Source organism: Pleurodeles waltl, chromosome 5 (genome assembly GCF_031143425.1).
Source record: "Pleurodeles waltl isolate 20211129_DDA chromosome 5, aPleWal1.hap1.20221129, whole genome shotgun sequence".
In the NCBI taxonomy this organism is placed as follows: Eukaryota; Metazoa; Chordata; class Amphibia; order Caudata; family Salamandridae; genus Pleurodeles; species Pleurodeles waltl.
Genome location: NC_090444.1, coordinates 425073271 through 426226703, shown reverse-complemented (window position 1 = coordinate 426226703; position 1153433 = coordinate 425073271). Strand labels below are relative to the sequence as shown.

The 1153433-nt window shown below is 45.2% G+C and overlaps 2 protein-coding genes across 5 annotated transcripts; both read left to right on the top strand.

The window, feature by feature from the left end:
* Positions 1–62004: 62004 nt before the first annotated feature.
* Positions 62005–241137, top strand: CIMIP6 (ciliary microtubule inner protein 6). Its single transcript, XM_069234192.1, has 5 exons — positions 62005–62170; positions 115417–115642; positions 119551–119701; positions 181811–181926; positions 240109–241137. Exons 1-5 carry the CDS (start codon positions 62112–62114, stop codon positions 240700–240702), a joined length of 1146 nt encoding a protein of 381 aa, XP_069090293.1. The 5' UTR covers positions 62005–62111; the 3' UTR covers positions 240703–241137.
* A 408347-nt stretch (positions 241138–649484) lies between these two features.
* Positions 649485–1151795, top strand: SPTBN1 (spectrin beta, non-erythrocytic 1). 4 transcript variants are annotated; one of them, XM_069234188.1, is made up of 36 exons: positions 649485–649956; positions 782793–782983; positions 885778–885929; positions 916314–916487; positions 917750–917841; positions 919928–920008; positions 921264–921379; positions 930451–930563; positions 934969–935156; positions 962328–962445; positions 963660–963818; positions 964117–964419; positions 965654–965807; positions 967804–968674; positions 968771–968908; positions 971430–972186; positions 1001319–1001521; positions 1007916–1008006; positions 1016179–1016325; positions 1022165–1022428; positions 1024369–1024593; positions 1024990–1025079; positions 1027832–1028110; positions 1028389–1028519; positions 1030166–1030370; positions 1033038–1033412; positions 1053177–1053421; positions 1078930–1079068; positions 1080710–1080794; positions 1083248–1083444; positions 1086166–1086278; positions 1094872–1094938; positions 1109637–1109875; positions 1113104–1113277; positions 1142702–1142744; positions 1150399–1151795. In XM_069234188.1, the coding sequence occupies exons 2-36, from the start codon at positions 782842–782844 to the stop codon at positions 1150612–1150614; spliced, it is 7086 nt and encodes a 2361-aa protein (XP_069090289.1). In that variant the 5' UTR covers positions 649485–649956; positions 782793–782841; the 3' UTR covers positions 1150615–1151795. The 4 variants fall into 4 exon arrangements, with proteins under 4 accessions (XP_069090289.1, XP_069090290.1, XP_069090291.1 ...); XM_069234189.1 differs by having other exon boundaries at positions 649807–649961; XM_069234190.1 differs by lacking the exon at positions 649485–649956 and adding an exon at positions 650233–650374.
* The last annotated feature ends 1638 nt before the right edge of the window (positions 1151796–1153433 follow it).

Here is a 1153433-nt window from a genome sequence, read left to right as displayed (position 1 = left end):
ACCAAGTATGTGGTCATCACTGCCGATGGGCGCAGCCATTGGCCCGCAACCGCCACAGGCAACTCTTTAGCCCATGGCTGTGTCTGCCGAGGTTTGTACCACCCACTGCGTGGATGACTTCTGCCAGCGGGCAGTTCCTAATGTCTGATGAAGTAGGTCAAGCATCCTCCATTTTGGAGGTTGGAAATACAGTATGAGGCCCTGTTAAATGCATCACAACACCAATATGTTTGTTGGATCATCACAAACATCCTAAAGCAGTCTTGTTGTATAGGTTGTACTACACAAACAACAGTGTAGTGTGTTGCTGGGCACAGATGGCATACAACACTGCTGAAGGTATTTTTGGTGGTTGGAAAAGACTATTAAGTTTTGAGGGGCAAATGAGCAGCAGATAGTAGGGTGTTGCCCAAATCCATATTATGGATACATGTTTTGTCACCATGGGAGTCACACTTGACCCTTGTGTAGTTGACAGCTGTGATGTGTACCAGGTGTAATGTATTTCCAGTCAGAAATGCTTTGTCACATGATTTTGTTAGTATACTTTATGTATGTTGGTGTGGACACAGTGACTAATGCTCCAACTCATGTATTTCCATACTTAGGTACCCTGGGAGAGGGAGGATGTGACGACCTCCAGTGTATCGTTCATTGCCAGACCTTCAAACCATGGAGGAATGCAACATAATAAAACTGTGCTGTCTGAATAGGCAAACAATAGTGGATTTATGCACAGTTAGAGCCAGTTTGGATGCCTGAAAACAGTAATCCAACCTGAATAATACCCTTTGATCACATCATGGCAATATTGCAGTTCTTGGCCACAGTGTCCTTCCAACATGCAGTGGCCATATCTGGTGGTATGTCCCAGCCGATACTCAATCTTGTGTTGAGAGATTTCCTATCAGCAATGTTGAAACACATTGAAAGCTTTATCAGGTTTCTCCGATGTGAGGATTTAGCCAGTGTGAAGGCAGACGTCCATAGTTTTGCTCGCCTTCCACATGTGGTGGAAGCCACTGATTGCACACATGTTGCCTTGGTGCAACTGCAGGTCAGTGAACAAGCCTATTGCAACAGGAAAAGCTTCCATTCTATCAAAGTGCAAGTTGTCTGTTTGATGGGTCTGTACTCCTCAAACCTATGTGCCAGTTTACCTGCTTCAGTCCATGATTCTCCATAATGTGGAACAGCACCATACCCCAGCTGGTGTCACACATCCAACCAGAGAGGGCCTAGCTCGTTGATAAGTCATATCTGTCCTGATTGTGTGTGAGCAATGTCAGGTGCTAAAGACATGAAATGAGTGACTCATTGCTGCACATATGTCTCATTCCTAAACCAGAGACTCAGCATATCCAAACCATCCTTGGTTATTCACGCCACTGAGGAATCAAACTACACCATGGGAAGTTCGCTTCAGTGAGGCCCATGGTCTGGAAGGTCTGTATGATTCAGTCATGTATGATTTTCTGTATCTCAGACATATTGACAGCCTATGTGCTAAACAATGTAACACAATTTCTTCTTTGACAAGACACTTTTATGTGTGTGTTTATGTGGAATGGTTGTAATCCTGAGCCGGAAACTGAGCACATGCAAAATATCCCATCTTGTACAAGTATTTTGGATCATCATCATATGGTTCACATAGTCTGACATACCTAGATGGCAAAATGTGAAATGAGTGACAAGTGAATTTATTGAGAAGCTATGACTAACAGAAAATATTTGTGACATAACTTAACACAAACTAAAATGTAAAGTAGTCAGTCATGGTAAATGAAATCATTGGAGTAGATGCCACACCACTAGAAGTTCAAAGTTCAGAGTTCTCCTACCACTGGAAATGCAAAGTGGTTCAGAATCATTCAACAGAGTGAATGTGTGACACACAAAGGAGGACATTAAGGAAGAGGATTATTGCTAGCAGTGGTGGGTGTCTTGCCATTGCACCTCCTGGATTCTTGCATGGACGTTCCCACTTGCGGGAGGATCAGCTGCTGCAGAGGCAGGGGTGTCTGTTGTTGTTTGTGCCTCTGGTAGGACCTCCCTTTCTGTGTCTGCCACAGGTGTAGTTTGGTATGATGTACTTGCCACACAGGACGAGGTAGATGTTAGGAGTAAAGCCCTGCTCACTGTGGTGTTAATTTCCCTCAGCATTCCTGTTAGGGTGCCCATTTCATTTTTATGGCCATCCATTTTGTTTATCATGACCCTCTGCAGCTGTTTAATGTCCTGGAATTCAGTCAACACCTGGCCCATCACACCTTTAGACTCCTGCTAGGTCCCCGAGATGTGGCTGTTGGTGTCCTAGTTGACAGCAGCCACAGTGGCCTCAAGGCATCCCTCCCATGCACCCTACCCCCACAAACCTGTGCCTTTGGCACAGGGTGCCCTCTCCAATTGGGTCCTGGGCCATCAACATCTGGAGTGTCGAATTGCACCTCAGAAACCAGGGCTTGGGGGGCACAAGGTGGTGGAAACTGTGCTAGGTACACTGATTGGGGGTGCATGGTTGCCTGTGATGTTGATGCAACAGGGCTTGGAGGTGACGTGGCCACAGTGAGACTCACTGTTACCATCTGACCAGGTTTCCCAGATGGCCAAGACCTTCCTCCATGTCCACAAGTCCAGGAGTGCCGTCATCACTGAGGGCTTCATCCAGGAGGGTATTGGTAGTCTGTTCAGTGGCCGTCATGTGCCCAGTAGCAGCTTGACCTGTTGATGAAGAACGTACATTGTTACTGGTTGAAGTGTGACATCTACCTCCAAAGGTTTTGTGTTACACTAAGCAGAAACATTGGACATTCTCAAGTTGTAGGTTAGCCTATTGTGCCATGCTAGCATGGTATTGGGGTATTTGTCATGACGTGTGAAGCTTGCTTAAACTATTTGACTCAAGCAGCTCATGAGATTTGCAGATCAGTTGCACTTTGGACGATGGAATGAAAATGACATCTTACCACCAGTGAAGCCAAAACAGTGGAGAGGCAACATATTCCTTTGGCCATTTGGAAGCCTAGTTGAGTGAGATACAGGCAAACACAGGACTTTGTTGCATATGTGACTGCAGTCATCATGTGTGCATGCTGCCGATACGAGTCTGGTGTTGCAGCTTGAGGCCTTAGGAATACTTGTTGTACACACTTGGTAAGGTGTCATTCCTGCCCTCAATAGTTTCATCTAGGGTAAGCAGGTCAAGATGGAGCTAGGTACACAGACACATCTCTGAGTTGAGCATGATCTGTACATTACACACTCTGAGATGAGTACACATCAATTGAGAGTTAACAAACAATGGTATATGGGCAAGTGAACTCTGGGCTGGTGGTTGGAGTTATAGAAACAAGGCCTTCTGGGCTTTGCAGTCAGGTCACTCCCTCTACTTCCCAACACTTGACAAATGATATCCTCCCAGGTGAGTAAACGTCATTTGAGAGTTAACAAAAAAGGGTAAATGGGCAAGTGAACACTAGGCTGGAGGTTGGAGTTAGAGAAACAGGGTCTGTTGTACTTTGCAGTCAGGTCACTCCCTCTACTTCCAAACACTTGACGAATGGTATCCTCCCAGGTGAGTAAACTTCATTTGAGAGTTAACAACAGGGGTATATGGGCAAGTGAACACTAGGTTGGTGGTTGGGGTTAGAGAAACAGGGCCTTTTAGGTTTTGTAGTCAGGTCACTCCCGCTACTTCCCAACACTTAACAAATGTAAACACTGGGCAGGTGCTTGGAGTTAGATAAACAGGGCTTATTGGGTTTCGCACTCAGGTCACTCCCTCTACTTCCCAACTCTTGACAAATGATATCCTCACAGGTGAGTAAACGTCATTTGAGAGTTAACAAACAGGGTTATATGGGCAAGTGAACATTGAGCTGGTGGTTGGTGTTAAGGAAACAGGGCCTATTGGGCCTAGCAGTCAGGCCACTCCCTCTGTTTCCCAATACTTGTCAAATGGTATCCTCCCAGGTGAGTAAACCGCATTTGAGAGTTAACAAACAGGGGTATATGGGCGAGTAATCACAGGGCTAGTGGTTGGAGTTAGAGAAACAGGAGCTGTTGTACTTTGCAGTCAAGTTAAGCCCTCTGCTCCTCAACACTTGACAAACGGTATCCTCCCAGGTGACTAAACTTCATTTGAGAGTTCACAAAGAGGGGCATATGAGCAAGTGAATACTGGGCTGGTGGTTGGAATTCGAGAAACAGGGACTCCTGGGAGTTGCATTCAGTTGACTCCTTCTATTTCCTAACACTTGACAAATGTTGGGAATTGCATATCTGTAGGCAGACTGCATTTATGTTTGAGCATACATTGACATGTTGAGACATACTGTGATTCCTGGGAGGAATTTTTGATATTGAAAGAGTTACAGGAACCATTTCGACTAATGGCATATGATGGGCCTTGGTATCTGTGTTGTTCAGTCCAACAGTACACATTGACAGTGTTATATCTCAGATACTATGGATATTAAATGTTGGTGAAGTACATGTAAAACACAGTGGCAAAAGGATGAGCTATGGGCACGCAGGACATTGCATTATTGTGACAGGTTTCATGTGGTATCTTACCAGACTCCATTCCCCCAGGTATTCCTACCAAGCCCTCAGGATGCAAGATGGTCAAGACCTTCTCCTCCCATGGAAAGAATCTTAATGGAGCCCTCCCAGTGCTTTCCGGGGGTGCTGTAGTGCTACGGTATTGGCCTTGGCTCCCTATTGCACTTCCCCTGTCAATTAAGGCCCTCATTAGGAGTTTGTCGGTCAGAAAGCTCTGACCGCCAAACTCCCTGCTAGGAAGCAGCTGTCATACCAACTGCCTCCCTCATGGTCGCATCACGTTGTTCCCACCGGTCAGACCATCCAAATTTACTGTTTTGTAGCTGAAGTTCTTTCTCCATCTCACATAACAAAAAAAATAATTCCCAAAATGATGAATAAAATGATTCCAAAAGGTTGCAAAAAATACAAAAATGTAAACAATTCAATCAAAATCCCTCGAAGCAATGCAAAGTCAGTAGGTTCCATAAAAATCCTGAAAAAGTGTTTTAAAAAAAGAATCACTCCAGGAAACCCGAAAAAATAAACCTAAGTAAAAACAATTGGTTTATTATAAACCAAAACTGATTAATTTAAAAAAATCGTAAACTCCAAATTCCCATAAAATCATTTGTACACAAAAACCTGTAAAAAGAAAAGTTAAAGACCCATCCCATAATACATTAAAGTCCCAAATATATCCATATAAAACACTTAGGGCCTGATTATGATTTTGGCAATCTTACCCCGGACTGCCCATATGGCGGTGGCGAGGACGCCCCCAAGCTGGTGGCCTCCCCACCACCATATTAGGATGTTCACACGGGGCCAGATAGCAGAGACAGTGCAGCGGCATTGGCTTTGGCTGTAAAGGAAGAGGCGAGGCCAATGCCGCCGTATTGTCTGCGCCACCAGCACAAGCAGAATGCGCACTGTTGTCATTGTAGACAGTGTGCATTCCAACTGTGCTGATGAGAGGCCTCTGCACTGCCCACCACGTGGGCATGGGCAGTGCAGGAGCACCCCTGTGGCCCTGATCCTGCCTTTCCACCAGCCTTTTCATGGCGGTGTCCCCGCCAAGAAAAGGCTGGCGGAAAAGCAAGTCGTGATCAGCACAGCGGTGCCAATATTACCACTGCCATGCTTGACCACGGCTTTCCCTACAGCTGCGGGATCCAAGATCCTGGTAGTGGCGGGGGTCTTGTGGCAATCTGACCTCCAGCATCCTAATCTGGCAGTCAGACCGCCAAGGATGCGGCGATCAGACCACCACCGCAGGTACAGCGGTCCTAGGAACATAATTAACATCATATAATTACATTGCAAAATAGATTCATACATTATGACAGCAATTTTAAAAATTGTGACTAGACAAAATGATGCAAAACACTAACAAAAATACATCTAAATACACCAAAAACTCTTAAACAACACTTACACAAGTTATAAACATGCATCCTAAATCCCCCTGCCCTCAAAACCCTTAAAAATACTTAAAAAAGAACTTACCTGTTCCGACGATCAGCAGCACCTAACCGCAACTTGGTTCCTGGAAAACAGACCCAAAATAACACCAATAGACTACAAAATAGAAGCTTGCAGTAAGAAAATGGCTGCCAAATGAAACTACAAAAAGACTATCTCCTAATAGAAATCAATGAAAAATATAGCAAAAATGTTTGATAAATGGGAAAAAAGTAAACAGATATTAAAAATGTTAAACATGGCAAACAATGTTGTAAATACAATTTCTAAAAATTGTAAAGCATACATTAAACAATAGTATACAATATATACAATCATTCACTATGTACTAATAAATATTATGTTGCATTAATGTAAGAAATATAATTAAGAGCAAGTAAAAAAAAAAAATCAAATTATAATACGTGAAAAATAACATTGAAAATGTACATGATACAAATATGTATAAAATCTGATTTAATCCTTTTCTTACAATTAATAAAATAAAATATATTCTTTACTTCAATTAATAATTACTTTTAATTTTACTTAAAAATGTATTTCTTAAAATGTAAAACTGTACAGTAAATTAAATGTATCAAAACATAAACATTAGAAAATACATGTGAAAACTCTTTATTATTCCACATTTGGGGAAAATCATAGACACTAAAGGGGTGATATTTACTATTCCCAGTCCTAACTAAACCAACTTTTGGGGAAGGTGTTGAAAACTAGAAAACTTCAAATTTTATGAATCCCATTCAAAATAAAACCTATTACCTAGAATATTCTAAAATTAAGATGCAAAATACACATTTAATACTATACAGTCTCACACTTTAATACATTACATTTAATACTTCGATATTCCTGTCTACAGTATAAATTGCTCATATTCTTGACATCATATTTCTGTTGCACAATATTTTTTTCCGATATCTTGTCCAAACAGCACCAGAGGGTAGGTATGTGTCATAGTTCCAGTTTGGTTTGATCTTGGAGGAGTGGCTCAAGGTTGTGATTATCAAAGGTCGAAGTGTTGTTCAAACAGTAAGTTTTTGAGTTTTTGTTTAAATAAAACATAAGAAATTATTGTCGTAATCTCTGGTGAAGTGGAGTTCCAAATTCCGGAGGTGCTGGTCAAAAAGGAATGTTTCTTCAATTTGGACATATTTAATTTTTGAATTTTGATGCAGAGTGACACTGTAATCCTTACATGCCATTGACCATTCAAGATCTACAGCCTATTTGTTAGAAGTCTTAGAGTGCCCTCGCTGACTGCCCTCTCTGTGTTGCAAGCAAGCTTGAAGATCTAGTAACTGCTCGTAGCATTGCACTGAGGGGGACAAGATGTATTTCAGAAATTCCAGCAAGTATGGAGTTTCCATATTGCAGTCTTTATAATGCTGAACCACCCCTTTGACGTCTTCTTCTGGGATGAGTCATTTGATCCTCTCAGAAGTCTAACTGGAGTTGAGGCAATTTAGCAATGTTATTCATGTGGGCCCTTAAGCTGAGGTGTTTGCCCAGAAAGAAGCTTAGAAATTTCGCTGACTAGACAATGGGCCTGATTACGATCCGTCAATACAGCGGGGGTGAGGCTGCCGTCAATTGCAGCAGCCTCACTCCCATCATATTACAATGTTTCCACCGGCCCGGTGAAAACAGTGCAGCGGCACTGGCCTGAACTTCCTCAGGGAGCACACAAACACCCTCGGCAATAGCAGAGAGTGCGCATTCTGAGGTGCTGACATGGTCGTAGGCAGTGCAGGGGCCTCCCTATGGCTCCCAGCACTGGTTTTCCACCAGCCTTTTCATGACAGGGACCCCGCAATAAAAAGGGTGGCGGAAAGTGAAGTCATGATCAGCACAGTGGTGCCGAACTTGGCACCGCCCTGGCTGACCATGACTTTGACCACCACCAACCTGTCGGGATCCCTGATGCCGGTGGAGGCGGAGGTCTCCTGGCGGTCCAACTGCCAGGATCATAATCTGGCGGTCAGACCGACAGGAGTGTGGCGGTCCAACTGTCACCGCGAGTTTGGTGGTTCATGGACCATCAAACTCGTAATCAGGCTTAATGTCTTCTTTCAGCCAGGCTTGTATTCGTATGATGCAATTGGTGGTTGAAATTATGAACAATTTTGTTTTTATTGGGTTGAATTTGAAATGGGGTGTAGAGGTAAATCACGTTATGTCATTAAGGATTTCATAGGAAACCCCCATTCATTGGGAGAGGATATTTTTAGGTAAAGTTATATGTCATCTGTGTAGAAATGATAGTTGATGCTGAATGACCAAGGATATGGACTTGGAGTTTCCTGTATATATTGAATAGTGTGGGTGACAAAATAGAACTTTTGGTGACTCCTTGGTGCAGGTCTGATAAGTCACAGAAAATCTGTTCAGTTTAATGAATTGGCTTCAGTTCCAGGAATATGTGAACCACTTGAAGACTACACCAATTATGCACATCCTTTCTTATAGTTATGGAATCCTTACAAGAGCGTTGTGATTCATCATGTCAAAAGCAGCTACCAGATCTAGGGGGACAAGAAGACAGGAGTCTCCTTCATCTAGGATCAGCTGGATTTCATCAACAATTTTTTGGATGGCTGTTTCTATACTGTGGCATGACATGAATCTAGACTGTAGTTTATCTAAAAGATTGTTTTCTTCTATGAGGAGTCTGAGTGATGACTCAACACAACATCCCAGTACCTTTGCAAGGAAGGGAACAAGTGTTTTTTAAAGCTCTTTTTATTGCTAATTATAGAAAATAACAGACAACAGTATTACAACTGTAGAAGCATAATGAGGAGAAGGAAAAAAAAGAAGAGAAAGGGTGAGGGTGAGGGTGAGGGGGAAGGGGAGGGGTTTTGTTCGCTCAGGAGAACAGGGTCAGCAGGAGAGTGGCGAGGAGACATTATACCAGCTGCTGAGCAGGGGTGTCTGGAATCCCTACCAGGGGGTGACCTGACGTGTCGGGAGAGAGGCGCAGTCTCAGGTCTCTGGGGCGAGACTGCAGATGGGATACTTTGGCGCAAGAAACTGTTCCCAGATGTTCTTGGGTCGAGAACACAGAGGCATCAGGTCCCACAAATTTGCTCTTGGCAATAAGACGAATTGCGCAGGCAGACACAGTGGGGGCAGGTCTCCAGCCCTGGTGGATGTGCACCCTGCACTTAGCCAAGAGATGTAGCATAGCGATCAGGCGGTGGCTATCTCTTGAGGGCCACCAGGGGCGTGTAGAATAGAGCATTGGCATTGATATTGCAGATAATTGAAAAAGCCTCTTAAACAATGCAGATTGTCAGTGAGCTCCACATGGAGAAAGTGTGCAGGGGTGAGATACAAAACGTGAAACATTTAAAGTGTATCACTCATAGCCTACAGTGTTGCTGTCTGGACACAGCAGTATGACCACTGGGCGTCTGTAATGAGGGGGGGTCTGTGCCAAGTATCTATGCGGTGCAAGCTTCTGGCACAGTAGTTGGGGCAGATGATTGCATAATGGTGTATAATCTGGTTACTAATTTACATAGTGACAGATTAGTTAGCATATATTCCAAGGCCATGGGTGTCAGGGGTTGGTTTTCTGATTTATCAGTATCTTCGGAGCCAAGCTGTCTGCAATCCTTGTAATCAAATCAGCAAAGAGATGTATAAAATTATTCACATCAGGGGAAGTGAATTCTTGAAATTCTCGTTCCATCTCTGCTATAAGAATGTCATTGTCAACGTTTCTTAAGTCTCTTAGCCAGAGTTCTGGGTGAATAGAGGTAATCCCCATGTTTTCTTTTTTTTGCAATATTATGGTCTATGGCGGTTCCTTTGAGTGCGCTGGTCATGAGCAGAATTGCTGGAGATTGTTGTCGTCGAAGTAGAAAGAAAGGCTAAGTACTTCTGGGTCATTCTTATCAATACAGTGGAGAATAATGTCTCGAGGAGTATGTTCTGTGAGGAATTCGACTAGCTGATCAGAAAAAAATGAATTATTTCATTGGGGTGGAATATAAAGTGGAGTATAAGCAGTGTCGATTTGTTTTAAACTCAACGGAAAAATATGTGAAAGATGGGGACTGCTATATTTTTGGTTTTCTGCAGTTGATTGAGTCATTAAGAATGACTGACACTCTGCTCTGTCCAGGGGGGGGGATAGGATAACGTTTGGGGACCAGCAATTCTATGGCTGGCTGTGAGGTTTCATTAAGCCAGGTAATATGTGCTGCGGTTGCAGTCTAAGATCAGATCTGCAATTTTTAGATTGTGTTTCACTGGAGACCAGCAGCTAAGGAAGAGGCATAAGAGTGTGGACAGAAGCATTATACATTTGGAGGCACTGGTGTCCTTTGCTAGGGTGGGCTGGCATTTTCTCTCTCTGTTCCTGATGGTAAGTCTTGGTGCGCCTTCCTGGTTGTCACTGCCTGAGTTCCATCTATCATGGTTGGCAGGGTATCCTTCAATGCCTTTTTCTAGAAATGGAAGGGGCATCCTAATGCGAGGCTCACTGTTACCGTGGGGAAGAGTTTTGTGTGTGGCTTCTAAGAGTGATTGGTTTGGTTAAAAGAATGCTGTTACATGGGTTAGGGTGATGTGTGAGGTAGCAGTGGTTTGGAGGTTGTTGAGGGCTTTCTGAGTTCCTTAGGCAACGATTCAATCAATACAGCGTGTGTGTTGATTTTGGATTCAATAAAATTCTTGCTGTGAGGGAATAGGGGTTTTGTTGCAAGAAATTAGTTTGCCGTTGTGGGGGAAGGGTTGGAAAGGGGGTTGGGTGCTAGGACTGTCTGAGGGTGGAGTTTAGAAAAGAGGGGATAATATGGGAAGTGAAAAGTGCTTGATAGAGCCATATGTGCAGGAGGTAAAGGACTCTGAGGTGAGGTGGCTCAGATGCAAATTAGCATGTCCAAATTGAAAAGGGGAGTTTGTAGGTCTTAGAGCTATGGGCGTAAGTGGAGAAGGTTCTTGTGTGATAGTTAAAGTGGTGAGGGTGAAAGAGAGAAGATAGGACTAGAGTGGGACTGGAGTTTTACTAAGGGGATCTGTGAGTAAAGTGGTTGGGGAAGGTATGAGGGAGCACAGGATTGAGCAACAGGTCTGTAGCATTGGAGAGAGTCTTAAGTTAAAGACTACAGTGAGTCTTCTCTTGATGCTTTGTATAAATGTTAGAAATGATCTGAGTACTGAAGCAGGTTCTCTTGAATTCTATCGAAGTTGCAGCTTCCAGGCAAGTTAGGAGCAATAATATATATTGGAGATAGGTTCAGGCTTTAGGGTCAAGCTCTGAACTTAGCCTGGCAATGGAAATATTAGAACTTTCCTCTAAAAGAATTTTCTTCAATAGTCTGAAAAATGGAGATTCCATTAACTGGGTCCTTTCAGAAATGAGGGTGTGGCATCTGTTTACATATAAAACGACTGAAGGATATACATCTCTAATAAGCTTTTAAAGTTTACTTCTTATACTTCTGTTAAGACCAGTTTCAATTGTTGTTGTTACATATTATACTTCTAGTAAGCCCCACATCACTTTACTTGCTGTATTTTTGGCATTTTCCGTATCAATTGCCCGGACAAAGATGGCTACCTCCCATGCAAGGGAGACGTGAATGTAGAGGAGGAAAGCCTTGTTATTTTTGTATGCAGCAATCGTGTTTCCGTTGCCTCTACTGACAATAAAGACCTCATCCAGTTAGGTGCGAATTGTTCCATGGCCGATGGACCTTGTTCTGCTGGCTGGGGTCCTAAAGCAGACATAGCTCATTTTGAGGGTGCTGGGTTGGGGGGCCCCCTGCACTTGTTCTCTGCCAGCCTTTTCATGGCAGTGAAACCACCATGAAAAGGCTGGTAGAGAACAAGATTGTAATCAGCAGGGCGGTCCTGAGTTCAGCACTGCCCTGGCTGATTGCAACCTGCACCGCCATCAGCCTGTCGGGATCTAGGATCCTGGCGGGAACGGTGGTAGGTTGGTGGGTCTGCCCACCAACCTCATATGGTGGCGGTCCAACAGCCACCACAGCATGTCGTAATCTGGCCCTCAGAGTGGGAAGGACTCAGCCCTGTATCAGCGGAGGTTCTGCTCAGGATTTGGGTCCTTGCACTGTAGTTGTGCCAGTTGAACCCAACTATTGACTAGGAAATGGGTTATTCACACAAAGCCGACCTGTGATGTCCGCAGGATGGGTGAACCACCTCCAGCAGCAATGTGGCCAGCAGCGAGCATCAGGTTTTGGGCAAAGTAAGAGTTGTGCGATCTGCACTCTTGTAGAAGTTAGTTAAATGCTGTTTAAATCTTCCATCAAACTATGGGCGTTTGTGGTTGGCCTAGGCCAGGGGTTACTATTGATAGTTGCCAGAGTTTCAGAGAGGCATCCATTCAGATGGGCATTTTGTTCAGAAGTGGTCAGTATGATTTTGCCTCTCAGCACTGTGACAACGTAAGACTAAATTAAGAACCTCAGTTAGGTAATGTCAGCCAAATCAATATTAGTCCGCTGCCTTGCAATTGCCGAAGGCATAAAACCCTGGACATGGCTCACTGTGTTTCGAGACACACAAAGAGTCATGTAAAATCAGAGGAAGCTCATCATATCGATATCCTCGTATCCCTCAGAGATGCCTCAACCCTGCTCTAATTTAATAAAGAGCTGGAAACTCACCTCTTTAAACAGCTCTACATCTTGATGCAGTAACAGTCCACAAACAATCACACATTGCCTGTGTTGCCTTTGACCCGTATAGCACTCAGCTGCCTTTCAGCTAGGTTGGTGCTACAGAAAGACCACACACACGCATACTATATCGTAAATTGTGTGCCATGTCATATATGGTACTGACCCTTGAAACTCCATAATTGATGGCTCGCTGGTGGTAAGCCTAACAATATATTGATGTTTGCTTGAGGGATAATATTCCGATCGGTGGTCCATTACAAGGCCAAACATGACATCCACGGCTGTCCATGGATAAATCACGGATAATCAGGGTTTGACGATGAACATAAAAACTGGAGGACTCTTCACGCCATTGAAACCTCTACATCAAAAAATAACTTATTTTCTAAAGATGAAGTCGAGAAATTGTACAGCCAAGCCCCATATGTAGAGTAAACAATGTAGCATCAATTTCAGATTTCTAAAAAACGGCGGAATCTGCTTATTTAATGCATGCAGTAAGCGCACATCAGGCAAAAACCTCAGGCTTCAGGTTGACGTATTTAGGTCATTAAAATCTCTCTAAAATGTCAATATGCAGAAGGATCAATACCGAGCTGTAGTGCTTACTCTGTGAGGCAGCCATCCAGTTGTTGACTAATCATTTAGTGTGTGTTTTAAAAGTATGAGAACACGTTGCTCTACTCCAGTGGTCCCAACCTTTGGTCCAGGGACCCCTGGGGGTCTATGAAGCCTCCTCAGGGGGTCCACGACTGCTTAGAAAATTAAATAATATTAACAGATTGGGTCCCCAGCTTTCAGTAATGACTCAGTGGAGGGTCTCTGGAATCCAATAAAGAGTTAGTGGGGGTCCCCAGGCTCCTGTAATGAAAAAGTGGGGGTCCGCAAAAGTCAAAAGGTTGGGAACCACTGCTCTACACTACAATACAAAGCAGGGACATCACCAAAGGGCAAGAAACTGTGTGGGCAAACTGCATACAGGGAAGTGAGTTAACGAAAAATGAGATACGGTAATTTTATAAACCTCTGTCTCTATGGGTAAATGGGGACCCGTGCGAGTACTGGGGACATCAATCATTTTGGTGGTACTGCGTTGTTTTAAGTTACAGCGCTTATTATCCAAGTGTAGGCTCGTGTTGTAGTTTGAGGATTACCCTTGTAAAGTAATTATAAGGAACGTTCTCTGTAACAGGCTGTTTAATATTTATTATGTCACTATTGTATAACCACACATTTTTAATGTTGTTATTTCAAGGTTTCCTGCGCTGTAGCATTACTTGGAAACACACATTGTCCCCATCTCGTTGACCTTCAACGTTGTTTAAGCAGAAACAGCATGCTTGAAGGTTTGTTTTGTGGCGCCTTCTGTGTGACGGTTGTTCAGTCCTGTGTAGGGCCTCCATTGTGCACAGCATAAGGCCGTTTCCATGCTGTGCCTGATAAAAGTCAAGACCCTGGAAAACAAAATACACTTCACAAGGCAACTTAACACAAAGAGATTGTTTTTTTATAGCAATGTCTTTTGTTGGTTTTACCAACAGAAAACAATGTTTACTTCTGCACTTCCAGTAGGTAACAGCCTTTACTTAAAGGCTACCGCATGGCGTCATGGAAAGATCTTGTAAATATAGGCAGTGTAAATGGTCTTTTTAGGTCTGGCTTTACAACGCAGTTGTCTGCAACACTTATTGTTACAAATTCTTTAAAATATACAAGCAGTAGGCTTTCGCTCAACCTAGAGAAGGATTCACGTCTCACAACATGCTATTTATTGGCTGTTTAGAGTATAAATCCTCATTTTAGGGAGTACTTGTATTGTGCATCTCAAAAGTACACTGGCTCAAGTTACATTCTTTATCTCTTAAATGCTTTTTATTTTCACTGAGGCAGACCTTATTTAAATATTTTAATCAAGACTCAACATGCAAGCGAAACCCATTGGCTTTGCTAATGCATGTTTCATTTAGTATTGGGGAGGACACAGAGGCATGGTTTGGGAACTCCACATCGGGTGGCCACTATGTTCCATGTCGTCACGACACTATGGTTCAAAATTCCTTTTGATTACTGGATGTGAAAAAACAACTTTCCAAACATAGATTTAACTTTAATGTTTTTCATCTAATGAACAGTGTTGCACTACAGAGACAATTGCAACACATATCTGAGACACAAAAACTAGCGTAGTAGCCTGTCTGTGACCAGTTACTCAACTAGTTATTCTTGCCCAACTGCTATCCTCCCTATGGGCTTGCCAATGCCATAGATTTAGACGAGATGAGCTCACTCATGCAATGTGACATGCTTCATCATAGGCCATCTTGTCCCACCGTAGTAAGATGGTACTACCAGGGCAGACTCAACCTCAAGCTGGGCTTGAGGAAGTTCTTAGATATTCTTCAGGGCAAGTATGTGGACCCTCACTTTATTTAAATAGAGGGAAACAAATAAATAATGAAGAGAATACCTACCCCCTCCTTTTGTGGTCTCTAAGTAGAATCACCTACTAGAACTAAAAGACCCTTTGCCTCATGGTCAGGTCTTGGAGGGGGACCTCCTGTAGCCACACGTTTGTCAAGGAACCAAGTCTGTTACGATTCTACCCGGTCCCACTAAACCAGTTGACGGTTTATTGGGACTGGGTCAGATCTTAACGGGCCCTGACGAATGCCTGAGACCTTTGCATAGGCTGAGGGAAGGGCAGAAACATGTTGGTACCACAGGCGGACATAAGGGTCATTATACCCTCTGACAGACCTTGATCAATACCTGAGTGGTATATGTTGTTTTAGTCATACCTAGGGTACCACCTTAATAAAGGACTGTAGGAAGTTGGCTCTGCATATACTATTTCAAAGCAAGAAATAGTGTGCACAGAGTCCAAGGGTTCCCCTTAGAGGTAAGATAGTGGCAAAATTAGATAATTCTAATGCTCTATTTTGTGGTAGTGTGGTTGAGCAGTAGGCTTATCAGAGGGTAGTGTTAAGCATTTGTTGTACACACACAGGCAATAAATGAGGAACACACACTCAAAGACTTACTCCAGGCCAATAGGTTTTTATATTGAAAAATATATTTTCTTAGTTTATTTTAAGAACCACAGGTTAAAGATTTACAATTAATACTTTAAATGTAAGGTACTTCACTTAGATACTTTAGGAACTTTGAATGAAAACAATACTATGTACAGTCTTTGTAAAAATGGCAATAAGCTATTTTCAAAGTGGACAAAGTGCAAAAATGAACAGCTCCTGGGGGAGGTAAGTAAAGGTTAGTTTTGAAGGTAAGTAAAACACTTACAAGTCTCAGGTTTGGGGCATATGCAGCCCACTGTTGGGGGTTCAAGGCAACCCCAAAGTTACCACACCAGCAGCACAGGGCCGGTCAGGTGCAGAGGTCAAAGAGGTGCCCAAAACACATAGTCGCCTATGGGGGACAGGGGTGCTCTGGTTCCAGTCTGCCAGCAGGTAAGTACTTGCGTCCTTGGGGGGCAGACCAGGGTGGTTTTGTAGAGCACTGGGGGGGACACGAGAAGGCACACAAAGTACACCCTCAGCGGCACAGGGACGGCCGGGTGCAGTGAGCAAAGCAGGCGTCGGGTTTTAGATTGAAAACAATGGAGGGACACGGGGGTCACTCTAGCGTTGCAGGCAGGCACAGGGGGGATTCTCGGGACAGCCACCACCTGGGCTAGGCAGAGGGTCACCTGGGGGTCGCTCTTGCACTGAAGTTCAGTTCCTTCAGGTCCTGGGGGCTGCGGATGCAGTGTTGGTTCCAGGCGTCGGGTCCCTTGTTACAGGCGGTTGCGGTCAGGGGGAGCCTCTGGATTCTCTCAGCAGGCGTCGCTGTAGGGGCTGAGGGGGGGTCGTCTCTGGTTACTCATGGGCTCACAGTCGCCGGTGAGTCCTCCCTGGGGTATTGGTTTTCTGCAGGTCGAGCCGGGGTCATCGTGTGCAGAGTGTGAAGTCTCATGCTTCCGGCGGTAAACGTGAAGTCTTTGGAAGTTGCGTCTTTGTTGCAAAGAAGTTGCAGCTTTTGAACAGGGCTGCTGTTCACAGGTGTTTCTTGGTCCTGTAGTCCAGGGCACTCCTCTGACACTTCAGAGGTCACTGGTCCCTGTCGGATGAGTCACTGGAGCAGGTTTTCGAAGTTGGAGACAGGCCGGTAGGGCTGGGGCCAAATCAATTGTCGTCTTCCTCCTTCTCTGCAGGCTTGTAGGTTAGCAGTCCTTCTTCTTTCTTCAGGTTGCAGGAATCTGACTTCCTGGGATCTGGGGAGCCCCTAAATACTGAATTTAGGGGTGTGTTTAGGTCTGGTAGGGCAGTAGCCAATGGCTACTGTCCTTGAGGGTGGCTACACCCTCTTTGTGCCTCCTCCCTGTGGAGAGGGGGACACATCCCTAATCCTATTGGGGGAATCCTCCAAACTCAAGATGGAGGATTTCTCAAGGCAGGGGTCACCTCAGCTCAGGACACCTTAGGGGCTGTCCTGACTGGTGGGTGACTCCTCCTTGTTTTTCTCATTATCTCCTCCAGCCTTGCCGCCAAAAGTGGGGGCAGTGGCCAGAGGGGTGGGCATCTCCACTAGCTGGGATGCCCTGGGGCGCTGTAACAAAAGGGGTGAGCCTTTGAGGCTCACCACCAGGTGTTACAGTTCCTGCAGGGGGAGGTGAGAAGCACCTCCACCCAGTACAGGTTTTGTTCATGGTCACAGAGTGACAAAGGCACTCTCCCCATGTGGCCAGCAACATGTCTGGTGTGTGGCAGGCTGGCAGGAACTGGTCAGCCTACACTAGAAGTCGGGTATGTATTCAGGGGGCATCTCTAAGACACCCTCTGGGTGTTTTTTACAATGAATTGCACACTGGCATCAGTGTGCATTTATTGTGCTGAGAAGTTTGATACCAAACTTCCCAGTTCTCAGTGTAGCCATTATGGAACTGTGGAGTTCATGTTTGACAAACTCCCAGACCATATACTCTTATGGCTATCCTGCACTTACAATGTCTAAGGTTTTGCTTAGACTCTGTAGGGGCATAGTGCTCATGCACATATGTCCTCACCTGTGGTATAGTGCTCCCTGCCTTAGGGCTGTAAGACCTGCTAGAAGGGTGACTTACCTATGCCACAGGCAGTGTGAGGTTGGCATGGCTCTCTGAGGGGAGTGCCATGTCGACTTAGTCATTTTCTCCCCACCAGCACACACAAGCTGTGAGGCAGTGTGCATGTGCTGAGTGAGGAGTCCCTAGGGTGGCATAAGACATGCTGCAGCCCTTAGAGACCTTCCTTGGCATCAGGGCCCTTGGTATCAGGGGTACCAGTTTAAAGGGACTTACCTGAGTGCCAGGATTGTGCCAATTGTGGAGAAAAAGGTACAGTTTAGGGAAAGAACACTGGTGCTGGGGCCTGGTTAGCAGGGTCCCAGCACACTTTCAAATCATAATTTAGCATCAGCAAAGGCAAAAAGTTAGGGGTTACCATGCCAGGGAGGCATTTCCTTACACCCCCCCCCCCAAACGAAAGAGGATGAGACTAACCTTTCCCAGGAGAGTCTTCATTTTCTAACGCCGACGACACCCAGCTCATCCTCTCCCTCACCAAAGACCCACACACCGCCAAAGCCAACCTCCACGAGGGAATGAAGTCCATCGCCGAGTGGATGAGAAACAGCTGCCTGAAGTTGAACTCTGACAAGACGGAGGTCCTCATCCTCGGACGCACCCCCTCCGCCTGGGATGACTCCTGGTGGCCCACCTCGCTGGGAACCCTGCCAACGCCAGCCAACCACGCACGCAACCTAGGTTTCGTCCTCGACTCCGCCCTCACCATGTCCAAGCAGGTCAACGCAGTTTCCTCCTCCTGCTACAACACCCTCCGCTTGCTCCGTAGAATCTACAAATGGATCCTGACGGAAACCAGAAGAACGGTGACCCATGCCCTAGTCAGCAGCAGACTAGACTACGGCAACGCACTCTACACAGGTATCCCAGCAAAAGACATCCGACGCCTCCAACGCATCCAAAACGCCTCCGCCCGGCTGGTCCTCGACGTACCCCGCCGCTGCCACATCTCCCACCCCCTGAGAGACCTCCACTGGCTCCCCGTGGACAAGAGGATCACCTTCAAGTTCCTCACCCACGCTCACAAGGCACTCCACAACGCCGGACCAGCCTACCTGAACAACAGACTCAACTTCTACACCCCCACCCGCCAACTCTGCTCTGCCAACCTCGCCCTCGCCATCGTTCCCCGCATCCAGCGCAAGACCTCCGGCAGCAGATCCTTCTCCTACCTTGCCGCCAAGACCTGGAACACCCTCCCTACCTCCCTGCGACAGACCCAGGACCTTCTCACCTTCAGGAGACTCCTTAAGACCTGGCTCTTCGTCCAGTAGCAGCAACTCCCCCCCCCTCAGCGCCTTGAAACCCAACGGGTACGTAGTGCGCGCTACAAATGTTATGATTGAGTGATTGATTGGAAAGGCCATCTGCATTGGCATGGGCACTCCCAGGTCTGTGTTCCACTATAAAGTCCATTCCCTGTAGGGATATGGACCACCTCAACAGTTTAGGGTTTTCTGCTTTCATTTGCATGAGCCATCTGAGAGGTCTGTGGTCAGTTTGTACTATGAAGTGAGTACCAAAAAGGTATGGTCTCAACTTCTTCAGGGACCAGACCACAGCAAAGGCCTCCCTCTCGATGGTACTCCACCGCTGCTCCCTGGGGAGTAACCTCCTGCTAATAAAAGAAACAGGCTGGTCAAGGCCATCAACATTTGTTTGGGACATGACTTCTTCTATCCCTTGTTCCGAGGCATCTGTCTGTGCACTATGAACTGCTTAGAGTAATCTGGAGCTTTCAAAACTGGTGCTGTGCACATTGCTTGCTTCAGGGTGTCAAAGGCCTTTTAACACTCCAAGGTCCAGTTCACTTTTTTGGGCATTTTCTTGGAGGTAAGTTCTGTGAGGGGGGTCACTATAGATCCATAATCCTTCACAAACCTCCTATAGTAACCAGTCAAGCCAAGGAATGACCTGACTTGAGTCTGGGTTTTTGGAGCTACCCAGTCCAGAATAGTCTGGATCTTGGGTTGGAGTGGCTGAACTTGACCTCCACCTACAAGGTGTCCCAAGTAAACCACAGTACCCTGCCCTATCTGACATTTAAATGCCTTGATAGAGAGGCCTGCTGCTTGCAGGGCCTGCAAACCCTTCTTCAGGTGGACCAGGTGATCCTGCCAGTTGGGGCTAAAGACAGCAATATCATCAAGATAAGCTGCACTAAAGGACTCCAAGCCAGCAAGGACTTGTTTCACCAACCTTTGGAAGGTGGCAGGGGCATTCTTTTAGCCAAAGGGCATTACAGTAAACTGGTAGTGCCCATCAGGTGTAGAGAATGCTGTTTTCTCCTTTGCTCCTGGTGCCATTCTTATTTGCAAGTACCCTGCTGTCAAGTCAAAGGTACTCAGGTATTTGGCAGCACCCAATTTATCAATCAGCTCATCTGCCCTTGGAATGGGGTGAGCATCTGTCTTGGAGACAGAATTAAGCCCTCTGTAGTCTACACAGAACCGCATCTCTCTCTTGCCATCTTTTGTGTGAGGTTGGGGACCAAGACCACTGGGCTAGCCCAGGGACTATCAGAGTGCTCAATCACTCCCAACTCCAGCATCTTGTGGACTTCCACTTTGATGCTTTCCTTAACTTGGTCAGACTGTCTGAAGATTTTGTTTTTGACAGGCATGCTGTCTCCTGTGTCCACATCATGGGTACACAAGGGTGTCTGACCAGGGGTTAGGGAAAAGAGCTCAGCAAACTACTGGAGGACTTGCCTGCAGTCAGCTTGCTGTTGGCCAGAGAGGGTGTCTGAGTAGAACACTCCATCTACTGTGCCATCTTTAGGGTCAGTTGAGAGGAGATCAGGGAGAGGTTCACTCTCTGCTTCCTGGTCCTCAGCTGTAACCATCAACAGGTTTACATCTGCCCTGTCATGGAAGAGTTTTAGGCAGTTAACATGGATCACCCTCTTGGGGGTCCTGCTAGTGCCTAGGTCCACCAGGTCCATTTGTCCTGAAGTGCCCTGGGAGCCACAGGCTCCAGAACCCAGACTTTCTGCCCTGGTTGAAACTCAACGATAGCAGCCTTTTGGTCATACCACATCTTCTGGAGTTGTTGGCTGGCTTCAAGGTTTTTACTTGCCTTTTCCATGTACTCTGCCATCCTGGAACATAGGCCTAGTACATAGTCCACTATATCTTGCTTAGGCTCATGGAGAGGTCTCTCCCAGCCTTCTTTCACAATCGCTAATGGTCCCCTAACAGGATGACCAAACAGAAGTTCAAAGGTGGAAAACACTTCTCCCTTCTGAGGCACCTCTCTGTAGGCGAAAAGCAGGCATAGCAAGAGGACGTCCCATCTCCTTTTGAGTTTTTCAGGGAGCCCCATGATCATGCCCTTCAATGTCTTGTTAAATCTCTCAACAAGACCATTGGTTTGTGGATGGTATGGTGTGGTGAATTTGTAAGTCACCCCACACTCATTCCCCATGTGTTTTAGGTAAGTTGACATGAAGTTGGTACCTCTGTCAGAAACCACCTCCTTAGGAAATCCTACTCTGGTAAAAATACCAATGAGTGCTTTGGCTACTGCAGGGGCAGTAGTGGACCTAATGGGAATTGCTTCAGGGTACCTAGTAGCATGATCCACTACTACTAGGATATACTGATTCCCTGATGCTGTGGGAGGTTCAAGTGGACCCACTAGATCCACTCCCACTCTTTCAAAGGGGACCCCCACCAGTGGAAGTGGAATGAGGAGGGCCTTTGGGTGGCCACCTGTCTTACCACTGGCTTGACAGGTGGCACAGGAGGCACAAAACTCTTTCACTTTCTGGGACATATTGGGCCAATAGAAATGGTTGACTAACCTCTCCCATGTCTTGGTTTGTTCCAAATGCCCAGCAAGGGGAATGTCATGGGCTAAGGTCAGAAGGAACTCCCTAAACTCCTGAGGCACTACCACTCTTCTAGTGGTACCAGGTTTGGGATCTCTTGCCTCAGTGTAAAGGAGTCCATCTTCCCAATAGACCCTGTGTGTTCCACTGCCATTTCCTTTTGTTTCCTCAGCAGCTTGCTGCCTTAGGCCTTCAAGAGAGTGACAGGTTTCTTGCCCCTTGCACACCTGTTCCCTTGAGGGTCCCCCTGTGCCCAGGAGCTCAACCTGATAAGGTTCTAACTCTATAGGCTAAATTCCCTCAGGGGATAGAACTTCTTCATGAGAAGAGAGGTTCTGTTTTTTTCTGTGCTAAAGCTGGTTCCCCAGTCTTCTTTCCTTTTCTCTTGGAGGGTTGGGACATTATTCCAGACTCCAACACCTCTTTTTCACCCTGAGCTCTGCACTGTGCTCTAGTCTTGACACACACCAGTTCAGAGATACCCAGCATGGCTGCATGGGTTTTGAGTTCTACCTCAGCCCATGCTGAGGACTCCAGATCATTTCCAAGCAGACATTCAACTGGTATAGCAGAAGAGACTACCACCTGTTCTAAAGTTACCATAGCCATGGGATGTACTTTAGTCTGATTGTCAGCATTGGTGACTGGATAAGTTTGTCTAGTCAGGTACTGTCCTGGGGAAACCAGTTTGTCTGTCACCATAGTGACACTGGCACCTGTATCCCTCAGGGCCTCTACTCTAGTCCCATTAATAAAGAGCTGCTACCTGTATTTTTGCATGTTAGGCGGCCAGGCAGTTAGTGTGGCTAAGTCCACCCCACCCTCAGAGACTAATGTAGCTTCAGTGTGAACCCTGATTTTCTCTGGGCACACTGTTGATCCCGCCTGGAGACTGGCTATTCCAGTGCTAACTGGAGTAGTAGTTGAAGTGGAGCCTTTCTTGGGACAAGCCTTGTCTCCAGTTTGATGTCCATGCTGACTACAGCTGCGACACCAGGCCTTTTTGGGATCAACGTTTTTACCCTTGTACCCAAATTAGGATTGTGAAGAAGCTTTGGACCCACCCTCCTGTGCAGGTTTTTGGGGCCCTAGTTTAGGGAAAGAACATTGGTGCTGGGGCCTGGTTTGCAGGGTCCCAGGACACTTTCAAATCATATCTTAGCATCAGCAAAGGCAAAAAGTTAGGGGGTAACCCTGCCAAGGAGACATTTCCTTACAAGGACACTTTACCCCGGGGCGTTTTTAGCAACATACAACTGAAGAATCTATTATCCAGAAAGATTAATATCTAAGAACTCCCTCAAGACAGCCTAGCTTGCGGCTGAGTCCGCACTGGTAGTACCATTTTACCAGGGTGGAACGAGGTGGCATATGATGAAGCATGTCAGATTACGTGAGTGAGCCCACCTCACCCAAATCTATGGGATTGGCAAGTTTATAGGGAGGATAATAGGGCAAGAATAACTCTAGTTGAGTAACTGGTCACAGACATGCTTCCACGCTAGTTTTTGTGTTAGGGATATATAGTGGAAGCAGGCGTGGGGCTGGAATCAGCCTCTTTGCTTCTTTCCTCTTTGTATGCGAGCACATATCTGAGTTCATTACACACACACAATCACCTCTTAATACATGAAGCTTTGGTTTGTAATACATACATAGTGTTTGACTGCATGCAGGCTGGGTGAGGAAATCATTTGAATAAAGCAGTTGTTTATTTTTCTTTATCGTTTTCTAAAAAGGCCTTGCCGATGCACTTAATATATACAATCCCACTTCTTTGGCAATTTGAATCCTAATTCTGGATCTTCCTCTCATGTTCTGTCTTATGTGGACATCTGGTTGCATTTGATCGAGTACTTATGATTATCTCAGTCTTTAATCGTCTTTAGCACTGCTGTAGTCTATTTATATTAAACTAGAAAATTAAAAATAAATTAAGTTATTTGTGGAATGGTGCTCTTCCAGGCCACGGATATTAAGCTTTTTCACGACTACTGATATAATGTGGTATCTCTTTTGGGTGCGAGTCCATGTGTGTTATGCTCAAATCAGGAAGAGTGATGCATATGTGCAAAAGTCAAGAATTATTCAGTGTCACATGTACAGCCTTTACTAGATTTAGGAGTATCTCACCACAGGAGCAAATACCTCACCACCCTTGTCCAGATGACTTGTATTCAGTGTCACTGGGACACTATGGAAGAATTAGCTTTCCTTAAGATTACCTTATGGATAAGATTACCATATACCAGGCTGTTTGTCTTCTGGGCCCCTTTATTGCAGTTTAGATGAACCCCTTGGTTAATTTTGGATGCCTGCCGGGCCTTGTGAGGAAACCAAGCAGCGAGAAGAAAGAGGCAATGCCAGGTTCCTCTTTGTGCCATCTAAACTGATGACTTATGTCTCTCAGAGTTCCCTGAACACCAGGGAATCCAAGAAAGCGTTTACCAGCCTGTGCACTCGCGAGACTGGGTCTTTGGAGGTTGATTTTGTTTAAGTAAATAGCTCAGTTTTTAGAGGCATGTTACGGAGGAGGGGAGCTCAGTTAGTGTGTGGGCCATATTGCGTGGGAAACAGAGCAGATAGCCCCAGCAGATTGAGTCACACGAATGGGTGACACTTATCAAATAGCACAAGCAGGAGGGTGCTCTGTCCACCTCATCACTGAACTGTTGACACACCTCAGTGAAATAAACAGTATGCACAACTAATTAAGTAGAAGACTGCCTGGGCTGTAGACCCACTGAGACCTAAGATCTGTGTTGTTCTGCGGGGGTTAATATGAGAAGGAACCTTGTAACCCCAGCAACGAGCCTGATTTAGTCAGATCATCATTATAAACACAAGCCATACAAGAGAGTAAGTACATTAATTAAATATAATATCTTTCATCAATGTAGTGAGGGGATCAGCACAGGATTGCATTTGATCCTAGCCCTGATAATTCCAACTCTCTGCAGTGTGTTCAAAGTGAAAGGCGTATGACCTACACTGTTCCGAATCGAAAATGTAGCCAATAAGGGTACAGGTAAGGAACTAAGGGCCAGATGTAGCAAACGTTTGCGACTCGCAAACGGGCCGATTCGCAATTTGCGACAGTGCAAAATCGGAAATGGGATGCAAAAAGCCCATTTCCGACTCGCAAAAAGCGATGGGACCCGTTTGCGAGTCGCATCCGTTGCGACCCCATTTTGCGACCCGCAAATTGCAAGTCGCAATTTGCGAGTCACAAACCTTATGCAATTGCAACTCGCAAATTGCGACTAGTCGCAAAAAGCCCAGTTTGCATGTCCCATTTACCACTAACTCAGAGCAGGTGGTAACCATCACCAAAGTATAAAAGGGGACCCAGAAGGCATCTGGGTTACTCAAGATGGCGGAGATATACCTGATAGCAGTGAGGAGGAGAGTCTACGCAGCCCAGCAGAGGAGGAGGAGGGGCCACAGACAGGAGAAGATATATAGAACCAGGCAGACTCTTTTTCAGCAAACTGAAGAGGAGATCTATGACAAATACCGCCTTAGCAGCGCAGCCATTCTGGAATTAATAGATTTACTGAAACCACAGCTAGAACACAAGACTCTGCGTGGCTGCGCCATCCCTACGCATGTGCAAGTACTATGCGCACTGCACCTCATGGCCTCAGGGAGCTATCAGGGGGTCATTGCCGTGGCAGGTGGGGTATCCCAAAGTGCAGTGTCAAGTTTCCTCAGGGCATTCCTAGATGCCTTAGTCACGCACATGTCTCACTTCATATACTTACCAAGGAATGAGGCAGAAATTAACAGCACCAAGCTGGACTTTTACCGCATTGCCCACTTTCCTCATGTCATAGGGTGTGTAGATGGGACACACATTCAAATATGCCCCCCTGCTAATCTGGAACACATTTTCCGCAACAGGAAGTGTACCCACTCACTCAACATACAGGTTGTTTGTGATGCCCATTATGTCATCACGGACATCGTAGCTAAGTTTCCTGGCAGTACCCATGACTCATACATTTTTAGGCATAGTGGGATACATCAACGCCTGGAACGTGGGGAATTTGGAGACGGTTACCTCCTAGGTAGAGCCACAGACACTTGCAGACATACACACAGGTCACTGTGCACGACAATCTGGACTTCCTAACCGTGTACTTTTGTACCCAACAGGTGACAGTGCATATGCTCTCAGGCCTTGGATCATGACTCCGTTTTTAACACCCTGAATCAGAGAGGCAATACAACAGTGCGCATAAGAGGACCAGGAACCTGATCGAGCGCACCTTCGGACTGCTGAAGGCAAGATTCCGATGCCTCCACCGCAGTGGAGGCGCCCTCCAATACACCCCCATTACGATTTCAAAATTGTGGTCGCATGCGCCATCCTCCACAACATAGCCACCCGACGTGGGCTACCTCTCACCCCTGCAGACCCAGATCCTGATGATGAAGAGCAAGAACAACCACATCGCCATCATGGGGATAGGAGTCTAGCTAATCAAGGCAGACTGAGACGGGACCATATTGCAACGCAATATTTTGGACGGTACGTGTCAACTCCCACCATACTCACCTATTAACCATTTGTTAAGTGGAACAAAAATAACTGTTTTGTTAATGTCATGAAGAAACTATATACAAGTTGAAATTGTCCATGGGCAGGAAAATGCCAACCAGTCATGTGGCACATTAACGCCATGTGCCACATTAATCTGTCCTGGCTGTTATCTATGATCTCCTGCCCCTCCTGCCAGCCTGGCTGGTCCCTGCTGCGTCCATGGTGCTGTGCCTACCACTCCTCAGCACCCTACTGTGAGTGGCAGAGACACTGCTCACTGTTGAGCCCCCCTCCCAGGTGTATTTGTTAACTTCCTGGCTGTGATGCCATCATCATGTGCCAGGAAGTGTTTCCAGAGTGTTCTGGTATGCTTTCTGGAGTGTTCTGCTGCATCTGCAAGCAATTTTGAAGGTATTCGCAATTTGCGACACCCACTCGCTAATTGCGAGTTCGTTTTTGCACACTCGCAAACAGCGACCTCGCAAACTGCGGACTCGCACACAGCGTTGCGAGTCCGGCTGCGAGTCGCAAAATCGGATCACTTTTTTTTCTGGCATTCCAATTTGCGACTCGCATTTTGCGAGTCGCATCAACTCGCAAAATGCGAGTCGCAATTTTTATTTTTGCTACATCTGGCCCTAAGAAACAGTTCAATGTCTTGGTTTGTTGAATGAAGGTGCAGAATTATCGATCAATGGCACATGAAGGAAGCACCTAGATGCCTTGCCCTTCGAGCAAAGGCCGATATTACTCTGAGGCAATCCCGAAGCAATGCTGAAAAATAAAGTTTGATGTGTTATGTGGCGCAACCAGTAGTGAGATTATACAGCAAAAATGTGGTCTGCAAACCGTTTATTGTGCAGTCGTCCAGAGGCAAAGAAACGCTTATCCAACCTGAAGGACCCCTTACAACCATGCAAAGTGTCTCAGAAGTCTTCACAATCTAAAAAAAAAAAAGACTGCTCGGAGTCCTGCAGTGGAGATGCCAAAGAAGAGGGTGCATCTGACACAAGGAAAACTAAAAAGACATGAAACATTTGTTTTCTGAAATTAACAAACAAAGGCATAATTAAAAACAGATATTAATAGTAGCATCTTAACATCAGACTACAGCAACTGATCTTAAAACCTCAGCTGCTGATCAATTGCAAATACAATCTGATTAACGCATTAAAATGCATTGTGCAGAAGCTAAAAAAAAGCCTAGCGGGAAAGCATGAGACTGTGAAAATAGATCATGAATGAATAATCAAAGGATTTTGACCGTTGCTCCTGTAATCAAGACAGATAATTAGAAACATTATGTTAAAGGTCTGTTTGAATAAATTTAACAATATCAGAACATTCTAGATATCCAGATGGACAGACCACATCAGATCTTTTTGAAATTCCAAACAAAAAAAGGTATTTATGCATGAGAGAATAGCACAAAATATTTTTTTCAAAACAAAAGAGGAAAACTTGCAGTGTGGAAGAAAGCGCCTAGACTTATGCCAGCAATACTAGTATGATTGAGCAGCGTTCTCAAAAGGAGATACTGCTCCACCACATTACAAGTGGTTTGGTGTTTCTGGATCTCAATTGATCATTTCTGAAAACACTAAGGGCCAGATGTACTAGCTTTTTTCTGTGCGTAAATGGCCCGCTTGGCAGAATCGGGCTGTTTGCGAACAGAAAAATACATTTTGGGATGTACAAATGCTATTATGTGATTCAGTAATTTATTACCGAATTGCAAAATAGGGGTGCGAGTCGGTATTAGGAAGGGACGTACCAAGGACGTCCCGTCCTAATAGCGAGTCACAGGGGGGATGTAGGGATGTTTTGAGACCGGGAATGCGGTCGCAAAACAGTTGCAGTTACCACCAACCTAAAGTTGGTGGTAACCCATTCGCAAAGTCCCTAGGGGACCCTTTCCCATCGTGAATGGGGGTGCACACATTTTTTAAGAGGAGGTAGTGGTCCCAAAGACCACTGCCTGCTCTTAAAAAATGAAAAGAAAACTTTTAATTTCTCATTATGTAATGCATACCTTTCATTAAAAAAAACTGTGTTATTTAAAAAGCAATCACAGACATGGTGGTCTGCTGACCCCAGCAGGCCACCATGCCTGTGATTGTAGCCATTCACAGTAGGTCTCAAATTGCGACCTACCCCATGAATATTGAGGAGGCAGGTCCATTTGCGACCCACTGCAAATCACTAACAGTATTAAACATACTGTTGTATGTTGCATTTTACAATTTCCTAATAGTGAATCACTAAAATTGGCTATCAGGAAATCGCAAACCTGCGGTTTCATATATCTGGTCCCAAATCCCCATGTGGTAAAACCATACCTGAAGAGAATCAATTGCTGTGAGCACAGGCACTACAAAGCCCCACCGACCACCTCCAGCGACCATGGGGGAGCAAACAATGGGCCAGATGTAGCAATATTGCAAATTGCGACTTGCAATTTGCGAGTCCATCCGACTCGCAAATTGCAAGTCGCAATTTGCAATGCAGTACGGTGTCTCAGACACCGACTGCGACTCGCTATGGGGTCGCAATGATCCACCTCATGAATATTCATGAGGTGGGTCGCAAATTGCGGCCCCATAGCGAGTATAGGCACTCGCAACCATGGAGGCCTGCTGTCGTCAGCAGACCTCCATGTTCGTGACTGCTTTCAATAAAGCATTTTTTTTTTTTTTAAGTGTAGCCCGTTTTCCTTAAAGGAAAACGAGCTGCACTTAAAAAAAAAAAACGAAACCTTTAGTTTCGGTATTTTTTCAGGGTAGAGAGTGGTCCCTGGGACCACTCCCTGCCCTGAAAAAATATTTTTGGGTCCATTCACAAAGTGGAAGGGGTCCCATGGGGACCCCTTCCAAATTGCGAGTGGGTTACCATCCACTTGAAGTGGATGGTAACTGCGATACCATTTGCGACCGCGTACGCGGTCGCAAATGGTATTGCATACCACTCAGACTCGCAAATAGGAAGGGAACACCCCTTCCTATTTGCGATTCTGAAATGCATATTGCGAGTCGGTACCGACTCGCAATATGCATTTCTGAATAGCAAAGAGGCTTTTGCGCCTCGCAAACAACGATTTTCGCCGTTTACGAGGCGAAAACCCTTTGCTACATCTGGCCCAATGTTCCTTCCAACTCAGGCCACAGATCCTCCTCACCCAATCCCCTCATTGCCCGGCATCACCAAATGATATTTACCACATGCACAGCGCAGATGATGGAATGTACCCTGGTGCAACTATTGAACGATCTCAAGCGATGTGAGAAGCACAGGCCTTTTGTAGTTCTAAACATCTATGCACATGGCACTTGGAAAAAGTACCACTGAAATTTGTGAATCCTGACTGGGTGGGGTTTATTAGACAGAGAAATTACGAATACTTTCGAAACAGTTATTTTTTCAAAACATGGGTTTATTTTATTAAAAAAGAATACATAAATTTTACCTAGCAGTTACCACTATTCACCTAGCTACTCTGTATGGTTAACATGGTGTAAAATTAAAACAATAAACAAACATATGGTATTATATAGGAAATAACTCTCACAGTGTTAACTAGACAGATTTTCTACAATGGCTCAAAAGGTTTATTTGTAACACCGTTTAAAAATCAGTAGCTAATAAAAAGTTAATTTACTAAGACTCAATAAAGTCAGTCCTATGAAAAATTAAAAATTAAAACAGCGCTCAGAAAATCTGTATATTTTACGACTTGTACAAGACTAGATCGTTTTTTTCATATAAATCCTTTTGACTTCTCGATTTAAAAGTTATCTTTTTCACTTGTGCTACGTTTTGTCATAGCTCCAAGAGAAACACTGGTTAAAAGGCCCGAAAGCTTCGCACATGATAGGAGATGGAGGATGGGGCAATGGAGCCTACAGTCATGCAAGGCGGACACTTGCAGGTCAATAGGACATGTACCCTGCAACCGCTCCAGGGTAAGGCTCAGGGGCACTTAGCAACAACAGCCTTACGGACTTAAAGATGAGGGTGGCCATGTTTTGAATGTAATACAAATGTGTAAGAATGAAGTAACTGAAATGTAATTTGAAACTATGTTCTCCAGCCATCAGGTATTCTAGAAACTCCCTACTGAGTTTACGAGGTATGTGTGAATCCACTCCTTATATGGTATTTTCTTTTACTGACATTTGTTCATTACGCAAATGTCGCTGTAGGACATGTGTTTTTTTTGGCCTGTTACCCACACGCTACTGCCTCTAATAAGCCAGAGGGGCTAAAATAGATTTCATTCACGATAGGATAGGGGCGTTCTTAACTGTTGAACCAGAGAATAACCTTAAAGGAATTCTTAATAACACAAGATCATTGCTAAGACATAAGTTGGAATTTGACAATTTTCTTGTGTCCTATGACCCAGATTGGATCTTTATTATAGAGTCATGGGCCAACAAAACCTCTGGCCCAGACCTAGTTGTCAATTCCACCAAGCTATGCCATTTCAAGATTGCACAGAGTGGACTGGTCAGGAGAGGGTTTGGCAGTGGTCTTTAAAGCCCACTATCACTCCAATCCTGATTCTAACTTAGGCACGAGGACTTGCAAGGCGCTGCATTTTAAGCATAAATTGTCTGCCACTAGCTCATTTGCTGGTGTTTTGGTCTATAGACCTCGGGGGCCAAGAACTCCCTTTCCAAATGAGGTAAGCAATCTGATGGAACCATTTATGGTGAAGAATGGGTTGACCATTCTGGGTGAGTTTAATTTCAATCTTGCAGAGAATACTATCAAAAACTCGGTAGTGCTTATTCAGACCATATTGGGAACGAGACTGTCCCAATTGGTTTCTGCTCCTACACGCTAGAGGACACACCCTATAGCGCATCTTTTCAAATGACCCTAGGGTCTTATTCCAGTCCATTTTTCCTCGTAGTTGGTCTGACCATGGTGCAATTGCATTTTCAACTATGCCTTTCCCTTCCCATAGGAGTTGTCCACCTCTTAGTAATAAGATATGCAGAAGAGCCTGGAAGGGAGTATCTGCAGAAGCTTTGATTAACACTCTAGATAGTATGCCCATCGAGATCCATGCTGATGTGGACAAGGGAAAAGAAGATTGTGCAGCCTGGTTGGATGCGGCTGCCAATAGGGTAGCCCCTATATGGGAAGTTAACCAGAGGAGGCTTTACCCTTCGGTCCCCTGGTTCAATGAAAGGCTGAGAACTCTTAGGCAGACCTGTCACCGGCAAGAGCAAATTTGGAGAAAAGAAAATTGAGGCACAAGAAAAAACTGTCTATACGATCAGAATAAGGGAATGCAAACTAGCCTTTAAAGAGGATACTTGCACCTACAACATTGAATCTGCCACATCCACTAAAGAACTTTTTAAGGTGGTGCAGCAGCTTTCTACTCCTTCATCAGCTGGAGGGCTGGACGACTCACAAGATCTTTGTAATCAGATAGCCAACGTTTTCCCATGTAAAAGTATGACAAACTTGAAGTAACAATACTTAAAACAAGTTGCATGCTGCAAACTCCAAGTAGAGAGCTGCAGTTGAAACTTTTGTATTCTCTGTGGCCCAGGGACCATGTGTTCAACTTGCTCATGGTATTTCCCAATACTCCCCTCTGAAATGTTGGAACAACATCTTCTTAACACTAAGGGCTTCATCACAAGGCTGGTGTTCTTGAGACCGCAAGCCTCGTGGTGACAGTCGGGACTGCCAATGCTGTGGCAGCCTGACTGCCACATTAAGACCCTGGCGGTCAGACCACCAGGGTACTGCCATTTCCGCCGGGATCAGTGATCCCGACAAGCTGACGGTGGCAGAGGTCGGAATTAGCCAGGGCAGCGTTGCATGCACCACCGCCCTGCTGATTATGACCTGGTTCTCCGCCATCCTTTTCATGGCGGTATCACCACCATGCAAAGGCTGGTGGAGAACAGATGTGGGGGGCCGTGGGGGCCCCTGCACTGCCCATGCACATGGCTGTGCAGACAGTGAACATTGTGAGTGTGCTGGTGCACCCTGCAGGCGACAGCATTGCCTCTGGCTCAATTATGAGCCAGAGGCAATGCTGCTGCCACTTTCCTGCTAGGCTGACTGGCAGAAACCTTGGTTTTCACCAGTCAACCTAGCGGGAAAGTCTTAATGGGTCCAGTGGGAAGGTAGTCAGTGTGACAGCAACCTCCCTGTCTAAACTCCTAATTAGGCCCTAAGCCAGGCTTGCTCTTGGAATTATGAGAACCAGCAATATTGCACATGGTGGCTGGTACTGCGGTATGCCCTTTTGCAGCCTTGATGAATAAAGCTATCCTCTGTGTTGTTATCCGTGTCGTTGACAGGATGCAGTGATTATGCCTCTCCTAAAAAAACAATCTTGATGGTAAGGACCTTAAAAACTATCATCCAATCTCGCTACTTCTGCTACAATCCAAGATTTGTGAGAAACACCTAATTGGCCATCCGATGGAGTTAGTGGAAGAGCAGGGATGTCTGGACAAATCTTAGTTCAGTTTTCGAAACCATCACGGAACTGAAACTGAATTGGTCTCAGCCACAGACTGTATTAGGTGGCTAATGGATGAGGGGCAAGGTGCAGCTCTGGTTCTTTTAGACCTGTCTGCAGCCTTTAACACCATCTCCCCCTCGCTGTTGATTGAATGCCTCTAAGATGTGGGCATTACAGAACAGGCATTGGCCCTGCTGCCCTCCTTCATCAATGTTAGCTCTCAGAGGGTGCTGCCACTCAGATGTTTTCTCCATGCCTTGTGGAGTACCACTGGGCTCATCCATGAGCCCTACTTTGTTTAACGTTTATCTATACCCACTTGCTGCCATTATTTGTGCTCACCTGATGTATGCAATATCCTTTGCTGACAACATCCTGATCATAGTATCATTCCCTAAGAACTCTGATGCTACTGCAGATAATTTCTCTCAGTGTATGTCGGCGGTTGCAGACTGGATGGAAAGAAAGTTCCTGAAACTTAATGGTGAGAAAACCAAGGTGTTGCCTTTTTTAATGTAAACCTCGATCTGGAATGGTAACTGGTGGCTGGACATCTTGGGCACCCTCCTGATTCCAGTTGAGATGGCCAAATATTTTGGGGTGATCCTAGATACTGAACTTTCTCTGAATGGACAGACCAATCGCACAGTTGCAACCTGTTTCTGGTTTATAAGGAAGCTAAAGAACATTTTCCTCTTCATCCCCTTGTCGGCAGGAAAGCAATTCGAACTCGCTTTGGTCATGTCCTGATTGGACTATTGTAATTCAGTCTATCTGGATTCTAACATCAGTAGCCAGGCAAAACTCCATGTAGTACAGAATGCGCTCTCTAGGGCGATCCTTGACATTCCTACGTGCCAGTCAGCTGCTGTGGAGCTGTGTGCGTTGCATTGGCTCCCCATAAGAAAGGGCATCATGTTTAAGGCTATCTGTACTGTATAAAAGGCTCTCCACCATCCGAGTCCTGCCAGGAATAGGGATATGTTTCATCAGTCTACGTAGAAACCTTCGCTCTGCCCATTGCAATTTGATCATCATGCCTAGGATTCACAGAAAGAGATTGGGGCAGAGCCTTTTCAGTTGCTGCTCCCTTACTCTGGAACATGCTTCCTCAGTCTCTGACTGAGATTATTGGGAATCTGCCTTTCAGAAAGGCACTTAAGACCTCGCATTTTAACATCTAGGCAGCTTTTTCTAGAATGAAAATGGTGAGTTAATTGACACTGACCTGAATTGGAGTGTTGTGAATACAGTGCCTTGATGCCTATGAGTAAATACTGCGCTTTATAAATTAAAAATTAAATCAAATCATGTTTCTGTCTCTGCTAGATGACCTATGTTAGTGCTGCTGTTCCTGCAACCTGTTGTGGCAATGTAAAATAATGATATAAACACAATAAAAATTAAATTTAAAAGAGATTCCTTCTTACATCTTGTGCAGGCTGAAGACTTATCACCCTCAGAGGATGCACAGTCAGGGAAATGTTGCAGTTGCTGGAAGGAGCCGGAGAAACAATGTTGTAAAGTGGACTGGTCACTGGAGTTTCAGATTGTGAGTTCTTGGAGGGTCCAGTAGCAGTCCCGGTGGCCAGAAGATGAAGTAAACAATGCAGAGGAGTCCTGCTGGAAACCTGCATGTCGAATCTGATGACTCACCCAAGGGGGTTACCCTAAATAGCCCAGGAAGGATTGCATTCAAAATGGCAGAATGAAGTGGCCACCTGGAGGAGCTCTGCCCTGGGGTGGTGATGGACAGGAGAGTGGTCACTTTCTTTTCCATTATAAAGTTTCACACCAGAGCGGGGACCAGGAGTCCCTAAACTGGTACAAACCAGTTTGTGCAAGGAGGCACCAAATGTGCCCTTCGAAGCATACCAGTGGCTTGGGGAGGCTACCCCTCATAAGCCATGTAACACCTATTATTAATGGAGAACGTGTTACCCCTCTTCTCCCATGGAAAATCCTTTGTTCTGCCGTCCTCTGCCTGAGCTGGTCAAGCAGCTGGAGGGCAGAAACCTGTCTGAGGGGTGGCAGCATCGCAGGATGCTCTGGAAACCCCAGAAAACTAGTAAGAGCAATGCTGGGGGTCCTCTAAGGAGCCCTCGGAGTGCATGGACTCATACAACTAATACTGGCAACAGTATTTGGGTATGAGTCAGACATGTTTGATACCAAAGATGCCCAGGTTCAGAGTTACCATTATGTAGCTGGATACAGATACTGACAAGTAAAATCGCTTCCCCGCACTTTTGAAGTCCAGTGTAATGGAGCTAGAGTTCGTAGGGGCACCTCTGCTCATGCAGGGGTGTTCTCACACACAGGTACCTGCGTCCTGCCCTCTGGGCTACGAGGACCTACCATAGGGGTGACTTACAATGACCTGGTGCAGTGACCTGTAGTGAAAAGGTGCATGCACTTTTTCACACAGGCTGCCATGGCAGGCCTGCAGATATGTTTTACATGCTGCAGCCCATAGGGGACCCCTGGTGCACTAATGCCCTGGGTACCTAGGTACCATATACTAGAGACTTATATGGGGGCACCAGTATGCCAACTGTGGGGTGTGTTAAGTCCTAAGCATCCACATTTAGAGGGAGAGAGCACAGTCACTGGGGTCCTGTTTAGCAGGCAAAAAGTGAGGGTAACCATGCCAAAAAGAGGGTACTTTGCTACAATAATATTATTAATTGTAGAAGTTCTTCCTGAGTCATTGCATGCTGATGGGATTAAATGTTGAGAATGATTTTGGTAACATAAATTTGATGTATTTACTTGAGACGTTTGATGGATTTTGGTAAAATATTCATTAGTGGCTTGAAAGCCTTTTATGGAGAATAATGAGAATTCTTTAAACTAAGCAGCCTCCTATCAAGACAAATTAGACTACAAGAAGAGGAAAACAAGGATGACCATTCTCCTCTCTATTGTTTATTTTAGCCCTAGAACCATTAGTCCTTAGAACTGGCAATACAGAGTATGCTGTTCGCTGATGACATGCTTTTGACTCAGTCATTAACTTTAACATAAATTCCAGAAGTATTAAAATTAGTTGAATCATTTTGCTTATTTTCAAGCTACTGAATAAATTGATCAAAATCTATTATGATACCTATTTCAAAGATGATAAATAAAAAGGATTATTATTCTTAGGCTGTAGCATGGGAAGCTAAACATGTGACGTAGCTTGGAATAATCATTCAAACAGGACTATATTTCATTGTGCAAATTAATGTGATAGACAGAATTTAATTTGGACTTTGACATTTGGCATAAACTCACTTGGGTTTTAGAACCAAAATAATATCTATAAAATTAACTTTTTATCCAGAATCTTATGTGTTCTGCACAATGTATGTGCCTCTGGAAATAGGATAATGTACATTCAGCTCAAACAACTAATTTAACAAAAAACAATCCTCTATGTCCCTGGGTAGATTAAATTCACCTTTTTATAAAGGATGTTTTTTCCTTCTCCAGTCTGAAGGAGTACCATATGGTCTTTACATTCCTTCATACGTGTCACTGGTTAAAATAATACTTCTAAAACAACAGAATGGGTTAGAAACGAGAGACAAGCTAATAAGATCATTTTCATATGCAATAGACCTAAGTCACAGATGTCAAAGTCATTTGATCCCAAAGAGGCATGAACTGCATTGATTAGCAGTTCATTTCAAACAATGTAGACAAATTTGAATTTGTCACACACATTGAGAAATACATATAAGCTAATTTTCTGGTACCTTCAACAATACTCAAGATCAAGAAGTAACGTTCTCCACAGATTGCGATGAGTGGAGGGCCTTGACAGGGATGCCTTCTACATCCTTTGATATTTGTTTGTTTGGCCAATGAATCAGGCACAACAGTGTTAATAGGTTTGAATGAGGGCAAGCACAGTATAAGCAATCATAGTTTTTTTGATGATGTCATATGTCTGATGAACAGTGTAAGGAAATACTTCCTTGGCATGGTTACCCCCTGACTTTTTGACTTTTTGCCTTTGCTGATGCTAAGTTTTGATTTGAAAGTGTGCTGAGGCCTGCTAACCAGGCCCCAGCACCAGTGTTCTTTCCCTAACCTGTACTTTTGTTTCCACAATTGGCACACCCTGGCATCCAGGTAAGTCGCTTGTAACTGGTACCCCTGGTACCAAGGGCCCTGATGCCAGGGAAGGTCTCTAAGGGCTGCAGCATATCTTATGCCACCCTGGGGAGCCCTCACTCAGCACAGACACACTGCTTGCCAGCTTGTGTGTGCTAGTGGGGATAAAATGACTAAGTTGACATGGCACTCCCCTCAGGGTGCCATGCCAACCTCACACTGCCTATGAAGTATAGATAAGTCACCCCTCTAGCAGGTCTTACAGCCCTAAGGCAGGGTGCACTATACCATAGGTGAGGGCATAAGTGCATGAGCACTATGCCCTTACAGTGTCTAAGCAAAACCTTAGACATTGTAAGTGCAGGGTAGCCATAAGAGTATATGGTCTGGGAGTCTGTCATGCACAAACTCCACAGCACCATAATGGCTACACTGAAACCTGTGAAGTTTGGTATCAAACTTCTCAGCACAATAAATGCACACTGATGCCAGTGTACATTTTATTGTAACATACACCCCAGAGGGCACCTTAGAGGTGCCCCCTGAAACCTTAACCGACTACCCGTGTAGGCTGACTGGTTTTAGCAGCCTGCCACACACCAGACATGTTGCTGGCCACATGGGGAGAGCGCCTTTGTCACTCTGTGGCTAGTAACAAAGCCTGTACTGGGTGGAGATGCTTATCACCTCCCCCTGCAGGAACTGTAACACCTGGCAGTGAGCCTCAAAGGCTCACCCCCTTTGTTACAGCAACCCAGGGCACTCCAGCTAGTGGAGTTGCCCGCCCCCTCCGGCCACGGCCCCACTGTTGGCGGCAAGGCCAGAGGAGATAATGAGAAAAACAAGGAGGAGTCACTGGCCAGTCAGGACAGCACCTAAGATGTCCTGAGCTGAGGTGACTCTAACTTTTAGAAATCCTCCATCTGGCAGATGGAGGATTCCCCCAATAGGATTAGTGATGTGCCCCCCTCCCCTCAGTGAGGAGGCACAAAGAGGGTTTAGCCACCCTCAGTGCTAGTAGCCATTGGCTACTAACCCCCCAGACCTAAAAAAAAACCTAAATTCAGTATTTAGGGGCTCCCCAGAACCTAGGAACTCAGATTCCTGGAACCTAAGAAGAAGAGGACTGCTGAGCTGAAAAACCCTGCAGAGAAGACGGAGACACCAACTGCCTTGGCCCCAGCTCTACCGGCCTGTCTCCCCACTTCGAAAGACACTGCTCCAGCGACGCTTTCCACAGGGACCAGCGACCTCTGAAGCCTCAGAGGACTGCCCTGCATCAAAAAGGACCAAGAACTCATGAGGACAGCGGCTCTGTTCACCAAAGACTGCAACTTTGCAACAAAGAAGCAACTTTGAAACAACACGCGTTTCCCGCCGGAAGCGTGAGACTTGGCACTCTGCACCCGACGCCCCCGGCTTGACTTGTGGAGAACAATCACTTCAGGGAGGACTCCCCGGCGACTACGAGACCGTGAGTAGCCAGAGTTGACCCCCCTGAGCCCCCACAGCGACACCTACAGAGGGAATCCCGAGGCTCCCCCTGACCGCGACTGCCTGCTTCAAAGACACGACACCTGGTAAAGGCACTACATCCGCAGCCCCCAGGACCTGAAGGATCCGACCTCCAGTGCAGGAGCAACCCCCAGGTGGCCCTCTCCCTTGCCCAGGTGGTGGCTACCCCGAGGAGCCCCCCCCCCTTGCCTGCCTGCATCGATGAAGAGACCCCTTGGTCTCCCATTGCTTTCTATTGAGAACCCGACGCTTGTTTGCACACTGCACCCGGCTGCCCCCGTGCCGCTGAGGGTGTACTTTCTGTGTGGACTTGTGTCCCCTCCGGTGCCCTACAAAACCCCCCCCGGTCTGCCCTCCAAAGACGCGGGTACTTACCTGCTGGCAGACTGGAACCGGGGCACCCTCTTCTCCATTGAAGCCTATGCGTTTTGGGCACCACTTTGACCTCTGCACCTGACCGGCCCTGAGCTGCTGGTGTGGTTGCCCTGAACCCCCAACGGTGGGCTACCTTGGACCCAAACTTGAACCCCCTAGGTGGTTTACTTACCTGCAAAAACTAACAAACACTTACCTCCCCCAGGAACTGTTGAAAATTGCACTGTCTAGTTTTAAAATAGCTATATGTCATTTATGTGAAAACTGTATATGCTATTTTGCTAATTCAAAGTTCCTAAAGTACCTACCTGAAATACCTTTCATTTGAAGTATTACTTGTAAATCTTGAACCTGTGGTTCTTAAAATAAACTAAGAAAATATATTTTTCTATACAAAAACCTATTGGCCTGGAATTGTCTCTGAGTGTGTGTTCCTCATTTATTGCCTGTGTGTGTACAACAAATGCTTAACACTACCCTCTGATAAGCCTACTGCTCGAGCACACTACCACAAAATAGAGCATTAGAATTATCTCTTTTTGCCACTATCTTACCTCTAAGGGGAACCCTTGGACTCTGTGCATTCTATTCCTTACTTTAAAATAGTGCATACAGAGCCAACTTCCTACATTGGTGGATCAGCGGTGGGGTTTAAGACTTTGCATTTGCTGGACTACTCAGCCAATACCTGATCACACGACTAAATTCCAAAAATTGTCATTAGAAACTGATTTTTGAAATTTTAGCTATTTTTCTAAATTTTTAAAAGTCCTGCTAGGGCCTTGTTAGCATTTCTTTTAGAGTTTAAACGTTTTGTGAAAGTTTGAATTAAGTTCTAGAGATAGTTTTAGACTCTTAAAAAGTATTCCAACTTTTAGAAACATAGGGGGTTATTACAACTTTGGAGGAGGTGTTAATCTGTCCCAAAAGTGACGGTAAAGTGACGGATATACCACCAGCCGTATTACGAGTCCATTATATCCTATGGAACTCGTAATACGGCTGGTGGTATATCCGTCACATTTGGGACGGATTAACACCTCCTCCAAAGTTGTAATAACCCCCATAATGTCTAATGCAGAAGAGAACGTGATGGAACTCGACATCACCCCTTACCTCCATCTTAGGATGAGAGAGTTAAGGTCTCTCTGCAAATTAAAAAATATTAAAGCTGGTTTAAACCCTACCAAATTACAGCTCCAGGAGCTGTTGGCAGAGTTTGCCAAAGACAACCCCTCTGAGGATGACCTCCCAGAGGAGGAAGCTAGTGATGTGGAGAATTCCCCCCCTCCAGTCCTAGTTAGGGAGATCAGGGCTCCTCAAACCATGACTCCAAATGTGATAGTCAGAGATGCTGCTTCCCTCACAGGAGGGTCCAGCACCTCTGGAGTCACTGAGGATAGCCTCAGTGAAGATGACCTACTGTTAGCCAGGATGGTCAAAAGATTGGCTTTAGAGAGACAGCTCCTAGCCATAGAAAAAGAAAGACAAGAGATGGGTTTTTGTCCCTTCCATGGTGGCCGCAACATAAATATGGTCTGAGATTCTCCTGACATGTTGAAAGTAACTAAATATGAAGATGGTGATGACATCACCAAATGGTTCACAGCTTTTGAGAGGGCTTGTGCAACCAGAAAATTAAACAGATCTCACTGGGGTGCTCTCCTTTGGGAAATGTTCACTGGAAAGTGTAGGGATAGACTCCTCTCACTCTCTGGAAAAGATGCAGAATTCTATGACCTCATGAAGGCTACCCTGATTGAGGGCTTTGGATTCTCCACTGAGGAGTATAGAATTAGGTTCAGGGGGGCTCAAAAATCCTCGAGCCAGACCTGGGTTGATTTTGTTGACTACTCAGTGAAAACACTGGATGGTTGGATTCAAGGCAGTGGTGTAAATGATTATGATGGGCTGTACAATTTATTTGTGAAAGAACACCTGTTAAGTAATTGTTCAAATGATAAACTGCATCAGCATCTGGTAGACCTAGGACCAATTTCTCCCCAAGAATTGGGAAAGAAGGCAGACCATTGGGTCAAGACTAAGGTGACCAAGACTTCCACAGGGGGTGACCAAAAGAAAGGGGTCACAAAGCCTCCCCAGGGGAAGAGTGTTGAGACATCCAAAGGGAAAAATAGTAAAGAGTCTTGTACAGGTACCCAAAAACCTGCACAGGAGGGTGGGCCCAGAGCCTATTCACAATCCAATTTTGGGTACAAGGGTACAAACTTTGATCCCAAAAAGGCCTGGTGTTGTAGCTGTAATCAGCCTGGACACCAAACTGGAGACAAGGCCTGTCCCAAGAAAGGTTCCACTTCTAACTCTACTCCAGCTAACACTGGAATGGCCAGTCTCCAAGTGGGATCAACAGTGTGCCCAGAGCAAATCAGGTGTCACACTGAAGCTACATTAGTCTCTGAGGGTGGGGTGGATTTAGCCACACTGGCTGCCTGGCTTCCTAACATGCAAAAATACAGGTAGCAGCTCTTAATTAATGGGACAAGTGTAGAAGGCCTGAGGGATACAGGTGCCAGTGTCACCATGGTGACAGAGAAACTGGTTTCCCCTGGTCAATACCTGGCTGGACAAACTTATCCAGTCACCAACGCTGACAACCAGACTAAAGTACATCCCATGGCTACGGTAACTTTAGAGTGGAGAGGGGTCAATGGCCTGAAACAGGTGGTGGTCTCCTCAAATATCCCTGTAGACTGTTTGCTTGGAAATGACCTGGAGTCCTCAGCATGGGCTGAGGTAGAACTGAAAACCCATGCAGCCATGCTGGGTATCCCTGAACTGGTGTGTGTCAAGACAAGGGCACAGTGCAGGCTCAGGGTGAAAAAGTGGTGTTGGAGCCCGGATAAAGGGCCCAACCCACCAAGAGAAAAGGAAAGAAGACTGGGGAACCAGCTTCCACACAAGAAAAAGAGAACCTCTCTTCCCAGGAAGAAGTTCTACCCTCTGAGGGAACTGAGCCTCTGGAGTTAGAAGCTTATCAGGTTGAGCTCCTAGGCCCAGGCCTCAAGGGAGCAGTTGTGTAAGGGGCAAGAAACCTGTCCCTCTCTTGAAGGCCTTAGGCAGCAAGCTGCTGAAGAGTCCCATGGAAAGATAACAGGAACACATAGGGTCTATTGGGAAGATGGGCTCCTTTACACCGAGGCAAGAGATCCCAAACCTGGTGCCACTAGGAGTGTGGTAGTGCCTCAGGAGTTTAGGAAGTTCATTCTGACCTTAGCCCATGATATTCCTCTTGCTGGGCATTTGGGACAGACCAAGACGTAGGAGAGACTAGTCAACCACTTCTATTGGCCCAACATGTCCCAGAAGGTCAAGGAGTTTTGTGTCTCCTGTGCCACCTGTCAAGCCAGTGGTAAGACAGGTGGGCACCCAAAGGCCCCCCTCATTCCACTTCCAGTGGTGGGGGTCCCCTTTGAAAGAGTGGGTGTGGACATAGTGGGTCCACTTGAACCTCCCAAAGCCTCAGGGAACCTGTACATACTAGTAGTAGTGGATCATGCTACTAGATACCCTGAAGCAATTCCCCTTAGGTCGACTACTGCCCCTGCAGTAGCCAAGGCACTCATTGGTATTTTTACCAGAGTGGGTTTTCCTAAGGAGGTGGTGTCTGACTGAGGTACCAACTTTATGCTAGCATACCTGAAACACATGTGGAATGAGTGTGGGGTGACTTACAAATTCACCACACCATACCATCCACAAACCAATGGCCTTGTGGAGAGATTCAACAAGACATTGAAAGGCATGCTCATGGGGCTCCCTGAAAAACTCAAAAGGAGATGGGATGTCCTCTTGCCATGTCTGCTTTTCGCCTACAGAGAGGTGCCCCATAAGGGAGTAGGGTTTTCCCCCTTTGAACTTCTGTTTGGCCATCCTGTAAGGGGACCACTAGCTCTTGTGAAAGAAGGCTGGGAGAGACCACTTCATGAGCCTAAGCAAGATATAGTGGACTATGTACTAGGCCTACGTTCAAGGATGGCAGAGTACATGGAAAAGGCAAGTAAAAACCTTGAGGCCAGCCAACAGCTCCAGAAGTTTTGGTATGACCAAAAGGCTGCAATGGTGAATTGCAACCAGGGCAGAAAGTCTGAGTTCTGGAGCCTGTGGCTCCCAGGGCACTTCAGGACAGATGGAGTGGCCCTTACCCAGTGCTAGAAAAGAAGAGTCAGGTCACCTACCTGGTAGACCTAGGCACTAGCAGGACCCCCAAGAGGGTGATCCATGTGAACCGCCTCAAGCTCTTCCATGATAGGGCAGATGTGAATCTGTTGATAGTAACAGGTGAGGACCAGGAAGCTGAGAGTGAACCTCTCCCTGATCTCCTCTCCACCGACCCTTAAGATGGCTCAGTTGATGGAGTGATCTATTCAGACACCCTCTCTGGCCAACAGCAATCTGACTGTAGGAAGGTTCTGCAACAGTTTGCTGAGCTCTTTTCCCTAACCCATGGTCAGACACACCTGTGTACCCATGATGTGGACACAGGAGACAGCATGCCTGTCAAAAACAAAATATTCAGACAGTCTGACCAAGTTAAGGAAAGCATCAAGGTGGAAGTCCACAAGATGCTGGAATTGGGAGTCATTGAGCACTCTGACAGCCCCTGGGCTAGCCCAGTGGTCTTAGTCCCCAAACCTCACACCAGAGATGGAAAGAGAGAGATTAGGTTTTGTGTGGACTACAGAGGACTTAATTCTGTCACCAAGACAGATGCCCATCCCATTCCAAGGGCAGATGAACTCATTGACAAACTAGGTGCTGCCAAATACTTAAGTACCTTTGACTTGACAGCAAGGTACTGGCAAATCCAAATCAAAATGGCACCAGGAGCAAAAGAAAAGACAGCATTCTCCACACCTGATGGGCATTATCAGTTTACTGTTATGCCTTTTGGTTTAATGAATGCCCCTGCCACCTTCCAAAGGTTGGTGAATCAAGTCCTTACTGGCTTGGAGTCCTTTAGTGCAGCTTATCTTGACGATATTGCTGTCTTCAGCTCCAGCTGGCAGGATCACCTGGTCCACCTGAAGAAGGTTTTGAAGGCTCTGCAATCAGCAGGCCTCTCTATCAAGGCATCCAAATGCCAGATAGGGCAGGGAACTGTGGTTTACTTGGGTCACCTTGTAGGTGGAGGCCAAGTTCAGCCACTCCAGCCTAAGATCCAGACTATTCTGGACTGGGCAGCTCCAAAAACCCAGTCTCAAGTCAGGGCATTCCTTGGCTTGACTGTGTACTACAGGAGGTTTGTGAAGGGATATGGATCCATAGTGACAGCCCTCACAGAACTTACCTCCAAGAAAATGCCCAAGAAGGTAAACTGGACTGTAGAATGCCAACAGGCCTTTGACGCCCTGAAACAAGCAATGTGCACAGCACCAGTTCCTAAAGCTCCAGATTACTCCAAGCAGTTAATTGTGCAGACAGATGCCTTTGAACATGGGATAGGGGCAGTTTTGTCCCAAACAAATGATGATGGCCTTGACCAGCCTTTTGCTTTCATTAGCAGGAGGTTACCCCTCAGGGAGCAGCATTGGAGTGCCATTGAGAGGGGGGCCTTCGCTGTTGTTTGGTCCCTGAAGAAGCTGAGACCATACCTTTTTGGGACTCACTTTGTAGTTCAGACTGACCACAGACCTCTCAGATGGCTGATGCAAATGAAAGGTGAAAATCCAAAACTGTTGAGGTGGTCCATCTCCCTACAGGGAATGGACTTTATATTGGAACACAGACCTGGGACTCCACATGCCAATGCAGATGGCCTTTCCAGGTTCTTCCACTTAGAAAAAGAAGACTCTCTTGGGAAAGGTTAGTCTCATCCTCTTTCATTTGAGGGGGGGGAGGGTTGTGTAAGGAAATGCCTCCTTGGCATGGTTACCCCCTGACTTTTTGCCTTTGCTGAAGCTAAGTTTTGATTTGAAAGTGTGCAGAGGCCTGCTAACCAGGCCCCAGCACCAGTGTTCTTTCCCTAACCTGTACTTTTGGTTCCACAATTGGCACACCCTGGCATCCAGGTAAGTCCATTGTAACTGGTACCCCTGGTACCAAGGGCCCTGATGCCAGGGAAGGTCTCTAAGGGCTGCAGCATATCTTATGCCACCCTGGGGACCCCTCACTCAGCACAGACACACTGCTTGCCAGCTTGTGTGTGCTAGTGGGGATAAAACGACTAAGTCGACATGGCACTCCCCTCAGGGTGCCATGCCAACCTCACACTGCCTATAAAGTATAGATAAGTCACCCCTCTAGCAGGCCTTACAGCCCTAAGGCAGGGTGCACTATACCATAGGTGAGGGCATAAGTGCATGAGCACTATGCCCCTACAGTGTCTAAGCAAAACCTTAGACATTGGAAGTGCAGGGTAGCCATAAGAGTATATGGTCTGGGAGTCTGTCATGCACGAACTCCACAGCACCATAATGGCTACACTGAAACCTGTGAAGTTTGGTATCAAACTTCTCAGCACAATAAATGCACACTGATGCCAGTGTACATTTTATTGTAACATACACCCCAGAGGGCACCTTAGAGGTGCCCCCTGAAACCTTAACCGACTACCCGTGTAGGCTGACTGGTTTTAGCAGCCTGCCACACACCAGACATGTTGCTGGCCACATGGAGAGAGTGCCTTTGTCACTCTGTCGCTAGTAACAAAGCCTGTACTGGGTGTAGATGCTTATCACCTCCCCCTGCAGGAACTGTAACACCTGGCGGTGCGCCTCAAAGGCTCACCCCCTTTGTTACAGCACCCCAGGGCACTCCAGCTAGTGGAGTTGCCCGCCCCCTCCGGCCACGGCCCCACTTTTGGCGGCAAAGCCAGAGGAAATAATGAGAAAAACAAGGAGGAGTCACTAGCCAGTCAGGACAGCCCCTAAGGTGTCCTGAGCTGAGGTGACTCTAACTTTTAGAAATCCTCCATCTTGCAGATGGAGGATTCCCCCAATAGGATTAGGGATGTGCCACCCTCCCCTCAGGGAGGAGGCACAAAGAGGGTGTAGCCACCCTCAGGGCTAGTAGCCATTGGCTACTAACCCCCCAGACCTTAACACACCCCTAAATTCAGTATTTAGGGGCTCCCCAGAACCTAGGAACTCAGATTCCTGCAACCTAAGAAGAAGAGGACTGCTGAGATGAAAAACCCTGCAGAGAAGACGGAGACACCAACTGCCTTGGCCCCAGCTCTACCGGCCTGTATCCCCACTTCTAAAGACACTGCTCCAGCGACGCTTTCCACAGGGACCAGCGACCTCTGAAGCCTCAGAGGACTGCCCTGCATCAAAAAGGACCAAGAACTCCCGAGGACAGCGGCTCTGTTCACCAAAGACTGCAACTTTGCAACAAAGAAGCAACTTTGAAACAACACGCGTTTCCCGCCGGAAGCGTGAGACTTGGCACTCTGCACCCGACGCCCCTGGCTCGACTTGTGGAGAACAATCACTTCAGGGAGGACTCCCCGGTGACTACGAGACCGTGAGAAGCCAGAGTTGACCCCCCTGAGCACCCACAGCGACACCTGCAGAGGGAATCCCGAGGCTCCCCCTGACCGCGAATGCCTGCTTCAAAGACCCGACACCTGGTAAAGGCACTGCATCCGCAGCCCCCAGGACCTGGAGGATCCGACCTCCAGTGCAGGAGCGACCCCCAGGTGGCCCTCTCCCTTGCCCAGGTGGTGGCTACCCCGAGGAGCCCCCCCATTGCCTGCCTGCATCGCTGAAGAGACCCCTTGGTCTCCCATTGCTTTCTATTGAGAACCCAACGCTTGTTTGCACACTGCACCCGGCCACGCCCGTGCCGCTGAGGGTGTACTTTCTGTGTGGACTTGTGTCCCCTCCGGTGCCCTACAAAACCCCCCCCGGTCTGCCCTCCAAAGACGCGGGTACTTACCTGCTGGCAGACTGGAACCGGGGCACCCTCTTCTCCATTGAAGCCTATGCGTTTTGGGCACCACTTTGACCTCTGCACCTGACCGGCCCTGAGCTGCTGGTGTGGTAACTCTGGGGTTGCCCTGAACCCCCAATGGTGGGCTACCTTGGACCCAAACTTGAACCCCGTAGGTGGTTTACTTACCTGTAAAAACTAACAAACACTTACCTCCCCCAGGAACTGTTGAAAATTGCACTGTCTAGTTTTAAAATAGCTATATGTCATTTATGTGAAAACTGTATATGCTATTTTGCTAATTCAAAGTTCCTAAAGTACCTACCTGAAATACCTTTCATTTGAAGTATTACTTGTAAATCTTGAACCTGTGGTTCTTAAAATAAACTAAGAAAAGATATTTTTCTATACAAAAACCTATTGGCCTGGAATTGTCTCTGAGTGTGTGTTCCTCATTTATTGCCTGTGTGTGTACAACAAATGCTTAACACTACCCTCTGATAAGCCTACTGCTCGACCACACTACCACAAAATAGAGCATTAGAATTATCTCTTTTTGCCACTATCTTACCTCTAAGGGGAACCCTTGGACTCTGTGCATACTATTCCTTACTTTGAAATAGTGCATACAGAGCTAACTTCCTACAAACAGCACCGTAGATACGCCTCCATTATTGGTAAATGAAGTAAGTATAGTCAAACATATTTGCTCAATTCTTTGATATCTTTTAAAAATCAATGACACTACATTTAATAGAAACTCTGGGTATGGTTTGACGTTTAGAACAAGCATATAGATTTGTTTTGGAAAAGCAAATAATCTGATATCCCAAACCTAGTGGAAGGGCTACGCAAAGACTTGCTGGAATGGGGTAGCTGGAGGTATCCTGGTTAGGAAAGAATACGCTGGTTTATTTAACCTGCTATTAACACTTATTTATGTGCTGCATTGGCTGCTGAAATCTGAGTGCACATTATGAAACAACAACAAGCAAGAGTATTATTATTCATATGGCCTGGCAAAAATAATATGTTGCATGACCCGAGGATTGGCAGTTCCGGTTTTCTATGCTATTTCCTGGCGGCAAGTTAAAAAACGGTTTTAGATACATCTAGTTATTCTGATGAAAAGCAATGGATAGTCTTAGAACAAATTTACTCAAAGCTATCCCTCAAAACCCTTCGCTGGGTTCTGCATAAACATAGGCAGTTACATGGGTCATATTTACATTTGACCTCAGATACAATAAAATAAAGATACACAACTGTTTGAGCATTAATGGCCTGAGTACTCGCCTTCTCACTAACTCTGGAATTTAGCACTCCACAATTTTAAAATGATCTGATGAGGATAAACTCATAAAGTTTGATGTGTGCAAACTAATGAATAGGGTCGAGTTAAAAAGCACATTCGATAGAGGAAACTTCAACACTGGGCATCTTAAGGATAGTGGTTCAAGAAAACAGACAGCTTTTGGAGCCCTTAGACTACAAAAAAATATGGAAGAGAAACATTCTCGATTAACAAAGATCTTGAATTTAGGGCAGATGTACACAGGTAGCCAACAGGGAGCTGGGCTTAAAGTACAGTACCCAACTAGAGAGAGCTATTCAGATTTTGGCTGGGGCAGCTAAATCCTCCAGGTGTGTATAAAGAGCAGACATTATAAATTAGGCTTTAGATGGTAGCTCACCACTGCAGGAGTTAGTAATCCAGGTATGCTGACTGATTGTACGAAGGGATGTGATCACTATAGTGATTTGATACACGTTTGGTAGTCTTGTCATGTTTTCCAGATGCTCTGGAAATAGATCTCATCTAATCATATTGCAGGGTGCCCCAAGCAAAGATGGAGTATATACATTTCACTAAACCATCATTAAATTACTCACATGTATTCTAGTAGCAGCTTGGTTAATTGTAGCACTTAAATGGAAAATATAGAGTAAAGTGTCCATAGATAAATGGCTAGCAAATATATGGCACATTGAACTTCACCACAAAGACTCAGGTAGTCATTTTGAGTCTGGCGGTCTTGAGACTGCCAGACTTGGGGTGGCAGTTGGACCGCCGTGGTAGTGGTCCGATCTGCCCCATTCTGACTGTGGCAGAGCCGCTGCGGTCAGCCTGCAGTCTGGCGGTCCCGACAGTTGTAATCTGCCAGGGCAGAGCTCCAGATTTCGAGACCCATCTGCCAGCCTTTCCATGGTGGTTTACACCGCTGTGGAAACGCTGGCGGAATGGGGGTGCAGGTGACCCCCTGGGGGTCCCTGCACTGCCCATGCACTTGGCCCGCATTACGGGCAGTGAAATGTGCGACGGGTGCTGCTCCACCCGCCGCACCGCCACATTGGCGCCGGCTCAATTCCGAGCTGGTGTCAATGTTAAGGCCTTCTTCACCGCAGGGCCGATGGGCGGAAACACTGTTTCCGCCTGCCGTGAACTTGCAATAGGGCCGGCGGTGTCCTGGCTGCACTAGCGGTCAAGTGGCAAGATGAGTGTGGAGGGCGGCCTCCGCTGCCAGCCAAACTCAGAATGACCACCTCTGTCATCATCCCCCAGTAACTGTGTCCCTAGGAGTTACAGATACCGAGGGCATGGATAACTCCACAGGGAGAAGTTACCAAGGATTATATGTGAAAACATGTCCTTCCCCTTAATCATGGAGAACTTCTGGTGCAATCCTTTTAAGATTCCTATTTTTCCGTAGTATCTCACTCGAAGACTCCACCTGCTTTTAGGAGGTTCTGATTCTGTACTTCATGGGACCAATGCACATAGAGAGATGTCACAAATAGTGGTTGCACATTGTGTGCTACTTGTGACCTCTCTCAGATTTTGCATTACAATTGTTGTATTTATAGTTTGTGTCACAAAATCTCCAGTTGCAGGGGGTCGCAGAATTTACATAATAAATATTGATTGGGGGGGTCACTATTTGTGACACTTTGTGAAAGGAGACCATGTGCAAGGAAAGGCAGACCACATCTTTCCGTTAGCAATCCTAAGCTGGATGCGTATTTTTAAAACACCTGTGTTCCTTAAAGAAACAGGTCTGCTTTAGAAGAAAATCCCAAAATGAAAGGTGTCCCATGGGGACAGCTTCTTCTCTGTGAAAGGGTTACCACTTTCTTTGAGAAGTCAGCACCATTTCAATGGGTTTTGATCACATTGCAATTGAAAAGCATTAATACAACTCCTTGCGATTCAAGACTAGGATGGAATACCCCTTTCTGTTATTCAATACAATTGCTGAACCCATTTTACAATTGAAAAGCCTTATCCGAATAATAAAATGGGGTTAACAGACTGCAGAAGGCCATTTTACAGCTGCAAAGCCTGTGATTTTGCGAATCACAATGTTTGTGACAGCAAAATAGCTTTCTGAGGCACGCCCCATACTAATTGTAATGTAGTGCCTAAGTACATAAATAATCGATTGTATTTGGGATTGCCTCTTTTACAATTGATGTATTTATTTATTTTTATTTTGCCCTCAAGAGATTAGATGCTTCCAGTTAATTGTTTCACATATAATTTTAAGTGTCCTACTTTCCTATTGTGCATATAAGATACCTACTTTCTAAGTAACTCTGGACAAGGGATGTAACTTGAAGGGTTGTGGTTGTGTTTGTTAACATAAATGCTTTCTCATGTTAGTAGCTAGGTCTGTGAGCTCTGAGCTGAGTGTACAAACGTCTGTGGCATGTATTTTCCTGAAATCAACAGCACTCCAGATAGAGCTGCCAGGGTTTCAGATAACCTGACCTTCGTTTCCCACATGCCAAATGGCAGTCGTTAGCCCTTATTGAGACCTAATGACTCTTTAACAATCTGATGCAAAGACATTTAAGTGTACTTCTTGTTCTTTTATTCCTTAAAGGGTTTTCATAACTCAGGGCCCGATTTTGATCTTGGCAGAGGGAATATTCCGTTACAAACGTGACAGATATAGCGTCCGCCGTATTACGATCTCCATAGGCAATAATGGAATTGTAATGCAGCGGACGGGATATCCGTCACGTTTGAAGGACGGTGGGCATTTATTATTTAATGTTCAGAGACAGGAATATTTTTTGCTGTTTTCCTTTTCTTTCTATAAGTAGGTTATTATTGTCATATCCCAAAATACCTCATAATAGGTCACTGGGACATAAAGGTATAAATAATGATATGAAAGAAGGACTAACCAACCGTGAATAAGACCGTTAGGTCGAAACGCATTGGTCAGTTGCCTACATGTGAAATAAATCAATATACTGTATCAGTTCATCGAGTACAGCGTGATTCTCTTTTTACTAAAATATACACATATACAGGTAGTTATAGTTAGGACCATGTTTCCATAGAAAAAGCGTTTTTTACTTGCCTATATTTTTGGCACCTTTTGACGAATCTTCATGGAATTTCTTTTTAAAGTGTCCCGGTGATTCTTTGTGCGCATGGAAAGTTTCAGGATGATTCATTGAGTGGGGCTGAGAAAAAGGGGGCCAAAAAAACACTGCATTTCCCATGTTAATTCCCATAGGATCGGTCAACACGTCTACAGTTCAAATGACTGGACGGAATTACACCAAAGTTTGTAGAAAGGTAGCTGTCGGTATGCAGATTGTGGTTTTTGGTGTAAATCTGTTTAGTAGTTTTTGAGAAATTTGTGGAGATTCAAATTTGTATATCTCTGGCGGTGAAGTATTCTCGAACAAAGGCCAGCTCGTGCAGGGAAATGCACAGCTCTGATTTGCTGCCAACACTTCAAATATATATATATACATATATATATATATATATATATATATATATATATTGATATATATTGGATAAAAAGTTGTGTTTGTCACTAGGACTCTGGTGGCAGCCCGCCAGATTAGCAGAGGCCTTGGCCTCTGATACCCTGATAGAAAATAAACCACTATATCTAGAGATACCCTGCATGCCCAGAGGAGATCTGTGTAATGAAAGTGCTATCTCTGTAAACAGAGTTCTTCCTGGGAGGACAGTCCCAGGAACAAAAAAATGGTCCAAGTGCTCCTTACACGTTTTTTCTATAGCTGGTTTTACTTTGGAGAAGTCTGTAGATAGTTTGACCTCTACCACTGGAAATTTTAGGCAATGGTCCAACATGAAGATTTTGATTTGGCCATCAGGAAAACTCTCAAAGTCCTTCCTGACTATTCCCCATGGTATATCACATGAACCTTCAGATCCAATGGTGATGGAGTGCTGTGCTCCCCGTCACCTGGCAGGTACGGCAGGTCCTTACAGTCTCCTCCATTGCTGTGTCCATTCTGGTGATCCACATTTTCTCCCTGAGAAGGGCTTTTGTTTTGGCTGTCCACAGGTGCCCCTCATGGGCAAGGTCCACAACATACTTCCACTGCTCTGTTGCACAACGATTCTTTATTTGCACAGGGGGAGAATGCCTTCCACTCCACTCAGTTCACAAACCACCTTCCCCAGTTGTCATGCTAGGGCCCCAATATTGAAATTCACTCCGAAAGTGTTTCCACTGGTGGTGCTTCATAGCTTAGATGGCCTGTCTGCATCCATTTGCCTTTGATGTTCTTTCTATGTCTTCCAAGTTCATTGCTTTTGTGCAGGCCTCCTGTGTCTCTACAGAAATTAATTCTTCGGGCTCAGAGGCCAGCTCTTTGAGTGACCGCCTCCCAGAGTGAGGATGTCACCATGGATAATTGGGAGGGTTGGTTATCCCTGGTTGACACACTACTGTGAAGTCATACTTTTTAAGCTAGATGGTCCACTTTTCAATTCACAGAGTGGGCGTTGAGTAGTACCTGCAAACATCACAATGAGTGGCTTGTAGTCGGTTATTACTTAAAACCCTCTCCCGAACAGGTACAGGTGGAAGAGGTGACAGCTTCCAACTGATTGCCAGGGTTTCCCTCTTGATTTGTACATACAGGTCTTGGCTTGCATACGCTACAGCTGTCCACTCACCCTGTGCCGGATCCTATGTCAGGGCTGCCCTTAACCCCATTGGGCTGGCATCCACTGTCAGTTCTGTTGCTTTGTATGGGTTGAAATAAGCCATGGTAACAGACTTCAAGAGTGGAACTTTGATCTCTTGGAAGGCAATTTCTTCTTGGTTAGTCCATTTCACCAGGCATTTGTTTTCATCAGCACTCTGAGTCATCCTGAGAAGGTTGCCAGGTTCATCACAAAACATCCATAGAATGTGGCTATGCACAGAAGACTGCAGACCTCCATGGAATTCTTTGTATTTGGGACACTTTGTATCACTTCCTTCTTTTCAGGGTAGACCCATCCCAAGCCATCTTTTGAGAACATGTACCCAAAGAGCTCTATGTTGGTCTGGAAGAAAGAGCGGTACTTCTTGTGTAGGGGAAGGCTGCGGTCAGCGAGCCACGTGAGAGGGACCCTGAGATGTTTGTGGTTGTCGTCCAGTGACTTTGAGTAAATTAGGATGTCACCGCTGCCTGAGAGTGTCTCTCTGATGGCGTTCTGGAAGACATCCACTGCCATTGAGATCCCGAAGCTGAGTCTCCATATCTCCCCAATCTTAGGTGCATTTAGAAGGTCATAGTCTACCGGCTTTCACGGTCTAAAGTCAGTTGGTAGGAGCATTCAAATCAAGTTTAAAGAACCATGGCTCTCCATTCGGGTCATTGATGATGTCACCCATGGTGGGTGTTAAGTGTCTTTCCTGGCATATGGCTTTGTTTGGCAGCCTCATGTCTATACAAAGTCTGACAGCTTCTGGCTGTTTGGGTTTGGATATCTTGGGTGATACTCGAGGGTTGGGGCTAAAGACCTTTTTCATCACCCCTGGGTGTTCAAGCCTTAGCTGATCTTCATCAAGAAGAGATGGAGGTACAAAAAAGCACTTGCTGTTGTCTGAACACCAGAGGGTGTACAGTCTTGTCAATGTAAATGTTTATCAGTGTGTTTTTCAGGCACCTCAGTCCAGTGAAAAGTTGTAGGAAGTACTTGAGGATTTCTTCAATCGAGTCTCCTGTACCCTCCTCATGAAAGCTGCGAGTCTCTTGTTCTCTGCCATGTGGCAGCTCAGACGTGTCCCGTCCCCATCTTTGGTGATGCAGGAGTGAGCTAGCCTCTACAATAAGTTCAAATTGAGGAAAGCATGACAGAAAGAAAACAAGACAAATAATCAATTATGTGCCTGCCTGCGAGAACTGGCCAGCACTTGAACAGACGACATTAAAAAGGAAGAAGTAAGATCACACAGGTGCAGGTGCTAGGTTCTATGGCATCTGATACTGCACAAGTCGAGCATATGCCTAGAAGACATCCTAACTCTAGCCAGACCACTTGAGCTGTCAAGCACAGCCAGGTACATCACGAGGAGTACTGGTCAAAGAGATAACATTGGAAGCCATACAACGAGGACTCCCACTTCTGAGACCTGGGACATGGAAGCAACTGTCCGTGACTTTCCTCCTGGACTTAAGGTGAGCATGGGGCAAGGTCCAAAGCAGCACCAACAGGTCACCCTGGGTGGCACTGGAGTGTCTGGGTGCAGAGATGATTTTCAGGGTTGGTGCCCCGTTTAAGTATATGGAGATCGGTCCGGTTACAAAGAGGCTGCCAGCTGGGACTTGGGTGCCAGTCCTGGCAAGCCCACAGGGGACTTAATCCTTGAGATGCTCAGGCATGTCGGGACACCGTGGGTCCACTTATCCTCGGGCTGTGGGGCTTGGGTACAGTAGTGCTTTTAGGTGTCGGGTTGCGCAGTAGGAGATACTTTCAGTTTGAGGGAGGGCTGCAGAAATATGCTGCACGCAGTGACTGGGAGTCCAGCCTAGCTAAATCTAAGGGTGGGCTTAGCTTTGGAGGGTCTCAGCAACCCATTGGCACCGTCACCTCCCTCAGACCCTGGCTGTGGGGCGCGGGTGCAGAGGTACTTTGAGCTGTCAGGTGACAAAGGTCAGAGGCTCACTCTTTGTCTTGGTTCTTCAGAAAAGGGGCAAACAGGATGGCTGAACCACTCTCGATGTGAGTCTCACTGTCCATGAAATTCCTCGACCTGCAGGTTGATCTTCCTCATGTTGGTGTCCGGACTGGACACAACAAGCCTTGGTTGCTGCAAAGGATCCAGTACCCCGGGTGTTGGTGTCTGTCGGTCCTAGGGTCCCCACACTTGGAGGGAGGATAGATCTGACCTGTGGGAGCATGGCAACCTCTTCCTGGGCAGCTGTGGCGGCTGTAGTCCCAGAAGGTGGCGCAGTGGTAAATCGGACCTTGCCTCTTCAGTGCCTGTGGCTGCAGGGGAGTAGCACCTCTACTCCAAGGGAGTTCCCTGGTGATTTGCAAAGCACTGGCCACCCTCGGGAATCTGCACAGTGGCAGGACGAGTCAGTTTCTCCAAGATTGTCGGGGCAGCAGGCAGGCTGGCAGGGTTGACGCCAAGTCAGTCGATGCTCCTCTGTTCTTGTGTCAGCACTCTTCTTTGTCCACTCCATCTTGGTGTCCATCGAAATGGAGTTCCTGGTATCAGGTGTACTACCTAAATACTGTATTTAGGGGTGTTACAGGGAGTGTCAGGCAGTAGCCAATGGGCTACCTACCTTTATGGTGAATAAACCGTCTGTATGACCACTTCCTGTGGGAAGCAGGCATAACCCTGACCCAGAGGACCTAATTTCACCAAAAACCAAGATGGTGGAATGTTCCAAATTGTGTGCACTTCAGGTATCCCCCCTTAGGGGTGGTACTAGCCTGGGGTTGGACACATCTCCTGACTAGCTAATTTTCCCACCAGTCCTGGTGCCAAATAGACCCTAGGGCAGGGTGTAGCCTCTCTCAGGTCTGGGGGAAGTTGGGGGTAGCATACCGAAGGCAGCAGGGACTTTGAAGTCCCTGGCCTTCGTAAGCAGATTTACTAGCCATCCTATTGGCTGAGGTGATAACACCTCCTGCCAGAGCAGGCGTTGTTTCTGAACTCGAATACCATGGGCTCTCATCTCCACAGGGTCAGAAATCCATCTATGGTGGCAGACTGGTTGATACCAGTCAGCCAGCACACTAGAGGACTAATTAGTTTCAGGGGTCACTTCTAAGGGCTTCTGTGTGCATGTCACAATAAATCCAATACTGGCATCAGTATGAATTTATTAAGACAAGGTGTTTGATAGCAAACACTATTATTTTCCTTGCAGCCATCATTTAGCTGGGTCATTCCTGATGATCAGTGTCCAGCAAATGTTCTGAGATGGCTGCCCAGTCACTTGCAATATCTAGTAATAGACCTAGGCATCACAGGGGCATATCTGCTCATGCATATCCACAATGCACCCTGCCTTAGGGCTGTCCAGGCCTGCAGGAGGGATGACTTACATATAAAGCATGCAGTGACTTTGGCATGGCACACAATGAGTGTGCCATGTCATGTTTTCACTCATGGCTTGCACTCTGCCATGCAGTTTTTGATGGCAGGCTATGTGCAATTTGTGTATGGGTCCCTTAGGGTGGCATAAAATAAGCTGCAGCCCTTATGGACCCTCCTTAGTACCCATGCACTAAGTACCAAGGTGTGATTAAGTCCTGTGCCATTGTGAAACAATCATACTTTGTTTTATGGAAAGATCACTGGTACTGAGGTCTGATTAGCAGGCTTCAGTGTGCTGTCAAAGTCAAAAACCATCATCTAGTAGTTCCAAAAAGGGGGAAAATTGGTGGGCATTTGCAAAGAAGCCCAGTTTCCTACACCTTGGCTGCGTCCAGCCCTGGGGGCTGCATGTAATGCTAGTAGGAGCCCGGTGGCCCATTATAGATGTAACAGCATTGGGCAGAAAAACCTGGAGTCCCAGTGAAAGTTGTGGAATCACCACACCTCCTTTAAGAAGAAAACAGTGGAAATAAAAGAAAATCAACCTAAATAGAAACTTTTTTCACTGTGCAGGGCTGTCACTAGGCTGGTTTCATCAACGTGGAGAAAGCCATTTTACATGAAAAATTTGTTAAGAAAGGTTCTACAAACAGATTCACACTAGTTTCCACAGGAAAGATTTTCATTTAATACACAAAGAACCTGAGCACATAAAGAAGGACTAGGAAACGAAAGATGGATGAGTGTGTAAAGCATTCGCTCATTTTAATGACATTCTGGATCCATCTTCATTGCCTGGAGCATGGGTACCAAAAGACAGAGTTGGCCTTTGCTCGATACTACCCTTGGAGAAAACAAATTTAGTGCCTAGGTTGTTGCTAATAACTAAAAGCAAGAAGCTATAGAAGGGGTCCTTTTCTGTTCTCATGTTACTGGCCTTTGAACACAAACATTTCTGCTCCTTTCCCAACTCACCTTAAGTAGCCACATCTGAACCCCTTCACACTGGCGAAAAAGGTTGTGGTGGTTGTGTTATCGGCCTGAGCAATGTGGTGAAGGGGCAGCACCATGCGGATGGAGGGAAACTGTAAAAACCTCCGGCATGCATGCAGGTAATAGTTTATCCCACTCATGGTGGGTGTAATGATAGTAATAAAAGGTGGTAAACAAGACTGGCACCAGCCGGCCGTGCCAAGCAACTTACTATTGGCTCCTGTGTCATTATTTCCGTCAGGCTTGCAATGTGCATCTTAGGGTGCTAGGCCAAGCTGACAGCCCTGCTATAACTCGGCAACCACAGAGTCTACACTGGAATTGAGGTAGAGCCCTCTTCACGGACCAAGCTTCTCTCCCCAGCAGGGAGCCCTCTCACAACCCTGAGCCTCCCGTGAGGCAGCCACCCAGTGCCACCCCTACCTAGTAGCGCACATGCTGCAGAGGGTGCTTGACCCTCGCACAAGCCAGAGTTTTCCTGTACAGTGGCTGCCCGGATGGCTGTTAGAGCTAGCAGGTCTTATGTTGTGGGAATCAAACAATGGCCTCACTGCCCTCATGTTGGCGGCTGCCTCACATCGTCTTGGCACAGGCAGTGTTTGTGGCTCGAGGTGAGTCCCACCCACAAGGAGCTCCACATGCTGCTCTAATGTTCCCCTGCATGAGCTCCCTTTGTAGTGAGGCTGTACCCTTCCCTCCTTACATCACTAGCACATGCCCCAGAATGACCAATGTGTCTGCAATTGAACCCTTCCTCATACAATGTGCACCTTCATCACAAGCGCCCATCTGATGGGCTGCCAACACTTCAACCAGGAAGTGTTGGCAGCCATCTTGGGACTCTGCTTCAGCAGAGTTCCTGGAAAAAATATTTTAAAAAGAAAAGGGGTAAGGGTATGGACACACTGACTCGTTAGCTCTGGTTCTGTGGTGTTGGAGGGACCCTGCCAGGGTAAAAAAAACATTTCTTTTTAAAACTTTCACCAAAAATTCCAGCAGAGCTGTGAATCTGGTGAAAATTGTAAAAAGAAAAAGCATGCTTGTTTTGAATAGAGGCCCCCGGGTAGGCCACTAGGTAGTTATAGTTAGGACCTATTTTTTATAGAAAAAGCATTTTTGACTTGCCTATATCTTTTGTGCCGATTGAGGAATCTTCACTCAATTTTCCAAAAAATGTGATGCCCACTTCAGCTGGTGTCTGGAAAGTTTCAGGGTGATCTGTCAAGCGGGCCCTATAAAAAGGGGAAGTCCCAAAATGTGTTTTCCCTATATTAATTCCCAAAGAGTTTTTGAATATGATTACGGCCCAAACCACTGGCGAAATTACGCCAAATTTGGCAGAAAGGTAGTTTTTGGTCCAGAAAGCAACCTTTTTGTTCTACCGTGTAAATCTGTTCAGTAGTTTTTGAGATATTAAAGAAAAATCACATTTGTACATATAGGGACTCAAAGGCTCAGTGAACCCTCCCAATCTTGTGCTGAGATCTGATTGGCTGAAGTGTTGACAGCCATCTTGTAACTCGTCTTCAGCCGAGTTCCTGGAAAAAAGATTAAAAAAAGAAAAGGGGCCATGATATGGACACACCAACCCTTTAACTCTATTTTTCTAGTCTCAGAGAGACCCCACCAGGGCAAAAAAGCATTTCTTTTTAAAATTTTCACCAAAAATTGGATCGGATTCATGAATCTGGTGAAAATAAAAAAATAAGACAATCGCAATGTTTTGAACAGAGCCCCGGGGTAGACAACTAGGTAGTTATAATTAGGATCTAATTTCTATAGAAAAATAGTTTTTGACGTGTCTATATCTTTGGCGCTGGTTGAGGAATCTTCACAAACTTTTCCAGAAAAATGCATTGTTCACCTCAGCTGGTGTATGGAATGTTTCAGGGTGATTTGTACAGCGGGGCCGAAGAAAAAGGGGGAGTCCCAAAACGTGTTTTCACTATGTTAATTCCCAAAAGGTTTCTGAGCACGGTTACAGCCCAAACCGCTGGATGGAATTACATCAAATGTGTCAGAAAGGTAGCTTTTGGTCCAGAAAGCATCTGTTTTTTGTTAATTGGTGTGAATCTGTTCAGTAGCTTTTGAGATATTAAAGAAAAATCTAATTTGTAGATATAGGGACTCGAAGGCTCTGCGAACCCTCCCAATCTTCAACCAAGCAGTGTTGGCAGCCATCTTGAGACTCTGCTTCAGCCGGGTTCCTGGAAAAAATATTTTTTTTAAAAAGGGGCCGGGTATGGACACACTGACCCCTTAGTTCTGGTTCTGTGGTCTCAGAGGGCAATAAAGCATTTCTTTTTAAAATTGCCACCAAAAATGCAGCAGAGCCACGAATCTGTTGAAAATTGAAGACCAGCACCTCCCCGGAGCTTTCTTTTTAATAATGGAGGTGGCCATGCAGTCCCCATTCTGGGGCTTCTAAGAAGCCCTGGGGACCAACACTATCTAGGGGCTTTGTTTGAAATCATGGAGGGGGGCTGTGCGATCCCCCCTCCCAGGACATATACAGCCCCTGGGACCACCACCTCCCCATGGCCAACCCATGCTCGGAGAAGGGGCCAAATATGGCCTTAGGGACTGCCACCCCCAGGGCCATCTCCTGCTATGCCCCAGGGTGCCCACCCCTGGGACATAGCTGTTTACTCTGACTTGGCAGGAACTTTGACAGTTCCCCCAAAGTCGGAGCAAACACTCCAGTTCCAGTGAGGAAGAGGTGTGAAAGTGCTCTCACCTGTGGGAAGCAGAGGTTTCATCGCTTTCCCTGAGATGAAACGATTGCTCTTGCACAGAAGGAGCTACATGTTTATAAGCTCCCTGTGTGCAAGAGCAATGCTGCCTGGGACCGCGGGGGCCTTAAGGCGCCCCCCTGAGGTCTCATTGCACACTGGGTGCCCTGGGGGTCACCAGGAGACATGGCTGGGCCCCGGGGGATGAGGCCCCCGGGCCGCAATTAGCCTGTGGAGGGGGGCCGTGCAACCCCCTTTAACCACCTAACCCTACTAATGCACGGCCTTTGTCGGGCAGGCTCTGCAGCCAACCCACTGCATGACTCTGAGTGGGTCTGTGAGTGGATGGATGACTGCCTGAGTGGGTCTGTGACTGAATGCATGAGTGTCTGAGTGGGTCTGTGAGTGGGTGCGTGAGTCACTGAGTGGGTCTGTGAGTGGGTGTGTGAGTGTCAGAATAGGTCTGTGAGTGAGTCGCTGAGTGGGTCTGTGAGTGGGTGCATGAGTGTCTGTGTGGGTCTCTCAGTGGGTGTGTGACTCTGTGAGTGCATGCATTAGTGTGTGAGTGAGTGCCTGAATGTATATTTTTCTTTATTTTTTATGGTGGGGTTCACAATTCGGCCACAACATTACACGGGGCCACACTGAGCGTTGCGCCGGGTCCGCGACTCCAACCACATGGAAAAAAACATTTGGGACATTTTGAATCACCCAACCACACACCATATATGGCCTTCAGCAGGCAGGCTCTGCAGCCAAACCCCTGCATGTGAGTGGACGCCAGACTGTCTGAGTGGGTCTGTGACTGAATGCATGAGTGTCTGAGTCGGTCTGTGAGAGGGTGTGTGAGTCGCTGAGTGGGTCTGCGAGTGGGTGTGTTTGAGTGTATCTGTGAGTGAGTGTGTGTGTCTGAGTGGCTTTGTAGGTGGGTGCATGTGTTGCTGAGTGGGACTGTGAGTGGGTGTGTGGGAGCCCGAGCAGGTCTGTGAGTGGGTGTGTGAAAGTCTGAGAGGGTCTGGAAGTGGGTACTTGAGTGTCTGAGTTGGTCTGTGAGTGGATGCGTGAGTCACTGAGTGGGTCTGTGAGTTGATGTATGAGTATCTATGTGGGTCTGTGAGTGGGTGTGTGACTGTGAGAATATGGATTAGTGTGTGAGTGAGTGCGTGCATGAATGTATATATATATTTTTTTATTTCAGAGGGGTTCGCGATTCCACTGTGACGTTACACGGGGAGCTGCTCTGAGCATTGCGACGGGTCCACAACTCAAACCAAGTGGAAAAAAAAACATTTTGGGACATTTTGGAACTCATAAGGCGTCCCTCGGAGACCACTACAATGCACCCATGGGGTCTGAGTACTCCTTCCCTGACCCCTTCTATAGTTTCTGACCTTTATTTTTATCTCCTGGGACTGTGTCCTGCTTTATAAAATGTTTGCTACAACTTTCTCGACAGGGTGCAACCACCCAGTCAGAGACCTACTCCTGGCGCATGAAGCTGCGATGCTCCGTGCAGGAGACCCAAAGGAGCCACGTCTCTATATATACAATTTTGTTTTTCATTTAATAATTGGAAAACTACTGAAAAGATTTACACCCAATCCCAAAAAAGGGTGCTTTCTGGACCAAGAGTTAGCTTTCTGCTAAATTTGGGGTAAGTTCGTCCAGCAGTTCAGGCTGTAGTTGTGATGAAAAATCCCTATGGAAATTAACATGGGGAAAACGCGTTTTGGGGATCTTCTTTTTTCCATCTCCTGCTTGACAGATCACCTTTCCAAACAGCAGCTGAAATGAGTATCGAATTGTTTTGGAACATTTCGTGAAGATTTATCAACTGGCGCAAAAGATACAGGCAAGTAAAAAAAACACTTTTCCTATGGAAACTAGGTCTAACTATGACTACCTAGTGTGGACCGTCACTAGGTCATAGATAGAAGGCTATACAAAAAAAACCATAGGCCAGATAGAGAAGATTAAAAGATTTAGTCCTACTTTTATGTCTGGCTAGTCCTGTTTTTTGCTTCTCAAACTCTGGTCACTCTAGTCAGTACGCCCCTCTAAAGGCTGGCGCCCTAGGTCAGGACCAAGCTCACCCATGCCAAATTACTGGGCCCTGCCAAAAGATGCAGCCGTTCTGACAAACGTGAATAAACTTTAAAGCAGTATGCTAAATAAAGATGTTTTCTATAGGAATTGTGACCAAGCGCTCTTCTTGTACTGAAGATAAATATGTCCCCGCCTACGCGCAGGCGGAAAAAAGAGAGCAGGACCTAAAAGGTTCTTTCTAGTAAGGCAGAGGCGGCGCGCGCTCATGTTCCTGCTTGCCTTGAGGCTGTCAGGGAGCGCGCCAGAGCGGCTCGCGTTGCCTAGCAACGGTAGAATAACACCGAGAGCAGCAGGTGGCTGAGTGGGAAGCAGCAGCCCTGCCTGCACTACTAGCGCCAGTCGTTCGTGTTCAGCAGCTCCTCTCCTTCGCTGTGCGCCCCAAAACATGCACCAGACCATGGAAATCTACATGGCACGGAAGAAGAAAGCTCCGCAGCACCGCTTGTAAGTGTTACTTCTTCGGCGGCACCTCGTTCTCACCGATAAAGACCACGCACATGAACGTTTTCAGGTCCTTCTGAAAACACAATGTACAATATATTGCTATAGACAGGCACACTCAGGTCATTTCATGAACAGCCACAGGTCATTGTTGATCCTGGTCGGTCGCCTGTCAGCTCTGTAAATACACCACTCGACTTATCGCTCAGTTTCTGTCTAGCTTTACTTCTAACATCTATTTTTGAGTGTCACATATACATTGTTGTCTTTCTCATTTTGCTCACCATTTACTGTGAAAACACAACGTTTCTTCTGCGTGACTCTTAAATCTGTATTTTTGTTAAAAGCACCGTAATGGCAAATCTAGATTTGACCTGCATATCAGTCAAACATAATCCTCACCATGACTTCAAACAGATAGAACCTGTATGCAAGTATTCGGTGTGTGTAGTGCATAGGTCTTCAAACTTTCTTGCTGTGAGCCCGCATAATCACAATGTTTTAGAGTCGACGCCCCTCAGAAACTTTGTTACAGGAATTGGGGGAACGGGAAACGTAGTTGAGTGCAGGGGACAGGGTTTTTCAGAATCATTTCAGGATTACTTTATCTATTGCTCATAAGCCACACTAATAATGAGACTTACAAAAGAGCAAATTAATCAACCTAAAACAAGTATTGACCTAAAAATACTGCTCCCCATATTTGGGGTTTTGCAAGCCCCTCACATTTACCCAGAATCCTTTGCAAACCTCAAAATTTGGGCAAGAAAATACTTTTTGCTCACATTTCAGTGACAGAAAGTCTCGGAATATGAGAGGAGCCACAAATTTCCTTTCACCCAGTGTTCCCCCAAGTTTCCAATAAAAATGGTACCTCACTTGTGTGGGTAGGTCTAGCGCCCGCAGCAGGAAATGCCCCAAAACACAAGGTGGACACATCACATTTTCCCAAAGAAAACATAGCTGTTTTTTACAAAGTGCGTAGCTGTAGATTTTGGCTTCTAGCTTAGCCGGCACCCAGGGAAACCTACCAAACCTGCGCATTTAAAAAAACTAGACACTTTGAGGAATCCAAGATTGGGTGACTTGTGGGGCTCTCAACAGGTTCTGTTACCCAGAATCCTTTGCAAACCTCAAAATCTGGGCAAAAAAACACTGTTCCCTCACATTTCAGTGACAGAAAGTTCTGGAATCTGAGAGGAGCCTCAAATTTACTTCTAACCAGCGCTCCCCCAAGTCTTCCGATAAAAATGGTACCTCACTTGTGTAGGAAGGCCTAGCACCACCAACAGGAAATGCCCCAAAACACAAGGTGGACACATCACATTTTCCCAAAGAAAACAGACCTGTTTTTTGCAAAGTGCCTAGCTGTGGATTTTGGCCTCTAGCTTAGCCGGCACCTAGGGACACCTACCAAACCTGTGTATTTTTAAAAACTAGACACCTTGGGGAATCCAAGATTGGGTGACTTATGGGGCTCTCACCAGGTTCTGTTACCCAGAATCCTTTGTAAACCTCAAAATGTGGCAAAAAAACACGTTTTTCTCACATTTGAGTGATAGAAAGTTCTGGAATCTGAGAGGAGCCACAAATTTCCTTCCATCCAGCGTTCCCCCAAGTCTCCCGATAAAAATGGTACTTCACTTTTGTGGGTAGGCCTACTGCCCGCAAAAGGAAATGCCCCAAAACACTATCTGGACACATCAAAATGATCAAATACAAAACTACCTGTTTTTTGCTGGGGGCACCTGCGTTTTTGGTCCTGGGGTAAGCAGCCATCTAGGGAAACCTACCAAACCCAGACATTTCTGAAAACTAGACTCCCCGGGGAGTCCTGGGAGGTGTGACTTGCGTGGATCCCCCAATGTTTTGTTACCCAGAATCCTCAGCAAACCTCAAATTTAGCTAAACAATCACAAATTTTTACCCACATTTCTGTGTGGGATCACTGCACCAGGACAAATTTCCTACCACCCAACGTTCCCCTCAGTCTCCCGGTAAAAATGATACCTCACTTGTGTAGGTGGGCCAAGTGCTTGTGACAGGGAAGAGAAAAAAAAAAATGCAAAATTGAGAGGGAACCAAAGCGGGTCCAAAAGGGAAGTTTGAAAAAAAAAACCTTTTTATGCTGACAAGTGGGGCAGAATTTTTATCAGTATAGATGAAACAATGCTGAGTGGTAGGAATTTTGTGGATTCCTGCAGATTCCCAAAATGGGGTGAAAATGTGTGATTTCCTGAAAAGTTGGAGGTTTGCAGGGCATTGTGGGTAAGAAAATGGTGCGGGTGCATGTGAAGCACACCACCCTGAAATCACCCAGATGTTTAGTTTTCAGATGCGCCTAGGTCTTGTAGATTTTTCTACATGGTAGCGTCCCAACGTCCATAAAGTGCAGCACTCACAATTCCAAGTTGGACGATTTTGAGAGATAGCCAAGCTCTCATGGCCCAAATGTAAAACCAAAACTCAAAATAATCAAATGTCCTCTTGCTTGCCGTGGGATAAGATGTTTTAGTGTGCGGGAGGAGAGCTGAAAGACTGTTACCCCCTTCAGGTGGGGTGGGGGCATAACCAGGCCCATGCTGGTTGGTAGCCACCACCCCACTTAATTTTTTTTATTCCCTGGCATCTAGTAGACTTTCTGCCCCCCCCCAGGGTGTGGATTGGGGATAATTGTCCTATCTGCCCACCGGGCAGAACAACTTTGGCCCCATTTCACCCTCTTATTTTGAAAATAAAATGTTCCCTGGTGGGCTTTGGGCCTTCCAAAAATAGGGCAATCTGCCCCCAAGGGGGGACAGATATGGCCAACAGGAATGTGCCTCCTTGGGGAGTGACCCTTGCCCAAGGGGCTGCCCCCCAAACAAAACACACACATACACACACACACCAATCCCTGGTGCCTAAGTGGTTTCTGCCCCCCCCCCCGGGGCAGATCGGCTTAATAGAAATAGGCCGATCTTCCCCCAAGGGGAGCAGAAATGGCCTAAAATAAATTTCCATCCCCAGGGGAGCGACCCTTGCCTAAGGGGTCGCTCCCCTTGCGTGAAATTGTCGCAAAAAAAAAATCCCCAGTGCCTAGTGGTTTCTGCTTCCCTTGGGGGCAGAACGGCCTAATAAAAATAGGTTGATCTGCCCCCAAGGGGGGCAGAAATTGTCTAAAATAAATTTGCCCCCCCAGGGGAGCGACCCTTGCCTAAGGGGTCGCTCCCCATGCGTGAACTTGACGCAAAATAATAAAGATCCCTGGTGTCTAGTGGTTTCTGCCCCCCTTGGTGGCAGATTGGCCTAACAAAAATAGGCTGATCTGCCCCCAAGGGGGTCAGAAATGGTCTAAATACAATTTGCCCCTCAGAGGGGCGACCCTTGCCTAAGGCTCCCCATAGATAAAAAATAAAAGTAAACATAAACAAAAATATATCCTCTATGGGATTCTGCCTCCCTGGGGGCAGATCAGCCTAATTATAATAGGCCGATCTGCCCCGGGGGGGGCAGAAAAGGCCTAAAAATATTTTGCCCCCATGGGGAGCGGCCCTTGCCCAAGGGGCCGCTCCCCTTATTCGCAAGTATAAAAAAAAAATCCCTGGTGTCTAGTGGTTTCTGCCCCCGTTGGGGACAGAGTGGCCTAATAAAAATAGGCCGATCTGCCCCCACGTAAGGCAGAAATGGCCTAAATACAATTTGCCCCCCAGGAAAGCGACCCTTGCCTAAGGGTTCGCTCCCCATCTGTAAAACAAAAAAAAATCCCTGGTGCCCAATGGTTTCTACCCTCCTTTGGAGCAGATCTGCGTAATTAAAATCGGCCGATCTGCCCCCAAGGGAGGAAAAAATGGCCTAAAATAAATTTGCCCCCCCCCCCCCCGGAGAGCGACCCTTGGCTAAGGGGTTGCTCCCCTTGCGTGAAATTCGTCTTAAAAAAACCTCCCTGGTGTCTAGTGGTTTCTGCCCCCCTTGGGGGCAGAATGGCCTAATAAAAATAGGCCGATCTGGCCCCCAAGTGGGGCAGAAATGGCTTAAATATAATTTCCCCCCTAGGGGAGTTACCCTTGCCTAAGGGGCTGCTCCCACCTCTGAAAAATAGGCAAAAAACAAAACAAAAAAATAATGATCCCTGGCGCTTAGAGGTTTCGGCCCCCAGGGGGGCAGAAAAGCCCTTGAAAATAATCGCTCCCCTTATGCCAATTTCCTTTTTCAAAATAATCACTGGTGTCTAGTGGGCATTTCAGCAGCCATATCGCGTCCCAATCTGACTGCTGAAATGCTCTGAGAGACATCAAAGGGAAGGAAATTCCTTTCTTTCCCTTTCAAGCCTCCCAGGCCCCCATCACATGATCGATTGCGCTGGAAGCTAAGCTTCCTGCACAATGGGAGATGGCCTCTGATGAGGTCAGCGTGCTGACGTCATCAGACATCACTGGGGTGGGTCAGGGGGCTTGTGGGTGTAAGGGGAAGCCCCTGCCCCGGTGGGTGGGGGCGGGAGGGAAGCCCACAGAGGGAGCGCTAGAGCTCCCTCCGAGCGAAGGTGCCAGGACATAATGGTTACGTCCTCGGCACAGGAGCGCTGTGCTGCTGGACGTAACCGTTACGTCTGTGGCACAGAACAGGTTAAACATGGTGTAAAACATGATTTATTCTTTGTCAATGAAAGGGCTTTAAGTAAATATTTCAGTAAGGATGCAACATTGAGTTGGAGCAAATAAAAGAAAAGAACAACAATGACATTCTTGCACAGCTAAGTGCTCTACTTATAGGCCTTATGCCATAATATTTTTTTTAATTGTTTTTGTTGACATTTAAAAAAAATTGTTTTTGTTTTTCATGCTACCTCATGTTTACACAGCAGTATTTTTAAAGCTGCAGTTTTTATATCTTGCCTACTGACTATTATTGAAAGACCTATTGCATACCGTTGTAGTCCGCTTAGCTCGAAAGGAGTGGGGCGGGTGCACATGTTTTCTTGCTGTCTTCCCCTTGTGCTGCTTCTCTGTCACATTTTGCCCCACCTACGGTCTCATGTTGCTCCAATCATTCGCTTCTTCGCCTGCCCCAACAAGATGCTGCTCAACCTTCGTTTTCTGCCTGTTTCCCAAGCTCAAATCACCCATGTTCATTGTTGCACCCGCTTCTCAATGGCATTCACATGCTCCCTGCTCTCTCCTCCATTGCTTCAACACATCTCTTGGTCCTGTACTTTTTTCATTTTATTCCAGATGGCAATTTACTAGACTGCTGCACCATTCTCTGTCATGCACTTTTGGCAGCCATGATATCATGAATCACATGCGCCCAAGCATGGTGAAGAATATGTGCATATACATCATACAGCAACCTTTTTCCTTTTGCTGTTCCACATTGGGGAAAAGTGACAAAAGGTCACTGCAGTGTGATGACTCATGTATGCATTTGTGGTGATGCTAGCACGCGTAAGCAAACATCACTTTCGAGCCAGATATTTTGGCTTTTTTGATTTTGCCAATGATGTCCAACACCAGCAAAAAACTTTGTTTTGCCAATGCTGTTTAGCATTGGCAAGATTTATTAACAAAGCAAAAAAGTCAGCAAATGGCTTTCGAAACCAGACCTATTGGCTTCACCAATGCTTGTTTCAAGATAGCAGTTAGAACATAGAAGAACACAAAAAATACAACTGTTTTACAACTGTTGAATGCTACGAAATTGTCCAAAAATAAATATTTAACATCCAAACCATTAGATAGAATGGTTTCTTGTATGAAAGACGTGCTTCAAGCAATTCAACAACAGGTCAACAGCATGAACTCCTGAAAATGAATTCTTGGAAACACAGTTAAACACAGCTCAGATAAAAAAAAATGAAAGAGACACACCAGAAGTATGTACTTAGAGTTTTGTGTTCAGCTGAGGTTAATGCTGTATATGGTTTACACAACATTAAGTAAATAAACAGGCACTTATCACGTTAGCTTGCCATGGTGGGTAGTGAATAACTTCACAAGGTAGAAAACCGAGCATGGGCAGTGAACATATATATAGATATCCATTTTCTCATCCTGTGATTTTTGTCCAGCTCTCCAGAATAAAATAGTTCAGTCCACAGGATAGTGTTGTATAGTTCTACCTCCCCAAAGCTTGGTAGGAGGTCTCTATTGACACCTCCGCAGGCAAAGGGATAGTCACAAGGACAAATCCACGCTCAGGAAGGTATCAAAGAAGGATACTAGTGGCCCTTGTGCACACTTCTGACATGTCTTCTTGCATGTTCGTGTTCAATGTATTACTAATTAGAACATTGGAGTGTTGGGAGCTCCATTTAAAACAATGGAGTGCCCTGGGCTTTTAATGGCCGGTAGAAGCCTGGAGCTCCATCATTCCAATGTTTTTGTTCACATCTGTTGATGTGAACAAAGGCCTCACTGAGTCCCAGGAGATTTCAATCCCCCCTGGCTCTGTGAGCCCTTTTTGTTTTATTTTATTAGACCATTCTGCCCCTCTACAGCTGGGCAACACTGGCATTAAAGTCCCGCTCCCTTGTTCTCCCATCTTCTCTGTGATAAAGAGCAACAGTCTCCTACAAGCCTACCAATATTAGTGCAGACCAAGATATAGTAAAAAGGCAGCGACCATACAAGTTGAAGATGATGTCCTAAAGCTCACTTGAAATGGTGACCCCCTGCCTTCTTATTCTACTTAACCTCTTGACAGCCTTTGACATTGTTGACCACAAACCTCTAATGGACATCCCCTGGGACAGTGTTGCAGTGGTTTGTATCTTATCTGAAGAAAAGGGACTAAATATTCAAAATAAGCTCCTCCACACGCAAGCCCATACAGGTCATATGCTGTGCCTCTCAGGACTTCATCCTCTCACATTTTTCATTCTTTGCAGATCCACCGATTATATGTATAATTAATAAGTCCCCGGGAGGTGGTGGTCCCTTGGGTGATGTCCCCCTGCATATTTTTAGCATATAGCCCTGGGGATGTGGTGGTCCCCGTGGCTTCGCTAAGCCCTAGGAGGAAGGACCCATGCCCCCCCCCCTCCTATTCTGCCCACAGGGCCCCTGGGGCATAATTCAAAGCAAGCGCAGACAGTGCACATTGTGTGGTGCTATGCAGGGACCCCCCCCCCGGCCTCCTGCACACCCGCTCTGCCAGCCTTCCTATGGGGTTCACACCACCATGGAAAGGCTGGCAGTGAGGAAGTAGTAATCAGCCAGGCAGCTCTGAGTTTGACGCCTCCTTGGCTCAGTACAACTCTGAACGCTGTCATGCAGTCAGGAGCCATGTTCCCAGCGGGGACGGTGGTCCCCTGGCAGGTCCGTTCACCAGGATTGTAATTGGGTGGTCGGACTGTCTGGAGTGCAAGCAGTCCGATCGTCAGCACGAGTGGTTAGGAAACATTGGCGGCCAGGAGTGATTGAACCCCCTACTTAGAAGTGCTGCCTGCTACTCTCTACTACCGCTGACTGAATTAAGGGGGTTAGGTGCCTCTATCGGGGCCTGAGGGCAGATATTATCCCCTATAGCAGACCTGCAGGAGAAATGAGAGGGTGACTTAGAGATTCAGATCCCAAGCATGGATTGGGCTAAAGTTCTTGACTACAATCCTGCAGTATCTAGAAATGCCGTATGTAAATGAATACATTTTTATTTTCTGCACAGAGCTTACCTTACCCCTAGTAAACTAAATAGGTTATATCGGACACCCAAGGCAGCATGCCCCAGATGTGGGGAACATGGAGCTGCATTGTTTTATATGGTGTGGGCTTGCCCCTCCCTTTCCAGGTTCTGGGAAGAGGTGATAGACTGTGTTAATGTTGTAACTCACCTGGGATTCCTAGCTCCCCTACTGCCTGCTTGCTGGGGAGGTTCCTTCTCCCGACCAAGGGTAAAACCACCAATAGATTTACGGACTTGGCTATGATTTTTGCAGGGCAAGAAATCACAATGCATTGGAAAGCCAACAGAGGTCCCAGATTGACTAAATGGAGAGAAGAGCTTGTTTAATTGGCAGAATTCAGGAGTGAAGTCCTTCTTCATGAAACGAGGAGAGAATGCGGCACGAATTGACCAGGCACATGACTGGGAGAATCTAGTGGACTGAGGAACCCTCATTTGGATAATCTAGAGGGGTCCCCACAGCCTGGAGACAGGTTAGATGGTGGGGCTGTTTAGATATATTTTCTACCCGATCAGTGTAGCAGTTGGGAAGATGTGCGCACACCTGTGGGGTAAGCAGGTCCTGAGAAACTCACAGTTATAGTGTTCTTGGACAGCATGGCACGGGCATTGGGAACTGGGGAGTGGTGAAGGGGGTATTTTTTTGGTGGTAGGAAGGGCCTGATCTGCATGACAATGTATTCACTGCTTGCTTGCTTAGTGATGACAAACTTCAACTGTATACTCTTGATGCAAAGTGTGTAAGTACTTGAGTCTCCATTTTGTATTTTTTGCAAGGCAGACAATGCGCATTTCAAAGGTGCTGGGCAGCGGGACCCCTGCACACCCCATAACATGATGAAACCGCCATGTAAAGGCTGGCGGGGAACTAGGTCGTAATCAGCACGGCAGCGCTGAGTTTAGCGCCACCGTGGTTGACTACAACCAAAACCACCATGAGCCCATCAGGATCTTTGATCCTGGAGGGAACGGCAGTCTGTGGGTGGGTCCGCACGCCTATCTTGTAATGTGGGAGTCCGACCGCCACAGCCATAGCGCTCCGATCTCCACCTAAGGGCTGGTGGATCTAGGACTGCCAACTTTGTAATGAGGCTGATAGTCTTTTTCTTAGTTGCATTTAGCAGCCATTTTGTTTACCGTTCCCTCCTATTTTTGTAGTCTGTTTGTGACATATAGTCTAGCTTTCGGGAACCAGGTCACGGTAAGGTGCTGCTGTTCATCAGAACAGGTAGGTCTTTTAAAAAAACAAAATAAGGGTTTTGAGGTTGGGGAGATGTATGAGTGGAGGTTTAGAGGTGAAGTATAGTGTTGTTTGTATTTTTTTCTACATTTTATTGTAATAATAATAGTGTTTAGTGTGTAGTTGTGGGTTTTTGTACACTGTTTTAGTAATCTATTGTTATGTTATATTATATTGGGCCTGATTACAACATTGGCGGATGGGATACTCCGTCACAAACGTGACAGATATCCCACCTGCCATATTACAAGTTCCACTATATCTTATGGAACTTGTAAAACAGTGGGCGGGATATCCATCACGTTTGTGACGTAGTATCCCATTCACCAATGTTGTAATCAGGCCCATTGTGTTAACGTACTTATATCATGATAATTAAATGCAACATATAGGTATTTTGGGGGTGTAATGGGTTTTGTGGATGGGTTTTGTTGTTCACTTTATAGATTTTTGTGTACGATTGTGTCCTATGGGCATTGTGAGTTACCTTTTTATTTTGAAGGAAATTACTTTTGGTTTGTAATAAACCAGTATTTTTAACACTGAGTTTATTTTTTGGGGGTTTTCTAGGAGTGCTTATCATTTTTAACACTTTTTGGGGGGTTTTATGGTCCCTAGATCATATGGATTATTTCAAGGGATCTGTATAGGATTTGTTTTATTTGTGCATTTTTTGGGGCTTTTTTGAAAATCATTTTCCTATTTTTTTGGTGGATTATTATTTTTGATTACATGCAGCTACAGAACAGTAGGTTATATATATATTTTTTTAGTTTTACTTCTTCGAAATGTGTGATTTATGTGTTGTAATTATTTTAGGTAATGGATTGAGTTTGTTCTTTGAGCTTTTTCATTAGGGAGGTTTACATTTTTCATGTAAATAATCTATGTATTATTTTGTTATCTCAGTCTTATTTAACATTGGAATTGTATTTAATGTTTAGACTGATGTAATAAAATATCATATTTATTATTTATATTAAAATGATTTGTGATGTTGATTTAGATTTTGTGACAGTGTTTTGGGACTTTTGGACATTACTATTTATTTTATAATGTGCTTTTGGTTATTATTTCTCACTAATCTACTTTGTTGTTGTTTCTGAAGAGTTTGACTTTAAATTGTAGCATGCCATACATTATTGATGCTTGTTTACTAAATTTAGATGCAGTTTGGCTTACAGATTGCTTTATTCGTAGTTTTTGGGAGCTTTGCTCTTTTTGTAATGCTTCTATAAACATATAGCGTGAAGGTTGTGTTCTGCCTTGTGTGGATTGGAAGGCATTGTGGCATCCTTCCAATGCGTTGTTTGTTTCGGTTTCCTGCGCCAAGGTGGTGTCACAGACCTTCCACCATGGTATTTGGAATTTGAAATGGCGTCTGTGTCCAGAGCGATGCAGTCTGCCAACCCAAGTCTCCTCGAAATAATACATTAGGTGGCTTAGTTTGTCTTTGTTTCATTGGTAGAAAGGACTTTCTATGGGGACATAGGGCAGTGCAATCATTTAATTTTTATTTCCAAGGCAACTTGGCTATTTGTTGCATATTCTTCATTTAGTACAGATTGTTGAAGGTGTCTCCATATGCTTTGATTGCATGGCAGTAACAGCCATATGTGGCTGTGTGGGGGTATATGTTTAGAATGGTTTGAATCATGGCTTGCTCAGAGTCTAAGATTCTTGTTTCTGGGTAGTAGTTATTTGTTTTATGTTTCATGTGGTTTAACCTCTAGGGTGCCCAGTACAAGTTGGTGTCGGCCACGGTTCCCTTGTGCCGGGGACCAGACCAGCTCGTCCTGCACCTGGCCCATGGGTGGAGCGCTCCCTGCCTGATGACGTCAGTGCGCAATCAAAGATCGCCTCCCACAGCTTCCAGAGCGGATCGGAAAGAGAAATAAAAGCGGGAGATGCCCTTGGGAGCAGATCGAACTATATTAATTAGGCTGATCTGATCCCAATGGGGACAGAAACCACTAGGCATCAGGGATTTAAAAAAAATGTTTTACAGAGAGTGACCCCTTAGGCAAGGGTCGCTCCTTTGGGGGGCAATTTTATTTTAGGCGATTTCTGCCCACCTTGGGGGCAGAAACCACTAGGCACCAGGGATTTTTTATTTGTTTACTAATGGGGAGTGACCACTTAAGCAAGGGTCACTTCCCCGGGGGATGGGCAATTTTATTTTAGGCCACTTATGCACCTGGGATTGGTGCGTTTGTGTTTTGTTTGGGGGGGGCAGCCCCTTGGCAAGGGTTGCTCCCTATGGGGGCACACTACAGTTGGCCATTTCTGCCCCCCTTGGGGTAGATCGGCCTATTTTTGTAAGGCCCATCTGCCCCCAAGGGGGGCAGAAAGCCCACCAGAGACCAGGGAAGATTTGTTTTAAAAAAAAAGGAAGTTGGGGTATAGACGTACCCCCACTCCACATAAATGTGGACAAAGTTGTTCTGCCGTCTGGTAGGCAGATGGGGCAATACCCCTGATCCACTGACCGGGGGTGGGGGGGGCAGAAAGCCTACTAGATACCAGGGAATTAAACAAAAAACAAAAAGTGGGGTGGTGGCTACCAACCAGTATGGGGATGGTTATGCCCCCACCCCAACTGAAGGGGGTAACAGTTTTTCAGTTCACCCCCGCACATTGAAAACATCTTCTCCCACGGCAAGAAAGAGGACATTTGAGTATTTTGCATTTTGGTTTTACATTTGGGCCATTTGAGCTTGGCAAACTCTCAAAATAGTCCCACTTGGAATGGTGAGGGCTGCTCTTTTTGGACTTTGGGACGCTGCCATGTAGAAAAATCTGGGTGAGTCAAGGGTGGTGCTTCACATACACCCCGCACCATTTTCTAACCCACAATGCCCTGCAAACCTTCAAGTTTGCTTCAAATCACACATTTCTCCCACATTTTTGTGATGGAATCTTCCGGAATCTGCAGGAATCCACAAAATTCCTATCACCCAGAAAACACTGGGGTATCCATGCAAGTCACACCTCCCTGGACTTCCTCCGGTGTCTAGTTTTCAGAAATGTTTGGGTTTGGTAGGTTTCCCTAGATGGCTGCTGAGCTCCGGACCAAAAACGCAGGTGCCCGGCCCGCAAAAACAGGTAGCTTTGTATTTGATAATTTTGATGTATCCACATAGTGTTTTGGGGCATTTTCTGTCGTGGGCACTAGGCCTACCCACACAAGTGAGGTACCATTTGTATCGGGAGACCTGGGGGGAACGCTGGGTGGACGAGACGGAAGTTTGTGGCTCCCCTCAGATTCCAGAACTTTGCAGCACAGAAATGTGAGGACAAAGTGTTTTTTTTTTTTTTGCCACATTGTGACGTTTGCTAAGGATTCTGGGTAACAGAACCTGGTGAGAGCACCACAAGTTACCCCATCTTGGGTTTCCCTAGGTGTCTAGTTTTCAGAAATATCCAGGTTTGCTACGTTTTCCTAGGTGCCGGCTGAGCTAGAGGCCAAAATCCACAGCTAGGCACTTTCCAAAAAACAAGTCTGTTTTCTTTGGGAAAATGTGATGCTTTCATGTTGTGTTTTGGGGCATTTCCTCTCACGGGCACTCTGCCTACCCACACAACTGAGGTACCATTTTTATCGGTAGACTTGAGGGAGTGCTTGGTGGAAGGAAATTTGTGGCCCCTCTCAGATTCCAGAACTTTCTGTCACCGAAATGTGAAGAAAAAGTGTTTTTTAAAAAAAATTCTTTCATTTATGCTTTTGAACACTTTCACATACAGTAAAGGCAAAAAAGAAGGGCAATTGCATCCAATCACAGAATAACTGACAATTATACAGAACCCAGCCATCCCAGTGTCGTCTAGACAGTTCTAGCAGGAGGCTTCCACATTACTGTTAATATCTACATCCGAACTAATGCCGTCACAGATCCAACCACTCTCCTCTCAAGTGCCACCACACGCGGCCTCTGATTCACCTGTTTCTTTACCTATTAAATATTGTTTGTAGATGTCCCAATATTTAGCTGGTTTGTTAGTTGGTGGAGGTAGTTCGCTATAAACGTCTGTTTGTGTGTTAAAATACACCATATCTCTGTGCCAGTCTCCAGCTGTCGGCACTGGGCCGTTATCCCAACGCATGGCAATTCGACGCTTGGCTACCAGCAGGCCAATAGCCACCAACCGTCTAATTGATTTCGGTATATCTCTGTCCCACCCTAGAAGTGCCAGAATCGGTTCACAACTAAATCACTGTCCACATATCACATCCAGCTCCCCGAAAAGCGACCCGCACAATCGCTGCACCCCCGCACAGGCCCAGGACATACGGAAAAAGTCAGCGTGGTCTTCACTACACCTGGGACAAGCCCCATTAGCACGCAAGCCATATCTATAAAGTCTAAGGGGAGTGTAGTATACTCTATTGAGATATTTAAAGTGGATCAGATGATGTCAACCATCCAAGGAGACAGTACGAGTCAACAAACAGCAATAACGCCACTGATCATCAGTGAGCTGCACCCTCAAATCTCTCTGTCATGCAAGTCGTGCTTTGTTCAAGTCATTGAGACGCGTCTTTTGTGTGTGTGCATATAAACATGATACCAGCCTCCGGGTGTGGTCATTCACCAGCACCATGGATAAGGCCAGCATATCTGGAGGCTCCTGCATATCCTTCCCTAAGTGAGCTGCCATAGCATGTCTCACCCTATAATATTGATATTGGAGCAGTGTGGTCAGCCCCGCATCCCGTTCTTGTATCACATCCCATGGTCTCATAACCGTTCTTAAACAGATCCCCCATTGTGGTGATATCTATGTTGCTCATGGCCTGTATTAAAATCTTATCCCGCCACAACTCAAACCAAGCACACCACCCCAAGATGACATGCGTAAAGTATAGTAGAGCTAACACCTGCCTATGTAATAAGCCATGCCAAGCATGCGCGACAGAGTTCAGAGACGCCAGCTCGCTACAACGTCTATCTGGAGTATGGAATATCCTACTCTGCAACGGTAACAGGGATGCCAGCTCACGCTCTATTTGCTGAAACAGGATGTCACTGGACCCACGGACCCAGGTATTAGCTGCCGCAGCATGCGCAACAGTATGGTACGTCTCCAGGTCCGGGCCTCCTGAGAGCGTCATGGTAGCAGCTGTTTACCATGCTAGTTTGATAAGTAACCCTCTCAAAGCCGCAAAGTATGTTTTCAGTAATGACATAGGGATATTCTGAAATAGAAACAGAAATCGAGGAAGCACTACCATTTTCATAAGTGCTACGCGGCCCATCAAAAAGAGCGGGAGTCTAATCCACCTCTCAATGTCACCTACTAGTGGCTCAAGAGCTACCGTGTAGTTATCTGTCATCACCACCTTAGGGTTCATATGGACTCTGATGCCCAGGTGTCTGACCGAGCTTGCCTCCCACTTGAGGGGGAATCCCACATCTACCTGTGATGACACTGGCGTCAGGGGGAACATAATGGATTTGCGCCAGTTCAATTTAAGACCTGAAAGGTGCCATACAGCGCGATTTCCCGCAGGACTGGAGTAACATTGTGCTGCGGGGCTTTAATATATAGTAACGTGTCATCCGCATAGGCCAAGAGTAGGAGGGTGTAGCCGGAAAAGCGGAGACCCTGATGACTGTGGTATTCCCGTAAGGCACACGCCAAGGGCTCAGCTACAATTGCATATAGGAGAGGGGAGAGCGAGCATTCCTGCCTGGTGCCCCTAGTGATAGGGAATGCATCAGTAACCATCCCATTGATTCTCTCTCTAGCCGATGGTTCCCCGTGCAGTGAGGACACCAAGCGCATAAAAATGTCCCCCACTCCAAACCGCTGCAGAACCGCCTTCATAAAGCATCATTCCACCAAGTCAAATGCCTTTTTGGCATCCAAGAAAACCGCTTCAGCCTTCAGTTCTGGGTTTATGTTCTGTATGGCACCGAACAATGTTCGTAGGTTCGTGGTGAGACTACGGCCCGGTACAAACCCTGATTGCTCCGGCCGCACCATTTTCGGCAGCAGCTTGGCTAACCGGTCCGCCAATATCTTAGCATCAATTTTAACATCCACATTTAATAAAGACAGTGGACGACAAGATTAGCACTGTACTGGGGGTTTACCTGGCTTGAGTAGTGTGATCAGCATTGCCTCACGCATTGAAGGGGGCATAAGACCATTCTCTGCCATATCCTCATAAACCTCTTTGAGATGGGGGAACAGTAGGTCTTTGTAGGCTTTATAAAACCTCACAGTGAGGCCATCAGGGCGCGGGGCCTTTCCTTCTGCCATTCCACCTATTGCTTTGTCCATTTCTTCTAGTGTCAGGGGTGCGCCTAGAGACTATCAATCTACGTCTACCGATCTCGGCAGCTCAATATGCACTAAATAATTCAGCAACTCCTCCGAATCCAGAGAGACCCTTGAAGTGTAAAGAGATACCTAGTAGTCACGGAATCTGCTGGCTATTAACTCTGGTTCCCGGATTTTGCTACCCTTGCCTGCCTGTATCGCTATAATCAAGTTACTTTCTTTGTTGGGACGAATCACATTCGCCAAGGCCGATCACGGTCTTTCCCCCTCTCCATACACCCGAGCTGTATCATATTTCCCCAGATGCGGAACCTCAGCCAGTGCTGTGTCCTGAAACTCAGTCAGTTTAGCGCACATGCGGCCCGAAGTCTGGTCATCAGCGCCGAGCACCTGTTCCTGCTCTAACTGCGCCAGCTCCTGTTCTAGTGTGCATGGGCGCCCCCTGATCGACCGCAGAGCTCCAGCATGCTTGGAGATTGTGACCCCTCTGATATACACTTTGAATGTCTCCCACACCGTGCCCACACTAGCCACTGAACCCTTATTGATTTGGAAAAAGTCTTTGATCGCTGTGGCAAGCTCTTTTCAGAAGACTGCATCTAACAGTGAATAGGGAGGGAATCGCCATGAGAAGGGGGGGGACACATGCATGCCTACAGTCACATTCAATGGGGCGGGGGAGTGATCAGAATATGTCCTCAGCCGCGGAAACCCCGGATGTGCGCCGCCTAAGAGGCTCCTGGCAACCAGCCACAAATCAATGCGTGTGTGCAGATTGTGTGCAGCCGAGTAGTGCGTATACCCGCCCCTGTCTGGATGCCTATCTCGTCATATATCTATCAGCCCCAAGTCAGATGCCACTTTCGTCACTGCTCTAGCTGCAGCCGCCGGCCTACGGTCACCCCCGCCCAATCTGTCACAGCGTACATTTGAAGTCTCCCCCCCAGGATCTGCGGCAACGCCCCCCAAGAGCCCGCATTAGCAGCCAAATGGTAGTAAAATTGAGGATTATCAAAAATTGGGCCATAGATCCCCCCAGCAAGAATAGAGCAACCCTCCAATCACACTGCGCCACTACATACCTCCCTCCTGGATCTGACACAACCTCCTTGAGGCCCACACCTGAGGACAGTGAAGCCCAGGTCAATACACCCGTGCATGAGCAGTGAAACCTGCCGCCACAAATTGCCCTTGTAACCTTCTAGGGGTGAGCATGGGGCTGCCCGGCGCTAAATGCGTCTCTTGCAAAATGACAAGATCCACTTTGTTTCTATTTGAGCACCATTTCAGCCTCTCACATTCCATGTGACCAATTTAAGCCGGCCTGGCTCCTCTCGTGATCTGGGTGCAAAGAATCATGTGACATTGAGTGCATGGTAAACACGATAGCCTGCCAGTCCCGTCCCATTCATATGTCTGCAATCGCTTGATTGGATACATACAGCACAATATCCACAGTGAAAGTACAAAATACTCCTCAACTCCCACTCACCTCCCACAGCAGGCACTACCCCAACACGCCTAGCTGACATTAAACACTCAACTACCCCCCTCCCTTACTTGAGTAAACTACCCCTGTTCCCTTATATAAGAGTGGTACACGCTTAGGTGTATGTTACCCAGCAGCTTCGTACTGTACCTATGCATCAGCCACCTGCAGTTATAACAAACAAACTAGCAAGCAGTAGAATGAATCATATATCAAAAAGGTGATAAGCAAGGACCACTAAGCTCCTCCATTAGTGCCAGAGACTACAAAAGTACCAATTGTGCCAACGGCAACCAGCAGAGCATAAGTTCCACAACTGCCCAAATGAGCAGACAGCGCATCACATAAATCATAACATCATAGTTCACAACACCATGGTGCTAATAGTGCCCCCCCCCCACAAAGGTACACAACAGGAATGGACAAATCAATCTCTAGCTGCTTGGGAATCGGTGTCTTCACCACCACAATCCCCACTCCTCGCCACTCTACCCTTAATAAACTGAGCAAGTTTTTTATGGTCAGTAAAAAAACAATGGCTTCCCGTCCGCCTCCACACGCAACTTGGCTGGGTAAAGCATACAGTATTCCAGAAGTAGGTCTCTAAGTTGTTTTTTCCCAGTGTAGGAAAATGGCTCCCTGTTGCAGTTACCCCCCACATTTTGCCTGATATTGATGCTGACTTGACTGAGAAGTGTGCTGGGACCCTGGTAACCAGGCCCCAGCACCAGTGTTCTTTCACTAAAAAAGTACCATCGTATCCACAATTGGCACACACCTGGCACACAGATAAGTCCCTTGTAAAAGGTACCAGTGGTACTGAGGGCCATGTGACCAAGGAAGGTCCCTAAGGGCTGCAGCACAAGTTGTGCCACCCTAAGGGACCCCTCGCCTAACACATGCACACTGCCATTGTAGATTGTGGGGGTTATTCTAACTTTGGAGGAGTGTTAATCCGTCCCAAAAGTGACGGTAAAGTGACGGATATACCACCAGCCGTATTACGAGTTCCATAGGATATAATGGACTCGTAATACGGCTGGTGGTAAATCCGTCACTTTTCCGTCACTTTTGGGACGGATTAACACCTCCTCCAAAGTTAGAATAACCCCCTGTGTGTGTTGGTGGGGAGAAAAATGCAAAGTCGACATGGCATCCCCCTCAGGATGCCATGCACACAAAATGCTGTCTGTGGCATAGGTAAGTCACCTCTTTAGCAGGCCTTACAGCCCTAAGGCAGGGTGCACTATACCACAGGTGAGGGCATAGCTACATGAGCAATATTCCCCTACAGTGTGTAAGTCTATTCATAGACATTGTAAGTACAGTGAGGCTATATTAAGTATATGATCTGGGAGTTTGTCAAAAACAAACTCTACAGTTCCATAATGGCTACACTGAATACTGGGAAGTTTGGTATCAAACTTCTCAGAATAATAAACCCACACTGCTGCCAGTGTTGGATTTATTACAAAATGCACACAGTGGGCATCCTAGAAGATGCCCCCTATATTTGACCCAATCCTTCTGTGCAGGACTGACTGGTCTGTGCCAGCCTGCCACTGAGACGAGTTTCTGCCCCCCTGGGGTGAGAGCCTTTGTGCACTCTGAGGACAGAAACAAAGCCTGCCCTGGGTGGAGGTGCTGGTCACCTCCCCGTGCAGGAACTGTAACACCTGGCGGTGACCATCAAAGGCTCATGCCTTTTGTTACAGCACCCCGGGCATCCCAGCTAGTGGAGATGCCCGCCTCTCCGGCCACTGCCCCCACTTTTGGCGGCAAGGCTGGGGGGAGTAATGAGAACAACAAGGAGGAGTCGCCCACCAGTCAGGACAGCCCCTAAGGTGTCCTGAGCTGAGGTGACCCCTGCCTTTAGAAATCCTCCATCTTGGTTTTGGAGGATTCCCCCAATAGGAATAGGGATGTGCCCGCTTCCCCTCGGGGAGGAGGCACAAGGAGGGTGTAGCCACGCTCAAGGACAGTAGCCATTGGCTACTGCCCCACAGACCTAAACACCCCCCTAAATTTAGTATTTAAGGGTGACCCTGAACCCAGGAAATCAGATTCCTGCAACCTACACCAAGAAGAAGGACTGCTGACCTGAAAGCACTGCAGAGACAACGGAGACGACAACTGACTTGGCCCCAGCCCTACCGGCCTGTCTCCAGACTCAAAGAACCTGCACAGCGACGCATCCGACAGGTACCAGCGACCTCTGAAGCCTCAGAGGACTGCCCTGAACCTGAGGGACCAAGAAACTCCAGAGAACAGCACACTGTTCAAAAAGAGCAACAACTTTGCAACTTTTTAGCAACTTCCAAAGAACTCACTCTTCCAGCCGGAAGCGTGAGACTTCACACTCTGCACCCGACCCCCCCGGCTCGAGCTCCAGAGAACCAACTCTGCAGAGAGGACTGCGACCTTGTGAGTAACCTGAGACGACCCCCCTGCACCACCACAGCGACGCATGCAGAGAGGATCCAGAGGCTTCCTCTGACCGCGACTGCCTGGAACAAAGAACCCGACGCCTGGACCAAGCACTGCACCCGCAGCCCCAGGCCCGAAAGGAACCGAACTCCAGTGCAGGAGTGACCATCAGGCGACCCTCTGCCTAGCCCAGTCAGTAGCTTGCCCGAGAAGCCCCCCTGTGCCCTGCCTGCACCCCTAGAGTGACCCCCGGGTCCCTCCATTGATTTCTATTGAAAACCCAACACCTGCTAAGCACACTGCACCCGGCCACCTCTGTGCAGCTGAGGGTGTGTTTTGTGTGCCTGTTTGTATCCCCCCCAGTGCTCTACAAAAACCCCCTGATCTGCCCTCCGAAGACGCAGGTACTTACCAGTTGGCAGACTGGAACCGGAGCACCGCTGTTCTCCATAGGCACCTTTGTGTTTTTGGCCCTCCTTTGACCTCTGCACCTGACCAGCCCTGTGTTGCTGGTGCGGTGACTTTGGGGTTGCCTTGAACCCCCAACGGTGGGCTGCCTATGCCCAGGAACTTGAACTTGTAAGTGCCTTACTTACCTGAAAAACTAACCAATACTTACCTCCCCCAGGAACTGTTGATTTTTGCACTGTGTCTACTTTTAAAATAGCTTATTGCCATTTTAACTGAAACTGTGTATGTTACTGCTCTAATTCAAAGTTCCTTACTTACCTATATGGAGTACCTTGCATTTTATGTATTTACTTCAAATCTTGAATCTTGTGGTTCTAAAATAAATTAAGAAAATATATTTTTCTATATAAAAACAATTGGCCTGGAGTTAAGTCTTTGAGTGTGTGTTCCTCATTTATTGCCTGTGTGTGTACAACAAATGCTTAACACTACCCTCTGATAAGCCTACTGCTCGACGACACTACCACAAAATATAGCATTGGAAGTATCCAATTTTGCCACTATCAACCTCTAAGGGGAACCCTTGGACTCTGTGCACACTCTCTCACTTTGAGATAGCACATACAGAGCCAACTTCCTACACCCAGCAATAAACTGTTGTCTCGCTTCCTGCACTTGCAGTGTGAAATCCGGGTATAGCGAGATCGTCATGCCCTCATAATGCAGTCTTCAGTTCCCTGGCTCGGCACAGAGCAGCATCCCGGTCCCTGTAGTTTAGTAATCTCGCTATGATAGGGCGCGGAGGGGCACCCGGAGGCTGATGGGTCGCTAAAGAGCGATGGGCCCTTTTAACTATTAGCAAATCAGAGAAGGTGGTTCGTCCCAGCAGTTGGACTAGCAATCGTTCAATGACACTTTCCATGTTGTCGATCGCAGTGGACTTCTCTATACCAACTGTGCGTAAGTTGTTTCTCCTGGACCTGACCTCCAAGTCATTCTCTTTGACCTGTAAGTAGCTCAAACTTTTGCTCAGTTTGGTCTGCCCAGTGGTCAGTTCCATCTGACTATCCTCTACCTTGGATACACGCCTTTCTGACTGGTCCAGGCTCTCTGCATGTTTGTCTAAGCGTTTGGTCATTCTGTCAATGCGGTAGGAGAGGGAGTCTATCTTCCCATCAATTTGGGTCAAGCTGTGCTGCATCGCCACCAGGATTTGTCTCAAGTCCTGTTCCTCGCCTGCCGGCACACCCAATCCCCCTGCCTGGCCAGGTCCTGCATCATTGCCGGGGCCTTTCATAGGCCGGTCGAACTGCAGCTTGGCCTGGGTATTGTCCGACTCACCCATTGTATGGACCCCAAGGAGGACGCAGTGTCAGTCAAGGCTCTCCACACCCATCTCGTGGGTACCAAATCCACTCTGCGCAGCACTGCACTGTTGCTCTCCGGGCAACTGTACCTTTCCGACCTCACTGCCCCACTCACTATCAGCCACACTGTCTTGCCTTGGCAGAAGCCCGATCCAAGCCGATGTGCCGCATCACCAGCTGCCCAAGGAGCACATCCAATGTTACTGCCCCTCAGTCCGCGGGCTGTCACTGTGTTGCCCCAGGTCAGTCGTCTTCGGGGGCCAATCTCACTAAGCAGAGAATTTCACCGTCTCACTCCTGGACAGGCGGCCAGCCAGTCTCACAACACTCCCCGCTGGGCTTCACAGTAATGGGCCACTCCCGCGCCAGGCGCTGCACTCCGACAGGACGGCCCTCCAGTGCCGCAACTCAGCCCTGCCCCAGGCTGCCTCCCCTCTCGCCGCCACCCCAGGGCACACCACAACACGGCGTCCGACCCCAGCCGACGCCCGGGCTGTGACAGCTGCTACTTTCCTCCACTGCTCCCCGCGCTTCCACGGGACGCTGCCGCGCCCCAACCAGCACCCGGAGGAGGAGCCACACAGCCAGGTCCCCTCCCAGGCACGCCAGCGCACAGGTCTCCCTAGGCCTCAGTCCCAGCTCACAGCGTGGCCATTTTGCGGCCAGGCAAGCTCTGACCCCCCAAGAAAAAGTGTTTTTTTGCCCGTTTTTTTCCCCAAAGGATTCTGGGTAACAGAACCTGGTGAGAGCCCCACAAGTCACTCCATCCTGGATTCCCCTAGGTGTCTTGTTTTGAAAAATGCATAGGTTTGGTAGGTTTCCCTAGGTGCCGGCTGAGCTAGAGGCCAAAATGCACAGCTAGGCACTTTGCAAAAAACACGTCAGATTTCAATGTAAAAATGTGATGTGTCCATGTCGCGTTTCCTGTCGCTGGCACTAGGCCTACCCACACAAGTGAGGTACCATTTATATCGGGAAACTTGGGGGAACACAGAATAGCAGAACAAGTGTTGTTGTCCCTGGTCTTTCTCTACATTTTTTCCTTCCAAATGTAAGACAGTTTGTAAAAAAAAAAGTCTATTTGAGAAATGCCCTGTAATTCACATGCTAGTATGGGGACCCTGGAATTCGGACATGTGCAAAAAACACTGCTTCTCAACACCTTATCTTGTGCCCATTTTGGGAATACAAAGGCTTCCTTGATACCTATTTTTCATTCTTTATATTTCACCAAATGGATTTTCGTATACCTGGTATACAATGAAAACCCATTGCAAGGTGCAGCTCATTTATTGGCTCTGGGTACCTAGGGTTCCTGGTGAACCTACAAGCCCTATATATCCCCGCAACCAGAAGAGTCCATCTGACATCGCAGGAAAAGGTACAGCGTATAACATTTAAAAAAATGGATGTTTTTTTCACCTCAATTTCAATATTCTTTTATTTCTGCTGGTTTCAGGAAAACCTAGTAGGATCTACTCAAATGACCCCTTGCTGAATTCAAAATATTGTCTACTTTTGAGAAACGTTTAGCTCTCCGGGATCCAGCAATGGATACACACCCATTTCTGCCACTAACTGGAAGGAGGCTAAAAGCACACAAAAAATGTAAAAATGGGGTATGTCCCAGTAAAATGCCAAAATTGTGATTTTTGCACCGCAAACCCTTTGTTGATGCCATTTTCAGGGAAAAAAAAAACACAAGCCTTCTTCTGCAGCCCTTTTCCCCATTTAAAAAAAAACATTTTTTTTGCTGTATTTTGGCTAATTTCTTGGTCTCCTCCAGGGAAACCCACAAACTCTGGATACCTCTAGAAGCCATAGGATGTTAGAAAAAAGGACACAAATGTGGCGTGGGTAGCTTATGTGGACAAAATGTTATGAGAGCCTAAGCGCGAACTGCCCCAAATAGCTAAAAATATGCCTGCACCTGAGGGGGAAATGGCCTGACAACGAAGGAGTTAAGAGTTTATAGTAAGAGGTGCTTTATTTATTTGACAGTAGGGTGTATATATAAAATGGATATTTGTGTTTTGATATTCATCATGTATGGTGTATACGTAAGCAAATGGCTTAATACACATCTTGAAGGTCCCACCCATCATCCAGGATTGACAATGGCTTAGTTTTAGTAAGTTCATCATTGTTTAGGTTGTCATTAAAAGGAATGGGTCTTAATTATGTGTTATTGTTAAATGTTAAATGTTCAGGTATTTCTATGTCTTGGTGTCTTCTAGGGGCAGGAGGAGCATTGCTGGTGACTTAGGTAATTCATAAAAAGCAAACGTTTTAAAGTGGGTTAAGGTGGCAGTTGGCCAATGATATGTTCTGGGACTTTAGCCAGTATATCTTTTAGGAGTTTGATTGTTGGTTTCTCTGAACTTGTGCTTTCCTCTCTTAGATCCTGCAATATCTTCTATACTTCAATTTCTGTCACAGTTGGGGGGATGGTTGTTTTCCTTTTCATTAATTACAACATAATTTTTTGTAGTTGCCCTTGCATAGCATGCATTAGAATAATACTTGGTACATTTCCAATTCACATTTTCTGTCAATGCACTTTATTGGTTGTAGTTGTAGTCCATGTGACCTAGTGACTGCTTTCTTTTATGGGATGTTATATATTTAGCTCCCTCCGTCTTTGTATCTGAACGTAGTGAAATAGTATAAATAATTGAAATGTTTTTAAGTTTATACATTTGTTATTTACATTTAAAATTAAGCAATTACTTTGGTGTTTTATACTTTTTCTGTACGTTCATTTTAGATGTTTCACACTGTTCGTAGCTTTCCTTTGGGAGTGTAGTACTATGGAGCAGGTGTTTTCTTTTCTGTTGGAAGAAAAAAAGTGTCAGTTTAGTTTTAAATGTTTATTTGTTGGTAGTTTGTAGAGGTTAAGGTTGTTGAGTTTATCTTTACTTGCAATTGGAGTGTTTATATGTTTTACTTATTCATGTATACTTACTTTGTTATACCTTTTTGTTGGTTTGTGATATTTTTGTTGATTCTGGCAGGGTATCAGTTTTCAAAGTTGTGTTTTGTTATAGAAAGTACATATAAATAGAAGTTGGACATTGTTTTGTTTATTATTTGCTATTTTGCATTTTTTATTTTACTTACAAGCAAGTTTTAACTTAAATATACGTTTTACTAACATGATTAGGTAGTTGTCCAGATGTCTATATTTCTTCTTCGAGGGTCTGGTCAGAGAATTCGGCAGAGTTTCCTACTCATGCAGCATTAGCCGTTTTTGAAGTATTTTGTTGACAAAAATAGCCTGCCTTTCATATTATTGATTTGTTTGTCTGATTTTATTGATTAAGGTTGTTTATTTATTGGTTAGTTCAGTTATAGCTTACATTTTTTTTAGTTATATCCTTCTATAATAAACATTAATTTAGGTTTTATTTGTAATGTTTGATAAACAGTTTGAATATAATTGTATTTCTATAGTTCCTTAATAATATTTAGATTTTTGTGTGAATGTTTGTAGTTAATGCAAAGTTTTTTGTTATATTGTTATTAATTCAGTAGATATTTTATGGGGGTTAATTATAAATATTTTAGTGATGTAACATATTTATTTTTAATCCAAACATGATTTTGCAATGCTTTTTCATTGTAAATAATTGTTTTACATAAAAAGTGGTTTTTATTTGTTACTAGTAGCGTAATTATTTTGGCAATATTATTATAGTCACTATTGTGTGAATCGATATTTTTGACATAATATATGTTTATTTTAAAGGTGACAATACTTTTGTTTCCGATATTTTTGTTTTCAATATAAGTCAAAATTTATCTTTTTGACAACAATATTTGTGTTCTCGATATCGGTGGTTCTATTAGTTAAGTAGAGGAAGCCAATATCTTTGTTTCCAGTAGTTATTTTCCGCTATGTTTGTGTTTCGATATTGTGTGCATCAATATTATGTCAGTGATCTGTTGACAGGTGCATTTGAGTGGTGTTTTGAGGCAAACAGCAGGGTCCATCATTGTAATGCATTGATATCACTCTAGGATCAAGGGCGTAGATAAAATGGGCCATGATTGGGCCAGAAAAATTCTATTCTGCATAATTCCTGAAGTGTGCACACAAATTTGTGGTTTGTCTCAATGATGGTCTTCTCAATATCCTAATCTTGTCCCCTTTAAGCCATATCAGTAGCGTAGTTAAGTCTATGTGAACTAGGCATGGGAATACCATGTGCCCCCTCCGCAAATGTGGTTTGATCACTCTTGTACTAAACAGTGCTTAATTTCTAAATAAAAATGTGCCGGTGCCCAAAGCCCTCCTCTTAAACACGCGGCTGCTGCAATTAAATGTGCAAACACAGAATACTGAAGCAGGGTTTTCCTGAAGCCATCTCGGGGATCTTCAATCCATTTAAAACCACTCCCTGCCCTTTCAGCTCACGTTTGCAGCTTTCTGCCTTCCCCTTTTGTGAAGCTGTTTCGTTTTTCTCCTCTTCCTTCTTTCCCATATGTGTCTTTTGCTCACAGCAAATGCTTGCGGCAGAAGAATAAGCACCAGCCTTCCAAAATAAGTGCCGGTGCTCTGCACCGGAAACAACAAACACAAATTAAGCACTGGTACTAAAACACATCAAGATTTATAGAGCCTGAAGCAAGCCCCTAAGGACTCCAATTTGGTTTCCTTTGTCCAACTAAATATGAACTAGTCAGAAACATTTGTTTTGAATGTTTTAAATAATGAAAAATTGGAAAAGCAAGCCTAATTTACACTCTACTTACAGAAAACAAACAGAAGAGCTGCATCACCAATGCTAAACTCCTAAAGATATTCTTTACTCATCCCTCCAGTGAAATAGATGAGGAGCCAGGCAACCTAGAGAAAATTCCTATTCCTCTTTGTTCAATTCTTCTGCTTTGGTTCTTGAGGCATTGTTACATTTATTGTCAATTTTTCACATTGTAAGTACGGTCCATCATTTATCAAAGGGCAACTTGCATAAAAAAATTCTCACTTACCATACCTCCCTGGGATATTCTATTTATGCTATTCATTTCAGAAATTTTTAAGAAAATAATTAGCACCGAAATTGGCTGTGGTGTTAAGGGGCCATTTCGCAAACAGCATTTTGTAGTACGTTTTGTGGAACTACAATAGTTAACTTGCATATGGGGGGATCTCCCCACAGTAAAGATAGGAGAGGTGGAAATTTACACTCTTAGGTTTGTGAACAGCATTTTATAGTCCTTAAGTAGTACTAAAATACTACAAAATTCTCTTTACAATATACATTTGGTATCACTTTATTAGTACTAAAATAGTACTTAAGTAATACGAAAATACTATAAAATGCTATTCACAAACCTGTGAGTGTATCCTATCATTTCCATGGGGAGATCCTCACACATGTATGATTACTTCTAAGTAGTAAATGTAAGAAGGACTGGGGAAGTGCCTGGAAAAGGGGCACACTTACTATAAAATGGTACAAGTTTAGGAGGAGTAGTGGGAGGTTTTAGGAAAAGTTAGGGAGAGGATTAGAAAGGGACTTGCACCCCTCCTCACCCGCCCCCCCCCCCCACCAAAAGAGTAAGCTCATTGCTATTTAAAAACTGCACTTCTAAAGTTACTACTGCCAAAAGGGGACCCATTACCACTTCTAGTAAGGTCACTCTCTATTGATCTCTTTTGTTGGTGTCCTATGTTCTCTTCTTCTCATCTTCTAAACCATGTGTACTCTGTAAGTTTCCCCTCCCCATTCTCCTCTAGTTTTTACAAATTTACATCACTAAACCTCTCCTCAGTGGGCTTAAAGTGCAAGACACCATTTTTGAAGCTATATTTCTGGTTCTTTCAGATTACCATTGAATATGTGATCCTTATTTTTCCTGTTCTAGATAAGAATGCGTGTTCTAAGAGTTTTCAGGATCCTCAGGACCTAATCTTAACTTTTTTCTGTAGAAGCTCTCTTGGTAGTTTTAATCAGTATATCAGATCTGCTCTTGTATAGTTTTCATGTATTTTAGTGTTCTGCTTACCTCCTTGTACATTATCTATACTGTGTTTATGTTTTCCAAAAACTTGTTCAGCTTCACCATTTTGTGATTGTTTTCTTACACACAAAGGCAGCAACCTCACAACTATCTTCAAATACCTTGGTTCTCCATAGTGTTCACTTGCGCAGTCATGCAAAATAAGTTTTATGTGGCTCCAGCTGTCATGTCACCAAATGATATGATTCAGTTTAGCATGTAATGTCTCTGCATCTACAGTATGCGTTTTAATGGCTGGCTGCTTAGGGACATTCCGAAGTGAATTCTTGATTAACAGTTTCATTGTCTGGGGTGTGTGGGCCCGTGAAACATTTTACATATTAGTAGCACTCACCTTGCAAGGCAGTTTAACCACAACATAGAAATCATGGTGTAAAAGTCTAGTATCATTACAGTTGTTCCTGCATTCTGACCATATGTATTGGTTTTAAGTAAGTATTGAGTTAGGTATATGGACTGTGTTTCAGATTCCTGCAGCAATAGTGCCAAAAAAGTTGTCTGTCACTATATCAGTCCAGTGAAGAGTTGTGTATATTGCAGTATATTGCAGGCAGTGATACTTTAGCAGAGCAACTAAATGAGTGTGAAAATATATTACATAAAATGCACTCACGTTTTCACTTGTGCCAGAGCTCTATACGAAACTGAAAAATAAACGAAGAAATATATTGCATATTAGCTTTCAAGACTCTTCTCTGGATGCACTTTTTAATAAACGTATTATTCTATCCTAATCTTGGAAGGTTAGTTTTGCATAAGAAAATCACTGTGGCCAAAGGTTTGGAGTTATTAACAGGTGAATATATGCCCCTTGTGACCAAAGGAATCTCACACATATACTCGGATTGTATGGGAAAATCCCAGTAAAAATGAATCAAATGAAAAAGAACATTACAATAAAAATACCACTTAAAGAATGTGCTGTAAAAGTCATGTACACAAACCCTTTCAGTCAGAAACATAAAGATAGCTACTGGATAATAATTCCTTACTGAAAATCTCACCAGTTAATACAAAAACTCAGAAACAAATGACCAAACATATCACTGCCAGAGAACTTTAATTAAGCGAATAACAGATGTTATTGCTATCCCATGAAAAAGTGCTCATTCAAGCGAAGGCTTGAAGGTTGTGTGGACTTACATAATCGTCTTCAAGCACACATTTAGACACATGTCAATCTAATGCAAGCATTTTTCTACTAAATTAATGTGTCAGCCAAAAACAATTGGAGGCAACATCCGAAAACAATCAACATGCTGATCTCAGGCAATCTAAATCTATTCCGACATTAATGAAAATCAGACTATGGGGGTCATTTCGTGTTTGGCGGTCGGAAACATCCTACCACCAAACTCCAGACAAGGAGACGGATACAGAACTAAGGATTCTACCCATCAGCCCAGTGGGAAAGGTGCAGTATCATTGTTCCCGGCTCAAAATTGAGCCGGCGGCAGTACAGCCGCACACAGGGTGCACCAGCACCCTTGAAATGTGCAGTGTCTGTGCAGAAAACAGTGCACATTTCAAGGGTGCTGAGCAGGGGGACCCCTGCACTGCCCATGCTATGGGTATGGGCATGGGCAGTGCAGAGGTCTCCCTCTGGCCCCCTGCACCTGTTCTCCGCCAGCCTTTTAATGGCGGTCAGACTGCCATGAAAAGGCTGGCGGGGAACAAGCTTGTAATCAGCAGGGGGGTGCTGACTTCAGCACTGCCCTGGCTGATCACAACTAAGACCGCTGTCATCCCGTTGGGATCATAGATCCTGGTGGTGACAGCGATCCCCTGACGGTCAGATCGTCAGGCTCCTAATGTGGAGGTCGGACCACCACAGCCTTGGCATATCCACCACCACCTGGAATCTGGAATTCTAGAGACCGGCAGATTCATAATCATGCCCTTTATCTGTTCCATACATTCTTGGTTATTTGCACAGTACTCATTATATGGATTTGCCTGTTATGTAGCAGATGAGTTGGCCATATCTGCTTGAGATTCTCTAATATAAAAAGATTTCATTTTATGTCTAAAAGTTCAAATTTTTCTTTGTTGACTTTACAACCAGTAACTCTGCCATTAACAGGATTCATGGTTTTTCAGTGACACCATAACATTGTCCACTAACTTTGGAGACCTCGTGCTCCATCACCCGAAAATGTATCCTTATTAGAGTGTTTTTGTCCTGAGCTGAATAGCATGTGGCTGAATAGCTCCCACAAAAAAGATATTGGTGAAAGTTGACAACTGTAACTACTGCCAGAACACAGCAGTGCCTTCCAATAGATTTAACCATTAAATACTAAACTCTTCACTGGAATTTTGTAGCTTGCCAAGGACTATATCAGTGAATTGGGGGTCTAGATCTCAGCATCTCAAAATCTTTGTACGAATACCCACTACACATTGGGAAGCCTTTTCTGCTGCCAATGATTTAAGTGGCATTTAAGATCTGTTCACTTAGCAGACCTGGTGAACTGTCAAGTTTATTTTATCTAATGTTTGTCTCCTGTTCTCCATTCCCTACTGATCTTCATTTATCAACCCAAGCAGAAGCGATTCTAGTTAGGTGGCCAGAATTCTCATATCACTCTTGGCATTCAGATCAAAGAACGAGACAGGCTTCTATGAGGAACACTATTTTGCATCCCAACGCACCTTATAAATAACCAGAATGTATTCACTGTCATAGTGAGGGTGACCTTCTTAATGCCTCTGAATAAGTAAAACAATGTTGTCGTGTTATTCTCTAGGATATTAGTGTACATTCTATAAAAGTCTACTGAATAGCCCTCTGTCTAGGATCTCTGGAGTTTGTGATCTTTATTTGGCACACACCTTGTGTCTCCTATATTTCCTTGTCATAACATGGGAAGTTTCACATCCCTCAGGTGCATAACCTGCACATTTTATGATTCCTTCCCCACTGCATAAAGTAACTAGTAAAATTCCCTAAATGCATCTGTGGTGTCGGCTTGTAAGCACAGTGATGCACTATTACAATCTCTTAGAGTTTGTGAGCATTATAGCCCCTTTTATAAAATCAGTGTCAGATATTGCCTGGATCTTTTCTTTTTCTTGACTGTTGCATATTAAGTTCACCTTTCTCTGCCGTCATTGCCCTAGAAACTTTATGAGAGCCTCAGCCTTTACCTTTCCTTTCAAGACTCTGAAGATCTTCATAGAGAAAAGGGCAAGGTTCACTGGTCCTGGTAGGCAGGCAGAGGGATGGTGCTCAGGCTCAGGGCAAGTGCTTTTGATTTTCTGCATGATGGCCAGCACCCAGCAGGGAGAATAGCATACCTTGGTCCGTAGTCCTGGTTCCAGCAGTTAGACATCTTGGCGATCTTTTTTCTCCTGATGAGCATTGCTGTTAAACAGCTTGTGGCTCTCAAGCTCCCACCTTTATAGTCCAACTCTAGGCACAAATGTGATTTCTTGTCTGATCCTTTGAAATTCGGGTTGTGGGTTTCAGCTCCTTTGAAGTGCTCTCTCCTCTGTACTGCACTGTCAAAGGGACAGTGTGTCACAGCAGGAGTGGCTCCATTTCCCCAAAACACAGGCTAAGGGTGTAGCCAAGGATCACACCTGGCTGTCAGCCTCAATACCCAAAGGCCTAAACCTTCCTCTGTATCAAAATGTCCTGGTCCACAGTACCATCCTTATCAGTCATACCATCTCACTGACGATGAGCCCAGGCCCCACTAACCAGTAACTCGTCCTGGAATCAGAGACTTTTGATGTGCGCAGAGGATGCTCTGCTCCCCTTCTTTCAGTGTGCTTCCACCCCAGCCCTGAGAAAAGTCGAAAATACACATCTGTCTGGGGGTTGCAGTACTCACCTCTCCTAGCCTCCACAGACCCTGTGTTTCCAAACTGAAACCAACAGGCCTTCATGTTATGTACCATACACAGACACACACACATCCCAGCACGCACGCACAAGTATCATGCACTGTTCGACTCTACATACAATCCACACAGCCACAAAATTTTACATGAGTGGGTGAGTAGGTACCACTCATGATTCAGGTAAAAAGGCCTGTTCGTACTACCAATCAGTATGAAACACAAAATGGGTATGCTGCCGCCACCCTACTTGTGTCACTTAACTTGGTAAGGGCAGTAGTCCTCTACTATCATGAGGGTAGCACTTGGTCTGCCCTTCCCAGGCAAATAGCACCTCATTACAATGAGATAGACCTAGGTCATGGTGCATGATCCGTGTCTGCCCATGTGCAGATAACCATGCAGCTGGGGCTCTCAGAGCAAAGGTGCACATCTGTCACAAAGCAGGGCACTTTTCCATCTAAAAAAAAGGCATATCGCCCTTCCTTATCTGTGAGTGACAACAGCACACTAAGGCCCTCATTATGAATGTGGCGGTCCGAGGACCGCAACACTCGCTGTGACGGTCCGACCGCTGCACTCCAGGCGGTCTGAGCGCCACATTACAACCCTGGCGGGTGGACCTACCTAAAGACCGCTGTCCCCACCTGGAACATGGTTCCTGACGTGGTGACGACAGCCTGAGTTGTACTCAGCCTGAGCGGGCTGAACTCAGCGCCGCCTGGCTGATTACAACTCAGCTTTCCGCCAGCCTTTCCATGGCAGGAACCCCGCCATGGGAAGGCTGGCAGAAAGCCAGTACCGGGTTCACAGGGGGTCCCTGCACTGCCCATGCGAGAGGCATGGGCAGTGCTTGGGCCCCCTAGCCCAGCACCGTTGGAATGGGCACTGTCTGCTTTGCAGACAGTGCCATTCCGAGGATACTGAAGTGCTAAGATATTGCCCTTGGCTCCCTTAAGGGAGCCGAGACAAATGTTGTAGCACTGTTCCCGCCAGGCATCTTGGCGGGAAACGCATATTGCAATGTTCCCGCCGGTCAGCCTGGTGGGAACATTGTAATATGCTCGGGCCAGGGGACGTCACCGCCATGGTGTCCTCTATGCGAGTTTGGCGACCTTACGATGGATCCGCCAAACTCATAATAAGGCTCTCAATCTGGAGTTTCTGTTTATCACTATCTCCGCCCACTTGATATTGGACCCACTAGTTAAATCTTAAAATCTGTACTTTTGGTCTAAGGGCATTTACTTAAAGGGGGTGTTTAGTGCCAATATGTTGACCTTGGATTTCCTTAAAACCAAAGTGCCCTGTTGTGCTTGCCCGTCATTTAAAGTGTGAAAGCCTTGTATGTGTGGAAGATTTTCTGTTCCATCCTAATACAGTTTTACCATCAGCCATAGAATTCTCTACTCAGGTAGCCCTACTTCAGCCCGCTAACAGTCATCCTTGTATACTCACAAGAAAACATAAATGACATTGTGAATGTTTGAGTCTTACCCCTAGTTGATCCCATCTTTGTGTGTCTTCCCAGTTGCACTCTTCACTAAATACTCTCTGCTTCCCACCTTTCATCATAGCTCATTTTAATGACCCAAACACAGATTGTTATTGATTCACTGTGTCTTGAATATATTGTCTTTCTGTCACCATGGCCATGACAATCCCTTTTTCTGTACCCCCGGGGTATAATTGTTTTTCAGAAGGACTCTGCCTTTATGGAAAACCACTAGAGTTCATCTCTTTCCCCCACCCTCATTGGCCTGTTTTTTGCATGAACCATTACACGCTCAAATCTTCCATGCCCATAGCTGACCTGTCCCAGGTCACACTATAGAGGCATATTCACAAAGGTAAATATATATCTGTATATTTTCTTATGCATCTCTTCACCCCATCCATTGAGGGGGTCGATCCTCCTACCATGGTATTTATAACTGTAATGCCATTGCAGGTAACTTTATGACCACATTTTATATTCTGCCTACTTGATGGACATGTCTACCTCGATGTGGAGACTTCTGCATGAGGCAGGTGTGGCTTCTACCATAGAGATGATGACCTCGGTTATAGAAATGGAAGATGGAAGGAAATCGGCTAATACTATACACTTGACCCAAATCACCCACACATAACAGCCTTTCACTTCAAACCATATAAAGAAAGCCCACATCCTAGGCTCTGCCTTTTTCTTGTGGACTGTCACCATGCAGATATTAGGAACCACATTCATCTTTCAGGATGCAAACAGCACTCATGTGGAAGAGACATTTTACTGTAGAGCAGACAGCCCTTGTAGTGATATTTGGGGTAAAACTTTTAAACATGTACATAGTCAGTCTCCATTCACCCTTAGAGGAGCACATAAGTCACAGACTCTGTAATGCATTAAGGGATGAAGTATGCACCAGGTGGGGGACATTACGAATAGAGGGCATAATGAGAGGGAGATGGCGGTCCCTGGGGCACGGGGGGTTGCCACATGGCAACCTCTGCATACTTTCTTCATTGATTAGACACACACTGCCCAAGGAGGTGGGGGTCCCTGGGGCGTGGTGGTTGCCACGTTGCAACCCCCACATACTTTTCTTTATTGATTGGGCACACAGTGCCCCGGGGAGGTGGCTGCCCCGGGAAGTGGGGGTTGCCGCGAGTCAACACCCGCATACTTTTCTTCATTGGGCACACTGCCTCGGGTAGGTAGCGGTCCCTGGAGTGTGGAGGGTTGCGGCAACCCCCACAGACATTTTTTCATTGGGCACACTGCCCTGTGGAAGTGGTAGTCCCTGGGGCTTTAATAAGCTCTAGGAGGGGCACCTTTCATCCCCTCCTATATTTTATAAGTGCCCCAGGCCACCCTGGGGCTGAATGAAAAGAAAGCGCAGTAGACCATGCTTGCTGTTTTGAAAAAAAATAAAAATTAAATGTGCAAATATTCGTAATATTCGTCATGATTTTTTATTATTGCTTTTAAGTCCTGTGGAACCTCTACAGCAAGGCTAGGGGGCTAGGGTACCAGTACTCTGCCCCCTTTTATTTTTTTTCATCACTTCCTGATTGAAGTGTAGGCAGCCAATCAGATCTCTGCACAAGACTGACAGTATTTGCAAATTCATCACCACCCTAGATATACAGATTTGATTTCCTTTAATTTCTCCTAAACTACTGAATGGATTTACACCAAATTATAAAAAGCTCTTTTTCTGGACAAAGAGCGACCTTCCTGCCAAATTTGGTGTAATTCTGTCCAGCTGCTCGGGCTGTAGTTGTGTCTAAAATCTTTATGGGATTTAAAATGGGAAACACACTTTTTTGACCCCCGCCCCCTTTTATATATCTACAAAGTGTTTTTTGACTTGCCAATATCTTTGGCGCCATTTGATGGATCTTCACTAAATTTTCCAGAAAAAGTGTACCAGTAATTCTTGTTGCACATGGACAGTTTTGGGTGATTCGTGAAGTGCAGGGCCGTGGAAAAGGGCTGCTAAAAAAAAGTGTATGTCCTTGTTAAGTCGCATAGGGGTTTTGAACACAACTACAGCCCGAACCGCTGGACGTAATTACACCAATTCACAATGTTTTTTCCATAGATTGTGCATTTTGTTTTTTGGTATAAGTACATTAATCTGCAACTTAGTGAAGAATACAGGCTTCTGCAGGGAAATGCAGAGCTCTGATTAACTGCCAACACTTCAACCAGTAAGTGTTGGCAGCCATCTTGGGACTCAGTTTCAGCTGAGTCGCCAAAGAAATGCAGAAAAAAAAAAGAGGGCCTGGTTCGAATACCCTGGCCATCTAGCCTTGGTCTAGGGGTTCCAGAGGGACCCCGCCAAAGCACAAAAGCATTCTTTTTAAAAAAGTGTTGCCGCAAGTTTGCGAAATTCGCTGCACAAATTGAAAAGAAAACCAAGCTTGACAGCTCCAACCAAGCAAAAGCAAACACTCCAGTTTCAGCGGGTGGGAGCTGTCAAAGTGCTCCCACCCGCTGGACGTGGAGGTGTTATCTCTTCCACTGCCAGCAGAAACGAGGGCAGGGAAAGAGATGAACTATTGCTCTTGCACCCAGGGAGCTGCATTTCCAGCAACTCTCTGTGTACAATAGCAGTGCCAGCTCTCGCAGGAGGTGGAGAGCCGGCTGCGACTGTGGGGGCCTTGAGGCTCCCCACGCGGTCCCCATTATACCCAGAGCACCCAGGTGACATGGCTGGGCCCTGGTGGACGAGGTCCCCGGGGCCAAAATCAGCCCAGGGAGGGGTATCAGAAGATTACCCATTAAATCAAACTTCCACAGGCGCAGATGCCTTTTACCCAACTCCCGCCAACAGATGCGTGCTCAGACTTAAACTGATTATCTGAACACTGCATCCGCTAGGGAGAAAGGACAATGGGAATAGGAAAAGAGAGACCACCTCCAGTTCCAGCCTGTGTTTCCCACTTGAAGGTAGGATATTCAGTGTGTGTCTCTGAAAACCTGCACATTTCTTCTTATTGGGATTTCTTTAAAGGAAGGACCTGCAGTCGGGGATAAGAGCATAGATAAGTACATTCCTACTGCACATTCAACTGTTCAGCCATTCACATTCATCCAATCTATCGTTCTCCTAACCTGGATCTTTTGACAGACTGGCCTCTCTCTAAGAGAACAATGTTAACTTAATATCTTCTTTTCTCCGGGAGTCAGTGGTTTCCAAGGTTCCTTGGAGAACAGTTCAAAAGTTCACAAATATACAAACTACTAATGTCTTTTACAGGAAATGAGAACTCCTTCTCAAGGTTCAGTTTTCTCAATCACAGTCTCTAGGAATTAGTCTGAGCACTGAAGCTTGTCTCTAAGACTGACAAGTCTGCAAAGCAGAGTTCTTGAATATATATGTACATATATATATTGGCAAGTCTGGAAATCATACAAAAGGACTCCTTACTGCAGTTGCTTGAAGTCTTGTTAAGCCAAAACGAATTCTCCTCAGAAAGCCGATAGCCAGTTGTTGGAAGAAGGGAAAAAATCAGCTTCTTCAAAAGGCTTTGGATAAAGGCTCACCAGGGACAATCATATTGCCAAAACACACGCAAGGTCACTGGTGACATTTTTTTGTGTTCCATTGCGCAGCTGTAGTGTAGAATACATACTGGATATTTACCAAAGGAGGCAGAACAATGGACAGTTTGTTGGAAAGTTGTTGGCTTAAAGGGCAGGTGATGTTCCTTTGTGGCCGTGTCACTCACACAGGTACTGACACACCCACATAGACTGTCACACACCCACTCACAGACGCACTCAGACACTTATGCACCCACTCACAGACCCACTCAGACATTCACACACCCACTCACAGACCTACTCAGAGACTCCTGTACTCACTCACTCACAGACACACTCAGAAACTCATGCACTCACTCATAGATTCATGTACCAACTCAAAAACCCACTCTGAGACTCCCACTCACAGATCTACTCAGAGACCCATGCAATGACTCACAGACCCATTCAGAGTCTCATACACCCACTCAAAGACTCACGCCTCACTCACAGATCGACTTACACACTAATGCACCCACTCACAGACCCGCTCAGACATTCATGCACTCACTCACAGACCCACTCAGGCTCACGTACCTACTCACAGACCCACTGATAGATCCACTCAGACACTCTCATACCGACTCACAGACCTACTGAGACACTTATACACTCACTCACACACTCACTGTCAAAAATTATTCGTTTCACTCACACAGTCACTGTCAAAAATTATTTGTTATAGTTAAGGAAATAAAATTCGAAAATCCTTATAAATTCACTCAAAAAAACAAAGGTTACAGGGATGTTATAGCTAGGAAACAACATTGTTTTTAAACTTAGAAATTCGCTGAAAAAGCAAAGGTTACAGGGATGAGATTTCATCAATGATGTCATCAGTGATGTCTCTGACCATGTAATAAGTGATGTAATTTGTGAGGTCATAAACATTACATTGCTGGGGTGTAAGTTATAATGAGCTCAGGTAACTATAACTGCTGAATTTCACTGGTTTTGTGTAAGTGAAATGTAAGCCTAACTATAACGTCCCTTTAATCTTTGTCTTTTTTCAGTCTGTGTGTGTGCGTATATTACATATATTACCTACTGGTAATCACCAGTAGATAGTTATAGTTAGGACCTAGTTTCCATAGGAAAAGCTTTTTTTGACTTGCCTATAACTTTTGCGCGTTTGACTAATCCTATTTTGAATCAGAAATTGCATGCGACAGGGAAAAGTCTTCTCATTCAGAGCATCTATTATGCTTTCGATAGTTTTTTTCTTTATCAGGGTCAATTGGGCACAGTGTTTCAGAATAGACTGATTGCCTCTTTTTTTGGTAAGATGTCCATTTTGCTAATATGTACCTTGGGTTTGCTCCTATCCTTTTGGGCCCTCTCAGTGCCTCTGGTTAGAGGCCCATGTTATTTGCAAATATCTGTTGCAACCCCTGAATAATGTTCATGCCCTTCCTTTCATATTAGCATTTGAAGGTTTAATGTTGTGTCTTAGAGCCCTCTTATCCACATCCTGGGCAGGTCCTGGGTAGGTCTGTTATCCAAATTTCGACTAATATCATGCAGTGTTCTGAGTTTAGATCAGGCAACTCCTCTCCTCTTTTTCTGTGACCACATCCTGAGTCTTTCGAGATTGAGTCTCAGGGCTTTGCTAGCTCCCAAAAGCTTCTTTCTTAGCATATCCAACAGTGATTATAAGCTATTTCACCATTCCTTTCCAAGCTTTGTTAGGTATGGCGTTAGCACATCCTTGCTATTACAAGTCTAAGGCTTCACCTCTGCCAAGGTTGTAGTTGCCAACTCACCTACTTTAGTCAGGCAAAAAGATTTTTCTAACAAGTTACAGGGTGGAAGGTCTCTGGTGGTCTGGTGGTTCCTGGCAAACCTGCTATATTTCTGCTAAAGACCCATGTAAAGGCAGTCCACACAAGTGATGTACACACTCTTTGTATGTTGCTCACCATCATAGTGCTAAACGTTGTTGGTTTATTCCGTACACCCTAAAGTGATACTTTCTTTTTTAACATGGGTGGCTGCTGCTTCTATGACAAGGCCGCTACTCTTGACTGACGGCAGCTGATTATATTATCAATGTGCAGCCTTTTTACCTGCTCTCCTGGGGAAGGCTATCGACTCGGTGTCCCTGGTATATAGTGCAGAACGTCAAGACTGAGCACCCTGATTTCATGTTTCTCGCACAAGTGCCTAGCTACATGTGGGGTGTGATATTCATTTTGGGGTCCCCCTAAATAACGTAGCCATAGGGTTGTAGGACGCTTCACCATTGCTGCTCTGTTTGTTCTGAAATGTCTATTATGCTGCCATTCTGATTCCCCTGGCTTGTAGAATTCTTTGTTAAGCCAAGTGCAACTGTCTATCTTGAATTTGTATCCAAGAAACAGGAGAAGGAATGATCTTTTGTGTTTCATTGGGACACGACTAAACCGATTTGAGAAGGTCAGTTGGCATGCGAAGAGCATCACTTGAAGAATGAAGTAACCAAAGCGAATGTCAGGACTCTACCATCCATCCACTAAATGGCACTCACAAGGGCTCTGTGGCATCCTGATTTTACACTAGTATGTGCCAGTACACTATTCTACACCTGGCATTCCTAGCTCCACATCACACTTATGTCCAGGTTTCCCAACCACAATCCTGATTTATCATGGTCCTTGTTGTTCCTGTCTCTCCAAACTCTAGCTAGGTCACATCCTATTGGTGGATCTTTTTTTAAATTCTTTATCTTTGTTCATGGATCCTACAACTATTCTCACGCTTTTATATCTGCATTCTGGACTGCTCAACCTCTTGTCTCCGATTCGCACTCTGTTCCACATTTTCCTACTTCCTTGTGGTTTTCCTGGTGTTTTCCATCCCAAGTCTTAATATAGCCGTCCTTTCACTGGTGTTTTTCTGATCCCTTGCACCTGGTTTATTCCTCGCATCAGGCTCTCTTCCTGCACCTGCATGCAGAGGCTTGCAACTGACCTTGCTGCTGACTTTCCTTGTGCTCTGTGATGATCCGGCTGCTTTATTTCCAGGCTTGCTCTTTAATTTCTGTTGCCATTGTTACTTGATTAGATTTTCCTTTCCCTACTAGATATTCGTTTCTGTTTTCTGTCTCTTATTTATCCTGCCTCTTTGTTCCTGTGCTTGCATTGATCCTAGTTCTGACTGAACACGTCATGACCTGTCTTGTAGATGCAGGTTCCTCGTCTTGTGTTTTGAGTTGCTGTTCTGACAGCATATTGCTGTCCTGTTCTAGTTGGTGTGCAGTTTTCTAGCATTCATACTTCTGTGTATTCCAGTCATGTTCCTGATATTGATTCTATTCCTGTATTCCAGTTGTGGTGTCCTAGCCGCACGCACACTCAAGAACCGCAGTACCTTACATGGTCCCATGCTTCCTTGAGCTAAGAAGACGTTGCATGAAGCATACAGCTGCAGGCTATAAGATTTACTCACCTGGGACTCCCTTCCCTTGTGTTCCTGAGCACCTAGTTGCTGTCCCTTGCTCCTCCCGTTCCAAAATGGCAATCACCTGCCTGAGTGTTTGCAGCTGCCTTTTAAAGCTGCTCCATAGCTAGTCCACTTCAGGTTTTGGTCTCTTTTCTTTTCCTTTTCCGTCATGGCTGTTTCTTCCATGGTTCCTTCACGATTTTCCTATTACTCTGTGTTTCCTGTTGTATAATGTTTGATGTAATTTCCTTTTCCTGTTCGTTTACTATTTAGAGGCTTCAATATAGTTGGAGGGTATGTTGCAACAAAGCTCTTTTCTTGCTCTTGCTTCCTTGCTCCCTGCACTTGCTGATCATGACCCCTCATTACAGAAGAATATCTCTATCGGATCATGGTTTATTTGAACCTTTGAAGTTCACATATAGTAAGGAGGTTTCTTACACCTCTGAGAAGGTGGGAACCTCTCTGAGGGCCCTCGCCTACCACGTAGTGACATTGTGGCTTCTGGAAACAGTTGCTGGTACATCAGACAGCAGGAGACCAGACCTAGATTACAGGTAAGTGCCCTGACTTGAACATCCTTTTCCTGATCTTGATTCCCGTCCTGTTATTCCATGAGCCCAGTCCCCGTTTCTTTGTTTCCTGTTGTATTTTGTTGTGTTTGTGTTATAATTTAGAATAGTGGTCCTTTACCTTTTGACTTCTGTGGACCCTCACTTAATCATTACTGGAACCGAGGACACTTACTGAAAAATTAGTGAAACATGGGGATCCAGACTGAGTCATAACTGGAATCCGAGGACCCTGACCTAAACACTTTCAATGATTTCAACTGCAAAACAATACACACAAACTACAGAAACAAATAAGGATCAAACAAATGCACAAATTATTAAATATATTATTTAATTCACAAACAAATATTTTAAAAAATCAAGATTTTAATAGGCTTCTCCAAATTCAATTGAAGCCACCCATTGTCTATATTCTATATAATCAATTCTAGGATACTAACCTAATTTTTAGCCTCCAATTTCAAATTCATTCACATTTTAACATTTTCAATTGCATATTTTGCTTCTTAATTTTTATACACTTTATTAATTTGTTAATATAATTAAATTTTCTAAGCAGTTGCAAACCCCCAGTGGTCACCAGAATACAGGTTAACAACCACTGATCTAGATTGTCATTACTACCTAGGGTGCCAGTTAAGTTTTTAGGCTTTTGCCTCTGGTACAGAGACCTACTCAGTGCGCTTTCTCCAAAGGTTGTCTCCGCAAACTCTGTGAGATTAATCTGCTCCTTTCTTTCTTGTAAAATCTTTTCACCTTACAGAAAGATCACTTTCCAAGTAGCATACAAGCTATCTTTTAAGATAGTCTGTCTGTCGTTTTCTGGCCTGTAACTTTTTCTTGTACTTGTGTTATTTTTCTAGTTTCCCTTCGCAGGCTTCCAGTTCATGTCTGTTCCCCTGATCCCAGACTGTCTTTTGCATATGTTAAGCGCTTTCTCCTGAAATTGCTTGTCCCTTCAAAGAGCAAGTACCCCATGTTATCCAACCTTGTCCCAAGCTCATTAGGATCCCTGAGACATCCTGAGTTACATAGCTTTGTCCCAAATTCAGCTAATGTCCCTTGCAGCGAAAACCAAGACTGCACACTTTATATAAAAGGATTATATACCTTTCCATTGCACACATCCTGTGGTCAATCTTCTGGACAGAGAAGACCCAAGCAACAGCACCTCATTGGCAAGAAAGTGGGCTTAAAACCAGTTCACCTATGAGAGTGAAATCTGGCTGGTGACTGAACCTGAGTAGACAGTTGGATTTGGGTCAACTGTTCCGGACTGGATGTAACGGATACCTTTGGCTCATGCTGTAATCACGTTTTTAGGTCTCACTTGAGACAGCGCATGGTCTCTTGTTTGCGACAATCTATTGCTTCGGCTTCACTTCATCTGTGTGTGTTTGTTTTCTTCCATAAACATGGACCAAGTACTGACTTTTTTTTTTAATAGTGTTCTTTTGTGCTGCCTCAACCCTCCAGTCACCCTGGTTTCCATTTACCTATGCTCAACCCTGAACCCTCAATTCACCCTTACCAGTCGTCCTCTCCTCCCTTTGCTTCCATCCACCCCTGAGCCCTCAAGTCACACTCACTTCCCTTTACCTCCACCTGCCCCTGAACCCTCAGGTTGTCCCCAATTCCCTTTACCTCTGACCACCCCATAACCCTCAAGTCACCCTCACCTCCCTTTACCTCTACCCACTCCTGAGCCCTCAAGTCACATTTGCCTTCCTTTACCTCTACCCACCCTTGAACCCTCATGTCACCTTCACCTCCCTTTACCTCTAGCCACCCCTGAATACTAAAGTCACCCTTGCCTCCCTTGACTTCTACCCACCTCTGACCCATGAAGTCACTCTTGTCTCCCTTTACCTCTACTGACCCCTGAGCCATTAGGTCACCCTTGGTTCCCTTTACCTCTGCCAAGCACTGAACCCTCAAGTGACCCTCGCCTCCCTTTACTTCTACTGACCCCTGAACCCTCTAGTCACCATCACCTCTCTTTATCTCTGGCCATCCCTGAACACTAAAGTCACCTTCATCTCCTTTTACCCTCTACCCATCCCAAAATCCTAAAATGAATTATTTTTAATAATGTAAAAAATAATTTATTAAAAATAAATATTTACCTATTTGGTAAAGGTACAAATACATACCTGCAGGTAATGACTGTGTGGTAAAAGCTGAATGGTAAAGGCTGATCTCCTCAGGACCCATCCACGCCCGTTCCTTAAACACTCTTGTGCCTTCAACCTAGAGCCCCTGAATGTTTTGGGGCACCTTTGATTGTTTTTGCCCTTCAGTATGTTTAGTGGGTACCTTCACCTCTTCGGCAGTTGGCCTTCTCCCTCAGAACCCGCCCCCTACAGCCTATACTTTAGGTCTCGTCTAAGACAACTTGTGTTGTTACGTGTGAAACATTTTGCTTACTTACAGAAGGCGTAGAGCCCATCTATTGCTTAACCTTGGTTGGCTTCATTGTCACTCTAATTTTCTTGCTTCTCTTTGGTCAGCGACTGCTGCTTTCACTTATTCTTTGTGTGTTTGTCCATACCCTAGAGCATGGCCAAGTACTGCTTCCCTTGAAGCAGAAGTACTTTTATTCCTTATATGTGCACCCCTTTCCTACCTCCCATCCCGATTTGTTGCTTACTCTGCCCCTCATCCTCCCTATTTGTTTCTTGCCCCCCCCGTTGTACCAAAAAAAGGGCCCAAATGTTGCACCAGCAGGTTTCAAAATTATACAAACATGCAGATGGTGCTGTGCTCCTTGCTCAGCACAGTCTTTTTGATGCTGTCTTCATGCTGGGTCAACACGGCGACCTTCAGCTCGGACATATGATAATTAAACTGTTTTTAAGAAGGCAGAGAATACTCCCATACTAAGAAAACAGACCACTGCCCCTCACAGTCAGCACTGCCTCCGTCATAGCACTTTTTTCCCTAAGTTTAAGCCATGCTGCATAGCAGACGCAGAGCTATACTACATGGCTAAAAGAAATAGACAAATCCAATAGTTCACCCATAGGCGAGACCCATTGGCTTTGCCAATGCTTCTTTCTTAAGGTGCTTTGCCCTACTGCATAGTTGAAGCCATTCTTCCGTGGCCAATACCCATACGAGGTCTGTGTGCCTACTGTCACCTCATCCAATGCACCCCTTTCTTCTCTCCTGCAGCTTTTTTTTTAACGATATCTTTTATTGCTTTTATAATAGAGCAATAACATACACTCAATAATGCTATACTGTTTAGAAAAAACAAAACAACATTATACTGATTCCTCCCCCCATCCTGCACAAGACTCATTTGTATCGGATCATAGATCTGCAATTCTCGTAATTAAGACATACTTCACAAACGTGCAGTGTTCTAGGTTAAGGGTGTAGAGGACTGTTCGGTTTCAGATTCCGAGGTAGTATTCTCTTCTTCTGATAAGGGGGCGTCAGTAGTTCTCAGATTCTCTAGGATCGAATTCCATTGTGTAACATTTTCACTGGGTCTTTGTCCTTGTATAGTTTCTTTCCTCAGCACCGTTCCCTCGGCCTCTGCCCAGTTTTCCAATGCATTTTGCCACCTAGTCACTTGTGGGCCCATTGCGTTCTTCCAGTGTGAAGTTATCTCTCTTCTAGCTAGAATCAAGGCAAGGTCAATGAACCTGTAGGTTATTTTGTGAGCTGAGGGACGGGTAAAATCTCCTAATACTGCCAAGATTGGGGAGGGGGGTAACGTTCTCCCAGTGCAAGAGGTAAGCTTCCTAAAGATCTCTGCCCAGTAGTCTCCCAGCAGAGGACAGCTCCACAACATGTGTAATAGACCTACTGCAGGCTCAGTGCAATGAGGGCAGCAGGAGTTAGTCACACCATAAATTTTAGTTATCATTTGAGGAGTTAGGTAGGCTCTATGGTATATATACAAATTTATTAATTTAAATCTTGCGTTTTCCGATGCTGTGTATATTTGGGAGGTTATCCTGGTCTACTGTTCGTCATCTATAGTAGTCTCCAACTCTGTCTGCCACTTGGTTTTAAGCTTGTTTAGAGGTAAGCATGTGCTGTTCAGCAGAGATTTATATATACCTGAAATCACTCCTTTCCGTTCCCCAATTGGGCATACAAGGTTACAGCCCTCATGAGTAGATGGTTCAAGTGTGCCCGCTCTCCATTTCTTATTAATAGCTCTAGTTATGGCGCTATGTATAAGGAACATTCCTGATGGAAGGGCACACTGTTCTTGTAATTCTGCGTAGGTGCGTAGTCTCCCATTATTAAACAGGTCACCCAGTTTTGTAATATTATATGTCTTTAATCTTTAATTTAGCAATGCCTATTATTATATGGTTTCCTATAGAGTGTGCCAGACAGGTTATGGTGGCCTCTGGTGCGTATGGTGTCGTAGTGCAGGTACGCTTTAGATATTGCTCCCAACAATATCTGGTTGGTTCCCACTTCATAGGAAGGGGTCGTTTCTGCTTTTTGGGGTTCAGTAATATACCCAGGATTTGTGCTAGTGGGCCGTTCAGCGGAATCTGTAATTCTTGGGCGCTGGGGGCTCTGTAAGCAATTTTGCCAACCATTGCAATTGTCCTGCCCAGTAGTAGATCTCCAGGTCTGGGACAGCTAGGCCCCCTTCAGTGGTAGGTCTCTGGAGAGTGTGCAACGCTATTCTATGCCTATTCGTTCCCCAAATGAAGTTTGTGACCATGGATTCTATGTTTTTGAATACCATTTTTGGGATTAAAATTGGAATAGTAGAAAAATAGTAGAGCAGTCTGGGCAAAACTATCATTTTAAGCAGGGCAACTCTTCCAGAGACTGTCAGGGGGAGTGCCTTCCAGAACTGCATACTTGCCCGGATCCCTCTAAGTGTTCTATGTATGTTCCCTTCTAACAGGTCATCCGTGGTGTGGTATATATTAACTCCCAAATATTTAAATGTGTTCGGGGTCCAGGGCAGGCCTTTGGTGTCTGCAGGTTCTTTGGTGTTTTTAATTGCCAGGAAGATGGAAGATTTTCTCCAATGCGGAGACCGGATGCTACTCTGTATGTTTCTAACATATCCATTGCTCCCGGTAGCCCCACTTCTAGATTCTCAAGAAAAAGTAGCATGTCGTCCGCGTAAAGAGCAATATGATGTGTCCAGTGATTAATGAAAATACCCTCATAATAGCCTGGGATTCTGGCCGTTTGAGCAAGTGGTTCTACTGCCACCGCGAAAAGAAGGGGTGATAAAGGGCAGCCCTGTCTGGTACCTCTACCTATGGGAAAAGAATCAGACACATTGCGACCCGTTTGCACTCGTGCTGTGGGGTTGGTGTATAGAAGTCTCGTCCAATGGACGAAGCCCTCTCCAAGTCCCATCTGTAGCATTACCTGCTCCAGATAGTCCCGTCTCAAGCTATCAAAGGCTTTTTCGATGTCCACCAATATGATCGCCATGTGTGGTGTAGTTAGTGGTATGTTGTGGAGGACTGAGAGCAGGCGTTTTATATTTTGAGCAGTGCTGCGTGAAGGAATAAAGCCCGACTGATCTCGATGGATCAGTGAGGTCATATGGGGTAGTAGCCTATCCGCTAACACTCTGCTAAGTATTTTATAATCAAGGTTGAGCATGGATAACAGACGGTATGATTGGACATCGTTGGGGGGCCTATCAGGTTTCAATAATGGAATCATTATGGCCTCGGAGGTCGATTGGGATAGATTATTATTATTCCATGCTTCTGCGTATAGTATGCAGAGTTGTGGAGCTAGTAAGTCCTGGAAACTAAGATTAAACTCCACTGGAAGTCCATCCGCCCACGGCACTTTGCCCCTCGCCATGTCTTGAATTGCCAATTTGATTTCTGCAATCGAGATAGGTGTCGCCAGGGTCGAGCAGTCCTCGGCTCTCAATTTAGGGAGGGCGAGGGCTTCCAACTCTCGTATTTGGGTCTCAGTTATTATATCAGCAGAGGGTGCATACAATGCTGAGTAGTAGTTAAAGAAACTCGTATTTATCTCCCTCTGCCCGTAAACATTATGACCCGGGGTGTCTTCAATCTCCACCACGACCGTTTGTTGCGTATGGGGCCTGGCAAGCCAGGCTAAAAGGGCACCCGACTTATCCCCCTCCGCGTGCTGTCTGCTCAAATAGTGTTTATAATCAAAGCAAGATAGTCTAATATTCGCCTCAGTTATTTCTAGTTTCGAGTAGTAAAGGAGACAGATCAGGTTGCGTAGGGTGATTACGCTCGAGATCTCTGAAGGAGTCCTCGAGCCGTTTGAGTTCCATTTCTAATACTTTCCGGACTCCCATATTTTCACTAATACATTGACCTCTAGTGACTACTTTGAACGTTTCCCACTCAGTGGATCTGGAGGAGGCAGTCCCTGCGTTTTGTTTCAAGAAGTCCTCAATGTTTTTATGCAAGACTTGTTTAAATGCTTCGTCTTCCAGAGCATCCGCCCTCAAACGCCAAGTTGGTATTGAGGGTCTTTCCCCACTCCAAGCTAATGAGAGCATCAGGGGGTTGTGATCTGATATGGTGCGACTGAGATATTCAGCTGTCATCACCGTATTGTGCACTTCCGGCGACACCAAGAAGATGTCCAGCCTAACATGTAAGGCATGTACAGCTGAATAATATGAGTAATCTCTGATGTGTGGGTTGAGTTGTCTCCAGCAGTCTTTGAGGGGCCAGTGTAGTTGCCAATTTTTGAATAGTAGGGCAGTTTTGCAAATCGTAGATTGTGAGAGAGGTGGATGCGACCTATCCCGATCAATGTTAGCTATGCAATTAAAGTCACCCCGATTATTTTGGGGCCTGTCATGAGTGGGCCTATGTCATGCGATACCCTGTCGAGGAATTTCCCTTGATCTTGGTTTGGAGCGTATATTCCACTAAGGGCTATCTCCCTTCCTTCTAATCTCCCTGTGACTATTACATATCTCCCATCCTTGTCTATGATCTTGTGTAGCACCTGGAAGGGCACCCCAAGGCGGATCCATAATAACACTCCCCTTGCAAACGGTGAGTAAGTGGTGGCAAAGATTTGGCCTCTCCATCTTTTTTTCAGGGCATTAACTTCTTGTTCTATTAGGTGCGTTTCTTGTAAGATAGCCATGTGAATACCCCTTCGTTTAAAGTAATTGTGCAATTTGTAACTTTTAGACATATTATTTAGGCCTCTAACATTCTGTGTTATAATTTTATATTGTGTGGTCATGATCTATATTGTTGGTATGATGTGGCCAGTACCTGTATTCCTGTTGCAACGTTTGGAACCATAATGATAAGTCAGATTTTTTTTTTTAAATCGAGAATTGCTTGGGTCATTATCTATTTGTGCATTTAGTACCCCAAAAACTAATTTAACTAACTCAGTTCCCAACTCCCTTTCCCCAGGACCAGTATCTATAACTCTCCCCGTCCAAACCATATTAACAGTCTTAGTTAGTGTCCTATAGGTGGGTAGCGTGCCAAAGGCCGAGAGCTGTTGCTCCGGGCTGTTCCCCGGGCCCATCTGTGCTACTTCTGCTGCCCAGTAAAGTGTATTTTAGATGCTTCGTTAAGTTCAGCTTTGGATTCTCCTTCAACAAAGTTATGTAATAGTATCGCAAAAACTCAAATCAATGTTCCTGAAGTTTTTCGTTCACTCAGGGAGAATTCACATAATCTCATCTGCTGTTCTCGGTTCTCTCCTGCAGCTTGATGTACGTGTGAGTCCCTAGTGCTATCTTGTCCGATGCCACTGCAAAGCCTCTTCATGTCAAGAGGCTGCCCTTGCTTGAGAGCATATGTTACTTAAACACTGCCTTCTAACTAGTCTTCTAAAATTTGACTGCACAGCTGCTGTGTAACCCTGCTTATGCTGACTAGTGTAGTTCTGATGCTTGGTAAGAGAGAAGGCCTACGAACTCAAACAACCAAAGACTGAATCTGGGATCATGGCTCAAACTATGCTAATGAGAGATCTTAGGACCTGAGGCTGCCCTTGACTGTAATTGCATGCATACCTCTTTATACCACAAAATATCACTATGAAACCACCGGGTCTATGGCAAGAATGATTAAATGCAGGAAAAGAAAACAGAGACAGCAAATAACTTAGCTATGATAAAGAGATCCTCCTTATAGGACGAATTCCCTCACCCACCCAGATGTGGCATGCTTCATCATAGGGAACCTCCTCGCCCGTGATAACTAATCATGGTGCGGGCTAAAACCCCTATCTTTAGGAGGAGGGAGCTCTTACGGATGTTTGAAGAGGTACTTGCAACCTATGTTGGAGAGCAAGGTGTGGTGTGGGGGCAGAGTGTAAACTCATGTGATAAAAAAAAACACATTTGAAAGAGAGAGCAGTGATGTGTGTTAAAACTAACTACAGGGAATGCAAATAGATTTATTTGTGCTTCTCTGGGTCTGTCGAGGAGTTAAGGGATACTGTTCACCTCTGTCGCCATTCATCTGTGTACATGCTCCTTCTGACGGCTGGCGGCTTTAAATCACACACCAACCTCCGAGGAAGCATAGAGAGTTCATTGAGAAACAAGATAGATATCCAGAATAGCAATTGTACCATAAGACTCTTAAAAGTTACTGAACATATTATCTTACTATAAAAGAAGTTGCATCTTTTTCTTGTATGTCTGTATGCATGTGGTATTTCTATATCGCAAACCTAGTCAAAAGGGAGCAGAGCGCTGTACAGGGACAAAGACAATCATAAAGTCACTGTGTGATAGGAGAGGTATCTGGTTTGTGGATGGTTACTGCATTGTGATGCAGTGTTCTTTAAAGCGGTGCGCCTTCAAATATTTTCAGTACTTGTACATTATATTTATAATGAATGATACATGTACTGACGGAGAAGTGTTCTGCCCCACACCACCCTACAAGAATAATCCTAAACTGTTTGACTTTGGGATCCCCTGAAACTCAAAGCTTTAATCTGAGGTGTCTGGCTATTCAGTGAGCTTGCAGTGGTATCTGCTTCTTGTTTTTCCAAGACCCATTATACAATGATTGCTTTGAACTGAGAATTGGTCTGACAGAACCTCATATTGATCTTGCCTTGATCAATTGACTCCCCTCAGCGCTTCACAAAGTGTTTCTTGGTGGGGTGCTTAGTGAGGTCATGTGTCCAGTCCAACAGGATAGGTTCTCTGATGCATCTGTCACATATACATTTCAGGAACTTCTGGTGTCACCACACCAACTCCGCCAACCCAGCAACTCAGTCCTGCTTCTTATGACATTCTCCTATATGTTATCAGACCACAGGTGGGTGGACCTTGCTTCAACAGTGTGCCCTCTTGCGCTAAAGGGCTGGGGACACACCAATGATTAGTATAATTTCCTGTGGTCCTAGAATCCCAAGCCATCAACCAGGGTCAACACTTTGTGTGAGGAACAGCTTTCTCTTTACTTCTTCTGAATAGCATGAGGTGATCAATGTCAAAGAGTGTAGGAAGCCGGCTCTTTATATGATATATCAAAGTGATATATCATATAATATATATCGTGCAAAGAGTCCAGGGGTCCCCTTACTAGTGGACAGGGGATAGCTCTAGTGTTTCCAAGGTGCTCTTTTTAGGGGGTAGTGCGGTTGAGCATCCTTAGGTTTATCAGAGATGGGTGTTAGACATCTGCCAATACACACACAGTTGATAAATGAGACACACGACTCAAGAAGAAGATCCACACCAATTTACAAAAATAACAAGCATCTTTATATATGTTTTGACATCAGCATCAATACGTTCAGGTAAGTATGTTTTGCAAGAAAAATCTTTGTAGTTGTGAAAAGTCGACAGTGCAAGTTCTGAAAAGCTGCAGTGTTATCCTATAGAGAGAAAAACAACTGCATTCAGGTAAAGTACAATGACTTATGGGACTAATCTCCTGGACTTAAGGTAAGTATTGGGCAAAGGTCAGGGCCACACCAACACGTCACACTGGGGCAGCCGTGTGCAGAGGTGTAGTACGGCTTCAGGTGCCCAATGTTAATCAATAGGATCGGTCCGGGTGAAAAGAGGCTGCAGGTCTGGACAGGTAGTCCAGTCTGGAACAACCAACAGGTGTGTTCAAATCTTGAGCTACCCGGAGAAAGAGGGACACCTTGGGTCCTCTTCTCCATGGGTCAGGAGTGACGGTGCACAGGTGCTTTGAGGTGTTCTCCACCGGGAGAACTCGCAGTTGAGGAGGCCTGTGGGCAGGGTCGGTAAGCCCACAGTAGGTAAGCCCAAGGTGGGCTCTGTGTCTGGTCCACTTCAACTTAGGTGAGGCAGCACGGGTGCAGAGGTGCTTTCATGTGTCAGGTTTTTGCAGTCCGGAGTTCTCTCAGATCTCTAGGGGTGCCCGCAAGATGCAGGGAAGCAGCTCCTCTGCTCCACATGAGTTCCTGGGTCTTTGTTGAAGGCAGATAGGCCTCCCAGGCTTTTGGAGGCACAGCAGCTTGCAGAACAAGTCAACTTTGGCACAAATTGGCAGGATCAGCAGACAAGCCAGCAGGGCTGGGGCCAAGTCAGGTCCTTCTTCCTCAGGCTTTGTTTTTGCTGCTCTTGTGTGTCCTTCTTCTTTGTAGGTCAGCAATAATCTGATTTCTTGATGCCGGGGGCTCCCCTAAATGCTGCATTTAGGTGTGTTTCAAGGAGTTAAGGATAGTAGCCAATGGGCTACTTACCCCTGGGGTCACTACACCATGATCACTTACAGTGGGAAGGGGGGCATAACCCTGTCCCAGAGTTCCTAAATCTGCCAACACCAAGATGGCAGATTTCTAAAAGCTGTGTCTACATCATGCAGCTCACCTTAGGGGTAGGACTTACCTGAGAGGTGAACACACATCCCTGAATACTAAATTTCCCACCTGTCCAGGTGCTAGATGGGCCGTGGGACAGGGGCTTGTTGGGATCTCTCCAGTGAGTCAAGCCAGATTTGAATACGAAGGGTGGTGGGTTTCTCTGAACCCCCTGCTTTGGAATGAAGGTTTGCAGGCCATCCTGTTGGGTGGTGTGTGTAATCATCTGTTCCAGAGTAGGCTTTGTGATTGACTGCCCAAGAGCACAGGCCCTCACCCTAGGAGGTCAGACTTGTGTCTGGTGGTGGCAGACTGGCTAAAACTGGTCAGACCCCACACAGGCATTTGGTAGGTTTTCAGGGGGCACCTCTAAGGTTCCCTCTGGGTGCATGTATTAATGAATCCATCACTGGCATCAGTGAGGGTTTCATAATATGAGATGTTTGATACCAAACATCCCTATTTTCAGACAAGCCATCATGTAGCTGGGGAACTCGTAGTGACAAGTGTCTAGCACATGTACTTTAAATGGCTTCCCTGTTCACTCACTACGTCTAAGAATCAACAAAGGCATAGCAGGGGCATATCTGCTTGTGCAGATATGTCTTCACATCCAATATAATGCACCCTGCCTTAGGGCTGCAAGGCCTGCTGTAGGGATGACTTACATATATTGCATGCAGTGTTAGGGGACATGGCACGCAGGCGGTGTGCTATGTCCTGTTTTCACTTTTAGCTGCACCAAGCCACACAGCCTGCAATGGAAGTCTGCACATGCTAGGTGAGGGATTCCTAAGGATGGCGCAATCCATGCTGCAGCCCTTAGGGACCCTCCTTGGTACCCGTGCCCTAGGTACCAGGGGTACCATTTATTAGGGACGTACAGGGTGGCCAAAGGTATTGCCAACTGGGGAACAATTGTACAGTTTTAGGGAAAGAGATTTGTCACTGGGGATCTGTTTGTCAGGAACCCTCGTATTCCAGGCAAAAAGTTTGGTGACCATGTCAAAAAGGGACACTTTCCTTCAAAGGGGTGTACAGCTCTCTTGATGCGCATACTCTCAACTAACTGCGTGGCCACACCTCTAATGTGGACCTCTACTGGAATGCTTATAAGTGCTGTCTTTTTTAGGTACACACACAAATGTACACATTACATAGCCATTACTTCAGAGCTAGACAAAGTGTTCACAGTACTAGAATCACATTGAGTGCACATATTCTGTACAAGCAGAAATCACAGAGGTGACATAGTGACGCATATTGAGAGGAATCATGGTAACTTACTCTAAATCATCTGGCTTGTATTAGGAGGACAACCGACCTCTTATTTGGAGTTGAACTGCCGTTTATTTTGGATGTTTCATCCCCAGTAGTGCAAACGGAACTAACCGGCATAACCAATACTGCATTTTTAGTGAACGTGACATCTCTATGCGAAGTTAGCATAAGCAATGCAGTATATGTTTCTCTTGGCGTGCCACTGGGGTGGCAATAAAAACAAGCACTGGCTAAACCGATGTTTGGCATCTGCCAGGCTATTGGGTTTGTCAATGCGTGTTTTGTCATGTTTTTTGAAAAAATTGTATTGTTGGTGGATTCGCTGGGCTCTTGCCAATATAAAAAAGCCCTAGCTAAAGACAAACATTCTTTTTTCTCAAAAAGCACACAATGCCATAGTAGTACCTAGCACTGAAACGGATGTGCTTTGTGAAAGAGGTGAATGCCGTCACTCAGTGAAGTTGGGCAGTGGTTGAAGTATGCTGACCTTTTGCCCCATTGCTGTGGTGGGTGGAAGAAAACTGTGAATGACACAAACAGACCACTAGATGAAGAGGACCGTCTGTAAGGTGCTGCAAGTACACTATATGTATTATTTTAGTAAAATCAAAAGATCTTGACTAATGCCATATGCAAAAAGTAAGGAGATTCCAGGGCTTAAGATGTGACACCTTGTCGACCCTCTGTAGTAGGCAGCAGTGGTGGCCAGTAATATTACGAGATGGGGGTAGGGGGAAGGTTACCCATGCCCACATACACCTCAATCACACCTATTCATTCACACACGCACTCACAACACTAACAGATACACATACATTCATACATGCACAAAACATAAAAAAAGAAATAAAACTTACTTCAAGAGCAGCAGCTCCAACAGGGAAGCCTTGGAGGTTCCAGGAGGGTTGGGACTGCTGCCTCCTCGGAGGCCACACGAGGGGTAGGACTGCTGCCTACTCCCCTTAGTGGCCGCCAATCTCGTCACAGCGTGGGATGGGGTCTGTGAGAATGCTCCTGGCTGCCTGACGTGAACCAGAAGAGTGTCTGTCAGGTTGACTTTTGTTCAGCCTGACAGACACTCTTCACGTGAGGGAAAAAAGTGTGTGGGGGGGAGGGGGGGTGCAGCCCCTCAGCCTTTATAGATGGCCTGCTTCTGCTAGGAGGCCATGGGTTTGTGTCCACCCTGACGGTAGTGCCTCGGGAGACAAAATGTAATAAAAACACTTTACTCATTTTCATACTATCACTACCTTTACACTGATGACAATGTTGGCAGTCCATATCCACGCCATTTAAATGGCAGAAAGTAACATGACTCTGCGTTAATGCAGGTATTTAGGACGATTGCACCATTATATCTTTTCAGCATAAACACCTACAGAGTATTCAATGAGAAAGTATCAGGACCAAGGACGGGCTTGGACAAGTTCTTCCATGGATTTAAGGATAAAGAGCAGGATGTCCAGTGCCCTGCGGTACGAGCTAACCACAACGTTCCTCACCCATACTACGCAAAGTTCATACATAGCAACGTACATTTCTACAATGAACCGATCTGCCACATGGAGACAGCAGACACCATGCACAAACAGGTATGGTCTTCATTCAGCATGTCAACCGAGCTATTGTTTGAGGAAGAAAGACGGTGACAGACACAAATACTTTTTGTATACACGTTACTAACCAATGTTGTGTAAATGTTGCCACAATGCACAGTCTCACTATTGATCCTACTTGTAGCAAACCTGTGTGCCACAACCACCGTTCCCATGCTCCGTTGGCGATAACTTAGAGTGCAGAAACATTTTCCCAGGCCACGTGATATATACAATGTAAGCAGATGTGCTTCTGAGTGTAATGTCGTACATGTGGGTTTGTGTTTCATTTGTCTTGGTTCCTGGTGTTCTCGTGTAACCAGGATGCTTTTGCCTCACATGTTTGTTTTATTTCCAGTACCTCGCTTTTGGTCTCCTCTGGTTTTTGTAGCTGTCACCACACAGTGGTGCTCTTCTTCCTGTCTGACTCCACTGATCATGTGAGCCTGTTGACTCGGGAAGGAGATTATGCTAATAATAGTCTGTTTTTACATAGTGTTTCATAAGGCATTGGTCCCCTTCTTAAGTACGTAAATAATAGGTGGTACTATTACCCAGTTTAAAGGTACTTATTTCACAGATCTCAGCAGGATGGAAGGCTGAGTTCGCCTTGCCTGGAATCAAACTCCCGACCTTCAGCTCTCTGGAGTCATTTGTTAACTCATTGCTGAATGATGCTGTAGAAGAAACGGGGCTCATAGTCATGACCAACTCGTGTTGTTTCCTCTCACAGATGAGGAACAGGGTGAGGAAAAGTAGGACAAGGCACGATGGAGAGCACTGGTGTGTGTTAGGCTATCCCCTAAGATTCCTGCTCAGAGGTCTCTTTTGTGGTCCTCTCAATCTTGTCTTCTGCCAGCTTCATGTCCCCATAGTGGTCTTTTTTTTTTTAGCATGCATGCCATTTCAAGTTTGACCCCTCTTCTTCAGTCATCAGGCTCATCAACAGGCATAATAATATATGGGCAACGCAATAGGCATGTTCACAGGTTTGCAGGGTATCACATTGTTACAAGAGCTGAAGATTAACATCAGATTCTAAGTTTATGGTGACGATCTTTTTGTGCTGGATATGGTACTTTGTTTCCTCTTTGAAGGTGAGTTGGTAGTCTCTATAATAATTCGTGGTTAGGCACTGTGCCAGTAAGGACATGGGCATCTTGTACATAGTTTTTTTCTTTCACAAGCCTTCTATCAGTAAGTTTGTGAATGCTAAAACCCATTTTGAGATGTACTAAGCCCATTCGACAATTCCAGAAAGGTTTTCCAAATAGTTAACTCAGTTTAGGAAACCATACGGAATCATTTGTAAGGGGCATGTTAAGGACATCCCTTTCAAATATCAATTCCTTATGGTATGTATTAATATTTTGCAATCCAAATCCGGTCACAAAAACAGTGTTCTACCACCACCTCAACGGAGGTGGTAACCTATTCCCAAACGAAAAGGGGTCCCTTAAACCTTTTCCCCCTTGTGAATGAGTACAAAAACATTTTTTAAGAGCAGGCAGTGGTCCAAGGGACCACTGTCTGCTCCTAAATAAGTTTGTAAAAGTTTTCATTTTCTTTATTAAACACATCTTGATTCCTTTTTGGAAAACAGACTGATTTTTTTTTTAAAGATTGCATTTCTAAGAGCAATTACAGACATGGTAGTCTGGTGAACCCCAACAGGCCACCTTGCCCGTGATTGTAGCCAATCGTAGTGCGGCGCAATTAGTCAACAACCTAATTAGTGTTCATGATGTAAGTTGAACTGCGATCCACTTTAAGTCAGTATTTTGTGAACTGACCAATTAGTATATAGGTCAGTTTCTAAAATACAAATGCATTTGGTCAACGTCGGTGTGCAAATTACGACTACACTTTAGTACACGAGGCCCATAATCCTTTTAATGGCATCAATGACATTCATGTCACAACCTAACTCATATGTTTTCAACACCTGCTGTCCTTGTAAAGCACACCTCCATGTACATATTTTTAAAGGAATTACAGAAACTCTCATTTCTATGCCTACTTCCCTAAAACATTATAAAACATGTTTTTAGTTGCATTTTTCCTGTAAAGCAAGAGGAACCTGAATATCATGCTCATGTAAATCCACTGCTAGGCTCACGCGTCTTAGCACTTTTGACACTCAGTTTATGACTTATCATTCTATGTCACAGTGCCATCTACTTTCATTACCACTCTAATCCATTTCACCAGTTCTTTACAGAAGTAGCCATATCTCCCAACTTTGTGCAAATTCATTTATCTATTTGAGTAGTATAGAATGTAGCATATTGGTTAACCTAATGGGTTTTTGCAAAGTGCATGTTGATCTCTTGGGGCAACCTGGTACTGAACAACAGACGTTTATTGTTTCACACTTTAGTGATACTCATTTTATTGATCTCAGAAGGATGAAACATTGAATGAATCTGCTGGAATTTGAACACAGGACCACAGCATCAGAAACACATTACTGGGATGGGTGTATTAGCCCACTGAACCTCCAGACATAGTTAGGTGGTGAGAAGAGTCTACACCACATCCTAGATGTCACAATTTAACAGAAACATTGCATGTTATCCAGTTTTCTCTGGAGAAGGATGAGGAGTCCTAGCAGATGAATTAGTGTCTGAACAGAAATGTTGCCAGCTCTTTCCTAAGGTTTTGAGGACAAGGCAAGGCTAATTTACATTTCCCCTCCTCCACCAGCCCCTCCATCCTTCAACCATGTGTTACATCCTTTAGTACCTTTTAGCATATATCAGGAAATAATGGCTGTGTACAGGTTCTGGCAGAGAGCATACCGGGATGCTGTCTTATATGAGAAAGTACCTCAGGCTCCTGCCACACAAGCCTTAGTGAAAGGTGCTATATGAGAGGCAAGGCAAAAAATGATAATGAACTGTAGTGTTTTTTGGTGAGATAACCTCTTGAATTCCAGGAGCGTACTCTGGCGTGGGGTTAGTCTGTTAAGTTTTTCATATATTACACAGTTGAAGTATATTTTGTTTGTAATCCTGAACCGCATTATTACATAACTGATCTGGTGAACAAATTCTTGTAGCTCTTAGCTTTGTTTTTCATCCCTGATGAACGGCATTGCCAAACAGATGTCTGGCCCATCACCAGGGCTAGTTTTCCCAACAATTCATATGAATCAATGGTGTGTTCCGTTGTACAGCTTGATAAAATTGTGGGAGCCAACCCCCAATAATCATCAAGGGTCACATTTGGCAAATGAGGAACAACAACATAGCAATTAAAAACCATACAATTATTTAGCACTAACTTATTTCTTAAGAGAAATCTTCTGCTTGCTTCCTCATCAACTTCTCCTCTGAGATGTATAATACAGACCAAACATTTCATAAACAATAGCTCATAGAGCTAACAAGCTTCTCCTGAACTTCCAGATTAAATCCTTGAAAACTATATTCTGGGTAGATCATGGCTACCTAATTCACAATACACACTTTATAACAAGATGTTGTACATCACTATTAAACAGATTTCATTTGCTCGATGTTCTGCGGAAATAAAGACAGACCTAGCTTTGCAGCGGGACGCCGATTGGGAGAGGGAAATGAGCCGGAGAAATAAAAGAGAACGCAAGAAAACTGCAACCATTTTGTAATAATGGCATACCACACAAAAATGTGTCACAACTACCCACAGCATTATTTACTCTTCTAAGTGACCTAAATAACTCGTTACAGGTGCAACTTCATCAATCTATCTGTTGCAACTTTATGTACTATTAAAACTCAAACATTCAAAAAAATAATTTTCACACAGTATTTGCACATTTTGCATTTTTCGGACAAACGATATTACAACATTGTGTGTTACTTGCAGTTTGTTGTACTCAGAATATACATGTAGAGTGTATTTATTATTTGCTCTAAAAGGTACACTGGTGGCCAGGTGGACTACCCAGCTTAAATCCGCAGAAGCCACCATATGGCATGGAAACAACTCAAAGAAGCGATTTTGTGAGACTTCCCTGTTCGTCGTCTGCACATAACTACAGCCCCAACAAAGATCCTGTGACAGGCATAGGTAAGACAATTCTTTCTTCTTAGCATTTCATTTTTCACGTAAGCAATATTTATGTGTGCATGTTAAATTTTGCATTTTGTACCAATAAATCTTTACAATGTAAAATACTTCATCCAAAATAGAACATGTGCATGAGACAGCAGAGCAAAAACATAATGGCATGTTGCAAATTACCATTGGCCTAATATTTGCTAAAGCAAAAAATAACTGTAAGTAGAATAGGTTCCTTTTGATGGGTACTGGTAAAACACTTTATTCTTGTAGTCACACAGCAAAACAAGCATTTGGAATGCAATGGGTCTCACGTTGGCTCGAGTTAGAGCAATTAGCGTTGTAAACTCCTAACCAGACTTTTCTAGCCACATAAACTGAAAATGAAAAGTAATACAATTTCACATAAGGGAGACGATTTAAAGCGCCACGCCACGAGCGTGAAGGTGACTAATTAGAACAAAAAAAAGGTCCAGTTTCGTCTTTGTATAGTAATTTAAAAAAACGATTGCACTGTTACCTTGAATTAGTGAAGAAGCGCTAGGATAAACAATGGAATTAAACTGATAGTCATGAAAAGCGCTTGATTACTGCCCAGTGAGATCACACTGCCTCCGAAATAAAGCGAAAAAGTAGTCCATAAACCATACGGAAAACATGGAGCCTTGTATGTTTTCAGTAGTTGGCCGGTGCTCTCGAGGAGGGCTAAACACCAGAAAAGTCATGACATATGCATGCCTTTCACTAATGAAATCAAGAACATTTTAAAAGGCAAGCCCACGAACCAACAAAAGTGATGGGCATGATATGGGCGTGGTTAAAAGCCCACAGAGAGATTACAACAGGGATAGAGTACTTGCACGCTAGACCCTAAAAACGAACTGTCCCCTACGTAAGCGTGCTGGAAATATAGAATTTGTGGATGGACCGGTTATTATGAGAGCAGGCATAACCCACTCAACAGATGTTCTCTCTTTTTATCCTTCAGAGATGTTGATTTACATATGAAGTCACTCATTTGAATGACACCCGCCAGTGATTTATATACACCACTACATATGCAACTCATCATTTCTATTACTTCCCTGACTGTCTAGCCCCTCTATAGTGACGCTTTGAGGTTGTTGCCTAAAAAGGTGCAAACATCTCTGGGTGGTCGCCTCTGGTATTCTCCTCTGCTTGTTGACTGCTACCAATGCTTCTTTCGCTCTTATAAGGAACTTTGGGCCAGATGTAGCAAGCAGTTTGGGAAAATGTATTCGTACATATGGCCCTTTGACCGTAGCCTCATTGAACAGTATCTATCACTTGTGGGAATCCTCTAGTGGTTTCTACATCCATCCATTTGCTTACTTCTTTCAGTGTATCGCCTACAGATTGCTAATCCTCCCTTTCAGTCCCGTGCAATTTGCCTGGAAAAGGCATCGAAAAGTGTGGGCACTGGTATGCATTCCTCTGCTAGCCATGATCTGTCTGGAGAGTGGATCGAGTGTACCAGCCACACTGGCGCCTGTTACTTAACATTTTCTGATTCTGTTCACTGCTGCGGAACCTGCCGTGAGGATTCTTACTTTGCTAATGAGTTTTCATTCTCTAAAAAGAAAGGATGTATAATATTTGTTTTTCGTTTTATCGTTATGTGTACGAAACGATCCATTTACCTAGATAGGAATGTAGATTGTGGATGTGGATGTTTGTACGTGTGTGTCTATTCGACATATAAAGAAAATTCAGTCCATCATCTGACTATAAAACGGACATTGGGGTCAATAAAATAACTAGGCGCAAAAACCATACTTGAGTTTACATGGGAGCAGCATGAGACGTTAGGTGTCAGTGTTTTTTCCCCAGTTATATCTTTATAACACTCGTGTGTTCTATTTCCAATGCAAGGCGGGCAGTTTATCTCAAGAGTGTTAGATTAATGGCCTGATTCAAGATTTAGCAACAGGAGATAGGTGCAGTGGAATACCCTGTCTGAACTAGTTCTGAACTTCACAATTTCAAAGTGATTGTATTTTTTCTAGCCTACTTTTGAAATGTGCATAACTACTTTTCCTATTCCCAACATTCCCAGAATGGTTTAGATATTAATATCATAGGATCTAAAGACGCCAGGTTGTCCTACATGGTTTTTCCTGAAGGCTCATGAACAAACAAGAGCATATACTCGATTCCTATGAATATGTCTGTTTGTTTTACCGGGTATATTTTTTGAAATATTTCTTAGGTGCCCTACATTTGTCTCTGCCCCTCAGAATAATTTAATTCTGGCTGTGTCGACCTCACCTCTGTGAAATTGTAAAAGACATGCCCCAGCGTTGAGCAGGACTGCAAAGATCCAGAATTTTTTTTAGTTCTGCTTTTAGACCTAAAACAGTCCAGTTGATTGAAAACGTGAATTAGATGATTTGAATTATGCATGCTTTCTCTCACTCAGGGCGCTTTGGAAAGATATCAGCTGTTCCACATGGATCAGACGTGTTCCTGTAGCTCAGTACACGTTCTGTCACATGGTAGGCTGCAAAATGTAACCTTACAAAGACAGAGCTTTCAGTGATGTCTATATTTTGGGTTTAAAACTGTTTATTTGTTTACTGTGTAGTAACACCTACATCAAAAGGCTGATGGTCATGAGAAACAGGGTGGGGCTTAAAAAATTAAAAGGAAGAAAAGGAAATGAGGCTCTGAGCACCAACTGGGGCATCTACCCTCCCCTCAGTCCCCAAACAACCCCTCTCACACCACTCTCCGTTGCTTATGGTGTTCGATGTTTAAGGCGGACCATCCTCAGATATGTGGGACACGTAAGTTCTCTATATTCTTGTTTGAGGAACATGAGGCATGGCTCCAAAGTTTTCTCAAAGGAGGCCTCTTTTTCCTCAAGTGTTGCTGAAATTTGTTCCATCCCCAGCAAACTCCAAACAAAGGCTGTGTAGCTATGCCCCATAATCATGAATTGTGTTCTTGCCCTAAAGAGCTACAATGGCCTTCCTAGCTGCAGCTGGGGGGCAGAGCCATTTCTTTCCCTCAGTGTGAGAACAGCAGGAATGTAAGAGTGTTGGGCAGTCTCAGCATAGAATAGGCTGGAAATAAACGATGTCTGTTGGGAATATTTTGTTAATGCTATTAACTACTGCTGTCCAATATAGCCGTAGTTTTAGGCAGTGCCTAATGAGGTGCGTAAGAGTACCAGGTAACCCGCATCCTCTCTAACAGTCTCGGGAACCAATTCTGGACAGAAGCAGGAGTATAGTGCCAGTAGTGAGTGACTTTGATCACGATTCCCTTCCCGCGGCACTGGTTGCCTTTGTGCAGCGAAATATGTCCCACCAATTCCTTGTCTCTGAGTGTGCATTCAAACTCTATTTTTTGGGGTGCCGTTCTTGGTTGCAGGACCACTGTTAGGAGAAATATGTTTAGATTTGAGACCAGGTGTTTATCGTCAGATTTGATGAGGAGCTATTTCTCAAAAGGAGTCAGCGGGCGAGCCACACTTCCTCTTATGCAGGTGGGGTCACCCAATGACATATTTGCATGGAGCAAAAGCACTCCCTCTGTGGTAGGCTGTAATCCCTCTGTAACTGTCCAAAGGACTGTAACCTATTCCAGTTGAAAAAGTCCACTGCGCGCTTGTAGTTCACTAACTGATAAGTCAGGAAATCATTGCTGTCCCTGGCTGGCGGGGGCTCAGGGTTGCCTACTATAAGGGTCATTAGGAAGGACATGGATTCCAGGCCCAGGGTCAGAGTGGCGCTATCCTAGACCACCATGGTGGCTTGCATTATTGGGTAGCCATATACTCCCCTTGGTCTGTGCCTCTTGGGCAGCCAGGAAATCTTCCACGCATGGATGCTGGTGACTGATTGATCCATAAAGCACCAGTGCTTTTCAGAGGTCTTACAGTGCCATTCTACCAAGTTGCACAATATGTAGTTATATAGTAGTGCTTGAGGCAACGGATTTCAAGCCCTCCCTCTTCGGGTGGGGGAGTATTGTTGTTGCATCGGCAGTCAGGCTTCCTTCCCTTACCAAATAAACCCCTCTAGCATTCGCAGCATCTTGCGGAGTGTGTCCCCGGGTCGTTGTAGGGGACGAGATTGCATTATGTATCATATTTTTGGCAACAAGGTCATCTTAACCACCACTATGCGGCCCATATGAGAGAGTCCCCCCATCTGCCTGCTCTGAAGGTCCCTGCAGACTGTGTGAAGAAGGTCGGTATAATTCTGGTACACTGTACGCTGGACTGTTGGGCAGTAGAGCTTACTGCCCAAATAGGTGATATGTCGATGTGCCCAGGAGAAGGGGCATTGCTCTTGCAAGGCAACCTGTCTCTTCACGGAAATGTTGAGTGCTAAGACTTGCGACTTGCGTCTTTTGCATGTTTATCTTGAACTCCGCTAGCAGACCAAAGATATCATCTGTATAGATTGCTATCTTATGTTCTGTTTGTCGAATGTGACTCCTGTAATCTGGGGGTTTCTACCCAGTTAGGGATGACATATGAAGGGCAAAGAGAAACTGAGGGCAGCCTGGTTGCGTTCCTTTCTATATCGCAATTGGGCTCAAACTCGTGCCAGTGACTCGGACCCAAGCATCAGGTTGGGTATAGCCACTAAACCACCATCTCCGGAATTTAGGGCTCATTCCACTCCTATCAAGAACCTCCCAGAGAAAGAACCATTGGACTTAATTGAATTCCATCTCAGCATTGATTGATAATAGAAAGGCTGATATTTTGGCGCAGGAGGTTTTGTCTTGTTAACGGCTGCTGAAAACCCATCAGGGCCTGGAGCTTTCCCAATTATGTAATTTGGAGATGTTGTTTATGACTTCCTCTACCTTTATGTCCCCTTGTAGTGTTTCAAATTGTTGTGTTGTGAAGGATGTCAGTGGAATCACGTCCAGGTATGTCTGCGCACCCCCGTACAGGAAAGATATGAGGTGTTGAGTGTGGAGTGGTATATTCACAATGCCTCCCCTATCACATCTAGAGTGTGCACTGTCTCACCAGTGTAACAGGTGGTTTTGGCCACGCAATCTCTCTGCTGTTTTGCCCTGAGTTTGCAAACTATCAGTTTCTTTGCTTCATGCTCCCAGTATAATATCTGTACTCTGTAGCATCCCAGTCGAGTGCTTTAAGTTTTGCCTCACTATTGTAAGTCGGTGCCCAGCCTTCCGGGAGCATGTGACCTTGAGATCGTACACCTTCTCCTCCTGTTCCCTTCCTTTTTCTTCCTGTTTGTGTTAATTTTAGCTGTGATGTCTATAAGTTACCCCAGAGGACCACCTGAGGTCATCTCAAAGTGTAGCAATTTGCAAGACTAACCTTTGATTCACTAGGTAAAGATCAATCAATCTATTGAGTTAATTTATAGAGTCACTGCTACTCAGCGAGTGTAGTGTCACTAAGGCTAATTGACCATCAAAGCTAAGAGATTACTGATATGTCAGACCAGACAGCCAAGTTTTGAGGCTGCGTTTAAAAGAGCCGTCTTCCTTAATAGCCCGTAGATAAAAAGGGAGACAGCACCATGCAGACGCAGGAAGAAACGGGAAGGGTGAGCTGCCCCATTTTCTCTTTTTGATTTTCGGACAACTGCCAACATGGCACCTGATGACCGCAAAGTTCTTGCCGGAAGGTGGGGTGTAAGCCGAATTCACCAGATACTGCGGCCCAGTCTTGTGAAAGGCTATGTGGGCCAGCATAAGTCCCTTGAACCTAACTGTCTCACTGACTGGCAGCCAATGCAGCTCTTTGAGATGACATTGGATATGTTGGCTTCCCTGAAGGCTTATTAAGAGCTGAGCTATGGCATTTTGCACCAGCTGGAGTCTTCTAAGTGGTCAGGCTGGTAGACTCCAATAAAGGGAGTTAGCATAGTCCAGCCTAGAAGTTATAGGGACGCATATTATCAGCTTTCGGCACTGTATGGGTAGCAGAAACAAAAATGTTGTTAAAGTTCTCAGTAAGCCAAAACCAACACCTACCACCCAGTCCCCTGTGGGGTCAAATGACAATCTGTTATCAAATTATACCTCAAGGTTTCCAACGACGGTGGTAGGGGTAGGTGGAAGCGGAGCAGAACTGGGCCAGTATTCTCCATCCCAAGTGGGAGAAGGAGATTCAAATACTAATATTTCTTTTTTGCTTGTGTTACATTGCAAATTGTATTCACTGAAATTCTGCTGACAGGCAGGCCTTAAAGTGCCTCTGGGCATGAGAGATGTTGCTGTCATAAGTGAGTAGAATCTGGGTATCATTGGCGTAGGACACTACCTGCATGCCAAAAGATTCCACCAAATCTGCCAGAGAAGCCATTTAGACATTAAACAGCGTGGACTCAGGTCAGAGCCCTCAGGAAAACCGAACTTTAAAGGCTTGTGGTCCGATGCATGAGGTGGCATTCAGACCACCGGGCTTCTATTGGTGAAAAAGACCAAATCCAGGGCAAATCGGCTACACCTATTCCTATATTTCCCAATCGTTGTAGAATAATAGGGTGGGATACTGTGTCAAATGCCACCAATAGAGGAGCGTGGCTGGAGGCCGATGGAGCAGCATGCGTAAAGCGCAGCTCCCGGCGGCCACCGATTCTCGCACGAATAATCCTGACTCCTGGACCCCGACAAAGGTCAAGAAAAACATGTGGCACATAAAGATACCCCCGGTGCACTAAGAAACGGTAACCGAAGAATCCGTAACAGTAATTTGACGGCTCCGCGGCCCTGAAACTGAAACTGAGCGGTGAGGCAAAATGGCGGCCCGCAGAGACGTGAGACTGAAAGCCGAGCGTAGGCGGAGAACCGAGAAGCCGCTCAACATCGGCACAGCAAGAAGAAACCATAGCGCGGAGAGCGCGTCGGAGCCTGCACCGGCCCTGGAGCAACAGACTAGGCGAGCGGTAAGGGGGCCGGAGGAGGGCGCTTGCGAGGAGAGCCAGGCCCTAGCGGCAGCACAGGAGGGAGCCAGCGGGGGTGCGAGAAAGGCCGTGGGCGCCTGCATCGGCTCCTCCGCCAGTGAGGAGGAGAAGTGGAGGAGGCTAAGAGGCGGGGGGCCAGAAAGCAACGTGAGGACCCGGCGGCACGCCCGGGGGGGCTCCGAGGATCCTGAGCGTCATATGCCGCGAACCTGGTCGACTGGAGTGACGTAGGGCCCGGTGGGGCCCGGGGGAGGACGGCCAGAGTACTAGAACAAGGCCCGCTCCCCTGAAAAGGAACCTAAAGTAGCAAACAGAGCCAGGGGGAGAACAGAGCAGGCGGCGCAGGGGAGCAGATGGTAAAAACATGACCGTGACCAGATGTCCATCTCACTAAAGCTGGGCAGCACGAATAGCGGAAACAGCAACATGCACTGACGGAAAGGGGGAAAAAGTAAGCAGAGCTCTCCCCACCACAAGACACAGAATAAAGGACATCAAGGAAACAAGCAGCTCAGGTGGGGGTCCGCACATAGCGAAGCAAAATCACTGCATCCACTGAAAATGGGCAAACCCAAGAAGCGCGAGGGCCCAGGAGAAGACAGCAGCTCACTAAAAGAAGGAACACAAGGGGAGGCCAATGGAGGCACTACCCTAGACACCCTGTTGCAGGCAATCCAAGCATCTAGAGAAGCCCTGGAACTCAAAATAGACACCCTGTCTGTAGACCTGACGCTCCTAAGAGACGATCACAGAAAGCTGACCGACAGAGTGGCAGCCAATGAAAAATCGCTAGAATGACTTACTCCTGAATGTAAGACACTCTCCAAAACCGTTACCTCTTTGACGTCCAGGCTTAAAATACTTGAGTCACGCGCGGAGGATGCCGAAAACAGAGCCCGTCGGAGCAACCTGCTCTTGGTGGGCATCCCCGAAAAATCGGAACGCGAAGCACCAGACGTAGAATCCTTCCTTGAGCAATGGATACGCAAAGAAATAGCGCCAGAGGGCCTAACACAGCACTTCGCAATAGAAAGAGCCCACAGGGTGCCTGCGAGGCCTCCCCCGCCTGGTGCTAGACCGCGCCCGATTGTAGCAAAACTCTTGCATTTCAAAGACCAAGACTTTATCCTGTCGCAAGCATGGGAAAAGGGTGAGATCAAGATGGGGGAACAACGAGGAATGATCTTCCCGGACTTTACTAAAGACACTCAGAAGGAAAGAGCCACTTTTCTGGAGGTCAAATGGCGCCTTAGAGAACAAGGCATCCAGTATGCCATGCTATTCCCTGCCAAATTAAAGGTCACCACGAATAATGACACACTTTTCTTCACGACGCCACAGCAGGCGCAGGAATGGTTGTGACGATCAAGGCCCAACAGAGAAGCAATACAGGAAGGAATGAGCAGAAAAAGAGGGGGGGGGGGGCCCTCCCGGCGGAGAGAGAAGCGCATGGTGGATATGACCCCGCCACTCACTCAAACCATACGGGAAAGACAAGAAGCTGTGAAGGCAGTGGCATCCCTGGGACATGGAGGTGCTGCCTCCCCGCACCAGACTGAATCCTTGTCAGAACAGGACTCGGGACCTGATGAAATCTCCTGCTCATCGCAGGACACAGCTGAGGGCCTCCCGCGAATTACCCCCGGGACATTAGACGAGATCATCTGACACACCAAAAGGGACATATGCGTGCGTATGCGAAAGCCGGAGAAACATGGATGGACAGCATATAACGAAAGCAGAACAGTAGACGTAAGGACCGGCAATGCCGGACAGCTTAATAGATCAAGACTTCGACCACTGACAACAATACAGCAGAGCAAACCCCACAGCCGTGGGGCTATGTCGCAATCCACTCACCGCAAGTATAACCGGGGTATGGGGACACTGGGGAGAAGACACATGGAATGTAAAACATAGCCGTTGATTTGGGGCTCGAGGGCTAGGCTCACGGCCTCAGCTTAGCCCCCCTATACACAATGGTCAACAAGTTGGGGACAGTTTGGACGGGGAAGGTTTTCATACCGGTCCTGGGGAAAGGGAGTTTGGTTTACAAAAAAGTTGTCAAGTTAGTAGTTAGGTGGTTTCAAATAAGGGGAATAGACTCATATAGATGAACCAATCGACAAGGCTCCAGGGCGTTATCACACACGAGACGAGGGCATTAGCACGGTCACACCAAAGACTCACTTACAACAAAGACATATGGAAAAAACGCTAGATTACAAATTCCTTACATGGAATATTAGAGGATTGAACCGCCCAGGTAAACAATACAGGGTATATAATCAACTCAAAAGGCGAGGGGTGCAAATAGCAATCCTACAGGAGACCCATCTGATAGGGAAAGAGGTAACAGCTCTGACAAAAAGATGGAGAGGTCAGATATATGCCACAGAATACTCAGCATACGCAAGAGGGGTCCTGATATGGATACGCCTGGGGACCCCTTTCCAAAAAACAGATACAATTATAGATAGGGACGGGCGCTATGTGCTGGTAAAGGTTTGACTAGGGGGAAGGGACATCACACTGGCAGGAATTTATGCCCCTATCCAGGACCAAAGCTCTTTCCTGCAGGCACTGTCCCGAACTTGGGGTCCCCACCGGACTCAGACAACAATGGTGGGAGGAGATTTCAATTTTGTGTCAAACACAATTCTGGACAGATCTCATCCACCCTTGGAGTCCTTCCCTATACACAGGACAGCCAAGAACTTCATAGACTGGCAGAGGAACTGGGGACTGATTGATACGTGGAGGCATCTCCACCCGCAGGAAAGGGACTACTCGTTCTACTCACCTATGCATGACCTACACGTTCGTCTGGATGCAATCCTGACTTCCCCAGATGTAAATAGCACAGTACGCAGTGCGGAATATCTATGCTGCACAGTATCGGATCACAACCCACTACTGCTTATTCTAGATTGGCGGAGAGACCGCTCCCCTATACCAGACTGGCGAATGAACGTAGAATCATTAGAAGATAGCGCCTATCGACAAACTATTAGAGAAGCAATTAACGAGTTTTTCACCCATAACACAGGCTCGGCCTCCTCCTGAATGCAAGAATGGGAGGCGTTCAAGGTGACAATCAGGGGCCACTGCATAGCAGGAACGCAGGGGGTTCGGAGGTCAATAGAAGGGGAAATTGATAAACATGAGAAAACACTGAGAACCTTGGAGCGTAATAGACCAGATAACCCAGACCTGGCACCCAAAATATCAGAGACCAAGTATAAGATAGCAAGCACCCTTGAAAAACTCAGGCGATTCGATTACAAGAAATACATCAGTAGACAACATATGGAGGGGGACAAGGCGGGAGCATTATTGGCCTGGCTGGCGTCCCCGCCGAGGCAGCAATCCCTGGTGATGGAAATAGAGGCAGCGGAGGGTAGGAAATTATATGGTCAGGGAGAAATCAATGCCAGCTTTGCCAAATACTATGCAGCACTACATGCCCCCCTCAGAACCCCTAGAACCAGACCGACTGAGATGTTTGGAAAACGTTCGGTTTCAAACCCTGAGTGGAGAGGACCAGCAACTACTGGGGGAGGTGATAACCCCACGGGAGGTATCTGCAGCAGTGGAGGCAATGGCCAGAGGGAAAGTACCAGGAGCAGATGGGCTGCCAGCAGAATTTTTTAAAGAGTACGTGGACCTATTGGCGCCACAGCTCAGTGACATATACGGAGAAGCGTTGGAGAGTGGTAATCTGCCCGGATCTACTAATGAAGCCATTGTGGTCCCATTACCAAAACAAGATCGTCCGTCTACAGACGTGAGATCATACCGTCCACTATCTATGTTGAATATGGACTATAAAATATTGAATCGTATCCTTGCCACCAGGCTGATGCCACACATGGAAAAAGGTATCCACCCCGACCAAACTGGCTTCATACCAAATCGCAACACAGCCATAAACATTAGAAGACTGATAGGAATAATGCATTCAGGTTCCCCAAACCTCTCCACCACGGCAGTGATGGTAGTGGATATTGAGAAAGCATTTGATAGCCTAAGATGGGACTATCTACAAATAATAATGAGCAAGATGGGTCTGGGACCGGGGTTCCTCAGGTGGTCTAGACTGTTATACACCACCCCCACAGTTCGTCTGGATGCAATCCTGACTTCCCCAGATGTAAATAGCACAGTACGCAGTGCGGAATATCTATGCTGCACAGTATCGGATCACAACCCACTACTGCTTATTCTAGACTGGCGGAGAGACCGCTCCCCTATACCAGACTGGCGAATGAACGTAGAATCATTAGAAGATAGCGCCTATCGACAAACTATTAGAGAAGCAATTAACGAGTTTTTCACCCATAACACAGGCTCGGCCTCCTCCTGAATGCAAGAATGGGAGGCGTTCAAGGTGACAATCAGGGGCCACTGCATAGCAGGAACGCAGGGGGTTCGGAGGTCAATAGAAGGGGAAATTGATAAACATGAGAAAACACTGAGAACCTTGGAGCGTAATAGACCAGATAACCCAGACCTGGCACCCAAAATATCAGAGACCAAGTATAAGATAGCAAGCACCCTTGAAAAACTCAGGCGATTCGATTACAAGAAATACATCAGTAGACAACATATGGAGGGGGACAAGGCGGGAGCATTATTGGCCTGGCTGGCGTCCCCGCCGAGGCAGCAATCCCTGGTGATGGAAATAGAGGCAGCGGAGGGTAGGAAATTATATGGTCAGGGAGAAATCAATGCCAGCTTTGCCAAATACTATGCAGCACTACATGCCCCCCTCAGAACCCCTAGAACCAGACCGACTGAGATGTTTGGAAAACGTTCGGTTTCAAACCCTGAGTGGAGAGGACCAGCAACTACTGGGGGAGGGGATAACCCCACAGGAGGTATCTGCAGCAGTGGAGGCAATGGCCAGAGGAAAAGTACCAGGAGCAGATGGGCTGCCAGCAGAATTTTTTAAAGAGTACGTGGACCTATTGGCGCCACAGCTCAGTGACATATACGGAGAAGCGTTGGAGAGTGGTAATCTGCCCGGATCTACCAATGAAGCCATTGTGGTCCCATTACCAAAACAAGATCGTCCGTCTACAGACGTGAGATCATACCGTCCACTATCTATGTTGAATATGGACTATAAAATATTGAATCGTATCCTTGCCACCAGGCTGATGCCACACATGGAAAAAGGTATCCACCCCGACCAAACTGGCTTCATACCAAATCGCAACACAGCCATAAACATTAGAAGACTGATAGGAATAATGCATTCAGGTTTCCCAAACCTCTCCACCACGGCAGTGATGGTAGTGGATATTGAGAAAGCATTTGATAGCCTAAGATGGGACTATCTACAAATAATAATGAGCAAGATGGGTCTGGGACCGGGGTTCCTCAGGTGGTCTAGACTGTTATACACCACCCCCACAGCAAGAGTCCGCACGGGGCGCACTATATCGAATTCATATGATATAGGGAGGGGCACCAGGCAAGGTTGCACGTTATCACCACTACTGTTTGTCATCGCCGTAGAACCATTGGCGCTGATGGCCAGAACAGAGAAACACTATGAGGGAATATCCATAGGGGAAAGAACGCACCAGATTGCACTCTACGCCGACAATATGATACTATTTATAAAGGACCCAAACAGGGATTTTCCCAAAGTCATGGCCCTGCTGGACTGGTTCGGGAGCATATCAGACCTCCACATGAACTGGCAGAAATCCCTTCTTTCCCCGCTGCAGAAGGGGACCCCCCAGATCACAACCATCCAGAACATGGGATGGTCTCCGACAATGTTCAGGTATCTTGGTGTAAAGATATATCATGAACTGGGAGACCTGTTAGAAGGAAATGTGAACCAAGCCATACGGACATTAAAAACAGCCATCCAGTTCTGGAAGACACTGCCTCTCTCAGTAACCGGCCGAGTGCCTTTGATAAAAATGGTGGCGTTACCAAGAATGCTATATAGCTTCTCGACCCTGCCGGTGTTGATACCCAGAGCAACCTTCAGGGAAATTAATTCCATCATTACTAGCTTCATATGGGGGACGGGACGCCACAGAATGGCCCTGCTCAAACTTCAGCGACCCACAGCAGAAGGTGGTCTAGCAGCTCTAGACATGGAGCTATACTATCTAGCGGGACAGCTCCAATGGCTGGCAAAAGAATTGCACACAGCAATGACAGTAGGGGCAGAAAACCCCAGGAGAGAGGCAGTAGCAGCTACTCTCGCAGGGATACTACTAGCCCAAGGGGGTAGAAAGGAGACAAAATCACTGGAACATCAAGTCATAAACACATGCTGGAAATGTAGCCTGCAGCGTGCACGAGTTAAGTCCCCATACTCACCGAAAATTCCCCTGAGATTCCTGACTTTACTCCCCGGTGGGGGCTCCATAGCGGGGATTCAGAAATTAGAGACGCATGGAATAACCACGATAGGAGAACTCTACAGGAATGGAGTGCTCATGACATATATGGACATGATGGCACACTGCGGAATCCCGCCCGGGATGTTCCTTATACATAGACCTCTGACCCTGTTCACCAGGCAGGTCACTCCCCTCACCGCCACGCAGCCCCTGTGTGACCGCTGACCGCTGCTCCTCCCTGTGTCCTGTTGCCGCCTTTTTCGCTCTCTCCTTCTTTTGCCCAGTCTGTTCCTGTTTCTGGGTCCCTGCGCCCAGCGTCTCCCCCTGTTTCCCACCGCAGTTTCCCGCCGCCGCGTCCCGTAGCTCCGCCCCCCTCGCTCCCCATTGGCCGCCCCACTCCCACCTCCCAGCTGCTCCTCCCTCCCTGTCCCACTCATATGGAGGCCGCGCAGCGGTAGAGAGAGCGACCTCTGACCCTGTTCACCAGGCAGGTCGCTCCCCTCACCGCCACGCAGCCCCTGTGTGACCGCTGACCGCTGCTCCTCCCTGTATCCTGTTGCCGCCTTTTTCGCTCTCTCCTTCTTTTGCCCAGTCTGGTCCTGTTTCTGGATCCCTGCGCCCAGCGTCTCCCCCTGTTTCCCGCCGCAGTTTCCCGCCGCCGCGTCCCGTAGCTCCGCCCTCCTCGCTCCCCATTGGCCGCCCCGCTCCCACCTCCCAGCTGCTCCTCCCTCCCTCTCCCACTCTTATGGAGGCCGCGCAGCGGCCGCGCGCAGCGGGCGCGCCTAAGGCAAGCCCGTCTGCGCCCGTCCGCGCCTGGCCCGCGCCCAGCGCCAGACCCCTTGGCCCCCGCAGAGGCCAGCCCACCCGCAAGACCTACAGCGCCGCCACCCTCCTCGCACTCAACACCGGCCGGATCCCCGGGTGCTGCCGTGCCGCCCCAAGACGCACCCACGGACCCTTCACCTGCCAATCCTGCAAGTTCTCCTGCATCCAGACCCGCACCGCGCCCGCCAAACCAAGCACCAGCAGCAACCACCTGAAGTGCATCCTGCTCAACACCGCTCCATCCACAGACACGCCGTGGAACTCTGGAACCTGCTTGACACCACATCTCCAGACGTCGCCTTCCTCACAGAAACCTGGATGAACGCCTCCTCAGCACCCGCAGATCGCCATCGCCATCCCTGACGGATACAAGATCACCCGGAGGGACCGCGTCAACCAGACAGGAGGAGGCATCGCCATTGTCCACAAGAACACCATCCGCATCACGACCAACTCCGACGACACCCTCACAGCTGCCGAACATCTCCACTTCCAGATTCACACCGACCCCAAGACCACACTCAGAGGCACCCTCATCTACAGACCCCCAGGACCCCGCACACAATTCAGCGAAGACATCGCAGACTTCATCAGCCCACACGCCCTCCCCTCCGCTGACTACATCCTCCTAGGGGACCTCAACTTCCACCTGGAGAACAACAACGACAACAACACCACCACCCTGCTGGACAACCTCGCCAACCTCGGACTCAAGCAACTGGTGAACACCCCCACCCACTACGCCGGACACACGCTTGACCCAGTCTTCTCCTCCAGCAAGTACATCTCCTTCAGCCACTCCACCGGACTCCACTGGACAGACCACAGCTGCGTCCACTTCAACCACGACTCACCACCACCCACAACAGGCTCCCCGCAGGAGCTGGAACAAGATCACCACCGACCAGCTCTCCACATCACTGAGCCAGAACCCTCCCGCCAGCTCAGCGGACCCCAACCAAGCAGCCAACAACCTCACACAGTGGAGCACCAACTGCGCTGACAACCTCGCACCTCTGAAAACCCATCCCATCAGGCCCAACAGCAAGAAAGCCTCCTGGTTCAACAACGACCTCAAGAACTCCAAGAAGAACTGCCGCACCCTCGAAAAAGCCTGGCGAAAAAACCCGACTACAGACAACATGACCGCCCTCAAGTACGCCTCCCGTAAACACCACCAGCTGATCCACACCACCAAGAAGACAACATTCAAAGAACGACTAGACAACAACGCACACAACAGCAAGGAACTCTTCAGCATCGTCAAAGAGCTCTCCAACCCCAGCGCCGGAAACAACGACATCACCCCCTCACAAGACCTCTGCGACTCACTCGCCTCGTTCTTTCACCGCAAGATCGCCGACATACACAACAGCTTCGGCGCACAGACCACGCACCCAACCACCAAACCGACGCCCCCCAACACCACCCTCCGCGCCTGGACCCGGTCAGCATCGAAGACACCATCCATACGATGAACACCATCCATTCCGGATCACAAACTGACCCATGCCCCCACCACGTCTTCAACAAGGCCGACTCCGTCATTGCACCCCATCTCCGGGACATCATCAATTGCTCCTTCAACACCGCCACCTACCCGGAGAGCTGGAAGCATGCCGAACTCAGCGCCTTCCTGAAGAAACCATCAGCAGACCCCACCGACCTCAAGAACTACCGCCCCATCTCGCTCCTCCCGTTTCCTGCCAAAGTCATCGAGAAGACCGTCAACAGACAGCTGCCCGCCTTCCTCGAGACTAATGGATCCCTCGACCACTCACAGTCCGGCTTCCGAGCCAACCACAGCACCGAAACCGCCCTCATCGCAGCCACTGACGACATCCGAGCCCTGCTCAACAACGGGGAAACAGCGACCCTCATCCTCCTGGACCTCTCCGCAGCGTTCGACACTGTCTGCCACCGCACCCTAGTGCAGCGCCTCAGCAACATCGGAATTCAAGAGAAGGCACTAGAGTGGATCATCTCGTTCCTCGCCGGAAGAACCCAGAGAGTCCGCCTCCCCCCGTTCAGATCCGAGGCCACCGAAGTCATCTGCGGCGTATCACAAGGATCATCACTCAGCCCCACCCTCTTCAACGTCTACATGAGCCCCCTCGCAGCCATCGCACGCCATCACAACCTCAACATCATCTCCTACGCCGACGGCACCCAGCTGATCCTCTCCCTCACCAACGACCCAGCCACCGCCAGAACCAACCTGCACGAAGAGATGAAAGACGCAGCCGAGTGGATGATGAACAGTCGCCTGAAACTGAACTCAGACAAGACGGAAGTCATCATCCTTGGATCATCACCCTCTGCCTGGGACGACTCCTGGTGGCCCCCTGCCCTGGGCAGCGCACCCAAACCAACGGACCATGCACGCAACCTGGGCTTCATCCTGGACTCCTCCCTCTCGATGACCAGACAAGTCAACGCCGTCTCATCATCATGCTTCAACATTCTACGCATGCTCTGAAAGATCTTCCGATGGATCCCCACCGAAACCAGGAAGACGGTCACCCAGGCTCTCGTCACCAGCCGACTGGACTACGGTAACACCCTCTACACCGGAACCACGGCCAAACTACAGAAAAGACTCCAACGCATCCAGAACGCCTCCGCACGCCTCATCCTTGACATCCCCCGACACAGCCACATCTCCGGACACCTGAGAGACTTGCACTGGCTCCCCGTCAGCAAGAGAATCACGTTCCGCCTCCTCACCCACGCACACAAGGCCCTCCACGACCTGGGCCCCAGGTACCTCAACAACCGCATGACCTTCTACACTCCCACCCGCCAGCTACGATCGACCAGCCACGCTCTCGCCGCCGTGCCACGCATTAGAAAAGCCACCATGGGAGGAAGATCCTTCTCCTACCTGGCAGCCAAGACTTGGAACTCCCTCCCCATCCACCTCCGTCTGACCCAAGACCACCTCTCCTTCAGGAAGCAACTCAAGACCTGGCTGTTCGAGCAGTAGCGGTCCCCCCTCCCCCAGCGCCTTGAGACCCTCCGGGTGAGTAGCGCGCTATACAAATTTCTTGATTGATTGAGATCCCTAACAGCTCTGATACAGCGACACTGGAAGAAGGGACTAAGGGAACCACCCATACACGCAGGAAGCCACACCATCTGCACAACAGGGGGAGACAAAAAGGTAGTGTCCACGGTATACAAAACACTGGAAACAGACGCACTATCCCCTCTAGAAACTCTAAAAACCCAGTGGCAGGCAGATATTGGGGAACACATAGACGATGAGTGGCGGAGTAACATCACAGCCCAGGTCTACAAAGTATCTAGGAATGCCCGGTTCAAACTGATAAACATATACATATACCATAGAGCATACCTGAGCCCCGCCAAAATAGCATCAATGTACAACAACACAAGTAGCGCATGTCCTAGATGTACAGAACTAGGGGCAGACTTAGTGCACATGCTGTGGACCTGCAGAGAGTTGACAGGCTACTGGGAAGGGGTAATTAGAGATAGCGAAATGATCACAGGAAGGAAGCTGGCGAGCACTCCAACGATAGCATTACTAGGAAGCTTTCCCAGACCCCATTAAAATAAAATGAAGAATAAATTCATAGACTTAGCACTAATCCTAGGAAGAAGGGAAATCACAATGCACTGGAAAGACCCCAGAGGACCAAGGGTTCAAACGTGGAAGGACACCTTAATTAAATGAGTTGAAGCAGAAGGAGAGGCGTTACGCCTAGAACTGACAAAAGGAGTGGGAAATGCAGAGCGGGTACAGCACTGGGACAACTTGCTGGACCGTCTGAAAAACCCGACCGATGACTCTCAAGAGCAAGACACATCCTCGGAGGAATCAGACTCAACTGAGAACAATAACATGGACTAGCCAAGAGGCTCCCCCCATGCCAGACAATAAATAACCGTTAGCTTGAGCTAGAGTGGTAGCGCCTAGGAGGATGGAGCACTGAGATCCGGATTGAACAGATGTAGGGGAGGGGGAATGGGGATGAAGGGAATGTAATTAACGATATGTAAGTTTGAAACAAAATAATAAAAACATATTTTTTTTAAAAAATGCCACCAATAGATCGAGAAGCAGTAGCACAACTTGTTTTCCTTGGTCCAATGCCAGCTTGATAGTGTCTAAGACTTCTGCCAAATTAGATTCTGTGCTGTTTCCTACCGAAGTCCTGATTAGGATGCATACAACAGCTGGTTAAAATCTAAATACTTAGTTAGTTGGCCCTTAATTAGTTTCCACAAAGTCTTAGAAAAGGCAGGCAGCAAGGAAATGGGTCTATAATTTGCCAAAATTGGACAATCAGCTCATGGCTTCTTCTAGAGGGGTATTAGTTTGGCTTCCTTCCAACACCTTTGGACATTGGCCTGGAGAATGGAATTATTTAAAAGACAATTGAGAGTTGGATTAATGACCACATAATTTGCAGCTAGAATATATGGGGAACATGGGTCATCAGGTGAGCCAAATTTACATTTTTTAGGGCTCACTCTGATTCATCTAATGAGATAGGAGTAAATCCATCTAAGAAACAAGACCTTGGGCCTGATTTAGAACCTGGCGGATGGGTTACTCCATTTTAACGGTGATGGATATCCTATCCTCCGAAATCTAAAAATGGGATTTAGATTTCGGCAAATGGGACATCTGTCACCATTGTGACGGAGTAACACGTCTGCTGAGTTCCAAATCAGGCCACTAGTTCTTGAGATAGGAAAAGGCTGCTCCACTGACCTGCTCATGTCCGAGGGGCCAGATGCAGAAAAGTTAAGAGCCTTCACAATGTCATTAATTTTATTATCAAAAAAGTCAGAAAGCTGTGTTCACAGTTTAGGGAAGGCCTCACAAGGCTGTAGCAAAGCATTTGGATGAGAAAACTTTTTAACAATCTTGACAATCTCTCTTTAGTTATTATCAGATTCAACGATTTGGTGGACAAAATAATTCGCTTGAGCCCTCCTTATTCCTTAATGGTAGATATTCAAATCTTTTTTATAGAGTTCTTTTCAGAGGGCATGCTTTTTCCAAACCCTTTCTAGTTTTTTGCACTGTTGGAGCAATGTCATGAGCTCCTTATCAAACTAAGGAGCAGACGGATGTCGGTGTTTAGAAAGGTCACACCTCTCTTTTATGGGAGTGACACCATCAGCCATTTGCCACATCTAGACATTGGCTACCTGAGAGTCCACCTCGATATCTCCAATCTGAAGTGAGGTACTGTTCAAGAGAATAGACGTAATCTCTGAGTTAAGGTCTTTTGCCCAACTTCGATATGGTAGAGAATGAAGAGTCCTTCTACCTGAAGGACCATGCTCTAACTTCCAAGTAAAATGAACCCTAGCATGGTATGACCAATCAATACTTATGAAATCAGACATGTCATCTATTCAATTAGCTAAGATTGGATCAAGAATGTGACCTGCAGAATGAGTGGGATGCAACGAAATACGGTTGCGGATAGACTCTATGGCCTTTGGCTGCCTCAAGAGATTGTCATTTAGGAGCCAATGTCTTTGTCGGGAGGGGCTTTTCTAGTTTCCACAGGACAAGCAGTATAGGAGCATAGTTGAACAGGGAGATGACCCATATGTCAACCTGCTGAACCCATGGGATGAGCTATGTTGTGCCTAAGTAATAGTCTAATCTGGCATATGTCAGATGTGACCCTGAGAAATATGTATAGTCGTTAGTGGTGGGGTGGTGGGTTTGCCATATATCTACCAGCCTGTCAACATCAGGACAGTGCGCGCTCTACAGGCGACTAAAATGCAAAAACCCAGTCTTTATGCAAAGGCATAATTCATGCATTATGTTTATATGCAGTTTGTTAACCTTTTGCATTGCAGAGTTTAACCTTGAAAAACACTATTAATGATGTTTGCAATAACTGTTCATTTGCAAGGTATTGCTGCAGGCTTACCGAGTGTGTCAGGGTGTGGTCCCTTTCTAGGACCTTCTAGAAGCTTTCCCTGCCCCATGTCTGGGTGTGGTTTGTGGGCTGGGCTTGACTCTATATAAGGGAGTCAGCCCATCTCCACGTGCTCACTATTCAGAGGTCCCAGTACACAGCAGCAGCAACTTCCTGAGCTACGGTCCCGGAGGCCTACAATGATATTTCCAGGCCTGCCCTCATTATAGTGACGATCCTTTAGCAGGGCGGTAAGGCGGAGGTCGGGCTGGGCACAGACCCCCGTTTTCAAAGACATTCGAGTTTTTGGGCCTAGTTGTTAAATTCCTTGTGTGGGGGATTGTGTTTTCATGACATTTACATATTCTTGTTTGAATCGGCAAGGTGCGCGATTCAATTCTGGCATATGATTCTTGACATTCAGATCGGCAACAGTGTGCGCGATCATTTCATGATATTTGCATTGTGTATTTCGAATCGACAAGGTGCGCAATTCATTTCCTGGCATTTAACCTTGACATTCAGCTCGGCAACAGTGTGCGCGATCATTTCATGATATTTGCATTGTGTATTTCGAATCAGCAAGGTGCCCAATTCATTTACTGGCATTTAACCTTGACATTCAGATCAGCAACAGTGTGCGCGATCATTTCATGATATTTGCATTGTGTATTTCGAATCGGCAAGGTGCGCAATTCATTTCCTGGCATTTGCATATTCTTGTTCGAATCGGCAACAGTGTGCACGATTCATTCCTGACATAAAAACTCTTGGCATTCAGTTCGACAGTTTGCGCGATCATTTCATGACATTAGCACTGTGAAACTTCGAATCGGCAGCAAGGTGCGTGATTCTTTTCTGGCAGTAAACTCTTGATTTTCAGATCGGCTGTGCGCGCAATCTTTTCATGGCATTGAATACTTTGGCATGCAGTGTTTGTTGAGGTGCACACAGTTATCCTGAGCTTTTGGTTTTCTCGAAACGCTGAATTCAAAGTACGGCATCCTTGGTGCTAATTAAGCTCCTAGTACATTTCCTGTTGTTTTTTCATGGAATGTTCAGATAGCCTTTGTCCTCCTGTAAAAATGCAATGTTTATTCTGAAACTATTTTGAAGAAGGTTCTTGTATTCTAGACAGTATATGATATTTCCTGAAAAGCTCAAAAGAAACACTGTATTAACCCATTCTTGATTTTTCCAGGTACCTAGATTTCTTGAGACCTAGTTATAGTCATGTCCTAGGTTATCCATGATTACAGTATAAGAATTCTTAGAGCCATAGTCTATTGAAAGTCAATGTGATTATATCTTGACATTGTGTTGTTTAACCTTTTTCTTCCTACAGGTCTCCTTCCCAGCTGTTCCCTACCTAATCCCCTTTTCCCCCGCTTGGGCTCTCTCAGGCTCTGCGGTATATCTATTGGAGTTTTGGAGCTGTGTAGTGGTGGACATGTTGGGAACATGCGCAGGCCCCGAGGATCTGGTCTCCCTGATACAGCCCAAGCTTCTTCACCCATTGGCGGGCTGACTCAGAAAAGGCTGCCTTTTGCCCTATTCTGTGCGAGGACCGGTCAAGATCGTGTCCATCAACATCTTAAAGACCCACCCAGAAGTATCCCTGCATCTGGGGTTGTCAGGTTCTGGGATATTGCCTCACAGACAAAGTGTTCTTGTTTGTCGTTAGGGGCATATACGTTGCAAAATGTGAATGTGTGTGTTGCAGTATTCGTACAGCCAGTAGTCTACTAGGGAGCTCTGCAATGGCAGAGAGTAGTTTGCCTTTAAATGTATTGGCAATTAGTATAGCCAGCTCTCCCTTCTTAGCTTGACCAGAGGACAAGACCTGTCAGGTCAACCAGCGCTTGCGGAGCTGGTTCCAATTTCTTTTAAGCAGGTGGGCTTATTGTGGCAGGCAAATATCACAGCCTGGCTCATTGAGTGCACGCAGCACCAAGCTGCAATTCACGGGGGCTTTGAGGACCCTGTTATTCAGCTAAGGATTCACAGTGGTAGGGGTGGGTAAGGTAGCTAAACTTCCCTGTCAGTAATTATGAATGATGTTGTATGTCTCTAATGCCGCGGGTAAATGTGACATGGAGACACTGTTGTAGTGTATTGGTGGGTTCTTCAATTCCCCTCGTTAACTTAACAACTAAAATGAGCAAACCTTTACTCCCTGCAACTGGGCACATGGTCCATCTCACTAGTCATTAGAGTGCCATCTGGTTTCCCTCTGACTTGGCCCTACTTGAGCTGTGTGGCTGCATGTACACTGCCCCGTTCCCCTCTTTAGCAGTGGATACCAAGCTATTGATCATACTTTCATAATCTGGCCTCGGGATCATCAGTTTGTAACTTGTTCAGGATCGCTTGCTGTCCTCTTTGCATCTCGTCCTCTGAGAGTTTTGCTGTCAGTCTTTTTTCTGTCACTGTGGTCCATTTTCTGGTTCTTGGCGGAGGGCGTTTTGCACCTAGAGGAGGCATCCGTTAAGGTTGTCAGGTCTATCGGCTCTGGAAGCTCAAGGATTGTAGCTAACTTTGGAAGGGAGCAGACCATATGGTGCTCTCCAGTCTAGGTTAAGAGCAGTTGAAAGGAGCGCATCTAGCGGGGCTTTAATAATTTACTTTGATGGAAAGTGGTGATTGGCTTTAGTTGCCAACAGCACTGTAGGGTGTGCCAGTTGTATGTCAGTTACCTCAAGCTTGGGCAGGATTTGATGTTTTATATACATCTTGATGTTCCCCTTCTCTGCTCCCCCAGGGGGCACCATGGATGCGGTTGTTGGATCTTCAGGATCTATTTTCCAAGTCTTCCAGGTGTGCCTGCAGTATGAGATTTTGATCACATAAATCAGCCAGTTCCTTTCTGTAAAATTCTAGGCTCACCTCCATTGCATCTCTGGCATCCTCCAAGATGGAGACTTTGTCTTAGGTCCCCAATGTCGTGCCGCATATTCTTTATGTCTTTCAAGACTTCTGCCTGGAGCAATGTAATATCCTGGCGGAGTTTATCAAAGAGGTCCTCCATGATGGCCCTGGTTATGGGGTTTCGCCTCTTGTTGTTGAGGTTCTGTGTGGCGAGGGCTCCTGCTCTTCCCCTCCCAGGGCTCCATTCGCAGTGCATGTCGGCTTTTTTTGAGAGGCCCTTGGTGAGCATGTCTCTGAGAGTCGAGTCTGCAGGATTTGTGGGCTGCCATATCTGCGGGGGGTCAGGCCAGAGAGGGTCGCAGAAAATACCACTGAGGAGCAGCTCATCTTTGTGTGACAGGGGCTTGTCTCACTTCCTAAATGCCAGACCCCAGGAGACTTGACCACCAATAGACTGGTCCATCGATGGTGTTGGTGCTCCCAAAGTTGAAAGTTGGAACCTGGTGCAGCCATGTTTGCATCTCATTGCAGACCACCTATTACAAGATGTCAGGTTCTCCACTGCATTCTCCAGCCAGACCCACAATTCAGAGGAAGGGGCCTGGTCTCCACACTGGAGTCACTTATCTCTGAACAGCCATGTAGTCACCGGTTCCTGGCCACTCCCACCCCAGTCAAGGGGCAGAGGCAGACCCTGTTGGGGCACAGTTCTTTCATCCCTGAAAGTGGGCGCTCGCCTGAGCATCTCTGCAGCCCTCAGTCTGTGTTCTTCATCCAGTCCATTCCACTCTCTTGCCTGCTGGGGGACCTCTTGAGCCCCGCTTTGGGGGCATGACTCAGCCAACGTGAGTTGGCAGGGGCCAATTGTGGCCATGCTCTAGTGTTGGTGTCTTTTGGAAGCCTGCCTGATCTGGGGGCGGAAGTAGGTGTGGCCCCATCGGGGTGCGCTTCTCTCTCCCTTGGAGCCAGCTCTTCCAAGCATAGGTGCCGGTTCTGGTGTCTAAGCCTCGTGGGCATTCCCTGCAAGCCTCACCTGCGCTTGTGCTGTCCGCACTCGCCTGGCCTGGGCTGCATATCTGCTGTTCTTCTTCTTCGCTGGCACATCTCCTACGTGCTATGCCAGTGGGAAAGACGCCATTGCTATCAGGAGGCAAGGGAACCATGAAGCTCCTTTACAGTGCCAGTGCCTCCCAGCTGTGAAGCCAGGCTTTTGATCCGGCAGTCACGATACAGCCGGCAGTATACCGCCTGGAGCCGGCGGAGGGAGTTGGTTGTGCTAGGGTATCTCACTCCGTCCAGGGAAAGGCTTATGTGGCCGAATAGGGGCAGCATGGACGATAAAACAGGAGGCCAGGCACAGAACAGAGGAGAAACACCCTGCTGTGCCAATATCTTGGCACGCCTCCGTGAGGTCAGTTTTTTAGAAGAGAGAACAGAGGCCTATACCGGGATTTTGATAAGAAAATGAACATATAACTCTAGTCTCAGCATACCTGTCTTCACTCACTACCTACCTAGTCTCTTATGCTGAATTTTACAACATTTTGAGACTGTGTTCTCATGTAGCAAAGTTACGCACATAGGGAATGAATCATCCTGGCCCTACTAGTAGAAAGCTTCAAGGCACTAGAATTTGTTTGGCCATCCTGTGCAATGCACAGCTGTCAGTCACATGCATGTGTGAACCAACAGTATTATGCAACAAGAATATAATGTCAAAAATATTGTTAACAAAAATATTGTTTTCTTACCCTTAGAATGGTAAATACAAAAATATTGAAAAAAAATATTGTTTCTGACTAATATTGTTAAAAACATACAAAAATATAATATCTAAAGTAGTAAATCTCTAATATTGTAATATGTACCATTAATATAATCTAAGTTAAATAAATCACACTAATATTTAATATTATATAAAAATATATACTTTCATAAACACACATACATATATGTGTGTATGTATATATTACCTACTGGTGGTCGCCAGTAGGTTGTTATAGGTAGGGCCATCATTTCCCTAGACAGAGCATTTTTTGTTTTGTGTATAACTATGACGTCACTTGACGAATCTTCTTGAAATTTGCAAAACGTATACTTTGGCGGTTCAGCTGCTATGTTGAAAGTTTTGGGGTGATCCGTCAAGCGAAGGCTGAGAAAAACAGGGCATCCCAAAACACTTTTTTCCCCATTTTACAACAATGAGATTTTTCAAATGTTTAAACACGACTACAGCCCGAACCACTGAACGGAATTACACTAAGGGCCTCATTATGACATTGGCGATAAATGCCGCCTACCGCCACAGTGATGGCCGGCAACATACCGTCGCAATGGCTACCAGCCGCCGACCGCATTATGACCGTCGACGGAATACCGCCAGAAGGCTGGCAGTATTCTGTCAACGGTCATGGCGGCAGACGGCAGTAAGGTGGCGCTGCTGTCAGCAGCAGCGCTACACCAGAAAAACACTGCCTACAGTTTCATGAGTCATGATACGGCCTGGCGGTGTTTTGCTGGCGGATGCTGCTGCTGCCAGCAGCGCCGCGTCCCGTCTCCTGCTGGAGGACCCCTGCAAGCAGGTAAGTTGGATTCTCACACAGGAGAAGGGGGTTGGGGTGTTGTGTGCATGTGTGGGGGTGTTGTGTGTGGGGGTGTGTGTGTCTGTTTTTGTATGCGTGCATGCAGTTGTGAATGAATGAATGTGAGTGTACGTGTATGTTGTGTGTTGTGAATGCATGTGTGCTACAATGTATGTTACTGTGTGTTGCGGGGTGCGGGTATGTATGTGCGCGTGCGTGGGTGGATGTGGGTATGCGTGTGTGTATGAGTGTGTATGTGTGCGCGTGTGTGGATGGTGGCGGGTCGGGAGGAGGAGGAGAAGGTGGGGGAGGACTTTGGGGAGGGGCGGGGGAGACCCCTATCAGTGCCAGGGAAGGAATTCCCTGGAACTGATAGTGCCTACCGCCATGGTTTTTGTGGCGGTAAGATTGCCACGAAAACCATGGAGGTAGGTGGGGTCATAATCCCGAGGGTGGGATTGTGACGGCCACCGGGCTGGAGACTGAGGTCTCCAGCCCGGCGACTGTTACCACCCTGGTGGACAGAGTGGTACATTGGCGGTTTGGCTTGAGCCAAACCGCCAATGTCATAATTTGGGAAAAGGTACAGCCAGCCTGCTGGCAGTACCTATCCCTTAATTACCGCCGTCTGCCAGGGTCATAAGAAGGGCCTAAATCTGGCAGAAAGTGTGCTTTTTATTATTTGGTGTAAATCCCTTTGGTAGAAAAATTTGAGTTTAAAAAAATAGATATATAGAGACGCAGATCCAACTGTCCCTGTGCTGATATCTGATTGGCTGCCAACACTTCAACCAGGAAGTGTTGGCAGCCATCTTGGGACTCAGCCTCAGCTGAGTCCCAGAAAAAAAGTTTTAAAAAAGAAATGGGGCCAGGGTACGGACACACTGACCCCTTAGCTCTGGTGCTGGGGTCCCAGAGGGACCATGCTAGGGCTAAAAAGCATTTTTTTTTTTAAAAGGAGCATTTTCCTGCCCTTTTCTTTTAATTTGCCCCTGGCAGGGAGCGCAGGTCTCGGGGGCATTGGGACCCCTCTCATAGGGCTTCTATTAGCCCCGGGGACTGCCACCTCCCCGGGGAGATCAGGAAGAATAATGCGGGGAGGGCACACAAGCCCCCCCACCTCGGGGCAAAACAATACTTTAATATGGAGGACTGCCACCTCCCCATGGCTGAGTTAAATATACATGTGGGGTGGACGCGCCACCTCACTTCCCCACCCGCAGCCCCCGGGACCACCCTCTCCCTGGAGCAAAATAATGTTTTAAAATGTGCGCGGCCCCCCTCAAGGAGTCATCAATGGCCCTGGGGATCACCACCCCCCAGGGCCTGCTCCTGCTATGTCCCTGGGTGCCCTCCCCAGGGACATAGCTGTTTGCTGTGACTTGGCAGGAACTTTGACAGATCACGCAAAGTCACAGCAAACACTCCGCTTGCAGGAAATGAGATCTGTCAAACAGCGGGCAGGCAAACAAAGGAAACAATTGCTTTTACAGACAGGGAGCTGCATCTTTAGCATCTCCCTGTGTGCAAAAGCAATGGCGGCTCCCGCAGGAAGCCGCGAACCAGCTGGAACCACAGGGGCTTTGAGGCTCCCCCGTGGTGCCCAACTTACACTCAGGGCCCTAGAGCAGTGTTGTCCAACCTTTTTATCGCCGCGGACCGGTAAATGTTGGATAATTTTTCCGTGGCCCGCTTGGGAGGGCGCAATGCTCTGCGCCTCGGCCGCCCGCCACAGTGAAATGAAGTTGAAGTTCCTCGGGCGGCCCGGTGCCGATTGATCCACGGACCGGCACCGGTCCGCGGCCCGGGGGTTGGGGAACACTGCCCTAGAGGACACCCAGGATTGAAGGCCAGGGGAGTGGGGCTGCATGAAAAAAGAGTCAATGTTGAGGCCGGCCCGCTCCTCCCTCCCCCACCAAAAATATTAAAAGTCTAGGCAGTTAAGGCCTAGATGCTCATTTCATAGAAATTAAACCACAACAGGAAGCACTTACAAATATAAGCATTCCAGGTGCCCCAGTTGAATTGCCTCTTCTGGAAAGACCATAGGCCGCACGTGGTGCGGGTTGGTGTGATTATAGGAGGTTGGGCGTGCGCGTCAGTAGTTGAATTAACATATAGTAATGAAAATTACTTTACATCCAAAAAAACATAAAAATTAACTGAAAAAAGGTTAAAGGGACGTTATAGTTAGGAAATATAATTTTTTTTAAAACATAGCAATTCAGTTAAAAATCCAAAGGTTACAGGGTCATTATAGTTAGGTTCTGAATTTACTCATACAAAACCTTGGAAATTCACCAGTTATAGTTAGAGGTATTTCAAGTAACTATAACTCGTGCCCTCGCCATGCACTGCTAATTACCCCATATATTACAGCACTCATAACATCTTTTATAACATGATTGATATCACTGTAAAATTTGTTGTAAATTTATTAATAAAAAAACTGTGCATGGCGAGGGCGCAAATTATAGTTACCTTAGGGCGTAAGTTATAGTTACTTGAAATAAATGTAACTATCTCTAAGGTTTTGTACGAGTAAATTCAGATCTTAAATATAACGCCCCTGTAACCTTTTGTTTGTTAAGTTAATACATATATATATATATATTTATATATATATATATATATATATATCATCACACAAACTTGACACTTATGTCAACGACGCAGCACTCACAGGATTTCTCAAATCTCAAAGCCGAGATTGGCGAGATTCCAAAGGAAGAGAAATACGATAAGAGGAAAAAGGAATATGTTACGCAGTTGGAAGGGACAATAGATTCTAAAACACAATTGAGTCAATCAGAGAATTTGATTGTGAACTTATCAAAATATGAGTTGAATAAAGTAGAAGAGAGTGTCCTACTGAAAGGTCTTAGCTTCTGCCCAGAGAAACATCAGGATTTTGCACAAAAAATAATTGATTTATATAAATTTGTACGGAAATTGAAATTAGCTAAGTACTTTTCTAAAACAGGATCCACAACAACATCTAAAGAGGTCTCTGATACTTGTGACTCAAATTTGACTATAGAACAGAGTATGGACTTGAAAACAGTGTATGACTTGACTCATGATTTAAGAGATGAGGATATGATGGAAACACAGGTACTAATGGCACTGGGGATTGACATAGGACAAAAAGAAAAAACTAAATTTAAACCGAAATCCAAGTTCTGCCCAGTATTATCTCCAGGCAATAGAATTGATAAGTTTCATGACCTTATTATTAATGATTTAGAGAATATACAGACTCATTATAAGTGGGATAAGGAGAATTTAACCAAAAGTCAACGAGAAGCATTAAAAGGTTTGATGGATAATCAGTCAATAATAATCAAACCCGCCGATAAAGGAGGAAACATAGTAATTTGGGAGAGAAATGACTATATGGTGGAGGCTTACAGACAATTGAACATAGAGTTGAATTATTGTAAATTGACCAAGAATCCTATTTATGAGCTAGTGTTGGATTTGAATGAGAGACTAGAAAAGTGGCACTCAGAAGGACTTTTCAGCCTGGATGAGAGAACATGTATGATGAATGAAAATCCAATTATGCCGACTATGTATTTCCTACCAAAGATTCACAAAAATTTAAATAAACCCCCATGGAGACCCATAATTTCAAGCTGTGGCTCATTGTATGAGGGCGTATCAAAATATGTGGATAATTTTCTGGCACCGATGGTCAAAGATTTGAACTCATATATACAAGACTCTGGGGATTTTCTGAGGTTATTGGATGGAGTAGTGTGGCAATCAGATTATCTGCTAGTGACGATTGATGTTGTATCATTATATACTTCAATTTCGCATCAATTGGGCATAAATGCAGTGAAATTCTTCCTAAGACAAAAAAGTATTCATTTCTTAAAACATTCCGAGATGTTACTGGAGATGACAGAACTATGCCTGAGTAATAATATATTTATGTTCAATCATCAGGTGTATAAACAAATCTGTGGGACAGCCATGGGAGTTTCCTTTTCTCCAAGCTATGCGAACCTTATGATGGGTTGGTGGGAGAAAAACATAGCTTGGGGTCAAGGGAATGATGAATACATGGATAAAGTGGTGATGTGGCCACGATATATAGATGACCTATTTTTGATATGGCATGGAACGGAGGAAATATTTAAGCAATTTTTTACCAGTCTGAATACGAACAATGTTGGGTTGCAATTTACATGTATGACAAGTAAGATCTCTCTAGAGTTCTTAGATGTATTAGTGTATATTGAAGGAAATGAATTACAGACCACACTACATAGAAAACCTACTGCAACCAACAGTATCCTACATTGATCAAGTTTCCATCCTTGGTCATTAATCAAAAGCATCCCATATGGGGAGTTTATCCGCATCAAAAGAAATTGTTCAAATGACCAAGACATGAATGTAAAATTTGGTGAAACCAAACAGAGATTTCTAAATAGAGGATATAAATTGAAGGTAGTAAATCAAGGAGAGATGAAAGCAAAGGCAAAAACACGAGCACAGGTATTGGTTAGAAACAAAAAAGTGCCAAATGAGCTGTTGATGGAAAATGATGAGATAAGACTTATCCTGGATTACAGTAAACAGAACCAACAGATATTAAATATATTAAATAGACATTAGCATATGATCAAAAGAGACAATGATATTGGACAGAAAGAGGTAGCTCGCCCATCAGTTACATATAGGAAAGTACCAGCATTAAAGGATATATTAGTGAGAAGTCACTTTGAGATCCCAATGATGCCCAATTGGCTGGTAGATGGAAATAAGGGTTTCTACTGTTGCAACAAGTGCAAAGCATGTAAAATTGGTTGCAACAAAAAGAGAGTAAGAGATTTTTGGGGCAAAGATATTCTGATTAGAGACAGAATCACATGTGAAACAACCTTTGTGGTATATGTCATAGAATGCTGGAGTGGTCTAAGATACGTTGGCAGTACTATCTGACCCTTAAAGAAGCGTATTTTGGAACACATTAGAGCGGTACAGAATGATGACAATACATATGCTATGACTAAACATCTGAAAATTCATTCAGAATCAGATTGGCTACACATGAAGTATTATGGAATTGCTACAATAAAAAAACATGAACGAGGAGGGGACACAGTTCAGAAACTGAGAAGTTTAGAATCTAGATAAATCATTAGATTAAAAACCAAGACTCCGTTTGGGATAAACAGCGATGAGGAAATATACTGTAATTTATAATTATGAATGAATAATATAAATGGAATATGGGATCTTTATGTGAAAGACTAAATGGATCATGAGTTGCAGAGGCATGTTACTGACCTCACAGTGAGAAGTTAAAATGATGGGGTACTAGATCCACAATTTAGTAACATAGGTGCAACATATAAGTATGTATATATAATCATAAAAGATAAGAAATTGATATTAAAAATATAATCATATATGTGATTATTGGACAGAGTGACAGATGACAACTGAGGTTGTTGCCAGTATCAGTAATGAGTAGAATTTATTTTTGTTTATCTCAGCAGATAATAATTTTAAATTATTTTTTCATATTATTTATAGGGTAAACTGTAGTTGTAGTAAATTGGTTTTTACACTTGTATGTTTGTTATATTGACATATGTATTGGGTCACACTACATATCCCAGAATGCCACATAAAGGCATGTTGAGATGAAGAGTATAAATAGAGCACTAAATGGACTGATTGATTACCGTGATCAAGACCGTGAAGGTTGAAACATGTTGGTGATTGTTTGGTATCATTTTGCACTTTAAATGAAGATTTGAGAAATCCTGTGAGTGCCACGTCGTTGACAGAAGTGTCAAGTTTGTGTGATGATAAATTAAGGAAAGGTCCTTCCCTGGCGTGGGCACTGACAAAAGAGAGTGCGCCTCAATTGGACCTTTTGGGATTAATATATATATATATATATATATATATATATATATATATATATATTGCTGGGTGGCGGTCGCCACTAGGTTGTTATAGTTAGGATCATGTTTCCATAGAAAAAGCATTTTTTTACTTGCTTATATCTTTAGTGCCATTTGACGAATCTTCACTAAAGTTTCCCAAAAAAGTGAACCGGTGATTCTTGTTGCACACGGAACATTTCGGCGTGATCCGTCAAGCGGGGACTGAGAAAAAGTAGGGGTCAAATAAGTTGTGTTTTCCATTTTAATTTCCATAGGTATAGCTTTTGGGAAACAGATTGTGCTTTCGTTTATTTGGTGTAAATCCGTTCAGTGGGTTTTGAGAAACTTAGGGAAATCCAAATTTGTATATCTCTGGCTGCTGCAACTTTACGATTATTTTGCGAAAATGTGCAATGCGCGTACAAAAAGAAACACTCTGGCTGACCGCAACATGAGTAGAAAGTTTTGGCCGCCATTAGATATATATATATATATATATATATATATATATATATATATATATATATATATATATATATATAATATAACACAATTCTTAAAAATATATATTTGACAGTATATGATTTTTTTCTTTGATTTACATTTTCTGCTATGAAAAGCACAATACATACACACACATATATATATATATATTTGTTTACATGAAACATATAAATATTAACAATTCAAATCCAAAACATTATACAAATTACTAAACAAATAAAAAATAAGACATTTACAGAACAATTAAAAACAGTTAGAAACAAATACAAGTATAAACAAGTACTATAACATTAAAATTATAAACAAATATTAAAAATAAATATTTTTAAACACTATTAGAAAATGTATTTAAGTCTGGGAATAATACTTACACTATTCCCACTCCAGTCTGTGAAACAGCAAGGAAAGCATTGGGGTTCGGCGGGTAAGATTTGCTGTTCCCTCTCCACTCTATGCAACAGTTGGGAAAGCATGGGACATCGGAGGGGATATAATTACTATTCCCACTGCAGTCTGTGCTACAGTAAGAAGAGTGTTGGACTTTGGAATGGTAACATTTACTATTCCCACTCCATTCTGTGCAACAGTAGGGAAAGCGTTAGACTTCAGAGGAGTTAAATTTACTAGTCCCACTTCAGTCTGTGCAACAGTAGAGAAAGTGTTAGAATTCAGAGGGGCAAAATGTACTATTCCCAAACCAGTCAGCGCAGCAGTAGAGAAAGTGCTGAACTTCGGAGGAGTTAAAATTAATATTTCTACTCCAGTGTAAGCAACAGTAGGGAAAGCGTTGGACTTCGGAGGAGTAAAATGTACTGTTCCCACTTCAGTCATAGCAGCAGTAAGGAAAGAGTTAGACTCCAGAGGAGTGATAATTACCATTCACACTCCAATCCGAGCAACAGTAGGTAAACTGTCTCAATTCAAACACATTACATATTTGCACAAACATAAAATATATATAAAAATAATCAATTTACAAAGTTAATAAACAATGTAATACTTATTTTTCAATTTTAAAAATAATGGTAATTACCTAATTAACTTGTCACCTATAAGCCTAACAACCATAACTAAAATAAATAAGTATAACACAAATTACATAATCGATAATCAATTAATTAACTCATTAACAATTATTAATTTAGTGTTAATTAATAATTACTTAACTTCCCACCCAACAACCCTACAAACCCAGAGGCCACAACTAACTTATAACAAATATATAATTGTTACACAATTAACATAGGTATTAATCAATTAAATATTCATTTATACGATAAAACCAAATTATAAAATATTTCTTATCTTCCCACCCTATACCCCTACATATCTAGCAACCCGCAACTAAAATGAATAATTTAGTACTACATAATTTAAATAATAATCACTCCAATATTTAATAATAATAAATCATGTATTAGTTAATAATAATTACTTAATTAACTTCTCATCCTATCCCCTACAAACCCAGCAGCCCGCACCTAAAATGTAACTAAAATGAACGAATATTACATAATTAATAATCAATTAAATGATGAATAATAAATTAAAATGTAGTTGTTAATTAATTAACTTCCTACCCTATACCCCTACAGACATAGCATCAGACATTTAAAATATAAATCAGTAAATTAGTTTTATGTAATATACATACAGTGATGTGGAATTCCTCTTGCTTGATACCTGGGACATATTGTTTGGGGTCAAGGGCAACAAGTTTTCATGTTTATTTTGTCCTTGGAACAAGTAGGCCCAACCCCCTGCAGCACAAGCCCTTTGGCTGCTAGTTTACAGAGAAGGGAACTGTCTGTAGTTGAGGTAATATGGATGTCCATATGTTAATGCTGTTCAAACTTGTATTTAGGGTCCATGAATGAAAAGTCTTCATTATTAGGGTGAGCGCTGTATATAAACGTTTTAAGGTCACACTGCACTTCTGACAGTGGTTCCAGTAAAAAAAAAGTATACACATGTTTGAAAGGTTTAACAAAATGAGCTTAAGTATAATGCTCCCAGAATGCTCCCTGATTAGAAGCAAATGTTTGCAGAAGCTTGTAAGAAAGAGTGATGATTCTTTGCTTTAAAAACAATGTTCAGAAAAAAATACAAGTAGGGAAAAAAGTTTTGCTGCTATGAAATTTTAGGTGCTATTTCTTTGAAGCATCATTTAGTAAAATGTGTTGATGCATGCTACTATTTCCAAAAAATATTCCTAATGGAGAATCAATGTAACCATTTTCAACAAGATTATGGGAAGCATGAAAATAAACAAGCACTGGCAAAGCCAACCGATCCAACATTTTTTGTGAGTCATTTGGTTTCGTCAATGCGTGTCTTGTTTTGACATGGCTTTTGTAACAATTTCTTACAATGGTGAGGGCCTGGCAGCTCCCACAACAATAAACACTGGCAAAAAGAAAAATATGTTTTTGGTTTCAAAAAGCACACATTGCCACCAGTGGTGTAACAGAGGCCTGCAGCCCCTCCAATGGGGCCTCCTCAGCACAGCACATGCCCTGAGTGAGTCTGGAGAAGGGGCCCCTCCATGTCCTTTGTAGCGAGGCCCCCTCCAGTTTCATTAAGCCACTGATTGCCACAGTAGTTCCTAGCACTGAACAAAACTACTTTGTGTGCCAATATGCTCCTTGTAGAAGAGCAGAATGAGATCACCCACTGTAAAGCAGGCGGATAGATAGAGCGAGAAGTAGAACTTTAATAAAAACAAAATGTCTTTAACACCAGACCTAATTAGTGACCCAGTTCTTAAAGAAAGTCACAAAAGTGCACCCATGGTATATGTCTTTGAATTAGTGGCTTTCATGAATTTACAAGAACTTACAGAAGTAGACCAGGAAATCGTACTCCTAGAAAATGTTTGTGAACTGTATTTTAGCACGAGCAAATATGCATGTGTAGATTTGCTCGTGTGAAAATCTATTGAGCGTTTACAAGTTCACTTTCCCTCCAACCACTTTTTTCCCAACCCTGGAAGAACTTATACTTCTGCCACTGTCAGGAGTAAATTTCCAAACTTTCTCATTATGGAAAAAGATTAGAGAAGAGCTTGTTAAAATCCTTAAAACTTGCAAGTTAGTAGGTTTGCAGACTCAAAGGCATTCCAGCCCTGCTTACTGCTTCCTCCAGCCCCAGTAAGTAGATCTGCAGAAAGGCAGCAAATTAAGGAAATTGCTATGGTAGGATTGATATTGCAAGTATTCAAGCCCTACTATAGTAGTAGCCCTGGCATAATCAGAGAGGCTATTATCAGAGCTCTTGCATAATAATATTCCTGCTATAATTTGTCACCGCACTACATGGCACCAAAGGGACAAGTAGATTTTTTTTACAGGACAAGTAGATTTAAGAAGCAACCTGTCCCATGGACAAGTAGATACTTTATTAAATTCCACACCCCTGTACATAATTAATTTCTGATGGCTACAACTACCTGTGGATTCCTCACCTTATGAATTCTCCCAGTGCACCAGCATTTGATGGAAAATCTTCTTCCCAGCTCTCCACATCGACCAGGACGTCACAATTGCACGGCTCCTACGCGACTCCGTCTGATGTCACTGTGACAATAAGAGGTCCTCGCCAGCGTGCTGACGTCAGTTTCACCCATTTTTTACGTGCCTTTGAGGCGAACAGGTGAAAACCGACCTCAAAATAGCTCAAATGAATACACACATAAAACCATATTGATGTAACACAATTAGAACAATCATTTATATAAAAAATTATCAAAACATATATACACTTGTAACACAGAAGTCTTGGTATGACCAGACAGGCAACGGGGAGGCGGGTGAGACTGTGAGGAATCCACAGATAGCTAGTGTATACACCAGAAAAAGCGTTACCGAAGGTAAGTAACTTGTTCTTCTGATAGATACAACCACCTGTGGATTCGTCACCTTATGAATAGAGTCCCAAGCAGTACTACACTCGGAGATGGGAGCCTGACCGGTCACACCAAGAAATCCTGCAACACAGAACGTGCAAAATGGCTGTCCCTCTTAACTTCCAGGTCCAAGCAATAATGTTTCGCGAAAGTGTGGAGGGACGCCCAAGTTGCTGCCTTGCAAATATCCACCACCGGATTCCCTCTAGCCAGGGCCAAAGTGCCAGACTTAGCCCTTGTCGAATGGGCTCTAATACCCTCAGGAGGAACCTTCTTTGCCAACGAGTAACAGATCTTAATGCAAAGAATGACCCAACTGGACATAGTGCCCTTCCTCTTTCCTACATATCCAACAAAGAGCTGGTCCTCCAAACAAAAGTCCTTTGTCCTCTCAATATAAAAACTGAGAGCCCTTCTGGGGTCCAAACGATGGAATCTCTCTTCCTCCTTTGAAGGATGAGAAGGAGGGTAGAAAGATGGAAGGGTAATGGACTGCCACATGTGGAAAGGAGTAACAACTTTAGGGAGAAAAGCCGCCCAGGTTTTCAGCACCACTTTGTCAGCAAAGAATGAAGTAAAGGGAGGTTTAATACTAAGGGCCTGAAGCTCACCCACACGCCTAGCAGATGTAATAGCTATCAGGAAAACCGTCTTAAAATCTTAATGGACAAGAATGCATGGGTACGAACGGCGAGTGGGAGGAAATTTATTTGTCAAACCTTTTAGGAACCTAATAACAATAGGTGATTTAAACAAGGAGGGTTTATCCAGAAGGCAAAGAAAGGCTGACAGTGCTGACAAATAGCCTTTAACAGTCGCAACTGCACAACCCTTCTGTGCTAAAGTTAACGCAAACAAAAGAACATCAGACAGACAGGCTCTCAAGGGATCAATTTGTTTCTCTCCACACTAAGCCACTAATTTTGCCCACCTGCCAGCATAAACAGTCTTAGTGGAGTGTCGCCTGGCCGATAAAATAACATCCACTACCTCTGGTGGGAGAGAGAAAGAACTCAGATTGCCCCATTCAATCTCCAGGCATGAAGGTGCAGGCTCTGAAGGTGGGGGTGTAGAACCTGCCCCTGCGACTGTGAGAGGAGATCTGCCCTGAGAGGGAGACAGAGTGGAGGGCACAGTGAGAGCTGGAGAAGGTCTGTGTACCACACCCTTCTCGGCCAGTCCGTAGCTATTAAATGACTTGAGCCCGATCTTGGCGAATCTTCCTCAGAACCCGAGGAATCAAGGGTATTGTCAGAATACTTCAATTCGATTTCCTCAAAAGCAGAAGATAACTCCTCAGTCCCGACCCGAGCTACTCACAACGAATATTAATCCTTCGTGCTGAGTACCCCGGAGGGGGAAAGGGGAATGGGATGGTAGAGAGACTGCCACAGAGATGATGAATGCCAGTACTCAATCTGCCTCTTCACATCTAAGATTGGATACAGCACCTGCAAGAGTCACAGTCGCAATTACTAGGGACATACAACATCAGTTTTTCACTTTCTACTCTCAACACTTAATTCTCTTTAATTCTATTATTTCTTCACTCACCCTGAGTTCTCTGTAGCCTTGCTTCTCTCTATAAATGATAGCTCTTCATAAAAAAATGCTTATTACTGATTCTGGAAGAACTTCTCAACCTTTGTTAGAGATTGGTTTTATGTTGCTATATATATATATATATAGTTGGTGATAATGCGTTCTTCAAATCAGCTGATGTTATTTAATTTCTCCTGTCTTATTGTGACTTCTGTCAATACTTGTATTTGTAAATGCTTGTTTATTAAAGTTCGTTTCTCCTTTCTTACTTCGACATTTGTTGATAACTTGTATTTGTAAATGCTTGTTTATTACAGTTAGTTTCTCCTTCCTTACTTCGACATCTGTCGATAACTTGTAGTTGTAAATGATTGTTTATTTAAGTTCGTTTCTCTTTTAAACTCTATTTTGGTTTATTACCATTGAATTTGTAAATGCTTATTTGTTAACAGTTCGTTTCTCCTTTAAACTTGGCCTTTGTTTATAACCTTGACATTTGTAGATACTTGCTCTTTTAAAGTTCGTTTTTTTCTTTGACTTTAATATCTTAAACAAGAACCTTGTAAACATAAGGTTAATTCATACATTAACTCTGTAGCCTTGCCGACTTCCACGGGAATGGTCTACTATCAAACTCTTCGAATAAACCTTGACAATATTTATCAGTTTTCTGTAATATAATCTTCAAATTTAATTTGACCTCACAGGAGTTTCTGTTCTGAAGCGCGCTCTCTCTCCACACAGCTGATTCCTGTCAGACCTCAGTTGAAATGCAAGGCTTCCAGCTGGAGAGCTCGTAACCTAGCAACCAACCGATTGTAAGACTAGAACTGTAACTAACCTTCAGGACTCACAGCGGCCATCTTGGATCTTCTCTTCTTGATTCTTCCTTTGAAATAAGCGCAAGATTACTCTGCAAACCTTCTTCCAGTTTGGGCTTTGCTGTCTCCACTGAGGATATCTCTTTGCTTTTCTCATGCACTTCTTTGATTTGACTTGGCAAGTTTGTGTGGTCATGACAGGTATGGGGGGAAACGCGTAAAGCAACTGGTCGCTCCAAGACATCTGAAACGTGTCCCCAAAGCTCCTTGCACCAGATACTGGAGGCTGCAGAAAGACAGGCAGTGCGCGTTCTCCCGAGTGGCAAACAGATCTATCCGCGGAGAACCTCACATCCAAAAGATGTGACGAACCAGATCCAGATGGAGAAGCCACTCGTGATCGGACAAGAAATGCCGACTGAGACTGTCCGTAGGTACGTTGAGTACTCCGGCCAGATGATTTGCTACCAAGCGAATCCGATGGTCCTGAACCCAGGAGCAGAGCCGCAGAGCCTCTCTGCAGAGAAGGTACGACCCCACTCCTCCCTGCTTGTTTATATACGACATCGCAATAGTGTTGTCCATCAAGACTTGAACTGACTGACCGCGAAGGGATGGGAGGAAGGCCTTGAGAGCCAGACGTATCGCCCGCAACAGATTGATATGAAAAGTCAGTTCTACTGGAGAGCAAAGACCTTTGATCTCCAGGTCCCCCAGATGAGGTCCCCACCCTAAAGTGGAAGCATCCGTTATGACCGTGGCCACCAGAGGAGGCAGTGAAAATGGCCTTCCTTGGGAGAGGTTGCCGTCCACACCCCACCATCGTAGATCCGCTGCAACGTCTCTGGAGATCGATATCGACTCCTCGAGATCCCCTTTGTGCTGAAACCACTGCTTGCGGAGGCACCATTGGAGAGCCTTCATGTGTCAACGTGCATGAGTGACCAACAGAATGCAAGAAGCGAGCAGACCGAGCAGGCGGAAGTAAGACCAAACGGAAGGACCGCAAACTGGTAGTGTTGCGACGCAAATCCTGTTTTGCATTGGGAAGTTGCCTCACGTAAGGTAGTTCTGTCCGCTACTTGTGCTCCTTTGCGTCAAGGGGGCATTCCATGGGTGGTACATATGTGTACTCACGTAACCACCGTTGGGTTTTAATGCAAAGTCCTCACTAGAAAAAAAGTTAGAGAGGGCTTTGAGGTACAAATGTTTACTTCCTTGAGGCAGGCATAAGGTTTGAGAAAAAAGTTTCAAACTTTGCTTGCGCGCTACACCGTGCAGCACACATACACAGTGGGAAAAGGATTGAAGCGTTGTTTTTGTACTGGAGGGGTAACCTTCCAGAACAAAACCTGTGCTTGACAGAGCGTTGCACTCTTGCATTGCAGTGCATTGGGGAATAAAAGGACCACTCCCTTTCTTTATAGATAGGGCAGTTTTTTGGGGCTTTCAGATTGACACAGCGCAGTGCAGCAAATATATATATACATACCTGACACTGTAGTTATGCGTCAGAGGAAGAGCTTTTTTGTTTTTCTATGAACTTTGCTACCATTTGAGGAATAAAAACAACATTTTCCCAAAAAAGTTCTTCCACCACAGCTCCTTCCTCAGAAATTTTGGGATGATTGGTCAAGCCGGGGCAATAAATAGAGGAGTTCCAAAACACTTTTTGTCTACGCAGTTTCCATAGGGAAAATTGAACAGCGATACAGAGGAAACAGCTGAACAGAATTACACTAAATATTACAGAAAGCTTGATATTAACCCAGAAAGCGTGCTTTTTGTTATTTGGTGTAAATATGTTCGGCCATTTCATGAAATTAAGCTTAAAAACATAGAGCTATCTCAATGGTTGATGCACACTGCAAATGAAAGAAAAATTTAACCTTTCTGATTTGTGACAAGGGCTTTTTTCTTCAGTCAGTTCCTTGAACATGACAATGTCATTGGTCGGCCGCTACATGAAAGAAAATGATGCAGTTGTCATTACAGGACATGGGGTCTTGGTCCCCATGACCTAGAATGTAAAGTAAGAGTACTAAGGCCGGCCTCAAAAAAACTTTTTGCCCACTCACTATGGCCAATCAGGTTGTATCAGGGCTATCTATTTTTAGGGCCTACTGGTTTTTCCGGAGGGGAGGCTGGAGCGGGCAAAGAATGGGTTTTCGGTTCATTCAGAAAACAAATGGGCAAAAAAAATGCATTTAAATCTTGTTTTTATTTTGTCACATTTGCTGTACATTCAAGGACAGAGGTAACATGTCAACTTATTTCTTCTTACAAATTGCTGCTGGAGATTGGTGTTTACTTTTTTTTCTGACTGCAAAGTTAGATGATTTTTTTTAAATGAGCTGTCTGATAAGGCAGTGTGAAATGAAAGGCCATATGATGTCAGCTGTCCTTTCTAACACATAATATTTAAACAGCTTGTAAATGAACTGTACAAATACTTAAAAAATAGCAGTTAGGAAAGAACGTTTTTGGTAATTCTAATGTGTGGTAGAAACAAAGATTTGGATACGATCAAAACAAATCAGAATACTTTACTTGGTGATGTGCAATGACAAATATTTGCTGAAACCCAATTCCTACATATTATGGTTTGTACGCTATACAGTTTGATCAGTAAAACTGCATGTCATTGGGAATGTTTATGGTCATTTCAGTGTAGAATGCGCTTTCTGTAAATTACAGTACGTATTCACTTCATGCTTTAGTAATGTATTTATTAAAAATAAGAGTTTTCAAACATGAACTGAGAAACCTTCCTCCCCCTGCCCTGATGGCAATGTTGCTGGTGAATAAAGGGACAAGTCAGGGGTCATGCGTAACCTGTCTGTGGGATAGTTTTTTTATTATACATAGAGCTAAGGTTTCGTCTATTAAATCGAACAAATCATTATTTGAATGCCAGACATGCTGAACTCACATATTTAAAGGTGTTTCATATGTCATAATGAAGAAAAAGGTGACTGTGAAGTCAAATATTTGCCAATGATCACAAAACTTGAGACCAGCTTGTGGGTCACGCATATTACAGTTAGGTCAAGTAGATTATTCAAGCCACAAGACCTGCAGGTCTGGTAAAATTTCCTGCATGGGAAAGGGTAGCATATCCTGATCCTTTGGCCCTTATGGAGTAGCGGAGGGCCAAAGTAAAGAAAAACATTTTCGGCCTGCTGGTGACAGCTTCCTTGAGACTCCTGTGGGACCCAACGCAGCCCCTCATGTTGTCCCACTGGATTCTTCGCCTGAGCCAGTGCGGACTTCTCTATGCTGCTGTAGAAGTCCCACAGGACAGAAACAGGGCCTTGCTGCTGCCAACCCCATGCTGCACACCGCCAGCAGCCATGTGTGGCAGGGGATTGGCTGCTCCATAGAGGGTTGGTGGGTTTGGCGCACGGTCCTACTGCCAACCTCCTGTTGGGCACTGCCTTTGGCTGCGTACTGCAGGTGGTTGGCCTCAGATGTGTCATAATATGACTTTACGTTATGTTTAAAAAAAGTACAAATTCATAGGAAAAAACTAAGATTAAAGTGGAGTTATACATAGGTCCTTTAATAAGAAAAAATCTTCAGTTTGGAACCAAAAAAACACTTGAACTCACCAGTTGTATATAACAGGCATAAGTATAACTTGCACAGATGTCATGCACTGTGTAAGACTGCACATATTACATCACTGATGGCATCTCATATCTACAACTGAGCAGGTTATACTTACGTTGGTTGCGTATAACTGGTGAATTTTGTTTTTAAAAACGTATGTTTTTACAATTTTACGTATAACTCCACTTTAACCTTTAGTTTTTGTATGTGTGTGTATAGATAGATAGATAGATAGATAGATAGATAGATAGATAGATAGATAGATTACCTAGTGGTGGTAGTTATAGTTAGGTCAGCTTTTCCATAGAAAGAGTGTTTTTTTGGTTTGCTAATAATTTTGGCCCCGTTTGATGAATCTTCACATAACTTTCCAAAAAATGTTCATCCACCTGAGCTCCTTCCTGGAAAGTTTTGGGGTGATCCGTCAACCGGGGGGTTGAGAACAAACTGGGTCCCAAAACGCAAAATCACAATGCATTTTCCATAAAAGTATTTAAGACGGGCTACATCTAAAAATATTGAATGAAGTTGCACCAAATTTGGCAGGAAGCTAAGCTTGGTCCACAGATAGTGGTTTTGGGGATTTGGCGTTAATCCATTCTGTAGTTTTTGAGAAATAAAGGTTGAAAAATAATTGTATATCTGAACAGTTGGGTCTGCGAGAGGAGCTGCAATTTAAAAATAGAGTGTTCTGGTAGGCCCTGGGAGCTTTTTTTCTGTGGGGCCATCTCACCCTTTCGGGAGTCTGACTCCCGCGGGAATGAGCGCTCTGATTGGATGCCAACACCATGAGAAGAATGTTGCTGGCAGCCACTACAGGACATGGAGACTTAGGGGCTGATTACGAGTTTGGCAGTCGGAAAAACCCAACTGCCAGACTCCCGATGAGGAGACTGCTGCGGTGCTTGCTTTTTACCCAACTGCCCCATTATGAGTTTTCCACTGGTCTGACCGGAAACCTTATCAGCCCAGTGGAAAACGTGTAGCGCCATTGGACTTGGTTCTAGATCAAGCCGAGTCCAATGCCATCGCACAGGGGGCCCCCCCTAGCTCTCTCGAAATTAGCACTGTCTACTAAACAGACAGTGTGCATTCCAACGGTGCTGGGAGTGGGGTCCATGCACTTACCGCAAAAATGTCATGGCAGTGCAGGGGCCCCCCTGTGGCCCACTGCACTTGTTCTCCACCAGCCTTTTCATGGTGGAGCTTGAAAAGGCTGACAGAGAACATGGTTGTAATCAGCATTGCGGCATCGACTTCAGCGCTGCTGTGGCTGATTACAATCACGACTGCCTTCATCCTGTCGGGATCAAACATCCTGGCTGAGATGGCGGTCTTTTGGCAGTCTGACCGCAAGGGTCATATTGTGGCAGTCAGACCGCACAGCCGAAGCGGACCAACCTCGACCGCAAGTCTGGCGGTCTTCAGACTGTCAGACTCGTAATAAGGCCCTTAGTCCCCTGTTCTGAAATAAATAAAAAAATAGTATGAGGGCTCAGGCCCTGACCCCCTAGGTCCCATGGGGGGAACCCAAAGGGACCTCACCCGGGCCAAAAAAAATTGAGATTGAAAAAAAAATTGCCAGCGGGCTGCATCCAATAATTATAAGCCCCGGGGTTCCCACGGCTGGTTACAACATTTGTTTACGTGGGGGGAGGGAGCCTCACAGACCCCCAACCCAAGCCTTGAGAGGCCCAGGAAAGTTCACCCCCAGGGCCAAAGATACTTCATATAAGAGGGCTGTGGGTGGCTGTGTGGCCCCTCCCTGAGCTGTTAAAGGCCCCAGGGATTCCACCACATTAAGGAAGTGGTCTTTGGGGCCCAAATCGGCCTGAGGAGGGGACCCGTGTGTGCCCTTTCCCCTAAAAATCAAGCCAGGCACCGGGCAATGGGTCCCTGGGGGTGATATTGGCCAGGGGAGGGGCCAATTTCAGTCACCTCCTAGAAATCACAGTGTGCTCTGGAGACGAGGTTCCCAAGGCTGGTAATGGCTCAGGGAGGGGGGCTGCGCTGCCACTCCCCTTAAAAAATACACAGCCCTGGTGGAATGGGGTTCCCAGGACCTAAAGAGGCTCTGAGGAGGGGTCGACGTGGCCACATCCCCTTTTTTAGCATGTGCAGCCCTAGTGAATATGGTCCTAAGGCCTAGAGAGGATCAGGGAGTGGGGCTGAGTGACCCCTCTCCCCTTTATTTAAATAAGTGGCCCTGGAGATGGTGTCCTAAAGGCTGATAACAGCTCGGGGAGGGGGGCCATGTGCCCCACTTCCTTTTCATTTTTGGAAATGGCCCTGTGGAATGGGGCCCCCAGGGCCTGCAAGGCTCAAGGAGCAGGGCCGCACTGGGCCATATAGCTAACTATAACTTCTGCTCCCGTCATGCACTGCTTATGACCTCACAAATTAGATCGCTCATGATATGTTTTAAATAACATCATTGATGACATCTCATATTACTTCTACCATCAGGGCAGAATCTTCTCTCTGGACCTTATCTTAGGAGATATGTTCATGGGAAGAGGGGTATCTCTTAGCTCACAATGCAGTTTTCCCTTGGAAGTGAGAATGGACAAACAGACAAGTCTGTCATTCCCAGCATCATCCACGTTTTCCCTGCACCCTTTGAATTTCAATCAGTCAATCAATCCTTTATTCAAGTGAAAATAACCATAAACCTTACACAATAAAAGTTTATTTATTTATTGTACAAAGAAATAAATAGCAGACTATAGTAAAATAATAACAGTGCCAGCCTGTTCCTCATCTCAAGAGCACGCAACTGAGATGGCATGGTTTGCTAAATAATTTTGGATTGGGACGCAGCCCCCAGTCATAACGAGTGGCTAAAATTAATTTAAGAATTATGTCAATCATGTTTTTGTATACTCAAGTGAGTTGCCCTACATGAGACAGGTATGCCCAGATGTGGGCCATGTGCACACTGTGCCACTTGAAACAAATTATACCTGGCTGATGAGCTCTGAAAAGAGCAAAACTGGCCCTATGTTGCTTATGTTCCGGTTCAGGGAGGACCTGGCCTGGCAGCTGGGGCTGGGCTTTTCCCATTGGAGCAAGGTCTAGACTTATTTGCATATGGCCGGGTCCAAACTGAGGTGAAATAGTGTGTAAAATAACAGTGGATTGAGATGCAGTCCGAGTGATTACCAGAGGCTGAGATTCATTCAAGCATTCCATCCGCAGTGATTCTTTCTGGGTAGCACGTAAAGTATACAAAAATGCAAATTGCATGTCAGTCTGGAAGAAGATATCAAAAGGAAAAAAAAACGAATTCTGTATGAACACCTGCCCCTTGGAATTTGTAAGGGAGCAGTGAAATATGCAAATTTCAAAGCATGTTAATACATAATGATCCCTTCATAGAGCTGAGGTTCCATATGCACAGTTGTCTTAAGCGTAATAAAAGATTTAACACTAGAATTCGAAAGTACTTTGAATTCTTCTTCAAGACTTCTAAACTAGTGAAAGATATTCTTACCCCAAATGTTGTCTTTACTTACAATTGCACCAGGAGTACAAAGAAGATCTGGTCTGCCCAAATAAAAACCTAAGGACCTCCCATTTAAAATTGAGCTGAAAATCCAGTGTCAGGTGAGCCTTAATAATCTGCCTATTAAATTTAGCACAAGGACTGGTCCACGTAGAAATCCAATAAAAAAGTGGTGAAAACTGAATTCTGTCTTCTAAATAAGGAAAACCAAGGTCATGCTGGTACAATAAATATGTGCAGCTCTAAAGTAAAGGTAATAACAGCAGACAAAAGCTTTCCTCCATGGTCTGACGATAACGTGAATCTTCATATTACCTGTCCTGCACCAGAACAGGCCTAAAGTACACTTACACTTGTGCACAGTAGGTATATGAAATAAAGATTTCCTGCCCAATCTAATTGTGAAATTAAACATACATGTCTGAGAATGAACACAAAAGATTCTCCTTGAGGAGAGATGATGAGACCAACAACCAGTATTTTCGAATCGCCACCCCCATAGGAAAAACCTAAACCTTAGTAAAAACATGATTATTAAAATTATTAATTGAGAAGATGCTAGACTTTGTAGACTTATGCCCCAGAGTCATGTTTGTTTACATAATTAGCATCTAAATCACATTCATACATGAAGGATATGAAACTGAAGTGTTGTTAATGAACCCATTTCTTCTCAGCCCCTGCTTGACCAATAAACCTGTAACCTTTCAGTTTGGAGCTGAGGTTGAAGAACATTTTGTTTGGAAGGTTTGGTGAAGATTTGTTAAACTGTGCCAAAGTTATTAGGAAAAGGAAAAATGTTTTTCCTATGGAAACACAATCCTAACTATAACTATCCAGTGGTAACCGAAACTTTAACTATAACTTGCACCCTCGCCATGCACTGCTACTTACAAAACACATTACATCACTTATGACATCTTCTATGGCATCATTGGTAATGAACATTTCCAGTAAAATTATTGATGAGAAAACTGTGCATGGTGAGGGCTTGAGATATAGTTACCTTAGAGCTTGAGATATAGTTACTTGAATTAACTTTAACAGCTGAATTTTTATGGTTTTGTGAGTGTAAATTCTGAACCTAAATCTACGTCCCTTTAACCTTTGTTTTTTAGTGAACAAATATGTATATATATATATATATATATATATATTATATGAACACACACACACAGAACAAATATGTATATATATATATATATTATATGAACACACACACACAAATATATATATATATATATATATATATATATATATATATATATATATATATATATATATATATGGTCATTTTATATAGTGAACTAAGCTTTTTGCACTTGCCTTATTACGAAGTTCAGCGCAGCTTAGTCTCGTTTAACTGCCTTCTCTAACTTTTTTGCATCTACATCAGATGGAGTGGCCACTTCTGAAATTATCACACCTTGCAATGATAATTATGAGTCTACCTTGTCTACGGAAAGAAACTCTTCAGACTTTTGTGGTGAATATTTCTGTCACAAACCTGCACATTGGCGGAGGCTCGGGGACAGGGCTGATTTGTGAGCCAACTACTCGGTCCACAGCCACTGAGGGACCAACAAGAGACAAGGAGCAGCGGCGTCAGAAGGCCGAGCTGACGGCAAGTGCACGTAGGCAGCGGCACACTACGTAAGGACATCAGCGACCCTGCAACTGGGGATACGAGGTCCCCCACCGTCCCTTGCAGCCAGTACGGTAGTGTGGGTCAGGTGGGTCGGGCTAGAGACTGAGGTCCCCGAACGCCTTCTCCGGCAGGTAGGATGAGCCAATCAAGGCACAAAGCCACATCCCCGTGGAGTGGATTCCCTGCAGTGTCCTGGCTCGGGGCAGCGAGCGCAACCCCGGGGGATTCAACAGGGAGTGAAGGCATGAAAGAAACAAGCATTGGCAAAGCCGAGAGGTCTCGGCAATACCAGTGCTATTGGCGGTGTCTAGGTCTTTTAGCCATGTGTTACGGAGTGGACTGGATGTATGTGGTGTGGAGTTGAAATATGTCTAGTATAAATTTGTGGCATGGTACGGAGTGGAATTATGTTGCATGGTGTGGTTTTACTTGGAGTGGCATTGTTTGGCGTGGAGTGGGATTTAGTGGAGTTGAATTATGTGGGATGATGTTGAATTATATTGTGTGGATTGCAATTATGTGGTGTGAAATTATGTGGGTTGGAGTGGAATTGTTTGTTGTGGAATTGTGTGGCATTGAGTGGAGTTATGTGCAGTGGAATTATGTGGCATGGTGTGCAGTGGATTTTTGTGGATAGTAATTATGTTAAGTGTAGTGGAATTATGTGTAGTGGTATTGTGTGTCGTGGAGTGGCATGTAGTGAGTGGTACTATGTGGCATGGTGTTGAATTATGTGGCACAATGTGAAATTCTGTGGTGTGCGCTGTATGTGACGTGAAGTGCAAATATGTCTTTTGTAGTGGAATTATGTGGTGTGGAATGGAATTGTGTGGAGTTTAATTCTGCAGTGTTGAGTGAAATTATATTGAGTGAAATTATGTGGCATGGTGTGGAGTGTATTTATGAGATGTGTTGCTTTTGTCGTGAAGTGGATTTATTTGGAGTGTAATTATGTGGTATGGAGTAGAGTGTGATTATGTTGTGTGTTGAGGAATTGTGTGGCATTGAATTGTGTGGAACTGTGTGGAATGGTGTGGAATTATGTGGAGTGTTGTAGCATGGTGTGGAGTTGAACTTTGTGGAGTGTAATTATGTGTTTTGGAGCTGAGTGGATATATGTGGGGTGTAATTATGTGGCATGAAGTGTCTCCCTTTACTATAGCAATGCCGACAGGAACCTACAACTCCTCCCTCTACTTTTGGGCTTACAATCAATGGTTCCACCCCTTTCAGATTTGAGGTAATACCTTCCATGATTTCCTTTTCCTTTACCAAAGGGTGATAACAGAGAGATCTTACCTTTAAATATTTTGTCTCTAATCCAGATGTGATTTCTGATGGCCATACATGCTTAGCATGACAAAAATGAGTAAGTGCTTTGCAGCAATTAGTGCAAGCAATTGTTCCCATCTGTGTACACACACAAGAAAAATCTTACTAGACAAAGATACTCAACTAAATATCTATAAGTGAAAGACTTTCATGTGAGTTCTCTAATTCTATTAAAAACACAACTTTTAACTGTGACAGGAGCGTGGCTGAGCGCTGAACAAAATAGCCGCATGCTAGAGCAGGTCCAGCAAACTACGATCAAACGCCCTTCACCCGAACAAAATCCGTGCTGAAATGGCATTGAGATATAAAGTGCTGGAGAGGATAACAGAACTACCATTGATACGGAAACTGAGCATTTAAAAATCTGTGAACCCGGCTGAAACAGGGGAGGCCCAGAGCTGCTTGTAGATCGCTGGGCTCGAGTGGCAGAGGTGCCACAGCTCACCGGAGCAGTAACGTGGGGAGGGCGGCCGGGTGACGGTGTTGCGTGGTGGCCTGTGGAGGCAGAGGGGATGGTTGGATGCAAGGGGTCCACTGGAGTATGGAGAGTGGTGTGCGCCAGCCCTCCCGGGAACATTGAAGAAGGCTGGGGCACAAAAATTGTCCAAAACGATTCAACTTGGAAATTGGGGGACCGGCGGTCTGTAGCAGGAGTTGCAGCGTCTGGTGCCCTGCACTGTCACGTCACTAGGCAGCGTTTCCCTCGCTACCCTCTCCCCCCCCCCCCCCCCCCCCCCAACTTGCACCGGACACGCAGCCGGGTGAATGGAAAATATGTAGAATATTCAGCTCACATTGTATTAACCAACGTGACAGCGGCAGTACAGCCAACGTACAGCCAACTGTCACCAACGTGACAGCTGGGTAACTGGGTTCGAGTCTTGGCGTCTGTGTCATCCTGTGATCGTGGGAAAATCACTTGATGTCCCTGTTCTCACAAAAAAAATCAGTGGCGGATGCCACTGGACAGAGGTGGCAGGGGAATAAAAAAAAAAAAAACACCTGCTCCAAATGGAGACCTTCATCTCCTCCTTCCTCGTACTGAAGCACACAGGCTCCCAGACTCCCCTCAGCCAATCACGACACTGCTGTCACCAGCACGACAGCAGCGTCGTGACTGGTGTGAGGGGCCTGCATCGTTGCTCACACAGGGAGTGGGACCCTGTGCACTTTCTGCTCCGGGCTGTGCAATACTGCTGGGAAGAGAAATGCAAAGTGCACATATCTGTTTGCCTGGCACAACACAGCCGGCCAAACAGACAGACAGACTTATGGTGCACTCACCATCCTCCTCCAGCCCCCTCTAGCCCAATCCCGCCCAAACCTGGGTCAGCTAAAAATAAAATGATAATAACGCTCCATTATTAGAATTTTAGTTTTCCTTCTGCTGCAAGCAGTGGGGGACGCTCCTCTGCCTTAGTGGAGGAGCTGCCGCTGAAACAAATGTGTCCTTGTGTAAAGTAACTGGCGCTCACGTGAAGCCCTGTAATAATATATTTGGGTGGTCGGCTATATAAAACTGTATTGCAAAAAAAAAAAAAAAGAGACAGAGAACGAATGAACCGAGAGCATGAGGACTGCATGCAGTGCTCTGAGGCAAAGGAAAAAAAGTAGTTACCAAAATAGAATATTTGAATGTTTACATGTACTTGGTCTATGCTGTGGGGGGAGGGTCAAACACAGGAAAGGCATGACAGTCATGTCATGGACAAATGGGGACAAAGGACTTGAGAGTGACGATGAGGCAAGCAAATTGAAAGTCTGTGGGCAGGCTGAAGCCCACAGACTGAACACTACACGTCTCTTCGAGACAGCACATGCGCTATTTAGCCGAGGCCTAAAAACAGGGGGTACAGGATGAGTGGAGAGGCCAGCTGGTGCATACATCTGGGCATCCCTGGGTCGCCCTACATTGTTTGCTAGAGAAACAAGGTTGACCAGACTCATCCCATTATCGGTTGGGGTATGGATTTAACAGAAATAATTTATCAACAATTTTTACCTCTTAGAAATCAGACAGGCGGTGCTGGACCTAGTGTCCCACTAGAAGGAGGAATACAAAAGAGAGACATGAAAAGTTAGGAAAGAAAGATACATGATGCGCAGTGCATGTACCAGGGCGATGCTTTGCTGGGCTATGGCAAAGGATTTAAGGAAAAAATGCGAACCTGGCCTTCCATCGAATGGCCAGGATGTTGCAGGATGTATGCATCAGAAAGTAGCTGCAATTCCTTTTGCACCGCAGCCAGTAAAGCCTGACAGGACAGGTACCAGCAATGGGGCAAGTTCAAAAGTAGCTGAGGGGCAGACCTGATAAAGAGGCAGCAGCAATCTGCTGGAAGTTTGACAAAGGTGGGGCGCATCCTGCAAGTTCAGGCATGTCTGCAGAAACTGTGGGAGGTGGAACACACGGCCAGTGACTGTCAGAAACGCAAGTAAACAAGCAATAAGAAGGATCCTGTAGAAGAAAAAGTACTGCCCGCTCACCCCCTCCTTGCTAACCCTGTCACAGGAAAGGAGGGCACCAAACCCAAGTGGAAGGGGGAAGGCTCGATGCTGCACCAACTCACAGCCATAATGCAGAGAACCCACACTGATTAATATCACCAGACTAAGACAGTTGCTCGGTGGGTGCCACAGGAAAGAGAACGTAATACTGATGGCATAGGGTTTCGAGGAAGGGTTTGCTATTTCCTATGTTGACCTGCAGAGGGGTGAATTTACTAAGAACCTTAAATCAGTAAGAGAGCATGAGGAAGTAGCAAGACAGAAGGTATAGAAGGAGCTGCCTTTAGGTCAGATTGCCAGTCCCTTGCAGAGCCCGCTGATTTCCCAACTTCATGGTCTCCTCACTGGAGATTTTTCCCACAAAATAACCAGGGCAGTTCAGGCTTGTACACCATCTGTCCCATCCAGAAAGCAATCATTCAACGACTTCATACACCAAGACCAGTGCTTTATTGTTTATGTGACATTTGATGTCACCATTGATCTGGTCAAGAGGGCAGGATGAGCAGCACTGACGACAAAGATGGAAATTGAATCCGCATCCAGGCTACTCCCAGTAGACCTGCAAAGCTTCCACTTACTGGGATTCTGGTCAGACTGGCAATATTATTTTGACAAGTGCCTGCCCAGGGGCTGCTCGATTTCATGCTCATATTTTGAAGCATTTATCGTGTTTATGGAGTGAATACTGCATGAAAGACACCTCGTGGGTGGGAAGCTCCACAACCTCAAAAACTTATTTTTCGTAAGCAAGCCAGAACCAGGACAGTGGCAAAAACTACTCAACCAGTTTGTAGAGTTGGTGTCAGTGCTAGGGGTGCCACTAGCCCACGACAAGACGGCAGGGCAGTCCACTAGGCGGACTTTCATCTGGATCAAGCTTGATTCAACAGGGGGCATGTGCAGGCTACCAGCAGACTAGGTAATGGACTTGAAGCTGACACAGGACAAGGTGGCAGCTAAAAAAAGTGATGCTGCATGAGTTACAACAACTACTCAGAAAGCTCACCTTTGCCCATAAGGTCATCCCAGCAAGCAAGGCATTTGCCATGCGTCTAGTTGGCCTAAAAAAAGACTTGCCTCAGAAACACCACCACATTCGCTTGTCAGTGAGTGTGAGGCAAGATCTTGAGCAGTGGCGAGTGTTCCTAACTGACTTTAATGGCACATTGATCTGAAGGGAGCCCTGGGTGACAGCTAAGCAGCTTGAGTTATTTAATGAAGCAGTAGGCAAGGAAGGATTTGGCACAGTATTGGGCATGGCTTGGTACTCAGCGAGGTCACCGGCTTGGTGGTGGTGAAGGGGCTCATGCAGAATATAACCCTACTGGAGCTCTTGCCGATTGTAGTGGCCTTCTTGGTGTGGAAAAAGAGGGTAGCCAATAAACAGATCACTTTGTGGTCTGACAGTCACATAGTGGTGTAATTTGTGAACAATGGCGCAGCAAATTGCCCCAAGGTCCAGGGCCTCCTGCCCCATCTCACAGCTGCCAGTTGAGTGCAAATGTGGCTATTAGGGCAAGGTATGTCTCAGAATGCAATAACAGTGGCTTATGCCCTCTCCCCGTTTCAGCTGTGCCGGTTTGGGCAGCTAGCCCCGGAAGCAGATCAGGAGATGATAGCGTTCCCTCCTACCCTTTGGGAACTGGTAGACCTGGACTAGGACAGCTGTTCGACTATGCATTGGCGCCCAAAACAATGAACAAGTATTGTACGTGCTTGGAAACCTTCATTAGAATTACTGGGCTGGGGGGAATTCACAGGTGAAGGTGCATTATCAGCGGTTGAGACAGTCATAGCCTCGGAATCTAATGATGGAAAGAGCAGGACCTGGGTTCAAGCACACCTGGCAGCAGTAGCCTTCTTTGCCAAACTCGCCACTGGGGTGGACCGGAAGAGAAGCTTCTACTGCAGGGCCGCTACGAAGGACTGGGATCACTTGCAACAGAGCCAAAAACACACAAGGCTTCGGCTTGCAACTGAGCCAAAAAGACACAAGGCTTCCCATAGATTTCAGTAGGCATGGGTGGCTACAGTGAATTCTGTACATGATTTGCAACAATGTTTTTGAGGCCACCTTCTTCCTGGTGACTTTCATTATAGCTATCTTTAGTGCTTATCGTGTGAGAAAAATAGTAGCCCCCGTGAGAGTGCGGCAGGTTTGCAAATCCTACACCTGGAATTGAGGGGCAACTTCATGGTGCTGATGAAAAGAAAGACCAACGAGGATGTAATGCCCTTCATATGACCTCGATATGCAGCTATGCCGTACATAAAGGTTTTGGTCCATGTGTTCATTCCCCACCACCTATATACTGCCGCCGCTCAGTTATTGTGGTCCACCCGACTGACTTTAGGATCCGAAGTACTGATTTTATACTTTTTGCGAAAGAAGTGTTGTAGGAAGCTGGCTCTGTATATACTTTATCAAAATGAGATATAGTGTGCACAGAGTCCAGGGGGTCTCCAAGAGGCTTGACAGAGGCAATAATAAATAACACTAATGCTCTATTTTTGGTAGTGTGGTCAAGCAGCTAGGCTTATCATAGGGCAGGGTTAAGCATTTGTTGTACACATACAAGCAATAGAAGAAACACACACTCAATGACTTAACTCCAGACCAATAGAATTTTTTTTATAGAAAATTATATTTTTGTTACTTTATTACTAGAACCACAAGACTCAGATCAGAAGTAAATACTGCTGCAGGTAAGTACGTAGCATAGACATCAATGTAACTTTGTTTCACTTTAGTCAAGTAAACAGTTTTTAAGAAAAGAGTGAATATCTTTTTTAAAAGCGGACACAGTGCATTTTCAGAACAGTTCCTGGGGGAAGAAAATAAAGTACAGTTTTAGAGGTAAGTACACGACTTACAGTTCCAGTCTTAGGGTTATAGGTAGTCCACTGTTCGGGGTTCAAGTCAACCCCAAACACCCACCACCAACAACACAGGGCCGGCCAGGTGCAGAGGTCAAAGTTGAACAATTTTAACGTGGGCTTCTATGGAGAGAGGGGGTACTTGGAATTTGGTCTGCCAGCAGGTAAGTACCCGTGGCTCGGAGGGGCAGACCAGGTCGGGATTAGAGGAGCACTGGAGTGGCCCCAAGTAGGCACCAATCCCACACCCTCAGTGGCACTGGGGTGGCCGGGTGCGGGGTGCAAACAGGGCGTAGGGCTTCCAATGAAACTCTATGAGGTTACTCAGGCGCTGCAGGCGAGGTCCGGGGAGGTGTCTCGGGTACACCACCGGTCGGACAGGGAAGAGGGCCGCCTGTTGATCGTCGCTGCACCGGATGTCGATTTCTCCTAGGCCTGGGGGCTGCGGGTGCAATGGGTCCTTTGGCGTTGGTTATCTTCGTCCAGGGCAGTCGTGGTCGGGGGGGTCTTGGGATTCCCTCTGCAGGCGTCGTCATGGAGGGGTGAAGAGGTCAACCCAGGTTGGGCTCTTGGTCGCCGTCGCCTGGGGGTCCTCTCTGGTCAGTTGGGCCACCTGGACTCAGGCCGTGGGCATCCGGTGCAGAATGGTTAGGACTCACGCTTCTATGAGTGAGGTGGGAGTCCTTTAGAAGAGGTTTCTTCTTTTCTTCTTTGGACAGGTGTGAAGCACCTCCACCCAGTGCAGGCTTTGTTTCTGGCCGCAGAGAGCCCAAAGGCTGTCACCTCATGGGGTCAGAAACTTGTCTCTCAGTCGCAGGCTGGCACTGAAGGATAGGATAAAATACAGGGGGCATCTCTAAGATGCCCTCTGTGTGCATTTTGTAATAAATCCAACACTGGCTCAGTGTGGGTTTATTATTCGGAGAAGTTTGATACCAAACTTTCTAGTATTCAGTGTAGCCATTATGGAACTGTGGAGTTCGTTTTGTCAAACTCCCAGACCATATACTTAATATGGCCACACTGTACTTACAATGTCTACAAATGGACTTAGACACTGTAGGGGCATATTGCTCATGCAGCTATGCCCTCACCTGTGGTATAGTGCAACATACCTTAGGGCTTTAAGGCCTGCTAGAGGGGTGACTTACCTATGCCACAGGCAGTGTTTTGTGTGCATGGCATCCTGAGGGGGATGCCATGTCGACTTTGCCTTTTTCTCTCCACCAACACACACAATCTGCAATGGCAGTGTGCATGTGTTAGGTGAGGGGTCCGTTAGGGAGGCACAACACATGCTGCAGCCCTTAGGGACCTTCCCTGGTCACAGGGCCCTTGGTACCACTGGTACCTTTTACAAGGGACTTATCGGTGTTCCAGGGGTGTGCAAATTGTGGAAACAATGGTACATTTTTAGGGAAAGAACACTGGTGCTGGGGCCTGGTTAGCAGGGTCCCAGCACACTCTCAGTCAAGTCAGCATCAATATCATGCAAAAAAGTGGGGGATAACTGCAAGAAGGGCCATTTTTCTACAACTGTTGAAAGGGTTACCTGAGCAAATAAATATACATTGCGAAAAGTTCAATTTGTACGGTAGTGTGGATTGTAAAACCTAAGAGAGTGAGTCGTAGATATTAGTAATTCTAATGAGCAGAGGGAGCTTTCGAGAGTCTCTGTGGCACAGTGGCTAACATATTTGGAGGTGCACTTGTCTTCCAGAGAGAGAGCGTATCAGATTATGTTTAGGATGAATGAGCTGTTACTCGGCGATGTAGGCACAGGCTCCTTCTTGTCTTGTTTGGCAGGTCGAATCCTGGAACAAACATTGGTATCTCTGGGCGACCCAATGAATCTTTTAATTGACACCGTCCCTTACTAGTAAAGGATGCAAAACTTGTAACAGTTGAGTCACTTCTGCGCATATACAAATCGTGCACAGACCCGTGACTGGAACAACAGTGACATTTTCTTGTCCACCTATGAGCTTTGTATGGGTCACTTGTGGATAAATAACTCTTAGCGTCCAGAAATGTTAATGATCGGTCCTACTGTCATCAGGGTCGGGACAAAAGGCAGCCTTCTACAAAATAAAACGTTTTCTTCCAATCTCAGGAACAGCCCATACCTGTTTCATGGAGGGGAGGCACTGTTTTTCCCTTAAAAGTAATGTGTCAACAAGAGAGCTCTGGCAAAACATTTCCCCCTTCCAGTATTGATAAAATGAGCTTCATTGGGTTGCGTTCTAGAAACGCAATATTTTCTAAATCCTGTGTTACAGGAAGAGACGTTTTAAGGAGAGGGTGATTGCTGTGGGTCCCTTTCCCTGTAGCTCCACTTTGCCTATTTATATATCTCCACCTCTTTCCTTGCCTCCTCCTACCTCTGACTCTGTCTCTCCTCCCCCTGGTTCATCTTTAGGATTTATAAAGATATATATAAATTATTTTTCTGTGAACCCTGTTTCTGAAGGTTTGTTCGCATCACACAGGCTTAAATTAGCAGAAATGGGTAATAAAATTCAAAGTTGTTACTAACAGTGAGCCCCAAAACTGTTCTTGCGTGGTGCCCCAAAAATCCTTAAAACACTGACAGGACTACAAATCAAATTATATGGTGGCAAGCTCTGAGTCACACGAAGCAGCTAGTGCTATTTCACAGAGAATGCCAGCACACACTGACCTTCCTCATGGAGCTATGTTTCAAGCATTGTTCATTCTCGAATGTGCTCCTCACATGCAAAAGGAAGGACATCTCTTTGCAGCGACGCAGGAGGCTGTTGAGCATGAGAAAGGGGAAAATTCGGATTGCACTTGGGCATCAGCACACTGGAGTCTTTGTGTCCCAGTACTGAAGAGTCTCTACGTGCAGGGCGATGTGAAGTGTCTTTTTATGGCTGACGCTTCCGTCTCCATGGCTGTTTCAGCTCCTTCCTAAGTAACCAGGGTAAGAGAGAACGGTTCCAGAATGTCCTCTGCCACGAACGGAGCTTTCTACTGAGGTAAGGTTTAGCAAAGAGGACAACTAGCTGCTGCCCCAACACGTTTGCAGTCATTGCTTATAAGTTTACAACAAATACATACCACGAGAGCACAAGGGGCCCGTAATAATTGCCATCAATTGCCTGCTTCAGAATTACAATTACCGGGGGTCCCAGTAACTCTGGCTGCAGGGAAATATGGCAATTATGAGTTTTTGTTGAATAACATTTGGAAGTCGGGCTCACCATGCCTCTATGGAGGGCCGGCTGTAGCGCTGGTGGTGCCCTGTACAACATATTTTTTGCGCCCCCCCAATCTCCCTATGACCACCTTCTCGGATTCACTCACTACCAACCACCAAATGTGTCACTCATCTCTCCATAGCCCCTTTCACATACATGTATTTGTTTTAAAACGCGTGTAGAGGCTGGCTTTACTAATCAACTCAGCTGTCCACATAGAATACAGAGCTGTTATTTGCAACAGGAATATTAACCATCTATGCTACTTAATGGCGAGTCAGAGCTGCCGCTAAACAAAACTCCCATCTCTCTCCCTAGCAGGAACATTAATCGCAAGAAGTATCTTGACATTTTAATTGTTTCCTAAAGGCTGGACGCACAATAAACTTTTCAGAAGGTGCTTTTAAGTACTTGCTAAACACAGCGCCCCTCCTGAGGTCAGCGCCCAGTGCGGCAGCACCGCTCGCACCGCCCTAAAGCCGGCCCTGCCTATATTGTACGCTTTTCCCCAGTATTCCTCCTAGACTTCGCCTGCTTGAACAGGGTGAAATCTCCAGTTGAAACACGGGTTATATGACGGAACACTGAATTTTAAACTACTACTAACCTTAACAACGAGGTCGGAACACCGACCTCGTCTTTACTACTAATGATTTTACCACGAATGCCTTTACAACGATATTTCATTGTAAAGGCATTCCTGATAAAATCATTAGCAATAGGCACCATTCACCCTACATCCCTCACCCCACCCCCCAACCCCACCCCAAAACCTAAAACCCCCTGACCCCCCACCCACTCCCCAAAACCAAAAACGCCCCACCCCCCCAACCCCACCCTAAAACCTAAAACCCCCTGACCCCCCACCCACTCCCCAAAACCAAAAACGCCCCACCCCCCCAACCCCACCCTAAAACCTAAAACCCCCTGACCCCCCACCCACTCCCCAAAACCAAAAACGCCCCACCCGCCAACCCCACCCTAAAACCTAAAACCCCCGACCCCCTCCCCAAAACCAAAAACGCCCCACCCCCCAACCCCACCCCAAAACCTAAAACCCCCGACCCCCCACCCCCTCCCCAAACCAAAAACGCCCCACCCCCCCAACCCACCCCAAAACCTAAAACCCCCTGACCCCCCACCCCCTCCCCAAAACCTAAAAACCCCCACTTACCTGAGTCGTCACCTTGTCATCTGCGTCGTCCTCCTCAGCCGACTCCCTTGTTTGTACCTTAACCATGCATGTTCGTTGTTCAGGACATGCGTGGTTAAGGCACAAAATAACGAAGTCGTGGTTAAAGAAAGCGTTGTTCCGCTTTCGTTAACCAGGACTTCGTTATAAAAAATTCGGCATAAAGGATGTTTCCCGAAACACGTGGAGCTGTGGTTCTCCCACACAACCCAATACCTCCTCCATTGGAATTATCAGACCACTCTTAATAAAGGCAGAAAAAAATCGCATCAAGTCAAAACTAGAGCGTTTCGTTTGAGTCAGACTGATGGTTCAATTGAAAAGTGTGTCACTGCAGGGATCTATATTATGCAGAAATGCGCATCTGAGATAGTCTGTGATGCTTTAAGGGTACGCCTATATCAGATGCGATCTATACAGCTGCAGTGATATAATTTCTGAATCATGTCACTAAATGTGGATTGCATAAATGGCATATGATAAATTAGATCCTTGATTAATATGCATAACACATTTTGCATGGCTATTAGGCATGAACGTCATGATAAAATATATGCAGCACTCGTTACTGAACTCAGTATTACATTCCAAAAAGAGATACACATTTACCTTGTGAAGAGCGAATACAGAAAATGAGATTGCGACAAATAAAATGATAATAAAATTGTTTTGTCATTTTATTTGCCACTGCCTGTCTGACTCTGAGCATGAGCGTGACGCTCCTCTGCTATGACGGAGGAGCCGTCCCTGGCATAGAGTGGAATAAAGTAGTGTGTACTAGCGTAGAGGGAGTTGCGTACAGTGGAGTAGAGTGTTGTGGCATAGGGTGGAGTAACTTGTCATAGAGTGGTGTGGCATTGTGTGGAGCAGAGTCATGCAGTAGAGTGGCATAGAGTGTTTTGGATTGTCGTTGAAGAATTAGAGTCTCATAGAGTGGAGTAGAGTGTTGTGAAGTGGCATAGCATCTCGTAGAGTGGAGTTGCATAGAGTGAAGTAGAGTGTCGTAGAGTGGAACAAAGTAGCATGGAGTGGCATAGAGGGTGTTGCGTAGAGTGGAATGGCATTGAGTGTTGTGTCGTAGACTGGAATGTCATAGAGTGGAGTGTTGTAGAGTGGAGTGCTGTGGAGTGGCAAAGAGTGTTGTAGAGTGGAGTGTGATAGAGTGTAGTGGAGTGGCATAGAGTGGTGTAGATTGGCATAGTGGAGTAGTGTGCCAGAGTACAGTGGTGAAGAGGGAGTTATGTGCAGTGTTGTGGAGTGGCATAAAGTGTAATGGAGTGTCATGCAGTGAGTAGAATGGAAGGGCATAGAGTGGAGTGGCATAGGGTGGTGTAGAGTGATGTACAATCTAGTAACATAGAGTGGAACAGCGTGGAGTAGAGTATCATCTTATTGATATAGTTAAGCCTAAGCCTTTGTCCTCTCATCCGATAATATTCATTTGTGTAGTTTGAATATCCTTTGGAAAATAGTGAAAGGCATAAGTTATTTCCTTATTGTATAAGCCCTGAGGAAGTCTTTTCAAGGACGAAATACTTGTTGGCTGTGTTTAGACTGCATATCATATTAAGATTTTAGCCACATCTATGGAATGTATATAGTGCATGTCAGAATGTACACATCATTGAATTTTGCCTTCTATTTGCGGAATGTGTATATTTTGTTTATACAATATATGTGCATTACGTATGATATGACCTGGTTAACTATTTTCATATGAATGTGCTTTTCAATAACTACAATTTATGGTTATAAATCTACAAACTTCTCAGAACAAAATGTGTAATTTGGGCTGTGTTCCAAGCAAGTATGCAGTGTCATTGAGTAACGTAGTGCCTTGTGGACTGTTGTGGAGGCAGTAGTGTGGAGAAGAACAAAGCTGAAGAATGTAGAGTGGAGTAGAGTGGAAAGGCATAGAGTGGAATAGGGTGTCGTAGAATATAGTGGAGTGGCATAGAGTGGAGTAAAGTGGTGTGTAGTGTCATAGAGGGAGTTGCATGCAGTGGAGTAGAGTATTGTGGTGTACAGTGGAGTGTCATGGAGTGTTCGGGAATGTCATGGAGGGAATAGAGTGCCATAGAGTAGTGTGGAGGGGTGTAGAGTGGAGTAGAATGTTGTGGAGTGGCATAGAGTGTCAGAGTGGAGTGGCATTGAGTGTCATGCAGCAGAGTATCGTAGAGTGGGGTGGGGTGGGGTGGGATGGCATAGACTGGAGTGACGTAGAATGGAGTAGAGTGGCGTAGAGTAGAGTGGTGTAGAGTAGACTCTCTGAGAGTGGAGTGGCATGGAGTGGAGTAGAGTATTGTAGAGTGGGTTGGCATAGAGTGGAGTAAAGGGGAAGGGCATAGAATGCAGTAGAGTGGTGTACAGTAGAGTATATTGTCGTAGAGTGGAGTGGCATATACTGGAATAGAATGTCATAGAGTGTAGTGCCATAGAGTGGAATGTAGTAGAGTGGACTGTCGTAGAGTGTTGTATCGTAGAGTGTTGTGTCATAGAATGTTGTAGAGTGGAGTGGCATAGAGTGAGTACAGTGTTGTGGAGTGTTGTATCGTGGAGTGGCATAGAGTGGTGTAGAGTGGAGTGGTGTAAAGTGGCATAGTGGAGTAGACTGAAGTAGTTTTTTAGAGTAGAGTGGATGTGAGACACCGCACAAGAGAAACTGAAGGACTATGGCCCAGATGTATCAAACGTTTTTGCATTCGCAAACGGTGCGAATCGCGAAATTTGACCGTTTGCGAACGCAAAAATGCCTTTCACAATGTATGAAAGGCATTTGCAGTGCAATTTTAAGGAATCGCAAAAATAGTGATTCCTTAAAATTGCGACCCCATTTAGAGAATTGCAAATTGCAATTCTCTAAATAGGAAATCGCAAATAGAGAATTCCTATTTGCGATTTCCAAAGCACATGTATCAAGCATTTCCTAAATGCGAATTGGGCATTTAGGAAATGCAATTACCACAAATTCAAGTTTGGTGGTAAGCATGTGCAATTTTAAAAAATGCATTATAAATGCATTTTTAAAAATGACATGTAGCACACACATGCCCATAAGGCATGTGTGTGCTTCACATGTCTGCAAATATTTTTTTTGGGGTGCATCAGAGGGGGCCTTAGGCCCCCAGCACCCTGGGGTTTGCATTACCTAATTTACGAATTCCTAACTGGAATTTGCAAATTGGGAAATGCAAAACCATTCGCACCTATGGGCCTACAGGTCCATAGGTTTGAATGGAGTTGCATTCTCTATTTGCGATTCGGTAATAGCGTTTGCCAATTTAAAAAAATTGATTACCGAATCGCAAAATTCAAACATTCTATTTTGCATTTCTTAAATAGCGATTTCTTAAAATTCGCTATTTAAGAAATGCAAACCAGATCTTTGATACATCTGGCCCCTTATTCGGCACTTAGATGTAGGAGGCTGCAAAACAGACCTTTCTAAAGCTGGGACTCTGCCCATCTATGTGGAGCTAATGACCACATAAATTAGCAGGGATATTGGAAAAATAGTCTTCAGACACACCACCGACTGCTACCTAGAGGCAGGTACAAGAGCCGTTTTATACAGTGGAGTATCATGGGCTCAAGTTCAAGCAAGAGATAGGGGCCCCGTTTTGTTGCGCGTGTAGTTAAACAGAGCCATGATCAGGATTCCGTGGGCCTCTCAGGTCTCTGGGCCCCAGTGCCGCTGCACCTGCTACACCACTGATAAATATGCCTCTGATTGTATAACGCTATTAGATACTTGCTTTGGGAGGAAAATCCTGCTGCGATGGACTCAGCTCCCACTTACTTCCGCTTCCAGCTGTTCCCCGTGCGCTCAACTCTCTGTGTTATTGATATGCATGAGGCCTATAATGTGCAAAAGCCAGGAACCATGCTCCTCGTATAAATAATTACGTGCCAATCAATGACTGCTTCATGCCTCCTCTGAAAACTTTAACTGCCTCTATTTCCATAACAGGAATCACATTTCTCTGTTCTTTAATGATGTCCAACATAGTAATGTCCTTTTTTTCTTGCATTGTTTATTTATAGTTCCTCTTGCTACTCCAAGGACAGCTTCCCACCTTCCAAAGTTGCTACTGGAGCAGATCTCGTTTCATAATAATTATGATACCCGAAGATTTACTAATGAACCCCCGCGAGGAAAGGTGAGACGTGCGCGCAGCCTGCTAGCCCGATTTGACACAAGTATATATTATTAGTAGTAATCAGTACATTCACTGAGAGTGGCCTTTGAGATGATTTGTATAGGAAACGGTGCATCTAATTCTGTTCTTTAGTAAAATATCGTTTCCTGTAATTAAAGTATTCATCGTGAACTAAAGGCCAAGGAAGCTAAAGTTCATTCGTTCGAATTATCCCTGTATCCAGCTTGGAAAGTAAACATTATCACATTGGAGTTTTTGGCTCCACAGTCACGACTTTCTCTCATGCATCTGCTCCTGGGATCACATTAAAATAATAGCTGCAGACAACAACCCAGGGATCCTCATCCTACCAACTCAGCTCCCTTTGACACAGTAATAATAACCTCCTCACCGGCCTGAACGAATTCGGAATAGAGGGGTCTGCACCCGGTGTGCCGCTACCGCTCCCCACGCGGCCCATAAACAACCAGAGGGCTGCGCACTCTACCGCGGCTCAGTAGCTATGTCACGCCAATCCTTTATCTGCGGCTTTGGTATGTCACGCAACAGCTATTCAGAGGACACATGAACAACCATCAGGGTATTCACCCCATACTTTCTAACAGCCACCTACTCCTCGATTACCTCTGTGAGAGTATCATGTGACTGAACGGAAACCACCTCAAACAACACCAGGAAAAGAGGCAAACTGACCAATGCTCCACCACCACTTCCCTTGCCCACCGCTATTCCAAGCATATTAAATACCTAGGGGTAACAATGGAACCAAACCTAACTCAAGAACCACACTTAAGTCCAAACTTGCTTCTTCCACCTTCACACATGAGAGACACTTCCCTGCCGTAGTCTACCCCAAGAAACTGTAAGTTGTGATTGTTCCAATCGTCTTACTCTTTGGCAAGACACATGCCCTCTTCCTTGTGTTCTCAGCATTCCTGACACAGGCACTGCAAATGCTGCGGATCGCAACAGCCATACTCCTGCACCAGGGAACACATAACACCAGAAGCATGCTGCACACTATACTGGTTATCAACCAAACGTGTGAAGTTCAAAGCACAGTGCATCACACACAGATCCTTTCTTGGCTTGTGTTTTAAGTTCTGGTAAACCACAATGTTCTAATACCAACCCCTCAGACCACTTGCTCCAGGAACAGCCGCCTAATCTCAAAATCTGCATTGCAAAAAAGAACTAAGGGCCAGATGTATCAAAGGGTGTTGTTACCCATTCTGTGTCAATGGGAAAATGCTTTGGTTCATATGGCCCTTACTTCTCTGTCCTGGCAGCACCTGTGAATAAACCTGCCACACAGCCTGCACACAAGACTGTTTAGCCCTCAAGTAAGGTCTAAAAATCCTGCCCCTCAGCATCCTGTGCTAACGTGATCATAACAAACCTGTTAGTCCACACAGAACAACCTCATAAACTACAGCCCTATTGAACAATTACTTCACCCAGCGTTGAACACTGGTTAGACAATGGATACTGCACTTCAATATGCACTACTCAATACTAACCAAAGGCTTGATCTCACCACAAAACCCCTCAACACCACACCATAACGTTTCCTGTGCCCACCACACAATTTCTCTTCTTTACATAATGTGCAAGCACGTAACTGTCACACCCATACAAAAGTCCAACCTCACACACACCACAGGACTGCAGCCATCTCCATAACACACTCCCTACTCTCATCACAGCCTATAGCATTGGGCAATTAGATAGCCCACAGCAGCTCTTAGCTGTCTTCCACTGTGAGTGGTGCCATTTTTTCTAATCACACGTGCCCATCTACCTAAAAAAAGTGCTCTTAAGTGGCAGGACAGGTGGACCAATACTTTGCGTACAATGCCTTTTCTTTCCTATTTATATCCTTATATTATTTTTTAGTCACCATTCTTTGTTTAAACTATGCGTTAGGTTACATTTATTCATAGCTATTAGTATTGTTCTTTGTACCTGTAAAAATCATATTTACTTTGATGTGATTTAAAAATTAAAAAGTGTTTCTGTAAATACTCTAAGTCCATCTACTGTTCTATTAAAGTTCTAAATATAAGTTACATTTCTATGCTGATTGATTTCTGCCATATTTTCATATGCATATAGCATGTTTTTAAATTTTATGTGGCATATGCTTGCCAAATTATTTAAAAAAAATAACCATTGTACCAGTTTCCCAAGGCCAGACCTAGTAGCTTTCCCAGTCCTTATTGATATTTGCAAGGGCTGGGCATCAGCAGGATCAAACTCACTTAAAGCTGTGCTCATAATCAAACACCATGAGCCTCATTGCCATTCTACTGTACAGGGAGTGCAGAATTATTAGGCAAATGAGTATTTTGACCACATCATCCTCTTCATGCATGTTGTCTTACTCCAAGCTGTATAGGCTTGAAAGCCTACTACCAATTAAGCATATTAGGTGATGTGCATCTCTGTAATGAGAAGGGGGTGTGGTCTAATGACATCAACACCCTATATCAGGTGTGCATAATTATTAGGCAACTTCCTTTCCTTTGGCAAAATGGGTCAAAAGAAGGACTTGACAGGCTCAGAAAAGTAAAAAATAGTGAGATATCTTGCAGAGGGATGCAGCACTCTTAAAATTGCAAAGCTTCTGAAGCGTGATCATAGAACAATCAAGCGTTTCATTCAAAATAGTCAACAGGGTCGCAAGAAGCATGTGGAAAAACTAAGGCGCAAAATAACTGCCCATGAACTGAGAAAAGTCAAGCGTGCAGCTGCCACGATGCCACTTGCCACCAGTTTGGCCATATTTCAGAGCTGCAACATCACTGGAGTGCCCAAAAGCACAAGGTGTGCAATACTCAGAGACATGGCCAAGGTAAGAAAGGCTGAAAGACGACCACCACTGAACAAGACACACAAGCTGAAACGTCAAGACTGGGCCAAGAAATATCTCAAGACTGATTTTTCTAAGGTTTTATGGACTGATGAAATGAGAGTGAGTCTTGATGGGCCAGATGGATGGGCCCGTGGCTGGATTGGTAAAGGGCAGAGAGCTCCAGTCCGACTCAGACGCCAGCAAGGTGGAGGTGGAGTACTGGTTTGGGCTGGTATCATCAAAGATGAGCTTGTGGGGCCTTTTCGGGTTGAGGATGGAGTCAAGCTCAACTCCCAGTCCTACTGCCAGTTCCTGGAAGACACCTTCTTCAAGCAGTGGTACAGGAAGAAGTCTGCATCCTTCAAGAAAAACATGATTTTCATGCAGGACAATGCTCCATCACACGCGTCCAAGTACTCCACAGCGTGGCTGGCAAGAAAGGGTATAAAAGAAGGAAATCTAATGACATGGCCTCCTTATTCACCTGATCTGAACCCCATTGAGAACCTGTGGTCCATCATCAAATGTGAGATTTACAAGGAGGGAAAACAGTACACCTCTCTGAACAGTGTCTGGGAGGCTGTGGTTGCTGCTGCACGCAATGTTGATGGTGAACAGATCAAAACACTGACAGAATCCATGGATGGCAGGCTTTTGAGTGTCCTTGCAAAGAAAGGTGGCTATATTGGTCACTGATTTGTTTTTGTTTTGTTTTTGAATGTCAGAAATATATATTTGTGAATGTTGAGATGTTATATTGGTTTCACTGGTAATAATAAATAATTGAAATGGGTATATATATTTTTTTGTTAAGTTGCCTAATAATTATGCACAGTGATAGTCACCTGCACACACAGATATCCCCCTAACATAGCTAAAACTAAAAACAAACTAAAAACTACTTCCAAAAATATTCAGCTTTGATATTAATGAGTTTTTTAGGTTCATTGAGAACATGGTTGTTGTTCAATAATAAAATTAATCCTCAAAAATACAACTTGCCTAATAATTCTGCACTCCCTGTATACTGGTCAGGACCTTGAACTCTGTGTCTTGTTCCAGCACATTTCTTCAATCTTACCTCAAATACTTTTTCTTGTTTTTTGTTAAGTTACAAGTGCACTCTGGGAGTCTGATACACAAAAGTAAGTTACACTTACATTTTTGAGTATGTTGACTACTTTTTGGCATTCATAGACTACACTTTTGTAGTAACTTACACTTTTGTAAAAAAGTCCAGGACTACACATGGCCAGCTACTGGTCCTGCAACACCCTCCCACAGAAAATAATTGAGGTAGGGACTTAAAATAAATCCCCATAGGAAATAATGTTAAAATAAATTATGTAAAATTGTTAGAAATATAAATATAAAGTAATGTTAAAACTTATAAAACAATAAATATTTATTCTTTAATTATAAGATATTTAATAACCTATTTTGAATTATAAAATAATGCAGCAATAAATGTTAATAATTTTTAATAACATTAAGTGTTGCTTTCTTTTTTAAATACAAAATAGGTTATTTAATAACTTTTATTTTTTACTTCTTTTAAATTCATTATGTAGTGCTGGACTTACTACAAAAGTGTAATTTACTACAAAATATAATTTAATACAAAAATGCTGTTTGTGAATACCAATAATTGGTAAACTTACTCAAAAGTGCATTGTGTGAATCAGGCTCATTTTGTCTCCAGTTTCACACACATTTCTGCATAGAAGATTAATAGAGGGTAGAAAGGAAAAGCGAAAAGAGTAAGTGTGAGAGAGTTGGAGTCCAGAAGGGTAGTGGAAAGCGCACTGTTCACTGCAACTCGATAAAGTATTTCAGTGTGTCCACCTTAGCCACAGCTCTACCCCTCACCTTCTTAAGGAACTCATTACTTAATAGTGAGGCTAGAAAAAAGTGGCGCAGAGTGGAGTAAAGTGGAGTGGCATAGAATGGAGTAGAGAGGCATAGAATAGATTGGTGTACAATAGAGTAGATTGTCAGAGAGTGGCGTGGCATAGTGTGTAATTGTAAATGTAAATTAGCACTTGTATAGCGCACTACTCACCCGTTAGGGTCTCAAGGCGCTGTACTCATACCGCTATGGAACCCCTCCTGGCTTTTCCCTGTGAGGCGCCCACTCCTGAGCACCCCCAGGGTGAAGCCAGGCATCCAAGCGCTGTTGGGGCCGTTGTGGAGATTAAGCAAGCTATTGCCCAGAGTTGCAGAGTGGGACCCATGAATTAGATTAGGCACCGAGGCGAGAATTATCTGGTCAAGGGGAATTGAGCCCAAGACCTGCCGAAGCGGGACTTGAACCCTGGTCTTGAGCGTGTCATAGAGTGTCATAGAGTGTAGTGGCATAGAGTGTATTGTCGCAGAGTGGAGTGTCAGAGTGTAATGTCGTAGAGTGTTGTGTAGTAGAATGTTGTGTCGTAGTGTGAAGTGGCAGAGTGAGTAGAGTGTTGAAGAGTGGAGTGTGTGGAGTGGAGTGGCATAGACTGAAGTGGCATACATTGGTGTAGAGTTGAGTGGCGTGGAGTAGCATAGTGGAGTATAGTGGAGTAGTGTGTCAGAGTAGAGTAGAATAGAGGGAGCTGCATACACTGTTGTAAAGCGGAGTAGAGTGTCATAGAGTGGCATAGACTGGAGTGACAGAGAGTGGGACAGAGTGTCGTAGTGTGGAGTAGAGTGTCACAGAGTGGAGCAGAGTGTCGTGCAGTGGCATAGAGTGTTGCAGAGTGGAGTGGCGTAAAATGTCGTGGAGTAGAGTGTCATAGAGTGGCATAGAGTGGAGTAAAGTGGCATGCAGTGGCATAGAGTGGAGTAGCGTGTCGTACAGTGCCATACAGTGGAGTAGATTTACAGAGAGTGGAGTGTCAGAGTGGAATAGAGTAGCATAGAAGGGGCTGCGTACAGTGTCATAGAGTGGCATAGAATGGAGTGGCATACTGTGGAGTAGAGTGTTGTAGGGTGGAGAAGAGTGGAGTGGCATGGTGTGGACTGGCGCACAGTGGAGTGGAGTAGAGTTTTGTATAGTGGCGTGGAGTGTCTTAGAGTGGAGTGGTTTAGAGTGTCATGGAGTAGAGTGTTGTAGAGTGGAGTAGAGTGGTGTAGAGTGGAGTAAAGTGTTGTGGAGTAGCACAGAGTGGAGTAGAGTGTCATGGTGTAGAGTGACATAAAGTGGAGCAGACTGTCAGAGAGTGGAGTGCCATAGAGTAAAGTAGAGTGTCATACAGTGGAGTGGGAAAAAATTTAGTGTTGTAGAGTAGAGTGTCGTAGAGTGTTGCAGAGTGGATTGGAGTAGATTGTTGTGCCGTAGAGTGGCGTGGCATAGAATGAGTGGAGTCTTGTAGAATTGAGTGGCATAGAGTGTTGTAGAGTAGAATAGCACAGGGTGGAGTGACATAGAGTGGCGTAGAGTGAAGTGGCAAAGAGTGGTGTCGTGGAGTACAGTGGAGTAGTGTGTCAGTAGAGTGAAGTAGAGTGGTGTAGAGGGAGTTATGTACAGTGTTGTAGAGTGGAGTAGAGTGTGGTAAAATGCCATAGAGTGGAGTAGAGTGTCTTAGAGTGGAAGGGTGAGGAGTGGCATATAGTGGAGTGGCGTATAGTGAAGTGTCATAAAGTAACATTGAATGGAGTAAAGTGCAGCAGAGGGGAGGAACACAGAGTCGAGTGCAATAAAGTGTAAGGGTGGGGTGATGTAGAGTTGAGTAGAGTGTCATATCGTAGAGTGTTGTGCAGAGTGGATGGGTGTTGCGTGGAGTGGCCTGTCATAGAGTAGAGTGGCGTAGAATAGCGCTTCGTAAAATGGAGTAGCATGTTGTAGAGTGGCGTGGAGTGTTGTAGAGTGGAGTGGTGTGTCTTAGAGTGGAGTAGCATAGAATGAAGTGGTGTGTCATACAGTGGCGTAGAGTGGAAAGGCACTGAGAGGAGTAGAGTGTTGTAAAGTGGAGTGATGTAGAGTGGAGTGGCGTACTGTGGAGTGTACATGGGGCGGTAGCACACTGCCATTACAAGCAACACATTTTCAGTTGAAATGACCATTACATTTGCACGGACATTCAGTTTTACTGATAAACCCATTACTTAATAGTGAGGCTAGAGAAAGTAAAGTCTTAATATAACATGGAATACAGATCAAGAGGAGAAGTAGTAACACAGTAGAATCAGTGCATATAAAGAAAGACTGAGAGAGTTAGGCTCATAACTGTTCTTGCAGCTACTAAGCAATACATCAAGTTAAACATCTTCTGGTAAAGAGTTCTGCGTTCTCAAGACAAAAGAGGAGAAATCATGTTTCAGTGTCTACATTTTTTAATTAGGAGAATTTCAACGTGAATTTGAGGTTCATATAGTGAGAACCACTAAAGATATTCAATTTGTTGGACAGATATGACGTTTGTGAGGAGTGATCCAAATTATCCTGAATACAATCTATGCTTTCAGGAGCAGCCATGGAGAGTGACAAATAGAGAGGTAGTGTATACTCAGTTCATTTATCGAACATACTGCTGTGTGTAGCACCACTTTAAACGAAACAAGTACATGTTTACTGGCTACTGGTCCGGAAGACTATGGGTGTTTGGTATTGTGGACCATGTAAAGATTGCAGCAAATCACCTTCTGTACGTCAAGACACATGGGTTATTAGGAGCAAGGGAAAAACTAAAATGAACAGTAATGATTTAACAAATGAATACCGGGGAGGGATGATGGCGATTAGAGCAAGCTGATGTAGCCAGGAATGAAATAGGAAGAGTGTAGTCAGGGGAAGAGCAGCAGATCCATGTATCTAAGTTATCTAGAAATAGCTACAATCATGAATTTCATTCAGGGAAGACTTCTTAAGTAGAGGTTTGTGTCATATGCCAACTGTGCCGATCCCTGCGGTGATAATTTCCAAAACTGAACCTCTATTGCACTCTGTTGTTTCAAACTGTGTGCTACTAATAGGTAAATGACATAACAATTCCAGAACTGTACCACAAACACTCATACTTGAGGAGGAGGTTGTGAAAAGGGTTACATGATCAACTGTGTCCAAGCCTTCAGTAAGGTCAGGCATCAATAAGACCTGCCTCATTCAGGATCTGCAGAGGTTAGGCATCCCCAGTGCTAAATTTGTGCTTGATGTTTCCAGTGTGGAGCACCAGCACTTATTTTTGAGGGCCGGCACTTATTTTTCTGCCTCAAGCATTTCCTGCGCGCAAAAGACACATATGGGAAAGAAGGAGGAAGAGAAAAATGAAAAGCATCACAATTGGAGAAAGCTGAAAGCTTCAAGAGTGGGCTGAAAGGGCAGGGAGTGGCTCTAAATGGATTGAAGAGGCCAGAGATGGCTTCAGGATTACACTGACTCAGTGTTCCATGTTCGCACATTTAATTGCAGAAGTCACATGTTTAAGAGGAGGGCTTTGGGCACCAACACGTTTCTATTTACACATTAAGCATTGGGTATCTCTGTACCACTGTTTGCAGAAAGATTTCTAAGAAATAATAATCTATGCTTTGTGATATGGTCAGTTAGTAGGGAAGAGACAACTTTTCCATTAGATTGTCAAGGGAGCTTAGCCATAGCCTAGGTTTTAAAAGTTGGATGGTTCACGAATGGATTGATTACACATGGGGGATGGTTAGCCTGATTTTAGGGTAATCGGATGTAAACATTATTGAAGGAAAGAATTTCCAGAATTCAGGTAAAAATAAGTTATCAAATTTTTAGTGTTGCTAAATGGAATCACCAAAGTAATGGGGTGGTTTTTAACCAATTGAGAGTTCAGAGAAGTGTAGCTTGCACATATTCATGAAAAGAATTCCAAACTAGAACCTTGCTGGAAGACGTTAGAAAGGAGAGTTGATGTGATGCATAATGAACCAAACGAATTGTGTCAAAAATGAGGCACTGTTTCTTTCTATTTAATTTGATTGGAGAAGTTGAGGTTTCTGTATTGGGCTTAAACACTGTTTGATGGTGGAAAAAATGGATTTGGTATGGTTGCATGCATATTTAGTTTCGGAAGTTGTGGTGTTGCAGTTCCACTGATCAAATTTCCTTCATGTGATTTTAGGGTTTTTAGTACGAGTAAAGACTCAGGGGTTTGCAGTTGAATACCAGCTGTCCTCCATTCACTTAATACATGGTTTGTTGGTGATTGAGAGTTCCAACTTAGTACATGGTTTGTTCGTGATTGAGAGTACCAACGTGTGAAAGGTTTTGGTTTCGAACAATTTTGTTTTGGAGATGACCTTGTGTGAGTTAAGTCTCTCGACATCTTGCCACACACATCAGTTAGTGAGTCAGCAGATCTGCGCGTGGTAGCTTCTTTGCACATTATGGTTGAATGTCTAAGTGAGAATATTTAAACATTTTGCAGGAGTTTTGTCTTTTGGATGTGGGAGAAGGAGAATTCTTTTAAAAGGAACTTCTGAATGATCAGATGAATCTCAAATGAAGACAGATTGAACTGATAAGAGGTTGATTTGGGAAAATGCAAGGTTTAAGGTGTTGGTTTTTCTTGTGTGCTGGGAAATGGCAAAATAGGAACACGTCAAAGAAGAAGCAGATGCTGTTGAGACATGCAGCCATAGAGTTTGCATTTATGGTTGTTTGAATTCTAAAATCATCTTGATTAATATTGGGTGAGTAGTGAAGAGAAATTGAGGTCATAAGATCAATGAACCATAGATTTAAGTACATGCCATGTTTAGGGTGTTTGAAGTTAGGGTGGATGGAGATAGCGTTGGAACTGAGAGATTCATGGTATTGGAAAGTTGTTTGAATAAATGTAATGCTGGGGAGCCCACCTTTATGCAGTCCCATGAGTTTCAGAAAGTTATTACAATTCTGTTCCCAGTTTGATAGCTATTTTATGGTGTAAAACTATTTGATCCATCAGCAAGGATTATTTCAAAGATGAAATTAAAAGAAGGCGAGGCCAGCTTTCAGAAATAAATAGGAGATAAAGACTATGGGCCTAATTAGAACTTTGGAGGAGGGTGTTAATCTGTCCCAAATGTGACGGATATACCACCCGCTGTATCACAAGTCCATTATATCCTATGGAACTCGTAATACGGTGGGCAGGATATCCGTTACATTTGGGACGGATTAACACCCTCCTCCAAAGTTGTAATCAGGCCCCATGTGATTTACTGATATTTTCTCATTTGAAACAATGAGCAGAATTAAAGTGTGCATCAATTGGCATGCAATGTACTGATGATTGTTGAATAGGCTGTGGTTGGAAGCAGAGTGTCAGATAGTCTACAGTTCTTGTGCCACAAACCTTGTCCCCAATAGATCCCTACTCTTTGCCTTTGTTGGGACGCTGAATAGAGGAGAGGATATTTTGATATTTTTGTTGCTTTAGAAACCACAACAGAATCCTGAATTGACTAGCTCAGTGGAAGAAATGACCCCCCCAAGTCCTATCATGTGTTGGGGGACATGATAGATATTGGAGGATAAGACAAGTATATAGCTGCCTGGCCTGGCTGTATTTGTGAGAAATTATATGTGTGAAGAACAGCTATTTGCTTTTTGGATGTCACAAGGAATACATTTCTTATGTTCAGAAAAAGATTCCTTTGATTAGACCATCTATTGGGCGAATGAGAGAGAGAGAGAGAGAAACAAATATATATATATATATATCGCTCAAGTATGTAAATCACACAAATTCGCCAGTTATGTTTATGAACGCACACCATACATAGGAGGGCTTTTTTAAAGACTTAACATTTTACCTGTTCCAACCTCTGCTACCTACGGCCATGCACGCGGGGGGAAGGGGTTGGCCTTAGGACCTGACCGGCGGGCTGTTTTTAAAGTACCTGAAACTCGCAAACCAATAGCGGCTCTCACGTTTCGTGTTGTGAAAAAAATCCAGGCTTTTATCTGCAGAGTGGCTTCAAAATTCCAAAGAGATTACGTTCTGATATTTAACCTACCACATAATAAAACAACAGCGTTTCCGAACATTTTTACATGTTAATGCCTAGAACAAATCTATGAGAATCTCTCTGAAATAGACTGAAGAGAGGACAAAATATAGTTTAGCAAAACCTGCTGATCTGAGGAGTGTCCTAATACTATTGAATCAATCTCTTCATCTCCCTCAAAAGGCATGCAGGAAGTTGTAGACTCCCACCTCAATGTCTTTTATCCACGGAAAACAAAGACAATCAATCCACGAGTAATAACTGGGATGAGCTACTATGTTTTCTAGAAAAGATGAGTACACAACTGGTTGCACGTTTTGCAGTGACCACAGGGATAGTATATATCCCCAAGAAGGGACAAACATTTTTGCATCTCAGTTCACTTGAAGTCTTCAACATTCTCCTAGACAGGCATCTCTTTTGGTACCTTGCTTGAATTTGTTTATTTTAAGATTATAGTTTCTAAACATTCCTTGTGGTGAAATGTAATTGTGTGCAGGCTCAATGTTCTTAGCAGCATTATGACTTTGCCATTCCAGGTGGCATAACTGTTATACAGAAAATAACTGAGCGCTTGGCAGATGAGATACTCTGTCACATTTGTGACTGCTATTGCATCCACCATGTTACAAGTGCTATGGGATAAAATACACTTACAGTAGGGCGGGTGAGCTATCTGTCACATGTGTGATGGAGTATCCCATCTGCCAAACTGCAAATCAGGCCCTAAGTGTTTTGCAATAATGAAACCTCAGCATGTTCACATTCCTGTTTTGGTGAATAGTTTGAATCCTCTGCTTATTTATGCTGTCTCAACACACTCCAGTTCAGTCTTTTACTATTGTTCCCTTAGCTGATTTCTGTATTTCTTGACTACAAAGATTGGGCTAATTAAGAATCATAAATAAGGCAAGAAGTCTAGACTTCTTATCCCCTGGAAGGTTATTTCAGCATTATGTGAATGCCACCTAGTCATATGAGTGAGGGCACACAAGCAAATTCAGAAGCACAGATTAATCTACATCAACAATATAGGAGTGTCACCTTGTACGTTGTGTAGAAACTATCATGTCATTGTATGATCAAAAAATCTGTGATACTTAGCAAAACAGAATGAGTAAGTCCACTGGGCCTGTTTTGCAATGGTAAGTGCTCCATCCAGTTGAGAGGAATACATCCTTGAAGAAACATAGCCTGCTAATTGCTGACGAATAAAGAATCTCTCCTTTATATCACAACAGAGTGAATATTTCACATACTTTTGTGCCAGGAGGCTTGGCACATCTTCCAGTCAGTTGTAACATGCGCTTACTTGTTAAAATAGTTACGGGCTCTTATGAACTTGCTAACTTCACTTTATTATGTATTCCCCTTAAGCCCTTTACTGCTAAGCCCCCTTCCCACACACACAATCCCCCTCCATGTGCTTACCCTTTTTTTGTCTCTTTAGGATAGATCGCGCTTAGGCCCACATAACTTTTTGTCCACATATCAAAGCCACATTTGCGTCATTTTCTTCCAACATCCTGGGGATTCTAAAGGTACCCGTGGTTTATGGTTTCCCCTGGAGGGGACCGAGAAATGATCCAAGAATCAGCTACATTTTGTTTTTTGGGGGATTAATGGGAAACAAATGCTGCAGAAGAAAACATCTGTTTTCTTCCATGCAAATGGCATCTATGAAGGGTTTGCGGTGCTAAAATCACCATCTTCCCAGCTTTTAGGAGCAGGCAGACTACAATGAGAAAACCAACATTTTCAACACAGTTCTGGCATTTTACTGGGACATACCCCATTTTTCCTATTTTTTGTGCTTTCAACCTCCTTCCAGTTGGTGACAAAAATGGGGTGAAACTAATGGTGGATCCCGGACTGCTATACATTTCTGAAAAGTAGACAAAATTCTGAATTGAGCAAGGGGTCATTTCTGTCGATCCTTCAAGGTTTTCCTATGAAAGTAACACTTGAAATACAAATAATACTGAATTTGAGTGGAAAAAAACAGCCATTTGTGTCTAAGTTTTCATCTTTAACTTTTTCTAAGTGTGGCAGATTTCTGAAAGCAATATACCTTTACGTCTGCTGAACCCTTCTGGGTTCAGGGATATATAAGGCTTGTAGGTTCTCCAAGAACACAAGCTGCCCAGAGCCAATACTGAGCCACACCTTGCAATGGTTTTTGATTGTGTACAGGGTATGCAGCAATTCATTTGGTAAAATATAAAGACTGAAAAATAGGTATCAAGGAAGCCTATGTATTTCCGAAATGGGCACAAGATATGGAGTTTAAAAGCTGTGGTTATTTGCACATCTCTGAATTTGGCGGTACCCGCACTAGCATTTGAATTAGAGGGCATTTCTCAAAATGACTTCTTTCTTACACACACTCTTACATTTGGAAGGGGCAAATGCAGAGAAATACAATTGGTAATATTGCTATTCTGTGCTTCCCCAAGTCTCCCGGTAAAAATGGTACCTCACTTGTGTGGGTGTACACATCTCATTTCTCCACTGAAAACTGACTCATTTTTTGCAATGCGCCTAGCTGTGGATTTTGGGCTTTATCTCAGCTGGCACTTAGGGTAACCTAGCAAACCTCTATATTTTTTAAACTAGATACCTAGGGAAACCCACGATAGGGTGACTTTTGTGGCTCTTACCACATTTTTCGACCCAGGATCCCTTGCAAATCTCAAAATTTGTCTAAAAACATTTCCCCCATATTTCTATGATGCAAAGTTCTGGAATCAGAGGGGAGCCACAAACTTCCTTCCACCAAACATTTCAAGTCTCACGATAAAAATGATACCTCACTTATGCAGGTAGGCCTAATGCCTGCAACAGGAAACGCCCCAAAATGCAAAGTGTACAAATCAAATTTTTCCACTGAAAACGGACTCGTGTTTTTGTAATGTGCCTAGCTGTGGAGTTTGGGCTGTAGCTCAGCCGGCACCTAGGGAAACCTTGCAAACCTGTACATTTCTGAAAACTAGACACCTAGGGGATTCCAGGATGGGGTGACTTCTGTGGCTATTATCAGGTTCTGTTACCCAGAATCCCAGGCGAGCCTCACAATTTATCTAAAAACACATTTTAATCACATTTCTGTGATGCAAAGTTCTGGAATCTGAGGGAAGTCACAAAATTTTTCTACCCAGCATTTCTCCAAGTCTCCTGACATAAATGGTACCTCACTTGTGTAGGTAGACCTAGTGCCCGCGACAGGAAATGCCCCAAAACGCAACATGGACACTTCACATTTTTCCACTGAAAACTGACTCGTTTTTTGCAATGTGCCTAGCTGTGGATTCTGGGCTCTAGCTCAGCTGGCACCTAGGGAAACCCAGAAAACCTGTACATTTCTGAAAACCAGACACCTCAGGAAATCCAGGATGGGGTGACTTGTGTGGCTCACACCCGGTTCTTTTACCCAGAAACCCTTGCAAACCTCAAAATGTATCTAAAAAACGAATTTTCCTCACACATCTGTTAAGCAAAGTTCTGGAATCTGAGGAGAACCACAAACTTCCTTCCACCCAGCATTCCCTCAAGCATCTCGATAAAAATGGTACATCACTTGTGTGCGAAGGTCTAGTACCCGCGACAGTACACAGCCCAAACGCAATGTGGACACATCACATTTTTCCACTAAAATCGTACTTGATTTTTGCAGTGTGCCGTGCTGTGGAATTTGGGCTCTTGCTCAGCCAGCCCCTAGGGAAACCTAGCAAACGTGTACATTTTTTAGAACTAGACATCTAGGGGAATCCAGGATGGGGTAACTTGTGTGGCTCTTACCACAATGTTCTATTCAGAATCCCTTGCAAACCTGCAAATGTGTCTAAAAACACATTTTCTTCACATTTTTGTGATGCCTTGTTCTGGAATCTGAGGGGAGCCACCAACATTCTTCCACCCAGCATTCGCCCAACTCATCCAATAGAAATGGTACCTCACTTGTGTGGGTAGTCCTAGTGCCCACAACAGGAAACGCCCCAAAACGTAACGTGGACACATCACATTTTTCCACTGAAAACTGACTTGTTTCCTACCTGTGGATTTTGGGCTCTAGCTCTGCCAGCACCTAGGAAACCTAGCAAACCTGTACATTTTTTTAAACTAGAAACCTAGGGAAATCCAGGATGAGGTGACTTTTGGGACACTCACCCCATTTTCTTACCCCAAATCTCATACAAACCTCAGATTTTGTCTAAAAACACATTTTCCCCATATTTCTGTGATGGAAAGTTCCGAACAACACATTTCCTACCACTCAGCGATCCCCTTGGATCTCAATTGTGTGGGTGGGCCAAGTGCCTGCGACAGGGAAGGGCCAAAAACGTGTAGAGATTGAGTGGGCACCAAAGTGTGCTCATAAGCGCAGTTTTTGTTTTATATGTTTTTAGGCTGACTCTGCTTTGGGCCCCCACATTGGTGAGGTATCATTTTTATCTGAAGACAGAGGGGTAAGCTGGGTGGTAGGTAATTTTGGGTTTATTTCTCTTTCTGGAAGAATATGGCACATAAATGCAAGGAAAATGTGTGATTTTAGTCAAATCTTTAGATTTGCAGTGTATTGTGGGTAAGAAAACTTGTTGAGATCCACAAGAGGCACACCACTTTGTACTCTCCTTGGTATCTAGTTTTCAAACATATCTAGAGTTGGTGGATTTTCACTAGGCAAGAACTTGAGCACACTACCATGTCTCTTACTTCTGTGATGTCCCAAGCACGCATTTTGTGAAAAAAAATCATTCGATTTTGTTAAAAAGACCCCTTACCCATCAACCTTGTTGATGGCATGCTTCATCATTGAAGTCCCACCTGAGACAGCTAGCGTGTCAGGGGTGTGCTTCAACGCCTGATTACAGCAGAGTGAGTTTGTTCATGAGTTGAATTCCCAACTGAGAGGAGAAGTGCAATAAATGCATCTTGTGGCTACCCACCATTATTTTTACACACAAATACTCGTTGGATTTGGCACGAGGGTGAGTGATGGTTCTATACATAGCATTTTATTACCAAGAGATTTCACAAACATGAAATGCACTGTTAATGATTGAAAGGTCAAACAACTGAACCAGTGCCTCACAGCTCCTGAGCTGTAAAGCCACGACAAAGCACCAACAGCTTTACAGGCCATTCACACTCCTTTCATACATGACACACACAAGACCATTCATTCCGCCAGCCGTGGGCCCAGTACAGTACAACATTCACAACAAGAGACAATGAAGAAACAAGGTACACCCTGGCAGAGAAAGACAGAAAAAACAATTATTACTGCGCAACTATAAATTCATCAAGTACACACACATACTGGTTGGATTTGGCAAGGGTGAATGATGGTTCAGTATATAAAATGTTATTAACAAGAAATTTCACCAGAAAGAAACGCACTGTTACTAATTGAAAGGTCAAAAAACGTAACCAGTGACTCACAGCTTGTGAGCTGTAAAGTTGCATCAAGGCACCAACCTCTTTGCAGTCCATTAGCACACCTTTCATATTTGACACACACAAGACCATTCATAGTGCCAGCAGAGGGCCCAGCACATTACAACACTCATATCACCAGACAGCGCCCATCACTTTCTTACGCTCACATGCCTGACACAGCATTCACACTGGCTGACGAACTGTTGGGAATGGTGTTTGGCTAAGAGTGTGTGTAGTGACCATCAGCAAGTCACTACTCACACACCACCAGCCAAGCACCAGTCCACGCATACTGCCAGCCAAGCGCCAGTCCACGCACACAGTCATCAATTTTTTTTAAAAACAAAATAGAAAATACAAACCAATTGTAAGTAAACACGAAACTACAAACACAACAGCTCTAACTAAATACATCACACTAATGTCAACCGTGAAACTGAATGGAAAATATAAAACAATACAGACCAGGCAACACTCACAGGTGCTCCTAAAAATTCTTTTATATGTCTTACATTGTAAAACAAGCGGGCACACACAGCCCAGGTTTAGAAGGACAACAAGGGCATACAACTCTCGTTCCACATGCCTATTTGCATACAGACTCTATGGGGGTCAGTACAACCTCGGGGGTCTTTTAAAAAGACCGCCGAGGCTGCGGGAGTCAGAATACCGCCATTGACGGCGGTATTCCTGGCTCCCTATTATGACTTTTCCGCTGGGTGACAGTAACAGTGTTACCGTCCGCTGGCCCAGCGGAAAAGTCACATCAACATTGCGGGCAGTGAAATGCGCGACGGGGCTATGCCTGGAGGCCCCTGCACTGCCCATGCCAAGTGCATGGGCAGTACAGGGGCCCCCAGGGGCACCCCAAGTCCCCTTTCCGCCAGCCTTTCAATGGCGGTGTTTACCCCCACGGACAGGCTGGCGGTCGGGGACTCCTAATCCCCAGGGCGGCGGGGCTTGCACCGCTGCCCTGGGGATTATGACCGCCAGGCAGAAGCCTGGCGGTATAGTGGAGGGGCCGGCGGTATGGCCGTGGCTATTGCGCCACGGTCATAATAGCTGGCGGAACACCGCCAGCCTGTTGGCGGTGTTACCGCCAACGTACCGCCGGCCGCCAGGGTCGTAATGACCCTCTATATCTCTTACAGGGAGTGTTTTTTTGGGCGTGGGAGGAATGTGATCAGCAAAATGGTGATCTTTCAATCTAGACACATCCTCCACCACTCCAACTCTAGGAACACTTGCCTGTTACACTACAACAAGGCTGCCTATCCTGAAACTGAACAAAAGTCATGTTCGACTCTGGAGAACAGTCCTTAAACACAACAAAAGCATTAAAGGTTGCTAAATGAAAGAGATAGATAGCAAACTTCTAATATCAAATGTAAGCCTTAAGAACAGCAGTGTAAGGTTCTAACCTCCGATCTACTCTATCACCCATGTGCTTACTGTAGTATAAAATGTACACAGGTTTGCTCACTTGAACAGCCTGACCACAAACAGTCACAGGTGAACTACTTTCATCATGGATTGTGGTCTGCATGTAGACATCCTGCCTATCTGCAAATTTCACAGCTAGCAGTTCATCCCTATGCAAGGCAAAGCACTGTCCCCTCTGAAGTTTTTTACAAACAATTTATTTCGGAAAACCTTCACGGTTAGAGAAGACTGCGCCACAATGTCCACTTTGAACAATTCCCTGAACAACTGCACACCATTGTAGAAGTTATCTAGGTACAAATGCTGACTGTGAGAAAGTAGCCTCTTTCTAGCCTTGTTACCCCCACTGTTGGCCTGTTTGTGAGTATATGTCAGGGTGTTTTCACTGTCTCACTGGGATCCTGCCAGCCAGGGCCCAGATAGTGAAAACCCTATGTTGTCAGTCTGTTTGTTATGTATCACTGGGACCCTGCTAGCCAGGACCCCAGTGCTCATAAGTTGTGGCCTATATGTATGTGTTCCCTGTGTGATGCCTAACTGTCTCACTGAGGCTCTGCTAACCAGACCCTCAGTGGTTATGCTCTCTCTGCTTTCTAAATTTGTCACTAACAGGCTAGTGACTAAATTTACCAATTCACATTGGCATACTGGTACACCCATATAATTCCCTAGTATATGGTACTGAGGTACCCAGGGTATTGGTGTTCCAGGAGATCCCTATGGGCTGCAGCATTTCTTTTGCCACCCATAGGGAGCTCTGACAATTCTTACACTGGCCTACCAGTGCAGCCTGAGTGAAATAACGTCCACGTTATTTCACAGCCATTTACCACTGCACTTAAGTAACTTATAAGTCACCTATATGTCTAACCTTAACCTGGTGAAGGTTGGGTGCAAAGTTACTTAGTGTGTGGGCACCATGGGACTAGCCAAGGTGCCCCCACATCGTTCAGGGCAAATTCCCCGGACTTCGTGAGTGCGGGGACACCATTACACGCGTGCACTGTACATAGGTCACTACCTATGTACAGCGTCACAATGGTAACTCCGAACATGGCCATGTAACATGTCTAAGATCATGGAATTGTCACCCCAATGCCATTCTGGCATTGGGGAGACAATTCCATGATCCCCCGGGTCTCTAGCACAGAACCCGGGGACTGCCAAACTGCCTTTACGGGGTCTCCACTGCAGATGCTGCTGCTTCCAACCCCTCAGACAGGTTTCTGCCCTCCTGGGGTCCAGGCAGCCCTGGCACAGGAAGGCAGAACAAAGGACTTCCTCTGAGAGAAGGTGTAACACCCTCTCCCTTTGGAAATAGGTGTGAGGGCTGGGGAGGATTAGCCTCCCCCAGCCTCTGGAAATGCTTTGATGGGCACAGATGGTGCCCATCTCTGCATAAGCCAGTCTACACTGGTTCAGGGATCCCCCAGCCCTGCTCTGTTGCAAAACTGGACAAAGGAAAGGGGAGTGACCACTCCCCTGACCTGCACCTCCCAGGGGAGGTGCCCAGAGCTCCTCCAGTGTGTCCCAGACCTCTGCCATCTTGGAAACAGAGGTGTCTGTGGCACACTGGACTGCTCTGAGTGGCCAGTGCCAGCAGGTGACGTCAGAGGCTCCTTCTGATAGGCTCTTACCTCTCTTGGTAGCCAATGCTCCTTCCTAGGTAGCCAAACCTCCTTTTCTGGCTATTTAGGGTCTCTGCTTTGGGGAATTCTTCAGATAACGAATGCAAGAGCTCACCAGAGTTCCTCTGCATCTCCCTCTTCATCTTCTGCCAAAGGATCGACCGCTGACTGCTCAGGACGCCTGCAAAACCACAACAAAGTAGCAAGACGACTACTAGCAACCTTGTATCGCTTCATCCTGCCGGCTTTCTCGACTGTTTCCAGGTGGTGCATGCTCTGGGGGTAGCCTGCCTCCTCTCTGCACCAGGAGCTCTGAAGAAATCTCCTGTGGGTCGACGGAATCTTCCCCCTGCAACCGCAGGCAACAAAAGACTGCATCACCGGTCCTCTGGGTCCCTTCTCAGCACGACGAGCGTGGTCCCTGGAACTGAGCAACTCTGTCCAAGTGACTCCCACAGTCCAGTGACTCTTCAGTCCAAGTTTGGTGGAGGTAAGTCCTTGTCTCCCCACGCTAGACTGCATTGCTGGGTACCGCGTGATTTGCAGCAGCTCCGACTACTATGCACTCTTCCAGGATTTCCTTCGTGCACAGCCAAGCCTGGGTCCCCGACACTCTAACCTGCAGTGCACAACCCTCTGAGTTGTCCTCCAGCGTCGTGGGACTCCCTTTTGTGACTTCGGGTGGACTCCGGTTCACTCTTCTTCTAAGTGCCTGTTCCGGTACTTCTGCGGGTGCTGCCTGCTTCTGTGAGGGCTCCCTACGTTGCTGGGTGCCCCCTCCGTCTCCTCATCCAAGTGGCGACATCCTGGTCCCTCCTGGGCCACAGCAGCATCCAAAAACCCCAACTGCGACCCTTGCAGCTAGCAAGGCTTGTTTGTGGTCTTTCTGCGTGGGAACACAACTGCAAGCTTCTTCACGATGTGGGACATCCATCCTCCAAAGGGGAAGTTCCTAGTCCTCTTCTTTCTTGCAGAACTCCAAGCTTCTTCCAACAGGTGGCAGCTTCCTTGCACCCTCAGCTGGCATTTCCTGGGCTCCTGCCCACTCTCGGCACTGTCGCGACTATTGGACTTGGTCCCCTTGTCTTACAGGTACTCAGGTCCGGAAATCCACTGTTGTTGCATTGCTGGTGTTTGTTCTTCCTGCAGAATCCCCCTATCACGACTTCTGTGCTCTCTGGGGGTACTAGGTGCACTTTACACCTACCTTTCAGGGTCTTGGGTGGGCTATTTTTCTAACCCTCACTGTTTTCTTACAGTCCCAGCGACCCTCTACAAGCTCACATAGGTCTGGGGTCCATTTGTGGTTTGCATTCCACTTTTGGAGTATATGGTTTGTGTTTCCCCTATACCTATGTGCTCCTATTGCAATCTACTGCAACTTTACAATGCTTGCATTACTTCCTTTTGCTATTACGTGCATAATTTTGGTTTGTGTACATATATCTTGTGTATATATCTTATCCTCATACTGAGGGTACTCACTAAGATACTTTTGGCATATTGTCATAAAAATAAAGTACTTTTATTTTTAGTACTTCTGTGTATTGTGTTTTCTTATGATATTGTGCATATGACACCAGTGGTATAGTAGGAGCTTTACATGTCTCCTAGTTCAGCCAAAGCTGCTTTGCCATAGCTACCGTCTATCAGCCTAAGCTGCTAGAAACACCTCTTCTACACTATTAAGGGATAACTGGACCGGGCACAAGGTGTAAGTACCTCTGGTACCCACTACAAGCCAGGCCAGCCTCCTACATTGGTTGTGCAGCGGTGGGATAAGTACTTGTAACTACTTACCACTTTGTCATTGTGTACTTTTCATAAGAGAATAATATACGAAACAAGTTCAGTGTATGTACACCTAACCAAAAAGTTTTGCTTTTCTCCTCTTAAACTTTTTACAAAGTTCTGAAAAGTTTCTCTAAACTTCTAAAAGTTTCCCAAAAAGTTAGAAAAAGTTTTTTTCTCTGTTCTTTAAAAAGTTCTGAAACTTTTTCTTTCTTCTCTCTGTCTCTAAACCTTCCTTTATCATGTCTGATGTAGAGTCTGCTCTTAAAATGGTTAATACTACCTATGACAATTTGAATTATAAGAGCCTAAGGAGTCTCTGCTTAGATAGAGGTTTAGTGATAGGAAAGAACCCCACAAAAGAGTTTCTATATAACATTCTTATTGTGAATGATGAGTCCCAAGCAGGCACTTCAAATGAGAAGTTAATAGATGGCTCCCATTCTGACTCAGGGGATCACCTTGAGGGAGGTGGGGAGGGTTCTGTTCCAAATCTGCCCTTTAGCAGACCACCTAGTAATGCTGGTAGTAATAGAGACTCCCATCTTAGTAGGGGTGTTTTTATTCCTGGAGGCCAGGTTATTAGAGTCCAGTCAGTTAGGGACAGATCTCCCTCTGTTGTTTCCAATTTATCCTCTGTGTCCAAGCATTCCCAACCCACCCATCCTGAAGACAACATGTTAGAAAGGGAACTCAAAAGTTGAGAGTGGAAGAGACCAGACTGAAGCTTAAACAACAACAGCTGTCTCTAGATAGGGAATCCCTAGACCTGGAGAAGGAGAGACAGAGATTGGGGTTAGGACCCCATGGTGGCAGCAATAGCAGTATTCCTGATAGTAATCCTGTTAGAGAGCATGATTCCAGGAATCTGCACAAGATAGTCCCCCCTTACAAGGAGGGGGATGACATCAACAAGTGGTTTGCTGCACTTGAGAGGGCCTGTATGGTACAGGGGGTCCCTCAAAGGCAGTGGGCTGCTATATTGTGGCTATCTTTCAATGGAAAAGGTAGGGATAGGCTCCTTACTGTTAGAGAAAGTGATGCTAACAATTGTGCAGTTTTGAAAGATGCACTCTTGGATGGATTTGGCTTAACCACTGAACAATACAGGATTAAGTTCAGAGACACCAGAAAAGAGTCCTCACAAGACTTGATAGACTTTGTTGACTGTTCAGTGAAGGCCTTGGAGGGGTGGTTACATGGCAGTAAAGTTTCTGACTATGAAAGCCTGTATAATCTTATTCTGAGAGAGCATATTCTGAATAACTGTGTGTCTGACTTGTTACACCAATATCTAGTGGACTCAGAGCTGACCTCTCCCCAAGAACTGGGAAAGAAGGCCGACAAATGGGTCAGAACAAGAGTGAACAGAAAAGTTCATACAGGGGGTGACAAGGATGGCAAGAAGAAAGATTGTGAGAAATCTCAGGATAAGCATGGGGATAAGGGTAAAACCAAAGATCCTTCTTCAAATCCTAAACACTCTTCAGGGGGTGGGGATAAATCAAATTATTCCTCTTCTTCACAACATACACACATTAAAAAGCCTTGGTGCTATGTGTGTAAAAATAAAGGCAATTGGCAAGGGGATAAGTCCTGTCCAGGTAAACCCCCTGAGCCAACCACCACTAATACATCAAACTCTAGTGCCCCTAGCAGTAGTGGTAATAGTGGTGGGACTGCTGGCAACAGTCAAAGTAAGGGTGTAGTTGGGTTCACTTATGGGTCCATCATAGAAACTGGGGTAGTCAGTCCCAAGACAGTTTCTGTCACACCTAGTGGCATTGGCCTTGCCACACTGGCTGCTTGTCCCCTTATAATGGATAAGTACAGGCGGACAGTTTCAATAAATGGTGTTGAGGCCCAGGCCTACAGGGACACAGGTGCCAGTATCACTTTGGTGACTGAAAACCTAGTGCCTCCTGAACAACACATCATTGGACAACAGTACAAGATTATTGATGTCCATTACTCCACTAAGTTTCTTCCCTTAGCTATAGTTCAGCTTAGTTCGGGTGGAGTTACTGGCCCTAAGCAGGTGGTAGTATCACCTAGCTTACCTGTAGACTGTCTCTTAGGTAATGACCTAGAGACCTCAGGTTGGGCTGAGGTAGAGTTTTATACCCATGCAGCCATGCTGGGTATCCCTGAGAAATTGCTTCCTCTCATTTCAGCTGAAATGAAAAAGCAAAGGAGAGAAAAAGGCCTGAAAACTCAGGATCCTTCTCCAACAACAGGTAAAAAGGGTATCACAGTATCCCCTAACCACCCTGCCATTCAGGATACCATTCCTGTGGTGGGAGAAACCTCTCCTGGGGTGGCACCTGTACCAAGGGAATCATCAGCTGGCACAGCTGTACTCCCTGAGGTGAAAGTATCTCTCTGTGGGATAACTAATATTGGTGAGAAAAAGGGCACCATTTTAGTTAACACGGAGCATCCCTCCAACCCTCCCAGAGAAACGTTAGTGCAGAAACCCTGCACTGCCTCACAACACTTAGGACAGCAGCCCTGCCCTAGTGTGGAGCTCATAGGACAGCATCCCTGCCCTGCTCCAACTAAAGAGAAACAGCATCCCTGTTCTCTCTTACAGCCATATGGACAACGTTTTTGCCCAGCTATGGCTTTACTGAGACAGCATCCCTTTCTGGCATTCTCGTCACTAGAAATAGGTCCAGTGGACAATTCCCACTGTTCTAAACTAAAACTTACTGATAGGAACTCTGAGAATATATCTTCACATTGTTGGTTAGCTAAAAAACTTCAAACAGGGTGGTTTACATCCCCACAGGGAAGTAACCATATAGTGGATGATAAAGGGAGTAACCAGTCTATTGCAGAGCTACTCTCCACTTATCACCACTTAGACAATAAAGACTCAACTGGCCAAGGTTAGCCTTATTGTCCTTCGTTTGGGGGGGGGGGGTTGTGTGAGAAAGTAGCCTCTTTCTAGCCTTGTTAGCCCCACAGTTGGCCTGTTTGTGAGAATATGTCAGGGTGTTTTCACTGTCTCACTGGGATCCTGCCAGCCAGGGCCCAGTGCTCATAGTGAAAACCCTATGTTGTCAGTATGTTTGTTATGTGTCACTGGGACCCTGATAGCCAGGACCCCAGTGCTCATAGGTTGTGGCCTATATGTATGTGTTCCCTGTGTGATGCCTAACTGTCTCACTGAGGCTCTCCTAACCAGAACCTCAGTGGTTATGCTCTCTCTGCTTTCCAAATTTGTCACTAACAGGCTAGTGACTAAATTTACCAATTCACATTGGCATACTGGTACGCCCATATAATTCCCTAGTATATGGTACTGAGGTACCCAGGGTATTGGGGTTCCAGGAGATCCCTATGGGCTGCAGCATTTCTTTTGCCACCCATAGGGAGCTCTGACAATTTTTACACAGGTCTGCCAGTGCAGCCTGAGTGAAATAACGTCCACGTTATTTCACAGCCATTTACCACTGCACTTAAGTAACTTATAAGTCACCTATATGTCTAACCTTCACCTGGTGAAGGTTGGGTGCAAAGTTACTTAGTGTGTGGGCACCCTGGCACTAGCCAAGGTGCCCCCACATCGTTCAGGGCAAATGCCCCGGACTTTGTGAGTGCGGGGACACCATTACACGTGTGCACTGTACATAGGTCACTACCTATGTACAGCGTCACAATGGTAACTCCGAACATGGCCATGTAACATGTCTAAGATCATGGAATTGTCACCCCAATGCCATTCTGGCATTGGGGAGACAATTCCTTGATCCCCCGGATCTCTAGCACAGAACCCGGGTACTGCCAAACTGCCTTTACGGGGTCTCCACTGCAGCTGCTGCTGCTGCCAACCCCTCAGACAGGTTTCTGCCCTCCTGCAGTCCAGGCAGCCCTGGACCAGGAAGGCAGAACAAAGGACTTCCTCTGAGAGAGGGTGTAACACCCTCTCCCTTTGGAAATAGGTGTGAGGGCTGGGGAGGATTAGCCTCCCCCAGCCTCTGGAAATGCTTTGATGGGCACAGATGGTGCCCATCTCTGCATAAGCCAGTCTACACCGGTTCAGGGATCCCCCAGCCCTGCTCTGGCGCGAAACTGGACAAAGGAAAGGGGAGTGACCACTCCCCTGACCTGCACCTCCAAGGGGAGGTGCCCAGAGCTCCTCCAGTGTGTCCCAGAGCTCTGCCATCTTGGAAACAGAGGTGTCTGTGGCACACTGGACTGCTCTGAGTGGCCAGTGCCAGCAGGTGACGTAAGAGGCTCCTTCTGATAGGCTCTTACCTCTCTTGGTAGCCAGTCCTCCTTCTTAGGTAGCCACACCTCCTTTTCTGGCTATTTAGGGTCTCTGCTTTGGGGAATTCTTCAGATAACGAATGCAAGAGCTCACCAGAGTTCCTCTGCATCTCCCTCTTCATCTTCTGCCAAAGGATCGACTGCTGACTGCTCAGGATGCCTGCAAAACCGCAACAAAGTAGCAAGACGACTACTAGCAACCTTGTATCGCTTCATCCTGCCGGCTTTCTAGACTGTTTCCAGGTGGTGCATGCTCTGGGGGTAGCCTGCCTCCTCTCTGCACCAGGAGCTCTGAAGAAATCTCCCGTGGGTCGACGGAATCTTCCCCCTGCAACCGCAGGCAACAAAAGACTGCATCACCGGTCCTCTTGGTCCCCTCTCAGTACAACGAGCGTGGTCCCTGGAACTCAGCAACTCTGTCCAAGTGACTCCCACAGTCCAGTGACTCTTCAGTCCAAATTTGGTGGAGGTAAGTCCTTGCCTCCCCACGCTAGACTGCATTGCTGGGTACCGCGTGATTTGCAGCTGCTCCGGCTCCTGTGCACTCTTCCAGGATTTCCTTCGTGCACAGCCAAGCCTGGGTCCCGACACTCTAACCTGCAGTGCACAACCTTCTGAGTTGTCCTCTGGCGTCGTGGGACTCCCTTTTGTGACTTCGGGTGGACTCCGGTTCACTCTTCTTCTAAGTGCCTGTTCCTGTACTTCTGTGGGTGCTGCCTGCTTCTGTGAGGGCTCCCTACGTTGCTGGGTGCCCCTTCTGTCTCCTCATCCAAGTGGCGACATCCTGGTCCCTCCTGGGCCACAGCAGCATCCAAAAACCCTAACCGCGACACTTGCAGCTAGCAAGGCTTGTTTGCGGTCTTTCTGCGTGGGAACACCTCTGCAAGCTTCTTCACGGCGTGGGACATCCATCCTCCAAAGGGGAAGTTCCTAGTCCTCTTCTTTCTTGCAGAACTCCAAGCTTCTTCCAACAGGTGGCAGCTTCCTTGCTCCCTCAGCTGGCATTTCCTTGGCTCCTGCCCACTCTCAACACTGTCGCGACTATTGGACTTGGTCCCCTTGTCTTACAGGTACTCAGGTCCGGAAATCCACTGTTGTTGCATTGCTGGTGTTTGTTCTTCCTGCAGAATCCCCCTATCACGACTTCTGTGCTCTTTGGGGGGTAGTAGGTGCACTTTACACCTACCTTTCAGGGTCTTGGGGTGGGCTATTTTTCTAACCCTTACTGTTGTCTTACAGTCCCAGCGACCCTCTACAAGCTCACATAGGTTTGGGGTCCATTCGTGGTTCGCATTCCACTTTTGGAGTATATGGTTTGATTTCCCCCTATACCTATGTGCTCCTATTGCAATCTACTGTAACTTTACACTGCTTGCGTTACTTCCTTTTGCTATTACCTGCATAATTTTGGTTTGTGTACATATATCTTGTGTATATATCTTATCCTCATACTGAGGGTACTCACTGAGATACTTTTGGCATATTGTCATAAAAATAAAGTACCTTTATTTTTAGTACTTCTGTGTATTGTGTTTTCTTATGATATTGTGCATATGACACCAGTGGTATAGTAGGAGCTTTACATGTCTCCTAGTTCAGCCAAAGCTGCTTTGCCATAGCTACCGTCTATCAGCCTAAGCTGCTAGAAACACCTCTTCTACACTAATAAGGGATAACTGGACCTGGCACAAGGTGTAAGTACCTCTGGTACCCAATACAAGTCAGGCCAGCCTCCTACAGTGACCTTTGTTAATAAGTCCTCTACCAAGTTCCCACACAATTTTCTCACTAACTCTGAAAGTGGATGGACAACCAGGTTAGTCAACAGTGGAATCCCTACCAGTGTGCATCCAGAAATTATAGACATATCCTGTACTACTCTAAGATAGCATATACATCTTAATTCCATAATATGCCCTCTTGCTAACAAATGTTGCTGCCTAAAAAACAAACGGCCCTTGAAAAGGACCAAAGACTCATCAAAAGCTATTTCTTTCCCTGGAACATAGATCTCTGAAAATCGATCTACAAAGTTGTCAAGGACAGGCCGAATCTTAAAAAGAGGGTCTGTGACTCTGCGAAGACCGGCAGCGCCTCACTAACGGGCTGCAGTCAGATCAGTGGCCCGCATCTCGGACAGCCATTTCTGCTGCGGTCTGCTTTTTGGCTAAACTTTCCCTTTGTGCACCTTTTTACGATGCCCTCGCTGTTTACCCTCATAAGTTGCTTACCTGTTCTTGCTGTTTTGCTCTTATCTTCTTTTTTCTTACTTTTTTATTTTCCTTGCCTTAGCCATGTTTCTTCTTCCCAAGAGTCTGTGTTCCTTTCCCTGCATGATTTACTCACTATCTTTCTATAATATGGCTATTTTTCCATTCACCTGAATGTGGTCTTTCCCAGTCCAAGAAAGTGTCTTCAATACTTCCATCATGTCACTTCCTGTTTTTCAGTATATAAGCACAGTTGGTCTTCTGTTGCTTGCATTGCAAACACTTCCTTCATGGTTGTGCTCCTCGCTCCTGTATCCTGTGATTTTGGATTTCTCCAGTTCTTTTTCCGCCTGCAGCTTGTTCCAGTTCTTTTTTGTGCTTTTGTTCTTCTTTTTTCAGGAGTTCTTGATTCATAGGGTTTTTACCTCTGGGACTCCTTCTGGAAGTTACGGCCTGCTTGGTGTTTTATTATCAGCAGAACCGTGGCTACTGGAAAGGGTCGCCCCTACCTTGGTCAATCCAGCACAAGCAAGAAACCAAGTGGTGCCCAGAGACTGGCTGATTATAGTGGTAAGAAGCACTCAAGTTGTGACACGGTCAGAGTCAGGGTGATCTTGTGGCAACGCTGAAGCATTATAAAAAAATATGCAGCATCCGAAACAAAAGCAAATACTGATCAGGACTCATGATTGCAGGAAATATGGCCATTGCCATCAAGGGACTGCTAGACCAATATGAAGACAGCGACGGCTTCCTTATCAAGCCTATCAAAAAAGTTAAACCCCAAAATTTCGTAATCTCGTCAAGATTTGTGGGAATCCACCGGGTGGCTCTAGAGCGGGGCTTAAGTCTGGCACTGCTGTCCCTCAAATCCTGTGCAGCATTCAAAATAGTCTGTTCAACAATCTCATCCAAAAATACATCATCCATAAACAACTGAAAGAAATTTATAGGCAAAATGTCTTCAGTATTCCCTCTATACCCTGTGACACCAGTAAAGGTAGGCAAAGCTGGCTGCACCAAGTTTGGGGCAACCCAGTGTTCCACTCTTCCAATGTGAAGCCTTTCAGCCCCAGACTGCAATCCAGATGCCTCTTGCTGCACTATCGGCACATCAGTGTCCCCCTCTAAAGCAGACACTTCATCTGCACAGAGAGAGGCTTAATCATCAGATGATTCCTATCGGACAGAAAATTCACTGCCAGAATCATGCACTTCTTCCTCTGCCTCAGATGCAGAGTCAGTCTCATAATCATGGTTAGAGGACAGTTCAAAAAGCATACCAACAACCTGCTGAGCGGTAATCCTGCAGCTGGCCATAATCCTTACTAATAAAAGTAACTTGACAAATAAGTCAACAACAACCAACTCTGTGTAAAATAAGTAATAAACAAAGTGTGACTTTTTCACAAAGAACAATATAGTCAAAAACAATACCATTCACTTGCCAGAGACAGCTGGATTCACCACCCCTCACCACCCCCTATTATGCACAGACACAGCAAGGACCGATGATATCCCAGTAAAAAAGAAAAACAAAATAAAATTACACATAAGACAACACAATACACATCATGCAGAAATCCAAGGAGAATTTCACACACAATAAAACATTAGCTAAATATGCTGCTATTATTGCACCATTTAAACTAATTAATTCATGGCAATGATACTCATTTGGAGTAAGCACTACAAAAAAGATTTTCTTACCAAACACATGCAATTACGCAAACCTCAGATCTACCACTGCCAGAACTGCAAGCAGGAGTCACAGCAACGGAATAAAAAGCTTTGCAATACAATACAAAGGAAAAAACTTAACATTATGACCATAAATACAAATGATGCGCCAGTCCAGACACAACCCACCACATTCAGAAACTTTCCCTGGTGTCTAGTATTTTTCTGCACTCCTTGGGGACAGATGAGCCTAAAATAATGTCAATCTGGCCCCAAGGGGGGCAGAAGTGGGCACTATATTTGCCCCCTTCAGGTAAGCACCCCTTTTCCAAGGGGCCACCCCAACTTTGCCAAAATAAATATCCCTGGTGGCCTAGTGGTTTCTGCCCCCTGAGGGGCAGATGGACCTAAAAAAGGCCGCTGTGTCACCAAGTGGGGCAGAAACGTCCAAAATACATGCTCCCCAAAGGGAAGTGACCCTTCCCCAAGGGGCCGCTCCCCAAATGTTGCCACAATAAGTATCCTTGGTGACCTAGTGGTTTCTGCCCAAAGGCCGATCTGCCCCCAAGGGTGGCAGAAATGGCCAAAATACATGCTTCCCAAAGGGAAGTGACCCTTCCCCAAGGGGCGGCTCCCCAAATATTGCCACAATAAGTATCCCTGGTGGCCTAGTGGTTTCTGCCCCCACCGGAGGCAGATGGGCTTAAGAAAAAGACCAATCTGCCCCCAAGGGGAGCAGAAATGGCAAAAATACATGCTCACCAAAGGAGAGCGAGCCTTCCCCACGGCGCAGCTCTCCAAAAATCCATAAATACAGTAGAAAAAAAAGATAAAACAAATCTGTGGTGTCTAGTGGGCATTCCTGCTGCACGACCAAGAGCCCAAATGCGAGTGTGCAGCAGGAATGCATGCACACGAAAGAGACATTGGGGGACAGGAAAACCCTCTCCTTCCCCCAATGCATCTTTGTTGTCCCCGATCCCACTCCTGACCAAAAACTCACCTTGAATCCACTGGATGCACTGGAAGCAAAAGGCATCTTTTTATGATTCCACAGAGCAGGGTTGGGGTGGCAGCTGGAGCACTTCTGCTGCCATCCATGGTCGGGGGTGTACAAGGGCGTCCCACGGGTGGAGCGGAGTGCCAGTGCTTCCCCCGTGGGTGGGTGCGAGAACAGCCAGGAGCTGTCTGACACACACGCCCACTGTGCTGTCAGACGGCGCCTGGCCAACCGACACACCAAAGTGGTTACACTTAGCTGTTGATATTGTGGCGGTGCCCTTATAGAGATCGCTTTCACAAGGCAGAAGTGCAACACTTTTGCCGTAACGTGAAATGGAACTTGAACCACTTATTGGGATGATCTTAAATCACCCCAGAGGAGCATTTTGTGCCACCTTCATTGTATTGGCTGCTTGAGCGTATCATTCTACCTTCAGTGGTCTGCACGATGGACTATTTTGTATCGCAAAAGCTCATGCTGTTATCAACGATGTCATCACACTTTTAATTCCTCATTTCACCCATGCATTGTGTACAGAACACAATCCTTTCTTTAATTGTTTTTCACAGCAGCAAGCATTTTGTAATGTTGTAGTCAGAGCTCGAGAGCAAACGTCAAAGCTACTGGCTTTGCAAATACTTGTTTTAAAATTAGATTAGAGTATAGGAAATTATAGCTAGTGCTGTCATGAATGAGAAGCAAAAGAATTCTTGGGCAATGAGCTCACAAGATACCTGAGACTTGTGTGCTCCTACTTATTGACTTTGAAAAGGCGTTTGCCACCATGGACTGTAGCTTCATGAGGTCAATCTTGGTCAAAATGGACCTAGATCCCCGTAAACGTGGCCACATTGACCTACTTTATTCGCAGCCTTAGACCTAGTTGTTAACTTATGGTGTTTTCCTAGACTCCTTCCCCATTAGCAGGGGGATCCGGCAGGTGTGCCCACTGTCCCCCTTTTTGGTAGCCATCGAGCCCTTCGCTCGCTTGGTGCGATGTGACACCTCACTGCAGTGGTGGGAGAACACAGAGGAAAGAATTGTGATATATGCTGACAGTGTCTTCCTTTACGTGGTTGACCCACATCTGACGGGACAGCACAGCCTCTATCTCCTTGAGCTCTATGAAGGGACCTCAGGATTCAAAGTGAATACAGCCAAATCCCTGCTACTGCAGATTCACAGTGAAAGCTCGGCCATACAATGACAATCCTCAATAATAATGTAATGACTGACCTTTAATACCTGGGAATTCACATCTCGCCACTCCCTGCATTTATACGGCGCCTTAATATACCACCCCTTCTCTCCTGGATGAGATCAGACCTTCAACAATGGGCCACCCTACCACTTAATATACAGAGACATGTGGCCTTTTTTAAAATGATGGTCCTCCCATGTTATCTTTACATCCTCCAGAATTTCCAATTAGGGATCTTTGACCAGTGGTTCAGGGAGCTTTCCTCTATGATTCGTATCTTCTTGTGGGCTAACTACCAACCTCTTATTGCCTGGTCCAAATACCGACTGTCAGTGTATGATGGAGGCATGGTGATGGCGTAACTCCAGCTGTATTATCGGGAGGTTATCTGTCAGTGGTCTATGATTGGCTGACCAGTGGTTGGGAAGACCCAGCATACCAAGCTGAATTATACCTGCTAGACCTGAACAAAGTCATGGGACTACTCTATGGCAACCTGCTCCCCAATTGTCTCCCGGTGGTAACCCAAGTTATCATCCTAACCTGGCAGGTAGAGCTCTGGTCTATGGAGTGGCATGACAAACTCACCCAACAGACTCCGATGTAAAAGGGTCACCATATTTGGCGTACTGCCAACATCCAGGGCTTACAAACATGGGACAAAACTGGCGTTATAACCTTGGACGACGTTTGGAAAGGGAACAACATTAAGTCCTTCCAAGATCTTTAGGCACACTTTGCCCTTGCCAAGACCCAGCTTCACAAATGCTAGCAGCTTAGGCATGCTCTAGCCATGTGAAAAGATTGTTTTGATGCTCTCACCGAATCTAATCCTTTGGAAGCTCAACTGCTGATGGGTAAATTAGGAAGGGGTGGGGTATCCTGCCTATACCGTACCATGATCAACAAAGCAAGTTCTTACCCCCCTGAGGTGGAATTGGGAGCCCTGGAACGGATTCTTAAAGGGCATGAACTGTCAGCTATCCTGTTTGGCTCCCTTCGGAATCGTCATACCCTCCTGACTGCGACTAGTCAAATTTAATTACCTCCACTGCACATACTTCACCCTCCTGAAACTCTGGTGTGTGGGAAATATCCATGATCCAACCTGTTTCAGCTGCCCTGATACAGAGGCAGTCTTTTTCCATATGACATGGTCATGCCCACTTATCGCTCAATATTGGTAACGGATAACGTCTTCCCTGCCCTAGGTCATGGTATACATGATTACACTGACACCCAAAGAAACCCTACTTGGGATACTAAATGATCTTGGATACACAAGGGGGGAGAGAGACACCTCGTTGGGATGGCTACGATAATAGCCAAAAGCATCATGCCCGCAAATGGAAGGTGGCTACTGTACCCACGAAGACTGAATGGAGAGCTGGGTTGGACTTGTGTGCAACACTAGAAGAGCCTATCTATGAGGCGTGAAGTTGCCCCCGTAAACATGCTTGAATATGGCGGAAATTAGGTCTATTAATGTCAACTATTAAATATGTATTCATGCATGCGAACATGAGGGTGCTTACAACTGTAATGGAGACTGATTTTGTTTCCAACTTGAAATTAATAAAAATGGTAATTAAAAAAAAAATAATCTTGGGCAGATTTTACCAAGCAAAAGATATCTGACTGAAATCAATAAAATTAAAAGTAAATAAAAAGCTGCGTTGTTTTTTAAAATACGCACTGTGATTTGCCAGTGGATCGGGATAAGCATCTCGGCGTACTTTCTTGCTGCCAGATAACATTTCTATGCACTTGAAGATATTAAAATAAGTTCATATTTCGAATTTAGAGTGACATTCGGTCTCATGCAAAAGTTGGAAGTAAAACATGTTTTAAAATTATTAAACGTTTGGACATTTTACCTTGTAAATGGCAGTCAGTCCATTGATGTGCCATATACCTATTTGAAAGCATTTTTATGAATCTCCTAAAGATGTCAAGGATGTTGAATCTATGTTAGTGATTGGTGAATTGGGCTAATGACACATTAACCACGTTTAAGGATTGTGTTTGGATTTTATAATACATTTATTTTTATGTAACATTCAAAGATTTGAAAATAGAAAATCCAACAATTAGTATTTATTGTGTAATTCCATTAAGTTCTCTCATTAGGGTGCCTATCAGTATACAGTTTTAAAATTATTTGAACTGATATTTATTACCTATTATTTTATTTGAACTGGGCACAAAAGGACTGCTTCTAAAACCCTGTAGAAATCGCAATTTGTGATTCCCAGAATAGGAAATCGCAAATAGGGATTTCCTATTGGTGATTTCTGTTCTGATGTACCATGCATTTCCTAAATACGACTTGAAGTCGATGGAAACCAGGTACAGTTTAAAAAAAGCACCCCAAAGTCCTTTTTTTTTTTATTGCAGTAGGTCACTTACATGCCCCGTGGGCTTATGTGTGCTGTACAGGTGCACTCCTATTTTTGGGGTGCACCAAGGGGGGCCTTTTGCCCATTGCCATCCTTGGTTCTGCATTTCGTAAAAAGCGATTTCCTAATAAGAAATCGCTATTTTGAAATGCAAAACCGGGCCATTGACTCAAATGCAATGGGATTTCTTAATAGCGATTTCCTAATAGCGATTCCTACTTTGTAGGAATCGCTATTAGGAAATCAGTCTCTTTGTACATTGCATTTTGCATTGCTTAAATAGCACTTTCTCTAAAGTCGCTATTAAAGAAATGCAAAATTGCATTTTTATACATCTTGCTCACAGTAGTTTTTCAAATCACTGTGACATGCATATATCAGGGACAATAATGGGTCAGACACGGATGGGGACACACTGGTACACAACAAATATCGCACACATACACATCTGCCATTATGTGCCAATGTTCATTGGCAAAGCAAAGCTGGCACCAAAATGAAGGTACATTCATACCTGTCAACTGTGTCCATGTGTGCACATTGCCAGAGGACCTGTACCTGTAATGTTGTGCTGCAAGTTGTGTGTGTGAGTCAGTACATGTATGTGTTTATGCAGTGCGATTGGCTGGTTGTGGTGGAGGGAGCTTGAGTGGGTGATGTGGTTGTGTCTGCATGTGTGTCACTTGCAAGTGAGACCGATGTTGTGTATGTTGTGTTGCCATGTGACACATTCAGGTGAGTGTGGTTGTTGTGTGGCGGATATTGTTTTGATGTGTGTAGTTGTGCATGTGTGGGAGTGTGTTTGTGTAGCTGAGTGTGTAGTTCTGTTGTTTGTTGTGGTTGGGTTGTGTCGTGTGTGGATGCAGTGTCAGTGGTGTGTGTATGTTGTGTTATGGATATATGTCAATGTGTGTTTGTGGCATGTGGCGGTTGTGTTGTGTCGGAATGGCAATGGGTTTTTGTGTGAATCTGGTGTGTTGTGTAGTGTGTAGTGCGGGGGTACACATCTGGCTAAAATAGAGTGTTTGTGTCACTTACCTCTCTTTCATAGCCCCTGCCATTATACGAAGTCCATTGGATCCCGCCGCCATCTCTCTCCATCAGCAATCCATTGCTATTCAATCTGCTTGCAGAGCTGTAACATCTAAAAACAGGGGGTGGAAGACTGTCGACTTGATGGTCTTCTCGGGTCCACGGCTGACGCGGCTTGGTGGTGCAACCGCCAAGACCTGATTCAGGCCCTTAGTCCATTATTGACTGAATCACAATGTGTGATCCAACGGCTGCAACACTGTGAATGCTGCTGTAATTGCCATTAGATACATATTTCTTTTTATAATTGAATTACTTGTGTATGGTCATATATAATTAAGTGTGTTGACACAATATTTAATGTTTCTAGTTTTATTATATCTGTATTGTACCACAAAGTGTCAGCAAAGCCCTTGTTATCAATTAAGTAAAGTTATATCGCGCCTATGCTCATTAGGTGGGTGAAGGGATACTGTCTTTCCTCTTTTTTCTCTTCTTTCAATACTCTTTATTCGAATCCAGGGCTGTTTTTCAGAAGTCCGATTCTATTTACCAAGCCAATTTCTCTGCCCGTTTCTCCATCCCTAAGCCTTGGATATTGGTGTGTCCCCCCCTCCACCCCAGGGTACTGGGAATTTGTACCACATTAGTGCGGTCTCCACTCCACTCTAGTCCTTTGCTCAAGATGCCGCTTTCCTTTATCTTGGCGTTCTGCAAGGCATCACATACCTGAAGAGGTTGCAGATCGAGGTGTACGCCTTTTTTTGTTGGAAGTGGGTGTGATTGTTTCCTTTTTAATTTTACACAGCTAGTGTCATTGACGCTCTAATTTTACTTTGAAATTCTGACCCATTTTTCTAATTTGTTAGGTTTCCACGACTGACTTGTGTTAAGTCTGTTGTGAGTCTGTGAGTGGGTGCATAAGTGTCTGAGTGCATCTGTGAGTGGGTGTGTAAGTGTCTGTGTGGATGTGTCAGTAGCTGTGTGAGTGACTCAGCCACAAAGGAACATCACCTGCCCTTTTATCCAACAAGAGTCCACAGCTTTGCACAAAATATCTACCCAAGTAGAGTTCTTTCTGCCTCCTTGGGTAAATGCCCAATATGTGTTTTACACTACAGCTGTTTAATGGAGCACAAGAAAATGTCACCAGTCAATCAATCAATCAATCAAGAATTTATAGAGCGCACTAATCACCCGTTAGGGTCTCAAGGCAGTGGGGGGGGGAGCTACTGGTCGTAGACCCATGTCTGGAGGCGTTTCCTGAATGTCAAGAGGTCTTGGGTCTGGCGAAGGTTGAGCAGTAGGGAGTTCCAGGTCTTGGCGGCTAGGTGAGAAAAGGATCTTCCTCCGGCGGTGGTGCAGCGGATGCGGGGGATGGAGAAGAGGGCGAGGCTGGCGGAGCGAAGATTGCGGTTGGGGATGTGGAAGGTGAGTCTGTCATTGAGGTAGGCTGGGCTTGTGTCATGGAGGGCCTTGTGTGCGTGGATGAGGAGTTTGAAGGTGATCCTCTTTGATACTGGTAGCCAGTGAAGGTCTCTGAGGTGGGGGGAAATGTGGTCGCGGCGTGGGATGTCCAGAATGAGGCGGGCGAATGCGTTCTGGATTCTTTGCAGCTTTGTTAGGAGTTTGGTTGTTATTCCTGCATATAGGGTGTTTCTGTAGTCCAGTCGGCTGCTGACCAGGGCGTAGGTGACAGTTTTCCTGGTTTCTACGGGAATCCACTTGAAGATTTTGCGGAGCATGCGGAAAGTGTTGTAGCAGGATGAGGAGATGGCATTGACCTGCTGAGTCATGCTGAGTGTGGAGTCCAAGATGAAGCCTAGGTTGCATGCGTGGGTGTTGGGTGAGGGCGCGGTTCCTAGGGAGGTGGGCCACCAGGAGTCATTCCAAGCTGAGGGATTGGTGCCAAAGATGAGGATTTCTGTCTTGTCTGTGTTTAACTTGAGGTGGCTTGATTCCATCCAGCTGGCGATGGTGTGAAGTCCGTTGTGGAGGTTGTTCTTTGCAGTTCTAGGGTCTTTCGTGAGGGAGAGGATGAGCTGAGTGTCGTCTGCATAGGAAACTATGTTGATGTGGTGGGTTTGTGCGATGTTGGCGAGGGGGGCCATGTAAACGTTGAAGAGCGTGGGGCTGAGCGAGGATCCTTGGGGAATGCCACAGATGATTCAGGAGGCTTCTGACAGAACGGTGGGAGGCAGACTCTCTGGGTTCTGCCTGAGAGAAATGACGAGATCCAGACGAGTGCCTTGTCGCGGATTCCAGCGTTGTGGAGGCGTGGGCGGAGAGTGTGATGACATACTGTGTCGAAAGCTGCGGAGAGGTCCAGGAGGATGAGTGCTGCTATTTCTCCTTCGTCGAGCATGGTCCTAATGTTGTCTGTGGCAGCAATGAGTGCAGTCTCGGTGCTGTGGTTTCTGCGGAATCCAGATTGGGAGGTGTAGAGTACCTTGCTGTTTTCCAGGAACCAGGATAGTTGTCTGTTTACGATTTTTTCGATGACCTTGGCTGGGAAGGGGAGGAGGGAGATCAGCCGGTAGTTCTTGGGGTCGTCTGGGTCTGCCTTTGGTTTCTTCAGCAGGACGTTGATTTCTGCGTGCTTCCGTCTTTCTGGGTAGGTGGCTGACTCGAAGGAGCTGTTGATGGTTTTGCAGAGGTGGGGGAGGCGATGATGATGTTTGCCTTATTGAAGACATGGTGTGGGCAGGGGTCTGATGGTGATCCGGAGTGGATGGGGGCCATAGTGGCAGTGTCCTCTATGTTGACGGGGGTCCAGGTGTGGAGGAGGTGGGTGTTGCTTGGAGCGTTGGGTTCTTGGGTGTTTTAGTCAGCTGGTGGATCTGGGGTTTGGGGTCTGGGGTGGGTCTATTGTGGATTTCTTCTATCTTTCAACGGAAGTGGGTTGCCAGTGAACTCCTGTGATGGCGGGGGTTCGTTGGAGCAGGTCCTGGGGGTGGAGAGCTCATTGATGATGCCGAAGAGCTCTTTACTGTTGTGAACGTTGGCATCGATGCAGTTTTTGAAGTGGGTCCTTTTGGTGGTGTGGATCAGTTGGTGATGTTTGCATAGGGCATCCTCGAAAGCGATGTGGTTGGAGTTGGTAGGATCAAGGTGCCAGGTTTTTTCCATTCTGCGACATAGCCGTTTGGATTCCTGTAGTTCTGGGGTGAAACAGCTGGCCTTGATTCTGTGGGAGGTGTTTGTTTTTTTTTTGAGCGGTGCAAGGGTGTTGGTGCAATCTTCTATCCAGCGATGCAGGTTGGTGGTTGGTGGTGGCTGTGTTGGGGGTCTGGGGTCCCAGGGGGTGGGGCCCAGGCGAGAGTGGAGATCAGTTGATCCGTTGATATTTTGCTCCAGTTGCGTCGGGGGGGGTTGTGTGCAGTGGTGGTGAGTGACTGGTTTCTGGTAGGAGAAGTGGATGCAGCGGTGGCCTGTCCAGCTGAGTTCGGTGGTGTGGCTGAAAGAGACGTGGTTGCTGGCTGAGAAGATGGGGTCGAGTGTGTGGCCTGCGGATTGGGTTGGTGAAGTGACGAGTTGCTTGAGGCCGAAGTTGGCGAGGTTGTCGATTAGGTTGGTGGTGCTGATATCGTTGTTATTTTCTAGGTGGAAGTTTAGGTCACCGAGGAGGATGTAGTCTGTTGAAGCGAGGGGTTTGGGAGCTGATAGCGTCGGCGATGTTGTGGCAGAACTGTGGTCTGGGTCCAGGGGGTCTGTTGACCAGTGTTCCTCTGAGTGTGTTGTTGCGGTTGATGTGGATTTTCAAGTGGAGGTGCTCGGCGGAGTTGATGGTGTCGTGGGAGTTGGTGGAGACTCTTATGGTGTTTTTGTGGACTATGGCGATTCCTCCTCCTGGTCTGTTGGTTCGGTCTCTTCTGGTGATTTTGTAGTTTTCTGGTATGGCTAGTATGGCTATATAAACCAGTGACCTTGTTTGCGTTTTGGCAACATGATTGTTCCTGGTGCATCTTTTTCTAGAATCTTGTAATAATATGAATCCTCCTATAGAGATGCCAATGAAACTATAAAAACGTAAATCTCTGCCAAATCAGGGTTCTTCTTCTCATCTATGTGAGGTAAGTGCTTCTTTATTTTGTGGCGATGTCCTCATATTCCTCGGCATCAAGAACGCGCAGCCAAAATCGGCAGCAAACACACTGGGGGACCCTTTGGTAAGCTGTCCATAATCCTGGCAAAATGTGTGAAGACCTTTGCATACAACTGAGGTGGACAGTGTGGGGCCAAGTGGGCGCAGCTTCCAGGTGTTTTACACATTTGCATACTCATAGCAATTTAAAGGGAGAACCATGGACTCTACTCTCACCAGGAGAGGACAAGAAATAACCCATTTGTCACAGTCACATACAGATTGCTCTCAAATAGATCAATGATGCATTCACCTTCTCGTGGCCTCCCTCCCCGGACAAATCTCGGCATGGGGACCCCACCTCCTGGAGTTCCGCCATGTCACATGGGTGCTCTGCAGCATAGGGGATCGCGGGGGGAACCCGAATGCCCCAGCAGTCCCAGCTTGCTCCCCTCCTCCTATGGGAGCCGACATTGCTGTCACAGACAGGGAGCTGCTAAACATGCATAGCTCCTTGTCTGTGAGACCAATCTTTGTGTCTGTTTCCCTGCTCTCATTTGCCACGAGACCCCCCCCATTACTGCTTATGTGGCCCCAGGAAGGTGGTGGAGCCTGGGGGGATTGCAAGGCTCCCAATTACTTTAAAGGTAGCCCAGGGGAGGTGGTGGACCGGGGCACAGAGGGGTTCTTGTGGCCCCCCTATTACAGTTCATTTGGCCCGGTCGGAGGCAAGTCAAAAAACACTTTTTCTATAGAAAGTAGGTCCTAACTATAACTACCTTGTGGCGACTGCCACTAGGTATATATAGACACACACACACAGGCAACTGATTTGCTTGGATTATGTGGATTATGAAAGCAACAAGACATTTTGAACCATGTCGGTTTGTTTATCCTTTGATATCATAGTAAACAAGAAATACTCTTAACTAAGAACGTCGACCCTCGTTGCTGATGTATTGACTGACATAAATTATAATCACATTTCCACTCACTTAATAGTTATGTAACCAAGAGGCACGCTGTTGTGAGGTCTACAAAACACAAAAATGCATTTCATTCTTCTGAAGCCTAGGATGGCAAGCTGAAACACTACTACAGAACGATTCTTCTAAATCAGTAATAAATGTTGTAAGATAAACATGGTAATTTTGAGGTTTTGATAGCTCTTAATTGACAAATACAAATTCTGCAGGTCTGTTTCAGTAAATATTAGGTTCCAGAATCAGATATGCGTTTTTTCAGTCCACATGAATAGAGCGATATCACTTTGATCGAACACTAAAGACAAAAGTTGCTCCACTGGTTTGGAAAGGTGTTCCTGGTGTGAAGACTGCTAGCCTCCATCACTACACGTCCATGGAAGTCCTGCCTTTTCTTTAGAGACAAAATATTGTGTGTGAGTGTTTGTAATGCATCTGAGTTTAAGGCAGATTTGTGACAAATGGTCCTTGTTGAGTAATGCATCTCATTTATTATGTGAGAACCTAAAGGATCAACTTATTCCCACAACAGGGTCTAGGCATTGTCTGACTCTATTACTATACAGTAAGATAAAGGACACGTTTTGCATTTCTGTGAGGTACACCCAAAGCTGTCATGCGACTGGATACTGTAAATCCCCAGAAATATGTGTTCATGTTTGATCCCAGCAGCCTCTTAGACCAATTTCTGGCATTTCAGACCCAACTATCTAAGAGGAAAGGGTAGTGCTCCACAACCTTTGGACCACTCTGCTGGGTGATGGGAACCCTAGCAACCAACTACCCAAAAACCAGGAGCTGTTTCCTCAGCATCCTGAAATCCATGTGATCTGTAAACAAAACGTGGTCTGTGGTCAAATTGGGCTTTTTATTGAGTTTCCATGCATACACATTTTGATGAAGCATGTAGTGACCAACAACATATGAGGCATTTTCATTTCAGTTATGTAACAATAAATGATTATATATCAGCAGGCTTACAGCAGATGAGTACAAAATAATCAGATATAAAAGTGTCTTAACGGATATCCTTGGACGTGTTATCACTTTACCACAGAACATTGCTAAAGTTTCCTCACATTGTCTATTCTATGTCATTTGCTACTCTCCAGCTCCCCCATATTTTTGTCGTTTCTTTAAACAACATCTACTTTCATATACATATCTTTCAGCCAATATACATCAGTCCATGTTTTCTTTCCATTCCTGTGTAGTTGGGATATCTTTTCCTCCCCGTTTACTAGCAATGTCCCCTTAGCCACCGTAAATCCCAGGTCATAGAAAGCTTTTTTGATATTTGGGTGATATATACTCCATGCGCCGGTAGCATATTTTTGCGGCCAGCTCGAATTAAAGTTCACATTTCGCACATGTATTTGATTACCTCTTTCCAGTATTATGTAGTTTTAGAGCATTGCTAAATAATGTGATGAAAGTTAAATGAGTGCCCACAGTCCCTCAGGCATTTGGCACCACTTGCGCTAAGAACTATTTCCATCTGTATTCTCATAAAATTGTCTGTAGGTTTCCCAGTGTGGAAGGGGTATTATTCATTAGTGGCTTATATATCTGGAATATTGCCACCCTATACAGCTTGCTGGTTAGTACTTTATACTCAATAGAGGAGCTCTTTTCAAATCATGTTCAATCTGCAGTTCCACGAACGTTTTCAATGTATTGTGTCCAAACATCCCATATCTTCGTGATGCCTACAATCTCCCTTTCTCGAAAGCCCCCTGTGTCTTTCACGTCCTTTCCCCCATTTATGTATTGGTTTTATGTCTTTTAATATTTTTTTAACATTATTTGTATTGGTTTTTGAAGCAAAAATTACAGAAACAAACAGTACAATCACGCTCAACTTGTGAGGGGTTCAAGGTGGGGGCGAGGTGGAGGAGTGGGCGGGAGAAGGAAAGAATAAGAAGGGGATACACAGTCACATATCCTTGGTGCAGTTGGTGTAATAGCATTGACAAGGCCTAACCCAACCACAATGCGCTCAGATCTAGAAATCCAGCTAAGTGTGCTCAACCCCAGTATGACCATGGACTGAGACTTTATGTGCGGAGGGCAACTGCAACAGGAGAGTAGGTGCGTGTGACAGAGCTTACATGAGCGCTAAACAACCGAAGGTCCCATAATGGACAGTGGTGGTGATTATGGAAGACCAGGGGGCATGGGGCCGTCGCCCAAGGGAGTTCCATCTGCAGAGGACACGGAGGAGTCGCTCTGGTGCATGAAGAATAGGAAGGGCTCCCAAATGTCCTTGGGGCGAGAGCGCACCGCCATCTGTTCCCAAAATATGGATAGTTGTTCCTGGCAGTATGCAACATCCTGTAGCCAGGCAATGACAGTGAGATTGGGTTGTCAGCCCCAGTGTATGGCTACTCTCTGTTTGGCCAGAAGGAGCAGCATGGCAGTGAGTTTTCGATCCGGGGCCGGCATGACTTTGATGTAGCCCAAGAAACTAGGGGAGTGCGCAATAGGGCATGCCCAGTAATTGTATGCATGGTGGAGAATATCCAGAACCGTGCCACACCCAAGCGAGATGTAGGAATGTAGCCTATGGCGAAGTACATCTCATACAACGGGCCTCCACCACGAGTCTCATCTTGAGGAGCTGCTGCATAGTGCGGTATAGGCGATGCAGAAGCTCAAAATGTATCAGCCTGTCTGTAATTCGGTGAAAGGAATTTTGGGCCTGATTTAGAACTCAGTGGACAGGTTACTCCATCACGAGAGTGACGGATATCCCATCTGCCAAAATCTAAATTCAATTATATTCTATAGGATTTAAATTTCAGCAGACAGGACATCTGTCACCATTGTGATGTAGTAACCTGTCCACCTAGTTCCAAATGAGGCCCTTTGTTTGGCCGCAGCAGTAAGACCCTGGGGCATCTGTAATGGTGGGGGGAGGGGGCGGTCGATATCCATATCCCAGACCACACGGTCAATCGGGGTCGTAGTCGGTGCAGTGGACTTCATGGTGTTATAGAAGCAGGTGACAAGCTTACATGGCAAGGTATTGCTGAGTATGTGTTCAAGAGCCTGGAGTGTCAGGGGAGTGGGGAAGGTGTTGGGTAGCGCTCTGCAGGTTGGCTTGAGTTGATGATACAGTAGTTTCTTGAGCGTGGCGGGCATGAGATCATGAAGCCCTCAAACGGAATAAAATGATCCGTTGGATATAAGTCAGAAAAGGTCGTAAGATCCTGCCCACGGACCCTAGCCCTGGCGCTGGTGTTGAGTAGAGGAGGCAGGTGGGGATTACGGCCGATCGGGATGGAGGGTGTGTAAAGACAGGACAGCCTAGCGCACTTCCACATAACATCCCACGTCCAATACAGACACTCCACCTGGTCTCCCCATCCTTTGTGCCCTGTAGGACAGATAGAGAGCCGTGGTTAATGGCCATGGTTCAGCGTGATCAGCCTCTATAGCCACATGGGGCTGAAATGGCATTGAATGCATCAAAAAATGCAGGTACACCTGGGCACACATTGCACAGAGTGGCATATCCGGCAGACCCAGGCAACCCTGGGAGAATGGTAGAGTAAGGAGTTCCTATTTAATACAGTGTTGTTTGTTAGCCCAGGTTAGCACTGCAAGGTTGGAACGTAGATGTTGTAAAAAGTGTGTTGTAAGAGGGAGAGGCACTTTGAGGAAGAGGTATACAAATTTTGGTAAGACCACTGTTTTTGCTATTGCTATCCAGCGGGAGCCTGGACCAGAGGGGTATTCTGTCCTCTAGCCATGAGATGGCATGGCTGTAATTGGCCGTCCAGAGTTGATCTGGGTGATGACTGAGTAAGATTCCCAAGTAACAACCGTCTCAGAGGCACACTTATATGGATAGTCAAGCAGCAACAGCTGTGTGCCATTGGTGAGATGAAACTGGATGGATTTGGACCACTTGGCATGTATGCCTGAAAAACCACTAAAACGGATAATCTCTCTGGTGAGCGAAGCAAGTTTTTCTTGGGACTCATAGACGTAAAGTGTGACATCATCCGCATATATGGATATAACCAGCCCACTGAGTTTTAAACCAAGGTGAAGGTGAGCCGCCAGAGGCTCCATCACTATAGTGAAAAGAATGGGCGACAGTGTGTACCACTGCACATCCCATGAGTAATCAGAAAAGAGTCTGATATCATATTGTTGAGCTTGACGCGGGCAATGGGAAAAGTGTAGAGCAGCTGTATCTGGCCAAGGAAGCAGGCTCTCAGGCCAAAGGCTCACGAGTAGCTGGAAAAGGTATGACCAGTCTAGAAAATCAGATGCCTTAGTGGCGTTTAGAAGGGTGAATACCGCCGTGATCTGGGGGTGCAGGTGGTGCTAGGACAGCGAAAATAACACGTAGAATGTAGGATATGGAGCAACCAGGGATAAATCCAGATTGATCAAGCCTTACCGTCTTGAGTAGTAACTGGAGAAGGCAGTTCACCAGAATTTAGCAAAGATTTAGTATCCACGTTGATCATGAGCAGCAGGCCTTAGGAGGACCAGAGGGATGCAGGTTTGTCAGGTTTAAGAAGCATAACTATAACAGCCTCTCTAAGAGACAGGGGAGGGAACCCTTGTTGAGGGATTCCTCGAACATCAACAGGATGTGAGGAGCAAAAGGAGATGCAAATTCTTTATAAAAGGCAGGAGTGAGGCTGTCAATGCCTTGTCACCTGGAAGGTTATGGATATCATGTATGAGCTCTTCTGATGTAATGGGTGAGTCAGGATAGGCAGGAAAGGTGGCATCTCGTAGTGCATGAGGATGGAGTCACCAAGTAAAAGAACGAGGGGGCGAGTGAGGGATTAGCAGTTCTAACAGAACGGGAGTATGATTGGAATATGAGCGGGGTGGTGCGTTACCTTAATCACTCAAGTTTGCATGTCCCGGGAGATTAATCAGTAATCTATCCTGGACCATGCCTTGTAGAAAGCTGTGATGCATGTGCCCTCCATGTGCGTATTGTGTGTGTGCCGCAGATGTCTTGTTAAGTAATTGTCCTGGATGATGGTGTTGAGTGCCAGCAACTGCACCTGTGTGGGGATATCTAGATGACCCTGATCTGTCCAGCTGATCATTTATAGTCACGTTAAAGTCACCTCGCCATAAAATAGCTCCTGGTCCAAGGTTAGTTATTAGTCACCACATCTCCAAGAAGAACTCAGGGTCATCAGAGTTAGGGCCATAGATAGCGGCCAGAATAACAGGTTGCTTACGGAGATAGCCAGCGAGCAGGACATAGCGGCCAGCCATGTCACAAAGTGTGCGTGTTAGTTGCCACTGTAAGCCCATGCGAAGTAGTATTGTGACCCGAGCACCATTATGAGCTCAGTCCGGGTGCAGATGGATGTGTCAGGTGTAGTTCTTGAAGGAAGCAAATGTCTATGCTGTGTCTATCGAGGTATGCATGTGCCAAGGTGCCTTCCTGTGGTCATTGAGCCCGCAGATATTCCATGTGAGGCAGGTGGTAGTGGTCATGGAAGCCTAGGGAAGAGGTGCAGGTGGACTACAGTTAGGTGTGGTGAGGGAGCCTGCATGCAGTGGGGTAGGAATGAAGAGAGCAACTGTATTGGGGACCTGTGAGGAATGAAGAGCAACAATAACAAATAGCAGCAATTGCCAACAACCCAGATCCACCCACCTCCCACTCCAACCCAAGAACGAGGTTGAGTAACTTGACCACTCCCTCCCCCCAAAAAAAACTCACAAGATTTGCTAAAACAAGAGACTGGGAAGCATCCCTGGAGGCAGAGTAGGGCCAGGAGAATGACCTGGCCGGTACTGGCAGGGTGGACGAATGGGCACCAGGTGCCCGAGGGTTGGTCAGCGGGCTTGATAGGACTGACATTGAACATTAAGAAAGCAGCTGCCCTGCAGGAAGGAACAAGCAAAATCCATAGTCAGAAGGAGAGTTAGTCAAGGAGTTTTTGCAACCCTGCTGATCTTAGAAGGGCCAAGGGTGTAGTTCCCCAAGGTAGCGCCAGGAGGTGACCCTCTGTCAGTCATTGCTGCTGAGGGGTATTTCCACCGGGTCCGGTGGCTAGCCCCCCGGCGTCAACCTTTTTGCTTTGATGTGCTTGGCAAATTTCAGAGCGAATTTGGCGTCAGTAAAGAAGTTAGGTTTTCTCTTGTGTGGGATACACAGTTTCGCAGGGTACAGGAGGGTGTAGGAGATGTCTGCTTTTTGAAGGAGTTTTTTAGCTGCCAAAAATTCCCATCTGGCTGCCTTTACAGACTGGGTAAAGTCTGGGCAGAACAATATGACATTTCCTTGGTGGTTGATTGTTCGGCTGTCATGGGCAAGCCGCCGTAAGGAGTCCCTGTCCTTGTAGTTTAACAATTGTGAGAGATGGTACGAGCAGAAGAGCCAGGAGGGGGGCCGCGAACCCAGTGAATGGTGTGCCTGTTTGACAATGAAAACAGGAGAAGGGCTTTGCCAAAGCTGTCGCAGAGCAGGAACATGACATTCTCCTCCATTGTATTGATGGTTGTAGATTCGCGGACTCCAGTGACTCTGAGGTTGTTACACCATGACCTCGCTTCCAAATCTTTATTTTTGGCTTTGATGAGATTGAGGATCTTGTCCATGCGCAGAAGGTGTTCCCTGAAATCGGCTTGGACGTCATGAGCATCTGAAGCTCGGTATTTTAGATGGTTCAAATTTGTGTTTATCCACTTGTTGCTTCTTGTGGTCCAGACAGGGGGCCGAGAGAGTGTCCAGCTTTCTGTCTATGGATTGGAGACTGGTGTTCATCTCAACCAGGAGGTGCCTGAGGTCAGCATCTGACTGCATGTCACCCCTCAGCCCCTAGAAGAGGTGTCCTGGTCTGTTTGGCGAGTGTTGCACGTGCTCTCGAAGGTATGTTTCTAGGAATGTTTCTATTGACACACGCCATTTTTACCCAGTGTGCCAACAGGGGAGAAGGTTGGCTCCCGGGTGACAATCCAGGTGGAGGTCAAAAAGGAGATATACCTCCCGCGCAAAGTGAGATGTATGGAGGTGAGGAAGGTATAGTAGGACTACAGTGCCAGACCAAGGAATCGTCTCAAATCCTGCTACACTACGGATGGTCACCTCCACGGGGGCCCTAGTAGGTCCAGGGTCCCAGGAGCTCCACATGGGACAGGTGATGTTCGTGTGATGGCGAAATCCCAGCTGGTGATCTCGCAAGTGTGCAACATTACAGTCCAGGGTAGCCTCCACCTTCAGTCTTGCCAGCTGGTGAGTCTTTAGATTAGGGCAGAGGAGTGTCAATTAAACTGTCCTCCATCCCTCCCCCCATGGATCCCGCCTCTCCAAGATGTGAACGTATCTCGCGGGGCACGAGCAAGCCCGAGAGGCAACAGATGGAGCAGTAGGAGAGGGGAGTTGGGGGAAGTTTTCCAGTTGCCCTGGCGAGGTCAGGGAGCAGCCTCCACGGAACTAGGTGGGGCGAATCTAAAGGGGCCCTGATCAAGGTACAGTGCTGAGAAGTACCAATGCGGGCCTCACAAGGCCCACATTGCCGGCCCAAAGTCAGGGCAGCACCAGGAGTATTAATTAGCGACACGCAAGCCCCAGTGGACGAGACAGGGCCAGTACCATGCACCTACCGCCAGCAGGAGCATCCAGGCCACAGGAAAAGCTGGGCTGTGTAGACGCTGTAGTCCAATGCAGGGCCCGGGGCACGCTTAGCCCGATAGCAGCACCAGGCCCGATGGCTGCACCCCTCGTTGCCTCTGCCGGATCCGCCCCAGGCACAGAATTCAGGTGAGACGGGAGGAGGCCTGAGCCCCCGCTGCTGTGGCTATCCCTTCCGGCACCCAGCCGGAGGATGCCCAAGTAGGATCACTCTCCGCAGGCTGCTCTAGCACTTGAGAGACCCGGGCTACACTAGGCCCTGAGGCAGCCCGAACAACCGTGACACCAGCAGTCCATTGGTGCATCGTACTTCCAGGCCATCGCTAATTGTTTTTTATATAGTACAAAAGCTAGGTCGATTCATTTATGTAGATACTTGCCCCATTAGCCTTTGGACTGAGGCCCATCAAACTTGATTCTGATGAGCCCAGAACCTTGTTTTCGACTAGGGAGGAGGTGATTACTGCGGCCTACCCCAGACCTGTTGTTTCACTGAGCATTCCCACATCATGTGGATGAAACCTGTATCGGGTATTCTGCACCTAGGACACTCGGGGATGCTCCTGGGAGCATGTGTTGTATACACTGTGGTGTGAGATATATCTGATGTAGGTAATTAAACTGAGTGTAGTGGAACCGTGGGTTACGTGAGACCTCCTTCATGTGCTGAAGGACACGGGCTCACTGTGTATCAGTGAAGTGTATTTGGAGAGCCACCACCCAGCACTCTCTAGCTCTGGTATGCATTTTGTAGTAATGGGGCTGGAGTGTGGTATATAGGGCTGTTATAGGTTTCTGTGTGCCTCCGTGCAATACTATTGTGTATAGCAAAGGTGATGTGAGTGGTTCATATCGTCCCAGCCCCCATTGCACGGTAACTCTCTGTTGTGGGGCATTATCAGTCAGAAAGTTTCCAGGTGCTATATCATAAGAATCTACAGCCTTCTGGAAGGTCCTTAGTTTGCCCTCCGTGTAGAGATCACCTGCTATTTCCATTCCTGCCTCTTTCCAGCACGCAACATTGTGATGCTGACTAACCTCTTGTACTGCTACCATGTGCCAAATGGGGATAAGTGGTGAATATGGGGAATTCAGTCTCTTTTGGCGTTCTATTCTCATTTGGTGAGTCTCATGTGATGGGTGTACCTGTAGGTTTGATAGCCAGGTGTATAACATGTGTGTCCCATTGAGAAGACATTGGATGTTTAATCATTCAGTGCAGGGAGCTGTCCCCAACCAGACTAGCAGCCCCTGCAGTTGGGCTGCACTGTAATATAACTCCTAATTAGGGACACCCAGGCCCCCCCCTTGAGACGCAGCTGCTGCATTTTTCAGAATCCCATTTGTTTCCTACCCTTGCACCATATCAGCTCCGACAGGAGCCTGTGTAGGTCTTCGAAAAAGCAAGCAGGGAGTACGAGTGTCAGTGGCAGTATCACCATCTTGGAGATTGCTACACTGCCCAGAGAGAACAGTGGGAGTACTTCTAAAATGGGTGGGACCAGTGGATCGAGCCCATTGCCTTATATATATTTCCCTCTACTAGATCTCTATGCGCATGAGAGATTGGTATGCCCAGGTACTTGAACATGTAATTCCACCACTCAAGCCTGGATTTTGGTAGGGCTCCTCTATTATGTTCCGTGACCGGATATAGTGGGAACAGGCAGGACTTAGTTCAGTTCACTCTAAGGCCAGACGAGGTCCTGAATTCGTCCAGGGTATCCATCAGGACTGTGACATTAGTGCTAGCTTCATGCAAGTAAATGAGGGCATCATCTGCTTATATGGAGACTATGTAGTACTGTCCACCAGCTACTACTCCCAACCGAGGTGCCTGCAAGCGTAACAGACCAGTGGCTCTATGGCTAGAGCAAATATCAACAGGGACAATTGGCATCCATACCTGGTACCCCCTTGTATGTCAAAAAGATCAGACATCATCTGTCCCGACTTAACACTTGCCACTAAGCGCTTATTTAGTGTGTGTATCTAAGATACCCCAGGCCTATGCCTATCTTCTCCAGTTTCGCCAGTAGGTAATTCCAGTTCAGGGTATGGAATGCTTTTTCTATATCAAGTCATACCGCCACTTGTTCGCCTGTGTCCCCTGTATCAGCTCTCATCAGTCTAGTAGCCAGCAGACACTGAGGAAGGTGTTGTGTTCTGGTATGAACCCATTTTCCTTGGTATGTACTAGTCTGTTAACTATGGGGAGAGGTCTATTGGCTAACACATTCCTCAATATCTTCTAATTGAGGTTCAAGATTGACAGTCTCCTGTAGTAGTGAACATCCAATGGGTCTAAGCCTAGTTTGAGGAACAGCACTTTCAACGCCTCCCGCAGGGAGTCTGGTGGCTGTACTTTCTCCTTCATTTCATTATAGACTTACAGTAACTTCAGGGAAAGTGAGGCACTAAAGGTGGCCTAGTATTCTGTAGGGAGGCCATCAAGTGCATGGGTCTTATTTCAGGCTATATGGATCGCCTCAATTTGTAGGGGGTCTGTTTAGTTCTGCTCTTTTGATCGAGCTTAGATGGGGAAGGGGATCCTATGTAGGTATTCCCGTAATCTATCAATGTCTGGACAGTCAACCTCCACATACAGGGAGTGACAGTAATCCACAAAGACTGTTAATGTCCATGTGCATGTTGGGTAGCGTGTCATCATCTATTTTAATCGCCTCTATCGGTGGGCACGTCTTGTTGCTGCGCACCAGCCATGCCAGTAATTTACCCATACATTCACTCTCGCCATGTAACTGGGCAAGACATTGGTCATAGTTAAGGCTCCCCAAGTGCACTTCCAGGTCTCTACGTTCTTTCCTTATTTGTTGTAACTGGTCTACCTTTTCGAGTCTGTATTGGTGTCTCGGACTTGTGTTGCCTCAAAGTCCGTTCTGTAGCAGTTTTCTATGTATTGTATGATGAAACACCCATGTGGTGGCAGTGCAATACCCCTGCATGACCACTTTATGCGCATCCTACTCTGTTGCCCTGGGCGGGGCAGATCCTGCATTTAGTTCAAAGTATTAGGTAATGTGTATTGCCAGGGATTCTTGGAATGGTGTGTTCTGGAGTGCCTCAATCTGGATATCCAGGTCGGTATGCTGGGGCGGAATCTCCCTCATCATATCGTCATTTGTAGTGGGCTATGATCAGATTGGGTGCATGCCAGATATTCTATCCTCAGCGTTTGCATGCTTAATGATTCACTACAAAGGAAAAGATCTAGCCCACTGAGAATGTCAGGTAGCAGGGAGTAAAAGAAGCACTCCCTACTAGCAGGTTGCTGCAAGCACCATATATTGTGTACTCTCCTACTGTCCATCCATAGCTGACAATATAGTGTTTCCTCCACAACAGGCGACGCCATCCAGCAGAGACACATAGGGGGTCATTCCGACCCTGGTGGTAAAATCCGCCAGGGCCGGGGACCGCGGATGCACCGCCAACAGGCTGGCGGTGCATCCCTGGGCATTCTGACCGCGGCGGTACAGCCGCGGTCAGAAACGAGAAACCGGCGGTGTACCGCCAGTGTCCCGCTGCCCTGGGGAATCCTCCACGGCGGCGCAGCTTGCTGCGCCGCCATGGGGATTCCGACCCCCTTACCGCCATCCTGTTCCTGGCGGTTTTGGCCGCCAAGAACAGGATGGCGGTAAGGGGTGTCGTGGGGACCCTGGGGGCCCCTGCAGTGGCCATGCCAATGGCATGGGCACTGCAGGGGCCCCCGTAACAGGGCCCCACCAAGATTTTCAGTGTCTGCCATGCAGACACTGAAAATCGCGACGGGTGCAACTGCACCCGTCGCACCCTTTCCACTCCGCCGGCTCCATTCGGAGGCGGCATCCTCGTGGAAGGGGGTTTCCCGCTGGGCGGGCGGGCGGCCTTCTGGCGGTCGCCCGCCCGCCCAGCGGGAAACTCAGAATAACCGCGGCGGTCTTCTGACCGCGCAGCGGTATTCTGGCGGCTCCCGCCGGCCCTGCGGTTACCGCGGCCGGCGGGAGTCAGAATGACCCCCATAGTGGTCACTAGTAATGTTGGGGAAGCAGTTAAAGTCTCCACCCCATATGCCTGGAGTGTGTGTGTCTCGGAAGTGAGTGGGGGTTAGTAGGTCCAGGAACGCTGAACTGTTTACATTAGGGGCATAAATAGCTAACATAAGAGAAGCCCCACCCATGTGGCCCTCCACCCCTGCATACCTGCCCTTTGTGCCTCCTCTGTGTGTGTCCAGTATAAAGAAACCTCCATGCAATCCAGATCAGAACTCTTTTTGCATATGCCCATTTCATAGTACCATAAACCTGTCCTCTCCATTTTACATGGACTTTTGGTAGTTCAACCTGTGTTAAGTGTGCCTCTTGTGAAAAAGCTATATGTGTGTGTTTAAGGTAAGTGTCTACACTGTATCGCTTAGTGGGAGTGGCAATACCCCTTACATTCCAGCTCTGCAGGTCATATTGTGGTGTCATGGAGATCATGGGAGTGCCCATTGTATGTGTGTACTGATATCAGTGTGTCATATTCCACATTCTATCCTTCCTATAGCCCTGGAGTATAGGTCCCCCCAAGTGTCTTCCTTATGTTCGTATGCACGTGATGGTGTTGGCGGGCAACTTTGTATAGACGTTTCCAACTGTGCTGCAACAATGTAATCAACATTTTCAACCCCCCTTCCTCTCCGGGATTCCATTAGGCACCCGGCTATACCAATACAATATCCGCTGTATAAAGTTGAAAAGTATGATATGCTTTAGTACGGTGAAAAAGGGTGGGTGACACACCCTACGGTATGTCCCACGGTCCTTTAGACCCTCAGTAACAAGCTTGGTACTGAGCCCTCACTACCGCCCTCCGTGCCCCCCAACCACCGTGTGAGCAACCCACACACTTCATCAACTCACAATCAAGGAGATGTTCAACTCATCATATCAAGTCATCTGCTAGTCTAGGTATCAGCTCCATGCCTCAATGGTTTTCCCCAGCTGAGGCAGCAGTATTGTTCGATCCAGAGTCTGAGGCGTGATCTGGTTGTAAGGAGCAAATGAGTATTTGCTGTGGTGCAGCACCTCTGCCACTACCTGTGCTTGCTCCCTGGCTGCTTGTTCATTTGTGGGTCAATTATGCATCCACCTTAGTCTCCTGTGTCTTGGGGTCAACTATTCCCCACTGCACGGCTCAATGGTTGGTGATGCTGCCATACCCTGGCTGTGTAACCAGGTCCACACATCTTCAGGATTCAGGAAAACATGTATTGAATCGCAATCTATCACCCTAAATTTAGCTGAATACAGAAAAGCATATTTCAAGCCTATACTACGCAGGTGTTGCTTGACCCCTGCGTATGAGTTGCAAAGGCGATGCATCTCTGTGGTGAAATCCAGTATAAGGCTATAGTATGATCCTCGATTTGCTAGGGGCCTTTAGTCCGGAACAGTTGTAGGATCATGTCCCTGTCCCTATAATTAAGCAGTCTCGCCAAAACAGGTCTCGGCTGGGCCTCTGGCGGCCAAGGCCTCCCTGGTAGGTGGTGTGCTCTTTCTACTGAGAAAAATGTAAGCACCTTACCAGCCAGCACTGTGGACATTACCATGTGTTCAAGGAAGAATTCCATGCTGGGGCCCTCAGAGCACTCTAGAAAGCCCGGGAAGCTTCTGCAGGTAGTGGGTTAAGATCAGTTGTGTTTGTGGCTATCTTGTGTTTAATTCCTACTTTGGTGTTGTGTACAGCCACCACTATATCTTTAAGGGTAGTGTCAAGGTTTTCTTTCACTGCTGCCACCTCTTGTTGAGGATTTTCCTGGTAGTCTTGGGCAACTGTTTTTGGCTGGAATACAATTTTTTCCAGCCTGTTGTACTGTTGCCACTTCCCCCTTTGCCTTTCACCATTTTCAAAGTTTGTCTCACTTATTTGAATTGCTGCCAGCTTATTACTGACTGATCGTTGTACTGTTCTTGTCAGGATTAAGCTGCTTTTTCCAATTACTTATCGCTCAGGTTCCAAGACGCTAACACTCTCTCCACCTAAAGATGATGGTAGGTTTTCCTCTTTCTTCGTCATGCAAGGTATTTTTCTCCCTCTTCTGTGTTGTTGCTCTGTCTATGTGCTATACTTTCTGTTCTCAAATTATAATTTTTGAAGGTTGACTCGCCGGGGGACAAGCGAGGGGACTGGTACCTATCTCTTTCTTAGTGCAGCATTTTGTCTTTCCTGGTGCAGCTCACAGAAGCACAGCTCGTTCTATGAAAAATGTCTGTTAGCCATGCTGGCTCTTTTTAAATATGATTGTGTGGATAGCTGCCGATGCGCTGCAAAATTGGGCTCTTGACGTCAGTGTAGGGATTAAGAGCCCCCTAGTTAGTTGGCATGGGGCGCATAGGCTGCCACACCCTTGTGGAACCTGACATATATGTGTCAACTAGGTTCCACCAGGAAGACCATACCAGGGACAGTCTTGTTTCTGGCAAGTTATGTTGTCTTCCAAGAGCATCCTTCAGTCTCTATAAATACTTCAGATGCTGCTTCTAGAGTAAGTCTCTTGTCAAACAGATGGAAAACTTCTTAGGCGCAAGCAACATTTTGTAACCACTTTTCAACCCAAAATTTACTGTAGCAACCCTACAAACTTGTATTTATCAATATTTTTTTCGTATACTGGAAAAGGTGCATTGTTTTCATGCACACATTCACAAGATTGGATATTATTTGCATTTCTGATTTTAAGTGTCTGTGTTCCAAAATATGTACTTGGAAGTTTTTTTCCGAATGGAGCAGACACAATTCCCACAGCATTTTGAATTCTCCAAGGAATGAAGCAGAATGTGCTGCAAGTCCCATTTCCCTATGCCAGTTATATTTATGTAGAGCTGGCGTAGGGAAATGCAGAGTGGCGACAGGGGATAGAAATGTCCAATGCCAGCATAGCAGGGACCGTGAGCCTAACTGGACGTGTAACATGTCTAATTGTGTACATAATTACAGTTCTTCCTCTAAACTAGTAGTAGAAATGTCAATCAGTGCAAGAGCATGTGTAGTTGCTGTAAGGACTTACATGTCAGTACCATCCCATGGTTGATGTGGGTGACCGAATGGGATCCTGTTGACATTAACAGGGCCCTGTCACTATATACATGTGCGTCCTAGGGACCAATGCATATTAGACCAGCAGATGTGTCCACTGCTCAAATATGCAAGGAGGGCTGGCCCAAGAGCTGCACTTGTAGTCTGCTCCTCCTTCTGGTCACGGAGCCTGGTTGTGATAGCCTTTTTTCTGGAGGCCCATAATTGTTTATTTTCTATTGGTTTCTAGAAACCTAATCATAGTAAGTACTCCCTTAGATACGTGGCGAAGCCGATGTTGTCCAAATTAATATTTACTTTGTTGGAAATGGCCCTTTTTGCAGGGTTATCCCCAAACTTTTTGCCTTCTTCCTTCTATTTTTTCAGGTCTGTTTTTGCTGGTTTATTGTCTAGGCGCACTTTACCACTGCTAAAACAGTGCTACAGTGCATATGCTCTCTGTGTAAATTGTACTGTTGATTGGTTTATCCATGATTGGCATATTTGATTTACTGGTAAGCCCCTAGTAAAGTGCCCTAGAGGTGCCCAGGGCCTGTAAATCAAATGCTACTAATGGGCCTTCAGCACTGGTTGTGCCACCCACATTAGTAGCCCTGCAAACATGGCTCAGACCTGCCACTGTAGTGTCTGTGTGTGCAGTTTTAAACTGCCAATTTGACTTGGCAAGTGTACCCACTTGCCATGCCTAATCCTTCCCTTTTACTACATGTCAGGCACCCCTAAGGTAGGCCCTAGGTAGTCCCAGGGGCAGAGTGCAGTGTATGTTTAAGGTAGGACATATATTAGTGTGTTTTATATGTTCTAACAGTGGAATTTGCCTATCTCTCTCATAGGTTTACTTTGGGGGCTGCTTGTAAATATCCTTAAAGCGCAAATTCCCTTTGAGAGCAGATAAAAATATGGAGTTTAGGGTCTCTGAACTCACAATTTAAAAATACATCTTCTAGTGAAGTTGGTTTTTAAATTGTCTGTTTGAAAAAGGCACTTTTAGAAAGTAGGCATTTTCTTGCTTAAACCATTCTAAGACTGCCTGTTTGTGGATTGTCTGTCTGGATCAATTTGACAGTGGGGCTGTTTTGCACCTCGCTAGATAGTGACACTAAAGGGGGTGGGGTATAGCCTTTATATCCTGATGAGCCATCTGAGCTAGAAGGGAGGAAGGAGTGGTCGTTCACACCTGAAAGGACTGTGCCTGCCCTCACACAGTGCAGTCTCTCAACACCTGGTGTGCGTCTGGGGCCTGTCCTGGACAAGGAAGGATCTTGCAAACACTTGAGACTTTGCTTTGAAGTTTGCCAACTTCAAAGGCAGAACAGGGTATAAGAAGAAGACCCCAAACCCCAGACTTTTAGAATATTTCTGAAATCAAGAGGAACCTCTGCCAATGAGAAGAGCTGAAGAGCTGGAGGAGGAGTACTGTCCCTTTGCTGTGCTGCTTTGCTGGACTGGCCTGAAGTTGCTGCTTCTGCCTGAAAAGAGTGCAAAGGGTGAACTTTGCTGTCTGTCCTGCTTGAGAAAGTTCTCCAAGGGCTTGGAGTAGAGCTTGCCGTCTGTTGGAAGTCTCAGGGACACCAAAGACTTCAGTTTCCTCGACCTGCAGCACTGGGAACTGTGTGTTTTGTGCTGCTTCAGAGGAGAAACCACTGCGACGCCGCCAACGACGCCGCTGGCCTGCACCGTGACCTGCCAACGACGCACGGAGTCGCATTGCCCCGCTTCACACCGCGACCCTGGTCTCATCGGCGCAGTCGTAGGACGACTTCACTGAGCCGCTGCTCGCACCACGATCTGTGGGCCCTGCACTCCGGCACTGCCTGCTCACACCGCAGCCTGGGCATCCCTGAGGACGATGCTCCTGTTGACACCGGCGCCGCTGCCTGCACCGTGGCCTGTGGACACCCCTCGTGAGGAGCATGAAGCACCGTCCCATCCCGCACCACAGCCCCGGTCCACCGATGCCAGCACCATCGACACCAGTGTCGTCACCAGGCAAACCTGCCTGCACCGTGGCCTGTGGACTCTGCTTGTGAGGGTCATGAAGCACCGTCCCGCACCGCTGGCTTGGGCCTACTGACGACAGCACTTCCGCAACAAAGACACTGCTTCCTGCACCGTGACCTGTGGACACTGCACGTTGCACTGCCCTGCTTCCCACGCAACCCTTTTCTTACCGACGTCGCTGGACGCTGTCACTGAGCTGCTGCCTGCACCGTGACCTGTAGGCACCGCACGTCGAATCGTCCCACTTCGCACCGTAGCCCTGATGCCATCACACCGGTGCACCTGACTTCATCAGCCCGGAGTTCGATCCGCAACGCAGGTGAACTTCAAGGGCCCGATGACTCCCGCTCCGACTCCGGAACCGACACCGCAACACCGCGACATCAGCGACGCCGCTCTCCGGAGCTCACCGTGAGGATCACGACGCCCTGCAAATCCAAGGTACTGTTTGTGGGTCTTCCTGACACCGTAGCTGGCCCGCAACGCATCGGCCGGCCTGAACTGTTGGTTTTGTTGATCACGACGCCGTGATAGCCCCAGGTGGAGCTATCGACTTCAAGGAACTGTATTTTTAAGTTAAACCTTACAAAATTCATATCTTTAGCACTGTATGTTGGATTTTTATCGCTTTGGTCTTGTTTTACATAGATAAATATTGACTATTTTTCTAAAACTGGTGTGGTGTCCTTTTATATTGTTTTCACTGTGTGTTATGTGCAAATGCTTTACACATTGCTTCTGAGATAAGCCTCACTGCTCATGCCAAGCTACCAAGGGGGTGAGCAGGTATCTCCCTTATCCTGACTAGAGTGAGGGTCCCTACTTGGACAGGGTGCAAACCGACTGCTAAATAGAGACCCCATTTCTAACAAACTTCATATGACAAATGTCACCGTATAATGCCCTAGAAGCTTTGGCATCAGTGTCTGGAGTCCTTTTTTTGCTAAGTCTATGTGGCCTGGTTCGTTTGCACACATGCAGTTGCCTCTGATTTCCCACAGTTATTGTTCGAAGCACTAGTGAGCGTGGTCGTGGTCACATTTACTTGGATGTTTCTCACAGGTACGTTTTTATAGTGTGAATCGACTAAACATGGCGACTTAGCCTATAAAATCGGCAGTTACATTTGCAGCTATGGTGACCATGAGAGTTAAGAAATGAAATTTGATCTAATAGCCTGTTGTAAGAAGAGAATCCTTGCTAGTCACACATGGGTAGGTGGGGTTGAAGGCATCTAATTTTTTGGGGAGTGGTTAGAAAGCATACTTTCTGTTTTACTGCTTGCTTTTTCCTCTCCGACTCGCCCTGCGGTGCCTCAGTTGGCTGACAGATGAATCATTATTCCCCTTTCCTTTCGGCTATCAGGCAGTTGGCTAACAGCCAGCTAAAAAAGGCACAGAAACAAGTGGATTCCATGCCAGCAGTTTAGCTCATAAATGAACTCAGAGCACAGCTGCATCTACCAATTGCTTATGTTCCCTTGTTTAACATTAATCCTGTTTCCTTTTTTCCAGCGACACGGAGCCTTCGTGTGGACAGAGATAAAACCGTCGAGTGGGCCGACAGGTCCCAGGGGAAGCAAAGTATTCCTGAGTGCGCTGGGGTCATGCTCACACCAACAGCCAAACAGAGGGAAAGGAAGCCGCGTGGAAAACAGCATGACCTCACCCCCTGGCTGCCTGCAGCATTCCCAGCAGATGTTTGACTCCGACGCCCACTTATCAAAAACAGACCTCAGGGAAGCGGCCAAGGCCTATCCCAGGATTCCTGCGACAGGACAGCGCGGTTCAAGCATTTCCCAGGCTGAGGAAGTGGGCGGAATGTGTCCCACGGAGCCTGGAGTGAAGGTGGACGTGGAGGCGGGTCAGCCTAGACCATGGTCCCCCGATGAAGCGCGTGGAAGTCGCCTTTTTACTTCGGTTGCCAGATTGCCGCCGCTGCCTCCGGCTACCTCAACCTGCATAGAGCCTTCTCCAGGCGCCACAAAAACCGACACTTGTTCACTTCTTGACAGCAATGGCCAACAGCACCTGGCCCAACTGAGTTGTGAGAAAAGAACACCGCACCCCCTCGATGATAAAGAGGCTGCACAGTGCTGTGATGTCTAAAATAAGAACAATATACTTTTCAATTAAGAAACGTAGTTTGTTCACATGATTCTTTGGTATTTCGACACGAAGTATTTGTGCATTTTCTGTATGGGGGCTCGGCGTCTTCTCGTTATCATTTGCACTCTTACATATTTAAAACATTGCCACGCACTGTATTAGTAAAGGTCAGTGTTTATTTGAATACACAGAATATAAAAGACGGTGCCTACTTTATTTCAGCACCCTAGGAAGATTTCCGCTGTATGAATGTATTTGGTTGCTCACTTTGCCTTTGATCAAAATAATTAAGGTGATAGAAAACATGTTTGAGTCATATGCCTTTTGTTATTTCTTGTGACGATTCTGATTCATCGGATGACTCCTCAAAAGATTATAACGCATGTAGAGGGATATTTTCCTGCATGCAACAATAGGGAAAGTGAACATTAATAAATTAATAAATATTTTAAAAAATATATTTAAAAAATCATTGTGTGTTTTCATTGTGAGAAAATAGTTGATCTAATATTGTTTGGAAATGAATCAAGGATCTGGTTCACAAAATTGTTTATGAAAGTCGGAACTTGACTTTCTTTTAAATTAGTTTCATTCTGTTTTACCCAATTTTCCATGAGTACTCCTACCGCATTTTACGCACTCGTGTGTTGTTAATCATGTAGCTCCATGGGTAATTATAGCGGGCTGTGCATTAGCACATGAATATTGTCTAAATAATTGTGAATTATGTTCCCTTTGTCTTACACACCAATGAAGCATGGGTGTGTTCCTTTCCGTTTCCACCCTCGAAAGCAATATTAGTCGTGCATTCCTCACGGGTAGTTTTCATGAACTTGGATTTAACAGCTAGGGAAAGGGCAATGTGTGAAAACTACATAAAATACAGAGTGCTCAAGGAGCCCTGCTTGTTTTGTGTTCCTGCCTCGTCATGCCTCCTAAAACCAGGTGTGAAAAGGGAAGTGCAGGGGGAACCAAAGTTTAAAAAGTATAGTGAATCCGGTCCTTAGCGATCAGACTGGTCACAAAGGACACAGGGAAACCCAGTGGCGTCCCGTCCTTTAGGGCGGAGAGGCCACGCCCCCCACCTTTTGCCCCTCATGAAGAGTGTCTGTCAGGCTGAACAAAGGCTAGCCTGACAGACACTCTTCATTTTCAACTCACAGAGCCAGGAGTGGGCCATGCGCAATTTGCGCAGACTCCTGGCTGCCGGAGCTGAACTTTGCTGGGCTGAGGAGGTCACAGCTCCTATGGGCGTGACCTCCTCGGCTCAGCAAAAGTGCCTCGAGGCCCTCCCCTGGGTTATGAGGAAAGTGTCACCCATTGACACTCGTCCTGGGCTCTTTAGGTTTAAGCCCTGAAGCGCCCAGGGCGGGTGTCAATCAGTGGCACTTCGTCACAGAGTTGGGTGGGGTCAGAAGTCTCACTGACCCCATCCCACTCTGTGACGAGGCTGGGACTGCTGCCTTCCCTCATTGGCTGGAGGGAAGGCAGCAGTCCCAACCCTCCTGGGACCTGGAGGCTGAAGGTAAGTGTGTGTGTGATGTTTTAAATTGAATGTTTGGTGCGCGCGTGCATGTTTGAGTGTTATGAGTGTTGTTAATGGATGTGCGTGCGTGTGTGTGTGTGTGTGTGTGAAAGAATGAGTGTGTTTGATATTTTAAAATGAATGTTTGGTGCATGCGTGCATGTTTGAATGTTATGAGTATTAATGGATGTGCGTGTGTGAAAGAATGAGTGTGTGATGTTTTAAAATGAATGTTTCGTGCGTGCGTGCATATTTGAATGGTTTGAGTGTTGTTAATGGATGTGCGTGCGTGCATGTCTGTGTGTGAAAGAATGAGTGTGTGTGTGCGCTTCCTGCCCGCCCCCCTCCCTCCTAAAGCTGCTGGCCGCCACTGGGAAAACCACCCACAGACTAGTAGAAAATTGGCTGTGTTGAGGACAGGAGGGCGGAGGGATTCTCAGCCATTGCAGCCCTGAAGCAACCCTTCTGGTGTGGGGCATTGATTTGTTTTTGGAAGCACATACCTGAATCATGTGCAGAAAACAATGCTCCTGGATACTGTGGTGTACTCTGAAGAACAGGAGTTTTTCATGAGTTTCTCTTCACAACTACTTGGAAAACCTTTGGCTAGATTGGGCTGGCATTAAACATTTTATAGAGCTGCCTTTCCTAAACCAGCCCTGAACATCCACCGTTCACCCCAAAATGTCAAGGCTATAGCCAGAAGTCTGAAGTTAAATTATATCTACAATTAGTCTAATTTGTAGCAGAATCCATTAAAATATTATTCTGACTATTCTATTCTGTCCTATCACAATTTGTAGAGCATGTGGGTGCTTCTCAGAAAGGGCGCCGTGGATTCTGGTGAGAGGCGATGTCAATGGAATAGAGCACTAACGCAAGTGGCAAAAGACAAGTTTTGCGTGCCTTGCAGAACAGTAGACAATTTTCCATTGAACGTAAGGTGGGAAGAAGCGAGTTCCAGTGTTAGGCCACACGTAACAAAAAGGGCATCCACCAGCTCAGAACAGACAATCCTTAGGGGGAACAAGGAGGCGGAGTGATGCAGATTTGAGCGAACTGGAAGGAATATAGTTCAAGAATTTGGAACAAGATACCACAGCACTAATTTGTAGTAGGCATATAGAACCAGAGGGTTTGTTATAGGGAGCCACCGAACAACAGCCACACCATGAGATGCATGTTTCTGCCTTGGAAGATCTAGGTTTAGGCATGCCGCAGAAGGATGGACTCTGAAGTTGTGTGAGGGGAAGTCCTAGTTACGAAGAGTTCAATAATCCAACTGGATAGGATAACTGCCTGTACCACAGTTGTATACATGAGGACGGAAGGACTACTTCCTTAATAATGCTAATCTGGCACATTTTGTTTCGTTAAGGTTTTTAAGAGGATATTTAATTTATTTATTTATTTAGTAGTGTTTGCTATAGAACGCCTACATCTTGAAGGGTGGGCAAAGCACTTTACAGCAAAGCTTCAAGGTGAGGATGGGAAGATTTGCACAACGTTCGGAGGTCATAAATAACTGGAACGTAAGTAATAATGTAAGTGGTCAACATCAGGTGAAAATCAGGTTTATATGAGTTTACAGGCCATAAGAACAGAAACACAATTAAAATCATTAAGATCACACAAGTAAGTTAATTTCAACGTTTCAACTACTTCGTTTCATATATTATAAACACCTTTCTATATATTATTTTTAAAACATGGAAACTGCTGACACAACGTGACAGTTGCTTATAGCAAAGACAAAAATCATTGCTGCTTATACAGTTCTGATCGAATTGAAACAACCAACGTGAAATGGTTCTTCGGGCATTCAGATACTTAGGACACAGCAAGTGCACATAGAGCAACAGTTTATCTCGCCCAGCTGCATAATTACATTCACCAGTTTGTTTTATCTTCTCTTAATCCTGCTTAATCGCAGTGTGCAATACTGGAAAGCCGAAGCACAAACTAAGTAATACATGCATTAGTTCAGGGTCTTGAAGGAAGACAAGGTGCCAAGATGTACCTAACATACACTAAGATTTTATCAACAGATTCAATAAGCTTTTTCCTGTCGTGTAACTCAAATCATCTGAACTCGAGGGATTGTCTTTCGGTAATGTCTTATTCCAGGGTTGATGAAAGAAATCCCTGCTCGTGATAAACTTCATACTTGGGAGAATAATTCAGCATCTGGGTTCTGCAGGCTCCAGTACAGCGTGACCAGAGTTCCATCCTTGAAATATGTCACACCCATCGATTCGGGTCTTTTCTGGGTCAGATTCTCAAAGAAGAATACATATTGCACGTAAGAGGTCTCATTCAGGGGCTGTAGCAACAACTCCACTCACGGGGCTTGTTCTACAGCACACTGTGTAGTTTCCATTGCTCTCTTCTACAGCTGGCCTTCAGCTCTATCTAAATATGGGTTAGACCCAAGCAAAGTAGCTAGGAACCCATATAAAGCAATTGGGGCTGTCTTTACTTTGTAACTTGTCAACAGTTGAGCAACTGATATAATCTAATAAGGCCTCCCATCGGTGTGATGGCACTACTTGCCCTCATTTCTCTGTCAGTCTTCCTTGATACTGCCAAACCTAAATATTTACACTCCAGTAATGTTAACAACTTTCCTCCAACCAGAAGTAAGGTATGTTTCTTCCTACAGCTTAAGGAAAATAAAGTTTTGTTTTTGATATGTTACTAAATTATTAGAGAAACAATATTTAACACATATACGTGCCACTGCAGTTCCACTTAGTCCTGTCAAAGATCACAAAGTCGTCCTTGTAAATAACATTAAACAACAACAAACCATCCTCCAGGGAACACATTCATACATTTTTAAGATACTCGAGATAATAGAGGCGTAAGAAGAACAAATCACCCCTGCTTTAATTCATTATCAATTGCAGTCGACTCAGGGGTCTAGTTGAGCTCAAGCAAAGTTGAACAAGTGAAGAAGTGCAATCGGATAATAAATAGCAAACCCTGGAGGATTCCCAGCAGATTCGTTTTGCTCCATAATTCCTGTCGAATGTGTCAAGCAGAGGATTTACTCGAGGGTAAGGGCCAGGACTGCAAGGCCCATTACGCCGTGCATGGAGGAAGGAGTTTTGGGCTGAAACAGCCGGGCGCATATTTACGCCGTTCTCTACCCGCAACACGAGACGCACAGAGACTACGGGGCAAGGGCCAGGACTGCAAGGCCCGTAACACCCTGCATGGAGGAAGGAGTTTTGGGCTGAAAAAGCCGGGCGCATATTTACGCCGCTCTCCCCCCGCAGCGCGTGATGCGCGTGAGCCAGGTAGAAGACTGGGTGTAGAACGGGCCTGTCTGAGCCCATCCGAGGCCGGAAATGGCTGGGCCCAGGGGCGTAGCCTGGTCAGTAACACGGGGGGTGAGGGTGAGCTTCAGAATTTCCAACAATCACGCTGGCCGATAATGTCTAAATACATAATATGACAAGCAGGTCATATAAGAGGGACTAAAGAGGCAGTGGAAAGGGATACGAAGGTGGATTATCAAGGGTACTAAGTGAAGAATACTGTATATTTTATGAAATAACCAACATGTTTGAAGACTTTCAAAGCAGAGAGGGAGGGTGTGTGTGCGTTTTCATCTGTGTTTTTGTAAACATTTCTTGTCAAATCGACAGACACGTCACCATACCATACTGACAGCATCTGTACCCAACTATATTCCAAAAAATGCATTTATTAAGGGGGGGGGGGCAACACCCCCCCTGAAGCTACGCCCCTGTCTGAGCCCTGTCTTTTGGCTTCTACACTGGATTTGAGGTAACAACCCTTTTAGCACTTTTGAGGAACTGTTGTTATCTGTAGGTTTTTGCCACCGTAAGAGAACCGGCAGCAGGGATGCCAAAGTCTCAGGAGGCAGCCTTGACTTCCCATCAGAGATTTAGTGATGATTCCCTTTTACCCTTTTTATCCCATTCTTCAACTGGAAACCATAACGGCATTCAAACCTATGCAGCGGCCCCAGCAGTCTCATGCCCTCAAACCCACGTGTCTCCCATGAGCCATTGCCAGCGGGGGTTTCTTCTCGAGGGCAAGTGAGTGTTGTCCGCCTGCTGCGAGCCGCGCAGGAAAAACAAGAATGGCAATAAAAAGATTTCATTGCCATTTTATTTTTTCCGGTGCAGCGCGCACCAGCCCAGAGACATGCTGGGTGTGTCAGCAGAGGACTGCCTCTGGCAGCAGAGGACTGGAGCAGTGCCTGGACTGGACACTCCAAAGTGTGCATGTCACTTTGCCGCCTGCTTTGCCCCGTCTAAAGTCACATGCACACTTTGAAGCTCTCCACCCAGCTGTCTTAAGACAACTGGGTGGAGACCAAGCACACATCTCTAGGGCCTGAAGGAGTGTCCAGCCAGGCCACTCCATCCAATCCAGGCCCTGCTGTCATTCTGGTTAACAAACAACAACGATCCCTCCAGTAACAATTATTTTCATTAATCATACATTTGAAATAACCGAACACTTGTTACTCAAAGACAATATAATGTACAGCATAGACAGAAATAACATTCCCAATATCTTCTTTATTATTACTTCTATACAAAATACATTTTTCAATATTTACACAAAAACCATCAGATAACCTCCCCTCATATATACAAACAAAGAAGGACAAAAAAGGTGGCAAAAGAAAAAAAGTGCTTGTGATTTAGAATCATAGAAACCAAGAATAAATCACCCACATATCCATTATCTTCCACAGCTATAAAATATAGCCTGTTGGTAAACCATTCTTGTCAATGAATCAACCCTTATTTACATCTGGGTACATCTCCCCATTTTAGTCCTTCACGTAGTTTCCAACAAAGGAAAAAGCAAAACCAATCCAGGCCCACAAAATTATCCCGTCGACGTTTCAACCCACTGGTAACTCTAGGGCCAGTTCCAGGCTCCCACAAGGGTCTTCCTCAGGACTGAGAGGTAGGAAACATCTAAATAATTCCAGTCAAGTCAAGCACAAAATGAATTAATACTTTATAACCCAATCTCCAATAAATCCATTATGTTCCATGCTGCCATATACACCTATCAATACTCACCTCCAACTTGCTCAACCTCCAAACATACACATCTTCTACACTCAATATTCCACCATATCATCCACAGTAATCAGATCTATGAGAGATAAAGATAACCTTAATCCATCATTTCATCCTTCACCTCAAACATGGTAAAAAATAAACACTATTGACCAAACTCTTACCTAAATCTTATTCGTAATCCTTATTATTATTCATTTCTCTGGATTCTCTTTCCACCCAATCCAATGGAAATCTGTTTCTGCCCAAACGCTGAATGGGGCCCCTTAAACACAAATATATACAAAAACGTTTTTTATAAATTGTCCTTCTGTTAACAACCGCATCATTTAAAAAAAAAAACTCTACCTAAAGAAAATATCAAACCTAGAGGCCATATCTAATTAAAATCAAACGGCCGTAACTACAACTAAATACCAAGTCTAATTCCCTACTGCCAAGTTATAATCGACTGACTCCCAAAATACCTGTGAAATCAAGTCACTGTTTGCAAGGAAAGCGGCACACGTCTCACGTCTTCTGTTTTCCGAGAAAAAAGAGACCCGAACCAGGCAGGCATTTAAATAACGTCCCGCTGCGTCTCAGCATATGACACACAGAACTATGTGAGGAATGAGAACATCACAGCGTTCCTTCCTCGTTCCTACTGCATAATTAGTCTACTCAACCCAATAGTGCTAATATTCGGGCATGATGGGCTCGTCCAAAACAACCAATTTGCTACTAAGTAGCAGAAAGAATGCCCCTTTTACCATAAAGGTTACATATTGATTCCTTACAAAATCGAGGAGACGCGAGAAACCACGGAAACATCGTATATCAGACTCTTATTACATTGGAAATGTACGGCGATCTTACTTTCCTAAAATTTAGGGCATGGCCTAATAATTTATTAAGACCAACCTCATCCTTTGTACTCTCGTGACCACAAATGGCACACAGAACTGTGTGAGGAATGAGAACGTCACAGCGTTCCTTCCTTGTTCCCACTGCAAAGTTAGTCTACTAAACCAGATTGTACTAGTATTCGTGGCCGACAGGCTCATCAATAACAACCCAATTTTCTACAAGGTAGCAGAGAGAATGCAACTTTTGCCATAAAGGTTACATGTTGATTCCTTTAAAAACCGAGGAGACGCGAAGAACAACAAAAACACTGTATGTCAGACTCTAATTACATTGGAAATATACAACGATCTTACTTTCCTAAAATTTAGGGCATGGCCTGATCATTTATTAAAACCCACCTCATCATTTGTACTATTGTGACCACAAAGTCACAACTCATTTTGATAAGCACTAACATCTCCATTATTGCATGTCAAATAAAAAGGAGAGCAACGAAAACAATACATTTCGGATCTATCAAAAAACATCAAATTTGTGCATCAATATAACTTTCCATACAATGAATATGGTATCATCATTTATTACATCATATTTCCCATTGCATTATTCTTAGGTTCTAGAGTCACTTCTCGTATTAATAAACCTTCAACCGGCACATGAATTAAACTATGCTTAAAGGGATCCGAAGCGAATACAAATCTTCTCGCACCCCCAACATTTTACAGCTCAACCTAAACCCTACGATGGGTTGTCCTATATCTCAATACTCATCATCATCCCAATCTATTCGTCCTCATAAAGAGCACACTCTGATCATATATCTCAACAATTTGATAAACTCGCTGTTTGCCTAGCTATTTCTTCATATTCATTCAAACCCTGGGAAACCGAATCCAAAAGGTAAATCCATTTACATTCACGCAGGTTCAAAATACTCACTGTATCACCTTGAGATATATGATTTACCATATTCATTGTATGGAAAGTTATATCGATGTACAAATTTGATGTTTTTTGATAGATCCGAGATGTATTGTTTTCGGTGGTCTCCTTTTTATTTGACATACTATAATGGAGATGCTAGTGCTTATCAAAATGTGTTGTGACTTTGTGGTCACGATAGTACAAATGATGAGGTGGGTTTTAATAAATTATCAGGCCATCCCCTAAATTTTAGGAAAGTACGATTGTTGTATATTTCCAATGTAATTAGAGTCTGACATATGATGTTTTCGTTGTTCTTCGCATCTCTTCGGTTTCGAAAGGATTCAATATGTAACCTTTATGGCAAAAGTTGCATTCTCTCTGCTACCTTGTAGCAAATTGGTTTGTTATTGACAAGCCCGTCTGGCACGAATACTAGTACAATCTGGTTTAGTAGACTAACTTTGCAGTGGGAACAAGGAAGGAACGCTGTAACGTTATCATTCCTCGCACAGTTCTGTGTGCCATTTGTGGTCATGACAGTACAAATGATGAGGTTGGTCTTAATAAATTATTAGGCCATGCCCTAAATTTTAGGAAAGTAAGATCGCTGTACATTCCCAATGTAATTAGAGCCTGATATACAATGTTTCTGTGGTTTCTCGCATCTCCTCGATTTTGTAAGAAATCAATATGTAACCTTTATGGTAAAAGGGGTATTCTTTCTGCTACTTTGTAGCAAATTGGCTTGTTTTGGACGAGCCCATCATGCCCGAATATTAGCACTATCGGGTTGAGTAGACTAATAATGCAGTAGGAACGAGGAAGGAACACTGTGACGTTCTCATTCCTGGCATAGTTCTGTGCGTCATATGCTGAGACACAGCGAGACGTTTTTTAAAAGCCAGCTTGGTTCGGGTTTCTTTTTTCTCGGAAAACAGAAGACGTGAGACGTGTCCCGCTTTCTTTGCAAACAGTGACTTGATTTCACAGGTATTTTGGGAGTCAGTCGTATATAACTTGGCAGTAGGGAATAAGACTTGGTATTTAGTTGTAGTTACGGCCGTTTGATTTTAATTAGATTTGGCCTCTAGGTTTGATATTTTCTTTAGGTAGAGTTTTTAAAAAATGATGTGGTTGTTAACAGAAGGACAATTAAAAAAATGTTTGTATATATTTGTGTTTAAGGGGCCCCGTTCACCGTTTGGGCAGAAACAGATTTCCATTGGATTGGGTGGAAAGAGTATCCAGAGAAATGAATAATAATAAGGATTACGAATAAGATTTAGGTAAGAGTTTGGTCAATAGTGTTTATTTTTTACCATGTTTGTGGTGAAGGATGAAATGATGGATTAAAGTTATCTTTATCTCTCATAGATCTGATTACTGTGGATGATATGGTGGACTATTGAGTGTAGAAGATGTGTATGTTTGGAAGTTGAGCAAGTTGGAGGTGAGTATTGATAGGTGCATATGGCAGCATGGAACATAATGGATTTATTGGAGATTGGGTTATAAAGTATTAATTCATTTTGTGCTTGACTTGGTGGAATTATTTAGATGATTCCTACTTCTCAGTCTTGAGGAAGACCTGTGTGGGAGCCTGGAACTGGCCCTAGAGTTATCAGTTGGTCGAAACGTCGACGGGATAATTTTGTGGGCCTGGATTGGTTTTGCTTTTTCCTTTATTGGAAACTACGTGAAGGACTAAAATAGGGAGATGTACCCAGTTGTAAATAAGGGTTGATTCATTGACAAGAATGGTTTACCAAAAGGCTATGTTTTATAACTGTGGAAGATAATGGATATGTGGGTGATTTATTCTTGGTTTCTATGATTCTAAATCACAAGCACTTTTTTCTTTTGGCATCTTTTTTGTCCTTCTTTGTTTGTATATATGAGGGGAGGTTCTCTGATGGTTTTTGTGTAAATATTGAAAAATATATTTTGTATAGAAGTAATAATAAAGAAGATATTGGCAATGTTATTTATGTCTATGCTATACATTATATTGTCTTTGAGTAACAAGTATTAGATTATTTGAAATGTATGATTAATGAAAATAATTGTTACAGGGTGGATCGTTGTTGTTTGGTACTATAATTAACCCAGATCCTTCGGTTAGATTACTGGGTCACCCTGTATGGTTTGTCATTCTGGTTAACAGCATGAGAGCAGCATCTGGATTGGTTAGGGGAGCTCTTTCTCTATCACAGAGCAGAAGAACACAGAGGAGGTCACGCAACCTGTGGGTAAGTGCCTTTTTTTAAATGTGTAATCCATGTGTGTATGATGCATGTGTGTGTAATGCATGTAAGTGTAGTGGTTGTGTTTATAGTTAGTGTTATTTGGGCTTTTGGAGGGAGGGGTGGTTTACTTTTGGGTTTTGGAGGGAGGGGGTGTTTTTTTTTCCCCGCAAAGCAGTGTGGCACTTCACTCGCCCCCATCATTTTTAAACAGCACAAGCCGCCCTGCCATTGACTTTAGTAGTATCCGAGTCCTCTGATTCATCAAACAGTCCACGCTTGAAAAGAACAAGGAAGGAGTCTGTAAGATCAAATGGGACGAATGCATCACTCCCAGTATCCGAGCGAAAACGCAAACCAGCACGATTTGTAGAAAAGTTCCCCTGAATTTCACTGATTTGAGAAACAATTTTAAAGACTTTAGTGACAGATTCCTTGGTAAATTAGACACACTGAATAACCAGTTGTTTAACCTTTGTTCCTCAGTATTGGCCAAGTCAAAAGATGTGAATGAGAAATTGGCAAACTTTTGTAAACATTCTGGCAATAATCAGCATTCAGCTTCAAGTAATCAGAACTTAGTTGGTAATGATCAATCAAGATTCCCTGGTGGCTTTTTGCAGCCCCAAACTTCGTCTCGTATGGTTACCAACAACTTACATGCTGAAGTAGATTTGCAAGGGGCTATGATACACCGGAGGCACAAATGAATTATCCTCATTGTAGAAACACATGAAATTAAGTTGTAGTACCGGAGGTAACTCTGAAGGCTGTTGCGACCAGAGGAACAGTTTTCATTTACAATGCACTCAATGTAACAGCCAAATCAAGGACACTGACATTTGCCCTCAGATTCCACCAGAATGCACTCTTTGTATTATCATCTTGGAAAATGTTCTCTAAGCTTGTGAATTCTTATCCCGAAACTCACGCCTCTTAAATAAAGTGGTCCATTGGCTCAGGAAGCACTGTGGCTGGACCTGGAATTGGTATGCATAGATCCTATCCGTAAGAATAGTCTCCTGGGTCAGCCCACGAGCCAAGACTTCGCCCAGGGACTCCATTCTAATCAACTTCCCAAAAATTATTTTTACACAAATTAATTCATTCACTGGACGTTGCGATTCTAACATGATTCTATTGTGCTATCTTCAGGTCTCCAACAGGTATGAAGCCCTCACTGGACCCGACGGATTGACCAACTAGCCCCTTTCGGATTTCTCCTGATGACTCAGGGACCTGTCCTTCCTATGTGAATGATCGCCCTGTTGGCACTGTGGGCCCTGTTGCTTCGTCGAGCCTCAAAGTAATTTCATGAAATGTAGCAGGTTTGCGGTCTAAATTGCACAACCTTAATTGGCTGCATTTAGTCAATCATTATGATATCATCTGCTGCCAGGAGACATGAAAAAGAGAACCTCAGCATACTAATGGGTATTCCACTTTCTGCAGTCCTGCAACCTCGTCACCCCCAGGAAGGGCTATGGGTGGTCTGTTAATATTTGTTTCCATCAAACTTGGTAGTCTGGGGGACGTGGCCACACCAGCGACTGAAATGGCCAACTGGTAGTGATGCAACGGCAGACTTGGCCCTTCTGTAACACAGATTGCGCATCTTGCAACATCCAGCTGCATCCATATGACAAGATGGCAACCCTGAAGACATGGCAGCGCTGATGGTGGCCCCAGACCCTGTCCAGAGGGATCGGTGACCTGCAAACCAGAGAGACTAAGTGGCCCAGCACTGCCTTGGAGGCCCTGTGGTGATAGGGGCCATGGGCGAGCCTGAGGCCAAGACTGCTCAGTCCAGCTGGAGATGCAAGCCTCTCCCCATCCCTGGCCGTGTACCTGCTGCTCATGCGGGCATCGGGTGGCCCAATTCCTGTTTCTGGCTGCCTGTACGAGACTGCGGACTTCACCTCATCCTCTGCAGCCCTGACTTAGCTGAGGACCTGGATTAGTGCAGTGGAGACGCTGACCCAGCATTGACAACCCCCATCCTTGCATCGCCACCCCCCATGACTCTCTCTGCATAAAATCACCTACCTGTGCCAACAGGGAGGAGCTGCCGTATGGGCCCTGCGGACACTACCTGACAAAGTGCATAGCCTCTGGGCCCCAAGGGGACTACTCACCGAAGTAGCCCAACTGACAACACCAATTCCCTCCAGGTGGGTACTACATCACTCCTGGGACCACTGGGAGACAGCAGGGCCGTGCCTCCCCTCTGCGCTGTGTCTGCAGACGCCTTTTGCCAAACAACGCACCATGCAGTACACCCCATTTGTATTGACATATCCCTGCCTCCCGGCCCACAGTTCAGCCCTCAGTGTTAGTGGGCTTTCCTTAGGTGACATACCAGACTAGAGTTACCCAAACTACTATGAACCACCAGCTCTAGAGAGCACAATCAATTATAGGTGGGAATTGACAACCTACTCGGGACACATAGGAGTCCCCATCTCCTTACCTTGACCTAGGTCCGGTTCTCATGAAAAACTCCTGGGCACCATCTAGTTGCAGGGGGCACCCTACCCTGGCCTTGTCGGAACCACCTGGCCTGATTGCACCACTGGCCCGGTACCGCATGCCCTCACAGGCACCATTATACTTGCCAATTAACAACCTTCGACCGATTTGAGCTGGGCCAGTAGTGGCGGGTGGCAACATCTCCTCTCGCCTTCCTTTACGGAACCTTCCTATCATCCAAGACACAACATCATTGTGTGTCAGGGTCCCCTGCTCATCAACTCTCAGGCTTACATGATGGGTCATGGAGAACCTAAGCAACACAAGTTACTTTTTGAACAATCCAAACCACTCGGTGCCAGGAGGTCCAGTCGGACATTGATCAGCCCATGAATGGGGTTGCTGCCCCTGATCCCACAGGTGGCACTGTTGCAATTATGGCCAAGCTCAGGGACGGATTCCACTCCATTGGCGCACGCTTTGACACCCTTGCAAGTCACCTGGACCGTATGAGCGAGCGACTGGACAGGCAGGCCACTAGGCTGGATGGCACAGAAGAACGAATATCAGGGCTGGAAGAAGGTGCAATAACCATGATGAAAAGCCTAAATAAACTGGAATGCATTCTTAAGGCTGTAGCCATCAAAAACGAATATCTCGAGGCACGCTCCCACCAGAACAATATCCACATTCCGGGCATTGTAGAAACCACCTATATGGGGCGCCTAGATATCTTTGTGGAATGGCTCCTCATAGATCATTTTGAACGACACAACTTCACATCAACCTTCGCAATCGAACCTGCCCATCAGTACTTAGGCCCCAGGCCCCCTCCGGGTGCCCCCATCACCTCATTATAACTCGTTTGCTCAGTTACAGAGACAGGGACACTGCGCTCAGTCTGGCCCGTGAGCAAAGACCACTGCAGTACCAAGGTTCCACTGTTTCCATTTACCCTAACCTCACTACTGCTGTCCAAGAGGTGAGGCACAAATATGCTCACATCAAGACCTCTCTGCACAAATTGGTCTTCAAGTATGCCATACTATACCCTGCGAGGCTATGGATTGCAATTTATGGGAAATCATGCTTCTTTGACACCCCAGTTGAGGCAGCAGAGTTTTGCAAAAACCAGGCTACAACCAGAGCGGGTTCTAGATAAGTTACTCCAGAACAACCTCTGCCTTCCGATCCACCCCTGTAGCTAAACAGTTAACCTCGTGTTGAGGAATGCCCATTAACTACCAAGTATGTTTACTGTTTGATGATCCTGATGGGGCACCTTTGCATGGCACTGCCCCGTCATATACCCACCTCATTACTACAATATGCTGCCAGTCCTCATCACCTATATTGTGACCTGTATTGACACCCATATCTCTCAGGTATCACACACAGTGTTCGCCAGAACTGCTGAGGTGTTGCGTCCCAAGGTGTATGTTGTTTGACAAACTGTTGGTTTTTGTTCTGTTGGGTGATTGGGCTTCACTGGATGTTCTTTCTTCTAGTGTGGGTTGGGGGACTCTTGGGTTTGTATGATTCTGTTTTATATCTTCTTTACTGCCCACTTGCTACACATTACACGCTACTCTGCCAATCCACAACAGATCCAGTCCCCGTATTTCCAATGACATCCCGAAGTAACTGAGGGAGGGAGGCTAAACTTACCCTCTGCTCTTGGAATATACATGGCCTTAATAACTCCTGTAAGGGAAAGCAGGTACTTTCCTATCTCACGCGCCATGGGACCAAAATAGGCTTCCTACAGCAAACCCATTTACCGCCCCAAGAATCTCACCCATTCACATCCTCCTGGGGGCACTTCACTATTTTCCAATGCTACAGCTCATACTCGAGAGGCATGTGTATACTTGTGCATAAAATATCCCCTTTACCCTCATGTCCAGCTTCCTGGATGCGGAGGGCCCCTACATCTTAGTTACTAGGGCCCTGGTTGATAATCACACCCTGCTGATCAACATCTATTCCCCGAACATCGATGGACCTGAATTCTACCAGGACACCTACAAGCATATGGGGCAAGTAGAGGCCAACATTGTCCTTATGGGTGGGGACTTCCACATGGTGCAGAACCCAGCCGAAGACTCCACTGGCATGCAAACACATGGTAAACCCCATGCCCGGAAGGTTCTCTGCGACATAACTGACACATTCATGCTTAATGACATCTGGAGGCTAAGACACCCCATCAACCTGGACTATACATTCTACTCTGCTCCTCATAATATATGGAATAGACTTGCCTACTGGCTCCTTATGGCAAACGTGGCCCAATAGACTATTGATGTAGCACACTTACTGCGCATGCATCCGACCACTCCCCGGTCAAACTGGTGCTTAATATACCATACAGCGGAGACCTGGAACCCAGTTGGCAATACCCTAAATCACCCTGTCTTTTATTCTGAACTGCATGACTCCATTGTCGAACACTTCAGTCTTAACACCGAGTCAGTCTTCATGCCAACTACCCTCTGGGAGGCCTTTAAGCTCTATATACGTGGAGAGTGCATTTCTAAACATGCAGGCATACTGCAGGATATGCAGTCCCGCTTAACTTGTATGGAGGCAGAACTCTGTATCATTGATCAGGGAGACTCCCACTCGGTTAGTTCCGCCCAATTGCATCGACATTTGGTCCTACTGTCCAAGTTTTGGGAGCTAGCTGATAGAGAAATAGCATATATGGGTAAATACAGTACCACTCGGCGATATGGTGAGGGAGAACGACCCAGCCACATACTTGCAAGACTTCTCTGCCCAAACCAGCTGATTGGGTACATCACAAAATTACATTCTTCTACAGGCACTCCAATTCTGAACAACGGCGGTATACAGACCAAACGTTTGCATTATTATGAACACATCTACACATCACGCACATCAGACACCATTACCGAGGTCGCAACCTACTTTGCAGAGATCGCGATGGTATGGCTTACAGATGGTCAACAACGTTTCTTAAGTGAACCCATCACCAGTGCAGAGATCACAAGGCCAAAGATGCCATTGATGGCTCCCAGGTTAAACCTTACAAACACCTCCTGGGACCACATCTACTTAAAGTATACACAGAATCTTTAGAAACAGGCACTCTACCACCCATGCTACAAGAAGCTGTCCACATACTCCTCCTTAAACCTGGTAAAGTCACTCATTTATGTACATCTTATCACCCACCTTCCCTCCTTAATCTTGGCAGTAATATCCTAGCTAAGTCCTTGCTACCTTCATGTCCCTGCTGATGAAACAAATTATCTCACTCATTCAGACGGGCTTTGTGCCACACAGGTCCACCTCCCTCAATCTCCGAACGATTTTTGCTGTACTGTACAGGATTTCCCCTGAAACTCCCACCACTGTAGCATTATTAGATGCCAAAAAGGTGTTCGACTCAGGCAACCCCCCATGTCTGATCTGTGAAATTCTGTGATTTTGGGGCCTCTCTCACCACACATGAACTGGGCTAAATCCAAACACTTTCCCCTGACCGACTGTATGCAACATGTCACTTTAGAGCATCCACTGACCTAGAGTACCGGCTCCATTAAGTACCTTGGTATTTACCTACATAGCGAAAAGGATCAGATAGTCAGACTTAACCACGGTCCCGCCATTGACAATCTGGCCACACAGGTGGAGTACTGGATTAAACTCCCTCTCTCTATGGCGGAACTGGTAGCGATCATTAAAATGGTTGTAATTCCTCGCTTCTTGTATTTATTCCTCAACATTCCCATACCATTGACCCAACATTTCTTCACCACCCTATGTAGCCTCCTTCTGAGTCTAGTGTGGGCCGGGCATAGACCTCACCTCAGTTGGGACACTCTGATCCTCCCCTGTGAATAGGGTGGCTTTGCTGTTCCCAACTCCCAACTTTACTACCTTGTTGCGCAATGCCAATTAGCGTACCACTGGTACCAGCCTGATGCCAGGCTCCCATATTTAAAACCAGAGCAAGATCAGGCCGTCAAACTTCCATTCTCTTCCATATTAACGAAGGGTATGCCCATGGACCCATCATACATACAAATCCTCTCCACCACCTGCTGGGCCTGACGTAAGCCATGCCAAATCCTCAGCTGTGTCATCCATTATTCCCTGCTTACCCCTGACCAACAACCCCGGCACCCTCTCACAACTGAGAAACTGGTCCAACGTGCCTTTCAATGCCATGACCTGCACACTATGTGGGATTTCTTCCCCGTTGGGCATGCCATCACACATGCTGACAATGTCCGTCCTCAAAACGCCTCTCACATGTACCAATTTGTACTTAGATCACTTCATAATACATTGCACTCATGACTGCCTACATACCCATTGGCCCCAGACGACTTCCCTCCATTGACGCTTATTATCAATGACTCAGATGGAGGAGGGATTGATTTCCAGACTGTATCAAGCAGAACTTGCTATGAGAGCCGGAACCCACTAAGTGGGCCAGGGAGGCCTGTTAAAACGACCTTGGTCAACCATTGTCTGACAAAATCTGGTTCTGCTGCTGTGCCTGGACGAAACACATCTCCATCAACCACAAACACAAGATCCTCCATCTCAAGTTCCTGAATCATGCCTACTCTACACCTAAAATTCTAGCACACTTTTACCCCACACGTTCATCTCAAAGCCCTAAATGCATGCACTAGAGGCAGACTTTGCTCATTTAACCTGGACATGCCTGCGTATTGGTCAAGATTGGGCCAAAATATCCTAATTAGTCTCCGCCATGGTAGGAACCACATTTGCACCTTCCCCACTGCAGGTCCTGTAGGGCTATGTCTGGGATCTTCCCAATATGGTCCGCAAATTCACTGCAGTCATGCTTATCCTGGCAAAATGGGGGTTGGCACTTCACGGGGGTAACAGTATGTGCCCCATGAACTCTGCCTGGCTGAAAAGCATGATCTATTGCGATACAATAAGCAAAACCTATGCACAATTACAACCCAAAACTTTCAGACCCAGGGATATATGGCAACCACTGCGTGACTACCTACTCACCTTTGATTCCGATGAATCAGACTGAAGTAACACACCAAAGTACATGCCCCCAACTCCCCTTTGCTGCCCATATTGCTGCGCCGCAACCCCGGCTGGCCCCTCTCTTTTACTGTCAACACCATTGTTTTTTCTTTACATTGCTGTGCTACATCAGGTTTTATATGCTCTTATTTTCAAAGCAATTTAGTGGCATTGTACCACGCACATTGTATGAAACTTCTGTATCTATGGGCACTTTTGTACTGTTTTTATTGTACTATGAAAAACGAATAAATAATGTTAAAAAACTATTGCTAGTCTGGCTGTCCATAACCTGCACTGCACCCCTTATTTTCAAATATTATTGTTTAAGTTTAAAAAATCATTTGATCTTATGTTGATATATTTTTATCACAACAATTTTGATTTTTCTACGACAAAGGATTTTGATGATTTGGAGGACCATTTGTTGAAAGTAAACAGCACACAGAAAAGGGAAACCTTTGATAATGTGGGCAGGAGATTTTAATATTTTCACATGTAACTATAACATTATGGTGTCTTGTGGGCTCCCGGATGATTTAAATGTACCATTCACCCACTTCAGACATAGCCCTTATGGGGATACCCTGAACAGAGTAATTTCATCAAAGACTTTGGTTTTTTCATAGGATTTAAACCCCACTATTGATAAACCAGTTCCGAACTTTAATAGCTGTGGCTCTTGCAGCACAATTGATCACATGTTGTTTTCATCAGGCTTAGTACCCATCCTTTTGAACCACGAGGTGGTGACAAGCTGCATTAGTGGCCAAAGTCTGCTCACATTGCAGCTGTCAATTTATCTTGTTAACAAAGATACTCAGGTTTCCCATAAAGCTATCAAATATAGTAAGAACAGGGGAGTCTGCATTAAGTGGAATTAGGTGGACAGGGAGCAGTTCCCGCTGGATTTAATGATGAACAATCTGGCGTTAATCAACCAAATTTACAGAAGGAGGGTGCCCCTAAAGACATTATTTAGGCATTTACTTCCTTAAACGCCTATATTTCATCAACGCTAACCAAGGGCAGCTCTCCCAGTTTGACCAAACCCTGTTGGTTTAATCAAATATATTCCAAAGCTCACAAAAGTCTACTGATAGCTCTTATGAAATGCCCGCAGGACAAAGCTGAAATAATCTCAGCCAGGAAAGCCTATAAGGCTGCCATCTTTGCTAAGAAGATGGAAATCAGGACCAAAGCATGGGATGATCTGGACACAGCAAGTAATCTAAAGGATCCCCATGCTTTTTGGAATGTAGTAAATCGCCCTTTATTTTTCTAGTTATGATCGACCACAGATAGACACAGTTGTACCCATTGATGCTTAGGTTGAGCATTTGCCCATTATTTTGTACCCTAACACCCTGAACTAGGCACCTCCTTCAGTGGATGAAACTGTATACGACCTAATAGCTGCTCTTCTCTTGAGTCAATCAATTGAAGTGACAGATGTCATCTCGGCCATTGAAAACTGTCCATCTGGGAAGGTGCCTGTTCCAGATGGAACTCCCTCAGATTAATTTCAAGAGCATCCTTTATTTTGGATCCCCAGTCATAGATGGTTTAAGAGCAGTTGGTGGAGGCCCCTTGGTTCTAATTTGGCACGAGGCAGTAATTGTACCTATATTTAAAAGGGGGACAAAAATCAACCTTGTTGCTATCAGCCCATTTTACTGTTGGATAGTACAGTTAAAATCTTGGGCAGGGTGATATTGTCCAAACTCGAAGATTGGGCTACTGCATACTGGGCATTGCCCGATGTACAGTTAGGGTTGGTTTGGGCACAGTTGACCAGAGTTTCAACCTACATCTTAGTACCCAAATATATGTCAAGGCTAAGAAGGGGTCCAAACACCTGACCTTTATGAACCTCACATGTGCCTTCGATACTGTCCAAAGGTCCAAACTTTAGGACAATAAGGAAGGCATGCTGATAGATATGGCTTTAATTGATCTACTTCACCGGCTACATGGGCAAACCTCAACTACGATACCTTATAGCAAAGAGAGCGACCTATCACCCAAAATCAATTCCACAGTGAGGGTACGCCAGGGCTGTGTACTAACTCCCTTTCTTTTCTTTATATTAATGGCCTTGAAGAATTCTTGAGATCTAGCAGTGGAGATTTGCCTATGGTCGTCTCTCGTCCTACAACCGTACTGTTATACGCGGGCGATGTGGTGTTCATTGTCAGAACCACCAAAGGGCTCCAGAATCTCCTGAATGCCTTTAATATCTTAATGGATGATCTTTGGTTAAAGGCAAACCTCTCCACATCTTTCATAATGCAATGTAGATCTAGGTTTTTCAAATTCCAGAAATGTAGTCTTTCCAGAGTAGAGATTACCAAATACAAAACTTTACATACTTAGGAATTCTGGTCGATGTTGCATTCAATTGAAAGTTTTTGTTAAAAACTAGAGTTTTGCAATTTCGAAGCTCTGTCAATTATATCTTCTGTTTTGTCATGAGGACCTCTAGGACCTCTGGTGGTCCCACTGTTATAGTTCATTTTAGTGTTCATATTTTATCCATTTTAGTAGGGCTGCTTTTAGTGATAGTTTGTAAATTGTTTTATCAGTTGGCTTTATTCTAGAAAACCGAGGAACAAGATGTTTATATATTGTGCAAAGGCTAACTAAACAATCAGTTCCTTCTGTCCAAGGCTAAAGAGCTCTGTACAAGATATGCTGGTTTGTGTTGACCGTTCAGGAGACCGTTTCTACCATTTAGACATAACATAGCCTCAAATCTGTACTTCCAATGCAGTATGGTTTATTATATAAATGATGCACTGACCTGGAAGGAGCTGCGAGCATTCCTGCCATGATTATCCTGGTTCCCATGCTGTACGACGCATAGCTTGGTTGGCACTGATCTACCAGCCTCCTGAGGGGATTGCCATCTATATCACAGAGAAACTACGGACACTGTTCCAGGTATGGGGTTGGGGCTAATCCCTTAGATTGGGCCAGGCAGAGGGTACACCCTCTATGCTCTCAGCGTAGAAATAGGGTTAGAATCAAGGGGTAGTAAGGGTGAAAGGTGCCGCACCTCCAGGGAGTATACACAGTATGTATTAGTAACAAATGTTAACACGGTCAAAAGTTGGTGCCAGTGGTCAGGTGCCTTACTACCCTGTAGACACAGAATTGAGTATATACATACACAATAACAATAAGCACAGTGGGACCACAGCACACAGAGGTACAATATATTCAAGTAACATGGACTAGTATCCCTGGTAAGTTGCTGAAGTTGAAAAAAGAATGAGTAGATATCCCAAGTTCATTGAAGGAAGTTTCTTTAATTGAAGGCACAGTTTGCTTTATACAAACACAGGCTGTGTTTGATGAACGCAACGTTTGCAGTGCCTGTTCCTGAGATGCAACTGCTCAGCTTCTCAAAGTTCCCTATAAAGTTTTAGTAATAACAGTATAGCCTCCCAAATGAATTTTGAGGACGATTGAACCTGACTGCGACAAGGCCTTTTGAGCTACATGAGTTACTCTGAGACAGAGGCGAAACATCAACAAGTTCTCTAGTTAAAACACTTCAGAGTAGATGGACTTCCAAGAACAAGAAATGACTGTAATGAAGGCTTAATTCAGTAGCGAAGGAACGGTCTTCTTTACCACCATAAATAGTTGAGTTCTCAATAGGCCTCACCAATGGAGACATTCTATAAAAGAAAGTTTTGATTGTTTTTTTTATTAATAATGCCCTTATTGAACTAAAGAGGGCAACCCAGCGAACATGAATTTTTTATTCTTGCTGTGCCTGTACTGATATCGTCCAAGACTTATTCAATGTATTGGGTTGTATTGCTTGTTTTGTAATATCCAGTGTAGTATTTGATACATGCTTTCCAGGTCTCAACTTAATACAAAAACAGAGGCAATGTCTACAATTAAATGACTCCCTAATCAAAACAAGGTAATAACGGTGGTACTCCTGAGGTTCACAACTGACATGAGGGAATTAAAAGAAGTAAGTAAAATGTTGGCACAATCCCTTCTGGTCAGTGCCTCTTTGCACCCGTCATTGGCACTCCACGAGAGGCACCGGTTAGCCACCAGCATGAGGGCTAAAACAACAGAAAAGGGTTAGGCTCTGCTATCTTTGAGAAGTGGGGCTAGCTCTTCTGTTTATAATAAATAAGGCGACTTTACATTTTACAATGTGCGCAAATGTGTTAGCTGAACAGAAGATTGCTCTTGGACATCATATAGAGTATCCTGATAATGCAAATTTTGTTACTCCAAAAAAGGACTTTATGGAACTTAGCTGATAACTTATAAACCATCAATGACACAAGTTGATAATAAAGATGAGACTTTATCCTCAGTGCAGAATCCATAATCCATTGCACAACTATAAAATACTGGAGGCAGTAACCAATATCTAGACTGGCAGTGCTTAACCTGTGGTCCACGGACCCTATTCAGGGGGTCTTCAGACCGATGTAACATCTAACCTATATTTTCTATTAATAATCATAAGCATTTTGAGCAGAATAACTAAATAGAGATGTTTCATCATACGAGGCCATTAGTTTCATCAAGTAACAATAGTACTTACTTGAAGTATGTTGTATTGCCTCCCTAGTGTATTTCATATATGCATTAATAAAATGAATTAAAATATATTTAAAAATCATGTGTGAATGTGCACATATTGAAACATGCTCTGACCTAATCTAGAAATCAGCTTTTTACTAAAAACAATATTGAATTGCTTATGATTTTCTACAATTCATCTGTATCTCCACCCTAAGTTATGTAGTTTTCTAAGCGCTCAGTGGTCTTTGCATTTATACTCAGGTACACTAACCAAAAGGCCCTTCCTGGCTGCCCGTTCTCCAATCCACTGTGTTACATGGGCAGTCACTTATAGACTCCAAGCACCTACACTTCATATACTGCAAAGGAGACAAGCTTGCACTTTTCAACAGAACGGAAATACTTCCACAGGCAGAGTACCAGTTAGGCGGGCTGTACTCTGGCATAATGAGCACCTGGTCTTCTGTCCTTTATTGTCACAAAAATCTTGAAAAGTCTCCTGCTATGTCCATACAAAGTTCAGTTGTACCTGTGTCTCACCGAGGCCGATGTCAATCAAGTTAATGCTTTTGCCCTCAGAAATCTGCTCTGAACTCTGATTTCATATGATTACCTATTAATTTGTGAATAAGACCACCTGGGGCTTACATCTGTGTATAGTCACTCTCATATTTAAACATGTTGTTACAGAGGAATGTTTATATAATGTGCATTTGTTATGTGTTATTGTTGAGGTATAAATCGTAAAAATGGCTCGGCGGTCCCATGACTTCCAGTTGTTTTAGTGGGGTCCACAGATGTCAAAAGTTTAACAACCACTGGTTTAGACAATTTATTTACTGTAAACATCGTCAAATTACAATATTTAAGCATTTGTTGACCATTCATTTGCTAAAATGTTTTTCAAGATTAATTAGGTCTAAGGAATATATAAAAAATGTTTTATCATTTGAATTCTAAAACAGTATTTTGTTTTTAAATGTACCTCATTGAGACTGTGTTTTGATTTAAAGAATAACACAATTGTTAGAATCTTAAAATACTTCTTTACTGGAGTCAGCCTCCAATTTCATTTAAAAAGGAAGATAGCACATACACGTCAAAAGTTTAACAACCACTGGTTTAGACAATTTATTTACTGTAAACATCGTCAAATTACAATATTTAAGCATTTGTTGACCACTCATTTGCTAAAATCTTTTTCAAGATTAATTAGGTCTAAGGAATATATAAAACATGTTTTATCATTTGAATTCTAAAACAGTATTTTGTTTTGAAATGTACCTCATTGAGACTGTGTTTTGATTTAAAGAATAACACAGTTGTTAGAATCCTAAAATACATCTTTACTGGAGTCAGCCTCCAATTTCAGTTAAAAAGGAAGATAGCACACACACACAAAAATATGTATATATATATATATATAAATATATATATACAGTTACCTGAGTTAAATATAGGTTAGACACCCCGCAATGCACTGATTATGATCTCACATATTACATCACTCATGACCTGGTCAGAGGCATCACTGATGACATCATCCAGCAAAGTAAACTTAAATATACTTCATAAAATAGCATTTATTGATTTTTTAAATACAAAACGAAGACATGTGAGAGACGTACAGCAGAGAGCTCACTGTAACCTTATCGACTACTGCATTCACTTATATCCCAGGAATAAGTTATCAGCCTATCTTCCTGTCTCTTCTAAACCACTACTCTAAATACTGATGGCCAGAGTAAGTTGTCTAACCATACAGGCTAGTCTATCACAAACCAAAACAACACCTTTCATCAACCTGGAAAGAGGTTTTAGCGCAGATGTCAGTTTTACACAAACCACTAAAACATACACCCAGTAGAGAGGTCCTAGAAGGCAGGTCACTGTGTCACAAACCACTAGTAAAATTATCTTCATCCTAGAGAATGGTGTCAGCAGAAAGGTCAGTCTGTTGCAAGCCATAACTACACTGAGACATCACCCTAGAGAGAGGTCTTAGTTAACAGATTAATTGATTGGAAACTACTACTTCATTCATTCATTACAAAGGAATAGGTCTAAGCAAAGTGGTCAGTATGTCATAAAACACAACTATACTCAGCCATCACTGTGGAGGGAAGTCTCAATGAATAGCTTAGACTGTCGCAAAACAATTCCATATACATACATCAACAGGGAACTTGTCTCAGCGCAGAGGCTTGTTCACTCATAAATAGCACACCTGCTTTCAAATACAGGATTATAGTTCAGATGATATAATTATAAAATACTAACATTCATTAGTAGTACAGAAAGAATAGTAATTTAACTTATGCAGTAGCTCAGTATATATCTTTCAGTGTCAGAAACGTTACGAAACACCCACACTCACTGGATAGTGTCATCAGTCATATCATCAGTCATGTCATTTGAGATGTCATGTCATTAGTGATGTCACTAACCAAGTCAAGAGTGATGTAATATTTGAGGTCATAAGCAGTGCATTGCGGGGTGTAAATTATAGTTTGCTCAGGTAACTATAACTCCTGAATTCCTATTGTTTTGTGTGTGCAAAATCTGAACCTATTTATAATGTCCCTGTAAACTTTGTTTTTTCAGTGAATTTCTAAGGATCTTTTAAATTCTATTTCCTAACTAAAACACCCCTGTAACCTTTGTTTATTCAGCGAATTTCTAAGGTTTTTTCCTAACTATAATGTCCCTGTAACCATTGTTTTTTACAATAAATGTCTATGTTTTTTAAATATAAATTATACTACAATTTGACCCAGAAGTTCAATTTACTAATATACATTTTAACAAGTTTATAAATACATTTTTTTCACACATTCATTCTTATTATATATTTTAAAACTGAAACTTAAAAAATTAAGGGTGGGTAACTATATAGTCTTTCTATAAATGCAATGCACCAAGTCTTTCTTTTTTTTTTAAATTAATTTAATGGATCTGCAGATCCATCGCAAATCATCTGACAAATAAAGGGTCTGCCAGTTACATTGCAGGATGATCCGCGGCGGATCTACGGATCCGTCCCCAGCCAAAAACACACATTCAATACTAAAACAACACATTTAATGCAAACATATGCTATTGCAATTTCTATAAGTGCGTTAGTGCCTGTGTGTGGGTGTGGGAGTGGACAGGTGAGTGACTGTGTGGGTGTGTAAGTGGCTATATGGGTGAGTGAGTAAGTTGTGTGAGTGGCTGTGTGTGAGTAGGTGTGTGAGTGACTGTGTGAGTGATTTTGTGGGTCTGTGAGTGGGTGTGTGAGTAGCTGTATGGGTGTGTGAGTGGTTGTGTGTGTGTTTTAGTGGATGTATGAGTGGGTGTGTGAGAAGCTGTGTGACTCTGAGTGGGTGTGTGAGTGGTTTTTGGGGTCTGTGACTGTGAATGGCTGTATGGGTATGTGAGGAGTGGTTTTTGGGTCTGTGAGTGGATGTATGGGTGTGTAAGTGGGTGTGTGGGTGGTTGTATGAGTGTATGTGAGTGGCTGTGTGGGTCTGTGAGTGGGTGTGTGAGGGAATTTGTGGGTCTGTAAGTGGGTGTGTGAATGGTTGTATGGGTGTGTGAGTGGGTGTGTGAGTAGTTGTGTGGGTGTGTGAGTGTCTGTGTGAGGGCCTGTGTGAGTGGCCATGTGGGTCTGTGAGTGGGTATGTGAGTGGCTGTATGGGTGTGAAAGTGGGTGTGTGAGTGGTTGTGTGGGTGTGTAAGTGGGTGTGTGAGTGTGTGAATCTGTATGTGAGTGGCTGTGTTGTTCTGTGAGTGGGTTTATCAGTGGCTATGTGGGTCTCTGAGTGCATGTGTGAGTGAGTGACTGTATGGGTGTATGAGTAGGTGTGTGAGTGGTTTTGTGGGTGTGTAAGTGGGTGTCTGAGTGAGAGTGTCTGAGTGTGGGGGGGTGAGTATGTGTGTGAGTGGCTGTGTGGGTGTGTAAGTGGGTTTATGGGTTTGTGAGTGGGTGTGTGAGTGGCTCAGTGTGTGAGTGGCTGTGTGAGTGGTTGTGTGGCTGTGTAAGTGGGTATGTGAGTGTGTGAGTGAGTGAGTGGGTGGGTCTGTGAGTGGGTGGATGAGCACACAGGAGGTCACGCTGAATGTCACTGTGGATCTGCATATGCTCATGTGTGTAGGAGGCTGGACTGGCTTGTAGTGAGTACCAAGGGGTACTTGCACCTTGCACCAGGCCCAGTTATCCCTTATTAGTGTATAGGGTGTCTAGCAGCTTAGGCTGATAGATAATGGTAGCTTAGCAGAGCAGCTTAGGCTGAACTAGGAGACGTGTGAAGCTACTACAGTACCACTTAGTGTCATATGCACAATATCTTAAGAAAACACAATACACAGTTATACTAAAAATAAAGGTACTTTATTTTTATGACAATATGCCAAAGTATCTTAGAGTATACCCTCAGTGAGAGGATAGGAAATATACACAAGATATATATACACAATAGCAAAAATATGCAGTATAGTCTTAGAAAACAGTGCAAACAATGTATAGTTACAATAGGATGCAATGGGGAAACATAGGGATAGGGGCAACACAAACCATATACTCCAAAAGTGGAATGCGAACCACGAATGGACCCCAAACCTATGTGACCTTGTAGAGGGTCGCTGGGACTATTAGAAAATAGTGAGAGTTAGAAAAATAACCCTCCCCAAGACCCTGGAAAGTGAGTGCAAAGTGCACTAAAGTTCCCCTAAGGACAAAAGAGTTGTGTTAGAGGAATAATGCAGGAAAGACACAAACCAGCAATGCAACAACTGTGGATTTCCAATCTAGGGTACCTGTGGAACCAGGGGACCAAGTCCAAAAGTCACAAGCAAGTCGGAGATGGGCAGATGCCCAGGAAATGCCAGCTGCGGGTGCAAAGAAGCTTCGACTGGACAGAAGAAGCTGAGGTTTCTGCAGGAACGAAAAGGGCTAGAGACTTCCCCTTTGGTGGACGGATCCCTCTCGCCTTGGAGAGTCGTGCAGAAGTGTTTTCCCGCCGGAAGGACGCCAACAAGCCTTGCTACACGCAAATCGTGCGTTTGGCGTTTTTGGACGCTGCCGGGGCCCAGGAGGGACCAGGAGGTCGCAAATTGGACCTGAAGAGAGAGGGGACGTCGAGCAAGACAAAGAGCCCTCACTGAAGCAGGTAGCACCTGGAGAAGTGCCAGAAACAGGCACTACGAGGATGCGTGAAACGGTGCTCGCCGAAGTTGCACAAAGGAGTCCCACGTCGCCGGAGACCAACTTAGAAAGTCGTGCAATGCAGGTTAGAGTGCCGTGGACCCAGGCTTGGCTGTGCACAAAGGATTTCCGCCGGAAGTGCACAGGGGCCGGAATAGCTGCAAAGTCGCGGTTCCCAGCAATGCAGCCCAGCGAGGTGAGGCAAGGACTTACCTCCACCAAACTTGGGCTGAAGAGTCACTGGACTGTGGGGGTCACTTGGACAGAGTCGCTGGATTCGAGGGACCTCGCTCGTCGTGCTGAGAGGAGACCCAAGGGACCGGTAATGCAGCTTTTTGGTGCCTGTGGTTGCAGGGGGAAGATTCCGTCGACCCACGGGAGATTTCTTTGGAGCTTCTGGTGCAGAGAGGAGGCAGGCTACCCCCACAGCATGCACAAGCAGGAAAACAGTCGAGAAGGCGGCAGGATCAGCGTTACAGAGTTGCAGTAGTCGTCTTTGCTACTATGTTGCAGGTTTGCAGGCTTCCAGCGCGGTCAGCGGTCGTTTCCTTATCAGAAGGTGAAGAGAGAGATGCAGAGGAACTCGGCTGAGCTCATGCATTCGTTATCTAAAGTTTCCCCAGAGACAGAGACCCTAAATAGCCAGAAAAGAGGGTTTGGCTACCTAGGAGAGAGGAAAGGCTACTAACACCTGAAGGAGCCTATCAGCAGGAGTCTCTGACGTCACCTGGTGGCACTGGCCACTCAGAGCAGTCCAGTGTGCCAGCAGCGCCTCTGTTTCCAAGATGGCAGAGGTCTGGAGCACACTGGAGGAGCTCTGGACACCTCCCAGGGGAGGTGCAGGTCAGGGGAGTGGTCACTCCCCTTTCCTTTGTCCAGTTTCGCGCCAGAGCAGGGGCTAAGGGGTCCCTGAACCGGTGTAGACTGGCTTATGCAGAATTGGGCACATCTGTGCCCAACAAAGCATTTCCAGAGGCTGGGGGAGGCTACTCCTCCCCTGCCTTCACACCATTTTCCAAAGGGAGAGGGTGTCACACCCTCTCTCAGAGGAAGTTCTTTGTTCTGCCATCCTGGGCCAGGCCTGGCTGGACCCCAGGAGGGCAGCTGCCTGTCTGAGGGGTTGGCAGCAGCAGCAGCTGCAGTGAAACCCCAGGAAGGGCAGTCTGGCAGTACCAGGGTCTGTGCTACAGACCACTGGGATCATGGAATTGTACCAACAATGCCAGGATGGCATAGAGGGGGCAATTCCATGATCATAGACATGTTACATGGCCATATTCGGAGTTACCATGGTGAAGCTACATATAGGTAGTGACCTATATGTAGTGCACGTGTGTAATGGTGTCCCCGCACTCACAAAGTTCAGTGAATTGGCTCTGAACAATGTGGGGGCACCTTGGCTAGTGCCAGGGTGCCCTCACACTAAGTAACTTTGCACCTAACCTTTACCAGGTAAAGGTTAGACATATAGGTGACTTCTAAGTTACTTAAGTGCAGTGTAAAATGGCTGTGAAATAACGTGGACGTTATTTCACTCAGGCTGCAGTGGCAGGCCTGTGTAAGAATTGTCAGAGCTCCCTATGGGTGGCAAAAGAAATGCTGCAGCCCATAGGGATCTCCTGGAACCCCAATACCCTGGGTACCTCAGTACCATATACTAGGGAATTATAAGGGTGTTCCAGTAAGCCAATGTAAATTGGTAAAGATGGTCACTAGCCTGTCAGTGACAATTTGGAAAGAAATGAGAGAGCATAACCACTGAGGTTCTGATTAGCAGAGCCTCAGTGAGACAGTTAGTCACTACACAGGTAACACATTCAGGCACACTTATGAGCACTGGGGCCCTGGGTTACCAGGGTCCCAGTGACACATACAACTAAAACAACATATATACAGTGAAAAATGGGGGTAACATGCCAGGCAAGATGGTACTTTCCTACACAACCCCCCCCCAAACGAAGGACAATAAGACTAGCCATTACCTGATGAGTCTTCATTGTCTAAGTGGAAATATCTGGAGAGTCCATCTGCATTGGAGTGGTTACTCCCAGGTCTATGTTCCACTGTATAGTCCATTCCCTGTAGGGATATGGACCACCTCAACAATTTAGGATTTTCACCTTTCATTTGTTTTAGCCAAAGTAGAGGTTTGTGGTCTGTCTGAACAATGAAGTGAGTGCCAAACAGGTATGGCCTCAACTTCTTCAGAGCCCAGACCACAGCAAAGGCCTCCCTCTCAATGGCAGACCAACGCTTTTCTCTAGGGGTCAACCTTCTACTAATAAAAGCAACAGGTTGATCCTGGCCCTCAGAATTAAGTTGTGATAGGACTGCCCCTACTCCTAATTCAGATGCATCAGTTTGGACATAGAATTTTTTAGAGTAACAAGGGCTTTTCAGGACAGGTGCAGAGCACATGGCCTGCTTCAGCTCCTCAAAAGCTTTCTGACAGTTTGCTGTCCATAATAGCTTTTTAGGCATTTTCTTGGAAGTGAGGTCATTAAGAGGGGCTGCAATGGAGCCATAGTTCTTAATGAACCTCCTGTAATACCCAGTGAGGCCTAGGAAGGCTCTCACCTGAGTCTGAGTGGTAGGGGGAACCCAATCAATAATTGTTTGGATTTTCCCCTGAAGTGGTGCAATCTGTTCCCCACCAACAAGGTGTCCCAGATAAACCACCTTACCCTGCCCTATCTGGCACTTTGAAGCCTTGATAGTGAGGCCTGCCTTTTGCAGGGCCTCCAAAACTTTCCATAGGTGGACCAGGTGATCATCCCAGCTGGAGCTAAAGACAGCTATATCGTCCAAATATGCTGCACTGAAAGCTTCCAGCCCTTGCAGGACTGTGTTCACCAACCTCTGAAAAGTGGCAGGTGCATTTTTCAAACCAAAAGGCATTACAGTAAACTGGTAATGTCCTCCAATGGTAGAAAATGCAGTCTTAGGTTTAGCATCTTCTGACAATTTGATCTGCCAATACCCTGCAGTCAAATCAAAAGTGCTTAGATACTTGGCAGATGCCAGTGTATCTATGAGCTCATCTGCCCTGGGTATAGGGTGAGCATCAGTTTTGGTTACCAAGTTGAGACCTCTATAGTCTACACAAAACCGCATTTCTTTCTTTCCATCTTTAGAATTGGGTTTTGGTACCAGTACCACAGGAGAAGCCCATGGACTGTCAGAGTGCTCAACCACTCCTAGTTCCAACATTTTCTGAACTTCTTGCTTTATGCAGTCCCTGACATGGTCAGGCTGCCTATAGATCTTACTTTTGACAGGTAAACTGTCTCCAGTATCTATAGTGTGCTCACACCAAGAAGTGGTGCCTGGCACAGTAGAGAAGAGTTCTGAAAATTGTCCTAGGAGATTTATGCAATTGTCTTTCTGCTCAGCAGTAAGACAATCAGCCAAAACTACACCTTCCACAAGAGCATCTTGATCTGTGGAAGAGAAGAGATCAGGTAGAGGATCACTGTCTTCTTCCTGTCCCTCATCTGTTGCCATGAGCAGGGTGAGATCAGCCCTGTCATAGTAGGGTTTTAGGCGGTTGACATGGAGCACCCTAAGGGGACTCCTGGCAGTGCCTAAGTCAACCAAGTAGGTGACTTCACCCTTCTTTTCAACAATTGTGTGGGGTCCACTCCATTTATCTTGGAGTGCTCTTGGGGCCACAGGCTCCAAGACCCACACTTTCTGCCCTGGTTGGTACTGAACCAAAACAGCCTTCTGATCATGCCATTGCTTCTGGAGCTCTTGGCTGGCCTGAAGGTTTTTACTGGCCTTTTTTATGTACTCAGCCATCCTTGATCTGAGGCCAAGTACATAATCCACAATATCCTGCTTAGGAGCTTTTAAAGGTTGTTCCCAACCCTCCTTTACAAGTGTGAGTGGACCCCTAACAGGGTGTCCAAAAAGAAGTTCAAAGGGGCTGAAGCCCACTCCTTTCTGGGGTACCTCCCTGTAGGCAAAAAGGAGGCATGGTAGAAGGATATCCCATCTCCTGCGGAGTTTTTCAGGGAGACCCATAATCATGCCTTTGAGAGTTTTATTAAATCTCTCCACCAGTCCATTTGTTTGTGGATGATAGGGTGTTGTGAACTTGTACGTTACACCACACTCCTTCCACATGGCCTTTAAGTATGCAGACATGAAATTGCTTCCTCTGTCTGATACTACTTCCTTTGGGAAGCCCACCCTGGAAAATATTCCCAGGAGGGCCTTTGCCACTGCAGGAGCTGTAGTGGTCCTTAAAGGAATTGCTTCAGGATATCTTGTGGCATGGTCCACTACCACCAAGATTAACCTATTGCCTGAAGCAGTAGGAGGGTCAAGGGGGCCAACTATGTCAACCCCTACCCTTTCAAAGGGAACCCCAACCACAGGCAGTGGGATAAGGGGTGCCTTTGGAGTGCCACCTGTCTTGCCACTGGCTTGACAGGTTTCACAGGACTTACAAAATTCCTTTGTGTCCTCAGATATCCTAGGCCAATGAAAAAATGGTACCAATCTGTCCCAAGTTTTCATTTGACCCAGGTGCCCAGCTAAGGGAATGTCATGTGCCAGTGTTAGGAGGAACTTTCTGTACTCCTGAGGAATCACTAATCTCCTGGCAGCTCCAGGTTTAGGATCCCTATGCTCAGTGTACAAGAGGTTGTCCTCCCAGTAAACTCTGTGAGAGTCACTGACATCCCCATTAGCCTGTTTGACAGCTTGCTGTCTGAGACCCTCTAATGTGGGACAGGTTTGCTGTGCCACACTCAGCTCCTCCCTGGCAGGCCCCCCTTCACCCAAAAGCTCAGCAGTGTCTGCTTCCAGCTCCTCTGGTGTAGGTTCTGCACAGGGAGGGAATTCTTCTTCCTCAGAAGTTGAATCCACTGTAGAGGGAGGGATAGTAGGAAGTGGTTTGCTTCTACTAGCCCTAGCTTTAGGGAGCACTTGGTCCATTGTTTTTGGACAATTTCTAACCTAAGAAGGGGCCACCACAGACCCCTCCATCTGTCCCATGGGGTCAGGGTACTTCTATCCTCACCCCTTCTATCACTTTTAACTTTTATTTTTTCCCCCAGGGAACCAAGTCTCAATGCACAAAATGACAACCTCAAGTTTCCTCTGAGGTTGCTGGCAGCCAATCACACCATTGCTGTTGTGCGTGGATCTGTAGTGGATTGGCATCTCTAGATATACGCAAATCTTTTAACTTTAATAATTCCAAAACTACTGATCAGATTTATGCCAAATTACAAATAGCTCTCTTTCTGAACCAAGATCTAGATTTGTACCAAATTTTGTTGTAATTTCATTCAGCGGTTCGGGCTGTAGTAGTGTCTAAAATCCACATGGGAAACTGCATGGGGAAAACTCACTTTGGGACCCCCCTTTTTCTTGGCCCCCACTTGTCGGGTCACCCCAAGACTTTCAGACAGCAACTGCAGTGACTGGCAAACTAGTTTTGAAAATTTCGCGAAGATTCATCAAATGGGGCCAAAGTTATTAGCAAAACAAAACACTCTTCTAACTATAACTACCTACTGGCGACGGCTAGAAGGTAATATATATGTATATCACATATACTTCTATATGTCATTGGTAAACTCCTTTCTATGTGAAATAAATAAAACTACTCTTTGGTTCCTATTGCATCTCTGTGCTTATTAGAACTTGTGAGTATCAAGAAGACAGCATGCAAACTACATAGTGAGGCAGCGTTCTGTGGGACCTGGTGCCCAGTATGTGGAAAGGGCATCTTCATGGTTGCACTGTGCTGGTGTTTCTGTTGTCAACTGGAGGGCTGTTCCTTGATCAGTGTGGACTGTCAGACAGGAAGGGCAGCAACTGGGCTTTGGAGTTCTGTACTGGGCAGAGACTGTCTCATTTAGGCTTCTTCTTCGTCTGTTAAGCCAGGAATTACAGTAAATAGGTATGGACAAGCCATATGCGCTGCACTTTCCAAGGTGGTGGTAGGGTTTGGGAACTCTGCCTGAGGTTCCCAACCGAAGATGAGTTCAAGTCTTTTCATGTGATGTCCGCTCCTGTATGAATCATAAATGAGGAGGCATTTACTAATGGTTGATGCATTGCAATGCCTTTCTTCCCTTATTTTTTATCACATTCCTCGTCCTCTTTCTGCTATATTTGTCCATGATTTTTTTAACTTGCAGTTAAAATCTTCCTTTGGATCTCTTGCTAGTTGTTTGCGTTTTGCTCTTCTTTCTCAGCCCCTTGTTATTTACTTCTTCTTTAAATCTTCATCTTCAGTCAAGAACTACAAGGTTGTCAAAGAGGTGTTTTTTTACCTTTGTGGCTTTCTTCTCCTAAATGGAATTTTATAAAGGAGACACTTGATGACTTTCACATTAACTGTTCTTTGCTAGTGGCACAGTGGCTACTAGGAGGGGTGATCTTTCCTCAGACAATCAAGAACAAAACTTGACAGTCCTTCACAGCGTAGTTTCTCCTTATGTTGTAAACTCAGGAACCAATGTAAAGCTTTTTAGGTGTGGGGCTGGATCTGGCACCCCCAATCTCAATGTGCAGGTAGGGACTGATTCTGTTATATCAATGTGTTACTGAGGTGTTTGTTTTGTTATTCTGTGACTCATGTACACTTTGTTTATTACCTCAAATCTAACATCTGTATAGGACGCCTAGCACATCTGACATGTACAGTACAGCCCATACACACTTTAATCACACATATGTTTTGGTAAAGATCAATGTCTTTCCGTGGACTGAACACCTCTGAGGAGCTGTACTTGATTATCAACATATTTACTCACTCAACACAGCTTTTACTTCACATTTGCACATTATGTTACACAAACATGATGGCAATACAAACAGATATACAGCGCATTAGGGGATTAAGTGAATGATGCAGATTAGAATACACTTCCATCTATGAAATGTGCCCAAATGGCAGGCACCTGGCCTACTGGACTGGACAGGTGAAAGTGACCTAAGTCCACCGGTGGAAGTCGTCATGGTGATTGGTAGTCGCAACGGCTGTGTAACTAGCTGTTGGAAAACATTGGTGTCTTTGGCGGACTTGGGCCAATGATGATGTACGCCGGAAGTGACAGTCATGTACGTGGTGGCCGTGACCGCCATCTTCTTCACTATTGCTCACTTGACCCCTGACACTGTTGCCAGTAAGACTTCCACTACATGAGCTGCTGTGTACTGCCTCTGGGAGCCATCATGCCACGTCCTGCAAGTAATAGGGCCCCTGCCTTCACCCAGGAAGAGCTTAAGAGGCTAGTGGAGGAGGTCCTACCCCTGTATGAACAGCTATATGGGGCACCAGAGGAGCAGGTGAGTCCAATGTCCTAGCTATGTGTGAAAGGTGTCCTCTGTGACGTTGTATCGGGCATGTGAACTTGTGAGGGTGTTGATGCATGCAGATGGCATAATGTGGAGGTGTGTGTGCAGAGACGATTGGTATGTGCGCCTACTTGCTGTGACGGATGTGTACTGACTACTCCTATCGGCATGTGTACTTGACCTTCTCCTTTTCTCTGTGTCATCCATGCAGGTCAATGTCCATCAGAAGAAGGGGATATGACGTGTCCTCACCAAGCAAGTGCGGATCCTGGGGGACCACAGCTGGTGGAGCACCCATTACAGAAAGCAGTGGGAGGACCTGAGACGCTGGGCCCGAAAGACCACTGAGGCCCAGCTGGGAATGTCCTCCCAAAAAGGTAGGGGTGCCCGTCGGACCCTGACCCCCCTAATGGCCCCCATTTTGGCAGTGGCCTACCCTGAGGTGGATGGGTGTTTGAGAGCAGCACAGCAGCCACAACGGGGTAAGTACTGACTGACTCCATGTACTTTACTGTGGTAGTTAGGTGTTTGCTGTCACACTTTAGCAGCTGTGACACTGTAGTAGGTGCTATATGTATGTTTACTACTGGAACACATAGTACTCAGGTTGCCTGACTAAAAGAAAGCTGGCTTACGGTTGCATATGTCGACATTTAGATCACCTGTGTCAAGGAATACCTATGACTGCATGTGGAGATGCACAATTGACAATGCCACATGTGGGACTCTACCCAGCCATATGAAAGCTGCTGTATAATCCTGCCTATCTAGTATTTCCTGGTCCATTAATCTAATTATGTGGTACATAGTGCCTGACAAATTTGGTACAGGGCCTAGTTACCCTGAGTCCTGGTACAGGTATTGACTCCATGTGAGGCTGGCATCTCATTCAGTCAATAGGTATGGCCAGTATTGGACTATTCACATGGGTTTGTGGTGGTGTCCCCATTGTCCCTTCATTATCATACTATGGGGTATATGAAGGTAGTAACGGAAGGACATCCAACTATGAGTGTCTGATTTTGTCTATTTGCCCTTACCAAGCATTCCCATGTCATTGAAATGTGGGCAAATCTCTTTGTTTTGGAGGAGGAAAGTGGGTAGGCTGTCCTACCCTTGACAATGTGCAATGTCCATGCTATATGTGCCAATGCCCTACCAATAAGAGTGCAACATATGGTATTAGTGGCATAAATCATGTCTCAATGGTTACTTGGGGGCAGATCTTGTAGAGTGGAACAATCTTTGCTACCCTTAGCCTAGCTGATGTGAGCAGTTTGGACACAAATTGGTGTTGGATCACCTCATATTTCAAAATGTCATTCATGGTTTAGCTGTACTACTATTTTTCAAACAGGTTTTGTAGTGGGATATGTTGTCAGTGTAATAGCAGTCATGTAGGTCCATTGTACATCATGTGTACATGTCTTTTCAGTGGGATATGTGTGTTGTCTGGACTTAGCTACTGGAATATACATGTCAGGAATGGTGTAAGTGATGTTTGGTGTACTCATGTTGTAATTTCTTGGCTCTGTATCTGCCTTTCAGGTGGAATGTAATGTGCCCTATTGGGAATTAGTAGGCTGTCCTTTGTTTAGTTGTTGTAACTATGCTCTATGTAATTGTCAGTGAATGACTTTTGTGTGCTAGGTAGGCCACTGTAGCTGTACATGCATTTCTGGTGTGATATGGAATATCTGTGAATAGTGACTGCAGCTATTCCTCTAAGATTTGGTACATGTAGTGACATAGCTGTTCTCCAGACGTGGAATGTAAAAATGGGATGGCAACTGTATGGGATTGCCACATGTTGTGTCTTCATTAGAGATTGTTGCCACTGTGTCATATATGTACAGAGGGATCAGCTAGGCATGTGATTGGAATGGCAGGTGCTGTGTCGTTTGTGAAGAGACTTGTCCTTACTTGCATGGAACATGACTTACGGTCATGGACTGGTCAGGTGAAGATTCAAAATATGCATGATATGGTGTTATCATCCAACTTGCATTTCTTAAAGGTGATAAGATAATGGGGAATTATGATCTGGATTAGGACAATAATTCAGCTTTAGCCAGGGCATGATGAGCATGCTGACATAGATTTACAAGTGATTGATGGGATGCTCGGGTTGTGCTACCTTACATGGATTATGATGTTGGTGAGAGAGATGTCAAATGGGGTAGTTAGAAGTAACATGTTTTGACATGATGTAGGATCTGTGGGTTTCAATATGGGATTACCTTGCCAGGAGATGTATACCTATAGTTGTGCATGTTGTAATGTGTGTATGTGAAAAATGTGATGACCCTCTCTCTCTCTCTATCCCTCCCTCCCTCTATCTCTGTTTGTGTGCATCAGCATCGGCAGGCAAAGGAGATGGGGCACAGGCGAGTGGGGATGCTGTCGGCCACGGACCTCAGAGTGCTGATACCACCGACAACAAGGGACCCAGTGGCCCAGAGGGCGAAAGGAGTGCCACGGGGGAGACTGGATCCAGCAAATCATCTTCAGAATCCTCCTCCAGTGGACACTCCCTGGTGGTGGCGGACCCATCTGGGATCACCCCAGTACCATCTTTGTCCACCACCCCCCTCTCTACCACCACCTACCCTGTAGCTGCCCACCCAATTGTCCATTACCGCTCACCCAAGAGGATGGGCGTCTCCTTTGCCACAGGCACCTTTGCCCCTGCCTGCCCTGCTGCCCTCAGTGAGGAGGCTACAGACCTCCTAAGGTCAATCTCTGTAGGTCAGTCGACCATTGTGAATTCCATTCAGGGACTGGCAACTCAGATACAACAGAGTAATGAGTTTCTGGAGGGCATTCACAGTGCACTGGCTGGCCTACAGAGATCATTTCAGGCTGTGGCCTCCACACTGATGGCAATCAGTCACCCTTTGTCTTCCATCCCCCCCGCCTTCCTCTTCTAAATCCCAAACCCCCCTTTCTCGACCCAGCCACAGCTCACAAACAGACAGGCATTCATCCACCTCAACATCCAAGGGTAGCACTGATAAACACAAGCACCACAAGACCCACCACAGGCATGCACACAAGCAACATACACCTCCAGACACATCAACAGTCAGTACCTGCCCTGACACCCCAACCATCCCCAGCATCACATACACAACACCTGACACACCTGCAGTCACCACACCAACATTCACCGATACAACCACACTACCTATCCTACCCACAATCAGCACAATAGCACACCCTCAGACATCGATCTGAGTTACTACATCTGCAGACACCACAACTGCAGACACACCTACATGTAGCACATCCACCGTGCCTGGAGTCATTACCACAACATACACTCACCCATCCACCATGGCATCTCCCAGCACCTCCACCCCCCTCCTCCCAACACACATAAACACCCACATCCACCCAACAGACACCTGGCACCCACAAGCATACCTCACACACACATGTACCCAAGACATCCATCAAAACACCTCAGACAACCACTCCCTCTCCCTCCACACCCAAACCCTTTTGCCATGACCATCCCTGTGTGTCGGAGTTAAACCTTTTCCTTACTCTTCCCACCCCGTATGACCCCAAAAGGCTCTGTGTCCCTCCCCAAGTCCAGCCCTTCCACCTCCACCACCTTTCCTGCCCCCGGAACTGCCCTTGCCTCTCCCCCTGCCAAGAAGTCAGCCCCTCCCAAGGATTCCCAACCCTCCCCTAAAACTCAACCTAAGCCCTGCCAAACCCAAGGCCAAAGATCCCCCTCCCAACCCTAAGCCCAAACTCCCCCACCTCGGCCCCCAATCCCTGAGGTGCCTGCCGCCCCCTTAATGCCCCTCCTACCTGTGGAGGTTACATGGCAGTCAGGAGTCAAGTTAGGGGCAGATACAAGTGCCATATGTGCAACTTGCACTCGTAAGATTTGGACTGGCCTATGGCCTTTATCTTTGTATATTATTATGTATATATATATATCTTTTTTTACTATTTATATATATCACAGCCAACCTTTTGTTGGTTCAAAGGTTACAGCTTTGTTCTGCTATTATTTTCTTAGGGCGGTTTATATCTTGGCTGATTTTGTTTGTGTGATTGGTGATTGTGCTACCAGTTGTGTCTGGGCAACATGTGTGGTTGTGTGCAGTGCATTTCTCCCCCAGTGATGGATGTGTATTGTGTGATGGGCATGTGTATGTTGGGGACATGTTGTAGTTTTGTGTATTGTGTGGTGTTTGTGTAGACGTGTTATTTGCAGTGCTGCATGCCTTTGTGTGGCTGTACAGTGTGCATGAGTGTGTGTGAAAATTGGTATGTCAGATCCGTTGTCGTGTGTTTGCGGGGTATGACGTAAGCCTCGTTGTTTGGATGTGTGATTGTGTGTGTTCATTCTCTGGTGTTGGTACGTTGTGTTGTATGTATGATTTGTAAAGTGGTGGTTTGTATTGTGGGTGCTTGACAATACTTTGGTAGTGTTGTGGTTGTGGTGTAGTTGTGTCTTTAGGTGGTGTTGTGTGTTGATGTGTGTGTCTGTTCTCTGTTTCTGGGGGATGGTGTGTGTTTCAGCCGTGTCTTTGTGTGTGTTGGCCTAGTGTGAGTACTATGTATGTGCATGTGGGTATGTGGCTGTGTGTGAGTGTGCGTGTCAGTGTGAGCTTACGTGTGTGTGTCGCCCTCGCCACCCGTTCCCGATTGGTATGTTGTGTGTGCATAGGTACTTTGACACTTTACAACAGTGACAGGTAAGTATGTGTACTCACAGTTGCTGTCATTGTCACTGGTTCTGAAGTCTTTGGACGAGCAGGAGAGATGTAGTTCTGGTTCCATGGCAGCTCCGGACGGTATGGCTTCCTGAAGGAGAGTGTCTCCTTTTTTACAGTTGGTTTCTGCCAGGGTTTCCGTGGTGGTGTGACCGCGGTGGAAACCTTGGCGGTGTGCAGCCTCATAATATGTCTGATGGAAACATGGTCTCCGCCGGCCTGCAGGTACCTACCATTGACCATGGTGGCCTGACCGCAATGGCGGTGCCAGTGGTGGTTTGGCTGTATTCTGTTGGGAATACCGCCATGGTCATAATTTGGCAGTCTTCTCCGCCAGCCTGTTGGCAGTACGACCACCAACATGGCAGTCCTCAGTCCGCCAAACTCGTAATGACCCCCTAAGTGTCTATGTGTGTCACTAGTAACCAATACCCGTAGAGCAGTGAGGGTAGGAGGAGTCACAGAGAATTGGGGGTATAACTGGTGCATGGCTGTTCTAAATCTGCATGAATAAACTTAAGAGTGGAGTGCACGCCAGAGTGTTGATGAGGTTTCCGAGATATACAAATGTGCCGTTTGGGTATGCATCCCTCATAGTCTTTAACCCAGTCTGGTGGAATAGTTTAAGCGGCGTCTCCTCCTGTGTAGCCGAAATTGCAGGATGATACAGCAGGGGCAGCGCTGGAGCATATAGCAGAAGCTCCCTCGCCGAGCATCCTTACATCCGTCAGGCATGCGTTGTGGATAGTATTGTGTTGATCTCCATGCACAGAATCCCCTCCCAGTTATGCGGCGATAGAGCTTGAAGCAGGATTGGATCGGCATTGTCATGTTCCACCTCTAGATGTGGTATATACTTGTGTGTTGTGTACCAGCAGTGAGTGAAGTGAGCTTGCGCTTACATGTAATATAGGTGTAAACCAGGTATGTTAAAACCCCCTCTTCCATATGGTAATGTAAGTATATTTCAACTGATTCTGAGCTGCTTTCCCGCCCACACCAAAGTCAGTAATAATGACCAAGTTTCTTTAAAAAGTGCTTTGGCAAGATTATGGATACATTTACAAATAAATAGAGAAATTTCGGCAATATCATCATCTTTAATATTGCTATTCTATCAGCCAGGAACAGGGGTAATTCCGACCACCGGGACACGTGGTCTTCTGGTTTCGACACTGCTGTGCCATAGTTGTAGTGGATCACCAAGTCAGGATCCCTGTGTATCCAGACCCCTAGGTGCATCACCAGATCAGTGTCTAACATCCGCGGAAATTCATGTGGATATTGCAGTGTGTCAGGTGTGAGTGGGAATATAACAAGGGTACCCCTGTCACATACCTCCAACTATGAGAAAGCTATTAGATATGTGTCCATTTACGTGTACCCACGCTACTGGTACTGTGTAAAGAAGGTACACCCAATGAAGAAACCCCTCTGGCATGTCCCTACGGGTCATGGTGGCAAACATATATCCCATGCAATAGAATCAAATGCCTTAGTGACATCTAATAAAACGGCTGCTGTCTGTGGGGAAGGGTCCAACTGATGAAGCAAGTCAAATATTGTACGGAAGATGTGTGCAGTGGAGCAGGATGAAATGAAACCGGATGGTAGGACCAGCGAAGGGAGCAACGGTTGTAAATAGGTCACTAAAATCTTTGCTTGGATTTTCGCATCTATATTTATTAAAGATAGCAGTCTATAGGACTCACAAACCTTAAGAGATGTATCTGGTTTCAGTAGTGTCACTAGTAACGCTTCGCGAAGAGAGGGGGCAATGTCTGTTTTTGATACTCTTCCACGTACATGGCGTGTAGGCGTCGAGCTAGAAGTTCTGCATATTCTTTATAGAATTCCCAGTCAGTCCTTCCATTCCGGGGGCCTTTCCATTTAGGAGGGGTCGTATTGTCTCCTTAAAATCCTCCACAGTGACAGGCTGCAGTAGATAGATATTCACGCTGTCCCTGTGAAAGCCACGCTGTGCGATATCTTCAAGCTATACCAACCAGTGCAGCAGTATCCCGAGTTTTTTATAATTCAGCATAGAACCTCTTAAACGCCGTGAAGATAGATGGCGTATTTTAGCAATCCTGTGCGTCTGAATCTTTTATCTTTATTATGTTTTCCTGTCCCCTTGGGGTCCTTAGTTTAGCAGCCAGGCTGTCCTGGGCCAACCCCCTTCACCATACTCTCGCGCCACATGTCGTTTTGAGAAGAACTGTGATTCCTGTTCTGCTAAGTCATGGAATTCTGTGAGGTGCTCGCAGGTTTCAGCAGGCGTAGCATGCTTTGACCGGAGCTTGTATTTACGCTCTAGAGATAGCAGTTTGGCTTCTGTGTTTTGGATTTGATTACAGATTGCCTTAATTTAAGTACTCCCGCTTGTGTGCTTATACAAACCCCCAAATCGTGACCTTGAAGGCCTCCTACAGGGTGTCCCTTCCAGTCACTGACCCCTCATTTGTGGTAAAGTAGTCAATAATTGCCAACTGCACCCCCTCCCAGAACACCGCATCAAGGAGCGCTGGTGCTCGGAATCTCCATGCGAAAGGAGCATGGGCCATGCTTGGCAGCTTGAGGTGCAGCAGCACTGGGGGGCAATCTGACAAAGCTTTAGGCATGTGCTTGACCTCCATCACCCACGGGCAGGTCGCCCTCTATATCAACCAGTAATATAATTGCAACCATGTCCCGTGCACCGAAGATACAAATGTGCCCTCTCTTAACAATGGATGTCGCCGGCGCCATGCATCTACTAGCCCATACTCTTCCAGACCCTCTCGGATGACAGTGGCTGATTTTTTGCCGTGACAGTCAGTGAGGGCAGACCTATCCATCATGGCATCTAAATAGATATTATATCCCCTCCCCACAACATATTGGCCACTATCAAGGTGTGTAATTGTCTCCACACCAATGTGAAGAAGTCAGGTTCATCTACCGTGGGTGCATAAGATTTGGCTAGAGTAAAGGGGGGCCTTACAAACAGCCCTGTACAATTGCTAGGCAGCCCTGATCATCAACACTGCCTGGCTAACCATGAAGGGGACTGCGTTTAATTAGTATTAAGATGCTTCGGGCATATAAGGAATAAGACAATGCCAATCTGTACACCACCCAGCGAGTACCAACCGTTTAGTCTGTGTTCACTGTTAATTGAGACTGCTGGAGGAATGCAATATGTATGTCATACTTGTTTAAGTAATAAAGAACAAGTCTGGTTTTACGGGGGTTATTAAGCCTGCGTATATTCCAAAATAAAAGGTTTACCCGACCCCCTGTTCTGGCCATCTCAGTGTCATTTGCACCCTGGACTGGATATGTGATAACCTGTGTGTTGCATTGTGTCTATAACTAACAACATTATGGGTGACATTTGGGCGGTGCTGTAACAAAATGAATATAAATCCACCCCTCACGCTTCTGCTTTTTAACATTGCTAAAGACATTCCCCCTTAGAACAGTCATATAGCAGACAGTCTGAATTAAGAAAGTTCTACTTAACAAAGCCATTTGGGTTGCTCTCACTTGGGGGGGGTCATCAGGCTCCCAGTGCCTCTGGGTGACCAGAGGTGCCAGGAAGGGCAGTGACTCAGCATCCTGGACCTCATTCAAATGATGAAGTAGGGCATTCCAGCACCCCAGAAAGGTTCATACTGGCATCATTCCTCCGTGTAGCTCCGCACGTCCTCCAGCAGGCAATTGAGGAAGCCGTGCTTGCATCATGGTTCACAATTCCTCCGCCTCAACTGGTTCATCTGGGGGCCCACCGCGTTTGCGTGGAGTTAAATTCGGTAGGAAGTCCTTCACTACTTTTGGGGTGGTGAAGATGCTCTGCATCCCCTTGGGATCCAGGGCTGAGCAGTGCCGAGTACAGCATGGGGTAGCATATCACGGCCTTTTGGAGTTTCTTTTTCACTGGCAGAAACTCACAGCTGGCCGTCTGGACCGCCACTGTAGAATCTAGGTAAAATGTTATCTGGTTGCTGATGTCTTGCTTTTCTCACATCAGCTGAAGTACTGTGTCTCTGTCTTGATAATTCAACAGCTTCGCTATGGTTAGCCTTGGCAGTGCACCGGGGGAGACTACGCCATGAGTCTGCGGTGCGCACACTTCACCACAAGCAACTGTGACGGAGCCGCTGCACTAAACACTGTGATCAACTTCTCCACATATATCTCCTACTTGCAAGTGTTTGTTGATTCAGGCACACCTGTTATGCACAAGTTGTTTCGTCTTGAGCACGCATCAAAATCTTCAATTTCCGCTTGAATAACGGCTAGTACCTTTTGCATATTGAGATATTTTGTGCTGATGGTGTGGAGATCATCTTCAATCGATAAAATGTTCCCATGTGGCCCCCTGCACCTGTTCTTCACCGCCATGAAAAGGCTGGCGGAGAACCAGGTTGTAATCAGTAGGGTGCACTGAGTTCAGCGCTGCCCTGGGTGATTCCAACCTGCACTGACGTCAACCTATCGGAATCTTTGATCCCGCAAAGGCGGTGATAGGCTGGTGGGGCTGCCTGCCATCCTCATAATGTGGCGGTTGGACTGCCACAATTGCAGCAGTCGGACCGCCACAACAGCGGCGGTCTGACAGCCACCGTGAGTTTGGAGGTCCGAGGACCGCCACACTCATAATTAGGCCCTTAATCATTTCATTTACTACTGGGCATTTTAGGTTGCCACTATTTTATGTGTTTAAAGCCTGTTCATATGGACTAAGCCTTATATTATAAACTCTAAAGGATACTTATTGCGTGGCCCTGATTTGTTTGGATACATTTTTCCATCTCGGGATGACAAGTTTTACCAGATGTTCAAAAGTCTGTTCCTAGTAACAGAAACAAAGTTTTAAAACTATAATTCTTGTATTACGGTCCTCAAGTAATCCATATTCAATGACCCAAATTCCTTGGTTATGTTCTGGAGTCCCGCGATAGCTAGTGTCTCACCATGTTGGTGACTATGATTAGTTTATTACAGCCCTCGGGAGATACATATTGGAATGCCCCAATTCATTAGTTGTATCTCGGCGTCTTGCAGTATCGACTTTCCCCAGCTACTCTAAATATTCAGGTTCTTCTTGTGCCAACAGTCAGTATCTGCTGTTTTAGACTTCGCTAATATTTAACATGAATAAAGTTCCCACCACATACAATCTTAAGTCATGTAACATTCATAAATGGGAACCTAGACCCCCTGCGCAGAGACAATCATTGTGTTACTGTGACGGCATATTTACACATACTTTCCTACCTTATTTGCAGATGAAATGCTAAAGGCACAGGTTACAAGTTCAGCAACATCCCAACTTGTCCAAAGAAAACAGAGTCCCTTCACTCTTTCCTATATAGTTCTCCCTCTACATATTTCACCTATAACGTTAGTTCACTGACTATGTGTAACATAGGCACCATCTTTAAGCTGTCAAATCCTTCTCCATTAGTGAATTTTAATCCGTTGTACATCACACTGAACAGGAGTTTGGCAAAAACCCAGCTTGCCTGTAAGGAATGGGTGAAGGCCTGTAGTGAATCCTAGTTCGTTTTAATGGGATAACAGGAGTTAGCTTAGCCTCCGGCTTGCAGACTCGTGCCCCCGTCACCTAGTGACTTTTAACCTGCTTAGCTTGCTCTGTCTTAGCCCATTTAATTATTTAATTCTTCTAAGATGGCTGACTTTGTTTATAGTTAGGCCGCTTGTTTTGAGTTACATTATCAGTGTCACCACGCTAAGGCGTCAGGATCAAGCAACAAAGACAAACAAACAGTAGGTGTTCACACTTAGGGATTTTCCCTCTCTATACTTTTGAGGGATTGTTTATATTAATTGCCGTCCCAAGCATGACTGTTATCTATTGTTTGGGAACACACCTACGTCAGGGGTCCTTTTAGATCTGTATAAATATATCACACTTTAGACAGATAATCAGAGGGATTCCGACCAGAGGGCATCGCCACCATCGCTGATATCGATGCTGCAGTCGTCTTGACGCTGACCCAGTCTTCGTGTCCCTGCGGAGTCTGAGATAGAGACCTCATTCCAAGGTAATGAGGGTTGGGGGCTCCTCTCATTGACAAGGCATTGGCAGATTAGGTTTAACAAACTCAGCTCTCCTTTAGGTAGGAGGTTAGGCCTTTCACATTAGGGTATTAGGGCATATTACATCTCGTATGTCTTTTCTATGCATTGCAAGATGGTGGGGGTCTTTGTAATAATGACTCTCATCTTCACAATTCTGTTTCTTGCATTATTCATTATCCTAATCATTGCAGCCCATGCAACTTATCGCAAATTGCAGTTTGTTGAATAAAAACTAATATAACTTTACTGCATCTTTGTCATTGCCTGTGTTTGTATGAGACATGATATATCTGTGAGAAAGGGGTAATCTCCGTTTAACCACAACACTCCCTGAGATGTTTTATTCTCGAGTCCATGCGTAAAGGCTGCCACAAATCGCCTTTTACTTTTGTGTTTCTGGTGAGGTGCTGCTAGGGAGCCGGTAAGGTTGGGACGACAGTTGCGACTTGTAGGAAAGGCGTAGTCGCCTACAAGCAAAAGTACTGTCATCCTTTAACCAGCAGTCTTGCCCAGAGCAAGAGTCCAAACTACGACATGGCGCCACCAACGATGGGGTTTAGGCACTAATTTACAGATATCCCGACTATCACTGTCTCACAGACAACAGGTACCCTAAGTACCATTAAACGGAGACGTCCTTGGTCTTTGGGAAAATCCTCCTCAGCTGAAAAGGTAACACCTGATTAAGCTGTAGGTTGTTCGAGCTCAAACTCATAAAAGGACTTTACTCCCCATTTTTTGCTGTTCCGTTTTTCTAAACAAATATGTCTAACACCATTGACATTCCTGAAAATGCTAGACAAGCACTAACACAACATTTATTAATGCATGGCCTTACAGGTGAGGGTGGGGATGTTACTCTTATAATAGAAGCTAATGAAGCATACCAAACAGAAACATTTTACTGCTGGGTCACCTTTCCTGAGGTCAACCAAAGAACACATACGTTCCACACATATGAAATTGCGAACGTACCTCAACGGTACCGAGCATACCAGTATCATGAAATATCGCTCACATACCAAGAGCATCAGAACTGGTTCGAAGGCGCCCTACCACATGTACTACAAAGAGTGAGGTTAGGTCCCTTAAGTAATGACGGGCCTACATGGCCTATGTTTGCCACATACACACCTCACCCAGGCATACAGAATATGCATATAGCAGATCTGCGAAATTTATACAATGAATTAGTGACATTATATAGACGATTAGTTCAGTTCGTAATGCGAACATTGAACACAACACCAGCACATCCAGCACCGCCAGTAACTGGTGGTTATCAATTGGCTACTGGGATTAATCCACAAACAGTACATGCTATTATGGGCAAAGTGCCCGTGGAATGGGAAAAAATACTGTTCTGGATTGCCTAGAAAACTAATCAGCTGGAAGCTGTGTTTCCCCATATGGGACCGCAGGAAAAACATAGACTGCTCACTATGTGCTTGCCTTTTTGGATGGTTCCATCAGTGGATGACTGTGCCACATAGGGTACAGTCTTTGCTGCCATATATACTACCACACATGGTACCCCAACACTTGCCAATTTACCGGAAGTATTAAAACAAATACAAAATGAGCATGGAGCTGCACCAGCCCTGGATTTGGGGATGAAATGAATGCATAACTTTGACGCCGTATCCTCAATAATACTCAGTAACATTAAAGGGGAAGCGGTAACACTGGCAATTCGCCAGCGTCTCCGGGAAACTCTACACCAGGAACAAGAGAGACAGCTACCGAAAATAATTTCCGATACCTATACTAGTATAGGACGGGATAGTTTGGGAGCCAAACCAAAGAAATTGGAGTTACAAAGTCCCGTCCACAAGGAGGGTACAAAGCAGGCACAAGAGGGCTCTAAGAAGCGCTGGGACAAACAAAAAGATTTCAAAGAAAGAAGAAATAAGAGAGCTGATTCTCCACACCTGGAGAACTCCGAAAGGAGATATAGGGGGTTATTACAACTTTGGAGGAGGTGTTAATCCGTCCCAAATGTGACGGATATACCACCAGCCGTATTACGAGTTCCATAGGATATAATGGACTCGTAATACGGCTGGTGGTATATCTGTCACTTTACCGTCACTTTTGGGACGGATTAACACCTCCTCCAAAGTTGTAATAACCCCCATAATCTCAGAAATAGGCATAACATTAAAACTCCAGACAGATATACTGATTCACGTCCCTCTCGTTCCTTTCAGGATGCACCGGATAGATGTAGTGAGAGAGGTGGCTGTCAAGATCGACGTCCTGAATCCGTGAAAGAAAAGAAAGACTTTCTGCAGTCTACCATTAAAAAAGAAGAAAACACTCCTCAGCAAAAGCCACAGTTTAAAAAGAAGAAGGTGGCAGCACTGACAGCTAAGAATGCCAGTATACTTGAGAACACTGTTGAGGAACAAGACGTGGGCAGTGACTCTGTTAGACAGCGTGGCAGAGGTCACGATATGTCGCCAGAGTCTGAAAGATCATCTGGATGCGACAGCAACTAGCGATTACATCGCAGTTGAAACAGCGGATGGCCGCGTTCTCCCCCGATAGGGTTTATGATTTAAAAATTCAGATAGAGGGAGACGTGGAGCGCATTATTAGTGTGATATTTTGGGATGAACTTACTAGTGATAACCTATTGGCCAAAAGAGACTGGCCATCTGAACACGTCCGCAAGCTCCCGCATGGGGAAGATGTAATTTTGCCTTCTTTCTCCGATCTTGTTCCAGAAGCAGACAAAGAAGCCTATGCTTCTGAATGGGCTATAGCGCAGACACCTGCGTTATATCGCAATCATGTAGGTTGGGACAAGGAGTCTCCTTGTCATGTTATTCCCGTTAGGTCTACGCCCCAACTGCAGCCATAATATCCCGTTAAACATGAAGCAAAAGCTCCAGTGAGGGAGATCCTCGCCCAACTTGAGTACCAGGGAGTGATTGAGCCCTGTACATCTGCAATGAATAATCCGTTATTCCACGTTGCAAAGCCGGACCATTCATATAGAATAGTCATTGATTATAGACACTTAAATAGTCATACACGTACATATGTTATACAAAATTCACACAGCACGGCACTAATAAACAATATAGTGCGTAAAAAATATAAAATAACACTAGACATTTCTAATGGATTCTTCTGCCAGAATTTAGCACATGAAGGTCGGGACCTGAGTGCATTCTCATTTGGCTCTCAGAAACGCTTTTGTCATTTACCTCAAGGCTATAAAAATAGCCCAGGGCTGTTTTCAGCCCGTGTAACATCAATATTGCATGATATTGATTCTGAGGCGTTATCCTACGTGGAGGACATACATCTCACAGACGATGTCCTTGACATTCATCTTGCGAAGGTTGATCGGATCATTTTGGGATTTGCAGATCTCGGTTACAAATTCAATTTTAAGAAAAGCATGATAGCCTTTCTCAGTGTATTATTCCTGGTATATGAGCTATCAAACGAGGGGAAGAGCCTGGCTCTGCACTTTCTAGAAAAATTTGCTTAATTGCACCCTCTAAACACACTTAAGAAACTCCAGTCATTACTAGGTTTCTTTAATTTTGGCAGAACATACATTCCAGAATATACACAAAGGGCCAAGCAGCTTTATGACTTGGTTCAGCCCAATTTTTCTAGCATGCACTGGACAATTGAACACACACGCATCCTTAGGGAGATGCAACAGGATATGCTAGAAGCCAAACACTTGCACACACGTGACAATAAAACAAATTTGGTCATCAGAATATTTGCTGGTGCCATTGGATTTACTTATGTCACCTTCAATGAGGGTGACACAGTACCAATAGCGTATAAATCACATTTATACTCCAAAGCTGAACAGCGTTTTGTACCTACGGAAAAGATTCTGACGGCAGTTCAGATGGACGTCATAAAAGAGAGACCACTTGCCCAGGGGAAACGTATTATTGTTGTCTCCCAGGTGCCGGCCTTAGAGGCTGTAACCAAAGCAAGCGTTCCTAACGCTAAAGCATTACATCCACGTTGGATATCTTGCCACTAGACAACTACCATACTGTCATATACACTGATGGTTCAGCACAACCGGCTTGCGCAGCTGTGAGCGGAGTGATGGAAGATGGAGTTTTCCACCCTCACAATACCTACACGCAGACCTTAGGGGACTGCACAGCCCAGTTGGGTGAGCTTAAAGCTCTTATTCTAGCGCTCGAACATACTGAGCCAGGATGCTAGACTTTAATAGTCTGTGACTCTTATTACTGCGTCCAGTCATACAATGACTATCTCAATCATTGGAAACTGAACGAGTTTAGAGATTCTAAAGGGAACACCATTAAACACAAAATACTGTGGGGGAGGGTGGCTGATCTTAAGGATAAGCTGCCGTGTGTCCATGTAGTTCATACATTGGGACACCAACGTGTAGGAGTACAGGTTACCGGTAATACATTGGCTGGTGAAGCAGCCAAAGCAGCAGTAGCTATGGCTTCTGTGGCTGCAGTGACTCGTTCACAGAAGAGATTGAATAATGAAATATTGACTGCCGTTCAAGCTTCGGCTGCAGGCAAGCCCCTTCCGAAAGGATATCCTACAAACTATACTTACCATATCAGTGCGCAGAATGTTGCTTACACAACAATTCCTGGGGTTGGAGATCGAGTGATTCCCAATGAAGACCAGAGATTAGATCTAATTAAAGCAGCACATGAGGGTGTAGCCTCTGCACATGCTGGTATACAGGCCACGATAACACTACTACAGAAACGCTTCTGGTGGCCTGGTCTATGCAGACGAACAAAGCAGTATGTCCTTTGCTGTGACATTTGCCAGCAGATCAAGGGTTCTAATACCAAACGCCCACCGCAGACATCTCTCTTAGTGTCCAACAGGCCACTACAGTGTGTGTACCGGGACCATTGTGGTCCCTTACAGCCTGATGGGGCATACAAATACATTTTAGTCGCTGTAGATTCTTGTTCTAGATTCCTGTGGGTACACAGCGGTCGGCTGACACCCGTACTGTTATAAAAGACTTGCTGATCTTTATCGGTACATATGAGGTTGCGGCATTCCATTCAGACCAGGGCCCTGCATTTGCCTCTAAGGCATTCAGGGACACCATTGGGATGATGGGTGTTGAACTCCATTACTCCTCACCATACCATCCCGAGGGAAATTTGGTCGGGGAGAGGCCGAATCGTGATCTAAAGCAGTCCTTAACACCTCGAGTATTAGGTTCAGGCTGCAGTTGGTTACATCACCTATATGGGGTCCAGAGAGCACTGAATAATCTGCCAAGACGGTCCTTGGAGGGGACGCACTCCATATGAGGTTCTCCTAGGGATACCTATATATGTCCCAGATCTTGATGCCCCTGGTATGGTGGCAGCAGAAACACCATTTGACATAAATTAAGTCTCACTGTTTTACAGGAGCTTCAGCAATTTCGTGATGATAAATCATCTGCAACTGCTGCCACCTTAGGAGTAAGGGATTTAGCGAAAACTTCGACTGGCTGGATTCCTAAAGTTGGGGATCTGGTTGGTGAGAAGATCGCAGTGAAGAAGGAGTTCGGTCCATCATACAGAGCACCTGTACCGGTCTTGGGGATAAAAGGCACCAGGACTGTCATCTTACCACGACTGTCTGGTTCTAAAACAAACAGATTCATCTCCATTGATGACATCAAACTACACCATGTGGCCGATCCTTCACAGTAGACCAAGAGGTCCCTTGGGTGGTTCCGATCCCCTCTCACTGCCCAACAGGACATACATCTACATAGTAGGATGAAAATCACTACTACAGACTATGCAACAATGTCAACTGCTGTTCCAGACACCTCCGTGACCATGGGGAGGGCAGAAAATGAACTCTTGCTGGTTCCAGTCACTTCTTCAGTGACCACCATGGTTCAAGATCTAGCTGTTTTCTACACAAACACATCACAGACTAACAACACTGTCTACCAAGAGCCCCCACATGAAGTGGAACAAAGTACGGATGGTGCACTGGCTCCCGTGTTTGCAGAGACTGCCTCTGGCTATTTCATTGACATTGATGATTTTTCTTCAGACTCATCCACTACTGTGATTGACAATGTTTCAAAAAGTAGTAAGCTGTATCAATGGCTTAAAAAGAACTATTTGAAATACCCATGGAACTACTTATGGTTCTGTTTGACATTTTTTGTATTATTTTTATGGATTGGTTTTGTGAATGTTTTCTTTTTGCTTATAAATGGTCACTATATTCCTGATCGTTCCTCTGTGGAGCCTGTTGATAAGGTTTTAACTCCACATCATTCTTCACATAAGGTCCAAAGAGATTTGTCCCCTGTGAATATTACAGCAATACCGATTTCTGATTGGATTGTGTGGGACAAAATACAATCGATATATACGGGCCTACTTAAATTATTCAAATACCATACGTGTTCAAAATTGCAATGACTGATGTAATTACACCTGATGTTGTCTCTGATGATTGGGATGTCCAAACAGTTGATTCCATGCTAACTGAAATAAGGGACTATTCCGCTTTTGAAAGTGATGATGTATATGAATATACAATGAATTATGGGGAAATGTTCTGCTATAACAATTGGGGACATTACTAGCTACATCGTGCCACTAGATACAGGCCAGTATTAAACTACACACAGTGGGAACACTGTTCTACACCACCGGTAGGGAGCCCAAAGTACTTTAGTGATAAATTTACATACTTTTCTGGGCATGACACAAGAAAAGCAGAGTCGTATTATTTTAAAATACCTCCGGCACAAATTAGGAAAATGTTGCTAACTGATAAAAACTGATTTATTCAGATCCCTTTGTTTCCCGGCTCGCAGTTGAAAGTTACGAATACTGGAAGGGCACTATTGATTTGAAAAGTATATGGGGAACGCAAGATTGGCAGATACAGGGTAGGGAGGCTTTATTTCGAGCATGCCTGATTCCTGTGCAAATAATTTTTTTAAATGACACTATTTAGCAGACATCCTGTCTGGGGTTAGCAAAAATTAAAGAACACGCCCAGTATCCCTACCCCGGCAAGATTTAAGATTGGCAATGCTTCCTCAATATCACCGAGGACAAGCTAGATGAAATGGTTAGGGCTGGTGCCTATAATTCTTCACTTTCTAGTCCCGACGGGTGGTTAATCTGGCCAACTGACACTAATGAGTGTCAGGCGCGTGTTTTGAACTCTTCAGGGGGTTTCTCAATTAACAGACCAGACCCTCGCTTTGTATCGGGTCAACATACAGGTATAGCTACGACATACAGAGTGGGTAAGGTGTTCCAGCAATGGGTACAGACCAACACGTTAGCCGCAGTTAAGAAACACCTGAATACACTTTCTGAAGATATAGACTTGCTGGATTTTCTGCTGGGTCCTGGGAAAAAGCGCTCAAAAAGGTTTTTATATGCTCTGTACAATAAAATTTGGAAACTTTCCCAGATTGAGGCTGCTGCACGATTAAGGCATTTGGATAAAGAAAATTTAGAAAAGGCGTTAGCTGTTGTCGACAACGGCATGAATACACTGTCCAACAGGATTGATCTTTCTTAGCGGAAGCGAATGTGAGACCGCTGTTCGTCATTCTATGATATGGAAGCAGGTGTCTCTTCACGGTCTCTGCAATGCGGGGGTCGCAAATTTGGCCTGTTTGCTGATGGGTACTCCCGTCCCTTTGATTCACCCAGTATTTCATGTACTTTCCAATGGAAGTTATGTGTTGCTGAATGATCAAAGTTGTTGCGACATGCGACCAGGAATTGCCTGCGCAATCTCGGTCTCGAAGGTCGTTACGCATTGTGGACATGTTTTGTTTCCCCCCACACGAGAGATAAAAGTATCTGACATATGGCCCCACATAGATACTATTAATGTGAACTATGACAAGCTGAGCAGGCTAAAGGCGCTATTGTTTCAAAAACAGGTCGCCTTGACAGCCACAAAGGAGACGTATGCTCTCCAGATTGCGAGATCATCAGCCAAGATACAATCCCTATTAAATACCAACTTCCCCAAGCATTTTGGAGAATTGGTATCCAGAATATTCAATGCTTTGAGCACCACTGGGATTGTTCACTTTTTTAAGGCTGTCAGGTCTGGTTTCGTGTCCATCTTCCAGACTGTCTTCGGAGTCATCCCACCAGCCCTCCATTCGCTCTTTTCAAGTGTGTTTGGTGGCTTTCCAATTATTTTGGCTTTGAATGGCAGACTACTACTGCTATTTCTTCTGATTCGCAGTGGTTGTTTCTTTCCAGCTACACAGAGCAATGGAGCCGCTCCCACCAACTCCACTGTGCCGTGAGCGCATGGTTCGGATCTTCGGTGCACCCTTGCTGGTGGAACTGGAGCATGACTGGTCGTTGTCATTTCGGCCCCTTCTCTGGTGCGTAAAACCAGTCTTCCGCTGCATATGGTGTCTCTTTAAACATCTGCCTATGGTCTGTCTTGCTGTTGCACTGACATCTCCTGTGGACCACGAACTGCTGATGTCCCCGATGAGGGTTCATACACGGTCATATCCCTTGAGACTGAGGTTGCTGCGCGAGGTCACCTATCAGCCTTCCGTTTTGAGATCCACCGCGGATGAGGACACTGCAACGGATAAAGTTACACCAGGAAACACTGCTCACTACTGCTCTGTGGATCCGTTTGTCCACCCAGCACTCGATTTGACTTCAGATGATGTTAACTCATTTTTTAGGTCCTTGGTTGGTGACTTCGATGACACTCTTCAAGATCATGCGTACAGCAAATGATTGATGAATTGGCTTGCCATTCCCGATTCAAAATTATGCATTTACATTAACTTGCTTTGACACGCTGTGCTTGTCATGGTTGACATTAACATCTTTGTATGTGTTTTTAGCAGATTTGTTTTTAATATCTTTTTAACACATTTTAAAGATATTTTAGCTTGTTTTTATGCTTTTAGATTTTAGTTCCGAGCAATTTTAGAGTTTGAGTTCCTGTACCTTCATCATACCTGTTACAGCAATGGGAAGGGTGTAGTGAATCCTAGTTCGTTTTAATGGGATAACAGGAGTTAGCTTAGCCTACGGCTTGCAGACTCGTGCCCCCGTCACCTAGTGACTTTTAACCTACTTAGCTTGCTCTGTCTTAGCCCATTTCATTATTTAATTCTTCTAAGATGGCTATCTTTGTTTATAGTTAGGCCACTTGTTATGAGTTACATTATCAGTGTCACTGCGCTAAGGCGTCAGGATCAAGCAACAAAGACAAACAAACAGTAGGTGTTCACACTTAGGGATTTTTCCTCTCTATACTTTCGAGGGATTGTTTATATTAATTGCCGTCCCAAGCATGACTGTTATCTATTGTTTGGGAACACACCTACGTCAGGGGACTTGTAGATCTGTATAAATATATCACACTTTTTTTTTTTAAATATATTTTTATTGAGTTTTGCATGATACAAAACGAGCAATAACACAAACAAACCCCTCCATTATAGCAACAAACTGTACATACTACAACCCGCCTCAACTTCAGCATTTATCCCGGTCAGCAAAACTCCAAGTGTTTCTCACATTATGCATCAATATCGGGGGCCACATCTTCGGCCCATCCCGCCGGGCTTCCATTCGACATAGTCCGCATATTCGGTCCAGGAGGTTTGTCGCATCAAACATCAGAGTCAATATACCAACGAAAGAGGGGTGAAGCAACAAAAAAAAAAACAACATAGGCAGGTAGGGCACACAACCAGGCTACACCAGCTGACCTCATCAATACGCAATCTTTAACCCAGTCAGGGGGGGCTAGGGAAGCATCAAGCGCGGGCAAACTCATATCATTCTGCCTGCTTATTTCTAGACGTCAGGTACTCACTCAGCAGAGCCCAGATATCCCTCGGCCGGGAACCTTCAGGCATAAGCTCCCAAAAGACCGTCAACTGATTGTGACAAAAGGCAGCATCCCGCAGCCATTCAGATCTACGTGGCACCCGCCCCCTGCCCCAGCACATTGCAACTCTACACTTGGCCAGTAGCAAAGTAAGCCCACCAGCCGCCTATGCGGTACCTTAATCTCATCTACAGACCCAAGCAGCGCAACCCTAGGGGAGATGGGTATCTCAGAGCCAGTTACTACAACAATTGTATGCAAAACCTCCACCCAAAAAGCGTGAACTTCCACACACTCCCACGCCAGGTGCAGAAAACCCGCATCCGGCGCATGACAACGCTCACAGCACACATCTGCGCGCGAACCCATGGAGCGGAGCCCACTCGGTGTATAATATAAACAATGCAAAAACATAAAGTGCAGCAGCGGTAACCTATAATTCGGGGACAGCACTCTCATGTGGGCACAACAGCCTCGCCACATTGCCTCTGTGATAGGTTCCCCCACGTCTCTCTCCCACATGACCCTAGAGGACTCCTCAGAGCCGCCTCTCTGCTCCTGTATGCAGTTATACAGTTTGGTAACTAGCTTACTCGGCGACCGCGCACAGCACAGCACCTCCAGAGCATGAACTCCGCGGGCGCCTCCGGTGCGCCTAGAAATCGAGCCCGCAGCAAAGCACGAACCCTGAGAGCATACATTCGCTGCAACGCCATCCCGCCACTGGCATCTAGCACCTCCGAAAGGCCAATCAGGCGACCAACCACAAACCAGTCCCCTAGCCCCGTCAAGCCCGCATCTCGAAGAAAACCCCGCCGTCTTGGAACATCTGAGCATCAGCGACCGCCATAACGGGCAACGAGGGAGCAAACGGCGCATTAACCCCAGAACGCTGCATCAGCATCCCCAACGCTCTCGCTGTATATGCCACCGTATCAACTCCCTTAGGCCGAGCCCGGCCCCCAAGCACACACAGCAATCCATCCGGGCACACCGCATCGCTCTCGGCCGCCAAATGTGGCAAGTATCAAATCGGATGCAACCAATCGTATGCAAAGTGCGCTTGTGCACAGTTATAGTATAACTCCAGATCCGGAGCAGCAAGCCCACCTAACTCGAACGGTAGCGTCAGCCTCTCCCAGGAGATGCGGGACCGGCGACCCGCCCATACCAAGCGGATCAGCACAGAGCACAGGCGTCGCAGGAAACCCTGTGTGAGCGGAAGTGGGAGATTAACGAAGAGATACAGGAATTTAGGAAGAACCACCATCTTCGTAATAGCGATACGCCCAATTAACGATAATGGTAGGGCGCGCCAAGTCTCAACCTTCTACTCAAGCAACGACATTGCAGCACCGTAATTAGCCAGCCAAAGTGTATCAACATCACAACTCAGCTGAACTCCCAGATAGCGCACCGGGCCCTCCGCCCAAGCCATGGGGTACCGCGAATCAAACTTCGCCACACTCGGAGTCAAAGGCAAGACCACCGACTTCGACCAGTTGATCGTGATGCCAGAAAAGGTGCCAAAGCGCACAATTTCGTCCAATAGGATGTCCAAATTTCGATCAGGATTCCGCACGTATAGCGCAATGTCATCAGCATACATAGATACCAAGATAGGTCTCTGTCGGAACTGCAAACCCCTATCATTATACTTCTGTCGCAGCCCCGCCGCCAGAGGTTCCATCGCCGCCGCAAAAAGTAGCGGGGACAGCAGGCATCCCTGACGCGTACCGTGGGCAACAGGGAATGGGGCCGACACGCACCCGTTGAGACGTAACCGAGCAGTGGGCAGGGTGTACAATAATCTAATCAACTGCATAAACCGCGCGCTGAGGCCTACCCAGGCCAGTAGTGCAAACATATACTCTCATGCCAGAGAGTCAAAAGCTTTGGGGGCATCGAGAAATACCGCCGCCGCCCTGTCCTCTGCCCCCAACGAGCCTGTCATCGCAAAAAATGTGCGCAAGTTGTGACACGTGTACCTCCCGGGGACAAATCCCGACTGATCCGGGAGCACCAATTTGGGGAGGAGTGGCTGCAAACGCGCCGCAATCATTTTTGCCAAAATTTTGTTATCAATGTTGATCATAGAGAGTGGGCGATACGAGTCGCATCGAGTCGGATCCTTCCCAGGTTTAAGAATCGTTACTATCAAAGCCTCCCGGAGCGAAGCAGGAAGGGACCCAGTCTCCAAAGACTCCACGTATACCTCCAGAAGGCACGGGACGAGAATATCCGCATATTCCTTATAAAACGCTGGAGTCAGGCCGTCAGCGCCAGGAGACTTATCGCTGGGCAGGCCGCGAATCGCCGCCGCCACCTCTTCCACAGAAAACGGTACATCCAGGTACGACCTGTGTGCCTCATCAAACCACACCAGTGCAATATCCGCAAAATACGTCTGCGCAGCATACAGATACCTGGGTATCTCCAGCGAGTGGTCCGATAGAGTGCGTGGGAGATGATCTACCAATCTTGTCCAGGCCTCCACGTCTCTTGTGCCCAGCCAGCGATCAATACGGGACCAACTACCGTGAACATAATTCACACACGTATCCTCTCTCGCATCTCCATGCTTCTGCCTCCACAGATCTACTAACGCACCACTCTGCATCACCGCCGCCAGCGACTTCGCTGCTGCAACGTGCTGTACTCTGGCCACACTCTTGCGATCCATCCTAGAATCCAGAATCACGTTAAAATCGCCGCCCCAAATCACTGCACCAGCACCCAACGATTCTACCAAGCGCCACAGCTCCAGGAAAAACTCTGGGTCATCTACATTCGGCCCGTAGACAGCAACAATCCGGCAGGCTCTATTTGACAGCGTACCACTCAGTAGGACATATCTGCCATTTGGGTAGACAATCACATCCCGAGTACGCCACTGCAGACCTTTACGTAACAAGATTGCCACTCCACGAGCGTAACTAGAGTACGTCGAGCAGTGGGTCTCGCCAACCCACCCAGCTCTCAGTCTGCCCAGCGCAGACGCCGCCAAATGGGTCTCCTGCAGCATACAGATATCAATTTCATGCCGTTTAACATACGCTGCCACCAACCTCGCCTTCCGCCTGTCATTGAGCCCACGCACATTCCACGTCAAGCACCGAACCACAGTCACACCATCCGCCCCATCTCTCCCCCACATGCATACATCGCTTCGCCAGAGAACGCATCCCCACCTGCCAAAGACTTGAAAAGAAAACAGCCAGAACAACATAGAGACAGACGTCCCGCATCCCAACAAAGCCCGCTCCCCCCCCTCCCACTCAGGCCCCCCAATTGGACCATTACAGAAACCCTCCCACCCAACCCCGAAACCCACTCCTCGAGATCAAAGACACAACTATCAGGACTCTTCCTAGGGGCGATAGCCGGCCTAACAGCTCTCCACCCAGTATACACTAGGGAAGAGGGGCACATGGGCCAAACAGCAAAGCTGATCTCCAGGCGGTCTCATGCACAGAGGCAGATCCGCGCACCCCAGCAGTCCCAGCCAGTACCACCAGCCCAGCAGAGAGCTGACTAGTCATTGTCACTCAAGGCAGCACTCTCCGCTCCCGACCCCCCCGGCTCTGCAGCCCCGGGCCGCCTAGGCAATTGCGAGCAAACTTGGCTGCCTGCTTCGGGTCCGTGAAGTACCGTACTTTCTTCTCATGCCGCACCCTCAACTTGGCAGGGTACAACAAAGCAAACCTGACTCCAGCCTGGTTCAACAATCGTTTAGTCGGTAAAAAAGCACGTCTCAGCGCCTGCACGCCCGGGGTATAATCAGGGAAGAAACTGAGTTCCAAATTTTTGTATACCAGCGACTTCCTCTCCCTCGCCAGACGAAGAACAGTATCTCGATCCCGGTAATTCAATAGGTGCGCTATAATTGGGCACGGAGGAGTTCCCGGCGGAGGCCGAGGCCCCAAGGATCTGTGCGCACTCTCAACCACCAGCCACCCAACCACCAGCATCTGAGAGAGCTCGCCCGCAAACAGATCCGACAGCATGTTCTCCACAAAGTCCTCCATACGACCCATATCTGTAGCCTCCGGCAGCCCTACAATACGAATATTGTTGAGGCGCGACCTCGCCCCCAAGTCCTAATTTTTATTCCGTATCACCTCCAAAATGCGCTCCATTTGTGCAATCTGGTCTCTATCCCCCGACGTGCATCCTCCATTTCCGACGTACGCGACTCCAGAACCTCAAATCTGGAATCGTGATCATCTACCCAGGCTTTAATGCGGTCAAGTTGTTCAGTGACAAGGTCCAGTTTCGCGTCAATACCAGCCAGGCTATTCTTGAGCTCTAAAATCATGGACCGCACAGACACCTCCGGGCCCCCCTCTTCGACCTCAGCATCACAGGGCTGAGAGACAGAGGCCGCACTCCTCTTTTTCCCACCCTCAAAGGTGAGCTTTGCTTGACGCTGATCAGCCTTGCCCATGATTCCAGCTCAGCTCGTAACCGACTCCTGCCTACGCAAGAGAGGTAAGTAATATCCAGATCTGAGGACGTCCGCTATCAGGCAACCCTTTCACAGTCGCCTAAATCTCACCTCCGGCCCACCAGCTGGCACCCAGGACGGCAGGCCCGCGCCAGGACACTCCACACAGCAGGCCAATCCGTGCCAGCACTACCTTGAGCCTCCGCCAGCACCAACTCCAGCACAGTAAGTCTTCGGTGCACAGGACAGCTTCTGGGCCCCAGCCAGAACCAGCACTCCGGCGCGGGGGTCCCCCTCTAACTCCAGGCCCTCAAACGATCACCTCGGACCCAACTGCAACCCACCAGGATCAGTTCGCCACCACCTGCTCTCCAGCGCCCGTCCACCACGTCCGGCCAGTCCCTCTCAGGCAGCTCAAGACATGTCCGCCAATCCAGACCTGCCAAGCAATTCAAAGATGCCGCTCCTAGAAGGCGCTCTTCCGCAGCATTCCTCCGACACCTACACCTGTCCACTCGCCAGCAGCCGGCCTCCACGTCCAGCAGGCATCCACCAATCCACTGAGCCAGTCCCACCTCCTCTCAGAGGTGGTCCGCTGCCAGCTCCCAACTCGGCTCCTCTCACGCCCGCCTGCACCACCAGGCCACCAGAGTGCAAGTATCACCAAAAGCACCAGAGCCGCAGGGTCCACAGGGCCGCGATGTCCACTGGGGCCGCGGCCCGATCTAGCTGCCGATCAGGCCTCCAATATGTTCTCTCGCTCTCTGCAAGCGCCCCGCCCTCTGGAGCACGCGCGCGGGCAGCGGCCCGTATCTAGGCCTCCACACGCGAGTCAGGGCTTCAACACCAGCCCCGATCGCGGGTCGCCGCCATGCCCAAAATGACAGCGGGACTCACCCGGGGTCCCGCCTTAGTCCGCACCAGCCAGCACCGCCTGCAGGGGAAATAAACAGGATAAACGGCCCGCGGCCTGGCAGAGCCTCACATAGTGCCGGCCATCTTGCCCGGCAGCCAGGCCACGCCCCCAGATATATCACACTTTAGACAGATAATCAGAGGGATTCCGACCAGAGGGCATCGCCACCATCGCTGATATCGATGCTGCAGTCGTCTTGACGCTGACCCAGTCTTCGTGTCCCTGCGGAGTCTGAGATAGAGACCACATTCCAAGGTAATGAGGGTTGGGGGCTCCTCTCATGGACAAGGCATTAGCAGATTAGGTTTAACAAACTCAGCTCTCCTTTAGGTAGGAGGTTAGGCCTTTCACATTAGGGTATTAGGGCATATTACATCTCGTATGTCTTTTCTATGCATTGCAAGATGGCGGGGGTCTTTGTGATAATAACTCTCATCTTCACAATTCTGTTTCTTGCATTATTCATTATCCTAATCATTGCAGCCCATGCAATTTATTGCAAATTGCAGTTATGTTGACTAAAAACTATTTAAACTTTACTGCATCTTTGTCATTGCCTGTGTTTGTATGAGACATGATATATCTGTGAGAAAGGGGTAATCTCCGTTTAACCACGACACTCCCTGAGATATCTTATTCTCAAGTCCATGCGTAAAGGCTGCCACAAATCACCTTTTGTGTTTCTGCTGAGGTGCTTCTAGTGAGCCGGTAAGGTTGGGACGACAGTTGCGACTTGTTGTAGGAAAGGCGTAGTCGCCTGCGTAGTCATCCTTTAACCAGCAGTCTTGCCCAGAGCAAGAGTCCAAACTACGACAGGCCCGTAACTAATTTTAAAGTGATCCTCCATCTATGTTCTTTACTTATTATGATGTTTCGATAGTTCTCTGAATCATGCATATATCATGGGCTGCATCTTTAAGCTGTTGTAGTTTAGCAGCAATTAGATTAAGCATTAGCAGAAGACATCTGTATTTGTAACTATTGTGAACATTTCGCAGAATCCATTTTGTATTCATGGCAGCCATTTTCTCTGCCATATGCTGCCATGTGCTCACCATGTGCTCTGTCCTACCTTTCTGTTAACTACTCTTGAAATCTGCCTAGTGACAAGTTATATTTAGCATCTCCCACTTTCGCACATGCTCAGTAAGGTCTGCAGCTGTTAGTCCTTGAAAATTGTTAGCTCCTCCTACCTGTCGACTGTGCATTTTCCACATGACCTTACATGTATACAAGTCTTGCTTCTATAATTGTACCACCTCCTTTTAGCCCCTGCGTGGGTATAAAAGGACCATGCTCTCTCAGTTCAGTGTGCTACTTCAGACATTACCTAAGGGTGCTGTTTGAACTGTAGTACCACCTCATGAGGTTAATAAACTTTGTCTTTTATTTCAGTTCCTGTGCCAACTTCTTCCTACATGGTCTGAGGACTTTGTGCAGAGAAAGGTGAACCCCTTGTACTAGTAGGCCTTGCTAAGGCTGACTTCAACAAATTGGCGCCCGAACAGGGACTCATCGGTGACTCAGACGCCCAACGGATTGTTCACGACGAAGGATTGGGATCTCGTTGCGGACGATCAATGCCTGAGGAGACCCGAGTCTTGGCAACCACGGCGTTTTTCCCTTCTTTCTGATTTGACCATCCAGGTGGCGCCGGTCCTCGACTGAGATCCTTTTTGTTCATTCGTCATGCAGTGACCATTTGGTCGATTTTAGAACTTGGCAGTTGGAACCTGGACACCCTGTGATTGGTAAGAGCCGTTTTACGGCACTTGCTGTGGGTTTTGATGCCTTTGTTTGGTAATGTAGTTTAGCACTACTTACTGTGGCTCTCGTGTTTTGGGTGACTAGTCAATTTGTATCCTTTGAATTGATATATAAATTGCAATTTATATAGGCAGGTAATGAGGAGAATTTTCTCCAATTTAATTTTGATTTGAACGGCACCTTAAGTGCTACTTTGATTATAATATTGCATGTTTTGCACTATTTTTGGCATGCCTGTTTTTAGCGCACTTCGTAGGATGTGTTGCTTTTGTAATGGTACCAATTTGAGACTGGAAGAATCGCAACCGGCACCCCCAGAGGGGACGCCAAATAGAGATATATACAGTATGTTAAACATGGTCTTTCTTCTATAATGTACAGCACATTATGGAATAAATACACTCGTGCGGATCCTGAGTTACGTTGGCCTATGCATGGGTCATTTGATTTGCGAAAGATTGAGTATGTGGAACAATGTATGTGTAAGCAAAAGTCTAGGCAAGATATGTTTGACTGTGTATGAATGTGGGTGAAAGAAGTGCGTGGACGAGTGAAGCGTGAGCAAGCCTTGCTTGAGAAAGAGCAGCGGAAGAATGTATATGTGAAAGCATTGGAAATGAGAAAGAAAGAAATAAATTACTTTAAGGATCTAGAAGAGAAAGAACGTAAATTACAGGTAACTGCCAATACACCGTTAGGCAACCTCTCTATCCTATCCTTAATAAACCACATGATGATTTATTGTTACTAGATCGCCCTCCACCTCCGTATGTCATCCCTTCTGCCCCTCATGAGTTAGCTAAGGTCTCCAGTTCGGAGCAACAGAAGATGCGAGACAGTCGCTCTATGTTGCCTGCTGACCGCGCGTCTGAGCTTAGATCTATTGCTCGTAAAACAATTTGTAGCGTTGTCTCTGCTCCTGAACTTTTAGACAACATGAAAGGGTGGACGGAAAAGGAGCAGCTATATTTTACTGAGGCATTTGGCTCAGAAGTTATTGAACTATATCGGAAATATTCTGATGAGTTAGAGCCCGATGATGTAGCAGCTGATCATAAGCAAATGCGTGATGGTCTTTTTGTTTTCTCCCAGGTGGCTGAGGCAATCAGGCGGTTGGTGAAATTATGTGCTACGGCAGTCCGCTTGCAAGAGGAGAAAAGGGCTGTGGATGTAGTTGCACAGACATCTCAGACCGGTGGGGTGCAAGCTTCCAACTTCGGAACAGATGAGACTATGATAGTTCATGCGAAACCAATGCGGGAGGCTGCGCATTTGTATGATCCTCCTAAAGGATTGGGTACAAGTGATGATAAAACTTCTGTTGATGCTAAGGGTTATTTTATTTATGTATACTCCTTGGAAGGGCAGATGTAATGGCACTTAAAACAGCATTACCTCACCCGCAGAAAAATCCAGCCGCCTTTTATGAGGAAGTTGAGGGAGCAATTAGTTCTTGTACTATGACTTTGGCTGACATTGATTTATTTTTCGGATTGATATTACCGCCAGATATGTGGAGAACTGTTCGTAAAATTGATGATCGTGCAGTTTGTGGGGCGTCATGGAAAGAATTAGAACAGATGGACGGGGATAGGGAACCTGCGAAAAAGCCATATCAGTTGATTCTAGATCTTCCTGCAGCCATATTAGTTAAGTTAAAAACGATTATTCCCCCTAAAAATATAGATTGGACTGTTTTAGCGTCTTGTAAGCAAAAGGCAGATGAATCGGTCTTTGATTTCTTTACACGCTTTGAAGAAGCATTTCATGATTTTAGCGGTCAGTTATTGTCAGATGATACGGGCAGACATTTGTTTGTCAATAAATATGTTGCAAATCTGTTACCAAGAATAGCTAGTCGTCTAAAAGCTAGTGAAAGTTCATGGACTACCTCTACTCCGGTTTCTCTTTTGACCATGGCTCAGTATTATGAACGTCAGAAATTAGAAGCAAAAGGTAGCGAGGACAAAAAGATTAAAGAATTAAAGACGAAGGTTATGTTGGCTCAAGCTTATGGTCCGCCTTTTAGAGGTAGTGATAGAGGTGGACGTGGATCTTATGGTTCTTCTTACACTCGTTCGAATTTGTCTGTTGATCAGTGTGCGTATTGTAAGAAATTTGGGCATTGGGCTGCCGATTGTCCAGCACTACGTGTTCAGCAGTGTTCACGTGGTCGGGGACAAATGAGAAATCGCTCAGGATATTCAGGACCTAGAAGAAGCACAAATGATCATGCTAGGGTTGATGCTAATGTACGAGGGCAGGATGGGTTTAACACTTTTGATAGACGGAACCAATACCAGATGTCTAACTATGTGCAGCCTGATTTCCAAGATTCTGCTTATGCATAGGATTGCCTAGGATGGGGTAAGGAATCAGTTGAAGTTCCAGTAGATCAGAGGGGTCCCTATGTTACAGCACATGTTTTGGGTTCTACTGATCAGTTTCTGGTTGATACAGGAGCTACTCGTAGCGCTTTGTCTAAACAATTGATTCCAAGGGCTCCCCTGTCTGGCTTAACCATTACATCGATAGGTTTCGATGGAACACCTTCCCCTAGCCCATTGTCACAACCACTTGCATTCCATGTTGATAAATTTACTGCTCCATGTCCATTTTTGCTTTCTCCAAATACACCAGACAATATTGTGGGTCTTGATATGCTCAAGTATTCCAGGGCTACAATACAATGCTCTCCTGAAGGGGTGCTTGTTATTTTAAATGATAATCATCCTGTGATGGAAAGAGTTTGTCTTGTTAAAGAGGATATTGCATTAGCTTCACTCCCTAGTACTTTGTGGGCTACTTCAGATACTGATGTGGGACAAATGATTATTCCACTGGTACATATTAGTGTTAAGGAGGGAGCTGTATTGCCACGTTTGCCTCAATATAAAATTTCACAGGAGGGCGGAGAAGCACTCACACGAATTGTGCATGATCTTATTGCAGTTGGAGTTGTTGAGGAAGTTCTGTATAATGTTTGTAACAGTTTGATTCTTCCTATTCTGAAAAAGGATACTGATACTAGGATTTACCTATTCATTATTGATTTACGAGAAGTCAATAAGATTGTGATACCACAATATCCTGTGGTACCTGACATAACGACACTCCTCACTTTGGTTCCCCCGACAGCAACTACGTTCTCTGTGATAGACTTGAAGAATGCTTTCTTTTCGATCCCTATTCATCCTGACAGCCGATATTTGTTTGGTTTTACTTTGAATAAACGATCATATAGATTTTGCAGAGTTCCTCAAGGCTATACGGAGAGTCCAAGTATTTATAGTCAAGCGTTAAAATGACAACTTGATTCTTTTGTTTTGCCTGAAGGTGTGGCTCTCATACAATATGTCGATTATATTTTGTTGGCGGCTGATACCCTGAGCAATGTGAAAAGTGCACTTTATCGTTACTTTCATTTCTTGCTTCACACCATCATAAAGTGTCACAAAAGAAATTGCAATATTGTAGACCAAAGGTAACCTATTTAGGTCACCTTTTGTCTAAGGAGGGCCGTGCACTTACATCAGACCGTATTCAAGCAATTTTAGACACACCAGTACCCTCTACTCAGAAAGATGTTCGGGCATTCCTTGGTCTTATTTCTTTTTGTAGGCAATTGATATTAGGGTTTTCACACATTGTCAAACCTTTGCTAGCACTTTTGACTAAAGATACTCCAATGCCCCTCCCATGGACAGATGAATGTGAGACTGCTTTCAGGCAGCTGCGACAAGCCCTTTGTTCCGCACCAGTGTTAGGTACTCCAGATTACATGAAGACTTTTGCACTTTACGTACATGAGAAAGATGGATGTGCATTGTCAGTTTTAGTACAGACACATGGCGATAAGCAGCGCCCCTGTGCATATTTTTCAGCAGTACTTGATCCTGTCGCTCGAGCGTTGCCTGGGTGTTTTCGTTCAGTTGCCGCAACAGCTGTGTCAATACGTCAGAGTGAAGGGATAGTTTTGTCACATAAGCTGTTGGTGTTAGTACCCCATGCGGTTGATGCTCTTTTAAATCAAACAAAGACACAACATTTAACTAGCACCCATATAACAGGATATGAGTTGACATTGCTGGCTCCTCACATTACACTGAAGAGATGTACAACACTAAATCCAGCCACTTTGTTGCCATATCCGGGGACTCAGCCTCAGTCACAAGAAACACATGATTGTATATTCCTTACCGATGAACAGACAAAGGGTTGTATTGATTTACAAGACACGCCCCATTTAGATGTAGGCGGGGAATTGTGGGTTGATGGGTCTTGTTTGAAGTTGCCAGATGGTACGACCTCAGCTACATATACAATCACCGCAATACACACGGTAGTGGAGACAGCTCATATACCACAGAAGTCAGCTCAAGCAGCTGAACTAATAGCTTTGACACGAGCATGTGAGCTTAGTACTGACTTATGTGTGAACATTTATACAGACAGCCGCTATGCTTTTGGAGTGGCTCATGATTTTGGTTTGCTTTGGAAGGAGAGAGGCTTTCTCACATCCCACGGGATGCAGATAATGCACGGAGAATTAGTGCATAACCTCTTGACTGCATTGACATATCCAAAGAAACTAGCTATTGTGAAAATGTAGTGCACATAAGAAAGTGACCGATAAGATAGGGCAAGATAATGCTCTTGCAGACCGCGTAGCACGTGAGACTGCGATGCAGCGAAGTACTACTTCTATGTATGTAGTGAAGTCACAAGCTGAACGTTGGCATAATGCTAGACAAGACATATTAGATATACAGAAATCTGCTTCTGTGAAAGAACGTGAGCAATGGTCTGAAGATGGAGAATTGGATGATGAGGGCTGTTGGCGAAATAAGCAGATGGATAAATGGAAATTGCCTATAGCTTTTGTACAACCTATGGTTCAGATGGCACATGGGCTGGCACATGTTGGAGCTTCAACAATAACGAAGTTGCTTGCGCAAGTTTGGGAGCATGCAGAAATTTCCAGTACAGCTAAGAGAGTAGTACAGTCTTGTTTGATCTGTTTACAATACAATCCTGGAAAAGGGACATGTACTCCTGCGGGAGGGTTTGCTACACCAACTGCACCTTTTGAAGTTCTAAAAATGGATTATATTCAGCTTGAACGGTGCAACAATTTAAAGTATGTCTTGGTGGTGGTTTGTGCCTTCAGTAAATGGATAGAGGCGTACCCCACAAAGGATAATACTGCCATTACCACAGCGAAGGTGCTTTTGAAATAATATTTCCCTAGGTTTGGTGTTTGCAGACTTTTATGGAGTGATAACGGACCTCATTTTGTTGGGGAAGTTATTAAGTATGTCCTGAAAGGATTAGGGATCAAACAGAAGTTCCATGCGGTTTTCCACCCACAATCAGCAGGGTTGGTGGAAAGGTATAATGCTACTTTGAAGCTGAAGTTAGCGAAGATACAGGCTTCCACATCCTTAACTTGGCCGGATGCATTACCGTTGGCATTATTGTCTATTAGGTCAGTGCCACACTCCCGACTCGGCCTTAGTCCTTATGAGGTGGTATTTGGGAGGCCAATGAATATTTGGGGAGTTCCTAAGCCAAAATCTGTATATGATGTACCTTGTGTCCTGATGAATGATTATTTGGCACAGTTAACCGACAATTTGGTTTCTATTCATCAACAGGTTCGAGAAGCACTTCCTGACAGATCTACAGGTGAAGGCCATGAACTCCGACCTGGTGACCAGGTGATGATTAAGTCTTTTGAAAGATCAAGCAGCTTGGAACCAAGGTGGCGAGGCCCAGAACAGGTGCTCCTTGCGACAAGGACAGCAGTTCGAGTGACGAACTGAAAGAATTGGGTCCATAGTACTCACTGCAAGAGAGTGCTACCTACCTTGGTGGAACCTGCTGTGCTGACCGATCATTGAGAGATTTTGACTACGGAGAAAGGCCGTGCTATATCACCTGAAGAATCTGCAGAGGTCTTCCTGGACCATATGACTTCTGGAGTGTCGCAATATAATTTGAGACCGAGGAAAGAATCTGAAAATGTTTTGAAAAAACTGGTTGAGCTACCGCCCTGGGTTAGTGAAACGGAGAGCCAATGTGGCAAGGGGGGGGTGGGGAATCAGCCATGCATTAGAGTAGTGACACCTGTCTTGGCCCGTGGTGAAGAAATCAGCGGCTGCCCAGGGATAAGAGCTCCAACGATTGTTTTTAATCCATTTCTGAAAGGGTCGATTATCACTGTTGCTAAAATGAATAACAAACTGATCATTAGTACTATGGGTTTGTTGTTGTTTTGGTGGTTACAGCAACAATCACCTGGTTTGTTGAAAAGAAGGCTCCTGCTCGTGAGTTTTTTGTTGCCACTACTCCAGTACCAGAGGATCACTATTACTTTACGCTTCCCTATCAGGAGCAGAAGAACCGTCAATCGTACTTCAATAATACTTTCATTCAGATGTTGCATCATACTCATAATGCTACAAATACTACTAACTGTTGGGTGTGTGGAATGATACCTGCGCGTCAAAAGAAAGGAGGAACACATTTCATTCCTCTTCCTTTTTCACACAATGGTTCTTATCAAGCTTGGTACAAGCTTTTGTTTGCATCTGGAAAACGTACAGAGGGCGGACTTCTTTTTCGCCTTAATAAAGTATGCTACCAAGGCAAAGATGGGTATCCCCAAGCCAAAGGAACTAAATGGGAATGGGAAGAGTATCAACCGGCAATGTTTCAATACCATAAGTCTTCACAAATATAAGAGACTCTGACAAGAAAGAACAATTTGTGATTTCTGTTACAAAAACTAAAGCAGATTTATGTATACATAGCATTGGGCGAATTCCAGTAGGGATAAGCGATTGTACCTTGATTTTAACTATTGAGGGTGTAAATAATAGTAGTTTTACAGCTTCACATAATACATATTTTGTTTGTGATAACTATGGATATTACCAACTACCTGTTGGGTGGTCAGTTGTGTGTTATGTATCTTTTCTATTAACCCCTGTGTTTTGGCCCCTGCATCATATCACCGAGATTTAAAACTGTTCAATGACATCATTAACAATAGATATAAAAGGGAAATAAGTACAAATGAGGTAGACCAAACGGATACTAGCCTGCAACAATATGTTGATTTTAATTTAGGATTGTTCCCCTTTGTGGGTGCTGCGTTAAACAGTAGGAAAGTGAGACGATTGACTGGGGTTGTGGAAGCTGTTACCAATCAGGCAGCTCTGGCACTTGGGAATATTACTTAGGAGCTCCAAATTGCGAGGATTGTAGCGCTCCAAAATCGTATGGTACTAGATGTGATATTAGCTGACCGAGGTGGTGCATGTCACATAATCGGTAGTAGTTGCTGTGTTTTCATTCCCGATCACTCACCTTCAATATATGAAGCAATATCTAAATTGCATAAAATTGCTGCAGAAATCCACACAGAGACTGGTACTTGGACTTTTTCTGGATGATTTTGGGCTCTTGCTTCTGCCTGGGGCTGGAAACTACTGATTATCTTGTGTGTAATGATTGCAATATTTTTCACATGCTGTATCTGTATTCAGTGTGGCCCAATGTTCTGCTCCATGTGTATTACTGCTTGTATGCCTACCAAAAGAAATATTACAGAAATGAAAGCACAACATATGTTAGATAAAGAAATAGCTGAAATGATGAGCATAAATATACAAGATGAATATTTAGATTATCCCAGAAAGATGAATGTCTTCAGCTAATGCTGAAAGGGTCGTCTGTTGTAGTTTAGCAGCGATTAGATTAAGCATTAGCAGAAAACATCTGTATTTGTAACTATTGTGAACATTTCACGGAATCCATTTTGTATTCATGGCAGCCATTTTCTCTGCCACATGCTGACATGTGCTCACGATGTGCTCTGTCCTACCTTTCTGTTATCTACTCTTGAAATCTGCCTAGTGACAAGTTATATGTAGCATCTCCCACTTTCGCACATGCTCAGTAAGGTCTGCAGCTGTTAGTCCTTGAAAACTGTTAGCTCCTCCTACCTGTCGACTGTGCATTTTCCACATGACCTTACATGTATACAAGTCTTGCTTCTATAATTGTACCACCTCCTTTTAGCCCCTGCATGGGTATAAAAGGACCATGCTCTCTCAGTTCAGTATGCTACTTCAGACATTACCTAAGGGTGCTGTTTGAACTGTAGTACCACCTCATGAGGTTAATAAACTTTGTCTTTTATTTCAGTTCCTGTGCCAACTTCTTCCTACATGGTCTAAGGACTTTGTGCAGAGAAAGGTGAACCCCTTGCACTAGTAGGCCTTGCTGAGGCTTACTTCAACAAAGCTGTCAAGTAATAATCTCATTAATAAATTCAAGTCTATAGAGCGACGCACCCAACAGACGTATACAATGGATGCTATTTTGAACTATCAAATCCTTAGTATACTAATGTAATGCAGCACACGAAAACAAACATTATTTCTATTTCAGCAATAAGTTGTTCATTAATTTTCTCCCCAGACTCCTCTATACTTTTCGTCTCTTCCACTAATCATTCCTCGATCTTTCTTTAAACTCTTGAACAGCCTATTGATGGATCTAATATGGAAAGGAGGTTGCAGCCACGTAGCTCTCACTACCACTTACATTTCGCCCGCACAGGGTGGATTAGGTGCACCAAATTATGAGATATATTATGCGGCCGCGCTACTTAAATGGCTGTTACTATGGATGCAAAACCTCCCCAATATAGAACTTGTGTCGGTACGTGAGACATTGGGGCACACTAATGTACTGGGTTGGCTACAGGACAACACAAATTCTCCATGGCACACAAATATCTTGTTGACAGTGGCTAGACAGTGTTGGAATCGCTACGTCCTTAAAGGGGGAACTATCCCTCCCTACACTCCCAGGATCCCATTACTGGCCATACAGGGAATAAGGCAACTGAGCATACACCATGACCTAGAATCATGGACCACATTAGGCATACAAATAATAGGTGACATCTTCAGGAATCATAAACAAATGCCTTACTCTGAACTTGCACTCACCTATGATGCAGAACCAGGGTGATTCTTAACTTATAATGCATTACAACAACTCAAAGGCAAGATAAGGCATAATGGTGACAACGAACCAACAGTTCACCCACTACTACACACATTGCTACCGAGCTCAGGACTACAATATACCATCTCGCAGTTATATAGGGATTTGCTAGAGAACACTGCAGATGCGGGCTCAATGGGACCATGTTCTTGTGAAGCCGTTGTCACAGCGGGAATGGAACATGGAGCTTAGCATGGTCAAGATGGTGTCACGTAATCCATGCTTCCGCTACAACCAATTTAATTATTTGCATCAAAACCTATTGATCCCCACATAGGCTATGGCGCATGTTCCCCCATTATAGCCACGAATGCCCTAGATGTGGGGAGAAAGAAGCTAATTTTTACCACATGATATGGGAATGCCCACCAGTTTTCTGTTCCTGGCACACCATCACCTCTCTGACGGCTGAGCTGGTGGAGTGTCCACTGTCACCCACACCAGAATCTTGCCTTTTGGGAGTTCGCAAGAGGTCATCTAAGGGAAAGCAATTACACAAGTGTATTGACTTGGCGTTTGTAGTATTTAAGCGCCTGCTAGCAATGCAGTGGAAGGCACCGACCATACCAAATACACAGTGCTGATGGAATGACCTGTTGAAATGGGCTAAAGCAGAAGCACAGGGTCTCCAGGTGCTGCAGGATTAGGGAGTACAGATAAAAGGGGTTGAAATATGGGACACATACATAGACTCAATAGAAGCTAAAGATGACATCAACCCCCCATGAGTGCACGAGGGAGGTCACTAGGACATGGTGCCCATGCAACAAGGGCACAGTACATGAATCACAGTTGATGTGCGCATAGCATGCCAGTGAGTGCCGCCCCCATCTCGTACTACCATAACCTACAATATGAGGTCATAACATCACTAATCACTAGAAAAATCACAGTATAATGACCATAACCTACTAGGATCAGACTTCACGAAACTGAAAGATATAAGCGCGCAACATGGGCACACCCTCAACAATACACCAACTAATTGATATCGTCACAATACATAACCCGAGGATGTCTGTGCACTAGATACAGACAGAAACGGCTGGTTATGTTAAAGTACTGATAAATGTGTGTCTATATGTTATCCCCTCCCTCCCCCTTATATACACTAAGTTACACCATAAATACCTTGTATTATGTATAATGTCTTACCAAATGTGTACACTAGTGGACTACCTGGACGATCGTGCAATGTGCTGTGATATGCTCTTTTCTTTTCATATTTTTTGTTATACAATAAACATATTAAAAGAAAAAAGTTGTTCATGAATTTCCTCAAACAGCATAACTCTACACATAACAACGCTTGCAATATAACCTTGTCTGGTTCATTAACGAATGTCACCCCAATAACTAATCAGTAATGTAACATTATTTATGCCTTGAATATCCTTTTCCACATGGTCATTCTGAATCAATTCCTAATTTGCAATTTCCTCCCTTGTACCGTAGTAACCATTCATTAGTACAGAGACAAATCAACTATTGGTTAATGAGCTACCATTGAGTAATATTTATCTCATACAGATGGTCCCTCATGAAAGACCATTTTAAAGTTGCCTTTATGTTGATTTGGTATCCATTTCTTTATTTTAGGGGATATGTATTTACAGCAGACTAGGTTACCAATAGGCTGGCCTCTTCAATATATCACTTTGGGTTTATTTGTGAGTTTGTGAGTACATTGGATAGGCCAGGTACCCCTTTCAAAACATCCTAATGTTGGATGATTCTGTAGATTTCACTATGTTGGACATTATGTGTCATTACCAGAGCTAAATTATTCCCCTCACTTACTCTGGATTTTTTCTCCAAAGTCGTGCTTCTCCTTATATGTTGAATCCTGTTTTTTGTATTTCCCAAATTGGAGCTGTCATAACCACGTCTCTTAAGTCTGTTCTCCCAATTTTTTTATTAATTCTTGAAATCTAGATCTTCACTACAATATCTCCTGATTCTCATAATTTCCCCATAAGGGATACTCCTGATCACATGCCTGGGGTGAGCACTAGCAGCCCGCAAAATGCTGTTATTCACGGTTGCCTTTTCAAAGAGTCTACAGCATATTTTCTTATTTTTAATAAGCAATTATACATCCAAGATGGTTATTGACTTGTGGCTAGAACTCATGGTAAATTTGACATAAAAATTGTTACCATTCAAATATACAAAAAGTTTCTCCCATCTCTTTGTCAATCCAGTCCAAATAATCAAAATGTCATTGATGAAGCGTCTTCTCAAACCACCCCATGAAAAGGTTCATGTAGAAGGGTACAAACCTGGCCCCCATCGCTGTTCCTTGTAACTGCTGATACCAATCGTCATTAAACAAGAACAAAATATTGTATAGGATAAATTTAGGGATTTCTATTATAATTTTGGAGTGCTCCTTATAGCTTGCGCTTTTGGAATTTAGGAAGCAGTCCATAGCCCTTAAACCATAGTTATGCTGAATGCTCGTGTATAAACGTACAACATCTAGAGAGACAAATAACATGTTGCCATCCCAAGTGGTATCCTCCAATTTGTTCAAAATATCTCTAGTGTTGTGGATATATGATGTAAATTTATAACTAATGGTTTTAAAAATTGGTCAACATACTCAGATAATTTTTCGGTGTGACCACCAATACCTGAGATAATGGTTCTTCCTGGAGGGAGGGGTCCACCTTTATGTATCTTAGGCAGAATATATATAAAGGGACTTCGAAGAGATGTTGTTCACTTGAAATGGTTTTCAATTGGGGGGCGTGGCCAACATGGCGACCGGAGCGGCAGGATAATTCTGCAGCTCCGTGCCTGGCCCACAATATTATCCTGTGTGCGGCGCCCATCGCCCTCCCGGAGGACGGTGCCGCCCGCCTAACATTTCTGCACCATCGCCCGATGCAGCGACCCTCTTGGTGACGCCGGGGTCACATCGAATCCTGTGGAGGAGCTGGTGGCCTTCTGAGCCGACTCCCGTGGCCGCGGCCGGTGAGCTTACTGCCCGGGGCCGTGCGCCGGCGCCGCCCCGGACTTCTGGCTCCCGGTGCGGCTCTGTGGTGACCCGCGGGATCCGGGTGCGGCCGGAGGGCCGTGGGGCTTGTGCCCTGGAGATCGCGCCACATCAGAGCGCCTGCGCGAGGCCCCTCACCTGAGACGGGGTTGCTGTTGCGGCACTGGAGCTCTCGGAGCGCCCGGCGCCGCGCGACCTGCAGTACAACGGCGGCGCTGGGACTCCTCAGCCTGCGGGGCTCCCTCCCCAGCAGGGACATATTCCTCGTTGATCTAACCGGATCGCAAAAGTAACTGTAACTGTGGCCCCCCATGGCGCTGGAACACGACTTTTGTTACGAACACGGCCTGATGGATCAGAGGCCCTTAAAGGCACACTCACCTTAAAGCAGTAAGACGCCCTGAGTGCTGTGGTGTCGCGGGGGCATCGCGCTTTCTGGGGCGGCCACTCAGGGGATCCCCTGATGGGACACTGGGCGCCCAGGCCTGTTGGTTAGTCGAGGGGCTGCACCCCATTCGGCGACACGGATCGGGTCGCGGCGTGGGGGGGGCTCAATCTTCCCCCCTTTTAGACCTGCTCATGCGAAGTGGGCAACGGTGAAGTGGGAGGGCTGAAAACTCCACCCATGACTTTCCTGCATGGGCAGATGCATGGCGTTGCCCCGCGCCCTCGTCGACGCTCTCATCCTCGGCCGGCATCAGCGCCGCGGACCCACAGCGTTCATGGCTTACTGAAAATCTCAACGGGCGCGCCAACTGCCTTACCTGCACAGTGCACGGTTCACACCCTATTCGCATTGGCATTTTGACATTGAGCTGGGCATCTGGGCTTTACTGACGGGGAGGCCGGAGACGGGACAGCGGTTCTCAGGCGGAACGAATGCCCCTTCCGGGCTGCACTACGCGGGCAGACGCGGACCCTCACCTGACATCTGTTGTCACTAATTGCACTGTCACTGCTTTTGACCTGGAATCCTTGGGAGCACTGGGTATCGAGCTGCCCCCTCTGGCGAGGAGCACCACGCATGGCATCAGGCCCATCTGGGTCCTGCGAGTTATCGAGAGTGGTGGGAGCCACTTGGCGCGGATCAGTTAGACACCAACTGGGGCCAAAACAATAAAGACGGAGTGGCTAAAAGGTGAATCTAAACTGACGCCAATTTCAGAAAAGGACACGCAACCCCCTCCTGAACCACAGTCCAAGAGAACAAAGGGACGAGCCGAAGGAAGCTCGAAGTCGTAGGTGATCGCTCCCGGCAAACAACTGACTGGTAAAGTTGGCGTAACACACTATTGTAGATTAGCGCGGAAATCATGGTCAAACCTAAACACCCCAAGATGGGGTCCACTGGAGAGGGTGACCCTCCCCAACCGCCCTGCCATGGGGACTCGCAATCACTTACACAGCTACAGCTGAATGAAACATTACGCACGCACTCCCTTCAATTTGACAAAATTATGCAAGCAATAATGGACACTAAATCCTCGTTAGAGGGGAAAATAGACGCTGCAGTACAGGAAGTCTCATTGCTGCGAGCTGACCAACGCAAATTAACTGGTAGGGTCCACGACACTGTAAAGTCACTGAAAACTATTCAGCCCGAAGTAGAAGAAGTAGAACTAGAATGCAAAAAATGGAACTAGACATAACTCAACTACAACGTAGGGCTGAGGAAGCTGAAGGCCGTTCCAGACGGAATAATATCAGATTCCTCGGAATCCCTGAGAGAATCGAACATCCTAAGGCAGAGGTGTTCTTAGAGGCCTGGCTGAGGAACACACTTAAAGAGCAGTACCCCAACACAACTCCGGTGATCGAAAGAGCACACAGAATTCCGGGCAGACCACCTAGGCCGGGAGCACCGCCCCGACCACTAATAGCTCGCTTCTTGAAATATAGGGATAGAGACTTGGTCCTTCAACACTTCAGAACGGCTGACCAGATCGTGATGGAGAACAGCAGGGTAACAGCCTACCCTGATTACAAAATGGAGGTACAAAGCAGGAGAATCGCGTATAGTAAGATCAAGCTGCTGCTGCGAGAGAAAGGCATCACTTACTCCCTCATGTTCCCAGCACGACTGCGCATCGTTATGGATGAAAAAACCTTAATGTTCCCCACTCCCGAAGATGCATGCACTTGGATACACGCTAAGGGATTGGCCGACCCAGCCGGAGATGACGCGGTGTCCGGTGAGTGGTCCATTGCTAACTCCAGAAAGAAGAAAAAAAACACTAAAACATCCGCCCGCCCCACAAAAGCGCAAATGGCATTGGACCGTGCGCAAATATTAAAAGACACAAATTCATTCGCTCGTGGGATGCTGGACTCAAGGAGTGAAACGGATACCAATGACACTGCCTCACATGGGGGAGATACAAGCCCGTCTCCCTCCCCGTTGCGGGTGGGCCCGGACCTCACGCCGTGATTGGCAGACAAACTTTAAAGGGGTGGAGTTGCCATTCGTGGCCCCTCGCCGTCGGCAACAGCAACTAAGGTGCTGCACGACACCAACATTGGGACCCTCGCCCCAAGATCCACAGTGAATAACAGCTATCAATATGAGTAACTACAACTGAATCCTCGTAAACTGTACAAAGGCGCATGGGTCTGCAGAAGAGTGTAATATCCTGCAGATGGGCCACCCAAGGGATGGACATCAAGTGACCCACGACCCCCCACACCTGAACGGTATCCGAATGGAACTGTCTTCCCTGGAAGCCATCTCAGGCACCGGTTGTGCCACTTTATTTAACGGACGCATACAGTCCGTAATATCCTTTTGGTTGTTATATCTATCTCTTTCTTTTCTATCTTTAGCCCACTATGGGCTCACTCCTCTCTCTCTGATGCTGGGGGGCTGGGGCAGGGGGGCTGGGTGCCGGGTGGGGGGTGGTTGGGGTGGGGCCGGGGAAGTGGGTGGGAGTGGACATGATGGGTACAGATTTGATAGCTCCTGCGCCTAACCATAACACAATGAATAAGATACCTAGTTATAACCTCATAACTTGGAATGTGAAGGGCATGGCCGGGACTAGCAAACGTCATAGAATACATGCGTACCTAAAACGCCACCACATACATATAGCAATACTACAGGAAACACACATTACACCCACAGAGGCTGCTAGGTATGAAAAGCGCTGGTTGGGCTCAATATATAGCGCTGGCGATTCTTCCTTCGCCAGAGGGGTGCTGGTTTGGATTGCGCCAGGTGTCCCTTATACAGTACAACACTGCACAAAAGATAAGGAGGGCAGGTTTATACAACTGAGGGGCTTACTGGATGGGGAGGAGCTCGTGATAAATGGGCTATACGTACCGAACATCAAACAAGGTGAATTCTTACAAACCAAGACCTCTCAATTAACCAATGATCTAACTTCATCATGCATTTGGGGGGGACATGAACTGTGTCCCACATATAGATAAGGATAGATCACACCCCCGCTAGTGGCCGCTCCAATAATGAAAAACTCCCAAATGCTGGCGCATGGATGGAAGAACGTCGACTGATCGACATATGGAGACACATGCATCCACACGAAAATGTGTACTCCTATTATTCCCCAGTACACTTATTGCATACCCGTATAGACCTCATCCTCACCTCACAGAATCTAACGCATAAAATAACAAGAGCGGAGTATTTCCGCTAGGGTAATCTCAGACCACTGCCCACTCATAGTACAAATAAGATGGGGTAGGCCTCGCTCATGCATTCCCACCTGGCGGCTGCAAACGCAATTATTACAAGACCCCTCTTTTAGGAAGGACATTGCTACACACATCTCAGCATATTTCACATCGAATGAAGGGACGGCCACCTCAAGAGCCATCGAATGGGATGCACATAAGACAGTCATAAGAGGGGTATGCATATCAACCACAGTGGGAGTCCGGCAAACGCTAGTGCGCGAACTCCGAGCATTAGAACAAGAAATTCAATTAGCTGAGGGCGAGTTCGCTAAAGATGCCATAACACCGACCATGCTCACTAATTTGCGCACTAAATGGTCCGAGACAGACAGTCGCCTCGGACACTTCGACTATCGACATCACATGGCCCGCTCGCATGTGGAGGGCGACAGATCCGGTAAACTATTAGCGTGGCTCATAAAGAGTGAACACCGGAACGCCCCTATAGGCGCTATCCGCCTGGAGACAGGTCGGATAGTCAATACTCAGGTTGAGATAAACAATGCTTTCAAAGAGTATTATAGCTTGTTGTACCGGGCTCGGCCTCCACCCACTGAGACCCACTTAGAAGAATTCTTCAGCGATATAACTCTAAGCAGCCTAACAGCTGCTCAAACTATTGAACTGGACAGCCCGATTGAGATAGCTGAAATCCAACGTGCACTGCTACAGTTGACACATGGTCAAGCACCTGGCAGCGATGGCATTCCCATAGAATACTACAGCACGTTCCAATCTCAGATTCTAGCCCCATATCTAGCAATGCTAAAGGAAGCGCTGGAACGGGGCCAGCTCCCTGAAACATGCCGTGAGGCTCTGATAGTAGTTTTACCAAAAGCAGGCTGTGATCCCTTAGATGTTCGCTCATACAGGCCATTATCACTACTAAACACCGATTGCAAATTACTCTGAAAAATATTAGCTAACCGCCTGCTTCCCTATGTGTCAGAGCTGGTACACCAGGATCAGGCAGGCTTCATTCCCGGCCGCAACACATTCAGCAATATCAGGAATTTACTGCGTCTAATGAGAAACTCCCTGGTAGAAGGCAGGCACCAGGTGGCAGTATCATTGGACATAGAAAAAGCGGTTGATACGTTGGGTTGGCCTTTCTTAACAGAAACACTCAAGCGGATGGGGTTCGGGCAAGTGTACATTGGTTGGGTGAGAACATTATATACTGACCCAACAGCTAGGGTTAAGACGGGCGATACGATCTTTGAAAAATGTAACATTGGCAGAGGCACCAGACAGGGATGCCCGCTATCACCACTATTATTTGCATTAGCCATTGAGCCTCCAGCCGCCCGCCTTCGCATAATGGCCCCCACGTGGGGTGTCTTGGATGGCCAGAAGCACCAGATAGTATCCTTATATGCGGATGACGCGCTGATCTTCCTACGAGATCACGTGGGAGCCCTGCCGGGTCTGCTGGTACTCCTAGAAAAATTTTGCTCGGTGGCCGGATTAACAGTGAATTGGACAAAAACCTGCATATTCCCTTTGCGCCCGGTCCCCGAGGCACTGAGAACACCGTCCGATCCAGGTGGCTTGAAATGGTGCTATACAACATTTAAATATTTAGGGGTAAACATATACCATGACAGTCTAGATCTCAGGGATGGTAACCTCGGCCAAGTGGTCAGATCAACAAGGGGCTCCATGCCCTTCTGGTGCTCACTCCCACTGTCTCCTATGGGCAGAGTAGCTATCGCTAAGATGATAGTATTACCCCGCCTACTCTATTATTTTATGGCGCTACCCTTAATACTTCCGAGCTCCTTCTTTAAACTACTGAATACCTTACTAACTGACTTAATATGGGGCAATGGCCGCAGACGCGTTGCATTAACAAAGGACCTCCTACCGCTCAGGTTGGGGGGACTGGGCGCCCCCAGATTTGAAGCGTACTACGCAGCTGCCCAACTACAATGGATATCCACATGGGTTGGCAACCCAACCGGGCCCGAAACTCAGAGGGTGTTGCAGGATCTCGAAGGGACAGAGATAATGCAATACCTCATGAATCGTTCTGATCCAGTGAACACTAACAGTGTGCTGCTGCACACTGCACACTGGGCTTGGGGCCGATACGCATTGCAAAACGCAAAAGTTCCGCAGTGCTCACCGAGGATCCCACTGCTGGCCCAACCGACACTAGCAAAAATAGCAGCCAAAGTGGGCCTGAATACATGGGGTGGCAGGGGCATACTTACATTAGGTGACATCTACCAGGACGGGCAACTTCAAACCTATGAAGTGCTGGCCGATAGGTATACGCTCTGCCGGGGAGGTTTCATAGCTTATGGTGCAATTCGGCAGGTAATGAGAGAGTGCTGGAGTAGAGGCAACTCGGAACCGGATACCTCCCCTCTGCTGCACGAACTGATGGGAAGCATAAACACCCCGTCAAGCATTTCAAATATATACAATATCCTCGCCGCCCAGGCTGAACACAAACAGGATCAGGCAAAAAGCAAATGGGACTGTGTGCTACCAGAACCACTATCCCCTAACTCATGGGAACAAGCGATGAAAATGACTTGCGAGGTTTCACGCAACCCGCGCTTCCGATCCACACAGTTTAATTATGTGCATCAGACTTATCTATCACCTCACCGCATAACACATATGTTTCCCCGGTCACCGCAAACATGCCCCAGATGCGACACCGAAGAGGCCACATTCTACCACATGACATGGGAATGCCTCTCGATCCGGAACACATGGATAGAGATAACAACATTGCTAGCGGAATGGACAAATACCACATTATCCCCTACTCCTGAGGTGTGCCTACTGGGCATAACACCTCACCCCAAGAAACGCAAATGTACATATAAATGCATTGCCTTGGCACTGGTGCTGTATAGACGCCTGATCGCCATGAAGTGGAAAGCCCCCGGTCCCCCCAGGGTGGCTCAGTGGCGCGAAGAGGTAATACGCTGGACCAAAGCAGAAACACAGACATTGCAGAATCTACTGGATAGGGGTATACTAGTTAAAGGCCTGGAGGTTTGGAACTCGTTTTTGACAGCTGTAGAAAATAAAGACGATGTGCCTTTTCTCTGAACAAATGAGTAGGAGAGATTTGTCATCATCGCAGTGGCCACAGTGTAACATTAATGCGAGGGGCGCTCGGGGCATGCGGGGGGGGAGAGGGGAAAGGAAAAGGAATAATATAAAGAAAATAGTAAAAAAAAATATATATATATATTAATAAAGAAAATGAACCAGTATAAAATTGCGACGCCTTCTGCGCGTCCCCCTGGGCGCATGGCGGGAGCCTTGTGGTGCGCTGGGGAGCACTGGGGCTGGGAGACCTCGGACCCCTCTGGTTCCTTCCTGCTGCGGCCCGTCCTCCGTGCGGGGCGCTCCACGGCCAGCGGTGGGCTGGTCCCCTGTGGTCGTGGGGCGACCCGGCTGTGTGCTGATGAGACGTAACGCGGGGAGGTTCTCTATGTTTCTTGTCTCTTGAACAATCTAGTACATGTTATATACACCTCGTACGGGAACGTGCAACTTGCGGAGCCCTACCCGGGCGTTGTTACACGCACACAAGATTTGCGTTTTGCTCATACGTAATAATTATATGTGTAATGCACGCTGAAACATACTGTAATATTTTGTATTCTCTTTACAATGTGGCCACTTGACCGTTAAAACAATAAAAATATATTTAAAAAAAAAAAAATCGTTTTCAATCAAGGAGAATATTAAGAAAAGTGTAGCATCCCTTTGTCCGGTGATGACATATGGGGCCATATTTATACTTTTTGACGCAAAACTGCGCTAACGCAGTTTTGCGTCAAAAAAATTAGCGCCGGCTAACGCCATTCTGAAGCGCCATGCGGGCGCCGTATTTAATCAATGACGTTAGCCGGCGTTAGCCGCCGGCGCTGCCTGGTGTGCGTGGAAAAAAACGACGTACACCAGGCAGCGCCGGCGTAGGGGGATATGGAGCTTGGGCGCCAAAAAATGGGGCAAGTCAGGCTGAGGCAAATTTTTCACCTCAACCCGATTTGCGCCATTTTTTTCGACTCCCAACCCCCATAGAAATGACTCCTGTCTTAGCAAAGACAGGAGTCATGCCCCCTTGCCCAATGGCCATGCCCAGGGGACTTCTGTCCCCTGGGCATGGTCAATGGGCATAGTGGCATGTAGGGGGGCACAAATCAGGCCCCCCTATGCCACAAAAAAAAAAAAAAACCTACCTGAACTTACCTTAATGTCCCTGGGATGGGTCCCTCCAGCCTTGGGTGTCCTCCTGGGGTGGGCAAGGGTGACAGGGGGTGTCCCTGGGGGCATGGGAGGGCACCTCTGGGCTCCTTCAGAGCCCACAGGTCCCTTAACGCCTGCCTTTTCCAGGCGCTAAAAAACGGCGCAAAAGCGGACGTACGTCATTTTTTTTGACCCGCCCACTCCCGGGCGTGAATTTTGCCCGGGAGTGTAAATACGGCGCACATGCCTCGGAGTCGATTTTTTAGACGGGAACGCCTACCTTGCATATCATTAACGCAAAGTAGGTGTCCACGCTAAAAAATGACGCAAACTCCATGGACTTTGGCGCTAGACGCGTCTAACGCCAAAGTATAAATATGGAGTTAGTTTCGCGTCGGAATTGCGTCAAAAAAACGACGCAATTCCGGCGCAAACAGAGTATAAATATGCCCCATGGTATCAGCTCTACAGAGAGTGTGAAACTTGATTCATAAGTGATTGATGATAAGGGATGTGCTTTCCTTCTTTGATTAAGTCTTTGAATATATGGTTGTTAGCAGTCACAAAGGACTGGGCACGCTTGTCTGATTAGAAATGGGATTTTGAACTGACTTGTACGGCTCACTCTGCTCACGACTGCTACTTTGGACCCATCTTCAGACCTGAGCTTTGAGTCCTTCTGTGCTTGCACCACTTCCAAGTCAGGTAGCCCCCAGCAACTTGAATCACCAATTGCGTGCAGGCCTGGTGGTCTCACCCCCTCATGGCCACCAACAGGCGGCCTAGGACATCGCTAAGCTCACAGGGCTCCTCGCAGTACCTCAGCATGTTTACTGCAGAGACTCCAGAGATCACCATTTGGACAGATCTCGAACCACCCAGCAACTTGGGGTGGGGAGGGTCACGACGTCCGGGTGCCATGGGAAGGGGGTGCCGACATCCGGGTGCCACACGGCAGCCATCTCCTACCTCGGCCCTTATGTCTTTGCGGACTTCTGCTGCACTGCGGTCCTTACTGGCATCCCAGACCGCCTTGTGACCTCTGCCTGCTCGGTCTTGTTCTGCCGGCTGCAGGTTCTGCAGTTTTCACTCCCAATATTTTCACTGCTGGTGGGGATTGCCTTGGTCTGCGAGGAGCCATGACCACCCTCACTGCCTTCTGTTACATGGATGCTTGACCCACAGTACCGCCCTCTCAGGCTGTGGCTCCCCAACGCCTCGCACATGCAGCCAGCCATCAGGAGTTGGTCTCTGCACAGAATAGCTCCACAAATGCCATTCTTCCACCAAAGCCCTGTGGCGATAAGCCATTTTTATCAAACTAGGCTGAGGATGGCAGGTTTATGGTCGGATTGGTGATCCCGGATGGCCGAACTGCACTACAGTGCACCCATCTTGTCTTGGGCCCGCTAGCGCCCCCCTGGATTGCATTTCTTGCTTCCTCTTCAAGGTGAGTTCAATCACTGTAGCTTCTCTTAAATCTTGTGACATGTTTCATTGAAACATGTTGGAATGGTTAAATTATTCAACGTCTTTGACTCTAGCTCCAGGGAGTTAGCATTTTTAGAAGATGCTGATAGGAGAGGCAAGTGGTACAAAGGTAACAGTCTGAAAACCTCTCAGCACACTTCAGTGGGGGAGAAGCATGCACCTCTATTGGCAGTACCTCTTCCTGTTCCTGGCTAACTAAGAATGCTAGCTAGGCTCTGTGGTCCATCAATCCCATGCCTGAAAAGATGTGAAGACCACTAATATATAATTATCTTTAGTCTTCAGTCTTCATGTTCAGTTAACTGAGAAAAACTTTTTATATTCTGTGTTTTTTAAACCACTTATTCCAAATATACTTCGACACTTCATACAGGTAGCATTTTACCACCAACCAGTAAACAGTAGAATAACGTGCATACAATGGATTAGCATTCTTTGTATATCTTTAACTTCTAGGGTGTTATCATCACTCGAGAGTTTAAACTGATTCCCCCACCAATCCCATATTCGATCATGCTTTTTGGAGCATTCTCTCAGATCGTAGACCTGCTTCTCTAGAACTACGCACCAGACAAGGTCTGCTCTCCACCTAGCTATGCTAAGGGCCCCTGTCACGCCCCAGGACTGTGCAATGTCTCTCTTGACTGTAATGAAGCGTGGATCCACAAAGGTTTTTAATACCTATCTACTCAAATATCTTCCAGAAAGTTTAGCAATGCACTTTTCTGGTTATGGGCAATGGTTTAGTGTGTTATATCTGGCAACACATTACCAATGACTCTCCAGTATTTCTAAAGTTTGCGACCACTCCCGTTTGAGTGTAAGGGGTCTCCCATGGACTGCAGACATCAAAGACATATAAGGGTTTGTTCTCCGCCTAGATACCACAGTTTCTCTTTTGGAAAGTAAATTATATTTAAGTACTTGAATTGCACTAATATGTATCTCGATTTCTCTGCACCATTAGTACAGTTTGTCATTTTACATCACCCATCTGTCCTACGTCTGCTTCCCTATCTTCTCTAAATTTCAGAAATGTCTCTGGAATGTTTATAACAGGAGTTGTATAAATTCTGGAGCTCTTTTTTGGCATTGGGATGTCACTTTGATTTTTGATCCAAGAGGGTTACATTTCGAAATGTCATTTACTGTAGCAAGATATGGCAGGAAGACATGACTAGATTGCAAGCAACAAACGAACTATGTATGAAGGAATCCAAACTCCTCTTGTTGAGTCAAATACGTTTTCATCGTATTATTCCTGGTAATATCCCACAAAAGAGTAATTCCCAGTATATCCAAACCCGCAAAACCCTCCAGAGCAGCTACCTGTGGTAGTCATTTCCCATCCCAAAGGGGAGATTGATGTGTGAATGTTTTTCAAGCTCATGGATCGCAGATCCTCTTTGCAGGTGTTGATCACTGTCCTGTGTCAGGGAGCATGATGGTTAGCAGGTGACCCCCCCATATATATTACACGCATTGGCAAAACCAGTAACTTTCTCCTATGTGAGACATATTCACATTGTCAGTGTTTTATAGACATGTTGCAAAGCAGCGAGGGCTGCTGTGCAACATGGGCTAAAGTGAATAAAAACAAAGTGCTATGGCACGGACATCGTTGTCCATGCCATAGTCCTTTTTTTGTTTACTTTAAGGCATGTTGCACAGCAGCCCGCACTACTGTGCAACATCTTTAAAAGACACTAACTTAGTTAATGTTAGTGCGGGGAGCAACAATGGACAGCAGGAGGGGGGAAGGGGGGAGAAAGCACCAGCTATGGACAGTGGGGAGTTGTGGTGGGGAAGGCTAGAAGAGGGAGCGGGGGAGGGTGGGACATGCAGAGCAAATGCATGCACTTTTCGAGAGTGCATGTCCCAAACTAAAATAAAGTACCTCCAGGAACCTACAGCCAGTGGAAGGACACTGCCCTCAGAAAGGAAGCTGTTGTTTGTCCATGCTCCACAGCACGGACTGAAACCTGAAGCCCAGGAGGACACAGGCAGCCCAGAAAACTGCTGACTAATACAAAGCAAGAAAATGAGAGCAGCTTGCAAACCAATCAATGGTAAGTTATGGTGAGAAGCAGGGTCTAACCTTTTTTTTGTTTGTTTCTTTACAAGACGTTTCACAAGGACAACACATGTGCTGCATGCACTGTAAAGGCAAAATCTAAAATGTAGGACATCTTACAGGCCCATAGCTTATTTTCAATGTCATATGCTGTGTCTGATCCAGTCACAAATAGCCATTCATTCGCTACAACTGGATGAACTGCTCGATAGTTCGCCAACAGGTCTGACATTTCCAAGCCATGGTCAAACTCTGACTTGCAACACTTATCCATACTATACCTTGTAATAGTACCTTGCCATAGGAAGGATATGGCCATACTTGTTAGAGTTTTGAGGAAGTTAGTTGTGGCCCTTCAATTAATGTATTGAAGAATTGGCAGAGTCAGTAATTGTGTTGTTTAGAACGATTCATCACTGATGATTTAGCCTGAGAGGTAGAGAACTAAGCAGTCTGGAAAAGTATCTGCAAGAGAGAAGACAGCACCTGGACCCTCGTACTGTACTGTAAAACAACATGGATCACTCTGCACAGTAAGGTAGTAAATGAAACTCCAGTTTATGAATACTCTGATAAGTTTAAGGCAAATCGCATACATGTATAATTCTACCTTCAAAAAAGAGAAAAAAAAGAGAAAATTACTTCGGTAAACAATTGCATAGTCACTGTAAAATATGGCGATACAATAGGCGCACACCATTGTTGAAGGCAATGGATGTACAAAGCGGTAAAACATTGCTCTGACTTGTTGAGTTGCAGTGGCCAAAAACAGTGCTGAACATTGATTTGATGTCCTCTCCTCCTGGGATGCCAGAAAGTCCCTGGGGGGGTGTAGAAGTCTTTAACAAGTGGACATTGAGAATACCTCAGAGAGCACCCGTTCTTTTCATGGAGTGTCAGTAGTGTAGGGATTTTCATTCATTCATTGCTCAATCCTTTGCCTGCCTTAAATGCCTTAGTTTGAGGATAATATTGTGGATAGCTTGCACTGTGGGAGCTGTTGTAAATTACTGGGAAGTTTAAGGTCATACGGTGCCCAGGAGACAACATAACGAGGAGATGATTAAAGTGCGAGGTCCCCGTGGCTAATGGATCCACAAACGCGTTAGAGGGTCTGGAAAAGAACAAGGAAGCCTGAAACGAGTACCAAAAGAAGATTGGTACAACCATCCAAGTATGCGAAACTCCAAAAGTTCAGGCAATAAACCAGGACAATGGTCTTTTACATGCAGTTACCCGTAAGCTGCATGCCCATATACAGAGAGTTCCATCAGGATTCTGAGAAATTATTGCTTCAGATAGCACCTAACTTACAACCTGATAAGCAAAATATATTTGAGATCCGTGACACTAAATACACCTTTAACTAAGTCCTCCACCCCAAAGCTTCAGCAACATCTGATAGACGGACAGCGCAACTACCACCGAGCAGTGTTATTCTAAGGACAGATGTGGAATAATTCAAACACCAACCAAGCAGGGCTGTATCTTGAATCTGATAGCCGTGTGGTCCAATACAAGTGATATGACAAAATAGCTCCTCGTAGAGAACCATCCTAGGAAACAGAAGCAACAAGTTAGTACCTTGAAACAAGGGCACCTCTACAGGATAAAGCAGTGGGCAAACCACCCACTGGAGAGACTTGAGAGACTGGCTTTGCACTCCCCAGGTAAGTGATGGTGTTGTATGTCTGTGGATGCTGGTGTTGTTTTAGGTAGTCTCTCTATCTGGCCTTCTTTCAAACTTTTGGTTGTAAGGGTTTGTGGGTGATGTGGGTGTGTGCTTTATATTGGATTGGGTGTGTGGGTGTGGTGTGTGTATCAGGTGTGTGTATTTTGAATTGTCCAATGTGGAGTGTATTTTGAGCGCGGCAGTGTGTACCACCAATGGTTTACCGCAATTGAATGACTGCTGCGTTGATTCGTGGGTCGTGATACTGTGGGCAATTTCTTGTTGGCGTGACGGTGGAGGTTTTGGTATCGCCAGTTTTTCACTGACCTTTGGTGTGGCAGACTTGTGTGGGTGTCTGTATTGTGGCAGATTTTGAGATGTGGGTCATGATACCTGTAGCGAAATTCCACAGCCGCAACTGTATGTTGGTGGTCTTCTGCACGGCAGAAAGCGGCATTTAACGCCAGGTTTGTAATGAGGGCCATTATGTCAAAATAAAAACACATGCATTTCTTTTTAAAAGTGGAGTAGTATGGGAAATTGTCCATGCTGTCTTTCATGATTTTCAGGACAACAGCTGAGCAGATAGCAAGGGAAGTTAAAAAAACAGGTTGAGACTTTCCGTTCCCAAATACAGGCATATGCAAACATAATGCTGATATTTACCTCTGGGTGTAATATTCTGTTCTTATTTGGTTGCCTAACTACCTAAAATGAGACAGATAGCAATGTATCAGTGCATGTTTATCAGCTAAATAAATGTGTAAATATACCATTTTACGACTCCATTTATTCTCAAAACACAAAATAAATATGGATAAATACAAATAAGATAGCCCAAAAATAAATATGGATAAATACAGATGGAAATGTTAAAAAAATAAATACCATAAAACCGGGAGTCCTGATTGGCATTGGCAAGAGAGAAATTGTAGTCTATCAACTGTTTTTATGCTGTTGTACAGCTCACAAGGTTGTCATGTATACTGAAGTGAAGTAACACTATGAGGGGTATGAAAGCTGTTCTGGACCTTGTAGGCTTGATGTCAGATGATATTATTTCTGTTCCACTTTTGGCCAGTAATAGGCGAAAGCTGCAGGAACCAACTCAGATCGCATGGCTTACCCCATCGATAGAAATTCAGAATTAAGCTACTTGGAATCTTTTTATAATTGGGGTATAAAGATTTGCCTCCCCCCAGAAAAAATAATATCCCAACATCTTGTTCATATCTGATCAATAACCTCTGGCTAAACAGCGAGTAGAATTTATGCCATTTCAAGTCATTATGTGGCCCCAATCCTAAGTTAAAAAAGGATGCCGAACTTTACAGTAAAATCTGACTCTAAAAGTTGAAATAGGGGAATACGATTTTGGATCCCTGCAAAGCTAAAGAGCCCAAAGCCTCTTTGAAGAAAGGGATTGGATAGCGGCAGCACTAATACAACCAGCTAAACACTGGTCATAAGAACTACTGATGAAAGAAAGACATCCAGACAAGAGTTGCCCACAAATGAGACAAAATGTGCTACAAACTAGGGACTTCACCAGATAATAAGCAACAATGTATTCGGACTGGGCCAAAAGACACTTATATCTGCTGCTTCTAAGAAACATAGGCTACTGAAGAGATTTCGCTGATGGATTTGTGTTGTATTGTATACCAGCAGTTAACTGTGAACACAAAGGATCAATGGGTAGCTTAGCAATTTGGGTGCCAATTTTTTGTTTGTTAATGTTGCAGCCCTTCCAATCCATTCAGACAAAATGCAGCATGTGTAGTTAGATGGTGATGATGTATATGTGGATGTTTTCAGTGTTTATATTATATACGTGGCAAGTAAAGCGGGAAAGCCTGATCTGATGGTGCTTGTGAAAGAAGTCTTACAGCTAAGGGATTACCATTCTGGGCGCAATGGAAATGCAATTCTCATTTGCAGAGACATTAATGTGAGTCCCACAAAAAGGATTGTAGTAAGGAACTATGCAAAGAAGACTCTACATGGAGAATACCAGGACATGACATAAATGGGCTTCATACGGCAATGGAGGAAACATGTTAATTATCATGAAAATGGTGGTCTGCGGCCCTACAAAAACAACAAGATGATGGATAAAATGCTTGAATTAATCTCAGCCACTGGCAATCACTCAGGGCTGCCTCCCAATCTATATTTTTTTGCCCACCATGCTACCTCAGCTTGGACCCAGCCATATGCAAACCAGCCTTGACCCTGCTCCACATGGGAATACTCCGGCCCAAACTGCCAGGCCAGGGCCTCCCTAAACCAGAACACAAGCAATTTGGGACTGGTTTCGCCCTTAGGGCTCTTCAACCAGGTATAACTTGATTCCAGTGGCACAGTGAGCCCGGGACCCACATATGGCATACCTGGTGCACTTAGGGCGGCAAATGCAAAAACAACAAGGTGATGGATGAAATGCTTGAATTAATCTCAGCAATTGGCGATAGCACTGGGGAGCATCCCAATCCATCATTTGTTTGCTCATCATGTCACCTCAGTTTGGACCCAGCCAGGTGCAAATCCGTCTTGACCCTGCTCCTCTTAGGAACAGTCCAGCCCAAACAGCCAGATCAGGTCCTCCCTGAAATGGAATGTAAGCAACCTAGGACCAATTTTGCCCTAGCTAGGGCTCTTCATCCAGGTATAGCTTGGTTCTAGTGGCACAGTGAGCCCAGGACCTACGTCTGTGCATACCCGGCGCACTTTGGGCGGCAAATGCAAAAACAACAAGGTGATAGAATGCTTGAATTAATCTCAGCCAAAGGCGACCACTATGGCTGAGATTGGCCCACCATGGCACTTCAGTTTGGACCCAGCCATATGCAAATCAGCCTTGACCCTGCTCCTCATGGGAACAGTCCGTCTGAATTGCCAGACCAGGTCCTCCCTGAAACCAGTACACAAGCAACCTTGGACCGGTTTTGCCCTAGTTAGGGCTTGTCAGCCAGGTATAGCTTGGTTCCACTGACACAGTGAGCCCGGGACCCATGTCTGGGCATACCTAAACAGCAGAACGGGGTCTGATATGTCAGCTAGAAATACCTTTAGAGATTGTAAACAATTCTGTCTGATTTATTATGTGATAATTAATTTCAAGGCATTGCCATTAGTAATAGATATGGAAACAGCCCTAAGGGCAGAGAGTGATAACAAGCCTCTTATAACTAAATTAAACATCTCAAGTCTTGTGCAGACTGTTAAGTAATCAGCATTTGGTGACAGCAGAGTAATTACTTCCTAACAATAATTTATGATCAATCATATGGAAACCTGGAAACTATACTAAAATAGAACCCTTCATTACAAGTTTGATTGGTGGTGAGTGAAGGCCTTCGTTTGGGGTGGTTAATGATTGAGGACTTTCAAAGTTTAACAGAAAAAGACTTCCAACATTTTGTGACAACCAAACAAGGTAAGATTGAGTCAATAGTAAGAATATTCAAATGGGATGAGCAAGGAACATCAATCTGAATTATATAGAGCATTGAATCTACACCATGTCAGACCACATGGGGCGCAGGTATTAAAGGACTGGAAAATAAAATATAAGAAATTCATAGAATACAAAAAGACGGAGGCATGCCACAAGATCTGGAAAGCCTCGTAGTCTGCTTAGTTGGCTAGAAACACCAAAAGATTCTGAGAAATAATTGCCTATGCTTAAAAGGGAAAACACTTCTGTCGAGGTTCAGGGGTGGGGGCAGTACAGCAGGTGAGACGTTGTGCTCAAGTGTTCCAATAAAAGATGACAACAACAACAAAACATGCACGGATTACTAAGAGTCCAAAAGAGTGGACCTGTAAATTATAGTGAATAATGTTTTCTCTGCCATCTCATGTCAAAAGCCCAAGAAGGCCGAGACAGGGTCCCTGTTGGTGTATATCCCACCAATGTACACGTATGGGTACCAATTCTTTGTCTGGTGATTAACGACAGAAGTAGAAGTGGTTGGATCCCATGTTCTTAGAGAGCGGCAGTAGTGGTTTCTATCCATAAGAAGGGCAGCAGATTATATCTAACTAATAGCAAACCGATCTTACTTATGGATGAGAATATTTTTGGCAAGACTTTGATACATCGAATTCAAGCATTGAAAGAAAGTAAAGAAATCCTGAAGGGTATCCAGACTGGTTTTAGGAAAATATTAGGTATCCTAGAACATATGATGAGATCATATTTGATCAGTACAAAATATGTATTGCTGAAAAAACAATATTTTACTCGACTTTTATTGACTTGAAAGTACCCTGGTAATTCGTAGCTTGCTCTGCCTTACCTTAAGTAACAAGGGATGCCAGAGTGTTTGCTTGCATTATCTAGAGCTCCTACATTACCAAGTGACAGCAAGTGTCAGATATGTAAGGTCCAGAGAACGTACTGACAGCATCTTGATAGCTGCCAGTGTGCACCAGGCCCGTGCATTAACATTTATATTTGCTTGTCTGATTTGGACATGCTAAAGATGGGAGGGGATAAAGTTGAATTCTTATCATTTGTTAAATGCCTAATGCTGCATCTGCGTGAGGTATTCTAAAAGATTTAGGGGCATATTTATACTCCGTTTGCGCCGGAATTGCGTCGTTTTTTTTGACGCAATTCTGACGCAAAACTAACTCCATATTTATACTTTGGCGTTAGACGCGTCTAGCGCCAAAGTCCATGGAGTTTGCGTCATTTTTTAGCGTGGACACCTACTTTGCGTTAATGATATGCAAGGTAGGCGTTCACGTCTAAAAAATTGACTCCGAGGCATGTGCGCCGTATTTACACTCCCGGGCAAAATTCACGCCCGGGAGTGGGCGGGTCAAAAAAAATGACGTACGGCCGCTTTTGCGCCATTTTTTAGCGCCTAGAAAAGGCAGGCGTTAAGGGACCTGTGGGCTCTGAAGGAGCCCAGAGGTGCCCTCCCATGCCCCCAGGGACACCCCCTGTCACCCTTGCCCACCCCAGGAGGACACCCAAGGCTGGAGGGACCCATCCCAGGGACATTAAGATAAGTTCAGGTAAGTCATTTTTAAAAAAAAATTTTGTGGCATAGGGGGGCCTGATTTGTGCCCCCCTACATGCCACTATGCCCAATGACCATGCCCAGGGGACAGAAGTCAGACAGACAGAAGTCCCCTGGGCATGGCCATTGGGCAAGGTGGCATGACTCCTGTCTTTGCTAAGACAGGAGTCATTTCTATGGGGGTTGGGAGTCGGAAAAAATGGCGCAAATCGGGTTGAGGCGAAAAATTTGCCTCAACCTGACTTGCCCCATTTTTTGACGCCCAAGCCCCATATCCCCCTTCGCCGGCGCTGCCTGGTGTACGTCGTTTTTTTCCACGCACACCAGGCAGCGCCGGCGGCTAACGCCGGCTAACGTCATTGATTAAATACGGCGCCCGCATGGTGCTTCAGAATGGCGTTAGCCGGCGCTAATTTTTTTGACGCAAAACTGCGTTAGCGCAGTTTTGCGTCAAAAAGTATAAATATGGCCCTTAATCCAATAAGAAACAAATTAGTAATGCACTAAGACCAAGTGTATGATCATTATTCCTAGGAATTAAGCTGAAGCGCATGTTTAGCATCAAGGGTAATCGACTAGGATCAGAGGCGTTTTAAGGCATGAGTAAAGTGGGCTCTGGCCCAGGGCCCCAGCATTTTTTGGGGGGCTCTGATAGAGCCATCTCTGTTCTGCAGGGAGACTGACCCCGATGACCTTGTTTTAAATACCATTTTCCTTTAATTTATTTTAAATGTGGGCGATGCTTGAGAGTCTATTACAGATATTTTGCAGAGAAATGTGTTTATTTCATGCAACATCCATAAAAAAGTTCCTTTAAGATCACAATAGGGTCTCACATATGAGAAATGAGAGGGTGTCACAGATTATTTACAGTAATATTATTAAGCTGCTGCTGTGTTACAATATTGAAAACACAGTCACTATCCCTGATTATTAGATAAAAACACATTTAGAATTTGGATAAGTGTCACTGTCAGGGACCTGACTAAAGAGGACATGAAAAAGCGGAATTTGCATCATAAATTCAAAGCTGTTCCAAACAGGGGCCTCTGAAATACGTTTGGCCATGGCCCCCAAAAGTATTTATGATGTCCCTGACTAAAGTTTTCCGGTTCGAATATTTGGGAATTAGATTTAACAACTGTTATGGGAATCCCAAAAGATGAAAACTGCATGTGTTATGAAGCAAATTAGCGTGCTGTTATTTGTTGTTAGATCGTGATCGGTTCAGAAAGTCTACGCGGTACAAGTGTACAAAATGAAGGCTGTTGTGGCAGCAACTTGTGGGAGTATTGAGGATCCACATATGTCGAGAGGGTAGCAAATTTGTTTTATTTGTTTAAACCTCTCTTCTGTTTTTGTGGCCAGGTACCCCTTTACCCTTAAAGTTGCATAAAGTATATGTATATTGCCGGGCAAAATTGGGGTCAGTTGACGTCAGTTCTTGCGCTTATTTCTATAAAAGAGTGAAGTGTGATGTTAGACAGTTCGGGAACTACAGGAAATGTCCATGGTTAGTGCAGGTGGAAGATAGGCTAAAAACGGTGTGGTGTCTTCTGAGACCGCCTATTTCATTGTCAATGAACGTGCAGTCTCTTGTGACTATTAATTAAAGAATGTTAATGGCGCTGCAGGCGCTCTGTAGTTTGAGAGAGAATTCCCTATTGGCGGAATAATTTACAGTCAGGACGAAGCATGGTTTCGAATTATACTGAAATGAAACCACGCCTGAGATCCCTTGAACTTGGTTTTTAAAATGTAGGCTGGTGCAATCTGAAAGAGGATGTGGTCGGTATCTGTGATTATGAAATGGGCTGGACAGAAACCATTCCACACTTTGTGCTGCTCTTAGCATAGACAACTGACCTGAGAAGAAAACAAGCATTTCCAATGAAATAAATCTTGCATTTGCTTGAGTTAGAGCTATTGGCATTGTAAATTCATGAATGGACTTTTCTTGCCACATAAATTGGTCCACCCTGCCTCATAATATCGTCTTTTCTTGACACATAATTCCAGTGGCCCTGCATATAACTAAAGCACTTCGATTTACCTTCTTCCTCTATCTGCAGCAAAAAATGAAATGTTGCCATTTAGCATCCTAATTTAAATCTGCCATGCTAATTCCATTAGAATACTACCTTCACCCCCCCAACCATCAGAGTTTCTGGCTGGCTAACATGATTCCACAAAAACAGACACAAGACAGCCACAGAGGAGAAATAAACTAGAAGTGTCACCCAAACATATCAAGAGTGTTCAAACAGTCATACTGTAATAAGGATGTTATGTTGGCCTGAATTATGGCCATATTTGTAATAAGGAGAGATTATTAAAACATATATAATTACCATTAAAACCTTTATCAGAAATACACTTTTGGCATTAGACAGTAATGCTCAAAACAATCCCTAGAGGGCACCATAACAAAAATATCATTTGTAAGAAACATGGTCATGTAGCCATATTATTAGCCCCTAGAGGGTATAACCCCATGAAAAAAATGATATTATAAACAAGGCCTTTAACCCCTCGGGTGCCCAGGACATAACAGTTATGTCATCGATTGCACCGCTCGGGTGCCGAGGATGTAAGTTACGTTCTGCTATGGGCCCTCTGGGGCAGCAATGGCCAAGCACCCCCTTCACTGGGCAGGGATGGACGGGGAATCGCTTCCCCTTCCACCCTGTCCCCCCCGGACCCTCCGGTGGCGTCTGATGAAGTCAGCGTGCGATTGTGTGCTGACCTCATCAGAGTCTGACCCCTCTTCCACCAAAAGCATTTCTCCTCCGATCACATGGAAGGGGCGAGAGAGGCATCAAAGGAAAAGAAAGGCCTTTCCTTTCCTTTGATGTCTCTCTCAGCAGACATACCCACTAGACACCAGGGAGTTTTTTTTTGTATTTACCTTTGATGAGAGTGGCCCCTTGGGCAAGGGCCACTCCCCAGGGGTGCAAATTATTTTATGCCCCCCCTCCCCCTGGGCTGATCTGCCCCCAGGGGGGGCAGAAACCTCTAGACACCAGGGATCATTTAAAAAAATATATTTTATGTTTTACACATGGGAAGCGACCCCTTAGGCAAGGGTCGGTCCCCTAGGGGGGCAAATTGGTTTTAGGCCAATTCTGCCCCCTTTGGGGGCAGATCGGCCTATTTTTATTAGGCCAATATGCCCCCGAGGGGCAGAAAACACTTAGGCACCAGGGATTGGTGTGTGTGTGTTTTGTTTGGGAGGGGCAGCCCCTTGGGCATAGGTCGCTCCCCATGGGGACACATTACTGTTGGCGATTTCTGCCCCCCCTTGGGGGCAGATCGGCCTACTTTTATAAGGCCCATCTGCTCCCAATGGGGGCAGAAAGCCCACCAGAGACCAGGGAAGATTTTCTTTCAACAAAAGAGGGTAGGAGTATAGCCATACACCCACCCCAAATACATGGGGCCAAAGTTGTTCTTCCCACCGGTGGGCAGATGGGGCAATTACCCCTGATCCACTCCCCGGGCAGTGAGGGGAGCAGAAAGCGTACTAGATGTCAGGGAAGTTAAGAAAAAGAAAAAATAGTGGGGTGGTTGCTACCAACCAGTATGGGCATGGTTATGCCCCCACCCCAACTGAAAGGGGTAACAGTCTTTCAGCTCTCCCCCGCACACTAAAACATCTTATCCCACGGCAAGCAAGAGGGCATTTGATTATGTTGGGTTTTGGTTTTACATTTGGGTCATGAGAGCTTGTCTAACTCTCAAAATCATCCCACTTTGAATGGTCCCACTTTTTGGACTTTGGGATGCTGGCATGTAGAAAAATCCACTAGACCTAGACACATCTTAAAACTAAACATCTGAGTGAGTCCAGGGTGATGTGCTTTACATGCACCCGCACCATTTTCTTACCCACAATGCCCTCCAAACCTCCAACTTGGCTGGAAATCACATTATTCCCACATTTTTGTGATGGAACCTTCCAGAATCTACAGGAATCCACAAAATTCCTACCACCCAGCATTGTCACATGTATACCTATAAAAAAATCTGCTGCACTTGTCTGCCTAAAAATATTTTGTTTGCAAACTGCCCTTTTGGACCCGCTTTGGTTCCCACTCATTTTTTACATGTTTTTGGCTCTTCCCTGTCACAGACACTTGGCCCACCTACACAAGTGAGGTATCATTTTTACTGGGAGACTGAGGGGAACGTTGGGTGGTAGGAAATTTGTGCAGGAGCAGTGATCCCATAAAGAAATGTGGGATCAATATGGTTTTTCAGCTAAATTTGAGGTTTGCTGAGGATTCTGGGTAAGAAAACACTGGGGGATCCACACAAGTCACACCTCCCTGGACTCCCTACGGTGTCTAGTTTTCAGAAATGTTGGGGTTTGGTAGGTTTCTCTAGATGGCTGCTGAGCCCAGGACCAAAAACACAGGTGCCCCCCCAAACAAACCATATAGTTTTGTATTTGATAATTTTGATGTGCCCACATAGTGTTTTAGGGCATTGCCTGTCTTGGGCACTAGGCCTACCCACACAAGTGAGGTACCATTTTTATCGGGAGACCTGGGGGAACGCTGGGTGGAAATAAGTTTGTGGCTCCCCTCAGATTTCAGAACTTTGCAGCACCGAAATGTGAGGAAAAAGTGTTTTTTGCCAAATCTTGAGGTTTGCAAAGGATTCTGGGTAACAGAACCTGGTGAGAGCCCCACAAGTCACCCCATTCTGATTGCCCTAGGTGTCTAGTTTTAAAAAATCTTTAGGTTTGCTAGGTTTTCCTAGGTGCCAGATGAGCTAGCGGCCAAAATCCACAGCTAGGCACTTTGCACAAAACAGGTCAGTTTTCTTTGGGAAAATGTGATGCGTCCAAGTTGTGTTATGGGGCATTTCCTGTCGCGGGCACTAGGCCAACCCACAAAAGTGAGGTACCATTTTTATCGGGAGACTTGGGAGAATGCTGGGTAGAAGGAAATTTGTGGCTCCTCTCAGATTCCAGACTTTCTATCACCGTAATGTGAGGAAAAAGTGTTTTTTGCCAAATTTTGAGGTTTTCAAAGGCTTCTGGGTAACAGAACCTGGTGAGAGCCCCACAAATCACCCCATTCTGAATTCCCCTAGATGCCTAGTTTTCAGAAATGTATAGGTTTACTAGGTTTTCCTAGGTACCAGATGAGCTGGAGGCCAAAATCCACAGCTTGGCACTTTCCAAAAAACACCTCAGATTTCAATGTAAAAATGTGATGTGTCCATGTTGCGTTTCCTGTCAGGGACATTAGGCCTACCCACGCAAGTGAGGTACCATTTTTATCGGGAGACTTGGGGGAACACAGAATAGAAGAACAAGTGTTATTGCCCCTTGTCTTTCTCCACATTTTTCCCTTCCAACTGTAAGACAGTGTGTAAAAAAGAAGTCTATTTGAGAAATGCCCTGTTATTCACATGCTAGTATGGGGACCCTGGAGTTCAGGGATGTGCAAATAACCACCGCTTCTCAACACCTTATCTTGTGCCCATTTTGGAAATACAAAGGATTCCTTGATACCTATTTTTCACTCTTTACATTTCACCAAACAATTTGCTTTCTACCTGGTATGCAACGAAAACCCATTGCAGGGTGCAGCCCCTTCATTGGCTCTGGGTACCTATGGGTCTTGGTGAACATACAAGCCCTATGTATCCCCACAGCCAGAAGAGTCCAGCAGATGTAACAGTATATTACTCTTGAAAATTTGACATGGCATGAAACAGTTATAGAGTAAAACGTAGAGAGAAATTACTGTTTTTTTAGCTCAATTTCAATATTTTTTATTTAAGCTGTTATTGTTTGTAGGAAAACCTTGTAGGATCTACACAAATGACCCCTTGCTATGTTCAGAATTGTGTTTACATTTTAGAAATGTTTCGTTTTCCGGGATCCAGCACTGCTTTTGCACCCATTTCTGTCACTTACTGGAAGGAGGTTAAAAGCACAAACAATAGTAAAAATGGGATATGTCTCAGTTAAATGCCAAAATTGTGTTGAAAAATGTGGTTTCCTGATTCAAGTCTGCCTGTTCCTGAAAGCTGGGAAGATGGTGATTTTAGCACCACAAACCCTTAGTTGATGCCATTTTCAGGGAAAAATCCACAAGCCTTCTTCTGCAGCCCTTTTTTCCCATTTTTAAAAAACAAAACAATTTTTTTGCTGTATTTTTGCCAATTTCTTTGTCTCCTACAGGGAAACCCACAAACTCTCAGTACCTCTAGAATCCCTAGGATGATAGAAAAAAAGGACATAAATTTGGCGCAGGTAGCTTATCTGGACAAAAAGTACGAACTGCCCCAAATAGCCAAAAAAAAGGCCTGTCAGCGAAAGGGTTAAAATTAAACTAATCCTAGCTGTAAAACTTAGGACCATATTTATGCTTTTTTAGCGCCGCCTTTGCGTCGTTTTTTGACGCAAAATCGGTGCAAACTTAGAAAATACAATGGTATTTTGTAAGTTTGCGCCGATTTTGCGTCAAAAAACGACGCAAAGGCGGCACTAAAAAAGTATAAATATGGGCCTAAATTCATAGCCCTGAAAAAGCATAAAAGACATTGCCTGGTGGGAGGGGGTTATTATTTTGGACTCCCAACTAACATAGTGTGGGACCAAGAGATGGTGTTGACAGAAAGAGCACATTGGGGTCAATGTTTTGAAGGTGGTCCCAATGTCCTAGGACCACCATTTACAGGCTGAGTTATGATCAAAAATGTTTTGTAAAAGTAATGCTTTGCAAAGCATTATGGTACAAGTTTCCTTGCCATGAATATTTTTATATGTTGAAATGACTGTAATGCTTCCAACAGACCCTGGAGAAAACCACAATGAAAATAGCATTTGTAAAAAAACATGGTCAATTAACTATATAGTTAGCCCCTATAGGACATAACCACACAAGAACATGGCAATAAATAATGCTGAGTAACCATATATGTAGCCCCTAGACAACATAGTGCATTACATATTTTCAGGAGTAGCAGGCTTATAGCAATGACATTACAAACAAGGCCCTTTCAACACAAGCCATTCCAAGGTGAAAAGACATTGAATGGTGGAAGGGGTTATTATTTTGAGGTCCCCACTAATGTAGTGGGGGGACCCAGAGATGGCCGAGACAGAAAAAGCACGTCATGCTTAACGTTTTGGTGGTGGTCCCATTGTCCTAGGATCACAACAGGCTGAGTTAAGGGCAAACATGTTATGAAAAAGAATGCTTGCAAAGCATTATGGGTTGAATTTTCCAGTGTGCAGTGAATATTGTAGTATTGGTGCTCCTGCTGTGCAGGGAGAGCTGCTTTTGCTTTGAGGATTTCTGTTTTATGTAAAGCTTTTGTCAATTTCAAGTGTTTCAGGGGAATCCCACAAGAAATTACTCTGATTAGGTAACTATGAACAATATGACCAGCGCTTCAATACCACCGATCGAGTTCACGCTGTCGTGCCTGTTTGTGTGGTGAGCGCCGTGGCTGCCATGGAGCACAAGGGGGAGAGACAAAAAAGTAGTTCACCCACGCTGAAGTACATTGGCAATCATGCAATAATCCATGCAACAGGGCAGTCTGCAAGGCGTGACAAAAATAGCCTCAAGGTGGGACAAACGTAAAGCAATTACAATGACATCAAGTGATTTTTTGAAAGGCTAGCCCACGAATGAGTGAAAGTGCTGGGCTGTAAAAAATCTGGTTTTGGACAACTTCAAGATTTTAAGTTTTATTGGCTGTAATAATGCAATTTTAGCTAAACTTAACTAAGGGCCTTATTTAGATCGTGCCGGTAACGGCCCCGTCATTGATGTTTCGAAGGAAAACCTATCCGCCCACTAGGCGGTCTGCCCACCCAATTTAGATGTTGGTGATCCCATAACCGATAACCCGCCCGCGTCCAACTGACTTTGTCAGAACCTCCCAACTGCGTTGACGGCACCATAGGAGTAAGCTGCTGAAGGTGGGACTCCAGCCACCCTTTGCACCGAACAGATTTGTATGTGCCTTCCCGCCAAGCAAACTGTGGTGGTTCTACCTCCACATCTGAGTTGGCAGATTGGGGAGAAATGAGGTAAAAACTAAGGGGCATATTTATACTCTGTTTGCGCCGGAATTGCGTCGTTTTTTTTGACGCAATTCCGACGCAAAACTAACTCCATATTTATACTTTGGCGTTAGACGCGTCTAGCGCCAAAGTCCATGGAGTTTGCGTCATTTTTTAGCGTGGACACCTACTTTGCGTTAATGATATGCAAGGTAGGCGTTTCCGTCTAAAAAATTTACTCCGAGGCATGTGCGCCGTATTTACACTCCCGGGCAAAATTCACGCCCGGGAGTGGGCGGGTCAAAAAAAATGACGTACGGCCGCTTTTGCGCCGTTTTTTAGCGCCTGCTCAGGGCAGGCGTTAAGGGACCTGTGGGCTCGGAAGGAGCCCAGAGGTGCCCTCCCATGCCCCCAGGGACCCCCCCTGTCACCCTTGCCCACCCCAGGAGGACGCCTAAGGATGGAGGGACCCATCCCAGGGACATTAAGGTAAGTTCAGGTAAGTGTTTTTTAAAAAAAATAAATTGTGGCATCGGGGGGCCTGATTTGTGCCCCCCTACATGCCACTATGCCCAATGACCATGCCCAGGGGACAAAAGTCCCCTGGGCATGGCCATTGGGCAAGGGGGCATGACTCCTGTCTTTGCTAAGACAGGAGTCATTTCTATGGGGGTTGGGAGTCGAAAAAAATGGCGCAAATCGGGTTGAGGCGAAAAATTTGCCTCAGCCTGACTTGCCCCATTTTTTGGCGCCCAAGCTCCATATCCCCCTACGCCGGCGCTGCCTGGTGTACGTCGTTTTTTTTCACGCACACCAGGCAGCGCCGGCGGCTAACGCCGGCTAACGTCATTGAATAAATACAGCGCCCGCATGGCGCTTCAGAATGGCGTAAGCCGGCGCTAATTTTTTTGACGCAAAACTGCGTTAGCGCAGTTTTGCGTCAAAAAGTATAAATATGGCCCTAACTTTTTTCCAAATTCCACTGCTGTTTTCGACTGGGCATTACTGGACAAGACCTTCCTTCACTGCTGCCACTGGAACACAACCCCTCCATTGTTGGACTCGAAGGGACCCTGTACCTGTGATGTTGTGCTTCCAGTTGTGTACGTGAGTCAGTATGTGTATGTGTGTATGGGATTCCATTGGTTGGTTGAGGTGGAGGGAGCCTTGATGTTGTTGTGTATGTTTGGTTGTGTTGCTGTGTGTAACATTCAGGTGAGTGGTGTTGTGTGGTGGTCATTGTTATGATGTGTGTAGTTGTGCTTTTGTGTGAGTGTATTTGTGTGGAAGTGTGTAGTTGTGTTGGTTGTTGTGGCTGTGTCGTGTGTGGGTGTAATGTCAATAGTGTGTGTTCGTTGTGTCATGGATGTGGTCAGTGTGTGTTCTGGCATGTACATGTTGTGTTGTGTTGGAATGTCACTGGACAATAGTGTGTATGTGGTGTGCTGTGTAGTGCAGGGGGACACATATGGCTAAGATACAGTGTATGTGTGTGTGTGTGTGACTTACCGCTCTTCCATAGCCACGGCCATTGTAAAATGTCCATTGGGTCCCCATTGGGTAATGTCTGCATGACTGTAGCATCTAAATAGGGTCCACGGGAACCCGCCAGCCTGGCGGCTCGGATTAGCACTCCATCATGGCAGTCTGCGGCTCAGCCGCAATACATCTAAATACAGCGGTCGAACCACCGTCTACTTGACGGCACACTCTTGTCCTCCGCTGCATTAGATTGGTGGTAATACCTTCAAGATCTAATTCAGGCTGAAAGTGTTTCTCCTTTATACTGTTATTGCAATATTGTGTGCCTTTTAGATGACACAAGAACATTATATTATTTTGCATTGTTGCTAAGAATAGTGGTATTCTGTATATGCAAAATAGGCGCGTTTCATTTTTAGGGATGAACTTTTTTGTGGTCACAGATGCTGACTCAGTTCTCTCGGCTGCAGTCTCAGCTCTGTCATGTGATCTGAGTTCTCTGAGTTGCAGAATTGGTCCTCTGAGGTTCATTTATCTTGTGGCTTATAATAACTTCTGTTGTCACAGTCATCTGAGAAGGAGTCTCAGATGGGTGCTGAGGTTACTCCTCGGTTCCTTAACCCATTTTATCCCTAAAAACGCCTTACTCTCTCCAGCAAGACAGAAATAGAGAGGGGCATTGTGTTTTGAGTACATATTTTTGACAAATTAAAACACATCTGTCAGATTGTTTCATTGATGAAAATATTGAAATGATACCTGCACACGCCCAGACATTGTCATGCTCGCACTCCCAAAAGACTTCATCCCCCCACTACTCTCTACCGAGGCTTATGACCACAATGGAAAACACGTTATTCCGAGAAACAGGTATCTTTCACATCATTTATTCATTTATATTTTCCTGCTGCTCCCTTCAGTTGCTAATCATGCTAGTTTCTAAAGACTGCTGATCCAACCAAACAGACCCTCACTTCTAGTTCCCCATTATCACCACTCCCATAATGGTGGCCATGTAGATCGAAATGTCTCATTGCTGGCTGCTTCTGAACGTATTGTTAATGTCCAAAGAAAATCCACAACTTCTGCAACCTTCACACACAACTTCAGCTGCTGCTCTAAACTGCAATTTCTAGATGTATGCTGGTTAAAAACACTTATCTATGCCGCCATGCAAAATTGAAATTTTAAATATATGCTTAAAATGACACTTATCTATGTCAAAATCAGCGGCAAATGCAAAATTCACATGCAGTTTCTTGTGCCATCTAAGCCAAAGTGTGCTAGATGAAAAATATTGACTGATGCACTCTGAATCCTGCTCTCACATGTACTATACATTGTTTAATGCGAACACCTGTGCCATAGACTACTTAATACAACCCTGTTCATCCTAAAAGTTCACCTTGACCACTGCTCTCCTATTATCTCACCATGCATACAAGGGGCATGATATCCAAACCATCTCCAGACAAAATTAAAGACTTAGGGCCTGATTTAGAACTCGTGGATGGGTTACTTCATCACAGCGGTTACTGATATAGTGTCCACCGAAATCTAAATCCCACTGGGTCCAATGGGATTTTGATTTCAATGGACTGGATATTCGTCAGCGTTGTGACGGAGTAAACCATCTGCCAAATTCTAAATCAGGCCCTTAAACTACCACTCCTTCAACATTGTTTGCCACCCTGGAATTCTCATTGAATGAATCTGAGAGTGTCAAGAACCATGTGTAGCGTCTACCCAGCCTGAGTACCCGCCAATAACTACACCAGACACGGAGATGGGTACTAAGGGCCATATTTATACTTTTTGACGCAAAACTGCGCTAACGCAGTTTTGCGCCCAAAAAATTAGCGCCGGCTAACGCCATTCTGAAGCACCATGCGGGCGCCGTATTTATTCAATGACGTTAGCCGGCGTTATCCGCCGGCGCTGTCTGGTGTGCGTTAAAAAAAACGACGTACACCAGGCAGCGCCGGCGTAGGGGGAAAATGGCGTATGGGCGTCCACAAATGGTGCAAGTCAGGCTGAGGCAAAAAAATCACCTCAACCCGATTTGCGCAATTTTTTTACAACGCCCAACCCCCATTGAAATGACTCCTGTCTTAGCAAAGACAGGAGTCATGCCCCCTTGCCCAATGGCCATGCCCAGGGGACTTCTGTCTTCTGTCCCCTGGGCATGGTCATTGGGCATAGTGGCATGTAGGGGGGCACAAATCAGGCCCCCCTATGCCACAAAAAAAAAAAAAAAAATACTTACCTGAACTTACCTTAATGTCCCTGGGGTGGGTCCCTCCATCCTTGGGTGTCCTCCTGGGGTGGGGAAGGGTGGCAGGGGGTGTCCCTGGGGGCAGGGGAGGGCACCTCTGGGCTCATTCTGAGCCCACTGGTCCCTTAACGCCTGCCCTGACCCAGGCGCTAAAATCCGGCGCTAATGCGGGTTTTTTAGACCCGCCCACTCCCGGGCGTCATTTTTGCCCGGGAGTATAAATACGACGCATATGCATCGGAGTCATTTTTTAAGACGGGAACGCCTACCTTGCATATCATTAATGCAAGGAAGGTGTTCACGCAAAAAAATGACGCTAACTCCATGAACTTTGGCGCTAGACGCGTCTAACGCCAAAGTATAAATATGGAGTTAGTTTTGCGTCAAATTTGCGTCGAAAAAAACGACGCAAATTTGGCGCAAACGGAGTATAAATATGCCCCCAAACATCTTTATTCATCTGTGTATAACCGAAAGCTCAACGTTCTAAACCTACAATCACTTCACTACCTTCTAATACTTACGTTGCAGTTCTATGGAGTTCTTTAGGAACCAAAAATGTTCTGTCATTCATAACTCACATGACAGTACAGCATGCACTCACCTCTAAACCTTTTTTGCGGATAAATACCATAGACACAAAAGGCAGTAATCAAAACTGACCTCATGTTCTACTCTAAAAAAACTGGACCTTGGGAACAAATGATCTGCAGTTTGTTTCACGCCCTCAATAAATAACGAGATTCCCCACAGAAATAAATTGGCTGTCTCAGTTTACCAGAATCAAAACTGCGAGTTATACAATGGGAAAATCCTATTATAAAATCTGACATCAATTATCTTCTCCACATTTTTTTCTGACCTTAAGAAAGTGACAGCACTGCCTCCCACACCATCCATCTCCTGCTGCTCCCCTCTCGCAGCCCAGAAATTCCATAATCTCCCTCTGTCCCTCCTGGCCCCGTGATTCGCTCCTTACATCCTTCCTCCAACTTTCCCTCCCCTCTACCATTCTCATTGTCAATGGAAACCAATCACATCACCAGAAATGCATCCCGTAGGTAAATTGATAACCAGCATGACTTCAGGAGTGCACCTACTTTCTCAGTTCTCATAACTGTGATCAACACCAAGACACTTCTAATAATACTACCACTACCACTTTACTTGTTCCCAATAAACATCTCTTATTGTTAAACAGTGCTCTGGCTGCATCTAGCAATATTGGTAGTGCTCCTTCAGCCGTGTCACATACCCTGAGACTCTCACAGACCTCCTTGCCATCTACTCTAGAACTCTAACAAGTACTGGAACCCTTATCTGACTCTACCAACTGCACCAACCCTAAAACTCCCACTAATCAGGAGTCTCAAATAATCATCTGCACATGCTTATTAGAGGAGATCTCTAACAAAAGAGATCCATACACCCTAAAAACTGGCAGACACCTCTATTCTTTATCCTCTCAACTTTCTTAAACAAGGACCTACAGCTACATACTGAGAAAAAACACCCTCAATTGAGGATCCGCAGCCAGCTTTTTCAGACAACATTTGAAACGATTCAAAATCTCTGTAACATGTCCATTGCTCATACTGAACTCTGAAGATTATCAGCTAAACTTGATAAAATATGCTTCATGTTCCAGGCAGTCCCTCTTGGATGTAAAGGAACCCAGCATTCTCACCTAGATGATTGCTCACCTTGCCACAACAAAGACAATACGACCAACACTCTTAAAGTCAGACCCACACTCGTATGCAGATAAATATGCTATGAAAATCCAAATTGACGATAAGAGTTGTGACATCGTAAAAAGCAGGAAAGAAGTTTATTGTGGCACAACAACTACTGGAAAGGATTTTGTAACCAGGCAGATTCCCTACTGTCACTACAATCACTGTGACTCCTGCAAAGTTTCAAGACGATAGAGGGGTTTTCTATTATAAAATCTTCCATCCCTGGACACTCAAGTCACCATACACCTTCCATTTCACAACAGCAGAACCCAAGAATGTGAAGAAACACAACAAAATCGAAACAAAGCAAAGAAAAGGAAAAGAGGGGAAGAGGGTGGAGGAAAGGAATATACAATGTGAAATTTGAGAATACCAGTGAACAAATGTATGATGGGGGACGGAACACACTCACAGAATTTGCAAGCAGCAGTAGAAACATTCCAGAAGAGATACATTTGCAGGCACCAAAATAAACGCTATAAAAGTTATAAAATAAAAGTTATGCTTAGTCCATAAAACCCAAGGGTTGAATGTGAGGCCTTGAGCTACAACGAAGATGCATACCCTTAAGTACCATGGTAACACCCCTACCTTGAGTGGTGCCAGAGGCTGAGGAATCACTCTGAAAAGGTACTGGGGATTTTCCTTTCAGTTATTTCTTTGCAATTCAAGACATTTTACCGCTTTCACTATATCTAAAGGGACTTTCCAATTTTTTTCGAATGCCATTTGGCCTGGCATCAGCTTCTTCAGCTTTTCTAAGGAGCATCGCTGAAATGCTGAAAGGCATCCGAAATATCGTAACTTCTCGGGAGGACATCCTGATTTTCACAAGTACTGTTCAGCAACATGATGGTGCGGTTGAACGTGTAGTTAAAACGTTGCTTGTCAAAGGAGTTATTTTATGAAAAGATAAAATTGTTTTCAGGAAAAATGAAACTGGCCATTTCAATCACATGTTGTTCGATTCTGTTGCCCGGTTCTGGGGTAAAATCAAAAGCTGCCTTGGTAAATTGTATATTGAAAGCCCCTCTCCTCTAAGATGGAGATTTATTACGATCCTTTTTAGACCTGTGCAAGTCTGTGAAGGGTTTTGCTGAAGATTGCCAAAGTGGCACGAACCAGTAAAGTTAATTAGAACGGGTTGTGTTTGCTACCAAGGGCTGCGCCAGATAATCGAGCATGTAGTTCTTTCACTCGCAGGGCGAGTCCATTAAAAAGTGACCCGAGTCTGGAATAAATGAAAATCTATTGATGGTCCATTGGAGACCACCATGAGCCAGACTGCAATGTGACAATTTCTTTCTTTCTGGACTGGGTTTCGAAAAGTAAACTTCCTGTACATTTTCTGTCGTGATGCACCAGAATGCGTTCAATTTCGTTTGCTGAAAAAATCAAAATAACTTTATATAGAAAAATTATGTATAAAACAATGGCAGTTCCATCACAGTCCCATTAGTCTCACAAATATTGTGACACATAATTCAGACATAAAGGCTCTGGGAAAAACGCATCCTTTGGGATACGATATAGAATAGTAAAATCTGCATTTCCATTTTAATTGAATGTGTCTAAAGTTAGGTAACAGAAATTTCTTTTTTTGTCCCGCTAACGTTTTGCTCCACATATTCTGGTTTATGCGGCTCATACCTGCTTCCCAGCTCATTCTCCATTGTTCTGTAGGGCAATCTGATTGTGAGAATTTAACTTGAGGTGGTCTATACCCTCACCTCCCTTAGCACTAAGATTCTGCTCTTACAAATTTGCCTCTGTTAGTGTTGCTTTAGGAGTAGCTGATATGGCCTCTAGCTGTGTAGCAGAGCATAGTAAATCCGAAGAAATGTACAAAATTGCGAATATTTATCTTAAATATTCAGTTGATTTAATATTCGTAGAAAACAAAGTATGCCAAGATTCTGCCCAACATTCAAGAAGTAGGAACCTTAAAATCACGTAAATACATTTGTCACCCACCCTTTGTGCCATGTGAACCCTCTCTAAACCTTCATGACTGCTGAGCTGCAGGGATCAGCAGTTACATGTCACTCCCATGTCTATCAGAACTCGGACCTACTCCTATCCCCACTAAACACGCTAGGACCTAGGCATCATTCTGGACAACAAGCTAACCATGACGAACTCAGGTCAACTCTGTCTCCTCCTTCTGCTTCTTTAACCTCTGCATGCTTTGTAAGATTTGCAAATGGCTACCCCAAAGCTCAAGGCGCACCATCACCCAGGCTGTCATCTCCAGCCGACTGGACTATGGCAACGCTCTCAATTGCAGGGATTGCAGCTCACCTCTTCTGATGTCTACAGACCATACAGAATGCAGCAGCCAGACTTGTCCTGGATCTCCCTAGATGAACCCACATCACCTCCTACCTCAGGAAACTTCACTGGTTCCCTGTACAGAAAAGATGTCAGTTCATGCTCCTGTCCCACTCATACAAGTCCCTACACAACTGCGGACCCCCCTACTTGGACCACTGCATGAACTTCCATCAGCCCACTGGACACCTCCGCTCTGCTTCCCTTTCTTTAACCCTCACTCTCCACATCCGACGTAGCAGATGCAGAGGTCGCTCCCTCCCGTACCTAGCAGCAAAGACATGGACCGAGCAACCCTTTCATCTCCGTACCTCCTCATCTCTTCCAGAGTCCCAAAAGTCCCTGAAGACCTGGCTATTGGGCTAATCAACTGGACCCTGCCAGCACCTGGATACTCTTGCAGGTGACAAGAAGTTCTCTACAAATATACTGATTGATTGATTGATTGACTGATTGATTGATTTACCTTCCAGCTCTGAGCCACCACCACACAGACTCATCACACTAACCTGCCGATGGGAGGCCCAGTCTCACTCACCAGTTGTATTTATAGAGAAAACAATACTAGCCTTAAAACACTGTCATCCTTAGAGTTTTCACCATATGGTCTCCACTTGTAATGGAAAACAAATCTGATACTTGTTTAATTTGACCTTCTTCCTTAAGCAGTGATTTATCACTAACTCTTTTCTTGCGAAGTTTCCTGAATGAGTAATCTTTAAATCAGCCCTTAGGGCTATGAAGGTAACATTTCTCCAAGGTTTCCGGTTATTCCTGAAGCAATGCATTCTTTAAAGCTCAGTCTTGAAATCTTTGGAATTTTTTAAACCTAGAACTAATCTATTAAAATATACCATCCTCGGCAGGTGATCTGATCAAAGCTTCGATTTTTCTTTCGGGGGAGCGAGGAGGTCTGTTAGTCTTGATCATTAGAGCTTGAAGCCAAATCTGTGACTTGGAAAAGAAATGAGAAGTCTTGTCCAAGAACAGCAGGGACACGGTGTAGAGTATGAGCTACAACCTTATGAAAGGGTCATTAACCGTACAATGCCCCTTCCTTGGAAAATGACCATTTTCTGCCCTCAAGGAAGTGGTAGAAAAGAACAGGCAGTAGGGAAGCATTTAGGTTATCCACTGAGGAGCATGGTTGGAGACAAAGTACTCAGAATACTCCGAAAAGAATAAGTGTAAGTGAGGGATTCATAATGATTCAATAAGAAATGGCATATCGTGCATTTGTGTCTGCCTTTTTTGTTCCTTTCACCTCAAACAGACCTCACCACCACTAATCCACACTTTTCGAAATAGCTTGCAAAGCACTGAACCTCACCCTGGATACATGGCAGCCCAAAGTGGATGCCAACATTTCTTATATCCCTCAGCAGTTGTTTTCACGGGATTTCACATGACTTTTACCAGAGTTCATAGTTTTTTAGAGTCTGACCACCAAGTGAGTGAATACCAACTATTGCAGTCTGCCTTAGGTTTCTGATCTGTGTTTTTATTCAACTCAAGGAAGCTCACAATTTAGCAAGCAACAGTAGACAATACCTGCATTTCAAGGCTTCTGAGTGGAGGATCCAATCTTCGTACTCCACAAAGGGTGCAACCTCAAGTTATGTGTTTGTTGATTGTCACTATAGGAAAATTTGTAATTGTAGAGGGGGCCATACAAACTAATATATGGCAAAATTATTTTGGCATGCTTTTAGGAATAACAAAATATATCTGGGTACCATTTCATGTGTTTTTAATGTGATATGCACATTAATTAGACATCTTGTAGGTTGCTATGGATATCATTTTTATGTTTTCGCAATTACGATCCATTGAATTAAGAAGGCCATTTTTCTCTACTGTCAGTAATGTATTTATGCTACAACAAACCGCTCCTTGGCTTCTCTTCTGATTCTTCTCTGCTAGAACAACAAACCCCATGAACTGTTTTATTGGCAACATGACTAATAATTAATGAATAGTTACAGGCAGATGGTTGAGTACACTCATCGGATTGAGCTCTTCACAAGGATTATTTTAGGCATTCTGTTCTGTAGCCCTTTATTAAGGAAGATTTAGCAGAATACAAAGCTGGGTGCTTTTGTCAGACATCTTACTTATGAATTAAAGCGTAGAGTCAATTTATTATGTGAAATTATTGTTACAGATAGCTCTCCTTATTCACTACCATTGTTGCTACCTCATCAATGGATTCCAAACTGCTGGGAGCCTATCAGAGCCGTGCTGGAAAGCAAGTAACACATCTTATAGAGGAGAGGGCACAGAGAGGCTTGAGGTGGGTGGCAAAAGGCCAAGTATTTTTGTTATCATTTTGGTAGTGGAAAAGAGGTTATGTATGCCTCCCCCATTACTCCTTCCTTCCTGCACAGAAATTTAAAGCAGGGGCACGATATTTTAAGGGGCCCTATATAACATAAAGTTACAGAAGGGTAAAAAGTGAATTACAGGAATGTTTTTCACCTTGGGCTCTGAGTAACTCGAAGTTCCCTTTCATTGCCTATTTAATGTCACTCAGAGCCCTTGGTAAAAAAGATCCCCACAATTAAGTGTCACCCATCTATAATTCTCAATGTATGGCTCTCACAGAGAGCCATTCGAGTGGAAAGCTGGATTCTAAGTCCAGTAATTCACTGCAATGACATAGCAACAGTGGGTAACACACCTTATAAACCACTGTTAGCCCTGTTCTCTGACAGCCTGCAAGAGCAGCACTGGAAAGCAAGTAGGAGAGGGAAGGGAAGGAACAGAGAGTGATTGGGTGGATGACAGGAAGCCTGGCATTTGTTTTAGACATTTGGGACAAGGAGAAGAGGCTATGTTATGTACAGTTCCTTATTACACCTCTACCACTGCTTAGCAGAAGAAAGCAGGGGCAGATTATTATGGGGGGTGGTTTCACCTAGGAATTCTGTAACTCAAGATTCTCTTTAGTTTTCTATTTGATGTCACTCAGAACCTCTCGGTTAAGATCATTTCTAAAATTAACTGTTACCTATTTATAATTCGATATAGTTATAATGAGCGTTAACTTGTATCATGTATTCGGAGGCGCAGAACCTTCTGCTCTGTGTATGGTGCATGAGACTGCAGATACCTTATACCTGTAGAGCAGCTAGGTGTTGATATTTTCCCTGATATTCAAGGGCCTTACTAGTCACAGCATGTGCATACTGGTGCCGAACTGATGACTTGCAGCACACCACGTGGCTGCACACATTGGTATTACTATAGGTCATCTAATGCATGATCTGTGTACGGTTACACATCACGGCCTGCAGCCTTCCATATGGGCATTTTCACATTTGCAGAGGAATAATTCCTATACCAATGAAGTATTTCTCTTTGTCCAGTACTGTTGTACGGTTCCTATTTTGGGCATAGGACTGCATAGTTTAGAGTGTCAGCGCCACCAATTGTGAGCGACTAAGTCGGTCCCACACCGCCTGGAAGCTGTCATCCTAACTTCTGGCTAATTTGCAGTGCCTCACTCAAACCTAGAAAGTGAGGGTGATTTGTGGCAATCTAAACAGGACACTCTGACTCCTCAGGGAAGATTGTTGTGAACAGATCATACCCCTTTCTTTCTAGTCACACAAAGATGCACACATGCAAGGCAAATGAGAAGATGCGAAATAAGTTTCAATATATTTATTGAAGCAATTGCATTCAGTTATAAAAAGCATGGACTGTGATAATTAGGCAGATGAATCATAATACAGTGATTATTGTTACCATCAGAGTGCAGAAGATAAGCATTCCCACCATTTTAGGATGATTCTAAAGCCTAGAGATCCCTACCTACACCCTATTGTCTAAAATCTGGAAGCAAAGAGGTGGTAACCCTTCTACCTATCCCAGTCTATGGGAAGAACCCTGCCACATACCTGAAAGGCGTGCAAGGGTCTGCCTGTTGTCTGCTGGCAATCCTCCCGGCTGGCTTAAGAGTCAGTGCCAGAATCAGCAAAGCTGTCAATCGAAGGGTGTCTGTCACATGATGGCCATGACTGGAATGCCCTCTACCCTCCTTAGGCCGACGTGGGTTTTATATAACAAATCTTACAGTGTTCCAAGAACAGGCCTGATGTGATACTATACCTAAAAATGAGGGCTAGCCCCTAACTCCTGGGCTGACAAAACTAGTTAGACTAACTTACCGAATATGACAGCTTTGAGCAGGGCACAAAATGAGATGTGTGCGAAGGGCTGATAAAATGTGCAACAGGGACAACTATGTCTTCGGGGAAAAGGCAGCTGATCAAAATATAAAAAGAATGAGATAAAAGCTGGCTGTGCTACAAAATATGAAATGAATAAGACGTGTCTACATATTAAAAAGCACAGGCTACGGGCCTAACGCTAAAATATGTGAAACACCTAAAGTATTAAGGGGAACCCACAATAATATGTGTGCCCATAAGTTGCGCCTAGTCAGGCTCTCCTCTTTCACCTTATAGGAGCTGTCAAATATACACAACACAGGAACTGGTGAGTATTTGGGTGTCTGAATGCAAACTCAAGCTAAATGGAGATAAGACAGAGGTCATGATCCTAGGCCATCTTTCTCACCGAATCCTATTTCTCCTGTGCTTCACTCCTTAGGGGATCTGGCCCCTCTTAGGGAATATATCAAGAGTTTAGGAGTATGGCTTGACCCAGGGCTAACCATGGATCATCAGGTTAAGAACATTTCTTCCACCTGCTTTGGTATGCTAAGACTCCTCAGAAAGGTGTTTAAAATACTCTATTATTAAATACTTTATTGCAAAGAGGATCATCATCCAGGCACTCATTATCTCTCGCCTGCAATATGGTAATGCCTTGTACCTCGGTGCTCCAAAATATATTAAAAAGAAACTACAAGTGGTACAAAACACTGCCGCCCACCTTCTCTTCAATATACCTAGACACAAATTGGCCATATCATCTCTTTCTACGCTGCATTGGCTCCCAGTTGAGCAACAGATAACATTTAAAATGCTGTGTTGCATCCATAGAGCTTTTTACAACAAAGATCCTCCGCTCTTGCAAACCATTGCCTCCTTCCACAACCCTGCTAGACATATTAGGTCTTCTTCGGCGGCTCTTGCCGCAATCAAATCAAATCATTAACATTTATAAAGCGCGCTACTCACCCGTGCGGGTCTCAAGGCGCTAGGGGGAAGGGGGTTACTGCTGCTCGAAGACCCAGGTCTTGAGGAGTCTCCGGAATACGGAGTGGTCCTGGGTGGTCCTGAGGCTGGTGGGGAGGGTGTTCCAAGTCTTGGCCGCCAGGTAGGAGAAGGACCTCCCACCCGCTGTGGAGCGGCAGATGCGAGGGACGGCGGCGAGAGCGAGGCTGGTGGAACGGAGGAGACGGGTGGGGTTCTGATGTCGTCTGTGACTGAGATGAGGGCGGTTTCAGTGCTGTGGTTGGCTCGGAATCTGGATTGTGAGGGGTCGAGAAGGTTGTTGTCTTCAAGGAAGTTGGTAAGCTGTTTGTTGACGGTCTTCTCTATGACTTTGGCAGGGAAGGGGAGGAGCTAGATGGGGTGGAAGTTCTTCAGGTCGCTTGGGTCAGCCGTAGGTTTCTTTAGTAGGGCGTTTACTTCGGCGTGTTTCCAGCTTTCGGGGAAGGTAGCAGATGAAAAAGAGGAGTTGATGATGGTCTGGAGGTGCGGGGCGATGATGTTGTCGGCTTTATTGAAGATGAAGTGTGGGCAGGGGTCCGGGGGGCGCCGGAGTGGATTGAGTTCATGGTGGTTTTGGTCTCTTCAGTGTTGATGTGGGTCCAGGCGTTGAGGGTGATGGCTGGGGGTGTGGGTTCAGTGTTGATTGGCTGGGTCTGGTGTCCGAAGCTGTCGTGGAGGTCGGTAATCTTACGATGGAAGAAGGTGGCGAGGGAGTTGCACAGGTCTTGTGAGGGCGTGATGGCGTTGGGGTTGGAGAACTCTTTTACTCTTTTACCCTTTAATAAAAAAGTCTAAATGGGGTGGAAGCTCCATGGCCTATCTTGGTGCTAAGTTGTGGAACTCTCTGCCTACGGACCTACGACAAACCAGCTACAAATTGTCTTTTCGTCGCCTACTTAAAATGTGGTTATTTTGATCTTCGCCCTCAGGGTGTGTTTTGAAGATTTCCGTTTATCACTGGGAGGCCTTTGGGTAGCCATGCACTCTATAAGTCCTCATAACATAACATAACATATTTTATGTTCCTTCCGTTTGTGTGGTCTTCGAATGGATACCAGGAGGGACTCCAATAGACTATAGGGAGGACAGGCTAAGATAGCCACTGTCTCAGCATGTACAATTTGTGGTGGTACACATGCACTATGAGAAAAAGCAGGCATGCAAGATAGGGCCGACATTCGGTAATATGGCATTAGAAGGGAGCAAATATTTCAGTGGCCAAGCTGCATCCCAGATCGTGTTTGCACAGCATTTACAAAGCAACCTGGCCAATTCCTTGTTCCGTTCTCGCTGACTTACTCATTAGTGCAGAGCAATGACTATCCAATCTTATTTCCATATGCTACTATCCATCCTACCGAATTGCGCCTCGTTGTGCGAAAACGCCTTCCCTACGCCACCCATGCTATGCAAAATATCATCATCTTCCCTTCATCTTCAGCAATGGTGCGAATACTGCATCACAAATCACACATCACCATGACGTATGCCAGCTGGGTGCAACATTTTGATACTTTTCAAAGTGCACTTTGCAAATGGCGTCTGTGGTGCTGTAACTGGCTATCGGGGCATATTCTATAATGTTTTTCATTTTATTTTAGATGATTTACTTTGTTGCAGATTACATCACTAGGAACGTCTCTACATTCTTACAGGAAACAAGTTCGTAGGTTACCCTGCGCATTGTCGGTACTGAGCAAGTAAGTGACCTTACTTTTTGACTATTTCTTCGTTGCCCTGCCCCGACGGTCGCATATGTGCCAGACCTTATGTGCAGGTTAACAAGCCTTATTGCAGTACTATCTTCATTAATACAGCACAGCCTTATAGAAGTTCATCCTGCATAATTGTTACCATGCCCCTTGGATTACTGGGCATCCGTCCACTTGGCTTTGAGAGTGAGCACACGGAGTGGGGTACATTACGAGGAATTTTTCCCTTTGTTAATATAACATAGATGGTTTGTATAAAGCATATGCCTTATTACTGTATGGGCTCTGCACTCTGGCCCGGCAATATTTATTTTCCCACTATTGCCAATTGAGCTACAAGTGTGAGTGATGAGACTCTGTTCGAATAACTAAGGAAAACAGACCATGAATACACATTTATTGACAATTACCATGTTGATTTGGCTATTAGCATTTGCACTAGACTTACATTAAGTCAATTGGACTGGATTTTACTAACCTCGCTTGTTGATTAATTTTGTTTGCTTTATTATTCAACTAGTAGTGACCGCTTTCGGCATGCTACTTCTCAAAGGGCCCCCCACATAACAAGGGATGGTAAACATACTGTCTTGTTACTGTACACAATTGGTTATTACTCACTGTTGTGTCACAGGTGTTTCCAGTCAGTTTCCGTGTGTATTGATTTGATTCTTTGTTTTCCAGGGCGACCGTTTTATTTTTTGACAGACAGTGAACTTCAATGTAAGTGACTGCATGATTTGTTTGATGATCTAACTCCCGCAAACTTTTTAAAAGTCAGGAGAAGTTTTGTCAATTGTTGGTCCTGAAGAAGCGTCATAGGATCTTTATAGACCACTGTACACGAAACATGTTGACCATATTGTAGGAGATCCGTGATAATTTCCCATCTCTCACTCTAGGTAGAAAGTGGTTGAGCATGCACTCTCATTTTCAACTTTCCTTATGTTTTTAATCTTGGTCTCAGTCCTATCCTTTTGACTTATTAATTAAATTGCCTCATTGGGACTGAGAACTAATTTTAATATGTTACTCTCCTGCTAGGAATAGTGCCTGACCGTGACACTGTCTAGTGTGTGTCCATCACTACGGCAGCCACCTAAAAGATCTCCAGCAAAGAGCCCCCTAACGGGGAGCCCGTCAGACATTGCAGCGTCGGTCTGATGAGGAGCTACCCGATGATGAAGCATGACATCCTTTCAGGATGTGTGAGGGCTCTTGCTCCTGAACACTAACGTTCCCTAGTCATATCCTTCCTTGGAACAGTGTACACTTTAATTGCATTACCAGTACTGTGCCTGCCTGACTCTGAAAATCATGATAGTTGTTTTTCAGGCAAGTCTAATGTACATATATTTATGATTGCATCTAACCCTGTTTTCTCACTAGCAACTAAAGTAGTATATATTCGAGTCCCTGACAAGTAAAGTCAATTGTACTGAGTATTGAATTGTACTGGCCCTTCTCACGAACTAGGTAGCAACTAGTAGGTGGTGCAAATCCAGCCGAATAGGAACATCAAAGAAAGGAGATTCCAATTTCTAAGATTTCTGTGGAGGTAGCTTATTTTCAAACATCAGTTCTCAGGTTTAAGATTGGCTCACTTTGCCCTGATACTTTCAGAACAGGCAGCACCCACAAGCTGTCTGCCACTTAACAGGCAATTAAGAGTACAAGTGACCAAATGCACAGAGAAATAACATAATAAGATGTGTCCCATTGTCCCTCAAGCTGCTGAGTTATATGTACCCTTTTATGTCTAAAATCCATCCATGATCCATACAATAGTTAATCTAAAATTAGACACCTTAATTCTTCTTTTTGCATAGCTGAGGAATACAAACTAAGGGTCTGATGTATTATTCCTTACATAAAGAAGTAAATGACCAACAAGAAGATGATTCACCAATACAATAGGAAATAATATATAACTACATTTGTATGTCTAACCAAGAAGACATATTAACTCAATCTGTGAAATAATCAAAATCTTCTGCCAATTGTACAGTCAATCAGTGTAACACAAATCAAATAAGACGCATAGGGACATAGACATTTAGTAAATTATCTTTATGATGGGATCAAAATCAGCTGAGAATGTATATATATAACTAGCGAAAATCATATATCCATTGTGTACAGATAGTTATGGTGACCAGACATAGGGATTTTTTTAGATTTTTGTCCCTTAATATCTTTGCACCTGTTTGATGACAGTTTGCGTAACTTTGCAGATCTACTGCCCCTGTTTCATTCACAAAGTACTGAAAGGTTTGCAGCATTTGGTCAAGGGGGTGCAAAGAAAAAAGGGAAGCCCCAAAACGGGCTTGAAATCTAATGCATTTTACAAAGATTTTTGTATTTTGTATAGTGCGTTGACAGCAGTCCAATTTTGCTGAAATTTGGGAGCGTTCCAAAAAATCCAAAAAATACACTAGACCACATATGCAAAGTTTTAGATTTACTACATGAACAACTGAAATGCTAATTTATGGAAACCTATAAACTAATACAAAATGAAGGAAATACATCATAATCTACATAAGTTTTCTTCACATGCTCTCTGGCTCACAAAATGAAAGTGGACCAACAAGCCAAACAAAAACGATTTTTCTAATGCACCCCTGTGCAGCAAAATGAAAACTGCCCTAGCACTGAGCCACACAAACTGCTATTTGGAGGACATTGTAATTTGCCGCTGGAAAAAAATAATAATCTCAATTTTGAAAAAAGTAACAATGACTGCCTTTGTTAGAAATGGGGTCTCTAGTTGTCAGTGGTTTGCACCCTGTCCTGTAGGGACCCTCACTCTAATCAGGGTAAGGGAGTCACACAGTTAAGATAACCCCTGCTCACCCCCTTGGTAGCTTGGCATGAGCAGTACGGGTTATCTCAGAGGCAATGTGTAAAGTATTTGCACACACACACACACACAGTAGCACAGTGACAACACCACAAAAGTACTCAACACCAGCTTAGAAAAACAGGCCCATGTTTATCTGAGTAAAACAAGATCCAAACAACAAAAATCCAACATACACAAGCAAAGATATCCCGTTTAGAAGATTAAAGGTAATTGTAGTTCCTTGAAATCAATAAAGCGCTTGACTGAGGCAAATTACCTGAGATGCATCAAAAGCAAAGACGATGCAGGCCGCAGGGGAGGTGATGCATCAAAAGAGCCATGGATGCGTCAGTTCCTTACTGTTGCAGGGGAGGTGATGCGTTGGTGACACGTCTGAAGTCAAGTCGCGATGCGTTGATCTCACAACGATCAAGCAGGTGCTGCATTGGAGTCAGGGCGGTGCGTCATGGACTTCAGTGATGTGGTGCTCGAAACTCATGCAGCGGTGATTCTTCTGACACGCTGCAATGGAAAGCCGGGCCTGCATTGAAAACCGTGGTCATTGCATTAAGCATGGACCATGCTCCAATAGAGGCAACAATGATGCGTCAAATTCTTCCAGCTATGCATCGGTTTCGAAATGACGCAGTTAGCTAATGCGTGGATTTTCTTCTTGTGGCACCAAAAAAAACCTTGAAGGGCCCAGAACTGGATTTGGCACCACTTGACAGGACAGGGCTCTCAGCAGAGGAGCCCATGTGCTGGCAGATGAAATCTTTGATGTCCCTGTGACTTTTTAACAGGAGGCAAGCTCAACTCAAGTCTGTGGAGAACCTTGGAAAGAACAATGTAGAAAGCAAAGTCTAGTCATTTTATTCCCAGGATAGAAGCAACAAGCAGCAGACCAGCACAACAAAGCAACAGGCAGAGTGGCAGTCCCTCCTACAGCATCCAGCTCTTCTTACTGGCAGAATGTTTTCGGTCCAGAAGTGTTCTACCTTCATAAGGTCAGACATCCATTACTTATACCCCTTTCTGTCTTTGAAGTAGGCAAACTTCTAAGAGAAGATTTTGTAGTGCCTTTCTTGACCTGGCCGCAGACACATTCCAGGGGGTTGAAGACTGCTTTGTGTAAGGACAGGCACAGCCCTATTCAGGTGCAAGTGTCAGTTCCTCCAACCACTCTAACTCTGGAAGACCCATCAGGATATACAGGGTACACCTCAGCTCCCTTTGTGTGATTGTTTAGAGTGAATTCACAAACAGCACAACTGTCATCCTGACCAAGACGCATATTCCACAGCCAGGCAGAGGCACAGAACCGTTAAGCAAGAAAATGCCCACTTTCTAAAAGTGGCATTTTCAAACTAACAATTCAAAAACCAACTTCGCCAAAAGATGTTTCTTTGTGAGTTCAGAGACTTGAAGCTCCAGATCTCTATCTGTTCCCAATGGGAAATTACACTTAAAATATATTTCAAGGCAATACCCATGTTTCCCTATGGAAGAGATAGGCCTTGCAATAGTGAAAACTGAATTTGGCAGTATTTTACTATGAGGACATGTAAAACACACCAGTACATGCCCTATCTTTTAAATATACTGCACCCTGCCCATGGAGCTGCCTTGGGCCTACCTTAGGGGTGACTTCCATGTAGTAAAAGGGAAGGTTTGGACCTGGAAAGTGGATGCACTTGCCAGGTCGAAATGGCAGTTTAAAACTGCGCACACACACACTGCATTGACAGGTCCTAGACATATTTATAGGGCTACTCATGTGGGTGACACAATCAGTGCTGCAGCCCCACTAGCAGCATTTGATTTACAGGCCCTCGGCACACATGGTGCACTTTTATACTAGGGACTTACTAGTAAATCAAATATGCCAATCATGGATAAACCAATCACCCACACAATTTAGACAGAAAGCACTTTAGCACTGGTCAGTAGTCCTAAAGCCATTAAAACTAAAATTCAGTACAGGATCAAATACAGGAGGTCAGAAGCCAAAAGACAGGGAAACCCACGCCAAGAGCTGACAGGTCTAATAATCTTTCATTCACTTTGGCCTTCATATGTAGCACAATCCTACTAAAAGCAGCAAGGAAGTCCAAAGAATAGACTAGACTGTATATATAAAGTTTCAGATTTACTACATCAACAACTGAAAGACCCAGTTATGGTCACATGCTGATGGAATTTTCCAAACAAATACATAATAAATGGAATACATCTTACTCAAAAAAGTTTACTTTGCATGCTCTCTGGCTACCAAAATAAAAGCGTGCCAGCCAAAAACTATCTTCCTATGTATTTGTAGGCAACAAAATGGAAAAGTGACATAGCAGTGAGCTTCACAAACTGCTAAATGGAGGATACGATAAATAGCCACTAGGGAAAAAACAATAATCCTAATTGTTAAAAGAACAATTATCGGCTTTCATTGTCTTTGGGCTTTATATATAGCAAAATCCTACTAAAAGTAGCAAGAAAACAACCCAAAAAATAAACTAGGCTATATATGTAAAGTTCCAGAATTACTGTATGAACAACTAAAAGACATATTTTTAGTCACATGATTATGTAAACCAGTAAAGAAATACATAAAAAATACAACAACTAAAAATTCCTAGCTGTATCATTAGATTGTGGTACCCTTGCATCACTCATGGTGTCGCATGGGAAATACAGTACTTAAGTCAGATTTACAAAGCAACACAAGGCCACTATGTGTCACCCTATGTTGATTGATAAATCTAGAGAAATGCAAGGCATCCCAATTTGCTCTTTTGCGTTCCTCTGCACATCATAATCTACATTACTGCTAAACTTCACATACATCCATATGCCAAGCCACTGTAGCCACTCCACTATACGCTATTCCACTCTATGGCACTCCACTCTACACCTCTTCACTGTACAAGACTCCTCTCTTCGTCACTCCACTCTATGCTATTATACTGTATGCAATGCCATTGTATGCCACTCAAGTCTACGTCACTCTACTGGACGTGACTCCACTATACGCTATTCCACTCCATGCCATTCTACTGTATGCCACTCCACTCTAATCTATTCCACTGTCTGCTACTCTACTTACAGCACTCCACTGTAGGCTATTCCACTGTATGCTACCTCACTGTACCCTACTCCATCTATGCCACTCCAGTGTATGGCACTCCACTCTATGGCACTTCATTCTACACTATTCAATTGGACCCCACTCCAATGTATGCCACTCCACTGTATGTCATCACACTCTATCCCATGCTAATGTACGCCACTCCAGTCTATACCACTCCATTATGTGCCACTCCACTGTTCGCTACTGCACTATACACTATACACTCTATGCTACTCCACTGTACAACACTCCTCTCTATGCCACTCCACTCTAAGCTATTACACTGTACACAACTCCACTACATGCCAATCCACTCTATACTATTACACTGTATGCAACTCCATTCTACTCCTTGTCAGTGTATACCACTCCACTGTATGCCACTCCGCTATACGCTACTCCAGTATATACTGTTCTACTGTACCCAATTCTAGTGTATGCTGCTCCACTGTATGCTGTTCTACTGTATGCCACTCCACTGTATGCTACTCCACTCTATATCACGGCAGTGTATGCCACTCCACTCTACCCCACTCCATTCTACGCTATTCCATTAGACATCACTCTACTGTACACCACTCCACTGTATGCTATTACATTCCACCCCAATCCAGTGTATGCCACAAGAGTCTAAGCCACTTCACTGTACTCCACTGCATTGTACCCTACTCCACAATACGCTATTCCAGTCTACACCACTGTACTATACACCACTCCACTCTACGCTGTTCCACTGTATGCCACTCCATTATATGCTTCTCCAGTCGGCGCCACTCCAGTGTACATCACTCCACTGTACGTCACTCCACTATATGCTACTTCACTCTACCCAACTCCACTGTACACTATTGCAGTCTACACCACTCCACTGTACGCCACTCTATGCTATTTCACTCCATGCTATTCTATTCTATGCCACTCCTCTATAGTCCGTCTATGCTATTCCACTCTACTCCACTCCGTTCTAAGCTATTACACTGTATGCCCCACTCTACTGTATGGTGTTACACTCTACCCCATCCCACAGTACACCACTCCAGGTGAAACCACTTCACTGTATGCCACCCCACTGTACACTACTACACTATAAGCTATTACACTTTACACCACTCCACTGTATGCTACTACACTATATGATATTACAATCTACGCCATGCCACCCTAGGCCACTCCACTCTACACTATTCTACTTCATGCCACTTCAATGTACCTACTCTACTCTAAACCACTCTAGTGTACTCTCCTCCACTCTATATAACGCCACTCTACAAATCTTTACTATTCTCTATGCCATCTTACCAGACTCTGCTCCACTCTATCCTCGTACACACCACTGACTAAAATCTATGCCTGTACACTCTATTGTAGAACACTTTACTCCACTTTGGGACAGTTTCCAACACAGTATGACGCAGCACTTCACTCGACTGTATGAGACACTGCTCCAGTTTATAACAGTTTCCTCAATTGTACGCTATGTTACTTCAATATATGCCACCCCACTCTAAGCGAATCCACTCTACCCTCTTCCACTCTACGCCACTCCACTGTGCACCACTCCACTCTATGCTATTTCATTCTATGCCACTCATCTCTTCTACACTCCACTGTACAGTAAGCCACTGCACGCTATTCCGTTTTATGCTACTCCACTTTACAGTAATCCATACTACGACATTACAGTGAACGCCACTCCACTCTACGCATCGCCATTGCATGAAACTCTCCTCCACCCTACATAACTTCACTCTATACAATTCTACCTCACATCATGGCACTCTACGACATTCTACTTCACTCTATCCCCATGCACTCCACTGTCCAACTTTAAAATCCACTCCATGCCCGTACTCTCCAATGTACAGCACTCTGTTTCTCTATACAACACTTTTCTATGTGACACAGCACTCTACTTTTACTGTACGAGACCCCACTCCAATTTATAACAGTTTACTACCTACGGTACACCAGTCCACTCCACCTGTGCCACTGTACTCTACAGCACACCTATACACTCTCTTGTACTTTATTCCACCCTATGTTATACCACTCCATTTGACCCTCCTCCACTGTACGAGACTTTACCTCACACTATGTTACTATACAACAATCCACTACACACAGCTCCACTGTTTCACACACTACTGCATTCTATGGAACTCTACTCTGCAACACTCTGCTACACTGTATGTCACTCTCCTACACTTTACTCCTGTCTTTACCCCTTCACTCCACTGTACAACACTCTACAATACTCTAGTCCACTATACAACACTGCATGCAAATCTTTGAATGCCACCACACCCCACTTTAGTCCACTCTACTGACACAGTACTCCACTGTACTCCACTACTCCACTGTACACCATTCCACTCTACTCCACTCAACAACTTCATTGCACTCTATAACACTGTATCCCAATCCATGGTACCACACTCTACAACACTGTACTGTACACCACTCCACTCTATAAAAATCAACAAGACTATGGCCCTCATTACAATCCTGGTGGTCGGTGATAAAACAGCGGTAAAAAAAATGAAATTTTGACCACGGTGGGAAATGCCCACACAGACAGCCACTTTAAAACACCGACTGCCATGGAGGTAGCAACAAGCACCGCGGCAGTAACCGCCAACAGCCAGGCGGAAGACAATGTACCGCCCACACTATTATGACACACCTATCCGACACCTTTTCCGGGGCGGTACCAACGACATCAAAAGCACAGCAGAAACAGAACACAGAAGGGAAACAACTCACCTCTCGACACTCAAGGAAGAACCACAACGCCATGGAGCCCGAACTGCAGATCTTCCTCATGCTTGTATACCTCCTCCTACACCAGGAACACGAACGGCGGCGAAGACCACCATGGTGAGTACCACACCTAGCACACAAGGGAGGGGGAGGAAAAAGAGAGTGGCACACACACAACACCCCCACCCCTGCACCCACCCCCAACAACATACACACAAACAGATGCAACAACATTACAAATCCACCCCGTACCCATCAGGAATAATGCAAGGACAAAAGGAAGTGAGTAAAGTCAGTGTAATAAGATAAAGTTCAAGAAATACGTCCTCAAAACACAAAACAGTAACTACAATATATACAAATGGAGGGACTATGCCCAGTCCAAAATGTCCGTGGCCCACAGGGCCATAACACATAGGCAAATGCCACATTTGACTCCTGCCTCAATACGGAGAGAATACTGCTGGGGCATCAGGTCGAAAATACACAGGCACCTCAGGGGGAAGCGGAAGTGGGGGCACCTCAGCCGAAAGATGGTAAAATGCCACTGCTCCTGGAGGGGGCTACATGCCCTCTGTGATGTCCTGGGGAGTGCAAAGCCACAGTCTCTCTAGTGGGTTGTCTGCCCATTGCTTGGTCCTGGAGAGTGCAAAGCCACAGTCTCTCTAGTGGGTGGTCTGCTCACTGCTTGGTCCTGGGGAGTGCAATGGTCGGCCCACTACTTGGTCCTGGGGAGTGCAAAGCAACAGTCTCTCTAGTGGGTGGTTTGCCCACTGCTTGGTCCTGGGGAGTGCAAAGCCACAGTCTCTCAAGTGGATAGCTTCTCCACTGGTTCTGGAGGGGGCTTTGTGCCCAGTGTGCTTCATCCTGGCAAGGAGGGGGTGAGTTGATGCCTTCTTCCACTGGTTCTGGAGGGGGCTTTGTGCCCAGCGATGCAGATCTTGGATGGTGCAAGGTCACAGTCTCTCACCTGGGTGTCACACCTACAGTTGTTGCAGGGGCCAGGACGCACTACAGCCCATATAGGCGCGACTACACACTGCCCGGCGGCAGTGACGGCTGCTCAGTGGTGGGGCTGGCAGTGGCGCTGCCAGTAGTGGAGGCTCCAGCCTTTCCCCTGCAGCCTCGGACAGCTGCCCACTGGGGCTGCTGCTGCTGGCAGTGGTGCAGGTGGCGGTGCTGGCGGTGGTGCTGCCAGTGGTGAAGGGAGGCTCCAGCCCTTCCCCTGCAGCCTCGTATGGCTGCCACTGGGGCTGCTGCGGCCGGCTGTGGTGCAGGTGGCGGTGCAGGTGGCGGTGCTGGCGGCGGTGCAGGCGGCGGTGCAGGTGGCGGTGCTGCCAGTGTGGGTGAGGCTCCAGCCCTTCCCCTGCAGCCTCGGACGGCTGAAGTGCCAAGGCTGGTGTTGTTTGCCCAGATGCTGCTCCAGCACCAGGAACCAGATCCATCCTGCCTGTGGCGTCTGTGCCTTTTTCATTGCCCTTGGCAGCTGGTGTTCCCTTTCTGCCCCTGGCAGCTGGTGGGGCCTCCTTGCTTCTGGCAGCTGGTGTTCCCTTCCTGCCCTTGGTAGCTGGTGGTGCCTCCTTGCCGTTTCTAGCTGGTACTGCCTCCTTGCCCTTGCTAGCTGGTGGTGCCTCCTTGCCCTTGCTAGCTGGTAGTGCCTCCTTGCCCTTGCTAGCTGGTGGACCCTTCTTGCCCTTGGCAGCTGATGCAGGCACACTGGCAGTCTCTTTGGAGCCTCTCACACCTGCAGTAGCTGCAGAAACTACAGTGGCCGTGGACTGGGTGGCTGAGGTGCTGTCCTGGGATTTGCCCACCCTGGCCCGAAGTGAAGGACGGGGGAAGGGAGGGGCAGGGAATAGGTCAAGGGTGGAGAGGAAAAGCCTTTTAGGGACACTGGGGCTGGAAGAGGGTGAAGGTTTGGGAGTGGAGGAAGAGGGAGTGGTTGTATGAGGTGTCTGTCTGCTGTGTTTGGGTGCAGGTGCATGAGCTGGATGCTGTCGTGAGGTGGATGGCTGTTGACTGTCTGAGTGTTTGCGTTTGTGTACCTTGGGAGGAAGGGGCACAGACACAGTGGAAGAGGACACAGGGGACGTGTGCATGGATGTGGGGGTGGTGACTGCCAGTGAGGGGCGTGTAGTGATAGGTGTGATGGAGGTAGTGGATCAGGATGTAGTGCATGCAGGTGTGAGTGGAGAGGCTACTGGGAGGAAGGGGCACAGACATAGTAGAAGAGGACACAGGGGACGTGTACATGGATGTGGGGGTGGTGACTGCCAGTGAGGGGCGTGTAGTGATAGGTGTGATGGAGGTAGTGGATGAGGATGTAGTGCATGCAGGTGTGAGTGGCGAGGCTACTGGGAGGGAGGTGGACGAGGAGGAGGAGGGTGAGACAGTGGAGGCAGTGGATGTTGGTGTGTCTGCATCTGGATGGTGCTTGTGTGAGTGCCTGTGGGATGAAGTGTGGTGCTTGTGTTTGCCTGAGCCACTTCTGTGTGTTGATTTGGGTGCATGCTGGTGTCTAGGTGTGCTTGGGACAGGCTGGGGTTGAGGGGAATGGGACTGGGTAGAGGAAGTTGGAGGGGGAGGCTAGAGACAGGAACAATGGCTGCCATCAGTAAGTTGGCCAGAGCCTGGAATGATCTCTGTTGGGCCGCCACGCTAGAGTAAATGCCCTCCAGGAATGCATTTGTTTGTTGCAAATGCCCTGCCAGCCCCTGGATGGCATTCAGTATGGTTGACTGCCCAACAGAGATGGATCTCAGGAGGTCAATAGCCTTCTCACTGAAGGCAGCAGGGCTGACTGGGGCAGGACCTGAGGTGCCTGGGCCGAAGGAGATGCCCACCCTCCTAGATGAGCGGGCACGGGAAACACGCTGAGGGGCTGCTGGGAGGGCGGTGCTGGTAGGGGGGTTGGCGGCTGTAGCTGTAGTTGGGGTGGCCACAGAGGTGTCTGCCACTGCTAGGGAGCTTCCATCGGAGGAGGTGTCGCTGTACGAACTGTCCCCTCCAGTCTCTGCCGTGGTGCTCCCCTTGCCCTCCGTCTCACTGGTGCCCTCACCGTCGGTGGATTCGGCCTCATGGGCCATGTGGGATGCAGCTCCCTCCGTCGCCGGTGCCTCTGCCCCGCCACCAGATGATTATAATGCACACAAGGACAGGGTGACAAAACAAAAAGGGGGGGGGAGACAGAGGATACACTTGGTCAATGCCAGCAACAACACCACCGATGGCAGACACAACACACAGGGAACAGCCCTATGCACTAGGCCATGCACTACCAGTTACAATGCTCATCAACAGGCCATGGGTACAATGCCTAACACCAATAGCAGCACACCTGAAACCCACAGGACCCTGCCCAGTAGTAGATGCCCAGTAGCATTTTTAGGGTTCAAGTGCATCTGAGCCTGCCCATCATGGAACCTACACTGCCATGTTCGTCCTGACCTAGGGGCACCCACAGACCCACATCTCCCACCCAGACAACACCTCAACATGTGCAATTTCATGATTCTGAAACTGTACTCACCCCCTTGTGGCTGCTGTGATGCTTTCAAACACCCATCCAACTCCGGATAGGCCACCACCAGAATGCAAAACATCAGGGGGTCAGGGTACGACGGCCACCCCTTCCTCATTGGGAGGCCATCCCCAGCTGGGCCTCCCCCATCTTCCTTGCCCAGCGGCGCAGGTCCTCCCACTGTTTGCAACAGTGGGTGATCCGTCTGTCAGGGTCCGCACCTCCTTAGTGATGGCACGCCAAATAGCCTTTTTCTGATGGGCGCTGACCTGCAGAAAAAGATACATCAGAAAAGGTATTAGTCATACCGCTGGGCTGTTACACTCATGGCTCACCATATCCCTCCCATCCCCTTACGCACAGACATTGCCCACCATACATGCAGCACTCTGCCCAGGACCCCTCAGCCACCCCCCCACACGAGGCTTCCACACACAGCACACCATACATTCATGCCCCATGCATCGTGCTCACAGTGTACTCACCTGTTGGTCTGGAGGACCATAAAGTAAACGGTACTGGGGTAGGGCGCCATCCACTAGTCTCTCCAACTCCTCGGAAGTGAAGGCAGAGGCCCTTTCCCCAGACACTCGAGCTATGGTTGCTTACAGACACAGGTCACAGCAGCATTTGCAGAGTAGGTCCTCTGCTGTTGAAGGTCAGGTAGCAAGTGAGTGAACAGATAGAAAATGGCCGTCCCGACGGTGCGTACCGTCACCACCGGCATACATCACCATTGACTCATGGAACCCATAGGCCCCAATGATAACCAATGAGGTTTTGCACGGCGGTCATCGACTGCCTCCCGCAACGACGCATAACGTCAGCGGAATTACCTCATTTCCACTTGTCCCCCCTCACAGATCAGGCAGCTACCATTTCAGGGGGCAACAGGCCATGGCACCTAACTGCGTCACAGCAGACATAGGCACATCAACGGCCCTACACGTTCACGTACTGTATCTGCCACAAAATGCAAGACATTTTGCTCTGAAGATATCTTTGAATATGACCATCTGCTCACCGTTTTTCACCATAGAGTTCAACCACTGAGGATGAATAGGAGATGGAGACATACCCCCGTGTACAGACCCCTGGTGGACCTGGCGATAATGGAGGACAGGCACATTATGCTAACCTACAGACTTGATCTGTGTGCCCAATTGGATCCAGACATGATCTCAGCTATCCACCACCCCACTGTTATCCCCCCTCTTGTGCAGTTCCTCTGAGTGCTCCATTTCTTGGTAAGTGGCTCCTTCCAAGTGACAGTGGCCATGGCAGCAGGGATGTCACAGCCTATGTTCTCAAACGTGCTGACCAGAGTGTTGTCAGCCCTGATGAAACACATGCGCAGCTACATCGTATTCCCCCAGGTGGAGGATTTGGCCACAGTGAAGACTGACTTCTATGCAATGGGACATATCCCAAACATCATTGGTGCTATTGATGTTACACATATTTCCTTTGCCCCCCCCCCCAGGAGAAATGAACAGGTGTTTGGAAATCGAAAGAGCTTTCACTCTCAGAATGTGCAGATAGTGTGCCTGGTGGACCAGTGCATCTCCCATGTCAATGCAAAGTATTCTGGGTCTGTGCATGATGCCTTTATCTTGAGGAATAGCAGCATTCCATATGTGATGGCTCAACTCCAGAAGCACAGGGTGTGGCTAATAGGTGAGCCCATGGTCCCCACCCAGTGTCTGTTGGTATATGGGTGTGGGATTGGTCCTAAGGGTGAGGGTGTGGCTAGCAGGTATCCCTCGATATTTACAGGTGACTCTGGTTACCCCAACCTCTCATGGCTACTGACTCCAGGGATGAATGCCAGGACAAGGGCAGAGGAACGTTACAATGAGGCACATGGGTGAACAAGGAGGACCATTGAGCACACCTTTGGCCTCCTGAAGGCCAGATTTCCGTGCCTCCATCTGACAGGTGGATCCCTGTGCTACTCACCCAAGAAGGTGTGCCAGATCATCATTGCATGTTGCATTTTGCACAACCTGGCCTTGAGATGCCAGGTGCCTTTTCTGCAGGAGGATGAGGCTGGAGATGGTCGTGTGGCAGCGGTGGAGCCTGTGGACAGTGACGAAGATGAGGTGGAGGAAGAGGATGTAGACAACAGAACAACTACAATTCAACAGTACTTCCAGTGACACACAGGTAAAACACTGTAACTTCACCTTCCATTGCAGTTTTGTGTTGGACATTGTACATGGCAGGCTGATTTTCCAAATTCTATGGCCACTTACTGTACCCTTTGGCATCTATATTTTCAGATATCTGTGCCCCACTCTGGCTCCTGGTGTGTTTACTGCTGCCCACTACAGGTCATACCTATGTATACATAACTGTACAGTTTAATTGCAATGTTTACAGCTTGTTAAACGAATACATATTTCAATCAATTGACAGAGTCCATACTTGTATTTGTTCCAAGGGTGTTTATCTATGTGCTAATAAGTAGAGGGGATATTGCTACGGGCTGGGTTGCTGATAGGGGAAAGTCCAGGATAGAGTCCAGTCTATTGGTATCACAGGTGCATTGTCCAAGGGGGCATAGGAAGTGGAGCAATGGCAGTTCAAGGTGGACAGGGTGACTGAGTGGGACACAAGGGTGACATTCAGGGGAGTCTTATTTCCTGGTAGGGGACTTGCAATGTTCTCTGGCTTCTTCCTGGATCACAGGGACCTTTTGCGTGGTTGTTCTCCTTCTGCAGGGGGAGGAGTGCTGGTGGCCTGTTGTTCCTGTGGTGGGGCCTCCTGTCCACTAGATGCAGCGGAGGTGGAAGGGTGTTCATCGGTGTGGTTAGTGTCAGGGGCCCGTTGGTGTGCCACTGCCTCCCTCATGGTGTTGGCCATGTCTTCCAGCACCCCTGCAATGGTGACCAGGGTGGTGTGTATGTCCCTCAGGTCCTCCCGGATCCCCAGGTATTGTCCCTCCTGCAACCGCTGGGTCTCCTGCAACTTGGCAAGTATCTGGCCCATGGTCTCCTGGCAATGGTGGTATGCTCCCAGGATGTTGGTGAGTGCCTCGTGGAGAGTCGGTTCCCTGGGCCTGCCCTCCCCCTGTCGCACAGCAGTCCTCCCAGCTTCCTGTTGTCCTGTGCCTCTGTCCCCTGAACCGTGTGTCCACTGCCACTGACCCCAAGTCCCTGATCGTCCTGTGTTTGTGGGGTTGCCTGGGGTCCCTGTAGTGGTGGACAGACTGCTGATTGATGTGTCCTGGGACAGAGGTATGGGCCCACTGGGAGGGTGCTGGTGTTTCCTGAGTGGGGAGGCTCTGTGGTGATATGGGACTGTGCCTGGGTAACCGACTGTCCAGAGGTCCCTGATGGGCCAGGTTGGTCATCCTGATCCAGGCGTGCAGCGCTGCTGTCATCACTGTGGGCCTCTTCTGTGTGGGGACTGGATGTTGCTGGCGCCTCCTCTCCGGTGACGTTGTGTGAGGGTCCTGTGGGAATGTAAATGCAGTGTTTTTTTTTGTTAAATATCTTTGATTGTTTTTTAACCTTAAACAGTAAATTCCCCAATTTTAGCAATGAAATCCCCCTCCCCCATATTGCACTTAAATCAACGCATTGAATTCTGTTGCTGACAGTTCTTGATGGGCTAAGCCATACAGTGTACGCATCCAAAGTTTTATGTTGTCGGTGTGGGAGCTGTTTCTGATTCAGCGACTGAGGTTGTAGGGACATTTTCTGGTGTTGGGTCGTTCAGGGTTTTTAAACTCTCCAGTGATGAATCCCATTGTGTTGTGCTATCTCTTGGTCTCCGTCCCTGGAGCGCTTCTCTTACTAGCACTGTTCCCTCAGTTTCTGCCCATTTTTCTAATGCTTCCTGCCAGTTTTCAATCTGTGGGCCCGCTGGGTCTTTCCAGTGTGAGGTGATTTCTCTTTTGGCCAGAACAAGAGCTAGATTAATAAATGTATTTGATTTTGTGAGCTGTGGGACGCGGGAAGTCTCCCAATAGTGCCACCATCGGGGACATGGAAATCGTCCTGTCAGTGCAGGTGGAGATTCTCCGAAAGATCTCTGTCCAGTATGAGCTGAGTTGCGAGTAACTCCATAACATGTGTAGTAGTCCCGCTGCTATTTCGGCATATCTAGGACATCTTGCTTCATTTGTATTGTATATTTTAGTTATCATTTGCGGGGTTAGATAGGCCCTGTGATAAATGTATAAATTAATTAGTTTGAATCTAGAGTTTCTTGACACCGAATAAGTATGAGAGGTGATCCTTGCCCATTGTGCATACTCAATGGGTGTGTTTAATTCAGTTTGCCTCTTGTTTCTAAGTTTGCTTAGGGTGTGCATGTTCTGCTTTGTAGGGATTTGTATATTTCTGAAATCACTCCCTTCTTCTCCCCGATTGTGCAAAGGATGTTACAGCTGCTGTGTATTGGGGGTTCGAGGGCTGCTGTCCCCCAGATTTTTTGTGCAATTCTGGTGATCGCGCTGTATGTGAGGAACAGTCCAGATGGAAGATTGAACTGAACCTGGAGCTCCGAGTAAGTGCGGAGTCTCCCATTGTGATATATGTCGCCTAGTTTTGTGATGTTATGTTCCCCATGCTTATTAAGGCCTTTAAGCATTTGGTCCCCCATAGTAAATGCCAGGCAATCTAAGGGCGCTTCTGGTGTGTAGGGAGCCTTTGGACTGGTGTGTCTTAAGAATTGTTCCCAGCAGTGTCTAATTGATTCCCACTCTATGGGCAGCTGCAGTTTTTGCTTCCTGGGGTTTAATACTATCTCTAATACTTTTTTGGGTGGGCAGTTCAAAGGGATCCGTAAATCCTTCGCCCCCTGGGGGTTCGCTGATGAGTTTTGCTAGCCATTGTAGTTGCCCTGCCCAATAATAAATTTCTTGGTTTGGGGCAGCCATTCCACCTTCAGCAGTGGTTCTCTGCAGTAAATTTAGTGCAATTCTATGCCTACCTGATCCCCATATAAAGCTCGTGAACAGAGATGCTATACTTCTAAATACTTCTTTTGGGATTACCAGTGGGATAGTAGAGAAGTAGTATAGCATTCTGGGAAGCACTATCATTTTGAGTAGGGCGGTTCTGCCAGACACCGTCAGTGGTAGTGTCTCACAGAATCGCATGCTAGTCCTAATTCCTCTAAGCGCTCTATGAATATTTCCTTCTAGGAGGGCCTTCGCGGTGTGGTATATATTTACCCCTAGGCATTTAAATGTAGTAGGTGACCAAGGCAAACCTCTTGTTTCATTCGGTTCGGTTGTGCTTCTATGCGTGGGGATTATGGTGGACTTCCTCCAATTAATTCGGAGTCCGGAAGCCACTCCGAAGATCTCTAGCATGGTTATTGCTCCGGGTAGGTCTTCTTCCAAATTTCGAAGGAAGAGCACCATGTCGTCAACATAAAGTGCGATGTAGTGTGTCCAGTTATTAATAGATATGCCTTTATAGTGCCGCCCAGTTCTGGCCATTTGAGCCAGGGGCTCTACTGCAACTGCGAAAAGGCGAGGGGTTAATGGGCAGCCCTGTCTAGTTCCCCTACCTATCGAGAAGGAGTCAGATATAGTGCTACCTGTTTTCACTCTAGCAGTTGGATTTGAGTACAATAGCTTAGTCCAACATGTAAATCCCTCCCCCATTCCCAATTTTAGCATGACCTGTTCCAGGTAGTCCCATCGCAGGCAGTCAAATGCCTTCTCTATGTCTATCGAGATGACCACTGACTGCAACATTTCCGGGGGTATGGAATGGAGAACCGACACCAGGCGCCTAATATTTTGTGCAGTGCTGCGTTGTGGGATAAAACCAGACTGATCCTGGTGGATTAGTGATGACATATGGGGCAATTGTCTGTTCGCTACTATCCGACTTAATATTTTATAGTCTATATTAAGCATGCACAAAGGGCGATAGGAGCGGACATCGGTTGGTGGCCTGTCAGGTTTTAATAAGGGGATCATAATGGCTTCATTAGTAGATTGGTGCAGGTTATTACTGTTCCATGCTTCCGTGTATATTGTGCTGAGGTGTGGAGCTAACAGATCCTGGTATAGGAGGTAGAACTCGAGTGGGAGTCCGTCGGACCCTGGGACTTTGCCTTTGGCCATGCTTTGGATCGCTGTTTTGATTTCTGCAATTGTAATTGGGCCTGCTAAGACTGAGCTCTCCTCTTCCCCAAGTTTGGGGAGGGCGAGGTCTTCCAGTTCTTGTAGCTGGAAATTATTTAGTGTCTCGGGGGTGCATATAGTGTTAAATAGTAGTTAACAAAGCTTGTATCAATTTCTTTTTGACTGTAAACATTGGTGCCTGGGGTGTCTTCAATTTCCACTATGATAGTTTGTTGTTTGAGTGGGTTAGCCAGCCACGCCAGTAAGGCACCTGCTTTATCCCCCTCTGAATGTTGTTTGACTAGATGCTGTTTATAGTCATGCCGCAATAATCTAATGTTCACCTCCGCAATTTTGTTTTTGGTGTCTTTCATCAGGGGTGCCAGATCAGGTTGAGGTCCCTAAGGGAGTCCTCCAGTCTGTGGAGCTCATTTTCCATTGATTTCCAGACCCCTATGTTCTCATTAATACAGGTGCCCCTTAGGCAGTTGCCTTGAATGCTTCCCATTCAATGGATCTGAAGGATGCTGTCTGCGTGTTTTGTTTAAAAAACTCTACTATGGTCGTATGCAAGACGTGTTTGAGTGCCTCATCTTCGAGCATTTCTGCTCTCAGGCGCCATGTTGGAATCGTCGCTCTCACTGTTTCCCAAGACAGCGAAAACACCAAGGGGTTATGATCAGAGATTGTACGACGCAGGTATTCAATAGAAATTGCATCATTTTGAATTTCAGGGGAAGCTAAGAAAGTGTCCAGCCTGACATGTAGGTCGTGTACTGCAGAGTAATATGAATAGTCCCGAATTTTTGGATTGAGCTGTCTCCAGCTATCTCTTAATTGCCAGTGTTTTTGCCAGTCTGCGATTGATTTGGCGTTTTTTAGTGGTGGGAAGTGTGTGAGGGGAGGGTGCGATCTGTCCAGGTCAATATTGGCTATGCAGTTAAAATCCCCCCCAATCAAGTTAGGGCCCGTCACACATGAGCCTATTTCAAGTGACAATTTGTCGAGGAATTTCCCCTGATCCTGATTGGGTGCGTATATCCTGCTTAATGTTATTTCTCTACCTCCTAATCTCCCAGATACTACTACGAATCTCCCATCTTTGTCTATAATCTTGTGTACGACCTGAAAGGGCACCCCCGGACGAATCCAGATCAATACCCCCCTTGCAAATGCTGAATAGCTAGTGGCAATTATTTGGCCTCTCCATCGTTTCTTAAGGGCGTTAACTTCCTGTTCCACCAGGTGGGTCTCTTGTACTAAAGCTATGTGGATTCCCCTGCGCTTTAAATGATTGCACACTTTATATCGTTTGGATATGTTGTTTAGGCCTCTAACGTTCCAGGTTATTATTTTATATGTTGTGGTCCCTATTTTGGTTACTTAGCTTGCGGTGGTAAAAGTGGATACGTGATCTATTACATGTATGCTTGTGTAGTGGAGGCGCGTTTTTATTACGTGAACTGTCAGCTACATAAATGATAAGTGCGTAACTAACTCCCTGTACTAACTTGAAAGATTCAATTCCCAACTCCCTCTCCCCGGGACCGGTGATCAGAACTTTTCCCGTCCAAACCATTTTAGCTTGTCTTAAAATCCTGTAGGTGGGTGGCGTGCCAGTAACCGAGAACCTACACTCCAGGCCACTTCCGGGGCCCAGTGTGGTTAAATTAAGCTGCCCAATAGTCTGTTACACATGTCATGCAGAATGTGGACCCACCGGGCAATCTACTTCCAGTTAGCCAGATCATGCCGGTTGGCTTGCCTCAGCTTTCTTTTAATGTCAGTTCTGTCAGTGGAGAGTCAGATAATTTCTTCTGAGGATCTCGGAGTTACTTTTGGTAGGCTGGCGAGGGTGTCGCGCGATGAGATCGATGAGCCCCACAGCTTGAGTCGTGATCTGAGGTGTGTCCGGAATTTTGTGATGGAAGGAAGAAGCCTCTGCTCAGTGCCGCAGCTGCATCCACTGCTTCTTGCATTTCCTTAAGAGCCTGGTGTCTTGGAGGAGCAATCTCTTTGTTTCGTTTAGAGGATCTGCTGCGCTTTATGGAAGTTGTACTACACGTCTCGCCTCTGGGCGCGGGGTTATGATGTTCTTGGATTCCAGCCATTCTTCATCTACTTGTGGGGTGTTAAAGAAATGTGACTTTCCTTCATATTCCACTCTAAGTTTGGCCGGGAAGAGCATGGCATATTTGTTTCCGTTTTCGCGGAGGATACGTTAGCGGTTATTGAAAGAAGCTCTCTGCTCCTGTGTTCTTTTGGTGAAGTCCGGAAAGAGCATAACCCGCTGATTATTTAATATAATTTCGCCTTTCAGGTGTGATTGTGACAGAATGTAATCTCTGTCTTTAAAGTGCAGGAGTTTTGCCACTATTGGGAGAGCTCTTGCCCCAGGGGGAGGAGGTCTTCCGGGCACCCTATGGGCTCTTTCTATGGCAAAAAACAAGGATAAATCTTCAGGAGGAATTGTGTCTTTGATCCAGTTTTCTAAGAAGGATTCCATGCTTGCCGCCGCTGTTTCCACTCCTTCTGGAATGCCAATCAATCGTAAGTTACTCCTGCGGGCGCGGTTTTCAGCGTCTTCCGCTCTTGTTTCTAGGGCCTTTAAATGAGAGGTAATGTCCAGGATTTCTTTGGTAGATGACTTCTGGGTTGAGGACACGAGCTCAAGCACCTTTTCATTTGTTCCCACTCTCTCCGTGAGTCTGCGGTGGTCGTCGCGCAGCAGGGAGAGGTCCTCAGACAGGTTATCTATTTTGCGTTCAAGTGCTTCTCGAGATTCTCTGATGGCGAGAAGCACCGTGTCGAGGGTTGTTTCCTGGTGGGTCGTGCTGTCCTGAGAGTTTATTTTATGGGACTGATCTGAAATCTGGGTGCCGGTGGGGTCCTCCGGGCCCTGCCCCTCTCGTCTTTTGGGCTTCCCCATCATCAAGGACAGGTGCTTGTTCACTCATGCAGGTGGTCTCGGCCACTAATTGCCCGGGCGTCGTGCACCATCTATGATATAGGTCCTTTTGGCTACTCCCGAAATTCTTTGTCAAATAGCAGAGGGGGAGAACTAGTTCCTTATAGCAGTGTTCGTCACTCTGCCTCTCCAGCACCTGCCATTCCCAAGTATAGCGTTCAACGCCTCCAAGTGACGTGGGGTCGAATGTTCAGTACCCCTCCGTTACACGCTCCCACAGCTGGGGGGGCAAGTGAATGTTATCAGGGCTCCCCCCCTTTCGTGTCGTTATCCAGTGTGCTTGTGAGAGTTCAGGGCGCTTAGTATAGGGCCAAACTTGTGTCACTCCTGCCGCCCTCACCTCCAGGGCACTTGGCGTTGACTTGTATTTTCCCCTTCCAGAGTTCATCAAGGTTGCGGCTCAGGAGACCCCCACCGGGACAATGCCGCGACCGGGTGCGCAGGCCATGCAACCCGCGCTCCCTCTGTTGTGGCTTCCCCCTTCTTCCGTGCCCCCGCTTCCGTACCTCACACGACATGGGAGCAAGGGGCTCCTTCAGTATCACCAGGCCATCCGGCGGGATCCGCTCTCACTCTAATTCTTACCAACAGACCGGGTCCCGGTTCTAGGCGAACCGCGCCGGACTGCCCGCTCTCCGAGGCGCGCCGGCGCATCACCTCCTGGTTTCGCCCACACGATCTCGCCTCCTCCTCATACTCTGCGGAAGCGAGGGGGTGTTTCCTCCGCCGCTGGGATGGTCTAGGGGTGGGGGCTGGTCTCTCTCGCTCCAGGCGGGCTCCCGGCTTCTCTCCTTCAAGTCCGGGGCTCAGCCGATCCAAGACCCGGAGGTGGCCGCCATTTTGATTCCTTGTAGTCGGCGAAGACTCGCACTGTTTTCTCTGCAGCCTCTATTCTTCGCACCCCAGCATTTTTGTTAGGTTTGTTGGGCGGGTTTCCGCTCGCTGAAGCGTGTTTTGCCGTATTCATAAGGGGCTTGGAAGCGCTAGTATTACGGCTGGGCCCCGTTCGCGGCTCCGGAGCGTTGTGCTAGGCGTGCAGCTCCGTCGGCTGCAGGCCACGCCCCCTGTGAATGCAGTGTTATTGTTTCTGCGTGTGATATCTTGTGCATGGGTATGTTTCCCCTCTATGGTTGTTATTACCAAAGCAGCTTTAGCTTGTGTGAGTTGTGATTTGGTTGGCTAAATGATTGTCACTCAATCAATCAATCAATCATGGTATTTATAAAGCGCGCTATGTACCCGTCAGGGTTTCGAGGCGCTGAGGGGGGGGGGGGAGCGCTGCTGGATTAGCGGTCGAAGAGCCAGGTCTTGAGGAGCCTTCTGAATGTGAGGAGGTCCTGGGTCTGGCGAAGAGATGTGGGGAGAGAGTTCCAGGTCTTGGCGGCGAGGAAGGAGAAGGATCTGCCGCCGGATGTCTTGCGCTGGATTCGGGGTACGATGGCGAGGGCGAGGTTGGCGGATCGGAGTTGACGTGTTGGAGTGTAGAAGTTGAGTCTGGTGTTGAGGTAGGAGGGTCCGGTGTTGTGAAGTGCCTTGTGAGCGTGGGTCAGGAGTTTGAAGGTTATCCTCTTGTCTACCGGGAGCCAGTGGAGTTCCTTTAGGTGAGGGGAGATGTGACTTCGGCGAGGTATGTTGAGGATCAGTCGGGCGGAGGCATTTTGGATACGTTGGAGGCGTTTGATGTCTTTGGTTGGTATGCCTGTGTAGAGTGCGTTGCCGTAGTCAAGTCTGCTGCTGACGAGGGCCTGGGTCACCGTCTTTCTGGTTTCTGTTGGAATCCACTTGAAGATTCTGCGGAGCATTCGAAGGGTGTTGAAACAGGAGGAGGAGACGGCGCTGACCTGTTTGGACATGGTGAGGGCGGAGTCCAGGATGAAGCCGAGGTTTCTTGCGTGGCTGGCAGGGGTGGGTGGGAGTCCGAGGACGGAGGGCCACCATGAGTCGTTCCAGGCCGAGGGGGTGCGTCCGAGGATGAGGACTTCCGTCTTGTCGGAGTTGAGTTTCAGGCGACTGTTGTTCATCCAATCGGCGATGGATTTTAGTCCCTCGTGGAGGTTTGTTTTGGCGGTGAGCGGGTCTTTGGTCAGGGAGAGGACGAGCTGGGTATCATCGGCGTAGGAGATAATGCTGAGGTGGTGTTGGCGGGCCAGTTGAGCGAGGGGGCCATGTAGACGTTGAACAACGTGGGACTGAGGGAGGATCCTTGGGGGACGCCGCAGATGAGGTTGGTGGCTTTGGAGCGGAAAGGGGAGAGACGGACTCTCTGCGTTCTGTCGGAGAGGAAGGATGAGATCCAGTGCAGGGCTTTATCTTGGATGCCGGCATCTTGGAGGCGGGTCAGTAGGGTGCGGTGGCAGACGGTGTCAAAAGCGGCTGATAGGTCGAGGAGGATGAGGGCTGAGGTTTCGCCGTTGTCCATTTGATGTCTGATGTCATCTGTGGCGGCGAGGAGGGCAGCCTCAGTGCTGTGGTTTCGTCTGAATCCGGATTGTGAGGGGTCCAGGATGGAATTGTCTTCGAGGAAGTGGGTGAGCTGTGGTGATGGTTGTCCATGCAGGGCTGTGAGTGGTGCATACGTTGCTGGTTACTGGGATGGGTGGGTTGTGATGGTGGGGTATATGTGAGGTGGTGGGGTGATGGGGGACGGTTTGGGGTGGGGGTATGCGATGGCATGCAGGTAGGGGGGTGAAAGTAGTAAAAATTTGACTTACCAGAGTCCAGTCCTCCTGCTTCTCCTGCCAAGCCCTCAGGATGCATGATTGCCAAGACTTGCTCCTCCCATGTTGTTTGTTGTGGGGGTCCCCCGCCAGTCCTCTGTACAGCTATCTGGTGTCTTGCAACTATGGAACGCACTTTCCCCCGTAGGTCGTTCCACCTCTTCCTGATGTCATCCCTTGTTCTGGGGTGCTGTCCTACGGCGTTGACCCTGTCCACGACTCTTCGCCAAAGCTCCATCTTCCTTGCAATGGACGTCTGCTGCACCTGTGATCCAAATAGCTGTGGCTCTACCCCGATGATTTCCTCCACCATGACACTTAGCTCCTCCTCGGAGAACCAAGAGTGTCTTTGTGGTGTCAAGGGTGTAGTGTGAGTGGTGTGTGTGAGGGTGTTTGGGGTGATGTGTTGGGGTGTGTGCTGTGAGGTAAGTGGATGGTGTATGGGTGATGGTGTTCTGTGGCTCTGGTTCTGTGGGTGCTTTTGGCGTGTCTCTCTCTCTGTTGTAAATTGTTTGTAGTGGTAAAGGGTTGTGGGTAATGTGGGTGGGTGTTTTATAGTGGTTTGTGGGTGTGGGTGTGGTGTGTGTATGTGTGAAAGGTGTGTGTAGTTTGAATTGTCCAATGTGGTGTTGTTAGTGTGTGGGTATTGTGAGCGCGGCGGTATGTACCGCCAGTGGTTTACTGCGGTTGAATGTCCACCACAGTGATTCGTGGGTCATAATGCTGTGGGTGTATTTCTGTTGGTGTAATGGTGTGGGTTTTGGTACCGCAGGTTTATCACTGACCTTTGGGCTGGCGGACTTGTGTGTGTGTCTGTATAGTGGCGGATTTCTATGTGTGGGTCATAATACGCGTATACCGCCGTGGTCGCGGTATGTTGGTGGCAGTCAGCATGGCGCTAAGCAGCACTTACCACCAATGTCATAATGAGGGCCTATATGCCACTATACGCTACTGTAGTCTATATTACATTCCAATACTGTATGACACCCCACTGCACTCTACTGTACAACACAGTACTCAAATTTATGACTCTTTACTCAACTGTATGCTACGCCACTCCACTCCACTGCACGCTACTGTAGTCTACAACACGACACTCCACTCTACGATACCCCACTGCAGTCTACTCCACCATACTTCACTCTCCTCCACTTTATCCCACTCTACGCCAGTATACAATACTCTGCTCTATGCCCCTTCACTGTCCAACACTCTTCTCCACTGTATACAACCCCACTCTACAACATTGTACTACAATTTATGCCACTCTATGACACTGTACTCCACTCTATGCCCATCCACTGTCAGATAAGGAACGGTGCCACTGTACACAGAATACCAATACTTTTGGTGCAGATGCACATTCTCACATTGTCAGAGCACCAGCATAGCAATGTCAAGTCTGATATTTAAGCTGTTTCGTAATTGAGAAGTTTGCCACAGTCACCAGTAACGAAGCCTACATTCATTGCAAACATTCGTGCTACATTGTATGACACTTGACGACACACCACTCAACTACTCTCTATGATAAGCCACTTCACTATATATGACACAGCACTCCACTCTTCTCTACAACTCTCCACGTGATGAGACTTAACTCTATGACACTGTACTTCACCCTACTACACTGTAAAACAATCTACTCCACTCTATGGCAGTTTACAACTTTCTACTGTTTGACACGCCATTCCACTGTACAAGTCACTGCTCCAGTCTATGATACTTGCCTCTCCTATATGAGACACCATGCCACTACACTATATAATACTTTACTACACTGTATGATACACCACACCTCTCTTTCCCAATCCACAATACTACAGTCTATGACAATAGCCTTTACAGCACTCTCCTCCACTGTACTGTGCCACTCCCCACTTGCGACACTGGGCTCTACAATTTGAAACATACTTTTATTGCAATTTTTTTAAAAACATTGTAATTCAATTAAAAAAACAAAGTTAAAGCTTAGTTATACTTAGGAAAACATATTTTCCCCATACGAAGCAAGTTTAAACTACATAAAATTTGAGAATTCCAAAGTTATTGATATAAGTTTCATTTACAATTTATCCACCTTCAAACTATTCTAAGTAGCTAACCTTGTTACACACTCTTTTCAGCTTGCTAACCAGACAACATCAATTAGAAGTAATCTTTCTATCATGCACCGTGTTATCACAAATAATGATACTCCAATGTACAACACTACTCTGTACGAGACTCTCTGCCACGGTACTGCACAACACTACATCAAACAATGAATTATACAACACTTTACTCTACTGATCTCCACTCTATGCCACTACACTCTACGACACTCAGCGACACTCTATGGGCCTGATTTAGACGTTGGTGGTAAACGGTCCCGCCTTCAATGTTTCAACAGGAAACCCGCCCACTGTCGTGGCAGGCTGCCCTCAGTATTTAGATGTCATCAGGAGCACAGGCAAAAGACTGCCGATGGTCCACCATCATCGCCAAGAATCTTCCCCTGTCAGCAGTGCCATAGGCAAAAGCAGCTGGCGTGGGACAACATCCCCTTTTACCACCAAGCCAATCACAATGTGCAGTCCCGCCAACACAACTGTGGCAGCTAAACCTCCACACTTAAGTTGGCGGTTTGGGAGCTATATAAACACAAAACTCACATTTTTAATGCTTTCCACATAGCTGCTTTCATGGCAATGGAAACCTACACAAAAAGTCTCAACAATCACAAATAGAAATGTGTCTGTAAAGGTGTGTGTAATAAGGTTCCCAAAATATCTCAAGTATTAGCTTAAATAGTATCCCCACTTTATACCAAACAATCCCATCATAACGTAGCAACTACACTATAACATGCAAAAGGTGGGTGTACACAGACTGTAATACAATTTTTACTGGTGAACTGCAAACATGGCAGAGATCTTTGAAGGTCACATGTCCCCTTCAGGTATGCAATACATTACAACAATAAGATTTAACTGTAAAGTGCCGGATCATCTGTGTAATACATATGTGCATATTATTGACACATCATGTCAAATTAAACCCATGCATTCTCTAGTCACAAAAACTGAAACACATATAATTTTGATGTAAATGGCCAGTAACAACATGAATACCTGCACCAAAATGAATATGCCTATCACTAATGTACAACACTAATGTATGCATTTGAAAAAAAGAACTAAAATATAAAACCTGTGTGTGTGTGTGTGTGTGTGTTAACAGTCACAAATGAGAGTAAGTACGTCACACACATTAGCAGATAGAACATCAGCAGAAAGCAATTAGTAACAATCCAAAAATAAGGCCAGGACAAAGGTATTCTCAAATCAATTTTTTTCATAAGCATGAGATAACTCGCTCATATTTTCTGTAAGACTCTCTCCAAAAAATGACATCAAAGGCACGAAGTCAGAAAGTTCAAAGTCTGGGTTGCATGTCCAGAACTTGCTTCCTATTTACTCTGCCAAAATAAGACTCCTCTGAAAGGGGCATCTATGGGGCAGAGAGCAGGCACCTCAATGATCTTAGTGGGGGGGGGTCTTGGGAGAGGTGGGTTTGGGTTTGGAAAGGGTGAGTTTGGTGGGGTGGTTTGAGATTTGGAAGTGGTGGATTTACATTTTGTAGACGTGGGATGGGATGTGGAAGGGGTCAGGGCCAGGGAAAAAAGTAAGCATTCCTTAGGAAAATGGCTAGGGTTTTTATGAGGTGTTTGGGTTTCAACAGTAGAGAGAGTGGCTGTGTCACTTGTGGGTGTGTGTGTTGAAGATGTGGTTGCTTGAGGGTCTTTTTAGATTTGTGCATTTTACTGATTTTCGGTTGGGTGGGTGAGTGTGGGCATTTGTGTTGTGTGTGTAGTGGGTGTGGTATGTGTTGGTGTGGTGTCTATGGGTGTACTGGTGCATTTGTATGTGGTGCTGGGTGTGATGACTGGGTGTGTGCCTGTAGTGTCTGTGAGTGTTGCTGCAGTGGCAGGTGTTGTTTCTGTGGCTGTGGTAGTGGTGGAGGTGTGTGGGTGTTGCTGTAGTGATGGGTATTGTGTCTGTAGGTGTGGTGGTGGTGGGGGGTGTAGTTGTGTCATGGTGGGTGCACTGACTGAGGGTGTGCCTGTGGTATCTGTGGGTGTTGCTGTAGTGGCAGGTGTTTCAGTAGGTGTGGTAGTGGTGGTGTGTGGGTGTGTCGTGGTGGGTTCACTGACTGGGGGTGTGCTTGTGTTGTGTGGGTGTTGCTGTAGTGGTGGGTGTTGTGTCTGTGGGTATGGTGGTGGTGGGGGGGTGTAGTTGTGTGTGGTTGTTTAGTGGCGGGTGCACAGACTGGGGGTGTGACTGTGGTGGTAGTGTGTGTTCTGTCTGTATGTGTGTGTCTGCTTGTGTTTTTTTCTGTGTTGGTGTTAGGATGTGCTGCTTGTGGTTGTTGTTGTGGGTGCATGTATATGTTTGCATGTGCTTTGGACAGGGTTGGGTTGAAGGATTTGGGATCGGGAAGGGGCAGGAGTCTGGGCATGAGGCTGGGGTGGGTGGGAGGCTGTGGCCAATGAGGAGGCCAAACCCTGGAATTAACTCTGTATGCCAGACAAGGCATTGTGAATGCCATCCAGGTAAGCCTGCACTGGGCTGTTCAGGCCAGCCACCTCCTGGGTGGCATTCAATAGTGCGGTCTGGCCTACAGTGATCATTCTTAAATGATCAACAATCTCCTCAGTGAGCGCAGCCTGGGACACTGGGACAGGGGCAGAGGTACCTCCAGCAAAGGTGACCCTGCCCCTTTCAGAGGGGTGACTTCAGCCAACTGGGGGGGGTCAAAGGGAGGGTAGAGATTGGAATGGGGAGCGGACGAAGATACATATGTCACAGTCTCTCCAGGGTCTGCCCCCATTAGGGACTGGTCTTCATTGGAGACCTCAGAGGAAGATGTAGAGTGACTGGTGGCCTTCATGCCAGTCCCCTCACCCTCCATGCCACTGGGTCCCTCAGTGTCTGTGGTGTCCACACCTAATCCCCAGTGGCCTGCTTAATGCCTGCCGATGGGGCCACTGTCACCTTTGCCTTGCCCAGTTGATGCTGAAAATACAGATACAGCAAATATAGGCCCTCATTCTGACCCTGGCGGTCGGTGATAAAGCGGCGGCCAAGCCGCCAACAGGCCGGCGGTGTAAAATATGCAATTCTGACCCTGGCGGGAACCGCCAACACAGCCCGCCAACTTAACACTCCGACCGCCACAGCGGTACAAACAAACAGCGCAGCGGTTCCCGCCAACAGCCCGGCGGCAGACAATGTACCGCCCACCCTATTACGACCCACCAATCTGCCACCTTTTCCGGGGCGGGAGCACCGCCGATAAGAACACGGCGGAAACAGACTACGAACGGGAAAACGCTCACCTCTACGCACTCCACGCGAGATTCCGGCAGTATGGAGCCAGAGTTGCAGGTCATCCCCGCACTCCTATTCCTGCTCATATACGAGGAGCACGCCCGGCTGCGCGGAAGACATCGGTGAGTACTGCACCTACGACACAGGGGAGGGAAAAGATTACCGGCACACACCCACCCACCCACACCCGCTACAACACACACATCAATGCATTCCCACAGATCACTGTCACAACCCACAAACCACCCCCCTCCGAAATAATGCAAAGACCAAAAGAAGAGATCATAAACGGGCAGATATATTGAAATATGGACACCAGTAATCCCAATTAATAAATAAACTATGTACAAAATATATACAGCTACTAAATGTAGTCCAACCACTGTCCGTGGATCACAGGGGTCCTGTGCAAAGGGGCAAGGCCCAGTCCCACGACAAGAACTCCACGGAGAGAACACTGCAGGGGCATCAGAAAGAAAATAGGACAGGCACCTCAGGGGGAAGGGAAGGGGGGGCACCTCAGCCACTTGAGTACACGACGCCAGATCCACGAGGGGACTCCATGACCACTGGCCCATCCTGGGGAGAGCAAAGCCACAGTCCAAACAGTCCATACAGTGGGTGGCCTACCCACTGGGCCATCCTGGGGAGAGCAAAGCCACAGTCCAAACAGTCCATACAGTGGGTGGCCTGCCCACTGGGCCATCCTGGGGAGAGCAAAGCCACAGTCCATACAGTCCATACAGTGGGTGGCCTGCCCACTGGGCCATCCTGGGGAGAGCAAAGCCACAGTCCATACAGTCCATACAGTGGGTGGCCTGCCCACTGGGCCATCCTGGGGAGAGCAAAGCCACAGTCCATACAGTCCATACAGTGGGTGGCCTGCCCACTGGGCCATCCTGGGGAGAGCAAAGCCACAGTCCATACAGTCCATACAGTGGGTGGCCTGCCCACTGGGCCATCCTGGGGAGAGCAAAGCCACAGTCCATACAGTCCATACAGTGGGTGGCCTGCCCACTGGGCCATCCTGGGGAGAGCAAAGCCACAGTCCATACAGTCCATAACAGACCCCACTGCCACTGGAGGAGGCAAGTTGGCCAGAGGACATCCTGCAGCCCTGCCCGAGATAGATCCTGCCCTGCCACGTCTGCCAAAGGGCCAGCGGTTCTTGCCCTGAAGGGCCCAGTTCAGCGGTTCTTGAGACGGCGGGGCCCAGTTCAGCGGTTCTTGAGACGGCGGGGCCCAGTTCAGCGGTTCTTGCCCTGAAGGGCCCAGTTCAGCGGTTCTTGAGACGGCGGGGCCCAGTTCAGCGCTCCTTGCCTTGAAGGGCCCAGTTCAGCGGTTCTTGAGACGGCGGGGCCCAGTTCAGCGGTTCTTGAGACGGCGGGGCCCAGTTCAGCGGTTCTTGCCCTGAAGGGCCCAGTTCAGCGGTTCTTGAGACGGCGGGGCCCAGTTCAGCGCTCCTTGCCTTGAAGGGCCCAGTTCAGCGGTTCTTGAGACGGCGGGGCCCAGTTCAGCGGTTCTTGCCCTGAAGGGCCCAGTTCAGCGGTTCTTGAGACGGCGGGGCCCAGTTCAGCGCTCCTTGCCTTGAAGGGCCCAGTTCAGCGGTTCTTGAGACGGCGGGGCCCAGTTCAGCGGTTCTTGAGACGGCGGGGCCCAGTTCAGCGGTTCTTGAGACGGCGGGGCCCAGTTCAGCGGTTCTTGCCCTGAAGGGCCCAGTTCAGCGGTTCTTGAGACGGCGGGGCCCAGTTCAGCGCTCCTTGCCTTGAAGGGCCCAGTTTAGCGGTTCTTGAGACGGCGGGGCCCAGTTCAGCGGTTCTTGCCCTGAAGGGCCCAGTTCAGCGGTTCTTGAGACGGCGGGGCCCAGTTCAGCGGTTCTTGAGACGGCGGGGCCCAGTTCAGCGCTCCTTGCCTTGAAGGGCCCAGTTCAGCGGTTCTTGAGACGGCGGGCCCAGTTCAGCGGTTCTTGAGACGGCGGGGCCCAGTTCAGCGGTTCTTGCCCTGAAGGGCCCAGTTCAGCGTTTCTTGAGACGGCGGGGCCCAGTTCAGCGCTCCTTGCCTTGAAGGGCCCAGTTCAGCGGTTCTTGAGACGGCGGGGCCCCGTTCAGCGGTTCTTGCCCTGAAGGGCCCAGTTCAGCGGTTCTTGAGACGGCGGGGCCCAGTTCAGCGCTCCTTGCCTTGAAGGGCCCAGTTCAGCGGTTCTTGAGACGGCGGGGCCCAGTTCAGCGGTTCTTGAGACGGCGGGGCCCAGTTCAGCGGTTCTTGAGACGGCGGGGCCCAGTTCAGCGGTTCTTGCCCTGAAGGGCCCAGTTCAGCGGTTCTTGAGACGGCGGGGCCCAGTTCAGCGGTTCTTGAGACGGCGGGGCCCAGTTCAGCGCTCCTTGCCTTGAAGGGCCCAGTTCAGCGGTTCTTGAGACGGCGGGGCCCAGTTCAGCGGTTCTTGAGACGGCGGGGCCCAGTTCAGCGGTTCTTGAGACGGCGGGGCCCAGTTCAGCGCTCCTTGCCTTGAAGGGCCCAGTTCAGCGGTTCTTGAGACGGCGGGGCCCAGTTCAGCGGTTCTTGCCCTGAAGGGCCCAGTTCAGCGGTTCTTGAGACGGCGGGGCCCAGTTCAGCGGTTCTTGAGACGGCGGGGCCCAGTTCAGCGGTTCTTGCCCTGAAGGGCCCAGTTCAGCGGTTCTTGAGACGGCGGGGCCCAGTTCAGCGGTTCTTGCCCTGAAGGGCCCAGTTCAGCGGTTCTTGAGACGGCGGGGCCCAGTTCAGCGGTTCTTGCCCTGAAGGGCCCAGTTCAGCGGTTCTTGAGACGGCGGGCCCAGTTCAGCGGTTCTTGAGACGGCGGACGGTCTATGGCCAACTGCTAATTGCCTGGTGGTGCCCTCCTGGGCAGCGGGGATGGTGCTCCTTCACTGCCCACCTGGGCTGTGGGTGGTGGGGCCCTCCTGGCCAGCTGGGCTGGGTCCTCCCTGGGCAGCGGCTATGGGGGTGGTGGGCTCTCCCGGGGCAGCTGTGCCGGTTCCTCCCGGGGCAGCGGCTATGGGGGTTGTGGGCTCCTCCTGGGCAGCAGGCCTGCTGCCTGACCTTTCTGACTTGCTGCCCTTGCCCTCCTTAGTCGTGGGCCTGTGGCCCTTTCCTCCCTTTGGAGCTGTGGCTGGTGACTGTCTCTGGGTGGTGTCCGGGGGGGATGTAGAAGGCGGGCTCCTGCGGCGACCCTTCCGCCTTCTGCTCCTCTTCCCAGGGGGTGGGCTGGCTGTCCCCTTGCTGCTGGGCGAAGATCCAGACATGCGGGCTGGCGGGCTCCAATACCCCTGCACCCTTGTCAAGGGGGCTGCAGGGCTGGTGGTGGCTGAGGTGCTCTTCTTACCCCGACGAGAAGGAGGGGGGGCTCAGGGTCAGGAAAGAAGTTAGTAGTGGCGAGGAAGAGCTTCTTGGGACAATGGAGAGTGGTAGGTACAGTGGGAATGGGAGTGGAGGGAGAGGATGTGGTTGTAGGTGAGTCACGTTTGCTGTCTTTGGGTGCAGGTGCAGGAGGGATAAGCTGTCGTGAGGTGGATGGCTGTTGGGTGGGTGGGTGGCTGCGTTTGTGTGGTGTGGAAGAGGGGGTGACAGACACAGTGGGAGAGGACACAGGGGACGTGTAAATGGCAGTGGGGGTGGTGACTGCACGTGTGCGGACTGGAGTGGAGGGTGTGCTGGTGATGGAAACACTGGCTGATGGTGAGGTGAATGGAGGTGTGAGTGTAGACGTCACAGGGAGGGAGGAGGGAGACGAGGAGGTGGGGGTCACAGAGGTGGTAGTGACTGTTGGCATGTCTGCATCGGAATGTTGCGTGTGTGAATGTCTGCGTGATCTGTGGTGCTTATGTTTGGATGAGCTTCTCTTGGGTGTTGAGGTGTGTGCAGGCTGGTCTGATGGTGTGGGTGGGACAGGCAGAGGAACAGGAGACTGGGAGGAGGGAGTTAGTAGAGGCAGGCAGGAGACAGGGACAATGGCTGCCGTCAGTGCTGAGGCCAGAGCCTGGAACGATCGCTGATGGGCAGCCTGACCCGAATGAATGCCCTCCAGGTACGCATTGCTGCGATGAACCTCCCTCTCCACCCCCTGGATGGCATTCAAAAGGGTAGTCTGCCCAACAATGAGCGTTCGGAGGAGGTCAATGACCTCCTCACTGAGGGCAGCGGGGGTAACAGGGGCAGGGCCTGAGGTGCCTGGGGCGAAGGAGATGCCCGGCTTCCTGGCAGAGCGGGCACGGGGCGAACGCTGAGGGGCTGCTGGGAGGGCGGAGATGGTGCGCTGGGTGGCGGCTGTACCTGTAATGGCGGGGGGCACGGATGGTGCCACCCCCGCAAGGGAGCCCCCTTCCGAGGACGTGTCCGTGTCGCTGCAGGGTCCAGTCGTCCCCGTCGTGGAGCTCCCCTCGCCCTCCGTCTCACTGGTCCAGTCTGACTCTGTGGCATGGCCCTCCTGGGCCATGTGAGATGCAGCTCCCTCCTGCCCCGATGCCACTTCTCCTCCGCCTGATGATGCTGATGCACACAAGCACAGAAAGACAAACAAAAAGGGGGGGGGAGAGAGAAATAAAGGGATATTGAGTACATGGATCTCCGGTACAGGTAGCGGACATGACAGACACAGATGCCCCCTGCACTAAGTTGCGCACTTGGGGTACGCTACGCATTCCGTGGAACATGCCCTACACGCCTAGAGTTGACAACTGCACCCATGGATGACACGGCCCAGGGATGGCTGTACTGACAAACTACTGAGGGTGGTGGCTGGGGACACAGGGGCTTACGGGGGTGCCCAGCCTACAGATATCGCCCTGGCCTAGGGGGACCCCCAGCCCTCCTCCCCCACCCAGACACCTCCACTGCGCGACAACAGAGTAGATAATGCTTGTACTCACCCCCTTGTGTCTGCTGTGCTGCCCTCACGCGCCCATCCAATTCAGGGTAGGCCACCGCCAGGATCCGGAACATCAGGGGGCTCAGTTGACGGCAGACACCCCGCCTACGTTGGGAGGCCATCCCCAGCAGAGACTCGGCGGTCTTCTTGGTCCCGCGGCGGATGTCCTCCCACCTCTTGCGGCAGTGGGTGCCCCGTCGATGGTGGACCCCCAGGGCCCGGACTTCCTTGGCGATGGCACGCCAAATCCCGATCTTCTCATGGGCGCGGACCTATGTGACACGTACAGGGAGGGAGAAATACCACGTTCAAGTTTCTCAGCATTTTCCTTTCCAGTGGCCCAACGCCCCCCATCCCCGCCAGGCCCCCCGCCATGCCCCCCGCCATGCCCAACATGCCCCCCATCCCCGCCAGGCCCCCCGCCAGGCCCAACATGCCCCCCATCCCCGCCAGGCCCCCCGCCATGCCCCCGCCAGGCCCAACATGCCCCCCATCCCCACCAGGCCCCCCGCCAGGCCCAACATGCCCCCCATCCCCGCCAGGCCCCCCGCCATGCCCCCCGCCATGCCCAACATGCCCCCCATCCCCGCCAGGCCCCCCGCCAGGCCCAACATGCCCCCCATCCCCGCCAGGCCCCCCGCCAGGCCCAACATGCCCCCCATCCCCGCCAGGCCCCCCGCCATGCCCCCCGCCATGCCCAACATGCCCCCCATCCCCGCCAGGCCCCCCGCCAGGCCCAACATGCCCCCCATCCCCGCCAGGCCCCCCGCCATGCCCCCCGCCAGGCCCAACATGCCCCCCATCCCCGCCAGGCCCCCCGCCAGGCCCCCCGCCAGGCCCAACATGCCCCCCATCCCCGCCAGGCCCCCCGCCAGGCCCAACATGCCCCCCATCCCCGCCAGGCCCCCCGCCATGCCCCCCGCCATGCCCAACATGCCCCCCATCCCCGCCAGGCCCCCCGCTAGGCCCAACATGCCCCCCATCCCCGCCAGGCCCCCCGCCATGCCCCCCGCCATGCCCAACATGCCCCCCATCCCCACCAGGCCCCCCGCCAGGCCCAACATGCCCCCCATCCCCGCCAGGTCCCCCGCCATGCCCCCAAGCCAGCCAGTGGCCCCAAATCCATATTGAATTAAACTCACTTGTTGGTCTGGAGGACCGTAGAGTAGCGCATACTGGGGGAGGACCCCATCCACAAGTTTCTCCAACTCCTCTCCAGTGAAGGCAGGGGCCCTTTCCCCAGGCGCAGCAGCCATTGTCCCTTCCAGACCGAGGTCACAGCAACACTTGCAGTATAGGTCCTCTCCTGTGAAAGTTCAAGTCGCAAGTGGATAAGTAGATAGAAAATGGCGGTCACGTCCGCGGCGGTGCGTACCGCGGCGGTGCGTCCCGCCACCGCCGGCGCCCTTCGCCATTGGCTCCTGAAACCCATAGGCTTCAATGTTAACCAATGCGGCTTTGCGCCGCGGTCTTCGCCCGCCGCCCGTCGCGGTGTGCCACGCCAGCGCATTGACCTCACATCCCATTGTCACACTTCACAGGTCAGGCAGCCGCCATTTCCAGGGCCCACATGGCTCAATTTCAACTGCGTCACACAGGCCTAGGCCTTGCATAGCCACTCAGACACGCCATTCACTGCATAGAGAATCGTATACTGTGCTAGCTGTGAGTACGTACCTGTGGGTTGCTTGACTGTGTGCTCCATGTTGTCCTTCCTAGGCACCGTCCGCTGGGTTGGGCGAGGAGACGGATGAATCCTCCTGTGTACCGACCGCTGGTGGACCTGTCGACAATGGAAGAACGCCACATTATCCTGACCTACCGTCTTAACCGTGCCACTATCCATGAACTGTGTGCCCAGCTGGAGCCCGACCTGATGTCCCCCATCCGCCAACCCACAGGGATTCCCCCTCTGGTGCAGGTCATGTCAGTACTACATTTCTTGGCAAGTGGGTCATTTCAGACAACCGTGGGAATTGCTTCTGGGATGTCTCAGCCCATGTTTTCGAAGGTGTTATCCAGAGTGTTGTCTGCCCTGATGAAATCCGTGAGGAACTACATCATTTTCCCTGAGGTGGGCGAATTGGCTACAGTGAAGGGTGATTTCTACGCCCTTGGACATATTCCCAACGTAATTGGTGCCATTGATGGGACCCATGTGGCTTTGGTTCCCCCAAGAGACAGGGAGCAGGTGTACAGGAACAGAAAAAATTACCATTCAATGAACATCCAGGTGGTGTGTTTGGCTGACCAGTACATCTCGCATGTAAATGCCAAATTCCCAGGGTCAGTGCATGACGCCTACATCCTCAGGAATAGCAGCATCCCTTACGTGATGGAACAGCTACAGAGACACCGTGTATGGCTAGTGGGGGACTCTGGGTACCCCAACCTGTCGTGGCTACTGACCCCAGTAAGGAATCCCCGGACCAGGGCAGAGGAACGGTACAATGAGGCCCATGGGCGTACTAGGAGGGTGATCGAACGCACCTTTGGCCTCCTAAAGGCCAGGTTTAGGTGCCTGCATATGACAGGTGGATCCCTAATGTACTCACCTAAGAAGGTGTGTCACATCATCGTGGCCTGCTGCATGCTTCACAACCTGGCTTTGCGCCGCCAGGTGCCTTTCCTGCAGGAGGATGGTCGAGACGGTGGTGTTGTGGCAGCGGTGGAACCTGAGGAGAGTGACGAGGAGGAAGACGACGGGGCTGAAACAGACAACAGGGACAGAATCATTGAACAGTACTTCCAATAGGACACAGGTAACATTTCAAAGATAATTTAGTAAAAGTTAACTACTCTCCAGCATCTCTGCTGCCTGTCTATTTGCCCCAGTGTATGATGACTGAGTTTTGGCTTTTCCCTCCCTATTTCAGATCTGGGGTCCCCACTACGAGTCCTGTGCTTCGTTTCCCCATGGACTACAGCTTTGTGGCAGCTGTTTGTTGACTTCACCATGTACAAGGACATATTTGCACTGTCATGTCAATTACAATCTATTGAAATCACAGCCAGACTCCAGATATTTTGGTGCAAAATAGGTGTTTATTTAAGTGCTCAAAATGGGATGGGTGGTTTCAAGTGGGTGGGGGCTATGGTGAAGGAATGTCCATGGCAGAGTCCAGAGTAACAGTCACACAGGTGCATTGTCCAGAGGCCTGTGGAGAGATGGAGCATGGGCAGTTCAAGGATGGACAGGGTGACTATGTGGGACAGTGGGATGACATCAGGTGGTATCCATTGCTGGCGGGGGTCTTGACATCCTACTCTGTCTTCTTGCGAGATCTCAGGGCCCTCTTGCGGGGTGGTTCTTCTCCTGCAGGAGGTGGGGGTCTGGTGGGCTGCTGCTGTGCGGGGGCCTCCTGTCCACTAGCGCCGGCGGAGGTGGTTGGCTGTTCTTGGTCCAGGCTTTTGGCAGGGGCCCTTGGGTGTTGTTCAGTGTCCGCCCTGTTGTTGACGAGGTCCTGCAGCAGCCCTACCATGGTAACCAGGGTGGTGTTGATGGCTCTGATGTCCTCCCTGTACCCCCGATAGTGTTCCTCCTGCAGCACCTGGATCTCCTGGAACCGGGCCAGTACCGTCGCCATCGTCTCCTGGGAGCGGTTGTATGCTCCCATGATGGTGGTGAGGACCTCGTGGAGAGTGGGTTCCCTGGGCCTCTCCTCCCCCCCCTGTCGCACAGCTGCCCTCCGAGTTCCCCTGTTTCCCTGGGCCTCTGCCCCCTGGCCGGTGTGCCCACTACCACTGCCCCCAGGTCCCTGTTGTTGTTGGGGTGGTGGTTTATCCTGGGTGCCCTGTAGTGGTAGACACACCGCAGATTGACGCGCCCTGGAGACAGAGGCATGGGCCCGCTGGGTGGGAGCTGTGCTGGTGTTCCCAGAGGGGTTTGGGTCTGTAGTGGCCTGGGCCTGTGTGAGGGGAACCGACTGTCCAGAGGTCCCCGATGGTCCGGGCTGGTCATCGGTGTCCAGGTCGACAGAGCTGCTGTCATCGCTGACGGCCTCTTGGGTGGGGGGTGTGGAGAATTCTGGCCCCTCCGCCGCGGTGTGTTGACGGTCGGGTCCTGCAGGGGTATAGAGGTATGGTTATAGTTTCAATGTGTGGCATATGGGTGTATCTGTGGGTTCTCGTGTCCCCAAGTGCTGGCATTTGTGTGTGGGGGCTTTGGTGAGGGTGGCTTGTGGGGGGGATGTGTATATGCATTGGGCATGCTTTGGTGATGGGTGTCCATGCTTAGTGGACGCATGCAGGCCTAGGTTTTGGGATGTGTGGGTTGTGATGGTGAGACATTGGCGGGGAATAGGTGTGCTGGGGGTGGGGGTGAGGATGGTGGTGGGGGTGAGGATGGTGGTGGGGGTGAGGGTGGGGGTGACGATGGGGGTGGGGGTGAGGGTGGGGTTCGAGGATGGGGGTGAGGTTTGGGGTCTGATTTGGCATGCAGGTGGGGGGGAAGCAGTATTGAAGCTTCAACTTACCAGTATCCATTCCTCCGCCGACTCCTGCGAGGCCGTCAGGATGCAGGATGTTCAAGACTTCCTCCTCCCATGATGTGAATTGTGGGGGTTGAGGTGGGGGTCCTCCGCCAGTCTTCTGCACGGCGATGTTGTGCCTGGATACCATGGAACGCACCTTCCCCCGTAGGTCGTTCCATCGCTTCCTGATGTCTTCCCGATTTCTGGGGTGCTGTCCCACTGCGTTCACCCTGTCGACAATCCTCTGCCATAGCTCCGTCCTCCGGGCAATGCTGGTGTATTGTATCTGTGTGCCGAACAGCTGGGGCTCTACCCGAACGATTTCCTCCACCATGACCCTGAGTTCTTCGTCTGTGAAGCGGGGTTGTCTTTGGGGTGCCATGGGGTGGTGTGTATGATGTGTGGGGTGGAGTATGTGTATTTAAGTGAGTTGAGTGTGGTGGTGTGTGTTGTTTTGTGTGTGGATAGTGTGTGGGTGATGGTGTTGAGTGGCTGTGGCTGTTATTTTTTGGATGCTGGTGTCTCGCTCTTGCCTTCTTGACGAATTTTTGAGCGTAGGGGTTTGTGGGTGATGTGGGTGTGTGTTTTATATTGTATTGTGTGGGTGTGTGGGAGTGGTGTGTGTATGTGTATCAGGTGTGTGGGATTCAAATCGTCCAATGTGGCTGAGTTTTGTTCGTTTGTGTGTATTCTGACCGCGGCGGTGTGTCCCGCCAATGGAATACTGCGTTTGAATGACCGCCGCGTGGATTCGTGGGTCGTAATGGGATGGGCGTATTTCTGTTGGCGTGGTGGTGGAGGTTTGGTCACCTCCACCTTTCCGCCGACCGCTGGTCTGGCGGTCTGTTGTGGCGGTCGGATTTTCGGAGGTTTGCCTTCTGCGGGTCAGAATGACCGTGGCGGGTTTCCGCGACCGCGGCGGGATTATGGAGGATTTCTGACCGGCGGTAGGCGCCTTTTACCGCCGAGGTCAGAATGACCACCATAGTGTATCTGGGAGAATACAATTGGACATCAAGGTGCATTTCACAACATTTGCAACACGTTCAGTAATCCCCCCATCTAGGCGTCCATATCATGTATGCCTTTGTCACTTATTACCTTATAGTTCACTCCATCACATAGGGCTTCAACAGCATGAGTGAACACATAGGCCTGGCTACATTTCTGAACCACTGCAGTACAGAGCTAACCTGATTCTCTTCTCCCAAAGGCGAAGATTTTTGGATGGAAATTGTTTGCTCAAAATGGGACCTCTATGTGATGTTACCTTCCATATGCAAATGTCCCTTTCAGTATTGCATTGCTCTACATCATCAGTTTCCCCACTGGGCAGGACTAAGAACACCAAAATGTTGTCTGTGGGACACACAACTCTCACCAATATGGACACATTCCTGTCTGTTGCTATCAATACAGTTTGGCATAGAAACTCACGTTGGCTACCAGACTGGCTTACATGCACATTTGTGAAGGACTAAGGGCTCAGGTCCACCTGCTACTATCCACATTAACTTACTAACTACTTTCAAATGTGTCAGATAAGGAATGATGTCACTGTACACAGAATAGCAATACTTTTGGTGCAGATGCACATTCTCACGTTGTCATAGCACCAATTTAGCAATGTCAAGTCTGATATGTCAGCTGCTTTCTTTTTAATTGTGCAGTTTGCCACAGTTACCAGTAATGAAGCCTACATTCATTACACACATTTGTGATATACCATCACACCTGACACAATCATGACATGGAGCATGTTTTGTGAAACTGTCACTCATGTCTTCGAGAAAATAATGGCAGCCATGTGTCTGCCCACAACAGTACTTGCCTTGTGAGGAGGGGTCTAATGGCACCCTTCGGCACAAAGCAATAGTACACATAAAGCATCAGACAGTGTCTGATCAGCTTACATCTCCAGAAATCCTAATGGGTTTTTAAAGTGTCCTCACAGTTGGTGGCAAACAATATAGCTGGAAAGTAAATAGGTTTAACCACAACAATATCTATAGACAATGACTTACCCCCTTGTTGCTGCTGTTAGGCCCTCAACTGCCCATCAAGCTCTGGGGAAGCCACTGCAAGGATGCAGGCAATTAGGCGGGTCAGGGTGTGGCGCACCCACCTGGATCGCTGAGAAGACTGCCTGATTTGGCTCTTGGCTGACTTTCTTGTTGCCCAGAGCAGGTCCTCCCATCTCTTCTGACAGTGCAGCCTATGCCGCTTGTTGATCCCCAGGGTCAGCACCTTCTTTGTGATGGCTTTCCAGATTTCCCGCTTCTGATGGGCATTACCTGTATAGATGACATAAAAGAAAAAGAAAAGCAAATTTAGTGTTACTGTTGGGCAGTACTGCTGTGACATTACATGTTGGAAATTCACACATATATTCACCGAACAGTTACTAGATTTTTTTTACCAGCAAATTGTTACAGGTAGAGACAAAATGCTGATTTGCAGTGATCTCATGTGCACTATCATTACTTGCTAGCTTCTCATGTTATCAAATTAGGCCTACATCATCATCTTGGCCAGTGCTATGCAACCAGTCCTATTGTGAGAGCCACCCCTGATTACTCACAATCATTGTGAGCTACTAAAGGCCAAACCACATGTACAATCCTTGAACATAATCATACTCACAGCTACATTGACTTCCTGCCAAAACTCCCAAGAGTCAGAACCGATGGTCTGCATCACATACAGTGACTGAGGGCAAAACAGAAGGGCTGCTATATGTCAATGAGGGCAAGGATTTGTGGGTTGGTTGAGCGAGTGTGTTCTGGAATGGGGTAGACTAGGATGGATGATGGTGGCCAATGTCATCTGAACTTTCTGCACCTAAAATAAGTTCACCTATATGTGGCTTCATGACAGGTCTAAACCATACAGAGCAACCTAATACACAATGGGGGTCATTCTGACCCTGGCGGTAATTACCGCCAGGGCGGAGGTTGGCGGTAGCACCGCCAACAGGCTGGCGGTGCTCCGCAGGGCATTCTGACCGCGGCGGTACAGCCGCGGCCAGAAGCGGAAAGCCGGTGGTGTACCGCCGACTTTCCGCTGCCCATGGGAATCCGCATGGCGGCGCAGCTTGCTGCTCCGCCATGGGGATTCTGACACCCCATACCGCCATCCTGTTCCTGGCGGTTCGCCCGCCAGGAACAGGATGGCGGTATGGGGTGTCGAGGGGCCCCTGGGGGCCCCTGCAGTGCCCATGCCAATGGCATGGGCACTGCAGGGGCCCCCGTAAGAGGGCCCCACAAAGATTTTCACTGTCTGCTGTGCAGACAGTGAAAATCGCGACGGGTGCCACTGCACCCGTCGCACCCCTTCAACTCCGCCGGCTCAATTCTGAGCCGGCTTCCTTGTTGATGGGGCTTTCCCGCTGGGCCGGTCGGCGGTCTTCTGGCGGTCGCCCGCCGGCCCTGCGGGAAAGCCAGAATGACCGCCGCGGTCTTTTGACCGCGGAGCGGTCTTTCGGCGGGAACCGTTTGGCGGCCGGCGACCGCCGACCGCCGCGGTCAGAATCACCCCCAATATGTGCTGGAAGCCCTTGTGACTACAGCATCAGACAACTCCAGACCCTCTACATTTTTTCCTCAACATCACTTTCATTTCAATATTGACTGTATGTTGTCAGCCATACTACTGGTACACAGTCCACTGGCCACTAGTAGTCAGTGGCCTGCAGTTTGTGCTGATGAAATAGGATGTATGTGTTACATGGACACACATTACAGCTTCTACTTTCAGGTAACTTAACATTGCCATACACAGACATTTCAGACATTTAAAAAAAAATCTGTCCCAGCTTAATCATTCTGTCAACTCCAATCACAACCCTAGCCTCATTACCAAAAAGGAACCAAATAGCCTGTGAATCAAAAAGGAAGAGGTTACTCAGTCAGACATTCCCCAATCAAACAAGTACTTGTTTCTCTGGGGTCCAATAGAGTTAACTGTACAGGCACAGAACTTCTCTGGCAAGGAGCTTCAGCTCCTCAGGGAAGAAGGCAGTGGCCATGTCACCTGCTTTGCCCAGCATCCTGGCTCCTAGAAGTCAGTAACAGCAGCAAGCAAAAAACGAGGAGCTCTTGATGGCTGCAGTGTTAGGAGGCAAGTGGGTGTTTTTTCACAGTGCGGCATACAAGTACACGTCAGCCGCGATCCATGACAGAGACGGACACAGTCATTGGCTTTCGTGAATAGTCATCACACACGTTAGCCTATGGCAGGGCCCATTGTGAAGGCTGCCACCTACTGTGCAGTCAGCTTTGGCTGACGGTCATCGGGTAGCCAATGTCCTGACTGCAAGGTCAGGCAGCCGCCATTTTAGGGTGTGCAGCTGTGCATTTTTTAATTGTCCGTGCATGACCATCACTCTAAATGGAGGTTTGTGCACTTCTAAATGTCAGATGCAAACAGCACCTTTCTTGGAAAGATATGACACATTAAAATATGGACCTTGACTGTGTTTCACATCGAAAGTGCAGCGGGGGAAGTACTACCTCCTTTGACTGTATTTAAAAAAAAGTCTATGCAAATAACACCGTTCAAAGGTATTATTTGCACATAATGACAAAAACATTCAAATAAATCTTTTATTTACATTTTTGAAGTACAAATAATTGATGTCAGTGTGTGCTCATGTATTACCCAATGACATTTCTAATATTACCAAGAAGTCACATGTGTGTTGACATTAAAAGTATGGTGTAAGCATTTAATCTGATCTCTTCTTTTCCATACATATATACGCCTGAAACCAGCCACTGGTAGGAAGCTGTAGCCTCAGATGTTACTGCCCTTTCCAGACCTTGCAACCATGTAGGGAAGGGAGGTCATCAAGTAATATTGTCTAAATAGGCAAACTATCTTGGATTTGTGTCGGCAGTGAGAGCTTGATCTCCTGTCTCACAATATGAATTTAAAAGCCATAACACCAATAATAATACTCAAGGCAGTACTGCATTTTGTAGCCACTAGCACCTTTTAATATACTGTGGCAGTTTCTGGGGGCATGTCCCAACCAACTTTCAGTGGTGTGCTACAAGAAGTCATTGCTTCCTTGATGAAAAACATCAACAACTACATGCAATTTCCACAATTACAGGATTTGACCACTGTGAAGGGAGAATTTTATGCTTTTGGTGGAATACCGCATGTGGTTGGCGCAATAGATGGCACACTGTAGGAAGTTGGCTCTGTATGTGCTATTTCAAAGTAAGGAATAGCATGCACAGAGTCCAAGGGTTCCCCTTAGAGGTAAAATAGTGGTAAAAAGAGATAATACTAATGCTCTATTTTGTGGTAGTGTGGTCGAGCAGTAGGCTTATCCAAGGAGTAGTGTTAAGCATTTGTTGTACATACACATAGACAATAAATGAGGTACACACACTCAGAGACAAATCCAGCCAATAGGTTTTGTATAGAAAAATATATTTTCTTAGTTTATTTTAAGAACCACAGGTTCAAATTTAACATGTAATATCTTGTTTGAAAGGTATTGCAGGTAAGTACATTAGGAACTTTGAATCATTTCAATTGCATGTATACTTTTCAAGTTATTCACAAATAGCTATTTTAAAAGTGGACACTGCAATTTTCACAGTTCCCGGGGGAGGTAAGTTTTTGTTAGTTTTACCAGGTAAGTAAGACACTTACAGGGTTCAGTTCTTGGTCCAAGGTAGCCCACCGTTGGGGGTTCAGAGCAACCCCAAAGTTACCACACCAGTAGCTCAGGGCCGGTCAGGTGCAGAGTTCAAAGTGGTGCCCAAAACGCATAGGCTTCAATGGAGATAAGGGGGTGCCCCGGTTCCAGTCTGCCAGCAGGTAAGTACCCGCGTCTTCGGGGGGCAGACCAGGGGGGTTTTGTAGGGCACCGGGGGGGACACAAGCCCACACAGAAATTTCACTCTCAGCGGCGCGGGGGCGGCCGGGTGCAGTGTTAGAACAAGCGTTGGGTTCGCAATGGAAGTCAATGAGAGATCAAGGGATCTCTTCAGCGCTGCAGGCAGGCAAGGGGGGGCTTCCTCGGGGAAACCTCCACTTGGGCAAGGGAGAGGGACTCCTGGGGGTCACTTCTGCAGTGAAAGTCCGGTCCTTCAGGTCCTGGGGGCTGCGGGTGCAGGGTCTTTTCCAGGCGTCGGGACTTAGGTTTCAGAGAGTCGCGGTCAGGGGAAGCCTCGGGATTCCCTCTGCAGGCGGCGCTGTGGGGGCTCAGGGGGGACAGGTTTTGGTACTCACAGTCGTAGAGTAGTCCGGCGGTCCTCCCTGAGGTGTTGGTTCTCCACCAGCCGAGTCGGGGTCGCCGGGTGCAGTGTTGCAAGTCTCACGCTTCTTGCGGGGAGATTGCAGGGTTCTTTAAAGCTGCTCCTTTGGATAAAGTTGCAGTCTTTTTGGAGCAGGTCCGCTGTCCTCGGGAGTTTCTTGTCGTCGTCGAAGCAGGGCAGTCCTCAGAGGATTCAGAGGTCGCTGGTCCCTTTGGAAGGCGTCGCTGGAGCAGAGTTCTTTGGAAGGCAGGAGACAGGCCGGTGAGTTTCTGGAGCCAAGGCAGTTGTTGTCTTCTGGTCTTCCTCTGCAGGGGTTTTCAGCTAGGCAGTCCTTCTTCTTGTTGTTGCAGGAATCGAAATCTTTAGGTTCAGGGAAGCCCTTAAATACTGAATTTAAGGGCGTGTTTAGGTCTGGGGGGTTAGTAGCCAATGGCTACTAGCCCTGAGTGTGGGTACACCCTCTTTGTGCCTCCTCCCAAGGTGAGGGGGTCACATCCCTAATCCTATTGGGGGAATCCTCCATCTGCAAGATGGAGGATTTCTAAAAGTTAGAGTCACCTCAGCTCAGGACACCTTAGGGGCTGTCCTGACTGGTCAGTGACTCCTCCTTGTTTTTCTCATTATCTCTCCTGGACTTGCCGCCAAAAGTGGGGGCTGGGTCCAGGAGGCGGGCATCTCCACTAGCTGGAGTGCCCTGGGGCATTGTAACACGAAGCTTGAGCCTTTGAAGCTCACTGCTAGGTGTTACAGTTCCTGCAGGGGGGAGGTGTGAAGCACCTCCACCCAGAGCAGGCTTTGTTTCTGTCCTCAGAGAGCACAAAGGCTCTCACCGCATGAGGTCAGACACTCGTCTCTCAGCAGCAGGCTGGCACAGACCAGTCAGTCCTGCACTGAACAATTGGGTAAAATACAGGGGGTATCTCTAAGATGCCCTCTGTGTGCATTTTTTAATAAATCCAACACTGGCATCAGTGTGGGTTTATTATTCTGAGAAGTTTGATACTAAACTTCCCAGTATTCAGTGTAGCCATTATGGAGCTGTGGAGTTCGTTTTTGACAGACTCCCAGCCCATATACTCTTATGGCTACCCTGTACTTACAATGTCTAAGGTTTTGCTTAGACACTGTAGGGGCATAGTGCTCATGCACATATGCCCTCACCTGTGGTATAGTGCACCCTGCCTTAGGGCTGTAAGGCCTACTAGAGGGGTGACTTACCTATGCCACAGGCAGTGGGAGGTTGGCATGGCACCCTGAGGGGAGTGCCATGTCGACTTAGTCATTTTCTCCCCATCAGCACACACAAGCTGGCAAGCAGTGTGTCTGTGCTGAGTGAGGGGTCCCTAGGGTGGCATAAGACATGCTGCAGCCCTTAGAGACCTTCCCTGGCATCAGGGCCCTTGGTACCAGGGGTACCAGTTACAAGGGACTTACCTAGGTGCCAGGGTTGTGCCAATTGTGGAAACAATGGTACATTTTAGGTGAAAGAACACTGGTGCTGGGGCCTGGTTAGCAGGGTCCCAGCACACTTCTCAGTCAAGTCAGCATCAGTATCAGGCAAAAAGTGGGGGGTAACTGCAACAGGGAGCCATTTCTTTACACAAGCCCCCCCCAGCCCACAGGCCAGGAGACTCAGCCAAAGCTGGGAGAGTCTTCCTAGTCTGTCAGGCGAGGAAGAGTAGAGGAAATAGGCTGGTTTGTTGCAGGGCCTACTCTGCCTTACATCCTCCTGTTCAGGTCATTCCCTCTGGGGAACTGACCCACTTCCACAGTGATAGGACCTAGTCTGAACTGCCTCTTGTCTGTGCTTTTTATGTCTTCACCCATTCTCTCTATTTTGGGGTTAGAGGTATCCACCTCTGCTAATCTTATCTTAGCCAGGGTCACCCCTAGCTTACCCAAAGAGGTTACCCAGAGCTGGAGTAACCCCACCATGACCAACAGGGTCAGGGGGCCTAACTTGCTATTTGGCATGGGGTCAGACCACCATGCCAAGGATAGTGCAGCCATAAAGGCTAACACCCAGCAGAGGCCACTGACAGCTATCAGTGCCCAGAACCACACCTTTAGCTCTTCACCTACAAGGGAAGGGGCTAAGTTACAGGCTTCTTTGGGTTCAGGGTGCCTGTCTGCTGTATTAGAGTGGGGGGTTACCACATCTTGTAGTAAACACCCTTCTTCCACTCTTTCTTCTGTTAGCTGAGGAGCCACCCACTCAGGCTTAACAGTTGCCTGACTAGCCAGGACTTCTTGTGGGTCAGGTTGGACTTTATCAGAGCCACTTTTGGAGTTCTCCCCTACTGGAGCAGAATCTCCTTGGCTTGCTGGAACCTTGGCTAAAGGTTGTCCACCTTTCCTACTCTGTTTCCTTTTCTTTTTCTTCTGGGGCCTACTTGCATTTACTGCAGAGGCAGGCACTCCAGAATTCTTGGGAGAGGACTGGCACTGGACCAGTTCCTCTCTTGGGCTCTGACTAACCTCGGGGTAGTCATTTCCAAGGAGACAATCAAGGGGGAGGTCTGTACTGACTACCACCCTTCTCCAGCTAAAAGTCCCACCCACTTCTATGGGCACAAAAGCCACAGGCCTATCAGTGACCCTGTCTGGGCTAACTCTTACTCTGGCCATCTCACCTGGGATGTACTGGTTTGAGAACACCAGCCTGTCATGCACAATAGTGTGACTGGCACAAGTGTCTCTCAGGGCAGTGGCTGGGATTCCATTCACCAGTAGGTGGTGGAAGTGTCTACTTCCCTCTGGAATCTCCAACTCACCTGTTGGGCCCTTTTTCCAGTTGAAGGCTATGAAGACCTCCTCATCTGAGGAGTCATCCCCAATGGCTACACTGGTCACCCCTGGGATTTTGCTAGGGGGTTTGTTTTTGGGACAAGAAGTGTCCTTGGTGTGGTGCCCTGTCTGTTTACAGTTATGGCACCATGCCTTAGTGGCATCCCAGCTCTTACCCTGGTACCCACCTTTGTTTTGGGTTGTGTCTCTGGGCCCACCCACCTGGTCTGGTTTTTGGGGGCCTACAGGGGACTCTTTTTCTTTGTTTCTAGTGTCACCCACTTTCTCCTGGGGAGGCTTTGTAACCCCTTTCTTTTGGTCACCCCCAGTGGAAGTTTTGGTTACCCTAGTCTTGACCCAGTGGTCTGCCTTCTTTCCCAATTCTTGGGGAGAAATTGGACCTAGGTCTACCAGATACTGATGCAACTTTTCATTGAAGCAGTTACTTAAAATGTGTTCTTTCATAAACAAATTATAAAGCCCAACATAGTCATACACTTCATTTCCAGTTACCCAACCATCCAGTGTTTTCACTGAGTAGTCAACATAATCAACCCAGGTCTGGCTCGAGGATTTTTGAGCCCCCCTGAATCTAATTCTATACTCCTCAGTGGAGAATCCAAAGCCCTCAATCAGGGTACCCTTCATGGGGTCATAAGATTCTGCATCTTTTTTAGAGAGTGTGAGGAGTCTATCCCTACACTTTCCTGTGAACATTTCCCAAAGGAGAGCACCCCAGTGAGATTTGTTCACTTTTCTGGTTACACAAGCCCTCTCAAAAGCTGTGAACCATTTGGTGATGTCATCACCATCTTCATATTTTGTTACAATCCCTTTGGGGATTTTCAACATGTCAGGAGAATCTCTGACCCTATTTATGTTGCTGCCACCATTGATGGGTCCTAGGCCCATCTCTTGTCTTTCCCTTTCTATGGCTAGGATCTGTCTTTCCAAAGCCAATCTTTTGGCCATCCTGGCTAACTGGATGTCCTCTTCACTGGAGTTATCCTCAGTGATTTCAGAGGTGTTGGTCTCTCCTGTGAGGGAACCAGCATCTCTGACTATTATTTTTGGAGTCAGGGCTTGAGAAGCCCTGTTCTCCCTAGATAGGACTGGTGGGGGGGAATCACCCTCCAAGTCACTATCTTCATCCTCTGTGTTGCCATCCTCAGAGGGGTTGGCCTTTGCAAACTCTGCCAGCAGCTCCTGGAGCTGTAGTTTGGAAGGTCTGGGGCCCATTGTTATTTTCTTTATTTTACAGAGTGACCTTAGCTCCCTCATCTTAAGATGGAGGTAAGGTGTGGTGTCGAGTTCCACCACATTCACATCTGTACTAGACATTATGCTTCTAAAAGTTGGAATACTTTTTAAGAAACTAAAACTGGTTCTAGAATCTAATTCAAACTTTTAACAAACTTTTAAACTCTAAAAGAAATGCTAACAGGGACTAACACAAGGCCCTAGCAGGACTTTTAAGAATTTAGAAAACTTTTCAAATTGCAAAAATCAATTTCTAATGACAATTTTGGAATTTGTCGTGTGATCAGGTATTGGCTGAGTAGTCCAGCAAATGCAAAGTCTTGTACCCCACCGCTGATCCACCAATGTAGGAAGTTGGCTCTGTATGTGCTATTTCAAAGTAAGGAATAGCATGCACAGAGTCCAAGGGTTCCCCTTAGAGGTAAAATAGTGGTAAAAATAGATAATACTAATGCTCTATTTTGTGGTAGTGTGGTCGAGCAGTAGGCTTATCCAAGGAGTAGTGTTAAGCATTTGTTGTACATACACATAGACAATAAATGAGGTACACACACTCAGAGACAAATCCAGCCAATAGGTTTTGTATAGAAAAATATATTTTCTTAGTTTATTTTAAGAACCACAGGTTCAAATTTAACATGTAATATCTTGTTTGAAAGGTATTGCAGGTAAGTACATTAGGAACTTTGAATCATTTCAATTGCATGTATACTTTTCAAGTTATTCACAAATAGCTATTTTAAAAGTGGACAGTGCAATTTTCACAGTTCCTGGGGGAGGTAAGTTTTTGTTAGTTTTACCAGGTAAGTAAGACACTTACAGGGTTCAGTTCTTGGTCCAAGGTAGCCCACCGTTGGGGGTTCAGAGCAACCCCAAAGTTACCACACCAGCAGCTCAGGGCCGGTCAGGTGCAGAGTTCAAAGTGGGGACCCAAAACGCATAGGCTTCAATGGAGATAAGGGGGTGCCCCGGTTCCAGTCTGCCAGCAGGTAAGTACCCGCGTCTTCGGGGGGCAGACCAGGGGGGTTTTGTAGGGCACCGGGGGGGACACAAGCCCACACAGAAATTTCACTCTCAGCGGCGCGGGGGCGGCCGGGTGCAGTGTTAGAACAAGCGTCGGGTTCGCAATGGAAGTCAATGAGAGATCAAGGGATCTCTTCAGCGCTGCAGGCAGGCAAGGGGGGGCTTCCTCGGGGAAACCTCCACTTGGGCAAGGGAGAGGGACTCCTGGGGGTCACTTCTGCAGTGAAAGTCCGGTCCTTCAGGTCCTGGGGGCTGCGGGTGCAGGGTCTTTTCCAGGCGTCGGGACTTAGGTTTCAGAGAGTCGCGGTCAGGGGAAGCCTCGGGATTCCCTCTGCAGGCGGCGCTGTGGGGGCTCAGGGGGGACAGGTTTTGGTACTCACAGTCGTAGAGTAGTCCGGGGGTCCTCCCTGAGGTGTTGGTTCTCCACCAGCCGAGTCGGGGTCGCCGGGTGCAGTGTTGCAAGTCTCACGCTTCTTGCGGGGAGATTGCAGGGTTCTTTAAAGCTGCTCCTTTGGATAAAGTTGCAGTCTTTTTGGAGCAGGTCCGCTGTCCTCGGGAGTTTCTTGTCGTCGTCGAAGCAGGGCAGTCCTCAGAGGATTCAGAGGTCGCTGGTCCCTTTGGAAGGCGTCGCTGGAGCAGAGTTCTTTGGAAGGCAGGAGACAGGCCGGTGAGTTTCTGGAGCCAAGGCAGTTGTTGTCTTCTGGTCTTCCTCTGCAGGGGTTTTCAGCTAGGCAGTCCTTTTCTTGTTGTTGCAGGAATCTAAATCTTTAGGTTCAGGGAAGCCCTTAAATACTGAATTTAAGGGCGTGTTTAGGTCTGGGGGGTTAGTAGCCAATGGCTACTAGCCCTGAGTGTGGGTACACCCTCTTTGTGCCTCCTCCCAAGGGGAGGGGGTCACATCCCTAATCCTATTGGGGGAATCCTCCATCTGCAAGATGGAGGATTTCTAAAAGTTAGAGTCACCTCAGCTCAGGACACCTTAGGGGCTGTCCTGACTGGTCAGTGACTCCTCCTTGTTTTTCTCATTATCTCTCCTGGACTTGCCGCCAAAAGTGGGGGCTGGGTCCAGGAGGCGGGCATCTCCACTAGCTGGAGTGCCCTGGGGCATTGTAACACGAAGCTTGAGCCTTTGAAGCTCACTGCTAGGTGTTACAGTTCCTGCAGGGGGGAGGTGTGAAGCACCTCCACCCAGAGCAGGCTTTGTTTCTGTCCTCAGAGAGCACAAAGGCTCTCACCGCATGAGGTCAGACACTCGTCTCTCAGCAGCAGGCTGGCACAGACCAGTCAGTCCTGCACTGAACAATTGGGTAAAATACAGGGGGTATCTCTAAGATGCCCTCTGTGTGCATTTTTTAATAAATCCAACACTGGCATCAGTGTGGGTTTATTATTCTGAGAAGTTTGATACTAAACTTCCCAGTATTCAGTGTAGCCATTATGGAGCTGTGGAGTTCGTTTTTGACAGACTCCCAGCCCATATACTCTTATGGCTACCCTGTACTTACAATGTCTAAGGTTTTGCTTAGACACTGTAGGGGCATAGTGCTCATGCACATATGCCCTCACCTGTGGTATAGTGCACCCTGCCTTAGGGCTGTAAGGCCTACTAGAGGGGTGACTTACCTATGCCACAGGCAGTGGGAGGTTGGCATGGCACCCTGAGGGGAGTGCCATGTCGACTTAGTCATTTTCTCCCCGTCAGCACACACAAGCTGGCAAGCAGTGTGTCTGTGCTGAGTGAGGGGTCCCTAGGGTGGCATAAGACATGCTGCAGTCCTTAGAGACCTTCCCTGGCATCAGGGCCCTTGGTACCAGGGGTACCAGTTACAAGGGACTTACCTAGGTGCCAGGGTTGTGCCAATTGTGGAAACAATGGTACATTTTAGGTGAAAGAACACTGGTGCTGGGGCCTGGTTAGCAGGGTCCCAGCACACTTCTCAGTCAAGTCAGCATCAGTATCAGGCAAAAAGTGGGGGGTAACTGCAACAGGGAGCCATTTCTTTACACACACATATTATCTTGGTGTCACCACACACCAGAGAACATGTCTACCGGAATCAGAAGAACTTCCATTCCATCAATGTGCAAATGTCTGCTTACCTGACTTATACATCACAATTGTGTGTGCCCTCTTCACTGGGTCAACACATGATTCATTCTTACTACGGATTAGTAATATACCCATGCAGATGTCACAATGTGGACCAGAGAGGGCCTGGCTTGTTGGTAAGTACAATATGACATGTTGATCTTTTGCCTGAATCCTAGTTTAGGAAGGGGCAATGGCTTGACGTGTGTAATCTGTTGATGTGTTACTTCCTTGTAGGAGACTCAGCATATCCTAACAGACCGTGGTTATAGGTAACACTGAGGAATCCAACAATGCCAGAGGAAGTCTGCTTCAGTGAGGCCCATGGGTGGATATAGAAGCCAGTAGAGCAGGCTTTTGGGCTCCCTAAGGCTAGTTTTAGATGCCTGGAAAGGCCAGTGGAGCCTTCCTCTACTCACCGATAAAGTGTGCCAAATCATTTGCCTGCTGCATTCATAACAACATCTCCCTGAGGAGAGACATCCCTATAATTGCAGAGCAGGGAGACCGTGATGAGCCGCCGGGTGAGGATGTTGAAATGTCCTTTGAAGATGACAGTGGTGAAGAAGAAGGAGTTGACTTACGTCAAGATGTGATTGCCCACTACTTCACCTGAGTGTAACTTTACCTTTACAAAGTTTAATCTCCAATGTGAGTACAACTTGTGACCTAGGGAACATATCTGTCTACTATGATAATTTGTTAGGAATGATCAGTAAGGAAAGTTCAAGGCAAAGATGTTAGTGGATCAGAGTTGTGGTCATTGACATAGATCAGATGTGCTAGTGCTAAGTATGTGTGTTCTCTTGTCTATTGAGTTCAATTTAATATGTGATAAAATGATTCTGTTATAGGGTGCTTCACCACGTCATCTTCATTTGGACTTTTAGACTTTGTGACATTTGCTGTGATAGGTTGCTGTTTGGAAGTACAAAGTGAACATGTGTTGATCCTTGGATAGTATTCTACTCGGGATGGGCATATCTTTCCTAGAGATGACTTGCACTCTGATAGTATGGAAGTTCAGAATATTGCATCTGACCTGTTTTCTGTGTGATACTGCCATCAAGGCAATATGTGCAGCTTGAATTGTTCACAACATGTGTATGTAAATCCCTAGCATACTGTTCTTCCATTGCCTTGGCTAAATCTTCAATTTGTGTACAGTGGAGGTAGCTGTTAATGTGTTTCATCATAGGTGATAGAACATTTTGTTAGCATACCACTGAATGGTAAATGTGTCATTGCACCAGATACAGCCACAGTATTCTGTACTAGTCATGTGGCCTCCAATATTGTTAATGCCACGAGGTAGTTTATTGGTGTTATTGAACCAGTATTCCTATTGTGAGGACATGATGCATGGCTCCAACTGAGGTCATGCATCAGTGATAGTTTGGCTATTTAATTTGTTCCCATTGCATACTCCCTTTCCTCCATGGTTTCAAGGTCGTGGAGCATGTAACCCTGAATAGCCACACTATTGGGGCTAGGACTGTTTTTTGTAACTCATATTCCATTTATTCAAGGACCTGTTGCCAACATTTGTATGATCCAAATGCATTCTGAGTTGGGTTTGTTTTCTTTGAATAAATTAGTTAACACTTTACCAATTTGTAATTACAACATGTTTTCCCAAATGAATGTTCTAATGATTTGACAGCATGATGGTGGAAGACGGACATGACAAAGGAAATCCCACAAATAATCCAACAAGAGTCTTATACTCTGTGTCCATTACATTTATTATAATAACACAAAAACAAGACTGAGGTGTATTATAAAAACAGATGAAATAAACAAAAAATTGTTTATTGTGGTGGCTGGAAACATGGTAGTGGAGCCAAAAACAGTTTGAAGTCCAATATCCAAAATACAACTGTCCTCAGAAAAGGTAAATGTGTCCATGAAATAGTCCAGAATGAATGGTAGACAAAGAAGGAGAAAATTAGGTTCTACGTCTCTCGGAGGTGGTGGTGTTGGTCTTGCCATCCTCTCCTGCTGGTCCCAATGACCGTCCTCTCCGGGGGGGGTATAACAGAGTGCAGGGACTGGGGTGGGAGGAGCAGGCTCCTCCTGTGGCAGGGCTTCCCTGTCTGTGGCTGGCAGTGGTGTGCTTTGTCCAGATGTGTTGGGATCACAGACAGGGGCAGATGGTATAGGAAAGGCCCTGCACATTTGATGGTAAATGTCAAATAGCACCCCAGTCAGGGAGCTCATTTTTTCATTGTGCGTCTGTAGTTTCAAGATGTGCCCCCTCTGCATCTCCTTGTTTACCAGACCCGAGTGATAACCTGACCCATCATGTATTGGGACTGTTGGACTGATCCCAAGACTTGGTCAATGGTGGTCTGGCTAAGAAAAACCCCAGTGGCCTCCATTGGCTGTCCCACAGATTCCCACCCACGAGCCCTTCCCTTATCCTGTGCCCTTGAGGAAGTGTGCCCCAAACTACTGGGTCCTGACAGAACTGGAGGTCTGTGTTGCTGGTGTCTCAACAAGAGCCAAGACTTGGGGGCAAGCGATTGGCGTGTAGGTCCTCAGTGCATAGGAAGTAGAGTTGTCCTCATGCTGAGATGTCGCAGCTGTGGTGGGAGCTCTAGGTGTGGGCCGAGTTTGACTCACTGGAGCTGTCTGGTCAGAAAGACCAGATGGACCAGCTGGCTCATGGTCATCCTGACTTGCAGCATTGGAGTCCTCACTGAAGTTTTGCTCCTGGGCTGCAGTGGAGGTGTCTTGGTTGGCAGATGGTGGTGTATTGGGGGTATGTTAGTGAGCAACTGCTGGTATGCGTGGAGAGGTCTGGAAGGGGAGTACCATTTAATGCGGTGGTTAAGGTAGGTGGGTTTGATGTTGTGGAGGACTCCGTAGACATGTATGAGCAGTTTGACGTTGATTCACTTCTCAACAGTGAGCCAGTGGAGGTCTTTCAGGTGTTCTGTGATGTGTTCTCAGCAGGGGATGTTCAGGACAAGTCTAGCGGCGCCGTTCTGAATTTGTTGCAGCTTGCTCAGATTCTTCTTGGAGATGCTGGCATAGAGGGCATTGCCGTAGTCAAGTCTACTCATGATTAGGGCGAGTGTCACAGTGTTTCGGCAGTGGGTTGGAATCCATCAGAAAATCTTCTGTAGGATTCAGAGGGTGTATAAGCATGTGGAAGTGACGGAGTTGACCTGTTTGGTCATAGTGAGCGCTGAGTTGAGAATGATGCTGAGGTTTTGTGTGTGTTATGAGGGGGTGGGATGCCTGTCAAGTGTTGAGAGCCACCAGGAGTCCTCCCAGGCTGAGGAGGAAGATCCCAGGATGAGGATGTCAATCTTGTCGGATTCAGATTAGGGCAGCTGTCCTTCATCCAGGTGGACCTATGAAGGTTACAGAAGATATGTAATTAAAATATTCTTTGTGCATTTAAGGTGTCTTTGTCTACAAAAGGGCCAAGCTAAAAACTTGAAAGAGAGTGATAGACTGATTAGGCATTTGTGTTATTTTCATTGTTTTACCCATGCTGCCTGATTTACATAGATGACAACTCAAGTGCTGACCTTGTAAAGATGTCCTGAAATGCCAAAGTGTTATTTCAGATTTATAGGTTACATGTGACAGACATTGAACCCAACACAGTGGTGAGTAGATTGGAGTACTGGACCCTTTCAAGGCATAGCAGGCTGCAATACATTGGATACTAAGTGGTTTATAATGAACACGAAGCTGTAATTGGTCATCATATGGACAGCAAAATTTAACATGCTTTCGGCTACTAATTCTATTCAGTATGACACAACACATTTTTGGATATCTTGGATTCAAGAGACAATGAATAATGTAAGCATTTTCATAATTTCACTATAGCTGTGAGCAGGTGTCAACATGGCTGAGATACACAGGAAGTTATATTTTTATCCATATCAAGACATGGTGACTGTCAAATGCACTAGTTTTTTAAATGGGTGTACATATGGAAGTAGATTACAGTGGAACAGCGTTACATTCCACTATTGTTTTTTAGGTCCAAAAATAGAGCATCCTGGTAGTTGTATTCATCTATTGAGACAATACACAATACTTGAGTGAAAAGTAAGTTACACATATCACTTTCATTCACTATATTGGAGATAAACACACATTTGCAACTTGTGCACTTATATGGATATGATGTAACTTGGAGAAAATATCACTTAGAAATACCTGTGAAAATGAATGTAGTTCTGGAACTGTTTTTGGAAGCAAAACAACATACATTGATTGACAGTAATGGACACAGCCAATACAAGGGTTGATCCATGGGGAACTCCACACAATCTGATTATACATATTGCATTATGTTAGAAGGAGAGCTACAGCCATGCTGATAATAATATGTATGACACAACATATTTTGTTTAGTCAAAATTAGCTATATATGTGTTGCTAAGGTTGTTGCAGCATTCTAAACATCTAACTTAAGGGTAGGACTCCATTAGTAATTATGGAGACATACATATGTCTGAGTTACCACTCTGCACTCCACAAGGCATACCAGACAAGCCTTCAGGATGGAGGATTTGCAAGACTTTCTCCTCCCAGGGGAAGAGTTGTAATGGGGGGAGAGGAGAACCACCACCAGTCCTCTGGGCTTCCGGGTCATGCTTGGAGGCGAGTGAAAGAACTTTCCCCTGTGGGTCGTTCCACCTCTTCCTAATCTTCTCCTGTGTGTGCAGGCTGTTAGCTCCATCATTCACTTTGTCAACTTTTCTGGTCCACATTTGCCTTTTTTGGGATATGGTAGTATTTTGGACTTGTGCTTGAAACAATTGTGGCTCTACTCTAATGATTACATCCCCCATGACAGACAAATTTCCCTCTGAAAAACAGGGATGTATCCTCCCTGCCATAGTGAATTATTGAGAAAAACTACACCAGTGCCCAAAAAGATGAGGGAAAATCAACTAAATATGGTTCGAACAAAAAATGCAGATGGAGAGTATCACAGAAAAAACATGTTTCCTTTGTGGCAATTCCTGAATTCAAATGGTCTGCTTTAGTGTGAAGGCAAAAGATAATCATCTGAAATGGAATGTGTTTTACAGTGTGTTTTGCAGGTGTTCACAATTATCCAATTTTCAACAGGTGTGGACTACTAGCATCCAGCCAGTGGCAACAGCTATAGTACTGTACTGAACGGGTCCCGCAACTGACTCCCGCCATAATGGGCCCACCGCTGACACACCCCCAGCACAACTGTGTGATCTAAATAGGCTTGATGGGATGCCGTTGCCAAGATGGCGATGGAGTGCTAATCATCAGCATTGGAATCCACTGCGTCGGCTGAGGGATGTAGTTGGCGCGATGGAGTACACTTCATTGTTGAGGTCTTTGGTTTAGCCAAACACGTCAAAATATGGCAGGCGGGAGACCGCCGACATGACGGTCTTTTCGGGCCTGCTGCCAATGCTTTTTGGCGGTAATGCCGCCAGGCTCTAAATATGTCCCTAGATCATTCTACAATACGCTACTCAATGACACTCCACTGTCCACTGCGATTCTCCGCAATGTGACGCACCACGCTACTCCACTGTTTACCACTTTACTTTACTGTACGCTATGTCACTCCACTCATCTCCATGCTATTCCACTCTATAATACTCCACTATACAACACAAGACTCTATGACACTGTACTACACTCCACTTTACAACACTTTACAACTCACCAGTCAATGTCACTCCACCCTGCAATTTCAAAAACATTTTTATAAAAAAATATCTACAGTGAAAAAACAAAAGTTGAGGATAATTTCTAGTTAGAAACACCTTATGTATTCTTTCTATACAAACCCAACTTAAAATACACAAACATTAAAAATTGTAAAGTTGTAATTCTAACTTCAATTTATAATGTATGCACCACTTTCAAATTACTATAAGTCACGCACCTCCAAACACAGTCTTGTCACCTCACACGCTACACTACATTAAATAAAACTCATGCCTTTTCCATGTGCTGTTTACAACCTTGTATACTGCAGCACTTATAGTTAATATCTGGCTAGCGAGCTGAAAAGATTGTGTAACGAGGTCCACTACTTACAATAATTTGATTTCACATTTATCTATATATATATATATATATATATATATTTATATATATATATATATATCTGTTAAATGAAAAAAACAAAGTTAAAGCTTAACTATAGTTCGAGAAACGTATTTTCCGTATACAAACCAAACCAAACTAAGTTTCATGAACTATAGCTAAGCTTTAACTTTGTTTTTTTCATTGAAAATCTATATATGTATTTACATATATACATATTCACAGAAACAAACAAAGGTTACAGGGACGTATAGTTAGGTTCTGAATGTACTTGTACAAAACCAGAGAAATTCAGCAGTTATAGCTAGAGTTATTTCAAGTAACTATAACTCATGCCCTAAGGTAACTATAACTCACGCCCCCGCCAAGCAGTTTTTTCTTTTTTAATTTGCCTGCTAATGCTTCATTTATATATTTAATAACATTATAGAAGTTGTCATGAGTGCTGTAATGTCTGAGGTAATTAGCAGTGCATGGCGAGGGTTTTAACTATAACAACCTACTGGCGACCGCCAGTAAGTAGGTAATATATATATATATATATATATATATATATATATATATATATACAGTATATATATATATATATATATATATATATATATATATATATATATATATATATATATATTGAGTGACAGCCTTTGATAATTTGATCACTCACTCTTACCAGGCAAATAGTCCATAGAATATAAAATCTGAGTTTTGGATTAGTTCTTTCTTCGTTGAAACATTTGGAGTGAGAAGTGGAACTACCTTCAAAGTTTTGGTTTCTAGTGCATTAAGTCAACAAGACCATCTTCAGGACCTGCATTGCACAGAAATAACTGCTAGAACTCTAATGATTTCTAAGTCAAAAGAAAATAATATAAACTGTACGGTTCCATTACGTGGAAATACACTGCAATCTTGAGTAGCACTGCATGCGTCACTCCAAACTAGTTTTTAAGTGTTCATCAGTGCTCAGTAAAATACACGCCATGCAAATGATTAATCAGAAATAGTAACATACCATACTCTCTGAGAGGAGTACTGGACTATATGCTCTCTGATGTATTTTCCCTTTACAAACCAGGTACTTGCAATTTGCACATTGACTAGTTTATGAATGGGAATGCAATTTGCAGTGTGACTTATGTACTAATAGCTTGCATCACAAATAGTTGCAGATGGGTTATACATTCATTTATGATATATTAATACGTTTTCTTATTCATCTTTCCATTATTTAGCATAATACACATGGAGACCACTCTCGGAGGGCACATTTTCGATTATACACATTATTTTCTAATATTAATTTCTCTATGCATTTTTCTCATTAATAAACACATAAATCATCAGAAATGTCTTTAATTATCATATCTGCTTCATCAGCAGCAATTTGTAATCTCTTTTTGTTGGCTGCAAATGCAAAGATAATGCACTTAAAGCAACAGCAGATCTTCCTGCATACGTTTGTATTTCCAAATTGGAAACATTTTTTAAACAGCCCATGTCCATTAAAATAACCAATGCTGCTTTTTAAAAAACGTTTCCCATTCGGAAACATATCCTGGCAGTGGTAGTGGCCCTCTGAATCACTGCCTGCTCCCCTGAGGCCGCAGCATTATTCTCAAAGAGGAAACTGTCACAAGGGGACAACTTCCCCTTTACAAGTAAGTTACCACCCTGATTTGGGGGGTCAGTAACTGATCAATGATTTGCAACTGCAGTTGAGGTCACAAATCATTCATACATTCCACTGTGACTCCCAAATAGGAGGGGGGCTGCTTTCATGCCTCCTCTTACGTGTGATTTGTAATGGATTTTAAAACCCCTTCCATGAATCAGAAAGACTTTACTCACTCTTACAAAACTGTGACATAATGTCCAGTGGTGTTCTGTGGTTACAAGACTTGTTTTTGCAGATTGGAGTCTTTGCGACCGCAAAACAACTTTATAGGTAAGGTTCTAAGGGCCAGATGTAGGAACAGAAAATGTTGCGAGTTGCAAATTGCGAGTCATACTGACTCGCAATTTGCAACTCTCACAATTGTATGCAGAAAGGTGTCTCAGACACCTTCTGTGACTCGCTATGGGGTCGCAAAGACCCACCTCATGAATATTAATGAAGTGGGTCGCAAATTGCGACCCCATAGCGAGTCCCTGCACTCACAGGGATGGTGGCCTGTGGAGACAGCAGACCTCCATGTCTGTGACTGCTTTTTTAATAAAGCAGTTTTTTTTTTTTATTGCAGCCCGTTTTCCTTAAAGGAAAACGAGTTGCAATTCAAAAAAATAATGAAACCATTTGGTTTCATTTTTTCAGAGTAGGCGGTGGTCCATTGGACCACTGCCTGCTCTGAAAAAAATATTTTCAGCGACATTCACAAAGGGGAAGGGGTCCCCTGGGGACCCCTTCCCGTTTGCGAATAAGTTACCACCCACTTCAAGTGGGTGTTAACTGCGGTCCCAAAGCAATTCTACATCGCGGTGGGAACACCCCTTCCTATTTGTGAGTCGGATTCACATTTTGCGAGTCGGTACCGTCGGAATCAGCATCGCGATGGCCGTTTTGCATGTCGCAAACTGCGTTTTTCGCAGTTTGCGACATGCAAACCGGTTCCTACATCTGGCCCCAAATGCCTGCCTATAAAAAAGTTTGACAGCAGCATACAGTTGTAGTGATAAACCAGAGCAAAAGCAGAAACAGTAACATTCCGGTGTCTAAACAGGTGCTGCACCTAGACCACAATCAACTATTAAAGATGAAGCTGTCTACAATACTTGTATCAAGGGAGAATTATAGATATTCTGCTAAAGCACAGTATCCTCCACCTCCAAGTCAGACAAATTCCTGGTTTCTACAAATCTTACTTGCTTGCTGTTTCTGCTGGCACATACCTCCATCTCCCTCAAATAATTTACCCTTTGCCCTATCAGTATGTGTCATCAGACTTCAAGAAACAACTCTGATCCTCCCTGTTACCTGATCACCCAACATCTGAATAGATTTACTTAGGAGTTTCATAGAGCGCTATTACCTGCTCAGTTTTAAATGGGTTTGCCTTGATCATGAGACAGAATAGCCTCCCCTAGCCTCCAAATGAAAGTTTTTATAGTAATATTCCTGGGTAAGTACTACATCACCCCAAGCAGGTCCTCCATTTCCTGCCAGTGTGACAGAACTCTTGTGCCCCTCCCTCTTCCAGTTTTTGCTTGTCTCGAGACCAGTCTGTTGCTTAACCCTGTTGCTTACAACCAGGTAAGTTGTGCCTTTGGTAGCCCTTCATTTAGTTAGAGCCTGGAGATAAACCTGTCGGTATCCACCACAGGCCTTCCTTGCCGCAGGAGGTTTTAACCCCATAAATGCTGGGGATTGAAGAATTCCATTGTTCGGGACACTGGGGTCACATTCATAAAATAAGAACGTTAATTATGCCAGTCGAGTGCCTTGTGAAAGGCGCTGTTGTTAACATGACTTATGAGGTAATCGTGTTTCCAGGGAACAGCTAAAGGACGTCCCTAGGCCTCCAGTGCTTAGCTCGCTGCCTATTTTGAGGTCTCTAATGAAGAGGTCGCTGGGGAGCCTCTGTACTTTCCAGTCGGTATGAGACAGCATTACACTTTGTTTTTCTGAAATAGCAGTTAAGGTCATACAGTTTTCAAAAACAGGTTCTGGTAGCCAAAGCTGTGATAAAAAATACCACACCCCGCATCTCTAATAATGAAACGTAAAATGGATGAAGAGGCAAACATTTGTTCTGGAAACGTATTAACAAGATGCTTCCGCTTCACACACGCACGTGATGATTGCGTCAGTGGAGAGTGGAATGGGCGTGTACAAATGCTTATAAACCGCTCCGACCGGCCTACTGCTTAATTTGTGCCGGTGGTAGTATGTGGTGGGCACTGCCACGCACCTTTGAGGCCGTGGAGTATTTTTCATCCGATCTGAATTATAAGAGGAATAGCGAAAAGCGAATAAGAAGATGGAAGAGATAGATATGAATACAGTGACTAAGGGAGAAATCAAAGATGAGTCAGTGGAAGGTGGTGGAAGAAAGATGCACGAGGAGGATCAAGGCTAGGCAGCCTCACTATTTGGCAACCCCGGCATTCGGTAGCGTTGACAGTGGGCTGCTAAGAAAAACTTTTGGGCCCCTGCACTTTACATTTTATTTTCAAATGAAGGACTGCATTCAGATCACAAGGTATACAAACTCGATTTTTTCTATTACGTAGGCTTCATAAAAGAGTGTAGCTGTCAATCATGCAGCTCCGTTAGTGGCATCGGGGAGCAGGGATCTTAGCAGCCCTGAGCTCCAGTTATGGCTTTATTTTTCTGCTAAGTCAAGTCTGCATGATGTTAAGCAATGCTTAATCATACGCAGAATATTCAGTGAAAAGGTCACACATATATTCCCGGGGCTCAAAGATCCTTAAAATGACACTGGTTAGAGAAAGACATAGGGGCTGATTAAGAGTTTGGTGGATGGAAACACCTGTCCACCAAACTCCTGACGTGGTGGTCGCCACTGTGCGGTCAGCCTTCCCGCCGGCCTCATTACAACTTTCTCACTGGGCTGACTGGCGGCAAACAAGGTTTCCGCCAGTCAGCCCAGTGGGCATCCGGCAGTAGCATTGTTGCTGGCTCATAATAGAGCCGGCTGCAATGCTGCCACACGCTGCCACACGCAGGGGGCACCAGCACCCTCGAAATGCGCACTGTCTGCACAGCAGACAGTGCACCTTTCGAGGGTGCCGGGCAGGGAGAGCCCTGCGCTTCCCATGCTCTGGGCCTGGGCATGGGCAGTGCAGGGTCCATCCCGTGACTCCCTACACCTGTTCGCCAGCCTTTTCATGGCACTGGTATCGCCATGAAACGGCTGACAGAGAACAAGGTTGTAATCAGCAGAGCGGCGCTGACTTCAGGGACACTCTGGCTAATTGCAACCTGCACCTCCGTCAGCCAGAGGGGATCTGAGATCTTGGCGGGGATGGCAGAAGTTTGGCGGGTCTGCCTGCCAACCTTGTAATGTGGCGTTTGGACCGCCACAGCAGCGGCAGTCTGACAGCCACCACAAGGCTGACGGTCTTCGAACTGCCAGCCTTGTACTCTGGCCATAGTCAGAAGTAGAGCGAGGCAGAGAAGAGGAAGAGATGTTGTAGGAAGGTAGCCTCTTTCTAGCCTTGTTACCCCCACTTTTGGCCTGTTTGTGAGTATATGTCAGGGTGTTTTTACTGTCTCACTGGGATCCTACTAGCCAGGGCCCAGTTCTCATAGTGAAAACCCTATGTTGTCAGTGTGTTTGATATGTGTCACTGGGATCCTGCTAGCCAGGACCCCAGTGCTCATAAGTTTATGGCCTATATGTGTTCCCTGTGTGGTGCCTAACTGTATCACTGAGGCTCTGCTAACCAGAACCTCAGTGTTTATGCTCTCTCTGCTTTTAAAATTGTCACTGCAAGCTAGTGACTAATTTGACCAATTCTCATTGGCATACTGGAACACCCTTATAATTCCCTTGTATATGGTACCTAAGTACCCAGGGTATTGGGGTTCCAGGAGATCCCTATGGACTGCAGCATTTCTTCTGCCACCCATAGGGAGCTCAGACAATTCTTACACAGGACTGCCACTGCAGCCTGAGTGAAATAACGTCCATGTTATTTCACAGCCATTTTTCAATGCACATAAGTAACTTATAAGTCACCTATATGTCTAACCCTCACTTGGTGAAGGTTAGGTGCAAAGTTACTTATTATGTGGGCACCCTGGCACTAGCCAAGGTGCTCCCACATTGTTCAGGGCAAATTCCCCGGACTTTGTAAGTGCGGGGACACCATTACACGCATGCACTACATATAGGTCAATACCTATATGTAGCGTCACCATGGTAACTCCGAACATGGCCATTTAACATGTCTAGGATCATGAAATTGTCACCCCCAATACCATTCTGGTATTGGGGGTGACAATTCCATTCATCCAAGGTCTCTAGCACAGAACCTGGGTACTGCCAAACTTGCTTTCTGGGGTCTCCACTGCAGCGGCTGCCAACCCCTCAGACAGGTTTCTGCCCCCCTGGGGCCTGGGCAGCCTGGTCCCAGGAAGGCAGAACAAATAATTTCCTCTGAGAGAGGGTGTTACACCCTCTCCCTTTGGAAATAGGTGTGAAGGGCTGGGGAGGAGTAGCTTCCCCCAGCCTCTGGAAATGCTTTGATGGGCACAGGTGGTGCCCTCTCTGCATAAGCCAGTCTACACCGGTTCAGGGATCCCCCAGCCCTGCTCTGGCGCGAAACTGGACAAAGGAAAGGGGAGTCATGACTCCCCTGACCAGCACCTTCCAGGGGAGGTGCCCAGAGATCCTCCAGTGTGTCCCAGACCTCTGCCATCTTGGATGCAGAGGTGTTGGGACACAATGGACAGCTCTGAGTGGCCAGTGCCAGCAGGTGACGTCAGAGACCCCTCCTGATAGGTGCTTACCTTTCTCAGTAGCTAATCCTCCTTTCTCGGCTATTTAGGGTCTCTCCTCTGGGCTATTCCTCAGATAACGAATGCAAGAGCTCACCAGAGTTCCTCTGCACTTCCCTCTTCGACTTCTGCCAAGAATCGACTGCTGAGTGCTCCAGGACGCCTGCAAAACTGCAACAAAGTAGCAAGACGACTACCAGCAACATTGAAGCGCCTCATCCTGCCGGCTTTCTCGACTGTTTAATGGTGGTGCATGCTCTGAGGGCTGACTGCCTTCACCCTGCACTGGAAGCCAAGAAGAAATCTCCTGTGGGTCGACAGAATCTTCCCCCTGCTAACGCAGGCACCAAACTTCTGCATCACCGGTCCTCTGGGTCCCCTCTCATCCTGAGGAGCGTGGTCCCTGGAACACAGGAGCTGGGTCCAAGTGTCTCCCACAGTCCAGTGGCCCTTCTGTCCAAATTTGGTGGAGGTAAGTCCTTGCCTCCTAGGGGAGGTGCCCAGAGCTCCTCCAGTGTGTCCCAGACCTCTGCCATCTTGGATGCAGAGGTGTTGGGGCACAATGGACAGCTCTGAGTGGCCAGTGCTAGCAGGTGACGTCAGAGACCCCTCCTGATGGGTGCTTACCTTTATCAGTAGCCAATCCTCCTTTCTGGGCTATTTAGGGTCTCTCCTCTGGGCTATTCCTCAGATAACGAATGCAAGAGCTCACCAGAGTTCCTCTGCACTTCCTTCTCCGACTTCTGCCAAGGATCGACTACTGACTGCTCAAGGACGCCTGCAAAACTGCAACAAAGTAGCAAGACGACTACCAGCAACATTGTAGCGCCTCATCCTGCCGGCTTTCTCGACTGTTTCCTGGTGGTGCATGCTCTGAGGGCTGTCTGCCTTCACCCTACACTGGAAGCCAAGAAGAAATCTCCTGTGGGTCGACAGAATCTTCCCCCTGCTAACGCAGACTCCAAACTTCTGCATCACCGGTCCTCTGGGTCCCCTCTCATCCTGACGAGCGTGGTCCCTGGAACACAGGAGCTGGGTCCAAGTGTCTCCCACAGTCCAGTGGCCCTTCTGTCCATATTTGGTGGAGGTAAGTCTTTGCCTCCTAGGGGAGGTGCCCAGAGCTCCTCCAGTGTGTCCCAGACCTCTGCCATCTTGGATGCAGAGGTGTTGGGGCACAATGGACAGCTCTGAGTGGCCAGTGCCAGCAGGTGACGCCAGAGACCCCTCCTGATAGGTGCTTACCTTTCTCAGTAGCCAATCCTCCGTTCTGGGCTATTTAGGGTCTATCCTCTGGGCTATTCCTCAGATAACGAATGCAAGAGCTCACCAGAGTTCCTCAGCACTTCCCTCTTCGACTTCTGCCAAGGATCGACTGCTGACTGCTCCAGGACGCCTGCAAAACTGCAACAAAGTAGGAAGACGACTACCAGCAACATTGTAGCGCCTCATCCTGCCGGCTTTCTCGACTGTTTCCTGGTGGTGCATGCTCTGAGGGCTGTATGCCTTCACCCTGCACTGGAAGCCAAGAAAAAATCTCCTGTGGGTCGACGGAATCTTTCCCCTGCTAACGCAGGCACCAAACTTCTGCATCACCGGTCCTCTGGGTCTCCTCTCATGCTGACGAGCGTGGTCCCTGGAACACAGGAGCTGGGTCCAAGTGTCTCCCACAGTCCAGTGGCCCTTCTGTCTAAATTTGGTGGAGGTAAGTCCTTGCCTCCCCACGCCAGACAGTAATCCTGTGGACTGCGTGATCTGCAGCTGCTTGGGCTTCTGTGCACTTTTCCAAGACTTCCTTTGTGCACAGCCTAGCCTGGGTCCCCAGCACTCCATCCTGCATTGCCTAACGTGCTGAGTTGGACCTCGACGTCGTGGGACCCTCCTTTGTGACTCTGAGTCGACCGCTGTCCTCGGGTCTTCTAAGTGCCTGTTCCAGTACTTCTGTGGGTGCTGCCTGCTTTTGCAAGGGCTTCCTGAGTTGCTGAGCGCCCCCTCTGTGTCCTCCTCCAAGGGGCGACATCCTGGTCCTTCCTGGGCCCCAGCAGCACCCAAAATCCTCAACCACAACTCTTGCAGCAAGCAAGGCTTGTTTGCGGTATTTCTGCGTGGAAACAACTCTGCGTCCCCCAGCACGCCGTGGGACATCTTTTGACTAAAGGATAAGTTCCTGGCACCTTCTGTTGTTGCAGAATCTTTGGCTTCTTCCACTCGGAGGCAGCCCTTTTGCGCCTTCATCCGGGGTTTAGTGGGCTTCTGCCCCCCTGGACACTTGCGTGACTCTTGGACTTGGTCCCCTTCCTTTACAGGTCCTCATGTCCAGGAATCTGTCTTCAGTGTTTTGGTAGCAGTTGTTGTTCTTGCAGAAACCCCTATCTCGTCTATACTGTCTTTCTGGGGTATTAGGGTAACTTTACTCCTACTTTTCAGGGTCTTGTGGTGGGGTATTTTGGAAACCCTTACTGTTATCTCAAAGTCCAAGCGACCCTCTACAACCTACCATAGGCCTGGGGTCCATTCGTAATTCGCATTCCACTTTTGGAGTATATGGTTTGTGTTGCCCTTAGGCCGATTTGTACCTATTGCATCCTATTGTGATTCTACATTGTTTGCACTAGTTTTCTGACTGTTACTTACCTGATTTTTGGTTTGTGTACATATAATTTGTGTATATTACTTACCTCCTAAGTGAGGGTATCCTCTGAGATACTTTTGGCATATTGTCACTAAAATAAAGTACCTTTATTTTTAGTAACTCTGAGCATTGTGGTTTCTTGTGATATAGTGCTATATGATATAAGTGGTATAGTAGGAGCTTTGCATGTCTCCTAGTTCAGCCTAAGCTGCTCAGCTATAGCTACCTCTATCAGCCTAAGCTGCTAGAAACACCTCTATTCTACTAATAAGGAATAACTGGACCAGGCACAAGGTGTAAGTACCACAAGGTACCCACTATAAGCCAGGCCAGCCTCCTACAGATGTTCAGACAGGGAAAAGGGTGAAAAGAAAGAAAGTTCACTTTCCCAGGGAGCCCTGGGAAGGTGGGTCCCAGGCAATTGCCACTTTTGCCCATGCTTTAAAATGTATTTGTAAAAATGTGCTCTATGAGAAAGACTAGGGAGCTGGATGAAGCATGTCAGGCACTTTATTCACCATGGGCCACATGCACAAACCTTTTTGTGGGTCCGTATGCAAATGCAAAAAGGCTTTTTGGGACTTAGAAAGCCCTATTTGTGATTCAGTAACCTATTACCGAATTGCAAATTGGGTTTGCGATTCGGTTTTAGGAAGGGGTGTGCTTAGGGCATCCCTTCCTAATACTGAATCGCAGTGGTATGTGTGAATGTTTTGCAACCGAAAAGCGATTGCAAAGCACTCGCAATATACTGCCACCTTCAAGTTGGTCCTCACCCATTGGCAAAGAGGAAGGGGTCCCCATGGGACCCCTTCCCCTTTGTGAATGTTTGTAAATGCATTTTCTAAGAGCAAGTAGTGGTCCCACAGACCACTGCTTACTCTCACAAAATGAAAAGAAAACTTTCCTTTTTTTTTTTAAACACATCCCATTTTTGTTTGAGGAAAACAGGCTACATTAAAAAAAAGATTGCTTTATTTAAAGGCAATCACAGACATGGTGGTCTGCTGACCACAGGAGCCCACCGTCTCTGTGGTTTTAGTGATTCCCAGTGGGTTGCAAACTGAGACCTACTTCATTAATATTCATGAAGCAGGTCTATTTCCCCACTGGGAATCACAAAATGTGTCAGACACATTTGTACATTGGTGTTTGTGATTACCAAATAGCGAATCAGTAATATTTGCTATTTGGTAACCACAACTATTACCTTCGTATATGTGGCCGTATGTGTTCTGGACATTTTTCACTAGCTGGCACAATGCACTTTATTAAAGAGAAGACAAAATCCTTAAACTGACATTGTAATGGTGCCTTTGTTGGGAAATCACATAATCCCTTGACAGAGTTTACATTTTGAACACATTCCACTGTAAATTGACTTTCTTTTCATTCATTATACTCTTTATATATAAATTTTCACGTTTTTAACATGTCCCTGTATACCACGTGTATATATTGTTTGGACTAGCATATTATTGTCAAGTTCTCATTTTAAGATTTGTAATCAACTTGTTATTTTTAATAATTTTATAAAAATTGTGAAATTATTACATTTATTATTACTGTATTCTGTTTAATGATGCTATGATAACGTTGTGTACATTTTCGAAAATGTTAATACAATTGGTTAACTTTAAAATAAAACAAACAATTTCGAAGAGTCTAAACAGTGTGCATAACTGAACTGTTTTTAGGTTTGGCTTAATGATTGCCATTTGTGCCATTCCTTCAAACCACGCTTTTTAGGGCTATTAGAATTGTAAATTTAGGTGCCAGAAGTGGAATTTCTGGATTTGCAATTGTTTGAGTGAAAGAGATATGCAGTTATTTTACAGAAATCATCATCATCGTATAAACTTTATTTGGAAATTCCATATATCCATAAAAGTATACAAAACACAAAACGTACGTAAATAACAGTCAAGGAATAGAAACATTAAAATGGAATAGACCTACGCACACAGACAGTGGACTTTAAAAAAGACCCAATGTAAAAAAACACTTCCTCATTAATAAGTAACAGTAAAAATATAAGAGCAGGTCGGCATTGAGCAAAGTCGTAACAGTGTTTCTTTAAAAGTGGAATTAAAAAGCACTTTCTGCAATTATCATACACTTTACAAAAAAAAACATAAAATGCAGCAAAGACTGACCATGTACATCGTTGCAAGGACAAGGCTTAGAGGTGAGATCATTTCAAATCCCACTGGAAAACACAGCACATATTGTAACATACCAGACCTAAAGCGAAAGAGCAAGGAACACTCCCAACTCGAGCGAACCAGCTTACTATAATCTGTTGAACAGTTCATTTCACTTGAAGAAAGATAGTGGTCCACACTGGCCTTCCCTCCCTCTGCCCTAAGGCCCCTTAAATCCTCATAATCATAAAGTGCTTTAGCTACTACTTTCTTATTTACTCCCATACACGAGGACGTGTCAGAGAACAGGTTTTGCGTCCCAATTTTGTTAAGTTCTTATTTTACATAGCTGAGCCAGGGGATAGACAATCTCTTATCAGAAGACAGAGAGTCTGATATTATCTCTTTGGTCAGGACGGCCTCCGAATTTTGCCAATCAGCAAGCCATAGCATCATTGACCACACCCTTGTTAGATCTTCATTACAGGGGAGTCCTAATTCACTGTGGCAGATGAAATGGTAGGCAGAAATAGGAACTGCTAAGAGCCTTCCACAAAATCTATTCTTTTCACGCTGTAAAGCCCTGCAATTCGCGTTTCCTCATACATGTGCCCCTTACATGGAAATAGGGACACACTGAGAACTATATATTTTTAACAGTGATGTCACAAAGCCCCCACCCTTGGGCTGAAGGATAGTAGATAACAACCCATTGGCTGAAGAAAATTTAGTGGCTCGCTGTGCAATACTAGCTATCCAGGTACCTTGAGCAGAAAAAATAATACCCAAATAGGTAAAATGGTTAATACTTGTCAGATGTTGATTATCAAATGACATATTTGACAATGAAGAACGCTTAGGGACACAAGCCATAATATGTGACTTACTAAAGTTGGTTTGGATGACCAGGGATGTCATAAAATCAACAAACGCATTAACTAACTGTCACAGGGGCCTGGGATTGGGTGCCAAAAGCACAGCGTACAGTAATGTGGGCAACAGTCTACCCTGTATATCCAGGACATCAGGAGTGGCTTGTATCACATGTGGCTGCAAATCATTAATTTAAAAAATAAACAAAAGAGGGGCCAAAACACACCCTTATCTCACTCCACAGAATATTCCAATGTCCCCTGATAAATCCCCCTGCTTACTAATGCAAACCTGGGCCCTCATATCTGAATGCATAAATGCAAAAAAGTGAACTGAGGTTATATCCAGACCTATTGCAGCAATTGGGTGCCTTAACTTAGCTTGATTCACGAAATCAAATGCGACAAGAGGTCCATGAATGCCAGCGGAGACTGCTTCACTACAATATACTTGCCTAGGACATGTCAAGATTGAGACATTGCTCATTAGTGCTAACTGTACACCTGAACCCATATTGACTATTATACAAAACAACTCTTCCACAACCCATGCCATAATCCGATTATAAATAACTCAGCCCAAGATCTTAACTGTTGTATCTATTAAAGATATTGGCTGATCACAGGTTGGCGATGAACGATTTCCTTTTATGAAAATAGGAACAATTATAGAAGTACCTCTGCTAGCAGGTAGTGGACAGCTTGATACGTTATTAAAAACATTGGCAAGTAAGGGAGCCTAAAGGGCAGTGTTACATTTGAAGAGGTCAATAGGTACCCCTTTGGGGTCAGCGGCCTCTCTAGCCACACTTTAGGCAACAGCATTTTTATAGTTGTCAAAAAAAAAACAAGCGGACGCATCATAGTCAATAGAAAACGAATCAGATGACAAAGGAGCTGCATAAATGACACTAAAGTGTTCTTCCTAGGCACTCGCTACAATATGGCACGAAATAGCACTAGTCGAGCCACTTGCACACTTAACATTAGCTACAGACGCCCAGTACATAGCACTATTCCCCTGCATAGCGGCCTGGGCTAACACTTGCTACTGTGCAGACACAAACTCATTCCGGCACTTATGTGTAATTTCTTTATACTGCTTGTGTTGATGCGCCACTAAGACAGGTACACTGGGGTTAGCACCAAGTGCGTGCCGAAGAGTCCGATTTGCTGCCGAGCAATCAGCATTAAACCATCTCATGATATCCACCGCAGGCTTGTCTGGTTTCAGCAAAGCCTTCCTAATCACAGAGCACAAGGTAGAAAAAGATTCCACCACATATTATTCAAAAAGATCTTCAACCAAATGCAGATTAAACAATTTTACATTTACTTTAATAACCTCATTCAGAGTTAACTCAGGGCTCACCATTCTCCAAACCAACCTTAGATTGTCAATGCTAGGTTTCAGGGAGCATGCTCCAACATCCCACGTATGCTTCCCCTGAGAAAGGACAGAAAGGGTAACTTCAATCGGATTGTGATCACTATAGCTGGAGTGAATAACCCTCCCAGACCTGATTACTTCCTCCATACTATCTGTAAAAAATACATAATCTATAACGGAAAGCCTACCATGCCCCTTAAAGGTGGAACCACTGCTAACGGGGGAACCCGAGCAAGCCATCACATTAGTCAAGTCCTGGGACACAAGGAAGGAAACCAGCTCTGCACAATGGGGATCTATAGGAGAGTGAGAATCCAGCGAATAGTCCGCATGGTGTTCTGGTAGGTTTACATTAAAATTGCCGGCAAGGCAAAGATTCAATGGGTGCCCACAAGTAAGCAAATCTTCAGCTAGGTCAGCAATAAATTTAAACAAAGTGGGAAATCTGGAGTTGGGGATGCCATTACAATAATTGTTGTAACAATTCATGATTTACAAGGTTAAAGCTGCTTTCATTGCTATACTTTGAAAACTCTAATTGTTACAGCTCACAGCAGAGACAGTCCCCCCTTTAGTTGTATTGACCCAGATTGCCAGTCCACCCGAAGCACACCCACTACGTGACAGGATTGCAAGAACACTAAAACAATGAAAACCATCGACCATTAAGGACGTTGTGTCCCAGGTTTCTTGTAGCAAATTATTATCATACTCCTGCACGAAAGTCAACCAATCAGTCAGGTCAACCACATTACAGCTTAGAATTCTGAGAGAATCAATATCTCTGCTTAACAAAGTATTTCTAATTTGTTCAGGATCCCTAGGATTAATCCTATTCAATATAGTGGCTGGAACCAGTTTTAATACATTAGGTGAGGAATACCCTGGGACCCAATACTCTGCATCCACCACAGTAAGGGGCGCGCAGTCTGCAGTGGTTACCGGTAGCTCCTGTCCTCCTGAGTACACTTGAGCGGTAATAGCTGGGCACCCATTAAGTCAATCCACCTGGTCCAAATCACCTAGCACAGAAAACCTGTTGGAGCAAGGAATACCTCCTCTTGTGCTTGAACTCACAGAATGGGAATGTGGTAATGTGGTGAGGCATTTGTCGGTCTATGAAAATACCCGAATGGGAGGGTAACAACCTCGGTCTCGGCTAAACTAAGAACTTCATTCATGCTTAAAATCTCACAAACACAGGCAGGCCTTCGAAAATGTACTACAATGCAGTCCCCCCCTAATGTTTTGAACAGAGCAGCCGGGCCAACCCACTCGCCTCACCATAATAATCTCATTGCGGACTCAGGCGGTAAAGCATCTATGCACATGTAACCAATGGGAAACTTTTTCCTGAGTTGTTCCCAGGACTCCTGCTGACCATATTTAGGTGGCATTACCCCTGCCAAAATTAGAACATATGGGCATGAAGAAGGTGGAAAGTTCAAATTCGTTTCAGAAGGAGCAACAGCTTTGTGCTCCTCGGGCACAGAGGTTGAGTCAGTTGGATTAGGGTTACAAACATTGTATGCTGGCTCATTTGTACTAGGAAAGACCCCAACCTCCCTCCTGCCTTTGTTAGAAACAAGGTGCCCATTGCAACCCAACCCTGACCCAGATGCAGCGCCAGCAGCACCCTCAGAGGATGCTGGGTTAAGGGCACCTCCGGGCAGCTGTTCCGCTGCCAGCGAGACACTGGGCCTCCCACTGAGCACCACAGGGGGCAACAAACAAAATTACTAGTTAATTGTTCCCCGAGCTGCGCCAGCCGCTCAGTTATTGATTTAAGTCTCTCCTCTCAGATGTTGTCAACCCTTGCACACAATGTTTCCACTTAAAACTTATCCAGAAGAAAAGTTTCACCCGTCTGAGAAGCCACAGATTCAGTAAACGGGCCAGGGTTCAAACCATGTGCACTTTGAATAGGCAGTGGGTGCTGAAGCCAAGAGAGCAGGTGCTTCTTGCTAGGAGGGGAGACTGCTTACACCCCCCCCCCCCCCCACCTCCCACCTCCCCGCCGATTTCCCCAGCACCCTCGTGCGTTTCACAACGACCAGAAGCTGACTGATGCGCGGTCAATAAATTCCCCTGGTCATCACCAGACTCACCACCAATGCTTGCCACAGGATCGATCAAACAGCCCACAGCCAAATTTGCAAGAGTATAGGTGCCCGTTTTAGATGCGTTAGTCCACATGTGCTTGGGTGTACCTTGCATCCTTATTGTAGTTCTGAATTTAGCACTATAGGTAATGTCTTAAAACATTTTCCATGCAAAATGTTTTTGTCCAGAAAAAAAACAAAAAAATTGTGGCTGAAGATCTGACCTAAAATGCAGCCACTTAGCAGCTGTACAGGTATGGATATACATCTTTTGTGTGTTGTTGCATGTACTTCCATTACTGGCCATATTTCTTGTTTCTGTAGGTGGTTGCCTACCTATTTGTGGCTATGGCCATGGGCTGCCAATGCAAATGCTGACCTTGTAGATGACGTTAGGTTTGTAAGTTTGTGCCTGCAGCTGTTTTGCTTTGCCTGCTGGTGTCCTTGTATTTTGTGTGTTTTTCTACATGTGCTAATCAAAGCATAAAAACTATTTGCTTTGTCAGTACCCCTTTGATATAGCGAGAGCTGTAGACGTTTATGAATCTGCGTCACTGGAAGCAGATGGCCTGACTTGTGTAATGCGAATGGCAATAGGACATTAAGGGTGGATATGATTACACTGCATTAAAGTCTGTAGATATGTATTTTGTTACATTAAATCTCAAACATTACCATAATAGGCAAGGGGTTTGCAGTCGGTTACCTCTTCTGACACACCCAAGAGGTAGAAGATCCAACTATTATAATCCTTGTTAGACCTACTAGGAGGGATTGTATTTTGTTATGCCAACTGAGATTTTATACACATTTGTAATACTTGAAATGTTATGACTGTACGCCTGATAGTTGCCTCGTGGGAAAGCGTATGTTCAGTACAAAAAACCTGAGTTGGATGACAAGCCAACGATAAGGGCTGTTGGTCTGATTAGTTCATTGGGAAAACTTATGTCAGCTGCCAGAGGTCTCATCTATTTGTTATGGAAAGTCACAATAAAGACAATAGGACTGACATACTTGTAATGAAACGTGTATGTTAAAGTCAATAGGTTTGTTATTACACTGTGAGTTCACTACGCACACTACAATTCCACGCCTCTGCTATGTTTAATCTTTTGATTATTTTTTATTGCAAGCATGTCCCGATCGTGTTCAAGCGGTGTCATTCTTTTCTACGTTTAATTTATTTTGCATATGCTTGTTAAGTTTGTTTTCTGTATTGTAGTGTAGGTGGGTGAGTCGGCAAGTGGAAAAACGATTCAGCAGGTGGATGAATGGATGCATGAGTACAAGATGAGTTACAAAGTGCACGTATGATGAGGTATTGAGAGTCTAAACTACTAGCGGCTGAAGAGGCAAAATCAGTTATATGCGGGTCCTAACTGCATTGCTAATGTTTGTTGATAAACTTTGCTAGGAACTGTTTATTAGGAAAAGAGGTGGTTGCGAAATAGTATAAAATGTAGGTTTTATTTGTTTAAAGAGGTTTTGCTCCAACACTGCATCACTGCTGCTGGACAAAATATGTGTATGAATAATGACATGGCCAGGCTTAGATGTTGTGCATCATTATGTAAATCTGTTTAATTATCTTTATCATCGGCTCCTCTCTGGCCTGCCTGAAAGTGACACCCAGGGTGTCTTTTGGCAGATTAACTTATGTTTTCTATTCCACCCTGCTGCATGTTGTTTACTGCATCTGGAAAATGGGTACAATCATTGCTGTAGTAACCTCGACCCTTTTAGACCCATGCAACTGAGGGAGTGAAAAAATGTGTCACTGTCTTCAGGTTGTGAGGGGGTAGGGCTTCAAAGGCAGTCAGGGGTCAAGATTCAGATCTGCTGTCCTGGCAGGAGTTAGCTTAGAGTGCTGTAGGAAGCTGGTTCTCTATATGGTGCACTAAAAAGAAGTACACCATGCAGAGAGTCCAATGGATCCCCAGTTGGCTTGCAGAGGTCAAAAGTAGATAAGACTAATGCTCTATTTTTGTGGTGGTGTGGGCGAGAAGATAGGCTTATCAGGGGGTAGTGCTAAGCATTTGCTGTACTCACAGAGGCAATAAATGAGACACACACTCAAAGAATAAATCCAAGACCAATTTAGAAAAATAACACCTTTTTTTTATTTATACTTTAAACCCCAGAATTTCGTTTTAAGGTAAGTGCATTTTCAAGCATAAATTCTTTTCAGTTGCAAAAATCGACAGTGCAATTTCAGAGTTCTTCAGTGTTAACCTTTGGAAGTAAAACACTGTTCATCAAACACACAGTTAGTAGTGACTTACAAGGCCAATCTCAGAAAGTTAAGGTAAGTACTGAGCACGTATCAGAACCATATCAGCAGGTCACTCTGGGCACCTCTGGAGCAGCCGGTGCAGAAAGGCGTTGGGGGCTCAATGGTTTTCAATGTGGATTGGTCATCGTGCTAATAGGCTGCAGGCTCTGGCCATGGAGCCAGTTGGGGACAACAAGCAGGTAAGTCACAAACGTGGGGTGCTCGGAGACATAGGTGTACCTTTGGTTATCTTTTCCAAGGCCTAGGGGTGATGGTTGCAGGGGTGTCCTACGGTTACAGGTTTCCATGTCCTTGAGCACTCATGGGGGTCCTGTGTGTTGAGGCTTCGGTCGTAGAGTCCAGGAGAGGTGAAACTTGAGCTCAGGGGAGCTGGTGGACATCGCTGGCACCAGTGACCCACTTCAGATCGGGTCGTAGGTGACGGGTGCAGTGGTTGCTGGAGTAGTCATGCTTCCTCTCACCACAAGGCTGTGGGATAGTGGGCTCACTTACAGAGGCTACAGGCGACTTCAGGGAATCCAAGAGGGGTGAAACCATGATGGCCTCGGACTTTGGGGAGCTGGGAACCTTGTTGGCACCAGTTGTCCACTCCAACTTGGTTTGGCGACGGCAGGTGCAGTGGTCACTTCAGGTGTTGGGTCTTTGTGGTTCTGGAGGCTGCAGAGTCCTTTACTGGGATGTTGTTGGAAAGCAAGTCCATTACTCACGGGAGATTTGAGTCTTTATTGAAGGCAGGTAGTCCTCCTGGGTTTCTGGAGGCTCAGCTGCAGGATGAGTCGACATTTTGGGCAGAGTCCATGGAGGGTAGCAGACAGGCCCGTGGAGCTGGTATTAGTTCAGCTGCTTCCTTTTTTCTTCTTCTGCAGGTGTGACTCATCTGTGTCCTTTTCTTCTTAGGTCACCAGGATCTGAGTTCTAGGGTTCAGGGGTACCACCTAAATACTCAATTTAAGGGTGTAACAGGGAGTGCCAGGTGGCAGCAAATGGGTTGCCCAGCTTTAGGGTGACTACACCCTTTCTGTGGCTTATTCTATTGGAAAGTGGGCATAACCTTGACCCTGGTGGCCTGATTCTCTCCAAAACATGATGGAGGAATTTAAAAAGTGGTGTCCTCTTCAGCTCGCCCACCTTAGGGGTGGGAATGACTTGAAGTGGGCAGATCCCCTAAGCTGCCTAATTATCCCACCTGTTCTGCTGCCAAAAGTGGGGTCAGGACAGGGTGGTTGGTCATCTCCACCATTTGGAGAGACCTGGGTCACATTACAAAGGCGGCTAGGCCTTTGAAGCTTCCCGCCCTGGAATGTCCATCCTGCCAGGAGAAGGTGTCAACCCCCGCGCCCAGTGCAGGTTTTCATTTCTGGACCCCGAGAGTGCTGGTTCTCATCTTGGCGGTGTCAAAAACGTGGCTAAGGTGGCTGAACTGGTCAGGATCCATCAGTAAACACATAGGCAGGCTAGTAGGTTTTTCAGGGAGCACCTCTAGGGTGCCCTCTGGGTGCATTTCTTAATACAGCCCTCACTGGAAACAGTGAAGGTTTATTAATCTGAGATGAGTTCAGAAAAGCCATCATGTCACTGGGAAACTCATAGTGACCGGTGTCCAGCACATGCATTTACAATGGCTTTCCTGTTGACTTACTGTGTCTGAGAATCGATAAATACATAGCAGGAACATATCTGCTTGTGCAGATATGCCCTTACATGTAATATAATGCACCCTGTCTTAGGGCTGGAAGGACTGCTAGAGGGGTGACTTACACATATTATATGCACTATTAGGGGACATGGCACTACGGCTTGTGTTTTCACTTTTATCTGCACTAAGACACGCAGCCTGCAATGGCAGCTTGTCATGTGCTTGGTGAGTGGTCCCTTAGAGTGGCACAATTCGTGCTGCAGCTCTTGGGGACCCTCTTTAGTACCACAGGCCCGAGGTTACAGGGGTACCACATACTAGGGACTTACAGTAGGTGATAAAGGTTTTTACAAGTGGAGAAACAACTGTTTGGGGAAAGAGATCTCGCAATGGGGACCTAATTAGCAGCAACCCATTGCATTTTCAGTTGAAATTACATCAGATGCCAGGCCAAAAGTGGGAGCTAACCATGCCAAAAAGGGTGCTTTTCTACAGTGCTCAATGTGGTTCACACTCAGTATGTCTTGCAGACTTGTTGTACAGAGAGGGGAGAGCATCAGACTTCCAAAGAGGGAAATAGGTGCCCTAGATGAACAGATAAGTACTAGCCTCAGATTTGAATAGAGGATTCTTGTGCCTGGAGGTGACCACTGGACCTCTGAGGAGAGAGCTGTGCTGTGGAAATGCTAGGAAAAGAGATGTATTCTTCCAAAATGACACTTCAGGGGTATCTCCTTGACAGCTGACCTTAGGGATGGCCCTTATTTTGTAAGGACCTGTACATTTCCCTGGTGTGTGTGTTACTGCCTAACATGAGGTTTCAGTGAGCTGCGTGATGTATTAACTTGAGACAGTTATGAGATGGACTGATTAATCTGAGATTGTACAGCCATGTTTATGGCATGAAACTGCATAGAGGTAGTGTTTAATTTAAGACTGTTGAGATGTGTCCTTCCTCCTCTACTATCCAGTGCTATGTGTGATTGTAAATAAGGACATTGGAGTTGCCATTATATTGCAGAAGAGATAGGGGAGAACCATACAGCAGTAGGGCTGCAGATAGTCAAAGAGAAAACACCCAGGAAAAGGCAGAATTTGTTGGATGTGTCACAAACCTAGTCACCATGGCCGAATTGCAATTATTCTCGAGAAGGATCCCTTCAAGACTAGGGGTTGTTTAGCCGTCAGCATGGAGTGAGCCAATAGAAAAGGTTTACACTGGCCTTCTTTGTATTTTAAATTTATTTAAATGATTAGACCGTTTTTAAAGCGATGTAGTATTGTAGTTGAACGTGTGACTATGGGTGTCATGGGGGGAGGAAGGCGTGGTGCTTGCCCCACCTCGATTTATGTACAGCCTGGTGTGCAGGCTCACAGTGCAGCGTAATACTACGGCCGCCATAGTGTTACACTGCCTAAGGTTGGATGAAGTTAAAATGATGGCCCCCTCCCTCGAAAAAATGTCTGCAGACGCCCATGCGTGACTCATTGAAATGCAGGTGTCATCACAGATGAGTTGAGACATTAACTTTACCAAAGGAGTATATATACAGTGCAATGTACTCAGGTATCTTTATTGTTTGTGCACTCTTGGAGCTCCATTCCACTCCAAAAAATGTAATTCTCACCCCTCCAACATTTGTAGTTTAATCATCACTCATACACCCACTCCTCAGTCTATTGCGCCTCTTATCTTACTGCTTATGTACCCCTGTTCTCTAAGTTGTTTGCCTGCCTCTGTGCCCCTCCCCAGCTGTCACCCCAGCCTCATTGTGCAGCACATCACAACATACATATAAGCATGAGTTGGTTGGCGGTGTAGATGATCATGGGATGATCTTAGCCCTACTAAGAACGACTGGAGAATAATAATGATGTTGTGAGAACGCATGTTTTGCGGGTGCTCGTAAACTGTGGAGGAAGGGATTGGCCCATCACTCTGTCAGGGAAGGCAATCCACCGGAGGTGTGGCTGAACCTGTAGGATACAGCATGTCTTTGGCATGGTGAGCAGAGCAGTATGAATGCAACACAGTGTCCCTTCTCATTAAACCAGATTTGTTCTCTTTCCACCCCTTAAAGAGTTTTACTCTTGCCCTTTGTGGGAGTGCATCCCTGACGATTTCCAGTTTAAGAAGGGATTAGAGAGGAGTTTGAGAATGCCCACAATCTTGAGTTTCTGGGTGACCCCGGATATCCCAGGGAAACCGCACCCTGGAAAGCCTACTTCCCACTGGTTGGGTTATGATCTGCTCAGGCATAGTGTTACACCATTGTGGAGTAATGGTGTGTGAGGAGAAGGATTCACAAAGTAGTGTCACTTTTTGTGAATGTCTTGCAGTAGTAAATCCAGAGGTTTGTGCGTGCTTTGAGAACCACGCCCTTGGCAGGTGAGCAGGTAGGGAATACAGTGCACTAGCTGCAAGCCTACTTGTCCTCACAATAGAATTAGAAACTTGTATTAAAAGTTAATAAATGCTTCTTCAGGAGCTTGTTTACCATCTGTTCTTGCCAGTGCTTTTACAAACTGTGAGGCCAGGGGTCGCAAAAACAGAGCCAAGGTAGCAAAGGGCAAACAAGGAGTAGCAGCTGCTACTTCTGGAGACCTTTCAGTGACATCCATTGGCAGTTATTAATCAGTCAGAGCCTTTTTTGCAGAGCATTGCTTTCCAGATTTGGCACATACTGGGTTCAGATGAGAACTGGATTCAGAGTCCGTAATAAACTCTATCTTTGCTGGCCTAATAATAGAACTGTATGACAGTGCTGCAGGTACCGTGATTTTATCAGACCTTTCATCAGCATTCAACTAGTTGTTGGCCAAGTTTCCATTTTTAGGTCTTGTCTGAGTCAATGCATGTGCAACATTTTGTTTACTTACAACTGTTTTAGAGCCCACCCATGGTTTACCATTGGTTGGCTTCATCATCACACTCATTGTCTTGCCTGTCTTTGGTCAGGGTGCACTGACTTCACTTCCTTTTCAGTTGTTGTTCCCTCTGTTGGGCCATGACCAAAGTACTGCCCCCTTTAGTAATGTGTTTCCTTCCACTGGTCGCGCTTTCTGCCCCCTCCTGTGTTGTTGCCTGCCCTGTTGTTGCTTGCCACATTCACTACCATCCTCCCATGTCTGTGCTTGCCCTCTCCCATCTTACCAGAAACATAGAGCTATGTCATGGCAATTGATGCCCGCTTTGTTACGCTTTTCTTTCTAACTTTCAGCAGTTCTGGAATTTTGGTTGTTGATTCTTAAAGGATACTATTGTGCCCATGGACAGAGGAACTATTTTTGCAGTGGACACCAGAGACCTAGAAGAATCGCAGAGTTTTGGGAGCTAGGTTGTGCTTTAATGCACCTGAGAATTCATTGCTGAATTACAGTTTTGCTCAGTAGAGTTGCTTGAGTATAGATTTAGGAAGCCAGTACTCATGCAAAAGTTGCAAAAGTGTTGGGTGACAGCTTATTGTTTGCTATAGTAACACTGCACATCATAGGATTTGGGTAATTTGTATAATCAGGTTTAAGTGGTTAAAGATTGTCTGAAGTATGGTGTAGGACTCTGTCCCTTTGTCCTTTTGAAGGGACTTTGTTCATCTAGTGAAAATCGTTTGCCCTCAAAGAATATGGTGTTTTAAATTTCTAAACTCAAAGTACATGTGCCTTGGAGAACACAATGCTGTTTTTGGAAGAGTGCTGTAACATCAGTTACTGGTTATGACACTGGAGTGATATTGCCATTGACAATTCATATTAACATTTCAAAAAGTCACCTTTTTCTTTGCAGTTTTATTCAGCGCAAACTCGACTCAAAGGTATTGGAGCGCTTTACATGAGCACCAGTTACATTACACAAGGATATATTCATTTTCTGTAGGCCTGGGGTGAGACTAAGTCATTTGCCCAGAATCACAGGATGCCGAGCCGATGATGAGACTTGAACCTTGTTCCCCAGTTCCATAGTCAGCAGTTCTGGCCATCACACCATATCCTCTCCCATCTTATATGGATGTCTGAGAGTCAACCAGACTGTGGAGGTAAATGGAGTGTTGGCGGCATTCTGGATCTTTGGACCTGTAACAAGAAGTATAGAGATGTCACCCTCAGGGTGAAAAAAAAATCTTAACCCAGCAGCAGTACCACCCTGCACAACCTTTGATGTAACTTCAAAGAGACATATTAAAGTTCTTTCAGAGTCTTGCAATTTCGGAACTGAAGCAGTTTCAATATTATATACAGCAAAGCCATTGTTGTTTATTATTTATCTTAAGCAACTAACTGTGGCGTGGGCCTCAGTCGTAGAGCCACGCTCAGAGCATGCCGTGTTTGGCAAGTACGACACAGCACACCATTGTACTTTGCTGTCCGGGTAACTGCACGGAACGTGAGCTTTCCCTTTCCTTTTATTACCTCACGCCACCTCCTCCTCCCGCAGTCTCCCCCATGGATACATTGTATAGGAGAGCCTGAGTGGCTCTCTACATCCCTCCAAGGCTTTATTTACATAAATCAAACCATAACCACAAAACATAACCCGCCAAGGGCCAACTACAAACACATCACTGGATTAACATTGCAACACCAAGTCCACCGGACCCGGAGTGTTTAGTTCAGTATTAGCACACAAAATCTCAGAGTCTCTGGCTCGGGGCGGGATTAGGCCGGAGATGATACCCCTCACCTCGGCCTCCCCATTCAAACAGTCGCCATGCATCAGGGACCGGCTCAGGGCTTATGCTTTAGCTTGGGTCGTTCCTCTGAACCTCACGGGGTTCTATCCTGTGGTCTGCGACGTCATCCACTTCCTCTGCATCTGCAGGAGTGTCTTCCTCGTGCCCTTCCACCTTCTTGAACCAGGACACATTCTGGGTGACCCACTGATCACCTCTCTGGGCTGTCACCATTGTCCCTTGCACCTCAATCACGGTCCAACGGCTAGGTACATAGGGAGTTTTGAACTTCCAACCAGGATGTCTGTCTCTGACCACGACAATGCCCCCCACACACATATCCGAACACTTGCGTTTTTCACCGAGCACTGGCTTTCTGATTGGTCTTCAATCTCTTTTCCAGAGCACTTTTGGGATCAAACTCTTCAGGCTTCCAGCTTGACACCGCAGGAATACAGTCCCTGGGAGGTTGCATTAACATCAAAACTGCAGGGGCGCACCCCGTAGTGTTATGCGGGGTCTGCCGGTAGGCTCTCAGAAATTGTTGCATACACCCTTCCATATCTTCCCCTTGCTTTATCCCTATTCTCAGGGCTCTGTTCAGGGTCCGCATAAATCTTTCCACATCGCAGTTAGCCTGCGGCCAGTGTGGGGTGATGTGTCGATGATGTACTGCTAAGCGGCCCAAATACTCCTGGAACTCTTGTCCATGAAATTGCAGACCATTGTCAGTCCTTATCTCCTCAGGAAGACCAAATAACGCAAAAGTATTTTCCAACATGGGTCGTACATTATCAAATGCTGTTGACGGAACCAACTCCACTACTGGGAATTTCGAGTGAGAGTCCATAAGAACTAGCGTCAGTCGCCCATCCGGGAAACTGCCAAAATCCATGCTAACCTTGGACAGGTGCTGGGCCCTTCGGTGATCACCGGAGCGGTAGGCTGTTCAATAGCGGTGATGACACAGGGGTGGCACCTGCTCACTCGTTCGTCAACCATAGAATCCTTGCCAGGGAACCACACCTTACTTCGAAGGCAAGCCTTTGTCTTGGCTGCCCCTTGGTGGCCCTGATCGGCCAATTCAATCACACAGTCCCACAAGCTGCAGGGAATTACCAACTTCTGGCCACATAAAAGTAGTCCATCCGTTCCTGCAGACATCTTGTTCCGCACCTTCCACACAACCTGCATGGTGACCCGCTCACTGGGTTCCAAATGCCTCACACCTTCCAGAAACTTCTTCCACTGCCTTCGATCCAGAGCTTCCTTTGCCCGGCTTATGACCAAGTCTTGATGGGAGGTTTCAGCTATCTCTCTCAGGGTGAGAGCCACCAGGCACGCAGCCTGCACCACCATCCTCACAAAACTTTCCATTCTGTCTCCTTCCTCTCCTATCTCTTGTTCCATGAGGGGCATAGCAGGATGTCATGAAAGGTAGTCCGCGGGGTTGTTCACTCCCGGGCGGTAGATAACTTTAAAATGGTAAGGCTGCAACAGAACGGCCCATCTTTTAATTCTGGGAGGAGCCAACTGCGTCGATCCTCCAAACATCGATACCAGAGGTTTGTGGTCAGTGACGATTTGAAATTCCTGTCCATATAGATACAAATGAAAATGCTGCCATGCCCATCGAATGGCCAATGCCTCCTTCTCAATCTGTGCATATCGAGTCTCCACGGTTGACAAAGCCAGGCTTGCATACGCCTCAGGCACCCACTCCTGACTCCTGTGCTCCTGCAGCAACACCGCCCCAATCCTACGGGACTGGCATCCACTACCACCTCCGTCCGTCATCCAGGGTTGAAATAGGCCATCGTACCCTTGTCCAGCAAAGCCCCTTTGATAGCATTGAAAGCAACATCCTCCTCACGACTCCAGTTCCACTTCATCTTGGCCCTGGTGAGTTGTCACAACGGTTCTGCCATGGTAGCTAACTGAGGGATGAACTGGCCACAGTACGTGCCAGGCCCAGAAAACTGCGTACCTCTGTGGCATTCTGTGGTACGGGTGCTAAATGGATGGCATCTACTTTCTTTGGATCTACCTATAACCCCTTGCGGGAAAAGGTATATCTGAAAAAGTAAATAGAGTTTTGGTAGAATGCACATTTTTTCTTGTGCAGCGTGACACCCGCATCTGAGAGCCGTTGGAGTGTTGCACGCAGTCTGAGATGGTGATCCTCCAGAGTTTCAGAAAAGATGAGGATGCCATCACTGAAGTTAATTACTCCGGCGAGGCCAGACAACATTTCCCTTATGGCATTTTGAAACACCTCTGCTGCGGAGGACACCCCAAAACTCAGTCTCTTGAATCTCCTCAGTCCTACATGCGTGGAGAAGGTAGTAATATTCCGGCTCTCGGGATCTAGCTCGAACTGGTGGTTCCACGAGTTTAGGTCCAACTTTGAAAACCACTGGGCCCCATTCAGATCCGCCACAATATTGTCCATGGTGGGCGTGAAATGTCTTTCCCTCTTTATAGCCTGGTTGGGCAACCTCATGTCAACACAGAGACGGATGGTGCCGGGCTGCTTGGGTTTGGGCGCTATTACCAATGGCAACACCCAGGGTGTGGGGCCGGTGATTTTTTCTCTCACCCTCTGGTCTGTCAGCACCTGTAGCTCTTTCTCCACTGCTGGCCGAAAGTGGAACGGCACTCGTCGGTGGCGCAGCGCCGTGGGCATCACAGCCGGATCAAGATGCAACTTGAATTGCTTCCCCTTGAGCTTCACAAGCCCTCAAAACAGTTGAGGAAAGTCATTCAGGGTAGAGTCAGCCTGGGCTTCGTGGGCCTGTTGTGCAAAGAAGACTATTTAAAGATCTTCAGCTGTGTGACACCCTAGGAGAGTCCAGCGGTCTCCTTCGGCAACATGGAACTTGGTTTGGGTCGAACGGCCCTGGCTAGTGATAGTCACTTTGATGGCTCCCCTCAAGGGTAGGGGATCACGCCCGTTGTACATATATATCTTTGTGGTGCATGGTGTCAACATAGGTCACGGTGACAGCTGGTCATATAATGTATAGTCCATCACATTGAGAGATGCCCCGGTGTCAATAAGTACCACTGCAGGGGTCCCCTGGATGTCCACCATGCACACGGGGGTGGGCGCCACCTCTGGTGTCCTCTACCTGTGAAGGAGATGACAAAAACATCTAGTTCCTCATCCTCGAAGTACCATGTGGTTCCTCCTTCCCCTGCGCCACCATCTGCACTTGCCCTCACCTCTGGCACCAGTTGTCTTACTGTCGCCGTCTTCTCAGTCGCCGCAGTCTGTTTGAATCGGCCACCCCAACACACTTTTGTGAAGTGATTCGTTCTCCCACACTTGTTGCAGCTTTTTCCTTTCATGGGCACACCCCCGGCATCCTGTGTTCCAGCCCACAGCTGCTACAGTCTCTTCTGCTGGACCGTGGGGGTTGTGGCGGATGCTGTGATTCCTGACATGTTCGCAGGGCATCCACCTGTTCCTGTTTGACGGTTACTGGGCGGGGCGTTTGCCAATGCAGCCGTCGAATGTCCTCGCGCTGCGGCCATATCATCGGCCCGACTGGTCGAGAGTTCATGAGAGTGTGCCAGAATCAAAATCTCATCTAGTGAGATGCCGGGCTGTCGCAGTATGATTTTTCGGAGCATGTTGGACCGGCACCCTTGGATGACCTGCACTCTTATCTCTTCATGCTGGTTGAGGCCTACACAGGTGCTGACCAGCTTCTTCAACCTGGCATAAAACATGTCCACGGATTCGGTATCATTTTGTTGCGCTTGTCGAAGTTTGAATCTCTCATAGTCCAGGTTCAGCTGATATATAGGTTGAGGGCAGCTACCGCCGCGTTGAAGTCATCAGTCGCTCCTGTTTTGGGAAGTGTTCTTAAGAGCTTGTATAGCTCATCCCCTACCATATACAACATGAGCGAGTGTCGCACAGCGTCATCAGTCTTCCTCGTGGTACAGAAATAGTTATCAGCCTGCCAAACCAGTGACGCCACCTTGGCCCAGCCGTGGCAGGGTCTGCCAGTTGACTGAAGGGGGGTAGTGCCGCCACTGAAAAATAGCCCTCCCCGATGTGTGGTGGTGGCTGCTGATCACAGTGCTCCTGGGAGGAGCTAATTGTGCCACGAACGCTGTATTGGGCCACCCTGTATCTCTGTCCTCTCCCACTGGTTTCAAAACATGGCCCCTTTTTACTTTATTCCTCTTTTTAGTTCTTCTTATTAATAATGTTTTTTTTTCACAGCTGACTATTTCCTGTTATTTATTTTATTGTTTCCTTTTATCTGGCTACTCCACCGTTGCAGCTGCAAGCCTTGTGGGTCACGTGAGTGTGGACATGTACAGTAGCGGTGGGGCCCCTCGCAGGAACCGACTCAGCCTCGCAGCCGCTCACCTCAAACTGCTCTGTTTTCCCGTATCACCTGAACTGCAGCCTCGCGTTGGTGCGGGGCAGACACGCGCTGAAGGCCACGTGACACTCCCCAGCTTGGGTGCTCCGCCAGCACCATGCAAGCCCTTCACAGTCACTGGGCGGGTCAGGGGGGCCTTCACCTTCATGCCTCCAGCCTCCGCTTCCACCCGGCAGCAGATGCACCTGAGGAGGATGGGTCTGCGGTGGGCGGGCTCGCACGACCCCCGAAGAGCCGTCCGCTCCCGAGATCGAAATATGGCAAGGACTGCCGTTCCCTAGTAAGACAGCTGACCAGCACACTGGACCTGTGTTTCCAAATATTGGAGCAGCTACCCTGATGATTTCATCCAAAATGACTGAACCCTTCACAGTTTACTTTGTGTCATTTTTGTTTCAATTCACTCATTTTGCTGTGCCCTCCAACAATAAATACAACTTAACCACAGATCATGTTTTAGTGTCATTTATCAACCATATGTTACTGTCATGTATAACTCCTTTTGAACAAAAACGTTTTTTCTCAATTGTAACACCTTTGTTATGTTGCATCACACATGTACTGTATATCCAGGCTAGATTTTGCATTTCCTAATAATGATAGACATAACTCAAATCACTTGTATTGCACTTTCCCACATATAGGTTGGGAGAATGCCAAGCATAACACAGTGAAGTACTGCTGCTAACTTCAGAGTTTCAGCATAGGTGTAATACACTACCAACCCACAGACTCCTGAAGTTAGGGACATATTGATGCAGCAGAATCTTGCCTTCAGGAGCCCAAAAGTCCGCTCCATGACATGCATTGTTCTTCTGCGGGCCTCACTGCAGCGGACTTTCCCTGGCGTGGTTGGGTACGTCACAGGTTTCAACAACCAAGGACGGTTTGGGTAGCCCCCTGTAAGGAATAGTTACAACAAGCCAAAACATACATTTTGTGTAAATCTTGGACATCTACATATTTGGTAGCATATATAAGTTACAGACACACATGACATATATGACTTATCAAACAGCTAGGCCCTCTATGTGTATTATCATGTCATCAGCATTAGGATATTGCTGTTCCGCATGATGAAGAAATCATGGACTGAAATCGGTTACCCTGCACAAACTTGTGAAATGTAGAGGTCAGCCAAACAGACCACTTGTACAGTAATGGGATGGAAGATTTTCCTGTTCCTATACACCTGTTCATTGGCATTTGGGGGAACCAAGGCTACTTCGATGCCATCTATGGCTCCAACCACATGTGAAATGTGTCCCAAAGTATAAAAATCAACCTTTACACGGGCAAAATCTTCGTGTTGTGGAAATCTGATGTAGCTGTCCAGGTGTTTTAACAATGCAGACAGTACCGCCTTAAAGACCAGACTGAACATAGACTGAGACTTCCCTGCAGTTAGGGCCATGGTATTTTGAAAGGAGCTTGTGGCCAGGAAGTGCAGCACTGACATTACTTGTACAATGGGAGGTATGCTATTGGGATTACGAATGGCAGGCATCAGATCTGGCTCCAACTGACAGCAGAGGTCCATGAATGTATACCTATCCAGGCTGTAGATCTGAATCACATGTTGCTCCTCCATGGTCTGCAGGTCTGCTTGTGGGCGGTACGTTGTTGTCTTGCTCTTCTCATGCCAGGGTAAGTATGTGGAAGAATACCAGAATGTATGTTTATCACTCAATTTGTACAACATAAGTATGATCACACCTATGTCACATATAATGCTAAATATTGAAACATGAAACTTTAAAAACGCTGTGCACTACACATACCTAGGCAAATAATGGCTTATAACTGCATTCACATCCCCTAACCTCTATCATGTTTTTAAAAAGGAGAAACATGTCACTGACAGTCTATGTGACATTAACTTTCCTACCATGTTGCACATATTTGATACACCTATACCATTTTCGGATTTTCATAACTCTGCTGACAATGTGTATATGGACATATTGCTCACCTATGTTGTCCTCTTTATACAGAAGCATATGATGATCAACATGTGACTGTGTCATATGTGTATGACTATACAGCTTTTTATACCCTTCTGGTTGTTCCTTCTCACCTACAGGTCAATACTCCCAATATCATGATAGTAAGTTGTCCAGGTCTTTGCTCTCTGTCCATTCCAATGTCCATTGATCCATGTCTATTTGCTACATAGAATGTGACAATTTAAAGTAATTCTTACTTTTCTAAAGGTTTCAAATGAGTGACAGCATCATGTGAGTCTGTGATGTCCATCTGACATTTCACATACCATACTTGCAAAACCTCTTCAGACCTGTTACAATGTGAACCCCCTTAGTAAGTGAGGGATGTACATAGGTTTCTGTAATGTGTCATCTGAGTGGACGTCCTACATGTATGTAACCATGGAGGTATTGCTGACTCCTATTGGCACACATACATTGATGTCAGAGTTCTGAATGTTAGTACCATGTTCATGTTCTGTAGGTGGGAAATGGCCACACAGCTATTTGCATAGCCACAGTGTTGCAGGCATGATAAACAGGTCACTACATCTTATGCACAGTTACAATTTTAACTGTTTTTTTGCCAACATCATGTGTACATTGTAAGGTCATTAATCCACACTGTAATGAGTTTTAAACATACTTTCTGTTGCTATTTTGGATAGCTTTTGAAACCTTGTTATATAGAAATCTATTGTTTGCACTGCCTACATTGTGGTGCAGGTGTGGTAGTTCGCATACACATGTCAGTGGAATGGTATGTGTAGTCAGTCATTTGACTTTCATCATGGTGTATGTCCCTGTCATGGTAGCCTCAGATGTGGTTTTTGTCTCAGATTTTTTTTCCCAACCAGATGTAAGGCCGGTCATGTCTAATGTGTGGATAGTGATGTTTCTACTCAGTCATTGGGCTATTGATGGAAATATATTGGGCTACTGATGGCAAGACAGCATGATATGTTGAACTGTATGTCACATTCAAGCACATGACAGGTGTCCATTGTATTGAAAGCGTAGTTATACTATCTGTGGTTGTGTGTAGGTAAATGTTCTGAGATAATTAGGCCCTTATAAGTATACCTTGTTTTCAGGAGGGCAATGACTTAGATGTCTATGTCCACAAAGTATGTATCATTCTTTCCTACATCACTATTGTTACAAGTGTAGGTGACATGTGTTCTGACTCTAGCATACTCCAAATTTGGATATGGCAATTAGAGCAGTTGCATGTTTGCAAATCTCCATTGTGAAGGTTGTGAACTCAGTGACATGAAGTGGGTATGGCTTGTATGCAACATGCTGTCTTTGGTTTACTATACAATAACGTCCCATGCCTGGTATATGACATCAGGTCAAAATGTTAGTATGTGTTGAGTTTATGTATGTGATATGTGGAAATCAATGTTACCTATATTTCCCATAGCTTGGTTATTGGTTGACTATGTTGCTGTGGATAGGGACCCAGTATCATGTGGCCAAGTCACCTTGTCATTGACTGGTTGGTGCGATAGCTCTACTGATATCATGGTATTGTAGGTGTGATATAGGTAGCTTAGCTGGTGTGTGACAAGGTTTTTATTGAGGTTTGTACATTGTATTTTGTTGTGACATGATGTTGGCACTAAACTGGTACTACCTTGGGATTTAGCACAAGTAGGTGTGATGTGATTGATGTGTACAGTGTGATATAAGTGGTATGTAAAGAATGTGATGACCATACCTCACTTTCTGTTTTCCAGCATCAACATCGGCAGCCGAAAGAGAAGGGGCACAGCTGAGTGGGGAAGCTGCTGGTCACAGGACCTCCAGCCATGAGAACACCGACACCGAGGGACCAGTGGCCCGGTGGCCGGGCGGAGTGCCATGAGGGAGACTGGATCCAGTACTACATCTTCAGAATCCTCCTCCAGTGGACACTCCCTGACAGTGGCGGACCCACCTGGGACCACCGCAGTACCATCTCAGTCTGCCACCCCCTTTTCTATCACCGCCCTCCCAGTAGCTTCCCACCCATTTGGCCGTGCCCGCTCACCCAAGAGGGTGGGCATCTCCTTTCGCCGCAGGCACCTCTGCCCTATCCTCTGTTAGCCCTGCTGCCCTCAGTTAGGAGGCTATTGACCTACTCAGGTCTATCTCTGTTGGTTAACCCAACCATCGTGAATGCCAACCAGGGACTAACAACTCAGATACAACAGAGTAATGCATTCCTGGAGGGCATTTACGGTGCACTGGCTGGCCTACAGAGATCATTTCAGGCACTGGTTTCCACAATGACAGCAGTCAGTCACCATTTGTCTCCCGTCCTCTCTCCACCTTCCTCTTCCTGATCCCAATCCCCACTTCCCTGACCCAGCCAAAGCACACAAACAGACAGGCATGCATCCACCTCAACATCCAAGGGTAGCACAAACAAACCAAAGCACCACAGGACACACCACCGGCATACACACAAGCAACATACACCTGCACACACAACAACAGTCACAACCTGCCCTGACACCCCCACCACCCCTTGCATCACAGACATCTCACCAGACACACATGCAGACACCACACCAACATTCACATATCCAGCCACTACACCTATCTTACCCATTGACACCACCACAGCAGACCCTCAGACATCCACCCCAATCACCAGACCTGCAGACATCACAACTACTGACACTCCAGCATGCAGCACATCCACCAAACCTGCAGTCACCACCCCAAAAGACAGTCACCCACCATGGCATCCCCTGGTACACCCACCCTCCCTCAGTCTTGTACACATAAACGCCCTCACTCACCCACCCAAGAGACAGCCACCACCCACAAGCATACCTCCTACTCCCTCACCATCCACACCCAACCCCCCTTCTGATGACCGTCCCTGTATGTCTAAAAAACTGTTCCTTTCATGTTTTGACCTTTTCCCTACTCCTCCTCTCCCCTGTGAGAACCCTAAATGCTCCATTTCCCTCCCGAGGCTTCCACCTTCAAGGCCTCCCCTACCCATCCTGCAAGTACCCATGCTCCTCCGGTGCCAAGAAGTCTACCCGTCCCAAGAGAACCCAACCTTCCCCTAAGCCCAGACCTAAACCCCCTCCCAAGCCCAATCCCAAGGGCCCCCTCCCAAGCCAAGCCAAGACTAAACCCCCCTCCACCCCACCCCCCATAATCCCTGAGGTGCCCGCCTGCCCCCTTGATATTCCTACCTGTGGAGGTTACATGGCAGTCAGGAGTCAAGTTTGGGGCACCAAGATGTGCATCAAGTGCATGTTGCATGATTTCTATATGGACTGGCCTATGTCCTTGAACATTTTATTATTTATTCTTATTTACAATAGATTATTGGACCAACCAGTTGTTGGTTTCAACGTTACATATTTGTTCTGGATTTATTTTCTTAGGAAATATTTGTAAATGGCTGACATTGTTTGTGTGTGACTGGGGCCGCCAAACTCGTAATGAAGCCCTCAGTGTGTCATGTATAATAAACCTAAATCAACATAATGAAAAATCAATAAGGACAACTACGCCTAAAACAATTACACAGTTTGCATCGCTTGCCAACAATAAAAGACACCTGGTGGCACACCAACAAAAAAAAGATTTAACTATGAGGTGTGCTCAGATAGCACTGGAACACAATTATTTCATAATTAATGGTGACTTTAATGCCCAAATCAAGGGAGTTACGATGGGGGTAATTTTTGCTCCTGATATTGCTAATCTGTACGTGGCTGTGTTTGGAGCCAAGACCATCTACAATGATCATAATCCATTTGCCAACAATATAAAAACATGGCTCCGGTATACAGACAATGTCTTCTGCATGTGGCAGGGAGCTATGGCACTACTTTTTCAATTCCGTGAATGAAAATATTAATTTGAAATTTACTCTTGAACACAATAATCATACCATTAACTTTCTTGATTTGAAAATCACCAATGACAATTGGTATCTATATGCAAGCCTGTACACAAAACCAACAGCAAGGAATACTCCATTAAAATATACCAGTCACCACCCTAGCAATTAATGGGATAGCTTACCTTTTGAATGATTTTTGAGAATCAGATGTAATTGCATTCAGGGAGAGGATTATTTCTCTGAAGCTAGAATTCTCATGTCCAAATTGGTAACCAGGGGATACCCATATAGATTGGTGAAAAGATCCCTAAAAGAGCATGTATAATGATCGAGAGGCCTTACTACAGGGGAAGGATAGACCAGCTTCACATTTGGTACTGAATCAAACAAGATACAAAAATTATCCTAAAGCACTGGCATTTGCTAGAACCATCTTTAACAGAATCTGAAACGCCTTTTTTTTGCTTTCTTAACCCCAGTTTTCCCAGTTTTCCCAGTGGTGGATGAGGGGTTAATTTAAGTTATAGAGTGATCCATTAGCAGATGCCATTTATAAGGTACGCATTGGCTAGCAGGGACAGTGGTTGAAAAGTGTGATAGTTTTAAAGTGTTTCTGAAGTGCTGCAAAAGTTGTAGGTGGGTTTTTTATTGGTCGTGCGTTCGCTTTAGTGGTGCCTTAGCTTCAGAGTGAGGTTTTTACTATGGCATCTCAGGATGAGCAAGTGTGCCAGGCCCTCCAGATACTGCGTGAGGCGGGGAGAGCAGCTTTTCTGGTTGAGGGGGTCCTTACGAATATGAAGCAGGGGAGGCCACATCGGCAGTCAGCAAGAGAAGTCACTGGCACAGTTATGGCATGTGCATCTCCTGACCGCAAAGTAGCGAGGAGAACGAAAGAGGCAAAAGGAGAGCCCTGAGGCAGTGCTGCGGGCTGGCATTCTAGGGCCGATGTTCCACGCCGGGAGTCTGTTTGTGGGTGGGGACACGGGAGCCTGCCCTGGGTGCTGCTGTAGGCGCATGGGCCAATGTGGCCTTGGCAGGCAATGAGGTGTGGGGACCTTCTGCAGCTCTCCGGCGGGAAGCCACGTGGGGGCGGGCTGCCAGTGCCACACATTGAGGAAGTGGAGGGCACAGGCTGGGGGGGGGGGGGGGGGGGGGAGGGGCTCTCTGGGAGAGGGCTCTTACCTGCAGATGAACAGTGTGCCATCTCCTGGGGTAGCAGGAGCGGTGCCTGCACCTGCTGCCCCTTTAGATCCCAGCGTTTTGTCCCCGGTGTGGCCCCTGAGTGCAGTGACGCCAGGAAGCCCTGAGGCTGTGAGGTCATGAGGCTGTGAGGTGTCCGGTTGTTGCTGGGGTGAGGTTTCAGACCTACCAGACCTCTTGGATCTCTCCAGCCCTTACCAGAAGGCATGCGCACAACATATGCCTGCAGGGATAGACAGCCAGAGGAGGGAGGGCGGGAAGGGGGGCGTCAAGGACAGTGGTTTGCTGGCAGTGAGTAGGGAGCAGAGGGGAGGTTGGGGGTGCCTCCTCTGTGCCTCTTCAGGTTTCTGGATTCCCTGGGGTAAGACAGATGATGGTGGATGCCTCTGGGTGAAGTATGGGGCAGGGCATGTACCTTGTGGGGAGTGAGGTTCTGGGTAGTGACTTGTCTGCCAGGGTTGCTGTACAGTTGGGTCAAAGGGATGGGGATAAGGGTGGGCAGGAACTTGGAGGGAGGGGGTGAAGGGGATGGAATACCCGTCAAGGGCTCACTTGGTTGTCTGGATGGCGGGAGAAGTTTTTGGTGAGGTGGGTTTGGTGCCAGGACTCTCCAGCGCAGATCTCAGGTTTGACAAGTTAGGGACAGTCATTAGGCAGCCAGGTGTCGCAGGCAGGTTCGTCATCAACATCGGCAGAGGTACAGCCAAGAGGGTCTAGTACGGCCTGGGAACCTTGGCCCGAAGTCACAGCTCGAGTCAGTACGGCCGGCTCGGGAACAGAAGTGGTCCGAGCGGCGAATCAGTAAAGTATAGGATTTGCGTCCGCCTTGCAAAAATTTGACATTTCACAGGATCTTTATGAAATGCAGTTTGAAGATGGTGGTGCGGGTGATGGAGAGGTGCCTGCCACCAGTGCAGATTTTGGAGTGATCGGTGATGGTGCCTAATGGGATTTTGATTTTGATGAGGAAGACCACAAGGAAGAGAAGATTGTGGATTAGCAGTGTGAGAATGATTGGTAGGGGGTCCCACAGGTAGCATCACGGGGGCTGGGTGACAAACATTTTTGGGGGATCTTTGGTGTTTTGTAGCCTGTAGCGCCAGCAGCAGAAACTATGGCAGTGTTGCAGGCAGAGGAATTGTGACCTGCACCAAGGCGGACGGCTTCAGTGCGTGCCCCAGCTCTGAAGCCAGGTAAGATAGATCCTGCGGGGAGAAATAAAGGGGAGTTTTAGATTGGGTTGCAGGCACAAGTGGGGAGCGAATACAAAGGCAGCGAGCACAATTTCAGTTTGTCAAAGGGTAAGTATGTTCAAGATCAGGGCACAGGCATGGAAGCGGGGGAGTGGACAGCAGAGGGCAGGAGAGGACTGGGGGGCGTCGCAGATCTCTGAGATGGACTTGGAGAGGGACAAACAGGATGGGAACAGGAGGAAAAGTAAGGATTTACGGAAGCCCAAGATGCCATATATGGGGATAAAAAGGCTTTGGGGACTCATTTAATGGCAACAACAAAGGAACACATTTGGAGAGGGGAATATACTGAACTATTAAAGTTATTGCATAGGGAGAGGGTTAAGGAGAGCTCAAAGGAGGAGGAGTATGAGCTCTCCTGCAGACAGAAGGTTCCAGTTAATATTGAAAATTGGACTGAAGCCTTCCTGATTTGCATGACTGTTTATTGCGAAAAGTACCTGGAGAGGTGCATCACACTTTTCAAATACTTAAACATAGTGTGCCAGGCGCAGGTGACTTTTGAGGGCATGATGTTGGTGTGCTATCATGAAAAGTTCAGGGCACGCTTGGTGGAGGACGTGGACAGTATATGGGGAAGCTGGACAATGAGCTTTTCCTCCAGACAATGACGCCAGAATGGCCAGCCGCATCGACTGATATGGCGAGCTGCTGGCCAGTTATTTATAAGCCTTTCGGAGGTGTCCCTCCTCGGCTGGGGTGGGAATGAGAGGAAGGGGACAGATGAGGGTGGCTGGCACGTGCTGGTCTTATAACAGAGGGCACAGAGGACAGTGCTGGCGGGAATTCTGTAAATATCATCATGAGTGCTGCAAGAAGTGCAGGGGAAGCACACGCTCACACAATGTGGGCCTCAGAGTGTTGGGATACTCAATTCGGGGGGCCCAGGGTCAGGGACTGGTAACTGTGGTAAGGGCTGAGGGGGTCAAAACATTTTGGGAAAAAGTACATACTCCAGTTAAGTTGGATTCTTTCCAGTGCTGGCTCAGGTTTTTTAGGTCTGACATAGAACAAGATTTGTTGGTGTCGCGGGTGAGGCAATGGGCAGAGAATCTTAAGTCTGTGAAAGGGCAGGAGCAGTTGGTGTAGCACAAGTGGATAAAAGAAGTTCAGGAGGGAAGTATGGTAGGGCCCTTTCCTGAGTGGGTTTTGGAGAACTTGAGGATTTCACCGATTGGGGTGGTGTCTAAGAAGGAACCAAGGGAATTCAGACTGATTCACCACCTATCTTGGCCCGAAGGACTGTTGGGGAACGATTTCATCCCTGAGGCTTATAGCCCGGTGCACTATGCTTCATTGGACACAGCAGTTCATCTAGTTAAAGAGTGTGGCTGGGGAGTGATGATTGCAAAATGTAACATAAAGTCAGCTTTTCAGCTTTTATGATTATGAATTGCTGGGAGTTCAATTTGGGGGATGTTTTTTTGTTGACAAAGCATAGCTGGTGGGCGGTTCAGTTTCTTGTTCATTGTTTGGGGCTTTTAGTACATTTTTGCAGAAGATGTTTGTTCGTGTGACTGGGAAGGAGATCATGACTTTGGCCCTCATTTCGAACTTGGCAGTTCGGCCCGCCATGCCGGCATGACGGGCCGAACCACCTTAGAAAGAACATGGTGATGGCCGCCAGGGCAGCCATGCTCACGCCGCCAGGCAGCCTGGCGGCAGGAGGAAACACCATCTGCCAGGGTAGCTGCGCTACCCTGCGGATAATGTTTCCAATGCCGCCAGCCTTTTTCTGGCGGGATATCCCACCAGGAAAAGGCTGGCGGAGGGGGTGCCCCTGCACTGCCCATGCACTTTGCATGGGCAGTGCAGGGGCCCCGGTGCAGGCACCCGTCGCGCATGTCACTGCCCGATTTACGCCCCTGCCGCACAGCAACATTGGCGGCGGCCCCTCATGGAGCCGCCCTCAATGTTGCGGCCGTGTTCCCCGCCAGGCCGGCCTGCCGGGGAGTCATTTTACGGCCGGCGGGTTTTCCAGGAGGCTGGCGGTTGATGGAATTCACGCCGTGTTCGTAATGAGGCCCTTTATCTGGATGATTTCTTTATGGTGGGGGCGGCAGAGATAGGTGATTGCCAGAGAAGTTTGGATTTGTGTCAGGATCTGGTGTATGAGGATTGGGTACCCCTGGCACCAGAGAAGACAGTTGGGCCAGTGCAGGTGATTACTTTTCTGGGGTGGAGCTGGGCTCTATTGGAATGGAAGTCAGGATGCAACTTTTCCTGATGGATTTCAATGGGGTCCCCATGGCAGGTGTTGGGGGAAAAGTCAGAGTGGTTGATTCCATTGTTTTCAGATGCAGCAGGGAGGCATGGTTTTGGACTTTTTTGGCAGGGTCATTGGTGTGCAGAGGAGTGGCCTGACGATTGGAAGCAGGGGGCAGGAGTATTGCACTCCTCAAGTTCTTCCCGCGAGTGGTGGCTGGATGTTTGTGGGGGCGGCATTTTGCCAATAAGCAGGTGCTCTTTAATGTGTATAAATTGGCAGTAGTGATCATTGTAAACCGCCAGTCTGCAAGGGATCGAAACGTGTGGCAGTTGCTACGTGTGTTCGTTCGGAATGCTTGCACGAGAATGTTGTTTACAAAGCGTGGCAGGTAGTGGGGGTGGTCTGTGCGACTGCTGATGCCCTTTTCAGTGGACCAGTTTCATGGGCTTGTACCATGGAGTGACGGAGCGAAAATGAAGATGCCGGCGCACCTGTGGACCATCAGTGAGAACGCGTGAGGCAGTTGATTTTGGGCTCACTGTTGGAGTCCACCCGTCAGGCGTACCGGCTTGCATGGGAGGATTTTTTCCTGTCGGGGGCTGTGAGGCATGGTGATGAAGATTTTATGGAAAGCTGCTGTGGGGATACGAGTAATCAGCAGGGGAGATCGAATGAGGATGCTGGAAGGCTGGACAAGGGAGAGGGGTAATGTTGCAAAAGTACGGCGGCCACTCACCTTGGACATACTGAAGAAGGTAATATCCGCACTACCGCTGGTGTGCCACAGTGAGGGGGAGGCCCTGCGTTTTGCTGTGATTATAGTGTGGCTCTTTTTTTGGGGCTTTTCGGGTCACGGAGGTGGTGGGATCGAAGGCTCGGGCTGGAATCAGGTGGGGAGATGTCAGGGTGAAGGGCACAGCAGTGCATGTGTGGCTCCCCTGGTTTAAAATGGATCAGTAGGGCAGGGGCATGTTTGTCACGATGAGAGCATACCTGGATCAGAGAGGTTGCCCCCGTAAGTGGTGGCTATCATTGTGCATGTGGGGGGGTCGGTGAAGGTGAAGTTTTTCATCACGAGGATGTTTCTCCTTGTTCGGGGGGGCAAGTATTGGGGGTTTTGCGCAAGGTGCTTCAGTTTTTGTGCTTTGGGGCATGGGATTTTAGGACCCCCTCATTTTGGATCGGATGGCGATGGAAGCAGAGACCTGGGGCTGGTTGGTGGCAAGCATTCGAAGGGTGGGGTGCTGGCGTTCAAACTGCTATCAGGGCTATTTGTGTTTGGGGTGGTTGTTTCAAGGTCAGCATTAACATGAGTTTGTTTTCTCCTAGGTTGTGTTGCTTGCCCCCAAGGGGTTACATTGAGGTTTGAATATGCTGGCAATCATTCCTGAAGTTAACAACTAGGCATGCTAACTCAAAAAAATGTGGTCGTCAACTGGAATTGCCGTTCAAGATGGTTCAATTAAAGCGGTTTGAAAAAGGTGGCATGCGCTGGCACGAACTGTTGCCCAAGTTAAATTGTTTCATACAGGGTACATTTTGTCCTGACATATTACTCCTGCACCTAGGAAAAAACAACTTGGTGCAGATGAAAGTTTTCACTTTAGTCAAGGTGATAAAAACGTATTTGAGGGAGATCAAGACTGCCTGGGCGGGCACTGCAGTGATACTGATTGATTTTATGCCCAGGAGGAACTTATGGGGTGCTGTAAAATCGGGAGCAATCGACAGAGCCTCAGGAAAGGCAACAGGGAGCTGCGTAAGCTCTACAGGGGGAAGGTTTCTTTTTCTTAGACCACAGGGAGGATGGGGTACATCTTTCAGTTTTTGTGGTGGAACTGTACCTTATGCAGATAAGGAATTTATGTCTTAGCTGAGAAGCTGCATTCACCAGTGGGCATGTAGATATGCTGGGGGACAGAAGAACTCAGTGGTTTTTCCAGTGGATACGTTTAAGACGTTATTGCAACACAAATGATAATTTTAGTACTTGAGATTTTGGGGATTGGGAAGGGGTAGGGGCTAAGGATTTGAGGAATGGAATAAAGCCAACAACAAATTCTTAATACAAGATGTGGGGGAACAGAGATCTGAGTGGAGATTGGAGGTTTGACTGATTAGTTTGTGAAGGGCTATATAGGGGAGTGGAGGCAGTTTTGGATAGTTATGAAAATGTATAGTGCGGCCATGGGAATATTAGGATGTAAGGCGTTAGAGCCAAGGTTTTTTAGTATAAGAATGCACTGGTCAGTCGTTCTTGGTTGTGCTGTCATACCCCATACTGGTCTTGGGGTGGGGGGCAGCATGACCTACCCCCCGGGAGTCTCGGTGGGTGGAAGAGTAGGGTCCAAGGGATTGGGGCGAGCGTATTGGTCAATTTTTCCAGGAGTGGGTGAGGGGTTAATTTAAGTTATAGAGTGGTCCATTAGCGGCTGTCATTTTATAAGGGGCACACAAGCTATCAGGGTCAGTGGTTGAAAACTGCCCCACCGTCCCTCCCTCGTTACAGGCTTTGATGAGGTGGGTTTGTTGTATTTTGGGGGGGTTTTGGTCAACATTTTGCTTGGATTGTTGACTGTCGGGGTAGGTTTGTCGCTGATGGTGAGCAGGTGCAGGGTGGGTGTTTTATAAGTTTAAGAAGTATTTGCAACACAAAAGTTGGACAGTTTAATTACTAGTTGAGATTTTGGGGGGGTGGGGAAGGGTAGGGGTAAAGGATTTGAGGAACAGAGTAGAGTCAACAACAGAATCTTAATGCAAGAGGAAGGGTTGGAGAGCGGAGTGGGTTGAGAGGGGGGATTAGAGGTTTGACTGATTGGTTTGTAAAGGGCTATTTAGGGGAGTGGGAGGCTGTTTTGTATAGTTACGAAAATGTATAGTGAGGCCAGGGGAATATTAGGATGTAAGCCGTTAATGCCAAGGTTTGTTGGTATAAATAAGAATGCACCTGTCTCATTAAAGCAGTCTTTTACACACTAATGAGAGTGAGTTATTCTTGGATGAGCCATCCTACCCAATACTGGTCTTGGGGGGGTGGGGTGGGCAGAAAGCCCTACCCCCCCAGGTTGTGGGGATTGGCGTGGAGTGAGTGGATTGGCAAGTTTTCCCAGGCCTGGGTGAGGGGTTAATTTAAGTTATAGAGTGGTCCGTTAGCCGGTGCCATTTTATAAGGTATGCCCCGGCTAGCAGGGTCAGTGATTGAAAAGTGCCTCACCCTCCCCTCCTTGTCACAGTTTTTGAGGAGGCAGGTTTGTTGTCATTGGGTGGGGGGGGGGGGGGGGGGGTCAACGTTTTCCTTGGATTGTTGGCTGTCAGTGTAGGTATCACGTGCTATATGACCCACAGTAATGTGTAGTGCCTCGATTAATGTCTTGTGATCTATATTAATAATTTTGTACGATGCTTTCTACTTTTTAAAATGCTATTTGGGTTAGTTTCTAAATAAAAGTCATTAACATATGTTTTGCTTTATGTACATGTGTATGTACATGTGTAAGACAGCAGAAAAAGAAGTTATCAATGCATACAAAATGTGTTTTTGAAGGTTCAGGCTTGGCGTAATTACGAGGCCTTATGAAAATGATTAAAGGATTTATGGTTCAGTGGGTCATTTGCATATTCTTGTATGGGCCCCTCCCCCGATTCCTTACCTGGATCATTCCCCATATGTGGATGTATTTATTACTCCAAAGGTGGCAGCACACCCAAGTACCTGCTTGCAGAATGCTGGCTGTAGGACAAAACTACAATTGAGCTCCCTGGAAAGCTTCATTTACTTATACGTCCTAGCACATTCACCAGCTCCATCAGACTGCAGAAGACTGCCAATTATCCTGGAATCACTTACATTACCGCCACTTGCATAACCCTCCCTTCCTAAATAGGATATACTGTAACCTTCCAACATTTGTCAGTGGGCCATCCTGTGTGCTGCTAAGCCCTGCAAAAGCTGCAGTCACCGGTGTCAGAATCTCACCTTATTTTCCGCAGGAGCAAGAGGAGGACACCATGCTGGCTCCCAACTTCACCCTCGACCAAGGTAGTCCAACAAAAGTCAAAGCTAACCAAGGAGGACGGGGAAGAGGGGAATGGAAGAGAAAAGAAACAAGTGTGCTGTGGTGCTAGTGTCTACCTCGGGCTATTCAAGGCTCCTCCTAAAAATAAAAAATAAAGACAAAGAGGGAGTCAGTGACTTGCTTTTTTGGTGTATGTTAATGTACATATACCTTCCTATATGTAACTGAATACTTGAACCATTCCTCTCTTCCTTTATCAGTGGAAAAAGAAAAATGGCAGCTAAATGATGGTTTGTGTGTACCTAAGAATAAAAAGAGTGAGTACATCTCTATATGGTAAGAAGCAACAGGAGGGATTAGAACATGTACTTCCTATAGTAAAGCATACCTCAGGTTTTTCTGTTCTTTTTTGCATGAAGACTCAAAAATACTGACTAGAAATGTAGACAAAAGAAAGAAATGAAAAGAAAGGAGAGAATATACATTCCTACATCTATTTCATTTCTAGTTATAAGTCCAAAAATAAAAATAAAGAGCCTTAAAAAGTGTGTAGATATGAAAACAATGTGTAATTTATTTCAATCCATAGAAAACATGATATTCATAGTATCTTAGGGCTACATGTACGTAGCATTTTGCACATCGCAAACAGCGAATCGGGACGTTTGCGATGTGCACAATGCACTTTGGTATGTTCAGACCCATTTTTGCAATTCAGTAAACTATTTACCGAATCGCAAAAAGGGTTTGCGAGTCGCAATTAGGAAGGGGTGTTCCCTTCCTAATTGTGAGTCGCAGTACCATGTATGATTGTTTTGGGGCCGCGAAAACAAACACACTTAGCACCAGTGTCACACTGGTGCTAACCCACTCGCAAACGGGAAGGGGTCCCATGGGAACCCTTCCCCTTTGTGAATGGCAGTAAAAACATTTTTTCAGAGCAGGCAGTGGTCCGTAATGAAAACGTTTCATTTTTGGTTTTTTAAATGCATCTCGTTTTCCTTTAAGGAAAACGGGCTACATTTAAAAAAAAAAAATGCTTTATATATAAGAAGTCACAGACATGGTGGTCTGCTGTCTCCAGCAGGCCACCATCCCTTTGAGGGCGGCCACTCCCAAGGGGGTCGCAAATTGCGACCTACCTCATGAATATTCATGAGGTAGGGCATTTGCGACCCCCTTGCGAATCGCAAATAGTGTAATTGACACTGTTCAACAAAAGGTTTTGCGAGTCGCAAATAAATTCTTTCGTACATGTAGCCCCCAGTCCTTTTTGGTAAGCCATCAGAGAATAGAGTTCATAATACAGAATCGACAGACAAGATGCAATTTCAGATAAGTATAGTTCTGTTATCAGTTTTTAAACATGTGTGCACATGTGGAGAGTGTAACCCCCAACTCCCTCCTCCCTGCTTTGTATCTGCAGGATGTCGATGATATAATGGTTTCTTGTTTTGCTTTTCAGGATATCCAGAATTGAACAGCGGGAGCAACTGAGAGAGGAATCCGAAGAAGCGGATGAAAGAATTCACAGCGTGAGAGGAACGAAAAGCTGCAGAGAGCACTGAAGCAGCGTGCAGGCAACCGGGAAGCAAGGAAAGTGAAACTGACAGCAGGGAGCTGCAGGCAGGGAACAACTAGAATGCCAAGCAACTTCCTGTCTGTCTACGCCCGTTTATATTAGACCTGCCCCACCCCTGCTGCATCTGCAGAACGAATCGTGGCAGGCATGACAACCCCTCTTTGCATGGACACTAACAGAACCATGGCAATAATGACCATATACTGTGTTATGCCATATTTTTATAATATGAGATAACAATTGATAGGTTGCTCCTGCTGCAGTCCTGTAAAGCAGTTCCTCACTTTTCTTGACCATAAATCAGGTGCCAATTGCTTCTTCTAAATATTCATGATTCATAAACCTACTTACCTGTGACCTGGTGGACTGTACCCCAGAGACTTCATTGCTGCTGTTGAGAGTAAACCTGCTGTATCGAGATCATCAGTGGGGAAACATATTCTGTGTATGATTCTCTACTGAGCACAGGCAATGCAGACAATTGTGGCAGTGGCTACACTAGTGTTTCCTATTTTAGGCAATTGGTGAATAATATATTTGGGCATTTCATTTTCCGAGGCCAAGAATGTGAGACTGAGAATAAAACCAAAATGCGAGTCACCTCAGGGGCCTCTACACTCAAAAACTAGGGTTTCAGCATGGATTGATGGCTCCAGAGAGAACGTGGCCTAGACGGCAATGCAATGGATGCTCACTGCTGACCTCTTCGACTCAAGGCCCCACAGCCATAAGAATCCGGAGGCGCCCCATGTCAGAGTGGGTCACAGTCCTTTGGGTGCCTGATGTCCTGGTGACTGTGGGAGCTCCCTGATTCACATGGGGGTGTCTCCCTGAAAACAGCAGAGTGGACCACAGAGGCGGTGGCCCATAACTGAGAAGTGGCCTGCTGCACACCGCTGCACACTCGGGGATGGGAGTGGTGAGATAGTGGCACCCTGGGGCGCCAGAAATAAGCAGTTGTGAGAGGAGGGACCCCACAACAATGGACCAATGATCATAGATAGGAGCAGTGGCTCCAATGGTGAGGCCGGAACATGGGACACAACGGCTGGAGTACAGCTGACGCCTGACCGGGAGTAAAGGAAGTGTCTGACTGAGACTACTGAAAGCAGGAGGAGCCACAGCTGACGCCCTGGTGTCCCCCCGCACGAGAGGACTGAGCAGGGGTGTCCCTGTGGAGAACACAGACCCAGGAGCACTGTAGGAGTTCTATGGCCTAGCCAAATAGGCTGAGTGGCAGGCCTGCCAAGATGCAAAGAGCCGAGGACCAGGGGCAAAGGACCCCAAGATCCCAGGGTGAGTGCCTGGAGCACAGGATGTGGGAACTCCTAAACAATGCAGCATCCCACACGGTATAGCCCCAAGCACAACAGCCTGCACTACATGGGTTAAGGACATGTGGCACCAGGAAGTACATTTACAAACGGTGAGCTGGGTGAGGAAGATTTCAGAACTGATGGGCGATCATCATTAGGTGACACTAAGGGGGAGCTAAGTGGAGGCCACACTGCGGTCTGCCACTGCAACCAACCTGAGGGGCCGAGCAGCCAAGTGTGCCAGTGGCCAGGATATGTTGCTGCGGTGAAGTCCATCTCCGAGGTTCAAAGTAGCCCTGGGGAGATAATGACACCCAAGCAACTCAAACTGCTGCAGGAAAATGGGGTGCAGGGCCAAAAGGAGGCAACTCCTGCAAAACTAGACAGTGACCTGAACGAAGAGGTCCACATGGAACAGATCCTGGTGGCGATCCGAGACATGAAAGTAGAGCTGGAACACAAGATTGATGTGGTGGCACAAAATTTTGGCCTGCTGCACTCGGATCACAAAAAGTTTCCAGAAAGGGTGGCAAGGCAGATAAGTCAATTGCCAGGTTCTCCCCTGTAGTCACAAACGGCACCACCAAGCTGCAGCAAGTGCACACTGAAATAAAGACCCTGATGGCCAGGCTGGATGGTGCAGAACGATGCTCCAGGTGTAACAGTGTGTGTCTGATCAGAGTCCGCAGAAAAACTGAAGGCCCGAGTGTGGAGCTGTTTCTGAAACAATGGCTGTTAGAGCCAGTACTCAAAGGGCAGGCGTTGAACCTTTACAAGGTGGAGTACACCCACAGGGTCTCTGTGAGGCTGCCACCACCAGGGGCACCACCAAGACTGATAATAGCCAGACTGTTCAACTTTAGGGACCGAGATGCTATCATACCTATTTTTCACACTTTGTATTTTACCATGTGAATTGCTCAATACTTGGTACACAATGAAAAACCATTGCAAGGTGCAGCTCAGATATTGGCTCTGAATACCTCAAGTTCCTAGAAAACAAAAAAAAAACCTGTATATTCCCAAAACCAGAAGGGTCCAGCATTTGTAATCGTATATTGCTTTAGTAAATCAGCCATCGAGATGAGAAGTTACAAATGAAAACGTCACGAATGGCTGTTGTTCTTTTGAGAAAACATTGAAGGATCCTCACAAATGACCCATTGCTAAATTCAAAATTGTCTCTAGTTTTCAGAAATGTATAGCTTTCTGGGATCCACCATGGGTTTCACATCTGTTTCCACCACAAACTGGAAGGAGATTGAATGCACAAAATGGGCTAGCCCCCAGTAAAATGCCAAAACTGTTAAAAATGGTTTGCTGAATCAATTCTGCCTTTTCCTAAAAGCTGAGAAGATGGTGATTCTAGCACCGCAAACCTTTTGTTATTGCCATTAGCAGGATTGAAAAACAGACACTTTCTTCTGCAGGCACTTTCCCCCCCCCTAATTTCTCGGCCCCTCCAGGGGAATCCACAAACCCTGGCTAACTTTAGAATCCCCAGGATACGGGAAAAAAGACGCATATTTGGCATGGATAGCTTATGTGGACAAAAAGTTATGGATGCCTAAGTGTGAACTACCCCAAATAGCCTAAAAAGGGGGTGGTTGAGGCCTAGCAGCAAAAGGGTTAAGACAACATTTTTGGGTAAGATGTGGTGGGAAGACAATGGCTGGGTAGGAATTGAGGGAAACCAGGGTACTAGGAGGTAAAGGTCTGAGAGATAATCAATAGAATAAAAGCAGGGAACTCGGGAAGAATTGCATGTTTACCTAGGTCCCCAGTAGAGATCCTATTGATTAAGGCCCGTATTTATACTTTTTGACGCTAAACTGCACTAACGCAGTTTAGCGGCAAAAAATTTTGCGCCGGCTAACGCCATTCTGAAGCACCATGCGGGCGCCGTATTTATTGAATGGTGTTAGCCGGCGCAAGCAGACCGGCGCTGCCTGGTGTGCGTGGAAAAAAACCACGTACACCAGGCAGCGCCGGCGTAGGGAAAAATGGCGTTAGGGCGTCTTAAAAATGGCGCAAGTCAGGTTGACGCTAAAAAATCGTCTTAACCCGATTTGCGCCATTTTAAACGACGCCCAGATGCCATTTACATGACTCCTGTCTTAGTAAAGACAGGAGTCATGCCCCCTTGCCCAATGGCCATGCCCAGGGGACTTATGTCCCCTGGGCATGGTCATTGGGCATTGTGGCATGTAGGGGGGCACAAATCAGGCCCCCCTATGCCAAAAAAAAAATATAATTTTTTTTTTTTTTATACTTACCTGAACTTACCTGAATGTCCCTGGGGTGGGTCCCTCCATCCTTGGGTGTCCTCCTGGGGTGGGCAAGGGTGGCAGGGGTGGTCCCTGGGGGCATGGGAGGGCAGCTGTGGGCTCATTTTGAGCCCACAGGTCCCTTAACGCCTGCCCTGACCCAGGTGTTAAAAAGTGGCGCAAATGCGGGGTTTTCGGCCCCGCCAACTCCCGGGCGTGATTTTTGCCCGGGAGTATAAATACGACGCATTTGCGTCACCGTCATTTTTTTAGACGGGAACGCCTTCCTTGCATCTCATTAACGCAAGGAAGGCGTTCACGCTAAAAAATTACGCTATTTGCCCATACTTTGGCACTAGACGCGTCTAACGCCAAAGTATAAATATGGCGCTAGTTTTGCGCCGAATTTGCGTTGAAAAAAACGACGCTAATTCGGCGCAAACGGAGTATAAATATGCCCCTAAGTGTTTTGGAAAGAGGTACACTGCTACAGCCATACTGGTCTCTCTTCAAAAGTCACCAGGTTGTGACCACAGTTGTTTTGACCTCAGGTGTTTTGATTGCAAGGGTGCCAATGGACACGCATAAGTGCACTTTCCATCCGCTCACCTGGGGTTGAGCTGCCATGGTTCGCTGTCAGACCCTTCCCTTTTTAGTATGTATGGCAGGATACAATAAAGATGACAGAAACACTTATTTCCCCAAAGAAGGTACCTTAATATCGAACACATAAATAATATTTAACGAAAACAAATAAAACCTGAAAATAAAACTTCCCCAGACAAATGGTTTGCTTTCCTGAATTGACATTACAAAGCCTTAAAACCATGTCAAAGATAAAGGATGTCAAAGACACCAGAGAGACAGTGCTATACCTAATTAGGCACATGAAGGATAGGATCCAAACATGCTCCCTTCCTGTGCCAATTCCCCTTAATCTGTTTGCTCAAATTATTGATGAGGTCCAAGAAAACAGAGAGGAGATCTCCTAGATTGTTGGATCTGTCCCTTTTTGCAGGGTTATCACCTAACTTTTTGCCTCTGACCTCCTGCTTTTGACTTTGTGCTGCAGTTGTTTTTTGCTGGGTTTAGGACTGTGGGCACTTTACCACTGCTGACCAGTTCTAAAGTGCAAGGGTTCCCTGTCTAAATTGTATTGATGATTGATTTATCCATGATTTGCATATTTGAATTACTAGTAAGTCCTTAGTAAAGTGCAGGGCCTGTGAATCAAATCTTACTAGTGGGCCTGCAGCACTGATTGTGCCACCCATATGAGTAGCCCTGTTACCATGTTTCAGTCCTGCCACTGCATTGTCTCTGTGTGTAGTTTTAAACTGCCATTTCGACCTGGCAAGTGCACCTACTTGCCAGGCCCAAACCTTCACTTTTACTACATGTATGTCACTGCTAAGGTAGGCCCAAGGCAACTGGTATAAGTACTGGACCTCTGACACCGCATAATTAGAACACTTCTGGACAGATGACATTCTGCCAGGAAGACGAGCTGGATGCTGTAGGAGGGACTGCCCCTCTGCCTGTTGCTTTGTTGTGCTGACCTGCTGCATGCTACTTCTGTCCTGGGAGTGAAAGGTCTGGACTTTGCTTTCTACATTCTGCTTTCCAAGGTTCTTAGAGGTCAGTCAGGCCAAACCGATGCATCACTGTAAGAATTTGATGCATCACCCATGCCCGCACCAGAGCGTGGTCCCCACTTGACCCAATGACCACGGTTTTCCAATCCGGCCCCAGCTTTCCATTGCAGCGCATCAGAAGAATCACTGCTGCGGGAGTTTTCAGCAGCCCATCGCTGAAGTCCGTGATGCACCGCCCTTACTCCAACGCAGCACCTGCTTCATTGACGCATTGTGGCTTGACTTCCGATGTATCGTCCCTGGGCACCATTTTCTTCATCGACACTGCAGTATGGAACTGATGCTTTGTGCCACAAATGATGCATCATCTCCCCTGTGAGAGTAAGGAACTAACGCATCTCTGGCTCTTTAGATGCATCACTTCCCCTATGGCCCTCATTGATTTTGTTTTTGATGCAGCTCAGGTACTTTGCCTCAGTCAAATGCTTCATTGATTTCAAGGAACTACAATTACAATTAATGTATTAAAAGTGATATCTTTGCTTGTGTATATTGGATTTTTGTTGCTTTGGGCTTGTTTTACTCAGATAAACATTGGCTATTTTTCTAAACTGGCATGAAGTACGTTTGTGGTGTTTTAACTGTTTTAGTGTGTGTGTGTGTGTGTGTGTGTGTGTGTACAAGTACTTTGCACATTGCCTCTGAGATAAGCCTCAGTGTCAAGCTACCGAGGGGGTGAGCAGGGGTTATCTTAGCTGTGTGACTCCCTTACCCTGACTAGAGTGAGGGCCCCTAATTAAACAGGGTGCAAACCACTGCCAACTAGAGACCCCATTTCTAACATTAGTGATCAGCGATGAGGATAGGACTTGTCTTGTGCTTGAACTTGACATACAGTGGTTGGTGTACACTACTTCCATACCGCAGAACATTATGCAACCACATACTATTGTCTGGTGAGCCATCAGCAGTTGTTGGTTTGGTGTTTGAGCAGGAAATGCTGGAGAGGGATACCTTGTTGGCACTAGGGACAGCTAGCAAGCTCACCTACACTACTATGAAGGGTGCTGTTATCACTAGGTGTGGCTTGACAGCAGAAATGTACAGGAGGATGTTTAGGGAGAGTCGGAAGCTTGATTCCAAGATCTGGCTTGGGTGTGTCGATTCCTTTTGCAAATCATTGGATGGTTGGGCTAAGAGAAGTGAGGTAACATATTATCAGGGGCTGTACAATTTGTTTGCATGGGGGCACTTGTCTAGTCTGTGTTTTCCAGTGCTGCTCCAGCACTTGATTGACAGCAGGCTTACTGACCTCAGGAAGCTTTCTCGGGGGGGTCCACTGATTAAGTACCAGGGTCCACAAGAAATTGTACGATGGAGACTCAGTCAAGAGTGGGCAGGGTCTCCAGCAGAATAAAGAGGGGGAGATCAAAGGAATACAGACAATTTGCAGGATAAAGGGAGAGTCTGGGACCAAGTGATGAATGCCAGACGATGGACCTAGAATGTATGCTGCAATCCAGGGGATGGAGCTGCCCCCACCCCTCCCGGGACAAAGACAGTGACAATGCCACTGTCAGCCTAGGTGCCCTCTTGCTTCTTTGATTATACAGGCCCTGGAAATGGCAATAGGGTCACCATACATGCCCCCTGAATTATTCAGTATCCCTGGATGATGGGGCATTTGAGTTCCCGAAATTCTTTCGCTATATAATTGATTACTGCCAGTCATTGTTTTCGAAATTTTTCTCATTTCCATTTGTCACTTGTCAGATCTTCTCCATTGTCAGTGATATTTTGACATTACGTGTTTTCTGTGAGCATTAACTATGTCATTAGTATCTGTTATGCAGCTGGAGTAGATGGGAAATAATGTTGCTTTCTTTGTGTGTAGTGGGTAGACTGACTTAGCTGGAGTACCCGTAAACATTATCCTTGCATACAGGAGCAGCCACCGCAAATCTCAAGGGGAGGGACAGGAGCAGGGGGAGGGGTGATTAAAAAATAATTTTAAAAACGTACCTCTTCTCTTCGCCCTTGCCACCACCTCAAACCTCTTCTGGTGTCCCAACATTCATTGGGACATCAGCACAGGCTCCCCAGCAATCCTGGGGCTGCTTTCATGCTAGACCTAGCATGAAAGCAGCGTCAGTATTGGTCTGAGTGGCTTAGACTGCCACTCAGACACAACCCTGGGGTCTTGTTCAACACAAACGGCTGGCCAAACACACATGCACATTTAGATGCACTCTCTCCTCCTCCTCCCTCCCACCTCCCGTGGCCTAGCCCACCCCTCCCTTCACATATATCGTTTCATCTTTTAGCTCCTGGCTTAGCCAGGGGGGCGACGCTCCTTTGCCGTTGCAAAGGAGCTGCCCCTGTTTGCATATCTGCCTATAGCAGAGCCTGTGATGTCCTTGAGCACTGCTCCTCAATATAGCTGAATGCAGGAGTATATGTCAGAGTTCCAACTTCGAATTCTTCAAATGACAACCCCATTGTAGGCACTGCGTGTGTTTTGAAAAATTATACTCAACTGTTATTTTGACCTTTGCATACCCTTGTTTGTGTGCAACATGCACTGATTTGTGTACCCTTAGAAACAACGGCTTCTCTGTGCTTCCCAAGTCCTGGGTCTTGTCTCCCTATGCTCAGGGTACTCTGTGATAGCTATCCTCGTTTTGCAACTGTGCTTCTTTCTTCGTTAAACACTTTCTTGTTCACTCATTAGTTTTTTTGCGACACTCCCATTTACTTGGACCCACAGATCATAAAACCAAAAAAGCTATCACTATTTCATTTCATTTTGATGCTCTTTGTACAGAGTCAGAAAGATATGACATTCATGCTAAATGGCTCTCTTACTGTTCACATGCCCACAGATGTTAGCTTCACTGGTTGTTTGACTTTGCATGCAAGCACTTTCATGCCTATGAAGTTGGGCATCTCAGCTTTACAATGACCACCTCTCACCCTTTCAAGCCTGCTGAGCTATCTCCCTTGGCCCTTATGTGAAATGGTGTGCAATGGTGGCGGAGCTAACAAACTATTTATCTAAGTGAGCCGTATCTGCCGGACAGTCAGCACCTTGATGTAAACAGATTTGTTAAAGTTACTTCACACGAAGAAAAGCATGAAATGGGCCACTTCCAAGAAACTGGCAGTGATGCAGCTCTGCAGTAGTTCAGAACTAACTGTTCTCATATAGAATGTCACATAGGTAACGACCATACTAACATGGAAAATGGTGAAACATGTTTGCAGAATAATTTTGGTGAGAATTTGACATGGTGTAACTAGGTGGATGACTTGATGTTGGTGTATAAATCTGTTGGAAATGCACCCCCAAACTTTTTCCCTTTCTCCTCCTATTTTTCTGACCCTCTTTTTGTTGGCTTTAAGACTCTGGGCACCTTACCACTGCTAATCAGTGCTAAGGTACATGTGCTCTCTCTACCCTAAAACGTGGTATGACTGGCTTACACCTGTTCAGCATATTTAATTTACCTGTAAGTCCCTTGTAAAGTGGTATCCCATATGCCCAGGGCCTGTAAATTAAATGGTACTAGTGGACCTTGAGCACTGATTGCGCCACCCACAGAAGTAGCCTTCCAATCCTGTCTCAGGCCTGCCACTGTGCAGATTACTGTCACATTGACTTGGCAATTCAAACTACTTGCCAAGGCCTAAACTACCCTTTTATTACACTTAAGACACCCCTAAGATAGGCCCTTGGTAGCCCTATGGGCAGGATGCTGTGTAGGTAAAAGGAAGGACATGTACTTTTATGTTTTACATGTCCTAGTACTGACAAAATGCCTATTTCGTTTTTCTGCTACTGTGAGGGCTGCTCCTCTCATAGGTTAGCATTGGGAATTCCCTTATATATTTTTAAGCTGTAATTTCTGATCTTGAAGGAGTAGGTGGGCATGCTTGGTATGTTTGGAATGGTAATGAGAAATCCTGCTTACTGGTGTAGTTGGATTTTGCATTACTATTTTAGAAATGCCACTTTTAGAAAGTGGGCATTTCTCTGTACTTATAACTATAGTGTTTTGCAGCCTGACTCTAATCCATGTCTAGGGCACAGTGACAGCTACACTTGGTGCATACTTTCCAGACAGGCACAATACAAGAGGTGCTAGGTGTGACAGGAGAGACATCTGCATCCATCTACATACTGATAGTCTTACTGGGCTGGGAGAGAGAGAGGTGGGCACATTTACATTTGCATAGGCTGTTTTGCCTGCCTCACACAATGGGATGATTTACCCCCTAACGATGTCTGGAGCCAGGGCTCGGTTGAAAGGGGTTGTGTTACACTTGAAAGAGTTTTTTTAAAGTCACCTCTGAACAAATACATTTTGGTGTATACGTACAGGGGCGCTGACCCCATGATTTTGATAGCACCTTTGGAACTGGGACTGAACCTTTGTCAGAAGGACTGCTGCCCTGCACAAAATACTCATCTGGGATGTTCTACTGCTGTTGTGCTGCTGCCTGCTACTTGCTGGGTATCCTAAAGGAAACATCAGGATTGCTTTTCAGCTTATTGCCCTGCTGCCTCTGACTTTGGTTTTACTAGGCACTGTGGTGTTATCAGGAGGAACCACCATTTAAGCTAGTTCCTTGGTTGTGCTGGCCTGACTACACGTTGGAGGGACTGCCACTTGTTACCTGCCTTTATGTGCTGGCCTGCTGCCTGCACCCTCCCCAGTGCCCACAGGTTGGTCCCAGAGCCCGGAGGGTCTTGCATTTCTGGATAAAGCTTTGTGTTCCCCTCCAAAGAGCCTATGCAAGAGTCTTTTCCCCTTCTAACAAGCTGCGCCTGGAGAGCGCTTCCATCCTACCGACCAGCGCAGGACAGGTGCTGGATACCACACCTGATCACTGCAAGGGCAGCTTATGGGTGGAGGTGCCCCCACCCCCAAAGACAGATGTGCATCCGAAGAAGGCCTCATCTCTCTGCAGGAGAGAGATCAAACTGTGGGAGTGGTGGTAGCTGCACTACGTGGTCACATGCAGCTACTGTGGTTGATTCCACACTTAATAAGGCCCAGGGAGACCTCCCCATTACAACTGTTTGTGTGTAACTGTTCCCCCCATGGGCACAGACCTGGGAGCACACGTGTTTTGTGGGCCGGCAAGCCCGGGTTGAGTTGATGCACTGTTCTGCCCTGTCTTAGTGAGCAACGCATGACCACGGGGGGATCGAGGATCACCGGCGTGACAGAAGCTGGATGCAGGCCTCCCCCTGTTTTGGAGATATCTGACCGGCATCCCGACTACCTTATGATACCTCAGAGGAGCGCAGGCCTGCCTGGATTCTAGGTCCTGAGCTCAGTGCCCGGGGCACCTCCCTAGTAAGAGCGCTCACTAAACCTACCATATTTACCCTAGTAGGAACGCAGATGCTCCTAGACCCTGTGGTTTCTTTCTGAAGTAATGGTCTAGAGCAGTGGTTCCCAACATTTTGACTTCTGTTAACCCCCACTTTGTCACTATTGGAACCCGGGGACCCCACTGAATCATTACTGGAATCTGGGGCCCCCGGCCGAGTCATTAGTGGAAGCCAGGGCCCCCTGGCTTCCACTAATGAACATTGTTCAATATTTGAAATGTAAAACAATACACAAAAGATACTGAACCAAGCATTCGTTAAACACATACACAAATGATAACACATTTTTTTTATTTGCGAACAAATGTAAATAAAATAAAATTTAAAAAATGAAAAGGAAGTGAAGCCACACATCGTCAACACTATATTCTGTTTGATGCACCTGCACTGCTCCCACAAATCAATCTGAGGATACTAATTTAATTTTTAGCCTCAATTTCAAATTCCTTGCCATTCAAAGTACTTTTTAAAATGTTCAATTGTACATTTAGCCACTTTATTTATGTACACTTTATTAATCTGTTAATATGATTTAATTTTCTTAAGAGTCGCGGACCCCCTAAGCAGGCTTCGCGGACCCCCCAGGGTTGGGAACCGCTGGTTTAGAGATTACTGCCATTCATATAATTGTGTCGTCGATATTACTGTAAGATGTGTGATGTACTCTGATAGTCTGCAGTACTGGTAATACTGTCATGATGTATGTTGTTTCTGCCTTGCGTTACCCAGGACAACGAGTACTATTTTCAATAATGGTTTACGAGGCACAATAATTAGAGTTCAAATACTTTACTGCTGCATTTCCATGGCATGTTGCTATGTTATATGTCATTTTAACCTGCTTTGTCAGGATGATGAACATTATCAAGGATTGGTACCACTTGCACAGTGCTTATGACCTATGTCATGGATTGTCTCATGATATATATATATATATATATATATAAAAAAACAGAAACCTATTTTTTCATATAATCCTTTTGTAGAGTCTCTTTTGTGGTATATTTATTGTGTCACTGGTGTGTGTGTGTTGGGCAAACACCTTACACATGACCTTTAGGTATAAGCCTGACTGCTCTGCACCAAGCTACAAGGGGGTGAGCACAGGTTATCTTTGGTGTGTAACTTACTTGCCCTGACAAGAGTGGTGAGTTCTGCCTGGCACAGGCGCATACCCTAGCCAACCAGAAATCCAATTCCTAAGAAAATCATTATAGACACATCTAAACCAGCAAGTTGATTACACGCTTAGGATGAAATCTGATCCACAAAGCATTGTTGCCATTTAGGAAAGTATGTCTTCCTTACTGAGTTATAACCATGTGCCTCAGAGCATTGTTCTTTAGAGATTAGTCACTCCTGCTCTGATCACCTATACTCTTGTAGTGTCTGGTGCTGCGGTCACTCTTCTAACACCTTCCGTCCTCCACAAAAGTGGTTTGTCTTTCAGTGTATCAGACAAAATTGACTCTTTTCCAAGCAGGCACCACAATGAGGCACATTGTGCCAGAGTTTTCACAATGTGAGCCATCATCATATCTACTTCAGCTATATGAGGAGTGAGGACGCAGAAAAGCCATTCCTTTCATCTGCTGGCATTGGTTTTCATCATATATGTGCATGCATGAGCCATTTGTTGGCTTTAACAACATTGAGGATCTTAGCTAGTTATATACATTTCTGCCTCAGTAGTTGCCAATTTACTACAACAGAGTGACATTGTTGAGTAATGCAGCAGTGATCTCGTCTGTGGTCATTTGTTCCCTCAGAAATGTTACATCTCAAATTTACATTTGATAAAAGTATATAAATACAGAATGTAGTGAGGATAGTGGGGTGGTGATGGGTGTATTCTTTCAGGAGGAGTCAACAGCAAGGGCACAAAGGTAAGGGAGGATGATACACCTAATCGCCCGTTAACCTGTGGGGCGCAGCCATTCCAGAGAACAAAGGGGTGGGAAAGGGCAGGGTGGAAGCCTCTAGCTTCAAAGACGCCCTCTGTCACATTTTCTTAACTCTCCTCAGTGTGATCAACCACACAGGATCCGTGGAATCTTTTCAGAGGGAAGACCTGCAGTTCACATCTGCTCTCTAGGCTCTCCATCCACCCCTCCATCTTGGGTACCACTGGAACATAGCAAACAGAAATTGGAACGTAGAGTAGACATAGCCACCTGTGCCATAAATGCTTCACACTCATCCTTCTCACTTATAAATAATGTAAAATGTGTGACTTTAATGTCCCCTATGGATGTGCAAAGGGCCAGGTTTCACAGGACTAGCAGACCAATTTTAATACGTTGGAGGCAATGGCAGGCCCATTTCCTAGCCTACACCAGATAAAAACAGCTTGTCCTACTTCTGCGATTATATCTCTGCTACCACTGTGAGTCCGCTTCAGCCCAGTGAACTGACAGCAGTCATGCTCATTGTAGGAAAGTGCCCTTTTTGGCATGGTTAACCCCCCCCCCACACCTTTTGCCTGATATTGATGCTGACTTGACTGAGAGTGTGCTGGGATTCTGCTAACCAGGTCCCAGCACCTGTGTTCTTTCCCACACATGTACAATTGCTTCCACAATTGGCACACCCTTGGCCCACAGTTAAGTCCCTTGTACAAGATACCATGGTACCAAGGGCCCTGTGGCCAGGGAAAGTCTCCAAGGGCCCCTCACAAAGCACATGTACACTGCCATTGCAGCTGGTGTGTGCTGATGGGGAGAAAAAGACAAAGTCGACATTGCACCTCCCTCAGGGGGCCATGCCCACAAACAACTGCCTCTGGCATGGGAAAACCACCCCTCGAGCCGGCCTCACAGCCCTAAGGTAGGGTGCACTACACCACAGGTGAGGGCATTATTGCAGGAGCAATATGTCCCTACAGTGTCTAAGTCCATTCTTAGACATGGTAAGTGCGGTGTGGCCATACTGAGTGTATGGGCTGGAAGTTTGTCATTACGAACTCCACAGCTCCATAATGGCTTCACTGAAGTCTAGGAAGTTTGGTACCAAACGTCTCAGCACAATAAACCCACGCTGATGCCAATGCTGGATTTATTGAAAAATGCACCCAGAGGGCATCTTAGAGGTGCCTACTGTATTTTAGCAAGACTTCTAGTGCCAGACTGACCGGTCTGTCCCAGCCTGCCACTTCCAGACAAGTTTCTGACCACATGGGATGAGAGCCTTTGTGCTCTCTGTGGCCAGAAATAAAGCCTGCACTGGGTGCAGGTGCTTCACACCTTCCCCCTGCAGGAACTGTGACATCTGGCGGTGAGCCTCAAAGGCTCAGGCCTCTTGTTACAGTGCCCCAGGGCACTTTAGCTAGTGGAGATGCCCGCCCCCCCGGACAAAGCCCCACCTTTGGCAGCAAGTCTGGTGGGAAAATTAGGGAAAACAAGGAGGAGTGACCACTTCAGCAGGGGCCACCCCTAAGGTGTCAAGAGCTAAAGTGACCCCCTCCTAGCAAAATCCTCCATCTTGGTTTGGAGGACAGGGACCAATAGGGTTAGGTCTGTGTCCCCCTCTTCGAAAGGAGTGGGCACCGGAAGGGTGTAGTCACCCTCAGGGACAGTAGCCACTGGCTGCTGCCCTCTGACCTCTGTAACGCCCCTAAAGCCAGGATTTAAGGGCTCCCTTGAACCTAGCTCGTCAGATTTCTGGCAACCTCAAGAAGATAACAAGTAGAAAGAAGGACTGCTAAGCTGACCCTCAGCAGAGAAGACTGAAGACACCAACTGACTTGGCCCCAGCCCTACTGACCTGTCTCCAGGTTCTGAAGCCCTGCTACAAAAATGCAACAAATCCACCAGGACCAGCGACCTCTTAAAAGCCTCAAGAGGACTGCCATGTTGGATACTTACTTACAAATGTACTTACCTGCAAACTGAATTTTGTGGTTCTAGAAATAAAGTAACAAAAATATAATTTTGCTATATAAAAACTATTGGCCTGGAGTTAGTCATTGAGTGTGTGCTTCATGTATTGCCTGTGTGTACAACAACTGCTTTGCACTACTCTCTGATAAGCCTAACTGCTCGACCACACTACCACAAAAGATAGCATTAGTATTATCTACTTTAGCCTCTGGGGAACCCCTGGACTCTGTGCACACTATGGCCCTCATTACAACCCTGGCGGTCCAAGACCGCCAGGGCTGTTCTGGAGGAAGCACCGGCAACAGGCTGCCGGTGCTTCCCAGGGAATTACGAACGCGGCGGAAGTGCTGCGGTCGCACCGCAGTGGCCGGCGGTTTCCCGCCACTGTGGCCCCGGCGGTTGTAATCCGCCAGGGCAGCGCTGCCCAGGGGATTACGAGTCCCCCTACCGCCAGCCTGAAAAGGCTGGTGGTACAGGGAGTCGCGGGGTCCCTGGGGGCCCCGTGCAGCTTTTCACTGTCTGCTATGCAGACAGTGAAAAGCGCGACAGGTGCAACTGCACCCGATGCACGGCCGCAACACCGCCGGCTCCATTTGCGGCCGAGATCCCCGCTTGGCCGGCGGGCGGAAACGGCCCAGCGGGGATCTCCAAATGGCCACGGCGGGGTGCGGCTGCATTGGCGGGCGCCCGGGGGTCCGATCTTGGCGGGCAGCTTCAGCCGCCCGACAAGGTCGTAATGAGGGCCTATATCTCATTTGGATATAGGGACACACAGTGTACCTCTCCAACCATAAATCTCAGCTTAGGCTTTCAATTCTTGTTGCAATAGAGACCCCAGCACAAATTCATGCTGGCTGTGTGCAAAGGCAAGGATCAAGTAAAGGCAGCTTGCTATAGTGATTTCCAGGCAGTGGTGCATGTTCTCTGAAGTCATGCAGGGCGACCTTTCTCCGCTCCTACACTACCTATCTTCTTCACTAAAAACTATGGGCCTGATTTAGATATTGGTGGACGAGTTACTCTGTCACAGTGATGGATATCCCATCTGCCAATATCTAAATTCCATTATATCCTATGGGATTTAGATATTGGTGGACAGGATATCAGTCACCGCTATAATGAATTACTTGTCCCCCAATATGTAAAACAAGCCCTGTATATTTTCAGTCTGGATAAACAATTGTTATTTAGTAGATCAGTGTGTCATCATATAAGAATTTCTGAAGAAAAGGAGAATGTGTACAGTGGACCCAAAAGAATATTTTTTGTTGAGCAATGCTTTTAGGATTAGGGAACAATGGGTTCTGTAGATTTTCCACATGGTTATAAGACCAAAGATGTGCGCTGGAAATGTCAGACTGGTCTGCATTCCTAAAGTCGCAGCAGCAACCTTTCTGTGAGATTAGGTGAGATGTAGCGAGATTGGACAGACAGGGCTGGCACCTAAAAGGAGCACCCAAAATTGCACTGGCTCAGCTTTAGACACACAGCAAAGACCAGAGGAGAGTGCAGTGCTGTGCAGCGACCCCATGATCTTTCAATACTAGAGCCACCAGGAGGCTGCCCAGACTTCTTTGCAAACCCCACAGCTTTGGACACAGTGCTTCAGGGCTGTTCAAAAGAAACAGGCCTGAAAGCCACCAGCAGGGGATTGAAGCTATAACTCAAAGGCAAGTTGAGGCACATGGAGCTCAATGTAGAAAGCTGGAAATGTTGTTAGACATCCTTCTCCTCTTTCCTGGTGGCACTCCAAGCAGACTGAGTGCCCTCCGGGGAACATCTGGCTAAGCATAGGGCGAACCACAATGTAGATCAGAATACTCCCTCCCAATATCAGAGATGTGAGATCCATGTTAGGGACCTCAAGCCCCACCACGGCACACAACTGATCCCAAGCCAGTGGCATCAATCTAAATATTGGATTGACGTGGCCACTGCACCCGTATCACACAAGTGATCACACCTAAGCCACTGTTGGCGAATAGCCAGTGGTGGAACCATCCAACATCCAATGCAGCCTAAGGTGGCAAATGCCCTTTACTCCATACTATCCCCTGTGATTTGCAATTCATCCTTGTCATAAACATGAGCACAGCAAACAAAATCCAGCAACCAGAAACACTCTAAATGGGACAGATACAATCTCTCCTGTATGATAATAGTGGGTGGCCCCGGCTGACCTTGGAGTGGGAACTAACAAGAAATGGAAAGGCAAGTGACATAAAACATCAAACTCAACACACAAACAGTTGCAGAAAAGAAAGTTTCCTTGAATAAATTGTGAAGCCATTTGGCTGAAACCAGCAACTCTGTCATACACCCATAGCAACAATTAACAAACTACACTATCAATGGGGAGGTTAAAAGCTTATGTCGGTAAGTACAAAAATAACGTTTTACATTAATATCATTAAAGAACATATGAAAATATGTTTTTTTAATATATATAGTTTAAAATAGTAAATCTTAAATATATGATTAAATAACATTAATATAATGTAAATTAAATGCATTTAAATTACATATATGTACATATATAGAAACAAATAATTTAAAATTTAAAAAATAAAGAAATAATAATCATAGATATATTTAAACAATATTAGAAAAAGTCTGAGAATAATAGGTGTACTGTTCCCACTCCACTGTGCGCAACATTAGGGAAAGCATTGGACTTCAGAGGGTTAACATTTACTATTCACACTCCAGTTGGTGCAACAGTAAGGAAATCATTGGATTTCAGAGGGGTTCAAATTGCTATTCTCACTCCTGCTTGTGCAACAGTAGGGAAAGCGTTGGACTTCGGAGGGGTAAGATTTATTATTCCCACTCCAGTCTGTGAAACAGTAGGGTAAGTGTTGGACTTCGGAAGGGTAAGAGTCACTATTCCCACTCCAGTCTGTGCAACAGCAGGGAAAGTGTTTGACTTCAGAGGAGTAAAAGTTACTATTCCCACTCCAGTCTGTGCTACAGTAGCGAAAGTGTTGGACTTCAGGAGGCTTGCATTTACTATTCCCACTCCAATCTGTGTGACAGTAGGGAAAGCATTGAACTTCGGTGGGGTTAACTTTGCTATTCCCACTCCAGCATGTACAACAGTAGGGAAAGTGTCAGACTTCAGAGGGGTTTAATTAACTATTCTCAACCCAGTCTGTGCAACAGTAAAAAAAACATTGAACTTCAGAAGGGTTAAATGTACTATTCCCACTCCAATCTGTGCAACAGCAGGGACACTGTTGGATTTCAGAGAGGTTACATTTACTATTTCCACTTCGGTCTGTTCAACAGTAGGAAAAGCATTGGACTTCAGAGGGGTAAAATTTACTATCTCCACTCCAGTCTGTGCAACAGTAGAGAATGCATTGGATTTCGGAATGGTAAAGTTCACTATTCTCATGGCAGTCTGTGCAACAGTAGGGAAAGTGTTGGACTTTGGAGGTAATATTTACTATTCCCACTCCAGTCTGTGCAGCAGTAGGGAAAGTACATCACTCCAAACACATAACATAATTGAATAACCCTATTAATTTACAAGAAACATGAAATGAAACTCTTAATAGGAACATCATTAACCAAAATATATATATATATATATATATATACATATACAGACACACACATCTGGGACCAAAGACCCGAGATGGGTGGTGATTTGTTAGCCGGCGAAGCAAGCCCATCCGTAAATATTTCCAAAATCCAAAGTAAATGCACACTCAGGGCACAGTCTCTGTTGCGCGAAAGTGTAATTTATTTCCCAATCTCACAACGCATTTCAACTGACAAGCAGTCTTGATCACGTGCCCTGAGTGTGCGTTTACTTTGGATTTTGGGAAATGGATATCTATCTATATATCTATATATATATATCTATCTCTCTCTCTCTCTCTCTCTCTCTCTCTCCCACCTGCAGTCTCTACTAGGGCGTAATTAAACCCCATGAGGATTTGAAAGGTGTCTTATGTAGACATAGGATTAGCCTTTAGCATTTATTATGCGTTCATTTTAGAAGACTGTCTGAACATAGTTGATGAAAAATTCTATGTTTTAATGAGATGTGAAAAACCAATGTATGGTTTCAGGATTTGATTATATAATCTACATGTAGGTGAAAAGATTTCTGTATGGCCATTTCAGAGCTGAAATTCACTAGTTAAATATGGTGGCCTTAAAAGAAGACTGTGTTGTCCATCAATTATGTTTACCTGATCTTTGGTGTACGAGTAAGTTTAAATATGGCGTGTTCACTGGAAGTCAGCATCGTAAACAAGGCCTTTCCATTCTTTATGCAATAAAAGTATTGATATCCCACCATCTGGAGTGCCACCCTTGCTTTTCTCATACAGACGAGGAACATGATTGTTAACAATAAAAAAACACACAGGCGCGTGCAGCTTGACGTGCACCTCTGGTGGTCTGGTGCTGGCCAAGATACGCTTTTATGGGGTATATATATATATATGTATTGTTTTTTTTGTGGTTTTTTTTTACACCCACACAAACCTAGCCTAGCTGCCCACACTTAAAATATAACTTAAATAAATAAGTATAACACAATTAACAGAATTAATAATAAATTGAATAATTATTATGAAATGAATAGGTAATTGTTAATTAATTATTACTTAAATAACTTCTCACACTATGCCTCTACAAACCCAGCAGGCTGCACCTAATATATAACTTAAATTATTATTATTGCACTATTTACATAATTAATGATCAATTACATAATGAATAATAAATTGATAATTCATTGTTATTTAATTAACTTCCCATTCTATACCCCTAGAAACCCAGTAGCCTGCATTACATTATTTACATAATTAATAATCAATTTGATTAGTAAAAATAAATTAATATGTCTTTGTTAATTATTACTTAATTACCTACCCACCAAATACACCTACAAAGCCAGCAGCTCACACCTAATATATAACTTTCAAAATGTAATTATTACACAATTTAGATAATTAATAATCAATTAAATAATCAGGGCCTCATTACGACACTGATGGGCCGATAGTCGGCCCACAAGTCCCGTGGTGAGAAGACTGCCGTGGATATAGAGGTTTTCTCGCCGGGCCTAATACAACTTTCCCACCATGGTTCCCGCCCGTCAGTCCAGTGGGAAAGGTGCAGCAGCATTGTTTCCAGCTCATAATAGAGCCGGCAGCAATGCTGCTGCACGCAGGGTGCACCAGCACCCTTGAAATGCGTACTGTCTGCAGAGCAGAGAGTGCGCATTTCAGAGGTGTTGGGCAGGGGGACCCCTGCACTGCCCATACTATGGGCATGGACAGTGAAGGGGCCCACGGTTGGCCCCTTGCACTTGTTTTCCACCAGCCTTTTCATGGTGGGGACACCGCCATGAAAAGACTAGCGGATAAACAAGGTTGTAATCAGCATGGTGGCGCTGAGTTCAATGTCGCCGTGGCTGACCACAACCAAGACCGCCGTCTGCCCGTCAGGATCTTTGATTCTGGTGGGGACAGCAGTCTGTAGGTGGGTCCACCTGCCTATCTTCTAATGTGGGGGTCGGACTGCCCCAGCGGTCCGACTGCCACTGCGAGCTGGTGGTCATAGACCCTCCAGCCTCATAATGAGGCTGTTAAAAATAAATGAATAGTTATTGTTAATGAATTGTTAGTTAATGATACTTAATTAACTTCACACCCCTAGAAACCTAGCAACCCACTACAACGCTATAATTACTATTAGCAATAAATTCAAAATTATAAATCACTTAAAACTATATTTAGAAATAATATTAACAATTATAAAAACAATAATAACACAACATTATTATATGGACTAAAACACATAAAGAAAATTAAAAATGCATTTTTTTACAACTATATTATTGAAACAATATTAACTACAACAATATTCTTGACAACAATATTACTTTCCTAAAAAAATCATATTTCTGTATCACAATATTTTTGTGTCACAATATTTTTTCTGATATTTCTGTGACAGTTAAAACTCGCTATCTAGTTAAAATACTTTGATTTTTTCTTTAAGTCACCCTCGCACGTATTTTTGCATTTAGAGCTTTCATCTAGCTCCTTGTCTAAAATTACATTAAAATCCCCTCCTACAATCTCCAGCCCTGCTGTTTCTAACACCTGACACTCTAGTATGCATAGAAAAGATTAGTCAGCACTGATAGAGCCATAATACCCTGTACACGTCTATTTTATATGACCTGTCGCAAGGGTAGTCATTATCCACCTCCCTGACCTAATGACTGGCTGTGTGTCTCAAGTGGCTGGACGTTGGAGGGAACTGGGAGAAGGCAAGATGGAAAGGAGATGTACAACCCATGGCAGGTGTGACACGTTACACTGGATTCAGACTAATAACATGGAATGTAAGGGATATGGGCACTGCCAAAAAACTATTTTAGCCCAGGCCTTCCTAAAATGCAAAAGCACTAACATAGGGCCCTATTATGAGTTTGGCGGACGGCAAAGCCCGATCTGAGATCCTGGCAGAGTTGGAGGTGCCCTGGTGGTCCGACCACCAGGGTTGTAATGTGACGGTCGGACCGCCACATTGGCGGCAGTCCAAACCGCCACCGCAAGCGTGGCAGTCTATAGACCACCACACCGTAATCAGGCCCATAGTGTTTATATTAACGATGCATATAAACAGTTAATCACCAAACTACAACACAAATGGCAAGGGCAGCTTCTTGGGACAGGGTATTCAGTGTATGCTAGAGGAGCCCTGATCTGTTAAAGGTATGGAAGATCCTTTGAATGCACAGAACCATATGAAGACAACAAGGGCAAATACATCCTGGTTAAAGTCCCCAACACACAAGGTGAAACATCATCCCAAATCTTGGGGGGAATGGATATAACAGTAGGAAATGATTGATGCTTGGAGGTTGTACCCTAACGTGTGTGATAACTTGTTCTACCCTTCAGTGCTTAAGTAAGGTTAGACAGGATCTTATGCACAAACAACTTACAATATGGCAACATGAAGTAATGTAAGTTACGTACTTGAGCAGAGCAATTTCTGACCATAATTCACTGATCCTGCACATAACATGGGTGGGCACAACACACAATAATACCTTACTGGTGATTTCAAAGTACATTGGAGGAGCAGGTCTTTAGAGAGTCTGTTAGAGTCATCATCAGACAGCACTTACAAGAGAATGAGGTCACCACCTCAGATCATTTAGGAGAATGGGATGTGTTCAATATAGTTATCCTGGAACACTGCTTTCAGGAAGTGAATCCTGGGACACTGCATTCAGTAAGTGAATGATTTAAACAAATTAACATGGCAATAAAATGAAAAATGTTTTGAATGGCAATGTAGACCAGCAACTCAGACTAATAAAGAAAAGACCAAACATGCAACAATAGTTGAGAAACTCAGTTCTCTTAAGTACAAGGAATACATGGAATACACCCATTCTGAGGGGGCCAAGACAGGCAGTCTACTGTCTTGGTTTACAAAGCAAAAACAAGAAGTGATGGACGGAATGCTGAACATTGTCAAACATTCACCCCCAGTACAGTGATCTGGGCCTAAATCCATCGTTTTTTTGCTGCCCATGCCATTCCAGTTTGGACCCAGCCATATGCAAATCAGTCTTGACCCTGTTCCTCATGGGAACAGTCCAGCCCGAACTGCCAAGCCAGGTCCTCACTGGACCGGAAACAAGCATCCTGGGACCGGTTTCGGGGTTTCACCCCTCATCAGCCAGGCTAGCTTGAATCCAGTGGCATGGGAAGCACGGGACCCACGTCTGGGCATACCCTTCCCACTTAGGGCGACAAAGCAAAAACAACAAGTGATGGATGGAATGCTGAACATTGTCAAACACTCACCCCCAGTCACAGATCTGGGTTCAATCCATTGTTCTTTTGCTCACCATGCCACCCCAGTTTGGACCCAGCCATATACAAATCAGTCTTGACCCTGTTCCTCATGGGAACAGTCCAGCCCGAACTGCCAAGCCAGGTCCTCACTGGACCGGAAACAAGCATCCTGGGACCGGTTTCGGGGTTTCACCCCTCATCAGCCAGGCTAGCTTGAATCCAGTGGCATGGGAAGCACGGGACCCACTCTGGGCATACCCTTCCCACTTAGGGCGACAAAGCAAAAACAACAAGTGATGGACGGAATGCTGAACATTGTCAAACATTCACCCCCAGTACAGTGATCTGGGCCTAAATCCATCGTTTTTTTGCTGCCCATGCCATTCCAGTTTGGACCCAGCCATATACAAATCAGTCTTGACCCTGTTCCTCATGGGAACAGTCCAGCCCGAACTGCCAAGCCAGGTCCTCACTGGACCGGAAACAAGCATCCTGGGACCGGTTTCGGGGTTTCACCTCTCATCAGCCAGGCTAGCTTGAATCCAGTGGCATGGGAAGCACGGGACCCATGTCTGGGCATACCCTTCCCACTTTCGGGCTGGACTGTTCCCATGGGGAACAGGGCCAAGACTGATTTGCATACGGCTGGGTCCAAACTGGAATGGCATGGGCAGCAAAAAAACGATGGATTTAGGCCCAGATCTGTGACTGGGGGTGAGTGTTTGACAATGTTCAGCATTCCGTCCATCACTTGTTGTTTTTGCTTTGTCGCCCTAAGTGGGAAGGGTATGCCCAGACGTGGGTCCCGTGCTTCCCATGCCACTGGATTCAAGCTAGCCTGGCTGATGAGGGGTGAAACCCCGAAACCAGTCCCAGGATGCTTGTTTCCGGTCCAGTGAGGACCTGGCTAGGCAGTTCGGGCTGGACTGTTCCCATGAGAAACAGGGTCAAGACTGATTTGTATATGGCTGGGTCCAAACTGGGGTGGCATGGTAAGCAAAAGAACAATGGATTAAACCCAGATCTGTGACTGGGGGTGAGTGTTTGACAATGTTCAGTATTCCGTCCATCACTTGTTGTTTTTGCTTTGTCGCCCTAAGTGGGAAGGGTATGCCCAGACGTGGGTCCCGTGCTTCCCATGCCACTGGATTCAAGCTAGCCTGGCTGATGAGGGGTGAAACCCCGAAACCGGTCCCAGGATGCTTGTTTCCGGTCCATTGAGGACCTGGCTTGGCAGTTCGGGCTGGACCGTTCCCATGAGGAACAGGGTCAAGACTGATTTGTATATGGCTGGGTCCAAACTGGGGTGGCATGGTGAGCAAAAGAACGATGGATTAAACCCAGATCTGTGACTGGGGGTGAGTGTTTGACAATGTTCAGCATTCCGTCCATCACTTGTTGTTTTCGCTTTGTCGCCCTAAGTGGGAAGGGTATGCCCAGACGTGGGTCCCGTGCTTCCCATGCCACTGGATTCAAGCTAGCCTGGCTGATGAGGGGTGAAACCCCGAAACCGGTCCCAGGATGCTTGTTTCCGGTCCAGTGAGGACCTGGCTTGGCAGTTCGGGCTGGACTGTTCCCATGAGGAACAGGGTCAAGACTGATTTGTATATGGCTGGGTCCAAACTGGGGTGGCATGGTGAGCAAAAGAACAATGGATTAAACCCAGATCTGTGACTGGGGGTGAGTGTTTGACAATGTTCAGCATTCCGTCCATCACTTGTTGTTTTTGCTTTGTCGCCCTAAGTGGGAAGGGTATGCCCAGACGTGGGTCCCGTGCTTCCCATGCCACTGGATTCAAGCTAGCCTGGCTGATGAGGGGTGAAACCCCGAAACCGGTCCCAGGATGCTTGTTTCCGGTCCATTGAGGACCTGGCTTGGCAGTTCGGGCTGGACTGTTCCCATGAGGAACAGGGTCAAGACTGATTTGTATATGGCTGGGTCCAAACTGGGGTGGCATGGTGAGCAAAAGAACGATGGATTAAACCCAGATCTGTGACTGGGGGTGAGTGTTTGACAATGTTCAGCATTCCGTCCATCACTTCTTGTTTTTGCTTTGTCGCCCTAAGTGGGAAGGGTATGCCCAGACGTGGGTCCCGTGCTTCCCATGCCACTGGATTCAAGCTAGCCTGGCTGATGAGGGGTGAAACCCCGAAACTGGTCCCAGGATGCTTGTTTCCAGTCCAGGGAAGACCTGGCCTAGCAGTTCGGGCTGGACTGTTCCCATGAGGAACAGGGTCAAGAATGATTTGCATATGGCTGGGTCCAAACTGGGGTGGCATGGTGAGCAAAAGAACGATGGATTAAACCCAGATATGTGACTGGGGGTGAGTGTTTGACAATGTTCAGCATTCCGTCCATCACTTGTTGTTTTTACTGTCTTGGTTTACCAGAACAGAACAGAAAGGCATGCCCACTCCTGAGTTGAAAAATGTGCAAGGTGCCTCGATATTTACACAGAGATCAATGAAACATCACATCTGACACTGCAACTCCAATCAATGTAGCAGAGATAAAACATGCCACAAAGGAAAAAGTGACAGGCAAATCCCCAGGCTCTGATGGCCTACCAACTGAACTTCCAAAAGCTGAAAAAGATCCCACTAACAGAACATTTTGTAGACCCCTGTACATGCTCAACACAGACTACAAAATCCTCAGCAAAGTCATCAATAAAAGGTTATTCCACCTGCTACCGGAATTGGCCGCCCTGGCCAAAGTAGATTTATCCTGGGCCGCAACACAGATACGAATATTAGAGGATCATTCAAGATAGTTGGAGAAACTCTCAGTGACCTGATGAACCCAATGGTACTGCTGATCGACCTTGAAAAGGCCTTCAACACCAGTGGGTTAAATGAGTGGTATTACTATATGTAAATCCAACAGCAGTGTAAAAACAGGGCAATTGATATAAAAAAAACAACTGAAGTGCAAAGGGGTGTGCATCAGGTGCCCTCCATCTCGGATGGAGCATTTGTGACGGAACTCATGGCCTTAAAGGTGAGAGATCTGGATCGACTGGGGGGATCCCAACAAGGGATAGCATGCAGGCAATCTCATTATACTCTAATGGTCCTATACTATTCCTGAGATAGGGCAATGACGAAACCTAACATAGTGATACATGCAGTAACGGAATTTGACCTTCTATGGGGCTCCAGGTTAACTGGTTAATGGGGAAAAGATATATGCCTTTCAGATAAAAATTAGACAGTGATGTGATTCCAACAGCTTTGACATCTAAGGGTCCAATCTTTGAACCTAGATTGTTACAATACCTAGGAGCTCAAGTGTTCCCCTGGGAAGAAGATTCAGGTGTTAGGAATTACTGTACAATACTATCAGTTCTGCAGAAAAGTGTGAGCATTTGAAGATTCTGCTGCTTATGGTGATGGGTTACATTGTGCTGGCAAAAATGGTGATGTTGCCTTGCCTATTGTACCATTTTCGTATGCTGCCAATATGGACTTCCAGATCCTACTTTAATTAATTAGACACAATACTGTTTGACTTAGGGCTGGATTTGTATTTTGGCGGACAGCCCGTCTTGCCAGGACAATTAAGTAAATTACTCTGTCACCATGATGGAGGTGTGTCTGCCAAATTTGGAAATGTCTGACACATTTCAAGCATTAACAGGCTCCCCCCTCAAAGCGGATCCCACCAATGCATTGTAACTACATATCAAACACAATGAAGCCTTATGTCAAAGTTAATTTCTTTTATTTAAAAAAAAAACTAAAATTCAATTTTCCTTTTGAAAATAAAAAAAGTGTCCCCATCTGAGTTTCCTTCCATTGCGAGGTGGGCATCGAGCAGTTTTCAATGCCCCATACTGCCAGATTTTTCCTGGCGGTGATGAGCATTAAAAACAGCTATATGTCCATTCATCTGAATCAAGCAGATGTACATATAGCCAAACATCGGATGGTCCGTACTCTGTTGGGATGTCAGAGAAGTTTGACCACAGCCAAGACTGAGTAGTTTCCACCATTGTCAAACTATGGTCCGCCTGCATTTAAATTGGGTGGGTCAATCAATCAATCAGGAGGTTCTTGTAGAGCGTGGCTTGTCACCTCGAAGAGTCTCCAGGCGCTGGGTTGGTGCTTTGGGGTCAGACCCTCTGGCAGAGGTGATGGTCGAAAAGTCAGGTCTTGAGCTATTGCTGGAAGTGTTTCAGGGACAGAGTGGCCTGGAGGCGGGGGAAGGTCGTTACAGGATTTTGCAGCGAGTTGGGAGAAGGAGCGTCCTCCAAGGCGCTTGCGTCACATGCAGGAGACGTGGGCGAGGGAGGCTGAGCAGAGGTCTCTGGTGGGCTGGTGGAACTTGAGGCGCTGGTTGATGTGAGCGGGTCCGATGTTATGGAGGGCTCAGTACGCGTGCATGAGGAGTTTGAAGCGGTATCTTTGCTGTACGGGAGCTAGTGGAGGGCCCTGAGGTGGGGAGTGATGCTGGTTCTTTTTGGGAGGTCGAGGACAATTTTGGAGGGGTGTTCTGGATGATCTGTAGGTGTCCTATGAGTTGTTTGGTGGTCCCGACATAAAGAGCATTGCCGTACTCGAGGTGGCTGGCGATGAGGGCCTGGTGACCGTCTTCAAGGTGAAGAGCGGTACCTAGCGAAAATCTTGTGCAGCATGCGGAGGGGTTAAAGCAGGACACGGAGACATCCTTGACTTGTTTTCTCACGGTGAGGTAGATGTCCAGAATGATCCCTAGGTTGTGTACATGATCAATGAGGCAGGAATCTTAGGTTTGAGTTGTTTGAGTTCGTCGGGGGAGTATCGGTGGTGGGTTGGTGGGCCAGAGGTCCTGGCACTGGGCACTCTCCGGGCACGGACAGGCTTGACTTTGGCGCACTAGCTGGCCACCCGCTGCGCACGACCATATTAAATGGGCTGTCGGGTGGGTGTGGCCTGGCAGGAAGTGGGAGGCAGGAATCCTAAGAGGTGGGAGGCAGCCATGTAGGAGAGTTCTGTGAGCGCAATTTACACTGAGGCAAAAGCAGGCTCAAAAAGTCTGGGAGTGGTGAGGAGAGTGCCCTCCCCACACTAGGCAGGTCAGGCAGCTACTCCGCTGGGTCACACTGTGACCCAGCAATTTGAATGGGCTGGTGGGTGGGTGGGTGGGTGATACTTTAATCATACAATTCACAACAGCCTCCTGGAATCCTCATAAGTTAAGCGACGTCTAGAGAACAGAGAAACATTTTAGTAACTTTTGATCTAATTGAGCTTCAACCAATTTTTAGTTGAAATCTGCAAATTATGCAACAGAGGGTGGAATGTGTGGCAGGTGCAGTAAACCTTATCTTCATAATTGTGTTTTTCCAATGTTCCCGATCAGTGGCACGCAAATGTGGTTGAATATAAAAAATGTATGTATGACTTTCATTGAAGTCTGGGCAGATTATTAAATGAAAATTGAGATAAACCTGGCATAATTAGGTATTTTAACAAGCTGGATGACGGATGAAATAAAATGAGGGATCAAGAAATTCTGACGGTTTCTCTGAAATCTTAGAACTGCTCTCTGTCCAGGTAAAAAACAGATCCATTGCCATCAAATATTAATAAAGATTTTTGTGAGTATTCACAGTTCGGGATATTGATTTATTTTACCATTTATACAAATTTTAAAGTTTAATTTGAGTCAATGATAATGTATGTCTTACAGAAGACATCACAACGTTTCTTTTTAGTCGATGTACTTATAACTTACATCACCAGATCTTTAAATAATAATGGTGTCTTGAAACAGATGCCATGTATTTGTCTGGGAGTAATTAACAATTAAGAGATTAACCAGGTGAGATAATCTTGGGTTTGTATAGTTATTTTCATTTCTACATTAATATTGGGAATGTTTTGTGCTATATTTTTTCCTTCGTACCCTTTTACTCATCACTCTTAATATTTACTTGCACTCTTCACATATTGCTTTCCTTTCAGCCACACCATCCCATTTGTAAAATCCTTCCCCTTAATCGTTTTCTTTACCTCTAACATACCCTATATTGTCTCCTTCAACAAGCTAAGGCAAGGTCATGCCACTGTAAAAATGTGAAACTAACTGGCAGGATTTCCATAACATTGTATGTTTCGGTCCAGAACCATGAGAAAAAAACAGTTGAACACTATTCGTTTAATAGCGCCATTTCAAGTTGAGCAATTTTAAGATATGTATGCTATTCAAATAAAATGAAACAGAACACCTTGTGCCTGCTGCGGAGGTGATTGTGTCCTATTAATGTCGCAGCTGTTAGGGTGACATTTCACCAGACAAATCTGTGAAAGTGTGGTAAATCCATCAGAAACATAAATCTGGGAGTGTGCCCTGCTCGCACAATATTAATTTCCTTTTTCTTGGCAGAGTCAGCCTTCTTTATTGTGTGGCCAATGATAAATGCACGTATGTAGTGTTTTCTTTTTAGGATGTAATCTAGGCTCCGCGAAGGTGGTCAAGGTTTGATGTGAATATCCAGAAAAGTAACTCAAAAACGCTGCAAAAGATCTGTAGAGTGGGAATAAAGTTTCCTAGCATAATTTTCAGTGAAATATTTGAGTGTTGTGAGAAATGTCTTTTGTGGCCTAGGCAAAAACATGAATGTTTTTCGTGAACGCACCTCCATAACCTGATTTTAGGGATCTATTTTACGGCGCCAAAAGAACATGTTCCTGAGCGCGGAAAAAAGATAGTCACAGTGAGTGTTGGAGTCCACAGAACATTGCATGGTCAACGAGTTCCGTGGGTGTCCCAGTCTGTTGTATAAAATATTGCATCGCCTTCTCCATCTTTAAAATATTGCACGGTCATACATTTCCCATCTGGGAACAATTCACCGAGTGCCACCAGTTGTAGTCCAGTACATATAGCTTTGGCCTCACCCTCACTGTCAGTGGCATGCATGGATAATCTGCCAGTGGGATTAGCTGTGACTTTAGGTCGTTTGGGCCAGCCAAACTGGACCATTCATTCCAGGCCCACCTGATGAGCATTACTATACATATATGTCTTATCTGGGTGAAGGTGTTATTTTGCAGTGTTGCTTTTTATGTACTGCTTTCCAACAAACTAGCTTCTATTTTATGATGTTCATAATACGTCTCAGACTTGCACCCATATTTGACAACTAGTGCCTACACAACTGGGTAATCTGAAGTTTTGTACTGCAAGTTAGTCCTGTCCCATTGGTGTAATCTGTACTTTTTAGCCCATATCAAACTTTTTATACTATTGAAGAAACCTTGGTTAATATTACTGGGTCTTTTAAAAAGAGGTATAGGATTTGAGGCAGCACCACCATCTTAATGAGAAAGTTTCCACCATACATTAAAAGGACCAGTTTTAGCCATCTCACCACCTTTCCTGCCACATTGCTTACTACTACTACAGAATTCTTCCTTATCATAGGCCCTCATTATGACCCTGGCGGTCGGCGGAGAAGTGGCGGTATTACCGCCAACAGGCTGGAGGAAAAAAAATTGAATTATGGTCATCCACCACTTCTACATTCCGACCGCCAGGGTGGAGCCGACCGCTGGGCTGGAGACCTGTGTCTCCAGCCCCGCGGCCGTCACAAGACTGGCGGCGGTATCATGACCCGGATTTCATGGGGTTGGGAACCGCCATGAAATCCATGGCGGTAAGCACTATCAGTACCAGGGAATTCCTTCCCTGGCACTGATAGTGGTCTCCCCTACCCCCCACCCCGAGTCCTCCCCCCACATCCCCCACCTCCCTGCCACCCCCCAAAGGTGGCAGTACCCCCCTCCCTACCCCTACCCCCAACATTGCTACACAGACACACACCTTACACGCATGCATACACCACCAACACACATACCCACACACATACCAACAAACATGCCTACAGACACACACACAGTCATACACGCACACCCACATACAGACATACACACACACATCCATACAGACATACATACAGACAGACACGCACACATTTCCGAACACACTACACCCCCGCATGCACACACGCTGTCACACACCCCCTCTACATATTCACAAGCATACCTCCATGCACACACAACACACAGCACCCCCCACCCCTCTCCCCTAACGGACGTTCAACTTACCTGGTCCGTTGATTCTCCGGGAGGGGGCGGGATGCATGGGGGCTGCTCTGCCGCCAGCACCCCTTCACCAGGACACCGCCACGCCGAATCACAGAACGTGATTCAGTGGGCGGTGTTCTGATGATGGGGCGGAGGAGGTGGAGCGACCTCCACTTCCCCGCCGACTGCCAGTATGGCTGCTGGCAGCTCTCCGTCCGTAAAAGGACGGAGGGCTGCCAGCAGTCACAATTCGCTGAGCGGAAAACCGCCTCCACTGGTGGTCTTTAGCACGGCGGTCCCTCACCGGTCTTTTAAAAAGACCGCCGAGGTTGTAATGACCACCATAGTGTATTTATCCGAGTTTACCCAGACCCCCAGGAATCGCACTGGGTATGACCTCACATGAAACAGGTATTTCACTTCCATCTAAATAGTTGCTTCAGTTAATGGCAGGATTTCATTGTTATGCCAATTGATATTTTGGTCAGACATTCTTCAATGCAATGTCACCTCTCATAATATTCAATTTAGGTTAGCACATGGATGATGGACACATCACTGCATGTCGTCTGTATATAACAAGACAATAAGAGGTGGCTTATAATGTAGATACCTCTATGGGCATGCTGTTCCCAGATCTTGCATTCCAGCAGCTCCATCAGAGCAGAAGTGACAATGGGCAACCCTGCGTTGTTCCCCTTGGGTTCACTATTGCCTTTAATATCAGACCATTCAATTTATCCTAGCTTGTGGGTTTGATTATAACCAATCCTGTAAAAGAAGGCTCACACCCTGCTTCTCCAAAGCATTTCATACAAGAACGCCCACCCTAGAGAATCAAATGCTTTTTTAGTGTCAAGTAATAGCGCTTCTGTCAGCGAGTGACCAATGTCGTGCAGTAGTGTCATCAATATGCACAGATTATGTTCTATGGATCTTCTGATATAAATGGCTTGGTCTGTCCACACCGCTTTGGCATCATGGGCAATAATTGATTTGCCAGGATCTTGGCGAAAAATTTATAGTCACAGAAGCTGATGGGATTCACATTTCTCTTCATCTTTGCTAGGTTTCAGCAGTTTTGCATTCAAGGCCTCTCTCTTACCTCGATGAGAGGGTTCTGTTATTTTCAGCACCTCCTTGTATACCACCAGGATGCAGGATGGCAGCGTCTCAGCAAATTTTTCATCAGAATCAGTGGTGAGCCCATCTCCTTCAGGTGCTTTCGCAATTTTTAATGATTTTATGGATGCGTTTTTTTTCTGGTGCGACGTGTTCATTCTGAGACTGCCTAGTTTACTCATATGACCACCCTAGAAAGTGTTGCCTTATTTCATTATTCATTGTGGTCTGCAGTTATATCCAGTATTATGCGAATAATGGCAAGTTTGAAGTAGTTCCAGGCCGGCAATGACCGTCCTCATCAATTATATGGGTAATCAGTAGGCCTGGGCATAGAAATACACTCTGCCGGCGGAGTTTGCAGAATTAGGCACTTCGTGCTACGCGGAGTAGCACAGAGTTCCCGAACTCTGCAATCTGGTGGGAGCAGAGTTCGTTTGCATGCACGAGGTTGGGCTTTTGGCCCTCTCTTGCGAGAGCCATGATACTCCTGGTCCACTATCAAGTGAGTGCAAGACTTTGCATTCAATCACACTGTTTCCAATGGCATGACGGTGGCCAAAACAGTCCCGCTCGCGATCATGAATGGACCTGGAGTAGATTTCTACTCCAGACACATCTAAATCTAGTCAGAAAGTGTCTTTGAGTATATTTTCTTCTCCAATAGACCCTTCAATTGTTTTTTAGATTGAGAAGCCTTTTTTTCAAACAGGAAAGAAGTGCACAGAGAATCCAACTTATCGTTCCTGTCCAGCATGCTCCACCCAAATCAAATCAAATCATTAGCATTTATAAAGCGCGCTACTCACCCGTGCGGGTCTCAAGGCGCTAGGGACAAAGGGGGTGGTTATCGCTGCTCGAACAGCCAGGTCTTTAGGAGTCTCCGGAAAGCGGAGTGGTCCTGGGTGGTCCTGAGGCTGGTGGGGAGGGAGTTCCAGGTCTTGGCCGCCAGGAAGGAGAAAGATCTCCCACCCGCCGTGGAGCGTCGGATGCGAGGGACGGCGGCGAGTGCGAGGCCAGAGGAGCGGAGGGGGCGGGTGGGGACGTAGAAGTTGAGGCGTCTGTTGAGGTTTTCCAGTCCCTTGTCGTGGAAGGCTTTGTGTGCGTGGGTGAGAAGTCGGAAGGTGATCCTTTTGCTGACTGGGAGCCAATGCAGGTGTCTCAGGTGTGCGGAGATGTGGCTGCTGCGGGGTACGTCGAGGATGAGGCGGGCCGAGGCGTTTTGAATGCGTTGTAGGCGATTTTGGAGTTTGGCTGTGGTCCCGGCGTAGAGGGTGTTGCCGTAGTCCAGGCGGCTCATGACGAGGGCGTGGGTCACGGTTTTTCTGGTGTCGGCGGGGATCCAGCGGAAGATCTTGCGGAGCATGCGGAGGGTGAGGAAGCAGGCAGAGGACACAGCGTTGACTTGCTTGGTCATGGTGAGAAGAGGGTCCAAGATGAAGCCGAGGTTGCGGGCGTGGTCTGCGGGGGTCGGTGCGGTGCCGAGGGCCGTGGGCCACCAGGAGTCATCCCAGGCGGTCGGGGTGTTGCCGAGGATGAGGACTTCCGTTTTTTCAGAGTTCAGCTTTAGGCGGCTGAGCCTCATCCAATCTGCGACGTCCTTCATACCCTCTTGTAGGTTGGTCTTGGCGCTGGCGGGGTCCTTGGTGAGGGAGAGTATAAGTTGGGTGTCGTCGGCGTAGGAGGTGATGATGATGTCGTGCTTGCGTACGATGTTGGCGGGGGGGCTCATGTAGACATTGAAGAGTGTCGGGCTGAGTGATGAGCCTTGAGGTACGCCGCAGATGATCTCAGTGGGTTCTGAGCGAAACGGAGGGAGGTAGACTCTTTGGGAGCGGTTTGCGAGGAAGGAGGCGATCCAGTCCAGGGCCTGGTCTTGGATCCCGGTGGAGCGGAGGCGGGTGATTAGGGTGCAGTGACAGACGGTGTCAAAGGCAGCCGAGAGGTCGAGAAGAATGAGGGCGACTGTTTCACCGTTGTCCATCAGGGTTCTGATGTCGTCTGTGACTGAGATGAGGGCGGTTTCAGTGCTGTGGTTGGTTCGGAATCCGGTCTGTGAGGGGTCGAGCAGGTTGTTCCAGGAAGGTGGTCAGCTGTTTGTTGACGGTCTTCTCTATTACTTTGGCTGGGAAAGGCAGAAGGGAGATGGGGCGGAAGTTTTTCAGGTCGCTCGGGTCAGCCGTAGGTTTCTTTAGTAGAGCGTTGACTTCGGCGTGTTTCCAGCATTCGGGGAAGGTAGCAGAAGGAAAAGAAGAGTTGATGACGGTCTGGAGATGCGGGGCGATGATGTCGTCGGCTTTGTTAAAGATGAAGTGCGGGCAGGGGTCCGAAGGGGCACCGGAATGGATAGAGTTCATGATGGATTTGGTTTCTTCCGTGCTGATGTGGGTCCAGTTGTTGAGGGTGATGGTCGGGGATGTGGGTTCGGTGGTGTTTGGTTGGGTCTGGTGTCCAAAGCTGTCGTGGAGGTCGCTGATCTTGCGATGAAAGAAAGTGGCGAGGGATTCGCATAGATCCTGTGAGGGCGTGACGGCGTTGGCGCTGGGGTTGGAGAACTCCTTGACGATGCTGAAGAGTTCTCTGCTGTTGTGGCTGTTTTTGTCCAGTCTGTCAGTGAAAAAATTCCTTTTGGCAGCGCGGATCAGGTGGTGGTGTTCACGGGTAGCGTTCTTGAGGGCGGTCATGTTGTCAGCGGTGCGGTCCTTGCGCCAGGCTTTCTCAAGTGTGCAACGTTTTCTTTGATTCTTCGAGGGTGTCAGAGAACCAGAGGGGTTTCTTGGTGTTGTTCTGTCGCTGCGAGCGTTTGAGGGGAGCAAGGTTGTCTGCGCAGTTGGAGATCCAGTTTGTGAGGTTGAGGGCTGCGTCGTTGGGGTCGGTGGTGAGGGTGGGTTGGTTGGCGGCGAGTGCGGAGAAGAGTTGCTCTTCAGGGATCTTGTTCCACTGTCGGCCAGGGATGGGTTGAGTGCGGAGGTGGCGGGTCTCGCATCGGAATGTGAAGTGGACGCAGCTGTGGTCGGTCCAATGAAGGGCGGAGGCGTGGCTGAAGAAGACGTGTTTGCTGGCGGAGAAGATAGGGTCGAGTGTGTGTCCGGCGATGTGGGTGGCAGTGTTCACCAGTTGTTTGAGGCCGGGGTTGGCGAGGTTGTCGAGCAGGGTGGTGGTGTTGGGGTCGTTGTTTTGTTCCAGATGGAAGTTGAGGTCGCCTAGGAGGATGTAGTCCGGTGAGGCGAGGGCGTGCGGGGAGATGAAGTCGGCGATGGCGTCGCTGAAAGGGGCGCGAGGTCCGGGAGGACGGTAGACGAGGGATCCTCTGAGGGTGGTCCTCGGGTCGGTGCGAATCTGAAAATGCAGGTGTTCAGCGGCGAGAGGGGAGTCTTCAGTGGAGGTGGTGACGCTGATGGAGTCTTTGAAGACGATGGCGATACCTCCTCCTACTTGGTTGGTGCGGTCTTTCCTGGAGATCTTGTAGCCTTCGGGGATGGCGGTGGCGATGTCTGGAGCAGAGGAGGCGTTCATCCAGGTCTCCGTGATGAAGGCGACGTCCGGTGCTGTGAAGTCTAGGAGGTCCCAGAGTTCAACGGCGTGTTTGTGAACGGAGCGAGCGTTGACTAGGATGCACTTGAGGTGGTTGATGGCGCGTGGGCTTGTGGTCGTAGTTGTTGCGTGGTGGAAGATGCGTTTGCAGGAGTTGCAGGCGAAGGGTCCATGGGTGTGTTTGGGGTGAGCTTGGAAGCAGGTGTTGGAGCGTCCTGGGTTGAGGGCATGGAGGGTGGTGGGGTCGTAGCGGATCATCGGGGCTTGGGAGAGCTGGGGACCAGGGGTCGTGGTGCTGGGCGCGGGCCAGGCGCGGACGGGCGCAGACGGGCTTGCCTCTGGCGCGCGAGCGGCGCACCCGCTGCGGGCACCCGCTGCACAGTCACGCAGCGGCCGCCATATGAGGTAGGAGTGGGGGGGGAGGGGTCAGCTGGGGGCGAATGGGAGCTGGGGGGCGGGGGCGTGCAGGAGGTCGCAGCGGGAAATCACGAGGGAGGGGGGGACAGGTAGAGTGAGAAGAGCTGGGGGAGGGGGGTTTAAGGGTGGAGGGGGGAGAGTGTTAGGAGGTTTAGGAGATTAGGGAGAAAGATAGGTGTAGGGTTGTGAAGATAGGGGAGGGGGGTTTGTAGAGGTGGGTGAGGGTGAGAGGTAGAGTGAGGGGATAGGAAGATAGGTAATAGAGGGGGTGGCGGGAGGGGGGAGAGATAGAGAAATAGGTAGAGAGCACCCAGTGCTTTGTCCATCTCCTGGTCACTTTTCACTTGGATTAGGAGGTGGAAGGATCACTCTCTTTGTTTTCTCAATATACTTCAATAGGACTTTGGGCCTTATTATGACCTTGACGGAGGGGTTTCCTCTATCACAGATGTGTCGGATATTCCGCCCGTCATATTATGATCCCACTATTTTTGATGGAGTTAATAATACAGCAGATGGGATCCGTCACATTTGTGATGGAAGAAGCCCCTGCGTCAATATTGTAATAAGACCCTTTGGGGGTCATTCTGACCCTGGCGGCCAACGACCACGGAAGCACCGCCAACAGGCTGGCGGTTCTTCCTAGCCAATTCTGACCGCGGCGGTAAAGCCGCGGTCAGAAAAGGGAAACCGGCGGTTTCCCGCCGGTTTTCCCCTGGCCAAAGGAATCCTCCATGGCGGCGCTGCAAGCAGCGCCGCCATGGGGATTCCGACCCCCTTCCCGCCAGCCTGTTTACACCGCCAGGAAGAGGCTGGCGGGAACGGGTGTCGTGTGGCCCCTGGGGGCCCCTGCACTGCCCATGCCACTGGCATGGGCAGTGCAGGGGCCCCCTAACAGGGCCCCATTAAGATTTTTAGTGTCTGCTTGGCAGACACTGAAAATCGCGACGGGTGCAACTGCACCCATTCGGAGCCGGCTTCATCTTTGCTGGGGCTTTCCCGCTGGGAAGATCGCCCGCCGGCCCAGCGGGAAAGTTAGAATGCTTCCCGCAGTCATTTGAGCGCGGGGCGGTGTTTGGGCGGTTTCCGCCCGCCGGGCGGCGCCCGCCGCCCGCCGGGGTCGGAATGACCCCCTTTGTCTTTGTGAAATCACATAAGTAATTTCCAAAACTACTGAATAAGGGTGTTGTTTGTTTGCTTGGGCATGCACCAATATTTCTGTATACTTTAATTTGATTTTTAAAATTTATAGTGGTGGATGGTCTGAAGTTTAAGTATGGGCCTAATTATTTATTTTGCATTTCATTGATTTTTCATCTTTTGTAAAGGAAAATTGTTGCACAGCTCAGTACCTGTCCTTTTCTACATGTTTATAGCATTTGCAATAATATTTTACTATGTGGCCTGGTTTTCCAAAGGACCATCTAGCCAGTAGGCCCAGTACTAGTAGTCATTAGTGAATTAAAAATACACATTTCAGTGGTATATGTTTTAAACATTCATTTAGGGCAGGGGTGGCATTACATTAAATAAAAATGTTGGCTGTTTTTTGCATTTCATTTTTTTTGTGAAAAGTGATGTTTGTTAACATTTGATGTCATGAGAGGATGTGTGTACTGTTGTTGTGAAACATTTATAGCTCAGTTAATTTTCGTGTTTTGCATTTCTGAATTAATGTTAGTGTTTTCTTCAGTGTCATCACAATGCCTACTTATGGCCAGTGTGTGTGTGTGTGTGTGTTTGTCATCATCCACCATTTGTCTTTGTTGTCCATGCCGTATGGGTAGAGGCCATTTGTGTAGTCTATGTCCATAGGCTTACATGTATTCTTTGTTCCCCATGCCTCCTTGTTCACAGTTGTTGTTTGACCATGTAGCTGGCAGCCATTTTCTGCATCTAGCCAGTGTTTCTTTGACATAGGCCTGCAAGTAGCGCTGCCATGGGGATTCCGACCCCCTTCCCGCCAGCCTGTTCCTGGCGGTTTACACCGCCAGGAAGAGGCTGGCGGGAACGGGTGTCGTGTGGCCCCTGGGGGCCCCTGCACTGCCCATGCCACTGGCATGGGCAGTGCAGGGGCCCCCTAACAGGGCCCCATTAAGATTTTTAGTGTCTGCTTGGCAGACACTGAAAATCGCGACGGGTGCAACTGCACCCGTCGCACCCCAGCAAATCCGCCGGCTCCATTTGGAGCCGGCTTCATCTTTGCTGGGGCTTTCCCGCTGGGCCGGCGGGCGATCTTTTGAAGATCGACCGCCGGCCCAGCGGGAAAGTTAGAATGCTTCCCGCAGTCATTTGAGCGCGGGGCGGTGTTTGGGCGGTTTCCGCCCGCCGGGCGGCGCCCGCCGCCCGCCGGGGACGGAATGACCCCCTTTGTCTTTGTGAAATCACATAAGTAATTTCCAAAACTACTGAATAAGGGTGTAGTTTGTTTGCTTGGGCATGCACCAATATTTCTGTATACTTTAATTTGATTTTTAAAATTTATAGTGGTGGATGGTCTGAAGTTTAAGTATGGGCCTAATTATTTATTTTGCATTTCATTGATTTTTCATCTTTTGTAAAGGAAAATTGTTGCACAGCTCAGTACCTGTCCTTTTCTACATGTTTATAGCATTTGCAATAATATTTTACTATGTGGCCTGGTTTTCCAAAGGACCATCTAGCCAGTAGGCCCAGTACTAGTAGTCATTAGTGAATTAAAAATACACATTTCAGTGGTATATGTTTTAAACATTCATTTAGGGCAGGGGTGGCATTACATTAAATAAAAATGTTGGCTGTTTTTTGCATTTCATTTTTTTTGTGAAAAGTGTTGTTTGTTAATATTTGATGTCATGAGAGGATGTGTGTACTGTTGTTGTGAAACATTTATAGCTCAGTTAATTTTCGTGTTTTGCATTTCTGAATTAATGTTAGTGTTTTCTTCAGTGTCATCACAATGCCTACTTATGGCCAGTGTGTGTGTGTGTGTGTTTGTCATCATCCACCATTTGTCTTTGTTGTCCATGCCGTATGGGTAGAGGCCATTTTGTGTAGTCTATGTCCATAGGCTTACATGTATTCTTTGTTCCCCATGCCTCCTTGTTCACAGTTGTTGTTTGACCATGTAGCTGGCAGCCATTTTCTGCATCTAGCCAGTGTTTCTTTGACATAGGCTTGCATGTGTTCTTTGTTCTCCCTGCTCCTTTTTTTTGTTGTTTGACCATGTAGCTGGCAGCCATTTTGTACATGCAACTAGTGTTCCTTTGCCATAGGCGTACGTGTTCTTTCTTTGTCCCCCATGCCTACTTGCGCCTTGTTGTTTTTGTTTGACTGTGTGGCTGGCAGCCATTTTGTTCATTTGCCATAGGCTTGCATGTGTTCTTTCTTTGTTTCCCGTGCCTCCTTGCTCCTAGTTGTTGTTGTTTGACCATGTGGCTTGTGGCCATTTTATGCATGCAGCCAGTGTTCCTTTGCATAGGCTTGCATATGTTCTTTCTTTATTCCCCATGCCTCCTTTCTCCTTGTTGTTGTTGTTTGACCATGTGGCTGGTGGCCATTTTGTCCATCCAGCCAGTGTCCCTTTCACATAGGCTTGCATGTGTTCTTTGTATGCCATGCCTCCTTGCACCTTGTTGTTGTTGTTTGATCATGTGGCTGGCACACATTTTGTGCATGCAGCTAGTGTCCCTTCATTATAGGCTTGCATGTGTTCTTTCTTTGTTCCCCATGCCTCCTTGCGCCTTGTTGTTGTTGTTTGACCATGTGGCTGGTGGCCATTTTGTGCATGCAGCCAGTGTTCCTTTGCCATAGGCTTTCATGTGTTCTTTCTTTGTTCCCCATGCCTCCTTGCTCCTTGTTGTTTGACCATGTGGTTGGCAGACATTTTGTCCATCCAGTCAGTGTCTCTTTGCCATAGGCTTGCATGTGTATATTGTTTGCCATGCCTCCTTACTCCTTGTTGTTGTTTTACCGTGTGGCTGGCAGCCGTTTTGTGCATCCAGCAAGTGTGTCTTTGCCATAGGCTTACATACAAATATCGTTAATTATTGATCATGTGTTTATTTTAAGTTTATATTTTTATTTTTTATTTTTTTATTTCAATTGCTATGCTATTATTTTTTAATTTCATTTTTATTTCTTTTTTATTTTAATTTTAATTTTTGTGTTTTAATTTTAACTTTTAGTTTAAATTTTTTCAGTTTGTTGTTTTTTACTTTAATTTGTATTTACGTTTTAATTTTGTTTGATTTTTTGAAAAAAGTTTTACATTTTGTATTTCATTTGATTTATTTCTGCATTTTGCCTAGATCCATCCATCCATTTATCCAAATCCATTCCCCCATTCATCCATCTATCCATCCACCAAAGTCGAACAGCTGCACTACAGCATTTGGTTTCTTTAGGTGTATAATAATTCCATTTCCTCCTAGACACCCTGGCTGCGGCGCACTGCAGACATATCATCAGTATAATTCATTTTTTAAATGAATATTCAATTTCCCCCGGGCCACCTTGACGCCATATTTTTTTAAGTTCTATTCTATTTACCTATGCACCTCTCTCTGACTACCCCAGGTATATCCTTTAAAACAGATGGAGATAAAGCAAAGAGCTATAGCTGCATGTTGTACAGCCTATTTTGAAATGAAATTTTAAGGTGTGATGGTGTGGTTTGTCTTTACGATTGACTAAATTAGTATTTATTACATAAGTAACCAACAACACTAAGATTCCTTTGTCTGTACTATTTCAACCTCCAACAATGCCGCATTTCACTAACTACATGTTTTTCTTGCTTGGTTGCTTTTAGGTGCAGGAGAGAAGAGACCTCATATCACCTGCAGTATTGTTAAAGAGAAAGCCTTACAGTTACTTCAGTCCTCCAAACTCTTCCGCTTGTGCAGTTTAGTGCAACTGCCAACTTACAGCTTAGGATGGAACCAAAGAAAGCTGCTCCCAAGAAAGTGGCCAGTGAGAAAAAGAAGCTTTCCACCAGTAATGTGCCAACCGCAACCTTTTTTGGGAGACGTGTGCCTGCCACACCAGCCTCCGGAGAGGAACCTGGGAGCAGCACTCCCATCAACAACACCACGCCAAACTAAGCCCAAGACCTTGTCTGTCAGTGAGAAAGCCATTGCAATCATGGCAATGCCGACAGGCAGTGATGTTGAATTGGATTTGTCCCTTTCACAAAGTAGTACCCAATCATTTCAGGAAACAGAGCAAAGTGAACAGCAGCCACATCCAGCAATAGCAGATCTTCACAAAGTTGCAGCAGACCAGGAGGTCGAGCTTCCTGCCGAGTAAGAACCTCCTCTTTTAGAATCAATGACTTCCAGATCTCGAACAAGAAAAAGGAAAGGTGCTACTGCACCATCTACTCCAAGCACCACTTCTGATGACCATGATAGGGACATGGAGTGGACCCCTGCAGAGTCCGGGAGAGGGAAAGGAAAAGAAAAGTTTCAGAAAGCCTTAGAATCATGGAAGGGGGAGATGATGAGGAGGATGACGAGCCAGGCATTTTGGAGGCTGGTACACAGAAGCCTGACATTAATAACCAACCTGTTCTGAGGGATGTGACATAGGCAGTACCACCATCTCCCATATTTGTAATGCCCCAGCAGAGACCTGCACCAACCCGTACCTTAGTAGAAGTATGCACGGCAGAGAGGCAATCGAAACACCCACCTAGCTCCAGATCTTCTGCGGGCATTGGCAGAGGCCCAATAACAAAGTACTCCTCCATAGTTTGGGACTTTTTCAAACAGGAGGAGAAGATTGCAATATGCTTCATTTGCCACATGAGTGTTCGTTGAGGTAATCCTGGTTCACATTATGGTTCTGGAGGTCAAGCGACCCATATGAAAAAACATCATGCAATCCTGTAGGAGGAGCACCTTAAAAAAAGGGCTGAACGTGGTCGCAGTGGTGAAGGTGAAGAAAGCCAGGAAACTGGTCATATCATGGTGGAAGGTGAGGAATAAGAGGGTGACATCCTCACACAAAGCAGCCCTGACCCAAGCAGTGCATCAGAATCACCCACCTCAGTGGCCTCACAATGGCATAGGATTATACAGAGAGAGATGGTGACACCATGGCATCCAGTAACTGTGCTACGACGCAGATTGAGACTACCACCACCTACATCTCAAAAGTCGCCTGCATCAGTGGCACCACAAAAGTTATAATCCAGGCAACAATTATGGGCATGTTTAGGCACGAGAGGCCCCATAGCTGCAGCCACCCAATGGCACTTTTTTAGCATGGGAAGCTGGCAAAAATATTAATGCTGGACCGGCTCCCTTTTTTTGTGTGGAAGGAGTGGGGTTCTTGGAGTTTGTGGCAGCCTTTTGCCCAAAATGGAAGCTGCCAGGTTGGACCTCTTTTGCCAGAGTTGCTGTACCAGCACTGCATCACGATGTGCTGCCATTGGTTGGGCAAGCTTTGCAGCAAAGTGTTGCCCAATGGTAGTGGCAATATAGTGGTTGGGAAGCTGGGGCTAGCTTGCTGCTGAGCTGGGTCCCGGGTCTGAGGCAGCTATTTCACCCTTTCCTCCTCCAGGACCACCAGTCACTGGTATTTGGCCTGGATGTTCTCCAGCAATGACACCCCAGATGGGCCATTATCTTCTGCCTGTGCCTGATGTGGTCCTCCAACAGGAGTAGCTATATCGATAAAAAAAAAAGACACATTGTAAACAATGCTCTGAACAAACACTTCTGCAAAAGTAGGTAGTAAGTAGCACAGTAGCACTACTTTGCTGGTCCCCTAGGGACATTGAAATTTGATTTGATTATGATGAGGAGAGTCACAGTGCCAATTTTGTTTGTTTACCCACACATGCCTCACATAAAAAGCACTAACAGTCTGGTAGAAAATAATTAAGGCAGAATGACACCAGAATAACAAAAAAACAGTAATTTTGTTTTTTTCCTTTTAAAGGCTTCTAGTAACTAACACTAGACACTTTTAGTGAAGAAATTAATTACCTCTCATTTATGAGTAAGGCATTATGCAATAAGGAGTAAAAGTTGTTGTGCCAAATGAACGAAGACACGCTAGCCAGTACTTCAAGTACTTTGCTAATGTCTGCAGCTGGGGAAGCTATAGTTGACAATTACCTATCTTTAATCCCAGTGGCCCTGCTCTTCCTCAAAAGTCTTTCACTTAGTTTCTACCCTGACTCCAAAGAGGCCGATGAATATATAATATACGTTACACAAGTCATAAAATTTGTATATATTTATCCTGTCTGCCTTAAATAGACGGTAGAGACAACAACGCACTGCACTACAGGGAAAGGAACGGGCAATTTCGATTGTATTTGCAACATTCGTCACAGAGTATCCCTTATGCCAAACTTGAAATCAAATCGGGCACTTACTAATCCCACTTTACTCACTGGCCTCGCCCACCACCACATATTCTTCCCAACAAATTAATTTGCTGGGCAGTAAGGAAAGGAAACTTGAGTTACTCTACTGTAGAGTAAGGCAGAGGGATTAGGCAAGTAGGTAGAGCTTTTGCTATAGAATACTGACCATCAATTCATTGTGTGTCTAAGCTATGGCTTATTCAGTCACTGTATAGACAAATGCCTAAAGGGAAAAATCTGAACAGACGTAAAATAAATATGCCATGGGAAGCCATGAAATATATTTTGGAAACAGTTCACATAGCCATAAAAATGTGGCACATGAAAAGAATGGATTTTTCAATTTGTTTGGTAGACTGGGACGGAAGAACTTAGGAAAGAATGAAGGAGTGAAGTACTAAGAGGTGACTGAGAGGGTGAAGCAAAAACAACGCTTTGCAATGCATTGAAAGTTTTGTAAATGCTGCATTAACGGAAGGAGACACACATTGGACAGCCAATACTCCAGGCACAAATGGAGCCATACTGCACTTTTTTGGTTATGGGTGGTGAAATGGCATGGGCGGATGGGGGGGCTTATGAATGAGGCTGATGGATGGGATACATATCTGCCTCACGGAACAAATACAGTGAGTCAAGGGATTAGAACACACATTAAAAAGCCCCCCACTTTGTACCATAGCTTTGATAACCATAAAACACAATTTAAGCAAAGCGGGTGAGCAGCATGCCCCTCTACAGAAGAGTTCCCTTGTTTATTAATCCAAGCAATCATTCAAACATCCTTTCATTCTTCCTACTATATTCACCCATGGCCACCATGATTTAAGCTTTGCTTTCTCTCATCTAGTCTTTCACCAAAATTCACAATCCATTATCCATTCATTCATTCAATATCCACTATCCATCCTTTCTTTCAATCATCCTTTCACCCATCCATCCATTTACCCAATACTCATTCATACTTCCATAAAGCCATCATTTATTTTTTAGCATACATTATGTGTGCTTTTGCTGAGTTGTAGATAGAAGAGGCCACAAGTAACCCAACCACTGCTGCTGTAACTGTAATACAGGAGCTTCACTCATGATCCCGACAAGGCCTTTGTAGTTAGTGAGTAATAGTAATTGTCAATAAGCAAGCAATGTGACTTACCACAGCCCATTCCTGCCACCGCTTCTCCCACTGCTCCATCTGCTCCTGCAGCAGAACTTGAGCCTGCTCCACTGGTGGTTGGTGTGGCTAGGAAAAAACATTATACAGTTTTTAGATGCCACGTACACCTACCATACTTTTTTAAATCAAAGAAATGCAACCACAACACATTGTTACAGTTTGGTTAGCACTGCAGCTTCTTATCAAAAATTTCACGCTGGGCATTTTATTGGTTAACAATGTTAGAGGTCAGATAGTCAGGCCAACCAAAAACTTTGCAAAATGGAGGGGCAGAGCTATAGCCTATGATGATGATTACTCAGAATTATTGAAGCGTAATGAAGGGGTGGAATAAAAATGGTCAATTGAAGGCAGAAAACAAAGATAATGCAGGTATAACAGGAGTTAAACAAGAATTGGATAGGGGAGCTGGAAAAAAGGAGACAGTATAAAAAAAGTAAACAAGGCAAATTTAAAAGTAGTATAATAGTGGAGAGATGTAAAAGTAATAATATTAATATTAAATATTAGGACTTACTGGGATGAGCAGAGCCCTCAGCATTGGAGCTGGTGGTCGGCGTCACCCCAGCTCCTGCTGGACCCGCCTCTGTGGTGTCTCTCTTCTTGCCCTTGGGTGCTTTTGCAAGAAATAAAGAAGATAAACAAATATATTAGTGATAAAGTTAATCTCCACAAAATTATTTTATAACCGTCAAACGCAGTAACATTGTACTGAAATAGTACTAGTATGATCGACTATCCTTGACTTGGCTATACTCCTAAAATCCCTATTCCAAATTTCCTTATCAAAAACTACATTTAGAACTAATGCATTGCAATGAGTGAGCTATGATTCTATTCTCATTTCTCAACCCGATTGAAGGACCAACTCAGTTTCCCTTTTTTGCAATGTATAGATGCATACTAGTACTACACATCACTGTGAAATTGCTTGGGATTGTATGAGCTACATAAAGAAAGTCACAGAGAATACTAACACACTGGTATCACTAATTCACTATAGTGACAGAAGGAAAGAGGAGTCTGCATTGCATAGGCTTCCTAAATAATCAGCCAAAGCGTGTGCCTACCAGTAGGATGATGTGTACTGGACCTGGGTGGTGCCCTGAACACATCTATGCACCCTAACTCAGTGCAGTTGGTGCTCTCACAGAGGGTAACCCCGCCCAGGCCTGCCACCTGCTGCCAGCATGGAGGGGAGGTGGCGCTGCATGTAGAAAACCAGTGCCGCCACCTCCTCCTCCCAAAAGATGGGCCGGGGTTGCACCCCTTGGTGGCACCGCTGCCCACATGAGAGGCAGCTGCTGCTGGGTGTACGGGGGAGGGGCTGGCGCTGCTGCTCCCCTGTTCACCGGCGCCTCCCTGCCCTGCCATGGTGCTGGGTAGTGTGATGAAGAAAAGAAACAGGACAAGGAAGGAAGGAAGGAAGGAAGGAAGGAAGGAAGGAAGGAAGGAAGGAAGGAAGGAAGGAAGGAAGGAAGAAATAAGTAAGAAAGTAAAGGGAAAAATAAACAAAAATACAAAAAGTCACAAAAAGCATAAACAAATGAAAAAAACATAAAAATACACTGACACAAAAAGACACACTAATGCAATAAATAAAAACAACGGATAGATTAATTAGGAGGGTGGAGGATTGAAAAGATTATTAAAGGATGATAAAAACAGGCCCAGCACCATAAACAGAGTGAAAAATAAGATGGTCACACCAATGCGAACTGCGTCATGCTGTTCAAGTGCGATATTGAACGCAAGTTCTTACTTCACATTGTGGTTGACGTAAAAGGCAATAAGAACGGCCACGATAAGGAACTCCACCTGCCCACGGAACTCTGTGTAGCATGGCAGATTTTTTTTTTGCCACACTATGGAGTTCCGTGTAGCGTGACTCCATGCATTCTGCCCAGGCCTAGTAATCAGCTGATGCATATTGCTGTAAAAACGTGTACGGGTAGTTTCTCTTCCTCATACTATCTAGCATGTTGTCACCCCCCAATATACTTCACCTCACTTTCAGCAGTTTTGCTGAACTGTACTAGCTTCCCCCTTAACTGGCCAAGGGTAGGCATGCCCCAGGTTTCTGTATAGTTATCTTCCAAAGATGCTAGGTCTTTTTAAGAGTTCTGTATGCAGTCACGTATGGCTCTGAGTCTTGCATTTCTTTATCAGTGCATACCCCTCTTATACAACATTTAAATGCTTCCAATATCATTCTCAACCAATACACCAACCCTCTATTAATCTCAAATTACTCAATGATCACTTTCCCCACCTCGGAGCGGAATACTGCATCAGACAGAGGCTCTGAGGGGAGCCACCACCTCCACTGCCAGGAAGTATGAGTCATTTTGGCCAGTATCAGAGTACTGAGTGAGTGGTCTCATAGTGTTTCAGGTCAAATATCTGTCTAGATTACAAAGTCTGCCAGTTCCATGGATATCAAACAGTGGTCTATCCTTGAACTGGAAACATACACTGCTGAGTAAAATGTGTACTACTCCTCAAGAGGGTGTCTGCAGAGTCATATTTCCTCTAAGTTCTACGTATTCAGGGCCAGAATTATACTTTTTCACGCAAAACTGCGTTAGTGCTTTCTTTCATAGAACAGGGAATTCAAAACAAGACACATCCTCCCACTACTCAAAATGATCACTCTTGATTCTGATGATTAATTCAGCTACCACTTAGTCAACACCTACCTTTCCTTGGAAGGGCCATTGAGAAGCCAGTTATCATCCAGCTAGAAAAAAAAAAAAAAAAACTCCCTCCATCACAACTTGCCATATGGCCTCACACTGGCATGCAGGACTATGTTGCAAGCTGTGGACGAAACCTAAATGATGGCAAACAATCACTACTCCTGCTTGTAGTACTCTTTGAGCTATCAGCAACACACATCATAGTTAACAAGCTCACCTTACTGTACATCCTGTTGACTTGCATGGAATTTGGAGACTACAATATTTCTCCTCATCCAGGTAGATATGTCAAAACCTTTTTCATATGGGACCTTCCAGGTCTGAATAATGACTCACATGAAAAGTAGTTCAAGGATCCTCTCACCTGTGATTCTCAATCACTGCATGAACTTTTTAAAAGTCTTTCTGGTCAACCATGGAATTAGGAGTCATCAAAAAACTAATAATACCCACTTTTACTTCAAAATATGCTGAAGCACAGTTATTAACTGACTCACCCCTACTCAGGCTTGGATTTTCAGGACCTATTTTAAATTAAACCCTCTCACAATCACATTTATCCTCATCATCAAACACCACAAACAGTCCCAGATCTAGACTGTGATAGAACATTTCCCACGTTTAACAGAAATTTCAGATAGCATGATGTGGATTGTGGCATTAACAATCTACTCTTGGATTCCGCACACACTGCTTCCTTATCTAGTATTGAGCCCTGTTCAGCTATCTTCATAATAATGAGAGATTTCATAGTTAATGTATGTTATCCTCATCATGTTTGTCTTTTTTTTTTTTTATTGATCTTTATTGAAAGTTTACATGACAACAGAAAAAGCAATCCATCATTATGCAGCAGGACACAAAGTCATCAGACAACACCTTCAAAAGCAAAAGAACAGATTTAATAACAATACTTCAGGTTTAGAAAGAGCACTGTGGTACAAAGGGGATCAACATGATAATATGTCGGGAGTTGACCTGCAGTTGTTGCTAAGGGAAACAGGATCCACAATGTGAGGAGAATTGGTTAGGTCACACCATGCTGTGCATGGATGTCTTTGTGTTGTGATGCGGTGTTAGGAGTCAGCATGTAGCAAGACTAGATAAGAAAATATCTATGTCCAGGATTTACTACTGCCGTAAATCCGATCGTGGTTCCAGGGTGTGTAGTATACTGTCCCAAACTGTGATGCGCCTGGATTGTCCCTCTGTTGGACCTGGCCCTTTTTGTAGGGTTATCCCCAAATGTTTTGCCTTCTTCCTTCTATTTTTTCTGATCTGTTTTTGTTGGCTTTAGAACGCTAGGCTCTTTATTACTGCAGCACTGATTATGCCACCCACATGTGTAGCCCTGCAAACAAGTCTCAGGCCTGCTATTGCAGTGTCTGTGAGTGCAGTTTTAAATTGGCATTTCGACCTGGCAAGTGCACCTATTTGTCAGACCCAAACCTTCCCTCACACTATATGTACGTCACCCCTAAGGTATGCCAAAGGTAGCTCCATGGGCAGGGTACAGTGCATTTAAAAGGTAGCACATGTGCTGGTGTGTTTTACATGCCCTGATAGTGAAATACTGCTAAATTTGCTTTTCACTATTGCATGGACAATTTCATCCATAGGGAAACATGCGGATTGCCTTGAAATATATTTCAGGTGTAATTTTCCTTTGGGAGCAGATAAAGATATGGAGTTTGGGGTCTGTGAACTTGCAATTTAAAAATACACCTTTTGGTGAAGTTGTTTTTTAAATTGTAAGTTTGAAAATGCCACTTTTAGAAAGTGGGCATTTTCTTGCTTAACCAGTTTGTGCCTTTGATCTGGAATATACTTGTGGGTCAGGATGACCGTTGGGCTGTTTGCAAATTCACTCTAGACAGTCACACAGAGGGAGCTGAGGTGTGCCCTGCATATCCTGATGGGTCTTCTGGGCTAGTGTGGTGGTAAGAGCTGACACTTGCACCTGAATAGGGCTGTGTCTGTCCTTACATAAAGCAGTCTCCAACCCCCTAAAGTATGTCTGGGCCGAGGTAGGAAAGGCAGTGTCTTGTGAACTACAAAGACTTTTCTTTGAAGTTTGCGTACTTCAAAGGCAGAAATGGGTATAAGTACTGGACCTCTGACCTCACAAAGTTAGAATCCTTCTGGACTTAGGACATTCTGGCAGGAAGAAGAGCTGGATGCTGTAGGAGGGACTGCCACATTGCCTGTTGCTTTGTTGTGCTTGCCTGCTGCTTGCTGCTTCTGTCCTGGGAGTGAAAGGACTGGACTTGGCTTTCTACATCCTGCTTCCAAAGGTTCTCCAACGGCTTAGGCTGATATTGCTTCCTCTTAGGAAGTCTCAGGGACATCAAAGACTTCACCTGCCAGTGTCTTGGCTCTCTTGCTGAGAGTCCTGACTTGCCAAGTGGTGCCAAATCAAGTTCCTGGGCCCTATGGCATGAGTTCTGGTGCAACAAGGAAGAAACTACTGCATTGATGTCCAGAATAAGTTTGGAACCAGCACCGCTCTCTGATCCCACGCCGCTGCCTGCACTGGAGCCATGGTCCCTGCTAAGTGCAATGACCACGACCGACACTGCAGGCCCGATGCCACTGCAGCGCCTTCGAAGTCCCACTGCAGCGTGGGTCCAGAGGACCTTGTCCCTGATGTCCATGACACCTGACTCCGCCCCAGCACCTGAGGCCCCATGGTGTGATCGCGACACTGCAAAGTCAACGCCTTGCATCTTCACCTGCTGGATTCTTTGACCCCGCCTTGTCGTAAGGAACCAACACCTTGCAACTGATGCCTCATCACCACCTCTGCAACCGTAAGGAACTGACAGCTCACCTCCCCTGCCTAGCAGTAAGGAACCGATTCATCATCTCCCCGGTAGCAGTAAGGAACCAATGTCTCACCAGCTCCAGCGACGCCTCACCACTCCGACTCCATGCAACATCTTTGTTTCCTCAACGTTTTCCAAAGTACTGTACCTGGGGTCTGTGCGACTCCGTGCCCGGACTGCACTACCTCACAAGTGATGTTGGACTGTTGGAAGCAACTTTGTCAAGACGTCGTGATAGCCCTAGTTGGAGCTATTGTGTTTCTAAGTGCTATACTAAGATTTAATCTTTGAAAATTTGTATCTTTATTCGTGTGTACTGGATTTTTGTCGTTTTGGTCTTGTTTTACTCAGATAAATACTGGCTATTTTTCTAAACTGGTGTGGAGTACTAATTGTGGTGTTTTCACTGTGTTACTGTGTGTGTGTGTGTGTGTGTACAATTACTTTATACATTGCCTGTGAGAAAAGCCTGACTACTCATGCCAAGCTACCGAGGAGGTGACAGGGGTTATCTTAGCTGCGTGACTCCCTTACCCTGACTATGGTGAGGGTCCCTACTTGGACAGGGTGAAAACCACTGCCAATTAGAGACCCTATTTCTAGCCCATGGGTGCGATCTATTCATATGAAAAATTACAAAAACAAAAGCAATGGGCTCAAATTATTTATTGAGAAAATCATATGTGAAAGCCAATTAGCCATTGGGGAGATTTGCTATTACATTGTGTTAAAGCCTGTAGACAGGTATTTTGTTGCATCAAAGTTCACAGATTACCATAGAAAGCAAGTGTTGTGTTGCTAGTTACACCTTCTAATAAACTAGGGGGGGGTGGTGCTCGTGGCATTGGGTAGTGATTCTTCATATTTGAGGTTTTGGCTTACTTGCCCTCAGAGTGATGGCATTTTGCCTGATCAAGTGCACATCTGCCTAAAATAAAGTTGGATGGTAGACCATTCCTTTAGTCTTTCATTTTCTCATTTTATAGGTCTCCTTGCAATTATCTCATGCTCTTTTTCATTACGTTTGTCTTTTTTTTAAGTAGCTGTCTCATATGTTTTATTTTTTACTTTTTTGGAAGCATATGCTTGCCATGTTTAGAGGACAGCTGTTTTCTTTGCTTCTATTATATATTCTCTTACATTATCGTTTACATGCTGATTGAGTTTCTGTCTGTGTTTCTTCAGTAAAGTGACAGAGATACAACCTGTGACAATATTTATAAGAAACCTGATGATTGAGAAAGGGCTGAATGGGTTCTAGTAGTAATATGTACACCCAGATGACAAAGGGTTGAACAATTCCAGCATTGTGCTACAGTGTCTGCAGCACATATCCGTTTTTGACAAGGAAAGCACATTATCTTAGTAGGGAGCCAGGACATTTTTATAGCTCATTTCGCTGTTCCGTTCAAACAAGCTTGAGTTAGATGTTCATAAAAAAATATAATTGTTCTGTGTCCGCAGTCGCATTTCTAGATGACTGGGCTAAAAATAAAAACACGTGGCTTGATTAACATTGCCATATTTCGTTCCTAAGACGTTTTTTTATGTATTATTCAACACAAACATGCCAACAGTTGGAATATAAACTCAGTATTGGGTGTTAAATACGGGCATAATACAGTACATATAGAAAACCAAACATTCGGAAAAGCATGTAGAACGAATGGGAAAGCGCGAAGTTGGTCTGCCAGACATATTCAAGTGATTAACATTGCATGACGTTATTTGAAAAAAAAATGTAAATGAAGTAGTGATTTTAAATGGGAAATTTAAGCTTGCTGCACAAACACGATGTCCATATGTGTAATGCAGTGAGCACATTTTTGTTTAGTCAATAGAATATATATTTTTTTATAAATGAAATTTAGGATTATATGGATTTTACATGAGAATAATGAAGAGAGCCTATACATACAGAAGTGGGATGTTGTGGTAATCGTATACTATTGTGACAGTATTAATAATGAAGCGAAATTTGCTAGTGGGACATTAGGGAAAATAAGTAGCAAATGTGGCCAGCAGCATCTAACTTGAATGTCATGAATACGTAAGTTTGAGGGTTGCTGCCCATCTTCACAGTGAGCCACATCCTTAGTCATAAAAGTTTCAGTTTCTCCTCACTAAAGCGTTAGAGATCCCAAATTCTAATTTGAGTATTTTCTTCATGTAGCATACACGCTACAGCTGGCTTTCTCGAACGGTTGCATGGCCTTCCTTTCTTCTTAGAACCACATCTTCTAGTCCTGAATTGCAGGAACCCGCGTGTAATAGATATGTTTGACATGTATCTGCAAAACTCAAGACGTGCAGCAGGCAGTAGATCGCGTGTTGTTGTGAAGAGGTGCTCAGACACTGATGTTCACAAAAGCCAAAAGGGCCTTCTTGCTCTATGGAGAAAAAGGGTGTTCTGATCTCCCTACCAAGTAGAATTTGTTTAGTTCCGTGTGTAGTTTACTGAGTAGTGCAAAGCCTAACATTAGACTTTTGTATTTTTTGCAAATCCCTCGGAAACTCTGCACTTCCTTCGGGTCGTTAGGACAAGCGAGAACTTGAGAACCTCAGCCCATACAAAATCTACATCAATTCATTGATCTGAGGCAAAATGGCCAGTGTATGTATGGCTTGTCAAATAGATGAGTTATTTCTCTCTCTGTCAATCAACAATTTTCACTGTACTCTAATCATTTTCTTCTGAGGTCTTTCCAAACATTACTAAGTCATCTAAGTAGCCCAAGGCTTCACGTAAGTCCATGCCTTTACTGTACGTTCCATTAGTCTTTGAAGGTGACAGGCACACTGAGTAATATATGGCATTTACCTTTCCATGTAGAATCTTAGAAAATGGTGTGGGCAGCTGAATAGAGATCGAACTGCTGTGGGTTACAAAATCTAGTTCTAAAGGATGAGAAAGCTGGCATAGAATATGACTAGAGGAAAAGAGGTGAAGAGTAGAGTCCAAGCATATGCGTCCAGTCATCAACAAGTTGGAAAGCAAAGCTACTAGCCATACTCTGGGTGTGGTTTTTATAGTCTGTGGGATCTTCGAATCCTGTGGTAGATTGTTGAATACCAGCAACCTCAAATCCTGCAGTGGATGCCACTCAGATGGGCAAACTATCATATCTTTTGGAGTACTCATATGAGTTCAGGAATGGCAGTGCTGGTGATGTAGGGGGCGGAGTCACAACTGGTCAGCACATGTGGAGCAGCCACTAACCTGGGTGGAATTACTGTTATCATGCCAAGGTGGATCACATTCTGAATGGCAATGCCCTGAGGAATGGGTGGAAGGGGTGGCCAATAATGACAATGGCCAGAAGTGGATGGGAGTGGGAACAACCACTTTGGGCAAGCTATGACACATTAAAACCCTTTTATAAAGAGTCTTGACATGCGTATCCATCCCTTCCCCCTTAACCAATCTGTCCTCTCAGGCTCCTACTTTAAATGCTCTAAATCTGTGTTATTTCTACATCTGCTCAATGGTTTACCACTCAACTTCTTCATAACACATAAGCCACTGGTGTGCTATCTGCTTTCTAGTACAGTGTCCTCATTTAATCTGCTAGACCATCTAAAATCTATCTCTAGTCAACTTCATTCTAGAGAGATTGCCCTCACACATGTTTGGAAAGAATTCTTCATATGGTCAGCTCTGCCATCCTGCACATTTTCGCATTTTGCTGTCCTACCATTTTGTTTTGCTCTACATAAATTTGACAATAGGTGGGCCCTCTGAGGGTGCTTTGTGTTTTCATTTGGCATACCCAACTTAGCTCTCAGCTCAGCTGGTGAACCATTGCACTACAATATTGGGAGTGTGACAGTTATTGACAGCCAGATCTTTAGTTCTGAGGCTAATGTCTTTTACCTACACCCATTTGAAGAGCGCATACAGGCTGCTCATAAAATCCAGTTAGCTCCATATAACTTGAGGTCGTCACTCCAACTGCATGTGTGCATAATCTGAAAAGCTTGTGTGTTTGTTTGAGTTCATTTGAGTGTGCGTGGAGACTGATTGTGACATGACTTGCATCATCTCTGAAACATGATCTCAAAGATCTGATTCCACTGCACATGTTAGGGTCATTCTGACTTCCCTGTCCATGAAGCAGAGCTTGGGGTGTGCCATGGAAAGCCTATACCAGTTTAATCTCCATCTGATTTTGCTGTAGAATCCATACAGCTTAGATCCCTGTCTAATCACAACCAATGTAGACTGACCAGTCCTGGACTGGCAGCTCAGTAGTGGAATCAGAATGCGTGGATTCTGTGGAGCCCAATATACATGTGATGGGCTTCTCAGATCTTCACCTTTGAGCTAGGCCAAAGATTGTCAGTAACTTGTTGAAACCCCAGTCTGAGAGCCAACCCTGCTTCTATAAAAGGACAGGAAACAATTGTGATTGGTGCTGGTTTGCTAGTGTTATGGATGTTGAACTTGTATTCCAATTTGAGAAGCTCTGGCTTCCCATTACTGTCCTTGGGTTTAGTTATATCCTGGCTTCTCTTTCATTAATAAGTTGTATTGGCTGGGGCCTCTTAAGAATCCCTACTGTCCTGAAGAAAGAGCAAGCTTGACTGCCCAGTGCTTGGTGTTGACCTTTCACTAGAAGGACACTGAGCAATGACAAAGCTAACATGGCGGTCGTGTTCGGGAAATGGCCATTGATGAGCTTTGAGGGTCTTGCAAATCAGATTACCAGAATCAAATCATGCATATCTGTTTTGTAACATGATAAGGATCTACAGGATGCGTTCAAGGACTATAAATTTATTAAGCCTGCATCACCATGGAGTACATTTCTCTCCAACAACCATCACATCACTGATGGATCTCCATGTACTATTTGTCATTTGCAGGAATCAATAGTTGCACCTTCTTCTCTTGGTGAAATTGCCAGAAGTGTGGACAATTCCTTCCTGTAGCCACTGTGTTGCTTCACACTTCTGACTATCGTGTGCAAGAAAAAAATGTCTCTTTGAGTCGTTCGTTAAAGGAATGAAAAGGTCGTAAAGCACGAAGAACCAAGAGATGTGCAGGTATGAAGACAGTACAGGCTGGATTTTGTAAAGGACCCCGGCACTCACAAACCCCGAAGCGGAGAAAACCGGATGATCCTGCAGGAGCAGAATTACAGAATGAGCGCAGTGGTAGAGATCATGAAGTTTAGAAATTGTCTGAGTCAAAATCGGGGACACAATTCATAAGTTAATAGTGAGGAACCCTTCAACATGACGTTACCTGAGTGTTTGTGAGGCACAGTACTGAGAGTGCCAGCTGTTTATAAGTAGAGTAGTCAGAGAAAGCAGGAAGTGACATATAGGAAATAACGAGACCATGTTGGGTTCGAGTGTAACATGATCATTTATTGTGGTGGTGGCTAAGATGCCTGGTGCTCAGCTACCTGGTGACTGAACCCAGAGGATATGAGCTCTTCTTCGGTGTTTCACACTAACGCGGTCTTGATGGTAATACGTGGCGCTACTGAGTCCAGGCCCACTTGTTGTCCATTACACAGAAACGGATCGTTTTTTTTTAACATACTTTCTTGACATGCCTAATGCAAGACGGTGGGGCTGCTGGAACGAACATAGCTTTAATTATGTCAGTTTTGGGTTACCCTGCCCAGTATTGACGTCTGATATACTGATGTCGATGCACTGACGTGAAACAGAATATACACATTTTACAAAATGTCGTTCACATTTTGCCACCGATGCTTTAAGGGTTATTGAGCACCAGTAAATTGGGTCTTATTTCACCTGTTTTTGAAATGCGTAGAACTGACTGAAGTGCAATATAAAACTGATTATAAAGTCAAGGTATGTTCTAAACTCCAAACGTTATTTTCTCATATTTGATATTATTTGCTAACTTTACCTTAACTTCTGCATTCGAAGGTTCCTCTGCCTTCTTTGCTGACGCTTCTTGTTCTCTCTTGTTATTAAACCACTAAGCGCCCCACAGTGTTGTGGCTTGGATCTATAATGCCACTGTAAAGAGTCAGAAAGGCAGATTTCCTGGTTCCTTGGACGATATATGTCCCCACAGACACGTCTTTAAATTCATTAGTCCTGGTCAGGTATTTGTCCTGAAGTTTCCTTCTGCGACATATACTCGCAATGTTGTGACCCACCAGGCTTTGGCACCGCAGTAGGGGCCAGATGTAGCAAGGCATTAGCGCCTCGCAAACGACGAAAAACGCCGTTTGCGAGGCGCTAATGCCTGCGCGTGATGCAGAAACACATTTCGCAAAATGTGTTTCCGACTCGCAAATAGGAAGGGGTGTACCCTTCCTATTTGCGACTCGCACCGCGATGTAAGTTGATTTGCGACCGCAAAAGCGGTCGCAAATCAACTCGCAGTTACCATCCACTTGAAGTGGATGGTAACTCATTCGCAAACGGGAAGGGGTCCCCATGGGACCCCTTCCCCTTTGTGAATGATCACAAAATTATTTTTTCAGAGCAGGCAGTGGTCCCATGGAACACTGACTACTCTGAAAAAAACCGAACAAAAGGTTTCGGTATTTTTTTCTAAGTGCAGCTTGTTTTCCTTTAAAAAATAAAACTGGTTTATTTAAAAGCATTCACGGACATGGTGGTCTGCTGTCTCCAGCAGGCCACCATCCCCGTGAGTGCCGAGTCTCGCTATGGGGTCGCAAACTGCGACCCACCTCATTAATATTAATGAGGTGGGTCTTTGCTACCCCATAGCGAGTCCCAGAAGGTGTCTGAGACACCTTTCTGCATAGCAAATTGCGAGTTGCAATTTGCGAGTCGGAAGGACTCGCAAATTGCAACTCGCAATTTGCTTTCTACTTACATCTGGCCCTAGGTGTTTTAATGGACGCTAAGACTACACTCTCGCGAGGGGATATCTGTGCGATTAATGAAGACAAAATGTAGTCCTACGAGAGAGAAAGAAAGTTGGACAGAGAGAGAAAGAAAGCGGAGATGGCAAAAAAGAGAGGAGTGAGACGGCAAGAGAGGGGGAAGTGAGTAAGGGGGAGAGTGAGAGCAAAGGGAGAAAGTAAAGCAGAGAAAGAAAGGAGGATAGAAAGGAAGAGACGGCTGGATGAGAGAAAGAGCGCAAAAAAGAGTGAGGGAGGGAGAAAGAAAGAGAATGAGAAAGAAAAATGTGAGGCTTGTATTCTTTACCCACTTTCATACAAAAACATGAATACAAAAAATTAACTTGCAACTCTATGAAACAATACATGATTTGCTAGCAACAGATATGCTGTGTTCCTCTTCCTGTCTAGTGAGTATTTTCTCAACCACTTATATCTGTTGGTGCACATGATATCAGTGCAGCAGATGTAAACTCACCTGGGATGATGCCAGAATATAGTTGGAAATAAAGACAGAACTAGTGGGTCAGGATAACAGCTGATTTCACTATGGTAAGAGTGTTAACTTGAATTATACAAGCATCCTGAACATGTTTCTGCAGCAAGAAGAACAGTTCAGTCATGAAGGTCAATAAAGTAAGGCAGTCTGGAAGGAAACTGTACAGGATTAGCAGTGTTTAAAATAGATCGGACCTTCTCTTCCTGACTGGGCAGAGCAGAATGTATTGAACCACATGGATACAGTGCTCGAGAAAGCATGTCTGATGAGGGGACCCTGAGAAGAATCAGAACAGTCTGTGTCTACTGGTGGGAAGTAGGTCGCCACGGATTGTATTGGGCAGGTGTTGCTTGTTACCATACTTAAGATCTAGGTTGTTTGGGAGTCCTACTAGTTTAGTTCTTCATATATGGAACTCTGTGCTAGAATGTAGAATGTAGGAACGGAAGGGTTAAGTAATTAAGACTATAGGAGACTCGTAAGAAGGAGTACTATGCTGATGGTGAATAAAGACAACCTACTTCTACTACACAGCTTCTAGTGCGCCTGGTCCTTAGTAAGTAAACTTATCAAGTATCGAAAATGTTGCATCTTCTTCTCCAGTCAGTGTCTCTATTGTTTGAGTCCTGGGAAAGTACATCTTGTCTGCTTTACACTGAATTGGTTACATTCTCTAGTCCCTCATCTCCTGTCCGTTGGTTCATTGCAGAATATTCTGGCTAAGCAAATTTTATGAACAAAAGTGGTTCAGGGTCAGTTCAACACATCAGCTTTCTACATTGCATGATTATTCAGCTTCTGCATGAGGCCTGGCAAAACAAGGCCACAACTTCGGCTAAGTTAACTCTACAATATAATGCGAAACATATGTTATATAACTCAATATGACATATTACTACATTTTTAATAACGCATTTTCAATATTTCACACATTTTGTTATCATTTTAGTATAACTCATGTAAGTTGGCAGCCACTCTTCATGGGCACGTTTGTCAAACGTGCACATTATTTCTCTACATTAATTTTCTCTACATATTATTATTATTATTCAAAAATGCATAAACACTCAATAATAATTTTAATTAACATATCTGCGTCAGCAATCCCTCCTCTCATGACTAAATATGTCATCACATTACCTTTACCATCATTATTTTTATAATGCACTATCCTCAGTGTTTTGTCTCCTTCTCAAATCTTCTCTATAAGTTCTTTCCCTGTTTCGTTCTTCCCTCCTTTTAGACCTTTTCAATTTAATCTTTTGACACAATTTACATAAACCCCATAATCCTAATATGCAAGCAATCACAATTAATATTCCCTGTATGATTTTTAATAATACCCAATTCCAAATGTTACTAAGCCAATTTCCCTCTGAAGCAAATCCTTTTCCAACTTTTTACCAAACTTCTGGTTCCTTCAATTCCTTCAAATCCTTACTTGAGTTAGTCAGGTTAGTGAGTAAGTCTCTTATCTCCTTACTATTGTTAGGGATATATGAGCAACAATGCCTAGAGTTAATCATTTTACAGACTCTGCCGTCCTTCGCTAGAAGGATGTCTAAAGGAAGGCGAATCTGAAGCGTCATAGCTCTATCCGTAGCTAATTCTGTATCTATCAGGAGTATTACCCCTGTAAAATTCGTCAGCATGTTATCCACAATAGTAGACAACTTTCGTATCTTGATCGAATTCAGGATGACTCCCAGAGAGGGAATCACCGCACCAAAGTTATCTCCCACAACTGCAGAAGAGGTTTCCCTCCTCTGTCGCTTATGATGTAATTCAGTCAATTTCGGAAACTTCTTTAAGTCATCTATCTGATAAATCTTTGGGAAAACTATCCCTAAATAATATGTCCCATACCATGCTCTTGGAAGACGATAATAAGCATTAAGTCCACAAATATAATAGATACCAGGAATCGCAGGGTCCTGACCATTCAACATAAAAGTCCACTTACTCTGATACAAAAACACAGGTCTACATTCACTTGTTCCCACAAATAAAGTGTCAGTGCGTGATTTTGGCCTATATATACACAAAGCTTCCCTACGTGTAATGCATCTAATGCTAATTTCCCTTGCGTTTTAATTGCAGTGTATGCATAATCATACTTATGAGTCATTTTCTCTAAGCCTTTTTCTAATTTTTCTTTCAATGCCTTTCTCCTGTCATCAGTATGCCCTATGAAGCTCTTTTCTAAAGGTGTAAGCAAGCATGTAAGATTGTTTCTATGTGCCTAAGCGGTTCCAAACATTAGTGTAGGCTCAAAGAATCCTCTAACTAATACTATATCATGATCCTTAGATACTCTAGTCAGATATCTAATAATAGGAACAAACGAAAATACTACATCGTAATTAGAGTAAAAATATTGTAAATACTCTTGATTATGGAACCTTGTTAGTAGCAAACTACAGCTTATTCCATAGGTTAGTGGAAGACTATGGTACGCAACTCCTTCGTCTACTGACGAAGGAATTTGTGTACACCCAAGACAATCCCTTGCATCCATCCTCTCAACATACTCACGCAACAAGCGATAGAAAACGTTACAAGAAAGCACTCCTTGAGCATTAGTATAATCATGCAAATATTTCTCATCTAACTTAAACCTCTCTAAAGCTGTTAGTGTAGTAGTCTCAGGAGCAGAAGTATGACTGACTCCTTTCACATTAAGAACAGACGTTCCCACAATCACCACTATGAAAAAAATTCCACACATAATCGCCAAACAATGCTTATATATTTACAGCACCTAGCATTCCTAACTTCATTATTTAACTCAGCCACGATCTGGAAAGAATCAGAAAGCAGAAGAAACTTATATATATAGTGCAGTAAAAATTAAAAATAATGAAAAAGATATTCTCTCACAGTTCAGTTTCACATCCAGGAACCCTTCTCCTAAATGGATTAGCAGCTTGTCCCACCGGTTTTATGTCAAATCAGGTTATCATTGTCTCTTTCGGTTTATTTTCAACAGTCCCTTTTAGGTTTTTCAGATTGGTTCAACAATTCAGCTTCTTGTTCACCTTCAGGTTACATCAAACTACTGACTCGGAACCTCTCTATCAAAACAAAAGGACATAAACTCATCCTGCCATTCATTAGTAGTTGGATATGCCCATTCAGGACCTGCGTAACGCCGACTTGCTATTCTTTTCTTTTCAACTTTCGATCACCACTTATTTCTCCTTCGCTCAATTCTTCTTTTCTCATAGTATCTACTTCCTCCTCTATTGTTTCATGTATGACCAATTCCTTTCTTTTCTCTACTTGCGACTCAGGCCAATTATCTCCTTTTCTCGATCCTTCTGTCAATATTCTTCTCAGGATTGGACTCTTCTTCTCTTTCTCTATGGTATTTTCTCTTGATGGACCTGCAACGGGCTCAGGAGGAGTCGGATCACTTTGACTTTGATCCGTCTCAACTCTTTCCCCCTCTTTGTCTGGCACTTGTTCTGTCTGCTTTTCAGCACCATCTGCTTCTGGGAGAACCCCTGCTGTGCTAGGCTGTCCTGCTGTATCCGTTGAGATTGATTCTTCCGCACCCTTCTGTAATTCTTCACTTTTGTCTTTGACAAGAACCATCTTCCACAAGCTCTTGTTCAATTTCAGGTTCTCTTGGTTCTTTTTCTGGTTCAGGTGCAGCAACCTGTTTCGCTGTTGTTGGTACTCTCAACAACACTTCCTCATGACCCTGTGGACATGCCACTTTCTTCGTATGACTCTCATGTATCCTGTTCTGGAGTCCTGCACACTTCACAGCTGTTATTGTCGTTAGGAACACCTGGTAAGGCTCTCTCCAGTGTGGCTCTAAACACATCTTGCGAACATGTTTTCGAACAATGACCCAATCTCCAGCTTTCAGATTGTGTCCTGGATCATGGATGGGTGGCAAGGTGGTGGCCTGCACCTGCTGAGAGAATGAGTGAACCACATCAGCCCGACCCTTGCAGTAGTCCAACACCATATTATCTGTAATATTTACAAGTGCATTGGCTGGAATTGCTGGTAATCTCATTGCTCTGCCCATGAGAATCTCATAGGGCGACAGCCCTGTCTTCTTGTCAGGTGTATTTCTCATCTACATCAACATCAAAGGCAATGCTTCTGGCCATTTCAGAATCGTAGCTGCACACATCTTGGCAATTCTTGATTTCAAGGTACCATTCATCTGTTCCACTAGTCCTGATGCTTCAGGGTGGTAACTACAATGCAACTTACGCTCAATGTTTAGTGCTGCACATAAGAGTTTAATCACCTCATTGTTGAAGTAAGTTCCCCTATCTGATTCTAAAGAGATCGGAAACCGAAACATGGTATCAACTCCCTAAACAACAACTTTGCTACTGTGAGACTGTCATTCCTTCTTATGGAGTGTGCTTCAATCCAGTGAGCCTATCCGTGGTAGTATCTGGCCATTTGCGACAATAAACTATTTGGCAGAACCATCTGACCCTCCTCAGAAACCCAAATTTAATCAGGTCTTTGGACACATTTTAGTTTAGACCAATGTCGTTTCTCTTCCTTGTCAACATTATTTTGCAATGTTTTCAACTCTTCCAAAGTATCGATCACTTTCAATACAAAACTTGTACAAGTATTGTCTTCTTCTGACATCAGTTCCCACTTATCTTTGAATGATATACAGTTCAATGTGCAAAACCGTGTGACTTGATCTGCATATCCATTTCCTAGTGAGATGTAGTCCTGTGTCTTTTGATGTGCACTGCATTTCACCACAGCAATTTCTTCAGGTAACTGTATTGCATACAGCAATTCCTTTATTCAGTCGCCATTTCTCACGGGTGTACCAGTAGAGGTCAGGAGACCTCTTTGCGACCACAATTGACCAAAATTATGAACAATTCTAAATTCATATTTTCTATCCATGTAAATAGTAACCTTCAATCTAGCAGATAAATGGCACAATCTAGTAAAAGCTACCAATTCTGCTACATGTGCAGAATACACACCTCGAAGCCAAGAAGCTTCTAAAGTACCTGTAATCGTGCACACAGCATATCCTGCTCTCAGTGTTCCTGTACCATCTCTGAGACATGAGCCATCAACAAAGACAATTTGGTCATTTTCTTCCAATCGTGCATCTCTGATATCTGGTCTGGGTTTCCTGCACAATTCAGTTACCTCAAGACAATCATGCTCAATGTCTTCCTCCTTTTCAATTTCAACAGTATCACTTGGAAGCAACGTTGCCGGGTTCAGCACTGTACATCTTTTCAATGTTACATTTGGAGCGCCTAGAATGCTCGTCTCATACCTTGTCAGTCTGGCACCAGTCAAATGCCTTGTTTTTGTCCTTGTCAGTAAAATCTCAACAGTGTGAGGTACCATTACCGTCAAAGGGTATCCCATCACCACTCCCTCACATTGTGATAAGCTTTGACCAACTGCGGTAACTGCGTGCAAACAACCTGGTAAGGCTGCTGCGACTGGGTCCAAGGTAGCTGAAAAATAGGTTATTGGGCGATAAGCACCTCCATGGACCAAAACAGACAAAGAACAAGCATCACGCTCATGACAAACCAATATGAATGGCTTCGTGTAATCATGCATTCCCAGCGCTGAAGCTCTACACAAACTCTCTCTCCACTCAATGAACTCCTATATCAGATCCTGGTCTAAAGAAATGGGATCTGTAACCTCCTTATGTGTCAGCTGCTGCAACGGTTTGGCAATCTCAACAAAATTTGGAATCCACTGATGACAATAACCTACCATTCCCAGAAACATTCTGACATCTCTCTGTGAAGTCGGGGGGCTTCTCTGCAGTATCATTGTAATCCTTTCTCTGCAAATTTTCCTTGACCCTTTCTCAATTTGGTGTCCCAGATATTTCACTGACTTCTGACAGTACTGCAATTTCAAAGGTAACACTTTATGTCCGAACTTTACCAAATGATCCCTTGTTTTGGATGCGATCAGTAAGTCGTTAATGTACTGCACCAGAGTCGATTGGTATGGTAACTCCAATGACTCCAGATTCTTTTTCAAGATCTGGTTGAACAGAGACGGTGACTCCGTGTACCCTTGAGGAAGCCTGCACCAGCTGTAGACTCTGTCTAGGAATTTGAAACTAAAAAGAAACTGACTATCTTCATGGAGAGGCACGAAAAAGAAAGCTTGTGACAAATCAACCACTGTGAACCACTCTGCATCCCATGGAATCCGAAGCAATATTACTGCTGGGTTCGGCACTACAGGACAACACTTGACCACCAGGTCATTCACTTTTCGCAAGTCTTGCACAATTCGTACTTTCCCACAAGGCTTTTTCTAGCCCGTTATCTGTAAATTACAGGGACTACTCAACACTTCTTTCAAAACCCCTTGTTTGAGAAAATCTCCAATTATCTGCGCCACTTTCATCAGAACATCCTGTGCCATGTCATACTGTGGAAGCTGTGGAAATACTACATTCGGATCTTAATTGGCTCCACTCCCTTGATTACACCCACTTCTTTACCTGTCAGGTCCTACACGTTTTACTGTACTGTTCCCTGCAACTCTGCGTCCAATTCTTTCACAGTAAACATCGGGAAAAACTCAATCAACGGGTACTCTTTATTAATGGTTTAATTCTCAGTTTCAGGAGTTTGTTCTTCCTCATCATCACTATTCGTCTATTCCAGCAGTTGAACAACTAATCGAATATCTGGTCTTGCACAACAAGACTCTTCCCAGTAGAGAAAGTGGACTTGAGTCACAGACTAGAAACTTATGCAGTTCTTGGAAGTTGCCAATCTCAACCTGCACTGGATCTGTGATCAGATTTATCAACTGTCTATTCACTACCCCTACAACCTGTACTGGTTTGCCTGAAAGAGGTAAATTTGGCACTTCTGTACTTCTCACTGTAGAGCGCGTAGCTCCTGTATCCACTAAAAATGACATCCTATGACCTATCACCTTTCCTTTCACAAAAGGTCCTCTCTGATCTAACTCTAGGGACGCTGCAAGCTTGCATGGCTCCTCATCCGAACTCTCACAAATCCATTTGTCGTTTATTTCATTCATACTATGTAATGGGAATTTGTGCACTGTGTTACTACTTCTGTCTTGTCTCTGACCTGTGACCTGCTGAGTAAGCATCATCTGTTGCTGTTCCATCAGGGCTTGAGATATCTGCATTTGCTGTCTAGGTACCATAGGAGCCTGCTGGTGTATTGGTTGCAACTGTGTCATTTGTGCACGTGGCATTTGCATCTGTTGAATGGGTTGAAAGTTCTGCACTTGATTCATGTTATTCTGAAAATTCAGATTAAGTCCTTTCATTCTAGGGACTTTCACAGTTTGAAATGTATTGACATCACCACCTTGCTGAACAACACCATCCTGCACCATCATCGGATACTCCCGCTTTCAGTGCCCCATGTTTCTGCAAAGATGACACGGTAACATCTTCTTCATTCCTTGCACATTATTCTAGACCACTACAGTACTCAAATCTGGTCCACGATTCATATTGATTCCACAACCCCTACCTCTTGCTTGGCGTGGGAACATGACAGTTCCCTGCTGCTGTGGAATCTTTTGCACTAAAGCTCCGTGCACTCCATTTTGAGCTGCCTTAATCTGCATCACCACAGCCTTCTCCTTCAACTTTTTCTGCATCAACTCAATCTCATCACTACAGTATTTCGCATACTGCAATACCTCTTCAATCGGTTTCGCTTACAAACAAATCAAATGACTCTTAATCATCTGACCTATTTCAGGTCTCAATCCTTCTACGAACCTGAACACAAAGTGCAACATGTCTTTCGGCTCAATCACTTCCTTACCACTGTACTCCTTGAACGCTTTCAACAATCTCTCATAGTAAGTGTGTATCAATTCTTTTACTTACTGCACTGTCCTGTCAATTCTCTGCCAATCAATATTTGTAGGCAATATTATCATCTTCAGGAACTCAATCACCTTATAATAATGTTTCATCACTTCAGGTGATGGTGCACCTGTAACTCTATCCCTTTCTGGTTCACTCGTCGGCCAATTCACTGCTCTCTTACACTCAACCCACTAATCAGCTGGCACTACTATCTCCAACAGAGTATTCAAGTCTTCCCACAGACATTTCGAAAGCTTCACAAACCTGTCTGTCTGCTGGTACCACTCAACTGGTTTCTCCCTCAGCTTTGGATAATCATTTGTGAATGGAAAAATATCACTCCTGTGCCAGGGAACATGAATGAATTGCCCTCCTGGAATTTCCTTCATTGGTAAAAGTTTTACTGGATCCTTTTCTTTCTGAACGCTTTCAGACCCTTCTTGTGAATCTCGTTTCCGTTTATCCTTCTTCTTTGCCCATCTGCCTTCCCACTTCTCTAGTGCTCCCTAAATCTGAGCACTCTGAAATAATCTTCAAGATGCGCTTTCATCCCTGCTGACCTCATGTGCTCAAAATCCTTTGCCTCAAAATCTAACCTGTAGCTTTGTCTCAAGTGCTTTGTTTTCTCAATTTCTATGTCATGTTTATCTGCCAAATCTGCCAATTTCTGGTGTATCTTGCCCACTTATTTCGTAATTCTCGGACACAAATATCTCAGGTCTTCTTCTGTATAGGACTCTGACCTATTCACTCCCATCAATCCTTTAACTAGTTCGGTTATTTCGGTAGCCAGCCTTACACAATCAATCTGCTCTTCACCCTTGGATGTATTTTGTGTGGAATTCAGACTTTCTAACCAGTCATTTAACTGCTGTGCTGTTAATTCCTGTAATGAAACATTACTCACGTTCGGCAATGGCACCTGTTGTACCACTGCACCTGGAGTTTGCAGTGTCAAAAGCTTCAAGCTCTGACTTACACTCGGGTCATTTAAAGCATCTGGAAGTGCAACGAGTGGACTAAGGCCCATTAATGGCCTGGATTCATCAAAGGTCTGCCCCATAGATGATATTATCTGCACATGATCTTTCACCCCCCTTTTCATGAGGTTTTGTGACATTTCGCCCTGTTCTCCTGCAATCGGCTTATTATCCGCAAATAATGGTACCACTAGACCAACAGTACTTGGCAGCGATATCGCATCTGGTGCCACTCGGACACCCGCATTTTGTGGAAGGGCTACTCCCATACTCTGATTCATTAGTGGAGTCACATCTGACTGTGTCCCTGTCATTGGTGTGAACTTCAGCAAACCCTGTGGCTGTGCCTGAGGCAACAACATTGGAGTTGGCTCAGTCTGTACTAGCATCGGTCTCGGAACCACTTGCTCCGTAGGAACCACTAAGTTCAAGGTTGTCTCGAGAATTGGTACCTCTAGATAAATTCTCTGTACCGGTGGTGGGTGCATCTGCACCTGGACTACCGAAGTAGTCACTGCATTAGGAGTACTCTGCCATAATCTGTCTGCACTGGTCCCGCTGTCCCCGACACTTGAGCTGGGGCAGTTGGAGCAGAACTAGTACTTGGACCCCCTTCATGTATCGCATGTGGTGGAGGTCGGTCTCTCAACACCTGAGTAATAAGATCCTCAACATCTGAATCTTCTTCTTCCACATAAGTCTTTTTCTTCTTCTTACTCCCTGATGAACTCTTATCACTCATGCTAGTATCCCCTTTTTCTTCTGACTCATCTTCCTCTGTTATAGCAGGAAACAACTTTACACCTTGCAGTGTCGCCATTCTCCACTTCTTCTGTTCCCAATCCCATCTTGCCTCTGCTAAGGACTACTCTACCTTCCTTATTCTCCTCTGGAATTTCATTTCTTGCTGATGTTTTGCTATGAGCTCCCAAACCGCTAGTGCTTCAAACTGTGCTGATCTCGGAAGTGGCTTTGTCTCATATAATGTCATTCGCAACTGATCCAAAATTCTCAAATTAAACGTTCCATGCTCTGGAAATGCTAAAGCTCCCTGTTTCTCTGTCAGTTTGCACCACTGCTTCAACCAAAGACATGGCACGATACCTTGCTCCTCCATTACAATAAATGCAAGAGAATTTTCCGGTGGGGCTGGCTCCCCCACTGTCGCCTTAATGTGACTATCACCCTTCCTGGCACTCCTAAGCGCATTGAAAAACGTCATCTTTCTCTGTTGTATTTATTCGATTCAATAAGGAAATTACTTTTACTTCCAAGATTCCCTTCACCTGCTTTCTCAACCAATTGCCTCTTACAGACGGCTGCCAATTCGCTCGCGACTCTTCTTACTAACCAACCTATCCCAGCGCGGCTCACTCTGACTTCACACTCACACACTGCAGCTGACAAAATCTTGCGGCTTGTCCTCCTAATCTTCAACTCACACGAAACTAATGCAAAAGTATTGTGAGCATTAACCAAAAAAAAATACAAAAAAAACAAATCAGCTGGTTTACTGCAGGAAGGTACACAATTGCTTCAGAGACCTTACGGGTTTTCACTGATGGCCCTTTCGCTCATGCACCTATTCCTCTTTCTCAGTCCCCCACATTTGCAACCAAAATTCAACTCACAAATTTTACTCTCATATGATCAATGGGTCTGTCCTGTTGCACATAGGACTCGCCAAATCTCAGTCAAAAATGTACCTAACTCACTTTAACTTACCCACCGACTTGTTGACCATGCCCGATCAACCTACTAAACCAGACAGATTATAACATAAAACCAAGTGTCTCCTACACTTGTCAATATACTCCGGAGTTTTGGACCACTCAGGGTCCGTACATCACCAACAACCACGTGGACAATTTTTTAGCACAAAGCACCACAAACATATGAAGTTCGCCAACTTCCCTACTCTCATACTGCGGAGTACTCCCACTCCTACTAAACCTCAACTGGAGTACGCAGACCCCCTATTTTTCCACACATACGTCACAATTCACCTGCGGTCTGCATAAGCCTTTGGAAGTGCAACCTACCACTTTCACACTATCACAATTACGCCGAGAACATACCGAACTTTACTAGCGGGATCCAGGGCCTGGGAAAGTCATTTCTGGGCTTAAGGGTACATCATCTTTGCTACAATAGCCATTTCAGAAAACAAAATTCAACCTTATAAAATTAATAACTAACCCTAATTTAAACTACCACCATAACCATTGGTCACCACATAACTAGTTCTACAGGAAACTAACCATCAAGCTGCTATCAAAAACTGCTAGCGCGCCTGGTTCTTAGTAAGTAAACTTACAAGGGGACGCGTATAGGTCGATGAACCTTTTGATTCGCATGGAGTATCCTATCTATGTAGTAATCGATGACCATCAATAATCAATACACTAATCAATAATCAATAAGCAAAACATTAATCATCAGTGAATAGCGTCAACATCTCATGAATAACCACAACTCAATTATATGTTTCATCAATTTTATTTCCCTATTAGTTACAATACCAAATCATAAGGTTAATTCAAACTTTATTCAATTCACTCAAGATTAATTTGTTAGTGACCACCAATAACATAACTTCATCAGTAGTTGAGAAAACATACGTTCTAATGCCTCAACATAAGCCAATAAAGAAGAATGCGTTAATATGAATAGCAGACTTCAGCAAATCAGTCTATCAATCATTTGTCACCGTATATGTCAACGTCTCAGAATAGGAACCCTACCTTACCCAGATTAGCATTGGCATGTGGGCCTTCATGCGAAAACAGTTTAGAACATGATTTTAGAAAAACATTTAGCTAGAAGAAAAACTATAAAACAGCGCAGTTGGTACCTAGAAAGAAAAGGCACAAAACCTCATTCAGTCACATTGTTATAGTTACCTATCCACGGTATGGATCAGCAACAAAGTCAGTCTTCGTCTTCAGGTCATCAATCGATCAGCAACGCATCAGGCTCTCAAGAGAACGAGCCCCATGACAGAATCTTGAATCTCTTCGAACGTCCACACCTAACCTCGAACATCTATTCTTTCCAACAGTTCTGCTTCTATATCTGAAGTTTTCTCCCTTTGCCAAAACATTATATTAAAGTTACTCAGCCTATCCCCCAAAACCTAATTGGTCAATTAGTCACTGTATGTGATGCTAGCCAATGACTTTCATTTTACAAATCTATGAATTCTAATATTTTGACGTTCTCAGGGTGTCGATTGGTTCACTGTACGATGTCCTCATCATCCGGCTCATCAGGTATCGAAAATGTTGCATCTTCTTCTCCAGTCAGTGTCTCTATTGTTCGAGTGCTGGGAAAGTACATCTCATCTGCTTTACACTGAATTGGTTACATTCTGTAGTCCCTCATCTCCTGTCCATCGGCTCATTGCAGAATATTCTAGCTAAGCAAATTTTAACACAAGTGGTTCAGGGTCAGTTCAACACATCAGCTTTCTACATTGCATGATTATTCAGCTTCTGCATTGAGCCTGGCAAAACTAGGCCACAACTTCGGCTAAGTTAGCTCTATTATATAATGCAAAACATACGTTATATAACTCAATATGACATATTACTACATTTTTATTTTGCATTTTCAATATTTCACGCATTTTTAATAATTTCAGTATAACTCATGTAAGTTAGCAGCTACTCTTCGTGGGCACATTTTCAAATGTGCACATTATTTCTCTACATTAATTTTCTCTTCATATTATTATTATTAAAAAATGCATAAACACTCATTAATAATTTTAATTAACATATCTGCGTCAGCACAACTATGTGGATTGGATCTTTACAAGTGGCGACGAGTTGGAGGAACACTTGCTACTACCTAATTAATGCAGCACAGGAACAGTGTCACCTACTTGGAACCCATAGACATTTAATAGATACAACAGGATTGTCAACATTCTAATTCATAAACTGAACCTCAGTGGTAACGTATTGTGCTAAATTTGCATCTCTGACTGTCAGCGCGTAATTGGAATACAAACGTATATTTCAGTTTGAGGTAAAGCGCCTTCTTAATTCAACGGGCATAAATGTTTGTGACATTATTTTGAATGACACGTCTAACAATGCATGTCACTGCCTGATTCTAAAGAATTCTGACACTGCTGTCATGCGTCTCTGTTTTTAAAAGACGCGCAACGTGATGCATGTTTGAAACCATTGCGCAACTCAGTTTTAAAGGATTTAAGCTGTGTGAAACAGTTTGAAACATCGTTAAGACATTAACTCCTTAACCCCTTCGGTGCCATGGACGTAATGGTTACGTCCATGGCTGCGTGTGTCTGGCACCATGGACTTAACCATTACATCTATATACCGGCCCTCGGGGGAAGCGCTAGCACTCCTTCCGAGGACCGCCTCCCCACCCCTCCAGGTCAGGGCTGGAAGGGGAATTGCTTCCCCCTTCCACCCTCAACCCCCCTGCCCCCCCTGCCCCCCCAGTGATGTCTGATGACGTCAGCACGCGAAAGCGTGCTGACCTCATTAGAGGTCGCCTCCCATCGCGCTGGAAGCATGCTTCCAGTGCGATTGCGGAAGAGAAATGCTTACCATTTCTCTTCCGCTCGGGAGGAGGGGGCCAGCAGAGACATGAAGAGGCCTTTCCTTTCATGTCTCTGCCCACTAAACACCAGGGAATTATTTTTTTGGGTCATGGACATAAGGGGAGCGGGGGGGCAAATCATTTTCAGGCCATTTCTGTCCCCCCTGGGAGCAGATCGGCCTACTATAATTAGGCTGATCTGCCCCAAGGGGGGGCAGAAAATCCCCTAGACACCGGGATTTTTTTTTCTTTTTTTATGTTTAGGGAGTTACCACTTCAGCAAGGGTCACTCCCTGGGGGGGGGCAAATTGTTTCTAGACCATTTCTATCCCTCAGGCAATGGTCGCTCCGCATGGGGGCACATTAGTGTTGGCCATATCTGCCCCCCTTGGGGACAGATTGGACTATTTTTGGAAGGCCCATCTGCCCCCAAGCGGGGCAGAAAGCCCACCAGAGAGCAGGGAAGATTTGTTTTCAAAATAAGAGGGTGGGGGTATGGCCATACACCTACCCCAAATAAATGGGGCCAAAGTTGTTCTGCCCACCAGTGGGCAAATGTGGCAATTTCCCCCGATCCACACCCCGGTGGGCAGAAAGTCTACTAGATGGCATTTAATAAAAAAAATAGTGGGGTGGTGGCTACCAACCAGTATAGGCCTGGTTATGCCCCCACCCCAACTGAAGGGGGTAACAGTCTTTCAGCTCTCCCCCGCACAATAAAACATTTCATCCCACGGCAAGCAAGAAGACGTTTGATTATTTTGGGTTTTGGTTTTACATTTGGGCCATGAGTGCTTGTCAACTCTCAAAATCATCCAACTTGGAATGGTGAGGGCTGCACTTTTTTGACTTTGGGACGCTGCCATGTAGAAAAATCCACAAGACCCAGACACATCTGAAAACTAAACATCTGGTTGATTCCAGGGTGGTGTGCTTCACATGCACCCGCACCATTTTCTTACCCACAATGCCCTGCAAACCTCCAACTTTGCAGAAAATCACACATTTTTCTCACATTTTTGTGATGGAACCTTCCGGAATCTGCAGGAATCCACAAATTTCCTACCACCGAACATTGTCCCATCTATACCGATAAAAATTCTGCTGCACTTGTCAGCCTAAAAATGTTTTTTTCAAACTGCCCTTTTGGATCCGCTTTGGTTCCCTCTCAATTTCAACATGTTTTTGGCTCTTCCCTGTCACAGGCACTTGGCCCGCCTACACAAGAGAGGTATAATTTTTACTGGGAGACTGAGGGGAACGTTGGGTGCTATGAAATGTGTTCCGGTGCGGTGATCCCACACAGAAATGTTGGAAAAAAGTGATTTTTTAGCTAGATTTGAGGTTTGCTGAGGATTCTGGGTAAGAAATCATTGGTAAAGCGCCTTCCTAATTCAACGGGCATAAATGTTTGTGACATTATTTTGAATGACACGTCTACCAATGCATGTCACTGCCTGATTCTAAAGAATTCTGACACTGCTGTCATGCGTCTCTGTTTTTAAAAGACGCGCAACATGATGCATGTTTGAAATCGTCGCGCAACTCACTTTTAAAGGATTTAAGCTGTGTGAAACAGTTTGAAACATTGTTAAGACATTAACTCCTTAACCCCTTCGGTGCCATGGACGTAATGGTTACGTCCATGGCTGCGTGTGTCTGGCACCATGGACTTAACCATTACGTCCATATACTGGCCCTCGGGGGAAGCGCTAGCACTCCTTCCGAGGACCGCCTCCCCACCCTTCCAGGTCAGGGCTGGAAGGGGAATTGCTTCCCACTTCCACCCCCAACCCTCCTGACCCTCCTGACCCCCCTGACCCCCCTGATCCCCCCAGTGATGTCTGATGACGTCAGCACGCGAAAGCGTGCTGACCTCATCAGAGGTCGCCTCCCATCGCGCTGGAAGCATGCTTCCAGCGTGATTGCGGAAGAGAAATGCTTACCATTTCTCTTCCGCTCAGGAGGAGGGGGCCAGCAGAGACATGAAAGGAAAGGCCTTTCCTTTCATGTCTCTGCCCACTAGACACCAGGGAATTATTTTTTTGGGCAATGGACATAAGGGGAGCGGCCCCTTGGGCAAGGGCCGCTCCCCAGGGGGACAAATCATTTTCAGGCCATTTCTGTCCCCCCTGGGGGCAAATCAGCCTACTATAAATAGGCTGATCTGCCCCCAGGGGGGGCAGAAAACCCCCTAGACACCGGGTTTTATTTTCTTGTTTTTTTTATGTTTAGGGAGCGAACACTTCAGCAAGGGTCGCTCCCTGTGGGGGCACATTAGTGTTGGCCATATCTGCCCCCCCTTGGGGACAGATTGGACTATTTTTGGAAGGACCATCTTCCCCCAAGCGGGGCAGAAAGCCCACCAGAGACCAGGGAAGATTTTTTTCAAAATAAGAGGGTGGAGGTATGGCCATACCCCCACCCCAAATAAATGGGGCCAAAGTTGTTCTGCCCACCAGTGGACAAATGTGGCAATTACCCCCGATCCACACCCCGGTGGGCAGAAAGTCTACTAGATGGAATGTAATAAAAAAAAAATAAAAAAAATAGTGGGGTGGTGGCTACCAACCAGTATGGGCCTGGTTATGCCCCCACCCCAACTGAAGGGGGTAACAGTCTTTCAGCTCTCCCCCCGCACAATAAAACATTTCATCCCACGGCAAGCAAGAAGACGTTTGATTATTTTGGGTTTCGGTTTTACATTTGGGCCATGAGAGCTTGGTAACTCTCAAAATCATCCAACTTGGAATGGTAAGGGCTGCACTTTTTTGACTTTGGGACGCTGCCATGTAGAAAAATCCACAAGACCCAGACACAGCTGAAAACTAAACATCTGGTTGATTCCAGGGTGGTGTGCTTCACATGCACTCGCACCATTTGCTTACCCACAATGCCCTGCAAACCTCCAAATTTGCTGAAAATCACACATTTTTCCCACATTTTTGTGATGGAACCTTCCGGGGTCTGCAGGAATCTCCGCCTACACAAGTGAGGTATCATTTTTACTGGGAGACTGAGGGGAACATTGGGTGCTAGGAAATGTGTCCCGGTGCGGTGATCCCACACAGAAATGTTGGAAAAAAGTGATTTTTTAGCTAGATTTGAGGTTTGCTGAGGATTCTGGGTAAGAAATCATTGGTAAAGCGCCTTCTTAATTCAACGGGCATAAATGTTTGTGACATTAGTTTGAATGACACGTCTAACAATGCATATCACTGCCTGATTCTAAAGAATTCTGACACTGCTGTCATGCGTCTCTGTTTTTAAAAGACGCGCAACGTGATGCATGTTTGAAACCGTCACGCAACTCAGTTTTAAAGGATTTAAGCTGTGTGAAACAATTTGAAACATAGTTAAGACATTAACTCCTTAACCCCTTTGGTGCCATGGACATAATGGTTACGTCCATGGCAGCGTGTGTCTGGCACCATTGACTTAACCATTACGTCCATATACCGGCCCTCGGGGGAAACGCTAGCACTCCTTCCGAGGACCGCCTCCCCACCCCTCCAGGTCAGGGCTGGAAGGGGAATTGCTTCCCCCTTCCACCCCCAACACTCCTGAACCCCCTGCCCCCCTGCCCCCCCAGTGATGTCTGATGACGTCAGCACGCAAAAGCGTGCTGACCTCATCAGAGGTCGCCTCCCATCGCGCTGGAAGCATGCTTCCAGCGCGATTGCGGAAGAGTAATGCTTACCATTTCTCTTCCGCTCGGGAGGGGGGGCCAGCAGAGACATGAAAGGAAAGGCCTTTCCTTTCCTTTCATGTCTCTGCCCACTGGACACCAGGGAATTATTTTTTTTGGCAATGGACATAAGGGGAGCGGCCCCTTGGGCAAGAGCCACTTCCCAGGGGGGGCAAATCATTTTCAGGCAATTTCTGTCCCCGCTGGGGGCAGATCGGCCTACTATAATTAGGCTGATCTGCCCCCAGGGGGGGCAGAAAACCCCCTAGACACCGGGATTTTTTTCTCTTTTTTTATGTTTAGGGAGCAACCACTTCAGCAAGGGTCACTCCCTGTGGGTGCAAATTGTTTCTAGGCCATTTCTGTCCCTCGGGCAATGGTCGCTCCGCATGGGGGCACATTAGTGTTGGCCATATCTGCCCCCCTTGGGGACAGATTGGACTATTTTTGGAAGGCCCATCTGCCCCCAAGCGGGGCAGAAAGCCCACCAGAGAGCAGGGAAGATTTGTTTTCAAAATAAGAGGGTGGGGGTATGGCCATACCCCTACCCCAAATAAATGGGGCCAAAGTTGTTCTGCCCACCAGTGGGCAAATGTGGCAATTACCCCCGATCCACACCCCAGTGGGCAGAAAGTCTACTAGATGGAATGTAATAAAAAAAAATTAAAAAAAATTGTGGGGTGGTGGCTACCAACCAGTATGGGTCTGGTTATGCCCTCACCTCAACTGAAGGGGGTAACAGTCTTTCAGCTCTCCCTCGCACAATAAAACATTTCATCCCACGGCAAGCAAGAAGACGTTTGATTATTTTGGGTTTTGGTTTTACATTTGGGCCATGAGAGCTTGGTAACTCTCAAAATCATCCAACTTGGAATGGTGAGGGCTGCACTTTTTTGACTTTGGGACGCTGCCATGTAGAAAAATCCACAAGACCCAGACACATCTGAAAACTAAACATCTGGTTGATTCCAGGGTGGTGTGCTTCACATGTACCTGCACCATTTTCTTACCCACAATGCCCTGCAAACCTCCAACTTTGCTGAAAATCACACATTTTTCCCACATTTTTGTGATGGAACCTTCCGGAATCTGCAGGAATCCACAAATTTCCTACCACCGATCATTGTCCCATCTATACCGATATAAATTCTGCTGCGCTTGTCAAACTGCCCTTTTGGATCCGCTTTGGTTCCCCCTCAATTTCAACATGTTTTTGGCTCTTCCCTGCCACAGGCACTTGGCCCGCCTACACAAGTGAGGTATCATTTTTACTGGGAGACTGAGGGGAAGGTTGGGTGCTAGGAAATGTGTCCCGGTGCGGTGATCCCACACAGAAATGTTGGAAAAAAGTGATTTTCTTAGCTAGATTTGAGGTTTGCTGCGGATTCTGGGTAAGAAATCATTGGGGAATCCACACAAGTCACACCTCCCTCGACTCCCTCGGGTGTCTAGTTTTCAGAAATGTCTGGGTTTGGTAGGTTTCCCTAGATTGCTGCTGAGCCCAGGACCAAAAACGCACCACCCCCCAAAAACAGGTAGTTTTGGATTTGACCATTTTGATGTGTCCAGATAGTGTTTTGGGCATTTCCTGTTGCGGGCACTAGGCCTACCCACACCAGTGAGGTATCATTTTTATCAGGAGACTTGGGGAAACGTTGGGTGGAAGAAAATTTGTGGCTCCTCTCAGATTCCAGAACTTTCTGTCACCGAAATGTGAGGAGAAAGTGTTTTTTTTGCCAAATTTTGAGGTTTACAAAGGATTCTGGGTAACAGAACATGGTCGGAGCCCCACAAGTCACCCTATCTTGCATACCCCTACGTGTCTAGTTTTAAAAAATGCAGAGGTTTGGTAGGTTTCCTTAGGTGCCGGCTGAGCTAGAGGCCAAAATCCACAGGTAGGCACTTTGCAAAAAACACCTCTGTTTTCTTTTGGAAAATTTGATGTGTCCACGTTGTGTTTTGGGGCATTTCCTGTTGCAGGCACTAGGCCTACCCACACAAGTGAGGTATAATTTTTATCGGGAGACTTGGGGGAATGCTGGGTGGAAGGAAATTTGTGGCTCCTCTCAGATTCCAGAACTTTCTGTCACCGAAATGTGAGGAGAAAGTGTTTTTTTAGCCAAATTTTGATGTTTGCAAAGGATTCTGGATACAAAACCTGGTCAGAGCCCCACAAGTCACCCCATCTTGGATTCGCCTAAGTGTCTAGTTTTCAGAAATGCACAGGTTTGCTAGGTTTCCCTAGGTGCTGGCTGAGCTAGAGGCCAAAATCTACATCTAGGCACTTTGCAAAAAACACATCAGATTTCAATGTAAAAATGTGATGTGTCCATGTTTAATTTCCTGTCGCGAGCATCAGGCCTACCCACGCAAGTGAGGTACCATTTTTATCGGGAGACTTGGGGGACACAGAATGGCAAAACAAGAGTTATTGCCCCTTGTCTTTCTCTTCATTTTTGCCTTCTAAATGTAAGACAGTGTGTAAAAAAGACGTGTAATTGAGAAATGCCCTGTAATTCACATGCTAGTATGGGCACACCGGAATTCAGAGATGTTTAAATAACCACTGCTTCTCAACACCTTATCTTGTGCCCATTTTGGAAATACAAAGGTTTCCTTGATACCTATTTTTCACTCTTCATATTTCAGTAAATGAATTGCTGTATACCAGGTATAGAATGAAAACCCATTGCAAGGTGCAGCTCATTTATTCGCTCTGGGTACCTAGCGTTCTTGATGAACCTACAAGCGCTATATATCCCTGCAACCAGAAGAGTCCTGCAGACATAACGGTATATTGCTTTAAAAAATCTGACATTGCAGGAAAAAGTTACAGAGTAAAACGTAGAGAAAAATGGTTGTTTTTTTCACCTCAATTTCAATATTTTTTTATTGCAGTTGTTATTTTCTGTAGGAAACCCTTGTAGGATCTACACAAATTACCCATTGCTGAATTCAGAATTTTGTCTACTTTTCAGAAATGTTTAGGTTTCTGGGATCCTGCATTGGTTCCACACCCATTTCACACCCATTTCTGTCACTGGCTGGAAGGAGGCTGAAAGCACAAAAAATCGTAAAAATGGGGTATGTCCCAGTAAAATGCCAAAATTGTGTGGAAAAATTCTAAAAGGAACAGTAATAACATCAGATGAAACGTAGCTTTTATGAATAAAGGAAGGAATGATGTAAGTTAGCATAAGTGTGACTTAAAAGAGGAAGATGAAAAGGGTGTAGTTTTGACACTTAAGAATAGTAATAAGGATGTGGATGATTGTGTAGCTATAAGTCAACCCAAGTATAACGTACAAGTAAAGGGGATAGAACTGGAGATTATTGCCGGTTCAGGGTCACCTTGGACAATTATTACGCAAAAATATTGAATTCGAAATTTTTAAGCAGTGTGGAAAGTTGCTGATTTGATGGCACCTGACTTTGTGGCCGAATGTTTTGATGGAACAGCAATTGATATTATTGGATATGTTGAAACTGAGATAGTCTTTAAAGGAAGATCTGCTATTATAAAGTTGTGTGTCACAGTAAAGGGTGTTAATGTTCTGGGGTGGAGAGACAAAGTTAAACTGTGAATCTTATTGCATCCTAGGAGTCGTGAACCAGCTTTGGTAATAGAAGGTTGTGAGGAGAAGCAATGGATTATATCCTGATTTCCTCAGATGTTCATGGATGAGTTGGGAAAGCTTAAGAACCACAGCTACAAGATTAGGGTTAAGGAAAATGCTAAACCGGTAGTACAGAAGTTTAGGAATTTACTCAATAGTGTAAGAGAAAAATGTAAACATAATTTGTTAGAAATGACTAAGGAAGATGTTACAGGGGAAATTGAGTCATCTGAATGGGTATTTCCCATTGTTTTGGCCCAGAAGGCGGACAAATCTTTGAGGTTGTGTGTGGATCTACGAGCTGTAAATGCGAATATCATTGTGAACTGCCATCCCCTGCCCAACATAAATGAAGTCATCAGTATGTTGGAAGGTGCAAGCATATTTTCCACTCTAGATTTGAGGTCAGTGTATCATCAGATTGAACTGACAAAAGATTCTAGATACCTTACAGCACTTATTACACCGCCAGGGTTGTTCCTGTTTAAAAGAATGCCTTTTGGGTTAGCGTCTGCGGCATCAGTATTTCAAAGAGCAATGTTCCTTTTGTTTAAAGACATGGATACATTTGTAAAATGTTTTCAAGATGATGTGTCGATTTATTCAAGAAATGAAAAGGAGCACAAGGAACATACTGGAAAGGTCTGTGAGGTGTTAAGTAAGAATTGTTTGACCTTAAAAGAGAAGAAGTGCCCATTTTTCTCTAAATCAATGGAATATTTAGGACATACTGTGTCAGGAGAAGGACTAATACCAAAGCAGTTGTTAGTGGATGCCATTGTCAATGCTGACAATCAGGAGGAATTGTTATAATTTGCTGAATTGTGTGAGTAGTACAGCAAATTCATTGCGAACTTTGCCACAAAAATGGAACTGCTGAGAGAGCTTATGCGGAAAGGGATAGAGTATGTGTGCTTTTGAAATGATCAAAAGATAAATTGTTGGAGCCCCTACTCTTAAGCCTTTTAGTGTGGGAGAACAATGTATAGTGATGGTTGATGCCAGCATGCGTGGCATAGGAGGAATGTTATCTCAAAGGTGTAGTAGGGAGACATGGAATTACTTTAGTTTCTCATACATTATCAGATGCTGAAAGGAGGTATGCAGTTATGGAAAGGGAACTATTAGCATACATTTGGGTGATTGAACACTTTCAAAATTACTTTTGCAGTTTATGTTTCATTCTCCAGATTGATCACAAGCAGTTAGTATGTATCCTTTCGCCAGGAGGTGGATGGAATGCTACTGCTCGCATTGCAAGGTTAGTATCTAGGCTACAAGAGTATTACTTCCAGGTTTAGTATGTGTCTTGAAGGAGTAATGCTGTGGCAGATTGTTTATTGCGGCTTCCTCAAGTAGGAGCAAAGGAGGTTTATGTACACAGATGTGGTGTCTGTATTATCTGAGTATATAATGTGTGAATTTAGTAGTAGGAAGAAAAAAAATGGATGAAATGTGATGAAGAACATTTGGTCCTGCAATAAGTTAGGAAGTGCCTAAGGAGCGGGTGACCTAATTTGGAAAGGGATTTCAGCAGAAATAGCGTCCTTCTACAAAGTAAGAGATGAATTGGAAGTAGAGAATGTCCTGGTGTTCAAAAGGGGAAAGTGTATTCCACCTAAAGTTATGCAAGAAACTGTTTTAAAACTTGCACATGAGGGTCATCCTGGTATCATCTATGAAATGTATTTGGTGGCCAGGACTGGATAAAATGGCAGACAGAGTGGCGAGAGAGTGTGGAGTGTGTGTCAATGCTGAAAAAATGTTGAAGACTGTGCCGGCTCCCCTGCGTCCAGTGCCTTGAGCAGATTCCCCTTGGCAGAAATTAGGTTTTGATATTTCTGGTCCCTATTACTCATTACCTGCTGAGGGTCGTTATGCTTTAGCCCTGATAGATTATCACTCTACATGGCCTGAATTGAAGTTGGCACCTCAGGTTACTTCAAGTACTATTATTGAAATTTTCAAAGAAGTGTTTGCCAGAGAACGGTATTCTGAAATTTTTATATCTGACAATGGTGTCCAGTTGGTAGCAAAAGAAATGCAAAGTCTTTTGAAATATAGTAATATTAGACATGTCACCACTCCACTTTATGAACCCCAAGGGAATGGACACATTGAAAGGTTCAACCATGTTCTTAAGGAAAGGATTAGCTGGGCATGTAGTTTTGGAGGACAGTGAAAGGAAAAACTGAGGGAGAAGTTGTGGTACTTCCACATCACTCCCCAGAGCACAACAGAAGTTAGTCCTTTCAAATTGTTAAGAGGAAGACATCCAGTGTCTAAACTATGTCCATGTTGGTTCAAGAGAAGCAAGGGAAAGGTTGGGAGAGTGTGTGTATGGAGGAAAGTAAGGAAAAAGTGAGAATGAAGCAAAATAAGTATAAGGATGCTTATGATAGCAAATGGAAAGTGAAGGAACCCTCAATTGCAGTAGGAGATTGGGTTAAGATTAGCAAACCAGGAATTGTGAGGAAAGGAACATCCAAGTTTGGCAGACCCATGAAAGTAATCAAAGTGTATAATAAGAGTGTGGTCACACAAGATGGAAAAGTTGGGAATGTGAGGAGATTGGCAAAGTGCAATGCTGGGTGGGAATTTACACCAAATGATGGAACTGCAGGTTCTTTGATGAAAGTAGGAACTGGGAGTGATGAGAGGGTTCAGCCAATTTTTAAGAATTTTAGACGATAATTTATTTTGCTAGGAAGAAAAGACAAATGCTACATGTAATAATGGTGATGTGACAATGGAGGATGACTCCATAGCAGCACGAGTGAAGTATAGTGCTCGAACAAGATGTTTGCCAGCCAAACTGGCAGATTTTGTGTGATATGGTAGCCACTTTGGAAAACCTGTAAATATTGTACAATCTCCTTTTATCTGTTTGTTTTATTGCTTGTTCGAAAGGAGGGAAATATCCTGTTTGTTACTATACCTAAGACCTAGGTTGTTTAGGAGTACTACTAGTGTAGGACTTCTTATATGGAACTCTGTAATAGAATGTAGAATGTGGGAACAGAAGGGTTAAGTCATTAAGATTAGAGAAGACTTGAAAGAAGGAGTATTGTGCTAATGGTGAATAAAGACAACCTACTTCTAATACACAACTGTATGGATTTGATCTTTACAGCAGGGCATCCAGAATGTAGAGAATATTTAAAAAAGAAGAATGTTTCTTTCTTACTATCAGAACCGGATAGAGCAGGAATCCCAGATCTCCAACGGATAGTCAATGTGAGCTATGGATCAACTCAGTACATACGGCTCGCTCGAGGAGACTCTAACAAAAAATGTAGTTTCTGTGATGAGCTGAGGCTCCAGCCTACAGCCTGAGTGCACCCATCCAAACACTGCATGAGGTGGCTGACGTGTTTTAAAATAATGAAATCATACAATAACGTGCAGAAATAACATGCAAGTCTTAGACAAAAACATAATGCTTTTTAATTCAAGTGACAGAGGCACACTGTCATATGTACATGTTTCAGGTTTGAATAGTTGAAACTGCAATTTCTGCAAAACTGACCTAGATTAAGAATGAGAAATGTTAAATTTCTGAGAAGCTGAAATGCAATAATGTATTAAAATGTTTAGTTTAATGCTGCAAAATGTTTCCAATCAGAAAAAGGCTTATGGCACTGCATGAAAGTAGCTTGTGTTTTAATACATTTATGTAGAAACCTAACCACGAGACCGCAGATTTCTTAAGGAAAGTAAATAAAGAGAATTCGTATGTATTTATTCAAAGTATTTGATAAAAAATGATTTGCCTAAACATTGCTGTCTGAGAACTATTGTTTCCATGGTGAGGTGACAACGAAATGTTCCTGTTCCCACGAAGACACCGATTGCTGATTGGCTGATCTGAGGAAAAGGGAGAAACATGTTGCAAAAATCCAGATATGTTCTTTTATAATAATGTGTGTTCTTAGAAGAGGTTAGGACACTTTTTTCCAGACTCCGTCTCTCTGCAGGAGACTCTCTATGTCCTCATTCCTTGCTGCACAGCCTTTTGCCTGAACCTATGCTGCTCTTAAACTCTACTGAGATTCCTAAACATCTTGTTATGGGACATTTTGCTTTGAATTATAATTGACATTCAATTTTGGAGCTTTATGCTTTAACCTCTCCATTTGGAGCTCTTTTGTGGTTCTGACTGACAACTTTTTCTAGTTTTCCTCAAATCCATTCGGAATCTTAGACTATGGACTCTTTCCTTCATGGAACACGCTTAATTCTGATTTTCCAATTATTGATTGATATTGATGACTTTCTATGCTGATTTCAATAAAGATTTGAGCAATTAAAAATATATAAATAAAGCTTTTGAAGTCACACCAACTCTCATCTTTGTCTGAGAATAACAATTGAAACTGTACCAAATGTTCAAATTGATGTGCAGCTCCTGGTTAATCTCAACCACCTCCAAGGTCTGGATTTCTACCCTGATGAGTTGCTAAACCCTACTTTTTACTTTTTTTTAACAAACCTTATTGCATTTTCAATTTGTCTTCACATAGTGGTACAATCATGTTTATACATTTTGAGAATTGTGCTGACATATATTTGTTCATTCCAGTATTACAGAGCTTGTTTACATGAGTATCGGTACACGGATTTGGAAATAGCACTTAACATACCTATCCCCTCTCCTTAATCCCTGGTGACTGCGGTTATCTCTCATTTGAGTGTATTATGTGTTCTAAGACTCAGTGCGACTCTGGCCGCCATTTTGCTCTATGCCGCTGAGGCCACTTATATTGTGGCAATTCCCACCTATGGCCATCCATCTAGCTTCTGCGAAGGCGCGCTACTAATTTTCAAGATACATCATTCCACCCAGTGGACATCTCAACAGTACTTTTGTGTGGTGTTTGTGGTTGATCCGGTGCCATATCACAGGATTGAAGCCCTCTAATAGTGCATCCCATTCCAACGTGATACGTGTTTTACGGAGACCACTGTACTCTTCCCTACATAGGGACTCGCTCTGGCTTTCCCCAGTGTATCATTTCATTATGCCGTCTGCCCAGTGTTGGAGCTGCCTGCGCCTTCCATTGTCGTGTAATCAATCTCTTTGCCAGTAAAAGTGCTAAATTCACAAAAAGCCGTTTCACCTTAGATTCTTTGGGTTTGGTATGTAATCCCAGGAGGCACTGCATCGGTGTATTCCACTGTTCCAATCTTGTGGTATGTGTTAGGATCACAGCTATGCCAGACCAGTACCCCAGCAATCGGGGGCAGGCCCACAACATGTGCAGTAAGTCTGCCTCCGCTGCCCCACATCGAGGACAATTAGAAGGCGCACATGGGTAGATTGTAGCGATTTTTAGTGGTGTTAGATACGCTCTGTGATTAAATAAGAGTTATATCAATTTAAATCTGCAATTTCATGAGGCCTGTTTAGGGTATTCAAGTATGTGATCCCACTCCCTATCTGGTATTTCATAATTAAGATCAGTTTCCCATTTTTGTTTTAGTGTGATTAGAGGGGTACATAAGTGTGCGCGAATGCCTTGATAAAGCCATCTTACTATGTGTCTGCCTTCGCCCTTCACATGGATTGATTGTACTAACTCATGGGTTACTGGTTCGATTCGATCTGGGGCCCAAAGTTGCCGTATATATCTAATTATGTTAGCATAGGTCAGGAATAGTGAGTCAGTAATGCCATGAAGAAGCACAAAGTTAGCATGTGAGAATAAAATGCGGTCTTGAAACATGGAGCCCACAGTCGACACCCCCTCCCACGACCAGGGCAATAGGTGCCATTCTGTAAGTGTCCCGAGAGCAGCGGTAGCCCCCAAAGAGGAATGTTTGGTGCATACCGTATGGTATGCGAGGTATATTTCAGGGCTAGTTTCCAATACACTAAGGCTACCTTCAGTAGAGGAGAACAATCCAGAGGAACTGACTCTCCGGGGCACAACAGTTTATACAGCTGTCCCTTCCTAATCTGTGACAGCAGATAACCGATTTTAGGCAAGTAATGTCCAGCCAACCAATATGCAGGCATCGTAGCTGCCCAACTATGCAATATAATTTAAAGTTGGGGACTCCCAATCCTTCTCTCGATGGTTGCAGCTATAAATTGGTAAGACCCATCTGCGAGCATGACCCCATGCCAGTGTCCCCAACATGGCGCCGGCACTTTGACTGGCAAGTTAGCAAAGTTATATAGTAGTCTACGCAACATAATCATTTTGGCTAGGGCAAGTCGACCAGAGACTGATAGCGGTAGTGTGATACAAAATTCTATCTGTTTTTTAAGAGTGTTTATTGTCCGTGCCAGGTTTCCTTCCAGTAGATCCTGTACAGAGCAGTAAATGTGAATACCTAATTAACAGAAAGTATGTGTAGCAAGTGGCAATGCCGACCCCGCATAGAATGGTACTGGGCATTCAACATTCTTGTGGGAGTAAAGTGCACAGTATTTCTCATTATTAATGTGAAGTCCTGACAGGGCTCCAAATGTTGCCAGCAATTGAGGGACATCTCTCAGATGATATACTATCATGTCGTCCGTGTACATTGAGACAGAGTGGAGCTCATGTCCCAGTTCCATACCCCACTGGTATGCGCTCTGATGGATGTGCTGAGCTAAGGGATCCATTGCCAACACAAACAATAGTGGTGACAGAGGACAACCTTGTCTCGTCCTGGGCAACTCTGATATCTGTGACCATGTTTTTGCCCTTGCCATTGGGTCACTATATAGTAGCGAGACTCATTTAATATAATCCTGTGGAATGCCAAACCGTCTCAGTGCCGCAAGCATATACCCGTATTTATACTTTTTTTAGCGCCGCATTTGCGCCGCTTTTTGACGCAAAACGGCGCAAACCTACAAAATACAATGGCATTTTGCAAGTTTGCGCCGTTTTTGCGTCAAAAAACGACGCAAATGCGGCGCAAAAAAAGTATAAATACGGGCCTAAGGTTTACCCCAATCTTGTCTCACATCTAGCAAGGCGCACCCTGCATACCGGTGTAATCTCAGCGATGCTATCATAATCTGAAACAATCTACGGATATTTAATGAAGTGCTGTGGAGCAGCACAAATCAACACTGATCTCTGTGTACCAGCCTGGGGAGTAATGGAAGTAGACGCTGGATAGGATCTTACTAAGAATTTTGTATTCTGTATTCAGTAATGAGAGGGGTCTGTACGATGCTATTTCTGAGGGTGCTTTACCCGGCTGTAATAGTGACGTCACAACCGCTTCTCTCGTCATAGGAGCCGGCCCTCCACCAGGGAGCTGTTGTATAGTGTTTCAAGAGGTGGCACCAGCCTAGAGTCAAATGTTGCGTAAAATTCTATCGGTGTTCCATCGGAACCCGGTGTTTTATTTCTAGACAATTCTTTTATTGCACCTCGTATCCCCACTTCTTCTGTTATGGGTGCCCCCAAGGTTTCGCAATCTGACTGCGAAAGACTAGGCAATGTGGGGGCTCTTAAAAATCTATTCACTTCCGTGAAGTCTGACGAGGGCTTAGAGGGATAAAGGAGCAAAGAACATTCTCTGAACGCTCTATTTATGAGGATCTGTGTGTCAAGTATGGTCCCGGCATAGTCATGAATCAGTAAAATTGGGGTGGGTGTGAGATTGGGGCTAATCAGGCAAGCTAGTAATGCTCCCGATCTGTCTGCCTCTGAGTAGATTTCCTGGGTATATGCCTTATAATCTACTTGACGAAGTCTTTCTAGTAACTCTGCATGTGTTATTCGGGCCTCTCGTAACTCATTAGCAGCCACGGTATCGGCAAGGGCTTTTCTTTCTAAGGGGCCCAACCTAGCATCTATGTGTGTGATTTCCTTGGGTATTTCCTGTCGGGCACCTAATGTTGTACCTATGGACACACCTCTTATAGTTACTTTGAAGGCCGCCCATTCAAGTACTGTTGATGAGGCGGTACCTTCATTTTCTTTAAAGTAGTTGTCTATCGCGTGGGCTAGTGTCTCTCTGTATACCGCATCCTCCAATAGAAGCAGCTGTAATTTCCAAGTGGGTTTTGGTGAGGGCTGTCTTCCCCAGTGTATTGTGATTTCCACTGGGTTATAATCTGACATGGTGTTACCCAAATGTATAGGCTGCGTGACACTAGGTAGCAACTATAAGCGACACAGGAACCTGTCCAGTCTTGAATGAGGTGTGTGTGGATATGAGTAGAATGTATATTCTCTCACGTTTTCATTTCGACAACATCCATACACCCGAGAGCCCCCAGCGTCCGCCCACTGTTGCAAAGACTTCGCTTGACGGACGGGCAGCATGCCTGGCAAAGGGGGTTGCGACCTATCTAAGTTTGTGTCCAATACCGCATGAAAGTCGCCACCCAGAATCCAGGTGTACGCTGACCAGTCTGCCAATACTGTTGATTAATGTCAAAGGAAGCTCTCCTGATCTGTATTTGGCGCATATATGCAGCCTATTACTATATATGTCCCATCCAGTTGGCCACGGAGAAGGACGTATCTACCCTGGGTGTCAATTTTGGTTTCTAGCATTAAAAATGGTATTCCAGCTTTGAGCCATATTGCTGCGCCCCTCACAAAGGCAGAATACGATGTATGGTATAGTTGTCCCCTCCATTTTTTATGCAGTTTGAGGACCTCATGACCACTTAGGCGTGTCTCCTTTAAAACTATGTCCCTCATTACAACCCTGGAGGTTGGTGATAAAGCGGCAGTAATACCACCAACAGGCTGGAGGTAAATACCGCCAAATTATGACCATGGTGAAAAAGAGCTCATACAGACAGCCACTTTATCACACCGACCGCCAGGGCAGAATCAACAGGCACCACAGCGGTAGCCGACTACAGCCAGGCAGAAGTCAATGTTCCGCCCACTGTATTATGACAGCCCAATCCGCCACCTTTTCCGGGGCAGTACCAACGAGATCAAGAGCTTGGCGGAAACACTGCACAAAAGGGAAATGATTAACCATTGGAGACTCAAGGAAGAACCACGCCGCCGTGGAACCCGAACTGCAGATCTTCCCAATGCTCTTCTATGTCCTGCTCCACCACGAACACCAACGACGGCAAAGACGACCACAGTGAGTACAGCCATCTAGCACACAGGGGGGGGGGGAGAGAGTGGCACACACACGTAACATGCAACACCCCACCCTCAACACCACGAACACAAGCAGATGCAGTGACATAACATATTTACCCCGTGCCCCTCAGGAATAATGCAAGTGAGTGTAATAATACAAATAAAGTAGAAATACGAACATTCAATCTAAAAGTATATACATTTGTACAAACAAGGGACACTGCCCAGTCCTCAATCTGCGTGGGCCACAGTGCCACATTACAAAGTCCTAGGTCCCACTTGACCCCTGGGGAGTGCAAGGCCACAGTTTCTCAAGTGGGTGACTTGCTCACATGCTCTGGAGGGGGCATCATGCCCCATGCTTGGTCCGGGAGAGTGCAAGACCACAGTCTCTCAAGTGGGTGACTTGCCCACATGCTCTGGATGGGGAAACATGCCCTGTGCTTGGTCCTGGGGAGAGCAAGGCTACAGTCTCTCAAGAGGGTGACTTGCCCACATGCTCTGGAGGGGGCAACATGCCCTGTGCTCTTGAGCCTGGGGAGTGCAAGGTCACAGTCTCTCAGCTGGGCGTCATACCCACAGGATTTGCAGGGGGCAGGCCGCACAACAGCCCATGCAACAGCCCATGGATGGTGGGGCGGTGACAGCTGCTCAGTGGTGGTGGTGCTGCTGCTGCCGCTGGTGGTGGGGGGAGGCTTCTGCCCATCCCCTGCAACCTCGGACGGCTGCCCACTGCTTATGGTGGTGGTGCTGCTGCTGGTGGGGGAAGGTTCCTGCCCATCCTCTGCAGCCTCGTACAGCTGCACCACCATGGTTGGTGGTGGGGGCTCCAACTGAGTCCCAGCACCAGGCCCCTTGTCCTTTCTGCCTGCTGGTGTAGGCCCCTTGCCCTTCCTGGCAGCAGCTGGGGATTTCTCCTTCCCCTTCCTGGCAGCAGCTGGGGATTGCTCCTTGCCTTTCCTGGCAGCAGCTGGGGATTGCTCCTTGCCCTTCCTGGCAGTTGCTGGGAGTGGCACCTTGAACTTCATGGCAGCAGCTGGGGATGGCTCCTTGCCCTTCCTGGTAGCACTTGGGGCAGGCACCCTTTCCGTATGGCTGGCTGGTGGTCTGGATCCTTTCCCACCACAAGTGGGTGTGGACACTACGTGCCCATGGACTAGGTGGCTGAGGTGCTTGCCTGGGTTTTAGCCACCCTGGCCAGACGTGAAGGATGGGGGGAGGGGTAGGGAAGAGGTCAATGGTTGAGAGGAAAAGCTGCTTACGGACATTGGGGCGGGAAGAGGGAGAAGGTCTGGGAGTGGAGGAAGAGGTAGTGGTTTTAGGAGGTGTATGTTGGCTGTGTTTGGGTGCAGGTGCATGGTCTGTCTGCTGTTGTGAGGTGGATGGCTGTTGGGTGTCTGAGTGCTTGCGTTTGTGTACTTTGGGAGGGGGGTGAGAGACACAGTGGGAGAGGACACAGGGGACGTGTGCAAGGATGTTGGAGTGGTGACTGCCAGTGAGGTGTGAGTTCTGATAGGTGTGCTGGTGATGGAGGTAGTGGATGAGGATGTAGTGCATGCAGGTGTGAGTGTAGATGCAACTGGGAGGGAGGTGGAAGACGAGGAGGAGGGGGACACAGTGGAGGCAGTGGATATTGGTATGTCTGCATATGGATGGTCTTTGTGTGAGTGCCTGTGGGATGAAGTGTGGTGCTTGTGTTTGCCATGTCCACTCTTGTGTGTTGTCATCTGTGCATGCATATCTGCCTGTGTGCTTGGGATAGGTTGGGGTTGAGGGGAATGGGATTGGGTAGAAGAAGTTGGAGGGGAAGGGTGGAAACAGGGACAATGGCTGACATCAGAGAGGAGGCCAAAGCCTGGATTGATCTCTGTTGGGCCGCCAGGCCAGTGTGAATGCCATCCAGAAATGCATTGGTCTGTTGCATTTGGGCTGCCAGTCCCTGGATGGCATTCACAATGGACTGCCCAACGGAGATGGATCTCAGGAGGTCAATAGCCTCCTCACTCAGGGCAGCAGGGCTCACTGGGGCAGGGCCTGAGGTGCCTGGGGCAAAGGAGATGCCCACCCTCCTGGGTGTGCGGGCGCAGGCAACTGGGTGAGGGGCTGCTGGAAGGGCGGTGCTGGTACGGGGGTGGTGGCTGTACCTGTAGCTAGGGTGGGCACAGAGGAGTCTGCCAACACCAGGGAGCTTCCATCGGAGGAGGTATCCGTGTCCTAACTGTCCCCTCCAGTCTCCGCTGTGGTGTTCCCCTCGCCCTCCGTCCCACTGGTGCCCTCAGCGTCTGTGGACTCTGCCTCCTGGGTCCTGTGGGTTGCAGCTGCTTCCGTCGCTGGTGCCTCTGCTCCTCCGCAAGATGATGCTAATGCACATAAGGACAGGGTGACAAAACAAAAAGGGGTGAAGAGACAAAGGATACACTTGGTCAATGGCTACAGCAACACCAGCGTTGGCGTACATACCACCCTCACACAGGGAACAGCCCTATGCACTATGCAATGCACTACCAGTAACAATGCTAGTCACCAGGGCATGGAGAGGAACACATACCGCCAACTGCAGCATACCTGGATGCACACAGCCCTGCCCAGTAGTGGATGCCTTCTAGCTAGGCTGGAGGAATTTCACATCAGATCCATACCCAACATGGGACCTACTCTGCAATGTCAGGACTGGTCTAGGGGCACCCCCAAGATACACATCCCCCACCCGGATACCACCCCACCAGGCGTAAGTTGTAATGATGGTCACTGTACTCATCCCCTTGTGGCTGCTGTGATGTCCTCAAGTGCCCATCCAGCTCTGGATAGGCTACCGCCAGAATGCCGGCCATCAGGGGGGTCAGGGTTCGATGGGCACCCATTCCTCGTTGGGAGGCCATCACCAGCTGGGCCTCCACCATCTTCCGTGCCCAGCATCTCAGTTCCTCCCACTGTTTCCAACAGTGGGTGCTAATCCTGCCGTAGACCCCCAGGGTCCGCACGTCCTTGGCGATGGCATGCCATATACCCTTTTTTTGATGGGCGCCGACCTGCAAAGGAAATATACACAGGGAAAGGTATTAGTCAGACCGTCCTGCCTGTTACACTCATGGCCCACCATAGCCCTTCCCATCCCCTTTCGCACAGACATGGCCCAGCATACATGCTGCACGCTGTCCAGGGCCCATCCACTAACCCCCCCTACACGAGGCCTTCACACACACCACTCCATGCATTCATGCCCCATGCATCGTGTCCACAGTGTACGCACCTGTTGGTCTGGAGGCCCATACAGCAGTCGGTAGTGGGGTACGACCCCATCCAATAGTCTCTCCAACTCCGCTGAGGTGAAGGCAGGGGCTCTTTCCCCAGTCACAAGGGCTATGGTAGGTTCAACAGATAGAACAGATAGAAAATGGCGGCGACGTCCGCGGCGGTGCATACCGTCACCACCGGCGTACATCACCACTGGCCACTGTACCACATAGGGCCCAATTTGATCCAATGAGGTGTTGCACGGCGGATCCTAACCACCTCTAGCAACGGCGCACAACGTCAGCGGAATTACCTCACTTCCACCTGTCCCTCCATACAGTGCATGGAACATAACTGCGTCACAGATCACAATTGTACATACAGGACATATGCCACTAATACATTTACAATTCATATAATGCCTTGAACTGTAGTGGCTACAATGTACATTTTATGACTGGCTCATCACTCTTTTGCCCCCTAGATTGCAACCGCTTCAGATGAATAGGAGATGGAGACATCCCGCCGTGTACTGATCCCTGGTGGACTTGGCAACAATGGAGGACAGGCACATTATCATCACATACAGACTTGACAGGGCCACAATCACAGAGCTGTGTGCCCAATTGGAGCCTGACCTGATATCTGCTATCCGTCACCCCACTGGGATCCCCCCTCTTGTGCAAGTGCTATCTGTGCTCCATTTCTTGGCAACTGGTTCTTTCCAAGTGACAGAGTGCTTGTCAGCAAGAATGTCACAGCCAATGTTCTCAATTGTACTGACAAGAGTGCTGGGTGCCCTGATAAAACACATGTGCAGCTACATTGTTTTCCCCCAGGTGGAGGATTTGCCCACGGTGAAGGCTGACGTCTATGCAATGGGATGTATCCCCAACATAATTGGGGCGATTGATGGAATACAGATTGCATTTGTCCTCCCCTACCTGGCAAAATGAACAGGAATTCAGAAATCAAAAAAGTTTTCACTCAATGAATGTACAGATGGTGTGTTTGGCGGACCAGTACATCCCCCACGTCAATGCGAAGTATCCAGGGTCTGTGCATGATGCCTTTATCCTGAGGAATAGCAGCATCCCAAATGTGCTGGCTCAACTACAGAGACACTGTGTGTGGCTAATGGGTGAGCCATGGTTCCCACCCAGTGGATGTTGGTATATGGGTATGGTGTGGGCCATAAGGGATAGTGTGTGGCTAACAGTTGTCCAACGATATTTGCAGGTGACTCTGGTTACCCCAACCTATCATGGCTACTGACCCCTGAGAGGAATTCCAGGACAAGGGCTGAGGAAGGTTACAATGATGCACATGGGCGAACAAGAAGGATCACTGAAAGTACTTTTGGCCTCCTGAAGGCCAGGTTTCGGTGCCTCCATCTGACTGTTGTGTCCCTGTGCTACTCACCCAAGAAGGTCTGCCAGATAATCATGGCAAGCTGCATGTAGCATAACCTTGCCTTGAGACGCCATTTGCCTTTTCTGCAGGAGAAGGAGGCTGGCGATGGCCATGTGGCAGTAGTGACCCTGTGGACAGTGAAGACGAGGAGGCAGAGGATAAGGATGAGGATAACAGATCTGCAGTGATTAGACAATACTTCCAATGACACACAGGTAAGACAGTGTTACTTCACATTTCATTGTCAGTTTTTTTGTTTCACATTGTCACTGGCAGGCTGTGATTTCCCACTTCTATGCCCACTCACTGTACTCTTCGCCAACTCTTTTTGCAGATGCTGGTGCCCCACTTTCGCTTCTGGTGTTGTCACTGCAGCCAACTACAGGTCTTTCCTATGTTAACATTACTGTACAGTTGAATTGCAATGTTTAAACCTTGTTAAACAAATACATACTTCAATCATTTGACATACTCCATACTTGTATTTTTTCAAATCGTGTTTATTGCAGTGCTAAGAAGAAAAGGGGGAAGTGCAATGGGCTGGGGTGATGATGGAGGAAAGTCCAGGGTATAGTTCCAGTCTCTTTGTAGCACAGGTGCATTGTCCAAGAGAGCATAGGAAGGGGAGCAAAGGCAGTTTGATGTGGACAGGGTGACAGAGTGGGACTCAAGGGTGACAATCAGGAGAGCCTCATTTCCTGGCGGGGGTCTTGGCAATAGTCTCTGGCTTCAGCCTGGACTGCAGGGAACGTTTGCGGGGTGATTCTCCTTCTGCAGGGGCAGGGGTGCTGGTGGCCTGTTGGTCCTGTGGTGGGGCCTCCTGTCCACTAGCGGCAGCGGAGGTGGAGGGCTGTTCAGTAGTCTGACTAGTGGCAGGGGCCCGCTGGTGTGACACTGCCTCCCTCATAATATTGGCCATGTCTGCCAGCACCCCTGCAACGGTGACCAGGGTGGTGTTTATGGTCTTCAAGTCCTCCCTGATCCCCTGGTACTGTCCCGCCTGCAGCCACCTGTTCTCATGCACCTTGTCCAGGATCTAGCCCAGCATATCCTGGGAATGTTGGTATGCTCCCTGGATCTCGGTGAGTGCCTCCTGGAGAGTCGGTTCCCTGGGCCTGTCCTCCCAGCTTCCCTGTTGTCCTGTGCCTCTGTCCCCTGAACCATGTGTCCACTGCCACTGACCCCAGGTCCCTGATTGTCTTGGGTTTGTGGTGTGCCCTGGGGTCCCTGTAGTGGTGGACACACTGCTGATTGACGTGTCCTGAGGACAGAGGTATGGATATGCTGGATGGGTGCTGTGGTGGTGTTTCCTGAGGGGGAGGCTCTCTGGTGGTGTGTGACTGTGGCTGGGTAACCGACTGTCCGGAGGTCGCTGATGGGCCAGGTTGGACATCCAGTTCCAGGCGAGCAGAGTCACTGTTATCACTGTGGGCCTCTTCTGTGGGGGGACTGGATGTTGCTGGTACCTCTTCTACGGTGACATTGGCTGGGATACCTGTGAGGATGTAAACGCAGTGTTATTGTTTCTGTGTGTGACCTATTGTGCATGGATGGGTTGTCCTCTATGGTTGTTTTTGCCCTGCCAGATTTCACTTGTGTACGTTGGTGTATAGTGGGATGATTAGTTCTCTCTAGTGTGCATGCTTTACTGATAGGTGTCCATGCAGGTCTGTGAGTGGTGTCCATGCATTGGTGGTGCATTCAGGGCTTGGCACTGGGATGAGTGAGATGTGATGGTGGGGTGTGTGTGAGGTGGTGGAGTGATGGGAGTGAGGGTGAGGGTGGGGGTATGTGATGGCATGCAGGTAGAGGGGTGATAGTAGTGTAGAGTTGACTTACCAGAGTCCAGTCCTCCTGCTACTCCTGCCAGGCCCTCAGGATACATGATTGCCAAGACTTGCTCCTCCCATGTTGTTAGTTGTCGGGGAGGAGGTGGGGGTCCACCGCCAGTCCTCTGTACAGCGAGTTTGTGTCTTGCTGCAATGGAACATACCTTCCCCCGTAGGTCGTTGCACCTCTTCCTGATGTCATCCCTTGTTCTAGGGCACTGTCCCTCGGCGTTGACCCTGTCCACGATCCTCCCCCATAGGTCCATCTTCCTAGCAATGGATATTTGCTGCACCTGTGCTCCAAATAACTGTGGCTCTACCCAGATGATTTCCTCCACCATGACCCTTAGCTCCTCCTCAGAGAATCTGGGGTGTCGTTGTGGTGCAATGGGTATTGTGTGAGTATTGTAGGTGAGGGTGTGTTGGGTGATCTGTTGGGGTGTGTGTTGTGAGGTGCATGGATGGTGTATAGGTGATGGTGGTATGTGGCTCTGGTTGTGTGAGTGGCCTTGCTGTCTCTCTCTGGCGGCAATTGTTTGTATTTTGTAAAGGGTTGTGGGTAATGTGCGTGTGTGTTTTATAGTGGTGTGGGTGTGGTGTGTGAATGGGTGTCAATTGTCTGTAGTTTGAATTTACCAATGTAGTGTTGTTTTGTTGGTGTGTGTGTATTTTGAGCTTGGTGGTATGTACCGCCAATGGTTTACCGCCATTGAAAGTCTGCTGTGGTGATTCATGGGACATAATGTGGTGGGCGTAGTTCCGTTGGCGTAATGGTGTGGGATTTGATACCGCCAGTTTATCACTGACCTTTGGTGAGGCGGAGTTGTGGCTGAATAGTGACGGATTGGTGTGTGTGTGTTATAATATGGTGAACGGATATCTGCCGCCGCGGCAGCATGTTGGCGTCAATCAGCATGGCGGTAAGTGTGATTTACTGCCAGTGTCATTATGAGGGCCTATGTGTGCCCGCCTTCTGTTTAGATATGCTAGTACTTGATATCTTTTATGAATTGAACCCAGCTTTTGTACATTCCAAGTGATTATATTGTACTTTTGTGCTATTGTTGACATGAGTCATTTTGTCTAATGATTGGGCATCCCTGTCCGCGATCACAGCCCACCCATTCTATGCATCCCATCATGCTTACTGCAGACACCGCCGTTGCCAGTAACAAACAAACAACTGTTAACCCTCAATTCAACGGTCAAGATTATTAGAACTACTCAACCCAATTCAGTTATTAACCAAAACAGTTTTGGAGCAATTGTGATCATGCCTACACTATGGGGGCAATGACGTACACCGCCCATGAGGACCTCGCTGATAGGGGTTACCTCCTTACTTCTGCAGCAGGTGCCCAACCTGGGCCATGTGTGGAATACAATACATTATGACTTTGCTTGAGGTCCCAGCATCGCTTCAAATTCAAACTTTCTCAGGGTCACTTGGCGACAAGTCTAACCATCAGTCAGCGCTTTGGCTGTGATTTGCAGTAGTCTGCACACTCGTCCTCTGAGTGTCTCGATATTTGTAAATCATGCTCTGCAGGTAGTTAGAAGGGTGCTGTACCGACTTCATGTGATATGCCATGAGACAGTCTACAAATCCCGAGCCAGGTGTGGAGTTATAGATGGGAAGAGTGCCATGCTGATAGTAGATTCTGAATCAGAGTTACTATTGTGTGAAGTACAGTGTCTGACAGGCACCGTATGTGTTCATAGGGAGGAAGCTTATGCAAATGCTGCCTGCTGGCCCTCCTTTACCTGCCGGAGGGAAGGAGCCATTCCCGGGCCTGCCCGCCTAGAGCAGTGCTGTCCACCACGGCATCCACAGCTCAGCCGAGAGCCAGTTGGGCGCCCCAAGGCCTGCCTCCGCAGCTCCAGGAAGTTTTGCTCCAGACAGTCCCAAGCATCCTCCAGGCATCAAAAAAGATAGTGCGTGCATCGTGTATTACCTTCAAGTGAGCGGGAAAGAGCTAAGCATATTGTAACTTCACTAATTTCAACTGCTTTTTGATTTCTCAGAAGAGGGAGCGCTTATGTTGTACCGTGAGGTTGTAATCTGGGAACAATGGCATTCTTGTGTCATCTTGTAGAATTAGTGCCCTTTCTCGTGCTACCCGTAGTATTGTATCCCGGTCTATGTAGTTCAGTATTCAGGCCGCCATGGGACGAGGTGGTGCTCCAGGAATTGTTTTCTTTGTAGGCACTCAATGCGCTCTCTCCACTGTAAGCCAGTTTGACAGTCCACTTGGGGCCACTGCCGTGCAAAGCCAGTTTTCAATATATAGAGTGGGATCGGTGCCCTCAATGCCCTCCGGTAGGACAATTATTCTTACATTATTTCTCCGTGCCCTGCCCTCGGTGAATTGAAGTCGATCTTGAAGTCTGTCCACTTGTTGTTGCAATCGTTTCATTTGTGTGGAGTGTTCTGTTAGAATAGGAGTGAGTGTGGCCAGGGCCTGTTCATTGTTTTGAACTTTATCTGACAGCTTATGCTGATCATCTTGTTAAAGATTGGTGTCAGTGGTTATCGCCCGCATACAACCCTGTATGGCCGTCCAGGATTCAAGTATCTCCTGTAATATTATGTCCAGTTTGTCTTGTTGTATTGGTGGAATTGTGGGGGGAACCATCTCTCCCATGGTCTGTGGTGTGGGGCTCTAGGACTAGGCCAGTACTGAAACATTTGAGAGTTCGTACCCATCATCTTGGGTTTAGTGCAACCCATCTTCCTTCACATTCCTAGTTGATATGACGCTTAAGGTTACCTCACAAAGCATGGCAGGGCCTTGCGTCCTGGCAGCCTGGCCAAAGTAAGTAAGCTGATGTGCAGCCCACTACAGCATGTCCAGGACTTGCATTATATCAGTTTATTTCTCCATCTAGGGCCACTGTTAGTTGCAGCACCTATGCACTCCTTACTGAAACGTATTAGCGCCTTCCCCAAAGAGACCACCCTCTGCCTCCTATATGTGCTTCGGTAGATGTTGGTCTGCCACCTCCACAGAATGTGTCTCTCTGCTGGTCAGCTGGTAGCCCAGCCCTCAAGGCACCAAACACTACTGCGCCAACAGTGAAGCTTCTGGTAATCACACAACACCTCAGCCATGGGGTGAGCCCTGCACCCCATTCAAAATCAGGCCCTCAGTAGTCTTGTCTGGCTGGTTGGAAATCACAAGGGTATCATCATTCCCACGGGTTCTAGGGGCTGCTTTGTTCGCATTCTCGTCACACCGTTCCATTACTCAGCACCCTCTGGTAGTCGCTTTCCATATCTCGCCAACCATATTGCAGTGAATGGGGGAAGGAGTGCACATCTCACCTACTTTACCTCCCGCGGGTCTGCGTCATGTGTTGCTGTGTTATTTTTGGCAGCCCTCCATACTCCTGTAGTTCTCTTCAGTACAGTGCCACTTTGGCCTCTCCTTAGGTTTCGCCTACTTCCAATCTGGGCCCCGGTAGAATCGGGCACAGTCACCCAGGCCAGCACCCTCACGGGTTCAGTGACTTGTTTCCAACTTGTGTGGAGGCCGTCGCTGTCTGCTCACCTCCTCGTCTGCTGTGGTAGAGCACCGTGGACCCAAACCCACTTCGAGGTTCACATGGCCTCTGGCATCTCTACAGTCAGTGCTGCTGGACACATTCACCGCTGCTGAGTGAATGCAAACAATCTCGTCCGCTAAGTTCATCAATGGCCCTCGCTCTTCGTGGGGGCCACAATCGATCGCCACCAGCACTGTTACATTCCGGCGGCCACCGGGTGTGGCCGACCAGGGCAGCCTAATATGGCCACGAGGACCTCAGGGGCCACCCTTGATTTTCTGACTCATTGAGTCCCAGCTCTGAACATCACCGTCAGGTGGTCTCACTCGCTCCCGCCGGACCACCGAGTCAAGAAGTCGCTTTCTGTGTGTGACACTACAGTGCTGGGTTCCTGCTCAAGTAATTCTTAGGTCTGGGTCCAGGAGCCATAGTTTACATGAACCCCATCTTGGGAGGTAGCCACGCCCCTCCCTATAAACTGATATTTAATTGAGATCCCCGCTCCACCAGAATCGAGGCTCACTCATGCGAGGAAACACAGGGCCTCATTCCGACCCTGGCGGTCATGGACCGCCAGGGCCGGGGACGGAGGAAGCACCGCCAACAGGCTGGCGGTGCTTCATGGGCAATTCTGACCGCGGCGGTAAAGCCGCAGTCAGAAACGGGCAACCGGCGGTTTCCCGCCGGTTTACCCCTGCCCCAAAGAATCCTCCATGGCGGCGCTGCTCGCAGCACCGCCATGGGGATTCCGACCTCCTTCCCGCCATCCTGGTCCTGGCGGTAAAAACCGCCAGGAACAGGATGGCGGGAACGGTGTGGTGGGGCCACTGGGGGCCCCTGCACTGCCCATGCCACAGGCATGGGCAGTGCAGGGGCCCCCTAACAGGGCCCCATAATGATTTTCAGTGTCTGCCTAGCAGACACTGAAAATCGCGACTGGTGCCACTGCACCCGTCGCACCCCTTCAACTCCGCCGGCTCCATTCGGAGCCGGCTTCATTGTTGAAGGGGCTTTCCCGCTGGGCCGGCGGGCGGCCTTCTGGCGGTCGCCCGCCGGCCCAGCGGGAAAGTCAGAATGACCGCCGCGGTCATTTGACCGCGGTACGGTCTTCTGGCGGTTCCCGCCAGGCGGGCGGCTTCCGCCGCCTGCGGGGGTCGGAATGACCCCCACAATCTCTTAGCAGCAGAAGCGGTCCAAACAGCAGTCATGAGAAATGCCAATGTTCCTGGACACATCACAGACAGCAGGAAGTGCCCCAGTCAATGTTTTCACCCTCAATGCTAAACATACAAAAGTCCTTTTAGACACAGACAGTCTGACAAGTTTTACACACCAGCTCCCTGCCAATCAAAACATTGTTTGTAGGTAACTTCAAATCTTTTCTCTAGAGCTGGATAAAGACAAGCCTGTGTGAAGATCTGGACCAATCAGCTCATTGTAGAGTTCAATAGTTTTGCTGGATCCACTAGAATACAAAGCAGTGTGTCTAACCTTGCTTCGTGTCACAAAAAGCCAAAATGCAATTCCTATGATGTACACTTATACCAATGAAATATGGCTATAGAGATCAAAGAACAATTCAAACATTGGTCGCACTGATGACTGACAGCCACCATCATGAGATAGGAAGCTATCTTGAAAGGTATAATAGTGCCAAGCTTTGAAAAGAGGTTAGGTCAGCCAGGTCATTGATGGCTCTAGGTGTGAGAGGTAAGTATGTTCTCCAAGGAAATACCTTGCCACTTAAACCTAGCTTTCTTGCCTACCTTCTTTAGGGTGGTAAAGGAGCTGCTTTCAGTAATAGCTAATAAATCTTGGGAGTGCACCTCTCTTTCTTACAGTACAAGTGTCTGTCAAATGGGAACAGGGAAGAAGAAGCACAGATCAGACCTGTTGTTCCAGTGTGCTCAATGACTAAGGCAGGGGAGGCTCCTCCATTAGGGCGGAGGAGCGTCACCCCTCTCCCCCACCAGCAGCAGAAGCTGCAACGCTTTCACCACGAAGGAATAATAAATCAGGTTTATTATTCCTTCGTGGTGAAAGGGGTGGGGCTAGGAGTTGACAGCCTTGGAGGGGAGTGCACAGAGCCGGCCAAACACACATGCGCTGTAGGTTCTCTCCAGCCCAGCAACACCTGCACAGACTCCCAGTCTGCCTGGGAGCGCCCAGCCAGAGGGCTCCCAGCCACTCCTGAAGCTGCTCAGAGCAGCATCAGGGTTGGCACAGGGCAGGTTGGGAGCCTGTGCCTGCAGTGCCAGCGAGACGGAGGAGAGGAGCGGTGCAGCGAGGAGCGAGGTAAGTTTTTATTTTATTTATTTATTTTTTAATTATTTCTTTAAAACCACTCCCGTGTGCTGACCGACCCTGCGGGCCACCCCCACCCCCCTCCTCATTAACGGTGCGAGCCGCGAGTGGACTAAGGTCAGAATCTCATGTTCTCCAACAGAACCAGAAACCTTGTAGTTTTAAAAGTGTCTGACAGTAAAGTATCTGAAATTTGTACAACCACTGATGCTGAAGAAAATTGAGGTTAGCAAAGTTTAAAAATAACCCTCATAAGCTCCTGGAGTTTTGTGGGGGAACACGTGACTCACTCAGCAGTGTTTTGTATTGTCCTGGGGACTTTTCTTGGCAAGTCACAACTATGGGCGCACCTATTGTAGGATGCCAGAAGCAAGCAAAATCAGATTGTCCTGACAAGTGGCAAAAGTGTCACTGTGCATCTTTCCTATATTTACACAGGATAAGCACATATATCATCACGCCCAAAATTAAAAATCACCACACAGAAGACTTACCCAGCAGTCCTCCCGTTTCTGATTATATTGGGTACCATCAGAGATGAGAAAGCCGAGACTTTTGCCTCGAACTAAATTGCATGTGGCCTGGGAACCAGACAGCACCACTGTTGTTATTGCAGCATAGATCTTCACCAAACCTTCAAATTGAACAATTGTACCCCGAGCAATACTGAAGAGCTTATTTCTAAAGAGAGCTCAAATTGCTCATTATTTCACGGTGAGATTGATTTTCTGGCACAAAATATTAGATCTGCATCTCTGGACTCCAGTTATGCTTTTATCTGACAGAGAGAGTGGAACTTCTTTGGATAAAAGGTTCTGAATCGGTGGGATCTTCTACTGTGCCTGGCCTGTCGAGGCTGCCGTCTAACGCGATTACACTTCTTCCATGGTCGCTGGACTTCCATGTACGAGGGTAGTCTTCAATGTCAGGAAACACAGATGATGTCAAGGACAAATGACCAGCAGCTTCGAGAGAAAACTTTCCAGATCTGTGAGAAAGCCATTCCAGGAAAGTTTGCAGCACCAAGCAACAGCAAAACAATGAGTCATGAAGCAACTGAAATAGGCCAGCAATGAGTGGGACCACTGCTGTCAGTGGCATCATGAAGGACTGTGCAGCATCACTGTAATAAACCAGCACGATGTTGCAAAAAGTTCTTGTCAATGTGTGTCAACATTTAAGATGTGGCAAGAAGAGCCTGAAATGTGCACAATACATGTAATGGAGCATGAAGAACAAACAATGGCAAAGGCAATAGGTCTAACTCTGAAGGGACAGCGCTTGAAAACACAGATATTTATGGAAGTGCTGTTTAATGCTGTTTATCTCATTAAGGCCTGTCTTACTGTCTTTGATAATACTGGGGAAAAAAAGAAATAGTTTTCTGCATTGAATGTATACAGGAGATAAAGCACCCTACTTATATATCGGTGGTCAGGTCGTTGCTCCTGCAGGGCGAAGGAGTACGTACCTCTGTCAGCCTGGTGAAGGTCCCACCAAGCTGGTGGTCATTTATAAAACACTGGCAGAAACCACCTGTTCCTGTCAATGCTTCTCGCTGTTCGATGCAGGGCTGTGTTAGCATAATGCAAACCTGCACCAAACAGTATTCTTTTTATTTTGAAAAAGAAAATTCCAAAACGTGATATTGTTTTGGAAAATAAAAAAGTAATGCTACCCTAACCATGGGAGTCACTTCCCATGGTGGAAGAAGCATTGTTTAAGTTTTACTGTCCCACACTGCCAGGGTTTACCTGGCGGTGACGGACAGTTAAACAAGCATTTGCAATGCAACGGGTCTCGCATTACGCAGAGTTAGAGCTATTAGTGTTGTAAACTCCTAACCGGACTTTTCTTGCAACATTAAATGAAAAGAATAAAAAAACGAGCGCAATTGCACTATGTAAAACATAGCACGATCGTGCTGCAAAATAAAGAGAAAAAGTAGTCCAGAAACCATATGGAAAACATGGAGCCTCGAATGTTTCCAGTAGTTTACCGGTGCTCTCGTGGAAGGCTAAACACCGGAAAAGGCATGACGGATGCATGTCTTTCACGAATTAATACAAGCGGATTTTAAAAGGCAAGCCCATGAACCAATGAAAGTGACTGACGTAACATGGGCGTGTTTAAAATCCTCCTAAAGAGAGATCAGAAGAGGGACGGAGCACTTTGCACTCGCCCCTGAAAAATGACTACATGTCCGCCCATCCTGATTAGACTGGTGGCCATATAGCCTGTTCTCTGATGGCCCTATGCCCTATGAAACGGCTTTATGTCCGAAAGAAATGGCTACACGTCCGAGGTTTGGCTTTGGCAGTGACAGTCTAGGCTCTGCTGAAGTCAAACCGGAGGTCCGTCTGCATATAGGCCCAGATTTAAGAGGGCCTAGCGCCATTCCAACGCCACATTAGCATCATTTTTTTCACGTTAATGTGGCGTTGGAAGGCCCAAAACACGTGCCATATTTACACGCAATCCATGCTTTGCTTCACTTTGCAACCCCTTGCGCCACATTATGCCTCCACCATGCATGATGTATGCAAGGGGGGTATTCCAGCACTAGGGGGCCCAAAAAATGGCACAAAGTAATCTGTGAGATTCCTTTGCGACATTTTCATCTGCATTTTTTAACACCTGCTAAGTGCAGGCTTTAAAAAGAGGCTTCCATCGTGTTCATTGGGCCTCTGGGTTCTTTGCAGGATTAGCATCAAAATTAGCTCTTCTGAAAGCCTAATTCATCACAATTGGACAGAAAAGAGTTCTACCAAAGGCACAGAATACCTGTTGCATGTATTGTCTTCCTTTGACTAGGATTCAAGGACACCAAGGGAGGAGCAGAATTGGACAAATTAAATGATAGGTCAAAATGAGATTGAAGATGATTGGAATACAGTATTCAGCACAGCCAATTGTCAGAGACTCTCAGGGCCAAAAAAAGAGGTAATTTAAAGTGTAGGAAAGAAGAAAAGGAGTGAATGCACAGACAAAAATAAGAGAGAATGCAAGAAAAAACATTAACAACAGCCAGAGCTAAAAGGAACAAATTCATAGTGCAAAAGAGAGGTCGAGACATTTAAGATGAAACGACAGAGAGAGAAAGAGAGAAATGTATTTAAGGTAAAATTGAGGACGGTGAAATTGGAATATAAAAGTGAGGATTACTAGGCGGTGGGTGAGCCCTGAAAGCCTTGTCCTGCCAACCCTCAGATAAAGTAGCAGAGTAACCCCAGACAAAAGCAGTGGAGCATATAAGCTGTGCTTCCCGGGAGGCAGAATGTGACAGGACATGACACAAAGGCGGTCATTCTGACCCTGGCGGTTGAAAACCGCCAGGGCAGAGTGCCGCGGAAGCACCGCCAACAGGCTGGCGGTGCTTCATGGGCAATTCTGACCGCGGCAGTAAAGCCGCGGTCAGAAAAGGGCAACCGGCGGTTTCCCGCCGGTTTACACCTGCCCCAAAGAATCCTCCATGGCGGCGCTGCTCGCAGCACCGCCATGGGGCTTCCGACCCCCTTCCCCTTCTGGTAAAAACCGCCAGGAACAGGATGGCGGGAACGGGTGTCGTGGGGCCCCTGGGGGCCCCTGCACTGCCCATGCCACAGGCATGGGCAGTGCAGGGCCCCTCTAACAGGGCCCCATAATGATTTTCAGTGTCTGCCTAGCAGACACTGAAAATCGCGACAGGTGCCACTGCACCCGTCGCACCCCTTCAACTCCGCCGGCTCCATTCGGAGCCGGCTTCATTGTTGAAGGGGCTTTCCCGCTGGGCTGGCGGGCGGCCTTCTGGCGGTCGCCCTCCGGCCCAGCGGGAAAGTCAGAATGACCGCCGCGGGCATTTGACCGCGGTACGGTCTTCTGGCGGTTCCCGCCAGGCGGGCGGCTTCTGCCGCCCGCCTGGGTCGGAATGACCCCCAAAGTCTGTGAAATGAGTAGTATGCCTTGGCTGGGGGCAACAGTGATCCTGGGAACAGTTTTCTCAGCTGGTCTGTGATGTTGGGCGTTACATGACCGAGTCACCTGACACATGAGTTATGATGTAATCGCCTACTTCCATATCTGGGCCATTCTAGGGATTCTAATTCCCTGGTCTTCCTTTCTTTGGGCTCTTCTTTGATGGACACATAGGTATGCACTGCCTCAGTGTGAGCTACCCTAGCATGATAAAGCTCAAAAGTCCGCCTGGGGACCACAATGTTGTCTAATTATATTCATGATTTGTTGCTGGAGCTTTAATGGGCGACAGTTTGCTTTCATCTGGACCTTCATTTCTCCATCGGGATCTACACCAGACAGTGGGCCCACCAAGTTAATTTATATAACCTTGCATTGAAGGAGCCTAGCAATTCTTGTGGTTTTCCCTTGTCTGATGCCAAAGGAAATTTTGACAGCATTGCATTGGGGGGCAAAGTGCACTTTCATATCATCCACTGCAGCTTGGCAATGATCAGTTCCTGTATTCAGCAGGGTGAAAACATTTTACAACCTTTTTACCAGTGTTGTGCAGGAGCAGAGACTTCTTGGTCATTCCATCCTTATGTTTTGAGGATGATATCATGAGGTTCCGTCGTGCCAGCCATAATTCGATTGTATGGTGGTGGGGCAGACACAGCGGTAACATATTAGCAATATCATATGTGAATACTTTCCAGTAACTCCTCATCTGCTGATATTCTTCTCTCTTGCCTTCCTATTTTTTTGCTTTTATATTGTCTTCTCTTTTTCATTTAATGTGATGTCCTGACAGGAGGTGCATAAGTGGTGCTTGCAATTGATTAGCACCCACATGTGAGTGTATAAATGCAGTGACTTCCCACACCAATGATTTATTCTCTAATTCCCAGAGAAGCAAGGAATTCCTTTTATTCTTAATGAAATGACACCCTTTGTGTATCAGATGGATGAAGCAATACAGCTTCAATGACCATGAGGCCAACAAGCAGGAACAACATTGGACATAACAACCTGCCTCGCGTGTCTTCCTCTGACTTAATTTTGGCGCCCATCACCTGCAATGTCTGTGCCCAGAATCCACATTCTTTCCACCCACATCTGTATTTCTCCTGTGCTTATTCACTGGGCTTATGCTGGATGGTGGCCAATGCTCCCATTTTGTCCACACTCAACCTGATGGTGCTTTCCCTGCCAGGTGCATGCATATCAGTGGCCATCTTGGAAGAAAGGCCTTCATAATCAGCTCAATTATTTTTTGCCCTGCATTACTTCCCATGCTAGGCTGCATTTTTGCAATTGGAAACAAGCAAATTTGACTCCACCTCTACACATCATAAGACGCAACACCCATGTGCACTTAGCACCATACACTCTGTGTAATTTAACATTATTAATGTAAAGTGCTGCACTTGAACTCTATATTAAAGTACATTCACCGTAGAACTGGAGATATATGCATTGTATGTTTTAACCTTATTAAATGAAATCCAGTTAAAAATGATTTAAAAAATCCTCATGTTATTGAAATGTATTAACAATGAAAATTTGAAGAAAATGTATAACCGTGTGCACTCATTTTTTTACAACTGAATTTAAATGTAGTTCCTAGTTGCATCTAAACTCATGTATTTTGAATTGAATTGCATCTACTTGAATTGAACCATGATAATAATCTGAATTAAAACAATGAGATTCTTATTTATTTGAAGTTACATGTGCACCATAACATGCATTTTAATGTGCACAATTGTATTGTACGTTTAAGTTGTCCTGAATAGGCCTGAATTTCTTGCGACATGAAAATGCTGTTTTCTAACTTTGCTTGCATAACTTTTTCTTTCTAGGAATGATCACATGAAATGTAACTTTGGGAATAGATATTGTATTGTCTTAGTAATAGTGAGAAAGGCTCCTTGATGGAAGAACATGGAGAAACAGAACATGAGATGACAGCCCCTGTACCGAGATTGATACACGTGTCCAAAGACCACATGGTTCTCAGGAGTGCTCTGGGAAGAAACGTAGATGTTGCAGCTTACAACATGAGAATGGAAAAGAACAATGGAGCCTCAGATGGTGTATACAAGGGGTGTTGCTTAGGAGGATTTGTGTGGTATTAATTGGTGCTCAGTAGATCATTGGACAAGTCATTCCTTTTGATTTTGAGACGTACAGACCTCTATCCTTTTCCATTCATTTTGACTCTTTTGCTAATTGTGGTTTGGCTAACACTTATTTCCCGACTTTAAGAAGACTCTTGACACAGCTTCTGAAATGCTGACACCTTCCCAAAATACTCAAACCTATTTTTCTTTTTCCTTAGTGTTTTTCTGACTTCTGAGATTTCTCTTGACTTAGAATTTTATAGCTGCCTTCAAATTATTACTCATGTTTAGGAGAGAAGATCGTAAATTGTTCTCTGAGCATTAAATTGTATTGCTGGTTTTCTGTATTGCTGTAAATGAACTTCTTGTATGCTTTATGTTGATGCGCCTAAACGTCTTTAGAAGATTTGGCTATCTTGTTGTGATCCTTTATCTATACAGCAAGTTTTAAGATTGATTTACATTAACCTGACTGTTGACTCTTAATAAAATCCTTAACTTTATTCCCAAGTCCTGGCTCTTACTGTGTAGCCTAGTGTGTTACATTGTTAATTGGAATTTCTTGTGACTAATGCTAACTCCCTACATATATCATGTAGACCAAACATGATTCATCGCTGGAATGATTTTAGGTGAGTGCCTCATGTGTTCCACCCAAGTATAGTGTTTTTATTCAATGGTTGCATTCTGGTACACTGGTGACCATCTTAAAAAATTTCAGGAAATGTCTTTCTCTTATTCAGATCTCAAACTGTGCATCCTTCCTTACTTGCACAATTGACTACACTTCACGTTTGAAATTGTGTTTCTCTACTTCACAATTGTTTTTCTTCTACAGCACAGCTATTCCTCAGCCTTAGTTTTGTGTTATGTTTACTTAAAGTTACTGTTATTACTATCATAATGTTTTCCTCAACAATCTAGCTTTCCCTCATTCCCTGGTTTGGTAGACTACAATTAGGGTGCTGTGGATCACTCAACCTCCCTGGGCACTGTTGCCATTGTAACTGCTTCTATATTGATAGCCATGCCCCTGTTGCAAACATCACAGACTACAGAAGAGAAGCCAATAAAGAAGCAATAACCCTGCTCAGGTATTCGCAAAGTTGAAAACAAAAGAAATAAACTACAGTGTAGGAGTTTTCAAGATCACCATCATCCTACTACAGAAGAAATAAATGTCTAACACCTTGATTTCTTTCAGTGAATACAGTCAATAGTAACAATTGAAGTGTATTAGGTGAGACTGTTGCTGTATTACAATTATACAGTATTCTCAGTCTGGTGGGGTTTTTTGATCTGTGTATGATTTTACGCAGATCTGGCAGTTTTGACTGTTTTGTTCTGCTTCCTTGCTCACTGTGCAATGCAATGCTTGGGGCATTTTGTGCTGGACCCATACTCTCTTCACATTCTGTGTGCAATAATCTAGGCAATTCATGAGTGAGAGTGTGAATTGTAAAAGACGAAGCCACCACGTACATAAGGAACACAACATGTTAGTTATACAGACTGAATGAGACAACATGTTAGGCGCGCCCACAGGATGAATCCTTTATGAAATATTGGGTGCGCCAATGGGTTGTGTCTCCCAAAACACTTGCCAGCAGCAGACAGTTGTCATTGCATGTCACTCCTTGTCCCTTGGTGGTGCATTTTGGGTAGTTCACTGACCTAGCGATTTTGGGGGGTGCCTCGAGACGTAATGTGATTTTCTAAGAGAGGAAGAGGAGGAAGGAGCAGAAAGTTGTGGCACCATGTTGGTGTGGGACTTCCTAGTCTTTAGCCCCATTGTGTCTACTGTCATTAATGTTTGAATGAGGTTAGCCCGAAGCAAAATGGCGAAATTACTTTTGATAGATTTGTGTCCCTTTTCCAGGTCACAATACAGTATTTAAGCCTGCTGGAAAGCACTCAGGGCCTTATTACGACTTCGGTAGCCCTTTCACAGGACCGCCAAAGCTGCTGCAGGCAAAAGACTGCCATTAATGGAGGTCTTTTGCCTGCCTTATTAGGAATTTTCCTCTAAGCCAGCAGGCGAAAACAGCATTTCCGCCCGCTGGCCCAGCGGAAAACTCACCAAAACATTGGTGCCGGCTCATAATCGAGCCTGCTGCAATGTTGTGTTGTGTCGGGTGCAACAGCTGTCAATGTGGGCCCCTACACTGCCCATGCCAAATGCATGGGCAGTGCAGGGGACTCCCATGGGAACCCCGATGCCCCCTTTCCGCCAGCCTTTGCATGGCAGTGAGACCATCATGCAAAGGCTGGCAGAAAGGGGACTCGTGATCCCCAGGGCAGCGCTGCTTGCAGTTCTGCCTTGGTGGATTGCGACTGCCGAGACCGCCAGGCTGTCGACAGGCAGCAACCTCATAATAAGGCGGTTGGGCCACCCTGTCAGCAGCGGTCCGACCACCTTCGCGAGTGTGGAGGTCTTGAGCTCGCCACACTCCTAATGAGGGCCTCAGTGTGTTGAAAACCTCCCCAGGGATAGTCTGGTTGCTTTCCCTGTTAACCCTTTTCTTGGTATTTTCCTCCTTTGCTTGTCTTCCTCCGTGTGCTTGTTGTGCTGTTGTTCTGGGAAATTCTTTGGAGACTTTTTCTGCCATCAGCTTTTTCTTCCATGATGGTTTCTTTAGAAGGCATGTTCCAGCTTTATGTTCCACATCACTGCTGGCAGGATAGCTTCCACAAGAGGCCGCCCTATCTTCAAATCAATAACTTTCATAATGAAGACATTCTAGATTCATCCTACTTTTGAAAGAAATTTCTGGTGAGGACAGATGCCGCCGAACGAGCTCTTGGGCAGTACTACTTCAACAGCAAGAGGCTAATAGTTTAGAACACCCTATCAGTTACTATTGAAGGGCGTTGTTGCACTCTGAACAAAATTATTCTGTTATACAATGGGATCTGTTGGTCATGAAAGAAGCCTGTGTGGAGTGGAAACATCTCCTTCAAGGTTCTTGTCTTTCATTTGATATCAGAAAAGATCATCAAAGCCTTCAGATGTTACAAAAATGTTAATGTCAAAACAGCAGACAAGCCCATTGGCCATATTTTTTCTCCCAGTTCGATTTTGTGGTCACCTAGATCCCTCATTACAGCAACGCCTTTGCTGATGCACTTTCCTGCTGAGATTTCTCCCATCTAAAGGTTTAACCGCAAACCATGTTGGCTCCAGAGCATATAATTTCTTGTGCCTGATAGTTCTAAAAAAATGTACTTGCAGGAGCGCCCGACAATATCCACCCCCTCCCAGGCTACAGGTTTGTCAGGGTGTAATCAGAAAAACCTTTTATCGACTTTGGTGCATGAATGGCTGTGGCTGGTTCCCAAAACTGATCACAAACAGAACAGCCTTTCCGGCAAACCAAAAACAACAGTCTTCTACAAATATCGCACCCAAGGGATGTGTCCTTTGAGTACTTTGCGCAAATCAGTGAGGCATGTCTGCCAAAACACTCACCAGATGCAAAAGGCCACCACCATGGTCTACTCCTCTCTACTCCTCTGTTGGTGGTGTGTTTTGAGTACTGCACTGGCCCAAAAATTTGGGGACGCATAAGGGCTCAATGTGTCTTTCCAAGACATGCACTGGGAGAAGAAGCAGGAAGTTGCAGCACCATGATGAGGGCGGGACTTCCCAGTCTTTAGTCCAATACTTCATGGCTGCCTGCCTCTTAGGAATGTCCCTCAGTGTGTCCCAACTGTCCCGAGTGTTAGCCCGGTTCCTTTCCCTTTTAGCCAGTTTCCTTATATTTCCCTTTCTTGCTTGCCTTCTTCAGTGTACTTGTTGTGGTGTTATTAGGGGCAGATATTTGGAGGGTTTTTTCTGCCTTTTGCTTTTTTCTCCTTGACGGGTCCCTCAGAGAGCACATTCCAGTTTCATTTTCCATATCACTGGCTGGCAAGGTGACATCAGCAGGAGATCTCCCTATCTTCAAATCAAGAACTTTTAGCCGCAATGGAGTCCCAGTGTGCCCTGTTCTTGAAACAAATATTGAATAAAAGAAATATTGTTATATGCCATGGATGATACAGCCCTCTATACACCTAACACACACAAAGAAGGGCTGTAAGAAATGTAGTACTATTTGGGGAAAACAGCATAACTGGAAGTTAGTGTTTTTTGATTGAATTGTTGCAATATATTCTGTATCATAATTTCTTTAAAGCACTGAAAAAGTATTATTTGCAAACAGTAGAAACATCTATGGGCTCGTCTATGGCACCAGCCAATGCAAACACTTTCACGTGTAGGTTCGAAGAAGAGGACATTCTGGAAAATCTAGACCTGGAGAGTAACATCAAACTATTTGCAAGATTCATTGATGATTTGTTTTTGGTATGGCAGAGCCTAAAAATCTAAACTACAAGAAAATACCACAAATTAAACATAAGACTTGAGAGTATTAAGTTCACTTGCAACATTAAAAAAGAAACAATACATTTCCTTCATATTAATATCATATTAAGTCTCAAGATAAAGAACAACAAGTAGGTACAACACTACATATGAAACCTATGGATAGAAATAATTTACTACGTGCATGTATTCTTTAACTGTACTGTCAATTGTTAAGAGTTAAGAAAAATGTTTCAGAACCAATGATATATATGCAAGAAACCAAAATGCTGACAATATTTCTGAAAAGATGATACAAGGAAAGGACACTAAAACGTGCACAAGAACAAGCTGAAAAGAGAGGAACTGCTTAAGACATAGAAAAAGGATGAGCAGCAGCGTAAATACTTTCTTAAAAATATCCACTACAAAGTGATACTATCAAACCTGTTATCCTATGCAGCTGGAAACTCATTGACAATGACCAGGATCTCAAACAAGTATTGCTTGTGAAACCAATATTCGTTCAATCCAGAAACAAAAATCTAAAAAACGGTAATCACACCAAACTATCACATCAAATAACCAAAAATACTCTGACAATGGTTAAAAAAGGAACTTTCCCTTGTCTGATTGTGTTCATTATAACAACATAATCAAAGGTCCACCTGTTAATCACCTGCCACTGGTGAAAATGATTCATTAAAGCAATATGCAACACATGACACTACAAATTGTATACCTATTATTGTATTCCCTTGTGGAAATGCCTATGTGGGAAAAACATATACAAAGCCAAAATACAATGTACAGAATATAAAATGAATATGAGGAACAGAATGTACATGGTATGCAGGTATGTTGCATTTCTACAGCAGAAGGCAACAGAGCACCGCACAGGAACAAAGACAGATCAATTAGTTATAGAGGAGAGGATGCTCGTTTGTGGACAGTTAATGCATTGTGTTGGAGTGTTCTTTGACTCTTTAAAGAACACTACATCTGTCCGTGTTCAAATCTTTCCTAAACTGGAGCAGTGTTGCGGTGGTTATGATGGATATAGGGATACTGATTCAGATTCAGAGTACATTGATGGAAAGGCCCAAAGTTTATTGCGCATGAGTAATCAGCAATCCACAGAATAATGAATTCCAGGTTTCAAGCCAATTTCTGATTCAAGCCAACACGTGTTTCGTCTTTGAGAATAATTTACATCCCTACACGACTTCTTCAGGGCTAGAAATCACAAACAACACACATGAGTAATGACCAATATGCTCAATCGTCATATTTACACCAAATTTGTGTCCACAAACCCAAAGGAAGGTAGATATTGGAAAGTGCACCCCAAGCATAGTAAGATAAAATTGAATAGAATAAGGCTACCCTCACAAAGAATCCACATGCCAATGTCCACAATCTTTAGACAGATAGAGGGAACTTATGTGTAACAGATACAAAACCACACATTAAGCCCATTGCTTAGATCAACAAACATGCAAACCACAGTGCTACCCCAAAAGGGAGGAAAAAGAAAAAAGCACAAAAAACAAACAACATACTATACACATTATAAAACACAATACCTTACCAATCCAATATTGTTCAACACACTAAATAGTAGTGTCAGGATAATCCAAGACCAACATATTATAATATGGGATTTCTCCGAATAAAAAATCAAATACACTGTCAATAAGAAAAAGGTAAATATCACTAATAAGTAGGGGTACCACATGTTCACCCCCAAGTTAAGGCAACTTATCCTCATATATGTCTTCACCATATTCGAAGTAGCCTTGTACACATAAGTACCATAACCAAATAAATGTAAGAACATTCATGCCTTTCAAAGTAATTATTGATCCTAACTCTGTCCCCCACAATGGTATTCGTTGGAATATAAAAAGTTACAAACAAACAGGGTAACATGCCTGCACCCACAAAGCCTCACTCACCAGTTATTATTATGTTTTAGTCCCAGAAAACAGTTCGCGGTGTCTCCGCATTCAGACGCTTAGCGAGTACGCTAGCGCCGCGTATCTTAACCCGGAAGTTAAATATACTTCCGGGTTAATTTCTCACAGTCTAATGACAAGAGAATGGAAATAGAAAACGGACACGCGATCCGTTCGGTAAATAACTATGCGTATAGCTGACGAAAACATAAATTACAGATTAAATCAAACAACCGTAATTGCATAATAATTATATTAATCCAAAACGGAAGTAAAGTGAACCTGTTAAATTGGACCCAACTGTATCATATTGTCAAATATTTCTAACATTAAATGTACTTTGGTAACTCTCGCCAGATCAAAGCTATAAATTACCGCACCATATAATAACAGGAGCATAAGTAATAGAGAAAGGTATAATAAGATCCCCAATATTATTTTAGTTAAAGACGTTTGAGAATCTTGGCAAAAAAACTCGTAAACACAGATAGGACATATTAAATTTAGAGAGGATTGTATCTAGGTACAATCTTCCAAGCACATATATCAGATTAACATGATTAATGACATTGATAAATACATGGTGATACACATGAAGAACTGAAATTAGTCCCCCAGAAAAAATTCCAGTTCCCTATCGGTATTTAAACCAGTTTCTACAGCTCTAAGTCTCATGATCAATAGTGCTTCTTGTCTGCGTAAACGTAATTCCCTATTACCTCCCCTTCGGTCACGGGGGATATATTCAATTGAATTCAATTGAATATATATTGAATTCAATTGAATATATATTATGGTAGCTTGGTCGAGCAGTTAGGCCAATCTTGGAGAAGCTCAAAGCATTTGTTGTACTCACAGTGTCAATAAATGAAGACACACACTCAAAGGAATAACTCAAGACCAAATTACAAAAATACATCATATTTTTTATAAAAACTTTTAAGTTTAAGACCAGATCATCAAAATCAGGTATTTACTATTTAGGTTAAACATTTTCGAAGTTTAGCAAAAGTAGTATTTTTGTGTGTAATTGCACACCATAGGAATCAACAGGAGAAAACATTTAAATGCATATAAAATCAGGCAATGAGTTACCAATGTCTTCTTTCATTTTTTGGTCAAGGTCATCGAGATGTCCTGTGGACCAGCTGGGAAGTTTCGGGGGGCTCCCACTTCCGTCAGAAGCAGCTGCTGGAAAGTCCTTGGAGCTGGTGCAGGACCACTGCGGGGGACCACTTGGAAAACCAATGCATAGGAGGCATTTAAGGTGAGTCCGGTGGGTCCCCTTGGAGTATAAAGGTCGCAAGGAGTGGGGGACCCTTAGAGCACAGCTGGTTCTTCAGTGCTGGGTCCAGGGAGGCCGGGTTCAGAGCAGTAAGGTGAGCCAACAGCTGTGCACAAAGCTGCCCTTGGAACCAGGAGGCAGGTCACTTTGAGGGTGAATTGAAGGTCAGCAAGGCCACTCTGGTAGGTGCTTCTTATGTGTCCATAAGTCCCTCGACTAGAGCTTGCTTTTGGTTCTTGAAGAGTCCAGAGTGGACTTTTCTTCTGGGTGTCTGATGTTGGGATCCAGTACCTCAGGCTATTGCACGGTTCAGGCACTGGAGGTCGCAGTGCTACAAAACTTGGCACACTTGCAGTGTTTGTCCTCCGGGTCTATAAGGTGGAATTTATTCTGGCTGCTGTGTTCAGTTCCTTGGTCAGTGGCCGATCAGTGGCCGGTCAGTGAACTGGACTTCACTAGTCTTTGCTTCTTTGTTGCAGGGAGTGATGCCTACACTCTGGAGTGAGATCTTTGGTGATTTTCAAAAGGGTGGAGGTCCTCTGGGGTTTTGTAGAGTCTGTGCAATGTCTGTGCAACCCCTCAGGAGTGATTTTCGAATCCTGGGTGAAGCAGGCAGTGTTTGGTGCCTTTTCTTTGTGCAGCATGAATTCAGTTCTAGAGCCTTGGATCTTCTTTGTTGCAGACATTCTTTTGTCATTGGAATCTGAACTGCAGGTCTAGGGTTGCTCACTAAATACTGCATTTAGTGGGCATTATGGGAGTACTTAATAGTGACCAATGGGTCATCTACCTTAGGTCGCTGTACTCACTATTTGACCACTTGCTGTGGGCAGTCATTACTTCCCTATCCCTGATAGGCTATTTTCCTACTATATAAGATATAGGAAAATGAAATGGAGAGGTCACCTCTCATGCAACACCTTAGGGGTGGTGCACGCTGGAGGTGGCCACTCTTCCCGTCCTTTGTCCATTTTCCCGCCGTTGCTCCCACCAAAAGTAGGGGTTTGCAATGAAGGTGGCCACCTGGTGCCAGCAGCGGGGATGGGGGTCAAGTTATAAGGGCAGTAAGTCCTTTGAAGCTAATAGGCAGGGCTGTGCACATTCCTGGGAGAGGAGGTATAACACCTCTGTCCAGGAAGGGCTGTGTTCTCTGGACCCAAAGAGCACAAGCTCTCACCACCAGAATCCTGTCTAGTGGTGGAAGGCTAGTTGTGACTGGCCAGCAACCATGCCAGGGCAGTTAGCTTTTGCAGGGGCACCTCTAAGGTGGCCCCAGAGTACATTTTGCAATAAATCCAATACTGGTACCAGTCTGGATTTACCATTCTGAGTTGTTTGATAACAAACAACTCAGGGTGCAGGGTGTAGATGTGAAACTCGTACTGACCAATGTCTAGCACATTCATGTAAAATGGCGGCTCCATTTACTTACTATGTCCCAGGTTTGGCAGGGACACAGTAGAGGCATATTGCTCATGAATCTATGCCCACACATGCAGCATAGTGCACCCTGCCTAAGGGATGAAAGGCCTGCCAGAGGGGTGACTTAACTATGTTGCATGCAGTGTGTAGTGGACAGGGCATCAAGGCTGTGTGCCATGTCAGGTTTGCATTTTAGGATTGCACCAGGAAACACTGCCTGCAATAGCATTGCTGGGTAAACTTAGATGCATGGTCCCTGAGGGTGGCACCTCATGCCCGCCCTGGGTACCTTAATACCATTTACTAGGACTTACAGGGGCACCTAAAGGTGTTTCCAATTGTGCCCATGCATCACAACAGTTTTGGGAAAGAGGTCTGGCCCAGGTAACCTGGTTAGCAGGGGCCCTGGGCACTAGCAACTTTGAAACCACATCAAATACCAACCAGAAATTGGGGGCTAACCATGTCAAAAGAGGCCCTTTCTCACTAACCCCCTAATCACTGACCACACCCCATCGTACTCAGTATCACAGTTCCCATACTTTTCTTTATGCACTTCAACCACTCTAACGTTTGTTTCATGACTTGTGTTGCGTAGTACAAAGAGTGACTTTTAATCACTTAGAGCAGTGTTTCCCAAACTGTGAGTCATGACCCTGATTTTTAGTGGGTCACCAGAAGTCCAAGCAATAAATAAAGATGCCTTCAAATTCTGTATTTGACTTGTCACATTTGCTGTGCTTCAAAGACAGAGGTGAAATGTCAGGCTATGTCTTCTACTGCTTATATTTTTTAACATGGGGCTGGTGTTTACAAATGCCTCTCAATTTGCAGTCCGAGAAACAAAATTAAAGTTAAGTATGTGATAAATCTTGCTGGAGTACATGAAGAGTGAAAGGAAAGGCTGTAGGATGTTATTTTTATAATATACAAAAACATGAAAATACCTGTAAATAAATTGTACACATTCAGCAGTTAGGAAAGCAAAAATGAAGCACATTTTTTGTAATTCCGAAGTGTGATAGAAAGAAAGATGTTAATAGGATCAGAACAATACTTTACTTGGTGATGGACGAATAATAAATATTCACTGAAACACAACTCCCCCACATTATTATTTGCATGCAATATAGTGTTATCTATAAGACTGTATGTCTGTGCAAATTTAGTGACCATTTCAATAGAATGTATGCTGGCTGTAAATGACATTACCCTTCCATCTGATGCGTTAGTTCCCTTAATAAATCATCCACCTTATAGCCTTCTCCTAACACCAATTCAGGTGGAAACTTATGTCCCACTCCACTATAGTTTACTGAAGAAACTGAGGGTCTTGGTGTACTTTTGAAACCCTTCTGCAGCTGCATAGTGAGGCACTGAGGAGTCCTATCCAGAGTAGCCTGAGGGGTCGGGACAATGTTTTGTTTGCACTATCAAGAAAGACATAAAGTTAGATCTGTGTAAGTCACAGAAGGCACAGGAGACGTATGTAAAGTCACTGTACAAGGTGTACGTTCGTGAATGGAAAAAAATAGCTGAAAAACTAGTGCAGCGTTGCACGGTAGAAGGCACTGCAGTGCCAGTTGCAGTGGTATGAGGAAGTGCTGCAGGCACTGCATTCCACAGAGGCACTACAGGTTGCCCTGGGTGTTGTATTAAAGGTCATTGTCACTCCCGCGGATGGTGCATTTTCCAGTTACTTGTTATTTCTCAAGTGCGAGTCCATGCAGTGGTCTGTGACCCCTGTTGGTGTCAAGAAAAGATGTGTTGTGAACAACACAGTGGATCTTCTCCCTCTGACGGCAACACCTAATGAATATATAAATACAATAAATCATTACATATATGGAGCACACCAGTTCCTTAGGAAGCATGTACTTTGAACAGATCCCGGGTCACGTCATGCTAGGCCACCTGCTTGTCATGCTAGACCACCTGCTTGTCATGCTTGGCCACCTGCTTATAATGTTAGGCCACCTGCTTGTCATGCTAGGCAACCCTGCTTGCCATGCGAGGCAACCCTGCTTGCCATGCTAGGCCACCTGCTTGTCAAGCTAGGCAACCCTGCTTGTCATGCTAGGCCACCTGCTTGTCATGCTAGGCCACCTGCTTGTCATGCTAGGCAACCCTGCTTATCATGCTAGGCCACCTTGCTTGTCAAGCTAGGCCACCTGCTTGTCATGCTAGGCCACCCAGCTTGTCATGCTAGGCTACCCAGCTTCTCATGCTAGGCAACCCTGCTTGTCATGCTAGGCAACCCTGCTTGTCATGCTAGGCAACCCTGCTTGCCATGCGAGGCAACCCTGCTTGTCATGCTAGGCCATCTGCTTGTCAAGCTAGGCAACCCTGCTTGTCATGCTAGGCCACCTGCTTGTCATGCTAGGCCACCTGCTTGTCATGCTAGGCAACCCTGCTTATCATGCTGGGCCACCTTGCTTGTCAAGCTAGGCCACCTGCTTGTCATGCTGGGCCACCCAGCTTGTCATGCTAGGCCATCCAGCTTCTCATGCTAGGCAACCCTGCTTGTCATGCTAGGCAACCCTGCTTGTCATGCTAGGCAACCCTGCTTGCCATGCGAGGCAACCCTGCTTGTCATGCTAGGCCACCCTGCGTTCTATGATGAGGCTTTAAAGAAATGTTGATGAGCTCCTTTTTCAGTGTTGGCTCATCTTTTCCTTACGATTAGTAACTTTCATCTTAACTTATGTGATTGTTTATTTGGAGTTATTTAAAGCCATTCAAAGTAAGTACATGCTACATATTAATATTATCATTACAAATGAATAATAGTGTGAGGTCACTCCGACAAAAATCAATAAGCAGATCCAGTAAAACAAATTTCAGCACAATTTATTATCTTAAACATTATAGTCCTTGTATCATCCTCAGACGAATATATTAACAGGGAATATTTTTCTCCAGTCTTAAATAATACACTAATGTACAAGAAAATACAATATGCAATAACGTTTCAAACCCACTGGTACGCAGTGTTGCCAGTTAGTAAACTGCCCCATGCCCCCATGGTCTCTAATCGAGGGAGGAAGCCAATCCTGATCTCCATAAGTCATTAAACTCCTTGAAGCATCCTAGCATTTTGTAGTTATTGAGAGTAGGTTTCCCAACATACCTATTGGCAGTGACTCTTTTAATAGATAGTGAAGTTATGTTGGCTTATGGTGACAATTTGTAAAGTCCCTTTTGGTCACAGAGTTAAACAAGGTATGTGAAAATGACAAGTTAGAAAGCTATCCGCTGAGGCCCAAATGCTCCACCCGTATTATGTTCCGAACAGAACCTATTTGACCCTGTAGTAATACTTATTAGTACATAACACAACCAGTATGCTAAATCATTATTTTGGTGATTTAATAAGTTTGAAAAAAACATTTATCAATAGATATTTTTTAATGATGCCCCAATACAGTCAAAACTAGTCACCAATCTGGTCAGTTCACACTGGGTACTATTCCTCGGCCGAAGTAGATTTCTACAAAACAACGGCTAGCCAGTGGAAGTCAGATCAGGCCAAATAAGTTAACACAGAAGTAACCTTTGAGTTATCTCGAGCATTACCCTACACATGTATAATTGAAATCCCAAGCTGCATTAGTTACACTAGTCATAGAACTTGCATTTGATTCTGTGGGAGGACCCTGGCTTCATTTCTTCTCAAACAGTATACTTATATACGTCTAGTTGTAAGAGCATATTCACAAAGGTATTTTGGAATCATTATGTAGTACTCTTGCAGTACTATTTTACACTTCCTTACACACTTTTGTGAATTGGCCCCAAAACATCTAAACTGGGAAGAAAATGTAAATATTCAGGGAATATTTACATCTAGTTAGTACACATAAAATGTATCATCTTTGATTTTTTAGAAATAGGGAGTTGGACATTTCAGAGATGATTGACAAAGGTGTGTAAGGGTATGTAAAAGAGTACTCCTGTAAAGGTACTTCCTTTACTCATACACGCTTTCGTGAATAGGTCCCATTAATTTCATTAACAGTGCCCCAATAACATACCAATCACTGCTACACTTGTTTGTGCTAAACACTATCGTTTAGCTTTCACTACGGTTGATTTGGAGCAAACTTAGTCAAGCAAAGCCTGTCTATGAATTCAACAAGCTTTACAAACCTGTAGATACCTGGTCTCAAAGTAGCAGGCCAGTTGTGCAGCACAATGCCCTAACCTAATGAGTACCTAAGTCAGAGAGAAGGATTAAACTGAAACTAAGATGGAATCAAACGTATTTAAAATGGTTGAGGCCAGGATACAGCCTTGTCAGATGCCGGGTGTAGTGATTGAACCCGGGTGTTAAGCTAAAGGACAGCAGGTGTGTGTCTCCATCACTGTGAGCATCAGAAGCACATAAGGCTTTATGGGAGGGAAACCGAGGATATAGGTCTGGTCGTCACCCTCTGCCGGCCCTTCTAAGGGCACACTGGGAGCTCGCCTTGTGCACGCCTCTCTTATTCGTGTGCTACTGTCATGTACCCAACCAGTGAACGGAGTGGCCACCATGATGTCTTGACAGCTGCCAGAGGGTTGAGCCTTTGGCAGGAGCAAGGGAGGATGAGGGCCTATTTGCCTTGTTATGGCATTGTCCTGCTGAGGTTGTTATACGCGATGAAAAGGGAGATTGCCGGTGAACACATAAGAGATCAGCCACAGCATGGAAAAAAGTGGCTTTGCTTGTATTGAAGTCTGTGCTTCACTGGAAGCCTAGGGCTTGAATGCATATGAATGTGTGTGATACTTGTGGTCCTAGGTTTGACATTGTGCCTGTTGCAATTTTAGATGTCTCAGGGTCATTTTCCTAGAAACAAAAACAGCTTCACATTGTAGTCCTCAATGTTCTGTCGTGGCCTTAAGGACAAAGAGGGGGATTCATAGAAAGGCAAGGATAAAATAACGGAGAATCTCTATATCTGAGCTTTCTGAGACAAAGGCAAGCAAGATTCACATGGTTATTAATAAACCACTAATGAGACTGCTGTGTACTAAGCACAACGATCTAAAAAGGTGTAGCCCATGAGGTACAACATAACTTAACCCCATAAATTGGGGTTCCACTTCCTTTGTTTTCTGTCAATTTTTTATTACACTAATAATGAATAATAATATCATTCACTATTAGTGTAATAAAAATGTAGTACAGTTAAATGGAATATGCAATTCCATGGCAGCTGAGGTAAGTAAAAAATGCTTTTAAGTGTATGTTGTGCATGTGCTTATAGGTAAAGGAGTGTTCATATGCGAGAGAGAGTGTTTGTAAGTGTGAATTTGTGTGTATGTGTAAGTATGTGTGTGAGTGAAATTTGAGGTCAAAGGGCATTTGATGTCACTTCGCTACCCCTGGCATTTCGCTGAATTGACGTTGATGCTACTATTGCCTTCACACAGTAGTGACTCAATGTATGCACCAGAGAAAGTATGCAAACATTTTTAGATTTTGTATGCTTCATAACTTAGCAATTTGTGGAAACGTATCACGGCTAGAAGAAAAAGATACCTCATTAAATAATGAGATTGAAATCCAAGAGCCCAAAACGGGACATAATGTGCTATAAACAGGCAGTGATTTAACTTCAAAAGTTATTTAATTTATAAAACAAATGCACACCGTTACCTTAAAAATTTTATTTACTTTTTCACAGTACAAGGAAATCAATTGTCATTTTCACCTGCAGATTTCTCCAGAGCTAGACTTTTTTTTCCCAAATGCGTTGTTTGTGCAAACACCACTGAAGACAATGGAATGGTTCATGGTCATTAACAGCTGTTATAGGCCTTCTCCTGCAACATTCCAATGTTTGTTTTTCTGTTTCTCTCTGCTTAATTCAAAACATTCTACCCTCACTGGGAGGATTGTTCTAATAGTCTTATGGCCCTTCTATCCGGAGCAATCCCCGCTGTCAAAGGTCCCCTCCCTGATTATATATGCCCGGGACGCTTGGGTTCATTGCCTATAACAACCCCTCAGCAGCGAGAGACAATGAAAAAGACATGCACTGTTGATCCTAGACAATGGCCTTGTTGACACACCCACAAACACACCAACTACGCCATAGGAAGAGATATATATGCAACTTCGACTAAGTCAACTTTCGTGCCGAGAGTTTGCCCTTTAAGACCTTTAGATTGTTCTCTTCTTTGGGTAGGGCAAAGTTTTATAGCAAGTTTAGGGAGGGGTCCTCTGGTGCTTAACAGCAGCTCTTGTTTTGCAGCTGTAAACCTGCAGCTAGCTGCTGTGCACCCACGCCTCAGTTTCCTACTGGTAGGCCTGCATGGTGTTATACTGATTGAGGAGTCATCCAGTTGTACTAGAGGTCAGAGGTCATTGGTGTCGGCCCGGAATGACAGTCCCTAGCTGTAGAATGACTGAGAAACCCTGTACATCACCACAGCCTGCGTCAGTGGGCCTGGAAAGAAGGACCTCATTTTAACTGCTGTGAAGGAACACAGAGACCTCGCCATGACTTTGGTCCCCTTGAAACCAACAATGAAATCCCAATTTTAAGTCTTGTTACATTCAAGAATACACGCAATATTGCAACGCGAGTAACGTGCACCGTTGAAAAGGCGCTCGTCATTTTCATGTGGGATGTTTTAGCTTTTGTTTTTGTGAAGAGTTTGTGCAACTAATTACTCCAAAAGCTTGAGGAGCGAGGGTGGAGGCGAGGGGGTTGTAGTGCCGTAGGAAGAGAAGGAGGGGTGGATAGTAATTTGGCAGAAATAATTATGTCTGCTTGCAGTGTTTGGACATGTGGACCTAGGAGTGATGCACGTCTGTGCATTTGCTGTCAGGGACTGATTAAATTCCACCCTCCTGCGTGCCGCAGCAGCTTCCTCAGCTGCACTGTGGGCCCTGACAACTCCTGATGAGGATATAACAAGTGTCCTGAAGGATTGCTTCTGCTAAACTCTGCCATCACGTCACTCCAGAAGGTGGCAGATGTTCCAACGGGGTCTTCACATATCCATGTTCTCACTTCCCTGAAATAAGTCCCAGCGCAGCTGAAAACCTTCCGCCTGCCGTGCATTCCCAGAAACGCTTTGCTGACCCAGCGAGCAGCCGAAGGATGCTTGTAATGGTACCTGAATCATTACTTCTGCTGAATCACTAGCGCAAGCCTGGGATTAAACCGTCAAGCCGAGATAAGTAGAGCAGCGGCCCTGTTGGCTGGTTACTGTTCTGGCCAATAAAAGCCTTATGAAAGGGTCCATAGTCGTAAAGTATCTAAAAATAATTTGTTTTTTCGCTTTGAGTTGGCTTCTTTCTGTACCTTCTCTTGCAAGGGGACTGTTCAGTGAACGACATCTTAACGATTATTAGATCCTTTCACGACGCAAAATTCAGGAAAGAAAATAGCTTCCACCCTGTGCTCCAGCCTCTAGAAAAACACATGAACTGAATCAGAAACCTCAAACGTTCAATATTAGTACATCCCGACCGGTCTTGCGCTGATGTTTAACTGCTCAGAACAGGCTTCCCAGACCTAGTTTATGCAGTAGGGTAATCACGAGACATCCAAAATGTACTAGGTAATCTTATTGTAAAAGGCACATCTTTGCCATTTTTGCTCGTGCCTTGTTCAAGTAGTGTCGGAGATACTTAATCTGCAACCGGAAGTCTCGCGACAGCAGCAACATGATAATCAGCAGTCTTCTGCGCGGCTGGTACGTGAGCCACCCGCAATGCCTGCCAGAGTCCGACAGAGTCTCTGGGGAAGGGCGAGCGCGCCTGGGATCATTCTCGTCAGGCGGGTCATTCAAAGGAACTGCGTCACACATATACCAGCACTGTTCTGGCTCCTCGGTCTTCATCACAGACTCTAACCTGCCCCCCACCACCCGCCCTCTTGACCACCGCTCTACCACCAATAAACATAACACTTCCAGACCTTGGGGTGGTGTACAAGGGGGCACAGTTTATTAGAAGCTGGTCACAATCCACATGATCAGTCATAAATCATCACAACAATTATCAGTAATATGCACTCAATCACGAAATGGCATCAGCTATAAATCATTTTTTCCATTCGCAAATGTTTGATTTCCCCATCTTAAGCTGGTGGGTCTTCACTATAAATCACCTTTGACAGCACCCTCCTGCTCAGTTCCAGTCCAGGCTGTGGACCTGAAGACCCCCTGGGGTAATGCCTGTGTTGCGGATTCTAGGCCTCCCTTGCTAGCAATGTGTGACAATTTCGGCACTCTCTGGCCATGTCCGGGCTGCAAGTGCTGTTTCCGCTCTGCAGCTACCCTCTTTTTCATCTCTTCCTTTGCCCCTTGGTGTCCCTGCCGTGAGGCTTCCGAAGGACACTGCTCTGCAATGTCCTCCCATCTACAGTGCCATTGGTGCCTGTCACTGGTGCTGCTTCCACTAAATGCCCCAAATCCACACGCAATGCTGCTGCAATGGCTGCTTCCAGGTAGGTGCGGGTGGTGGGACCACATTCGTGGTCAGAAGATGACCATTGCTCCCACTGGACTCCACTTTTGGTCTTGCCGGATGACACGTCTTCACCTCTGCATTTGTCAGTTCAAATCACTCTGACCAATGCCACCAGTGGAATTTCCTGGGCCACGGCTGTGCACCAACCCTTGTGTTACTGGTGCCCTTTGGGGCACTTTAGTTGGGACCTCTTGTGGTCCGGCTTTGCCTTCCGAACCTGCTCCTTCTCCTGCGGGTAAAGAAGAAACGGGTTAGTTCCCTTCCCTTCCACTGCCTCTAGTGTTAATTCTGCTCATTGACTTTCAACAGCGACTGAAGTTTTAGTGATTCTGCTATATAACTCAAACTCGACCCAGAGGAATCGGAGCATATTACATTAGCAAAGCCACATTTATTCATTTTTGCTTTTTTTTAAGGCATGAGGATATTAAATGATGTGCCTAGAATCATAGGATGGAAAGCTAAAGCCAAAACTAGAGCTTGATTTCCCAGTTCCACAGTCGGCCGCTCTGGCCATTATACCCTCTCCCCAGGCTCATTTGCCTCTTGTGCTTCTTGAATCTAACCCTGCATTCACAAAACATCAAAGACAAGTAAAAAACATAAGACCATTAGTAACTGAGTTCTAGATCAAAAATGGAGTTTAAAGGATGTATTACAAATAATAACAAGCATTTTCAATGCAACGGGTCTCGCATTAGCTCGAGTTAGAGCTATTAGCATTGTAAAGAAAAAAAAGCAGCACAATCGCACTATGTAAAATGCAGCACGATCGTGCTGCGTGGAAAATAGATAAAGTAGTCTTGACACCATGCTGAAAACATCGAGCCTCGTATGTTTTTAGTAGTTTACCAGTGCTGTGTAGGTGGGCTAAACACCTGAAAAGGCATGACGTATGCATGCCTTTCACAACTGAAAGCAAACAGATTTTAAAAGGCAAGCCCACAAACCAATGTAAGTGACTGACGTGACATGGGTGTGGTTTGAAGCCCAAAGAGAGATCACAGAATGGGATGGAGCTCTTTGAGCCCGCCCATAAAAATATGCATGAAGTTGCCACAAGGGCTCAGATGCAGAACACAGGATCACTCATTAGGATTAACAAATCCCAAGTTAAGCAATAAATCTCTCTAAATTCTAAGTGTCAAGCTCATAAAGATTACTGACAGCATCTCAAGGGAGGAAAAGAAAGCCTCAGACTAATCAGACAGAGTCTTGGGATGAAAACAAAATGTCGCTGTGATCCTTCAAAACCAAGGCATTTTATTCAGAAATTATACACAACAATTAAAAAACTGCAAATTCAGCATGGCATGATTATGGTTAGGTCACATTGGCAAATCAAAGACAAACGGGTAATTTTAAAATTTCTTAACAAGAAGCCCTTTTTTAAGAGAGAAATCTTTCACTTCCTTCCTCAGCAACTGAACTCCAGAGATGAAGAATGTAGGAAAATCACTCTTTTTAGCATGGTTACCCCCACGTTTTGACTGTTATCAGTGTGCTTAGACTGTTTTCACGGGGATCCCGCTAACCAGGACCCCAGTGATTGTACTCCCTCCTCTAACTTTACTTTCCTTGGTAACTTTACACCCCACAATTGGCATACTGGTGTACCCCATGTAAGTCCTTAGTGCATGGTACTTAGGTACCCAGGGCATTGGTACACCAGGGGTCCCTCTTGGGATGCAGCATGTATTATGCAACCCATGGGAGTCCACACAAATTGTGTCTGCAGGCCAGCCATTTGCAGCCTGCATGAAAAGGTGCATGCACCCTTTCACTACTAGTCACTACATCAGGTCACTGTAAGTCACCCATATGATAGGCCCTTTCAGCCCAATGGGCAGGGTGCAGGTTACTGTGCCCCTACGAACTCCAGTTCCAATGCGCTGGACTTCGTAAGTGTGGGGAAGCCATTTTACCCGTGTACTGGCCACTACCCATGGTCCAGCTACATAATGGTAACTCCGAACCTAGGCATGTTTGGTATCAAACATGTCAGAATCATACCCCAGTACCAATGCCACAGTTGTCGGCATGATTCCATGAGGAGGACCCCCAGCATTGCTCCTACCAGTCTTCCAAGGCTTGCGAGCAGCCCAAGGTGCTGCAGTCCCTCATACAGGTTTCTGTCTTCCTGCTGCTTAACCAGCTCAAGCAGGGGAAGGCAGAGCAAAGGATTTCCTGCGGGAGAGGGGATGCAGCACCCTCCTCCTTGGAAATAGGTGTTACTATGCTGGGGAGGGCTAGCCTCCCCATGTCACCAGACTGCTTTGAAGGACACATTTGGTGCCCTCCTTGCGTAATCCAGTTTGCACCAGTCCATGGACCCTGGGTTTCTTCTCTGGCACGAAACTGCACAAAGGAAAGGGGAGTGACCACTCCACTGTCCATCACCACACCAGGGGTGGTGTCCAGAGCTCCTCAAAGTGGCCACTTGATTCTGCCATCTTGGATACAAGATGTGCAGAGGCCCCTGGGAGCATCTGGTTGGTCAGGACAGGTAACTCACGTCAGTGACTCCCTCTGATAGATGCTCACCCTGCAGAGCGACCAAGTCCGTGGTTAGGGCTATTTAGGTACTCCCTTGTGGGTGGGTCCCCAAATTCGGCATGCAAGATTCCACCAGGACTCCTCTGCATTGATCTCTTCTGCTCCTGGCCACCGGAACCGCTGCTGGACTTTTCAGGAACCAAACATGACTGCAACACTCGACCTCACCTTGCAACATTGTTTCTCTGGCTCCTTCCAGCAGTTGCAACATTTCCACAGCTGTGCATCCTTTGGGGTTGGCTAGACTTCAGCTGCACCAAAGAAGCTAGATGTAATCTCCCTTGGAGTGAAGAAGTCACTCCCCTGCATCCACAGGCACCTACAGCAACTATGTACAGCTGCGTGGATCTGCTCTCCTCTGGAACTGCGTGGATCCTGCATCACAGGTGGTGGTCTGAAGTGGTCCCCTTGGTCCTATTTGCCCACTGTCCAACTTGGGAGATGGTGAGCCCTTGCCTCTCCTTGCAGGACAGTACCCCTGTGTACCATGACTCTTGCAGCAACCAAGGCTTGTTGTCTCCTGCTCCAAGAGATCTCCAGGCTCAGAGTACCCTCCCCCCCCCAGCACATCATCAGTGCAAGGACAGTCTCATCTCTGCTGCTCCTCTCCAGGTGTGCTGACTGGGCCTTGCTGCAACTTACTATGCCTGCTGCTAGTGGATTTCCTGTGGGGGTTATGTTTGCTTCTGCTGACCCTCCTGACTGCTGAGGGTCAGCCCAGACTTTCCTCCAAGTTTCGAGTCCCTTGGACCTTGCTGGTGCTCTTCAGCTCTGAAAATCTTCTGCTGCTTGTATTTGCACTTGCCAAGGCTTGTTTGTGGCCCTCCTGACTACTGACCCATCTGCAACCTGGAGACCGGCGTAGGAAGGCTTCTGCATGACTTCAGTAAATCCTCTATAGCTCTTGGGCTCCACAGCTGACCTTCATCTTCAACCGTCGACCCTGATCTTCTCCCACAGATGGGCGGGCAGTGACTCCTACCGCACCTGGACACTCCTGCATGGACTGGACTCTGTCCCCTTCTTTTGCAGGTCCTCTTCATCCAGAATCCAACGTTGGGTACTGGAATGGTCTTGTTCTTGCAAACTTCCTTTTCCAAGCCCCTTTATTAGGCTATGGTAAGATCAGGTAACTTACCTCTGCTCTCCTAGTCGCTGGGGGTCCTCTAGGTACTCACCTCTTGGGGTTCCAAATTCTCCCTACTAACTAATCCACATCCTTGAGTGAGGGACCTAACTTCGCATTCCACTATTTTAGTATATGGTTTGGCGCCCCTATAGGGCCTTAGCCATTTTCTGCTATTTCTTACCAATGCTTGTTGTTTTTCGATGCTAATTCCTAGTACTTACTGTGTATATGTTGTGTATAGTTACCTCCAGTTGGGGGTCTGCCTATAGTAATCTAGTTCAGCGTTACAGTAATAAAGTACCTTTATTTTTACAACATTGTGTGGTTCCTTTCAATTGAGAAAAGTTGCTGTGTGACTACTGTGGTATTGCAAGTGCTTTACACTTCTCCTAGGTAAGTCTTGACTGCTCACCACAGCTACCACTCGAGAGCCCTGGCTTCCAAGACACTGTTCACTAACTAATAAGGGTTGCCTGAACCTGGTATAACATGTAAACACTGTAGGTGTCCACCACACATCAGACCAACCTTCCTACAAAGAACATAATATGAAACATTCCTCAAACAATAGCTCATAGAAATATGTTCCATTGCATGCCCACATTGGAACTTTCAGTGGAAATCTGCAGTCTGTTATGGATAGTTTCATTCACAATACATACTTTTGAAAATACAGTTCATCCCTTGTGTCCTAGCATTCTGTGCTCTGCTTAAACTGTGGGGAGAGATGACTTGCAGTGTGAAACCGATTGGGAGGGTGGAATAGAAAGGCGCAAGACAAGCTAAACTCAAAAAACTGCATACATTTAAAAATAATGGTGTCTCACACAAAAAAGTTGCATAACTTTACTGCATTATTAATTCATCTTCTAAACAAAATAATCAAGTTATTTTAAGCGCAACATCATTAGTTAATTGGTTCCAAATATATACATCATTAAAATTATTGTCACAATAATAATTTGTCATCCAAATTTGCGCATCAGAAAAAAATTAGCCAACCTCCCCCTCTGATTATTTTTTTAATAATAATAGTTGGACCGCCATGCAAAGGCTGGCAGAAAGCGGTGTCAGGGCCCCATGGGGGCCCCTGGACTGCCCATGCAATCGGCATGGGCAGTCCAGGGGCCCTCATGGACAGCCCCATGGGCTGTGAAAAGCGCAACGGGTGCTGTTACACCTGACGCACCGCAACATTGCCGCTGACTAGATTACCAGCCGGCATCCATGTTGTGGTGAGTTTCCCCCTGGGCTGGCCCAGCAGGAAACTTGTAACGGGCCCGCAGAGGGACGGTCGCATAGGCGGTCACCCCGATGCGGGTGTTTGGCAGGCGGTCTCTGCCGCCCGTTAAAGTTGTAATGAGCACCTCGGTCTCTATAACCGTCCATTTGCATATCCATTGATCGTTTTCTTTTTTCAATTTGTCACTGCTCTTTGTTCTACTATTATATCTTTTAATTGTACATTCTATCAGCTTCAATAAAATAAATTCAAGTAATTGAACAAATCCTAAGTATTATAGGTGTTAAAACAGATTAAAGACCACCACCACCAATATTACCTAACCATTCACCTACTTTACCAAAGCTACTTTCTAACTGCCTTATCCAAGATCCTACAGTCTCCCATAATCAATTTTCCTCCAATGATCTAATCTCATGGGTCAAATTATTTATGTTAGAAATGAAAGAATCAATCACTCCACTGTAATCTGGAATGTACATACAGCACCTCTGATCTTTAATTATCTTGCAAACTCCACCCTCTTTTGCCAAAAGAATATCTATGCAAAGACAGGTCGACATGCCCATTGTTCTGACTGCTACCATTCCTATATGCACAAATCTATTAGACCCTCCTGCATCTATAGCAAGTCTATCTACTACTGTAGACATTTTCAATCTGGGATGTAAACCTAAAAACGTAAATTATTTTTCCTCGTTTATTTCCCCCAAAGCCATCTTTTGCTACTCTAAATTTCTCACTACTTTCACTACCCTTTTTTTCATTCTCTAAGAAAATCACACACTTCCTTACTCAATAACATGTATATATTCCGATACAAATTATACTATATTTATTTTGGGCAATTACCCTCAAATGCTCACCATATTTAATTCCTGTATTATTCTCACTCATTGGCAAATTCTCTAGAAACACATTAAAGTCAGATAAGCAGCAATAAATTTGTTGTGATTAAAAATCTCACTATGGACATTACATGACAAAGAATATGAAATCTCTAATTATACATATGTTGATCTTTCTCCAGCAGATGTTGGAAGGTAAGTATGTATGTACCATTGACTAATCAAAATAAAATTGATGTACTCCTTTTTCATTTTAGTATACACATTATCTTTAAAACCACTGACTATGTGTTCTTCAACGTTTGGTACCATTTGTTTCAATTCCTTGTGAATAGTTTTAACTTCAGCATTAGTATTTATATGGTTTGAAACATTTCCCAACAAATACTGATAAGGTTATTAGCAGCAGCATCCCCTACAAGTTTACAGCATCTACAGTTTTCCAAATTCTGCAAGCATTTGGCTTGAACTTAAACACACTTTGATCAAACATGTCTATGCTTTTTCTACAGTGAATCTCTTTCTAGTGAAAGGTGTCTTTTTCATTTTCATTTTCAACTGTACCTTGTCACTGCTTTGATCAGAGACTACTTCTTCTTGCTGCCACTTATGTTTTGTCCTTTTGCATTGTAACAATTCTTCAGTCTGAACACTCTGTGACTGGACAGCAGGAGTTTCAGGTTTTTCAGCTAACTGTTTGCACGCCTGAAACGTTTGCTTTTGTTGTTGCATGTTATCTTCACCAATTCCAGAAAATTATTCACACTGCAAATTTGGACTTCCCTTTGAGCTTGTTCAGCAGACTGTGGCCCTCATTCTGACCCTGGCGGTTTCTAACCGCCAGGGCAGAGGGCAGAGGAAGCACCGCCAACAGGCTGGCGGTGCTTCCGGGGCAATTCTAACGCCGCGGTCAGAAAAGGGGAACCGGCGGTTTCCCGCCGGTTTTCCCCTGCCCCAGGGAATCCTCCATGGCGGCGCTGCATGCAGCGCCGCCATGGGGATTCCGACCCCCTTCCCGCCAGCCTGTTCCTGGCGGTTTACACCACCAGGAAGAGGCTGGCGGGAACGGGTGTCGTGGGGCCCCTAGGGGCCCCTGCAGTGCCCATGCCACTGGCATGGGCACTGCAGGGGCCCCCTAACAGGGCCCCATTAAGATTTTCAGTGTCTGCTTGGCAGACACTGAAAATCGCGACGGGTGTAACTGCACCCGTCGCACCCCAGCAAATCCGCCGGCTCCATTCGGAGCCGGCTTCATCTTTGCTGGGGCTTTCCCGCTGGGCCAGCCGGCGATCTTTTGAAGATCGCCAGCCGGCCCAGCGGGAAGGTTGTAATGCTCCCCGCGGTCATTTGACCGCGGGGCGGTGTTTGGGCGGTTTCCGCCCGGCGGGCGGTGCCTGCCGCCCGCCGGGGTCGGAATGACCCCCTGTGTATTTTGATCATTTGCCTCAAACACTTCTTCGGCTAATCTTACTCTCTTCGTGTGAGCAGCCTGTGCATCGACTGAGGCTTGCCCGCACACTTGACAGCACTATTTGTCAATAAAATTATCTGGATAGGCACGCTCCATCTTTCATTGAGACAGCCTTTACGAGTGTGCTTTTGAATTAACACCCAATCAGAAGGGTTCAATCTATGGTAGTGTGTATCTTTGTAATCTTCTGCTGTCACATTCATCTGATGAGAGACAGATTCCCCATGTCAGCCAGACCTTTGCAGTAATCCAAAATGATGTAATCCGTTACTGAAACAAATGCAGTTGAAGGTACATATGCAAGACTTGTTGCTCTGCCAATCACTACTTCATGGGGAGACAGCCTGTCTTCCTGTCATGAGTACTTCTCATATTCATCTAAACAAGGGGCCAAGCAGCGGGCATTTTCGAACCAGCTGAAGCACAGAATATTACAACTTTATGCTTGTACTTTCCACTAAACCTAAGGATCGTGCTCAATAGCTATAATGAAATCTCTGCTTGATCTCAAAAGCTGTGCAGATTATCTGCAACACTTCATTTTTTAAGTGAGCGCTACAGTCAGTCTCAAAAGAAGATTAATTCTATGCTTCCACCCATTTTGAGAACAGGCAGACTATTATCAAGATATATTTTAGGCCATTCCGTTGGTGCATCTCAATAAAATCTACTTATATTCTTATAAATGGTCCTTCCGATTTGCCAGTGTGCTTCATGACCCTAACAATTTTCTTGCCTTGGGTACCTAAATGACATGTCATACTACGACTACATAAACCTTCAGTAACATGATGAAATCCTGTGTTTTCCCAATACTTCTTAAATATCCTGATCAGACTGTCTCTTTCTAAATGAGTTTGATTTTGGAGATATTTACACATGGGTAATTGAGTCTAGCAGGACATATTTGTATTCCAAATTGACATATAGATGATAAATCTTTTAATAGCCCAGTTTTCCCATTCTTTTTCTCATTTTCAGGAGCATCTTTCTGCAAATCTCTTAGCTCCCTCCAACATGTTTGCATTGAATCCATAAAGAAACATTTCACATTAATGGATCTCTGTACAGCACCATTTGTGAGATCATCATTTCCATTCTCTTGAACAACTGACTCTTCTTGTAATTCACTGTATCTGGCCTTCTGATCTGTGTATCTGTTTCCTAATGTACCATATCCTTGTCAGCCTTATAGACTGTGCACTTAAGAACTGCTACCTCTTTAGGTTTCTGATCACACTTAAAAAATCCAATGTATACATGCTGTTGATTGGAGCTACTGAAGATGCAGAGATCCCAATTTTGACGATAGTTGTCAATAGTCATGAACAACACCAAAACCATATTGGCTATTTGTTTAGATTCAAAATACACAAGAAAGTACGGGGTTCTCTAACGAGGGCGTCGTGAATACCAGCGTAGCCCTGGGTTGTATGTGTTCCTATTTGGAAGGGTAATGTCAGTGAAATGTCAGTAGGTAACTACAGAGTGCATGCGCGGGAAGAGAACGCAAGGGGAATTCCTTTTACGGACTAGGTGGTCTCACACACTATATAGTGTCATGCTTCATCATTTGACCACCTAGACCCACCCAGGTAGGACAGTGCCACCTGGGCGGACTCAACCTCGCTGTTAAAGGAACAGGAGGGAGTGGGTAAATAAACTTGTTTCTGGAAAGACCGGGATCCAGCTAATCTACTGAAAAAATTTCAAAACACCTAAGCAGACACCTGTGAGGAATGACAAATTTAATGGTGGTGTCTGACTGGTGTAGTTAAAACAGGGGTTGGGACACCTCTGTGAGGACAAGGACTCACAGGGTCACCTAACTAATAGCCAACATGTTTCTGCCCTCAGAAGTGAGCCAATGAAGGTCTCGGGGCATTCGTCAGGGCCTAGGATCCCTACGTCTCACGCTGGAGGAAATTTACTCTATGTGAAGGTCAAAGAGTGTGAAGTAAAAAGTCTACCTTACCCAAGGAATTGCCTTGAGGCGGCCTATGGGGGATAAACAAACAATTAGAACAATAGTGGCACACGGCACTGCAAAAACCAACCAACTACACACGTGTCAAGGGGATGCATTCATGCACATAACACATATGTTCATAATAGGCACTATTCATGCGTAGAGTGACCAAGTGGGTACATCTATCCATACAAGTGGACAGTCCTACCACTGCAGGGAATTGCAACTCTTACCCTTTCAAAGAGGCTGCTAGCCTCTGGTATCCAGGAGGGGGAGTGTCCCCTTATAGTCAAACACTAAGGGGAAACAGAAAGAGACGGACACAAAGACAAAGTGAGGAAGGGAACAGGTATAGCCAAGATAGATACAGGGGAGAACAAGACTAGTGGGGTGGTTCCCACTAGGAACCCACTGTCATTGCTAAATAAAAAAATACTGCTTAATAAATAAAGTAGTAACAAGGGGTGGCTACAATTAGTAGTCGAAAGACAGATAGAAAGTGAAATTTAAAATTAATGGAGGGAAGGCTTATCTGTGCTGTCTGTGGTCCATTAGTCACTCACTACATCAAAGGGGGCGCTCGCCGTGCGCCTATACCGTCCTCTCCTTGGACTGCTTGCGACAAGTGGCTGAAGGAGAACGGTCTTTTTATGGCTGCTAGGTGTTCCAGGAGCGCCCGCTTAGAGCGGTAATTAGAGATAATGCGCAATGAATCACCGCTGCGGGCCTTTTTTTCGGTGCGTTTCTGGCCTCGATATGGTCGCCGTCACTGCGGGCGCCCCAGCTGAGCCGGGGCGCCGGCATGGATGCGTGTGAGTGCTCGGGTGGGGCCCAGGCCGGAAGCTTCCGGTCCGAGCGTCACCACCGGAAGTCTCGCGCTCCCGGTGGGGCCGCTGGGAAATGTAGTTCCCAGCGGTCCCGTCGCCCGATGCGAGGAAGGAAGGGAGGGAAAAAAAAGAAAAAGAGCAAGAGATAGAGGAAGGGAGGAGGGGGGGGGAATATTACAAAGAGGGGGAGAGGAGGGAGGGGAGAAGGAAGGGGGGTCGGAGGTGGTGACAACCGGGAGGGGAACAAGGGGACGTGGGGGAGGGCGAAAGAGAGTGATGGGGAGGAGAGAAGGAGAGGAAGAAGAGGGAAAGGAGAGGAGGAAGGGGGAAAAAAAGGGAGAAGAATCATGAAAGAGAGAGATAGTTGGAGAGATCCTCGTCCCCTGATACCTCCACCCTACCCTTACTCTCTAGATCTCTCTCTTTCATCTTTTCTCTTCGCTCTCTCTTTATTAATTACTATAATAATTGCTCTATTTTCTTCACACTGTTTCCTCTTTCTCCCCTCGGACCACCCCTCCTCTGTTCCACTTTCTCTACCTTCCCCATCCCCTCCCCTCCCCTCCCCCCCTCCAAACCCGCCCTGTGTTTTTCCGCCCCTACATTCCTTTTACCTGCTCTCTCCAACTATCTCTCTCTTTCATGATTCTCCTCCCTTTTTGTTTTCTCCCCTTCCTCCTCTCCTTTCCCTCTTCTTCCTCTCCTTCTCTCCTCCCCATCACTCTCTTTCACCCTCCCCCACACCCCCTTGTTCCCCTCCCGGTTGTCACCACCTCCGGCCCCCCTTCTTTCTCCCCTCCCTCCTCTCCCCCTCTTTGTAATATTCCCCCCCCTCCCTTCCTCTATCTCTTGCTCTTTTTCTTTTTTTTCCCTCCCTTCCTTCCTCGCATCGGGCGACGGGACCGCTGGGAACTACATTTCCCAGCGGCCCCACCGGGAGCGCGAGGCTTCCGGTGGTGACGCTCGGACCGGAAGCTTCCGGCCTGGGCCCCACCCGAGCACTCACACGCATCCATGCCGGCGCCCCGGCTCAGCTGGGGCGCCCGCAGTGACGGCGACCATATCGAGGCCAGAAACGCACTGCAAAAAAGGCCCGCGGCGGTGATTCATTGCACATTATCTCTAATTACCGCTCTAAGCGGGCGCTCCTGGAACACCTAGCAGCCATAAAAAGACCGTTCTCCTTCAGCCACTTGTCGCAAGCGGTCCAAGGAGAGGACGGTATAGGCGCACGGCGAGCGGCCCCTTTCATGTAGTGAGTGACTAATGGACCACAGACAGCACAGATAAGCCTTCCCTCCATTAATTTTAAAGTTCACTTTCTATCTGTCTTTCGACTACTAATTGTAGCCACCCCTTGTTACTACTTTATTTATTAAGCAGTATTTTTTTATTTAGCAATGACAGTGGGTTCCTAGTGGGAACCACCCCACTAGTCTTGTTCTCCCCTGTATCTATCTTGGCTATACCTGTTCCCTTCCTCACTTTGTCTTTGTGTCCGTCTCTTTCTGTTTCCCCTTAGTGTTTGACTATAAGGGGACACTCCCCCTCCTGGATACCAGAGGCTAGCAGCCTCTTTGAAAGGGTAAGAGTTGCAATTCCCTGCAGTGGTAGGACTGTCCACTTGTATAGATAGATGTACCCACTTGGTCACTCTACGCATGAATAGTGCCTATTATGAATATATGTGTTATGTGCATGAATGCATCCCCTTGACACGTGTGTAGTTGGTTGGTTTTTGCAGTGCCGTGTGCCACTATTGTTCTAATTGTTTGTTTATCCCCCATAGGCCGCCTCAAGGCAATTCCTTGGGTAAGGTAGACCTTTTATTTCACACTCTTTGACCTTCACATAGAGTAAATTTCCTCCAACGTGAGGCGTAGGGATCCTAGGCCCTGACGAATGCCCCGAGACCTTCATTGGCTCACTTCTGAGGGCAGAAACATGTTGGCTATTAGTTAGGTGACCCTGTGAGTCCTTGTCCTCACAGAGGTGTCCCAACCCCTGTTTTAACTACACCAGTCAGACACCACCATTACATTTGTCATTCCTCACAGGTGTCTGCTTAGGTGTTTTTTAATTTTTTCAGTAGATTAGCTGGATCCCGATCTTTCCAGAAACAAGTTTATTTACGCACTCCCTCCTGTTCCTTTAACAGTGAGGTTGAGTCCGCCCAGGTGGCACTGTCCTACCTGGGTGGGTCTAGGTGGTCAAATGATGAAGCATGACACTATATAGTGTGTGAGACCACCTAGTCCGTAAAAGGAATTCCCCCCGCGTTCTCTTCCCGCGCATGCACTCTGTAGTTACCTACTGACATTTCACTGACATTACCCTTCCAAATAGGAACACATACAACCCAGGGCTACGCTGGTATTCACGACGCCCTCGTTAGAGAACCCCGTACTTTCTTGTGTATTTTGAGTTATAGGGAGCTAAGTACGGTGTGTTCCTCCACATTTGTCCTTCCTTCTCCCTCCTCCTCTCTCCATGTGTAATGATATTTGTTTAGATTGCCACAAGCAAATGTTCCAAGAAGCTCTCGCTAAAGCACTGAATTCTGCCACTTGCCCTGACATCACATTTGGGAAAGAGGATCGATCCCTCAGGTGTCTCTGTGATCGATCACACTCCATAGGCTCCTTTACTCCTCCATACTGGTCTTTAAAACAAGAACCATCAACAAATAATGTAAGATCAGCTAGTTCAAAGGGAGTCTCTTGTATGTGAGGTCTTGAATTTGTGCATAATTTGATCACTTAGATGCAATCACGATCCAGATCACTATAATTTTCATCCTCCCTGTCTTCACAATTCTTGTCTGAAATTGGAAGCAGTGTTGCTAGATTTAGGACATTACATCTTCAAGTTGAAAACTTTTCTGCTGCAAGAATGTTTTGCTCATAACGTGTCAATCTACAGTTTGTTATGTGCTGTGTTCTCATTCTTCTTAAAAGAATTTCAACTGAATGAGGGACATCAACAATTATGACCCATCACAATTCTGTCACTTTGTTAAATTACCTAATGTTCTACCAAATTTACCAATTTACAAAAATACTTCAGATTTTTATAAAATGTTTAAGACAAATATAATGAAAATCAGGTAGGTACTTTTTAAGTTGCGCTTTTTCAAAATTTAGCAAAAATAGTCCTTTTGTGCACAAATACGCACCATAGAAATCAATAGGAGAAAACTTTAAAAATGCATATAAAATCAGGCAATGCGTTTACCAATGTCTTCTTTTGTTTTAAGGTTGAGGCCTTCATGATGTTTTGTGGACCAGCCAGGGAAGTTCAGGCTGCTCCTGGTTCAGACTGGAACAGCTGCTCAAAAGTCCTTGGAGCCGGTGCAGGACTACTGTGGTGGACCACTTGGAAAAGCAGTGCACAGGTGGACTTCAAGGTGAGTCTGGTAGGTCCACTTGGAGTGTAGAAGTTACAAGGGGTCGGGGACCCTTAGAGCACAGCTTGTTCTCTAGTGCAGGGCCCAGGGAGGACAGGTGCAGAGCAGATAGGTGAGCCAAGAGCTGTGTGCAAAGGTGGCCTTGGAACCAAGAGGCAAGTAACTTTGAGTGTGGATTGCATGTCAGCAGGGCCACTCTGGGGGGTGGTTCTTATGTGTCCTGATGTCCCTCGACTGGAGCTTCCTTCTGGTCCTTGGAGAGTGGAGTGGACTTTTCTTCTGGGTGTCTGACATTGGGGAGTCCAGCACACCGGCTGTTGCACGGTTCTGCCACTGGAGCTCGCAGTGCCACCAAACTTGGCACACTTGCAGGGTTTGTCCTCCAGGCCATTGGGTGGAATTTGATCCAGCTGCTGTGTCCGGTTTCTTGGTCAGCGGCCAGTCAGTGAACTGGACTTCACTGATCTTTGCTTCTTTGTTGCAGGGAGTAATGCCTTCACTCTGGAGGGAGATCTGTAGCGATTTTCATAAGGATGGAGGTCTTCTGGGAGTTTGTAGAGTCTGTTCGATGTCCATGCAACCCCTCAGTGGAGATTGTCGAGTCCTCAGTGCAGCAGGCAGGGTTTGGTGCCTTTTTCTTTGTGCAGCAGGATTGCGGTTCTCGATCCTTGGGTCTTTTTTGTTGCTGACCTTCTGGGGTCCTTGGAGTCTGATCTGCAGGTTTAGGGGTGCCACTAAATACTGCATTTAGTGGGCATTTAGAGGAGTCCTTAGTAATGACCATTGGATTATCTACCTACTATGTGGCCACTTCCTGTGGGCAGAGGTCACTTCCCTATCCATGATTGGCTAATTTCCTACCATGCAAAATGGAAGAAAATTAAATAGAGAGATCACCTTGCATGCAACACCTTAGGGGTGGTGCAAGCCGGGGGTGGCCACTCCCCCTGTCTTTTGTACATTTTCCCACCGTTGCTCCTGCCAAATGTGGGGGTTTGGAACGGGGCAGCCATCTGCTTCCAGCAGAAGGGCTAGGGGTCCAGTTTCAAGGGCGGTAAGCCCTTCGAAGCTCACTGGCAAGGCACTGCACATTCCTGGGGAAGGAGGTGTAACACCTCTGCCCAGGAAGGGCTTTGTTTTCTGAACCCAGAAAGCAAAGGCTCTCACCCCAGGATTCAAGAATCTTGTCTGGTGGTGGCAGGCCGGTTGTGACTGGTTAGCAACCATGCCTGGGCTAGTTAGCTTTTGCAGAAGTCACCTCAAAGGTGGCCCTTGGGAACATTTTGCAATAAATCCAATACTTTTACCAGATTGGATTTATTATCCTGGGTTATTTGATACCAAACAACCCAGGGTTCAGAGTGGTCACATGTAGCTGTGAAACTTGTACTGACCAGTGTCCAGCACATGAAATTAAAATAGCCACTGGGTTTACTTACTATGTCCCAGGAGCGGCTCACGGAAAGTAGAAGGGGCAGGGCGGCACATGGGAGACTGGGCAGGGGGTTGGGAATTAAAATAAAATTAAAAATAAAAATAAAATAAAAAACACTTACTTTAACACCGCATGCCACTCCGCTCCTGCTTCTTCTCGCTGCAGGCACAGGCTCCCAGCTTGCCCTTCGGCCAAACCTGACGCTGCTCAAAGCAGCATCAGGATTGGCTTGGAGCACCCAGCCAGGGTGCTCCCAGGCAGACTGGGAGCCTCTGTAGGCTCTCTCCAGCCCAGCATTTTTGTTGCTGGGCTGGAGAGAGCCTACAGCGCATGTGTGTTTGGCCGGCCCGAGACAGCTGGCCAAACATACATGCACAATGAGGGGGAGTGCTGTGCTCTCACTGCTCGTCACACCCATTGCCCCGCCCTTTTACCAACAATGATTATAAACACAGTTTATTATTGTTGTTTAGTAAAAGCTTTGCAGCTGTTGATGTTGGCGGCAGCTGCTAAGCCTCCACCCTCATGGAGGAGCCGCCCCTGCTATGTCCCAAGTTTGGTAAGGACACAGTAGGGGCATATTACTCATGCATCTATGCCCACACATGCATTATAGTGCACCCTGCCTTAGGGCTGGAAGGCCTGTCAGAGGGGTGGCTTACCCATATTGCATGTAGTATGTAGTAGAAAGGTCACACTGGCTGTGTGCCATGTCAGTTTTGCTTTTTAAGATTGCACCAGGACACTCACCCTGCAATGGCAGTTCTAGGTGCACTTGGATGCATGGTCCCTGAGGGTGGCACAATCTGTACTGCTGCTCTCAGGGGCCTACCTTTCGTACCCCATGCCCTGGGTATCTAAGTACCATTTACTAAGGACTTATAGTGGCAGTTAATGGTGTTGCCATTTGTGCCAATGCATCACAGCAGTCTTGGGAAAGAGATCTGGCTCAGGAAACCTGGTTAGCACTAAACTTTGAAACCACATCAAATACCAGGGAAAACGTGGGAGGCTAACCATGTCAAAAGAGACACTTTATCACATGCATTGCCATAGTCACAGTAACTTCTGACTGAGTATGTGGTACAACTCCAGTAGGAGTTAGCACTATTGTTATATCGCCTCCTGTATCTTTACCAACCCCCTCTAGTAGTCTGGGTTGCTTCTGCTGTTCTGTATGTATTCGGGGGAGATCTAGTTGGTAACAATTCACTTATGTATTTGTCCTCATCATCATCTGATTCTTCTTTTACTTTTTTGGTTTTCCCCTTTCCTTTATCCTGCTCCTTCCCATTAACTATTGCAGGAAACGTGTTTACACATTGAATCATATCTTCTCTCCAACCTTTCTTTTGATTATTTAGTTTATTTTCGAGGTAACTCCTGAATTATTTCTTCCTCATGATTTTATCTTTCTTTTCCCTCTCCTTCTCACTTTCCATGCAATGCCACTTATTTAGCGCCTACATTTGTGTAGTTCTAGGCATCATATCTTACGTAGTTTGTCTTAGAATTTCTAGCTTTTTAACTTAAAGAGGCACTTCATTGAAAATTTCTAAAGCCTCATCATGTACTGTGTATTTATTCCATTCAGAGATCTGGGTGCAAGTATAATACCTGACTTCTATCATCATTTGATATGCTGGCATTCTTCCACTCAGCAATTTCTATTTCTAACCCTCTTTAGGTATATCGTCCTTAGGTTTGGGTTTTATGAATAAATTATCAATGTTTACACCTAAAAAACTCAAATCAACTTAAAAATCACAATAAAACAGTATAAACAAATTTAGCGAACAAGAAGCAATAGCAGCACGGCTCTGTCAGATATCAACCTATAACAGCACAACTATGCCAGCAACCAACCAATCAGAGCACAGCTTTATGGTGACGTCTCACCAGTCCAAGGTCAGCTGCTTGATTAATTCAGTACAAATTCTATGCCAGATATCACTCATACACCTTTGCACCATGGTGCAAAGATTGTGTGTAGTGCTAGTCAACCTTCATAGTGCAACTGTGAGGGGATGACAAGAGCAGCAGGCCATTTTTTATAAATGTGTCTCTTTGCTGGTTTTCCCCTTTGTGCAATAAGTGTAGCAATTGTAGGACGCTGGCTCTCTATATAGGGATCTAAAATGAAGTATACTGTGTAGGGGGGCCCCAAAGATGGGCAGAGACAGAAATAGATAGGTCTAGAGCTCTATTTGTGGTAGTGTGGTTGAGCAGCTAGGCTTATCCGGGAGTCTTGTTAAGCATTTGTTGTACTCACAGAGACAATAAATGAGACACACACACAAAGAATAAATCTGAGACCAATTTAGAAAAATAACAGTGGCTTTTATATATGCTTTGAACCTCATAACTTTATTATAAGGTAAGCAGTTTTCAGATTAAAAATACTTTACTGTTTGAAAAATTGACACAGTACAATTTTCAGAGTCTTCAATGTTAGCCTATGAAGGAAAACAAAGATACAGTTTTGCAGGTAAGTACACGACTTATGGTCCCAGCTTTCAGGGGTTTAGGCTAGCACTGGGCAAGGTTCAGATTGGTATTCAAGGTGCACCCACGGCGGCAGAGGGGCTGCCGGGTGCAGAGGTTAAATTTGAGGTCTGTGCCTAATGTTAGTCAATGTGAGGCTTGGAGGATGGGGGGGTTTGAGGTGCTGCTCACAGGTAAGTACCAGTGTGGGCACAAATCGGTCTCCGGGTATTAAGGCAAGCACTGTTGGGGCTACAAGTCAGCACTAAGCTTACACCCTCAGTGGCACAGGGTCAGCCGGGTGCAGAGTGTCAATACAGTGTTGGGCAGCCAATGCTTTCCGATAGGAACAAGGGGGTATCCGCTGCAGCGCTGCTCACACGTGAGAACAGCACGGTTAGAGGTCGATTTCCTGGTGTTGAGGTAAGTACAAGGGGGGGGCGCAGGGTAACACCAAACTTACACCCTCGGTAGCTCAGGGGCAGACGGGTGCAGAGTACGAACACAGCGTTGGCCGTCCTATGTAGCTCTATAGCAGGGATAGGGCTGCAGACTCTGGCCAGGAGGCTGGGAGGGGCCAACCCACAGCTTCCCAGGTACGTTGAGATGCCAGGGTTTTAGGTACACTGTTGGTTCAGCTCCCCAAGGCCCAGGGGCTCTGGGTGTCTTTAGAAGTCAGATTCAGCTTACCTGGCAAGTTGCGGACGGGGGATCCCTCAGATTCAGGCTGCAGGCATCGCTGGGGAATCTGGCAGGGATCAACCCACGGTGGACTTTTGGTAGGAAGCACCAGGGAACCTTCACTGGATGGGTGGGCCACTTGGACTCAGGTCAGGGGTGTCGGGTGCAGTGGTCACTTGTGCTGTTGGGTTTTGCGGTTCCTCAAGCAGGCTTCCTCTTCTCTAAAGGTGGTTTATTTTGGACAGGTCCGCTGTCTACTGGAGCTCTTGGTATTTCTCAAAGGCAGGCAGTCCTCCGAAGGCTATGGGGGTTGCTGGGCTGCAGAACTGTCTTGTGGGTGCAGATTTTTTCTGAAGGCTGCAGACAGGCTGGTAGGGCTTGGGCCCAGTCAGTTGGTATCTTCAGTCTTCTCTGCTGGCGACGGGTCTGGTTCTTCTTAGGTTGCAGGAATGTGATTCTGTGGTTCAGGAGTGCCACCTAAATACTGAATTTAGGGGTGTGACAGGCAGTCCCTAGCGGTAGCCAATAGGCTACTCACCTTTTGGGTGACTATACCCTTTCTATGACCACTTCCTTTGGGAATTGGCATAGCCCTAACCCTAATGGCCTAATTCCTTCAACACAAGATGGAGGAATTTTAAAAGTAGTGTCCACTTCAGCACATCCACCATAGGAGTGGGACTGGTATGGAGGGGGCACTCCTCCTAATTTACCTAATTTTCCCGCCAGACCCGCCGCCAAAAGTGGGGTCAGGAACTGGGGGTCGGCTTCCTCCACCAGTTGAAGAGTCCTGGGTCACATTTCAAAGGCAGCAAGGACTTTAAAGCTCCCCGCCCTGGAATGTCCATCCTGCCTGGGAGAGGAGGTCACACCATTGCCCAGAGCAAGCTTTTGTTCTGAGCCCTCAAGAGCACTGGCTCTCACCTCAGGGGGTCGAATTACTGTTGCAAGTGCCCTCGTTAAATGCTCAACTTCTAGTTGATAAACGCTCTGAGTGGCGACATGTGACAAAGTAAGGATGATCTGTAAGAGTATACCACTGGTCTCAAGTTAGTGGCTTAGTCTAATCAAAGTCTTAACTTTCAAATTCTGAAACTTTTATGGAGTCTGAAATACTTCTGCTATACAAATTCAAAGGCTGTATCCAGTGAGGGCTTCACAAGGTTGGATAGGTTTATGAGATATCTTGGTGAAACTTTTTCCAAAGAAAGGAAAACTCTTAGTTATACAAATCTAGTGAGGTCACAATTTTGTCGGATGGATCGTCTTGGTCCACACCAGTACTCTGGAACTCAAAAATCTGGAAACTTTATACCAAAAAAATGCAAAAAAATTGTTTTTTTTAGACAAAATTAATATTGCAACATGGTTTTCTCTCAGGGCTCTGAAAGACCGGTCCAAGTAATCTCAGTCCTCTTGAAGATAATTGTTCATGAACTTCTCTTTGCTGGACTTGAAATGTGTCTAGCTTCATTGAAATGTAGAGCCACTCTAGATTTATCAGATCATTGACATTTATTGCTTTTGTGTTCTGTTAAGCGTAACTTCATTTACACTCCAGTTCTGCCAGTGTACAGCAAACCACATGGGCATTTCAAGGAGTAGATGCCAGAAGCAACATTTCACTACTGAGATTTCAAGTGCTAGACTAAGTGTTGCCGAGTCCTGAAATTAACATGCGTAAGAGACTCATGCAAAGGGAACTACATTGGATGTACAGATTGGAAACCTTTCAACCAAAAGGTTTCAACAACAGCATTGAACTGTCTTGTTTTTTAGGGATGAATTAAGATTGAACCTTACAGAACTGCTTATACTTACGTCTAGCTGAACCTAATATTCTTTTTCTTTTTTCTTCATCTCTTATGATAATGTGTGACATAATGTTTCACTTTCATATGGTGATTATTCATAGCATAACTACTGTAAAACTTTAATACAACCTTGATATTATCCTATTTCAAGGGTGACAAAAATGTTTTGTAGCATGTTTTTTTCATAACTTGATTAGGAATACGTCAGCGCAGAATTATTTGACTAGTTACACTGAACTAGTCTCATTGGTTGGAAATTCTTGAGGTCCCCTTAGTTGGGCAGGATTTGTAGTTGTTTTGTACACCACTTTAAGATGGCGGCCGCTCTGCGGTTGTAAGACACATGACGCGATTAGCACACCTGAGATTCTTTATGATCCTCCATCGTCTGTCCACTCCCTATACATAGCAGCATTAACAACAGTGGTAGGAGTAGTTGTGGATATTTTCGGCACTTATTTTCCTGTGAACAGAGTAAGCCTTAAGCACCAGAGAGCAAGAGTGATCTTGTTTCTGAGGCATTTCACTTGTCTGACGTTTTTGTTTGGCACTGGGGCCTATTTGAATTTGTACACTGGTGATTGTTAAATATCAGTCTGCAATCCCATCAGTTTCTCTTTGGTGGCCGGATTTATAACATGAAACAGAGGCTTAAGTATACTCGGCATTGAGGGTAATGTTTTTTGTCACATGTTCAAACAATTTTAGAAAGTTTTTTTTAGTTACACCGCGCATGGAACACAGAGCTTAAGCATGTCGATAACACACGTTTCTCATTTTTTGAACCACACTTGAGAGTGATTGCGAAAGGATGCCTAACCCCTCTGTTAAAGGTAATTTGGTAGATTTAAGATGCCATAAACATATGAGTTACATGATTGGCGTGTTAATTGTTTCTAGACTGGTTATATATTGCCCCTAAAGAAAGAAAAGAAGCTTGAAATGCACTGGGCACTGGTTGTGAATAATTCAGAAATAAAAGTTTATGTTTGAAGATTGAATTTGAGGACAGGGAATGAAATTAAATTAAAAAAAAGATTTCTGAACTGAAATATTTAATTATTGGTTTAGAAACATCAAGAATCTACATCAAGAATCTAAGACCATTTGCAAAGTTATTCTGGCCGACCATCAAAACAGTGCACCTAGGGATTATATTGCCTTCGAAATGTAACACACAATACATATATGCGGGCTGAAAGACAGAAAGCCTACCTAGTCAGCACATGAAAGAGTACGATATATTGAACAGAGAACACTATTGGTGTGCCTAAAGAACTATATATATATATATATATATATATATATATATATATATATACATACATAACTCGAGGAACATGTCCCGCAAATCAGAACAGGCAGAAAGAGAAAGTCTGGAAGTGCAAAGTGCAGCAAACTGCAATATGCTAAATATTGAACAACAGCTACAACCTCCAATCCTGAAAGTCACAGCGAAAAGCTATGCAATTTGTAGTTGTTCAGCACCAGGGGTGCACTACTCTCCTTTTGCCCAGATCCTTCCACAGGACAGCATCTAACCACCTGACGTCATCAACCAGTGCAGGGTGGGCAGCTAATCCTACTTTCAGTTCTCATGGTTAATCACTTACAGAGTCTCCCTCTCCCTGTGGGTTCCTGGAGGCCAGGGGACTCTTCTAGTAATGTAGCCCATCCAGAAAGTGACCCTGCAGTTGAAAGTGCCCCAGCTGCATAAGTCCTATCTAAAATGGTGATGAACCTGAAGGCTCCCTCTCCAATCCAGGTGGACTCCACTCTCCTCACATCCCAGCCAATAAGCCAGATATTACGTGACCTCCAGCCCCTCCAGTGTGCCAAAGGCCTGCTGTCAGTTCCAAAAGGGACAGGTGAGACTCATATGCAGGCCTATCTCTCTCCTTATTGGGGGTCACCCTTTCCCAAACGTTTCACCGGAAGATGCTTTCCATGTTAAACTCGTGGAGCTCATTTTACTACTTTGAATAATTAATGTGCCACTCTGATTTAAAGCAATTCTACTCCTCCTTATTAAAAGGCGAAAATATAAACACCGGAAATGTTCATTTGTGTAACAAATGCTGCATTGTGGATACAATATAGCATCTGTCTTCTCTGGGATACTGAAAAGATACCGTGGGCGTGATGCGGAAAAGAGTGGCAACGTTCATCTTCAGAAAAACTGTGGTAAAGTAAAGATTTGCTCTATGGTTCCATCCTCAAAAAAAGCCTTAACTAAATAAAAATGCATTGTGGGTAAAAAGGCATATTTCTATTTCACGACAGGACCAGCGGCTTCCTATCCTGCAGTGTCTAAGTCAGTCCGGGCAGCCTTTCCATGGCCTACATCAGGAAGAGAACACTGGTGGCAGCGCCACGTTTATTTTTAGATTTTATTCAATTCGAGAGAAATTGATTTAATAAGTGTCTGAGATGTGGCGGCGCAGGCAGGTGCACCAGGGCTGTCAGAATGTCATCCGAAGCGTCGGAGAACTCGCAGAGAGAAGTTCAAACTTCACATGCTGCTGCCGTCCCCTGCTTGCGTCAAGCTCAGGCGCGGCTCTGCGGTCTCCTCTTCAGCAGGCTTTAGAAGGCCACTAATGAGGCTGGAAATCTGGGTGGGGAGGGGGGGTAGGGGTGGATGGAAATACCAACGCTAAAGTCTTCTACGCCAATTACAGCAGCTGGGAAACTATTTTAAATACTACGATTTAGGCTACTCGTCTGGCTCTGCCTTGGCCCTAAGCAGCCCTGGCCTTCCTAAATAAATGACGCATATGGGCATCTGACGTTATTCGTCCTCGGAATCCCAGAATGGAGTTTTGGGGGGTAGCCGACTTGGGTGGAATGGAGTAGTTCACGACTGCTCTGGCTATTTTTGGACTAAGTTCGGGGCGACGGATATTTAGCTGGCCGTTTTAAGGTGAAGGCCACCATTATGTTGAGGTGACACGGTGGCTGGCTGGCAGTCAGGGCTCAAGACATTTTTAGGTCCAAAGATTGTCAGTGCGTTAGCATATAGTAAAATATGTTATTGTGGTTAGTGCTGGTGTTAGCGGATGTGCTAATAGTTTTTTCAGTATTGTCTGCTTTAAAGTTATAATTTTTCCCTTATTGGAAGATGGCCGAGGAGAAGGTGCGTCAGGCCTTGCTTCTACTAGAAGAGGTGGGCAGTTTGGATCTGCTTGCTCTGGCCACGCTGGGCAGGCGTAGCGGCGGCAGTGTTAGCTTGGTCGCCCCCGCATCCTGGAGTTGGTGCTGGCATGCAGGTGAGTTTTCGGGGTCGCTCACATACACGGCAAGCGGCCTTCAGTGATCGGCCAGGCCGGGGGGATCGCGGATCACGTTGGTAAGCCACACCGCAGCAAGTCAGAGGGCTGAGTCGGGTTTTGAAGCTGAGGAGGGCGGTGTGACTTCTGTAAGAGTACCGCCCCTTCTGGCATTGAGAGCCGAGCACGGGGGATGGAAAGGGGCAGAGCTTCTTGCAAGGCTGCGGCAGTGAAAGGCAGGGGAATGGGAGGAGAGGGGGGGGGGCATGGTTTTTGGGAAGTCTGGTCCCAGCAAAAAGGAAGCTTAGTGACCAGGATGAAGGTGGGGAGGCAGCTTCTGTTTCTCCACAGGGGCAGAGGAGCATTGCCCCCCACCGGTAGCGGTAGCTGCAAAAATGTTCCCAAAACTCGATCATAAACTGTGTTTATGATCGTGTTATGGGAAATGGGGCGGGGCCACGGGGGTGACGTACACTGAGGGGGAGTGCACAGCACTCCCTCTCAGAGCGCATGTGTGTTTGGCCGGCCGTCTCGGGTCAGCCAAACACACATGCGCACAGCGCTCTCTCCAGCCCAGCAATGGTTTTGCTGGGCTGAAGAGAACCTGCACAGGCTCCCAGTGTGCATGGGAGCACCCTGGCGGGGAGCCTGTGCCTGCAGCCATGAGGAGACTGAGCAGAGCGGATGAGGTATGTGTTTTTTTTATTTTTTTATTTTTTTTATTTGATTGAATTATCTAAGCACGTGCCGCCCGCCTCACCTGTTAAGTGCGAGCCGCAACTGTGAGCCACAAGTGGTTAGGCTGCCTGAAGAGTCAATAGATTTGACTGGAGAAGAGTGAGGTGATGGGGAAGAAGATCAACAAGTTGGGGTTTCTTGGGAGGAAGTGGAACAGCGTGGTCCCCAGTGTATTGACCTCAGTGAGGACTTTATGGGGGGCCTGGGATGGTGGTGGGGACAGGAGCCAGAAGCTCACAGTTTAGAGGTTGGGAGGGGTCCGGCATCAGTGTTAGTGGAGGCCCTTCTAGAGTAGAGTGAGGAGGAGGATTGGGAGGGTGCATGGCGATGTAGGCCCCCCAGTAAGGTCTATGGCAGACGGGGCGGCTTAAGACAGGGTGCCCGGGCAGTGTCAAGGGAAGGAGCAGAGGGCATGGGGTGAGAGGTTGGGGATTTCCGTAAGAGGAGGATTTAGTGGGAGTGACCAGGGTTGGGAAGGGGAAGTGGCGAAAGTAAGTTGGCAGAGAAGGGAAGCTTCTGAGAAAGATAGGCCAGCACACTAGGCCTTCTTTTCTGCAGCATATGGTGACCTGCACATCGAGGTACTCGGGGGGGGGGCTTGGGATGGCTCAGTACCCTCAAGGAGAAGAGAAGGTGGTGCCCCAAGCAGCCGGCTGGACCAACAAGGGAGCAGAGAGGGCAGCAGCGCTGAAAATAGAGACGTTGGAATGGTGCACTGGGATGGGAGGTTTTGTGCACCTGCCGACATCACAAGGCATTCGGCGAAACCAGGTATGTGGCAAGGTGGGAGAGCGGGTTTACATCGACCCCTCGATGAGCACCAGCGGCAACCCAACACTTACACACAGAATGTTAAAAATATGTGGAGGAGCAACCGTGTCCATCCGGCCTAGCTTCTCTTGAGTTGAGTGCTCACACTGTGCTTGATTATGATGAAGAGAGCTTGGAGGAAGGAGAGGTGCGGTAAGAGTATGGGTCATATGAGAGAGAGGAGGAGTGGCGGCAGAAAGAAAAGGGGCCCGGGCGAAAGGTGGACTATGAGGGTGTGGCAGATGACTCTGTTTTTCGTGTATTACAGGTATCAAGTGCTCAGGGTCATGGCGGTTTTCGAGGGCAGCAAGAAAGGATGAACTGGCAAGGTGAAAGAGTCAAGAGCGGCCACCGACCTTGACTTCAGATAAGTAGATGCAGAAGCTTAATGCAATGGTATCAGTGGCGGTGGAGGCCACTGAAACGGGTGGCAGTGAGGTCTGTCTGTGGAAAGGAGTATATATAAGCGATACAGGTGGGGGCATGGATGTGGACATAGGGTCAGAGGCAAGCTTAGTTGCTACAAGAGGGGTGAAAGGACAGGTGGCAGGGGGAGCGACTGGTGCAGAGGTAGTGGGGGACCAGGTGATCAAGGACAAGACACAGAAATGAAAGGAGGGTCCAGAGAGTAAGGAAGTTAAAGTTAAAAAACTCCCCTATGTGGGGACCTCCAAGCCGCTGGGAGCGCATTTAATGCTAGCCACAAAAGAGAAGATATGGAAAGGGGAGTATATTGAAATGTTGAAACTCCTTCAGAGAGAAGTGCGAGCTAAAGAAGGTTCAAAGGAAGAGGAAGCTGAATTGGCTAAGTGCCCTAAGGTCCCCGTAACAATTGAGAATTGGACAGCAGCTTCTTTGATATTTGCCAGTGTGTACTGCGCAAAGTATCCAGAGTGCTCAGTGGCCCTTCTTATGTACATGTGTACATGGATGTGATTAGGAAGTCAGAGTTGAACTACAGCGGTTCTGCCTAGATGCAATATGACAAGGAGTTCCGGGCCCAAATGGCAGCAGATCCGAAAGTTCAGTAGAGAGAGATAGATGTGGATCTGTGGCAGCATACCATGGGTCCAGCCAGGTTTGGGAAGACAGTATTTACAGCTATTGAACTTCCAATTTCTTATTGCATCTGGTGGGTTAGGAGGGCAGTGGCAATCACCACAAAGGAGTAGGGGGTCACAACAGTTCAACGCAAACACATCAAGGGGAGGACAAGGTGTGCATGGCACTGGGGGAAAGATCTCCTATTCCAGTTACTCTGGAGAAGCTGGAATTCTGGTTACAGCAGTATCACAGACAGGAAGACCCTTCTCTACTACGTGAGGGTTTCACATGGGGGTTTTGACTGGGATACACAGGTCCTCGGTGGCGACGGTGGGTGGAGAATATGAAATCAGTTCGAGCACACAAACAGGTGGTATAGGAGAAGCTACAGAAGGAAATTGCAGAAGGTCGCTTGGCAGACCCTTTTCTTGATTGACTGATGCAGAATCTGATGATTTCACCTATTGGCATAGTCCCAAATAATGAGGCACAGCTCTTTTGTTTGATTCAACATATGTCATGGCCAGAGAGCTCTTCAGTAAATTACTTTATTCCTGAGAAACAAGTATCTGTTTCATATGCCTCGGTGGATGTGGCATTTGCATTGGTGGAGCAGGTCAGATTGGTGGTCTAGATGGCTAAGAGCGTCATTAAGTCAGCTTTTTGTCTGCTGCCGGTACACCCTGCCGACTTTGACCTTTTGGGGATCCAGTTTGAGGGCTGTTGGTATGTTGATAAAGCACTGCCAAAAGGACATTTCAACTTGTGCGCTCTTTTTGAATGTTTCATCACATTCCTGCAATGGGTTTTTACTTTTTCTTAGTAGGGAAACCTGCGTCAAACCAGTGCATGGAGATGTGGGAGGCTTTTCAGGAGGTAATGAGGGAGATGGGGGTGCCTTTGGCACCTGAAAAGAATGGTAGGGCCTGTCACATTATTGTCTTTTTTGTGGAATTGAGATAGATTCATTGAGCATGGAGGCCCCGCTCCCATTGGACAAGGAGGTTGCCATGGCCCAGTTGTTAGGTCACATGCTGAACAAGGAAAATGTCACAGTTCGAGAGATCCAAGTGCTGTTGGGCCACTTGAACTTCACTTGTAAAGTGGTCAGGGCAGGGAGGAACTTTTGTAGGTGCATGGTGGACAGCCGCTTGCCTCATCACCAGATCACCATGTCCGCTTGTCAGCAGGGGTAAAAGAAGATTTCAGGATGTGGCTAAAGTTTTTGGAAGACTTCAATGGAGTACCTTTGAGATGATGGCAAGATGTGGAGTGGGATGCCCAGCTTTTTTCAGATGCAGCAGGGGGAATTGAATTTGGTGTTTATTGGCAGGGTAGGTGGTGCATGGAGGAGTGGCCTCAGCAGTGGAAAGGAAGTGGCAGAAACTGCCTTTTTGGATTTTTTTTTCATTGGTGGTAGCAGTGACCTTATGGGGAAGAGAGCTAGCACACAAAAAAGTTATTTTTAGAGCAGACAATATGGCAGTAGTACATGTTGTCAACTGGCAATCTGCAAGGGATGTTCAGGTAGCTAAGTTGCTGCGCGCCTTTGTATTGCTTTGTTTAAGGCATGATATTGCTTTTAGAGCAAGACATGTTCCTGGTGTGGGAAATGACAATGCGGATGCTTTGTCTCGTTCACAGTGGGAGAGGTTCCTTGATCTGGCCACGGATGCGGAACACAGGACGGTGCAGATGCCTCCATAGTTATGGCTTTAGGAGACAGAGGATGCTCCAGCTGGTTGCACTCTTCACGTGTCAAGTGAACCTGCAGGCCTGGAGTGAATTTGAGCAGAGTGGTGCTCATAAGCGACGGGAACAGTGAGAGAGAGTCGAGGATGTAGTTCAGTTTATACTAGAGCTCATTCGGAGGGGACAGTCCAGAGTTACCATATCGGGCAAGCTCGCCGGGATAACATTTATGGGAAAGCTATGGTGGGGTTACGCTCCTTTGGCCGGGGAACTGGGGATACGTATGCTAGAAGGTTTGGCTAGGGAGGTCGGGTTGAGAAGGACTGTCAGGAGAACGGTGATGGGAGCAGTTCTGGTTACTTTGGTGCCCAAGCTCCCAGAGATTTGTTTTGACAGGGGCAAGGTGGTGCTATTCAGTATGATTATGGTATGGATGTTTTGGGGGCCTTTCAGGTGTCTGAGCTACTGGGTGGTTGGGGGCAACCAAGGATTCTTTGAAGGGATGTCCAATGGGGGGAGAATATTTGACTTGGTAAGTCAAAAACAGATCAAAGAGGTCAGGGGAGCATTGTACAGCTGAACTGTTATCCAGACAGGCGCATTTGCCCGGTAGTCTGGGGCCGTGCGCTGCAATCTCCTTAAGGGACCTCCCAGTGAGCCAGTTTTTTTACACAAGGACAAACGGCCTGTGATAGCATTCCAATTGCTATCTGTCCTAACGAAAGTGGATGTATCATTGGGCATTGCCCCATTGGATTTTGGTGCTCATTCCTTTAGAATAGGCATGCAACTGAGGCAGGCAGGCAAGGTTGGGGTAGAGAACGCATTATGAAGTTGGGGAGATGGGGGTCTGATGCGTTTAAAAGGTATGTGCACATTGGGAAGGAAATATGTTGATTGCTTGATTTAAGTGTTGTGTTTTCTTTCAGGTGTGGTAGCTGGTCTTGCGAGCGAGGTTTTGGCAATTTGGCTGGTGGGCCATTCATTTATAAAATGGGCGAGTCTGCAAGCTCAGCGGGGCATTCAGGGATTGAATCTGGGGCTTGACTCAGCAGCATTCGATTTACAGTGGCACGGAAAGGGTGCGATGAAGTGGCTGGAATTATTACCATGTTTGAACAGGTTGGTGGTGAGGGGCCAGTGTCCGGATGTATTGTTAATCCACCTGGGCAAGAATGATTTGGTTGAGGTAAAGGGGTTGCAAGAATTGAAAAGTATGACAAGATATCTTAAGGAGATTCAGGGGCAATGGGCGGGTTGTCATGTAGTTTGGAAGGCGTTCCTACCTCATATTGTGTGGAGGGGTGCAAGGCAGCCGGGGGCAATTCAACGGGCAAGGAAGAAGATAAGGAGATGCAGAACTTTTGCAGGGAGCAGAGTGTTACATATTTGAAAAACACTCTGACCTGAGACTGGTGGATGAAGTTTTCTTTCGAGGGGTTGGAATTAACCTGTTCTTTATGGGCACAGAACTTTATTTGTTGCATATTAAGTACACCTTGCAGGACATTTTTAGGCTTAATTAAAAGTGGGTCCCTTGGGGGGAGCAGAAAGATCCCATTAGAGGACTCTTTCTGGTGGTGATGGCAGGGCCAGTTGGCATAGTTTGTATAGCTTTAGGCTTGAAAGCAGAAGCCCAGGTGGGAAAGAAGAGAGGAGACTGGACTTTGCATGGTTGGGACGTGTTGTTAAACTGTTCGGCAGGAAGTTATAGTTGCAGAGTAATAGCATCTTGAAAGGAGTTTTAAATAGCAATTGCAATGATAAAAGGAAGAGGACAGGAATGCAATACTGTAAGTGGGGAGGGGGAACAATAGGGTGGGGGATGTGGTGTAGTTAAAGCATATGGATAGTGAGGTGTTTAGTTTGTGAGGCAAAGGAGCGGTTTGTATTGTTAGGGGCACCTGTCTTCAATAAAGCAGCCTTTTCCACACAATACGTTATCAGTCTTGGTTGCGCTCCCATTTTCCCCAAAGTTTTCATTAGTTCTGTATTGGATTGCTGATTTGCTGTGAGCTTACAGGAAAAAAACTACACGCATATATGGCGACCTTAGGCCATGTGTAAAATGTGTAATGCAGTTTTGGGTATCCCTTCATAAGACGAGATCCAGAGTTCATTAAAAAGACACAAAAGGGAGACATGCTAGCAAGGGAAGCAAGCATGAGGACCGGGAGTTTCAGGACCTTGAATGGCATTGGTTGGAGCCAGGTCAGAAAACGTACTTTAAGCTGCACAGATGGGGAAAATCAAGACTTTTTTTAACTTCATTTGCCCATTGGTTCTGACTTTTGGGAAGATGTGGGTCGATTTTCAATTGCAAGGAAGCAAATACACAGCCATATGCATCGGTGGTGCCCAAGCTGTCGGGTGTGCCTATTATGCGGTCCCGGGGGCACAGATGTGCTGCCGCAGAAAATCTAGGCTGCAGCAATCTTGCTATAAAGCCGCGCCCGACTCACGGGGAAGTTGCTTACCATTCAAGCTTTTCCGCTGGCTCGCAAATTCCTGTAAACTCATCTTGTATTTGGGTCTTCAGCATCTGGTGTGGGTCGGTGACCACTATGAAGCCTTTTCGGCATCACAGCAGTGGCAATACTTCGGCGGCTTCCTCACATCCTAGTAAACCTGCAAAAACAAAAGCGGACTATTAGCATTCTTGGGGTAACGCGGTGTGCTCGTGTGTACAAAAGACTTAAGGGGTCATAATGACCTCGGGGGTCGGTGTAATAGTGGAGGTATTACTGCCAACAGGCTGGCGGTACGTACCTCCACTATTATGAAATTGGCGGTTTGGCCAAAGCCAAACCGTCAAGTTAACACACCGCCGCCACGGCGATAATGACTAAAGTCTCCAGCCCGGCGGCTGTCATTAGGCCGTCCATGGCATTTTGACCCCGCCCACCGCCATGGTTTCCATGGTTTCTGTACCGCCACGGAAACCATGGCGGTAGGCAGTATCAGTGCCAAGGAATTTCTTCCCTGGCACTGATAGGGGTCTCCACCGCTCCCCTCCCCCTCCCCAGAGTCCTCCCTCATCCTCCCACTCCACCTCCCACCTCCCACACATATACACACATAGACGCACATACATACACACCCATACACACAAGCATACACACATTCACTCATGCATGCATACATTCATGCAACACTCACGAACATACATCCAGGCCAACACACAATCACACGACTCAACATGCATGTACACACATACCCGCTCATGCGCACACATATTACAAACGCATGCATGCATTCAAACAAAGTCACACACCCCCACACATGCACACAACACCCCCCAACCCCCTCTCCTGTTGGAGAACCTGACTTACCTGCTTGCAGGGGATCCTCCGGCAGGAGACAGGATGCAGCACTGCTGCCAGCAGCAGCGTCCGCCAGAAAAACACCGCCAGGCTGTATCATGGAACATGATACGGTAGGCGGTGTTTTGCTGGCGTGGCGCTGCTGCTGGCAGCAGCGCCACCTTACCGCCGTCCGCCGTCATCACCATAGCAGAATTCTGCCAGCCTTCTGGCGGAATTCCAGCTACTGTCATAATGCCATGGACGGTCGGTAGCCACGGCAACGGTATGTTGGCAGCCGTCACTGTGGCGGTAGGCGGAATTTGCCACCAATGTTATAATGAGGGCCTTATTCTTTTGTTGTTCTGGAATTCCTGGAACCTCAAAATTTAATGGAATCTGCTTCATGTTTAAGCTGTTTCTGCAGGATAAAAGGACATTCATTTTGGCAAACTCATTTACTACTATTACGTTGATAGGCAGACTTAAAAACGCAATGTGTATCATAGGCATGTGGTGCAATTACTTGAGCATGATGTAATGTGATATAATTTTGTTGAAAGGTTATTTTTATGTTCTATTACTATTTTCCCCTTAATGTGTATCACATATATGTTTATGTATAACAAACCCATAAACCCACTGCTCTTTATATAAGTTTCTTTGAATCATTCTGTAACTACTCACAATTTAGGTAGATGTGAGTGTATTCAAAGAACATATACACGAAGAACTAATGTTAATGGCGGATATGTGATTTACAAATATTCTTTATTTTCTATAGTGAGTGTGATCAATTCCATAGGTCTCCTCTCCGGCTTCTGAAAGGTTCTTCTTTTCAGGACTAGTGAAGGGCGGGAGAAAGGGGAACTCCAAGTAGAGTAGGCGTATTCAGAGATAGGGGTAATAGAGGGTACTTGGCTTAATACTCAACTAGTGTTCTTATTTTATTTGTTATTTATTTTATAGGCACTGAATTGGAGACATCCAAGCATGGGGATATACCTCAAGAAATCCTCTGAAGACAGGAACTGTGTTTGTTTCTCATCCATTCCCCTATCTCCCGCTGGACTAGAGTAGCTTTTGCTCTGCAGTTGGGCTCTCCTCCTCTGGTAGAAGAGTCAGGACTGCACATCGCTCCTCCACTCACTTCTGGAGAAATCCATGTGTGATCCTTACACAAGAATTGGGAAAGAAAAAGAGAAGCCAAAGAGAGCCACGAGGAGCAACTTTGACGGATATGTGTCTGCCATCACTGGATAACAACAGGTATCACATTAGAAACTTCCAATGGGCATTTCACAATACATGCAACAGATTCTGGATTCAATACAAAGAGAATTACAAATACCTGGAGATGGAAGGGGACAAGTACTGCAGACTCAGAAAACGACAATGGCAATTTCAGGAGAAGGAAATAGCTGTCAAAGTATGTAGGTTTAAAGATCACAAATCCAAGTTGGTCCAGTGGCTATAAACAAAGCCAGTTGGGAGATTGACAGGAGAGGGCCAATTGTACCTCTGTGGTACATTTCCCAGGACAAGCATCATCTGACTTTATTTTCTGCATTCCAACTGGTATCAAGCCAGCCTCACATTGTTCTACAAGTATAATTGTAACCAGGACATAGCCAGGAGTAAGGAGCTGGGGTAATGTCATGAAGTGGGCTAGGTTCTGAGGATACGTGAGACATCTTTCCTGGAGCACTTCTGGGCTGTACATTAGCAGATTCACATCAAATTGATTCCAGTCGCATGCAACCCTAGTGCAATGAGAAGATGTGCCCACTTTAAATCAAGAAAAGGAAGAGCTAGTGAGAGGCCCTGCTCTCTCCGAGCTACATTTTCCAAGAAAGGGTGGCGCTAGAAAAGGAGAGAACAGCAGGGAAAAACTCCAGGCAGAGCACTGTCTCCCCTACAACCTGTCTGAGGGGAAATCCCTCTTCCAGTGTCGAGCATTTGCAGCAGGTGCACCCCAACATCACTTCTGGCATTAATGCTGCTACACTACTGTTGTTCTCAGTGGCCAATGTTTCTCAAAATTAAGTTGCATGATGTGAAGTCAAGGAAAATAATAAGCTGACAGCGATCCCAGCTTGTGAAGAAATGTGTCAGGAGAGGGTTACCAAACCTTGTCTCAAGTGTTGCCGTGACACTTAGCTAGTGAATGTGTTTGCAGGAGGGCCACTCTCCTACTGGCAGCATGCCACATCAGCCTGTGGTGGTTCCCATCTCAGGGGCCTATTATGCCAATGGACACTGTCCCTCAGTACAGAGTCTTACAGGTTGGCCAGGCCGCCTGTTCTTCAAGGTCTCCAGGGCATTAAATTCCAGACATCAAAGGTCAAAGGGTGCGGATGATCACTGGGCACTGCGGGTGAAGGGCCGTAACACCAAGGATCTACAATGGCCTCTTCCCAGCTACGCCTGCCTCACACAGTGCAACTGTGATCTTTTGTGAGCAGAGACAGAAGGGGAATGTGGAGGGCAGTGCAAGATGACACTAGCTCCAGGCAGGTGTCTTTGCAGCGTCTTCCGACGTGTTGCCAACAATGATGTTCATTACTGCTAAAATCTCTTTAGTAATTGATTTTTAAAAAACATTAACACGTGGTCTAGCTTAGGCTCAGAGTCCGCTCTGATCTCTGAACCTCATATTATTACTGTTTTAAAGAACCAGAAAGGCCCGAGTTATCTTTTTAATCCCTGTCACATATCTATTATAAAGAAGTTGTTAGATGTTACAAGGATTTTTATTCTCTCAGTGCAAACTTCAGACCTGTCCATCATCAACATAAAGCCGCATCAGGTGGCTGTAACTAAAGGCTTGATGAACTGTGTTTGAATCAATTTACCATCCAACAAAAACAACCTCAAATTTAAAGCCTGCAATAATGTTAGGCTGGAACCATGATATTCTGGTCTCCACGTCACTGCAGTGGGTTTAGGATGTTTGTTGCTGAAAAGGTTTCTGTTCAAGAGGTCTGTTGCTAGCCCTACCACACTATCAATCATCTGTGTTTGTGATTCCCTTTGAAGCGAGACCAAATTCACCCCTCCCACCCATTCTTTTACTGCCTTTTCCACCTGTTGGGGGCGTGAGCAGTCCTTTTGGGCTTCAATCTCTTTCCTTAACTCACAACATGTAAGCAATCGTCATATTTATCCTACAGTCCTCTAATATTTTTGGGCGGATGTATGTGGATTTAGAGGCAATTCATTAGTGGGCGAGGTTCCCATTTTTAAAAGCAAACCTAGAAAAAAGCTATTTAAAATTCATTCCCATTGCCTTACTGCCTCTAGCCAGTATCAGTAGGTGATTGACCGGAGCCAGTAGCTAAGGTGAAGTCTCTTGACTCTATTCTGGTAAGAAATTGCATAAGGAGAACTGCATTGTAGCAGTCAGCAGTTTCTGCTTTTTCCAGTTGCAAGTTTCAGACTCTACACCAAATTCTGCTATATACCTCTGATTTTCGAAATTCGTCAATGGTGGGTGCATGTGCGATTTTCCTGCTCGCATTGTATTGTGACCTCAGCACCACCCTTTAGCTATTACAATTTATACAAAACTGCCCATCTGTTCGGTCAAGAAACTTTGAAAGTTTGAACATGGAGGTGGACAAGCTTTATACTGACTCCCAGCAGAGTATCTTGTTTAAGATCTTGTGCATTATTCACTGAACAATCTATCATATAGGGCCAAAATTTAATTAGGAAATTTTAACAACTCAATTTCTGGTTTGGGCCTCTGGTCAAGCTCACTACCACTGACACTTCTTAGTTGGTCACAAACTCTGAAATTCTCTCACTTTAAACGTGCACATGAGCTTTGATAATTTTTTGCAGCATTATAAAGATTTCACTGATTGACAACCTAAAGCAAACTGCTTTTGATTGTCTCTGCTTCATCACCATGAAACCTTCTGCTATATCCAGCGCCTTGAGACCCTACCGGGTGATTAGTGCGCTCTATAAATCCTTGATTGATTGATTGATTGATATCTACAGTATTGAAATGAACTTGATCAGCCATACACAGTCTTATTCATTGCCCATTTATAATCCCCTTCCTTGTGCCTCGTACTATAAATCTTCCATTAATAAAAGTGGACCTGATTAATGGGGATTCTGCATTTAAATACACCTGCGATCCCTTTAACCCAACATGGCTGTGATCATCATGTAAAACCAGTTTGCACACAACTTCCACTCGAATAGCAATTGTCCACAAAAACAGAGTTCTGGAGTAGCAGAATGGCAAATGTATAAATTGAAATATTGATGGGAACAGACAGAGATTCAAGTCAAATGTGAGCTCCTTCTTACAATGTGTGGTCATTTGATGTGCAGAAGTCCATACTTGATTATCTCAACACCTACAAACAGGATCAGAAAATCTTGCCAGTGTCAGCATATGGCATTTTACAGATGAGTGGCAATGGAATACCCTCAAATGTTATTTCTGGAGCAAGTCCTAAATCTGTAGGAAAATCCACAAATGGAATTTTCTCCATTATTCTACACTAAGGTAAAGTGGATCCTCCTCCGGATTTACTACTTCCTCCTAAAATCAGAGGATTTGCATGACCATCCATCTCTAAATCAGGGCCTTAAATCATAAGATAGCATGCCTGAACACGAATGAGTGACATACCTGAAAGGGAGCTTGGAGTCCCTGAGCTTCAACCCATTACGGAAAGAGGCCATAAAGAATCACACACTTGAATTAGGAGGTGATTTATAGATTGTCGGACAGCCAAAATGACAGTCTACCCGCCCATAGTTATGGCGAGGGGGACTGCCAACATTTCATTGTGAAGTCCTCAATAGTGCAATCAATAGCTTCCTCTGACGGCCCGACTGGGTATGGGCTGTCAGAGGAAGAACATTACACTGCCCACCTAATTAGGGTGGAGAGTGTGATGTAATTGTTTGGCTGAGGTCCAGAAAAAAACACATAATAACCCCCATACCCAGGGAAAAGTCCCTGGGTGTCTGGGTCATTCATTTTGTTTTTCAATAACAGAATGTTAAAGTTCGGTGGCGGGCCATCTAAACCGATGCTGTCCGTCCACAAAATGTTTTTTACCTTCTCAGGAGCTGCCACAGAGATCCAGGTGCCCATGGAAATATCTAAATTTGGCGAATGATAGTACATTAGGGTAGCACCGCCCTGATGGATGGAGTCCCGCCCACCAAATCTGCAAATCTGGCCCTCAGTTTTCACATGTAGCATAGAAACAACAAATCAAGAAATGCAATTCTGCATATCATTGAACCACTCACTTATCATCCAAAAGTTCACCAATGTGTAATACTGTTCTTGTTCTTTAACACTGTTCATGCCCTTTAAAAAGCTCCAACCTAACCCCATTTCATTCACTCATTTGAAAAAGAGTAAGCAAAACTAACTTTCAAAATACATACAATTCTGATGAAGTCTAACTACTAGATGCTTAGGACCTATCACTCTGGAGTTCAAAGCTACCAGGATTGCTACAACTCAAGCTCTGCAACAGTGCTGGACCGGGCTTTTACCCTTTTGGGGATTTCCGTGGGGGACTGAAGCCATTAAAAGCTCTTTTTTGATTGTTCATGTCTGAGTCTGTGCCATCAAGAAGATCCTATGCTTCCCAGGGTTTATGTCAGCAGGCACAGACAAAGTGAGGAGAGAGAAAGCAGTTTTTAAACATTTTTCGAAGGGCTGCTTTTGGTGTGCTCACCAAGTTGAAAATGATAAGCAAGGAATCATCCTTGATACATCAGCCTACTTTCAACACCTACTAATTCCAGCAGTGTCTACAAACCAATAGGAATGTAAGCGATGTTGAAGCTACTTAGCATGATCTAAGCCACTTACATGCAGAACCATACCCAACATCTTACATGTTAGGAAATTCTTGACGACATTCTTGAGATCATGTAACTCGTTAAAGTATTCCCTCTGAATGCCAAAGTGCCAAATCCATTTTGATCACAACCCCACTCTAATCACCAGTCAGCTTTTAGACGTATGATGAGAGGGGATGAGTGCAGATAGGGCAATAGCAAATACCAAAAAGCAACATTGAGCTGAAGTCCCTTCGACCATTTGGTACCTCTTAATGTCCCTTAATGAGCTAGACCCTCCTCGACTTTTTGGTTGCTCGTAATGTCCCATAATGAGCAGCTTGGAGCTAGAGCCGCCTCAACCATTTTGTTCCTCATAATGTCCCTTGATGAGCAGCAATGAGCTAAAGCCTTTTTGACCATCTAGTACCTCATAATGTTCATTGATGAGCAGCAGTGAACTAGAGCCTCCTCAACCTTTTGGTAGCTTTAATGTTCCTTGAGCAGCATGGAGATAGTGCTCGTAATGTCCTATGATGCACAGCTTGGAGCTAAAGCCTCCTCAACCATTTAGTAGCTCATAACCTTTAAGTGCAGCATGAAGCTAGATCTGCAAATATTTGGTAACTCCTAATGTTAGTTTGCTACTCAGCTTCTAGCAAGTGACAGATGCATGTGCTCTAATCATGTAAAATTAAATCCAGACCATACAGAAAGTATGGTGCTTGGTCACTCCAAAAGTCTTGCTAAAGAATATCTGACCTGAGCAGCATGGTAGCTCCTCGGTGCCATCAATTAAATTCGGAAATTTGGGTCTAATCTTGCATATATGTTCACTACAAAGAATTTCATCATTTACATCTACTTAAGAAAATTCTTACATTCTTTAGTTTTTTACAAATGGTTCAAGTTGTTACTTGTGTGGACATTTCTCAACTTGACTTTTCAAACAATTATTATCTAAAGATTGACCGGTATCTAAGGTATCTAAAGTTTACCCACTGGAGACAACAGGGCACAGTTTGTGGCCTTTGTCGACAAGATCATGTGTCAATAGCTATAACGACAATGGCTTCTGGGTTAGTAGAAATAGTTAGGCTTAGTTCACTTCAAGACAACCTCCACATATGAAGACTATTATATCTGGAGGGTGGTCAGACCTTTTCAATTTGTACCACTAAGATCTGGAATGCTCTCCTCTTGGACTTAAAGACCCAGTCACTTTCAAACACTCTCTAAAAACATACTTATTTTATAAGGCTAATTCTGTTTCTTGGCTAATCTTTTGGATGATCATTCTGACAATGGATGTTTGCCAAGTTCTCATGAGCACCAAGAGACAATCTTGCCTGTAAATTACACTGTGCAAAAGATTTACCATGATATAACAATATAAGGTAATCTCAGTGATTGCATACAATCAGTCAGCCCCTGTCACTTCCACCTTACATTAGATTTGCTTTCAGTTTAAACCAAAATTATTGTAAGAGATACAACTTTGCGCTTCTGCAACCCCTAAATAGTTGCCTTGTTGTGCCCATTTTAGAACTCACAAGAGTGGTGGGGCTCTGTGCTCTTACTGAAAACTCTGCAGCTTTAAACCGTTGTGTGAGAAAGTGGTTTACTATAGTGAAATGGTGTAGAACCAGTGGCAACTCTCAGCCACATCTCAAAGCAATGTTAAAACAAACTGAAGTACAGTAACACAGTGCAAATATGAGATGAGAACACCAGGTAGAAACCTTAACTCATCTTTAAAAACTTTATCCAGCCTCTGCCCCATCCTTATATGCGCTGGGCCGGTCTAAAAAAGCATCATGGTTTTCCAGTTTATTTCTGCTTGAAATCTTTTTAAGTGCTCAATCTTTCTTCTCCAAGAGAATGGGTATGTAACCTTCATGGAGCAACTATTGTGAAGGGACTAAAGATTTGGGGCTGTAGATTTACTGGGCAGAAACTGTCCTGAGGCTGCCTGTAAGGGTAGTTAAGGGTAGGTTGATGCCTTAAGGCCTTGGATTGGGTTGTGAGGGATGACACCGGTCTGCAACCTAAGATAAAATGAGATACTTTATACTAAGTGCATTAGTTAAGCACTTTTGACACATTTGAAACGCAGACAAAAAAGCAAAAAAAAAACACCCAAAATTAGAAGCAAGAGAGATAAAGGCGTCGATAAATTGCTTTGTTTTTGAAAAATGTTATTTCAAGCTCGGGATTGTCGGAAATGTTTCTAAACTTGTTGAAGGACACTGTTTCCCTGGAACCTCTCTCTGAGTCCCTCCCCGAACTCTTGTGCCAAGATTCAGACTTCAAGATTCAAGGTTGCACGTTCTTGTGTTTTGTTCTCAGCCTTAAAAAGTAGAAGGCAAAAACAATGTCTCACACTACCTAATTTTACTCAGGGGAATATTTTGCTCCCAAAAATTTGAATATATTCCACATTTAATCGATAACCAAGACCTTTTGATTGTATTAAAATTACTTGTATAATATGCTTATATGGGCTTTCTCTTGTCGTCTCTCATCCATATGTCTGTCATGGTGCGATGCACATTTTTCTTCGACCCATAACTTAACATGCGTACTTGCTTTAGAGTTGGACTGCTTTCTGAATACCTTTTTAGGTCTGGCGTTAGCCAAGACATTCTGATTTTACTAAAATTGTATATATAGTATATACTTATGAGTAGGGGCTTTTAGCCTGCCCTCTTGATCCATTGGGCTGTGTTGTGTCATTCACATATTTCTTCATCCACAACACCAAGCATACAGCTTGGGGCAACAGGTCCGCTAAGTTCAACCATTGGCTAAGCTCACTATGACAAATTGCATGCGCCCCATTCACTAGGAGCACATCCACACACAAAGTAGTTCCTTTTAGTGCTAGGAAATACTATGGTAATTCTACCCAAAAATATTTTTGCTATGAGCCAGTGTCTTTTTATTTGATTGATGGGTGCCCTGTAGCTTCCACCATATTACACTTTTTCAAAAGCCATGACATAAATAACAAGCATTCACAAAGCCAAAAATCTGCCAGCCAGCCCTAGACCTATTAGTTTTAACATTGTTACTTAGGAATGGTATTTCGTGACATTCTCTAATAAAAGCCTTCACAATGTGACATTTTGATTTTGCCAATGCCTTTGCCAAAACTGAACAGCATCGGCAAAAGGAAAAAATAAATCAAAAATGGCAGACCCCAGCTTGATGATGTACACGCACTCACACATCACCACACACGCACACATATGCGTCATGATGCTGCAATGTTGTTGTTTTTTTACTATATGGCATCCCAGTATGATGCATGCGTCACCACACAAGTGTATAAAAGCGTCACCACATTTTTTTTACATTGAATTACCAGATGCACATCTTGGAGCAGTAAATTAAAACAAGCATTTGCAATGCAACGGGTCTCGCTTTTGTCTGAGTTACAGCTATTACCAGTTGTTAACTCCCAACCGGATTTTTCTTGCCATGCTAAAAGAAAAAAACTGTGCGATCGCGCTGCTACAGTTTACTCGTAATGAAACCTATCGGCAAAAGTGCAATTATGTACATAACCAGCAAAAGTGCAATTAACTGTGCAACAGGGTCGATATTATGCAAAGCGCTCGACTTCTGCCAAATGAGATCGCGCTGCGAAAATAGAGAAACAGTAGTCCACAAACCTGACGGGAAACAGCGAGCCTCGCATGTTTTCTGTACTTGGGCTAACCACCGGAAAAGGCATGACGTATGCGTGCCTTCCACTAATCAAAGCAAGCAGATTCTAACCGGCAAGCCCACGAACCAATGAAAGACACTGATGTGACATGGACGGGGCTCCAAGCCCTTTTCTAATTCCTAAAGAGTCTCGCTAGCGATACGCATGCGCAAGCGCATGTGACGCAGGCTCGACCCTAAAAAAGGAAATGCGTTGTGAAAAAGCTTTGCCTAGAAAGAAGTGGCCCAGTAGTAAATTGCAGCTGCCGGCCCTTTGACAAAAAATAAGAAATCAAAAAAATTAAACTGAGGCAGGAAAGGAAGAATTGGAGGAGAGGGGAGGCTTCAACTTAATGATGGCGAGTGGCTAGAAGCAACAGTGAAAAGGGTAGAGTTGGCAAAAAATGGAGAATCAGAGGAGAGGGAGAAGAAAAAACAAAACAAAGTGCTGAGCAAGGCTGGCAGGGGAGGCGTAGGTGGATGTGAAGCAATACAGAGCACGGGAGTGGGTTGGGATGTGATCTAGAAGTAACACATGAGAGAGAGAGAAGGAAATCATATGCACTCCCATTGAATGCTAAAAGTAAAATAAAAACATAGTTCCATAAAAGTCAGCAGTGGAAGCATAAGAATTATCCAATGAAAGTGGAGGTAAAGAACCTATGATCCTGGGGAGAGACAAACACTAGAAGATGAAGGTAAGCTATTGAATAAGAAGTAAGCAATCAGATTGACAAGAAAGCCAATCAATGGAGATTAGTAGGCTGGCCTGAAGCCCACCAAAATAATCTGTATTGTTCTCAATAGCTCTCTCAAAAATATACAGCTATACCTACCTTTAGGCGAGACCTGAAAGGTAAACGTTAGGCGCCTCTATTTTATTATTAACATGCTTGTTCCTAGCCTGACTTCTAGTGTCTGTGAACTTCAGAAGTATGGTACTGGGCACTCAGGCCTGAGCGAGGCAGCATTTGTGCAACAGGGAAGTGCTGAGAGTTAGGACATGGTGGTCTGCACATCGTAGTCAACTTTCAAACTGGTGTGTGTTGTAAATAGGGAGATGCAGTGGTGTGCCCTCTCACCTCACTCTAACTGATTAAAGTGCAATGGACTGGATTCAACCTACTAAAGGTAACAGTTCTACTTGATCGTAGAAGGACATTGTGGCATGTGGTTGACATTCAACTGTATCCTTTCACCAAGGCCTTTTAGTTTCATAACGGATTTCTAATACATAACAGGCCTGCTTTCTTTTTTGGTCATGGTATATGATTTGTACTGTGGTTACTAATAGCTGCAGATCATGAAGGTATTGGCTTCTTGGGAAATCTTTGCACCTGTACTGTATTACATTAGATTCCAGAGTGTGTGCACTCAGGTGGAAGGTCCTGTCTGCTTTGCAGTGTGACCATGAGTGTGGCAATGACATTGACTCTTGTTGAAAATTGGGAGTTTCCCAAGAATAAATATCACTGCCCTCTCCTCGGCATTCAGATATCAGATCTTCTTGAAGTAGCAAGCATGGTAGAACAAAGGGAAAGTGCACTGTTCCTACCCGAATGTTCTCTGTTATATCACTGGATGTGTTTCATGGGCTGTGGTTGACAAAGAACTACATCTCATGAATGATATCCTCCTGTCAACGCTGCTACTGTAAAGGTGTGAGAGTTGCAGAGGAATGGAAATCTCTTATTGTTCACTCAAGGGGGCTCACATCTTGAACCAGTCTGAATCATGAACAAGTCCCTAATTAATAATTGTCAGTATTATTCTTATTCTGTGCCACAACCTTGATCTTTTTCAAGGCAGCTAACACTCTTTCTGGTTGAAGGGCTACTATTCTTACTAAAGTGTTTGCTGGATGTAAAATTGCATTCAGGGCCAACAAGCCAGTCTCCAAACTCTAGGGTTGATTTATAGGTTGTCAGAAAGAATGCTCCTTTGTAACAGCCACAGAGTACCCTTCCTGCCAACATAATGGTCCACTCACCAGATTTAAAAGAGGACTCATCTTTGGAGGAAGAACAGCAGAGACTACTCCATCTCCACTATGGTTAGGACCCTCCAACCACCCAACAGACTAAGGGCCATCAGAGGTTGACCTGTATGACCACCCTCCTAATTTAGATAGTGGACATACAGGAAAACACTGGTGGTAGGGGGCAGAAAAAAAACAGCAAAAGGCCTCCCTCTCCAAGGGATTTAACTCCCATGATGGGAGGAGGGGACATTTTTTCTTTTATTTTAAAAACAAAATCCGTTTTGGGTTTTTGTTTTTTTTAATTAAAAAAATAACTTTGCTGTACAAATCCTTCATGGTTGACGGCGCCGTATGGCAAAGTTACAATGCATTAATAAGAGCCACCTTGACGATGGTTCCTATCAGTGCATTAAATATCCACAGGCCCAACAAACATTTATAAGTTTGTCAGTTGGGACCCCCGTCAGGGCAACAGAGTAAAATACTCCATTGTCCTGGAGGAGGACAGCCTGACCACCAAGGTATAAATTGAGCTCTCTGTCTGTATGAGCAGGGAGAGCTGCTCATTGCTGGAGTGTCAAGATCTGTGTGTTCAGACTGATAAAAAAAAACTTCTGTTCCTAAATCATTGCTCCGAGGCATCTGTGAAACAATAAGCCCAATGGAGGAATGAGAGTAAAGCAGGGTGTGGGTAAAGGAATAATCCAGGACTGCATTCACCCCCTTGGTGGATTTGTCTCATTAACAGGATGCTTAAGAGGATATCTACCTGAGGATACCAGGGACTTGAATGTATTCAGGACCAGCTAAGATGTAAATGCCACTCCACCCACATTTAAGAGTACAGTACAACTATGAACCAAAAGGTATATGCTGACTGAACAATAGAACAAGGCTTACCCATTTTAACTGTGAATGGTATGGTGATGAGCTCCCACCATACCAAGATACCGGGTGGGTAAAGCAGAGTACCAGAACACCGGCAGGTCACAAGCTGAGGAAGCAGAAAGGAAGAAAACAAGAAAGGTGTAGGAACAGTAGTTCGGGTACGAACTAGTACAAAGTGGAAAACTACAACAATTAATCAACACATTGCAAGGCATCTGCTCCAACTTGGAAATGTCTTAACTACTGACTTCTACCTTGGAAGTGCTCATCATAGGCTGAAAGTGACGTCGACTGAGTCTGTCTTGTGTTGTATCATTTATGCATGAACCCAAACTCGATTGTCCTGTCTGCCACAATTGCCAAGGTTATCCGGTCCTTCATATACCTCACTGGCTCAATCTATTTTTTTTAAAATCATTTTATTATTATGCAAAGAACAGGGTTCACACTGTTGTATACAATAGAGCATAGAGGGTACATATTCAATGATCCAAAACATTTTGCATAATGCCACGTAGTATGCCGACAAAACCTGTATGGTGCTTTTATAGCCACTACCCCATTTGAGGGCAAACTCCTCCCAACCTTTAGTCTCCATTCCCAGGACTCCCTGGAAGGTCCACCCACCCTACCCACACCTCAGACAGATGCCCAATCTCCCCATACCTTCTCCCATTTTTTGGAACATCCCCTTTCTTTGTATGTCGCTTTCTGGGCCCTCTGACACCAATCCAGGTTGAGCTGCCAGTTAATCAGTCGAGGGGTGGCACTGTTGCCCAAGGCTCTCAGAATATTGCGTTTGGCTACTCCCACTGCCAGCCTCAGCCAGATTCCCTGGTATCTGGTCCATGTGTGTTCTCCTGAGATTCCCGGAAGGACCTATTTAGGATCCGGAGGTATCTCTAGTGTGGTGATCTGGATCATCTTGCAGGCTATGCTTGACCAGTAGTCCTTTATCACGGGGCACCCACAGAGTGTATCTAGGAATGTGCCCTCTTCCTTGCAGTCTCTCAGGAATGGTGAATACTCTGCCTTGCCGAGTTTGTGTAGGAGTGTACAGGAGTAGAACAGCCGATGCAGTATCTTTAACTGGACTAATCTGAACCTAGCCCTGATGGCCATTTCCCTGGGGCCACCAAGAGCTTCCTCCCATTCATCATCTCCTAATGTTCACAGGCCAGCCTCCTATGCCTCCCTCAATGTACTCAGTAAGTCTGGAGAGTTATTGACTAGGTTCCTGTAAATCACTGAGATTCCCTTTTTTGGAATCGCTCCAGCCAGGATCCTGTCCTCCAAGGGGGAAGCCTCCAGCAGCTGTTCCCCCTCCTGAATATGGCACCTCAGGGCATGTCCCAACTGTAAGTATCGGTAGTGTTCAGAATTGGCTAAATTGCATTTTTCCCTAAAGGCCTCAAAATGAATAAAGGCCTGCCCCCTCCACACGTCACTCACTGGCTCAATCCTGACAATGAGACCACCTTAAGACCTATGAGAAAAGCCTTATGGGTGTCCGGTCCCTCAAGTGAAGAGGGGGAAGAACAATTCAAAAGAAGCAACTTTTGAGGTCTTTTGGCAAGCGCAGCAAAAGAGATCCCTGATATTCAGAGATATTGCCTTAAGGGAGCCATGTGATAAATAATGTCATAATTGGTCTCAAAACCCAAGTAGACATCATAAAAGAAGTACCATTGTGGTATGCTGATTGCTGGTGAATGTTAGCAATGCAGCATTGTTTCTTTCTACACTACATGGCCCCTTTAACCCATTGTTCAATTTCTGTAATTCGAAGTATGCTGGTAACAGAGATTTTAATGGGACCAAAACAAATTAAGACATTTTAATTGGTGATGCGCAAAAGATAAATATTCACAGAGACACAATTTACACACATTATCCTTTAATGTTATATATACTTTTATCAGTAAAAAGGTAAGTCTGTGCAAATTGAGTGCCCATTTCAATGGAAAATATGCTGTCTGTAAATGACACAATGTTTTAGTTACATTGAAAAATCGCCCCCTTCATTTTCATTAAAGGTAGCTGAGCCAGAAAGGGTTTGGAAAGCAACGACCAAGGACATGTTTAGTGATGAGATTATGCCTGTTAGAAAAAGTGGCTTAGAAAAACCTAGGTGTCTAGAGCCCTGACCCTTGACACTTAAAGTCTATTGACCAGAATTCAAGAAATATATTGCATTCAGTTGTCATCACCTCAAACCTTGAAGTACCAGAGAGCTTTGTTTCTGCTGCCTGCCGATGTGATCCAGTGCTCCAAACTTGTCTAAACATCTGAATTGATAGAGCTCTGAAAGAGAAAGAACGTTTTCACACTGGCATGTTTGCACCCCAAGGCATATTTCCTTGTTAGCTTGTTCTTCTACCCCCATCTCTTTGAAACTGTGTGGTTATCCTGACTAGCAAAGCCTTATGATGAATATTTATGTATTGCAGAGACTATTTGGTTTTCTAAAAGTTTTCTTTCTAGATGTACTCTTTATTAAAATGGTTAAGACCTTTTGGTGATGTTTTACATTTTAGAAATGTTTTTGTTAAAAACAATTAAGTACATTTTTAGCTTGTTTGCCCCATTTTTGCCATAGAACCTCTAATGGTATCTAATCAAAGCAAATGTCTATTTTTTATGTCTGGCTTTTCCTGTACATTACCCTACCTTCTCTGTGGCACCTGAGGTAAATTAAAGCCTTGTGGTTTGGCTGTCAGTTACCTGAAAGTAGGGCCATCAGCACTTTAAGGTGCCTTTGATCCACCTCTGAATAATTTAGCTTATGTTTGTAGGGCGACCAGATATTGAGAACGGTGGAGCATTTTCATCCTTCACAAGAATCAATGCCCTTCGATGTTGATGGATCTTTGGACCCCGTAAGTAGTGTGGTAGAACCACTAACACAATTTCAATATAAACCCAATTAATTTAAACACCATGACCAACGTGGCCATGGAAAGAAAACTTGAGTCAGGAATAAAGTTAAGAGGTTTTATTACAAACACAAGCTCAAAAGTCATGGACACTATTCGCAAAACCAAGTTATAAAGATACGTAATCACTAAAGGTTGCCCAAGGCGCCAAAATAAGTTTAAGCGAACTAACATTAACAAAACTAGGCATTCAAGAAGAACAGTACATAATTAAAAGAAATATCTGATACACAGAAATTAAGCGTTCTTTAGGGTTAGCAATCATCTGTCAATTTAAATTTAGCAAAGTCATAATTTAGCTATGCAGTTAGAAAGTTTACAACTAACCAAAGCAGGAAAATTTATGTGTGGGGGGGAACACATGCGGGCAAAAGACAAAAAGCACCAAAAGGGCAAAAATAATCAGGAAAAAGATAACCTCGGACTGTAAGCTACAAACTAAGGTAGGCAGAACATAGGTAAAATGGGAAAGTGGCAGCATATCAGAAGCTCAATCAAGAGTCTTCTAAGAAGGGTTAGGTAAAAGATTTCTAAGTCTCAAGGGGCATCTCACGGGGCAACAGCCAGCAGAGAAGATACCTCTCCAAGGGGCACAGCATTCAGGGTCTCTTCATCAGCATGAATTCTGTAGATCTGCTAGCATCTGACCAAAATCCATCTGGACACTGACATATCAAAATACATAAAGTATTCTGATTCGTCAAAGGTATCAGTCCATGTCATGTCGAAGGGGCATCATTCAATAATAATCGATCACACCACTCCAAGTTGCAACATACACATTCTTTCCCAAGTGTTCCATGGGAACATCTTCCATCTGTGTGACTCCAAGCAAGTTTGAAACACAGTGTCCTGCTCTCAAGGATACTATGATACATTTTCTCTATGTCTAACCAATAGGGTATATTACCAAATCTAGTCTTCCCATAGGAACATAGTCTGAAAACAAACTCACATTCTGAAATTAAAGCAACATTTTCTCCACAGTCACGAAATACAAGATTCAACAAGCCTCGCTCATGCTAACACAAGAGAATTACAGCAAGACATTTAGGCCCTCATCCTGACCTTGGCGGGCGGCGGAGGCCGCCCGCCAAAGTCCCGCCGTCAGGTTACCGTTCCGCGGTCGAAAGACCGCGGCGGTAATTCTGACATTCCCGCTGGGCTGGCGGGCGGTTTTCCTGCACTGACCGCGGCCAAAGCGCCACGGTCAGAATGCCCTGCGGGGCACCGCCGGTCTGTCGGCGGTGCTCCCGCCGACCCTGGCCCCGGCGGTCTAAGACCGCCGGGGTTAGAATCACCCCCTTAATTAATACGTTTTAATAAACACATGCAACATGCAAACTTATGAATTCAGCATTAATAATACTTTGTTTCATTTTAAACAAAAAGGCTTTGTTAATGCATTTCATTAAGTATGTCACAGAAGTACACATTTCTCTCTTTTTTGCAGGCATTTTTAATTCAATAATGAGTAGAAATTCAATATTGTTTTGATATATTCTGTTAGTCTAGAGCCATGGTACTCAAAGTACGGACTGTGGACTGCCAGCGGCCCGTCAGACATGGCTTTTGGCAGCCCACTGACTTTATAGTTGCCCCCCTTTAGCAAGCACAACACAGCTGCTGTGCACCGGGCCACCCAAGGTTTTCTGTAAATACAAAAGAGAGCCCCCGCAGCATGCGCGATAACAACATAACTGTGCATGCCCAAGTGGCCCTATTTTGCATTTGCAGAAAGTGACATCACACGCTGGCCTCTGGTGGGAAGCAAAGGTTCTTTAAGAGTCAACTGTTGCACAATCACAGCTGACGCGTAAGGAGCCTTTCCCCGAGCTTCCTGCCCGGTTATCTTTATTAAGGATGTCACTGCTGCTCCCTTGACACCACCAGCCTGCCCTCAGCACTGGCCACTAGAAGAAGTGCAAAAAGCAGCAGGGAGCCCCCTCTGGATCGGGTTGGCCTGCCATCCTTTTTGTTGCCCGCTGGCGAGTTTGTTTCTCTTCTTTGCCGCCTGCCAGGCTCTCCTCCTTCATTGCCACAAGCAAACCTGCCCTCTTTTTCCCGTGATTTGGAGCCTACCAGCAGATAGCCGGAAGCAGCAGGTATCTCCCTTGCATTGGCACTCCCTGTCCTCCTTGTCCCCCACCATCTCATCTCGCAACCCAAAGACAGCAGCAGGATTTCGCAGGTAAGTGGTGACCTCTTTTATTTAAATGTTTTAGTGTGACCTTAATGTTGAATAAGCTCTTTCAGGTCAGTTTTGGACTGTTTTTGGATGTTTGTGGGCCTGTTTTATGGCCTGCTGGGTCGGTTTTTATTGTTATCCCTCATATTCCAACATTCCCTGCATCAAGTTCAAATCCATGCAGTCTTCCACACCTTCTGAAAAACTCACACAGCACGTCTTCACAAGTTAAAAACTGCCCTAATTTGCAAACGTCCACCATCTCCTTTTTAGCTTTTCTTATTCACTAATAGGGGTCACTTTCATTTTGGTGTCTGGGCCTATTTTCTGTCCCAGTCCAATGTTGGTAATACAATTTGCTTGCTGGCAATAATGAAGGTGACCTAATTGCCCTGTCTGAGCACCTGCACAACATCAAAACTAGTGGTGTCGCCCTGGGGAGTGGCCCATCCTTGTGGGGCAGTGTCTCTAATTGCCTTTATCCCCACAGCCTCCTTCCCCACCAGCTGCAGTCAAATAAAATTTAAAAAAGGACATTGGCTTGTTCTTTTTTTACATTTTATTTACTCCATTCATGTATTTTATTTTTAACAGGATGTTGTATTTCTGTTGTTATTTTCATGCACTATGGTACTCCTGTATATAGTGTAGCTGTAAGAAAAGCAACCTCCTTATCAGTTTGAGTTCAGGCTGTGGGCAGGTATTTATAATAAGGCACACTTGAGAAAATGTGCGGTTGAGGCCTAAGGCAAAGCAAATTTGACACAGTACCAGTCATTGGATCGTAAATGGGTGAACAATACATCAACATCCAATCCTTGGCCTCTCTCTGCAGAGCAAGCACAAGAGCAATGATCAGGTGTGCCAAACACAAATGTGCTTGTATGTGAAAGTGTGTGAATGAGGAATACAGCTGTTGAATTATTGCCATGAAAAAAGGTATATGAAATGAATGCCCATTTTTTGTTTTATCTGTGCCCTGCCTTAAAAATCACTCCTAGAAGTGAGCAAATGTCTGGTGTTTTTATCTGGGAATGGTGGCAACTCTATTTTCTGTGAAAATATACAGTGGCCGTGTATAAGTTTAGTTGATTTTCATTTTGTGACTTTCCTTTTTACTTTCTTGTAAACCTTTATACATGAAATGACTTCTAAAAGCTGAAAAGATACCTGGGGAACATCCCTACTCGTGCATGTTTATATAGTCTCAGATCTGTTGAACTACAGGGGCAGGAGAGCTGTGCTTCTCTAGATAGGTTTGACAGCTACCCGAAGGCAGTCGAAAACGTCCTGTTTAGTCTGTGCTTGCTCAGTCTCCCCAAATGTCCAGTGCAGACCCTGTGTACTTCCTGAACCAGGTATTAGCAATTTTGCTGCATACTGAAGTGACACTTGACTGCTCGCCATTGGAGTTTTTGGAAGGCCAGTTTAAAAAATGTACAACTCGGATATCCAAATGGAATAAAATTGTATTATTATTTTCACAACTATGGTACATTTTGCTGTCGGTGAATACTGTCCAGTGACAGTGTACCACCAAAGGATCCATAGAAAATGTTGTGAGTGGTAAAAAATGTTTCTCACAGCCTTTAATAAGGTAGACAAGCCTCTTGGGCGGGCAGACAAAACTAGATGTGGGCAAGTGAGGTACCTTTTAACGATCTAACTAGAATACCTGCCATCTTATCTGAGCCTGACCACTCCACCAAATTATCATGGGAATAAGCGCTGCATTCTAAAGTTGGGGATGTTGAAGAGTAAACTCAGAAATAAGCTTACAGACTTACTTCTGGATGAACTCTTGAAGCTTGCTAACTACAACATAGTTCCAGATTATAGGACACTACTAGAAGACATGAAATGTAAAATAAGTTGCTAGTATACCTGTCACTAACATATTTAATTTTTGGAATCAGTTAAACCTCTGCTGCATTGGGCCTCTGTTGAATACCAGGTTAATGAGTATTACCATACAATTCCTTTGAGTTTGCTATTGTGTCTGATAGTAAAAATGCATTATCAAAATAGCAATATAATGTATTTTAGGTGGCATACCTTTAAAAGTTCAACTATGGGTATTCACTTCTACCTCTTTTGTTTGAAAAGCTACCCTTTCTGGTGTTGTAGTTGAGCTTCCATATAAATCTACTTTGGAAATACAGCATAGTCAAGTAATGTTTTAAAAAGGCATGATTTATTTTACTCTAGTATCCTGGGCCCGCCCCCTACCTCAGCCCCACCCCCATCCACAGGCCCATCTGTGCGGACCCCGGCCTCATACCAGAACGTGCTTTTGGCCCCTGAAAAAAGGTTTGTGAGAACCCATGGTCTAGAGTCTAAATTACATTATAACATCAGTTTAATCCTTCTAAAACATAATTTAATTGAAATGCAACCTAAGTCGAACTCTGCAATACAAACTAATGCACATTTAAATTGCGTGTTAGTGCAGCTTCTACAGTTTAACAATTAATACTTCGTTTAACATAGAATTTAAACTATCACATTTTGATGACACAAGGAGCTCTACTGCATGAGGGACGTCTGGTCACCCTACTGCCTGGGGATGCAGTGTTAAATTTATATACTCAGAAATGACTTCCTCACGAATATATCCACTACAACATATTCTGTTTTTTTCAGAGCCAAAAAGCTCAGTGTACCTAGCCTTGTTTCTGAAAATTATGGAGCTACTCTAAACTTGGTAACCTCAAAATAGTGGTAAAGGAGATCAGCATACGTGAGCAGACATCCTGCTGTTTCCCACAAAGATGGTCTATGTGCTGAGCAATGGAGATGAAACTGGGGCATCCTTGATGTTTACATGTTGAACACACATTGTTTTGCTGAAGCATATCATTTTGGAATACACTATGTCAATGACGTACCAAGCAATCTCACAATGATATAGTTTTTGATCAATTACATATTTATGAAATAGTTTCTGATCAATTACATATTTAGTAAACATCAGTAACAGCTCGCAGATTTTACTTGTTAACAAAAAGCTATGAAACTAAGCCAAAATATCAGTTAAATTTAACGATAAGTGAATTTAAATGTAAGAAAGGATAAGGTGCCACAGTTTTTTCAATTCATTTGGATGTATGGTGTAGACCTACTCTTATTGCAGGTTGAACTCTCAACAGTTTTCCACTCTTCCATATATTTACTGCTGTGTCTAACACAAACTGCAGGAGCAAGGCCATGCAAAACACAGACGTGTGAAAACAAATTGAGCAGTTTTTGGACAGAAGTCAGAGAATACGTAGAGGACTAAGATGAAAATGAAGAAATAGAGTTGCCTAGAAAGCCCACTCCCAAGGGCAACCTCTGCTGCCCAGCAGCGACCCCACAGAGCAAAAAGTAAGGAGAAGCCATTACCGCCATTTTTGGTTCCTCGAGTCTGTATCACATACAAAGTACTTCCTGTGATGTTAGCCAGGAAATGGAATAGACTCCACAATCCAATGTGAACCCAGCATGGGGTCCCTCGGTTTAGCAGTTTAGATGTAAATTTGGTCTGAGTGTATGCACCCCTCTCAAGGCAATCTTCATTGCACTGTGTTGAGTCAGTTACTAACCAATTTTCTGTTTTTCAGAAGGGACCACAATGACTTAATAGTATTCCTTGGGAAGGAACTGGAAAAGTATCAAGGAAAACAGACAGGTAGAACTGAACTTCTGCATGAATGGCAACAAATGAAGCCATTGGATGAAAGTAGAAAGCGGTGGGAAATGCTTCCCACTTCCATTGGAGCAGCAGACCCTGACAATTCCAGGGATTTCGTCCCAATAGGAAAATAGGTAACTCAAGTTCAGAAAAATCTAGTCAGTGCTGTGCATTCCTAGGGTTGACCCAAAATGTGCAGTCCACACAAAGTACATTTGTAGAATGGCAGTCACTGTGGAGACTGTTAATCCTAGGGACTAAAAACTATGGTGTGGTGAAGAATGCTACAGCATGCTGCAAATGCAAATTCTGATTCAAATACCCAGGGGAGAAACAACTAACTAGCATCGGGGAGATAATCTAAAACAGGAGAAACATAACTATAGCAATGTCATTAACCCAGTAGAAAGGGAGACGAGATGCACTAAAACAATGTTTTGACTTGGATCCAAATCAAAATGGGTCCAATGGGAGCTAGACTCTCAGACATAATGACTATTGCCATAGCATGGATTACAATTACAGAATGGTGGATATCTGAAAGCTAAACTTTATTATCCAGGGATATGGTAAAAGCAATCTCCTGGCCTACCACGTGGTCTGTACAGATCTATCTATGGCTGAATCTGATTTGAAAATAGCACTGACCTAACATACAGACTACTCTTAACCATCAATTCCTGTCTTTACATTTGCATAATAGTGTGTTCCTGTTTTTCATTAGCAACCCAAATGCTGTTGATCCCTACTAACCTATGGTCCACCTTATGCTCAATGTGTTCTTGTTTTTTGTTTACAGCTTCACTTAAAAAAAAAAAAATATATATATATATATATATATATATATATATATATATATATATATATATATATATTGGACTCCTTCCTGAGACGTTTTCCCAATGTACCTGAGAATGATCCATGAACTTGAATCAATTTACCGATCTGGTACAGAGCCATGAACCAGGAGCACACCCATCTTCTCTGTTAGATCACACGGGTGGGCTAGAGTTCAAAGTACATCACTTTATGTAGAATCCAGGGTCTACTAGAAGTCACCTGGAGCTGTACATGGACAGAGGTAGAGGACCCCTAGTTTGTTGAGCTTTTAGATGTATGGCCAAACACGTATCCGCGCCATTACCCTTCACGTATAAAACTAGATTCCATAACAATATTTTGTAATGCCATCTTATTCCACATTTTAACTCAAGCTGTCTATTCTCTCCATAAATGTATTTGATACGTTTCCATATTTTAGATCTTTGTACTTTCCATCCAAAAGAGCATCTGAATAATTTCTGTACAAAAACAACATACTTTTATTCATGTGCATGAGCTTTGGCACAAACAGCGAGCAGGAAAAAAACGAATTTGGACCTAACACCAGTCTTGATCACATGATCTGCGGCATCAATCAGATTCCTTTTTCAGATGCTTCAAAAGGACCCTGGTTGATGCTGCGGATCATGTGATGGAGACCGGTGTTACGGTCTAAACATGTTGTATTTCTGCTTGCTGAATAAAAGGTTGTTTGAAGGACAAATCAGAGTGGTTTGTTTCTTGCACTGGAAAGAGTACTGGATTCTTGCTAATGTTATAGCAGCCACCCCCACGAACGAAGAGCCCTGACCCGTGAGGCTGAACTCTTTCGGTGTCACTCAACTTTGAATATAAATATAAATATATATAGAGAGAGAGGCACACACACATATATTTACATGTATACACAGGCATATATGCATACATGCACACACAGATATATATTACCTAGTGGCAGACGCCACTAGATAGTTATAGCTAGGACCTAGTTTCTATAGAAAAAGAGTTGTTTGACTTGCCTTTGTCTTTGGTGCTGGTTGATAAATCTTCACAAACTTTTCCAAAAACATACAACGCTTACTTCAGATGGTGTCTCAAAAGTTTTGGGGTGACCTGTCAAGCGGGGGATGAGAAAAAAGGGGGGGCCCAAAACTGATTTTCCCCATGCATTCTTCCATAGGGATTTTGAACACGACTACAGCCCCAACTGCTGGACTAAATTATATGAAATTTGGTCCAGAAAGAGCCCTTTTTGTCATTTGGTGCAAATCCATTCAGTAGTTTTTGAGATATTAATGAAAATTTAAATTTGTATATATAGGGACACAAAGGCTCTCATGCTGAGATCTAAATGACTGCCAACTCTTTAACAGGAAGTGTAGGTAGCCATCTTGGGAGTCGGCTTCAGCTGAGTTCCAAAAGCAACGATTAAAAGAAAGAAAAGGGGGCATGGTAGGGAACACCCTGACCCCTTAGCCCTGGCGCTGGAGTTGTAGAGGGCCCCCCACCCCAGGGCACAAAAAAAAAAAAATGTTGCTGCGAATTTGTGACAGGATCGCAAATTTGCAGAAACATTTAAAAAAAATATCAATGCTGTGTCCTCGCTTGTTTTTCTAAAGCCCTCAGATGGGCCGGGTCCCGGGGGAATATACAGAATGTTACATATTTATGCCCTGGGGTCCACTACCTCTCCAAGGCTTATATTCAGTTATGTGTGGAGGGCCCTGAGCAGCTCCCCTGCAGCTTTCTGGACTGCCACCTCCCCAGGGGAAAAGACTAAATTAACGCGTGGCTCACTCTGTCCTACCCAGGGCTAAACAACTAATGCAGATTAAATTAACATGGGGGGGGTCTGCGTGGCCCTCCTCAGCCACGAGGACCACCACCCTGAGAAACAGATGAAATTAATGCTAGGGGCTAGCGTGGCCCACCGCAGCCCAGAGGAAGCCACTTCCCTGGGCAATTCATTTTAAATTAAGGGTAGGGCCATGTGCCACCCCCAGCACCAGGGGCTACCACGTCCCCGGGGTATATTGAAACAATTAAGGGGTCTGTTGCAGACGCCCTGCCCCTTCACTATCACTTACCTGGGACAAAGTTTAAGGTTAGAGGAGGGCCACGCGGCCCCCCTGAAGGAGCCAATAATGGCCCTTGGGACCGCCACCCCCAGGGACAGATCCTGCTATGTCCCTGTGTGCCCACAACATAGTTGTTTGCTCTGACTCCTAAGTCAGAGGAAACACAACTCCCCTCCCAGCAAGCAAGAGTTGTCAGACAGACATGCAGGCAGGGAAACAGAGGAAACTATTGCTTTCACAGACAGGGAGCTGCATGTTTAGCAGCTACCTGTGTGTGTGACAGCAATGCTGGCTCCCGCAGAAGGCGGACAGCTAGCTGGGACCGAGGAGGCCTTGAGGCTCCCCCCACGGTCACAATGCACACTGGTTGCCCTGCACATCACCCAGGACAGATGGCTGGGCCCCGGGGTATGGGGTCCCCAGAACCAAAATCAGCCGAGGGGAAGAGTGGCCGCGCACACCCCCTAGAAAAAAAAAAAGAAGCTCGGGACCCAAAGGATGGATGTTGCGAAGCACTCATCTGAAACCCCGGTGGTTCAGATGGGGCAATGCTAGTCCCTACATCCCTGTAATAATTAAACCCTGCTCTCCTGGAAGTTTCCTAAGGGAAGGGGGGAAATGGAGAGAAAGAGAGAGAGGGAGAGAGAGAACAATACCAGGTCTTCTTATGGTGTGGCTTAGCTGCGTCAGGTACATCGCCTTCTGGTAAATGCGAGGGCTGTACTTCAAGTAATACAGTATGATTAGACCTTGAGTACTCTGTGTGATGGGTTCTTGCTTTATTCCTAAAATTTCTATCTGGAACAGAACAACGAACATTAACCTGGCAGCAAACCGGTAATATGTACTCAACTGGATAACAACTTCATATGCTTATACAGATACAGACATACTAATGTACAGAAAAAAACAGCAGTCCAGTAACTCTTTTGGGATTCTATGTAGGATTCATCATTATGCACGAAACCAGTTTAATATTTCACCAGAAACTAGACTCTGATTTTTTCAACAATATAGAAACAAGATTTGCACTCTCTCAAGACAAATTGCACCATTTAAACAATGAGCAAAATGTTGTAAGATTAGCTGCAATAACCGTCTTTACATTGCAATCTATGACTATTAGTGGAAATACGTCTTTCCATGTAGGTCTGAGCTTTTAGCAATCCTTACTGTATGTCTATCACGCTGCCAAAATGTGTCTTTTGCCAGCAGTTCAATGCTTCATTTGCTATCAGTTCAGCTTGACCAAAAGCGAATATGTCATGCCGTTTTAATTTTATGCAATTAGTTTGGTTTTACCTTTGCTTGAGAGTCTCTCCGCTCACCGCAGACACTTGATCTCTCAAGAACCTTCAAGAGTCTGATTTGTGTCTTTTATTTTTGCTATTTTCTTTCAGGGATTATGGCACTTGCCTGCAGCAAGGCGACGAAGGACTGGTGAGCTGGAGGGCGAAGTTCTGGGAGTCAGGAGGAATCGGAAGACGTAGCTGCACTTGTCATATCTTGATGACAGAGGATGTATTCACACCTTTGCACGTTTCATGGTTTTCTCATGAGATAAGGAACTTATTGAGATGTGCTACTTGTAACAGTTCTCCCCCGAAAAGGCCGTCCCACAGGATGAGGTTTCGATGGATTTAGGGGGGGAAATCATCGCACAAGACGAGGGCCATGAACAAAGGATGCTGGTTCCCATGAGCGTTCTGACGGGTCATATCCCTTCCAATCAATAACTTCATTCAAATGTATTTTGAGTCTAATTTCCATTGTATTTCATATTCTTTGTGATCTCCTACTAGAACAGGAGGGGGTGGGGAATCCTTCCTGATCTGGGGATGATAGGGCTTGATAGGAACAGGGGGACAGGGAGATTAGTGGTCCAGTGTACAGCCTCCCAAGTATGACCTAGGACAATAATAAAGTACACTGTTTCAAACGTATTGAAGAGAGAAACAAATGAAACACAGGGATGCTTGGTAGCTAGGAGCAGAAGAGCCCTCACACACCCAATAGGATGTCAAGCATCATCACTGGGCAAGCTCCTCGTCAGACCGGCACTGCAATGTCTGACGGGCTACCCCTTTAAAAAAAGAAGGTGGCTCTTAGCCGGAGATCTATTACCAATGATAGTTATGCCTAGGTTGAACATAAACTATAGGTCTATACAGGAGAGAAAAAACAGGTGGAAAGTAAAATTGGCTCTAAACCATAACCATCACATTTGATAATTCAGAAATTAGTTTAGACCAAGATTAAAAACTGATATGGGGAGTGCTTACGGAGATAATGCTCAACCGCACTCTCATTCCATGTGGGTAGAGGAAGATGAACACTATCCAAACTCCTATGGTAGGTCGACATGTTTCTCGTCTAAGTGGTCACTCAGGATCCAGTGACGCTTCTTCAGGACCAAAAACATAACTTCTGATTGTGTTACCTAGACCCAATGGGGATACAAATAAGCAGATAATTTCTGGTCACGTAACTCTTAACAACTGCACGTCATGGTCAGTCTAGTCAGCAAGTCACCCATCCCAAATTACAACAAAGGCTCCATAGGAATGCACGTGCCCAGAAACAGGTATGCAGTATAGCGTTTGCTCCTGATTCTGACAGGGAACCTACCCGGGGGCCGACCTAATTCTGCTCGAATGGGAGCAGTTTTCACAACTAGAAAGCCAGAGGCTGGAGGTGGCACCTTTGTCAGTCTTTTTGACAAAAAAACCTCCCAGAGCGAATTCCATTGGTCTGGTTCTGTGTGACGCTGTATCATTGCTGAAGTAAAACTGTGTTTTATGGTGTGAAATGCCTGCTCTGCATCCTCTGACCAAATAAAGGGTTGACCTTTCTTTGAGAGTGTAGTAATAGGAACTAAAATTTCAGAAAAGTGAGGTATAAACCTGCTGTAAAGATTGGCTAAGCCCAAGACATTTGAACATCCTTGACTGTAGTTGGAGTAGGCCAAGTAAGGATAGCGTCAACTTTCTTAGGGTCTATGATAATCCCTGTGGGTGATACATGGTAGCCTAAAAAACTCCACTGTCCAAGTGTGAAATGTACATTTGTCTAATTTTGCATACAGAGAATGCTCACCCAATCAATGAAGCATTGAAGCACTGCCCAAACCTGCTGAATATGGTCTTCTTGGTTCTTTGAACAGATTAAGATATCAATATAAATTATTACACAGACATCCAAGAACTCATGGAGAACTTAATTTCTGAAGTCTTGAAATGCCACTGGGGCGTTACAGAGGCCGAAAGGCATTACTGTATATTTAAAAAGCCCAAAATTTGTCCTAAAACTCGTCTTCCATTTGTCCTCTTCCTTTCCACGTATAAGGTGATAAGCACAGTGTAGGTGGGATTTTGTAAAAATGGTGGACCCAACAACTTGATCTAAAAGGACTGGTATTAGGGACAATGGACATCTATTCTTGATGGTGACCTTACTAAGGCGGTCATTCTGACCTTGGCGGACGGCGGAGGCCGTCCGCCAAGGTACCGCCGTCAGAACACCGCACCGCGGTCGAAAGATCGCGGCGGTGATTCTGACATTTGCCCTGGGCTGGCGGGCGGCCTCAAAAGGCCGCCCGCCAGCCCAGGGCAAATCAACCTTCCCACTAGGATGCCGACTCAGAATTGAGCCGGCGGAGTGGGAAGGTGCGACGGGTGCAGTTGCACCCGTCGCGTATTTCAGTGTCTGCTGGGCAGACACTGAAATTCTTTTTGGGGCCCTCTTACGGGGGCCCCTGCCGTGCCCATGCCATTGGCATGGGCACGGCAGGGGCCCCCAGGGGCCCCGCGGCACCCCCTACCGCCATCCTGTTCATGGCGGGAGAGCCGCCATGAACAGGATGGCGGTAGGGGGTGTCTGAATCCCCATGGCGGCGGAGCGCGCTCCGCCGCCATGGAGGATTCAGACGGGCAGCGGAAAGTCGGCGGTAGCCCGCCGGCATTCCGCTTCTGGCCGCGGCTGTACCGCCGCGGTCAGAATGCCCGGCGGAGCACCGCCAGCCTGTTGGCGGTGCTACCGCCGACCTCCGCCCTGGCGGTAATTACCGCCAGGGTGAGAATGAGGCCCAAAGTGCCCTATACTTAATACAGGCCCATAATTCTTTTTTGTGGCGAAAAAGAGGGATGAAGAAACGGGCGAGGTGGAATGTCTAATAAAGCCTACTTCAAGCAACTTGTCCAGATATTTACGCAAATGTGTTTTGGGTTCAGAGAAGGACTAAACCAAGGACCAAATCAATGTGACAGTCATAACCTGTGCGGGGCAAACTGTGTCATCTGGACAGGATCATAAATGTCCTGGATATCCTAATTTTCCTGTGGTAGATTGACATATTGAGGGGTAGCCTGAGTAATAGCACAATGCAGGGGAGTTACTTTGCATTGGACTTGCTGATAACAGGTAGTCATGCAGATTGAGGAATCTAGGGTGATGGTTTGCAACACCCAATCAATTTTGGGGTTATGATACTCTAGCCAAAGAATGCCAACGATGACACCAAACATTGGTTTGTCAATGAGGTCAAAAGCTGTTTCTTCCATATTGAAAAACGATCTGAAATCCTTTCTGGAGGTGATTGCATCTTTCATCTATTGGAGCACAATCAGACACTCTCACAACCAGACAGACACTCTCACAGCCACACTCATATCCAGAGATTCTATATTGAAAATTGATCTGAAATCCTTTGTGAAGGTAAATGCATCTTTCATCTATTGAAGCACAATCAGACATTTTCTCACCCAGACAGACACTCTCACAGCCACATTAACATCCAGAGAAACCCTCTTGCACCTATTCTCACTTACAGAGAGACGGGCCCTGCGGCCAACTCCTACAATTCTCAACGTGAGGTTGGGTGGTTTTGGTAGTTGACTGCAGGGCCAGGCCCTGGCGCCAACCCCTGCCACGCACGGCTGAGTGCTGTGTACCCCGCGGGGTTGGGTGGTTATAGGTGGTTGACCGCAGGCCATGCACTGCTATTTACCCCAGATATAACAGCACTCATGACAACTTTTATAATATTAATGAAAATATCAATCAAACATTAGAAGTTAAATTATTGAAAAAAACTGTGCATGGCGGGGACACGATTTATAGCTACTTTAGGCTATGAGTTATAGTTACATGAAATAATTCATACTATATCTGTATAAATATATATATATATATATATATATATATATATATATATATATATATATATATATATATATATATATTCTGTCACTTAAAAAACTAAAGGTTACAGGGACGTTATAGTTAGGTTCTGAAGTTAAAGTACAAAACCACAGAAATTCAGCAGTTATAGTTAGAGTTATTTTAAGTAAGTATAACTCACGCCTTAAGGTAACTATATCTTGCACCTCCGCCATGCACAGTTTTTTCTTCAATAATGTAGATTTTCCTAGTAAATTATGAAGGAAAGTCTTAATTTTATTAGAGACACTGCCTGAATTTTTCCTGTCTGAACTTTTAATAGCAGCACTCAAGACAAAATATAAAAAACTTAAAATCCCATGAGGCAAAGATCCATAGTCAATGGGAAGTAAAACGTAGTCCAAAGTAATGCATCAATCACAAACCAGCAAGCCCTATCATAATACTTAACTTGACTGTGAACAGCCCTCTTTTCTTATGCGAGGTGTTAGTAAGTATTGAACATTGGAAAAATTGAATACATCATACATAAAGCGATAATAATAGAGCAAAGTTCTTGGAAAAAGTTCATGACTCCTGGGAAGGTCCAGAGTGTCTGCAGCTGATGTCTTGTGAAGATCTATAAGAGGTGAAGAAACCAGTCCATATCCCTGGGATGGAAAAGCATCCTTAGGAAGAAGATTGTGCAGGAGTTGGAGTCGCTGTTAGGGAGGGATAAAAACATCATGTAAAGCAACAAAGTTGAGGGGGTAAAATACTCACCTCCATATCTTTAATAACATTAAGACTTTCCTTCAGAATTTACTAAATAAATCTACACTTTATTTCAAGACCAGAGGCTCCTATTATGCTTGTCTAAAGTGAATTATTAACAGTTAAAGAAGCATGCTGTACAGGTTTGCAATAAAACACTTTAAACATGTTGTCATTTCACCAGTCAGCTCATCTGAGAATGCCCTCGAGAAGGGAACCTGCCCAGAAAGCTTTAGAAGCTATAGCTTTCGCTGAAGAATCAGCGCCAAAGGAGGAGGTATCAGTGTCTGTTAAATATGTAATCCACTTGACCCAACGAGCAAGAGTAGGAGAGAAACTGATTTGTAGGGTTTGCTGAAGGAAATTAAGAGTTGTGATGATTCCTGTTCATACTCCTTTAAACATTGACCAACACATAATTTGGAATGGTCAGGAAAATAAGGATAAAACACTGTTGATAGGTTAGTCTTTGTATGTCTATGAATTGTGAATAAAATACCTGTTTAAGTGAAATTCTGGAGATGAAATATCTAGAGCTCTAAATCTGAAAGTCTTTTAATAGATACTAGCTATAACAGCATACTTAGCTTAGATGATAACATTTCTAGAGAAAGAAGTGCATTATCAAGCCAAGATACAAACAGATTCAGTACACCATTAACATCCCACAGAGAACTGTATTTAGGAAGAGGAGGAATACAAAACTTTACTCTCTTCAACAGACAGCACTCAAGCGGGTATTCTCCCACCAGTTTTCCGTTAATGTACGGATGATTGGTTGATATGGGTGACGTATATAAATTGATTGTGCTGTAAGTTTTACCTTTACTAGCTTCTGCTGCTAGGAAATTGACAATAAAAGTTACATCAGCTGAAAGGGGATTGATGTCTCTTCCCATGCACCAGCCGACCCATAAAGACCAAGCTAGCTTGTAAGCTTTTGTAGTTCCTGGGGCCCAGGAGTGTTCAATATAGTTTGAAGCTTCTGCAGAAATAAGTGGGACTGGTTGTGAATTCCTGAAATTTTTCAAGCCGAGAGGGTAAGAAGATTCTCTAATATTAAGTTGTGTGGGAGGCCTAGAGGGTCTGATAGAAGGTTCGGAAATGAAGGAAGACATAACATAATGTGTATTTGTAAAGCGCACGTTCACCAGTAGGCCTCTTGGCGCTGAATAACAGATGTTTATTGTTACCCAACTCAATGGTACTCATGTCATCAACTTCAGATGAAAGGCTGATTGGACCCGCCAGGATTTTAACCTGTGACCATGAGGTCAAACACAGGCCCCTACAGTGGACGCAGTAGTCCACTAAGCCACCAGACCTGGGAAGTCTATGGTCAGCTCTAGAAGAGGAGGGAGCCACACTCGGGATTGCCAAAAGGGGGCTATGAGCACTAAAACTGCTTGTTGACATCTTACTTGTGCTAACAAGCTGTTGGTCAAAATGAATGGTAGAAATGGGTAATTGAGAGAAGTTGATCATTTGTGTAAAAAGGCAACAGGCTAATGCCAAGGGATCTGGGCGCCAGCTGTAAAATTTGTGGAAGTTGGGAGTTGAAGCAAGAAGCAAAGATATCTATTTTGAATAGACCCCATTTTTGTTGAAGGTACTCAAATACCTTGGGGTGAAGCTTCCAATCGCTTGAATCCTGGAGATGGAGAGAATGCCAGTCTGCTATAAAGTTTAGACTACCTGGTAAATAGTCTGCATATACAGAAATTCTGTTTTGGAGGTAAAACTCCCAAAACCCTTTCACTAGTTCTGCTAAGGGTTTGGATTTTGTGCCTCCCAGACGATTGATATAGCATACTGCTGAGATGTTGTCCATTCTGAGAAGAATAGAACACCAAACCTTGTTTATTGCTAGGCTTCTGATCGCAAAGGAGTCTGCAAGCATCTACCAACAATTGATGTGCAATTTGGACTCGTCTTGTGACCATGTACCTCCAGTCGAGATTGGTCCACAACGGGTGCCCCAACCTGTGCGGCTTGCATCTGATTCTAAAACAAGATGTGGGGCTGACGCAAAGATGGTCTTGCCATTCCAGGCGTCTAAATGGTCTATCCACCATTGCAATTCTATGTGAGATTCTTGATCTAGAGACATGTTGTCTGAATAAGTGAGGCCTTTCTGTAGATGTCGTATTTTTTATCTTTGAAGGGCCCGTTAATGTAATGGACATGGAATACGGCTTGGATTGAAGAAGACAAAAGGCCTACTACCCTTGCTAGAGATTTGAGAGAAATCTGAGAACTGCGTAAAGTTTGGAGAATCTCTGATTTTATGGACTTTACTTTTGCTGAGGGAAAATGTAAAGTAGCTGAAACCAAGTTTACGAGGAAACCTAAGAAATCTATTTGCTGAATGGGAATTAGAAGGGATTTCTCTTGGTTGATTATAAAACCGAGATCTGACAGCACAGAACAAGTTGTAGATCCAACTAACCATCCAGTCGTTTTGGAGCAGAGAGTCTCTTAGATGGATAATGGGATCAATCTTGAATTGCCAGTAAACAACAAAGTGATTTAAATTTTTTAATTGATGGCTGGTCACATCCTTTTGTTCTTCTGTTGAACAAGAAATACTGAGCTGAGGAAACCTGAACGATCAAGAAGGCAAGGGACAATCGCTTGTTTTTGACAGAGCTTGAACTTCTCTCTAAATGATATTTGACATTTCTGTAGAGAACTGAGGAGTGTGAGAAAGAGCTGATTGAAAAGGTTCTGAGTAAAGTTAGATAACATAACCTTGCATGGTGTTCGATAACATAACCTTGCACAGTGTTCAATACCCATGGATCTGGTGTTACTGAATGCCATTTTGGGAGAAAATATAGAAGACGGCCTCCTACGGGTGGAAGGGCAGAAGGGAGACTTACCAGATTGTGTGAAATATCTGGAACTCTTGTTTTCCCTGCTGAGGAAACCTCTTCCCCTCTGGTGGTAAAACTGGGGTCTGTATTCTTGGTACGACTAATTGAAGGCACCATGGAAATCTTGGTTGTTATACCTTCTGTGGGCCCTGGTGAAAACCCGGTTGGAGAACATCTTCTTTAAAGACTCCTGGGCCTTGTCAAGAGAAGCAAACGTAGCCACATAGTTGATGAGTTCCTTGATAAAGGTGTTCCCAAATAAAAGGCCTTCAGCTTTGACACCGGATCAGCCACAGCAAGATTTACTAGTTTAGGGTCTAATTTAAGGAGTCGTTTTCTGTGCTTGTGAGTAACAGCCAAGTTAGCATTGCTGAGTAAACAAAAGGCATGTTGTACCCACAGAGATAATTCATCCGGGCTGATCGGAGCGTTTTAAAGCCTGGCTGCTTTGGCAATATCACTAATGCAGGTTACCGGCCTGGCAATGTCCAAAAGTTTATCTTGTCATGTGGACCATGCCTTGTTGACCCCTTTAAGAGGATCTTTTCCGAATCTGGAGAAGGTTAGGAGGGGAGGATCTATAGAAGGAGTAATAGTGATTTTTTAGGGAAGGGGGGGGCGTGGGCATTCAGACTTTAGTTTAACCCTAAACTGTTTATCTAATGGGGTGTGTAATCAGAAGACACATAGGCCCTCATGACGACCCTGGCGGTCTGAAGACTGCCAGGGCCGCTGTGGCAATGTCACCGCCGATGGGCCGTTGGTGAATACCGCCAAATTAAGAGCTGGGCCAAAGCCAAACCGCCGAGCTTCTACCCGTCACGCCACATTACCGCGTTGCGCTAGGCTGGAGGTAAGCCCCTCCAGCACGGCAGATGGCGTGATACCGCTAGTGGTATTACGAGGTAGGGAACCACCAGCATTTTTTCTGGTGGTCGCACTGCCAGAAAAAGCTGGCGGTCTTGCACCTTGTCACCAGTATACACTTGCACACATGTCCACATACCTGCACACATGCACTCACACACTTCTACACACAAACACTTACCCACGCAAACACTGCACTCATGCATGCATTTACTTCCCCCTCCCCGTGCGCAAACATACATTCACACACATAGCCCCCTGCACCGCATACACTCACTCACCCGCTCTCCCTATCCACTCACACAAACACTCACCCCCCCACCCGTCCACAACAAATCACTCACACATGCAGACATGCACCCACAAACACTCCCCCTCCCCCACATTCACGACGTTCACACACACACACCCTCCCCTGTCAGACGATCCACTTACCTCGTTTGTCGAGGAGAGTGTCCGGGAGGGGACGGGTCCTTGCGATCCGACTGCTGGCAGCGCCTCGCCATCTGGACACTTATTACGAGTTTTTATACGGTGTGCGGTCTATTTTTGGTGTGGCGGTACCGGTGACGGTAGCGCCTCTGCACCGCCAACCGCCAGCATGACTAGTCTCGGAATTCCATCCGATTTCGGGTGGAATTTAGAGATCAGTCGTATTAGGGTGGCCTTAAGACCGCCAGCACTGGCGATATTTCGGCACCCGCAGCTTTGGCAGTCTTTGAAAAAAAGACAGCTGAAGTCGTCATGAGGGCAATACTCTCCTGCATGGTCCGCAGGAATCCACTTTGTGGAATGTGGTTGGTGAATGTCATTTGGGTCAAACATTGGGACCCCCTTCAGAGTCTGTGACCAAAATAGGTTTTGAAACCTCTTGTGGAGTAATTTTGGATTTCTTTATTAGCGGGGGAGCAAAAAGGTCACCAAACCTGTTATTGGGTTTACCACTGTCTGAATCCACATCCCCCATGTCATCATCAGTGTCAGGAATGTTAGAAATAATTAAGGGTAAGGAAATATGTTTTGTTTTTGCCTTACATTTGAGAGACGATTTATTCTGTATGTTTCCCTCCTTTAAAGGAAGCCTGTGAGGAGCCATGTCCTCTGTCTTGTGTGAGGGATCCTCACTAACCAATAGCGCCACTTTAGGAGATTTTTTTTGATAGTGGGCGCTTACTGCTATCCCCTGCAGAATGGGCCAAAATCGTCATTGAAACAATATTAATTACAGAATGTTCTAAATTTTCGGTTAGCTTATCCATGGAGGCAGAAACTGCCTGTTCGAATGACCCTTGAATAAAATTAAATTGCCTATTACAGACTCCTCGTCTTCATTAATGTCATGTCAATCCCCCTGCTATGAAAAAATGTGTGAGCAGCGCACAAATTTAAACTGGCAAAAAAAGGGTCAAAAAGCTGTAGGGAATAGAAGAAATAAATAAACTCCACCTATAAACGGGGAAATAGGGAGGAACGAGTGAGAGACAGGCGGAGACTGAAGATGGCGGGAACCAGCTCTTCTACCGGCAGCCGGGCAGAGGCATGGAGCAGACAATAGCCTCAGACGGCACCAGGAGAAAATACAAAATAACGGTGCCGGAGAAAGGGAAAATGAAGCAAAACCTGAAAGCCTGAAATGGGTGCAGCCACAAGCACAACGAGGGGCAAACACTACAGGTGACGTAACAGCGTTTCTCCCAACTGGTGCATAAAATGGACACTGCAGACTGAGGAGAGCACCAGCAAGGAAGCGCGAGGAACGTGGCACTCTTAGGCAGTGTGGCTACGAGCCGGCTGAGCGAAACCACAGTGAGAAATCAGAAGCGCGCAATTTATATATGCTATGCAAATATATTAGGTTGATATCAAAGCAATATTATGAAACATTAGAATATTGTCATGAAAATACTTATCTTGACTGCGAGCACCAAGAAAAGAGGAGTGTTCACAGTCAAGTTAAGTATTATAGGGCTTCTAGGTTGGTGATTGGTGCATTACTTTGGGCTATGTTTTACTTCCCATTGGCTATGGATCTTTGCCTCATGGGAATTGTAGTTTTTTCTGCATTGACTTGACTGCTGCAATTAAAAATTCCAGCAGGAAAAGAAAGCATAATAGGAGCTTCCAGGCTTGAACTAAAATTTTACTTCTGATGTTTCATTGATATTTGTATTGATGTTATGAAAGTTTTCATGAGTGCTGTAATATCTAGGGTAATTAGCAGTGCATAGCGCAAGTTGTAGTTACTTTAGGGTGTGAATTGTAGTTCCTTTAAATAACTCTAACTGCTGAATTTCCGTGGTTTTGTAGCAGTAAATTCAGAACTTAATTATAACCTCCTTGTAACCTTTTTTTTTTTTAAGTAACTCATCATTCGAAAATAAATATCTAAGGGGGTTCCACCATGCTTGCGAGGCGAAGTCCGTTTGACCCTGGATCCCTGTAGGGTTGTACCATTCTGTCAGCGTTACACTGGCACCCACCGTTATCATTTCTGAAGTATAAACTGGGACTGCTAATACAGTAGATATGCGGTAGCAGATATCTGGATGCCAATCAGAATTAAACATGTTTAAATATATTAATCAGAACTGTTTTAAATTTTTCATCAGCATCTGCAAATTGAAGATGTGATCAGTGGTACTTTTCTGAGAAACAGAAACAGAATTTTTGCATTTTTTTCCTGTGGGTTGGTAAATTGCTATCCTTCCATAAACCAAAGGATGCCTGCTGCGAAAAGCTTGATGCGGCTGCTGCCACAGACCCGAGCTCTGGCGGCCTGTGATCTTACTACCCGGGGAGCGGGCGGAACCACTGGCAGGGTTGATGTGTCACTCTTATCTGTCCGGGGCTGGATGGCCCTCAGCTGCCGTCCCTCGGTGCGGGTGCGGGCACGGGCCGGTGCGGGGGCCGGTGCGCAGCAGCCTTTCTGCTGTAGACTAGAGGGAGGGGGCGCAGCGCGCGCGGCGGCCTGCAGGCGTCGCTGCGGAGCCTCCTCCGCCCGCTCCTCCTCCTGCAGGAATCAGTGCAGCTGTTGCCGAGAGCGGGCGGCGGCGGGCTGCGGATTCCTCCTCCATCCACCCCGTGCTTCATTCTCATCTCTGCCCGGAGCCGTGCGGCCGCCCTCCTGCGAGCTCCGGCACGCACCCCTCCCTCCAGCCCGCTCGGACACCGACAGGCACGGTAAGGTAAGAGGGGACGGAGGGGCTGCCCTCTACATCCCTCCCGAGTGTGAGGCCAGTGGTGGTGGGAGGGGGCGACCTGAACGTCTCGCCGAAGGCCCGTTACGATGCGATAGATGCCGGGGGCGGTGGTGTATTCTTGTGAGGGCTCGTCCTCCGCATCGGGATGGCGGCGATGAGGACGAGGGTGTGCGAAAATGCACACGGGGAGGGAGGCTCCGAGGCATGCCCCCCTCCTCCCTTAAAGGTATAATTAGAGGTGGATTGCGAGGGAGTTGTCAGAGCTCGGGAGACGGCGGGGGTCCCTCCTCTGTACTTCCCCAGGGAACTCTGCGCTGTTTGTTGCTGCTCTGTCTCCATCACTAAGTGCATCTGTGTGCGGCTGGCCACTTGGGGACAGGAGAGTGACGGGAGCGTGGGTGAGTCGCGGCCCCCCACGCACACACGCTGCAGGGGTTGTCAGGGGCCGGTGCTGCTGCGGGAGGCGGTGAGATCATGGCCTTGGGGTGGATGTAACGGTGCAGCGCGGCTGCACACAGGCGTGGCCCTGCCGCAGCCTCTCCCTCCCTGGCCCTGCTGTTGTGCCCGATGATGCACTCTTGCATGTGCGCCCCCCGTCGCAGACAGGCTGCTCGTGTGTGTGTGTGCCAGGGAGGTGGGGGCGGTAGAGGGGACCCCGCAACAGGTCGGGGCTCGTATAACACGTCCGGTTCTGAAACAGGTGCTAGCGTGTATCACCTCAGCTGTGCCGCAGCGACCTCGTGCACGGCGAGGAAGGGCACGCGAGGGGCTGTGGGTGCCATGGTACACGACCCTTCAGGGCACGGGTACGTGCAGAGGGGGCTGGCAGCCGTCGCCCTGCTGTGCGGATGCGGGAAAGGCCACAGGGCTGGAGATGATGCAGCAATATGCAGGCATGGGCTGTGCCCACCTCTTGCAGAGACCTTAGTCTGTGTGTTGCGCCTCTGAGTTTGTCTCAGAGGGGACAGCCTATGTTGTGATGCTGGGGAGGTGTGCTGTGACAACATACCGCGCTGATGTAATGCAGTGATGATGCTACAGGGATGCGTATGGATGGGCACTCCTCCATTGTGAGGGTGGGTGCCCCGGGGAACGGGTACCTGTGCTGCTGTGTTTTACTGGGTCCATTGTGGATGTATTATTGAGGGTGGGTCTGCCTCTTCTCGGGTTCTCTACCTGTAGTGCTTTAATGCAGGGGATGCTGGTGGCTCCGCCCGCGTGGGCACCATGCCAGTCACGCGAGGGTCTGTCAGCCTTGGCGCCCGGCCCCTGCTGCTATGATGCAGGCAGTCCTGCAGCTCTAATGCGGTCAGTTGAGTGCAGCCTGCGGCGGCGCAGCAGCCACCAGGGAGGGGCCGCGCCAGAGATGTTCACGGGGCTGTGCGTGGACGGCGCCCATTTTGCATGCGCTGACATTCACACACCCCTCTCAGGGGAGTGGGCGAGTCCGCGTGTTTACGAGTTGTTAGCCCAGCACTCTTACAATCGTGATGCGCAGTCTACCTAATTGGCCCCTTTCAAAGTTATTTTCTGAACAGTTGTGCAGTCTTTGACAGAGCTTGGAGAAAGGGTGTGTATCCGGCGTTGGGCAGTGGCTCGTGTGGGGTGCTCTGCTGTCGGGCACAGCTCTGCAGTCTGCCCTTGTGGTGTAATGTCAGCTGTGCAGAAGTGTCAGCAGGTTTGGGAGACGTTGATGCAGCAACTGCACCGCACAGAGTGGTGGGAAGCTGTTTGTTCTGCAGTCCCGGGAATTCATGCCATGACCTTAGAGAAACAACACACCTTGCACTAGTTTTCTGATGTGTTATTGGGTGATATGTAGTACAACAACACCACCACTGACTCCTTCTATGTGTGAAAAAGGCCTCTTTATTGAAACATTAATGTCAGCTCACCAAAATGCCAGGGGTAACAGAAGTGACATCGCACTCCCATCACTCGCCCTTTGTCCTTAAATTTCAATCACACACGTGCTAATACACACTTACACCCTACACACACTCTCACGCAAACAGCCACACACATGCAAGCACACACACAGCTACGTTTAAAAACATTTTTTTTTTTTAGTATGAGCTGCCACTGTGTTCCATGCACTGACAGTCACTTCTGAGGCCAGGGGTCTCAAAGCAGTGTTACGGGTCGCAAGGGGCAAGCCAGGGGTCACAGCTGCAACCTCTGACGACCACTAAATGATGTTCATGATCACAAAACAACCTCAGCCTATTGCCTTACAAAACTAAAACCTCACTAAACATTTGTTAACCTATACTTAACACCCTCCACCCCTGAACCCGCTCCCCCATAAACACAACACTCTAACATGACCTCTTATAGTTTTGTGTTTTTCTTTTATAATTTCCCTCCTACTTAACATCGAACAAATTAACATTTGCTCAACTATATATTCCTGTACCATAACCTTTAACTTCCAGGACTCCCGGTGTGGGCTTGTTGACACCCTCTCTTTCTGCCTTCTTAGCCTATGTTGACCAAAATAACCTTAAGTAAAGGCCTTCACACTTGTGGGCCAACCACTCCCTCTGGCACTGTCGTAAGCGACAACCAACACAAAACCTACGCTCCTGTTGTAATCGCCAGCCCTTGATAGCCTTAAACAAACCGCACTGCCCCTTCTACCTGGCCAAAGGGTGTAGGCAGGTGGGAGAAAAGTTCGCTGGCTCTGCTAAACAGGGGCTTCCACCGTGTACACCTACCGAAAAAAATGATGGGTTTGCAGCCCCAAAATGGCGACTATATATCTTTTGGGCTACGTCCTTTAACAGATGTAGCCCAAGGTGCAGAGTTAATCTTGACTGCACCTAACACCCCCCCCCCCCCCCCCCCCCAGTGCCCCTGGAGGACAGATTTCCCTCTAGTCAGCTGTCACCCCAAAGCCTGATTGGCTCAATAATGTATTTTAAGTAAAAACTTAGCCTGTTACCTTAAACATAGGGCTGCTGGCGGACATATAGGAAATCTGTGCATTTGCAGAACAGTAAACTGGATTTTGTGCGTTTCATGTCAGCAATGGAAAGGTGTAATTTACAAGTCACTGAAAGCATTTTAGTGCCAAACTATATTAATTGTTTATAACAGAGGAGTGCTGACAGGGTTGTGCAGATTGTTTGTATGCACTATTATTAGCCTTTTTAGGTCTGTCATGTCAGCGCAACTGTCAGCATAGCTGTTGGTACCAAGTTTTTGAAATATAGAGTGGGTGTAGGCTCCTCCTAGAGCAGTGTGTGTCTTTTCTTTCACCCCCATGCACTTGGCCTTTTGAAGTATCGTTCTGCGTTCTTGAGAGTGCTTGCATTGGAATGCATGAAGGACTATTGTACATCTCAAAAGTACATTGTCACCACATTGATTTATCTCATGGAATAATGTGTGTGTAAAAAACAATAGTTGTTTGTGTTTTTTTTCAATGTAGCAAACCTTTTTTTATGTTTTAGTCCTTGGCTGAAAATAGAAACCAGACCTATTTGTTTTGCCAGCCCTTGTTTTAAGGTTGATGTTGTGCAGCTAATTAATTGAACACTTCGTGGTGCCTGAAAAGGTACTCATAACTTTCAAATATGAATGACAAAATTTTAGATGCTGTGTACCTGAAAGTGTCTCTCTTGTTGTTAGACCTAGCAGGTCCTTGAACTCCTGATGTTGTATTGTCAGCTAAGAGTCTTGGTTATAGACTCTGCTCCCTATTTCACGTGGTCACCTTTCTCTTCACTGCTGTGGTTGATATACCTTAATGTGCCAGTGGTTCGACTTGTCTGCTTATATTGGCCCTTCCCAGTATTGTGTGACTAAGTTGCTCACAATGACTATTGATCAGTTGGTTGATTCATTTCACCGGTTTAAGGTGGTTGACAGAGTAGCGTGTTAGGAACGGCCCACACTTGTTGACGTTGGTGCCACGGCATTGAGCATACCTATAGCCCTTGTTAAGTGCTGATTCAAATTGGCTTGCTACAAAAACGTAACCTCTAGGAACGTCCAGAAATGTAACATTTTAATAACATTTTTCACCCCATGGAGTTGTATTATGACTGCTCTGTAACTAAGTCTAGGTACAAATAGCAGAGGTGCCTTGAAAAACCTCATTGAGAAGACTTTTCCAAAGTGCCAATCACAGGAGGCGTCATACAGCTTGTAGCATCTGTCCTATAAACCACATGTGCAGCACTCTACAGAATGGATCAATACTTCTCTATACATAATGCACAATATCAACGAGTTTACTAAAATTTTATGCAAAGTGTGGCATTGGTGATTTTCGTGGCATGCAAGAATGTGCAGATCTGGTGCTGAAGAACATGGCAAGCAGTTGTAAGCCCAAGATTGCACAGCACTCTCAAGTAGAGGAACTAATCAAGCGAAAGGTATGCGCTGCAGTTTAAGAACGGACCTTTTCTGAATAGCATGGAGTCACTGAGGAATGCGCATTGAGCTATTGACCTATCTCGAAAATGGGAGAGCTTTTCAAAATGACTGTCTGTGGATCCTGTGGACCAGAAGACCCTGAGAAAGCTGTATTTACAGCTGTATCTGGGATGTGTTGTTATTGGGCCTTGTGGATGCAGAATAAGAGTTTAAACAAAAACTGAAGGAGAGATGCCGCTAATTTTTTTTTTTTGTTGCATTACAAGTTTTTTTTATTTTTTTGAAGAAAGAGCATCTGCATTTCTGGAACAGCTTGGCGTGCTCCTGTTAAGAGGAAAGATGGGGAAAACACTAACGTGTTATGATCTGCTTTATCTTTTCTATAAAAATCGAACAACAAAAAGGTCACTACTCGTAGAAGAGGCTCTTGATCCATTGAAATCATTTTCATTTTTTCAGTCAAGATGAGTGTATCCCAAACTGTTGGCACCAATGTGCACTATTCGACTGTGAATTTAAGGGAGATGATCTTCTGGCCATCATACCTGTCGTGATCTGACTTTGTTGCTATAGACATTTATGGTCTCTGTTGATATGTCACAACTCCTGTCTTTTCAATGTAAATCTGATATTTTTTATTTTCTTTTTAATTTTCAGTTGTTATATCTAAAACTCACAGACCTCCACTTTCTGCAGATGCAGTTGTTGTCATGTTGTACTACTGTTTTTGGTTTTCAGATGATCATAGGAGTCTGTGACAGAATTGGAGGCATGTTTTGACTGAGAGTGCCACTGTATGGTGTAAAGGATGAACCAAATCACTACTTGATATACAGTATATCCCTTAGCCCGTAGCGGTGCATTTGGGCATTTCAATGTCAGATGCCATATATAACATGACACTTTCTGCCTGCTTCTGGCATAACACAGTGAGGCATGCATGCAGGAATTTCTTGTTGTATGGAACACTGTATCTACCAGTAGATCTATTGGTCTCATGGTGTACTAATGTTAGAAAAAAACAAGGATCCAGAACATAAACTATTTCTGAAAAATTAACCAAATAGTGCTGGTCTTCACATCTTCCTAAATTACCGTTGGCCATCCATTCTTTCCCATTTATTCTCATCCACATCAACTATGCTCTTCCCCTGGTTGCTGGCCTGAAGTGACCTTTGTGGTACCTCTGGGGTGTTGCAAGCGACGTTAAAAGCGTGTTGGTTTTGTGATGATGGGGTGTGAAATCTGCGTTTGTCTTTTTGTTAAATTGTTTCATTTACTTTTTTGGTTCCGTTTTTCATGCATTACGGTGTTGGTGACCATTATATGGCGCCCTTGATTTTTCTTTTTTTTTCTTTTTCTTGGAGAGCTTGAATTAACAGGTTTTATGAAGCAATTCAAAGGCAGCCTTGTGATTTACATCTGTATGATTCTTTTTTATGATAAGGAATTGTTCACTTTTTACATGCACACTGATGTCGGGCAGAACTATCAACCATACTTTCAAGGATAAGCACTTTTATGGCTGCAACCTGAAAAAAATTGTTTATATTTTTCTGAAAAAGAAAGCAGTCTCTTTTCTCTAAAGACAGAGTGCCACGCCCTCCCTTAGCTGCTTTGCTCGAAGTCTATGTAGTTGTGTATGGATTCTAAATTTGTTTTTTTAATGTGTGGATTGGTGGGTTTAAGTGCTGCAATGGCGGCAATAACACATTATGGAAATGAATAATGTAAATGCTCTTGTGCTAAGCATTGAAGAGACCACAAATTGAAAGTGGATTTGATGCTGAGAAGTGGTACAGACTGTAGTAGATTCCAAGAAATGAAGACAATTCACATTTAAAGTAAATTCCAGGTTGAGAAAACGGCAGATTGTAGTAGATTCTATGTTGAGAAAACAATACAGATTGGCAGATTTCAGCAAATGCAAATGTTTGTGTAACATAAAAAGCTAGGAAATTCCTTTTATTTAGAAGTTTATATATGCTGTATCAGATAGAAACTACTGACTTTGGAAACCTCACCAATAGAGTAGGGAGCAACTCTCAAAGGGAAGCACATTATGCGATCAACTCTTGAAGAGAATGATTCGAAGTTTTTATGGGTTTGACAAAAATGGCAATTTGGAGCTACAGAAAGTGACTGCCTTCGTTGGAGGGTTCGGGAATCATCTCTGCACATAACTCAAGCCCTAACTATTGCATATACATTTGCAAGAGCAATAATTTAAAAATAAGGTATAATGTCCTGTTTTGATTAATTGCTTGCTGACAGTAGACGATTAGTTGAGTGGTCCTTTGTGATTTTTACTTCAGGTAGGTCAGGGGCATCCAGCTTGGGTCCAGTGGGCTGGGTTGATGCCCGTTTTTCAGCATAACCACTACTTAAACCAGTTCTGTTCATATTCCCTCTATATAAACCTATTTTATGTGGATACTTTAAAATCTGGCGTGGATCTGGTCCTCTGGAGCCTACGATGGATACCTCTTAGCTAGATGTAACTGATGCAAAAGAGTTGCTGCCATTTGCGCAGCGGATATTTGTCCTGGAACTGACTTATTTAAAAAAAAAATCGATTTCCATCCCCTTGTATCTTGCACAGCCCACCTGGCAACTTTTCAAGCCTCCCACTCCCATAAACAGCAAGGAACTTGCTAGCTGTCTCTGTCACCTTGGATCATGTCAAACACAGCTTCTCTTCATTCCCTCTTGTGCATCACCTGCCTTTGCTTCAGTGCGACAACAGCTGTAGTACATGTCCCCCTCCGCCAAGGGTCCAGATTTAAATTTTTTAACCTTTGGTGGTTACACTGTTTTAAAAGTGCTCACAATTTAGAGAGCTAGAAGAAATGAGACCTAGAGTTAAAGGCATTTGCCCAGGTTCACACACTTTGGTGTGTACGTCATGTGCATAACAGTGTTTGTGATAGACAGGTCTACTTTATTTCGGCAGGGGCATGGTGTTGAACGCCCACTCTGACAAACTAACACAACCAGAGTGTGGTGGCAAAAACCAAAGTGCCAAATTGTGGTGTTCAACAAATTACGCAACAAAGAGTGATACCTTTCATTACCACTGGTCTGGTGGAGTTGGATTGTGTGACCTGTTGCAGCTAAAGAGCCCCATGGAATGTGTGGCCGCTTCAGTCACAGTAGGCCATACTTTTACATTGCCCTTGACAAGTCTAAAAGACACTGTATATAGTGTTGTGGATTATAATTTCAAAATTGCCCGAGGGTGACATACGTGATGTTGTCCAGTTCTGGTCAATGTAAGAAACTCGGGGTGACAAACAAGGCATTTGGCTTTTTTAAAGTCTTGCATAGTGGTAGTTTTAGCTTTATTTGAGAAAGCAGAAGAAGAGAAAATGGACTAATGTCTCTTATAGGAGATCCTTAGATGGCAAACGTGGAAAAACCCTCTGGACTTCCCTTGAAGGATAACCTACAGTTTCTACTCACAGGTCTCTTCCAGCTGCACACACTACCACTTCTTCAGCAGCACATCATCTCATGGCTCTGCAATGGATGACCATTCCAATCCCTACCCTTCTAGGTCCCTTCTCATACATGCCCAGACTCTGTCTTCCCTTTCTCCCCATAAATGTAATTCCTGTTATCCACAACGACCTTAGTTGCATGTACGCCTATGCTTGATTTCTCCCTCAACATTCTATCGAACTCTGGGACTTACTCGGCTCTGCAGGCCTGGTTGTATTATTCCTGTTTGAGACTCGGCTCCATTCCATCATTAACAAATATTTAGCCATTGCCATTCTTCTGGGTGTCCAGTTCACCACCCAAGACATCTTAATGATTGCCAAGACACAGAGGCCTGCCACTTGCTGGAGGACTTCACTCAGTACACGAAAGGCCATGCCCACACTCCTGGGCACTCATTTTACCCCATTTTCGGTAGTGCCAATTTTATCAGGCTGGAATCAAATTTTCCTCCGACGTGTTCAGATCACCATATTCTAGAATTCAGTGTTTGCTTTCATCAACCCTCTGCTAATCCCACATCTTCACTTGCTCTATAGAAACTCAGACCCTGGAGACTAGCCACGAAGGACCACCTAGGATCTGCACTCTTAATCTCTTTAAACCACTTTATATTTTCCCACCTAAATGACTGTCTCACAAATTCCCTGAAAACGTTTCCTCTCTTAAGTGCTTTCCTCTTGATACAGAACCCCATCCTTGACTTGGTATACTGAGGACCTCAGCCTTCGCATACAGTGCAGCAAATAGAGTGGCCCTGGACAGACTCGCTTGGAAATCTGCACTTAGAAAATACCACAAAAATCTTCACTCTGCAAGACGCACTGCATTTGTTGCCTGCAATAAGATAAGCCCCAATTCCGCTAAAGAAGGTGTTGCCATAGTCCACAAATTCTCTCATCCAATCCCCTGTGCTCAGAAGCTTTTGCTTCGGCTGAACCCTGCACCTCTTTAGCTGATTACATTACTTCTAAAATCTCCAACATCCTCTCTAAATTCGACTCTCAGCCAGCTCAAAATGATCTGCCTTTCCTCAACTCCCCTTCCTCCTCTATCTCGGGGCTGTGGGGGGTGTAGCTCTATCTTGTTTTACCTGTCAGCTAGACAGCGTTATCACCACTGTGCTCTCCATCAGGTCAGGCTTCCCAGGGACCCATGCCCGCACCTCATCTTCAGCCTCGTGCAGGCCACTCTGGGGCCAGCTTTCACGTCTTTGTTCAACTTCTCTTTTACTTCAGCCACTTTTGCTGTAGGCTGCAAGCACTCCAGGGTCCTTCCGTTTCGAAGAAATCTTCAGGGGATCTGAATAACCTGTCCAACTATAGGCATATTTCTTTATTACATTATAAGCACATTGGTTCTAGATAAACTTGTTGACAACCAGCTTTCTAATTTCTTGGAATCAAACATGCTGCGGGATCCATTCCAGTCCAGGTTCGAGTCACTTTCAGCACAGAATCTTCCCTCATAACTGCCACTGATGACAAGCTTAGATATATTATCAGTATTTAACTTGATGCCCAACAGCGTGTTGCTCAAGCACCTGCATGACTGCAACACGTCTTGTTTTTAGGTTGAGCATAGTAGCCTGCAAGCGCTGCTTTTCGGACGTGTTGGTATGTATCTGGGCTTTTAACCATGACCACCTCATGCCCATCACTACCACTCGTTCGTGGGCTTGCCCTTCAAAAATCCTTTGATGACATTGGTAAATGGTTTACGCTTGTCCCTCCCTTGGGGAGGTTTTGTTACCGTTTTGTTACCGCCTTGGCCATCGCCCCGTTACATGGCTAATTGCACTTTTGCTGATAAGTTTGACTGCAAGCAAACTTTTTTCCTTTTATGTCTCTCTTCACGCTGATGCTCATGGCGGCCGTGATGCTGTGAATTGGTTCATTTATGTGAAACTGTTTTACATTTAATTTTCAACATATGTGGCAAGAAAAAGTCCGGTTAGGCGTTTACAGCACTAATAGCTCTAACTCCAGCAAATGCGAGACCCATTGCATTGCAAATGCTTGTTCTGGACTTGATTCAGTTGTCCTCATCCAATCATGCTCAATACATCTGCATTTCCAGTCACCCACTACTGAAGTCACATATTAAGTGCCATAGGGCTCTTTATTGAGCCTTACCTTGTTCAATATCTACGTAACTCCCCTCACCGCTATTGCCAGATACAGAGACTTTGAAGTCCTCTTGTATGCAGATGATACTCGGCTAATCGGCTCTATTTCGGAAGACCGCCACACCACACATTCAAACTTCAATGCTTGCATGCACAGTATCGCTGCCCGAATGCAAGATAGTTGCTTAAAACTCAATAGAGATAAGACCAAGGTGGTCCTTTTTCAGAGGGACACTTCTTACTGGTCCACAGACTGGTGGCCTAACGAACGAGGCCCTGTCCTCTTGCCAGCCCCCTTAGCCAGAAACCTGGTGATCATAATTGATAACCAACTTTACATGGCCAAATTGATCTGAACAATAGCAGGCTCCTTTTATTGTCTTATTTTTTTAAACTCTGCGCAACTTTCTCCTGGCTGCTTATTCACACCCGTAAAACTATCACTCAGGCCCTCATTAATAGCATACTGAACTATGGAAAGGCACTCCTTATTGGCATCTCTGCTCATCTAGTCAGGAGACTTCAAATAGTACACAGTGGGTGGCCATATTGGTACCAGCTTGCGTCTCCATCTCTCACCAGCTTCAAAATCTCCATTGGCTCCTGTTCCATAAATATGTAGTTTTTATGCCCCTATATCACACCTTCAAAGCCCTCCACAGTGTGGGTCACAGCTATCTTAATAGCAGCGTGACCTTTCTAAACATCTCAAACGTCATCGTCCTCCCCCTTCTTTCTACCATACATCCCCTGGATCCATCTAGCATGCTTATGGGGGGCACGCTACTCGTATTAGCGCATGAAACAGTGAAACAAACGTATTCTTAAACTTGTCTCCACCAGGTCTTTTCAAGTATTCAAGAGAAATCCATAAACGTGTCTCTTCTGATTTCACATGATTTTACAACACTCCCGTCCATCTTCTAGCCTCTACTACAGTGCCAAGATACCCTTTAACATAATGGATGACAAGAGTGAAAGGCTCATTGGAGCCCCTTTCAACAGTGTACCTGACCTAAGTGATACAGTTGAAGCCAAAGTGAAACCCCTTCATGACATGTAAGAGACCACCAGCCCCCTCACGGCCGTTCTCTTGTCAGTGCACTCCACGCCTTTTCCATTCACCCCCCCCCCCCATTCCCCCTCAAAAAAACAAGAGGGGAGACCTTGTTGGAGTATTACCAGCCGCAGTTTTATTACATTGTACATTACATGGCACATAAAACATTGCAACTCGTGGTCATATATATGTTCCATGGGAACATCTCAATCGGGTCGGCAGTATACCGCCAGGCCCATGACGGCAGAGTCCAGTCGGCCAGCAGTGGGACCCTGCTGCTGCAGCGGTTGTTTCCCAACCACTGACATCTAAATACAGCGGGCAGTACTCTGTCAACTCGACTGAGTATATGGGACGGTGGTAAGTCCGTCAAGATCTAAATCAGGCCCCAAGTCATTTCCCCCTAACTGTATCACCACGGTGTCTGATCTCCCCTCCTGCAGCACGGCACTCAGTGGGACGAGGAGTACCTGGGCCCATCTCACGCTTGGCTGTCCAAACCATGTCACCGATTTGTTCTGCGACCACAGTCCTTTGTAGTTCTTCCGCACCATCACCCACCGTTGTACTAGTGTAATATACAAGTGGCCTAGACTCCATTTCTGCACCCATTGCTAGGGAGGCCTGCTGTGGGAGAAACATGACTTTGGGCCCGTGGGCCGGATGTAACCTTTGAAAGCACCTGACACCTAGCTGCCTATCTCTTTTTATGCATTCTTCACTTAGCCCACTCACCGCCACTGTCGTGGCTTCACCTGTGTGGAACAAATGAGTCCTGAGCCTGCCTGGACGGAGCCCTGCTTTGGCACTCGCCATCATAAGCACTGCTATAAATCGAAAGAGGCTCAGGCAGGAGCCATCCTTGTGCCGGAAAAGCGGTAGACTCTTGTGCGCCTCTTCGGCAATGTAATCCTTTGTGCGGCACACTGAGCAGAGGGTGCCCTCCTCTAAGCAGTCTAAGCTTGAATACTTCCTTTTCCCCTCCTGATCCGCCTTTGACCTCCGCAGGTTAATTATCATGTATTTGTCCCCTCCCCCATGTATAAATCCCCCCATGAAGGCAAGCCAATCCTGTGTTTGTCCTGGAGGGTGCAATGAGCTCACTAACGCGATAGGCCACAGAAAATGCTAGCGTGAATGCTGCTTTAATCAATACACTTTTGTGACCCGGCCTGCACACCCTGGGTAGCACTGCTATTGACCTTTCCAACTAGGAGAATTCAATGGGCATCGCTGGTCCTGGCTCCTGGGTTGCTTCCTTCACCCACCCCTTCACAGCTTCCTTGCAGTAGAATTAATTGGCTGGATCTGTCCTCGTTGGCAACTTTGCATAGGAGGAGACTGCACTGAGATGGGCTTGTACCCATGCCTTGCTCTTACCCGCAGCGAAAGCCCAGTGTATGAACCCTTGCACTTTCTCATTAGTAACAGCACCTCATCCCTTAATGCCAGTGACTCTATGGAAGACCTCCCAGCACTTGCAGTATCTTTCCGATGTCTTGAGGGGGCAAATGCATTGTCCACCATCATTGTCAGGACGGGTCCACTAGTCCCCACTGCTGTTCGGGCACCGGAGTCATGTGCGGGTCCAAGTGAGGTGACAGCTTTCTGAACTTCTGCCACTGAAAACAAGATATTGTGTGAGCCACAGAGTTCTCACATCCTTGAATGTGTCTAATCCTAACCGCAGTGTGATCTCTTAGCTGGCATCCCGGTGGCGTAAGAGGCGCACTGCACTGTCCCCAGGTTCACTGTGTGCACCACTGTATAGTTATCTGACCATAGCATGCTCTGCCTGTTGGCAGACCTGTTCCCCCATATAGTAAAAGGGACTACGATGGGAAAGAGATCTAGCACTGTGATATTCTTGGTAATGCCATCAGTGTGCCAGGAGCTTGGCCAGCAAGCAGCTGTCCAGGCTGATCCTAGAGCTGTCCTGGAACCTGAGAAAACATGAGATGTCAATAAGCAGAGTAGGGAAAATTCTAAGGAAAACCTGTAACAACAAGGTGCATAAATGTTGAGCCCAGTACAGCAGGATTGCTTGTTGTCATGTCACGTGCCATCGCTGTACTATATACCAGCATGGGTTTCCCCTTGTATCCTTTGTCAGAAGTGCAGTGCCAACATGTGTGTTGGACGTATGTTGATCGTGTCTCTTCCTCCTGCCCCGCTTCATGGAGGATCGTCTCCTGAGTTGTATTAAGGCAGCATGTGGTTGAGAGATAAGCTAAACGTATAAGTGAGACTTTCTGTAAGGGGTACATCATATTGGCTGCAAAAGGTGTCATGAAGTTAATTGCCAGCTAATTACCACAGTTGTTATTCATTTTTCGCCTTACCCTTCCCTCCTCCCGTTCCAACTGCAGAAACTCCTAAAAACAGAAACAATCTGAGAAACCTTTGACTAAGTAATCGACTGGGTGGTTACAAGTGATGGATATTGTTTAGAGTTCATGACCCTCAGGCGCTTGGGTTTGGATACTCCGCATGTAGCGCTCTATAAAACTTCCGAATAAAAACATTCCCTTTTTAAAGTTTGACTTTTGCTTCCCGTTTGGACAGTAAATCCCGGTCTGCACAGCAGAAACACTCTTCTGCAGCGTTTAGCCTCCTGCCCACGCGCAGGGACCTGATTAAGCCGCCATTTGCAAGCGGCTGGAATGCCCCAGTAGTGCTGACTGGTGTGTGCTTGAAAAAAGCTGCTCTAAGCAAACATTAACGCGTTATTGGGTGCTGTTGCCACCAAAAGCCACCGCTGTGTGACCAGTTGCTTTCAGGAAAGAAAGGAATGGCGTATTTCTTAAATCCGGTATTTTTCCACAACAGATGTGGCGTCACACCCTTTCACTCCCTGTGTGAGTTATTTAAATAACGGTCCGCTAAAGTTTTCAAGCGTTTGTCTCGTGTTGATGCTAGAAAGTTCAGGACACTTGTGAGCATCTGGTAAGCACGTGGGAGCAGGAGAGTTCTCGCTGTGATATTCTCTCTCTGATGGTTCAGGCTAGCTAGGGTGGTCCTAAAAAACAAACCTCACTTAGAATTAAGTGGGTTGTGGCGGGAAGGGTGGGGGAGGGGGCGAGAAACTGTGTGTTGAGAGGGACCAAAGATGTAGAATTCCGTCAAAAGCCCTTTCCTCCCCGTCTCCTGTGGTTGAAATCTGACCTGACTGCCTGGCTGATTAGGCAGGCTGTTGATTTAGTGGAATAATTGTAGGCTGGTTGTTTAAAAGGATCTGAGAAACTTTTCATGATGTTTTTTCCCAGGCTTACATTTAAGCGAGATCCGATGCTGTTACTTATGTGAGAAGCTTCTCAGTAATTTTGCCCATCACAAGTAACATTCGTATTTTGTAAGCTATTTCTTTATTTATGAAAGGGAGCGTGTGCTCTTTTCCCTAGTCAACTAAAACCACACTTTCTGGTTGCGGGTGCTGATTAACCAGTTCATGGTGAACCTACAGTAATTTTATAGTTTAGTCGTTTAAGAAACCAAATGCGAGTAAACCTAAAAACGCACACAGCCACTACCGGAGTGTAATCTACATCTCTCGAAGGCATTGCTCCTCATATGCTCGACAAGGTTTGGTCTGTCTCTCTCTCTCTCTCTCGGGGTGGACTGGTTTCTACTCCCAGACAGTTTCCTATCTCGGCCTCGTGGATGCTTGGGGACTAAAATGGTACTGCTGATAGGACTACAGCATTATGCAACTTATTATATGAGGCCTCTCTTCCTGTTACCTGATATGATGACATTAGGACAGGAAAGGTGTCTATTTAAATATTTTTTACAGCTTTTTAATACATTTTATGCCACACCTAAATGTGTTGATCCTTTACGTGCAGGTTCTAGGATTCCTCTTGTATGTGAGTCTCAAAACGTGACCATATGACCAATGTGAGATTTCGAGGTGTCAACTGGAATTAGTGCACCTGAAAAGGATTCCATTGCACCCTGTAGTTTCATTTGATGAATTGAGTCTTTTCATCAAAGATGAAGTGGAGGAATTAGATTTTTTTTTTTTTTTTGCAGTTTTATGTAGCGCAAACTCGACCCAAATGTATTGGAGCTCTTTAAATGAGTGGCAATTACATAACACACTGATACTTTAATTTTTTTAAGCATGAGATTAAGGACTGATTTAGGTCTTGGCAGAGGGGAATACTCCATCACAAACCTACTGTATTGCCTGTGTGCCTTGCTACGATCCCATAATATCCTATGGAGATCATAATAGACTCTTGATATCCACTCCACTGATGAGAAACTCAGACCCTTTGGTCTACTGCTCAGGCACCATAAATTGGCCACTGTGGGCCCCTCTGACTGTTTCACTGGCTGTCGCACCTGTATTCCATTGGGGTGGCCTGGTACACAGACTCCAATGCTGTCCCTAAGCAACATATTCCCCTTTTAGGCTGGTTGTAGATTCCTTCCCTTTCCAGCCCTCATTCCTGGTACACAGGGGCTCAAATTGTTGTATTTGCAGCTAAGTGGGCCCCTGAGAGCAACCTTTTGGATACACTGCCTGCAGAATCTGGCTCCTGTGGGCACCTCTGCCACCTACATGGACAGCAGAGTCTGGTCATTGTGGACCTCTGCCTGCTACACTGGCTGCAGAGCCTGGCCACTGTGGGCTCTCGCACGTGGACTGCAAAGCCTGGTGACTGTGAGCCCCTATGCCTTGTACACTGATTATAGGGTCTGATGACAGGGGGCCCCTTTGCGTCATATACAGTCTGCAGATTCTTGCCACTGTGGGTCCCTCTGTATCATACATGGACTGCAGAGTTTGGCCACTCTGTGACCCTGTGCCTTGTACAAAGACTGCAGAGTTTTGCCACCATGGGCCCATGTGTCTTGCACGGATAGGCCACTGATGCCCCCCCCCCCCTCAAACACCTCCCATCTCGCACACGTCTGAGTACTGTGGTCCCCCTCCCTCGCACACGGACTACAGAGTATGGCCATTGTGGGCCCCTCCGCTTTGTACACATACTGCAGAGTAGTATCCGACAGGATATGCATGATGCATTTACACTGAAAAAATCATAATCAGTCACACATACATCTCCTCTGATGTTCAGCAAAGTTCCTTTGTGTGTGAATTCACAGCATTTTGAAAACTTCAGTTGCTGTGGATCGCGTAACTAGTTAGCATAAAGGAGTCTCACTCGTTATCAAAGTTAACCAGGCAAATCGCTCAACCACCCACAGGATTGAGAAAGAGCTATCGGTCTGTCAATCCTTTCCAGGTTGACTTGCACAGGAAAGCTTGCTTGGCTCCGGCCTGGAAACTATAGACAGATTGATATTTCTTTCTCGATTCTTTGGGTGGTGGTGTATGGCCATTCTATGTTAGACACTGAGAGTTGCGTAACTAGTTAGCATGTAAGAGCCTCATTTGTTATAAGTATTAACCAGACAAATCACTGCACTGTTGTGTTCAAAATCCTGAATGCCCGAAGTATTGCAAATCATAAGAATTTTCTCAATAAAGGAACTTGGTGAACATCGGAGGAGAGGTATGTGGGTCCCTGCCTTGTACATGGACTGGAGTTCTGACCACTGTTGCCAGTGCCTCGTACATACTAAAGAGTCTGACCACTGTGGCGTCACCTCCCCAAAGCCCACACTGCCTCTTACACTGACTGCAGAGTCTGAGCTTTTTTGTCTCTTACACAAGCTGTAGAATCCGAATACGAGGGCTTCTCCCTTTGTTGACTGGCTGCCGGACATACTTTGGGATAATATCCAGCTGCGCAGTATTTCACGCAGTATTCTATTCCGATAAATCCAGAAAATATCTGCATACTTAAATGTCAGGTTGTATATCAACTTTAATGTTATGTGGTACTCATGACATTGTGCAACCCATCTAGGGCAACCAGTGGCTCCGGTCATCGCCCGGCACCCTCTGGATGCAGTCAGCCATCTTAGAAGCACAGGTCCACAGCCAGTGGCAACATTGATGCAGGTTACTGGAAAATGCCTTCATGTTACTAGTGAGGGCTGTGGGAGAATCTTACTGTAAGTGGCAGCACATCATAGCCAACCTCCGGGAAACGTTTCTGTCCTTCGGAGACTCCACGTTCTTCTAAAAATAAAAGTCCCAGCGGTGTAAGGTAGATGGTTGCTTTTCTCTCTCGGTAGGCATGGTCTGCCATTACCAGTGAGATACTGTTGCATCAGTACTGGTCACCAACAAACGGTGCTAGCCTCTACCCCAGACGTAAACCTGGGTATCTTTTTTTTCCCAAACCAGTGGTTTGACTGAAGAGTTATGACAACATTTTATTTTGTTTCAGGACATCCAATAGATATGTACATGTAAAATCAATCATAAATATTTTGAACACGGAATACCGACTCGATCAGCATTTGTGACCTGTGGTTGCTTTCTTTAAATATTAGCTTGCGCTCTCTTCAGGGGTTTGTGACCCAGCTTTAAATGTTACCATAAAAAGAAAGGAGATCGGCCTTTGAGTCGCTGTGTTCAGTTAGTGAGACTACTGGGGATCCAGTAGTTGTTGATGGGGACAGTGTACACAGTTCAGGAGAAACCATTTGGAGCCCTTACTGGTCTCACTAGTCTATGTTCGAGGCAGAGTTAAATATCTTGAAAAAACAAAAAAAACACAAATAGACATGAAAAAATGCCATGTCCTATAATACCATGCATGCATATGTGCAAAATGCAATATTTATTTTCAGGTGAGCCAGGGGAAGGATATTAGAATGCATTCAAGGCTTTTGCTCTTGAAATCCTGTCCCTTCCCCACGGTCAGCAATGGGAATAAATATTATATTTCACTTTTTGGATCTTCGTGTATAATGTAAGGACCTAGGTTTAGAAACTCTGTGTGGAAAGTGTTGGAACAACTGTTCGGGTGCTGCCTGTTTAACTACGCTCACGTTTCTGAAAATTGACTTGTGCCCATGTGGAAGGGAGGAGTGACTGATTCTGTATTGTGCACCTCCCCTTGGATACTGCAGGAATGTGTATATAGATGTGTATTCATTCATGATGTGTTGGATTGAATGAGGGGTGCACACCTGGAAGCCACCAGATAGCACAAACGCTTGTGTAAGCTCTGTGGATGGTGGATTAATGTGTTGTTTCGCGGCTGAAGGTCATCATCTTAGAGAATTACACACTTCTGTGTATTTGTGTGTGACTGTCAATTTAATGGTTGCTGTGTGTGCTTATTGATTGAGTGCACATGGCCAATGGTAAGAATGTTGTACTGATCTTTATTGATCTACTGCAAATGGTGTATGGGTGTTGTGTTCAGTGGCACATGGGAAAGTTGTGTATACATATCACACTTAATCTTATATCCATGTTTATTTGGTTTCTATGGCACAACTGGTTGTGTGCATTGAATCTGTATCTTTGTATGGGTGGGTTTACGTGGGTATTTACTTGCTGCCCAAATCAATATCCCACATGAGATTCTGCAATTTATATGAAGAATGTTGCCCAATGTGCATTAGGTCTGGCAAGGTACTCTTGCCTGATATATATATTTTTTTGTGTTTTTTATTTTTTTGCGGAGTTTTAGTATGTGCAGTGTTGAATATTTACGTGGTATTTTTATAAAATTTTAAAACAGAACGACACTGCACATGTTTCGCTAACATTCTCTGAACATGGCTCTTTCCGGCATGCCCAAATTACAGATGAGTCCAAAGAGCAGGACGGTTTTTCACAATTTGTAAGTACACTTTTAGTTGGAGAGGGTGCAAGTTGTATGCCAAATTTAATTTGAAGAATTTTTTGAGATGTGATGTACTGTGGTTCATCAAAGGTGTGTTGATTTCTGCAACTGTCTTTAAGTGGAATAACAATGGGGATGGTTTGTGATTAACACAAAAATGGCTCTGCGTTATTCCTTTTCTCTGTGGCACATACCTATGTCCGCAGTAGTTTAATATAACAAGTCCAACCAGAAAAAACGAGCTATTCAACACAAAGTGCAGATCGATAAATCAAGTTTATTAGAAGTCACAACATATATTTTCTTGTTGGACTTGTGAATTTCGTTGTGGAGCCTGCTCCATCAGCAGCCCTTGCTCCTCCCACGAGGTCGGAGGCACCCCGGATAGGGGTAGCTTAGGGTTATGGATTATTATTGTAATATGCTAGAATTCCAGACTGTAAATGAGTGACAGGTAAAACTAAAAGTGAAGGTAATATTTGAGACAGAAATGAAGAACTGCTGCTTCATTAACACCGGAAGAGAGCCAGATTTATAAGGACTGTACTCCCTCCAAGCATAAAACAGAAAAGGTGTACGGTGGAGGTGGGGAAAATGTTCGGGCATTTCCTTGTACCCTAGGATATGCTAATAAGTTAAAGTTATGAGATAAGGAAGCCTCACTCATATTTTGTGGCATGCTCCATCATCGGCACCCTCATCCTACCTTGGTTAGATGATACTACCAGGGTGGACTCAACCTCACTGAGAGGGAGTTCTTGATAAGGCTTTCACTGGACAAAACTGGGATCCAGCAGGAGTTCTAACAGGTCAACACATGTACCGCGTTCTCAATTCCTACTGTCAACTTTTACATTTATCAGCACTCAAGGGTGACTTTTACAAATAAAAAAGATCTAAATTTCTTTATCGCATTATGAAGAACCCCTAACTATAATCTGCATCAGTATCCTGACCGAAGACTTTCTCAAACTATGATGGGTGTACACGAAATGTGCGCATTAGGACACTAGCAACCTTACTTTGATAAAATATGATTTAACTTGCACCAGGAACACCTGATCTGTGGATTTGAGGGGTCTCCAGCACCTCATATATGAAGTACACAGTTACCAGTGTTGAACCTTAGGGCAAAATATCATATTTTTTTCTTTCTTGCACGAGCAGTATTCTATTAAAAAATATATATGGCATAACACTTGCCTATTTAAATCAAATCAAATCAAATCATTAGCATTTATAAAGCGCGCTACTCACCCGTGCGGGTCTCAAGGCGCTAGGGACAAAGGGGGTGGTTATCGCTGCTCGAACAGCCAGGTCTTTAGGAGTCTCCGGAAAGCGGAGTGGTCCTGGGTGGTCCTGAGGCTGGTGGGGAGGGAGTTCCAGGTCTTGGCCGCCAGGAAGGAGAAAGATCTCCCACCCGCCGTGGAGCGTCGGATGCGAGGGATGGCGGCGAGTGCGAGGCCAGAGGAGCGGAGGGGGCGGGTGGGGACGTAGAAGTTGAGGCGTCTGTTGAGGTATTCCGGTCCCTTGTCATGGAGGGCTTTGTGTGCGTGGGTGAGAAGTCGGAAGGTGATCCTTTTGCTGACTGGGAGCCAATGCAGGTGTCTCAGGTGTGCGGAGATGTGGCTGCTGCGGGGTACGTCGAGGATGAGGCGGGCCGAGGCGTTTTGAATGCGTTGTAGGCGATTTTGGAGTTTGGCTGTGGTCCCGGCGTAGAGGGTGTTGCCGTAGTCCAGGTGGCTTTATAAAAACAAATCCCTTCCTCCTATGGTTTCTGCAGAGGTAGTACCATAGAGACACGTGCTACTGATAAAACGCTGTGTTTCTGGACTACATTTTTGATCTGGACGCCAGCCCTATGTGTGTTGGTTATATTGTCGCGGTTTCCAGTGTCCACACTCCCAGTACTGAGGCTGCAATAATAAACACTGTGGCTTGTTTCTCAATGCTGGATCATTACAGCCGGCAGTGGAGAAACGTATAGGTATGATTAACTGGCGATCTCCTTGACCAAGTAAGTGTATCTTGAGGCACGTGTATGCCTTCCAAGCTATATTTGGGACATGTAACACAATAAATAGTTGCAGCATGTAAAAGCTTATCTTTCACTGCCATCAATGATATATTTGAGGCATCTACTCATAAAAACAACTGCTTATTTGGGGGACTCAACACTCTAAAGCTTCATTCGGGACAAGAAAACAGATCAGGAAATGCAATTTTTTATTTCTTTTTTAATGTCCCCCCACCACCGGCGATACTTCTGCAGCACAGCAACATCACAAAATAAAATGATGGACGGAGTGTTGGAACTCTTCAAACACTCACCCCCAGTCACAGATCTGGGTTTAATCCACTGTTATTTTGCTTGCCACGTCACCCCAGTTTAGACCCAGCTATATGCAAATCAGTCTTGACCCTGCTCCCAATGGGAGCAGTCCAGCCCAAACTGCCAAGCCAGGTCCTCCCTGGACTGGATTCAGGCTTCTTGGAACTGGTTTCAGGGTATTACCCTTCATCAGCCAGGCTAGCTTATATCCAGTGGCGCAGCAAGTAAGGGGCCCACTTCTGGGAATACCCTAGCCACTTAGGGTGCACAAGGCAATATCACAAAATAAAATGATGGACGGAGTGTTAAAAACTTTTCAAACACTCACCCCCAGTCACAGACCTGGGTTTAATCCATCGTTAGTTTGCTTCCTACTTCTACAGCATGCGTCTGCAGTGTGACCTGTGGCCAATTACAACCACATCCAAGCAGTGAGAGTATGATTTTGAACTACTATGCCTTATTAGGCCAACCTCCACCAGTGACAAAAACAGGCGCATGACAAGCCCTCTATTGCAATATTTTCTAAAAACCACACTGAAAAAGCACTAATAATGATGCTCTCCTTTTGATATGTATGGGCGTTATAAGGGATGTCTCTTACCAAGTTTTTATTTAGTGCCTTATAAGGGATTCACCGAAAGCCCAAACAAATTCCCCAGGCCTGTTCACTGGCACATGCATGACCAGAAACATGTTGGCTCTCTAGCGAATGAGTCATTTTACCCACATTCATTGTCTGTATTATTTTACCATACCTGGAGTACTTGCAAATAAAGGTAATTCCTGCAGAGTATTTTTACAACCACCTGGATCCCAGCTTTGTCCAATAGAAGCTTATCAAATTATCTCATTGAGGTTGAGCCACTCTTGTAGTATCATCACCAGGATGGGATGAAGTTGCTGATGATGTAGCGTGACACAAAATGTGGATGAGGCTCCTCGTCCAATAACAATGGCTTATTAGTACCTCCTTCGATCTAGGGAAATGCCTGGATAGGACATTTTCCCCACTTCCACTGTACCTTTTGTGTCTCTTTTCTAGAGTAAAGTGCACACACTACTCCTTAACAGCATTTCCTTTGTGCTTCACATTAACTTGAACTTTTCTCGGGGTGCATGCCATACCTAATGCATACGTTTCAGGGGCACATGACACCCTTACTATGCAATTGGAAGTTGATACTTATGTGCTGCCCAAGGCATTGCTCTACTTCTGCACTCTGACACTACTGCCTGAATGGAGTGATCTGCGATATAAATTGTTGGCACCTTGTTCTCAGCATACTCTTAGGTTACCATATCATCAAAAAAGAAATTAAACGAAATCTGCTGGGAAGTAAAATTAAAACCAGGCTCACAGTGCAACCAAGACTAGGAGCAGATGAAGAATTTGAGGTGCCCTTTGTACTACTGCAAAATGAAGGGAACAGTTTGGTCATAAACATTACATTTGGAAAGGCAATGGAAAAATTGGTATGTCAAGGCCAGTTAGTTTAGCAAACTATTTAAAGAGAACATTTGCGCAAGTGACCCACACAGGGAAAGCCCAGACGTGGTACCATGAGTAGAAACAGCTGAGAACCCTCAGCGATGCACCTTCACCCTGCTTTTCCTTCGTTTATTCTGAAACTGTTCCATCCTGTGTATCCACTAAAGTAGCTTGCCCCTACTAGTAAAGTAACACGGAGCCTAAAAAATGCTACAAAGTGAGCGGTGCAGCGGGATCTGACAACAACAGAAGTAGTAGAACTGAATGTGAGTAAGTGCGGGGGATCTTGAATATCACCTTAAGCACAGATCCACTTTTGAGATCTCAGTTCTCATTGCAGCACTGCAGTTGGTGCATTGTTCTGTCCACACCATTCATGAACCACTGTGTAAAGGAGGCACGCTCTTCCTCTTGGGACGGGCCAAAGGGTTCAAGGCACTAAGCTGAAAGGACACAGTTAAAGTTCAAAATTCCACTTAAATGACCAAAAGCACCTCCTTCCTGTGATATTCTGAGATTTAGGATTATGGATTCTGTTAGGAAGAGTATTTAAGATACGTGACAGTTGAAACAGGTAAACTCAATGTTTGTTATCAAAATTAACTACACAGATCAGTACATCAAACTAAAAACATCCACGCACCACCACCCTCAGTCAAAAAAGAGATATCACTCTGTCAGTCATTTCCGTGCCCTGTCCCGGTGGTATAATAAATGGTATAATCTCTAAATGGATACATTCAAAATAATAATATGAATTATTTAATTAAATGAAGCAGATACATTGACAAGAAAGGAAAAGACAGAATTTGCAGTTAGGCAGTTAGAATTGCTTATATCGCCAATGAATCACTGGCCCTTAAAGTTCAAGCTCTTGTTTTGACAAGGTGTTTGATGCCCTTTGGTCAAAAGATGTTCTGTTAAAACTCAAAATTGAAGAAGAAATATGAAAATGCCCCAAAACCTAGGACATTCGTGAGGTAATGAATCTACAAACTGTAAAATAAATCTCAATGAACATAAACAAATGCAGCTCTCCACTTGCCAAACGCCTCCTCATTTGTGCCATGGCAAGTGCTGGTTGGCTGGCCATTCAGTAAATCCTTACATGAATGGAGAGACTTATCCCAGTGTAGGTTATAAATACTTCCCGCATGGCCGCTGCTCCTCGGGTACAAGAGTGCATTCCCAGGCTCGCTTTGGATTGGCTGGAAACCAAGATGCTGCAACTAAATTGGCCCCTGCTGCAAAGAGCCAGATACTCTGCCAATTTTCCCTCGCCAATAAAAAAAAAAAATACAAATAATTATTCTTTATTCTCTTGAGGTTACTTCTGCCCCAGGAGCACTGAAGCTCGATCTTATCACTTCCAGGAGGAGAGGGTCACTTCTAGGTTCTTTAGTATCTCAAGAAACATAAAAGGCCAGCCGCTTTGAAGCGATAATATCGGTTCCTCTCCTGGTTAACATAAGCCACCTTAGGAGCAGGAAAGCATAGCTGTTCACTGTGAGGTATGTTAAATCTGCCTCCACAGAGGGGTTGATCATATTCACCAACTTCTAGTTCTGCAGGGAGGCTCAAAGAGAGGAAGGCAGTGTGGTCTTAGGAGGGTGACCCCAAATCAGACAGTCCTGGTCCAGTGGCTCTAGCTGTCTTACAAACCTTGACAGCTGTACATATGTCAGTTGCTGTCACCCTGAGCCATGCTGTCCTGCTATCGGTTGAGGGGAATGGCAGAGCTGGCTCAGAACTCAGTCAAAAGAGATGTAGTGCTTGTATTTCCTTACCTTGGTTCAGTGACCCAGGCTGGAAGGCAAAGTTACAAGCACTAGAGTGGATGCCCCTGGCAGCAGGGCAGGTGCTCTCAGCAAAGTAAAAACATGCAGAATAAGAAATTGGGGTTGGTAACGGTGACCGCTTGATGTCTTGCAGGAAGTGTGATGATCTAGAACTGATGGACAGACTGCTATGATCCATGTTTGTAACTCACTCGTATTGCTCATTCTACCTCCTGGATAATGTATGGAATATAATGTGATTCTTCTTGCTTGTTGGGGCTTTGGAGTCTCCCAAAATAATATGGAGCCCTTCTAGCACATATTTATAGAAGTAGCATATACGTTAGTACTTTAAAAATGGAGTTGATGAAGACTGATGGTATTTTAAGAGGTAACTTGTATTTATATACCACACAGTACCACGGGTTACATAATTTCTAAGCTCTCACAATAGCATGTAACTACTATGGTAATGGATATAATGATGCTCAGTTTATCTTTCTTTGAAGAAAAAAAAGGTGTGTAAACCCTGCAGGGATTACAAACCAATGACCCACCATACCTTGGTGGTAATTGTTTAGGCAGCAGAGGCATCTTGGCAGCATAGAGAATAATAGCTTTTTGAATATTTTTGTACTTGTAAAAAAACATTGATAGTTACACACAATCATTGGTTTGACTTTGGTCTTTGGAACAGGCTGACTCATAGGCTTATGTGTACAGTAGAAATTGCATGCAGTACAATAATATCTCCAAACATAACAGCAGAGGCTGTGCGCCCCTCCTGGAGGGCGCCCTCTGTTGGACATGAACATTTCTGCAAGAGATTGGGGAGAATAAGGGAACGTAGATAAACCGGTTCACAAGTAATTCAGGACGTGATTAGACAAAACAGAATAACAGTACATTAAACCATACTGCTGCAGCATACGATGGGCATAGAATAAGTCAAATTGAATGTTTATTGGTGAAGGCAGAAGGGCAGACGGTCTAATTTGTCTGCTTCCTCCATGATAATTCCTCTTTGTGATCTCCACCTTTATCGTTGCTCTTCATTCACGACTGTTGTGTATTTTGCAGTGTTATTACTGTTTGTACTGCTGTAAATGGTTTTGATCTCCTTATGCGGCTACTAAGGCCCAGGATCTTCTCTACTTGATTCTGTGACTTTGTTTGCACCTGTCCGTGTGAGTTTGGAATGTTGTGCAGCCATTTCTTAATTTAGTTCGAGGTTTAGCAAGGTAATTCTATTCCACCTTCCTTAAATTTTAAAAGGAGCATTTTTTTTTTTTCTTTTAAGAAAACCAGGTTCATGACCTGGCCGAATTATGATGCATTTAAATTGCTGCATGGTTGTCAGTCTGGTTTCCGAGATGCTAGTTGTATATTACACCGTAAAAGAGTAAACGGCCCTAAGTCGCTGTCCCACCTCCGATATGAGACACATGACTACAGGATTCAGTGTTGATTGGTAGCTGACCTGCCAACTCACATGATGCCATTATGTGTCACACGATATCAGCTTCGCTACACACGGTCACATGGTGAACAGCTATCACATGGTGGCAGTGGAGGGGAGCTGGAAACCCCTGCATTAAGTGGATTCTCTTTGGAGATTCTAAGCGGTTGATGTCCACTACGTTTTGTGAAGAAAAAAAACAACAAGGCGGTAACCTCATCTATCTTTTTAGGTCTCACCTGTGACAACGCATGTCCTCACACTTGTGAGCGATACTATATTCAACAAAGCGCTTAGAGCCCACCCATCACTTAACATTTGTTGTCTTCATTGTCAGTCTTATTTGCTACCTTCATAATTGGACAACAGTTCCTTTTCTTTTGGCTAGAGCATGGACTAGGGACTGACTGCTTCAGCTTGATTGCTGCCTTCCCGCTGATCACGCTGTGATTGGGGTACTACTTTTCTTTTTCTTCTTCCCTTTCAAACCTCTTGCTATATGTAATTATGTTTTGCTATGCTGCACGCTGTTGAAAGAAGCGCATTCCTCCTTTTGAAATTGATGTTTATTGTGACAACGGATGTTGTTTGCTTCCAAATGTATTGGAACTATGACATGGACATGGGAGCAATTGTGTTCTTCATGTGATGGGATTTTTTTGTAAAATATATATGTATTTTTTTTCCACACGTGCGGAGATTAACTGAATTGCTCAGAGTCACAGGGAAGCTGTGCTGAGACCTAACAAGCATTGGCAAAACCAATAGGTCTTTTGAAATGATTGGCTCTTCCATTGCCTTTTGTTTATGCTGTACAGCATGGGCATTGCAGACTTTGGCAATGATTTTGTAGCCATTAGCAGTTTGGATGCTGTGCAGCATGGCCAAAATGAACAGTTAAAAAAAGGACTCTGATGCATCCAGCAATCATGCACTATAAAAATAAAATTAAAAAAAAACACATTAGCTCTGGCTGCAACTTAACTTTTTTTCATTTTCTTTGTTTGTTTGTGCCACACTGCAAAGTATCCATGCTGTTGTACAGCATGGCTACAAAACATTGCCAATAGCTCTCGCAGGTGAGACCTAGTGGTTTTGCCAATGCTTGATATTGTTGTTGGATGGGGGAGGATAGTATGTGGAGGGACAGAGGTGCCACTCTGCAGTTCTTACCACCAAGCAAACCCCCTCAGTGCCTGCCCCCCAGACACACAGAGTAAAATGTTTTTTGGGCAGGGCTGTGGTAGCATTTCATCATTTTTGGCCTGAAGTTGTTGGTGGCTCTGGTGAGTCCGTTCCCAGTGTCCTGTGCTCCAGAGACGTTTTAAGGCATGTGCAAAGTGGGCTCTGGCCCTTTTTGGGACCCTCCCGATAGAGCCTACTGATTTGCACAGTCTTGCCCTGATGACCTTGAGTAATTCTTAAACAAATCGTCTTAAATACCGTTTTCCTTTATTTTTAATGCGGGTGATGTGTGAGTCTGTTATGGACATTTTGCAGATAAATGCTGTGTTTGTTTCATGCAACATCCATAAAAAACGTTTCTTCTTAATCAAAACAGGACCTTGTATATCAAAAATGGGATGGCGTGACAGAGATCCTGTGCAGTAGCATTAGTGAGCTGCCGGTGTGTTAAATATTGACACAGGTTACTCACTATCCCTGAATAATAGATTTTGGACCAGTATGCCTGAACATCGTCACTGACCTGACAAATAAGAGCATGAAGGAGCTGAAAATGCCTCATAAATCCAATGCTGTTCTGAACAGACCCCCTAATACCTCCCCAAAACGTTTGTCCCAGTGCCCTCAAAATCCTTAAAAGTCCCTGCTGAGTCCAAGGTAGTAAATGGCCTGTGCTCTGTTTATCAGAGTGCAGAAAGCCTCTCTCCTCCGTGCCGTCCGTCTGCTAGGGTGATTGGACACGCCCACTTCAGAGGCAACAGGTGAGGGCACAGGGCCTGGTCCCGGCCGCGGAGTTCTCTGCCCCGAGTTTGATTTATGGAGCGCGCACGCTCGCGGAGCTGTTTCTACAGCTGCTCCCGAGGTGTTTGCCACTTGTGGTTTGTGTGTGTCAGTGAGGCGGGGGAGCATTGCTGGCCTGGTCCGAGTCTGAGTCCTGTGGCACGATGTACTCGTGGGAAGCACCGCTATGCACTGGCCGCTCCACACGGCTGGTTCTGGTTTAGACCTTGAATATCCTGGGCCAGGGCAGGACTGTTGGCACCATTGCCCGCTGGCATTACGGCAGGATGTGTGTGTTGGCCAAGTGCAGAATATTGAAGCCTGCTTAGAAAGTGTTTTGAATTCTGTTCAAGGTTTCAGTGCATTATTAAAGTGTCAGTGTTTTGGAATGTTCCGGCTTTTTCTTTACTTCTGTGAAAATGGTTTTGTTTAAGTTGCAGATGTGGAGGTTTGGCTGTGGGTACATGGGATGTTTTGTGGTTTATCTTTGAGTGTCTCGCAACCGCGTGCCGTTTTTTTTTTTCTTTTTTTTTTTTTTAGTTTGAAAGTCACATCTGTTGCATGTTTTGTACAATAAATCGTCAACCATTCGCTATATCCAGCACAGCGTGACAAACAGCCCGTGATACTCCCGTAATATCCACGCTGATGGAACGGATTCAGTGCTTTGAAACGATGTTGGCGTTATATGTCCTTTCTGTCTGATATATAATAATATGTGCTGCCCTAAATCTGGCCCTTGGCTAAACCTAGCCTATGGCAGAGCGAGCGCTAGCACCAAGGAGGGCTTGACTAAACCTAAAACAGAGGGAACCCCTAGTGTTACAGGGATGAGCATTAGGCCCTTACTTATGTGGCACGTAGCTCCACCAGTTGTGCCTCAGAAACCTTGTCATGAGAACTATCCCCAGGTTTTCCTCAGGTTAGCTGTGGGCCTCAGATAATACCTCCTCAGTGCAGGTGGTGCCAGAATATGCTTGTCTGAGATGCAGGCAGTCCAGCTTCAGGGACCGATGTCTGCAGCTTGAAATCCTTGCAGTTTCTCTGCTGGATGTAGCAAGCGCACACATTGCATCACATACTTGGCTAACACCGATGAGCTTCTGCCTGAGAGGATGGGCCAGAATGACCCTGTGCCCAGGAACAGTGTCGAGGTAAATGCACTGGAAAGGCAAACCTTAGAAAACTGGTGCGCCCACTTTATTGAATCCCCTACATGGTGGGACAGTAGGCTATTGAAAGGAAGAAGTAATGTGTTATTGGTTGATTAAGAAACAGTTGAGGGTAACTTAATTATAAAAAAATGAGAAAAAGTGCCGGCAGGGTTTGAAGTGTGCCACAGTGCATGGTAACACAAAAAACAGCATTGGCAAAGCCAATAGCTCTTGTCTGTGCAAGAGCTATTGGCTTTGTCAATGTGTCTTAGCCTTGTTGTACACCAGCGTGGTTGCTGTTCAGTATAGCTAAAAGTTAGTGGCGTGGAGTAGAGTCGCATGGACTGTCGTAGAGTGGAATGGCAAAGAGTGTTGTAGTGTGGAGTGGCAGAGATTGTCGTGTATTGGAGCGGCATGATGTGGAGTCACGTAGAGTCGCATACACTGGAGTGCATAGTGGACTGGTGTAGAGCGCATTGGCGTAGAGTGAGTGCAGTTGTATTGAATTCAGCGGGATACAATAAGCTCCTTAGAATGCAGTGATGTAGATTAGAGTGGTGCATAGTAGGTTGGTGTGGAGTGGCGTAGAGTCAAGTGACTAAGTGCAGTAGTGTAGAGTGGTGCAGAGTCTAGTGGCATAGAGTGCAATGGTGTAGAGTAGCAGGGAGTGGTGGGGAGCAGTGTAGGGAGGAATGACGTAGAGTAGTGTCAGTGGAGTAGAGTGGCATAGAGTACAATGTTGCAGAGTAGTGTCAGTGCAGTGGCATAGCATACAGTGATGCAGAGTAGTGTCGTGGAGCAGAAATGTGTAGAGTACAATGATGAAGAGTCCAGTGGCATAGAGTGCAGTTGTGTAGGGTGCTTTGGTGTAGAGAGTAGGGGCTAAGAGTAGAATGGCGAAGAGTGCAGTGGCATGGAGTGGACTGGTGCAGAGTGGAGTAGAGTGGCTTACAGTGCAGTGGCATAGAGTTTGATTGTTTGAGGAGAGTGAAGTGGCTTAGAGTAGAATGGTGCAGCGTAGAGTGCAGTTGTGTAGAGTGTAATGGCATAGAGTAAAGTGGTGTAAAGTGCAGTGGCATAGAGTGCAATGGTACAGAGTAGATTGGAGAGGCTTTACGTGAATTGGCATAGGTGCATAGAGTTGAGTGCTACAGTAAAGTACATTGGTGTAGAGTGTATTGGGATATAGTGCAGTGTTGCAGAGTGGTGTAGAGTACAGTGCGACAGAATGGAGTTGTGCAGAGTAGATTGGTGTGTCCTAGACTGGAGTGGTATAGAGTACAGTGGCAAAGAATGCAGTGGGTGTAGAGTGATGAAGAGTGCATTAGCATAGAGTAGAGTGGTACAGGGTAGAGTGTACCGTGAAGTGAGGCATATAGTGTAATGTAAATGTAATGTAAATTAGCACTTGTATAGCGCACTACTCACCCGTTAGGGTCTCAAGGTGCTGTACTCATACCGCTATGGAACCCCTCCTGGCTTTTCCCTGTGAGGGGCCCACTCCTGAGCACCCCCAGGGTGAAGCCAGGCATCCAAGCGCTGTTGGGGCCGTTGTGGAGATTAAGCAAGCTATTGCCCAGAGTTGCAGAGTGGGACCCATGAATTAGATTAGGCACCGAGGCGAGAATTATCTGGTCAAGGGGAATTGAGCCCAAGACCTGCCGAAGCGGGACTTGAACCCTGGTCTTGAGCCAGATCTCTGCTTCAGGGTCTGCCGCTCTAACCATTGAGCCACACTTCTCCAGTGCAATGATGTAGAGTGGAGTGGTGCAAAGTGCTGTGGGGTGGTGTAAAGTAAAGTGCTGCAGAGTAGAATGCAGTGGTGTAGAGTGGAGTGGCGTAGTGCAGAGTTTGCATTGTATGGTAGCGCAGTGACATTACAAAAAACAAATTTTCAATGGAAATGGCCATTACAATTGCACAGATGTCCAGTTTTACTAATAAACCTATACAGTGCAAAGACAAAGATGTGGAAATTGCATCATCTAGTGTAATGATTTGTTTTGATCATATTAAAGTTTTTATTTCCATCACCCTTCAGAAATAACAAAAAATGTGCTTCATTTGTGTTACTAATTTTGATATATTCTGAAATACTAATGCAGATCTTATAATTGCTGTTGTGTGCTAGAAAAAAAACCTCTTTCCTACCCTCAATATCCAGCAAGATTGTCACATAAATTGTCTCACTTTGAAGTCAGAGAAAGAAAAGTAAGCAAGCACCCTCGAAAGACATCGCCTGTCATTTGACCTCAGCCTCTGAATGCACAGCTGGTGTGACAAGATAAGATTTAAAGGCCTGTTTACAGAAAGGAAGTTTGTGGATGGTTTAGGCAATGGGAGGAACAAACTGAGCCTGGAGAGTCTAAAGAAAATAAAGCCAGCAAATAGAAAGCCAGAAAATGTGGGTTACAAATCACAAAGCCAGTGGTAATCAACGTGCAGAATTCATTCCTAGGTCGACTTTCGGAAAGTCCCGAAGATGTATTTAGCAAACTAGACTGTGCTGTCTAGGAGGCTGCAACCTATAAAACCTCCAGGAAGCAGGACATTGTTGACACAATAGCACTCTTGCGTTCTGCAATCATAAATAAAGTACCCTTGTGGTGTAATGATCTCATGGGGACGGTCCATTTCGGCCACAATGCAGTGTCTTTTAAGTCTCCCGGAGGCGACGGTCCATTTCGGCCACAATGCAGTGTCTTTTAAGTCTCCTGGAGGCTCCAGTCCATCGCTGGACATTATGGTTGTAGGTGAATTGTCTGTTTTTGATATCTTCATTGTTTTGTGCTTTTTTTAAGATAATGGGTATGTATTTTAATTTAAAGGTTTTTCTGAAAGATTTACAGTGCTTCCACTTTTTCAAAAATTTTAAATTTTGTTGATTATATTGTTATTGTTAGTTAGCATTTGTGTAGTACACAAGCTATCATTATTTGGGCATTGCAGCCCTTTCTTGGTAATGTGTGGTATGACTCTCCAAACGATTTGATCTCAAACCAGGGTCGGATCAGGGCTGGATTGGCCATTTATCCCTCTGGACACTTCACTGGTGGGCTGGTGCCACTGAAGTCTGGTGTTGGGAAGTCTAAGTTCACTGCTGGTGCCTCTGCCACTTTCTCTAGCTCCCCGAGGTTAATGCAGCAGGCACAGCGAGAGCTAAAGAGAGACAGAGAGACACTTAGATTAGAGAGGGAGAAAAGATAGGAGAGACAGATTAATGGATGAAGAAAGAGACGTAGAGAAGGGACGACTGAAACAGGACTGGTTTGGACATTTTTGCCTGAGCTGCTCTTGGTTCCCAGTCCAGCTCCAAGTGGTGGTCAGTTTGGTGAAGAAGTTCATTGAGTGGGGTGGGTATGTCGGTTTTAATGTGTAAGAAAGCTGAATGGGCATAGTCTGTATTTCAGTGCTATGACTTTTTGTGTACCAGGTGCAGTAAGCCCTATTTCCATACATACAGCTGTTGCCAGCGCAGGAATTATAAACCCTCCAAAGAATGCCAGTATCCCGGATTTATACTGTGTGCAAAAAAAGTGATTGAACTATGTGCACAGTTGCTGCAGCTCTTGAGTCTGTGGGGGGTTAGTACATGCGCAAGCATTAAAGCAGTGTTGGCCGTGTCCATTGCGCAGTGACTAGGTTGCATTGTGCAGGTAGTGCAGGCCAGGTACCTGTGGCAAGTGCACAAATGGGAGGGTGTACTTGGCTGCCCTGGAGGAGTGTGGTGCGGCTTATATCTCGTGGTGGCTGATCGTCTTTATGTTTAAAGAAGCTTGTGATGATGTCACTGGTCATCCTGAAACGTGGGCTAAGTGGACACAAAGGAAACTGGCAAGGAAGTGGCTTGTGGTTGTAATGGAAACTGTCCAGATGATGCACCACCCGGGCCTAGAGAAGACCATTGGTTATTATCTATGTGGGCATCGTGGTGTGTTAATGAGTCATAATGAAGATTCCCCATTGTATATTAACAGTCCTTAGTGAAAAGTGTTCATGATGTGGTAGTTCTGCTGTGAATGTGGAAACTAGGCATTATGTGCTGATTGGGATGGTCTAGCTGGCATTTAAGAAACTTACCTTGAGGAACATCCTAGAAACTTTCCTCGACCTACTTCTTGGACTTAATAGAAGCTGGTGATGACATGATAAATAGTCATTATGGAATAATTAGACATGTTTTTAAAACTGGGTATGATAGAATAATTGGGCACAGAGGAGATTTTCCAAGGAGTGCAAAATAGAAATAGACCATAATGTGGAAATGGTGTTTTATATGATAATTGACCATGCTATGTGTTAATTCAGCATAATTGTCAGTGTTTTATCTTTCTGTCCATGAAGCACTACTCTGGTTAAACGGAAACTCGGTGTAACGTTGTAAGTTGATTATGGAAACTGGGAATGATGTGCTAACTGAGCTCTGTGGAAATGGGCCGTGGTGTGCTAACTAAATCTAAAGACTTTACTCATGATGCACTTAATTGACTTAATGAAAACTAGGACTTGTGCATTATGGAGGCATAACCGAAACTAGCCATGATGTGATAATTGGGCTGTATGGAACTGGACATAATGTGCCCATTTTTTTGCAGATTGGAAACTGGTTGTGGTGTCCTAGGTGGACATAATAAAAAATTGCAGTGGTTTGTAAAGCAGGCTTGATGGAAACTGGCCACAGTGTGCACACTGAGCATTATAGGACCCAGCCATGGTTGCCCAAGTGGGAATACTGGAAAATTGTGATGGCCTTCACTTAGGCTTAATGGAACCTGTCCATGACGAGGTAATGGGGTATAATTGAAGCTTGCTGTTATGTGTTGACTGATTATATTGGAAATTGATCTGTTGATAACCGCGTGCTGCAAATCAGCTAGCAGAAAATGGGCCGGATGTGCTAACTCTGGATCATGGAAACGGTCAGTCATGTGATAATTAGACATAACGAAGATTGTGCAGACACTAGTGATGCAGCACTCTTCACCATGAGACATCCTGAGAGCAGATCTTTGATGCTCATCTTGCTTATCTTGGGTTCCACCGTTATCTTACACCACTTCACCTGTTTGTGTTTTATCTCCCCTACTGCTGCCCAGTGTCTTGTTAAGGATTTTGGGGGCCCAGGCAAGAGATAATTTGGGGGCCCCTCTAAGGAACAAATTTAAATGTTATCACCCATTTCCTGCCAATTCAAGACAGCATGATGCCAAACAATACTGAATCATCTGTTAAACTTTAATAGGGTCACAAACAGCTGAAATATGTCTTGCCCGAGACTCCAAAAATACTTAAGATGACACTGGGGAGGGGAGAGAGAGAGAAAAAAAGAGAGCGGTTTAGAGTGCGAAATAGAATGGATGGGGTTTAGTAGAGAAAAAAAATCACTTCCATGGGGTCCCTTGGAAGGTGGGGGCCCTGGGCAACTGCCCACTTTGCCCATGCCTTCAGACGTCTCTGCCCGTGCTGCCCAGTTCTGCATTACCTCATCCTGGCACCAGAATAGGGCCGGCGATCCCCCTGCTCTGCGAGTGCGCAGGCATGAGCTGGAGACCTGCAGGATGGACTGGATGGTGCATCTCTTTTCTGTAAATAACTGCTCGGTGGAGTGAAAGGGAGGAAGCAACATTCACCGGTGGGTGGGGGCGTTTAAAGGGACTGGCAGTCAGGATGCACTGCTCCGGAATCTGAAATACTGCGCAGACAGTACCGTCACTGGCGCACGCCCCCGGTGGGCCTGCAACACAGCATTCATACAAGAGGATCAATGTGCCATGTTCAATCTGATGAGCATTGCAACATGATGAGTGTCTGAATTCAGAGGCAGAAAGTAAGCACATGGAGCATCCTTGACCCTTACTGCACCACTGGAGTGATGGTGATGCAAAAACTAATGCAAAACTGTGCAGAATAGTAAAAACCGAGGCTGACGTAAAGGTGCTATAATGGGAAAATGGGTCTGTGTCAGCGTACTAGGTCTTAAGGTTTCACCCTGAACCTTGTGCTATATTGTAACTCGCGCTACATTTTATCTACCAGAAAGCAGACTATCCCAATTTTTGGTTGAGTAAAAATGTTGCAAATGTATTCATTATAATGACTCAATGGTATGGTTACCTGGCAGATGATCTGCGGATCCGGTGCTCCTCTAAGTTGTAATAGCAGGCACCCATCATGAATTCCAAGCCAGAGATACCTGGAATAGCAATATTATTCACAGTGCATCGAGATTTACTGCTTGACTTTAAGTGGAGTTGCAGCCCTATTTAATTCTTGAGCTGCTGCACCTATGAACTACTGAAGAATTGAGCCAACCTCAAGTTGAAGGTATTTTACTGCATTCTTTTCAGGGCTCCCTGTATCCCAAATACATTACGTTTGCAGCAACATCTCCCATTCTTGTGGCATTCTGAACTATGAGTTAGGATTGTCCTGGAACTCCACAAAGGTTTGTGTGACATTCTGTGAACCGGAGTTTGCCTTTCTGTGGCTTGGGTAGGAAGGAGGGTGAGCTGCAGCTGCAAACACATTTAGTTGTCCCCATAACCCCCTCTTGCAGCACTGCACTCAGATGCTCCCTACTTTGGAGCCTGAAGAAGAGCAGATCTCAAGCTGACCGTGCAGAAACCTCAAGTCTCACCCATTGTGAGTGCAACTTGCACATTTTGAGCATGGTTTGAGCTCCCACTCACCACAGGCAAAATGTTACACTTTGTGAGAGAGGCTGGAAGCTGAAGTTCAAAAGCACTCTGTTCAGAGCTCTGATTTGTGCAGAACAGGTCCTTGAAGCAACCCCACCACAGGCGTAACCCTCCTACACAAACCTTCAGTTAAAGGAAGGAGTTGTTTGGGGCACTTCGAGCACTAATCTACTTATTTTGCTAGCCATGAGTGCACATCAGTGGCCTTTCGGTATAATTTTATTTATTTGTTTACCATTTTACTAATATCACTTTGACTAAACATCACTTCTCGTTTTGTCACAGAGTCAAAGTTTGTGTGACATCACTTCCTGTGATGGCATCAGAATATGCTAATTAGTTTTTGCTCCTAACAATTCCCAGAACTTGAGAGCTCTGACCATGGTTTGTTAGGGCCGGTCAGATGCCACCAAAGAAATATTAAGTTTTTCCTGGCTGTTGGGAAACTTTAAGGGGGCTTTTCCTTTAATGTCACCCTGTGGGCGATGTGGCCATGAGCTCGCCATTCGCGGCAATGTACTAACACAATTTTTGTTAAGAGTTTAGAGAGGAAGTGGCATCCGAGTAAAGGTAATTTTCTTTACTTTGTGTGCTGCTTACCCATAATTTGCTCTCCCAAAGGGACACATTATATACATATGTTGTTCAACTTTCTTGTGAGACCAAAAAGCCTGTGGTTTTCACGAGACGCTTGGAATACAGCTTTCCAGAGGAAATTCCTCTCGGAGTCTGCCTGAGCAAAGGAATCTGGAGGAAAGGGCTCATCTCTGAGGAGGACATAGCACCTCCCTCGGCCTGCAGCCTTGCCACTGCACCTCCAGAACGAGGCCTTCCAGCACAGCATTTTTATGGGGGAGCTCAAAGCGCTCCGTCCATTCTGTAATCTCTCTTTGGGCTTCAAACCACGCCCATGCCACGTCAGTCACTTACATTGGTTTGTGGGCTTGCCTTTTAAAATCCGCTTGCTTTCATTTGTGAAAGGCATGCAAACGTCATGCCTTTTCCGGTGTTTAGCCCACCTACACAGCACCGGTAAATTACCAAAAACATACGAGGCTCGATGTTTTCAGCCTGGAGTCCGGACTACTTTATCTGTTTATTTTTCACGTAGTGCGATCGCGCTGCGTTTTTTTTTTTTTGCTTTACAACGCTAATAGCTCTAACTCGAACAAATGCGAGACCCGTTGCATTGAAAATGCTTGTTGTCTTTTGTTAATGTTGAAACTAGCACTTTATACACTGTAAAACCATAGACAGGCACATGCCTTGCAGATCCTCAAGCGCCTGCTCGGGCCTCGGAAATCCTTTGTGAACAAGAGCTGTACTGGATCACTACATACAGATTAATTCGACCTGCAGCATGTATGCAGTGCAGTTGCACGCACATGGTCCACATCTGCACGTGGAATGCAGCGCTTTTAGTGGAAGGTAGAAACGGGTATGGGAGCTATTACTAGGCAACCAGTCAGCTGTGGGCACATTTTTACCTGGGTTACTTTCTTGTCTTTACTGTCGGTTGAGCTTTGTAATATTTTGTTTTTGTTTGTACAAATGTTTATTAACGCATGCATTTTGTTCATATGTAGATGTGTTGTTCACTCAGTCAATAATCCTAGTGATAGATAGATCTATGCCACGCCCATGTGCTTTGAAGCTGAAAGCATGGGACAAAAACTAGCATTACTGCCTACTTACAAAGTTAATAACGCTGATAGTATATGCCATTGCTGTCATATCCTCTGGGCTCTGACCCCTCTAAAATCTAATTTTCCTGCTTCATTAGGTTCATCTGAGGCCCTGTACTGGTAGCCACAGACTGTCTTCTGAACAACATAAGTACATGCAAACTGCAGTCTGCAATACAATGGTACAAAGGGGGCTAGGGGTGCGTGATACAAAGAACTTTAACTGCTACACTTCCACGGTCTCTTCTACTCAGGCCTGTCCCTTTTCAAACTCTCACATTCACAACTCATTATGACTGCAACCAGCTCTCCCGCCTGTTTCCCAGAAGAGTGGATTCCCCTGCCTTTCTGGTCTTTTCTTTCTCTTGTGTCCACAGATGAAGCTCTCAAGCAACCTTCCTCTTTTCTTAACTACCTGAATGTTTCCTTCTTGTATCACAAAACTGTTATGGTTTGTTGCGTTGCCACTCCCACTGGAGGTTCTAGCACTCGGAAAAATGCATATCCCTGGTTAAACACCCCCGCCCTTCCTGAAATGTGTTTTTGTTTTAGAATTACTCTGCTCTGTACCACTCTGTGTTCATGGTATTCCCCACCCGTCATTAAATGTGTTTTTGTGTTTGAATTATTCTGGTCTGTACCATTCCATGTTTATGGTATTCCCCGACCATCCTGAAATGTGTTTTTGAATTTCTCTGGTCTGTTCTACTCCATGTTTATGGTGTTTTACTGTCTGCTGTGCAGTTGTTTCCTTTATGATAAAGTAACCTAACGCCATTGGGCCACGTTCCTAGCACCTGCTGTTTGGAGAGGTATATGTCCCTTGATCAATTTTCTTTTCCCGCCTCGTGTATTTTTGTTTTTGATTTACTATCTCACTCTAACGTTATTGTACAGACATTGTTATTGTATAGTTAATGTCCACTATGGTTATTTTGTCCTTTTAGTTGTAACACACTGTAACACCTCCTCGCCACATTCGTGCTAAGCAAAACCACGTGAATAAATAATTCAGTATGGGACAGTGCATAAGAGTTGCCCTACGGCAGGTCGGGTAATGAATGACTAGGGCTCAAAGTCACTCGAAGTACAAAGGTTCTGCTCGTGCCAAATTCCATGGAGGTTTCCCTTTGGGACTCGGCCGTTAAGGACCGGAATATGCCGGTATTTTGGTTCCGCTTCACCACTAGAACCCGGTCAGCAGCGGCCTGAAGGACACGCAGCACCTCGGGGACAAGGTCAGGCAGCATTCCTGGAGCCGTCCTGTCGCGCTTTTAGCACGTTCTGCGTCTGACGTCTGTCCGCAGACCGGGCCGGGAAACGTCTGAACCCGGTCTTAAAACTAGGATGGCATAGGTTACTTGTTCGGTTCGTGACATTTGAACCTCGTAGGAATGTTTAATCAGTGTTGGTGGAGCTATTTTGAAAACAGTTTATATAAAAACCCTTAATATTAAATTATTAATGATTGTTAGGGTTCAATGGGCCTCTCATGGCTCCGTGTCCTGCTGTTACTGCACCAATGGGGCCTACGCCTCTCAGACATGTACACACGTTGCTACTTCAACCTTTTAAAACAGCAACAGTTCTCTTCTATAGACAGCTTAACTTTAATCTCCGCTTTTCACCCATCTTTCATTTGAAAAGAGAACAAAAGCCTACTTTCTTTAGTTGTGTTTATCATCGAAACTTCTTAGGCGGTTTGAGCGAGATCAGACTTGCTTTTCCCTTCGCCCTATAAAAGATGGGCAAATTCATGTTTCTTCCAGATTTCTGCCACAATGGAGAAACCTCGATGAAGTAATTGCTTCTCACAAGCCAGGTAGGTACAATCCTTTATTAAGAAGTAAGGACGGAAGAACAGGTCCGATCAGGGACAGGCTCTGGATCAACTGACTTCAGGAGACTGCACAACATAGAACGTGGAATCTCCCCAAGTCAGCATCACGAGCATTCTAAGAATAAAATTAGGACACTACACATCCTCCTTCTTTTCTTATAACAAGAAAATATGGAACAAGAAAAAAACAATTAACATAACAATAGATAAAAAGAACTTAAAGATGAAAATCAGAAACGTCAGTTAAGTATCCTAACACGTAATCCTTCAACCAACCAGGAGGAATCACTTTCCTTGTCCTTTCCACAGACTCACCCTGTTGCACACCTCCAGATATACCACCACTCACTTTCCTTGTCCTTTCCACAGACTCACCCTGTTGCACACCACCAGATATACCACCACTCCCAATTTCCGACTCGACAACCGAATCCCTTATCACATCTTCCTCCTCGCACAAAACGGGTGGAGGCGCTTCCTTATTAAACACATTGTGACTCATAACTTCATCTTCCAACCATTCAGCCTTTCCACCCTCCTTATCGTTAGTGTGAACTCCACCCCATCCCAATTCCTGTCCGCTACGAAGTAAGACAATACGTTTAAGATTCCACACCTTGCCATCACTCAGTCTTACCGCATTATGCAAAACTTCCATGACACGTTCAGGATTAAAGTACTGGCTCTCGCCCTTCTTAACCTTGTAGGGTTTCTTAACTCTAACCAAATCACCAATATTAATATCAACAGACTTAACATGATGGAGCTTATCCTAATAGGACTTCGATTTTTCAAGAGATTTATTCAAACAATCCCTTACATTCTCCACAGACCAGTGTTGAAAACCAGTCTCGCTCAACCAAGCAGGGTTATGTTTGCATCTTGGTCTTCTTCCCCTCATAATAATGAAAGGGCTGAGACCCGTAGTAACATTCTCTGTTATCCTATACGCCCACACAGCTTTAAAGATGGCAATGTGCCAATCCTCTCCACCATTCATAGCACCTTGAATTATACCTTTAACTACTCTATTGAATCTTTCTACCGCTCCATTTCCACTGGGATTGTACAGAGAAGTAGTTTTATGTTCAATTCCCACTCTCCTAAAATAGTTTCTTGCAGCATCTGACATAAACTGTACCCCATTATCACTCAACAATTTAGAAGGGACACCTTCTGCAAGGAAAATCTTATCCAAAAACTCCAACACGCTTACAGTGTCTGCTTTTTCTAAAATGCCAACTTCTGGCCATTTGGAAAACAAATCAATAAGGACTATTACAAACTCTTGAGAATCACCCACCGGACCCAAGAGATCAATAGCGACATATTCCCATGGTTGTCTTGGAATGAATGTTTGCTGCATGGAAGGCCTAAGGGTACACAAACTTTTGTCAGCTGTAGAACATATATGACAGGTTCTGACAAATCTTTCCACCGATCTATCAACACCAGGCCACCAGAACAGCTCCTTTACCACAGATTTGGTTCTAACGATGCCGAAATGTCCCCCATGACATAATTCTAAGATCACCTCCCTTATACCAGAAGGAGGAACTATCTTATCACCTCTCCAAAGAACATTGTTCACAACAGAAAGTTCGTTCCTTACCTCCCAAAAATTTCTGCACAGTTCAGGTAATAGATCCTTCCTAGGCCATCCATTCAAAACGAAATTTAAGACGGACTGTAAACTAACATCTACCTGCATTTCCTTCCTCCAACTATCCTCATTCAGTGCAGGGTTGCCAAAGTCATGTATAAGCGCCACATTCCATTCATGCCACGGGTCATCAACACATTTCTCCAACAAATTAGGTAATCTAGAAAGGCCATCCGCTAATACATTACTCTTGCCTGGTACATACATCATACGATAAGTGTAGTCCTTTAAACGCATAGACAACCTTAAGATTCTAGCAGAAGCCATTACACTTCCTTCACTTGTAAGAAGTTTAATCAAAGGCTATGGTCACAGCGAATGGTTATGTCCTTACCCCCACACAAATGCACGGAAGTGCTCTAAAGCCCAAGCGCAAGCTAAGGCTTCCTTCTCTGTAACAGAGTATCTCTCTTCTGAAGGAGATAACGATCTGGAAGCAAAAAGTATAATCCTTTCCTTACCCTTACAATTCCTTTGAGACAAAACAGCACCTAAACCTTTATTACTTGCATCTGTGGTAACAAATGTATCCAAATTAGGGTCAAAACTTTCTAAACATGCAGCCTTGCTTAACTCCCTTTTAATACACTCAAACTCCTGATTACATGCTTCACTCCACGCGAAAGGTGAATTCTTTTTTAGCAAAGATCTTAAATTGTAAACCTTACTGGCAAAGTTCGGAATAAATTTTGCACAAAACTCAGCCATACCCAAAAAAGATCTTACCTCATCTTTAGACACAGGAGGAGATACCTCGATTATAGCATTCACCAAAGAAGTTTTTGGTCTAACACCCTCACCACTAATCTCATGTCCCAAATACTCCACACTTCTTTTCGCAAATTTGCATTTACTTAATTCCACTGTTAACCCCTTCTCACCCAAAACTTCCAATACATGTTCCAAACGCTCATCATGCATGCACTTATCCTTCCCAAAAATTAAAATGTCATCTTGGAAGCACATAACCCCTTTAACCTTCCCAAACAGTTTATGCATTAGACGTTGAAAAACAGCTGCTGCAGACGCTAGACCGAAAGGCATCCTCTTGTATTGGAAGCATCCGAAGGGTGTGATGAAGGCTGTTAATCTTTTGGAACTCTCGGAGAAGGGAATCTGGTGATACGCAGATGACAAGTCAATAGTAGAAAACCAACGCGCTCCCTCAAGACTAGAAACCATTTCTGTAATCTTGGGTAGAGGGAAACGGTCAATCAGGATATTATTATTTAAGTATCTTAAGTCTACACATAAACGGATTTTCCTGTTACTGCGCCGAGCTATTACTACAGGCGAAATCCATAACTCCCGCACATGGCACACTGCAGGTTAACATCCTCATATAATTAATTGCTTGTTTAGTTATACTGTATTAACATGCACCACAGGAATTGACAAAGTCTGAGGTAGTGGATATTACTTGGCCGCTTTAGTAACCTGGACAATGTGTGACTGCCCTGATCACATGTCTTGGGCATGAGACAAAAATCACTGTCAATCAAAGTTTGTAAACATGCCTTTCACATTATGCTTATTCTTTTTTAACACATCTACATTAAAATTAATTTCCAATTGCAGTGAGTGACTGGTGGGCCCTCAAGTCCTGGCCTCCGTTTGTCCCGGCTCTTTTGCCGTTCGACTGTTTGGGCAGTCCCAACTTTCCTTCTTTGGAGGGGCTCGCTCAAATAGAGTTATTGTTTTACCCTGTTGTTGAGGGGGTAGCTTAAAGTTCTTTGTATATTAGGCCCAACTCGCTACCTGGCGTGTCCTATGCCCTGCCATCCGATTTGGCGGGTCTGGGCTGCGAGTGCCGTGTCCCGCTTACTCCCCACGCTTGGCCATCTTACACCCTGCCGTGAGGCATCCCCAGGTGTGTGGCTTTGTTGACACACCCCCTTACTGGGTGTGTCTTTTGCACCTTTGTTTGGTAAAACTTTTCCTTTCCGCCACGCTGTCAGAGAGGCTGACGTCTCCTGGCAGCTCCTCCATGATCTTCTTTTTTTTATTTTTTTTTTTTACTTTTATCTCATAGCTGTCATTAAATTGGACAGGAATATTTCCATGCCCACTGATGATAGATGGACTCCATCGGGTCCGTACAGTTCTGGGCGCCTGGGGTGGATCAACCCATGGCGGATACTTTCGATCCCGTTGATTTTGCAGTGTTTGGCAACCGCTATTTTGAGCTTCCTCCTTGAGTTGTCCACTGCTTTGCTCGATGTTGCTCCCCGCCAACTGATTCTAGGGATTATTTCGGACCAGATGATGGTAGTGTTGTCAAGATGCTTGGTGAGATGCTGTAGGGTCTCCCTGATGTCGTTAAGGAGAGCTTTCCTTCCTAGGGATGTCAGGTCATTACCCCCCAGGTGGATAATTAGTATATCTGGGTGTTTCTGGCCGGATTCCAGCATCTTGTGCAGGGTTGGCTGGAGCTGTGCCCATTTCATGCCTGGCGAACCCAACCATCTGATTGAATCTGCCAGGGTTCGTCCTAAGTTTAACTTCTTGTCTTGCTTCAACCAGCCTTGTAGGCGGGTTATGAATGAGTGCCCCATCACCCAGATGAGCCTGGGGGGCGCACCTGGTGCTGCAATGAGAAATTATCCATCAAGATAGGTGTGGGCTGACATAGCCCTTGTACGCTTTTGATCGCCATCTGCCCACCCCTTGTATTGTGCTTGCGTCTAGGCCCCAGCTAGCGGCTGAGGTGGCTGCCCCGATGCGGAATGAGTGAGAACCAAAGGCTGTTGGAGGCAACCCTCCCTTCTCGAGCGTTTTACGCATGACCGCGGTAAATTGAAAATGGCTCAGGTGGTCGCCATTAGCGTGTTTGAACAATGGGCCTGGTCCCGATGGGCGCCCTGTTAAGTAATCATTAATGCTGCAGACCGGGCAATATTTAGTCTGGGTTATGCACTTCAGGATGATGTCCGTTCCCCTGCCCAGCTGGTCCGTTTTGGATCGCCTCGGGGTTAAGCGCACCTTGTCGGCCTCCAAAAGGCAATCATCTATTTGCAAGCAATGCTTGCCTCCTGAGCACCTTGCTGACGCCACCAGCTCGCTTACTCTAAAGGCACCAAAAAAGGCCAGGGTGAATGCTGATCTGAATAATAGGACTTCGTACCGATTCTCTGCTACCGCTTGCAGTAGGTCTATCAGTAGGGTCAATTTGTTGAAGTCGATAGGATGTCTGGTGTCTTGTCTGCTCCCTTCAAGGCGCTTCCAGCCCTTCAATGCTGCCTTGATGTAGTGTGATCTGGTAGGATCTGCCCCTGTGTGTAGCTTTGTGTGGTAGGCCACCCCCGCCAGGTGAGCCTGTGCCCAGGACTTCGTTTTTCCTTGTTTGAATGACCACATAATGAAATATTCTGCCGCTGCTCGGGTTGCGGTCGGGTCGGTTAATGTTTCTAGGCCCCCCCACCTCCATGAATAGCTTGACATATTTGGCGTATCTCTGCTGGGTTTCAGGGGTGAGGGCGCTGTTGATTAATAAGGACAGGTCTGTTCTGCTAGCTCCCACAGCTTGGTGGGAAAGGGGTCATGATGGTGTTTGCTTCTGGGGCGAGCTTCCTGAATTTGTCCATCTGGAAACGAGAAAGGGCATCCGCCCGTGAGTTCTTAATCCCCTGGACGTGTCTGGTCCTAATGTCCAACTTACCCTTGAGCTGTATGTACACCAGGCGCCTTAAAAGCCTCAGTGTGTCGGGACAAGAAGCAGACCCTTTGTTTATTGCCATTACCACTCCTAGATTGTCAGACCATAATGTTATTTTTAGATCCTGCAAGCAAGATTTCCAAATTGTCAGGGCTACTACTATGGGGAATAGCTCCAAGAAGGTGATGTTCCTGGTGATCTTTAGATCATGCCACCTAGGAGGCCATTTTCCTGCACACCAATCCTTCCCCAGGATGGCTCCGAAACCGCAGCCTCCTGCCGCATCGGTGTACAGTGAGATCTCCCTGGCTGAGACCCAGCCCTCTCTCCAGATGAGCCGCCCGTTAAAGTCTTCTAGAAATGAATGCCACATGGCGAGGTCATTTTTGACCCCCTTGCTAAGCCTCACGTGGTGGTGTTTTGACTGCAGCCCTGCTGTCAGTCTGCTGAGCCGTCTGGCAAAGACTCTGCCAGCTGGGATCACCCTAGTTGCGAAGTTGAGTTTGCCCACCATGCTCTGTAGCTCCCCCAGGGTCGCTTTTTGCTTCTTCAGCAGAGAGTCGATGTCTGTTCTCAATTCTGTCACTTTTCCCCCTGGTAATCTGGAAGTTCCGGCTACCGTGTCAAGTTCTATGCCCAGGAATACCAATGCTGTGGTGGGCCCCACCGTCTTGTCGCCCGCTAGGGGGACCCCCAATTCCTTTGCCAGGGACTGAAATGATTGTAACAAGCTGGCGCAGGATCCGTCTTTGGATCCCCCTATGAACAGGAAATCATCTAGGTAATGCATTTTTCCTCCTGCCGGGTGTCTCTTGTGTAGGGCCCACTCCAAAAATGAACTGAATTGCTCAAAATACACGCATGCGATGGAGCACCCCATGGGCATGGCTTTGTCCACGAAGAACTGCCCTTCGTGTTGGAAACCTAGCAGGTGAAAACTGTCTGGGTGTACGGGGAGTAATCTGAACGCGGACTCAATGTCCGCCTTTGCTAGTAGTGCGCCTTTGCCTGTTGCTTTGATTATGTCAATTGCATCGTCCAGGGTGGCGTAGCCTACTGCGCAGGCTTCCTCTGGGATGCTGTCATTAACTGACGTGCCCTCTGGGAAAGATAGATGGTGTATTAGCCTGAATTGGCCAGGCTCCTTCTTGGGCACCACCCCCAATGGGGATATGATTAAATCTGGGGGTAAGGGGAGCTGGAGAGGACCCTCTATGCGTCCGAGCCTGAGTTCTTTCTCAATTTTATGTGCCACCACCTGTGGTTGTTCTCAAGCTGACTTAAGGTTCCTGGGGATCCCCCCTGTTATGCCTCCCTTTACTGGGATGACAAAACCTTCCTCAAAACCTTTTACTAATGAGTTTGCCTCTTTCTTGTTGTAATATTCGTTTGCTATTTTTCTCAGGGTTTTTGTATTGATTGGGGACTTGGCTAATTTGAATTTCAGCTGGTTAGTATTGGGCCCGGGGTGGGGGAGGGAACTATTGCTTTTTCTTTTTGTCTTTTCTGTCGGATTTGTATTTGTGTTTCCTACATGCGGACGCCGGGTGTTCACCCCCACATGAGGAGCAAGAGTGTCTGAATTTGCAGCTCTGCCCCCACGAGCATTCGTCTGACTCAAACTTCCAGCATATGGCTTGTGACCCCTTGTCCCCCTGGGTTTTGTTGCTGTGCCAGGGCTTGTGCCTATGTGACGTTTTGAATTTGTCCTGCCTCCCTTTATTGTGACCGCTCCGAAAGGGCTGTTCACTTTTGCCTGCCCAAGCGTTTGCTTCCCTGGCTACCGTCATTTTATGTATGTAGCTGGAGACATCCTCCTGGTTCCACTCCATTTCTGGGTGGGCCTGCATTTTCAGCCTAAAGCTTTTATCGTACTCTAGCCAGGCATCTCCTGAGAATTGGCGGTGTGCTTCGTGTATTTTAGATTCATACAACCATAAGTCTGCTGCGCTGCGCGGGAATTTCTCATGACACAGGCCATGATTCTGAAAGCATCTAGCCAGTTCTCAAAATTCCTCTCTTTCCTAGATCTCTTCCTCTCCCTTCTGTCGTCATCTTTTTTGTCGCATACAGTCAGGTCTATGCCTTCTAGCTGTATTTCTAATAGCGTGAAAATATCTATGAATTCTTTCCTCCAAATGCGCTCTTTTACTGTCAGGGGGATGGCTGTCGCCAAACCTGCTGCCGTAGTTGTCATGGATGGGTCCCCCAGGGATGGTCTTGCGTAAGATTCGGGCGCGCCCCCCATGCTACGCGGTGCCTCTGCCCCTGCCGTTAACGTGCCCCAAGCTGCTGCTGGGTCTCCAGTGGAATGGAATTCCCTGGCTGTTGCCTGGATATTTGGCTGCCTGACTGTGGGGGCGCTCTCTTCTGCCCCCCCCCCTTTAGCCCGCATTAGCAATGGCGCAAGCGATTTAAAGCACTCTGTAATAATTGCGCTTATATGCTCACCCTCTGCCGGCGCTCTTGCTAAGCTGGGTCCTGGATTCGGCACTGTGGTCTCCTCCGCACTCTGCGCTGGCCCCCTTGGTCTTTTGGTCGTTTTTCTTGTCGGTTTTCCTTCTGCCTTTTGCCGCTTGCGTGCCTTCTGCGCGGGTGAAGGGGACCTCTCTGTCCTCGCCATGTCGTCTGCTACTATTGCCATTGCTGGGGTTTCTTGGTCTCAGTGTTCTTCACTTCTGTCCCCCATTTTCGTGCGCAGCCAGTCCTTTCAGCGCTTCAGCGCTTCTGTGCGCATGTGTGCAATCATAGCTTCCAATTCGTCCTGTGGCTAGACCACCTGGTCCTCCTCCATGGCCAAATTTCGTTTATGGGGCGTTGGTATGTCTTGTTGTACTGCCGGCGTAAAATGCCGCTGTTGTTTCCTGAGGGGTCGCGTCGCTTTTAAAAAAGCGGTCCCCCACAGGCCGGGTAAGTTAAATGCCCCGAAACACGGACGTTCGATAAGGTTCTGATAGCGTGAGTAGGCTTAACGACAGGTGTGTCTTTAAATCAGGGCCGGGGCAGCCACGCACGTGTGGGGTCCGGCTGAGGGGGGCTGCCGATATGTGGCCGACAAGGCTCCAGGGCAATCCCCGAAGGGAGAGCAGCCGGCTAGGTGCAGGCGCTGTTACCTTCTTGTTAGCGCCGCTGTTCTGCCTGGTGTTCAGCGCTGCCTTTCAGCCCGCAGCGCGTGGGCTCGACCGAGGCTCCCCTGCAGGCAGATGCGTCCGGCGCTGCCTGTTGCCTCGTAGTAGGCGTCCGTCGCTGGCCCCCCTACTACCTTTGCCGCCTGATAACCACGGGGCGGAGCCAGCGACGCGGAAACATGGCGCGACCAGCGGCTAGCCCGGCGGGGAGTTCTGGGCAGCCAAGCCGATCCTGCAACGCTTCTGCCCGGCACGCGAGCAGCGCTTCCCCCGGAGGTAGGGCGGCTTCCGTCTGCTCGTCCTTCGTTGTGGTGGCGGGCTCGGTCGTGAGTCCGCGATCCTCCCTCTGCTGTCAGGTCGCGTCGCTCGAGGAGAGCGGTCCCCGTACAGCTCGCAGTTGGTTTTTCTGGGCACTAGGACCTTCTGACCGGAACGGAGCTTCTGGCCGAACCGGAGGTACGGAGGTAAGAGTATGCTCACTCTTTGTTGGTCGCGTCGTTCCGAGGGAGCGGTCCCGTGCTGGGTCACGTCTCTTGGGCAGCTCGGTGCCCGTGCAGGTCGCAAAGAGGTTGGTTCTTCTGGGTACTGTAGATTCCTGCACCGCTCTCGGGTCGCGTCGCTCGGAAGGAGCGGTCCCCGAAGCTGCCGTTGGTCGGTAGTTCCTTCTTCTTCCTGTTTTTTGTCCCCGTGGTGCCTGCGCTTACGTCCCGGTCCTGTTTGCCGGTTACCCCGGGATGCGCCTTCTTAAGGGCACCTCACCTTGCTCCCATGGGGTTAGCAACGCTTCGTGATTGGGGGGGTTTGAATGTGGCAAACCCCTCCCCATTGGTTGCCTTTGCTGTAGCTTCCTCCCCCCCCCCCCCAGCTGGTGCTTGGGGTGGGGGCGCGCTGTGACGCGCTCTATGCCCAACCGGTTAAACCGGTCCCTTCCGGGTTAAGGCGCCGGCCCTTTATGCCCCCTGCGGGGGCGGCCTTTGCACTTCCGAACTCTCAATTGGCTCAATCACATCCATTGAAATCAATTTGTCCAGCTCCTTGGAGACTTCTTCTCTGATCATGATCGGCACAGTTCTGGCCTTATGAATTTTTGGTAAAGCTTCCTTCTTTAAAATGATCTTGTGCTCGAAACCGGTAAGTTTTCCCAAACCCTTGTGAAAAACTTTGGGAAATTTGACCTCCATCACAGTGGTCACGGAGCATTCTTCATTTACCATTAACACTTTTTCTTTACTGTTAGGATCTAGGATCATCTGCAACTGTCCTTGATCCTTCCACCCTAGAACAGACGGTCCCCTCTTAGCAACATATAACTTTCCTCTGGCACTCCTGTTCTTGAACGAGAATGCCAACCATCTAAAACCTAACAAGTCGATCTTCTCTCCTGTGTAGCTCTCTGGCTGAATATCTGGCGGAGTAAGTCGCTTGCCAATCTTCACTGCAAAGGACTTGTTCCACACATCCTCATTCACAATTGTGAACGGTGATCCAGAGTCAGCATACATTGTAACTGGTACTCCACCAATTTCCATGTTACATATTGGTTTTTCCTTAGTGTGTACTTCCGTTATATTGAGTACGAAACTCTTATTCTCATCCATTACCCTGGAATCCATATTTTTCTCCTCTGTGTCACTCTGTGCCGTATAATCACCTTCATAAATACACTTAACTATTTTCTTTTTACTTCTACATACTTTGGCAAAATGGCCCACCATTCCACATTTATTGCATTTTACTTTTAACGCTGGGCACAACTTGGAGTGAGCCAAATGATCCTTGTTATCACATCTATAACATTTCCTTTCAGTTTCCCCACTCTGAATTTTTTTTCCAGGTTTGCTGTTAAACACTTTGTAAATGCCGTCCTCATTTTTCCCTGTAGATTTTATTTCATATAAACTTCTTTCTGAGATCTTTCTGAGATCTCTGCTTTCCTTACTATGGCTAAGATGTCTTCCAGAGGCGAATCACCATTTATCCAAAGTCTTTCTTGAATCGATTGATTACCGCAATGCATGACTACTTGATCCCTAATAAGTTCATCATGAATTGTTCCAAATCTACAGTCCAGAGCAAGTTTCTTTAAGTCCGCAACATAGTCATCCACAAGCTCATTTTTTTCCTGTTTTCGTTGGAAAAATTTATAGCGGACAATTCCCATACAAACTTTTGGAGAAAAATACTTGTCAAGATCCAGCATAGCGGCATTAAAAACACAAATATCACCGCTTATGGCATTTTTGGGCATCTTATTAAAAGGTTTTAGACCCATAGGACCCAAAGAATGCAACAGGATCCTCTTTTTCTGTTCTGCAGGCATTTTGTTATGGCAGCTAAATAATTTAAAAAATAGTCTTTCCATTCTAACCACTTGATAGGTGGTGAATTGCCCATTGCCCAAAAAGTTTGCGGGGGAACAATTGTAAAATTGGCCTGCGCCATGTTAGTGGCCAATTATAATGTACACGCAATGACCTCCAATGCCACTAAATAATACTAATTAATTTAAAACAAAATAATAATATCCTTCCCTTCTCGGACCTGTTCCAACCCTTTACAATACAATGTTGTTTTGCAATTAAAGAAAAATGCCTTCAAAATTGTTGTTTTCTTCCTTCCCTAACGATGTTTGAATGTGCAGTTTGTAGAACCCCATGAAAACACGACGATAGCAGAAGAAACAGTACATGCAGAGGTCAGCAGAGATCTACAAGATTCAAAATAATACACTTTGTGTTACACGTAACCTGCCTTGGAGATCGAAGGAGACACTAGCAGAAGCTGTGTTAGTCTCCTTAGCGTGCTTGTAGCTAAGGAGACAAGCTGAAGAGGAAGCGTCGCGTTGCCCAGGCGACGCGCGTAGTGCGTGCGCGTCTGTTGAAAGGAGGACGCTCGCGCTGTCCTGCTCGCACTGCTCTGCACGCGCGCACACCAACGGCCGGGCAGGGCACAAAAGCGCACGGAGGAAGGATTTCCAAATTTCCCCAAAAACAAATATAACGAAGATAATTACATTGACGTTCCGTCCCAGGTCGACAGCACCCAAGGCAGTAGCAAGGTGTACTAAAAGGCAGTGGAGAAGCATCCAAAAGATGAAAACGCTGACAAAGACGCTGCCGGTTTGGATCCTCGTCGCCAAATTGAAGTAATTGCTTCTCACAAGCCAGGTAGATACAATCCTTTATTAAGAAGTAAGGACGGAAGAACAGGTCCGATCAGGGACAGGCTCTGGATCAACTGACTTCATGAGACTGCACGACATAGAACGTGGAATCTCCCCAAGTCAGCATCACGAGCATTCTAAGAATAAAACTAGAACACTACACTCGAGATAATGTTTCAAGGATTTAAATGAACCTTCGTGGGATACCAACTATTTATCTTTACATGAAATCACACATTTGCTGTCGAAACATAACTTAAAAGCATCAGGTTCTCAACACCGGCTTTATTTCAAGATAAGCTTCTGATCCAAATCTTTAGTCGCACATATACTTGTCAGGTCGAGCCCAGAGCAACTTTAGCTATTTCTCCAAATTTGTGTATTAAAACAATTGTATCTAGAAACGCATACATGGGAAGACTCTGGGTCAGCTCTCTTCATCCATTGGGCTGTTCAGGTGTCCTTTACTTTTTGCTTTCACCAGACCCAGCATCCTGTGTGGGGCAGTGGTTTAGTGTACTTCAACCACTTGCACTCTGAATGATATCATATCGCCTGATCTCATGTGTGCCTCTGCCTAAAAAGCAGTGCATTCCAGTGCCAAGGTTTACTATTTTATTGTTACTTTTAATGTCCATTGTATGTGTTTGTAACAAAAAAAATAATATATTCCACAGTTGCGGAGACCAAGCCAATTGGCTTTGCCAGTGTTTGTTATTGTATTTCTCCAACGCACCTTGCACACTTTTAATTGCATTTCTGTTAGGTTGACCAGACGTCCTGGATTTCCCCGGACAGTCCTGGTTTTTAGAGGACTGTCCCGGTGTCCCGACGCTTCTCTTAATTTTAAACAAATTTCCCGGTTTTTGGGACAAAGGTCAGATAAGTAAATAAATGTCCCGGTTTTGGGACAAAGGTCAGATCATGTAGGGAAGCATAAGTAAAGTATGAAATAGTTAAAGTAATTTATCTGTTACTGTCAGGCAAGACAGTCCCCTGTCTGGTCCCAGCAGAGAGAGGTGGGTGGGGGGCAGGGTGGTAGGTCAAGCCACAGCTAATTTTATGTATGTAATCTTGTAAGTGTGTGTGTATACATATGTATATATATACACACACACACACACACACGCACACATCCACAAAGCTACGCAAAAAAACGGGACAGGCCAGATATAAAAGTGAGAGTAAAGTCTTTAGTCCTTCTTTTATGTCTGTCCTGGATTTGGCTCCTCAAAATCTGCTCACCCTAATTTCTGGGCCATGCTGGAGGGTGTGCACAGTAAAATGTCTTCTGCGCAGAACAGGCCTTTTGGAAAGAACGGAAGGCAAAACTGACCAGTCATAAAGCATCTAACAGTAAAAGAGGTCAGCCTCCTTCCAGTTGCAGCGGCTCCCACCTCATGGTTCGAGGTACAAGATGTACCTGCTCTGGGGTGCGGGCACTGTCTCTCTACATGCAAAGACTTAACTACTTTGTATTCAGGAGTAACTTGTAAGGACCAGGCTGTGTGCAACCCACATTGCATTCTGGATGCCACCTCTTTCCTTTAGGAAGTATTGATAGCACAGAAGGTTCTGGGCACGGTTGTATGATGGCACAACGCATGCGGCAACCCTCTGGGCACCGTTTATAACTTCAGATAACTTAATTGCTAAAACTGCTTTCCTTGATGTTTGAGTTGAATGGAAATCTTTGTTTCTTTTGTTACAGTAACTATTAAGACACAAAGGAAATGAGGGCAGGAAGCTCACAGGATAGTCTTTCTTGTAAAATTAGCTCTAATAGTTAAACACAATGAGATTCTTGGGGAACCAGCCCATGACCATGAAAAAGACACTCTCTTAGAGTTTTCCAGAAGAAGTTGAATGTGATGTATGCTGACTGCAACAGTAGCAAGTGAAGCTTTCCAATCAAGACCAGCAAGCTGCAAATGAATCTTTGTGGCCAGGAGGATGAAACTTAATCACAGCTGCATTGGCTTTGGTGACGGCCCGTTCTAGGTACAGGGGTGTGGCTCACTAATATGTTTATGGATGCATTCACTATGATTATTCACCTACTGTATGGCGTGACACATCAGCTGTCAACTGGGGATTTTCCTTCAGAATCGAGGGATAGGTCCTGGGTAAGTAAGTTTTCAAAGTAGAACATCCATTCTTAGCTTCTTTTTTTTTTTGCCTTTTGCAATTTTACGTTCCACAATCTTGGCCTAAGGGCTTTAGGCCACTTTACAACAGAATATTACTCGTTTTCAGGCACTTGGAGATTAGGAATTTTGCTAAAAATCACAGAATGTTGAGCCTAGGCCAGAATTCAAACCTGCTTCCACTGTCCCAAAGTCAGCAGCTCTGGCCGTCAGGACAGATCTTCCGTGGAGGTTGTAGGCAACCTATCTGACTCGGGTTTTAAGCTGTGACCTTTCACCTTTCCACACAACTGCAACAAATCAAGATAAACCTCTCACGTTGGTGGTCAATAGCCACAGATATCTTCCTGTTCCTCCACCCTCCCCCCTCACCCCCCCACCTGCTGCCTCGTCTAGAACTGGTTAATGGTCTGGTCTGTCCACTTTGGAATTATTACCTGAGAAATGTAAACATAATAAGTTCCACTCTATCGTCCCCTGTCTAACATGTTGTGTCACTGAGTTCATACTGAATCCAAAACTGTGGTTATTACATCTAGCAGCATAAGGTGGCTCCATAGTGCATGCTGCTAAAAAAATATTGGCCCATTTTGCTTAATACCCCTGCATCGTATTAATTTCTATTGGAACATATTGAATCAACAGCTTTGGAGACCTAGCTTCTGCGCGTGCGCGGTGCTGGGTCGAAGCAGTATCTTGTACAGTGTAAGCCTTGGATAAGCTATGGAACCCAACTAAGGAAATAAGTTAGAGCTAAGCGTGGGAGTGCAGATAAGCCAGACTTATGAGCTCTCAGGCATTCCAGGCCCTGGACGCTTCTGTAATCTTATCTTCCTGGAAAGGATGGCCAGTGTGGAATTTCCTTATCTCCTCCAAGGGGTGCGGGAAGTATTATTGGCTTCACACAGTGTTTAGGATTTGTGTGCTCCAACAAATATATTGCACGCAGATGACCTAATCAATGTTTAAAAGCGTGGATCTATGTTTTAGTAAAGTTACTAGCTATTTCTGATTCCTCGTTATGGGAGCCCATGCCTGTTCATTTTGTTAATAGCCAGTGTAGTTCATCTACGGCTTCCCCCTCACCCCCACTACAGAGAATATTCGGAAGTGTTGGCTTGTGTTTCTTCTTGTTTATGTTGTGGATTTAAATAATAAGTAAGGACCTGATTCACAAACTACATTATGTTGTATAGTACTACAAAACTTACTACAAAGTGCTATTCACAAACTGCACTTTTGTAGTGACTAACACTTTTGAATACACTTGCTGCTTTCTGGTATTCACAAACTGCATTTTTGTAGTAACTTATATTTTTGCAGTAAGTGCTACCTCTATTTTTTATATAGGTGTTGTTGCAGTACCTGTGGTTAGCCATGTGTAGGGCTGGACTCTACAAAAGTGTAAGCTACCACAAAAGTGCAGTTTGTGAATACTTTAAAGTAATAAACTTGCTCAAAAGTACACACTTGTTCAAAAGTGTAAGTCACCTTTGTAAAGCAGGCCATGAGACTCCAAGCTGTTGTAAGTCTTTGTGTTGTTGCATTGGAGCAAGAGTGGTTGTGTCTTATTGCGCCATGACATGGCTGCAGCTTTAAGGGAGGAGGCAAGAGGAACGCTAAGGTGAAAATGTGCCTTAAACACGTAAGGGGTTGGTATGACCGCTTCAGTAGTGAAGGAGATTTACACATTTTACAGTAGCTTTGTAAGGTAATGGAGATAGCTGCAGCATTTTTTTAGTCTTAAGAGCCTTCATGCTGTCCTCTGTTGCCATCAACCTATTTGCCACCCTAACTCAGCGGTAGAGAAATTAACTTTCTTGTCACCAAACTTCTGCCTCAAACCACGACTTTCATCACCAGAAGAACGTACTCAAAAATCTGAAGAAAACGTAATTTGTTTCTTTACTCTTCTGCCATTTCCTCTGCATGGCACCTGCTTCGCTAAAACACAACTGAACCACCTTCTCCTACAGTTTTACACAATAGCTACACACTCCACTCACTTTGCCCCACCACCGAACTCCACCACTACAAAATGTGTGGCCTCTCATCACTGCCCTACGCGCAAACTTCAGATGGTCCTGATGCTGCTGCACCGTTATCAACTGAAACATCTGCACATTGTCAGTTCATACATCTTCACGACTTTACCCCTAAGGAAACATGAACTGAATCCAGTCCAGTGCCCTTGAAAGTGCCTGGGACCCTCTTTCATCTCTGGGGCTAAAGGAGTGTCCAAGCTGCTGTCCACTTGCTAATATCCTTCAGGCATTCTCCAACGACTAATTTCCCCCTCGCCAACTAAGAAATCGCTCAGTTAGTACATTGGATGATCCGATTCTGAGGTGCTGACGTTCTCGAAGTGTAAGATGCTGAGCACCAAGTGGATGCTGATCCCCATAAATTTGGCCTTCAGACTACAGTCTCAGGAAGCTGTACCTGCTTGCAATTCACACATTGGAACCAAAGGTTTATTTCTTTATCCGCACTTGAATAACCCACTAAGAATCTTGTTGCTCTGTAGAGCCACTGGTTATCTATCATTTGGGCCATGATGGATGGTGACTAAGCCTTGCCACGTCCCATTTTTCAGACCTACGTCAGTGGTCCACAGATCCACCACCAACCCTTTTATTATTTCATTTCCCAACTTTTTCTTTATTTCCAGATCTTCTGTTCTGACAAAGGATTTGCTGCCCATCACCTTCCCTAAACCATTTGTAATTCAGATGAAAACTGAATTAAGACTTGATCACAGAATTATCGCTGCCTCCAGTTAGAATATGGGTCCGGCCACACCTGCATCCAGTCTAGCCAGCGTGGCTTACGGCCCCTTTCCCACTATCTGTCCCTGCCCCACCTTCCCTTCCCTTACCAGAGGATCTGCTCATCTTCTTGAAGCACTCACTAACAGGGTATCTGGCCCCCACCTGGAATGCTCCTGGCAAAATATACATACTGCATGTCCTGTCCTTTCACTGTATGCATTTCCTTGTGTCCCCTTATGCTGGGTTCAGTAGATAAGTGCATAGGAGTTTTATCAGACACCGCACAGTGCCACTTTATGTAGGTCACTTTGTGGGATATAATTTCCTGGGGATCCAGTATTGTATAGTATTGGTAATTAGAGCACTTTTCATACCCCTTGTGTGTCCTAAAGCGCTTTCTCACTTGTGAGTGAGTAGCTTTTCCACTTGTGTTATTTACGTAGCACTTATGGCACTAACAAGGTAAAAAAACTCTCAAATATTCATAGTCTTTCTGAATGGGCTTCAGGTGTATAAAAGCTTGTTGGTTGGTCTCCGTGGAGAGATTTGGTATCAAGCATGAGGAAAGCTGTGCCTTTGGGTATCGAGCACAAGGACACCTGTGCCTTGAGGTGATTCTCATCCATTGGTTAATTTTGTTATATTTGGAGTTTGCCGTCAGTGCAGCCTGTATGATGTACAGTTAGAGCACCATATTGGGTAGTGCACAATTGCTAGAACAAATCAAGAACCCTCCAATAATATTTCAGGTCTGTCATGTGTTGATTTGATCAACTAGGACATGTGCCATTTTGATCCATTTGGTAAAATGAGTATTTAGGGTCTTGTAGAGTGTGAGTCAAGGCTTGGGCTAAAGCAGTACCACAGCCCCTGTGATTCTGACAGATTGCCACCAGTGATGCAAAGTGTTCTTAGAGCCACCATCTTGTACTGCTAGTCCTGCACATGGATTCTGACATCGGGGATCCTGGTTGACTTGCCCATGACTTGTTTATACTGTCATGTGGAGAGGTCAGGGCGAAATATATCCAAAATCCCTCATAAGAGGACCAGGGATCCAGGATACTTACCTCAAGCACCCCTCCACCACTTTCTCCCCACAGAGGGCTGTGCTTACTTGCACCCACTTCACCTGCTTGGGTAAGTGGCAGGTAAGGACCACATGTCAGCGACCATCCCTAATCCAGCGCCTCTAGAATCTCTACACTTGGAGCCAGCACCCCCTGAAGGAGACCATGACTCTGCTGTCACTTTGGTCTAAAAGGATGCCTTGAATGTACCCGAACTTTCCCACCAATCATGACTTCACCTGCTACTGGCCAGCATAGCAGCAGAGTTCACTTACTATCTACCCCTCACATCCCCCCCACCCCCCGACACTCACGGGCAATATACCAACCAAGCCAACAAATCCTCAAGAAACAGTTCATTACCCATTTTAGACAGATAAACCCCATCCAGCAAGAAAATCCTCACCCTTGATGCAACCATAAGCTATTGATAAAAACCTAGCTGACCTGAACAACTTAACAATCTTATTGTTCACCCACTTCCGAGTCACTTCTTGCCTTGACCGACATATCACCTCTCCAATCCAGCCTGGGAACAATGTTTGACCATGCTAGTATAGTGTCTGAGAACTTCCTCGCAAGTCAGCCCATTTCCGTGATAACGAGCTCGAACAAGTCCTTCCTACCAATCTCGGTCTGATCCTTATTGCTGAGATGAACAATAACAGTCCCAGGGCATGTAAATCCCCGGGGCAATAGTTTGTCTAAGACCGTCCTCAGATTAGCCAGGCGCAGACCACCTTGACTACAGAAAATCAAGCAATATCCCACTGCCTTGGCTCGTGCCGCGTAGCCACCTGCAGCATAAAAAGTCTTTGCTAGCCTCATATATGAGTGGCTCAAAATCAGCACATTTGTAACCTCATCCTCTCCCTTGTGGACAGTGGTCGCCAAAGTATCCAGTGGCTGTCCCAACTCCTCACACAGTCCACCTGTGTCAACAGGAGAATAGACTAAAGGGGAAGGTAGGAGAAAGGTATTAGGGTAAGGCAGCTAAACAAGTTCTTAAGTCTGACCTCCACCTGCCAATCCTTTGCACTGCAGGCCCCGCCAGCGTCATAGCTGCTGCAGTAGTAGCAACTGCAATTCTAAAGGAATGAGAGCCATACTCCATTGGATCCAAACCGACTGCCGTCAGGGCCCTGTCCAACATCCTGCAAAACTGAAACCTAGCGAGTACCATCTGCATGTACTGACGGGGGCCCTTGGTCTACCGAGTAAGGTGAGCCAAAAAAGCCTCCAGATTCGGCAGGGGGCAGCATTCCTTATCTGGAACCCCTGGAGCAGGATGTGCTTGCCCCTTCCCATCTGGTCTGTCTTTGAATGGCCAATTGTTATTGCCAGAGAACCATTTGGCTAATGAATGTCTGCATACTACAGACCCCCTGTCCGATCCCTCTTGTGTTTGGCCACCAACTCACCTACCCTCAAATCGCCATAAAATGCTAGGGCAAAGGCTGCTTTGAAAAGACTGACCTCATCTTGTGACCTACAAATGCTCCCCAGGTCAGACATGAGAGCCGCCAGCTTGACCGTGTCAATGGGGTGCCTGGAGTCTGGCTTAGCCCCCTCCAAACATTGCCAACCCTTCAGTGCTCTCCAAACCAGAAAGGCCTTTGTACCATTGGTGTGCCTCAGCATCTTCACAAAGAAGGATATTGCAGCGATGTACCGTCCAGCATATGAGACCGTTCTTCCCTCCCCCTGAGAGACACAAGAAATCCTTCTTCCCACACTCCCTAAACACTTGCAGTATGCGCTGAATGCCCCCTCCTAGGCACGCCTCGTTTTGGGCACTGAGGTGGCTGCCACAAGGTCTGGTAAAACTGGTCACCAAGCTGCCACAGTCACTCTGGAAATGGTGTAGGAAACTCCACTGCGCCTGGGTGATGATTAAAATGAGACAAAGCATCTGCTGCATTGTTCAGTACACCTGGGACATGTTTAGCTTCAAAGATGAAATTGTCTTAAGCAAAGCAACACAATTTCTTTCAATGAGCGAAGGACCATTTTGTACCTGGCTATTTGCTGATGTATGCAGTCACTACAGCTATGTTGCTGGACCAGAAAACCATGGACTGGTTGTGGAATTGTTCTGGCCAGACCGTGAGGGCACTAGGGTGGGGAAGAGTTCAAGAAAACCAATGTTGAACACCAAATTGGACTCCACCCACTCCTTCAGCCAGCACTGAGTACACCTCTTGGGACCAAGAATGGTGCCAAAGCCTTCACTGCCCGCTGCATCTGTAAACAGACCTATTTCCTCATTAGACCTGGTGGGCCTAGACATGCTACTGTCCCACTGAAGTCCTGTAAAATGCCTCCCATATCCTCATATTCTGGTGCACCTCTGATGATAACCTAGTATGGTGGTGTTTCTCTTTGAAGCCAGACATGGCTTGAGCATTTGACCTGGAGAATGAGCGGCCCATGGGGGTGATGCAAAGAACAAAATTCAGCTGCCTAACCACTACCTGTAAATGATGCAGCCTCACTTTCTTAGACCCCAAAAGGTCCCTCAGGGCTTGGGAAAAAGCAGTAACATTGTCCATAGGGAGACTAAATTTACCTGCCACTGAGTCCAACTCAATCCCAAGAATTTTGATAGTTGTGGCTGGCTCACAGGTCTTAACCTGCACCAGGAGCACCCCAAAAATCCCCATCAACTCCTGAAAATATTGTAGTGCCCTTGCACACACTCCCGTACTGGGAGGGCCCAAAAACAAGAAGTCCTCCAAATAATGCAACAACCACTGATGCCCAGACCCCTGTCTAAAGACCCATTCCCGTAAAGTGCTGAACTTTTCTTAGTATGCACAGGAGAATGAGCAGCCCATGGGCACACATAGATCGACGTAAAAGAAGCATTCAAACTGAAAACCCAGCAGGTGGAAGTCATTGGGTGCCCAGAAAGCAGCCGGAAAGCAAATTGAATATCTGATTTTGCTAGCAGCATTCTTGGCCGTAGCTCCTGCAACATCCCGATTGCCTGATCAAGAGAGGCGTACCTAATGGACCATAAGGTCCCATCAGTTGCCTCATTCATCAACTGTCTCTTGGGTGCATAAAGGTTGTGTATCAGTCTTTACTCTCCTGGCTGTTTCTTAGGGACTACCCCCAGGGGAGAGTATACAGAGTTCTCAAGACAGCTGTGAAGGGGCATGCCACTCTCCCCAGGTGTATTTCCTTGCGAATCTTAGCCCTGGCGATGCCGTGATTGGACCTGCGAGACTGTTGTTTCATGCAGTATGCTACACCTACACACCCCTCCGCTGGGATCATAAAGCCATCCTTAAAACCCTTGTACAGTGCCTGCGCTGCTGCGGGGTTAGTATAGACATTCACCCATGACACCATTGCTTGCAAATTAACCGGGGAGGGAGCCTTGATCATAAGGGTGTAGTCATTCCCGGTTTTTAGTACCTCGGTCCTTTAATTTTTTTAAACATTTTGTCTCTGGTGGGATAGCAAGCCACAGAAGGAGTAGCAATGCTTAAACTTGCATGTCCCGGGGACAGAGGCGGCTGGTACTCAACGGAGGTGGCTGGTGGGTGGGGGGAGTGAATATAAACATTTTTTAGAAAGCTTACCTTCGGGGGAGATGCGTTCATCTCCCTTCTGCCCTCGTCCTCTTCCTGGCTCACACAGGCTCCCAGCCAATCACACTACTGTCACCAGCATGACACAGTGCCATGATTGGTTGAGCGGCCTGCTTCGCCCCTCAGACTGGGAATGGAAGCCTGGGCATGTTCTCCACTCGGCTGTGCAGTACAGCCGGGTAGAGAACATGCAAAGTGTGCATGTCTGTTTGGCCGACCAAAAAGACATGCGCACTTTGTGCCACAAAAGCCCTTCTCTGGCCCCCTTTCTCCAGCTCAGTCCGCCCCTTACTCCCAGGAAAAACAAAATAACTACATTGTGTTATCATTTTGTTTTTTCTTTCCCCAAAATCCAGTGGGGCGACGCTCCTGCCAGGGGTCTGGTGCATGATCTTTTGTTGCAATCTTAACAAAAGCCCATCTTCCTCTCCCCACCAGTGCTGTTGCTCACCCTGCACCTGCCCAAAAGGGCTGATTAGGGGTGGCCTCAAGCCGCTGCGGCTTCATTAAGTGCAACCAGGTGTTGACATCTATCTGGTCCCATGCTAGCGTGGGCCTAGTGATCTTAATTCTGTGAAACTCTTTATCATAGTCCCTCCAAATCGTAACGCCAAACTCATCATGTGCACACAATATTCTGTTCTGATAGTAGGCCAATTGCACGCCCATGTTTGGGAAACATTCCACTATGATAGCTGGAAAAATTGTGAAACCCTTCATCCAGTTCATGAGTGCCTCCTCCACCCTCTTTTTGTAAGGCCAGTGACTGCAATCCCTAGAATGAGAACACCCCTTGCACTGCTTGCCCTCTTCTCTTTCAGGCATATCCACAATCCATTCACACGTCAACATAACTTCCCTTCTAAATTTTCTTTTATCTCCAATGAAATGTATCTGCCTAACTGGTCATGCTCTGAATGAACATCCCCCTTAGTCCAGTACTTGGCAGTGATGCCCCCGTACCTGTAACCACTGTCTCTGGAGCTGGGGGTGGGCCCTGCCAATGCTGGAACCATGGGGGGCACACGTAGCTGGCCACCAGGATAACACTATTAGCAGTTCCCTGCGCTGCCTGCGTTCCATGACCAACTTGGGATGGCCCACTGGCCCCTATTATGGGAGCAATGCTTGCGTGAGCCTACGCACCCAGCCCTCCTGAACCATCAAAGTGAGCCACTAATCTCCTGGCCCTCTCAATGTCCCACCCATCAAGGAAGAAGACCACATCCTAGCTTGGATAGCCAAGGCAGGACACTTGTTAAATTGGCCACCAGATCAGGTTGGGCCACATTCCCCGCAGGTGTAACCCGAATCGCCATGCAAATATTCCCATTCTGGACAATGCTACCACTTTCTGCTGGCACCATCACTGCTGAACCTCCCACCCTCCCCCTGCTTATTAGTGCCTCCAAATCAACCTCTGCCCTTGTGTGCTTGGATCCCTTGATGTCCTCTGGCCTGACCACAGACCAAAAGAGAATGCTGTCCACCAAGCCTCTGTCACAGGCTGTGGTGCCAAAGTACTCTATGGTACGCAAACAAACACAAAAAAATTCTCTGACGGTAGGGCCACTGCACCGACGATCAGAGCAAAAACCACAACTGCGCCGTCTTATCCTAAAACATTTTCAGAAACATCAACCAAAAGTGAGCCCCTTGGAGCATATTACCAGCTTTGCTGCTGCCCTAAAAAAGCCACACCCAAACACTGAGCTCCAAATTTAACTCTGCCTCCGACATGCAACTATGCCCAACCGACTTGTTTTAAGTTGTGCTGCCCAGTGCAACAAGAAACACTGTGGCATCTTAATCCTAAACTAAAATTGCTAGCAGACCACAGAAGATACCAGATGTCCAATACCTCAGTACTGAAATGCCAAAAATCACTGTCTTTACAATAATCTCTCCCGTATTTTGGCTATTTATTACTTGCTAGATATGTACAGTATTTGTTTTTTTAATGAAATGAACATCTTATCTTATGCTATGAAGCCCTGGGTCTGCAAGCCAAAACCTCCAGCGACGTTGAACAAAACCACCCATGGTGTCTGGAATGGCCTCGAGTTTGCTGGGCAGTCAACTGGAGAATCAAGGGTGGCTTAACGATGCCCACCAGTAAAAAAGGCCCGAAATCCAATCCGTCCATCCCAGGGCCTGTGGCGGTGTTTACGTGTGCCCCTTTTCACTCAAACTGCACTGAGTATGCACCCCTGAAACATACTATGCTTTTTTAGTGTGCACTGCAATTAGACGTCCATTTCCAAGTCTAGGAGCTTGACATCAAGACTTTAACGTTAAATAACTAAATTAGATTAGAAGTGTGTAGCTTTAGCGAAACAGAAAGATTGTGCAGCAGCGCAAATGTTGATCTCATCAGTGAAATCGTTTTTGTGCATCAGTTGTACCTTGGAAAGTTTGTTTCAAGGTCTTAGAGTGTAACTAATTGTAATGGTGTAGATCAGTGACGTCTGTGGACCCCCACTTTCTCAGTACTGGAACCCGGGGACCCCCAGTGAATCATTAGGGGCCCCCCAATGAGGCATTACTGAAAGCAGGGGGACCTAATCTGTTAATATTATTACATTTTCTAAGCAGCCGCGGACCCCCTGAGGAGTCTTCGTGGACCCCCAGGGGTCCCTGGACTACAGGTTGGAAACCACTGGTTTAGATGATTGAACAAAAGATGTAAGGTCTGGTTTTGAAAAGGTGCGGCTTGTGTGTGAATTTGCTTGTATGTCCTGAGAAAGTTACAGAACGGTAGCTCTTTATATTGATGTTTTTTTTTAGGTTTAAATGCATATCGGATTGATTCCTCACATCCATGAAAACCGCATATAAATGAAATGCAGCCAAGATAATTTTCCTATCTGACTCTCCACATGTATAATTTGTGCTTTACGCAGTCCTAATATCATTGGTGCCCTAAGTTTCCTTGCAGTAAAGTTTCTCTGACTCGGTCTCTTTGTCTGCCAGCCTGGTGCTCCACGGCGCAGCTTGACAGAGCGTTTGTGTTAGTGTGGTTGTCGGGTGTGTCCCAGTCTGAGCTTTATTTGCACCAGTGGTTGATTATTGCTCCCTGGTCCTCTTCTTCTTGAGCTTGCCAGCCCTGCTCTGCTTTGTGTCCTCTTGGTTTATTAAACACAGACGAAAAACATAACAAACTTCAGGGACGTTTGAAAGTAGACAGTAAATCGGTAATTTGTTGTTGCTGCAGTTAAACTGGAGTAAATGTTTGTCTTTCACTGCAGACCATCTGTGCCCCATACACAGGACCTGTGTCTTTGCACCCATGGCTTGCATTACCTGGAGGTGTTCTCACAAATGTACCTTTATAGGGTCCTGCGATTGAAAACATAATAACTAAGGGCCTTGTTTAGATCTTGGGGGAGGGGACTGTTCCTCCACAGCGTGGCGGGTGTCCGTCCGCTATATCAGGATCCCTTTATATCCTCTGGGGATTGTAATACTGCGACGGGATATCTGCCGGGTTTGTTACGGAGTATTCCATCCACAGGACCTAAATCAGACCCTAAATTGGCTTTTCACTGTCCAGTCTCAGTGTGAGCTTTGTTTGGATCGTGGCTTGCTTGTGCTAGGAGTAGTAAAATATGTTTAATGGGACACATCCATAAAGCAAAGCTCATATACAAATCGGAGAAAAATCTATAAACGGTGATGATGTACATCACTAATTGTGAAAGTACAAGCCTATATGTTATCATTTACAAACGTCTATATTTTCTGTGATTATAAAACGCTCGATTGCTACAGTAACAACAAAAAATGCATTTTAGCCAGGAGTTTTAGCCTTCCCTCTGCTATTCACCAATCCGCTTTTGATCATGCAGTCAGTTTATAGTTAATAGAAAATCCGATTTATTTAATGTAGAACAGAATAGACACGTTCATGTCCATAATCTGCATTCACCTATAGGGAAGACAACATTTGGGCTGGGTGTCGGGGACAAATGGTGCTACAAGCGAGGAATCCACTCCACTGCTTTGGAAAAAGAGGAGGATTTCTTGGCGAGAGAGACCGAAAAGGTTCCTGACCTAGTCCCTGTTCAAAAACCAGTGTTCTGAGAGTCCTTAGATTTTACTTGGCTACTCAAGCAGATGATGCCAATTCCACCTGGACCCTGGGCTATCCTTTCTGTTCTGGGTCCCAGGCAGAAATTGGCCGGTGGAGACCTACAGAATTTTAGTTACAGATCTGCCAGGCCTCGAGAGGGAAGATGTTCATAAACGCATTTGATCACAACGGATAGCACTGTGACATCACTTCCGCCTGCACTGCCCAGGGGAAAATTACATAAAATCGGGGAGACATCAAGGCGCCAAGCCAACACTTTCGCCAATGTAGGTTAAATACTCAGTGCTTAATTTGTGCTTGTTGTTTCCGGTGCTGAGCACTGGCACTTATTTTTGAGGGCCTGGGCTTATTCTTCTGCCTCAAGCATTTGATGCGAGCCAAAGACACATATGGGAAAGACGGAGTAAGAGAAAAACAAAAAAAGCCCCACAAAGGGAGAAAGTAGAAAGCTGCTATAGTGAGCTGTAGGGGCAGGGAGTGGCTTTATATGGATTGAAGAGGCCCGAGATGGCTTCAGGATTACGCTGCCTCAGTATTCTGTGTTTGCATATTTAATTGCGGCAGCCGCATGTTTAAGAGGAGGTCTTTGGGCACCGGCGTCTTTTGATTTACAAATTAAGCACAGTAAATACTATAATACAACTGTAAACATCAGACTAGTAGAAAAAGGCATATTAACTATATGAACACATTCCAGCCGCCTCCAGAAAAAAGAACCAAATTTATTTATTTATTCAAACCACTATAATAGTCATTTTAAATTAAGTTACCGTTGTTTCAGTGGAATACAAATGCGGGATTTATCATCCAAGCTCCAACTGATCTGTGGCTTCGTGAAAGCCTCTGAGAGATCTGTCTATCCAGCGTCTCTTCCTCATTTGTTTAGTTGTGCATTTGCAGCTTGGTTTGTTGACTAGATTCTCTCAATGTGTACAGTTTGGTTGATACAGCGGTGCTTCAGTCACTACTCTGACTGCCCTCTCAAGTTACATTTTCTGATTTCTTCCTGCAGACATATATTAGATGAAAAATATTTTGAAAAGCACCTCTCTACACTACATTAACAAACGGAGAGGTGGGCTGCCAGCAGTCAGTCAGAGTGACCTTAACAGAAGGGCCTGTTCTGATTGTTTGACTTTGTAACTGCTCAGTTTATGGTGATTTCACAAATCTGAAATCGTAGCAACAAAAAAGAATACATTAGGCCCATTCCGATCTGCTGATCAGTCAGCAGGCCCTTCTGTGAATTTTGCTAAGAGCCTACAATTCTGCACTTGCTGGTAATTTTTCGCAATGGTTCATTCAGTGCTGTGAAATTACAGCCTGAAGATTACCTTCTTTTTAGGTCTTGTGTAAGACAGTGTCTGTTGCAAGATATTTTGTAAGCTTGTGGTCTGAGCGCCCATCTATTGCTTCCTATTGGTTGGCTTTGTTGTTGCCCTCATTTGCTAGCTTCAAATTTGGTAGCATGTGGGCTTCACTTCCGCTTCTTGTCCCTCCCCTGGAGCATGGACCCATTACTTGTGTCCTTCCACTGCTCCGTTTTCAGGCACTACTTTTTCTTTTTGTTTAAGCACTCTGGGGGGCAGGAGAGGGGTTCCCAGCTCTCACTCTTGTGTGCCCTCCTTAACCCCTCCTCTGTGATGTGCTGTACAAAGCCCTTATTCACTTTCTCCCAATCCCCCTCAGCACATTTCTCACCTGTGAGCTTCTCCCACCCACAGCCCACGTTCATCTCACACTATGTGCGTCTCTCCCTCAGCCGGTGCACCACGATCATCACTCTGGATCCTGAAGTGGACTGTCCCTTTGCGCTCTCACGCTTTTTCCAGACCGTCTTCCCTTCCGGTTTGTTTTTCTGTAACCCACTCTCCATCCCCATTTCCCTTCCTCCCCCGCCTGCCCTCCCATCTCTGTGAGGTGCAAGCCCTCATTTACTTCCTTTCTCCTTTCTCACACATGTGCTTCTTCCACCCGCGCTCTGTTGATTTCTCAATGTGGCCTTCTGTCCCCCAACCTGCGCTCCACGTTCATCCCTCACCCTTGTGCTCATCTTCCATTGAGTTTCTTCCTGGTTGTCTTCTTTTTCCGTTGCTTTTAACCTCTGACCCACCATTTCCATTGCATTTACCTCCCACCCATCCTTCTTTCCTGTTGTTTTTACCCTGTAGTCCTTTCCTGTTGCTAATCTCTGCCCACCCTCTATTCCTGTTGCTTTTCGCCCACCCTCCCTACATTCCTGTTGCTTTTCCCCTTCCCTTCACGTTGCTTCCCTCATCTCACTCCCCACAGCCCGCTTCTGTTTTTATTTCTTTTTCAAATGTTTTTGGGCTATTGACTTTTTCCAGTAGGTTTTGTAGGTGAGGCCTATAGGCAGGGCCACTGGAATTATACGGCAGGAGAGGGTCAATTTATGCAGCAAGTATGAGTAAATTATGGAGCAACAAAAGGCAAATTATGCAGCATAATACAGCACAATTTGTAATAGTATTACTTAATTATTTCATCTTTTGGTAGCTTAGTAACACTGTTTGGATATTGGTTGCACCTTGTTACTACCCGTTTAACACCTAAATATAGCAATAAGCATCAGAAAGTTGACTAGTCCAGCTTTGCTGAAGGGTCTTTCATTGTGCGGCAACATGTGTTGCTGCATTTTTAGTAACTTTTGAACCATTTGAGCTAGAAATATTTTTTTTTGTTAAAATATGCAGATTACTCTGCCGAAGATAGATTATGGAGGAATTGTAGCAAATCTATAATTATGTGAAAGTCACTGCGGCCACACAATCGCATAATTCCAGTGGCCCTGCCTCTAGGCCTTGCTACGCATGTTTACATAGTTAAAGGGGGAAGCGTTTTCAGCAAATGGCAGATTTGCACTGTAAATTGCTTCTGTGCTGAATTAAAAAAAAAAAAAAAAAAAAAAAAGACAAAAATCACCCAAATCCAGCTACAGAATGAAATCTATTTTTGACTCTTGTAGACCGCGAAATTGTGCCCTCCCACTTCTTTGAAGGTCATGGATGAAAACGAGTGGTTCTTTAATTGTCCCGATGTAGCAAATTTGTTTTATTTGAACACACACATTTTCAAACCTGGGCCCTAAATTCCAGATCTGACAATAAGCAGGAATGCAATAATAGAGTAAAATATGTACTTCTAAACAAATATGGCTGCTAGATCTTGAAGCATTGCCCCGTCAATAGATATAGCCTTTTTCTGGCAGACACTTCAACAGCCTGACCCTGCCCAGAGACACAGAAATAGGACTAACCGGTTATGCTCACTCACATCTCAGATGTGCTCATTCGGGAGACCCTACTATAAAATTCACATTGACAGATGGGGCCGGCCTAGCGATTTTGCAGGTGCTGGTTTCATTCTTCTCCCATGCAGAGCCCCTGCATTACTTCGCCGTGGTGCCCTTTAATGTATAAACCATTTGACTGTTAAAGGCCGATATTTGTTACTTTGTTTAGTTCTGCTGCCCAATTCTAAATGTGGAGGCCACATGTGGCAAATAAAATAAGCGTTTTTTCATGGTGCATAGATTCCAGCGGAAATGTGTAAGTCCTGCATTCGCTCTGAATGGCGCCGCTGTTTGTCAATTCTTGGCCCTAGACTATCTCGCCAGGAAGTCCCACTGAGCTGGAAGCTCTAAATGCTGCTCGGGAACAGCTCATTCTATCCGCGAGTCCTAGGCAAGAGCACAGACGGGTAGCAGGAGTGACTGTTTCATACTAGCCCTGATAGGGCTTGCTGAGAGCGCTTCGTGATATAGTCTCGCAGTTTCGAAGAGCTTTAACTTTCAGGTGCTGCTGTCGCGTCCGGTCAGTGGCACTCATTATATGAACTTTAAAGATGAAATGCTGTGCCAGCAGGGGGCGTTGCTTGGTCAGTAAGATTGTGGGGGTGGGAGCTTCAGATTTTCCGACAACCAGGCTGATATATAATGTTTAAATACATTATAGGACAAGCAGGCGGCATGAGAGAGGCCTAAGGGGCATTGGAAAGGGACTGAGGAATGCGGATTGGTAGGAGTACTAAGAGAAAAGACACGATATTCTGTAAAATAACCAACATCTTCGAGGACTTTCACAAACAATCCCCCCTTGAAACCACGCCCCCGTGGGCCAGTCTGCCGAGTTCAAACCCGTCTAATACAGCCCTCAGTCAATGCGCGCGGCCCTTCAAGTGATGCTGTTGTATATAATGACCAAGACATCATTTTTAATGGCTATGGAGAAGGCTAGCAGAACTTTATTTAATAGAGAGCCTCCCAGCCACTATACCAGCATTGTGATGCCTGGAGCCCTTGGTCTTAGCTGTACCCGGGCTTGATATACCCCTTCAAATAAAGTGTCGTACAATGCGCCTCGAAGTTGCGTTGTTGCATCATGAGCCCGTTCTAAGTACTACAGAGCCGCATTGCTGGGAATGACACTGTTGCATCACTTTGTGTTTTTAAACTATTTTTTGTGCCTGAGAGTCCCTCCCCTACATTGATTCGCTGACCCTGTTTCTACAATCTTTTCTTCAGAAGGGTTCTATGTTCGCCAGCACAAGGCTTTTAGGAAAAACACGGATAAGAGAAACGCGCAGTACATTCCAGACAGAGCAAGGCCACTCAGTGCAAAGATTCTGCAAGCCAAGGACAGCTGGGGTCCTTCATGCAATATTTAGAAGGCGGCCTCGAGTCACGCACAATGCAGACCTCCGGAGCAGTGTGGGCCTAGCTTGAGAGGACCTGCTGACCAAAGCAGTCCGTCCTTTCAAATGTACTAGGCCAATTGTAAAACCTCGCTTCTTTGTAGACGAAAGAACCGAGGCCAGATGCTTTGGCAAGGATACCACATTTCGGGTCACATTGTGTAGCTATGTTTGGTACCCTTGGCTGCACGTTAGGCCCTTTAACCAGCAGAAGTTGACTCTATCATATACCACTGGCTGTACGAATGTAATGAGTTTATATTTCCGCTTCTGACGTGCGTCAGACTGATTGGTACGAGGCAGTGCTTAATTTGTAAATAAAAGCGTGCCGGTGCCCAAAGCTCTCTTTTGAAACGCGGCTGCTGCAATTAATTTGCGACCTCGGAATACCGAAGCAGGGTAATCAGGAAGCCGTCTCTTTAGTCCATTTGCAACCATCCCCTGCCCCTTCAGCTCACTCTTGCAGCTTTCAGCTTTCGCCCTGTGTGGCACTTTTTCGTTTTTCTCTTCCTCTGTCTTTCACGTGTCTTTTGCTCGCAGCAAATGCTTGAGGCAGAAAAAATAAGCGCCGGCCCTCAAAAATAAGCGCGGGTGCCCAGCACCGGAAACCGCCGGCTCAAATTAAGCACTGGTACGAGGGCAGCACTTGCGACGGGAATACGACTAGACAACTTTGAAACCTAAGGTAACAAGTGCATAATTGTTGTAGCTTTGGACTGCTTTCCAAATCATTTTCCCTCTTCGTTCTTTGATAAGCTGTTTCATTCACACATTTCTTCGCCCACTCCAGGGTGCAGTATGGGCGAGTATGAGTCCACTTCAGTCATCAGCTGCCTTCCCTGTGAGTGAGGGCATTCTGGTCTTTCAGATGGAGCACACCCACACACGAGCCAGTCCCCTTGAGTGCCAGGAACAACTATGGCAATGTGTATTTTTGGGACAAAAAAAGATCTTTGTCTGTAGCTACTGTTTATTGTTTATCTTGGTGGGGGCCACGCAGATCCCCCAACAATAACGTTTTTCCAAACAAAAGGCCAAAAAAACCCTGGTTGGTAAAGCCAAAAAGTGGGAGGCCAACGGCAGACTTATTGGCTTTGCCAATGCATGTATTCTGTAAGTTTTGTGGCTATCGCTGGGGTTCCTTTGGAAGCTGTAGGTGGGGAATAAAGGGCGAAAACCGAGGTAGAAGCGTTATCTTGTGAGTGAACATTGGACAGTTTCAGTGCATTATAAACAGAATACGTTGTTTTCCCTTTGCACCCATCTCCCTGCCACACAGGAAACTTTGTTAATCTGACTGATCTTCATCTCATCTTCATTCACAACTGCTGGGTGAAAGCGGAGATATACTGTGTGCCCCCTTGCCTCATGGTGGCATTGTGACTTGTGACTTCACTACTTGTAATTAGTTATTACAAGAGAGCAATGGTGTCACTTTCTTGTTACAGCACTACTATGAGGTTAGGGCACTCCTGAAATAAGAAGGTACATGACAGGAGTTTATAAGGACGCCTGGTGCTATTTGTGTTGGTTTTGTTGTGCCTCGGTGTTTGGATGAAAGCCGTGGATTGATGGAGTGTCCACCTAGGTACAGTGATCTGGCATGATCTAATTCGGAAATGATTTCAGAGCCTATAAAAGCGATGCTCAGTGAACTCCAGTGGGAGAGATGTCCCTCTCGGTCAGAGAAGGTTGCTGGGAAGCTCGGGTTTGTCTAGGGAGGAAAATCAATACTTTATTCAATATGAACTCCCAGCTGCCTCTAGATCGACCCATGCCTGGTCAGTGGTGGACGGAGGCGCCATGAGCTAGCCGAATGCTTGCCGGCTTTCTTGAATATAATGGGGAAAATTTAAAGGAGTATATATTTACCGTTTTTCATCTGGGACGAAACTGTACATTTTAATTTAAGGATAAAGTTATTAGGTATTCTCTATTTTTTCTCTCGTTGAATGTGGCCTTTATAGTTTTCTAATTGAATATTCAGAAAACCGACGAATGGTAAAACAAACTGAAAAGGCTGGGGAGTTGTAGCTTTGGTAAACCTCCGTCATCTGTAACCAATTGTGAGGCCTTGGTGCGTATATGTTCCCCTTGCTTCGGTTTTAAGTAATAGTTCATAACAATAACCCTTTGGATGACCGCCAGTGCAAATAACAGTTTGGCAAAGGCAAAGCGTTTGAGGGAGAAAGAATGGCGCTGCAGCTGTTGGGCCGGGTGCGTTCCGAGAGGAGACAGATGTCCAGGCGCGGGCTCGCATGGGAGTTCAGCTGCCATCACCAGGCCCTAGCCTGGCTATAGTTTCAGGATTGAGCGGCCAGATCTCTCTGGCTGCGCGTAGCTGTGCACGCGGCCCTTCCCACAGATAACCTTGTAGAAAATTTGGATCCAATTTTTTAGGGAACCTCAAGTCCCTTCACTCTATTTAGAGTCTTGTCAACTCTTCCTACTTAATGTCTATTCCAGCGCAAAAGGGCTTTCTTCATTTTTATTTTTAATTCAAGGCCTAGGGGGGAAAAAGTAGCATTTGAGAAGGCAAAGGAGTGCTGTCATGTTTGTATCCAGTCCAGTTTCTGGCCTCTTGCTTAATTAATGGGTCAACTTAAGGCAGCGTAGTTTGGAGTACTAGAAATTAAAGGCTTTGCTCTATTCGAGGGGACCCAGCTTTTGTTTAATTCATCATACTCGGTTTTGTCTCATGACAAAGTAAAGAAGGTATGCCACTAACCCCAGAGCCTTAGAAGTTTCATCAACCATGAAGACCATCGAGTTAAGCTTTCTCTTTCAGATTCTCAGTAATGCATCAGTCAGCGCCCTGCCTTATTGTGAGTTCTGTTGTCCTGCAGATTTGAGATCTGAGGTGTAACTTCAGTGTCTGTGGAAGGTATATACATTGGGGTGTGTTGTCTGCTACTATTTTCTTTAAACCAGTTGGGAAACCGCTGCTGTCTCAGAGCTCCCAACCACACATTTACAAAACTAATCCACCTCAGCATTTGGGGTCCTGTGAGAAGCTCTAGTCTGACCTTGGACCACACTGGATCCTCTCTAAGATCCATTACATTCTCAGGCCAAGTGCTGCCCTGCTGAAGACCTTCAGGAGGTCCTGCTACAGCTGCTTGGGAATTCTCACAATGGAACTGTTTGCAGGTTCTGACACTTAACAGTGTTCCAACCTGCCCCTTTCCACAACTTCTGTAGGTCACACTTGGGCGTCACACTTGTTATGAGAAGCCTGGAAGACCGCACGATGCTTCTACTCTGCCCTACATTTGAGGATACATTTTCCGTCCAAAATTACAATAAACTTTCTCCACAGTTGCTCATCCATAATTTCTAAGGTCCCACTGTGCCTCATAATATTTGGATCGTAGTATCTGAGATTAATGACCACATCTGTGAAGTGTAAGGATATTAAAGTGACCAAGGAGCATAATAAGGCCATAGGCAGAGAATCTTTATTAATTCGTCAAGCTCTGAGTTGAAGTGCAATAGCCATTAAAATAGCAATTTAAGGTATTGTATTTGCTGTAATATGAGCAGCACCTCTCAACCTCCCTTTTTGATTCCCAGTCGTTCTTTGTTATACTATAGTACCTCCCCTCCATCACTCACCCATGTGCACCACCTCATTGTGAATACCTTTTAATTTGTACTTCCAGTGGGAGTAGGAACCAAGCTTGTCTTGGGACACGTGGCACACCATATCACATCCTGTCAAGGTTTTGTGATGTTTATTTAATATAACCATTACAAAAGCTCTCTGGAGCTGCCAGTACTAAAAGTTGTCTTGGCACAGTTAAGGGACAAAGAAAGGCTCAACAGCTTGGCATGCTGTGGCATGTGTCAGGTTGGGCTCAGTATATAGGTAGGTGACCCACTGGAAGCTTGTGCCAGGTTTGAGCTAGAGGCCTGGCTCTGGTTCAGCTCAAAGTCCTCATGGAAACTCGAGCCCAAAAAGCGCCACGCTTTCATGGGAGCTAGTGTGGCTTCGTGGCTGCAACAGCTGACCATTTAACGTGAGGGTTCAGATTCGAATCCTGGCCTTGGCTCAACAGTCTGAGAGTCACGGAAAATCTCCTTGTGTGAGGGAAAACACCTGTAACGTCTATCTTTTGTGAAGTGCTTTTATGTCCTTGGGCAAGGTTCACACTGTGAAATTGTGGAAAATAAAATGTGAATTTTGTCCATCATCCATGCTCTAATCTTATTCTATAAATTTAAGAACAAAGCATTAACCTTTGCTGTCAGACCCATCTAATGGTTGACTTGCTCAGTTTGAAGCTGGGAAACTTTGGATCAATCTAGGGTTCCTTGCTTGGCCATATTTTGGGATCCTAGGAAATACCTTAGTTCGCCAAACATCTTTTTTGGTCATTGACACGCATGAGAGCACTTTCAAATGTTTGACTTCAGGATGTGCCCTGTACAAAAACTCTCATGTGTGATTTAACATCCTATAATGTTGCTCTCCCAATATGAATATAAGAATCTAGGCCACATATAGGGCGCACAAAAACTGACTTGCCTCTTAGTCCACAAAAAGCATTGTCATCAGGGAAGAGACAGTACTGTTTCTTGTTTCATGGTTAAAAATGTTCACTTTTAATATATATTTCTCACATAACCCGAAGTAGTTTGTCATTATTATGGAGGGTGTATTTTATTCATTATAATACACGGCAACCCTTGTTATTCTTGTGTGGCTGCTGGTGTTCAATGTACGAGGGTCATGTACTTTGGTATCTTGACAATAGCATAATATGCCCTAATGCGAACAGTCGGATCTCAGATGTAGGCTTTAAACATAAGCTGTTGCCAAGAGAGCTGCCGTGCCCCTCGATTCAGATGCTCGATTTTGAATTAATTTGAGCTCTTCCTCCCACTCTGCCACTGGCAGCAACTCCCCACACCCTCACACCCACGCGCTCTCACATGCGCAAGGGGTTTCAAAATAAAGCCTGCGCGAGGCCTAAAGATGTCTTGTGTCAGGGAGAGCTTCTGATAGGTTTATCCCTGCGCCTAACAATGCGTAGGCTAAGCTGCCTCCTGTCTCCCTCTGAAGACTGGTTGCAGGAATGTGGGGCATGTGGCGCTACCAACAGCTGCTGGTGCGAGATGGAAATTGTTAGCATGGCAAGGCTCGGCCCCCTAAGCTGTTCTTTTGATTTTCCCATGTGAAGTATTGATTTGTGTTACATGAGAATGCGTATTTACTTCTTTGCACGTTTTCGGACCTCAGTGAGAGAGCGTGTTGGATGCCTGGAGTTTGGATGAGGGCACGAGACACGGTGGAAAAAACGTGTATTCTTTTGGGCCTGCTCTCTAATTAAATGTTCTGTTCCAAGGGCAGACTTGCCTACAGGTCCTGCAAAATGCATTTTGGAGTGAAATAAGCCTGAGGAAGTGGCTGTGTGGTATTTAAGAAAATGAGAAAAAGAATCATACGACTTTCCATTTTGACGTTTGTGTCATTTCACTTAAAATGCAGTTTAAAAAAAATGAGAATTTAGCATGCTGGCATTTTATCAATCTTGAGTATGTTGAATGGATTATGTAAGCGCTCAACTTTTTTTTAAGGCATTTTATTTGAAGTTGGACCAGCTTGTTGGGATCCCCACATATTGCTGGCCCCTGGGCAATGATGTGTTTCTGGACGCCATTGAAGGTTGTATATGGCGGCCCTTTGAATTCAGAGTGGGAGGGTTGCGGCTCCAGGGGATGCTTCCTCAGCCGTTGTCTCCCAGCACCTGATAGGCCAGGAGGGTCTTGGTTGTTTCACATTTGGTTGATTGGGGGGCAGGATCCCACTGGCGACTTTGCAGTTACCCTTCATCACCGAACCCCTTGCTGCCGCTCCTCCTTAGTTCCATGCTTGGAGAAGTGTCTGGTCTGAAATATTTGAGAAGCGCCATAATGTGAAATCATGGGCCGTCCTCATTATATTTTGTCACAGGCCTTTAAAAGTTGCAGTCCTGCCACCCCCCAGAAATGGAAAGGTCTCGGCCCAGCATGCCACTTTGAGAGGTGAATGTAGCCTCCGAGCCCTCCAGAGGTCAGTGTTTTGCCCTTGGTTGTCAAGTTCTTAAATTCTGTGAATCGTAAATTGTGAATTTGAGGACGGCTAAAACCTGGAAGTGAAGACCGAAGTTATCAAAGTCTTTTGATGTAATTTGTTGCTTTGAAACGTGTATTGTTGTGTTATGAATTGCCTCCCTCTTGACATTAAAGCCAGTTTCTGAGGGTGTCCTATAGTATTGGCCATTCATGTTGTACAAACTTTCAACCGAGTTGCTTCTTACAATTTGAATAATAAGTGTTTCTTCTTCCAGTTCAATGCTGCTCCTTTTCTTTTGTCTGTGGAATGATGAAATGCTGAGTTTGCTTTGCTGGCATTCCAACCTTTAATGTATATGCTACACAGGTTTGTGCATTGACCACTTCATCCTGAGCCCCATTGTAAGGTACGAGTATCCACGTTGGATCTCAGTTTGTCAAAGGACAAGATCACTCTTTCCGCTGCGTTGGGTCATGTGCCTCTAATGGTGCAACGTCTCATGGGACAGAACACCTAGTTAGTAACCGTAGGGTAAGCAACTGGTTACCATGAGAGCATCTTGATATTTAAGCATCGACTAAGTCTTCTTGTAGGAACAATAAGTTGATTTAAAAAAAATTGTCTGGTACAAATGCTTGCTGCCAGCAGTACTGAGAATAGCAAGTTAAAGATGGAGGCGGTGGGGCATCTTAGCAAGTAAACATTTTACAAATTGGATAACCCTGGTGGTTCTCCTACACAGTGCTGGCGCACCTATAATGCAGTAGCATTAATGCGCCACCTAATGGTACAGCCAGATTGCAATTAAAGGCTCCTATAATTTCCTATTTTTCCAAGCACTGGAAGTGTGCTCCAGTTGGTAAAATACTATTTTGCACGTAATGCTAAAAATTCTTACACCGTTCCTGCTTGCGTGCCATCCGATGTTTTTATTTGTTCTGAAATGCATGGTAAAGGCCAAGATGAGCTCTGGCTGAGGAATCTGGAAAAAAGTCAAAAAATCTTTGTAATTGTAGAGACTGGAAGCTGAAGGGAGGATAGGAATGGGGACTAGGGAACATTGAATCCTGGAAAGACCGTGGGTTGAGTTTGTTATTTAGAAAATCACACCTGCTACCTCTCTTAACTTTGTTCAGCACACCCAACCCCTGCCAGATGGGAGGCTGTTATTTATTGCGAACCAGAACTCGTATGGGAAAGAGTATGTCCACCCAAAATCACCACATGCTTCTGCTTGTAAACAATAAGACGAAGTACAAAATACAAGGCTTCTTTCCTTAAACTGATGCACTTTTTACCGAATTCCTGTTCACTGGGACACGGTCAAACTCTTAAGCCAGTGGAAATTCCAGTTGCCCATGTACCGATGGCATCTATTGAGTCCACTTGTTGTCAGATTTGTTTATTGAATTCTCCGGAACAAGTGTGGCGAACATTTTAGCTGATTCCAGTTACATCTTGGAACTGGATATTGGTGTCTCTAGACACTTGTTCGTTCCATTGGGAATTTTTATCTCACCTGTGGAATTTTCCTACTTTTATAGATTGGAATTGTATTATCCAATGTAAAACAATTATGCTTGGAGAAACCATTTGCAACTGGCCAACTAGAATTTTAACCAGTGAAGATGTTTAACAACCAGTGTAAGCAGAAGTGATTTGCCGTATTATGGTGGGATTGACAAGTCAGGAGCATTGACCAGGCACTCTTTAACGTAAAAAAATAAAGACAACGATCTAGAAAGTACAGCTTGAAAGACTCCTCAACCCTCTCGACCGTTTTCACAGAGAAACATAAACAAAACCATTGCTGTGTTTACCACAGATCTAATGGTGAGTACAAGCCTAAATATGACGCCACCGATCCCTGATCTAAGACCGTCATTTGCATTCATGGTTTCCTTGATGAAATAAATACTCCATTCTCCTCTTCCACATGAGTCACTGTAGTTGTCAGATGATTTAAGCTTTAACCCGGTTACGACCTTTAGAGGAAACAACTGCAACACACCAGGCTTTTGGCAACAAGACTTTTAAGCAATAAAGACATTTATCTTCTGGAACTTCACAATGTGCAGCAGCAAACAAAGGTTGCAGGAACTGATTCAGGAAGCAAATGTGCATCCCCTGAGCCAGCAGCAAAAGGGATGGAGACACTCAATGGACGTCTGTAGGAAGTTGGCTCTGTATGTGCTATTTCAAAGTAAGGAATAGCATGCACAGAGTCCAAGGGTTCCCCTTAGAGGTAAGATAGTGGCAAAAAGAGATAATACTAATGCTCTATTTTGTGGTAGTGTGGTCGAGCAGTAGGCTTATCCAAGGAGTAGTGTTAAGCATTTGTTGTACATACACATAGACAATAAATGAGGTACACACACTCAGAGACAAATCCAGCCAATAGGTTTTGTTATAGAAAAATATCTTTTCTTAGTTTATTTTAAGAACCACAGGTTCAAATTCTACATGTAATATCTCATTCGAAAGGTATTGCAGGTAAGTACTTTAGGAACTTCAAATCATCAAAATTGCATGTATACTTTTCAAGTTATTCACAAATAGCTGTTTTAAAAGTGGACACTTAGGGCAATTTCCACAGTTCCTAGGGGAGGTAAGTCTTTGTTAGGTTAACCAGGTAAGTAAGACACTTACAGGGCTTAGTTCTTGGACCAAGGTAGCCCACCGTTGGGGGTTCAGAGCAACCCCAAAGTCACCACACCAGCAGCTCAGGGCCGGTCAGGTGCAGAGTTCAAAGTGGTGCCCAAAACACATAGGCTAGAATGGAGAGAAGGGGGTGCCCCGGTTCCGGTCTGCTTGCAGGTAAGTACCCGCGTCTTCGGAGGGCAGACCAGGGGGGTTTTGTAGGGCACCGGGGGGGACACAAGTCCACACAGAAATTTCACCCTCAGCAGCGCGGGGGCGGCCGGGTGCAGTGTAGGAACAGGCGTCGGGTTCGCAATGTTAGTCTATGAGAGATCTCGGGATCTCTTCAGCGCTGCAGGCAGGCAAGGGGGGGATTCCTCGGGGAAACCTCCACTTGGGTAAGGGAGAGGGACTCCTGGGGGCCACTTCTCCAGTGAAAGTCCGGTCCTTCAGGTCCTGGGGGCTGCGGGTGCAGGGTCTCTCCCAGGCGTCGGGACTTTAGGTTCAAAGAGTCGCGGTCAGGGGAAGCCTCGGGATTCCCTCTGCAGGCGGCGCTGTGGGGGCTCAGGGGGGACAGGTTTTGGTACTCACAGTATCAGAGTAGTCCTGGGGTCCCTCCTGAGGTGTTGGATCGCCACCAGCCGAGTCGGGGTCGCCGGGTGCAGTGTTGCAAGTCTCACGCTTCTTGCGGGGAGCTTGCAGGGTTCTTTAAAGTTGCTGGAAACAAAGTTGCAGCTTTTCTTGGAGCAGGTCCGCTGTCCTCGGGAGTTTCTTGTCTTTCCGAAGCAGGGGCAGTCCTCAGCGGATGTCGAGGTCGCTGGTCCCTTTGGAAGGTGTCGCTGGAGCAGGATCTTTGGAAGGCAGGAGACAGGCCGGTGAGTTTCTGGAGCCAAGGCAGTTGTCGTCTTCTGGTCTTCCTCTGCAGGGGTTTTCAGCTAGGCAGTCCTTCTTCTTGTAGTTGCAGGAATCTAATTTTCTAGGGTTCAGGGTAGCCCTTAAATACTAAATTTAAGGGCGTGTTTAGGTCTGGGGGGTTAGTAGCCAATGGCTACTAGCCCTGAGGGTGGGTACACCCTCTTTGTGCCTCCTCCCAAGGGGAGGGGGTCACAATCCTAACCCTATTGGGGGAATCCTCCATCTGCAAGATGGAGGATTTCTAAAAGTTAGAGTCACCTCAGCTCAGGACACCTTAGGGGCTGTCCTGACTGGCCAGTGACTCCTCCTTGTTTTTCTCATTATTTTCTCCGGCCTTGCCGCCAAAAGTGGGGCCTGGCCGGAGGGGGCGGGCAACTCCACTAGGTGGAGTGTCCTGCTGGGTTGGCACAAAGGAGGTGAGCCTTTGAGGCTCACCGCCAGGTGTGACAATTCCTGCCTGGGAGAGGTGTTAGCATCTCCACCCAGTGCAGGCTTTGTTACTGGCCTCAGAGTGACAAAGGCACTCTCCCCATGGGGCCAGCAACATGTCTCGGTTTGTGGCAGGCTGCTAAAACTAGTCAGCCTACACAGATAGTCGGTTAAGTTTCAGGGGGCACCTCTAAGGTGCCCTCTGTGGTGTATTTTACAATAAAATGTACACTGGCATCAGTGTGCATTTATTGTGCTGAGAAGTTTGATACCAAACTTCCCAGTTTTCAGTGTAGCCATTATGGTGCTGTGGAGTTCGTGTTTGACAAACTCCCAGACCATATACTCTTATGGCTACCCTGCACTTACAATGTCTAAGGTTTTGTTTAGACACTGTAGGGGTACCATGCTCATGCACTGGTACCCTCACCTATGGTATAGTGCACCCTGCCTTAGGGCTGTAAGGCCTGCTAGAGGGGTGTCTTACCTATACTGCATAGGCAGTGAGAGGCTGGCATGGCACCCTGAGGGGAGTGCCATGTCGACTTACTCGTTTTGTCCTCACTAGCACACACAAGCTGGCAAGCAGTGTGTCTGTGCTGAGTGAGAGGTCTCCAGGGTGGCATAAGACATGCTGCAGCCCTTAGAGACCTTCCTTGGCATCAGGGCCCTTGGTACTAGAAGTACCAGTTACAAGGGACTTATCTGGATGCCAGGGTCTGCCAATTGTGGATACAAAAGTACAGGTTAGGGAAAGAACACTGGTGCTGGGGCCTGGTTAGCAGGCCTCAGCACACTTTCAATTGTAAACATAGCATCAGCAAAGGCAAAAAGTCAGGGGGCAACCATGCCAAGGAGGCATTTCCTTACACAACCCCCCCCAAACGAAAGAGGATGAGACTAACCTTTCCCAAGAGAGTCTTCATTTTCTAAGTGGAAGAACCTGGAAAGGCCATCTGCATTGGCATGGGCAGTCCCAGGTCTGTGTTCCACTATAAAGTCCATTCCCTGTAGGGAGATGGACCACCTCAACAGTTTAGGATTTTCACCTTTCATTTGCATCAGCCATTTGAGAGGTCTGTGGTCAGTTTGAACTAGGAAGTGAGTCCCAAAGAGGTATGGTCTCAGCTTCTTCAGGGACCAAACCACAGCAAAGGCCTCCCTCTCAATGGCACTCCAACGCTGCTCCCTGGGGAGTAACCTCCTGCTAATGAAAGCAACAGGCTGGTCAAGGCCATCATCATTTGTTTGGGACAAAACTGCCCCTATCCCATGTTCAGAGGCATCAGTCTGCACAATGAACTGCTTAGAATAATCTGGAGCTTTTAGAACTGGTGGTGAGCACATTGCCTGTTTCAGGGTGTCAAAGGCCTGTTGGCATTCCACAGTCCAGTTCACTTTCTTGGGCATTTTCTTGGAGGTGAGTTCAGTGAGGGCTGTCACAATGGATCCATATCCCTTCACAAACCTCCTGTAATACCCAGTCAAGCCAAGGAATGCCCTGACTTGAGTCTGGGTTTTTGGAGCTACCCAGTCCAGAATAGTCTGGATCTTGGGTTGGAGTGGCTGAACTTGGCCTCCACCTACAAGGTGGCCCAAGTAAACCACAGTTCCCTGCCCTATCTGGCATTTGGATGCCTTGATAGAGAGGCCTGCAGATTGCAGAGCCTTCAAAACCTTCTTCAGGTGGACCAGGTGATCCTGCCAGGTGGAGCTAAAGACAGCAATATCATCAAGATAAGCTGTGCTAAAGGACTCCAAGCCAGCAAGGACTTGATTCACCAACCTTTGGAAGGTGGCAGGGGCATTCTTTAAACCAAAGGGCATAACAGTAAACTGATAATGCCCATCAGGTGTGGAGAATGCTGTTTTCTCTTTTGCTCCAGGTGCCATTTTTATTTGCCAGTACCCTGCTGTCAAGTCAAAGGTACTTAAGAATTTGGCAGCACCTAATTTGTCTATGAGCTCATCAGCTCTTGGAATTGGATGAGCATCTGTCTTGGTGACAGAATTGAGCCCCCTGTAGTCCACACAAAACCTCATCTCTTTCTTTCCATCTTTGGTGTGAGGTTTGGGGACTAAGACCACTGGGCTAGCCCAGGGGCTGTCAGAGCGCTCAATTACTCCCAATTCCAGCATCTTGTGGACTTCCACCTTGATGCTTTCCTTAACATGGTCAGATTGTCTAAAGATTTTGTTCTTGACAGGCATGCTGTCTCCTGTGTCCACATCATGGGTACACAGGTGTGTCTGACCAGGGGTTAAGGAGAAGAGTTCAGGAAACTGTTGTAGGACTCTCCTACAATCAGCTTGCTGTTGGCCAGAGAGGGTGTCTGAGTAGATCACTCCATCTACTGTGCCATCTTTTGGGTCTGATGACAGAAGATCAGGGAGAGGTTCACTCTCTGCCTCCTGATCCTCATCTGTTACCATCAACAGATTGACATCAGCCCTGTCGTGGAAGAGCTTAAGGCGGTTTACATGGATCACCCTCTTGGGGCTCCTGCTTGTGCCCAGGTCCACCAGGTAGGTGACCTGACTCTTCCTTTCTAGTACTGGGTAAGGGCCACTCCATTTGTCCTGGAGTGCCCTGGGAGCCACAGGCTCCAGAACCCAGACTTTCTGCCCTGGTTGGAACTCAACCAGTGCAGCCTTTTGGTCATACCAAAACTTCTGGAGCTGTTGGCTGGCCTCAAGGTTTTTGGTTGCCTTTTCCATGTACTCTGCCATTCTAGAGCGAAGGCCAAGTACATAGTCCACTATGTCCTGTTTAGGCTCATGGAGAGGTCTCTCCCAGCCTTCTTTAACAAGGGCAAGTGGTCCCCTTACAGGATGACCAAACAGAAGTTCAAAGGGTGAGAATCCTACTCCCTTCTGTGGCACCTCTCTGTAAGCGAAAAGCAGACATGGCAAGAGGACATCCCATCTCCTTTTGAGCTTTTCTGGGAGCCCCATGATCATGCCTTTTAATGTCTTGTTGAATCTCTCAACCAAGCCATTAGTTTGTGGATGGTATGGTGTAGTGAATTTATAAGTCACTCCACACTCATTCCACATGTGCTTTAGGTATGCTGACATGAAGTTGGTACCTCTGTCAGACACCACCTCCTTAGGGAAACCCACTCTGGTAAAGATACCAATGAGGGCCTTGGCTACTGCAGGGGCAGTAGTCGACCTAAGGGGAATAGCTTCAGGATACCTGGTAGCATGATCCACTACTACCAGGATATACATATTTCCTGAGGCTGTGGGAGGTTCTAGTGGACCAACTATGTCCACACCCACTCTTTCAAAGGGAACCCCCACCACTGGAAGTGGAATGAGGGGGGCCTTTGGATGCCCACCTGTCTTACCACTGGCTTGACAGGTGGGGCAGGAGAGGCAAAACTCCTTAACCATGTTGGACATATTGGGCCAGTAGAAGTGGTTGACTAACCTCTCCCACGTCTTGGTTTGTCCCAAATGTCCAGCAAGGGGAATGTCATGGGCCAATGTTAGGATGAACTTCCTGAACAGCTGAGGCACTACCACTCTCCTAGTGGCACCAGGTTTGGGGTCTCTGGCCTCAGTGTACAGGAGTCCATCCTCCCAATAGACCCTATGCGTTCCATTTTTCTTGCCTTTGGACTCTTCAGCAGCTTGCTGCCTAAGGCCTTCAAGAGAGGGACAGGTTTCTTGTCCCTTACACAGCTCCTCCCTTGAGGGTCCCCCTGGGCCTAAGAGCTCAACCGCTCAACCTGATAAGGCTCCAGCTCCAAAGGCTCAGTTCCCTCAGAGGGCAGAACTTCTTCCTGAGAAGAGAGGTTCCCTTTTTTTTGCTGTGTTGCAGTTGGTTTCCCAACTGACTTTCCTGTTCTCTTGGTAGGCTGGGCCATTCTTCCAGACTCCAGCTCTACTTGTTCACCCTGTGCCTTGCATTGTGCTCTTGTTTTCACACACACCAGTTCAGGGATGCCCAGCATTGCTGCATGGGTTTTTAGTTCTACCTCAGCCCATGCTGAGGACTCCAGGTCATTTCCAAGCAGACAGTCCACTGGGATATTTGAGGAGACCACCACCTGTTTCAGGCCATTGACCCCTCCCCATTCTAAAGTAACCATTGCCATGGGATGTACTTTTCTCTGATTGTCAGCGTTGGTGACTGTGTAAGTTTTTCCAGTCAGGTATTGGCCAGGGGAAACCAGTTTCTCTGTCACCATGGTGACACTGGCACCTGTATCCCTCAGGCCCTCTATTCTAGTCCCATTAATTAAGAGTTGCTGTCTGTATTTTTGCATGTTAGGCGGCCAGACAGCTAGTGTGGCTAAATCCACCCCACCCTCAGAAACTAGAATAGCTTCAGTGTGGACCCTGATTTGCTCTGGGCACACTGTTGATCCCACTTGGAGACTAGCCATACCAGTGTTACCTGGATGGGAGTTTGGAGTGGAACCTTTCTTGGGACAGGCCTTGTCTCCAGTTTGGTGTCCATGCTGCTTACAGCTATGACACCAGGCCTTTTTGGGATCAAAGTTTTTACCCTTGTACCCATTGTTTTGTGAAGAGGCTCTGGGCCCACCCTCCTGTGCAGGTTTTTGGGGGCCTGTAGAAGACTCTTTACTATTTTTAGTTTTGGTTGTCTCATCACCCTTCCCCTGGGGAGTCTTTGTGACCCCTTTCTTTTGGTCACCCCCTGTTGAAGTCTTGGACACCCTTGTCTTGACCCAATGGTCCGCCTTCTTTCCCAATTCTTGGGGAGAAATTGGTCCTAGGTCTACCAGATGCTGATGCAGTTTATCATTGAAACAATTACTCAATAGGTGTTCTTTCACAAATAAATTGTACAGCCCATCATAATTACTTACACCACTGCCTTGAATCCAACCATCTAGTGTTTTCACTGAGTAGTCAACAAAGTCAACCCAGGTCTGGCTCGAGGATTTTTGAGCCCCCCTGAACCTAATCCTGTACTCCTCAGTGGAGAATCCAAAGCCCTCAATCAGGGTACCCTTCATGAGGTCATAAGATTCTGCATCTTTTCCAGAGAGTGTGAGGAGTCTATCCCTACACTTTCCAGTGAACATTTCCCAAAGGAGAGCACCCCAGTGAGATCTGTTCACTTTTCTGGTTACACAAGCTCTCTCAAAAGCTGTGAACCATTTGGTGATGTCATCACCATCTTCAAATTTTGTCACAATCCCTTTGGGGATTTTTAACATGTCAGGAGAATCTCTGACCCTATTTATATTGCTGCCACCATTGATGGGTCCTAGGCCCATCTCTTGTCTTTCCCTTTCTATGGCTAGGAGCTGTCTCTCTAAAGCCAATCTTTTGGCCATCCTGGCTAACAGGAGGTCATCTTCACTGAGAGCATCCTCAGTGATTTCAGAAATGTGGGACCCTCCTGTGAGGGACTCACTATTTCTGACTAACACAGTTGGAGACAGGACTTGAGGGGTCCTGTTCTCCCTATTTAGGACTGGAGGAGGGACATTGGCCTCCAAGTCACTAATTTCTTCCTCTGTGAGGTCATCATCAGAGGGGTTGGCTTTTTCAAACTCTGCCAACAGCTCCTGGAGCTGAATTTTGGTAGGTCTGGAGCCAATGGTTATTTTTTTGATATTACAGAGAGACCTTAGCTCCCTCATCTTAAGATGGAGGTAAGGGGTGGTGTCGAGTTCCACCACCTGCATCTCTGTATCAGACATTATTCTGCTAAGAGTTGGAATACTTTTTAAAGAATCTAAAACTGTTTCTAGAATCTAATTTCAAACTTTTAACAAACTTTTAAACTCTAAAAGACAATGCTAAACAGGGACTTAACACACAAGGCCCTAGCAGGACTTTTAAGAATTTTGAAAAATTTCAAATTGCAAAAATGAATTTCTAATGACAATTTTGGAATTTGTCGTGTGATCAGGTATTGGCTGAGTAGTCCAGCAAATGCAAAGTCTTGTACCCCACCGCTGATCCACCAATGTAGGAAGTTGGCTCTGTATGTGCTATTTCAAAGTAAGGAATAGCATGCACAGAGTCCAAGGGTTCCCCTTAGAGGTAAGATAGTGGCAAAAAGAGATAATACTAATGCTCTATTTTGTGGTAGTGTGGTCGAGCAGTAGGCTTATCCAAGGAGTAGTGTTAAGCATTTGTTGTACATACACATAGACAATAAATGAGGTACACACACTCAGAGACAAATCCAGCCAATAGGTTTTGTTATAGAAAAATATCTTTTCTTAGTTTATTTTAAGAACCACAGGTTCAAATTCTACATGTAATATCTCATTCGAAAGGTATTGCAGGTAAGTACTTTAGGAACTTCAAATCATCAAAATTGCATGTATACTTTTCAAGTTATTCACAAATAGCTGTTTTAAAAGTGGACACTTAGGGCAATTTCCACAGTTCCTAGGGGAGGTAAGTCTTTGTTAGGTTAACCAGGTAAGTAAGACACTTACAGGGCTTAGTTCTTGGTCCAAGGTAGCCCACCGTTGGGGGTTCAGAGCAACCCCAAAGTCACCACACCAGCAGCTCAGGGCCGGTCAGGTGCAGAGTTCAAAGTGGTGCCCAAAACACATAGGCTAGAATGGAGAGAAGGGGGTGCCCCGGTTCCGGTCTGCTTGCAGGTAAGTACCCGCGTCTTCGGAGGGCAGACCAGGGGGGTTTTGTAGGGCACCGGGGGGGACACAAGTCCACACAGAAATTTCACCCTCAGCAGCGCGGGGGCGGCCGGGTGCAGTGTAGGAACAGGCGTCGGGTTCGCAATGTTAGTCTATGAGAGATCTCGGGATCTCTTCAGCGCTGCAGGCAGGCAAGGGGGGGATTCCTCGGGGAAACCTCCACTTGGGTAAGGGAGAGGGACTCCTGGGGGCCACTTCTCCAGTGAAAGTCCGGTCCTTCAGGTCCTGGGGGCTGCGGGTGCAGGGTCTCTCCCAGGCGTCGGGACTTTAGGTTCAAAGAGTCGCGGTCAGGGGAAGCCTCGGGATTCCCTCTGCAGGCGGCGCTGTGGGGGCTCAGGGGGGACAGGTTTTGGTACTCACAGTATCAGAGTAGTCCTGGGGTCCCTCCTGAGGTGTTGGATCGCCACCAGCCGAGTCGGGGTCGCCGGGTGCAGTGTTGCAAGTCTCACGCTTCTTGCGGGGAGCTTGCAGGGTTCTTTAAAGTTGCTGGAAACAAAGTTGCAGCTTTTCTTGGAGCAGGTCCGCTGTCCTCGGGAGTTTCTTGTCTTTCCGAAGCAGGGGCAGTCCTCAGAGGATGTCGAGGTCGCTGGTCCCTTTGGAAGGCGTCGCTGGAGCAGGATCTTTGGAAGGCAGGAGACAGGCCGGTGAGTTTCTGGAGCCAAGGCAGTTGTCGTCTTCTGGTCTTCCTCTGCAGGGGTTTTCAGCTAGGCAGTCCTTCTTCTTGTAGTTGCAGGAATCTAATTTTCTAGGGTTCAGGGTAGCCCTTAAATACTAAATTTAAGGGCGTGTTTAGGTCTGGGGGGTTAGTAGCCAATGGCTACTAGCCCTGAGGGTGGGTACACCCTCTTTGTGCCTCCTCCCAAGGGGAGGGGGTCACAATCCTAACCCTATTGGGGGAATCCTCCATCTGCAAGATGGAGGATTTCTAAAAGTTAGAGTCACCTCAGCTCAGGACACCTTAGGGGCTGTCCTGACTGGCCAGTGACTCCTCCTTGTTTTTCTCATTATTTTCTCCGGCCTTGCCGCCAAAAGTGGGGCCTGGCCGGAGGGGGCGGGCAACTCCACTAGCTGGAGTGTCCTGCTGGGTTGGCACAAAGGAGGTGAGCCTTTGAGGCTCACCGCCAGGTGTGACAATTCCTGCCTGGGAGAGGTGTTAGCATCTCCACCCAGTGCAGGCTTTGTTACTGGCCTCAGAGTGACAAAGGCACTCTCCCCATGGGGCCAGCAACATGTCTCGGTTTGTGGCAGGCTGCTAAAACTAGTCAGCCTACACAGATAGTCGGTTAAGTTTCAGGGGGCACCTCTAAGGTGCCCTCTGTGGTGTATTTTACAATAAAATGTACACTGGCATCAGTGTGCATTTATTGTGCTGAGAAGTTTGATACCAAACTTCCCAGTTTTCAGTGTAGCCATTATGGTGCTGTGGAGTTCGTGTTTGACAAACTCCCAGACCATATACTCTTATGGCTACCCTGCACTTACAATGTCTAAGGTTTTGTTTAGACACTGTAGGGGTACCATGCTCATGCACTGGTACCCTCACCTATGGTATAGTGCACCCTGCCTTAGGGCTGTAAGGCCTGCTAGAGGGGTGTCTTACCTATACTGCATAGGCAGTGAGAGGCTGGCATGGCACCCTGAGGGGAGTGCCATGTCGACTTACTCGTTTTGTCCTCACTAGCACACACAAGCTGGCAAGCAGTGTGTCTGTGCTGAGTGAGAGGTCTCCAGGGTGGCATAAGACATGCTGCAGCCCTTAGAGACCTTCCTTGGCATCAGGGCCCTTGGTACTAGAAGTACCAGTTACAAGGGACTTATCTGGATGCCAGGGTCTGCCAATTGTGGATACAAAAGTACAGGTTAGGGAAAGAACACTGGTGCTGGGGCCTGGTTAGCAGGCCTCAGCACACTTTCAATTGTAAACATAGCATCAGCAAAGGCAAAAAGTCAGGGGGCAACCATGCCAAGGAGGCATTTCCTTACAACGTCCAATAGAAAAAGCGCCCAAAGGCAGCAGCATTGGCAATGCTAATACACCTGGCACCGCCTGCTGGTCTTTTCAGCGCTTATTGTGGTTGTGAATGATTTTTGTGTGAAGATCCACCAATCGCTCGGTAGCAGTGCTGGGGAGCTGCAGTGCTCTCGCCTAATTAAAACAAGCATTGTGAAAAACCCTATGTATTTTTTAATATAAAACCACACATTGTACCAGGAGTCCCGGGCACTGAAGGCGACTACTTAGTGCTCATCGTGCAAGAGAAGAACTCTGCCACTCCGGGTCAGGGAAGCCATGGGTTTACATGGGTTTACCGTGTATCTCATGCTGTGTGCTTTGGCTGGAGGACGCAAAATATAAATGACACTGAGGCAGACCAGTGAATGAAGAGGTCAGACTGAAGGCCTATGAAAGTAAGTAGGTATAGTGTGTATGATGCATGGGATTCAGTAATCCCAGTATAAGCATCAGCATCTACTTTATTTATAATCGACAACTTGTGGTGCACCCATTCACCAATTATAAAGAAAAAATGTCGGAGCGCAACTATTATGAGTGACTGTAGTCTAGTTCTGATGTCACAATGCTTGTTGCCAGAACCAGCAGCTGAGGTGAAAAGTAGCTCGGGTCACGGAGCAAAATGTAAGCAGCTGTTTAAAGCAATAAAAACAGCATTGCTTTTTATTCATCTGCTCTATTTTACAATTACAATGACAACCCTGCTTTTTGCACTCCTTAGATAGAGAAAAGCTAGAATCTTTTTACATGTTTCTACACATTCCTAGCTATTGCAGCCTTTGTTTTTAAAACAGTCTTGTATTGAACTGTCTCTAATATGTGTTTTCAACAAATATGTAACAGGCTTTTGATTTGTTTAGTTTTGCACTAAAGTTTTTATTGTTGTTCTTGATGTTTGCAAACTTACTTGCTATTTCATGTAAAAGAGCTATACACCAATGTTTTGGGAAAGGTGATCTATTATATGGGATAAATTACTCCCTGGCATACATGCTAAGGATATTACAAGTCACCTTCGGCCTCTTTCCTCTAAATAGTTATGAAACTCCTCAGTGACTTGCAATATCCTTAAAATGTACGGCAGAAGGTACTTTATCCCTTATATGCATTTTATATTAAAAGCAAAACATTGTGGCTAATGACAGACCTACAAATATGACACCCATTCAGTTGGGTTTTTACAACTCCCATTTTAGTGCATCAAATGCAGAATTGTGCTATTTTTCGCATTTATAGATCATGATTGTTAGACTTTTTAAATAAGGGTAACGTTGCCAAGTTCTGGGATCCAACTAATGGAGCCAATGATGGGCGTGTCGGGTAGAACTGGTGATGAGCTAACAAGCATAGGGAAATGAACATTGCTAATATTAATGCAGCAGAATCTGCAATCGGATAGCACCACCTCCCTGCGATGGATGCCATAGAGGTATTCTTTGTAGATATATAAGCTGATGACCCCAAACCTGCTCCTTCAGAGCAAGAGCAAAGCAATGTAAAACCTACATACAGAACACTTCATTGAAATCCTGGTTCATACCCAGGCAGTGTATCTGGTGACATCCTTGGGTGACAGTTCTCCTTTAAGTCTAGGGCTGGAGAGACAAAAATGAACAGTAAATGGGACCGGGTTCCGCTGTGACCCTTGCGTTGGCAGCTTGGGATGCGGATCACGCGGACGACCCCGTTGACCCAGGGAATTTACCCTTTGGTTGTGGGAACAGAATGTGATCATCAAGCTGGCTTTGGGCATCTGACAAATGTATCTTTATGCAACACACGAATAAAGTGTAAACTTGTGGTAAAGCACCTCGGTATGAGACTCTAAAGATGGCGAATGTCATAGTAAGTCGTTAAAAAAAAAATAATGAATTCACCCATAATAACATGAATGATGTGGTGTCTCTTGTTATCTTGCTTTGATGGTTTAATGACCGAATAAAGCTTTGGATGATGATGGCATGAAGGACCAAGTTTGTATTGCTGGAGATGTACTGGCTCCTTCAGTAGAGGCTGCCACCTGTAAACGTTTTCCAGTGCCTTACAATTCTTTACACACATTTCATCTTTTTGGAATTAGCCATCCGTACCACCTGTGCGCTTAAGGTTCACTTCGCAGCTGCACCTCTGAAACGTTGATTAACGTCTCGAATGATGTTCTCTTGTGGATGTGACTTGTGGTATTTTACGCGCTTTGAGAGTTTAGTTGCATCAACCAGATAGCGCACGAAGTACCCAATGCCAGTGGGCATCTGGGCATTGGTGGAGGGAATGCAGAATGTCGTCTGAGGTGGCAGGAATGAAGCCTGTTGAGCTGGCCCGGGCTGCAGCTGGTGACCACATTTTATGTGGGTGGCCATAGACGAACAACCAAAAGAGGCTGGCACCACTGACCTTCCTGGAAGCAGGAACAAATCTGGGATTTCAGACATGTTCCATGAACATTATTAAGCACACAAACCTAACTCCCTAAGAAGCGTTGCAAATGTAGGCAAAAGAGTAACACAACCAGGGCAAAGTAAAATAAAAATAAGGCTTTAACAAGAATATGCACGCTTTGATGCACTTCTAAGCCAAGCAATAAATTGACCTTGAATATGGAAAGTTCAGTGCGCGTGGATGACGAATAAAAATGCTTGAAATTGTTGTTCACTATATTGTGAAGTGCTTGTCTGTCGGAGGGGTGGAGTGCGTTTTTTAATCATTGGGCCTGTCTGAGTTGACTTGCAGGGTGCCCCGTATGTTTTCTGTTATTGATAGCAGCACAAGGGTAAACGGTGCAGCGTTAAGCCTGAAATCCCCCTGGGTGCTGAAACTTGAAGCAACCCGCTCACGGGGTCGGACGTAGCCGGGTCGGTGGTGTCCGCGAAGTGCTCTTGTGAGGCACGAACAAGTGTGTAAATACCTCCCGGCCTGGGAGCGATGTCGGCAATGCTGTGAATGTGACCTGTGTTGTCGGGCGCTAACTGGTCCCCCGCCGTCAGGGACAGCTGTGGCCTCAGCTGACACGCTGCCAGCCTCGCCACTGAAGTCCCCGAATTCCTGAGTTGTTCTAACACATGGTCCCGTTCCATGACTTCACTTGGCACCTGCCTTTGCTATACGCTTCTCAGAGTTTCGTTTTCTGCGCTGCCTCGTATGGTAGAATCATTACACCAAAGCCATGCCTGGATGGCACAACTGCTGTCTAGGAATGTGTTACTTAAGTTGCATTAAAAAGACGCCTGGTTGATGTAATTTGTAAATCCGATTATCTCGTAGTAAACCCCCCCCCCCCCCCCCCCCCCCGTTATTGTCATGCAAGTTTGGTAGTTTCAACAATTTATCTGAGGAACAGTTGGAACTGTCGTCTATCCGACAAGCCATAGCCACTGGACGAAAAAGATGGGACAAATATAATATATTTATATCAACACACAAGGATGATGGACGGAGTGCTGAAACTTTTCACACACTCACCCCATCATAGCTCTGGGTTTAATCCATTGTTCTTTTGCTCACTGTAAGGAAATGCCTCCTTGGCATGGTTGCCCCCTGACTTTTTGCCTTTGCTGATGCTATGTTTACAATTGAAAGTGTGCTGAGGCCTGCTAACCAGGCCCCAGCACCAGTGTTCTTTCCCTAACCTGTACTTTTGTATCCACAATTGGCAGACCCTGGCATCCAGATAAGTCCCTTGTAACTGGTACTTCTAGTACCAAGGGCCCTGATGCCAAGGAAGGTCTCTAAGGGCTGCAGCATGTCTTATGCCACCCTGGAGACCTCTCACTCAGCACAGACACACTGCTTGCCAGCTTGTGTGTGCTAGTGAGGACAAAACGAGTAAGTCGACATGGCACTCCCCTGAGGGTGCCATGCCAGCCTCTCACTGCCTATGCAGTATAGGTAAGACACCCCTCTAGCAGGCCTTACAGCCCTAAGGCAGGGTGCACTATACCATAGGTGAGGGTACCAGTGCATGAGCATGGTACCCCTACAGTGTCTAAACAAAAACCTTAGACATTGTAAGTGCAGGGTAGCCATAAGAGTATATGGTCTGGGAGTCTGTCAAACACGAACTCCACAGCACCATAATGGCTACACTGAAAACTGGGAAGTTTGGTATCAAACTTCTCAGCACAATAAATGCACACTGATGCCAGTGTACATTTTATTGTAAAATACACCACAGAGGGCACCTTAGAGGTGCCCCCTGAAACTTAACCGACTGTCTGTGTAGGCTGACTAGTTCCAGCAGCCTGCCACACCAGAGACATGTTGCTGGCCCCATGGGGAGAGTGCCTTTGTCACTCTGAGGCCAGTAACAAAGCCTGCACTGGGTGGAGATGCTAACACCTCCCCCAGGCAGGAGCTGTGACACCTGGCGGTGAGCCTCAAAGGCTCACCCCTTTGTCACAGCCCAGCAGGGCACTCCAGCTTAGTGGAGTTGCCCGCCCCCTCCGGCCACGGCCCCCACTTTTGGCGGCAAGGCTGGAGGGAACAAAGAAAGCAACAAGGAGGAGTCACTGGCCAGTCAGGACAGCCCCTAAGGTGTCCTGAGCTGAAGTGACTCTAACTTTTAGAAATCCTCCATCTTGCAGATGGAGGATTCCCCCAATAGGGTTAGGATTGTGACCCCCTCCCCTTGGGAGGAGGCACAAAGAGGGTGTACCCACCCTCAGGGCTAGTAGCCATTGGCTACTAACCCCCCAGACCTAAACACGCCCTTAAATTTAGTATTTAAGGGCTACCCTGAACCCTAGAAAATTAGATTCCTGCAACTACAAGAAGAAGGACTGCCTAGCTGAAAACCCCTGCAGCGGAAGACCAGAAGACGACAACTGCCTTGGCTCCAGAAACTCACCGGCCTGTCTCCTGCCTTCCAAAGATCCTGCTCCAGCGACGCCTTCCAAAGGGACCAGCGACCTCGACATCCTCTGAGGACTGCCCCTGCTTCAAAAAGACAAGAAACTCCCGAGGACAGCGGACCTGCTCCAAGAAAAGCTGCAACTTTGTTTCCAGCAGCTTTAAAGATCCCTGCAAGCTCCCCGCAAGAAGCGCGAGACTTGCAACACTGCACCCGGCGACCCCGACTCGGCTGGTGGAGATCCAACACCTCAGGAGGGACCCCAGGACTACTCTGATACTGTGAGTACCAAAACCTGTCCCCCCTGAGCCCCCACAGCGCCGCCTGCAGAGGGAATCCCGAGGCTTCCCCTGACCGCGACTCTTTGAATCCTAAGTCCCGACGCCTGGGAGAGACCCTGCACCCGCAGCCCCCAGGACCTGAAGGACCGGACTTTCACTGGAGAAGTGACCCCCAGGAGTCCCTCTCCCTTGCCCAAGTGGAGGTTTCCCCGAGGAACCCCCCCCTTTCCTGCCTGCAGCGCTGAAGAGATCCCGAGATCTCTCATAGACTAACATTGCGAACCCGACGCTTGTTTCTACACTGCACCCGGCCGCCCCCGCGCCGCTGAGGGTGAAATTTCTGTGTGGGCTTGTGTCCCCCCCCGGTGCCCTACAAAACCCCCCTGGTCTGCCCTCCGAAGACGCGGGTACTTACCTGCAAGCAGACCGGAACCGGGGCACCCCCTTCTCTCCATTCTAGCCTATGTGTTTTGGGCACCACTTTGAACTCTGCATCTGACCGGCCCTGAGCTGCTGGTGTGGTGACTTTGGGGTTGCTCTGAACCCCCAACGGTGGGCTACCTTGGACCAAGAACTAAGCCCTGTAAGTGTCTTACTTACCTGGTTAACCTAACAAATACTTACCTCCCCTAGGAACTGTGAAAATTGCACTAAGTGTCCACTTTTAAAACAGCTATTTGTGAATAACTCGAAAAGTATACATGCAATTTTGATGATTTGAAGTTCCTAAAGTACTTACCTGCAATACCTTTCGAATGAGATATTACATGTAGAATTTGAACCTGTGGTTCCTAAAATAAACTAAGAAAAGATATTTTTCTATATAAAAACCTATTGGCTGGATTTGTCTCTGAGTGTGTGTACCTCATTTATTGTCTATGTGTATGTGCAACAAATGCTTAACACTACTCCTTGGATAAGCCTACTGCTCGACCACACTACCACAAAATAGAGCATTAGTATTATCTATTTTTACCACTATTTTACCTCTAAGGGGAACCCTTGGACTCTGTGCATACTATTCCTTACTTTGAAATAGCACATACAGAGCCAACTTCCTACACTCACCAAACTACCCCAGTTTGGACCCAGTCATATGCAAATCAGTCTTGACGCTGCTTCCCATGGGAACAGTCCAGCTCAAACTACCAGGCCAGATCCTCCCTGGATCAAAAACAAGCATCCTCGGACCGGTTTTGGTGTATCACCCAGAATTCAGTGGCACAGCGAGCGAGGGACCCATGTCTCAGCATACCCTGGCCACTCAGGGAGACTTTAGCAACACACAAGGGTGATGGACGGAGTGCTGAAACTTTTCAAACACTCACCCCCAGTCACATAATCCATCGTTCTTTAACCCTGTGATCTGTGACAGGGGGTGAGTGTTTGTAAAGTTTCAGTACTCTGTCCAGCGTCACCTGGAGATATTATATATCTGGAGATATAGATCTCCAGTGGCAGTCACCACTCAAGAGTTATAATCATGGCAACATTTCCAACAGAAAAACATTTTGTGGTTTGCTAATAACTTTGGGACCATTTGATGAGACTTAAAGAAACTTAAAAAAATAAAAAAAATAAAAAAAATAATTCACACAGTGAATATCTTGTAAGAAAGGCTCATCCGGGTTATCTGTCAAACGCTTCAAAATTTGCACAAATGGGTGCCACAAACATGCAATGTACAATTTAAACCCAATCCTCCAGTTGAGTAACTTCAGAGCGCTATTTGTCCACTTCTAAGCGTGCTCTGCTCCCACAGAAATCAAGCCATATGTTTAGTAAACATGAGCTTTACAAACGTTTCCCCCACTTTAAAGAGTAGAGTCCCATGTACAAAATGCTGCTGTCAGCGTCGCCAGCAACTTGCATTATTTTCTACAAATTATCAATCATCTTGAACAGCTGAGAATGTTCAAGAACAACGTTTAGCCTAACTAGGTTTATAGAGGATGGCAAAGTAGACAATTCCTGAGGGTATAACGCCTTATTTGATTTATAAGGGTTTAAAAAGTGCAGCATAATATTTTGGTAAAGTAGTGAGTAAGGGAGGCGCAAAAGGAGTCTGACTAAATAAGGTGACTTTTTATCATTAATAATTTTGGAATTCAGATGTTGCCTTTGAGAAAATGCCAGTCCTATTAAGGGTGTCTACTTGATGCCTGATGTTGAATTATATCTGTTCTGTGCCTTGCCAAAGCGTGTCGTAGTTTTCTGATAGGTGTTCTAAATGAGGGAAATTGTAGGCACTGGTGCTGGAGAATATTCTCATTGTGGTGGGATCAGAAGGCGTAGTTTGCGTAAAGGCGGTCACACGTCATCAGCGTAAAATTGTCGGCCAACAATTCATTTTTATTGAAAGCCTGCTATGGCGCTCTAGCACTGCTACTATAGATCCAAGAATGTCCCGCGCTGGAGGTTGACGTTTGGCTCGGTGTAGCACAAAAGTAATACCTTGGGGTCTGTCCGAAAAGTCTGTTTCGTAAATATGAGACACTGCATGATGTATCGACATTAACAATGACCAGGATGACTGGAAGGAGGTGGGCTTTATCATGTGACAAGCATAGAGTTGGACTGGGCAGGACATGAAAAATTATTTTAGGAGAGTGTCACAAGTTTCCACAAAGAATAAAAATAGTCATACCTTTAACGGAAAGTTGATCAATTCCATCTTGAAAGAGGCAGTTTCTCAGTGAAGATCCAGCCAGGAAGGGTGGAAGATATCAATTCTGATAGAAAAGAGAGATTTACACACCTTTCTAACGAACCTCCCTTCTCTGCACTGGCTTGTATGTTTGTGAGGCTACTGCGTGCCTTAGTGGTTTTGTGGAGGTGGAGCACTGAAGCGGTGAAATCAAATAGAAGTATATCAGTATATACCCAATACATTTCTGTTTAATCTGTCTTTGAGTTGTTCATTGCCCAATATTCCGAAGTTGAATTCCCATCCCTTTTTCTAAATTCTTTTTTTCATTCAGTGAGGACCCTTTCTAAACGCTATCTCCATGGCCTACATGCCATTGACCTCACTGACTGTTTGCGTCCTCCTTCTGTCACTCATCTTCCACCACCAGACCTTCTCAATTTAGATCCTTGTGGGCCTGTTTCTGTAGACTACAGGACCCCGGTTGTGATCTCAGTTATTGGCGGTATCAGACTTAGCTCATGTGTTGAATCTGGGTCCCTTATTCATTCACTTGTGCCCTCGTCTTCATTTCACAGTATCTCCTGCAAGGGGATGAATGTGCACTCCGCTTATTTGGATTGGACTGGATCCGCGATTAATCTCCGAAACTTCCAGTACTTCTTGAATGCAATTAGACGGCTTAAAAAACAAAACAGAGATATATATATATATATTTTTTAATCTAGTAAGTCATTGTACAGCTGGGCAGCATGAATGCAGAGACAGTGATCAGCTGCTTTGGTTCTAACAAACGATGCAACACCAAGCAGAGCCTTGTCTAAAGATCTAACCTTGAGAGATGTTGCATAGAATCTTCATCTTTTTGTTTTATGCCATTCTCCCGTATCTCCTTGGTGTCTGCTGATTTATGTGTAGTGCCTTGTTGCTTGTAGGCCCCGGTGGGTGCTATATAAAACCATTCAATAATAGACGTAGTGACTTGCATGACTACCAAACAATGTTACCCAATATAACCAGCTACTGGTTCATTGGGAGCTGGGATGGGAGGTAAAGTGAGGCTTACTGCGGCCAAACGTCTAATGATTGGTTTAGAATTCTTTAAGGTCCCAGATTAAATTTGAAGAGCACCCCCTAGAGTGCCGACTTCATTGAATGGCCCCTCCCCCCCGCATTAATTATAATGTTCTCTTAGTGTGTGTGTTTGGTGCAGCGGGTCCCAGCCTTTTGCAGCACCTGCACAGGGATCAGCACACTTGGTCATGGTTTGTGGAGAAGTGTGTATAAATTTGGGGCATCCAGTAGAATATGCAATAAAAATAATTAGCATAATAGAAATAATGAAACAAAAATAAACTAAATACTACATGTAATATTTTAGTTCTTTTTTTAAAACGTCATCACTTTTTTAACATTTATAACTTTTTTCTTGTTATCTGTCGATTTATACTGAAAATGGTCTTTTTGTTACTCGGATTTCATTGGCGCTGTTTTGTGGTCTTAGGTATTCAGTGGATTTTGTTTTAAAATGTTCCATAGATTTATTCTTGTAATACAAGTTTTGTACTTTTTTCTGGTAAAGCTGGCAGTGGACTGATTGTAGTGTTTTTTCCAATACATTTTTACCAGGCCGATGTGTGAATATGTTTAACTCTGAGGCTATGACAGTGTTCCCATCCAGGTGTAAACCACTGTCAGTAGTTATTATATTTATATTGCACACTTTATGGAGGCGTGACCTCTCATTATTTTAACTCTCTACACTTTTTATAGGGGGAAGGTTTCAAATTGTTTGGGGGAGCTCTCACATGCCTCCCCTAACATTTGTTTTAATATAACCTGTTTTATTAAACATTTTTACTGGCACTATTTTAGTTATCTTATTTTTAAGATTGACTTCTAATTTCATGTTCATTTAATTTTTAAATATTTTTTGTTCAAAGTAACAAGTTATATTTTTATGGGTGCTTATGTACAGAATCAGGTTTGATCAATCATGAGTGATCAAACTAGCCCCCTCCTTTTTGCCTTTATTACTGAGCTTTTTCTGTCTTGTCTTTTTTTCTTCTAAGGGTTCTCTCTCTCTTCCCCCACTCTCTGCCCCTTTCCTTTTCTACCTTCTGTCACACACTCTGTAGAGGTACAGTCAGCAGCCACCAACCTTCAAAACCTGACCTCTAATGGCCTCAACCCTCCTAGAGAAATGCTGGTTGGAATAAATGTCCAATCGGGGCTTCCAGAAGAAGGCAGAGGTCTACGAAGTAAGAAGTGACCTTAAAATCTAACACTGGCAACAACGGTTCCTTTTATCAAGATGATTGTACTATTACATATCAACTCAAAATCCTATATCCCTCTCTGGGGTGGACCCAAGGTTGTTATTCACTAAAAATGTGTCACCCTTATTAATAGCAGGATGCTGGCGATCGGACAAGATTTCCTGCGTTCCATTGAATTCAATGTTTTTCTACAATAATGGGGGTGACGCAAGTTTTCTTCAGTGTTTTAGGAAAAAAGCCAGTCTACAGTGACGTACTAATAGAGCGTGACCATGGTCAAACAGTAGGTAGCACAATCACTAAAGCCTGCACTTAGGTAGCAGATTCCCTAGCTCCAGGTTGTAACCTCGAATCTTAGTTTAACTGATTGTGCACATTTCTTATTATTATTTTACATATTCATTACCAGGTTATATTTTGACATTCTTAGTCATGACTCTCTACTGAAAAACTTATTTTTCAGTAACATGTTGACCGTTCATACTTAATGTTTCTGACCACTACAGATGTTCATTATGAATGTTGCCTGCTAAGCGGTAGGACAGTTTTGGCAAGATACAAGCCTCTATCAACCCCATGCTACAAGCAAAGTTCTCCTGCCAATCTAAAGATTATCTCCCCATCTCTCAGAATTTCCCCAAATGGTCAAGGAATGTGAAAGTCAAATAGCCAGAGACCCACGCCATATTGTTTGGGGGTGAAGGACAACAGGTTTTCATGTTTATTTTGTTCTTAGGACAAGTAGACCCAACCACCTGCAGCACAAACCCTTTAGCTGCCAGTTTACAGTACCACATTATGGAACAGGGAAGGTTATTGTTTGCTGGTAAGGTAATATTTGTGCCCATATATTAATGCAGAACTCGATCAGCAGTATTGGAGTGCTTTATGCAATTCTCTCCAGTATTGTCGACCGAGTTCCCGCTGTATAAAAATTTAAAGCGTCATGAGCGCAGCTCAAAAACAAAAGAAACAACAACAACTAACTGATAGTTATGCGCATTGCTCCAACACTGCTGATCGAGTTCCCACTATGGGAACTCGATTGGCAGTATTGAAGCAATTTACGTAATTACGACTTACTTGTCATTGTTTCTTTTGTTTTTCAGTCCTGCTAATGGAGGCTTTGGTGCATTCAAGTTTTACACAGTTCAGTGGGCAGTATTGGAGCGATTTGCATGACTACAAGTTACTTCACATTGTTTTTCATTTGCGCTCATGGTGGGCATGGCGCAAGCACTTGGCATGACTACCAGTTACTTCTCATTGTTTATTTTGTTTTTGCTATGCACTCATGGCGGCCATAGCGCATTCAAATTTTACTCAGTGCAGTGGGCGGTATTGGAGTGCTTTGCATGACTGCCAGTTACTTCATGTTTCTTATGTTTTTCCTACGCACTCACGGATGCCATGGTGCTTTCAAGTTTTATACAGCGCAGTGGGCAGTATTGGAGTGTTCTGTATGACTACCAGTTACTTTACATTGTTTCTTAGTTACCTCACGTCACAGTTACACAGGACAATGCATCCTGTTTACACACAGATTACAAAATGTCAGCGCAAAGCTTCTTTAACTATAGTTAAGCAGTTAGTTTGTTCATCTTTGTAGAGAGCTGATACCCTCATTCGCAATTCTTGTTTCACTGTTTCTCATTAAAAGTTCGGTTTTGTCATGCATGATCTTGTAGAGCTGCTTGCTCAGTGCTATTATGTGGCAGGAAAGGACCAAATTATGAGGCAGGGTTGACCAATTTATGTGGCAAAATAGTCCACTTATCCATTTACAATGCCAATAGCTCTAACTCTCGCAAATGCGAGACCTATTGAATTGCAAAAGCTTGTTTGAGGGTTGATGCCTGCTTTCTGTACCTCTGTGGGTTTTCTGATGGGCAAAAGGAGAGCGCGAGCCAAGAGAGTGAGAAAGAACAGATGGAGAGAGGGATCAGTGGGAAAAGCGAGAAGGGGGCAGCTAGTTTGAGCATTTTAGTCGGTGGGTTTGAAGATTTTTGCCAGGGCTGCTTCTGATCTCGATCTGGCCTTCAGGCCTTGTTCTTCCATTATTAGGTCACTGGTCTGCATATGGGAGATTAGTGTTCCCTTGCCTTTTCAATGGACAGGCAGTCAGTTAATGCCTCTGCTGCGAAGATGTTCGTTGATGACTTGCCATGTTCCTGTTGCTTGTTGTTCGTTATTTTCATTATCCGCACTGAGACACTGTGTCAGCTGCTTCAGTTATCAGGAGTCTGTTTGCAGAAGTCACTCCAGTGATATTCTGAGTTTCAAGTGATAATAAAAGGGGGTGAATATGTATATATATATATATATATATATATATATATGTGTGTTTGTGTATTTTTTTTTTTTTTTTTTTAAGCATACAAGACCATCCAAACTTAAATGTGACAAGGATTCGTTGAGGCCTCCAGACTTAGTTGCTCCACTGTAATACCTTATTTCAGAAACCACATTTCTAGTTCCGTGTGTCCATGTATTCTTATAGCGTGCATGTGGGCCCTCCCCATGGATTATTGTAATATAGAGATTCGAGGTGGGCGAGCCGCTGAAAGCTCGAGCCGGGCTCCAGTTAGAAGTCTGGCTCTGGCTTAGTTTGGGGTCCTGTTGGACCTCGAGCCATAACAGGCCGAGCTCTCAGGTGCGGTCTGCCAGCCTCCTTCCCTCAACCCAGGCTGCAGGTTTCCAACCAGAGCTGCCAACTGGGGAACTGGGTTCGAGTCTCGGCATCAGCTCAACATTCTTTGATTCTGGGCAAATCACTTAAATCTCTCTGTGGCTGTAAAAAAACGAAAGAGGCCTTGTAACTTGTGCTCATGTAAAGCTCTCTAATGCCTTCATGCCGAGCTCGCCTATATAAAAATAACTGAAACGTTGACTCGTAGGTCAAAACAAAGCATTAACGTAACACAAATAGGTACCATTTTTTGCTGATTTGTATGAAGTGAAACCAGAAAAGTTGGATAATCCGTGGCTTCCCTGTCTAAACTGTGATCTTAGACATATACATTATTTCAAAACACTTTTTTTTCTCCCATTTTCCATTATCGTGAATGAAAGAACTTCCAAATATGTGAGTTCACAATACTAGTTGTACAAAAACCTGTTGTTTTGATTTGATAGATTATAATAGTGCTCCATGATAATCTGGCCCATTTACAGGGTTTACATGACAACCAGTTTGCCATTTAGTTCACAAATGGTTCAGGTTTAAAAAAATCACTCTTAATGAGTTTTCTGGGTGCAGCGCTATAATGTGATAAATTATTGTCAAGGCTTCCACATTTTCAAAAGATACACATTTTGATTTTGAATAGACTTTATAATATTTAATGTGTTTGTTGTCTAATTTACACAGCAAGCATGTTGAGGGCTTGGCTCGTGCGCAGGCTCTAAGATCCGAGTCAGACCCTTGGTTCGACTCTCCTCGTTAATTTGTTGGCTTTCCCACCTCTAACATAGATTGGTTTAAAAAATGCAGCATTGCATACTTCACATTGTTGCATCACATACAAGCAACGAAAAGACTAAATCCGAAAATAATAAATTGATGCAGCAGTATAGCTTGTTCACACACACACACACACACACACCCACTCACACACTCTCACTTCCATCACCCTCTCCATAGCCATGCTGTGCCTGTAATCCCGATTTCTAATGCGGGACCACAGAAGACACCGCAGCCTTAAGTTGTGACCTCCGAAGGGCCCCACGGAACAGTTTTGTTTTTTCAGGCCGGTGTACACGAGTCACCCCCCATACTAAACCAGCGCAGGGCCCTAGGATTCCCGCCATTGCCTCTCCAAGCCACTCCTGCTTGGATGGGCTTCGCTCTTACAGGCTCCACAAGCCACCCCAGACCTTTTCTCACTGTAGCTAGCCACCCTTATTCAGGTACCCTCCCCATCTGCCTCCTTCCCCCTTCTGCCTCCTTCCCCTGCACTTCCCGCCGAGGGGCCTTCATACAGGACTCGTTCACTCCCTTCTCAAAGAACACCTCTCCCTGCCCCATCAGTATGTTGCCCACATCACCTTTCCACACTCCTGATGTGATCTTACTTAAATGGCAAACATCTGCCCCCATCCAGTTAACACCACCTCGGGCTCAGCAATTATCAGCTCAGTCGGTTTAGCCCAGCTGAAAAGTAGCCCAGCACTGATTAGACATGCCAATTCCCCTCACTCCTTTACTAGAGGAAGACGTTCCTCGCTCCCTGGTCCCCGCGTTAGTGGTGCTCTAATGCCACCTGCCGGACAGGCCTGCGCACTGCGGTCTGAGTGCCAGCGACACGGGTCTCCCAGCCGTCCAGGTGTGCTCTCATCGCATCCCTGGTCAATGATGCTCGCCCAGCTCCAGCCAGGGCCGTGGAGGCACGGACTCGCGCGCGACTCCTGCCAGCTCAGCCTGTCTCATTCTGACGCGGCTCCCTGAAGAGACTCCGCAGACCTTCAAGCCGGATCCGCCCAAGTTGTCTCTGTACGCTGGTGAAGAAGGTATGCTCACTCCCGCCGCTAAACTAATCTATCAAAAACCCGCCCCGCAGCTACCTTTATCTGCCTGACCCTGCCCCCAGCCCTCCCTCGTGGTGGTAATGAGCTAATACCGCTGCAGCTACCACACTGATCGACAACTTTTTAGGGGGCAGCCACCCAGGCCTGCGCATAGACCCCCAGGTGGGCAGGGTCTTCTCAGACGGCCTTGAGCAATGTGCGCGGGGCCTCCCCCTCTGTGGCGCTGTGTCCCATAACTGAACAGCCTAAAACCCCCAACTGGCTAATCTTGGCCTACCTGACGGGAGAAACCCTAATCTACCCATTCTGCAGGAGTGAAGGGCCGGCGGAAACGGCCAATGCTCAGCCCTCCTGCAGCCGAAGCCTACCCAAACCCCAACCCTGCTGCCCTATCCCGGGAGGAGGGGGCGTGTCCGTTGACATCCCTCCTTATGTGCCCATTATCGCCCGGGCAACTGTCGGGTTGATTGAGGCCTCTGCACTGTGTCCGCCATGACATGACTCGGGCAACACTCTTTACAGACCTTTACTTTAAAAAGTATTAACTTTTTATTCTGTACCTCAAATGATCTGCGCTCAGAAGAAAACTACGGTTATTTTCAGTTTTTAAACTATTGAAATGTTTAATTTTCAAAATTGCAAGCTGAACCCATGTCATCATCGCAGTATTAATGAGTTCTGGATGCACTACTTAGATGCACGTTTCCCAAACCCATCCATCGCTTTACGACTTTCTTCTCTTAAATATTTTAGCATTGTTAAGCGTCCTGCAGTGATTGAAGATGGAGGCTGACTGATAATGTCTTCCGTGCTCTTCGTTGTCCTGGTTACAAATGCTGCACTTGCAGATTTCCGCCCGCCTCTTGCCGGGAATACATTAGATCGGGTTCTGAAGAAAAAATCGATCGCTGCCCCTTCGTTCGAGTGTCCTTTACTTGCCATTAGAGGGGGATGCAGCTCGTCAATTGTCTGTCTTCGAATTATTTTTGTAATGTTATTAGCAGCAACGTTAGAACATAATTTTCTTCTTTTGTGCGTGTGTGTAGCTGTCTTTTTTTTAATTGGTGAGCACAAATAAAGATGGCTTCATTATGAGTGTTTTATTACCGCATTTTCTTGTGAATATAAACGTCCCTTTTCTGTTTAGTTTAAGTGGCCCCTTTTGAAGCACCTGTTGATCTCTGTTTTTGGAGACATTGCTCCTGTGAAGTGACTCACAAAGGTCTCATGACTGTTGTGAAGCAGACCTGCAAAAACAACAAGTGATGGACGGAATGCTGAACATTGTCAAACATTCACCCCCAGCCACAGATCTGGGTTTAATCCATCGTTTTTTTGCTGCCCATGCCATTCCAGTTTGGACCCAGCCATATGCAAATCAGTCTTGACCCTGTTCCCCATGGGAACAGTCCAGCCCGAACTGCTAGGCCAGGTCTTCCCTGGACTGGAAACAAGCATCCTGGGACCGGTTTCGGGGTTTCACCCCTCATCAGCCAGGCTAGCTTGAATCCAGTGGCATGGGAAGCACGGGACCCACGTCTGGGCATACCCTTCCCATTTAGGGCGAAAAATGCAAAAACAACAAGTGATGGACCTGCCCATCATAGAAAACTTCCCCTCTTTGAGAGGGGCGGGGTTTAGAGAGAGGGCGGAGCTTTCAACTTCTCACTGCTAAAGAGCAATGGAGGGGGCAGCTGAAGAGCATGGCAATGGAGAGGGAACTGAGCTTAGAGCCACTCATTGCCTTAGTAACTGCTCCTGAGCGCGCCCACTGTGCCCTGGGAAGAATACAAAACCCTTACTGGACTTCAAGGGTGGAAGGCCTCCAATATAGATGGTTGAAACCTACTTTGTGTTGGGCTCACCATGTGATATCAGCTCTTCGCCAGTAACCACGGGAAGAGAGCTGATGTTGTCTTAACATGGTGGCACTGTGAGTTGGCGTGCCCGGTGAAGTGTGATTCTGTACATCAGACCCCAGGGCCTGTGGATGACTGCATAGCCTCATCTTTTGGGCAGAGGAGGCACCAAGTATAATAGCGTAAACACGATTAGACTTGTTTAATGCAGTTCTGTGAGCTAGACAGCTTCAAGGCACTTCTTCTTTCACTGAGGTTGCAGTACAGGCAGAAAAGGCATCGCCTCCAGGCAGTGGTCCTTTGGTTGCTACACAACCACCTAACTCCTCAAAAACTGAGATGCCTGTTCGTGGAACCTGACAAAGTGTTACCCTGCCAGCCTTCTTCAGGAAGATGAATCTCATCTACCTGCCAACTTACACTGTGATGGAAGTGAGGCCTTGAGCGTGAGTGTGGACCCCAACTTCCCTCTTGGCCCACATAGGCATTGAATGACCAAAAACACAATCTCTGCTGTGCAAACTCTTCTATGTGTTTTTCTTATCTACGACTCCTTTGCAGGATGCAGGCAGCCTCCATTACTGTCAGAGCCCCCATTACTGTCAGAGCCCCCACATCCTACCCGTTTCGCCTTGATATTCATGGGGGAAATGGTGGCTGTCTACCTGGATGCCCTCTGACATTTTATGGGCATCGGCTACTTACGTTACCTCCCATGGTCTGACATGCAGCATTCATATTCTCTTGCTCTTTCACGTAAGGGAGGGTGCCAAAGCCAACAGTTTCAGTCCAGTGCATCCGCATGGCCTTGATATCTGGTTGCAATACATTTGCAGGAGAGTGTTGGTTGTGGCCCCATGTTAGTTGTCATGTGACACTTCCTCATCCGTAACAAACCTTTGCAGACTTAATCCACCATTTTTTCAGTTGTTGATATTTCTGGCTTTAACCAAGACCACCTGATTTCCTAAAATTATATGAATGATAAATGTAATAATAAAAGGGCTTTCATACGGCCCTCTTCACCCATTGGTCTGTTGTCATTCCTATGTTTCTACCCCCTCTACGACATACACGATGGGGCAGTGAGCCCGCCCTCTTCACTCATTAGGTAACTTCGTTGTTGGGATGGATGGCCTTCTGCACTTGTGCAAGGAGAACATCCACACAGGGAGTAGCCCCCTCAGTGCCAGGGAACACTGCAGCAATGTGTGCTTTTTGGGACCAAAATATTTTTGCTTTGAGCAGTTTTTTGCCAGATAGCTCCTTCAACACAAAAGTTTACGAAAACCATTTACAAAAAAACGACCATTGACAACGCCAAAAGATAGGCAGCTAACCCCATACCAACAGGCTTTGCCAGTTCTTGTACCCGAGTTGGTAATGCAGTAAGCATTCTGCTACTGCTCGAAGAGCCAGGTCTTGAGGTGTCTTCTGAAGGAGAGCAGGTCCTGGATCTGTCTTAGGTCAGACCGGAGGGTGGTCCTGGTCTTGGCGGCGAGGTAAGAGAAAGATCTGTCGCCGGAGGAATCATGCTTAAAGGGGCCCAACCTTTGGAGTAACATTTTTCTCAGTTGGTTGATTCTTCTGTGCAAGCCAACATGCTTACGTTTGTGTAACAACGGATCAAAAAAGGGGTTTTGTCTACGAAGAACATGAAGCTCATCTTTTGGTCTGCCTGGGGTATTTACGTACAGGTGTACGGTGTTCTTAATCTACGAACAACGTAAAATGGTTGGTTTTCTGCAGAGCCTCCTCGTGACCTCAGAATCTGAGTTTCTGGATATTGAAAATTATTAGAGGGTCTGAACCGATAGCAAAATTAAAAACGCAAAATTAATGCACGTGTGAGGAGACTTGAGACCGCGAATCTAGTCTTTCGTATTAGGCGAAAATTAGAGACTTAAAATGGGATATTCTGTGAGGAAAGAAAATAAGTCCTCTGTTTCTTTTTCCTTTAAATAATGGAAAGGCTGGCCCCTTCTTAGATATTGATTATTTCGTCGTTGTAGCTTAGGCTTGAAATAGCTTGGGTTTTAAAAGACAAAATACTTTTTCTCGTCGGTGTTTCCAGTGACCAAAGACCAGAGTTGACTCCCCTTACTTAAAGGGAGAGAGCGCCATCTAGGGGTATTAACGTGGACTCGCTGCATTGTGACCGATTCCCAGGACTTGGTTGCAACAAAATGGATACATTTAACTACGTCTCACTGTCTTCTGTAATTTTTTTCAGGGACCGTAAAAAGGTACACTTGATTTAATTGTATTGCTCTTTACAATTATCCTTTTACTTGATGTTGTGCCTGTTGCCTTCCTGAAAAGTTCCTTTGAAGCGAGGCTCCGCCCAGACAATTCCTTAATGAAAAAAGGCCTTGAATACCACGTTTTTAAGAAGGACTTCTCCAAACCTACCACCTCACACGGTGTCCCCGGATGTGACGCACTTTCGGCTTCCTTCATACGGTCACCTGGTGAGGAGCTGATATCATATGGTTCAGGGAAGGCAGCTGGAAACCACTGCACTGTGAACAGCCGATGTCCCTTGGGGCACTGGCGGCTCTCGTGTTGCCGCACGTGCTGCTCTTCAGCACAGAACGCTTTACAGCGGTGTTGCTAGCGCACCATCAGAAAGTTGCAGGCGGGGATGTTTTCCGGAATAGCGCAGGCAGGAAATTATTTTTCCTTTCAGGATGCCTCTAGCCAAGTCTAACTTCTGCTTCTCACATTCTTATGGTAAAGGACATCTTTCACACGTTTTCTAAGCAGTGTTGATGCTAGCACCTTACTTGTGTTGACTACAAGAAAAGAAACAGAAAACCGTGAATTACATTTTATTTTGCATTTCACAACTTTGTGCTTTGGCGTGTGAGATATGATACCATAATTTTTTTCTTTTGGACCAACAGGCATGTTGGATTGTGGGGCTTGTAGTTTTGCTTTTCATTCTTTCATCATGGACTCCACACCCCAGCATACAATGCTGTTTGCTAAAAGGCAGGAAATGGCCACTTGTCATCTATGTGTTTCTCATTTTACAAAGTCAACTTCTCAGGTGTATTTTAAAATATCCCCAAAAAGTTAGGTACTCTATTGAAAAAAAGTTGCTTGTTTCATGCTTAAGTCCAAAAGTAAACTATTCGCACATATTTTGTTAGGGTTCACTCTTTCACTCACATCATTCTTTACAACAAATATTGGCAATGTATATAATTTATTCTTATGTGGAGTAGAAAGTTTAATACCAAGCTTTACAGCACAGTAAAAGCACAAACTATATAGCACAAATAGGTTATGGAGAGATGGCACTATCAGAACGAACAGAACAGTAGTCTCTCACCCATACGGGACAGATACAACACACTAAAGAGGGAGTGAGAGGTGTTAGTCTGTTGTCTGATTTCCATAAATGTATGAGAAGTAAAAGAACTTCGGAAGAAACAGCCAAACCTCTTATGGAATTAACATACTTTCAGGTACTCTTGTAGGATGATAAACACTAGTGCATGTGTGGTAGGCTTAATTTGTGGGTTTCATATCTTGCACTGAGAAGAATTCAGAAGTACTACTGCTCCCTAGTTGTAAGTCTTCTAGTTCTGAGTTCCCTAGTTTCAATGCGGCTGTGTCACTCACGTCAGCATTTATAGACTGAATTATTTCAAGGTGCTCTCAAATCTGTTGACCACGGGAAAAGTGGCAGTGGAATGAAAAGTAATTGTCCTGGATCACAGAGTTTGGTCATGCTGGGAAGCAGTGATAGAAACCAGTTTTTGCCCTAGGTCCAACAAAAGCTTCTTACAGGCATGCGCATGTTGTGCAAGTTAATTTAAAATATCCCTATTAAGATGGGACCAAGGCACTGGAACCCCCCTCTTCATTGAACGGGTACCCCTCGGGCAGAAATAGTGCAAGCATCCCAACTTCCGAGGAAAGGTAGAGCTAGGGTGGCATTAGGCAAGCCTTTCTCATTATAGGATAGGTCCAAGTCAGGCAGCATCATCGTAAGTTTTCCTTCCTCCCAGATCCGGAACAATATGGCAGAAGCAAAGGAAGCCTCCCCTTCTCACAGAGGGCAGTACATGCAGTCTTCCATTTCCCGCAAAACAGATCTGGCAGGGCAGACAAGTACAAGCTTTCTTCTCTCACTGAACATGAACGGGCAAGGCACGAGTAACATGTAGGTTACAGAGTGATCTCTGAAATGGGTGCTTAAGTTACTGAGGTGACTGTGTAGATGAATGAGTTGGTGAATATGCAAGGTTTGACTACGTTCTTTCCTGGGGGTATACTCCAACTCGGTAACCTGAAGGTCCTGCTGCTGTCATTTGGAAACCTGCTGTTTATGTTGATTCCTTGGTGTTGTAGGCATTCAGAAGTACCCATCACATAACAGGCCATTTATATTTGGAGCAGCCTCTATGAAAAGGCCTGGAGTGCACGTGCACCAGGTGCCTTGCCATTCCAGGCTCGTTGCTGCACCTGTTAAAAATGTTGAGGGCCTTCAGTGTCTTAAGGGTTGTAAAAACACCACAGGATATCACTGGCAGCCTCAGGAAGCTTTTGTGTTTTTTAGAAGGGAGGAGGCAGTGGGGGTAAGCAGAGTAGAAGTACTTTTGAGGGAGTTCTCAGCACAAGGCCTTACCCACGCCCCATAGAGTGATTTTTTTTTTTTTTAGTATTTTTTTTTTTTTTTTAAGTTAGCTGTTCCCCTTGTAACAGTGCTCAACTAAATTGGGCTCCCATTAAACAACCCCCTTCTGCGAAGTCTGCACCAACCTCTCCTATTGAGGAGCGAGGCCACAATTATCACTCAAAGATCATTTCTCTATAGTCTCTTAAAAAAAATAAGGTAGAACAACAGTAGGGCTGGTTAAAGACACAACTAGAGGACGTGGTGTAGGTACCCTGCTACAAGTTTGCTCCATCCTTTCTCTCCTAGGAATCCTTTAGCCCCACCGCTGCCTGGGCCCGTAAGGGTCATTTGGACCTTCCAGTCTGTTTTTTTGTGTGTGCTTCTGCAGACATTGCATGGTGTAGAGCATAGCTATCGATTGGGCATCAGGTGCAAGAGTGCCAGGGCCGGGGGTCCCCTTTGCCCAATTATGATTTTATTTTACTACCCACCTTGGGTAAGTGTGAGCCATTTATGTTATTTGCATTAGGGTCTGTGACACCCTTTTAACACCACTGGTCTCCGTTCGGGGCTGCAGTCTACACTTCAGGCCTGTGACCACAGTTGTATCCTACAGGCCAAACCTCCTTTCTGCAGTCTCCGCTTTGCCCCGAAGATGGCACATTTGACTGGTCACAGCCATGGCTCTGTTCACTCCCCTGCAGACTCTGGTCCAGTGTTCAGTTCCTTGGTCACAGCTTCGGCGATACGGTCTCAGCTCTGGTCCTCCAGCCAGTTTTCCATCTGCGGCACAGGTCGGGCCTTTGGTCGTAGATGTGACCCTGTAGTCATGGCTTTAATCCTGTGTCAGTACTCTGACCCGAGAAGCATCTCCTCCATGGGGTTTACAACTTTGATTTGCTAGTTACAGCTTCAGGTTTGGTAACAGCTGAACCCGCCAGTCATGGTTCAGAGTCCTGATCACAGCTCCGTTTCCGCTGCACCACCACTGGGTCCGCAGTCACAGTTCTGGCCTCGCAGTCGCAGCTACGGCTGTGATTCATCGCAGTGGCCCTGCAGCCACAACTCCTTCGCCGGAGTCACAGCTCAGGTCTGCGGTGGTCACAGCTCTGCTTCTGCAGTCTCAGCTCAGGTCTGCAGTGCATAATGTCCCGCATATACAGCCACTTGTTGGCCTGGTGCGCATAGCTCTGACTCTTCAGTCCCAGCTCGGGTCTGCGGTGGTCTCAGAGATGCTCTGCAGTCACATTGCTGCTCCAGCGGTGACAGCTGTCTATGCATGCACAGCTCAGGTCTGCAGTGCATAATGTCCCGCCTATACAGCCACTTGTTGGCCTGGTGCGCATAGCCTGACTCTTCAGTCCCAGCTCGGGTCTGCGGTGGTCTCAGAGATGCTCTGCAGTCTCATTGCTGGTCCAGCAGTGACAGCTGTCTATGCATGCACAGCTCAGGTCTGCAGTGCATAATGTCCCGCCTATACAGCCACTTGTTGGCCTGGTGCGCATAGCTCTGACTCTTAAGTCACAGTTCGGGTCTGCAGTGGTCTCAGAGATGCTCTGCAGTCTCATTGCTGGTCCAGCGGTGACAGCGGTCTATGCATGCACAGCTCAGGGCTACAGTGGCCACTGCCCTGGATCTTCCATCACAGATATATCTCTGCAATCGCAGTGCTGGCCCTGTGGTCACAGCTCTGGCTTTGAAGTACTATCTCCAGCTCCGCAGTCAGTGTTGGTCCCGTGGCCGCAGCCCCCATCCCTGCAGTAACTGAATTGGTCCTGTGGTCAATACTTCGGCTCTGTGATTTATCCAAGGCTGGGCTGGTCACAAAGTGATTGAGGGAAGTCGCTGGGTGACAAGGGGACACTTGGCTTCTTTCAGTGCTGCATGGGCTAAATTATCCTCCGCTCACTCAGCACTTAAGGCAGCCCCAAGAAAGCACCACACATCCTTCTGTAGGCATGCCGTAAGATCGGAGAAAGTAAAGTACTGCAGTATTGGAGTAACGGAGAAAGATCCTAGAACGCTTCTGCCCTGTCCGTATTCAGACTCCAGCTTCTTGACCACATCTCACCTTCTACAAAAGCTCTAGATTGGCTTCAGTTTAAAGAGAACATGCAATTCGAGGCTGGATCCATTGTCCAAAAGGGTGCTACATTGTTGCATGTCTGTTCAAAGTTTCCTTTATTGCCTTTCAGCCAGGAACCTGAGACCAACCTCACAGAATGTCCAGTCCATCTGCCCACCTACAAGTAAAAGATATAGTGGCTGGTCCTTGCACCTCTAGGGCTCTGTCCCCTAAAGCACATCTCAGACTTTTTGTTTTTGTAGATTTACTTATTCACATTTTTGCAGAGAACATCAGAAAAAACGGCACAAGCAGTTCAGGGCCCAACATTAGTCTATAACAACAATATGGCAGGTTAGCAGTGCAAAAAACACATAATCCCATCAGTAGGAGAGAGCATAAAAAATAAACCTTCAGTAGGCAAAGCCGGAGGAGCAGGGGGGAACACGAGAAGCCCAGGTGGAAACAAAAAGAACCACCCACTATCTGTTGACTCAGTGCAGTCAGGTGGGGGAGGGGAGAGAGGAGGGCCAGGCAATCAGGGAACCATGTCTCGCACTCCGCAACTCGAGCCTCGTGCCCGAACCCATATAGTCCTGCCAGAGTCCCTCATGTATAGTTTCAGGATCAGTGTGTGAAGTTGACATAGACTGCTATTGCAAGCTGCCCATGCATCCCCCACCTCGGAGCTGTTGTTATGCAGCATCTCCCATCCTCTCTCCCACCACTCTCACGCAGTTCCTCTAAGCAGTATCCCCAGGAGGGCAATCGGTGTCACTCGCGGGGCTCACAGCAGCTCGGACACCAGTTTCACTATTCTCAGCTCTCTTCCCCCGCCAACCCCCCCCTGCCCCCCCAAGATGTTCCACCATACCACCCCAGACTTTGCACGCATCAGACTTGAAAAAGGACCGACCACAATGCACAATAGGCTCAAAGATAGACCTTTTCCAGTGGTTCTTTGTCTAGGTTAGAGGCCATGATTTCTCATAACAAGACTATATCCTCTGGCCAGTTGTGAATTGATTGTTCTGTCATCCTGGATCCTATGTTGGCAAATCTGGTGGTGAAGTCCAGGGTGGCCTCTGAGGATATTTATGTCCATAATCCTGTAGACAAAATGAGTGGATGCTGCTCTCAATAAAAGAGTTACAGGATTGAATTTGACAACTAGATTGGCTGTATTTGATTCCCAGTTGTTAGTTATTCATTCTTAAGGTTTTTCTACAGATTTTCAGGCTGGTAAGTATGACTCTGAGCTTTTAGTTTAAATGGAAATCAGGCTAAATTAATTTGTTCAAAGTTAAACCCATACCTTTGGAACAGTCCAGTCATTATTCGATATTTGCATGGGAAACTGGTATCCAGGTACTTTGCAATTCCAGTCATAGCGGACAGATGGCATTACAATAGTGATGTCTCTAGGCAACCTCAAAAGCACTGTGTCTTGTCCCCCACCTCTGTTAGTGATTCTAACACAAGATGCCAACAGTCATGTGTGGGACACAACTTAGGGTTCTCTAAAAATTCAAGAACTGTGGCTTCCATCTGGGCGATATCAGTCGTCCAACTAGAGAGAGTTGGCACTACTAAGAGCCTTGAGGTATATTATACCTCTTCTTAATGGACATTCAGGGTTGATAACAAAAGACATTACTGTGGCCAAAGCTTACATCAGTCACCAGTCAGCAGCATGACTGGTAGCCCAAGCAAGCTTTGCCTTTCAAATAGGTTATTAGGCAGAATAGAACCTTTCAACCCTCTCACCATTCATATTAGGAGGGGTGCAATGTAGTTTCAGATCATCTAAGAAGGGTGTTGTCTCCCCTCTTAGGACTTCTGCCTACCTTCTTGCATATTCAAATATATGTATCACTGGGTCGAAAATCCAGGGATAAACCTATCTACGGGTGCCAATAACTAGTTTCTGGTTACCTGTCCCAGTGTCCGAAAAGAAAGAAGCATGGGTCGTGGATGCATTAACATCTCCTTGGCTGTCAGGATCCTTTGTCTTTGTTCTTTTTTTTCCCCTTTCCACGTAGAAGGTGGGTGCTTATCGGCAGTGTGTTTTTGGTCTTGCATGGAATGACTTCACTCTTAAAGGATGGCATTATATTCAGAGTAGTTTCTTCATTAGATCCTTGTTCTTGTGGGCGTGTGACCTCCTAATATTCGGCTAAGGTGACACGTAATAGGGCAGTGACATCTACTACCCTCAGAGGTCGACTTAAATCTTTTGACTCAGACAGGAGTAATAAGGTCATCAAATCAAGCAATGAGAACTAATAGCCATAAACAATCAAAATATTCAATGAGGATTCAATAATTTATACACACCATGACCTATGTGGCCATGAATCACCACACCAATTTCGTAAAGTTTAAACATTTATTCCCCTTATATTGACAATGCTATGGTTATGTAAATAATGTGCAAAACCAGATGATAGCAATACAGAAATAATACAGGCTGGCCAAAGCGTCTGAGGAATCTCAGCCTAATTTGTCATTAAACAGTCCAAAAGCATTATGCAGAATGAAAACATCATTATTTGAAGAATAGAAACAGATTTCATTAGTTGTGCAGTTGAATCAATCATAATCAATTAATAATCATTTAATTTAGTTATTGTATCAGACATCCTAGCTACCAAATTCTGATTCAGAAAGCATGTGTGGGGCTGGGCTTTGTCACATGCAAAAATTTAAAATAAGACAAAACTCAATGTGGAAAAACATCTAACTAAGGTACAAAAAAAGTGTGGTTGGATTTCTAAAGGAAAAATCTGCAAAAGGAAACAAAGGCACATTGGTAATACCTCTCCTGAATGAGACGGCAGCTAGCGCAGTCTTCATCTGCTGAGCACAGGAACAGCATGTCTCCAGCAGTTGGCATCAGGAGCATGGAGCGGGTCAACAATTCAGTAATGTTGGGCCTATGGTATCTGAACTGTTAAAAATATGAAGTAGCTGGACACAAAAATCACTAGCTAAGCTTCTATTGCATAAGACTATGAAGTGTGATAGTGAGCAGCCAATTGGACTCAGTTCCTTTTCCATTTGTATCTTTATTCGTTCCTTTTCCATTTGTATCTTTCTTCCTTCCTTCTTCAATATAGGCTCATGTTCACACTCCTCTCCAGTCAGCAGTTTTCATAGAATTATAACATTGTTAAAAACAAAACCACACATGACATTTAGCTAGCATTACTTCCTACCAGAAACTAAAACGTATTGTTAAAACTTGCAATATTTATCACAAGGAAGAACAAATTGAACAGAACTGAGAAAGTAGTAGCTTTCCACTGTGAGCTTTTAATATGGTGTCAAATAAACAATGTTTGCAAAAGCATGTCAGTACCTCAACATAACGTTTGAACATTGCTTTTGGAAAAATACTAAAACGTAGACCTTTTCACTAATGCTAATACATGAAGAATAAAACAATTTTAATAATAATTTCAAAACATTAGTTTTGTAGTACATTAATATTGATCATCATTTGTCAGTACATGTAGTTATAATTAATCAAAATACATTTCACAGTCATTTATTATTTCTCATAGAAATTGTTGTGGTGGACGTCATATCGACCACATTTTAAACATGCATGTTTTATTTTTCTAACACACGTTTCTCTAGTTGGGCCTTTTAGTACACATTAATCATTTAATTTTAGTTATTCGTTTTTTAATAATTGTTTTGATGGTTTGAGTCTGAAAATGTCCCTTCTGTTTTGTGAGAGGCTTCATCAACCTGCATGAAAGCTGAAAGGATGGGTTTGCAGAGCATATAGCTACGAGAACATTTTATCATCATCATTGGCCATCCTTTGGTTCCTGGTGTCCGTCATGATTTAAATCCCTGAACTTGTGAGGGTGGATTGGTTCTCCAATCTTTGCTGGATTAGTTCTCCAGTTTTTGCGGGACCTTTTTTCTACCTGTAAGGTTCAATGAACAGCAATTAAAATTAATTGTGCCCTCTGGGCTTCTTGTCTTCTAAAATTCAATTGACCAAGCTTGGGATTTTCCTTTCATTCTTACGAATTTAAGATCTTCTCCTTTTGAGTCTTCGATGTAGTGCATGTGAAGTTTTTGAATTTCAAACTTTTTTATAGTTGCTATCACTTTGGCTTGAAGGCTTTGTGAGTTGGCTGCTTTATTTTTCAAGACTCATTATTTTCTGATATTTGCTGAAGGAATTGTTTTACATGTAGGTTTTCATTTCCAACCTTTGGTAGTTTCTAACTTCATTTGGAACAAGAAATTACTTTGCCATTTAAAAAAAAAAAAGTCTCTAAAAACGTAACTTTTAGATGTAGGTAGAGCAGTCTTGAATGTTCATACTGCGATCAATAGACTTAAGACTGTCAGTTTTTGTGTAAGTTTTGGGGCTTTTAGAAAGGGTCAGAAATCACGGTCCTTCGCTTACAGTTGTTGGGTCAAGCAAACAACTTGCTTGGCTTGTAGGGCTCTGGGAGTTCTTCTATTTGGTTCTCTTCAAGGTTGGATGACCAATGGGGTGGAGGGTTATTTTTTACAAAAAAAGGGATGAGCCTCTCTTCAGGACATTTGTTGAGCTGTTAACTTGTTTGCATCCTCGCTGTTTAATTATCATTAAAGGCAGGATGTGGAAGATCGCAATGCCTTAGAATTTGTAACCACTGCGTTGGCTGTTGCTGGTTTAGCCTAAGTATCTGTTGTTGTATTGTTGCTAATTAAATAGCTAGTTCCGGTCGAAACAGGTGTGATGTATTTCTTTGTATGATCAAGTTGTGGTATACTACTTTAGTATATCCTCAGTTTTGTGATGGCTGGTACAAGGCAGGGCTGAGGAGGTAAAGTCCCAACTACTCCTTGGTAATCTTCACTACTCATTACACTGCATCGTCAATACTTATGGTGATGGGAGAGAACCTCTGTTCAACCTGGAGTAGTAACGTTATCGGCCAGTCATAGCCGCAGTTTTTTAGTGCGCCTCCACACCATTCTGAACCAGGTATCAGCTGCTCAACTTTGCTAAAAATTCAGGAAATGGTCTACTGGTATCAGCTGCCCAAAGCAACAGTGGTTGCCACCCCATCACTGCTTACTCTTTAAACATGCTTATGTTTGCTTTAAAGCACGACATATGTATAGATGCTATTTGGTGCATAACTCCTTGAATCCAGTAAAAAAAAGAAAAAAACAATAATATTTGCAAATCAACAACCAATTGGAGTTTATATAAAAAGTAATCAATATACTGTTATCCCAGTTCTTTAAACTAGAGTGGCCCTCTATATGCTCATGCTGTTGAGCTCTCCGGGCCCAAGAATGAAGCGTGACTCAAGATATCTCAGTAGGATTTTGTATACTCCACCACCGACCAAAACAAGCCCTCTAGGCCTTGCCGGACTCATAAAGTAGCATAAATACCAATAGCATGGTCAGGAGTGCATGGCATAATGTGAATGAGTGTGTATTGGTTTTAGCACTTTAGACTTGCGCTGTGATATTAATCGTCTTGTTCATAAGGAGTTGATCAACTTCAGGAATGTTTAGCCATATGTCTAAAAAATGAGTGTTGAGTTCACAGACCAGCCGTGGTACTCATTAGCTCATTACCCATCAAATTGCATTGATCACTGCAGTGGGCTGGGTAAGAATAATCTGGATCCCCCATGCCCCGTTAGACACCATGTTAAGGTCCAAGTGCATGGCCTTGGTTGGATCATTTCTTCCTAAACCCAGTCAGCGTTGCATCAGTGACACCTCCAGGGAAGCTAATGATTTTTCACGCTACACGCCCGGCACAGTATTGGAGCTCACACACCTCTGCTTAGCCAGTTTTATACTGCAATCCTAAATCCTTCCAGTCAACTATATCAATAGTATTGACTTCTCCCAGACGATTTACTGGACAGATGACAGTGCAGGCAAAGTGTGGCTCACTGGCTGCTTACAAAGCCCAGGGGGCAAGAGAACCCCTCCTGCCCCCCTCAGTACGAGACGGTCTGTCCTCAACGATCCCCAGAAGTGCGGACTTGTATCACCATCCCACGTGCGTCGTGCAATCTGCGTGTGTTTGACGTGATGATGATGGGATGCGCTCCCTATTGATGCCACTAACCTTGATGACTTCCAGCAGTTCTGACACGCAGTAAAAACATGGCTTCCCCCTCCTTAATCTGCAATGGTCCAGCGCACCTTTACATAATATAACAATAACTGCATCACATGAGGCTGCATTTTCGATTCTGTTTCGTTTTTTGTAAACTAAGCTCACGTTTTTTCATCCAGGAAGCGGTCTCTTTAAATCTGGTTTATTTAAAGATCTACACACACTCAATGAATGTGAACTGAATCTAAATTCGATCGGTGAATTTTCTCACAGTCCCTTTTCCATAAGGTCTGCCTGTCCATGTCTTGTGACACACACTGCGATGTTTTAAACTTTGTGAACAAGGAAAGGCAGGAGTTAACAGAGAGTATAGAAGAGCTGTTTCCGAGGCAGGCGCCGTTTTCCCAGCGGAAGCACTTTAGTGCACGTATTTGAGATAAAGCTATACCCTGAAAGGGCCGCTGAGTGCTTGAGTTCACGCTCATACCATGTCTTTACTGAGCGCTATGCAGCGGATTGTGGTACAGACCAGCTGTGTGTTTTCATTTAACATTCATGTATAAAAATGACAGTGTTCTCAAATAGGGCGTGGTTGTTTGGAACAAGAAAATTTACATTCGAGGAAAAAAACAGCAATGGGGTCCCTGCGACCCCTTAATGGATCATGTAGAAACAGAGTAGGCCCGTGTAAGCGTAGCGCTTGGAGTAACTGAGGAATTACGTCCACTGTGAAAGGCCAGGCATCGTTGTGTTCAATGCAGTTAAGTGCAATGTTATCTGCGTTCAGCAGGGGGCACCAGATGTCTACATGAGATCGCCTAGCAGTGCATTTGGAATTGCCACGGTCTGCTTTTAACGAGAATTCTATTAGTGAATGAAGTACGCAAATACAGTATTTGACAACTGGTTTTATAAGTCCTCCACAAAATATTTTTAAGGTCAGTTGAATGAATAGTTGCCTGATCTCCGCAAATGTAACTTCCAAAATATGTCCTGTTCCTGTAGACTACAATTTGAACATTTCAAAGGGTGTTTTTGTTGACTGTTTGAAAGTTAAAGATAGGAAATCCAAAAGTTTGCATCAAAACGTAGGAAGCGTGCAGTTTGAAATTAATGCAGTTGATGTAATCTGCAATTAGTTCATAAATTCGAAAAGCCAATTTCCCAGTCGTGTATATTGTTTTAAAGGTCCAAACCTATTGTGTAATGCAGTGGTTCTTAACCTGTGGTCCGGGATCCTTATGGGTCCTCAAAGACTTCTCAAGGGACCGCTACACCTTAAAAAAAATATTATTACCAGATTAATAAAGTTTACATAAATAAAAGAAGCAATATGCAAAGTTGAACATTTTGAATGTCTAGGAATTTGAATTGGAAGACTAAAAATTTAACTAGTATCCTCAGATTGATTTGTGGGAGCAGTGTAAGTGCATCAAACTAAATATAGTATGGACAATGAGTGACCTCAGTTAAATTTAGAAAAGCTCAAACCTTCCCATTACAATTTACATTTTTAAATATTATTTGTGATTTGACCAAGATTTATGAAGTGTAACAAGGCCCACAGGCACGTGGCTCTGCAGTCTTGCCTGCCGCGTGATGAACAGTTGAAAGCTTCTAATTGTGCTGTGCCAACCTAAAGAGTGAATTAAATGTGGATTACATAAAGTATTGAATCAGTTGTGTATTTGTTTATTGAATATGTGTGTCTGTATTTTTTGTGTATTGTTTTGTAGTTCAGGTCTTTGAAACTGCTTGGGCCGGAGTGCCCAGATTCCAGTAATGATTCAGTGGGACACCCTGGTTTCCAATGATGATTACGCAGGGGTCCCCAGTAGACAAGAAGTTAAGAACCATTGGTGTAAGGTACCTTAAAACTCTCCCTCTCACCATGGTTCAAAGCGTAATCGTATTCCTACTGCAACCGTATTCCAAACCCAAAACTATCTGCAGTCCTAATATGTGGTGTGATCCTACTAAACCTATCCCAGCCCTATCCCTAACTATCCCTGATCCAACGCTATCCATTCCATATCAAAATCTCGATCCCTAGTCCAAGGAGTAACCCTAACTAAGCCCTAACCCAACCCTATCTCCGTCACTGCCTCTGACCATAGTCCAAATCCTAATTGAAACCTAGTGCTAACCCAAGCCCATCCCTTTCGCAATCGATTCCTTACCAAAATCTGTAACCCACGGCATAACCAAACCGTACGCCTAGCACAGCCGCATCCTTATTTCTAACCCTCACCCTAGCTCTAACTTCATCACGGTAAAACTAAGCAGAAGCCTTTATCCATAGCCTACTCTAAGACACGTAGTGCCCTCCCCTATCCCTACACTTACTGTAAAGCTAACCCGCACCCTAACTTTGAATTACGCAGTAACATGTGCTTACTCTTAATGTAAAACTCATTTTCTCTGACCCGTGTCGGTCCTTTAACCTCACACCAGCCCATCCTTTCTCCCCGCCCGAAATCAATCTTACAGAAACGTTAGGACATGAATGTCCTCGCAGTTTCACACATTTCGTTCAGACTGGTTTTTATTCAAGTTTTTTGCTGTTAAAGATCAGTGGCACGGGGGTAGGGGCTCATGTGGCGCTGCAGCACCCCCATAAAACTTGGAAGATCTCTTAGGGACCATGAGCAATAAAGGGGCCCTCAAATGTTTTTCTTTTGGCAATATTGTTTGTTTTTTCTAGGACAGACTGTCAAGTAGCCCCTATGCCTTTAGAGAGGTAAAGTTGTTGCCAGCACCCCTTCTCTAAAAAGTATTCTATCACCACAGTATTAAACAATTGTTTTTTCAGGCCATGTTTCAAAAATTCCAGGAAGGACTCTCACACCCCAGCAGAGTTTTAGTAATAATCGGCCTTCATATTGCAGCCTTTTGGCATTTCTGCAGGGGCATTAACCCATCATGGGCTGAACTGCAGCAAGTGCTGGGCATAACATCACTTTATGAAATGAATAACCTGACTTCCAAGAACAATATCAAAAGAAGTTGTAACAAGCATTGGCAAAGCCAATATGTGTGCTGACCTTTTTTTTCTTCTTTTTTTTGTGGGAATGGTTTTTGTATGAAGGGAAACAATGTACAAAAACAAGAATTGTTCCGAAGCCACAATTTATTACAAAACCACAATATATAATTATGTATTGGATTTAAAAACACATTGCATCCATTGCCCCTGGCAATGAAGGCGGCTACATATTGTGCAGATGTGCACATTGTGCAGGAGCAGAAAGCCATCACTCATCCGGGTAAGCCAATGGCTGTAGAGGGTTGACCCATGATGTATGCTGTGGTGGGCAGAAGCAAGATTTGAATGACACTACAGCGGATGAAGAGGGAAATCCCCTCGAAGTATGTATAGTGTGTGTGTGTATGTGTATAATATATATATATGTTCGGTGGCATGTGTAGCTGCAGATACACATGCTGTGCATTATCCTGCCATCTAGTGTTGGGCTCGGAGTGTTACAAGTTGTTTTTCTTCGAAGAAGTCTTTTCGAGTCACGAGACCGAGCGACTCCTCCCTTTCGGCTCCATTGCGCATAGGTGTCGACTCCATCTTAGATTGTTTTCTTTCCGCCATCGGGTTCGGATGTGTTCCTCTTCGCTCCGTATTTCAAATCGGGAAAGTTAGCTAAATATCAAAAAATCGACAGTATTGTTCTCGTTCGGTACCGGGTTAGTGTTATTGTATTGGCACCGACAGCAGGAGCGCTCCGGCGGCCCTTCGGGGCTTCCGTTCTTCAGCGGGGCCTGGTCGGCCCGACCACATCCATCGTCGAAGACTAATGGACCGGACCCCCTTCCGCTTCTGTCCAAAGTGCCACTCGAAGTATTCCTATACAGACCAGCACCTGGTCTGTAATCTGTGTTTATCACCAGAACACAGGGAGGATACTTGCGAGGCTTTGTCGAGCGTTTCGATCTAAAAAGACCCTACGTGATCGAGCGAGAAGACTGCAAATGGCATCGACACCGAGAGAGCAACTCGACGTCGGAGAGGAGGAAAGAATTTCCATCCAGGGATCGGACTCGGACGAATCCGAAAGTGACCGAACCTCGACTGTGCAGCAAACAGTGTGTAAACCTGCCTCGTCCAAAACTCACACAAAGATTTTTAAGGCCAAGGGGACGCCACCGCCAGCAGGCTATGGCTTAACCCATCGAAAAGAAGGTGACCAAACATCGGCACCGAAAAAGGCCAGAGATTTGCCGAAGACTTCCGACTCCGGTTGAGATTCCGGCACCGAACGATCTCGACACCAAGAGTTCGACTCACCCAAAGTGAGAAAAATATCATTGGAACCGAAAAAGACATTTTCTGAAACATCGGTACTGAAAAAAAGCGGCTTCGGAGCCGAAAAGAAGCTCTTACACAGAAGAGCAAGGACTTTCCAGCCAAATGAAGGAAAGACATAGGTTTGAGCAGGAAATAAGTATGGACGAACCAGACCATACACAAAGGAGGTTGCATATCCAGAAACAGACTGGAAAAATACAAACTCTCCCTCCAATTATGACCAAAAGAAAACTGACATTTCAGGAGACAGAAATGCAGGCGAAGGTGGCTAGAGAAAAATCCCCACCACCAAGGTTTTCAACACAACCTTCCCCACCACACTCACCACAACTGTCTCCAGTGGGAACACCTCCAATGCAGTCACCCACACATACAGGGATGACAGGATGATCCTGATGCATGGGACTTATATGATGCACCAGTATCGGATAACAGTCCGGATTGTTACCCAACAAAGCCGTCACCTCCAGAGGACAGTACTGCATATACGCAGGTACTATCCAGGGCAGCTACGTTCCACAACGTAGCAATGCATTCTGAGCCAATAGAGGATGATTTCCTGTTCAACATCTTGGCATCCACCCACGCTTCCTACCAGAGTCTGCCAATGCTCCCGGGTATGCTCAAACATGCAAAACAAGTATTCCAGTAGCCAGTTAAAGGAAGGGCTATCATGCCGAGGGTGGAGAAGAAGTACAAGGCCCCCCCCCCCCCCAACGGATCCTGTGTTCATAACACAACAACTTACACCAGACTCAGTGGTTGTAGGAGCAGCAAGAAAGAGAGCAAACTCTCCATAGTCAGGAGACACTCCACCACCTGACAAAGAGAGTAGAAAGTTTGACGCAGCGGGCAAACGAGTGGCAGCACAGGCAGCCCAATCAATGGCGGATCGCTAATTCGCAAGCCCTACTTGCTCGCTACAACAGGGCACACTGGGACGAGATGCAACACATTATACAACACTTGCCCAAAGAACACCAGAAACGTGCCCAGCAGGTTGTGGAAGAAGGACAGGCAATATCCAACAACCAATAAGGTCCGCACTAGACTCGGCAGACACGGAAGCACGAACGGTCAACACTGCGGTAACCATTCGCAGGCATGCATGGTTAAGAAGCTCTGGATTCAAGCCAGAAATTTAACAAGCGGTGTTGAACATGCCATTTAACCAAGAACAATTGTTTGGCCCGGAAGTGGACACAGCAATTGAAAAGTTTAAAAAAAAGACACGGACACGGACACGGCCAAAGCCATGGGCACGCTCTACTCCCCACAAGTCAGAGGCACATTTAGAAAGCCACAATTCAGAGGAGGTTTTCGAATGCAAACACCAGAGCCTTCAACCTCTCAAACCAGACCCACCTATCTGGCACAATACCAAAGGGGAGGGTTTCGTGGCTCATATAGAGAAGGACAATTCCCAAGAGGAAGGGGAAAGTTCCAGACACCCAAAGCAAGCCAGACCAAACAGTGACTTCAATGTCACAAACCCCAACACTTATCACCAGTGGGGGGGAGACTGACCGCATACTATCAAAACTGGACACACATTGCCACAGACGCATGGGTCCTAGCCATTATCCAACATGGTTATTGCATAGAATCCACAAATTTTCCGCCTGATGTGCTACCAAGAGGACACAATCTGTCCAAACACTTAGACCTATTACAAATAGAAGTACAAGCACTATTACAAAAACAAGCAATAGAGCTAGTACCCAACCATCTGAAAGGAACAGGCGTCTACTCACTATATTTCCTAATTCCAAAAAAGGACAAAACGTTAAGACCTATCTTAGATCTCAGAACACTGAATCTCTTCATCAAATCAGACCACTTCCACATGGTAACACTTCAAGACGTGGTTCCCTTACTAAAAAAGGAGGACTACATGTCAACATTGGATCTCAAGGATGCGTACTTTCACATACCCATCCATCATTCTCACAGAAAATACTTAAGGTTTGTAATACACGGCGTACACTATCAATTCAAAGTGTTACCGTTCGGGATAACAACGGCCCCAAAATGCATAGCAGTAGTAGCCGCTCACATAAGGAGACAGCACATGCACGTATTCCCATATTTAGATGACTGGCTAATAAAAACCAACACTCAACAACAGTTTCTTCTTCACACACAATACGTCATAGAAACTCTACACAAACTAGAGTTCACTATAAATTACCAGAAATCACATCTGCAACCATCCCAAATACAACAATACTTGGGAGCAACACTCAACACACAAAAGGCAATTGCCACTCCAAGCCCACAAAGGGTCCAAGCGTTCCAAAATATAATATCAAGCACACAGTCAAACCAACACTACCCAGTAAGGTTTGTAATGAAACTTCTAGGCATGATGTCTTCATGCATAGCCATTGTCCCAAATGCAAGATTACACATGCGGCCCTTACAACAGTGCCTAGCAAAACAATGGACACAAGCACTGGGTCAACTTCAAGATCTAGTGTTGATAGACCGCCAAACACACTTCTCGCTTCAATAGTGGAACCATATAAATTTAAACAAAGGGCGGCCATTCCAAGACCCAGTGCCTCAAGCTGTTATCACAACAGATGCTTCCATCATAGGGTGGGGAGCACACCTCAACAAGCACAGCATACATGGTCAATGGGACAATCAACAAAAACAACTTCACATAAATCATTTGGAACTGCTAGCAGTGTTTCTAGCATTAAAAGCATTTCAACCATTGGTAGCCCGCAAACATATTCTTGTCAAAACAGACAACATGACAACAATGTATTATCTCAACAAACAAGAGGGGACACACCCGTCACAACTGTGTCTCTTAGCACAAAAGATTTGGCATTGGGCAATTCACAACCACATTCGCCTGATAGCACAATACATACCAGGCATTCAGAACCAGATAGCCAACAATCTCAGTCGAGGTCACCAGCAAACTCACGAATGGGAAATACATCCCCAGATCCTACAGGATCACTTCCACCGCTGGGGAACACCAAACAGAGACCTATTCGCAACAAAAGAAAACGCAAAATGCCAAAACTTCGCGTCCAAGGGCAATGCGTCCAAGGGCAATGCGCTATGGATCAGTTGGGCAGGGATATTTGCTTACGCTTTTCCCCCTCTTCCACTCATTCCTTATCTGGTCAACAAACTAAGTCAAAACAAACTCAAACTAATACTCATAGCACCAACCTGGGCTCGCCAACCGTGGTACACAACACTGTTGGACTTATCAGTAGTACCTCACATCAAATTACCAAACATACCAGATCTGTTAACACAACAGATCAGACACCCCAATCCAGCATCGCTCAATCTAGCAATCTGGCTCCTGAAGTCTTAGAATTTGGACATTTAAACCTTACACAAGAGTGTATGGAGGTCATTAAACAAGCTAGAAAACCTACAACAAGACATTGTTACGCAAACAAATGGAAAAGATTTGTTTGCTACTGCCACACTAATCACACTCAACCACTACATGCCTCCACAAAGGACATTGTAAGCTACTTATTACACTTACAAAAGTCTAATCTAGCATTCTCTTCCATTAAAATACATCTCACTGCAATATCTGCCTATCTGCAGATTACACATACAACATCGCTTTTTAGAATCCCAGTCATTAAAGCATTTATGGAGGGACTAAAAAGAATCATACCCCCAAGGACACCACCAGTACCTTCGTGGAACCTTAATATTGTATTAACACGACTCATGGGACCACCATTCGAACCCATTCACTCTTGTGAAATGCAATACTTGACTTGGAAAGTAGCCTTTCTAATAGCTATCACATCACTTAGAAGAGTAAGTGAGATACAAGCATTTACTATTCAAGAACCCTTTATACAAATACATAAACATAAAGTGGTTCTCCGTACAAATCCCAATTTCTTACCAAAGGTCATATCACCATTCCACCTAAACCAAACTGTGGAACTCCCAGTCTTCTTTCCGCAACCAGACTCATTAGCCGAAAGAGCCTTACATACTTTAGACATAAAAAGAGCACTAATGTATTACATTGACAGAACAAAACAATTTTGTAAAACAAAACAATTGTTTGTAGCCTTCCAAAAACCTCATGCAGGTAATCCTATATCCAAACAAGGCATCGCCAGATGGATAGTTAAATGTATTCAAACTTGCTATATTAAAGCAAAAAGAGATTTACCTATTACACCAAGAGCACATTCCACTAGGAAGAAAGGCGCCACAATGGCTTTTTTTTGGGAATGTACCTATGACAGAAATTTGTAAGGCAGCCACCTGGTCTACGCCTCATACATTCACTAAGCATTACTGTGCAGATGTGTTAGCAACACAACAAGCCACAGTAGGACAGGCTGTATTAAGAACATTATTTCAGACAACTTCAACTCCTACAGGCTAAACCACCGCTTTTTGGGGAGATTACTGCTTGTTAGTCTATGCACAGCATGTGTATCTGCAGCTACATATGCCACCAAACGGAAAATGTCCCTTACCCAGTGTACATCTGTTCGTGGCATGAGACGCTGCAGATTCACATGCACCCTCCCACCTCCCCGGGAGCCTGTAGCCGTTGTTAGTTGAATAAAAATTGTAAATTTGTAAATATTCTTTTGATACACATTATGTACATACATACCTACTCCATTGCATGGGCACATCTAGTATACTCACAACTCCTACCTCACCCTCTGCGGGGAAAACAATCTAAGATGGAGTCGACGCCCATGCGCAATGGAGCCGAAAGGGAGGAGTCCCTCGGTCTCATGACTCGAAAAGACTTCTTCGAAGAAAAACAACTTGTAACACTCAGAGCCCAACACTAGATGGCAGGATAATGCACAGCATGTGAATCTGCAGCGTCTCATGCCACGAACAGATGTACACTGGGTAAGTGACATTTTCTATATATAAATTTCTCTTCTTTATCTTTATTCTGTACAAACGACCATAAAAGCACAAAACAATCACTGCATAATATCCTATAATACAAAAGCAATCAATCAAATCCATTAGAATCACCTTAAAACCAATAAATATGATGTACATACACTGAGAAAAGCCCTACAGATCAGTAAACAATTTGCAAGATTTTGGCTCCCATTGCATATTTTGTAGAACTATAGCACCGGTTACACATAATACATGTTACAAACCTCAATACAAAATGTTCCCCCCGGAAAAGCACACATTTCCTCAGGATTTAGCTCTCCGTATAATAAATACAATACAGCCAAATCGTTAAAACAATAAAATCGAATAAAACCATCTGTTCATTCTGGACGTTGAAGCTCAGAGGATCCGTGTGATCGTTAAAAACAAAAGGTCTTGGCTAATGCTAAGCCTGAAACTTGCCGTCCACATTAGAACTTGGTTGAAAACATTTCAAGTAGTGGATTATCCGGAGCGGCAACCAGCCCCTTGACGGTGCGACTGCACAGTCCGCATCAGTGGGTGTCTGAATGCTTCCGTTTCACCATCTCCACCCTGCAGGCCATGGCAAAGGCCTTTATTCGATTATATTTAAACAATTAAACCCGTATTCTAAAACCTACGTCTTGTGCCCTCTTGCCAAGGTAAGGAGTGAGTTTAACATTCATTTGTGCCTTAACATGGCACCAATAGACCATCGGAGTTCTCGGATAGTAAAAAGTGGAAATATATCGTGCTAACACGGAGGCTTATCTGAAAAGCATCGAGGAGAGTTTGCCTTGTAAAAAGTGCATTTAAAACACTGTTTCATGTATTCACCCAAAAAAGAGAAGTTCCTCGAGCTACATACTCAGTCGCTACAAGTGAAGCTCGAAATGCCCAAAACTTCCACTGTCCCAGGTCAGGTTTGGCTAGCTCGTCTAGTCCCTTCTGTTCTGGTGCACGTGGTGGGGCTTCTCCTTTTACAGAAGAAGGAATGAAGGTGCCAGAATGCAAAGAAGGAGCAGTCTCCATGAAACACTCACACCAGCCCTGTGACTGCATGTGATCCGTGTAAGTGAGGGTTTCGAGGCACCGAGTTGAGGTGCCTAGCGCTGGAATGCCAGGGTTGGGAATCTTGGGAGTCTTCATTCTGTGCAGTCACTATCCGGGCCCTTTGAGGGGACGGGTTTAGCCCCATTTCAAGCGGCGGTTTATTTCAATGAATGGAATCCTGTGAAGGGAAGACTGAGTTTTGAAATTGTGATGGACATGCAACATAAACTGAGTCCTCCCATAGATTCTATTGTTTAGATACAAGGACATGTATAATTCAATGTTTCTGTAATTTAATTAAGTGGACCATGCCCCGTTTGATTTTTCAGGTGGATTCTGGAGTATGTAGGACATTCCACACATTCGCCTCCTCTCCCCCCCTTGAATCTTGGTACATCTGTGTCGCTGTAAACTTTTTTGTTAATTAACTTGTTCATTTTGTTTGCACCTTTGAATTCCTGGGTTGACATTTTTCAGATGCTGTAAAAATTACAAATGTTTATTGATGCACCATATGGGAATCCAGATCTTTTTTTTTTTTTTTTTTTTACTACTTCAGCTATTATATGGTGCAGCTGTATGGTTCTTTTGTGTTAAAAAGTGTTCTTGTTTCACAGATCATGTTAAAGCCCCATGTTAATTCTCTCCTGTGCTCCTTTGCTGCTTACATTAAAATGGCAGGTCTTTTCTGTTACTAAGGGACTCTGTCCTACTAAACTCTTTAGAAAGATCGATCACTGCAGCTTAATGTAGAATCCTCTGTTGTCCCTTGGGGTGAAGGAGCAGGCGAGAGAGTGGCATGTCTGAGATCACGCCTACCACCACGGTGTTCATGCACTGGCCATGCTGGTAGAGGCTGAGCCCTTTACGATATGTTGCCACACTTCCACAATCCAGTGATGCAAGCAGGGAAGGCTAGTTGTCACTTGGTCTACTTACACAAGATAGACCACTTGAATGAAGATACAAAGGCAGCAGGAAAAATCCTTAGCCCAGCTGTAGGAAGTTGGCTCTGTAAGTACTATTTCAAAGTAAGAAATAGTGTGCACAGAGTCCAAGGGTTCCCCTTAAAGGTAAGATAGTGGCAAAAAGTGATAATTCTAATGCTCTATTTTGTGGTAGTGTGGTCGAGCAGTAGGCTAATCAGAGGGTAGTGTTAAGCATTTGTAGTACACACACAGGCAATAAATGAGGAACACACACTCAAATACTTACTCCAGGCCAATAGGATTTTATATAGAAAAATATATTTTCTTAGTTTATTTTAAGAACCACAGGTTCAAGATTTACAAGTACTACTTCAAATGAAAGGTATTTCACTTAGGTATTTTAGGAACTTTGAATAATCACAATAGCATATACAGTTTTGGTAAAAATGGCAATAAGCTATTTTAAAAGTGGACACAGTGCAAAAATCAACAGTTCCTGGGGGAGGTAAGTAATTAAGTTCACAGGTAAGTAAAACACTTACAGGGTTCAAAGTTGGGTCCAAGGTAGCCCACCGTTGGGGGTTCAAGGCAACCCCAAAGTTACCACACCAGCAGCTCAGGGCCGGTCAGGTGCAGAGGTCAAAGAGGTGCCCAAAACACATAGGCTTCAATGGAGAACAGGGGTGCCCTGGTTCCATTCTGCCAGCAGGTAAGTACCCGCGTCCTCGGGGGGCAGACCAGGGGGGTTTTGTAGGGCACCGGGGGGGACACAAGCAGGCACAGAAAGTACACCCTCAGCAGCACAGGGGCAGCCGGGTGCAGAGTGCAAACAGGCATCGGGTTTTGTATTGAAAGCAATAGGGAGACCCGGGGTCTCTTCAACGATGCAGGCAGGCACAGGAGGGGCTCCTCAGGGTAGCCACCACCTGGGCTAGGTAGAGGGTCGCCTGGGGGTCGCTCCTGCACTGGAGTTCGGTTCCTTCAGGTCCTGGGGGCTGCGCATGCAGTGTTGGTTCCAGGCGTCGGGTCCCTTGTTCCAGGCAGTCGCGGTCAGGGGGAGCCTCTGGATTTCCTCTGCAGGCGTCGCTGTGGGGGAGCAGGGGGGGTCGTCTCTGGCTACTCACGGGCTTGCAGTCACTGGGGAGTCCTCCCTGAAGTGTTAGTTTTCCGCAGGTCGAGCCGGGGGCGTCGGGTGCAGAGTGGAAAGTCTCACGCTTGAAGCAGGAAACGTGAAGTCTTTAAAGTTGTTTCTTTGTTGCAAGAAAGTTGCAGGTTGTTGAACAGGGCCGCTGTTCACTGGAGTTTCTTGGTCCTTGGTTGCAGGGCAGTCCTCTGAGGCTTCAGAGGTCGCTGGTCCCTGTTGGATGCGTCGCTGTTGCAGTTTTCTTCGAAGTTGGGAGACAGACCGGTAGGGCTGGGGCCAAAGCAGTTGTCGTCTCCGTCTTCACTGCAGGGCTTCAGGTCAGCAGTCCTTCTTGTTAAGGTTGCAGGAATCTAGTTTCCTAGGTTCTGGGGGGCCCTAAATACCGAATTTAGGGGTGTGTGTAGGTCTGGGAGGGCAGTAGCCAATGGCTACTGTCCTTGTGGGTGGCTACACCCTCTTTGTGCCTCCTCCCTGAGGGAAGGGGGCACATCCCTAATCCTATTGGGGGAATCTTCCATCCAAAAGATGGAGGATTTCTAAAAGTAAGTCTCACCTCAGCTCAGGACACCTTAGGGGCTGTCCTGACTGGTGGGTGACTCCTCCTTGTTTTTCTAATTATCTCCTCCAGCCTTGCCGCCAAAAGTGGGGGCAGTGGCCGGAGGGGCGGGCATCTCCACTAGCTGGGATGCCCTGTGGCGCTGTAACAAAGGGGGCGAGCCTTTGAGGCCCACCGCCAGGTGTTACAGTTCCTGCAGGGGGAGGTGAGAAGCACCTCCACCCAGTACAGGCTTTGTTCCTGGCCACAGAGTGACAAAGGCACTCTCCCCATGTGGCCAGCAACATGTCTGGTGTGTGGCAGGCTGGCAGAAACTAGTTAGCCTACACTGGAAGTCGGGTATGTTTTCAGGGGGCATCTCTAACGTGCCCTCTGGGTGTATTTTACAATAAATTGCACACTGGCATCAGTGTGCATTTATTGTGCTGAGAAGTTTGATACCAAACTTCCCAGTTTTCAGTGTAGCCATTATGGTGCTGTGGAGTTTGTGTTTGACAGGCTCCCAGACCACATACTCTTATGGCTACCCTGCACTTACAATGTCTAAGGTTTGGTTTAGACACTGTAGGGGCATAGTGCTCGTGCACTTATGCCCTCACCTGTGGTATAGTGCACCCTGCCTTAGGGCTGTAAGGCCTGCTAGAGGGGTGACCCGTACCTATGCCACAGGCAGTGTGAGGTTGGCATGGAACTCTGAGGGGAGTGCCATGTTGACTTAGTCTTTTTCTCCCCACCAGCACACACAAGCTGTGAAGCAGTGTGCATGTGCTGAGTGAGGGGTCCCTAGGGTGGCATAAAACATGCTGCAGCCCTTAGAAACCTTCCCTGGCATCAGGGCCCTTGGTACCAGAGGTACCAGTTACAAGGGACTTACCTGAGTGCCAGGGTTGTGCCAATTGTGGAGACAAAGGTACAGTTTAGTGAAAGAACACTGGTGCTGGGGCCTGGTTAGCAGGGTCCCAGCACACTTTCAAATCATAACTTAGCATCGGCAAAGGCAAAAAGTCAGGGGGTAACCATGCCAAGGAGGCATTTCCTTACAACACCTTTTCCCTATCTCTCCCTGCCATTCCTGGGTTTATTCATTTTTTTGTTTGCAAGCCTGCATGTGAAAGAAGCGTGGAAGATGGCTTGAAGCTGCTTATTCACCATAGTTTTGCGTGTGTTTGTGTGTAGCAGGAAACTCCAGTGTGGGTTTGTTAGGGTCCTAGACTAGTCAATGGAAAAAACCTCCTCCTGAATTTGTCACTCCATGTCTGCCAAGAGTTGTCCAACTTTTTGCAGTAAAGGAGGTTTTACAATTCAAAAAACTTGGTGTACAAAATGCAGTGGTGCTATGGTGTACAAAATGCAGATGGTTCTTGGGAGCAGTAAATGACAATTCATTTTTGAAACGCTAATAACATGCTTTATCACCAGAAGTTCCTCCAAATTCTCCTTGAGTTCATGGCTTCCTTGGTAATAGCAGGCCTGTTAATTGAGTGCTATGAATACAGGTTGATTTGAATTGTGTAGCGCACACCGAACCATTCAAGTGCTTCTAGGTGCTGTAAGAACAGTATGTTTGTTCTTTTGGTTCTTCCTTGCACTGAATCCGCATGATCTTATGAACGTTAGCAGTAGTAATGTTGACCCTCAGAAAGCGGGGAAACGTTGATCCTTCTCTCTTTGAGTTAAAGATACTAATGATCTTGATTACATTTTTCCATCTATTCCACGTGATGTAGATTTTGCTCTCTGACAAGTGACCGTTTTGAGTGTCACACATTCATTTTTATAACATCAACGCGGTTACTTTCACGGGCAAGCGACACAGGGACCCTCCTCGATCACAGTTTCCTCATAGCGTATGTTCTACCTTCAGCAGTGGGTTGAAGATTAGTGTCGGGCAGAACTGATTTTACCTGAGATGTGTCTTCAGTGTGCCTCAGAAGAACATACCGGTGTGACCACTGCAGGAAGTGCAGGGTGAACCATTGCAGGGGAGGAGCAGTTGCAACTTGGGATCTATTGCCTGTGCTTTTACATCTCGAGTCTAGCGTTAGAAAGTACCTTTTGATTTTAATAAAATTATATACTTATCGGTGTTTTTAGTCAGTTCTTTTAATCTATTGGTCTGTCATTGTCTCAGTCGCATTTTAGTTCAGCCCACTACAAAATGCCGCAAGGGGCACGGGGTCTGCCCATTTCAGCCACTGGCTTACCCAGTGGCTTAGCGCGGGGGGTGGAGGGGGGGCCGGCCGCAACATCTTGGAAGAGACTAAATCCACGGGTTAGGGGGCACAAATTACTTGCCTTGCCCCGGGTTAGGGGGCGCAAATTACTTGCCTTGCCCCGGGTGCTGACAACCCACGCTACGCCACTGGGCTTACCTCTCTGGAAGTGATGGCTTTCCGCTTTTGCACAAATTGCACTTACACAAACGGTAGTCCCCTTGAACAGTTTTACAAATTCCATTCATAAACACTGGCAAAGCCAAAGGTTGGCAGAAAATGCCAGACCAATTGGCTTTGCCAATGCTTGTTTTCAAAGCAGCAGTTAGAGTACACCTGAGCAGATAAGGTGGTTGGGGTTTTGGAGTTCAATCTTGTCACGAGGTATTTGGGTGTGGGAGCGTTCAAGGAGTATGTATGGGAGACGGGCCTTTGAAAAAGATTCTACCCATCCAGGGAGCGGGAGTAGATTTCTTATGAATGTGTATTATTATTATTGTTGCATTTGATTTAATTGCCATGTGTTTGTCTTTTCTCAACAGATTTTTGGAAACATAAACTGATGACGAAGAGTGTGTAGAGAAAGCGAAGATGACGGCGGTAGCAACGGATTACGACCACATGGAAATCCAGCAACAATATACCGATGTCAACAACCGCTGGGATGACGAGTGGGACAATGAGAACAGCTCCGCGCGCTTGTTTGAGCGATCGCGCATCAAGGCTTTAGCAGGTAGGCCGCTCGCAACAGCTGGTCGTTAATTATGTACCAGTAGTGGAAATGAGACACTGTGTGAAAATTTGCAGCAGAATTTTAGCTGTTTCTTAATAAAGATATCCACAGACGGGTGCTCATACTAAATTAATCTCTCGTCTTCTAGACACCACATATTTATGATTAACATCATGTAGTTTATCTTTGAACCTGTCCAGGTTTATGCAACTTTGTGAACTATATATTTCTATTTTGTTTTTGATTTTTAATCAAATCTATCAGGACGCGCTTTGATGTAGACCTCCGAAAACTAGTGAGAAGCACTTGGAGGGGGTTTCAGGGAATCTTGTTGGCATCCCATCTTCCACTGTGAAATTCATTTTAAATACAGCCTTAATCATATATCCTCGAAGCGCTGAGAGATCAAAACTGGAGGTGTAAAACCACTTCGGGCAAACTTTCAACATTATCGTTTTCTTGTTAGATTGGCCTATTCTGAGATTTGCGATTCCTTGGATGTTGCCTTCGAAAGGTTTGTGATGAACAGAGCCTGTGAGGTGTAGTGAATATGATGTTGACTCATCCTGGCAGTTTCTCTGCGAATGGTGCAGAGGCGGGTCTGTGGTGATTCTGGAGCCGGCAGAACCGGAGAGGTCCAGTAGTCAGTGCGTAGTCTCACCATTTCACGGACTGCTCCTGAGCAGGTCCGGCTGAACACTTCATTTCCAGGCAGCAAATCCAGGAAGACAAGTGAACTATACCAGCCTCCTTTATGGCCCTTCTTCGGGCGTTGTCTCGCGTTATTATGCAAGAACACCGAGGTTAATTCCAGCATTCTGATTGGCTCAGCTATTTTCCCTATTCCAGATAGGGCGCTGACTACTACTCCGCTGTCAATAGACAGTTCTGGTTGGAATGTGTGCTGCTTACACTGGTGTTACCGTCATCATCAAAATGGGAACAAGTTCTGCGATTATAGGTCTCCCAACTACCTACTCTGCATTCTCCTACCCACTGACATGCACACTTTTCAGCAAGAGCATCAGGTGAGCTAGTTGGGCTGTGCTTGAGCAAAACAGCCTTCAAGGAGCCACACACGTGTTTACTTCCCTAAGTTCTACCAGAATCTGTTAAAAAATGATCCCACACCATCGTTGCTCGTTCAGATACTATGCCGTGGCGGAGATTTTACACGTAGGTCCTTTTCGGGAACACCCCTACCTGTGTGCGTGCGTTTTTTAAGAATGATGTTTTGTCTCTTTTTCTTCTTTTCTAGTTAGCTACCAATACTGTGTAATCCAAAAAGAGAAAATAATCAAGTCTTATGTGAAAATAACTCTTATCCGCCCTACCCAGGTTCAAAACCTAGTGTTGGAGTTCGATCATTAAGAGCCAGAGATAGGTAGTGTTGTATTGTAATAGTATTTGTATAGCGCTTACTACCCTGACGAGCATACAGGCGAAGGTGGCGAATGACACTAATTGGACTGCGTCAGCTCAGTCACACGTCGGAAACGCGACCGGCACTGAACTATATGTCCTCTAACGCTTGTTTATGGACAAGAAATTCGGAGCTATGATTCTGCTTGTTCTTTTGGAGATGTGAACACTCAACTTTTTTTTTTCTATGCAGGATGACAGATCTAGTGAAGGTTCCTTTGCCCCTAGTGTACCCTACGCCGGATTCACCCTAGAGAGACCCCTACCCCTGGAAGCACTGAAAAATCGCATAGCATGTTTATGCAGTTCAGAAATCCCTGGGATGGGGAGTGTCTGTCTCCAGTTTGAAGAGAGAGCCGTTCCAAGGTGAGAAGAAGTAGAAGGCGGCTAGTCACGCGCATTAAATGAGCTCCAGGAAGTGTAAAGCTGCAGAGCAGTTTATGTATTTGGTAAATTATTGTGAGACTGCCGTGGTCGCGTGCCCACATTCCTGACCTCTGCACAGAATGCCTCACGGGTGTGGCACATAGTGTAGGGCCGGCAGCCACGAGCCAAGCGCGCCCTTTCCTGTCAGAGCCGGGACCGCTCAAGACACCGTTTATCTGCCTTTTCCAGTGAAGTTTTAGGCGCAGGTTCTTTACTGTGGATGTCGGAGAAAGACGAGAGTCGCCGTCCACTCACAAGGCGTTTCCTCCTGAGCAATAAATAATACAGACACAATAAGCACTTGTAGGATATTTAATACAAGCAGTCTTCCTAAATTATTCACATAGCTTGAAATTAGCTGGTGGTTCTCAGGTGGAGGTGCGATTCTGCCTTTCCAACAGGTGGCATCTGTTTTAATAAGGCTGTCATTATTTAAATTGCTTTTTCATTTACTTTTGAATTCGTTATTGAAGTTATTCTGATACTTTCTTTCAAATTAACTAGACTTCCCCTTCTTTACAACGCATGCGCATGCTTGTGTCAATTCTCGACCAAGGAGGGGCTCCAGACCCCTGTAATGTAGCATTTTGGATTCATCCCGTGTGATTCTTTTCAGCTTGGGTTCTACTGGTTACGCTGCGCTTGGTAGCCCTGGGGATGTCGCTGGAACGTGAAGCATTTGCGAATTTGAGATGAAGGTGATCCCTGAGAGCAGAAGAGGTGCCAGAGCCCTCCGGAATATCCACAGGGACGAGCTGGGAGTTAGAGGAGGCTTGTGACGAAAGAACCGTCAGCCTGGTATTGGAGGGTGATGGAATTACTGGAAATGGTGTTGATGTGAAAAGTGTGGTCTCAAGGCACTATAAACATTTTCTGTGCCGAGTACATGGCATATTGCAAACTTAGGGCCTGATTTAGAACTCAGTGGACAGGGTACTCCATCATAACGGTGACGGACATTCCGTCCACCGAATTCCCATGCTGTTCTATGGGATTTAGATTTCGGCCGATGAGGTAGTCATCACTGTTGTGACGGAGTAACCGTCCACTGAGCTCTCAATCAGGCCCTCTGTATTTTCTTCAAGTTGGGCATTTCAGAATTAACTTCAGTTATCAGTCCCTTTCTAGCAAGCCGTAACAAGCTTGAAGGAAGAAAACCTGCTTCTCTCCTAGATCTAGTTGAGCCACTGCTGTGTAATGAGGGAGCGATCTTGACATCACTCTTTTAAATCATATTTTCACTTGCACACTCTGTTATCGACCTTTTGGACTCTGACCTTACTAGACAATATGAGGTAAGACATGAATTAGGAATTTAGTTGTGCTTTTTCAATGCCCAGTTGAAAAGGTCTCCACTACCGGTCACTCTTTCTGTATGCACCTGGCTACATTCTCAACCAGAGTATACTTTAATGGGAATTCAACAATTGTTACTATGTGCTTTTGTGTTCATGTCACTGCTTTTTTCTAGTGAGTTTCCTCAGTTTAGCAACGTAGTAAGTGCATTGCACCTTTGGTAGCTCATTTTACTGCTCTGTCCTTTTTTTTTTTTTATCCCCACTGCTGTCGCTTGAGGATGTTGGAAATCTAAGTTAGTCCTTCCTCAATCCAGGAATACAATTCTTAAGCAGATCAAAACATACATAGTGAGTGAGGTGATCATTAATGGTGCTTCTGTTCTGTGGCCCTCATAATACTAAATGTTGCGCTTGGGGCCATTTATTTATGGAACTGTATCATCAGGATATTACGCTGTCCTTTCCCGTTGGCAACTGTACCCCACCGACGCTTCCACGTAGACTATTTTTCTTGGTCTCTTTTCTTCAAAGCGTTAAGTAGGTTATTTCCTTGCCGTGACAGTCCTAAAATTGGAAGACTTCCTCTTTGCTCACATCTCCCAAGCCTGTACAAGGGCTTTTTCAAATAAACAGGAAGTCCCCTTAACGGTGCCTGAGGTTGACCTAGTTAAGTAAAGTAAAACTTCCTTCCCTCTGGAGAAAATAATTATTCCGAAGGATGTGGTTGACATTAAAGTTGAGTCCGCACTGTTCCACAGTGTTCCCATACCCTTAGAGGAATTCAAAGCGGCTAATTCATAGATAGGGTTTCCGAGCTACTTCCAAAAGAAACCACAACATATTAAAAGCACTGCAAAGTAACTTACGGTAAACCGTCCTCGTCGTTCTAAATGTGGTCATATGACCAAAACTCTCCTAAGCTTCCTTGTTGCTTCATGCAGTTCCTATCATTTGTAAGTAAGCCAGATTCACCGCAACTTCACAATGGGCAACTATTTAGGGGGCAAAATGCATTATTTATGACGTTTTATTGATTACCAGGACTTTTAAGACATTATATTTAGTGCTGGTGAATTACCTCATGGAATTGAGTGTAGCCATAAACGGTAGTGGAGTAAAATCAATGTTTAAAGTTTTAACCCTTTTCATGCTTAGATGCTATAGACAGGAGATGTACCTACCTCCAAGGAAAAAATATTTTTGTAGCAGAGGAGTACAAGAAATGTATTTTCATGTAACTTCAAAAGCATTCCTGTTCTATGCTACTCTCCTTATGCCATTCTCACGAGGCCATGTTTGATTTGGTATCACATTTTGCATTCTAACTTGATCCAAACCTAACAAGTATGCACTGTAGTTCAACACTTAAGTAAGACATGTTCTTTCAACTTGGATCCATCTCTTTGTAGTCTTAAAATTAAAACCTGATTCTTATCTACCTTTAAAGTGGTTAGTAACCTAATCTCCTGTGTTTATATTTGTCTGATGTATGTCTGCCCCCTCTGCTTTGCTGTTTAGCAGGTGCTTCGTAATTGATTAAGATACAAATATTATTCGGAGTGAATTAAGTGTTGCAAGAAGTGATGCAGTCTGCAGAGATATCAGGGATATTGTATAGGAAGGACCTAATGGACAAGGCATAGATCTGCGAAAGTTTCAAATGAGCCAGAATATTTGACATTAATGTAGCTGGTTTTCAGAGCATATTTCTCTGAAACCTGGAGCCAGCAAGCCCATTTACACTGGCAGTGATTCTGATCCAGATGTTGCTCCTTATCTGCCTGGCTTCTAGTGTTTTGGATCATTTGACATTGTTGGCGTTTTTCTCAAGGAGGATCATGTAGATAATGTACTGTATTTCAGGAGGCGGGAGAGCAGAGCTTGGATTATGCAGTGCTTAATTTGAGCTGGTGGTTGCCGGTGGGGGGACACCAGCATTTATTTTTGAGGGCCAGCACTTATTATTCTGTATCTGTAGTCAACTACTGCGAGCAAAAGACGCATATGGGAAAGACTGAGCAAAGAAAGATGGAAAAGTCACAGAAAGATTAAGCAGAAAGCTGCAAGAGTAAGATGAAGAGAGTGGCTGTAAATGGATTAAAGGAGCCGAGGTGGCTTTAGGATTACGCTTCCTCAATATTCTGTGCTCAAATTTTTAAATGCAGCAGCTGCGTGTTTCAGAGGAGAGCTTTGGGGATCAGTACATTTTTGTTTTCAATTTGCCACTGGAACTGTGACTTGAAATTCAGTGAGGACAAAAGGGATGAATCTGTATTATCGTTCTCAGCAGGATTGCACAACCACTAATGTCAATGACTGCTCTATGTGAGTAGGGATAGGGTGCTGTTGATTTTTCATGGTGGGCAGCGTATCTAAAGCAAGGAATGGTCTCTCTTGTTCTTTCTTCAGTAAGTAGGGTGGCAGTGGGTACTATCCATTTTGCCTCCCTTTTATTGATGAACACTCTAGTTCTAGTGTTCGATAGTAGAGATACAGTGTGGCCTATCAGAGCCATTTAGTGTGTCAGTAGGCATAACTAGATGGCATTGTATGCTGTTCTGCAGCATGTTCTGAAGCACTGTAGCAGGGTTTAGCTGTTTGAAGATGTGTAGTATCATGCATGACCTGACCCAGACCTGAACAATTTTGCTGCTCTTGAATGTTACTTAGGGGGCGTTGAAGTATGCTACAGGCCTGTTACTTTATTTGCACCCTGTTTGGGCCATGCAGTGTGGTCTAGGGCACTATGGCGGTCGTTACGAGTCTGGTGGCCTCTTGACTTGTGGTGGCGTTTGGACAGCTGCCAATGCGGAGGTCCGAGTGCCACATTATGACCATGGCGGTTGTGCTGTGGTTGGACCGCCAGCACCACCAGGATTAGTTGTCCTGGTGGTCGTGGAGGTCCTAATCCGCCAGGCCAGCACTGCCCTGAGGAGTATGACTTAGTTCGCTGCCAGCGATTTGATGATGGTAACACCACCATGAAAAGGCTGGCGGAGAACGGGTGCAAGGGGCCGTCGCAATGTTCACTGTCTGCTTGGCTGGTGCACCCTGCATCCTACAACATTGCAGCCGGCTCGATTACAAGCCGGAGACAATGCTGTAGGGTGTTTACTGCTAGGCAGGTGGAAACTCAGGTTTCTGCCTGCCGACCTAGCGGGAAACTCGTAATGGGCCCAGCGGTGAGGTAGCCTCTATGGCGGCAACCTCCCTGTTGGAAGTTCGTCAGACGGACAAAACCGTCCACTGAACTCGTAATCCGGGATTATGTCTGGTTGATGTGTAGTGATAGAGTAGAGAAGAGTGTTAGATTCAGGAGCTGAAACTTTTGGGAATTTCTGTCAGAACTGAAGCTCTGCTGAGTTACAGGAAAAGCGGTTTTGTCTGTGTGACCAACTAGTGTAATAGGTCACTGTGGTTTCCCTGTGATTAGATGTAGAGAGGGGCAGTTATCCAGTATGGTTTGGGGCAGCGTTTGAGCACCAAGGGTCTCCATGAGTGAGTGAGAGACACAGACTCTCGATATTTCAATCTCTCACCATTCTGTCATCAAGGACTGAGGTATGGGGTTAACTAGGTCTGTCAGTTATTGAGCTTGGCTGTTGTTCGGATAAGAAGAGCGCTAGATAGATGGGTGGGATTGTGCTCTGAAGTTTGAAACAGTTATTCCAAAGACCTGCTACATGTACTCGTTGATTTCTGGAGACACCTGAACTCTTGAGTTGATGTTGTTGTACCTATTTTTACCGTTTAAGTGCGTTTTTTTATTAACAGACCCTTTATACAAGATGTGGAGCTCTTTCTGAACTAGACATTTCTAAATGTCAGGTTTAAACTTGACGCAGAGACAGAACTGAGAATTTGAATTAAAAACAAATGATCTGCAAATATATTTTCTAGAACTTTAACAAGTCATTGAAAGCGAGTATTTATGATTATTTTATATAGGATCCGAGGTTTGCAATAAAAACAAATGTGACCTGAGGTTTGGTGCAATTTTTCATGCATTACAAAATCTGCCACAGAGTTAAAGGAAAGCTTCCCAAGGTTTTACACCTCGAGTGTGTTCTGATTCAGCAGAACAGCTTCACAAAAAGAGACCTGAAGCTGGGAGAGGCTGGTAAATAATTGAGCAGATTCCAGGACTGCTGAGCACACTGTTGAATGGAGGTCACAGTGGAAGGACGGCCAAGAGGATTCACTTGATACAGAAGAGGAGAAACCTAAAACCAGCAGCACTAAATTAACAGATGTGCGCACTCAACCATCCCTAGGCCTCTTGGCTCATTGCTGTCTGGTCTTTGAGATGTGCAGTAATTTTAAAGGGCTGCCAGTGAGCGATGTCACAATAGTCCTCAGGATCTCAACTATACATCATCAAACAAAGTACCATTCTAGAATGACCTTTTCGGTTTTTGTTTCTTAAAAAAAGTTTGTATAGAGAACTGTGCATTTACTTTACACTGGACGGGCGTCTTACGACTCCTAGCAAATACCACATGTATTATAGAGCTGTGAAAGAGAATGCTAGCATATTATTGGCTTCATCAATAAAACCGAACTGCATACATTGATTCAGAACCTGCAGCAGCATTTTTAATCCCCGTTTTTCTTTACCTGGCTTCCCTGCTCTATGTGTTCATTATATTGGTTTCCTGGAGTCAGATGAATATCTCTCTTGCAGTGGGACATGAAAAAAAGTATGAAAGAGTAAATTAAATTAAGAAGACATTTTAGTGAAGTGCACGAAGCACCTACGGAGCATTTGTTCCTTTGTCTGCGAAATAAAAGAACGCAATTAAATAATCTGCAGTTATGTATTTATTTTGAAATAACAGGACACTGTCACTGTAGTAGAAGATTTATTATTTTACTTCAGACTTTTCTCTAACAGTTATTGAAAAGAAAAGTGATGCCATTGCCTGAAAATCCATTTCAGATTTTAGCATCGGTAAGTACCACAGAACATCATCTGGAGGAAGCCCTCTATTAGTCATGCTGTAGATTCAGTTTTCCAAACTCAATGCATATTTTTGACGTAAATTGTTGCGATTTCACAGTTTCAACTCAACGAGTCTTGTAGTCTTTTGTCCAAAGAAGTCCTTTTGAATGCGGTCTTCCAGGACCATGTCTCTGCTGAGCAATTAACACAAACACCGTTGCCTTTTATGCGTGTTGTGCTTGTAAATACGTCACAATCCATAGCATTAAAAAAGGGGTGTGATTTCTGAGGATAATTATTCGAGGAGAAGAAAATGCGTCCATCGAGACAGGAGTAATCTGAGGTTTCGGGACCTTGGTAAAATGGCCTTTGCCTCTTGTATGGGGGCAGTAAGGAGTTGAATAAACGTGAATACCTGATAAACTTTCCACTGTGCTACAAACTCAGCAGCCCTTAGATGCCCCATTTGACGAAGAGCAGGCAGACTCCTAGCTCCAGCTGTAAAGCTGGCGAGAAGAATGAAATAGAATCAAGGCCTACATAACCCTGCAGGCGAGGTAGTACTTTCATGCTCATTTCTGAATGGGGCGTACGAGGCTTCCCGTATATTCTTGGGGAGAGTTGCACGAAGGTGTGCCAATCCAAGCTGACAAAAAGCCTTATAGATGGTGCGAGGTCCCACACCCACGGTCGGCACAGAGAGACCTTGTATCTACTCTCTACTTCGGCAGTGTTAATAGTGTTGGTTGTATGTTGTGGATTCGTTTTAGATGTTGTTTTTTACTGTGTGCTATGAACCGTATTAATGTCGTGGATCACTCGCATGCATTATTTAAACTTTGCGTGTCCTGTTATGCTTCAGATTTCTGCTCTGTAATTGTACTGAGCTATACGACCTACCCGAATCCTTGAAAGCAGCGCCTCCTTAAGGCCATAGCCTAACTGATTTGTTTGCTTGGCTTCCTGCTGAAATACTTTTAAAGAATTGAATTCGTGGCATTCTCTAGTCCTTGAGCACCAGGCTCTTGCAGTGCTCGCGCACAAGCAGGGCCTCACTGTTGCAGGGTTTAGTAGGGCGCTGCACTGTCGCCTTCGGCTCACTTGGATGGCGGGACCGTCTGGGAGGTAAGACTTGCAGGGCGGTAGGTCGCGCTGAATGCGAGGGGTCCATAACCAGCACTCCTACACAGCTACTCCTAAGAATCCGCTTAGTAGATCTGCTTGAACCGCTCTCTTTTCAAGAGTTTTCTGAGTCACGGGTGGATGAGTTCACCCCTGAGATGTGCAACGAAGACTTGTGACCTTTAATACCAGGAGTCTTCTAGCAGGTTTTTTCTTTGTCTAATCCATTGGGAGATGGTTGACATGAGTTTTGTAATGTGTGGCGAGTGTTTCTAACCCATCCGGGGCTTTGCCCCAATAGGCTTTGTGTATTTGAATAAGGCTTGGGGCTTAATTCTTGAATTGTGCCTTAAAACCAGGCAAAGGCTTCCGCAAGGGAAGGATGAGCACATCTCTGTGCTGTCGGATGAGGGTTCTGGATGTTGTCACACTGCACTTCCATCAAGACGTCTGGCTAGCATGGATTCCGTGTTGGTCCCTTGCTTTCATTGCTGCCTACAGAGACTGTCGAGCAGTTTGCCCCGTGAGCATTGCACAGTGGTATGTCAAAGTGCCATCCGTGTTTGTCCTCGTGTTCTTTTGGTTGGATAAGTCAGGTTTCAATGGAATAGATTATCCCTCCATAATCGGATAGTGACTTCTAGCTGCAGATTCCTTACCTTTGCATTCTACCCAGGCATCAGACTGGATATGAAAAATGTTTGTGAGCAGTACCCCTGCACGCCATTAGCTCGTGTCAATCGTCTCTGCATCCATCGTTGGTGTCATCCACACCAGATATGACATCGCAGTTCCTATATAGGCACGTCCCCAGTACGCTGATGTCAGTTATTTTATTTCCATGCCAGCAAGCGCTAATCCAAAGAGAGCTACCCTCAGTCAATTTCTGACTGGCTTTTTTCAACTTTGTTGAGTGTTTTTTGAGTGTTTTTACTCCTGGTGCATCCAAGATGTCCTCCAGAAAGACTGGCTTCGAGCCCTGTAGATCCTGTCATCGGGCAATGTCCGTGACAGATCCACACCTCATGTATCTTTGGTGCCCAGGATGTTCTCTCCCACCTCCAGACTACGGTGAACTTCTCACATTCACTGGGGTTTACTATAAATGTGCAAAAGTCACACCTGACATCCTCTCAGACGCTTCCTTTAGTGCAGTGTTGGGCTTATCCTCCTGATTCGTGAGGCCAGGATATTCAGGCTATGATACTGATATTTCAGCCTCTGTCCTGGATGTCGGTGAGAATGACTGAGGCTGGTGGGACTCATGGCCTCCTGTATTCTGCTGGTGACATATGCCAGATGGCATAGGCAGACTCTGCAGTTGTGCCTGAAGTTCCAATGGGCACAGCATCAGGAGAATGTCTCTACAAAGTCTTGATCTTGCAGGGAACTGTAAAAGATCTACAGTGGAGCCTTTGTCACGTGGCTCTGAACCTCTGGATGTGGCTGGAACAGCAGTGCATAACCATGGTGGGTAAACATCTGTCAGGTTCTCTGAACACCAGAGTAGATGAACTCCGCCAAACATGCCAGGCAGATCACAAATGGCATCTCCATCCGGAGGTGACGCAAGGTCTCTCAATAGTGGGGAGAGTCTTGGTTAGATCTGATCGCCTCCACAGAGAGCATGCAATGTCAGCAATCTTGCACGTTGGAGTTTCCAAGGCAGCAATCGCTCAGGGATGCTTTTCATCTTGAGTGGAACTCTGGCCTCTGTATGCCTTTCTGTCCATACCACTTTTGCCCTGACTTATCAAGAAGATCAACAAACGACTGGGCCCAAGCTTCAAGCTGGGCACAGTGCGGTATCCTGAGCTGCTGAGTATGTCAAATCAATCCTCCGATCCGACTGCCCTTTCGGGAGGATCTTCTGTTGCAGCAGCAGGGAAGGGTTCTGCACCTGACCTTGTCCACACTTCTCTTTCTTATGCAGAGAATGAGCGGCGCAGTTGACTGCTTTTCACCTTCCTCCCGAAGTCTGTAACATAATCTTGGCTGCCAGGTGTCCCTCCACCAAAACCGTATATGCCTGTCGTTGGAAGAAATTTGTGGCACGGTGCACAGACAAGTCTGACCCCTTTTCTCCCCCTCTCTCTGAGGTCCTGCTGTTTATCCTTTCCCTGGCCCAGAAGGGCTCAGCTATGGGCACTCTTAAAGGTTGTCAGCTATTTCTTCTTTGAAGTTGCCTGATCAACCTGACTTTAAGTAGGTTCCTCAAAGGTCCTGCACATCTCTTTCCTCTATCCACATTCATTATGCCCCAATTGGATCTTAATTTGGGTTTGACATTTCTGATGTGTGCTCCTTTTGAGCCTCTCCACAATTGTCCGCTCAGGCTTCTGACTTTGAAAACCGCTTTCCTTGTGGCCATTACATCTGCCCGTGAGGTGAGTGAGCTGCAGGCATTGTAATCTAAGCCACCCTACCTTTCCATCTATCCTGACAAAGGAGTGCTTTGCACCAGGGCCTTCTTTCTGCCAAAAGTGGTTACGCCCTTTCATGTAGGCCAATCCATCACCTACTTCTTACGCACTCCCACATCCTTCTAAGGAGGAGAAGAGACAAGACTCTACCGCCTGGACCCAAAAAGAGCACTGGCATTCTACCTTCATTGCACAGAAGAGTTCCGGGTAGATGACCAACTCTTTGTAGGTTATGTGGGTGCGAAGAAAGGTTGGGCAGTGCAGAAGTGGGCCATCTCCATATTGGTCATACTCTGCATTAAGATATGCTACGCACTGGCCACAAAGCAACCCCCTGAGAGTTTGCATGCTTATATTACCTGAGCTACAGCTGCATTCACTTTGTTAGCATGCAGAGTTCCAGTCCTTGACCTCTGTCAGGTGGCAACTTGGGCATCCCTGCACACGTTTACCATACACTACTGCCTGGAAGGTCCGGTCTGTAGGGATGGATACTTTGCCCTTGTTTTGTACACCCACCTTTGGGGCTGGTATTGCTTGGGTATCTATTCAAAGGTAAAGAATCTTCAGCTTGAAGGCTCCATCAGATGAACAAGTTACTTACCTTTGGGGACGCCTTATCTGGTAGAGACAATATCTAGTTGTAGATTCCTTACCAACCCACCCATCCACCCGCCTTGCGAACTGATGTCTAGGGACAGGGACTCCCCTTTCAGGGCCTTAGTTTTGATGCACCAATAGTCAGTTTCTTTATGCCTCTCCATTTCTGGGTGGAATGGTATGAAAAGAAACTGATGTCAGCATGCCGGGGTGGCATCTATATTGAAACTGACACCATATCTGCATGGACGATGCCGATGATGGACGCCGACCCGATCAACGCCACCCAACTGCACGCAGGGGTATTGCTCACAAATGTTCCGGATCCAGTCTGACACCTGGGGAGAATTCAAAGATAAGGAACCTGCAGATAGATATTGTCTCTACCAGATAAGGCATTACTAAAGGTAAGTACCTTGTTCTTCAAGACCCCAAAGTAGCTGGAACCTACGGCTCCAGCTTGGAAGAGAAAAATCAGGCCCCGTCACACCAGATCTATGAACCTACATAAAAGTTGTCCTTAGTGACAGCTACAGAAGAATTCTTGTTGGGAGAAGAACAAGATGATTGCTTTGCCTGTTCAGATTCCTTCTGGTTACTGGAAACTTGTGTTTACAGAAACCTTTCACTTTGAAAGAAAAGGTTTGCATAGAATTAGGATAAATTCCTCAGATCAGACGTACTATTTTAAATCGAGCATCATATTTGTCAATGTGCTGGACACTTTAGGCTTTGGCAATGCTTTTGAAAGTGTGCCAATTTATATAGAGACGTTGTTTTTAGTTATATCTAAAGTGTTTTAGTAAGGGCTCATACAAAGTATGCAGAGAGGTTCCCTGCCTGAGCATCACCTCTCTATATGCACCATTGAACCATTGAAAAGTAACGCGTATATTTCCAGTTATCTTCATATCTCCATACCACGTGTTCGTGAGTAAGTGAACACTTTCTATATGGTAGACCTCCATATTTCATGTTAGTACTGAATGCTGAAGAAGTAAACTTACGAGAGGCTCAAGATCGAGGAAACTGGCATAGCATGGAGACAGAGGCGTGCAGCAGCAACAACAGTTCTGCAGAGAGCCAGGATAAACTGTTAAAGAAACAGGGTTAAGTCTGTGTTTCACTAATCCATATTCTATCTAAATTATTAATGTGTTTCAATACAATAAAGATAATCACAATTAGAATATTGCGGTTAGTCGTTTTGAATTTAGATAGGTTTGTCATTGTCCTTAGCCAAAATGGATAATACTTTAAGAAAAAAGATGGAGCACAGCATCCATGTCCACCGTAAAGTATGCGTGCTAATGTGAAAATTATTGATTTGTGTTACTTCAAAATGGAGTTGTAACTAGAATCAAGGCCCACCACCGAGACGAGCTGCATACATTTCAGCTCTTTGGTCTATTTTTCCCTTCACAATTATTAATGGACAAGTTAAAATAGCATCACTGTCATGGGCAAGGTCTGTGAAAAAAACAAATCTGTCTTTGTCTCATGCAATTCAACAGCTACCAGTAGAAGCAGAATCATTTTTAGCAGATTATCCAAACAGCATCTTTTAGTTCAGACTTCCAGCCGACCTAAATGAAATGGCGCCGATTCCTTTCTCTGATGGGACTATTTAACAAACATATTAAACTACGTCCAAAGCCAGAGTGAGTCGCTGGGAAAGATGCGTTTAAATGGCAAAGAAAGAATTCCGTGACTGGTGGACCTGCCTATGTTGCAATAGAGTACCCTCGGTATGTAGACATTGGATAAAGCATTTGAAAACCAACTTTATAAAATGTACACACCTGACTCTGTAAGCATAGTGTGAATGAATGTCTATATGCTCTGGGTATGCAGCAGGCCACTATGTAGGCACCGATTCCCACAGCCTAAATGAATGGATTCAATCAGAACTGTAATTCAGTTTCATGTCATTTCAGTGTAGTGATGAATTATAAACCGACAAAACTATATCAACATCAGTACTTTTCAGTTCATCGCGTATAAACTATTTAGTGACCATAAACACCATTGATGGCCAATCATAAGACAAATGCTCCTATAAAAACGCCCTGTCCCTCTGGTTAATTACCCTGATTGATCATGTGTTAGGACCCTTCACTAGGTGCTCCCAAATTCTAATCTAGAGGCCCCAGCCCCATTCTCTAGTGCAGGCCCTCGGGTCCTCACACTGAGGTAAAGATCCCGCTGCCTCCATGGGTAAGAGGAGTATTCTGCCACTGCGTGTACCAAACCTCAGTGAGGGCTGTGCATGGCACCTTAGCTTTGTCGCTTTTCTTTCAGTTCTAAAGCATATAGTCCTATTCAACTAGCAGAGAGATTATTTTCCCTAATCCCAGTTGCTGATGGAAATTAGAGATTAAATGCATAAAAGGCGAATGAAGGCCAAGACAAATTAAAAGTAGAGGTGTAGTGTAGCACATATCTTGTTGGATTCGGGTGTAAAGACTTTCCACTGATATTTAACTGAGTTGCACTAAAACAGAATAGTTAATGACTGCGTCCTTTATGAGCAGCTATTTCATTTTTGTCATTGTTATGAACATAGTGTCTTTGTTGAAATCATGCGTTTTGCTTTTTTAATCCATAACTCTCTTCTCTTTTTCCCTCTCGACTTCAGTTCACCACCTCCCTTTTTAGAGGTGAGCACAAAGCGCTCCGTCCCTTGTAGTAATCTCTCTTTGGGCTTCCAACCACGCCCATGTCACATCAGTCACTTTCATTGGTTTGTGGGCTTGCCTTTTAAAATCCACTTGCTTTCATTTGTGAAAGGCATGTATGTATACGTCATGCCTTTTCTGGTGTTTAGCCCACCTACACAGCTCTGTTAAACTACTAAAAACACGAGGCTCGATGTTTTCAGCATGGTTTCTGGACTACTTTATCTGTTTATTTTCCATGCGGCGGGATCGCGCTGGGGTTTACATAGTGCGATCGGGCTCGGTTTTTCTGTTTTCAATTTTAGCACGATCGCGCTGCGTTTTTTGTGTGGCAAGAAAAGTCCAGTTAAGAGTTTACAAAGCTAATAGCTCTAACTCGAACAATCGTGAGACCTGTTGCATTGAAAATGCTTGTTTAAATCCTGACACTCTCCCCTTCTAGCTTGTTCCTCTGCTGCCCCCCCCTTCTTCCTGTCTGTTTCTAGAACTGCTAGCATATCCGCCTGTTCATATATAATTGCTTGCCTACTCTCCCATGTTCCCAACTCCTCACTGTTTTTGTTCACCATTCCGTCCCTTTCCTTTCTGTGTCCTTCTGCCTTCTCTTAAACTCTTCCGTCCTTTCCCCACCTCATCATTCTGTGTTGTGCTCGTTTAATCTTCATCCCCGCTTTTTGCCACAATTTATCTTCTTCTTTTATTCACCATAGTTCTTTCCCCACATCTGTGGCCAGTCTCTTTGCTCCCATTCCCAGCAATATTCAGCTTGAGAGCAACACTCCTCTACCCCAACCCCGCTAGCAGTGCTCCCTTACTGCACAAGGAGCTACCACTTGGAAAGGCATCTGCTTCAAGAAACCGGACTTGAATTAGTAGTAAAAGCACTTTTCTTGTTTCCTAATTTGTTTTACCAGATATTCCTGTAACGTTTTTTTTCGCGCTTCGTTTGTGGGTCTGGCTACAAACAGCTTTATCTGTTTGGCAGGCCTTGTTTCATCAGTTCTTCAAAAGCAGTTCAACAAGAAGCATGTCAGAGAGTGACTGAGGTTTATGCCAGCCCTTTTCAGTCATTGGCTTTGTTTAGTTTTCTATGGTTTGCCATCGCTAGGAAGGGTTTTCCATGAAGCCACAGCATTTTGTGAGTAGTTACAGTCATGTGTCCATTGTGTTTTAATGATAAAGCATCAAGTAGTCCTTTTGTGAGACTGCAGATACAATAAGATGTGTTGCTTGTAAATCACTCTAAGTTCTTTGATGTATTTACTTTGCTGCCAATTTTTCATGGCTGATTAGTAGCCGTGTTGTTTAGGATGTGGCTACTGTTTCCGTACCTCAGCCTATTATAAAGAGGCAGTGAGAGTCACTATCACACTTGGACATTGAATGTTTTAATTTCCTGCCATGATAACATGATGCTGGTGCTATGTTTTTTGTTCACGAACTAAGCATCAAAGCTCTCTTGAAGATGGAAAAAAACTACTGGCCTTTTGTGTATGCTCACTGCTACCGACGTTTGATAATGTAAATGCACACACATGCTTTCTTACAAATGCAACAAAATACTCTCCATCTGTGCAAGTTCTGCTGCTGTTGCCACATTGATATTACCAGCCTATGACAACAAAAAGCCTTGCACTAGTACTTAATATATACCACTTTCAAATTCTAAAAAAAAAAAAACCCTCTTATTATATGTAGGTGTATTTGCTTATTGTATAATATTATCTTTACTTCCGTACCTTTCCAACCATCTTTGCTTCCATAACATGTTTCCATTATCTTTCAGAAACATCCCTTTACTTTTCCCCTTTTCATGACACAATGTGCCCTTATTTATATACCAAAATAATAACTTCAAAATAAAAAAATCCTTTGTAACAATTCTATATATTTAATGTTAACAATGGCTAAAATTAAAATAAATTAAACGATTAGCTTTTTTTATTTTCTTTTGATTTCTTTGTGAAATGTTAGATCTCAAAAGATACATTAGATGCTATGTTCCTGACTGTTCCACCAAAGTGCTTACCTAAAAAGTCATAAAACATCTAATGATCTGCACGTAATTAACAGGATCTTGGCATTCTACCCCTATTTTCCTTACTTCCCAACTACACTTGATTTCTTTACATCCTTCCCCCGCGTGCCACCTGTAACCAGCACAACTATTTACCTTACAGCGCCACACTGTGCCATTCAAGTTCACTTTAAATCCAAACTTCCTGAAGTACAAAAAACTACATAGGAAACATAGCCTTGCACATAAGGTCAACATTTGTGTCAGATGCACAGAAATAGTAAGTACCAAGTGCAATCTGACATCCCTGTTGTACTCATAGCATTTAATTGCCAGATGATTTTGCTAACTCTTATGGATACAACATTTTCACCAGGCAGTATTTCATCAACAATACAAACGTCCTTCCATTGCGTGTTCACATTATCTCCAGCTGGGGTCTCATTGGATGTCCGTTCAAACAAGATTATCTACAAATCTTTTGCTGTGAATGCCTCTTAGGTTCTCGTTCAACACAGACGTCCTCTTCTGAATCATTTGACACATTTCTGTGAAGGTACAGATTAGATAAAGTGATGCAACCAGTTCAGCAAGGAGGCCCTACACCAGCTTCCATACTATTCTAGCCCAAAAAGGGGTTTCATTATGGCATTTTCTTTCTAGGGGCACCACATGCAAACACTTCTATCCTTGGCCAAACTCTTACCAACATGCCCACAAAGTCAGACCTGCTAGCATTGCTGCTGTTTGGTTTATTTATGACTTTCACCCTACTATTACATTGGGTGTCCCAAGCACCAATTGCAAAAGTAGGAGAAATGCCTTTATTCTCTGTAGCCGCTGTTGCACAGCCATTTGACACGAGGTGTGGTCAAACAAATAATATTTTAGAAATGGGTTGACTTGTTGTGTCAGCGCTTTCAGAGCGGCTCTGTAACATTTAATCTACCTCCCAATTGGTTCAATCAACAAGTGCTAATTCTTCGATAGGGTTCATATTATGGAGTACCACGATGCTGCCACTTGGCAGGAGCTTCCTTTTATTTGCTGCTAGATCATTATTCCTGCCCTTCATCGGCTGTCCATCTTTCTAAGGCTAGCACTGCTTATTTGCTTTGCTAATAACCTGCAGCACTTCAGCCGTGTCACTTATTACCCCTTCCGTTCCATCCAAAAAAACCTGCAACATGGGTGTTGAGCGTTGTTCCAGTTGGATTAGATCCATGTCAGGTTTCCAGTATAGCCAGTATGTAAATAAGTTGTGTTAATTTGAGTGTAAATGTATCCTATATGGATATGACATTCTGGTGTGGGTCTAGCACTTCTTGTTTTTCCTACCTTTTGAAAGAGTACACATGCAAAAACTCTTATCTGTTATGAACCAACCCTAGTACAACACAAAGCCAAGAACTTTGTTTTTCGTGGTTTTTATCTTTTTATCCTCCCTCAACTTGTCATTTCGAAACCAAGGGTGGTGAAACATAACATGTAATATATTATTACAAATCCGCAAGTTGGCATTTCACTGTATTTTTCCCTGTTACCCATGTGCAGACCATGAGTTTAAAAGAGTGGCTCCACTGTGCTCTGTCCTTCAGTCGCTGTTACAGACATTCTCTTTGGTAATAATGAAGAACCCCCTCTATAAACTTGCTGTGAATATAAGCTTTGCAAAAGCCTGTGCTTTTCACTGATGAAATGCTGGCCTCCCACTTTGCACAATTTCTACACAACGTTGGTAGCATGCATATGGAAGGGCATGTGTACTCTGGCTCTGCTCTGTAAAGGGCCCGTCAGTGCCTGTCCATGCCTTGACCACGCCCAGCGTCAGGAACATAGATACTGCCCAAGGAATTCCTGCGACTTAACCCCAGATGCGACCAACACCGCTGCTTTCTCGCCGCACTCCAATCCTGCCGGTCCTTTCACATGCTTACACTTCCTTTTCAACTGCCAACGAACCCTCGCACCCTCCAGACCCACCTACTCAACTGCACCTGTCCTGACTCCACCTCCCACACATTGCACAGCACCTCACATACTCACTAACAATCACTCTCATGCATGTTCCTCAACACCTGCTCGCTTAACAAGAATGCCACTGAGGTCTGAAACCTCATCAACACCCACACACCTGACCTTATCTTTCTCACCAAAACCTGGCTCAGCCCTTCGTCGGCCCCTGACAATGCCAATGACATCCCACCAGGATACAAGATCATGCACTAGAACCGAACCACGAAACCAGGAGGCGGCATCTCCTTCATCCACAAAGACACCATCAAATGCACCTCCATCAATGAACCAGAATCTACTTTTGTAGAACACATACATTTCAAGTTCCAGGCAGAAGGCAAATCCATCATTGGGGGATCCTTGCATACTGCCCACCGAGATCCTGCAGCAACTTCAGCAACCTCCTCTCTGACCTTGTCACCCCCTTGCCATTAACACAAAAGACTTCTCACTCTTAGGTGACCTCTACTTCCATCTTGTTGACCTTGCAGACTCCAACACCACAGACCTAGTACACAGCTTACAAGACATCGGCCTCACTCAACTCGTGAAGGGGCCCACACACACTGCAAAGCACACCCATGACCCCACCTTTAGCTCCAGTGACAAAATCAAGATCAGCCACATCTCCCCGCTCACTTGGATGGGCCACTTCATCATACACTTTAACATCTTACTGCACTGACTGAAAGGCCATGCATCCCTAGCTGCAGCTGGAAGAATGTAACCAAAGTCACTTGGCTCAACACCCTCGAACTCCACCCCACTACCTTCTCCAAAGACACCAGAAATAACGTAGACTGTTTGAATAAATGGCTCTCCACCAGTGCCAACATCCTCACACCCCTCAAAAAAACCAACTCAAAGAGGATAAGCCAAAAAACGAGCTGGTATGCTGACGTGCTCAGAGTCCAAGAGGCGATGTACACAGTTAGAAAGAAAATGGAGAACCTCACAAGTGCCCGGCCCAGGAATGCCTTCAAGACCTTGCTCAAGATTTACCATCATGAACTGAAAGAGACCAAAAAGAACACTCTGACCCAGAGGATTGAAGCCAGTAACAACAAATACAGAACTATTCACCATTCTGAAGGACTTCATCCATCCTGCAGCCACCTCCAGCTCCCATCACCCCATCACAAGCACTCTGCAACCAACTATCTGACTTCTTCCATGACAAGAAATCTACAGTCAACAGGCACTTCAACCCTCAATCACACCCTTCCATCCCTCTCTCACCTCCGACCTCCACCACTAAGGTCACCCCTCTCACAGAGTGGACCCCACTGACCAACGAACACGCAGTGGCCATAATGGAATCCATACACTTGGGGCCCCCACAGACCAATGCTGAAATCACTTCTTCATCCTAGGGAGACACATGATAAGCACAGCACTCAAATTGATGATCAACACCTCTGTTGCTAAAGCCACTTTCCTGGATGCCTGGAAACACACCAGAGTCAGCCTGCTCCTCAAGAAACCATTGTTGGTCCCTGAAGTTCTCAACAACTACCGACCCATCTGCCTGCTCCCCTTCCCAGCCAAAGTCATAGAAAAGGCAATTTACTGTCAGCTCTCCTACTACCTTGTCCATCATGAACTACTGGACAGCTCGCAGTCAGGCTTCTGCACCAACCACAGCACCAAGACAGCCCTCATCTCAGCAGCAGACCACATTAGCATCATACTAGGTCAAGGCCAGACTACTGCAATCAACCTCCTGGATCTTTCTGCCCCTTTCGACACAGTCTCACACCACACACACCAGACTCCACGAAACCGGAATCCAAAGGCCAGCTGTCAAGTGGATAGCCTCCTTCCTGACCGGAGGAATGCAACAGGTCACATTTCCTCCTTTCACCCCAGAACCTAAGGACCTCATCTGCAGAGTCCAACAAGGCTCTTCACTCAGCCTGACTCTCTTCAACTTGTGCATGACTCCTCTAGCGAGCATCATTGGGACATACAAACTCAACAAAAGTAACTTCAAAATGTACATGACCAACGTGGCCAACTGGATGAGAGATAGGTGCCTCAGACTCAATGCTGACCAGACGGACATCAGGTCATCATCTTGGACAGCAACATCACCATGAGACATCAGATAAACACCGTCACCCTCGTCTGCTGTCGCAGACTTCACATGCTGAGAAAAATCATCAAATGACTCCCTCTCAACACAGAAAGACAGTCACCCGGGCCCTCATCACAAGAAGAGTGGACTACGGCAACAGCCTTTACTACAACATCGCCAAACTCTTCCTGTACAAGCTGCAACCCATCCGAAACGCTGCAGCCCGATTAGTACTCACCCTTCCTTGCTGCATGCACATAACACCTCAATTCTGACAACTTCAGTGGCTTCTCATTCAGAAAAGCTACTGGGTCAAGATACTCACACCTACAAGGCACTACACTATCTGGGCCCCACCTACCTAAACCACCAACTACATTTCCAGCAACCAACGAGGAACCTCTTCTTGGCCTCATTCCCTCCCACCCCGTCTCCATAAAAGCAAGGCAGGAGGCAGGGTGTTCTCTTACGTGGCAGCCAAATCGTGGCACGACCGCCACAGCACATTAGGATAGTCATGTCTCTTATGGGGTTCCGCAAGAAACTAAAAACCTGTCTCTTCAACTGAACCTGTTTGGATAGCCTGCACCTACTCAGAACCTGGATACCCACACGGGTGACAAGTTTGTGCTCTACAAATCCATGTTATGTTACAAGGAGTAGGAGAATCACCAGAAAATGCTGAGCCGCTAAGTTCTAAGGAGCGAAAGAATGGAATACTCCCTCATTTATTTTAAAATCTAACCATGGGACCACCGAGCTATCCAGCATGCCTGGAAGACATGGTTTTTCAAACCAGCTCACCCCACTGACATTTTATCCCTCTGCGTCTTCCACCCACCAGGCCTCTTTCACGCCCACATTGGAGCATGGCCCGGTCCGCCTTTGACTTGTTATTAAAGCTACAAAGAGTCATGGTTACGATGGATGGAGCAAGACAAAGTGCCCTTCGTATTTTTTTTTTCTGGCAATAGCACTTAATGCATTTGCTGAAATTAAAACACCCTTGCAGTTGGTGGGTAAAAGAATGTGGGTCTTATTGTAAAGTCCATGTCCCTTCTACCGTATGAAATCATACCCATTGAGACCGAGCTTGCAAGAGGAGCTCTTGATGCTAGTATTCTGTTTTTGCAGTGTTTGCACTGATCCCCTAGAAGAAGGCAGACTGAGCATCTGGTTAGTCAGTTCCTCCGGTTCTGTTTGGGAGAACCTTGATGTGCAAGTATATTTAATGTGGAACAGCGTCCAAACAAGGCTGGTGTTTGTTTTATCACCCATTCACTTCAAATGTTTTTATTTGTTAAAACCTCATTTAACTATTTCCTGCCTTTTATGTCTTCTCGAGTAATCATTTGAGCGTTTTGGCCTTATTGCCTGCCGTGCAAAGCATGTAATTGCTTATCGTCTGTAAAAATATTTTATCAAAGCTCTGATCACGTTATTCTTTTCTTTGGTCTCTAGATTTGGGGAAAAAAAAAAAAACACAAGTCGTACCGCATACTGAAAGGCTCTTTGAAATAAAACACTGATTTCACATTGTTGGGTTCATGGATCATTTAAAATGTATCCTTGTAAATATTTTTTCTGGAAAAATCACGTCTTGTTTAGTGCTTAGGCTTCCCAGAAGCCAGGTAAACACGGTAATAAGAGATATATTATGTCAGGGCCACTGGAATTATGGGATTCTACAGCCACTGCGATTTCCGCATAATAATGGATTAGCTGCATTTGCCACGTAATCCATTATCTGTTGCATAATCTTCAGATTTTTTTTAAAAAAAGTGTTTCTTGCTGAAATGGATCAAAAGTTAGAAAAATATGGTGACTCAGGTTCCTGTGCACCAGAAGGCTTTTTGCAAAGGTTGGTTGGTCATCTTTCAGTCACTAGTTGTTGTATTTGAGTGTTAAATTGGTACTAATTAAGGTGAACTCTTTTCTCAGATCCTGTTACCAGGCGTGAAGATGACGACAACAAAAAATGTAAAACTATCACAGTATGTGGTGCATTATACCACATAATTTGCCTTTTCTGGTCGCATAAATTAACTGTACGGCATAATTTGGGCCTGCTCTGAGGCATAATTCCAGTGGCCCTGATTATGATCTGAGCCGTAATATGGTTGGCTATAGATATGCTGGCTGTAGTCTAGACACTAGTCGGAGATATTTTACCAGCCACAACTTAATGTAAAAAATTGATCTATGTATTTTTGGATCTTGTGTGTTTGTTTTCCAAGCAAAGTAACTTTCTGAAGAACCATACTTAATATACAGTTGCGGCCATCTTTCTTTTAAAGCCATCCATTGCCACAATTTTATAGGTGATTTTTTTTGATGCATTGATGCATCTTAGAATGCCGAGCAGTGCTTAACTTGTAAGGTGCTGGTGCCTAAAGTTTTACTGAGAAGCCTGCGGCCAGCGCTATCGAATGACGAGGATTCCCAATATCAAGGATATGTGTTCTTGGTTCCACCTTATATCTTTCTCAACAACCACCAGACACTCCTTGCCCTTTTATCTCATTCTTTTAGGTTCCTTTCTTCTTTACTCTATTTTTTATCGCTGTTTTTCCATCTTTCTCTTCATCCTTCTGCCCCTTTTGTGTGTTTTCTCTCTCTTGCTCTGGGTCAAAGTCTGATATAGAAAAATAAATGCCAGTCCCCAAAAAGGAGTCCAGGTGAGCCCCACCTGATTGGCGACTTCAGTGCTCGTCAGTAAAGCATTGATGGCAAGCAATCAAAGTAGAGGCTCACTGCACCTGCCCTCACAGTGTGCGGGCTCATTGAATTGAAAGTAAAGGCGAGATTTCATCTTATTTCCTTATGTTTGTTGCCTTTATAGTGTGCATGCTATATAATGAATTTACTTTTAGATGCAGATGTGGAAAGGTGACATGCAGAGGTGGTCCTGAAAGGGAAATTCACATCTACCTGTTTTGCTAGTGTAGCGTACAATAACTGTTACCTCATCTGATGACGTTTTTATTTTATTTTGGGATGGTGATATGATTAACTTGCTGATCTGCGTTGGACTTTTCCGCAGTCTAAGATTTGGTGTGTGACTTTGTTGAGGGCAGAATACAGGGCTTGAGCTAATGGTGGTTTTAATGAGGATTACAGAGTTCTTCTGTACTGACCGTTCCCCACAAATACATTTAACCACTTCTGTGCGGTGGGACGTAATGGTTACGTCCACCAGCACAGTCCTCCTGTGCCGAGGACGTAACCATTACATCCTCGCACATGAGCTCAGTGGGAGCGCGAGCGTTCCCTCCGTGGGCTTACCTCCCACCCCCCAAGTCAGGGATGGAAGGAGAAGCCCTTCCTACTCCACCTCAGACCCCTCCCAGACCTCCCCCAGTGACATCTGATGACGTCAGCACGCAATCACCTCTCTCTGCCACAAATCTACTCTGTGCCACTGCCCTCTGCATCAGTCAACCCTACGCCACTCGACTCTACATGACTATTCTGCGCCACTTAACTCTGCACCACTGCACTGGGCACCACTGTACTCTACTACGAATCACTCTAATCTACACCACTGCATTCTTAGATGCTGCATTGTGTGCCACTGAACCCATTGCCACTGCACCCAAAGCCACTATACTCTGCAACACTGCACTCTACAACACTGCACTCTACACCTGTCCACTCTACGCCACTCGTGTGTGCGACTCCTCGCAACTCCACACTATGCCATGCCAATATAAGCCACGGTCTGCTACTCTACTTTACAACACTCTACTCCATACTTAGCCATTCCACTCTGACACTACACGCCACTCTCCGACACCACTAACTTTTAGCCATGCTGAACAACAGACACGCAGGTGTAGTACATGGGTAAAACACATTGGCAAAGCCAATAGCTCTTGTATAGGTGCAACCTATCAGCATTGCAAATGATTGTTTAGAGGCTGTAAGCAGCTGATGCCCATTAAGGGGTGGTGAAAACACCTCAGTACATGAGTGAAAGCCTCAGCAACCCGTTGTTTTTTGAGTGGGGAGAAGGTGTGGGGGGTTGTGGAGGGCGTAGTGCTTCTCAGGTAGCTCTAGACCCCTGCTCCGCCAAAGCCACGTCCCCTCCTCACAAGTAGAATGTTTTATTTGTAGGTTGGCTGGTGTTCAACAGTCAGAGCATTGTTTGGGTGCTTCATAATGTGTAGCGCTGGCATAAAATGTCCACTCTGCTCTAGATTGCAGGAAGTCCTGTCACCAGCCCAGTTCATTGCAAGAAACACTAAGGCAGTAGCAGCCACTGGAGGAATCAGTCTAAGTAACGCATAACTTGTCAGCTGATGTCACCCCTGCATTACCTCATTTCATTCCTACTTTCCAAAAGCTCACTAGACTTCTAATGGGTGGAGAGATTTCCTAATCACGAGGACCGTGATGTACCATGCATTTTTGACAGGGGATTATTGGTCACTTAATCTGAAACGATCATTGGCAGTACAACACGTCTGGCTTGTGCTGTGTGAAGAGCCTTGTGCAGTGTTTCTCGGTGAGAGACTGGCTCCAAGCTTGAAACATACACATTTTAGATATGTATTCTGCTTAGTATACATTCCTCCGTGCTTTGGATTTGAATTTTGATTGACATGCAGAGAGATTCGGCTTTGCCTCTGTATCATCCGTTCTCCAATGCAGTTCTCTACTTCTGTTACTAGCAGATTTCCATGCTTAGCTTGGCTTTTTTATTTCTTTCTCGTGTGTGCCCCTAATGATTCCATTTATCTGACCAGACGTGGTGCCCGGGTTGTTACCAGGAAGCCCCTACACACCCACGTTCCTGAAACGAAATTAATTAGCATTTTATGTAGTTTACATAGTTCAGACAATACCAAGAGGAAGCACAACTCGCAGTGTAGGAGAGAAGCCGGAGTCCATACTTACAAAATAAGAAAAAACACATTTACAGAAAACCCAGCAGAGTGGTTCAAAGGAAGAGGTTGGGTTTCCAGGGGGTAGAGACGCTGAAACAAAAGGTCCTCCAACTCTCCTTTGCATGGTTTGTTTGATGGGGTTGTTCTAAAGGCTCTTGAAGTTGTCTCCACGCCATCCTTGTGGGCCCTGCAAAGGACTGCTCGAGTGTGAAACACCAAGGAGAGTTTTGGAGCTACGAAAACTTGCTCTAAAAAATATTATTGTTCTTCAGCTCTCATCGATGACGGAATTCTTCCAGCCATCCTAGCCATGTGCCATTCTTAGCCAGTGTTACCCATCAACTACCTCTAAGTCACTTAAAAGTATTAATATGTAAACATATTACGAGCGTGTTGAAGTAAACAGTTCAGTCTTTAGTCGTTCAGCTTTTTGTGACAAGTAAGGCTGATGTCTTCTTGCCCCTTGTGGTAACATGTTTTAAAGTACAACTTATCAACTCCATATTTTGTTGGATTTTAGCTAGTCCAAAACCAATGGGGACGATAGTCTCATTTCAACCATGCTTGAAAAGTTAGTGGTCTTGTACAAAATGAACAGTAATTAGCAATTCAAGATGCAATTTTACTGTAGGAAGGAGCAGAACATGGTCGTCCAACAGTGGCCGTCATTAAAGTAGACATGAAAGCATTTTATGTATGCTTGAAACGTCACACATTCCAAAATGATTTTGGCTTTAATACTCTGCAGCTGTTTGTTTGTTAGAATGGGTCCTCTTCTGCTTCTGTTATACTATAAAACACATTAGTCACGGATTTCTTTTATCGCACAGTCCTTTCAACATCTGAGTCAATGCAGCGTCCAAAATAGCTGCAGGGCTTGCACATGAAAACCTTGTGATCGAGGGCAAGACGGCGCTTCTGTACACAGCATTCCAGTAAACAAAATACTCCACTCGCCAGCAATGTGGTCAAGAGAAAACACATTCGTCAAGTTATAGTTTCCAAGCCTCTAAAAAGGAAGCGGTCAGGGAGCTGCATGTAGAGGAGTCAGATGAGTGCCTCGTGGACGGACTAGAGGCGCGAAGACCTGGGGTGAAGCATCATGTCGGCTTTGGTTCCTTTCTAGCAGTAATAGAGACCTGAACCATTCTCTGGGCACCCTAGTCACATGGCTGTCACCTTTATAAGAAATGTGTGATGTTTGCCAATAGTACCACCACCGGCGTTCCCTGCACTGAAAGAACTTCCTCTCTACCTGCCTCCCAAATATGATAGGTGCCCCCCTCTACCACATGCAAGACTCCCCCAGGGGCGTAGCTATCAGTGCAGCAGACTCAGTGGCACCAGGGCCTATGATAGGGGAGGCCCAGTGCGCGCCACAGGTCGTTTCTCTGCATAGATTAGGGTGCACAGCACACCTCGCGTGCACGTCTACACTCCACGGCTTGCTTTGTGATGCTCATTTACCTGTACCTACACACCTATGTTAACCTTCACTTTTCTGCCGTTCTTCCTGGGTTACTGTCTCCAAGTTTGGGTTGCTTTTGCACAGTTTCTGTCTCTTCTGTCCTAAAATGCTCTTTCCGTATTCCCTGATTACTCTTTCAATATTAGAACTCTATCAAGACGAAAATTTACTTGAATTGGCCCCATGCCAATCCATAGTCTCCTCGACCCTTGACCCATCTTTACTTAGTGAGTCCAGACTGCACCGCTCTGCTGCTGAAAACAACTTTGGGATCCTTTGCTATATCTTGGTTTCTCATTCGCAGAATTTCTTTTTTTTTTTTTAGACATGTCTGAAGGCTTGATTAGTATTCTTCTAGCCTGAAAACAGCTGTCCGCTAGCAAGATTCTACTAATATCCTGTTTTCCTCTGTGACTCGTTAGATGATTGCATCAATTTTGCTACCTTCTTTTCTTCATTGTGGCATTGCCCCCCCTCTAAACTAGGCAATATGTATTTCAGCATATATATATTTAAAAGCAGCAGGACCTGTTGCTCTGTGTTCCTTTTGAGACAAATGATCTGATTTAGAGGAGAGCCAAATATCTGTAAATAAAAAAAAAGGAAATTATCCGACAGTCAGCGGCAAAAACGCCTTCTTTGAGGCTGGTTAGTTGGCAGTCATCTTTTCCCCGAATCAAACCGGATCTGTAACCTTATGCTAGAAAGTACTGCACAAACCATGTAACAACAGTATAGCACTGGCAAAGCCAAGAGGTCTGGCTTTGGCAACCATCGAATTATTTTTTCTTTTTTTGCAAAAATGGGCAGTATTTTAAAAAATAATTTGAAAAATTACAAAAATAAAGGAGCGGGCCCGAGTTGAAGTGCACTTACCTTTGGGTTGCTGTGCAGATGCGATCAAGCAAAATGCGGTCACTCATAGTGGAAGATAACCAGTGCATGAAGTGTGCTGACTCAAGTGAAATATGAACAACACTTGACCAAACAATGGCTGAAGAGGTCTGAAACCGAAGCCCCTCTATGTATTTACGCATGCCTGTATTTTTTTTAATTCTTTGTAATGAGTGTTTTTTTATTTTTTTTATTGTATGTGGTTGTGTGTGGTTTATTTTAGGTTTGATGCAAATATGCATATATGTGTAGCAAGTGAGATGCATGTGTGAGCTCTGTAATGTCAGTTCGATAGATACTATTCAGAGTGACGCCAACATGCCATTTGTCCTCCGATGGTAAACATTAAACGCCAGGTCTGTAAAATCTCTTGCATAGCTTGGCAGAGATACCTTGGAAACAGGGTGTGGAACGCAGAGTAGGCACCAAGAAAATATTTTGATATTTGTGGCTCCCTTACCAGGGCGAGGCTGGAGAGAGAACAGAGAGAAGTGTTTGTATCGCAAGATGTCTTTGATGTTATTTCACACTTTTTGTCTTGAACATAGATATTTTATGTGGCACTGATGTTTTCAGTACTGCTTTTGCATCATGAGCACCACCATCCGGTACTGAATGGTCCTCTTAGTTTGACTTATTTTTAGTTTTTCTGTTTTTCGCACCCTCCATACCCTCTAAAATATAATTTTTTGCAGCAGTCTTTCTTATGTCATGATGGCCCACCCCATTGTTGTCTTTCTAACTGTGTGAATACATGTTTTCTTGTTGTTTCCCCTTTCTCCTCTTCTGTGTTAGTACTTGGAGCTGTTTTAAAGCTTCAATGATTTTGTTTAGCTTTTTTTCTAGTCCTGTTTTGACCATTCCCCTGTCATTTAGTAGTGCGATTTCCAAATCTTAATTCAAGAAATAAAATAGATGCAGATGGATTGTATGGTTTTAAATCAGTAGAACGTTAGAGTGGAAAAATATCTCTTCAGAAATCTCAATGGGACAGAGCCATACTTAGGCATTGGAATGGGGCTTTGCATGGAGGGGCACATCATATAGTTTTTGGGTTACCCAGTAAGTTTATGTATTAGATTATAGATTATCGCTCTTCCCACCTGTATGCTGAAATTTAATAGATGAATTCAAAATGCTGGTGTCAGGAAAAATATCAGTGAGTGCATGTGTAATTTAGAGCGACTTTATCACCAAAAATATTATATTTATTTATTGTTTAACAATATTTGCGCTGATGCAAGTATGCTTAAGAGGATGGCGGGATCCCAAGGGTGTAAGACATCAAAGGTGCAGAGGATGATGACTGAATACTCCTCAGTGGCCTAGGAATCTTATCCATATAAAACAGATGGGTTTCCAGTGCTCATCTGAGCCTCACATGATGCTGTACTTGACAAAGGTGCAGCAGGAGAAAGTTCCATAGAGACTTGCTTTGGGTTGTTTTGGGTTACCAAGGGATCTACATCCCTAAATGTATGTTCTTTGGCTCACCGAAAGACCGTCGTTTTTAGATAACTGATCTTTGAGCCCCTTGGGCAGATTGTAGTGCAGCCGTGCTGTAGTAAGGTGATCTGGCATTTGGTCACGGAAAGCTTTGCTCATCAGACATGAGATCTTAAAGACAATGTTTTATTTTGTGTGCAGGCAGCGTGGAGAGTGTATGGCTGGGAGATGTGATTGGTTCTCTTTAAGCTGAAGATGAGGAAACCCGCATAGTTTTGAACTCATGCAGTTTGTTTGTTGAATTGGGGTGAAGCCCAGAAAATACACCATTGCAGCTGTCAAGCAACATCCTGAAGAACTGGTTGATCAGTATAGTTCTGTTGTGTTTAAGAGAAATGTGATTTTCCAACTGAGTAGCATCTCTTAGACATGTTTGCAGAGAGGTCTGCTCCGGTGATCTGCAATGAAAACCAGGCAACACAAAAGTAGTGATGGGTGGATTGCTTGAATTAACATTAACCACTGGTAATTACTCTGGGCAATTCAGTCCATAATTATTTGCTCACCAAGCAACCTAAGGCAGGGACCAGCCATATGCTAATCAGCCTTGGTCCTGCTTCAACAGGAATAGTTCACTCTGAACTGCCAAGACAGGTCCCCAGTGAATTGGACCACAAGCAGCCACAAGACCAGAGCACTCTACAGAATAAGTACAGGCCATTGTGTATCCTCAGAAGATAGCAATGGCTCACTATAGTATAATTAAAACTAAATAACAATATATGGGGGGTAATAATTCATCCCCAAAGTGAATTAAATTGATTGAATAATAGTGTGATATTTTCTCATTTATTTCCAAAGCGAATCAGTTGGGGAAAATATAACAAATATGATCTCTGCCAATACAAAGTTGCTATACAGCACTTTTAATCCGTATATGAAGCAATCAATAAATATATCCAAAGTATTCAACATTCTAGTGATCACACTGTGTTATATCGTGAAATAAAAAGCATATGTATATTCAAAAAGGGCAAACATGGACAGAAAGGTAATAAGGTGGGGGGAGCACACTGCTATGTTTAGTGTAAGAGCTCCACAAATGAGGTGCCTAAGGAATATTCATTGAAGGCGCTCCACAAGTTACACCACAGTAGAGTATGCCACTGGCTTCTGTTTGATTTAATGGGCAACTCTTTTTACGGTTATATTGCCCTTTTGAGGATATCAGCTAGAAAGTGAGGATTCCATGTAAAATCCTTGACGGACAGATAGCTGACTTCCGGAGGGAGAAATCCCTTGAGGCATTGAAGTCTGCTAGCATCAGGTGGGGAACCGTACAGAGACCTTCAACCAAATAGCCAAATAGTTCACTCTGGTTCCAAATCTGTGATCCTCTCCCCTTATTTTTGTCGCCCCGCCCCCCAACTTTACAGTAGACAAAGCAGACTGAAGCTTTCCTACGATAGAGAATATAACCATTCTCAGGCCGTATTTGTTCACAACCACAAAAAACATCATCAAATTTTTCTGTATTTTCCTTTCATCCTTAATTTCCAAAATGCATTTACAACGTGGTTGCCCCAAACAAGTTACACTCCACAAGGCGAAACTCACCGGCCCCCTCAAGATAGAGGGGGGCGCGGGCCAGCATGAAAATTGTCCCCCCAACCAACCATGCCAGAGCCAACCGTATGCAAGGGATCCCCCCTGGCACCCGATGGGGATGGTCCTGGGCAACCGGGCCATACCTTGGTCCCCTGGCGCAGTCTTCATCCCCCCCCAAATTCCCGGGGCCATGTAATGGAGTACAGTGGGGGGAGCTATGGACATATGCTGTAGCGGTCGTCCAAAGCCCCTTTTCTACACCCTCAACACCGCCACCCAGGTTTGAGCCAAAAGGCTTCTGATACTGTCTTGAGTTCACCTGCACTAGTATTCTTGATGCCAAGGTTGTCCACCTGCTTTGTGCCCAAACATGACTCCTTCCCTCTTAAGGTCTTCCTACTCCTGCTATTCATTGGGGATGGGTGGACGGGAAAGAATTCCTCCAGTCCTCTGGAGGTGTGTGCAACGATGATCGATTGGCAGGGGCAGCCAGGGTCAAGTGAACAATATGACCCTCTAGGGACTTGGAGTCCCTTTAAACCCCTGCCTGGCTACCCCTGCCGATCACCCCAGGACCCCCCACCACGCCCCCATCAACCAATAGGCTCACCCCATGGGGTGAGAGCGATTTTTAAAATGTGTGCGTCGCCCTCCGTTGGGCTGCCGCCTAGAACTGGTCCGATCAGGCCCACACCTTCCCTGGGGGCGATATGCCTTGGTGCGTGCCCCCTGCCCAATTTCGACTTTTTGCTTCAGAGTGTGAGGTAGGCCTAGGACCTGCTGGCCTGGAATGGGAGAATAGATACCAGGATTCACAGGGCCCAAAAACAAGAACCTTGTTGTGGAAGCATTCATCTCATAATATCTCTACTCTCCACACACCAAACGCACATTGACTCACAACTATGCACCCATATCTCCCAAACACAACAAATGTCACTGACAAAGTGACCCCACCATTAATGACCACTGCACCACAAATGTTGCATCACACACATAGCTCCCTATTCCACTCATACACACACACACCCCCACCCACACACACACACACACACACACACATTACACCACACCACCAACACACACACACATTACACCACACCACCAACACACCCAAAACATCCCACTACATTGTCAACATACCAACAAGAGACTAGGCTTGCACAACACACGCATAACATTACAGCACAGCACACCACACAACATCCCACTTCATGTCAGCCTACCAACAAGAGACAAGGCTTGGTCTCATTCATACAACAGCTATCAAACACCATTCGGCCAATCCCTCTACATGGAAGAAATCCAACCCACACTGCACCAATCCATGCTCACCACCCACAGAACATTCTGGCACTCCATTTAGAATGCACCACACCACTCACAGCAATCACCACAAGCACGACCATTGTGCAACACTTAGTCACATCAGACACCACATCAAGCTATACATGTCACTACACCACTTACACTACATAAAATGCTACAACACTGATCCAGATCAATCCAACCCGTAACCACGTGAACAAGAGCAGATAGACTAATAATGCAGGACAACTACCCAAGGACACCCGACAACACTGCACATTTACACTGTCCTTGCAAGAATATCCTTCACACCCCAGTCACCTGCCACATAAATAGAAACATTCTCCTCTGCCACTTGTGATAGTTCACTACGAAGCTGGACAGCAGGCAATCACATAAACATTCCTGTGTCTACCACCTATCTATTGCAAAGGCCACTCCTTCAACCTCGCACATGCTGGAATATCTCCTTTTCTGGATATTAACAGGATGGTGACTTTAAACTAGCAAGCCCACGCCAAGGATCAGACAGGTGAGCAATTTTTACTTTTTAAAACTAATTAGTTTGCCTTTTAGCCATTTATTCTTAATTGATAAGAACCGAAAAACTTTACCAACAAATACAGTTTTGTAAAAACCATTACAAAACAAGCATTGGTAAAGCCACGCTAGCGAGAGACCACTTGCCTTTGCCAGTGCTCATGAAAGTTGTAACCTGGCTAGTGAGCGCTGCCAGCTTGAAGGGCTGCGTCCCGCAGGCCTGCCTGATTCGGCGAACCACGGCCTCGCTCTTATCTCTGGTTACAACTCAGGCTTTGCACAGCAGCCAGAGCAACACCTGTTTGGCGAGGGCGGGATTCTGTCACGTCGGGTCCATAAACACTGGGTGAACGCATTGTTATCTCAAAAGCAGGTGAAGTGTTGTTTCCCAGCTCTGAAACTGTGTGCGTAAAGCTCGGGATTAGAGCAGAAGCGAGAGTGATGTCATTACAGTCTTTTGGCCCCACTAATTGCACACAGCCTGCACTGGAATGTGCGCTTTTATTCAGGAATCGGCCCTGGGGCTCCCAGAGTGCTCCGCGCAGATCCATCACAGGTGCAGAGAGTGAAGCTTTCAAGCAGGCGAATGCCGCGCTCGCCGAAGAGCTCGTAAGAGGGCCATGATGAATGTTTCTTCCACACAACCATTGGTAAATAAAACATTAAGTTGACCTTGGATTTATTTGGCCAATTTGGGATGTTTGGAATATTTTTCACTGTTGAGCAATCTTTTCACATGTACCTCTCAAAGTCCAGTCGGAGCTCTACAGAAACTACTAGAGACATAGTTGGTGCTTGTTTTGTGCCAGTGGTTTAAGGTTGTGGAAACCGACACTGGAGATCAGGATTTATAATTCATCATCAGGCTTTAACCCAAAGTAAAGGAGAAAAAGGCAGCAAATGGAGCAAGAAGGTGGAAGAGAGAGGGAGAGAAACAGAGGGAGACGAATATAAATTACGGTTGAGAAAGAATCTACAAGTGTGAGGTTAAGCGACCAGAGGTTTGGGGTCATGGAAAAGAGAAGTTTGAGGTGGGATCAAAACCAGGCAGCAGAGTATTTGGCAACCATGGCATTGAGCCTGCACTGAGTAGGAGGAAGCACAAACGCCTTAAAGCAGACACTGGCACAACCAAACCGATTTCTATCCTTAAACCACTGCTCGTCATGGACAGCTTCTGGGATACGCTGTCCAGCATGGCCAATGATAAACTACTCACAACTCTTTGTAATCCACACTCTGGTCTGCAGAAAGCCATCAGCCCTGCGGAAACTCGCTTGCTGAACAGTGCGCAGGATATCAAGCCCTAATCAAAGAAGTTGTGGCACTCTATATGCACTCCAGACTACCACAAGCATGATGGAAAAGACACTTCCCCCACACAGTGGGTCATTAGGCCAACCCCTCATTCCACTATACCTTGCACCACAGATTAGATGAGTGCCTATTGCACATATTTATGTGCATAAGATGCTAGTCCAAGATTTTAACAGAGGTTTTGCTGACTGCTTTTCAGAGTTCCTTGGTTTGTGAAAATGAGTACCATTGAGTGATTCTTTTTTAAAATAAGACCTGTTTAATCACAAGTTCCCAATTCAATGTATAAGTTGCTACATAAGGCCTTTGTTGTATATTTATAAGGTTTTCATCAATTGTGGTTTCGATAGATGTGTCCTCACATCCATTACATTCATAGTATGTTAAATATTGTCTCTTTTTAATTGAAAAAATAGTTAATTTTACCTTCATTATGAATTTGTAAAAACAGTGTGTAGTCACGAGGAATCACACACACTGGTGGACAGAAATTAAGTCCCTGGCTCAGATTATTACTTTACTGCTTAAAGGCCTATCACCCTAGGGTCACAGCATTCACCTTCAGATTAGTAGCTGCATTTTTGTACACCATCCTGCACTCTCATGGTAGAAGAATTAACATCATCCATCTTTTTTGCTCTCCATGGTCGGGTGGCTCCCCCCTCTGATTTGGTGATAACTCCTTCAACCCTTGTACTTACGGTATTTTCTTTTTCTTCCACCTTCCCTTACGTCCATTTTGAAGACACGTAGGCGAGTTTGTTTGCTATACAAAACCTTTGTACTACTTCTGAAAAACTGAGTGGGTATTTGAGGTGTGTCTCTTGAAACAGCGTCCAATTCTCCATCTGTGCTAAAGGTGTTTGAACCACAGCATGGTTGAACAGTCTTATTCTACCGGGCTATTTCTCGCCTTCTTCGTGGAAGTGACTACATTTTCATATATATCTGCAAAATTAAAAAAACCAAAAACACCGCCATCCTTTTAGTCATCTTCATCTGGTTTCTACTATCTAGATTTTTTCTCCCTATGGCCATTAAGGACTTTAATATTTTTCAGTAACCTTAGGTGGATCAAACTGTTCATTTTCTTCGTCTGGTTTTTGGTGTCTTAACAATGTGACTCTTTTGTAACCCATATGCTTAATTAGCATTTTCATCATTGTGGTGGGCACGCTTTATCCTAAAATCTCTTTAACACTTTCCCATAAAGGGTCACAACAGCATTAATAGTATCATTTGGTAGATCATTAAATTACCTAGCGTCCCGTCTTTCTGGTGCAAAGTTTCCTTCTGCCAGTTTTAGATCTAACTTTTTTTTTGTGCATTTCAAAACTGCTTTAGATTCTAGATTTGTTCAAGGAACTCATACCAGGTTATTGATGTTCCTTGGTAACCTGTAGGTTGTTTTCCATTATCAAGTGATGTTCTGTGTATGCAGATTGGTGTTTTAGCAGCTCCCCAAAATACGCTGGTACCCATATCAATAGGCCTGAGCAAGTCTGGCTCAAGAAACACAATATAAGAAATCGGATCCAAGACAATACAAAAGCATTAAAGCTATGCCTTTGATTAACTGCCTTCTCCCAGTTCACGTTAGCAGCATGGTTAAACTCACAGATCTTCATTAACCTTGCCGATGTTGTCGCCTCTCAAAAGCTTTTCTTGTAATTTTGTATTGTTTGATTACTCCTCTCATGTTCTGTATCATAAATGAATGCTACTAATACATTACAAATAGGCACTTTTTGAAAGGCCATGTAAGCATAATGCACATGAAACTAGCTCGCCAACTTGCGCACTTTGCTCATCACTATCAGTTGCCATGCCACGGGGAAAGCTTCAGCAACAATGAAGCTATCTAAAGTGAAGACGGGTACTTGCATGCGGATCGGCCGTCTAACCCGCCTCTCTCAGTGGTAGTACTTGGTGTCTTCTGTGGTACGTGGTGCTGGCTTTGAAGAACGACATCTGTGTGCAGGGTTGGTGAGAACTAAACTTGGTGATAACTATCTGCTTTAAAGGAAATTCAGAGGGGTCCATGGTAGGGGATACATTTTGGTGAAGCATTGGGAAGCAAGGTGGGTGATAATTTTGCCACAGGACTGCAGGAACAGGCTTGCGCTCACTGGAGTTGACCCCTGAGCAATGTTCTGCTTAGCTGCTGGTGCAGAGTACTGGACAGGCTCATGACATCCCTTAGGTTGTGCAGGTCGAGACTATTCCTTTAACTTGAACCCTGATGATGAAGGTTGTCACATACATGGGCATATATCCCATTTATTCTGTTCATACGAGTGGAGTATACCTCATTGAGCTCCTTCCACCACTGAATCGGTGTGCATCCTCCACGCAGCACAAGCCCCTGAGAAGGGATTTTTGTGTCTCAGCCAGTGGTGTAACAAAACTTGAGGGGGCCCCCTGCGTAGTACATAGAGCCCTCTCCCACCCTGTAAGGAGCTCTCGAGCCAGGGTCCCGTTCACAGTGTACTGTGCTGAAGATGCCCCCTGGAAATCGATGGGGGGGGGGGGGGATGAATTCGGGAGGGCAGCACTGCGGGGGATGTGGAGACTAATGTTACACCACTGGTGTCAGTAACTGAGCCCATGGCGGTATGAATCTGAATGAAAAACAAACCATTGATGGGGATGACTCGTATCCTATCCTCCAATATGCATACTCACGAATCCGAGAGCAGGTCTGCCATGGCCTTGTAGCTGCTTATCCCACAAGGACTTCCAGTGCTTTGTAACCTTTCTTGGTCATTTGTATTTTAAATATACATTTCCCTTAGCAGCCAGTTGAGAAGGTTTCTGTATCCCTGAGAAGGCATCTGTGCTCCTATTCCTTTTCCCATCATACAAATACGAGTAGCATTTTGGGTATCCAGTTAGGGACACGTCCTGCTGCTTACCAGTACGATGATGGTTAATGCTTTTAAAGGGAACACTTTCACTTCCAGGATTTAGATTTGGAATGGCGCTTTATGCTGACTCTTCCAAACACTCAATCCCAAAATATTTTCATCATAGATTTCCTCCAGCAATTGTCTGCTTCTGCCTGTTTACGTTTCTGAAGGACGACTTGAACCCACTACATCCTCCAAAGAACTGTTTGCTGTATTACTACTAGTTTAATATCTGGCCTTTGTTTCGTTCTGGAATTTAGCCATATTACTCTAGTATTCTCGTCATCAATTGCCTCTCGCCAGTCTATTTTGTTTTTCTGACTGAGACAATTTCTCACTCTACAGTGATAGATACTAGAACCTCGCACTTGGCAGCAAATCCTCGGGGATGGATGGGTACGCTATTGGCATGTCTTAAGAATGATTTTAGAGCAAAAGCACTGAGGGGGTGTAAACTAGCACTATGAGTTCTTTCAATAATTATCCTGAGCCCCCTCGCCAAAGTGAGTTTATTGCTTGACCAAGATAAGAATATTTTTAGACCAAAATACCATAGTGTTTGGCAAAGGCACTGTAAGGTTGACCCAGGGGCATAACTGTACCAATCACTAGCGCTGTGTGGCCAAAGAGTGTGAGCGGCCACAGCACCCCTATTATGGCTCTTTTGGTACCCAAGCTGGGCGCAGGTAAGCTTGTTTTCCTTACTTGCATAACCGCGCATAGTTTCTTTATCTTCGCTAATAAGGTTGACACTCTTACAAGACTATAAGCATTGAGGTGGAGTCTTTCTCTCCTGCATGCTACCTATTTCCAATGGTGGTAATGAGAGATTTCACAAAATATAGAGTCTCTGCAGTTAGGTATGTAATTGGTCTAAGTTAAGCCCTTAGTGTGAAGCGAGCGTCTGGAGGCTATAGCCTTCAAGGTTGCCTGCTGGATATTTTCTGTTTCTTGATTGTTCAGGTTACCTTCGTCAGTTGTAGGTTGCAGAGGCTTCTCTGTCATTGGACAGATTTTGCCTACAGTTCAGTTACTTCACTTTACTTCTATGCTTCACTGTGGATTTGAAGCTCATTCTCCATCATTAAAGACCTACCGCCTTCTCTCTGATGTCTGCTTAAAAAAAGAGCTAGCCACCTATGCTCACTCTCCATATTGTGTTCTTTTCTTGTACACCAATTGTTTCCTACAGTCCTGTACAGTGCCCTGTGTAGGAAAGTACCATCTTGCCTGGCATGTTATCCCCATTTTTACTGTATGTATGTTTGTTTTTGCCTGTGTCACTGGGATCCTGCTAGCCAGGACCCCAGTGCTCATAGTTTGTGGCCTATATGTGTTCCCTGTGTGGTGCCTAATTGTATCACTGAGGCTCTGCTAACCAGAACCTCAGTGTTTATGGTCTCTCTGCTTTTAAAATAGCCACTGCTGGCTAGTGACTAATTTTACTAATTCTGATTGGCACACTGGAACACCCTTATAATTCCCTAGTATATGGTACCTAGGTAACCAGGGTATTGGGGTTCCAAGAGATCCCTATGGGCTGCAGCAGTTCTTTTGCCACCCATAGGGAGCTCAGACAATTTGTACGCAGGACTGCCACTGCAGCCTGAGTGAAATACCATCCACGTTATTTCACAGCCATTTTACACTGCACTTAAGTAACTTATAAGTCACCTATATGTCTAACCCTCACTTAGTGAAGGTTAGGTGCAAAGTTACTTAGTGTGAGGGCACCCTGGCACTAGCCAAGGTGCCCCCACATTGTTCAGGGCAAATTCCCCGGACTTTTGTGAGTGCGGGGACACCATTACACGTGTGAACTACATATAGGTCAATACCTATGTGTAGCGTCACAATGGTAACTCCGAACATGGCCATGTAACATGTCTAGGATCATGGAATTGTCATCCCAATACCATTCTGGTATTGGGGGGACATTTCCATGCATCCTCGGGGCTCCAGCATGGACCCCGGGTACTGCCAAACTAGCTCTCTGGGGTTTTCTCTGCAGCTACCACTGCTGCCAACCCTCAGACAGGTTTCTGCCCTCCTGGGGTCTGGGCAGCCCAGGACGGCAGAACAAAGGATTTCCTCTGAGAGAGGGTGTAAATAGGTGTTAAGGGCAGGGGAGGAGTAGCCTCCCCAGCCTGTGGAAATGCTTTGAAGGGCACAGATGGTGCCCTCCTTGCATAAGCCAGTCTACACCGGTTCAGGGAGCCCCCAGCCCCTGCTCTGGCGCGAAACTGGACAAATGGAAGGGGAGTGACCACTCCCCTGTCCATCACCACCCTAGGGGTGGTGCCCAGAGCTCCTCCAGTGTGTCCCAGACGCTGCCATCTTGAATGCAGAAGTGGGAGGGCACAATGGAGACCTCTAAGTGGCCAGTGCCAGCAGGTGATGTCAGAGACCCCTCCTGATAGGCTCTTACCTGGTAGCCAATCCTCCTCTGAGGGATATTTAAGGTCTCTCCTGTGGGTTTCTCTTCAGATAACGAATGCAAGAGCTCACCAGAGTTCCTCTGCACTTCTCTCTTCAACTTATGCCAAGGATCGACCGCTGACTGCTCCAGGACACCTGCAAAACCGCAACAAAGTAGCAAGAAGACTACCAGCAACATGGTAGCGCCTCATCTTGACGAGCGAGGTCCCTGGAACACAGGAGCTGGCTCCATGTGTCCCCTACAGTCCAGTGGCCCTTCTGTCTAAATTTGGTGGAGGTAAGTCCTTGCCTCCCCACGCCAGACAGTAATCCTGTGTACTGCGTAAACTGCAGCTGCTAGGGCTTCTGTGCACTTCTGCAAGACTTCCTTCGTGCACTGCCCAGCACAGCACAGCACAGCCCAGGTCCCCAGCACTCCGTCCTGCATTGCCCAACTCGCTGAGTTGACCTCCGACTTCGTGGGACCCTCTTTTGTTGTGCTGAGACGACAGCCATGCTCAGATCTTCTGAACGCCTGTTCAGGTGCTTCTGCAGGTGCTGCCTGCTTCTGCGTGGGCTCTTTGTTGCTGAGCGCCCCCTCTGTCTCCTCCTCCAAGGGACGACCTCCTGGTCCTTCCTTGGCCCTGGCAGCACCCAAAATCCTCAACTGCGACTCTTGCAGCTAGCAAGGCTTGTTTGTGGTCTTTTTGCGTGGAAACAACTCTGCATCCTCCAGCACATGGGACATCTTCTGACCAAAGGAGAAGTTCCTGGCACCTTCCGTTGTTGCAGAATCTTCAGCTTCTTCCAGCCGGAGGCAGCCCTTTTGCACCTTCATCCGGGGTTTAGTGGGCTCCTGCCCCCATTGACATTTGCGTGACTCTTGGACTTGGTCCCCTTCCTTTACAGGTCCTCAGGTCCAGGAATCCGTCTTCAGTGCTTTGCAGTCAGTTGTTGTCTTTGCAGAATCCCCTATCTCGCCTTTACTGTCTTTCTGGGGTAGTAGGGTAACTTTACTACTACTTTTCAGGGTCTTGGGGTGGGGTATCTTGGACACCCTTAATGTTGTCTTACACTCCCAGCGACCCTCTACACACTACACTAGGCCTGGGGTCCATACGTGGTTCGCATTCCACTTTTGGAGTATATGGTTTGTGTTGCCCTTAGGCCTATTGTCTCCTATTGTATTCTATTGTGTTCTACAGTGTTCGCACTACTTTTCTAAGTGTTTTACTTACCTGATTTTGGTTTGTGTGTATATTTTGTGTATATTACTTACCTCCTAAGGGAGTATATCCTCTGAGACACGTTTGGCATATTGTCACTAAAATAAAGTACCTTTATTTTTAGTAACTCTGAGTATTGTGTTCTTATGATATAGTGCTATATGATATAAGTGGTATAGTAAGAGCTTTGCATGTCTCCTAGATCAGCCTAAGCTGCTCGGCTATAGCTACCTCTATCAGCCTAAGCTGCAGGAACACTACTAATCTACTAATAAGGGATAACTGGACCTGGCACAAGGTGTAAGTACCATCAGGTACCCACTATAAGCCAGGCCAGCCTCCTACACCCTGTTACTCCCCAGCTAGGGGTAGCATACCTAAATGAATGACATTTGTACACACAAACACAGACTACCTGAAAGATTAATGGAGTAGATGTTGGCCTTAGTAAATACAGCTGTTTTACATTATTGGAACATTTCTGTCCATCACTTTCTTGCTGTCCACAAACCCTGCAGTCAATTCAGTTCATATTGTACTCTGTGTAACCCTCATAAACAAATTACCTGAGCAAAATTAGCCTAAGGTGCAAAAGTAAGGCAGTAGAGACATCCCTAAACCGGTTCGGGTTGCAGGAGGCTTGGATGCTACGAGGGCAGAGGAGGCTGCGAGTAAGGGAACCGTAAGGGGTGAATGTTTTCGTTATGGCTTGTTTCCCGAGAATCTCTGGCACAGCTGAAAACAAGAAAGACGTGTGCAGCAGGAAGATGCGTTGATGTTGGCGCTCATTCGCTCGAGTTCCTGTTATCCCGCTGTCTGAGATTAGCTCTAAGTGCATGGAAAGTCATTCACAGGCTACCAAAAGGGCTGCAATGCCATACTAATGGCTGATTATGCTCTATATACATTCTGAACAATGATCCAATGAATAAACACTTTCATTGGAGTCAACTGGCCTCCTCTCATGAGTCCTAAAGACCCACACCGCGGCTAAGGAAAATTAAACTGTGTCCCAGCGTGGTTCTTTGTTGGCTGAAAAACAGGACTGTCTGAAAGTCACTGTTGCAACGCTGAAGAAAACGGACAGCTACGCTTGCCTCTCCATAGAAAGATTGATGAGGTCCCTTGTACAGACAGCTTTAGTTGTCTGTCACTTAGACGTGTTGTCTTCAATCCCAAAATTTAGAGTGGACTTTGGGTCAGCCCATTGCTTATAATTGGTTGGCTTGTTTGTCAATCTCATTTCCTTGCTTCTTTTTTCAACGGCTTTCCTTCCTTTTATTGTGGCTGTCCTTCCTCTGGGGCATAGCTGTTTTACCATGTTTGTGATTGGATGCGCAATATCCTTCCATTGCTTACAAGCAGGAAACTACTCTTTTCTTTTTCTTCCTGCACTCTAGAGTGCATTTGTTAGTTCTTCACTCTCCCGTGTATGCTTCTTTCATTTTCCGTTTTTGCCTCTCCCTTTCTGCTGTGCCTTTTGCTTCTCCTGCACTCCTTTGTTGATATCACACACTTCCTCACTTTTTTGATCTTTTATTTTTAGCACTTCATGGGAGCACGTACTTCATTGCTGTCCCCCATCTGTTTGTCCCTCCTCATATTCATGTTGCCTCTACCTATCCTATGCTCCCCCACACCTTCCCAGTCTCAACTTGATTTTTAACTTATGTTTTTTAAAAATCACTCCACTGCTACCATGTTACTCACTTTTTATTTTTGTTTTCCAGTGCAGTTTTTTTAAATTAAATTTACTGCTCTGCTTGAGAATCAAGTAATAAGTTTATTTAGACACTCGTCCTTAAAACCAGCACAATTCAACACTACAGTCTTAAATCACATACATTAAAATATCTATTTATCTCGTTCTAAAATGAATTCAGGTCTGCCAATGTTTCTCACAGATTGCAAGGAGCACCCAGGCCCACAATCACAACTAAAAATCAAATACAAGCTAGAACATCGTGTGCAAAATCAAGTACACTGAAATAGCTATTGTCTAGTTATAAAATTAATTAATGACTGTTCGTTTTCTCAGAGATCATAAGAAGCCCCCCAAACCAACAATTGCATCTAAAAATCGAATACTAGCTAGAACATCAATTTCAAGAAGACACGTCAATGCAGTGTATTTTAAAAATATTGGTTTTAAAAATGTCCAACAACTAGTTTAAAAAAGAGGGCAATCAATTAGTACATGAATAGTGGTGCAGTTTCTTTGTAAGGTGCATTTTCCAGTAACCTTTATTTTCCCTAAACTTTTCAGCCAAGATATGGATCACCATCAAAGGATTAAGATCTATTCCAAATTTCTAAGCAGAATAAAGAGTATGGCAAATAAAAAGGATATGGGGTACATATCTGAGTTGGTCAATGAAGACAGTATTTGGACTGAACGTTTTTGAGATAAGTACACCTTATTTTTTGATATCACAAAATCCAAGCAGCTTGCCTAAGTACCTTATGTGGGAAGAGCTCCCAACTAACTAAAGCCTCTGCGGATCAAATATGATCTTTGAGATTTTGTGTATATCTTTTAAGAGCCCAAGTCCATTTTAGCCAACTCCATTGGGCTTCAATCCAAGATACCTGTGATATTCTTTCAGGAATATCCACCCCAGTAAGATTATATAAAAGTTGTATAAAACGTATTCCTGTCATGTTCACCCAAGAGATCAATTTTAATTCACATCTAATGCTCTGTATCATGTACCCTTTTGGAAGATTTAAAACTTTTTATACACATACACATTTTCCACCCCATCTAAACTATCCCCTTTGTTAATACTAAATATTTTTGACTCACACAGTGCTAATGGAGAGATTTTGTATGAAAAGGCTTTTAAAAGTGGTGTTCCTGAACACCCCCCATACATACCATTAAACTTCACCGAGGAGCCCACCTGTAATAAGGGTCTATATCTTATTTCATGTGTGTGTTCATTCAACTTCACCTTGGCATTAAAATGCAGCTCCAAATACTTAAGATTTAACTTCTTCTATTTTCATATTATTAATGTACCAATTGAAGTTAGGTACTTTCTTCCAAAAATTAGGACCTTTGTCTTGTCTCAATTAATCCTCAAATGATTTCATGGACCGTGTACGGTCAGTGCATCCAGTTACTTCTGAAGACATCTCAAAATATCTTATAAAACATGAGCACTCACAAACTTTTTCTCAAGGGCCAAAAGTATGGTCTGATTTGTGGCCGAAGGCTGCACGGATGGGGGCCTGCATATGGGGAGGGGCTGGGGTTAGGGAGCAGGAGCACAGTATGAGTTAAGAAAAAGCACTTAATTTTCAAAATATTACTAGACTATGTCGTATTTCAAAAGCATATTAATATGACAGCCAAACTAAAAGGCTACAAGGGGTAGCTTTTCAAACAAAATAGGTATAAGTGAATACCCATGGTTGAACTTTCAAAGGTCTGCACACTTTAAAACCACATTCTATTGCTATTTTGATAATACATTTTTATCAGAAACAATCTCAGACTCAATTGGCATTGTATGGTATTGCTCATTAACCTGATATTCAACAGAGGCCCAACGCAGCAGAGGTTTTACTGGTTCTGAAAATTAGATAAGTTAGTGACAGGTACATAGCAACTGTTTTTTTTTTTTTTTTTTTTTTTTTTTTTTTTTTTTTACATTTCATGTCTTTTATTCGTGTCCTGTAATCTGGAACTATGTTGGAGTCAGCAAGTTTCAAGAATTGATCCCGATGTAAGTCTGTATGCTTATTTCTGAGTTTACTCTTCAACATCCCCAGCTTTAGAATGCCAGGTTTATTCCCAACATAATTAGGTGGAGTGGTCAGGCTGAGATAAGATGCCAGGTATTCTAGTTAGATGGCTAAGAGGTACCCCACTTGTCCACATCCAATTTTGTCTGCCCGCCCCAGAGGCTTGCCTGCCTTATTATAGGATTTGAGAAACATGTTTATACCACTCACAACCTTTTCTATGGATCCTTTGGTGGTAGGCAGTTACTGGACAGTATTCACGGACAATTAATGTACCATTATTGTGAAAATAATACTATTTAATTCCATTTGGATATCCAAGTTGTACATTTTTCAAACTGGCCTTTTAAAATTGCAATAGCGACAATCAAGTCTCACTCCAGTATGCAGTGAAATTGCTAGTACTTGGTTCAGGAGGTACACAGAGTCTGCACTGGACATTTGGAGGAACTTAGCAAGCACAGACTAAACATGTCCTGTTTGGCTGCATTTTGACACATGACAAATCTATCTAGAGAAGCACAGGTCTCCTGCCTTGGTAGCTCAGCAGAACCAAGACAATACAAACTAGCAGAAGTAGAAATGGTCCCCCGGTATATTCACAGCTATTAGAAGTAATTTCCCATAGAAAGGTTTCCAAGAAAAAAATAGGAAGGTCACAAAATGAAAATCAGCTGTGGAAGAAAATAATGACAGAAAAAATATACTGTGGTCCTGTATTAGTTATTTAAGGGTGGTAGTTGAGGATTCAAGACAAGCATTTTTGCTTTTTTTAAATGCACCGAAAGTAGTTGCCAACATTCCCAGATAAAAACATCAGACATTTGCTCACTTCTAGGAGTGATTTTTAAAAGGGGGACAGATAAACCTACAATGGGCACACATTTTATATATCTTTTTTTCATGACCATATTCCAACAATTGTATTCCTAATCCACACACTTTCACATACAAGCACATTTTTATTTGGCACACCTGACCATTGCTCTCTGTTCGCTCTGCCGAGAGAGTCTAAGGATTGGGTGAACACATATAATTAACCCATTTATAACCCACTGACTGGTACTATGAGAAATGTGCTTTGCCTTATGCCTAAACTGCACAGTTGTCAATTGTGGCTTGCTATAAACACCAAACCACAACGTTCACTCAAACTGATATGGAGGTTGCTCTTCTTACAGCATGCCCTATGCAGGAGTAATATATAGTTCATGAAAATAGCAACAGAAATATAACATCCTGTAAAAAACATCAAACATATTGAAAGGAGTAAATAAAATGTGAAAAAAGAACAAACCAATGTGGTGACTGAGGTGGCGGGGTCAAGGCAATTGGAGGGAGTTTCCCACAAGGACAGCCACTCCCCAGGGCGACACCACTAGTTTTAAGGTTCTGCAGGGGCTCAGAGTAATTAAGTCACTTTCATTATTGCCAATAAGCATTTTGTATTACCAGTATCTGACTGGGACAGAAAATAGGCCCAGGCACCAAATTAAGTGTCCCCTATTAGTGAATAAGAAAAGCTTGAAAACATAAATAAACAAAAAGTGAATGTTTACAACTTAAGGCAGTTTTTAACTTGTAAAAACATGTTGAATACATTTTTGCAAGGTGTGGAAGACTGCATTGATTTGAGCTTGATGCAGGCTATGTTTGTTTTAATACAAGGGAAAAGAATAAAAACTGACCCAGCAACCCATAAAACTGGTCCACAAACGGCCAAAAAACATCCCAACACTGACCTGAAAGAGCTCACTCAAAATTCAATAAGTCCACACTGAAACATTTTAACAAGAAGGGGTTACTACTTACCTGTGAAGTCCTGCTGCTGTCTTGGGTGGCGAGATGAGCAGGCTGGTGGGGGACGAGGAGGGCAGGCAGTCCCGATGCGAGGGAGAAATCTGCTCCTTCTGGCTTTCTGCTAGCAGGCTCCAGATCACAAGAAAGAGGGCAGGTTTACTGGTGGCCGTGAGGGGGGCTGGCAGGTGGCAAAATATAGGAAACAAGCAGGCTAGCAGGCAACAAGGAGAGCAGGCTGATGCGATCCACTAGAGCCCCCTGCTGCTTTTGCACTTCTTTTGGTGGCCAGAGTGGGGGGGGGGGGGGGGTGGGTGGGAGGGGGCAGGCTGGTGGTGTCCAGGGAGCAGCAGTGACATCCTTAATATAGATGGCCTGGCAGGAAGCTCGGGGAAAGGCTCCTTAAGAGTCAGTTGTGATTGTGCAACAGCTGACTTTTAAAGAACCTTTGCTTCCCACCAGAGGTTGGCGTGTTACATCACTAGAGGCTTTCTGCAAATGCAAAAAGAGGGCTGCTGAGGCATGCTCTGTGATGTTATTGCACATGCTCCAGGGGGCGTCTTTTGTATTCACAGAAAGCCTTGACCGGTGCACAGCAGCTGTGTTGTGCTTGCTAAAGGAGGCAACTATAAAGTCTGCGGGTTGCCAAGCAACATCTGATGGGCCGCTGGCGGTCCGCAGGCCGTACTTTGAGTACCACGGATCTGAAATACCGAGGGACTAATATTTTAGATGAATGTGAATTGCACCCACTTTTCAGGAAAAGGACTTTGATTTATTTAAATATGTTGTAAGGTCAGCCACATAAAGACTAAGAAGAATTTGGGCCAACTCTCAGCCGTGACATAAGCCATTATGAATTTCCATTCTTTAGTTATTCTACCAGGTCAAGCCATCTCCACCCGGGCGCAGTTTGAGGTATGCAGCCCCTGAATCTCAAACTGCAGAACCCTTGGGATATTCCAAGTATGCAGTTTGTCTCCCCCTTTCCACAGTATCAAAGGCTGTATGGAAGCCCACTAAACAACTGCACGATCTTTGATTTATTTCTATAGATTTTTTTAATTGTAGTTCACAAGCCAAAACTATAATCCATTGTAGAGTGTCGGACCCGAAAACCACTTAGTTCAATAGGCAAAAATGTATTATCTAAGACCCAATCTTTGAGTCTTTTGAGCAATATTTTGGTGTATATTTTGCTAATGTGTCGAAGACTGAATAACCTATAATTTAAACCTGGTTATTGAATTCATGATCTCAGGAGCATCTGGATCAGCATTATAGGCATATCTCTGGTCATTTACTGGGGACGGGCCATAAAGTTTGTTCTCATGTGACACCCAATCCTCTTCCGATATCATGTAAGACGGGGAAACTGCAAGTGAATCGACTGTCATTCACTAACCCTCTAAAGTTTTTTTCTGATCCCCTGCCTGGATAACTTCCAACATTTTGGTCCATTATTGATCATAAAAGCTTGCTTTCTTACTTTTAACAAGGTATTATATTGCTTATTCACCCCCTAGTTTTAATATCCAACCCCTTTGGTGGATATGTCCAATAGAAAGATTGAAATTTCCTTAACTCTTTTTTTACGCTTTTACACTGTACGTCAAAAGATCCTCCAGTGTGTTTACTTACAGAATTATTGCTAACATTACCCACCAGAAACATATGGAGACATGTGAACACACGATCCATTAGGGATGCAAACCAATCTAATTTATTAGAAAAAGCATTGAAATTAACTCCAGGTTTAGACGAAATTTGAAACTGTAAGCACTTGTAATAGCTTTGGGCCCCGTGGGTGGGTGCCTAATCTGTGGGGAAAATCCGTATGTAAAGGTATTACTTTTTCAGTTAAAATTGCTTCCTTTAATTTAAGGGCCCTGTGTAAAACCCATTGGTCACTCCCTTCATGATGCAAAATCTTAAAATCGTTCAACAACTTAAATTTGTCACAAGGGCCGAAAATATAATCAATTGGGTGGGAGAGAAAGACTCGCCTAAAAATTGCACTAGCTGGGTTGTTGAAATCTGAAAGACCATTCAAACATATTAGTCTGCTCCTTCCCATCCAATCACAAATAGTACGAAAATCTACCACTTGAAATGGCTGTCTAACATTTTGAATAATAAATTAAACTTAAAACCAAAAAGCCCAAAAGGGGCACAAGAGCCTCCCAATGCTTGTGCATGCCTTATGTTGCAAGATATGCCCGCGCACTGGCAGCCATCTTGGTATTGTTTTGTTTAAGAAAACCTGTTACAAGATGGCTGATGTTGCATCACAATGCATACATCTTGACACACTAGTTTCCATTTTTATTTATTTATTTTTTAATTAAACAAGCGTTTGCAAAGGCAGTAGCTTGGCACTTGCACTAAAAAAGCAGGACCTGTTGGCTTTGCCAATGCTTTTTTCTTGAATGTGATATTATTGTTTCCTATAGACGGAGTGTTTGTGGTCCTGATAGCTGTTTAGAGAGGATTCCTCATAGGTAACCATGAACCATTGTCCGTTAATACCATTGATGCCTGATGTCAGTGACATGATATAAAGAAAATTTAAAAAACTTGGCACACCATAATTGGACCAAAGTATAAGTTACCCTTTCTATATTTTTTACTTCGTAGGCTGTGTTTTTACAATGTTTTGCTTTCAAGTTCCGTTAAATAGAAATCTGTAATTAACAGAAATAGCCATTCTTGTGAATGAGTATTTTGAAAGCCACAGCAGTGTGCTTTCTATACGAATATCCATAACGATTTAATAATTTCCATGGGGTTCATGTGGCTCCAATAAAGCCTTCCAAAATGAAGCGAGACCCGCTGTCCAACGTTCTCTTCTCAAACCTAACCCCATCTGAAAGGTATCTGAAGCAAAAACGTTCCCGTTCCCCTCTGATGGTAATCTGAGACTTTTCCGTTACATGAGGCTTTTAACAAAAGGTTGTAATTCCACCACTTTAGTCCCGGGGCGTACTATTTGACAGTGTGCACACTGGTGCGTGTAAGGGCTCAGAAAGCGCGCGGTACTCTCCATCACAGTACTTCGCGCGAGGCTGGGCTCGCGAAACGTGTGCTTGCAGCCGCCGGTCCTGGGCCCCGCTTTCTTTTTGTCACCTCCCCCCCCCGCTAGTACTTCAGCTTGGTACGTTCCGAGTTCCCTCTACAATGCCTTATGCTAATCGAGTGACATCAGCACTAAATACACAGTGAGTGGCTGCTGACTGAATTACACCCCGGCAGGAAGGGCTGGGGAGGTGTGCGCGGGGAGCTCTGAAGAGCGAGCACGAGTCCAAGGCAGGCGCACACCTCTCAGCAGCATGCTCTAGACCCTTGTCTTATATATATGTACATATTATTTATTTTTGTATTGCCGCGCCCCTCCCCCAGCCTGGACTGTGAAGAGCATGCTGCTGCAGCATTGATTGATTTGCACAAAGCTCGCCTCCCCGTGTCACATTTTGAGCTGCGAGCTGTGTTTGCAGAAGGCTGAGGAGACTCCCCGGAGAAAAAAGCGCCGGGAAGCCGGTGGCCGCGCGTCGGGAACAGCTTGTGTTCGTGCATGCCACCTTCGCGACATCGGTCTTAAATGGAATTGCAGCGGGCGACCAGCATGCCGGGGCCCATGTCCCCAGCGTACACCGCCCAGGTGCCCTACAACTACAACCAGCTGGAGGGGCGCTTCAAGCAGCTGCAAGGTGAGTTCCTCGCCTGCGCTTTGTTGTCGGCGTTGCTATGGCACAGGGGGAGCCTCCGCTCCGTGTTTATTCTTTTGCAGCGCATTCTATGGATTGGAATTAATCGCCTTTATTGTGTGGTGATTTTGTGATCGCATTTCTGTTGCAGGCAGGTGAAACTGTGTGGAGAATTGCATTGCGTGTGAAGATAGACTATGCTGCTTACCCATATGCATGTAGCGTGTGTGCACATACATAATACTGTACTGAAGACCTACATATGTTAAGGAATGCGTACAGAGCGAGCGTGTACCACTACCCCAGCTGGACCTCCACAAACGCCGGCGTGCCAGAACAGCGGCCTCGATGTGTCAGAGCGGTGTTGTTATGGGAGTGGTCTCCTTTTATTCCAAATCCCATGTTAAATTTGACATTCGTGAAGTGTTAGCGATGTGCTACATCAGCACCATTACGCCAGGGCCCCTTCCCCAGGTGTGTCTGTAAAGGGGGCAGAGGCGATGTGGATGCTGACCTTAGTTCCAGGAGACAACTATGCAGCCTGCTTAGACATTTTACAGCATACTGTCCCCCAAATAAAAACTCCAAAATAAATGACATTTGTCTGCCCACTGTGCAAGGCGAAGTGGTTGAGTTTTAGGGACATTTAAACACATTCAAAGAAGCTGGACAAATAAGGTTTACAAGGCCATCTACAACCTGCATCTTCTCTGACAAATGCCATTCAGCAGCAGCTGTGTGTACCCCGTTTTAAAATGACAGTGCGTTTGCGCAACAGAGCGGGAAGGGCCTTGTGCAATGATGTTTGTATTTGGCGGTTATTGTAATTTCTAGTCTACGTGCGTGCTTATCATTTTTGTTGCATGCACCATCACCACAAATGCGATTCCACCCCGAGAGCAGAGCAAGGAACATTGTCGAGTGTGTTCCGTCTCTGTTTATTTTGTATGCACTTCCTACTTATCCCGTCCAATGAAAGCAAGCTGGCCCTTCAGTACATACCGTATATTTACACCACATCGTTTCTGTGAAAATGGCCCTGCACTCATTGTGTAGAGGGATATCTTCAAAGGGTCGCGACGGGCGAACAGGATATCGTTTTTACGTTAGCTGTGTCTTCTGGCGCACATAGATTGACAACAAATGTAATCGCCTTTGAATTTGAAAGGCAGAGTCGATCAGTCGAGCGTGTTGCCTCCCCCTGCACTCCTTAGCCTGGCAGCGCGCAGACGGACACGAACAAGGCAGGTTTTGTTTGGAAAAATGTTGCCTCCTCGGGAATTTTGTGTGGTGCTGTTGACATCGGATGAAAGCGAGGGTCCGGCCAGGCAGAGAGCATTGGGGAGCCCCTCTATACTCAGTGTTTAGCAGACATGCGGGCTTTGCTTTAGATCTATATGTTCCCTGGAAGTTATATGTGCCCGTTTGTAGAAACACATCGCAGGGTGGGGGCTCAGATCTCGGCTGCAGACTCGGGCTGGGGGATAATGAAAAGCAGAGGGGCGTTGTGGGGAGTAACCGCGCAGTCACCCATTCATAACAAAAGGCCGCCTGTGCTCCTCGCAGGGGACTCGGGCTGTTTGCGAGGAGCGCTGACGGGGATGGTGTACGGGGTGGGGCGAGGCGACAGGAAATGTCTTCTCTTTAGTCCTTCGCCCCCTGCGGCTATGGTAATCTGTATGTTAACATCTAGGACTTGGTACCTCACCAATGCATTTCTTTAACCGCCTTACCAGAGTCTTACTGGAAAACATAGACCAGTTGTTTTTTAGATTGTTGGGTTGGGGAAAGCAAGGGGGCGGGGTGGCAGACCCGTAAATTAAGATGGGCTAATTTGGATGTCGACATTTTGTGGCTTCTGTGGTCTGTACCTCAGTGACCTGTCCTGAACTTTCTTTGCCGTTTGACAGCGGTGCGCATTACATTTTGTGGCCTGCATTGTTGTCTCTTGTGGCGATTGTGTTCCACTTTTAGTATTTTCATAGTTCTCTTCTCCAAATTGTCTACGCGCGGGCATATTTTAAACTACCAGCTGAGCACGGTGGCCATTTTTTTATTTTTATTATCCCAGTTTAACCCAGCACAGACGCCCGAAAAACAAAATAGAAGAAGATATACTTGTTTCACAGCTCGGGTGAGAGTGGGCGGGGTTAACACGAGGTCCTGCCAGCGCACAGATTGCTCCCTATGTCCACACACATCGCCTATAGATGGACAGTCCAGGGGTCAAGTACCAGATGGAGGTTGTGCCTCTCCACCCTTCGTGTTCGGGCTTTAGGCCTAGTGCGTATAATTGGTTCCCGCCTCCCTTCTACTCCATTAGAGGAGTACAATCTGGTGGGCGTCACTGGTGATGCCCTGTAGTTGACGGCAGTTGGCAATTGGCAGCTCCAGAGAGTTTCAGATTCATTGATTGACCATAAGAGTGCCAGGCTTTACTAGACTACAGAAAAAATCTCACTTACCAAGGTCCTCGCCAGGATTTTTTGAGGGACCCACCTTTTCAAGCTGTAATGACAAATACTACGTTTTTCAAGGTAATCGCAGCAAATTGTATTCAGGTATGCATAATTTGTATTGCAGGAAGCTAGCAGAAAGGCAGGGGAGCGCTGTAAAGGGTCAAAGGCAAGAATACTTGATTCTCAGATATGGGCCACACCCTGTTGCTCTGATCCACGGCTGTGACTGATGTGCTTGAGTGGAGTTCTTTTGATCACAGTCTCTATTTTGCTTCTGCCCCATCTCTTGAATGGTTGAAGCAGGAGACACGAGTAGGTGGAAAAGCAAAACAAGCATTTGCAATGCAACGGGTCTCAAAATTGCTCGCGTTCTAGTTAGTAAGTAGCGTTGTAAACTCATAGCCGGACTTTTCTTCCCACATAAATTGAAACTGAAAATACAGTTTCACATAGGCAAGCCGACTGAAAGCGCCGCAGCATCGGCGTGAAGGAGCACACAAAAGGAAAAAGAAGTTCGCTTGCAGCCAAACGGATCAGCAAAAGTGCAATTAGCCATGTAACAAGGGCAATGTCCACGGCGGTAAATAAACTGCCCTGAGGGACAAACGTAAAGAATTACCAATGAAAATAGGGGATTTTTGAAGGGTAAGCCCACAAACGAGCGATAGTGATGCGCGTACGGTAGGCGTGGTTAAAAGCCCAGATGGATATCAACACATTGGAAAAGCAGTGCTTGCGCGCTGAAATGCTCAACCTAAACACAAGGTAACACTGAAACCTAGCCCCACGCCAGACTCATGTATTCCTCCAAAGTACACATTTTTCTGTATGACTAAAGCCTGTGAACACTCCTGAAGGAGGTTGACTTTCCATAGTTGTTGGTGTGCAGTATTTTTTTGTCAATAAAGCCACCAGTAAAAATACTTTGTAAGGCATGTTGGGAGGAACAATACTGGTTGTGCAACAAAAAAGTATTCTTGCAGAAGCCAGCATACATTACATGATGCATTTTTCATGTTTGCCTCTTTGTTTTCTGTCTCAAGTATATGGAGTGAACCAAAATACTGAAGGTACAAGACATGGGATGTTTATTTTTAGGGGAAAAAAAAAAAATCTTCGAATGCTCAAGATTGCATGTTTTTTCTCAGCTCTATTTCTCTTTCTCGGCGTCTAGGACGCTTATTACTACCATATGTTCAGCATATTAAGTAATAATAATAAAAAGCTTTGCAACTCTTGCTATTGAAACTCTCACAGGAACTGCTAATTAAAAACTGTTGCAGTGTCTTGGATGCAGGAACAGCAGGAAAAGGATACTGCACCTTTGTACTCCGGACTCTCACTTTTTGAACATCTGGATGGTGTTATTAAACCCAGCGCGATCTCTGCTTTAGAAAACAGTGACAGTGGGCTGGCGGGTCTTTGTGGCAAGTGGTGAGGGATATCAATCTGTGTCCTGCCAAGAAACCTCTCGTTGGGCCTCAAACGAGGCTTTTAGGGGGAGGCTGAGGCGATGAAAGAGTGAGAATGTAGGGCAAACATTTATGTCTTCATTGGCAATGGGACGCCTCACATACTGGACGTGTTAGTTCATCACCCCCCATGATAACCATTTGACTTGAACTCTACTCGAGAGCAGGGCACTCAGTGTGTTCTCTTCCCCCCCCTGTTGTATGGAGAGCGCATGTGAGCGGGGAGATGCCTGAAATGAAAAGCGGTTCCTTAAGACATTGGTAATAACCGATCAGGTGCTGTGAACCACTTTCTTTGCCCCATTAGTAAAGGTTGTGAACCTCATGATTAAACATTTATCTCAGAGGGTACTTATTTAAATGTCCCATTGGAGCAGAGCCTGATTCAGCCACGGGTCACAAGGGTTCAAGTAGCATCAGTATAGAAGTTTACATTGACTTACGAATGTGACAGCAGAAGACCAGCCAGTCCATTGGGCCTTCCCTACCTTTACCCTTACTTTCCAGCCTAACTATAACTGTCCCTTCCATGCTCTTTAAGGATTTTTAGGTAAAGTGCTCCGCACACATCGTGAGAGCCTCTAAATCTTGACAAGTCCTTGCCCTCTGCAGTATAAGCCTCATGTATGTCAGGGTGACGTTAGAGCTGTAGGACAAGACTACTACCTGGAAGGGTTGACTGGCTAACTAAGCATCCCCACTTCTTCTCCGTTACTTGCTGTCAGAGTTCAGGACCACCACACTGAAAAGTGGCGCAGTAGCAGCCCCCCTCCCTGGACTTCCATACTTACTTTGATTTACTTCTGTGCAGGCAGTGGTGTTTGGGAGGCAGAGCATGTCCTATGGGATATGAAAATTAACTTACCGTGTTTTGATCTGCTCCTGATTGTTCCTTTATCTCATTGAGGCCCTCACCTTATAACAAGATACACTTTTCATTCATTGATTATTTTCCAGTTACGCCCATTCGCGTTCCTGATGGCACCGGTTGTTCAATTATTCAAAATTGTTAGTGGATGCCTAAACCAGAAGTGCATTCTAGTCTCTGAAAATTAGACTTCATGGAAAGTAAAGCTTGGTAACCTGTTTAGTGGCTTGTTTTGTGAGAATGTATCATTACATGGCCTCCGACACACGCAAAGGTCTAAAAACTAGGGGGCATGCTACAGAGACTGTGCTACTTAAACACAGTCTCTGCTCGTGGCAAGCAGAAGGGGCGGGGTGGCGCAGGGGATAAATAAATTAAAAAATAAATAAACACCTCCTCTGTTGCCTGCGCTGCTCCTCTGTCCCTCGTTGCTGCAGGCACAGGCTCCCAGCCTACCCTGCGGCCAATCCTGATGCTGCTCAATGCAGCGTCCAGATTGGCTGGGAGCGCCCAGCATGGCGCTCCCAGGCAGACTGGGAGCCTGTGCAGGCTCTCTCCAGCCCGGCAGCTGTGTTGCTGGGCTGGTGAGAGCCTACTGCGCATGTGTGCTTGGCCGGCCCAAGACAGCTGGCCAGACACACATGCACTCTGAGGGGGAGTGCTGTGCACCCCACCTCACTGCTCGTCACCTCGTGGCCCCGGCCCGTTTACCAAAAACCGATAATAAACACAGTTACTGGCAGAGGAGTGGGGGTGATGCTCCTCCGCCCTAATGGAGGAGCTGACCCTGCTTAAACATCTAACTTCCTAAACAAATCAGCTGATTAGAACCTTTTGGACCTTTACCCAGACAGCTGAACTGCTACCTGATACCAAAGTCTCTGGTAACAGTGAACAGTATCAAGAGGCTGTTAGTTGGGATGCGCACTATAATCAGTCCTCCTTTAGCCCCCATGTCTAACACCGGTGAGGGATGTGTTCCATCACCCACCTGGGGCACAGATTGTTCACAAGTGCTGCAAATACTACTAGCGTGCTAGAGCCACAACTGTGACACCATGCAACTTTGAGATAAAATGCTGCTGCAGTTCCCTTTTACTTATCATTGCGTCCTTGTGCACATGTAGGTGCCTCGGCGAGCAGTATCCCTGAGAGATATCTCTATCCGAAAGGAAAGATGTTGTGATACCAGAAATAATTCTTATCCTAAAATCCTTTAGACAAGACTGCGTTGTACAGTGAGCAGTTTCAATTACAATTCACAAAATGTTTTATTTATTTATTTTTTTATTTACAATTTTCTTTACTCAAAGGTGCTAAAATGGAGCAATTGCGTAACCGTATTTTTAGATCATTCCACGAGACTGGACTTCAAAAAGCACCTCCTCCAATTATTCTCAGCCATGCCTTATTTATTATTTTGTATTTAATATTTGGCCAGTGAGAAATGGATAGTATTTGGTCTGACTTGTGACATTGATTCCGACTTGAGGTCATGCTGATGGGAGAGTACTTTCTGAAACAAAGGCTCTTGTACGGTAGTCGCCGGAGTCATGCCTGCCTGTGATGAGTGCATCCATTGTGAGGAATGTCTACTGTAGCCAAACTAATATTAACCAGTCTTCATGGAGCTGCTGAATGCCCCTCTGTTTCTCTTGGAGACAAGCGAAGTTGAACTAAAGAGTCTTTCAGTTTTTCGACGAGACTGCACTTTTTCAAGATCAAATATAGCCACAATGGCCAAGTGGCGGCTCTGCTAGATTTTCAAGGTCCATTGAAAGGTCTGGCCTTATTATGTTCTTTTTTTGTTTCGTAAAGCAATACATCTGCAAAATTGGATCATTTGATGGCTGTCGCCTAGCATAAGCGGGCCGTGCAGAGGATAGTCTACTCTATACAGGTTTCCATTGTAGATGTTGTCATCCAGTAGCACATAAACGTTACTTGATTGCTCAAAGGGTTTCTGCACTGCAGGTACTAAAATGCACGGTGGATTATGCATAGCATAAAAGATGATGATTCAAACCAAAATGTGCGAGTGGCTTACGCATTTCATTTCAAACAAAAAGGCTCTTCTCTGCAGGCTTGTGAGTGGGTAGTGCTCATAATCAAATTGAACTATAACTGATTGGCAGATTATAGTTTTTGAATAGTCTGCACGACTCATGTGCAGTTTTAACACACACAAGATTGAGCCTACATTGTGCTGTGATTAGGATGGGTAGTCTGTGCATAAAACTGGCCAATATTTGTACCCGCTACACACAGCCAGTAATTGTATAACGGTGCTGTTCACTAGTTTGTGTTTGCATGGTCCTGTGAAAGGGGAGGTGTGAATCTTCAATTTTTGTGTATCACATAAAACTTGTCCATCCTTTCTGAAGACAAATTGGGACAGAAGGAGGTAAAGTTATTTGCATTTGGTCACGCACTTTCGGTCAAATAGGGAAGCTAAAATAGATTTCAGTTCTCATATGCCACACCTTGCCCCTCTGAACACTAGTACTAGGATCACCCTGTCGCGAAAAAAGGCCACGGCGATTACAAGTGTAGTTGGAAACAAGGAGTATGTTCAAAAACTTTTTTTGTTCTTTGTGCTATTAGCTGCATATCGTGTGTCGGTTTCAAGTCCTGTTCTTGGGATTTGTCCAGTTCATGTTCTTGTGTTTTGTAACTGCTTTTCTCTACTCTGGGACGTATTCTTTGTTACAGCCAGGCATTTCTTGCACTTATCGGTAGATGACTTTGGTTGAGTTTTGAGAGAACAGCCAGATAAGCTGGGTTGTAATAGAATGCCTGGGAAACATAGACTGGGGAGATACTGAAGGATATGACCAGACCAGCACTACTGGTATTATGTAGTGCAGGACTGCAGTATTTGAAGCATTAATTCTGACCTCATTTTCTTGTAATTGGACTACTGTCATATTACTATTGCACCTTGAAAAAGGCCCAGGCCTGCTCGCAATCAGGGGGCGAAACACGTGTTGACTGCACTTTGGCTTGTTATTGTTCCTTGGACCATTGGAGCATAATTAAAGAAAATTAAATGGATATATCTTGAAAGGACTCATGACTTTTTGCTTCAGTAACCTATTGACATTAATGATTTATTATTATATATTAGTACCCGCTTTGTCCTTCACCCCAATTCATAGGTTCCATTATGTGTTTGATGTTAAGGGTTCTTACCACTTTTGGCACAGCTGCCTTTAAACATTGGAATTGTTACACTTAAGGTTGTACTTAATGGTATTGGTACCTGCAAAGACACTTTTTAGTACTGTCAATAACTTATTAGTGGGTCTCACTGAACCTGGCCGTGGTCACTTGAGCCTTGTTATGATGTAAGTATCCTAGCATCATCATGTCAGTCATGTTGTATTAGATAAGGACATATCATTCCATTTAAAGGGAGCATGAGATGTTCAAAGCACAATAAAAAAGCTTTTCGATAGGAGTTATTTTAGGGAAATGGAAGTGACTCTGCACTTGTGCAAGGAACCACCCTGCCCTTGAAACCAGCCTCACCCTGATCAGTGAATTGACCAAATCACTGAGAAATCGGAGCTGCCATACCCTGCACTGAGGGGGAGGGGAGTCATCAAATTGGATAGATATGAAGATGTAGATTAATAATTTGAGGTGCCTAACTGACAGGAAGTGCTACATCCATTGAACAATTTGAACATTATGTGGAGGCAAGACACGCAGTCTTTACATGTCACATATTCACGCTAATACAATGCCAAGGTTTGCATAGATTGGTCACACCTCCTTGTGTCAGTCTGACTTACGTGAGAGATTCCTCATCTTGTGCCATGCTAGTCACACTCATGATTCACCAAATAGACTTGTACAATTTGGGCCAGATTTCCCCACAGGTAGAGTGACTTCTTGTATGCCCTGTGACAAGACGGATGCAGTCGCTCCTATCCCCACAGTGAAAAGTTCCATATCTAGGTATCATCAGTGTTTGTGGCTCAATGGTCCATGGAATGGTTGACATGTCTTGAGAGTCTGTGTCACAGTGAAATCAGAAGGGCTTGGTTGTAGGCTCAGCCACCTCGGGCAGCCATACTCTTAGAATATGAGTAAATGAGCCCAAATATCTCAGTACTTTATGTTTACGTAGTAGCATGCATGTTCCAGAGACAGACTGCTTTAGGTGGTTGCATCCTCCGAGTCCTGTGTTACTTCACAATAACTTGGAGTTAACATAGGGTACCACTGCATAATTTCCGTGGCTTATGGATTTACAGAGCAGGTACGGATTGCCCAGCTTGTTACCTAACCTGCTCAGTTTAAAGTGCTGAGTAGCCCTGGGGAAATCTTGACCTGCAAGTATTTGTAGCAGTGCACTCTACCTGCACTCAACCAATAAGTTTCAACAATGATAAAAGAATTGAACTCCCTTGCAGGACTTTCTTAATCTCTGCAGGGCTTACAAATGCTCACTGGTCATGCTTCATGCGTGCACAGGCAGGCCAGAGCTTAAATAATATGTATGGGCCCAGAAACTCTAAAGAGTCAGATGATAGGGAGTGCATCTGAGCAACTTCGCCCATCCTAGAATGATGAAGCACCACAGTTCTACTTCTGTAGGTACGATAGAAAACCATACAAGACTGTGCAACTCCTAGCTGTCCCTATGCATTGTTGGCCGCCGTAATAAGAGGCTTGGCCATATACCTTCAGTAGATGCCAGAAAGCTCTGTACCTAGCCTGAGTAGTACTTCTGCCTTTCTAATTTTGTGTGTGTTCCAACCCCCATGGCACTTTCCCATCAGGAAGAAGACCATGCTTGAGCAATGATCCATTCCGTCCCACGTGCAGCCAGAAATTGCTGCCAACCAGAAAAACCGCATTGACTGCCTTGTTGGGGACTTTCGTGGCAATACAACCGAGACCCACAGCTTTGCAGATATTATGTTGTTCGATATTCTTTCTGCCGTCTACTGACTTGAAGTGTACAATCGAGTGCTCATACAGATACATATTAAACCACTGTACTGGGATGCCTCATGCTTGTGACATGTTGTGATTTATAAAAGGGCGTGCCATGGAGGAATTAAGGAGTCTGGTGGAGCCTAGTTTTGAGCTGAGCTAAGGTTTAACACCCTTGCATAGAATTCTCTATTGCCCTGGCAAATTCCATCTGAGGGCTCTCACCAGCATCACGCGTTTCCAGGTGGAGCTGACAATATCTCCGTCGTGGTTACATTTGTTCCCACAGCATAACCTCTCATTCCCTTCTCATCCTTGACCCTCCCTTAATGGTCCCAGTGCAGCCAGTGTGTGTGGTGCCGCTGGGAGCACAAGGATCGCTGGGCTGGCAACCAGCGCCTATCATCGTACTCTCATTGGACCCGGCGCACAATCTTTTTTTGCACCCAAACACCTCCCCACCATCTCCTTCTCCGCGAATGCCCTCACTACCACCCTCAAACAGTGCCCCTCGTATCTCCATAGCCCCTCTATGACATACATTTCATTTTTTTATAGCGCTGCTCATTATTCACTCAAACTCAATTCTGTGATCTGCATGGTGTATTTTATTTGCAGCAGGCACATTAACCCTCTGCGCTACTTGACGAAGAGACAAACCTGCCACTAGACCAGAACTGCGATCACTTCAGCAGGAACATTAGTTCGCAGTCGTTGTCTGAAAACTGCTAGACATGCAAGGAACTCTGAAGCACGTGCTTTAAATCCGAGTTATTTTAAACACAGCTTCCCCTCCCCCAGGTAAGTGCCAGGTGCGGCCTCACTCGTCCTGCCGCCCTAAAGCCGGCCCGCTGGCATCAGCGCTGTCTTTAGGAAGGATGCCAGCATTCGGAAAAAATAGAAATTGGGGAAAAAAAATGCTTTATTAAAAATCAAGTGCCCGGGTGTCAGTAAACCTTGCCATTCACCAGGAAATTAGAACTAGTGCTGTACATGATACCGGGGACGTGGCCTTTTTGGTGCTCGGTTCATGAAGATTTGCCCTTTTTTTGTTGGGGAAAAAAGCTGTTGCGCTTATATTTAAGAGTAAAAGAAAATAATTAAAAAGGGGGACAGGTGTGCTAAATATTTGAGGTGATCTTTCTCTGTGCGGTTACCCTTCTTAAAGGGATTATTTAGTTTCTTTTAATCCTAGCCAGCGTTACGTTACGTCACTTACAGGATGCTTTTTTACCTCTAGAATGCGTCCCGGAAGTTGGCAGGTTTGAGGAGAAATCTACCGAAGCCCGACAAGTATTTGATGCCCATAAGTAAACCTGCCTTCTGCTAACCCCCACTTTGTTACTGGAAAAAGGCTCGTGTGTGTGCTCGAAATGTCTCGCTGCGTCTGAAAGGCTGCAGGCCGGGCTGACATTTCCTTCTGCAGTGTAAAAAGTATATGTTTAGAGTTAAATGATTTCTCAAACCTACTTTATAAACCGCACATGAGAAAGTTTCCTGGACACCTTCTTTAGTTAGGAGGTAGGGCCTCTTTGCCAGCAAGACTGTACTTCGATCACGGTTTTTCTGGAACCTTTACATCTGTGCATCCTCAGTAACTCCCTCAGATGCAGAATGACAGTCCTGTGGGCGGCCCTAACCAAGTTTCCTTTTGTAGAAATGGTCTGGCTTGGAGCACGCACCGAGTGCTTCGCTGTACCCGCAGCCTTGAGCATTTAAACAATGCTCATCCCTGGCGATATCAAAACTGCCCTAGGTTGGGGAAAGCCGCACAAACCGCTAGCGTGTGCTCTTATGACCGGTACTTGATATTGGTGATAATTCACTAATTTAATCAGAGAATATTTTCTTGGGGGTCATTTGGGCTAGCCCCTGATTTGTGATCATTTTGATTGGCAGTGATTGGGCTTCAGCATGTTTAAAGCGCGGGGTTCATCGCTGACTTTCCGTTTTATGTAAAACATATTATAACCTGTTATTACTAGTGTTGTGTTTAACAGGTTCATTTATTTGTAAATCATATTCATTAGTTCTAGAGATTGTAGTGCCTCCGGAAATGACCTAGATGCATGGGTGTGAATTCGAGAAAGAGAAACAAGGACATGGGCTCCTTAGTTTGAGGGCTGCTTTCAGGGGAGATTTTTTGGTAGGGTTCTGTGCCTGACACTTTGTCTTTGGGGGCTACAGACAGACTGCTGGTCATTTCACAATGCCACTGTGGTAGGTCTGTTAAGCCCCATGTGCTGAAAATATCAAGGCGCTTTCTACAGTCTGTAAGGTGGCTTCACTGGGATGTGTTGCTTGTTGAGCACTGCGTTAATTCACTAATATTTTTTGAGCACACATCCCGAGGCGCCTACCGTGTTAAGGTGGATATAACAGAGGTCTGCATCTACCCCTGCATGTCACCCAGGTGATGCAGGCAAGGGATGCGAGCATGAGATGCTCGATCCATAGTGTGCTCTGACCTTTGATTGAATGCGCTCGGTTGCCATGGAAAGGGTGTTCTCTTGCAGAAATAGAGTTCTGGGCTTCCTCACCATTAATTCATATGAGCTGCATCTCCTTTTTGCGGGAAGTAAAATGAATGTGTTGAAAACTATTTACATGGTAATAACTGTGACTCGCCCTTTGGCTGGTGGTGGACTCTGAAAATGTTCACAGAAACTGTCCAGATACCATAGTTGATCTGGTGCAAGCCTTGTCGAAAGGAATCGCTCTATTTGCTCTCTTGTTATTCGATAGGCAGCTTTGGCAGGTAAAAAGGGTGCGCTACAGAATGGCTGTTCTAATCGATTTAATTGCGAGGCACTATCTTGACCTCTGGACACTGCGTAATCGCGTGGCCCTCTGTCTTCTGTGTTAAGTTCTCGTCCACCTGAATGTGCCCCTGACCGAACACCGGTGCATCGTCGAATGCAAAGTGCTCAGCACTGGGCAAAATATTCATAATGTGGCCAGGAAAATATCCACTAATAGTGTAAAGTTGCATTGAGGGGAAACAGCGCTTACAGTTACAAAGGCCAACAACGGAGGTCAGTGGACTTCACTGCGCACACAGGGTTTGGCTGGGACAAAAAATCGGCCCGGGCACCAAAATAAGTGCCCCCTATTAAATAAACCAAATACCTGAACAAATGGCCCTCATTTACAAATCAGGCTAGTCCTGAACTTGTAAAGACATGATGTGTGGGTATTTTGCAAGGTATGTGAGACTGCACATATTTGTGTTTGCTGGAGGCAATGTTTGTGGCAGTATCAGGGAAATCTAAAGTAAAAACAGGCCCACCTGGCCATAAAATCTGCCCGCAAACTGCTAAAAAAGAAAAGCTGGTGCAAACACTGATCTGAGAAGAGTCCATAAGGCACTGCCTGATTCCATTATAGGCCTTTTTGCTTGCCCGGGAAAATTCCCTGGAGTCAATGTACATGTCCACCATTGATTGTGCTGCGGCCAGGGGTGTGCCACTTTGCCAAATTACTGATTGTAGTTCTGTTTTTAACTTCTAGGTTTTATGGAGCGCTGCACAGCACCATACAGTCAACCCAGGGTGCTGCATGTGTGAAGTTAGAGGCAGAAGTCTAACCTTAGTGAGACGTCAATCTGAAGAACAAGAGTTTTCGGAAGTGCAGGGTTGTGGTCTGTCCGCCGGGTCATGTTCAGGACGTCCGTTGACCAAGCCACATTCACTCCATGTGCAGTTTGACAGTTGCACTGACTCCGTTGATGTTGCTTGGTCACATCAGCTGGTACAGCTTGTAGATTTTGTGTGGTTTCAGCAGTTTAGGAACCTAAACCAAAGGCTGTGTGGTGGCACCTGCAGCAGTAGGTCCGCAATGGGTTTAGAAAGCGCTATACAAATACCCACACAATACCTTAATGGTAGCCTGAGCTTTCTGGAAGCTTCTCCTGATATTTTCTATTATTTGATTTCTGTAATAAAACATTTTGGGATTTAAGATGCTTTTGCACCATTTCATATTGTGTAATTTCTGTGGTTCCGTTTCTCAGAAACATTTGGCACACTATAGTCTCTCTTGGACTTTGATTGGCTTGGAGGATTACTTTCATTGCCCTATTCTAGTCTAGTCTATTCTAGTCTTGCTGGTCTATGCCCTTTTCCGACATACGATTGTTCAGTGAGTGGAATCCTTCATCCGCTCCAGGAGTGGATTTGTTTGATCTCTTTTTCGGTGAAGTATTTGTTGTAACTCTCAGTACGTTCTTTTTGTGCAGTCACGGTTTGCTTGTGTCTTCCTGGAGCCAGACATAGCTGGACATCCTTGGATGCTCATCTCAGAAAGGCTGTGAAATTACTTTACCAAGTGTTGTGATTATCTGAGACTCCTATATGGTTTTAATATTTCCAAGGTGAACTGAGATGGTTTTGGCAGTCTCTGGACTTCGCGACAACAGTGTTCTGAATCTTTTATGTATTTTTTAGCCTCAAAATGGCAGTATAAGCCGTTATTTTACGGCACTTGTTGCATCACTTCAAAATAATCCATTGCCACAGAAGCTAATGGTCAAGTGAAAACACTGACGGTAGTAGTAGTGATAATAATGATAGAACCCGGAGGCCACCAAAGAGCCCGCACCCCAACACCTGCCACACGCAGACCGACAAAACTTGTTTGTTGGAAGGAATTTTATTTATATATTTTTCAAATTATTTCATAAAATCACAAACAGTAATAATTCATCAGCAAAAACAATCTTCAAAAACATTTATAAAAAACGTTTATAAAAAATAATTTCAATAAGGTTTATTCATCAACCATAAATCAAAGTGACAGGATCCCTTCCTGTCCTGAACCTCCTTTGGACCACACAGGTGAAAACCGTACCTCACCTTGATTCCTAGGGGGGATGGATCCGCTGACGTCACTGTTCCTTGTCCTCATGCTTGGGGTTCCGCCCCCTCCCCCAAACACCAATCTGATAATAATGAAAAGATGTCCCTTTCACATAGGCAATAGTGGTACGTGTTCTGTGACCTCAGCCTGCTCTTATTTTCCCCCCACACATAGCGTGTTCACGTTTTTATCTATACCAAAAACCTATAGCCCTTCCTTTAAATTCTGCAGGCTCCATCTTGTGTGCCTCGCTGTAATGTGCCAATGCTCGTTAAACCGAGGCCTATCGCTTTGCCATTGCCTGTTGGTTCTGCAGCGACCAGCTGGTTTTAGAGCTGAGGGGCAGTGTTATTCTACCCTCACATCTCTATTTGTGTTGGGAACTTTTGTTACCCCTTTCTCGGCTCCTACATGAAGGTAGTTAAAAAGACAGCATGCCTGTCCTTGGAGAAGCCCCTCTCTCCCGCATCATTGTTCTTTTTTATGGCATTTGCGTGCCCATCTGTTGCCCCTGGATATGAAGGAAGGGTTTTTACATCATCTCTTCCGTGACCTGCGATGGGGGTGCAAGTCTTTAGGGCCTTTACTTGCCGTTTGTATTTGACCTCCCCTGACCTACTGGCCACAGAACTCATGTTTTCAACAGAGGTCCAAGTGGGCGGGATCGTAGGGGCACGACCTGCACATACTTTTTGGATTTATGAAAAACCCTTCCCCTACCTTTGCAAAAAGACAACCTTCCCAGGACATGGAAGCTGGGCAGACAGCTAAACAAGCCTCCCATGGCTGCTTGCCTGAAAGAAATACAAATGTGCACAAACAGTTAATCTGCAAATGTAAAGGGTGAGCCCTACTGGCTTTAATTGATGAAATCACTCCAAGCTTTGTGATGACAAAGATCTACTTTTTTGAGTTGTAGTGCAAAGAGGTAACATCTGAACTGTGAAGTGTGTGTTTTTAAATATAATTGTATTACTAAAGCGCTTACTACCTACCTCTGACAAGGTTTTGAAGGGACAATTATGTAAGAATTATTGCATTACGTACAGTCTGCGTATTGCTAAAATCTATATTTTACGTGCGCCTTTTTATGATAAACTTTTTTCCTCATTTTGAAGCAGTCTGTCTTATATTATGGGTAATGCAAGTTTAAAATAATGACGTACATATTCACAGTGCTTTCTGTCACAGGCTGTATTCTCCTAGCACTGAAAATACACAATTCACTTTTCTCCACTGTATCAACCAATATTTAATTCTGTAACTCTCTGGCTACACACAGACCTCTGCAGTGCATTAATCAATGAAGGTTTCCTAAAGTACTACAGTGAATTTCTGAGTAACAACTTTATTTTATTTTTCATTTAAACTTCACGTTAGTATATATGTAGCTAGCTGCCAGTGAAAGACCAAATAGAGTACAGAATATTTTTTTGCCACATCTTCAACCCTGCCCCCACACTCACTGACCCCATCCCCACTGCATGCAGCATCACAGTTCCCATACATTTTTTTATGCACTTTAACCCCTGATTTTCAAACACTGCAGCCTCCCTCAGACATGCTGGATCCTTCTGGTGAATTAAATGCTGTGCTGTACTCTCCAAATTAATAAGTCACCCAGGCACTTAAAAATTACATCGACTTTCTTAACGCATGATTTCATTGTTTAAATTAATTTCAATTTTTAGGACGAGGTGGGCAGTTTGAGAACCATTTGTTTTTTTCCTCCTCGTTATATTGTTAAAACAGGGTGACGTACCCTCCCTGTATAAAGTCAATGCTAGATTTGTTTCTGACTCTTTGAATGTTTTCAAAACTTCAACTCTGTTGTCTTTTTTTTTTTTTGTGTGTGTTGATTACCATATTGCCTCACCTTTTCTTTCCCGTGGGTTGACACATTTGAAGTTCCTCTTTCTATTTCCGTGGCTGTTATGCATGATAAACTGATATATAATGGTGTACTTAAAGTTAACCTGTCACCTTGCAACCAATTCAGAGTGCATGGTTACAGATGGTATCCTTTCCACAAGGCAAAGTAAAATATCAAATCTGACTTTATCACCCAACATGCTTTACAGCAGAACACTGTACTTCTGGAAGCTGAAGCAAAAAGCAGTGGCGTGAGTGACTGGATACTTAAGTATTAGAACATGTTTAAATGTTGTGGCCTGTGTGGAAATGTTTTCATGGTGTGTGTATGGCAGAAACTGTTGAAAACCGTTTTGCCGCAAACGCAAGACTGTGCATATGTAATTGTTCTGGAAGGTGTGCAGTCAAGAAGACCGGCATACTCCAACCATCTTTAAAGTGGCTAAAAACGCAGAGGGGCAAAGCATATGAATGGGCATTATTCAACCAGCCATAATGGCAAAGCGCTGTCCCAGTCGGGGTGGCGCAGCGCTTAGGACCCGTGGCCTCCGTGGCACGGTCCCTGTGCGCCGGTCTACTGTCTACTGTTGACTGTCCAAGCACTATTGCCCTCTCGCCTCATGAGACTGGAGGGCGGAAGGGAGCTGGGAGTCGGGCTGGGGGCGCTTCACTTCTGGCCGCCGGTGCCGCATCCGTTAAGGGGTATTTAAATACCCCCCAGATCAGGCCTCAGCCTTTTCGTGCGGCGTTGGCAGTTGGGAAGCAGTGATCAGGCGTGAGAGGAGATACTAAATTCACCCAAGGCAACAGAGTGGTCCCCAAGGCAAGGTCCCCTGGATAACACCAAAGGTAGGATCCTGCAGTCCTGAACCAACAGACGGCTGTACACACCAGCTTGGGGGGTTAGGGTGCCCAAATTGCTGGGGTGGGGACAGGGCTCCCGCTCCTGGCCACCCCATTGCACCCCCTTAGCACGAGGACAAAGGAGGGTGAGGTGTTGGGAACTGCCCTCCCATGGATGCAGGTGAGGTACAGTTCACCTGTGTGGTCCAACAGAGTTTGGGAATGCAGGAGGATCCTTGGTTTTGTGGGCATTATCATGATTTTTTGCCGGATTGAAATTTGCTTTGCATTATATGTTTTTAATTATAATTTAAATAATTCTGCACAGTGTTGTTTTAAATTCTAGTGTCATTTGTAAATAAACTCTTCAAATGTAATAGACATTCAGGATTTGTCGGTTTTTGTTTGGCAGGTGTTGGGGCTGGGGCCTACTGGGGGCATCCGGGTTCTATCTGTGCTCCACCCAGGAGCGAAAGAAAAGCAATCCATGGGTATGGCTATTAAGTAATCAGTCGTATGTGCTTTGATGGTCCATGCGGCAGTGGAACATATGCTGTGGCATATGATCTGGGGTCCATCAAAATAGCAGAGAAGAAACACATTGGAACTGGGCATTTTGCAACCAGCCTTAGAGTATCCTTTGGAGACAGTTGCACTGACTTCAGATGCGATTGGCATGGGTACGCAGGAATAGGGAAAGCCAGTTGAGGACTGGTATCTCCAATATGTATCCAGGACTGCATATTGTTGAATCCTGCCACAATATCGCATACGACAGGGAGGCGTTTTCACCATTCTTCGTTATTAAGAATGTCATCGAACTACATCATGGATGTTTCATACTTCATACTTTATACCATTGGTGGCATGACTGCCCTTTTTTTTTTTTTTTTTTTTTTGGTAAGACTAATGTAGTATTATTGTTGCAATCATGTTAGATAGCATTCAACGTCCAGGTTTATGTGTTTCCTAAGCTCTGTATGTAACAAGATACTGTTATCTAATTTCATAATACTGAGTCTCTCGTCCTTTAATTTATCAGATGCAACAAATATGGCACCAGTCACTGGGCCACTTGTTTTGAGGGCTTTAGACGACTTGTCCTTGGTTGGCAAAGCTGGCAAATCCTTACCTTGAGACGGGCACACTGATGCACATGGGGCAGTGCCGCAGAAGCTTTGTTATAAAGACCGCTGGATAGTTTGCCCAGTGCCTGATTGATTTCAAAGTGATTTATAGCTTTTTTTTTTTTTTTCTTTTGTGAGCCCTTGCTTGAGTCCAAGGGTGGTCTTTTGACTTATTAGGTGATGAATAGTGATACTTAGTAATTTATAGTTTTGTCACTGCTTGGCCTCTTTCTAGAGAGCAGGGGTTTAGCACTTGTTACCAGAGAGCAAGGGATTCGCATTGATTTGTAATTTCCAATTCGAGGAGAGTAAGTGCTATATAAATACAGTACTGTACAATTTCAAATTAACTGGGAAGCACTTGGTTGATTGATTAGTTAAATAGTATGTGTAGTCAAGTGTTTCCTTGTTCATGGGAAGTTATGAGGTGACTGTGCTTTGGAAGTTAGACCTGATTCCTTGTCTGTTTGTGGAATTAGCTTCTTGAGCTGAGGGCTTGTGAATACCACGTGTATGTCGTTATTTTGACGTCTTGGCATCAGGGGCGTCACATTGTCGATGGATTTGTACCAATCAGATGTAGAAAATCTGTATTCATAAAGATGTAATGATTAAGTGGCCTGTCCTTGGATGTTGTATATTTAATAGCCAGTGCTTAATTTGAGCCGGTGGTTGCAAGTGGAGATCCTGGCACTCATATACGGGACTGGTACTTATTTTTCCATTATCAGGCTTTGAATCAAAACAGGAGCAAGAAAAGTAGAAAAAGGGCAAAGCAGGAGGAGAAAGACAGAAAAACATTGACCAAGAGACAAAGCCTGAAAAAGCACCTGCAAGAGCGAGATAATGGAGTAGGAAGTGAGTGGTGGTGGGTGAAAGAGGTCCGAGGTGAAGTGAAGACTAGACAGCGATGATATTCACAGACCGACATTCGACAATGCCAGCTGCTGAGAGAAAGTTTGGGCCGTGGCACTTATTCTTTTACAAAATAAGCACGGTTAATAGATTAAATGTGTAATTTTCCTGTACTCCAATCACGCTGAGGACCACAGATAGCAAACTTTGTACAAAGGAAATGGAGGTGCTTAAATTCCAGTTCACTGTGTTTAACACCACAAATAGCATACACAGTGTTAAACATTAACACATGGAATTAGCAGGTTCGTGAAAAGTCACTTTGTGGGTTTGCGGCCTCGTAGCAGGATCGACCGACACTTAAAATCGTCAAAATGAGAGACTGAGCGCGAAAAGGAGGATGATTCCGGAGACTTGGCCCCGGTTCCTAGTGGGGAATGGATTGATTAGAGGGATTTGGTGGTCGGTCTGCGTTTGCCTTGTGTACACTCAGTCCTCTTCAGTGACTTGTCTTGGAGAGCCATGTGCAGGCAGATGGTTGGCACTCTACCCTACTGTGACGAAGTGCACCGCGCATTAATGTTTCCACTTCATTGTGAAATCCTTTATCTATACTGGAATTCTCTCTGGAGAATGATTTACTAAGGGTGTTTACCAGACTAGGGCTGGCGCGGAAGGGGAGAAACACTTTTTTCAAATGGTTGCTAAGATATTATACAGTAGTCATATTTAAAGTCACATTTTTCACATTGCATCAGAGTCGAGTGGGTTGCAAAAGAGGGTTGATGCAAAGTGAGCACTATTGTATCACGCACTTTGTGACAAACGAATCATGCAAAAAGTGCTGTTTGCGTTTGAAAAAATGTAAAGCAGACCAGCTTTTATATTTCATTAGCTTTCTTATTTTAAAGTACTCTTTTCTTTCGTGAACTGTTTCCTTGAAGCTTGTTTTTGATCTTATTTGAAACTCAGGCAGCATAGAATGAGTACAAACTGGAGTAGACCTAATTATTTCAGCAACTATTTTGTTATATATGTATTTGGAGGGTTGACATAAATCTAAGTATGTACTCTGCATGGAGAAGGGCGTTAAATCCTTTGCGTCCCGTACCTAATCCTAATATCCTTTCTGAGGCAGCGACGTGGCAAGAGTGATTCTGCCCCATCTGAACAGGCCTCCCAGAAATAGGACTCGGAAGCCGCCAGCAGGCCTTTGCCCCAACACCAGTCATACTCAAACCGAGAACCATTTAGTTGGAAGAAGTATTTATTTTTATATACTTTCATTAAAATCATATACATTAATCATTTTTATGCAAATCATTTTATGCAAATCACTCTATTAAACATTTCACTGCAAATCCAAAATTAATATCTACTGAGATTTGTACTTTTTACATCTGTAACCACAAATCATTCTGACAGGATTCGTTCTTGTCCTGAACCTCCTTTGGACCACACAGGGACTGGTCGTCACCTGTATCCCTGGGGGGGCGGTACCCCTGCTTCCTCTGTTCCTTGCCCACATGCTCAGGGTTCCGCCCCCTCTCCAAACACCAATCAGCCAAGGGATGTACCGGGGCGGCCCAGGGCATGAGCCCAGTGACCACCCCAGTGGTCTGGGCTCCCTACCCCCAATCTGGGGTGTCCATCCGCAGGTTGGTCCAGGACTTCAGGATCCTATCACTGTTGTTATACAGGGGCCCCACCCTTGGGGAACCCTTCTGTTGCTTCAGGTTACTTTAGTACCTCTTCTTCCGCCTAATACTAGGGAGAGGGTGGGTGGGTCAACAAGAAGCCTGACCATTCAGGCTGCCGCGCAGGGAAGAAGAAGGCTGAGCCTTCTGGGGGGGGGGGGTGCTTATAAGCCCCCCACTGGTGCACAGCGGCCTAACCCGGCATGGCCCCCAACGTCAGCCCAACGTTACTCTGCCCGAGGTGGTGCTTCCGCCCACACGCCTCGCGAGGCGTGTAGGCAGAAGCAGCTGGCCAGCCCGCGCACAACTAGTGTGGACGGTCCGGCCCCCGGCGTTCCCGACCCCTAACGGCCTGCGCTCCCCCCCCAGAGTCGTAAAATGGTCCAGCCTATGTCACCTTTATCTTTCCCGCCTCTCGCAGAGTTATAGCAGAGCTGTGAGTCCAAGGGTTTAGCGTTCCCGAGGTGGGTGGGGGGCTGTGGTTTTTGCAATCAATGGGCTGCTGATAAATACATTTTAATGTGAAAAAAAGGGGGGCTCCACAATTCAAGGAGACCCTGTGAACATAAGAGAATCTCTTTCCAGCACCATTTAATTGCGCAACAAAGTGACAGGTGTCAGGAAGTATTTCAAATGCATAACTTAATTATGCTAGTGAAATCAGACATTTGTAGTATAATATATTTACTTTTTGTTTGGATGACATGGTATAAAGTCACTCCGTGTAGAATAACCTTACAGTTGACGAATAAAGTCATTGATGACCTCACTAGTGACAACTCATAACGTCATCATTGACATCCGGAACAACATCGTCATTAGAGTGGTTAAACCATCGGCTATATCCAGTGCGTCTGCTTGTAGTAACTAGCCTCTGGTCAGCTGCTATGCTGAAGGGAAAGGGTGCTGATGACAGAGGCACTTTAACTGTGCCCAGTAGGTGCCGGGTGAGGATCTGGCCTCCTAGCCCCCCCGGGCAAAGGAATGGGTGTACAGAGGCCAGAGTCTAATGTGGTCATGTGCAGGGCTTTGGTTGCAGGGATAGGTTAAGGGCAAAATCCCGAACTCTGTGCTCCTTACCCAAGAGCTCAATGGGCATGGACTTTGGCCACATTAGGGAATGAGGAGAATGGTTATGGTTTTACTGCGCACAATAACTGGCAAATGTAAGTGTTTGGTTTTTTGCATCATAGCCATGGGTTCTTGAACATTTTCTAGTAGAATTTATTGGTTTTAACTATTGTTATTCTCTTACTAGAATTTCATTCAACCGATTTTTTTTTCAGTGACTATAACTATATATTCTTAATAATATATTAATAATAATGTATATAGTAACAAAAACATCCTTCATCCCGGCTGTTATTTTAGGACCTGTGCACATGTCAGGATGTAATACAACTGGTTTTGACAGAAGCAGAAGGCTGTTCCACAAACCTCGCCCTGACATGGATAAGTGCATATGTCCTCTCAAAAGCGACCGACCGGTTACTTGGCATCTCTTGTTTCCTAGCTGATCTACTTGTTATTACTTCAGGCTTTCAGTCAAGATTGACTGCAACACATTTGGTAGTATTCTTCCGAAGCCAATGAGAGCCGCGTGCATCCCAGAACAAGCAACCTGTGCATACACTTTTTTTTTTGATTAGGATAATCTGATGCAAGATGTCTGAATTAAACAAAATATGCAGGTTTCTACGGTTGTATAAAAAAAACTTTGGAGTGGTTATGATTTATATGAAGAAATAATTGTGCATGTCCTATTCACCCTCACATAAATCGATAAGCAACAAATTATATCACTCATTCATTGTTAGGTGTAATCTGGAAAGCTTTAGCTGTCTCACTATCCTCCGTTTTTTTTTTTTTATAATTATCATAAACTACCCTCTTGTATAATTACATACATAGAAGGGCGTTCCGTCAGTCCATTGGCCTGTCCAGGTGTAATTCACTTTTTTGCTTCTGCCAACTACAGCACGCAGTATGAAGCAATGAGTCAGCCCTCTTCAGCCACTGGCTGCCTTGCTCTGAGTGACAGCATTGTGCCTGATCCTATGTGCACAGCTGCCTGAAAAGGAGTTCACGTCAATGCCAGGGCTGCTGCTCCATTTCCTAATTCTATTTTTGCTAATTTTTTAATATATTGCATGTTTTTATATTTAAAAAAAACAAAACTGAGTGTCCTTGCCAAGACAAGATTTTTTGGCTTTGCCAGAGCATGTTGTGTGTGGCTGGGGTGGCAGCGATATAAGTATGGGGTTATTAAAATATAAAAACTAATGAAAAATTTGGAGAAAATATTAAATAAAAGACCTCCTTACGGCTATTATATTTGGGAATTAAGAATTTGCTTTTCCTCATCTAGAATAATTGATTTCAACTATATTTTCTGCTACAGTAGTATGTTTATTGATGTGTGAGCTTAATTTAAAATCTTCAGTCGATTTGTCAGAAATGGTGCTTAGGTAAAGAAAGGTCATTTTCGTATGATACTTCTCTGGACTTGTCATGAGTTAGCAGGTACCTGGCTGTTGCAAAGCTGTGGTATATATTTTTTATTGAGGAAGAGTACAGTCTGCTCCACAGTCAGACTACCCCAAAGATTAATGTTCCCCACCAAATGATCTGGAGCTGTAGCTATTTTTTTTTTTTTTTTTACACAAAGCGATTTCACTTGTCTTCACCTTTAAAAATATGACAATCGTTTCTTGCCTGGTGAGTTTATGGCTGTCCTAGCCAACCACTTTCAGGAACTATTCGATTTTTGCTCAATGGATAGCTTGGAATAGTACTATACGTCAAGTAAAACATTTTACCAAACTTCTAGATATGTATTGGTAACCCACTGCCTTCCAGATTTTTGGGTAAAGAAAGCCTCTAAGGTAAGCATTTTGTGCAGTTTCACCCATCTGTAATATTAGGCATATTTCCTTATATTGAACACAAGTTATGCTCTTGGTTATGTCCCTCCAAAGGGCCCGTTTTGCATTTTAGCGATCAGTTCCTCTACATATTTGGACTGTGAAGCGTGTGACTAGAAATGATAAGTCTTTGGTTCCTGGATTTGACTTGATCAGTTTCTCTACATTTAATTTCATATGTGATTTATTATCCTCCTCTGTAAGCTTTAAGAGATTTTAAACTTTTCTTCCATATTTTTTAAAAGCAGTACTCTGTTTAGCTTCAGAGGAGAACGGTGAATGCTAATGGGAATATTGAGAGCCCTTGCAGGCTAAGGAATTTAACCCCTTGGATGCGGGCGTCGGCCACTGGCCGACACCCGCACTACCTCCCTGGTGCGGGTCACGACCAGTGGGCGACACCAGGGATGGGGGTTAATAAATCTTCGGGTGCGTTGCACCGGAGGATTTTTTTTTGTTCCCCGGGAGACACGGAAGCTCTTCCGGGTCTCCCCCCGCCCCTTTGTGACGTTGACGTGACTTTGTGGATTTCCCCATCAGAGCAGGAAGCGGCCACAAACGGCCTTCCCCACGTTCGAGAAGGCCTTGTAAGAAAGGGGAGAGTCTACCCTTTCTTACGAGGCCTTCCTGAAAGTGTTTTCTGGCCCCCGATCGCAGCACAGCCTCTAGTTTTAAAAAATGAGCTGGTTTGCTAGGTTTCCCCAGGTGCCGGCTGAGCTAGAGGCCAAAATCCACAGGTAGGCACTTTGTAAAAAAAAAAAACACTTCTGTTTTCTGTGAAAAAATGTGATGTGTCCACGTTGTGTTTTGGGCCATTTCCATTCGTGGGCGCTAGGCCTACCCACGCAAGTGAGGTACCATTTTTATCTGGAGACTTGGGGGAACGCTGGGTGGAAGGAAATTTGTGACTCCTGTCAGATTCCAGAACTTTCTGTTGCCGAAATGTGAGAAAGTGTTTTTTAGGCCAAATTTTGAGGTTTGCAAAGGATTCTGGGTAACAGAACCTGGTCAGAGCCCCACAAGTCACCCCATCTTGGATTCCCCTAGGTCTCTAGTTTTCAAATATGCACAGGTTTGGTAGGTTTCCCTAGGTGCCGGTTGAGCTAGAGGCCAAAATCTACAGCTAGGCACACTGCAAAAAACACGTCAGATTTCAATGTAAAAATGTGATGTCTTTCTCTACATTTTTTCCTTCCAAATGTAAGACGGTGTGTCAAAAAGACGTCTTTTTGAGAAATGGCCTGTAATTCACAAGATAGTATGGGCACCCCGGAATTCAGAGATGTGCAAATAACCACTGCTTCTCAACACCTTATCATATGCCCATTTTGGAAATGCAAAGGTTTGCCTGATACCTATTTTTCACTCTTTATATTTCAGCAAATGAATTGCTGTATACCCGGTATAGAATGAAAACCCATTGCAAGGTGCAGCTCATTTATTGGCTCTGGGTACCTAGGGATCTTGATGAACCTACAAGCCCTATATATCCTCGCAACTGGAAGAGTCCAGCACACGTAACGGTAGATTGCTTTAAAAAATCTGACATTGCAGGAAAAAGTTCGAGTAAAACGTGGAGAAAAATTGTAGTTTTTGTCAGCTCACTTTCAATATGTTTTTATTTCAGCTGTTATTTTCTGTAGGAAAACCTTGTAGGATCTACACAAATGACCCCTTGCCGAATTCAGAATTTTGTCTACTTTTCAGAAATGTTTAGCTTTCCTGGATCCAGCATTGGTTTCACACCCATTCCTGTCACTAACTGGAAGGAGGCTGAAAGCACCAAAAGTAGTAAAAATGGGGTATGTCCCAGTAAAATGCCAAAATTGTGTTGAAAAATTTGGTTTTCTGATTCGTCTGCCCGTTCCTGAAAGGTGGGAAGATGGTGATTTTAGCACCAGAAACCCTTTGTTGATGCAATTTTCAGGGAAAAAAACCACAAGCCTTCTTCTGCAGCCCTTTTTTTCCCATTTAAAAAAAAAAGCGCAATTTTCACTGTATTTTGGCTAATTTCTTGGTCTCCTCCAGGGGAAACCACAAACTCTGGCTACCAGTAGAATCCCTAGGATGTTGGAAAAAAAGGATGCAAATTTGGCTTGGATAGCTTATGTGGACAAAAAGTTATGAAGGCCTAAGCGCGAACTACCCCAAATAGCCAAAAAAGGGCTCAGCACTGGGGGGGAAAGGCCCAGCAGCTAAGAGGTTAACATTTCACTGCATTTAGCTGGCTCTATTGCTAGCCCTTGGCAACAATAACATGTACCACAGGGCACTGGCTATGACATGTAGGTTCACATACGCCAATTATCTCCACATTAATACCTTGATTGCTTAAAAGCAATTTGGCCTTGGGACGCCTGATAATCGGTATTAACGTTTGGCAAAAAACAGCCCGTTAACAAACTAAGACAATTTCAGCATTGTGGAACAGCCTTGCTCCATTCTCTCTTATGGGAAACAGTAATACGTTTTGTCTCTACATTTTCCTGGCCTGACCTTTGAATAATTTGCTTCCCTCTAATCATGGGACAGTGAAACCCTGTGAAACAGAACAGATGTCAAGCCACTAGGTGACACCCCCACGTGCATCTCCTCCTCCTGGATGTCCCATCGCTGTACCATCGCAACACATTTTTTTTTTCTGTCCCACTAGGTAAGGCTGACATTTAAAAAAAAAAAAATCCGCTCCTCACTGACTGGTTATCTCACCACTGGTTGCAGCTTAATTGTGACCAAGCGAATAGCACTATGAAAGGTGAACTGCACTGCAAGCATTTTAAAAGCCACTAAACTCATGCTCCTTTCAACAGAAAGAGCAAGGGTCTAACTGCTGTGAAAGTGCGACCCAGCACTGTTATTTCAATCAGCTCTTGTCAAAGACTCCCATTCCCTTAAACTAATGTCTGCTAATTAGCCACAGTGTCCTGCCTGCAGATTAAGCAACCGCGACTTCTCTCTGGGTCTGCGAGGTTGAAGAAGGCCCCATGGCCAGAGGCAGTGCGTCATGCTCCATTTCACCATGTGCTTGATTCCACTCACATCATTCTATCTCCACAATCACATCCACATCTAACTGCTGAACAACCACCACCCATGAGTGTTCAGTAAATCCAGCACGCTCGCCACTCGCACCAGTCTAGCAGTTGTTTTCTTTAAATGTTCCCTCCACAGTACATCATACCTCCAGCATTGCAAACATCCCCACTAATCGCATTGCACTCTTCATCACAGTATTCTAGTCGCCCCTTACTCATCTTACACACTCAGCATCTGAGTCACAATGAACTGTGCCATGCCAAGCATGAATAGTAATGGGGGACAAAGGATATGGAGTCACCCGCTGGCCAGCTGGGCCATAAACACTCAATAACTTAGTTTCCTCCTCTTCTCCATGGAGTGTCTCAAATGCCACTCCCACATCTCAGCCAATTATACCCCCACCGTCAATGTCATTTACAGACCACCCTCTTTCTGCAACAATAACTGCTTATTTGAAGAATGCCCATACCTAATCACTACAGCCTTTGTCAAATACCCCAGCCACATATTTCTCTGAGACTATCACCGAGGTGACCAGACCCGCAACCATTGAGGTGCACGGCTTCACCCACTGTGACCCTCAAACAGCTTGGACTTTCACACAACAAATCCAATTCCTCGACTGGGTCTTCAGCATTTAATTAAAGTATGCAACCACCTATTAACTAAAATAATTAAGCATGCACAATATGAATTACTTCACTTCCTGTGCCAAATCCCTTGGCTTCCATACTGCTTAGATTTCACCTTCAAAGATCACCGAAAGAAGGGGCCTCAAACCATTCCTGCCACCCAACTTCTGCTCCATTGAGCAGGCCCTTTGCCTGTCTCACATCTTATGGCAGTGTCCTGCTCACTTGCTTCCTGGCACAAACTTCATTCCTCTGAACTTCGTCCTCCGTACTGCTTCCACCATTTTTCTGAAACAGCGAAAATGTAATGCTGTCTTCCTAAATATATAACTACTCGACTGAGCCCACATCAGATTCAGAACATAGTGTGCAATCTACCTGTTTGTCCACTCTGACATGTTAGACAGTCTTTCTGACAAGCTGTGCATACGCATATATGTTTAACGTAGAGTTTACTATATATTTTCAAGCGAACCACCTCCCAGGTACACATTAGATGAGCTTGTGTACAGACCGAGGTAGGCTTGCAATTTGGAGTTATAACCACCTTAGACCTGGGTTGATCAGAAAGTAATTCATGTGATTCTTTGGGAAGCAAAGGCCTTGGTGAGCCACTTCTAATTTAATGGTCGTGGCAGACACTGCTTTTGTTTAAGCTCCATCAGAAACAGTGGTAAAATAGCCCTTGAAGTCCGGGATTGTGACCACTCTAAAAGTTGCTTGGCTCTCTGTCCTGCAGCTGTTCTTTGAAGCCCATACCTCCCCACCTCAGGAGAGCGACCACACTGAACTGGGTGAATGTGGCCTTCAGCCAGATCACTCAACCTTGTTGGTCTCTACAGAACTAGATGCACCTTTCAGTAATTCAGAATTAAATGCTACTTGCAGTTTAAGCTTGAAGAATGTCCCCCATCAGGTACATATGCAGATTGAGTGTTGTGTAATCCACCCTAACCTCAATCATCTTCTCAAATGCACTGAGTCGAAGCCAAATGCATTCGCGCGTGTGTGTGTGTGTGTGTGCGTGCGTGCGTGTGCGTGTGCGTGTGTGTGCGCGCGCAAGACTATCAGGTCCACGCCTTCGTTTTGTGCTGCAAGTCATGGCTGCTTCAATAAAGTCTACCCAGTGTGAACGGGAATGCTGACCGGGACCTCACCTGGGTTTGTCCACGCTCACTAACGATGCCATGGAGCCTGTGGACCAATGATCACTGAGTTTGTTCTCAATAGCAGTAAGCGTTACTTGAGCAAGGCGAGTTACTGAGATTCATCATTGCTCCACGGTGAGCCTTGCAACAGGCATTTATACAAATTCAAACATTAACTTGACATGATATGAATGGTGAGTGAGACCATTTTTGTCTCTTGATGCGTTTCTTATTTTATGTTGGTTTCCTGATCTGCAGCATGAGAAACAGATTTCTAAGAAGCGGTCAGGGTGTGAGGCATTGGGACATGTAGCCTAGCAAACATCAGGAAGCCGTTGTGAAAGGCATCTCTGCGGGTCACAAAGTATGCATACATGACGTGAGTTTAAAAACAGACTGTGGAACACATTGTTTCTATCACCTGCTTGTAAAAAGCGTCGCAGCAGAGCATTAGAAGGTGTGAAACCCCATTCCCTACTGTGATTAGGACATATGGGGTGTTAATTCTGATTTAAAATTAGAACGTTCTTTGTGCATGCAAAGGGCCTTCTACATAGAAATTTGGAAATCTAACACTGTTTGGTTCCTCCTCCAATTTGCAAAGATTTCTGAATTTTGTAGGGTTCCCACACATCCCCATAAATACATTTGGAAATGTATGCATATTTTCGATTAGGCTGTTTTTTAAAGTGCTCATTCACCTCCAGCTTCCAAACCGCCTGCCCCTTTGTCCTGCCCTGTAAACTCGCCAGGGGCCTTGGTTTATAAGCCTGGGAAAATGTAGTCGACCTTTCCGATCTTAACCCACACCATCTGGGTTTCTGAGATCTATGTCTGATTTAACCATTGGACTTTTGGGTCGGCCCTTCTCTAGCTATGCAATCAAGGGTCCCCAAATATTACATCTTCTCAAGTCCTTGGAGTGCATGTCCATTTCTAGAATGTGCATTTCTGAGTCTAGCCACTCAGCTTTAGTGGGGAACATCTTTGATACCCATTTCCTGCAGATCTCCCTCCTTACCAACAGTCTTAAGTAGAACACCAACTTAATATTTATTGCTTTTTTGATCTTCACTGCCTCTGGTTTTCCCAAAAATTATTAAATCAAGGCTCACCTTGATGCCTATTCAGAGAAACTCACTCATATTCCTACTCACATCTTTCGAGTATTGTTATATCTTGGGGCAGTCCATAAATAGATGGATATCATCAGCACTTTCTTGGCCGCATTTCATACAGCACGCCAAGTCTCTTTTCCCCAGTTTTGTGATCTTTTTTGAGGGCCAGAAGGCACCTTGAAAAGAGACAAGATGTTTCCTTCTCAAACACGTCGGTTTTAGTGTACGATAAAGTGTGTGCATTGACATTTGACAATAATCCTGGGTTTGCTGCCTTTGCAAGCCTTTCCTCATAGTTCCACCGGAAGTCCGAAGTCTCCGCCCATGCTGTATAGAATCAGCCAGTACCACAGTGAGATATCTCTCTTCTTCAGGTTCCCCTTTTGTAATTGTTCTTCAAGCTCATTTGCGTTTCCATTTTTGGTCCTTAGTTTGGGTTTAGCTTTTTAACTGGAGGTACCTCAAAATAATGATTTTTCCCTGGGCCACCCTTTGTAAATTGTCCCACAAGAGGTGGTCACCATCTTGTAATAGCTGACCCCAATAATATATCGCCGTTTCCCTGATTATCGCTGCTAATTTATCTCTTAGGCACTCAGGCGTACCTGGCGGGCTCCCACACTGGTGCATACTTGAAATAGTACGATAGCTTTGTGGCCCTTCCCATATGTGACCCGAGATAGGCTGTTGCTTCACATCCCCAAATTTGTACTAGAAGTGGAATTCGCCCTCTCACATCCTTCAACATAGCCTTGAACAGGGACCCCCAGCCAGCTGCTTCCTTAAGTAAACATCTAAAGTTTTTCAACTGGAAAGTCTATGTGTAGATCTGGAGGTCTGTCAGTGAGATCCCTTCCTTAACTCTCCTTCTGCGGAGCTTTTTTCACTAAATTCTCCCTCCCTTTGATGCCCAGATGAATGTATTAATATTAACTTGTAGCTTTCCCAACCACTCTGTTTTTTAAAATATAAGGGAATTGTAATTAAAAGAAAAGTACATTTTGGTAAAATATCAATTTTTATCTAATTGGCTCTACCAGATATCATTACCACTAGATGAGACCAACTGACTTAACCGGCTACTGGCGTCTTACATCACCCTTCTAAAATTGGTTTCTCCAATCCTATCCACAACCTACGTTAATTCTATTTTCAGACACCACATCTCTCTTTGGACTGTTTGGCTGATATCCTCCATATTCCAAGCCATTCATTCAGTTTTCAAACTGTTTACAGCATACCCTGCCACCTCCCTGAAGTCTGATACCACTGGGAGAGCAGATTGCAAATCTGCTGTGTAGACCATCAGATTGTCTGCATACAATGCAGGCCTCAAAAAATCCTAAAAATGTTACTGGACCTTCAGGTCAAATACCTTGAATAATCTACTGAACCTAACTGTAATGTACTTGACCTGGAAACGGGTCTCAAATTGTGTCATCCTAGTCAAATATTGTATTTTACAGTCGCCTTTTTCTTCATTTTCACATGAGTGCACCTTCAAATATGTGAGTTCAGCATATCTGCTGCAAAAAAAAATCCTCTTTTGTTTGATTAAATACACTAAACATTTGCTCCATGTATAATAAATCTAGCACACATTTAGGGTACACATGATCCATGCATGACTTACCTCTTAGTTTACTAATAGCTTTGCTAACAAAGCAGGAGTCTTTCTCAGTTTGTTTAAACACTCACTTTTAATAAATATATCACTAAAGCATGATGTGGTAGCGCACTGTCATTTATGGACAGTAAATTTCCAAGAAAGGTCCAAAAACCTTTCCACTAATTTGCAGCTTTACTGATGAAACTATATAATGTATTAACAATCTGCGAAAATTGGGTTTTAGAAAACATTTATCATTTGTACATCACCAAGTAAAGTATTCTGACTTTTTTCACCCTATTAAAATATTTTTTTCATCACACAGAAGTACAAAAAATGGTCTTTCAGAGCTACTTGAAATATATTTTGAAATGTTTGTAAAGTTGACTTAGTTATATAAATGTTGTGTGTTAGGAAAAAGCTGATACCAAAAGCCTTTCACTTCACATAGGTCAGACAGTTCACCTTACAAAATCCTGGAACTCTGCAGTCACATTGAAAAGTATTTCCATAGCAAGAAGACAAAATGACATTTGACCCCTGTCTCTGAACACAGAGCAAATGCCACAAGAATAAGATTTAAAGGCATCTTAATTGCTAATTCAGTTTTTGACTGAATAGAACACCTGTTCTTTGTCCACTCCCCAGAAGGGTCAAGTGGAATCTAAAAATAGCTTGACTTCATAAAATAAAACTTGCCAATGTGAATAAAACTTGTGAATGCAAATGGAGTAGATTTTTGGAGCCCTGCAGTGTGACCTTTTTTCTCCACACATCATATTTAAAAGGTCTTATCATACTCTTTCTCCTCAACTTCATTGCCAGTGGCTCGTTGTATAAATTAAACAGCCGCTGGGAAAGGGGACATCCCTGCCGCCTTCCTCTTATAATTTTGAACTCTGGTGTTAATCTACCCTTTATGAGAACTCTGCCAGAGGGGTTTGAATAGATCAACTGAATTACTCTCCGAAAGTACTCCCCAAAGGTATATAATGTAAGGGTTGTGTTGGTAATGGCCCTTTTTGCAGGGTTATCCCCAAACATTTTGCTTCCGACCTCCTGTTTTCAATCCTAAGCTGGATTTAGTTTTTGCTGGTTTTAGGACTCAGGGCACTTTACCACTGCTTGCCAGTGCTAAAGTGCAAGTGCTTTCTGTCCAAATTGTATTGGTAATTGGTTTATCTAATGCTAATAGTGAGCCTGCAGCACTGATTGTGCCACCCACATGAGTAGCCCTGTAAACATGGCTCAGACCTGCCACGGCAGTGTCTGTGTGGGCAGTTTTAACTGCCAGTTCAACCTGGCAAGTGCATCTACTTGCCAGGCCCAAACCTTCCCTTTTACTACATGTAAGTCACACCTAAGGTAGACCCAAGGCAGCCCCATGGGCATGGTGCAGTGTATTTAAAAGGTAGGACGTGTACTGATGTGTTTTACATGTCCTGATTGTGAAATACTGCTACGTTTGTTTTTCACTATTGCAAGGACTGTTGTTCCTATAGAGCAGTGGTTCCCAACCTGTGGTCCACAAAGTCTCCTCAGGAGGTCCGTGAATGCTTAGTAAATGTAATAATTTTGGGGGCCCACAGAAGTCAAAAGGTGTGGAACCACTGCCATAGAGTAATACAGAGATTGCCTTGAATTTCTTTTAAGTGTAATTTCCCACTGAAAGCAGATGGAGCAGATGAAGAAATGGAGTTTGGGGTCTCTGAACTCACAATTTAAAAATACACCTTTTGGTGAAGTTAGTTTTTAAATTGTAATTTTGATAATGCCATTTTTAGAAGGTGGGCATTTTCTTTCTTAACCATTCTGTGCCTCTGCCTGGCTCTGGAAAACACGTCTGAGTCAGGATGACAGTGGGCGGTTTGTGATTTCACCCCAGACAGTCACACTAATGGAGCTGAGGTGTGTCCTGCATATCCTGATGGGTCTTCCTGGGGTTGAGTGGTGGGAGGAGCCGACACATGGACCTCACTAGGGCTGGGCCTGTCCTTACATAAAGCAGTTTCCAACCCCTTGGAGTGTGTCTAGGGCCAGAGCAGGAAAGGAAGGGTCTTGTCAAGGACTACTTCAAAGGCAAAAATGATAAGTATTGGGCCTCTGACACCATAACTTCAGAACACTTCTGGACTGAGGACATTTTGCCAGGGAGAAGAGCTGGATGCTGTAGGAGGAACTGCCACTCTTCCTGTTGCTTCGTTGTGCTGGCCTGCTGCTAGCTGCTTCTGCCTTTGGACTTTGATTTCTACATCATACTTCCCAAGGTTCTCCAAGGGCATGAATGGAGCTTGCCTCCTGTTAGAAGTCTCCGGGACTACCTGTGCCTGGGCTCCTCTGCTGAGAATCCTGATTTGCAAAGTGTTATCAAATCCAGTCCCTGAGCCCTGGGGAGTGGACACTTGTGTCCTGAGGAAGGAAATCAACCTGTTGGGTCGCAGTGGCTGAAAACTGACAGTGGCAGAAGAATCGATGCAGCGTCTGTCTTGCGGTAGAAGAATCGACGCAGCGCCTGTAGGATCGACGCAGAACCTGTTCTACCACTGCTCAATCATCACAGTGTGTCTGGATTTTCCCACGTATCTGTCCCTGGGCGTCATTTTCGCATTGACCTCACACTGCACAAGAAACCGAGGCTGCGAGACCAGAAACCAACGCATCATTTATCCTGCGGGGAGTGAACCTACACGTCGCCTCCCCTGCCAGTAAGAAACCAACATATCCCCTTTCCTGCAGGGAGAGAACCAATGCATCACCTCACCTGCCAGTAGGGAGCTGACGCATCACCTCTCCTGTGCAGTAAGGTACTGACACCTCACTTTGTTTTCCGGCGACTCACTTTCTCTGGACCCCGCATCATCTTTGTTTTTGACGCATCCCAGGTACTGTGTGTTAAAAAGAGACAAACATTGATCCCTCTGGATTAAGACTCTTTGCAACTTTTCAAAAGTGAAATATTTGCTTGTGTATCTTACTTGCCATCTTACTTGCCTCCAATCTAGCTTCTACCTTTGTCTCCAATATTATTAAGAGCTGATACTTCCTCTCCTGCAGTTCTCTCTGAAATTATACTTTATTGTTGACTGCCTACTGCTGACCCAATAGTTGGTTCTCTAGTAGGCACATCTCTTCCTCTACTAACTCAATCTCTCTTCTGTATTTCTTGTTCTTCTGGGCGGCTAAACTGATTAACTTCCCCCTCATTAACTCCTTAAATGCATCCTATACTACAGTCAAGGGGCTAGTCCTACATTTATGTTAATACATTTCTTTGTTCCCATTATCAATGACCTGATCTAACAGAAGAGTATGGTCCAGGGCAGTGGTTCCCAACCTTTTGACTTCTGTGGGCCCCTGCTTTATCAGTACAGGAACCTGTGGACCCCCACTGAATCATTATCGGAATCCGGGACCCCCAATGAAGCTGGGGACCTAATTTGTTAATATTGTAATTTTCTAACCAGTCATGGACCCCCTGATGAGGCTTTGTGGACCCCCAGAGGTCCCGGGCCACAGGTTGCGAACTGCTGGTCTAGGGTCTTCCTCTTTCATTCTTGTCAATCAATAGGTCTAATTTCTAAAATAACCATTGCATAATCAGAGAGGTAAGCTGTTGTATGCTTAACTTCCTTGATGTCCTCGCTTATGCCTTGATCAGCTAGAACAAAACCTATCCAGGATGAATGGCCATATTTTTTACTATGAAATGTGTATCCCCAGTCCTTCCCAGATCTTATTCTCCAAATCTCCCACAGACCTAGCTGACTCATCATATTCTTGAGATATATTTGCATTTTAGGAGACGTTTAAGCCTTGCTATTATTCAGCCTAACTAAGTTATTATCCTTGATGATATTAAAATTTCTAGCCATGATAACTCGAGCAGAGACTTCCCAGTAATTTTTTAAAGACTGCCTTAAAGTGTTCAGTATCCTTTATGTTGGGCCTGTAACATACCACCAAGGTGTATCTTTTGTCATACAGATGTAGACTAGCAATAGCCCATCTGTCCATCTTATCCGTCTCATTCTCTACTAATGCTGCCTCTGCCTGTTGTTTTTTTAAAATATCTTACCCCTTTCGTTATTTCAATTTTGATCGGTACAGACTACTTGTCTAAGCATTTCTGTTTAATCAAATATTCGTTTCTAGGAATTAGTTTCTTGTAAAACGATGATTTGATCTGTTGAGTCCTTAGATACTGAAATAATCTTGCACTTTGCCTATCCGTCTTAGGCTTTTTAACATTCCATGATAGGATTTGAATTGGTGCTATCATGACCCGATTCTAAAATCCACCTATAATTAGCTATACTGTTAAACTGAGCTGTCATCTGCACATCTGTTTTTTTGTTTTTAGTTTTTTTAATAATGTCTAAGAACTTCTTTCCCCCTATTTTTCTCCTTATGCCCTCCAGCCCCTCACTCCTGACTCCACCCCTGGAGAACCCTCCCATGCTTTCTCATGGCCCAAAGAAGACCTCTGAATGCTTGTTGGGATATGTAAAACAACAAAAAAAGAAAAGAGAAGAATGAAACTAAAGAAGAAAGATATCAAACAGAATGACCCCTAATGACTCCCATATAATATTAACCCCTTAATCGTGCTGTAATATACTAAACAGAATAACATGTAAACTAATCTAATCCAAGGCTTCCCTTCTTTATCAATCAACTCATCTGCTTCCTTATGGTCCCTTATGTTATGCTCTTTATTGTTGTGCATTACTCTTAATGTAGTAGGAAATCTCAATTGGGCTGTGGCACCTAACTTCTTGAATTCCTCTAATCGCTTCCCCAGCTCCCACTGTCTGTTCAGGGTGGTTCGAGAAAGCTCAGACCTGACCTCAACTGTGAACCCATTTCTTTTCAAGAATTTCTTTTTCAACACTCTGGCAAAGATCCACTCTTTTGTAGAGTATGTGAGGAAGTTCACCAAGCTCTTTCTTGGCTGACTTCTGCTAGGGTGTTTCCTGAATGGGTCCCGGTGCACCTTTTGGATGTCTCTGGCTAGGTCTTCCTCCGAATCTTCCAATACTCCTCCTGCCTTGAGTAGAGCCACAGTGAACATTTTAATATCCTCCCTTTCAGCCCCCTGTGGTACATTCAGGATTCTTAAGTTATTTCTTCTTGCGCCGTTCTCTGCTGTCTCAAGATTTTCCTAAAGCTCTCTCTGCGTTTTATAACTCAAATCTTCTCTGTGTCAGTTGCAATTGAGGCTTTTAGGTCCGACAGGATTTCCTCTAGGACCTGCTTTCTTAATGCCAAAGAATCGAGCTTTTTCATCAAGCTTTTACAGACTCCTTGGCGCACCCCCTGATTAATTTCAGAAGTGGAAAATCCAGTTTTAACCTCCACTGCCAGAGACTGCAACATATTTTCAGTTGAATTCCCCGAACTGCAGATATCTGGGGGCCGGTCTACGTGATCCCTTCCAATAATATTGTGCAGTCTCTTCTAGTACCTGATCCGGATACCTATCAATATCAGCGGGTCCATCCATCTTCACAACTTTGGATGGAGAGTGTTGACTTTTGCCCCCGCCCGAGGGATACTATGCTGAGTGCCGTGATGTCTTATTTTTTTAGTTCACTGAGCTTCTGCTTCTCACTAGTACCTAATTATGCATCCCTCCTGCTCCCCTGGGATGTTGGCTTTGGGGAGGATCTTAAAAAAGGTCCTCAAGGAAGGAGTTGCTTTTATTAGCTGATGCTTTTGCAAGAAACCCCTACTCCTTTGCTTCTCTGGATGCCTAGCGTGAGTGGGGACTGGTTTTACACTTGAGGTGTGCAGATCTTTCTTAGGTGGGAGGATACTGTACAGGATATCCACACTCGCCCCCTTCTTCCCTCCATTCCTAACCCTGATTTAAATGGGCTTGCGAGTCTGTTTGCCTGTACTCTGCAGGGTCTTCTCCTCATCTTTTGCTGTACTTCTCAGGGAGTACCTGTTCCTTTTTGCTTGCCCTTCACCTCTTTCAAATTGCCCTGCCCAGAGCCTACCTTCTCCTTTTTGAGTCTCCGCTACCTTGGAGAGGCTTGCGCCTTGCTCGCCACTGCCGTGTGGAATCCAGAGCCCACATCTTGCCTCCTAGTGAATTTGCACTGCAACGACAGCGTACCTGTGCGTCCGCTACCACCATACCACCAGAGGGGGATTGTGCTGCCGCTCTATCATCTACTTACATCCAGGGCAGCCCACAGCCAGCAATCAGCATTGGCCTCCCCTGCTACTGTCACCCACATAGTGTTTGACCGTGGGGGAGCAGGAGACCCAGCCCCTTCACAGGCTATACACAGACTAAAAACAGGATTGGTTTGATGCCAGGTTAGTCTACCACTCTTCACCTGTGAATTAGACTGCTGTATCTCCCTTCCAGCCTCCCATTACTGAACACTCATGCGACTGGCTATCTAGTTGGCCACTGTGTTCTCCCCAGTGTGATGTGGCAAAGATACACACACACACAAAAAAATCAATTTGGGAATTATTATAAAACCAATAAACTTAAAAGATATTGCTGGCACACCTATATTATAAAAGGTGACTGATGACTAACTTGTACCCGTATTGAAACCCTATTTCAAATAAAATACCCTTATTAGACCACAATGTGTTCTTACTTTTTCATTCCTTTTTATTTTTATATAATTGTTTCAATAAATACACAATGCACCCTCAGCAATATATACTACTTCACATTCCTTTCACATATGATTGAAATGTGTCATCTATTACATTAGAAGCATTTGTATCAACACTTAAAACTTCCTTCCTCATATACACTCTAAAATGCTATCACTTTGAACTTTATCTCTCATATACACTCTAAGAAACTGTCGAAGGTAGCATTTCGGTGGTTTTTCAGTTGGTTCACCCCACCTTCTTCAGGACAAGTTTATTAGTATACAGATTTTTTCTTCCACAAGATATTACTGAAAATATACAAGAATTAGTCTCTACAATTTCATAGTGTCTAAAATTAAGAGTTTAACATCGACATTGCTTTATTCACCAGATTTATTTTACTCCTGCCTCTATACTTCTCATTCTTTTCTAAAAAGAATCATGATTGTCATCATATTCAAACATCTCAAGAACGATGGATTAAACCCTGTAACTGGAGGTGAGTGTTTGCATTGTTCATCACTCCGTTCATCATTCTTTTGTGTTGCTAAAGTTGCCCTAAGTGGAAAGGGTATGCCCAGACATTGGTCCCGTGCTCACTGTGCCACTGGATTCAAACTAGCCTGGCTGATGAAGGGTGATACACTGAAACCGGTCCCAGGATGCTTGTTTCCGGTCTAGGGAGGACCTGGCCTGGCAGTTTGGGCTGGACTTTCCCCATGAGGAACATGGTCAGGACTGATTTGCATATGGCTGGGTCTAAACTGGGGTGGCATGGTGAGCAAAAGAACGATGGATTAAACCCAGATCTTTGAGAGGGTGGTGAGTGTTTGCATTGTTCAGCACTCAGTCCATCATCCTTTTGTGTTGCTAAAGTTGCCTTAAGTGGGAAGGGTATGCCGAGACGTGGGTCCTGTACTCACTGTGCAACTGGATTTAAGCTAGCCTAGCTTTTGAAGGGCAATACCCAAGAAACCGGTCCCAGGATGCTTGTTTCTGGTCCAGGGAGAACCTGGCCTGGCAGTTCGGGCTGAACTGTTCCCATGAGGAACAGGGTAAAGACTGATTTGCATATGGCTGGGTCTAAACTGGGATGGCATGGTGAGCAAAAGAATGATGGATTAAACGCAGATCTCTTACTTGGGGTGAGTGTTTGCATTGTTCAGCACTCTGTCCATCATCCTTTTGTGTTGCTCAAAGATAGCCTTTAATTTACGTTTGAGAAATATTGTTAGAGACAGTCGACATATAAAAGTGTGGCTTAATTGCATCTGTACATTTATTTATTTTTCTCCACTTTGAATAAATATATTTCCATGTTCTGAGAAAGTATTGGGTGTAGGCGAACTTTTCTGACCCATCCACACCTTACTCTACAATTTGCATGTTCTACTGGGATGAAAATAAAAGATCTGATGTTTTGTCAATAGCCACAAAGTTATGACATTGGGAGGTCTTCACCGCATTCCCAGCGGCCACCAATGTGTATTTCTCTTGGAATGCAGATATTCTTAATCTTACACTTGCAGGTGTAGAAAAACCACCATATTTGTGAGTTTATGTTGATAAAATGTGGAAATTTAGGTCTGAAATTTTAATAAATCATGAATCTCAAACAGTATTTGTGCATTCTAATTGCGATTTCAATAGCATACACAGTTCGAGAATGCACAAAAGAATCAACAAAGAAGTGCCTTCTTTTGATCCTTGAAAACATGCTTAGCAAATAATCGATGTTTTACAGCAATTTTCAACCCTCGGGCATGGCAGTGGAATTATGCATCAGGGGGTGACTAAATAATGCAGAAAGAAAAGGCAAATTATGCGGCATAATGCCGCACTTTTTGTGATAGAATTCATTATTTTGTGATTTTTACACTTGGCAATACTGTTTGGTTACACCCAAATATAGCTATTCAATGACCAACCTTTGAAAAGGGGCTTACCTTGCTCTGCAGGACATTGCAGCATTTTTATTAACTTTAGATCCATTTCAACTAGGAACGTGTTTTTTGTGTTAAAATGGGCAGGATAATGTAGCAGATTATGTCTTGTGGCAAATTTGAGCAATCCATAGCTATACTTAAAACGCCGCGGCCCCACAAAATGCACAGTTCTAGTGGCCCCACCATTCGGTCCCTTGATCTATGGCACTTTCAAAATGTTAGTTAAAAAAAAAAATATATATATATGCCTTGCCTTTGTATGAGTTCTTGCTTATATCTGTGCATTTGTTTAAAAATAAGCACATACAAACTCTGCATTCCGTAGTACCCCAAAAGACTAGGTGGCACACGGCCCTCAGTGGCTTTGAAGAATTCTGCCTTCGGTGTGCGGCAGCGCACTCCTGACCTGTGTTTTTGTGAGGTAAGAATTCTAGGAAGCTTTAAAGATTAAATAACATACGCACAAACCATTAAAGAACGCCGATGCTTCTTGCGCCTTCCTGCCTTTGTGTGCAAATGTCACGTGTCTGTGTGTACGCACGTGCGCGAATTCCTCGATAGATAAACGGATGGCCAGTTGGGCCGCCGCCTTCCTCCCAGCATCCTGAACGTTGGATACGACTATTTTTAGGCCCCCCAGCTTTCTATATCGAGGCATCACTGCGAAGGCAAGCGTTGGTCCCCTGTGAAAACACTGTTGAATATATTTTGCGTAGTCTAAGAAATAAACTGCCAAAAGCTCAACCACGTGTAAACTTCCTTCTCTAAAAATTCGACATGGATTTAATGCATTTTGTTGAATTCAACCTGGTTCCTTGATTTGGTTAGGTTCAATCCAGTCACTGAATATTTGCAGGTAAGTGCCTGATACTGGGCATAGGTGCAAGGAGGATGTTTGTGGGAGAAGTTAACAATGTCTAAAAAATGTTTTTTTGTTTTTTTTAATCCTGCTTTTGTACAGTTTCTGTGTCCTGTTTCCACCTGCTACTCCTGTGGTCTGTTTTCACATGCTATTCTGGAAAGCAGCAGACATGATTTTTATAATTGTAGTTAACTCACCCGATGTCGAGAAGGGAGTGGCGATGTCGGGGATAGTTCATAGGCAATATTGTGGTTCCTAGTCTTACTAATACCCACAAAGGACACACTGGTAGAGTCTGGACTTTCCTATATATTTGCGAGATATGCATGCCACCTCCACTGGGACCCCTTCTATGATTGCCACAGCTCCATTCCATGCTTCCAAAATTTCACACTCCTGGTTAAACAACCTGCACCAACACACTGTCATCCGGAAAGCCACGTTTCTTCCCATCTATGCACAGTGCAGCTTGTTCCATAGTGCGACATGTGTTAGTGACAGAGCACCACACTAAATGCAAGCAGATGCCGCAAATGAACATAAGAGACTGAAATTGATTACATTATTACAGACCATATTTTACTTTTCTCTGTTTTGCACCTGCAGTTTTTCTTCTGAATTCAATTGTTTTTATGTATATATTCGGTTCATTGATTAGTGCAACCGTTTTATTAATTATGCACTTAAACTGAAATTGAAATTCGTGTGAAAGTAATTGTTCTTCAAAACTAATTTGTGAGTGAAATGACTACATGTAGGTAGTTCTCTCATGGTCTTGACCATGAACTATCACACACCTCATAGCCTACCAATGACAGTTTCACAGACTCCATACCCTCATTCAGCTAACTGCATACGGCATAATTTAAACATCAACACATGAAAGGCCCTCCTTTGTCGAACACAACTTTGCACCACCCCCTGTGCAACAACACAGGAAACTCACCATGTGCAGTACCCCCCCCCCCCCCAACCTTTGCAGTTGAAAAAGTCACACGAACTGGCTGTCACATGGCCTAAACCACACTGATGTGAAATGCCACTCACACCCTCCATCAGATGACATCCAAATATAAATAATACATACTGACATCACTCATCAATGCACTCCTACCCTATGACTGGAAGTAAACAAGCTGAGCCTTATGCAAAGAAAAAAAAATCTACTGGCTGCAGTCACCCAGATCCATTTAAAAGTTGGGAACCCATGCTTTGAACTGCCATCAATCAGTAGCCAAATAGCCCACTAAGGAGTAATAATGTGGAGCTGATGACTCCCATGGAACTTCAACCTGATGGTACCCATCATGGTGAAGCTCAGCACAAAATTGCTCCCTACTTGGCTGCAATATAGTTTTCATACGTGCACTTAGCCTACGTGAGATACGTAGCCATGAATCGTGGCCAGCATTACACCTTGTAGTGCCACTTGACCTTTTGCCTGCAGGTGGAAATATTCACACTGTCTTCATACACCTGGCCCTCAAAAGGTTCCTAGCTGTAGGTTCACGACTGACAAATAACTGCACTTATTTAAAACAAGCATTAGCAAAGCAAATAGCTCTTTTCCTGTAAGATTGTGGGTGGGTACAATTCAAAAGTATCAGAAAAGCTCTCTTGTAAAGTGTGAAAGCAATTAAAACAAATTGAAAACAGGTGATTGGGTTAAGGGAGGCGGTAAGGGAGAAGCAACACTTAGGACATAACACAGGTGAAAGAAAGCAATGTCGAGGGAGAAGCACACAGGCAATAGAGTACAAGGTAGAAGGGTGGAGGAGAAAAGCACACGAGAGACAGCAGGAAAACACGTGCACTTTTATGGAGTGCCTAACCAAAAAGAAAAAAGTAGTTCTTTAAAAGTGATCAGGCATAGAAGGCAGTCCAACAAAGAGATGGTAAAAAGGCTTTGCTTCATGGGAAGGAGAAACACATATGGCCCGGTTGTAACAAAGAAAACCATCCAGTAGAAAGCAAGCAAATAAGAGTGACAGAAAAGCAAAGAAATGGTAAGTAATGTGCAGGCTGCAAGGTCCCTATTGGTAAGCCCACAGTGTGATTTTCTGCAAGGCTCCTTTAAGTGACAGAAGTTCAAGAACGAACTACTCTTCTGCACAGCCAACATACTAAAATTCACCACTCACACATGACCATCCGAGCAGGCTTAGTGACATGCCCTTTATTTCTGTGCGTCCACCTATCCATTCAACAGATGTGACTGGATTAAACGTACCTCTTGGCTGCACATTAGCAAGAAGCCTGTCATAGTTTGAAGGCAGATCAGTCGCTTCCTCGAGCCCACCCTTCTCACAGGGTTTCTGCCTAGCAGACCTAAGCTTTACGGCTGCTTTTACGACAGGCAACCGGCTCTCGCTATTGCACTATACCTATCTCTGCAAGGAAATAACCCCGATCCATGGGTGGCTCTACCAAAGCTTTCATTACACGAAGTCCCAGTTCTCTGGAACCACATTATTCTCCTTTTCATCGGGTTCTAACATGCCTATCTTTTGCGTTTTCTGTCACAGCCTCACATTTACTTCGGAAGCTGCATGTCCACTTGTAGTTGCACCGATCACATCGTCTATGCCAAAATATGTGGCATCTGTGGTCGAGTTTTTATATCTGATCACACCGCATACACTTTTCTGTACTGGATTTTATGTTTTTATTTGTAGCATGTCATAACAAATACATCACCCACAACACACTTTGTAATTGGGCATCCTCCACCCGTTGGCCCCATTTGCAGTCTAATGCTTGGTTCAAAACGCCTGCTTGTTTCATGCATTAAGCATTGCACGTGCACCACTATTCATTCCATCAAAGCACACCAGCACACGCCCCGGCAGGGCACCGCTATGAAGCATTAATTACCCTGTGCACATATCTGGCGACACACTTCAGGAGCATTCGGTCAAATTCTTGAAGCCGCATCTTCAGAAAAGTAAGTACTGAAAGGAGGTGATTTTTAAAGCCGCTAATAAATGGGTGCACAAACTGAAGTCCAGTAATTTAGGCTCAGGAGTCCACTTGTTTACATTGGAGGAGCGAAGGCAAAGGCAATAAGAGACATTAGGGCAGTTAAACTATTATTCAGCAAAAGTGTACATCCTGTAACTGCAGTTCAATACAGGAAATAGAATAAGGACAGTGATCCATAAATTGCACATAACAGTCTCTAAAATGCAGTAATTAAAGAAATATTAAATTGAAAAACGTGGATAGACTCGAAACGTTCTGTGAAATAAATAGTTAAATTGGAACCACACATAGTATGTGTCTCAAGATTGGGCAGTGCAGTTAGCGTGTTGGGACGTACCTGCTGTGCCATCCATTTTTCAGTGTTTCCATGAAGAAGATGTATTGAAGAGAGAGGCATGTTGATGATGTATTGAGTGAGAAAGAGAAAGTGATGGGAGGTGGGGGTAAAAGTGCAACCTCCTGCACTGGCTTGTGATTTGTGAAACCTAAAAAGAATTGTTCACTACCCTAGACGGAAGTGTTCTTCCACCCAACTCTACACCTTCTCGATGCCACGTGTTGCTGACTTGTGGAAGCCTGTGTCCTCAAAGCTGGCTTACCCTACAGTGACAAGTCAGATGTGTCGCCTATTAGTATGGATGCCAGGAAGGATAGAACTCTGCTCCAAGAACGCACACCCGACAACCTCGCCGCCCTCAAAAACGCCAACCGCGAACACCACCAACGGATCCGCATCGCCAAGCGCGCCCACTTCACCGAACGCATCAACAACAACGCCCACGACTGCAAAGAACTCTTCGGCATCGTGAAGGAACTCTCCAATCCAAAAGCCAACTCCAACGACATCCCGCCCTCCCAGAAACTCTGCGACGACCTCTCCACCCTCTTCCACCAGAAAATCGCTACCATCCACGACAGCTTCAACACCGGTCCACCGCCAGACCCCACCCCTGACGTCTCCTCCCGCGACTGCCGCCTCACCGCCTGGACCCACGTGGACGAGGCAGAAACCATAACAACCATGAACACCATCCACTCAGGCTCCCCCACGGACCCCTGCCCCCATCATGTGTTCAACTCAGCCAACGCCACCATCGCCCCCAAACTCCGCAAGATCATCAACCTCTCCTTCACTTCTGCCACCTTCCCGGACAGCTGGAAACACGCAGAAATCCAACCCCTCCTCAAAATACCCAAGGCCGACCCCAACGATCTCAAAAACTTCCGTCCGATCTCTCTCCTCCCTTTTCCAGCGAAAGTCATCGAGAAGATCGTCAACACTCAGCTCACCCACTTCCTCGAAGACAATTCCATCCTGGACCCCTCACAATCCGGATTCAGACGAAACCACAGCACTGAGACTGCTCTCCTCGCCGCCACAGATGACATCAGACATCAAATGGACAACGGCAAAACCTCAGCCCTCATCCTCCTCGACCTATCAGCCGCCTTTGACACCGTCTGCCACCGCACCCTACTGACCCGCCTCCAGGAAGCCGGCATCCAAGATAAAGCCCTCCACTGGATCTCATCCTTCCTCTCCGACAGAACGCAGAGAGTCCGTCTCTCCCCTTTCCGCTCCAAAGCCACCAACCTCATCTGCGGCGTCCCCCAAGGATCCTCCCTCAGCCCTACGTTGTTCAACGTCTACATGGCCCCCCTCGCTCAACTGGCCCGCCAACATCATCTCAGCATCATCTCCTACGCCGACGACACCCAGCTCGTCCTCTCCCTGACCAAAGACCCGCTCACCGCCAAAACAAACCTCCACGAGGGACTAAAATCCATCGCCGATTGGATGAACAACAGTCGCCTGAAACTCAACTCCGACAAGACGGAAGTCCTCATCCTCGGGCGCACTCCCTCGGCCTGGAACGACTCATGGTGGCCCTCCGTCCTCGGACCCCGCCCACCCCTGCCAGCCACGCAAGAAACCTCGGCTTCATCCTGGACTCCGCCCTCACCATGTCCAAACAGGTCAGCGCCGTCTCCTCCTCCTGTTTCAACACCCTTCGAATGCTCCGCAGAATCTTCAAGTGGATTCCAACAGAAACCAGAAAGACGGTGACCCAGGCCCTCGTCAGCAGCAGACTTGACTACGGCAACGCACTCTACACAGGCATCCCAACCAATGCCATCAAACGACTCCAACGTATCCAAAATGCCTCCGCCCGACTGATCCTCGACATACCCCGCTGAAGTCACATCTCCCCTCACCTAAAGGAACTCCACTGGCTCCCGGTAGACAAGAGGATCACCTTTAAACTCCTGACCCACGCTCACAAGGCACTTCACCCCCACTCCCCCCCCCCCCCCCCTCAGCGCCTCGAAACCCTGACGGGTACTTAGCGCGCTTTATAAATACTATGATTGATTGATTGATTGATACAAGTTTTGAGTTGCAACCAAACTCAGTTATCACTTACTTCCCTGTTAACACATTGATGGAGGTCTGGTGTTTTATGCACATGCTTGGGCGGTGTTCAGGCCAACCTCCAACCAACTTAAATAGTAAAGTTGTACCTGAACGTGTTGCTTTAACTACACACCCTGTAATTAAATACTGAGTCATAGGTAGCCAAAGTTTTCCATCTAATGGGAAAGGCGTCCATAATCCAATTGTGTCACTGCAGTCAAAAGCAACGATGGTGCCATATACATCAAAAACCAGCATTTAGTGTAATTTGCCATTATTGTCCCTGATGTGTACAATCTGAGAAAGCTATCCATTGCTGCTGTGCAGCCGCCACACAGATGTTTCTCTGTATGTACGTAATTTGTAAACTCTTTCAAAACTCAGCTTCTAAGTAGGTAAATGCGGCTGCAAGGCCAGCAGCGTGACACTGGCTGCTCTCCTTTTACCCCTCCTGCCAGTAGCAAGATGTACTGTACTTTCTCAAGGAAGGACAGACAGACCACCACCACTCCCCCACCCCCATCCCGATACCGGTCTGGATCCTAAAAGGCATCTCATCAAACATTTCCCTAAAAAATGTCTTTTGATTAATACGGTTGCAGAATAAATGGAGGTCAACTGTCTTGATGTGGTAAAGAAGTCTACAGACCACTCAGTGTAGCTGTAAACTTATGTTCGATCCAGAGTCCAAATGTTTGAATTCAGGAGAAACTGCCTTAAGCCCATTCTAACAGACGCCTCATACGAGCTATCCAGACTCAAGAGTTCCATAGACCACGTAGAATGAACATAAGGAGTAGTAATGCTACTTTATTACCAGATCAGCCAACGAGCCCTCTTTTTGCTGCAGAATCACTCTTGTCAGAGACCCGAGTAAATCCATGATTAGGGTGGGGAAGGGACCTGAACACTTCCAAACACCCCTCAAATTGTTTCTTCACAGATAAAAGTACAGTTCTCCAACAGATGAAGGGGGAAAGTTAACAAATGCACTTGTGTGGCATATGTAAACCTACACAAACATGAACATCCTACTTTGTGCATTTATAAATCGCAGTTTATGGGAGTAACATGGAGTTCACAAAGAATTCCAAGAAATTGTCATGTATTGCGATTTATGTACGAATAAATGTTGTACGTGTATATGTTCGTATGTACCTCTGGCCAGATGTAATCCCACCACTAGCCAATACAGATCCATCAGATTAAAGGGGTGCGATGAACTCCTATAAGGCACCGTCCTCTTGTTTAGCTTTGACACACACCAGTTTGAGCAGTGCACATACCAGGACTTCCTGATGATAAGTATCAAAGTCTATGAAGACACATACCAAACAACACCAACCATTGCACAGTACGTGTACAAGCAAACATATGCATAGGGCCACAGGAATTATGCAATTCTGCAGCCACTGCTTTTTTTTCACATCATTATGAATTTGCTGCATTTGCCACATAATTCATCAATTCATACATAATCCGCAGATTTTAACAAAATAAATTCTATCTCAAACGAATTAAAAATTACTAAAAGCATGGCGCCACATATTTCTACAAACTGGAAGGACCTTTGCAAAGGTTGACTTGTCATCTTTCATTTGCTTATTGCTCTATTTTGGTGTTAAATTGGTACTAATAAAATTGAAAATTTTCCCAGACAGTGTAACCATATGTAAACAAGCATTTGCAATGCAATGGGTCTCGCATTTGCTCTAGATAGAGCTATTAGCAGCGTAAACTCCTAACCGGACTTTTCTTGCTACATAATCTGAAAATGAAAAGTAATACAATTTCACATAAGGGAGCTGATTTAAAGCACCACGCTCGATCGTGAAGGAGACAAATCAGAGAGAACAAACAGACCGGTCCAGTGTCACCTTTGCATAGAAATAAAAAAAAAGCACAAATTTGGGAAGGAGCGCTAGGATAAACATTAGAATAAAACTGATAGTCATAAAAAGCTCTTGATTACTGCCCAGTGAGATCGCCCTGCCTACGAAATAAAAAGTAGCCCAGAAACCATACAGAAAACATGGAGCCTCGTATGTTTTCAGTAGTTGCCCGGTGCGCTTGAGGAGGGCTAAACACCGGAAAAGGCATGACCTGTATGCATGCCTTTCACTAATGAAAAAGGCAAGCCCACGAACCAACGAAAGTGATTGGTGTGGTTAAAAACCCACAGAGGGATTACAACAGGGGCCACAGCGCTTGTGCGCTTTACCCTAAAAATGACAAAATAGTGGAGTAATACTATCATAAAATGTCGCATTACACCGCATTATTTGCCCTTTCCTGCAGCGTAATTTAGACAACTCTGCCACATAATTTGGCCCCTTTGCAGCCACATAATTCCAGCGGCCCTGAGTTGACACATCCACACTACCGATGATGGAGATCAGTCAGAAAGCAGACTCCGGTGTGTCACAGAATCTATGGTAGTAAATCACTGACTGAAGTTAAGATTACCACACGTCCAGCAGTGCCTGTGAAGCTCCTCCCTCCTGCTCTCCCACGCCTTGGCAGGCCTCTTTCCTCCTCAGCATGGGTGGGCCACAGCCTGCGCTGATTTTGCCATCTGCCGATGATTCACCGCCTGGCCCGCTACAGCATGCCGTGATTTTCGTGTCACACGTGCGAAATTCTCAGCAACCTTCGCGTAGTGACGGAAACGAGCTCGTGCCCGAGTGCGAGATTCTTCGCGCGCTGGGCTCAGACCCGTTGCCTGGCAACAGCGCAGAATCATCCGAGACTCCAGTTTTATTGAGTGCACGTGACTTACATGGCAGGCGACCATATAGTACCAGATAAAAAGTATATATATTATTCTAATGATCAGCTGTCTCAGGTTCTGTAAATGCATGTCAAATAATCAAAGGGACTGTACGCTGCGGGATAAGAGAGCTTTAAAAATAAATGAGCAACCACAACCGAGCAGTGTACGTTGGAGCGCCCAGTCTCGCCCTCGGATGGCATTGTCATGCGTGCTTCCGGCCAAGGAAGTGCACGTGCTGCTGTGGGTTGAAGATAACAGTTCGATTGTGTGTTATCATGTGCACCGTTTGGGGTGAACCTCCGGCCTCCTACCCTCTGCATGATGCTCTTTCGCCGCTGCTCTAGAGGATGTTTTTAAGGCCCTCTGTACATAGACCCCACCCATATCCTCCCTTTCACATTCGATGTGTAATTATCTAAAAATGTTTCTTGCAGGGTGGGGCCAACGTGCAGGACATTTTACACAAGAATAGGAATTGGTCCAGCATAAGTTGTTATGGAAATGCGGCGTTTCTGTTCCTGTGACGGAATACCACAGCAGTTATCTCGAGTTTACCTTTGTTGCTATTTCTGTGAATAATATAATGTGTGTTAGATTTGAGAGTGCATTTAAAGTAGAACGTCTTACATAGTGATCTGAATACACGCATGCGGGTTATTACTCAGTCCCATGTTACTCTAGGTTGCCACTTTTCCCAAATAAAAAAATACCTGCCATTTGCTCACGTTTTAGGATTGCCAAAGGCCCGGTCGTAATCCGTAAACAGAACTTTATTAAAAATCGTATGTTTCAGGTTTAATTTTTTGCCCTTTTTGTCTTTGTTTAATTATCAGTCAGGAGTCATGAAGGCAGGCTTAGAACACTTTTCAAACTGCTTTCTTGTTATAATTACTGATCCAAGTAAACCCTGTCTGGGTTTGAATCTGTGAACTGCAGCTCTTTGGGAGGGGCCTTAAGCCGGTGATCGATTTTGCTGGCTTTCACAAACTTGCTGCCCTTTGAAAATGATGCAGAGCAAGGAAGATTTCAGAGGCCTCATCACTTCAGTGCTTACATTGTCTTCTCTTTCACCAGCCTGCAAAGGCAGTAAGCACTGCACCTTTTTTGCTGTATACTTTTATTATCACTTGAATAAAAATAATTCCCAGCTAATGCAGCAGTGATATTACAAAGCAAGTACCTTCCATGGGCCGTGCGCCCTACAATACGACCATCCTCCTTGTGTCGCTGGATGGAACTCCCCTCCCTGTAGCATGCAGTGCATCTTGCCGGTATATCACACTGATTTAGGGTAAACAAGAACGAACACATAAGCTCTGCATCTTTTTTTGTAAATATTTTTATTTTATTTGCATATTCCTCTGTAATGCCACTGCAGTGGGAGATAGTCGTGTGCTTTACAGAGAACTGTAGTTAAAGAATGCAATATATATTTACAGAGAACAGTTAAATTGTGAGAAAGGAGCAGAGGAGGTGAAAAGAAGAAAGCAAGTGACAAGGTAGACGGATCAATGCAAACGGAAAACAAGAAAGATTACGAACGAGAAAGAAGAAATGAATGAAGCAAGTAGCAAGTTAGATGAATCTGTATGTACGAGGGAGCGAGGAGTGACAGAGATGCCAAGAAGAACAAGAGATTTACAAAGGGGACAGAAGAGTCAAACAAATGGTTAAACAGCAGATGAGCAAAGATTCCTGTCAGATATCCCTCAGAGGAGAGGTATCTGATTAAGATAGTCAGTTACGTAGCTGCCTTCTGGACTTGAAGGTCTTGTGTCCTTTCTAGGAAGGACAACATATCAGAAAACTAGTGATGATGGTGGCCTCCCCTAAATAACTTGTTCAGTTTGATTGCCCTCTAAATTTATAAAAATGATAATGATTTTATTAATGTAGATTTAGTCTCTTACCTGAGCAGGAAGTCAAGGTATCTAGGCTAATGCCGCTTGTTTGCAAGAATGTCCTTATAGACCATGGTGTCTTGCACAAGTCACTATTAGTGATGCAGGTGGGCTATACTCTGTAGGGTGCCACTGCATTTAATTGAGCCATGTACGCATACCACTTTAACTCAACGGTCGTAAACCCTCACGGAATACTGGAGAGAAAGAATAACGTCAGGTAATAACCATAGAGAAGTTGAAAGTCCACAATCTTGGCTAGGGACTGGCACAGGACTGAGAAATGCCTGATTAAGTAGTACAAGGCTTTTCTTGTAGCAGCTAAAGATATTCTTGTATTAGACATGCTGAAAAATGTAAACACTTCAATCTCCTCTGGGACCATTGTAGTGCAATTTTTAAGTACAGTATATACAACAGCCCAAGTAGGCGCCACCCATTTTGTCTTCCGGCTTGGTGAGAGAGGTTTCATCTGAGGCAGCAGACACATAAGGGGCAAAGGAAAATCATGAAAGGTTAAGGTGTGTCGTCCTTTTTTGTTGTATGGTACCATATTGGTGTGTTTTTTTGATAGCCCTGTTGGATTTTTAGGGTCTCAAACTTAGTTTTGGAGGACATTTCATCGCCATCAATTCCCTCTTCCTGCATTTCTCAGTCATGGGAGTAAGGCCTTTTTTGAGCAACAGGTTCTTCTTATTTCTAAAATCCCAGGTTATGGGCATGGACTATATTTTTCCTCTTAGAAAACAGACCCGTTGAGGCCCCCAGATACATGTTTGAAAAAGACATCGATATGAAGATAGAGCCTGGCACAGTGTACAAGCTAATTTTCTAGGATAAGTTCCATCAGATTACCATTTCTACATGTCCTTCTTTTAGCCTTGTTTCTATAGTATATTCTGGCGTCAAATAAGTCTGTATGTCACAGGGGATTGTTGGAGCGCAGTGTAAGATAAATTGCAATAAAAGACACACCAGCAGTTGCAGAGAACGTTTGGGTGTCCAGAAATGTTCGGAGGTTAATACATGCCTCACCACCTCTTGTAAGGATAGGAGACAAGATGATTAGTCATAGGACTCGTCTTATCCAGCAGAACCCCTTCAACATGGTTAAGAAGTGGAAGGTGAGCATGTAAATAATTGATAGGTGTGTTAAAAGTCTGTAAGAGGAAGAGGGCTGGGAAGAAAGGGGTTTGAAAGGGGTGTGACAGGTTGCACAGTGAATGGGTAGACCTAAAGCAAGAAGTTTTATGTCATCTTGTGCCTGTCACACATCCTTGTTTGTTGCTCAAACATTTTTCTAAATAGATGATGCTCGAATAGATCAAATTCAACTTTTGGTTTCCAAATGACGTGGTTTTATAGTCTTATTTATTTTACTTATTTGTAACTGTTATTGGTTTTGTGTATGGTGTTCCTTTTAACTGTGTTTTTGCTCTCATTGTAACTGTTCAGCGAGTTTCAAAAGCAGTGCTAAACAATTCCAATTTATTTTACACCTTCAACCTGTATTTTTTCCCCACAGATGAACGTGAGGCGGTGCAAAAGAAGACCTTCACAAAATGGGTCAACTCGCACTTGGCACGCGTCTCATGCAGAATTACGGACTTGTACACAGACCTCCGTGACGGACGAATGCTCATCAAGCTGCTGGAGGTGCTCTCTGGAGAGAGGCTTGTAAGTGTCCTGGTTTACTTAAATAGCTGTACATTCCATGGAATGTATTTTAAACTTTGAAAATGTAAGCGTACACTGAAGATTGATTGTGTCCTTGGGTGTAGTAGGCACAGAAGGACTGATAAGCTCAATAAATATCTGAACCCTAGAGTAACACAGCCTGCCATGTTTTCTCTCCTGGTTAAGGGCAGAAATGGGAACATTAGAGCATTACCTCTCCTGTTGCAGAGTTCTCAATGCTATAGTGCTTATTCAGAGTCTTGATTGAGGCACTGTCTGTTTTTTTGTTCCCCCCCCCAAAGGTAAAAATGCTGCTACTTTCTGAATGCTTGCCTTTAGGTCTGTCCGCTATTTTATAAGGAAATGGGAAGTGTAGGTTTGTTAAGGGTGATAGAGGGTGAAAGAACAATGGCAAGATTCCAACATGGAGTGCAGACGCAACCTGTTAATTGCGTTCACCTGAAATGTTTTTCCTGAGATGGAAGAGCGAGTGAATGATGAGGATGGACAGGCTTAAGTGAAAACCGAAACTTTGCTTTCATAATTTACGGCTCCAAGAATCTGCACTTGTGGTTAATTAGAATGGTCTTGTGCGCTTGCAGAAGAAGCATGACCCACAACTGGCTTCCCCAAATGGTCATGGTGACTTCCATGATCCATGCTAAATTGACTAGCCTCTGGCATTTTACAGTTGGACTTTAAGAAAATCATACAAATCCAGGAATCAACCGCAATCGAGCTCTTGTTGAAGGTGGAATCTCTAGAAACCAGTAGAAGCATTACAACTTGAGGGCTTATTATCGCCCTGAACAAGTTGTTTACCAACGGCCATACCATTCACTAAGATCAATTAAGAAAGCCCCAAATGGTTGCTCAGTGGTAGGTGGGAGTGCAGTCTCAAATTTGATGTGGTTCTTGCACCACCGGGGATAATGATCACGAAATCCAGATTTGTTAAAAACTCCACTCAATGTAGTATTTCTAGAACTGAATTACAAATGACTCAATTACAACTGCATTTAAAAGTTAATTCATAGCTGCGAAGAGTCGCACAGAGCAGTTTGTGGTAGTCTGTATTGTGGCAGTGTAATAAGACTCATTTTTCTCTTTAGGTCTTCCATTGTTTTCCTCTTTGTAATAGAAAGGTGATGGACTATGTAGACACACTGGTATTTATGAAGTAATTAGACTTGAATTCCAACTTAAAGGTTAAATAGTTTCACACATGGATAGTGTAAGGAGAATACAAAATGGTTCAATTTACTTTCCCCTCCAATTTCTAGAAATCTGAATATTTTCTTGGTGCGATCCATAAAACCCTACACTTCTTTCAGTCTTAGAATTGTATTCTCCTAATTTTTGATGCAAATGAAATGCCTCCCTAAAAATGTATTCAATGTTGGCCCTTCAAACACTAAATAGTGCTCACATACTATATCTTAAAAGCTAGGTTATTAAACTGTGAGTTATTATATTTAATTCAAATGTTAATGGGTGGCCCTGTGCTCATATGTGTATGTGGGTGAATTTTTCATGCCAACCCCTCGTATTATTATTTCGGTGTAAACTTACGCAAAGGGTACCATAGTGCTGTACGCACATAATATAAACCAGTTAAAGCAAATGACATAAAATAAAACAGCCCCATAAATAGGTCAAGCGATGCAACTCTCCTGCATGAAGCTCGTAAAACTCCACTAAATTGTACAGCTTTGTACATTTTATTTATTTCCAGGGGAAAAGTATAAATCGTTTTTCCCTCTGTAACTTCTAAGGAACACAGCACCAACTATTTTATATCTCATTCTTTTATCCCATTGGTTAATTTGGTGTTTGTTATTTCATGACAACAAAAGGTGGAACCAGGAGGTCTGTGTGAGAAACATTTCCATCTTTCAGACAGCTAGGCTCCCTCGTCAATAGCTATTTGGTACATGGTAACTGCTATTTCTACTTGATAACGGGAAGCAACATTGTGTTTGAGAAACATCTTGAAAATAGCAAAGGATTAAACATGGAAAATTTACAAAGCACGAGCAGTAAAAGGAAAACAAAAAATATCAAATAAAACAGAAGCAAATAACATAATACACTTACTAGTTTATTAACTAGTACAATTGCTTCCTTCAGCATTTGCTGTGTAGTGCTCCAGATTCCCTAATGCCACTGAGTTTATTCTTTCCAGAAATGTCGAATATTTATTTGTGCTTTGTAATGGTTCGTAGACAGCCCTGTCCACTGTTCCTTATAACTCAGAGTGTTGTGACTCGTTCCTTGTTTCACAATGGTTTCTTTTGCCAGCAGGAGAGTTGTTCTGTAGAGGTGAGGTAATTAGATAAGGTCATTTTCCCCACCGACTCGAAAATGTATGACTAATCAAGAGTACTGCTTCCCAGAAGGAAGTTCGTTTTTTGTATAAACTACAAACAAATCGATGTTTATTGCTACTTCATTGACGTGAAAGCACTTTCCAGACATTACCTGTGTATTCCTATTTTTTTCTGCAGTGTAACACAGAGTGCATAACTTGAAACGTTGTGATTTCAGGTTGACGAAGAGTAGATATTTATAAATTGCAAATCAATTAATTCCCTGTTAAAAATAATGTTATCAAAAGTTTTCTTAATAGTGCATTCATTCTGATTAATCATGCTTTTGAGCATTTCAGATTTTTCAGAAATCGGGGCATACATCTTCTGATTATTACTGATTTACTTGTGTTATCCAACATACCTTATTTTTATGTCATTTTAATTTTCATGTTGTATGATTGAAGTTTTTAAACATCCGTTATTAGAGAAACAACTTGTCTAATTGGAAATCTCATCACTTAAGATCTCGTTGCGATATACCAGCGGTTGTTAACATGTGGCCATCAGGAGTCTGGGACTTATTGCTAGTTCCAGATGGAGCATGCGTGAATGCACACAGTCGCTGTTTGTATTCAGACAAGCTCTGATCCGAACTAGCAATCACCTTCATACAAAAAAAAAACTTTTGTATAGATTATGATTTTCTAGAAAATCATGTGTCTGCACACTTGGCGAGCCAGTGTGAAACCTCTCAGTGATCTAGGAATGTATACACAGGCAGGTTGCCCAAAAAGCACTTCTTGCCTTCACGCTGTCCCATCCACTTCTTTGCCTGGTCAGGCACTTACAAACTCCCAGCACCTTCACACCTCTTGTGTTGGAACGTGGACAAACCTGCAGTTTTCAGCAGAGCTGAGATACTTACGTAGGCAGAGTACCACTTCACAGTAGGCAGCATGTAATCAGGCATGAGCACACCTGGCATTCTAGTGTCTATGCAAGCGCAGCCTTTGCCACCAAGCGACACAAAGACCATGCACAGCCTCTGGCTCTGTCCATACCGAGCTGCCTTGTGTTTCTCCGATGCCATTGTCAATCCAGCTGTTACTTCTGTCGCACCACTTCTGTCGAGAGTTCTGATTTCACGATTGCCTATTGATTTGTGAATATGTCCTGTGTTTTATACCGGTGAGTAGTTGCTCTTATATCTAAACATACAGTTGCAGAGCAAAGTAGATGTACTGAGTTCATACAATGTTTACTTGGTTGTGTATTTTATGTGTGTTATTGTTGAGGCCCAATCAGTTGAAATGGCTTTGGCATGCCTGGTTTCTAGTTGGGATTTAATGGGGACCGCCGAAGTCGAAAGATAAAGAACCACTGTGATAGACCATTGCTTTGGGCTCATTTACATTAACAAAGGTCTGTGTGCCGCAGTTGGTAGTTCAATCACAATTATTTAGATATCATGTGATTGGACCGTGTTTGGTGTAGCTATTCATAATCTGTCTTTAGAAACCATAATCTGATCAAGCCTGTAAATGAAACCTGGTAGCATAATTTAATTTCTTCACACATCTTTGGGGAAATGAATTTGTGAATGATGTAGAAAGTTTTCTTTTTCTCTGGACAGAAGCAAAATTAGCTTATATGTTTATTATTAATTAAACATGCTCAAGAACAGAACTAAAATGAAATTTGTTCAAGTTGATCTCATCCAGGAAATAGTCAGAACAGATTGTTAAACTGAGTTTTGATTATTTTCTTCAAGTTTAATAACTGCAGGAGTGTGGAATTTAATAAAATACATCCTTGTCCATCGAACATGTTCCTTCATAAATCTACTTGTCCTGATAAAAATAAAAAATAAAAATCTACTTGTCCCTTTGGTGCCTTGTAAGGTGGTGACACGTTATAGCCGCAATCTCATTATGTAAGACCTCTGATAATAGCCTCTCTGACTATGCCAGGGGCCAATACTGTAGTAGGGCTTGAATATTAGCAATTTCCTTATTTTGCCACCTTTCTGCAGATCTACATACTGGGACGGGGGGGCAGTGGTAACCAAAACTTCCAGGGTTAGAATGCCAATTTGAGTCAGTGAAAACCTACTTGTTTTATAGGTTTTCACAAGCTCTTCCCTAATCTTTTCCAAAACTGAGTAAGGTTGGAAATTTACTTCTGAAAAGGGTTGACGTAAAATTTCTTCCAGGTTTGGGGAAAAAGAGGGAAAGTGAACTTCTAAATTCTCAACATATTTTCACATGAGCAAATCTACACATGCACATTTGCTTGTGCTAAAATGCGGTTCACAAACATTTTCTAGGAGTATGATTTCTTGGTCTGTTTCTGTAAATTCATGGGAATTTATGACATATGTAAATCTGCACTAATGCAAAGACATAGCATGGGTGCACTTTCGTGACTCCCTTTAACAATTGAGGCCTTAATTAGCTCTGGGGTTAACCAAGACAGTTTTTTAAATTAAAATTTTATCTTTATCTCTATACATCTATCGACTGGCTTCATTGTGAGTGATTGCAATCTGCTCTTTCACAAGGAGCATTTTGGCACACAAACTAGTTTTGTTTATGCTAGAAACTACTGGGGTAATGTGCTTTCTGAGACTAAATAATATTTTTGCATTTTGCCAATGATTGTTACAATGGTGAGGGCCAGGCAGCTCCTGCAACAGTAAAGTTTTACAAAAGCCATGTCAAAATAGGACATGCATTGACAAAACCAAAAGACTGACCGCCAACGTTGGACATATTGGCTTTGCAAGTGCTTGTTTATTTTCATGTCTACTGGGATTTCAGAGTCACAGGTCTGCAAGGAAACCTTTCAATTTGCTAATCCCTTCAGATGCAGGACACAACTGTTCTTCCACTTTAAGACTTAGTGGGTCAAGAAGCTACAGAGATCTTTTTGTAATCTTCAAACCACTGTTGGGAGGGTTATTGTACCTGCAGCTGAAAATTATGAGCAATCTGTATATTATGATATTGTGTAGGGCCGCAATTAAGCCTTCTCTTTTCTTAAAGGTAAAAATAATGAGCCTAACTTAGTTGGTAAATTTTACGACCTGAAATCCATCTGTCAAATGTAATTTGTATGTGTTCTGTGACTGCCTGTTTCTTAATGGAGTGACCTGTAGGGAGACAGAATGTTTCCCTAGAAGCCAGTGCTGAAAGCATTTCATTAGTGACCTGCCATTTGGAAGGACTATCCTATATATCAAAACCAGGAGATATCTAGATAGGATGGATCTCCCTGAATGACCTCTAGGCTCAGGGACTTCTCACTCATACCTGGTAAAGAAAAGGCGTGACAAGTAGTGTGATAACACTGGAGTGATAACACTGTTTGAATTTCTTCAGGACTGCGCAGACATTTAATAAACCCCCATTTCTTCCCTCGAAGATTAGTACCATGGAATAGGACATTAAAAAAATTAAGAACAATATTCATAATAAGGTTCACCATGGATTTAACCCACCTCATAACTGTACGTTGCTGCATAGTAATGTGACATGTAATTACCAACTCAATGATATTCATTCGATCAGATTCATGAGGCTGAAAGACTGTGATAGTCACCATTGTTCTTTCTGAGCACAGGAGATGCAAAAATTGTTCCACTCGGAAGCTCTTGTGGAATGCAAGATTAGGCCAAGTGTAACTCTGAGGCCATGACCCGCTTGAGAGGTCTGGAGAGAAAAGCTGTTACTGAGTTGCAGTGATATATATCTATTAAAGAAGTGGTCCTTTTCTAAAAGTACTGTAGCTCAGTCTTAAATGGACATCTGTAACAAGGCACTTTCATGTTTATGGGATAGTACCAAAAAGGGCTAAGATTAAACCCTGATGATTGTCTTCTATATTTTAGCATACATGATATGTATCTTTGTTTTCCTTATGCTGTGTCCATAGGCTTTATCGTTTACTTGTGAGGGGTTTGATTTCGGGAACGTTTTGAGCTCAAGTTGGAATTTCAGTAGACCTTTGAAATCCTCCATATTGGGATTGTATGCTCTGTCTCTCACCTTTATCTGTGCTTATTCAGATAACCTGAAATCAAAGGTACTTGGTTAGTGGTAGAAAACCTCTTCTCAAACAACTTTTATTAGCTCTTAAACTATATGTTAGATGGCATGTGTGGCTGTAGATACATACTGTGCATACTTCTTCCATCTAGTGTTGGGTCCGGACATATACAAGTTGTTTTTTCTTAGAAGAAGTCGTCAGAGTCACAAGGTAAAGTGACCCCTCCTTTCGGTGATACTGTGCGTGGTCATCGACTCCATTGTTAGATTGTTTTCTTTTTGCCTTCGGGTTCGGATGCGTTCGTCAGTGCTCTGGTTCGAGATCGCCTCGGGCCCCCTTTGGAATAGTTATAATTATTATATTTGTCTGTATTGTTTTCAATCTCGGTATTTTCACTTACTGATAACTCTGGATGAAAAACACAGTTTGTCAGATTGACGTAGTTCCTCTGCGGCCCTTGGGCCTTAAAGGACCTGGCCTCTATATTTTCAGCACCTCAGTATCTAATTGAAATGCACTGCTAATGGAACGGACACCTTTTTGTTTTCGCCCCAGGTGTCACGTCACGCCAAGTACCCTCACACAGACCCCCACTTGGTGTGCAATCTTTGTTTATCACCGGATGATAACGAAGAGTACTGTGAGGCTTGTCGATCATTTCGGTAGAAAAAGACACTACGAGATCGTCAGGCACGTCGAAAAGAAATGCAGCAAAGGACATCGAAGACACAGCAGATATCTTCGGTATCCAAGACATTGAGCTGCAGGAAGAGTTCCAAGAGGCAACTGCAGCAGAAGAGGAGGCCTTATGAGTTTCAGATTCCAGATCTGAATCGGAAGCTGAAGATGGCGTGCAGTCACAACAGGTACCATCGGCGCTGCATGCAGTGAGTACAAAGCCCCATATGCCTACTGCATCAAGGGAGTCCAAGGCTATTGGGCCACCACTGCCAGCAGGCCATGTAGGCACCGAAAAATTGCTAAGGATCCCTCGCCTTCCGGCTTGGCACTGCAGGCCAAGCCTAAAAACTCCTCACACAAAACAGCCTCCAAGGTTTCGGCGCTGACCCAACCTAGACTGTCTTAGGTTCTAACAACATCGGCATCAAGTTTTTCGATATAGAAGTCAAAACATTCTTCGGTACCGAAAGCGTCCACATTCGGATCGAAATCATCTGTTTCGATGCCAGAGCCTATTTTACAGACTATGGCTGAAAAGCTCGATCCGAAACAAGACTATTCATTTTCAGCCAAATACTGGTCGGATTGTTGCAAAATTTGCCCATCCTAACACATATACTTCAGTTGAGGACAATACTAATGTACAACCACCTCTACAGAAGAAAAATAAGAAGGACATTGCCACCAGTCCAATACTTCTGTCTTTACCACCATCTTCTCTAACTCCTTCACCTCAGTACTCACACTCCAAGTCAGAAGATTTAATACATCACACTCCATTAGGGTCACCACACTGCTATATAGCAGATCAAGGGAGAGATGACGATACACAACAGCCACCATTAGATCCCTGGGACACATATGATATTGACGCACCAGGGGACACAGATCCTGATTTGTATCTGACAAAACCATCTCCACCGGATGACTCTTCATCTTTTAATGAGCTGGTAGCTATAGCATCTGCATGCCATCAGGTTCCATTACATAAAGACCCCATAGAAGATGATTTTCTACTTGAAACCCTTTCTTCCACAAATGGGGCATCTCAGTATCTCCCTATGTTAAAAGGGATGACTAGGCATGCAGAAGAAATGTTTAAGGATCCTCTTTGCGCCCGGATCATTGCTCTAGGGTTGATTTAAAAAAAATAAAAAAAATACATATATATATATATATATATATATATATATATATATATATATATATATATATATCAGCTCCATCAAATCCTGCTTATATATAAGGACAAATTTCACCAGATTCTTTTGTGGTCTCCAATGCTCGTAAAAGAGCTAACTCTCAGGCCTTTGGAGACGCACCTCCTCCAGATAGAGTCAAAGCTTATTGATGCTTCAGGAAAAAGGGTGGGGGTTCAAGCAGCAAACCACTGGAGAACTGCCAACAGTCAAGCCCTATTACCAAGATATGACAGGGCACACTAGGTCGAGATGCAAGATCTTATCTAACATCTCCCAGAAGAATTTAAAAAGAAGGGACAACAGCTTGTACAGTAGGGCAAGTTAATCTCTAACAACTGTATCAAATCTGCCCTTGATGCAGCACACATAGATGCCAGGGGAACAAACACAAGTATACTATTAAGACGTCACGCATTGGCAGCGTATCTCCCGTTTTAAACCAGAAGTACAACAGACACTTTTAAATTCCGCTTTTGCTCAAAAACATCTTTTTGATCCACAAGTAGACCAAACTCTTTAGAAGATGAAAAAAGATGCTGATTTTGCAAAGTCTATGGGAAGTAGAGGTTCTTTTTGTAAATCGACTTCAAGCAAAGTAACAGACAAACAGCGTCAGAATACTCTACATCTTTCAGACAGCAACACTCATCATCCTCTTCAAGAGGTTTTTATAGAGGATCATATAGAGGAAACAACTTCAAAGATGGAGGAAGAGGTGTCTCCACTCGTGCCACCCCTTCTGCCTCAAAACAGTGACTCTCTTCTCATTTCCCCCAATCATATAACATCTGTCTGGGAAAGTCTACAACAATTTTTTTCTTAGCTGGCAAAATAAAACAACAGACCAGTGGGTGTTGGACGTTGTCAACATGGTTAGTGCCTGGAGCTCATAACCAAGCCTCCAAATATAGCACCAAGAAAGCACAAACTTTCTCTGGAACATTTACGGTTGTTAAATCAAGAGGTACATGCTCTCCTTCACAGAGGGCAATAGAGTTGGTTCCAAAAAATCAAAAGGGAAAAGGAGTTTATTCTGTATATTTCCTCATTCCCCAAAAAATGGATCCCTTCGTCCAATCCTAGATCGCCGACCAACCAATCAATACATTCTATCAGAGCATTTTCATATGGTCAATCTATAAGATGTAATACCACTATTACAGCAGGGGAACTTCATGACTGCCCTACATCGAAAGGATGCTTATTTCCACATCCCAATACATCCAGCACACAGAAAATATCTGTGTGTCATACAGAACAGACATTACCATTTCAAAGGTCTCCCATTCGGCGTAACAACGGTACCTTGTGTATTCACAAAATGCTTTACAGTCGTTGCAGCACATCTACTCAGACAAAGCATTCATGTCTTCCCATATCTGTATGATTGGCTAAACAAACCCAGATCCTTTCAACAATGTCTGCAGCACACACAGACAACTATCTATCTTCTACACCAATTAGGGTTCACCATCAACATACAAAAGTCACACCTGCAACCATCTCAAATACAGCACTATCTAGTAGCTGATCTGAACGCTCATTTAGGATTAGCTTACCCCAATGCAAACGGGATTCAGAACATAACAACTCTGTTACATCAGATAGTCCCCGATCAACGTATTTTAGTACGAACAGTAGAGATTTCTTGGGGTTGATGGCATCTTGAATTGCAATAGTGCCAAATGCATGGTTACACATGCGCCCGCTGTAGGAGTGTCTGGCAAGTCAAGGGTCTCAAGCACAATATCAATTTACACGATCTAGTGTTGATAGACAGCCGGACCTAATCTTCTCTGAATTGGTGGAACACACAAAGTTTAACAAAAGGGCGGCTGTTTCTAGACCTTGTTCCCAAGCTCACTTTCACAGCAGACGCCTCCCTTACAGTTTGGAGAGGGCTATCTCTTCAACCTCTCAATACAAGGGATGTGAGAGAACAAACATCAAGCTCTACACGTAAATTACTTATAGCTTCAGGCAATTTACCTAGCTCTCATTCACCTCCAGGGCAAGACTGTTCGAATCCTGACAGACAATAGAATAGCCATGTTCTATTTACAAAATCAGGGGGGACACACTCTCCACAGTTGTCTTGACTAGCTCAGACAATCTGGCATTTGGAAATCCGACACCAGGTTAATCTGTTAGCAGAACACCTTCCAGGAATGGACAACTATCTTGCCGACCTACTCAGCAGAATGAGGCAACAAGTCCACAAATGGGAACTCCACCCTCAGGTACTACAAACATACTTCCATCAGTGGGGATTTCCACACATAGATCTGTTTGCAACAGCAAGCAGTGCAAAATGCCCGAGCTTCGCCTCCAGGTTCCCACACCTCCTGTCCAAGGGCAATGCTCTATGGATCAATTGTTCAGGGATATTTGCTGACGCTTTTACACCTATCCCCATTCTTCCCTTTGTGGTGAGGAAACTCAGACAATCCTCTCACCCGCATTCTAGTGGCTCCCACGTGGGCACAGCAACCATGGTTCACAACAGTACTCAAACTCTCAGTAGTTTCACACGAGAAGCTTCCCCTACGCCCGGACCTTCTCAATCAGAGCCATGGAGTAATCAGACACCCAAATCCCAAGGAACTCAACCTCGAGATTTGGCTCCTGAGGTCATAAAGTTTGGATATTTGTATTTACCTCTTGAATGCATGACCATTCTTAAGGAAGCACAGAAGCCCACAACCAGAGCATGCTATGCCACTAAATGGAAAAGGTTTGTCATTTATTGTCACGACATAAAAAAGACCCAGTTAACCTTAGATGAACCTTTCTTCCAGATACATAAAGATAGGATACTACTTTGTACTAACCCAAAATTTCTTCCAAAAGTGATTTCCACTTGTCACTTAAATCAATCGGTTGAGTTACCAGTACTTTTTCCTCAACCTGATTCAGTTGCTGAAAGATCTCTACATACCTTAGATGTCAAATGAGTATTATTATAATGTATCGATAGAACACATTTTTTTTGTAATTCTAAACAACGTTTTGTGGCTTTTTCACCTCCACATAAAGGTAACGCTATAGCTAAAGCAGGTACAGCAAGATGGATAATCAAATGTATCAAAAGATGCTATAATAAAGCTAAATTAAATTTACCCATACCTCCTAGAGAACACTCAACTCATAAAATAGGTGCATCTATGGCTTTCTTGGGAAACATACCAATTAGTGAGATCTGCAAAGCAGCCACATGGTCAATTCCACACGCATTTACTAAACATTATTGTGTGGGTGTCTTCGCACGACGACAAGCACATTTTGGACAATCTGTGCTTCGTACTATTTTTCAAACAACTGCAACACCCACGAATTAGCCACCGCTTTTTGGGATGGCACTTCTTGACTGTCTAAGCACAGCATGTGTATCTACAACCACACATGCCTTCAAATGAATTGTTACTTACCCTGTAAGCATCTGTTCATGGCATGTAGTGCTGTAGATTCACATGCACCCTCCACCTCCCCGGACACCCATGGCTTCTCCCTGCTGCCGTTTGGAGGTCCACGCTCCTCTATACTTTACAATATAAAGTAAATTATATACAAAGAGAGAAGAGCCAGCTAAGAAAATGTTATACTTAAGAAAATAGATCAATTAAACTAGTTAAAGGAGCCAGCCAGTGTAGAGAAAAACAGTTCTTTAACCAGACCTACATTGGTAAAAAAGTTGCTTTGTCTGATTAATGTCATCGGGATTTTGAGCTATATTGGGACGTCGTTCGCTGCGTGGCACCTGTAAATGTCAGTTACACCTATTTGAAGGAAATTCCCTTGGGGAATCAAACCCCACAATAAAATGTACAGTCTTTCCATTATTCACCTTTTCCTTCTACAGCTTCCATTAAGCTTCTGGACATCTTCTACTGTGGTGAAGTAGCAGTTCTTAGTTTTGAAGAAAACTTTCAGACCTTAATGTCCGTGTATGTTGATTAATTCCTCGTGCAAGGTTTTCCGAACCTATTTCTTGCTAACATTTCTCCGGCATTAGGTTGGGAGAAGACCATCCCTTGTTACCTAGTTAGAAATGTGCTAAAATATAGCATCATTGTTGTTTGCCTCCTTTTGGAGGCATCCAGAGTTGTGTGTTTGGTGAGCCCTTCAGTTCCAGCTTTGTTATTCCTATTGATTTGATTCAGAAGGGGTTTCCTTAGCAGGTTCGAATAAAAAAAAAAAATATATAACATTAAAAATAACAATATCAGCATATTCTCAGGTTGAATTGCGTGCATTTCTTTAATATTTTTGTTAAAGCAAATCTGAGCCATTTAAACTTTAAAAGTAATCAGTGTTTAAACAGTCCTTTGATCCTTCCGTGCCTTTAGGTATGACAAAACAACTGACATAAGAACCTTGAGCTCCTCTAGATCTAACATATTTGAATGTTTCTTTATTTTTACTTTTAGTACCATCTTGGTGAGAGTAGTATCTTGTGTTCTCAGCAGGATGGCTTCCAGAGTGCTCATTCCTTTTTTCTCTGTTTTTAATCTCAATCTCAATCTCAAGGTCAGGTTTAGGATTGATGCAGTTTATCAGATTTATATTTGACACCTTGGATATTGTTTTAACCTTGCCTCAGTTTGTTTTCATACATGTTTAATTTTTCCCGTAAACAATTGGTCATCTGTTGAGTACTGAGCTTCCTGAAGGTTTATCACTCTTATTCTTTTGAGTGATGCTTCTTGCGTGATTTTTGCTAGAGCGTTCCATTGCGCTACCCTTAAGATATTTTGTTCTGACTTGCGGTTTTTGTATGTATTTATTAATCTATCCCCGCCAGAGCGTAGCTAGGATTTTTTACCATGATTATGCTTCAGTTTTTAATTAAATTTGTCGGGTTTATTTGTTTCAACTATGTTTTTTTTAAACTCAATTAACTGCTCTCCCTCTCTCTGCCTCTCTTCTATCTTCCTCTCTTTCCATATCAGTTCTCCTCAAAAGCTAGGAAGGGACTGTAAAGTGACTGGAGCAATAGGAGTGATACGACTGACGTCCTCCGAAGGTTTTCATTGATGATTCACAATTATAATAAAGTATCTAACAGGGAATGTCTACTGGTACTAGTGGGAGGGTGACTTATCTGGTGCTTAGCAATACTTGTACTACCTTTGCTCCATAAGTATCGTCTGTCCTTGATATGGCTGTGTACCAGTAATAATATTTGGAGTTTCCAGGTGTTATGGCCTTCCTATGAACCTTGTTTATCTGCAAGATTAACAAGAACTGGCTAATCCAGTAGGGCCTACCTTGTTTACCTATTGGCTATGCCAGTGCATTTTGCCTTACTGTGTGGCATCTTCAAAGAAAGGAGAAGGCATAATCACATGCCACTGTTGATTACTATTATTCCTAATACACACATATTTCCATCATTCCTTTTTTTTTATTTTTTTTTTAACTCCAACGATTCAATATGGTAGATTAAAAAACAAATACTATCCCATTTGCAATGTGAAGCAGCCCGGCAGCAAATGCTAGGTTCTGGACCCTCCAAAAAATGAAAAAAAAAAGTATTTAAAGGATTGCGAGGGTGGGGGCAATTCAGGAGTCTGAGGGGCACAGTGGGGGAAAGCAACAGGGTGTGCATGAGGAAACAGGAATGCACAAAATGGTGTTTTCAAATTTTAAGCAGCCCAAAAAATCGGACAGTTGTAAAGAAGAGACGGGTGAAGGGTCAACAGCCTTGGTGAGGGGGTGGGGGATTTAGACAGCACACAAGTGAGAGAGCCAAAACTCTAGAAGTGCTTAATTGTAAAGATGCAAGTAGTTAACCTAAATGCGAGCAATGGAAGGATAAGTCAGCCAATCAGAAGGATGTAAAAAAGGCTATGCTCCACGGGAGACCCAATACTCCTTTAATAAACCCTTATTAACATATTTTTAATTCCTGTTTTAGTGATTTGAGTTACCACTTGATTACAGGCTCTATTTATTGTTAATCTTCCAGAACAGTGGTTCCCAACCTTTTGACTTCTGTGGACCCCCACTCTATCATTATTGGAACCCAGGGATCCCCAGTGACTCATTATTGGAATCCGGGGACCCCCACTGAGTCATTACTGAAAGCTGGGGACCTAATCTGTTAATATTATTTAATTTTCTAAGCAGTCGGTCCCCGGACCACAGGTTGGGAACCACTGTTCTACAACAGTTGGTTCCAACCTTTTCTGTGGACCCCCACTTTAACATTACTGGAAACCGGGGACCCCCACTTAATCATTAATGGAATATGGGGAACCCCCCCACACCCCTCCACCGAGTCATTACTGAAAGCTGGGGACCTAATCTGTTAATATTATTACATTTTTTTAAGTAGTCGTGGACCCCATGAGGAAGCTTCGCGGACTCTCATGGGTCCCTGGACCACAGGTTGGGAACCACTGTTCTAGAAGGTGTTTCTTTTGCATATGATAAAACGTCTGGAAAATGTAGTGTGGCTGATCATTGGAAGTGTTTTATAGTCTGTCTCAGAGTTATTCAGGGGTTTTGGATGCCCATTCATTTCCTAGGTCTTGGACGCTGCTGTTAGTAGTTGTGCGTGATGCTATTTTTAAGCTCTCAGGCCCAAACTGCTTTGAATTATTGAGAAGCTGAGGGATAGCTGACCTTAATTGCAGAAGCGGTATGAGCACTCTATTCCGTTTTTGTCCCATTTACGTTTACTTGGTGGAGTGTTGTGTGCTTCCGGTGAAATAAGCCAGGTTAGAAGCAGTTGAAGGGAAGGTGCAATTTAATATCTAGAGATCTCAGACTGAGGCATAGACACTTTCTGCTTCTCATCAGCCTCTTTACCTTTCCCCTTTCTTTAGCAGATGGTTTCATGCTCTAAGAGTAATTGTGCCTGGACTGTGCTCATTGGGTCAGAATTTACTGACTCGTTGCCTCCTCTTTACTGCTGCAAAAGCTAATTAAGCTATGAGAAAGTTCATCAGAGCCACAAGATGTTGGAATGTATGTGTCATTGGAATTTCCTTCGGATTTTTTTGTAGTTAGCGCCGTAGCCCTCATAAGGCTGATTCTTTATTAGCTTTCTTTACAGCACTAGCAGCCAACTAAGCATTTCTTTACATTTGTAAGAGTTTTGGAGAACTGACAAATGTCACCAAGGTGCATTTGTGGTTATTTTTGAACGCAAGCCCATTGCTTACCATTAGTTGACTTACCCACTCTCATTTGCCTGCTTTTTTTTTAATGGCTTTTCCTGATCTTCTTGTGTTTGCCCCTCCCATAGAGCATAGCCTCTTTACCATCCTTTTTGACTTAAGTATATACTTCTATTGCTCACATTTATTAACTTCTTTTTTCTTTTTCATTAAGAGTTCAACAAGAGTGTATGTGTTTTCTTGCTCTCGTGTTCGGTTTACACACCCACTCAAGTGACTTCTTACCACATTACTTCCCTCTCACACCCTCCCATTTACTCCTCCTTTGCTCTCTGCAACTTGTGGTCATTTAAATACATTTTAAAAAACATTTGCCCAAATATATTTTTTTTTAATTTACTGACCTAAAGCGAAGCCCACCAGTGGGCACCAGTAAATCTGGAACAAAAGAGGAAAATGACACTACCGTTCTGTAGACCCGCACGTCCACTACCATGCATGCATGTCTCACCGGAATAAGGCTGCTGCGTGCAGTGGTGGCGGCGGCATCATGCCCTTTTTCCGCCTTTTATTTCCTGCGATGCTGCACAGGGTTTGACCAAAAGCATTGACAAAGCCAGTAGGTCAATGAGGGGCTTTTCTAATCTTTGTTAGATTTGAGTTTTGACACCTTAGTTGCCAAAATACCTATTGCTTGCAATACACAAAGAGTGGGTATTGCCTTCCTTCCACTTCCCTCGTCAAACCATTGGCTAGAGACTTTATCGGTTATTTCCTTGTTTAGCTCAGTGGACTAACGCTCTCTTAGTGAATGCAAGTGGTTGTTTGGGTGTAATCTACCGCCACCACTTGAGTGCTTGCATTAAGCTGCATGAGGACTTCTTTACAACTACAGCTCATCTTTCGGTTCCTGCTGGCTTTCATGTGCTTACACTGCATGTGTTAGAGCATTAACCCCTTTGCCAGTGCTTGTCACGGATGTATCCCTCTGCATGTGTTACGTAGCCATCTTAGTTTAAGCAGCCCACTACACACCCCTTGGATCAGACTTGAGTTTAAATGTGCAGTTTCTTTACTTCTAGGCCTGTCCCAGTAACATCATTAATTACATTTGATGTTTAGTCATTCTAAGTGAATCTGAGGAAGTACTGCCTTTGGCCTTCTTTCCCCGCCGAGCTCAGTGTGATTGCGAAGGTGTGGGCGGTGTTTTTAGTTTTATTTCAGCTCTGCCTTTATTGTAAATGAAAGCAGCAAAGCATAACCAAACACAACCACTGCCCAGATAAGTGTTTGTTACTCCACCGCACTGGATACCGTAGCTAGGAGGCGAGAGGGCGCACACCCTCTCTGAGTTTTTTCTTTACTTTGCATAATATTTTCATAAACATCATAGCCACAAAGGAGACAAAGAAATGCTGGTTATGTGGCACAAAGGGTCTATTCTGTGCCGGGAAGAGTAAATACAAATATGTGGTGCACAACGCATTTTGTTCCCTGTGTTCGTAAATCGTGAAGCAAACTGCTGCAGTTATTTGCCAGCCTGGATTTGCTTGATGTATTTGTTCATAACCCCTATTTGTCATCGTTCCCTTGTTGATTATATCGGGGGAAACATCTAGTAGGGCTGCCCCATTGCTACTGGCTGGGTGTATTAAAGATGCGTGTCTCATTCACTGATATCATCTTCGTCCCTTTAAATATATATTTTTTTGGCTGCTGCCGAGTGGTTCTTAAGTAGTAGTTAATGTGACACTTACGTTTATAAACCCTCGTTTCATTTCCCCCTTTGGCCTTGCATATTACACGTTAAAAAAACTAATTTCATGCTTTCTCGGTCCTGGATTGTTTATTTGCTTTGGTCTGATTTTCGGTTAATAGAGTTTTATGTAACGGTTTATTGGCATTAATATGGCCTCACAGCGCTGTGTGGTTCTGGTAAACTCTAACCCAGATATTGAGGATTCGTTACAGACTGGATTCTCTTGCTTCTGTGAACTAGATCGTCAATTGAGTGGGTGTGTTTTAATTTTAACACACACACAGGGCAGTTAGGTATTTGCTGCAAAAAGATAGAACCAGTTTACTAAAAGTCAGATTTTGAAAAATGCTATAGCTCCGAATGTGTAAAAAAAACCATGCAGAGGGATTCTGTCTTTTCTATAATTTCCAAAAGTGTGCAAAAATAAACATATTTCCTGGCATTAATATCTTTAGTCTGCTTGTTACTACTCACATAGAAAAATAGCATAAGTGGGAAAAGCCATGTTTTTTTTTTTTTAAACTGCTGCCTTATTTACACTTTTTGTCCTGCCTTTCCACCCTGCTGCTGGCTCTGGTAGCTGGCATTTTGATGTTAGACCTCAACTGTATTAAGTCATAACAGTTTAGTGACTGTCATTTCTTTATTGCAAGCGACTAGGCGAGTCACAAATTACTGGTAACAAGAAAATTAGATACAGACAGGGATTGCCATGTATTCTAGAAACAATTAAAGAATCACTTACTGAGGAAAGTGAACAGTATAAATAGTTTTGGTGTGCGCTAATCAATAAACCATTTGTGTTTTAGCAATTAAGAGCTTTCTGAAAGTTTGAAAAGGTGTATGAATTACACAGTATAAAAGGTCCTAGCCTCATTTTTGTAAGTGGCTGTTTGCCCATCTGAGTAAAACGGAGGAAGTCAATGTATGACAACTTTTGTAAGTTTTGTTAGGTGCCACTAGGGTTGTCCTTTTGAGGTCTAAACGTTCGCAGATTGTGGCACGTAGTTTTACTGTTTAAGGTGAGCAGATTTATCTATGGAAGTCGGTAGAGTATGAGACATGCTGCATATGCTAGGGCAATCCCCGTTTTTCATTCTCAGTCCTAGCAAATTACTGTAAAGTTACCATGACATGCTTATGTGTTCATTACTGCAGACAATTTTACCGGTTGGTAGACAGACCTATCCTTTCTGACATATAACATACTTACAGAAGTTTTTGAATCTTCCTCTTGCACATGATTGGTTGGCTTTATTGTCTCTCTCATTTGCCTTTTATTGATTTGATGATGATGATTGCTTTCCTTCCTGTTCCTGTACTTGTCCTACTTACAAGCATTTCAGATTCAGTGTTCTGGTTGGATGAGGTGAATCCTGCTGCTGCTTACAGAGACCCTTTTTAGGCCTCGACTCTAGACCTTGCACATGCGCGGTCTCAAACTGAGACATGCTGTATCTAATTCTGTGTTTACAGCCCACCAATAGGCTTGCCATTGGAACACTTCATCATGCTTCTCCCATTGTTTTCTCACCATTTGTGCATGGCATGCAGTTGGCATGCTTCTTCCTCGGTTTACTCCTCCCCGAGCACAGGGACTAAGTGCACAATTCCTTCACTATTCCTCATTTTATTACCAATTTAAGGAATTATTTTTTTTCTGTTTAACAGCCCTCCTCGAGCGCTGGGGTTTTAATCCTCGTTGCTTATTTATAAGGCTTATTTTTTTTTTTTAATAAACTATCCTGTCCCGTTTTCCAGTTGTTCAGTCCATTATTGGCTGTGCATAGAGAAGAGCGGGGGCAACGGGTCACAGCAAGGCGTTGTTTCTCTGTGGGAGTATGCCGCACAGCACAGTGGCGATGGATCAGCTAAGGCATTTCTCAGCTCTTTCTTGTTTGTTTATAAATAGCATATTTACTGGTTTCCACGTGGAACAGCCCTGGATCGCTTTAAAAATATTTTTAAAATATTTATTAATTAGAAAACAAACTCTTCTGAAACAGCAGTTGCAAGTGCCGTGAGGTATGAACATGATAAACAAGGGCCACCGCTGCATGCACGGACATGTGTACTGTGGTAGATGAAGATAATTACATTCATTGTGGTTTCTTGCAGCCTTTTAAAGAGACTGTCCAGTGAATAATGCGCCAGGCTCCCCTTCACTAATGCTGTTTTCGCCTCCCCGCCGCAGTCTGCATTGCCGAGACCTATTGGCTTTGCCAGTGCTTTTTATATTCATCGCCGGAGCCAAAAGTAGTGTTTTTCTGCTACAGCCGTACTCTTAGAATCCCTTGTCGCAGCTTAGTGCTCATATTTTGTGCAGCCTTTTGTGTGAGCCGGCAGCATTGTTTATGGAGACTAGCTGATTCCACTGCACTCTTGTTTGTTCTGCCAAACTCGGAGTCCATCACAGGAGCAAGTGAACACTTTTAACCAGCCATAAAAACTCCTGAATGTCTTCCGATGGGCCTGTTGCCAGCATTCCCATGCATAGAGCAGAGCAAGAGCGACCTATTGGCTTTGCCAGTGCTTGTTTTTTTCCCCAGCACTCCACTGGAGCGCATGCTTCCTTTCTGTTTCCTCCTATTTTGCTGTATTTCCACTTACCAATGCTGTCCATCCTGCTTCCCTCTCACATTCGGCAAAAAGCATTGGCAAAGCAAAATTGCAGTGTAACTTGTGTGTCAGTAGAATGTCTTGTTTTTTTGTCTTACAAACTTGGTCTCCTTTATAGGATATCACTAGTTACTATCAGCAATTTAGAGCTGTGTACATGCAGCATTGTACCCTGTTAGGAATGTTTTTAGAAAAACTGCTTTTTCCAGATAATGTTGGCTGTAATTAATCTTGCTCACAATATTTTTCTACATTGAATTGCTTTGAGACACAATTTATGTTCTCATTCTTTTGTGCTTAGTTATTGCTAATTATAATTTTGACTACAATTCGCTAAACGGAATTTGGGGATTCTGTGTAGTCCCCAGCCTTACTTATGAGGTGTCCTACATTTCCTACCCTAAATCCCAGCATTCCTTATCTTCCCATAACGGTAAAATGAATCTGTGGACCCTCACATATGTCCTTAGGTTCCAGCACCCTTTTTTCAGCCACCCAGAGTCTTTCATGGGGGAAGACGTTTATGTTGCTCCCTACCCACACTTTATCAGAGTTCTTGCCCTTCTCCCCCACTGTGAGTTTCTCGATAGCCACATGGCCTGTGATATGTTTGCACTCAGTCTTATTCGTCTTAAGGGGTCCACTTCATCAAAAACAAAGGAAGCATCTGTTTTTAGGGTTGAGCGCACAAGCACTCCGTCCCTATTGTAATCTCTTTTTGGGCTTTTAACCACGCCCATGTCACGCCTGTCACTTTCATTGGTTCGTGGGCTTGCCTTTTTCAAAATCCGCTTGATTTCATTAGTGAGAGGCATGCATACGCCATGCAATTTTGGTGTTTTGCCCTCCTCGAATGCACCGGGCAACTACTGAAAACATACGAGGCTCCATGTTTTCAACCTGGTTTCTGCACTACTTTATCTTTTTATTTTCCACGCAGCGCGATCGCGCTGGGTTTTACATAGCTCGATCGCGATAGTTTTTTTTTGCATCGCAAATGCTTGTTATATGCTTACTGTTTTATATTCTTTTCTTGTTTGTTCTAAAATGCTCTGTTCAGCGTGAAATGTTGGTGTTGCGTGGAAATATTGTGCATGTCACGGAGGATGAAGTGGCATTTACTCAGCTGATATGATATAGGTAGAGCAGAGAAGTGTGCTGCTCCAGATTGTGCCGTTTACGGAAATTGGATCTGGCCTGATTCATGCACCTCAAAAGCCAGTTTGATACAGGAGGACTTTTAAGAATGCCTATGTCTCCTCCCTTTGAGCGAACAGCATAGTTTTCCACCAATTACTGTCTGCAACTTAGCTGGAAACAGAACACTGACTTGCACCCTCAGATCAATAAAAGATTTATGCAGACGGCTCCTGCTTTCTGCAACCGTTCTCAGTTACGAGAACATGAGAATACCCTGTATATAATCTCCTTGGCCAGCTTCACCAAAATTCCTCATTTCAGAATAGTCCTGCAGAACAGCCACGCCCTTTGGAAGGCCTTTTCCATCGCTTGTGACTTCTCAATGCACTTTCGCAACTCTTGAGTCAGTTCTCCAGTTCATTGATTGATAACACTGTGCATTGTTGAAATTCAGCTACTCTGTTGGTGTGTCTTTGCTGAGATGTAAATTTGATAACCGTTGCAGGGCCTGCTTCCAACATCTACAGCACCACTGACCAGAACAGGAGCAAAGATGCTTGCTGACCTCCTCTGCAGTCACATTTTTACTGCTGAGATTTTAGCTTTCATAATTTATTTCAGTTAGGCCTAGAGAAGTTGTAGCTCTCTTACCAGCCTCGTGCAATCATATAAATCCATAAAGGTACGTTAAAAATATATGTCTATATTTTGTAGGGCGTTGGGTCAGCTTTCTTTACACTTTGTCCTAATTCACATTTTGTCTGTGCCTCTTCTGCACTTGGCATAACCACCTAAAAGATGTGCACTTGAGTGCCGTGGCTGGTTAGACAATACTTTACCACTGTTTATCTTCACATTGCCATTTTTAGGTCCAGTCTATTAGACCGCGCGTGCTCTGCCTGGATTCCCTTTCCTTACCATTGGTTGGCTTTTCTGTCACACTCACCTGCCTGTTTCTTATTCATGTCCCAGCATGTCAGTCTTGTGTATTGTCCTCCCATGGAACATAGCCTCTTTACCACCTCTCTTGACTGGAAGCTTTCTAAGTTTTTCTTTTACATTAAGTACTCAATAGGAGTGTATGTGTTTTTCAAGCTGTCCGAATTGTGTACTACTCTCCCCCTGCAGTCTGTGTTGCTGTCAGTCACGTGTGCTGCTCTCCACCCCTTCCATGTTGCCCTTGTGCGCCGTTCTCCCCCTGCTGATTTCTCACCTGTGTGCTTGTTCTCTGTCTGCTTCACGTTGCTCTCTTCCCTGTTGCTTCACCATCCCACCCCACTCTGTGTTGCTTCTCCCACCCACAGCATCCTTTTCTGTTGCTTGCCCTTCACATCCCTGTGTTACCTCCGTCCATCCCGTGCCGTCAGTGTTGCTTTCCCCCACCCTGGCACATCACCCTGTTTCCCCATGTAGGCCCTCCTTGTTACCCCCACTTGCCTTTAAACCTTATAAGAAAACTTTTGTGCTAGTGTTTTTTTTTTTTGTTTATCACTCCAGATCGGTAAATAGAAAAAAAATTGCTACTACCACATCATAGTGTCCTTTTTTAAAACTTTTTTTTTTTTAACCATGCTGCACAGTATTGGAGATACTGTACAGCAAGTCCTGAAGACGAGACCTGTTGGCTTTGCTAATGCTTGTTTGTTTAATTTTTGTCACTCTTCGGTATTGAAGCAATGTTTTAGTCATTCTCCTTCATGTCCTTTCTGCTGGACCCTCTTTCAATTATTGAAATTTCAGTTTCATGGATCAGACTTACTAGAGGGTGAGGCAGATATTTTCCTTATTTGTTTGTTATTATGTAATACACTTCCATTGCACGTTAGTGGCACTGTCAGTGTCAGTCTGTTTAGACCACAGCTGAAAACCTGGCTTTTCTTTACTTGCATCAATAGGAGGTCTGGTTATGAGATCCGTTGCCGGGATTGCCTGTGGGCATCACTACAAATAGTTTCATTTATTCACCTGTCAGGTAATTTAGATTTAGCAGCGCTTTTTCTTTGCACTTATTAATAATCCTATTTTTCTGTCACTCATTTACCAGTCCTAAGTACACCTACCTGTTAGGAAGCACCAGTACTGTTCTATTAAAGTAATATACAATTGTAATTAATGTACATTTATTTTTTAAATGTAAACTTGTATTGCAAGCATGTGACCACCACAGAGAGTGGCATGTTCTATTTGCTTTTTCAGTTGTTGCCTATCAAACTGTCCATTGAGAACAACGAGGCCTCTCAAAGTTAAGTAGGCTTAAGTTGTGATCACACTCTTCATGTGTTACAGCCAGGGGTTTGGGGATGAAAACACAAGTATAAGGGAGCATCACCACTTAACATTTTTATGGTGGCTTCCCTGGGAACAGTACCTAGATCCCTTTGGACTTCATCATGCTTGATTCCCTTGTTATTGGCTGTAATCTCTCAGTCCGTGGTTTGGAGAGGTGTGGCATCCTCCCCTTGCCTCCCCCAGCACCCTCCCCCCCAAAAAAAAATCCAACTCCGAGGATCTGTCTTCTGGATTTGGAAACTACTTCTCAAAACACAGCCATCAAGAACCTTTCAACTCGCTCAGTCAGTGACGCTCAGTTCTGCCAATTGTGGGGATGAGGAGATGGATGTGGAGGCCACAGTGGGCAGGAGGAGGTAAAACTGGAAGCCTCATCTTCCTCACACTCCAGGCACGTACCCGCTCCCTGAAACTCTTACCACAGCTGGTGAATTGCTGCCATGATATACTCCTGCTGCGCTCTTGATTCCTCCTCCATCGGAACATGCTCTAAAAGTTCACAACCACTCTAAACTGCTCTACCGGACTGTAGGACTGACGGCCACTACCATCTAGTCCATCTCTCTAGCGCTCAAGGAGGATGACTCTGCAGACCTGCCTTGCAGCAGCACAAGGTTTCCCTTCCATTCCATTCCATTCGTGAGGTTACATCCTGATAACACTCAAAGTTTTCCAAGTAGTGTATGAATTTCATTTTATTAAAAACATTCTGATGATGAAGCACGACACAAGAGCCAATTTGATGAATAGAAAGTTCATGTGGTAGACACAGTCTTGCAAATAGCACTAGATAAAATTCAAATAACTATTCCTCTTAAAAAAAAAATTGCAGAATATTACTACTGCCATAATGCAAATTCTGCACAAATATACAATTCAAAGTATCCTGTGTAAAATCTGTCACGTGGTTGGTGGGAAAGTATTTACAAAAAGACGTCTTTAATACAAAACCGAAAAGAATGCAAAATATTAAGCAAAGGGTGGGAGGTAATTATTACAAAAATATTCAAAGTTGAATGAGTAGACAAAATTCCGATATCTAAAATGGGGCCAGGCCTTGTACGGATTTAACTACAAGTAGTAGTAGTTTATCTTGGCTTTTGTTGGTCGTGTACATCAGTTTCGACATTTTAATTTAAAAGTCTCTTTGTGAACCAAGTAAAAGACACCCCTGAACGGGTCTGATTAAGCATCAATCCCCAAAACGCAACTTACCCTTTTCTTGTCCATTAACTGAATATTTCAGTTGTATTGTGTTGTTAGTAAGCATTGTATGCGTCTAGTTATTAGTAAGTACATGTCTGCCTTGCCTTCTGCACTAGGAGGTTTATGGTGTCACGTGGTCCCCATCAGCTGTTTAACCTGCCCATTTGGAAATCCCTGAGATTTACTGCTACATCAGTTAGGTCAACATACAGCATATCAATTTTTATGACTTCAAATCACATCCTTATTGGATTTGTTTTAGAAAGCCTAGGCTGGGTATTTTGTAATTGACTACAAATTATTTTTCCTCACACTTTTTATTCTGTCTGTATGAAACAGCTGGTCATTCAGCATCGTTATGATCCATCGAGGCGACCTGCCTGCTTTCACAACGATTCGTTTATTCTTCCTGCACTTGATTTTTTTGGCCCCGGACTGTGAGACTGGTTAATGTAAATATTTTTGTGCTTTACCTTGAGAATGGATATTTGGAAGAAGTATCAATGCGAAAGAAAATACATATATTTCATTTTTTTCGCTTTTTGCAATGGTTTTAATTTGCTTCCTTTTCCATGTTCACCTACTTAGTGGTGTAAGTAAATCATATTCAACGCCGGCATAACTTACTGACAATCCCATTCCCCCGGTCTCCCTTTCTCGTCCTGAGCCTTATTCACTTCCACCCTTCTTTCTTGCTTTGCCAAGGAGGATATGTGCTTAAGGTCCAGCTTACCCTACAGCCTTTGTAGATGTCTCTAGGTGAAGGCCTTCTATGGCCTATACAGAAACCTAGTGTGCCTTGAGCCTGCCCATTGCTTACCATTGGTTGGCTGTTTTACTCTAATTTGCTTGTTTGCAAATGTAATAGCTTTTCTTCCTCTTCTGGTCTCTACTCTGGAGCACAAAGCCTTTACCAGCTTTGTGATTGGCTGATTTGTATCCCTCCACCTTTCACGTTTAGGGAGCTACTTCTTTCTTTTTTGGTTCTCTCCGTCGTGTGCTTCTCCCCACTGTAAAATACTCACCCCACTCTCCATGTTGCTCTCTGCCTTTAGTGCTGCTTTTCTCATCCTTTCTCCTCCCACCCGGATTAATTTAGTTTTTTTATTTTTCTCCCACCCTCACCCACTCCCAAATGCTTCCCTCCACCTCCTCATTTGTTGTTCGCCTAACTCTGCCAGTCCCTTTCGTATGTTTTTTCTTAATGTTTACATATGTTGGAAGAACCAGTAGCTCCGGGCTACTCCACTTACAAAAATATACTTTAGCTCAGTTGATTTGTTTTCTTTTCTTCTTGCTGATGCTGCACAGCACCAGAACAAAACATTTTGCAAAGCTAATCAATCCTAAAGGCATTATCAATTGGCTTTGTCAATGCCTGTTTTTTTTTTTCAAGTGCCCTATGAACTATCTGTCAAGGATGTAGTGCTTCTTGACATTTAAAACTGGTTTACCTTTTAGTCCAATTATCGCAGTATGCATGCTATCAAAGATTTTTCCCGTACGGTTTGAATGTAATTCCTTTACTCTTTCTTACTTTATTTTATTTCACGAGGGAGTTGAGAAGCTATTGTCTTTTGAAGCAGACGAGAAGTCGAAAGTGTGAAGAGAAGTGTTGATAGAGACCATTAGGTTTAAAGGTTTTCACTAGCTTCTTAATAAGAAAAGTTGGAGCTACAGTTGCATCGATTAACAAAATTGCAAGATCCTTTTTTTGTTGGTCTCTGGCCTGCCTTCTCCATTTCTAAACTCTGTTTCTTCCAAAATGTAAGCGTGACCCCACACATTCTGTGCAGTGATCATGTTGAATTGCTAAAATAATTCTAATTTCTCCATCTCTTCATATGGAGAAATAAAGAACACTGCTCTGGAGAATATCTTCCTTTAGAGTCCCTAAGTGTTGACACATGCCAATCTGCAGATTGAGTTTAAAAACACTGACACCACAATATGTAGCTGACCTTAAAGTGGTCCATTGCTAATACCTCCCACCCCCCTCCACCCCGGTGTCACTGATCTTACAGATGACCCCTTTAGGGATAAATATTTGGAATTAAGGTTGCAAGCAAGGCCTCCTTTAATTCCTGCAGAAATAAATCTCACCTACCCCTAAAGGGAATGTATACTGACTAGAACTCTCAACCTACACCTATGCACGTATGCATTAGTGTTGTAATAATGCATACCTAGCTGGAAAGCAACAGGGCACTATAAATTCTAGGGAATGTAGGTAGAAGGTACTGGATCATGTTCCTTAAGTCTGAATTTACATCTTTGAATTACTCAGTTATGTGACGCTAGTTGCATTCTATGTACATGGAGATTAAATGGTTTGCTCAAAATCATAGTTTTCTGAATCTATGTCCTCGGGTTCAAAAATAGGCAGCTTAACCATTAGGCCACATTGTGTCCCTAACATACACATTTCCAACCCCAAAATCCACATGGGGCCGAAAACCAATGGAGAACTTCAGCCAAACTTGTCATAACTCTGTCCACCTGTTGAGGAAATGATCATATGACGAAATCATTGCCTGCTAAGTTTGTTCTTCCTACCTGCTTCCTCATCCAGCGTGATGTGTGACATTAGGCTCAAGGAGGAGCTTCATGAATAAACTTAGAAAGGACTGGGCATAAAACGTTTCTGGATCCGCCCACAGAGGTATATGTTGCAAGCTCCCCCAGAAGATGGGCATTTGATTGCCTAGATGAGTTGCTTTCCCAATAAATTACATTGGTGAAAAGACAGTACATGTCAATGGAAAATCTAACTTTCTCTCGGTTAGCGGTGAACTGTAATTCCTTAAAATCCATATGCTCACATTAGTTTAATCAGGTAGGGAACTATTCTTAGATTTCCTGCTCAAGTGACCCCATGATACAGCACTTCACAGCTGCATTGAATACAGTTTCAGAAACTCCTGGAGCTGCACCATGGCTGTTCGTACATTGACGTCACACGGGCTCCGTTGGAGAGCGCTCCCTCTATGAATAACATCAGGCTGAAACATTGTTCGTGTTCTACCTTGCTATCTACAACATTTTGTTAAGCTGCCTCCCTGGCTCAGGAGAAATCCGGTCTATTTAGGTTGCTGTGCTTGGACCCGGAAGGGCTTTGGTTTGAGCTAAGTTTCTCTCTCTCTCTCTCGCTCTCTGCACGTCACTATCCAACTTGCATTGGTCAGTTCGTCACTGGGAGTAACCTGATCGACACGTACCATTATTTATCATATTACACGAGAACACCTTCAGTAACATTGCAGTTATTTCTTTAGTACTATGTTAAGTTCATTCATGATGTTTGCAGTATTTGCCACTGCTGTTTCCACACCGCTTGCTATTTTGAGCATATGCTTTTCTCTTCCCTGTAGCACTAGTGTGCAGGTGATTGCTTTTGTTGTTGTTTCGTTTTTGGGTAAAGGTAGGCTACCACTACATAGTCGTGTCATGCATAAGATGACCCCCACTGAACTTTATCGCTCCCCCCTCCGAACTTCACCTCAGCTTCCCCCTCCTCCCCCTCCCAACTGAAGGTGAACACCACCCTTGAATGTTTCGCCCCATAGCTGCGTTGCGATAACTTTGTAATATTCTATTTTTACCCTATTTAGATGCAGTCTTCCTGACATGAAATGTTTTCCATCACCAATGGAATGAGTTTTAATAATGATTTGTTGACAAGAGTATCCGTTGTGTGTCCTGGTTGTAGTTTGCCAGTGTTGGCTAGCCGCACATAAATGAGATGTGCTGGCCTGAAAAGTTCCACAATTTCCTTGCTGCTTTACTCTGTGCTGAGATGATGAAGCGTACCAAATGCTATCTGCTAGCACTACACTCCAGAATTCAAGGGGTGTCTCCACTGAGGACAGTCTCCAATTTTCAAACACCTTCACATGAAAGCAGATCATTAGAGCTGTTCATTGTATTCCAGTATTCCCAGGTTTTGCAAAGTCTACACATTAAGACATTCTGGATGGGGAACAATGCAAATTAGGCCGTTGCCCATTTCCAGGACTTTGTTGTAAATAAAGCTAATGTGGGAAACACCCTTGTATGTATTTTGTCTAACTTGTGAATTATAAGTTGTGGCCAAGCCTAGTTGAAGAATGGGGGCATTGTGTTGTACCACATTTTTCATTGATATATCAGTTTGCTTAGTCCTCTTATAATCTTTGAGTGTAGGAGCGACTTGGCTGTTGATGAGGATTTTGGAGAGATTGATAAACAAGTTTGTCGCTCTAAACTGCGGTGATTACCTCTGAGAGTCAGTGTTCTGTAAATTAGTTAAAAGGCTCTCATATTTTAAATAGGTTAATTAGCATTTTTTGTTTAAAATGTAAAGTGTTGATCCTTCACTCTAATAGCTGCCCTTTCACCTGTCTCAGATCCGCTTTTTAGGACAAGCCTAGCAGCGCGCTTGCACTGCTCTTCTCAACATGTTGTAATCTATTCTGTGGGTTTTAACCACACCCATCTTGCGCCCATCACTTTCATTCATTCCTGGGCCTGCCTTTCAAAATTCCCATCTTTATGCTGTTTTTTTACGCCTTGCAGACTGACCGTTACATGGATTATTGCACGATTGGCCAAATACTTTTTTTTTTTTCTTTTGTCCTTCCCCTTCACGCTCCATGGTGCTTTGAAGTTTCATATAGCGCAAACTCGATGAGTACCAGTTACATCACACTGTTACTGAATCGGAGTAATTTACGTTTTTCTTTTGTCTCTCCCCTTCGCGCTCCATGATGGCCATGGCAGTAGGAGGTATGGGAGCCCTTTGCATAAGCACCAGTTACGCCACATTGTTACAGAATCGGAGTCATTTAAATTTGCTGCCCCGTTAAATTCCTCCAAGGTTTAGCAGTTGAAAAATATACAAACTGCAGCATTTTTAGTAGAAAAAAAACCACAGAAATCCTCAAAGCGGCTCTCCTGGCACAGCAGGAGAGCCAAAACTACAGTATTCACTGCTCTCTGGAAACTTGCTTTGCTGGGCATTCTTTTTAAAAAACATTCTTGCTCATAACTCAACCTGTGGTGGCCCTAGGGCAATGGGACCACCTTTAAAACGTTCAGCACAACATGCTCTTTCTGATCATCTTTGGGTCATCACCATACTAGGTTAGTGGAGACCCCAAAACTAATAACCCCTTCCACCATTTAGTGTATTTCTAAGCTCTCTCTCATGACTGGAACTTTTGTTTTACAGCTGGGAGTAGTTTGTGTTTTAGGGGCCTTGTTTGTAATAATATTCTAGTAGGCCTGCTAGCCCTGAAAATGTGTAATGTACTACACCTTCTACGGGCTAAATATATAGTTGCACCTCATTACTTTCTCCCATTCTGTTTTCATGTGGTTATGCTGTCTAGGGGCTGACTGTATGGTTACATGACCATGTTTCTTCCAAATGCTATTTTTGTTGTGGTGTCCTCTAGTGGATGTTATGAGCATTACAGTCTAATGCCAAAAGTTTATTTCTGCTAAAGGTTTTTATTGTGTTTACATGATAATTGTATGTGTTTCATTAATCTCTCCTTATTGCAATCATGGCCATGATTCAGGCCAGTGTAACATCCTTGCCTGTGCCTATGACTGTTTGAGCTCTGTTGATATGTTTGGGTGGTACTTCTAGTATATTTCTCTTGTTACTCCTCCGTGGCTGCCTTGTGTCTTTTTGTATTAGCCACCCAGCAGCTCTGATGGTGGGGCGGTGAAAGTGGTATTCTATTGGAATGAGCATGGCAGAATAATTTTAGGATGCTTAATAGCAACATTTTCATTTTTTGCTTTTTTGCTGCAGATAGAGGAAGAAGGTAAATGGAAGTGCTTTAGTTATATGCAGGGCCGCTAGAATTATATGGCAGGAAAAGACCAAATTATGAGGCAGGGTTGACAAGTTTATGTGGCAAGAAAAGTGTAGTTATGAATTTACAACACCAATAGCTCTAACTCAATCAAATGTGAGACCTATTGCATTGCAAATGCTTGTTTTCTGTTTCCGACAGCCCAAACCCACCAAGGGGAGGATGCGCATCCACTGCCTGGAGAACGTGGACAAAGCCCTGCAGTTCCTGAAAGAGCAACGGGTGCATTTGGAGAACATGGGGTCGCATGACATAGTGGATGGGAACCACAGGCTGATCCTGGGTCTGATCTGGACCATCATTCTCCGGTTCCAGGTAAGTCTGCACTTCCATGCAATTTACTTCCACGAGAAGTTGGATTAGGAGAATGTGATTGTCACCTATGGTGCTAGTTTTTTATATGGATTGTTTATTCTCAATGGTAACTGCATAGTGTGAATTTGATGGTTTTTTTTCCTCGGAAGCGCTTTGCATCTCCCATTGCCCTTGGCAGCTCCCCTCCCCTTCCTTCACAACTACTATACTTTATTTTACCACAGCCCTTTCTGTTTTAAAATCCAGGGTTGGATGTTTCTTTTGTGAGTTACAACCTTGTTTTCTAAATATGCCATTTACTCCTTCATGGAATGTTTACAATCGTGAACTTTTGCATTCTTTCCTTCTTTTTTTATTTACATCATTACTTTTTAATTTCGTGTTCTGATGCTAGTTCTGAGCACGTAAAGGCCTTCCTATGTTTAGTCTCACTCTAGCCTTTTCATGTTTTCTATTCTCATATCCACATTCTAATGAAATTTTCGTTCTGCGTTCTTCCAGTGTTTGTTTTCTGAATCACTTTCTTTTGAAGTTTTTCCCCCTATGGTTGCACTGTGCATGCAAGTTTGTGTTAATATTTTGGAAGCTTGCTTGTATTAAAGGCATATTTTGCTGCCTTTGATGAAATGCACTCAAGAGAAGAAAGGTATTCTGCCCCCCCCCCCCCTTTCTCCCCCCTCCCCCCCCCCCGGTGCTCCTGACTGTTTTACTATTGGCTCTTTGACAAGTCACGCCCTCTTGCAGTCTGTTTCTTCAGAGAATTAGAGGAATGCATGGCTGGAGAAGCTGGCACCTGCCTATCCGGGTGCAAGGTCATGGCATCTTGTTGTTAAAAGCCTGAAAATGGGCATTACGGGTGGATTGAGGCAGCAGAGGGAAGTGTATTCCATACTGGGGTTAGCAGCACTTGTATAATAGTGTCAGAAATGTCACCCCGTTTTCTGATTAACTCCCATGAATACCGCCAAAGTGCAGGGTTTCCCCATTTTCCCCAAACCAGGGGTTGAGGTAATTTAAAGATGGCTACTGGAAAGACCTGCCACCTTGATAAAAATGATCGTACTCTTATAATGCGACTTGGAGGTAGCCTGAAGTTTATTCATCCAAGTGATGATAGTCTAAGGCCCGAGACGAGCTCTCTGTGCGCAGCCGCGTACTGGTGACCAAGCCCTACGCCCTCCTTGGTGGAGCCCCCGCCTACTTGCACAAGGAAGTGCGTAGACGTGAAACACCTTTTGCTGACCCCAAGCTCTTCTTCCTAGATCCAAGACATCAGCGTGGAAACGGAGGACAATAAGGAAAAGAAATCTGCCAAGGATGCCTTGCTGCTGTGGTGCCAGATGAAGACAGCTGGGTGAGTGGAGCTTAAAAGATTACTGAGAAAGCTCTTCTTACAGAGTTTAAAGATTTCATTGCAGTGATTTTGGGATTTGCAAACACGTTGTCTTTTACCTGAATCGAAAAACGTAATAGCTAATATGTATAGGATTGGTTTTTTTTGCCAACCACTAGCATATTTGCTTTTTTTAGTGACTGCACATAAAAAAATACACAGAATGTTGAGTTCTTTTCTGTGTGCATCTTTGTTTACGGTGTGGTAAGAGGCTCTACCCAGATTATAGGTATACTGCACACACTAATCTATTGCACTGCAGGAGTTAAGTCTTTTGTGAGTGCCTTTACACACAGCGTATTTTTCTTGCTTTTGATGTTACAGGTTCTGCTAAGTTGCCACTGTTGCTCTAGGCAGCACCCCGAGAAATACATTGACAAGCAGCTTTTAATACTGGTTTGAAAAAAAACTAAGGGCACTAATTAAAAACACACACAAAATTAGCATATGTGTGGGTTGTACTAGAACCCTAACATTGATGTTTTGTTTCCTTGCTTGGGGCGCAACTTTAATAAATGAGCATTGGCGCAAAGCTAGTAGCTCTTACCTGTAGGACCTGTGGTACCTTTTGACCATGCTGTACAGCACTGGCAAGACGCCATGCTCCATAGCGAAAAGGTTAATTAAAAACAATAGTAAATAAAGAAAAAGGCACAGTGATATGTTTGGGCCATTTTTGTAGGCACGCATGCATTGCCTGCATGATGGCGCGGGTGCCATTTTTAACATTTACTTATCCTCGCTAGTTCTGCAAATAAAAACAAAAAATAAAGGAAACACTAAAGTGCTTTTAAAACGGAAGTACTAACAACCATTCTGTAGCCTGGTCCTCAGAAAAATGAAATAAGTTAATTACTTAAACACAGGTTGTGGTAGGAGGAAGCAACAGGGAGTGTCATGGTTGTAGGGGCAACCTCTGGGGAGTTGGAGGAAGCAAAGGCTAGCGGGACTGGGAAGGGAAAAGCAGCATTCAAGGGCGAAGCACATGAGTGAGAAACCAATGCAAGAGAAAAACACATCATGAGAGCAAGCACAAAACGGGGAATTGGGTGTGTGGTGGTTTGGGAGAAGCACACAGATGCAAGAGAGCAACATAGTGTGTTGGAGGGGGGCTAAAGAAGTACGCGAGGTAAACAGCTGGAAAACACATGATCTCTCTTAGAGTAATTAACTCAAAAGAAAAAATTAGTTCCTGAAAAGTAAGCAGTGGAAGGAAACAAGTCAAGAGGCTACGCCCCACAGGAGGGACAAACACAGAAGCTGAAGACACACAAGACGGTGAATAAAAAGCAAGCCACTAAAGCCACAGTAAAGCCACCCAGTGGTAAGCAGTTAAGCAGTGGGTGGGCTCTAAACCCACTGTAAGGTTAAAGGTGTATTTTGCAACTAGACAGCCTTCAATGTCTGATAGGCTCGAAGTAAATATCCCTATCACCCACTGCATATAATGTTGTTATTTGAATAACTTTACACCCCCACAGGTATTGCTTTTTTTTAAGGCCAGGTGCAAAGATAGTGCTTTACGTTTGCAAAATGCCAGGTGTTTCTGTAGCCTGCAGTGTCAAGTATAATCACAGAAACAACAAAACAATTATGGTTATAAAGGATGTCATATGATCACGTTGGTTACTCTGTAACTTTGTTGGCATAGTCAGTGTCACAGATATCCCACTCACCGGTAATTCACTTTGGCATTTTATTATATCCAAACTATTTTCTAGACTGAGAGTTTGTCATTGACATGATGGAATATTGTATAAAGAAAGACAATCTTGGAAAGATTGGAAACGTGTGCTGTTATATCGAAATTAAATGATGGGAGCATTGAATGCTATCTTGTAGCTTCATCTTATGTTTGTTGTACTTAATAATTTGGGTATGTGAGGATCACCCCTGTAGGAGAAAATATGTTAGGTTATAGCACACTCAAAACCGGTGGTGTCAGTATTTTATCATCTGCCTCTACAAGCCATACAAGGTGGCAGTGGACAGTTGTTCTTCACGGGAAGTTTGTTATGACATGATTGTGTTTTTTTTATTATTGCAGTTATCCCAACGTTAACATACACAACTTCACCACTAGCTGGAGGGATGGAATGGCCTTCAACGCACTGATACACAAACACAGGTAGGTAAGCGCCTGGTGCACTATCCAACGACCATTTAAAAAGTGTACGACATGACCTTTTGAACTTTTTTTCTCCGCTCTATGTGCAGTTTTTCCATTGTATATTTCAGGGCACAGCTTGAAGTTTTGGAATAGTTAAAGATTATCAAACCGTTTGTTGCAGCTCTTGAGTGTGTCAGTTTTTTCTTTCCCTTTTTATGGTCAACATATTCTTATTATTTTAATACAACGCAGAGGAGGCAACATTTGCCCACATCCAGTGCAAGCAAGAGTTAGTTGGATGAGTATGAAGAGATGTGTTTGTAGAGGACATGAATCTGCAGAAAGGGCTAAACTCAGTTACCTGCCTCCAATCTGCAATATATTGTGCCTTTTAACCTCCATATTGATTTTTAAAGTGATAATGGAAATGTTAGGACCTCATCTTTGGCAAGGCCAATTTATGCCAACTTAATTTGTAACCCTAGTCAAGTACCCAGTGATATGGTTTGTACTGCTATTAATGAATCAAAAAAAGGCTTTTAACATGTATGCCACACCCTGACAACGCCTCTCACCCTCCTGCTTCTAAGTATACCTCCTATCTGCCCCCTCAAGGTTCTAGTACTCCCAGCTGTTCAGGCCTCTTAATTCCAAATTCATCTCCACTCTTGTGAAGTTCATCTGAGCAGCTAAGAAACTAGCTGCTGTCACTTGAAAGCCCCAACACACAACTATTTATTCACTTCACTCTCTACTCTTGCCCCCACCACAGGTCTAACACAGCACTCTATGCATCATCAGTGATTTACTGCACATATAAGGCCCTGTAAACTACAAATATGTGCACCCATGTCCTACCACCCGAACATCATTTGCATTAAATTCACTTTTATGTGGTCACCTTCAAATATTCGGTCCTCAAACGGTATTCAAACTTCAATAAGATGCCACCATGATTATACAAATATAATTTGGATTTAAAGCATCCTTTTATCAAAAACCCCTCACTTTTGAACTGTAAGCAATCCATTTATTGGCTTCTGGCAGGTGAAGTGCTCAGCCACCCTTGCTGGGACTTAAACCTGTGACCAGGGCCTTGCAGAGGTTTCCAAGTTGATTGCTTTGCTGGTCTATTGAGTCTTTTTCCAGCATTAATATTCTTGCCACATAGAAAGGTATGTTTATGCTGAATTTATGTTGGAACTTTTGAGGACCGGCTATTTTCAGGTCTTAAGCTAAATCAGTTTTTTTTATGTCTTCTTATTCATCACAGGCCAGATTTAATTGATTTTGATAAATTAAAAAAATCTAACGCACACTACAATCTGCAAAATGCCTTCAACCTTGCAGAGCAGCATCTTGGCCTGACCAAGCTTCTTGACCCTGAAGGTAAGTAAGAGCGGCAATTAATGGCAACTTTACAGACGGTTTTTCTTTTCATGTGCAAATAATTAGTTTGAGGTGCAAGGTGCGAATTGAGAAATTCAGTGTGCCTCGCTAAGTATGTCATGTAGACTTTTAGGATCCCTTTTCTGCTTAACCTGACTTGCCTCAGGGCCTGATACATGTTGTGAAGGACCGTGCCTGCCACGAATTGGAAGAAAGGAAAATGCTGCTAGAGCACTTTTCCTCCAGCAGACCAATGTTCCATGGTGTGAAATAAAAACGCCAGCCCGGTAATATTTTTTATTATTTTTTATTTTTTAAATTATTTTGTTTTACAAAAAACTATGCCCAGAGCTTAATTTGTGAAAAAATAAGTGCTTGTGTACAAAGATCTGCTCAGAAGATCGCTGCTGGTGAAATTAAATTTGAATATCAGCGCAACGAATAATAACATGCCTTCTTAGTCTTGAATCTACCTTATGCAGTGTTTGAAGTGGGCGGGTTTGAGAGGCACGACATGCCCTTGCTTATTTAATTTTAGAAAGTTCTCCCTACTTTTTGTGAAAAGAAAACTGTCCTAAGATGGTTGATTCCTAGAGTTAAATTGTTTTGGTTGTAATGAAAGGCATGGGGTCTCCTGTGCTGTGAGGAGGGGCAGACAGTGAAACAAGCCTTCTTGCCAGGGTGCCTTCGTACCTGAAAAGGGTGCTTGGAAGTCTGTAGTGACTTTAATTGATGGAATCACTTGAAGCTTTTGATGACACAGAATTATTCTTCTTGAGTGATATTGCAAGGGTGCTACCAGCTAAGCTGTGAAGTGTGTGCTTTTAAAGGACAGTTATAAAAAAAAAATGCGCTTTGTACAGTCTGGGTATTACTAAAAATCAATATTTTGGAAGCACTGTTTATTTAACCTTAAACATTTTGCAAATTTTGTAGCGTCTTATCTTATACTGTGTGCAGTGCAAATGTAAAATAATGACTTACATATTCACAAAGCTTTTTGTCACAGATTGGGACGTCGTACACAAGTTACTATTCTCCACTGCACCAACCAGGATTCAATTCTTTTCTCTCTGGTTAGAGGCACAGACCTCTGCAGTGCATTAACTAACAGAAGTTTCATGATATACAATAGTGTGTTTCCCACTGATTAACTTAACTTGCATTTATTTTTGTTTGAAGTGGCTTATTTCATACGTACTTACCCAAAGGTGAAAGACTGGAAAAAGTTACAGTGGTGCTCATTACAAGTCCGGCAGTCCTGGGACCGCCAGACTCGTGGTGGCGGATAGACCACCTCCAAAGCAGCAGTCCGGCCGCACATTATGACACTGGCGGAGGCACCACAGTCCGACCACCAGCACCGACAGGTTGCCGCCAGTCAACAGCCTGGCAGTGCCGGAGGTCTTAATCCACCAGGGCAGCGAATTATGGGCAGTAAATAGGGCGATCGGTGTCATCACACCCGACGCAGCGCAAGATTGCCGCCAGCTCGATTACAAGCCAGCGTCAGTGTTGTGGTGAGTTTCCCGCTGGGCTAGCAGACGGAAACGCTGTTTGCACCCGCTGACCCAGCGGGTAACTCATAATAGGACCAGAGTTTGGTGGGCGGCCCCACCAAACTCTTAATAAGGGCCAGTATATTTTGTTTTTATTAGCCATGCTTTTGACTCCACGCCATGTCACCCTGCCCTTTTGCAAACAGAATCACAGTTCCCATACTTTTTTTATGTACTTCAATCACTGATCTTATGCATCTTTAATCATCTACCAGACACTCCTTGCTCTTTTATCTCATTGTAGCAGGTTCCTGCTTTCTCCATTTATGATGGTTTCTCTGTTGTTCTCTTCCTCTGTCTTTCCACTTCATTTGTTTATCCCTCTCTTTCGCTTGGTAAATGTTAGATGCGAAAAAAAATGCTGGTCCCCAAAAATGAGTGCCAGTAGCCTCAAAATGAGTGCTGCTAGCCTTCACCGACTCAAATTTAGCACCTCGTATGTTGTGCATCTCTGAGCAGTATGACATGTCACAAAGGGGTATCTGAATGTATGGAATAGAAAGCTGTATTAAACATTGTCTGGTCCCCAAGATCCAAACCATGCTAAATCGTGATACGTATATGTTGTGATCTGGGCTTGATTCCAGTTTCTTGTCGGTTAGTATGTCGGCAGGATCTCACTTTGGATGGACTGGTTCCCAAAACTCTGGAAAGAAAACAGCCCACAACTTGTGTGTGGTGAAAGTGCAAATAATTTACAGGAGACAACCGATAGAGAGGCAGCCAAAGCATTACAGGCGTATTGTAGCAGGGTCTACTGTAGGGCAAACGCACCCCTTTCCATTCTTGCCCATTTTCAGATGCACTCATTTTAAATGCCACTTAGAAAAGGTTATTTCTAGCTTCATTATAGGCAAACGTGGGGGAGCTGTAAATCTACTAGAAATGATTCGTAAAAAGCTCTCGTGTCCTTTTCTAACTTCTTTTCACTTACTTTACTGCAGTTGGTAGTTAATGGATAGGCAAGAGAAAAATATTCTGCATTCAGTGGTTCATTGAGCAAGCTATTTTCTGGAACTGCATGTGTCAGCTCATAAACTGCAGACTAAGCTGCTTTTCGCTGCCTTTTAAATCCAGCAGCTCACCCAGGCCATTGAAATAGTGCATTAACCCTGTAATGGAATTAACCCCTAGCTGGGTTATTTTACAGGGGAGACAGCCTTTGCAACGCTCTGTTTACAACTGGATGCCTTCACCAGGCATCCTTCAGCTCGCAGTGCCTTTACCACGAATATGATTAGACAAGAAAGGTAATTACAATCAAGGGGAGTGGGTGTTTATATATATATATATATATATATATATATATATATATATATATATATATACACACACACATTTAACTTTGAGTTTAGATGGTGGGTAAGGTTAAAGGACGGTAATTTTTTTTTATTTATTTTTTTAGGTTTAGGGGTGGGTAGGGGCTTACGGCGATAAGAGTATTTTTAGGGTTTAGGGGTGGGTAAGGGTATTGGGTAGTAAGGGTATTTTTTAGGGGTTAAGGGTGGGTAAGGGTATTGGATAGTAAGGGTATTTTTAGGGTTTGGGGTGGGTAAAGATATTGGGTAGTAAGGGTGTTTTTAGGGTTTAGGGGTGGGTAAGGGTATTGGGTGGTATGGGAGATTTTAGGGTTTAGGGGTGGGTAGAGGTATAAGGTGATAAGGGTATTTTTAGGAATTAGGGGTAAGTAAGGAAATAGGGTGGGATGGGTGTTTTTAAGGTTATGGGGTGGGTAAAGGAATAGGGTAGTATCAGTGCAAGGGATGTGCAATTTAATAAAATATCTACTTGTCTACAGGAAATATTCCTTCATAAATCTACTTGTGCTGTAAAAAAAAGTCTACTTGTCCCTTTGGTGCTATGTAAAGTGGCAACGCATTATGGCAGCAATCTCAATACGTAAGAGCTGTGATAATAGCCTCTCTTATTATGTCATGGCTAATACTATAGTAGGGCTTGAATATTGGCAATTGCCTTATTATACCACCTTTCGGCAGATTTACATGCTGGGGCTGGAGGCAGCGGTAAGCAAAAGTTCCAGGTTTGGAATGCCCTTTTGAGTCTGAGAAAAACTACTACCTTGCGTGTTTTATGGGTTTTCACATGCTCTTCCCTAATCTTTTCCAAAACTGGGTAAGGTTGGGAATTTACTCATGAAAGGGGCAGAAGTAAAACTTCTTCTAGAGTTGGGGAAAAATGGTTAGAAGGAAAGGGAACTCCTAAACTCTCAAGATATTTTCACATGAGCAAATCTACACATGTATATTTGCTTGTGCTAAAATGCAGTTCACAAACAATTTCTAGGAGTATGATTTCTTGGTCTACTTCTGTAAATTCATGTGACTTCAAGAAATATGTAAATCTGCACTAATGCAAAGAAATATATATCATGGGTGCACTTTGATGACTCCCGTTAACAATTGGGCCCCTATTTAAGTCTGGTGTTAACCAAGACAGTTTTTTTTAATTATGATTCTGTCTTTCTCTCTATCCATCTATCGGGTTGCTTCAGTGTGAGTGATAGCAATCTGTTCTTTCACAAGGAGCATTTTGACACACAAAAATGTTTTGTTTGGTGCCAGAAACCTTTGAGGTAAGGTGTGTTTTTTTAGATGAAAAAATATTCTTGCTTTTTATCAGTGTTTGTTGCAATGGTGAGGGCCCGGCAGCTCCCACAACAATAAGGTTTTAGAAAAGCGATGTCAAAATAAGACACACATTGACAAAACCAAAACTGACCCACCAACATTCGACCTATTGGCTTTGCCAGTGCTTGTTTATTTTCATGTTTCTCATAATCTTGTTGAAAGTGGTTTCACTGATTTTTCCCTTATAAATATTTTTTGAAAATACTAGCATGCATCAAAACATTTCACTGAAGATGCTTCAAAGAAATGGTACCTAACATTTTATAGTAATTTATCAAAACATGTTTTTTCCTAGTTGCGTTTTTTTGTGAACATTTTATTTTGAAAGCAAATAATTGTCAATCTTGCTTTCATGCTTCTGCAAATATTTGCATTTAATCAGAAAGCGCTCTGGGAGCATTACGTGTAGCCTCATATTGTTAAACTTTGCAAACGTGTGCACACATTGCTTTTACTGGTACCACTGTCAGTACTACAGTCCGAGCTTGCAACATGTACTTAGAGTGCTCATCCTAATAAAGACTTTGCATTAATGAACCATAAATAAAAGCTTGAACAGCATTAGCATATGTACACAAATATTACCTCAATTGCAGACAATTCCCTTCCCTACTCCATTGTGGTCCTATAAACTGGCAGCCAAAGGGTTTGTGCTGCAGGTGATTGGGCCTACTTGTCCCAAGGACAAAATAAATATGAAAACTAGTTGTCCTTGACCCGAAACAATATGTCCTGGGTGTCGGGCTATAGGAATTCCACACCCCCGGCGGGGGTTTTACGGTAGGCAAGAGTATAGAATGGAAAGGTATTTTTAGGGGTGGGCAAAGGTTCCCCCCTCAAGAAGAACATATTGATTTGTATATTTAAAAATAGGGAATTTTGGGTCCTCTCCCCAATTAAGAAATTATTAACATGTCATTTTAAAACCTGGGGGGGGGTTGGCGGGGGTCTCTCTCGCTCCCTCTATCCTTCTCTCCCTCTCTCCCTACATTTCATTGTATGGACTGCAAATGGAGTTTACAGCTTTCATTCTGTGATTCTCCGCTAGCCCTTGTGTGAAATCCTGCATTATTTCCTGCACCCACTATGGTTGGTTCATCGTGACTTCTGACTCTAGTTCTTGGACCATCCAATGATCATTTAAACAGACTGTTTCACTAACAATGAAGCCAGTGCCATATTCGCTCCATCCAAATAGCTATTGAAATCACACAGGCTAGAGTCAGCAGCAGTCTGGATATCTGCCTTCGGGCACATTACATCTTATCACAGGGCCTTGAGTGGAAGGCGTCGTCACTTAATTGGATTACCAAAAGTTGAATATAAATTGGCTTCTTTGGAGCTTAAGCACCCGTCAATCAAAATTACCCACTAAGCCCTCGGAGGCTGATGCCAATAATTCATGTAATGTTTTAAAGGCCATGACTAATTAAAAAATACCTGTTTTGAACATTTTTATGTTAGGGTATTGTTAATCAAAAGCCAATATTTAATGTTCTCCAATCAACAGTGGTTAAATATGTATCCCAAAAATTAGACTAGCTTTGCTTACAAATCAGATGTGTAAAACAGCTAGGCTTTAGTTGATCAAATATTAATGGGTAACATAAATGAGATGGAAGCAAGTCGTGCATTAGAATTCGCCGAATGCCAATTTTACACTGGATAGCTACTTGGTTATCACAAAATCTTTAGTCCAAAAACTAGTGTCAACTTCCAGTGAAAAAGGGACTCATTTTTCTGTAGTCCCTATGCTTTAATGGCATCGCCAAGAGGCACTTAAAACAAACAAAAAAACTACTTTTGTTTCTTTTGCCCACTTTTAAACTTTTCCAACTGGCAATGCAGCATTCTCTAACGTGGTATCTTTGATAGATTCACCTGCAATAATCATTACTCAGCCAGGCACTGAATCTCCAGTACTTTCTTCACAGCTGCACTATAAAATTGCTCTCGTTTAATAGAGTATTATAAGCAGCCTGCGTTCAGCTAATAATTATAGAGAATGTACTCAGATCTTCTCTTCCTAGAGACAACCATACTTCAGATACAACATTAGTACTCGGGAAAAAGACTTTTAAAGAATGAAGTTTCTTTGCAAGCAGCGGTTTTGCTTTTGATTCTTTAGGAAGAGTTGGTCTAACTCCTGCTCTGGGACTCTTTTCGGAATCTGTTGCTCGGCCCCTAGCTGAAGACAGAGCACAGACACTCATCAACTCTGGTGGCCTTCGTATTGACATTTTGCACTCAGGCGATAGAAGGTGTTGTTAAGGACTACATCTTCTTGTTTTGTTGTCTACTTAAGAGACAGGTCAAGGCACCCCTAGGCAGACAACGAAGACAGGTTGATGGACACGTGTGACAAAGTGTAGGTCAGTCCAGCACACACCTGGATAAGGGGCTCAGGTAATATACTGATTAGACTGTCCCTTAAGAGGCCAGACCTGCACTTTTTGATGACTATAGATGCTTCCTTAGCTAACTTAAAGCACACCTCCAAGCGCTATCGTTCCAGTCTCACTGGTCAAGCCAGGAAAATGTCCTGCGCATCATTTTGCTAGAGGTGCATGCTTTGTTTAGCACTGCAGATTTTACCAGCTCTGATGTAAGTTTCAGCAGTTAAGATTAGGACAGACGTTACGACCTCCGTGTTTTACATTAGAAATCAGTGGAGTATGGAACTCTGATTTCTCTCAACAGAGGTGCAATGCCTGTGTTGTTGGGCCCATGACCACAAAATTTCAGTAGAAATTGCACACCTGCAGGACCTTACCAAAAAATGGCAGTACAACTCAAACAGCTGCACATTTACCCTTCCTGGTTTTTTAAGTTTGCGGTGCAGCATATAGTTAGTAAAACAGCTCCTTATCTCAGTAGGGTGCTTTCAGACAAACATATTTGGGTCACTTTCAGTAAGTTGCCAATGGCATCTTACCTGTTGAGTGCACCAGGTCTGGTTATCACCCTTGCAGCGAGGAGCAATTTTGGGCTGACCATGCAGCTGCTCCCTCCATTCCAAAGATACCAGTCTTTTGATGTCTGTGAGTGGCCATGTGAAGTAAATAGTACTAGTAACTCCACACACAATGGTGGAAAAACAAAAACAAAAATTGTGTTGCATCACTGCTTTTCCAATACTTGGAACTGCAGATCTGGAGCACCACTCCACTGGAGAAAGGAGTTACAAAAATATTTATTTGTACCAAATGTGCAATGGAAATATGTAATCTCCCAAATCAACAGGGTTTAAAACTTGTAGGGAATGTCAAAGCAGATGGCCTTGGTAGATACCCATGTATGCCCTTGGTGCCTGGTTTGGAGCCCAGTCAGGATGAACCCGAAGGCCATACTGGAATGCATGTTAGCAAGATAGAGTTCCCAAGAAGACTCTCTCTCCGAGACATACTTCCCTGAGAGTGGACCTCAGGGCTCCTATATGGCTTCCCTCCTCTACCCTTTCTGGCTCAAATTCTGAAGAAGATCAGGCCACGAGGGTGTGGTACCCAGAACTTCTGGGCATGAGCACCTGTGCTCCGATCAAGCTGCCATTTTGGGAGGATTTACTATGGCAGCAACAGGGCATGGTCCTGCCCCTGGACCACCACAATCTGTATCTCCTTGTGTGGAGATTGAGTGGAGGCAGCTAGTTTCCTTCATTTTTCCTCCTAAGGCCGTTAATCTGCTAGCCAGTTGCCTAGCTGCGAAATCGATGTATGCCTGGCAGTGGGACAAGCTTGTGGCGTGGTGTGGCTCCTGCCAGGTTGACCCGCTACAAGCAAAGCTGTCTGAAGTGTTATTTATTGTTGGCCTAGCAAGAAATAGCATTGAAGTTGCTGGATCATCCTTCCTTGTTTAAGTGAAATTTCTTAAATGTTTACAATGTATATTTCCGCCTGGACCATTTGTGATGCCACAATGGGACTTCAATTTTGGTCTCAATTAGCTAATGTGCTCTTCATTTGAACCAGTGCACAGTTGTTCACTACATATCTTGATCCTGAAAGTTGTCTTTCTGGTTGTTATAACAACACAGGCTTAGCACTTGACTGAGCTGCAAATACTCTAAGTCCAGCTGTCAGACACAACATTTTTTCCAGACAAACTAGTGTTGAGAACTTGAGCTGCATTTCTGCCAAAAGTAGCAGCACCTTTCCATGTCTTGCTGACAATCTCTTTGGCCATTCTTTGCCAGCCTTAAACCTCCAAAGAGGAGGAGAGGCCCCATTGTTTAGACCCAAGGAGAGCTCTTTGATTTCTCCATTTATCATACTAGGGACCATCAAGTGGACGATCAACTCTTTGTGGGCTTCTCAGGAACAAAGAAGGGAAAGATAGTGCAGAAAAGAACCACCTTCCGGTGGATAGTCCTTTCTATTAAAATCTGCTGCACCCAAGCTAAGGATTGAGGGCCCATTCCACTTGAACCAAGGCTGCTACTACTGTGCTGGCATGCAGAGCGCCTGTCGTGGATGCATGCCAGCAGGCTTTTATGTGGGCATCAGTGCTCATGCTCATGAAGCACTATTGCTTTGACAGTTCAGTCAGGGTGGGCATTTTGCCCTTTTTGTCCTGCAGGACTTTTTGTCTGAGCCATTCCGCAGGCCCACTACCTTGGGAGGTGCTACTTTGGTATCTGTTCTGACAGTGAGGATTCTATGATTAGAAGTATCCATATCTATTGCTGTTTCTGGTAGATACTCTGTCTAACTTCAAACTCCTCTTTACACTCCCACCTCCTTATTCAATGGACTCAAGGTCCAGAATTGGTTGCACACAAAAGGGTACATAAGAAGCATTTTAAAATTAAGACTTTTAGTAGCACTATTGCTTGCTTATTTTAATAATGCTCTTCGTTCTCTTCCAGACATCAGCGTTGACCATCCTGATGAGAAATCCATCATTACGTATGTGGTGACATATTACCACTACTTCTCCAAGATGAAGGCCTTAGCAGTGGAAGGCAAACGTATTGGAAAAGTAAGTGAGCACATGATTTTGTTAATTTGACTTCAACACAGTGCACCGTTAATTAGTACTATGGTCCTAATCTACAATATGCTGTGCTTTATGGCATGTTACTGCAGACTCTTGCAGAAGGTTCTCAAAGGTTTAGTGTAAATCAAACACCATTCTTCATCACAGGAACCAAAACAGTGTTACAATATTTGTTGTACACACAAGCAAGTATGTCTGCAGGAGTGGGAGCTGTAGGCATGTGATGTGTGGAATGAACACTTTCAGCACACCATTTCGTCCTGATCTTTGATCCACTGAATGTTTTAAGTAAGATGTTCAATTTCTACTTTATTCACATAAAATGTCATGAGTGGTTGTGTGTGTGTGTGTGTGTGTGTCTGTGTGCTTTGAAAAGTATAGTATGAGTGAGTTTGGTTCTGTTAATGAGTTGATAAATTTGCGTATACTATATACTCAACCTTTTGTGACTGGCTTGATCTAAATATTTAATAGATGCTCAACGAATGGTTGTGTCTTTGCATGTGTGTAACCTTTTTTTTAGGGTAATGTGAAAGTATAGAAGGAGCATAGATCTGTGAATATATATACAGAATTCTGTTTTTATGCTGGTTAGATACATTGGGTTATAGAGGGAAACAAAGGAATCACTTTAGTCCAGAGATCAACCCTAAACTCAAGTTGTTCTGAGTCCACATCTTCCCCCCTTAATAAAAATGCTTACTCAGTTCATTGGTGTGTATTTCACCCTCACACTGCTCTGCAGCAACAGATGCAGTTTGATGATTAGGTTCTGAACTGAAATGCCCCCTGGTTAAATAAACATTCCATTGTAACCACCAGAAAGGTGATATATGTTCTGAGTAGACACCCTAAGAAAGTGGACAATATTCCTCATCAGCCCTCTTGTTTAAGTTTAGAGAGAACACACCCATGCACCATGTTCACCTTTTTAATGTCTCAAGATTAGCACCAGTGTCCACAAAAAATGCTCTCACTAAAGTATTGCTTTAATATTGCATACTTTAAATCGTAAATGAAACAAGGTCTTGGAGGTGCCACATTTTGCAATTGCAGACAAGCCAGGCCAATTGGAGCAAGTGTGCTCATTGCTTATTTAAGTCATTGTCACTTTAAATCACTTTACAATGACAGAACTATAACATAAAATGTCTGACAAATTACTCATTGTTTCCCTGAAACGGCTAGAGCCCTCAAATCTGCCACTCTGAGGAACAATGTGCTTTGCTGCATATACACTATTATACCGCCCTCTGCCAGACCCTTTATGAGAATTCTCCCTATTACTGATCTTCACAGCACTCCAGGTTCACATAATACACTTCTCAGACCCCCTGGTAGCTACGTCACCCTCCAGTAGAGATCCCAAACATGCATTCCTGAAACATTCACTTTGCTCTACTGATTTTAATTTAGTATAGGATCCTCTCATTTTGTCTAGTTCTTCTCGCCTATCTAAAACCTGACTTATCATGCCTGATAATGCGGTGTTCCATATACTACTATAGTTGTCAATTATTTCCATTGCTAGGATTTTGATTGTTGGAAATGGCCCTTTTTGCAGGGCCATCCCCACACTTTTTGCCTTCTTCCTTCTTTTTTCAGATCTGTTTTGTTGGCTTTAGAACTCTGGGCACCTCACCACTGCTGACCAGTGCTTAAGTGCAAGTGTTTCCTGCTTAATTTGTATTGGTGATTGGTATATCCATGATTGGCATATTTGATTTACTAATAAGTACCTAGTGCCGATAAATCAAATGCTACTAGTAGGCCTGCAGCACTGATTGTGGCACCCACCGGAGTAGCCCTGTAAACATGTGTCAGGCCTGCCATTGCAGTGTCTGTGTGTGCAGTTTTAGACTGCCATGTCGACCTGGCAAATGCAACCATTCATGAGGCCTAGACCTTCTCTTTTACTAACTGTATCTAACCCATAAAGAAGGCCCAAGGCAGTCCTGTGGGCAGGGTGGAGTGTATTTAAAAGGTAGGACATTTACTGGTGTTTTACCTGTTCTAATAGTGAAATACTGCTAAATTTATTTTTCACAATTTCAAGGACTCTTCCTCCCATAGGGTAACTTGGGCATTACTTTTAAATGTCTCTTAATTGTAGTTTCCCCATTGGGAGCAGATCGAGGTGTGGAGTTTGGGGTCTCTGAACTCACAATTTTATAATACATCTTTTGGTGAAGTTGGTTTTTGAATTGCAAATGTTGAAAATGCACCTTTTAGAAAGTGGGCATTTTCTTCCTTAACCATTCTGTGCCTCTGTCTGTCTGCTGAATACACATCTGGGTCAGGACAGTCACACAAAGGAAGCTGAGGTGTGCCCTGTGTATCCTTATGGCCCATCACCAGGTTGATTGGTCTTCCTGAGCTAGAGTCGTGGGAGGAGCTAACACTTGCACCTGAATAGGGCTGTGCCTGTCCTTACACAAAGCAGTCTGCAGCCCCTTGGAGTGTGGCTGGAGCCAGGGCAGGGAAAGGCAGTGTCTTGGGCACTACAAAGACATCTCTTTGAAGTTTGGGTATGAGTACTTGACCTCTGACACCACATAGTTAGAATCCTTCTGGACTGAGGAAATACTGCCAGGAAGAAGAGATGGATGCTGTAGGAGGGAAGTGCCACTCTGCCTGTTGCTTTGTTGTGCTGGCTTGCTGCTGCTTCTGTCCTTGGAGTGAACGGACTGGACTTGGCTTTCTACATCCTGCTTCCAAAGGTTCTCCAAGGGCTTGGACTGAGCTTGCCTCCTGTTAAGTCTCAGGGACATCAGAGACTTCGCCCACCAATGCTTGAGTTCTCTTACTGAGAGTCCTGACTTGCCAAGTGGTGGCAAATCCATCTCCTGGGCCCTTGGGAGTGAATTCTGGTGCAAATAGGAAAAAAATAGTGCTTCGACTTCCAAAATGAATTCTGAACTGGCGCCACCTTCTGAGCCCCACGGCGCTGCCTGCACCGAAGCTGTGGTCCATGCTGAGTGCAACAACTGCAACCTATAATGCAGGCCTGATGCACAGTGAGAGTCCAGAGTGCTGTGTCGCCGACGTCCGTGGCACCCTACTCCAACTCTGTGGCCCCATGGTGTGATCGCGACACCTCACCTGCTGGATTCATCTACCACGTCTTGTCGTAAGGAACCAATGCCTCACAGCCAATGCCGCATCACCTTCTCTAAAAACATAAGGAACTGACGCCTTACCTCCCCTGCTTAGCAGTAATGATGCCTCACCTCTCTGGTGGCAATTGGGAACCGACGCCGCACCGGCTCCAGTGACGCCTCACCTCCCTGACTCTGTGGAGCCTGGTTATTTCCTCATCTTTTCCAAGGTACTGTAACTGGGTTCTATATGACTCTGTGGGCGACTGCACTCCCTTGTGGGTGGCGCTGGAGTGTTGGAAGCAACTTCATCAAGTCTTTAGGTTAGCCTCAGTTGGAGCTATTGTGCAACCGGTATACTACATTTAATCTTTGAAAATTCGTATATTTTCCTGTGTATGTTGGATGTGTGCTGTTTTGGTCTTGTTTTACTCAGATAAATATTGGCTTCTATTTTAAACTGGTGTGAAGTGTTTTGTGATGTGTTTTTCACTTTTACTCTGTGTGTGTGTGTGTACACATACTTTACACATTACCTCTGAGATAAGCTTAACTGCTTGAGTCAAGCTACCAAGGTTGGGGCGGGGGAAACAGGGGTTATCTGAGCTGTGCGACTCCCTTACCCTGACTAGTGAGGATACCTACTTGGAAAGGGTGCAACCTACTACCATCTAGAGACCCTATTTCTAACACTGATAAGAGACAAGAAGGTTTGCATTCAAGATGATTGACAAAAAATATGGATTTTTCAGTGAGATGCTTCAGAGTGAGTGGTGATAATTGCATGTTTCAAGGACTGGACTACTTCTCTGGAGATACAACTTAGTCACAATATTTGTATTTGATCATTGGAAGGTTTCTGATGCAAGCTGGTGGGGATGTGTTTTGCTAGTGTATTGGCAGGGCGATATTGCTTGTCAAGTTCACCACTTTGTTCATAAGCTCAGATCTAATGGACATTTGAAAATAATTGAGAATGAGGTAGGAAGGAGATGGATAGAAGAACTGATGATTCTAAGTGTTATTTGATACTGATTTGAAGATTTTCACAACAGAAACTTGTAGACTACTTCTTAGTTACATTTCTTACAGTTTAAGATAGTCTGACCAGTCAGTAAATCTTAAATATTTATTGCATTTCATTGATGTATTTAAAGTACTGTGCTCTGTTAACCATCTTAACTCATCTACACTTAGTTTTATCTTTGTTGTGATTGGAGCAGCATGGATTCATATTGTTCCACAGATTGGGTGTCTTGCTCAACTGTTGCATCTACTCCTTATTCCAGGTCCTCGATAATGCCATAGAAACGGAAAAAATGATTGAAAAGTATGAATCGCTGGCTTCTGACCTTCTTGAGTGGATTGAACAAACCATCATCATTTTGAATAATCGCAAATTCGCCAACTCGTTGGTTGGTGTGCAACAGCAGCTTCAGGCGTTCAACACTTACCGCACTGTGGAGAAACCTCCCAAGTATGTTTGTGAATCCAACGTAACATTTATGAATCAAACCTCTCAAGTCTGAGTATATAAACAAAGTGTGCTAAGTGTGAAATAATCTGATATTTCCTTTGTGTATATGAAAACAAGAAATTACAGTTATCATACCGTGACTGCACCAGATCAGTTAACTTTGTAGACACACTAAAACTTAATAGCATGTACCCCAGATTGTGCAGAGCATGGCAGTATATTGTAGGGAAAATGCCAAAAATGAATAATTGGCTTTATTTGTTTTCCATATTGATTTCTTTGGTTGTTGGGGGTTGTGGTTGTTTTAAAGAAAGGTTAGGAAACGTCTGTATGAAAAGTCAGAAGAGCTAGTGTCTCAATTCTTAGAGGACAGCTCTCAAGGTTCCAGAAGAATTCCCATAGGGAAACGTGTACTTGACAATAATACAGCAGTAAAGCATGAGTGCAGCCAGTATCGCATGCCGGGGATAAGAGATTATTTGGACCAGTGCTTGAAACTAGCATTCAAAAATTCTACTATTATTTCCAAAATATATACTTTAGGATTTTCGGTTTCCCCTTAGAAACCATAATAGGATACTATATAGACTTGCTTTTATAAAGCAGAAATTACTATAGTTTATTTCAACTGAAAGGGGATAATCATTGGTAATGTTAACCTACTTTTATCCTAATAAATGCACAAAGCTACCAAAGTACATGTGTGTGTGTGTGTGTGTGTATGTATAGAGATATATATATATACACACACTAATATATATATATATATATATATATATATATATATATATATATATGTTCGATGGCATGTGTAGCTGCAGATACACATGCTGTGCACATCCCGCCATCTAGTGTTGGGCTCGGAGTGTTACAAGTTGTTTTTCTTCGAAGAAGTCATTTCGAGTCACGAGATCGAGGGACTCCTCCCCTTTCGGCTCCATTGCGCATGGGCGTCGACTCCATCTTAGATTGTTTTTTTTCCGCCATCGGGTTCGGACGTGTTCCTTTTCGCTCTGTGTTTCGGGTCGGAAAGTTAGTTAGAATCTCGGAAAAATCGTCGGTATTGTTTGCGTTCGGTATCGGGTTAGTTACAACAAATCGACACCGACTTTGGAAGAGCTCCGGTGGCCCTTCGGGGTTTTTTCCATCCCCCGTCGGGGCCTGGTCGGCCCGGCCACGTGTCTCTTCAAGGCTGATGGAACGGACCCCATTCCGATTCTGCCCAAAATGTCACAACAAGTATCCGTATACAGATCAGCATCTGGTCTGTAACTTGTGTTTGTCTCCAGAGCACAAGGAAGATACTTGTGAAGCCTGTCGAGCGTTTTGGTCGAAGAAGACATTAAGAGACCGAAGAGCGAGAAGACTGCAGATAGCATTGGCGCCGACAGGACAAGGGCGTTTCGAGGAGGAAGAAGAAACCTTCTCCATTCAGGAGTCGGACTCAGACGAGCTTGAGCCCGAAGAAACGCCGAAAACCGTGAGTAAGACGTCGAAACATAAAACTCACGAGAAGACCACAAAAGCCCAGGGGACGTGTAAAGAAATGGCTCCCTGTTGCAGTTACCCCCCACTTTTTGCCTGATACTGATGCTGACTTGACTAAGAAGTGTGCTGGGACCCTGCTAACCAGGCCCCAGCACCAGTGTTCTTTCACCTAAAATGTACCATTGTTTCCACAATTGGCACAACCCTGGCACCTAGGTAAGTCCCTTGTAACTGGTACCCCTGGTACCAAGGGCCCTGATGCCAGGGAAGGTCTCTAAGGGCTGCAGCATGTCTTATGCCACCCTAGGGACCCCTCACTCAGCACAGACACACTGCTTGCCAGCTTGTGTGTGCTGATGGGGAGAAAATGACTAAGTCGACATGGCACTCCCCTCAGGGTGCCATGCCAACCTCCCACTGCCTATGGCATAGGTAAGTCACCCCTCTAGTAGGCCTTACAGCCCTAAGGCAGGGTGCACTATACCACAGGTGAGGGCATATGTGCATGAGCACTATGCCCCTACAGTGTCTAAGCAAAACCTTAGACATTGTAAGTGCAGGGTAGCCATAAGAGTATATGGGCTGGGAGTCTGTCAAAAACGAACTCCACAGCTCCATAATGGCTACACTGAATACTGGGAAGTTTAGTATCAAACTTCTCAGAATAATAAACCCACACTGATGCCAGTGTTGGATTTATTAAAAAATGCACACAGAGGGCATCTTAGAGATACCCCCTGTATTTTACCCAATTGTTCAGTGCAGGACTGACTGGTCTGTGCCAGCCTGCTGCTGAGAGATGAGTGTCTGACCTCATGCGGTGAGAGCCTTTGTGCTCTCTGAGGACAGAAACAGAGCCTGCTCTGGGTGGAGGTGCTTCACACCTCCCCCCTGCAGGAACTGTAACACCTAGCAGTGAGCTTCAAAGGCTCAAGCTTCGTGTTACAATGCCCCAGGGCACTCCAGCTAGTGGAGATGCCCGCCTCCTGGACCCAGCCCCCACTTTTGGCGGCAAGTCCAGGAGAGATAATGAGAAAAACAAGGAGTCGTCACTGGCCAGTCAGGACAGCCCCTAAGGTGTCCTGAGCTGAGGTGACTCTGACTTTTAGAAATCCTCCATCTTGTAGAAGGAGGATTCCCCCAATAGGGATAGGAATGTGACCCCCTCCCCTTGAGAGGAGGCACAAAGAGGGTGTACCCACCCTCAGGGCTAGTAGCCATTGGCTACTAACCCCCCAGACCTAAACACGCCCTTAAATTTAGTATTTAAGGGCTCCCCTGAACCTAAGAATTTAGATTCCTGCAACTAACAAGAAGAAGGACTGCTGAGCTGACAAACCCCTGCAGAGGAAGAACAGAAGACACCAACTGCCTTGGCCCCAGACTTACCGGCCTGTCTCCTGCCTTCCAAAGAAACCTGCTCCAGCGACGCTTTCCAAGGGACCAGCGACCTCTGAATCCTCTGAGGACTGCCCTGCTTCGAAAAAGACAAGAAACTCCAGAGGACAGCGGCACTGCTCCAAAAGAACTGCAACTTTGTTACAAGGAGCAGATTTAAAGACCCCTGCAACTCCCCGCAAGAAGCGTGAGACTTGCAACACTGCACCCGGCGACCCCGACTCGACTGGTGGAGAACAAACAACTCAGGGAGGACCCTCCGGCGACTCTACGACTGTGAGTAACCAAAGTTGTCCCCCCTGAACCCCCACAGCGACGCCTGCAGAGGGAATCCCCAGGCTTCCCCTGACCGCGACTGTCTGAACTCCATTTCCCGACGGCTGGAAAAGACCCTGCATCCGCAGCCCCCAGCACCTAAAGGAACGGATCTTCGGTGCAGGAGTGACCCCCAGGAAGCCCTCTCCCTTGCCCAGGTGGTGGCTACCCCGAGGAGCCCCCCTTGCCTGCCTGCAACGCTGAAGAGATCCCTTGATCTCTCATTGAAAACCATTGTGAACCCGACGCATGTTTGCACACTGCACCCGGCCGCCCCAGCGCTGCTGAGGGTGTACTTTCTGTGCTGACTTGTGTCCCCCCCGGTGCCCTACAAAACCCCCCTGGTCTGCCCTCCGAAGACGCGGGTACTTACCTGCTGGCAGACTGGAACCGGGGCACCCCCTTCTCTCCTTTGAAGCCTATGTGTTTTGGGCACCTCTTTGACCTTTGCACCTGACCGGCCCTGAGCTGCTGGTGTGATAACTTTGGGGTTGCTCTGAACCCCCAACGGTGGGCTACCTTGGACCCAAACCTGAGACTTGTAAGTGATTTACTTACCTGACAAAACTAACAAAAACTTACCTCCCCCAGGAACTGTGAAAATTGCACTGTGTCCACTTTTAAAACAGCTTATTGTGTTTTATGTAAAAAGTATACATGCTAAAGTAATGATTCAAAGTTCCTAGAGTACTTACCTGCAATACCTTTCAAATGAGATATTACATGTAAAATTTGAACCTGTGGTTCTTAAAATAAACTAAGAAAAGATATTTTTCTATAACAAAACCTATTGGCTGGATTTGTCTCTGAGTGTGTGTACCTCATTTATTGTCTATGTGTATGTACAACAAATGCTTAACACTACTCCTTGGATAAGCCTACTGCTCGACCACACTACCACAAAATAGAGCATTAGTATTATCTCTTTTTGCCACTATCTTACCTCTAAGGGGAACCCTTGGACTCTGTGCATACTATTCCTTACTTTGAAATAGTGCATACAGAGCCAACTTCCTACATTGGTGGATCAGCGGTGGGGTACAAGACTTTGCATTTGCTGGACTACTCAGCCAATACCTGATCACACGACAAATTCCAAAAATTGTCATTAGAAATTGATTTTTGCAATTTGAAATTTTTCTAAATTCTTTAAAGTCCTGCTAGGGCCTTGTGTTAGTCCCTGTTAGCATTTCTTTTAGAGTTTAAAAGTTTGATAAAAGTTTGAATTAGATTCTAGAACTAGTTTTAGTTTCTTAAAAAGTATTCCAACTTTTAGAAGCATAATGTCTAATACAGATGTGAATGTGGTGGAACTCGACACCACACCTTACCTCCATCTACAGATGAGAGAGCTAAGGTCACTCTGTAAAATAAAGAAAATAGCAAGGGGCTCCAGACCCTCCAAACTACAGCTCCAGGAGCTGTTGGCAGAGTTTGAAAGAGCCAACCCCTCTGAGGATGGCAACACAGAGGATGATGATAGTGACTTGGAGGGTGATTCCCCCCCACCAGTCCTATCTAGGGAGAACAGGGCCCCTCAAGCCCTGACTCCACAAATAATAGTCAGAGATGCTGGTTCCCTCACAGGAGGGACCAACAACTCTGAAATCACTGAGGATAACTCCAGTGAAGAGGACATCCAGTTAGCCAGGATGGCCAAAAGATTGGCTTTGGAAAGGCAGATCCTAGCCATAGAAAGGGAAAGACAAGAGATGGGCCTAGGACCCATCAATGGTGGCAGCAACATAAATAGGGTCAGAGATTCTCCTGACATGTTGAAAATCCCTAAAGGGATTGTAACTAAATATGAAGATGGTGATGACATCACCAAATGGTTCACAGCTTTTGAGAGGGCTTGTGTAACCAGAAAAGTGAACAAATCTCACTGGGGTGCTCTCCTTTGGGAAATGTTCACTGGAAAGTGTAGGGATAGACTCCTCACACTCTCTGGAAAAGATGCAGAATCTTATGACCTCATGAAGGGTACCCTGATTGAGGGCTTTGGATTCTCCACTGAGGAGTATAGAATTAGATTCAGGGGGGCTCAAAAATCCTCGAGCCAGACCTGGGTTGATTTTGTAGACTACTCAATGAAAACACTGGATGGTTGGGTAACTGGAAATGAAGTGCATGACTATGTTGGGCTTTATAATTTGTTTATGAAAGAACACATTTTAAGTAACTGCTTCAATGAAAAGTTGCATCAGTATCTGGTAGACCTCGGACCAATTTATCCCCAAGAATTGGGAAAGAAGGCGGACCATTGGGTCAAGACTAGGGTAACCAAAACTTCCACTGGGGGTGACCAAAAGAAAGGGGTTACAAAACCTCCTCAGGAGAAAGTGGGTGACACTAGAAACAAAGAAAAAGAGTCCTCTGTAGGCCCCCAAAAACCAGACCAGGTGGGCGGGCCCCAAGACACAACCCAAAACAAAGGTGGGTACCAGGGTAAGAACTGGGATGCCACTAAGGCATGGTGCCATAACTGTAGACAGACAGGGCACCACACCAAGGACACTTCTTGTCCCAAAAACAAACCCCCTAGCAAAATCCCAGGGGTGACCAGTGTAGCCATTGGGGATGACTCCTCAGATGAGGCGGTCTTCAGAGCCTTCAACTGGAAAAAGGGCCCAACAGGTGAGTTGGAGATTCCAGAGGGAAGTAGACACTTCCACCACCTACTGGTGAATGGAATCCAAGCCACTGCCCTGAAAGACACTTGTGCCAGTCACACTATTGTGCATGACAGGCTGGTGTTCTCAAACCAGTACATCCCAGGTGAGACTGCCAGAGTAAGAGTTAGCCCAGACAGGGTCACTGATAGGCCTGTGGCTTTTGTGCCCATAGAAGTGGGTGGGACTTTTAGCTGGAGAAGGGTGGTAGTCAGTACAGACCTCCCCCTTGATTGTCTCCTTGGAAATGACTACCCAGGGGTTAGTCAAAGCCCAAGAGAGGAACTGGTCCAGTGCCAGTCCTCTCCCAAGGATTCTGGAGGTCTTGCCCCTGCAGTAACTGCAAGTAGGCCCCAGAAGAAAAAGAAAGGAAAACAGAGTAGGCAAGGTGGACAACCTTTAGCCAAGGTTCCAGCAAGCCAGGGAGATTCTGCTCCAGTAGGGGAGAACTCCAAAAATGGCACTGTTAAAGTCCAACCTGACCCACAAGAAGTCCTGGCTAGTCAGGCAACTGTTAAGCCTGAGTGGGTGGCTCCTCAGCTAACAGAAGAAAGAGTGGAAGAAGGGTGTTTACTACACGATGTGGTAACCCCCCACTCTAATACAGCAGACAGGCACCCTGAATCCAAAGAAGCCTGTAACTTAGCCCCTTTCCTTGTAGGTGAAGAGCTAAAGGTGTGGTTCTGGGCACTGACAGCTGTCAGTGGCCTCTGCTGGGTGTTAGCCTTTATGGCTGCACTATCCTTGGCATGGTGGTCTGACCCCATGCCAAATAGCAAGTTAGGCCCCCTGACCCTGTTGGTCATGGTGGGGTTACTCCAGCTCTGGGTAACCTCTTTGGGTAAGCTAGGGGTGACCCTGGCTAAGATAAGATTAGCAGAGGTGGATACCTCTAACCCCAAAATAGAGAGAATGGGTGGAGACATAAAAAGTACAGACAAGAGGCAATTCAGACTAGGTCCTATCACTGTGGAAGTGGGTCAGTTCCCCAGAGGGAATGACCTGAACAGGAGGATGTAAGGCAGAGTAGGCCCTGCAACAAACCAGCCCATTTCCTCTACTCTTCCTCGCCTGACAGACTAGGAAGACTCTCCCAGCTTTGGCTGAGTTTCCTGGCCTGTGGGCTGGGGGGGGCTTGTGTAAAGAAATGGCTCCCTGTTGCAGTTACCCCCCACTTTTTGCCTGATACTGATACTGATGCTGACTTGACTAAGAAGTGTGCTGGGACCCTGCTAACCAGGCCCCAGCACCAGTGTTCTTTCACCTAAAATGTACCATTGTTTCCACAATTGGCACAACCCTGGCACCTAGGTAAGTCCCTTGTAACTGGTACCCCTGGTACCAAGGGCCCTGATGCCAGGGAAGGTCTCTAAGGGCTGCAGCATGTCTTATGCCAACCTAGGGACCCCTCACTCAGCACAGACACACTGCTTGCCAGCTTGTGTGTGCTGATGGGGAGAAAATGACTAAGTCGACATGGCACTCCCCTCAGGGTGCCATGCCAACCTCCCACTGCCTATGGCATAGGTAAGTCACCCCTCTAGTAGGCCTTACAGCTCTAAGGCAGGGTGCACTATACCACAGGTGAGGGCATATGTGCATGAGCACTATGCCCCTACAGTGTCTAAGCAAAACCTTAGACATTGTAAGTGCAGGGTAGCCATAAGAGTATATGGGCTGGGAGTCTGTCAAAAACGAACTCCACAGCTCCATAATGGCTACACTGAATACTGGGAAGTTTAGTATCAAACTTCTCAGAATAATAAACCCACACTGATGCCAGTGTTGGATTTATTAAAAAATGCACACAGAGGGCATCTTAGAGATACCCCCTGTATTTTACCCAATTGTTCAGTGCAGGACTGACTGGTCTGTGCCAGCCTGCTGCTGAGAGACGAGTGTCTGACCTCATGCGGTGAGAGCCTTTGTGCTCTCTGGGGACAGAAACAAAGCCTGCTCTGGGTGGAGGTGCTTCACACCTCCCCCCTGCAGGAACTGTAACACCTAGCAGTGAGCTTCAAAGGCTCAAGCTTCGTGTTACAATGCCCCAGGGCACTCCAGCTAGTGGAGATGCCCGCCTCCTGGACCCAGCCCCCACTTTTGGCGGCAAGTCCAGGAGAGATAATGAGAAAAACAAGGAGGAGTCACTGGCCAGTCAGGACAGCCCCTAAGGTGTCCTGAGCTGAGGTGACTCCTACTTTTAGAAATCCTCCATCTTGTAGAAGGAGGATTCCCCCAATAGGGATAGGAATGTGACCCCCTCCCCTTGGGAGGAGGCACAAAGAGGGTGTACCCACCCTCAGGGCTAGTAGCCATTGGCTACTAACCCCCCAGACCTAAACACGCCCTTAAATTTAGTATTTAAGGGCTCCCCTGAACCTAAGAATTTAGATTCCTGCAACTAACAAGAAGAAGGACTGCTGAGCTGACAAACCCCTGCAGAGGAAGAACAGAAGACACCAACTGCCTTGGCCCCAGACTTACCGGCCTGTCTCCTGCCTTCCAAAGAAACCTGCTCCAGCGACGCTTTCCAAGGGACCAGCGACCTCTGAATCCTCTGAGGACTGCCCTGCTTCGAAAAAGACAAGAAACTCCCGAGGACAGCGGCACTGCTCCAAAAGAACTGCAACTTTGTTACAAGGAGCAGATTTAAAGACCCCTGCAACTCCCCGCAAGAAGCGTGAGACTTGCAACACTGCACCCGGCGACCCCGACTCGACTGGTGGAGAACAAACAACTCAGGGAGGACCCTCCGGCGACTCTACGACTGTGAGTAACCAAAGTTGTCCCCCCTGAGCCCCCACAGCGACGCCTGCAGAGGGAATCCCCAGGCTTCCCCTGACCGCGACTGTCTGAACTCCATTTCCCGACGGCTGGAAAAGACCCTGCACCCGCAGCCCCCAGCACCTAAAGGAACGGATCTTCAGTGCAGGAGTGACCCCCAGGAAGCCCTCTCCCTTGCCCAGGTGGTGGCTACCCCGAGGAGCCCCCCCCTTGCCTGCCTGCAACGCTGAAGAGATCCCTTGATCTCTCATTGAAAACCATTGTGAACCCGACGCATGTTTGCACACTGCACCCGGCCGTCCCAGCGCTGCTGAGGGTGTACTTTCTGTGCTGACTTGTGTCCCCCCCGGTGCCCTACAAAACCCCCCTGGTCTGCCCTCCGAAGACGCGGGTACTTACCTGCTGGCAGACTGGAACCGGAGCACCCCCTTCTCTCCATTGAAGCCTATGTGTTTTGGGCACCTCTTTGACCTTTGCACCTGACCGGCCCTGAGCTGCTGGTGTGATAACTTTGGGGTTGCTCTGAACCCCCAACGGTGGGCTACCTTGGACCCAAACCTGAGACTTGTAAGTGATTTACTTACCTGACAAAACTAACAAAAACTTACCTCCCCCAGGAACTGTGAAAATTGCACTGTGTCCACTTTTAAAACAGCTTATTGTGTTTTATGTAAAAAGTATACATGCTAAAGTAATGATTCAAAGTTCCTAGAGTACTTACCTGCAATACCTTTCAAATGAGATATTACATGTAAAATTTGAACCTGTGGTTCTTAAAATAAACTAAGAAAATATATTTTTCTATAACAAAACCTATTGGCTGGATTTGTCTCTGAGTGTGTGTACCTCATTTATTGTCTGTGTATGTACAACAAATGCTTAACACTACTCCTTGGATAAGCCTACTGCTCGACCACACTACCACAAAATAGAGCATTAGTATTATCTCTTTTTGCCACTATCTTACCTCTAAGGGGAACCCTTGGACTCTGTGCATACTATTCCTTACTTTGAAATAGTGCATACAGAGCCAACTTCCTACAGGACGCCACCGCCAACAGGCCATGGCTTAACCCGAAAAATAGGTGACCGATCATCGGCACCGAAAAAGGGCACGCTTGTGTCGAAGTCATCCGACTCCGGTCGAGATACCGGCACACAGCAATCTCGGGCCCGAGACAGCGGCTCCGAGCAAGTTCGGCATCGAGACAGTGGCACCGAAATGGGTCGGCACCGAGACACCACGACGCCGAAAATAAAGAAGGTTTCGTCGGAGCCCAAAAAAGGCGACCGAAAAGGTTTCGATTCCGAAACACCCAGCCTCGGAACCGAAAACAGGTTCCTACACAGAGGAACAGGGGTTGTCCTCCCAAATGCAAGGACATAAGTTCGGACAAGAACTTGAATCAATGGAGCCAGACTACACTCAAAGGAGGCTCCACATTCAAAAGGACACAGGGAAGATAAGCACTCTTCCCCCAATTAAAATGAAAAGAAGACTTGCCTTTCAAGAAAAGGACAAGCAGCCACAGGCAAAGGTGGCAAGACAAACAACTCCGCCACCATCTCCACCACCATCAATACACACATCACCGGTAGCCACTCCACCATTGATACAATCCCCGACTCATACTGCAATGAGTCAAGATGATCCCGACGCATGGGACCTTTATGATGCCCCTGTATCAGATAACAGCCCAGACTGTTACCCTGCGAGATCGTCGCCACCTGAGGACAGTACATCCTACACGCAGGTGGTCTCAAGGGCAGCTGCTTTTCATAACGCCACCTTGCATGCAGAACCGATTGAAGATGATTTTTTGTTTAATACACTATCCTCTACTCATAGCCAATACCAAAGTTTACCTATGCTCCCTGGAATGCTAAAACACTCCAAACAAGTATTTCAGGATCCTGTGAAAGGCAGGGCAATAACTCCAAGGGTGGAGAAAAAGTACAAGCCACCGCCAACAGACCCTGTTTATATTACACAGCAGTTAACACCAGACTCTGGTTGTAGGGGCAGCTCGCAAGAGAGCAAACTCTCACACCTCGGGAGACGCTCCACCTCCAGACAAGGAGGGTCGCAAATTCGACACTGCAGGGAAAAGGGTTGCAGCACAAGTAGCAAAACCAATGGCGCATTGCCAATTCACAAGCACTTCTGGCAAGATATGATAGAGCTCATTGGGACGAAATGCAGCATTTCATAGAACACTTACCCAAAGAGTTCCAGAAAAGGGCACAACAAGTGGTGGAGGAAGGACAAAGTATCCCAAATAATCAGATACGGTCAGCAATGGATGCAGCAGATACAGCTGCTAGGACTGTAAATACTGCAGTAACAATAAGAAGACACGCATGGTTGCGTACGTCAGGATTCAAGTCGGAAATACAACAAGCCGTGCTGAATATGCCTTTTAATGAACAGCAGTTGTTTGGGCCGGAGGTGGTCACTGCTATTGAGAAACTTAAAAAAGACACTGATACGGCAAAAGCCATGGGCGCACTCTACTCCCCACAGAGCAGAGGCACATTTCGCAAGACACAATTTAGAGGGGGGGTTTCGAGGTCAAACCACAGAAGCCACAACCTCACAAGCAAGGCCCACTTATCAAAGCCAATATCAGCGGGGAAGTTTTCGGGGGCAATATAGAGGGGGACAATTCCAAAAAAGTAGAGGGAAGTTCCAAAGTCCCAAAACTCCTCAAAACAAGCAGTGACTTCCACGTCACCAATTCCCAACACATAACACCTGTGGGGGGGAGACTAACCAAGTTTTACAAACATTGGGAGGAAATAACAACAGACACTTGGGTCCTAGCAATTATCCAGCATGGTTATTGCATAGAATTTCTCAAATTCCCTCCAAACGTCCCACCGAAAACACACAATATGTCAAAAGAACACATGGCTCTTCTAGGACTGGAGGTCCAAGCGTTGCTACAAAAAGGAGCAATGGAATTAGTACCAATTCAACAGAAAGGAACAGGAGTTTACTCTCTGTACTTTCTCATACCCAAAAAGGACAAGACTCTAAGACCTATATTAGATCTCAGAACATTAAATACCTACATCAAATCAGATCACTTTCACATGGTGACATTACAGGACGTAATCCCACTGCTCAAACAAGACTACATGACAACACTAGACCTAAAGGATGCATATTTCCATATGCCGATACATCCTTCACACAGGAAGTACTTAAGGTTTGTATTCCAAGGGGTAGATTACCAATTCAAGATGTTGCCATTCGGAATAACAACTGCGCCAAGAGTTTTTACAAAATGCCTAGCAGTCGTAGCTGCACATATCAGAAGGCAGCAAATACATGTGTTCCCGTACCTAGACGATTGGTTAATCAAAACCAACACGCTAGAACGGTGTTCACAACACACAAAGTTTGTCATAGAAACCCTCCACAAACTAGGTTTCTCAATCAACTACACAGTCACACCTTCAGCCATGTCAAACACAGCAATACTTAGGGGCGACAATCAACACAGCAAAAGGGATTGCCACTCCAAGCCCACAAAGGGTACAAACATTTCACAATGTAATAAAGGCCATGTATCCAAAACAAAGAATACAAGTCAAAATGGTGATGAAACTCCTAGGCATGATGTCCTCATGCATAGCCATTGTCCCAAACGCAAGGTTACACATGTGGCCCTTACAACAGTGCCTAGCATCACAATGGTCACAGGCACAGGGTCAACTTCTAGATCTAGTGTTGATAGACCGCCAAACATACACCTCGCTTCAATGGTGGAACAGTAGAAATTTAAACCAAGGGCGGCCTTTCCAAGACCCAGTGCCACAATATGTAATAACCACAGTTGCCTCCATGATAGGGTGGGGAGCACACCTCAATCAACACAGCATCCAGGGACAATGGGACACTCAGCAAAAACAGTTTCACATAAATCACTTAGAACTATTGGCAGTATTTCTAGCGCTAAAGGCATTTCAACCCATAATAAGCCACAAACACATTCTTGTCAAAACAGACAACATGACAACGATGTATTACCTAAACAAACAGGGAGGGACACACTCAACACAGTTGTGTCTCCTGGCACAGAGAATATGGCATTGGGCGATTCACAACCACATTCGCCTAATAGCACAATTTATTCCAGGGATTCAGAATCAGTTAGCAGACAATCTCTCTCGGGATCACCAACAGATCCACGAATGGGAGATTCACCTCCAAATACTGAACACTTACTTCCAAAGTTGGGGAACACCACAAATAGATCTATTTGCAACAAAAGAAAACGCAAAATGCCGAAACTTCGCATCCAGGTACCCACAAGACCAGTCTCAGGGCAATGCTTTATGGATGAGTTGGTCAGGGATATTGGCATACGCTTTTCCCCCTCTCCCACTCCTTCCATATCTGATAAACAAGTTGAGTCAAAACAAACTCAAATTCATACTAATAGCGCCAACTTGGGCAAGACAACCTTGGTACACAACACTACTAGACCTCTCAGTAGTGCCTCATGTCAAATTAACAAACAGACCAGATCTGTTAACTCAACACAAACAACAAATCAGACACCCAAATCCAGCATCGCTGAATCTAGCAATTTGGCTCCTGAAGTCCTAGAGTTCGGACACTTAGAACTTACACAGGAATGTATGGAAGTCATAAAACAAGCTAGGAAACCTACCACTAGACATTGCTATGCAATAAGTGGAAAAGATTTGTTTATTACTGCCATAATAATCAAATTCAACCCTTACACGCATCTGCCAAAGACATCGTAAGATACTTACTACATTTGCAAAAGTCAAAGCTAGCTTTTTCTTCCATTAAGATACATCTTACCGCAATTTCAGCTTACCTGCAAATTACGCACTCAACTTCATTATTTAGGATACCAGTCATAAAATGGAAGGCCTAAAGAGAATTATACCACCAAGAACACCACCAGTTCCTTCATGGAACCTCAACATTGTCTTAACACGACTCATGGGTCCACCTTTTGAGCCCATGCACTCTTGTGAAATGCAATACTTTACATGGAAAATTGCATTTCTAATTGCCATCACATCTCTAAGAAGAGTAAGTGAGATTCAAGCATTTACCATACAAGAACCATTTATTCAAATACATAAGCATAAAGTAGTTCTACGGACAAATCCAAAATTTTTACCAAAAGTCATATCACCGTTCCACTTGAATCAAACAGTAGAATTACCAGTGTTCTTCCCACAGCCAGATTCTGTAGCTGAAAGAGCACTACATACATTAGACATCAAAAGAGCGTTAATGTACTACATTGACAGAACAAAACAAATTCGGAAAACAAAACAATTATTTGTTGCTTTCCAAAAACCTCATGCAGGAAATCCGATTTCCAAACAAGGCATTGCTAGATGGATAGTTAAATGCATTCAAACTTGCTATCTCAAAGCAAAAAGAGAACTGCCTATTACACCAAAGGCACACTCGACTAGAAAGAAAGGTGCTACCATGGCCTTTCTAGGAAATATTCCTATGACTGAAATATGTAAGGCAGCCACATGGTCTACGCCTCATACGTTTACCAAACACTACTGTGTGGATGTGTTAACAGCACAACAAGCCACAGTAGGCCAAGCAGTATTATGAACTTTGTTTCAAACAACTTCAACTCCTACATGCTGAACCACCGCTTTTGGGGAGATAACTGCTTACTAGTCTATGCACAGCATGTGTATCTGCAGCTACACATGCCATCGAACGGAAAATGTCACTTACCCAGTGTACATCTGTTCGTGGCATGAGTCGCTGCAGATTCACATGCGCCCACCCGCCTCCCCGGGAGCCTGTAGCCGTTTCGAAGTTGATCTTGAACATTTGTAAATATAACACTTTAAACTACATTATGTACATACATATTCACTCCATTGCATGGGCACTATTACTATAATACACAACTCCTACCTCACCCTCTGCGGGGAAAACAATCTAAGATGGAGTCGACGCCCATGCGCAATGGAGCCGAAAGGGGAGGAGTCCCTCGATCTCGTGACTCGAAATGACTTCTTCGAAGAATAACAACTTGTAACACTCCGAGACCAAAACTAGATGGCGGGATGTGCACAGCATGTGAATCTGCAGCGACTCATGCCACGAACAGATTGTTTCCTTTCTCTCCGATAGTTCAAATCGGGAAAACTCTTCATTTCTCGTCGGTATTGTTTTCGATCACGTTACACCTTTGATCGACACTTCCGTACCGTCGAAACAAACATTTTTACTCATCCTTCAGGGCGCGCGCACCCCCAACTCTGGCCTCGTCGGGCCGACCGCGTGGAAGCCTCATTGATCAGACTGCATCCTGATTCTGCCCTCAGTGCCACGCTAAATTCCCTTATTCGGACCAACACACCTCGTCTGTAATCTCTGCCTTTCCCCCGACCATCGGGAAAAAAATTGCAAGGTCTTCAGATCCTTCCGTCGAAAAAGACGCTCCGAGACAGAAGAGCACGGAGACTCTAGATGGCATCAAAGAGCACTGAACATCTCGACATCGAAGAGGAAGAAGTCATGCAGACCACAGTCTCTGTTCGAGGATCCATCTCTGACCAGGATTCCTAGGAGGACAGACCGGTCACTGCAGGATTGCACGTGAGTACGCCTGCCTCTGTGTCATCTAAGCCCAAACATAAGGCCTTATGAACGCCACTGCCGGAAGGCCATGGCTCGACCCGAAAGAAAACGCTCGGTGACCAACCCACCAGCTCGGCACCGAAAAAGGCCACCCATCCGAAGCCATCGGACTCGAGCCGAAGCTCCGTCTCCGCACCGAGCAAACACCTCTCTTCTGAGTCTAAATCTCGAAAATCATTTTCGGAGCCGAGACCGTCTTCCACCCCATCTTTTTCAATACCCAAAAAGCCAGCTTCGGAGCCGAAAAAACCTATTTATACTGAGGAGCATGGACTTTCACAAGCACTTAAAGAAAGCCACAAAGCTACTGAGGAGGACTCACAACTAGAAGCAATGGATGAAAGGCAAGCCAGGATTCATATCCATAAAGAAACTGGCAGAAGTTTAACTGCACCTCCTCCAAAACCAAAGAGGAAATTAGCCTTTCAGGAGGAATTGGACACTACACAGCCTCCAACTAAAGTGCCAAAAGCAAAAGAGAGACCTCCAACTCCTCAATTTTCTCCTCAGTCTCCTCCTCGCTCTCCACATTTACATATCTCTCCTCCTACCAGTCATACACCTATGCAGTCACCATCACACTCATTTGATTCGCTGCAGGACAATATGGATCCATGGGATCTTTATGATCCAGACCCCATTCCAGACAATAACCCAGATTGCTATCCCTCTAAGCCCTCACTACCAGAGGATAGTACAGGCTATACTTAAGTGATAGCTAGGGCGGCAACATGTCACAATGTCACCATACATACTGAGCCATTAGAGGATGATTTCTTATTTAATACACTCTCGTCCACGCATGCAACATATCAGTTGCTTCCTATGCTCCACGGCATGCTAAAACATGCTGACCAGATATTTAAAGAGCCAGTAAAGGCAAGGATAATTACTCCTAGAGTGGAGAAAAAATATAAGCCACCTCCTTCTGATCCTGTCTATATTACCCAACAACTACCTCCAGACTCAGTAGTTGTAAGCGCTGCCAGGAAGAGAGCAAGTTCACAGTTGTCAGGTGATGCACCCCCACCAGACAAAGAGAGTAGGAACTTTCATGCTGCAGGGAAAAGGGTGGCATCTCAGGCAGCCAACCAATGGAGAATAGCCAACTCACAGGCATTGTTGGCTAGATATGACAGAGCCCACTGGGACGAGATGAAAGATCTAATCCAGCATCTCCCCAAGGAACAGCAAAAAAGGGCACAACAGATAGTAGAGGAAGGGCAAGTCATCACTAACAATCAAATTAGGTCAGCCCTAGACTCTGCAGATACAGCAGCCAGTACCATCAGCACTGCTGTAACCATAAGGAGACCTGCATGGCTTAGGTCTTCAGGATTCAAACCTGAAATCCAACAGGCAGTGTTGAATATTCCATTCAACCAAAAACTGGTTTTCAGCCCAGAAGTGGACACTGCTATTGAAAATATGAGAAAGGATTCAGACACCGCAAAAGCCTTTGGTGCACTGTATACCACACAATACAGGGGATCCTTTCGTAAACCCCAATTTAGAGGTGGATTTAAAGCCCAAACTGCCAAGGCATCCACGTCACAGCCAAAGCCGGCCTACCAACCTCAATACCAACGAGGTGCTTTCAAAAGCACTTATAGTGGCCAGTACCCCAGAGGCAGGGGAAAATATCAAACACCAAAACAAGCCTCACAACAAAGTAAACAGTGACTTCTGCCATTCCTTTCCAATTCACACCTCCCCTGTGGGAGGAAGACTGCAAAAGTTCCACAACAATTATCTAAACATTACCACAGACAGCTGGGTATTATCAATTATCTGCAATGGCTATTGCCTGGAATTGATACAAACTCCACCAAACATTCCACCAAAACCACACAAGTTATCCACAGACCATATCACTCTGTTGCAGGAAGAAGTCAAATCTCTATTAATCAAACAAGCAATAGAAGCCATGCCACAAAATCAAATAGGGATGGGAGTTTACTCACTGTATTTCCTCATTCCCAAAAAAGATTGAACCTTAAGGCCAATATTAGATCTCAGAACCCTCAATCTTTACATCCTGTCAGAACACTTTCATATGGTAACACTACAGGATGTTATCCCACTACTTCAGCAACACAATGTCATGGCAACATTAGACCTCAAAGATGCGTATTTTCACATACCCATCTATCCTGCGCACAGAAAATATCTCAGGTTTGTCATTCAAGGAAAGCATTATCAGTTCAAAGTGTTACCCTTTGGAATAACAACAGCTCCAATGGTATTCACAAAATGCCTGGCGGTAGTCGCAGCCTACCTAAGAAGACAACACATTCATGTCTATACGATTGGCTAATAAAATCAAACAGTCATACACAGTGTCAAAACCATGCGCATTATGTAATACAAACCCTGCACACGCTAGGGTTCTCCATGAACTACCAAAAGTCACAACTACAACCTTCGCAAATTCAACAGTATTTAGGGGCAATACTAAATACTCAAAAAGCGCTTGCAAGTCCAAATACGCAAAGAATACAAACTTTTCACAATATATTGGCACAAATACAGACAGGTCAACAGTACGCTGTCAAACTGGTGATAAAAGTATTAGGCATGATGGCATTGTGTATTGCAATTGTTCCACACGCAAGACTAAACATGCGGCCCTTGCAACAGTGCCTTGCACAACAATGGTCACAAGCACAGGGTCAACTTCAAGACCTAGTGTTGATAGACCTCCAAACATACATGTCCCTTCAGTGGTGGAATTCCACAAATCTAAACAAAGGGTGGCCATTTCAAGACCCTGTGCCTCAGACCATACTTTCAACAGATGCATCAATGATTGGCTGGGGAGCTCGCCTCAACAATCACAACATTCAAGGACAATGGGATGCCCAACACAAACAGCTACATATAAATCACTTAGCTGTCTCCCTAGCACTCAAAGCTTTTCAGCCTCTCCTTATTCACAAAAATGTCTTGATCAAAACAGACAACATGACCACCATGTATTATCTAAACAAACAAGGAGGGACACATTCGGCCCAACGCTCCCTCCTAACTCAAAAAATTTGGAAATGGGCAATACACAACCAAATTCACCTGGGTAGCACAGTACATTCCACGGATACACAACCAATTAGCAGATGTTCTCAGCAGAAATCATCAACAGACACACAAGTGGGAGATTCACCCTCAAGTACTTAAAAAATACTTTCATCAGCGGGGAACACCAGACATAGATCTGTTCGCCACCAGCGAAAGCGCAAAATGCCAAAACTTTGCATCCAGAGACCCACATCCCCCATCCAAGGGCAATGCTCTGTGGATCAGTTGGTCAGGGATATTTGCTTACTCTGTTCCCCTTCTCCCACTCATTCCATTTCTAGTCAACAAACTGCGTCAAAACACGCTCAATCTGATACTCATAGCACCAATGTGGGCACGTCAACGGTGGTACACAACACTACTAGACCTGTCAGTAGCACCACACTCCAAACTCCCAAACAGACCAGATCTGTTGACAAATAACAAAGGGCAGATCAGGCACCCAAATCCCAACACACTCAATCTAGGTATTTGGCTCCTGAGGTCATCAAATTTGGGTATTTACAACTACCAACTGAATGTATGGAAGTAATTAAGCAAGCAAGAAAACCCACTACCAGACAGTACTATGCCAACAAATGGAAAAGATTTGTATATTACTGTCAATCTAAACAAATTGACCCTCTTTCAGCATCAATACAAGATATTGTATGCTATTTACTTCATTTATAAAAATCTAATTTAGCATGCTCTTTCATAAAAATACATCTCACTGCAATTTTAGCATATTTGCAAAATATACAGCACAGCTCTTTATTTAGAGTTCCTGTTATCAAAGCCTTTGTGGAAGGTTTAAAATGCATCATCCCACCCAGAACACCTCCAGTTCCTTCGTGGAATCTAAACATAGTGCTTACGCGACTTATGGGCCCACCATTTGAACCTATGCACTCATGTCAAATGCAATTCTTAACATGGAAGGTTGCCTTCCTAGTCGCAATTACATCATTGCGAAGAGTTAGTGAAATTCAAGCTTTTACTATTGAAGAACCGTTCATACAAGTACATAAACACAAAGTCGTACTACGAACTAACCCTACATTTCTTCCTAAAGTAGTATCATCTTTTGCACATCCCGCCATCTAGTGTTGGGCTCGGAGTGTTACAAGTTGTTTTTCTTCGAAGAAGTCTTTTCGAGTCACGAGATCGAGGGACTCCTCCCATTTCGGCTCCATTGCACATGGACGTCGACTCCATCTTGGATTGTTTTCATTTCGCCATCGGGTTCGGACGTGTTCCTTTTCGCTCCGCGCTTCGGTTCGGAAAGTTAGTGAAAAACTCGGAAAATTCGACGGTATTGTTTGCGTTCGGTATCGGGTTAGCTACAACAGATCGACACCGAATTCAAAAGAGCTCCGGCTACCCTTCGGGGTTTTCGATTCCCCGCCGGGGCCTGGTCGGCCCGACCGCGTGCGTCTTCAAGGCTAATGGAACGGACCCCATTCCGCTTCTGCCCCGAATGCCACAACAAGTATCCTTACACAGATCAGCATCTGGTCTGTAATTTGTGTTTGTCGCCAGAACACAAAGAGAATACCTGTGAGGCCTGTCGAGCATTTCGGTCCAGAAAGACTTTAAGGGACCGAAGAGGAAGAAGATTACAGATGGCGTCGGTGCCGACAGGACTAAAACACATGGAGGAAGAAGAGGAAGCCTTCTCCATCGAGGATTTGGACTCGGAAGAGGTCGATCCTGAACAGACGCCGAAAACCGTGAGTAAGACGTCGATACACAAGACTCACTTAAAAACCAGTAAAGCCCAGGGGACGCCACCGCCAACAGGCCATGGCTTAACCCGAAAAATAGGTGACCGGGCATCTGCACCGAAAAAGGGCTTGCATGTGTCGAAGTCATCCGACTCCGGTCGAGATACCGGGTCAGAGCAGACTCAACCCCGAGACACCGGGTCAGAGCAGACTCGACCCCGAGATGCCGGGTCAGAGCAATCTCGGCACCGAGACAGCGGCACCGAACCAAGTCGGCACCAAGAAATCTGTACGCCGAAGAGCAAAAAAGTGTCGTCGGAACCGAAAAAAGCAGCCGAAAAGGTTTTGATGCCGAAACATCCGGCCTCGGAACCGAAATCAAGTTCCTAGACAGGGGAACAAGGCCTGTCCTCACAAATGAAAACACATAGATTTGGACAGGAACTGGAGACAATGGAGCCAGACTACACCCAAAGAAGGCTCCACATCCCAAAGGAAACGGGGAAGATCAGCACCCTCCCTCCGATTTGGATGAAACGCAAACTTGCCTTCCAGGAGAAAGACAAGCAGCCACAGGCAAAGGTGGCTAAACAAGTAACCCTGCCACCGTCTCCACAACGCTCTCCGCAGCCATCACCGGTAGCCACTCCACCAATGATGCAATCCCCAACTCATACAGGGATGAGTCAGGATGATCCAGACACGTGGGATCTTTATGATGCGCCAGTGTCAGATAACAGTCCTGACTGTTATCCAGCTAAACCGTCACCACCAGAAGATAGTACAGCCTACGCACAGGTGGTGTCAAGGGCAGCGGCGTTTCATAATGTCAGCCTGCATGCAGAGCCAATTGAAGACGACTTTCTATTTAATACACTGTCGTCCACACACAGCCAGTACCAGAGTCTCCCCATGCTACCTGGAATGCTAAAACACTCCAAACAAGTGTTTGAGGAGCCTGTAAAAGGAAGGGCCATTACTCCGAGCGGAGAAAAAATATAAACCGCCACCAACAGACCCCGTGTACATCACACAACAGTTAACACCGGACTCAGTGGTAGTAGGGGCAGCTCGCAAGAGGGCGAACTCGCACACTTCAGGAGATGCACCACCTCCAGATAAAGAGAGTCGTAAATTCGACGCGGCAGGGAAAAGGGTGGCGGCACAGGCAGCAAACCAGTGGCGTATTGCAAACTCACAGGCTTTGTTGGCCAGATACGATAGGGCTCATTGGGCCGAAATGCAACACTTTATAGAACATTTCCCCAAGGAGTTCCAAAAGAGAGCACAGCAAGTGGTGGAAGAAGGACAGAGTATCTCAAACAATCAGATACGGTCAGCAATGGATGCAGCAGACACAGCTGCTAGAACTGTGAACACAGCAGTGACAATAAGGAGACATGCATGGCTGCGTACATCAGGATTCAAGCCGGAAATACAACAAGCTGTGCTGAATATGCCATTTAACGGACAGCAGTTGTTTGGGCCGGAGGTGGGCACTGCCATCAAAAAGCTTAAAAAGGACACTGATACGGCCAAAGCCATGGGCACACTCTACTCCCCACAGAGCCGAGGCACATTTCGTAAAACACAGTTTCGAGGGGGGTTTTGAGGACAAAGCACGGAACCCACAACCTCACAAACAAGGCCCACTTATCAGAGCCAATATCAGCGGGGAAGTTTTCGGGGACAATATAGAGGGGGACAGTTCCAAAAAAGTAGAGGGAATTTCCAAAGTCCCAAAACTCCACAAAACAAGCAGTGACTTACACGTCACAAATCCCCAACACATAACACCTGTGGGGGGGAGGCTAACCAAGTTCTACAAACAATGGGAGGAAATAACAACAGATACTTGGGTCCTAGCAATTATCCAGCATGGTTATTGCATAGAATTTCTCAATTTCCCTCCAAATGGCCCACCGAAAACACACTATGTCAAAACAACACATGGATCTTCTACAACTGGAAGTCCAAGCGTTATTACAAAAAGAAGCAATAGAATTAGTACCAATTCATCAGAAAGGAACAGGAGTTTACTCTCTGTACTTTCTCATACCCAAAAAGGACAAAACTCTAAGACCTATATTAGATCTCAGAACGTTAAATACCTACATCAAATCAGATCACTTTCATATGGTGACATTACAGGACGTAACAACAAGACTACATGACAGCACTAGACCTAAAGGATGCATACTTCCATGTACCGATACATCCTTCACACAGAAAGTACCTAAGGTTTGTATTCCAAGGGGTACATTACCAATTCAAAGTGTTGCCATTTGGGATAACAACTGCGCCAAGAGTTTTTACAAAATGCCTAGCAGTAGTAGCTGCGCATATCAGAAGACAGCAAATACACGTGTTCCCGTACCTAGACGATTGGTTAATCAAAACCAACACGCAAGAACGGTGTTCACAACACACAAAGTATGTCATCGAAACCCTCCACAAACTAGGTTTCTCAATAAACTACACAAAGTCACACCTTCAGCCGTGTCAAACACAGCAATACTTAGGGGCGACAATCAACACAACAAAAGGGGTTGCCACTCCAAGTCCACAAAGGGTACAAGCATTTCACAATGTAATACAGGCCATGTATCCAAAACAAAGAATACAGGTCAAGATGGTGATGAAACTACTAGGCATGATGTCCTCATGCATAGCCATTGTCCCAAATGCCAGACTGCACATGCGGCCCTTACAACAGTGCCTAGCATCACAATGGTCACAGGCACAGGGTCAACTTCTAGATCTAGTGTTGATAGACCGCCAAACATACACCTCGCTTCTATGGTGGAACAATATAAATTTAAACCAAGGGCGGCCTTTCCAAGACCCAGTGCCTCAATACGTAATAACTACAGATGCCTCCATGATACGGTGGGGAGCACACCTCAATCAACACAGCATCCAGGGACAATGGGACACTCAGCAAAGACAGTTTCACATAAATCACTTAGAACTATTGGCAGTATTTCTAGCGTTAAAAGCATTTCAACCCATAATAAGCCACAAACACATCCTTGTCAAAACAGACAACATGACAAAGATGTATTATCTGAACAAACAGGGAGGAACACACTCAACACAGTTGTGTCTCCTGGCACAGAGAATATGGCATTGGGCGATTCACAACCACATTCGCCTAATAGCACAGTTTATTCCAGGGATTCAGAATCAGTTAGCAGACAATCTTTCTCGGGATCACCAACAGATCCACGAATGGGAGATTCACCCCCAAATACTAAACTCTTACTTCCAAAGATGGGGAACACCACAAATAGACCTATTTGCAACAAAAGAAAACGCAAAATGCCAAAACTTCGCATCCAGATACCCATAGGATCAGTCTCAGGGCAATGCGTTATGGATGAGTTGGTCAGGGATATTAGCATACGCTTTTCCCCCTCTCCCACTCCTTCCATATCTTGTAAACAAATTGAGTCAAAACAAACTCAAACTCAGACTAATAGCACCAACTTGGGCAAGACAACCTTGGTACACAACACTACTAGACCTCTCAGTAGTGCCTCATGTCAGACTACCAAACAAACCAGACCTGTTAACTCAACACAAACAACAGATCAGAATCCCAAATCCAGCATCGCTGAATCTAGCAATTTGGCTCCTGAAATCTTAGAATTCGGACACTTAGACCTTACACAGGAATGTATGGAGGTCATAAAACAAGCTAGGAAACCAACCACTAGACATTGCTATGCAAATAAGTGGAAAAGATTTGTTTGTTATTGCCATAATAATCAAATCCAGCCATTACACGCACCTGCTAAAGACATTGTAAGCTACTTACTACATTTGCAAAAGTCAAAGCTAGCTTTTTCATCCGTTAAAATACATCTTACCGCAATTTCAGCTTATCTGCAATTTACGCACTCAACTTCATTATTTAGGATACCAGTCATAAAAGCGTTTATGGAAGGCCTGAGGAGAATTATACCACCAAGAACACCACCAGTTCCTTCGTGGAACCTCAACATTGTCTTAACTCAACTCATGGGTCCACCTTTCGAACCTATGCACTCATGTGAAATGCAATACTTAACATGGAAAGTTGCATTTCTAATTGCTATCACATCTCTAAGAAGAGTAAGTGAGATACAAGCATTTACCATACAAGAACCATTTATTCAGATACACAAGCATAAGGTAGTCTTACGAACAAATCCTAAATTCTTACCAAAAGTCATATCACCGTTCCACTTGAATCAAACAGTAGAACTACCAGTGTTCTTCCCACAGCCAGATTCGGTAGCTGAAAGAGCACTACATACATTAGACATCAAAAGAGCGTTATTGTACTGCATTGACAGAACAAAACAAATTCGGAAAACAAAACAATTATTTATTGCTTTCCAAAAACCTCATACAGGAAATCCAATTTCAAAACAAGACATTGCTAGATGGATAGTTAAGTGCATTCAAACTTGTTATCTCAAAGCAAAAAGAGAACTGCCTATTACACCAAAGGCACACTCGACTAGAAAGAAAGGTGCTACCATGGCCTTTCTAGGAAATATTCCAATGACTGAAATATGTAAGGCAGCCACATGGTCTACGCCTCATACATTTACCAAACACTACTGCGTGGATGTGTTAACGGCACAACAAGCCACAGTAGGCCAAGAAGTACTACGAACATTGTTTCAAACAACTTCAACTCCTACAGGCTGAACCACCGCTTTTGGGGAGATAACTGCTTACTAGTCTATGCAAAGCATGTGTATCTGCAGCTACACATGCCATCGAACCGAAAATGTCACTTACCCAGTGTACATCTGTTCGTGGCATTAGTCGCTGCAGATTCACATGCGCCCACCCGCCTCCCCGGCAGCCTGTAGCCGTTTCGAAGTTGATCTTGAACATTTGTAAATTTGTAAATATATCACTTTAAACTACATTATGTACATACATATTCACTCCATTGCATGGGCACTATTACTATAATACACAACTCCTACCTCACCCTCTGCGGGGAAAGCAATCTAAGATGGAGTCGACGCCCATGCGCAATGGAGCCGAAATGGGAGGAGTCCCTCGATCTCGTGACTCGAAAAGACTTCTTCGAAGAAAAACAACTTGTAACACTCCGAGCCCAACACTAGATGGCAGACGTATGCATAGCATGTGACTCTGCAGCGGATCATGCCATTTTCCATATATGTGTGTGTGTGTGTGTGTGTGTATATATATATATATATATATATATATATATATATTTTAAACAAAAGCGTCCTCTCTGTGAAAGCGCACTCCCACCAGGTTAATTTAGGAAAATCGAAATTCAGCAACTCACAGCGAATTCCTTTCAGTCTTTTCAAAATTCAGGCCTATATCGAAAAAACATCTCTGGACACGTGTTTCGGGGTTGATCCCCTCATCAGCAGAGAAACTAAAAAATATATCACCCTCGTAGGTGCAGCCATTGCTGGATGTGTTCTAGACTCTCATTCCTTTTAAAGACCACATACCTGGCTCGTTCAGCAAATTCAATTACAAGCACCTGATTAATATATTCAAGTACCAGCCCAAGTGCATGCTGGTTACGGTAGTCCTGCGCATTTGTAGTTGCACCCAAAGTGGGTTGCTGGAGCCAGACACAATCATGAAAAGAATACAATTCCTTAGTAGGCGAATTCGACGTGAATTTTCAAATTAGCTGCATATATTCCAACCTGCTGCTCGAAGTGTGACAATCCATTTTAGTCACACCGACATGCTCAGAACACAGTGGTGCTGCTTTCCCGGCTGGACCAGCCGGTGATTTATTTTAAACAAAAGCGTCCTCTCTGTGAAAGCGCACTCCCACCAGGTTAATTTAGGAAAATCGAAATTCAGCAACTCACAGCGAATTCCTTTCAGTCTTTTCAAAATTCAGGCCTATATCGAAAAAACATCTCTGGACACGTGTTTCGGGGTTGATCCCCTCATCAGCAGAGAAACTATAGGCCTGAATTTGGAGCTGGATGAGTGAGATGTTGGTACGGCATTAGCTTCTGCTTAAACAAACCGTCTCTGTTTACACAACTTACTTGGATGTGAAGAGACTCATCCTTCCGATGTTACACCTGTGTTTTATCTGTCGGAGATCCTCCATGCTGAATAACAGAAAAGCCTGTTTTTTTTCTGTTGAAATCCTCCAATCTGAACTTCTGTCTAGGCATGTCAACAGAATGAGAGCGGTCACACTTCTAGGCTCTAGAAACATCTTCGGTTAAATTACATATTAATTGTTTGTCGCCTGGTCTCCCGTGTTATGATCTGTTCTTTTTTAGTTCTCCTCCCACTGTGTCCCAGGTCGTTCCCCAGGATGCTCTGATCTATAAAAAAGTGATTCAATTACTGTAGACTTGATTTGACACTATATAAAAAAGTACATTCATAAATCTGTTTAACAATATGTGTGTTTTGGGAAGAGGTGGTAAATATGCAACCAAGTGAAATATTGTGGCTATAGCTCCTTTTGTAGAGTAGAACATACTGTGAGTTGAGCGGTGGCTGATGCTGCTGCAGTATTTGGAGGGATAATAAATATAGGTAAATAAATGAGAGTGTAGAAATAATTAACCTTTCTATGTGATGGGCCATGTTATATACACTTAATGCTCCTAGATCACTGAAAGAAGAGGTGTCCTTAATTCAGTATCGTAAATATATTCCAGCTGAAACGTCCCACTGGTGCACATGTTCTATTAATTTTACACATTTTTGTGTATTAATAATATAGCATATGCTGTTGGAGAAAGAGTGAATAATTTGTCCTCATGAATCTATCCCCCACTCTGAGGAATCTTGCTGTTTTCATGTTATGTTGTCTGACCCGAGCCAGAGTCTTGTGGAAGGTGGCACTCGGTTGTATGTTCTATATATATAAAGGCCAATTATAAAAGTGTTTTTTCCCCAAAATGTATAGGTTCCGAACCAGTTAGAGTTGTTTCACTCATCTGCTTATAGACCATGTTTCTACTTTTAAAGATGTATTGCCTCACGTTGAAAAATACTATTCTAATTTAAGATTCTGATTTTACTTACGCAGATTTACAGAAAAAGGAAACTTAGAGGTGCTGCTTTTCACAATTCAAAGTAAAATGAGGGCGAATAATCAAAAAGTGTATATGCCACGCGAGGGCAAACTCATCTCAGACATAAACAAGGTGGGTTCTTTGCTGCTGTCCGTAATGTTGAAAATTGTTTGTTCTGATGAATCGGTATTTGGAAGCACTTATGCACTCTTTCTTGAACTACGTCCACTAGCTATTTATTCCCTGCTCCTAGACATCTGGATTCTGGCTAAATAGTGACTTATTTTCATGCCTTGTTTGGAGCATTTACAAACTTTTATTTGTTTACCTTGTTTGTTTGCACTTCATTTCTTAACTGTGTACTGGTCTGTACTTATTATATTGCATCCAGTGAGTGCTGTATTGCCCTCTCCCATAACTTTGGTGTTAGGCAGTCCTCTTCTGAAAGTGTCCCATATCCATCTCATCCGATACGTGTGACATTGGATTACTAGAAATACATTAAATACTTTAAATGCTAAGGGTACACATTTTGAACATGTCTATATAATAACTATAGATGTTAAAGCATTACTTTAGGAGCCACTTTGAGCTATGCATAGTAAAATCGAGATTCTCAGTCTTTTGTTCCTTAATTAGCAAACATAGTAGAACTGCATTGCTGCACCAGACCACTGGACTAAAGTAGTCCACTCGCCCTTCAAACTATCTTCTTCACCAACCCAGATATACTAGTGGTTGAAATAAGCGCAGGATACTGGATGATTATAGACATTTATGAACTCACTCATATATATATATATATACATATATATATATATATGTGTGTGTGTGTTTGTATACAAAATCTGTCAACCAACAATAACCACCCACACATTGGTGTTCCCAAAATATCATCCGCAATCCCTGGTTGAAAATCACTATCTGCTCTGGACCCGACAATGTGGACCCTCACCCATTCTAATGTACAAAAATCGCATAGTATTCTTGGGGGGGGAACAGTGAAAGTAAGATGGCTTGACAAGCCAAACTGTGAGCTTTTCTTTCCTGAACTCAGTACCATAAGATGTGACGTCATCCCACATTTGGGCACCTGGGTCAGCGTAATGGTGGTATGCACCTTCAACACCCAACACCTAACTTTATCTCTGTCTGCGTTTGAAGCCAAATCCAATAATATATATTTGTATTTAGGACTTAATTTTGCCAAATGTGTACCCAAATATGTTAGTGCTCATTGAATAATACCTTAATAAAACTTACTGGGGTAAGTTTTTTCAATAGCCTAGCTATGTAGTTTAAACGACGCAGAGATGGATGTAAACAAAATATTTTGTCCTCCTCAGGCCTGGGAAAGACTGGAAAAAGCAGAACATGAACGTGAACTGGCACTGCGAAATGAGCTCATAAGGCAAGAGAAACTGGAACAGCTGGCACGCAGGTTCGATCGCAAGGCAGCTATGAGGGAAACGTGGCTCAGTGAAAATCAGCGACTAGTTTCTCAGGTGGTTGTTTCAGACTTTTTCCATCACATGTAGAAATACTATATTATAACAGTCACATAGCATGTAGGGTAGTAATGTTACCAGTTTTATGTTTGATTTGTGTTGTATAGAAGTTCTCATTGTTTTTTAAGCAATTGTATCAGAACATTTTTCAGTCATGAGCAAAGGGAAGTTCATAGAGTTTCAAATTGCAGTTGCCTTGTAATGCATGCATTTGTGAAAGTTTCAGTTTTTGCAGGCTTTTTTTTCCTTTTTGCACAAGACACATATATGATGGGTTTCCTAATTGCTATTGTAGGACAATTTTGGTTTTGACCTACCAGCAGTGGAAGCTGCTACCAAAAAACACGAAGCAATTGAAACGGATATTGCAGCGTACGAGGAGCGCGTACAAGCAGTGGTTGCTGTGGCCAGAGAACTGGAAGCAGAGAACTATCATGACATCAAGCGGATTACTGCAAGGAAAGACAATGTCATCCGCCTTTGGGAATACCTACTGGAGTTACTTAGGGCACGAAGACAGCGACTGGAAATGAACCTTGGCTTGCAGAAAGTTTTCCAGGAAATGCTCTACATTATGGATTGGATGGATGAAATGAAGGTGAGTACTGTGAAGATAAAATGTGTTGACGGTTTGTCAAATGTGGGACCATCCTCACCCATCCATTCAGCCTTTTCCTGCATATTTTGATATTGAATCTTTCTTTTTGAAATATAAGATACACCATACAAGATAGTTTATTTTGATCGTTGAAAGCTTTCCTTTTCTTTCCCCACACCATGGTTCTTGCAAAAAATGTTGCTTCGATCAACATACCTGAACAGTGCTTATGTTTTGCAAAGACTGCTGTCTAAACTCTAGGCTTCTTAAGCACGGTCTTTATTACCATTATTACCTTGCATCACCATTCTGGAATATGTAGCTTGTTGGTGCCCATGCAGAAAGGTAACAACTGGCTTGCATTTCGTCTAGCTGCTAAGCCACATTCTCTCTGTGTAAGAATGATGCTGCATTTATTTGTGCCCCATTGTCTGTTGTCGGCAAGCAGACTCAGTAGAAAACAGGGTCATCAGAGTATCGTCTTTGAGGGAGGCATTTTTAAACATGTAGAAAGTGGAATTAACAAAAGCGGTAAAAAAAATACTTACAATTCATATTTGTCTGCACACACACAACCCATATTCCCTTTGTCGGTGACCACTGTCTTTTGGTGCATATGCTGGCCCTCTAATTAGAGGCACACACAATCTATATGGTAGGTAACACCACTTTAGTTATGTATATGCAGGTAACATGCATGTTACACTTTCCATGCACTTTCAGTAGCTGCTAGGCTGAACCCTTTAGACAGTAACTGGTTTGACCCTTCATAATTCCATTGTGCACAGAATTAAATCTTTGTTTACAATAGCTCGGCTTTGACATTGGGGCATTGATGTATACAAAAACTCCACAGTTAATGGGATGAATACTGTTCTAAATGCCATGCAGTGCAGTAGATAAAAGCTGTGAGTCAGCAGACAGCATTGTGAAAAATTCTAACCTGCTTAAAACTGAATCTTCTTCTCAAAGGTGATTGGAATGGTCCTTTGATAAGAATATGCTTCAGGAAATGACAGCATCAGAGCTATGCAAGTGATGTGTGTGCAGTTCTCTGGACAGTTGATTAGAGACAAGCACATAGTAAATTTAGTTTGAACTTATAAGAAAGGTTGTGTTAGGAGTATGTTTTAAAGCCATTTCTGAAGTGAAGCTGAAGCCTGTGCATTTGCTGGTGTCTTTTCGAATCAGTGTGGCTCTCCTCTTGTTTAATGAGGTTCTCATTCATGTTCAGGTGCTGCTGTTGTCTCAGGACTATGGAAAGCATCTCTTGGGAGTGGAAGACCTGCTACAGAAACATGCGTTGGTTGAGGCAGACATTGCAATTCAGGCAGAACGTGTGCGAGGTGTCAATGCTTCTGCCCAGAAATTTGCTATGGAAGGAGAAGGTAAAGTTCATTCATCAGTATGGTGGATGTCACACTGGCAACCACTTTTATTGGCTATCACAGAGATATAACAGGTGTAGTCTCTGCTCATCCAAAGAAAAAGGTAAACTTCTAGAAGTATGTGTGTGTTGACAGTAGCTGACACAAAATAAGTATATCCAGATTAAGTAAGAGTGGATGATGACATCTTGACCTGAAAAGTAGATATTAAGTTGCCCCTTTGGAGCCTACATCACCTAACAAATTACTAGGTTTGCTACTGCCATGCTAGCTTTCACTGCAGTGATCAGTAGAAGCCGCAAGCACAACCCCGATTCACAGACCCGCTGGTGTCCCTGTGGGTTATGGGACACCTGTGGCCATCTGGGTTTGTCTTTGTGTGTTGGTGCTTGCTTCGATGGTTTTTTACTTTCCTTTGTTTTCTGGGTTCCCTATTGTGGTTTGAAGTTCATGTAGCACCCCTGCAAGGGATGACCATACACAGGAGGGCTTCAAAGGGGTTTTAAAGTTATATTACTTTGGGATCCTGGGTGTCTAATATTTCCTTCTAATTATACAAAAGGTTCACGGGTGCTGTTGCATTTCTCAATATTTTCCGTAATGCCAGTGATATTCCAGATTATCATATATTTATCTGAAGAAAATCATGCATTAAATCTGCTCAAAGTTCTGAGTACACCTGCTTTCTACGAGGTTTTTTAATATCTGCTGACAATAATTTAGCTTAATCTGTCCTACCATTGCAATTAATGCTGGGGTGCATCTAGAGAAATGAACTTAAATAAATGGCATCTTATAATGACATTTTCTGTGGGGAAAAAAAAAACTAGCTGATCACACCAGAGATGAGAAATAAACACTAGATCCGTTTATATCTGACCGATTAAAATTGAACTAGTATCATGAATAGATTTATGAGCTTGTTAAGATTATCTGTTTACAATTGACATTTTTGTCAGAGGAAAATAAGTAAATTCCTCTTGAAATGGTTAGACCAAAACATGAACAAAATATTCAATGAGACCTGTGAACTCCACATATTAATTTGTCCTTGAATATTAACAGAGGCATGCCTGCCTAATTAAATCTGATTATCATTATTTTTAGTGTGAGATGTTTCTATTAAAGTTACCATCAACGTCCTTAATGAAGCTATTTTCTAATTTCTTTTACATAAATATCTAGTAGAAATACTGGTGTAAAATTGGCACAATTACTAGGTCATTTACTAGTCTAGGAATGAAAGTGGTTAGTAGTCTCCATACTTCCAGCGTCCCCTACAGAGCACACTGTGATATTAAAAATCACTAAGTATATGTGGCCTGCATTAGAAATGTCTATCAGTGCCTGGTATAATATTATTTCATTGATTTTATGGTTGGTTTGATTAATTGTTCATATGAGCCTGTGTTATTTCTGGTAGTCACTCATTTTTGTGGACAAATTTTGTGTAAAAAAAAAAAGAAAGTTAATTTAGTTCTTGGATGTTTAACGATCATCTTCATATAGTTGATTGCATAAATCTGGAACCCCTGGTCATTATGAGAGTTATATGGTAAATATTTCCTTTTATTGTTTATTTAATGAAACAATTTTGATGTTTGTCTACTAATGTGCACTGCATTGCGAAAGACAAATCATTGAAAATAATATTACTCTTTGTTATTTATACAGTGTTTTTTGCAGTGGTTGATGCATTATGCCCAATTTTGGTGCACAGTGTTGACAGCCATGGTATTATTTTTAGGAAAAATATATGTATGAAAGTGCTTATGGTGAAGAATAAATGAAAGTTGGTTTCCTGATGTGTCAGAGTCCTTTTCTTCAGAGAACATAAATGAATGTTATGTAGGTTCATGGTGGTATAATTCCCTATGTTTAGAGCAATATTCATGGAAGGCTGACAAGCTGTGCCCTTTGTACATTTTAAAAAAAAGATTTCCAAATTCTATTTCTCCTGTTTTCCACCTAAACATATTTTTGTTTATCTTGATAGGTTACAAGCCTTGTGACCCTCAAGTTATACGCGATCGTGTGGCTCACATGGAGTTTTGTTATCAAGAGTTGTGTCAGCTGGCAGCGGAACGTCGTGCTCGTTTAGAGGAGTCAAGGCGCCTTTGGAAATTCTTCTGGGAAATGGCAGAGGAAGAGGGCTGGATACGTGAAAAAGAACAGATCCTGTCATCGGATGATTATGGCAGGGACTTAACCAGTGTGGTCCGTCTTCTCAGCAAACATAATGCATTTGAGGATGAAATGAGTGGGCGCAGTGGTAATTTTAGGCAAACTATTAGAGAAGGTGAAGAAATGATTAAAGAGGACCATTTTGGATCTGAGAAAATTAGAGAAAGAATCAATGACATTGAGGAACAGTGGGCCAGTCTTGAGCAGCTCTCTGCCATCAGGAAGAAACATCTAAAGGAGGCCGCCAGCCTTCATCAATTCCAAGCAGATGCAGATGATATTGATGCTTGGATGTTGGACATCCTCAAAATTGTATCCAGCAATGATGTTGGCCATGATGAATATTCCACTCAGTCTCTGGTCAAAAAACACAAAGACGTTGCCGAAGAGATTGCAAGCTATCGAGCAATTATTGACTCACTACATGAACAAGCTCAAGCTCTTCCAGCAGAGCATGTTGATTCACCAGACGTGCAGGGCAGATTGTCAGGCATTGAGGAGAGGTTCAAGGAGGTTGCTGAGCTGACACGACTTCGTAAGCAAGCTTTGCAGGATGCTCTTGCTTTGTACAAGATGTTCAGTGAAGCAGACGCTTGTGAGCTTTGGATTGATGAGAAGGAGCAGTGGCTGAATAATATGCAGATTCCAGAGAAACTGGAAGATCTTGAAGTTATACAGCACAGGTAAACAAGTGACATGTTTCAGTACCTAGGTCTCACTTATAGCTGAAGATTTCACCAGTTGTTTAATGTTACTTTTTTGTTTCCAACTAATTCCAGATTTGAAAGCTTAGAGCCTGAAATGAACAACCAGGCATCCCGAGTGGCTGTTGTAAACCAGATTTCTCGCCAGTTGATACACAGTGGGCATCCAAGTGAGAAAGAAATCAAAGTACAGCAAGATAAGCTGAATACAAGGTAAAGCAGACATAAAGGACATAAAAGTGCAGTTCCTAAGAGTAGTTGCTTAGACTGCTTTTGCTTAGAATATGCAAAGTTACAAATGTAATACAGAGGTGAAGACTTTCTAATAGAATGTTCCTGACAAGTTTAATTCTTTATTTTGTTTGAAATTAAGTATACTGACTTATCAGCTAAATTCTTGATCACGTGTATTAAGCCAAGAAGTTGACAAGTTAGAGAAATATGATTTCATTGTTCATGTGCTGCCTCTCTTTGCAGTTGTCTGTAATGTTTGGTACGTAGAACAGTTTCATCCACATTTTCACAACCTTCTAGATATGATTAGCAAGGAAGTCGACCAAAAACCAGGAACTATATGTGTTTGATAATTAGTAGGAAGGTACTTACTACATATGTCACTAAGAGTTCACTTTAGCACTTCTACATTGTGCTTATAATGGGCTTGTAATAGTTAACAGAGGGAATAGAATATTAGCTGCTGTTGGTTACTAATGACCCAGTTTTATTTTTTTTGCATGAATTACAAAACTAGTTACTAAATGGTGTCCATGTTTTGAGCAGCGATCCAGTTTTGTAGGTAGTGCTGCAGGACAAATTATACTGTAAGCGAAAACGACATATCTAAAATGTTAGTGCCCATGAGTCATTTGTTACAATCGTGAAGCTGATCATGACCTCAGAGGTTATAACCTTTGATAAAAGAGGAGACTCAAAGCTTCCATTGATTCAGCAACCTGTCCACCAGTGTTCTTATGCAACGCAGACTTTGTGAGGATGGATAAGGGTAAATGAGGCCTACCTAGACATGTTCTTTTATCAGCTTATCTTAGAATCCGGTCTATAAAATCTAATCTTGCCCCTGTGTAAGGTTACCCTGGTTAAACTTTGCTTTTCCACTTGGAGTCTGATGCCACTGACTTACGGTACATCAGTGGTATTGTTGTCATTCGTGCAGCAGTTACAGTGGCACTGGGCTCTGTAGTTTGAAGGACCACTGCATCACAGTTATGACTGTAGTGTAGTGTCTTTCACTACCCAACCTCTGATCAAGGGGTCCGTTTTCCTGTCTTGCATCAGGGCCCATTGTCTATTCCTGCGGATTTTTTTAATTGTATTTCATTTTTGCATTGTGTGGGTGTTTAGCATTTTCATGCTTAACTTACAGTTTGACTTTCAAGCAATGTGCTTGAAGCAGATTTGTGAACAAACCTGTTAATATTGTTTCAGTGTAAATAAGGTTTCCCTGGATAGTGTGAGTTAAAGTTTGAAAAATGAGGGCACATAAAGATTATTTCTATTTTATTTGGCTTAGTGTATACCACTGACGAACAATACTGACATCAACTTAAAGTTCACATAAATTAACAGGGACCTTTTCATTTTCGAAACGTATGTCCTCAGTCAATGGAGCTTTTTTTCTTTGCCTACCAACAATGCAACTGATTTGGCAGGGATTAAAAAACATAAGTGGACAGGCACGGGAGACTCACTCTCTTCATGAGTGAACCATACATCTGCTGAAATTTAACAAAATCAAAATGCTAAAAAGGACTTTAGACTTTAGACATAGTTGGCTGTTTCAGAGTGGCGAAGTGGACCTCCTTTACATGTTGAGTTATCTATTTTGTACTGAAGTCTTAAATGTCTTACACGAGTTGGTCTCTTCTGTGTTGCACAACTCGGCTATACGCAGACTAACATCAGTCTCCCAACTTCTTTTCCTCACCATGTTTTCAATCCAGAATCATTTCTGGAGGCGAGGTCCCAAGCATTTTTTTTATGCAGCATGCATAATAATAGGCATGCTGTGTTGGACTTGAGCCCAGAGCTGGGCATGTTTAGGAACATTTTTGCCTAGATATTAAGACTTGGCCCTGTGATACCTGCTTTTATTGCCTTTCAGTGTTTGGAAATCTTGTCTTTAGAATAGGTGGAAGTGCTGGAAGGAGAAATAAATAGTAAGAAGTTACACAGAAGACTGTTGTACTCTTAAAAGTTCCATTTGTTGCAGACAGCCAACCCTCCAGATCTATTTCAATGTTGAGATAGTGTAGAGAGAATAGTAATCAAATTCCTAGTAAGCTGGTGAATGTCTGTGACTTGAGAGGGACAGATTACACTTCAGGAAGTTTATGCACTGTGATTCTAAGCTCTTGTTAAAATGTGTGCCATCCATTAGGGCAGTAGTCTTACTGTTTATGGTGTACGTCCCTCTCCGGGTGGCTAGATAAGAAGCAGGTATATCTGTGGGAAGGGAGATTATTTTAGGTAAGTAATGCTGTTGATCTCTCAGCTTCTTGTACAACTGCATCTTATTGGCTAATGTACTCTTAGTATAATCACACTTTACGCTGAACCCATAATGCATAACAATTGTCTCTCTGTGTGCATTTTGTTTTTGTAAAGCTTCTGGGCAGACATTATTCATAAGAGTTTAAACATTTATTATTAACTACTTCTAGTATGAACGTTGTGTCTCTAACGTACCTTTGATATCCCTGCTTGTACTTTTTAGATGGGGTCAGTTTAGAGAACTGGTGGACAAAACCAAAGATGCTCTCAGCTCCGCCCTAAGTATCCAGAACTACCATCTTGAATGTAATGAAACAAAGTCATGGATTAGAGAGAAGACCAAAGTGATTGAATCAACACAAGAACTCGGGAATGACCTTGCTGGAGTAATGGCCCTGCAGAGGAAGCTGACTGGCATGGAGCGGGACTTGGCAGCCATTGAGGCAAAGTTAAGTGATCTACAAAAAGAATCAGAGAAACTTCAAGCTGAACATCCTGATCAGGCCCAGGCAATTGGTGAGCGTCTTGGTGAAATCAATGATGTATGGGAAGAAATGAAAACCACCCTTAAAAATCGTGAAGAATCTCTGGGAGAAGCCAGTAAACTTCAACAGTTCTTGCGTGACTTGGATGACTTCCAGTCCTGGCTTTCTAGAACGCAAACAGCAATTGCTTCAGAAGACATGCCAAACACATTGGCTGAGGCCGAAAAACTTCTTACTCAGCATGAGAACATTAAAAATGAGATTCACAACTATGAGGAGGACTATCAGAAGATGAGGGACATGGGTGAAATGGTGACCCAGGGTCAGACTGATGCCCAGTACATGTTTCTGCGGCAGCGTCTTCAGGCATTGGACACCGGATGGAATGAGCTTCACAAAATGTGGGAGAACAGGCAGAATCTCCTGTCTCAATCCCATGCCTACCAGCTGTTTCTCAGAGACACTAAGCAGGCTGAAGCATTTCTCAACAACCAGGTAAATTGTTGAATTATTTAAACTTTTATATATATTCAGTTCTCGACAATTATGTTTTCTCTGAGAACCCACCCAATTAATTTCTCTTTCATTGGTATAACTTTTGGATGCTTAGGTAATTTATAAGAAAGTGATAAAGCAAATGCCCATGTCTTCCGTAATACAGATTCTTCCATTAAGCTACACAGTACACTTCTATTTCTTTGTGTTGCTAATGAATGAAAATCTTATAACCCTGGCTGCACAGCTGTCAGTGCTTGAGATTGCGATTAGTTCTCACTGTGATTAGTATGTCATTGCATATTTCAAAATGTGAATATTGCCTTAGACAAAGCGGTGTGGCATTCGGCACTGGAATATTGCCTGATCTTCCCTATGTAGCAAGTTTAATGGGTAATTAGCTGCTGCTGCAGCGTTATTGACACTCACCAAAGATGATGGCCAATTACAAGGTAGTGGGTTTTTATGGTGAATGTTGTCCTCCGAGGCTTTTAAAGCTATTAAAACTTTCAAGCCTGACGGCAGAATTTACTCCTTAAACACATCCTGGCTGATTCTGGGAGCGTAAGCAGCTTGTTAGTTCCTGTTGGCTTCTCCCCACCCCTTCAACCGGTTCTTCTGCTCTCATTGAATTTGTTACTTATGGAGGAGGAGCAGAAAGCCACAGACCCTGCATCACCCTTTACTCCTGGGGACCCAGGAGAGTTGGATATTTGACATATTTTTGAGGTATCTACATTAAATGGATTTGCATAAAACTCAGCTTAATGAAAGTTGTTTACTTAGATGTTATTCTAAAAATTCAGCATGCATGGATTCAGCTCAGCTGGACATACTTTCATCTGCGAGTTGAACTAGTAGCTGAGAACCTTTGCAGGATTGGGGACGCTGAGGTGATACTCTTCTCCAACACCTCTGGTAGTCACTAAATTCTTTCTACAACTACTCTCACTCCATGCTATATTCGAGAGTCCCTTCTGAAAGGAAGATTTTGTAGTTTAGGGCAATGAAATGTACAAATACTTGTGCAGTGCTCCTCCATTTCCATTGTATCATTGAGCATTCCAATTTTATATTTATACATGATTTCTCTTATTCTAGTTGATACCTGTCTGCCCCGGTGGAAAGAGTCCCATCAGCCTAGGATAGCTCATAAGAAAGATATTCAGTGTGCTAGGGAAATATGCCCCCTGCTAAAACCACAGGTTTCAAACCATGTAATGACTTTAGAAAACCGATGTCGGTCATGGACTTGCACAAGGGTGTGTATAGTGTTTGGGCTCAGGACTCAAAGCAGTGCAATAAGTGTGACTCTATGCACATGAAGGTGGCCATAGGCTTTCCAGCATAAATCATTGAAGCCCTTGCGTAAAGTCCCATTCCTGCTTTAGGTCATGGGCTCAGGCTCGTTCTCAGGGTAGTTCTCATGAGAGGTCAACTTTGTGGTCAAAGTCCTCTAATAATTCTAAATCAAAGCCGAAGTGAAAGCATAAAAAAGCGTAGGGGACTCGATTGCAACCCACCATTCCGTATCCAAGGAAGGACATCAGTATGTCAGTTGGTCTTCCTCGGGGTCCGATTGCAGACACTATTCTTAAACTATCATCCCCACTTTCCAGGACCATTGGTGATGCCTCAGCAGACTGAGGCCTTCAAAGCGGCCTTGCTGCAGATTTCAGTTGCATTTCTAGTTTCCTTTGGCAAGCCTTCGAACCCCAAAGAACCACAAGAGCCTCTACTCCATCCTCAGAGCCGTCTGACCCCTTATGACCTATTACGGGTCCTTTACTGACTCCAGTACATAATAATTTCCAGGACCTGCACCTGCTGTTTCCTCGTTGACTCCAACGCCACTGGTGCTGGAAGAGAATCTAGTGCGGATTCCAGTGTCTGACCCTCAACTGACTTCAGCCAGATCGTGGCCAAAGTTGTGCTACAGAATTACTAAAGCACAACAGTCGACATACAGCCTTACTCTGTAACAATACCCCTACCAGGGCAGATGCACCACCAGAGGTTCCATTATCTTTTTACCCTGATTCTGAACAAGGTACACAACCACAGGGCGATGATGATGGGGGAAGGAGGGATATGAGGATCTCTCCCTCATTATGATGACAAAAATTACATTGACGTACAACAGGACAGTGAGCTAGATACCTCCCCTAATAGTGGGTTGGACTTGCCAATTAGACCACCAACCGAAAAGAGTGCATTAGTTGCAGCTGTGGTGGATGGGCAACTGAGATCCCAGAATTACAAATCTTCAACTGAGACCAACACTGACGTTGTTATGGAAATTTTGCAGCATTGGCCAGCCATCTCTTTCCACGTTGCTCTCCTTTAAGGCCCTAATTGATCACTTGATGGTCATTTGGCCAAAGTCCTGTTCTTGCTCAACACCCCAGATAACCTGGTGGGTCAGGCTTCAACTTGCAATGGCGAATCCTGATTCATTCCACACAACTCCTCTCGATAGGGATTTGAAGAGGATTTAATAATTTGGTAAACTAATGTTCTCCTCAGCTAGTCTGGCATTGAGATTGGTCAATGCCGTCTGTTTGTTGGGCTCCTACACGCATGCCCCCAGAAAATAGACAGCAAGATTTTGCCAGCGGTCCCCGATGACCTCAGGGTCTCTATGACTAAAACAATCCTTAATGATCTGTATGTAACCAAATACATGCTTTGTTCTGGCCTTGATACGACTGATTGCCTGCCTGGGAAGGGATTGTTGGCAGTAGTGTTGTGCTTTGCCGCCAATCTTGGATACATTCCACAGGATGTTTTTGGAGACTTAGCAAGCCTTTCTCATGAATATGCCCTTTAATGGTTCACATCTTTTTGGTACAAAAGTGCTCCATTGATCTTATGACCCCTGCCAAAGCACTTCCCCTCATCAGTTCAGAAAAATAAGAGGCTAGTCCAGGGGGCTGGCGTGTAGTTAGTGTCAGTCTCCAAAATTGCCACAACAGTCACCCAGTCCTTTTGAGAACAAGGACTGGAATCTGGCAGTCAACACACAGGACTGACTGCAAGACCACCACTCCTCCTGTGGCAGAGCCACTTTACTTTGCCCTTAGTGGCATTTACACATCCTGTGGGGTGCAGGATTCAGTATTTCCTCCAAGGTTCGTGATCCATCATGTCTCACAGATGGGTCATACAAATCGTTCAGCATGGGTATGCCCTTTCTTTTTGCTCGGCCAAATCTACCCCGCCTCCACATCTGACCAACTTTCAGAAAAGCACCCCTCTGTGTCACAGGAGGTGCGAGTGTTGCCATCAAGAGGTGCCACTGGATTGGTATTGAAATCAGAGAGAGGAGGGGACTGCCACTCCTGAAATTTCCTTGCACCAAAAAAAGGATGGAGGCCTCTGGCCTATATTGGACCATAGTCCTCTGAAGGCCTTCTGCAGAAGGACAAATTCAGAATGCTAATGCTAGCTCAGATTTTTGGGTGCTCTTCACTTGAGGGACTGGGTTGGTGCCTTGGACCTGCAGGACGCATAATTTCATAAATAAATACACTTTAAATAACATTTAATAAATAAATACAGTTAAATAAATAAAAATGATAATAAAATTTACTCTCGCTCTAGTAAGCTTTACTCTGTCTCCCCATCACCCTATGTATCTATTAATCTATCCTTCATCCCCACTCTGACTCATCCCAGACCCATCCTCTACCGCATCTAGCTCACCCCCAAACCTCAGTTTATTTCTATGATCTCCCAAACAACCCTACTAAATTCTCTCTTTTATCTCACCTTTGACTCATCCAAAATCCCTTCTACTATTATGATCTCCCTAAACCTTTTCCACAGACTCTTCCCTCCTCCATCTCTCCTTTACTCATGCGAAGCTTCATCCTTTTACTATAAACTCCCAATTAACACTACTGGATTCTTCCCTCCTCTGTCACTCCATTACTCTAGTCAATCCAACTAACAAACTCACATATCCTCAGCTCAGATTAACTAATACTGTACTCATATTTCCCTGTACTAATCCACCACTAATTCCTCTTGGGGTCTAGAGTAGTGTGCTACTTGCCGAAAAGCGCTTCATTCCCTCGTCAGAGGTAGTAAGCAGTATACAATTACAGTTACAATATACCCATCCTGCAGTCCCCCAGATGTTACCTATCGTTCAAGGTTGAAAGGAGCATTTTCGATTTTTAGTACTTCTCTTCAGCCTTACCAGGTCCACTCCAGTGTTTCTTAAATTGAAGGCTATGATTGTGGCACGCCTTTGGAGGTCAGGGATACCAGTTTGCCCCTAACACAACAATAGCTGTTGAAGTTGGGTTTCCTGCAATTAGTAGTAGACCACCATCAGGTGCCGGAGACAGTTGACAGCAAAACAAGGGAGCTTTACAATCTACAAGGTGTAGTAGCGAATCTGAAGAAAATGGTTCAGTCTGACATTGAAATCACTACTACTGTCTGGCAAACCCTGCACAGGATGCTGCTACTTGAATCAGACAAAAGCAAAAGTTAAACATGATTGGTGCAGTTGAGAGCCAGCAACACCATGCAACATAAAACTCAGGATCATCCCTTCTCTAAAGACAGACAAATCTAGATCATCCCTTAACGTTTTGAGGCGAAAATGAAGAGGTGGGTCTTCCGACCACCAGCCTCCTATCAAATTACACTGTGGTCTCTAAAGTGCCCCCCATTTCTTCATTTAATATGTTTTAATTAGGACACACATACTACAGTGGGGATAACACCTTCTATAAAAGTAAGCTCACCTGCATAAAGATATGAGGACAAACAACATCCTCCACAGACCTCCTTTCCGCAGTGACTCCTGCACTTTCCTCACTGCCTTTAAACAAAATGGCAGTGCATGTCACAGAATCTTCAAAATATGATCTATGAATGTGAACGGATATAGCATTTATCCAAGAAACCCTCATATCCCAATCAGATACTGATAAACTGAAACAAGACTTGGTAGAAACGGTGATTACGGTCTCAAGTACAGCTGACAAAACAGAATTGTTAGATTCCACCACCTTACTGTAGAAGAAAAATAGAGTACCAATTCTTATCCATAAAACCCTTTTGGTCCTAATAACTAAAAGATGATATAACCCTCAAGAACAGTATATTTTTGCCAAGCTCCTAATACGTGATCTGGCCGTATTGGTATGCCCCAAATACAACAGAAACAACCTTTTCAATCAATTGCATGGAAATCTTACTAGATTTTACTCTACAGCAGTGATAATTAGAGAGACAGGAACGTTTCAATCGATCCTGTTCTGGAGAGATCTCCGGCCAGACCTCAGAAACATCAACAAGAGAGGGCTCCTGAAAGACGTATTATCTGACCACTCCTTGGCAGACCCGTAGAGACTTCCCCATCCCAAAGGCACGGAGTGTACATTATTAACTAAGATCTTGGACTGTGGAATCGAATCAGGTCAGCTTGGTTTCAAATCATACCCCAGTCACCTAAACCTAGATCTAAAACTCTAGCACATGGAGAATGGATATTCTGCGATAAAAGATTCCAGAGGAAAAAGCAAATCGAAAGAATGATTCAAAGAATACATGTAACTAAATAAAGACTCAGTAAGCTCATTGCAAACCTTATGGGCAGCGGGAAAATTCTGTATTGGAGATAGATCCAGATATGAACTGTGGTACGTTAAGGGGAAGCTACACTAAAAGAAAAGAGAACCTTGAACAAGGAATGACTGCGCTCTAAGAAAGATACAAATGATGCCCCTCTGCGTCCAACTTGAAAACCTCTACGTTGAAGAATTACGACCAGAATAATAATTTCTTGCAACATGCTGAGAAAGCCTCGCAAAGAATTACGAGTGCCCACTGTGAACATGGCGAAAAAGGTGGTTGGCTTTTAGCTGTTCAACTGAAACACAGAAATGCTAGATCAACTACACCAGCACTTTATGAGCATTAGGGGTTCCTGTTACAAATTCACAAGAAATAAATATGAAATTTCCCTCCTTCGCTGCACTGTACACGACAAAGGAGACCCCCAGCTGGATAACAGTTTATGGACCATCCATCAATACCATGTCTTACTCCAGAGCTAAAAGAAGAATTTGATTGTGAAGTAACCAAAGAGGAAGTCATCGAGGCAACTAAAAATATGCCAATACATAAAGCCCTAGGAGAGGATTGGTTATCAATCCAATTTTACAAAGTCGATGTAGAACATTCAGTTAGCCTAATGAAAACCAGGGTTATGGGAACTATTAAGGAGGAAGACTTGAAAGCGGACTTCAACAAAGCCTATATCATGCTGATTGCCAAAAAGGAGAAAGATCATCTACATGGCAGCAACTATCAGTAGATGCCCATGATGAATAGTGACATCAAAATGTTTCCAGCGTTCTGCAAACACACTGAAAAAGTGATTCAGGCCCTCATGCAATGGAATCAAGTTGGATTTCTTCCTGGACGAACATCCCATATACATACTATATTCCATCTACTGTGAAGATGAAGAACTAAAAATGATGATAAAGTGGCTGTCTCACTTGAGGAAAAAGCTTTCGATCAGTTGTAGTGGGGCTACTTATTCTGAACCATGGCCAGAATGGGGATAAGTCAGTAATTCCTAACCATGCTGAAATGGCTGTTCACTGATCTTACGGCAGTCATTAATTGTAGCTCAAGTAAAATCTGCACTAGAAGAAGAAGGCAGGGCTGTCCCAGTTGCTCTTCCTACAAGCCTTAAAGCAATTAGCAATCGCTTTTTGAGGCACCAATCACAAAAAGGGGATTGATACGGGTCTTAGGCCATTAAAACGTATGCTCTATGCAGGTGATATCCTACTAACAATAGTTTCCTCGGTAATGTCACTTCTAATGCACAGACACAATATCAGCCTTTTCATCCTTCTCTGGATAGAAGATAAATTGGATGAAAGGCAAAGCCCATGACAAAACACATTACAAATGGTTCTCTTGTCAATGTCTATTTTCAGTGTAAGCTGCACAAGGTGCAGTATCTCAGCATCGAGATCAGCCATAATTGTCAAACAACAATCAGACAGTCTTCCGATCCTCATTAGTTATATGCAGTGTGCCTTCTCGAAATGGGGGTGTTACACCTATCTCTGTGGGGTAAATGGTAAACTTGTTACTGGCCGCCAGTTTCAGCTATGTGTTTGGCATGCTGTAGATAGCTATCCTACGTCTCCAACTCCAGCAAATATATCAATGGATCAAAAACTATATATGGCAAATTGAAAGGCCCACGTCCGTTTTATCAAAACTACAGGATGTTTACGTCTCCCCGAAAAATCTATGTACTGCAGTGCCCACCATCTGGAGAAGTCTCTCAAATCGGGATGATACATTGTCCTGTGTAGTAATACAAGTGTTCTTGTCTTCGATATGGACTGTACTGAAAACAGTGAGTGACTTACCTGTGCAGGCATGAATGGAACAGGCTCACCTTCATTATACTCCCGACATACCCGGAAGCACATACCAAAAAATAAAAATGACTGGATTCTGCTTTAGTCGTGTTACAATTCTGTGTAATAAGCATTTGGAAGAGAATTACATCTTCAATCTTGAATTTCTAGAAAGAAGCGATGGCAACACAGTGTAAAGAAATGGCTCCCTGTTGCAGTTACCCCCCACTTTTTGCCTGATACTGATGCTGACTTGACTGAGAAGTGTGCTGGGACCCTGCTAACCAGGCCCCAGCACCAGTGTTCCTTCACCTAAAATGTACCATTGTATCCACAATTGGCACACCCTGGCATTCAGATAATTCCCTTGTAACTGGTACTTCTAGTACCAAGGGCCCTGATGCCAAGAAAGGTCTCTAAGGGCTGCAGCATGTCTTATGCCACCCTAGAGACCCCTCACTCAGCACAGACACACTGCTTACAAGCCTGTGTGTGCTGGTGAGAACAAAATGAGTAAGTCGACATGGCACTCCCCTCAGGGTGCCATGCCAGCCTCTCACTGCCTATGCAGTATAGGTAAGACACCCCTCTAGCAGGCCTTACAGCCCCAAGGCAGGGTGCACTATACCATAGGTGAGGGTACCAGTGCATGAGCACTGTGCCCCTACAGTGTCTAAGCAAAACCTTAGACATTGTAAGTGCAGGGTAGCCATAAGAGTATATGGTCTGGGAGTCTGTTTTACACGAACTCCACAGCACCATAATGGCTACACTGAAAACTGGGAAGTTTGGTATCAAACTTCTCAGCACAATAAATGCACACTGATGCCAGTGTACATTTTATTGCAAAATACACCCCAGAGGGCACCTTAGAGGTGCCCCCTGAAACTTAACCAACTAGCTGTGTAGGCTGACTGGTTCCAGCAGCCTGCCACACTAGAGACATGTTGCTGGCCCCATGGGGAGAGTGCCTTTGTCACTCTGAGGCCAGTAACAAAGCCTGCACTGGGTGGAGATGCTAACACCTCCCCCAGGCAGGAGCTGTGACACCTGGCGGTGAGCCTCAAAGGCTCACCCCTTTGTCACAGCCCAGCAGGGCACTCCAGCTTAGTGGAGTTGCCAGCCCCCTCCGGCCACGGCCCCCACTTTTGGCGGCAAGGCTGGAAGGAACAAAGAAAGCAACAAGGAGGAGTCACTGGCCAGTCAGGACAGCCCCTAAGGTGTCCTGAGCTGAAGTGACTCTAACTTTTAGAAATCCTCCATCTTGCAGATGGAGGATTCCCCCAATAGGGTTAGGATTGTGACCCCCTCCCCTTGGGAGGAGGCACAAAGAGGGTGTACCCACCCTCAGGGCTAGTAGCCATTGGCTACTAACCCCCCAGACCTAAACACGCCCTTAAATTTAGTATTTAAGGGCTACCCTGAACCCTAGAAAATTAGATTCCTGCAACTACAAGAAGAAGGACTGCCCAGCTGAAAACCCCTGCAGCGGAAGACCAGAAGACGACAACTGCCTTGGCTCCAGAAACTCACCGGCCTGTCTCCTGCCTTCCAAAGATCCTGCTCCAGCGACGCCTTCCAAAGGGACCAGCGACCTCGACATCCTCTGAGGACTGCCCCTGCTTCGAAAAGACAAGAAACTCCCGAGGACAGCGGACCTGCTCCAAGAAAAGCTGCAACTTTGTTTCCAGCAGCTTTAAAAGAACCCTGCAAGCTCCCCGCAAGAAGCGTGAGACTTGCAACACTGCACCCGTCGACCCCGACTCGGCTGGTGGCGATCCAACACCTCAGGAGGGACCCCAGGACTACTCTGATACTGTGAGTACCAAAACCTGTCCCCCCTGAGCCCCCACAGCGCCGCCTGCAGAGGGAATCCCGAGGCTTCCCCTGACCGCGACTCTTTGAACCTAAAGTCCCGACGCCTGGGAGAGACCCTGCACCCGCAGCCCCCAGGACCTGAAGGACCGGACTTTCACTGGAGAAGTGACCCCCAGGAGTCCCTCTCCCTTGCCCAAGTGGAGGTTTCCCCGAGGAATCCCCCCCTTGCCTGCCTGCAGCGCTGAAGAGATCCCGAGATCTCTCATAGACTAACATTGCGAACCCGACGCTTGTTTCTACACTGCACCCGGCCGCCCCCGCGCCGCTGAGGGTGAAATTTCTGTGTGGACTTGTGTCCCCCCCCGGTGCCCTACAAAACCCCCCTGGTCTGCCCTCCGAAGACGCGGGTACTTACCTGCAAGCAGACCGGAACCGGGGCACCCCCTTCTCTCCATTCTAGCCTATGTGTTTTGGGCACCACTTTGAACTCTGCACCTGACCGGCCCTGAGCTGCTGGTGTGGTGACTTTGGGGTTACTCTGAACCCCCAACGGTGGGCTACCTTGGACCAAGAACTAAGCCCTGTAAGTGTCTTACTTACCTGGTTAACCTAACAAATACTTACCTCCCCTAGGAACTGTGAAAATTGCACTAAGTGTCCACTTTTAAAACCGCTATTTGTGAATAACTTGAAAAGTATACATGCAATTTTGATGATTTGAAGTTCCTAAAGTACTTACCTGCAATACCTTTCGAATGAGATATTACATGTAGAATTTGAACCTGTGGTTCTTAAAATAAACTAAGAAAAGATATTTTTCTATATAAAAACCTATTGGCTGGATTTGTCTCTGAGTGTGTGTACCTCATTTATTGTCTATGTGTATGTACAACAAATGCTTAACACTACTCCTTGGATAAGCCTACTGCTCGACCACACTACCACAAAATAGAGCATTAGTATTATCTCTTTTTACCACTATTTTACCTCTAAGGGGAACCCTTGGACTCTGTGCATGCTATTCCTTACTTTGAAATAGCACATACAGAGCCAACTTCCTACACACAGCCTTGCATGAAAGATTGATATACAACTTAAATAATCAGCTACATATTGTTTTGAGGAGGTTCGTATCTCACATACTACCCAAATATGTTTATAGATTCCATTGTTTACCAGCAGATGGTTCATTCTTTACCTGCATCAAGATCACTATCTCACATTTTTTTGTACCTAAAAATGTGAAATGTATCAATTGAATTTGTATAATCCCCCACTCGGTGTGCATAATCTTGTAGATTGTCGCCCATTCTTCCCCCGCATCCCAAGTAATGTACAGCTCTGTTGCTGCCTAGCTAGGTTTGGGCTGTATTAATACTAATACATCAATATTTTTCTCTCTTCCCTCTCACTTCTTAGTTTGTGAAGTGGCCCCTTTTTAACATCTAAAAAGGTCCTAAGTTAGGAATCTGTATACTAATACAAGTTGTTCACACTCTGCATCCAAGGGTGCAGAGAAAGACATACAAGAAACTGAGGTTGGTGCGCAGGGGTGGCTTTTATGGGCAGCTCCATTCTCACTTACTGGGCGGTATGGAGCCAGCCTGAAGGCAAGTGGTGCCACCTAGCAGTGCGCCAGAGCATTCCTGGAAACGTTTCCAGATCCACTTTGGGGGTTTGGGGGGTAATATAAGGTGGGGACCTGCAGGTTGATAGAATATCCCCTAGAATGAGCATCCTTCTTGGGTGGTAACTTGTATACTAAAAGCTAGCCAGTAGAGGACCTTATCCTTCTGTGATTCATGCTATCTGGGCCAAGCCAGGTTTCATGGTTATCCAAAGGGACTCTCCTATTAATGTAATATCCATTCATTTTCTCTTTACGAAAATCCATTCTTGTTTGAAGACTTTGAGTTAAAAACCATGTGCCTCGGAAAGAAGTAATTGACATGCTGGTTGATGAGAGAGAATCTCTTTTCCCCCATACTGGAGAAGGTGCAGTCAGAGTTAGGCCCAGTACTTGGAGTTGCATTAAAAATAATACCAGCAAGGCCCATACCTTGTTTCAATTAAGCAGTGGCAAGGAAGATATTGAAGCAAGAAGCCTCATTGCTACTTCTGCATGATGCATGAACACCTGCCTCGTCATATATTACTTTGACTGAACTTATCAGACTTGAGCAGAAATTTCAGGACCCACACTGGTACAATATGTGACCAACAATATGTTTACTTGAGTTGTTGAGTGAATAAGGCTGGCATTCATCTCCTCGCTATCTCTCTAATATTGCTTTGGAATATACTGACAAGCTTGAAAATTAAGAGCGCCAGGACTTGGTTGGAGGATATAGCTATCTTTATAGTTATCTTGATAGGAGGATATAGTTGTCTTTGTAGTTATATGTTCGGTGGCATGTGTAGCTACAGATTCACATGCTATGCATTATCCTGCCATCTAGTGTTGGGCTCGGAGTGTTACAAGTAGTTTTTCTTCGAAGAAGTCTTTTCGAGTCACGAGACCGAGGGACTCCTCCCTTTCGGCTCCCATTGCGCATGGGTGTCGACTCCATCTGATATTGTTTTCTTTCAGCCATCGGATTCGGACGTGTTCCTCTTTGCTCCGTATTTCGAATCGGGAAAGTTAGCTAAATATCGAAAAATCAACGGTATTGTTCTCGTTCGGTACCGGTTTAGTGTTATTGTATCTGCACCGATCGCAGAAGCTCTCCGGTGGCCCTTTGGGGCTTCCGTTCTTCAGCGGGGCCTGGTTGGCCCAACCACATCCATTGTTGAAGACTAATGGACCGGACCCCCTTCCGGTTCTGTCCGAAGTGCCACTCGAAGTATCCTTATACAGACCAACACCTGGTCTGTAATCTGTGTTTATCACCAGAACAGAGGGAGGATACTTGTGAGGCTTGTCGGGCGTTTCGATCTAAAAAGACCCTACGTGATCGACGAGCGAGAAGACTGCAAATGGCGTCGACACCGAGAGAACAACTCGACGTCGAGGAGGAGGAAAGAATTTCCATCCAGGGGACGGATTCTGACGAATCCGAAAGTGAGCGACCCTCGATGATGCAGAAAACAGTGAGTAAAACCGCCCCGTCCAAACCTCACACAAAGATTGTTAAGGCCAAGGGGACGCTACCGCCAGCAGGCCCTGGCTTAACCCATCAAAAAGAAGGTGACCAAACATCGGCACCGAAAAAGGCCAGAGATTTGCCGAAGACTTCCGACTCCGGTTGAGATTCCGGCACCGAACGATCTCGACACCGAGAGTTCGACTCACCCAAGGTGAGAAAAATATCGTCGGAACCGAAAAAGACTTTCTCGGAAACATCGGTACCGAAAAAAGCGGCTTCGGAGCCGAAAAGAAGCTCTTACACAGAAGAGCAAGAACTTTCCAGCCAAATGCATGAAAGACACAGATTTGAGCAGGAAATAAGTATGGATGAACCAGACCATACACAAAGGAGGTTGCATATCCAGAAAGAGACTGGAAAAATACAAACTTTTCCTCCAATTAAAACCAAAAGAAAACTGGCATTTCAGGGGACAGAAATGCAGCCGAAGGCGAAGGTGGCCAGAGAAAAATCCCCACCACCAAGGTTTTCTCCACAACCTTCCCCACTACACTCACCACAGCTGTCTCCGGTGGGAACACCTCCAATGCAGTCACCTAAGCATACAGGGATGACAGGATGATCCAGATGCATGGGACTTATATGATGTACCAGTATCAGATAACAGTCCGGATTGTTACCCAACAAAGCTGTCACCTCCAGAGGACAGTACTGCATATATGCAGGTACTATCCAAGGCAGCTACGTTCCACAATGTAGCAATGCATTCTGAGCCAATAGAGGATGATTTCCTGTTCAACACCTTGGCATCCACCCACGCTTCCTACCAGAGTCTGCCAATGCTCCCGGGTATGCTCAAACATGCAAAACAGGTATTCCAGGAGCCAGTTAAAGGAAGGGCTATCACGCCTATGGTGGAGAAGAAGTACAAGCCTCCCCCAACGGATCCTGTGTTTATAACACAGCAACTTACACCGGACTCGGTGGTTGTAGGAGCAGCAAGAAAGAGGACAAACTCTCAATCGTCAGGAGACGCTCCACCGCCTGATAAAGAGAGTAGGAAGTTTGACGCAGCGGGCAAACGAGTTGCAGCACAGGCAGCTAATCAATGGCGGATCGCTAATTCGCAAGCCCTACTTGCTTGCTACGATAGGGCACACTGGGACGAGATTATACAACACTTGCCCAAAGAACACCAGAAACGTGCCCAGCAGGTTGTGGAGGAAGGACAAGCAATATCCAACAACCAAATAAGGTCCGCATTAGACTCGGCAGACACAGCAGCACGAACGGTCAACACTGCGGTAACCATTCGCAGGCATACATGGTTAAGAAGCTCTGGATTCAAGCCAGAAATCCAACAAGCGGTGTTGAACATGCCTTTTAACCAAGAACAATTGTTTGGGCCGGAAGTGGACACAGCAATGGAAAATTTAAAGAAAGATACGGACACGGCCAAAGCTGTGGGCGCGCTCTACTCCCCACAGGGCAGAGGCACATTTAGAAAGCCACAATTTAGAGGGGGGTTTCAATGCAAACACCAGAGCCTTCCACCTCGCAAACCAGACCCACCTATCAGGCACGATACCAGAGGGGAGGGTTTTGTGGCTCATATAGAGGAGGACAATTCCCAATAGGAAGGGGAAAGTTCCAGACACCTAAAACAAGCCAAACCAAACAGTGACTCCAATGTCACAAAACCCCAACACTTAACACCAGTGGGGGGGAGCCTTACCGCATACTATCAGAACTGGACACACATTACCACGGACGCATGGGTCCTAGCCATTATCCAACATGGTTATTACATAGAATTCACAAATTTCCCACCAGATGTGCCCCCAAGGGCACACAATATGTCCAAACAACACTTATACCTATTACAAATAGAGGTCCAAGCACTATTACAAAAACAAGCAATAGAGTTAGTACCCAACCATCAGAAAGGAACAGGCGTTTACTCACTATATTTCCTAATTCCAAAGAAGGACAAAACGTTAAGACCTATCTTAGACCTCAGAACACTGAATCTCTTCATCAGGTCAGACCACTTCCACATGGTAACACTTCAAGACGTGGTTCCCTTACTAAAAAAGGAGGACTACATGTCAACATTGGATCTCAAGGATGCATACTTTCACATACCCATCCATCCTTCTCACAGAAAATACTTAAGGTTGGTGATACACGGCATGCACTATCAATTCAAAGTGTTACAGTTCGGGATAACAACAGCCCCAAGGGTATTCACAAAATGCCTTGCAGTAGTAGCCGCTCACATAAGGAGACAGCACATGCACGTATTCCCATACTTAGACGACTGGCTAATAAAAATCAACACTCAACAACAGTGTCTTCTTCATACGCAATACGTTATAGAAACTCTACACAAACTAGGGTTCTCTATAAATTACCAGAAATCACATCTGCAGCCATCCCAAATACAACAATACTTGGGAGCAACACTCAACACACAAAAAGCAATTTCCACTCCAAGTCCACAAAGGGTCCAAGCATTCCAAAATATAACATCAAGCATACAGTCAAACCAACACTACCCAGTAAGGTTTGTAATGAAACTTCCAGGCATTATGTCTTCATGCATAGCCATTGTCCCAAGCGCAAGATTACACTTCCATTAAAATACATCTCACTGCAATATCTACCTATCTGCAGATTACACATACAACATCGCTTTTTAGAATCCCAGTCATCAAAGCATTTATGGAGGGACTAAAAAGAATCATACCCCCAAGGACACCACCAGTACCTTTGTGGAACCTTAATATTGTATTAACACGACTTATGGGACCACCATTTGAACCACTCTTGTGAGATGCAATACTTAACTTGGAAAGTAGCCTTTCTAATAGCTATCACATCACTTAGAAGACTAAGTGAGATACAAGCATTTACTATACAAGAACCCTTTTTACAAATACATAAACATAAAGTGGTTCTCTGTACAAATCCCAAATTCCTACCAAAGGTCATATCACCATTTCACCTAAACCAAATAGTGGAACTCCCAGTCTTCTTTCCACAACCAGACTCAGTAGCCGAAAGAGCCTTACATACATTAGACATAAAGAGAGCACTAATGTATTACATTTACAGAACAAAACAACTTCGTAAAACAAAACAATTGTTCGTAGCCTTCCAAAAACCTCATGCAGGTAATCCTATATCCAAACAAGGCATCGTAAGATGGATAGTTGCATGTATTCAAACTTGCTATATTAAAGCAAAAAAAGATCTACCTATTACACCAAGAGCACATTCCACTAGGAAGAAAGGCGCCACAATGGCTTTTCTTGGGAATATACCTATGACAGAAATGTGTAAGGCAGCCACCTGGTCTACGCCTCATACATTCACTAAGCATTACTGTGTAGATGTGTTAGCAACACAACAAGCCACAGTAGGACAGGCTGTATTAAGAACATTATTTCAGACAACTTCAACTCCTACAGTCTAAGCCACCGCATTTTGGGGAGATTACTGCTTATTAGTCTATGCACAGCATGTGTATCTGTAGCTACACATGCCACCGAACGGAAAATGTCACTTACCCAGTGTACATCTGTTCGTGGCATGAGACGCTGCAGATTCACATGCGCCCTCCCATCTCCCCGGGATCCTGTAGCCGTTATTTGTTGAATGAAAATTGTAAATTTGTAAATAAATATTATTTTAATACACATTATGTACATACATACCTACTCCATTGCATGGGTGCATCTAGTATATTCACAACTCCTACCTCACCCTCTGCGGGGAAAACAATCTAAGATGGAGTCGATGCCCATGCGCAATGGAGCCGAAAGGGAGGAGTCCCTCGGTCTCGTGACTCGAAAAGACTTCTTCGAAGAAAAACAACTTGTAACACTCCGAGCCCAACACTAGATGGCAGGATAATGCACAGCATGTGAATCTGCAGCGTCTCATGCCACGAACAGATGTACACTGGGTAAGTGACATTTTCCTTACCCAACATCCTCTGCCTTTTCCTCTTCCATTGGCCAGAGCCAGCATGATGCTAGGGATCCTGTAAACAAACAAATGTCTAAACCTTTTGATTGAAAAAAATAATCTATAATAGGAATTGAGTATGTGGGCATTGTGCGCTTACGGTCAATATCTTAGTGGGATGTCCTGGCTCTGTCATGACACTGCCTATGGTTGAAATCCACAGAAAAGACAACATTTATAATTTGGAGAATACTTCCAGACCCAAATACCAGCCGGCAGAATAAGGCACAGGATAGTACTGTCAAAGAATCTAAAGCTTTAAAACTATTTTATAATTAAACAACCAGTTTTTCCTGACCTTTCACAACCTTTCTTATGACTAAATGTTTGCCATCTAATTAAGAGCACGTAATGTATGCCTTATTCTTTCCTAACTCTCTTATAAACTGTTAAGGGAGTCCACTTTTTTACTCACCATGAATGAAACAGAGGGGTGTGAGGCACATGGAATGGTCACAGTAACTACAGCATGCTAGAGAAACTCATTAGGATTCCCAGTTAAGGCTTACACATCTTTCTGGGACAGTCTGCATTCAACAACGCAAAGACTTTCTATAGTTCTTCCACAGGTACCCTTTGCTTCTACCTGTGGTTCAACTTGGACAGAAAGTGATGATTGTCACACTCCAAAGGTAATATGAACTACTAAGCTACCCAATACTAAATCCAGTAGGTGCAATCAAAAGGGCACAGTCTTTACACAGTTCTAATTTAACACATTGCACAAGTGCACCACATATGTTATTAATCTTTTGAAGCAAGGCTCCAGATGGAAATGAACGTGCTGTGCTTTGTTTTTACTGCATTCACTTTCCACATTTTCTGACATATAAGAAACCAAATGATGAGGGGGTGCGAACATTCAGGTCTGTTTAAATAGAGGGAAATACTAATTCTTTTAAATAAGGGAGTATAAATGATGGATCACTTTGGGTAAATAGGAGGTTCACTGAAGCTGACTTCACTATTACATCAAACTCCACTAGTTGTTACCTCTCTTTGCATTTCACTAAATAGTTTTACGAATGTTGCTAGCAACCCGCCCTTGCCTCATGAAAGCCCACTGCGCTCATAGTTGCATAGTCCATACGTCTTGCTAGAATCCAGTAATGTAAAGAAAGTATGCTTGACTAGGGCAGTAGAAACAGAAGATCCCTGGGTGCGCAGTGTCATCCATGCTTGGGAGTTATCAGGTGATCCAGGGGCTAACTGTTGATCCAGCGGTCCGTTTTCCAAATTCGAGAGAGAGAGCGCTAAAATGAGAGAGATAAAATTTTATCTGATAGGGCGTTCTAGTTGCAGATTCCTTTCTTTAGAATTTCCTGCAGCAGTCCGTCTGGATCTGGAGATTTGTCTCGAACAGTACCCCTGCACGCTGTTAGGTGGCGCAGGTCGACTCCATGCCCGTCGTGTTTGCCAGATATGACACAATGGGTCCTATATAGGTGCCACCACTGTGCGCTTACGTCATTTCTTTTCTTTCTGTGCCAGTCTACGCACAGATCCAAAGAAGAGCTACCTCAGTCATTTTTTTGACTGGCTTTCAACTTTTGTTGAAGATTTTTTTGACATTCTGGTACATCGAGAATTTGTCACGGAAGACCGGCTTCAAACCCTGCGACTCCTGTCATCAGGTGATGTCCATAACAGATCAGCACCTCGTGTGTCTTTGGTGTTTGGAGCTTGAGCATGACCCGAAGTCATGCTCAGAGTGCCGGGCCATGAACCCGAAGGTTTTAAGTAAGCGGTTCCTAAAGCTTCTTGGGGCCGGGCGCACGGCTCCACATCGCTACTAGTCCCGATCGAGAGGAAGGTCCCAAGAATGCTTGTGTAGCCCACACTCAGTCGTTCCATTCGAAATCTTCAGTACTTTTAGGTAAGCATAAGAAGTCGAAGAAGAGCGAATGTTCTTTGACTTCACCCAGTCGGTCAGATGACGCAATGCGGGAAAAGGAACGTCGTCTCTCTAGACCTCCGTCCTCAGAGCCTACTTCGGAGTCGGTTCTACACCTTCCTGAGCTGCTGGTGCCACTCCTGCCCAACTCTGAGTTCTATGAAGCCATGTGCCTAATTTTTGGGCAGTCCGCCCCTGCTGGAGTGCTTTCGGGCCCCATGAGATCAGAAGTCGCCCCCTTGGGTTCCACGCTGGCGGCTTCAGCCTCTGCTCCGGAGGGCCCCCAGTCATCCGTTCCCAGATCCGCAACGGATTTGGTCATGCCACTGCGACCTTCCCTGACGACGATACAGATGTCAATGCTCCTGAGACAGTCCGGGCCTGTGGTCGGCGCCAATCCAACATGGAGCACGACTAGCATCATTCAACGCCGATTTTTACTTTGATGGGGACCTTGCTCCCTACGTCGGATCCAAACCCTTATTCTACTGGGTACCATGTACGGTGAAAGTATGGAGGGGTTGCTTACGGCCTTATGAAAACCCGCTTGATGACCCTATCGACTGAGCTCACGACCTGGTTGAAGCCAGTGGTCTAGATACTTTCCCTGATGCTGGTATGCTTTCTCCCCCTACTGTGGCTACGGAGGAGGAAGAGTCCTATTCAGTGGTTGTGAGGAGAGCGATCGTGGTCCTGGGCCTCGAGCTGCAAAGACTGGATCAGCCCGGGAAGAAAATGTTTTCTTCCTCCAGTCCGGCATTGCCGTCCATGAACACTGCATGCCTTTTAGGCTGTTACTCCCACACTTTATGGGACACGGATGTGCAGGTGCTGCCACCAGTCCCAGAGGAAGCACGGTCCTTTCTCTCTCAAGCTGTTGCTGGTGGGAGAGACACAGCTAAGTTCATCATAGGATGTGGACTGGATATGACTAACTTACTGGGTAGAACTTTTGCATGGATGGTAGCCTTAAAGTGTCACTCTTGGTTGAGGACGTCTGGCTTTTTGGGGGATGTCCAACCTGCACTTATGGACATGCACTTCGATGGCACCTGTCTCTTTGGAGACAAAGCAGACTTGGCGCCTGAGTGCTTTAAGGAGTACCGGGCTACGGCTTGGACCTTGGGCCTTGCAGCTGCCCTTTGCCCCCCTCAGTCTGCTTTTCACCCCTTTCTGGCTACGGAAGGTGAGCCCAAACTCATCCCTTCCCCTCCAACCACAGTGCTGCCCAGTCTCTGCATGGCCAGGGACGTTGTATCCAACGTCCTTGTGAATCAGGGAGCCAGCGATCGGCCCAGTCCATCACCCTTCCCACTGCAGCCTCCAAACCTTGATCACGAATGGCATCTCCATCCGGAGGTGGCGCAAATGTCTCTTTCAGCAGTGGGGAGAGCCTTGGTTAGATCTGTTTACCTCTGCAGAAAATGCACTACGTCAACTGATTTGCATGTTTAAGTTTCCAAGTGTCAGTCGTTCAGTGACGGTTTTCGTCTCAAGTGGAACCCAGGTCTCCTTTCTGCCAATACCACTTCTTCCCAGAGTTTTCAAGAGGATCAAGAACGACTAGGCCCAAGTAATTCTTGTGGCTCTAGACTGAGCACGAACAGTCTGGTATCCAGAGCCCTTGAGCATGGCCATCGATCCTCAAATCAGACTGCCTCTTCGGGATGATCTTCTGTCACAGCAGCAGGACAGTTCTCCACCTGAACCTGTCCAGTCTCCGCCTTCTTGCTTGGAGATTGAGCGGCGGCAGTTGACAGCTTTTGACCTTCCGCCCGAAGTCTGTAATGTTTTCTGGGCAGCCAGGCATCCCTCCACCAAAACTGTATACGCTTGTCGTTGGGACAAATTTGTTACATTGTGGACAGACAAGTCCGTTGACCCCCTCTCTACCCCTCTGTCAAGGGTCCTTTTGTTTGTTGTTCCTCTAGCCCATCAGGACTCTGCTGTGGGCGCCCTCATGGGTTACGTCTGCCATCTCGACTTTCCTGAGATTACCTGACCAGCCCTCTTTGTTTAAATCTCCTCTTGTTAGTAGATTCCTGAAGGGTCTTACCCATGTGTTTCCTCCTCTTTTGATGTGTGCGGCTTTTGAGCCACTTCACAACTGTCCACTTCGGCTTCTTACACTAAAGACATCCTTCATTGTAGCCATCACTTCTGCTCGCAGAGTGAGTGAGCTTCAGGCCCTTTCCTCGAAGCCACCTTTCATTTCCATCCATCCTGACAAGGTGGTGCTTTTCACCTAAAGTGGGCATGCCCTTTCATGTAGGCCAATCCATCACCTTGTCTACTTTTTAAGTGCCCCACATCCTTTTAAGGAAGAGGAGAGACTCCACCGTCCAGACCCAAAAAGAGCATTGGCGTTCTATCTTGATTGTACCAAAGAGCTCCGGGAGGATGATCAACTCTTAGTGGGTTTTGTGGGGGGCAAAGAAAGGTCAGGCAATGCAGAAGAGAACCATCTCCAGATGGGTTGTTTTCTGCATAAAAATTTGCTAGGCATTGGCTAAGAAGCAACCACAGGAGGGTTTGCTTGCTCACTGCACCAGAGCAACAGGAGCAACAACTGCAACCACTGAATTAGCACATGGAGGTCCAGCCTGGACATCTGCCAGGCAGCAACGTGGGTGTCATTGCACATGTTCACCAAACGATACTGCCTGGACAGTCAGGGCCGAAGAGATGGGTACTTTGCCCGTTAGTTCCTGCAGGACTTCATAGTATGATCTTGGTTTGCAGACCCAGTTCTGATGATGGTATTGCTTGGGTATCTATTCTAAGGTAAGGAATCTGCAACTAGAAGACTCTATCAGATGAACAAGTTACTTATCATTGGTAACTAATTATCTGGTAGAGACATATTCTAGTAGCAGATTCCTTACTGACCCACCCATCCTCCCTGCTCTGCGAACTGATTTCTAGTAACAGGGACTTCCCTTTCAGGGCCCTAGTTCTGATGCACCAGGGTCAGTGTTCTTCATGGCTTCGCACTTCTGCAGTGGAAAGTTGTGAAAAGAAACTAAAGTCAACACGCCACGGTGGTGCCTATATTGACCCGGTGCGTCATAACCAGCGAAAACGACCCCTAAGAAGGATACGGAGCCAACTAACGCCACCTAATGGCGCGCAGGGTTACTGCTCGAGAAAAAATCTCCGGATCTAGACTGATGTCTGTGGCAAATTCTAAGGTAAGAAATCTGCAACTAGAATATGTCTCTACCTGGGGGGCCTGGCCAAGCGGCTGAAAATGGCGCACACCTAATTCTGCTGCTCCGGAGGGGCCGGAACTTTATCCTTCATTTATACCGTCCCCGGGGCAGTCTAAGCCCGGAAAGGAGCGGGGACCCAAGTGAGGGCGCTGGGCATCAGCTGACCCCGAGACGAGCGCTCCTGGGGACATTACCTACCTCCGGCAGACTCCTGGGCCTTCGGACCTGCCGCCGTGCTGTCCTCGCGGGCCGCGCCCTAGAGAGGACTGGTGCGCGCCCGCCCCTGTGGCTGTACGACGCTTCGGAGGGGCATCCCGGACCGGAGCCGGAGCCTGGGGTGAGCCCCCACCCTCCCGGTGGCCGTCGGCGAGTGGGGTGCCCGCGGGGGAGCCGCTGGTGGGAGGGATGGGGCCGGCGGGATCGCGGCCCCGCGAGCAGGACTTGAAGGGGCGTGCTGCTCTGGCCCGCAAGGCGGTCTGAGGCTGAGGACCGGGGGGGGGGGGGGCTAGCGGAAAACTGGGGCACCTGCCGCGGCGAACGCGAAACAGGTTCGCCCCCCTTGGTGGAGGAGAACGCTGGGCATGGACCGGGGCACGAAAGGCGAACAGGAGGAACCGCCTATCTTGCGGTAGGGACTGGAGGCCGGGCCCTACTTGACTGACCCTAAGAGGAGAGGCATCGGAACAGGCCCAACGACATCCCAAGGGTGAGGGTACCCGGACCTTCCCCGGTGCGGACAAAACACTTGGGGAACTGAATTGTGACGGTCAGCCCCTGATCCAAGAGGAAGGTATAGTGGCATGGCGCTGCGTGGTGACTCGTTGGAAACAGATGACATGGACCTGTGCACCCTTGCAAAAGACCCACTGGGCAGTGACCTGTAACGTGAGCCTTGTTTATGTGACCCGCATCAAGCCCTGGGGAAGAGATTGCTGCGAACGGGTTGGTGATACCCCCTCGGACTGGCGGGGTGCATCCCTAGGCCTCTGGTGAACTGGAGAGCGAGAACATAGACTCTGATGCCACTGGGATCGGGCCTGGGAGCCATAGGGGCCCTGGATAGCGCTTGGACTAGGACCTGTTGAGCTGGTCTCTGGTTCGTCCCCTAGTGGAGCGGTCACCCACACGCCAAATGTCCCCCAAGAACCGCCACAAGGCCAGAGATATGGACGGCGCGGCGGCTCCCGGTCACGGAGGGGGAGATGCGCAGAGCCCACCGCAGACCCAAATGCAGGACACCCTAGATAAAATCCTTGGCGCGATTGAAGATACTAAATTGACACTGCAACACGACATCAATCAGGTTGCGGTTGAGCTGGGCCTCCTGAGGGCCGACCACCACAAGGTGTCAGACAGAGTCAAAGAAACAGAAACCACGATGGTCGACATCGCACCAAAACAAAAAGACCTGCAAGCTGAAATGACGCACCTCAGGGACAGAATGACACGCCTAGAGCAAAGAGCAGAGGACGCAGAGGGGAGAAGTCGTCGGAATAATGTGCGTGTGGTGGGACTCCCGGAGGGGGCCGAGGGATCGAATATGGTAAAATTCCTCGGAAAATGGCTGAGCACTGTAGTGGCGCCGGATGGGCTGAGCCCCTTCTACACTCTAGAAAGGGCACACCGGGTGCCCTCGAGACCCTTGGCTCCGGGCAGGCCCCCACGGGTGGTGATCACAAGATTACTACACTACAGAGACCGGGAGGTACTACTGCAAAGAGCACGAGAGGAAGGCCCGTTCAAGGTGGCAAATGGCTAAGTCACACTCTTTCCGGATTTTACTGTAGAAGTACAAAATAAACGAGCATCTTACATCGCAGTCAAAAGGGCCCTAAGGAATGAAGGCATTCAATATTCACTGTTATACCCAGCCAGACTGAAGGTAATACTAGACGGTAAAACATCATTTCCTCAGTCCCCTGTGGAGGCAAGGAAATTACTGGAAGCCCGTGGAGTACAGACGGAGCGGCAGGTGAGGGGAGGACCACTTGGGGGAGGATCACTTCGACCCCCCCGAGGGCCACATACCCGAAGTCGCCACCGGGGGGCACCCTCCCGAAAACAAAAAGAGAGTGGCAGAAGAGCGGCACTGGAGGCAGCGGCCCGTATGAGTGGAGAAGGGTCCCCTATGGAGTGCTCTGGAGGAGAGTCAGACGAGACAGTGATGTCGTCGGCGCGGGGCTTGGGCAGCTACGTACGAGCACCAATAGTGACCCCACAGACTGCAGACTAACTTTGACCCCCAAGGCTTTTCTGGACAACCTCGGGCGGCTGATCTTGATGTACGAGAGGCCCCTCTGTGCAGGGCCACCCCCCTACTAGAATCTCGTCCGTACAAGTAGACTGGCGAGAACAGCAACCAAAAGTTGACACAAGTTGCACTGTTGCACAGGTTTGTCTGGTATGGGCAGCCTACTGTTTGAGAGGTGCCCTGGGGAGGGGGAGTTGGGAGAAACAGTTACGAGTTAAGATGGCAAAGGATGATGAATGGTTTGAAAATAGTGGTATTCCATTACTGAACAGGGGAGAGCTGAAAGTAAAAGGGGTAAAGTGCAACCGGCATAAATTTATGAAACTCCAAAATGGCAGAATACAACTTTTTAACGTGGAGGGGGATGGGGTCACCGAATAAACGACACAAAATACTGGCTTACTTAAAAAGGAGGAATATACAGGTGGCAGTGTTACAGGAGACCCACCTGGCAATAGGTGAACCCGAGAGACTTAAGACGGAGATGGAGGGGGCGGGTGTACGCAACAGAGTACTCAGCATTCGCGAGAGGAGTAATGATCTGGGTTCGAGCAGGGGTCCCGCTAGAGATTGAAGCCTCCAACATAGACCGGGTGGGGAGGTTTGTGATTCTGGAGGGTAGATTGCACGGTAAACCGATAGTTCTATGCTGCATGTATGCCCCTAACCAGGACCAGATCCCCTTCCTAACAAAACTCTCGAGCCGCCTCACCCGTCAAAGGAGAGGGGAGCTCCTGATCGGAGGGGACTTCAATAGTATACTAGATGTAGACCTGGACAGGTCTACTCCTTCGCTGCAGGGTGCAATGACAAGTAAGATAGCCAGGAAGCTCAGTGAACGGTTGAATTCATGGGGACTATTGGATGTCTGGCGGGAGCACCATCTGCACGACAGGGACTACTCATTCTACTCGGGTCTCCACCGACTCCATACCAGAATTGACAGGGTGGTATGTACAGCAGACCTTATGCGGGGGATGACCCACTCAGAATATTTAGGTCGCACATTATCCGACCATAATCCCCTGCTAGTAACATGGAGAGCGACAGAGGTTAGGCCCCCCATACCGACCTGGAGACTAACTCAGTCGGCGCTTGAAGACCCAGCATATAGAGACACCCTGAGGCAGCACCTGACTGACCACATTCAAACTAACAATGGATCCACCTCCACTAGAGCAACCGAATGGGAAGCCCTTAAGGTGGTAACAAGGGGTTTTTTGTATGGGGCAATCAGTCGGAATTCGTTGAACACTCGAAAGAGAACTGACCAGACTAGAGAAGATAATACATGAGAGGGAACTGAGACAGGGGGCGGACACAACAGGGAATGAAGAGTACAATCAGGCAAGAAAGGAACACTCACAGACCGAAGAACAACTCAGATGCCACCATACACAAAAATATTTTGCCTCCTTACAGTCAGAAGAGGGTAGGTCTGGGAAAATGCTAGCATGGTTGGTAAGACCGGGGGGAGAGGCCGAGCCCATAACGAATGTACTGGATAAGGAAGGGATAGGCAGAAGTGGACCATGTACAGTGAATAGCGCCTTCAAAGAATACTACACCTATCTCTATGCGAAGCCGGAGGAAATTAGCACGGAAGTCTTTGATAATTACTTACGGCAGATACCCGTGCAAAGTCTGACGGCTGAAGATAGGGCTTGCTTGGGAGGCCCAGTAACACTGGTGGAGGTTAGCGAAGCCATAGCGCAACTGGCCCCTGGGAAGACCCCTGGGACAGATGGCCTCCCCATGGATTTCTACAAGAAATTTGAGAAACAACTAGCTTCCCAGCTGGTAGGGTTATACTCAGAAGCGCTACGAATCGGAATAATGCCGGGCACCATGAGAGAGGTGCTAGTGATTCCGCTCCCTAAGACCAAAACAAAACAACCATCAGTGACTGACTTCCGCCCCCTGTCAATGCTAAATAGTGATTTCAAAATACTAAGTAAGATCCTGGCTAACCGGCTGCTTGATCATGTACCAACTCTTGTACATGAAGATCAGAATGGTTTCGTCCCGAACTGCAACACCTCTCTGAATCTGAGGCGCCTATTTGCGATCCTGAATATGCCTAGTAACGCGAGACCCGCAGGGGGGGTGTTACTAGCGGTAGATTTTGAGAAAGCGTTTGACTTGATCAGATGGGACTACCTAAGAGCAGTGATGCTCCGTATGGGAATGGGTGAGCATTGGGTTAGATGGGTTGACCTATTATACACGTCTCCGCTAGCGAGAGTAAGAACAGGCAAGACAGTATCTGACACTTACCCAATTTATAGAGGAACCAGACAGGGCTGCCCTTTGTCCCCGCTGTTGTTTGCCCTGGCAATCGAGCCGCTGGCGTCCCAGATGCGACGGGATGGCGCGGGTAGAGGAGTGGAATGGGGACACCAAGAACATATCATCTCGCTATATGCGGACGATATACTTGTATATCTCCGGGACGGAGAGGGAGACCTCCCGTGGGCCCTGGGAGTGCTGGAACATTAATGGAACATCTCAGGATTACGCCTTAACCGTGGCAAAACATATGTGTTCCCCCTGTCCCCGTGTGGCGAACGGCCGACAGCTTGCCCCGAGGACCTGATCTGGGCCCCACGAACATTCAAATACTTGGGTATACAGGTGTTTCATGACAAGACAGATCTGCGCGAGGGTAACCTGGGTAAGGCGCTACGATCACTGAAGTCCTCAGTTGGGTTCTGGCAATCGCTAAAACTAACAATAATGGCCAGAATAGCATTATCTAAAATGACCATGCTACCCCGTCTCCTATATTACTTCACCAACTTACCCCTTCTGATCCCGACAGCATGGTTCCGGGAGCTTGATGCCCTACTCAGGGAGCTTATATGGGATGATAGCCGGAGACGCACATCGCTCTCGATATTACGCAGACCAGCCCATCAAGGAGGATTGGGAGCCCCTGATTTCGAAGCCTATTACTTAGCTTCACAGCTGCAGTGGGTAGCCGGGTGGCTTATAGGTAGGGGCCAACTGGAGAGATTCATCGAACCAGCGGCCGAGGACATTAACCGGTTCGCCGCGCGGTTGACATGTAGAAAACTTACCCTTCACACGCACAGCCAGATGACAAGAGTGGCACTGGCATGTTAGAAAAGATGCGCAAAAAGGGTAGGAGTGGGTCCCCCGTACTGACCAGCCTTGCCCCTAGCGGCACTTGTGACTGAAACCGAAGGGATGAACTTGAGGGACCCAGGTATTGGTCCCTGGAGGAGAGCTGGACTAGAAACAGTTGGAGACCTGTTCCATGAGGGAATATTGAGATCCTTCGCTAACCATGTCATGGATGGAATCCCCCCGGGGCAGTTCCTCCTACACCATAAATTGATACACACGCTGAAAACGTACTGGACCACTCTCAATGTAGAGCCCCCCACCCATAGAATATTGCATCTCCTATTGACATCGGGCAAAGAGACCCATTTGATCACTTAACTATACCGCACTCTAATTGAGGATGCACTAGACTCCCTGGGACCACTGAGAGAGAGATGGGGGAGGACAGTTGGCAGCGAACTGACTGATGCGGAGTGGATTAGGGCCCTGGCTTATCCCCGGAATGTTGCCCGCAGCACACGGTTGCGGTATATACAATTCAACTACTTACATAGAACGTACCTTACCCCACACCGATTAACAGTAATTTATGGGGGAGACCCTAGGATGTGTCCCAGATGTAAAAACACAGACGCAAACTTTGACCACATGGTATGGTCCTGCCCTGAGATTCAGCAGGGATGGGGCGAAGTGATCTCTGACCTGTCCAAACTGTTAGTGTGAATTTGAGCCCGACCCCCAACGTGTGCTTGCTGGGCTATGGGGATGAACTGCCACAGGGAAGGGCTGAGATCCGATTCTTGAACCTGGCCTTGACCTTGTACAGGAGACAAATCGCGAAGAACTGGAAAGCGCAGCTTCGCCCTCCCCGGGTCAGATGGAGACAAGATGTTGCAGTGTGGGCTAGGGCTGAACTCCAGGTCCTTAAGCGCGAGGAGGGGAAAGGTCTATGACGCCACCCTGTTGCACAGGGATGGGAAATAGCGGTGACAAAATGGAGCGACATAGTAAGGGCTACAGACGCGGATGCTGACGTAGACGCAGCAACAGAAGGGGACACTGGGTAAATAATGAGAATAAACTGACGTTACCACACTCACCAAAATGCAGATAGACTGGGCAAGAGGGAGACGGGAACTGAATAAAGGACGAGCCACCAATGATTAGAATTCAGACATTGAGTTACAGACAAATCAGACATAAGAGAACCCCACCCTCACGAAACCAGGCCAAGGCTAGGAGTACTAATACCATATAAATCCCTGAAGAGAAGAAGGGAGAAAGACACAGCAAACCCCTACATCAACAACCACCACCCCCCACAGTACCATCTAGTTTTTAGTTTGAGTTAACTGTTGAATAGACACCAACCGGGTTGCATTACCCCTAGAATTACACAGAATCATAACACCCAGCTTACAGAACATCCCATAGGAAAGCTGAACTACCAATGTAACGCTCGTATAAAAGGAATAAAACACTTAAGCTAACTGACTACGAGGTAGTACAATTAAACAACAGATACAGGGGTGATGTTAAGATTATCATGTACAAATGTAATGCAAACTAAGTGATTCTGCAACTGTAACAATGTATTATTAGACAACAAAATGTTAATAAAAATATATTAAAAAAAAAAAAATAGAATATGTCTCTACCAGATAATTTGTTACTGAAGGGTAAGTAACGTGTTCAATAGAGGCAGAAAGCTAAATGCAGTGTAAAAGGGACCTTCCTAGAGATATGGAATGACGGGGCGAAGGCAGACATAAGGCTAAAACCGAGTAAGCGACCAAGGCTGCGGGGATAAAACAGAGAGCGTACTCAAAAGAGACAGATGAGCCTGCGTTAGAGAAAAACTTGAGAAAGACAGAAGAGTAAAAAGGAGAGAGAAACAAATCGGTAAAAGGAGAAAGAAAGCAAGAAATGGGCAGAATGTACAGACACAAACAGGGTGAAAACAGAGTGACAGGCATTATTGATGTTATAGACCCAAGTTACAGTGCCAACTGCTTTCTGTGGCTTTTGAAACAAACTCTTCTATTAGTTTTTCCCATGATAAACGTCTGAATCCGTGTGTTCTTATTATTATTTTATGTGCCCCTGTCCACCCTGGTGTATGTTCACGATATATTTATCTACAGTCCCTATTGAACGCACATAAGCTACGCACCTGACCCTCGAACAATCTAAATTAAACTTTGAATGCAGGTTAGTCTTTATACCAAAAAACCTTTAATAGCTAAACATGTTGGACAAAATACACATTTTGCTTTACTGTAATCCATTAGTTGTCCGAACATAAAGCATACCTTTTAATGATATTTTTTTCTCAAAAAGGAATATGTTTTGGCACACACTGAATTGCCCACTACATTGGAAGCAGCTGAAGCTGCAATTAAAAAGCAGGAGGACTTCATGACCACAATGGATGCAAGTGAAGAAAAAATAAATGCTGTCATTGAGACAGGCAGACGGCTGGTCAGCGACGGCAACATAAACACAGACAAGATCCAGGAGAAAGTGGACTCAATTGACAGCAGGTACTGTTCTTGATGGCACTGTAGTTAGTTGTGTTATACTGTAGTAAATCTAAATGAGAGCGCTACTAATCAGAGTTCAGTCCAGGATGGAAAGGAGGTCCTATGAGGCTGCAAAATCTAAGTTAACATTTGAGCAGGAAGAACACAAACAATGTAAATTCAGACATCTTCTGCGTCTGGCCTTCAGGTACATTTGAAAGGGTATGGCCTGGATTGCTCCCTTTTTTAAAACATTTGCTCTCTGTGGAGCAAAGTGGTAGCTTCTTTGCACTCTCACTATGTGTTCTGCAACACAACACGCTGAAGGCTTTTCAGATCTCTTCCCCTGTGAAGCAGGCCATCTGGTCATAGCCTTAATCCAGTGGCTGTAGTTGCTTCCTTTTCTAATGCGAAGTGCTTTTCTTGTTGATATTGAATTCAGTAAAATCCATATCTGTGTTCTCAAACTACAAGACATTAGATTTATAGGTAGCTTTATAATGTGATCAACATTAAGCTTTTTTTTAGTATTCTGCAGTCTGCTTTGGGGTACATCCTTAAACCCATGTGGGGTGAGTTCAGATATGTGTGTTTTTTATGTGTTCTTTATTTAGAAAGGTAATGAATGCTGTGAGTGGTAACATGATTATACCCTGCTAGTGGTGCTTCCAGTGTTCAGTGTGTTTTTATGAAGATAAACATACACTTCTCTTAGAAGGTCAGATTGCAGTTGTGACTAACTCAACACAAAAACACTAAAAATACTGATGAGAGAAATAGAAACAAAACATAGTTACATACTCATGCAATGTTTTTGTGTGTTCATGTCAACCCATAGATTGATTACTCACTGGTAATCTTCATTACAGCACTCTAGCTGTTCCTTGACCTATATTTTACTGTGAGGGTCAGTTTCTCACCTTCATAGAGGCAACTTCTTTGCTACCCCCAACTAATTTTTGTTTTGCTTCGGCCAGTGGCCAGAAAAGTGACCTCTTAGCTTTACAACTTTATAAGCAGTACCAAACCATAAAGGTATGGAGGAGGACAGCCAAGGAAGTGGTTTGGGGTGTGATGCAGGACTGGGTCAAAGAAGACTTGAACAGGAGGATTGGAGGTTACTTTTAAATGGATCCACTATCTCCTTGTCAATCTTCCTTGTCCAGTCCCTATTCTATGAGGACATCCAAAGGGCTGGGAACAGAGAAGGGAATCGCTGCAACCTTGATAATACAGGGAGTGCAGAATTATTAGGCAAGTTGTATTTTTGAGGATTAATTTTATTATTGAACAACAACCATGTTCTCAATGAACCCAAAAAACTCATTAATATCAAAGCTGAATATTTTTGGAAGTAGTTTTTAGTTTGTTTTTAGTTTTAGCTATGTTAGGGGGATATCTGTGTGTGCAGGTGACTATTACTGTGCATAATTATTAGGCAACTTAACAAAAAACAAATATATACCCATTTCAATTATTTATTATTACCAGTGAAACCAATATAACATCTCAACATTCACAAATATACATGTCTGACATTCAAAAACAAAACAAAAACAAATCAGTGACCAATATAGCCACCTTTCTTTGCAAGGACACTCAAAAGCCTGCCATCCATGGATTCTGTCGGTGTTTTGATCTGTTCACCATCAACATTGCGTGCAGCAGCAACCACAGCCTCCCAGACACTGTTCAGAGAGGTGTACTGTTTTCCCTCCTTGTAAATCTCACATTTGATGATGGACCACAGGTTCTCAATGGGGTTCAGATCAGGTGAACAAGGAGGCCATGTCATTAGATTTCCTTCTTTTATACCCTTTCTTGCCAGCCACGCTGTGGAGTACTTGGACGCGTGTGATGGAGCATTGTCCTGCATGAAAATCATGTTTTTCTTGAAGGATGCAGACTTCTTCCTGTACCACTGCTTGAAGAAGGTGTCTACCAGGAACTGGCAGTAGGACTGGGAGTTGAGCTTGACTCCATCCTCAACCCGAAAAGGCCCCACAAGCTCATCTTTGATGATACCAGCCCAAACCAGTACTCCACCTCCACCTTGCTGGCGTCTGAGTCGGACTGGAGCTCTCTGCCCTTTACCAATCCAGCCACGGGCCCATCCATCTGGCCCATCAAGACTCACTCTCATTTCATCAGTCCATAAAACCTTAGAAAATCAGTCTTGAGATATTTCTTGGCCCAGTCTTGACGTTTCAGCTTGTGTGTCTTGTTCAGTGGTGGTCGTCTTTCAGCCTTTCTTACCTTGGCCATGTCTCTGAGTATTGCACACCTTGTGCTTTTGGGCACTGCAGTGATGTTGCAGCTCTGAAATATGGCCAAACTGGTGGCAAGTGGCATCGTGGCAGCTGCACGCTTGACTTTTCTCAGTTCATGGGCAGTTATTTTGCGCCTTGGTTTTTCCACACGCTTCTTGCGACCCTGTTGACTATTTTGAATGAAACGCTTGATTGTTCGATGATCACGCTTCAGAAGCTTTGCAATTTTAAGAGTGCTGCATCCCTCTGCAAGATATCTCACTATTTTTGACTTTTCTGAGCCTGTCAAGTCCTTCTTTTGACCCATTTTGCCAAAGGAAAGGAAGTTGCCTAATAATTATGCACACCTGATATAGGGTGGTGATGTCATTAGACCACACCCCTTCTCATTACAGAGATGCACATCACCTAATATGCTTAATTGGTAGTAGGCTTTCGAGCCTATACAGCTTGGAGTAAGACAACATGCATAAAGAGGATGATGTGGTCAAAATACTCATTTGCCTAATAATTCTGCACTCCCTGTAGATCCTAATAACAGAAGCAGTTAAAGACCAAGGCAAACTAAAATGATGCAGAACCAAGTCACCAAAGAGAAACTAAAAAAAAAACACAATACCCATCAGGAAAGGTTGGCACAATGCCAGCTGAAGACTGTCTTAAGGCAGCATCTACAGGAACAAATAGGATCACGAATATCAAGGTATCAAACCTGGACACCTAAATCAAATCTGAGTGTGTTCTTGCACAGAACACACAAGACCCCACATATCGACAATAATTGACAAGGCAAAAAGGCAAGAGATATTGACTTTGCCAACATGTTTTAGCCATGTTGCAGACTAGAGTGGCTCCTGTCCAGCATTGTTAAATGTTAATGGGGTAAAGGGGAGTGGCGAGAAATGTAGTGTCATAAAGTGTAGGAGAGTGTTATGGAGTGGCGTTGATTGAAGTGGAGTCTTGGAGTGTTGAGTGTCGTAGAGTGGAAGAGCATAGATTGGAAAGGCTTAGAGTGCCCTAGAGTGGAGTAGCTTACTGTTGTGGATGGTGTAGGGCACAGTGGAGTGGCATAGATGGTATTGCTAGGAGTGGAGTGGTGTAGAGCAGAGGAGATTGTTGTAGAGTGCTGTGGTATACAGTGGAGTAGTGTAAGAGAGTGGAATGCCATAGAGTGGCGTACAGTGGAGTGGCATAGAGTGTCATGGAGTGGAGTTGCATAAAGAGGCATGGAGTAGTGTGTTGTAGAATAGAGTAGAGTAAGGTGGCATAGAGTGTCATAGAGGAAGTTATATAGAGCATTATACTGTGTTGTACAGTGGCACAAGGTGTAGCAGAGGAGAGTGCTATAGAGTGGAGTACAGTTTAATGGGATAGATTGTCATAGAGTGGAGTGTTGTAGAGTGGCCTAGCATGAAGTGGCGTAAAGTACAGTGGTGCAGAGTAGATTGGCGCAGAGTGCAATAGCACAGAGTACATTGGTTTTGAGTAAAGAGGTTTAGAGTGTATTGGTGTAGAGATCAGTGACAAGTGCAGTGGCTTAGAGTAATGGTGTGCGGTGTTGTAGTGTAGATTGTTTCAGAGTAGAGTGAAGTGGCGTAGAGTGGGGTGGTTCAGGGTAGAGTGCAGAGATGTAAAGTACCATAGAATGCAGGGGCGTGAACTGCATTGGCGCAGGACCGATCAGAGTGGCATGGAGTGTATCAGTGTTGTGAGTAGAGTGCAGTGGTGTAGCTTGCAGTCTTGCAGAATACAGTGGCACAGAGTACAGTGGCGCAGAGTAGAATAGAGTGGCTTAGGATGCAGTGACGTAGAGAACAGTGGTGTAGAATGCTGCAGAGGTTTGTGGCGTAGAGTGCAGTGGTGCAAAGTAGAAGACCGAGTTCAATGGCTTAGAGTGAATTGGTTTTGAGTAAAGTGGTGTTTAGTGTCTTGGTGTAAAGTGCAGTGGTTTAGAGTAAAATCGCGTTGAAGACAGTGGTGCAAATAGTGCAGTGGCATAGAGTTCAGTACTCTCATAGACTGCAGAGGTTTATAGTAGTGACAACGCGTTGGCATAGAAGGCAGTGGCATAGAGTGGTGCAGAGTACAGTGGCATAGAATAAAGTGGTGAAGAGTGCATTGGTTTCGAGTAAAGTGGAGTAGAGTGCAGTGGCACAGAGTAGAATTGCTCCGGGTGCAGTGGCACTGAGTGCAATGGCGTAGAAAAGATTGTTTCAGAGTGGAGTAGTGCTTGGTAGAGTGCAGTGGCATAGAGTGGAGAGTAGATTAGAGTTGCAAAGAGTGGATTGACATAGAATGCACTGGTGAAGATTGTGGAGTGGTTCAGAGTGGAGTGACGTGGGGTAGAGTGCATTGGCATAGACTAGAGTGAAGTAACGTGGAGTGGTGCAGAACGAAGTGGCGCATAGTGGTGCATAGTGGAATATGCATGGTGTTTGATACACGACTTTGAATGCACAGCAAATGCGACAAGATAAGATCAAGATTTGAAGGTCTGTTTACAGAAATCCAGTACTGGTAGAAGAATACAGTAAGTAGGGATTTGGGCAAGGGAAAGGGCGAACTCAAGCTGGACAGTCTAAAAGAAATGGAGCCAGCAAGTAGAAAACAAGCAAACGAGTTACAAAGCCAGTAGTAAGCTATGGGCGGAATGCATTCCCAGGGAAGCTTTCAGGATATCCCCGAGATGTTGTCAGCATACCAGACAGCACTGATGTCTGGTAGGCTTTGACCTAAAAAGAGCCATCCGCAGGATTCAGCCTGTGAGGACACCCCTCAGAGCACAAGATAAGAAGATGCAGATGAATGGTAACTCTCAGCAGACTGCATAATTAGACGTGAAGCCACCAAGGCCTGCTTAATGTTAAGTATTCAAATACAGCTCCAGTCAGCCAAACCTGAGCTTAATAGTCATCCAGGAACTAAGTTACGAACTGGTAATGTAGCAAGTTCTAACGCATGAGTGGGCGAGGGTTGCATAGAAATAGGCAACCACTACAGCCTCACAGACAGTGCCCAATGGCCAGAGCAGACAGCAACCAAACAAGAAACTAGATACAAGCCATAAGCCCCAGGAAACCTATCAAGGGCTTGAATGGGCACTGCAGAGATCCAAGTGGCAGGACACCTGGCCTATGCCGTCAAAAAGCAAAATGTGCAGACTAGCTGGGATTAACAACCCCAAGATCTCAGAGGCAGCCAGGGACAAGGACCCGGAAGTCCACAAGAGGCCTTGGCAGAGGAGGGATTTCCAGCAAAGCAGGAAGATGGTTCTTTAAAACCATCCTTGTAGCCCACAGGCAGAAGGGTCAGAGGTGTGTCCGTGTGTGTCCGTGTGTGTGTGTGTGTCCGTGTGTGTGTCCGTGTGTCTGTGTGTGTGTGTGTCCCCGTCCTGATAGATTAAGTACGAGGAAGACAAATGAGGAGGTAATTGCTAGTTCACCCCTTTGGTTGTCTTTACTTGCACCTTCCCTCATGCCCGTCCCCTGCACACTTCCATATAGCATTGGCTTCATTCCTCTGACGATGGCAGTGGAGGATGTCCCCGCAGTTACTGTGTTGCAGCAGAGTCCTCTGTTATGAGTTGAAGGGGAGGCCACAGCAGAAACTGCCTCTGTTGTGCTGATGTGTGCAGGGTCTCATCATGCACCAGGAGTAAATTACAGACGATGCTTTCATAACCAAATGAATGCCACTGCCCTATTTGTTTGTCGTTGTTCTGTAATCCTAATGCGTTTTAGTTGTTTGCATCTATTGGACTTTCTTACACTGTAGACTCAACCTTCCTTAAACAGTGACATGTATGGGTGGATTTGGTGCCTGATCATGGGTCCCTGCCAAAGCCATGCGTGGCTCTGGCGGTTGTAGCCCTGAATGTGCAAGGTGTGCTGTGTTTGCTGGATACAGTGAGAGTGGTGCTGCATAACTGCGGTGCTGGGGCCTCACCCCTGCCTTGAAGCGCTAGAAAGCAATGCACACAGGATGTTAAAGTATCCCTCTTGGAATTCCCTGCAGTCGGGCACTATGTTGATGGGAAAGGTTACGCAGAGCTGTCTAGGCTGATCATTTTATTGCTTTGTTCTGGATCCTGTGTTGCTTAATAATGTAATGTTTGTGCTCGCTTGTGTTTTTGTATCTTAAACCAGGCACAGAAAGAATCGTCAGGCAGCCAGCGAGCTTCTGATGAGGCTTAAAGACAACAGAGAAATGCAGAAATTTCTACAGGATTGCCAAGAGGTATTGATTATTATTGCCGACATGAGCATTAGGATGTTCACTATATATGTGAAAAGTGCATATTATACACACATGCCCTAAGGTCACATGCTTACTGTACAGAAATGTGTAGAAGAGGTACTTATGTGATTAATTATTAATGCATCGGGACGGTAGATGGAGGGCGTTTTAAACCTTGAAGTTCTGCTGACCAGAATGCACTCTGATTAATGGCGCATGTAAATGCGAGTGGTAAATGCTAATAGAGCTTTCACTGACTTGGCTGCATTTTCTCTCAGTGTTGCAAGTTTTTCAGTTGCAGAACACCGTTTTCCTTATTAAGGGGGATATGTCTTGATTGATGCATTGTCATGATGTCACCTTGTGACACCACCACAGCCTTCTCCTGATTCAGCTGAGGGCTCTCGCGTAGGTTTGTGAATGCCACAGGCAAGCATTTCCAACTAAGAGTTGGGGGACGGGTGGGGAAGAGGGCCTGGATTTTGGGGGCACCTGTGAACCCAGGCGCAGACGTAAGGCTGGATCAGGAGTTTGGCTGTAGCTTTTACTCCAGAACTAAATGATCTTTTTCCTGTCCTCTGCCTGCTGGAGGTGTTTATGATGGGAAGCGAACAGTTGCATTAGCCGTTTCTCTATCAATCTGGTCAGGTGAAAGAGCGTGTTAGAGTCATGAAATAGGCATGTTTTACTTAGAAGAAGCTAAGGAAAGCTCCTCATGTACACACACGATTGACAGAGCTTGAAGCACACACCGTCCTTCCTGATTCTTGCCTCGATTGTCCCACTTACTGAAGAGGGACCTAGAAAGGAAACTGTGGTAAGACCACCTGCTTTCTAATACCTTTATGCTGTACAGGCGTGTACCAAACTATGCCTGCCTGTCTCAAACAAGAGACCATCTTCTGGGATTGTCGAGAATGCTGAAGACACAGACCTATTCCAGTAAGTCTTTGTTTATTGCTGTGCGCATCACGGTTAAGGCATGTATTGACAAAGCCAGTCATGCCTTCTGTGAAGTAATGTTTTTTTTCTCATGCTTGAGTAAGGAACGCGTGGAATAGCAGCAGTGGATGATTCTCTCACAGACCAGATTCAGCATAGGTGGCATTACTTGCAAGCTTCTGTCACAAAGATAAGTATTACTCCATCAGACACACAAAGGACGATGGGAAGAATGCTTGCAAATAGCCTAAACCACTGTCAGTCACTATGGGTAGCATTCAAGCCCATCGATTTTCACCCAGAAATGTCACCCTAGGCAAATCAGTGCTCACCTTGCTCACGGGATGAGTCAATCTAGAAATGTCCGAAATGTTTAGCAAGGCCCCCTCCAAAAGGGAACATAAGCAGTCTCAGATCCGTCTCAGCTTTGTCAGCCCGTAAGGTGCGCTACAGCTTGGCTCCTGTGGCACAGAAAGCAAGTGACCCACGTCTGGGCTTGACTGTGTTCACTTAGGGCGTTACATCAACCACACCAAAGGCTTTGAGCAGGGCTAGTACTGATTTGCATAAGGCGAGTCTCTCTCTGGACTGGCACAGCAGGTGAAAAGTGATGGATTGGAATGCTTCTCAACGCGATTGCTAGTATTTCATATTATTTGCAAGCATTCCACACGTCGCCTTTTATAACTTTAGCTTACAGAAGTTGGATAACAGTAATGCAAGAGTCACAAACATAGGCATGCACATACACCCTCCCTCGCTCATATGCATGCTGTCTCTCCAGCCTCTGTCTAGCACATAGTACTTAAACAATATAACATGGGTAGCAGGGGAGCGCTCTACCTAGTTGAAATGGGGTACTGTAACTAGTGCACACTTGCCTCATGATGCATCATTTTGGATGGTGTGTCCAGATCTGGAGGCCATCTTGGATCACACACAGTGAGAGTGGGAAGCTAGGATTTGGATGCCTCCCCTTTCAGGCCTATCCTGAGCAGAGCGCCTTTATTAAGCTTTACCACAAGTGTGTGGGAAGAAGCAGTCACACTTTGCTTTAAGCCCGCTTAAAGTAGTGCGTCTTGTAGAACAAACATAAAGGACATGTCCCTTGATTACCTGTTGGGCGATGGTGGAGGCATTGACTTTGATCTATTTCAGTCGGATAATCTGGCCTATACAGATAATAGTCCGCAGTCACTTTCTTGTCAGATGTTTTAAAAGATACTTTTACTTTAAAGTACGTTCTTATTTTTTTATTTTGTTCCCATTGAAGTCAAGTTTAATTCATTTTAGAACGGTTATGCTTTTATTGCAGGGGTTGCTCTATGCCATACTTGCACATAGAGCAGGTATAGCACAGTGGGGGCATTTGTCTTGAACACGACACAGGTACAGTAGAGGCAGGAAGGTTTTAAGCTGATAAATTGGAATGCTTAATACCCATGAGCACTAATTACCTACAGCTTGCATAGGGGATGCTGACAGGGAGGGAGATTCCGAGTCCTGCTTGAGGGCAGTGGTAGGTAATAGCTCGGAGGGGAAGCAGGGCCAAGAGTGGCTCTGAGAGGTGCAGGTCAGGTTCTCTGCATCTGCGTAGCAGAGCATCCGCAGGCAGCCAAAAGCAGCATATTGGTGTAGGAAGATATATTTTCTATACATTGCTTAATTTGTAGAAGAATAAGTGCCCAAAGATTTGCTCACAAGCCAGCAGCTCGTGCTATAGAATGCCGGGGTGCCGAACACTAAGGCTGCAGTCCTGATTCCACCTCATGCCTCTTAATTCTACCACCAGACACTCCTCGCCTCTTCATTTCACTCTTTTGCGTTCTTTTTTATCCCCGCTATATTCCTTTGTCACTGGTTTTAATTTTTTTCCTTCCTCCTCCTTCCCTCCTTTTGTGTTTTTTCTCCTCTCTTGCTCTGGGTCAAAGTCTGATGAGCAGCAATAAGTGCCATTCCCCAAAAATGGGTTCTAGTGGGCCCCACCAGCAACCATCAAATATGCACTGTTCATAGGATTTCAATGGTAGCCTTATGCAACGAGAGAGGGTCTTCAAGTAGGTGAGAGAGTAGATTTAGACTGAAATTGCTTATGCAAGTCACAGTGAATTGATACGTTTTCACATCCTGATAGCATGTTCTAAGGGTAGAACAGTTTCTCGGTCTTGATCCTCAGGCAGTGAAAATCAGAAGAAAATAACAAAATACGTTGCAATTGCGAAAACCCTGTTCATTTAGGATCATGTGATTCCATGATCTAAATTTTAAAATGAATATTATGAAAGTATACATGCACAAATAACATCCTTGTTCTACATCGACTGTGATTTGCCAGTTCTTTAAGTAAGAACTGTAAATCACTCCTGTTCTCTTATTTCATAAACATTGTCCATTTTTCAGATCCAGATTAAGGTGTGTGGTGCAGGTAACTTGTCTAACCTGCTAGAGCCCTCTGGGCCAAAGACAGCACCTTTCCTTTTCTTGCTATAACAGCGTTGATGCAATGTAAAATCTGAATTTCCTGACCTGACACACTAATGCTCTTTACGTGAGCCCTCTGGGTTGACGTGTAGACCTGCTGGCTTCCAGGGATTAATGCGGCAGCCGGGGATCCTCCAGGGATATCCAGGGATTCTGAGAGCCAGTAATCCCGGGACGTCACCGCAGCCTTCCTTTCCTTTCTCGAGCGGTTTTCCTTCTGTAACACTCAATACCCTTGTTCACTGCGAGACTGATTTTGCCAGGTTGCCGCTGGGCAGTATTTGGTGGAAAGAGAGAGAGAGATAATTCCTTTAAAAAAAATAATTTGCGTAAAGCGTTTTATGCCATTCTTATTACAGTGCCAAAATAAAATTGACGTGATTCACAAATATGATTACAGGAGGTTTCTGAACACATGGAATCAACCACATAAAACGATTTATGGCAGAATGGTAATAATATTAGCTTGTTTACCACTCTAAACATTGGCTTATAAGAGGATAGGGTTCATAGGTTGGTATTTTTGTTTGTGCAACAGATGTCTTTTTCCATATCCAGACTTTGATAAAACAATATCTCAATAGTTTTTTTTTTTGTTTTGTTTTTTACAATCTCAGCTCGGTGACAAATGTTCATTTCGGTTGCCAGGAACATTCATGTCTCCCATGCAGTATATGCTTTGGGAAAAGCATTCTGAAGCAGACATGCAGGTCATTCTGTATGTTTCTTGGCCCTATTTTGGCTCGCATCATGTAGCTTGTGCCGGACGTACATATCTTCAGAATGCCCGTCTGCAGTCCAAGAAAGATTTTGTAATGTGTTTGCTCAGTCCATCCTGTATCACTATAGTCTTGGCCCTGACCCAGTGGATGGAACTGCATGGTGCCCAGTGTAAGTCTGAGGACCGGATCGGTACCAGAGTTCCAGGATAACCATTGACTCTGTAAATGAGCCCCAAACGTTTCTTATCTGGATAGGTTGAATAATTTGCATGGAATTGGCCCTTCATGATTTACTTTTGTAATACTTGAGCTAAGCATTACAACTGTTCAAAGTAGGAAAATCCTATATTTTTCAACATTTTTTTTTTTTTTAATTTAAATCCTGCTTCACTTTCATGACTTACCTTAATGACAGTCAACACATTTTACGCAGCATGTACATTTTGTGTGGAAAAATGTACATTTTAGAAATATTTAGAAAAAGATGCTAGAATGCCTATTTCTGAAGTTGGTGCAAGTTTTCTTTTTCACTTATGTAAGGAAATGCCTCCTTGGCATGGTTACCCCCTGACTTTTTGCCTTTGCTGATGCTATGTTTTGAATTGAAAGTGTGCTGAGGCCTGCTAACCAGGCCCCAGCACCAGTGTTCTTTCCCTAACCTGTACTTTTGATTCCACAATTGGCACACCCTGGCATCCAGGTAAGTCCCTTGTAATTGGTACCCCTGGTACCAAGGGCCCTGATGCCAGGGAAGGTCTCTAAGGGCTGCAGCATATCTTATGCCACCCTAGGGACCCCTCACTCAGCACAGACACACTGCTTGCCAGCTTGTGTGTGCTGGTGAGAACAAAACGAGTAAGTCGACATGGCACTCCCCTCAGGGTGCCATGCCAACCTCACACTGCCTATGCAGTATAGATAAGTCACCCCTCTAGTAGGCCTTACAGCCCTAAGGCAGGGTGCACTATACCATAGGTGAGGGCACCAGTGCATGAGTACTGTGCCCCTACAGTGTCTAAGCCAAACCTTAGACATTGTAAGTGCAGGGTAGCCATAAGAGTATATGGTCTGGGAGTCTGTCAAACACGGACTCCACAGCACCATAATGGCTACACTGAAAACTGGGAAGTTTGGTATCAAACTTCTCAGCACAATAAATGCACACTGATGCCAGTGTACATTTTATTGTAAAATACACCCCAGAGGGCACCTTAGAGGTGCCCCCTGAAACTTTAACCAACTACCTGTGTAGGCTGACTGGTTCTAGCAGCCTGCCACACTCGAGACATGTTGCTGGCCCCATGGGGAGAGTGCCTTTGTCACTCTGAGGCCAGTAACAAAGCCTGCACTGGGTGGAGATGCTATCACCTCCCCCAGGTAGAAGCTGTAACACCTGGCGGTGAGCCTCAAAGGCTTACCCCCTTTGTTCCAGCACCGCAGGGCACTCCAGCTAGTGGAGTTGCCCGCCCCCTCCGGCCACGGCCCCACTTTTGGCGGCAAGGCCGGAGGAGATAATGAGAATAACAAGGAGGAGTCACTGGCCAGTCAGGACAGCCCCTAAGGTGTCCTGAGCTGAAGTGACTCTAACTTTTAGAAATCCTCCATCTTGCAGATGGAGGATTCCCCCAATAGGGATAGGATTGTGACCCCCTCCCCTTGGGAGGAGGCACAAAGAGGGTGTACCCACCCTCAGGGCTAGTAGCCATTGGCTACTAACCCCCCAGACCTAAACACGCCCTTAAATTTAGTATTTAAGGGCTTCCCTGAACCTAAAGATTTAGATTCCTGAAACTACAAGAAGAAGAGGACTGCTGAGCTGAAAGACCCCTGCAGAAGAAGAAAAGAAGACACCAACGGCTTTGGCCCCAGACCTACCAGCCTGTCTCCTGCCTTCTAAAGAAACCTGCTCCAGCGACGCTTTCCCCAGGACCAGTGACCTCTGAATCCTCAGAGGACTGCCCTGCTTCAAGAAAGACCAGAAACTCCAGAGGACAGCGGCCCTGCTCCAAAAAGACTGCAACTTTGTTACAGAGGAGCAGATTTAAAGACCCCTGCAAATCCCTGCAAGAAGCGTGAGACTTGCAACACTGCACCCGGCGACCCCGACTCGACTGGTGGAGAACCAACACCTCAGGGAGGACCCTCGGCGACTCCGAGACTGTGAGTAACCAAAGTTGTCCCCCCTGCGCCCCCACAGCGACGCCTGCAGAAGGAATCCCCAGGCTCCCCCTGACCGCGACTGCCTGACTCTAAAAATCCCGACGGCTGGAAAAGACCCTGCACCCGCAGCCCCCAGCACCTGAAGGATCGGAACTTCAGTGCAGGAGTGACCCCCAGGAGGCCCTCTCCCTTGCCCAGGTGGTGGCTACCCCGAGGAGCCCCCCCCTTGCCTGCCTGCATCGCTGAAGAGACCCCTTGGTCTCCCATTGATTTACATTGAAAACCCGACGCTTGTTTCTACACTGCACCCGGCCGCCCCAGTGCCGCTGAGGGTGTACTTTTTGTGTGAACTTGCCCCCCCCCCCCCCCCCGCCCCCGGTGCCCTACAAAACCCCCCTGGTCTGCCCTCCGAAGACGCGGGTACTTACCTGCTGGCAGACTGGAACCGGGGCCCTCCCCTGCTCTCCATTGAAGCCTATGTGTTTTGGGCACCTCTTTGACCTCTGCACCTGACCGGCCCTGAGCTGCTGGTGTGGTGACTTTGGGGTTGCTCTGAACCCTCAACAGTGGGCTACTTTGGACCCAAATCTGAACCCTGTAGGTGGGTTACTTACCTGCAAAAACTAACAATACTTTACCTCCCCCAGGAACTGTGAAAATTGCAGTGTCCACTTTTAAAACAGCTATTTGTGTTTTATGTGAAAAGTATATGTGCTACTGTAATTATTCAAAGTTCCTAAAGTACTTACCTGCAATACCTTTCAAATGAGATATTACATGTAGAATTTGAACCTGTGGTTCTTAAAATAAACTAAGAAAATATATTTTTCTATAACAAAACCTATTGGCTGGATTTGTCTCTGAGTGTGTGTTCCTCATTTATTGCCTGTGTGTATGTACAACAAATGCTTAACACTACTCCTTTGATAAGCCTACTGCTCGACCACACTACCACAAAATAGAGCATTAGTATTATCTCTTTTTGCCACTATCTTACCTCTAAGGGGAACCCGTGGACTCTGTGCATACTATTCCTTACTTTGAAATAGTGCATACAGAGCCAACTTCCTACAACTTACATTTGTGCAAATAGGTTAACCTCTAGGTTTGGTGTTTGCGTTTGAGACACTGCTGAGGAGGGGTTTGAAGTAGATAGGAAGACTCTATGCATTTAAGGGAGGTGAAGAAAATGTAAAGTTAACATTCTATGACATAGCTCCAGAAATGTGGAAGCACATTGTGAGAGTTGAGGCAGTTTGTGATGAGCACTGGGTGGTTAGCTTGTCTGCAAGTTAGAATGATTGCTTAGCTAAGTCAATCGAGATGTCATGGTAATGAGGAATTGTGCATTCTCAGGAATTTAGTTATCATTGCTGTAGCAGGCAGTGTGGCATTTGACACTGCACCCAAATTATTGAAGTCTTTTTTAATACCTTAGTGGGGAGAGATGGATCCCTTATCCCTACTTACACCAGGGTTCAGGTTCCTATCTTTACTGTCTGTGGTTTAGTCTAGCTATTGATGTTACAATGAGATGGAGCTTCCAAACACTTGGATCTGGTATTCTAACGAAGATGGCGTAAGAGTAATTATCCTTGATACAGTTTTTCTACCTTCCTATGTATTCAGCCATCTAACTTGTTTACCCAAATTTCACTTCCATGTTAATATGCATCAATTTACTATGACTTTGCACGCACCACCATTCTGTTTGTGAGTTTTATATGAGTGATGAATATGTTGAAAACATTTTTAGTTGTGCATTGGGCTGTGCCTCATGTTTTTGAAAGTACCTCAAGATTTAGTGAAATGAGTTTCCAAAGCACCAGAGCTTTTCTGGCTAACAATGTATTTCCTTGTTTCCAAGCTCTCCCTCTGGATCAATGAGAAGATGCTCACAGCCCAAGACATGTCCTACGACGAAGCCAGAAATCTGCACAGTAAATGGTTGAAACACCAAGCCTTTATGGCAGAACTTGCATCCAACAAGGAGTGGCTGGACAAAATTGAGAAGGTAATACATAATAAACGCAGTGCATTGATTGTCAAATGTATTTAGTTGTTCTTGTGCTGCCTAATGCAGACACTTTTTTGCTATCTTGCTTTCTTCAATATTTCTGCCAGTGATGGTTAGTACTTCTACAGTTGGTTTTGCAGCACTGCAGCGATTTTTAAATAATTGTATGAAGTGACGTCAGTTGGGTAAGTAGGCAAACCAGCCTGAAATCAAACAAGGCAAATGGTTGTATCGTTTAGCACGCTCTGCGCAATATGATGTTGCTTTAACACGCTACTGTTTACGTTTAACAGTGTATTTCATCACCTGTTTTCCGTTCAAAGAAGCTTAATTTCACACTCTAAAAGCATGCCTTGCATTGTACAAATCTATTCATAAGTAAAGTAATTGTCACCAGGAGCGGGGCGCGGAAGGTGCGGGGCAGCGTGTGGGGGAGGGGGAATAAACATTAAAGTAAATAAAAAGGAAAAACACTTATCTTCTCTGCCGCTGCACTGATCAGCTCCTCTGCTGCAGGCAGCACATGCTCCCAGCCTGCCCTGCAGCCAATCCTGACGCTGCTAAGAGCAGCGTCAGGATTGGCTGGGAACCTGTGCAGGCTCTCTCCAGCTCAACAACTGTGTTGAGGGCTGGAGAGCACACTGCACGTGTGTTTGGCCTGCCCGAGAGACCGGCCAAACATACATGTGCAGTGAGGGGGGAGTGCTGTGCAGTCCCTCCTCACTGCTAGTCGCCCCCGTGGTCCCGCCCCTTTAAATGAAAGCGATAATAAGCAAAGTTTATTATTGTTTTTTTTGGTTGTTTTTTTTAGGTTGTGCAGCTGCCGCTGCTGGCGGGGGTGGGTGATGCTCCTCCGCCCTATTGGAGGAGCTGCCGCTGATTGTCACTAGTTCCTGAGCAGATCGAGGTTCCAGGTGTAATTTCTTATGTAAAGGAAGGCCTGGGTTCATAGGAGCCATACTCTAGTGTAACATATTTCAATAGACTTTATCCCCAGTTCACACCTTTTAATGCTGTAAATTGGGAATCATGCAAGTTTATTCTGACATTGCACTTACAGAGTGAGAGGGAGTAGATGTGTTTGAAGAAGTAAACTGACAGGGTGTTTTAACTCTGCTGTTATATTGTGTTAGCAGTTGGCATCTGGGATTGAGTAATGGATTTGTGATCAAAAAGGGAAAAGATTGTTCTTGGGGTGCCACGTGATGGAGAGCAACCATGAGCATAGCGTGCATTTCAGCTGTTACATCAAGAGAGTTGTGCATTTCCTTTTACAGACCCAATACGCTAAATTGGTAAATTCAGTAGACAGCCCAATGTTGGGTGCCCCTACTTACCAGTTTCCTTCTTTCTGCGAACTAAAAAGGATCTCTTTATTTACTTTTCTACGCATTCCAAATTTTCTGTGGTGCTAAGTGCCACTTTCAAGCATATCTTTCTCAGTGTGCACATTCTGGGCCCAATTCACAAAGAGCCCCTGCAGTTGGGGAGGAGGCTCCCTACTTGCGGCAGAATCTCTGCAATGAGAAACTGCAGTGTGGCGATTCTGCCATGACTGCAAAGGTTCTTTGTGAATTGGGTCTTCTGTGTTTGTTGATGAACACGTCCTTAGAATCATAGTTGCATGTTCTTATAAACGTGCCATGGTACAAGTTTTCAGATGATGCTTCACTTTGCACGCTCACTGATCCCTACCAAAGAGACTGGCATTCCACAGTTTTTGGGCTTCCAGTGACCTATTTGTGGTGATGTTTTAGCACCACTGCTTTGACAAAGGAGAATTACCTAGGTTATTTTGTACTTTTTTCTCGGAGTCTTGGAACAGGTAGACTCTGACCAGTTTCCATAGTACTCTCAAAGAAATGGCCTAGCATACTCTGGCACCGCTCTGGTTCCATTCTGCCAACAGCCCCTATATCATAATAGTGATTGACTCTCTTAGCTCTTGTTAAGTTAAGTTATCAAGGAGCTTTATTTGGGAGCATTAGATGTATTTAGTGTCTTGAGTGATTTTTATTTTTTATTTAAATTTTTATTTGAAGAAAGTTAGGTTTTATTGATACCAGTTATTTTGCTGGCTCCTCTTTTCTTTTAAGGAAAAACAGGTTGCATACATATGGCTGTATTGCTGGCTTCTGTTTCTTTCTTTTGAAGAAAGCCAGGTCTCACACATACTGTCTCAGCTTCCAGGATATCAGCCTCCAAAAAGCAGTGTTTTCAGTATACACTAAGTGGAACATTTAAGGGATAGTCCACTTTTGCCATATCTCATAATTTGTTGATGCAACCACTTCTCTAGAAGGACAGTGTTGTGGCAAAACTTGCTAGATCTTGATATTTTCTTCAAATGTCCTGGAGTGAGGAAGGTATTACAGTAATACTACAGTCCTTCTACCATTTCCTACTAAAATAGTTGACAATCCTAAAACACTGCAATGACGAGGGTATGGTAAGAGGATGCCATTTTGCTGTGGGCTAAGTTGTTGTTTTCTCAAGATTGCCTTGCTGAGACCCTGACATGTGCAATGGTCAATCCATATACTTTAGGGGTTGCACATGAGTGGAGCAATGCAGCATGTCTTACCACCTATGATATCAGTGCTGAAGATTTGGATAAAGCTGCCAAGGACCGTTGTCATATAAAGAACGCAGCACTGAATGGCCATAAAGTGTGAATCAACCAATCTCCTTTTTACACATGATTGTTTTCAGGAAACCATTGTACCCATTGATGATGCCCTCAAGTCATTGTGACTAGTGTGGCAGATCCCATATTGTGACCTTAATAATGTAATGGTGTAGATCAAAAGTACTCCTGTAAAGTTTTGGCAGTCATCCACTGATTGAGGACAGAAGTACTATGCTTTCAAATGAAAGACTGAGGTTAAAGGCAGAAGTCATCTTTCTTGTGAAAGCAGGTGTCGCCACAAGGATAGTGTCTACTAGTTTATTAAGAGAAGGCAGCCCTTGCCCATTGTGTTAATAACACATCTTGAAAAGCTGAAATGTGCACACGTGTTCCTATCTGTGTAGTTTGTATGTTGAATAACAGTGCGTATTTATAGGTGATCAGGCAGTATTGCCTAGTACTGTTTACCCCACACGCGTGTGTATTAGACGTTTATCTGTTCATTTTATTTTCATGCTATGGTAGCTGTGACTAGTATAAGAAATCTGTTTGAACAAAGTACTGCAGAGGAAATCAGGTCTTGGTTCATTGCTCCTGCACTGCTCACATAATCACAGCATCAAAGCATGTAGGGTGATTCATTGCCTTATCATGGAAGGTTTTCCCTCACACGTTGACAATGTGATGATGCTACTGTCAGTGTCTGAGGAATACAGAGAACAGATGGAACTTCGACACATCCTCTTGAATACTCTCCTTCCCTCCTCTGACGATCAGTACGTCCGTACTTTATTCCATTGGCTATGTGCATTTGACTCACCGGACTAGTGAGTGTTTTGTTTCAATTGCTTCAGGAGGCATGAGATTGCTTGGGTTTGTGTACAAGAAAATTACTGATTAATTCACTTCAATGCTTGTACTTCAGCAGAAATAAATTATCAGATCTTGTACTGCTGTCTGCAACTTGAAGAGCACCATCCCCTCAAGGGCAAGAATTGCCGGTATGGACAATGCCCTCAAACCTTATGTAACAATGATTAGAGAGCAGACTGCTACCCCTTTGTGGAAATCCACCTTTAAGTCCTAAGAGATAAAACTTCAGAGAAATTTTGTGAAAGACGTCTAAGGAATAGAGAAATTCTTTCAGGCTTCCACCCTCACTTAAGACACCTCCGTAAGTGAGGTTTTAATTGTGCATCAAGGTGAAACTCAGGAAGAAAAAGCTGTGTCACATTAAGGTATTGTGAAAGGAAATGGTGTACGTTATATGATATTGAAAAGCAGCAGTAGAAGCTGCAAAAAAAAAGGAACTTTTTAAAATCAAAATCCACTTACCTCTATAATGCCATTTTACTTTCTTTGAATGTCACTAAAGACCTTTTTATTAATAAGATCTACTGCTGCATTAGGAATTTGCTCTCTTCTCTTAATGATATTTTTGCCTCTGGCAGAGTCTACTTTCCACTCAACCATCTGGTTAACCTTCATGCACAGCAGCCTGGATAAAGTGGAATCTATGCTTGGGCAGCTAAAGTCCACCTCTCCTCTGTGAAACCTAACTCCCTTAACAAATATAATAAATCACTTCCAACTGGGTTTATTCCTGCAGCTTAGAAAAGTGACAATGAAAAACCTCTGTTAAAGAAAGTGAACTTAGATCTTGGCCTGATTGAAAATTATTAGACCCGTTGTCCGACATTGAGCAAAATCTTGTAACAGCAAATTGCCAAGCAATTGGCAAGTTACCTTGAAGAATGAAACCATATTTTTCCTTGGCAGCCAGGCTTAAGGCCAGGCAGAGGCACTTAGACAGCCCTTGCATGTGCCTTAGACTGAATGTAGTTCAGGGAGATTCTACAGCTCCCTTGTTATTGGGTTTATTTACTGCGTTTGGTCCTGTGGACCATTACATGCTACTGAAACGCTTCAAGAATGCAAGATTTTCAGGATCAGTCTTAGCCTGATCTGCCTCTTTTCTAACTGCATGCACACAAGATGTGGTGCTCCCCCAATTTGTTCAACTGCACAGGCGTTGTTTTTGCGAAGTCACTCAGGGTTCTTCATTATCTCCTTTGTTGTTTAATATCTACATTCGGCCTTTGTTACAGTCTCTTAAATCTCATGGGTGCTTAGTCTTCTCATTTGCAGTTTGCATATGACACTCGGTTGACTGTCCTTTTGGACCATCTAAAATTGTTGGAAATTTGAAGAATTGTCCTACTGCTGTTCAGAACTGAATACCTTCCAACCTTCTCCAACTGAATGCTGTGATATCCGAATCTTACTTCTAGGCAATTGCATCGAGAGATTGCAAGACTTCCTTCTCTTAAAGTAAAATCTCTAGAAATTGTCCTGTATCTATTATGTTTGGTAGCTCAGTTTAAGGCAGTAATCATCTCAGCATTTATTAAAATCCTAAGGAAGATAATTCCTTTTTCCTGCCCAAACAATACCATGCCATGGCTGTCTCAGCTGCATACTTTCTGGAATTGCTTATTACAGTATTCTTTACCTCAGTCTTCCATACTTATCTCTAACTCTGCCCCAGTTACACAGAATTTAAAATTCTGCTGTTCAAGCAGCTAGTGCAAAGAAAAGATTTGAGCACGTTACGGAAGTGTGTATCTCTGTACTTTAGTTTCTAGTAGAACAAAGAATGGTCTTTAAAGTTTTGTGCTATGTGCAAAGCATTTTATGGCACTGGAAAATATCCACACTTGGACTTAAGCAATACAAGCTTTCAAGAACACTTTGTTCCTGCCCTCAGTTACTCTTTGACATCCCTTGGGTCAAGAAAGCCAGTGCAGTTTGCCGGTCTCTTTCTTTCCTTCGTCCAAAGCTCTAGAACAATCTTCTCTTTGGCATCAAGTATACTATTTATTACACATCCTTCTGGAAAGCAGGTAAGACATTTTTATTCTGTTAATTTAGCTTATAGACCTGTTTTATTCAAAACAGTGTTGTTTCAGTACTAAGATGCCTTGTTGATCAACGTGCACTTTACAGGTTTCTTTTCCTATTTACAAGTTTAGTTTGCAACATTAGTGGTTTGCTTTTGGATATTTTATGCAATGGGAAAAACAGAAAAATTTAATTGTGAGAGAAGTCTATGGACAATTTAGTTAACTGAAACAGTAACTAGGTTAGTTGAACAAAGGCTCTTTTTCTTTTTCTGAGGTTGTTAAATATTTGTATTCTAAATTTCAGGAAGGGATGTTGCTTGTTGCGGAGAAACCAGAAACTGAGGAGATTGTGAAAGAAAAGTTGACATCCCTCCATGAAATGTGGGAAATACTGGAGTCCACCACCCAGACCAAGGCCCAGCGTCTTTTTGATGCCAATAAAGCAGAGCTACTCACCCAAAGCTGCGCTGACCTAGACAAATGGCTGCATGGGCTGGAAAGCCAGATTCAGTCAGATGACTATGGAAAGGATCTGACTAGCGTAAACATCCTCCTCAAGAAGCAGCAGGTAGGCAAATCTTTTTTTAACCAATGCTAGAACTTAATAATAATGTTTTGAAGTTTCTATGTTGTGATTTGTTGTAAATGTGTTTGCTTTGTTCAGAAAGCACAATGTAGTATTTTGTGAATTCTGTTTGTTTTTAGACTACATAATGTTTGTGCCCCTTAAAAAGGCATCTGCCCATAGCCCTGTAAAGATCTTTTCCTTTACAAATATTACCACCTAGGAAAACGTGGCATTGGCTTATTGAGTTTCACCATTAATGAGATTTCAGATATTGTTTTGGATAAAGTTTTATGTGTTGAATGTACTATCGCTTTGATAAACTGGATTGATTACATTTGTGATTAAATTTGATAGAATTACAAAATTGTCATATAGTATAAAAATTTACTTTTTGGTTACCAGAAACCACATTTTCTATGGGTTAGTTTGTAATACAGCCAATCCTTCATAAGTTATAATGCATACTGTATATTTGTGTGTGCTCACACACAATATACGAATATGTCTAGTATACAAGAGTATTGACTCTGTTTTCACAGTTTAAGCATCTTAAGTAGACGTCCAAAATATTGGTGTACTAATTTATCAACTACATTGTACAGGTCTTGAGGTGCAGGACACCCCTTGTGGAATAACTTCCCTTTTGACTTTATGTACTCTGATAGCTAAATTTCCATAGCAGTTGAGCTGATGTATTTCTGAATAAATCCATAATCTTTTGGATGCAAGTGAAGAGGAGGCTTAGTCAATGTAAGTAACTGAACAAATGGAAATAAAATGTAAACAAACTCTATCAAAATTGTAATTTCAGGTAGATTGGCACGAAATGTCTAGATGAAGGAGAGCTTTTCTACATTTGAAAACCACCTGCTGGTGCAATAAAGCTTGCATGCGTCCTGCACAGTGCCACCTGCTCAATAATTTGCCAATTAATACTGTCTAGAGAGCATACCCAAGCAGCCTATAAATGGGTAGCGAGCACAATCTTTAATATCAGCACATTGATCTGTTTAAAGTCTTAGGCCCTGATTTAGAAATTGACGGACGAGTTACTCCATCACAACAGTGACGGATATCCTGCCTGCTGAAATCTAAATCCCATTGGATATGATGGGATTTAGATTTCGGCAGGCAGAATATCCATCACCATTGTGAGTAGCTTGTTTGCCAATATCTAAATCAGGCCCTTAATTTCCTTCAGAGTGAGTTATCCTTAAACAACTTTTAGTTTCTGTGACTCAGCTATTTTTCTAACCCATGGTACCAATTGACTCTATGGCTAATTTTGCTATATGAGTCTCTGCCTCTTCCCCTAACTAAGTCATATGTGTGTCTTCATTGGGGCATTGCCTTTTCAGATCATTTCACACTGGTAAATGCATGTCCTGCTTGATATATGACATGGTCTTCACAGATTTACAGTCAAGGGGAGCTTTTATTTGGGTTCTAGGGTTCAGACGTATTTCCTATAGAAACAGATTGATGTGGATTCTCAGATAATGCCCATACTTGATTACAAAGATCAGTTATACAAGGGCTGACCTTTGGTGGATACACCTTTATACCTTTACACATTGCCTTTCTGCAGATTGGTGCAAGGATTGGTGGCTTTTGTGTGTTTTTTTTTTTTAAACATGAACCTTCAACAGTGAGCATCACAAAAATGCCTACCCTTATCAGCAAATACATTGCAAAAAAAAAAAAAACTCAAAGTGCCTGTGTTTTTCCTAAACTGTAGATTTCTGGATAACAGTCTTAGAGGCCTAATATTTCCTCTGAGAGCCTGTTGCTGCTGTGTCATGCAGTTGAGATATCAGTTGCCAGACAATAAATTAAATGTTTGGTACCCGACAAGAATGTATATCTTTTGAATCAATGTCTGTCTTGCATTAAGCTGTACGTCCGACTCATTGAATGTATTGATTCCTGTTTACGTTTAGATGCTAGAAAATCAGATGGAAGTGCGAAAGAAGGAAATAGAAGAGTTGGAAAGCCAGGCAAAAGCGCTGAGTCAGGAGGGGAAGAGCACTGATGAGGTTGATGGGCAGCGTGTAATCGTGGAGAAGAGGTTTGTACAATTACTGGCCCCTCTGAATGAGAGAAAGGATTACCTACTGGCCTCCAAAGAAATCCATCAGTTCAACAGGGATGTGGAAGACGAGATTGTAAGTATAGCGCACATTGATCATCCAGAGAAGTCACTTGGACATTCCTTTTTATCCTGCGATTAATTTTAGTTAAAATCTGTGTAACACTTTATTACCTTAAATATTCATTAAGAATGTCAAACCTACCCTAAAACGTTATTTATAGAAATGTAGATACAGTTCAAAGCGCATCTTAAGTAGGTTGATTGAAAATGTGAATACTCTTAATTCAACATTAAAACCCCTAGAATGTTTTTTTGCTCAATCTTTGTTGGAGAAAGTGTATTGTAAAAGCCAGAAACGTTCAATTTAGTTGACCATTACCAAATATGGCACCTGAGTGGCATACTTTGTGATCACACTAATCATTGTTCTGAATTCTTATGCTTAGCCTCTGTTTTATTCTCTTCTCAGCTGTGGGTTGAAGAAAGAATGCCTATTGCAACATCTACTGATCATGGTCATAACCTTCAAACCGTGCAACTACTAATCAAGAAAAATCAGGTAAACAATTATTAGTATTACCGTATTGAAATGTTATTCTAAATAAATGACATAGTGCTTAAAAGCAACTTAATGCTGATGCAGGAGTTAATTTACCATGGCAGCCTCTATCAGCATGTGGGCCATACAACAACTATGCTGTGGGGATTGCTTTTACTATTTTTTGTAGAACGACACACATCATTTCAAATATTTGGAACAGAACTAGTTTGCATACACAATCCTAAAAAAACTCTCCACTTTAAAGAAACCCCCTGAATGGCATGATATGTTTTTGCACAACCCTCGTGGCACCCAAACAGGTATAATTCACCCTCGAAGGGCTAGACTAAAACCACCAAGCCCATTTCATATATTTACACAAACTATAATCAGAGGGATTTGGGATGATGCAGGTGGGCCCTGATGCCATGTGACATGTAATCAGTGTCTCATGGACCTTGGAAGTCTAGCTTGTTTACCAGAGCTCCGGTTATACAGGTTTGCTTCAAACTTTGAAACACGTTTATTCTCGGAACCTAGCATAAACTGCTCAGTTTTTTCCCGACTATTCTAAAAAGTATATTTAGTGGTCACTGGTATCGAAAGAACATTAGTCATCTGTATACTCTTGAGTATATGCCAATAGCTCTCCTTAACTACTGAAAATAAAAGGGCAATTTGTGATCATTGCAGATTTTGGCTCTCAATATCTTCAGAGGCCTGTAGAGTGCGCCCCCTGAAGCCAGCATGTGGTGATGTTGACTCGAATTCTGATGACGCATCTGCATGTAAACTGAGGCAGGCAAGACCTGGTGTTGGTTCGGTCTAGGCCGTAAGACTTTCTGTTCAGAGGAATCCTGTATATCATTTACGACTCCAGTGTTACTGTAGAAAACAATTTTAGGTACATCTAGGCAGGTATTTAACGAAGAGAGCTTTTCTTCATTAGTAAGGGTTGGTATTATTGTAAATTTTATACTCAATTATTGGGTCTAGATTTCTGCAGCAAGACTTTAGAATTTAGTGTTTAGAACCTAAAACTATTTGTTGTGCAAGTGACGGCGATGTGCAGCTCTCTGGTCCCCACATGTTTCCACATTCACTTATGTGGGAGATGGAGCATTTACACTATATATAAAGATGCAAAGGAAGCATTACAACCACGTTGCTCTTTTTTAAGTTGATTACTCATCTTTTCAAACAATGTGACCTCCTATTATCGGTTTAACTTACGCACTTAATTAGAGTTGACATTGTATTGAAGATGGTCACATTGTGGTGGTCGGAACGGAATTATAATGGTAGTCCATTTTCACTCACGAAGTCGTAAATAATGAAGACAGAAAAAGGAAATGGATGCAAAGAGAAAACACATCTTTCTGGGGGGCCTACCTCACGTTTGGATCAAAATTGGTATTTTCCACTGTGCTTTCTTTGGCTTGCATTTCAAAAGACTAAAATATCCAAAATCATCTTGGTTTCAGACTTGAAAATGTAGGTGTTTTAAAATGGTGTTAAGTATGAATGTCATTTGAATGGACATAGAAATCGGATGTGTGATTTACTTTTGGAAACATATCATCAAATATTAGTACCAATGTAAAGCTAGACTATTCCCCAGTGGGCAAAGGAAGCTATGAAGCAGCAAGATTAACACGGGTATTACCAAAAGAAATTCCAATTAAACAAAAATTTTCACTAATTTCCAAGTAGCCTTTTCCAAATGAATTGCTGAACATTCCACAGCTCTTGTTTCAGCAACATGGGACCCAGATGTGCCTCACTTTGGTCATTAATACAAGGTGTTGGTGCTCTAGATCTTGATTAGGTCTTGGCGGTAAAGACACTGTTGAACCTCATAGACCAGCTGACAAATAGCTGCTGTGAGAAGTAAGGGTGTCTCAACATGTCTGACATTCGGAAGAAAAGAAATGTGCAAATTTACAGAATTATTCTTGTTTGACCACCATCAATTAATTACATCAGAAAATCATGTCAAAGAACATTTTGTTCTCAGATACTTTGCATGAAATCATAAGAGCGCAAAATATTTGGTTTAGTGAATTTGCCTTAAAATTCAGCACAATCCATTATTTCTATGTAACACAACAGTCTATTAGGTTTAAGATCGGTCATCAAATTTGTTGATGTCTTTCTTTGTTGAGATTCGCAAAAATTCTTGTTCAATCTATTACAGTTAAACAGAAAATTATTGTTGTACCAGGCCAAAACGGGCAGTTCTCATCACCAAAAGCAAACGGAGTGATCATGAAATCTTTCACCTAAAAAGTGTCACACAATGTTTTTATAGTACTAGTATTATGCAAGGTGTTGGATGGTGGAGTTAAAGTATTTGTTGACTTTTTGGATTGGGGCCAGTGTGGGGGTTGGTACAGCCCTCAACTACACCTCAAACCCCCGTCTTCATCTGTGAGTAATTCTTTGGGTACGCCCTCCTGCATGGATAAGATATCTTAATTATAAGTGCTACTCCTTTGGCTTTAGCTAACCTGTCAGTGTAATATTCTGTAAAACATTATTTAAGTCTGATGGACGTCCCCACTTTTGTGCTGTCACGTACTTGAATCACAGTGTGTTTTTGCGGGATCACACTTGTTGAAAGAAAAGTATGCTTGCGAGCGTATTTTCTTTATTTAGTGCGGTTACATGTTTACATTAGCAGACGTGGGTACCTGTGTGAATACATTAGATTTCTGCACAGCCCACCCTGTTCAGACGCTTTTAACTTTCGGTTTTCTTTTCTATTCAGACCCTTCAGAAGGAGATCCAAGGCCATCAGCACCGGAATGACGATATTTTCGAGAGGAGCCAAAATATTCTCAAAGATAGCAGCCTTAATGCAGAAGCTATTAAGCAAAGGCTTGCTGATCTCCAGAGGCTGTGGAACCTCTTGATTGAGGAAACTGAGAAGCGCCACAGGAGGCTGGAGGAATCGCACAAGGCTCAGCAATATTACTTTGATGCTGCAGAGGCTGAAGCATGGATGAGTGAACAGGAACTGTACATGATGTCCGAGGAGAAAGCAAAGGTAAAGGTTTTGATGGCTTAACATCACTGAATGTGAAAATAATGACAAGCGTGAGCTAGAGGGCCCCAACAAGTAAATTGTTTGTATAAGGTTTGCTCAACAGATGGATAATGCAAGGGCTTCTCCTCGGTGATGGCTATCTGTATCTCACTTTCAATGCCTGGCCTGTTTGTGGTTGGCAGCATATTTTGCATTTTTCCTCAACTTCTTATGCTGGAATTGGACTAAATTAGAAGGGAATTTAAGTGCACCATTTTCATTTTTTTCAATTCCCTCAGGATGAACAGAGTGCAGTGTCTATGTTGAAGAAGCATCAGATTTTGGAGCAGGCGGTGGAAGATTATGCGGAGACGGTGCATCAGCTCTCGAAGACGAGTCGAGCGTTGGTGGCAGACAGCCACCCAGAGAGGTTCATATTTTCCATGTGTGCTGTCAAACTGTTTCTCTTTTTCACAAATCGATAAATTAAGGGCTTTCACAGTTTGTTTTAGAAATCTTGGGCGGTCCCGGTAGCAGGTGTATCAGTCAGCCTAGTCACAAGGGAACTAGAATCCTTTTATTCTTTCCCGACGCCTACTAAATCAGCCCCACATCTCCCTTTCTGCAGAGCAGCTAACAGGAAGAGCGGCTCCCACACCAGCAGGAAAGGCTGGAGATGACATTTCTTTGTGGCATCAGGAGAGCGAGGTGTGGGCACCTTAATATTACTGGAGCTTAAAAATTTGGCTTAAAATGAGCTATGGTCCTAGAAAGGGGAGTTATGTGTTTGATAGCCCCACTCCTTGCGCGGCCCTTGACAAAACATGAGGTTTGGTCCCTGAATAGCAGTTATGGCTGATAAAAGGATGCCCCATCAGCAGGTCTCATTACAAGGAAGTAGAGGACAGAGAAGGGAGTGGCACCGCCTCACTAGGAGTCTTTTTTTAAAAATAATTATTGTATTGATGCTTTTTTGTTATGAATAAACAGGTAATACGTACCATATCGCTAGCTCTACAAAGTACAAATTTAAATGTACCATATCAAACAGCTCATTCTGTTGGGAGTCATTTTGTAGACTCTTAAGGTTTACAAAATGCTGGATGCGTCCCTGCTGCTTATGTCCACTGTGACCTAGATAATACTGTGAACCACTGTTTATATGTGGCATTAACGAATGCAGCAACAGCCTTGTGACTTTTATCTGGAGATAGTGGATATTGTCAGTGGATAAGTTCGTAGAAAGTGAATTAATAGACAGGTCTATCATGTCTGTATCACTTCAGAATGTTCCGCCCCCTACAACAAGAGGTACCCCACCTTAAATAGGTCCTGCTCTAGTTATCGGATTATAGAATACAGACATAAGCTGTTTCTCCTCCACAGCAGCTAAATAAAATGAAGACAAATAAGAATCGGTTATACATTAACAATATCAGCAATACTGAGGAAGTTAACTAGGTTTGCTCTGACAACTCTTGAACACGTCACCTACTTTAGCACCTTTGGTTTGTTTTTCTTAATCTGTATTTCACAATTTGCTTCACCTGGAAATCCCAATATTCGGAACGAAAAAGGCATTATCTTAAATCCGGTTCTTAAATGTCAGGATGATGAATGTGCTGTACTAAACATAGCAAATCTTAACATTTATTAATAATCTGAACAGAACATTCAGTGTCTTGTCTTGCAATGCAATTGCAGGCAACCCTTGGCTTATCATATGATGCCCCTATTTTTTAAAATGTTTTTGTTTTATTTATTTTTTAAATCTTTGGCTACAACATTCGAGGTTTGAGTAGTCGTTAGTCTTTGGGTACAGCTTTTATTAAATCGCGTGCCTCTGCATTGAAGTTTTACACAGACCCTTTACATTTCTTGCTTATTTTAAAATAATAGGGTCACATTTCCTCTAGTAACCAAGCAGAGGGTTCAGTTTACTTTGGTGCAACCCTTTCACTAGGAAAAGTGTTCTAAAGCTTATGTTGTGGTAAATGTTGCTAAGAAGACGCTTTATTTTTTCATCTTACCGCTTCGCGAAAGAATCTTATTGGTCCCATTTCTATTTATTTGTAGTGAGCGCATTAGCATGCGACAGTCCCAGGTCGATAAACTCTATGCAGGTCTGAAGGATTTGTCAGAGGAGCGAAGAGGCAAACTAGATGAACGGCATCGACTCTTCCAGCTCAACCGTGAGGTGGATGACCTGGAGCAGTGGATAGCAGAGAGGGAGGTGGTGGCTGGATCACATGAGCTGGGACAGGACTATGAACATGTGACAGTGAGTGCCTTTGCAATGCTATCAAAAGTGCATACTTCATTGTCTTCCTTTCATGTGTGTATGGTAGGTTCACAATGCTGGTCTTTAGATATTTGTTGATCTACAGGCAGTCTGTATTCCATCATCATCGCCATTTACTCTGTGATGCTGACATATCTGCTCTCATTCAGACGCTATAGTACAGCATCTCAGGAAAAAAGGTACTCCACAGATTACAGACAAAATGTCAAAATCATTTGCTATTTTGAAAGAGCAAAGTGAACCCAGTATTTTACAAGCACAATTAAACATTGTCTATAGTAGTCTCAATAGATATTGGACTTTATAAATAAATTTTTTGTCTTAAGGTGGTAGTAATTTATTCAAAAGTGGCAGTGGGGGAGGTTCATCCAGTGGCTGACCATGGATTTGGGTTAAAAGTTCTTTCTCACACCTGATCAGTGCTTACTGCGTACAAAAATAGGTGCCAAGGCCCTTGCCTAGAGGACACTTTAGCTTCGGCCACCATTGCACCTGCCATCACTGCCAACGACAGTACCACCACAACTAATAAGCATCACACTCTTAACAAGTGTGACAATTCAGACTATTCCAGGCTCCCAAAGCTTCGAGAATGGCCTGGACTGTTAACATTTTTTTAATGTTTATTAAATGAATAAATATCGGCTGTTGTGCTTATCTCTAAATTATATGAACAGCGCCACCATGTGGCAGACTGTCATAAGTGCAGGTGGTGACAACCGCTGAGCACTGGAAACCACCTGCTCACATTAAGCACTGCACCTCAGTAATGAGTGTGGCATCAAATCAATTTTAACGAGAAACAGTAATAACATACATGTGATCCAAACACCGTGTGTACTGATTGATGTTTGTGTTCACAACTACATTTTTGTAGCCCTTCCATTGTTGTATGGCTTAGGAAACTACAAGTGATGTGGAAAACAATCAAGTGCATATGCAAGTCACAGTTTTATAAAGAAAATGGTGACCTGAAAAATACTTTAGAAATGGACAGCACTTCAAAGGGAAAAGACTGAGATGGTGACTTATTCAAAGTGTACATTGCCCAACATATATAAATGTGAGCATTCATGTAGTTTTAAGCACAAGAACAGTCACCTTTAACCATCAAAAATAGGAAGGGTAGATCTCAACTAAAACAACAAACAAAATTCCCTTTTGTACCATGTCCTTATAACCATAGGACCTTAAACCACCATTTGCTATTTGAGTAAAACTTAGCAGTCTTGGTTGAAAAAGGCAATAATCTGTATAAATTTACCATAAATATAACAATATTTTGCAAATAGTTTAAGAACATCGTGTTTTTTAAATTTGATTTTGCATTAATTGATGTATAGACAGAGCTCTGAATTTAAAGGTTTTACATTGTGCTGTGTGTTAACAGATGTACATGTGCGAATCATTGATGTATTGGAAAGTGTTTGTAACCTGGATATGTAATGTTTAATGTGTTTATTAAATATTTGATTGTTTTGGTACAAAAATTAATAATTTTATAGAAACGTAGTGAGACAGAAATGAGTTGCATAACATTGTTATATTTAGTGCTGATTTTTACAGATTATTGCCTTTTCAACCAAGACTGCTTAGTTTTACTGAAATAGTAAACGGTGGGTAAGGTCCCATAATTACAAGGGAAGGATGTGGTACAACATATGAGCATAAAAGGGAATTTTGTTTGTTATAGTTGGGAGCATACAAGTAGAGCAGAGAACTACAACTATTGTCATTATTTGTTTAGGGTACAGCAGCCACTGATGGTGGACCGTTAGTGTCATGGTCATGCCAGAGCTAACATGTATGAATGGAAGAAGTTTGGGCTTGGTGTGCCCTGTATGGACAGAGTTAGATGTCTGTTTGTTTGCCACAGTTATCATACGATTTACTGTCAGCACACTTGGCTGTGCAGCTACACGTGCTCATATCACGTAAATATGTATTTTAAAGTATAGAAGTTGGATTTTCATACATATCTTTGAAAGCTCTGTGAGGTTGCATTACTTGACTGTCAGCTGAGATTTCAGTGCAAGTTAGAAACTAAGTTGGAAAGGCCAGTCAAAAGAAATGTTGGCTAAAATAGATTATATCTTTTTGCAAACACTACCACTAACATGACGTGTCTCCCAAAATGCATAGTGGTAGTTACCTGATAAAATGTACTATGGGTGACCATATCTATTCATATTAATGATAGATTTCACTTTAGTTCCAAAAATGTCTTAATTTAGTTTTGCACTTTGTGAAGAGCAGGCGCTTCTGGATTTCTTTCCATGAGTTTTGACTTTTCTTGGCTGGTGGAGATGCCGTTATGGTAAATTCTGACAGAAAGTCATCCATTTATATTTGCGTCCACACTGATGATAGAGTTTCTATTTATTAACCTCTACTGTGTAAATACTGTAAGCCAAAATAGATAAGGAGAAGGAAGCCTTAGCAAAGAGTTTAGAGGTAGAAAACATAACCAAAGGTAAATAAAAGAGAAAATGTCTGTTTTTTTTTCCACATAACGTATGCTGATGCTCCCTTAAGCAAGGGTTTCTTTTATTCTAAAAGTAAAAAATGATGATTTACCTAGAGGTCGCACTGTTGTAAAAATAAATGTAAATGTTTTCTAAAGGTCCTTCTTTGTTTTCATTTCAGATGTTACAGGAGAGATTCCGTGAATTTGCCCGTGACACTGGAAACATCGGTCAAGAGCGGGTGGACACAGTCAACCACATGGCAGATGAACTCATCAATTCTGGACATTCTGATGCAGCCACGATCGCTGAGTGGAAGGATGGTCTGAATGAAGCCTGGGCAGACCTCCTTGAGCTAATTGATACAAGAACACAAATTCTCGCTGCCTCATATGAACTTCACAAATTTTACCATGATGCAAAGGAAATTTATGGACGCATTCAGGACAAACACAAGAAACTGCCAGAAGAGCTTGGCAGAGACCAAAATACAGTGGAAACACTACAGCGGATGCACACAACATTTGAGCATGATATCCAGGCATTAGGGACACAGGTGAGTGCACTTAAGCAGGTATGAGTTATTTAGGATTTTTCTTCTGTGCTACGGGTGCCATCTGAGCTTGCAGGAGAAAGATTAGGAGTGCTGCAAGGAAGAATGACCAGGTGTAGCTGAATCCACTGAAGTCTGGTTAAGTGGTGTCCAGATCGTGATCTGTGAATTTAATTGTGTGACTTATGCATGGTCAGCAGCTGACTGATTTTATGGAGCCATCAACTGTTTAAGTTTCAAACCCAGTAGTTTCAGACCCAGTGATTGGGAGGATACGGAGTTTCATTTGCTTACCTAGTGTATTAAAGATCAAATCCCTTACAATGGAAAAGGGGACAAAGGTTAGTAAGGGGTGTGCAGCATCAGACTAAAAGAAGGCTTATCCGAAGGCAAAGGTTTGTAACTCATTCCTTAACTTTGGATAGTTGTTATGGTCTCAGGCTGGCTTAAAACGATTATCACAATGATTAGCTTATTGGATCTTTATGGGCTTTTCATTTTGTTTCTGGCTGACCTTTGGTGGTTGTTTTAAGGAAGACATACTTGATTTTAAATGATTGGTTGCCTGGACTCAATTTCTGGAGCAAATGTGGTATTTTCCCTTATTGAAAATGAAGATCATGCTGGTCCTTCTGTTGTAACATAGGTAAAAAGTCAGAGTTAGTTCACTCCCTTTTTGTGTCATGGTGAGAGGAATACAGTCACCTGTGTTTGATTGTAGATATTTGCTTCAATGCACTGACCAGACCTTCAGCGCTGGTCAATCGGTTGGCACATTAATGATTTCTTTATCTGAATTTCCAGCTAGCTGTAATGGCAAATTTGCATGAAGCCCCTTAGATGGGTGTCCCATTGGTTGAGCCCATGTCTCTGGCGATTTAAAGGGCTGGCATTGCCTTTTCATCATACTCTTAATGAAAATATTGTACTAGATTTCCCTACACCTCGAAAATATTATAAGCCACAACTGTGTTAGTGGGAGTCTTCTTCATAGTTAATTCTCATTAAAGCACCTTCCAGAAATTTGAACATTTTTATTTTGTCCCTATCATGAATGATATACCAACAGTACCATTGAACGCTTTTGTGTTTCTCCACAGAGAACATTTATTTGAACAAGCTCGGATGCAGAGACAGGGTAGAACCAGTGGGTCCTTAGTGGTCCCCTAAACAGTTGGGTTATTTGGCTTACCAGCTATGCAATGACCACTGAGATAATGGGCATGCATTTTCTGCCGTCTGCTCCCAGTAGCTAATCAACATTTCAAAGTTCAACATCCAAGGTCTAGAAAATTGAACACAATAGACCCTGCTCACCTGCCATCTTAACTTGCGTGCTGGAGGGTAGCTTGCTGCCCGTCCCATACAGTCTTGCACAAAAGTAACTTTAAAGCTGACGCGTTAATAGTGTTGATTTGCCTAAGCTATGCAAACATTGAGGGAGGTTTTACAGATCTTTCTTGAAGGTAGTGTTCCCTTGTAACAGTTGAAGCCACGAAAGATACTGTTTTTATGTGACAGCATTTCAGGAAAGTGACCTCACTTTATTAAATTTATGGCAATGTGTGAGGTGTCTTGCATGCAGCTTTACCTTAAGTTGAAGCTTACCTTCTTTTGAGATTTCTTGGTGGACGGGGCACAGGTAAGTGAAAGATACAGCAACCCAAAATTGGTTTCAATAATGTATTGTGTTGCATACATCATAGGAAGGTGAGTTAGGAATGGAAGAATTGCAGAATATTTTCCCCCATCACTATTAACAGACCTATTGATACCCAAATATTTATAATGTATACTATCATCACAAGAGAAATTTCTATTTGTCCACCTAAAATGGTGCTGTGATGCCCAAAAATTGATATTTCTTCTTGACTGCCTTCAGCTTTCCTGTATTTTGGCATGAAAAGGAGGTTGTCATATTGGAGACTACATTTTAAGGAGGATGCTCTGTTTAGGAATGATAACCACGACTTGCAATGGTGAAGCACCACCATAATTGAACCACTGGCAGCAGAAACCAGTGTCTTGTATGCCCTTGAGGGCAATCAGAATGTCCTCTTCACCACTGAGGGGGTCCACGTATTAGGTGGGTGTCAAATGCCCCATTTTGCCAAATCTCTGCTGTGAAATCCAGAAAATGGACAAAGGAGGAAATTCCAATACCCAGTTTGCCACTCTCCTAGACTTTCCACCACTCTAACGTCCTTTCTAATATCAGCAACATAGGGAGTAAGATGGAGGACCCATATAACTGAGACTGCGTTCCCTTGTACAGGCTGTGCTGCACCCGTCATCCCTAGCATGCACAGGAAGGAACTCCCCCCTCTTCCAGCACTCCTACTGTGGGGCTTTTGCTTAAGTTGACAAACTTTCTCACCATTTCCTCATCATGCAGAACACCAAGGGGCATACTCTGTTTTCTCTGGGGGTGGGGGGGGGGTAGGAGCCTATGCCACCTAGCCCTGTCACCTCCCTGCAACTCAGATTAAACATTACTAATGTCCATGCCCATTAATGAAGAACCCACATACTTCACTGGGATGTTTGCTATCAGTAAAAACCTCTCTTTTACAATATAATTCAGGTTCCTGGGTACAGCCAGACAATGGTATAGGAAATTGTGTTTCAGAATATCTGGGATGGGGCATTGGATGATCTGGTATATGGTGCAAGCAGTATAAGTAAACATGGATGTAGAAATATTTGACATCTCTTGAGTGCGAGAATTCTCTGTACTAATTTGCTTTAATGCACTTCAAGCGTGATGATGTTGGTGCATGGATAGATCAGAAAATGTGAGGTTTCACTGTTTCTGCAGGGATTTTGGTTTGTCTGGGAAAATCTTTGAAGGACTGCATTTTATTGTCATGATTTTTAGACGCAGTCTACCTCTTTTCACAGTGCACTCAGATGATTTGGAGTATATTTTTTTGAAGGAGTGCGGGGAACATCATGAAAAGAATGTTGTGTATTTTTTCAAGTTATTTCTGGCCTACTCCATGAATAATGACTTTTGGGTTGATGTGGAAATTATGAAATTCTTTTTAGTGCAGGAGGTGAAGCTCCGGGACTTCTTTCTGGCTGCCAGTCTCTTGCTGGTTATTGCAACACTTTAGAGAAAGGCTATTTTTTGTGTTTTGGCAGGGAAGTAGTAAAGTGGATTTTAATAGTTAGCTTTGGAGGTAAAAGTAGTTGCTGCTATTAACGTACAGCCTTTTAGTGGCTAAATGGAAGATTGACTAGAGAAGGCAGAGATAGTTATGGTTTGTGCAGACTGTGAATCTGATCTGACAGTAAATAATTTGAGGTGAGGATAATTGTGGGTTTTTGACCTTGGTGCTGAAAGTTATTGTTCCAGACAGCTGTGTGTAAGGCTTTCCTGAACTGTATAACTATTTTCCATTCAGGATGTTTCAGAAAGCTGATTGAAACAGGCAGAAAGAGTTCTCGTGTGTGGTATGTTTTTTTTATTCATAGATATTTCTTACCTTAGTCACCTATCAAATATTCCCTAGGCGCCTCATACTAGATTTGGAAAATTTCACAGCAGTGCTCCAGCGAGCCCCTAGACAGCAATGTCTGGTTCCACAGTGACTCCAGTGCCGACATCTGTATTGGCGCCAAGACCTGCACCTGTCCCTTTTTCATCCACGCTGGTTCTGATGTCGCAGGCACCGGAGGGAGATACTCTGCCGATTCCAATTACTGACTCTGAGCTGAAACAGTCTTGACCCTGTCTGAGACTGTGATCCTGCTTCACTCCGGCGCTTTCAATCCCACACAGTCAGATTCCGATAAAACACTCTGGGCCTGAATTGCAGTTTGCTGGACAGGTTACTCTGTCACAATTGGACTGCTATCCCATCCGACGTATTATGATGTCCATAGACTATTATGGGATCATAATTCGGCAGACGGGATATCCATCACATTTGTGCCGGAGTGACCCCTCCACCAAACTCTAAATCAGGCCTCTCCACCTCACACTGCACTTACCTCTGCCCTTTCGTGGCCTGGGACAGGGATCAGGCAGGCTATGTGCAGGTCACCAGGAGCACCGATCTTTGAAAGAGGCGGAGAGGTGCCATTTAAAGAACTTTATGCTTTTACATTGATCATACTAAAAGCCAATGGGTGGTTCATCAGCTTTTTGTGGGGTTCTCTTGGGCAAAGTGAGGTAAGGCGGTGCAGAAAAAGACTTTGTTAGAGTGAATAGTCCTCTACATTAAGATCTGTTCTGTCCTGGCCGAGAAGCAACCTCTGTAATAATTGAGGGCTCATTCCAACAGGACTAGTGTCAATCCCACTGCTTTGGCACAGAGTACATGTTCTTGACAACAGTCAGGCTGTGACTTGGTTGTCAGTGGACATGTTCACGAAGCACGACTGCCTTGACAGCCAGGTCCAATGAGACGGGAATTTTGCCCATTCAATCCTACAGAAATTTTTTGTTTGAGTCCACTCCACAAACCCCCTTTGGAAGATACTGCTTTGGCATCTATTCTAAAGGTGAGGAATCTGCGGTTATAAGTATCCTTCAGAAGAACAAGTTGCCTATGACCGAAAAAGCTCTTTCTTGTGGATACTCGTATCTATTTCTCTGCTCTCTCACCTCACAGTTCTGTTTTTACTATCCAAAATGTCCCAAATTAGAAATCTGCACACTCGTACTTCAGCATTTTTATGCTCTGCGTCAGTGGGTGTAGAAAGTGTCAAGCAAGTAACTGACCTCGGTGTGCAGGGGTGACACTTATAAATGTCTGTGCTCCATCACTTCGGGGGCAGAAAAAAACCAACATGGGGCTGCCCGGACCCACCTTGAGCTTGAGGCACTTGGGAGCCCTGCTGTGGATTATTGCAGATCTAGTCTAATCCTTGGGGAATAGTCTAAAGATGAGAAACGTGATTAGATTAAGTATTTACTAGAAGGAACTTTACCAAAAGTATGTAGCTTGTTTGTTGTTCATTTAGAAGTAACATTAGGCATAGGTACTACAGAACTGGTAGAGTAAGTGGTGGTTGGAAATGGAGGTAGCTATTGCAGAACATAGGCTATTAGACTGAAACCTGCAAGTCTATTCACCGTAGTTGCAGAGGAAGGACACAAAACAAGCAAGGGAGGGATTACTTGCCTGTGCCACTGCAGAGAAGTGGCAAAGCAGGACCCCCTAGAATACAGCCCGTGGAAAGTCTAGTGCTAATATTAGACAATCTTCTCCCTCCTGAGCTGCTTTATGCATATATAGTCACAAAAATGTCTTTTTATATCATTCCTTAGGCAGCAGCAGGTAAGAAAGCCGTGATAGTTGAAGTAAATGTCCACATTCTTCAAGAATCTTGAATATGCTAAGGATGTTGATGATGGGCATGTCGTTTTTTGTTATAGTGAAGAAAGTGACAGAACTGCTACTTTCGAACTCTGGTTCATGCAGTTTGTTATGAGCAGGGTTCGAGTATCTGCACTTTCTTAAAGGAATTTGGAGGATTTGATTTCCATGAGATTTCTAACCCTAGATTCCTCACTTTTTTAATATTCCCCAGGCGTCAGCCTGGATCCAGAGGCTTTTCAGTCGGTACCCCTGCACGCTGGTAGGTGGTTCCGACGGCTGTGCATCAATGTCATTCTGTGCCGAATGTGAAATGTGCCGTTCTATATATGTACCACCCATGGGTGCTGACATTAGTTCCTTTCTTTCTGTGCTGACAAGCATAGGTCTGGAGATGCCCCTCACTTCTTTGAAACAGAATTGTGGCAAAAAACGTCTACAGTGTGGAAGGAAATATGGCATCTCCCTTATCTACAGGGTTCAAACCCTGTGGGGAATGTTGCAAACAAATGTCTGTGACTGACTCACATGTGGTTTGCGTGCCTAGAGTCCGACCACACCTTCAAGGCCTGCAGTGATCGTGCCGTAATGTACTCCAAGGCCATTTGTGACAGCGAAACGTAGCTCTTTGTGGCAGAGTTAGCACAGCCAGACCCCATGCCCTGGTCAGTTGAGGTCTAAAGGTAGATCCCGGTCCTGCTCCTGAGGTTGCTCCCATGAGAGTTCATCATCACACTCTAAATTCTCTGGCAAAATCCAAGAACATTTATTAGGAAGTCCAAGCTGGCCTTCTGCCCCGTCCCACCACTCTCGATCTTTCAAGAAGGCATGAGTGTGTCATCATGCATCCAAAGCGCACTTCCAAAGTCACTTTACTTCAGAGTCGATTCTGACCTTTGTACTGTGGCAACTCTAATTTTCAGGGCTGTTAGTGATGCTGGAGCAAATTAAAGACTGCAAAGCCATGATGCTGCTTTTTGGAACATTACGTGCTTCCTCTGGCACACTTTTGAGCCCCGAGGAGGAGATGGACTGCCCAACTGAGATTCCACTGGTGGGTCTGCCCTCTGCACGAGCTGCAACTCTGTTTTTGCTCCGGGCACCATACCCACTTTGAGAATGGTTTCCTTCCCACGGCGCCATAACCAAAGCCGGAGCGCAATCTGCTGGTGCCGGCACCATGGTCACCAAATGACGACAGCCAGAGCTGCATGCTGCTTTATTTATCTACCCTTCTGATTCTGACACAGTGTTACCAAAAGTAAATAACGTTTTCTTCTGATAGGCTTCTATCACCTTTTGATTAGACACCAAAGCAATACCTTGTGGGTGGTGAGTCTGTGAACTAGCTCAAGCCAAAAAATCCTGAAGTACTAAGCTGGCAAAATACACTTACCGATAGACCTGGCTGGCTAGACAATGGTGTCTTGTGAATGTATGGAGTGACACCCTTGTACCACCCTGACAAATGTCCAGAACAGGCACCCTGTGCACCAGTGCCGTTTTAACAGCTTGGGCTCTGGTAGAATGAGCCCACAGACCATCAGGGGGTTGTTTTTGGCCATGTGCATAGCTGATCTTAAGACAGGTCGGATCCAACACGAGATGGTCCTTTTCTGCAAAATCTTACTTTTCTTTGCTCTACTCCAGAGATTCTGATAAAGAGCTGATCATCCACCCACTTTTTTTTGTGTGAAATCACTGTAGAAGCTGATCCTGTTGGTGAAGTCTCTCATTCTTCCTTAGCGGGGTCAGGTGGCGCAAAGAATGCCAGAAAGGTGATGTTCTGGCCAATATGAGGCACTACCTTCAGAAGGGAAAAGGCTCAAGTCCACAGAACATCCTTCTCTGGGTAGAACATGCTGTAGAGCACGTTAACAGAAAGAGACTTTAACTCACTCACCTGTTGCGCTGTTATGGTGGCAAGCAATACTGTCTTGAAGATAAAGAGCCAGAGAGAACAAGTGTGGAGAACCTCAAAAAGCAATCACATGAGGAATGTGAGGACCACATTTAAGTTTCATTGTGGCAAAACACAGAAGGAGCAACATATTTTGTTACCTTTTGAGAAACTGCGTCACAACTGGCGATTTACATAAAGAGGGCTGGTCCAGCAACCATAAAAAGACAGAGCCGACAGGTGCTTTTTAACAGGGCCTAAGGCAAGGTCTTCATGGACTAAGGACAACACAAGCAACAAAACATGGAGCAGTGTGGCTTGTAGTCGATCGATCTTTTGACAAGCACTAGGTCACAAACCTATCCCAGCAACAGGCATATACAGATTTGGTTGAGGGATGCCCGGCTGTCAAGACAACATCAGCACCTGTAAGGAAATGCCTCCTTGGCATGGTTGCCCCCTGACTTTTTGCCTTTGCTGATGCTATGTTTACAATTGAAAGTGTGCTGAGGCCTGCTAACCAGGCCCCAGCACCAGTGTTCTTTCCCTAACCTGTACTTTTGTATCCACAATTGGCAGACCCTGGCATCCAGATAAGTCCCTTGTAACTGGTACTTCTAGTACCAAGGGCCCTGATGCCAAGGAAGGCCTCTAAGGGCTGCAGCATGTCTTATGCCACCCTGGAGACCTCTCACTCAGCACAGACACACTGCTTGCCAGCTTGTGTGTGCTAGTGAGGACAAAACGAGTAAGTCGACATGGCACTCCCCTCAGGGTGCCATGCCAGCCTCTCACTGCCTATGCAGTATAGGTAAGACACCCCTCTAGCAGGCCTTACAGCCCTAAGGCAGGGTGCACTATACCATAGGTGAGGGTACCAGTGCATGAGCATGGTACCCCTACAGTGTCTAAACAAAACCTTAGACATTGTAAGTGCAGGGTAGCCATAAGAGTATATGGTCTGGGAGTTTGTCAAACACGAACTCCACAGCACCATAATGGCTACACTGAAAACTGGGAAGTTTGGTATCAAACTTCTCAGCACAATAAATGCACACTGATGCCAGTGTACATTTTATTGAGAAATACACCACAGAGGGCACCTTAGAGGTGCCCCCTGAAACTTAACCGACTATCTGTGTAGGCTGACTAGTTTTAGCAGCCTGCCACAAACCGAGACATGTTGCTGGCCCCATGGGGAGAGTGCCTTTGTCACTCTGAGGCCAGTAACAAAGCCTGCACTGGGTGGAGATGCTAACACCTCATCCCAGGCAGGAATTGTCACACCTGGCGGTGAGCCTCAAAGGCTCACCTCCTTTGTGCCAACCCAGCAGGACACTCCAGCTAGTGGAGTTGCCCACCCCCTCCGGCCAGGCCCCACTTTTGGCGGCAAGGCTGGAGAAAATAATGAGAAAAACAAGGAGGAGTCACTGGCCAGTCAGGACAGCCCCTAAGGTGTCCTGAGCTGAAGTGACTCTAACTTTTAGAAATCCTCCATCTTGCAGATGGAGGATTCCCCCAATAGGGTTAGGATTGTGACCCCCTCCCCTTGGGAGGAGGCACAAAGAGGGTGTACCCACCCTCAGGGCTAGTAGCCATTGGCTACTAACCCCCCAGACCTAAACACGCCCTTAAATTTAGTATTTAAGGGCTACCCTGAACCCTAGAAAATTAGATTCCTGCAACTACAAGAAGAAGGACTGCCCAGCTGAAAACCCCTGCAGCGGAAGACCAGAAGACGACAACTGCCTTGGCCCCAGAAACTCACCGGCCTGTCTCCTGCCTTCCAAAGATCCTGCTCCAGCGACGCCTTCCGAAGGGACCAGCGACCTCGACATCCTCTGAGGACTGCCCCTGCTTCGAAAAGACAAGAAACTCCCAAGGACAGCGGACCTGCTCCAAGAAAAGCTGCAACTTTGTTCCAGCAGCTTTAAAGAACCCTGCAAGCTCCCCGCAAGAAGCGTGAGACTTGCAACACTGCACCCGGCGACCCCGACTCGGCTGGTGGCGATCCAACACCTCAGGAGGGACCCCAGGACTACTCTGATACTGTGAGTACCAAAACCTGTCCCCCCTGAGCCCCCACAGCGCCGCCTGCAGAGGGAATCCCGAGGCTTCCCCTGACCGCGACTCTTTGAACCTAAAGTCCCGACGCCTGGGAGAGACCCTGCACCCGCAGCCCCCAGGACCTGAAGGACCGGACTTTCACTGGAGGAGTGACCCCCAGGAGTCCCTCTCCCTCGCCCAAGTGGAGGTTTCCCCGAGGAATCCCCCCCTTGCCTGCCTGCAGCGCTGAAGAGATCCCGAGATCTCTCATAGACTAACATTGCGAACCCGACGCTTGTTTCTACACTGCACCCGGCCGCCCCCGCGCCGCTGAGGGTGAAATTTCTGTGTGGACTTGTGTCCCCCCCGGTGCCCTACAAAACCCCCCTGGTCTGCCCCCCGAAGACGCGGGTACTTACCTGCAAGCAGACCGGAACCGGGGCACCCCCTTCTCTCCATTCTAGCCTATGTGTTTTGGGCACCACTTTGAACTCTGCACCTGACCGGCCCTGAGCTGCTGGTGTGGTGACTTTGGGGTTGCTCTGAACCCCCAACGGTGGGCTACCTTGGACCAAGAACTAAGCCCTGTAAGTGTCTTACTTACCTGGTTAACCTAACAAATACTTACCTCCCCTAGGAACTGTGAAAATTGCACTAAGTGTCCACTTTTAAAACAGCTATTTGTGAATAACTTGAAAAGTATACATGCAATTTTGATGATTTGAAGTTCCTAAAGTACTTACCTGCAATACCTTTCGAATGAGATATTACATGTAGAATTTGAACCTGTGGTTCTTAAAATAAACTAAGAAAAGATATTTTTCTGTACAAAAACGTATTGGCTGGATTTGTCTCTGAGTGTGTGTACCTCATTTATTGTCTATGTGTATGTACAACAAATGCTTAACACTACTCCTTGGATAAGCCTATTGCTCGACCACACTACCACAAAATAGAGCATTAGTATTATCTCTTTTTGCCACTATCTTACCTCTAAGGGGAACCCTTGGACTCTGTGCATACTATTCCTTACTTTGAAATAGTGCATACAGAGCCAACTTCCTACAGCACCTTTGAGAGGTCGGTTGAAGGCACTCAACTGTCACCACTTAATCTCCAAGCATGGAGGTGTAGGTTGGGGATGGTTTGGATGTGGGACCCTGTCCTGCTGCTGTGACTGGAGATCCTCCCGAAGTGGCAGCCTTATCAGGGGACAAATGCTCATGCTCTGGAGTTTGGGATACAATACTTCCTGTAAAGAAATGGCTCCCTGTTGCAGTTACCCCCCACTTTTTGCCTGATACTGATGCTGACTTGACTGAGAAGTGTGCTGGGACCCTGCTAACCAGGCCCCAGCACCAGTGTTCTTTCACCTAAAATGTACCATTGTTTCCACAATTGGCACGACCCTGGCACCTAGGTAAGTCCCTTGTAACTGGTACCCCTGGTACCAAGGGCCCTGATGCCAGGGAAGGTCTCTAAGGGCTGCAGCATGTCTTATGCCACCCTAGGGACCCCTCACTCAGCACAGACACACTGCTTGCCAGCTTGTGTGTGCTGATGGGGAGAAAATGACTAAGTCGACATGGCACTCCCCTCAGGGTGCCATGCCAACCTCCCACTGCCTGTGGCATAGGTAAGTCACCCCTCTAGTAGGCCTTACAGCCCTAAGGCAGGGTGCACTATACCACAGGTGAGGGCATATGTGCATGAGCACTATGCCCCTACAGTGTCTAAGCAAAACCTTAGACATTGTAAGTGCAGGGTAGCCATAAGAGTATATGGGCTGGGAGTCTGTCAAAAACGAACTCCACAGCTCCATAATGGCTACACTGAATACTGGGAAGTTTAGTATCAAACTTCTCAGAATAATAAACCCACACTGATGCCAGTGTTGGATTTATTAAAAAATGCACACAGAGGGCATCTTAGAGATACCCCCTGTATTTTACCCAATTGTTCAGTGCAGGACTGACTGGTCTGTGCCAGCCTGCTGCTGAGAGACGAGTGTCTGACCTCATGCGGTGAGAGCCTTTGTGCTCTCTGAGGACAGAAACAAAGCCTGCTCTGGGTGGAGGTGCTTCACACCTCCCCCCTGCAGGAACTGTAACACCTAGCAGTGAGCTTCAAAGGCTCAAGCTTCGTGTTACAATGCCCCAGGGCACTCCAGCTAGTGGAGATGCCCGCCTCCTGGACCCAGCCCCCACTTTTGGCGGCAAGTCCAGGAGAGATAATGAGAAAAACAAGGAGTCGTCACTGGCCAGTCAGGACAGCCCCTAAGGTGTCCTGAGCTGAGGTGACTCTGACTTTTAGAAATCCTCCATCTTGTAGAAGGAGGATTCCCCCAATAGGGATAGGAATGTGACCCCCTCCCCTTGGGAGGAGGCACAAAGAGGGTGTACCCACCCTCAGGGCTAGTAGCCATTGGCTACTAACCCCCCAGACCTAAACACGCCCTTAAATTTAGTATTTAAGGGCTTCCCTGAACCTAAAGATTTAGATTCCTGCAACAACAAGAAGAAGGACTGCCTAGCTGAAAACCCCTGCAGAGGAAGACCAGAAGACAACAACTGCCTTGGCTCCAGAAACTCACCGGCCTGTCTCCTGCCTTCCAAAGAACTCTGCTCCAGCGACGCCTTCCAAAGGGACCAGCGACCTCTGAATCCTCTGAGGACTGCCCTGCTTCGACGACGACAAGAAACTCCCGAGGACAGCGGACCTGCTCCAAAAAGACTGCAACTTTATCCAAAGGAGCAGCTTTAAAGAACCCTGCAATCTCCCAGCAAGAAGCGTGAGACTTGCAACACTGCACCCGGCGACCCCGACTCGGCTGGTGGAGAACCAACACCTCAGGGAGGACCCCCGGACTACTCTACGACTGTGAGTACCAAAACCTGTCCCCCCTGAGCCCCCACAGCGCCGCCTGCAGAGGGAATCCCGAGGCTTCCCCTGACCGCGACTCTCTGAAACCTAAGTCCCGACGCCTGGAAAAGACCCTGCACCCGCAGCCCCCAGGACCTGAAGGACCGGACTTTCACTGCAGAAGTGACCCCCAGGAGTCCCTCTCCCTTGCCCAAGTGGAGGTTTCCCCGAGGAAGCCCCCCCTTGCCTGCCTGCAGCGCTAAAGAGATCCCTTGATCTCTCATTGACTTCCATTGCGAACCCGACACTTGTTCTAACACTGCACCCGGCCGCCCCCGCGCCGCTGAGGGTGAAATTTCTGTGTGGGCTTGTGTCCCCCCCGGTGCCCTACAAAACCCCCCTGGTCTGCCCTCCGAAGACGCGGGTACTTACCTGCTGGCAGACTGGAACCGGGGCACCCCCTTCTCTCCATTGAAGCCTATGCGTTTTGGGCACCACTTTGAACTCTGCACCTGTCCGGCCCTGAGCTGCTGGTGTGGTAACTTTGGGGTTGCTCTGAACCCCCAACGGTGGGCTACCTTGGACCAAGAACTGAACCCTGTAAGTGTCTTACTTACCTGGTAAAACTAACAAAAACTTACCTCCCCCAGGAACTGTGAAAATTGCACTAAGTGTCCACTTTTAAAATAGCTATTTGTGAATAACTTGAAAAGTATACATGCAATTGAAATTATTCAAAGTTCCTAATGTACTTACCTGCAATACCTTTCAAACAAGATATTACATGTTAAATTTGAACCTGTGGTTCTTAAAATAAACTAAGAAAATATATTTTTCTATAACAAAACCTATTGGCTGGATTTGTCTCTGAGTGTGTGTAAGGAAATGCCTCCTTGGCATGGTTGCCCCCTGACTTTTTGCCTTTGCTGATGCTATGTTTACAATTGAAAGTGTGCTGAGGCCTGCTAACCAGGCCCCAGCACCAGTGTTCTTTCCCTAACCTGTACTTTTGTATCCACAATTGGCAGACCCTGGCATCCTGATAAGTCCCTTGTAACTGGTACTTCTAGTACCAAGGGCCCTGATGCCAAGGAAGGTCTCTAAGGGCTGCAGCATGTCTTATGCCACCCTGGAGACCTCTCACTCAGCACAGACACTCTGCTTGCCAGCTTGTGTGTGCTAGTGAGGACAAAACGAGTAAGTCGACATGGCACTCCCCTCAGGGTGCCATGCCAGCCTCTCACTGCCTATGCAGTATAGGTAAGACACCCCTCTAGCAGGCCTTACAGCCCTAAGGCAGGGTGCACTATACCATAGGTGAGGGTACCAGTGCATGAGCATGGTACCCCTACAGTGTCTAAACAAAACCTTAGACATTGTAAGTGCAGGGTAGCCATAAGAGTATATGGTCTGGGAGTCTGTCAAACACGAACTCCACAGCACCATAATGGCTACACTGAAAACTGGGAAGTTTGGTATCAAACTTCTCAGCACAATAAATGCACACTGATGCCAGTGTACATTTTATTGTAAAATACACCCCAGAGGGCACCTTAGAGGTGCCCCCTGAAACTTAACCGACTATCTGTGTAGGCTGACTAGTTTTAGCAGCCTGCCACAAACCGAGACATGTTGCTGGCCCCATGGGGAGAGTGCCTTTGTCACTCTGAGGCCAGTAACAAAGCCTGCACTGGGTGGAGATGCTAACACCTCCCCCAGGCAGGAATTGTCACACCTGGCGGTGAGCCTCAAAGGCTCACCTCCTTTGTGCCAACCCAGCAGGACACTCCAGCTAGTGAAGTTGCCCGCCCCCTCCGGCCAGGCCCCACTTTTGGCGGCAAGGCCGGAGAAGATAATGAGAAAAACGAGGAGGAGTCACTGACCAGTCAGGACAGCCCCTAAGGTGTCCTGAGCTGAGGTGACTCTAACTTTTAGAAATCCTCCATCTTGCAGATGGAGGATTCCCCCAATAGGGTTAGGAATGTGACCCCCTCCCCTTGGGAGGAGGCACAAAGAGGGTGTACCCACCCTCAGGGCTAGTAGCCATTGGCTACTAACACCCCAGACCTAAACACGCCCTTAAATTTAGTATTTAAGGGCTACCCTGAACCCTAGAAAATTAGATTCCTGCAACTACAAGAAGAAGGACTGCCTAGCTGAAAACCCCTGCAGCGGAAGACCAGAAGACGACAACTGCCTTGGCTCCAGAAACTCACCGGCCTGTCTCCTGCCTTCCAAAGATCCTGCTCCAGCGACGCCTTCCAAAGGGACCAGCGACCTCGACATCCTCTGAGGACTGCCCCTGCTTCGAAAAGACAAGAAACTCCCGAGGACAGCGGACCTGCTCCAAGAAAGGCTGCAACTTTGTTTCCAGCAGCCTTGAAAGAACCCTGCAAGCTCCCCGCAAGAAGCGTGAGACTTGCAACACTGCACCCGGCGACCCCGACTCGGCTGGTGGAGATCCGACACCTCAGGAGGGACCCCAGGACTACTCTGATACTGTGAGTACCAAAACCTGTCCCCCCTGAGCCCCCACAGCGCCGCCTGCAGAGGGAATCCCGAGGCTTCCCCTGACCGCGACTCCTTGAACCTAAAGTCCCGACGCCTGGGAGAGACCCTGCACCCGCAGCCCCCAGGACCTGAAGGACCGGACTTTCACTGGAGAAGTGACCCCCAGGAGTCCCTCTCCCTTGCCCAAGTGGAGGTTTCCCCGAGGAACCCCCCCCTTGCCTGCCTGCAGCGCTGAAGAGATCCCGAGATCTCTCATAGACTAACATTGCGAACCCGACGCTTGTTTCTACACTGCACCCGGCCGCCCCCGCGCTGCTGAGGGTGAAATTTCTGTGTGGGCTTGTGTCCCCCCCGGTGCCCTACAAAACCCCCCTGGTCTGCCCTCCGAAGACGCGGGTACTTACCTGCAAGCAGACCGGAACCGGGGCACCCCCTTCTCTCCATTCTAGCCTAGGTGTTTTGGGCACCACTTTGAACTCTGCACCTGACCGGCCCTGAGCTGCTGGTGTGGTGACTTTGGGGTTGCTCTGAACCCCCAACGGTGGGCTACCTTGGACCAAGAACTGAACCCTGTAAGTGTCTTACTTACCTGGTAAAACTAACCAAAACTTACCTCCCCTAGGAACTGTGAAAATTGCACTAAGTGTCCACTTTTAAAACAGCTATTTGTCAATAACTTGGAAAGTATACATGCAATTTTTATGATTTGAAGTTCCTAAAGTACTTACCTACAATACCTTTCAAATGAGATATTACATGTAGAATTTGAACCTGTGGTTCTTAAAATAAACTAAGAAAAGATATTTTTCTATAACAAAACCTATTGGCTGGATTTGTCTCTGAGTGTGTGTACCTCATTTATTGTCTATGTGTATGTACAACAAATGCTTAACACTACTCCTTGGATAAGCCTACTGCTCGACCACACTACCACAAAATAGAGCATTAGTATTATCTATTTTTACCACTATTTTACCTCTAAGGGGAACCCTTGGACTCTGTGCATGCTATTCCTTACTTTGAAATAGCACATACAGAGCCAACTTCCTACAGTGTGTGTACCTCATTTATTGTCTATGTGTATGTACAACAAATGCTTAACACTACTCCTTGGATAAGCCTACTGCTCGACCACACTACCACAAAATAGAGCATTAGTATCATCTCTTTTTACCACTATTTTACCTCTAAGGGGAACCCTTGGACTCTGTGCATGCTATTCCTTACTTTGAAATAGCACATACAGAGCCAACTTCCTACACTTCCCGAGTCCAGTCCTGAACCACTAGGATAACTTGAGCCCAGTTGGTCTTGACCATCCAGAGCTCAGGCCGGAGATGTTTTGCCATGTGGGAGCCCTAAGTTCCACTCGACATGGAACCCATGTCTGAGCGAGAGATGTCTTAGAAAGTCCAACATGCAGAATTGCTGACATTGCATCTTCTCAGCGGTGGCAAAGAGATCGAGGCAGGATTATCCCCATTCATTGAGAAAATCCTGTATCATCTCTGTATTTATCTGCCATTCATGATCTGCAAGGCATTGGCAGCTTAGTTCATCTGCTCTGGTGTTCATGAAACCCACTAGGTGGTAACTCACCAGAAGAATTCCTTGGCTATCCAGCCATATCCAGGGAAGCAGACAGAGCCTTACAGCCCCACCCGCCCTCCTTGTTGCATTTACCACATGTTGGTGGTTTTGTCCTTGAGCACCTGTACCAGCTTTCCTTTGATGATGGAGGGCAGGAAAGCTTTCAACGCCAAGCGGATGGCTCTCAGCTCCTGGAGCTGGACTTGTGTTGAAAACCAGATGCTTCTGATCTTCACCTTTGCCAGATGGCCATCCCAACCCAGAAGTGATGCATCGGTCACCGCTGTGGGTGAGGTAAGGAGAAGTGTTTGCCACTGACCCAGTCATGGTCCTGCAGCCACCACTAGAAATGGTCCCTGAGATCCAGGACAAAGGTTGAAGTATTGGGATCGTAGCCCGAATGTCCTGGATTCTGTGCCTCCGGGATACAGGTGAAAGACTATACTGTGTACAAAATGACTCTGATGAAGGTAAGTGCTTGTGAAGGAGTCTGGTATGATACATTGCTAAAGTACCCCAAGGATGTCAGGAGGTTTGCCGTAGTCTGGAGATAGGTGACAGCTGCCAGTGGCAAGCCTGCCTTTAACAGCCAGTCATCCAGATAGGGGAAGACTTGGACCTCTGACCCCTGAAGATGTGTTGCAACCACTGCCATGACTTTAGTGAACACCCGAAGGGTGCTGTTAAGTTCAAAATGGAGCACAGCAAACCAAACATGCTTGTAACGTTTGTGGTCCTGCAGGATGGGAATGTGATAATAAGCGTCCTGCAGGCCCAGCACTGTCATCCAGTTTCCAGGGTTGAGATCAGATGAGACCCGAGTCAGGGTGAGCACCTTGCACTTGTCTTTTCGCAGAAAGGCAATGAGAGAGCAAAGATCTAATATGGAACAAGACCTCTGTCCTTTTTTGGTCTCCAGGAAGTAGTGAGAGTAACAGCTAAGACCAACATCTGGCTCCAGTACCCTCTCTATGACTCCTTTGGCCAAAAGAGCCTGCATTTCCTGCTGTAAGAGAGGCAGATGGTTCTCCATCAGGCAGTCTGAGGCTAGTGGAAAGTGTGGTGGGGTTTGAGAAATGGTACTCGGTGGAACAGTTTGCAAGACTCACTTGCCTGAAGTTATCGTCTGCCTCCAAAAGGGTTTCCAGGTGCCAGCAAGGACATGCAAAAGAGGCCTGCGGATACAGCAGCTAGAGAGGCGGAAGGTGATGCTCTGCACTGTTCTTGTTACCCTCTCCTTTAGGAACAATGGCTGTGGCCAGGAAAGTGATGGGGTGATTGGTGCACTGGCTGAGCCTGTTGGCATTACTGGAAACCCCTACCATAGCCACAGAGGGGGGTAAAATTGTAGATGCGGCTGGTGGGTTGGAGCAGAGAGGCCCAGTGAGTGCCTTGTGGCCTTGCTATCTTTGAAGCACTCTAAGGGATGAGTCTGCTTTTTCCCTGAAAAAGATGAGTGTTTAAGTAGCGTGTCCATAAGGCTAGCCTGGACACCCCCAGTAAACCCGGTGGGTCACGCCGTGCCCACGTAAAGCCATGATAGTGCAGATAGCACTTCTCAGCAAGTCTGTGGTATTAACCCCAGCGCGAATTGTGAATTTAGCCACATAATGTCCTACCTAAGAAAATATGAAACCGGCTTCTTGGGATACCGAGTCCTACGAGGCGTGAGAGTAGCAGCCCAGGAAGCAGCTGACATTTACAGAGTGAAGTGCCAAGTTGTCAAGGAGAACAATATGTTACCAAAGATTTCTATCCTCTTCGATTCACCTGGCTGGAGTGGGCATTGTTTTTGAATTTATCTTACTGGCCAAAGCATGAACCTCAAGGCTCTCGGCACAGGGTGCTGAGTAAGAAAAGTCTGTATTGCCCAGAACAAGACGGTGGCACCTGGCAATCTGTCAATTAACAGGTGGACCTGAACAGGGTTTGGCCCAGGTCTCCATAAGGTTGTCAGTCATACACTTATTGAACAGAAGAAGAGGCTCCGAACGTGTTTCACCAGGCTGAAGTACCTAAGTCAAGATGTTGTTTTTAACATCCTGAGTAAGAAGCTGAAGGCCGAGAACTTCCACCACCCTTCATGCAGCTATGGATGAGTAGGTCCTGCCCTCAGTGGCAGGCCCTGTGGGAGAAAGTACTGCAATGTCCAGGAAGATATCCAGACTGCTGGCATCTTGGAGATATTTGTACCTGTTGTCTTCTTGATATGGCTGGGCAATCTCATTCCCAACATCATAGCCCCCATTATCATTGAGTCTGTGCCACATAATTCATAAAGGACATGAGGCCATCGAGAAGGCACCATTTCTGTCAGCGACTCAATTTAACTGCAGATTCCTCACCACCCCTCCAACTCCCTGTTCCATGAACTGGCCTCATTCATTTAATACGTTTCCGACTTAGAGATCTGCACACTTGTCATGATTGATGTGATTTGGAATCAGTGAGTGCAGATGGGTAAAAAGCGACTAATAGTGTGCATGATTGGCCTCTATATAGGCCTGCACCCATCTCATCTGAAATCTTCCAGAACCAGTCTCATGCCTGGGAGTACCAAAAAAGTGAGGAATCTGCAGTAAGACAAATCTGTAGCTTAAAGAGTGTTACTGAGGAGAAGTAACTTGTTTTTTACGAGTTAGAAGATGTTAGGAAGACATCAGAGTGCTTCCTTGTTTGTAGTTCGGGCAATCGGTGTCTGGGAATTCTCCTTTGTTTTTAAATTGTATGAACTGGAACACAAGGGAATTTTAGGTTTGTCTACAAAGGTACCGACACAGTTTCTCATGGGCAAGATTTCCTAAAGTGGGCTTAAGATGCAACTTCTGTGGGCCTATCAAAAGATGAAAAATGTGTCTTCTCCCACACATATCCCAAGTGTTGGTATCTTGAGATTAACTTAAATGATAAGGCCTGTTTTACCAAGCTGCAACATAGATGAAGTAGGTAGTTGCTGTAGGAAGCTGACTATGCATTGTATTAAATGTAGGGATACACTATGCCTTCCTTCACTGGCTGACCTAAGGGTGTCTCAAAGACATTTACTGAGCTGAGGAGGTCACGCCCACAGGAGCTGTGACTTCTTTTCCCCGGCAAAGTTCAGCTCAGGTGGCCAGGAGCCTGCGCAAATAGCGCATGTCTAGCTCCTGGCTGTTTGACCTGAAAATGAAGAGTGTCTGTCAGACTGACCTATGTGCAGCCAGACAGACACTCTTCTTGACGGGCAAAAGGCGAGTGGACTGGCCCATCAGCCGCAAAGGATGGGCTGCGGCTGGTTGTGTCCATTTCATTTGAGAATCTCTAAAATTGATGTGGAAAGGACGTCAGCACTTCACATGCTCTGGAATGAGCTTTCAGAAAACCTATTAATGATTATACAGCTGCATGGTTTTCATCACAGTCTTCATTGTGAGGAAAGCACTTAATCTGTAAGTGCCTGTTCATTCTATGTGAACACTCAAGTCAAGGTGGATAGAAAATTATTAGAATGAGCTCACACATTTCCTCACAAATCTCTTTTTCTCCCCATAGGTGAGGCAGCTGCAAGAGGATGCTGCACGGCTTCAGGCTGCCTATGCTGGAGACAAGGCTGATGACATTCAGAAGAGGGAGAACGAAGTTTTGGAGGCCTGGAAAGCATTATTGGATGCCTGTGAGGGTCGCAGAGCTACATTGGTAGACACAGGGGACAAATTCCGTTTCTTCAGTATGGTGCGTGATCTCATGCTTTGGATGGAGGATGTTATTCGTCAGATAGAGGCCCAAGAAAAGCCAAGGTAACCAGTTTAGGACGTGTTATGTGGATTAACATTTTGATGTCAAGGAGGCGCTATGAATTGCTTTCATTTTCAGCATTTACTGCTCAGTTAGCTTGGCTTCAAAGCATCATGGCCCCCAAACATATATTTGTTTTCTAATCCGTTCATTTTCCAGTCCTTCCTGCTCTTCTGAGTGTAACCTTTGAACCTTAAAAATCTGAATTGCGCTAGTTATTTTTACTGTTTAATGTTAGCCTCTTAATGAATTTGAACTATTTAGAGCTAGTCTTACCCACTTGTGAGACTTCTGGCTTCCTGACGTAAGCAGCTATTTTATTGTATTGTATTAGCAAGCCGTAAAGCACTTTATGGATGGTTAGGTAAGAAGTTAGGCAATTTGTTTTGTGTGTTTGATGATCTTATGCTGTATTCAGGGTGTTATATGTAGGGATAATTTTTGTGTTGTGCTGGAGATTCGTAGATATGTTATGAACTTGTTGCAGCAAGCGGCTAGCTTTGACCAAACATGACCTGAAGCACAAAGCCATGTGAGGTGATAAAGTAGCATTTGCACATACCTGTCATAATTACCTTGGTGAGTTTACATCTTCTGACATCTTCTGTCAACAGAGTATGTTGATTCAAGAAATGGGGCTAGCTCCATTGCATCTGCAACTGTGAATCCCCCTCTGCCCCCCACACCTCCAGGATGATCATAAAACACTTTTGTGGTTCTTCTTACTGGCCCACCGAGTAGTAGTGCTGGCGCAACCTAAGGTTAACCAGAGACACCACAGTAGATAGTCTATGGATTGACTAGATCTATGAGTTGCAGCACAAGACTTAAAGACATACAGTAGTGGGTCTCTGGTAGCAAACCAGAAGTGGACATGGCACATGCCAAGAATAATAAGAGACAGCAAAGTAGTGAGTCTAAGGAGTAGAGGTGGCACAGCACAGGAATGACTACAGGCACCACCACAGTAGTGTATTTAAGTGGCCATGTTGCTCTTGGTGGCGGTGACTTTAAGTACCACATTCACCTCAGTACTGGTACTAGGAGATGAGACGATAAACAGTAGGATTATGGAAGAAACTGATAGTCATATATTTGTAGCATGTGTGTTTGTAGATATGCGTGCATTGCATACTCCTGCAATCTAGTTGGACATTACAAGTACAGGTCGTTTTTCATCGAAGAAAGTTCAAGTCACAAGATGTGGAGTGACTCCTCCCTTAGCCTACAATATGCATGGGCATCAATTCCACCCTTTAAGTGTTTGGATGCAGTAAGCCCTGGTTCTTACACCACTTGCTTGTGATGACTTGAGGCCCTACTTCAGTTCGTTGGTTCCAGGGAAAGAAAGGAATTATGTTTGCTAGCTACACCTAGAATCCATGTGATTGGTTTTATGACAGGATACACTCTACCCGATCTCCTTTAAGATACTGAGAACTTTGTCTTTGAGAATCTCTGCAGATGGAGCAAACTCACTTTCGATTCTTCCCACACTGTAACACGAAATACACTTAGGCTGATCATGACTAGGTCTGTAAATTAGGGCTCTCTCCTGAGCATGAGGAGTCGACATGCAATTTCTGTCTTACCTTCCATTGCAAGACTATGCTGGTGTACTATACCGAAAGACACTGGGCACACTTAAAGATGCATTTGCATCTCTCCAGGGAACAGAATCCCCTTGATGTTGAGGAATAAATGGTGGGAGTGAGGAAGTTGGAGCACACCCTTTGGAGTCAACACCGGCAAGACCACATACAAAGAAAATCCCTAGGTCCATGCAAACCTACCTCAGCCATGGGGTGAAGATGCAGTCACATAAACTGTCCTACTCCTAGGGAGAGCATCACTCCAGAGAGAATCTAACATCAAGCTCTGAACTGCCACCGCTGCTCTTGGGCTCTGGTCAGAGCCAAGCAAAAGCTTCCGAGAAGAGAGACTATACCATCCATACCATACCTTGACACCTTTCAGCTGAAGAGGAACAAGCCTTCAAAGCCAAAAATACTGCATCCAAGTTCAGAGCCAAAAGCAAAGCCGAAACCCCCCTCAGTGCCACTGCCTTAACCTCAGAGGCTCCCATCCTTAGGAGATTGGCTGAGGCAATTAATGCCAGAAAGAAGCATCTCCTTATTCATCCTGAGCCAGGCAAAAGTTTACAAGGCCTCCTCTGGCAATGCCAGTTTCCACTCAGCCTACCACTCCAAAGATGAGGAGGCTGACATTCAAGGAGGAACTAGAGTATGAAGCACCTCAATACCCAGTCCCTAAACACACAGGGATCAAGTAACTCCCTCACCTGCTCCACCTAAACCCGCCATACCCAAGCAGGCAGCATCCACTTCACCTTTGCTATCACCACAGCTACTCACCAAAGACTAGACAGAGGTGTGCCCTGTCCCCCCTGCTATTTGCTGTATACATGGAGTCTCTGGCAATCGTAATTACATTAAAAAATACATTAAATCAGTGGCCATTGTCAAAGAGGAACACAAAATCTACCTGTACGCAGAGTGTCTTAACAACAGTAATTGATCCAGTCTACTCCCCTTCTGGATGAGTTGTCTAGTCTTCTAAAGTCTCTCCTCTTGAAGGTATCCCCCTCTCACCTAGGCAAGCATACAATAAATGGGCACACTATCCTCTAGTTTGAGCTAACAAATCTATCTCTGGGAGTTAAGATGTATGCTTCTCTGGAAGACACAGCCCATGTAAATTAGTTAGACCTAAAGTCTCTATGGTTTGAGTTTCAAAGATGGTATATCAAATGGGGCCCCAGAAGAAATCCAAAGCACAAAAAGTAACTTGATATGGAGAGGCAAGGAAGCTAGACTTCCAAAGAGAATGATATATGCCTCCCACATCCAAAGGTGGCCATGGATATATCACGCATGATAACTAGTATCATGCAACTGAGCTTGGATACATCGTAGAGAAATCCTGGTGTTTCGTGGATCAAGTCATTCTGCGCCCACAATGACCACATTTGGAAGATCCCATGGATACCTAGACACTCCTGTTCATGGGTCCATACTCCACCCTTGTTATATACAACTCTCTTGAGATACGATCATGTCTAGGAAGGGACTTTCTGCTTACCCATTCCTCATCCCTCCTATCATAAGAAATCCTGACTTCACCTCTGACATGAACTGTAGCCAGATTTTAGAATGGCAGAAGGAATTGTAAGAGATGTCAGTTTATATAACCTTCAGGATGTTAACGTGATCAAATGGGTTAGGTGGGACTATGACTGGCCTAAAAATGGGATACTATGATGTCCAGGTGAGATACTGGGCAAACCAGAGGGGCATGAAACCTAGGGCTTTCAGACACATGTCCACTTTTGAGAAGTAAATCTTTTGCAAAACTGATGACAGATGACTAATCTTTGTACTTTACAAAGCCCTGAACAATTAACTCATTAAGATGCTGACAGCAGGTCAGGTAAGGTAGGAGACTCCAAGTAGGTGGAAAAAAATATTAGCTAAGTCCCAGTTGAGTGCCTCTACCACTTTTAAAAGGGAGATGTTTACAAAATCAAAGTCATGACTGTAAAGAAATGGCTCCCTGTTGCAGTTACCCCCCACTTTTTGCCTGATACTGATGCTGACTTGACTGAGAAGTGTGCTGGGTCCCTGCTAACCAGGCCCCAGCACCAGTGTTCTTTCACCTAAAATGTACCATTGATCCCACAATTGGCACACCCTGGCATCCAGATAAGTCCCTTGTAACTGGTACCTCTGGTACCAAGGGCCCTGATGCCAGGGAAGGTCTCTAAGGGCTGCAGCATGCATTATGCCACCCTAGAGACCCCTCACTCAGCACAGCCACACTGCTTACAAGCCTGTGTGTGCTAGTGAGAACAAAATGAGTAAGTCGACATGGCACTCCCCTCAGGGTGCCATGCCAGCCTCTCACTGCCTATGCAGTATAGATAAGACACCCCTCTAGCAGGCCTTACAGCCCTAAGGCAGGGTGCACTATACCATAGGTGAGGGTACCAGTGCATGAGCATGGTACCCCTACAGTGTCTAAACAAAACCTTAGACATTGTAAGTGCAGGGTAGCCATAAGAGTATATGGTCTGGGAGTCTATCAAACACGAACTCCACAGCACCATAATGGCTACACTGAAAACTGGGAAGTTTGGTATCAAACTTCTCAGCACAATAAATGCACACTGATGCCAGTGTACATTTTATTGTAAAATACACCACAGAGGGCACCTTAGAGGTGCCCCCTGAAACTTAACCGACTGTCTGTGTAGGCTGACTAGTTCCAGCAGCCTGCCACACCAGAGACATGTTGCTGGCCCCATGGGGAGAGTGCCTTTGTCACTCTGAGGCCAGTAACAAAGCCTGCACTGGGTGGAGATGCTAACACCTCCCCCAGGCAGGAGCTGTGACACCTGGCGGTGAGCCTCAAAGGCTCACCCCTTTGTCACAGCCCAGCAGGGCACTCCAGCTTAGTGGAGTTGCCCGCCCCCTCCGGCCACGGCCCCCACTTTTGGCGGCAAGGCTGGAGGGAACAAAGAAAGCAACAAGGAGGAGTCACTGGCCAGTCAGGACAGCCCCTAAGGTGTCCTGAGCTGAGGTGACTCTGACTTTTAGAAATCCTCCATCTTGCAGATGGAGGATTCCCCCAATAGGGTTAGGATTGTGACCCCCTCCCCTTGGGAGGAGGCACAAAGAGGGTGTACCCACCCTCAGGGCTAGTAGCCATTGGCTACTAACCCCCCAGACCTAAACACGCCCTTAAATTTAGTATTTAAGGGCTACCCTGAACCCTAGAAAATTAGATTCCTGCAACTACAAGAAGGACTGCCTAGCTGAAAAACCCCTGCAGAGGAAGACCAGAAGACGACAACTGCCTTGGCTCCAGAAACTCACCGGCCTGTCTCCTGCCTTCCAAAGATCCTGCTCCAGCGACGCCTTCCAAAGGGACCAGCGACCTCGACATCCTCTGAGGACTGCCCCTGCTTCGAAAAGACAAGAAACTCCCGAGGACAGCGGACCTGCTCCAAGAAAGGCTGCAACTTTGTTTCCAGCAGCCTTGAAAGAACCCTGCAAGCTCCCCGCAAGAAGCGTGAGACTTGCAACACTGCACCCGGCGACCCCGACTCGGCTGGTGGAGATCCAACACCTCAGGAGGGACCCCAGGACTACTCTGATACTGTGAGTACCAAAACCTGTCCCCCCTGAGCCCCCACAGCGCCGCCTGCAGAGGGAATCCCGAGGCTTCCCCTGACCGCGACTCTTTGAATCCAAAGTCCCGACGCCTGGGAGAGACCCTGCACCCGCAGCCCCCAGGACCTGAAGGACCGGACTTTCACTGGAGAAGTGACCCCCAGGAGTCCCTCTCCCTTGCCCAAGTGGAGGCTTCCCCGAGGAATCCCCCCCCTTGCCTGCCTGCAGCGCTGAAGAGATCCCGAGATCTCTCATAGACTAACATTGCGAACCCGACGCTTGTTTCTACACTGCACCCGGCCGCCCCCGCGTTGCTGAGGGTGAAATTTCTGTGTGGGCTTGTGTCCCCCCCGGTGCCCTACAAAACCCCCCTGGTCTGCCCTCCGAAGACGCGGGTACTTACCTGCAAGCAGACCGGAACCGGGGCACCCCCTTCTCTCCATTCTAGCCTATGTGTTTTGGGCACCACTTTGAACTCTGCACCTGACCGGCCCTGAGCTGCTGGTGTGGTGACTTTGGGGTTGCTCTGAACCCCCAACGGTGGGCTACCTTGGACCAAGAACTGAACCCTGTAAGTGTCTTACTTACCTGGTTAACCTAACAAATACTTACCTCCCCTAGGAACTGTGAAAATTGCACTAAGTGTCCACTTTTAAAACAGCTATTTGTCAATAACTTGAAAAGTATACATGCAATTTTTATGATTTAAAGTTCCTAAAGTACTTACCTGCAATACCTTTCAAATGAGATATTACATGTAGAATTTGAACCTGTGGTTCTTAAAATAAACTAAGAAAAGATATTTTTCTATACAAAAACCTATTGGCTGGATTTGTCTCTGAGTGTGTGTACCTCATTTATTGTCTATGTGTATGTACAACAAATGCTTAACACTACTCTTTGGATAAGCCTACTGCTCGACCACACTACCACAAAATAGAGCATTAGTATTATCTATTTCTACCACTATTTTACCTCTAAGGGGAACCATTGGACTCTGTGCATGCTATTCCTTACTTTGAAATAGCACTTCAAAGAGTCGCCTCGGGATTCCCTCTGCAGGCGGCGCTGTGGGGGCTCAGGGGGGACAGGTTTTGGTACTCACAGTATCAGAGTAGTCCTGGGGTCCCTCCTGAGGTGTTGGATCGCCACCAGCCGAGTCGGGGTCGCCGGGTGCAGTGTTGCAAGTCTCACGCTTCTTGCGGGGAGCTTGCAGGGTTCTTTAAAGCTGCTGGAAACAAAGTTGCAGCTTTTCTTGGAGCAGGTCCGCTGTCCTCGGGAGTTTCTTGTCTTTTCGAAGTAGGGGCAGTCCTCAGAGGATGTCGAGGTCGCTGGTCCCTTTGGAAGGCGTCGCTGGAGCAGGATCTTTGGAAGGTAGGAGACAGGCCGGTGAGTTTCTGGAGCCAAGGCAGTTGTCGTCTTCTGGTCTTCCTCTGCAGGGGTTTTTCAGCTAGGCAGTCCTTCTTCTTGTAGTTGCAGGAATCTAATTTTCTAGGGTTCAGGGTAGCCCTTAAATACTAAATTTAAGGGCGTGTTTTAGGTCTGGGGGGATAGTAGCCAATGGCTACTAGCCCTGAGGGTGGGTACACCCTCTTTGTGCCTCCTCCCAAGGGGAGGGGGTCACAATCCTAACCCTATTGGGGGAATCCTCCATCTGCAAGATGGAGGATTTCTAAAAGTTAGTCACTTCAGCTCAGGACACCTTAGGGGCTGTCCTGACTGGCCAGTGACTCCTCCTTGTTTTTCTCATTATTTTCTCCAGCCTTGCCGCCAAAAGTGGGGCCTGGCCGGAGGGGGCGGGCAACTCCACTAGCTGGAGTGTCCTGCTGGGTTGGCACAAAGGAGGTGAGCCTTTGAGGCTCACCGCCAGGTGTGACAATTCCTGCCTGGGGGAGGTGTTAGCATCTCCACCCAGTGCAGGCTTTGTTACTGGCCTCAGAGTGACAAAGGCACTCTCCCCATGGGGCCAGCAACATGTCTCGGTTTGTGGCAGGCTGCTAAAACTAGTCAGCCTACACAGATAGTCGGTTAAGTTTCAGGGGGCACCTCTAAGGTGCCCTCTGGGGTGTATTTTACAATAAAATGTACACTGGCATCAGTGTGCATTTATTGTGCGGAGAAGTTTGATACCAAACTTCCCAGTTTTCAGTGTAGCCATTATGGTGCTGTGGAGTTCGTGTTTGACAAACTCCCAGACCATATACTCTTATGGCTACCCTGCACTTACAATGTCTAAGGTTTTGTTTAGACACTGTAGGGGTACCATGCTCATGCACTGGTACCCTCACCTATGGTATAGTGCACCCTGCCTTAGGGCTGTAAGGCCTGCTAGAGGGGTGTCTTACCTATACTGCATAGGCAGTGAGAGGCTGGCATGGCACCCTGAGGGGAGTGCCATGTCGACTTACTCGTTTTGTCCTCACTAGCACACACAAGCTGGCAAGCAGTGTGTCTGTGCTGAGTGAGAGGTCTCCAGGGTGGCATAAGACATGCTGCAGCCCTTAGAGACCTTCCTTGGCATCAGGGCCCTTGGTACTAGAAGTACCAGTTACAAGGGACTTATCTGGATGCCAGGGTCTGCCAATTGTGGATACAAAAGTACAGGTTAGGGAAAGAACACTGGTGCTGGGGCCTGGTTAGCAGGCCTCAGCACACTTTCAATTGTAAACATAGCATCAGCAAAGGCAAAAAGTCAGGGGGCAACCATGCCAAGGAGGCATTTCCTTACACAGGCACCCATAAATTGTATAACAAGCTTTTGAGTCCCATGGTGGCAACGAGTTTGGAGTTTTCACTGATATTTTGAGACGCATCAGGGAACCCAAATGTCTTGCCTTACTAGTCATGTTTCTTCCACACTGATGAAGGCATTGAATTGAAGACTGATGAAACTGTCTGCCCATAAACGGTGTCGCAGGAAATGGCCGGAAAAAAGGAACTAAAATGTAGACCAACTTAAAGGTTGAGTTCTAAGCCTCAGTGGCTATATTAAGTCGTTCCCTTAAACAAAGATAATTATAAATGTGTATGAATGATAGGATATGTGGGTTGGGTTTAAACATATTGTGTTTATTATGATGTGTTACTTTGATTAATTTGTAACTTGAGATATTGACAACCTCTATCGATGCTCCCATCTCGTCATCGAAGATTGTGGAGATGGAGAGTACAGCTACGCCCCTGTCAACAACGACTCCGTCGACCACCTCATCGACTACTACTACACTGGCTAGTCATGAAGTACTGACAACCCTATCGAAGAGGGTAAAAATCACAAAACAATCTCGTAAGACCTGGATTTTCATCCTCCACCATTATCTCTCCACTGAATCCAAGTTATCTGATGGACATTGAAGATTGGTGATGAGACCCCTATTGGAACAGCGCACAGCCCCTCTGCACTTTATGTCAAATGGCAGGAAGAGGAGTAGGAGGAATATTATGAAGAACAGGAGTTTCAGGGTTATTATCATCAACCCTTTGCGCAGAAGCATCTGAAGTGTTTCAGACACTATCCTGTACCTCTACATCCACAGGATGAATTTTTTATGCCTTCTTCTTTGGTTCAGGACCTGCAGGCTATGCTATCTGATTATAGGAAATATTTCCCTCTAGAGCCAGAGAAGTGACAGGTAATATCACCATGGCCTGTTTAACCAGCTCCACCAAGCTTTCCACCACCTGCCACCACCAGGATGACACCTCCGTCCTGTGTATCTCCACTACCTAGGGACGACCCTTCCTCCTCTGATGACGAGGAGAGAGAGGAGAGTGAGATTCAAGGCCCTCCACCTCAACTGGATGCTTGTCATTCCCACACCATCTCCACCTCAACATCAGCCTGTTGACTCTCCTCCAGAGGACATTGGAGGATTTCATAGTCTTTTGGAAAGAGCAACAGAACGGTTCCACCTTCCCATAGCGGCCAAGCAGTCTGACTGCTTTCTTATGATTTTAAAGACTGGGCAAGAAAATCTGTCAGGTCATTACCCATCATTGACTACATCTTGCAAGAGGATATAAAAATTTGTGAAAAACCCTGCTACTGTGTCAGCGGTTCTGCGGAGCACTGACAAAAAGTACAGAGCACCAAAAGATTCCGCTGCATGCCTGATGAGGCATCCCAAACCAAACTCTGTCGTTTCCCAAGCAGTACAGAGAAGTTCAAAGAATCAGTCCTTCCCCATATCATTGCCACCAGGTAGAGACGGATGCACCTAGACAGACACTATAGGAAAAAGATTTTCCATCATGTCAGCTGTCAGAGCTGCCAATTCCTTAGCCATTCTGGCCCGCTATCATCGACAGATGTGGTCGCACATCAAAAACATAATTCCCCTTATTCAATTAGACAGTAGGCCTGGGGCAAGAAAGATACTCCAAGAGAATGAGCGCCCCTCTTCTGAGAATGATTGCGCCATGGATATCGCCTCCACAAGCTTCAGGCTACTTGCGGGTGCAGCCGTCTTGCAATTCCAGGAATGGCTTAAAGCAACCTTATTTAGGCCTGAAGTTCAATCCAAAAATATTAGATATGGCCTATGATGGGAACACACTTTTTGGCAAGCGTATCGATGAAATCCTCTTTGCCATTAAGATAGATACTGATAGGGCCAAGTCCATCGGAACCTTCCAATATAGAAAGTTGCCCTTTCAAGGCACACAAGGTCGAGGTTTTTTCACCTTCAGCGGAACATAACCAGCATTCACAGCAGTACCGGCCCTATTAGCCTCAATACAGGTCAACACAAGTTTATCGACAGCTGGTTTCTCCAAGCAAGGAACCTGTTGAAGATCAACACATCAGGCCAGAGGCATAGGTCTCAAACAATGATCCAAGCGAGGTACAAGTTACACCACCCTCCTCTCACCCCGTAGGTGCGAACATTTCCAAACATGTCAGTCATTGGAAAAATATCACATCAGACCAATGGGTATTGGACCTAGTCACCTACGGTCACACCTTGGAGTTTATAGAGAAACCACCACACAATCCACCAAGGGGTTTGCACCCCCTCATCTTCACTTTCTAAGAAAAGAAGCTGTACTTTTGCATTCCAAGGTGGGTGGTGGGGAGGGGTGTTAAAGTCCCAATGGAACAAAGAGGGGAAAATTCTACTCCCATTTTTTCTTTATACACAAGAAATCAGGGAAATAAAGACCGATCTTCGATCTCAGAAAGCTGAACACTTATCTCTGCTAACAATCCTTTTGAATGACTACTCTTTCAGACATCCTTCACCTGCTGAACAGCAGAGACTGCATGACATCACTAGATTTTGGAGGATGCATGTTTTCATATGTTCGATGGCATGTGTAGCTGCAGATACACATGCTTTGCACATCCCGCCATCTAGTGTTGGGCTCGGAGTGTTACAAGTTGTTTTTCTTCGAAGAAGTCTTTCGAGTCACGAGATCGAGGGACTCATCCCCTTTCGGCTCCATTGCGCATGGGCGTCGACTCCATCTTAGATTGTTTTTTTTCCGCCATCGGGTTCGGACGTGTTCCTTTTCGCTCCGTGTTTCGGTTCGGAAAGTTAGTTAGAATCTCAGAAAATTCGACGGTATTGTTTGCGTTCGGTATCGGGTTAGTTACTACAGATCGACACCGACTTTTGAAGAGCTCCGGTGGCCCTTAGGGGTTTTTCGATCCCCCGTCGCGGCCTGGTCGTCCCGGCCACGTGTCTCTTCAAGGCTGATGGAACGGACCCCATTACGCTTCTGCCAAAATGTCACAAGTATCCGTATACAGATCAGCATCTGGTCTGTAACTTGTGATTGTCTTCAGAACGCAAAGAAGATACTTGTGAAGCCTGTTGAGCGTTTCGGTCGAGGAAGACATTAAGAGACCGAAGAGCGAGAAGACTGCAAATGGCGTCGGCGCCGACAGGACAAAGGCATTTGGAGGAGGAAGAGGAAAGCTTCTCCATCCAGGAGTCGGACTCGGACAAGCTTGATCCCGAAGAAACGCCTAAAACCGTGAGTAAGACGTCGAAACATAAAACTCACGAGAAGACCACAAAAGCCCAGGGGACGCCACCGCCAACAGGCCATGGCTTAACCCGAAAAATAGGTGAGCGATCATCGGCACCGAAAAAGGGCACGCTTGTGTTGAAGTCATCCGACTCCGGTCGAGATACCGGCACACAGCAATATCGAGCCCGAGACAGCGGCTCCGAGCAAGTTCGGCACCGAGACAGCGGCACCGAAATGGGTTGGCACCGAGAGATCACAACGCCGAAAATAAAGAAAGTGTTGTCAGAGCCAAAAAAGGCTACCGAAAAGTTTCCATTCCGAAACATCCAGCCTCTGAACCGAAATCAGGTTCCTACACAGAGGAACAGGGATTGTCCTCCCAAATGCCAGGACATAAGTTCAGACAAGAACTAGAATCAATGGAGCCAGACTACACTCAAAGGAGGCTCCACATTCAAAAGGACACAGGGAAGATAAGCACTCTTCCCCCAATTAAGATGAAAAGAAGACTTGCCTTTCAAGAAAAGGACAAGCAGCCACAGGCAAAGGTGGCAAGACAGACAACTCCGCCACCATCTCCACCACCATCAATGCACACATCACCGGTAGTCACTCCACCACTGATGCAACAATCCCCAACGCATACTGCAATGAGTCAGGACGATCCAGACGCATGGGACCTTTATGATGCACTAGTATCGGATAACAGCCCAGACTGTTACCCAGCAAGACCGTCCCCACCTGAGGACAGTACATCCTACACGCAGGTGGTCTCAAGGGCAGCAGCTATTCATAATGTCACCTTGCATGCAGAACCGATTGAGGATGACTTTTTGTTTAATACACTATCCTCCACTCATAGCCAATACCAGAGCTTACCTATGCTACCTGGAATGCTAAAACACTCCAAACAGGTGTTTCAGGAGCCTGTGAAGGGCAGGGCCATAACTCCAAGGGTGGAGAAAAAGTACAAGCCACCGCCTACAGATCCTGTGTATATCACACAGCAATTAACACCAGACTCTGTGGTAGTAGGGGCAGCTCGCAAGAGAGCAAACTCTCACACCTCGGGAGACGCACCACCTCCAGACAAGGAGAGTCGCAAATTTGACGCTGCAGGGAAAAGGGTTGCAGCACAAGCAGCAAACCAATGGCGCATTGCCAACTCAAAAGCACTTCTGGAAAGGTATGATAGGGCTCATTGGGATGAAATGCAGCATTTCATAGAACACTTACCCAAAGAGTTCCAAAAAAGGGCACAACAAGTGGTGGAGGAAGGACAAAGTATCTCAAATAATCAGATACGGTCAGCAATGGATGCAGCAGATACAGCTGCAAGGACAGTAAATACTGCAGTAACAATAAGGAGACACGCATGGTTGCGTACGTCAGGATTCAAGCCGGAAATACAACAAGCCGTGCTGAATATGCCTTTTAATGGACAGCAGTTGTTTGGGCCGGAGGTGGACACTGCTATAGGAAAACTTAAAAAAGACACTGATACGGCCAAAGCCATGGGCGCACTCTACTCCCCACAGAGCAGAGGCACATTTCGCAAAACACAGTTTAGAGGGGGGTTTCGAGGACAAGCTACAGAACCCACAACCTCACAAACAAGGCCCACTTATCAAAGTCAATATCAGTGGGAAAGTTTTCGGGGACAATATAGAGGGGGACAATTCCAAAAGAATAGAGGGAAGTTCCAAAGCTCCTCAAAACAAGCAGTGACTTCCAAGTCACAAATCCATAACACCTGTGGGGGGGGAGACTAAGCAATTTTTACAAACATTGGGAGGAGATAACAACAGACACTTGGGTACTGGCAATTATCCAGCATGGTTATTGCATAGAATTTTTCAGATTCCCTCCAAACGTTCCACCGAAAACACGCAATATGTCAAAACAACACATGGATCTTCTAGGACTAGAGGTCCTGGCATTGCTACAAAAAGGAGCAATAGAATTAGTACCAATTCAACAGAAAGGAACAGGAGTTTACTCTGTACTTTCTCATACCCAAAAAGGACAAAACACTGAGACCTATATTAGATCTCAGAACATTAAATACCTACATCAAATCAGACCACTTTCACATGGTGACATTACAAGACGTAATCCCACTGCTCAAACAACAAGACTATATGACAACACTAGACCTAAAGGATGCATGTTTCCATATACCAATACATCCTTCACACAGAAAGTACCTAAGATTTGTATTCCAAGGGGTGCATTACCAATTCAAGGTGTTGCCATGCGGAATAACAACTGCACCAAGAGTTTTTACAAAATGCCTGGCAGTAGTAGCTGCGCATATCAGAAGCCAGCAAATACATGTGTTCCCGTACCTAGACGATTGGTTAATCAAAACCAACACACTAGAACGGTGTGTTCGATGGCATCTGTCGCTGTAGATACGCATGTTTTGCAATAGCTCGCCATCTGGTGTTGGGCCGGAGTGTTACAAGTTGTTTTTCTTCGAAGAAGTCTTTCGAGTCACGGGACCGAGTGACTCCTCCTTTTGTCTCCATTGCGCATGGGCGTCGACTCCATCTTCGATTGTTTTTTTTCCGCCATCGGGTTCGGACGTGTTCCTGTCGCTCCGAGTTTCGGAACGGAAAAATAGTTAATTTCGGAAGATTTTCGTCGGTATTGTCGCGTTCGGGATCGGCGTAGTTAGATTCAACACCGCATCGAAGATCGAAGAGCTCCGGTGCCCTTCGGGGTAGTTTTTCGATCCCCCGTCGGGGCCTGGTCGGCCCGACCGCGTGCTGAAGAACGCCGATGGAACGGACCCCGTTCCGTTTCGCCCCAAATGCCACAATAAATACCCCTATACAGACCAACACTTGGTCTGTAACCTGTGCCTGTCACCTGAGCACAGTGAAGACACCTGCGAGGCCTGTCGTGCGTTCCGGTCCCGAAAAACACTCCGAGACCGTCGAGCCAGAAGACTTCAGATGGCGTCCGCGCCGACAGCCCACCGAGAGTTCGAGGAACAAGAAGAGGAAGGTACCTTCTCGATCCAAGACTCAGACTCCGAAGGATTCGACGATACACAAACCGTGAGTAAGACGTCGAAAACCACACAGAGGAAGATTTACAAGGCCCAGGGGATGCCACTGCCATCAGGCCATGGCTCCACCCATAAATTCGGTGACCGACCGTCGGCACCGAAAAAGGCCCAAACAGTGCCGAGATCGTCCGACTCCGGTCGAGACACCGGCACGCAGCCTTCTCGGGACCGAGAAAGTGCTGGAGACAAGCCTCGACACCGAGATGCCGGTGTGGACACGGCTCGACGCCGAGACAGCGGCACCGAAGAAGATCGACGCCGAGAGGTTTCGGCCCCGAAAAAGAAAAAAGTCACCTCGGAGCCGAAAAAACACGCAGACAGGGTTTCGGTGCCGAAACAAACTGCAAGCGACCCAGCTTCAGGCTCTTATACAGAAGAGCACTCGCTAACCTCCCAAATGCAAAAGCATAGGTTTGAGGAAGAGCTACAATCAACTGATGTGGACCATACGCAAAAGCGTATTTTCATACAGCAGGGGACAGGAAAAATAAGCACCCTTCCCCCCATTAGAAGAAAGAGAAGGTTGGAGTTCCAAACTGAACAGACACCACAACCAAAAGTGGTGAAAAGAGTTACCCCACCACCCTCTCCTCCGCCCGTGATTAACGTCTCACCAGCACAAACTCCATCACACTCCCCAGCTCACACCACCATAAGCCAGGGTGACCAAGATCAAGACGCATGGGACCTATACGACGCCCCAGTGTCAGATAACAGTCCGGAGGCATACCCTACGAAGCCATCTCCACCAGAGGACAGCACCGCGTATTCTCAAGTGGTGGCTAGAGCAGCACAATTTCACAACGTAAGCCTCCACTCAGAACAGGTCGAGGATGATTTTTTATTCAACACACTCTCCTCCACCCACAGCTCATACCAAAGCCTGCCTATGCTCCCTGGTATGCTCCGGCACGCAAAAGAAATCTTTAAGGAGCCGGTCAAGAGTAGGGCTATCACACCAAGGGTGGAAAAAAAGTATAAGGCGCCTCCTACAGACCCGGTTTTCATCACTACACAGCTGCCACCAGACTCTGTCGTTGTAGGAGCAGCTAGGAAAAGGGCCAACTCCCACACATCTGGAGATGCACCACCCCCAGATAAAGAAAGCCGCAAGTTCGATGCAGCTGGTAAGAGAGTCGCAGCACGAGCTGCAAACCAGTGGCGCATCGTGAACTCCCAGGCACTACTTGCGCGCTATGACAGAGCCCACTGGGACGAGATGCAACATCTCATTGAACATCTGCCCAAGGACTTACAAAATAGGGCAAAACAAGTGGTTGAGGAGGGACAGACCATTTCCAACAACCAGATCCGCTCCTCCATGGACGCTGCAGATACAGCTGCACGGACAATTAATACATCTGTAACTATCAGAAGGCATGCATGGCTCCGAACGTCTGGATTTAAACCAGAGATTCAACAAGCAGTTCTCAATATGCCTTTTAACGAAAAAGAACTGTTCGGTCCAGAAGTGGACACAGCGATTGAGAAACTCAAAAAAGATACGGACACTGCCAAAGCCATGGGCGCACTCTACTCCCCGCAGAGCAGAGGCAATTACAGCACATTCCGTAAAACACCCTTTCGAGGGGGGTTTCGGGGTCAGAGCACACAAGCCAGCACCTCACAAGCAACACCGTCCAGTTACCAGGGACAGTATAGAGGAGGTTTTCGGGGACAATATAGAGGAGGGCAATTCCCTAGGAATAGAGGAAGATTTCAGAGCCCCAAAACCCCTACTACTAAACAGTGACTCACATGTCACTCACCCCCTCCACACAACACCAGTGGGGGGAAGAATAAGTCATTATTACAAAGCATGGGAGGAAATCACTACAGACACTTGGGTTCTAGCAATTATCCAACATGGTTATTGCATAGAAGTTCTACAATTCCCTCCAAACATACCACCAAAAGCACAAAATTTGACAACACACCATTCCAATCTCCTGGAGATAGAAGTGCAGGCACTATTGCAAAAGAATGCAATCGAATTAGTGCCAAACACACAAATAAACACAGGAGTTTACTCACTGTACTTTCTGATACCAAAGAAGGACAAAACGCTGAGACCAATCCTAGACTTCAGAGTAGTGAACACTTTCATCAAATCAGACCACTTTCACATGGTCACACTACAAGAAGTATTGCCATTGCTAAAACTACACGACTACATAGCAACTTTAGACCTCAAGGATGCTTATTTCCATATACCAATACACCCATCGCACAGGAAATAACTAAGGTTTGTATTCAAGGGAATACATTACCAATTCAAGGTACTGCCTTTCGGATTAACAACCGCACCAAGAGTCTTTACCAAATGTCTAGCGGTGGTCGCTGCACACATAAGAAGGCAGCAAATACATGTGTTCCCATATCTAGACGACTGGCTAATCAAGGCCCATTCGTTAATAGAGTGCTCAAATCACACAAATCATATCATACAAACCCTCTTCAAACTAGGGTTCACCGTCAATTTCATAAAATCCAAAATTCTGCCGCGCAAGGTACAACAATACCTGGGAGCCATAATAGACACATCAAAAGGAGTAGCCACTCCAAGTCCACAAAGAATTAAAAATTTCAACACCATCATACAACGCATGTATCCAACACAAAGGATACAAGCAAAGATGATACTACAACTCCTAGGCATGATGTCTTCATGCATAGCCATTGTCCCAAACGCAAGACTGCACATGAGGCCCTTACAACAGTGCCTAGCATCACAATGGTCACAAGCACAGGGTCACCTTCTAGATCTGGTGTTAATAGACCGCCAAACTTACCTCTCGCTTCTGTGGTGGAACACCATAAATTTAAACAAAGGGCGGCCTTTCCAAGACCCAGTGCCACAATACGTAATAACAACAGATGCTTCCATGACAGGGTGGGGAGCACACCTCCATCAACACAGCATACAAGGACAATGGAACGTACATCAAACAAAACTGCATATAAATCACCTAGAACTTCTAGCAGTTTTTCAAGCACTAAAAGCTTTCCAACCAATAATAGTTCACAAATACATTCTCGTCAAAACAGACAACATGACAACAATGTATTATCTAAACAAGCAAGGGGGGACGCACTCCACGCAGTTAAGCCTGCTAGCACAAAAGATTTGGCGTTGGGCAATTCACAACCAAATTCGCCTAATAGCACAATTTATACCAGGGATCCAAAATCAACTCGCAGACAATCTCTCTCGAGATCACCAACAGGTCCACGAATGGGAAATTCACCCCCAAATTCTGAACACTTATTTCAGACTCTGGGGAACACCTCAGATAGACTTGTTTGCGACAAAGGAGAACGCAAAATGCCAAAACTTCGCATCCAGATACCCACACAAACAGTCCCAAGGCAATGCCCTATGGATGAACTGGTCAGGGATATTTGCTTACGCTTTTCCTCCTCTCCCTCTCCTTCCTTACCTGGTAAACAAACTCAGTCAAAACAAACTCAAACTCATATTAATAGCACCAACTTGGGCAAGGCAACCCTGGTACACAACGCTGCTAGACCTATCAGTAGTACCCTGCATCAAATTGCCCAACAGGCCAGATCTGTTGACACAGCACAACCAAAAGATCAGACACCCAGATCCAGCATCGCTGAATCTAGCAATCTGGCTCCTGAAATCCTAGAATTCGGGCACTTACAACTTACCCAAGAATGTATGGAAGTCATAAAACAAGCCAGAAGGCCATCCACCAGGCACTGCTATGCAAGTAAATGGAAGAGGTTTGTTTGCTACTGCCATAGTAATCAAATACAACTATTACACACAACTCCAGAACATGTAGTGGGTTACTTGCTTCACTTACAAAAATCTAACCTGGCTTTCTCTTCCATTAAAATACACCTTGCAGCAATATCTGCATACCTGCAGACTACCTATTCAACTTCCCTATATAAGATGCCAGTCATTAAAGCATTCATGGAGGGCCTTAGGAGAATTATACCACCAAGAACACCACCTGTTCCTTCATGGAACCTAAATGTTGTCCTAACTAGACTTATGGGTCCACCTTTTGAACCCATGCACTCCTGCGAAATACAGTTCCTAACCTGGAAGGTGGCATTTCTCATCGCCATTACTTCCCTAAGAAGAGTAAGCGAGATTCAGGCGTTTACAATACAGGAACCTTTTATACAACTACACAAGAATAAGGTCGTCCTAAGGACCAATCCTAAATTTTTGCCAAAGGTTATTTCACCGTTCCATCTAAATCAAACAGTGGAACTTCCAGTGTTCTTTCCACAGCCAGATACCGTAGCTGAAAGGGCACTACATACATTAGATGTCAAAAGAGCATTGATGTATTACATTGACAGAACAAAAAACATCAGAAAGACTAAACAACTATTTATTGCATTTCAAAAACCTCATGCAGGAAACCCAATATCAAAACAAGGTATAGCCAGATGGATAGTTAAATGCATCCAAATCTGCTACCTTAAAGCTAAACGACAGCTGCCCATTACACCAAGGGCACACTCAACCAGAAAGAAAGGTGCTACCATGGCCTTTCTAGGAAACATCCCAATGCAAGAAATATGTAAGGCAGCCACATGGTCTACGCCTCACACATTCACCAAGCACTACTGTGTAGACGTGTTATCCGCACAACAAGCCACAGTAGGTCAAGCCGTATTAAGAACATTATTTCAGACTACTTCCACTCCTACAGGCTGATCCACCGCTTTTGGGGAGATAACTGCTTACTAGTCTATGCAAAACATGCGTATCTACAGCGACAGATGCCATCGAACTGAAAATGTCACTTACCCAGTGTACATCTGTTCGTGGCATCAGTCGCAGTAGATTCGCATGTGCCCACCCGCCTCCCCGGGAGCCTGTAGCAGTTTGGAAGTTACCTTCAACTATTTATATATGTATCATCTCAACCTTAAATAGGTGCATACTTAGTCACTCCATTGCATGGGCACTATTACTACAATTCAACTCCTACCTCACCCTCTGCGGGGAAAAACAATCGAAGATGGAGTCGACGCCCATGCGCAATGGAGACAAAAGGAGGAGTCACTCGGTCCCGTGACTCGAAAGACTTCTTCGAAGAAAAACACCTTGTAACACTCCGGCCCAACACCAGATGGCGAGCTATTGCAAAACATGCGAATCTACTGCGACTGATGCCACGAACAGATGTACACTGGGTAAGTGACATTTTCATTACAACACACAAAATACGTCATAGAAACCCTACACAAACTAGGTTTCTCAATCAACTACACAAAGTCACACCTTCAGCCGTGTCAAACACAGCAATACTTAGGGGCAACAATCGACACAGCAAAAGCGATTGCCGCTCCAAGTCCACAAAGAGTACAAGCATTTCACAATGTAATACAGGTCATGTATCCAAACCAAAAAATACAAGTCAAAATAGTAATGAAACTCCTAGGCATGATGTCCTCATGCATAGCCATTGTCCCAAACGCAAGATTGCACACGCGGCCCTTACAACAGTGCCTAACATTACAATGGTCACAAGCACAGGGTCAACTTCTAGATCTAGTGTTGATAGACCGCCAAACATACACCTCGCTTCAATGGTGGAACAAAATAAATTTAAACCAAGGGTGGCCTTTTCAAGACCCACTGCCTCAATACGTAATAACTACAGATGCCTCCATGATAGGGTGGGGAGCACACCTCAATCAACACAGCATTCAGGGACTCTCAGCAAAAACAGTTTCACATAAATCACTTAGAACTATTGGCAGTATTTCTAGCGTTAAAAGCATTTCAACCAATAATAAGCCACAAACACATTCTTGTCAAAACAGACAACATGACAACAATGTATTACCTAAACAAACAGGGAGGAACACACTCAACACAGTTGTGTCTCCTGACACAGAAAATATGGCATTGGGCTATACACAACCACATTCGCCTAATAGCACAGTTCATTCCAGGGATACAGAATCAATTAGCAGACAATCTCTCTCGGGATCACCAACAGATCCACGAATGGGAGATTCATCCCCAAGTACTACACACTTACTTCCAAAATTGGGGAACACCACAAATAGACCTGTTTGCAACAAAAGAAAACGCAAAATGCCAAAACTTCGCATCCAGGTACCCACAAAATCAGTCTCTGGGCAATGCGTTATGGATGAGTTGGTCAGGGATATTTGCATACACTTTTCCCCCTCTCCCACTCCTTCCATATCTAGTAAACAAGTTGAGTCAAAACAAACTCAAACTCATACTCATAGCACCAACTTGGGCAAGACAACCTTGGTATACAACACTACTAGACCTCTCAGTAGTGCCTCATATCAAACTACCAAACAGACCAGATCTGTTAACTCAACACAATCAACAGATCAGACACCCCAATCCAGCATCGCTGAATCTAGCAATTTGGCTCCTGAAGTCTTAGAGTTCAGACACTTAGACCTTACACAGGAATGTATGGAAGTCATAAAACAAGCTAGAAAACCAACCACTAGACATTGCTATGCAAATAAGTGGAAAAGGTTTGTTTATTATTGCCATAATAATCAAATTCAACCCTTAAACGCATCTGCTAAAGACATCGTAAGCTATTTGCTACATTTGCAAAAGTCAAAACTAGCTTTTTCATCCATTAAGATACATCTTACTGCAATTTCAGCCTACCTGTAAATTACCCACTCATCTTCACTGTTTAGGATACCAGTCATAAAAGCCTTTATGGAAGGCCTAAAAAGAATTATACCACCAAGAACACCACCAGTTCCTTCATGGAACCTCAACATTGTCTTAACACAACTCATGGGGCCACCTTTTGATCCCATGCACTCATGTGAAATGCAATATTTAACATGGAAAGTTGCATTTCTAATTGCCATCACATCTCTAAGAAGAGTCAGTGAAATCCAAGCATTTACCATACAAGAACCATTTATTCAAATACACTAGCATAAAGTAGTTCTACGGACAAATCCAAATTTTTACCAAAAGTCATATCACCGTTCCACTTGAATCAAACAGTAGAACTACCAGTGTTCTTCCCACAGCCAGATTCTGTAGCTGAGAGAGCACTACATACATTAGACATCAAAAGAGCGTTAATGTACTACATTGACAGAACAAAACAAATTCGGAAAACAAAACAATTATTTGTTGCTTTCCAAAAACCTCATACAGGAAATCCAATTTCCAAACAAGGCATTGCTAGATGGATAGTTAAATGCATTCAAACCTGTTATCTCAAAGCAAAAAGAGAACTGCCTATGACACCGAGGGCACACTCAACTAGAACGAAAGGTGCTACCATGGCCTTTCTAGGAAACATTCCAATGACTGAAATATGTAAGGCAGCCACATGGTCTACGCCTCATGTGTTAACAGCACAACAAGCCACAGTAGGACAAGCAGTACTACGAACTTTGTTTCAAACAACTTCAACTCCTACAGGCTGAACCACCGCTTTTGGGGAGATAACTGCTTACTAGTCTATGCAAAGCATGTGTATCTGCAGCTACACATGCCATTGAACGGAAAATGTCACTTACCCAGTTTACATCTGTTCGTGGCATGAGACGCTGCAGATTCACATGCGCCCACCCGCCTCCCCGGGAGCCTGTAGCCGTTTCGAAGTTGATCTTGAACATTTGTAAATATAGCACTTTAAACTACATTATGTACATACATATTCACTCCATTGCATGGGCACTATTACTATAATACACAACTCCTACCTCACCCTTTGCGGGGAAAACAATCTAAGATGGAGTCGACGCCCATGCGCAATGGAGCCGAAAGGGGAGGAGTCCCTCGATCTCGTGACTCGAAAGACTTCTTCGAAGAAAAACAACTTGTAACACTCCGAGCCCAACACTAGATGGCGGGATGTGCAAAGCATGTGAATCTGCAGCATCTCATGCCACGAACAGATGTACACTGGGTAAGTGACATTTTCCATTCCATTCATCCCGAACACCGCAAGTACCTCGCTTCATTGTAGCTGGTAACCATTACAAATTTAGTCCTCCCTTTCGGCCTCAAGTCAGCCCCCAGCATTTTTACCAAGTGCTTGGCACCAGTGGCAGCCGCTCTCAGAAAGCAAGGTGATCAGGTATTCCCTGACCTAGAAGATTGGCTATTACAAGTTTCAACTCTACAACAAACTCTCAAAGCTATGAAAGCCTGCATTGTGCTTTTTTGCAAACTGGATCTCACAGTGAACAAAGGAATTGTCCTCACCCGTTCCTACTCAAACTGACATTTCTCGGAGCTTTCCAGGATACAACATAAAACAAAGCCTTCCTCTTGCAGAAAAGATAAGAGGCTAACAGACTTGACCAACAAACTATCAAGAAAAAAAAAGTTTCAGTGAGACTGTTCAAGTCGCTCATAGGCATGATCTCTTCAGCAATTGACCTCATCCCATGCGCGCACCTCAAGGTGAGGCCACTACAGGAGGAACTACAGCTCCAATGGACCCAGTCTCGAGGCAGCTTTGAAGACTTGATATCCATCACCTCGAGGATGATAGATGCATTTAAAGTTGAGGTCTCAGAAGCATCATCTGTCTCCAGGCCTTACTTCTCTACCATTGGTTCTCGATTTCATCATTACGACGGATGCTTCAATGGACAGCTGAGAAGGCCAGCTACAAGGCCTACAAATCCAGGGTAAATGGTAAGCACATCAGCAGAATATGCTCATCAGCAGCCTAGAGCTCAAGGCCATTTTTCTCACCCTGCAAGCCTTTTTTTTCCAAGAATACAGGGTCTTTGGTTCTGATCTGAACAGACAATACGACCAGCATGTATTATATCAAAAAACAGGGTGGCACGAAATCTCTCAGACTCACTCTCGAAGCCCAGGAACCATGGGACTGGCTAAAAACTCTCAGCATCTCCTTGAAAGTCAAACACCTCTCAGGAGTACACAACACTCTAGCGGACACTCTCAGCAGTGCCAAAGACAATTGCCACAAATGGGAGCTGAACCAAACCCAGTTGGACAAAATATTTTCACAATGGGTAAAACCAGCACTGGATCTCTTCGCAACAGACTGCAATGACATTTCTACACCAGTGGATACCCCTTCCCAGGGTTGTGGGGGAATGCCCTTTCGATGCGATGGTCCGGGATTCATGCATAATCTTTATTCCCCTGTTCCCACGTATTCCCAAAGTCCTTACCAAGATGAAAAGGGCACACTGTTACATAATTCCCATGGCCCAGACAGCACTGGTACGCGGAACTCATTCTGATGTCAGAAACCAGATCAATACGCCTTCCACAGATGCGACCACTCCTGTCAATGGACCAGAGTCGAATACTACATCCGGAACCAGCTTCTCTGCCTTTAAATGCCTGGCTCCCTGATTCTATGAATGTGAGAACTGAACATCACTCAGGAATGCAGACACACAATACGTAAAGCGAGCACAAAAAGCACAAATAAAACAGAGATTAAAATGGAGAAGATTCTGTTCTTGGTGCCAACAAAATGACTTGCACCCGTTCAAAGCCTCGCCAGAACAGGCCTTGCTGTATCTTCCAATGTTAGCCAGATCTACTTCTACCTGTATAGGTATGGATTTATATGTATGTACCTTTATCTTTAAAAACACACTAAGTATTGTATATGGTTTAATTACAAATTTAAATTCTGTGATACCCACCATCCTCTCAAAGTATTCAATTATTTACAATAATGCTTGCTATCCTGATTCAAGCATGTGAATGTATGAAAGATCCATTACTGGATAAGAAAACAAGTTACTTACTTGTAACTGTAGTTATCCAACATTGGTATCCTTCATAGACTCACATGCGACCCATCCTCCTCCACTGAGAGGCTCCCCTTGTAGATCGGGGTATTATTCCTTCTTGTGCTTGAAAATCTGAAGGAGTGTGTCTCTCTCTCTGGAGGGTTCTAGAGGGCGCTTACACCTGATTGGTCATTGCTTCAGTTTGTGCGTTTTTTTTTTTTTCTTTCCAACAACGACATAGGCTATTAAACTTACGGTCTAGTGCCATTATAGTCTGATAGTTTTACATACTACTTTTCTAAGGTGTCATGGGACTCCCATTTCGACGACGGGGAATGATTCAAGCAGGTAAATCTATGAAAGATACCAATACTGGATAACTGCAGTTACAGATAAGTAACTTGTTTTCTTTTTTTAAGATGATCTCGGGGAAGTAGGTTTGGTGAGGATGGAGGACAGGGTTTCTGACCACTTCAGGGCCCAGACAAGGAAGTCACCATTGAAATTCGACCTTAAACTCTCAGTCCTTTACCTCAGTGCCCTGTGAGAGGAAGTTAAGTTGCCATTGGATATCAGTTGTGTGATCAGCAAGGACCAGTCGGGTCAGAGCAGTCTTAAATATGAACTGAGAGGGGGATGAGGGAAAAAACCTGAATAAGAAAGAAGGCACAGGCAAACAAACAAACCATTAGTAGAATTAGCAATCCACTGTTACCACTTCATCTGTCTTCCTTGTCACAGTCCTTAACCAAATGAGGTAAGTCCTCTGCCAATTGACATGCAATCACCTTGTCCTCTTAGAAAATAAATGTTTTTTGAAAGAGGAATATCCATCCGTGTACTGTGCACAGTCTCTTTGACTTGTATTGTCTTTATTTCTATTATTGAGGTCTGGAAGGTTCCATGCAATCATACCTTCTTGATTGATGACGTGTGCAATCCTTATAGTGAGATATTAGCACACTGCTGTTAATTTCTCTCTGCTTTGGAAGGCAAATTATCACTGACATAACCATAAGGCAAATTGCCAGTGCTCATATCTTAGATGCTAATAGTTCCAGAGACTGGGTACTTAAGCTGATCTTCACTAAAGCAGCGATAAATAGTGAGGAGGCAGGAGTTTCCAGCCAATGTCTGTTTGAAAAAAAGCTAAACTGGCTGATAATATTTTTTTTTAACTGAGGACCCTCTGCAGGTGAACATACGTCATTGTTGTCAGAAAGGATAGGTGTGCATGCGCGAGTGACTACAACTGTCTTGATTTTTGGGCCACTGTTAACACAATAAGTGTTTTATGAGTGAAGACTGTGGCAACAGACAGAACCACCATTACTGGTAAGTAACTTTAGTTTGGGGAATCTCCTCTGCTGTGCCTCTCCGTAGGTAATGCTTTGGTAGTATATCTTCCTGCTAATCAGTGAATATTAATGGGTCAATTTCCTGATCCAAATCCTATTATACTCTCTGTAATTCAGAACCATGTATTTAAGTGATCCATTTGGTATTTTAGGGATGTTTCATCGGTTGAATTACTGATGAACAATCATCAGGGCATCAAAGCAGAAATTGATGCTCGTAATGACAGTTTTACCACCTGCATTGAACTTGGCAAGTCTCTACTGGCAAGAAAACACTACGCATCGGAGGAGGTAATATAAACCTTAGCCACAGGTCACCCTCACCAGGTTGATTTTTATGTGTTGACCAGTTCTAGGTTTCCTTTTGGTTTGTCATTACAACTGTGTAGATGTGTATGAGTGTTTACATATTAAGGCATGTTATTACTTATTTAATTAAACGTTTGTTGAGGTTATTCTAAAATATAATAGGAAACATTCATTAAATCTTCATGGACACCCTGTCACGCCTGCTCAGGATGTCGGGTATCTACCCTCCAATATCATTTTTCATGGATATTGTAGGTACTTGATTAGGAATGAGCCAGGTTCTGGTTTGCTTTCCACTTTCTGTTTAATGGGCTGACGTTTCACTGTTTCTGTGTTGTTTGTGGTGCAACCATTACATTTAATCAGAGCATTTTGTGTCTTTAATTTATTAAGTTCCACTCCGGGTTCTATATACCATATATTCTTAGTATGCTTTTAGATCAGCATAATCATTTCCATTGGAACCTGGTGGTACCAACATCTTGGCACAGTGTCATTCCTGCCAACATCCGTTTCCTGATGGCTTGATGTAAGAAGTGTCTATGATGGTTTTTGTGGCAACAGTGATGCTGGCATGTACCTTTTACAGAGATAATATCCTCATATAAAAGACATGCCCAGATTTAGTAAAAGGGAGCTGTACTTAGTCAAACAAGAAGGTTGAAAATGTGGGAAAAATTGCAGATGATCCTAGCGGAATAGTGAACAAAATAAAAGCAAATGTGAATTACTCCACTGTCCAAATGTAAGCATAGAACAGCCCTGTTTGTAAATACCAGCATCAGCTATCCAAATCTACATTTCTGGTGTCATTTCTCTGTACCTCTTTTGCATTGCCTTTTTGATTAGGAGCGTTCTTGGTCAACATGTTTGTCTCAGAAATTGAGGGATTTTAGATGATCTCTCCTTTGAAATCAGACTGCCGATCCGTGCTAAAGAGTAACCCTAAGAAAAAAAAAAATAGCCTGTTCTTGAAATGGGACATATTGGATATCTGCTTGGTGATTTCTACGTCTGTCACATATTTTCATATGTATATTATAGGCTGCTTGCTACCCTCATTAATTCTGTGTGCTGAGCTGCAACAGCGAGCCTGTGATGAGATGGGTTTTTAATGACCAGTGCAACTCTGAACACATGCCTAGCAATGCTGTTATAACTGTGTATCCTGTCATGACAGTGTTCTAAATAAAACATAGAAAAATAGAAAGAGAAAGTTTGGTCCATGAAGCCGAGAGCTTCTACCAATCATTTTACGTTCTCTGCAACGCCATTGTCTCGTTAAAACTATCATTATTCCCATATTCTGTAGTTTGTGAAGTGATGCATGACGTACTGGGTAGTGTTTGAGCATATAGAGCTTAGTTTACAGAGGGGAGATGCAGAATACAGATCAGAATGCAAAGTGCCCACTACAGCTTAGTGAATTTAGAAAAAAAAGAGAAAACTTAGTATTCTTCAGTTTTGGGAAACAGTGGACTGCATGCCTTTCACAACAAATAGATTTCCTTAATTAGTCTTAATCGTATCAATTATTTTTGTGGGATTAAAAAACTATTCAGACCCTGCTCTGGTAGGCTTCATTCCTTTCTAACCTTGTTTGATTTTCTTCCTAAAACAAAGATCAAGGAGAAGTTATTGCAGCTGACAGAGAAGCGAAAAGAAATGATTGACAAGTGGGAAGATCGATGGGAGTGGCTTAGACTGAGTAAGGGCATTTATTTATTTTTATCTGCAGTTCGTGCATGTTATCAGCAAATATTTTATAACCGCTGAAGCCTCCGATACCGCTGTAAAAGCATCCCACTGCCTTTCTTCCTACAGTCTGAGTGTGAACTCACTACTCATGCGTAATGAAATATTACATCGCTAGTGAGTAGAAATTTATCTCAGTAATGTCACTGTGGCAGTAATAGCTGATAGTGTTCAAAGTACCTTCCCGAATAGAGCATCAAGTGCCCCTTAATTAAAAAGAGAAGCAGCACCTCATATAGGCTTTCCTGAGGCGTCATTGTGAGAGCAAGATACATTTATGACCTGTTTGTTACACATTGCAGTGCTCGTTTACTACATGAGGGCAGATATTTATCTGCATGTTGCCCCACATTATAAAACAGAAGTGGTCTGGATGGTGGTTTGCCTCATAGTGCCTAGAATTGGTTTTCAAGAATGAACAAGATGCACGTTGGTGGCTTTATTTTTGCAGTACATACTTCACATTTGTTCTCCATATCTGAAATCAAGAGACTACCATTGAAACGAGCAAGAGACCGAAAATGTAACAAAGTTTTGGATAGTTTGTAAGGGCGAGCATGTATTAATCAAACAACTACCTTTGGTACCTTCATAGAAGATTGGCACATCACCTATCGGCCTCCATATTATATGTGACCACAATTTGTGTCTGTGATCTCACACCCTCAGTTGTTGATGTGCGACCGAGGGTAATTTATACCTTTAGATTGATTTAAGGGATATATCCTCATGTCATGTATTCAGTTCTGCCTATTGCCCATACCCAAATTGCAGATGACGGTACTTTGGATAGCAGTATAGGGGCCATGTATAAGGATTCTTTCTAAGGAGTTACTTCACACTTTTTCAAAATGCTTTAAGTGCTTGTGAGTACTTATAAAACTTTCAAGTCATTTCCACCAGCATGTTTACAAAACATTTTAATTTGTGTGCCTACATTTCATCTTAAAATGTTTTCTGGTTGGATCCCAGTGCATGTATCTGTTGTATGTACTTGTTGATAACCTTCAGGAGATGTTGTTTTGTCGTCTCTTCTGGGATGCCTTCACTAACCACCCAGATTGCAGTGCATGCAATCATATTGACCCATCCCACTCTTTTCAGTAAGTTCTTAAGAAGAGAGCGATATTGCAGCTGTGGTCTGGCAAATGTACAGGTTTTACTCCTTTGCAACCCTTGCACTCCCTCAATTTCTCTGTCTTAGACTTGTCTCTCAAATAGAATTCAATAATTTTGTTAATGCTAGCACCACTAACTCGATTATTTCCTAGGAAGTTTTTTTCATTTTGCTGCTGGACTGATTTCAAGAGATACGCTAACCCTGTTCCAGAAAGTTACACCAGCCCTTGTCACCTGCCTATGTTTGTATCAATTTAATTGCTTGTGTTACCTTTTAAGTCAGACTCTCGATTCCTCCATTTTAACTGGCTGACACATTTATTTTCTGGTGGTTGCCACGCGCTAGGATGTATTTATGTTAGTATAGCCCAAGACCCCCAAGTTTCCAGAAAGCACATATAGAATAATACCTTTTAGCTATTTGCAAACCTCTACCTTTTGGTATACAGAAGTTACTTTCCCCCATTTTTGAAATCGCTTCAAGGTTATGGCTCTTTATTAAATTTATAAAGTACAAGTTTAAAAAAATATATATGCATATAAAAATATGCATATGTACATAAATGTGTGTGTATACATGTGTATAAATATATGCACACACACTGTTTACCACAGACTTGGTATATATTTAGAAATTTGCTGGTTTGCTGATTGTCTATTTTATATGTACTTGTATTGTTACGTGTACATCCTTCTTAGTCACTTGTGGTGAGTTTATATAGAACAAAATGCAGTTGTAGCAGTGGGTGCATGATCTCGTTATTGATCTTAATAGCACACTGGTATTTTACTAAGAGTTGAGACACATTTCAGTTACAGTATATTTCCTGAATGGAACAGAACAGTCTGTGCTACATATTCCACTGGTTTGGCAAACTCTTTCCAGTCATAGCATAATTTGGAAAGTCCCCTATTTGTCTGCCCCTATATGCAATGTGTATGCCTTTTATTTGCACCCCTACTTTTACAGGGGTCACACATGAAGAGTGAAGGTCACAAAGGGTGGGCCTGACCTATCGGTTCACAAATCAATAGTGTTGATTATAATGAACTGCAAAATATTCAAGGCTGTGTGACATTCAAGAATAGAGATAAAATGGGACATCGGATAAAACAAATTTTGGAAGGTCTTTAGTCAAAGTTAAATACACACCAACCTATCCCTTACTCTACATGAGCTCTGAAGGGATGCACCTCGTTTTTTCTAAGGTACTTGGTAATTTTATTATAACTGTATGTACAACATTCTTTGTTCTGTGTTGAATAACTTTTTTATCAATTCCTCAGTTCTGGAGGTGCACCAGTTTTCGAGAGATGCCAGTGTAGCAGAAGCCTGGCTGCTGGGACAGGAGCCGTACTTGTCAAGTCGTGAGATTGGTCAAAGTGTGGACGAAGTAGAAAAGCTAATCAAGAGGCATGAAGCTTTTGAGAAATCTGTAGCTACATGGGATGAGAGATTTTCAGCTCTGGAAAGATTGACTACAGTGCGTACAATTGTATTTCTTATTTTGTTGAAGTTGTCATGTCTTTCTTTATTTCTAATGATGGCGTACTCAGCGCATGTTCTCACTATCTCAGTCTTTTTGAATTTTCACTATTTACATCCAGAACTTCACTACCTTTAACTGAAAATAGAGTGCTTTGGTTGCAAAAGTAGTACCCTACGCCACTGCTCTTAAGCCAAGTTTGTGCCCACTTTGGAAAGATCCTTGAATGCTTTGCTTTACGACAGTTAGTGCCACTAGTCTCCTTTTTCCTTCCTATACTGGTCCCATTGATCTTCTCTAGCAAGGGTCACAGTGCACCAATACTGAATAAAGGTTTTCAAACTTGTGCTCTGGCATTTTCCTTCATCACTGGAGCTAGGACACACTGGCAGAACATTTTGCATTTGTCTAATTGCGAAGGAGGCTCTTTGCATAAATAACCAGTTTCTAACAGAATCCTATCTGAAATGTTTTTTCTGAGTCTCTTTCTACATGATCTATCCAGTTTTATTGCATTGTTTCAATGTACATTGCTAACAGGTCAGTTATGAAAATATGCACCAGATTTGCAAGTAATTATTCACCAATTGTTCCCTGATCCTTTGTACATGGGCATGAAAATCCTGCCCCTAACTTATTGTATATCAAATGGGGTTCCACTTCTCCTTATTTTCCATAAGTCATGCCTGAGTGCTGATTGTGAATGAAAATTCAGAATGAAAATCCACAGCATGTAGATGAGCAGTGCAGCCGTAAGCTTGCTAAAACCACAACTGATAATGTTTTTCCGACCGGAAGACCCAGAAATTAATGTACTTTAAACTCTTGCAGAACAGTTGAAGCAACATAGAGGAGCACCATGACAACACTGTCACATTACACTTTTTCAAATAGGTTAGAAAGAACCTACTAGTGACAGAAGCATCAGGAAGTAAATCCTGAACAGTCTTGATAGTCGAGATTGAGCTGCGATATATTTATTACAGTTTGCTCCCACAAAGAAGCAAATACACAACATACTACCTGCTTCCGCTGCCTTCTTCCCTTGCTACAGAGAGAAACTTCACTCGAGAGGTCAAGGGCTAAATAAGCCTACCCAGCATCTTTCCTACTATTGAGCCTTTCCAAACATCCACTCCTCCACAACATTTGCAAACCAAAACACACTAACTAGGCCACTCTATTTGAAGTTGACCCACTGGATCCCCATATTCTGTTTTTTGGCTTCATAATCACTAAATCTAGTCAGAGTCCAAAATTAGGAATCTACTTTTTGTGAGCTCACAAGGTGACTCAGTCATCTCTTGTTTCACATGCCATCCTTAAATGTACCCGAGTGGCATGTGAGAATCCAGATTTGATGTGAATGGGTAATGAATTAGCTCTCTGTTAAGTTATAAACCAATACTTTTCAACCATGGATGTAAAGTTTACAAAATCTACCTGCTTACCCTATTTAGAAATGGAAATGCACATTTAGGCTAGAACTGACCTCACCATCTATGTATTATTTGCCTGTCTAAGTCCTTCCTGTCCATGGTATTCTAATAGGGTGATTTATAATGTTCTTTCATGTGCAGAATCATCAGTCTAGGTTTTTTGGGACTGAACTTATATGCTCGTAATGAAATCAGTTGTTCGCAGGATTGTCAGTGTTAAACCGTGAATCTTCCTGAATTTATTGTGCTGCCCCTCGGAGAAGACCAAACTCAGGCCAAATTTCTTAAATTCTCATTTTGTTTCCGCTATTTACCTTACTATTTATTAGAAACAGAAAAATGTAGGACTTAGCAACGTAAATGGTAATGGACCCTACAGTGAGTGGCCACAGGAGCAGAGCAGCACAAACATAGGGAAAGGGGTGGGTGATTGGAAGATGTAAATGACAAAGGTGCTCCACAACAAATTGTGCCACTTTACAGTTACACACATCTCACAGCCCCACATAACATCATAAAAATATATTGCATCATGGGTAATATGGACCTGAGTCATACACAAAAATGCAGATTTGCACCTAGGTACGGGTGCAGATTTCCAACTTTCAAGAGTTCCCAAACTCTCCCATTAGAACATCTGGAAAGCTGTGCCAGGTGCAGCTTCATAGGTATTCTCCTGGAAATGTGATGTAACATCTCCCATAATTTCCCATTTCCCCTGGTCAGAAATATATATACATAGCACTGAGTTGAGTCAAAATAAACATCTATTATTTAATGGCAAGACCCTCCACCAGGTGAACATGCGCTTCACAAATACACATTTCATTGTATGTCACTTATGCCTTTGAAGAATACTAAAGTGAATTTGCAGTATGTGTGTAAAAAAGGTATTTTTTGCCTGGAATGAACATTTGCAGGCAAAGTACCTTTGTGGTTTGGGTCCCCAGTCCCCACCTGGTATGAATCAAACCCTTTAAAATGTTTAGGCTCCACATAAACTTTCCTCATCTCATTTGGTTTTACTGCCATCTATAAGCTCTGGTCTATTTATTGGTAAAGCCGTCTATCACCACTTAATGCAGTGGTGCTATGAAAAGCTGGTAAATTAATGTTGACTACTGGAATACTGCTGTTTTTTTTAGAATGCTTAATTATTTTAACATGTCTATTAATTTGTTAATGAGAAGCTGAGATTCATGTCCCACAAATGCTGTGTAGAAAGACCTAGAAAAATGAATTGCCTGCTTCTATAAATGAGTGTTCTTATGTTATCTAGTTGGAGTTATTGGAAGTGCGTAGACTGCAAGAGGAAGAAGAGAGAAAGAGGCAGCCACCGTCTCCAGAACCTAGTCCGAAGGCTTCAGAGGAGTCTGAATCTCCACAACAGTGGTAAGAGTTTTGGGGGAAACTAGCAAGAGAGAAATGTAAACCTAGGCGTGTGTAGATTAATTTTGCAGGTTTCATGAAAGAGTAATGAGATTAGCAGGATCTTGGTAATTTAAGTTTATTAAATCCCCATTTATGAAAATATATGGCTTATTTTTACCAATTTGAAAGAACACAATTTTTGGCAGGTGTTGAAGATAGCATTAATTGAACAATGTCTGTCGGTATTAGACAAACTATCTGTTCGATGTCATGTGTAGCTGTAGATACACCTGCTTTGCATAAATCCGCTGATCTAGTGTTGGGCTCGGAGTCTTACAAGTTGTTTTTCCTCGAAGAATATTTTCAAGTCACGAGATCGAATGATGACTCCTCACGGTGATACTGCGCATGGACATAGAGTCCTTTGTTAAATTGTTTTCTTTCCACCGTCTGGTTCGCACGTGTTTCCTCCCACTCCAATGAATCTCTGTTTAGTTTCTTCTGAACTTGATTTCCATCTTTTCTATCCACGTCAGCATAGTTTTTGATTGTGCATTCTATACTCTTAATTATTGATCTGATTTTTATCGTCGGGGTCGATTTATCACCCTAAGGGGCGTCTACGCCCTTTTTGGGCCTACTATGACAATTGGAGTCAGAGAATGATAGGCTGATGGAACAAACTCAGTTTCGGTTATGTCCTCGGTGTCACTCCAAGTTTCCCTACACAGATCAACACTTAGGGCCTGATTACGACTTCGGCAAAGGGGTTAATCTGTCCCTAATGTGACAGATATCCTGCCCACCGAATTATGAGTCCATTATATCCTATGGAACGCGTAATATGGTGGGAGGGATATCTGTCACATTTGGGATGGATTAACACCCTCCCCCGAAGTTGTAATGAGGCCCTTAGTGTGTAATTTGTGTCTGTCTTCAGAACACAAAGAAGAGACCTGCGATGCCTGGAGATCTTTTTGGTTGTAGAAGACTCTCCGGGACCCAAGAGCGAATCAACTAGAAATGGTGTCAATTGCAATAGAAGACACACACCCGATATCTTCGGAGAAGAGCAGGTGCAGGAAGAAATAGCACACCACTCAGCCTTCTCCATTCAGGACTCTGATTTGGATATTGAGAGCCAATACATCCCACTGTCGCAGTACATGAGTACATCAGCACCATCGCACCAAAGACTGTTAAAAAGACTCCTGCTTGGGTTATCGGTCCTCCACTGACTTCGGGCTGTGCTAGGAGCCGAAAAACACCTTCAGGTGCCCCACCTTCCTGTTCTGCACCGAAAATACAAAAGATTAAAATTACCATCCATTTCGGAGTCGATATATTGAAATAGCTAAAGCCATGGGTGTATTATACAATACACCCACTAGGCGTACTTTTCGTAGGCCACAATTTAGGAGCGGTTTCAAAACATAAACCACAGATTCTTCTATCTCACAACAAAAAGAGGGCGCATACTTCTATAATAGAGATTTCTTAAAAGGATCATATATATGATCAAACAGCAGAGGAAGAGGTAGAACATCTGCCTCTAGAGGTTCTTCCTCTACCACAAAACAGTGACCTTTTACTAATCCCCACAGCGCATACATCTCCTGTGGGAGGAAGACTGGTACATTTTTATCCACAATGGTACAACATCACCACAGACTAGTGGGTTCTATCAATTATCCATCATGGCTATTGTCTAGAACTCACTTCCACTCCTTCAAACATCCCTCCTCGTTTCCACAAACCCTCTCACGACCACCTTCTTCTAAAAGACGAGGTACAGTACCTTCTTCTGAAAGGGGCTATGGGACCATTTCCTCCATCCCTACAAGGGTTCGGAGTATTCACTGTACTTACTTATACCCAAAAAGGACCGTTCCTTAAGACCAATTCTAGGTCGGAGGCTTCTCAATCTATACATACTTTCAGAGCATTTCCACATGGTCACTCTGCAAGATGTTATTCCTCTGTTACAGCAAGGAGATTACATGACAGCACTAGATCTCAAAGATGCTTATTTCCATATTTCCATACATCCAGCACACCGTAAATATCTACGATTTGTCATCGCAGGAAAGCATTATTGTAAAGAAATGGCTCCCTGTTGCAGTTACCCCCCACTTTTTGACTGATACTGATGCTGACTTGACTGAGAAGTGTGCTGGGACCCTGCTAACCAGGCCCCAGCACCAGTGTTCTTTCACCTAAAATGTACCATTGTTTCCACAATTGGCACAACCCTGGCACCTAGGTAAGTCCCTTGTAACTGGTACCCCTGGTACCAAGGGCCCTGATGCCAGGGAAGGTCTCTAAGGGCTGCAGCATGTCTTATGCCACCCTAGGGACCCCTCACTCAGCACAGACACACTGCTTGCCAGCTTGTGTGTGCTGGTGGGGAGAAAATGACTAAGTCAACATGGCACTCCCCTCAGGGTGCCATGCCAACCTCCCACTGCCTGTGGCATAGGTAAGTCACCCCTCTAGTAGGCCTTACAGCCCTAAGGAAGGGTGCACTATACCACAGGTGAGGGCATATGTGCATGAGCACTATGCCCCTACAGTGTCTAAGCAAAACCTTAGACATTGTAAGTGCAGGGTAGCCATAAGAGTATATGGGCTGGGAGTCTGTCAAAAACGAACTCCACAGCTCCATAATGGCTACACTGAATACTGGGAAGTTTAGTATCAAACTTCTCAGAATAATAAACCCACACTGATGCCAGTGTTGGATTTATTAAAAAAATGCACACAGAGGGCATCCTAGAGATACCCCCTGTATTTTACCCAATTGTTCAGTGCAGGACTGACTGGTCTGTGCCAGCCTGCTGCTGAGAGACGAGTTTCTGACCCCATGCGGTGAGAGCCTTTGTGCTCTCTGAGGACAGAAACAAAGCCTGCTCTGGGTGGAGGTGCTTCACACCTCCCCCCTGCAGGAACTGTAACACCTAGCAGTGAGCTTCAAAGGCTCAAGCTTCGTGTTACAATGCCCCACGGCACTCCAGCTAGTGGAGATGCCCGCCCCCTGGACCCAGCCCCCACTTTTGGCGGCAAGTCCAGGAGAGATAATGAGAAAAACAAGGAGGAGTCACTGGCCAGTCAGGACAGCCCCTAAGGTGTCCTGAGCTGAGGTGACTCTGACTTTTAGAAATCCTCCATCTTGTAGAAGGAGGATTCCCCCAATAGGGATAGGAATGTGACCCCCTCCCCTTGGGAGGAGGCACAAAGAGGGTGTACCCACCCTCAGGGCTAGTAGCCATTGGCTACTAACCTCCCAGACCTAAACACGCCCTTAAATTTAGTATTTAAGGGCTCCTCTGAACCTAAGAATTTAGATTCCTGCAACTTACAAGATGAAGAGGACTGCTGAGCTGAAAACCCCTGCAGAAGAAGAAAGAAGACACCAACTGCTTTGGCCCCAGTCCTACCGGCCTGTCTCCTGCCTTCCAAAGAAACCTGCTCCAGCGACGCTTTCCCCAGGACCAGCGACCTCTGAATCCTCAGAGGACAGCCCTGCTTCAAGAAAGACTAGAAACTCCCGAGGACAGCGGCCCTGTTCCAAAAAGACTGCAACTTTGTTACAGAGGAGCAGATTTAAAGACCCCTGCAATCCCCACAAGAAGCGTGAGACTTGCAACACTGCACCCGGCGACCCCGACTCGACTGGTGGAGAACCAACACCTCAGGGAGGACCCTCCGGCGACTCCAAGACCGTGAGTAACCAAAGTTGTCCCCCCTGACCCCCCACAGCGACGCCTGCAGAGGGAATCCCGAGGCTCCCCCTGACCGCGACTGCCTGACTCTAAAATCCCGACGGCTGGAAAAGACCCTGCACCCGCAGCCCCCAGCACCTGAAGGATCGGAACTCCAGTGCAGGAGTGACCCCCAGGAGGCCCTCTCCCTTGTCCTGGTGGTGGCTACCCCGAGGAGCCCCCCCCCTTGCCTGCCTGCACCGCTGAAGAGACCCCTTGGTCTCCCATTGGAAACCCGACGCTAGTTTGCACACTGCACCCGGCCGCCCCCGCGCTGCTGAGGGTGTACTTTTTTGTGTGTGGACTTGTGTCCCCCCCGGTGCCCTACAAAACCCCCCCTGGTCTGCCCTCCGAAGTCGCGGGTACTTACCTGCTGGCAGACCGGAACCGGGGCACCCCCTTCTCTCCATTGAAGCCTATGCGTTTTGGGCACCACTTTGAACTCTGCACCTGACCGGCCCTGAGCTGCTGGTGTGGTGACTTTGGGGTTGCTCTGAACCCCCAACGGTCGGCTACCTTGGACCCCAATCTTAACCCCGTAGGTGGTGTACTTACCTGCAAAACCTAACAATACTTTACCTCCCCCAGGAACTGTGAAAATTGCACTGTGTCCACTTTTAAAACAGCTAAATGTGTTTTATGTAAAAAGTATATATGCTATTGTAATTATTCAAAGTTCCTAAAGTACTCACCTGCAATACCTTTCAAATGAGATATTACATGTAGAATTTGAACCTGTGGTTCTTAAAATAAACTAAGAAAATATATTTTTCTATAACAAAAACCTATTGGCCTGGAATTGTTTCTGAGTGTGTGTTCCTCATTTATTGCCTGTGTGTATGTACAACAAATGCTTAACACTACTCCTTTGATAAGCCTACTGCTCGACCACACTACCACAAAATAGAGCATTAGTATTATCTTTTTGCCACTATCTTACCTCTAAGGGGAACCCTTGGACTCTGTGCATACTATTCCTTACTTTGAAATAGTGCATACAGAGGCAACTTCCTACAATTACCAATTCAAAGTACTACCTTTCGGGGTGACAACAGCCCCAATAGTATTCACAAAATGCTTGGCAGTAGTAGCGGCGTTCCTCAGATACATGTTTTGCCATATCTGGACGATTGGCTAATAAAAGCCAGTACCATTCAAACATACCAGCAACACACTCAGTACACAGTAGATTTTCTACTCAATTTAGGATTCACAATAAATTAACTCAAATCCCATCTTCACCCCTCACAAATACAGCCTTATTTGGAAGCAATTCTGAATACTCAGTGAGCAATAGCATATCTAAACCCAGTAAGGATTCAAGTTTTTAAAAATCTCATGGCTCAATTACAAGAGAATCGTGCTTACACAGCAAAGCTTGTGATGCAGCTGCTGGGGATGATGGCATCTTGCATAGCCATCATTCCCCATGCAAGACTACACATGCGTACACTGCAGCAGTGACTTTGTCAGTGGTCTCAGTCACAGGGTCATCTTCAGGATCTAGTATTGTTGGACTGCCAGACTCGCTGCTCTCTGCAATGGTGGAATCCCACCAAACGTTCAAAAGGAGGGCCCTTTCAGGACCCTGTGCCTCAGATCATGCTCACAACAGATGCATCACAGATGGGTTGGGGAGCTCACCTCAACCACCTCACCATACAAGGGAAATGGGATCCCATTCAACAGACTTATCACATCAATTATTCGGAGTTGCTAGCAGTCTTTCTAGCACTCAAGGCATTCCTTACACAGATCTCACACAAAGTTGTGTTAGTCTGTACAGACTATATGACAACAAAGTATTATCTGCAAAAAAGGGGGCGGGGCACTCATCTCAATTGTTTCTTCTAGCTCAGACAATTTGGAAGTGGGTTATTTACAATCACATTCAATTACTGGCAGAATATCTCCCAGGATTTGACAATCAGCTAGCGGATCTATTAAGAAGGCACAGCAACAAGTCCACGAATAGGAAATTCACCCACAAGTACAGAAAACTCAAAATGCCAAAACTTCGGGTACAGAAACCCATGCCCTCAGTCCAAGGGCAATGTTCTGTGGATGAATTGGTCAGGGATATTTGTTTGTTTTTCTGCCTCTCCCACTCATTCCATTTCTAGTACACAAATCAAAATAAACATCACTCACCATGATTCTTGTAGCTCCCACGTGGGTATGTCAGTCTTGGTACTCAACTCTAATGGATCTGACTGTGGTTCCACATCACAAACTTCCAAACAGACCTTGTGACTCAAAAGAGAGCTCAAATCAGACATCCTAACCAACAAACACTCAATCTTGCGATATCGCTCCTGAAGACATAGAGTCTGGGTATTCGAACTTCCTTCTGAATGCTTGGACATTCTTAAAAAGGCACGCAGATCTACAACTAGACAGTGTTATGCTACTAAATGGAAATGTTTTGTATATTACTGCCAACCTAAAAATGTTGGTCCACTTAAAGCTTCTGTACTAGGCATTGTTTATTTGCTACATTTACACAAAGCAAATTTGCCATATTCTTCTATTAGACTTCACTTAGCAGCCATAGTTGCTTACCTCCATAATAGACAACATGTTTCTTTATTTAGGATCCCTGTTATTAAGGCATTTATGGAAGGGCTTAAAAAACGTTATTCCAGCCAAAGTACGTCCAGCTCCTGTATGGACCCTGAACATTGTACTTACCAGACTTATGGGTTCACCGTTTGAACCCACGCATTCTTGCTCATCGCGATTTATTACATGGAAAGTTGCTTTTTTGGTAGCTTAACTTCTCTAAGAAGAGTAGGTGAAATACAAGCATTCACTTTGGAGGAACTTTTTTCCAAGTACATAACAATATAATAGTTCTTAGGACAAACCTTAAATTCCTACCTAAAGTAGTTTCACCATTTCACATTAACCAATCAGTGGAGTTACCAGTCTTTTTCCCACAGCCATACTCAATTGCTGAAAGAGCTCTCCATACACTGGATGTTATAAACGCTCTCATGTATTACATTGTCAGAACAAAAAGTTTTAGAAAATCAAAACCGCTTTTTGTAGTCTGTTCAATGCCTCACTAGGGTAATCCAATTTCAAAGAATAGAGGATAGTCAAGTGTATTCAAATGTGTTATCTTAAAGCTAAAAGACAACTACCAGTTGTTCCTAACGCATACTCTACCAGGACAAAAGGCACTTCAGTGGCCTTTTTAGGAAACGTTCCAATAGCAGATATTTGTAAAGCTGCTACTTGGTCTACACCACACACATTTACTAAACACTATTGTGTAGTTGTTTTAACTCATCAGCAAGCAAATGCTGGCCAAGCAGTCCTTAGGACACCTTTTCAAACTACTCCAACTCCTACGTGCTAGCCACCACTTACTTGGAGGGGACTGCTTTACAGTCTACGCAAAGCATGTGTATCTACAGCCACACATGCCATTGAACGGAAAATTTTATTTACCCAATAGACATCCGTTTGCGTCATGTAGTGCTGTTGATTCACAGGCGCCCTCCCTCCTCCCCGGAAGCCTGTAGTTGTTGTCGTACAACATACACACTTTACTTACCCGCCTGCCGGAAACAATCTAAACAAGCATTTGCAATGCACTAGGGTCTCATTTGTCGGAGTTACAGCTGCTCACAGTTGTAAACTCCCAACCGGATTTTTCTTGCATTAAAGGAAAAAAACAGCACGATCCCGCCAATACAGTTTGCACGTAATAATACCTATTGGCAAAAGTGTAATTATGAACGTAACCGGCAAAAGTGCAATTAATTGTGTAACAAGGTCGATAGTATGTGAAGCGCTCGACTTCTGCCCAGCGAGATCGCGCTGCGAAAATAGAGAAAAAGTAGTCCACAAACCCAGCGAGCCGCATGTTTTCTGTACTTGGTCGCTGCGCTCGAGGAGGGCTAACCACCGGAAAAGGCATGACGTATGCGTGCCTTCCACTAATCAAAAGAAGCAGATTCTAACAGGCAAGCCAACTTGCCAATGAAAGACACTGACGTGACGTCGATGGGGCACCGAGCCCTTTTCTAATACATAAAGCGCCTCGCTAGCGATACGCATGCGCAAGCGCATGTAACGCAGGCTCGACCCTAAAAAGGACTCAATGCCCATGCGCAGTATCACCGAAAGGAGGAGTCACTCGATCTCATGACTCAAAAATATTCTTAGAAGAAATACAACTTGTAACACTAGATGGCAGACTTATGCAAAGCATGTGAATCTACAGCACTACGTGCCACAAACAGATGTCTACAGGGTAAGTAACATTTTCCTTAAAATCTGTAGACAATGCTAAAGTGAAATGGGATTTTTGTACCCTAAGTTTAGTTGTGGTATATTACCAGTCAATGATTTTTAGAAGTGATGGGTTCCTTCTTTTACTTGGTTGGCATGTGCCTTTGTGACGACATGTTGGTGGGCATTATCGTCGAAGGCCGAAATGATTACAACCATGTCCTTTCAGTGCAGAGCACGTGATAGCACTGCCTTTCCACTATGTAGGACAACAGAAGCTAAATAGATATAATTTGCCCTTTTGTGCAGAGGGCTTGTAAACAACAATGGATGTACAATGAAACTAAGATTGGAAATCATTGATTGGTGAAATGGATACAAGTGTGATTTGGAAATAGGTTGAATATAGACTCCTTCTCTGGTCTGCTAAAAAGGTTATTTTCTGCACTAATATAATTGGGTTGTCACACAAATTTTATAGTGATTTTGTCTTCATAGAATGTAAATATCATTGCTTGTTCTGTACAAAGCTGGCTATGATTAATTGAACTAAAGATTAAAATTAAATGTAGAACCATATTTTGATATTTGTTGTGGATTGTCTTTGACAGGGATGGAGTAAAAGAAGGGGAGCATATCTCACAAAATGGATTGCCATCGGACCAGGATTCTCCACGGGTTAGTTATCGCTCCCAAGCCTACCAAAGCTACAAAACATTTAATAACCGGCGAGCAGCCAATGACCGATCCTGGTCTGGACTGTGAAACACAGACCTTTTTCCTTGGCATACTTCTTTTTTCTTTTTGTTCGACATGTAAAACTCCCATTTTTTCTTTTATTCTACCCAGTTTGTTCATTGTTTTGTTTTAAAGGCAAGTGTCTCAGCACGCTATCCTCACTCCTTTGCATTTTTACTAATTACATCTGCGTTCTTGGCAGGATGGTAGGTGGGTGCCAAGTTGCTATATAGTGGATATATTTATTTCCCTCTATTTATTGTGAGTTTAAATAAGTTCAGCAATTTAAAAAACGTCACTGCTTGAATTTACTGGGTAATTAGTGTATAAAAAAACAAATACATTTGTTCGTAAATTAAGACACACTTGAAATGTGTTTAGAGGAAACCAGTCAAGGTACAAAAAATAATTCAGCTTCTCAATCAAAGCCATAGGGGTGGGTACTGACAAATTGGCATTGACCTTGTATCTGATGGACTCAGTTTTTTGTGTGCAGGTACTTTGTGAATGAATTGGCACTGGCCTTATAGCTGATGGACTCGGTTTTCTGTGTGCAAGTACTTTGTGAATGTGACATTGAGTGCCTTGTGTACATTACCAACCTCAACAATTCCAAATAATGCATTTTTCATTCATTAATGGTGAATAACTGGAATGCTTTAAGCTTCTAGTTGAGAATATCTTTACAAGCTACAAGGCCGTTCGTTATGTCTCTGGTTTTTACAGATCACCTAAATTCACTGGTGTACGAATCGCTGTATTACATTTTTTAAAGGCCTCCATGAATTCAACGGCTGACATATATACATATATGTAAGTCAGGCCCCCTTTTCTTAACTGTCCCAAAGTTTTGATTTTCATAGATTTCCAAATCTCTTCACTCCTGTAGTACCACTTTTCCAGTTATAATATTAATGACAGCACAGTGCAATGTAATGTTGGAATAGAAACTAAGACACTTCCATCTTTAAATTAAATGTTAAGAGAAAAGCCTTTTGTTACACATGCAGTCATGTGAATAACTGCAAAGTTTGTCTTTCAATACTAAGCACTTATTACTCGGGTACCAGTCTGAGCAGCGACAGCCTAACGCTGAAAAAAACTTTTTATAGTAGGTAATTTTTCATACTAAATAACCCAGATTTTCTATTTCGTTGATATAATTTGTAGCCTTGCTTTTCATGCCTTTCATGATTGTATGGCCTTACAACCATTGCTTTTATTTTTACTATTTTTATGTTCATCAACATGTGCATGTTTATTTTATACACATGTATTTTTCAAAGCTAATTAATCGTACTGTAATATACATACAAACATATATAAAAGCTAAGATGCTAATTGAACAGATATCTAGCTAGGAAAATCATGAGAGAGTTCATGTTTTTAATAGTACATCTTACCAAAGACTGCAGTAATGCCTTATGTCACTGTTCCTTTCTAGGGTTAAAATTTTGGGTTAAACAATATCCCAGACAATTGTACCTTCGATGTCAGATATGCTTTTCGTAATTCCTGTTCTCTATTCTTTCAATAGGATTATGATACATATGTTTACATTACTATATACAGACATACATGTGTATGGCTGTATAGATATATATGTACATTCAGACATAAACATCCTCTTTATATGAAAATGTATTTTAGTTTGATTGAAAACAGCAGCTTTGGGTTTCTTTACCAAATGGAGTAAGACTCAGTATGGAGTGCTTTGCAGTCTCCAGCACTAAACAAAGGTTGTAATGTAATACAATATGTTAAAAGCAATTATTTCATTTAACAATAAGTCACATTATCTGGCTAGCGTGTTGAGCATCTACTAGAAGCATTGTTCATGCCTCAAAGGTTATGTAAATTGGGTGACCACCCTTACCTTTTATTAGATTCGTAGAAAAGAAAAACAGGACTGCCAGATAATGAAATAAACATAGACTACCTGTTATCATCAGTTTTTAATCTGATTTCATAAATTTGTTACGCTTCTTACAAAACATGGTAAGTCTTAAAGATATTTACGGTCAAAAGCTCCTTAGTAGTTTCCATTGTGGTACAGAGACTTAGGTTGTTGTTTCAATTAAATGTTGCTATGTGCACTTTGATAACCAAATTGTTGTCAGTCATGCGATCCCTTCTTATGTTGCATGTTCACCATCTTGATTTTAATACCTCAAGGAGTTAGTCACTGCAGCACTTGCAACTAACCAATCCAGTGTCCTCCCTTATTAAGAGACTATGTATTAACTTGTGTTGTGCCCGTTTAGTTGTACCTGTAGTTATTTGATGTTTGTCATTTGATGTGTTAATGTATGTCAGTTTTGCATGTGTAAAGCATGTTTTTCATTAAAGTTAATTTTGATCCTTTGTTTTTTGTTCCCCTGAACATTGTTCATTTGTTTTCATTTATGTATCATATGTCCATGTTGCGTTCTTTTATGTATCATATTTCCATTTCATTACCTCAGATCCACTAATTAACCTAAGCAAGTGACCTTTATGTAGTGGAAATATATTAATTGCACACAATTCTGGTTCACCCAAAGACTTAGGCTCTCCGCTAAGTTGTAACCGCCACGCGGCTGCCGTTCTGTGGTGGCCATCACAACATCCCCGCTGGGCCGGCGGGGATGTGGGTCGCAACACAGGAGCCGGCTCCAAATGGAGCCGGCGGTGTTGCAGCAGTGCGACGGGTGCAGTTGCACCCGTCGCGCTTCTGAAAAGCTCCATGGGACCGTGGCGGGGGCCCGCGACTCCCCTTTCCGCCAGCCTTTTCATGGCGGTTCCTACCACCATGAAAAGGCTGGCGGGAGGGGGACTCGTAATCCCCTGGGAAGCGCTGCCCTGGAGGATTACAACTGCTGGGACCAACGTGGCGGTAAATTGCCGGTCCCGGCGGTGCGACCGCAGCGCTTCCGCCGCGGTCGTAATACACAGGATTGCACCGCCAAACTGTTGGCGGTGCAATCCGACAAAACAGCCCTGGCGGTCTTTGAGGGCCTTAATGTTAGTTAGGTCCTTGGTACCTTTGGAAACCTTTGAGGTCCATACTGTAAAACTGACCTTGAAGTCTGTGTGCCATATGGTTTCCATCTGCAGAACTAGGAGCAGTTGTGCTTGAAGATGGCCTGCTGTTATTTGCACAGGTGTGTTCACCAAGTCTACATTTTGTCCTACAGACATGATCTGTGTACTTGAAATAGGGCTACCATTGCTCATAGACATGTGTCAGGATACGTTGATTATAACCAATAGTAGTAGGTCACCTGAATAATAAATTCCAAAGCAAACTTGATAATTTGAGTACAGTAAATGACAAGAACATAGACTGTCTGATAGTGTCTTTTTATTTGTAAGTTTCGTATTGCATACATAAAGTGCAATGTGGAGGCATTGCAGAACTCTGCAGTGATGATGCAGAAAATATCATTGAAGCAATAATGAAATAAACAGAGAAAAAGTGGGGAGGAAAATATATACACCATGAAATACGTTGTATTTTTGGTACATCATGGATAGGTTGAAAGGACTTTATTTACTCTAGTCAGTCAGAAATATTTCAGCTGTTATGGAGTGTTCCTTATGTCATCATCAGGACCGAAAACTTGTTAACATAGTTTGAGAAATCTATGTGGGAGGTGGGAGATGGGAGGGGGTTTGGGATGGGTGGGTGGGGTGTCATACGATCCCTGAGCAGACACCAGGATAAAACATAATGTGAATTGAAATCAGTACACAGACAGTTGGGAAACAATACAGTTTCAATACCAATCATCATGCAACAGAGTTTAAAAGAGTCCTTGCGTCCTCACTATCCAACTTATGTAGCTAGGTTCTTAGAAATTGCTTTTGTGTGTTCACTAGATCCCTCTAAAAATGTAGTGCTATATATACACTACTAAACATTGTATCTGGTAGTCTTCTCGCTGCAGATTCCTTGATTATGAATTCTCCCCCGATGTCACACTGGGTCTGAAACATTTTTTTTGTGAGCAGTACCCCTGCACGTTGGTCAGTGTTGACGATCAGCTCCTCATCTGTCGGCGTCCACGCTGGAAGTGATGTTGCAGTACCTATTTAGATGCCACCCAGGTGTGCTGGCATCAGTTTTTTTCTTTTCTTTCTGCGCCAGAACCTGCGCTGATTCGGTGAAAATCTACCCCTCAGTCAGTTTTTGACTGGACTTTTTCAACATTTTATAAACAGTTTTTGTGTTTTTTTTCTTCTGATGTGTCGAGGATGTTATCGCTCAAGACTGATTTTAAGCCCTGCAGAGCCGCTCATCGGCGGATGTCGGTGATGGATTCACACCTTGTCTGTCTGTGGTGTTTGGAGTGCGACCATGACCCAAAGTAGTGCTCTGTTTGGTGAACCTTGCATCAGAAGGCTTTGAGGGAGTGGTCCGCACACGTTGAGGACCCTGGTTGAGGAGAAGGTCCCCAGACCGGTTGGGGAGTTCAAAGTCGTCCTCATCCCTTTCCAAGTCCTTGGGATAATCAGTTAAGTCGAGGCACTTGACGAAGAGTAAGAAGTTGAAGCGGTCTTCAACTACTCCTCATCTGTCGGCTGACGTGACAAGAGAGTGTCAGCATTCCATGACTCATTCCTCAGAGCCTGGGCTAGCTCCTCACCTCCCCAACTTTCCGGAAGCTAGAATGACCCATGTCCATCCGCCTCATTTTATGACAGTACAACCCCATTGCTTGTCTTTGGACTCCAGGGGACCAGAGGGGGACCTATCTAGTTGTGTACCGGCAGCTCCAGCACCAATGGGCCCCCAAGGATCCAGTCCTGGATCCAGATCTGTGCAGTTCGTACCATCTCGGCCTTCCCCAGTGCCGATGCTGGCCCCTACTGGTGGCACCATCCCCATGGTCTTCCTCGACTACAAAACAGAACCGGATGAGTGTCACCTGACTCAGACACTGGTAGGTGCCTTACCTCCTAATTCAGAACCTGAGCCCTATCCCCTTTGGGTAGGCCTCAGGGAAGACAGGGAGGGGGTCACTGGACCCTTTAGGACACCAGTCCTCTAAGGAAGAACCATCCTTAGACTGGCATGAGGATCTGGGTGAATCTAGAGGACTAGATACTTCTCCAGATATGGGTATGCTTTCTCCCTCTACCGTGGCAATGGAGGAGGGAGCTTCCTGTGCAATAGTTTTGGGTAGGGTCTTAGACCTTCAGCTACCCTCAGTGGCTGTCAAGCCTAATCTCTTGACAGAGGTGCTGCAGCCAGGATTCTCTGCCTCTGAACCCCTTCTCCCCCCTCAATGATGCCCTCACAGACATAATTTTAGGTACCTAGTCCAAACCCAACACAGTGCCTCCTGTGAATAGGACAACTGCCCGCTGCCATCGCCCTGCACCTGGGGGACCCACCCTTCCTGACGCAACACCCTACTCCTGAGAGCTTGGTGGTACAAGCCTCAACTTCTACTGGCACTTTCCCTACCGCTTCCCCGGGTAGGGAATCCAATGGACTGGACTCATTTGGGTTGTTGTTGCGGTATGTGAACACCACATGCCTTTTGGGCCGCTATCCCCACATCCTGTGGGACACAGTTGCGCAAGTACTGCCACAGGTTCCAGAGGAGGCCTGGACCATACTCTCTCAGGATGTTGCCAAAGGGAGGGATGCAGCAAAGTTCACAATTTGTTGCAGATTTGACACGACTGACTCACTAGGCAGAGCGGTTTCCACAACTGTGGTTCTGGGGGGGGCCACATATGGCTGAGGATGTCTGGCTTTTCGGGGGATGTCTAAGCTTCCCTTATGGACATGCTTTTCGATGGCACTGTCTCTTCGGAGACAAGGCAGATTCAGCGCTCGAGTGCTTCAAGGACTGTCGGACTACAGCTAGGTCTTTGGCCCTCGTGGTGACCCCCTGTGAACCCCCAATCTCTCTCACTCCTTTTGTGGCTAAGGAAGGGGCTTCCAGGTGCACTAATTCCTGCCCAGCCACCGTGCCACTCAGGCTTCCTAGCCTCTGCTTGGACAAGGGCGTGGTACCCACAGGCCTCACGGGTCAGGTGGCCAGCGGTGTGGTCAGACTGCATCAGGCTCCAAACATTTCTAGTCTGCTGTGTTACCATCTTGGACATCCAGTTGGTGGCAGGATTCACCATCACCTGTCCTACTGTTAGTCTACACCATCGAACAGGTGGGTTCCTCAGGTTGTCAGAAGGGACTACTTGCCTATTTTCACTTCTCTGTACTGCCTGCACCCCGGTGCTATCAGCGGTTTATGGTAGGCCACGACCATTTTCAGTGCACCGTGCTCCCGTTTGGCCTTACCAGCGCCCCTTGGGTGTTCATCAAGGTAATGGTGGTGGTTGCAGCTCATCTGTGGAGATCAGGGGTTCCAGTCTTCCGCTATCTCGATGACTGGCTATTGAAGGCGAGCTCTCCCAAGGCTGTCCTCTCCCATCTCCAGACTACGGCAAACCTCATACATTCCCTGGGTTTCACTATAAACGAGTCACACCTGACTTTCTCTCAGACTCTTTCATCAGAGCTGTTCTGGACATGGTGCAGTTTTGGGCTTATCCTCCTGAGCACCGAGTCCAGGATATTCAGGCTATTATACAGATGTTTGAGCCTATATCATGGATTTTGGTGGGACTGACTTAGGCTGTTGGGACTCATGGCCTCCTACTGGTGACAAATGCCAGATGGCATATGAAGGCTCTGCAGTGGGGACTGAATTACCTTTGGGCGCAGCATCAGGGGAATGTCTCTGACATGGTCCAGATTTCGGAGGGATCTGCAAAGGATTTGGGTCAGACACAAATGCCTCTTCATACCCCAACCAGATATGACAGTAGAGACAGATGCGTCACTCCTGGGATGGGGCAGCCGTCTGGGAGAGGTAAAGATCAGGGGACTGGATTCTGTCAGAATCTGGACTCATCATCAATCTGCTGGAGCTCCGAGCAATCTGACTGGCATAGAAAGCCTTTCTATCATCCATCAAGGGAAGGCTAGTGCAGGTTTTCACAGAGAACACCACCACCATGTGGTACTGCAACAAACAGGGTGGGGGGAGGTTGTGGAGCCTTTGTCAAGAGGCTTTGACACTCTGGACATGGCTGGAACAGCAAGGGCATATCCCTGTGAGTTCAACACTTGGCGGTCTCTCTGAATGCAGTGCAGACAAACTCAGGCGAAGGGGATCACCACTGGCGTCTCTGGAGGTGGTGCAAGGTCTCTTCCAGAAGTGGGGAAAGCTTTGGTTAGATCAGTTTGCCTCTTCTGAGAATGCGCAATGTCAGCAGTTTTACACGCTGGAGTTTCCAAGGGAGCTCTTGCTCAGAGACGCTTTTCATTCCAAGTGGAACTCAGGCCTCCTGTGCGCCTTTCTGCTCATTCGACTCCTGCCCAGAGTTCTCAAAAGGATCCGGAACAACTGCGCCTAAGTCATCCTACTGGCCCTGGACTGGACACAGACATTCTGGTATTCCGACTGTAGCCATTGATCCTCCAGTCAGGCTGCCCCTTTGGGAAGATCTTCTGACGCAGCAGCAATGGAGGATTCTTAACCCGAACCTATCTACTCTCCACCTTCTTGCGCGGAGATTGAATGGCAGCAGTTGACAGCTTTTTACCTTTCTCCCAAAGTCTGTTACGCCATCTTGGCAGTGAGGCATCCCTCCACCAAGACGGTATATGCCTGATGGTGAAAGAAATTTGTGGCATGGTGTGCAGAAATATCTTTTGAGTCCCTTTCTGCCCCTCTTTCAGATGTTTTACTTTTCATTCTTCCCCTTGCCCAGCAGGGGTCTGCTTTGGGCACTCTTAAGGGCTATTTATCTGCCATTTCTGTCTATTTGCGGTTGTCTGATCAACCCTCTATTTAGGTTCCTCAAAGGTCTTACTCATCTCTTCCCTCTTTCCCCATTCATTATGCCCCAGTTGGACCTTAATTTGGTTCTAACTTTTTTGATTTGTGCTCCTTTTGAACCTCTCCACAATTGTCCCCTCAGGCTTCTCACTCTGGAAACAGCCTTCCTGGTTGTATTTACATCTGCTCGTCGAGTGAGTTAGCTGCAGGCCTTGTCATCTAAGCCGCCTTACCTCTCTACATATCATGACAAACTAGTGCTTTGCACAAAGGACTCTTTTCTACTAAAAGTGGTCACACATTTTCATGGAGGCCAATCAATCACGCTGCCTACTTTTTACGCACCCCAACGTTCTTCTAATAGGAGAGACTCCACCACCTGGACCCCAAAAAAGCATTGGCATGCTACTTTGACCGTATCTCTGAGTTCCAGATGGACAACCAACTCGTCGTGGAATAAGTGGGTGCAAAGAAATGTTGGGCGGTACAGAAGAGAGCCATCTCTGATTGGGTCGTACTCTGCATCAAGATCTGCTACTCACTGGCCAAGAAGCAACCTCATGATGGCTTGCAAGCTCATTCCACCAGAGCTGACGCTATGACCACTGCACTAGCACACAGAGTTCTGGTCCTGGACATCTGCCAGGCAGCAACATGGGCATCTCTGCACATGTCTACCAAACATTACTGCCAGGGCAGTAAGACCGGACGGATGGGCACTTTGCCTGTTCCTTGTTTGAAACTGGTTTGCAGACCCAGCTCCGGGGATGGTATTGCTTGGGTATCTTTCAAAGGTAAGTCATCTGCCGCTAGATGTTTCTGTCCCATGAACAAGTTACTTACCTTCAGCAACGCTTCATATCTAGCCGCAGATTCCTTGCCGACCCACCCATCCTCCCTGCTCTGTGAACGGATTTCTAGGGACAGGGATGACCCCTTTCAGGGCCCTAGTTTTGACACACCAGTGGTCAATGTTCTTCATTGCTCCACGCTTGTGGCGTGGAAAGTTGTGAAAAGAAACTGATGCCAGCAAGCCTGGGTGGTGCCTATAAAGGTACTGTAACATCACTTCCAGCACGGATGAAGATGGACACTGATCAACGCCACCTACCTGGCAAGAATTCAAAGATAAGGAATCTATGGCTGCATATAGTCTCTACCAGATAAGGTGTTACCGAAGGTAAGTAACTTTCTCTACAAAATAGTTTTGGAATTTAGTTAGCAGATGAACCAGTCATTAGCTATATACAGTCACATGCTACTGGAGTGGTTAGAAACTAAATTGTTTTCTGTGATGTGAATTCTTATACTGGAGGTGGATATAAGGTTACAGTATCCCACAACACAAACCGCTGAAATTGTCCCACTTCTTTTGTAGTTGTAGATGCCTACATTATTTTTTCTTCATTAGTTTCGATACAGTGAACTGCATGGAACTTTCCACATGATCAGAGTTTGTACTTGTTTGCCGAGTGCAGCCTTTCTCTTTGCTTGGTAATCTGGCTTCAGCAAATTTACTCGAGTCACAAAGGAAATGCATATGGGTTAGTCTTAAACACCACCACAAGGAAGTGTGACACTGAGCATAGCATAACTCTGTATTACAGAGAAGGGCTTCTTAGACCTTTCCCTTTCGACTTTCCCAGCCCAATTCAGCTGCAAAGGGATTCCTTTTGTCTCCTAGGCTAAGTGCAGACGGAGTCTGTATTTTATAGTCGGTGCTTTTGCAGAGATTCATACCACCCTGTGATTTCCAGGCATGCTCAAGCAGATTTCCACCCACATGCTGTTCCGATCGTATGTGGATTTCTGCTAGCTGGAGAAAGGCAATTGACTGGCTGCCTAAGTCAATTAACGTGCTCTTCAGTGCAGGGATGGGAAAATCAAGTCCTTCTGACCGGGATTATTGTTAAGTAGCTTAGCTTTCTCTCAAAACCTCTTTGTCTTTGGTTGTTTTCATCCAGTTTTTAACTTTAGAAGTTGTCGCTAGTTCTGCAAAACCATATGAAGGAAACAATTTGTCCATTGCTCCCTTCTGATTATTCTTTTAGGGGGAATTAACTATTGCGAGTATATTAGAGACAAGTACGCTTCAGAGTGCAGCAATACCCAGAGAATGACTGTGGCTATTCTCAGACTAATAGGCAAAAAGGAAAACAGCAGTTCAGTCCTCGTAGAGTAACACCTCCATCTATAGAATGAGGGCCTTTAGTACACTTGTAACCAGATTATAGTGTAGCTGAGTATAAACATGAGTGTTCTAGTTGCAGCTTTAGTGACGTGACAATAGATCAAGTCAGACTCTGAGTAGCAGAAATTTACAGAAGTGTTACATAGTTATTAGGTTTGACACTCCCTCACAATCCAACATCAGACTTTACAAACCAAACAACTTAGAGATTAGATCACTGGCATGTGATATTTCTTGCATGAGTGTACCTTAACCATCTGCAATTGGATCAGGGTAATAACGCTGACTTTGGGTAGTCCAACTTTACCCTTCTTATAGTGCATCCTAGTTTCTGTGTACACTCTTCTCTATTTTCCACATGATCAAGCAGCGTTCAGGGTCACATTTTAACCAGCCACAGTCTTCTCCTTCTAGAGGAATCTCAAAAATGTTTTCTTCCTCCATAACTGTCTCGTATCCTCACAGGGCAGGGCCTGGCCCCTTGGGGACCCCCTGTCCTGATAAATGCCAAACGCTCCAGTGTAGTATGCATGTATCCGTGTCATCTGGCAGAACTATGTTGACACATTCTTAAAGCTGATAGTTTCATAATGAAACTATGTGTAGATAAAAGGTGCCTATAAATGTAAATAGACCATATGCTGTTTCTTTTGAGAACTGCTGGTATATCACTGGTGGGTCAAGATGAAGCATCTCAAAGCCCAAAATGGCTGCGGGACTGTGACTGGGCCTTGAAGCAGCCTATTGTGCATTTAATCTGTGGAAAAAAGTTATTTGTGTGCGCTTAAGATGTGAAATTTTGATAATGTAATAAAGGGAGGAGCTGAAGGCGTGCAAGGAAATCGCCTATCGGCACACTTTTGGGAATCAAAATACCAAATTAGTTGCAGGTGATCTCCTAAAAAATAGTACATAACTCCTAGCAGTATCATTTAGCCTGGAGAGCCCTAAATCTGGGAATGCTCTACTTTCTGATTTACAATATTGAAATTAATACTATATTTCAGCTCCACTAAAACCTGGATACCACAATGTTAATCAGGCTGTCGTAATACCTTTCAATTTTACCCTTTTACTGAATGTCCCAAAATTGTGATACTCCATAACCCGCCAAGGGTTCGGCAGAAATAAAGTGAAAATACTATTTCAGCCCGATTATGTCGACTGAACTTTGGCAATAGTCCATGACCTGATTGGGTTTCTGAAAGGAGTGCACCTTTTTGAGGTACAGCTTCATTGTGGTCAGAGGATTAGGCAGGACTATATAGTTCATACACAAAGGAATTAATACATTTGTAAACAAAGCTCAACACAAAACATTCCTTTTCAGTGCAAAGCGGGCCAAGAATATGTATACTACTACATATGTGGAACAAAAAACAAGCATAGTTTAAAAGAAAGTTTAAAAAAAAAACAAAAAAAAAACACCTTTCTGGTTCAACAGATGACCCTGCATTCACACCATAATAAACACATAGAGATATTATACGTATTCATCAGGCATTTACACAGCCAGAAGGCATAACAAAATATCTGGTTTCGCACACACCCATTTAAAAAAAAAAAAAGTAGCACTTTCCGACTCCAACCACTAGATGGCAGAATATCCGGGGACCCCGACCTAAATAGGTTTGATGATTTGAACTCCAAAACTATGCACACAAAATACAGAAACAGGCATTCATCAAACAAATGCACAAATTATAAATTATTTTATTTAGTTCACAAACAAAACTATAACATTTTAGTTTTAATGGTAAGGTTGGACGTTTTCTAAAGTCAGTTAAGGCTACTCATTGTTCACACAGTATTCTGTTTGATGCACTTGCACTGCTCCCACAAATCAATCTGAGGATATAAACTATTGTTAGCCTTCAAATTCCTTCACATTTACAGAGTTGTTTTTTTAATTCAGCTTTACATTTTGATTATTTATATACACTTTTATAATCTGCCCATTGTGATTTAATTTTAGCAGTAGCAGGCACTTGGTTAATAACCACTGCTAGAGTGCACTTTGTGGACCTCTCTTCATTAAATACAACACTAAAAGCCCTTATTTTTGTACTCTCTATTAAAGCCTTAGATTATTAATCTGTGGCAGCTTTTGAAAGAAGCCTGTATAAAACTCATATTACGTCAAGAGAAAGATTTTAAATCTATGCATCCTTTCTCCTTGCATGATGCCAAAGGCTACGCAGTTGGTCAATGTGAAATGTCGCACTCTAGTTTTAAAACTGATTGTAGCATATCTTCATGAGGTCCCCAGAAAAAAATGCTTTGGATGCCTTCACTGATCCAGGTACAGCACTTTATCAGCCTCTTAATGCCATGCTTCCACACTTACTTCACTGCAGAGGACATTTGGAGCAAAGCACCAAGAGCTTTCTTTCATTTGTTTTTGTTCTTTGTCCTATGCACTCTAACTGCAGTTAAACCTTCATCACTTTCCGTCTGCTATTGAGATGGTTCTCAGCTCCAAGTGATTTGTGAAACCCACGTTATTTTTCATTCATGCATCTTGATGGACTTCTTGCTCCAGGGGGGTTAAGGTGTGAGAAGGAAGAAGGATCTGTGTATTTGTTAGATGTCCTCTTGATCATGGGCAGCATGATATGAATTGATATAGAAGACCTGGATCCAGGTTAGACATGTAGCTGCCTTTCCTTTTGCCTTTAGATCATATACATTTAAATGGAGATTAAGGGTACCCTAAAAGATTGAGGCAGTGGGCTAATATTACATAATCGGGTAGTGTCTGCCATATTTTGTTACCAAGTGAATCTAATATTTCTTGAAATGGGATAAAGTGCAGATTTAATGCAGTTTAAATTTTGTCCTTAGAAGATTTTTTTATTTTGTATGAAGGTATATTGCTTATGGAAGAGTTAGTCGTGAATGGCATGGCTTTTACCACATTATGTTAAGCACTTGTCATGATACACCATTAGAGGCCGGTTTGGGGACCAGGTGCAATTTTGTGCTATGGAAGCCTCCATCGAGTACAACCTAATCATCAGTGACCTGCCAAGAGAGTCATAAAAATTGAGTTTACAGTTTTACTTCTACCACATTTAGGGCAATGTTATCCATAGCTGTTCGGTTACAGAAGGTATTGGCGAATGAGGCAAGTTCGAAGTTCTGTTTTTTTAGTGTAATAGGGATTAATTTACAGTAATCAATAGCTCGTATAGGAATTACTGTAAAATCCTTTACTTTGCCATTGACAAACTTGTGCTTTTCCACATACAAACGGTGCAAAATGTCTGTAACCTACTAAAGCGTTAAGCGGTGTTGAGCTTTAGTAACATTCTAATCCCACACACTAGTTTTGTAACAAATTGGCTGCAACACATGACACTGAGTTCTCAGTAATGGTGCAGTGAATAAGAACTGGTCTTGAGTTTCCTTTCACAAGCTAAAGCCATTGGGATTCCAATTTTAAACATTTTTGGATTAATGGCTCCGAAGACGTCTTCAGCTTGACCAGTCAGAGCTGCTGGAAACCCGGCTGCTCGCTAAGCACTCTCGAGCACACATCAAGCAACACGATCCACAAAGCAAGTGATGGGCAAGGCCATGGTTTGTCTTTGTTTGGGGGGTAAAATTGTGTGTTTTTGCGTGACTGTGGTGGCTTTCCACTTCCTTTAACATAAATCAGATCCATTTAATAATAAAGCCTGAGACTGACTTTTTTAAATTTATTTTTGTTTTCTCTGGTTTTCCTGTCTCCCCTTCTCCAAGATCCAACCTTCTAACTGGGAATGATGGGAATGAAATGCATGATGTAATCTCTCTAATTTCTGCATGATTTGATTATGTGGTGTCTGTGGGGCAGAAAACAAACATTTACAGAAAAAAATGTGGAATACATTTTTTTTGATTGTTGCACTGTTACTACTCGTGTACAGTTCTAATAATCTGTGGACCTGCTACACTCGTGATGTCATCTGTTTTCTTTCGAATAGTGACATCCTGTAAATGTTAAATGCAGAACGGCTGCGGTATAACAACCAGTACTTAATGCACTGTTGCAGAATTGTACAGCTGTAATAGGGTAACACCCTTGCCAAACAAATGAATTGAACAACCCCATGCACCCACCATTTGACCTCTCAAAAAGCAGTTCTTTCAATGGCTGATGTCAAGGAGTGGAAAAGGGTATTGTGAGGTCTTTGGCAAGCAGAACCACCAAGTGGCCTTGCACCCCCTAACTCACCTCCCTGACTTAGTGGAAAGCCACATAGAAGTCTACCAGCATTAAAAGAACTAGTCCCAGGTAGATCAGGTACACAGAGAAAGAGTTTGTTTGGTAAGGGTGTCATCCCCTTTTAAAGTTGAGTAATCAAAATCATACCCTTATTGAGTGAAGTACAGTAAAGGATACCTTGCTGGTTTTCTTCTGTATCCCTTATTCCTTTTCCTTGGGAACTAATCGAGCCCCTTCCTCTAATTACTTTTCCTAAACTCAACTGATGTAAATGAGCTTTTACAGTACTTCGAGCTCCAATTCTAAAACGTTAATACCCAGCCTGGTTGGTTTAACTAGTAACTAATAATAATTGACTTTTTGGTGATAATAAAGTCTGTACTTTACCATTTGCAGGTGTCCGAAAATATTGAAGGTAACGAAATGGTCAATGGAGCATCAGAACAAAGATCCAGTTCAAAAGAGACAAGCCCAGTTCCTTCACCAACTTCCGATCGCAAATCCAAGACGATCATTCATGGTCAGTCTGCTTCAACCCTTCCTGCCAAAACCCAAGACTCCCCTCCATCTCAAATGGAAGGCTTGCTTAATCGTAAACATGAGTGGGAAACACACAACAAGAAAGCCTCAAACAGGTATAGTCAGCTTCATAAAACAAATGTGTTGTTTTCAGGGAATAACAATGTTATGCTAATGCTGAAAGCACTTCCTTACACATATGTGCTATAAAACTTTGCATAAACTTTTCAGCACAACTTATACTAGCCCATTTTTCCAGAGATATTATCTATGAGGGCATAGAAGCAAATGCAAGATACAGCCTTAGAAAATGTAACATGGTTCCTTGATGCACGTAGGTTACCCCAGAGATGTCGACCACAAATTATAATGTAAATCCATGATGTACTTCAATGTCATTAGTCACAAACTGTAGCTCAAGTTCAGGATCACCAGGTGCAGATGTATAGGTGGATGAAAGTTATGGGTCTGGAAGTCTGCATCATTTAGAGAGCTGCTTTGGAGTGTGTGTGCCCATTGGTCTTTGCTGCACCTGCAGAGTATTAAGAAAAGCATGACTTTATCCCAACCTTTAATTTCTGTGTGGATGGGGAACCAGTGTGTCTTCTGTTGAATAATGCATTTGCTGTGTTCTGGAATGCTTGGCCTTTTTGCACTGGTGGCCTGAAGTAGGGCTGAAAAAAGAACTATCCTAAATAGTTAGTTGTTCTTTTTTTTTAATTGGACCACCTTTAGAAACTTAGCTTAGTCTTTGAAGCTCAGAAATAAGGATGATTGTTCGTGGCAGGGTACCAGATTATGGAAGTGGGCCAACAGGTACTCGTTTCCTTGTCACTTAATGACTGCGGATGGAAATTGTTCTTGTCTAAGACTTATAATGCATGCAATGATGAATCCTGTCATTTCTCTCGATTCCTTTTTCATTTGGCACTTCTTGTTGGAACACAATCAGTGCAGTAGATTTTTAATTTTCTTTAACTTTTAGTTTAGGGTTTGATGTGTTTTAAGCTTTTCAGTTGTATTTTGAGATTGGCTGACATCCTTAGCCCTGCTGTGTGCCTGCTGCTTTAGCCAGTTTACCACTGAATTTTACACTCACCTTGTTAGTTGCATGAAAACAAAGTCCACCTTTAGAGGTGCTATGTTAAGGCACATTGGCACATTTAGGCTGTGTTGCAGGTCTCCACATGCATGTTACACTCTCTTTCAGCCATAGAGCGCTGATTTAGAGGAAGGGGAAGAGCTCTTTCTAAATATTCTCCTATTAGACTCAAGGTCTGGAAGCATTATCTTTGCAATCTGAGGAGTTCTGCTGTTCCCATTTTGTCAGGAGTGAATGTGTGGTTGGCCTACCAGTGTGCCCAAAGAGGTCAGGAAACAGATAACAACCGTAACAAAGGTTCTTATTTGGCAAACTGAGGATAGAACGAGAGGGATTCCTTGGACTTTAGACACAGACCTGCAGTGTTACGTTTTATACATGCCACAGTGTGTGTGGTATTCAGCCATAGGTGCCTCTTCCCCCTGAGCCAAGGCTCTAAAAGCCAGAAAGTGGCTACAGATTTGTAAAAGTGAGCCAGTGATGGTTATTCATTACTTTTGGTTACTCTTTCCTAAGCCCATGTGTAAGTTACCAAGGTTGGCATGCCCTGTACCTTGAGTCTATACTGCACTCATCCACAATGTCTTGGTGCAGTCCTGCTGTGGCTGTAAACTACGTGTAAATTGCAGTGGTGATTGCTCGGACTGTGGAATATATTGGGGTTTTCTTTCCTCTTTCATTCAGCGCTGTAGCAAAACTGGGCCACAATTTAGGGGGTGTTTTCTGCTTCATTTAGAGGTGTGGCCAAAGGGCTCGAGTTCCCCGTAGCATCTAACTTCCTGGGTGCACTTGTATCCGCTCTGCCTTCCACAACGAGCTTCTCTGATGTAGTAACCAGGCTAAACTACTCCAGCTGTATCCCGATCAAGTTCAGGACAAACGTTTTATTTAGTGTCCAGTGAGCTGGATGCCTGGTAGTGCTGGAAAGGGGTCGTGTTTCTCATAGAGTCATATCTTTTTAGGGCAAGGCTGTTTTTGAGGAACAGATTGTTTCTGTATTATGTTTCCATCTTAATCCGTAACCTAGGCCTCTCCACTTCCATATTGGGCTTCTTGTGCAGACAGATGCGGATGTTCATAAGGAGATGAGCAAGTGAAGCAATGAGAAAACATCGGGAACCTTGTTTTAGTATGAGTGGGTACTTTTTTCTAGGACATTTTTTTTATTCTTCACCCCGGTGTAAGGGGAAGTTTTAGAATTGTGCTTTGTTATAAAAAGATTCAACATGACAACACCAAAGACAGGTCAAACCTGGAAATTAGTGTCTTGTATACTTAGCAGAAGCTGAAGAGCTCAATTGTGAATGGATGGTCTTCAGATATTGTTCCTAAAATTAATGGATGCAAGTAAAATTAAGCTTGTGGCCCTATTTTAGAAGATGAAAGTAGAAGGGTAAGGATGGATATTCAGTGGCATGCATAGAGTTTTTAATTCAATTAGTGGAGTATTAGGATGGACTAGGTGTATATGTATCATAGTTTATATATTTTTTCCACTTAATTATTTGTTTCTGTACCCAAGCACAGTTAGTGTGACACCTAATTGTTTTCAGGATGTTGTATAAATAGGAAAATTAAACTTTATATGATTTTCAGTCAATGGTTGTGTTTATCAGTAAAAAGTTCTCTCCCTCAATAAGAGTTTGTTTTCATACTTCTGCATATTCATGGAGATGTAATCCCATGGTGATCTAGAATAGAAAAGCTTTATCAATGCATGCTCTATAGGTCCTCAAGTGGGATTGCCTTTTTTTGCGCACCAGGTTGCTGATATTTTTTACCACCCTAGTAAGTCTCTGTTTAGCATGCAGTGGATATATTGCCCAGTGCAGTTTCAATGTGCTAATTTGTCTGCATTGTGATGACTGCTAGCGCACCACCCATTTCTTGACCTGTGGCTTTGTTGACAGGTCCCTGATGTGTTAGATCTTTAGGCCAGGCTTACAGAGCGGGTATTTAGCATGAGATAAGGAATAATTAGTATTGTTTTTAGAGCTAGGAGTGGGTTGGTGCATGCAAGAAAGGGGGGGGGGGGCTGTGTATTCGAGTGAGGCAATTAGCTATACAGCCACTTTCAAAATAACATCTTTGGAAATTGTACAATTTATCATATGTTTTGTTGGAATAAGTTCTGCTTAGTAGGTTTTGATGCCGAATGATACCTAGGTGGAAGCAGTCACAATTATAAACTCTTTAAAAAAAAATGTCATACTTGTTGTAAGTTCTTCTTTCACTCTTAAAGGTCTTGGCATAATGTGTATTGTGTGATCAACAATCAAGAGATGGGCTTCTACAAAGATTCCAAAAATGCTGCCTCTGGTATTCCCTACCACAATGAGATCCCGGTCACCCTGAAAGATGGTGTCTGTGAAATTGCAATAGACTACAAAAAGAGGAAACACGTGTTTAAGCTCAAGTAAGTTCCTCACTTCTTTGAAAAAATAATTAATTTAGTAGCAGCAAGGCTATGTTATTATTGTGAAATAATTTTTTCCTAATTCTTTTAGGAAATATTTTTAGAAATGTATATAATGCATGAATTACTATGTATAACTTAATTAAAACTGCGGTGTCTGGAAAACAATTGTGGCACAGTTTATACATTCCTCAAATGTTAATAGTAAGATCATCTATAATCTAATACATCTCAAGCACTCTATCATGTTTAACTTGTCAGCTCGGCTCATCAAATACATATTCCATCCTTTTAATTATTTTTTTTTCAATAGTTTTTTTGTTGTCTTAATAGTCTAAGACGTCAGATATTGACTTTTCGTCAAAGGGGAAGGAAAAAACATTCAGCAGATCTGTTAAAGCATCATGCCTGCAACAATAACAATTGTTACATTTTCCTTTACTTTTCACCAACATACCTACCAATATTTCCTTCTAAACATAAGTCCCTTGCCACCCACCCCACCGTCATTGGTATATATCCTGGTACAGTCCTAAACCCCTCCTAGAATAAGGGATATACAAAAGGATGCTGATCCCTGTCGTTCATAGGGAGGACTGGCAGTTGCGCCAGCAAACTGCTGTGTTACACAAGAGCAGGCATCTCATGCCTGAGAAAAAATGTGTGTAGTCCCTTAAATGTCATGTCTTCAAAACAAACAGTTGTACTGTATGGACTCAGTTTGGTGTTTCAGCAGCCCAAGGTCTGTAAAGTGCCAGCCTCCCATCACCTAAGTGAGCAAGGACACCAGATACATGTGCCAGAGTCATTTATTGAGGACATTAGCTCAGTGGCTGCCTGCTTATATGTTCAGAGGTACAAACAGTGCCTGGATTCCTTTCTTGAGAATGTTGTTTCCTCCAGAGGGGCGACTTATTTTGACCCTTCTGGCACACACATGTAGGGCTGTGGAGTGGTGGGAGCTGGGCCACACCAAACATCTTCAGATTGTTCTCCATTCCGGAGTTGGGGTGACCAGTTTAGGCTTATCAGCGGGTAATGCTAAGCCTTTGTTGAACACACAGCGGCAATGGGAGAGGATTTAAAGAACATATGTGCAAGTAATAGACGTGAGACACTCATCGTTTGGAGTGGTGATTTTAATGTTCATCTCTGTAAAGAAATCTCAGAAAAGATATGTGGCTGGGATATTGAAGATATTGGTCAAAGACCTCACTTCTCACATAACATTCAAGGAGATGCAATGAACTTAATGGCTCAAAAATATAACTTGTCTTTTGTAAATGAATTATACTTTGAAGAACCTCAGTTTAAACCAACGTTTAATGGAAGGGGCGCTGATGCAGTGATTGATTATGTTTTAATGTCAACCCACTTTGCACATTATCTCACTAAGTATATACTTCATGATATTGCAATAAGTGACCATTTCCCTCAGAGCATGAAACTCTTACTAACTCCCTCTACATTGGCCAAAGCTGATAGGCTCATACTGGCAAACGACATCGAACTAGTTCCGCGCAATGGATACACACTTAGATGGTCCCAGACAGACCCGAATACCTTTCTGAAACAGTTAATATGTGACCATAATCAAGCCTTTGTAGACTGTCTTAACGAGAACATAGAGCCAGGAAAGTGTTTAAGTGCCTTTTTGCAGATTACACAAGGCGTAAAAGAAGCTCTTACCGTTAGAACGGGAAAGGCAGGACAGAAATGGGAAATGGGTTGGTTTGACTATGACTGCTCAAAAGCACATAAGAGACTAAAAAAGTCTTTAAGTGCCTGACTGAAGTACGTACGTGTAGACAGGAATATAAGACAGCTATAAAAAAAAGGAAAGCCATCTTGAAAGGAAATCTGTGGGAAACCTTACACAAAGCTAGTTGTATGAAGGTCAACACCCTCTTCTGGAAAACAATAAATTCTCCTGTGCTAGGAGATAGAGATACCCCTAGGATGGAAATTGCAATTTCGGAAGTAGAATGGATTGCCTATTTCTCTAAGATATATTCGCAGCCCAGTGATGTAAATCCTACAGATTCCTTAAAAGGCCCAGGTTCCCAGGAAGGCCCAAGTCTGATTATAACACCTCAGTTTAGCCTTGAGGAGGTTGTGGAAGCCATAAATTCAAGTAAAGCGGGGAAAGCGCCGGGTCCTGATGGTGTTCCAGTAGATTTACATAAGACTAACATGCAGCTATGGGGCCCCTTATTGACGCAGACATTGAGGGCCATTTGCATACAAGGACCCCCATCATCGTGGCGAGATTCTAATATTTTCCCTATATATAAAAAAGGTGATTGCCTCAATCCAGCCTGCTACAGGCCAATCTCCCTACTTGATACATCAGCTAAATTAGCAGGGAGAATTATCCTGAACAGACTTCAAACATGGGCAGAAGAAAATGGTATCCTATCTCCAGTCCAGTATGGTTTCCGCACAGGAATAGGCACGGTGGAGCAGGGTCTGAATCTAAGCATCATTATTGGAAAGTACACAAGGATTAGAGAGGGTAATCTGTACTTGGCCTTTATAGATTTATCATCAGCATTTGACTGCGTACTACATGAGAAGCTATGGGACATCTTAGACAGTATGGGGGTAGAACCATCAATAATTCAGTTTATACGGGACCTGTATACTGAGTGTAGAGCAAGAGTGAGGTACGGACTAAGAGGGGAATGTACCAGGCCATTCGACATACATAGAGGAGTGCGCCAAGGCTGCATACTCGCTCCATTCCTGTTCTCAATATATAAAAATAATTTAGAATGTGAGCTGATAAGTAAATGTAAATATCTTCCCCAAATAGGTAATCGTGCTGTCCCGGCGCTACTCTATGCAGATGACGCAGTGCTTATGACCAGGACACCACTTGCCCTCCAAAAACTTTTAACTGCCTGCATTACTTTTATGACAGACCTGGGACTTACCGTTCTAAAAGTTTTATAATGAACTGCAGTAGGAAATATGGTAAGACTTATAATACTACTATCCAGTAGGGGAAGGTGGAAATACCCCGAACATTCTCATACCTGGGCATAATGTTTGACAAACAGGGTTCCTGGTCACATTGTATGAAAACGAAAAAAGATCAGATTATTAAGACAACGGCGGATCTGAGGTTTTTTTCTAAAAGGCTAGGGGGGATTACCCCGCTGAACATGGTAAAAATCTACAGAGCCAAGTGTATCCCGGCTGCCATGTACGGGTCAGGTATCTGGGGGTATATTAACTGTAAACCGATCCAGACGGTGGAAAATGATTTCTTCAGACGCCTGTTAATGGTACCTAATGGCACATCGTCGTATATCAGTCACATGGAGCTAGGGGTCTCGTTTTTAGCTGATTTGATAAAGATCCAGCCACTACTATTATGGCACAAAGTCTGGACTTCTGAGCATACTGGATTAAATAAGGATATTTTATCTGACTGTATGACGTCTACATACTCGTCAAGGGTCCCCTGGTTGAGATATATTATGACCTTTTTTGAAAACATGGGCAGTAAAGAATATTATACAAACCCAGACTCACTGGGAACAATCACCAGGAAGGAACTGAGTGCCTCGACATTAAAGTATCTAGAAGAATTGCGATGGGAGGTAGAATCAAAAAAGTCCAGCGTTATGTCTAACCAACTAATTTTGTCTGTGGAGGGCATGCAGCCCTACCTGGTAAACGTGGTAAATCACTGGCATCGCTTTGTTCTTACAAGATTGAGGCTGGACACCTTCCATCGCTTGGTGACCTTTCCAACTATGAATGACTGGAGCACTACCTTAAGGCCATGTCCCTGTGACGCAAAGGCATCCCAAACCACGATTCATGTGGTTTTATTTTGCAAATTTTACGCTAAACAGAGAAAGTGCCTTTTAGTGCCCCTTTTAAGATCGACTAATTTGCGTCAGTGCTGTAGCGTGTATGTTAGACTTCAGGTTTTATCTTCTACTGAAATGTGTGGAATTTTAGCAGATTTTTTATGTTCTGTATTAACTGTACGAAAGTTCATGGGGGTATTGGTTTAATTTTAGCCAGTCCATTTAAATACTTGTGATTGGGAAATCCGATTATATGTTTTTTATCTTTGATATTTATTTTTATTATTTAATTCTATTTATTGTGCTATTATATATAAATGTGTTTTTTGATGCTTTTATGATTTGCTGAAAGTCGAATAAAGTTTGTACTACTACTACTACTACTACCACACAGAGTCAATAAATGTGATACACACTCAAGAAGAAACTTGAGGTGCTAGATTGGCCGGGTGCCTTACGCACTGCAGTTGGCTTAGATGCGGGCCACGTAGAAACAGGCTGCAGAGGGGAACGTGTAGACAAGTCTGGGAGTGCACAACTGAGAGCTCGTAGGTGGGGCTCCTGGGAGCTAGGGAACGTCATTGGTTGTCGTGGACCTGGGCCATGCAGCTCAGGTGTAGCGAGTTTTGGTTGTCTGGTGCTTCTGCGTTCAGGCACCCACAATTCTTGGGTGGACCTGCAAAAAGAGGACAAAAATAGAGCAGCTGGTCCACTCTGTGATGGCACTGCAATGGAGACATCCCTCGATGGCTGGTCTCTGGTTGCAGCGTTGGAGTCTGGTTTGGACTCAAACAAGTGTTGGTTGCAGCGTGGGGTACAGTACCCTGGGTATTTGTGCATGACTGCTCCGGTAGGTCCTGTGGTCCTGCTGGAGCTCTGTGACCTCGCCTTGGCTGGCTGCTGCATCAGTGGATCTAGTAGTCAGTAGAACAGTGAACTGGACATTGTTGTTGGTGCCTGCAGGATGCAGGGAAGTGGCTCCTCCACTTAAAGGGAGATGCTGATGACTTGGCAAAGTGTGGGAGGCTTTCTGTGGCTTTTGGAGGATGAACAGCTGCAGATCAGGTTGTCACAATTGGCGGTACAAGAGCAGATAAGTCAACAGGGCTTTGTGCCAAAGTCCACCAGCAGTCCTTAGTGCTTGTTTCTTCGGTTCTTCTCTGTCCCCTTCTTTCTTCAGTAGGACAAATCTAGTCTTCAGGTGTCAGGGGGCTACCTAAATACTGAATTTAGGGGTGTGCATGGTAATAGCCAAAGGGCTTCTTACCCCTGGGGTGACTACAGCCCATATCTGACCTTATCCTGTGGGAAGTGAGCATAATCCTGTCCCAGAGTTCCTAGTTCCACCAAAAACAAGACCCTTCTTTTATGGATCACATCAGGCTTGCCCACTTTAGTGGTGTGACTAGCCTGGTAGTGCACCATGCCTACATGCATAGCTAATTTCCCACCTGTCCTGTTGCCAAATGGGTCTCAGGGACTGGGGGTGGCAACTCTCAGGTGAGCTGGGGTCGCATACTAAAGGCAGCAGAGGAAGTATGCATTATTTGTGGCATCTAAGAGTGCAAGCTCTCATCTCAAGGGAGTCAGAAATAGGTCTGTGGTGCCAGGCTGATCAATACCAGTCAACCAGCACTCTAGAGGACTAGTAGGTTTTAGGGGGCATCTCTAAGGTGCCCTTATGTGCATGTCACAATAAATCCAAGACTGACATCAGTCGGGATTTAGTAACACGAGATGTTTGATGCCAAACACCATAGGTTTCACTGAAGCCATTATGTAACTGGGTAACTCATGTTGACCAGTGCATGCCCTAAGATGGCTTCCCTGTTCCCTTGCAATGTCTTATAAAATTGAACTAGATATCACGGGCATATCTGCTTATGCAGGTATGTCCTCACATCAAATATAATGCACCCTGCTGTAGGGGTGACTTATGTATATTCTGATGCAGTGACTGGGGCATGGAACACAATGTGTGTGCCATGTCGTGTTTTCACTCATGGCTTGCTCCATGACACGCAGTCTGTGATGGCAGGCTGTGTGCAGTTTTTACAGGGGTCTCTTAGGGTGGCACAATACATTCTGCAGCTCTTCGGGACCCTCTCTAGTACCTAGGCCCTAGGTACCAGGGGTACCATTTAGCAGGGCCTTGCAGAGGTACTAGAGTAGATGCCAGTTGTGTACAGTTAGACCTTTTACCTTGTTTTAGTGAAAGAGAACTGGCACTGGGGACATGTTCAGAAGGAACCCAGTGCACCTCAGTTGAAACACCTCATTACCAGTGGCAAAAGTAGGGGTGACCATGTCCAAAAGGGGCAAGCTTCCTCTGAATGGAAGAATTGTCTGCTGTAGGGTGCCTGCAAAAAAATTATTAACTGATTAGGTTAACTCTCTAAAGACAACTCTACGCAAATAATGGTTGTGGCCCTTTGTAATGAAGATTTCATTTGGCTTGATATTACTAGATAGAAGGTCTACTTCAGGTAGACACGATCTCTGTTTATGAATAGCTAAGAGAATACAGTGTTTGTGAGGCAGGATGGATGCCAGTGTGAGGTAGTCCATGAACTATGAATATTACACCTGCAGCCTACATGGGCCTCGGTTGAACCATATGCCACAATGAGTCTGCTTGCTGCTGGTACGTCGGAAGTCCTTCTATGAAGTTAAAGAACTAATAGTTTTAGTCTCCACAACAAGGCAATATGCTACAAAAACCTACCCTTGTAAGTGGGGGGGGGGGCAAGGTGTAGAACCAAAGGCATAATGACTGAAAAAGCCAATTATAATGAGGCATCTCACACTAATTAAGAAGATAACCAGGGAACGACAGCCTTCAGTAAAAGCTCCCAAATAGCTGGAATTTAGAAGGCTATGGTAAATAATGAGTGGAGGAGATTGTCATGATGTTGGTACTCAGTAAATGTAGACAACCTCCAACACAAGGAGGCTGCAGGATAAGAGTGAGATGCGCTGGAAGTTTATGAAAGTGAACCAGTGTCAAGCTGTTTTTGACACTCAAGCAGAATTTGGCATTGTAATGTCAAAGGATGGTCCTAGCCCTCCCACCCTGCATATTTTGTGAGGTTGAGATGTGTCATCTCTCCCCATTTGGGTCAGCCTATTCTTTGCTCCTGAAAGGCATTTCACACCTATTCAAATGTTAATTACTGGCTGGCAGAAGTGGGAGAGCAAATACAAATTTAGTCTCCAGGAACTTTAAGCAGTGGGAAGGCACCTTTCTAAAAGTTACTTTTCCTTAATATGTATTAAAAATCTGACTTCACCATTGAATTGGATTTTTAATAACTATTAAAAATAGTTGTTTATTTTTCTAGCTAGTTCCATTCCGTAGATGATACAGCATTAGTATTTTAATCTATTTTCTAGGCGTGCCACAATGAAAAATATATTTTAGGTGCTAGTCACTTCAAGGACTATTACCATTAAATTGCTACATGCCCTACTTTTAAATACTATGCAACCTACTTTTTGAACTACAAGCCTGTACAGAGGTGGTTTATTGATATTTAAAAGGGAGGTTTTGACCTGTCTTTTGACAGGTCGAATTGCAGTGTTTGCACTGGCACAGTCAGGCTACAATGGTGGACCTTAAGCCATGTTTTACATTGTCACGGTAATGGACCGTACAATAGGTTCCGCAGTCCACTGGTGACATTTAGCTTACAGACTGTGAGAAAATTTTGTACCACCTGTAAAGAAATGGCTCCCTGTTGCAGTTACCCCCCACTTTTTGCCTGATACTGATGCTGACTTGACTGAGAAGTGTGCTGGGACCCTGCTAACCAGGCCCCAGCACCAGTGTTCTTTCACCTAAAATGTACCATTGTATCCACAATTGGTAGACCCTGGCATCCAGATAAGTCCCTTGTAACTGGTACTTCTAGTACCAAGGGCCCTGATGCCAAGGAAGGTCTCTAAGGGCTGCAGCATGTCTTATGCCACCCTGGAGACCTCTCACTCAGCACAGACACACTGCTTGCCAGCTTGTGTGTGCTAGTGAGGACAAAACGAGTAAGTCGACATGGCACTCCCCTCAGGGTGCCATGCCAGCCTCTCACTGCCTATGCAGTATAGGTAAGACACCCCTCTAGCAGGCCTTACAGCCCTAAGGCAGGGTGCACTATACCATAGGTGAGGGTACCAGTGCATGAGCATGGTACCCCTACAGTGTCTAAACAAAACCTTAGACATTGTAAGTGCAGGGTAGCCATAAGAGTATATGGTCTGGGAGTTTGTCAAACACGAACTCCACAGCACCATAATGGCTACACTGAAAACTGGGAAGTTTGGTATCAAACTTCTCAGCACAATAAATGCACACTGATGCCAGTGTACATTTTATTGTAAAATACACCCCAGAGGGCACCTTAGAGGTGCCCCCTGAAACTTAACCGACTATCTGTGTAGGCTGACTAGTTTTAGCAGCCTGCCCCAAACCGAGACATGTTGCTGGCCCCATGGGGAGAGTGCCTTTGTCACTCTGAGGCCAGTAACAAAGCCTGCACTGGGTGGAGATGCTAACACCTCCCCCAGGCAGGAATTGTCACACCTGGCGGTGAGCCTCAAAGGCTCACCTCCTTTGTGCCAACCCAGCAGGACACTCCAGCTAGTGGAGTTGCCCGCCCCCTCCGGCCAGGCCCCACTTTTGGCGGCAAGGCCGGAGAAAATAATGAGAAAAACAAGGAGGAGTCACTGGCCAGTCAGGACAGCCCCTAAGGTGTCCTGAGCTGAGGTGACTCTAACTTTTAGAAATCCTCCATCTTGCAGATGGAGGATTCCCCCAATAGGGTTAGGATTGTGACCCCCTCCCCTTGGGAGGAGGCACAAAGAGGGTGTACCCACCCTCAGGGCTAGTAGCCATTGGCTACTAACCCCCCAGACCTAAACACGCCCTTAAATTTAGTATTTAAGGGCTACCCTGAACCCTAGAAAATTAGATTCCTGCAACTACAAGAAGAAGGACTGCCCAGCTGAAAACCCCTGCAGCGGAAGACCAGAAGACGACAACTGCCTTGGCTCCAGAAACTCACCGGCCTGTCTCCTGCCTTCCAAAGATCCTGCTCCAGCGACGCCTTCCGAAGGGACCAGCGACCTCGACATCCTCTGAGGACTGCCCCTGCTTCGAAAAGACAAGAAACTCCCGAGGACAGCGGACCTGCTCCAAGAAAAGCTGCAACTTTGTTTCCAGCAGCTTTAAAGAACCCTGCAAGCTCCCCGCAAGAAGCGTGAGACTTGCAACACTGCACCCGGCGACCCCGACTCGGCTGGTGGAGATCCGACACCTCAGGAGGGACCCCAGGACTACTCTGATACTGTGAGTACCAAAACCTGTCCCCCCTGAGCCCCCACAGCGCCGCCTGCAGAGGGAATCCCGAGGCTTCCCCTGACCGCGACTCTTTGAACCTAAAGTCCCGACGCCTGGGAGAGACCCTGCACCCGCAGCCCCCAGGACCCGAAGGACCGGACTTTCACTGCAGAAGTGACCCCCAGGAGTCCCTCTCCCTTGCCCAAGTGGAGGTTTCCCCGAGGAATCCCCCCCTTGCCTGCCTGCAGCGCTGAAGAGATCCCGAGATCTCTCATAGACTAACATTGCGAACCCGACGCCTGTTCCTACACTGCACCCGGCCGCCCCCGCGCTGCTGAGGGTGAAATTTCTGTGTGGACTTGTGTCCCCCCCGGTGCCCTACAAAACCCCCCTGGTCTGCCCTCCGAAGACGCGGGTACTTACCTGCAAGCAGACCGGAACCGGGGCACCCCCTTCTCTCCATTCTAGCCTATGTGTTTTGGGCACCACTTTGAACTCTGCACCTGACCGGCCCTGAGCTGCTGGTGTGGTGACTTTGGGGTTGCTCTGAACCCCCAACGGTGGGCTACCTTGGACCAAGAACTAAGCCCTGTAAGTGTCTTACTTACCTGGTTAACCTAACAAATACTTACCTCCCCTAGGAACTGTGAAAATTGCACTAAGTGTCCACTTTTAAAACAGCTATTTGTGAATAACTTGAAAAGTATACATGCAATTTTTATGATTTAAAGTTCCTAAAGTACTTACCTGCAATACCTTTCGAATGAGATATTACATGTAGAATTTGAACCTGTGGTTCTTAAAATAAACTAAGAAAAGATATTTTTCTATATAAAAACCTATTGGCTGGATTTGTCTCTGAGTGTGTGTACCTCATTTATTGTCTATGTGTATGTACAACAAATGCTTAACACTACTCCTTGGATAAGCCTACTGCTCGACCACACTACCACAAAATAGAGCATTAGTATTATCTATTTTTACCACTATTTTACCTCTAAGGGGAACCCTTGGACTCTGTGCATGCTATTCCTTACTTTGAAATAGCACATACAGAGCCAACTTCCTACATTGGTGGATCAGCGGTGGGGTACAAGACTTTGCATTTGCTGGACTACTCAGCCAATACCTGATCACACGACAAATTCCAAAATTGTCATTAGAAATTGATTTTTGCAATTTGAAAAGTTTTCTAAATTCTTAAAAGACCTGCTAGGGCCTTGTGTTAGATCCTGTTTAGCATTTCTTTTAGAGTTTAAAAGTTTGTAAAAGTTTGAATTAGATTCTAGAACCAGTTGTAGATTCTTAAAAAGTATTCCAACTTTTAGAAGCAAAATGTCTAGCACAGATGTGACTGTGGTGGAACTCGACACCACACCTTACCTCCATCTTAAGATGAGGGAGCTAAGGTCACTCTGTAAGATAAAGAAAATAACAATGGGCCCCAAACCTACCAAAATACAGCTCCAGGAGCTTTTGGCAGAGTTTGAAAAGGCCAACCCCTCTGAGGGTGGCAACTCAGAGGAAGAGGATAGTGACTTGGAGGAAAATTCCCCCCTACCAGTCCTATCTAGGGAGAACAGGGTCCCTCAAACCCTGACTCCTAAAATAATAGTCAGAGATGCTGGTTCCCTCACAGGAGAGACCAACACCTCTGAAATCACTGAGGATAGCCTCAGTGAAGATGACCCCCTGTTAGCCAGGATGGTCAAAAGATTGGCTTTGGAAAAGCAGCTCCTAGCCATAGAAAGGGAAAGAAAAGAGATGGGCCTAGGTCCCATCGATGGTGGCAGCAACTTAAATAGGGTCAGAGATTCTCCTGACATCCTAAAAATCCCCAAAGGGATTGTAACAAAATATGAAGATGGTGATGACATCACCAAATGGTTCACAGCTTTTGAGAGGGCTTGTGTAACCAGAAAAGTAAACAGATCTCACTGGGGTGCTCTCCTTTGGGAAATGTTCACTGGAAAGTGTAGGGATAGACTCCTCACACTCTCTGGAAAAGATGCAGAATCTTATGACCTCATGAAGGGTACCCTGATTGAGGGCTTTGGATTCTCCACTGAGGAGTATAGAATTAGATTCAGGGGGGCTCAAAAATCCTCGAGCCAGACCTGGGTTGACTTTGTAGACTACTCAGTAAAAACACTAGATGGTTGGTTAACTGGAAATGAAGTGTGTGACTATGTTGGGCTTTATAATTTGTTTATGAAAGAACACATTTTAAGTAACTGCTTCAATGAAAAGTTGCATCAGTATCTGGTAGACCTAGGTCCAATTTCTCCCCAAGAGTTGGGAAAGAAGGCAGACCACTGGGTCAAGACTAGGGTAACCAAAACTTCCACTGGGGGTGACCAAAAGAAAGGGGTTACAAAAACTCCCCAGGAGAAAGTGGGTGACACTAGAAATAAAGAAAAAGAGTCCTCTGTAGGCCCCCAAAAACCAGAACAGGTGGGTGGGCCCCAAGACACAACCCAAAACAAAGGTGGGTACCAGGGTAAGAACTGGGATGCCACTAAGGCGTGGTGCCACAACTGTAAACAGTCTGGGCACCACACCAAGGACACTTCTTGTCCCAAAAACAAACCCCAGAACAAGATTCCAGGGGTAACCAGTGTAGCCATGGGAGATGACTCCTCAGATGAGGAGGTCTTCATAGCCTTCCACTGGAAACAGGGCCCAACAGGTGAGTTGGAGATTCCAGAGGGAAGTAGATACTTCCACCACCTACTGGTGAATGGAATCCCAACCACTGCCCTGAGAGACACTTGTGCCAGTCACACTATTGTGCATGACAGGCTGGTGCTCTCAAACCAGTACATCCCAGGTGAGACTGCCAGGGTAAGAGTTAGCCTAGACAGGGTCACTAAGAGGCCTGTGGCTTTAGTACCCATAGAAGTGGGTGGCACTCTTAGCTGGAGAAGGGTAGTAGTCAGTACAGACCTCCCCCTTGATTGTCTCCTTGGAAATGACTACCCAGAGGTTAGTCAGAGCCCAAGAGAGGGACTGGTCCAGTGCCAGTCCTCTCCCAAGGATTCTGGAAGTCCTGCCTCTGCAGTAAATGCAAGTAGGCCCCAGAAGAAAAAGAAAAGGAAACAGAGTAGGAAAGGTGGACAACCTTTAGCCAAGGTTCTAGCAAGCCAAGGAGATTCTGCTCCAGTAGGGGAGAACTCCAAAAATGGCTCTGATAAAGTCCAACCTGACCCACAAGAAGTCCTGGCTAGTCAGGCAACTGTTAAGCCTGAGTGGGTGGCTCCTCAGCTAACAGAAGAAAGAGTGGAAGAAGGGTGTTTACTACAAGATGTGGTGACCCCCCACTCTAATACAGCAGACAGGCACCCTGAACCCAAAGAAGCCTGTAACTTAGCCCCTTCCCTTGTAGGTGAAGAGCTAAAGGTGTGGTTCTGGGCACTGACAGCTGTCAGTGGCCTCTGCTGGGTGTTAGCCTTTATGGCTGCACTATCCTTGGCCTGGTGGTCTGACCCCATGCCAAATAACAAGTTAGGCCCCCTGACCCTGTTGGTCCTGGTGGGGTTACTCCAGCTCTGGGTAACCTCTTTGGGTAAGCTAGGGGTGACCCTGGCTAAGATAAGATTAGCAGAGGTGGATACCTCTGACCTCAAAATAGAGAGAATGGGTGAAGACATAAAAAGCACAGACAAGAGGCAGTTCAGACTAGGTCCTATCACTGTGGAAGTGGGTCAGTTCCCCAGAGGGAATGACCTGAACAGGAGGATGTAAGGCAGAGTAGGCCCTGCAACAAACCAGCCATTTCCTCTACTCTTCCTCGCCTGACAGACTAGGAAGACTCTTCCAGCGTTGGCTGAGTCTCCTGGCCTGTAGGCTGGGGGGGGCTTGTGTAAAGAAATGGCTCCCTGTTGCAGTTACCCCCCACTTTTTGCCTGATACTGATGCTGACTTGACTGAGAAGTGTGCTGGGACCCTGCTAACCAGGCCCCAGCACCAGTGTTCTTTCACCTAAAATGTACCATTGTATCCACAATTGGTAGACCCTGGCATCCAGATAAGTCCCTTGTAACTGGTACTTCTAGTACCAAGGGCCCTGATGCCAAGGAAGGTCTCTAAGGGCTGCAGCATGTCTTATGCCACCCTGGAGACCTCTCACTCAGCACAGACACACTGCTTGCCAGCTTGTGTGTGCTAGTGAGGACAAAACGAGTAAGTCGACATGGCACTCCCCTCAGGGTGCCATGCCAGCCTCTCACTGCCTATGCAGTATAGGTAAGACACCCCTCTAGCAGGCCTTACAGCCCTAAGGCAGGGTGCACTATACCATAGGTGAGGGTACCAGTGCATGAGCATGGTACCCCTACAGTGTCTAAACAAAACCTTAGACATTGTAAGTGCAGGGTAGCCATAAGAGTATATGGTCTGGGAGTTTGTCAAACACGAACTCCACAGCACCATAATGGCTACACTGAAAACTGGGAAGTTTGGTATCAAACTTCTCAGCACAATAAATGCACACTGATGCCAGTGTACATTTTATTGTAAAATACACCCCAGAGGGCACCTTAGAGGTGCCCCCTGAAACTTAACCGACTATCTGTGTAGGCTGACTAGTTTTAGCAGCCTGCCCCAAACCGAGACATGTTGCTGGCCCCATGGGGAGAGTGCCTTTGTCACTCTGAGGCCAGTAACAAAGCCTGCACTGGGTGGAGATGCTAACACCTCCCCCAGGCAGGAATTGTCACACCTGGCGGTGAGCCTCAAAGGCTCACCTCCTTTGTGCCAACCCAGCAGGACACTCCAGCTAGTGGAGTTGCCCGCCCCCTCCGGCCAGGCCCCACTTTTGGCGGCAAGGCCGGAGAAAATAATGAGAAAAACAAGGAGGAGTCACTGGCCAGTCAGGACAGCCCCTAAGGTGTCCTGAGCTGAGGTGACTCTAACTTTTAGAAATCCTCCATCTTGCAGATGGAGGATTCCCCCAATAGGGTTAGGATTGTGACCCCCTCCCCTTGGGAGGAGGCACAAAGAGGGTGTACCCACCCTCAGGGCTAGTAGCCATTGGCTACTAACCCCCCAGACCTAAACACGCCCTTAAATTTAGTATTTAAGGGCTACCCTGAACCCTAGAAAATTAGATTCCTGCAACTACAAGAAGGACTGCCCAGCTGAAAACCCCTGCAGCGGAAGACCAGAAGACGACAACTGCCTTGGCTCCAGAAACTCACCGGCCTGTCTCCTGCCTTCCAAAGATCCTGCTCCAGCGACGCCTTCCGAAGGGACCAGCGACCTCGACATCCTCTGAGGACTGCCCCTGCTTCGAAAAGACAAGAAACTCCCGAGGACAGCGGACCTGCTCCAAGAAAAGCTGCAACTTTGTTTCCAGCAGCTTTAAAGAACCCTGCAAGCTCCCCGCAAGAAGCGTGAGACTTGCAACACTGCACCCGGCGACCCCGACTCGGCTGGTGGAGATCCGACACCTCAGGAGGGACCCCAGGACTACTCTGATACTGTGAGTACCAAAACCTGTCCCCCCTGAGCCCCCACAGCGCCGCCTGCAGAGGGAATCCCGAGGCTTCCCCTGACCGCGACTCTTTGAACCTAAAGTCCCGACGCCTGGGAGAGACCCTGCACCCGCAGCCCCCAGGACCCGAAGGACCGGACTTTCACTGCAGAAGTGACCCCCAGGAGTCCCTCTCCCTTGCCCAAGTGGAGGTTTCCCCGAGGAATCCCCCCCTTGCCTGCCTGCAGCGCTGAAGAGATCCCGAGATCTCTCATAGACTAACATTGCGAACCCGACGCCTGTTCCTACACTGCACCCGGCCGCCCCCGCGCTGCTGAGGGTGAAATTTCTGTGTGGACTTGTGTCCCCCCCGGTGCCCTACAAAACCCCCCTGGTCTGCCCTCCGAAGACGCGGGTACTTACCTGCAAGCAGACCGGAACCGGGGCACCCCCTTCTCTCCATTCTAGCCTATGTGTTTTGGGCACCACTTTGAACTCTGCACCTGACCGGCCCTGAGCTGCTGGTGTGGTGACTTTGGGGTTGCTCTGAACCCCCAACGGTGGGCTACCTTGGACCAAGAACTAAGCCCTGTAAGTGTCTTACTTACCTGGTTAACCTAACAAATACTTACCTCCCCTAGGAACTGTGAAAATTGCACTAAGTGTCCACTTTTAAAACAGCTATTTGTGAATAACTTGAAAAGTATACATGCAATTTTTATGATTTAAAGTTCCTAAAGTACTTACCTGCAATACCTTTCGAATGAGATATTACATGTAGAATTTGAACCTGTGGTTCTTAAAATAAACTAAGAAAAGATATTTTTCTATATAAAAACCTATTGGCTGGATTTGTCTCTGAGTGTGTGTACCTCATTTATTGTCTATGTGTATGTACAACAAATGCTTAACACTACTCCTTGGATAAGCCTACTGCTCGACCACACTACCACAAAATAGAGCATTAGTATTATCTATTTTTACCACTATTTTACCTCTAAGGGGAACCCTTGGACTCTGTGCATGCTATTCCTTACTTTGAAATAGCACATACAGAGCCAACTTCCTACACCACCTACTACCAACTTCTATGCAAGTTAAATACCAGTTAGAAATATGCTAGTACTATCTTGTTGAAAGGAGGAGCGCAGGTGTTTTATAAATAGTAAAATGCACAGCGCTCTATAGCCAGCAAAAACAGTAAAGGCAAAAAAAGGGATATACCACACAAAAGATGGTCATTCCTACAACTATTATTCTCTCTCTGAGGTGGATTTTGCAGCTATGCCTACTAGAAGCATTACCAAGGGTTCATAACTGCGCTTATGTGTAGTTCATGGAAGATCTGCCTTGTGAATTACCACATGCTTAAAAAGTAACTGAGCCCTTAAGAAACTTGGATAATTTCCTTGAAGCTGCCAAACTGCTTACTACCCCAGTAGCTCCAGTTTCTTTTAATTATATTACGACACCTTAATAAAGATCACTCGGATAATGAGGGTGCATACTGTGAACCCCTTAACGATGAAGTCAGTGGAATTGTGCCATTATCTCTCTATCAAGCCCTTTGTTGCAAATTGCATTACCATCTTCAATCTGCCAGCATAACATGTATAAGCAGTAGTACTTGTGCCCAGTTACACTGACTATTAGTCGGAAGGGCGGGTGCACCAGAAATGCAGGTAAGGACAGTAACTCTGAACTATAATCCACTACCAACTGCCTGATAACATAACATTAGAGGTTATTAGTCACCCTAACTATCATTTCTAAGAGATAGGCTGTTTGTAAAGCACCTTTTAATAAATGGTAGAGCACCAGCAGTGATACAGACTGTCAAGACAATCAAGCAAACAATAAAAAGTCCAAATAACACGTGGGGTGGCACAGCTTTTCCAAGCCATGTCGAAGACATCTGTCCCAACATGGTAGACATTCTAAGCAGGTTGAATAGAAATTACCTCTGATTTTTTCTATATAATATTTTGCTTTTATTGATACTTCTAAGCGGAAATTCATCACCATGTGAATTTCCCCTAGCCGCCAGGCAGGATCCAGAAATTTTAAAAAATAGTGCTGGTAGGTGACACTGTGTGACTTTGCATCAACACGATTCTGCCCCAGAAGTGACAAACAGAGCTGAATATGACCAACCCATGCATGCTGACATCAGTTTGTTTCTTTCCATACCTTCAGACACAGATCCTGAGCCCCACTCCTTCACTCCTCACTCTTTTAAGGTTCAAAAACCTTTCCAGTGTGAAAGGAATATCAGCCCCTAAAACGGCAGGATTCAAACCTTGTAGGGTCTATCCCAAACACGTCTGTGACGGATTCCCCACAATCTGTTTAGATTCTTCATACAACTCCAAGTCCTGCAAGAACTGCACCCAGATAAACCCTACGGCCATCCACAAGCATGAGGCAAAGATCTACGTGGCAAAACACTGAAAGGCTGCAGACTGGTCCCACTCCAGGTAAATCAAAGAAGAAACACAAGAATTCCAAGTGGAATCCTGCCACATCTTATCATTCGATCTATAGAGAACGCTTGAAGTATTGCTTCTGGCCTCCAGGTCTCATTCCTGTTCTGCCGAAAGAGGATTCCATCTCTAGTCCTGATGCACTCCCAGTTCCTGGGTCCATTGGTCGTGTTGCAGTAGGCAAAGGCCTTGCGGGCGGCCATGCTGCAATTCTTAGGCACAAATCCGGCTCTTTCTGGCATGTCTTGGGGCCCCATGGATCTACAGGGACTTCAAGTCAGGTTACAACCAGCGGGTTCGTCCTTGGTGCCGGTTGGGCTCCATGAACCAGTGTGGCGTTCTATGCCAGCGTCTGGACCAGTACCAAAATCTGTGCCGACTCCTAGCTAGTTGAGGCAAGGGGCCCAACACCACCATTGCCACACCTGCACCCATCATTCTATTTATCCAAGCTTCTCAACACATCTAGCAGCTTGAGATTTCTTAGAAGTAAAGTAAACAAGGTCCTGCTAAAAATCCTTATTCTGAGCCTCCCATCTGCCACAGCAGCCCTTCTCAGGCGAAGCCCCCACTTTCTGAATCTCCTTGCTTACAGATTTTAGGACAATAAAATCCCTCCTTTTTACAGCATCTACTAAAATCCAAACTTTGATTGACTTAGTAACCCCCTACTCTTACAAGACTAGCTGAGATCCCCTTCGAAAACTGTATGATATGTTAATTTGTTCAACTCTTCGTCTACATTTCTACCCTCCTGCTTCACCTACACCTTCTGTTAATCTCACTATCCCACGTCTCTCTCTTTCTACCCAATCTCTCTCAAACCCTTCACCTACCCTACCTCCTGTAACCACCCAAATTCTCCCCTTTTCTTCTGACCCAGTACCACAGGTGTAACATATTTTCGTCTATAGAAACTTAATGTTCTATAGAAACTTAATCCTGCCAAAGTCACACATGACTCGGTTGCAGAGACCCACCCTCATCAAAGTCATCCTGGATACTGTGTGTCTTAAAGCCTTTCACCTAGACCAACAAGTCCAACACATTCGGACTATGATCCTGATGTTTCAGCATCTGTACTGGGTCTCAGTGACAGTAGCTCGGAGGCTTTGTGACCTGCTTGCCTTCTGCATCCTGGCCATTCCCGATGGCATATGTGGGCTTTACAGTGGGGTCTGAAGTTTCAGTGGCCCAGCACCAGGCAGCCTTTCACAATCCATCAAGGTGTCACAGGAGACTGCACAACATCTGCAGTGTTGGGTGCTTGATCGCAGTTGGAACAGCAGCAGACCCTTCTCCCCACCCCATACAGAATTGATGGTGGTGACAGATGCATCACTCATGGGTTGGAGAGGTGGAGCTCTGAGGACTCTGGTCTCCAGTTGAGACAGGCCACCACATAAATCTTTTGGGGCTCAGAGTGCTTTGCTTGGCATTGAAGCCCTCCCTGCTGGCAGGTTCAGGTTCCCACAGTGGTACTGCAACAAGGAGGGTGGGGTGGGCTCTTGGTTCCTGTGTCAGGAGGCTGTTCACTATGGAGCTGGCTGAATCAGCAGGGGATCTCTCTGGTGGTACAAGATATGGCAGAATCTTTAAATACCAGGGCAGACAAACTCAGCTGACAGCACCTAGTGGATCACGAATGGAGGTTACACCCATAGGTGGCTCTTAGCCACCACAGAAAACATGCAATGTTAGCATTTTTGCGCACTGGAGTTCCCTAAATGACTGTTTCTGAGACGCATTCTGCTTAGAATGGAGCATGAGATTTGCGTAAGCCTTCCCACCTCTACCTGTCAGATCAGGAATGACTGAGTCCAAGTTATTCTAGTAGCTTCATATTGGGCCAGCCAAGTGAGGTACCCTCAAATTCTGGGCTTGAGCATCCGTTCTTTTTTACCTTTTTACGTTTGTTGGGTCAACCATCCTTATTAAAATTACTGGTTGTGTTGCCTTTTCTAAAGGGTTTACAGCATGTTTCACCCAAGCCTTTTGTGCTGCCACAGTGGGTCTCACATTTAGGTGTCACATTTCTAAAAAAAAATATCCCCTATTGGCGATTGTGAGATGCTGTCATTTCAGCTCTCCATTACAACTGATTATTCTGGGAGGAGCAGTTATTTATAGACCTCCAGGCCATAATGCCATAATAACCATCCCCACCCTATCTGCAGTACTGTTCCTTTTGGTCCTACAGTGCAAACATTTCCTATTTATAGATGATTTTAATTTTCACTTTGACAAGGAGGATGACCTGCATAGTAGAAATTTGTAGAACGAAATGTGAATGTTACATCTAACTCAGAGATTAAAGGAGCGACCCATAAAGCAGGCCATACTCTGGACCTATTGCTCTCCGGTCTTTGTTCTATATTTGTCCTTTCTATTGAGCCTGTGTGCTGGTCTGACCACTGTTTACTTAACTCAGTTTTAAGGTGTGTAACAACCTCTTGTTAATCACAAGACTCCTCCAGTGAGTTCAAGGCTGTGAAGGAGAGTTAACCTGGAGTCATTTGCTGATAATTTCTGTGTGCCTGTCCTAAATGCAGTTCTTTCTGTTAATTTAAATGTTAGGGCCTTAGAACCTGTATTAGTTTTGGCATTAGATAGATATGCTCCTTTTAAATTGAAGAAGTCACTGAGATTCTCTCCTTCAGATAGATGGTACACAAATGATCTCAAACTGCAAAGAGGGAGAGAAAAGCTTTAGAGCATCACTGTCAGATGTCTAAATCCCTGCTTTTAGAACTGCATTAAAATCTTACTATAAAAAGCTTAGGCTTGCTAAAAGGCCTATATTGGGAGTAGATTAGAGGAAAACAGCAGCTCTTCTAAGTAACTCTTCAAGATAGTCAAGTAGCTATCTCAGCCTACAGCTTTGAGCCAAAACATTCCAGTCCCGACCCAGCAGTGTGAAGACCTGGCAGAATTTTTTCATGAGAAGATCGATAAGATTTACTCCACTTTTGAGACCCAACCCTCCCTGGCAGAGTTTTGCATAGAAGAAGTCAACCCTCACCCTGGTACATCCATTCAGTGGGGTGAATTCCAGTAACTTACAAAAGAAATGGTGTAAAAAAAAAAAACATGAAGGAGGTGAAATTGGGTTCACTATTTGACACTTATCCTAAAGTTTTAAGCCCCTACGCTACCTGGCTGTTTAAGTTCTCCTTGGGAAATGCAGATTTCCCATCATGCTGGAAATCTGCTCTTGTATTGCCTCTAATAAAGAAGCCCGGAGTGGTTGCTGCTGATCTATCCAACTATCACTCTATCTCTCTTTTGCCCTATATGGTGAAAGTGTTCATAAGGCTAGATAACGCCCAGCTAACATTCTGGACATGTCCCAAACAGGCTTCAGAGCCAACAACTGAGTGGAGTCTACTTTGCTGGCTGTAGTGGACAGAATTAGACCAGAGGCAGGTCAGGGCAAGGCTGTTGCCCTTATCTTATTAAATCTGTCTACTGCCTTTGATACTGTCTCACACGTCCAGCTATTTTGCAGGCTTCATGAAGCAGGCTTATATCCCAGCACCCTACAGTGGCTTGGAGCGTTCTTGTCCAGAAGATCTCTCATTCTGTTTATTTGGCTCCATTTAAATCAACCCCTTTACAGGCTCCCTGTGGAGTACCGCAGGGATCATCACTAAGCCTGTCTTTGTTCAATGTCTATGCTCAACCGCCCCTCCTCCTCCCGGCAAATATTGTCAAGTCTTGAGGCGTATTAGACGACTTTCTTTCAATGCAAGACCAGGTAACTTTGGTGTGCCGGAGGTGTTTTGGCCGATTATGCATGTTGAGAAAGTTACTCGGATGGATCCCCTTAGCCTGGCGTAAGACAGTTACCCAGGCTCTTATTCTAAGCAGATTGGACTATGGCAATGCCTTCTATCTGGGGATGGTCAATTATCTATTTAGTTATCTACAGTTCATGCAGAATGAAGCAGCTAGACTGATCTGTAATAGCCCCAAAATAAGTCAGTATCAGCCTGCCTCAGTTGGCTGCACGGCCAGGGCAGAAAAGAGCCAGGTTTAAACTACTCTGTTATGTGCATAAGTCACTCCACGAGTCTGGCCCAGCTATATTGTGTAGCAAAGTAGCTTTCTACAAACCCAGTTAGAGCACTGCATTCTTCCCATTAAGCTTTAAATTGCAGCACAATTGTCTATTAGAGGTCGGCTTGTGTTCCATAAGCACCTGAAAACCTGGCTGTTTCCACTTTAGGGACATCTAATCAGAGAGTTTCTTTGCATTGTTCTAGCGCCAACCTGTCCCTTTGGCGATGATGCATGCACCTTATAAATAAATATTGTAACCTCTTTTGAACCATTGCACAGTGTTCCATTGTGCTTACTCTCCCTTAAAACTGTCTTCCTGTTTGCATCTGCGTGTTGGGTGAGTGAACTGTGTGCCCTTTCGGACCAACCTTCCTATACCATCATTTTTCTGGACAAACTGGTGTGGAGGACTGAACACTCCTGACTTTCTTTGCCCTGCATCATCCCTCGAAAAAGCAGGAGAGACTATTGTTTGGAACCTAGGCGTGCACTCACTTTTTACATCAATCATATCTAGGAACTTTGATTGAATGATCAGCTCTTTGTAGGTTTTATGGGGCGAAGAAGGGTTAAGGTGGTGTAGAAACGGGCCAACCCTGGATCAATAGTCATACAGTCCTCTGTGTTAGGATCTGCTATTTGTTGGCTAAATAACATCCACCAGAACCCCATTGGCCCACACCACCAGGGCGAAGGCTGCTACTGCGTTGCCACGAGGAGGGCCTGCCCTGGATATTTGTCAGGTAGCTAAGTGAGCATCAGTGCACACGTTAATAAAGCATTACTGCCTTGTTTCTCAGTTCTGTCACGGTGGGCATTTGCCTGCTCCATCCTGCAGGAATTTTTTGTTTGACCAGTTCCACAGACCCACCACCTTGGGGAGGTTCTGCTTAATCTATTCTGAAGGTGAAAAATCCGCAAGTAAAAATATCCATCAGAAGAACACATTTCTTACCTTTGGTGATAGTCCATCTTACTGCAAATTCCTTTCTGTAATATGGGCTGTCCTGTCTAAAAAAGATCACAATTGAGGGATCTGCATTTTGGTTGGTTCAACCTCCTGATGGGCTCCATGTCTGAGGATGTGGAAGAGTTCATGAAAGAAACTGACGTCAACATGCATGTGGTGGTGCTAAAATGCAGCTCAGTTTGTCACTTCCAGAGCTGAGTGGCGTTGAAGCATATTTCATAAATGTTAAATTCCTGTGTGCAAAACAATCTACATAGACTTACTGGCAAAATGACTAAAGAAGTTTGCCTTGGACTAAGAGTAAGAAATAGTTACTGAGATTTATGATCCAGAGTCTGAAGCTTCTCTCTGTCATGGTGGTTTCTCTCTATGGCCAACTGCTGTCAAATGTGCACCTTTATTATAATAAGTCAGAACGTTCTGAAACAGAGAGAATGCATAGCATGTGTTGCTGTAGATGCACATGTGCTGCATATCCCTGCCATCTAGTGCTGTTTACTGGCTTTTGCAGGTTGTTTTTCTTCATGGACATTTTTGAGTCACAAGATAAATCTTGACTTCTCCCTCATCCCACAATGCACTGGGATAAACACTCCACCTCAGATTCTTTTTTTTTCCGCCACCGGGTTTCCGTCACTGTGTTCTCTCTGACCTTCAGTACCAGTCATCCAGAATTCATCCTTAGCAACAGAACCCTTTACTGGATCAGCGACTATGTAGGACTCTACTTCGAGTTGGGTTGATGCAACATTCTCAATCTGGTTGTATTAAGAATGACTGCTAGGGTAGAGTGTTATGGAGAAAACGCCCTTCCACTTCCAGCCTAAATGCAATCTGAATTTTCTCTGACCCGACTAACATTGGGATTGTAGCTTGTGCTTGTCTCCGGAGCACGAAGTGACGACCAGCTCAGTGTGTTTGGCATTCAAGCGCAAGAATGCAATCTAGTATCAACACAAATGGGACTGAGCACACCTCAAGATGCAGCATTGAGACTTGCCTGAGACCGAACCCAGTGTGCCTGGGCCTTCAAGTATCCAGGCAGCGCATGAAAAACAAAGCACGGAGGTTTTGTCCTCTGAAGATTCGGAGGTGGTTGAGGAGAAACCCCTTATCCCAGAGCACAGACCTTAGGACTAAAACTACCTCTAGAGTCTCCATTCTTCCACACTTACTCAATCTCCAGAATCAACTTAAAAAGCCAACTCAAGCACAGCTCCAGATGGAAGCCATCTTCAAGTCCTGATTCAGATCATAAGAGGCACTGACCTTTGAGTCCAGCTCCAGATCCACCCCTCACATCTAGGAAAGCCGCTGAGAAAGGGCACTGTCTCAGAATCCATCCAAAGCTGCTGGACTGCTAGCCTTTGAGAAGCCATCCTCTGAGCTGAAATAAGCTTTCAAGCCAACTTGGAGACCCCTCCCCTGTGTCCAGCACTAGTACAGGCCTTGATGCCAGAATCGGACTCTTGCAAAGCCTCTTTTACCTGTGAAACCCCTGTAGTGAGTAATGTCAGGTAATGAAAGATTTATAGTCGCCCATCTCCATGGGCAATTTTAGTTTGACCGCCCACCCAGGAACAGCCGCAAACACCTCACATACCCAAGTAGATGGGTTTAGGAGGGTTAGGGACAAGGCCACCAGTCTACCACTGGAACACCTTTACCCCTTGCTCTCACACACCACCAGCACCTCCTCGGCCTCGCACACCCCCACCTCCTCAAGTCCCAACAGTTATCTTCTCACTCTCACTCCATTATCTCTTACCGGAGAAGCCATTACGATCCTCACAATACATACCACAATCCTGTCACGCCCAGAGATGAGGATGATCATTGAAAGGATGTTGATCCTAAAGATGATACCAACTTCAAGCTTATCCTGTAAAGACTTCTCTGCAAGATGACACTACTGCCTACGATGTGGTTCCACAGAAAGCGGCACAGCACCACAAAGTTAATCATATCATGGTGCAGGAGTTTTGGGGTGAAAAACTCTCTAAGATCGAGAGATTTGGCCAGTACCTAACCATGCTGAAAAGCTTGATCTAATATAGACTAGATGAACACCTTCAAGAACTTGGGCAAGGTTAGAGTTTGCACCCTGTGGGTCAAAAAGAGATTCAAAGCAGCCTCAGATAACTCCGTTAGAAGGAGAGCCTTATCTTAGGCAACAGGAGATGCACCTCAAGATAAGGAGACCAAGAAAATTCATGTGGCTAGGAAGCTTTTGTCTGTGAGGGCAGCCAGTCAGTGGAGGGTTGCCAATTTAGATTAGTGTTCAGATATGATCACTATCACCAGGTGGAGATGGCCTCCCTGAAGCCTACTGCAAGAGGGGTAAGAACTAGTTGCAGAAGGGCAGGTCATCTCAAAATTAAGCATTTGCTGTGCCCTGGACTCTGCTGACACACCCTCTTTCTTTATTTAATTTTTTACATTGTTGGTTACCCTGCCTGATTCACTGCAGTGTTCACTGCCAGTAATCTTACATGCAATGGCCAGTAATTAAATCTTGTCTGAAGAAGGCACTATCGTAACGCTGATAATTTGTGTTAATAGCTGAGGGTGATTTTTATTGAACACGTTATAAAAATAACAAAAAGTTGGAGATCCCTCCTTAGGGCAAATAAACTCTGTCGCCTTTGTAAAACCTCTTACAGACAATCTTATTTCTAAGACTGGTATAACCAAATGTATGAGAATGTTCTGTGCTCATGCTATATGTACTTTACATGTAATGCCTTGAGTGCTTCCACTGGAAAGAATGGCAGCCACTGTGGCCTTCTTAGCAATTTTCCCACAGCAGAAATATGTAAAGCTCCTACCTGGTCAACATCAGACTTGTTTACCAAACACTACTGTGTGGACATTAGAGCCACACAGCAGTGTTTAGTTGGCCAAACAGTTTTGAAGACTTCAAACGTTTGCATCATCCTCTTGCGACCCACTGGCTGAGGGACCTACTGCTTTACATTCTATGCAGGACATGTGTTTGTATAGTAACACTTGCCTCAAACAGAAAATGCAACTTACCCTGTAACGATCTGTTCCTAGCTTTGTAGTCCTGTAGATTCACATACAACCTCCCTCCTCCCCAGAGGCAAGCTAGGATCGAAAATGTTTTCCACTTCTGTACCTTAACAATGCACAGCATATACATTTGTAGTTCACTACCCTCAACTAACATTACTGTTTTGCTGGGGGGGGAAAGATCTGACTTGGAGTTTGTCCTGCTGCATTGTGGGCTAAGGGAGGAGTCACAAAGTATCTTGTGATTTGAAACCACTTCGAAGTAACAGAATGGATGTTATGCAGCAGCCTCAAGCTTAATGGTAGTAAAACAGAGGTGCTGGTTGTTGGCAACAATTCATACCCTGGCCTGAATGTCTTGGAGAGCGGCCGGTCTCGTCCTCAACAGTAAAAAGCCTTGGGTTTTGGCTGGATAGGAAACTCACTACGGAAACCCATGCCAAAAAACTGTGATAGGTGTGAGAGCTGAACAGAATAGGTATTAGGATGTGTTGACACCAATATATACTGTTGTGAAGAAAGAGTGACGTGAAGATACACCAATATTTAGGTATGCCAGTGTCAAGATAGGCTGATGACAAAATATGCCGATGTTAAGATATGCATTTGTAAAGATGTGTCAACTTCAGCTTACAATAACATCAGAATATGCAGATGTTAAAGTCTGAAAAACTTGTAGTGCTGACTCCAGAATGCACTAAACACAGCTGGACATCTTTGCGTGCCTGTTTGTGTATGAGTGTGTTTACTTACATCGTTGATATGTGTATTAAAATGTATATCATGTAGCAAATATAGTGTATGCATGTTATCTATTTTTAATACCCATTAAATATATAGACCAGGGAAAATATTTTTATATAATTGTCCAGGTGAAGAAAACGCACAGCTTTTGAAACATTAACATTTCACAGAGTTTTATGCTTGCCAATTTCACACACCTTATAGAGAGGAAATAGTACTATTATCTGGTGGAAGGATTTACTGGCCAGAAAGACTTATGTACCATGGACACACACGTTTCGTTTTAAATAAATACTCAGACTGTGCAACAACCAGGCAGGTTAGTGGGATTGCTGAGTAGAGGGAGAGTAATCCTACTAAATTAGCCCTTTGGATTAATTGAAACTTTAACTCCTGTAATAAATATTAGCATCAAAAGAGAAAATATTGTGCAGCTGGTTTATTTCTGCTAAATTCTGCATTTCTTATTACTTTGACGTGTAAGGCAGAGTCACACTTTGAGCTATGTTTGAAATTTAAAGCAAAATGAGCGCAGAGGCACCAAGTGGAAAGACAACTACTATGAAGGGTTACAGAATTGAGACTCATGTCCAAGTCCTATTTCCCATAGAGCCTAGATCCATGCAATACGAATTGTAGGAACCTGACCATAATTGCACATCAGCACTCAAATTCACAAGTGAGCAGACAGCCAAGAATTGTCTTTAAATATACTTTCCAGCCATAAAGGCTGTTTAAAAACCATGTCAACAAAGAAGTTGAATGCACTTGTTACCCAAGTTTATCTACATTTAGGAACATTTTGAGACAATGTCAATCAGCATTTAATCATGCCGTTCTCTGAGTTAGGTACGGAAATGTTCTGCAGCATGTTGGCTGATGGTTTCCATTGACAACCTTGGAGCAAAGATATTAATGCTGCAGTATCTCCCTCGTCTACAAAGCATGGCCACTCTCAGCAGCATCCGCATCCGCTTAGGTGGCCCAGAAAGAAAAGAAACAAGAAAACAACATACACTAAATGATACGTTACCCACTCTCCTATACGAACAATGTAGAATTGCAAACAGCTCACATTGCTTCCCAGTGATTTGGCAGCAGAGCTTCAACCCAGAGGGTGCCTGAAAGCACCGAAGTGGGTTTCAAGGAGCACATAAGCAGTTAATGGGTGTTCAGAACATCCTGGCGGCGATGGGGTCCGCCACAGAGTGCACACCTCTCCTTCACGCAGCCCGCATGCAGTCTTGGGGGTACTGAAAAAAGCTATACGCTGTGTTCATGACCAGGGGCAGCGTAGAGTTTGGTTTGAGGAAGCGTTGTGACTAGTTGCAGACAAAGGTGATGGGAGCCTTGGTGTGGGGGATACATGCATTCATGGTGGGTAGCTCTGCACATTAGTAACTACTTCTGCTTGTGTGGGTGATGGGGGGGGGGGGGGAGGGGGAGCAGGCAAGACTTGAAAAAGCAACATGAAACTATAATCGCACAGTCCGTGAAGTAGGCAGTGTGCTGCTATCACAAAAGCATGTGGTCTCCAATAATATGAACTCACGTACCTGAATCCGGTCCCGCGTTGGCTGCTTTGCCCTTCCCGGAGCTGGAAATAGAAAGAGGGCAGTGTAAGAAAAGGAAGAAACAAACAAAAAATGAATATAAAACCAGAAGCGTGGCGTCCGTTAAACAGACACTGTGCAGCTAAAACAAAAGCTGTGTGGGGTCCACAAGCGTATAGTGAACCCAAGTTTGTTTACACGCCCCAAAACCACACATGGTACTTCCTGTAAAAATAAAACTAATGCATATGAAACCTGAAGTGCTCCACACAGACACCATGCTGTTAAAATAAAAGCTGTATGCGCTCAAAAAACTTATAATTAAACAAACTTTGTATACACACACTAGAACTGTAAATGCCGTCGGATGGGCGCATTTTCCTCAAAAAGCACCAAAAGACACCATTCCAAAAACATAAGCGATAAATAAAGCAAGCCCATTTCTGCAATCCTTTAAATGCATGCCTTGGTAAAGAGGGCTGGGGGCATGAGGGAGGGTAGAAGAAATAGAACCTGCCTCGCAGCAGATAGGCACTATTCAAGAGGAATTCATTGTACCTAGCTGGTGCTCCTCAGCTAAGAATGGAGGTGATGTATTGGCTGCGCCAACCAGGTAGGAGGCAGCAAATAAGAGCAACACTGGGGGTCAACTTATGGTAAGCAGCAGGCGGGATCAAAGTCCTTATACTTAATACAGCAGGTCTTACAGACAGTGCATGTGCGCTGCCTAAGCTTGATCTAAAAACCTCTCTGTGCTAATTTTAGCATGATTACCAAGCTCTTGCAGGTGTGCTTGTCTCAGCGCCGGGAGGCCTCTTGGGGTAGCTGTGTGCTAGATACAACATTGTGAATAGAATAGCTCATATAGTGTGAATCATGTTGTCAAAGGCATTTTTGTACGACTTGTTAATGACGTTGGGTGGGCAACCTTTGTGTAACTTCAAATTGTGTTATCCTGGATAGGAGCTTGTACAGAATCTGGAAACTGACTATCTCAATCTTCCATGATTTCAAAATGACATTTTAGAAACACGTTTAGTTGTCAGCACATCGAAAGGTACAGCAAAATATCTGACCAGAATTTTGGAATTGGGCTAGGTGGCCACACAATCAGCACCAGGCTTGAAGTGTGTTAGCAGATCTTGCTATCAGCTGACGGAACCCCAGAACTTTGAAGATTAAAAAGAAAATTGCTGACAATTAGATTCATCTGCCTAATATTTAAATTAGCAAGCACAATAATATTTGTTCTTGATTGGTGCTAGAGGAAGCAGTATTGAATGTTTCTCTGTTTCCTATCCAAATAACCTACACAAACTAATAAATCAATACTGTTTTAAAAATCCATCAGAATCAGAACATCTGAATGCAGATGACAGTTTACATTCATTAAGAATGTGTGAAACTAAGGAAACCTATTACCACGTACACGTGATCCTGAAATCCTAACTAACCACAACAGTACTTCGATTTCCATAGACATCCATCGCCGCTCAAATAGAGTGACATGACTTTTGCCCCCCAGGTTAAATCCTCCTTTCCCACCCTAGCCATAAAGTGTTATGACAGATGTCAACATTTGTGGAAATGGTATTTGTTATTCGATAAGTGTCTTGCTCAGACTGCACAACTTTTCACTAACTCATGAAATGCATCCTACTTCCGTGAAGAGTAAGTAAACCACCACATTGGATTAACAGGGGAGGTGCTGAATGTATAGACCGTTTAATGTCACAAGAGGATAATGTGTAAAATGATGCATTTGACAAAGATAAGTAAATGAAAATATTACAAATTATGGCAACCTAAAACTATTTACGGAGAACCATTAAGTGTGATGCATGACAAATTCACTATTTTCCTAGTGATGTAAGGTATGCATTCAAGAGCACATTCTGGTGACAAGGATACTTTTGTTCTAACCATCAACTGTTCTTTGTTTTATTGCAGATTATTGGACGGTAATGAGTATCTTTTCCAAGCCAAAGACGAAGTAAGTTTTCCAAATACGTCATTACTGTTCATTTCCTACACTATGTTACTAGCCTATCACATAGAGTAAACCACTTTAGATCTACCTATCATCTGATCTTGAGGACTGGTGCTTGGTAACTTGATTCATGCAATATATCGCCAGATGTGGCAACATCCAGCATGACAACACAATTGAGGAGGAAGGTGGCATTGTTACATGCTCCATCTGGGTTTTACTTTAACTATTGTTACCACATCGTGGACCCACTCTGCATCTGGGGTAGTTTCAGAGGTTTTTGTAGGGTACAGATTAGCCAATTAAAATACTGTTTTACAGTTCTCAAATTTTTATTGATCTCGGAGAAAAACAGAAGCTTAGAATAGAAATCTAAAAGTGAAATTGCACATATCTCACCTGCGTTTGGTTCTTTTTTTAGAGCCTGCACAATTTTCCTGATCTCCAATGGGGTGGGACACTGCTTATGTCATTAAAACTCTGATCTTCCAAATTATCTTGGGAGATATCATATGCACACTAGCTATGATTGTGGATAATGCAGAACTTGTTTTCTTGCGTTAGAATACTATCATGCTTGCAGTGGGAGTGCATAAAACCTGAAGTAATCCTGCTGTAGGGGCAGATTCATATATGTCCTGCCAACCAGGGGCAGTTAATGGAGTCTATTTATTTTGACTGGATTCAACTCCTGGATTGCACTTTGTTGTAAGTATTATGGCAGTAGCTTATGCTGCTGTAGATGCACACGCTCAACATGCCATGCTCCTGCTCTCTAGTGTTGGGCTCAAATGTTTGCAGGTTACTTTCTTCTACGTTGGAAGTGTTGCGGGTCAAGAGGTGTAGTGCAACTCTTCCTTTATTTGGTAATGCTTATGAGAACCATTTTTTTTCCTACCATCAGGTTAGCACCTGTATCGCCAGGGCTCTGATTTCAAAGTTGAGAGGGAATAGGCCCCTGGGACATTCTGCCACACCAGCCATCACACAACCTATAGGCAACCCTCTCCTCCTACCCGACACCATAAGAAGTCCAAGAGGCCTCACTCGTGTTCATGCACTCCAACCCATAGATGAAGACCTTGGCACAGTCAGTATCGTCAATAGTGAGAAACATATCAAACCTTTCAAAAGGACCCAAGTTGAAGCAAAGCACCACCCCTTAGGGGATTTAGCATTGAGCACTCTAATTTAGGGGCACCACCCTTCAGGCCTCCACCGCTTTTGGGCTTGGGTTGGCACTGGACAAAGGCTTCACAGCTTTCAGTGCTCCCACCCAGGGGCATTGACTTCGCACTCATTGAGCTCTGGTGTTCTTCACAGGCTTCCAGCCCCTTTGAAGCTGAAGGCCCAGTTGATGCCAGCAATGAAGCAAGCCTTCAAGCCGCCATTGGCACTGATAATGCCATCTGCGTCTACACTTCCTTTGGGCCCCATCAGCAAAGAGTCCTTCAGTGGCAGGCTCTGATGACTCTGAGCAACCCATTCTTCAGTGGCTATAGGAGGAGTTGGACACAAGGTTATGAATCCAAAGTCCAACAACATCTGCTCCACCTGATCTTCGATGGTAAACATCTCTTAGGTCCACTAGTTGATTAGTTGTTAGGACAAATTAAGAAAGATATGAATAATGCCAGTGCAATGGACACCCTCCAGATGTCATCATTTTGAGGCTCCTTTTGGAGCCACCAGTATGGGGTAGATTCTAAAGCCACCTCGCCTGACTCTTCCCCCGTCTACTAGAGGCAACTACTTTCATACCACCAGTAGTCACCAAGTGGGGTACACCAGGGTTGCCTACAGGGGCATTGGCAAAGGGGCCTCCATCTCAAAACAGTGACTCCCTTCTTTGCCCCGATCACAGAACACCTGTTGGGGCAGACTACAGGATTTCCTCCCTCGCCGGCTGGAAATTACATCAGGCATATGGGTTTTAGCAGTGGTTTGCTACTGCCAAGAACTTCTCACACACCTTCCGGCATCCCACCCCTCTGCCACCCGCATCCCACCCCTCTGCCACACCCTCAGCAACAAACATTTCAACCATCTGATGGAAGTGGTCAAAGCTCTCCTTCAAAAAGGGAACAAAGAACCTGTGCCCCCTACAAGTGGGGCAAGGAGGTGGACTCTTTGTTTCCTCTTCCCCAAGAAGGGTGGATCCCTTAGGCCCATTCTGGAAATCAGGGCCCTCAACCAGTGCATCTTCTCCTATCATTTCTACGTGGTAACACCACAGGATGTTATCCCTCTTCTTCAACAAGGTGACTGCATGACAGTGGTAGACCTCAAGGACACCTACATTCACAACCCCATTCATCGATCCTCCTACTCTTCATGATAAGTGGCCAACATAAAAAGTTCAAAGTGCTTCCATTCGGCATCACCGCTGCCCCAAAGGTCGTTGCCAAGCAGTGGTTGCTGTCCACTTAATGAGGGAAGGTATCCATGTCGTCACCTACCTCTGCGATTGGCTGATCAAAGACTACTGCAAGTAACCAACAGTACCTAGTACATACCAAAGATACCCTCTCGCCCCAGGTTCACTGCAGATTCCACAAAGTCTCACTTACAACCTTTTCTAATCCAGGCCCTTTTAAGGGGCAATATTGAACTCCATCACAGACGAAGCCTACCCTAGCCCTGCAGAGGGTCCTGACAGTCCAGCAGCGTTTACCTCTTTTTCAGCCAATTCATCATATTACTTTTAGAAACTTTATGTGCTTCTTAGGCATGATAGCCTAATGCATTGCCTTAGTGCCCCAAACCAGGCTACACATGCGCCTGTTGCAGCAGTGACTTTTAGCCCAATGGTCACAGGCGGAGGTTCACATGGAAGATGTAGTGTTGGTACAAGGCCAATACACATCGCTCCCTGTAGTGGCGGAGCAACAACTGTTGAAGGACTGGTCTTTCCTGAACCCCATTGCACAAGCTACCATTGCCATGGACACCTCTCAAGTTGGTTGGGGGGAACATCTTAACCATACTACTGTGCAGGAAGTGTGGATTGCTCATCAACAGGGCACCACTTTAACTATCTTGAGCTCTTCACCATACATCTAACCCTCAATGCTTTCCTTCCACTCATTCAGGGCAAAGTAATCCTCATCAGAACGGACAACATGACTGCCACGTACTGCCTATAGAAAGAGGGCAACACCCCTCTCCTTGTTGGCAAGGAACACCTGCTATTGGACACTCCACCACCACATCCTGCTGATTGTGGAGTTACTTCTCGGGGTGGGGAAAGACCTCGCAGAACTCAGTAGGACGAATCATCAAGTCCACGAGTGGGGACTCTACCCACAACTCCTCAATCAGTACCTTTGGGGCTGGGGGACTCCACGAGTACACCAGTTTGCCGCCCCTGAAAACTCAAAATGCCCAAGCTCACTCCCCAGATACCCACACCCACAGTTCTTGGGCAATGCACTATGGAGGATCTGGACAAGTATATTTGCTTATACTTTTCCACCTTTCCCACTCGTTCCATTTGTGGTGCAGAAGACAAGGCAGACATCTCAGATTCTCCTGCTTGTACACCCGCCTGGGCCAGGCAGCCTTGGCACTCAGCACTACTATAGATATCATTCAGCCCCTCAAGAAGCTTCCCAGCAGGCTGGACATTTTCACCAGGAACCAAAACAGATATAGACACCCAGACTCCAAACAGCTCAATGTAATACCTGAGGTCTTAGAGTTGGGCCACCTGCATCTCCCACAGTAATGCTAAGGGAGTTCTGGAGACCTACCACACAAGCCTGCTAGTCAGCAGTGTGGAAGAGATTTGTTCATTACTGTATCCACAAAAGCCTGCACTCCCTAACAGATGATACCCCTGTAGTCGGTGTTTCATCTGTCTGGGGTATCATGTGTTAACTGCTCCATTTCCAATAGTCATGCCTAGCATACACTGCCATATGCCCCCATTTAGGAGCCATGGCAACCTATTTGCAAAACAGGAAACATTCCTCATTTCCCTGAATACGGTTGGTTAGCATCTCATAGAAGGCCAAAAGGAGGGCCAATACCTGTCTGGAAAGTGGCCTTCCTTGTGGCCATAACATCTCTTAGTCATATTAGTGAAATGCAAGCCCTCATCCTACAGGACCCTTTCATTCAGGTATACAAAGATTGGGTGGTTAGAGCTAACCCGAAGTTCCTAACAAAGGTAGTGTCACAGAACTGACCATGAGTGCAATCAGAGTTTCTCCGGTTCAACCTGGGTGCAAGCCAATTAACCACAGGCAAGGTGTCTGAAGTGTTTCATAAGTTTATTGCATTGTACAGTGTGGTGCGACGCACTCAGCAGACGTCCGAGAGCGTGCCACCCTCTGTACTTCATCAAACTCATATTTATACACTTTTTGCAGGTTACATATGTTTTGCAGGAATGTTCAAAAAGACAGTTCAGATCATAAACCACATGTATCGTAGGAACGAGAGTAACAGAAAGATAGGTTCTGGTATTTTCCTGTGATCCCTAAGGGATCCTAGAGCCTGCTATTCATCCTTTCTGACTTAAACCACATTCCAAGAAGTCCTTCATGTGCTGAGGAGTCCTTTGGTCTCCCAGGGCCAGAGGCAGGCAGAGAAAGCAGAAGCACATACAAATGTAGTCAAAGGTTCAGTAGGCCACAGTACCAACAGGAGTTGAACAGTTTCACTGCAGCAGGGGTCCAACAGTTCATTACACAGGAATTTGATAGTTAATTTAATTTTCCCTGTCAGTATTCTCCCATTTCCATTGCAACCAGACTGTAGAACTTCCTATCCTTTTCCCCATGATTAGACTCTGTAGCAGAAAAAACACACATTAGATAACAAACGCCCTCTTAAGTATTACATTAACAAGGCAAGCCACCTATTTGTAGGCTTGGCTATACCTCACAAGGGACAACCCATATCCAAAGCTGGCATTTCCAGATACATGGTCAAGTGCATCTAAACGTGCTGTCACAAGGCTAAAAGAGGCCTCCCTGCCGCAACCAAGGCTCATTGTACATGTAAGATGGCTGCAACCATAGCCTTCCAGGGAAATATACTCCTAGCTGTCATATGCAAGGCAGCTACTTGCCAAACCCCTCACACATTCACTGAGCATTATTGTATGGTTGCTGTAGCCAGACAGCAGGCAATGGTTGGCCAAACGGTCATAAGGACCTCATTTCAGTCATCTGCGTCATCCACACACTAACCACTGGCTATAGAAGGTTATTGCATTATAGTCTGTACAGAGCAATACATGCTACATCTACTGCAACACATGTTGCAAACGGAAATTGTTACTTACCTTATAAGAATCTGATTGTAGAGTGTAGTACTGTAAATTAACAGGACACCACCTCTCTTCCTTTAATTACTAGCTTCCTTCAGCAATACATGTGCACCATACTGCATTCACTCGCCACTCCATATGAGTCTGTGGGAAAAACAATCTAACATGGATTCGATGACCATGTGCATTGCCAACTAAATGAGGAGTCAAACTTCTTTGAAGAAAAACAACCTGCAGACGCCCAACCTCAACATTAGGTGGCATGAGTATGCAGAGCATGTGGAACTACAGCACTACAAGCTATGAACAGATGCTTATAGGAATAAGTTAAGTTTTCCTTGCTGGTTGTGCTTGGCCGACACCCTCATGGTCAGTAGTCTTGTTGCTTGGGGGGATGGTACAGGGAGGGGTTTTTAGCAGGCCTGACGCATGGGGGGGGCCTGCTGAAGCCTCACCAAGGGCCAACCCAGCTGCACCTGCCCTGCATCAGTGAACCAGAAATGCTTTGCTGACCGATAGGAGAAGCTGATAAAAGGGGGTCTCCGTTATACTGCATGGGACCTGTGCACTGTCTCTATGGATGACTTTTCAACTAAGAAGGAACGAGATACGCCGACTAATGCCATTTAAGAACTAAGCAATAAATCATGTTCAGTTGAATATTAAAGGGAAGAAAGAGCTCAGCATGCAGAGAACAAAGGCGTCACAGAGCCCGAGGGGATTTCTACCCCCTCGGGGTCCGTAAGGCCTTTGTTTTATGTATTAGAACATTCTGCCCTCTAGTGGCAGAATGGCCTAAGAGCAATATAGCCCTTCGTAGATGAGCTATACCGGCAATAAAGTCTTGCTCCCTTGTTAAAGGCCCACGCCTTTGGCTCTGGCCTGTAATGCTGGTGCGAGCCTTTAATGGTCAGTATAGCCCGCTACAGCAACATATAAAGGTATAATAAAATTAAAATCTGACATCACCTTGGGGTCAAAGAAAATGATAGGATTATAGAATACAGACTTGCGATTAAAGAAATCTTATGCCGGTTCACACTGTTAACATCTGAAATTTTACGCCCATGATAAAAAGTACTAGAACATTGGAATGTTGGGCGCTCCATTGAAAACAACAGAGTGCTCCGGGATTCTAATGATTGGTAACAGCCTGGAGCTCCAACATTCCAGTATTTTTGTTCACAACTATTGCCGTGAACAAAGGCCTCCGAGAGTCCCATCGGGCTGCATGAGACCTTTATTTATTAGAACATTCTGCCCTCTAATGGCAGAATGTTCTAATAGCCTTATAGCCCTCCATAGTTGGGCTATAACAGCATTAAAGTCCTGCTCCCTTGTTAAAGGCCCTGCCCTTCGGGTCACACCTTTAGTGCTGGATTGATGCTTTAATGGAGGATATAGCTCGCTACAGCTGGCTATAAGGCCATAGTAAACTATCTTGCTCTGATACTGATATCATCTTTGCTGGGCTTTATGGAGAATTGCTTTCTGCTCTCTTACCATACGGCAGGGAAAATCATTAATCTATCGCTAAAACCCGAGTGTGTGCCGATCGAGTTGAAAGGGCACGGAGTCCACCCTTATTTGAAAAAGCGACCCTGGATCATGAATCTGTGGAAAGTTATAGGCCAATATCCCAACTTCCATTTATGGCCAAGTTTGAAACGGACTGTTTTTAAAGAGATATCGAGCTTTGTGACTTCTCAGAATCTGCATTATATACAGGCTGGGATTCGGCAGGATGCAGCCCTGAGGTGGCAGCCTTGGCAGTGTCAGATGACATGAGACGATATGATCAATGGCCCTGATCTTATTGACACACAATGGCAGTTAAAGGACCATCACATTGCACAGGCTCATCCTATCAGTAACTCAACTGCTGGTGCTCAACTCGTGGCACTCTGGCTAGTTTATAAAGCTCTTGACAAGATAAAATCCACCATCCATAAACTTTACACAGTACAAATCAGGCCGAAGTTGAAGATCAACAATTCTGCTCTACTTAGCAAACCCCAAATGTGGACGTGTTATGGAACAGCATGCTTGTAAATTTTAGAAAATAAATATTATTGACTTTTAGAAAGCTGACAGACATGGTTTTATCTTCATGTGTAGCATGTTTTAGCCACCTACAGATTGCTGTCATTTTACTTCCTGTTTAGATAGTATTTACAGGCTAGCACATCGAAACCCATTTAGTGCGCTCTAAATATATATATATATATTTGTATACATACATACACACACACACAAGTTACAAATATATTTAACTGTCCTTACCAGTTTTCCCAAAATCCCCACACACAGCACGTTGCAAAAGGGTGTAGTTCATTTTCTTTTTAATCAAATGTTGCCTCCACAATTTTCTTTGAACAGGAGGAAATGAATTCCTGGATTCAGGCGATCACGACTGCAATCACCTCTGACAAAACGGAAGTGTCCACAAGCACACAAAGCACCCCAGCCACGAGCCGGGCACAGACAATGCCAGCCAGCGTGACCCTGACCACCGAGTCCAGCCCTGGCAAGCGGGAGAAAGACAAGGAAAAAGACAAGGAGAAGAGGTTCAGCCTTTTCGGCAAAAAGAAGTGATCTACATCTGGAAACACACTGCACTTCTCTTACCTTTTTTCAGTAAAATTCCAGCATGCCAGCTCAGAACCAATACATTACTCTCTGTGCCTAATGTTCCTCAATGTGATTTAAGCCTTTTATTTATGGAGTGTTTTCCAAGAAAGAATTCTGCGGATAGAAAGGTGTGAGGTGCATTGGGCAGCTTCTGTGTGAGAGGGAGGAGGACCAGAATTTTTTTTTAAAAAAAGATGAAGTTTAATGTAGATTAGAACTTAATATTTAAACTTTTCCTCAATTTTGTGAGGCTGTCTTGGAAGCAACCCACACATAGCGTGCATTTGGTCTGCAAGGCAGCGATTTACTGTGCACATTAAAGACAAATGTATAAAGTTTCCGAATTGTTCACCGTCATCTACTTTACGGTTGTTATGCTGAACTTCGACTTGTAGACTTTGCCGCCACTGACTTAACCTTTTATTAAAATGGTAGTATTTATCTTTCCTGTAACACAGTGCACCGCCATGTTAATTTTACAGGCCACTCATCTGTATACTGGCGCCATTACTAACACACAGCCTGGAGCTTTGAATGCGCCACGCGTGACTGTTCCACACCGTGGTGCGCAAAGAAAGATTTGCTATGGATAACGATTTTAAATTTGTAATTTTAACTTTTTTTTTTTTGCTGAAAAACAATATATTGTACGTACGTTTCAGATAACTCTAGTACAAGCTATAATACATCTAGATGTATAATAAACTGTTTAAAATCATTGATGTTAAATGTAAAAGTGGGAACAAAGCATTTACTGGAAAAAAAAGTAATGTTAATCAAATGGTTACTTGCTTGTCAGCTACAGCACTGTGTGTTATAATTTTGCTACATTACCTTGCTTATTTGATACATAGTGTGCATTTCTGTCACTGTAACGATTGTAATGACGATTTTCATTTTACTGCACAATCAAAAATTACATTTATTAGGAATGAAATCCTTATAAAAACTGGGCCTGTGGTCAGAGTAGTACTGGCAGTGGCTGCAGTTGTATGAACTGTACCTCTAGACTTCTACCCTGTCTGTTAAATATATGCTATGTCATTAAATGCTTTTAAAACTAAATGTATTGGAAACCTTTCTTTGTGGTTTCAAATGGTAACATATTATAATGTGCAATAGGTCAAAATAAAGAACGAACTTTCTCTGTTGTACTTCTAATTGACCTTTAAAGAAATTCCACAAAATTGTTTAACAAGAATGTGTACCATGATGTGTTATGTTGGCTATTTGTCTTGCACGTTATGTCACAATGGGGTGGCTTCAACGCACCGAGGGGACACGGAGAAAATGGTCCATAAAAGAGAAAAGAGGGGCTCAAGATCATGAGAATAAGGATGCAGCATTGTCGATGAAGTGGTCTTACTCAAAACTCTGGGATCTCACTGGACTGTGAGAATGAGAATGATGCAGTGTGAGAACCTGGCCATAGGTCAAAGTATAGGGTGAAAGAAAATAAAGCAAGGGAGCAGGTGAAAATGATGGAGATCAAGACTGACAGGTTTAGAAATCATGTCATATTTTTAGCTAGCGGGGACGGACACAGGAGCCCCTGGGAGAAAGTCTGTTCGTCATCTTCCTCTCCACAATTTCTATAGAAAAAACCCTCTAGTCCGCTTACCCTAGTAGGGACATTTATGTGTACCCTAAACCTTAAGATACAGTGGACAACCGAGGGCCCATATTCCCTGGGTTCTCAGCTTAGTTAGTGAAATAAAGATTCGAGAAAGAGCCTGCCGCAATAGGGTGGTGACGTTTTAACCCTGCCCTCTACTAGCCTGGTGTTCCTCAGTTGGCCTTTTTGGGGGGGGGGGGGGCGGAAGAGGGTGTTCACCATCAAGCTCGCATACAAGGCTAATTTACTAGTTCCTGTGAAGCCTGATTTTTTTTATTTTTTTTATCCCCAACAAGATTAGAACCCCACAGGGGCAGAAGGTTGCACCCTACAAAGGGTGAAGAATCTAGTCCATTTGACAGTCTGTAGAGTCTCAGCTTTGTGACTGAGCGGCTGCTGGAATAATAGAGTGAAAGCGTAATTTTGAAATGCAGCCGATCACAAGGCAAAATACTTCATTGGCAATGCTTTTCCAAAGTTAGTAAATTAATCTGTACATTCTATTCTTCTATTCTTCTAAGTTGTCTTGCCCAGTAGTTTTGGTGAACTTGTGCTTTTCTGTGGGTCATACTTGTGATAAAGACTTTTAACTGCAGATTTCGCACCTTTTGAATACTTCCCCAGGCATCAGACTGGATCTTTAAACTTCTTGGCTGTACTTCTGCGCACCGCCAGGTAGTGCTGTGTGGCTCCACACTGATGCTGTTCTGCTCCAGAAATGATGTGTGAAGCCAATGTAGGTGCCACTCCCACATGTTGACTTCAGCTATCTTTCTGCCCCACTAGACGTGGATCTGAAGCAACTTCTCCTCTCTTTTGAAACCTGTTTACCTTAAAATTCTAAATCCAGTGTGCAAGGGAAATGTCACCTCCCAAGACAACAGGGTTAAAGCCTTGTAAAGATTTAGTAAGGACTGTAACAAGTAAATGTCTGTGATAGATCGCCATCAGGTTTGCCTGCGGTGCCTACATTGGCTCACTGCTCCAATTCCATCAGTGACTGCATATCGATGAATTTTAATGCCATTTGGGCCGCAAGATAAAGCTTTACATCACCAACCTTGGAAGACCCTGTATTGGGAATGAACCAAGTCCAAATGTTGGTCTCTATATTGTTTCCAGTCCAGAAGTCAGTTGTGAGGTCGTTAGTTGTCACATTCCAAATTCT

Excerpts from the sequence above, each read along its gene's own strand:
- CIMIP6 (XM_069234192.1), top strand. The coding sequence starts at position 62,112 with ATGCACCAGACCATGGAAATCTACATGGCACGGAAGAAGAAAGCTCCG. Across the intron at positions 62,171-115,416 it reads AAAGCTCCGCAGCACCGCTT|CATAAACACCTACAGAGTAT; the intron begins GTAAGTGTTACT and ends ATATCTTTTCAG. Across the intron at positions 115,643-119,550 it reads CAGACACCATGCACAAACAG|GTACACTGGTGGCCAGGTGG; the intron begins GTATGGTCTTCA and ends TTGCTCTAAAAG.
- SPTBN1 (XM_069234188.1), top strand. The coding sequence starts at position 782,842 with ATGACGGCGGTAGCAACGGATTACGACCACATGGAAATCCAGCAACAA. Across the intron at positions 968,675-968,770 it reads CTTGAAGTTATACAGCACAG|ATTTGAAAGCTTAGAGCCTG; the intron begins GTAAACAAGTGA and ends AACTAATTCCAG. Across the intron at positions 1,024,594-1,024,989 it reads GGGATGTGGAAGACGAGATT|CTGTGGGTTGAAGAAAGAAT; the intron begins GTAAGTATAGCG and ends TTCTCTTCTCAG.